The sequence below is a fragment of the Triturus cristatus genome, chromosome 9, assembly GCF_964204655.1.
Source record: "Triturus cristatus chromosome 9, aTriCri1.1, whole genome shotgun sequence".
In the NCBI taxonomy this organism is placed as follows: domain Eukaryota; kingdom Metazoa; phylum Chordata; class Amphibia; order Caudata; family Salamandridae; genus Triturus; species Triturus cristatus.
In genome coordinates, this window is record NC_140592.1 from 184,034,048 (window position 1) to 185,187,480 (window position 1,153,433).

Below are 1,153,433 nucleotides of genomic sequence, written 5' to 3' on the forward strand. Positions count from 1 at the left end.
GCGATCCTATTGGTCCTCGAAGGAAGAAGCCTGATGGAATGTTATTGATATGTTAGCTTGACTTTTACATCAGTGCATGTTCCCAGCTAGTTTTTAGAGGATTGGAGAAGAGAATTGCCCCCAGAACCAGACCCTTGACGTTCGTGGCTACTGCTGCTACTGTTTTCCCTCTCTAATAATAATAATAATAATAAGGAAATTTTTTAAAGCGCTTGGTTACGCTCAAAGCGTGTCCCCGCGCTAAAACAGATTGACTCCCACGGACACAACCAATGAGACTGTGCAAGCTAGCGAGTATATAGATATGTTTTTAACTTCCTCCTAAAGCCCAGTTCAGATGACTCAAGATGGAGGTCCAAAGGTAGAGCATTCCAGCTCTTAGCCGCCAGGTAGCGAAAAGATCTACCTCCCATGCGAGCCCGCCTTATCCTCGGGACCTTTAAAAGGCCTCCGTGGGAGGAGCGAAGGGAGCGTGTTGGTTCATACCTGGTGATCAAGTTCTGGAGCGGTATTGGCGCTTTCCCAGTAAGGATGCGATGGCAGGTACAGAGGGCCTTAAACTCCACCCTGCTCCTCACTGGCAACCAGTGAAGAGTCCGAAGGGCGGTATTAGAGGCCACTCTTCTGGGAAATTTTAAAATGAGGCGAGCTGCCGCATTCTGCAGCACCTGAAGGCGATTTAAGGCCTTGTTGGTTGCTCCTAGGTACAGCAAAATGCCATAATCCAGGAGTGATGTGACGAGGGCGTGCACCAACGTTCTGCGGGCTGACGTAGGGAGGAGATCTAAAATCTTTCGTAAACTTTTCAGGACGCTGAAACAGACGCCCGCCACACGTCCTATCTGCGGTCCAAAAGACAGGTCAGCATCTAACCAGACTCCAAGGTTCCGAACTTCTTGGCAAGGTGTTGGAGCCTCTCCCAAGCATGGAGGCCACCACGCCGACGACCAGACAGATGGGTTCCCCCCCACTACGAGTACCTCAGTCTTGCTGCCATTTAGTTTAAGGCAGTTGGTGGACATCCAGGCTGCAAGGTCTTGCATGCAGACTCTGATACTGTCCGCCGCAAGACCCGGCGGTCGCGAGAGGGAGATAACCAGCTGCGTGTCGTCGGCGTAGGACACGATGTACAGACCATGGCCCACAGCAATACAGGCCACTGGGGAGACATAAAGATTAAATAGGGTGGGGCTCAGGGACGATCCCTGGGGTACGCCCTGGTCCAATCCAATATCCCTGGAATAACACTCGCTCTGGCGGACCTGAAAGCTTCTCCCCGTGAGAAAGGACTGGATCCATGCGAGGGCAGCTCCAGTTATTCCGCCATTATTCAGACACCGTAGCAGGGTGGAATGAGCTACGGTGTCGAATGCTGCACTAAGGTCCAATAGGATGAGGGCCATAGTATGACCCTCATCCACCCCCTGGCGCAAGGTCTCCACAGCCATGAAAAGCGCTGATTCCGTAGAATGGCAGGGACGGAAACCAAACTGGGTATCGTGTAGTAGAGCTGCCTCATCCACGAAATCCATCAGTTGCATATTTACCGTTTTTTCCGCCACTTTAGCCAGATAGGGCAAAAGGGAGATCGGCGGAAGGTTCTCTAGTTTCTCAAAGCTGATGTTGGATTTCTTTCTAAGAGGTAGAACCACTGCCTGTTTCCAGGCTTTGGGCACGGTCTTGGTGCTAAAAGACACATCCAATAGGTTTCTTATATACTATTGGATGGCCTTACCTTTGCTAATTGATGTTTGTGAGATTTCTTCTGCAACCTTATACTAATTTATTGAGACTTGGCTGAGTCTTATGAACTACTCTTTATGGAAAGTTCTGTAACTCTAATTTGGCTTTGAAGCTTTATGCTCATCTGATCTAACTCTTTTCTATGAAATTGATCTTTTTTTCACGGGTTCCCGAAATCTAAAACTCTAACCTGATCTTTAGGATAGGGAGTTTATTCCTTTATTGTATGCACTTAATGTAAGATATATTTGATGCTTTGTTCTATCCATTCATTTGATGAGATTTCTTTAAACTTATTTAATTTATGGACTAACTGAAATAAAGACAAATAAAGAAAATAACTGTAATCATTTCTTAACGAGAATAAAGGTTTTAGAAAATGATCCCAATTCTCTTCATTGGCTGAACTTAAAACTGTTGATGCTGTTTAAATTTGAGATGCAGAATTTTCTTCTTGACTTCTAATACAACATTCCAAGATCCATCAAAAGGAAGAAGAAGAGCTGTACAATGAAGTTTAACCCTGTAGATGATAGTCAGTTGTGATGGTACTAAGCAAATATTTTAAATTGATTGGGGCCAAGACCTTCTGGTAGCGGAGTGGGGTTTAATGTATGGAGCAAGGAGCTGTAAATAATTAAAAAAAGGAACAAAATGGAGAGTAGAGAGGTACCACTCAACATGAGTAGTGGAGGTGGATACATCCTCCCGAGCTTTAATCAATAAACATAGTGATCCACCCACAAGTGTATATGTATGTCAGAGCCTCCCAGAAAAAGTATATATCCTCACAATGGTGGAAAATACACACTAGTTGTTAAAATACCCCTCACACACCAAAAGGGCCCTTGGTGTCATGCTTCATCATAGGGGTCTTCCCGCCCCTCTACGGGACGGGGCGTGCTACGACCCACGTTTGCGTGGGAGCACTGTTGTTGTGAGACAACTATGCGTTGTGTAGGGGTGTGAGAGGAAGGGTCAGGGGTGAATGGAAAAGTGAGATAAAAAATACCTGTCTCGTTGGTTTAGAAAATTTTAATATACCTTTGAGCTGGTATTAATAAAAGGTGGGGGGAGGAGGTGTGTATGCCTCAATGAACTGTGCCTCCTATGTCTGCCGACATGTTTCGAAGCTCCCCAGGCTTCTTCTTCAGGACCTTAAGGATCCCTTCCTATACTCACAGTGGCGTGTTTATATCGTGATAAACTTATTGTGAAAGAAAGAAATGTTGTTTAGCACTAACAGGGTGATGCAACATCTATGGTAATTATGTTTACTGTTATATTAGTGAGTTGAGAGTGAATGGATGTTTACTGTTTCTGTGTGAAGAGATTATTGATTTCAGACTTGGTGTAGTCTACGATCCTAGGATATTAAGAGACATTGAGACTAGGCTGGAAGACATTTGAATGAGCCATCGTCGAATGGTATTTCTTATTTGCAGATATTTGTGGTGTAGTGCCTGATGTACCATCACCTACACAATTGAGATAGAAATACTAATGATGTGTTGTGGTTGTCCAATATTGACTGATGTTAACAGTACCTAATTGCGCAAACAGGGGAAGCTGCATTGATTACGGTGATTTCATGCTGGTCAAGAATTTACTTGCCAATGGAATTTCTGTTTGGATAATAAAAGACAGAAGGTGTAAAACGCTAATTATTCCAGTTGTTGAATTGCTAATGTTTTCCCTTAGAAAAGACAAGCAAGAATGTCTTATTTTGTTAAAAAGTTTTTCATTTGGTTTGTGTAAGAAGGAGGGATATTGTAAAAGAGATTGAACTACTGTAAGGTGCGAGATCATACATCATAGTGTTTTGCGCTGAAATTGGTTAGTTGGTGTGCTTTCATGGTGGGATTGGTTGGTGACATCAAAAGGCTGCGCCGTGATAGGCCAGTGATTTTTTGAATGGCGCATTGAGATCTGTTAACAGGATTTTGATAAATAACAACTGAGACAAGACTGGAAGGGAACATTTGACGTTTAAGGAACAGATTTTGATAAATACCAACCGAGACAAGACTGGAAGGTAAAATTCGATGTTTAAGGAACAGAAACATAACATTGAACTGTGAATTGTTTACGAGTCTTGTGAAAACATACATTTTTTTAAAACGATTTAAGAGTTTTCTGAGAGGCGATGGTGCAGTTCCGATACTGAAAGGTGAAGAGGCACCTACTAAGGGCATGTCTGCATATTTTAGCTGTGGGACTAGATATGTGTTTATGGCTTTGTCAATGGTGCAAGATTACTGATAAAGAGGGTCCATGGAGGTTTCCAAAATATGGGAGTTTTGAAATAACAATTATTGACAAATTAAGGGAAATATTATGTGAGATGAAGACACCACCCACACCCACACAATTTGAAACTTTATGCATGTGGGAAAAGGCTGCAAGAGACAAAAAGAGAGAAAAATACCAGAAAAGAACAAAGAGAGCTATGCGTAACTATGCAGATGCTCGATGGGATGAAGAACAGCGTAGATGGAGGAAAGCCATAGTTGAAGGCACTAGGTTTTGTCAAGCAATTTCTACCAAAAAGCCAGAAAAAGGAAAGAAGAAACATACTAAAGAAAAAGACAAGGATGGAAAAGAGGATGAAGATGAGATAGATAGTGATTCAGGAGATGGTATATTAGAAGAGATGTTAGCTGCACAACCCTTAACCTTATGCAACTACAGCAGGTAGTCCTTAAAGTAGTGCCACTACAAGTAGTACAGTAGCAACATCTCCTATAGAAACTAGAGTGGTACAGGTTGAGAGACCACTTCAGATGTTGCAGATTGCCCACCACAAGTTGCTCAGATACAGATTGTTCCTCCACCTGTGGTAAACCCACCTGCTATGCATGTACTGGTGCAAGCACTGCAAACAGCAACTGTACAAAAACACCCCAACTTAGGTCAAACAAAGCAAATACAAGGAGATGATGCACGGAGCGCAAAAACTTTTCAGACACTCACCCTCAGTCACAGATCTGGGTTGAATCCATCATCGTTCTTTAGCTCACTTCACCATCCAAGTTCAGACCCAGCCATATGCAAATCAGTCTTAACGCTGTTGCTCATGCCAGGACAGGTCTTCCCTGGACCGGAAACAAGCATCCTGGGACCGGTTTCGGGGTAACACCCCTAATTCGCCAGGCTAGCTTGCATCCAGTGGCAAAGTGAGCAAGGGACCCACATCTGGGCATACCCTGCCATCTTAGGGTGAACAAAGCAAACACAAGGAGATGATGCACGGAGCGCTGAAACTTTTCAGACACTCACCCTCAGTCACAGATCTGGGTTGAATCCATCATTGTTATTTAGATCACTTCACCATCCAAGTTCAGACCCAGCCATATGCAAATCAGTCTTGACGCTGTTCCTCATGCCAGGACAGGTCTTCCCTGGACCGGAAACAAGCATTCTGGAACCAGGTTTCGGGGTAACACAAAGCAAACACAAGGAGATGATGGACAGAGCGCTGAAACTTTTCAGACACCCATCCCCTGTCACAGATCTGGGTTGAATTAATCATCATTCTTTAGCTCACTTCGCCACTCCAGGTCAGGCAATGAGGTTGCTTGCTGTACCTGCAAATACATTATTGAACATCACAGTTGATATGATATTCAACTACTGCAAAGGATTGGCTGATGTGGTGCATTCTGTATCTTTCCAGGTACAAATAAAGATCCACACCAAGAACAGTGTCACAACCTCAATCGAGGTGGAGATTAAGCCTTTCCCAGGTCATTTCAGGGACCAATACTGCTGTGAAGTTTGGCAGACTTCCAAACTGGGTGCATGCTTCACACACCAAGAAAGTGAGAAATCGCAAAGAAGAAATTGAACTCTTTCACCTTGAACCAAGAGCACTGGTGACTATACCAGCACAAGCTGTGAGATAATGTGGAGCAGTGGTACCGGGATCACACCAGCAGGAAGAAGAAAGGGGTGAAGAACTGCAATAAATAGAACCAATTCAAGTACCTATTGTTTCACCAAGTGGCATTGAAGTCTCTAATAAAGTAGAAGCAGAGGCTGAACCTTAAGTTGGAAACGTGACTGAACCAGCTCCAGTACAGCAAGAAGATCCAGGTGAAGGAACAAACACTGCCTGAGAATAGTCATCCATGAGTTTGAAAGGCCTCAGACTTCTAATCAAAGAAGACTTAAACAAATAATCAATTGATCGCATTCCATTGACAATACCAGAAGAAGCAGAGAAAAGTGATGGAAGTGATTCAGGAGAAAATCAACACAAACTTTGAAGATCAAAAAGAATAGGAGTGCCTTGTCGGAGGTATTCCGCACCTGAGTGGTCTTACTATTTGAACAGGGTATCAATGTCACAATTGATGATCTGTGTGATGTGAGATCTGAATTGTCAGAACCTCAATGACATCATTACAATAAGCACTGTTGGATAAAGGATACTTGACAAAATGAACTGTGCATTTATAAAATATTGTGTGACGTTTAAAGGAAGATATACGAAAGACAAAAGACTGACACTGATCAATTCCTATTTTTTTATTTTACAGAAGATCTACAGAGGCTGAAGTCAGCAGTAAACGAGTAGGGATAACATGCTTAGGAGAACATGGAGTAGGGTTAAGGAGTGTCTAAGAGGAAGATTGCTTTATTGAAAACTAATCATTTAAAGAAACTATTTACAAAGTCTGCATATTGAACTTTAACTTGAATACAATACATCTTCATTATAACAGTAATTATGATTACCATAGTGATAGCAGTTATTCATTTAACACTGGAGAAATATTTTAGAAATACAAACACAACAAAAACAAATATATCTGAATGATGAAGAGCAACTGAAAGCTTCATTTGTCACCTACAACAGCGAGGATTACTCAACAGACGTTTACTCTAGAATACTACGGGAATACACACACACCATTGAAGCCAAAGACTGTTATGTGTGCACTTATTTACTGTCATCGGCAACAGAAGTAACATATTACCACATGCTGTTATCTTATGGAATCTCATGTAGTATATTGCTTACACTTGCATATAGACAAGAACACTTTGAATATTTCTATTCTTATGCCTTAATACTTCTTGAGGGCCCTTGATAGAAAGCATGAGTTTACACTCACAAAGAAAAGAAATAGACACAGCTTGCTAATATTTTATGCCACATAGACCTATAGATAGTGTTCAAGCTTATCAGAATAAATTAACCTGTTTGATGCAACCATTAAAAAAAGTTTTTATAATGTCATTTTATTAGAGAAACACTAACATGACACGTAGTAAAGACAACATAATGATGTCCTGAAAAATGTTTAGAGGAAGGATGAAGATGAATTTACAAAGAAAAAGGTATATTTGAAATGAAGATTAGATAGTCAACACAAAGAGAACGTTTGCATTTACAGAAGAAGGACACCCACATGAACCAGACATGTGGGAATTAGTAGTTGTGAACACATATTTGTATTAATGGGAGGGACATGGCAGAATGTACAGAGAGAGGAATCTGCAATTCTAGGAGTATATTCTCTTTGTTGATAGAATTCTTATTTTCTGTTACCGGCTGACTGGAAGAGAATCTGTTATTTAGAAGTGCTACTTCCTAAATATTGTAGATGCATTAACCATCACGCTAGCACACAGACACACCTGTAGTGCAGAAAAGGGAGCTCAATTAGGGGGATACATATTTGGAGCAATCATTCTACCTGTAGGAGTCATATTAAATGATGAAAAGATTAGAAAACTGTCAACTGTTGTCCACAAGCTGTCAACCAGTACTTCTGGAGCTTTGCTAGTAGGAACTACTGAGCTGATTGCCATATGTTCAATGGTTTTGCAAGATCACTTAGCACTATACATATTACTCACTGAAAAAGGAGGAGTCTGCAAGATGCTTAAATTAACCCATTGTTGTTCATACATACCTGATAAGCATAAGAAAATAGAGGATTTTGCAAAGAACATTTCAGACTTAAACCTGAATTAGAAGAGTTGGAACCACTAGTATCTTAGAAAGTTTTGCGAAAGGAATTCACACAATTGGGAATTGAATTGTGACAGCAGGAGTAGGTATTTTAAAGGATATACTTATACCAGTACTAATAATAGGGATTTGTTTGTTATGCTTGTTTTTTTTAATTTAAAGGGAAAAGAAAAGAATACATGATTTGAAACATTAAATTACATCATGAATGATGACTATAGGAATTCACTGAAATTTCAAAGTTTAAAAAGAAAGAGAAGGGATTGAACAGATGATGAGAGTGCCTTTTGAACAGAACTCATGTAAAACCACGATAATGTGATGGTTAAGTCAATAATCAGAATTGAGAAAGCAAATTAATTAACATAAAAATAAATTAATCTGGTAGTTGAATGTGCAATGATAAATGTACATTTTAATTTAGAAAACACACCCATTTGATGTTCATTAATTTACAATAGGCAGTTATAGTTACCAGTGTAGGCAATAGAAAAGCTATGAAGCGATTTTGCTTTGAGTAGAAGCAAACCTAATATTGCTGAAACGTGCACAACAGGAATTAGAGGCTTGACCATAAATTGACATAAAAACCTTGTCATAACTTCAGAATGTTCTGGTTCAGCAAATATATTATCTTATACGCAACATTTTGATAATTAAATATCTTGAACTTCCTATTTTCTCGTGTTTTATGTGACATTTGAATAGAATAACTTGTGCATTTTAAACAATAATGATGGATTCATAGTGAAAGGAATGCATTAGCTAAAAGTGATTTACTTTTATTTATTAGCTCATTTTTCTCGCAGTGAAACAAACTGAGATGTAGAAGGTTGATCTATGTTTAAAGGCTTATGGGAACCAAGTCTAATGTTTCCAGATAAAACTACGCAAGACTGACTGTAGCAAACCTTGTGATGAAGAACGGAGGAGCTGAACTTGCTTACAGAAAAATGCTGCCATCCTATTGATCCATGAAGGAAAGAGCCTGATACAATGTTTTCGACATGTTATCTTAACTTTTATATTAATCCATGTTCCCATTTAGCTTGTGGAAGATTGAGAAGGGAATTGCTCCTGGACCTAGACCTTTGATGGTTGTGACTACTGCTGCTAGTGTTTTCGCTCTCTGGCCTTCCCTTTGTTATTTGAGGGCACATGCATCAAGGTAGGCTTTTGCGATTCCTTAATTGCGAATATTAAGGAATCGCAATCATGGAATCGCAAAAGCCTATGCATGTAGGAATCACTAAAAAATAGCGATTCCTAAACATTCCTTAATTGCGACTTGCAAATTGCGAGTCACAATTAAGGAACGGCTTCCCATTCATTCCTATGGGCCTACAGGCCCATAGGAATGATTGGGAATTGCATGCGCAATTTGCAGGTACCCAATAGGTACTCGCAAATTGTGCATGCAATTTCAAGGGTGCAAGGGTGCCAAAACAACACCTTGTTGCACCCCTGAAATTGTAATGTGAACACATGTTGCGCACACACATGCTTCAAGGGCATGTGTGTGTGTATCCAGGAACTTTGAAAAATGCACTTTAGTGCATTTTTTAAAGTTTTTGCAAATTACCATCAAGTTCAAATTGATTGTAATATGCGACCCCTATTTGCGAAATCGCTATTTGCGATTTTGCCATGCATTGCATTTAGGGAATGGCAATTTGCGTCTCCCTAAATGCAATTGCAATCAAGTAATCGCTATTTTTGCAAGTACTTAAATTGTGATTTTTGCATTTGGGATGATGCATCCCAAATGCAAAAATACCGGTCGCAAAGGGGCACATTCTGAAAATCTTCCCGTTTGCGACTGGTTCTTCTTTTGATGCATGTGGCCCTTGACATTTAACAGATTGGTACTGCAACTGCATGCTGATTATTTGGATTTATTGAGAGTCGGCTGAGTCTTATGAACTACTATTTATGGGAAGTTCTGCTACTCTAATTTGACTTAGAAGCTTTAAGCTCCTCTGATTTCACTCTTTTCTTTTAAATCAAACTCTTCATGGGTTCATGAAATCTAAAACTCTAACCCTGATACTTCGAATAGGGAGTTTATTCCTTTATGGTACGCGCTCAATGCAAAATATATTTGCTGCTCTATTCTAACCGTTCAGTTGAGATTTCTGTAAACTTATATGATTTGTGGACTAACTGAAATAAAGACAAAATAAAGAAAATAAATGTACTAATCTCTTATGGAGAATAAAGGTTTAGAAAATTATCCCAACTCTCATCATTGACTGACCTTAAAATTGTTGATGCTATTAAATTTGAGATGTTGAATTTGCTCCTTGATTGTAATACAACATTCCAAGATCCATCAGAAGGAAGAAGAGCCTAGTGTGGAAAATGGGGTTTAACACTGCAGATGATGGTAATTTGTGATAGTACTAAACAAATAATACAAAAATATTAGAGCCCAGGCTGCACTATCAGGGAGCTATAAAATGTTTCTTTATTTTATACCCACATTAAGCTTTATATGTGTGGCAAACATTCAGTGTAAATTGATATTATCATACTACGTTTTTCTGAATTCCTAGTATAGACATAACGTTCAATGTAGGGAGACAAGGGTAGTAGTCCAAGGGGCCTATTTACTAATGTTACACGCAACATGGGCAGCAACCAAAGGTGCTGCGGTACATTGCGTGAAGCGAGGAGAGTAGAAATGTACCATATCTACTAAGATATGGCTCACTCCTGCTCCCTCCTAGCGTGACCTCACTGTGTGCTGCCAAGTGCCAACACAGGCACCCTTTCATCACCATTCTGCAAGGATGCCCTAGTTATGACCAGGATTGTTTTTGTGCAGGAAGGTATTCCTTCCTGCACAAAAACAATCCTTAAATACAATTTCCTATTTCTATGTTTGCTGGAGAATACTGCACACATGGAATGATGAATGAATGAGGAGAAATAAATATATTTCTTCTCATATTTCCTCTATGAGGCAGCCCCAGCATTTTGGCGCATCCCAGTTTCACTGCCTTTGATATATTTGGTATTGCGTAAAATTGCATTGGTGCATACACAGGAATGCCCATTCCCCACCCATAGAAAACCTACCACTATGAAATATAGCACAAGGAAGGACAAGTCCCTACGTTGTGTTACATTTCTTTACAAAGTCACACAAGGTGGAGCAAATCACCCCATGCAGAGCGTTGTAAATATTACTGACGCCTTTGCATTGCCCTTGTGTCGCCTTGTGAGACGCAATGACAATGCAAAGGTTTAGTAAACCTGGGCCGAAGCTAATAGTTTGCTATTTGAGCCTTAATTTTTCTCGACACAGTGTCAACCCTCTTCCTAGAAAATGGTACCATGCTTGCTCTTTGCATAAACACTTTTCTTTTAAAAAAGACTCCCCTTTATCTCCAGAGTATTCAATTAATACAACTATCACATGACTCCAAGCCTTTTCTATCTTCATAAACATGCTCAAGCATTATATCCTATGACACTTGTAATAGGTAGACCAGATACCAGTCACATTTATGTCAGAATATCAGTCCGCCAAACACTAAGGTGCCGATTACGATCCTGTAAAAAAATTCCCCGTACGACTCGTATCCGGTCTTTTTACCGTACGAATCGTACAAGTGCGGACTTCACTTTTCACGTTTGTACGGTGAATCGTCCGGGGAGGTGTCGGACACCCCTGTACGTTCGAGTCATACCCCCACCCGTGTATGTAAGGTGGGTTCGACACGTACAGGGGTGTACATACACGGGTGGGGGTACGACTCGAACGTACAGGGGTGTACATACACGGGGGGTTCGACACGTACAAGGGTGTACAGACATGGGTGGGGGTACGACTCGAACGTACAGGGGTGTACATACACAGGGGGTTCGACACGTACAGGGGTGTACATACACGGCGCGTACACACGGGGGGTTCGACACGTACAGGGGTGAACATACACGGGGGGTTCGACACGTACAGGGGTGTACATACACGGGGGGTACGACTCGAACGTACAGGGGTGTACATACACGGGGGGTTCGACACGTACAAGGGTGTACATACACGGGTGGGGGTACGACTCGAACGTACAGGGGTGTACATACACGGGGGGTTCGACACGTACAGGGGTGTACATACACGGCGCGTACACACGGGGGCTGGGGGGGGTACGGCGCGTACCGGGCCCCCTATTCTGGTCGTTTTCCGGCATACTTCGCTTTTCCGGCACTTTTTGGGTGCCGTAAAAATATTGCCGTCCGGACTGCTGTCGGTTCCAATCGTACTTCCTGGGTCGTGAAACACTGCCTGACAGCGTCCCGACGTCACGTCGGGGCATTCCCGGATCACATTCGTATGTATATTTTCGTCGGACGGTGTTTTTTACGATTCGTACGGAAATGGTGTTTCCGTGCGAATCGTACTTCCATGTTTGTAATGTTTTACAACCGGGTACGAATCGGACGGAGAAAACGCTCCGACCGACGGTTCGTACCCGGTTTTTCCAGGATCGTAATCGGCACCTAAATATGGGACCTATTGCAAGTGGAGATTACCTTTCCACCTTTGCCTTCCTCATAATAGTAATTACATTGTGAGAGACAATTACAAAGTAATTATTCTGAATTTCTACCAAATCATCAAGAGAAAAACATGACACAAATATATTTAACACCCTGAGTTTATTCAGGAGGTACAGCAAATTGCATAGTCACAAGGCACACCCTAAAGTACCATAGTAATTCGCAGATAAGGTGCTTTCAATATTCAATTTATGATGAAGAATGGTGATATTGAGACATGCTTAAGTGGCTGACCTCGAGGCTCCAGAAAAACAACAGCTAGTGGCTGTGCTCACTATTCTTCGGGACCTAATCTGTACTTGAGAAAAGGCAGTAATAGTCGCAATGCAGGTGAAGTTGATTAGGTCTCATTTTAGCTTTAAACAAAACTAAACAACGTCAAATACAGTTCTGTTTTCATACATTGAAAACTATTTTAAAATTGATATACAATTTTCAGTATTTTCCAGTAAAAAACACAATTTCAGCTCCCCCTTTAGTATACTCATATTAAAGACTAACGTATTATTTCATGTAAACTGTTTATATGACAGTTAGGGATTGGCAAATAAAGAGAGAATGAAAAATTATTTAATTTCCTAAATGTAGCATTCAGCAACGATATGTAGCAAATGTAAGATTCTGGCTGGGTATTAGTCACCTTGGCTACAAACAAAATTCTCAAGTTGAGTGACTTGGGTAAATAAATTACCACTACCCAGTGTAGAGTGTCACATAGTTTTTCCTTCTAGGGTAAATGTGTGAGACAGAAACCAGCAACGCAACATACTGCTATAAATGTACAAAACTTCAAGATCAAAAGGAGGACAGGGTCAAAAAGAAATTTCGCCTTTCAAGGATGGTTATGACTGTTATGGTTCCCAAATACCCAACCAGCAAGGTAAAGTCAGGCTTCCAAAAAAGAACCATAACTAAGAAAAAACCAATAAAATACCATTAGGGCAGCACATGTGAGACGATTTTCATGTTAATTGACATGACTGTTAGCGCCGTACGTAAATCCCATGCTGCGCCCCAACTCCCTTTCCAGGCACCCACACTACTTAGCTTGTTAAGAACATACATATTTTGCCAGATTTAAAAAGTTGTATTAAACACAGCACTGCCAAATTGCAGTAAAGGATTTTCAATGTTGTCACTTCTGAATCTCTAGTTTCTGGTTGAGCTTGTTTAATCATAGTGAGTGTATAGATTGGTAAACAGCACTATGTGACTGCCCAGCCGAGCTCCTCTATTTTTAGACCCCTGGCATGTAGAAAACGCTCTCCCTTTTCTTATTGTAGAGTGAGAGACTTTTAAGCTAGTATCAGAGTCCCAGCTGCCTAACTATTCAATGGCTGACACAAGGTAGCTGGGCTGCGGTATGCCACAGAGCTGCACTTCTCCTGGTTTTTGATGCACCACAATGTAATCTTGGGTGTTCGAGTTTTCTCATTGTCCAGGAGCTGGCCATGCCTATGGAGTGGATCCAAACTGCTGAGCAGCATGGAACGGTGGAGCATTGAGGCCAGGCAATGTACCAGCATACAATGATGATAGAATATAGTTCCCAATCACAGTGATCTCACACAAGAGAAACTTTCTCTTCTATGTCAATATCTTTTGCACTCTCACCCTTGCTGAGTGTCTAGTGTTGCCACTGACTATTATACAGTATATGAAGCACAATTCCAATATCATCGCAAATTGGTCCATGAGCTTATCTAGAAGGAGGGACAAAAAAGGATCTAGCATGATTGCCCACCCGGTAAATCAAGGTCACCTTGCAATATAAACCTTCATTTTTGAGAAGTAAGAAACAAAGATTTAATTTAGAGTTTGAAGGATACGGGTGGGCTATCAAAAACCGTCCGTTCAACCATCTGCCACCATTTAGGTCAATCGTATTTGGAGTATGGTGGTTTGATGGATAAAAGTCCATTACCTGACCTTTGCCTCCACCCCATGTTAACTACTCACTCAAAGGAGGCATACCCTATACACAATAAAGGGAATCCATCCACTGTATCTAGAGTATAATTTCCATTGATGGAAACATGATGGTTTATCCTCCACACCTATGGTGGAGGAAAAGAGCATACATAGCCAAAACCTACCCACAAACCCTGACCACAGCACCCACACAATCAACATGTCCCTGCAACTGCAAGTCCTGGAACTCTATCAGGCAGTAGTGGAAGAACTGAAACTAAATACAGAGCAATCTACAAGGTAAGTACAACTGTTTAAACTTTTTATAAAAGCACTAAGTTAACTACCAATGTCGCCAAACTTAAGATTGTGTACATCAAAGTATATCTAACACAATTTTACTACCCCCTCAAATCAGTGCTGCACATGTTTTAAAACTGTATATGCTCAGACAAACATATCAAACATATAATGCTAACACACTGTAACTAAACTTACTGCCAAGCACTGACCTGTTGGTCCCACAGAGAGAACACGGTGACTCAGATTGTAGATCCCAATTCCACCAAGATGCAAGAGCCCTATTCACAGTGGAACGTGTCTAGTGCTGGGACAGTCGGGGGAAAAGGGGATGGGATGAGAGATGTTGCTGTTGCATGGCCCAAATCTGTTGATAGCATCGGATGGGATAGCTTCGGTGTTGGATGCTCACCAGACAGTTGCAACAGGCTTGAATTTCCTAAAAGAAGATCACTCCGTTACTACCTTGGTCTAACTCCATTCCCCTCTCAGCTACCCCTATACCTGTGTTTGTCTCCTTCCCGCCTCTGTGGCTCCCTCCCCTCTCTGGATGTGTGTGGCTAACTTGTGAACCCTGGAAGTAAGGAGGAAGTGGTTAGTAGAAGCACAGTATTAGGTATGGACTGGTTAATCCCCTCTGACCCTTGCACCTACCTATTATAAACTCAGCTGCTCTTTCTCTTTACTAGAAGAGAAATCTGCTCCTATCCCACTGTACCCGTGATTGGATTATAGTGGTAGACACATAACAGAACTCAAGAGAATATCAAAATGCACATACAACTGTCCATAACAATCATGTCACAGTTTAGTTGATAGACTGATGTATACACAGGATAATATTGACAACACGCGGTAGTTTACATCATCTATCAATGCAATATCCATGGATTAGCAGATCAGCACAGAGAACAAAATTAGCACACCACGGTCACATATCAAATCACATAACTTCACACTAAGAACATGTACATTACATGTAATATTGCATGAACCCAGTATTTTCATATCATAGTCAATACATGAGACTCGGTGCTACTCCGTATGTGTGGCAGGACCAAGTTATGGACACTGTTATCAGAACAGTGTTGATGCTGTTACCTCACAGCATTATGCAGTATTTAGTCTTGATATGCTCCTCTCAAATCTGCCTCCAAAATCGTAGCAGCTGATGCCTATTTTAGAGCGGTTCTTAAAAACACAAATCCTTAATCTCAGCTTAAAACCTAAACGTTTCCGAGAAAGTTCTAATTGGTTTAACAGGGGCCCTGAATAGTGCAGAGCGGCACATGCATTACCACCAATTTGTTCTTCTTGTGGAATGAAGATTTTTCGGAGAAGTCTGAAAATGCGGTCCGTCTCTTCAAACTGTTCATGTTCCTCATCTGGGCTGTGACCGTGAGGAAGTCTTGGTTGTACAGCAAGCACAAGTGCTGGGGGTGACATTCCTTCCATAGTCACCTCTATAAACAACGCCCCTTCCCTAACTTCGGGAACATGCTGGAAACCTTAAGACTCTCTAGACCCATGGAAAAAACCCTTGCGGGGAAGTGCTTGACTTCAGGAATGTATTGGAAACCTTGGAGTTCTCTAGGACCAAGGGAAAACCACTACAAGCTTCAAGGTGTTATCAAGCATTGGCAGATGTAAATTGAAACATACTCAGTAAATACAATATGGCAAAGCACCAGAGTACATGTCTAAGACATCTGCCAGTTTTCCAAGTTAGAAATGGTGGGGCACCTTAATGTGTTTGATTGGTTCTTGGGGGTTTTTTCAGGCCCAACACTTACTTTTACACAAGAGGAACTAAACTTATGTTTAAAATATATGTAAACTACCAAGAACTTTAAACGGAAGTGGTTTGAATACATTAAACAATTAATATAAGGCTACCCTTTAACCTTACCTCACACTCCATGATCATATGATTCAACCATGTACCTCAAATAGTTATTACCACAACCCATTCACTGCCATGTTAAAGTCCCAAATTCTGGCACATACTATCATGGAGAGGACATACATTCACTTGTCAGACATTGTACTCATATATTTAACATTGGCATAGGCAGACTAAGAGGCATATTTGGGAGAGGTGTGCCGCAGCTGACTCCGGGGCACAGGGCTCATGGTTCGATTCCTGGCACCAGCGGCAGCTCAGACCATCACCCTGTGACTCTGGGCAATAGCTTGCTAATTCTCCCCAACACCCCCAGTGCCTTGACACTCTTCGGGGTGATTAGTTTGCACTTTTCAAAGATACCGGGTTAATGTTAATATTTATAAAGAAGTGGCGCAGCAATCAAAGTTGCTGTCCTGCGTTGTGTCGCCTGGAAAGGGCAGAACTTTGTGCTGTTAGAGACATCACAGACAGCCTTGCACCATAGTGTAGTGTCCATACTATTAATGGTCACGCGGTTGTTGGGAATGTTATTGCTTGTTCTGGGTTCTATGTTCGATGGTGGGCGGTTGGGAGATGTGCTGTGGGGAACGGACTGTCGTGGTTGTGTAAGCTGTCTTCTCAGTGATGAATAAAACTACTGGAACCAATCAAGCGTCCACTCAGTTACTTCATACTGGCGACGACTGGGAGTAAGAAGAAGAAGACAGCGCTCCCGTTTAAGTAACTTTAAGGTATTTGTAATAGTGCGTGAATGCACCTGCGGCTGTTTTGGTGACCGATGTGCTCATGATTGCACCTGCGGCCGTGACTACATTTTAGTGTTGGCCTCAGAGATACCTTAAGTGTAAAGGAGCGTAAAAGTTATCATTGGCCAAGTGAGCTTACTTGTGTGACTGAAAGAAAGAAATACAATGAGAATATCGTATTGCGAGTTGCGCTATGATTGCGGCAGCGGCAGGTTATTGGTGGAATATTTTTTTTTTTTTTGTGAATACACGCTTTGATCGCGTCTGCGGGAGAGTCTTGGAGTGATACAGTCTATACTGTGGCCATAAAGAATATCAAAGTCGTGTTTGAAAGACAACACTCACCAACATTCTGCTTCCGAAGCTTCACCTCGACATCTTTGCGTAGATCCTCATCAATCACAAGGCATGCTGGGAGCGTGATGATGTCACGCGTGGTGCGGCCATCTTAGTTTGGGATAGTTTTCATCAAAACCACTGAAACATTTTTTTTTGTTTGGAGATTGTTGAAACCTATCTAGACACGAGAAAACAACACGGATTGCGAATTGCACAGCGGTGATTCGCACACCTTTCTGGGAAAAACAAAACAAAATGCAATATGCACAATCTGATGTAGACATCGTTTAGATAAAACATAGCAAGGAAGTGTACAATACATTAATATTATAATATTTTTTTTCATTTATTTCGATACATTTTTTTTTTAGCTTCTTTCTCTTTCAGTTTTGTTTGCCTTTCTTGGAAAAAAAAAATGTCAAATATTTTAGCACCTCCACACTTTTTGCCCTCTGCTGTGGAACCTAAAATGGAGTGGGATTTATGGTATCCTATGTTCTTAGCCTACGTGGGGGTATTAGAGGAGGAGGGTTGTTCTCCTAAAAGGAAATTAGACCTGCTGAGGCATTGCCTAGGAGGTCAAGGGATTAAAGAATTTGACAACCTACCTCCTCTCGAAAGTACAGAAGGAGTAAATGTGTTTGAAGTCGCTGTTAAAAAGATGAGTACCAGATTCGGGAAGAAAATAAATATAGTGATGGAGAGATTTAAATTTTATTCTCGCGCTCAGAGAGAGGATGAATCTATTGAAAACTATGTGTCTGCCTTACGTTCCCTAGCTGGCTCGTGTGCGTTTGATACTATCAATTACAAACAGGTGCTCAGAGATCAAATAATGATGAGAACCAAAAGTAAAAAGATTCAAGAAAGGTTATGGTTAGGCACTGAATCTTTTTTGAATGCTGAAGTCAACATTGCTAAAGGCATTGAACAATCTGAAAAGTTTGTAAGTGAGATTAGAGGTCAACCCCAAGCTGTCAACGTTAAACCACAAGATCCAGTAGCGGAAGTTTCGCTTGTAAAAACTCAGTTTACACCAAAGAGAACTTCTTCTTTTATTAAAAGAGATTCAGGATTCAAGGACAATAAATTTGGTAATCGTAGAAATCCTGTGATCTGCTATAGGTGTGGTAGTTTTGAACACGTTGGAAATTATAAAGGATGCCCGGCATGGAGTAAGATTTGTGTTAAATGTAAAAAGTCAGGCTATTTTGGGAAGATGTGCAGATCTTTACAAATAGTTAATTGTGTTACCTGCGAAGAAGATGAAATTGCTACAGAGTTTAATGAATTTAACTGCATTTCTTGTGTGTCTGAAAACAATTGTAAAGGTTTTCCATCTGGTTCTATATTAGTTGATGGGAAGGAAGTCACTATGATGATAGATTTGTGTGCATGATATTCCATTATTGGGAAAGATCTATTCATGGAATTATGGCAGAATAGGAAATTAATACCTCCTGATATCAGACCTGGTAGTTATTCTGGGCATAACATTGATTTGGAAGGTTATGTATGGACAGATTTGGATTTCAAAGGAAAGAAAATTAAAGGTAATCTGTACGTAGCCACCAAAGGTGTATCTATACTAGGGTGGCCCCACCAACAAGAATTGGGCATAAAGTTGGATCCGAATGCTTCGCCACCTGTATACAGTGTTTTCTCTCATAGTGAGAATTTTGTGGCAAATATAAAAAAGATGTATCCTAGTGTATTTAGCGATGAACTTGGGGAATATGCAAACTTCAAACATAAAATAATACTCAAAGATTCTGCTATTCCTGTAAGACATAAAGTTCGCAATGTTCCCTTAGCGTATCGCAACAAATTGAAAGATATGTTGAAAGATTTAGTTTCAAGGAACATTATTGAACCGATAGAATCCTCTCCATGGGTTTCTCCGGTGGTTCTTTCCCTTAAAGGTAATGGGGATCTTAGGTTGTGTGTTGATCTCCGTAGCTTAAATAAGGAGATCTGGATCGACAGGCATCCGTTATCTAACATTTATTGATTGATTTCTACCCTCTCTGGTGCTTCTGTGTTCTCTACTGTAGATTTAGCAAGTGCATACCACCAAATCATGTTACATGAACAATCACAATGTTTAACAGCTTTTATCACACCGGAGGGAATGTATCAATTTAAGCGAATGCCATTTGGACTAGCTAGTGCTGCATCTGTTTTTCAGAGACTTATGAAAGACGTATTAGAAGGTTGTCCGGGTGCAATAGCACTCCAAGATGACATTTTAATTTTTGGAAAAGATTTTGATGACCATGATTCTAATTTAAAGAAGGTGTTGGATAATATACAAAGTAAAGGTTTAACACTTAAATTCTCGAAATGCAAGTTCAGAAAGGATAGTGTGGAATATTTAGGTCATGAAATATCGTGTGAGGGTATTAAACCAAAGCTAGACCATGTAGCTGCTATTGCAAATGCTCCCGCTCCTACTACAAAAGAACAATTGTTATCTTTCTTAGGTTTGACAGAATTTTATAGCAAGTTTGTAAAAAATTATGCTTCAAGAGTATTTCCTTTACACTGTCTGTTGAAGAAAAACGCAAAATTTGTCTGGGGTGAAGAGCAAAAACTAGCCTTTGAAGCACTTAAAAAAGAAATCAGTGTTGCCCCATTTTTGAGACCTTTCACGATTGGTGGGGAATGTATTGTAGCAGTAGATGCAAGTAACACGGGTCTAGGTGCTGTTCTTTTGCAGAAGAAATTTGGGGAAGAGTATGTGGTATCATATGCTTCAAGAACTTTAAGAGGAGCGGAATTTAATTATTCCACTATTGAAAGAGAACTACTTGCATGTACTTGGGCTGCTCAGCATTTTCGGCAATTTTTATGGGGGACAAACTTTCAATTAAGGACTGATCATAAACCACTTATTAACATGTTGGCAGCTGGGGGTGGTAGAACTTTGACAGCTTGTTTAGCCAGGTTGGCTGCTAAATTGCAAGAATACCAATGTTCAGTCGTGTATATTCCTGGCCGTATGAATGTCCATGCTGATTGCATGTCTCGCTTGTCATTAGCTGAGGGTCCTATTGTCAATAATAGTTCTGAGGAGTGTGATATAGCATATACCATGGAAGATGTTCAAAATAGTATAAGCTCGGACGCTATCTCGGAGGAGATATGGGCAAAGGCAATGTCTGAGGATGACATTTTACAAGATGTTGTAAAGTATTTACAAGGCAGATGGCCTGAAGAGAGGAAGCTGAGTGGTGAGTTGAGCTCATTTTGGAAAATTAAAGACAAACTTATGTTTTTGCACGGGTTCGTAATCAGAGGTGATAAAATTGTTCCACCTCAGAGAATTAGAGAACAGTTAGTTAATTTGTCAAATGAAGGACATTTGGGCATGTCCTCTACTAAACGATGTTTGAGAGAATTCTACTGGTGGCCTAGCATGGATAGTATGGTGGACAGGTGGGTTAGAGATTGTGTTCAATGTGCGATGATTGACAAATCTGTTAAACCGCTATCTGTGGGGGTTTCTCCCATTGAGTACTCGCAAGGTCCTTGGAGGAAGTTAGGCATTGACATTATTGGGCCTTTGAATTTACCCTCTGCTAAACATGTTTTTGCTGTGGTGTTAGTGGATTATTTTTCAAAATGGCCGGAGGTTAAAGTGGTGGATAAAATAACTTCCAACCATGTTATAGAATTTTTGGATAACATTTTTAGTCGGGAGGGCATTCCTTCTGAGCTGGTCTCAGACAATGGGCCACAATTCATCAGTAATGAATTTGAAATGTTTCTAAACAAATGTGGTGTCACTCACAAAAGAGTGTCTAATTATAATCCTATGGCTAATGGTCAAGTTGAACGTTTTAATAGGGTTGTGAAGGAATCCATACAATTAGCTATCAAGAGCAATATTGATTGGAGAAAAGCTTTACGTGCCACCTTGCATACATATCGGATGTCTCCTAATTCAGTTACAGTTTGTTCTCCATTTGAAATGTTAAGAGGGAGGAGACCTTGTTCTAAGCTCATGCCATGGTGGTTGAAGAAAAATAATATTCATGATCCTATTTTGGATTTTAAAATAGTTAGAGAGCGTGTTCACAAATACCAAGATAAAATGCAGAGGGTTAAGAGTAACAACTGTTCTGCGAACTACAAAATCAAAGTGGGTGATTTAGTTCGAGTTAATTGGGTGGCATAGACAAAAGATGGTCTAGGTGGTCTGACCCAGTTAAGGTAATTGAAGTATTCAGTAGAGCTGTAAGGGTACAAGGGGGTAAAATTTGGAATTTCAGACGGATATCTATGTTCAGATCCAGGGATTTTAGTGGTGAATCACTTGTACCACCACAAAAAGAATCTCTAGTCACAAATGAGAATGAAGATTTACAAAATTTTCTGGATAATTTGAATGGTTCTAACTTTGAATCGGAGGTGGTGTTTCCATCTTCGAACACTGACATTATTGATACGGGTGGTAACATTGGTAAACCTCTTTTGGTTCAGGGTAGTGTTGTGACACCTAGTGATGTCCCTGTTGAGAGCCAACATGTTAGTTCTGCAGAAGAGGTGTCTATTCCATGTGAAGAAATGTCTGCTCAGAGGAAAAGTTCTCGTATTAGAAAACCTCCTGTTAAAATGAATGACTTTGTTAGATTCTGATTGCTATTTTTATAGCAAACTTATTCTGTGATAGTATTGAATTTTTTTTTTTGTTTGTTGTTTTTTTTTGTTTTTCTAAAGGGGGGAGGTGTATAGTGTCCATACTATTAATGGTCACGCGGTTGTTGGGAATGTCATTGCTTGTTCTGGGTTCTATGTTCGATGGTGGGCGGTTGGGAGATGTGCTGTGGGAAACGGACTGTCGTGGTAGTGTAAGCTGTCTTCTCAGTGATGAATAAAACTACTGGAACCAATCAAGTGTCCACTCAGTTACTTCACATAGTACAAGAGTGGCTGCATTTTGGTCAGAATAGTTTTTTTGCACAAAGGAGTACTTTCCTGCACCAAAAATATCCTTTGAGGCCATTTCCTCTTTGGAACGGTGCTGCACTTATAAAGAGGAAGTGTAAGAAATTGGGCAATTGGATGAGACGGTGGGAGTCCCACTCTGGCAAGAACCACAATTCTTGTCACGGTGAACCACAAAAAGTCACTAAATTAACCTGTGCTTAACCCTCTGGTAGATTAGCACAAACGCAGTAAGGCTTAGTTTAGAGGAAATGTGCAAAGATTGTATGTAACACACAAACAGTGACTGTCCATTTGATTTCGGCCCTGTATTCCCCTCCTTTTAATTTACACTTACTCTCCTGAATGAAAACTCCTCATCAGTTGGGCATACCAGTATATCTAAACACTGATGATATAAAACTGCATTTTAACTTACATGACTGTCTTCATCATACCTCTCTAGATGTAAATGCCATCCTATTAAATATTACAGAGTGCATGGAAAGACACATTTTAAAATTTAGGGTCTCGCTCCCGTAACTCCAAACCCATGTACAAACCACCCACCAGATCAGGAGTTTTCTCCTGTCTGTTTGGCATTGCCAGGGCATTCCCAGGGTGGTGAAATAGGCACTGCAATGGGAACGCCAAAGGCAGTACCTGCATGGCATGGAAATAAAATAACATAACATCAGGTAACATAACATAACGTCGCATAACACAACACAACACAACATAACATAACGTCTAATATCATAACATAACAATATCCCTGCAACATAACATGATAGTGTCCCTGCAAGATTTTAAGTTTCCATCCATAACTCAGTGGTGCTATGCAACATTTGCATACTGCAACAGTTTTCGTTTGTTGGTAATTTTCAGCCATTATGTAGATGCTATTTTTATGTTATTATGTGCTCAATCAAACATCAATTCACTCATGTTTGCTTTTGTGATTATGTATTTTAGTGGACTAGGGTATCCGAGTCATACCCGTTTTATATCACCTTTTCAGAAACCTAAGAATGTCAGGGGAAGTATGCTACAATAAGGCCCATGTGAGATGAGGCATCCTGCAGAACGGGCTTTTGGGATCCTGAAAGCCTGTTTACAATGCCTAGAAAAAAGTGGAGGGGCTCTTCTCTACTCTACCGGCAAGGTCTGCAAAATTGTTGTGCTTTGTTGTATGCTTCACAACAATGCCCTATGGTGAGCATACCATTCTTACCTGGTGACAATTAACAATGGGATCCCCAGGGAGATATTGGTGATGTGCCAGCAAATTGACAGTGAACAGGAGAAGGCACTGACATTAGGCGTGAACTCATTCAAAACATCTTTGCTTGATGATAAATGACTCTAAAGGAAGTGTGACCTGTTTGTCTGTCTTAGTCATTTATGACTGAACTTGAGATTCAACAAATTTCTTAGTATAAATCCTGACCATATCCTGTCCTAGACGAGGGGACTGTGTTCGTGAGACCGAGCTGAGGTGCCACCCGTTTTCCGTTTCCAAATCGGACCTCGGACACCGGCGGGAGCATCGATTGAGGTTTGCGGCCTTCTCCACGCCGGCCCCCCGGATTGGAGTTGTGGGGCGATCCGGAGACAAAGTGAACAACAGCGGCGGGCGAGGCTGGGCGATTCGCGTACCCCGCACTTTCACTTTCGCTTTCGCGCCCTCCTTGCTGCCAAGCGAGGTAGGGTCGCGAGGCGGCGTGCGGTGGTGTGGCTTCATCGGGGTGCCCTGCCGGCCCGCCAGCTGTGATCCGCCCTTCGGAGCCGTGGTCGCCCTCCCCCGGAGCCCGTGAACTGGTTTGTCAGCCCCTTTCAAGGAGATTGGCACGATTTAGGGACTGGAGCCATGTCCACGAAACAAGATGGCGACCGGGCAAAGGTGAAATCGACCCGCCGTGGCGCAGCCCCCCAGTCTAACAGCATGGACCGCTACACCCTCCAGAAGGGCTCTCCAGAGGCGCCGCGTAGGTCCCCTGTTGGCCCGACTGATGCTCCTGCTCTGCCCGCGGATCTGACCCTCCGGGACGTCATGGGCGCCATCGCCGACATGAAGGCCTCAGTTGACCAGCGCTTTGACACTCTGGCGCAAAAGATTGACTCGGTCCTCGTGGATGTGGGCCTGGTGAGGGCCGATCTGTCCAAGACGAATGACCGGGTCGACTCTTTGGCCCACACCACCTCGGGCCTCACAACGGACGTGGCGGCCCTCCAAAAGGAGGTGCGCCGACTGGGCCAGGCGAGCGCCCTGATGGATCGTCGACTGGAAGATTCCGAGGGTCGGGCCCGGAGGAACAATGTTCGCATTGTCGGGGTGCCGGAGGGACGTGAGGAGGAGGCGGCGGATCTGTTTGTGGAGGACCTGATCCTCACCCATCTCCGGCCCCGGGGGCTGAGTAAACTCTTCGCAGTGGAACGTGCCCACAGGGTCCCCGGAGGGAGACCTAAGGTCGGAGCCCCTCCGAGGCCTCTCATTGCCCGGATCTTCAACTTTCGGGACAGAGACGCTATCCTGCAGACTTCTAGGCAACAAGGACCGGTCAGACTCGACAATATGGACGTGAACTTCTATCCTGATTTTACTCCGGCGGTCCAGAAGCAGAGACTGAGTTTTCTCGGAGTCAAACGTCGCCTACGGGACCTGAACCTCAAGTATGCGATGCTTTTTCCAGCGAAGTTGAGGGTAGAGGTGGATGGCCGCACGCACTTTTTTGATCGTCCCGAGGCGGCCGGGGACTGGTTGGACACTTTGCCCGGGGATCGGGGCCGGGGGGGGTGGGGGGGGCGCGGTTGGTGGGGAGGGCTTGCCGGATCAGGACTGAGGGACTAATAGTAGGCCTTGCTCTGGACAACATTATTGTCATCATTGACTGATTGTGTAAGTTCCCCTCCCGTGGAGGTCGTACGGGGTCTCTTGGGGGCTTTCCCTCCTCCTCTGGGGGACTAGTTAGTGTTTTCATCTATGGGGCGACAGGCACACTGCACTTTGGGGGGGCTGTTTGGGCTCATGCAGGGGTGCAGGGAGGGGGGAGTTCTGTTGGGACGGGTGGGTTGGGGTGGGGTGTTGTTCGTTTTTACCGCAAGGCAAACCCTTTACTGTATTGGTGTTTTTGAGGTGCTCTCGGGGGGACGAATGATGGCTTCTGTATGTGATGGGGGTAGGGCTTGACTTTGTTGTCTTGGAACGTTAATGGACTGGGGGATAGGATTAAGCGAGGTGTGGTCCTGCAGTATCTGAAAGAATTTCGCCAGATGTGGTCTTTCTGCAGGAGACACACCTTATTGGTAATTCCTTTTGTGCCATGAATCGGCGTGGCTATCGTTTGGTGGCCCACTCGGGCTTCACGTCTGGCTCGCGGGGGGTGGGCATCATGGTTAAGAACTCGCTCCCGCTGGAAATAGATGAGGTGCGCCATGATGAGAGGGGACGCTACACTGCCTTGGTGGGGAGAATGGAGGGCAAAGTGGTTGTCTTTGTTTCAGTGTATGTCCCACCGGGGCTACAGTCTACCACTTTTGCGGACCTGGGGCGCCTCCTCCTTGACCTTCCGGGGGGGCTTCTGGTGGTTGGGGGGGATTTCAATGCGGTGGTTTCTGGGACTATGGATCGTCACCCCCCTAGGGACCTCCCCCGGGCGCAGGCGTGGCTGTCCGGCCTCTTAGATACATTGGGATTGGTGGACTGCTGGCGCTTAAAACATCCCACGCAGCTGCAATACACCTTCCATTCGGGTGCCCATGGTAGCCTCTCGCGGCTTGATCATATCCTTGTCCATGCGGCCTATGCTGGGAGGGTGGGAGAGGTGCGCCACCTGGCGCGGGGTATTTCAGATCACTCCCCGCTCCTGTTGCACTTGGGTGTCCTCCCGAGGGGGGAGGGCAGGGTAGCTCCAATCAATGCCTGGTACCTGCGCGACCCCACTATTCGTGCTGACCTGATTAAATCCTTGCAGCGGTATTTTGAGGAGAATGTGGGGTCTGTCCCTTCGGCTATCTCCCTTTGGGAGGCCTTCAAGACAGTTATTAGGGGGGAGGCCCTCTCCTTCATATCCCATGCCTGGAGGCGCGAGCAGGAGGAGGTGACCCGAGTGGAGGCCGAAATTACTGAACTAGAGGGTGATTTGGGGAGTGGGGTGACGGATGCTGCACTGCATGTTCTACACCTTAAGCAAGCGGCCTATAGGGCCCTCGTCACGGAGGCAGCCAGGGGCCTCAGTAGAGAGCAACAGGGGCGACTGTATGATGTGGGTGATAAGGCTGGTAAATTGATTGCGTGGTTGGATAAAAAGGAGAGAGCGAGTCGTGTGGTTCCGCTGATTGAGAGGATGGATGGTGTACGTGTCACCGAGCCAGAAGACATTGTCTCTTGCTTCGCGGATTATTTCCGCGAGGTGTATTCCCCGGTCTCTCCCTGCTCGGAGGCGGATTCCCATGCCCTGCTTCGAGATATCGCGCTGCCCTCCCTTTCGGTGGAGGACAGGGAGTCGTTGGATGCTGCTCCTACCTCGGACGAAATCGCCCTCGCTATACGCTCGGTCGCATCTGGCAAGGCCATGGGCCCGAACGGCATCCCTATCGAGTTGTATAAGCTGCGACCGGACGTACTGGCACCCCACCTCCGCGCGATGTTCCTGGCGGCCCACTCGCGGGGTTCCCTCCCGCCGGACCAACGTCTGGCTACAATCGTGGTGATCCACAAGGAGGGGAAACCCCGAGACCGGGTTACCTCCTATCGGCCTATCTCGCTCTTGAATGCGGAGCCCAAAATCCTTGCCAAGGTGCTCGCCAACCGGCTGGTCGGCGTGGTGGGCGATTTGGTCCACCAGGACCAGTCTGGCTTTATCCCCCATCGCAACACGGCCCTCAATCTGCGGCGCTTGCACGGGGTGCTCGCGCGTGTTCCGTTTGTGCGGGAGCCGGCCATCTTGGCGTCCTTAGACGCCACCATGGCGTTTGACACGCTCGAATGGCCATACATTTGGGCGATGCTGGCGAAATTTGGATTTGGACCGGGATTCATCAGCTGGGTCAAATTGTTGTACTCGGGCCCGTTAGCACAGGTGGTAGTGAATGGGCGAGTCTCGGCCCCGTTCGCGCTGGGACTGGGCACGCGACAGGGTTGCCCCTTGTCGCCGCTCCTGTTTGCATTGGCCTTGGAACCCCTGGCGGAGTGGCTGCGGTGGCACCCTTCCATCCGTGGTCTCCGTTGGACCCCCGAGTATGAGGACCGCGTGTCCCTCTACGCTGACGATATCCTTTTGTACCTAGCCTCCCCGCGCAAATAACTGATTGTCCTGGTTGATGTCCTGCGCTCCTTTGGCCGTAACTCAGGCCTTGTCATCAACTGGGCTAAATCATGTGTCTATGTGCTTTCCGGGGAGGCTCCCGTCCTCCCGCGGGGATGTCCGATCCAGATTGCCTCGCAGGGGTTTCGGTACCTGGGTGTCTATATCACGCTGGACCCGGAGGCCCGCTACGAGCGAAACTTGCTTCCCCCCCTCCAGCGCCTGAAGGAGGACGTCGCGCGCTGGCGGCGCCTGCCGCTTTCGCCGCTCGGCCGGGCGGCATTGTTTAAGATGATGTCGTTGCCGCGCTTCCTGTACGCTCTCCAGAACACTATGGACCTAGTCCCGGCGCGCTACTTCCGTGAGGTGGAGAGTCTACAGCGCCGCCTGTTCTGGGACGGGAGGCCGCGTATAGCCCTGGCGAAGTTGACGCTCCCGTGGTATGACGGGGGGATTGCCCTCCCGGACATTAAGCGGTATTACTGGGCCTCCCAGCTAGCTGCAATTAATCACGGCCTCTATGGGCCCGCCTTGAACCCGGCATTTGAAATGGACAAGATGCTCCTGCCCGGTGGCGACTACAATCGAGCGCTCTACTCTGGCGCGCCGGATCCCCGCTTGACGGGGCCCACGCGTGTCATGGTGCGGGTGTGGCACGCGGCCAATGCAGCTATGGGGTGGAAGGACCGTTTGACCCGGGCGTCGCCGTTGTATGCGCCTCAGCGGTTGGGCTCCCTGTGGACCTCGAAGGGCTTCGAGAAGTGGGACACGATTGGCATCAGTAAAGGGGGGGGTACTCTGGACGAGAGGGGGATTTAAAACATTCGAGACGCTGCAGACGGAGTATCAGCTGCAGGGCAGTGAATACTTTCGGTACTTGCAGGTCCGTCATGCGCTGGGCTCCGTCTTCCCAGACGTCGCCTCCATCCCGGAGTCTTCCCCCCTGGAGGATAGAGTGCTGGATGGCCATGTTCCGGATAGCACGATCTCCCTCATTTACAAAAAATTGATTAATGACCGCTCGGGCCTGCTGACCGGCCTCCGTGAGGCTTGGGTTGCCGACGGGCTGGAGTTGGACGACGAAGACTGGATTTCCGCGGTGGCCTCTCCGAAGGAGGTGGCCATACCGGCTCGCCTTCGCTTCGTCCAGCTTAAGATACTCCACCGGGTTTACATGACGGGGCCAAGGCTTCTGTTTATGGGTTATGCCGAGGATGGGTTGTGTAAGCGTGGGTGTGGTGTTTTGGCGACTTTTTTGCATATTTTGTGGGAGTGCCCGAAGGTGGAGCGATTCTGGCGTGGTGTGCATGAGGTCCTGCGTCTGGTTACGCATGTCGCGCTGTTGCCTGAAGCGAGGAGATGCTTGCTGAATGTGTGGGAACCAACTGATTACTCGGTTCCGCAGACGCGATGGGTGACTCTGGGATATATGATTGCTAAGCGTGACATCGCTCAACTGTGGGGATCCCAGCGGCCCCCGGCGGTGTCGGCCTGGAAAGAACATATGGATTGGTGCATGTTCCGAGAAAAGGTGGTGTATGTGGCGACGGGCAAGCCTGGGGCGTGGGTGAAAATATGGGGCCCCTGGAACGCCTACCGCGGGGGTATCTGCGAGCCACCACTGCTGCCTGCTGCCTCACCGGCTCCGTCCCCCTAGTTGACCCCCTCCCCCAGCCCCGGGCACAGAGTTCCCCCAGTCCTGGACTTGTTTCCCTTCCCCCTCTTTAGACTCCTGTGTATGGTCGGGGTCCCTCACTTGAGGAGCACGTGTGGTTACCTTCGATTGTGGGGTGCCTTGCGGGTGTGGTTTTTCTATGTTGTTATGTTTGTATAAAATGAAACCGTATTGTGGGCTTAGAGTCATGTGGCCCACGTTGTTGATGCCTCCTGATTTACTTCTCTGCAACGCCAAGTGCCCTTTTGTAAGTTTGTCAGGTGCTCCTGTTACTCTAGCGGCCGGCCGGAAGGTTGTAGGCCCATACTTGTATATACTTGAGATTGCAATAAACGGTTTAAAAAAAAAATAAAAAAAAATAAAAAAATAAATAAAATTCTTAGTATTTATAATAGTGACCATTAGAAATGGGTTTCTGGGTTGGATGAGGTATGCATCCAAGCCAGGCTGGAACCACCACTCTACTCAGGGTAAGTTAGATAGTAAGAGATAGCCTGTGCTCATCCTCTGGTAGCTTGGCACAGAGCAGTGAGGCTTATCTAAAGAGGCAATATGTAAAGTATTTGTGCAACACACACACACACATTAACACAATGAATGCACCACAAAATGTTTTCACAGCGGTTGGAAAATAAAGAATATTTATCTGAGAAAACTAAGACCAAAATTCCCAAAATCCATTCAGTAAAAGTCGAGATATGAACTTTTAAAGGTTAAAATCAAAAACAATGCTTAGAAGTCCCTAGTGGTCAACCAGGCTAAATGAGGTTGCGAGAAACTGGTCCAAATCCAAAGCTCATGCTAACGGCGTTGGAGGGCAGGCCGGCTACAGGACCCACGCAGGCACTGCTGAGAAAGTTCATTGGATAGAGTAAAGCATTGACGCTGAGGTCACAATGCGACGATCTTTTCACACAGTCAGGTGAGGTCGTTGAGTCGTCTTCGAGCTACGCGGAGGTGAAGGCAAAGCTTCCACATGGCGCAGTGCAGAGCATCAGTGTCAGCCCGCGCAGGCTGTCAAACCGCTGTCATTGAACAGCCTCTGTGTTGGCATCAAAGGACAATGCGTTGTCAGTTGCAATCGGCACAAAGGTAACACTGCATCATTTTCGAAGTAAAAGAGCTGCAGAACCCACTTCTGAGGCCCAGAACATGGAGAGGGCACCTCACGCAAGGTAGGAGTCACAGAAGGCACAGTCCAGCAGCATCGGCAAAATGACAGGAAGTCTTTTGTGTTCCTGAGATGTCCGAAAACAGGAGGCAAGCCAGCAAGCCCTTGGAGATCACTTAGAGGTAAGCAAGAGTCCAGCTCTCTTTCAGCAGAGTCAGGGAGTAGCAGGCAGCATGGCAACAAGCAGAAAATAAATCCTTCCAGAAAAGCAGTCCAGTTGAGTCCTTTAAGCAGCATAGCACTCCTTCTGACAGAGGTTCAGTTTAAGATCCAGAAGTGTCTAACCTCAGGGGGTCAGAGACCCAGTACTTATACCCCAAAGTATCTTTGATTCAGGGGTGACTTCAAAGCAGCTCTTTGAAGTGCACAACAATCCTTTTCAACCCAGTCCTGTCTGCAAGGCTATCTGTGGGGGGTACATCAGTGCTTTGTGTGTTGACTGGCACTACTTATTGAAGTGTATGTGTCAGCCTCTCGCATTCCTCCCTGCCCAAGAAGACCCATTAGAATGCAAATGAGTGCTCAGAATGCAGATGAGCCCCACCTTTCTGTGTTTGTAGCTGTCTAGAGGGAATGCTCAAAGTGTAGCTACCACCCACCCCAGATGTGTATTGAAGACAGGCTGTCAGGCATATAGAGCAGTAAGTGCAGAGAAATATCAATTTTCTAAAAGTGGCATTTATAAAACAGTAATGTTAAATCCAACTTCACCAGTAAGGAGGATTTATCATTACCATTTCAGAGATATGAAACATGAAAAAGCTACTTCTCTCTCACCATGAATTACAGCTTAAAAGTGTATTAAGGAATTCCCACTGCCGGCCTATGAGAGGGGTCGGCCTCACAGTAGTGCAAAATGAAATAGGCTGCTTGTCACTATCAGGACATGCAAAACATAAAGATACATGTCCTTCCTTTTACTTACATAGCACCCTGCCCCTAGGGTTTGTTAGAGCCTACCTTAGGGGTAACATATATAATATTAAAAGGGGAGTTTAAGGTTTGGCAAGTAGTTTTAAATTGCAAGTCGAAGTGGCTGTAACCTGCACACACAGTCATTGCAGTGGCAGGCCTGAGACAGGTTTAAAAAGCTACTTCTGTGGGTGGCACAATTAGTGCTACAGTCCACTAGTTGCATTTGAAGTACAGGCCCAGGGTATATGGTACACCACTTTACAAGGGACTTACCAGTACAACAAATATGCCATCCAGGTATACACCAATGTCATCATGTTTAGGGGAGAAGCATGTGCACTTGAGCACTGCTTAGGAGTGGTAAAGTGCTCAGAGCCCTAAGGCCAACAAAAAGAATTATCAAAAACAGGAGGTAAAAGACAAAACGTCTAGGTTAAGACCACCCTAAGGATGCCAGTTCTAACAGTGACCATGCAAGATGACAAGTTATATTCAACAGTTGTATATGTTGGCTTGTAAAAATAGTATTATCATGAAATACAATTAAACAGACTGCTAGCTTAAAACTTAGGAATGCAACTTCATAATGCTTCCTAATTCTTGTTATCTTGTCGTCTGCTGTGGAACTAGGAAGTAATTGGTGAATATTTTGGTCTGTTGCATGGATACTGGTTTTAGAGAGCCCTGTTGCGCAAATTGCCTTACCATTAATGAAGTGGTTACGAAAAAGTAAACAGATGATTTCCTTTCTTTATCTTTTTTTGCTGTTTGTACAATTTTTCACATAAGCACTTTCTGAAGCCCATGTTAAAAAAGTTAGGACATGTTCAGTGTATATTAGCTCTGTTCCATTTACAATTATTTAGCTCATCCGAAAATTGTTTTAGTGTGAATTCTTTTTTTAAACTGCTATTAGAGCTAGAGAAACAATGGATGGCTGATTATGATAACTTTTTCTCTTATCGTAACGTGCCTATAACAATTAATGGAGAGTAACTGTGATGACATATGAATTGTTTTATTTAAGTGTGGTTTTATCCGACATTTAAAGAACTTTTTAATATGTACTGTAATTCTTTCTCTTTTTAGTGCATTGTCTGTGATTTGCGTATTTTATCTATTGCTAATCTATTTGTCTTGAGTATTTATTCAGTGACTTCTTGTATGATGTAAATAGGTTGAATATAGATTTTTTTGCTTGATTATTTCCTCTCTGTCATGGAGCGTTGCCAATGTACAGCTGTAGGAAATAGGTTCACCCCATTTAATTCCTCTGAATTTTTTTGCTTTATGACAACCTAATTTTGGGCTTTTACTGTGAGTTAGTCACACCAAATAATGGTAAATCGGTTGGTGAGACTCATGGAAAATTCTGTGGAAATAGACTGAGAGTGCTAGCCTCTGGTGTCACCCTGCTGCACAGCTACGGCTCTAGGCTGGTAACACGTGAACATGTGTGTGCATATATGTGAAGGCTGAGCGTGTGAGGCTACTGTCCAGCTCGGCTATCTGCACACAGGTGGAATATCACAATATGTACTATTTAAGGAGGAGACTACATTTACGAGGGAAATAGTAATGGATTGCCTTGCCCTAGACTATTGTAAAAACATTCCCTGGCTGCAGTATATTTATAAACTGCTAATTGAATGTAAGGTGGATGCCGACATTAGAGAACCCATGCTAATACAGACCTATAGCAAAGGGGACCTAAAAATGAGGCTAGAAAAATCATGAGAATCCTCTAGAGAAGTAGCAGCTTGTTTAAAACAGACTGTTAAATCATACTGTGAAGGCCCACTCAATTCAATTCAATTAATTATTTATTGTTTGATTGATTAAAATCTTACGATATGATGACAATACTTCCTGCTATAAAAGTAAAAAAAACATGAATAAATGAAACAATCTTCCATATTTTTAAATAGATTGGACTTAATAATACCGATTTCATAATACTATTAACATATTATATACATCCTATATTACATCTCAATTGGATTTTGCATGTCTAACTCTGTTCTTTCTCTTTCCCTTTCTCTTACTGGGCATCCAACTGTACCTTGTACTGATAAGAAATTTACAACATAGGCTCTATCTAATAAGGCTACGGCTGGGTACCCTCCATCACCTGATTGCATTCCATGTAATAGGCAAGTGGAATTGTAACCCTCCGAAATGCTATAGCGATGGGAAGTCAACACAGTCTATACTGCGTTTGATACTTTTCTGTAATTTTTATAAAGACAGGAAGCACATTTTACAATCCCTATTTATAGACAATATATTGCATTTTTATAAACCTGCTTTTAACTATATTTGTAGTTTAGAAAATGAAAAAATTATTTGTTTAAGTTAGGCCTGGGCGTAGTTCGCGGGGAGGTTTGCTACGCGGAACTTTGCGAAGTTACAAAAAAACTCTGTGAAGTTCCACAAGTGGCGGAGTTCAGTTCAAACTGCAGTTTGTGCTGGTATTCCCGCATCTCGGGTAGAAATTCTACCCGAGCTGCAGCTCGCGATCGGAACTTCAAGTTCGCCAGAGTGTGGCATGCAGAAAACTCTGCGAACGGAGCGAAGTTCACCACCCAGGCCTAGTTTTTGTGCAAATGGCAATCAGAAGAAGAAAAGGCTTTTCCCACCTAGAAGCCCTAACATATGAGAAAGACTAGGCCTCTGTAGTATAGGAGGATGCACCGATTATGAAACATTTTTCAAAACAAATTGAGCCCATTTAAAACATTTCTAATACGTTTGAGCAGTTTTATGGCCCTCCGCAATGTACACTGATAACTATGTATTGTATTTTTGTGTGTTGTGTATTTAGTTGTTATGATTAATGGTGAAAAATTATTTTAGAATACTCGCTGGATGTACTGTATAGGGGTGGGCAGAATTTGCATAGTCGCGCTACGCAAGGCTCCGCAAAACGGTAAAAAATCTCCGCGAGCACGCAGAAATTCCACGAACACGCAGAATTGCTTGTTCGCGAGGCTTTTTTCCTGTTTGCGAATGTTGTTTGCGTGCTCGGGGGGAAATATCTCACGAACATGCATTTTGAGAACGCAAACAAGCAAAAAATCCGCGAAGCCGCGGAACGCAGAATTTTGGGCAATTCCGCGTTCTCGGCGGAACGTGAAATTACCCAAATTCCACAAATTCAGCGAGTGGAACAGAATTTACCGCCCAGGCCTAGTACTGTAGAAGCAATTATTTAATGATATACTTTTTAGAATGCTTTTATTGTTGTATTTATATACCGAATAAAGCTTGAAATTGAATTGAAAATTGACTATTTAAGGATTGATGCTGATTTGGTGAAGACCTTATATTGTGAGTGGGCAATCATAGCACACATTTGTTGTGCCTAATGAAGGCTCTGTGCTCACTGTATTACACTTTATGGGTGAGAATCGGGTATTAATCGTAGGGTAAACATGTACCATGAGTGCAGATCCACCTTTGATACCTGAATTTCCCTGGCTCAGCCATAATCAGATTGCAGACCTTTCTCCCCCTTACTGGTTAATTACTCTACTGGCCAGCAGGAGGATCAAAGGTATCCTCAAACAACAGTCATTTAACAGTGCTTGGCTCAATCCCTGGGTAATGAAGTGGTTGAGAGAAAATCTGCACCTGCTAATTATCTCTTTATGTTGCACCTGGCTTGGGCAAGACCAAACTGAACACAGAAGAGGCTCCTTTTTGATGTTTTGGTGGAAAGGGATCAGGCAACTTTTTCAGTTGAGGGTGGGCCTCAGGTTCCTGGGGAAGGTCTGTTCATAGACCACTTGAAGTCACCATCTTTAAATGTCCCAGTATGATGTGAAGGGAGATTGAGGTAGAGACAGAGTGATAAGATGGCACCCTAGGAATGGGTGCAGGTGTCTAACTTGCAAAACTTTACTCCCCTAAATAAAACCCCCTGCACAAGGGAGATACACTAGAAAAGACATTGAATCAGGGGCTGCAATACCAGAATAATGCCCATCTGAAAGTAAGAAGACCCCTGAACCACTGTGAGGATGAACTTCAGCTGGCACTCATGACTAGCGTGAGTCTCTCTGGGGCCAGTGACATTGGCCTCCTTATGCTGCCTGAGGAACAGTAGTTGAAATTGACCTGTTGGGTGACAATGGAAGGTTTCCACTGAGACTTCTGTGGGCCAATCCTGTAGGAATTCACACTTCCCAAGGAGAGTGGCCACTGTGTCTCCACTTCTTACACATAGCTGCCTTCCAAGAAAGCCAAAGTGATGGTGTCAGGGGAGTGTGGCAGGAAGGATGTTCTGCTTGCTGTTGGTGGAAGGTTCCCCCAAAGCATTAGACGTCATCAGGAGGCCAGACAGAGGGCAAGTCTAGTGAAGAGAGCCTTACAAATCAAGCTCCCCAAAAAGCATATTCAAAGAACATAAGGTCAGAAGAAAATGTTCCCTAGGACTAGAGCCGGCCCACCGAGCGAAATGGCACTTAACTCAAGCAAGTCAGGAAACAAAGAACAGGGACTGGGTGAAAAAAGTAATGTGTGGCACTTTGCAACATTTTCATGAGAGAGCCACATGTGGGCCTGGAGCCAGGGGTTGGTATAATCTGTGTTAATTAGAGAGGATGTGGTGTAATGGCCAAAGCTGCCATCTTTGGAACTGGGGAACCAGGTTTGAGTCTCTGCATCGACTCAACATCCTGTGATTCTGGGCAAATCACTTAATCTATCCATGCCTAAAAATACAAAAATGAATGTGTCCCTGTGTAATGTAACTGCTGCTCATGCAAGCTCCTTAAGGTCGAGTTTGTGCTGTAAAGACTGCATAAACAATATTAATCAGGCGGGCATATGTGGGATGCCCCCATGAGTCACTCATGCCTCCAGGAACCCCATCCCCTCTAGGTCAAACAAAAGTACAACTGCGTCACAGCGTGCCAGACTTCAGAAGGCAGAGGAGCAGTGGAAGGAGCTGGCTCCTGCACAGCACTGAGGAGGGGTGTCCAGATTAGGGTGCCTGGCTGTGACTGCAGGGGTATTGAGGCTCTTCCCTCTGCACCCCAAACAAAAACATGTATATGGCTGCCCCTAGTGGGAATAGGGCATCTGTAAAGGGAAAGGGAAACTCACCACAAAGTATTTTGCGAAGAAAAATAAAAATATTTGTGTCTGCATCACAGCCATGAATAAAATATTAAAATATGCATGAGGGCTCGCCTGATAAGGCCCTAAGGCAACCCAGAAATCAACATTTTGTTTATTGTAGTGCCTGATGAGGGGCAGGGATACTACCAATGGATTGGGAAAGTGTTGCCTGGGGCAGCACACCCACAGAAGATGCCCCCTTAAAGTTATCCTAATTCTCCCTCGGGGCTTCTTTGATGTCTCCGGGAGAAGGTTCATTGTTTTCAAGTACTCCTTGAGCTTCTGCTCTATCATAGAAACTGTGGAGTGTGAAGATCACTGTTGGTTGGTCCTAAAATTGCATGGGAAGCTTTATAAAAGTAGAAATAAGACTCTGGGACACGTGGTATTCAAATAATGTTTTACTGACAATGTTGATTGATAATGCAAGGGTTTATATTACAATGAATTGTATTGAATATTGGGGCTATCCCCATTGATGTCAGTGATGCTGTAATGGTGGATTATAACTATTTCCGCTTTTAATAATGTGGTGATACTATGAAGAAAGCAAGTAGTCTTGCCTTTTTGATAATTGCATCCCCTTATATTGTGATATTGTATCTAGTATAGGTGGGGGATTGTGGTTATGGATTTAGGCCCTGCTGTGGGTGTAAACTGTTCTAACGGTGTCACCAAATTTATGTACATTTACCTGATTGTATATATATCTGTAAATTAATGTGTAGTATTTAGTAGTTTGTGTGTATGTGATAAATTCCATTTTATAAGAAAGAGCAGCGACTGCACAATGATTTATTGAGTGTTGTTGGTTGCACAACAGTGAGCTGGGATTACTAGTTCACACCACTTCCCCTGCATAGACCTTGGACTGCTCTGCTACCTTGATAGAGTCAAGTGCTACAATGGGGGTACTTGGTTCCCAGTAAAGAGAAAGTTGCAGACTTATTACTTGTGAAGGATTTACATCCTTCGCATCTTATAGCCCAATTTCTTACAACAGGAGTATCATCAAAGTTGCCTGGCATAACGTGGTGTGTGTGTCAATGACTAGAACTCAGAATTGATGTTATCAGCTGACGTTAATCTTGGAAATTTGGTATAGTTTATGCCTGTGAGCTCAATCGCTTTGGAAAATATGAAGACAGGCCAATGTGTTGCTAGAAACTACCATTTGTTTTAACACTGTATTTAGAGGGACAGGTGTCACTGAGACGTAACACTGAGTTTATATATTCCCAACAGGTGGATTCATTGCATACTTGCAGTGAAACTCTCCTATTCCATTTTTTGGTATGCCTCATACACCTTTTAATTAGATCTGAAGTTCATAATGTCTTTTCTGCATGGTCTCTATGCAGACAGGTATATGTACACATTGCTGAAGTGCCCTTCTCCCTTGATGGTCTTTGGGTTGTCTAACACATTGATGTATCCATTTAAATTAAAAATGTATTGCTAAAGTAAGTTTGCACGCTGTAAAATTCTCCAAAAATAAGTTAACTTTTATGTTGAATGTGAAACTAAAGATTAGACAACAGCTGCTTAGAGTCTTCTTCCAGAAAACAGTCCATGAGCGGATGTGAAAGTGGAAAAGGGAAACAGTTCAGATGCTCATATACATACCTTTTTGCACCATTTGGTGGTAGGTTCTTTGTTGTTGTCTTTATTCATGACAGATAAACCATTCTTCCCAAGGAAGGGACAATGAAGAGGCCCGAGTGTCAAGGAGAGGTGGTGCCTAGAGACCTAGTGATAAGCAGAGTCCCAATATCTGTGGAGCAGCCTGCTGTGATTGTTTTTGGGATCAAGCTGGCGTGCATGGTACTTGACCACAGAAAGTGGCAGGTAAATTATACACTACTGCAGTCAATGTTCTAAACCTATCCTTCAACACCCCAGAATGTAGATTTAGGACACTCAGGTGGCACTCCAAGTGGTCTTTCTGGATCCTCTGGAAATCATTCTGGGCATTCAGGAGATCATCCAGGTGCATTAGGAAGTCAATTATTTGGCCTAGCTGATTCTCCTGATGACTAACTGCAACCATTAGGTCTCTACTCATGATGTTCACATTAGTGACCACAACCTGAGCCTCTCTTCCTGCAGCAGGGTATTCACCATCCCTTTCATAACCTGCCCTGTGACCTAACTGGGTGGCCACAGGTGAAGTGTCCCTGGTTGCACAGCAGAGTTTATTAGTGGGGTTAGCACAGGAGCCAGAACAGGTTGTTCACAGCTATTGGGGGTTTGGGAAACAGGGTACTTGTGGGGACACTGGTGTATGTAATGAGAACAGGACTCTGCTGAATGTTCTTGATGTTCTGTCCTCAGGGAGAAGGAGAGGACTAAAGCACTGGCCACACACGCCTGATGAACCAGGCTGGTCTTCAAGGTCAACCTCATCATAGGAGTACTGCTCCCACTGAATGCATGGGATATTGCGTCTTTTGGCGAGTGGACAATGCAGTTGAGGATGATGACTGTTATCTTGATGGATCAGCTTGAATAAAATATTAAATAACATATTTTACTTTTTGGAAATGTTAGTTGTTACTATATAAATTACTATAGTATGCCATTGAACATTTGCCTTTTTTAACTTTTATAATGTCTTTCAGCTCATCACTAATTTTCCACACCCTACTGATGGAGTTCAGGGGCATGGTTTAATTTTTAAGTCATCTACCCAAGAAATATTGAGTGACATACTGATACAGAGTGAAGTGAAGAATTTGGGGGTTCCCGCGTCAGGGCTGGCTTAGTGGGCCTCATATATGGAAGCTAGGGTTGTTTGTCTTTCCTGTCCATGGGCCCATCAAACTAGGCCTGTTAGAAATGGGGGTCTCTAGTTGTCAGAGGTAGGAACCTTTGTCCAAATAGGAAACCTTGTTTCTAGGCAGGGTAAGCAGGATACACACTTTAGATAACCCCTGCTTACCCCCTAGGTAGCTTCGCACGATCAGACAGGCTTATCTCAAAGGCAATGTATAAAGTATCTGTACTCAAAACACACAGTAATACAGTGATAACACCACAAATGGACACCACACCAGTTTTGAAAAAGAAACTATATTTATCTAAACTCAAGACCAAGATGACAAAAATTCAACATACATGTAATAAAAATATGACTTTTCAAAGGTCTCATGCAACTTGGCCCATAGAAAGCTTTGGATGCATAATTCTATACAAAGTACCTGCAAATGCGTCAAAATTCGCACGGAAAAACAGCCGCAGAGAAGGGAAGCATCGAGAAACAAAGAGAAGCAACAGTTCTGCTGCACACAGGAGAAGTGACTCATCGAATCCGGACGGTAGGGGAAAGGGAAGCTTCCACTCCAAGATGGTTCTGGTACGCAGGGGATACATTGGAAAAACGTGCCGCACACGTGCGATGCATGGAACTCCGGGATGCACTGGCAATCGATGCGTAGGATTCTTCATCCGTGATCCCATGATGCATCGGTTCTTGCAGCTGTCACAGTCGCTGCGGCATCTCTGCAACAGGACGGCACTGTGTAGAGATTCTTCTCGCAAGGCGGTGCTACTTCAGGAAAAGGAGCTGCAAGAAGGGCGATGCATCAATTTTCTCAGCTCTTCCAGTTTCTTCCAGCTCGCAACAGCAGGAATAAACTCCAGAGGCACCAAACTGAAATAGGCACCTCCTGGCATGTCAGAACTCTCAGCAGCAGAGTTCATGGGAGCTGTTGGTGAAGTCTTAGACTTCAGAACAGGAAGCCAGCACACATAGGCCCTTGGAGATTCTTCTTCACGCAGGTTCACAGCAAAGTTGCAACCTTTTTCCTTTCCTTGGCAGAAACAGCAGCTGCAGGCCAACCCCACACAGCACACAGCAAAGGGGCAGTACTCCTCCTCACAGCTCTTCAGCTCTTCTCCTTGGCAAGGTTCCTTTTGAGTCCAGAAGTGATCTAAACATCTGGGGTTTAAGGTCCACTACTTATATTCCATTTTGTCTTTGTTCTATTTGTGCAAGGGTCTCTGAGCCCAGTCCAAACCAGTTCTGTCCTCACTAGTGCAGTATGACCACAGGGGGTGGAGACAGACTTTTGTAAGGGAGACAGGCCCAATTCAGGTGCAAGGAAAACTCCCCCACTACTCTAAATGCAGGCAAGCCCCTCTCATCTTAGGTCTGATTCATCCAGGAATGGCCAGGTACGCCTCAACCCCCCAGTGGCTGTCTACAGGGAATGCACATCCCCAGCCCTGTCACTCCAAAGCCAGAAAGTCAATCCACAAACAAGCAGAGGCACACAGAATAGTTAAACAAAAAAATGCCTACTTTCTGAAGCACACATAGAACGAGGAAATTACCTCTTATGATTGTGTATGTGCAGTAAAGTGTCCCTTCCTGCAGATAAACAATCATTAAAGAAATGAAATGTTACAAGATCTATGTGTGCTAATGCAGTACACATAGAAGTTGAAAAACGCCATTTCAGATTGTTCATGTGCACATAAATCAATCAATCAATCAATCATGGCATTTGTAAAGCGCACTAAATACCCGTGAGGGTCTCAAGGTGCTAGGGGTGGGGGGAAGCTGCTACTGTTCGAAGAGCCAGGTCTTGAGAAGTCTTCTGAAGGTCAGAAGGTCTTCGGTCTGCTGCAGGTGGATGGGGAGGGTGTTCCATGTCTTGGCGGTGAGGTGGGAGAATGATCTGCCACCAGCGGTCACTCTTTGGATGCGGGGGACGGTGGCGAGGGCGCGGTCTGCGGAGCGGAGCTGGAGGGTGGGGGTGTAGAGGCTGAGTCGGTGTTGTGGAGTGCCTTGTGTGCGTGGGTGAGGAGTTTGAAGGTTATCCTCTTGTCGACAGGGAGCCAGTGTAGGTCTCTCAGGTGGGGTGTGATGTAGCTGCGGCGAGGGATGTCGAGGATCAGGCATGCAGAGGCGTTCTGGATGCGTTGAAGACATTTTAGGAGTTTGGCTGGGGCTCCTGCGTAGAGTGCATTTCCGTAGTCCAGTCTACTGCTGACGAGGGCCTGAGTGACCGTCCTACTTGTTTCAGTGGGGATCCACTTGAAGATCCTGCGAAGCATGCGGAGGGTGTTGAAGCATGAGGAGGAGACGGCGTTGACCTGCTTCGTCATGGAGAGGGTAGAGTCGAGGATGACCCCTAGGTTGCGTGGGTGGTCGGTGGGTGTTGGGGGTGTTCCTAGTGCAGTCGGCCACCAGGAGTCGTCCCAGGCCGAGGGGGTGGATCTGAGGATGAGGACCTCTGTCTTGTCCGAGTTCAGCTTCAGTCGGCTGTTCCTCATCCAGGGATGATAAACAATCATCCCCGTGAAGCAGGCATCCTTCCACCATGGTGCATGGGTGTGTGCGTCAGCGCATGACAGCTAATTGTGTGCCAGCGCAGGGTAGAGCAAAGGGACCCCACATATCCTTGTAGATATGATGCATCCCTCTGCTTTGAAAGTGCGGCAGCGTGGCACAGCCAAAGCGCTTACGGAGCTACGCTGCTGCACTTTCTTGTAAATGAGGCCCCAAGATTTTGTACACCAGTATCCACTTTATCTGCATTTCCCACAATGCCTTCAGTGTGAAGTATGGATAACACCTTCTCTGCTTAGGGTATACTGTTGGGGGCTTGGTAGATGCATCACCATATGGCAGAGAATCTTGGTGTGCTCTGGAAGAGAGATAATAAACTCTACCCCACAGGTAATGGAACTGCTAGCAGATCTCTTCCAGTGTCTGGTGTTGGAGACAGCATTCACCTATTCCGTGATTCTGACTTACAGGCCTCTTCGCTGGCTCATGGCTGTTGCTTGGACCTGTGCTTCAAACTATTGGTGATCAGCCCTAATTATCTCATCCACCATCACAGTTAACTCTTTTAGGAGAATCTTTGTTGTCTTCTTCCGGACATCTTAATCAACATTTTGAAAGGAGCTAGTCTACTAATGCTTTACAGTGAGTCACTAATGGTTTGTGTGGTTTGAGGAGCATCTAGCTGGGGTTGCAGGTGTTGTTGCTGTGTTGCTTCTGAGCAAGTTTGTGTTGACTGACCTGTCGTCAATGTTGATGGACATGTCCGCAGTGCCATCTGCCAATTCTGTCTTCCACCCTGAAGATACCCCATCCCACTCTAAATATAGCAGAGGGATGTCAGCCATACCAACTTTGGCAAAGCAGTGTCTGACGGGGTGACTGATGACAGACGACTGAAGCTCAGCCAATAGTCCTTCAACTGTCTGGACAAATGGCAGTGTGTGAGGCCAAGCCCTAAATTCAGCAGATAGTCAACCGCCACCTGATGGATGGATCAGTTCTGCCATGACGGAATAATGACTGTCATCTGTCAATCTCTAGAACAGGTCCCAAATTCTAATAAGAACTATGCAGTGCAGAATAGAGCAAGTCACACATGTGCTATTTCCATGGTGACCCACAGTGACTACTTAACATTTTGTGGCCATTTCTGAGAGTCTGTGAAAGAGCAGCACCTCTTCTGCAATCCTCCTAGGGCTTTTGGGGGTTCTGGGTGAAACACATCAGGCAAGTTGAGCAATGAGGGACCATTACTCAACTGTGTTGAATTGTGAAGTGCAGGTATATGAGGTGATAGGTCTAGAACCTCAATACGTACCTGAGAGTTGTCCACAGCAGTAAACTCCCTCCAAACCCTCGCTGACAAGCACTCTAGAAAGGGAAAAAAGGACAAAAAAGGGTAGCTTGCCATCCTTGTGCTAGTGGGGCTGCAGGAGAAGGAGTCAGCAGAAGGATGGGTGGACCTAAACGAGAGTCCAGAGTAGAGGAAAATGCAAACCAAGGAAGAGAAGAAAGACCAGATGAGCAGGCATGAGGAGAAAGAGCCACAGAGAAAAAGAAGAGTGCCAGGAAGTGGTGAGAAGTGCATGGTGGTCTCCATCAGCAGAGATGTTATAGCCCGCCACAAAAAAGGAGCACTACGGCTATGTGGGTGACACTTATTGATACTGACTAAGGGGTGAAAGGTAGCTAGGGGCTCTCTCTGTTTTTCTCTCTTTCTCTCTCTCTCTCTATCTAGGAGTGCTCTTTGTTTCTATCTCTTTCTCTCTCTCTCTCTCTCTCTCTCTCTCTCCCAGGACTCTCTCTCTCTCTTTAGGAGCGCCCTCTCTTTTTCTCTCTCTCTCTTTCTCGCTCTCCCTCTCTCTTCTCTCCCTCTCTCTCTTTTCTGGGTAGTGAGGAAAATCCTGCCACCTGATATCATCTAGTTCATTTCTTGTGCAAAAAGGAAAGGGGTTTGGCTACCCACCTAACTGAAATCATACAACATTTTACACAAAACCACCATGGAACAATTACTGAGTAGGTTGTGTTGATGGAATGTATTTGGTGTGCATGTGGTACCTCTTCAGGACTGAAAATTAAAGTGACATCACTGCCCTTCTCAGGATATTAATCAGCCTATCACAAGGAAACACCCTACATAATCATGTGGTGTTGGAGGAATAATAAATAAAGAACAACCCCATCTGTGTATTTAATAAACTCACCGAGGTATCTTCTCTTTGAGGGTTGCAGACGGGGTCCTGAGGTACATGAAGTGGGAGAGGAGAATATGAATAAGATGGTTGAGAAATTGTGCTATGCCTGCTCCAGTCATAGAATCAGGTGTGAATTGCGGCTCCCAACATCCATGGCATTTCAGTGGGCTGTAAAAGGCCATAAGCACTTAGACAGACAGTAGCTGCTGCTTCATGCCTTCAAATCACCTGAAGCAGAGGTTATTTCAGGTTAAAGAACATGTTTGTCAAAAAGATGGTGTCCAGTCAACAAGACAAGCAATCGTTCCTCCTCCTCTGTCTATGAGAACAGACTTCAGGATAGGTGTGTGGAGTTCCTACCATAATTTGCAGCAGGCATAAATAATTATCATAAAAGTGGGTTCCTTTGGCACTGCAAGTATTTTTCATACTCATACACTTCAGTGGAAGCACTCCAAAGGACGCTCTATGCACTTAATTCACCAATGAAATGGCTGCAAGCTGATGATGAGCTTAGCAGATACTCTTATGGGCTTATTCAACATTTGAATACTTGATTTAAGCAATGACTGTAACGAGTTTACCCTAAGACATATGTTTTGCTAACATTAACACAGGAAGATAGCAATTGGAATTACTAGCCACATTTAAAGTCGAAGGAAAGCAAGACAACTTGCATCAGTTTTATGTGTAGAGTCAGCGAACAAAAAACCTTAAAGAGACAGATGTACTGGTATCAGTTACCTAAGTCTTAAAAGAACCATGAATAGGAACTCTTTGCAACTTCAGCCAGAAAGTAAACTGAAACTTTTGAAAATGAGACGAGTTCAACAAAAGAATGCAAATGAGGTATAGAATTTAAGAATGTCAGAGATGTAAGAATAATACAAGTAGTTGACAGGAAATTTGGCAAAGATCAGTCTCTTTCTTATGTGCCTTATGTGCACCCTAAAACCTAAGCTGCGGTCCATGTTAGGATTTTAAATGCACCTGTGTGCATTCAGCAGTGAAGAGTATCATCTTGGAAGGTTCCTGATAAATGATATATAGTTTTCAGTCACATCGAACAGCATAAAGACCAGGAATTCACATAATTTGTTTCAGATACACTAATCTACTTTTATCTGTCACAGTTATATACAAACGCTGCTTATTAGAAAGACAAACTTAAACCACATAATTTCAGCTTTATTGAGTAAGACGTTGGCTGATAAATAATATGTAATAAATGAATGATTTAATAAATGAATGATATAATAAATAAATAAGATAAAATAATATATTATTCATACATATATTTATAGATAGTAGTTATAGTTAGACATGCATTTCCATAAGAAATGCCTCTTTTAGTTTGCTAACTTTGGCGAAATTTGATAAATCTTTTTTAGAAAAAAGACTGCCACAAATAATGTCCTCCATGCCACAAACCACCATGACTGGAGAGTCACTTAGAGCATACCCTATGGAGAAATGTGAAGAATAAAAAGAAAGTGTTCCACAGAAAAAGAGCTCAATATCAATTTTCAACGAATGAAAAAGAGAGTCCTATTTGGGGAGTACCCTTCAAAAGTCCTAAAGGAATCAAAAGAAGAAATGAAGCTGATAACAAGAACAGAGCTCCTAGGCAAAATTAAAATGACCCGAGAGACAGAATTGGCTCATTTCTGAAACTGACATTCAAAAAGGTACCCTCAATATGCAAAATTCTGGCAAGCAGTCACTTTTTTCAAAACATGACGTAGAAAGAGTATTGTTATGATTTAAATCTGAGAAAAGTAATGTATTTTTAAAATGTGCTAAATGTAAAGCTTGCTGATATGGAATTTCATTAAAGCAGTATTCAATCAAGGAAAGGACATATTCAATCAGAAAGACAATTACTTGTAAGAGCACCTTTGTTTTTTGCATTCTGAAAAGTTCATGTGATCTATTATGTATAGGAAGTACAACTCATCCCTTGCAGAAACGAATACAGTAACAGCTACGGGAAATAAAAAACAAAGATGTAAATTATTCCGTAGCAAGACATTACAAAACTACATATGATTGGGTGTGTCATGTTTGAAATTTTGGTGCATTGACCAATTAGAAAAAACAATAAGAGGAGAAGACCGAATATGCCTATTAATACAGTAAGGCTAAAAATACATAATTTAATACAGAACAAAAACATCAACAATCAAGACAAGGAACTTCATGTGCATTATGAACATTGAATTAGGAACAATATTGAGTATCAGTGCCAGAGTCAAGGACTATGACTTACATGGCATTAAATAAAAACAGAAGATCACCAAGTATATCACATGTAAAACTGATTATGTGGTGTATGCGATTATATATGCTCATGCATGAAGTAGTATATAGGAAGTACCATCTTTCTAATAAAAAAGTACTACTAGAGCACAAGAGAGTGATAATGATTCAGAACACCATATGCAGTACATCACAATACTTTTCTAGTGCATGCTGGGACCTGCAGTTCATTTGTGCATGATTTCTCCCTCCGGTGGGTCCGGGTACTCACACGCAATTCAGGATCGTTTGTGCAGCCTTCCATTGAGCTTCCGAATGGGACTCCACCAGCTTAAATGAATTCCTCTGCAGCGCCATGCACGAAAGGGATTACCCTCTCGTATGGACCCATCATATTTCTCGGGCGGTGCGAACTCCACAGCCTGGAACCGCCGTGATTTTATGTATTGCAAAGTTTGTTCAGAAATTGAGAACGCACTCCAACTCCAGCATGCACTAGGAAAAGTATTTCATTGTAAAGGCACACCTGAGGCCAATTTGAATTAATGAAGCACGCAGGGGATGATGCAAAAGCATATATTCACGGACTACTCACACTGGCCTCTGATGAAGGAGAATGAGGTCTCTGAAACGCGTTAGGCCAAAGGATTACGACGGAATGGGAAGCCGCCTGTTTTATAAATAAAGGGTTTGAAACCTACCTGCGTTGGAGTGCGATCTCAATTTCTGAACAAACTTTGCAATACATATATATATATATATATATATGTGTATATATAACTTTTTGTAGGAAACAGACTGCCATACAATAAGAGAATTAGTCATTCATTAGTGACTGTTGGGACATGAGGTGATAGAAGTGGAAAAACTATAGACAAAACAACAAAAAACACAGATGAATAAGTAACACAAGTTGGTGAACAATATATTTAAGTCTCAGTCCGGGTCTATAATTCAAGTAGTAACCTTAGGCTTCAACTTTTTATGGTTACACTGTTTAAGCACATCAGAGAGCAATACGTCGATGTTTCGACCCAAATGTCTGTATTATAGGGGCATCACGTAGGGTCTTCTTCAGGATAAAAGGAAATGTAGCAGCAGAGTCATAGTAAAAAGAACTCCTCCAATCCTGAATGGAGTGCAAAGTAGTTGTCTTGTCAAGGCATCAACAAATAGTTAAAAGGTCACTGGGGTGTCTTCCTCTCATGGAGGGGGATGATGCTGATTCTTTCCCAAAGGGATAATCAATCAAAATGCACACTGGGTATTCAATGGATAGACCTCCAGAATGCAAGGGGAACTGCTTGGCTAACGAAGGAAGCTGCCGTCCTCACAGTTACAAGGAAAATAACCACATACCGATGCTGCACTTAATGCTAAACGAGCGATCAGCAAGTGTAGTGGCAGTCAATCAGAGCTCATCTGGAGATTTGTTGGCTCCGCGTATCCTCAGCGGTGTGATATATACAACGTTTTTTAGCCTTAACTGCTCAAAAACCACTTAATGGATTTACACCAAGTCATAAATAGCATGCCTTCTGGACCAAGATCTAGCTTTCTATCAAATGTGGTGTAATTCTGTTCAACATTTTTTATGGTGTCGCTGTTCAACTTTCCTATGGAAAAATGAAAAAGGAAAATGTGTTTTGGGACTTCCCCACCCCTCTTTTGCTTGGGCTTCGATTGATGGCTCACACCAAAACTTTCCAGGAAAGAGCTGAGGTGGATGAGGCTTTTGCTGCTGAAAGTTTTGTGAAGATTCGCCAAACATGGTCAAAGTCATTAGGAAAGCAAAAAATATTATTCCTCTGGAAATGCAGACCTAACTTTAACCACCCAGTGGAATATTTATAGGTATACAAAGAAAAACTGCAGTCTGATTTTAAAGAATCAATTTCAGACACTTTTAGCAGTCTCTTGAAAGACCTATTGTTTCCAATACATTGGCACATATTTGAAGTAGGTTTTGATTCAACCCTTTGGTCATGATTGGATGACTTTGTTGTCTATATCAAGTGGCTGCTTTTGATTCTATGATCTCCATCCATTTTCTTGATCTTGTCCCATCAAGGAAGATTTTAGTCTTATATTGCTTTGATTGAATGAATTCTATTTACTGCTGAATTGATAGTATTCTTTTTCTATTTTGAATTCAGCAGTCTAGGGGAGTTCATGAGTTTTCTTGCGCTACCTGCATTAATTCCTGTCCCCACTCACTCACTCTCTCTTTTATCTTCCTCCCTCCTTGGTCCCTGATACCTTTAGTCCTGCACCCTGTCAAACTCCCCATCCCACAGCTCAGTTTCAGTTTTTAAAAAATAATTTTTCATGAGAGCTTGATAGCTGTAAATGGGGCCACTCACTTATTTTTTTCGGGCCTGCATGCACTTTATTTTCAATATTTCCTTTAAATTTACTATTTTAACACAGCCATCCGCCATGTTAGAATGGTATATTAAAATGAGCTACCATGTGTCACTAAGCATGCTTGCACACACATCATAATGTTCCCAGAGAAATGTGTCCCAAAGCATGTGTGCATGGGGGTGCATTCGTCACACCACATGTGCATGCATTGTGGCCATCTTGAAATCAGTTTCCTTTAATAGAAATCTCATTGTATAATAACAGGCCATGTGTTAATATGCATTCTTTATCTTGACATCAATAAATCTGCATTTGCCAATCGAATCCTTTAGAGTCACCTTTTATTGGCAACGATAGTGATTGCTTTGGAAGAGATACTAAAGTTAACCTTTAGCCATTCTTTTGAATTGCATTTCCCCAATGACTACAAAAGAATGCTTACAATATCTATGTACATATCATGCAACCAGTGCAAGTGAAGTGTCTCCAATTACCTTATGCTTATCCCCAGCCACTGCAAGTTAAATATATAACTTAACCATATAATACTGTGACTTTAATGTTTGCCAGAGATATAAACCAAGATAGATCCAGTGCAAGCTCATCTCTAACAGAGCCCCGATCTACATAAAGAATGAATGAACATGATGGTGACTTTTGTCTGAAAACCTATCAATGTTTTATATATCTGCTGGATATGCAGTTCAAAATCAATGGTTGTCCTGTCTTCATTAACTGGCTGGCTGAGCTTTGTTGAAACCCCTTCCATCCTAATGAGGTTTTCTTGACAATAGCAAATCCTGAATGCAATTCCATAATATTTTATTGGATGGATTTTGTCTCCATCGTAATTGTAAAAGATGACTGATCATTTCTGTTCATATTTTTGGGTCTGGCTGACAGATTACGAACTATATAAATGACAAACAATATAATTTTTTAGAGGATACGCAGCAATTAATAATGTCTGTTTCAAGTTAAATGTCATTCCATTTTTAACTAAATTTTGAAATAAACATAATTTATTATACATTTATTTTAAAATATGAAGCTTATAGCACTAACTGGCTGCTCTTGCCCTTGCTGCTCCTGTTGGTGTTCATATTCTAAAGGTTGTCTGCTGTTGGTCCTGCCAGGTACCTCTTTAAAAATTAGGCTGTCAGACAGCTTTTCTTCTGCTAATACTAAGTTCTCCACAGTCCCAAGTGTGCAAAGCAAGTATTACATGTCTAGGTACATTGAAAATCACACCCAAAGAAGGCGAAACTTCACTTTTAGATCACATCTACTCACAGCTTTAGCTATCGACTGGGGACCTATGGTTTCCAGTACATTATAAATACTTGGGCAAGATCCTTGTTCATAATGTGATAGCTTTGTTTTATATATGAAGTCTCTTCTCTTGGTTCTATGGTTTAACACCCTTTTCTTTCTTTGTCGCACCTAGGAGCATCTTGGTCTCACAGTGTTCAGATTTGATTAATTGTATGCTTTCCATTGCTGACCATTGGGGAATCCATGGGAATAGTTGTGTTTCCTTGTTCCACCTACATCCACTCTTTTTCTTCTTATTAACTCCTTAATCCTGTTGTCCTTCATTCTGGTTTTATTATTACCCCCTTCACTGTGTTCTCCGGTCCCACTCCCCATACCACTGCCCATTTTTTGAGCATTCAGGGGAAACAACAACTGCAAGGAGGCTGTACACACTGGAGCATAGGCCGTCAAAGTTATCGCCAGATGTACGACCGTTTTTGCATGCGCAAGCGGTTTTGCGAACCTGTTTGAGCATGCAAAAACAGCTTGGGCAATGTACAAAACCTATTTAGTGAGTCGCAATTTATTTGCGCCTCGCTAAATAGGTTTTGTGCCTCGCTATTAGGAAGGGGTGTTCCCTTCTTAATAGCATGCGCAAGTCAATGTATGAATGTTTTGCCTCCGCAATTGCGGGCGCAAAACACTCGCAAAATACCACCCTCTTCAAGAGGGTGGTAATGCACTCGCAAAAGGGAAGGGGACCCCTTCCTCTTTGCAAATGCATGAGAAAAATTGTAATATTTCCTTTAAAGAGCTGTTGTCCATCCAAAATAGCCCCTCGCAAATTGCGAGTCGCAAAAAAATCGCAATTTGCAAGGCGCTATTTTGGGCATCATACATCTGGTCCTAGATTGATACATTTGTAGCAATAGTTCCTAATTTCTTGGGTTTGAGTCACTTTTGAGTATAGAGACGTAGAGCACTCTTTAGACACATGTAGACAATTAGACTTCTCTCTGCAGCATCTCCTGCAGTTGCAATGGCTTTTTTGCTAACATACTAGTTCACACTATTTATTTTGTCTCCCTGCTCAAATTTGTTGTTTTCTTACCTTTTTGGTTTACCCATTTTCACTGTTTGCGCGTGTTTTATCTTGGCTTGTATTGCGCCGTTCTACCAAATATTCTGTAAAGTCCTCAAGCAGTTCGCCCTCCTTTAAAAAATCTTCAAACTTGGGCCATGGACTTTAGGAACATGGGCAATTCTGAACTGGGGCATATTTTATGCATTTGGCTCATTTTCTCCTTTCTGTGACATAAACCATCCCTGCTACAACTTGCCAGAGCGGGGATTCTTTTTTTTCTGTTTTTTTTGCAGATGTATATAGCACGAATGGGACCGGTAGGTATTGTAGCGCTTTACATGAGTACCAGTTACGTTACACAAGGACACTTTAATTTTTTTTTGTTTTTGGTAGGCACGGGGAGATTAAATGATTTGCCCAGAATTACAGGATGTGGAAGCGACCCAGAGACTTGAACCTTGGTTTTCCCAGCTCCAAAGTCGGCAGTCTAGCCATCAGACCACATTCTCTCCCCTGATTCTTGTATCTTAATCATCAAATGTAATCATTAAATCACCCCCGCCATGGTTGTATGGACCTTTGTTAGTCAACAAATCTCAACTATATAAATACCACTAAAGCAATACATGACTAACAATGGCCTAGCAGGGTTGTATGTTGGATCAATGATAGGCTAAACAACGTAAGCCTTTACATTGCAGGCTTTGCAACGATAAAGTCTTAACAATGCCTGCCTTTAAAACTAAAGTTTTTAACAGTAATATGCCTTTGCATCAGATGCTTTTACCATGAAAATGTACATATTTAGCAGATAAATATGAACCCTTTTTTGTTATACATATTTATATAAGTATAATAGGTTTATACTTACCTGTAAAATACTTACATCTTCGTGCTAAAGGCCTGTGTGTGGTAAAAGTATTATAGGTAAGTATTAACACTATATATATATTTTTATGTGATCAAGGCCACCTTGTGGCCGAAATGCGTAATGACGTGCTGTGTTGGTGCTGGCTCTGAATAAACTCTCCTGAAGCACGACTGGTGTCCGTGTGCTTTCTTCTTCGCCTGCCTGGAAGTGGGAGAATGCGCCTGGTGTTTGCATATATAAATATATATATATATATATATATATATATATATATTCTGAAATGAATTTCGCCTTTCCTGGAAGCTCCGCCCGTTGATCGGTGGCGCGTGAAGCCAGTAAGGCACAGCTGGCGAAATACTCTGATCAAGGAAGTTTGACTTCCGAAACGCGTAGCCTGTACCTCTATTAAATATCCTCCTTGAACTCCTGAGAGCGCGTATTATTGCATTTTGGATCAGAATATATATATATATATATATATATATATATATATATATATATATATTCGCGAGGATTCGTCGACCGGCGCCAAAGTTATTCAAAATAGAATGTTGCGGATTTCCTATGGAAACGTGGTCCTAACTATAACTACCTACTGGCGACCGCCAGTAGGTAATATTACCTACTGGCGGTCGCCAGTAGGTAGTTATAGTTAGGACCACGTTTCCATAGGAAATCCGCAACATTCTATTTTGAATAACTTTGGTGCCGGTCGACGAATCCTCGCGAATTTTTCAAAATAGGTGGGGCGCTACGCTCCGCTCCTACCCTGAAAGTCTCGGGGGGATTCGTCAAGCGGGGGCTGAGATAAAAGGGGGGTCCCAAAACGTGTTTTTCCCATGCATTTTTCCATAGGACCTTTAGACAGGGCTACAGCCCGAACGGCTGAACAGAATTACTTGAAATTTGGCAGAGAGGTAGTCCTCAGGTCAAGGAAGTGCCTTTTGTAGGTTTGGTGTAAATCTGTTCAGTAGATTCTGAGAAAATAGCCTTTAAATCAATATATATATCTGAGCCAGCTTACGGTGCGCTTACGGTACGCTTACCGTACGCGTACGGTGGCGTGCGCGAGCGCGATTCTGATTGGCTCTTAGATCTTAGTAAACATTCGAATCGGCCGAAACCAGGAAGGGGCGGCCGCCATTTTCTCTCTCGCACTGAGAGTGATGATGAAAATACAAAGCACAAAAACATGTAAAGGGGCTGTTTAGACAGCTCCCACACACATAGCCATGTTGAGGGAGTCTCCAAAGATCCCCCAAGGCCAAAAACGGAATTTTTTTTTTTTCGCTAATTTCGCCGATTACGCTTACCGTACGCGTACGGTAAAAAATTATATAAAAAAAAAAATTATCCACACTCTCCCCACCCCGTGTGCAATTGGTGGCCGAAGGCCACCAATTGTCCATGGCTTATTACAGATGAGATAAACTATAATATTTAAAAAAAAAAAAATGTAAAAAAAAATTATCCACACTCTGTCCACCCCGTGTGCAAATGGTGCCCGAAGGGCACCATTTGTGCATGGCTTATAAAAATTACGAAAAATTAAAATATTACCTTTCAAAACGAAGTGCATCATATGTCCTCCATGTGCGCATGGTGCGCGAAGCGCATCGTGCGTACATGGCCCATCTAGCGTAACGTGGGCACGCGGTGCGCATAGCGCACCGCATGCCCACCGTGCGTGCACGGCACTAACTGCGTAAAGTGGGCGCGCGGTGCGCGAAGCGCACCGCGTGCTTACTGTGCGCGCACGGTGCGCGAAGCGCACCGTGCGCGCACGGAACGAACTGCGTTAAGTGGGCGCGCACGCCACGAATGGCGTAAAGTAACTTAGCATTTAAAAAACCGTACAAATTCACTGAAAAAACCATAGGTTTCACACACGTTATAGTTAGGAATTAGCATTTAAAAAACCTTGCAAATTCACTGAAAAAACCATAGGTTTCACACATGTTATAGTTAGCGGAAATTTTACTGATAAAAAACCAATGAAATTCCCCCGTTATAGTTAGTGCAGGCAACTATAACTCACGCGACCGCAATCTTCTGCTGATGACATATGTGTCTTTATGAAAAAAAAATATTTGTAATATATGTATAGCTAAAAATGTATGGAAGAAGACATGGGCAAATAAGTGTCTAAATACAGTATTAGCATCAGCAGAGGATTGCGGTCGCGTGAGTTATAGTTGCCTGCACTAACTATAACGGGGGAATTTCATTGGTTTTTTATCAGTAAAATTTCCGCTAACTATAACATGTGTGAAACCAATGGTTTTTTTCAGTGAATTTTATATATATATATATATATATCATCTATATATCATCTATCTATCTATCTATATATATATTCACTGAAAAAACCATAAGTTTTACAGACGTTATAGTTAGGAATTAGCATTTAAAAAACCTTATCATTGTCATGAGTGATGTAATATGTGACGTCATCAGCAGTGCATTGCAGGCGCGCAAGTTATAGTTTGCTCAACTAACTATAACAGGCGAATTTCTCTGGTTTTATATGAGTCAAATGTCCAACTAACTACAACGTCCCTGAAACCTATGGTTTTTTCAGTGAATTTCTAAGGTTTTTTAAATGCTAATTCCTAACTATAACGTCTGTAAAACCAATTGTTTTTTCAGTGAATTTCGAAGGTTTTTTAAATGTTAATTTCATATTGTAATATTTATTAAACCTATATGTTTTCAAATAGTTTTTTATTACTTTGCAACTCTATCATCCTTTTTTTTAAACTTTACAAATTATATAATCTTTTATATCTTCCCTACAAAATATGTATATTTTTTTTTTTTAGAAAACTACATTCCCGTACCGGTAGTCTACCAGGCTCAATCAACACATAAATCTTATCCATCACATTTAAATGATGCGCATTTCATTTCCGACGGGTTTGTGGCACCGCGTCCTGCATAACAACATGTACATATGAGGTCGCACCAGCTGCTACTTTAGTATGCGACGGGTATGCACTACCAAGCCGCGCGTTACGTCATGTACATATAGGGTCGCGCCCGCTGCGTTTTGCGCATGTGACTAGTGCACTCTGCAACACCATTCCCTAATTTTTTTTGTTTCAAAACTATATCTAAAAAACTTTAAAGTGTATATGAGAGCAAGCGATATTTAAAAATATTTTAAACAGTTATATATTTCTAACTATAATAAACTTATATTATAATAAATATATTTTCTCAAAATCACATCGTGTGCGGTCTTATTGCGCACTGGCTGCACGATTGCCATGTAACCATAAAAAAAAAGCATTTGATTAGTTCATAACATTTCCCATTGTAACAGTTTGAAACCGCCACCCATTTTAGTCAATATCTGTACTGCATTTCATTTTGCAATATACACACATCTTAAACTACACACAACATGCAACCATCATTTTCATCAATATTCATGCTCTGTAAAGTAGCCCTCCACCTATGATACCCATACACCTAAAAGTTACATTACCGAAATGTTCTACAATACCACAGGTAACATGGTTACATACGCTGTCCACAACACAACGTAATATAGTACGGCCCAGAGACAGTATCATGCATAGATAATGAACACACGTACACAGATAGATAGTGGATACAGGCACGTACACTCAACTCCTTTTTATTACCATGGTGACATATCCAGTGACGTCTGTGCTGGATGTGTGTGCGGTAAGTCTAAACCAGCCTTCAGACAATGGTTGCTGCTAGCATCAACTACAACAGTAATCATTGGATCACACACAGAGAATCAATAATAAAAGAATCAATAATTTATGCTGCAGTAAGGTAGGGACAGTAGATGTGAAATAATACAGAACTAATTCCATCGTAAAAGAACAACAACTTGTGGTATACTGACACACAATCAATAGATCTGAAATAATACACAAAAAGATTATATCATAAACTCTCCATCAGTTCTAGTGCACTCACATAACCACATCAAAAGCTTTCAGCATGTGCACAGCCACCGATAATGCGTGCTGTAGACAGGCCGTACTAGGAGCAATATCTGTTGCCATCAACACTGCATCATCTGCAATAACGACTCAATCTGAATTATGAACACTGCTGTCTGCAGTGTAGACCACAGAGAGCGGTCACAAAGGACCCACAGATAGGTAAAGTGACTTCACCTACCCAGTTTGTCGTCAGCGAAGCAACAAAAAAGATTGTGCAAAGCCTGCAATGATACATATGCATGGTGCAGACAGTACACACTGGAGCAATGTATTTTCCTACAGGACTACCTCATCTACAATAGCGACTCAATCTCAATTGTGAACACTGCTGTCTGCAGTGTAGGCCAGAGTGAGTGGTCACAAGGGCCCACAGCCACATGGCATTCACTTGAGCTCTACAGTTTGCAATACACAAACTAAAAAAAAATGTGTACAGAGCCTGCAATGATGCATATGAGTGGCGCAGACAGAGCGCACTGGAGCAATATCTTTTCCTACAGGACTGCATCATTTACAATACCGACTCAATGTCAAATGTGGACACAGAAGTCTGCAGTATAGGCCAAAGAGAGCGTTCAGCAAGGGCCCACAGCCACGTGGCATTGACTTGAGCTCTACGGTTTGCAATACACGATGCGTATGAGTAGTGCAGACAGAGCACACTACAGCAATCTCTTCTCTTACAGGACTGCATCATCTACAATAGCAACTCGATCTGAATTGTGAACACTACTGTCTGCATTGTGAATTCAAAGCAGTACTCACACACACAACCATCAATACTTTTTCTCACTCCCTCTTTACAAAATAAAACAACGTAAATTACAGAGAACTCTACAATGAATAAATCAAAACAATTTGAATTGGGATTTCATCTCTCCACAGTCTACACTATTCACTGTTTCTTTGGACTTCCAAGATACATTTGGTCATTTCACTAAACCTATAACTGATATAAAAAAACTTCTTGAAGCAAGTATACTAAAACAATATTGTGTATGTTTCAATAGATGTTCTAATTACTTAACTACTGGATTCTGTAATTAAGTAATCACCACGCAATCTAAATTGTGAACCCTGCGAACTGCAGTCTACACCAAATCCAGTGGTCATTCACAACTCACAGCCACATAACGTTGGATTCGGAAGCACAGAGTTGGTGGCACCTGATCAGAGGGGGTACACAAAAATCATCACAGACTTTAACTTATGACATCCTCAATCATAGAATCAAGACCCCATTTCACTGTTTGCACCTGCTGTACCACAATATACTCCACCGACTACTGTCAACCAAGCCCAATAATCATGTGCAGCAGTTAGCTATGGAATCACAGACTATGATGCACCTCAACACACGAACTTCTGAAAAAAGCAAGCAGCAGGTAATATCAGACATCATCCATTGTGGGATCAAGACACCATTCCACAGTTGGGACCTAAAGTTGGATGAACCTGATTGAAGAGAGTACCTTCATCTCCACTCGCAGATGCAGTTCTAACATCGTCCATTGTGGGATCAAGACACCGTTCCACTGTTCGGACCTAGAGTTGGTTGCACTTCATCGGAGGGGGTACACTGAAATCATCACAGACTTTAACTACTGGCATCCTCAATCATAGAATCAAGACCCTGTTTCACTGTTCCGATCTGCTGTACCATGGTGTACTCCACCGACTGCAGTCAACCAAGCCCAATAATCATGTGCAGAAATTAGCTACGGAAACACAGAGTCTGATGCACCTCAACGGAGGGAGTTCTCTGAAAACTAAGCAGCAGGTAATATCAGACATCATCCATTTTGGGATCAAGACACCGTTCCACTTTTGGGACCCAGAGTTGGTTGCAGCTCGTTGAAGGGAATACCTTCATCTCCACTCTCAGATACAGTTCTAACATCGTCCACTATGGTATCAAAACACCGTTCCACTGTCGGTACCTGTCGGACTACTGTGTTAGTATTATACAGAGCACTCCACGCTCCAGGGCCTCAGGCTGGGCTCTGTGTGCCTGTGTCGCAGACAGACAGCATTATTCTCAGGAGCCTTCCGAGCTCGCAGACCTCGGCCCAGGACCTTCCACCGGCACGTGGTCGGCCCTCTTTCACATACAGCAGTGTCATAAGGTGAACTGTGGGGCATATATGCATCACAGCGGCCATGACGGTTTCTGAGTACCAGCAGGCTGAGAGCATCATTCATGCACCCACCTTCGCTCACAGCGTCAGCCTCGTGGCGGTGTAAGCTGCGTAGACCTGGCAGACACGTTTGCCAATCCAGAAGAGAACCCCTATGCTAACCTTGCGTACTGTGAACCAGCCCACTTCCCTAAACATTTGGGGGGGAGAGGAGGCACGTGCGCGCTACCATTCCGTAATCTTCCCTACTGACTGTACTATCATGGTTGCGTCCACTGTCCACTTCACTCAATAGACCATCAGTGTATGTTGACATGTACATGTCTGTGCTCTGCATACTCAAGTCTGTCCGGCACATCCCCTCAAGACTTTGCATTGTATACTTTTATAATCGAGAATTACTTGCCACCTTCGCACATACTTTGCTCTCATCTCTCCCCGCATTCTGCATAGTGAGGCAGAGGTGCCATGCCATGTTTAGTTTGTATACATGGCTAGCCATGGTTTCCACAGTATGTAGTGTCATTGAGTCTGCTACGTGCACATGTTGTTTGTCATGTTGAATGTCATCATATAAGGTAGCGCATTTATTCTTGAGCAGTGGCTTATTCCATTTAAATATCGCGGTTTTAAAGAGCACACAAATGTTTTTCTCACAGGCGAATAGTGCGACCACAATGGCGGTCATTCATTACTGTCCAAGAATGTCCAACTACACGGCGCTTCTAAGCTTACAGCCACCAATCTTGCGTCCTTTCTTAAAAGGATGCCAACTCCCACAATCACACCAACATTCACACAGCTTTCTAACAACAGTTATCTGCTTTTCAATAACATACACTCCTATGGAATATGAGCTGGTATACCGCATGTCCTTACTGTTTCAAACACAGTAACTTCCTGTGGCAATATCTATTCCCACCCATACAAACTAACTCCCAAACTTCAACTTGGCCTTCAATTCCTAGTTTGAAAACATATTTCAAGAAACAAACCAAACTAAAAGCACCTTTGTTCAGAACAGAAGTCTCCCTCACTTCTGCAAAAGAAATGTATCGACTGCAGATACCACGAACTTCAAATAAAATACACTCCCTTTTAAATACAAACCGCCAATTACACTTTGTGAATTGTTACACAATTTTCAACACATGTCACACTCAAGGTCTGGCACACTTTTTCAACACGGTCTCCTACAGCCTTCTAAAACGCTTTCAAACTGTACTTCTTTTAATATCAGACTACATTCAGACATTCTTTCGATTAGGCCTGGGCGAAGCACTACGCTACGCTCGCGTAGTTTGCGAAGTTCGCGCTACTTCGCACTACGCGAACTGCACGTAGCACAGTGCGAACATGCGTAGCGTAGTGTTGCGTAGTGCTGCGGTCATTTTTTGCTTGCTCGCGGTCCTCAACGTCAAGTTGGCGACCGCGAGCATGCAAAATGACATCCCGGCGAGACTTTTTCCTTGTTCGCGAGCATGGAAAATAAACCTCCCGGCGAGATTCCCAACGCGAGGAGGTCAGGTTTCTCATTGCGAGGGGCCGCGTATGCTCGCGACCGCTCGCGATGAGAAACTACCAGTTCGCGTTGAGAAAGCTGCCGCTCGAGTAAAAATCTACTCGAGCAGCAGAAAACTACAGCTCGCACTGTGCAAGATGCCATTTTCAATGATTGCACAGTGCCGGTTGCTTGTCCGCACTGTGCAATCATTGAAAACAACATCTTGCACAGTGCGAACATGTTACTACTCAGTTCGCGAAGTGCTACGCGTAGCTCGCGTAGTGCGAACTTCACTTTGCGTAGCTTCGCGAAGTGCTACTTCGCGAACTACGCCCACCCTTACTTTCGATCATCTCTGGAATAATAGGAACAGTGCCCATAATTCTCACCCTCTTTGCGGCCATCCTACAACTAATTCTACTTCTAGAAATGGCTACGCTCTCTATGGTAACAACTATGTCCGAGATAATACGCCTCTACGCCAAGCTACATCAATACTGGAAAAAAACTGAAAAACTTTTCGGCTGCCTGCATCTATCTATTATCGGAGCTAGCTACAACATAACATTTATCTACACTTATGCAATATGCGTACAACCATCGTTTGATTGCAAAACTTGCCCATTCAACTGGCGAATGGATGTATGCCTTGCCAACATCTCAACAATCGCTCCAGATATCCAGCAGGTAATGAAGTATCTTGAAAATCCTGAACGTGATTGTTCTGGCAGCGGAGCAATGGTGAATGCAATGCAGAAAGGAATCGCAGCGCAATGGGATTTCTGCTCAGCCGGGAAAGATCTCCTGCAACGTGCGACCTTTCACAACATCGCCAATTGCCTGCCCATTCAAATTACCGCTCCAAAATTCGAGGAACATTACTGTCCCTTCGAGGATATGAATTGGATCGCTTCGCTTTTCTCACACGATGGCAACAATAGCCTCTTGGAACATTACGCATCTCAAGCAGCTGAAGAACTTCTGGACTGGAATCTCCAAGACTTGTAAGAAACTCACATTATTCTGGAATGGATTTTTTTCCTTCTTTTTTTACTTTTTACTTTACATTTTTTATAATACACTGCAATCCTACTACTTTGATATAATAATTTTCTAAGAATACTCAGAAATGTGAACTCTATCTCATTATTCCCACTTACCTCTCCAGTCTAACCAGGAATCGGTGATGTATGGCCTATGCAAATACTCTATTTACTTCCAAAATTAATCTAAACCCAACACCCATTTAGAAACCACATCTATTCTTTGTGCACACACCTCTCTGCCTGCCTGTTATTCACAAAGCCCTGTCACACATTTTTACTCAAAGTCAGCCTCTGCTCAGAACCTCACGATAAAAATGTAAAAAGACGACTTTGTTTAGGAACTGGTTGGCACAGTGTGGTAACCGTAAACTACCTTTATTTTCATTATACAATGTATTTATTCATGTCTAATAGCTATTCTGTAGGTCACATAGAACTGTAACATATAATGTGCAATTCACTGATGCAGGAGCTTCGATTTGACTACAGCAGAAGCAATTGGAGTTTGTCTAAGCTCGATGCCTTAGCTCTCTACACAAGAATGTTTTTTTGAAACAGCTGAAGACAATAATGTACGGTTTGACTACAAAGGTACCGAATGTGCTTCTCAGAAGCAAAATGTTTGTATTCATCCTCAAAGTTCCAATGTGGGTAGAACTAGTACCAATTCTGACATGCACCACATTGAATCTACTGTACAACGGATTTGCTAACTATTCTACTGTTGTTAATTTTCTGTTACAAAAAAGCACTGCCAAGGTACATAAAAAGTTTGATGACTAAATTTTGCAATTTCTTTTTTATTTCTTTCAGTTCTTAAACGATAATCGTATCCTACCTTTATTTTCTGTATAGACTGTACAGTAATTCAAGTGTAACAGCTATTGTTTATTTCACATGCAACTGTAACATGTAATATACAATTCACCGATGCCGGAGCTTATGTTTGAATACAGCAGAAGTGGTTCAACTTTGCATCAGCTGGATACCCTAGCTCTTGCACCAGTGGGTCCAATTATGGCACTTAAATAAAGACACTTACTATATAATTTTCAAACTCCATCCCTTTATTACACGCAACCACTTTCTTAGACACAACTCATTTTACCATTTTCCTTCTCTGGCATTGCAACTTTCTGCATTATATTCTTCACGATTATTCCTTTATTCCTGCTTCCTAAAATACTACATTCGACTCTTCAGACCAATAGGGATGAGTAGTTCGTTTCACACTCCCTGTATAGAATAAACGCACACTAACACTACTTACACAGGTATTCTACAGCAGCCAGTATCCTACAGCGCCCAAAGCACATCACTTCACAGCAATAAACTCACGACTTACACTCACAGTTTCATCCCAGAGTCTTCATACTGATACCACTAAGTACTTTGCTTCCCACTCCCGCTATACTCTAAACGCATACTAACACCACCTGCACAGATATGCTACAGAGCCCACTATGCTACAACGCCCAGAGCACATCACTTTACAGCACTCAGCTCACAGTTTAGACGCACAGCTTCATCCCAGAGTGTACCGGCACCGCACCTCAGCATCATCTCACAGTGGGCAAAACAGCACTTTCACACCAGTAGGGATAAATAATACACTTCACACTCCCTCTATAGCACACCCTACCCACCCTACAATTTCCCACTTTTCCACTTTTTTCTCCCTTTTGTCCCCTTACTTGCTTTAACGGAATCACAAAATGGCGGCCAACACTTCCTAGTTGCAACCGCTCGCACCGCTCACAGCCAATCACCAGCAAGCTCGTGCTCGTAACGCCTCAGCCAATCAGATGGCAGAATTTCCAAATATTGATATCTGTAAATTTCGATGTTTCTCAAAAACTACTGAACGGATTTACACCAAATAAACAAAAGCCTGCTTTCCAGACCAAGACCCTTCTCCCTTCCAAATGTGGGGTAATTCCGTTCACCTGTTCGGCCTGTAGCCTTGTCTAAAGATTCCTATGGAAATTAACATTGAAAAAACGCATTTTGGGACCCCCCTTTTTTCTCGGCCCCCCTTTACAAAGCACCCCAAGCTTTCAACATAGTAGCTGATCTCAACAAAGAATTAGTTTTGAAAATTTCGCAAAGATTTGTCAATTGGCGCCAAAGTTATTGCGAATAGTATGTTGCCATTTAGTAACTAGGTCCTAACTATAACTACCTACTGGCGACCGCCAGTAGGTAATATATATTGCTGATTATGAACTCACATATTACATCACTCATGACATGGTCAGTGACATCACTGGTGACATCTCAAATGACATCACTGATGACATCATCGAAAGAACCACTCACACACACACTCACTCTTCCATAGAGCTACTCACATACCCACTCCATCACTCGTACAGTCATTCACCCATTCCACCACTCATACAACCAGTTACTCACCCATACAGCCAGTCACATAACCATACACTTACCCATACAGCTACTCACACACTCACTTATTTACCCACAAAGTGACACACCCACTCACTCATCCAATCAGCCTCTCACCATAGCCACTCATGCACCCATACAAGCCACTTATATATCCACTCATACATCCATATAGTCACTCACACACAGTCAGTCACTCATAGAGCTACTCAAACACCTACTCAGTCAATCATACAGCTTTTTACTCACCTATACAGTTATACACAAACCCACTAATTTATTCATACCGACAGTAACACATACTCACTTACTCATACAGCCCCTCAAACATGCACTCACTAACCCATACAGCCACTATCATCACTATCACAATCCTTCACTCACATATACAGTCACTCATATACTCCAACACTCACCTATACTCCCTTTCACCCATATACCACTAACATATCCATTTACTTACTGACACAGTCATACACATATACACACCACTTCACTTACACACTTAGTAACCCACACAGCCACTGACTCATCCACTCACTCATCCATGCAGACAGTCACACCCAGTCACACACTCTCACCCACCCACACAGATACTCATACACCCATACAGGGACTCAGACAGACAATCAACCACCCATACAGCCACTCACATACCCACTCATCAACCCATATAGCCACTTAGACACCATCTGACAGACTAATACAGACATTCAGGCAATCTAGTTATTGACCCATACATTCACTGAGACACCTAGCCAGTTCCTTATACAGTTAGTCATGTACCCACTGGATCATCCATACAGGCACTCATACACACACTGATTCACCAATACACCTTGGTATATATATCTAACACTCATAATCATTTTAAAAACACTCATAGTCACTGGATGAGGTCATCAGTGATGTCACTGAACAAGTCATGAGTGATGTAGTCTGTGAGGTCAGAAGCAGTACATTGTTGGGGTGCGAGTTATAGTTAGCTCTGCTAACTATAACTGCTAAATTTCTCTGCTTTAATAAGAGTGAAATGTCAGCCTAACTATAATGTCCCTGCAACGTTTGTTTTTTTCACTGAATTCCTAAGGTTTTTTTTTATTGTATTTCCTAACTATAACATCCTTGTAACCTTTGGTTTTTTTCAGTGAATTTTTAAAGTTTTTTTAAATGCTAATTCCTAACTATAAAGTCTCTGTTACCTTTGTTTTTTTTCCAAAGAATTTCTATGGTTTTTAAAGAAGTAGTCACTTTTGCAGATTACTGGCGAAAGGTAGAGGGGCATCCAACTAGCTCTCAGGAGATCCTCTGTATAGGACTTACAGGAAGTACCAGAAAGGCTTTATGACACCCAAGGTCCCTCTGAAGCCAAGAGGATTCTATCCTCCAACTAGTAATGCCAAGGGAGGCACCTTTGCAGTGTGGTGGAGAAGGGGTATGGCCTCTATAACAACTTCTCAGCAATCCTGCTGTGCAGACTTACTCGAAGTAACAGGAGTGTTAATTAGGTGTAACAGTGCCACTCCCAATTTGCAATTTAGCCAAAGTCTAAGAAGAAATTTAAGAGTTTGTATTTTTTTTATTTTTCCTCAATTTTTGTTTCTTTGGCTTGTTCATTATGAGATATTTTGCAGACCATACTAACAAGATGTACAATGTGTGTAAGTGCATAAATATATAAAAAAACAACATTATAAAATTCTCCATAAGCATCATTTCCTCGGCACCTTCTTCAAGGTGAGGTACACAGATCCACAGATAAAAGGCTGACCATACCAAGTGTGCAAGAGCCACAAATATTAAAAATAAGATAACATTCCTAAAAGCTTATATAACATTAAAAAAAATGTTTATTTTTTAAAATGATTAAAGTTAGAAATCTAAGAGGTGGTCGGTAAAACTACTATAGATGACAAGAAACTAGCCACAGCAGCATAGGATTTTAGAGCAAGTAGAAGATAAGGCCAAACTTGTTATTTAAGGGCCCTAGCCATAATAACCCAGCTCCATCTAAAAAATTTAACCACGCACATACCAAAACTGTCTGCATAGTGGAATTATACACTTTTTCCTTGGGTTGATGTAGCCTGGGGAAAAAAGAAAAATGGGCAAGTGACTCATCTGCATTAAGACAAACTGGGCAAGTGATATTATCAGCCATCCGAGGATGCCATTTCGTTTTAAAATTCAAAAGCATTAATCTACTTTATCTAAGTTAAAGAAATAGATTTCTGTCACCTGGGCCGATCAAAAAATAAAAACAAATCTGTTACAGAACCACAATTTTGCCTTTGGAGCTCAATGTCCCACACCCATTTCCAATATAAAATATTCAGTGTTTTACGGGGAGGGGTGGGCACCTCTCCACTCAATATTCGCCCAGGTCTTACTCCATCATATAGTCCTTCACAAAACACATCCACTTGATAGAGCGGGATTTGTCTGGGGCCAATATCTCCTTTAATGCACGATAATTGACAAACAGTGCAGATGTATGTTTGAGTCCCCATCAAAAACAAAGGCACAGTTTGTCTTTTGTGGCTACAAGCTGAAAGCACAGATCATATAACAAATGCACAAGTGGGGTGTTCTTCGCTGACAAGCGTACACAAGAAATGTCTTCGGCTTTGCTTAGTTCAGCTACCTTTGAACAGCCCCAGATCTCAGAACCATACAAGGCACTAGCCTAAGCCCTGGCCCTGTGAACCCTGTAAACCCTCACGACAGGTGAGACACTTTTGGCCTTTAAGGATCTAAAAGACCTAATAATGGCCACCGCATGGTGAGTCAAACTTAGGGCACTTTTCCTAATCTGTAGGGACCAAGACATATTTATAGACAGCATAATTCCTAGATAATTGAAATCCATTACCCTTTCTAAAGGTGTGACATCCAAAGTAATGGAACCATTGAAAGATTTGTGAGGTTTGATGGACATACATTTCATTTTGGCAGAGCCAATCACCAATCCTCCAAGTTGGCAGAACTCGCCAAATCTGTCTACCTACGCCTGAAGGCCTTGTGGGGTTTTAGAGATTAGAAATGGTGACCTCTGCAAACAGAAGAAGGGGAATTTTCCGGCCCGCCTGCCTAGATGCATCACTCATGCAATCATCCAGGTAAGTTACCATCCCATTTAAATATAGAGAGAACACCGTGGTTGCCAAGATGCACACTATCCATATGCCCATGTAGAAGCCAATCTTATCTGTAAATTTGCCCCTTGTGCCCCAGTGGACCTGGGCATAAATCTCTTGATGCAATCGCCTTATAATATCAAAAGGAGTCCCCATGTCTTTAAGTACCTTCCATAAATTGGGAGGAGGCCCAGGTCGAACGCTGTCTTCAGGTCAACAAAAACAAAAAATAAATGGGATTTTTCGAGTAAAACAGTTTTCCAATATATTTATGTAAGCTTGAAGGGCTGGTCCATAGTGACTGAAGAAGGGCGTGATGCCCGAAACGCGTCGTGCAGAATCCACAACAGGCGGTATTGACTCTCCATGTGCCTGCTGTTGCATCCTGAATAAAGATTTTGCCACAAATCAGCGCTGGCTTGAGTGCGCTCTTGTGCATAGGGCACTTGTGTTTGAAGATGATGCGCGGCCGCCCCGCCGCGGAGAGCCGCACCACCCCGAGGATTGTAAGGGGGCCGTGGGGGTTTGGCATTTGCCGAGTCCTTTGGAGCAGCGCTTGGATGGATTTGTAACAGCGGTACCTTGAGGGGCCCATCCAGGGCTTTATGCCAAGACATTTGCAGCAATATATTGTGGCCATTACATTAGAAGCGCACTGCAACTCCCAACATTCAGCGGGGGATGACAATTCATCTGATTGGCCCATTGGAGGGCATGTGATTGGTCAAAATGGTGGCAGTGGCGTTTTGGCTGCAGGTTGTAGTGAGGCACCAAGAAGAAGGGCGTGATGCCCGAAACGCGTCGTGCAGAAACCACAACAGGCGGTATTGACTCTCCATGTGCCTGCTGCTGCATCCTGAATAAAGATTTTGCCACAAATCAGCGCTGGCTTGAGTGCGCTCTTGTGCATAGGGCACTTGTGTTTGAAGATGATGCGCGGCCGCCCAGCCGCGGAGAGCCGCACCACCCCGAGGATTGTAAGGGGGCCGTGGGGGTTTGGCATTTGCCGAGTCCTTTGGAGCAGCGCTTGGATGGATTTGTAACAGCGGTACCTTGAGGGGCCCATCCAGGGCTTTATGCCAAGACATTTGCAGCGATATATTGTGGCCATTACATTAGAAGCGCACTGCAACTCCCAACATTCAGCGGGGGATGACAATTCATCTGATTGGCCCATTGGAGGGCATGTGATTGGTCAAAATGGTGGCAGTGGCGTTTTGGCTGCAGGTTGTAGTGAGGCACCAAGAAGAAGGGCGTGATGCCCGAAACGCGTCGTGCAGAAACCACAACAGGCGGTATTGACTCTCCATGTGCCTGCTGTTGCATCCTGAATAAAGATTTTGCCACAAATCAGCGCTGGCTTGAGTGCGCTCTTGTGCATAGGGCACTTGTGTTTGAATATATATATATGTATATATATATTCACTGAAAAAACCATAGGTTTCAGGGGTGTTATAGTTAGCTGGACATTTCCCTTGTACAAAACCCTAGAAATTCCCCTGTTATAGTTAGTTCAGCTAACTATAACTCGTGCCCCCGCAATGCACTGCTGATGACGTCACATATTACATCACTCATGACATGGTCAGTGACATCACTGATGACATCACTGATGACATCACTGATGACGTCATCCATGTGATAAATTAGTGCATCTTCTCACACCCTAATATAACCTGTGATGCACCGACTCAAAATTTCAAACGGCCATTTTGACAACCATAGATACTCCAATACTAATAACTACACACCAACTCATTGACTTTTAGGTCTACATACATGTCCACTCACTCACCTGTACAGTCACTCATACTTACAGTCACTCTGTGCATTTATACACCTATATAGACACTCACACACCGCCAATCATCCATTGAGGTACTGACACATCTAGTCAGTCATGCAAATAATTAATCACTGTCCAATTTACTCACCTATACAGTTAAACACACTCAAGTTCACTTACTCGTAAAGATACTAACAAATTCTGTGTCTTCCTGCAGAAAAACAAACAGCACATGACACAGACATCCTTGCACAATGGCGCATACAGCCACTCCCAAAATCACACACTCTCACATATAGATAGTTATATACTCTTACACACATATACACTGCGTTTCACATATGTAGTTACTGACACATGTACATCTGAGATATACATTCAATCACTAACACGCCCATACAAACACTCACCCAACCATACAGTCCATCACAGAGGCACTCTTAGAACCATGCACCCACTGAATCACCCATTCACACATCTAGTCACAGAGTCACACACACCCTACCCACACAAACACTCAGGCACCCATACAGATACTCAGACAACCAATCAATAACCCATATAGACACTCATATAGCTATTCACAAAACCATGCAGCCACTTATACACCAACTCACAGACACATACAGACATTCACACAGTTTAGTCACTAGTCTGCAGTAAGATGCATTTAATGACTCACTTATAGAGTAAGTTACGCATCTAGAAAATCATCCACTCACACACTTGTACACCCACTTATTTTTCAACAGGCCTTTCCCTATATATATTAAACATATTAAAACTGTTCAGAAACACATACTCAATGGATGATGTCATCAGTGATGTCATCAGTGATGTCATTTGAGATGTCATCAGTGATGTCATCAGTGATGTCACTGACCATGTCATGAGTGATGTAATATGTGACGTCATCAGCAGTGCATTGTGGGGGCGCAAGTTATAGTTAGCTGAACTAACTATAACAGGGGAATTTCTAGAGTTTTTGTACGAGGGAAATGTCCAGCTAACTATAACACCCCTGAAACCTATGTTTTTTTCAGTGAATTTCTAAGGTTTTTTAAATGCCAATTCCTAACTATAACGCCCCTGAAACCTTTGGTTTTTTCAGTGAATTTCAAAGGTTTTTTAAATGCCAATTCCTAACTATAACGTGCATGAAACCTATGTTTTTTTCAGTGAATTTCAAAGTTTTTTTAAATGCTAATTCCTATCTATAACTTATCTCTAAAGTAGGGTGCACATTAGTTTTGTGGAAAAGCATCTTTGTGATTGGTTAAGAAAAAGCAGTTTCAACGTGGAGTACATATCATAGGATAAAATTTGCTCAGCTCAACCACACCTGCTAATTGCATTTGGAAGGCACTGTCCAAACTTAAAACAATCGTCAACTTTTAACCTGCACGTGTCGTTAAATGTTCAAGAAAATGTTCCAAAAAAATATCGTAAAGTTTTAAAAAATTGATGAACTTTTAACCTGCACGTATTGTAGAATGTTCTAGAAAGTGTGTTGATAGAATACGTTGCACTTCTGACTTCTATGTGTTATTGAATATTAAAAAAACCGGTTCATATGGAAAATTAAAAACAAACCAATAGAGAAGTTTTGAAACCTAAAAGAATCAAGGAACTATTCTAATTTATTCTTTACATGTGTTTATGTGTGCAGCAACAAAATTATAGACACAACAGCTCTAGGAAGAGGAAGAAGCAGGGAGTGGGGGGACGGGGGAGATGGGCAGAATGGCACACATGCAAAATTAAGTACAGCACAAGTATAGACAAACAATGGCCAAAATGAAACACACTAACAAGGAGCACAAGTCACACAACCCGCCAACATCACACCACTGAACGAGCATAGAAGTGAAAACCACGCTGTATTCATACAGGATATGTACAAAGGCCAGTCGTTTGTGTTGTGGGATATTTGCGACCGTGGTCATCACGGATGAGATGCCCAGCATGTGGCAAATGGTCGAGTTCACTGTGTTTTATGCTTCCAAACGGCTGCTCCTCCCTCCCACGAGCCCCCACACTTTTGTACAGTGCGCTGTTGTATCTCATGCACTCGTACGGCACACCATTGTAATGCCTATTTGCGCATGTCCTGCTACATTCCAACTACAACATCACAGTGCCGTTTGGAGGTCTTGCATGCCACTTTACAACATCGCACTTCCTGTACACGGACATGTCCGAGACACCCCGTTCCCCTTGCCGGATAGGCACACCCCTCCACTGACCTGTGAACCCCAGATCAGCACACGCCAGTTGTGCATGCAGGAGGATGCGTGCGTAGCTACACATCCAGGCTCACTGCCAACGCTGAGGTGACAGCACACTGTGATGTTGCAGGGCTCGTGCCTATCATGCTAAGACAATGACCACAGGGACACACTTACTAAGATGTTGATTTGGGGGGCATTGGCGGTCCTGGAGTTGTTGAGATAAGTCTTCTGGCCCTCATGGGTATCCCTGTATCATGCTCATTGACTCTATGGCACCTGTGGGTGTTCTGGTGTGGCTCGTGGCTATGTTCCCTTTTATGGTGCAGGTAGTTGTCCTGCTTAACACCAGCAGAAAGCAGGTGTAAAATCCCCGGTGCTAACGTGTCTTATCGCCGGAATTTGTTTCGCATTGCAATTGGTGTGAAAGTTGTGATTTTTTTCGTGTGCAGAACAATATACGAACTGAGCAGTGTATATCGTCAAGATCCAGCACCTGACGCACTATTCCCAATCAATATAAATACAATGAGATTTCTTAATAGATTTTGTGTGTACACTGTAAGTGCAGCCAATACCTCGGTGCAATACAATACAGGATTTTAGTATTTAGAATAAATCGGAAAGGTGCACCTCATGTCTTTTTGCACAGGAACGGCTACTGTCCATTTCATTATCAGCACTTTAACAGAAGTAAATTTGAGATAAATCTAACACACTATTCAGAAGTTGGTGCAAACTGCAGATATCACCAGTATTCCAGCGATAAGTGCCCCAAAATTTAACACCAAATAACAGTAATAAGAACAAGAAAGAGTCACTCAGCAGTTAAGAGAACAACCAAAAACATTATTAATTTTTTTTCCAAACTTTATTTTTTATAATAATAAATATATAAACGATAAACTATTTTCAAACTTTATATTTTTATTAACATAAATATAAACAATAAACTAATAAACAAAATGTAATAACAATAATACAAAACAACAAGGCGGAACACTCCTGTGGGAACCACGGATGTCGACGACAGACCTGGAAAATCAGAAAGATTGTTAAAAAAAAACAACATGGTATTCTCAACAAAATACCACAAGAAACAAATCACAGATATATAAAATGCATACAGCTAACAACATTTTATAAGTTTATCTTACAAAAACTGTAAATGTTGCGGCTTTAAAGTATTTACCGAATCTGAGGATTTTTTTTTGCAGAAGACACCACGCCCACAACGTTTTTCTTCAGTGGTGAGGACATTTTTTACTTTTTCCAAGGGGCAAACAAAGACCAATGCCACCGTCTTCATTCGCAAGATTTGCCAAAGAGTTCTGTTATGAGGGGATCCTAACAAAAAATACTCGTGCGGCACAGCAAGTATGATGAAACACCTAAGGACCCTTCATCCAAACAATCTTGCACGAGAAGAGTGCAAACAGATGAGAAACACTCCTGTTCTGTATCTGTAAAAAAGAATCACAAATAAATGTATATTAATAACTTTCAAATTTATACTATTCCATTACTGTACAAACACATTTTATATAAAAGCTGACTAAGAAACTATAGCCCTGAACCACAAGTGTGACGATCGTTAAAACACTACATGCATAGTGCATACTACTTTGAAGCAGTTCATGCCCTAAAGCCTACCTCACTAAAAGACTACATGCTAACTGACTAAAGGATTACAGTACTATAAGGAGACACACTGGGTGAGTGACAGGGTGTTTGCTAGAAGAGTATGAATACTAACTAGGGAATTGAAGATGTGAAACACAACTTTATAGGTGATTAGAGGACTGCATAGGCATTTAAAGCAGTCCATGTGATAAGGCCTGGCTCACTGCATGACTACTTGGGTACTGACTGAATGATTAGAGTACAGCAAGGAGAGTGCCTACGTGAATTTATAAGTGCTAGGCTTTTCGCACAGGGAATGGATTAGTACTTGGTACTGAATGGGTCACTGGAGGAGTGCAAAGGCAGTGACAAGGGCTCGACTGTATGGATACTGACTAGGAAATTGAAATTGTGAAAGACAAGTGTCTAGGTGGTTAGAAGACTGCATGCATAGTGCATAGGGGTTTGAAGCAGTCCATGTGCTAAGGCCTGGCTCAGTGTATGAATACTTAGACACTGACTGAATGATTAGAGTACTGCAAAGATAGTATCTTGGTGAATTTATAAGTGTTTGGGTTTTAGCACAGTGAATGGATTAGTACATGGTGCTGAATGGGTCACTAGAGGACTGCAAAGGGAGTGACAGGTTATTTCGTGGAAGTGTATGGATACTGACTAGGGAATTGAAGGTGAGAAAGACAATTGTGTAGGTGGTTAGAGGACTGCATGCATAGTGGATAAGGGTTTGAAGCAGTCCATATACTAAGGCCTGGGTCACTGGATGAGTACTTGGGTACTGACTGAATGATTAGAGCACTGCAAGGAGAGTGCCTGGGTGAATTTATTAGGGTTTGGCGCAGTGAATGGATTAGTACATGATGCTGAATGGGTCACTAGAGGAGTGCAAATGGAGTGACAGGGTGTTTGCTGGAAGTGAACGGATACTGACTGGGGAATTGAAGGTGTGAAAGACAAGTGTGTAGATGGTTAGAGGACTGCATGCATAGTGGATAGGGGTTTGAAGAAGTCCATATGCTAAGACCTGGCTTTGTGCATGAATACTTAGGCAGTGACTGAATCATTAGAGTACTGGAAAGAGAGTGTCTTGGTGAATTTATAAGTGTTTGGCTTTTAGCACAGTGAATGGATTAGTACATGCTGTTGAATGGGTCTCTAGAGGACTGCAAAGGAAGTGACAGGATATTTCCTGGAAGTGTATGGATACTGACTAGGGAATTGAAGGTGTAAAAGACAAGTGTATAGTATGTTAGAACACTACATGCATACTGCATAGACATTTGAAGCAGTCTATTTGGTACTTAGAAACTGACTAAATAATCAGACTACTTCTAGGACAGTGCTTAGATAAAACTTTTACATTTTCAGTTCTGCCACAGTGAACAGAATAGTACCTGGTACTGCACCTTAGTGTCAACCCTTGACTCATTTTATCAATGCATAAGCAAAGACTAGCTTCTAATGCTACTAAAACTTGACAACATGAGAGGTTTTAAATTAGTTATCTGTCAGCAAATACACGATGTTACCAAATGCTTCTCTCACAATCCTTACCCAAATGCACACAGACTCACAGTGTGATTTTAGACAATCAACACTATCCTAGGACTTTACCAAAACTAATTCACTACTGTGGAAGGGGTAAGGGGACTGCACACAATCTACATATTTAAGTACAGCACATCAGTGTCAAGGCATGACTCATTTAATCAACATATAAGCAAAGACTGGATTCTAATGCTACTAAAACTACACAACATGACAGATTTTAAAACAGTTATCTGTCAGCAAATACATGATGTTACAAAATGATTCTCTCACACTGATCCCAAATACACTCTAACTCACAGTGTGATTCTAGACAAGCACCACTATCCCTATGAGTTTACCAAAACTCATTCACTACAGTGCAAGTGGTAAGGGAACTGCGCACAATCTACATATTTTAGGACTGCACTTTTGTGTCAAAGCCTGACTCATTTAATCAAAGCATAAACAAAGACTGGCTTCTAATGCTACTAAAACTTGACAACATGACCGGTTTTAAAACAGTTATCTGTCAGCAAATACACAATATTACCAAATGCTTCTCTCACAATCCTTACCCAAATGCACACAGACTCACAGTGTGATTTTAGACAATCAACACTATCCTAGGAGTTTACCAAAACTCATTCACTAGTCTAGAACAGTTAATGGTACTGAACACAATCTACATGTTTAAGTATAGCACATCAGTGTCAAAGCATGACTCATTTAATCAACGCATAACCAAAGACTGGATTCTAATGCTACTAAAACTTCACAACATGACAGGTTTTAAAAAGGTTATCTGTAAGCAAATACATGATATCACCCAATGCTTCTCTCACACTGATCCCAAATACACACTAACTTACACTGTGATTTTAGACATGCACCACTATCGCTAGGAGTTTACCAAAACTCATTCACTACAGTGCAAATGGTAAGGGAACTGCACACAATCTACATATTTCAGGACTGCACTTTTCTGTCAAAGCCTGGCTCATTTAATCAAATCATAAGCCATAACTGTCTTCTAATGCTACTAAAACTTCACAACATGACAAGTTAAAACAGTTATCTGTCAGCAAATACACGATGTCACCAAATACTTCTCTCACAGTGGTTCCCAAATGCACACAGACTCACTGTGTGATTCTAGACAAACAGCACTATCCCTTGCACTATATCAAAACACATTTCTTCATCTAGAAGTAGTACTACATTTTAGTATAGAAACATAACATAACTCATTTCACAAATTCATAAACAATGACTGGTTTCTAATTCTACCAAAATATAAAAACTGCACAGTTATCTGTTTACAAACACATGAAAAACACAAATGCTATCACAGAATGGTTTCTACATGCACACACATTGTAGAGAAAAAAGTACTCCCTACACTTTAGCAGGAAAAATACATTAGTCTGATTAAAATCAAAAAAGTGTACATACATCCCCTCACAATTAAATAACTCATCTTTCAAGTTTTTTTGTAGATTAAGAAGTATATAAATCACTCACCATATTTTCTTTTACAGAATCTCTGCACTGTGCACCTCGCAGCAAAAGCAAAGAATGAAAATGTTTCCCTTTCATTTTCCACACATATACATGTAAACATCAAATCACAATCCTTCTCACATAAACTCAAAAGCAAACACACGTTTCTATTGGTTAAACATTTCAACCCTTTCCAACTGAAATACATTTCAACCCTTTCCCCAATCTGCCTTCTGCCTGTTACCATAGAAACAGGTCATGGAACACTGCACTGAGCTCACAGGTCACAAGTTCAGCACACAATGTTCCTACAAAAGACAGGAAGTGTGCTTGACTTTTCAACATATCAGCTTATCATATATAATGTTCCTTACAATCTGTTTTTGTTAACCAATAACAATCATACCTTTAAAAAACAGAAATTTACACCCTACCTTTCAGTGTAGAAAGTTGTCATATAACCAATGATTTCTTGTCATTTTTCAAAAAATGTTGCCGTGGATCCGCGCACCCACCGCGAGAGAATCCGCGCATCCACTTGGTTTCTTCTTTCCTTTGAAAGAGAGAGGCAGGGTCGTCAGCCGTCCAGCAGGGGGTGGAGCCAGCATTGTGGAAGGCAGGCACAGCCCTATTCAGGCCCAGGTGCTACTCCTCCCACCCATCTACAGGGGAATTTCCCTATTCAGCCCTGGGCTGACTCATCCAGCCTCTGGGAGCCACCCCTGTCCCTGTCACTCACAAACCAGACAGTCAATTCACAAACAGGCCAAGGCACACAGAAAGGGCAGAAAAGGAAAACAGGCACCTTCTAAAAACTGCTGTTTTCACACACAGATTTTAAAAACCATCCTTCCTAAATGATGTGTTATTAAATTCTGAATTCAGGGATACCAGACTTTAGCTTTCTATCTTGCTCCTATGGGAAGATATGCAGGTAAACATTTTACTTAGCATTCCCCATTATAGCCTATGAGCAAGATAGCCTTTCAATAGTGAAAAACGAAAATGGCTGTAATTCACTACCAGAGCATGTCACCTACACCAATACATGCTCTCCCTTTCACATACACTGCACCCTGCCCAGGGGAGTACCTAGGGCCTTCCATAGGGGTGTCCAATGTGTACAGAAAGGGAAGGGTTAGGCCTGGCCAGTGTGGACACTGGTCAGGTCAGCATGGCAGTTAGCAACTGCACCCAGGCACTGCAGTGGCAGGCCTGTGACACCATTTTAGGGCTACTCATGTGGGTGGCACAATCAGTGATGCAGGCCCACTAGAAGCATTTGAATCACCAGCCCTGGCACACTCAGTGCACTTTACTAGGGGCTGACAGGTGAAACAAATATGTCAATCATGGATAACCAATTACAATAACAATTTACCTAGGGAGCACTTGCACTTTGACACTGATCAGCAGTGGCAAAGTGCCCAAAGCATCTAAACCAGCAAAAATGAAATCCAGCATAGCGTCAAAAATACAGGGGGTAGAGGCAAAAAGTCAGGGGAAACCACGCCAAAGATGCCAGGTCTAACAGTACCCCATTGAAATGCATTGTAGTGAATCGAAGATTTTGAGGGTTTTTCAAAAGGAGAACTATAAAGGGTGATAACAGACTTTAGTGACATTAGGAATCATTTGTTCATGGGACCATACTAATTTCAGGAATCGTGGTGTGTTCTAGGGTGATTTTACCCTGTGACAATCCTTCTGCTAGGATATCATGAATCATATTTGAGAGAAAACTGAAGCTAAAATGAGAGCATATTTTCTGTAAATTCACATTATCTTTCTCAGTCATGTGAGAATGAAGTCTATCATTCTCAGTAAATCATGTACATCCAACAAGGGCAGAGACTATCAGTTGATTCCTTTGTGAAAAAGAATGGCACACCTGAAGCCATCTTGATTGGAATAAACTGGTAACACTTAAAACATTTAATTTAAAAAGGAACAAAATGTTGGGGTTCATTTTGTCATAGAAATTATGGTTAGTGCTCTAGGAAGAAAAATTAGGACATGTTTCAAGTGTGATCTCAAATATCTTCCTGTTATATTTCAACACGAGCAGCCTGTCAATTGATGATTTGTATTCTACTGCAGCTTCCCAGAGTGTTCTAAAGAACAACTAGAGCAATAACAGTTTTACTTATGACAAAATTATGGCACACCTGAAGCCATCTTGATTGGAATAAACTGGTAACTCTTAAAACATTTAACTTAAAAAGGAACAAAATGATGGGGTTCATTTTGTCATAGAAACTTTGGTTAGTGCTGTAGAAAGAATAATTAGGACATGTTTCAAGTGTGATCTCATATGTCTTCATGTTATATTTCAACAGGAGCAGCCTGTCAGTTGATGCATTTGTGTCTACTGCAGCTTCCCAGAGTGTTCTAAAGAACAAATAGAGCGCTAACAGTCTGACTTATGACAAAATTACGGCACACCTGAAGCCATCTTGATTGGAATAAAATGGTAACTCCTAAAACATTTAATTTCAAAAGGAAAAAAATGAGGGGGTTCATTTTGTCATAGAAATTATGGTTAGTGCTGTAGAAAGAACAATTAGGACATGTTTTAAGTGCGATCTCAAATAGCTTCCTGTTATATTTCAACAGGAGCAGCCTGTCAGTTGATGCCTTTGTGTTATACTGCAGCTTCGCAGAGTGTTCTAAAGAACAACTAGAGAGCTAACAGTCTTACTTATGACAAAATTATGGCACACCTAAAGCCATCTTGATTGGAATAGACTGGCAACACTTAAAACATTTAATTTAAAAAGGAACAAAATGAGGGGGTTCATTTTGCCATCAAAATTATGGTTAGTGCTGAAGAAAGAAAATTTAGGGCATAAGTGAGATCTCAAATCCTCTTCTATTTCATTAGAAAATTCTGACATGCAGACTGAAACAATCACTTTCAATAAGAGCAGTAGACTTCCAGTTAACTTGCTGGTGAGCAGTAGCTTTATTACAATGATCTAATGAACAACTAGAGTGCTAACATTCTGAATTTATGGCAAATGTGTGACACATCCGAATGCCTTCTTGATGGAATCAAAGTAAAAAACTGAAAGAATTCCTACTGAGGAGACTGTAGTAAATTAGGAAATTAGGAAACTTCATAACAAATAGGTCTCCCAAGATGGCCACCAGAGACAAAAGAGCCCAAATGTAGCACAAATATCACCCAGATGAAGCCCAAGTATAGCCCAATGACAGAATGTCCCACAGTGTTCTAAAGAACAACTAGAGCACTAACAGTCTTACTTATAACTAAAGTATGGCACACCTGAAGCCATCTTGATTGGAATAAAGTGGCAACACTTAAAACATTTAATTTGCAAAGGAACAACATGAGGGGTTTCATTTTGCTATAGAAATTATGATTAGTGCTGCAGAAAGAAAAATTAGGGAACATTTTGACTTCTCAAATCCTCTTCTATTTCATTAAAAAATACTGACATGCAGACTGAAACATGCACTTTGAATACCAGCAGCAGACTTCCCTGGTGAGCAGTAGCTTCACTACAGTGATCTAATGAGCAACTAGAGTGCTACCATTCCGAATGTATGGCAAATGTGTGACACATCTGAATGCCTTCTTTATGGAACCAAAGTAAACAAGCAGTGAAAATGCATAAGGTCTCACCCTCGTGTAAGTTAAAGCAATTCTGTTTGTAATTAGGTGGCTTTTTAGCTTTGCTTTTATTAGTGTTTTTCAAACTTTCATGTACATAACATACATATGCATGCATATATGTATATGTATGCATGTATTTATATTTGTATTTATATAGATATGAAGATTATATATATGTTTATATATGTATGTATATATATATATATATATATATATATATATATATATATATCGTGCTCTCGCTCCGTCTTGAGCCCTGCACTCGCGATCGGGTGCTTTCATGCACGGTGACGGAAACCGTGCGGATTCCAAATCCCCCGCTCGTGGCCAAAAAACCAGCACTCACAAGAACGCTCCTCTCAAGTATTTAATTGAAAGGTCTACACACACACTAGACGCGTTTCGGCTTGCCGCCTTTGTCAATAGAGGCCGGCGCCAGTTTACCACAGATTTAAATATCTTTGCATTAAGAGACATCAACAAGGGACACCTACACTTACTTCAGTGAAGGTGTCATCCATCTTGGAATGGGTTCATGCTATGCATTATACTCACATAAACATAAACAATTATGCCCTGGATGGGCTTAAACAAACTACAAAGAACATAATGTAGTCATTAATGCATACAAAACCGAAAACTGTGCAATTATGCCCTGGATGGGCTAACATCCTAATATACGTTTTCATAATAATTAACCCATTAATCTCTCATTTTTAAAAAAACAGAAAAACAAAAAGACGCAAAACCTTACAGAGTAGAGAATATTATAAATGTACAGCCATTTCCTCCCCACTGTTGAGGCCCCCTGGTCTTTTGGTCTGATTGTCAATAATGTGACGTGATTCCAGTCTGCGTAGTTGCAGCAGTCTGTTACCACCTCTCACACTATTGGGCACTTGGTCCATACAGAAGAAACTTAAAAGGTCTCTGTTACTTTGATGGAACATCTCAAAATGCCGTGCCACTGGATAAGTGGGATCTCTATTCTGTATGGCCCTGAGATGTTCTAAAATTCTGATCTTTGTCGGGTGAATTGTACTGCCAATATATCTCAACCCACACGGACATATCAAACAATATACCGTGTGGGTTGTGTTGCAGTTCATTAGAGTTTTGATTTTCTTAGGTTCCCTCATTCCTGGTACCTTGTACTCCAGTGTTTTTTTGCTATTCTTACATGCCCTACATTTAAGACATGGGTAGAATCCTGCAAGTTTGCCAAAATGTTGTACTTTACTGTCACTCTCGCAATGGCTTTGGACCAATATGTTGCGTAGGGATTTAGCTCGTCTAAAAGTGAGTAGTGGAGCTTTTGGCAGATCCTCCCCTATTGTTGGGTCTGATCTTAAAATGTGCCAATGTTTAGCAAAGATTTTTCTAATTGCTCCCGCATCCCCAGAGTGATCTGTGATCATCCTCAAGGTATTTTTGGTTCCTTCCATTAGTTTTTTCTTGTCTTTGATCGTACTATTCTCATCTAGCAACTCTTTTCTGGATTTCTTTTCTACTTTGAGCATGGCTTCTTCCAGAGTCTCCTGTCTGTACCCTCTCATTCTGAATCTGTTCATGCTCTCCCTTGCTGCTACTGTATAGTCACATGGACGTGTACAGTTTCTTTTGATTCTCAGCAATTCCCCGTATGGGATACTTGTTATAGTTTTCCCCGGGTGACAGCTACTCGCGTGTAGTACGGAATTTCCCGCGGTTGGTTTCCTGTGCAACGCAGTGCACAGTCTGCCTCCCTCAGGAAATACCTTCAAATCCAAAAATTCTACACTTTCTTTGCTCACTACTCCTGTGAACTTCAGGTTTAATATATTGGTGTTTAATATATCTATGTAGTCCCTAGCTGATTGTTCGGTACCTCTATAGATGATAAATAGGTCATCTATGTACCTGCTCCAGCTCACAACTCTGGTATTCCATTCCGCATTAACCGGTTCTGCCCAGGCCACCCGCTCCTCCCACCAGCCCACGAAGAGGTTCGCGTAGCTGGGGGCGAAGCAGGTGCCCATCGCAGTACCGCGTATCTGTTTAAAGAGTTGGTCTTGGAAGAGAAATATATTGTTACATAAACAGAATTCAACAAATTCGATAATCATACAGTTGTGTTCAAATAAGTTCATAGGTTTTCTTCCTAGAAACCATTTGATTGCCTCAAGTCCTTGGAGGTGATCAATGCTCGTATACAGACTCGAGATGTCTAGTGTGATCATTACCATGCTTTCATCCCAGATCAGTTCATCAATTTGCTTTAAAAAGTCCTTAGTGTCTCTTGTGTACGAGGCCAGTTCTTTAACAAAATCAAAAAGAAAAAAGTCCACAAACCTTGACATATGTTCCGTCAAACTTCCTATCGATGAAACAATGGGACGACCGGGTGGGCAGGTTGCATTCTTGTGTAGTTTCGGGAGATGGTAAAAAGTTGGTACACGTGGATGTTTACACTCCAAATAGGCAAATTCCTCCTTATTGAGCATTCCTCTATGATACCATCTGTTTAGTAATGATCTGTATGTGTTCACGCTTTCCTCGAACACTTTTCTTGTCACTCGAATGTAACTTGTCCCATCATTCAACTGTGTCATAGCTTCCTTGATGTAGTAGTCTTTAGTCAATAAGACCACGTTCCCCCCTTTATCGGATGGTTTGCATACAATGTTTTTATCTTGTTTCAAATCCATAATTGCTTTCATTTGTGATCCCTTGATGTTGTTCCCACTTATGTTTCTTTTGTCTGTGTGGCGGAGCCTTGAGAGGTCCTTAGTAATCGCATCATTAAAGACGTCGATGGCATCCGCTGGCATTAACGGGCAGAATTTTGACTGAGGTTTGAAGGGACTTCCGGGATTAATTTGTTCCTCTCCTACTTGTCTTGTGGACGGTGGAATCAGTGTTGTCGGATTTCCTTCATCTGCCAGGTCCTGCAGAACTGCCAAAGTCTCCACATCACTCGCTGTCAGATTATCTTCTCTCCATGTATCCCCTACATTTCTGTCCAGAGTGGTGCGTTCCTTTCCTTTAAAGAACTTGAGCAGTTTGACTTTTCTGCAGAATTTAAAAACATCAATTTTTGTTTGTGTGTATTCTGACGTTTTCATAGGGCAGAAACTCAGACCCAATTGTAAAATTTCCTCTTCTGCTTTACTCAATTTCCTTGATGTGAGGTTCACAACGGTAAGGGTTTCGGTGTTTATCTCTTGTTCCATTGTTTTCTGCTCCGAGTTACTCTCGGCGATGCGTTGCTGCTGCTTGCGCCACCCTCCTCTCCTCGTCCTGCGTTTACTCTTCTTTGTCTCTGTTGCGACTTCTCTGGTGGCTTGCCTCTTCCTCCTTTGTTCCACGTTTCTCTGATTACCTGGAATTCCTCTAAAAAAGGTGCCGATGTGGGGCCAGCACTTTGTGTTGGTTTTGAGGTTCTGCGTTCTCTCAATCCCTCGTCCTCACTCTGGTCTGTGACTTCAGACTCCGAGGTCTCCCTATGTTCAACAGCAAGTTTGCTTTTATCGGTTAATAACTGCTTCCTTGATTGCTCATATCTTTTTGCAAATGTCAAGATGCGTCCCTGTGAGTAGTCTCGCTCGTCTCTTTCGAATTTGTCCTGCTTCCGTTGTTTAATCTTTTGTTCGTAGGCTTTTAGACGCTTTCTCATATCCTCGCGTAATTCATTTTGTTTGTTGGTGTCGGTGTTCTCAGTGATGCGTTTTTCCAATTCCTCGATTTCCAACAAAATTTGCTCTCTGTCACTCCAGGCAAATTTAATGAGGATGATTAGCATCCCTTTTGATGATTCCGCCGTATGTTGTGCCCATTCCTCCAACAGTAACGGGTTTGGGTTCTCATACGCGGGGACAGTGTAGATTCTGAGCCCCCGCGGGATCCTCCCCACTTCAATATAATTCTGGAGTGAGGTTGCCTCCCACCATTTGCGGGTTTCCCTTTCGTATAGTTTCTCTAGTTGGGAAAATTGGTTCTTAAGGAGGTTGCTGCCATTGGCTGTAGTGCGTGTATTTCCGCTGTCTCCTTCACTGCTTGGCGAGTCTTTATGTTTTTTAAAGATCTCTGTGGCTGCCTCGCGCCGAGCCTCTTCATCAAACATATTATATTGCTTTTATATGCTTTAACGTGTGTTGCGTTCTTTCGATCTGCCGAGAAAGTTCACTGAACTCAAGACTCATTTAGTATGGTCCCGCGCTTCGGATCAGTTTCGTCTTTGAAGCGCCAGCTGCTACGTTTCCGATACAGCCTCTGTGGACCGTTGATACAATGTTGATACAATGTTGCAACTTACAGTTCTCGGCGGTGAAGGGAAATGTTTATCGTGCTCTCGCTCCGTCTTGAGCCCTGCACTCGCGATCGGGTGCTTTCATGCACGGTGACGGAAACCGTGCGGATTCCAAATCCCCCGCTCGTGGCCAAAAATATATATATATATATATATATATATACGCATACATATATGTAAATGCATATGCATATATATGCATATATATGAGCATATGTGTATGTGTAGAGAGAGGTAGAGAGAGGTAGAGGTGTAGAGGTAGAGAGGCAGTGGTAGAGAGGTAGAGGTAGAGAGGTATAGAGCAGTAGAGAGAGAGGTAGAGAGTAGAGGATGAGTAATAGAGAGTAGAGAGTCAGTTCTAGAGAATAGTATAGAGTAGTAGAGAGAGTAGCAAAGAGTGAGTAGTAGAGAGTGAGTAGTAGAGAGTAGTGGAGAGTGAGTAGTAGAGAGTTAGTAGAGAGTGTGTAATAGAGAGTGAGTAGTAGAGAGTAGTAGAGTATACTAGAGAGTAAGTAGTAGAGTGAGTAGTAGAGAGTAGTAGAGAGTGAGTAGTAGAGATTGAGTAGTAGGCAGTGAGTAGCAGAGAGAGAGTAGTTGAGAGTCGTAGAGAGTGAGTAGTAGAGTGAGTAGCATAGAGTAGTAGAGGGAGAGTAGTAGAGAGTGAGTAGTAGAGAGTAGTAGAGAGTGAGTAGTAGAGAGTAGTAGAGAGTAGTAGAGAGAGAGCAGTAGAGAGTGAGTAGTAGAGAGTAGTAGAGAGTGAGTAGTAAAGAGTGAGTAGTAGAGAGAGAGTAGTAGGGAGTAGTAGAGAGTGAGTAATAGAGAGTAGTAGAGAGGGAGTAGTAGAGTGAGTAGTAGGGAGTAGTAGAGAGTGAGTAGTAGAATGAGTAGGAGAGAGTAGTAGAGAATGAGTAGTAGAGAGCAAGTAGTAGAGAGTGTGTAGTAGAGAGTGAGTAGTAGAGAGTAGAAGAGAGTGAGTAGTAGAGAGAGTAGCGGAGATTGAGTAGTAGAGAGAGTAGTAGAGAGTAGTGGAGTAGTAGAAAGTGAGCAGTAGAGTGAGTAGTAGAGAGTGAGTAGTGGAGAGTGAGTAGTAAAGAGAGTAGTAGAGAGTGAGTAGTAAAGATTAGTAGAGCGAGTAGTAGAGAGTGAGTAGTAGAGAGAGAGTAGTAGAGAGTGAGTAGTAGAGTAGTAGAGAGTGAGTGGAAGAGAGTAGTAGAGAGTAGTAGAGTGAGTAGTAGAGAGTAGTAGAGAGAGTAGTAGAGAGTAGTAGAGAGTGAGTAGTAAAGAGTGAGTAGTAGAGAGAGTAGTAGAGAGTAGTAGAGTAGTAGAGAGTGAGTAGTAGAGAGTAGTAGAGAGCGAGTAGTAGAGAGTGACCAGTGGAGAGTGTGTAGTAGAGAGTAATAGAGAGCGAGTAGTAGAGAGTGAGTAGTAGAGAGTGAGTAGTATAGAGTAGTAGAGTGAGTAGTAGAGTAGTAGAGATTTAGTGGTAGAGTGTAGTAGAGAGTAGTAGAGTGAGTAGTAGAGAGTAGTAGAGAGTGAGTAGTAGAGAGTGAGTAGTAGAGAGTCGTAGCGAGTGAGTAGTATAGAGTTAGTAGTTTAATTTAAAAGGAACACAATGAGGGGGTTCATTTTTCCATAGAAATTAGTGCTGCAGAAAGAAAAATTAGGGCACATTTTGGCTTCTCAAATCCGCTTCTATTTCATTAAAAATTTCTGACATGCAGACTGAAACATGCACTTTGAATATCAGCAGCAGACTTCCCTGGTGAGCAGCAGCTTTACTACAGTGATTTAATGAGCAACTAGAGTGCTACCATTCAGATTTTATGGCAAATGTGTGACACATCTGAATGCCTTCTTGATGGAACCAAAGTAAACAAGCATTGAAAATGCAATAGGTCTCGCCCTGGATTAAGTTAAAGCAATTCTGTTTGTAATTAGGTGGCTTTTTAGCTTTGCTTGTATTAGTGTTTCTCAAACTTTCATGTACATAACATGCATATGTATGCATATATGTATATGTATGCATGCATTTATATTTGTATTTATATAGATATGCAGATTATATATATGTTTATATATGTATGTATATAAATATATACACACATACATGTATAAATTCATATATATATGCATGTGTGTGCTTGTAGAGAGAGGTAGCGAGAGGTAGAGAGGTAGAGGTGTAGAGGTAGAGAGGTAGAGGTAGAGAGGTAGAGGAGGAGAGGAAGAGAGGTAGAGAGGTAGAGAGTAGTTGAGATAGAGGTAGAGAGATGTAGAGAGGTAGAGAGTAGAGAGTGAGTAATAGAGAGTAGAGAGTGAGTAGTAGAGAGCAGTACAGTGTAGTAGGGATAGTAGCAGAGAGTGATAGAGTGAGTAGTAGAGAGTGAGTAGTGGAGAGTGAGTAGTAGAGAGTAGTAGAGAGTGAGTATTAGAGAGTGAGTATTAGAGAGTGAGTAGTAGAGAGAAGTAAAGAGTAGTAGTGAGTGAGTAGTAGTCTGAGTAGTAGAGAGTGAGTAGTAGAGAGTAGTAGAGAGTGAGAACAGAGAGAGAGTATTAGAGAGTAGTAGAGTATACTAGAGAGTAAGTAGTAGAGTGAGTAGTAGAGAGTAGTAGAGAGTGAGTAGTAGAGATTGAGTAGTAGGCAGTGAGTAGCAGAGAGAGAGTAGTTGAGAGTCGTAGAGAGTGAGTAGTAGAGTGAGTAGCATAGAGTAGTAGAGGGAGAGTAGTAGAGAGTGAGTAGTAGAGAGTAGTAGAGAGTGAGTAGTAGAGAGTAGTAGAGAGTAGTAGAGAGAGAGCAGTAGAGAGTGAGTAGTAGAGAGTAGTAGAGAGTGAGTAGTAGAGAGTGAGTAGTAGAGAGAGAGTAGTAGAGAGTGAGTAGTAAAGAGTGAGTAGTAGAGAGAGAGTAGTAGGGAGTAGTAGAGAGTGAGTAATAGAGAGTAGTAGAGAGGGAGTAGTAGAGTGAGTAGTAGGGAGTAGTAGAGAGTGAGTAGTAGAATGAGTAGGAGAGAGTAGTAGAGAATGAGTAGTAGAGAGCAAGTAGTAGAGAGTGTGTAGTAGAGAGTGAGTAGTAGAGAGTAGAAGAGAGTGAGTAGTAGAGAGAGTAGCGGAGATTGAGTAGTAGAGAGAGTAGTAGAGAGTAGTGGAGTAGTAGAAAGTGAGCAGTAGAGTGAGTAGTAGAGAGTGAGTAGTGGAGAGTGAGTAGTAAAGAGAGTAGTAGAGAGTGAGTAGTAAAGATTAGTAGAGCGAGTAGTAGAGAGTGAGTAGTAGAGAGAGAGTAGTAGAGAGTGAGTAGTAGAGTAGTAGAGAGTGAGTGGAAGAGAGTAGTAGAGAGTAGTAGAGTGAGTAGTAGAGAGTAGTAGAGAGAGTAGTAGAGAGTAGTAGAGAGTGAGTAGTAAAGAGTGAGTAGTAGAGAGAGTAGTAGAGAGTAGTAGAGTAGTAGAGAGTGAGTAGTAGAGAGTAGTAGAGAGCGAGTAGTAGAGAGTGACCAGTGGAGAGTGTGTAGTAGAGAGTAATAGAGAGCGAGTAGTAGAGAGTGAGTAGTAGAGAGTGAGTAGTATAGAGTAGTAGAGTGAGTAGTAGAGTAGTAGAGATTTAGTGGTAGAGTGTAGTAGAGAGTAGTAGAGTGAGTAGTAGAGAGTAGTAGAGAGTGAGTAGTAGAGAGTGAGTAGTAGAGAGTCGTAGCGAGTGAGTAGTATAGAGTTAGTAGTTTAATTTAAAAGGAACACAATGAGGGGGTTCATTTTTCCATAGAAATTAGTGCTGCAGAAAGAAAAATTAGGGCACATTTTGGCTTCTCAAATCCGCTTCTATTTCATTAAAAATTTCTGACATGCAGACTGAAACATGCACTTTGAATATCAGCAGCAGACTTCCCTGGTGAGCAGCAGCTTTACTACAGTGATTTAATGAGCAACTAGAGTGCTACCATTCAGATTTTATGGCAAATGTGTGACACATCTGAATGCCTTCTTGATGGAACCAAAGTAAACAAGCATTGAAAATGCAATAGGTCTCGCCCTGGATTAAGTTAAAGCAATTCTGTTTGTAATTAGGTGGCTTTTTAGCTTTGCTTGTATTAGTGTTTCTCAAACTTTCATGTACATAACATGCATATGTATGCATATATGTATATGTATGCATGCATTTATATTTGTATTTATATAGATATGCAGATTATATATATGTTTATATATGTATGTATATAAATATATACACACATACATGTATAAATTCATATATATATGCATGTGTGTGCTTGTAGAGAGAGGTAGCGAGAGGTAGAGAGGTAGAGGTGTAGAGGTAGAGAGGTAGAGGTAGAGAGGTAGAGAAGGAGAGGAAGACAGGTAGAGAGGTAGAGAGTAGTTGAGATAGAGGTAGAGAGATGTAGAGAGGTAGAGAGTAGAGAGTGAGTAATAGAGAGTAGAGAGTGAGTAGTAGAGAGCAGTACAGTGTAGTAGGGATAGTAGCAGAGAGTGATAGAGTGAGTAGTAGAGAGTGAGTAGTGGAGAGTGAGTAGTAGAGAGTAGTAGAGAGTGAGTATTAGAGAGTGAGTATTAGAGAGTGAGTAGTAGAGAGAAGTAAAGAGTAGTAGCGAGTGAGTAGTAGTCTGAGTAGTAGAGAGTGAGTAGTAGAGAGTAGTAGAGAGTGAGAACAGAGAGAGAGTATTAGAGAGTAGTAGAGAGTGAGTAGTAGAGTGAGTAGTTGAGAGAACGTAGAGTGAGAGTAGTAGAGAATGGGTAGTAAAAAGTAGTAGAGAGTGAGTAGTAGAGAGTGAGTAGTAGAGTGAGTAGTAGAGTGAGTAGCAGAGAGTAGTAGATAGTGAGTAGTAGAGAGTGAGTAGTAGAGAGTAGTAGAGACTGAGTAGTAGAGTGAGTAGTAGGGAGTAGTAGAGAGCGAGTTGTAGAGAGCAAGTAGTAGAGTGTGTAGTAGAGAGTGAGTAGTAGAGAGTAGTAGAGAGTGAGGAGTAGAGAGAGTAAGAGAAAGTAGTAGAGTAGTAGAGAGTGAGTAGTAGAGTGAGTAGTAGAGAGTAGCACAGAGTGAGTAGTAAAGAGTGAGTAGTAGAGAGTATTAGAGAGTGAGTAGTAGAGAGAGTAGTAGAGAGAGTACTAGAGAGTGAGTAGTAGAGAGTAGTAGAGTGAGTAGTAGAGAGTGAGTAGTAGAGAGTAAGTAGTAGAGTAGTAGAGAGTGAGTAGTAGAGAGTAGTAGACAGTAGTAGAGTGAGTAGTAGACTTCCCTGGTGAGCAGTAGCTTTACTACAGTGATCTAATGAGCAACTAGAGTGCTACCATTGAGAATTTATGGCAAATGTGTGACACATCTAAATGCCTTCTTGATGGAACCAAAGTAAACAAACATTGAAAATGCAATAGGTCTCGCCCTGGTTTAAATTAAAGCAATTCTGTTTGTAATTAGGTGGCTTTTTAGGTTTGCTTGTATTAGTGTTTCTCAAACTTTCATGTACATAACATGCATATGTATGCATATATGTATATGTATATGTATGCATGCATTTATAATTGTATTTATATAGCTATGCAGATTATATATATGTTTATATATGTATGTATATATATATATATACACATACATATATAAATGCATATGCATATATATGCATATATACATATGCATATATGTGCTTGTAGAGAGAGGTAGAGAGATGTAGAGAGGTAGAGGTGTAGAGGTAGAGAGGTAGAGGTAGAGAGGTAGAGGAGGAGAGGAAGAGAGGTAGAGAGGTAGAGAGTAGTAGAGAGAGAGGTAGAGAGAGGTAGAGAGGTAGGGAGTAGAGAGTGAGTAATAAAGAGTCGAGAGTGAGTAGTAGAGAGTAGTAGAGTGTAGTAGAGATAGTAGTAGAGAGTGAGTAGTAGAGAGTAGTAGAGTGAGTTGTAATGAATCGTAGAGAGTGAGTAGTAGAGAGAGTAGTAGAGAGTAGTAGAGTAGTAGAGAGTGAGTAGTATAGCGTGAGTAGTAGAGTAGTAGAGAGTGAGTAGTATAGAGTGAGTAATAGAGTAGTAGAGAGTAGTAGAGTAGTAGAGTCAGTACTAGAGAGTGACTAGTAGAGAGTAGTAGAGAGCGAGTAGTAGAGAGTGAGTAGTGAAGAGTGAGTGGTAGAGAGTAGTAGAGAGTGAGTAGTAGAGAGTGAGTGGTAGAGTGAGTAGTAGAGAGTAGTAGAGAGTGAGTATTAGAGAGTGAGTAGTAGAGAGTGAGTAGTAGAGAGTAGTAGAGAGTAGTAGAGAGTAAGTAGTAGAGTGAGTAGTCGAGAGTGAGTAGTAGAGAGTAGTAGAGAGTGAGAAGCAGAGACAGAGTATTAGAGAGTACTAGAGAGTGAGTAGTAGAGAGTAGTAGAGTGAGAGTAGTAGAAAGTGAGTAGCAAAAAGTAGTAGAGAGTGAGTAGTAGAGAGTGAGTAGTAGAGTGAGTAGTAGAGTGAGTAGTAGAGAGTAGTAGAGAGTGAGTAGTAGAGAGTGAGTTGTAGAGAGTAGTGGAGTAGTAGAGAGTGAGTAGTAGAGAGTAGTAGAGACTGAGTAGTAGAGTGAGTAGTAGAGAGTAGTAGAGAGTGAGTAGTAGAGTGAGTACTAGAGAGTATTAGAGAGCGAGTTGTAGAGAGCAAGTAGTAGAGAGTGAGTAGTTGAGAGTAGTAGAGAGTGAGAAGTAGAGAGAGTAAGAGAAAGTAGTAGAGTAGTAGAGAGTGAGTAGTAGAGTGAGTAGTAGAGAGTAGTACAGAGTGAGTAGTAAAGAGTGAGTAGTAGAGAGTATTAGAGAGTGAGTAGTAGAGAGAGAGAACTAGAGAGTGAGTAGTAGAGAGTAGTAGAGTGAGTAGTAGGGAGTGAGTAGTGAAGAGAGACTAGTAGAGAGTAAGTAGTAGAGTAGTAGAGAGTGAGTAGTAGAGAGTAGTAGAGTGAGTAGTAGACTTCCCTGGTGAGCAGTAGCTTTACTACAGTGATCAAATGAGCAACTAGAGTGCTACCATTGAGAATGTATAGCAAATGTGTGACACATCTGAATGCCTTCTTGATGGAACCAAAGTAAACAAGCATGGAAAATGCAATAGGTCTCGCCCTGGTTTAAGTTAAAGCAATTCTGTTTGTAATTAGGTGGCTTTTTAGCTTTGCTTGCATTAGTGTCTCTCAAACTTTCATGTACATAACATGCATAGGTATGCATATATGTATATGTATATGTATGCATGCATTTATATTTGTATTTATATAGATATGCAGATTATATATATGTTTATATATGTATGTATATATATATATATACACATACATATATAAATGCATATATATGCATATATATATGCATATGAGTTCTTGTAGAGAGAGGTAGAGAGATGTAGAGAGGTAGAGGTGTAGAGGTAGAGAGGTAGAGTTAGAGAGGTAGAGGAGGAGAGGAAGAGAGGTAGAGAGTAGTAGAGAGAGAGGTAGAGAGAGGTAGAGAGGTAGAGAGTAGAGAGTGAGTAATAGAGAGTAGAGAGTGAGTAGTAGAGAGTAGTAGAGTGTAGTAGAGAGAGTAGTAGAGAGTGAGTAGTAGAGAGTAGTAGAGAGTAGTAGAGTGAGTAGTAGAGAATAATAGAGAGTGAGTAGTAGAGAGAGTAGTAGAGAGTAGTAGAGTAGTAGAGGGTGAGTAGTAGAGAGTGAGTAGTAGAGTAGTAGAGTGTAGTAGAGATAGTAGTAGAGAGTGAGTAGTAGAGAGTAGTAGAGTGAGTTGTAATGAATCGTAGAGAGTGAGTAGTAGAGAGAGTAGTAGAGAGTAGTAGAGTAGTAGAGAGTGAGTAGTATAGCGTGAGTAGTAGAGTAGTAGAGAGTGAGTAGTATAGAGTGAGTAATAGAGTAGTAGAGAGTAGTAGAGTAGTAGAGTCAGTACTAGAGAGTGACTAGTAGAGAGTAGTAGAGAGCGAGTAGTAGAGAGTGAGTAGTGAAGAGTGAGTGGTAGAGAGTAGTAGAGAGTGAGTAGTAGAGAGTGAGTGGTAGAGTGAGTAGTAGAGAGTAGTAGAGAGTGAGTATTAGAGAGTGAGTAGTAGAGAGTGAGTAGTAGAGAGTAGTAGAGAGTAGTAGAGAGTAAGTAGTAGAGTGAGTAGTCGAGAGTGAGTAGTAGAGAGTAGTAGAGAGTGAGAAGCAGAGACAGAGTATTAGAGAGTACTAGAGAGTGAGTAGTAGAGAGTAGTAGAGTGAGAGTAGTAGAAAGTGAGTAGCAAAAAGTAGTAGAGAGTGAGTAGTAGAGAGTGAGTAGTAGAGTGAGTAGTAGAGTGAGTAGTAGAGAGTAGTAGAGAGTGAGTAGTAGAGAGTGAGTTGTAGAGAGTAGTGGAGTAGTAGAGAGTGAGTAGTAGAGAGTAGTAGAGACTGAGTAGTAGAGTGAGTAGTAGAGAGTAGTAGAGAGTGAGTAGTAGAGTGAGTACTAGAGAGTATTAGAGAGCGAGTTGTAGAGAGCAAGTAGTAGAGAGTGAGTAGTTGAGAGTAGTAGAGAGTGAGAAGTAGAGAGAGTAAGAGAAAGTAGTAGAGTAGTAGAGAGTGAGTAGTAGAGTGAGTAGTAGAGAGTAGTACAGAGTGAGTAGTAAAGAGTGAGTAGTAGAGAGTATTAGAGAGTGAGTAGTAGAGAGAGAGAACTAGAGAGTGAGTAGTAGAGAGTAGTAGAGTGAGTAGTAGGGAGTGAGTAGTGAAGAGAGACTAGTAGAGAGTAAGTAGTAGAGTAGTAGAGAGTGGGTAGTAGAGAGTAGTAGAGTGAGTAGTAGACTTCCCTGGTGAGCAGTAGCTTTACTACAGTGATCAAATGAGCAACTAGAGTGCTACCATTGAGAATGTATAGCAAATGTGTGACACATCTGAATGCCTTCTTGATGGAACCAAAGTAAACAAGCATTGAAAATGCAATAGGTCTCGCCCTGGTTTAAGTTAAAGCAATTCTGTTTGTAATTAGGTGGCTTTTTAGCTTTGCTTGCATTAGTGTCTCTCAAACTTTCATGTACATAACATGCATAGGTATGCATATATGTATATGTATATGTATGCATGCATTTATATTTGTATTTATATAGATATGCAGATTATATATATGTTTATATATGTATGTATATATATATATATACACATACATATATAAATGCATATATATGCATATATATATGCATATGAGTTCTTGTAGAGAGAGGTAGAGAGATGTAGAGAGGTAGAGGTGTAGAGGTAGAGAGGTAGAGTTAGAGAGGTAGAGGAGGAGAGGAAGAGAGGTAGAGAGTAGTAGAGAGAGAGGTAGAGAGAGGTAGAGAGGTAGAGAGTAGAGAGTGAGTAATAGAGAGTAGAGAGTGAGTAGTAGAGAGTAGTAGAGTGTAGTAGAGAGAGTAGTAGAGAGTGAGTAGTAGAGAGTAGTAGAGAGTAGTAGAGTGAGTAGTAGAGAATAATAGAGAGTGAGTAGTAGAGAGAGTAGTAGAGAGTAGTAGAGTAGTAGAGGGTGAGTAGTAGAGAGTGAGTAGTAGAGTAGTAGAGAGTAGTAGAGCAGTACAGTCAGTACTAGAGAGTGACTAGTAGAGAGTAGTAGAGAGCAAGTAGTAGAGAGTGAGTAGTGAAGAGTGAGTAGCAGAGAGTAGTAGAGAGTGAGTAGTAGAAAGTGAGTGGTAGAGTTAGTAGTAGAGAGTAGTAGAGAGTGAGTATTAGAGAAGGAGTAATAGAGAGTGAGTAGTAGAGAGTAGTAGAGAGTGAGTAGTAGAGTGGGTAGTAGAGAGTGGGTAGTAGAGAGTAGTAGAGTGAGAGTAGTAGAGAGTAAGTAGTAAAAAGTAGTAGAGAGTGAGTAGTAGAGAGTGAGTAGTAGAGTGAGTAGTAGAGTGAGTAGTAGACAGTGAGTAGTAGAGAGTGAGTAGTAAAGAGTAGTAGGGACTGAGTAGTAGAGTGAGTAGTAGAGAGTAGTAGAGAGTGAGTAGTAGAGTGAGTACTAAAGAGTATTAGAGAGCGAGTTGTAGAGAGCAAGTAGTAGAGAGTGAGTAGTTGAGAGTAGTAGAGAGTGAGAAGTAGAGAGAGTAAGAGAAAGTAGTAGAGTAGTAGAGAGTGAGTAGTAGAGTGAGTAGTAGAGAGTAGTACAGAGTGAGTAGTAAAGAGTGAGTAGTAGAGAGTATTAGAGAGTGAGTAGTAGAGAGAGAGAACTAGAGAGTGAGTAGTAGAGAGTAGTAGAGTGAGTAGTAGGGAGTGAGTAGTGAAGAGAGACTAGTAGAGAGTAAGTAGTAGAGTAGTAGAGAGTGGGTAGTAGAGAGTAGTAGAGTGAGTAGTAGACTTCCCTGGTGAGCAGTAGCTTTACTACAGTGATCAAATGAGCAACTAGAGTGCTACCATTGAGAATGTATAGCAAATGTGTGACACATCTGAATGCCTTCTTGATGGAACCAAAGTAAACAAGCATTGAAAATGCAATAGGTCTCGCCCTGGTTTAAGTTAAAGCAATTCTGTTTGTAATTAGGTGGCTTTTTAGCTTTGCTTGCATTAGTGTCTCTCAAACTTTCATGTACATAACATGCATAGGTATGCATATATGTATATGTATATGTATGCATGCATTTATATTTGTATTTATATAGATATGCAGATTATATATATGTTTATATATGTATGTATATATATATATATACACATACATATATAAATGCATATATATGCATATATATATGCATATGAGTTCTTGTAGAGAGAGGTAGAGAGATGTAGAGAGGTAGAGGTGTAGAGGTAGAGAGGTAGAGTTAGAGAGGTAGAGGAGGAGAGGAAGAGAGGTAGAGAGTAGTAGAGAGAGAGGTAGAGAGAGGTAGAGAGGTAGAGAGTAGAGAGTGAGTAATAGAGAGTAGAGAGTGAGTAGTAGAGAGTAGTAGAGTGTAGTAGAGAGAGTAGTAGAGAGTGAGTAGTAGAGAGTAGTAGAGAGTAGTAGAGTGAGTAGTAGAGAATAATAGAGAGTGAGTAGTAGAGAGAGTAGTAGAGAGTAGTAGAGTAGTAGAGGGTGAGTAGTAGAGAGTGAGTAGTAGAGTAGTAGAGAGTAGTAGAGCAGTACAGTCAGTACTAGAGAGTGACTAGTAGAGAGTAGTAGAGAGCAAGTAGTAGAGAGTGAGTAGTGAAGAGTGAGTAGCAGAGAGTAGTAGAGAGTGAGTAGTAGAAAGTGAGTGGTAGAGTTAGTAGTAGAGAGTAGTAGAGAGTGAGTATTAGAGAAGGAGTAATAGAGAGTGAGTAGTAGAGAGTAGTAGAGAGTGAGTAGTAGAGTGGGTAGTAGAGAGTGGGTAGTAGAGAGTAGTAGAGTGAGAGTAGTAGAGAGTAAGTAGTAAAAAGTAGTAGAGAGTGAGTAGTAGAGAGTGAGTAGTAGAGTGAGTAGTAGAGTGAGTAGTAGACAGTGAGTAGTAGAGAGTGAGTAGTAAAGAGTAGTAGGGACTGAGTAGTAGAGTGAGTAGTAGAGAGTAGTAGAGAGTGAGTAGTAGAGTGAGTACTAAAGAGTATTAGAGAGCGAGTTGTAGAGAGCAAGTAGTAGAGAGTGTGTAGTAGAGATTGAGTAGTAGAGAGTAGTAGAGAGTGAGAAGTAGAGAGAGTAAGAGAAAATAGTAGAGTAGTAGAGAGTGAGTAGTAGAGTGAATAGTAGAGAGTAGTACAGAGTGAGTAGTAAAGAGTGAGTAGTAGAGAGTATTAGAGAGTAAGTAGTAGAGAGAGTAGTAGAGAGAGAGAGTACTAGAGAGTGAGTAGTAGAGAGTAGTAGAGTGAGTAGTAGAGAGTGAGTAGTAGGGAGAGAGTAGTAGAGAGTAAGTAGTAGAGTAGTAGAGAGTGAGTAGTAGAGAGTAGTAGAGAGTAGTAGAGTGAGTAGTAGAGAATAGTAGAGAGTGAGTAGTAGAGAGAGTAGTAGAGAGTAGTAGAGTAGTAGAGAGTGAGTAGTAGAGAGTGAGTAGTAGAGAGTGAGCAGTAGAGAGTAGTAGAGTGAGTAGTAAAGTAGTAGAGAGTGAGTGGTAGAGAGTAGTAGAGAGTAGTAGAGAGAGTAGTAGAGAGTAATAGAGAGTGAGTGGTGGAGAGTGAGTAGTAGAGAGTAGTAGCGAGTGAGTAGTATAGAGTTAGTAGTTTAATTTAAAAGGAACACAATGAGGGGGTTCATTTTGCCATAGAAATTATGATTAGTGCTGCAGAAAGAAAAATTAGGGCACATTTTGGCTTCTCAAATCCGCTTCTATTTCATTAAAAGATTCTGACACGCAGACTGAAACGTGCACTTTGAATACCAGCAGCAGACTTCCCTGGTGAGCATTAGCTTTACTACAGTGATTTAATGAGCAACTAGAGTGCTACCATTCAGAATTTATGGCAAATGTGTGACACATCTGAATGCCTTCTTGATGGAACCAAAGTAAACGAACATTGAAAATGCAATAGGTCTCGCCCTGGTTTAAGTTAAAGCAATTCTGTTTGTAATTAGGTGGCTTTTTAGCTTTGCTTGTATTAGTGTTTCTCAAACTTTCATGTACATAGCATGCATATGTATGCATATATGTATATGTATATGTATGCATGCATTTATATTTGTATTTATATAGATATGCAGATTATATATATGTTTATATATGTATGTATATAAATATATACACACATACATATATAAATTCATATATATATGCATATGTGTGCTTGTAGAGAGAGGTAGAGAGAGGTAGAGAGGTAGAGGTGTAGAGGTAGAGAGGTAGAGGTAGAGAGGTAGAGGAGGAGAGGAAGAGAGGTAGAGAGGTAGAGAGGTAGAGAGTAGTAGAGATAGAGGTAGAGAGAGGTAGAGAGGTAGAGAGTAGAGAGTGAGTAGTAGAGAGCAGTACAGTGTAGTAGAGAGAGTAGCAGAGAGTGAGTAGTTGAGAGTAGTAGAGTGAGTAGTAGAGAGTAGTAGAGAGTGAGTATTAGAGAGTGAGTAGTAGAGAGTGAGTAGTAGAGAGAAGTAGAGAGTAGTAGAGTAGTAGAGTCAGTACTAGAGAGAGACTAGTAGAGAGTAGTAGAGAGTAGTAGAGAGCGAGTAGTAGAGAGTGAGTAGTGAAGAGTGAGTAGTAGAGAGTAGTAGAGAGTGAGCAGTAGAGAGTGAGTGGTAGAGTGAGTAGTAGAGAGTAGTAGAGAGTGAGTATTAGAGCGTGAGTAGTAGAGAGTGAGTAGTAGAGAGTAGTAGAGAGTAGTAGAGAGTAAGTAGTAGAGTGAGTAGTAGAGAGTGAGGAGTAGAGAGTGAGAAGCAGAGAGAGAGTATTAGAGAGTATTAGAGAGTGAGTAGTAGAGAGTAGTAGAGTGAGAGTAGTAGAAAGTGAGTAGTAAAAAGTAGCAGAGAGTGAGTAGTAGAGAGTGAGTAGTAGAGTGAGTAGTAGAGTGAGTAGTAGAGAGTAGTAGAGAGTGAGTAGTAGAGAGTAGTGGAGTAGTAGAGAGTGAGTAGTAGAGAGTAGTAGAGACTGAGTAGTAGAGTGAGTAGTAGAGAGTAGTAGAGAGTGAGTAGTAGAGTGAGTACTAGAGAGTATTAGAGAGCGAGTTGTAGAGAGCAAGTAGTAGAGAGTGAGTAGTAGAGAGTAGTAGAGAGTGAGAAGTAGAGAGAGTAAGAGAAAGTAGTAGAGTTGTAGAGAGTGAGTAGTAGAGTGAGTAGTAGAGAGTAGGACAGAGTGAGTAGTAAAGAGTGAGTAGTAGAGAGTATTAGAGAGTGAGTAGTAGAGAGAGTAGTAGAGAGAGAGAGAGAACTAGAGAGTGAGTAGTAGAGCGTAGTAGAGTGAGTAGTAGGGAGTGAGTAGTAGAGAGAGAGTAGTAGAGAGTAAGTAGTAGAGTAGTAGAGAGTGAGTAGTAGAGAGTAGTAGAGAGTAGTAGAGTGAGTAGTAGACTTCCCTGGTGAGCAGTAGTTTTACTACAGTGATCAAATGAGCAACTAGAGTGCTACCATTGAGAATGTATGGCAAATGTGTGACACATCTGAATGCCTTCTTGATGGAACCAAAGGAAACAAGCATTGAAAATGCAATAGGTCTCGCCCTGGATTAAGTTAAAGCAATTCTGTTTGTAATTAGGTGGCTTTTTAGCTTTGCTTGTATTAGTGTTTCTCAAACTTTCATGTACATAACATGCATATGTATGCATTTATGTATATGTATATGTATGCATGCATTTATATTTGTATTTATATAGATATGCAGATTATATATATGTTTATATATGTATGTATATATATATACACATACATATATAAATGCATATATATGCATATATATATGCATATGAGTTCTTGTAGAGAGAGGTAGAGAGATGTAGAGAGGTAGAGGTGTAGAGGTAGAGAGGTAGAGGTAGAGAGGTAGAGGAGGAGAGGAAGAGAGGTAGAGAGTAGTAGAGAGAGAGGTAGAGAGAGGTAGAGAGGTAGAGAGTGAGTAATAGAGAGTAGAGAGTGAGTAGTAGAGAGTAGTAGAGTGTAGTAGAGAGAGTAGTAGAGAGTGAGTAGTAGAGAGTAGTAGAGAGTAGTAGAGTGAGTAGTAGAGAATAGTAGAGAGTGAGTAGTAGAGAGAGTAGTAGAGAGTAGTAGAGAGTAGTAGAGTAGTAGAGGGTGAGTAGTAGAGAGTGAGTAGTAGAGTAGTAGAGAGTAGTAGAGTAGTACAGTCAGTACTAGAGAGTGACTAGTAGAGAGTAGCAGAGAGCGAGTAGTATAGAGTGAGTAGTGAAGAGTGAGTAGCAGAGAGTAGTAGAGAGTGAGTAGTAGAAAGTGAGTAGTAGAGTTAGTAGTAGAGAGTAGTAGAGAGTGAGTATTAGGGAGGAGTAGAGAGTAGTAGAGAGTGAGTAGTAGAGTGAGTAGTACAGAGTGAGTAGTAGAGAGTAGTAGAGAGTGAGAAGCAGAGAGAGAGTATCAGAGAGTAGTAGAGAGTGAGTAGTAGAGTGAGTAGTAGAGAGTAGTAGAGTGAGAGTAGTAGAGAGTAAGTAGTAAAACGTAGTAGAGAGTGAGTAGTAGAGAGTGAGTAGTAGAGTGAGTATTAGAGTGAGTAGTAGAGACTGAGTAGTAGAGAGTGAGTAGTAGAGAGTAGTGGAGTAGTAGAGAGTGAGTAGTAGAGAGTAGTAGAGACTGAGTAGTAGAGTGAGTAGTAGAGAGTAGTAGAGAGTGAGTAGTAAAGTGAGTACTAGAGAGTATTAGAGAGTGAGTTGTAGAAATCAAGTAGTAGAGAGTGTGTAGTAGAGAATGAGTAGTAGAGAGTAGTAGAGAGTGAGAAGTAGAGAGAGTAAGAGAAAGTAGTAGAGTAGTAGAGAGTGAGTAGTAGAGTGAATAGTAGAGAGTAGTACAGAGTGAGTAGTAAAGAGTGAGTAGTAGAGAGTATTAGAGAGTGAGTAGTAGAGAGAGTAGTAGAGAGAGAGTACTAGAGAGTGAGTAGTAGAGAGTAGTAGAGTGAGTAGTAGAAAGTGAGTAGTAGGGAGAGAGTAGTAGAGAGTAAGTAGTAGAGTAGTAGAGAGTGAGTAGTAGAGAGTAGTAGAGAGTAGTAGAGAGTAGTAGAGTGAGTAGTAGAGAATAGTAGAGAGTGAGTAGTATAAAGAGTAGTAGAGAGTAGTAGAGTAGTAGAGAGTGAGTAGTAGAGAGTGAGTAGTAGAGAGTGAGTAGTAGAGAGTAGTAGAGTGAGTAGTAGAGTAGTAGAGAGTGAGTGGTAGAGAGTAGTAGAGAGTAGTAGAGAGAGTAGTAGAGAGTAGTAGAGAGTGAGTAGTAGAGAGTGAGTAGTAGAGAGTAGTAGCGAGTGAGTAGTATAGAGTTAGTAGTTTAATTTAAAAGGAACACAATGAGGGGGTTTATTTTGCCATAGAAATTATGATTAGTGCTGCAGAAAGAAAAATTAGGGCACATTTTGGCTTCTCAAACCCGCTTCTATTTCATTAAAAGATTCTGACACGCAGACTGAAACATGCACTTTGAATACCAGCAGCAGACTTCCCTGGTGAGCATTAGCTTTACTACAGTGATTTAATGAGCAACTAGAGTGCTACCATTCAGAATTTATGGCAAATGTGTGACACATCTGAATGCCTTCTTGATGGAACCAAAGTAAACGAACAATGAAAATGCAATAGGTCTCGCCCTGGTTTAAGTTAAAGCAATTCTGTTTGTAATTAGGTGGCTTTTTAGCTTTGCTTGTATTAGTGTTTCTCAAACTTTCATGTACATAACATGCATATGTATGCATATATGTATATGTATGTGTATGCATGCATTTATATTTGTATTTATATAGATATGCAGATTATATATATGTTTATATATGTATGTATATAAATATATACACACATACATATATAAATTCATATATATATATGCATATGTGTGCTTGTAGAGAGAGGTAGAGAGAGGTAGAGAGGTAGAGGTGTAGAGGTAGAGAGGTAGAGGTAGAGAGGTAGAGGAGGAGAGGAAGAGAGGTAGAGAGGTAGAGAGGTAGAGAGTAGTAGAGATAGAGGTAGAGAGAGGTAGAGAGGTAGAGAGTAGAGAGTAGAGAGTGAGTAGTAGAGAGCAGTACAGTGTAGTAGAGAGAGTAGCAGAGAGTGAGTAGTAGAGAGTAGTAGAGTGAGTATTAGAGAGTAGTAGAGAGTGAGTATTAGAGAGTGAGTATTAGAGAGTGTGTAGTAGAGAGAAGTAGAGAGTAGTAAAGTAGTAGAGTCAGTACTAGAGAGTGACTAGTAGAGAGTAGTAGAGAGCGAGTAGTAGAGAGTGAGTAGTGAAGAGTGAGTAGTAGAGAGTAGTAGAGAGTGAGTAGTAGAGAGTGAGTGGTAGAGTGAGTAGTAGAGAGTAGTAGAGAGTGAGTATTAGAGAGTGAGTAGTAGAGAGTGAGTAGTAGAGAGTAGTAGAGAGTAGTAGAGAGTGAGTAGTAGAGTGAGTAGTAGAGAGTGAGTAGTAGAGAGTAGTAGAGAGTGTGAAGCAGAGAGAGAGCATTAGAGAGTATTAGAGAGTGAGTAGTAGAGAGTAGTAGAGTGAGAGTAGTAGAAAGTGAGTAGTAACAAGTAGTAGAGAGTGAGTAGTAGAGAGTGAGTAGTAGAGTGAGTAGTAGAGTGAGTAGTAGAGAGTAGTAGAGAGTGAGTAGTAGAGAGTGAGTAGTAGAGAGTAGTGGAGTAGTAGAGAGTGAGTAGTAGAGAGTAGTAGAGACTGAGTAGTAGAGTAAGTAGTAGAGAGTAGTAGAGAGTGAGTAGTAGAGTGAGTACTAGAGAGTATTAGAGAGCAAGTTGTAGAGAGCAAGTAGTAGAGAGTGAGTAGTAGAGAGTAGTAGAGACTGAGAAGTAGAGAGAGTAAGAGAAAGTAGTAGAGCAGTAGAGAGTGAGTAGTAGAGTGAGTAGTAGAGAGTAGTACAGAGTGAGTAGTAAAGAGTGAGTAGTAGAGAGTATTAGAGAGTGAGTAGTAGACAGAGAGAGAACTAGAGAGTGAGTAGTAGAGAGTAGTAGAGTGAGTAGTAGGGAGTGAGTAGTAGAGAGAGAGTAGTAGAGAGTAAGTAGTAGAGTAGTAGAGAGTGAGTAGTAGAGAGTAGTAGAGAGTAGTAGAGTGAGTAGTAGACTTCCCTGGTGAGCAGTAGCTTTACTACAGTGATCTAATGAGCAACTAGAGTGCTACCATTGAGAATGTATGGCAAATGTGTGACACATCTGAATGCCTTCTTGATGGAACCAAAGTAAACAAGCATTGAAAATGCAATAGGTCTCGCCCTGGTTTAAGTTAAAGCAATTCTGTTTGTAATTAGGTGGCTTTTTAGCTTTGCTTGTATTAGTGTTTCTCAAACTTTCATGTACATAACATGCATATGTATGCATATATGTATATGTATATGTATGCATGCATTTATATTTGTATTTATATAGATATGCAGATTATATATATGTTTATATATGTATGTATATATATACACATACATATATAAATGCATATATATGCATATATATATGCATATGAGTTCTTGTAGAGAGATGTAGAGAGGTAGAGGTGTAGAGGTAGAGAGGTAGAGGTAGAGAGGTAGAGGAGGAGAGGAAGTGAGGTAAAGAGGTAGAGAGTAGTAGAGAGAGAGGTAGAGAGAGGTAGAGAGGTAGAGAGTAGAGAGTGAGTAATAGAGAGTAGAGAGTGAGTAGTAGAGAGTAGTAGAGTGTAGTAGAGAGAGTAGTAGAGAGTGAGTAGTAGAGAGTAGTAGTGAGTAGTAGAGTGAGTAGTAGAGAATAGTAGAGAGTGAGTAGTAGAGAGAGTAGTAGAGAGTAGTAGAGGGTGAGTAGTAGAGAGTGAGTAGTAGAGAGTGAGTAGTAGAGTAGTAGAGTAGTACAGTAAGTACTATAGAGTGACTAGTAGAGAGTAGTAGAGAGCGAGTAGTAGAGAGTGAGTAGTGAAGAGTGAGTAGCAGAGAGTAGTAGAGAGTGAGTAGTAGAAAGTGAGTAGTAGAGTTAGTAGTAGAGAGTAGTAGAGAGTGAGTATTAGAGAGTGAGTAGTAGAGAGTGAGTAGTAGAGAGTAGTAGAGAGTGAGTAGTAGAGTGAGTAGTAGAGAGTGAGTGGTAGAGAGTAGTAGAGAGTAGTAGAGTTAGTAGTAGAGAATAGTAGAGTGAGTAGTAGAGAGAGTAGTAGAGTAGTAGAGAGTGAGTAGTAGAGAGTGAGAAGTAGAGAGTGAGTAATAGAGAGAGTAGTAGAGAGTAGTAGAGTCAGTAGTAGAGAGTGACTAGTAGAGAGTAGTAGAGAGCGAGTAGTAGAGAGTGAGTAGTAGAGTAGTAGAGAGTAAGTGGTAGAGAGTAGTAGAGAGTAGAAGAGTGGGTAGTAGATAGTGAGTAGTAGAGAGCAGTAGTAGAGAGTAGTAGAGAGAGAGTAGTAGAGAGCAGTAGAGAGTGAGTAGTAGAGAGTGAGTAGTAGAGAGTGAATCGTAGAGAGTAGTAGAGTGTGAGTAGTAGAGAGTGAGTAGTAGAGAGTAGCAGAGTGGTAGAGAGTGAGTAGTAGAGAGAGTAGTAGAGAGTAGTAGGTAGGAGTAGTAGAGTAGTAGAGAGTGAGTGGTAGAGAGTAGTAGAGAGTAGTAGAGTGAGTAGTAGAGAGTTGTAGAGAGTGAGTAGTAGAGAGTGAATAGTAGAGAGTAGTAGAGAGTGAGTAGTAGAGAGTGAGTAGTAGAGTAGTAGAGAGTAGTCAGTCCGTGTCCCTCAGTGCCAGTCAGTGTCAGACAGTCAGTCAGTGTCAGTGTCATTGTCAGTCAGTCAGTGTCAGTCAGTCAGTCAGTCAGTGTCAGTCAATCAGTGTCAGTCAGTGTCAGTCAATCAATGTCAGCCAGTGTCAGTCAGTCAGTGTCAGTCAATCAGTGTTAGTCAGTGTCAGTCAGTCAGTGTCAGTCAATCAGTGTCAGTCATTGTCAGTCAGTCAGTCTCAGTCAATCAGTGTCGGTCAGTGTCAGTGTCAGTCAGTGACAGTGTCAGTCAATCAGTGTCAGTCAGTGTCAATCAGCCAGTGTCAGTCAGTCAATGTCAGTCAGTCAGTGTCAGCTAGAGCACCTCTGCTGACCTGGTTCTCTGGCTATAAAGCAGCTCTGCTGACGTGGTTCTCTCCCTCTAAAGCAGCTCTGCTGACATGGTTTCTCTGGCTCTATGGCAGGTCTGTTGACCTGGTTCTCTGGCTCTAGAGTAGCTCTGCTGACCTAGTTCTTAGGCTACAGAGCAACTCTGCTGATCTGGTTGTCTGGCTCTACAACAGCTCTGCTGACCTGGTTCTCTGGCTCTAGAGCAGCTCTGCTGACCTGGTTCTTAGACTCTAGAGCAGCTCTGCTGACCTGGTTCTCTGGCTCTAAAGCAGCTCTGCTGACCTGGTTCACTGGCTCTAGAGCAGCTCTGCTGACCTGGTTCTCTGGCTCTAAAGCAGCTCTGCTGACCTGGTACTCTCCCTCCAAAGCAGCTCTGCTGACCTGGTTTCTCTGGCTCTAAAGCAGCTATGCTGACCTGGTTCTCTGGCTATAGAGCAGCTCTGCTGACCTAGTTTTTAAGCTCTAGAGCAGCTCTGTTGACCTGGTTTTCTGGCTCTACAACAGCTCTACTGACCTGGTTCTTAGGCTCTAAAGCAGCTCTGCTGACCCGGTTCTATGGCTCTAAAGCAGTTCTGCTGACCTGGTTCCCTGGCTCTGGAGCAGCTCTGCTGACCTGGTCCCTTGGTTCTAAAGCAGCTCTGCTGACCTGGTTCTCACCCTTAAAGCAGCTCTGCTGACCTGGTTCTCTCGCTCTAAAGCAGCTCTACTGACCTGGTTTCTCTGGCTCTACAGCAGCTCTGCTGACCTGGTTCTCTGGCTTTAGAGCAGCTCTGCTGACCCAGTTCTTAGGCTCTAGAGCAGCTCTGCTGACCTTGTTCTCTGGCTCTAGAGCAGTTCTGCTGACCTGGTTCTCTGGCTCTAAAGCAGCTCTGCTGACCTGGTTCTCTCCCTCTAAATCAGCTCTACTGACCTGGTTCTCTGCCTCTGGAGCAGCTCTGCTGACCTGGTTTATGGCTCTAGAGCAGCTCTGCTGACCTGGTTCTCTGGCTTTAGAGCAGCTCTGCTGACCTGGTTTTATGGCTCTAAAGCAGCTCTGCTGACCTGGTTCTCTGGCTCTAGAGCAGTTCTGCTGACCTGGTTCTCTGGCTCTAAAGCAGCTCTGCTGACCTGGTTCTCTCCCTCTAAATCAGCTCTACTGACCTGGTTCTCTGCCTCTAGAGCAGCTCTGCTGACCTGGTTTTATGGCTCTAGAGCAGCTCTGCTGACCTGGTTCTCTGGCTCTAATGCAGCTCTGCTGTCCTGGTTCTCTCCCTCTAAAGCAGCTCTGCTGACTTGGTTTCTCTGGCTCTAGAGCAGCTCTGCTGACCTGGTTCTCTGGCTCTAAAGCAGTCTGCTGGCCTGGTTTTATGGCTCTAAAGCAGCTCTGCTGACCTGGTTCTCTGGCTCTAAAGCAGCTCTGCTGACCTGGTTCTCTCCCTCTAAATCAACTCTACTGACCTGGTTCTCTGCCTCTAGAGCAGCTCTGCTGACCTTGTTTTATGGCTCTAGAGCAGCTCTGCTGACCTGGTTCTCTGGCTCTAAAGCAGCTCTGCTGACCTGCTTCTCTGGCTCTAAAGCAGCTCTGCTGACCTGGTTCACTCCCTCTAAAGCATGGTCTGCGGACCTGGTTCTCTGCCTCTAGAGCAGCTCTGCTGACCTGGTCCTCTGGCTCTAAAGCAGCTCTGCTGACCTGGTTCTATGGCTATAAAGCAGCTCTGCTGACCTGGTTCTCTGGCTCTACAGCAGCTTTGCTGACCTGGTTCTCTGGCTCTAGAGCAACTCTGCTGACCTGGTTCTATGGCTCAAAAGAAGCTCTGCTGACCTGGTTCTCTCCCTCTAAAGAGCTCTGCTGACCTGGTTCTCTGGCTCTAAAGCAGTTTTGCTGACCTGGTTCTCTGGCTCTAGAGCATCTCTGCTGACCTGGTTCTCTGGCTCTAAAGCAGTTCTGCTGACCTGGTTCTCTCCTTCTAAAGCAGCTCTGCTGACCTGGTTTCTCTGGCTCTACAGCAGCTCTGCTGACCTGGTTCTCGGCCTCTAGAGCAGCTCTGCTCACCCGGGTCTCTGGCTCTGGAGCAGCTCTGCTGACCTGGGTCTCTGGTTCTAGAGCAGCTCTGCTGACCTGCTTCTTAGGCTCTAGACCAACTCTGCTGACCTGGTTCTCTGGCTCTACAACGGCTCTGCTGACCTGGTTTCTCTGCACTCACGATGCACGCACCCAACTTCGCGAAAATATATGTAAAAATAATATAAGTTTATTATAAGTACAAATATATTATTTTTATGAATATCTTAGGTAATCTCTTGCCCTTATATGTATATTAAAAACACATACATATCATTTTGGAACATAAAATTTTTTTGAGAGAGTCGCGCACCCAGCACGCCCCAGCACGTATATAACGTCACGCGGGACCCGCAACCGCGCAAGCATCTCGTACCATAATGTGCATGTGTCGTGAATGTACGGGAGCAGGAGTCACGGACTGGTCGCATACCAATCACGCACATCACGTAATATTAAATGTATATGATGTAACTGAAAAACATGCAGCCGTCGCACACCGTACACGGATCCTTCACGACTTTTCTAAAATGGCGGCTAGAATGCACGCAACCACCGACTCCCCCCAAAAAATTGATTTTTGTTTTAAAGAAAATAATATAAATTCATTAAAATAAAAAATGGAAACAAGAAAATTAATCAATATTTCAGTTTGAATTTTCCCCCAAATTTTTTTTTGCAATTTTCATGAAAATATATAATGTTATTTAATGAATAAAATATTTATAAATAAACAGTTAAAAACTGTCGAAAATCAGTACAAAAAATAGGTATAACTACTATCACACTTAAAAATTAGCATTTAAAAAACCTTTGAAATTCACTGAAAAAAACATAGGGTTTAGAGACGTTATAGTTAGAAATTAGCATTTAAAAAAGATTTGAAATTCACTGAAAAAACCATAGGTTTCAGAGACACTATAGTTAGAAATTAGCATTTAAAAAACCTTGAAATTCACAGAAAAAAACATAGGTTTCAGGGGTGTTATAGTTAGCTGGCCATTTCACTCGTACAAAACCATAGAAATTCCTCCATTATAGTTAGTTCTGCTAACTATAACTCGCGCGCCCTCAATGCACTGCTGATGATGTCACATATTGCATCATTCATGACATGGTCAGTGACATCACTGATGACATCTCAAATGACATCACTGATGACATCATCCACGTGACAATCTGATACACCTCATCATACACTAGTATAACCTTTCATCACTCACTGTAAAATACAGAGTACCATATTTGAAACCATTGACACACCAATACCAGTTACTACAAACCCACTCACTGATTCCTAAGCCTACACACATAACTACCCATTCAACAACAGAATCATTTATACATGCAGTCACTAATTAATAGAACACTATCAACTGCACTTATACACATATATAGACATTGACACATCAGGAGTCATCTTAGTCGGTTATAGTCATCCTACTCACTCATGAAAAAAATTAATCACACTTACATTTACTCACTTACACAATTATCCAACAACACCTCATTTATTCAAACACATAGTAACTCTTAATTAATATGTTAAAAAAATACCATTTCAATTATACACTCACTCATATACTGGCACACGCATCAACAATGCCATTTGCGATTCCTTATAAGCGAATAATAAGGATTCGCTAATAAGGAATAGCAAAAGGCTATGCATGTAGAAATCGCTTAAAAAATAGCGATTTCTAAACATTCCTTAATTGCGACTCGCAAATTGCGACTCGCAATTAAGGAATACCTCCCGATTCATTCCTATGGGCCTAGAGACCCATAGGAATGAATGGGAAGACCTTCTCAATTTGCGATTCTCAAGTAGAGAATCGCAAATTGCTCATGCAATTTCAAGGGTGTCAGGGTGTCAAAAGGACACCCTGTTGCACCCCTGAAATCTGCATATGAGTACATCTTGCACACACACATGCCCCAAGGGCATGTGTGTTGGGGCATGTGTGTGTGTAAAATGGAACTTTGAAAAATGCACTTTAGTGCATTTTTCAACGTTTTTGCAAATTACCATGAAGTTCAACTTCATGGTAATTTTCTCCCCCTATTAGCGAAATCGCTAATTTTTTTACTTTAGTGGATTGCATTTAAGGAATCTCAATTTGAGATTCCTTAAATGCAATCGCAATTTAAGTAATCGCAATTTAGAGATTACTTAAATTGCGATTTTTGCATTTAGTATGATGCATCCCAAATGCAAAAATACTGGTCGCAAAGGGGCAGATTCTGAGAATCTGCCCGTTTGTGACCGGTTTTTGCTTTGATGCATGTGGGCCATAGTTACTATAGTTACTCTCACAATCACTGAGTCTTACACATACTTATTTACATACACCAACTCTCACATACAATGCCTTTTATTTTTTTACTTTGTTGAAGATGTACAACTGAAACATATATTCGTTCACCAACACACAAACAAATACACTCAGTCACCCAAACAACTGTTTCCACATGCACTCTCAAACCTATACACCTAGTCAATCAACCATTCACACATCTATGCATAGAGTTACACACACCCCATTCAACCACACACAAACTCAGTATCCCATACAAATACTCACCCAACTAATCAATAACTAATATACACAATCATGTAGTTAGTGACCAACTGATGCAGCATGTTATACAACAACAGAGACAGTGCTGCACACATTCACATAGTTTAGTTACTAATCCATGTATTAAGTGAGACACTTTTAATTACTCACTTAAACAGACAGTCAGACACCTACTAAATCCTCCATCCAGACAGTTATATATCCGCTCAATCTTCGATACAGATTGGTATCTATATAATACATATTTAAATTTCAAACCAAACCACATTCACTGGATGATGTCATCAGTGATGTCATCAGTGATGTCACTGACCATGTCATGAATGATGAAAGATGTGACATCATCAGCAGTGCATTGCAGGCGCGCGAGTTATAGTTAGCAGAACTAACTATAACGGAGGAATTTCTATGGTTTTGTACAAGTGAAATGGCCAGCTAACTAACCCATGAAACCTATGTTTTTTTCTGTGAATATATATATTATCTACTGGCGGTCGCCAGTAGATAGTTATAGTTAGGACCGTGTTTCCATAGGAAATCCGCAACATTCTATTTGGAATAACTTTGGCGCCGGTTGACGAATCCTCGCGAAATTTTCAAAATAGGTGGGGCGCTCCGCTCCGCTCCTACCCTGAAAGTCTCGGGGGAATTCGTCAAGCGGGGGCCGAGAAAAAAGGGGGGTCCCAAAACGCGTTTTCCCCATGCATTTTCCTATAGGACCTTTAGTCCGAGCTACAGCCCGAACGGCTGAACAGAATTACTTGAAATTTGGCAGAGAGGTAGTCCTCAGGTCAGAGATGTGCCTTTTGCAGGTCTGGTGTAAATCTGTTCAGTAGGTCCTGAGAAAATAGCATTTAAATCAATATATATATCTGTAAGCGCGCTCTGTGCGCTTACGATAAGCTTACAGTACGCGTACGGTGCCGTGCGCGAGCTCAATTCTGATTGGTGGTTACATGACTGTATACATTCAAATCGGTCGAAATCAGAAAGTGTCGGCCGCCATTTTCTGTCTCTCGCACTGAAAAACAAAGGTGGATAACGTGAAAAGGGGGCAACGAAGAGAGTTGCAGACCCCCTAGCGTTTGTCAGGGGGTCCACGAAGGACCAAAAAGTACGAAAAATACATTTAATCATTTTTAAAAAAAATCGCGGAGTGCGCGTACGGTAAGCTTACCGTACGCGCACGGCAAAAAAAAATAATGATAAAAAAAAAAGAAATAACAATCACATTTATTAAATAAATTGAAGGACCCGCAAGGGAGAAAAAAAAATTGTTACTGTGTAAAAAAAGGCGAGGCGCGCACGGTATGAACTGCGCAACGTGGACGCTCGGTGCGCGAAGCGCAGCGAGTGCCCACAGCGCGCGCACGGTGCGCGAAGCGCACCGTGCTTGCAGGGTGTGCGCACGGTGAAAAAACAGAAAAAAAAATAAAAAATAAATACATAACTTAGCATTTAAAAAACCGTACAAATTCACTGAAAAAACCATAGGTTTCACACACGTTATAGTTAGGAATTAGCATTTAAAAAACCTTGCAAATTCACTTAAAAAACCATAGGTTTCACACATGTTATAGTTAGCTGTACATTTCACTCGTAAAAAACCAATGAAATTCCACGTTATAGTTAGATCAGGTAACTATAACTTGCGCGACCGCAATCCACAATGTGTCATTTCAGATGTCATCATTGATGTGAAGAGTGATGTCACTGACTATGTCATGAGTGATGTAATATGTGACATCATCAGCAATTTATTGTGGGCCCGCAAGTTATAGTTACCTGATCTAACTATAACGTGGAATTTCATTGGTTTTTTACGAGTGAAATGTACAGCTAACTATAACATGTGTGAAACCTATGGTTTTTTAAGTGAATATATATATATAACTTTTTGTAGGAAACAGACTGTCATACAATAAGAGAATCAGTCATTCATTAGTGACTGTTGTGACATGAGGTGATAAAAGTGGAAAAACTATAGACAAAACAACAAAAAACACAGATACATAAGTAACACAAGTTGGTGAACAGTATTTTTAAGTCTCAGTCCGGATGTATATTTCCAGTAGTAACCTTAGACTTCAACTTTTTATGGTTACTCTGTTTAAGCACATCAGAGAGCAATACATCGATGTTTTGACCCAAATGTCTGAATTATAGGGACATCACCTAGGTTCTTCTTCAGGACAAAAGGAAATGTAGCAGCAGAGTCGTAGTAAAGAGAACTCCTCCAATCCTGGATGGAGTGCAAAGTAGTCGTCTTGTCAAGGCATCATCAAATAGTTAAAAAGTCACTGGGGTGTCTTCCACTCATGGAGGGGGATGACACTGATTCTTTCCCAAAGGGATAATCAATCAAAACGCACACTGGGTATTCAATGGATAGGCCTCCAGAATGCAAGGGGAAGTGCTTGGCTAACGAAGGAAGCTGCCATCCTCACAGTTACAAGGAATATAACCGCATACCGATGCTGCACTTAATGCTAAACGAGCGATCAGTAAGTGTGGTGGTAGCCAATTAGAGCTCATCTGGAGATCTGTTAGTTCCGCGTATCCTCAGCGGTGTGATATATACAACGCTTTTTAGCATTAGCTGCTCAAAAAACACTTAATGGATTTACACCAAGTCACAAAAAGCATTTCTTCTGGACCAAGATCTAGCTTTCTGTCAAATGTGGTGTAATTCCGTTCAACATTTTTTGTGGTGTCTCTGTTCAATTTTCCTCTGGAAAAATTACTAAGGAAAATGTGTTTTGGGACTCCCCCACCCCTCTTTTTCTTGGGCTTCGATTGATGGATCACACCAAAAACTTTCAAGGATAGAGCTGAGGTGGATGAGACTTTTTCTGCTGAAAGTTTTGTGAAGATTCGCCAAACATGGTCAAAGTTATTAGGGAAGCAAAAAATGCTATTCCTCTGGAAATGCAGACCCAACTATAACCACCCAGTGGAATATTTATAGGTATACAAAGAAAAATTGCAGTCTGGTTTTAAAGAATCAATTTCAGACACTTTTAGCAGTCTCTTGAAAGACACATTGTTTCCAATACATTGGCACATATTTGAAGTAGGTTTTGATTCAACCCTTTGGTCATGATTGGATGACTTTGTTGTCTATAACAAGTGGCTGCTTTTGATTCAATGATCTCCCTCCATGTTCTTGAGCTTGTCCCATCAAGGAAGATTTTAGTCTTATGTTGCTTCGATTGAATGAATTCTATTTACTGCTGAATTGATAGTATTCTTTTTCTATTTTGAATTCAGCAGTCTAGGTGACTACATGAGTTTTCTTGCGCTACCTGCATTAATTCCTGTCCCCATCCACTCACTCTCTCTTTTACCTTCCTCCCTCCTTGGTCCCTGATACCTTTAGTCCTGCACCCTGTCAAACTCCCCATCCCACAGCTCAGTTTCAGTGTTTTAAAATAAGTTTTTAATGAGAGCTTGATAGCTGCAAATTGGGCCACTCACTTATCTTTTTCGGGCCTGCATGCACTTTATTTTCAATATTTCCTTTAAATTTACTATTTTAACACAGCCATCTGCCATGTTAGAATGGTATATTAAAAAGAGAGACCATGTGTCACTAAGCATGCTTGCACACACATCACAATATTCCCAGAGGAATGTGTCCCAAAGCATGTGTGCATGAAGGTGCATTCGTCACACCACATGTGCATGCATTGTGGCCATCTTGAAATTGGTTTTCTTTAATAGAAATCTCATTGTATAATACGAGGCCATGTGTTATGATGCATTCTTTATCTTGACATCAATAAACAAATGCACTTGCCAATCAAATCCTTTAGAGTCACCTTTTATTGGCAATGTTAGTGATTGCTTTGGAAGAGATTCTAAAATTAACCTGTAGCCATACTTTTGAAATGCATTTCCCCAATGACTACAAAAGAATGTTTACAATATCCATGTGCATATCATGCAACCAGTGCAAGTGAAGCGTCTCCAATTACCTTATGCTTATCCCCAGCCACTGCAAGTTAAATATATAACTTAACCATATAATACTGTGACTTTAATGTTTGCCAGAGATATAAACCAAGATAGATCCAGTGCAAGCTCATCTCTAACAGAGCCCCGATCTACATAAAGAATGAACACGTGTGTGACTTTTGTCCTGAAAACCTATCAATGTTTTATATATCTGCTGGATATGCAGTTCAAAATCAATGGTTGTCCTGAAGAAGGATGTCTTCATTAACTGGCTGGCTGAGCTTTTTTGAAACCCCTTCTAACTTAATGAGGTATTATTGACAATAGTAAATCCTGAACGCAATTCCATAATATTTTAGTGGATGGATTTTGTCTCCATGGTAATTGTAAAAGATGACTGATCATTTCTGTTCATATTTTTGGCTCTGGCTGACAGATTACGAATGATATAAATGACAAACAATATCATTTTTTAGAGGATACGCAGCAATTAATAATGTCTGCTTCAAGTTAAATGTCATTCCATTTTTAACTAAATTTTGAAATAAACATAATTTATTATACATTTATTTTAAAATATGAAGCTTCTAGCATTAACTGGCTGCTCTTGCCCTTACTGCTCCTGTTGGTGCTCATATTCTAAAGGTTGTCTGCTGTTGGTCCTGCAAGGTACCTCTTTAAAAATTAGGCTGTCAGACAGCTTTTCTTCTGCTTATGCTAAATTCTCCACAGTCCCAAGTGTGCAAAGCAAGTATTACATCTCTAGGTACATTGAAAATCACATACAAAGAAGGCATTACTTCACTTTTAGATCACATCTACTCACAGCTTTAGCTATCGACTGGGGACTTACGGTTTCCAGTACATTATAAATACTTGGGCAAGATCCTTGTTCATAATGTGATAGCTTTGTTTTATATATGAAGTCTCTTCTCTTGGTTCTATGGTTTAACACCCTTTTCTTTCTTTGTCGCACCTAGGAGCATCTTGGTCTCACAGTGTATTTGATTAATTGTATGCTTACCATTGCTGACCATTGGGAAATCCATGGGAATGGTCGTGTTGCCTTGTTCCATCAACATCCTGCTTTGCACTCTTTTTCTTCTTATTAACTCCTAAATCCTGTTGTCCTTCTTTCTGGTTTTATTATTACCCCCTTCACTGTGTTATCCTGTCCCACTCCCCATCCCATTGCTCATTTTTTGAGCATTCAGGGGAAACAACAAGTGCAAGGAGGCTGTACACACTGGAGCATAGGCCGTCATAGTTATCAAAGACTAGGAGACTAGGGGCCAGATGTAAGACCGTTTTTGCATGCGCAAGCGGTTTTGCGAACCTGTTTGCATATGCAAAAACAGCTTGGGCCATGGACAAAGCCTATTTAGCGAGTAGCAATTTATTTGCGACTCGCTAAATAGGTTTTGCGACTTGCTATTAGGAAGGGGTGTTCTCTTCTTAATAGCACGCGCAAGTCAATGTATGAATGTTTTGCATCCGCAATTGCGGGCGCCAAACACTCGCAAAATACAACTCTCTTCAAGAGGGTGGTAATGCACTCACAAAAGGGAAGGGGTCCCCAGTGGACCCCTTCCCCTTTACAAATGCATGGGAAAATATTTTATAATATTTCCTTTAAGGAAGTGTTGTACATCCAAAATAGCCCCTCGCAAATTGCGAGTCGCAAAAAAGTTTGCAAGGCGCTATTTTGGGCATCGTACATCTGGCCCTAGATTGATACATTTGTAGCAATAGTTCCTAATTTCTTGGGTTTGAGTCACTTTTGAGTGGAGAGACGTCGAGCACTCTTTAGACACATGTAGACCATTAGACTTCTCTCTGCAGCATCTCCTGCAGTTGCAATGGCTTTTTGGCTAACATACTAGTTCACACTATTTATTTTGTTTCCCTGCCCAAATTTGTTTTTTTCTTACCTTTTTGGTTTACCCATTTTCACTGTTTGCTCATGTTTTATCTTGGCTTGTATTGCGCCATTCTACCTAATTTTCTGTAAAGCTCTCAAGCTGCTCACCCTCCTTTAAAAATAATTTGTACTCAAAATCCCACAACTTTTCAAACAAGCACAATAAACAAATAATTCTTATCTGCTCCACTAAAGAATTCAAAGTAGTCAATTCACACAAGTCCTAACCAAAAATACTCTCCTTTTAACTTCCACTCACACACACAGATGAAATTTCGACCAGCAGAAATCACCCGGACTTATGTAGTTTCCCCCTTGTGAAATAGGTTCTACTAACACCAGTCATAATTAGTACAACCACACAATCTGTTCTGGTTCCTATCTCAATGTTGCGGTTGATGGTACTTCATGAACCAGCGCCACAAAACCTCTAGGAAACAATTAAACCACAATAGCTTTTATTTACCCCGGGATCTTGAACTCTCCCAAGTTTTATAACAACTTTCAACTCTTCAGCATCAAACTCCTATGAACATTTACACAATCAAACCATAAACATTAGCAGAACGTGAGACATACAACTTCAACACAATAACATAAGCTCAACATAGACCAGTGCGATGCACAAACGTATTGATGCTCACACCTCCATCACTGCGAACGTCTTCTGAACTATCGAATGCCTTCAATCTTCAAACTTGGGCCATTGACTTTAAGAACATGGGCAATTCTAAACTGGGGCACATTTTTGGCATTTGGCTCATTTTCTCCTTTCTGTGACTTAAACCATCCGCTGCTACTGATGAATTCAGGCCCCAGCTAGGCCCGCGAGACACAAGGGTTCGCTCTCCTGTAACGGAATCTATAAGGAAGTTGGCACGGCAACTGCAAAGTACAAAGACAGCGTTTATTAACCCTTAAGGGTGGTCCTACAATCCACACAACACTCTTCAGTATTGCATAGAGTAGCACAAAGAACATTCGTACATGGTCCCCTTTTATACACAGTAGAGGGGCTCATAAGTGGGTGGATACAACATGAAGACGAAGAACATTACCATTTATGGTCATTTTCGATACTGAATCAATACATGGGCGGAGCCAACACACTCCTTGAGCCCGCGAACACATGGTCAAGCAAGGCTAACTAATAACAGATGTGGTCAAGTCTGGGCATGCGCCAGATGGGCAGAAGGGCTATTTATAGACTGTTACTGGGCAGATTACAAGAGCAACTAACACAGAGGTCGGACTCTCCTCGTGGCGAACACGTGGCAGCATGACAACACAAAATGGAGTCCAAACTTCGGTCAACATAACGGAGAAAACATGATCTAAAGGGAAAGCATTAATGTCTTTGGTAAATGCTTAATCACATTGCTGTTTCAAGTTACAACAGACGACCCTTTCAGCATTTACTGAAGACATCCGGTTTACCAGAATAATCATCATATATGTCAATGGTCATCATTCCTTCAACCTCTTTAGCCAGACGCTTCTGGTGAGCAACATCGGCAATAGCTTTCTTATCTGGGATGCAGAATGAAATGCATACAGAACAGAACAATGGTCCACATTGAACACACATACAAAAAAGGAACAGAACTGCTATAATAATACAGAGACCAGTTAAGACCTTCCATCCCCAGGCAGTAACCAATGCCCAAAACCATCCAGAAAAGGACCAAGTGCCGTTTTCTGTGTGGATTTCAGCTGCTATTTTATGCAGCTTATTAATGGCGTTATAAACTGATGGCGTATGATCAGGGATGAACACACAGCAGCTACTTCCAATGATTTTACAAGCTCCACCTCGATCAGCTAACATTACATCTAATACCATACGGTTCTGCAATGCAACAATCCTAGTGATTTGTAACTCTTCCGTAAGATTCCCAAGAGCAGCAGCAGTCTGATTTGTTACAGCTTCTACCACTCTTGTTAATCTTCGGATCTTCCTACTATTCAAAGCGGCTCCAACAAAGAAAAACAGTCCTAAGTTAAAATCAATATACTGCTGCAAGCTGGTATCAGTCTGATCCACATCATCAATCGATAGAGTACGTTTATACCTATTTACAGTCACATTATTCAACAATTTCAAATCTTTATGATAAGATGCGGGTGCTAGGAATACAGGAGGTAATAGGAATGATACATAGCATACCCCAGACCACCCAGCCGGCAAACGGTAATAACCTTTATTTCCACACACAAAGTAGGTATTATGGGACGCTAGGAAGGTACTATTATTCAATCCATCAATGTTCAAGACAGTGATACAATCACTGACACCAACAGGGATAAAACCCACACTCTGGACACACAGGTCCGCTTGAGCTTGTGCCACTTGGATCACAAATTTGTCCTTCCCCACAGTGTCTCTGGTGTTCGTGAAGATATAGGGAATGGATTCATTGTCTGGTCGGTACTCTTCCCATTCCCAAATTGTCCCATTCGCTTGCGGATATCCATTTTTATCCTGATGACATTCTTTATTGAGTCTGAAAAGCAATCGTCCCACTGTCGGTTTCCGAGTGGCAAACAGCAAAGTGTACCATGCTCTACAAGAGCCATTATGAGAGAAAGGAAGTGGTATGAATGGCGTACCTCCTTTCTTCTGATGGGCTGGCATCATCCCACATATCCAACAGTTCGTAGCGTTCGTAGCAACGTGGGTATGATGCAGCATCTGAATGAAAGTGTTATTCAAATAGGACTGTCGATGCTTCAACTCTTGATATGGCAATGTATAAAAGTAGTGCTCCGCAGGCACTGGAGTCGTCAACACAAGTGTTTTCCGAGCAGGAGTTACCTCCTCCACAAACCATGTGGCTATCCCAACAATAGCTACTGTCAGCATGAACCCCGATGCACAAAGGATTTTCTTCTTCTCCATGTCAAAAAGAACAATACCCTGATATCTTCCTGAAACTAATAGGTCTGTCAGAACTCTTCCCCTTGGGCAGCGGTTGATTTCTTCACCAGCGGGCCAAGACGGGTGTCACTACACTAATGCAGGGCTGATCCCCCCCCCTTGCCTCATCGGCTCTCCGTTTCACTAACCCAAGGGCCGTTCTGACAGCATGTCCCGGTACTGGAAACTCACTTCCGTGGTCGAAGATGATATCGCCTTCCTCCAGAAGTCGCGTGGTCCGGAAAGAGCTCCTCAGTGGCGTTTGGCTCCGCAGCATGACCTGTCTCTGCTGCCAGGATTTCTCGTTGATCGGTCAGCACGGCAGGCTCCACCAATCCGGGCGGTACCTTTCGACAGTGCAAGGAATGGATCCAATTCTTCCTGTTCGATACTCGCACAGCCGTCCTCGTCGCGAGGAGGACCTGCTCAGGGCCCACCCATCTCGGTTCCAAGCTGTTTGTCCTGTCGAAGACTTTCACCATGACATGGTCCCCAGGCCGGAGACCATGTCCTTCGCCGGTAGACCGATCAGGGAGCGCCTCTCGGACCTGTTGATGAATAGAAACCAAGTTATCCGTTAACTGTGCCAGATAATCGCTCATCATTACACAAGGTACATCATACACAGCCTTAGGCCTTGGTGGACCCCAAATGTTCATTGGGCGTCCGAATACGATTTCGTATGGCGTAAGGCCAGTTCGGGAGTGCGGTACTGATCTAATTGACAATAACGCCAGTGGCAGGGCGTCTGGCCAAGTCAAAGACGTCGAAGCTTGAATTTTAGCGATCTTAAGCTTCAGTGTACCATTATACTTCTCGACTAGTCCTGCAGACTGAGGGTGGAACACGGCGTGGAACTTCTGGGTGATGCCTAGACCCTTCAAGACATACTTTATAACATCCGCTACAAAGTGAGGGCCATTATCACTCCACAGAAGTCTACAAACGCCATATCGGGGGAAAAACTCCTTCAGCAGCAGCTTCGCAGTAGTCATTGCAGTATTGTCTTTCGTAGGGTACGCTTCAACCCATTTGCTGAAAGCGCAGACCACTACTAGAACATACTTCAGATTATTACAGCGCTCAAGCTGGATATAATCCATCTGCAGAACCTCAAAGGGTGCAGTGGGTGTCACAAACCCTCCTGCTGGAGTTCGAGTCCCCTTTCCTGGGTTATACCTCAGGCAGATCATACAGGTCTGCACCACCCTCTTCGCCGTGCTAGCAATCTCTGGATGCTCCCAAACTTGGGTAAGCAATTTCACAATTGCGGAAGCTCCAACATGTGCTAGCCCATGTGCCATCTGAACCATAGGTTGTACAAAAGCCGTAGGTAATTTCCATCTATCCATCTGCTTATTCCTCCAGCAGCCTTCATCATCCAACTCTCCCTCACTAGCCCATTTCTCCCGCTCTTTATCAGAAGCGGTCCTCTGCATTTCTCGCACTTCCTCCTTCGCATCACGCCATCTTTCCACCTGTGACTTTACTACATACATGGCAGTAGCACCGGGCTGCATCGCAGTCTCCCGTGCTATTCGGTCCGCTAAAGCATTCCCTTCTCCAACTCTATCAACTACTTTCCTATGGGCGCTACACTTAACGATGGCAATTTTCTTTGGGTATGTCAATGCGGTTAAAAGATTGTGAACTAACTCTCCATGCATTATCTGTACCCCATGTGACGTTAAAAACCCTCTCTCCTTCCAGAGTAGGCCGAAGTCGTGCGCTACTCCGAAGGCATAGCGGCTATCTGTGTAAACATTCACACACAATCCTGTACTGAGCTCACATGCTCGTGTTAATGCTATCAGTTCCGCTGCTTGAGCTGACTTCTGTGGTATGCGTGCTGTCTCCACTATCGTTTGCAACGTGGTAATTGCATACGCTGCTGAAGTCGTACCATCTGGTAGCTTCAGGCATGATCCGTCTACCCACAGTTCTCCATCTACATCTGGAAAGGGCGTATCCTGGAGATCAGTACGACCCTTTGTTTGTTCCTCAGTCACAAGAATACAATCATGCGCTTTCCGCGCCTCAGGCTGGGTCTCGGGGTATGGCAATAATGTGGCCGGGTTTAACGTTACGCACCTTTTCAACGTAATATGAGGAGCCAAGAGCGTCAACTCATATCCCGTTAAACGGGCACTGGTCAAATGCTGTGTCTTTGTTTGATTAAGCAGGGCATCAACAGCATGGGGAACTAACACCAACAGCTTATGGGATAACACAATTCCTTCACTTTGGCGTATTGACACAGCTGTCGCCGCAACCGAGCGAAAACACCCTGGTAATGCTCGGGCGACAGGATCAAGTACAGCCGAAAAGTATGCACAAGGGCGTTGCTTATCGCCATGCATCTGCACTAAAACAGATAATGCACATCCATCTTTCTCATGCACATACAGCGAAAAGGGTTTTGCATAATCAGGGGTCCCTAACACTGGTGCTGAACAAAGGGCCTGTCGCAGTTGCTGAAAAGCAGCATCACACTCATCTGACCAAGGGATTGGGATAGGCGTGTCTTTTGTCAAAAGAGCTAGCAATGGCTTAGCTATGTGAGAAAACCCCAATATCCACTGTCTACAAAAAGAAACAAGGCCCAAAAATGCACGCACATCCTTCTGTGTGGATGGTCTCGGTGTGTCCAAAATTACTTGGATACGATCCGGTGTGAGTGCACGCCCCTCCTTAGACAAAAGGTGACCCAAATACGTCACCTTTGGTCTACAGAATTGCAATTTCTTCCTAGATACCTTATGATTGTGGGATGCTAAAAAGGAAAGTAAGGATAACGTGCTTTTCTCACACAACTCCAGGGTGTCAGCCGCCAGCAAGATGTCATCGACATATTGAATGAGGGCGACCCCCTCGAGCAGAACAAAAGAATCCAACTGTCGTTTCAAAGCCTGACTGTAAATGCTAGGGCTTTCTGTATAGCCCTGGGGAATCCTACAGAAACGATAAGATCTATTATTTAAAGTGAACCCAAAAAGATATCGACTATCGGGGTGAATGGGAATGGAAAAGAAGGCATTTTTCAAATCAATCACTGAGAACATGGTCGCCGTAGGTGGGACCAAGGTAAGCAACGTCGTGATATCGGAGACCACTGGGTACTGAGGTATCACGATCTTGTTTACCTCTCTCAAATCAATTATAAACCGATAGACCTTAGCATCCGTGTCCTTTTTCAGAATGGGGAGAATCGGGCTGTTACAGATATTATAGGGAACTTCTTCCACTACTCCCACTGCGATCAAATCTTGCACAATCTGTATGAGAGCCTCCTCGCCCTCCTGGGAAATACGATACTGCGGGAGGCGTGGTAACACCGCCCCCTCCTGGACACTAATGTGGACCGGAGGAATCACCATTTGTCCCACATCTGTGTCCGAAGTCGCCCATAAAGCGCGAGGGAGGGTAGCTAGCAACGCATCCTCTGATATCGCACACATCCGCTCAGACCGGGGGTAGTTGTCATTTAAGATCACCCTCACACCCTCAGGGGAGCAGCGGATCGTAGCCCTAAAATGCTTTAACATATCAAGGCCCATAATGTTATCCGGTGTGTACGGAGCAAGCAGAAACGGACAGGGCGCAGAAAAAGAATCAACCTTAAATGTAAGGGGCTGTGAAAGAGGGCTTCGGGAGAGTGTACCGTCAAACCCTACCGATGTAACCATTAAGCCGGATGGGGGAGCCCCCGGAACCAAGTGCCTAGACAATGCACTACGCGTCGCTCCTGTGTCCACTAGGAACTGATCTGTAGAGCCTAAAACCTCAGCCGATACATAAGGACCCGTCTGATCGACCGGCACCTCAACTGATTCGTACCCCCATCCAACGCATTCCTATGCATGCTGAGAATCATGATATCCCGATCGGTCAATCTCCGACACGTGATACTGATGCTGGCGATCGAAAACATTTGATCTATCTCGGTGCTGCCCAGCAGTGTCAAAACGGACATTATCGTTAGAATTCCCCCTAGAACTCGAGAAACCCCCTCTACCTCTCGGGCCACCCGGAGTATGCCCCTGACGCGAAGCACGCAACACTGGGCAATCCCTGGCCCAATGGCCCGATTGCTTACAATACGCACACTGGTTCCTATTCAAATCAGATCGGCCCGAGGGGGGACCATAAGATCCTCCCCTACCTCTATTACTACCTCGTCGAGGCGGGCCATAGACTTGCGCCAACATCACCTTTGTTTTCAAATCTTTCGATTTCTTTTCCTCCTGGCCCTTTGCTTCTTGCTCCTGACGCTCATAATACTGGGCGATAGTCAGGAGCGCCGTCGGGGTCGCGGAGGACCAAGAACTCTCGCTCGCTTTTAGACGGGCCGCAACTGCCGGCAGCAGATTAGCTACATATTTATCCGCAAAAAGGTGGCGGCCCGTTTCGTCAGTAAGCGACTGGCCACTAAAGTCATGAAACGTTTCTTCGAAGCGCGTGAAAAAATCTGCAACTGACTCGTCAGCTGTCTGTTTACATGCAGTTAACATATTCCAGTCAATCTTTTTAGGGGGGATAATTGTCTTCAATTTAGTCACAATAGCAGCAGGGAGATCTAAAATACTCTGGGGTGGTTTCTGTGCGGGCTTCCTCTCCCTGTCCTCATCCTCAAGCTCAGACCACCGGGCTTTGAAGGCAACTGTATCATCTACCCTTCGGACAGATCGCCACGTATCCGGCGGTAGGATAAGGCCAAAGAACAGGTCTATATCCGCTAAGGTCATGATGCAAGAATTCAGGGCCCCCTCGACTTCTTCGTAGAAGGCCGCTGGATTCTTGCGGGGGTCAGGCAATGCATTCTTTAATGCCATAACATCAGCCCTATGCCACGGAGTATAAACCCAATTATACACGAAATATCCCTTAGCATCGGCGGAGTTAATGTCCGAGCTAGTCTCCGCTCCTTTAGGAGGAACATACAAAGGCGCCGCCTCTCGCATTGGTTTAACATGCACTATGTCATCCTTATCTGACTGGGAGGTGGATGAGTGGCCCTCTGCTGTGCACGAATCCGACTGCTTCTCCTTCCCTGCTCGCTGGCGCGCTTTCTCTTTATAGGCCAGCACCTCGTCCCGCAAGGCGAACAGCCGCCGAATCGTATCTGTAGCCTTAGAAAAAGAGAAAACACCATTACGCAATGCTTTAGCATCCGATGATACTTCGTCGGGCTCAAAAACACCAGAACGTTTCCGGAAAGCATCAATCACTTCATCCGCGAAATGACCCAGAAAATACAATTTCTCTCTCTCCTGCCACGACCCCCAAGTATGAAATAATTCCTCTATAGATATCTTGCCGTTAAGTGCACGGAAGGAAATTTGCCGAAGCTCAGCCATTTGGTCGGCTGATAGCATGGACCGCGTATCTACCTTACCCGGACCCGGGCCAGAATCTTGCGGCCTCGGAGCAGATGCGCCGACATAAGGGGGCGGAGGGCGATCTAGTAAAGAAAAATCATCATCAAGATTATTAAGGACAGGATAAAGTGGCTGCCGAACAACGTATTGACCCGAAACTTGTAGCCTACGCTCCTTCTCTTGCCTGTCCGTCTGCTCTCTGTCCTCCCGGCGCTTCGCTTCCTGTGCTCGCACATGATCATTCTTCCGCTGTTCTTTATCAAACAGCGCTTTCTCACGCTTCTCTCGCTCACGCACTTCCTTCACCCATAATCGCACACACTCAAACATATCCTGACGAGCACGTCGCTTACACATACACTGTTCCACATACTCAATCTTACGTATATCAAACGATCCATACAAAGGCCATCGCAACTCAGGATCCTTTTTTGTGTATTTCCTCCATACTGTGCTGTACATTATGGAAGAAAGACCATGCTTCACATACATATCCCTATTAGGAGTCCCCTCTGGGGGGGCTGGAGCAGATTCCTCGAGGTTCAACCGGTTTCCGAAACAGCAGCACCACTTACGAAGTGCGCTGAAAGCAGGCATGCTCAGAAATAATGCAAAATATGCAATATTATAAAAAATGGCACTTAATCGTTGCGCCGTTCAAAGTTTACACAGTTCCGGAGAAATCTCTCCACATTACCTGCCTATATGTGTTGCAACGCATATATTTTCACAAAGACAAACCCAAAATATGACTAGTCATCACAAATCAAACTCACATAGCCAGATCAGGCTTCAAAAACTCGGAGCAAGTACCGTACAACGGTTCTTACCAATCAAGAGTCCAGATTCCAACTGCCAAGCTCCACAATCGCCCAAACGGCTCTCACGGCAGGACCGACAGAAGAGGTCTCAGTCGATGACCGGCGCCACCCAGACGGTCAGCTCGGAAGGGAAGGAAGAAAACCTCGGGATGCCAGGGCTAAGACGCCGCTGGCAGTGATCACGTCCCCGGCCAAACTCCTCACCTTCGTCGCGACCAGTCCTTCGAGCATCCGAGTCGCCGATGAGCCCCACGTGACGGGTGCCAATTGATGAATTCAGGCCCCAGCTAGGCCCGCGAGACACAAGGGTTCGCTCTCCTGTAACGGAATCTATAAGGAAGTTGGCACGGAAACTGCAAAGTACAAAGACAGCGTTTATTAACCCTTAAGGGTGGTCCTACAATCCACACAACACTCTTCAGTATTGCATAGAGTAGCACAAAGAACATTCGTACATGGTCCCCTTTTATACACAGTAGAGGGGCTCATAAGTGGGTGGATACAACATGAAGACGAAGAACATTACCATTTATGGTCATTTTCGATACTGAATCAATACATGGGCGGAGCCAACACACTCCTTGAGCCCGCGAACACATGGTCAAGCAAGGCTAACTAATAACAGATGTGGTCAAGTCTGGGCATGCGCCAGATGGGCAGAAGGGCTATTTATAGACTGTTACTGGGCAGATTACAAGAGCAACTAACACAGAGGTCGGACTCTCCTCGTGGCGAACACGTGGCAGCATGACAACACAAAATGGAGTCCAAACTTCGGTCAACATAACGGAGAAAACATGATCTAAAGGGAAAGCATTAATGTCTTTGGTAAATGCTTAATCACATTGCTGTTTCAAGTTACAACACTACGACTTGCCAGAGCGGGGATTCTTTTTTTTCCGTTTTTTTTGTTGCAGATTTGTATAGTACGAATGCGACCCGTAGGTATTGGAGCGCTTTACATGAGTACCAGTTACGTTACACAAGGACACATTAATTTTTTTAGTTTTTTGGTAGGCACGGGGAGATTAAATGATTTGCCCAGAATTACAGGATTTGGCATAGGCCTGGGCTAAAATTTCGTTCCGTTCGCGGAAATTGCGATAATTTGACATTTGCGCGTTCCGCGGAGAGCGCGAAAATGTCAACATTTCTGCAGCTTGGCGATAATTTGTTTCTTGCTCGCGCTGTAAAATAATACATTCTTGTGCGCGCACAATCGCCTTACCTGAATCCCTGCGTTCGCCGACAAGTTTTCTTGATACGGTCGCGTTCTCCATGAGATGTTGTATTGTTTTTAGCCATTTGCGCTGTCTCGCGACAGTTCGCGCCCGCAGTGACGTCATGCGTCGCGCGATCACGTCTTTCTTCTCGCGATCATGCACCGCGAGACAACTCAAAACAAGATGGCCGCGCCCGCGAGCAACCAGATGGGTAAGTTGGCGACCCGCAACCATGCAGAAAATCTCGCAAACATGCGGGAAAAAAACTTCCGCATCTTCGCGATATTTCCGATTGATAGCGATAATTTTAAACATTTTCGCGATAATTTGTGAAAGTGGATTTCGCAAATTCCGCCCACCCCTAATGTGGAAGCGACCCCGAGGCTCGAACCTTGGTTTTCCCAGCTCCAAAGTCGGCAGTCTAGCTAGCCGTCAGACCACATCCTCTCCCCTGATTCTTATATCTTAATCATCGAATATAAGCATTAAATCATCCCTGCCATGGTTGTATGGACCTTTGTTAGTCAACAAATCTCAACTATATAAATACCACTAAAGCAATACATGACTAACAATGGCCTAGCAGGGTTGTATGTTGGAACAACGATAGGCTAAACAACGTAAGCCTTTACAATGCAGGCTTTACAACGATAAAGCCTTAACAATGCCTGCCTTTAAAACTAAAGGTTTTAACAGTAATATGCCTTTGCATTAGATGCTTTCACCATGAAAATGTACATATTTAGCAGATAATTATGAACCTTTTTTTGTTATACATATTTATATAAGTATAATGGGTTTATACTTACCTGTAAAATACTTACATCATCGTGGTAAAGGCATGTGTGTGGTAAAAGTATTATAGGTAAGTATTAACACTATATATATATATATATATATATATATATATATATATATATATATATATTCACTGAAAAAACCATAGGTTTCACACACGTTATAGTTAGGAATTAGCATTTAAAAAACCTTGCAAATTCCCTGAAAAAACCATAGGTTTCACACATGTTATAGTTAGCTGTACATTTCACTCGTAAAAAACCAATGAAATTCCACGTTATAGTTAGATCAGGTAACTATAACTTGCGCGACCGCAATCCACTGCTGATGACGTCACATATTACATCACTCATGACATGGTCAGTGACATCACTCATCACATCAATGATGACATCTCAAATGACACATTGTGGATTGCGGTCGCGCAAGTTATAGTTACCTGATCTAACTATAACGTGGAATTTCATTGGTTTTTTACGAGTGAAATGTACAGCTAACTATAACATGTGTGAAACCTATGTTTTTTTCAGTGAATTTGCAAGGTTTTTTAAATGCTAATTCCTAACTATAACGTGTGTGAAATCTATGGTTTTTTCAGTGAATTTCTACGGTTTTTTAATTGCTAAGTTATGTATTTATTTTTAATTTTTGCGCGCACGGTGCGCTTCGCGTACCGTGCGCGCGCTGTGGGCACTCGGTGCGCTTCGCGCACCGAGCGCCCACGTTGCGCATTTCGTACCATGCACGCCTCGCCATTTTTTACAAAATATCAATTGTTTTTTTCTCTCTTGGGGGTCCTTAGATTTATATATTAAATGTGATTGTTAATTCTTTTTATTTTTTTTTACCGTACGCGTACGGTACCGCAAAAAATTATTAAATTTATTTTTCATACTTTTTGGTCCTTCGTGAACCCCCTGACGAATGCTAGGGGGTCTGCAACTCTCTTCGTTGCCCCCTTTTCATGTTATCAACCTTTTTTTTTCAGTGCGAGAGACAGAAAATGGCGGCCGATACTTCCTGGTTTCGACCGATTCGAATGTTTACTTTGATCTAACAACCAATCAGAATCACGCTCGCGCACGGCACTGTACGCGTACGGTAAGCTTACCGTAAGCGCACGGTAAGCGCACGGAGCGCGCTTACAGATATATTGATTTAAATGCTATTTTCTCAGGAAATACTGAACAGATTTACACAAGACCTGCAAAAGGCACATCCCTGACCTGAGGGCTACCTCTCGGCCAAATTTCAGATAATTCTGTTCAGCCGTTCGGGCTGTAGCTCGGACTAAAGGTCCTATGGAAAAATGCATGGGGAAAGCGCGTTTTGGGACCCCCCTTTTTTCTCAGCCCCCGCTTGATGAATCACCCCGAGACTTTCAGGGTAGGAGCGGAGCGTAGCGCCCCATTAGTTTTGAAAATTTCGCGAGGATTCGTCAACCGGCGCCAAAGTTATTCAAAATAGAATTTTCAGATTTCCTATGGAAACACGGTCCTAATTATAACTATCTACTGGCGACCGCCAGTAGATAATATATATATATATATATATATATTTGTAAATTTCCCAGTATTTTAATGTCTCGACGCGTTTCGACAGCACGGTCTTTGTCAGAAAGTCAATACAAAGATCAGGAAGTGACAGTGTCTTTTAAGCATTTCCTGTTTTTACCATGGACATAGAAAACAAAGCATGGAATGATCGTCTGCCTTGTGAGTAAAAAAGAAGACAGACTTGCAAAACGTTATCAGATATTACATCACTGTATTTAGACACCTAGTGGATGAGTGTGTGTATGGGTGTGTTGGTGAGTGAATGACTGTCTTAATAGTGTCTTTATAAGTAACTACATATATTTTAAACTAGTATATGTGAGTATTGGTGTATATAAGTGAGTATTTGTGAGAGTGTGAGATTGGAAGAGTTCCTGTATGAATAAGTATGTTTTTCTATAAGTGATTGTTCAAAAGAGTAAGTATGTGTAAGTATCTGTAGAAGTAAGTGTGGTGTGTGTGCATAACTGTATATGCAAGTAAATGGATGTTTGATTCTTTATTAGCATGAGTGTCTATGTGTGTGAGTAACTCTATGGATGAGTGGCGATGTGTAACAGGATGTATAGGTGTAAGAGTACATATGATGAGTGAGTACATGTATAAGTGACTATATAGGACTGTTGGTGAATGAGTGGATGTGTATGTAGATCTTAGAATTACTGAATAGGTTGTTGTAACTGGTATTGGTATGTCCATTGTTTTGAACATTTTAGTTTCTATTTTTGTATGTGTGTATCAAAGGTTATCTTAGGGTGAGAGGAGGTCTGCCACTCTATCACAAGGATGATGTCATCAGTGATGTCATTTGAGATGTCATCAGTGATGTCATGAGTGATGTCACTGACCATGTCATGAGTAATGTAATATGTGACGTCATCAGCAGTGCATTGCGGGCGCGCGAGTTATAATTAGCTGAACTAACTATAACGGGGGAATTTCAATGGTTTTGTACGAGCGAAATCCAAGTAACTATAACACACCTGAAACCTATGTTTTTTTCAGTGAATTTCAAAGGTTTTTTAAATGCTAATTCCTAACTATAACGTGCCTGAAACCTATGGTTTTTTCAGTGAATTTCAAAGGTTTTTTAAATGCTAATTTGTAAGTATAACATGCCTGGAACCTATGGTTGTTTCAGTTAATTTCAAAGGTTTTTTAAATGCTAATTTTTAACTATGCCTACAGAGATAGGACATGTGAAGAAAGAAGAAAAAACGCACAGAAAGAAAAATAAAAAAATGCTGAAAGAAGCAACAGAAGTCCTCAAAGACGAAGAAAAGTGCAGGAAGAATGAAAACGTGCAGAAAGAACAAACTGAAGAGCAGCAAGAAGCATTGTTGCAAAATCATCCTGTACCCTCAACTTTTTCAGACGGATACTGCTGGTAACTGAGTCCGACTAACCAGTCCTAGAGCCAGTGCTATGTTAAAAGACACTTAGAATACAATGAAAACACCTACATACACTAGGGAACACTATGTGTTGGAGTCTCCCTGTGATTAGCATGGCCTCCTCTGTAAGCCCCTAGTATATAATAGGGCAGGGAGATTAAAACTACCTCTTAAAACGCGCCACAGGGCGTTTTTGCACACGTCACCTGAGGCCCCGTCCCCTCCCTTCACCACTGAGAAAACACGCTCTGTAGCCTTTTTGTAAGTTGGGAGATTAAGTCCCCTTGAATCCTGAGGGTCCCTAGGGTCCAACTAGCCCACTAGGTACCTCAAGTAAGCGCCACAGAGCTGGGTTGTAGAGAGATGTAAAAAGGGACACGGCCTGGTCCACCTCTCTGCAACACAATGCAGTGGCGCTTACTGGAAGCACCTGCTGAGCTAGTTGGCCCCCAGGGGCCCTCAGGATTGAAGGGGAATTATTTCCCGAACTTAAAACGCGCCACAGGGCGTGATTGCACACGTCACCTCAGGCCCCGCACCCTCCCTTCACCACTGCTAAAGTAAAATGTCAGCCTAACTATAATGTCCCTGCAACGTTTGTTTTTTTCACTGAATTCCTAAGGTTTTTTTATTCTATTTCCTAACCATAACATCCTTGTAACCTTTGGTTTTATTCAGTGAATTTTTTAAAGTTTTTTTAAATGCTAATTCCTAACTATAAAGTCTCTATTACCGTTGGCTTTTTTTCAAAGAATTCCTATGGTTTTTAAAGAAGTAGTTACTTTTGCAGAGAAGTGGTGAAAGGAAGAGGGGCATCCAACCAGCTCTCAGGAAATCGTTTGTATAGGACTTACAGGTAGTACCAAAAAGGCTTTGTGACCCCCAAGGTCCCTCTGGAGCCAAGGGGACTCTACCCCCCAACTAATAATGCCCTGGGAGGTACCTTTGCAGTGTGGTGGAGAAGAGGTGTGGCCTCTGACAACTTCTCAGCAATCCTGCTGTGCAGGACTTACTGAAAGTAACAGGAGTGTTAATTAGGTGCAACAGTGCCACTCCCAAAGTGCAATTCAGCCAAAGTGTAAGAAGAAATTTAACAGTTTTTATTTTTTTTATTTTTCTTCAATTTTTGTTTCTTTGGCTTGTTCATTATGAGATATTTTGCAGACCATACTAACAAGATGTACAATGTGTGTAAGTGCATAAATATATAACAAAATAACATTATAAAATTCTCCATAAGCATAATTTCCTCTGCATCTTCTTCAAGGTGAGGTACACAGATCCACAGGTAAGAGGCTGACCATACCAAGTGTGCAAGTGCCACAAATAATAAAAATAAGATAACATTCTTAACCCCTTCAGTGCCCATGACGAGATAGTCTCGTCATGGAGCGCGGTTGCGCTGTGCCCATGACGAGACTATCTCATCATGAACCCCGCCCGCTAATGAAACGCCCGGCACAGGGCGTGGAAAGGGCGGGCACAGAAGGGGTTAAAAGCTCATATAACATTAAAAAAATGTTTATTTTTTAAAATTAGTAGAGTTAGAAATCTAAGAGGTGGTCGCTAAAACTACTATAGATGACAAGAAACTAGCCACAGCAGCATAGGATTTTAGAGCAAGTAGAAGATAAGGCCAAACTTGTTATTCGAGGGCCCTAGCCCTAATAACCCACCTCCATCTAAAAAATGTAACCACAGCACATACCAAAATTGCCTGCATAGTGGAATTATACACTTTTTCCTTGGGCTGATGTAGCCTGGGGAAAAATGGGCAAGCGACTCATCTGCATTAAGACAAACTGGGCAAGTGATATTATCAGCCATCCGAGGATGCCATTTCGTTGCAAAATTCAAAAGCAGCAATCTACTGTATCTAAGTTAAAGAAATAAACTTCTGTCACATGGCCAATCAAAACATTTTAAAAAAAGGCTCAAAAGCAATCAGTAGTTTGATTTGTACAAATAAATCTGTTACAGAACCACAATTTTGCCTTCGGACCTCAATGTCCCACACCCATTTCCAATATAAATTATTCAGTGTTTCCCCGGGCGGGGTGGGGACCTCTCCTCTCAATATTCGCCCAGGCCGTACTCCAGCATATAGTCCTTCACAAAACACATCCACTTGATAGAGCGGGATTTGTCTGGGGCCACTATCTCCTTTAAGGCATGATAATAGTCAGACAGTGCAGATGTATGTTTGAGTCTCCATCAAAAACGAGGGCACAGTTTTGTGGCTACAAGCTGAAAGCCCAGATCATGTAACAAATGTACAAGTGGGGTGTTCTTAGCTGACAAGCGTACACAAGAAATGTCTTTGGCTTTGTTAAGTTTAGCTGCCTTTGAACAGCCCTAGATCTCAGAACCATACAAGGCACTAGCCTCAGCCCTGGTCCAGGAAACCCTGTAAACCCTCACGACAGGTGCGACACTTTTGGCCTTTGAGGATCTAAAAGACCTAATAATGGCCACCGCATGGTGAGTCAAACTTAGGGCACTTTTCCTAATCTGTAGGAACCAAGACATATTGCTAGACAGCGTTTTCCATAGATAATTGAAATCCATTACCCTTTCTAAAGGTGTGACATCCAAAGTAATGAAACCATTGAAAGATTTGTGAGGGTTGATGGACATACATTTCATTTTGGCAGAGCCAATCACCAATCCTCCAAATTGGCAGAACTAGCCAAATCTATCTACCAACGTTTGAAGGCCTTGTGGGGTTTTAGAGATTAGAAATGGTGACCTCTGCAAACAGAAGAAGGGGAATTTTATGGCCGCCAGCCTACGTGCATCACTCATGCAATCATCCAGGTAAGTTGCCATCCCATTTAAATATAGAGAGAACACCGTGGGTGCCAAGATGCACACTATCCATATGCCCATGTAGAAGCCAATCTTATCTGTAAATTTGCCCCTTGGGCCCCAGTGGACCTGGGCATAAATCTCTTGATGCAATCGCCTTATAATATCAAAAGGAGTCCCCATGTCTTTAAGTACCTCCCATAATTTGGGTGGAGGCCCAGGTCGAACGCTGTCTTCAGGTCAACAAAAACAAAAAAAAGATGGGATTTTTCTAGTAAAACGGTTTTCCAATATATTGATGTAAGCCTGAAGACCTGGTCCATAGTGATTGTTTGAGCTGTGAAGTCTACCTGAAAATATGACAACGCCCCCTGATCCTCTATACACTGTACCAGAAGGTGGATGAGCTGCCAACCAATGACGTTTTGTGTTACATCAATGAGACTTATAGGTCTCAAGTTGGAAGGAGAGGTCCATTGTCCTTTCTTGTAAACTGGTACAAATTAGGCAGCATTCCAGCTTGGTGGTATTTCCATCCTGATCAGAATTGTATTTGTTAAGATGTTTCTATATTTACCGCAAGGTTAATATCAGAGAGGAACAGATCCCCTGGGACCCTGTCCGGCCCTACGGCCTTCCCAGCAGCTATACATTTGATTTCCCTCATTGTATTGACTAAACCTATTTGGGTTATCATAGCTGGTGAAATAAATGAACTATTTTAAGAGCTTCCTTCTGCATGGCTCGTAGCATATACAGATGGCACAGTGTATATGCTATCTTGAGTGCTTCCCTTAGCATGGTACGTGATTTGAGGGAGACCATATAGGTCAGCAAAATGTTGATTCCAGATCTCCGATGAATGCAATCAGCCAAACGAATTGGGGATTCCTGCCCTTTAATGGAAAACAACTGCCAAAATCTCTTAGACTCATTTTTTATAGAGGCATCATATAGGTCCTACCAAAGCCTTTGCTCCCAGTCTCTTAGGACATTATGCTGTACCTGTTTATATTGGGCCCTACAGGTTTTGATACCAGAGATCTTACCTTTCATAAGTGCCTTGGGTACATCGAGTATGGCCCTACTGCTCTCTTTGTTAAACCATGTATGGGAGATTTTTGAATCATTGTTTCTATAGTTGTACTTTGATATAAAGCACTCTCCTAAGCTATTAAAAAGCGTGTGATGTTTATCAGATGTGACCTGTAGATTGTTCTTGCTGTGAGCCAAATCCACAAGGTCACAATGAGCCTTGATCAACGCCTTCTGTATTGGTCCTTCAGAGCAAAATTATGTGCCACTTTAGGCCATTTAATTCTCCTTCAGTCATTAGAGTGCATCAACTTTAGAACCCGGGAGAAAGGAGTTAGCTTAGGTGGTCCATGGCAGATGTTTAAAGTACAATGAACTACAAACACAGTAGTCCCCAACAAGGAGAGTACAAGGAGGGGAAATGAATATGGACTAAGAATCAATGCTATATTAAAGCTGTGGGAGACAGTCCTGCATCCAACAAGGCACATATAACACAAAAACAAAACAAGGTCTCAGGCAGAAAAGATGCGTGTGAGTCATACATTAGATAGAACAAGCAAAAATGAACAACAACGGGGCGTAGTCTGGCCGCGAGGAAGTATGGCTGCCTGAATCGTAGCTCCGCCGCAGTAGGAACCTTTGACAGGAGCGGCACTCTCACCTTTGTTCTGAGGGCTGAGGCTTCAATGTCTCCTACATCGCTGGAGCCCGCAGATGTGTTTCTTTGTGGACCAGAGTTGTGTAGAGCCTGCTGTGCCGCATTTTGAAGCGGCGGTGTCCTGGTTCGAATGAGGCAGTGTCTGGCCTTAAGCCATCTTGGTATCCACAGTCCTCGCATGCGCAGAGGCCACGGCTTCTAGTGAAGGTTCCCGTCCACTTTGGAGGCGCGGCTTTATTCTCTTCGGTCCCCGGGTGTAGCTATGATAAACAACTGAGAGGTTGGTTCTATAAATATGACAATAAAAAGCTTACGTGGATATGTGGTGGCTCCCAAATGAAATTAAATGGCTAAACTTCCAACATTGCAAGATAGGGAAATGTAATTTTTAAATGGTCTGCTGTTTATTACTGTTCAGCTGATACTCAATACCAAATTTACAAATTAATTGAACTTTGTGACATTTGCAATTAGCCCGGAATAATTATAAATACAATGGGAGGACTGGAATAGATAATTAATTTCAATTTCTGTTAGTAAGAACATTGTTTTTTTCTGGGACCTATCTTCTAATATTCAGTGTTATAACACAATAAACTGAACAGTTGAGGCTAGCTTGGAAGGAACAAAATGAACTTTTGATTTTTACTCATATCTGCACTGTTCAACTGTCTTTGCGCTTGCTACTTATTCTTTTGGCATTGATAGCTCATTGTTGGGTTTAATACTTTCTGACACATAATCTCAGAGCAGCAGTGTGGTGGACTAATTCATATATATATAATCTGGTTATCTGCATTTGACAATCTGGTAGAGCATTGTCCTCATAATGAAACTTGCCACATCTTATATGAGTGGAAAATTATTATAAATAATAGCAGGTTTAAACCCAGATTGTCCATATACCTGCAATCAGAATTAACCATATATGTAAATCTGTCAACTTCAGCAAGACAGCGAAGGAGTTTGCTAATAAGAAATTAAGTGCAGCTGATTAAGACCAGTGTAAGTTGCCAAATACTACTTTTATGCGGCTATGTGGTTTTGACTTGAGGTCAAGGTCAGTTGTCAAATAATAAGCACAGGAATAAATCCTATTCACCACCCCTCTTTGCTGAAGTTCTAAAGCAGTCAAACAATATGGCCGTGAAAGGGAACATCTCTTCCACAAAAGAATAATCTCTATGCGCCACTTCCTCTGCACAAGGTGATACAATGAATCGTATCTTACAGGAAATCTCAACTGTCAGTCGACAGCTGGAAGATATGGATGCTAATATTTCAACCCTTGCAAAAGAGGCCAAATCAATCAGGGCGGAAATTGTGGGTTTTCATACGAAAACTGAAGGTTTGGACTCACGACTAACAGCAGTGGAAACACGCCTTGATACAGTACAAAGCAAAGACCAAGAACTTTTATTTCTCTGCAGCAAGATAATTGACTTGGCAGGAGAAGGGATAATGTTTGCTTCTTCGGATATTATTCAGAGAACATAGAAGGTCAGAATGTTAGAATGTTTCTACATGGCATCCTTCCAAAATTAATTGACATTACTTTTCATCCTCTATTAGAAATGCAAAGAGGGCATCGTATTGGCCCCCCACGAAAGGATCACACAGCAAAGCTGAGACCACTCATTGCTTGCTTTCTGAGACATGAGCAAGCAAGGCAGCTACTAACTGCAGCACGCCCACAAGGATCATTCTCATATCAAGGTCATGTCATTCATTTGGCAGCTGGCTTTTCTAAAGAAACGAATGAAAGACATAAGGCGTTCTTGTCTATCAGACCTGAACTATGACAGATGGACATCAAATATGGCTTATTTGAGCCAGCCCGCTTTCGCATTACCAAAAGCGGAGATTCAAAAGATTTTTATGATCCGGTAGATCTACAAAAATTCCTGGATCACATGAAGATATGGGCACACAATGTACTTCACCTGACTCAGTCCGTACAAGTCTGAATCCTGCACATCAGGAACCAGACAACAAACATCTTAAGTTAGCAATCCACGACAAAGAGGACGAGACCTTGAAAGATCTGTTTGTACCCAAGATGATAAATTCTCAGTGGTTCACACTATCTCTGCCTTTACACAAGAACAAAAAAGAGATAACTCCCGTTCTCTTCTCAAGTCTGCCTCGGATGCGGAGTGACAACAGTAGTATATCAAAATACAGTTGATAGTCATAATTCATGTTGCTTCTATAAGTTAAGATAAGGATTGTGTTACAACCTTTTACTTCTCATCATCAGAGTGGAGGTGGTTATTGAGTGTCAGGTTATGCAATGAGGAGATGCTTAAACTCCGTGCAACTGAGTATTACTTTTAGTGTACTACATAATATTATATTAGAAATATATTATAGGATGTTGTACTGAGTCATATTTCATATTATATAATATTACCTAATTATTTTATTACTTAATGTATTCTATTTAAAATATTTATTCAGCAAATTTTTTGCCTTTTTGCATCTATACACAATAAGTATTACTTTCGCATTTAATATATAAAATATTTATCACATTTGAAAAATAATAAATTCAATGTAATTCACCTAATTTTCCACCCCTTATATAATTTATGTGATATGGTTTCATACTTTTTAAATAGGCCTGATGCATTGTCATATTTCTCATTTTTTGTATCACAGTAAGATGTATGTTTTTTCAAATTTGCTGTATATGTTATCCTTCTGTCGGGGCTCCTCTCTGGGCGGTGAGAGAACTAGACCAGCGGTTAACAGTTTAGTGATCTTAGCGCTTGAGTTGTTATACAGCAATTTACGCATTTTATCACCACTCCCCTTCATAACTTTATCACATCTTCAGACCTCATATCTCAATACTTCTGATACTTTTGATCGAATTGGTTATTAATATCTTTGTTGAGAGCTTTCCCTCCCACCCACCTACTCTAACATTTCCTCATCCTTTTACTTTTACCCTTTCAAAAGTATACTCCTTACCACTGACGTTTTACAGGACTGCCTTTAAAGTTTGCCAAACTTGTTTCTCTCCTCTTACCTCACTGGGATATTTCTAACATGGCAAATACATATCCCTTATGTGTATTAAAATGGAATGTAAATGGCCATACACACTACATCAAAAAGAAGTGCTTTCCTATCTTCATTCAAAGTGGGTAGATTTGGCACTACTTCAAGAAACACACTTAGACTCATTGGAATCTGAAAAACTATGTAGAGACTGGGTAGGCAAGGTGATCCATAGCAGTTTACAGAAGGGGGTAGCTACAAATGCTGTCCCCATTCTCAAATGTGGAGTGGCAATTCTCACTCGTAAATCCCTTCAAGTCACGATATCAAAGACATGGACAGGTCCTGATGGTCATTATGTATTTGCCAAGTTCCGTATATGGGACCATTATATTTGTGTGGGATCAATCTATGATCCAACAGGGACAAAAAAAACATTTTTCCTCCATCTGAACCATTTATTAACAGAAATAGGTGCTTCATAATATCTCTTAGGTGGTGATTAGAATATAGTGAGAGACCCAATTTTAGATAAAACAGGTCCTCTAGACAGAAGAAATGCTGCAGATAGAGCACTAATAAATGATATATTGGCAGACAATTGATTAATTGATCATTGGCATCTTTCTCATCCATCGGATAAAGAATATACCTTTTCTTCTCCTACTCATGGTACATTGTCTCGCCTAGATTATTTTTTGGTATCTCAAAGAATAGTCACATTGATTCAAGAATCCTGCATTTTAGAGGCAGCATTGTCTGACCATTCTCCTGTCTCATTACCATTAGAAATTGGATTACCAAGACCAGGAAGTAAACCTTGGCGCGTGAACATTACCTTTCCACAAATCAGGATTCTGTGACTTCAGGTAGAATAATGTGGGCCTGGGCTAAAGCTACCATTAGAAGTCAATTAATAGGAGAGGCAGCACTAGCCAATACACAAAATGCTACAAGACAAAAAGAGCTAGAACAGTACACACAATCTTATACTCGCTTATATACAATAGCATCAACACCACAAAATCGTAAACTGTTAAAACAAGCCTGATTGGCATTAAACAGTCTCTTTACGTTCAAAGCAGAATTTGCCCTCCAAAGAATGAAAGGGAGACATTATGAACAAGGAGAAAAAGCAGGCAGACTGCTAGTAGCACAGTTACGACAAAGGGAAGCAACTATGTCCATCCCAGCCATTAAATCATCTAAGGTCACTTAGTGAATGAATTTGCCTCTTTTTACCAATCTCTTTACACACCAGGGGCAACAATTGATTCAGAAAAGATGACTAATTTGCTTTTAAAGGTGGATCTCCCCCGTCTTCCTGATAAGGGTAGAGCTTTTCTTGAGAGAGAGATCAATAAAGAAGGGATTTCACATGCATTATACAATTTACCACACCATAAGGCTCCCGGGGAGGATGGATTTCCAGCTGAATTTTATGGCTGGTCTGGGCATAATATCATTGATTCTCTAAATGTTGCATTTCAAGAGGTAGATTGTGAGAACTCCCTGGGCCCTCTCTCTAACAAAACAATAATTGCCATCCTCCCTAAAACTGGGAAAGACCCCATTGATTTGTACCAGTTATCTTCCTATTTCACTTTTGAATTATGACATTAATATTTTGCAAGTATTCTAGCTTCTCATCTCAAAAAAAGTATTACCTTCCCTAATTCATCCGACTCAAGTAGGGTTTGTTCCAGGACGTTCTTCCAGGAATCATTTGCGTACTTTGGCCCATACATTATGATCTGCTAAAAGCCTTTCACATGATGCATTAGCTTTGTCATTAGATGCCGAAAAGGCTTTTGACAGCATTGAGTGGGAATATCTTTTTAAAGTACTGGAACATTTTGGACTAGGGGAAGAGTTTATAGATAAAGTGCTACTACTAAATGATAACCCCTCCGCTCAAGTAAATTGTGGTGGTTTTCTATCTGACACATTTCTAATCCGAAGAGGAACTCACCAGGGATTCCCTTTATCCCCACTCCTATTCCTGTTAGCTATAGAACCTCTAGCGGCTACAATTTGTCAATCAGATGAAGTCAAGGGTATACACCTCCCTGCGGGTGAGTCCAAACTTTACTTATATGCTGATGACATTCTACTAACCCTCACTAACCTCCCTCGATCCCTGCCATCTTTGCTGCATATTATAGATTTCATTGGCAGTCCTCGTGCCCTAAATATTTGGGCATTCTAGTGAACAAAGGTATAGAAGGTATGATGACAGATAATCTAAATCCTCTGATCATTCACATGCAGCGTGACTTTGAAAAATCAAAAAATGTAAATCTATCAATGTGGGGTAAAGTTCAAACTGTTAAAATGGTCACTCTTCCATGCTTCTTATATATACTAGGTATGCTTCCTCTGCACATTCCCTTGTCCACATTGCGACTAAGAGACTCTAAGATAAAAGCCTTTACATGGGGATCGGCCAAACCTCGTTTAGCTATAACAAAATTAAAAGCTCACCACTCTTACGGAGGCATGAGTCTTCCGTCAATTGAACATTAAGGGTGGGCGGACAACTCCGTTCTGCCCACGGAATGTGTGGAGATTTGCCCTTCTGCGATAATAGGCGGAGAAACAGGGCAAATCTCCGCTCACTCGGGGCATAACGGAAGTTGGCCGCCCGCAGTATTAAATACATAAAAAAATAAATTTTTAAATAACCTTACCTTATCGGCGGCGTCCCCGGGCTTCCATCCTTCTCCAGCGTGTCTTCTTCTGGGAACTGCGCATGCTGATGTCCCACAATGGGTTCATATAGAACGACACCTCTTATCTTCAGATTCTGGTCTCTCCGCTTTATATGGTCCAGGGTCTAGATGTCAGAATCCCAAGAATCCAATTCTATTAGGTATGCGCAAATCCTGAAAACGGGCTCATCGCCTATTAGACTTAAGTCCAAACATTCATGAAGAGTTCCTCTATGGGATAACACCGGTCTCTCTTGTTTTTATTATTATGGGCATGTATGTAGGACCTTCTAAAGCCCACTTGTCCCCCCCCTTTTTTGTTTAAGTAATATGCACGGGTCACCCCCGTGGGACTTCATCAGGTTACAAAAGATGCAAATTGCCTCTTCTGGCCCATTGTTCTTAATCCAATATATATAAAATGTATATATATTTTTTATTCCTCTTTGATGTAGCATACACCTTGGTCTGCTCACACATTGAGAGGCACTCTCTCTTAGTCTTGGTTTTAGTGGCCTTTGGATTTTTGAACTCCCGGTACAGCAAATAGCTTTGTTCCTCTTCCACCTGACACATTAAACTTCCTTAGCGATCAGCAGTATACACCTACTGCAGCGTATCCACCTAATACTTTTTTAATAGGCCATTAATTGATACCATACTCTTTGGACAACTACACAATCGCTAATTTCTTTAGTTGCCTTTCCACCTATTCATAACTAGGTTGGAACCTGTTTCCATACATAGCGCCAATTCGAGGACACTGCAGTAGAAGGTTATATATATGCCCCGAGTGGGTTTTACACCACTCAAAGATGGCCGACACGGTTACCCCCGCGTGTGAGCCTATGGTTTATTGAGCCGCTGGCGAGATCACGTGCAGTTACCTATTGGAGGCCGGCCCCGCCTGCATTTTAGAGCCGGTGGTTATTTAGGCACACACTGTAGCTGACTGTGGCCTTCCGGTTCCACCGGCGGAGGGGTAGGTCTCTCAGCCAGATTCCTTTCTGATCAGGTTAGCCTTAGTTTATTCACGAGCGGTTCCGGCCGTCTTTGTAAATGTCACTGAGGTTCTAGCTTTGGGTGAGAGGCGGCTGGATATAGCGGTAAGCAAGATGCCTTGAACCATGAGTTAACCACCACGAGTACGAGCCGTAAACACAGGGAGACGATTCTCCCGTTCCCTCCTTCCTGGCACCCCACTTAGTGGTTTTCCTTTACTAGTATTGACAGGGTCCGTGATAGTTCTCCGGTGTTCTGACTAGTTTGGGGGCCTTGTTTGACTCTGCTCAGGTTTTGGAGTTTTACTTGCATTACGCTGCCCTCCCCGCCACCCACCTACATTTGTTTTTTCTACCACAGGTATTTTCCTGAATTTATTTGTGTTTGCAACTAATTGGTGGTTTCTTCAACTATTTTGTCCCTTTAGGACACTACATGATAGGTGTCCTATGACCCGCCGGCAACTGCTGAGGTATGACTCCTACAATTGTAGGTGAGTCCATTTGCCACGATCCCCATGACTATTTTGAGTCCTGTTTTTAAGTTTTTTACTATGAGCTCACTGTAAGTCTTTCAAGTAACATTGGCACTTAAGTTTTGCAACAATGTGAAGCATGAATGCTCTTACCAAGGGTCATGATTATTAACATTAAATAATTGCAGTGTTGAGAGAGTCGTTACTGTTACTATGTCTACAAACGATATATACAAATATGTTTTTGAGTATTTATTGTTGCTCTTCTATAGGTCGTCCTCCATCGTTGTGGTCACTTCTCCCACAGTTTGATTATTTGGGAGGTAGGTGTATCCACCTTGCCACGATGTGCAGATGTATGTTATTTGGTCCTGAAGAATTGCTATTCGATCCTCCTGACGAGCAAGGCAAGAAACATGTTGACCTGTATAATTACGAGTAGAGCGTAAATATCCGGATTTACCACAGTCACATATACGCCACTCAACCTTCTTTTTAATGAGGCAGGGAACCTTTCTGAATAAAGGTCTCTTATTGGATTCCCTTACCTGTTTTAATCACTGCACACACTTTCATCACATTTACTCACATTGGGCCCCTCACCTCCACTACATCAAACGGCATGGAACAAAAGATCTCCGCCAAAGAGCCCCACATTGGGTGCCCGTCGGGTATTGCAGCGCCGACCCGACGAGGAGCAGGCCCAATGATGAAGCATGACACCTAGCTGGCTGGGTGTGTGAGGGCCCTAGTTCCAAACAAGGGAATTTCCCTATCCCCTTGTAATATCAGTTGGACAACTTCCGTAGTAATAGTTATTTTGGCTCTCGTACCTGCTCAAGACTCTCATAAGGAACTACATACTCTCTCTTGTTTTGATTATTATGGGCATGTATGTAGGACCTTCTAAAGCCCACTTGTCCCCCCCCTTTTTTGTTTAAGTAATATGCACGGGTCACCCCCGTGGGACTTCATCAGGTTACAAAAGATGCAAATTGCCTCTTCTGGCCCATTGTTCTTAATCCAATATATATAAAATGTATATATATTTTTTATTCCTCTTTGATGTAGCATACACCTTGGTCTGCTCACACATTGAGAGGCACTCTCTCTTAGTCTTGGTTTTAGTGGCCTTTGGATTTTTGAACTCCCGGTACAGCAAATAGCTTTGTTCCTCTTCCACCTGACACATTAAACTTCCTTAGCGATCAGCAGTATACACCTACTGCAGCGTATCCACCTAATACTTTTTTAATAGGCCATTAATTGATACCATACTCTTTGGACAACTACACAATCGCTAATTTCTTTAGTTGCCTTTCCACCTATTCATAACTAGGTTGGAACCTGTTTCCATACATAGCGCCAATTCGAGGACACTGCAGTAGAAGGTTATATATATGCCCCGAGTGGGTTTTACACCACTCAAAGATGGCCGACACGGTTACCCCCGCGTGTGAGCCTATGGTTTATTGAGCCGCTGGCGAGATCACGTGCAGTTACCTATTGGAGGCCGGCCCCGCCTGCATTTTAGAGCCGGTGGTTATTTAGGCACACACTGTAGCTGACTGTGGCCTTCCGGTTCCACCGGCGGAGGGGTAGGTCTCTCAGCCAGATTCCTTTCTGATCAGGTTAGCCTTAGTTTATTCACGAGCGGTTCCGTCCGTCTTTGTAAATGTCACTGAGGTTCTAGCTTTGGGTGAGAGGCGGCTGGATATAGCGGTAAGCAAGATGCCTTGAACCATGAGTTAACCACCACGAGTACGAGCCGTAAACACAGGGAGACGATTCTCCCGTTCCCTCCTTCCTGGCACCCCACTTAGTGGTTTTCCTTTACTAGTATTGACAGGGTCCGTGATAGTTCTCCGGTGTTCTGACTAGTTTGGGGGCCTTGTTTGACTCTGCTCAGGTTTTGGAGTTTTACTTGCATTACGCTGCCCTCCCCGCCACCCACCTACATTTGTTTTTCTACCACAGGTATTTTCCTGAATTTATTTGTGTTTGCAACTAATTGGTGGTTTCTTCAACTATTTTGTCCCTTTAGGACACTACATGATAGGTGTCCTATGACCCGCCGGCAACTGCTGAGGTATGACTCCTACAATTGTAGGTGAGTCCATTTGCCACGATCCCCATGACTATTTTGAGTCCTGTTTTTAAGTTTTTTACTATGAGCTCACTGTAAGCCTTTCAAGTAACATTGGCACTTAAGTTTTGCAACAATGTGAAGCATGAATGCTCTTACCAAGGGTCATGATTATTAACATTAAATAATTGCAGTGTTGAGAGAGTCGTTACTGTTACTATGTCTACAAACGATATATACAAATATGTTTTTGAGTATTTATTGTTGCTCTTCTATAGGTCGTCCTCCATCGTTGTGGTCACTTCTCCCACAGTTTGATTATTTGGGAGGTAGGTGTATCCACCTTGCCACGATGTGCAGATGTATGTTATTTGGTCCTGAAGAATTGCTATTCGATCCTCCTGACGAGCAAGGCAAGAAACATGTTGACCTGTATAATTACGAGTAGAGCGTAAATATCCGGATTTACCACAGTCACATATACGCCACTCAACCTTCATTTTAATGAGGCAGGGAACCTTTCTGAATAAAGGTCTCTTATTGGATTCCCTTACCTGTTTTAATCACTGCACACACTTTCACCACATTTACTCACATTGGGCCCCTCACCCCCACTACATCAAATGGCATGGAACAAAAGATCTCCGCCAAAGAGCCCCACATTGGGTGCCCGTCGGGTATTGCAGCGCCGGCCCAACGAGGAGCAGGCCCAATGATGAAGCATGACACCTAGCTGGCTGGGTGTGTTAGGGCCCTAGTTCCAAACAAGGGAATTTCCCTATCCCCTTGTAATATCAGTTGGACTACTTCCGTAGTAATAGTTATTTTGGCTCTCGTACCTGCTCAAGACTCTCATAAGGAACTACATACTCTCTCTTGTTTTGATTATTATGGGCATGTATGTAGGACCTTCTAAAGCCCACTTGTCCCCCCCCTTTTTGGTTTAAATAACACCGGTGTTCACATCAATAGAAAAACATTATCCTGGCCCCTATGGAAGTCAGCGGGCATTCAAACCCTAGATCAAATATTGCATAACGGTGATTTTAAATCGTTTTCACAACTAAGGGAGGAATTCAGTCTTCGAATGCATCAATCCATGAAATATATCCAGCTCCAAAAATGCTTGAAAGCTCAACTAGGCTCATTCCCATGGGTACTTCAAAACTCACTAATAGTATCATATTTGAGTACATGGGGCAAAAATAAAGGAGTAGTATCTAGTCTATATAAAACTCTAAAATCACACCTTTATTCTCAACCTCCCTCTCAGACACTTCACTTCAAATGGCAAGCTCGACTTTCAATATTGTACACTAAAGAGGAATGGGAAGAGCTGGTGGAGGAATCAGAAAAGGGAACTCGTGAATCTAGATTCAAATTTTGCCTGTTAAAAATTTTACATGATTGGCATTGGTCTCTAGCGAAATTGCAGACAGCCGGATTGCTTTCCCATGCTAAATGATGGAGATGTTTTAATACTATTTGTGACACAAACCATATTGTGTGTGAAAGTCCATTGATATAACCTTTCTGTATTTATGTAAGTAAAACCTTACACTCCCCTATGCCTTTACACCTTCCTTTAACTTCTGCCAATATTCTACTACATGACATAAGATTTTCTCCAAAATTATCTAAACCACAACAACGTCTTTTTCATACAGCATTAGCCACAGCAAAAATATGCATATTAAGACACTGGAAAACTTCATCCCCACCTTCACAAGAAGAATGGTGGACAACGATGATACATACAGCTTCACATGAGAGAACAATTTATAATCTTCAAAACCAGACTGACTTGTTTCTTCAGGTTTGGTCACCTTTCTTGAATATGAATAGTGATACTGATAACAATATTTTCACAACAAACACCCCTATCCCTTAGTCTGGTATTATTCTCTTTAGTACTATTTGAATGTCCCTTCCCTCCTCATCTCTCCCGGGCTCTATCTCCTGTAACTTCGTCATATTTCACCTCATTATTATTTCTAATATCTTATTTATTTTGTATTTTATTTTATTTTCCTATACTCTACTGTATACATAAACTTTTTTCCTCTAATTTTTTAATTTATAACTTTGATTCACTTCATTTGAATTATCATTACAATGTTCTCATTCATGAGTTCTGAAGTGTCTTACCATATTATTATTTGATTATAGTTATAATGATTTAATTCATAACAACTTACATTATATTGTGATTTGTTTTTTTTATATATATGCAATTGTTCCCCCTTCTTTCTTTTCTTTTCCATTCTTCTCAAAATTAGATTATTCAACTACTTAATTATTCAACTATTTATTTATTTATACATTCTATATATTGACAAAATATATCTGTTGCATATATCTCTCCTTTTGTACTTTCAATATACTTATCTAATTATTATGGAATATTACATGGTATTGCTATTATTGTTATTGTAATGACATTTTGCAAAATGTTAATAAAAATAATAACACAAAAACAAATGAACAACGACAAAGTTATGCAAAAACAATAACACATTAAATTGTGTTTGCAGTGTACAGAGAGTTGACAACGTTTCGATCCCATAGGAACAAAATTGGGATCATCATCAGGACATTATATTACATGCCTGAGTGAAAATTTATGTGATCAATAGTCGCAATTGAGAGTAGAAGGACTGACTGGATGTGTCCTCATTTACAGAATGAGTGAATGATAGCCGCAAGGAAAGTTGGTATTAAAGACTGTGTGGTGGGCACAATTTAATTTGTTATTGTTTTTGAATAACAGTATCGTTGTTCATTTTTGCTTGTTCTATCTAATGTATGACCCACAAGGATCTGTTCTGCTTGAGCCCTTGTTTTGTTTTTGTGTACCTGGATGCCGGACTGTGTACCACTGGGTTTTGTTGCAAATGTATACAATATTAAACTAACCCTGTCCGGATGGACAGCTTTAATATAGCACTGATTCTTAGTCGTTATACATTCCCCCTCCTTGTACTCTCCTTGTCGGGAACTACTGTGTTTGTAACTTATTGATACCCAAGGTCCCTGACCATTACAATTGGGTTCCCTTGTTTCTAAAAACATAAAGTACAATGAACAGCATTATGGTCACTGTTGGACCGAGAAAGAACCTTCATATCTTCTTGGTCACACCAAATTGGCAGAGCTACCATAATATGATCATTTCTGCTCAATGCCCCGGGATGGTTGAACGTATGTGCTGCTTTACGATCTGATATAGTGCACCCATTACAAGCTCTTAGGCCAAACATCACTGTGAAGGATACTACATATAAAGCCAGATTGGACCCTGTCCTAATTGGAGCAGTCTCGAATGATGGGATCCTCCATAGCTTGCCCCCTATTTCAAAGGACATGGATCAGTGGATCTTATGTTATTTTTAAAATCCCCAGTGATTATAAATTCATTCTGAGTCGTAAATGTATTCCTGAGGCTGGTGAGCAAATGGATGGCTGGTGATTCGCTTCCTCCCCTCGGTCCCTCGGTTATATATGTTATGGATATGGTATGACGTGAGTCAGTCCCTGTGAAGAAATGCCCAATACATCGTCATACTCTATATTAAAAATATGCGGTTTTGTGTTAAGTTATATGCTCACCCAAATTATAAGGCCTACAGAAGGTCGACCCCTTCCAATCGGTATGGTGAGCTGGTATACAGAATGTGACAACATCTATGGTTAAGGTCAGTGGACCAGGTTTCCAGAAACAAAGATATATTGAAAAGCTCGATAAATGAGGCCCACTCAGGGTAGTTCAACTTTGATTGAATTCCGGCAACATATCAGGATAAAAGGTTAAGGAGCTTCTGTTTGGCACCAGGGCCACACACCCTTCACTAGTTTGGCTCACAATTAATTCTTACCTGTTTTGGTTGGTTGGCAATATCGCAGTTACCCTGCAAGCAGGTCTTCTCCCCTCCTCCCCAAGGGCATACGAGGGCTCCACTCCCAAGCAATCTACCATTGAGGTGTCCAAACTAGTGGCTACGTTTAAGATTGGGTTTGGGTGTGAGACAACAACCTGTGAGGGTTTTTTCTTGAAACAGAAGTAAGTGTTAGTGGGTGGATCCTTGCAGGGACCAAGGTAAGTAGTTCACTGTAAGCTGAATTGAATCCGTAAGTCCCTCTGAGGCAGGAGTGTGAGTAAGGTGCTTTGTATTTGCAATATCAAAGCATATTTATCGAATAGCTGTGTCACACTTCCCTAATGTAACGGATGCATTTATTAATTAAAGAATGGTCGTCCTCACACTTACCTAGGGGAAACTTAGGGACTCCTGTCAGCTAAATTATTCCTGGAAAATTAACTGGGGTACCTCTCATCATACCTTTCGTGGGAGGACCAAGAAAGGAGTTACTATAGGCAGGTGTATCCCTGTAGTCATTCCTAGGTAACTTATCAATAGGGACTTTGCCTATCCAAATGTTTAGGCTCTACTGAAGAATGGAATGTCGAGGGAAGGACGAAGTAGAGGATCCCCTTAAAAGGTCCATCCTGGCAAATACGTTGAATGTGAGGAATGGACTGTTTCATCAAATTGACTTCCATTTTTATGTCTCTACAGCAATTGTGTTGAGAAATCAAATTCGTATAAATTGAAGACGGTGTGGCCGCCAGGGGAGATATTTTTAATTTCAAGGACCCAACCTCGGCTGTGAGAGAAACAACTTGCACCCTTAAGGACAAAATCTCATCTTGCATCTGACAGAGCATCCCATTCCCCGGGGACCAGCCTTTCTGAAATGGTAGAGGGGCCCAGCCATGTCTACTGGTTGTCATGTGGCTCTGGGGAGGTAGTGGTTCCTGTGGCCTGGGGGGGTCTAAGAGGCTCCCCGTTTATAAAAGAAGAAGCCCCAGGGAGGTGGTGGAACCCAGGGCAATACTAAGCCCCAGGAGGGTGCTCATACACCCCTCCCTTATTATCAGAATGCCCCCGGTACCTGGACCACCCGGGGGCTGATAACTAATGAAGCGCGGGAGTCCATGCTTCATTTTAATTTTAATTTTCAGCAGGATCTATGGGCTTATCTCTGTTTGTGCCTATAGAGTCAGTGTCAAATTCAACCTGAACTAACACAAATGAGTGAAAAATATATATATAACCTAGAAAAGGGGGATTTATATGCAAAAATGGTGAGTTACAATCACACCTATTATTTCACACACAAATCAAACTCCTACTGGAATACAACTGTAAGCTCCATTCTTTGTGAATAGCCTTTTTCAAAAATTCCAATTTAAATAAAAAAATTGTTAAATATTAAACTGGATCACGCCCCATAAAGAAAGTGGATGAGACATATCCTGTAGCAAGACACTTCAAGCAACACCGTGTCTGCAACTAGAAACATCTAATTTATAGAGTGATTGATTAGGTAGAGAAATCTCCCCGGGAATGGGGACAGATAAAAGGCATTAAGTCAGCTGGAATGTAGATACATTTTACGATTAAACACAGAATAACCTACATGATTGAATGTGGATGAAGAGATGTACACATATCTTTAGGAACAACTAAATGGATCAGCCTTTGATCTCTTAAAAAATGTGAGTTGTTTCTCAACCTTGCACAGTGGTAGCATTAATTAAGTCATGTGATTTAGGATGTTTAGTATCCGTGTTTCTCATTACACATATTTAACCCATTCGGTGTGTTGAACGGCCAGGACCCGTCCGATGCAACAGTGCTCATGTGTGCCTGATGGCTCCCGGCCGTCCGCACATATGGCACAAGAAATCCCTGTAGTGTGGGCACCAGAGGGATTTCTTTATACCCTAAACAGCCTCAGGAGCTGGGGAAAGGTTTCCACAGCTCCCGAGGATGTTCTATTGGTTTCAGTGAAATGATGATCAGCGCGCACATTGTGCTGATATCATTTCTCTGAAAAGTTAAACTGAAATGGGGCTCCATCATTGAGGGCCATGATATTCTGGCCTTCCAGGAAACCTGGTCCTTGGATCCGGTAAACATTAATGGATACAGAAGTTTTTTCACCCCGGCCGTGGGGAGCACCCATGGAAGAGCTAAGGGTGGCCTATTAACCTTAGTTTCCAATCAGCTTAAATACGAGGTTATCCGGTTTTCTCCTAAATCTAGTTTTTAATAATTTTAAGGAATAGCAAGGGACTAAATGTCGCTGTAATTAATTTCTATAATAACATACCAAGGAAAGAAATCCCCAGCGTTCTATCCACGCTGAGGGATGATATACATTATGAAACAGACAAAACCGATAGAGAAGTTATGTTTGTTTGGGGGGGATTTTAATTGTAAACTCTGCACTAAAGGTAAACAGGGTTTATGCGGTTTAACTATCGAACAGGAAACAAATTCAACTCATTTCGAACATTCTCTGATTGGGGATTTACTAAATGACATATTGTTTATGTATGACTTAGGCTTTGTAAATGAAATTGCTCAAACGCCCTCCATCTTTGTGCCAACTTTTGTTGGTAGAGGAGCACTGTCTATTATTGATTTTATTATTGCCTCTAATAGTTGTCGCCATAAAATTATTAAGTCCAATATTATAGACCAGCCAGTGAGTGACCACCTGCCTCAGATTATGGAGATTGAAAATCTTTTTTTGGACCAACAAACGGACGCGCCTTCGCTTCATGTAGTTCCGGACGTGGTCCTTGGTAGACAAAACGGGTACAGCTTAAAATGGAATAAGGTGGTCCCGGAAAGGTTTTTAGATAAATTACTGGGTATCTGCCCTACCAGTTTTGCCACATGCTTGGACGATAATTCTAGTCCTGATTCGATAATTGAACATTTTAACTTAATAGCTTCCACCATTAAGGAAGATCTATGGGTTGTGGCAAATGATAGGGCAAAGGGTAAAAGGAGCTGGTTTGATAACGCTTGCACCAGCTCCTTAACCTCCCTGAAAAGAGCTATTCACCAAGTACCACGTAATACTACTGAAATAAGAATCTGCAGGAAAGCATATAATGAAGCCCTAACAAACAGGAAGATGGTTATAAAAAAGGAGGCCCTGGAAGCGCTATGTGAAGCGTCACAACAGAAGGATGCGTCTGCCTTCTGGAAGGCTGTTAATACCCCTCTTCTTTATGATAACACCAAGGCGCGTATAGAAAATGCCATCACTGAGGAGGATTGGGTCAAGCATTTTTCTTGTCTTTATACACCGCATGATAATCTTCATATTACTGATATTTCTCCCGGGGCCCATATAGTGGACAAGGCAGTTAAACTGGTTGTAAACTTGGAGGAAGTCAACTTGGCTTTGAATGCAACGAAGGGTGGCAAGGCTGCAGGGCCTGATGGAATCCCTGCTGACCTGTTTAAAGACAATGTTGAGCTTTGGGGCCCCATGCTTGTGCAATTATTTAATGCAGCACTGGCTAGGGGCCTAAATCCGTCCTGGTTCACCTCCGTGATTGTACCTATCTATAAGAAGGGCGACAGGCAATCCTGCACCTGCTACAGAACAATTTCCCTATTAGATTTGTCCGTTAAGATCCTTGGGAGAATCATTTTGGTCAGACTGCAAACCTGGGCATAAGAAAACAAAATAATGAGCGATTTACAATACGGTTTTCAAAAGGGTATTGGAACTCTGGAACAGTGCCTAAACTTAATGATTATACAATCAAAATACCTGAGGAGTAAGGGGGAGCGCCTGTATCTCACATTCGTCGACCTTTCATCGGCGTTTGATTGCGTCTCCCATGTTAAATTATGGACCATTTTAAGAGAGATAGGCGTGGAAGATTCCATTGTTTGTTTCTTGAAGGATCTTTATTCAGGGGCCTCAGCTTCGGTCCACTACGGCCGTGAGGGTCAATGCACAAGGTCATTTCAGGTTGGCCGGGGCGTTCGCCAGGGCTGCGTCCTGGCACCCTTTTTATTCTTGTTGTATATTAATGGCCTTGAGCGTCATCTTCTGCGTGATCGCGGGGACATGCCTAGGGTTGGGGGGAGGTTTGTCCCCGCGCTCCTGTATGCGGATGACGCGGTTTTAATGGCCCGCACTCCCGTGGCTCTACAAAATTTGATAAAATATTTTGAGTGCTTTATGTCTAGTCTAGACTTAAAAGTTAATTGCACTAAAACTTTTTCAATGAACTGTGGCACTAAACCTGGTAATCATGCAAAAAGAATGTTTTTAAATAACGTCCCATTGGAATCTACCTCTATCTTCCCATACCTTGGCGTACTGTTCCATGAAACTGGGGTGTGGTCTCACGCGGTAAAGGCTAGAACTCTCTTGTTTCAAAAAACTATAATGGCCCTAATGAATTTTATTAAAAAACTGGGAAAGAAACCAATTAAGGAAATTTTAATTATTTATAAAGCTACATGTACCTCGGTTGCTATGTATGGCTCGGGCCTCTGGGGCCACACTAACATTGATCTACTTCAGAAAGCTGAGAACAGGTTCTTGAGACACGTTTTGAGAGTCCCCCAAAGTGTTGCGACCTACATTTGTCATTCTGAACTTGGCCTAAACTATATATCTGATTTGATCAGAATTCAACCTATTCTTTTGTGGCACAGGGTCTGGACAACTGATGAGTGCTCCCTGAATCGAGCCATCCTTCGGGATGTTATAAAACTGGAAAATGTGGACCGTTTAGATTGGCTAAATTACATCAAATTATTTTTTGCCAAAATTGGTCGCCAACACCATTTTGCAGATCCATCCTCAATCGAAGGTTTATCCAGGAACCTTTTGTCCAAGCTATCCCTGGATTACCTTATTGAAAATAGAAGCCAAGAGGAATTGAAGAAAAAATCTGTGTCTCTGCATTTTTCCCTCTTAACGAGCAGTAGTCTGCAGCCATACTTAACTTTGCCGATGTCTAATTATGAACGTTTTATCTTGACTCGTTTTAGACTGTCTATTGTTTTTACATTATTGTCTTTTCCAGTTATGAATTCTTGGTCACCGAGCTTACCATTATGTCCGTGTGATGACTTTTCATCCCAGTCAGATATTCATATTCTGTTTTTCTGCACCTTTTATATCTTACCACGTAAGACATACATTATTCCACTCCTTAAAGAATGGAAAATTAACAAATGTCGCTTGGCTTTCTTAGAGTTCCAGAGAATGGACACTGTTCTTACTGTTACCGCAGTTTTAACTTATTTAAAAAACGTTTTTAAACTTAGGAAAACACTGAGTCTAGATGTATTTTAAGTTTACCTTTCTCCCTTTATATTTTCTTGTGTGTGTATTTAAATTGTAATTTAATGCTGTAACTTTCATGGTTTTTGTCTTTAAAACCGAATAAAGTATTCTTGACTTCTTGACTTGAGCCAAGAGTCTCATTTCAGTTTCCCTTTCTACGTGCTCAGGGGGCTATCTCAGCCCCCTGAGCTCATAGAAAGTTTGGAGAGGTATTGTTTTCCTATGGTACCACTCCCCAGTGGATCCCTGCTGGAGGATCGCCCCAGGAGGGCCACCCCCAAGCAGGGATCCACACACTGGACACCAGGGAGGGGGGAATGGCTCCCTGGGCAAAGTCCTTTGCGCCCCCAAATGATTTCTGCCATATTCAGTCTTTATGGCGCTCTAGCCACAAGGGATTTTCTTTTTTGGGAAATTTTGGGGTGGGGCTGCCCGGGATGGCTAATTTCCCAGTCTGTCTGCCCCCCGGGGGCAGATAGGGGCAATAGCTGCTAATGTGCCGGGGGGGGGGGCAGAAAGCGCTCTAACCACCAGAGATTTGTTTTTAGCACATTTTGGGGTGGGGCCATGCCAAAGCCCCCACCCCCCCAAAAACAAATTCCACAGCCTTCCTGCCTCCCGATCTGCCTCCGATCTGCACCCCAGGAGGGCAGAAATCACTCTAGGCACTAGGGATTTTTTTTATGTATATAGGGGCAGGGCTGCTCAAAATGGGCATGCCAATGCCCCCCCTAAATTCCACAGTCTTTCTACCCCTAGTAGGCAGATAGGGGCAATAGCCCCAATTCCAATTTGCCCCCGGGGGGGGGGGTCAGAAAGCCTACTTGGCACCAGGGATTTTTTCTTATACATATGGGTGAGGGCTGCCCAAATTGGGGGTGCAAATGCCCCCACCCCCAAAATAAATTGTGTTTTGGCAAGCGGGGGTAGAAAACCACTAGAAACCAGGGAGAGTTTGTCTGTGTGTAAACTGGAGTTTGGCTGACAGTCTGCGAGTACTGACCTTTGGCTGGCATTCTGCTGGCAGTGTATGTGGACCTGCACTTGGCTAAGTGTGTGGGTGGACTCGCGCTTGATGACAGTGTGTGTAGATTAGCTTGCCTGGTGGTGTGCATGGAGTGGCACTTGGCTGGCGGTGTGCATGGACTGGTGCTTGGCTGGATGTGTGCATGGATGGTGCTTGGATGAAGGGGCAGACTGGCTGTAGCTGGCACTGGGTGTTTCCCCAGTGAGCTGGAGGGGTGGGCGCCGGTTTTCTGGCCATGGGGGGCGGTTTTGTCACTGGGGGCTGGTTTTGCAGCAGTGCTGCAATACCGGGCCCCAGTAACAAAAGGTGAAGCAGTGCTTTTTACTAGCATGCCCCCCCTCCCAGGGCTGGTAATGAGCAATCTGCCAGGGTTGGTTACTGTTCCCAGTCTGGCCCTGTTTGACTGGTGGTGTGCGGGGATGGCGCTTGGCTGGCAGAGAGTGTGGGTGGAGCGTGGCTGGTGGTGTGCTTGGATATTGCTTGGCTTACTGTGTGCATGGATAGCATTTGGGTGATGGTGTTTGTTACATTTTTATCAAGAGACTGAGGGGACCACTGAATGGTAGGAAATTTGTGCCATGTGTTGTTCCCACAACTTTCCCACACAGAAATTAGAGGAAAAGTGGACTTTTTAGCTACATTTGAAGTTTGCAGTGGATTCTTGGAAGGAAAATGTTGGGGAATCAATGCAAGCCACACCTCTCTGGACTCCCACGGGTGTCTACTTTTCAGAAATGTCTGGGTTTTTTATGTTCCCCTAGATGTCTGCCAACCCGGGACCAAAAACACAGGTGCCCACCTATCTATCACAAAACCACCTGTTTTTTCAAGGGGGTCCCCGGTGTTTTTGGTTCTGGGCTCAGCGGCCATCTAGGGAAACCTACCAAACCCAGATGTTTCTGAAAACTAGACACTCTGGGGAGTCCAGGGAGGTATGGGTTGCGTGGATACACCAAAGTTTTCCTACATAGAATCCCCTACAAACCTTAAATTTAGCTAAAAAAACACATTTTTCTCACATTTATGTGTGGGAAGGTTGTGGGATCACAGGGCTGACACAAATTTCATACCCCCCAGCATTTACCAAGGTCTCCCAAAAAAATTGTATCTCACTTGTGTGTGTGGGCCAAGTGGCCACAACAGGCAAGGGCCTAAATCGCACTGCAGGGACATCAAAATTACTTATCATGACACAACCTGGTTTTGCAAGGGTGAGCACCTGGCTATTTGGCCCTGGGCTCGGCGACCATCTAGGGAAACCTACCAAACCCACACATTTCTGAAAACTAGACACCCTGGCGATTCTAGAAAGGTATGAGTTGCATGGATCCCCCAAACCTTTCTTAAGCAGGGAAAGGGTTAAAGTTGATATTTGTTTATTCACTGGGCCATTGTCTGCAAAATGGATGTTTCGGAGTGCTACATTTTTGGAGTGCACCAGAGTGGTATCACTGGAATTCAGTTAAGCTGTCTGATATTATTTCGGATTGCATCTTGTGTATTCTTGATTATGATGTTGTTATTATTAGTTATTAATTTTTATTTTTGTGTGTTGGGACCATTCCAATTTTTTTTTACTTTGTAAACGAAACCCAATGGAGCATGATCCAGTTTAATATTTAACTGTTTTTTTATTTAATTTGGAATCACAAGTTCAATGTTGCCCGTCCACAAACCTATTCTTCAGCATCTAAGGGCTATAAAGAACAGAGATAATACTTACTCAGTAGCAACACATTTTCATGCAGTACATCATGGTGAACACAAACTTCTGAGCTACAGTATAATAGACAATATCCCAAAGAAAGCAAGAGGAGGAAACAGGGAAATAGAATTAAGGATACTGGAGTCCACGTACATCTTGGAAATGGATTGTAAAGAGCCTAAAGGGCTGAACGTGGATGAGGATTTATATGTTCGCTTAATAATTTCATTTATTCGTAAAACAAATCCTTGCAGTCAGAACCCAAGATCTCAAAGGTTTTTTAATTTAAACGTAAAAAATATATATATTTTTATTGATTTTCATTTGCAAGGATTCAAAAAAGGAATTGAAACACGTCATGACATTTGTTCACATAATACATTAGATAGTGGAGGAAGAGAGAGATAAAATATAGACCTATTACGTTTTTAACCATTCAATTCATTCAATCTATACCAGAAATAGCAGTTCCTATTGCCTTGTAAATTATTGATTACAGAGGAAAAGTGCAAATGCAATAAATAGAATAATCTAATGTAAAATTCACGGATAAACATAATCAACAGGCAAACATCACAGGATAAAAGACAGAGTTACGTAGTTCCTGCCTGCCTCCTTGCCTGATTACTCAGAACTGCCGACCCTCAAATCGAGTGGAGACCAGGCGTTTAAAATTTGTTTTGGCTGACCATTATTGATTTACCAGTCTTGCAACTGGAGCCCAAATTCTCTGCCCTAGCTCTTTTTTTTTTGTCCTCTTAACTTGTATACTGAAGATGCTATACTGTAGATAGCCAGAATTCTAGACCGCCAGCTGGAGAAAGTAGGAGGGTCATTGTTTATCCATTGAGAGGTAATACATAAGCAGGCAATGGCTTTACGATGAACCCAAACCCTGTCTCTGACCTCACCCTTTTATTTGTCTCTGTGCTATCGAATAACCTCAAGATTAAAAGAGCTGGGGTAATTGAAACATAGAGCCCTAAAACCATAGATAAAAAAGCCTCAAGGTCCTGCAAAAAAGCATCCATTTTGGGGCAAGAGTCGAACATATATAGGTTATCAGTAGCTTGCAAACCACATCTGTTACATTTCCCTCCCCTCATTCCACCCAATTTAACTATCTTTGCTGGGGTGTAATAGAGATTAAAAACAGACATAAAATGTTGGCTCCTGAGACTTCCAGTTAACAGCACCTGGTTTGCCAATTCCAATGAATCCTCAATATAAACTGCTTCCTTTCCAAGCCTACTCTCCCATTTTGCATTTTGAGCATCAGTGTCATCAGGGAAAGCTTGAATCAAAATTTGGTACATTTTTCCAATCCGGGACTTACTCCTCACTGTCTCCACCAAGGGTATCTTTTCTAATATCAAAGCTACCCCATTCCCATTTCCCCCAAGAAAGCTTTGTATCTGCAGATATTTAAAAAAATCTATTTTATCCACCCAAACTCTTCCTGTAAGTTCATAAATTATTAAAGCTGGCTTTCCCTACACCGGTTGCCCAAATAACTAATCCCATTTCTCCCCCATCTAAAGGTGACTGAAATATTGGTGGCAGGATACCTGGAGTGAAGAGTGGAGTATATACATTCAAGTTTGGAATCTTCAGTTTACACTGTATCTGTCTCCATACTCTATAAGCAGCTTTCAGTATTTTCAATTTAGTCTTTTTGTAATAGCTGGGTTTAAGTATCCTGACCAAGCAACCCTTGGCTCCGCTCCCCAACCCTAGTTCATAAATAGTTGGTCTGACCTCCACTGAAATTTCAGCCTTATCCCCCACTAGTAGAATACCCAGGTGTTGTAGAATAGATGCCCAATGGTAAAAGAAAACACTGAGAATTACCCACCCCCCGCTGTCTTGGAAGGGTCATCCATTTGGCCACCCTCCTTGGTCTGTGATACCCCCATAGGAATCTATAACATATCCTCTCTATACTTGCTAAGAAAGATGAGGAAAATTCTAAAGGGGCAGTTCTAAAAACATATAAAAGTTTTGGGAGGACAGACATTGTGATAACATTTCTTAGACCAAATAAAGAAAGATGCAGATGGTCTAGCCTCTCCAATTTTTTGCTTTCATTATATTTAATTGGGGAGATATTCAAATCAGGAATTTTGTCTACAGCAGCTGTAATTTTGACCCCCAGATAGGTTGCCTCTTGAACAACCGAGAGGCCTGTAGATCGAATATTCCCTGAGCAAAGAATCTGGGTTTCCTCCATATTTAATTTATATCCTGATAGAATACCAAACTGTTCGGCTAGAATCTTCACTTCTGGAAGTGCCGAGATGACATCAGCGGTGAGCACCGCGATGTCGTCCGCATACGCCAGTGCTCTATAGTCGATATCGTTGACCCTCACAGCCTTGATATTAATATCCAGCTGTAGTTTTCTTAGAAAGGGGTCAATATAGAGAGCACAAAGCAGAGGAGAGCACGGACACCCCTGCCTAGTGTCTCTGCTGATATCTAACAGATTTGAGTCCTGCCCTGAGATGTGAATTACAGCTTTCTGTGATAGTTACAATACTTTAGTTGCCTGAATAATTTCCCCACATATTCCCTTCCACTGTAGGACATGCCACAGAAACCGCCAGGAGACCCTGTTGAACGCTTTCTCAGCATCCAACAAGACTACCCCCAGAGGTGATTCCGTGGCCTGAGCCCGGTCAAGACGGGCTATGACATGGCGTACATGATCTGCTGTTTCCCTGCCAGGTATAAACCAGTGTTGATGGATTGAAACCAGAGGGGGATGAACCTGCCCAACCTGGTTCCAAGTATTTTAGACTATATCTTGCAATCACAATGTATAAGTGATATGGGTCTATATGATGCTGGAGTCAGGTCAGGCTTCCCCCTTTTTTTAATACGACTATAGTTGTCTTCTGCCATGAATTGGGGCCATAACCCCTTTGGGCCAGCTGGAATATTTGCATTATATCTTGCTGCAAAGATTGGGAGAATGCTCTATAAAACTCTAGGGGGATGCCTGCGCTGCCGGTGATTTTGCCCGGGGCTAGAGAAGTAAAAGCATCCTCCAGTTCTTCCCAGATGATCGGGCCTGCAAGGATTTAATTTTGCACATGTGTCCCCTGCCTAGTGCATGCTAACATATTGAAGCCTAAGTCCCTCAACCACCATTGCTTACTCCAGGGTATGTGGGTTGTCCTGAAGGCACACTAAATCAATCTGCATGAATCAGAGGTTCTTAGCCAACATGCCCCTTTTTTTATCATTGAGGCCACATATGTTTAATGACCAAATACGGATTTTACCCACCGTCCTTGTATTTAAAATTCTTAATACCAGATCTCTCCATAGGGTACACTTGGTTGTAATTAACCATAGAAATCATTCCATTCCTCCTTAAATAAATAAGAGCGTCATGACATATATTAGAAAAAAAACAATCAGCAACTGCATATCTTCCCTCCCCCTTCCCTTCCCCCAACACCTTTGTCTACCTCCCCCCACCCCACTCATCCTCTGCCCACACCACCCCTCACAAACGGCTAGACCTTCCAGGTCCAGTGACGGAGTGGGAGCCCTCCCGCATTCCCGCCCGACCACAATTCTATCACTAATGCCCAAAACGTGAATAGAAGAAGGACGGAAAACACAAATATGGCTAGAGAAAAAGCAGCACCATTGTTGATCCCCCAGCATACACAGAGTTTAATCAAGAGATTGTAAAAACTCTTTAGCTTGAATTTCTGATGAGAAAACATGAGGGGTTTCCCTCCCGATTACTTTAAGTTTGGCAGGATTCAATAAAATGACCTGAGCTCCCTTATTTTGAAAGGGTTGAATCGGCTGGCCAAGTCGCCAGCGACGTTCTACTGTGGAATGGCAGTAATCAGGCCTGACAAAGAAAGTATGCCCATTAAAAGACCGCTGCCGGTCTGGCTGGGCTAGATTATAAATTCCCTGATGAAGAAGAAAATTCCCTATCTAGATCAGAATAACACAAGGTTTACTCCCTGCTGACAGTGAAGGTTTCTTATGCTAAAATGTGAACCTGAGCGCACGCTGTATTTCTTGAGCCCTGTCCAAATATCGTAACTCAAGGAGAGCCCTTTGAGAAGATTCACAGTAAATTATAAGGCATCGCCTCCCTCAGCCCACTTCTGGAATGCCCAAGAACCTCAAACTATTTAATCTCAATCTATTTTCAAAGTCCTCTAGCTTCCATCGGGTGTCTGACATTTGATTTTCCAGTGTCACCGTCATTTCTCTATGAGTTGAGGCTTTATTTTCCAGCGTGTTCACTCTGCTCTCCACTTCATTCATTCTTTCCACAAACTCAGAGCAGGTCTTAGAGAACTTTCGAATCGAATGGTTCTCTGCATCTTCCTACAAGCTGTCTGAACTCTCCGACTTTCAAAGCATGTTTCTTCTCTGTGGGCCATGATACTTTGGTATATAGAATCCAGAGAGATGGGTTCAGCTGCTCCTGCAGTATTACAGTCCGCTGCCATGTTTCCTTCTAATATTGGGGAAGATGGAGTAGTCCCTGAGAAGACCTTGGGTTTTTGTTTCAATTTTACTGCCTCTATCACGAGGATTCCTCCCCTTCTTAACTGTGGCAGCATCGACCGGAATTTTATCTTGCCTCCCATTCAAATTGCTAGAGTCCGATACATGGCCCTGACTATCTGAGTCAGACCATTCTGAAACGTCTGACAGGGAGAAAAATGTATTTCCGCCTTCTGCTTCAGGCCCCCGGTTGACAGCAGGTTCCTCACTTAGAACATCCGCCTTAACAATAGGACTGGACAGCTGGAGTAACTCGTAGACCTCAGCTATGGGTAGATCATCTTCATTCTGTTGGAGAAATAACCCCCCCTTACCATCAGATCCTGCTGGAGCCTGCGCTACTCCTTGCCCCGCTGTATTTTCAAGGTTTAAAGTCTGGCTCACCTCAGAGTCCATGGGAGTCGGCTGTAGGTGTGTCTCGGAAAGGGTACCTTCCGCCTGGTGAAGATTGCTGGAACAAGTGCTTTGGTCTTGTGGGGCCAAGTTTGCGTGGGAGTGTTGATCTGGCACCGAAGATGTTCTCCAATTAGGGGTCTTCCCTGACTCCCTCATAGTGGTGCGGGGGCTTTTTTTAAAACGACAGGCAATATACTTCCAATTCTGGTGCTGAAGCTCCTTTTAAAGAAGAGCCCAGGTCCGCCTTTGCTGAGGGCTTCTAAGAAGCTGAGCCGGTCTCTGAGCGGCTTTTTACTGCCTTAGCCGCTTTAGCTGGTGGCATTGCCAGGATGTCAGCCGGGAGCGCTCCGCGTCCAGCAACAGCAGTACTGCTCACGAAGGAGACCCCAAAAGTGGCAGACTTGTACCGCACGGAGCGAAAACAAGCCGAAAATTCTCCCACAGCGCTCTGCTTGTTTGGCGGTAAAGTTCCCTTTCTTCTGCAGCATACTTCACAGAAGGAGAGCAGAAAAATGTGTTTGCGGGGCAGAAAGGAAGAGAGTGCTCCCAGCGGCCGCGTTCAAACTGCCACCATCTTGCACGCCTTTTTAACTTAAACCTGTTTGTTATTTTGTTTTATTTCAGGAAAGGGCAGCAACATGAAATACAGGGTTAGAAATGGCAACCCAGCAAGCAGAGAGTAGACAGCCCTTGGGTGATATTGTGTAATATTTAAACATTTAAGTTTTTGAAATTATCGGAATGAGTGTTCAAATGTACAGGGATACTCAAGGGTGTGTAAAAGATGTTTAGCAATTTGCATTATGACCATAATGAAATGGGATGTAATATTGGTTAATAATGTTTGAAAACCAGTTAATTAGCCACTTGGGTGGAATAGGTATGAGCAATGTAAAAGTAAAATTCATATGTTCTTGTTTAATTACTGTGTGACAATTGTTTAAAAAGGAGACAAGAGTCTAATAATTGGGATATGGAACTACAAAGGGTGTATGTTAACATTGCTAACATAGCCCACTTAGGCAGAATACGAAATGAATACAATTTGCTTTTTCAGTTTTGCTAAAATAGTTTTTTAGTAAACGTATTATGACTAATAATGGTGTATCCAGATAGTAAGCAATAATGTTGGTGCATTGAATCAATATGAAGTTAAACATGTTCAAAATGGCAACCAAAAGTTCATCTTTATTGGCTTTCACACGGCATAAGTACACAGTCCTTATCTCCACAATCTCAGACCGGCGCGTTTCGGCGAAACGCCTTCCACTGGGTCCTTACATATATGGCCTCTTCTCTTTCCTTGGAGGAGTTTATGGTGATATTTCAGCGCGTTTTCCAGCAACGCGCTTCTGGGGTCCCCGCATCGCTAAGTTGGCCTGGTTTTCGCTGGTTTCTGCTGCGGCGGATTTCTCTCGTTTCCAAGTGATTGGATGAACCAGTACCCACCTCCAGGTCCGGGAGAAGAGAAGGCGGTGTTGGAGTCATTTACTCCACTTTGGGTGGCATGGACCGCCATACCTACCCCCGCCGGATGGATTCCTGAACTCTTGGGGGTTGATGCAGTTGGGGACCCAGGGGGGCGCCTCATTTCTAGTACTCTGAAAGCAGGAAATTGGTTTTATTGACATGGCGGTGCCCTGCATTCCTCATAATCACTGGATTTCCACCCTTTACCTACCTGGACAAACAACCGCATTCTGGGAACTGTGGTTCACAGGCATCATGTGAGCTGCAGCAGGTGAGCGAAAGGCACTTGCTTTGGGGGCGGAGCGGATCACAAACCAATCACTTTGTGGCAGGACATACAAATGCACAAAGTCAAATACACCTCCTGAACACTGTTGGCGCTGAAGAAGGCTATTCCAGCCGAAATGCATTCGAAATGTGTGTTTGTTTTTGAGTTTATGTGCGAAGGATTGTGATTTAATGTTTACATGTATATGTGTGGAAAATGAAAGGGAAACTTTTTCATTCTTTGCTTTTGCTGAGAGGTGCACAGTGCAGAGATTCTGTACAAAAAAATATGGTGAGTGATTAATATACTCCTTAATCTACAAAAGAACTTGAAAGATGAGGTATTTAATTGTGAGGGGATGTATGTAGACTATTTTAATCAGACTAATGTATTTTTCCTGCTAAAATGTAGGGAGTACTTTTTTTCTCTACAATGTGTGTGCATGTAGAAACCATTCTGTGATAGGCATTTGTGTTTTTCATGTGTTTGTAGACAGATAACTGTGCAGTTTTTATATTTTGGTAGAATTAGAAACCAGTCATTGTTTATGAATTTGTGAAATGAGTTATGTTATATTTCTATACTAAAATGTAGTACTACTTCTAGATGAAGAAATGTGTTTTGATATAGTGCAAGGGATAGTGTTGTTTGTCTAAAATCACACTGTGAGTTTGTGTGCATTTGGGTAAGGATTGTGAGAGAAGCATTTGGTAACATCGTGTATTTGCTGACATATACCTGTTTTAAAACCGGTCATGTTGTGAAGTTTTAGTAGAATTAGAATTAGAAGCCAGTCTTTGCTTACGCTTTGATTATAAACATGTTATGTTGTCAAGTTTTAGTAGCATTAGAAGACAGTTATGGCTTATGCTTTCATTAAATGAGTCAGGCTTTGACATAAAAGTGCAGTCCTGAAATATGAAGATTGTGTGCAGTTCGCTTACCACTTCCACAGTAGTGAATGATTTTTGGTAAACTTCTAGGTATAGTGGTTGTTGTGTAGAATCACACTGTGAGTCTGTGTGCATTTGAGAACCACTGTGAGAGAGGCATTTGGTAACATCGTATATTTGCTGACAGATAACTAATTTAAAACCTCTTATGTTGTCAAGTTTTAGTAGCATTAGAAGTTAGTCTTTGCTTATGCATTGATAAAATGAGTCAGGGTTTGACACTAAGGTGTAGTACCATGTACTATTCTGTTCACTGTGGCAGAACTGAAAATTTAAAAGTTTTACCTAAGCACTGTCCTAGAAGTAGTCTGATTATTTAGTCAGAATCTAAGTACCAAATAGACTGCTTCAAATGTCTATGCAGTATGCATGTAGTGTTCTAACATACTATACACTTGTCTTTTACACCTTCAATTCCCTAGTCAGTATCCATACACTTCCAGGAAACATCCTGTCACTTCCTTTGCAGTCCTCTAGAGAGCCATTCAACAGCATGTACTAATCCATTCACTGTGCCAAAACCCAAACACTTATAAATTCACCAAGACACTCTCTTTCCAGTAGTCTAATGATTCAGTCACTGCCTAAGTATTCATGCACAGAGCCAGGTCTTTGCATATGGACTTCTTCAAACCCCTATCCACTATGTACACAGTCCTCTAAGCACCTACACACTTGTCTTTCACTCCTTCAATTCCCCAGTCAGTATCCGTTCACTTCCAGCAAACACCCTGTCACTCCATTTGCACTCCTCTAGTGACCCATTCAGCATAATGTACTAATCCATTCACTGCGCCAAACCCTAATAAATTCACCCAGGCACTCTCCTTGCAGTACTCTAATCATTCAGTCAGTACCCAAGTACTCATTCAGTGACCCAGGCCTTAGTATATGGACTGCTTCAAACCGTTATCCACTATACATGCAGTCCTCTAACCACCTACACAATTGTCTTTCTCACCTTCAATTCCCTAGTCAGTATCCATACACTTTCAGGAAATACCCTGTCACTCCCTTTGCAGTCCTCTACTGACCCATTCAGCATCATGTACTAATCCATTCACTGTGCTAAAACCCAAACACTTATAAATTCACCAAGATACTATCTTTGCAGTACTCTAATCATTCAGTCAGTGCCTAAGTATTCATACACTGAGCCAGGCCTTAGCACATGGACTGCTTCAAACCCCTATGCACTATGCATGCAGTCTTCTAATCACCTAGATACTTGTCTTTCACACTTTCAATTTCCTAGTCAGTATCCATACAGTCCAGCACTTGTGACTGTGTTTGCACTCCTCTAGTGACTCATTCAGTACCAAGTACTAATCCATTCCCTGTGCGAAAAGCCTAGCACTAATAAATTCACCTAGGCACTCTGGGGAATATTTATAATAACTGACGCATCCCTGCATATCAGCAGGGATGCACCAGTTATTTTGCGCCCCAGCTCCGCCACCATGGATGCGCCGCATTTATAATGCGGCGCACCATGGGGTAAAAATGGCACAGATGCGTCACGCATCTGTGCCGTAAAAGTGGCGCATTGCTGGAGTTGCGTCGCAAGCGCGACGCAGCTCCAGCAATGCTCTAGGGGGCCCTATCTGCAAAATGCTGCGTCAATCCTTACGCCTGCTTCAAGCAGGCGCAGGGTTTTGACGCAGCATGGGCTCAAAAGTGACTGAGTGAAATCTTGTAGATTTCACTCAGCCACTTTTAGGAGGCGTTCCTGCGCCGGAACGCCCCTACCTGCCCTGGAACGCCTACATGTGGCACAGGGCTTTACAAAGTGATGCATCTCCCAGATGCGTCACGTTGTAAATACCCCGCACCATGGCGCAGGATTTGCGCCGCTGCTGCGTCACAAAAGTGACGCAACGGCGGTGTAAATGAGGCGCAAGTCAAACATAAATCTGCCCCTCTGTTTGTTGTAGTCTAATCATTCAGTCAGTACCCAAGTAGTTATGCAGTGAGCCAGGCCTTAGCACATGGACTGCTTTAAATGCCTATGAAGTATTGATGCAGTCCTCTAATCACCTACACAGTTGTGTTTCACACCTTGAATTCCCTAGTTAGTATTCATACTCTTCAAGCAAACACCCTGTCACTCACCCAGTGTGTCTCCTTATTGTACTGTAATCATTTAGTCAGTTAGCATGTAGTCTTTTAGTGAGGTAGGCTTTAGGGCATGAACTGCTTCAAAGTAGTATGCACTATGCATGTAGTGTTTTAACGATCCCCACACTTGTGGTTCAGGGCTATAGTTTCTTAGTCAGTTTTTATATAAAATGTGTTTGTACAGTAATGGAATAGTATAAATTTGAAAGTTATTAATATACATTTATTTGTGATTCTTTTTTACAGATACAGAATAGGAGTGTTTCTCATCCGTTTGCACTCTTCTCGTGCAAGATTGTTTGGATGAAGGGTCCTTCGGTGTTTCATCCTACTTGCCGTGCCGTACGAATATTTCTTGTTAGGATCCCCTCGCAACAGAACTCTTTTGCAAATCTTGCACGTGACCAAGGTGGCATTGATCTTTGTTTGCCCCTCAGGAAAAGTAAAAAATTTCCACACCACTGAAGGAAAACGTTGTGGGCGTGGTGCCTTCTGCAAACAAAATTCCTCAGATTCGGTAAATATTTTAAAGCGGCAACAATTACAGTTTTTGTAAGTTAAACTTATAAAATTTTGTTAGCTGTATACATTTTATATATCTGTGATTTGTTTCTTGTGGTATTTTGTTAAGAATACCATGTTGGTTTTTTTTAACAATCTTTTCGATTTTGCAGGTCTGTCATCGACATCCGTGGTTCCCACAGGAGTGTTCCGCTTTGTTTTTTTTGTATTATGGTTGTTACATTTTGTTTATTTTGATAAACAATTTTATTTGAGATTTTGAAAACACAGCAGGAGAAAACATTGCACCTGACAAACCACCACTGTACAATCACACAGAATGAGATCCCCCCCCTCTCCTCCCCCCACGAAGCCCCGTCCCCCACCCCCGCCCCCCCAAAGCGCCCGATCAAAGTATATTGCCCAACCATTTCCCCCATACCCTACGATATTTCTTGGGGCAGCCCCTCGCCTGATAGAGAGTTCGTTCCTGGGCCGCGCACCAGTCCACGCCAGCACTCCATTTAGCCAAAGTAGGCGGTCGCGGGTGTTTCCATGCCGCTGCAATGTCTCTTTTTGCCACCATTAACGCTGTCATGAGAAACAGCTTCTCTGCGCGGGTGCCATGTAGACCATCCGTGATGCCCAGCAGGGCGTGTCTAGGGTTGTGTGGTACCTCCCAGCCCAACACCTCCGTGAGGTCAGCCTCTATGCCCCTCCAGTAATCTCCTAGGTCCGGGCAGGACCACACCATATGGATAAAGTCGGCCGGGTCAGAGCCACAGCGGGGGCAAGATGCGTCAGCAGAGAGACCCGCACGGTGTAGACGCTCCGGTGTGAGGTATGCAGTGTGGAGATAGTATATTTGAATCAGCCGCAACTTGGCGGAGGCCGTCACCAGCCGGGGGGCCATAAGGGCATCCCTCCAATCCACCTCATCCAAGGGTCCCACCCAACCCTCCCATTTCTCCCTCAGGCCGTCCCGAACCGCGGGGGTATTGTTAATAAGAGAGCGGTGTATACGGGAAATACCCCCCCTCCCCAGGTTACCCAGCAAGACCTGTGCTTCCGGGGGACTGTGGTCTGGCAATCGAACGTCTAAAGGAGTATAGGTGCGTATGGCATGGCGCAGCTGGAGATACTTATAAAATTGTGACGAGTGAAGGGAGAAGCGGTCCTGCAGCTCTGCGTGTGAGCACATGCGCCCCCCTCGCCAGACATCTCCCAGCTGGGAGATGCCGAGCAGGTCCCACGACCGAAAGCCCTCCAAGGCAGCAACATCCCGCAACAGCGCCCCGTGCCAAAGGGGAGTGGCGCGAGTCAGCCGTCCTGTCCACCGGGTATGGCGAAGCGCCGCCCGCCAGGCCAAGAAGACCGCCCTGGTGATTCCGGGGCAAGAAGCGGGGATGGGAGCACCGTACAGGCGATCCAAAATGCTGGGGAAACCCAAATCTGTTAGTTCCACCCTGTAGGCCGGGTCGGACCATCCCCCACCGAACCAATCGTGAATGACGAGAAGGCGAGTGGCCAAATAGTAGAGGTAGAGGTTGGTCATACCGAACCCTCCGTCAAAGGTGGGTAGACGACACGTCGACAAAGCCAGCTGCGGCCTCCCACCGCCCCAGAGGAATCGAGTCGCCAACCCGTCCATCTCACGGAACCAAGGCCTCGGAAAGGACACAGGGGTATTTTGTAATACGTAGAGGAACCGGGGGAGGATCATCATTTTGTAGAGTGCCACCCTCCCCAGCGGGTTGAGCGGGAGCGGTTGCCAGCGCACCAGGTCAGCCTTGGCCCTCTTGACCAGGGGAGCCACGTTAAGGGCCCAGCTCAATTCCGGGAGCAGGGAGACCCAGATACCCAAGTATTTAAACGACAGCCGGCGGAGGGGAATCCTATCCTGCCAGTCAAAGCATTCCCGAGAGGGGTGCAGAGGCACAAGGACCGATTTATGCGGGTTTACATAGAGGCCCGACGCACGGCCAAAAAGGCCCAAAAGATGGAGGGCACGGGGGCCAGATCGCGCCGGGTCGCTAAGGTACAACAACACGTCGTCTGCATAAAGGGCTATCTTGTCGGGTGCAAGGCCCGGCCACTCCCAGCCCCGAAGAAGAGGGTCCGCGCGGACGAGGGCCGCGAGGGGTTCCATGGCAAGGGCAAAGAGGAGAGGCGACAGTGGGCACCCCTGCCGCGTCCCCCGGCCGATCCGAAACGGCTTCGACAATGCCCCGTTAACTAGCACTCGGGCACGAGGACGCGCGTAGAGGACCCGCACCATTCCGACAAATTTGGGGCCGAAACCCATATGAGCCAGGACCTCAAAGAGGTAGGGCCACCCAACCGAATCAAACGCCTTCTCGAAGTCGGCGAGTAGGAGCGTGAGATACGGGGATATGCGGTGACGATGGGGCAGGGCCACGTGAAGTCGACGGAGGCAGTGGCGGGTACCACGATCCGGCATGAAGCCACATTGGTCCGGATGGACCAGGGTGGACAGAAAGGGCCGAAGCCTCTGCGCCAGGACCGCCGCGTAGAGTTTGATATCTGTATTAATGAGGGAGATCGGCCGGTAAGCTGATCTGTCACAAGAGGGCGGCGCGGAATTGGGCAGAACCACGATCGTGGCCACATCGGCCTCAGAGCGGAAGGAGCCGCGTTCAACCGCCTCAGCATAAAGGGCGCTCAGCCGAGGGGTCAAAAGGTCCTTATAGGCGGCGTAAAACTCTTGCGGAAATCCGTCCGGTCCCGGGGTTTTCCCCGCCGACGTGCGCCCGATCGCCTCCCCGATCTCCTCCAGCGAGATGGGCGCCTCCAGACTCTCCCAGTCACTGGACCGAAGACAAGGAAGTTTTAAATTGTGAGCTGCAAGCAGCGAAGCTAGGGATAGATCCGACGCCCGGGCCCGGTACAGCCGAGCATAGTATTGAGCGAAGGCATTGGCCATGGCCACGGAGGTGGACTGAAGCTGGCCGTTCGAGTCGGTGATCGCCGGGATAATGCGCGATGCCCCGGGGTAGGTGACCAACCGGTGCAGCAGAGCCCCATTTTTGTCACCCCACCCGTAGACCCTCGCCACCGAGGACTGCCAAAGAAGTTTCGCCGCATCCAGTGACCGCTGGCGAATCTCTTCCCGCAGAAGCCGCAGCTGACGATCCTCGGCCGGGCCCCCATCCGCGGATAGAGATTGTTCCAGACGTAACGCCCGGGCCTCGCAGGCAGTGAGTTGCTGAAGCCGCACCTGGCGGTGCCGCACCACCAACGCCTTGGCGGCCCCCCTGATGGTGGCCTTACCCGCCTCCCAGAGGGTGCCCGCCGAGGAGACTGACCCATCGTTATCACCAAAGTACTGCGCCAGCGCGGACCCTACTTCCTTGCAGAGTCTTTTATCCCGGAGAAACCAGGCGTTGAAGCGCCACATCTGACGGGCCCCGTGGGGCGGGGGCCCCAGACCCAGGAGGACAGGGGAGTGATCGGAGATCCCTCTGGGGAGAATGCGAACGTCCTGGATGCCCGCACATTCGGTGGATGGGACAAAGATTGCATCAATCCGCGCGTGAGTATGGTGGGCGGCCGAAGTGTGGGTGTATTGCCGCACACGCGGATGCCAGACACGCCAGGCGTCGCACAAGCCCTGGGCCTCCGCCCACCCCACCAGCTGTTTAGCCCGTGCGGCGCGGGGCGTCGAGACCGGGCCCGAAGAGTCGAGCAGCGGGGCAGAGACAGCGTTGAAGTCCCCACCCAGAACAACAGCACCCGGCGGGAGAGCGGCCAGCAGGGACGCAGCATGAGACAATGCTTGGGCCAGCCCTGTGGGCGGCGCGTATAGCGACAGAAAAGTAAGCGGACGACTTTCCAGCGTGCCACTGACAGCGATCCCCATCCCCTGGGGGTCACGGGCCACCCGGGTAAAGACAAAGGGAACAGAACGGCGCAACAGGACGGCGACCCCCCGAGATCCGCGAGAGAATCCCGAGTGCCACACCCGGTCGTACCCGTCTCTGGCCAGGAAGGGACACCTCTCGCCCAGCAGGTGGGTCTCCTGAAGAAGAAGTACGTCGATCTCGTTGCGTTGAGCATACTTAAGGACTGCAGTGCGCTTGAGTCTATCCAGCAGACCATTCACATTCCAGGACAAAATGCGCATATGGGCCTTGGGGGGGAGATCAGCCATGGGAGCGGTGGGAGCAGAGCACGCCAGAGAGGAAACGGCCAGAAGAGGCCGGGGCCACGGGTCCTGCACCGGGGAGGGCCAGTGGAGCGCGCATGAGGGCAAGCGGCGGCGGGGCCAGCACGGGTGAGCGCAGGGAGGGGCACAGCAGTGTATCGAGTGTGGTGCAGTAACAGACGCCCAAATAAAACCAAATCCAACCCAAACAAAACAATTCCCCAAGAGAAAACGGCCAACAGGCCCCCAACCCCAAACCCCCACCCCCCACCCTACACTTCAGAACGGAAGCATCTGTCGCCCGAACAACCCAACAGTCACAAGACCCCAAGCCTAGATGCTCAGGTGTAAGGAGCGTAGTGGACCCCTCCAGAAGTACGGATTTCAGTGATGCGTCCTAGGTATTTGCGGGAAAGCGTAGGAGTGTAGAGCCCCTTCCTCCCTTCCCTTAAAAAAGGTTGTCACCTCTCCCCGTTGAAACTTGGATCCGACAACAAGTTATATGGCTGGACTACGAGAGAGGTCAGACAAGTCAGACTGTATGGTGAGGGGGGCGGGAGATCCCCCCGGCCTAGGTGACACGCAGCGCCGGGGTCCCCCAGCCACATGAGACGACGCCCCAGAGGAGGCCGAGGAGTCTCTCACACGTCTCTCAGGAGCATTGGCAGACCGGGTCCGGGTCGTCGCCCCTCCGCGGCGCAGCCGAGATTGCGTGCGTTTCCTGCGCCGTGGTCGTCGGGCGCCAAGTGCCTCCCCACCCCGGGCCCCCGCAGTGGACGACACCGCCGCGGTTTGGCGCAGAGGCTTTTCCTCCGTGAGCCAGGTCCAGGCTGCCCGGGGGGTATCAAAGAACAGAGTCTTGTCCTGAAAGACAACACGAAGGCGGGCCGGGAACTGGAGCTGGTACTGAAGACCCAGGGAGCGCAGCTTTTGCTTCACCTCTGCGTAGGAGCGGCGCTGCTCCTGGACCTCCCGGGTGTAGTCTGGAAAGATCATAACGGTGTGGTTGTTAAAAGTCAGGGGGCCACGCACACGTGCCTCACGCAGGATAGCGTCTCTGTCCCTAAAGTTGAGGACCCGTAGGATAAATGGGCGCGGGGGAGCCCCGACCGGAGGCCTGGCCGCCAGAGACCGATGCGCCCTCTCCACCACAAACCAGGTCGACAACCCGGTCTCCGGCATCCAGGACTTGAACCATCGCTCGAGGAAGTCGTCGGCGCGGCCAGATTCCACTCCTTCCGGAAAGCCCACCAGGCGAAGTTTGTTGCGACGGGCACGATTTTCAGCATCCTCTGCCCGCCTGTGCAGTTCTTTAGAATGGGTTGTGAGTTCTCTGACCTGGTCTTGCAGCAGGTGGATATCGTCCTCCGCCGTGGATATCCGGGACTCTGCCTCTGTAATGCGGGCCGTGGCGTTGCGGAGATCCTGCCGCAGGAGCGCGACATCGACCTTCACCTCGCCGACCATCCCCTCCAGGGAGGTACGGGAGGCATCAATGGCCTGCAGGATGACGGCCAAGTCTTTGTTCGGGGCCGGAGCCCCTCCCCCACCCGGAGGGTCCGAGCTGGCAAACTGGTCGATCCTCGTCTGATGGGACGTGCCCGGCAGCTTGGGGCCTTTTTCCATGCCCATGGCGGACCGGGGGAAGATGGGCCCGATCCGTGAGGGGACCCCGGAGGGCAGCCGGTGACTCCCGCTTTGCGAACTGCGCACTTCCCCACACCAGTTCAACAAGGGATGAGGTCGAGGATAAGGGCACGGGCACCACCCAACTGCTTCGTCGGGACCGGACCAGGGCGTCGTCACAACGGCGGGAGCCCCAAGCTAGAACGTCCACCCAGCATTCAACGGTCAGCCGCGGGGGGGGCCACCGAGGCGTCGTTCGACCAGGACAGCAGGCAACTCCAGGGCCGACAGCCCAGCCCCCTCCCAGATCCGGGGGCACGATGCGGCACCGGAGAGTGGGTGCGACAGGGGGGCCCCTCCCCTCGCCGGCAGCGGCCCCAAGGCAGTGATTCAGGGCCTCAGGGGGTCACCCCAGCAGTCCGCACAGGTAGGCGCCATAGAGAGATGAGTATTCCAGGCGCTGCACCCCCCGATCCCCCCACCGGGAGTCCACCAGAAGAGAGCAACAGGGGGGGCCAACAGGGGGGGTTCCCACGCAGGCAGCCACAACACGACAGCTTCGTCCCACCAGCCTGGGTCTCTCCGCGCGGGCCGGCCTGCCCGCCGACGGGGGCCTCGCCACCCCCAGGAAGCGCCCCTCCAGCTGCACCCGTCCCAGCTCACCTCGAAATCGCCGCCATCTGGGGCCCGGATCACAGCTCCTCCGGGCGTGGGGCCTTCAACGACAGCTCCTCTCCCCCGTGTCACCCCCGGGCTCCGGCAGTCAAGGACTCAGCAGGGGGGCACAGCGGGGCGATCAGGGCGATCCACCTCCCAGGAGGCGACAGCAGGGTCAAGCGGCCGGAGAGAACGGGGACAAGCAGGCACTGACCCCCAGACGGCCCAGCGCCGCCGAGGCGAATGCGGGTCGACCCCCCGCCGAATTGCGCCCCTCCTCCGCCAGGCGAGCGCCGGTGATCTTCAGCCGGGGTAGGGCAGCCAGCGACAAGCGTGGGGCCTGCGCCCCTCGTGGCGCGCCGGGGCCTCGTGTAGCGGACAGCGCCGCGCACAGAAGCGGAGGGATTCAGTCAGTGTCCGGCGCGGCTCACGGGCCGTCTAACTCCACCGCTGGGGCGCCGGATCCGGTGAAACTCGGGCTGAGGGTAGGGCTGCGGTTTCCCCACCCGTGCCGGTCTGCAGATGGGACCTAGGACGGCATCCACGGGCAAGGATCAGCGCTGAGGGGTCCGGCAGCCGAGAGCCTCACTCTGTTGCGGCCATCTTGGCCAGCGCCACCTAGCGCTCTACATTTTGTTTATTAGTTTATTGTTTATATTTATGTTAATAAAAATATAAAGTTTGAAAATAGTTTAACGTTTACATATTTATTATTATAAAAAAAAATAATATTTTTGGTTGTTCTCTTAAGTGCTGTGTGACTCTTTCTTGTTCTTATTACTGTTATTTGATGGAGTCTACCATGGTGTTAAATTTTGGGGCACTTATCGCTGGAATACTAGTGATATCTGCAGTTTGCACCAACTTCTGAATAGTGTGTTAGATTTTTCTGAACTTTACTTCCGTTAAAGTGCTGATAATGAAATAGAGAGTAGCCGTTCCCGTGCAAAAAGACATGAGGTGCACGTTTGCGATTTATTCTAAATACTAAAATCCTGTATTGTATTGCTGCACTTACACTGTACACACGAAATCTATTAATAAATCTCATTGTATTTATATATATATATATATATATTTTTTTGTCCTCATATAAGCCGCCAGTCTATACTCTAGATGGAAATCCCATATGCCTCTCACATTGTCTATTGATACCGCCCTGGACTCAATGCGTGGCAATAGGGGTCACCCAGAGGTAGGCTGTTTCCTTGTCCCACTCCCCTGGCCTTTGATGAAATACCTCAGGGCTGGGGAGGACCGGATCAAAACAAACCTCTGGCATAATCATCGGACCATTATGTCGACAGCCAGGCCACCAATTCCGACCACACATTATCCGTATTCTCTACTTGGCACGCCATATCCATCTTGCTGACTTCTATAATATTTCGTAAGCAGTCAGTAAACCTGGGGGGGGCCGATGACTTCCATTCTTTGCAAATCTCTCTCCTAGCTATAACCATCAGATAGAATATAAATTGTGTAGAATAATTATTAACGTTATAACCGGGTGGTAGGCCAAAAAAAACTAACATCGGAGAGCATATAATGGTAGTTGTTAAAACTTTCCCCAGGAAGTCAAAAATCTCTTGCCAATATTCGAGAATCTTTGGACATTCTAAAAATATATGAGTGTCATCAGCTGACAGGAGTTTACAGCGCAGGCAACAGTAGCTCACTCGTGTGACCCTGGTCAATCTGGCAGGGGTCCAATACACACGATAGGCCGTGAACAGATGGTTTCTCCTTAGATTGGCTGGTTTTATAAGGCTCTGAGACAAAGAAAAAGAATCTGTCCAGATCTTATTTATGGCTTCGGGACTATCTGATATCAAATTACCCCAGAGACTGGCCAGCTCACTGTTTAACATTTCTGTTGCCCCCAATAAAGCTCTATGCCAAAATGAAACCTCACGTTTCCACCCGCCTCCCCTGGTGACAGATTCAAGTATCTCAAAATCCCTCTGTTGCTGTACCATCTGTCTTGACCACCAGGCGGAGAGTTGGTAAAACTTAAATCTTGTTAAAGATCCATTTGTTAATAAAGCTAAGGAATCCCAGTCCAAAAGGCCCGAGTTGCCCCAAAGATCTCCCCATGTCCTCACGCCAGCTGTTTTTAAAGGTTGGGACAACTGGTCCTGAAGGCACTCCGGAGTGCCCGGGGAATCCCAGATTGGGGCAAATGCATGGTAATATGGGATTCCCAGAGTCCTCCGAACATATATCCAGTTCCTAAGGGCCGCCTGCAGGATCTTCAAACGGACTTTTTTATAGAATTTCTGGTCGCCGAATTTAAATAAAAAAGACTCCTGTCCCTGTGGTAGGTCGTGAAGCAAAGCCTGAAATAGGCGGCCCTGTGAGTTTGAATCCAGTTTATTGATCAGTAGTCTAAAATTTTTGAAGTGAAAGGCATGACAATATATGAGTAAATCTGGTAAACCTAAGCCCCCAATCCTTAACCCTCTCCTTAGCTTTTTCCAGGCTATCCTGGGAGATTTACATGCCCAAATAAAAGAGCCGATCTTACCCTGAAGGCACTTAATCTCTTTCTGTGGAAATGATAGGGGAATGGAATTATACAAAAAGGTTAATTTAGGAAGTATGGACATTTTAATGATGTTGACGCGTCCATAGATATTTAATGGCAGATTACCCCATCTAGTTAATGTTTTTGTAATTTCTTTTACTACTATCTGCCAGCTAATTTTTGAAATATTTTTCAATTCTTGAGTTAAATTAATTTCCAAACATCTCATTCTATGTTTTACATTTTGTATAGGTGTAGTGTTATTCCATCCCATTATTTCAGTCTTTTCTCTATTTATTTGATATCCCGAGAGCCTTCCAAATTCTTCAGCTAAATAAAACAGCCTGGGTATGGCTTCCACATGATTAGAGGTATATAAAAGAAGGTCGTCTGCATAAAGAGCGACCTTTAGCTCTAAATCCGCTATCTTAAAAGGTTGAATTACATAGTCAGCCCTAATACCACAGACAAAAGGCTCAAAATAAATGTCAAACAAAAGGGGGGACAGAGGGCAACCTTGTCTCGTACCGCGAGATTTCTGAAACCAGTCAGACAAGCCATTGTTGACCAATACTTTAGCTCTAGGGCCCTGATAGAGAGATTTAATTCCCTCTATGAAAATTGAAGGGAACCCAAACCCAACCATGGTGGCTCACAGATATTTCCAGTTTACTTGGTCAAAGGCCTTGGCTGCGTCTATTGCAATTAAGGATAATGGGAGCCCTCTGTCCTCCGCGTAATCAATGGCTCCAATCGCCTGGAAAGTCAACTCATTCAACTGCCTCCCCGGAATAAACCCTCTTTGATCCGGATGTATTATAGATTTTATAATTTTGGCAAGCCTGGTTGCTAGGATCCCCGAGTAGAGTTTCAAATCAGAATTTAAGAGAGATTGGGCCTGTAGGACTCGATTTTTTTTGGGTCCTTATTGGGTTTTACAATTAAAGTGATTGTTTCTTCAGCCCAGGTAGGGGGGATGCTCTGGCCAGAAATCAATAAATGGTTAAAGAGTAAAGTAAGGACAGGTACCAATTGCTCTGGGCAATCTGTGTATATTTCGCTTGGTAACCCGTCTGGGCCCGCCGCTTTTCCCCCGCTTTGTTCTCTTAAGTTGAGCTATTACTTCCCCTTCCTTGATCTCACTCTCCAAATAGTTCCTATCGGTTTCTGAGATTTGGGGTACATTTTTATGACTTAACCAAGATTGAACTTTCTCTAACTCAACACTCTTATCTTCCTTGTATAGGTCTTGCATGAACCCTCTCGCTTCCTCCCTAATGTCCCTATCCTCCAAAATTGATATACCTGTCTCCCTTTGAGTTAAAACTTTAATATTGTTCCTGGATCTTTCCTCTCTAGCTTTCCAGGCGAGAAGGGCCCCACATTTCTCCCCGTATTCAAAATTCTTCAGCTTACTGGTTTCCCAATTTTTCCTAATAATCTTTTCTTCACTGGCTTTAAAAGATAATTGAAGTTCTAAAAGCTCCTTTTCTAGTTTAGAAATCTTCTCTCTATCTGAAACGGTGGCCGCTTGTAATTCCATGTCTTTTTCAATAATCGCTTTCAACTCATCCTGCTTTTTTCTTTTAAGAATCTTTCTGTTGTGGGCCATAAGGGAACTCAACATGCCACGTAAAAAAGCCTTGTAGGATTCCCACACAATCTGAATGGTAGAGGAGCCAATGTTAATATTTAGGAATTCAGTTGTTATTTTCCTCATTTCTACCTTTACTTGATCCTCTAAAAGCAGTGTCCTTTCTAGTGTCCATCTAATAGCTGGGGGTCTAGAACTTAATGAAAAGACCATTTCGACAAGCGCATGATCAGATATCCCTACTGGAATATGGGAAAGAGAGGTTATGTCTGTAAGCAAATGTTGATCTACTAGGAAGTAATCGATTCTCGAATAATTTTTATATTTCTTGCTATAGAATGTAAACCCCCTAGAGGAACCGAACTTGGCCCTCCAAACATCCAGCAAGTTAAAGTCTTTCATCAAAGCTCCCAAGACAGAGAGTGATTTAGAGGGGGCATGATATTTAACTTTTGATGTCCTATCCAGGTTAAGATCAAAAATAAGGTTGAAATCTCCCCCCAAAATCAAAGGGCCTGGGGACGCTAATAGACCTGCTGCCAATTTCAATAGAGGACTGGGGTCATCATCATTCGGGCCATAATATACTGCACATGTGTAATGGATGCCGTGAATGGAGAGGGCTGCCACTATCCATCTACCAGTTTGATCAGTTTCAGACTTTATCAATCTTATCCCCCTATTTGCTCTAACAACAATCGCAACCCCCCTAGTCACTCCCTTCTGTCTAGAACACACAATCTCCTGCACCCACCCCAATTTTTCAAAGACTGGCTTACAGAAATTCAACTCAAGATGTGTCTCTTGTATTAACATAAGGTCGGCGCCAGAATTTCTCAAAAAATCACAAACCCTAGACTGTTTTCTCTTATCGCCCATTCCGTTCAAATTCCAGGAGAGGGTTTTAATACTTATTGATCTATTCATGACTGTACTCTACGTTTTCTCTCTTCCTAGGCATATAATTCCTATATATGAGGACTATTTTTTTTGCATTTTCACCCACCACCCAACACCCCTCCCTCGTCCCCCCCCCCCAGAGGAACCCCCCCAACATACCTGACGGTGAAAAACCGTCTATAGGGCTCCGGGAGAACTGCCTTTGGGTCTACGTGCATCAGCAGGAATTTTTATCATTGTTCCAACTGCTCCAATCATATATAGTAAAAGAATAAGTGAAAAAAGAAAAAAAAAAAAAAACAAGAGGGTGCTACGTGACAGATTAAGTTTAAAAAACTTCTCTTTTTTTTTTTTCCTTCCCTTCTCTTCCTTTTCTCTTTTCTTTTCCTTTCCCTTCCTTTTCTTTTTTTTTTCCCCTCTTTTTAAACATCTCCTTTCTCTTTCACCTTTACTGTTCCCTTCTTTTCTCTAGTCTGCTATTAGTTACTTAACCTGTATACCCCAAGCCCCCCCTATGTGCCCAAAGTGACCTATATTACCTCCAATATTTTGCAACTACCTTACGTGTCACTTCTGTCTCATCAAAGCTAAGAGATCATCTACTTCTGTAACCTGGGTACAATTATACATTTTGTTACACCACATAATCTTTAAGAGGGCTGGGAATTTCATTTGCACTTGGGCTCCAAACGATCTTAATTCTGGCATTCTAGTGCCCAACTCCCACTGCCTCTGAGCTGTTCTTCCTCCTATATCCGATCTAATAAGATATGGGGTTGCCAGATAGTAGAGATCTGCTTTAGAGAGACTTCTCCCCAAGATTAATTCTTTGATATTGAAAGACTGAAAGTTTACCAAAATTTTTCTAGGTGCTTTTCTATCTGCGTGTAACTTACAGGGGTCTCTGTGTACTCGTTGAATTTCAGCCTCCAAGTCAATGTCTGGACGGTCTTTTAAAACCCCTTCTCTTAACAGGTTACAGACAAAACCCTTGATGTCCTCCAGCTCTGCTCCCTCAGGTATTTTCAAGATTCTCAAGTTGTTTCTGCGGGCTTGGGTTTCTAGCCTCTCCACATCTGAAGCAAGGGATTTATTCTGTATTTTCAGTGTTTCAATGTCTTTGGAGGTCCCCTGGACAGATTTAGTTAGGGCTACCACTTCCAGTTCCAATTTACTGGTCCGGGCGATAACATCATCTAATTTAGATTCCAATAAATCGAACCTGTCATGAATTGCCCTTTGATTGCCCTCCGAGATCTCAAATTTAGTCATCAAATCCCCCCTTAGAGACTGAAAGAGGGCGCCCAACCTGTCTGTCTCTAAGCTCTCTGGTTCCCTTAAGCTCCCCTGGCATTGACCCTGATCGCGGGCCGGGGCCAGGCCCAGGGCCAGGTCTTCGCCTTGCTTTTCCCGCGTTACAACCAATGTTGGAGCAACCTGGGAACTTGGACTTTTAACCGCCCCCTCCATCTCCTCAGACTGTACCGGTAGTAACCCACTCCCGGTGTCAGGCAGACCTGCCAGAGGGGTAAATTGATTCTCAAGGACGATCGCTGAAATATCTGCACTCTGTTTTCCATGTGCAGTAAGATCGGGCTCCGCTTGTTTGTTATGACCGACAGCCTGCTCCATTAGTCTAAAGTAGGTTTTGAGTGAGGGCGAATTTTTCTTAACAGGCAGTTGCGCAGGTTTCAGCACCTTTGCTTTTTTTATGTTTCCTGCTTTTTTTCCTCCTTTGCAGTGCCTTCCAAATGCAAGTAGCCGGTGTGGTAGATCTGAGCAAATTTTATCCTATGATATGTACTGCACGTTGAAACTGCTTTTTCTTAACCAATCACAAAGATGCTTTTCCACAAAACTAATGTGCACCCTACTTAAAAAAAGAATGCTTTTCATGATATCTTAGAGATAAGTTATAGATAGGAATTGGCATTTAAAAAAACCTTAGAAATTCACTGAAAAAACCATAGGTTTCAGGGGCGTTATAGTTAGCTGGACATTTCCCTCGTACAAAACCCTAGAAATTCCCCTGTTATAGTTAGTTCAGCTAACTATAACTCGCGCCCCCGCAATGCACTGCTGATGACGTCACATATTACATCACTCATGACATGGTCAGTGACATCACTGATGACATCACTGATGACATCTCAAATGACATCACTGATGACATCACTGATGACGTCATCCATGTGATAAATTACCGCATCTTCTCACACCCTAATATAACCTTTGATACACCGACTCAAAATTTCAGACTTCCATTCTCAAAACCATAGATACTCTGCAATATATTCCTTTTGAGGCCAAATAACAATATTGCCCCCCCTATCAGATGTAGTGATAATGTTTTGATGGTCATTGCTCAGTCGTTTGATTAGCGCAGCATATTCTTTTTCCTGTTCACTTTTGTATCTTCTCCTGTGTTTGATTTTATAGTGCAATTTTTTTAAATCTTTTACTATAACCTCATGAAAGGTATCAATCGCGTCCTTTGGCATGTTTGGAATAAAAGTAGACTTTGGCTTAAAAGGGCTTGTGTTGGCTCCTGTTTGTAAGATGGTTGCTTCGGTAAGTTCTTGTTGCGTCGATGAAGCCTCCTCTGAGGCATCGTTGTCATGTTGAAGATGATGCATAGTAAGAAACAATCTCGCATCCGCTGCTGTCCGTTCAGTATTGGACTGTTTTTTCAAATTGTGTTCTTGTTCTTTGAGACCTTCTTTGATACTGAAAAATTTCTGTAATTTCAGTTTGCGAATATAACAAAAGACGTCTACACGTGTTCGTGTATAATCAAAGTCACTGATACGGCAGAAAGACAAACCGAGACTGAGAAGCTGTTTTTCAGCCTCGGAAAAAGTAAGGGTAGAAAGATTTACTATGGTATTGTCATTTATTGATTTTTGCGCCAATACTGCCTTTTTGTTTTTTTGTAGGAGTTTCCGCTTTTTGCGGCGCTCTCTCCGTCTTTTGTTGATTCTTGTTCTTTTTTCTTTTGATTGCGTGGCCTCATTGTTTGCAAACAATCGTACACTAAAAAATCGATCTCCTCACCTAGATATATATCTATATATAAAGCATACTCGTATTGTTGTAGGAACTCGCATTGTAAAAGATATTGTCGCTGTAATACCTTGGTTTTAAAGGTATCTTGTTATTTAGCCTTCGTTGTAAATGCTGTTTCCCCGGAACAGTGGCCTACTGCAGAATCCACTATACTTAACAATAAAAGGTTGAGTCACAGGTAATTCAGAAACAATCTGTCAAAAACAACTCCTGCAATGATCGATAAGATCCAGTTCTCTATACTGTGTTAATTATTTGTCTTTTTGTTAGTCCTTTATTCCATGGAGCAGGGCTTGTTTAATTGCTTTTATTTTGCATCAAACAGATGTGAATACCAGTTACGGCTGCTGCGGAATGGGAGTGAAGGTGCAGGGTGCATGGTGGATGAAAAAAAGAAAGAAAGAAAACTGACCTGTGAACGCCGCAGCCTCTTCTCCGTCCTCTTCACCGCCCTCTTCTCTTGGCAGCACGGTATGGAAGCACAGAGGCTCTCAGTCTGCCCCAGCAAATCACGACACTTTTGTCACCAGCATAACAGCAGCATTGTGATTGGTCTGCTGCTGTCTGGTGCGGCCTATTTGGCCACTCAGGCTGTGCCTGAGTGCCTGGGACAGTTCTCCATCCAGCTAAGAAACACAGCTGGGTAGAGAACATGCTAAGTGGGCATGACGGTTTGACCGGCACAAGTGGGCATACTACCCCGTCATGCGCACTTAGAGAGTGCAAACCACTCCTCCCTCTGCTCTGGACTGCCCAGTCCTGCCCCACCCTAACCTGGCTCTGAGCCAGCACTGAAAAATAAAATGATAACAACATTGTGTTATTATCATTTTATTTTATTTTGTTTGCCCTGCTTAAAAAGCAGTGGGGCCACGCTCTTCCACCTTAGTGGGGAACCACACATTGGTAAATACTATTCAAATCTAGCTTCATGTTTGAATGAAAAATAGTTGAACCACAGAAAATGCTGCAACAAACATTCAAAGTAAATAAAACTGTGAAAAAATTCCACTTTTTTCATGTTTGTTCCCATGTTTTGTTTACTTTTAATACTGCTTTTTATACTCTTCACCAGTGCGCTTCCCTAAAGTAACTTGTGAATGTACTTTGACATGCAAAAATTGTAAAACCTGTAAATATTAGCTAATCTCTGATTGGCATATTAAATTCTCCCATAAGGCCATATTATATATGATGCAAAAGCTACACCCATGGCACGGAAAGTTAAATGTCACATGTGGACTGCAGCATTGCTTATTGTGCCATCCACTACGGAAAGCATGGTTTCAGGCCTACCATTGTACCCTGACTGGGGCAGTTTAAACCTGCAGCCCAACCAGTCAAAATAACCCCTTTGATAGCGGAAAAGCATTTCAATATTAACGTAGCCCACAAGGTAGGGTGCATGGTATTTATAAGTGAAACAGTTAAAAAATTTTATGTTACCGTGACCCTACTGTGAAAAGTCACCAAAAGCTATTTTCAACATGAAAAGCTCTGGGTGTCCTATGAGGAAAACTGAAGCACAGATTTAAATATTAATTCTGGTATCCCTGATTTAGGGCAAGCTACAGAAATGAATGCATCATTATTTTTAATACTGATTAAAAATCAAATTCAATGCTGAGATTAGATTTATATTAAATATTTAGGAGATCAAAGGGCATACTTACAACCCCCTAGAACCACCGGAGCATCACTTTTTTTATTCTCTCGTGACGCCATGTGCTGGCCCATACTTACAACGTCACGCAATGCCACCCTGCATGGCTTTTCATAGCCTTTTTAAATACAGTCCCTTTTCACGCATCACTTTGCGTGAAAGGGGAATGCAATGGGTGTTGCTGGCGAAGTTCCACCTCAACAGCCATTGCTTTTCGACACTGCCCCAGATTTGCAAGGATCTGTAAATGTGAGTCAGCACCAACAACTAACGCCATTGAAAAGCAGGCGTTAGAGTGGCACAAAGAGGAGAAATGCTTTCATTTCTCCTACTTTTTGCTCTTTCCATGTTTGCTGCACATAGAAGGAGCAAATCGCCTTTCATAATTCTTTGGGGGATATTCACTAGGACCTATCGCTGAGTTAACGGCACTTTATCACAGCCAAAGTTGCGATAAATTTATCGCCCCAATCACAAGCTGGTGTTAACAGCCCAGAGCACCAGTTTACCCGCGATAGCAGCCGCAAAAAACATCGCCACAGATGACCCCGCAACTATCGCTAATGAGATGCAGAGTAGGCATTCCCGTGCCAAAAGCTGCGACAACATCACTCCTCAACATTCACAACGACCAGCCAGAACTGCGATAAGAACACAAAACAGGCGATAAGGCGCGCTAGCAGCAGGAAAATAACACCTGGTCTGACTTGGTGCAACGTCGGACCACAGTCTGCACCACAAAAGGGAGCCCAGCCCAGATCCACACCTGAACAACAACAGATGCACCCGACCAACTGAACATGCAGCCTGGATGGCCGAAAGGGCAATAACACCCGCTGCCACCACCCCCAGGACCCCCCCTCCCCAGCACCCCCCGGACCACACATCAGCTACACCTAAACATGTACAAAATAATCTGCTTGATGTCGCACAATCACAACTGGTGACATGCATGTGTCGTCAAAAAATGAGCATCACACATTCACTTTCAAAGCAACAAATGAAACTTTATTAAAATGAACACTGAAATGAAATGAAGACACATGGCGGCTCCCCTTGGGACAATCCGTAGGTCACAGCCTGCAAGACAAAAATCATGATGAGAAGGTATGTCCTGCTCACATCAAAGGACAGAGAGAGAGCTAAGGAGTGAGAGAGGGAGAGAGAGAGAAGAAGAGAGGGGAGAGAGAGACAAGAAGAGAGAGAGAAAGAGAGAGAGAGAGAAGAAGAGAGAGAGAGAGAGAGAGAGAGGAGAGGCGGAGAGAGAGAGAGAGAGAGAGAAGAAGAGAGGGAGAGAGAGAGAGAGAGTAGTAGAGAGGGGGAGAGAGAGAGAAGAAGAGAGGGGGAGAAGAGAGGGGGAGAGAGAAGAAGAGAGGGGGAGAGAGAGAGAAGAAGAAGAGAGGGGGAGAGAGAGAGAGAGAGAGAGAGAGAGAGAGAGTGCCGCCCCTGTGCAACCAGGCCACACTACTCACCTGCTGCCACCGGTGTGTCTCCAACCACTTGCTGGTATGTATAGCAGTACACCAGGTCACACATCTGAGACAGAACTGTCATCTGAAACAGAGTCCAGATACATGATTGGCACAGTACACACACATGCACAAGACAACATCGCCTGCCTGCCCATGCACACCCAGGCAGAGGCACCCCAGCCCCTCCCCCGCCCATCGGAGCATGCCTGCCCATGCACACCCAGGCCTCACTGCTCACCTTCCGCCACCGGCGTGCAGACAGGAGGTCCCACCACGTGCTGCTGCAAGTCACAAGCCTGGGGCCTGCGGACATGGCACCCTCCACACCATGCAGCCCCGCTCCGAAGGCCACCAGGTCTCACGTTTGGTGCTGGGTCTTGATTACTCCATGGCAAAGGACATACCAGTGCAACCGGCCTCATCCTAGGCTGCACACCCGCTCAACACAATACGTGCCACTAACTCTGTGATCCCAGAAGTGACGCCACGTGTCGGTAGGCCTGCGCTGCCCGCTGGCTCTGGACTACACTGCGGTCCAGCAGGGCACACAAAACCTGAGCTGTCTGGATGCCGGGACGGGGCATCATCGCAGGCTGCACACCCACCTAGCAGCTTAAGGTGCCACTAACTCAGTGCACCCAAAGTCACTGTCCCGTGGCAGGGTGCCTGTGCCGTCAGCAATGCTCCGGGTGCCACTAATCCTGTGCAACCCCAGTCAGCACCACGTGGTGGTAGGCCCATAACGGCCTCAAGGCCTCGGGTGCCACTAACCCTGTGCAACGCCAGTCAGCGCCACGTGTTGGTAGGCCCGTGACAGCCGCAAGGCCTCGGGTGCGACTAACCCTGTGCGCAACAACTCATGGGCCCTTTATGATTGAGAACAGTGGAGAGTCCGTCATCCAGTCACCACCGGCAGAGGGGAATGTGACGTCGTCGGCCCCTTATGTTGGCGGAGTCACGTGGCCTATGACGCCTGTGCCGGATGGGTGTGGTGTGCGTGCAGACCTGCCCTCAGGGAGTGGCTGTGACATGCTGACAACTAGACCAGGGACCTGCACACCACCAGTGAGTACGCCTGCGACGGGTAGCAATGAGTGCCCCCCCTAGGAGCGTAAGCGGAGTGGTCTGGCCTGCCGTACACCGTACCAGCGCAGGGCTTGCAACAATGACTTGTGGGTGCTGGGCGTGGTTCAGTCCATGTCCAGACATGGAAGCGACTGATGCGTGTGTCCCTGTTGTAGTGTTCACTGGACCCGGTACACAATATGCAATGTAGCACCCTCTGACTTGCATCCCACAGGATGAGCATCATTGACGCATGAGAAATGACTGTCCCTACATTCATCCACACATTCATACATGAATGATGAAAGACATGACACAGCAGTGCGTCACTGGATGTTTATTGCACATCCAGTGCAGTTCTTCAGCTGGAGCGGTACAGGGCAATGCCGAGCACACTATACAATATGGGCCCAGCCAGAGTCCATCTGGGGATGACAAGTACTGTGGAAGAGGAAGGGTACAGTCTGCAGTCTGGTCGCCGTGCCATTGGTCATCAAACAGGATATGTCAGTCCATGTCGCTGTCCAAGGTGAGTTCATCTGAGTGTATCGGGGGTCAGGGAAGGTCATGAGGCCATGTGAGGCACTAAGCAGAAACAGGCCAGGTGGCAGAAATTAATGCTAGTGCCTCCTGATCACAAACCCATCCATGTCCTCATCCCCGGATGTGTGCTCTGCCCCACCTGTGGGTGTTGCAGTACCGGATGAGGCACTGTGTTTCCACTGACACATCAGGTGCCGGAGTGGATACGTCTATCGCACTGTGAGGCAATGGCACACCAGGGGGCGGAGATATGGATGGTGTGGGGGCAGCAGCATTCATCTGCACCACTCCTTGTGGCAGCAATGCCATGATGATGATCTGCAGGGAATGGTAGATCCCAGCTACATTTCGCTGATGCACAGCGGTGGCTGCCATCCTTTCCGCCTCCATCCGCACCGTGTCCTCCATGAGCCTCCGCATGTGTGCCAGCTCACGACTGGTATCGCTGGTGCCCCTCTGAGCAGACAGGTGTTCTTCTCTCCGCATCAGGACTACAGCGATGTCAGTCAGGGCTCGTTGGAGACCATGGAGAGAGCCTAGACACCCATGGATGGCATCCAGTTTGTTGGCCATGAGGTCGAACCCCACCCGCCCCTGCTCAGCCATCTCCCTCTGGACCTCCAGCACACGGCGTAGGAAGACCGTATGTTGTTCCTGGAGTCTTGGGAGACTGCTAGGGCCGTGGGGGCCTCATGCTGGGTGGTTTGGGTGGTGGGTAGGGTGTCCTTGATGCAGCTGGTCAGCCCTGATCCTGGAGGTGAGTCGTGGATGATGTAAATGATGTCTAGGAGGGCTTGTGCGTCGATGCTAGGGTTGTCCTCATCATCAGTGAAGAGTGGCTGCGACTGCTCTGCAGGGGGTGTTGACGGTGTCCCTGCAATGTGAAGGGGAGATGGTGTATTGCAATGTGTCGACATGTATGTTGCCGCATGGTACATGTTGCATTCAGACAGCATGGCATTGTACATTGTGACAGTCTATAGATCTTGGTGATGACCCAGAGCCATTGAGGGTGTGCACTGTGTTCTGCTTGATTGTGCATGTGTGTCATCGTGGCCATCTCCTCCTGTCCCCCCAGTACCTGGTGGTCACTCACCCTGTTGCAGTTGTGTTGTGTCCTGTCGAGCAGTGTCCGGTCTCCCGACTCCGGCCACAGTATCCACACTGATGACTGTCGATACCAGCTCCTCCATGTCATCCAGCACGAACTGTGGCGCTGGGCCCCCACTCCCAGTCTGCATTGCTGCCTTCTGGTTGGCTGCTAGTTTCTCCTTGTTCTTTCTCTTGATGTCATTCCATCACCTCTTGACCTTGTCCATTGTCCTCTTGTGCTCTCCGACGGCATTCACCTTGTCCACAAAGTTCCGCCATATTACATTTTTGGTGCCCAATGACACGTTGGAGGTGACAAACAGTTGTTGATGGTGTTCCATCACCTCCGTGACTGCGATCCTGTTCGTCTGCGGACTGAACTTCGTCTTCCTCTTCTTCTTGTCCTTGCCCTTCCCTGTCCCCGAGGTCCCGGGCTGGTCGTCCGGGGTACTTGTGGGGTTATGCTCATCCTCTGTGCCTGCTCTGGCTGCTTCCATGGTGCTTGGGTGTTGGTCAGTTTGTGTTTGGGTGTTTTTTCTACTTTTATGGTGATTTTTCCCACCTGCCAGGTGTGTGTTGCAGGCCTGTCGCTGCTTATCACTGATTTCCACATCGCGCTTTGGCCCATCGCAGGTTTTTTTGTGTTGTGGTTTGTGTTTTATCTCCATCGAGGTGGTTGTATCGCGGACATTGTCCGCGGTTTAGGCGGACTGTCGCATGGTACCGCCTTGTTGTGAATTCCACGTTGACACGGGGTTATTGTCTCGTGATGGGCTGCGATGTTGAGAGTTGCTTTATGCTACTCTTGAGGTAGTTATCACACGTTCTTGTGAATATAACCCCTTATGGGCAGGAAGGCATCCCTTCCTGCACATAAACGATCATCGCAGAAACCCTTGTACCATGGTGCAAGAGTGTCTGCGTTGGTGCTAGGCACCTTTTTGAGCAAAAGAGAAGACACAGGGACACAAGGGTGCACCTTATTCTTGTGAATATGGCACATCCCTGTGTTTTTTAAATGACACAGCGTAGTATGCTAATTTGGTTGCAGTGCCACATTGTGTCATTTCTTCGTAAATATGCTCCAAAGTGTTTAGAAAATTACCTTTGCTGTGCCTGAAGCTCCTGGAGTCGAATTTGCATTAGCCTGTCAGCAGCTGCCATATCTTTGCTTGACCTTAATTAGGTGTGAAAACTGCTCCCAGAGCAGGATAGTGCTGTAAGCCTGGTAACAGGATTTGGTGGTGTAGGGCATGTGATCTCTAGCATCTCAGGGAGAGCATCTGGGGAGGTTCCAGGAACTTCATTAGCCTGAAAAATGCAGAGGTGAGGCGTGTCTATTCATAGTTTAGTGTAAGAGGAAGCATGAAAAGAGAGACCTTTGACCTTTAGGCCTTCTGTAGCTCATTGGACAGCAGCACTGTAGGAGGGGAAGCTGGTCCCAGAACCAGTTTGGTATATTTTAGAGGGAGGGGATTGCTTATTTTCCACCACCCTTGATGCCAGACTTCAGATCACAAGCCTTCATCGACAGGTTCCTCATGGATGCCACAGAACAGCGCACCACAGCCTATTCTGTACAGCTGGAATAGCTGGGTCACCGTAGCTGGCCCATGCTCCATCACGTTTGGCCTGAACTTGTGACTTTATCCCGGTCTGATGCGACCAGATATCAACAGTTCCTGCTTTACACCTTTTTTTGCACTACATTTACTAATGTCTTTAAAATTGAATATCTCCATTTCTACTGATTGGATTTTCATAATTTGAGTCTTGTTTTATTTATTAATCTTTACTCTATCTGGCTAACTTTTTTTGTAGGATTCTTGTTTTGCGTGTTTTCACAGTGTTACTGTTTGAAGTGTTGCACAAATACTATATACATTGCCTCTGAGTTAAGCCTGACTGCTCTGTACCAAGCTATCCGAGGGTTGAGCACAGGTTTATTTAGGTTTTGCCAGTGACTTTGCTCTAAGAAGAATTGCGGTTGCTTCTTGAGAAGGGTTTCACCCTCCTCATCCAGTAACGCAATTTACAGGCCCCTTAATTTAATACATCACTTGAGTATCGCAGTGCATCCCTCCCATGAGCCCTCTCTGAATGCTGCCACTTAAGCCAATGAACAACACACAACAGCCACTAAATGTATTCTGTCACAACAGTCGCTTGTGGGAGAACCTCCCGGCCATGCCTAATAGTAGCATATCAATACTGATGCTCTCTGTTGACAGCAGCCTTTGCAGGATAAAATGGGTGCCACTGTATACCACAAAATGGAAGTCGGAAGCTCTGTGTGACTAGATCCAGTGCAGAATATACCAATATCATCAGAGATGATGTTTGAACTTCAGTTCAAGTCATATTATTCACGCAAGCACAGCAGCAAACAGACCCTGTAGACATACACTAACTGTGCTCCAACAAAGATGTGGTGCACAGTTAGCGCATCCCCAAAAGGTGACATTTGCGAGGGAGGCAAGCGCTTCCAAGGTCTCCCCCAGGCACTCTTCTCTAGGAAGGAGAAATCAAAAAGAGTTCCAGCATGTGTGTGCAAACCTTCTCACTCCGACAAATCAGGATAGTCCAGCCTGTGTATGCAGTGAAAGACAGTTTGATGCCAGTGCGCTGCCTTTCACTACAGTGATGGAAATTTTGGGGCCGATTACGATGCTCTCGGAAAAGGCTCTGACAGTCGGTTGGAGTCTTTTCGACCACATTGTAACATGCCAGTCAGATTTCTTTCGGACCGCCTCATAACGATTGAGGCAGTCGGAAAGGAATCCTAACACTCAGTCAGGCTGGCTTCTGATGGACTTAGAGAGCCTGTCCGCCAGTCGGAATGCAGCCAGTAATCCCAAGGGTGGCTCTTTATGGGATTTTGATGTCGGGTTTCAGCAGCCCTTCCATGCCGGTCTTTCTGACACAGAAAGCCTGTCGGAACTCGACTTTGGGGGCCACCAGTAGGATCCCCTTGGGTGCACGGCCTCTGGTTGAAGGACGAGAGGGCCACCTATGGTGCCGCCTGTTGATAGCTGCACCCCGTGCCAGGCTCCTTCAGGGACCTGCCATGGGGTGCAGGTTGAACTGTAACACCCATTTTACAATGGGAGCATGCATTGTCTGGTTTACGGCAGGAATACATGCTCCCATTGTAAAATATAGGAATGCGACCGAACAGTGTTTGGTCGCATCCTAATAGGTCTAATAGGCATCCTAATAGGCCTGTCAGGACCGACGACCGGGTGTCAGTCGGTCCCATGACCGTGACTTTGTCGGGCGGAGTTGCAGACATCGTAAGCAGCCCCTTGTAATAATTCTTACAGGCAGAACCACTGGAATTATGCGATTATGCAGCCGGCGTGCTTTCCACATAATTATTAGCTGCATTTGTCACATAACCCATAATGTGCCACACAATCTGTAGATTTTAAGGGGAAAAAATGATGTTTATAGCTTAAATAGTTCAAAAGTTAGAAAAAATGCAGCGACATGTGTTGCCACGTGGTGGAAGGTCCTTCGCAAAGCTGGACTGGTTACCTTTCTGTTCTTATTGATAAATATGGGTGTTGAAGTAGTACTAATGAGGTGCAACCAAAGTCCAGACAGTGTTACCAAGTTTAAAAATGACAAAATAACGTAGTAATACCATTACAAAATTGTTAGACCTGGCATCTTTGGCGTGGTTACCCCTGACTTTTTGCCTCTACCTCCTGTATTTTTGATGCTATGCTGGATATCGTTTTTGCTGGTTTAGATGCTTTGGGCACTTTGCCACTGCTGATCAGTGTCAAAGTGCAAGTGCTCCCTTGGTAAATTGTTATATTGATTGGTTATCCATGATTGGTATATTTGTTTCACCTGTTAGCCCCTAGTAAAGTGCACTGCGTGTGCCAGGGCTGGTGATTCAAATGCTACTAGTGGGCTGCAGCACTGATTGTGCCACCCACAGGAGTAGCGCTAAAATGATGTCTTCGGCCTGCTTGCAGTGCCTATGTGCAGTCCAGGACTGCCATGTCGACCTGGCCAGTGCACCCACTGACCAGGCCTTATCCTTCCCTTTCTGTACATGTCAGGCATCCCTATGGTGGCCCTAGGTACCCCCCTGGGCTGGGTGCAGTGTATCTGAAAGGTAGGGCATGTACTGAGGTGTGTAACATGCCCTGGTAGTGAATTACAGCCATTTTCGTTTTTCACTGCTGAGAGGCCATCTTGCCCATAGGATAGAATGGGGATGGCTGTTTACATGCCTATCTTCCCATAAGGGCAAGATAGAAAATCCAAGTTTGGTATCTCTGTGTTCAGAATTTAATTATACATCTTTTTAGCAAGATGGTTTTTAAATTCACTGTGTGAGAATAGCACTTTTTAGAAAGTAACTATTCTCCTGTTTAACCTTCCTGTGTGCCTGTGTGCTGGTTGGCTGACTGGTGTCATGTGATGGGCTGGGTGAGTCAGCAGCAGGGTGAATAGGGAGATCTGCTTTAGATGGGTGGGAGGAGTAGTCCCTGGGTTTGAATAGGGCTGCCTCTGCCAACACAAAGCTGGCTCCACCCCCTGCTGGCCAGGCTGAGGACTCTGCCTCTGCTGGCACAAAGAAGGCTCCACCTCCTGCTGAGCGTCTAACGACCCTGCCCCTCACTCTGAAAGGAACCAGGTGCTCCAGAGCAGAGCACACCCAGGAACCGGTTTGAGCAGGGGAATCCCCCCACTGGAACAAAGAGAGACAAAGACTTGGAGGGGTATAAGAAGAGGACCCCAGACACCTAAACTTTAGATCACTTTGGAACTAAGAAGAAACCTCTGCCAAGGAGAAAGCTGAAAAGGACTGAAGAGGAGAAGACTGCCTGCTTGCTGTTTTGCTTTGCTGCCAATGAGAGGGGAAGGACTTTGCTGTGTCCCCTTCTTTTGATTCTGATCTCCAAGGGCCTGAGAAGAGCTGGCTCCCTGTTAAGAAGTCCCAGGAACAAAAGGACTTCACCACCAGCTCCCCATGAACTCTGCTGAGAGAGTTCTGACCTGCCTTGGAGTGCTTGCCCAGTCTTGGGGCCTCAGGAGGTCGTTTTGCTGTGTTTTGGGAGCTGGGAAGCAGAAGCGTGAAAAGGAACAACTGGTACCCAACGCATCATCCGATTGCGTGTCGCAAGAACGAGAGTGCATGGAAAATTTAATCGCGGCACCATCGCAACACGCAGGGTCCCCGCATCACTGAGTGCGTCGAGCATCGTCCCGAAGCGTGAAGATTCCTGACATTGCGAGGGTCGTCGCAGAACCAGTTTGCGAGCCGCACCACTGCCGGTGCGTGAAAGTCTCCAGTCATCGGGTGCGTCGACGCAGAGTCCCGTTCCGTGGCGCATCGAGAGTTGCGGCGCCGGAAGACAACGCTGCGCCGCACATCGTGCCAAATCGAAGCGTGTCGCATCGAACCTGTGCGTGAAGCTTCCCCCTAAGAAACCTACGCAACGAAGGCCAAAGTCATCGCATCCTCCCCTTACAGATCGGAGCCAGCGCATCCACCTCTGCTGCGTGAAGCAGGGCTTCTGCTAAGCCTCCCCAGGATCTCAGGAGTATTGCATCGCCTTTGCAAGCTTCCTTGTTATAGCTTTTGGGAACCTTATCGCAACTACAGGTACTGTTGGGCACGAAAGTGTCGCATTTTGTGCATTGAGAGTCGCATTGTGCAAGACACTGACTTTTACATCCTGGAGTACTTTCTGCAAGCTCTTGAACTATCTTTGAAGTAATCTTTTTGAATTATATGTTGGTTTGTCTGTAGTATTTGGTCTTGTGAAGTTTTTTTAGTAAAGATACCTTATTTTTCTAAAACTGGTGTGGAGTAAATCTGTGGTGTTTTCACTGTGTTACTATGAGTGTTGGTACAAATACTTTACACATTGCCTTTGATAGCCTAGACTGCTCAGGCCAAGCTACCTAGAGGGTGAGCAGGGGTTATCTTAACAGTGTATCCCCCTTTCCCTGACTAGAAGCAAGGGTCCCTACTTGGACAGTGGTACCTACCCTGCCAACTAGAGACCCCCAGATCTAACATTGGTGGTCAGCGGTGAGGATTGAACTTGTATTTGTACATGACCCACAGTAATTGGTGTACATCACTAGGAGTGCAGACCAATAGACAACCACAAACTATATTTTTCATTATTCTATTTTTGAGTAACGCTTCAAGAGCATCATGTCTCAGGTGGCAACAAGTGAGAAGGCCGAATTGGAGTTTTCCATTGCGGATTTGTATTCGTACGGAGTGGTAGAGCTCAAGCGATTCTGCAAAGACCGTGGTTGCCCTTTTAAAAGTGGAGCTAGAAAGGATGAGCTCCAAAAAGTCTTGAAGGCCTGGTGGCAGGCCCAAGAGGAGGATGATGCAGATGAAGAGGATGGTTTTGTTCCCCAAGATCTGCCCGTGGGCAGAACAGTCTCAAGGGCTGGCATCTCCCATTCCAGTAGGGGGCTCACTCCAGAGGAGCTGGAGGAGAATCAAAGGGTGAGAAACCATGAGTTGGAAATAATGAAGATGAAAATGAAGCAATTGGAAGTAGAAAAGGCGGTGGAGGAGAAGAAATTGCTTCTGGCTCATGAAGTGAGCATGAGAGAACTGGACATCAAGGCCAAGCAGGTGGAGTCCGGTTCAAATGGTGGCAGCGCACAGCCAGTGCAGGGGGGTAAAGTATATATCCCCAAGAATTTAGTACAGAATTACAATAGGAGTGAGGATATCTATGCATGGTTTACATCATATGAAATTGCATTGAGAATGAATGGTGTGCCTGAACAGCATTGGGGGGCGGGTCTGTGGAAACATTTTGAGGCTTCTGGGAGGAGTGCTCTAGAGCCCTCAGAATTAGCAGGTACCATGACCTATCCCAATATGAAGGAGGCCTTATGTCTCAGGTATGGACTTACTCCAGAGCAGTATAGACTGCAGTTTAGGAACTCCAAGAAGAAAGAGTCTGAGACGTGGATGGAGTGTGTGAATCTGTACTCGCGGGCACTGGAAGGTTGGATGAAGGGCAGCAAGGTAACTGATTATAAGGGGTTGTTACATTTAATTAGTTGGGAGCACTTGAGTAGTCTATGTGTTCCAGAGCTGCGCCAGCATCTGTTAGATAGCAAGCTGACAGACCCCATTGAGCTTGCTAAGGAGGCGGACCGCTGGACCAGTACCAGGGTCCACAGAGGAATTGTGGGTACCATTGCCAAAGGTGGGCAGGGTCCCCAGCAGAAGAGTGGGGGGGACAAGGGTAACCAAAAGGAGTTCTCACAAGGGCCCCAAAACAGTTCCCAGGGTAACCAGTCCCAGCCCCCCAAGTCAAAACCCAAACCAACCTGGCCCCCTAAGGGCAGGTCGGATAACAAGGGTCCCATTAGGTGTTATCACTGTCAGGAATTGGGTCACAAAGCTCCTGTGTGTCCCAAGAAATCCCAGGCACCCTCTGGTGTTCCAACCCCGGGTATAGCTAGTGTAGCTTTTGGTGGGGATTTTATTTCTAGCGATTTGGAGGGATTAGCAGTTATGTCCCTTGTCTCTTTAGGAGACACAGAGATGGTCCAGGAAACCCCTGTCCCTGATAACACTAAGAAGTACAGGCAGTGGGTGACCATCAATGGGAGGAGGGTGGAGGCTCTCAGGGACACTGGAGCCAGCGTGACTACGGTCAGGTGTCAGTGGGTCCCTGAGGAGCTGATCATTCCAGACGTACTTCACCCAGTAGTGTCAGCTGACAACTCTGTGCGCCTTTGCAAGGTAGCACATGTTCCCTTTGAGTGGGGGGGGGGTCTCAGGTCCTCTCAGAGTTGTTGTGAGTCCATCCATGCCAGTAGACTGTCTGCTAGGTAATGACCTGGAGAGTTCCCCGTGGAAGGAGGTGGAACGCCAGGCTCATTTGGAGATGTTGGGTTTGCCTGAGTGGGTCTGTGTGACCACCCGGTCCATGGCAGCCAGACAGGGTTGTGAAGCAGACCTGGAGCCTGAAACAGTGACCCAGGTCCCTGCCAGAAAGAGGAAGGGCAAGGGGCGGGGTGCGTCCACCCCCGCTGTTCCCACGGTCCAGGAAGGAGCAGAACCTGCGGGGGATGCCCTGGAGCCTACAGGGGAACAGGTAGCTGAGCTGGGAGACATACCTGAGCTGACCCATTGGCAGCAAGAGGGTGGTCCCTCCAGAGAGGAGTTCTGCCGTGCGCAGAAGACATGCCCTACTCTTGAAGGTCTGCGGCACCAGGCTGCAGACCAGGCAGCAGGTGCTGATCCGAAGAACTTCTTTCTCTACTGGGAGAATGACTTGTTGTATAGTGAGCCTAGGTTTGCTGAGCCCAGTGGATCACGTACCCTGGTGGTACCCGCAGGGTTCAGAGACTTCCTACTGGGTCTGGCTCACGACGTGCCGCTTGCAGGACATCTCGGGCAGGACAAGACCCGACAAAGGCTTGCCACCCACTTTTACTGGCCCGGGATGAAGACGGGCGTCGCTTCCTTTTGTAAATCATGCCAGACTTGCCAGGCAAGTGGCAAGGCTGGAGGAAAATGCAAAGGCCCTCTCCAGCCTTTTCCGGTAGTGAGCACCCCTTTCGAGCGGGTGGGAATAGATATTGTGGGGCCACTGGACCCCAGGACCGCCTTAGGCAACAGGTTCATCCTGGTCCTGGTGGATCATGCCACCCGGTACCCAGGGGCTATCCCTCTCAGGACAACCACAGCCCCGGTGGTGGGCCGTGCGTTGATGGGGATCTTTTCCCGTGTGGGTTTCCCCAAAGAGGTGGTATCTGACCGGGGTACCAACTTCATCTCCAGGTATATGAAATCTCTGTGGGAGGAGTGTGGGGTAACTTATAAGTTCACCAATCCTTACCACCCTCAAGGAAATGGGTTGGTTGAAAGGTTCAACCGGACCCTGAAGGGCATGATCATGGGGCTGACAGAGCCCATGAGACGGAAGTGGGACGTCTTTTTGCCATGCCTATTATTTGCCTACAGGGAGGTACCACAAAAGTCTCTAGGGTTCAGTCCCTTTGAGCTTTTGTACGGGCACCCTGTTAGAGGACCTCTCAGTCTGGTGAAGGAGGGTTGGGAGAAATCCCCTGGGAAAACCCCCCAGGATGTGTTCAGCTATGTGCTGGCCATCCGCAACCAGACACAGCGCTTCCGGGCCCTCGCTCAGGCGAACCTGGAAGCCAGCCTGGATGAGATGAAGAGGTGGTATGACCAGCATACCACTCTGATGGAATTTCAACCTGGGCAGATGGTGTGGGTGATGGCGCCAGTGGAGCCTTGCGCGCTACAAGACAAGTGGACTGGGCCATATGAGGTGGTGGAGCGCAAGAGTGAGGTGACCTACCTGGTCAACTTGCGATCTCCCAGGAACCCCATGAGGGTCCTACACGTGAACCGCCTCAAACCCCATTTTGAGAGGTCTGAAATAACAATGCTACTTGCTACAGATGCAGGGTTGGAGGAGGATAGCGATCCTCTTCCTGACCTCCTAGAAGCTAAGGAGCAAGATGGGTCAGTGGATAGAGTGGTCCTCTCGCCCACCCTGACCCCAGAACAGCAGAGGGACTGTCGCCATGTGCTGGGTCAGTTTGCATCTCTGTTCTTCCTGACCCCCGGTATCACCAACTGGTGTGTCCATGACGTGGACACGGGAGATAGCATGCCTGTGAAACAGAAGTTTTACCGGGTGGCTGACAAGGTCAGGGCCAGCATCAAGAAGGAGGTTTCTAAGATGTTGGAGCTAGGGGTGATTGAGCCCTCCAGCAGCCCCTGGGCTAGCCCAGTGGTACTTGTACCGAAAGCTGCTGCGCCAGGTGCCACTCCAGAACTTAGGTTTTGTGTGGACTACCGTGGGCTCAATGCTGTCATGAAGACTGACGCACACCCCATCCCCAGAGCTGATGAGCTCGTGGATCGGTTGGGAGCTGCCAACTACCTCAGTACGTTTGATTTAACTTCTGGGTACTGGCAGATTGCCTAACTGATGGGGCCAAGGAGAGGTCTGCGTTTTCAACGCCAGAGGGGCACTTCCAGTTCCGTGTCATGCCCTTTGGGTTGAAGAACGCCCCTGCCACATTCCAGAGACTGGTCAACCAGGTACTGTCCGGGCTGGAGCAATTCAGCGCCGCATATCTGGATGACATTGCTGTGTTCAGCTCCACTTGGGAAGAACACTTGCAACACCTCTGCGCAGTGTTGAAGGCTCTGCATAGTGCAGGCCTCACTATCAAGGCCAGTAAGTGCCAGATAGGGCAGGGTTCGGTGGTGTATTTGGGACACCAGGTAGGAAGCGGCCAGGTGGCGCCCCTACAAGCCAAGATAGATACCATCCGGGCTTGGGAACCCCCCAAAACCCAGACAGCGGTGAGAGCCTTCTCAGGACTCACCGGGTACTATCGCCGTTTTGTCAAGGGGTATGGCACCATTGTTGCTCCCTTGACAGAACTAACTTCCAAGAAGTTACCGAAGAAAGTGATTTGGACCAGTGCCTGCCAAGAAGCTTTTGATACCCTGAAGGAGGCCATGTGTACAGCACCTGTACTCAAGGCGCCTGACTTCTCCAAGGAATTCATAGTGCAGACAGACGCTTCTGAGCATGGAGTGGGAGCGGTGCTCTCACAACTAAATGATGAGGACTTGGACCAACCTGTAGCTTTCATTAGTAGGAGGCTACTTCCCAGGGAACAGAGGTGGAGTGCGATTGAAAGGGAAGCTTTTGCTGTGGTCTGGGCGCTGAAGAAGCTGAGACCCTACTTGTTTGGGACTCACTTCCGGGTTCAGACGGACCACAGGCCCCTCAGATGGTTGATGCAGATGAGGGGTGAGAATCCTAAGCTGTTGAGGTGGTCCATTGCCCTACAGGGGATGGACTTTACGGTGGAACACCGCCCCGGTACAGAACACGCCAATGCTGATGGTCTGTCCAGGTTTTTCCGCCTTAGCGATGAGAACTCCCAAGAGGGTGTGTAGTTCTCCCCACTTTCAGCTGGAGGGGACACGTGTTAGACCTGGCATCTTTGGCGTGGTTACCCCTGACTTTTTGCCTCTACCTCCCGTATTTTTGATGCTATGCTGGATTTCGTTTTTGCTGGTTTAGATGCTTTGGGCACTTTGCCACTGCTGATCAGTGACAAAGTGCAAGTGCTCCCTTGGTAAATTGTTATATTGATTGGTTATCCATGATTGGTATATTTGTTTCACCTGTTAGCCCCTAGTAAAGTGCACTGCGTGTGCCAGGGCTGGTGCTTCAAATGCTACTAGTGGGCTGCAGCACTGATTGTGCCACCCACAGGAGTAGCGCTAAAATGATGTCTTCGGCCTGCTTGTAGTGCCTATGTGCAGTCCAGGACTGCCATGTCGACCTGGCCAGTGCACCCACTGACCAGGCCTTATCCTTCCCTTTCTGTACATGTCAGGCATCCCTATGGTGGCCCTAGGTACCCCCCTGGGCTGGGTGCAGTGTATCTGAAAGGTAGGGCATGTACTGAGGTGTGTAACATGCCCAGGTAGTGAATTACAGCCATTTTCGTTTTTCACTGCTGAGAGGCTATCTTGCCCATAGGATAGAATGGGGAAGGCTGTTTACATGCCTATCTTCCCATAAGGGCAAGATAGAAAATCCAAGTTTGGTATCTCTGTGTTCAGAATTTAATTATACATCTTTTTAGCAAGATGGTTTTTAAATTCACTGTGTGAGAATAGCACTTTTTAGAAAGTAACTATTCTCCTGTTTAACCTTCCTGTGTTCCTGTGTGCTGTTTGGCTGACTGGTGTCATGTGATGGGCTGGGTGGCTCCAGGAGCCTGGATGAGTCAGCAGCAGGGTGAATAGGGAGATCTGATTTAGATGGGTGGGAGGAGTAGTCCCTGGGTTTGAATAGGGCTGCCTCTGCCAACACAAAGCTGGCTCCACCCCCTGCTGGCCAGGCTGAGGACTCTGCCTTTGCTGGCACAAAGAAGGCTCCACCTCCTGCTGAGCGTCTAACGACCCTGCCCCTCACTCTGAAAGGAACCAGGTGCTCCAGAGCAGAGCACACCCAGGAACCGGTTTGAGCAGGGGAATCCCCCCACTGGAAAAAAGAGAGACAAAGACTTGGAGGGGTATAAGAAGAGGACCCCAGACACCTAAACTTTAGATCACTTTGGAACTAAGAAGAAACCTCTGCCAAGGAGAAAGCTGAAAAGGACTGAAGAGGAGAAGACTGCCTGCTTGCTGTTTTGCTTTGCTGCCAAGGAGAGGGGAAGGACTTTGCTGTGTCCCCTTCTTTTGATTCTGATCTCCAAGGGCCTGAGAAGAGCTGGCTCCCTGTTAAGAAGTCCCAGGAACAAAAGGACTTCACCACCAGCTCCCCTGGAACTCTGCTGAGAGAGTTCTGACCTGCCTTGGAGTGCTTGCCCAGTCTTGGGGCCTCAGGAGGTCGTTTTGCTGTGTTTTGGGAGCTGGGAAGCAGAAGCGTGAAAAGGAACAACTGGTACCCAACGCATCATCCGATTGCGTGTCGCAAGAACGAGAGTGCGTGGAAAATTTCATCGCGGCACCATCGCAACACGCAGGGTCCCCGCATCACCGAGTGCGTCGAGCATCGTCCCGAAGCGTGAAGATTCCTGACATTGCGAGGGTCGTCGCAGAACCAGTTTGCGAGCCGCACCACTGCCGGTGCGTGAAAGTCTCCAGTCATCGGGTGCGTCGACGCAGAGTCCCGTTCCGTGGCGCATCGAGAGTTGCGGCACCGGAAGACAACGCTGCGCCGCGCACCGTGCCACATCGAAGCGTGTCGCATCGAACCTGTGCGTGAAGCTTCCCCCTAAGAAACTTACACAACGAAGGCCAAAGTCATCGCATCCTCCCCTTACAGATCGGAGCCGGCGCATCCACCTCTGCTGCGTGAAGCAGGGCTGCTGCAAAGCCTCCCCAGGATCTCAGGAGTATCGCATCGCCTTTGCAAGCTTCCTTGTTATAGCTTTTGGGAACCTTATCGCAACTACAGGTACTGTTGGGCACGAAAGTGTCGCATTTTGTGCATTGAGAGTCGCATTGTGCAAGACACTGACTTTTACATCCTGGAGTACTTTCTGCAAGCTCTTGAACTATCTTTGAAGTAATCTTTTTGAATTATATGTTGGTTTGTCTGTAGTATTTGGTCTTGTGAAGTTTTTTAGTAAAGATACCTTATTTTTCTAAAACTGGTGTGGAGTAAATCTGTGGTGTTTTCACTGTGTTACTATGAGTGTTGGTACAAATACTTTACACATTGCCTTTGATAGCCTAGACTGCTCAGGCCAAGCTACCTAGAGGGTGAGCAGGGGTTATCTTAACAGTGTATCCCCCTTTCCCTGACTAGAAGCAAGGGTCCCTACTTGGACAGTGGTACCTACCCTGCCAACTAGAGACCCCCAGATCTAACAAAAATGTGCTGAATTATGCTGCATAATTTGCCTTTTCTTGCTGCATTATTTAGTCAACCCTGCCGCATAATTAGGCCCTCTCCTGCCACATAATTAGGTGGCCTTACTTACAGGGGTTTCACGAGACTGGAGATGTAGGCAGACACTCCAGGACCGGAAACAACTTAAATAATTGGCACAAGTCGTTCCCTTGTTTCCATAGCATTCATGATCGAGCAAGATAGAAGCACAAAAAGTGGTCGAGGATTTCATGGAAATACGCTGATATTAACTTCAAAATGCTAACAGCCTGCTTGCAAACAGGCTGCGTTCTTGTTTGTGTAGTGTAAGGTTGGACCCTGGAGGAGACCAGATTTCAGTCGACCTCTCTGGAGAGAATCACCACTTTTTGGGGATAAGGGGACAGGAAGTGGGCAGGTGACCAGACGGAGACAGACGGGACTGGTCCTATCCACTTCGGGTGGGCAGAGCCTGAGTGATTGTCATGTGATCAGGCTTTGCTGCTGCAACAAATAAAGGCATTCAAAGAAACCCGTCTGGGTTTCGAAATTTAATCCGTTGGCTAGTGGCGAGGGTCACACTATGTGACATATTTAAGTGTCTGCAATATTTACAACGCCAATTATCTTTCTTCTGAAAATGCCTGTGAAGCATCCTCTGACAAGTTCCTCTAAAGGTTGTGAAGACATCAAGTATGTAGAACACCACAATGAACGGGTCAACACTTTCACAGTTCATGTTGCACTGGAGCCTTGCATTAGGCACATAAGAAGTGACATGCTAAATATTATATTAGTTTTTTCTGCTTTCTACGGATTTTAGACAAGGTCATCTCTTAGTTTATCTTCCCTTCAGTGGCAAAACTCATGAAGGTCAATGGCATGCAAGAGTTGAGAACAACAGACTCCAGCCTCCCCCTAGTCACTATTAATCCTGGCGGTGCCCCTCTTCCAGCAGTCACTGGCATTTAGAAAGATCTGGTTGGTGATTTATGTGTAGCCCTCTGTAGCTTTTGACACCATTGATCATATAAGGAGAGCTGATAGCGAGATTCAATGACTCTAAAATACAATAGACAATGCTACTGTGTAAAAGTAAGATGGTGTTTTAGAGATGATTCATAAAATGCATTAAGTCTTAAGCCCTGGTTGGTCTGTAAGCCTCTCTTTATTCACATCTCATTTAATACTTATGTGTAGGGACAGAGCAGTCTCTCAGGTCCCTGACATATGCATCCATCAACAAAAAGGTACCGCGCAACTGCATGTGATGCTCTACAATAACCAGCCTTACTTACCATCATTATGCATTAACAACTGTATGAGTGAGTCCATGTGGAGAAGTGTGGCTCAATGGTTAGAGCGGCAGACCCTGATGCAGAGGTCTGGCCTGGGACCAAGGTTCAATTCCCCACCCCGGTGGGTCTTGAGCTCAAAATTCCACGTACCTGATATTTCCCTCCTCAGTGCCTATTCCAATCATTGAGTGCAACTCTGGGCAATAGCTTGCTTAATCTCCACAATGGCCCCCACAACGCTAAGGATGCCTGGCCTCTACTTTGGGGGTGCCCAGGAGTGGACGCCTCACAGGGAAAGCCAGGATGGGTTCCACAGTGGTATTTGTACAAGCGCCTTGAGACCCTTGCGGGTGAGTAGTGTGCTATACAAGTATCAATTTACATTACATTAAACGTCAGTCCATTAAACTGCTGAGTTATTACAACAGCTGCAGCGGTCTGGTTTACTTGCAAGTCTCAGATTTTAATCTTGGCAGGGTAACACAGTCATTTATTTTTGGAATTCAGACAATTATTAGACCTTGGATAGAAATAACAGCTATATGAATTACTTCTATGGTGCCCACTTAAAAAAAAGAATTTGCCTTAGCTGTTCTCCATTATAAGTCAGTGTTTGTGTTGGAATCCACTTTAAATGGGGACTGATGATGATGGTAACATAATCAAACACTGGTTGGATGAAACTTCATAACACCGTGGCGATTGCCAAGTTGTAGTTGTAGTGAGGTCAGACTTTCCGTAGAAGGAGCATTTTTTGTTTGGCTAGTAGCCTTTTGGTGACTCTTCAGGAAAGTTGAAACAAAAAAAGTTCATCCACTGAAGCATCTTCCTGAAAAGATTTGTGGGCGATCTGACAAAGGGGGCCCAAGAAAAAGGGGGAGGGGTACAAAAATGTATTTATCTCATGCAATTTCCAATAGGAAGCTTGGGAAGTGATAAAAAATAAAATGGCTGAACGGAGTTACACCAAATTTTTTGGAAAGCTAGGGTCCAGATTTACTAAGCACTTGCATTGTCCCTGCACCACGCAAGTTGATGCGAGGAAATACAAGTGTTTAAGTGACAGTTACAAAGCAATATGCATCAATATTTGCATGGCTATGCATCCACTCATGTATTTTGACTCAAACCCAGATTTACTAAAGTCAATAAACCTTGGCTTGCATCAAACTGGTGTGCTTACCTGCCCTGGGTGTAACTAGGACAAATATCTCTTTTACGTCTCTGTAATTCCTCTTTGCATGTGCTGCATACTGCAGCATACTTCCCAGTAGCGGCTCGCATAGGGCATGCTGTGGGGTGGTGAGCAGGGCGGGGGAGGGGCAGGGTGGGGGTAGCAAACACGGACATTCGACGGAACGGAGGAACGTAATAATTACTTTCCTCCGTTCCGTCCTATGTCCGTGTTTGCTACCCCCCCACCCTGCTCCTCCCCCGCCCCACCGCCCCACAGCATGTACTGTGCGAACTGCTACTGATACTTACAAAGAGTAATAAGTGTCTAACATTGTTTTTGTGTAGGACTGTGTCCCTTCCTGCAATGCAAGGGTGCCTGAATTGGCACTAGGCAGCTACAAGTGTGCCAGTGCAGCGAGAGAAGTGAACAGTGTCATATATTTGTATTTATGGTGCAGTTCAGCTCTACCCCCTTCACGCATAGCAGCACTGCATGAACTGTCAGTAGATCTGGGCCAAGATCTTTAAATAGAAAGTATGTTTTTGTCATGTAGTGTAGATCCGCTCATCCTTTTTAAAGAAATGAAAGTTCAAACTATAGTGCTGCGTGGAGGGTTGGTCTCGCAAAGTACCACAGTACTACTCATTTATGGATTTTATTCTTTGTTTTCCCTTAAGGCTGTGCCCTGTGGCTAACCTTTCACTGCACACACCCACAGGCCAGACAGTGTGGCCAACCCAATGCCATGTACGGGTGAAGGCAGTGCAAAGTGGGAGGATCTGGCCAACCCCACACTGTGCACAAAGGCTGTGCACGTGGTGATGGCTGCCCATAGGGGAGTTAAGCCCAAGGGAAGTACAACCCATGCATGATTCTTGCTTGTCCTGCTCATTGGTTCTATGAGCCTCGCAGAAGTAACACAATACCCATGGGAGGTAAAACAAATAAAAAAATAAGATCAGCCCTTAGGTTTGGACACTCAGGAGCCACTACCAAAAGAGCTGACACTTTTTAGAAATATCCATAAATTATTTTGTTGTCCACCATTACTGGACTAGTTTAACAAAAAAGTTTTAAATACAAACATTCCAAAGTCATCATGGCCTGAGAGAGAGCTGGAGACCAGTAAAAACATCCAAGGGTCTGCTGGTCTCCAGTAAGTGCCTCATCCAACACGCCAATGCAGGGCTCCCCAACAGAAGATGTTGACATCTTTGTGCTCCAAAGCACTTCTACAGCACCTCAAGAAGCAAGGCCTGCAAAGAAATCACTGGTGTGGCAGTTTCATGAGCTTCCAGCTAGTCAGAACAATATTGAGTACACAGTATGTGACATGCCATTTCTGCTAGAAGGTGCAGCACATAGGTAAAACTGGCCAGTATTTGATGGGAACGACTGGAATGTAGATGCACCTGATGGCTAAGCACTATAACACGATAGTGAGTTAAGAGGTACAAAAAAATGGGTGATTAAAAGACAACTAACTGCTGCGGAGGAAGAAAACAAAAAAAACAATAATAGAAAAGGCCAATACTTATAAACTGAAATTGAAAAACAATAAAGTAAAAAAAAAAAAATCAACTCTGTTCTACAGAGGGAGTTGGCTGCTTGTAGGTTCTGGCTGCTGGACATGGCCTGCACTTGACCCCCGCTGTGCATTGGCTGACATCTGTGCGCAGCAGGGTGTTTGCTGCTTCCAAGGGGTTGGACGTAGAGCCTGGCCACAGACCAAGCCTTATGGCCAGCCTGCCAATGCACACACCCAAAGTCCATATGTGGCAGAGGGTTACTCACCCACAGTGGGTTGCTGCAGGCTAGAATCCTTTGGACAACCCTCTGCTGCATACGACCAAAAGCTGTGTTCAGTAGGAGAGCTGGATGAGTGCGATAAACAAAACAAAAAACAGAAATCCACCAAAAAACAAAGGTTAAAATAATGGTATAGTTAGGTATGGTATAAGATCTTCAGTTATAATAAGAAAAACTGGAAATTGACTGAAAAAGAGGTTAAATTGACATTATAGTCATCTAAGGTAATAAGATTTTAGTTAACGTTTAAAATACCCTAGAATTTCACCGAAACAACAAAGGGTACAGTGACATTATAGTTAGATGTTGTAGTAATATAAAAACTCATGGTTAAAAACCCCAAAAACAATTAAATGATCAATTATAATTTACTGCGCTAACTATAATTACACCTCACCAGGCATTCCTTATGGCATCACATATTACATCACACATGTTACGTTTAATGACATCACTGCTGACATCTCAAATGGCATAATTGATGACATCACATATCACTACACCGATGACATCATCCAAGCTTTTGCTCCTCAAATAGAAATAATGTAGTTCTGGAGAGTAGTCTTGTCTCATTCAGTATGATATTACTACAACACCTAACTATAATGCCACTTTAACCTTTGTTTCTTTTAATGAATCAATTTAAACAGACACGCATGAACATACACACATTTAAACAAATGAAAATAAAAGGCAACATTTATGTGGTGCAGTTCTTTGCATGTCTCCAGATCCTGTAGACAATGTTATCTCAAGCATTAAACAGGTAACACCTGAACATAAACAAAGTTCCTTCCAAAGGTATCTTGTCCAGTAAGAAAAAGGGACTAAGTGTGCGATAGAACCTTATGCAGGTTACCAAATTTACAATAAATTAATTCAAAGCTTTGTGATTGCACAGTCAAATGAAACAACTACACAGATGCAAAGGAATAAGATGTTTACCTATTTTATTAACCAGTGCATTCTTCATCCATATCAGTTAAAAACACTTTTCATGGAAACATCTTATTCCTTTGCATCTGTGTAGTTGTTTCCTTTGACTGTGTAATCACAAAGCCTTGAATTACTCTTATGCAACCTGCATAAGACTCTATCGCACACTTAGTCCCTTTTTCTCACGTTGAGAAAAGAGAGGCCCAGGAGAAGATAATCTCTTCCTAATCACATCAACAGGAGAATGGAACTTCTGTTTTTTTGAGTCCATATACCCATCCCTTTTCCAAAGAAGGGTACCTCCCACATTACCTTTAGATCTTATCCAGTAAAACATTCAATAGGTGAACTGTGTGACCAACCTCTGCTACTTTCACTAGATTAACAATACCTCAGGTGGCAAAGCAAACACTGCCATGAGTATGTTAATGTTCCTGGGATCAATGGGTGTGAATTATTTTTCTTCAGATATTTTGGTTCTTCATTTGAGATGCATCTGCATTAAATACCAACGCACCTGAAGGTATTGGCGCTCTTTACCCTCTCCAGTGAAGCCTCTTTAGTATCTTAAAGGTGGTCTTGTCTTCTGATCAGAGATGACAATTCCGGTCTAGTTGAAGCTTGTATGTCAGAATTTATGCCACATTTATACAGAGATATTCTGTGTAATCTAGTCTTGCATTGAACATAGACTCAAAAGCCTGTGTTTCTTGAAAAAGTATAAAGTAAATCATGTCTGTAGACTCGATGGGAAATGAAAGAAACTCTAGGAGAGATAAACCGTGTGCCTTCCTAAAACCTTGTAATCTGAGGGTACTGCTTTGGTTTTCACTTTGGACACTGGTAGAATACCAATGCCAACCAGGATTCTTTAAGATCCGGTTTTGTTCGTGGAGACTTGGTGCCTAAAACTAAAATCTAAAGGGCAGATTTACAAGCCCCTTGTGACACTTTTATGCCACCGCATCGTAAACAATGCGCCACGTTACGACACCTTTACAACGTAACGCATCTCGGAAGATGCATCATGCTGTAAAGCCCTGCACTACATTATACTGCATCAGGTATAATGTATGCAGGGTGGGCGTTCCGCAGTAAGAAAGCCTCTTAAAAGTGATGCAGTAAAATCGAAAAGATTTCACTGCGTCACTTCTACGATGCCACTGCGTCAAAACAGCAGCCGTAAGGAGTGACGCAGCATATTAGGAATAGGCATTCTGAAGCATTGCTGAAGTTGCCTCGTGCTTTTGACACGACTCCAGCAATGCGTTGCCTTTACGCCAACAGATGCGTCACCCATCTGTCAATCCTTGCGCCACAGTGTGCCGCATTGTAAATGCGACCCATCCATGGTTGCGCAAGGTTTTTTTTGCGTGAAATTAACTGACACATCTCTGTTAATATGCAGAGATGCATCAGTTCTTGTAAATCTGCCCCAAAGTTTTTTTTTATGTAGTTCGAGCTAGTTATTATGAATTTAACAAAATCGTTCAGACAGAATTGGAGGTTGATGAAACTGAATGGCCAGGTGCGAGGAAAGGAAATACAGCTCTGAATCGTCAATGCTCTACATAGATATGAATATTAGTATTTAATGTTGCTATTGGTGACTGGTCCATAAAAAATAATATACACAAAGCACGTGGTGTCACTTCCACTCGAGCCACTAACTGGAGCCAAAGGAATCTGGCATGATCTCTGATGTAACATGTCGTGGTGGTGAAGAGGTCCAACAATCATTGGCAAAGGTATTAAATCTGTGGTCCAATACGGTCTGTAATATCAACAAAACAAATTCAGTTTTGCCATATGAGTAGAAACTGGATCGTCTCTAATGCAGAATGTGTTGCATGTTAAGGTGGTTATAGAATAGTTTAACAACCACCTTCTGAAAAACTTTTACTAAAGTAGAGAGACTTTAGATTCTATGGAAGTGTAGCAAGAGCCTCAATGTGAATGAATGGACTAGTGGCATTTGTTTCAAGAATCACTTGAGAAGCTTTTATTTGAGAAATGGGCATGGGATATTTATGTGAGAACACAGAAAAAGTTTCTTGAATACTATATAGTGCATCTCAAAGCATACAGACGTTATTCAACGCATGATGCAATTTGCTCTTGTCCAGCAACCCCCATCTTTTTTCTTCTATTCCCCTTGGCATTTTTATGTGTGCCCGCCTATATTCGTCCTCTAGCCCTTTTTCTGTGACCTTTGATAACAGAGATCTAAATATAAGAATATAGGTGACATAGACTATCCTATAATGTATATTTCCTTATTACTGTTGCATACTGTAGCCTAGCTATGCACCCTAAAATCAAAACATTGTACATCTTTTATAATTCTGATTTATGTTTGACAGTATCAGTACATTTATGGCGAACTGGTGTTTATTTATTTTTAAACATAAATATAATTAAAAAAAATAATGTAGAGGGGCCGGGTATGGGTAAAAATCAATTGCATCCTTCACACCGAGACTGTTTTTCTTTCAAGAGGAATGGAGATTTCCCTGGTCAGCTTCCGCCGACACGAAAAAAATCTCGACCTGCCCTCATATAAATGATGTGCTAAAATCTTACATGTATCAACATGGCTCCAGGACATTCTTCACAAAAGTAAAATATGCGAATGGTTTGCGTATTCACTTAATTGACGTATAAATATGGCAGCTTGTTTAATCATGGTTGGCTGGACCGGAAACATCAACCATGTAAAACCTAGCTGTGTTGATTTCGTTAATTCAGAGATATACATCGAGTGACGACAACGGTCCAGAGCTGTATCTATTTCTGACCTTCCTGAATTAATAAATGTCATGTAAATGTCAAGTTCAGAAAATGAAAATGCTGGCCACAGGACCAATTTGCTGTGATCTGCTGAGTTTTCTCACACCATAAAAAAATCAGAGTTGATAGCACAAACCATGTGAATCGTGACTACACAGTATGATCTGCTTATACTAATCGCTCCTTTCTGTACACACTACTTACATTTTACAAATGAAGCTGTGGCTCCTGAGGAGATAGTCTGTTCTTGACAACTAAACATGTTAGAACAAGCATTGGCAAAGCCAATATGTCTGGCCTACAACGCCATTTCTAAAATGATTTTGGAGTTTTTTTCGTTCTGTGGATAAGTGAATGGGAGTTTAATAAAGATTGGAAGCAGTCACATGATGGTAGTACAGCAGGTCACAAGGGTTACATTATATTAATAATAATATTAACCCCAATACATCGATATAACAGGGTAAATAGATGTAAGTAGCTGCAGAAATATGAATAGCAAATAAGTACTCTGTAATGTAGTATTTGAATGTATGACGTTACCACGCATACATTTACAACGCATGCCTTTACAACGCAGTTTTTACATCGCAACATCCTTTACAACGCATTCTTGTGCATCGCATGCCATTACATTGCATTTTCAGAAACTACCTTTACAATGCATTTCATTACATCGCATTATACCTTTACAATGCATACCATTACAATGCATACCATTACATCGCATTTACGGTAATTGTTGGATAGTATAGGGGTAGAAATTACTATTGTAACTCCATTGAGTGCAACAGTAGGGTAAGTGTTGGATAGTGTAGGGGTAAAAATTACTATTCTAACTCCAGTGAGTGCAACAGTAGGGTAAGTGTTGGATAGTGTAAGGGTACTTTGCGTTGTAATGGTATGCATTGTAATAACTTGCGATGTAATGCCTGCGTTGTAGTGACATGCAAAGTAATGGCTGCGTTGTAATGACATGCGATGCAAAGGAAGTTGCGATGTAATGACTGCTATGTAAAGGTAGTGTGATGTAATGACTGCGTTGTAAAGGTTGTTTACCGTAGTGTTTAGGTTTATGTAGTGGATGTAATATAATATCACATCCACTATATTAACCTTAACACTACAATATTATATTACTGTGTGTTGTCATCATAAACCTCGACATAGTGACATGCAAACAGTCAAATTCTTTTGGGATGCTGATGTGATTCGGAGAAAATAGATTGGGGAGGCTCTAAGGTCTGATTTATGACAGCAGCATCTTTATTCATGTAACACTAACACTCAGTCCAGCAAAGCACCTCTTTAAGTGGATCAGTTTGGGATAGAGCAAACAGGGCAAATACTTTTGACAAACCCCATAACAATTCCTGAACCTTGTGTGATTGAAAATTAAGGAGTGTAGAATGCGGCAATACAAGCTGCAGGTGTGACTACTGTTATGGAGAGGAGGAAAAATAAGGAGAAGTCGGTAAAGTGGACAGAGGGAGAGTTAACCGGACAGAGAAGAACAAAAGGGACAGAAATGGGAAAGATTGGCAGATGGGGTTACCAGGAAATAAAACCGAGGAAGATGGACTACTTTTAAAATTAGGAGGGGAAAGAGAGGATAGTGGAGAGAATGGGTACAGATGGAGAGAAAGAGGAGACAGTATTACAGAATGAAGAGTAAAGGAAAATAGAAAAGAAGGGGAAACGAATGGAAACTGGGAGAAAATAGAGAAAGGAAAAAGGGAGAGAACAGGAGTAGATGCAGTAAACCAAAGGAGAGAAAAAAATGCGAGGAGAGAGATAGGAGTGGATTGAAGCCATAGTTGAACAATGAGAGAGGTTATACTATGGAGGGAGAGTAAAACTGATGAAAAAGGCAAATGTAGAAAAATGGAATTCGTGGGAAAAGAGATAAAGAGATGTGGAGGGAGAAAGACGAGAAATGATGTGAGGGATCGAAGAGATAGGTGCGTGTTAGAAGAGAATAATTACAAAGAAGAAAAATGTGAGGAGAATGCACAGTGATGAGTATCGAACAATTCCGAATGAAAGCGAATGATAACAATAGGGGGAAAAGTTGGAGATACGAGAAAGCATGGAGACAGGAACAACTGATAGATGAAAATCTGCCCATTAAAAAATGTTGGTGAGAAAAGGGAAAAATGTGAGAAGCAATGGTGGAGAGGGATAGTTGGGAGATTGAAGAAAAATGAACAAATGACATTAGACTGGTGAAATAGTGACAGAAATACAGGAAAGTGGAGAGAATAAGGAACATGACACAAGTTGAGAAGTATAGTGAGAATGTAGGAAACAAATGACAGCAGGGGAGGGAAGAAAGGAAAAAGAGAATGCAGGGAGAAAAGTAACAAGCATTTGCAATGCAATAGGTCTCCCATTTACGTGAGTTTAAACTATTGGCATTGTAAATGACAATGCCTTTTATGTATGTTTTAAAAACCAGAACATAAGTAAAAGGAATTGTCATTTACAAAGTCAATAGCTCAAACCCCAGTAGGAGTTCAGCTAGAAGGTGTTCCCTGACCACAACAGCTATTAAATCACTGCCAAAAAGAAAACAAAAGCACGAAACATTGCGGAAGTTGCTTGCTCTGCCTACTTCCATCAACACGCATGCCAAAAGTCCGCCGGGTCGCACCTTCCAAGGGCTCTGGCAGTAATAAACTTAGGGAAAATATGGCTAGTCGACGGAGACCAATTCCAGGCTTTTGTAGCACACCTCTACCATGCAGTGAAACTGTAAGGGTACACCCACCGAGTGCTGACATGGAGTTATCCTGCAGTGTCTGTACTAACTGCGAGTACGGCACCCAGCATCCCCAACTACTCTCTGTGCGACCCAGAAAGTCTACTCCGCCAGCGCAGAAGGTGAGCTCTGGTGGCCCTTCACCTCCCCAATCTTCTTTCATGGAGTTCACAGGGCTAGATGAGGGCTCTCAAACTGCTTACAATGGGGCATGCGGCGTCTCTTATCTCTGACTGCACCAGCACTCTAAGCAGGGCGAGCAGCAGCAAGCACAGGCAGCGGGGGCACGCATGACTCGGCCAGGGCCGGCTTTAACACTGGTGGCGCCCTGTGCGACAGTGTTTGTTGGCGCCCCCCCAATGACCACCTCTGTCATGGATTCTCTCACTAAGCGCACTTTAACAGTGCCCCTCAAGTCTCCATAGCCAATGTCTCTCAGATTCATTTAATTTTATAGCACCACTCATACCAGTGTAAGGTGTCAGAGCACTTTAAACCACACACACATTGCACAGAGACAATCATATGCTTTCAAATCAGTGCATAGGAAATGTTACATCAGACAGGACTACACGGTGTAGTGTAGGAGTGACATGTCATCGATACTGGTAGGCAATATAGTTTGAGTCCTTATTCTGGAAAAGCACAAATTCAGAATTTAAAACACAACATCATTTTTAGTGGTTCTCATTAATAATAAGAATTATTTTCTACCCAAATGAACCCTTTAGGCAAGGTTTGGATAATGAAAGACTGGGCAAAAAAACATATAGCTCTCACATATTCCTTGCAGTTTGCATTAAGCTCTTTGATGGCAGGTAATAGCTCAATGTTCTCTATTAGGATTTTCACTTATGAACGACAAGTAACAAAAGGAGCTCTCTTACAGGAGTAACCCACTGGCCTATTTACATTATATGCACTTTGTTAACTGCATAGTACACATTCTTTGCAGCAGGCATTTTGACCCTTTATGCTACTTAAAATGAGTCCAAACTTCCACTAGACAAACCTCCGGTCTCTTTCCAGGAAGACGATTAATCACCCGAGTTATCTTGGCATTTTAATTGATGCCTGAAAATTTGCTGGAGGCCAGGAAAGCGGCAGCAGGAAAATGATAATATACTTGCGAAAATGACGCCCTCACCCCAAGTCAGCGCCCGGTGCAGTGGCACCGATCGCACTGCCCTAGAGCCGGCCGTGGACTCGGCCAGCAACTTTCGTCGGCACACCAAGTTGGGGAAACTGATCCCGCTACACCAGCCCGGCCCACACAATATCTGCCTCCCAAAAGTGTCGGAGCTGCTGCACCAAAGAAAAGAAAGGATTGCATTTTTTAAACGAGCATTAAAGAAAGTATATTTATAAAAAAAGTTTGTTGAGCTGCAGTAAGTAAAAGAAAGGCGTGTGACTCCCATTTGCAAAGTGCGGAGGGAGGAGATCAGATAGGGCAGCAAATGCTGCGAGGAGTGTAAACTAAACTCCAGCAGTTTATAGGAAGATGACGGCCGTATGGGCGCCATTTTATATTAACAACACTGGCGCACAGTAAACAATAACGGCCACCTCTCCTGCTGTGCTTTAATTGATGTTAAAAAATGGACTGTGAGCCTGTGTTGTTATTCCAAAAGGGCCATTTTGCGGAGGTGTGCTGATAATTCAAATAAGCACTATAGAAAACCAGCTGAAGCAGCACAGGACGTGCCTGCACGAATAAAAAACTCATTAAAGAAAATAATGCTTACAAACTTAAGAACATGTTTCATGTAACAACCGAAGTAAAGGGGCCAGTCACCATGGGATGCTGCAATTGAAGACAAGGCGGTACTAAGGCGGGACTAACAAGCCTACTAAGGAATCAGAAGCCAGCAGTTACGAAGGACAATGACACAAGCCAATGACAAATATGGGCAGAGAGTGGCCTGGGCTTTTCTTCCATACTCCAGTACAACAAGTCTCGCAGAGCAGCGCATAAGCGCTGCCTCAGGCTCAACCTATAAAGGATCTGAGAGATTGGGAAGAGGACAAAACAAAATAGAAAATATAAATCACAGAGAGAACGGGGAACAGAATGAGTAAAGAGAACAGAATAAGGGAAAATAGTTCAGAAGAGAGGTGACAAAAGAGGACAAGTATTAAGAATTGGTATGGAGATGAGGAAACTGATAAAGGGGAGCGCATTTAGACAGTTTAGTAAACTGGAGAAGGAAGAAAAGAGAACAGAGGAAGTAGACAACATGGACATACTGGCTTAAAATGAAGCGCCGACTGGTGGTGTTTGGGGGTGGGACCCCAGAGGGTGAAGCAAGCACAAAAATGGAAGATAAAGAGGGCTGAGCGAAATGAAAAGCAAAGACAAAGCAGAGATTTTGGAAGAACTGGAAAACCTCAGAAACATAGGATAGAGTGGAAAAGGAGAGAAACAGAAATTGAAGGGGTAATAAAAGGGCAAAGAGGGAGCAATGAGGACTGAATGCATATATACAAGGTAAGAATGGGAGGGAAAAGCACAGACTAGCAGGAAGAAGAATATATTTTGTATTAATCCTGAGGCTGCCTGATGGTGAAAAAGCAAACAAATGATAATTCAGAAATAGTTCTATCTTAGTTACATGTATGAAAAGGGCATTTTTACTTAGTTTCACTTTAGTTGCAGAAGACTTTTTTCTCCCTTGATGCGATTCATAAATCTGTGCAACAGCTTTTTACAGATGACTCTACATGTTCTGGTGCATTAAGAATTCTTCTAATACAGTTACTTTTGTGTTAAATATATTCACAGACCCCAGTAAACACAAGGGGGCTTATTACGATGTCAGTCGGAGTTGCCTCTGACCAACACCGTCTTGGTATCGGGACCGACCGGCGTTTGGTTGGCGGTTCCTAGAGCCTGATTACAATGTTGCTGAACACTGTTCGGTCGCATACTCACTTGTGTGTGTGTGTGTGTCTAAAACCCTGCCCCCTGTGGAAGGCACGCCATGGTGCCTGCCACACAGTACAGGGTTTTACAGGGGGTAGTCTAGATACCCCCTCGACCACCAATAAAATTCTGCGGAGGCAATGGGGCACTGCTAGGGGCTCTCAAAGTTGCTTACCGACAACATTTCCATGTCGGAAAGACTGGCATGGAAAGGCTGTAGGAAACGGACATTGTAATCCCGATGGCGGAAACACCGTCCATAGGGGATTACGGTTCGGTTTCCGACCGGCCTAAAGACTCAGAGAGCTGGTCAGAGCTGAGTCAGAATTGCCAAATTTTTTAACTGAGAAAAACGTTTGATGAGATGATAACATCCAGGCACTAATTTATGTTAAAAAACAAATAGGTTTTTGGAAGATGAACAGGAGGGCATAGAGCATTAGTTGAGGCATTTTGATACTGGGCTCTGAGTGTCCCCATCATTTGATGGTCGCACTTGTGTTGTGGCAGTTTGTTTTAACACACACATACTCACTCTATACCACATGCTCAAACACACACTCTTACAATCACTTACTAGCCAACTACACATGCTCATCCTCTTGGCCATACTACTTGGCTCTCAATAGCTAACATAAACAGTTCAGAAGTAAGGGCCATATGTACGAATTAAGTGCTTGCGATTGCCTAATAGTGAATTTTACCCATTCGCTATTAAGAAATTGCAAACTGCGATGTACAACAATGTGTTTGACACTCTTAACGGTTTGCAGTAGGTCGCAAATGGGCTTGCCTCATCAGTATTCATGAGGCAGGTCGCAATTTGCGACAGATTGTGTATGGCTACAATCTTTTCTTTTCATTTTTTAAGAGCAGGCAGTGGTAAGTGGGACCACTACCTGGTCTGAAAAATTGTTGGTGCCACCAGGAAGGGGTCCCAAAACCATCCCTTTTGCGAATGGCTTACCACCAATTTGAAGTTGTTGGTAACTGTGAATGTTTGCGATTGCATTCTTGGTTGCAAAGATTTCCTACATACCATTGTGACACGCTATTAAGAAGGGACACCTTTGGCACACTCCCTCCGAATAGCGATTCGCAAACCCAATATGTAATTCAGTAATATGTTACTAATCGCAAATAGAGCTTTGTATATCTCAGCAGCGGCGAGTGCAGGTAAGAGCGGTGGGGCAGTGGGGCTGGTGGGGGAGATTTAGACAAACGACGCTGAGAGAAAAATAATTATTTATTTAATTTCCCCTCGTGGTCGTCTGTCGAATGTCCACCCAACCCGGCCTCACCGCTCTTACCTGCAAGGGCCGCTGCTGGTACATCTGCCCCCAAAAGTTCTAAAATAAATCATCAGAAATCTTAAGCAGTGCACACTTTTAGCTTCCATTCACATCTATAAGGAGGATGATGCCTTGTGGCTTAGATTTGGAGAAAGAAACTAGAGAGATAGGATTCTTATGTCATGTGCCCGCCTTGACCCCACTACACCAATAAGATCTACTACCCCAGGAAATAGTGGTGTAGCAAGGATGCTATGCACCCTGGTGCGCAGAAGGAACATGGAACATCTTGCCTGCTACTTGGGTAGTAAACTACAGCCATATGTAGGGTTCAGTGGGCTCCTAGGACCCCGGGGTCACTGCACTTACTGCACTATTTTTAGCTACACCTCCAGCCAGGACACCTGCTAAAGGAAGCACTACTGTCATGATACTAGGAGACTGTTGTGTGATCTCCCCTTCTTCGGTTGTTTCTGCAGCCCCTGCAGAAAGTAAAATAACACACAAATGCAGATGAAGCTACACAACCTTAGAGCAGTGATGGTGGCTAGAAAGATACTCACACCTTTTACAAAGCATGACATTTCCGTGGTGCATTAATATTTTTCATTACACTGTCCAACTTAGTTTGCGCATGGTATAGCAGGGTTTGGTAATTTTACCACAGACATTGCTTACATATTGAGCATTTTGTTTTTTCTGAAATGGTGCTGCCAACTTAGAGGCTTTGGGCACTTTGCCACTGCTGATCAGTGTCAAAGTGCAAGTGCTCCCTGTGTAAAGTGTAATGGTAATTGGTTGCCCATGATTGGTTTGTTTGCCTTACTAGTGAAGTCCCTAGTAAAGTGCACTATGTGTGCCAGGGCTGGTAATGCAACTGCTACTAGTGGACCTGCAGCACTAATTGCGCCACCCACACAAGTAGCCGTAAAGAGGGAACTCGGGCCTCCCATTGCAGTGCCTGCGCGCCGTTTGTTAAGCTGACATGTTGTTCTGACAAGTGCACCCACTTGCCAGACCTTACCCTTCCCTCTCTATGCACATAAGACACCCCTATGGTAGTTTCAAGGTACCCCCTGGGCAGTGTGCAGTGCATGTGAAAGGTAGGACATGTACTAATCTGTGTACCATGTCCTGACAGTGAAATAATCTCCATTTCATTTTTCACTGTGGAAAGGCCAGCTTGCCCATAGGATAGAATGGGGAGGCTGTGTAATATGCTTTCCAGCCTATCTTCCCAAAGGCTTAAGATGGAGAGGTAAAGTTTAGTGTGCCTGAACTCACAATGTAATAAAACATATTTTTATGAAGGTGGTATTTGCATTGTGTGTTTAGAAGCCACTCTTTTATAAATGGCTGTTTTTTTGTGCTCTAACATTTCTGTGTCTCTGCCTGCTTGTGGATTGACTGTCTGGAATTGAAAGTGATAGGATCTTGGGAATGTCTTGAACCAGGGGAGGAGGTAAGACAGCAACCGGCTGACCTGCAGCTGGAGTGTAGGGGGAGGAGTTGCCCCAAGAGGTGAAGAGGCCTGGGTTGCTGCCATAAAACAATGCTCCCATCTCCTGCTGAGTGAATGAGAATCCAGACCCCACTAATCAAAGGAAGAAGGTGTCACTGGCAGGGAGGCACCCAAACCTGGTTTGAACAGGGGCCAGTGCCCCCCTGAACACAAAGACTTCAAAGACATTTAGGGGTATAACTATGAGAGCTGAAGTCCCTGAACTTTGGAGAAATGGATTGATCAAGATTGAACAAGACTATAGCTACTTTGTGGTCAAGAGGAACCTTTGTCAAGGAAGAAACAGCTGAAGAGACTGAAGTAAAGGACCGACCCTTGCTGTGTGTTCTGGGGCTGGCCTGCAGTTTGCTGCTTTAACCAAGGAGAGGCTAAAGGGACATTGCTGTGTGCTGTGTCCCCCTGTTGGAAAGGACTTTGCTGTGTGCCTTGTCCGAAAGTAACTTATCCCCAAGGGATCGATGTGAACTGGCTCCCTGTTGCGGAAACTCAGGAACACAAAAGTTTCCCAGAGAGTCTCAGCAATGCTGTGTGCTTTTTGCAGCCTGAAACCCTCCTAAGAATTGCCCTGTGATCATGGGCACATGGAGTCCAAGCGAGTCTCAGTGACCCTGTGTGCGTGTGCTTTTTGCAGCCCGGGTCCTTCGTGAGGATTGTCCTGTGATCGTGTGCACCGGAGTACAAGTGAGTCTCAGCCACACTGTGTGCGTGTGCTTGGTGCAGCCTGAGACCTTCGTGAGGATTGCCTTATTATCGTGCACAGCCGGAGTCCAAGTGAATCTCAGCGACGCTGTGTGCGTGTGCTTTGTGCAGCCTGAGACCTTCGTGAGGATTGCCCTGTTATCGTGCACAGCCGGAGGTCAAGTGAGTCTCAGCGACGCTGTGTGCGTGTGCTCCGTGCAGCCTGAAACCTTCGTGAGAGGTACCCTGTGATCGTGCACCCGAAGCTCAAGTGAGTCTCAGTGACGCTGTGTGCGTGCACCCTGAGATCTTCGTAGCATCAGCAGCGCAAACCAGCAGCCCCGGAGGAGCTGAGTCGCCGGCCCGAGTCCCCCGTTGCCAGAGCAGGACCTCAACCCAACCTCGTTGAGGGAGGGCCCGATTCCCACTGCCCGGAATTCACAAAGATTGCATCGGAGGCCCAAGTCGCTGGAGGAGGAGAGGAGAGCAAGGTCCCCCCCCCCCCCAGGTAACGTGTGATGACGCCTGGGGTGGGGTGCGGGCTCAGAGGGAGACACATTCCTGAAGCGTGAGCCTCTGCTTTGGCTCGTATCGCGGCCCGTACTTGCCAAAGGAGTGGCAGTACCGGGGCCAGAGTGTGGAGCTGCACTTTTTGTTTACATCATACCCGTGTGGGGGCAACTGTTAACAGAGGGTGACTGCGAGTCAACACGAGTGGCAGAGAGACTGCCTAAGGCACCGTGATCGGTGATGGAGTGTATTACGTATTGCATTCTTTCTGCATAATGAACTACCTGACTGTCATATTACGCATTGTATTATTCCTGCATAACGAACTACCTGATTAGTGTCTTACGCTTTGCATTATTTCTGCATAACGAATTACCTGATTAGTGTATTACGCATTGCATTATTCCTGCATAACAAACTACCTGATTAGTGTATTACGCACTGCATTATTTCTGTATAACAAAGTACCTAATTGTTGCATTACGCATTGCATTATTTTTACACTACAAAGTGCCTGATTCTAGCATTACGAACTGCATTATTTTTACATTGCAAAGTGCCTGATTCTAGCATTACGAACTGCATAGCAATGCATTAGGACTGCAGTGGAACGTGTAGAAGTGCTCATTAATATCGCCAGAACTTACAAGGGCTGGCTGGCCTAACAACCGGCCAGGAGGGATATTACAAATACGCATATGTTGGATTTATATTGTGTGGTCTTATCGTATATCTTTTTACATAAATTTACACTCGTTTTTATGAAACTCATGTGGAATCCATTTGTGGTGTCATCATTGGGTTACTGTGAGCGTGGTTGCAAATACTTTACACATTTGCCGTGAAGATAAGCCTGGCTGCTATGTGCCAAGCTACCGAGGGGGTGAGCGGGGGCTATCTTAGAAGGTGTCCTTCCTTGCCCTGATGTGGAAATGAGGGTCCCTATTTGGCCAAAGGTACCTACCTCAGCCAACCAGGGATTCCGGATCTAACATTTGGTGGTCAGCAGTTGGGATTTGAATGTGTATTTGCAAATTCACTCTCAGTGATTGGTGTACATCACAAGTTTAGCGCAGACCACAACGTAACCACATATTGTGTTTTTGATTTATTGGTTCTATTTTTGAAAGACCTTTAATCCACATGTCTCAGAGGAGTCAAGTAGCCAGTGAGGCTGCAGAATTAGAGTTCGACATTGAGGAATTGCTTACCTACAAAGTTGATCAATTGAGGCAATTCTGCAGAGCTTTGGGATGTCCCATGAAAAGTAGCTCCAAGAAGGAGGAGTTGCAAATGGCCTTGAGGGCCTGGTGGGAAGCCAAAGGGGCTCAGGAGACGGGTGATGTTGAGGTGGATGAGGATGACCCAGGGAATGGATTTGGTCCACAGGATTTGCAAGTGGAGGGACCAGCCTCAGGGGCTGGTAGTAGCCATTCAGGAAGGAGTTTTTCCACCAGAGGAGCTGGAGGAAAACCAAAGAGTCAGAGAGCATGAGTTGGAGGTTTTAAAACGTAAAACTCAAGCAGAAGAGAAGAAGCTGCTCATTGAAAGTGAAAAGCGAGCAGAGGAGAGCAGGAACGCTCTTGCCTTGGAAGACAAAAAGGTTCCCCTAGCTCATGAGTTAAGCATGAGGGAACTGTACATTAAGGTTAAACAGGCAGAGTCCAGTTCAAATGGTAGCAGCGTACAGCCAGTACCAAGTGTGGATGAGTACAAGCGTGCACTGGATGATTGGGTGTTGGTGAGCATGGCAAATGATTTGAAGGGGTTGCTCAACTTTGCCCTTAGGGAGCCTAGGCTCAGTAATTGTTTTCCAGGATTGCGCTCACCCGTGTTAGGGTGCAAGCTCTTTGATTTCTGGGAGCTGGCACAAGAGCCGGACTCCTGGTCATGGGTCCAAGGGTCTGACACAGCCATAGAGAAGGAAGAGAGGCGAAGTAGAACCGTTATGTCCCAAAGCAGTGGGGGGGGGGCATGCGGGCTAGCGCCCTGTCTCAAGGGAGGGAGAGGGAGTGTGAGCAGCATCCCCAGGGATTCACCACCCCACCTCAGAGACTGGAGAGTTCCTTAGAGGAGCACCAGGTTGGAGGCCTAGAGCCTACTTGCCAGCTCTGAGAGGAAGAACACCTAGCGTCAGGAGGGCGTGGGGCATCTGTCACCAGAGCTCCTGCGGTCCTGAAGTTTGTAGGTCTCATTCCTAAATGGCAGGCACAGAAATCTAAATGGAAGGTTAAGGGAGGAAGTTGTTCCCCCATGGGTATCCCGTGGGACCACGTCCAGCCAGTTGGGCTAGGTCCCCTAGGAGTGACCAGGGTAAACCCACTTCTAACCTGGAGTACAGGATAACTGGGAACAGTATCCTGACTAATGGGTCTTCCAGGGATTCCGCTCTAGGTGGGGGTTGGCAAGGGATCAGCACCCCTAGAGAGTCCCCAACTGCCTGGACGTACCCATGGAGCAGCATAGTTGGCCCAGGGAGTAGTGACCAAGAGAATCCCCTGGGGTTAGGAAGGGTGTCCCTGCGGTAGCGGGCATGCGTCCGTTTTCTATTGTCCCCAACAGGGAAGTCCATCAGGGTGATTGTTTGGTCAACCCTGGTTTTTGGCTGGGAGGGGTTTGTGCTGGACTTGGCCCTTTTTGGCTAAAGTTCTCTAAACCTTTTGCTTCCCCCTAGACCTTTTCTCTGACATGGTGTTGTCAACTTAGAGGCTTTGGGCACTTTGCCACTGCTGATCAGTGTCAAACTGCAAGTGCTCCCTGTGTAAAGTGTAATGGTAATTGTTTGTCCATGATTGGTATGTTTGCCTTACTAGTAAAGTCCCTAGTAAAGTGCACAATGTGTGCCAGGGCTGGGAATGCAACTGCTACTAGTGGCCTGCAGCACTAAATGCGCCACCCACACAAGTAGCCTTAAAGAGGGAACTCAGGCCTGCCATTACAGTGCCTGCGCGAAGTTGTCTTGTTGCCATGTTGTGCGCAGCTGCCATGTTGTTCTGACAAGTGCACCCACTTGCCAGACCTTACCCTTCCCTCTCTATGCACATCTGACACCCCTATGGTAGGTCCAAGGTACCCCCTGGACAGGTTGCAGTGCATGTGAAATGTAGGACATGTACCAAGGTGTGTACTATGTCCTGACAGTGAAATAATCTCCATTTCATTTTTCACTGTGGAAAGGCCATCTTGCCCATATGTTAGAATGGGGAGGCTGTGTAATATGCTTTCCAGCCTATCTTCCCAAAAGCTTAAGAGGTGAAGTTCAGTGTGCCTAAATTCACAATGTAATAACACGTCTTTTTATGAAGGAGGTTTTTGCATTGTGTGTTTAGAAGCCACTCTTTTAGAAGTAGCTGGGTTTGTGTGCTCTAACATTTATGTGTGTCTCTGCCTAGTTGTGGATTGACTGTCTGGATTTGAAATTGATAGGATGTGGGGAATGTCTTGACCCAGGGGAGGAGGTGAGACAGCAACAGGCTGACCTGCATCTGGAGTGTAGGGAGAGGAGTAGCCCCTAGAGGTGAAGAGGCCTGGGTTGCTGCCATAAAACAATGGTCCCATCTCCTGCTGAGTGATTGAGAATCCAGACCCCCACTAATCAAAGGAAGAAGGTGTCACTAGCAGGGAGGCACCCAAAACTGGTTTGAACAGGGGTGAGTGCCCCCCTGAACACAAAGATTTCAAAGACATTTAGGGGTATAACTATGAGAGCTGCAGACCCTTAACTTTGGAGAAATGGATTGATCACGATTGAACAAGACGGAAGCTTCTTCGTGGTCAAGAGGAACCTTTGCCAAGGAAGAAACAGCCGAAGAGACTGAAGGAAAGGACTGACCCTTGCTGTGTGTTCTGGGGCTGGCCTGCAGTTTGCTGCTTTAACCGATGAGAGGCTAAAGGGACTTTGCTGTGTGCTGTGTTCCCCTGCTTGAAAGGACTTTGCCGTGTGCTGTGTCCAGAAGTAACTTATCCCCAAGGGCCCGAGATGAGCTGGCTCTCTGTTGCGGAAACTCAGGAACACGAAAGTTTCCAGGAGAGTCTCAGCAACGCTGTGGTGCGTGTGTTTTTTGCTGCCTGAGACCCTCGTAAGAATTGCCCTGTGATCGTGGGCACCTGGAGCCCAAGCGAGTCTCAGCAACGCTGTGTGTGTGTGTGCTTTTTGCAGCCTGAGCTGTTCGTGAGGATTGTCCTGTGATCGTGTGCACCAGAGTCCAAATGAGTCTCAGCGACGCTGTATGCATGTGTTTTGTGCAGCCTGAGACGTTCATGAGGATTGCCTTGTTATCGTGCACACCCGGAGACCAAGTGAGTCTCAGCGAGGCTGTGTGCGTGTGCTTTGTGCAGCCTGAGACCTTCGTGAGGATTGCCTTGTTATCGTGCACCCGGAGTTCAAGTGAGTCTCAGCGACGCTGTGTGCGCGTGTTTTGTGCAGCCTGAGACCTTCGTGAGGAGTGCCCTGTGATCGTGCACCCAAAGCTCAAGTGAGTCTCAGCGACCCTGTGTGTGTGTGCCCTGTTGCAGCCTGAGATCTTCGTAGGATCAACGGCCTGGACCAGCAGCCCCGGAGGAGCTGAGCCGCTGGCCCGAGCCCGCCGTTGCCAGAGCGGGATCTCAAACCAACCTCGTTGAGGGAGGGCCTGAGTCTCACTGCCCGGAATTCACAAAGATTGCATTGGAGGCCCAAGTTGCCGGAAGAGGAGAGAAGAGCGAGGCTGCACCCATCAGGTAACGTGTGTCGATGCCTGGGGCGTGGTGCGGGCTTGGAGGGAGACGCTCTTGGCCTCTCCCATTTCTGCAGCGTGAGACTCTGCTTCGGCTCGTATCACGGCCTGTACTTGCCAAAGGTGTGACAGTACCGGGGCCGGAGTGCAGAGCTGCACTTTTTCTTTACACCATGCCTGTGTGGGGGCAACTGATGACAGAGGCTGACTGCGAGTCAGCGCGAGTGGCAGAGAGACCGCCTAAGGCACCTTGATCGGTGCTGAAGTGTATTACGCATTGCATTATTTCTGCATAACGAACTACCTGATTGTCCTATTACACATTGCATTATTCCTGCATAACGAACTACCTGATTAGTGTCTTACGCATTGCATTATTTCTGCATAACGAACTACCTGATTAGTGTATTACGCATTGCATTATTCCTGCATAACGAACTACCTGATTAGTGTATTACGCATTGCATTATTTCTGCATAACGAAGTACCTGATTGTTGCGTTACGCATTGGATTATATTTACATTGCAAAGTGCCTGATTCTGGCATTACGAACTGCATTACTTTTTACTTTGCATAGTGCCTGATTCTAGCATTACGAACTGCATAGCATTGCATTAGGACTGCAGTGGAATGTTTAGAAGTGCTCATGAATATCGCCAGAACTTACAAGGGCTGGCTGGCCTAACAACAAGTACAAACAAATATGCATATGTTGGATTTATATCTTGTGGTCTTATTGTATTTCTTTTTATATACATTTACACTTGTTTTTATGAAACTCATGTGGAATCCATTTGTGGTGTCATCATTGGGTTACTGTGAGCGTGGTTGCAAATACTTTACACAGTTGCCGTGAAGATAAGCCTGGCTGCTATGTGCCAAGCTACCGAGGGGGTGAGCGGGGGCTATCTGAGAAGGTGTACTTCCTTTCCCTGACGTGGAAATGAGGGTCCCTATTTGGCCAAAGGTACCTACCTCAGCCAACCAGGGATTCCGGATCTAAAACATCCTTTGTATTTTCATTGGACAAATAGAAATACCAATGCTGCATGTTTGACATGAGTTCCAAGAGATTAGTCACCCACTGTGCTGCTGGCTAATCAGGGGAGGGGAAAAAAGGTGGGTAGAAATTAGAGCCTGTCCTATCACCCACCCAACAAAGCGGTTTAATCAGCTTACAATTTAGTCTCTCATGCTCATTCTTTCCACACCGCCGTTAATTATTCCAATGCTTTGCAAAGTCATATGCAGGAATGGGCTGGGATAAATTGACAGATTATTCATGCAAATCGTCAAGAATGCCTTTTCCTCTTATTTCCCTCTTTGAAACAACTAAAATGTGAGGCAGAGCTGTGTTTTAAGCTTAGAGAGAGGTGGTGGACCTCAGTTCAGTTCAAGTGAATGGGGGCAGCATAGACCTGACCCAAGCCCTAGGAGCCACTACCTCCCCAGGGCTCACTTACAAATGGAGCAGGTGCTACCGATAAACACCACCTTCTTGGGGCAAGATTTTTTGTTAAAGAGGGATGGAGCCGTGGCCCACCACCTCCCCGGGGTGGCTCGTTAAAGTGAAAATAGGGGGTGGGGCATGCTGCCCCCCTCCTGGAGCCAATAATGGCCCTGGGGACTGCCACCATTTTGGGCTGGCTCCTGCTATGTCCTACGGTGCCCACCTCTGGAAAATAGCAGTTTGCTGTGGCTTGGCAGGAGCTCCTTGTGTTTCAATGCAATACCGGTTCCGTAGGAGGTGGCGAGCCGGCATGGACTGCAGGGACATTCAGGCTTCCCCAGTGGTCCCCCATTGGAGATGCTGGGTCCTGGGGGTGGGTTTGACTTTTTAAGTGAATTTTTAAAGTGTTTTCATATTCTATTTCCTAACTAGAACGTCCCTATTTCCTTTGTTTTTTTTTCAGCTTATATTGATATAGAAATTCTCTGAATATACCTAAGGTTTCAGTGACGTTATAGTTAGGAAACAGAATATGAATTAACCTCCATGCAGCCAACCCTACATCGTGCATAGAGGGGGTTGGCCGCAGGGCCTGCAGACAACCCCCACATGCCCTCATGCAGTCAACCCCACGCTGCTCACGGCCTTCAGCCATGCACAGTGGGAGGTTGCCTCAGGGCCTGCCCTGCAGCCTGGCCCTCTGGCCAACACCCCACATGCAGACACCCCTATGGCGCACATGGCCAACCCCCAAAGGCAGTAAATTCCAGTGGGGGGCATGCAGCCCCTCTCCCTGGGCCTATTATGGACTCAGGGACCCTATCCCCCATGGGCTGTCACCATTTTTATAGGGGATGGGTTTACATTGCCCTCCTCCCAGGGCTGTATTTGGCTACTGGGACACCATCCCCGGGTCCACCACTTAAACTATGGGGGAGGAGGGCACACTGCCCTCCTCAGGCTAATTTTAGCCACAGGGACCCCATCTTATGGGGCCTGAGCTTTATATAAAGGGGAGGCACACAAACCCCCTCCCTAGGTGGCCAATATTGGCCCCTGGGACCCCATCCCCTGGGGCCTCCCTAGTAAGTTATGGGTACCCTGGGCCCCACCTAGGGCAGCCACTTTATATTTAAAAGGGGAGGAGGCACACTGTTCCCTCCATGGGCCGATTTCAGCCCTGGGGACCCAATCCCCTAGGGCCCAGCGAGTCAATGGTGTGTGCCCTTGAGCTTACCTAGGGTAACCACTACACCATTGTTGGGGGCGTGGGGTGGAGCTTCAATGCCCCCGTGGCCCCAACTGGCTCCCTGCCTCCGGCAGGAGCCAGCATTGCTATTGCCCACAGGGAGTAGCTATAAATGCTTGGCAGCTGTAAGGTAAACAGATGAAAAGTGTGCTCCCAGCAGGCAAAGGCATTTTTCCTGCCCACGCCCACTGTGAGTGAGGCTACTGTTTGCTCTCGCTTGACGGGACCTTTAAATTGCTATTGCAAACTGAGAGCAAATAGAGGTGTACATGCCTGCACGGATGTGGGCAAGACAACTAAATGTCCCAAAGGTGGGCACTTCAGGATATAACAGGAGCCGGCCCGGGTGGGGAATTGTCCTAAGGACCATTAATTGTTCCAGCAGGGCTGCCTACACATCCTGGTTGAAGTGTTGACAGCCAATAAGATCTCAGAATGTGATCTGTCAGATCCACAGAGGATTTGAACTCCTAGATCTGAATCTTTTTTCTTTAATAACTTCAAAACAACTGAACAGATTTACACCTAATCACAAAAGGGCTTGTTAGAAATGGGGGTCTCTAGTTGACAGAGGGAAGTATGTTTGTCCAAAGAAGGACCCTTGCTTATAGTCAGGGTAAGGGGGATACACACTTTAGATAACCCCTGCTCACCCCCTGGGTAGCTTGGCAGAAGCAGACAGACGTATCCCAAAGGCAATGCGTAAAGTGTGTGTACTCAAATTACACAGTAATACAAAGATAACACCACAAATTAACACCACACCTGTTTACAAAAAATAAAATATCTTTATTGAAACTAAATAAGACCAAAATTACAAACGTCCAACATACATGTAATATTAATATGACTTTTCAAAGGTTTCAAGCAACTAGGTCCATAGAAAACTATGGATGCGTGATTTCTCACAAAGTACCCGTAAGATGCGTAAAATTCACAAGGCCAAACAGCCACCGAGATAGGAAGTGTTAAGAAACAAAGAGATGCGTCAGTTCCTGATACTTTGGGGAGGCAATGTGACAGTTCTGCTGCACGTAAGGGAAGTGATCTGTCGAATCTGCTCTGTAGGGAAAAGTGATTCGTCCACTCCAAGATGGTTCTGGTTCCGGGTGATGCATTGGGAAAACTTGCCTCACAGGTATGATGAGTGGAAATCCAGGATGCATCAGCTATCGATGCAGCGGTGCCAAGCAGCGCTGCGTTGGTTTCTTCAGCCACGACCCTCACAGTGCGAGGGTTCTTGCAGCCGCGACAGGTGCTGTGTCGGTTCGGCAGCAGAGTCGCAAGCTGAAAGAAGAGGGATGTGTTGATTTCTTTAGTTCTTCTTGTCTTCCAGCTCCTAACAGCAGGAAAAACCTTCAGAGGCCCAGAACTGGTTCAGGTACCTCCTGGCAGGTCAGAACTCTCAGCAGCAGAGTTCAGGGGAGCTGAGGGTGAAGTCTTTGTGTCCCTCAGACTTCAGAACAGAAGGCCAGCACACACAGGCCCTTGGAGATATTCTCCAAGCAGTTTCAAAGCAAAATTCCAGTCCTTGCCCTCTCCTTAGCAGAAACAGCAACTGCAGCGCAACCTCACACAGCACACATCACACAGCAAAGGGTCAGTACTCCTACTCACGACTCTTCAGCTCTTCTCCTTGGTGAAGGTTCCTCTTGAGCCCAAAAGTAATCTAAAATTCTGAGGTTTAAGGCCTACTACTTATACCCCATTTGTTCTTTGTTCTCTTTGTGCAAGGGTCTCATAGCCCAGTCCAAACCAGTTCCTGTCCTCACTGGTGCAGTATGACCACAGGGTATAGAGACAGCAAGGGAGACAGGCCCTTTTGGGGTGCAAGGAAATCTCCCCCCACTACTCTAAATGCAGCCAAGCCCCATTCAGCTCATCCCGGAGTCATCCAGGATGGTCTAGGCACACCTCAAACCCCCTAGTGGCTGTCTACAGTAAAGGAACATCCTCAGCCCCTGTCACTCCATAACCAGTCAATCCACAAACAGGCAGAGGAACACAGAAAGGGTAAACAAGAAAATGCCTAATTTGTAAAAGGGCCATTTTCAAACACACAATTTAAAAACCATATTTGCTTAAAGATGTGTTATCAAATTCTGAGTTCAGAGAGCCTAAACTTTATTTTTCAATCTTGTCCCAATGGAAAGTTATACTTGTAAGATGTTACAAAGTATTTCCTATTCTACCCTGTCAGGACATGTCACACATACCAGTACATGTCCTACCTTTCACATACACTACACCCTGCCGATGAGGCTACCCTTGGCCTACCATAGGGGTGTTGTACATGTAAGAAAAGGGATGGTTAGGGCCTGGCAAGTGGGTGCACTTGCCAAGTCGACATGGCAGTTTAAAACATCACACAAACACTGCAGTAGCAGGTCTGAGATACCTTTTCAGGGCTACTCATGTGGGTGGCACAATCGGTGCTGCTGGCCCACTGGTAGCATTTGATTTGCAGACCCTGGCATACTCAGTGCACTTTTCTAGGCGCTTACCAGTAAATCAAAAATGCCAATTATGGATAACAAATCATGATACCAATCTACACAAAGAGCATATGCACGTTAGTGCTGATTAGCAGTGGTAAAGTACCCAGGGTCATAAAGCCAACAACAACAGGTAAATAAAATAGGAGGAAGCAACAAAAAGATTAGGGCTAACCCTGCAAAAAGGGCCAAGTCCAACGGGGCTATTTCTGGACCAAGTGCTAGCATTTTGCCAAATTTGGTGTAATTATGTCCAGCGGTTTGGGCTCTAGCCGTGTCTAGAAAATCACTTCCTCACCAGCTCTTCCTGTCAACAGTCATCTCATGCAACTTCCAGGCTGCTCTGCCTGAAAGCAGCCTCACTAACCAGCCTTCCCAGCCAGCTAGCCAAAGTTCCAGTGCCCTAGGCTCAGCACAAAAGTTCTGGTGGTCTTCCCCAGTCAACATCCTCCTCAACCTCTCTGCTGCTTTTGAAACCATATCCTGCCACACCATCATCAACAGACTCCACAACATCTGCATACAGCAAAACTCCCTCAAGTGGATTACCTCCTTCCTTACATGAAGCACAGAGAGCATCAGGTTGCCTCCCTTCACCTCTGAACCCAAGAACAGCATATGCAGCATACCCCAAAGATCATCACTCAGCCCCCCTTTGTTCAACACCTACATGACCCCACTCCCAGACATTGTCAGATGTCATGGCTTCAACAAACCTTCCCATGAAGAAGACACTCAACTTATCCTCTCCCTCATGAATCTCCCTCCACCACCAGAACAAACTTCTGGGACACTATAACCAACATAGCCAACTGCATGATAGCCAATTGCCTTAAACTCAACTCCAACAAGACAGAATTACCTATCTCTCGGAAAAATATCTCTATGGGACCACAACTGGTGGCCAGCATAGCTTGGACCCACACCTCCACCATAGACCACCTAAGCATCATCCTCAATAAAGAACTGACCATGAAACGACAAGTCAATGCAGTCGCATCCTCCTCCTGCTTCCACACCCTCTGCAAGTTCTGCAGAATCTTCAGACAGAACCCAGTCAACACCAGAAATACTGTCGCTCAGGCCGTCATCACCAGTTGTCTTAACTACGGCAACACACTCTATGCCTACATTTCCACCCAGCTCCTCAGGAAACTCCAGACCATACAGAATGCTGCAGCCAGACTTATCCTGGACCTTCCCAAACAGACCCACATCACCACCCACATCAGAAACCTCCACTGGCTCTCCGTCCAGAAGACATGCCATTTCAACATCCTCATGCATGCCTACAAAGCCCTACGCAATCAAGGGCCGTGTGGCCCCCCTCCCTGGCCACTTCTGGCCCCGGGGACCCCATCCCCACGGGCCTGGCCACCTCATTGGGGACTGTGAGGGGAGCCCCAATGCCCCCACGGTCCCAGCCTGCGGGAGCCGGCATTGCTTCTCCACATGGGGAGCTGCTAGGATGCAGCTCCCTGTGTGGAAAAGCAATTTACTTTGGTATTTGGAAGAGAGAGCTGGTTTCCTGCTCTCTCTTCCAAATACCAAAGCAGAGATTGCTATGGCAGGGCGGGAGCCGCGAGGCTCCTGCCCTGCCATAGCAAACAGCAGTGTCCCGGGGGTGGGCACCCTGGGACAATGCAGGAGCTGGCCCTGGGGGGTGGTGGTCCCCAGGGCCATCAAGGGCTCCAGGAGGGGGGCCGCGTGGCCCCCCACCCAACATTTTCAATGCCCCGGGGGGTGGTGGTCCCCAGGTCACGGACTCCCCAATTTAAATATTTAGAGCCCCGGGGAGGTGGCGGTCCCCGAGGCTGCGGGGGGGACAGTGTGCCCCCCGCAAACACAATTGAGTCGAGCCCTGGGGGTGGCGGTCCCTGGTGCTCGGGGGGGTCTTAGAGGCCCCCCCAACATTATACTATAAATGTTGTAGACTTGTAAAGCACACAGCTGCCCCAGCAACGGGGCGTCCCGGTGCTGTAGACCGCTGGGGAACCCGTCCTGGCTATCCCTGTGAGATGGTCCCTTTCTGGGTATCTCCAAGGTGAAACCAGGCATCCCTGGCGTCTGTGGGGGGCCGTTGTAGAGATGAGGCAAGCTTAATGCCCAGAGTTGCCGAGTGTGTTCCTGGTTAGGGTAGGTACCGAGGCGAGAATTATCGAGTCCGTTTTGACCCTGGTCCACGACCCTGCCGCGTCGGGAATTGAACCCTGGTCCCTGGCCGATTCTCTGCTTACGGGTCTGCCGCCTCTAACCAGTGAGCCACACCCAAGGGGTGGCGGTCCATGAGTCCCCTGCTATTATTCATGCTTTGCCCCGGGGGTGGTGGTCCCCGGGGCAGTGTGGGGGAGATTGGGCCCCTCCCACACTTTTTTTGTGCATGCCCCCGGGACTTGGCTCCCCGGGGGCTAATTAGCAAAGAAGCGCGGGAGGCCGAGCTTCGTTTTTTTTTTTTAACGGCAGGATCCGCGCACCCAGCGTGGAATGTGCCGATTTAAAAAAAATACTAATTATTTTTGGGACCTTGGGGGTCCTTGTGGGACCCCCTGAGCAGGCCTAGGCGGTCATGGTGTTTCAACCTGCCCCCTTTTTGCGTTCTGCATGTTTTTGCTTCTATTTTCTTGTGCCTCGGTTCTACTGAGGCACAAGATGGCTGCCAACACTTCCTGGTTTGGAGTGTTGACAGCCAGTTGACAGCCAATTAGCATGTAGCTCATGATCAGGAGGGTGTGCGCTGGATGAGCATAGGGTGCGCGGATCCTCCGAGGTCATAGATATATATGTGATTTTACTTTAGATTTTCTCAGCAACTACTGAACGGATTTACACCGTTTAACCAAAAGGCACGAGTGTGAACCAAGGGCTACCTCTTTGCCACATTTGGTGTAATTCCGTTCAGCAGTTCGGGCTGTAGCTGCGATGAAAGGTTCCTATGAAAAATTGCATGGGGAAAACACATTTTGCGACCTCCCTTTTTTCACTGCCTCAGCTTGACGAATCACCCTGAGACTTTTCAAGATCGGAGCGGACCAGAGGGCCCCACCAGTTTTGAAAATATCGCGATGATTCGTCAACCGGCGCCAGAGTTATTCCAAATAGAATGTTGCGGATTTCCTATGGACAATAGGTCCTAACTATAACTACCTACTGGCGTAGTGTTTACCCATGTAGAGGCATTGGCGTATGGCAACAAGAGCTCATTTAGAGCGTGATTTCGTAAAGCACTATTGTTGATGATGAACTAGGACAACTGTAGGAAATATTTATATGATACGCGCTCAATCATTGATAAATGTTATTAATTTCATGACAACATGATACAAATATGATTGACCACATATTGATAATAAGATTTTGGTTTGAGTTTAATCAAGGTTTGCTGACATTTATGTAATAACCACTTTAAAATGGCTTCTACTTGCAGCCGGCAATTTAGCCATGTCCGCTTTCTATTTTCATGATGGAACGCATGAGGGCATGCTTGAATGTCAAATAAAATGGCGTTATGATTTCGTTAAACACTGTGGGGGAGAAAGGCGCGAGCCAGAACGCATCCCGCTTTTTTGTTGAATTAAACATTGGATAAAATCACCCGTGAGTGCGGCATCTTCTTTCTTCTTTCCCGAATAAAGAAGCGTGAGCTGATATTGATCCGTGGACCTGCCACCATGCCAAGAAGCCGCACCCGTTCGCATATCGAAGGACCAGAGCGTTAATATATATATAAATATATATATATATATATATATATATATATATATATATATATATATATATATATATATATATATATATATTACCTACCTACTGGCAGTCGCCAGTAGGTAGTTATAGTTAGAACCTATTTTCCATAGGAAAAGCATTTTTTGTTTTCCCAATAACTTTGCGTAGTTTGACGAATCATCGCAAAATTTTCAAAACTAGTGGGGCGCTCCGGTCAGCTCCTGTCTTGAAAGTTTCGGGATGTTTGACCTAGCGGGAGCCGAAATAAAAGGGGGGTCCCAAAACGTGTTTTCTCCATGTTATTTTCCATAGGAAACTTTAGACACGGCTACATCCCCAAACAGCTGAACGGAATTATCACGAATTTTGCTAAAAGGTAGCCCTTGGTTCAGAAAGAGCCCTTTTTGTTAAATGGTGTAAATCCATTCAGTAGTTCCTGAGAAATTCAGAAAATAGAGGTCGGAAAAGCAATTTTCCATAGAAAACTTTAGACACGGCTACAGCTCAAAATGCTAAACGGAATTACACCAAATTTGCCAAAAACGTAGTGCTTAGTTCAGAAAGCGTCCTTTTTTTTAAATGGTGGAAATCAGTTCAGTAGTTTTTGAGGTATTAAAGGAAAAAAATCTTATAAATCTGGGTGGGACCTTACTACACAAGCACAAGCTTGGTTCTAATTGGCTGCCAACACTTCAATCCAGGAAGTGTTGGCAGCCATCTTGGTGCAATGCTTTTTAGGTCTCGCCTAGCGACGCAGCGCATGCGCTGGTCACTACACAAACACCACTGCACTGCCCTAAACCCTAAAAAACTACCCTCTGCACGACCCCCTACACTGCCTGAATACCACTGCACTGCCCTAAACCCTAAAACACCACCCCCTGCATGAGCCCCTACACTGCCCGAACACCACTGCACTGCCCTAAAACCTTAAACACCACCCCCTACACTGCCCGAACACCACTGCACTGCCCTAAAACCTAAAACACCACCCCCTGCATGACCCCCTACACTGCCCTAAGACCACTGCACTGCCCTAAACCCTAAAACACCACCCCCTGTATGACCTCCTACACTGCCCGAACACCACTGCACTGCCTCAAACCCTAAAACACCACCCCCTGCACGACCCCCTACACTGCCCAAACACCACTGCACTGCCCTAAACCCTAAACACCACCCCCTGTATGACCCACTACACTGCTCGAACACCACTGCACTGTCCTAAACCCTAAAACACCACCCCTGCACATCCCCTACACTGCCAGAACACCACTGCACTGCCCTAAACCCTAAAACACCACCCCCTGCACGTCCCCCTTTACTGCCCGAACACCACTGCACTGCCCTAAACCCTAAAACTCCACCCCCTGTATGACCCCCTACACTGCCCGAACACCACTGCACTGCCCTAAACCCTACAAATCCACCCCAGCATGACCCTCTACACTGCCCGAACACCACTGCACTGCCCTAAACCCTAAAACACCATCCCCTGCACAACCCCCTACACTGTCCGAAAAAAACTGCACTGCCCTAAACCCTAAAAACACTATCCCCTGCACGACCCCCTACACTGCCCAAACACCACTGCACTGCCCTAAACCCTAAAACACCATCCCCTGCACGACCCCCTACACTGCCCGAACACCACTGCACTGCCCTAAACCCTAAAACAACACCCCCTGCACGGCCCCCTAAACTGCCCGAACACCACTGCACTGCCCAAAACCCTAAAGCACCCCCCCGAATGACCCCTTTACACTGCCCAAACACCACTGCACTGCCCAAAACTATAAAACACCACCCCTGCACGACCCCCTACACTGCCCGAACACCACTGCACTGCCCTAAACCCTAAAATACCACCCCCACACGACCCCCTACAATGCACGAACACCACTGCACAGCCCTAAAACCTTAAACACCACAAACACCACTGCACAGCCCTAAAACCTTAAACACCACCTCCTGCATGACCACCTATAATGCACGAACACCACTGCACTGCCCTAAAACCTAAAACACCACCCCCTGCACGACCCCCTACACTGCACAAACACCACTTCACTGCCCTAAAACCTAAAACACCACCTCCTGCACGAACCCCTACACTGCATGAACACCACTGCACTGCCCTTAAACCTAAAATTCCACTCTCTGCACGACCCACTACACTGCCCGAACACCCCTGCACTGCCCTAAACCCTAAAACATCAACCCACAGCACGACCCCCTACACTGCCCGAACATCCCTGCACTGCCATAAAGCCTAAAACACCACCTCCTGCACGACCTCCCACACTGTCAGAACACCCCTGCACTGCCCTTAACCCTAAAACACTACCCCAGCATGACCCCTACACTACCGAAACACCACTGCACTACCCTAAACCCTAAAACACTACCTGCAGCACCACCCCCTACACTACCCAAACACCACTGCACTACCCTAAACCCTAAAACACTACCCGCAGCATGACCCCCTACACTACCCAAACTCCACTGCACTACCCTAAAACACTACCTCCCACATGACCCCCTACACTACCCAAAGACCACTGACTACCCTAACCCCAAAACATGACCCCATACACTACACAAACACTGCTGCTCTACCCTAAACCCTAAAACACCAACCCCAGCTTGAACCCCTACACTACACAAACACCACTGCACTACCCTAAACCCTAAAATACTACCCCCTACACTACACAAACACCACTGCACTACCCTAAACCCTAAAACACTACCCCCAGCAGTACCCCCTACACTACCCAAACACCACTGCACTACCCTAAACCCTAAAACACTAACCCCAGCAGTAACCCCTACGCTACCCAAACACTACTGCATGACCCTAAACCCTAAATCTACCCTTAGCATGACCCCCTACACTACCCAAACACCACTGCACTACCCTAAACCCTAAAACACTACCCCCAGCATGACCCCCTACACTACCCAAACACCACTGCACTACCCTAAACCCTAAAACACTACCCCAGCATGACCCCCTACACTACTCAAACACCACTGCACTAGCCTAAACTGTAAACTACTACCCCCAGCATGACCCCTTACACTACTCAAACACCACTGCACTACCCTAAACCCTAAAACACTACCCCCAGCATGACCCCCAACACTACACAAACATCACTGCACTGCCCTAAACCCTAGAAAAGTAACCACCACCCCATGCCCAATCCCCCTTACCTCTCACTCCTCGTGGTTCCTCTCTCCTCGTGGTTCCTGCTTCATGTCGTCTCTGAGGGGCGGTGCACGTCGTTGTGAGGAAACGGAACAGCCTCTGTTTCCTTACAACAATATGGATCGTCTACATTTTTGTAGAACTCGTGGTCATTTACCATACATACCTTTACAACAAAATTTATTGTAAAGGCATGCGTGGTAAATGATCATGCGTTCTAAAAAATGCGTAGTAATGACTTTGCGATGTACAACGCATGCGTGGTAATGCATGCATTGTAATGGTATCGCGAAGTAAAAAAGTTGTTGTAACGGCTGTTTACCGATCCCCTGTTCTTCAGTGAGTCATTTATTTGATAAATTAGGAGGAAGGAATGTGTTGGTTTTTTTTGCCCGAAAAGTGCATTCCCGCCTGTTGTATTGTGAAAGTGTCCGCGTGGCCTGGTTCCACTTCCGGTGAGAGAGTGGAAGAGTCTGTTTGGATCTAAAGGGGTTCTGCTGTTGGACGGGGCCAACACGACACGTCAATCGAAAACACAGCTAATGGAAAGCGTTGTCCCCGAAGTGTGGAGCAGTGCCATGAGAGGTCAACGAGTGTGCGTCCCACCGCAGTATGACCGTACCACGTGACCCATGTGCTGCCTCCAGTGTACAGAAGGCAGAAGCGGCATCCATCGCAGGTCCTCTTGAAGACCGTTGTAGCACTAATTCTACATTTTGGAACTAGGGAATTAACCTTGTTGTTTCTGCCAGGTACAAAGAGAAGATCCTGTGTTATTCAATGCCCTCTTTACCTTTTTTGTGGGTAGTTTTGCTTGTCACTTCGCTGCCCCGCCGGTGCAAATGACTGGGCTCCCCACCTCGTGTGCCATCTGCAGGGCCTCTGCCCTCGGATCACTGGTTTCGGTTTCTGGAGTGGCAACACAAACAGTTGCTCCCAAAGGACCAGCCTGAACACGTAGGTGAATATCCCCTGCGCCAGCATTCAGCGGAAATTCTTTCCTAGCTCTCCCATGTTGACAACGATGTCATAATAACACAGCTCCGCTCGCGACACCGTATGACGTCATAGGAGCCATAAGAGGACCTCGTCGGCGTGCTGATGTCAGTTCCACCCATTTTTTTCCGTGCCACCGAGTTAAACAGGTGGACCGACACATTTTCACATGTATACATAGTATACTAAATATATTTATATATATATATATATATATATATATATATATATATATATATATATATATACAAATGCATAACCAATAAAGGCATAAAGAAATAGCAACAGATCAAGCATTTCTCACTATTAAAACAGAAGCATGATTAAGACATATTAAAAACATTCATTCCAAACAGTAAAAGCATCTTTTTGGTAGAAACAGGTGGACAACGCTGAGGCGTGTGGGACAGTGAGGAATCCACAGGCAGATACTGTATCCACCAGAAAAAGCGTTACCGAAGGTAAGTAACTTGCTCTTCTGATGGATACTTCTGCCTGTGGATTCCTCACCTTTTGAATAGAATCCTCAAGCCGTACCTCACCCAGAGGAGGGTGTCCACCTGACTAGACCAAACAATCTTGCAAAATAGATCGAGCAAAATGGCCATCCCTCCTAACCTCAGAATCCAATAATAATCGAATAATCTTTTGTCGAAATTATATTGAAAATAATACTTAAAAAATATTTTTATTAATAAATTTAGAAAAACACTTAAAGGAAAACTTTTATTTATAATTAATTTAAAGATATTTCATACTTTACAAATTACACCGAAGTCGCGACCTCAGTGCGACTTTTCAAAATGGCTACCGGAATGCGAGCAGCCATCGTGTAGGGTGCGCGACTTCTGTATAATATTAAGATAAAAAAGAATGAATATAGTTTTCCTAACTAAAAATTATTCACATTTTTTTAAAATATATATTTGTATATATATATATAAAATATAAAAACGTAGGATTGAGGTACATTAGACTTACAAATTTTCATTTAAAAACCTTTGGAATGCACTGGAAAAACCATAGGTTTCAGGCACGTTATAGTTAGAAATTAGCATTTAAAAAACCATAGAAATTCACTGAAAAAACCATAGGTTTCAGGCACGTTATAGTTAGAAATTAGCATTTAAAAAACCATAGAAATTAGCTGAAAAAACCATAGGTTTCAGGAACGTTATAGTTAGTTGGACATTTCACTCGTACAAACCCATAGAAATTCCGTCGTTATAATTTGTTCAGCTAACTATAACTCGCGCCCCCGCAATGCACTGTTGATGATCTCACATATTACATCATTTACGACATGGTCAGTGACATCACTGATTACATCACTGATGACATCTCAAATGACATCACTGATGACATCATCCACATGAAAATCTGATGCACCTCCTCACACCTGAATATAACCTTTGATACACCCACTCTAAAATACAGACTACCATTTTTGAAAAAATAGACACATCAATGCCAGTTACTAAATACGCACTGACTGATTCCTAGGTCTACACACACATCCACTCATTCACCCATACAGTCACTCATACATACAGTCACTCATCAATACAACATTATCATATCATATCATTATCATATGCACTCATACACCTATACAGACACTCACACACTGCCACATATCCAGAGTTACTCACACAGTCAGTCATGCAAAGAATCAATCATACTTCCATTTACTCACCTATACAGTTATACAGACACCACCTCACTTATTCATACAGATACTAACACATAATTACTCTCGTATTGAATCACTGATACAAATACACACTCACCCATGCAGCCCCTCTCTATTACTGACTCTCACATATAGTTATTTATATACACCATCACTCACATATACTGCCTTTTACATATGTAGTTACTTGCACAGATACCACTGAGACATCCATTCACTCACCGACACACCCATACACACACCCACCCACCCATACAGTTGTTTCCACATGCACTCTTGAACCCATACACCCAGTGAATCATCCACTCACACATCTATGCACAGATGTCACACATCTCCTACCCACCCACGCACTCACTCAGGCAGCCATACAAATACTCAGGCAAGCAATCAATATACCATATAGACACTCATGCAGCTACTCACCCACCCATGCAGCAGCTTACACAACAACAGACAGACTGATACAGTTTCCCACAGTTTAGTCGCTAACCCATGCATTCAGTAAGACACATTTAATCACTCACTTATACAGTCAGTCACGTACCTTCTAAATCCTCCATACAGACACTTATACACCCACTCATTCCTCAATACAGCTTGGCAGATATATAAAACAAATTTACACTTTACAGAAACACACAGTCACTGGATGAAGTCATCAGTGATGTCATTTGAGATGTCATCAGTGATGTCACTGACCATGTCATGAATGATGTAATATGTAATGTCATCAGCAGTGCATTGCGGGGGCGCGAGTTATAGTTAGCTGAACTAACTATAACGCCGGAATTTTTATGGGTTTGTACATTCCTGAAACCTATGGTCTTTTCAGTTCATTTCTATGGTTTTTTAAATGCTAATTTCTAACTATAACCTGCCTGAACCCTATGGTTTTTTCAGTAAATATATATATATATATATATATATATATATATATATATATATATATATATTACCACCAATCCCGCCTCCTAATCAGAAAGCAGGTCTGACACAGCTTGGGAACTTCAAACAGCCAGGCTTTATTTGTCACCTTCCAGCACCAAAATAATAGCGTGATGAACAACAGTCTCGCGCCTGGGACGCGTTTCGGCGATTGCCTTCTTCTTGCCAGTTATGCGTGTGACTGCAAATATTTAAAATTTCGCGGGAGTTAGTTTATGTACAACATCAATGAGTCTCATTGGAGCAGCATTGTTTACATAGAAAGAGGACTTGGAAAGTTCGCCAGGTGAGTACCTTTCTTCCTTCTCCCCTTGGTTGTATCCCAAAATGCCGTCCCTGCTCTTTGAGAACCGCTGATCCAGGACATTCGTGGGTAAAAGTAAGTACCTTGCCCAAGCTTAATGTTAAGCTACGACGCAGTCGTCGATATATATATATCCATAGAAAACCAATGTGTCACAATCCGCGATAAAAAGGCAGAAGAACCAACACTGGATCCGTGGCCTCAAATACAAAGTGTGTTTATTTCATCAACACTAGGTCCGACGCGTTTCGGAGTTAGCGCCACTCCTTCTTTACGGGCAACAGACTGTGGTACGTCAGTATTATTTAAAGTGCAAGTGCTCATCATGTGCTCTAAACATAGAAGACATACTTTTCAGTGTTTAACGTCGATACTGATAAAGTTGTGCTATTTCAAAGTTGTACATAATAACATTTAGCAGGAATACTCGTTAATAAATATTAGGGCATAATAAGATATAGTGCTGTCTTATTGCAGATTAAACAAAAAACCATTAAGTTCAGCTGAAGGAGTGCCGTTAACTCCGAAACGCGTTGGACCTAGTGTTGATGAAATAAACACACTTTGTATTTGAGGTCACGGCTCCAGGGTTGGTTCTTCCAACTTTAATCGTGGATTGAGACGCATTGGTTTTCTATGGATATTTGGGGGTGCTGTGTGCCCGCCATGAAAAAGAGGCTTGGGAACAGCCTGACACCGTTGTGCATATATATATATAAATATATATATATATATATATATCCAAAGTTCACTCCCGATTTCTCTGCCTCTTTTACTGGCGGCGGGCTCCGGTGAGGTAGCGAACCTCGTTACATCAATCCAAATCCTTGTGATTCTTTTTATCAAAGAAACCGAGCCCAAATCCATAAGCGGGTCCGTGACAAAGGAGCGGCTGCTCCGAAACGTGTCGGGCGTTTTGCCATGTAACAAATAAATTCTTTTTTGAACCACGCTTATGGATTTCGGCTCGGTTTCTTTGATAAAAAGAATCACAAGGATTTGGATTGATATATATATATATATATATATATATATATATATATATATATATATATATTCTTTTACACTGAAAAAAACAGAGGTTTCAGGGACATTATAGTTAGTTGGACATTTCACTTGTACAAAACCAGTGAAATTCGTCTGTTATAGCTAGTTCAGCTAACTATAACTCGCGTCCCCGCAATGCACTGCTGATGATGTCACATATTACATCATTCATGACATGGTCAGTGACATCACTGATGACATCACTGATGACATCTCAAATGACAAAGTCCAAATCTGGCCCACAGTTTTCAAAACTGAAAATGTCTACATGCTAGAGGGAGGTTGGAGAAGGTATTTCTCCAAGGGGCAAAATATTTATTTTCATGGTGAAACAAAAAAAGAAGTAAGGGCAAATTTACTGATTTTATTACATTTATACGACAGGAAAAAAAACACTGACTGCATTTATGGATGAGTTGATGTTTAGGCAGGTGAGCTGTCCAGTCAAAGCAATTATATTTGTAAACTGCTGTAAACTCTGGGATATCTAGTTAGTGGTGAATCTGATCAGAGACACCGACAATCAGAGGGAACATGTGACCTAAAAGAGGAGCCTTCAGGTTCTTCTAAAAAATTCCCCAAATATGTTTCTTTCTTTAGAACAAGATAGATCGACCAATCACTTTCTTTCTATAACAAGAATGAGCTGATATTTCACTGTTTTACTTTTGAACTTGAAGTGGATGAGACACTTCCTACTGGGTAGCTGCTCGGTAAATAGGGCTTTATTCCAGCGGCACCACATCCTTTGGGTGGTGGCTTTCTAGATCATCACAGAAGTATAAAACCTTGCACGGCTCTTTATAGAAAACCAGAGAAATCTGTTAGTGGTTGGGATGGTATGCTCCTAATGCATCATTCAATCATCCAATGTTGCCCTTCCTAGCAGAAGATTATTTTTCAGGATGTAGCACAATAGCATATGACTTAACACGTATTGATAAAGTTCATATTCACACATATATACCTTGGCACTGAATAACATACCTTTAATGTTACAGGACTCAATGAAACTCATTTTATCAATCTCAGGACAAAGAAAGGTTGGTAATAAAACGTGTGACCATTAAGTCAAATACAAATTCCAGCATTAGACCAATGAGTCACTAGACCCAGCATTTCAATACCTATAAAATGCCCCAACAAAGACTGAGTAGCAGTAATTGCACCAAGAAAATTATCACATGCTCTAGTAGCCCTCCTATCTTCAGTCAGGAGGGGTCACAGCTCATACAGCAGAAGAAGCAACAGGTCTTTGACAGGACATTGCATGTTCTTCCATGTGGTGTAGATTATTAAATATCGCCACCGGAGTCCTGACCTTCAGAGAGAGTTAAACTACTGTATTACCACCTTCCTGAGCTAAGTCTTTGTTTTTTACATCAGTCCTAAATGCAACTGGCAGCAAATTCAATTTTACTGGAGTTTAGGGCCAGTCATATCTCCTGCTGCCAAATATGGATTACATCCAAAACACTGGAAATGGACGTTAACCAATCTGGGGGAGCTCTAGCTGCACGTCTCAAGAGGAAATGTTGAATCCTATGCTCAGTAAATCTATCAAATGAAATGCAATGGTTTAATAGAAACACTGAAGAGTACAGGGAAAAGAGAGCACTCTGTGGTAACTACTCCATTCTTCATGACCAGGTAGGTCATATCTTTCAGAAACACATCAAAACAATTGAGTGAATTTGCAGAAATCAAAGATGTATGCTGCAAGTGGTTTAGGAGTATCCCATGATCCGTAGTGTCAAAAACAGCCAAGAAGTCCAGCAGCACCAAAAGGGTCACTTTCAAAATCTGTGACTATCTTTCCCATATATTAATTGGGGCTGTTTCATAGGCTAAGCAGCCGATGGGAACCCTAGGTGTGATGATTGTTTTGCACCATTTTCTCCATAGTGATGAGCAAATGAATCTCAGCCATAGGTTTATAATTATCCATACTGATGGCCTCAGTGAGGGCTTTTTAAGCAAAGAGCTAACGCTAGACTGCTTCCTAAAGTATTAGTTTACAATTTTAGGGATGACCAGAGCCTTCAATGCAGCCATTTCTTCTATGAACAGCAGGGGGTACCTGAACACTTCGTGAAGCTCATCCCTTTATTAGAAAGCTCAATTTGTAGGGGAGTGATTGTAGTCAGTGGAGATGTTTGAACCTAGACTGCAAAAGGAGGCATGTACAAAGAGTTTTTAATGGTGCCTCTCGGTTCATTTTGTCGCTACGTGATCACTCTTGAATAATCACCATTTTGCCAACAAAGACATTCTGAATCTCTTGCAGACTACTCAAGCAATCAGCAAGGTTTCTATTGACTTTTAGGATCTTAAATGGTTCCCAGTACAAGAATAGTGTCTTTAATCCTTGATTTAAAGTACTGGAATTTGTGCCAGACCTGCTCCATTTATATAACAGCGCTGAGCTGGGTTTTTTATTCCCTTTAGTTCCTTTCTGAATAATTTTTTAGAATGATTGGCTTTCTTTCAGGCTGAGACCAATGTAATTTGTGCTAACTGGTTACCAATCCTTTTAGAGAGATGGTATATAAATCTACCTACTCATCTACCTGGGAATGGGACTGTGATTAAAGGAGCTTTAATATCAGCAGTTCAATGTTTTAAAATTGTTCACCTCATTGGCCCATTTCTTTTCCCCTCATCTCCCAGCTGGCAAGGTACAAGTGCATGGTAAAAGGCTGGAAAACTGGGTATGACAAGAGCAACTTGTCTGTGGTAAGGACTAACTGGGGTATGGTCCATGGCTGTTTTCATGGATGGATGTGTTATTCCACTTCTTATCCCTCTCTGTTTCCAAGGAACCCAGGAAATATGAAATATCTTGTCTAATTTAGAGATCTACCCACAATGTAAAATTTCCCATAGTAAATATGTGCTGACTGATGCTCATTAGGGAGGTTATTACCACTGACGTGACCATATCTATAAAAAAAGTATACTCTACTACTACTATAGGGCTAGAAGGGAGGGGCATCCACTTCCTTCCTTAAACAATAATCAGCTAGATAAATAGTTTACCCCTCTCCCTTTCCAGCATTCTCCTGATGAACATTGCATACTCCTGCTAAGTAGCACACTTGCACCTTCCTAGCAGTACCTTTGAAATGGAGAAGTGAGCCTACAGGAAAAAATGTCCATGTTTCTTTTTGAAGGAGAGCCACCATTTGGCGATAAATGATGTACTCTAAGAATGATAAAGACATAGAGATCAAAAGTCACTGGTAAACTTAAAAAACACTAAACAAGAATGTACTGTAAGCAATAGGTTTACTAGAGTCAAATAGATATCACAACATATATTCATCCACCTTAAAGCCAAAGTCTGGCTACAACAGTTATGTCAGAAATATTATGTTTTATGTCATATTTCTTGCAGCATTACTATGATACAGTGATATTATACACTGACATAAAGGTCTGAAGGAATGCAGATGTTTAGCTATTGATTTAACACTGTGTTTCAATTAGAGTAAAACAATGATTAATAATAAATAAAGTTGTCATACATAATTTGTGATATGAACAAGCCACTAGAAATATAGGCTAGAATTTTAGTAGCTTACTTATATTTGTTGCCCGCAATGCTATTTAGAGCCATTAATGCTTAAGCTGAACTGACAGCTCCTGTTATGGAATAGTTTATTCAGAAGCAGACTTTTGTCAATATATAACATCTACATACAGAAAATGTTGCTTATAAGTAATATTTGATGGGGCATTGCCAATGTTGACTATGTTTTATAGTGTTCGGTACATTTTATAATGACATTGTAAAGCAATGTGGAAAATGGTATATAACCTTTTTCTCTCCACGTATTAATACAAAATACATTTGTTCCCATAAAATCTGTTTCTTGGCCCTTAAATGTTACAATTCACATTTTTGATATACAAAGCACCAGTGCTAGCTACTATAGACAAAATCAGTTTGGGTGAGAAAAAGACCAAACACTACTGTATGAGATGAGGAACCATTTTGTTTCAGGAGGTTATACGGTGGAATTGAGCAAGCCATAAACTTTCACACACGTCACCACATAGGAAAAATGCACACAATGCGTTTCACATACTTTTGTTGAAATAGCTTAATAGCTGTAAACTTCTGTTAGACAGTTAAATCATAACGTTTTCTTTGACATTTTACCACCATGCACCAAATCATAATAAACCAATTATTAAATAAAAGGCACATATGCAAAATACACACAAGTTTGAAAATGTAGGTAAAATACTTCATGCATTATGAATGTAAAGTATAAAGTTGGAACATCATATAAAATGTTCTGCACAAAGACCTAAGAAAGGTTGATTCAACATTACTTTAGGAATAGCACATCATCTAAGATCTCACTAGCTCCTTGTACTGATTTACCAGACAAAAAACTACAACAAAGATGTCTACATATTGCATATAACATTTATCCCAGTTCACAACCTATATCATTTGCTATTCACAATTAGGTATTATATTAGAACTGCCACCTTTTCAAACATTTAATCTTTATTGTAAATACCCTGTACGGCATATACTGACTTCTGGTTTTTAAACCGTTTGTGACAGTGAGCCTTTTTAATGCTACACTGTTAACAAGGATAATCATTGCAAATAGCCCACATTAATATTACATTTGATTGGTGAAAGAAGTTGGAACACTTGGAGCATAACCGGTCTGATTGTAGGGTTGCTGAGAGTATCCACTCAGTTGACCTAGGTTCGGCTGTTGGCTTATTTCTCCTTGTTGGTTGTACCCAGCAGGTGGGCCATAGGTATCTTGACTAAGCCCTCCCTGGTTATATGATTGATTGTAGCCACTGGGTTGTTTTTCCATGGTTTCTTGAGGGTATCTCTGTCCAGTAGAATGCCATCCAGTTTCCTTGAAAACAAACCAAATATTTCCAGCCCACAGGATGAAATTCAAGAATCCGAAGACCTATTAAAAAAGAACCAAAAGGGTTAGCATATTTTCTAATATCACATAACAATTTATTTTTTTACATTGATGCACACATGTAGATTCATATTTACCTAGTAAGTTATTTGTCATAAAAATGTGACTTACATCATAGTTGCCCATATACATGTGCTCAAGTCTGATCAGTCACTCTCCCCAAAGTTTTGATACCCCTCCTTACCAATATCATAAGCCCATGAGTCCACTGTAACTTAAAGATATCTCTTCAGTTCCCCAGAGGTTCAACCAGTACTAACTGCAACTACAAGCAACTCCAGTAACTCAATTCAATGCCAGTATTTTATGACTGACTCTTTGGCACTTACTAACTGTTTCTCCATGTGAGTTCTCACTGAGAAAATCAATGGTCATCTCCCTATAACTGTTGCTATCGCTAAAGAGCTTGAATATACCACCCGAAGACATACATTTAATGGCCACACTAGATCAGGCAATAACTTTAATCGGCAAAGTTCTAAGTGTTATGAGACAATGACCACTAATCCACAGGAGGCAACCTCTTTTGCTAGAGCTACTCTAGCAGACATCTAAATTCAATTTTGTCAAAAATGCCAATCCAACATTGGGCCTAGAGGAAAACCTCTGTTTACTAGTAACTATGGTGGACAGTATGCTGATGACTGTTACTTTGCTCGTAAGCAACTGAGAAAGACTTCTAAGCATAAGGGGCAAACTTAGGATCCTCACACTTTAGTCAAGTAAAAAGACTCCTCACAAATAATCAAGATGATAGTTATAGGCAAAAAAGAAGCAAAAGAAAACCAAAGCTTGAGAAAAATTAATTTTTACACAAGCTCAGGCAATGTTTGGATGTATTGAGAATAATGAATGAACAGCATTCTCATATAAATTCTGAGGACTGGTCCAAATTCCTTTCTGAGTTGTATCAGCCTACTATAAATGTTCCTGCCAACAGTTTTATTTCTGATACATAAGTGGAGGGAAACCTCTCCTTTGATAAGTTATTGTGTTATTCGGACTCTTAAAGCCAGTTGTTCTGCCTTACTTGCTCTTCTAGCAATTTGCATTCCTATTTCATGGACCTCTGGTTGTACTTGATACACTGAATCGGAGCTGCTTGTGGGCCAGATTACCTAAAATAGGTATTAGCTGTGGCTTGTTAAAACTTACTAAATATCTCCATGGAGGAAACTGGGCAAATAAAGTGCTACTGACAACAAAATCCAATCATAAACAGCCTAAAGCAGAGATGTGTTCTAGACGTTTGATGTTTGCCTTATTCCTTGCAGATTTTCCATCAAAGCTATCTCAGGTCGATACCTTTCCTCCTAAAATATTAATAAGCATATAAATGTATTACTTTATGCTGAGGGTCTTGATCACACTCCAAGAGGTTTGCAAAAACAACTGACAGCATTACAAAATTATGCTCCAAAAAACATCTAGTGAATGTGATTAAGAGAGAAAAAGTGTTTCTACTGTTGACATTTGGGCAATGAGAAACAGGAGACTTTAAAACTGCTCAGATGCTTAGTTGTTCAATAAAATAAAACCCTCATAAGAATTAATTCAGGGCCAGATGTATCACAGGGTTTTGCCCATTATTTGCCTATGGGAAACAGTGTTCATACATATGGCCCCCAGTGTCTTCTCTGAAAGGAAGGTGCTACTTCGAATCTATGTTTGGAGGACATTTGTTTACTCCCTATCTGAAGGTATATAATGCAAAAGTAATTCCAGCTACTTTGTACATCGGCCCTCCTTTAATATTCGACTTGGTTACTAAATCAGAATCAGTGCATAATTTGAGCCAGTGGTTTCTGGTGCTTGCTACTGGCATTTATCTGTCAACACTGACACTCGTGGTAGTCTGCCACATGGTGGTGCAGACAGTCTAATTTAGAGATGAGCACAACAGTTTATAATTAGTATAATGTGCATTAAAAATGATTAACACCTGCCAACCAAGCCATTCTAACAGCTTCATGGCCTCTAATAGTCTGAATCGTTACACTTGTAGGAGTGTGATGGGTAGTTGTTCTGTTGGTATGTCATTGGTAGTAATGGCAGGGGCACAAGATGGATAGAACAAGCTCCACTAATTCTGCCCCAGTGAAATCTACTCAACGAGTAACAGGTCAACAAAAGTTGAGTTTATACTTTGGTATCGGGCACTTACGTTTGAGTGCGATTTGATTAATGAGGGAAGTCACACAATAACAGGTATGCCCTGAAGGAATTATTGTTGAGTAAAAACTATTTGGACAGGAGAAAACAGCAGCTGCTTATTGTTTTGCACCTAATCGCATTTTTTATTAAATTAAGGGTACTGGATGTTCGTATCAAAGTTAGTACCGTGAAGACCCTTTCTTCTAACTGCAACGGCCCTTTCAGGTTACAAGGTGCTTTATTTAATTTTCTACTGTTCTGTCCAAGATATTATTTGGAAAGAGATGTAACAGCATTTTTGGAGAACAAGACTAACTGAATATGAACGCTGAAGGCTGTGGTTTTCTTTTTAAAATGATCAACATTGTTATTGGCTTGCTTATAATGGTACTTAGTAATTAACTGAAGATGCATTTAGTAGTTTGTGGTGCTTAAAGACTTCTTTTAAATGTTTGTAGGGGTATTAAATTGCCGGATAAACTCCTTTGATTAGGTTGCGTAGCGAGGATGCCTTGGGCCCTGTTGCAGGCAAGGAAAATGGTCCCCTCTGCTATCTTTCAATGGGTAGTAAAACAGCCATAAATAAGGAGTTGTGAATTTATGGTACCCCTGGACCCTGGTCACAACCCAAGTATCGAACTAACAATAGCAGCACAACCTCAAAGAACTACGGGGCATATTATCAAGACAGGCGATAAAATTATCGCCGCTTTAGATGTGAAGGACATTCAACATGGGCTTCAATTGGAATCCTGTCACAGCAACCACAACCTGCAAATGCTACAAAACTGCTGAGTGACGTTAAGAGGAAAGGTTTGCCACAGGCATGCCACCACACCTTACTGGAGGCAATAACCTTTCCTAGGAGCTGGGGTCTTACGCAGAAGAGGAGTGACTGCATCTGGTTTCAGTGCACGGTCTAAAAGGGGTTAAAAGGGGCCATAAATGGAAATGCTGACCTCATCTCCTCCTGTTGTTTGGTCTGTTGCACTGCAGACTGCATCAGGGCCCATGCACAGCTGAGGTAGTGTGTGTGGCTAAATGTATTTGTTATGCTTCTTCCCAGTACCGTCTTGTGTAAGAGTGTAGCTCTCTGTAGCACAAAACAGGTCTTCAGACACTAGCCAAGTAAGCACAGGAAGTCATAGGTCTCCCTTGTAGAGGACAGATTAGGAGACTGCTACATTTGAGGGTGAGAAGAGGGGGATAAATCTGGGTGGAGGCAGGGCCGGGACCAAGCAGTGCAATATCCAGGTTGTCCGCAAGTCCCCCAAAGGCTGAATCTCCTGTGTGGCCAGTAAGTGAAGGAGGTTGCGGGGCTGTCCTCTCCACATGTCAGTCAGTTTGGATAGGGGGATACGGATGGACATTTGCTATTGTTAAAGTGATCTCTGTGTTAAACTGCCTATGGGGTGCAGTGCCACGTGCAGGATTTGAAGAGGTGAAAGATCATTAAAGTGGATGGTGTTTTTCCTTCATATGCACCTTCCTTTCCAGGTCTAGGGGGCACTAGGAAGAAAGACATGGTTAAAAGAGCATCACTTGTGAGCTAGTGCTTTAAGTGCCGGCTGTACCACCTGAAGGTAATGGTTTAAGTTCTACTGTGTCTGCATGAAGGTCCTGGCAAACACAAGTGACATTCTTTATCCTCACATGTGATATTTTTGCAGCTGAGCAGCATCTTTATCACAAGATTTGTTTTGGGCAGATAGGTTCTTTTTATAGCTTTAACCTTAGTTGGAATGGGAATTTTCTGCATGTTTTAGGGCCCCAAGCATACGCTTTGGCCCCTGGGGACCTGTCTGCATGCCTATATAAACTAATGCTCTGGCTCATTTGTGTTGTTGTATGACCATGGAGCACATGAGCAATACTTGTAAATCTCACCATTCTTCTCAACATGACGTTAAGGGAGGGAAACGGTAAAGGGTGGTGTATGATGTTGACCTTTTAAAATCAGAGAACTGGACACAGGTTCTCATTAAACCCCTTTCTGAGGTCCTTCAAAAAGATAAGGGGTCCACTGAAACAGAATGTCTATCTGATGACAAGCCTTCTTTTCCTCGGTCACCTTTGTCTAGGGTTGTCTTTTCTCTTTCCTCAATTTATCTTGGCCATATGATAATGAAGATGCAAATCAGTCCACAGATTTAGGTTGCCTGCCATGTTTGAGTATTTAGCCATGAATGTCCACTGGACAAGAGAGGAAGCCCTTGCATGGGTTGTATTATACATTGTGCCCCAGGGCCACAACAGGCAAGTGCGCCCGCTTTGTGTGTCCCACAATGGTATTACAGAAGGGACTGCAGATATAGGTGCATTCCCTTCTGTAATACTGATAGAGCTGGCGCACATGTAGCACCAGCACTATCATGAGAGGAAATGTACTCATTTACGTTGGGACATGGCCCCATGCACATGTGAGAATCCATTTGCCTCAGCACCTGCACCTTATTGGGGAAGTGGGCGTAGATGCAAGCATGCTCCTAGGAACTGCACTGAAGTGAGCCACAAAAAGGTTATTCTCTTTCAGTGCGCATCCTAATGTCAGTTGTCTGGAAGGAGCAGGGGGGCCCATGGACTGCCCCCAGGCTACACCATGCAGTTGGGTGCAGTAACTCACTGCACCTTCCTGCAAGAGAATGTCTCTCCCCTTTTGAAAATGCAGACGGCATGCCACCTGCACTGTGAAACAAGGAGCAGCTTTGATAAAACCGCTCTGTATTTCGTTTGAATGTGCTGCCCTGTGGGGTAAACTGGTTATGAAACTGGCTTGCCTCTCAGTCCTGCTGCTGAAGCCATGGCTGGTTTTCTGATGTTGCAGCTCCTGGAATACAAAGAGCAGTTCTCATGATTCTTTCTGAAATGCCAGATGCAGCTGTCGGATTCTAATACCATTAATTCCAAGAGTCAACCTCGATTTTCTGGTCACGTCATTACAAAAGGAGTGGAAATGAATTTTGACTCTGGCACAGAAGAGGAACCCTCCTCTCTATAAGGGAGTGACAAGGGCGGAGCCAGTGCTCTTCCAGGAGAAGCATGCCTGAACAGATTGTTATAGGGACTTCAGGAAGGTTTACAGTACACCAAGATACAAGAGCTGAAAAAGGAGCAGGGTATATGTTAGAAATTGGGTCTCTAGTTGGCAGAAGTGTGGACCCTGTCCAATTAGGGATCACAATCCTAGTCAGTGCAAGTCAGATACACACCCAAAATTAACCTGTACTCACCCACTGGTAGCTTGTTACAGAGCAGTCAGGCTTAACTTAAGAAGCAATGTGTAAAGTATTTGTGCAACGCACACACACACACACACACAGTAACACAACGGATACACCAGAAAAAGACTCCACACAGGTTTAGAGAATAGAGAATATTTATCTGCGCAAAATAAGACCAAAATGACAAGAATCCAATAAGTGGAAAACAACATATGAATATTTAAAGATTAAGTGCAGAAATAGTGCTTAGAAGTCTCTAGTCATCTAAAGGTTATTTGAGGTCATGAGGGACCGGTGCAAATCCAAACTTCAGGCGAACAGGCCGGCTACAGGACCCAGGCAAATACCTCTGAAGAAATTCCTTAGATGGAGCTTTTGTTGTCATCGAGGGTTGTTGTCAAGCTCCGTTTAAGTGAATGCAATACCTTGTCGTTGAGCCATGCAAAGCGTCATCTTCTTGCAGCTCAGACTGTGGAACTGCAGTCGTCAGGCAGCCTCTGCATTGGCGTTGAAGGGCGATGCAACGGAATTTCTCACACAGTCGATGCAATGCAGCAGTTTTTGATGAAAACTGCTGCAGAACCCACTTCTGAGATCCAGTGGTGAGCAAAACAGGGAAAACACCACATAAAAATAATCCATGCCAGGTTAGAAAAATAAAGCTTAATTTAATGAACAAACAAGACCAAAACAACAATCACCTAATAAGTAGAACAGGACATATGATTTTTTAAAGATTAAATTAAAGTATAGTGCTTAAAAGAATAATGCTCCAAACGAGGACATTTGGTTGCGCTTGCCTGGGGTAAATCCAAAGGTTCAGGCTAACTGCGAATACAGGGACCATCCTTGTACTGCTGAGAAATTTCCTTTGGCTGGAGGATGCATCGACGTCGAAGACCAGACTGGAGCAGTAGAGGAGGCGATGTCTCATCTTTTTATCCTGCTGGATGTAAGCAATGCGTCAGTTCCGATCCGGGCAGTCAGAAATGTGTTGTCAAGCGAACCCCTCTCAATGAAGGAGATGTTCCGTAGTTGAGCCGGGCAGCCGGTGATGCGATGCCATTTCCCGCAGTGGCAATGTGTCGGCATCGAGGGAAGATGCACCGGTTACAACTGGTGTAACAATGGCAATGCGTGGATCTTAAAGGAAAACAGCAAGCAACCCCACTTCCAAGGGCCCAGGACTGGATTCGCAGAACCCACAGTTAGCAGAGTCCATGGGCTAGATAAGGGTTGTTGGAAGTCTTGAATGTCCCTGAGACTTCAAAAATAAGAGACAAACCAATAAGCCCTAGAAATCACTTTGGTTCTGGGGAAGTAAAGCTGCAGGTCCAGTCCTTCTCACTCCTAGGCAAGGAGGGCAGCAGGCAGCAGGGCAGGCACACCAAAGTAGGAGTCCAGCAGAGTGACAGTCTTTCCAGCAGTACAGCATTCCTTCTTCCTAGCAGAATGTCTTCAGGTACAGAAGTGTACTGAGCTGATGGTGTCAGGGGTCCAGTACTTATACCCAGTTGTGCCTTTGAAGTGGGTGAGACTTCAAGGAAAATACTTTGAAGTGCACAAGGTTCCTGCCTTTCCAGCCCTGACTCCAGACTCACTACGGGGGGTATGCAACTCATTGTGTGGGGTCAGGCACAGCCCTCTGCAGGTGCAGGTGTCATCTCCCACCTCCCAATCCGGGCCATCCTGCCAAGGACGGCCCTTTAGCCTGGTGATGGCCCATCAGGTTGTGAATGGTCCATCAGGCCCAACTAAGCTCTCTTTGTGTGCGGCTGTCTAGAGGGAATGCACAAAGTCCGGATCTCACCCACCACAGGCGTGTATTCAGAGACAGGTAGAGGCCCAAACTGGTGAATGTAAAAAAATGTCAACTTTCTAAAAGTAGTATTTTCAGGCTTGGAACTTAAAATCTAACTTTAACTTAAGTTGTGAGTCCAGAGACAATAAACTCAAAATATGTATCTATTATGAATTGAAAATGACACTTATAAAATGTAATAAGAAAATCCCAATGTTAACTTATTGAAGAGATAGGCCTTGCAGTAGTGGAAAATGAATGTAAGAGTGTTTCACCAACTGAGCATGTAAAACTTAAAAGTACATGTTCAACTTTTTAAATACACCTCCCCTGCCCTTGGGGCTGTCCAGGGCCTGCCTTAGGGGTGACTTATAAGTATTAAAAAGGAAGGATTGGCCCTAGCAAGAGGGTTAACTTGACAGGTCAAAAAGGCAGTTTAAAACTTCACATATAGGCTCTACAAAGGACTGCCTGAGACATGTTTAAAGGGCTATTTGAGAGAGTGGCGCAATCGGTGCTGCAGGCCCACTGGGAGCATTTCATGTACAAGCCCTTCGCACAAGTATGGCACATTACTAGGGACTTATAAGTACATTCAATATGCCAATTGTGGATTACTGATTAGCAGTGGTAAAGTGCCCATAATACTAAGGCCAACAAAAATAAATTCAGCAAAACAGGAGGTCCGAAGGCAAAAAAGTCCTGGGAAACCACACCAAGGATGCCAGATCTAACATGTGTCCCCTGCCCCCAGTTGAAAGTGGGATGAGCTACCAACCCCTTGGCAGTTTTCATCGCTAAGGCATCATCACCATCAGCAGTGGCGTGGTCAGTTCCAGGAAGTTGCTCCTCTCAAAAGTCCAGTCCCTGTAGAGAGATGGAACACCTCAATACTTTGGGATTCTCACCCCTCATCTGCATTTACCATCTGAGGGGCCTGTGGGCTATCTTAACCCAGAAGGGACTACCAAACAGGTATAGCCAGAGCTTCTTCACTGACCATACCACAGCAAAGGTGCCCATTTTATTACACTCCAACTCTGTTTCCTGTGAAGGAGCCTCCTACTGATGAAGGTTGCAGGCTTATCCAGGCCCTCTTCATTTAACTGTAGAAGCACAGGCCCTCTTCATTCAGCTGTAAAAGCATCACCTACACCATGCTCTGAGGCGTCTGTCTGAACAATTAATTCTTGGGAGAAGTCAGGGTCACTGAGCACAGGTGCTGTGCACATGGCCTCCTTCAGGATGTCAAAAGTGTTCAGATCACCTGATGCGACTACTTCCTGGAAGTCAGCTCTGTCAAGGGGCAGCAATGGTGCCATATGCCTTGACAAATATCCTGTAATAACCTAAGCCTAAGAAGGCTCTCATTTCTGTCTGGGTCCAAGGGGGTTCCCAAGCCAGATTGGTCTCAATCTTGGCCCACTGGGGCTGCACCTTGCCACCTCGTACTTGATGACCCAAGTAGACTACAAAACCTTTGCCTATCTGGCACTTACTGGCCTTGATAGTCAGGCTGCACTCTGCAGAGATTGGAGCACTTTCCTGAGGTGCCAAAGGTGGTCCTCTCAGCTAGAGCCGAAGACCACAATGCCATCTAGATAGGTGGCACAGTAGTTCTCCAACCCATCCAGGACCTGGTTCACCAACCTATGGAAAGTGGCATGGGCATTCTTTAACTGGAAGGGCATGACCCAGAACTGGAAGTGCCCTTCTGGTATAGCAAACACAGACCTCTCTTTAGCCCCCTTGGTCAAGTCAATTTGCCAGTACCCAGACGATAGGTCAAACGTGCTAAAGAACTTGGCAGCTCCAAGCTGATCTATGAGCTCATCAGCTCAGGGGATGGGGTGTGCATCAGTGTAAGTGACTGCATTGAGTCTACGGTAGTCCACGCAAGACCTTAGTTGAAGTGTGACACCTGCTTGGACCAACACCACTGGTCTGGAACAAAGACTGTTTGAGGGCTCAATTACCCCTAACACCAGCATCATGGAGACATTAATGCTAGCTCTCACTTTGTCAGACAACCTGTCCATTTTGTTTTTCATAGGTGTTCCCAGTATCTATATCATTGGTGCACCATGTAATGAGTCCTGGGGTAAGTGAGAATAGAAAGGCAAACTGCCCCAACATCTGACAGTAGCTCTCTGTTGATCTAGGGTCAGAGTAGTTGAGAGGCTAACACGCTCGACTAACCCATCCTGCTCCTTGGAAGATAGGATGTGGTGGAGAGGTTTACTCTCCCGTTCTACCCCATCATCAGTGAACAGGGCCGGCTTTAACACTAGTGGGGCCCTGTTCGACAGTGTTTGTTGGTGCCCCCTCAAAGACCACCTCTGCCACGGATTTCCTCACTAGCACCCTTTAACAGTGCCCCTCAAGTCTCCATAACCACTGTCTCTCAGATTCATTTAGTTTTATAGCACCACTCCTACCAGTGTAATGTGTCAGAGCACTTGACAACACACACACATTGCACAGAGATAATCATATGTGTGTAAATCGTTGTATAGGAAATGTTACATCAGACAGGACTACAAGGTGTAGTGTAGGAGTGACTTGTCATAGATACGGGAAGGCAATATAGTTTAAGAGGCCTTATTCTGGAAAAGCAAAAATTCAGAATTTAAAACTTAACATCATTGTTAGGGGTTCTCTTTCATAATAAGAATTGTTTTCTACTCAAATGAACTCTTTTGGCAAGATTAAGGTAATGAAATACTGAGCAAGAAAACATATAGCTCTAACATATACCCTGCAGTTTGCATGCCGCCCTTTGATAACAGTTAATAGCTCAATGTTCCATATTAGGATTTTGACTACTAAACAACAAGTAACAAAAGGAGCTCTCTTACAGAAGCAGTAACCCACTGACCTATTTACATTATATGCACTTTGTTATCTGCATGGTACACTTTCTTAGCATCAGGCATTTTAACCCTCTGCACTATCTTAAGATGAGTCAAAACTTCCACTAGACAAACCTCTGGTCTCTTTCCAGGAAAACGATTAATCACCGGAGTTATCTTGACATTTTAATTGATGGCTGGAAATTGCTGGAGGCCAGGAACGTGTCAGCAGGTGCTTTTAAAAGGATAATATATTTGCATAAATTACACCCCCACCCCAAGTCAGCGCCCGGTGTGGTGGTACCGATCGCACCACCCTAGAGCCGGCCCTGTCAGTGACCAAGAGCATGGTAATCTCAGACCTCTCAAAGTGGGGCTTGAGGCAGTTAACATGCAGGACCCTCTAGGGGGCCACCAGGTAGGTGACATCGCTATTGCGTTTCTTTATTTCATAGGACCCAGGCCCACGGTCTTGCAGAGCTCAGTGCTTGACAGGCTCCATCACCTACACTTCCTAACCAGGCTGAAACTCAAGCAGAGTGGCATCCGGGTCATACCAGCATTTCATGTCCTCCTCGCTAGCTTCCAGATTCTCCTGGATGAGTTACCGGGAGCGTGCTGTTTGCTTGTGAAGGGCTAGCATGCAGCTGACCACATCCTGGGAGGCTCTCCTAGGAGCTTGCTCCCAGTACTCCTTCACCAAACTGAGAGACTGTTTCACAGGATGCCCATACAGAAGTTCAGAGGAGCTGAAGCTAACCCACTTCTGCGATACCTCCATGTAAGCAAATAAAAGACATGGCAATAGGAAGTCCCACTTTTGCCTCATACGTTCTGGTAAACCCATAATCATGTCTTTTAGGGTTCGATTGAACCTCAACCTACCCATTTGTTTGGGGGTGATAAGAAGTGGTTAACTTGTAGGCTACCCCACACCCCTTCCACATGACCTTCATGTAATTAGACATGGAGTTGGTACCCCAGTCAGACACCACCTCTTTGGGGAAACTCACAAGGATAAAGATCCCCATCAGTAACCTGGCCACTACGGGCTCAGTCACTGTCCTCTGAGGGATAGCTTCCAGGTACCAGATGGCATGGTCCACCAAGAATAGAATGTATCTGTTAGACCTGGAACCATTGGCGTGGGTCTCCCTTCCATTTTTTGCTGTTGTCTCTGATGTTTTTGCTGGTTTTAGATGCTTTGGGCACTGCGTCACTGCTATTCAGTGCCACAGTGCAGGTGCTCCCTATTTTAAATTGATGTATGGATTAGTGACTCCATTGTTGGCATGTTTGGTTTACTTATCAGACCCTAGTACAGTGCACTGCCTGTGCCCAGGGCTTGTAAATCAAATACTGCTGGTGGGCTTGCAGCACTGATTGTGCCACCCACCGGAGCAGCTCGTAAAATGTGTCTCAGGCCTGCCATTGCAGGGACTGTATGCAGACTGGTACTGACATGTTGACTTGGCATGTGCACCCACTTGCCAGTCCCCACACCGTCCCTTTTCCACATATCAGACACCCCTAAGGTAGGTCCAAGGGCAGGGTGCATTGTAGGTAAAAGGTAGGACATGTTCTGATGTGTGTGGCATGTCCTAATAGTGACATTTTTGTTTTTCACTATTTCAAGGCAACCTGCTCCCATAGGCCAGAATGGGCAGTTTGATTATAACACCTTATAATGATAACTGACCCACGGAACATGGTAGAAAAACAAATTTAGTATGTCTGAACTCAGAATGATAAAATACAGCTTTTAGTGAAGTTGCTTCTAACATTCTGTATTTGAAAATACCACTTTTTAGAAAGTAGGTATTTTCTTGCCTAACTATCCAAGCCTGCCTCTGCAAGGTTGTGCATTCCATGTCTGGTTTCTGAGTGAAAGGGGCTGGAGGGCTCCAGGAGACAGGGTGAGTCAGCACAAGGCTGAATAGACCTATCTGCATGAGGAGTGGTGGGAGGAGTAGGACCCGGGCCTGAATAGGGCTGTGCCTGCCTTCCACAATGCTGGCTCCACCTCCTGTGGTGTGTCTAAGGACCCTGGCCCACACTGACAAAGGAAGAAGGTGCACACTGGCAGGATGCACCCAGAACTGGTTTGGACTAGGTACAGACACTCTCTGCCTTCAGAGACAAAGGATTTGGTGTATAAAAAGGGGGAGCCAGACCCCAGAACTTTAGATGAATTCTGGGAATCAAGACAAACCTTTGCTGAGGAGAAGAACCAGGAAGCTGAAGGAGGAGACTAGCCCTGTGCTGTGCTGTGTGTTTGGGGGTTGGCCTGCAGTAGTTGCTTCATTGCCAAAGAAAGGAGAAGAGGACTGAGTGTGCTTTTCATCAACTTGAAGAAGATACTCTAAGGGCTTGAACTTTTAGCTTGCCTCCTGCCTGAAGTCTCAGGGATACAAGACTTCACCAACCAGCTCCTCCCTGAACTCCCTTGCTGGGAATTGAAGTGCCTGCTGTTGTGCTGGGCCTTCTGAGAGCCTGCATGTCGCTGGGAGCTGTAAGCGCGACTCAACGATCAGAAGCGTGTTGCCGCCGCAGCAGTTGCCGTTGCATCACCAAGGAAGCGTGCTGCTGCTGCCGCCATCGCATCACCGAAGCGCGTTGCATCACCAGAGAAGCGTGCCGCCGCCGCAAGGGTCGCCGTTGCATCACTGGAGAAGCGTATTGCAGGGCCTGTCGTGGCTCAGAAGATCATTGAATCGCCGCACGGCCATCGGGAGTGCACGCATCGCATCAACATTGTCGCATCATAACCAAGACGCCATTTTGTCGCATCACAGCAGAGAGAAGTATCGCATCGAGGCGGCATCTTGTCGCATCGTATCGGAGAGCAGTAAGAAACCGACGCATCACCTCCCCACACAGCAAGGAAGCGAGCATCAACTCCCCTGCACAGCAGTAAGGAACCGACGCATCCACTCCCCTGAGTGTGAGGAACCGACGCATCACCTTCCCTGCGAACCTTTTGTTTGCTTTGCGTTACGCATCCAAGGTACTTTGAGAGTAAAGTGTCACATTTACAATCTTAAGAGAACGGAGCTATTTCCTACTATTTTAAAGTCTATTTTTGAGTACAGTATTCTGGATTTTTGTCGTTTAGTCTTGTGATAAGTCTATATAAAAATACTTGTTTTTTATAATACAACCTGTGTGGTGTCCATCTGTAGTGTTGTCACTGTATTACTGTATGTGTTCACAAATGCTTTACACACTGCCTCTGAGATAAGCCTGCCTGCTCGTGCCAAGCTACCAAGGGGGTGAGCAGGGGTTATTTTAGGAGTGTAGCCCCTAACCCTGACTAGACGCAAGGGTCCCTATTTGGTCAAAGGTACCTACTTCTGCCAACTAGAGACCCCCAAATCTAACAATATCCTTCACCCAAGGCTGTCTTTGGGTACAGAGGCCCAATGATGTTGGTTCCCCTCCACTCAAAGGGGTGCTAACAACAGGAAAAGGTTGCTGGGGGGCCTTGCACTTCCCCCGTCTTGCCACTCGCCTGGCAGGTAGGACAAGACCTACCTCATTTGAGGCCAATAAAAGTGGGTGACAAGCCTGCCAAAGGTCTTGTCTTGCCCCAAATGACATGCCAATGGCACATCATGAGCCAGATGCAGTAGGAAGGTTCTGGAGCACTGGGTTTAAGAGTTTCAGGTTCACTATACAGGAGACCATTCTTCCCGAAAATCAGGTGATTGCCAGAAGTATCACAAGCTGCCTGGGTCTCAGCCTGCTTTTTCTCAGCCTGCTTTTTTACTGCTTGAGCATGTAAAACTTAAAAGTATATGCCCATATTTTTAAATAACTGCATCCTGCCATTGGGGCTGTCCAGGATATGCCTTAGGTGTGACTTATATGTATTTAAAAGGAAGGTTTGGTCCTTGCAAGAGGTTTAACTTGCTAGATCGAAATGTCAGTTTAAAACTACACACACAGGCTATCCAATGACAGAACTGAGACATTTTGAAAGGGCTACTTGAGTGGGTGGCACAATAGGTGTTGCAGGCCCACTAGTAACATTTAATGTATGGCCCTGGGCATATGTAGTGCACTGTAATATGAACTTATAAGTAAATTAAATATGCCATTTGTTGATATGCCAATGTTACCATATGTTAAGGAAAGAGCACATTCGCTTTAGCACTGGTTAGCAGAGGTAAAGTGCCCAGAATACTAAGGCAAGCAAAAATGAAGTTAGCAAACTTAACTAGGAAGGAAAGGAGAACTGTACATGAAATGGAGGGGAAACAATCTTAATTGCAGACATCAAGTAGGAATCACACAAATACATTTTGTACACAACATTTCTAATTCTTTAGGCGCAGGCAGACTATGGGGCTGATTTGGAGTTTGGCAGAGAGGGTATTCTGTCACTATGGTGATGGAGTACCCATTCTGCCACCTCACAATCTGTCTGTCCTATTTAGAAGTGGGCAGAACTTGAGTATTTTGACAACAAAGGCACTCCGGCTCACTCGCCCATATACTGCACCAATAACCTGATGGTGTATGATCCGCTGGAATTTAGTCATCTGATTGCCAGCCCAATTTGGAATGGGTGGTCAGATAGCTTTTTTTGCTGCACCTAACCACCAGGTAAAACCTGACAGAAACTGCTCTCTATGGGTCAATTGGATGGCCTCCTGTTATGTGCTACTGGGCCATGAAAAAGCAGAAGTACTCATGACACCCACAAGATCTAACTAACCACTAAGTACTAAACTATGCAGACACCCTGGTTGGAAAGTTCCCTGGTGGTTCACCGAGAATGTGAGCCTATTGTTTGAGCCGCTGGCGCACTTTGATATCACAGAAGGGGTTGCAGTTGTTGTGCGGCCCCTTGTATAATATGAATAGAGGGGTGAAAGATAGGAATCAGTGTGATCTCAAGGGGGCATTCCCACATTTGTATGGTGGTGTGTCCCAATGCAAATGATGGAACCATTTCCCACTGTGCCCATGCTGTATGATGTCCAATTGGCTAACAGTCCGAAGAAAAATATAAACATTTTATACAGTACCTTATGAGTGGATTGTTGTAAACAACTAATGTTATAATGGATATGGTCAAAAGTTTTAACTGTGGAAAAGGTTTTATATAATGTTAAATCCTATGCAGCATAGAACAATGAAATATTTACAATATATTCATTTGGTGCTGATTGTATTATGTGAACACACACTGCCCAAAGCAATTGTGAAAGAGGCCCAAAAAAGTGATAAAAAAGAACGGCGAAAAGAACAGAAAGTAACTTCTACGTAGAGTACAGAATAATATTTCAGAATATCAAAGTTTATTAGTGTTTGGCACTGATTACTGGAAGAAAACATTCAATCTTGTCAAAATATTGAGCCCTCAGAGGACAAAATGAGACGTGCTGGAGCACAATTTTTGAATTCTCTGTGTGGTAAAACATAACAGCAAAGTCTTATTGAGGCATGAATCATTCTGTAATAGTGCCAGGAAGGCTGGGGAAACTTATTCTGTAGCCTCGGGAGGAAATCTGGCGTAGCAAAGCTAGATCATATGTTAAATATCGATCAACTGGGAGAAGGTGATATGCAGTGGCGGCCGCTCCATTAGGGAGTAGGAGCGCCGCCTCGCTGCTTTCTCGCAGTGCGAGAAGCAAAAAATAACATGATATTTTAAATACCATTTTATTTTTTGCTTCTCGCGCTGCGAGAAAGCAGAAGGCGTGATTAGGGCAGGCGGGAGGTTAATGCCTGGTTGGGAGAGGGTGGTGGGCTGGTCAGGGAGGAGTGGCTTGCACCACTCAGAGTGCCCTGACTGTTTTGTCGACCCTGGGGCCGACCAAAGCAGTCATGCACACTCTACATGATCTCTATTTTTCTGCATGCAGCCTACATAGAGAAAATGGCTTCCCTACAGTTGTCCGGCTGGGCGCTGTCCCGGACTCCGCACCAATCACAAAGCTGCCATTGCAGCGTTGTGATTGGCTTACAGTTACAGGAGGGGAGGGAGCATGCCTGTTCCTGTTCAGGAGCAGCAGAGGCGGCACTTGACCCGGTCTGGTAAGTTTTCATTTTTATTTTAACGGCTTTCCCCACGGTAACTCCCACGGTAAACCCCGCGTGTCCCCCCCCCCTTCCGCGAGTATTGCAAGCCTTATGTATGCACCTGTGCATACAACAAGGTTATATGTTCTTTCTGGTACTTTTTGCCCTTGTGTTGTGCTGTATGACTGTGTGGGGAGATGTGGTTCTGTGTGAAGGGACCATTTGGTTGTCTGTAGCCTGCCTTCCTTTGCATGATGGCTTCCATAGTGTGCTTAGCAGGCTTCATTTGTGGTAAGCAATGTGTGGGTAATATTGTCGTGACGGCACTGACGCAGCTGTTTGATACCACTCGCCCATGTATGTGTCCATGGCTGAGGCTTCCAATCTCACCTCCGTGTATGCTTAGGCTGAAAAACAGTAGCGAGCATTCTCTGAATGTGTTAGAGATACAGAAAAAGATAGTAATTATATAAATATAAAATAACTTGTTTTATAGAAGACAGAAAATGTAGAATGTGGCAGCATGCGTCATTAATGGCATCAAGAAAAGGAATATGATTTTTGTTTTAGCATCATCACATTGGTTGCCATTCACTACCAGAGCAGAGTTTAAGGCTGTAGGCTGTGCACAGAGCCTTTTACGTCACAGGTGCTTCTTTCAAACAACCATCATGATAGAGTTTTCAATCTACAGCTTCTTTATAGCCAAATGCCGATAGATCCTTGGGGGCACTGGACCACGAGAAGTAATATTTATCGAGCAGCATGCGAGCCGTCGTGGAGTCCAGTTAGTCATCTGTACGCTTGGCTCGGAAGCACCGGGCTTGGCTTGTCCCCTCAACAATTGCTGAGATTTTGAGTGTGTTGAGTATGTCCCACCAAGCGCAGGTGTCTGCAGTTTACTTGCCTTGGTTTCTGGCGGAAGGGCAGCACTTGTGAGCGAATTACTTTCAAACTTGTCAACTTAATTCACACAGCACATTCAAATGTCTGTCAGTTCTGGCATCAGAAAGTTAAAGTTTTGCCACACTTGGCGGGAGACCCAGGGTGCCTTCTGTGGAGAACACGTGCATGTTCAGAAGGTAGGGTTTGTTAAGAAATATATTACATCTGTTACCTGTTGACACTTTAACTCTAGCCGTGTACGAGTGTGCCGCACTCTATTGTGGTGTAAACTTGGAAAGGAAATCTCAGCCTTGCCTTTAATGTTGTGACCAGGACCGTAGTTAATAGATCTATGTTGCGCAGTGTGTCTACTGATAAAATCATAAAGCTTACAATGTGTGGAAAATTATTTTTTTCCTAACTGTTGATATATTTTGAAACATATGTACAGTTTATTTGAAGGCATTTAATACATTTTACTGCGCTACAAATGTGTTTTGATAATACAGCCTTTTCCTCAGTTTCACAACTCCTTTAGCACACGCAGCAAGATTATCTCGCATTTGTTTCCATTACAAAATCCTCTCACTTTGCAGTCAGAGCAAACACCAATGTCAATCAGAAGAGAAAAGCAGCAATTTGTCAGGAGACACTGTCTGACATTTCACCTCTGTCTTTGAACCCTCAGCAAATCATGTGCATGTGACAAGATAAAGACAAAATGTAAAGGCCTCCTTACTGCATATTCGCCTGAACTCCAGCATGGTTATTTTTGCCTTACATGTATTTGCCAACATTCAAATTCTAAGGAGCCTCTTCAATCATTTTCTTCTTTTGTGATTTTCCCAGCATACTATGAATTAACATGTGTGAGGTACTCAGCATTGTTATCTCATTAAGAAGTTCTGTGGTTATACTGAATAAGCACCTACCTATGTCATTATCATATGAAGTCTCTTTATTTATTTATTTATTGACCCTCTTGCTTACTCAAATATGCTGGAAAATGTACGAATTGGCCACTCTTTTTTCAAACTTTTCTCAGGGGGAGAACCCCCCAAGCTCCCCTTATTCCAGTATGGCTCGCTCAATGCACTCACTCGCCCGCACTCATTTCGAACTTTACGCCACACCACTTTCAAATGTCACCAGCTGCAACTGGGGATATGCAGGACACAAGTGGAAGAATTATTCCCGAAGGGATTAAATGTTGTATGGGTGTGTGGTAAAGCTAAAAAACAGCGATGTCCAGAATGAATATCGAGAGAAAGGATGAAGTAAATAACTCCCAGAAGTAGTTATGGGCCAAAAAGGGACACAATGCATTCCCAACAGGTGATGTTTACGGTGTGTCTAATCAATGGAGTCAAAGGTATGATGTACATGAGCACAATGACAAAAAAGCTGTCAGGAGGCACTCTGGTAGGGCTCCACATAGAACGTGGAGAAGAGTAAGTGCATCCCGGATGGTGCATGTCAGGTGGAGGCAACAAGGATCTAAGGACCCCCCCCACGGTGCCAGGATCATCCATGCTGGGAGGTGCATTCACTTCATCTGCCTGCGGATGGATGCCTGCCCCTCCTGAAAGTACTAACAGTATTTGTCTGCAGTGAAAGGCAGGCCAGTGGCTTACACCAGCTAGTATGCCTTTGAAATTTCAGCTGTACACACTGCAGGCATAGCATGAGCCTTTGGAACTGAAAATTACTGTAATAGGGTGCACTGTCTAGACCTGCACTTGGCACATAGCACTATGCAACATTTTGGCTTGATTCACGCTGGAGAAATGCAGAGTGGTACAGTGCAACCTCTCTGTAAATATCCAATGGGGCCTAGAAGCCTCCGTGAGAACCTGAGGGATGCAGTAGTGCCTGGAAAAACACTTTTTAGCAGTTGAAGGAAAGTGGGACTGATGAATGTTTATCACTTCTGGAATACCAGACTAACGTTGGGAAGAAAAATAAGTTTGCTCTCCTTTGACCTTTTAGACCCACTGAAAATGTTTTCAACAGGGCTTGACCTCATGGAAAAGACATTCAGCCTCATGGATATTTGCCCAGCTACAGCTTTCATTCTTTGTCCCTGGTAGAACTGAAGAGTGACTAAGTCTGAAGTTAAAACTTTGGACCGGTGTTAGGATTTTACCATCGTTAGGTGGCACACACAAAGGCCCTCTGGGGTCCTGCTTTTAAAGTTGAATAGAATTATATACACGTCTATACCTTGCATTCCCAGATAAACTTCATTTTCCAGTCCAGGCACCACCATCCTGATGCATCATGGTCCCTGTCGTTCTTCCTGCCTCCAAACCTTGCCTCAATCATACCCTGGTAGTGGTGCTCTATTCTCTTTTAATTCCTTTTTTCCACAGCCTTTATGGCTTCTTTATACCTGCCTTCTGGACTTTTCACTTTCTTGTCTTCTACCCATACAGATTTCCTGGATTTCCCATGCCCTGTTTTATATCTACTGGTGTCCTTAGTCTTCCCCTTTCCAGGTTTCAGTTCTGCCTTCCCTTCATTGGTGCAAGGTTTATGGGGTGGGTGGAAGGAACACGGGAGGGGGAGCACGGGGGGCGTTACGTGGAGGATGTAAGTAATACTATATGGATTTTTTTAAAGTACCTGAAACTGCTGCCCGCCTCCTGCATCACGTGACACCTCCTGTCCTCTTCCTGGTCCCAGCAGGCGCTGGGACAGATTCCCATCCAATCCCCATGCTGCAGAGCAGCGCTGGAATTGGCCTGAACTGTCTGGAAAGATGCTCGGCTCAGACCAGGGAGTCTGTGGGGTTTCTCTAGCTTGGCTGTTCAATGCAGGCGGGCTTGAGAAACCTAAGCGGGCATGTGTGTTTTGGCCGGCCTGAGAACACATTGTTTTGACTGCATGTTCCTGTCCTGTTCCAGTTAGTGAGCAGGTTTTCAGTATATTCAGTTTTGTATATTCCAGTCCTATTCCTAACCCATGTTCCGATAAAGATTTTCCAAAAGCCCAGTTTCTGTTTTTGTGCACCTTCCACTTTTATGCTTTGTCTTCTTGTGTGTTTAAATTAGTATCTTGATTTTTATTAATTCCAAGGGTGCCAGTTAGACTCCAAGGCGTGTGGCCTTGGCACAGAGAACCACCCAGTGTGCCTTCTAAATAGGAGCTGCCAGGTATCTCCCTGAACTCTTTGAGATGAACCTGCTCCCTACCTTCTTGTAAGATCTTTTTCACCTCACAGAGAGATAATTTCCAATTAGCAGACAAACTATTATTTATAATAGTCGTCTATTGTTTCTCTGCTTTTACCCTATAGATGTTTGTAATTGTGTTATCTTCATAGTTTTCCATGCAGACGCAGTTCCCTATATACTGCTTCCTCCAACCTGCTTCTGTCCTGCTTTCCTCCCAGCCTTCTGGTACTCTCTTGTTTATGTTTAACTCCTTCTCTGAGAAGCCTTTGTCCCTGCATAAAGCAAGCACTCCCACTACTGTACCTTGCCGTGAACTCAGCCACTGCCTCTGACAGATAGTCCAGAACTTGCTATATCCCTGCAACCGGAGCAAGACGGCAAATCTACCCTGTGGCGAAGCTACATTGGCAGCTATGGACTGAAGCTTTGTCCAGCTCAGAACCTTTGGTGCTAAAACCAACAGCTTCAGCAGGAGGCTGATGGTGATGTAAACAATTTTGAGGAAGACTTGTCGTCTTCAGCCTAGTACCGTGCTCAACTGGGGGACTTTGAGCACTAATAAGTAGACTAAAGGCTTTATTAAGCAGTGAATGCAGTCAGAAATGTGGTGGGGCTCTCATATGCCAAATTACAAGCACTTATTGTCAATGACACTATAACCAAAGTCGAAAAAGCATCCAAGAGCTCTGAATTTTATTGTGCTGTTCTCTTGACTTCAAAAGTGTTGGTACAGCATGAACGATGTAACCAGAGTATCTTAAAGGAATTGCTTACTGCTTGTGCTAGAGTTACAAACGTATGTTTATTAAATTGATAGGGTCTGCCTTTCACAAATTAATAAACCACTTGCTGGCTACAGGCATTGCTTTAATCAGCATTTAGCTCATAAAACAATTTTTATTTAGCAAAATTTGAGGATGGACCTACATTGTATTATGAATTTGTGAACAAAACTACAAGTTAAAAGGGAAATTCTTGTACAATTCCTGAACTCAACAAATTTCAAAAAAGGGAAATAATAATTCATAAATGCATATGTTGAATTCTCCAAAGACTAAAGAAGGTGAAAGAAAGGTGAAATTAATGTTTTTATTAAAATGTGCTTTATAGGGCTACCCAAAGATTAAGGAAAGCATATGTGTACTTCAACATATGACTGATTAAAGCTATTGTGGCAACAGTTGGCCATTTAATTGGTATTCATTTCTCTTATTTAAATTTCCTCCGAACAGTTTATTTACTCCAAATTTCTTTTTTTTGAATCAGGTTCTTGTTTGTTTCATTTCAGTCTAACAGATACACAAAAGAGGACAAGCATAGTCGCCACTAGGTTTATTAAAGAACGGATTAAATAGGTGCACTTTTCTCATATATTTCTGGGTAACGTAGAATTCCTCTTTGACATTGCATTTAAGAATCAACATTTCGACCAACCAGTAAACATTGTCATCGCACTAAATTATGTTTGCACTTGTGAGAATGAATAAATGCTCCAGCCCTGATGACTTCTACGTTATCTAGCCCCAGCTAGATATAACTTTATCTAATGTTTAGAATATAATATTTTATTAATTGCTTTTTTTCTGCTTTTTCACAAACATCTATGGTCAGCAATTAGCTCATTTTGGTGATTTGAGAAAATGGCACACAGAAGATTGAAAATGAGCCTTGGGTATTTATTAAGGTCCCCATGTTTCCTTCTAGAGGCTGTATGCTGGCTCGCAGTGTTATTATTATTGATTTTATATTTAAATCAAGTTTAGAAATGTAGGTACATTTTGATTTCCAAATGAAAACCTAGAATTTTCATTTGACCAATAATTTTTTGTTGACCTCTGCATTCACTTATGGGTGGGGACACACTCTGGTACTCTAGTAACAACTGAGAAACATGAAAGATGCCTAATGTCACTCATATAGGCTACTTTTGTATACTTGAAGACATTTAAAAAACAAGATAAGGTAATGTCAGCAGGTTTTACCGTAAGAGCCCATTAAGTCTCCTGAGTAAAAAAAAAATGATGCATCAAACACCCAGGCACAAATACTTGTACGCCCTGTAGCATATGTGTTTTCGCAACTAATTCCCACATCAAAAGCAAAATATTGAGAATAACATGTTAACACGAGTAGTGACTTGTAGAGGAGGCTCAAATTAATATCTGGTTGTAATATGAAGACACTGTAGATCTTGTTAATTAAACATATAAAATACCAGCACATTAATACAGAAGTGTATGTGACACTGGGGAATAGAATAAGGAAGGGCGATTTAGAGATGTGAATGCTGCCTGCGCTCTATAAACTGTACAATAATAATAGTAACAATATTCCTTGACAGATACCATTAAAACATCAGTGAAATACAGGAAATAACCCCATAAGAATTCAAGTACAAGCGTAAAAGATACAGTGAAAGGGTAATGTATGCAGATACACATTGACATGATAAGAGCACAAACATTTTATTTCTAGCAAAGAATATTGGAAATTCTAAGAAGAAAAGATTGATTGTTGAAAGCTCAATCATTAGGCAATGTTAAAGCTTAGATTACAAAATACATGCTTTAGTTTAGTAATACATGTAAGTGTTCCTGACAGGTTAGGAATCGAGCTGGACACAAGAGGATAGGCAGCAAAGTTAAAGCGAAAGTCAACTAAATCGATCAACACAATGTGAAGAATGAGGAGTAAGAAGCAATTGATTTACCATCTACTTAGTTAAAATGACTGAAGGCCTCATTAGGGTTTGGCAGAGAGGGAGGAATGATGGAAACCAGCGGCCTCACTTGTCCGCCAAAACTGTGGTTCATTCGCTCTATTTAAAAGTTGGGGGAACGTCTGCATCAACATCAGCTTTGCGGATAGTAACCGGCTCATAGTGGGCTTATATAGTATGCGTGACCGTCACTCATTCCCTCCCAGTGTCAGCCATGTGGTGCAAAGAATGAGGGACATAGACAAGGAAAATGGTAAGAGGCTCCACACACACGGAGAAACCTCCCAGCACATGTAGAGCATTTGTTTTTTGACAAAACCAACTCTCACTTTGGGAGTTTAGTTTCTCTGACTAAAAAAGTTTGCCAAGTGGGCTGTTGAAAAATGGCCTCCACACAACAAACCTTCATTGATGCAAAGGGAGCTGACTTGGTGGTGGTTCAATTTCTAGCAGCGGTCCCCACCAGGCAGACAGGGATCTCTAAACAAGGAGTATGGTCCTTCACCATGGTGTAAGTTAAGACCTCCATCCCCTGGCAGACGGCCAGACCATCCTCCAGGGTCTAAGAAAAGCCCTTAGCCTCCTAATGAGTAGCTCTAGAAATGAAATAAAAATCCCTTCGAAAGATATGCCATCAGGCTTAAAAATATTTATGATTAGGGTGCCCCGTATTTATGAATGCGTCCCAAATTTATTGCAGTTAAAATATTAAACGGTATTGAAGAGAAAGGTTACTAAATATTTAAAAACGTACCCATTTAGGGCCAGAAAAGAAGATAAAATTAAACAATATGTTTTAGAACGTTTTAAATGATATAGGGGCACATGCATCATTGCTTTTTGCGGTCACAAAGGGGTAGATTTGCAGAATCTGCCCCTTTGCGACCGCAATTTTTGCATTTGGGATGCATCATTCCAAAAGCAAAAATCACAACTTAAGGAATCGCTAAACTTACTTTAATTGTGATTGCATTTAAGGAATCGCAAATTGGGATTCCTTAAATGCAATGAATTAAATAAAAAAATGGCGATTTCGCTAATAGGAATCGCAAATTACCATCAAACTAAAGTTGAGGGTAATTTGCGATTTCTTTGAAAAATGCACTAAAGTACACTCTTCAAAGTCACATTTTACACACACGTCCATGGGGCATGTGTGTGCGCAACACGTGTAAAAATTGGAATTTCAGGGGTGCAACAGGGTATCCTTTTGGAACCCTTGAAATTGCATGCGCAATTTGCGAGAACCTATGGAGTACCCGCAAATTGCGCATGCAATTCCCATTGATTCCTATGGGCCTCAAGGACAATAGGAATGAATGGGAATCAATTCCTTAATTGCGACTCGCAATTTGCGAGTCGCAATTAAGGAATTTTAAGGAATCACATTTTTTTTTGCGATTCCAACATGCATTGCATTTTGCGATTTCTAAATAGCAAATCGGTAAAATTCGCTATTTAGAAATCGCAAAATGTGGGATTGATGCATGTGCCCCATGGAGTCTTATGAGTCTTATAAAATAATTCTTGTCTAGTGAAATTAAAAGATAAAAGGTTTGGCAGAAAATAGAGTGAGAACGTACCACAAACTATTTAACATTTGCTCGCATTGTTTTAGATGCCACTTAGAACCCTTCCGTGAAAAATCACCCTGTTGTTAAACCTTCTTGTAAAACTCTATATTTTGTATTAGCATTCCTGTCTGGCATGAGATCAGTATGCTGTTTAAAGGTTTTATTATTCAATGTGATGTTTTCAAATGTTTCCATGTTATTTTTTTATATGATTCTTTGAACCACAATAGAGTAATTGAACAGATTGAAAAATTGATATGAAGATTAGCTGCAAAAACACAACAGACACATAAAAAAAGCAATAAAAACGATTGGGTACAATCATGAATGAGATGTGATTTGGGTGTTATTCGACACATAGATATGAAAGCTACATGCAACTTAAGAATACTAAATGTATACTTACAACTGAAGTGTTTAAACTTGACATAACAGGTCGGCGGAGAGACATGCACTTGTTTGATTGTTGTTTGCAAGCTGAAATCAGTAGCAGCACTTCATCTGGATCTGTGGCACTTTTTACATCAGCCAGGGCCTTTGCCCAAGCAGAGGATCCCACAAGCCACATAAAGGAGAAGATCACCGTCACTATGAAATCCTGAAACATAAAAATAACGATTTATAGTCCTGGTAATGGACATACATGGTGGAGATGAAAAACATGAATTTGTAATATATAATCAGCGATACCAACAATGATATAATTTGAAATTTCATCAGTGAGTTCATGCATGATTTCACAAGCAATTCATGGCAAGGCACATTGCGTGGCATAAGAATAACTAGCAAATTGTTGCTAGTTTTGACTATTGCACATCAACAAATATTTGATTGAAAACCCTTAATAATTCCTTGAAAAAAACTGTTAAATAGGAGCTATAGTTAAAAATTAACTCTGAAAACCCACTGAATTTCGCAAGTTTTGGTTAGGATCTATAACTCACACAACATACCTGCAAACCATACCTTACACACCAGATGCAAGCTCTGGACCTCCTTAATTTGACAGATGCAATTACAAATTTCATAAATAATCTTACAGATGAGATTACATATCACATAACCCTTAACACTATGAAAGAGACAAAATAAGAATAAAGGCCATATTTATCAAGACTTTGCACCACTGCAATTCATGCAAAGTGGCGCAAACTTGTGATATGGTATTTACTTTCCAGAAAAGTGCTCTTTTTGTAGCTAAAATAGTGCTTTGCTCTACTTTGCACTTCTTTGCATCAACGGGACATTCCGTCGGTGGTACCTGCACAAGGGCAACCACCCATTGTTCTTGACAGAAACTCGTACCTACTAAAACTGTTCGACCAGGATTAGCGTCTCAGAAAATACCCGCTAGAGGCAGACAGGAAGTGGGAGAAATGTTTTGATTTCATACATTGCATGGGGACTTCATTGCATAAGGCATATTAACTGAATGAAATATTTTATAAATTGTCTAAGCATGACATTTTGTACTGTACCAGACCTATGATAGTAGACAACATGCACACACTTTGCACTATGGTGAAAAGCAAATGTGTGATAGCAGCCTTAAAGAGAACCAGTGCAGCTAAGGAGAGCATCAGCAGGCCATAATTAATAAACATGGCTCTGTGCTTCTCTCTCTCTCTCTTCTCAACGAAGAGCAGCTGCTTTGGTTTCTGTGCTGTGCTGATCTATTATTTTGTAAATCTGCCCAATCATATTATTTATTGGCTTGAATATGTATTTTTATTAGATTACGTTTGGCTTTTTAGGTGTTGCTACTTTATTGGGATAAATATTGTAGCATCATAAGCATTACTTTTGAGGTCACCACCCCATTTTTACCTTTATTTGACTGATCTAAAGAGAATTACCATGAAAACCCCAAAGTTCCATTGAAATGGCATTTTTTGTCTTCGTAACAACTTTGCCGCCCTTCAATGATTCTGCACAAAAAAGCCACATTTCCGTTTGGTTCCTCGTGGCATGTTTCCTGCAGGTCCAACAAGTGAGGGGCTGAAGAAAAATTACATTTCCCCTTGTAACTACCATCCAATTCTTTGCTCCTTCATAGAAAAAACATAGCTGACTAGAATTACACCAAGCGTGTCAGAACTGTACACAAGAAATTGCCTTTATTTAGTTTGGTGTTAATCCCTTCAGTAGTTCTTGAGAAATCAGCATTTAAAAAGTGGTCTACCCTATTTTTCAAGAGGTTGCATTTTAGATTTGGAAAGGTTTGCCTACAACCTGAGCACTATATGATGAATGAGGTTACATTTTAGATATGGAAAGATATTTTTTTGATGTGTCTATAACTTGAGCACTGTATGATGGATTTCCCTGACATTTGAGATGCTAAGAATGTTTAGATTAGTCTTGCTCTTTAAACTTGTAGAGATGTGTCAGAAATGGAGCATTTAATAGAGAGGGTCAACTAAGTGTTCATTTGCTAATAACTGTGCAATCATTTGATGAATCCCCATGAAATCTGGTAGGCATTTAGCACGCTTAGTCTTCTGGGGCGGTGTCATGTTCAATTCAGATTCATAAAGGGAATTGTTATTGTTATACCTGTCAGCCTTAGATTGGCCTTCCCCCCAACTTTTAGCCTTTCTCCTCCATTTTGTTCTGACTTTGTTTTTCTGCCGTTGGTACTCTAAGCACTTTACACTGCTAACCAGTGCTAAAGTGCAAGTGTTCTCTCCTCTAAACATGGTAATATTGGCTCATACCCAACTGGCATATTTAATTTACTTGTAGGTCCCTAGTAAAGTGGTACTATAAGTGACCTGGGCCTTTAAATTAAATGCCACTAGTGGGCCTACTGCAGTGATTGTGCCACCCAGTTAAGTAGCCCTTTAAACATGTCTCAAGACTGCCACTGCAGATCCTGTGGGTGCAGTTTAAATTGCCCTCTCGACCTGGCAAAATAAACCTTTTGCCAGGTCCAAAACTTCATTTTTAATACATATGAGTCACCACTAGGCCCTGGACAGCCCAGAGGGCAGGGTGCAATATATTTAAAAAGCAGGACATATACTTTTACGTTTTACATGGCCTGGTAGTGAAAAACTCCTAAATAAATTTTTCACTGCTGCAAGGCCTCTATTTCCCATAGGATAACATTAGGATTACCTTATTACCTTTTATGAGTGTGATTTCCAAATGAGAAGATATCACTGGTTCAAGTTTGGTGTCTTTGGAATCCTAATTTGAAATCCTAATTTATGGTGAAGTTAGAGTATAAATTACAATTCTGAAAAATGCCACTCTTAGTCACATGACTGGGTGCAGTTGGCAGTTGAACTTTGTGTATTCCTCCTAGACAGCAACACACAATGGGAGCTTAGGTTTTATTAAGTGGGCCATCGCTGGCAGTATGGGAGGGTTGAGCTGGGCCCAGTCTCAATTACACAAGAATAGACTGTGTCCTGTCACCACACAAAGGACAGCAGTTAGTCTGGAGCCAGGGCAGGGAAGGTAGACATATTTGCACTTCAAAGTTATGCCTCTAGAAGCTTCTTCCCACTTGAAAGGCACAACTGTGCATAAAAGGACCTCAGACATCACCACCTCAGTACACTTCTGGACCTGTGCATACTCTGCCGGGAAGAAGGACTGCTGTGATGCAGAAGGACTGTCCACTCTTTACTCCTGCTGTGCTGGCTGTGTTGACTTGCTACCCTCTTGCCTGGGTGAGAAGGACTGGATCTGCATCTCTTGAACACAGAACCTAGGGTGACTCCAAGGGCTTGTTGGCTGGCCTCCTGATCTGAAGACTCAGGAACATAGCATGCTTCCAACAAAATTGCACCTGGACTCTGCAATCTGTGAGTCTAGCCTGCCAAGTGATGCCTCCACAGTACTGGACCTATGGAAGTGGGCCCAAGGTGCTTACCAGCAGAACCATTGCAAATTCCCTGCTGAGCAGTGCATCCTTGAGCAGAATCGATGCATCACTGCTGTTGCGTGGATTGGGCTCTGCCCAGAAGGTTTGCAATTCCTTTAATCTCTCGTCGATGGCAGCTCGATGACAATGAAATAAACTCTGCAGCGCAGCTTCACCGCTTAACGGGACCGATGGATTGCGCCAGCGATGCACAGCATCCTCTAAGCCTGGTCTTCACTTTGCAAGCCTCGTTGACGTGATCCTCAACAACAACGCAACAGGCGATTGCACCACAAGCAGCTCCACATCTCAGGACTGATGCATCGCTTCAACTGCAAGATGCTTCCTCGCCTTGGATCAATGCAACTCTCTGCAACCAGGATTTAAGATACTTTGTTTAGTGGGCCTAACCAGATTGCAGTAGCTGGTCTGCATTCCATCATGGTTGGTCTGAACTTGTGACTTTGTCCTGGTCCGGCGTGACCCTATATCCTTTGTTGGCACTTTTTGCTTTTATGCGCTATTTTACCCTAACATTTTAAAATTCAATATCTCCAGTTTTGCTGTTTGGACTCTTGTCATTTTGGCTTGTTTTATTTATTATAATTTACTCTATTTTTCTAAACCTGGTTTGGGATCTTTTTTGTGTACTGTTTGAAGTGTTGCACAAATACTTTACACATTGCCTCCCTCTTAAGCCTGACTGCCTGTGTCAAGGTACCAGATACTGATCACAGGTGAATTTGGTGTTTGCTTGCGCCTTACCCTGACTAGGCTTGGGATTGCTTATTGACCAGGGCTCACACATCAGCCAACACCAACAACCTAATTTCTAACTGGTACAGAAAGGCAAGTTCTTTAATGAGGAATTGTGCACAGGAAAGACATTGGTTCTAGTTTAACAGTAGCTAAGTGGTAGACTTCAGCAGTGGCATAACACAAAATGACAGGGCCCAGACATTTAGTACTTTGGGCTCAATAGTGGCCCCCTGAAGGGTTGGGACCCCTCTACAACCCAGGGGCCTGCATTATGCCCCTACCATGGATATAGGGACATGGGGTACCTTTTGCTGGGCCTCTGTCTGCCAGCAGTATTAAATAAACAGTGTTGCCTTGCTGTTCCCTTCTGCTCAGGAAAAGCTGAGTGGTTTCACAAGTCTTTAAATATTTCTTATTCATGCCATTGCATGCATTCTTCCAGACATGCAATGGCATGGCTTAAGGGCTGAGGGGGCCCCCACCAAAACAAGGAACACTGGGTGCACCCCGCTCCGCTGAGGCTGTGGGGGCCTCCATTATGCCCCTGGAGTCCAGTGTTAGATTAGTGGGAGGGTCAATGGCACACAGAACATAGGGCCTCATTATGATGGTGGTCGGACTTTCTTCCCTCCATTTGTAGTAGGATGCGACCGCCTTCAAGGCACATTTCGGTACTTTAAATGGAGTCCAGTGTTAGATTAGTGTTAGGGTCAATGGCACACAGAACATAGGGCCTCATTATGATGGTGGTCGGACTTTCATCCCTCCATTTGTAGTAGGATGCGACCGCCTTCAAGGCACATTTCGGTACTTTAAATGGGAGCACCTGAAAGAAATTGAGCAAGCAGGGGAACATCCATCCATAATCTCTCCAACCGGGTAGGTACAGAAGTTTCCAGAGTACCATGTCCATTTTAATAGTGCTATTAAGGCGCAGATAATTGGCAGGATAAAGGTGATAGAAATGTGGGGTAATGAACACCCCCAAGTATTTAAGGTCTCTGCCCTTGTCCCAGCATAGGGGGAGCAAGGTGGTAAGTTTGGTGCACACCTCGGGAGAATGAACTACGCACAGCATTTCAGATTTCACCATTCACCAAGATTCGGGCATAAGGGGAGTGATAATTAGCTGCCGTCCATGTTAACATGCGTGGCCCCAGCCCTATGGTCTCCAACACCCTGAAGAGAGAAGCAGTATTAACTCTATCAATTTCTTTTTTTTAGCATTAAGAGAGAGTATTACCATAGAGATTGTTGCATGTAAGCATTCTTCGACTTTTGAATGCATGTTTATTTGGGTTGAATGCATATTTATTCGTTTGTGTGCTCTATCAATGTGCTCCTCAGACCTCTTATCAGATTCTGTGTGTTCTTGGCTAATGCAATCTCCTGCTCCTATTGTCTAATCATGTTTCAATTTATTGAAAACACAGCAGACCTGTTGGTGTGCCTGTGTACTAAGGCCATAAATTCCTTCAAGTTTGTCAAACACTGGTTTTCCTTTAACTATGACCTTACAGATCATGCAATCTGTTCTCAAGTAAACTTTTCACCTCCTTTTCATCAGCACACGTTTTTGGCTTGCACCATGTACAGCTGTGTGATGCTCTCTGCTGTTGGGCCCTGTTTTAATATCTTATTTCTTCCATGGCATTAGTCCTACTGGATGCGGGCACTTGCAGACCAAGAAATGTCGAGGGGGGCCACCACCCCTGTGGCCTTCCGTTTTCACTCTACCAAGGCCTTGGTGAGGAATTTTTGAGGCCACTCTAGACCCAATATGGCCACCGACACCACCCACAATCACCGAGACTGGCGCCTCAGCAGCCAATCGGCCACACAATCACTGCTGCTTAAAGTGGCACCACCAGGGGCCCCCTCTGGATAGCCGCCATCCGCTGTCTCCTCCGCGGGCTGGTGATGTGCTGGTGGGCCAGAAAAGATGTCCGAGTGCAGAGCTCAGCCGCCACCCGTCATCTTGGCTCGGCTGCCAGCCATGCCCCCATTAATTAGTTTTTAAAGTTATTTATGAGGTGATTTGTATAACCAAATGCAGTTATTTATTGAGAAGGGTATTATAAAGGGTACACATTTTTAACTACATGTAGCTATTTTAGGCTAGTTTAAAAGGCTAAGATCTAAATACACATACTTTTTGACTGATTGAACTATGATACTTGGCTAACAATATCTGGGTAGAGGTGGGTAGAGGAGAGACTGGTGAAACCTAATCCATGCCAGGTCTTTGTGACAAAGAATAAAAACATTGAACCTCTTTTACCTAGTTCAATGGTGGAGTGAAGGAGTTAATTCCCTGAGAAGAGCTGAAGTTTAGCCCAGTCTAACCCAGACCTGTTGTACGTGATAGTATAAGGTTGATTATTGACTATGGTCCTAAGGTTAAGCCACCTATCATTTAAACTTTGGGGCTGATTCCCTGGCCTGGTGTGTTCCAGCAGTGCATGGTGGGAAGGTAAAAGTCATAGAGCACCATGCTCTGAGCACCCATGTACCAGTTTGTGGGTAAGCAACAATGCAGGCAACGTTGCAGCTCGAGTGAGGGCAGGACAGGAATACTAAGGGTTGGGGTTAGATGCTTCCGAAGCAGAGTACTACTCCACAGTGACTCCGAATCGGACATTGCTTGGAATTCAAGGTGGAAGACAGATTGTGAAGGGGCAGACAGCACACCCACTTGTCTTTAAATCAATTCAGGATCATATGATCTGATGTTCATTGTGATCATATGTTGATGTAATCTAAGTGACGCAACCAAATGCTGCTATGTTGTAATGAAGAAAAATAATATACTTGCGAAAGTCTTCTTTATTCGCAACTCTGCACAACCTTTGACTGGCTCATTCCAACTGTCACTAACAGCTGACAGTCTGAAACGAGCACGGAATATTCCAAAGGCAGGGGATAGGGGAAGAGACCAAAGAGAGGGGACAATTGAAGACACAAATATGCATCTACCATAACTTTAGTTAAATGTAGAGACTGAACAAGAGTATTGAATTACAATAAAAACAACATGCCATGTCTACGTGAGTATGTAAATCACAACACGCTAGTCTTCAACCCTTTTCCAAAAATAAATCATTTGGTTTCCTGTAATCTGCTGATCCAGAAAGGTAAACCATTACAGCTCAATAACGTCAGGAGAATCCACATGAACAAAATCAGAACTGAAAGGGAGGACGAGGAGAAAGTATTTCCTGTGTTCTTCGAAAAGGAGAATTATACTTTGGGACAACTTGTGACCGTAGTCTTAACACAAAAAGACTAAACCTCAAAAATTCTAAGATGAGGATGGCAAACCATTTATGCAGGCAATTTACCTCTCTGTTTAGCCGCAACAACGGTTACCAGAAACTTTACTTTCAGGATCAGAAACATCTAGGAAACATCCTCCAGATGCTCAAATGAACCTCCTTACAACATTTCGAAAATCAGAAGTAGATCTGTTGCAGGAAATATAATTCTAAAATTAGGCCTTAGAGCAAGAAAACCTTTAAATAGTTAGAACGCCCAACACTCAATTTCCGTAAGAGAAACCTAAGTATTATGAACGTCTTTTATGACAACCCATTTTACCTAAGGGTTGCAATAAACCGTCCTTTTTTCAAAATCCTCCTTCAAAAATGGTAAACTGTTTTCTGGAGAACAGATAACAGGAGAGAAACCCTTAGCCATACACTACTTTGAGAATGAACCCCAAACAGCAACAAAAGGGAGATACCTAACCTTCTAAGCTCCTCCCTTCCAGTTTCCACATCCCAAGCCTTAACCTTTGTAGACCAGCAAGGGCCAAAAGAGGAAGCGAGAGTAGTGGATAAGCATGCAGCGATTAAACTAAACTCCTTCATTCCAGTTCAACCTCTATCAACAAAGGAAACCAAAGCCTTCTGTGCCACAATGGACAAGCCAATCTCACCATTGCTCCCTCCCTCTGGATTTTATCTAAGAGATGAGAAATCAGATGAATGAAGGAAAATGCATATACCAGGTTCTTTGTGCACTGGTATGTCAATGTGTACACTCCAAGAGACAGGCAATGTTGGAACCCTGAAAACAAGTGAGGCAGGAATCCATTCAGGTGATCTTTTAAACAAGTCTACTACTGGTTTGCTAAACCCCTGGCACATTTCCTGAAACACTTGACTGCAAAGTCCAAAGTTTTGAAATGAAGGGAACACTTTTTTTAGAGAATCGAATTGTTTACACCCCCTTGTATGATACGCTTCTTTCTTCCCCTGCATCCAATTCTGCGAACCACCTGACTCAGTGGAACTTGTGCCAAACTACCTGTTCAAATTGGACATTGTTAATGAATCATCCCTCCTGTCTATCTCATTGGAACCTTGAAGGTCTTTCTGGAAGAATCAAAAGGCTTTCCAAACTGATCTTTCCATTTACAAGTATACAAGGTTCGTGATGGAAGAAACAGAGACTTCTTGTAATTCTGGAGAAATAGAAATCTGCCGAGACTTTACACTACCTCATAAATGTTCTTAGTCAGAGTCTCCTGAGATTGATGAACAATCATTATGTCATCCAGATACAGATAATCATGAACATTTTTTATCATGGCGAATTGTAATTATAAGAGTGAGAATTTTGGTGAACACTCCTGCTGACGGCTTCAAACCAAATAGGAGGATTTGAAACTGGCAATGATTCTCCCCAGCGTGAACCTCAGAAATCTCTGATGCGTCTCATTGAAGAGCACATTCAGGTTGGCATCCTGGAGATCTGTTGATGCCAAAGGATTTACCTGTTGCATGATGGTCATTTTGAAATATATGTTTTTGGAATAGAGTTTAAGTTTTTTAAATATCAGATAATAATCCCCTGGGGATTGATATAACAAAAGATCAGAGAGCATCTGGTTCTGGAAACTGTAGTATTTTGTTCTTCTCCACAAGAGATGACACACTCAGGAAAATAGCTTGTCTCTAGCTTAGATCCCTTGGCCAAGTGGTTGCAAAAATTATTTTCCACAGGCTTTGTTTTAAATCCTATGGTATAATCCAAGGAATTCACCTGGTTAACCAAATATCTTTGACATCAACCTGCCATTTCCTCTGGACCAACAAATGTTACCAGTCACTTGTGAAGAGGCACTCATGTTGGCATAAACAAAAATGCTGATTAGATCTTGAAGTCTGCACATTTTCTAAATGATTGTTTGTCTTGGCTGAAACCTGTATTTGTTAAATGATGGCTAATACTTCTTCTTTCTTGACTGATCATATGTCTTTTTATATTTGTTTGTCATGACATTTGGCTTGGAATCTAAGGTTGAGTTTGCTTCATGCTCTTAATCAATTTCTGAATGGCATCGTCTAGCTCTTTCCCAAACAGCTTGTCATCTGATAAAGGAATTGGGATGAGTCTGCATTCCCATTTGTGATGTTAAAGATGCCTTCTGAAAGACACCATTGCCCATCTGTCATAGCCAAAGTCTTCAAGAAGTCAAAGGTTATGTCTATAACATATTGTGGCTGTTTCTCCATAGCTGCCAAAAGCTCAGATACATCTTCCATCTTGCCCCTCCTGAATGGTGACTGAAAGAGATTGGATGTCTTTTACTAGAGACAGATAAGCACATACTGAATAGCTACCTGCATAAATAGCCAGACTTAAGACTGAATGGGCTCCCTATAAAACATCTCCTGCTCTTTTATCCATTCATTTAAAAATAGAACAAAAGACACATCATCTCACTGACCAGTGAGATAAAAAAAAACAGAAGGATCAATACCAGGTTCTTGTGGGATCTTCAGCTTTCCGTTGGCTAGAGGATGAAGCGTACCCATAAACTTCCTTACTGAGGTTTTTTCCATATCCCTCCACTCTCTCTTCAAGAGCCCTTTTACTGCAGATTGGGACATTTCAGAGCAACAGGCCTACTAAAATGTTACTGGAAGACGGTTGATACTCATCCAGAGCCAGGTTAGTAGAAATGTCAGCCATTAATTGTTTTAACACTTTCTTTCTGAATATACTTATTTTTAGAAGACTCATTTATGCCTATTAAGGATCATAACTAGGCAAGGACCAAACAGAGTATATGGAAGATGAGGAACAAGAAAATTGTGAGTAATCTGGTTTAAACGGCAGCCTGTCTCTGTGTGGAATTTAATGTTGTTTTTGGAAGGACTCAATTTGCTTGTCTGAAATGTTATGTCTTCTTTCAAATAGCATTCAAGAGTCTAGCTTCTCCTTGATATATGCATATAAATCTATCTATCTATCTATCTATCTATCTATCTATCTATCTATCTATCTATCTATCTATCTATCTATCTATAGATAGATAGATAGATAGATAGATAGATAGATAGATAGATAGATAGATAGATAGATAGATAGATAGATAGATAGATAGATAGATAGATAGATAGATAGATAGATAGATAGATAGATACAGGACCACAATGGTGGCTGCAAAATTTCTCCTCATGTTGCAGACAGCCAATTAGAGCTCTTGATCCCTCAGGACCGCTTTCCATTCCACAGGCCCAGCCAATCTGAATGTTTTCATTTGACATGTTTTCCTCAACTTTGATTTCTCTTAACGGGGTAAACAGATGTACAGCAGATCACAAAAAAGTACACTTTCTAAGTAAAGATTTAGTTTGCTGCCCAAATTTTCGAAATTCTGTTCAGGCATTTTCTCTGTATTGCTGTTCAAAATTCCCTATGGAAAGTTTTGACAAACAGAGCCTAAGTTATTAGCAAAACAATAAATGTTCTTCATATGGAGATTCTGACTTACATAAAACTACAACTTTGTTATAGATATATTAAAGTGACATTATGGGTAGGTGAAAATGTAATTTAAAACAGAACATTTTAAACTTAAAATGCCACTGCAATTTACCAGTTATACTTTACGGAGATAACTAGAACTTGAGCCTCCACCATACCCACCGTTGTCATCAATTATGTAAGGTGAGAGGTTTTCAATGATGTCATTGAGCACGTCATGAGTGATGCAAACTATGAGGTGATAAGCAGAGCATGGCGGAGGCACTGCTGTCAGGCTTCTGTATAAATAATCCAAAACAAGCTGCCTTCAGCAGTCCTCCACGCTGTTGCTAACAAGGCGCGTCAGCATGGCCTCTTTTTGTGCAGTCACTAAGGGGAAATTGGTGGAAGCATCACCATGCTTACCATCACGGTCTAGGGCTGATGGCACAGCAGACTCTAGGTGCCACCAACAATTTGCGTGCCTGAAACCCTTTCAAGGAAAATGTTTGAGTGGGAAACCAGTACCACTTCTTACTTTCCATGGAAAGTTCCTAACAATTTTGTAAAAAAGCGGGAAGCTTCCGCACCACTTAAAAATAAAATAAATATTCTAAATAAAAAACATAGGCCTTCTACTATGGAAAAGGAGCGTCACTTATAATGAGTGCACATAAAAACAGGACGGACTGTGGTCGAATTCCACTTTAATAGTGAAAGGGTATTGACAGAAAATTAAAGATAGGTGGTTACTTCTTATATGTGTCTTCACCCAGGCGTGGCCTCAAATTGCAAACATTAAGGAATGGGGCACAGAATGTGGATGAGGAAAGTAATGATATGCCTCACTTTGAAGCACTGTCAGTTTAGGGTTTCTGGGGATTCATTAATTGGCGCTATAGAGCTGAATCTCTAGATGCTAAAAATAAACTAAGTACAGTTTATTTAGGGATGCCTTTGAAATAAGTTGATTAAAAGGCTATGGATAATTCCCAAAGGCTTTCATTCATCGCTCATGCTGGGCTCTTAATGTCACAATTCAGAAACTCATCACATGTACAATATTGTGTGCATTGTAAGCATAGAAGAGAGTAACACATGGTAAAGATGGGCCATATTATGGCAGAGTGAATTGTCAATAGATGTTAAATCATAACTAGTCATTGAATAAAATACTTACAATTAGAGGACCCCGATTGTTTTCACGGTACTTATTCTGGAAGAAAATATAGACGACAGTGGCGGCCAGAGAGTAGAGGAAAGCAAAGACAGCAACGGTGACGAAGAACTCAGCAGATGAAGAGGAGTCTCCAATGAGGTAGAGGGTCTCTCGCCGCTTCCCTTCGCAGGTGGGGGCATTGAACACCACCTGGTACAACCTACATTCAAAAAGAGGTTCAGAATGAAAGCTTTATGGATTGAAAGCGATCACTGTCTTTAGAAATAAAATGCAGCATTTACATTTTAAATATATTCGCCTTAATGGCAAAGGCATGATTAATATGCCCGATGGATCCAGGCTCAACTCATGCACAATGCAGCCTCATTAATCTTGCACTGGAGACCAGAATAGCCCAGTTTTAATACAGAAGCAGATATGATATTAGTTTTTAATCTGAGAATGATGTATTGCCCAGTATTCAGATATTATCGTTGTCTGAGCGTTCTATGCTAAATATTATTCACAAACTGCATCACAGTGAAAGACCATCGTTGAAAAGTATCCCATATCAATTAAAGTGACATTTTACATTTCCTATATATTTGTGACATGCTGCCCCATAGATTGGGACACAATGTATTCAAACAATTATGTGGCTGAACTGGTTGGTCATTTAAATCGTATAACGTCTCTACATAAAGCACAAATGAACAGACTTCATCAATATGGCACAGAATATTTTAAAACAGGAGTTCACAGCAGAGTGTTCGAGTCTGTTTTTTTATAAGAAAAAAACACAACTTGTGCCTTGGTGCCTTGAATGAGGTTGAAGGAGTGGATGGAAAATATAAGGAAGAATGGAGTGGACATTTTGATTTGCCAAGTCCAACCAGCATCAGAAAGGATGGACGCAGCCGCCCCCGGTTTGCTAATCTAAAAGTGTAAAATAAAAAGTAAACAGTTTGCGTTTTTTCGAAGTAAAAAATATTCAGAGCTCTAAGTCATTTGGTAGGGTGCAGGTTTTATCCAGATTCCATGCTGTGTGCCCAGTGGCCAAAGGCTACAACTGTAGACCGTGCCCTCAGGGGTAAAGCATGTGTGGTAACATCCAGTGGGTTAAGATCGCTTGGTAAAGACTGTATGCCATTTGACCACTGGCCCCAGTTGTAGACGTGCATGGTATTTTCAACTGCTCTGTTGAATTCTAGGTCCCCTTTCAGATTGTCAATCTCATCAGGAGATTTATGACTCTTTATATGATATTGTGTGACATTGCTGTACTGCTTTGTATTGTGTTTTGTACTTTCTATTAGATATAATTCTCCTTATACTATAACTATATTTTAATATATGTGTTATTATTTAAGAAGAAGTGTACACTCAACTTTTGTGTGTTCGTTTATGCTTATGGATAATTAGGTTTTTCTATAATGTATTTTATCCTGGCTCATCGTACACACCCTTTCTGGAGTTAAGCCACAGGCTGCTCCCCTGCGTCTATTCAGAGTCAAATACACATAAGTAACCCCCACTTTCTAACACCTAATGTGTACCCTGACTGCTTACTATTAGCAACTCTGGATTTTCGGGGCCCGATTTACAGAACTAATTTAAGACAAAATCCTAAACTTACTACTTTTGGTATTCACAGAAGTTAGGATTTTGTCTTAAGACAGACTTAAGACAGACTTAAGACAGACTTAAGACAGACTTAAGACAAAGTTAAGACAAACTTAAGACAGACTTAAGACAGACTTAAGACAGACTTAAGTTAGCATTTTGTCTTAAGTTTGTCTTAAATCTGTCTTAAGTCTGTCTTAAGTTTGTCTTAAGTTTGTCTTAAGTCTGTTTTAAGTCTGTCTTAAATCTGTCTTAAGTTTGTCTTAAGTCTGTCTTAAGTCTGTCTTAAGACAAACTTAAGACAAAATCCTAACTTCTGTGAATACCAAAAGTAGTAAGTTTAGGATTTTGTCTTAAGTTAGTTCTGTGAATCGGCCCCTCGCTCTTTTAGAGAGCCCTATAAAACACACTCCTTGGAAATTCGGCCTGATAAATGATATCACAATCAGCATGGGAAAAGGGATCAGGTTTCAGCCGTCTGGGTCTATCGTATAACTCAAAGCCACACCATGTGCTCAAACTCCAAACGGACAGAACTACTTCTCTCTGTGTCCTTGGGAACTGGTAGAAGAGCGTGAATTACGATCATCCACTTTGGCAATATGAGGTTGGGATGGCCAAAGTCCATGCTGTTTAGGTTCAGAGAGAAATGGGACAGGGTCCGTGCCTAGGTGCAGGTTTGACCATGTGCCCAGAGCATCCTGGTGACAGTCAAAGGCAGTATCAAACAAGCCCTGGAGAAAGTGGAGTCGAGTCACAGCTATGACAAAAACCATAGGGCTCTCATGGCAGGGTAATTAAACACTTTGATTTCATTAGAGATATGATAAATTATGTAATCAGTCATGTCAGTGATTACGCATGATATCATCTGTAAAATGTGAAGTAAAAGGCAGTGCATTGTGAGAGGTATGCTGTTTAGTTCACAGTAACTGGTGTATTTCAGAAATTGTAGGTTGTGGGTCATAATACTAACCTTGCTTCAAATGACATTTTAGGGGATTATACACATATAAATCACCATATGTAGAATATGAACCCTGCTGTTATGAGTGCTACCACTAGTTCCTAACACAAAAGTATCTCAGCTTAATTATGTAGGATTTTGGGGGAAATGGCATTGAAATATAAAATTGAGCTTCTGATTCAAATTCTCAGAAGAATATTTTGACAAATTACAGATCAAACTCGATTCTCTACTCAGTTATAATGTCATGTATATTATTCAAATGGGACTAAACTATAGTGGTGATCTAAGAGTAGCCTGTCCAATTCGTACTGGAAATTGTGCTCTCAGATACACCACATACTTCTGAATAGAATCCAATCAATCTCAATGCTAAATTATAACATTTCTCATGTAGGCCATTTTTACAATTTGAAAATTTGTTCAGCTGTTTTTGATGTGTTGAAGGCCATTGAAAAATTAACCTCTTGTGTGTTTAGTCTGTTCATTTGTGAAATATCCATAAATCCAGATCCAATAGTACAGACAAAAAACACCCAAAAAAACCATCAAACTCTGATTCAACAATAAAGTATATTTTCCTAACTCGTGCTTCAGTATCTGTGAATCTGATTCGGATCAGTGGATCTGAGGTATTTACCCTGCTGCCTGTGACTGAAAGGGTTTGGTCTCATGGCTTCTTGGGTATGTCTCCTAGCAGAAAAAACTGGAAGGACATAAAAAAGAAAAGGGGAATTCCCTATCCCCAGAGAGAGGTTAACAGAGGAACAGATCCTACCCTCAAAACTAATTCACTTGCACTACATAGTGTGCATCTAAGCTCCCCTTGAAAGTCACTGTGTTAATATACTCTGAGGCAACGGGCCGAAGTCTATCAGAGAACTGTGACCTCACAATCAGTTCATATACTTTCACTATGCATTTAAAATATGCAGACAGATTTTCATATATGAAAACCATACATTTTGTATTTTTGACATGCCAAAATATATTGCACTATAGAGGACAAAATAGAATAGAATGAACATGAACGGATTTTTTATCAATAGGTAGGGAGCCAAAGTTGAATGGCACTTCCCATATTATATTTATAAAAATACAGAAAGAAAGATAGAGTAAGCATGTTATTAAATGCATTTTTATATTGAGCTGATGGCTCATTCATGTCACTGTGTTTGTATTTAAGGTTAGTGTGACATTTGTTCATGCAAGAAGCATGAGGTAGAGTGCACGGTTGACTTGAAAGAAGGCGCAAATTGAGCTCATCAAAGTCACTAAATTCTGTAAGCAGCTCCCAGCTTCCTGAAAGAGAAGAATATGTTGATATTTCACACAGAGCTGATGTCATTTGAACACTGAGCTTTCATTATTTTGTCTTTCACTTAGAGGTCACTTGGTCAGAGGCCACAGAACTATGCTGTTGTCAATAAACATTTAGCAGAGCAACTTGCTTATTAACAGTAAGGCCTTAAAATAAATGCCTGTTGCTGTTGAACGAAAGAAATGCTGATGTAGACCTCTTGAAAGTGTGTTTGTGGGATTATGATGTCATAAAAAGGGTTGTGATGTCATAAACATAGTCTATATACTAGGGACATATTACAGAACCATTGACTGACAAGTAACCATGAATGGGCAAATGAAGGACCAAGGAGATTCCCATGGTTTTCGTACTACACAGGAGGTGATAGTGACTGTGTGGTAAGGTTAGGTCAGACTTTCCATTGAAAAGACAATTCTTGGTTTTCTAATGACAATGGTGTTGTTAAACAAATACGTTCATTCATTTTGATTTGTTGTTGGCATGTTTCATGCAAATCTGTCAAGCAGGGCCCAAAAAAGTGGCATTCCAAAAGTGACATTTTACATTTTAACTCCCATTCAATTTTTGTTCCTTCATACTGAAAAAACTGCTGAATGGAATTTCAGCAAGCTTCATGTGGAAGTATAACTTTACTGAGTGTCTTTGCTTAGTTTGATGTAAAGTTTTCTAGAAATTAGCATGTAAAAATGTTCTGTCTGGGCAGGCAGAGGTAAACTTTAAGATATATCTGGACCATGAATCTGCGATCATACATGGATTCGCAAATGCATAGAGGATTTATTAATAAAGGTACACCATTGGGTTAGGGAGTGTCTTCTCCCTTCATCCATTGTAGAACTACAAATCTGGAGTTGGAATCGCTACTCTAATTGGCAGGTCTTTACAGGAAATTTTGGTCATGGCTACAAGTAACCAATGCGGTGCATGGAGGACCGTTTTGGGGAAATTAAATAAAAGGACTTGTGCCTACTCTGGCCCCTGGTTCATGTGTGGGTGGGGTCCACAAAGAGACCGTCCAAAATTAAAAGAATTGTAGGAATTGTGAACTTAATTCATTAACTCTGGACCTTCACGCACTTCCGTAACTAAGGGTCGTACCTCACTCAACAAGACACCATAATTATATGTCCTTAATAACTTTGATTCACTTTAATGACTTTGCAGCACCGTCGAGAAATAAAATGGGTTTGCAAATTGTTATGGTGCAGCAGTCTTTTGATCATTCATTTCCTTTTCTTGACTTGGTCATGGCCAAGTCTGCATGTCAGCCTATAGGTATATTAACAGAAGTTTACAAACAGCTCTTTTATTCATATGTTCACAAACAGTGATGAAATGGTAATATTTTGAAAATGTATGAACTTAGATTAGATATGCGAACAGCCCTCTCAATATACTAAAGACACATAGCCAAAATACACATCTCTAAAACACATACTCCACATGAGACACACACTCAACACTTCACATAATACACATAACTAACACACGTCATAATGTCCATTACATATAAACCATTCACAATACACATTTCTAACACATGTGACATGTACAATCCATGACACTCATACACACACTGCATGTGAGGCACACTCTCAACACACATACACTCCACAGAATATAAACAAGTCTACATACTTCTGAATGATACACAGTCATGTCTTCTGGCACATATACTCATAATCACAGACACACACACCTGAGTCTATATACAATCAAACTGATAAAAATGCCCAACACACATGAGAGATACACACACTCTATGACACCTGCCACACACACTCCACACAATAAACACACCCAAAACTCACTGCCCATGAGCTACAGTTGCCCTGCTCCTGACTTTGCTCTCCTGACACTACACTCTTGAAAGATGCAGATTCCTGATTGCTGGCAAATACAGTAATAAAACAAACATCTAACACAATGTACACATATATAACACAAACACTTGTAAGTGTATGCATGCAATTAGATTCATAACACACACACCAGACTGAAATTCTAAAATACAGACACTCACTTCTGACTATTTACACATTTTGAACACACAATCATGGTTCTATGTACATGCTTCACAGAAAAACACACATCTGATTAGTTTTTATTTGCATTGTATTTAGAACTAACATGTTTTGTACATATTCCATATGAGACACACCCACACAATTCACATCACACACGATACTTAGACGCTCCACCAACCTTTTGTCACTTCCATGGGATAGGGGGGCTCTCCTTACCCAATTTAAGATTGTATCATTGGTCCTGTCTGCTGGCAGAAATGTTTATTCTTTTTCAACCTACTCAACCCAATGATTCAGGGCAAGGTGATCTACAGACCCCACCATCTATATATGAGCTATTAGTTGGAAGTAAGGCATATGGTCTCCTGATGTGTGAGGTTGAACAGAGGTATTATAAAAGACCCCGTTTTAAGATATTGGAAGGAGTAGGGGGACTCTGGAGAGCTATATCTTGCTTTTGTAAAATTCCCAAAATCCATGCGCATTTGCACCTTAGTAATTCGAGCTTATTTCGGGGTAGAGGTCTTGAGAGGAATATCCGGATCTGGCAGGAGCATGGAATTAGCACATTAGGTGATATAGTGGGGGCAGATGGGCTGATCGGCTTCGAAGCACTGCAGAGTAGAGCTGCCATCCCTTCAAGTCACTGGCTCTCCTATGTTCAGCTGGCCAGTGTCATTAAAGTTTTAAGAATCAGATGGCCAACAGTGTTAAAAGTTCCTCTGATTGATATGTTGGCAACAGGGGGTATAAGAATTAAAAATGTCTATCTGTCGTTGCTGGATGCTTTACAGAGCGATATCGAGAAAATGGAGAATACTCTTGTACGGAAACTGGATAACCCCAATGTGGATCTCGATAAGGCACTCTATTTAAATAAAAAAATCTTTCGCTCTACGAATTTGAGGGCCCAGCATTATAAAACCCTGTTTGATTTATATTTCACTCCAGCAAAGCTTTTTAGGTGGGGGGTTAAAGATGATGACAGGTGCCCCAGATGCAATTTGGCCCAAGCAGACTTGACGCATATGTTTTATAACTGTAGCTCGTTATTAGCTATTCAGGGAGAGATAGCGAAATTTTGGGTGGAGGTGCTTGGTCGAAGGGTTGAATGGTCCTCCTCGTTGATGATATTGGGTCTAGATAATAGTTTAAAACTTGGGAAATCTGAGGAAGCTTTGGTCTTTTTAACTGTAGCAGTACTTCGGATATTAATTACCTCAGGGTGGAAAGATGTAAATGCCCCTTCTTTCCAGCTATGGTTATCTAGATTATTGGCTATATATAACATTGAAATTTCTTTATATGCTCAGAAAGGGAGGAAAAAACAGGACATCGGTAAAAAGATATGGTCTCCAATCTCTGACTGGATTGCTGGAAGACCAAGAGTTTGATGTATATTGTATTGTATTTTCGAATGTATGTACATAATGCCTCCCCGTCTCATGTTCTGATATGTTCTTACCGGGCTTTGGTGCCTCTTGAAGATTTAGCATCTGTTTAATTGTTGATAATATATGGTTCTGTCTAATGTATTATGTAACATCTAAATTGCATCAATAAAAAAAATATTTAAAAAAACAAAAAAAACAATTCACTTCTCTGATACACACCCCTCAAGCTACACAATAATAAACACATTTAACACAAACGAAAGGTAGACATAATCCATGGCATCTGATAAACACAGCATGTGATACACATAGGGATCATACACACACTATCTATGCAATTAAGATGCATGTACATACTATTGAAAGACACTCACTGCTATTATCTAAGACTGATATAGACACCTAACACGTCTGAGTGTTACACACACTCCAGGATAACCAGTATCACACTCCATATAATACACACATCCAGCACACACATGGTCCACGTGATACAGATGTTCCACACCTGACCTCATACTCTGGACTCTCCACACACTTGAAAGACACACACTTCAGATTGCTGACACACACACTCCTTATTCTGTGTACACCCAGACTGATAGCCATGCCTGTCACATATGGTATGGTATGTCCAAACACTTGTAGATGTTAGCTGAAGACTGAACAAGTATGAACTCAAATTTTAAATACAGAAATTACCCTAAATGTGTTATGCTCAAGAATGTATTACCATTAATCTAAAAATATTCTATAGATCATGAAATATCAACAATAGAATTGACATAGGATTTGGTCATATTTTCTTATAATGAACCAAAAACATAAGATTTTACTTTTGATAACAAATAGTCACAATTTATTAATATTTTATTTACTCCCATCAGGATGCGTGATATGACTAGGAATACCTTAATGACATCTATAGAAAAAACTCATGAAACAAATGTGTTCGAATTACAATTCAACATTTGAATCCTATGGATATTATAAAGGTATACAGTTAAAGTTTGCCATTGCTTTGAATTTTATTATTATTTCCAGGGGTGTATGCATATTCTATTTATGATAATGGAATTGTATGTGATGATAGTTTATGCCAGAATCTACCTTTCTTAAAAATCAGTTACAATGAATTGTTTGTAATGGGAAGTCTGTACATTTTTGAGAGTGTATGAGTAAAGTGGAATCAATCGTTATCAGGATAATGAGAGATCTGTGCAGGTGTTTATTTTTTCAAAGCACACATTAGACAACTACCATCTTTTCAGTTTTACTAGAATGCACTCAGATCTGAAACGGCTGCTCTCACAACATGGAAGGCGTTAATCAGCATGTTGCTGTAATTCACAAGATCATATGGAATAACTATGCAATAAAACATGCATGCCTTTACAATGTAAAAGATCTTTCACAGTTGAAACGGAGCTCCGCACAAATCCACACTTCCAGCCGTTGTGTGTCAAGAGCTTGATTTTAGTGCGCAATGATCTAGCATATAGTCTTAGTCCAGTAAAATCCTTTTGACTCAGGCCCAAAGTGTTTGTAGCGTGTTCCAGTCTTATATGTGCACGAGCCACTCAATAATGCAAAACAATGACTTCTAAAACCAATGAACATATACCAACATCAAGGACATGGACGTTGAATCACCAAAAATGATGGGGAAAATTGAAGTGATATCACCAGTGGTATTTGGTATTTATTTATTATGCATGATTAATTAAAACCGTTGCATGTACAACAATAAATTTCCGCTCATAAAATCACTATATACAAAAACTTATTTGTCACAGACAATAAAATTCTTAACACAATTTGCAGAAATTAGCTGTTATTGTTGTTATAACTGTGGCTGGAAAATGTTTAAATCTGGATTTCATATATAAGTTGGTCTTTCAGCGACTCAATCCAGGTTTTTTAGTCTCTTTGCGGTAATGTCAAGGAATTTAATCAACCTACAGTTAAGCTGTACCCGGTCTGGGTTAAAGCACAACATTAATGCTTGTCTGCATGATCTGACACCATATTGTTTGAAGGCGGGTGACATCACAAGGAGGATTCCTTGCCCCACTTTAGACTCCTCAACAGATTCCAGTTTTCTACTGAACGCAACTAGTACAACTTACCATGACTCATTCTCTTTCTCCCAAGGCTTTCATTACCCTCGGAGAGCAGGGGTCTCAAGGGGTAGTGCCAACCAAGCTTGATGTAACAGCTGCAACAGCTAGCTACCCCGAAATGACACCCATAATCAAAGATGAATGCAACACTTTCATTTGCATTTTGCAAACACTTTTGAAGTGGACCTCCAAGCGCTTCAAGGCCTAATCAACCCTTTTAACTAAACGAGACATCACGCTTCTTTTTCAGAACATATATAAGAAAAAAAAGACCAGCGTGGTTTCACGCTGGGCCTACTGAAAGAATGTTCTCAAGCATAACAAATACACTGCTGAGTCGAATGCCTCATATCAGTCACGTTTATAAAATGCATGCATGTACTTCATTAAAAGACACTGAACATGTAAAGTGCAATCGTAGTGTAATACATGAATAAATAAACTGGTGTGATATTTAGGAGAAAGCTATAGAGAAAACGACAACAAGGGCCATCTCAAAACAAAAACATGTTTGTAGGATGAAGAATGTAAATTAGATGGAAAATAAGTAAAAGCGCACCAGTGTGAAATGGCATCATTATGAAGGTTTCAGCAAAAGAGCCTGCAATCCTGCTGTTCGATCAGCAGTGCTTATGCCATTGCCAACCCCTTAGGGCCTGCAACTTTTGAAGATAGCTCTTATTAATTTTAAAATCCATCCATGAATTATTTCTTAAAGAGATTACTTTCGCGTCTCAGTAAAGAGACAAAGAGTGTAAAGTAGTGTAGGGCCTGTTTTCCCCCTTGAGTGTTCCCCATAGACAGAAAAAAGTACATTTTTGGACCTGTGCATCAATTTAGCGCCAAAAGCCAATGGGCGCTAGAAGGCTGTCGCCTTACATCACCACACCAAAGCACCTATTGTGGTACAGCTGATGAGTTCTATTGCTGTAGGTTTGCATTCTCAGTCTTCTTGTAATTAGACATTTGTCATGTAATCACTGGTGTAAATTCACCAAAATGCTAAGGAAAGCGAAAGTGTTATCAAGTTGTGTATGGCCCATAAAGATGTCATAGGGTTGACACACGGAACCATGGCTAGAACCACAACAGCCACCAACTGTGACTGAGGTTTTAGGGGAGACCAGGGAGAGGACAGTAAACAGGACTCTTAAAGAGACGTTTACTTCCTTCATGACAACTGGACAAATAAGGGCAAGAACCAGAGGCAATAAAGAACAAGGCGGGGGCCTTAGCTGCTAGGCATTCGGGGTGTTCATGTGCGCAATTCTCATGTTTGCAGTGTGTCTATGTGTGCTATTCAAGTGTCGTTTGTGTGATACTTGAGTTACACTTTAAGGTGAGCTGACCAAAGAAGTCATGTCTGCATAAAGTGCTCAATTTCAGAAACTGTTACTCCCATTTCTGAAAACTAATGTTCTATAAGGGGCCTTAAAATGAATACAACATTTCTGAAGGGCCAAAGCAAGGATTATACTTGTCAGGGCTTGGATAGAGTACAGATCTCTCCTGCTATAGTTAGTCACAAGGAACAAGTGCATTGGCATGCCAGACGATGACTTTGATCCTGTGGCCCACCGATAATAAGAGTACGCTTCAGATGAAGCTGAGAGCCTTTCCTGATGCATCTCTTTCAAGAGTCGGATACAAAAAGGAGGACAGGGGCAGCTTAAAGTAGAATGGCTAGACTGCCTAACGCATGGCACCAATGAGGGACAGAAGATGACCTGACGCACAGTGTGTCATGTTCTCTATCACTATACTATCCCTAACTTAAGAAAAATTCTCTGGTGTATTATCTACCATATTAGCACATCCTCAAGGTATCGAAGCTGTCTCCACTTCCCACTTCTCCCTTTTGCATCCCCATCCTCTTCTTGCTCTCTGCCACACCCATCTCTTGCTCCCTTTCCTAATCTCTCATTCTCCCCTCAATGTACTGACTCTCGAGACTTTCTCTCACTTCAGTCTTCTCCCTTTCAAATCTTCCACACTCCCTCTTTTTCTCCCCTTCACCTCCCTTTGCTTCTCTTGTTCCCTCTTCCTCTCTCCTCTGCGTCCTTTCTTATTTCCCTCCTATTGCCTCTCCCTCCCTCTAACTGTTCACCCCACTCATTTTTTATCTACCCATTCACCTTTTGTCTCCCTTTTCCCTTCAGAACTCTACTACTGCTTTTGTCTCTCCTCCCTATTACCCCCTTCCATTTGTTCAGTTCTCCTTTCACATGCTCTTCTACCCATTATTTATTTTGTTTTCTCATCTCTACACCAATACCCCTCCTGTTTTTGTCTGTCTCACTTCCCTCCTTCTTTTTCCTCTCTCCTTCCCAACTCTCAATTGGTCTCCACCAATTCTAAGTGTTTTTAGTGTGGCTGCAGTGGTCTTGGCACATTGGCATTGTCTGTACATTTGGTAATCAAATATTTTCTTTAATTGTGAAATGACTTGGCGAATCTTGGGACAGGAAACCTTCAGCAGGCAGCTCTCACCCACGGCGCGATAGCTTTGCATGTGAAAGCTTGCCTGGAGCCGCTGCTGGGCTGCACAGGCTCACAGTCTCACGGTGTCTATGTGGGGGACTGTGTGAGACAGGAAGTGGTGCACAACACCAGCTTTAGCAAACGTCTCTGAGCAGATAGTAACACCATCTCAGCACAAGCTGGTCTAGCGAAGGCAGATAGCTTCTGTGATGGTACAGTAGGCAAGACAGTTTCAGTCACAATTCTTGGCAGTGGACGAGGGTAATCTGAGATCCAATAGGCTCTTAGGCACCCTCAAGGGATTGGCCAATCAGAAACATGGCCCAGACACCCTCTGAATTAGCTGCTTTAGTAGAATGAGGTGGGAACAACGGCAACCTGCAAGATGAGGCTTTCATTGTAGGGTTAGAAACACGCAGTCAGCTCCGTAAGTTGATTTGCATCAGCATTCTGGGACTATGTGGTAATGGAAGGAAATTCCAGGAATGCATCAATATAATCCATGATGAGTGACTCTTAGCAGGGCTGGGAGGTAGAAGCTGCTTCCTCTGGCAACCATAGAGATTGTCACATTGTACACCATGCTACACCTATCTGAAAGAACACGCCCAAATGATGGGATGCAAATCACGAATGGAAACAACTCCAAAATCACAACAAATTTCTAAAAAGATGGCACACTATTGTGTGCGGTGGTACTCAGCCTGGACAAAAGAAATGTGTTAGCAGCAAAATGCATCCCTGGTAAATTCAAACATTCTGTACAGAAGACGACACATACAGTGAGAAACTATTTTGGGGAATCCAGACATAAATACTCTTTGTCAAAACACGGCTTTTAAGGGTGCATTGAATTATGAATTACTAACAGGTCTTAAAAGGTTTATAAGAATGGTGGTTATCAGAGTCCATGAACAACCTCCAATACAGCCTCTAAAAATGGTTCCAAGTAGTGGTCAAAGGGCAGATGATGCTATCAATTTTGAGAGGGATAGCTGCTAGATGTGTGCATAAGTGTTTTTTTTTTTGATTGACCCCACTCAATGTTGACGAATATGCATTGGCTCTGTAGGCCAGCATCAAAGATGCTTTTCATATATTAGTGTCCAAATTTACAGACGGCCATTAGACAGCATAGAAAACCTCCACAGGGAAAGGACACAGGGTGGATGTAATCCAGGTTTTCATGCACCAAGCCTTTCCCCTTTGAATGGTTTGATAATTGAAAGTGAGCAAATAGTTCCAATATTTTCAAAGCATGGCCAGACACTGACCTACAACCTGTCGGGAGAAAACACACCACCTCTCACTTTTCCATGGTTCATGAACAGATAATTGCCATTTGAGTTCTGCTGATTATATAACTGGATCCAAACTAGAATGAAATAATTTTACAGCAATTACATATACCACCTCAAAGATCACATCACTGCCTGGCTCTTCCATGGCCCCCAGAGAATTTATCTGGATTTGTAGCAACCTGATTTAATTGCATCTCCTTCACAGTCTATTTCCTTTAAGAATTTATCTTAATAATACTTTCAGTAGTTGATTAGTATGCCAGGTCCCTTTGCAAAATCCCTGTCATACTGTCTCTGCCACTGGATACTTCTGTCCACCCTACAAATTTGCACAGAAAATATGTCTTCAAACTTGAGATGGAAAGTTGACAATGAGACCCAATGAGGACATCTTTCTCAAAGATGTGTGTATTGATGAATCTCTTGCGGGTGGACAGGCAAAAGCATCTCACAGAAGCACCACATTTGGGAATTATGCCGCAAACTAGCATTGTCTGAGCATGAAAAACACATCAACATATGTATATAAACATTCAGGTTTACTTTTGGAACAAGGTCATAAATCACAAACAGAAAATACAGCGTTAAAATACATGCAGTGGCCATTCAGATGAGATTCATCTCCATACTGAAGCTCAAGAAGCATCTCTGTAGGAGATTTGTCTCCAATTGTGATCCAGGTAGAGAACTCTTGCTTAAATCAGGAGAGGCAACAAAGATGCTCAAGGTGTTCTGGAAACCTTACAAATTTACATATCGAATGCTTAATTTGAGCCAGTGTTCGGAGTTGAGGCCCAAAGGCACTCATTTTTTGATACAAACCAAGACAGAGGAAATCACAAAAGAGGGATAAAGGGGGACTAGAAAAACGGAAAAATCACTGATAAATGGAAAAAGCAGAGATAAGAAAGAGCGTGCAATAGTGTGATAAGAGACTTGGGGATAGATGTACTAAGGTTCCTGTTTGCATTTCTTAAATAGTGACTACGTAGGAGTTGCTATTTAAGAAATGCAAAAGGATATGTACAAAATGTGCGATTCCCTAATAGCGATTCCTACAGATTGGGAATCGCTATTAGGGAATTGTAAATAAGAAAAGCCATTGCATTCCCGCCTATCGGCGAAATAGGAACTGGTTTGTATTTCCTAAATTGTGATTTTCTAATAAGAAATCGCAATTTAAGAAATTCATGGCCAAGGGTGCTACTGGGCTTAAGACCCCCTGGAGGCACCCCAGATTTCCAAGTGGACATGTTAGTGCACATATGCCCTGGGGGCATATGTGCGCTTCATGTCACAATAAAAAAAGCATTTCTAATGCATTTTTCTATTTTGCACATGGTTACCATTGACTTGAAGTCAATGGTAATTGCATTTCCTTAATGCCCAATTCGCATTTAGGAAATGCTCTGAAGATGTCCTTTAGGAATCGCAAATAAATAATCGCAATTTGTGATTTCTATAGTGTAGAAAGCACAAACTGCGACCAGTTTTGACCCTTTGTACATCTGAAAAGGCTATTATGCATTCCTAACCAGGCCGGAATAGTGATTGGACTCGTTAAGAAATGCTAAATGACTTCGTACATCAGGGCCAGTTCGTGTCTGTTAGTGAGTTAAAGAGGCATGAGGTGGAATCAAGCCAATGCAGCTTTGATATGAGGCACCCTGACTTTTGATAGCACCAGCTGCAGATATACAGTATGTTTTCAAACTTGAATCAAACTGGAATCACATTACTGCCTGGGTGATAGCGTAACCCATTATAATGCGCAAGGCGTGTCAGACAACTAACTCAATGTACCTACATACAGGGACAGAGTGTGGGTTTAGGGAATTGACAATTTATTCTTTCTCAAATAAAGCCATATTTCGCTTTACTGGTGTAATTGACATGCAGATTGGAAAGCGATGTATTTAGTTGTAGCGAGAGAGATTAGCATATTTTTTAAATTGGGTTGCTTATTTCATCTCTTATACTCATTAGTTACTTTTGTTTAAATTAAATATTTGTATTTTGAAATATGAATTATTTTTGAAGTCATTATGCCAATACCCATGTGTTTTTATCTTACCTTGCAGTTTATCTGCACTACGCTAATTCATTATATAAACAAATATTGCTTATTACCCAGAAACACCTAGCCTTTGCTGTACCTTTTGTGTGTATAGAGGAAAATGTATGTTTTTTTTTTGCATATTTATATAGCGCGAACTCAACCCGAAGGTATTGGAGCGCTTTACACGAGCACTATATTTACATTACACATTCAGGCACGGGGAGATTAAGGGGCATATCAGCAACAACCGGCGATAAATATCGCTAAGCGCACTTAGTGCTAGGATAATTATCGCCGGCTAGCGTGGATTTTTATCGCTGAGATAGCGTGCTATTAGCAACGCTTATCTCAAAAGCGATAAAAATCCTGACGCTAACTGCCTAACATGAGATTATCACTGGAAACCCAGCGATAACCTCATAAAATGTGGCGTTAGCTTGTTGATAGGGCCTCACAAACTTAGCCATGATATCCACCTTCCATAGGATATCATGGCTAAGTCAGTTCTGAAGCAGGCATATGGAAAGTATTGATAACAGGGGTTATCGCTACTTTTCTTGCCTCTCTGCTTCATAGCGTGGGGCTTGATGATAGGAGAAATGTCGCTTAGCGACATTTCTCCTGTCATGTCAGGTCAGGAACGCCCGCTTTGCATCGAGATGCAAAGCTGGGCGTTAGGAATTTGTGCACTAATGCAAGGTTTCACGCGTTTGCGTGACCTTGCTAATTAGGCGATAAAATTATCACCGCTTTTCGGCCGAAAACGGCCGCAAAAGCGGAGATAATTCTATTGCCTCGCCTTGCTGATATGCCCCTAAGTGATTTGCCCAGAATCACAGGATGTGGACGCGACCCCGAGGCTCAAACCCTGGTTTCCAGCACCAAAGTCGGCAGTGTAGACGACGGACCACATCCCCTCCCCATCCTGTGATGCTACGCACGCTACAGCTGTTCTCTGCATTTCACAGATGCTTGAGAAAACCTTTTCACGACACCAAACCCAAAATGCTTGGCTTTGTTAAAGTTTTCACAACTTTTGTGGCCCTACAGCAATCCTTCACTGGCGCTACAACCATTACACTGAATTTCCTAACCCTATTCTGTAAAACACGCATACCACTTGCTGTCAGTAAACTGCTAAAAATCGTCTATTTCAACTTAATTTCAACGAAATGTGTCTCTATTCGATTGCGTTTGTGTCTCCAGTTTTACTATCCTAAAAGTTATAGAAAACAACAAGAGATAGGGCCAGACGTACTAAAACATTTTCCTCTCGCAAGCCCTTAGTCTGGCAACATCACGGGGTTTGCAGCTGTAATATGCGTATTCCTTAATTTCTAAATGCCATTTTATGAGTCAGAAAAGTATTGCTGACTCATAAAATGAGATGTATGACACGCACCGATTTGAAATTAGGAAGGCATATAAAAGAGGTGACCTTTCCTAGATGCAAATTGGCATACTATTGATCACGGATCTGCGATTGCAATTCCAGTTGCAAAACATCGACTAGCATAAGAATGTGGGTTAAAATTGGGGTGGATTTGAGTCCACCACAAATCTATCAGGGCAAAACACAGTTTCAGTCATTTTAAATCTGAGCTTAACCCCCTAGTAGCTATGACACTTTCTCACACTGCACCCCATAGGTTAAAGGTGAGGAGCAACTCAGAAATTCCCTTTGCAGTTCTCATTGTTTAAGCAGAAAGGATGTGAAAAAGCCATCTACATGAGCATGGTCAATTCCAGACTCACATCTAATTGTCAAGTAAATTCCTGTAGGGAGAGAGACCACCTCAACAGTTTTAGAACGTCTCTCATTGTATGACTTTGAGGGTACAGCCACTCTGTCAAGCTAAACCCCAGTAACTAACCTGAACCATGGGGAACCTCACATGGGGTAGGACTTTCACTAGACTGCCTACAGATGCAGCCCTGCAGGAGAACAGTGCCAGCATGGCCAATAAGTGATGTGGCTTATTCTGCCACTCAGGTCAGACTTCTGTCCCCAACTTAGGGCCAACTCTGTCTTTAAAACGTAATCATCCAACAGAGACCACTTACAGCTGTCCATGACAAGAAACAGGCCACAGGCTGTCCGTTAACAGGTGGGTGCTTCTGCTTTAATCCTGTGCCTTGGGTAGGCGTCACATCCAGCTGGTGGACTGGCAAGGAGTCACCTACTTATTCCTGGGGCCTCTCAGACCTCCTAGGTTTCTCAGAGTGAGTGGGCTACTTTGTACTTCCCCTCTCATTTATAACGCCTCAAGGATGACACCCTGGGGCTGTAAACTTGACAGGTAGGCCAGGAGTTCTTGAGTGTATACTCACTCCTTCTCAGGGGGGACAACCTCTGTCTGTACCATACAGTGGTCTAGTCCAGGTCTTCTGCCCCCTGTCTGTGTGACAGCACAGGGAGGACCTCCAGAGCAGAAGTGGTTTCACCAGTGCTAGTCTTGTGGTCCTGTCCTCTCAGAGTAGATAACCACTCCACCTCTGGTTTTTCAATTGCGTTTAGTACCCACCTGCTACCTTTTACTTTACCTCAGAGTCTCGGCACTCTGTCCTGAGGGACAGTACCCCCAGATGTCAGCAATGGGCCAACCTGGGTGCTTCCATTCACTGATTCCTTAAACCACTGCAGGAATTCACTGGATGACAGAAATATAGGAATGTGGGTACATACAACTACCCATGGATAGGCAACTAACTCTCCAGCCTAAAGAGCCCATGGCCATTGAGAGGTCAGCCTCCCCACTTGGACATTCCCTAGCCTTCAGGCCTTTCCAGTCAGAAATGATTTTGGGGACACCATTCTTTCCACCATCAGGATTTGGCTGGCACAAGTATGCTGCAGAGCAGTGACAGGGGCAACATTTACTTTGACCATTAGGACAAGAGCTATTACCTCCTTTGGGTAATTGTTCTCCCCCATTGTTACACTGGCCACCCTTGCACAGTGACTACTTGTGAGTACCTTCTTCCCGGAGCATGAAAGATCATTCCCCTTGTGCCCTGAATGTACACAATCAAAACAGCTGCCCTTCTTAAAGTGCCCTTTACCCACTGAGTTACCTCCTTTCTGCTTCCTGGAAGTGGTTTGGAACTCTATCACCTTGTCAGGATTTTGAGACCCTAAGAGTTTCCCTTTTGAAACCTTGTTGCTCCCCCTCCTTTTCAGGTTGTGGGCCTTGAACACCCCAACCAGGAATCACCCATCTGGGACTTTTTGGACACCCCAGTGACAATCCACACATTAGATGCCTTACCAAGCTGTCTGGGCCCATTAGCTTGATATCCACTAGCTACTGCTGCAACACTGAAGAACAATTACTCACAATGTATTCCTTCATAACCAAATTGCATAACCCATCCCAAGTGTTCACTTCAGTGCCCTTCACCCTGCCTTCCAGTGCGTTCAATTAAATATCTACAAAATCAGTCCAAGATTGTTGTGACGTCTTGTGTGTGTCGTGGAACTTCTTAATCTATTCTACTTGAATTAGACCAAAGCTCGGAATAGTGCACCCTTCATGTGATGGTATCAATCTGCTGCCTCCTCTTCTAGATTTACCAAACCCACAACACTGCTCCCCACTGCTGTATGTCTACCATGTGCATCGTTAATACCATTTCACAGGAGGTGAACCGTTTATCAATGTCATTCGCCACCCCAAAATTAGAAACTACAGGCAAGTGAGAGGTGTGTTACACACCCAGTAGACCCCTCTGTTTAGTGTGACACCCTGTAAACACCACACCTCTTCTGTCACCATCACATTTCAGCATTTGTAAAAGCCCAGCATTCCAGCCCGGCATTCTTCTCCTCTAAGGTCAGTCTCTTCTCCTCGAATGCAATCTTCTTCTCCTCCATGGCAATAAATCACCAGCTTGACCTTATAGTCCCTCTTTGACTACTGACTTCTTATTACCCTCCTCTGGTGGCAATCTGTCAACTCTGAGGGCCTCAGGCAGTGAATGCCCTTACTTCCAGCCCTGGAAGGTGTCTGTTAGAAATTGGGTTGTTGGTTGACCAGGGTATGAGCCCTGGTAAAGCAGCAACCCATATCCTAGTCACAAGTAAACCCCAAATTAACATGTTCTCACCCTTTGGTAGCTTGATGCAGAGGAGTCAGGCTTAACTTGGAAACAATGTGTAAAGTATTTGTGCAACACTTCCAACAGTAAAACTGTAATTAGACCACACAAAAAGATCCCCCACCAGGTTTCGGAAAATAGTATATATTTTAATAAGTAAAACAAGGCCAAAACATCAAAAATCCAATCAGGAAAAGCAGAGATATTGAATTTTAAAGTTTTAAGGTACACTAGTGCCAAAAATCACAATGCACCAACAATGGATATCTGGTAGCGCCGGACCATGACAAAGTCATAAGTCACAAGCGATGGAGCACGGGGCGGGCATGGGGACCAAGTTACGCCCACTGAACAAAGTACCTTAAATCCTGGTTGGGGAGCCTTGCTTAGGTCCGAGGCAGAAAATCATCACACAGTCGAAGCGATGCATCGGTTTCAAGAAGCGGTGAGACTGCAGTGCAAGGTCCTGTTGCGTCATCATCGAGTAACCCGTCGACGGGGCTTGTGACAGGAAGTCTAGGCATTGAAGATGCAGCACACAGCTGGTGATGGATCAGCTCCAAGGAGCTCCCTGGCTGCAATGTGGAGGTCAGAGTCGGCATCGAGTGCGGTCGACGAGGGATGCCAGGACTTGGGCAGGAGATGCTCTGCGCCATCGGAGGTGTGCCAGTTCCAAAGATGCGAGTGTGATGCAGATGTTCTGCGTCGGGCAAAAAACCATGCAGCAGCGGTGATGTGTCAGTTCAGCTCAAGGTTGTGCCACTCAGTAGAGACTATGCATAGGTTCTGCTGGTTAGCACCTTTGGCATATTTCCAATGGTCCAGGACTGGGGTGGCACCACTTGGCAGGGTAGACTCACTGATGGCACAGTCCAGGTGCAGATGCAAGGTTTTTGGAAGCCTGTTTTGTCCCCGAGGCTTCAGATCAGGAGGCAAGCCAACCCTCGGAATCACTCTGGTTTCTGGGCGCAAGATATGCAGGTCCAGTCCTTCTCACCTAGGCAAGAGGGCAGCAGGTCAGCACTTCAAAGCAGAGTAGCAGTCCAGCAGCCTGGCAGTCCTTTCATAAGCACAACAGTGCTTTTTCCTGGTAGAGTATCCTCAGGTTCAGAAGTGTTCTGAAGTGGTGATGTCTGAGGTCTAGTACTTATACCCTGTGATGCCTTTGAAGTGGGGGAGACTTAAAAGGCAAGCCTCTGAAGTGCAAAGATGCTCTGCCCTGCCAGCCCTGGGTCCAGCTACTCCCTCCTATTCTGTCAGGATAGCCCTCTCAGTCACACCTAAGCTCCCATTGTGAGTGGCTGACCAGGTGGAATACACAAAATCCAGCTACCAACTACACCCGGTCATGTTACCAGATACATGCTACAGGCACCAAATGGTTAAGGCAAGAAAATGACCACTTTCTTAAAGTTATATAAACAAGGGGTAGGCCCTTCACTCGGCCAGAATGGGCCGCTAACTACTAGACATACAAAAGTTTCTAGACGGCTATTTCTTTCGCTGAAACTTATTTAAGCAGACTCAGACCAAACTATTCAATAAGATGGTCATCACCATTTATTCATCATTATTCAAAATTATTTCATTTTTTTCATAAATATTTGAATGGCAGAAAGAAAAACACTTCAAATAATAATGTGATCTCAAATCAAATCATAAAGTAATAATCAATTTGCAATCAGTTATACAGATTATACGAGTCAATAGCAACAAACAGCAATAGAAAGGGTAATCCGTTCCTACAATTTCTCAATGGCTTCTGCGGATTACTGCCCACAGGGGAATAAACATTCAATACAACATAGGATATACATTTTTTGAGTACATTATTTTCCTGTTGTAAACACATTTTTCAAAGCTATAATTTAGCCCCTCATGGTGCTATGAGCCAACTCGGATCAAACCCTACTTAATTATGCAGGGTTCTCATCAGGGCTGGGACTGGGTTTCTGATTGCTGGGTTTCGTACTCTTTTATAGCAGGTTACAGGCCTGTTCTCTTAGGAAAGAGCTCCCTTTGACCATCTTTCATGCTGGCTATAATAACCTCTTGTTTTCAATCCACATTGTTTTTTGTTCTAAAACCGCTTCGGCGGCCATGAATGAGTCTTTTTTGTTTCAAGAGGAAAGGACGCGCCTCTACCGGGAATTTACGTGCTCATGTGTAACTGGTCCTCACTTAGTCAATTCTTTCTTGTCTGTGCGTGAGAGCCACTGTTATTTGGATAGTTCGTGCTGCAGGTTTCTCAGGCAGTTCCACCTCACTCTCAGTATTAGGATTTTAAATTTGGATTCCAGAGACACCAAACATAAACCGGTTGTATCTTCCCATTTGGAATTTATTCTCATAAAATGTGATAAGGTAATCAAAATGTTACCCTATGGGAGATATAGGCCTTGCAGTAGTGAAAATGAATGTAAAGGTTTTTCACTACCAGAACATGTATAACTTAAAAGTACATGTCCTAATTTTCAAATACATTAATCCTGCTCTCTGTGCTGTCCAGGGTCTACCCTAGAGGTGACTTATATGTATTCAAAAGGAAGGTTTGGGCCTGGCAAGAGGTTTAACTTGGCCAGGTCGACATGGTAGCTTAAACTGCACTCACAGGCTCTGCAATGACAGGCCAGAGGCATGTTTAAAGGGATACTTAAGTGGGTGGCACAATCAATGCTGCATGCCCACAAGGAGCACTTAATTTAAGGGGCCCTGGGCACAGGTAGCACACATTACTAGGGACTTATAAGTACATTAAATATGCCAACTGTGGATAAGCCAATATTGCTTCATTCTAGGGAAAGACCACATGCACGTTAGCACTGTCAGAATCCCACGGCCAGCAAAAACAGGAGGTCTGAAAGCAAAAAGTTAGGGGAAACAACACCATGGGTGCCAGGTCTAACAGTGTCCATGAGAAGTGTCCTTGAAACAGACAGTTGCCTGGCATTTCTTCTTCTTGAGCTTCCTCAACGTCCTCATTCTCCTTTGAATTGGTCTGTAGCTGGTGGACCTCTTCCCACGCCCTGAGGATTTTGTGGAAATCTCCCTTCTTGCACCCCCATCAAAAATCTAAATAAAACAAAAGGAGAACCAGATATAGGAAGTTTTAAAGATTTAAGATAAAAAGCACAGAGAAAAAGAGCCAGTAAGCAGTCCCAGTTCATGGGTAACTGGGACCTAGGCCCAATTTCAGTCAGAACTGTGACAAAGAGCGGGTCAGACATACTAGGTGGGTTGTCCAGGTACAAGATTTGACCTTCTGACTTAGTCTCTGAAATGGAAGTCGAAATCCTCCAGCGGGGTAAGGCTACATTCTGAATCTGACAAAGTCCTCTCGAACCTAGATAGCCGTCGGATGTTGTCCTGCTGAAGCCACTGTTTTTTGTGGAAAAAACTCTTGGGAGATAAAGTTCAAATTTCGTGGCTGCTAAATTCCTTGCATTTGATGGATACTTTTGGGACCTTAGCCTGCTTAAGAGTTCTACCTTCAGAATAATTTTTTTTATGGAGCTCATAATCTTCCAGCAGGTTATGCTTGAGCTGTATTTGATAAAGCCTTCTCAAAATCAACCACTGTAGCCAGAAAATCTCGCTAAAGCTCTGGAGACCTTAGTAGTCAAAAATGTACTAAGAACGTTTCAGAGTTTCTAGAGCAGCTCCTCTTGATCAGTTCTAAGGCTCTCAGGACCTCAGGGGAAGTACGTAGCGGATAGGACTCATTGCAACAGAGGTGGGAGCAGGCCCAGCCCTTCAGGTCTCCACATAGGTCAAAGACTGCAGGTCCAGTCCTCATTTGTTCTTCTGCAAATCCAGATGAATCCTGATGAGTTGTGGATGATGTGTCACATTTGTAGTATTTCCTAGCCAGTGAGTGTGGGTAACTACTGGACACTCCTTAACCAATGAGGAAAAGGTTCCCAAAGACAACCCTTCCCACTTTTGCAGCACATCCTAATCAAAATACAAAATGGCAAAGACTTTCTGCTCATGGAGGTGGATTGTATGTCAGCTAGGGGCATGGTAATGGTAATGATAAGTCCCTGCCCCTCAACTAACTACACAGGTTATGGGGCCAGTTCCCCCTCCCACTGGGCCGATGCCAACCAGGAAACAGGATGCTTCTCTTCCCCAGGTTTTCCATGGTGAATGGGCAGGTCAATTTCAAAATAATGAGGTTCTAGGCCTCTCCCAGCTTGCGTTCCTGAACTGATATATGCCAAATACTTCACACCTAGGTCTTCCAGGGAAAAGGCCTAAGCCATTTTTTCTGCGCTGGGAGTAGGTTTCACAACTTAATCATGGAAAGCACTGGCAGGGTCATCTGACATTAGGCTAACGCTAATTAGCTTACTAGAGGTTCAGGCAGACAAAGTCTAACTTTTTAAAAGTCACTTTTTGGAAATAATTATTACAAAATCTGACTTCACCAATTAATTGTAATTTTAATTTTAATAAACTTCAATAATAATGTCTCAATTATTCTGGTAACTTCTCCCAACACAAAAACAGCACAGTTAAGATGTTGTTCTCAACTTTGGCTTTACTTGTAGAAAGGCTACAGCCGTTCACAGAGAAAATAGCATTTTCGAGCTTTGCAGTGTGAGGTTCTGCCAACAGGCTAGTGGACCACACAACAAGTGCCACAGTACACATATAATTTTTCCATGCCATTGGTGTATTTTACTATACCACATAGTATGGTCTTACTGGAAAGAAAGTTGGACAATTAGGAGTGAGCCAATTTTACCATGTTTTAAGGATTGCTTGCACTTCTGGAAGGTAGTGCCCCAGGGTGCAGAGTTCCAAAAACAGCAATAGAAGTCAGAAGAAATTGGGGGTGACCATTCAAAAAGAGGCACTTATCACTACTGGTTATTGACACCTCAAAGGATGTGTCAACTGATTTGCACTGTGGAATTGGTCCCCTGAGAATCCTTTCCCTTAAGGTATTGTGTTGGCATCCCCTTAGGTAGAAGGGATTCGTCCAGGTAACCACTGCTTGCTACCCCTGATGCTTTCTCAAAAGGCAACCTTTAATTTTTTTTAAAGCAGCATCGGTTTTGTTAAGGAGAATGGGCTGCTTTAAAAAGAGCAATGGGAATACAAACACAGGTATGGTGTATGCTTTCCCTCGTAGGCCACCAACTTGTAGCAAATCACAGGGGGTTGCAAACTGCTATCCGCCTATTCATATAAATAAGGTTAATCATTCTGTGATCCCTTACGGATGGTGATTTTGCAACACGACCAATTAGAACATATGCCACTTCACAAAATCAGAGTGCAGTCACCAAAGGTTATTGTGCCATTTGCAACCACTTTTTGCTAACATACTCCTAGAACCTCTGGCCCAAAGTTCTCTTTGACAATGTTGAAAACATGCAAGTAACACTAATTGCATTTATCTTTTCAAAACATATATTAACAATGATTAAGATGAATCCGGAGAGGTTCACACTGAGAATTCCAGCTCATAAATATCAAAACACATAGAAACTAGGGAGATTTCTGTTCCGAGTAGCTTTGATTTGATTCGAATTTTTCCCACAAAGAGATGCTTTTATCTTTTATTTGAGCCACATTTTTCATGTCATGTTTGCTTTTTAAGTCACAGCTGTGTAGAAAGCTCTTCATTCACATTACCATGAATAATATTGTAAATGAGTAGGCGCTTGCTATCCCCGAGAATCAATCATAGGTAAGCTCTAATTTATTTGCTGTTGCAAGAATCAATCATAGGTAAACACTAATTTATTTTCTGTTGCAAATAAAGATGTTATAGATGTAGTAATCAGGGACTCGACATGTTTTTGGGTAAGTCTCTTTATGCCAAGGTTTGTCGAAAAACTGACATGATCTGCTGCTCCTTTGGTCAGTACATAAGGACAGTGCTTAATTTGAGCCGGTGGTTTCCGGTGCTCGGCACCAGCAGTAAATTGCCAGCACCGGCACCTAATTACCTGAACCTGCACTAATGACAGCTGCCACATAGTGGCGTTGTTTGTGTAATTTAAAAATGAGAAGAATAGGCAGTTTTTCTGTTAATTCACTATACATTAAAAACAATACCTGCCACCCAAGCCATTCTTAAAGCTTTGGCGGCCTCAAACAATCTGAACTGTCACACTTCATTGTGATGGTTAGTAGTTGTGTAAGTACAGTGGCGATGTGTGGTACAAAATGCGGTGACCACCTGACAAGGGCCCCATCACTTATGTTGTTTTACAAACTAAGCACTGAATAAGGGACTAGTAGAAATCCCACTCTTCAGCTATACATTTAAACATTATAAAAATATGCTTAATGTTCTTAAACTTTAAAGGCATTAAAAATGGGAATGAACGTGCACGAGGATCAACAGCATTTCATTACATCTCTTACTCGATCACTGGTTCTCAAATAGATACCTTTAGTGGAGTGGTGTGGCTCACTGGTTAAAGGCAGCAGACCCGGAAACAGAAGACGGCCCGGCACCAGGGTTCAATTCCTGACGTGGCAGGGTCGTGGACCAGGGCCAGCGGACTCGATAATTCTCGCTTTGGTGCCTACTCTAACCAGGGATCACACTCGGCAACTCTGGGCATTAGCTTGCCTCATCGCCACAACAACCCCCCACATTTGCCGGGGATGCCTGGTTTCACCTTGGAGATACCCTGGAGGGACCTTCTCACAGGGATAACCAGGACGGGTTCCTCAGCGGTCTACAGCGCCACGACGCCTCAGGGCAGCAGTGCGCTTTACAAGACACATACATTTATATTTTATTATCGATGTCAAGCAACCACTGTTAACATGGCCAGTCCGAATCCAATAAACATGTTATATTGCTTTTTTCTATTTATTTACACTCCATAAGGCAAAATGGATTTAAGCGCAGTGGACTAACTGGTACTATGGGTTATTAAATTCGGAAGCATTTTTCAAGATATTTGGTATTGAACTGCCTATTACTATCATATTAGTGTAAATTGTAGTAATAATGGTATTAGTAGTAATAGTATTAGCAAAATAATAATAATAGTAATAAGAACAACAACAAAAACAAAACAACACCAGCAACAAAGATACAGATATGCCAAAGTAAATAACAATACTCCTCACAACAGCAATACACAAAATATCTCGGATACGTATGGACCACTTTAGCTGCTGTGGACCAACTTTAAAAAATAACAAATGTTTTCATCAGATAGTCATGAAAATATTTTTCTTTCACAAAATAATCAATTATTGATTTAGCAGATGTAGTACAATTTCATTCCTAATGTTGTTACGGTTTGAATGCCCGCATCTTTGTACAATCAAAAACAGAAGAAAATGCGCCAGAAAATATCCCATGTTCTTTTTACGGATGAAGCCAAGGGCCATATGTATCAAAGGGTTTTACCCATTTTGTGTCTTTGGGAAAATGTGTTTTACATATGGCCCCAAATCCCTTCTATATTCTTAGACTTTCCAATGAACACATTGACTGTAAATCACATCCATATTATGCTGCAAAACTACGAGTGTCAACTTCCACTTTTCAGTGGACTGAGTACTCACGGAGAGACCCAAAAACCAGGTGTCAATCTCTCATTTTTTAGGTTGATAGTAGAAGACTCTTGAGTTTGGTAATAATACATCCAAGCACAGACAGATACCATTCTGCGTGCTGTCTTTTAAATAGTGTTTGCCTTATAACAATGGTTATCATAGTGAGACCTGCCCTCCATGCCTATTACTTCATGTCAGATGAATGCACATGTGTAACACAGCTAAAGCAACAACAGAGAGAGAGATAAACGGTGTCAGTGGGAAAGTCGGTGAGGTTAAGGGTTCAAGGGCAGTCAGTATGATATCAGTAGGAAGGAAACTGGTCTGCAGGTGCAGCCATGGATGCTCAACTTACCGCTGGGTCTGCCTCGTTCTACCTGCCTCTTTTAACATTGGTGATGTGAAGCATTTTGAGTGGACAGGGTTAGCTTTGCTGGGGACAGCTGCAGTCATTTTCAATCTTGTTCCTGCATGATCAAGTGATTTTTGCTGCCTGCCTTTGGGGCACTCAGAAGCTGGTAACTTGACAAAGCTACTGTTGAACAAGCAGTGCAATCTGGTAGCAGTGGTTTGGTGTGACTGGATGAACGTGACTTTTGCCTGAAGATGTCTTGGGTTTGTAGCTCTAAGCTGCACAGACAGACTGAAAAGGATGTCCTCTGACGCACTGCTCATAACCCGCAGCAGCAGAGTGCCTGCCTCCATTCATTTCTTCTCCCCGTGCAGCTCATGATCATTACTTGTTTAATGTATTCTGAATTTACAATTCTTATTTTTCAATTTTGTGCATCTGTTTCTAATTTTGAAGGAGAGATTGTAGTTGTTCACCACAATATGGAGGGCCGAATAATAGCTCTGTAAAAATATTGACTCCAGAATACAGACTACTGCTATATCATCAAAGTAACTATATGGAGGTAAGATTAGATTTGGCACGTGGAAATTCACATCTATGGGGCATATCAGCAACAACTGGCGATAATTATCGCTAAGCGCACCTAGCGCTAGGATAATTATCGCCGGCTAATGTGGATTTTTATTGCTGAGATAACATGCTATTAGCAACGCTTATCTGAAAAGCGATGAAAATCCTACCGCTAACTGCCTCACGTTAGATTATCGCTGGAAACCCAGCGATAATCTCACGAAATGTGGCGTTAGCTTGTTGATAGGGCCTCACAAACTTAGCCATGGTATCCACCTTCCATAGGATATCATGGCTAAGTCAGTACTGAAGCAGGCGTAAGGAAAGTAGCGATAACAGGGGTTATCGCTACTTTTCTTGCCGTTATGCTTCATAGCGTGGGGCTTGATAATAGGAGAAATGTCGCTTAGCGACATTTCTCCTGTCATGTCAGGTCAGGAACGCCCACTTTGCATCTCATTAGAGATACAAAGCTGGGCGTTAAGAATTCGTGCGCTAATGCAAAGTTTCACGCGTTAGCGTGACCTTGCTAACTAGGCGATAAAATTATCGCCGAAAACGGCCACAAAAGCGGCGATAATTTTCTATCGCTGCCTTGTAAATATACCCCTTAGTATCTTGAAGTTTAGTTTATCTCCACATCTATGCACATTAAAGATACTTAAAGCTTCAGGTATGTAGATGTGGCATTAGGAATAGTAAATCTCTACCTGTATATGCTTAACTTGACAACACACTGGTAGTCGATTTTCTGGAGTCGATATTTTTTCAGGCCAATATTAAAAACTCGCAGAAAGAAACACCCTGCTGGTGTGACTGCCTCCGAGGTAATCCTTTTTGACTGGATTTGGATTATCAATCAGCTCCCTTTAGTAAATGCTCATCACTGCCAAGGTGGCAATTACGATTTTTTGGAATACTACTTTGAATAACCTTATTTTGTTTAATCTGTGCCAGACATCACTTTTTGGGTATTTTTTTATTTGCTATAAATGTCTGAAGAAGGAGTTGTCTTATCTGCTTTAAAAAAGAAAGTCCATAAATACAATGGCATTCTATTATCCTCCCTTTGTGTCTTTTTCTTTTTAAATCCATACAACATTGCGACATTTTAGAAGAGTCCTTGGAATGTCCCTATATGACTCAAAATGGCTCTTCTTGTTGTTTTTACAAAGTGGCTGTCACAAAAAATGTCTTTTGAGTAAAAAGAAATGTGTTTTGAGCATTGATAAATTGGGCCCCATATCTGAATATAATACCTTGAAGGATATACATCTTTCTGGCACCTGATGTTCCTGGATGCCTAAACCAAACATTGGTGTGCAACATATAGAGACATTCCTTATAACAAGTTAAACATGTCTCCTCTCACACCTGAAAAAGGGGACAGAAATTGACCCCTTCACTGACCAGGAAGAAGGCTGGAGATCAGCAAGCAATGGCAAGAAGGTGATGTTCTAAATATGAGGGAGCTGTCCTATGTTTAAAAGCCACTTAAGTGTTTTTTTTTAAACAAAGAAGTACTGCTTTGCCTTCCCACCCTGTTTAGAGTGATATGCAGTGGTTTCTACTCCCACCCTGTTTAGAGATCACTGCAGTGCAAACCCCTCGGCGCCCTTAGATACTCTGCATTAATCATTGCAAAGTATGTAAGGGCGCAGAAGGGTTTGCGCTACATAGTGGTATGCAGTGGTTTCTACTCCAGCCCTGTTTAAAGATTACTGCAATGCGAACCCCTTGGCGCCCTTAGATACTCTGCATTAATCACTGCAGACTATGTAAGGGCGCCACGGGGTTTGCACTACGGAGTTATTTGCAGTGATTTCTACTCCCGCCCTGTTTAGAGATTACTGCAGTGCAAATCCCTCGGCGCCCTTAGATACTCTGCATTAATCACTGCAGAGTCTGTAAGGGCGTCAAGAGGTTTACACTACAGAGTGATATGCAGTGGTTTCTACTCCCGCCCTGTTTAGAGATTACTGCAGTGCAAACCCCTCTGCGCCCTTAGATACTCTGCATTAATCACTGCTGAGTATGTAAGGGGGTCGAGGGGTTTGCACTACAGAGTGATATGCAATGGTTTCTACTTCCACCCTGTTGAGATGACTGCCCTCGGCGCCCTTAGATACTCTGCATTAATCATTGCAGAGTATGTAAGGGCGCCTAGGGGTTTGCACTACAGAGTGATATGCAGTGGTTTCTACTTCCGCTCTGCTTAGAGATTACTGCAGTGCAAACCCCTCGGCACCCTTACATACTCTGCATTAATCACTGCAGAGTCTGTAAGGGCGTCAAGAGGTTTATACTACAGAGTGATATGCAGTAGTTTCTACTCCCGCCCTGTTTAGAGATTACTGCAGTGCAAACCCCTCTGCGCCCTTACATACTCTGCATTAATCACTACAGAGTATGTAAGGGCACCGAGGGGTTTGCGCTACGGTTTGATATGCAGTGGTTATTACTCCCGCCCTGTTTAGAGATTACTGCAGTGCAAACCCCTCTGCGCCCTTACATACTCTGCATTAATCATTGCAGAGTATGTAAGGGTGCCGAGGGGTTTTCATTACAGAGTGATATGCAGTGGTTTCTACACCCGCCCTGTTAGGATTACTGCAGTGCAAACCCCTCTGCACCCTTATATACTCTGCATTAATCACTGCAGTGTATGTAAGGGCGCAGAGGGGTTTGCTCTACGGAGTGATATGCAGTGGTTTCTACTCCCGCCCTGTTTAGAGATTACTGCAATGCAAATCCCTCGGCGTCCTCAGATACTCTGCATTAATCACTGCAGACTATGTAAGGGCGCCGCGGGGTTTGCACTACGAAGTTATTTGCAGTGATTTCTACTCCCGCCCTGTTTAGAGATTACTGCAGGGGGGCGTGGCTAGGCGCCCGTAGGAGATGGCGGCGTCCGGGTGACGGCTCCGTCCGAACCGGAGGATACCGGCGGTTCGCGTACCTGTTTCCAGTAACGGAGGGAAGCCCTTCGCACCGGAAGATGCCAGGCTCACTTTCATTCCCCTTTCGTTCCTAAGGCACAGCTATTTTGGACTTTTCAGCCCACTTTACCTCTGGCCGCGGCTTGTCATCGGTCGCGACCGCCATTTTGTTTATTTTTGCCCGCGAACGCTTCAGCAACACGTTCTAGCACGCATGGGATTCCTGGATGCCTCGTTCGCACTCAAATGACCCCAGCACCCTCTGAGGCACAAATGTGGCGGATTAATATTCTAAGGTGACTTTTATTTATTTTTCTTTTGTAAGGGTGACCTTTTTCATGGTTTTGACTGGAATTTTTTGGCTCTCCTCATGCACGGCGGCCATTTTATGACTTCAGTATTTGATACTTACGTCTACAGTCTTTTATCTGGCACACCTCTACGTTATTCTGTCCTTTGGAGCTTTTTTAGTCGAACGCTGAGATCACCTTGCATGTTTTGACTGGAATTTCCACCTCTCCTCATGAAAGGCGGCCATTTTTAGGACTCCAGTCTCCAACACCTTTGAGTCCAATTTTTCGGCCTGGCATATTTCTGTATTAATCTGCTTTCTGGTCCTTTTTAAGTCGGGCAATAGGATATCTTAAGACCTCACGCTCCATAGGCGTGCTGATGGCGGATTGCTCCAGTAGAGTTCAGAAGCGTAATTTCATAAAAAATTCCAAGTTATTCACGGCACTAGCCCATTTGGAAGCTTCAACTGAGATGACGTCGACTGCGGACACCTCCTCACAATCTTCAGCAAAAGCGAACTCTAAGAGGTTAAAAAAGGACCCTCCTTCCCCTCCTAAGTCCTCTTTGCCCATCTCTATGGAGTTACTTCTCGAAGAGATACGGGCCTTGCGCCCTTACATGGAAGAGACTAATGCTAAGTTGCAGATTCTCACTGACAATTGGGCTTCGATGGATGAAAGAGTATCGTCGGTGGAGCGTGACGTCTCCTCTCTTCAGGACTCTGCGACCAAGGTCTCCCACATGCACACGCAGATTTCCTCTCTTCAGAAGCAGGTGGAGGACCTTGAAAATCGCAACAGACGCAACAATCTCCGTATTTACGGCTTGGTGGAGGGTTGTGAGGGAAATGATCCCATCAGTTTCTTCAAGTCCTTTCTCCCGAAGCTTCTTCACCTACCTGAAGACACCTCACTAAATATCCAACGTGCCCACAGGCTTGGCCGAGCTTCCTCCTCTCCTTCCACGTCAACGAAGCCTAGAGGTGTAATAATGTACTTTCTAGAGTACACAGACTTGTTGAAAGTCCTCTTAGCCGCCAAAGCCTCTCCTCGCCTCACATGGTCAGGCTCCACTTTGTTCTTTGCGCAGGATTATGCCAGGACCACTGCAAACCATCGTAAAGCCTTCCTTGATATGAGACCTGACCTTCGCTCCATTGGTGCCAGATATGGGCTTTTTCATCCTTGTCTATTTAAGGTCACTCATAATAACAAGACTACGACATATGAGGATCCAGCGCGACTTCGAAGCTTCCTGAACTCCTGTGGTCAACATGACATGGAGATAGCTGGTCCCTCTTCCCACCGACCATGACTTGTTTTTGTAGTTGCAATTTGATCCTCTAATTTGTTCTGCTTTAATGCCTTCATTTTTGCAGGTTCTTCAGATTGTATGACTTCTAGTTAAGATTATATTTCTCATTTTATCGTCTGATAGTGTTGTTCTAGCTCCTCAGTTGGTCATATGTTTCTTTTTTATCTTCGTTGTGTTCGAGTTTCTAACCATGTTCTTTTTCTCCCTTCACAGATCATTGTTTTGCGTTCCGTTGTGTTATCTCTGGTTGGACGTCTCCTTCATCCCGAATGCCCTGCCTCTCCCAGTTGGCCCTACCTCCCTCCCCTCATCTCCACATGTGTTTCCGTTTGTTCCCAGTTCCTGATTGTATTTTTCCCATCCTACCCCTCGTAAGTACTCTTCATTCCTTATTTATCATGTTTTTTTTTTACGTTCTGTATTTTCTTGTCTCACCTTTCCCCTCGTTGCTTTCAGATTTATAGGTGTCATTACCTTTTCCATGGTTCTTCTCCACTTCTCTTTCGCCATTCTCTCTTCTCCCCACTGTATACTGGCTCTCTTGCTTGTATTCATCTCCCTTCACCTATTTGATTCTCCCTTGGACCTTACTCATCATTATCTTTAAGAATTACTGTATCTTCTTATCATTCTTTCTATTTTCTTGGCTCTTTCCTATTTTTATGGCTTCGCTGGTTCCTCTCTCATTTTTTCTTCTACCCCTGTTCCATCACGTTAGTTCTCACCTTATTCTCTTTTTCTCTTGTGCCCTTACTCGCTGCGAGGCATTTCCTTGCTGTCCTACCTTTCAATTGATCCACTTTTTGATTAATCCTTAATGTCAATTCGAATTGTTTCCTGGAATGTTAAAGGTCTGCATTCTCCTATTAAGAGACAAAAAATCCTCTCTCATTTAGCCAAATTGAATGTAGACATTGCCTTTTTACAAGAAACCCATATGTCTGACGCTGAGGCTGCTAAACTTAAGAGAGGTTGGGTGGGTGCTGTATTCTCATCTCCGGGTGATGGTAAGAGAAACGGTGTGGTTGTATTAGTTCGCAAATCTTTTGCTCATTTGCTCTTGACTTCTGAATCAGATCCTGAAGGTAGATGGTTGTACGTCAAACTCTCCTCAAAGGGCGCCCCTCTCTCCCTCCTTAATATCTACGCCCCTACTGGTGGTGATCAGATTTTTTGGCGTGCAATGGCCTCCCGTATCACTGAATATATTGATGATAATTTTATTTTAGCAGGTGATTGTAACCTTCCCTTTGATCCTTTTTTAGACAGAAACTCCAAGGTACCTTTTGTCCCTAATAAATCTCACAAGCTTTTCGCTCAAGCGATATCCCAACATAAACTCATTGATGCTTGGCGTCTCTGCAATCCTACCTCTAAAGAATTCACCTTTTACTCCCCGACTCACCATTCCCAGTCGCGTATTGACTATATTTTCCTTTCCCACCATCTGTCCCAATCCCTAACCCACGCTGATATAGGCCCCATCTTATTTTCTGACCATGCCCCCGTTTTGATAAACATTGACATCTTACCCAAGTCCACTGGACCAAAGAGATGGCGCTTTAACAACACTTTACTCCTCGACCCCAAATTCTCCGCCTCCTTTGTAGATTTCACCACAGAATTTTTCACCATTAATGACACACCCACTGTACCTAACCACGTTGTTTGGGACGCCTATAAAGCAGCAGCTAGAGGTTTCATTATCAGCTTTGTGGCTACTAAACGCAAGAATGCTCGTAAACGCACCAGTGACCTTCTTTGTACGATTAAAAAGCTAGAGCATTCTTTCTATACATCCCATTCGCAAGAAAGTCTGACCGCTCTCATTGCTGCTAAGATGCAATTTAACAAACAATCCACTGAGGATGCTTCATTGTATTTGTTGAAATCCAGTTCAAAATTCTATGGTGGTAAAAATAAGGCGGGGAAGGTCTTAGCCAATTATTTAAAAGTCAAACAAAACAAACTGAATATTGAATCTGTCTATGATGCTAACTCTGTTTTAAAGCATACAGATGTTGATATTTTAGAGCAATTCTCCCAGTTTTATTCCAAACTCTATTCTTCTGAGACGCACCCCACTGCTCATTCTCTTGCTACTTTCTTTGCCACCATCCAACCACCTTCCAATTTCCCTGTTGATTTATCCGCCCTTGAATCACCAATCTCCGGTGATGAATTACTCACAGCACTTCAGTCACTCAAGAAGGATAAGGCCCCTGGGCCAGACGGATTCACAGTTGAATTTTATCTGCATTTCTCCAAATTGTTGTTGCCCAGACTCCACTCCCTTATTGATTCCTTCATATTAAATGGTTCTTCCTCAGGTACATTCTCAGATGCCCACATTTGTATTATACCCAAAGAAGGCAAAGACACCCAGCATTGTAAGAATTACAGACCAATTTCTTTGGTCAACATTGATTATAAACTGTATGCCAAATCTCTCGCCATTCGATTAGACCCTTATCTTCCTGAACTGCTAGGCCCTGAACAGTCTGGCTTCGTTAAAGGTCGCTTCATCACAGATAACACCAGACTTTTGTTTAATGTTCTTTCCAAATCTCCACTGTTCCAACATTCACTAGCAGCCATTGCCCTAGACGCAGAAAAAGCGTTCGACAGGGTGGAGTGGACTTTCCTCTTCTCCGCCCTTAAATGGTTTGGATTTGGCCCACATTTCATTTCTTTTATCTCCTTCCTTTATTCCAGTCCTAGAGCGGCGGTTTGCGCCAATGGTCTAGTTTCCTCTTTTTTCAATCTAGGTAGGGGGGTTCGTCAGGGATGCCCTCTTTCCCCTTTTCTTTTTAATTTGGCCCTGGAACCTTTTCTTTCAAAGCTTCGTCAGAATCCCAACTTACACGGTTTCCAAATTTCCCACACTAATATTAAACTTGCTGCATACGCAGACGATATTCTATTATTCATGTCTAACCCCGCAACTTCTATTCCCGCATTCCTAGCTGAAGTCCATGACTACTCTCAGATTTCAGGTTATAAGCTAAACAATGACAAGTGTGAGATTTTACCCCTTACTAAGTTCACTTTTAAACCGGACTTTATGGCATCCAATTTTACTTGGAGCCCCTCACACATCAAATATCTAGGTCTACACATTACTTCCTCCCTCTCCGACACTGTCTCGCTGTGCCTCAATAAATGCACCCAGAAATTATCCGACCTCACTTCTAGATGGCACCCATTATACCTTTCCTGGTGGGGTCGTCTTGATACGATTAAAATGATGCTCTCCCCGTTAGTCCTTTACACCATCTCCAACATCCCAATTCCTATCCCTGCTAAGTTCTTTAAGAAAATCAACACTATTCTCTCTTCCTTTCTTTGGTCCGGCAAAAAAGCACGTATGTCCCTGCTTAGATTGCAATTCCCCAAATCCGAGGGTGGAGTTAATTTCCCGAATTTTCCCGCTTACCACAAAGCATTCCTTTTGCGGCAAGCTTCCCATTGGCTGCAAGACCCTGCTGAGCCGTCCCCCTTATGGGTTATCATTGAGCGACTTTCTTTATCCCCTTTCACTTTTGCTGAATACCTCTCATTCTCTCGTAAGCCTCACTTTTCCTCCATTCCTATCCACAAGTTTACAGCCAAGTTGCTTCTTTCCACCTCTCCAGGCCCCCCTTCCTCTATAGCAGAGTTTCTCAATTCCACTATCTGGCACAACAACAGTATAACCATCAATCGCAAGCCCTTTTATTGGAAAACCTGGAGACAGAGGGGTTTAATCTGGGTATCTCAACTCTTCTCTAATTCTTATTTCTTATCCTTCTCCGTTCTCAGCCAACACTTCCATCTCCCTCGTTCTTTTGCCTGCAAGTATCTTACGCTTAAAAATGCAGTCATGTCCACTTATGCTCTTCTCTCTAACCCCCTCATGCATACTCATCCTCCAAATCATACCTCTCAGCTTCATTCCTTCTTGCGCACTCACCCTACAGCCTCCTCAATATACCACTCATTTCATACGATTCTCACACCTAGGCCAAAGTCCAAAGTTGAGGAACAGTGGGAATCTGACCTTGCCATTTCTTGGCCCACCTCCCTCTGGGATAAATTATGGACCAAACTCCGCAAGACATCTAGAGCTGCTTCTCTTACACAAACTCTCTTTTTCATATACAACAGGCTTCTCTTTTCTCCCCAGGTGTTGAATAAGAGATTCTCTTCTACACCGGATCTTTGTTGGTCCTGTTCTGCTCCTAAGGCCACTCTTTTTCACATGCTTTTCTCTTGCACTTTCACGCAAAATTTCTGGACACTAGTTTGGGCCCAAATCAATGCCATATTCCACACTACATCTCCCTTCTCTTTTGTCAATATTTTTTTAGGAAGCCTTTCTCCTTGTTGGGATGACATTGATCTTAATACGCAAATTGTTGACTTGTTGTTAGCTGTTGCTTTCCAGCAAATCACCGTCAACTGGAAAAACTTTACGAATATTTCTTTTAAAGCATGGTGGTACAATGTTTGTTATAATCACAGGCTAGATACTGCTTTTGTGCACCCCCTTAGTTTAGCTGCTAAACGACATGATTTATGGCTTCCTGTAACCTTGTATCTAGATACCTGTGCTAAACGCTCCTCTCATGTTTCACCTATTCAGCAAGAGGTCTCTAAGCCTCCCTGAGTGACATTGCTTTTCATTTGTACTACTCTTTTCATATAAGCTACTTTATTGCTCATTATTACCAGCGCTGCTTTTTGTTACTTAGCCTTAAACTTTTGTTATCCTCTGATTAATTGTATATTTTCATTACCATGTTTTACTTTTCTCCTCTAATTGAAGATATGTTTGTATTCTTTCTCATGTATTGACACCTTTACTTATCCAATAAAAACCTTTTGAACTGAAAAAGAGATTACTGCAGTGAAAATCCCTCGGCCCCCTTAGATACTCTGCATTAATCACTGCAGAGTATGTAAGGGCGCCTAGGGGTTTGCACTACAGAGTGATATGCAATGGTTTCTACTTCCACCCTGTTGAGATTACTGCCCTCTGCGCCCTTAGATACTCTGCATTAATCATTGCAGAGTATGTAAGGGCGCCTAGGGGTTTGCACTACAGAGTGATATGCAGTGGTTTCTACTTCCGCTTAGTTTAGAGATTACTGCAGTGCAAACCCCTCGGCACCCTTACAAACTCTGCATTAATCACTGCAGAGTCTGTAAAGGCATCAAGAGGTTTACACTACAGAGTGATATGCAGTGGTTTCTACACCTGCCCTGTTTAGAGATTACTGCAGTGCAAACCCCTCGGCACCCTTACAAACTCTGCATTAATCACTGCAGAGTCTGTAAAGGCATCAAGAGGTTTACACTACAGAGTGATATGCAGTGGTTTCTACACCTGCCCTGTTTAGAGATTACTGCAGTGCAAACCCCTCGGCGCCCTTAGATACTCTGCATTAATCACTGCAGAGTATGTAAGGGCGTCGAGGGGTTTACACTACAGAGTGATATGTAGTGGTTTCTACTCCCGCCCTGTTTAGAGATTACTGCAGTGCAAACTCCTCAGGTACCTTGATATTCTGCATTAATCGCTGCAGAGTATGTAAAGTCCCAAGGGGTTTACACTGCACAGTGATATGCAGTGGTTTATAAAGTTTGGAAAGCACTGCACTTGGCAGCAGCATTCTTACATTCTTTGCTGTAATTACTGCAGAGTATGTAAGGGTGTCGAGTTTCTTAGAGCAAAATGCATCCTCACACCATTTTTTCACTCAACTATGATTTTGCGCAATGAAAATAGCACCAAATACGCACTCGGTCCCGTTGCAGATTTCGGCTGAATTTTAATGTAATTCCGCAGAGTGCGGCAGAATGAAACTCCGCCAATTCCGCCCCCCCCCCCTATTTTCATCCACAGAATTAAGGTTAGGTGCGTGCCACACCACCCTAATTGTTGCAAGCTAACAAACACTCTGCATGGATGCAGAACTGGTTGTTAATATTCCTTTGTAAAGTTTCATGTATTTATCTTGATGCGCAGAGAACAAAGATATTCTGTGGCCTTCACACTGCTCTATATATGCATTGTCAAATAAATGGTGTATACTGCTGACTCTACCATTACATTTCAACCAGTAAATAACATTCTTCTATGTAGACTTTTAATTTTACCATCCAAGCCTGAGGCAGTCAGATAACTTAATTATTTGCAGAGCAGATAACTTAATTATTTGCAGAGCCAGGCAAAGTTTCGTGGCTTTGCCATTCTTTAATGTTGCAAAGTGTTACCTTTTTCATTTTGGTCAGATAGTCCATGAGAAATGAGGCAGGCATCTGGCGCCCACGTTTTCACCGCCACTGCCCAGTCCACTCCTTCATCAACTCTTATGCCAAGGACAGGGATATTCAACAGGCAAGATATATTATCATCAGGCTCGGCACTGTATAAAAAAGATGGCTGATTGGGAGCCTATAATGGGGCAGCACTATCTCTGATGAACAATGGGATTGTTCTCCTGCTGTTGCAGATTGCTCTATTTTATCACACATTTTCAAAAATCTTTGCCAGGGTTACTCTTTGAAAAGCTGCCCATGTTTTAAAAATGCATGCAAAATTCGAAACACTAAACTTTGCAACTTCTAACATTGCTACTTCCTGATATATTTGGTATAGTTTTGACAAATGATTTCCACAGATTTGCAAAATCTTTCCTGTCCGTTCCAAGACTATAGCAATTATCGAATGTCATCTTCTCATTGTAAAAATCACCAAACAATGTTTTTGGCTTGTTTGCGTCTGATGAAAAGAGCATTGCTATTGACTTGCTTTCTTCTGGCTCCAAAAGAAAGTCAAACGTGTGTGGTGGATTCAGGAGTGACAAAGCTGCTAAAGCTTTAATTTGATGCACCCAGACTGGCACCAATATTATACATCTCGAGCTGGCAATCCCGCTTGGGGCCATACCACAGAAATAACGCTGTTTTGTGTCATCTCTTCAGCATCATCTCCGTAGCCCAACATAAGTGCTGCATAATTAAAAAAGACCCCACAGGTCATATTTCTCCTGGTGAGCCTACTACTTGCTGGCCCATCTTTGGACCCCGATGCCATAACTTGGCTACAGCTTCAAATGATGCAAAATAGGTCTGTGGAATGTGCAAACTGAAAAGCGAACTTGCCATGCCAAAGATAAAACCATTCCAAACTAGGAATGTGTCCTCTCTGGCAGCGTCAAAGTCAGTGAGTTCACTTGGTTTTGTTAGAATGCATCCACCACAGAACTGAAGTAAGAAACTTTATATTTTCCTTTGTTTAGATGATGCCTTAGGCCCAACATTGTATACGGCTTAGCTATGGGATGCACCAGGTACGCCATGACGTTGTTTTCACTCTGAATTGAGAGAGTGTGACACCAATCTGTGGCAAACTATTGTGTTTTCTTGGCAATTCCAGTTATTAGGTGTGAGTTTATTCACTTGAGAACATCTTTGTTCCTAATAAAATAAGTGCCCCTTTTGGTTATTCTAACTAAATCAAAGAGAAATTCTGAATCCTCTCATTATTGTAACTGCATAACACAAATACAATGTACGTGTTAGGAAAGATTTGATAAAACAACACATTCTGGGCCTGATTCACAAAGGTAAATTTACACTTTTCTGTAAGTTTACTATTTTTAGGTATTAACAAACTACGGGCCCGATTCACAGAGCTACCTTAAGACGAAATCCTAAACTTAGTACTTTTGGTATTCACAGAAGTTAGGATTTTGTCTTAAATTTGCCTTCAGACAAACTTAAGACAGACTTAAGACAGACTTAAGTTAGGATTTTGTCTTAAGTTTGTCTTGAGTCTATCTTAAGTCTGTCTTAAGTCTGTCTTAAGTCTGTCTTAAGTTTGTCTTTTGTCTTAAAACAAACTTAAGACAAAATCCTAACTTCTGTGAATACCAAAAGTAGGAAGTTTAGGATTTTGTCTTAAGTTAGTTCTGTGAATCGGCTCCTACATGCGGGGATTTACGACTCTGCACTCCCTATACTTATGTGTGAGGAGCGCTCTGCACTCAAGAGACTCTGCAGCCGGGGCAGAGAACTCCACACAACTAACTATAGGGTTTGCGGAGTCATTCAACTGTGCATGTAGTTTGAGAATTCCTAAAAGTAGTAAAATTACAAAAAAGTGTAAGTTTACCTTTATGAATCCAGCCCTGAGTATTTGGCCCCATGACAATTTGTGCCGCTTACTCATGAGACCCACTGATTTTAACATCATGATTAAACCTACAAGTAGTCTATTAGTCTCTACTTCTCCTCTAAACATTCAAAGGTAAGCTGGCATGCTTACCTCAACCATTATGTCCTCAAGGGTAAATCTAATGAATGCATCTTGGAGGTTGACACGGCTTGGAAACATATGTTCACAAGTCAGTTGCTGCCTTCCCGGGTTTCTTGAACCTCACACTTTGACTTGTTTGCTATAACTCAAGATATGATTTCCTCTGCTTTCTTGAATGGCGAAACAAAGAAAATAAGTGCAATCCTAAAATATTATTGGTAGGAATTGAGGTTTGTTATTGGCAGATTATACACATTTTCCAAGCAGGAGCCACAATCCTAGTCAGGGTAAGTCAGAAACACACTCAAAATTAAGCTGTGCTCACTTTATGTTAGCTTGGCACAGAGCTGTTAGGCTTAACTTAAGAGGCAATGTGCAAAGTATCTGTGCATACTATAATTACAGTGACACTGTGAAAATACCACAAAAAGACTCCATACCAGTTTAGAAAAATAGAAAATATTTATCTGAGTAAAACAAGATCAAAAACGAGAAAGTTCCAATCAGTAGATGTTGAGATATGATTTTTTAAAGAATAAATCCCAAAACAGTGCTTAGCAGTCAATAGCACTAACAGGTTACTTGAGGTCGCACTAGACCTGGAAAAATCCAAAGTTCAGGCCAAACACGACGGAGGGCAGGCTGGCTACAGGACCCACGCAGGGCTCACTGAAAAAGTACCTTGTTGGTGTTGAAGGCTTTACTGTGTCGGTTCCGATCCATGCAGTTGGTGTTGAAGGATCGGCGCTGCGTTGACATCAAGCCTCGCTTAGGGGTCAAATGATTGGCACTGCGTCATCCTCGAACCTCGCAGATGGGACTCGGGTGGTCGTCAAATCCACACTGCATCAGAGGACAATGCATTGCTTTCTATTGGCTCAAAGGTGTCACTGTGCCGATTTTTGTAATAAACAGCTGCAAGACCCACTACTGAGACCAGTATTGGAGGGGCCTCCTCAGGCAAGGGTAGGACTCACAGGTGGCAGAATCCAGCATCAACCAGCAAAGCTACAATAAGTCTTTTGTGTCCTTGAGACTTCAGAAAACAGAAGGAAAGCCAGGCCTTAGAGAAACATGAGCTCAAAGCTGTAACAAGCAGGTCCAGTCTATCTCACTCCCAGGCAAGAAGCAGGAGGCAACAGGCCAACACTGCAGAGAAGGTAGCAACGTGGCAGTTCCTCCTACAGCACAGCAATCAGCAGGCTAACACAGCAATGCAGTTAGCAAAGTGGCAGTCCCTCCTGCAGAACATCAGCTCTTCTTCCAGGCAGAATGTCTTTGATACCAGCAAAGTTCTGATTTGGGGGTTTTAGGGGTCTAGTACTAATACCCCAAAGTGCCTTTGAAGTGGGGGAGACTTGAAAGAGACCTCTGAAGATCACATGGTCCCTGCCTTTCCTGCCCTAGGTCCAATCTCACCACAGGGGGGTATGCAGCTCTTTGTGTGGGGATAGGCACAGCTCTATTCAGGTGCAAGTGCCGCGCTTCCCTCCTAATCTACATCAGGAAGGTCCATCAGCCATCAGGATGCACATTTCACAGCCCCGCTCTCTTTACATGTGACTGTCTAGAGGGAATGCACAAAGCCCAGTTGTCATTCAACCCACATGTGTATTTAGAGACAGGCAGAAGCACAGAATGGTTAAAGTAAGAAAATGCTAACCTTCTAAAAATGAGGTTTTAGGAGACAAGGGTACCCCGATATGTGAACCTGGGGTGATAATGAAGAGTTAAGAACAATGGTTCAAGGATGGCCCAAAAGGGTCCAATAGAAAAGGTGACCCAGGCAGGGTCACTTGTTTTTTAAGATAAGTGAAATCAATTCCGTAGGGAGCAGGAGACAAAGTACGTAAAGGGTCATGTAGGTCAAAAGATAGCAGGTATTTATTTAAACAAAGTCAATTTTAGAATGCTCACAAAATAAGAAAAGCGTGGTGTGAAATAGTGATAGTAGTTTTAAAAAGACATCGCATTGACAACAATATAGTAGTTGAATTCCATAATTGATCTTAACAAGTTATAAAGAATTCATGTTGTGGGGTGGTCGACGGCGTTTCGAACCCAATTATTGGGGTTCATCTTCAGGACAGTGGTGAGCATGCTGAAATTAAAGAGGGGGGAAGGGGGATGGGAACACATTTGTTTAAGACCCTGTGTATATGTAAACAAACACATTACTGCATACATTCTAGTAAATACAACAATAGCTCCCTAGAAGGAAAAAAGGAAAATAATTCTTACATTTGGTAGGCATTATAATCATGCATTTAAAACAAATTATCAAGAATTAGTGCTTGGAGTCCATAAAAAAAAGACAAAAAATTGAGTCAAAAGGCGAGAGGGCAAAATTGCAAAAGTAGGTATTTGTTTAAATTAAATTAAGGGATGACAACGTATGGCGCTAGATTTTACCAGCTAAGACATGGCATTTCAAAAGGAGTAACAGGTGGTGCTAATTAGATGAAGTCCGGTGCTGGGAGCAGTCACAAAAAGCAGCTAATTAAATAAACTTGGTTTACTACTGGCAGTGAATCCGAAGCAAGCACACTATAAAAAATGAAGGCACAGGGGTGACTTGCTTAATTCTATTCGAAAAAGCTGTCAGTGTTACAGGGATAAGTGAGGGAAAAAGGGGGCTGAATTAATCTGTCTAACATGGATGAAACAGGGAGCACATGTGAAAGCATTCCGGCAAAGAACCATGAAGTGTCTAAGTTCAAATGAGGGGCAAAACACTTACTATTTTGAAGTTAAACTGCCCGTAAAGTTCCTAGAGTCTCCAAAGTGGGAGGCAGGGGCTTCAAAGGCTGTATTGAATGAGAGCCAGAGTGTGGAAAAATTAAATGTAGTTGGGAAATGAATAATGAGATGGGTGTGAGGGATTTAAACACAAGTGAGAAACTTACTTAATTATTTGAAAACAAGCAGCTTGGCAGTACATAGATCCGCCTGGAGAATGTAATTCTGAAATGTAGAGAGATGTGAAATATGAGCTCCATAGGTGATGTGCTCTGCGAAGTTATTATTAGCTCAGGGGAAGAGACCGGAGAAAACTTACTTCTTTAGAGGGGCGACAGGGCAGTGAATGGGAGCCTGAGGCCGAGCAGTCAGAGACGTCCTGCAGCTGTTGGGGCTGGCTGATGAATGCGGAAATAGCGTTGCTAGCCTGTGTGTTTTATAGTAGGGCTCAGCTGGAGGGAGCCTCGGCCTCAGGCTCCCATTCACTGCCCTGTCGCCCCTCTAAAGAAGCTCATATTTCACATCTCTCTACATTTCAGAATTACATTCTCCAGGCGGATCTATGTACTGCCAAGCTGCTTGTTTTCAAATAATTAAGTAAGTTTCTCACTTGTGTTTAAATCCCTCACACCCATCTCATTATTCATTTCCCAACTACATTTAATTTTTCCACACTCTGGCTCTCATTCAATACAGCCTTTGAAGCCCCTGCCTCCCACTTTGGAGACTCTAGGAACTTTACGGGCAGTTTAACTTCAAAATAGTAAGTGTTTTGCCCCTCATTTGAACTTAGACACTTCATGGTTCTTTGCCGGAATGCTTTCACATGTGCTCCCTGTTTCATCCATGTTAGACAGATTAATTCAGCCCCCTTTTTCCCTCACTTATCCCTGTAACACTGACAGCTTTTTCGAATAGAATTAAGCAAGTCACCCCTGTGCCTTCATTTTTTATAGTGTGCTTGCTTCGGATTCACTGCCAGTAGTAAACCAAGTTTATTTAATTAGCTGCTTTTTGTGACTGCTCCCAGCACCGGACTTCATCTAATTAGCACCACCTGTTACTCCTTTTGAAATGCCATGTCTTAGCTGGTAAAATCTAGCGCCATACGTTGTCATCCCTTAATTTAATTTAAACAAATACCTACTTTTGCAATTTTGCCCTCTCGCCTTTTGACTCAATTTTTTGTCTTTTTTTTATGGACTCCAAGCACTAATTCTTGATAATTTGTTTTAAATGCATGATTATAATGCCTACCAAATGTAAGAATTATTTTCCTTTTTTCCTTCTAGGGAGCTATTGTTGTATTTACTAGAATGTATGCAGTAATGTGTTTGTTTACATATACACAGGGTCTTAAACAAATGTGTTCCCATCCCCCTTCCCCCCTCTTTAATTTCAGCATGCTCACCACTGTCCTGAAGATGAACCCCAATAATTGGGTTCGAAACGCCGTCGACCACCCCACAACATGAATTCTTTATAACTTGTTAAGATCAATTATGGAATTCAACTACTATATTGTTGTCAATGCGATGTCTTTTTAAAACTACTATCACTATTTCACACCACGCTTTTCTTATTTTGTGAGCATTCTAAAATTGACTTTGTTTAAATAAATACCTGCTATCTTTTGACCTACATGACCCTTTACGTACTTTGTCTCCTGCTCCCTACGGAATTGATTTCACTTATCTTAAAAAACAAGTGACCCTGCCTGGGTCACCTTTTCTATTGGACCCTTTTGGGCCATCCTTGAACCATTGTTCTTAACTCTTCAACCTTCTAAAAATGGCATTTTCAAACTTACAATTTAAAATCCGACTTCACCATGAGTTATAATTTTAAATTGAAAGCCCAGAGACACCAAACTTCAAATCTCTATATTTTCCCAATTGGAAATCACACTTAAACGATATTTTAAGACAATTACAATGTTCTCCTAAGTGATATATTACAGTAGTGAAAAGTGAATTTAGCAGTTTTTCACTACAAGAACATGTAAAACTCATAGGTACATGTCCTACCTTTTATTTACACCGCACCCTGCCCATAGGACCTCCTAGAGCCTACCTTAGGGGTTACTTATATGTAATAAAAGGGAAGGTGTGGACCTGGCAAGTAGGTTAACTTGCTAGGTCGAAATATCAGTTTAAAACTGCACACACAGTCATTCTCTGCAGTTGGAGGCCTGAGTCTTGTTTAAGCGCTACTGGTGTGGGTGGGGCAATCAGTCATAGCATTTAATTTACAGACCCTGGGCACATATAGTACACTTTACTAGGGACTTACAAGTAAATTAAATATGCCAATTGTGGATAACCTAATGTTACCATGTTTTGAGTACAGAGCTTATGCCCTTTAACACTGGTTAGCAGTGGTAAAGTGCCCAGAGTCCTAAAGCCAACAAAAACAAATTCAGCAAAAAGGGAAGGAGGAAGGCAAAGCATTTGGGGTTGACCCTGCAGAAAGGGGCATATCCAACAATTATTAAATAATAAAAGCATTACACATTGTTCAGCTCCACACAGTCCTCAATGCATCTGAATATCTTAGCTCTTTGTCACATATTTTATGCATTTAACAGTGTACCCTGGATGCTGACGTGCATACACGCCCACTCTGTGGAGAGTGGATCAACAGATCATTGGTGGTCTCAGGGGAATGCCAGTGCCTGCTTCAATGGGTTCCTATCACACTGTCACCACCATCTATATCCCCTTGTCTCCCATGGATGTCCTGCAATTCACTGTGGCTAAGGCAGTTCGGTGCTCGTGCCATGACCTAGATTACACTGATAGTCACTGGAGGTCCTCTCGCCTACCTCCTTTTGCTTTGACCTGCCTCCAAGATCTTGCCTGGTGGATGAAGCTTCGCGGTGAGTCTGGGTGTGGCTGAGGTTGCATGGGTGGAGCCAGGTCGCACATTGAAGCGTGGAAGAGATGCCGGCAGGAGGCCTATGGCCAGTCTTGCAGCTCTGTCTCCAGTCAAGTGGATTTTGCAAAGCATTAGGAACACCACCTCAAGCTTAGAATGTCCATATATAATCCACAACTGTTCCAAATGTTCTACGTATCCAATACCTGAAGAATACTAAAGGCATCATTCAGGGATTGGAGGAGTGGGAGGCTGCTGAAAATTGGGAGTGATCCTGCACTACCAAACTCACAGTTCCCACTCCACCTTTAGAATTGGGCCAATCTCAGATTGTGCGCTGGTAGGTCTCCACTGGCGATAGGTACACCTAATCATTGACAGCCACCCACCAATCGCAGGACCCCACCTTTAATACATCAGAAGCGTACCTCTATTTAGGGCAGCACTCCTGATTCTTTCCATTCCCTGGTTTGCTATACAAGCCATGGTGGACCCAGACAGGGAATATAAAGATTGGCACCACGTAACAGGGAGAAAAAAGGCCATCACATTCTTTTTTCTCTTAAAAAAAAACTATGCTTTATTAGTTTGTTTCTGAAAAACAAACATGGCAAGTGGGCCTCTATGTGGGGACCCACGTAGCACTCACTTATGAAGAAAGACAGTCTGCAGTGTTGGCAGAAGCACTTTCATCAGAAATGAACTGCAGATTAAAGGCTGGGTGGTCAACAATAGGCTGAGTAGGGTGGGTAAAACCCCAGCATCCTAGGAATGCCTTCAACGGTGGTCTAAATGACCATATACACTTAAATATTTTGTGTCCCACACAAAATAACTTCTCTACTTTTGCACTAAAAGGGAAATGGCACACAGCAGAACAAAGAATAGATTTCTGGCAATGACCCTCACTGAGGCACACAAAGCAATGTCACTGATATCTAAATTACATTTGTTACCCTCAATTGGACCTGTTACAAGGTGGTTCTCCATTGGGTCAAATGTGGTTCTGAGTTGCTGTCATGAATTGGACGGATATATGCATCTACCAATGGCACACATAACAACTGGTAAAACTATTACAAAGCCTTTTGTTGTGAAACAGGTCAGTAGACAAAGCTGTCAGTTGTCACCTATCCTGTTTGCTGTAGCAATGTAGTTCAGGGCATGTGGGCCCCGTAACGTGCAACCCCTCTAGAGGTATAGACTTACAACATATGTGTCATTTGATTTCCCTATATGCAGATGATGTGCTTTGGAATGTAACATACCTGAATGTTGACTTTTCCACATCATGGACATGACACATAGGTTCAGTTTGGAAACGGACTGTATGCCAATTGGGGGAATTTATTTTTCCATTATTTGAAGGGAACCCCATCGATGCAGGCAAGAAACCCTTAGTATCATTATAGTGGGTCCCATCTGTATTTAGGTAACTGGATATGCAGCTACATCGTGGTGACAAGATCTTAATATTTGACAATTTGCACATTGCAATGCCAGTGATCCATGGGTAAACAGCTTTTTTGAAAGAACTATCATTGTTGGTAGTTGGAAGAAATGTCTTGGTAAAAGTGACAGCCTTGCCCAGACATATATTTTTCCCTACACTCTCTGCAGTCCTAAGGCTGATGTTTTTTAAGCATTTGAGATCCTTGATTGGGAATTAACATGGTTGCTATGAATAAGCTACAGATGTTCCCAGACAAAGTTGAGCTCAAAATGCCAGATATTGAAGAAAATTATATTGCAGCACAATTAGAGTACATTTTCAACTGGGTAGTGGAGACCTCTAGCCAGGAAATGAAAATCTTGGATAAGGTGCTTGCTACTGCAACCCTATCGGAGGTACTTCTTGCTGGTGCTAACTCTAAGGTAAACCATCCAGAATTACTAAGGTTAGTGCAGCACTCTCAGAAAAGTTGCTAGAATAGAACAGCCTGAAAACGACCCCAGAGGTCGAGTTGTGTAGCATTACATGCTTTCAAATGCTAGGTAAAATAATTGCAAAACTAAAGATTGACAGTTAGGGGTGGGCTGAATTTGCAAAATTCACTTCAGCAAACTATCGCGAAAATGTTAAAATACCTCCGCAAACACGCGGAAATATCGCAAAGACGCAGAAGTTTTTTTCCCGCCCGTTCGCGGTATTTTCTGCGTGATCGCGACTCGCCAACTTACCCATACGGTTGCTCACGGGCGTGGCCATCTTGTTTTCACTTGTCCCGCCCGCTCGCGTTCGATATGATGTGCCCGCATCCTCACGCTCTCGCTCGCGGTGGAGAATGACGTGTTCGAGATCTCAATCATCTCATACTCTCGCGGTGCATGATCGCGAAAAGAAAGACGTGATCGAGCGACGAATGACATGATCGCGTGACAAATGACGTTAATGCGGGCGCGAACTGTCGCGAGACAGCGCAAGTGGCTACCAATAATCCAACACCTCGTGGAGAACGCGACCGGATCGGGAAAACTTGTCGGCGAACGCAGGGATTCAGATAAGGCGATCGCGCGCACGCGAGAATGTATTCTTTTACAGCGCGAGCAAGAAAAAAAATTCCGGTAAGATGCGGATTGCGGAAATTTTGACATTTTTTAGCACTCTCTGCGGAAAAAGAAAATTTCAAATTATCGCAATTTCCGCGAGCGGAACAGAATTTTTGCCCAGGCCTACCCTATTGACAGTGCATCTGACCTATACGAAAATGTCGATGATAAAATTTTTTATACTATTAGAGATGCATTCGTTCCATTTGAAAAATGGTGTCCTCGCAGTGACTGAATATGCAAAGCTGTTTTCACTATGTATTTAGGATAAATTCTTCAAGGATTGACTTAAGAATAAGTAAATCTAAGAATATGAAAAATCCTTAATTCACATCCTTGCCTGGAATAATGCCGGCAAGTTATTTTCCACTCAGTTTTCAAAACCTTATTTAAAGGTGAAACTAAACCTTTGATATCTTCAGGGGAAAAGTACGTTTTTACAAATGTACTTGCTGACTAAGCCATAGTTTGGCCACTCATCCTAGATCTAAAGGCACACTACACATTATTTACTAGAACCATCTGATAAGGGAAAGGAGGCAAGAATAGATGGCAGAAACAAAGACAGGCTTAATTCTATCACCTTTGATTTGGAAATGCCAAATGGACAGGCAGGATTGATTCCAGATTATTCCCAATGCCTTCCTACACTTGCAGGCACTAATGCCACCAGGAGGGAGAACCAGCTTGAAGGCCGGCAGATGGGAGGTTACCTCATCTAAATAGGGATGTGGTTTAGGGAACATTACAGGCTGCCCTGGTAGAATGGGGAGCCATTTTGGATGCAGGGCTTCTGGGAACTTTTACAGTAAAGCGGAAAGGAAGAGCCGCAAATAGAATTGAGCAAAAGGAGAGAAAGTACCAGGACTGGATAGGGAAAATGCTCAAATCAGTGGCTCATGCACAGGATCAGACTGGGACCTCATCATCACATCTTCAAAACAATTCCATTATGTCCTATTGAACTCGTAATATGGCATACCGGATATCTCTCATGTTTGTGATGGAGTATCCCATCCGCCAAGATTGTAATCAGACCCAGAGCAGCTGAAAATAAATCAATGCTCTGAGACAGTGTGCTGAAACTCTTTGATGGACAGTAGTGAACTTTGCAGTTGTCCTACTGTGTAAATGCTAGCTGGGCGAGGTTTTATTACCTGGAGGCACAAGCTTCAGCAGTGACATCACAGGAGAGGGACTGCTGAATTAGAAAAGCAAGTGATCTGGTTGCTTTTGGGGCACATAAACAGTAGCCCTGGGAGGAGTTACAGAACTCCATCCACTTCTATGGCTGGGGATGGTATAGGCTGATGAAACAAGCAGGTAGTGGGTGGAAACAATTTGTTGGTCTTCACAGAGGGGCAGGCTATAAGGGGGTTGCAGAGGACTAATCTCCTAGCAGTAACACATGTTTAATACTGCATTTGGTTTCACTTTGAAAAAAACGTTATGGCGATGAGCACAACAGAGTGCTCTTTATCTCTACCATAGAGGCCAAAGAGAGTGAAGTAACCAGCTGCGGACAACAATTGCACTTGTGGACTAAGACGTAAGTGTACAGTTAAACTTCTGACAGCATCAGGTGTGTCGTCAACAACTGATTTAGCAGCTACAGTGGGGTGGGCCTCTTCTGTCTGCAGCTCGGAAGACAAAGGCTCCTAATTAACTTGGGAGGGTGAGTGAGTGAAAGGAAGGATAGGTAGATGGATGGATGGGTGAAATGGTGGATGGATAGATGCATGGATGAATGAGTGGAAGAGTAAAAGGCAGGGAGGGTGTATGCGTGAAAGGGAGGATGGATGGACGGATGGATGGATGGAGTGAAAGGATAGGTTGATGGATGATGAGAAAAAAGATGGATGAATGATAGAATAAGTGAAAGGATGAATGGATGAGTAGAAGGATAAGTGGATAGATGGATGGATGGAGTGAAAGTAAGGATGGGTGAGTGAAAGGATGGATGAGTGAAAGGATGTATGTCAAGATGGATAAGTTAAACAATGGATGGATGAGTGAAAAGCAGGGAAGATGGATGTCTGGATGGAAGGATGATTGAAAGGGTGAATTGATGGATGGATAAATAGATGGATGAGTGAGTAACAGGATGGATGACTGAGTGAAAGGGTAAATGGAGGGATTTATGAATGAATGGATGGGATGAAGGGTGGATGGATGGATGTAGTTGTGGCTGGCTGATTGTAATGTTGGAAAGATGGATCAGCCAAACAGAGGATGATGGATGGATCGAGTGAAAGGATGGATAGATGAAGCAAAAGGGTGGATGAATGAGTAAAAAGATGGATGATGATTGAATGGATGGATGAATGGATGGATGGGGGATGGGTAAGGGAAAGGATAGATAATTGAGTGGATGTATTGGTTTGATATATAGGTGTCCCTGGATCAGTGACAGCTCCTCTTTGTGGGCTCCACAGCTAATTATTCATTCTTAACACAATAAAAATAAAATGCAGACCGCTTCGGGTCCAGCAACAAACTGAGGCAGCTAGTGACGTTGTTTGATTGCTGACACAGGTGCATGAAGGTGCCTGCACCATTACAGCACCGTGAGCATGTCTGTGTGACTATGTGTATGAGTTAAAGTGAGTGAGAGTCAGTGAAGGAATGAGTCAGAGTGAGTGAGAATGAGTAACGGTAAGGACCAGTATGTGTGAAAATGAATGTGAGTGAGTGAGAGAGAATGACAGTGAGTGTAACTGAGTGTAACTGTGTGCGAGACACATTAAGACTGAGTAATTCTGAATGATTGGGAATGAGTGGACTGAGTGAGACAGAGTGGCCCAGATGAGAATGAATGAGACTGTGTGAATTAGTGAGACCAAGTGAGACTGAGTGAGTCAGAGTGAGAGAATAAACTTAGTGCAAGAAAGTGTGAGAAAACCTTACAAGAAAAAGCTCATTGGATTTAGAGCGAAGGATTACGCCCCATCACTTTTAAAGGTCCCCAGCTGCCACTGCATTTAACTTTTGAGGTAATTTGTATAAATCTTGCTGAGCACGTATTTGGTAGACAAATTGACTAGAATAAATAATCTAATACCGTAAAATATTGACAATTGTGTGTACTTATTGATTCTGGAGTATACGTGAGTCTCTACATATACCATCTGCAGATGTGAACTTCTCTGATAACCTTATCTGACTGACAATACTCTCACTACTTGAGCATAACTCAGTAGGGGTGGAGTGAGTGGCACTTGCCAGTCCTCCTTTTCTCCCAAAAGATAATAGTCTCCCTTTGAGCTTGCAGGATCGACAGAGGTGACCCCAATAATTTGGGGGTAATTTAACATACATGACTTTCTCACTTCAGGATCATTTTCTGGCAACTTTTGCAGACTCCACTGCCAAATTGGAATAATGAACTAATATGTGGGCCTAAACTGTGATCTCTGTGGAATGTAATACTTGACAGTTTACCATAAGCAAGCTCTAGTCTTCCTTAAAACATCCATCAGAGGAACAGCACAGGGTTGTCAATGCACAATTACATAATAGACATTTTTCGAGGAAGAGGATGGTTTTAATCGATTGAAGCGGTGATTAGAAATGGTTGAAGTCATAGCATCTATTGTGAAGAGGGCAGAGACGTAATTGAGTACCTTAGACGGATTTATTTAGAGTGGTTGCTCTCCTTGAGGAACTTAATTTTCTTTGTATTAATAATAAAGAAATATGTGAATTTCTTGAATCAGGCAACTGTCCAATAATACTGTGACCTAACTACTCAAAAGGCTTCTTTTTTAATCTTAACCAATACACATAGCAGAAAGAAAACCAGGACATTTCCTAATAATTTATTATCAAATGTATCTGCAAATCGGCCACAAACTGAAAAGTGTAGTGCAAAAACGAAGCAAAATCTTAGGGGTTGTTTAACATTTCATTGGGCTAATTTTTCAGTGACGTTTACGCCAAAAACAGTTTAAATACAACATTTGTACTAGCTGACCTGTGCAAATATATTATGTTGCCGGCATAGTTGTTGAAATAAAACCAGAAAGGGTGGTATGTAGAATGGAATGTCTTTTAAAAATGCAGAGCTCTAAAGTCCCTCCTCTGAAAAATTTCAAACATTCCAGCTTTATTTCATTTATATCCTCAGCAAACATTCCAGTTCAGTTTCAAAAGTTATTTATATTTATTTATTACTTAAGTGTTTTATATAGTGCTATCAAGACCAAAGGGTATCAGAGGACTTTACATCAGTAAATGCTTATATCAAGGCAACCAGATAAATAAGCTCAGTAAATGTTTACATCGAATTAATGAGATAAATCAACTCAGGTAGGTCAGATCAAGTCACGTCAGTGGTTGAGTACAGGACGGGAGACATTGCATGGGGAGGTCCAGGGAGATCTGAAGGTGGAGTTGCTGTCTCATTGGGCTGTTAATGATCCATTATTTGAGATGCTGGTTGATAAGGCGATCTTTTCACTGTCTCTTGAAGCATGGGAAGGAAGGACTGGACCTGATATGTAGTGGTATGGAGTTCGAAATTTTGGGGGCATTGCTTGAAAAGGAGTGAGCCTGAGTTTTTTGTTTGTGAACTTTGGGTGGGATGAGGAGCTTGGTATTCGAGCTTCTGAGGGTTCTTGTCTGTCCTGCCCTTTTGAGCTTAGAGGCTAGGTAGGTTGATTTTCCGATGTGTAGGGCTTTGTGGGTCAGACAGGCTTTTTTGAAGCTGCAGCGAGCTTCAGTCGGCAGCCATCTCAGATCTTTCAGGACTGGGGAGATGTCTTCGTTTTTTTGTTATTCCTGTGACCATTCTGGCTGCTACATTGAGAGTGGTCCTGATGGGCTCAAGGTGGTATTTGGCAGAGCCTGTGAGGGTGGCATTCCCGTAGTCCAATAAGGGATTTGCCTTATTTACAAGGCAGTGCTAAGCCACTTAACATGGCTTAACGCGGGCTTGTAAATAAGCCACCCATTCACGCTATACTTACTGATTTTGACGCTATTTACAAGAGTGCCATAAATATGGGGCAGTGTCAAAATGAAGACCAGGAATAACCTGGTCTTAACATTGCACAACGAGGAGAAATGCTTTATTTCCCCTTGTTTTTGCTGTTTTTATGTGTGCTGCATTCTGCAGCACAGATGAAAACAGCAAAACGCCATGCATGATTGTTTATGTACAGGAAGGTGTCCCTGCACATAAACAATCATTTTAAAAATGACATGTAGCAACTTCTATGTGTGCTTCACAAAGCAGCACACATAGAAGTTACAAATCGCCATTTAAGATTGTTTATGTGCAGGAAGGGATACCTTCCTCCACATAAACAAACATTCCCCACAACGCAGGCACCCTTGCAATACCTTGCAAAGGTGCCTGCATTGGCTCTAGGCAGCTAAATTTAGCACCAGCGCAGGGGAGACACAGGGCTGCACCGCATAGTTGTAAATATTGTGCAGCCCTGTGTTTCAGAAGTGGTGGAGCGCAGTGTTAAACCAAGAAGACTAACACTGAGCTCCCTCACTTTTTTGCAAATGTCCCCCAAAATATGAAAAGTTGGGTAAAATTGGGATTTTGAACAAGTTGTATCAATTAACGAGACTAATAGATGTTTATATCAGTTTTTGATTAGCTTAATACATCTGTTAATTAGGATTTCATAAAGGTTTATGACAATCCTACTAACTGTGCTACAGATTTACATGCCTAGACAAACTGCTTCCTTAACTATTTGACATTCAGATATGAGGGTTCATGGTTAGTGCTAACTTGTATTTTGGATGCGTTGAGGTGTTATCCTGATATTCCTGCAGTAGTTAGGGTTTGATTCTGTTCAGAAGTTTCAGCTTGTAGAAAGCACCATTCACATTGTTCTTCATATGATCTTTCATGGTCAGTTTGGAGTCCAGAGTCATCCCTAGAGCATTGACAGGTCAGCTTGTGAGAGCAAGCAGTTGAGAGCTTCAATGGAGTTTACCCATTCTAGCATCTGGGTGGGCTGCTCTGTATTTGATATGAGTAGAATTTCTGTCTTGTCTTGGTTGAGCTTTAGGCGGTTGCAAAATAGCTAGTGTTGGACTTCCTTGAGGGTGCCATATAATCGGAGAATGTCTTCCAAGTGAGGAGATTTCCATATGTAAAGCTGGGTGGCATCCGCATTTTGATGGAAGGGGATTTTAGCTTGGCTGAGGATGGCAGTGAGAGGTTCCATGTAGACATTGAATAGTGTGGGCGAGAGGACAAAGCCTTTGGGGACACCCCGTGTTATCCCTGTCGTATCAGAGGTCTGATTGTCTATTTTAATTTTTTGAGCGCGGTTATGTAGAAAGGATGAAAACCAGCCTAGGACCATGCCATCTGCACCAATTATTTTTTGCAGGGAATCCAAGAGGAGCTTGTAGACAACTGTGTCAAAGGTCGCTGATAGGTCAAGGAGAATGAGAAGGCAGCATTGGTCTGTATGCAGAGACATGTGTAGGTCATCTATTATGTTCGAAATGGCTGTTTCCATGTTGCATACTTTTCTGAGGCCCGATTGGAGAGGGTCCAGAAGATTAGTGTTTTCATTATGTTGGTCAAGCTGTGCGAGAACACATCTCTCTAAAGTTTTGGCTAGGCAGGGGAGATTAAAAACTGGTCTGAATTTATTGAGGTCCCAGGTTTTTGATTCTTAGCATGACCTGACCGAGTTTGAGACAGTGTGGCATCACTTCAGTCTTCAGGACGCTGTTTATTATCTTAGTCTAGAGTGGTGTTAGGGTGTGTTTGAGTTTTTTGCCGAGCAGGCTGAAAGTGGGTCCTCAAAGTGGGAGGAGGGTTTTCATGTAGCCAGCAAAGAAGATATGTCTTCGTCCGTGAGTGGGTTGATATCTTCCAGCTTCTCTGGTTTATGCGAGGCCCTGGGTTTGGATGCTCTCAATGTTGTCCTGAGGGGTGATCGTTGCTGGGGAGGGCGTAGAGTGAGAAGGGTGGTTGTTGTCTTTATTTATGGGGGTGGGGTCTCCGTTGGAGAGCTGGCTGTGATTGAGGGAGAGCTTGATCTTCGTGATTTAATCATTGGAGAAGGTGGCATATTTTTCACATTGTTCTTTGGATATCTGAGGGTTTTTCAGGGCTGGCTTGGAGGGTTGTTTATCTATGATGTTAAAGAGCTCTTTTGGGCAGTTTCTGGCCTTATCTAGAGCATTGCGGAAGAAGGAGGCTTTTTCATTCATTATGTGTTTTTTCTTTTTCTGCATTCTTTCCTGAGCTGGCCCAGGTGGGCTGCGGATGGATTTGTTCCCCAGAGTCTTTCAGCTGTTCTGAGCTGTCTTCTTTCAGTGTTGAGGTCTTTTTTGAACTAGGATCTTGAGGTAGTATTTTTCACCTTTTTTCAGTTTCAGAGGTGCTACTTGGTCCAAAAGGAATGACATTGTTGAATTGTACTGGGCGGTGAGTTCATTTATTGATAGGTTTTCTGATGAGGGGGATAGTAGAGATGCCATTTTTCATTCAAGGTCTTGTAGAGGAACTTGTCTAATGTATCTCTTCCGTTGGAGGTTTTTTTTGCGTCGGAGTTGGGAGGGGAGATACCTTGTTGATGTGATATAAGATGAGGTGGTGATCCGACCAGTCTACAGGGAGGATGTTGTCAATGGTTAGTGTATCTTCCTGAGCTATGATGGCGTCCAGGGTTGCGCCTTTAATGTGGGTGCTACCTTTGCACTGCAATGCAGGGAGAGGCTGTTACTAACAAATAGGTCATTTAGGGATTGGATTATGGTGGTGTTTTTGTTGTTCCAATGAAGGTTGAGGTCCCCTAGGATCATATTGCAGGAAGTTGAGAATGAGCAGTATGCAAACAAATCTGCTAAGTGTTCGCCAAAGGATAGTGTGTTACCCAGTGGGTGGTGCAGAATGTTGCCTTTCATCCTATGTTGGAGCTGAAATGTTCAAATGTATTGTAGGAGAATGTGTCTGTTTCGCTCACGTTGATGTTGTTTTTATGGATAATGGCAATGCCCCTACCACTGTGATCCTTCCTGCCTTTACTAATGATCAAGAATCCCAGTGGAACTAGCAAGTCTATGATTGGGTAAGAGGAATCCTTTGGCCATGTTTCTGTAATGAATGTGATATCAACATTGTGGTTTAAGATTGTTTCTGCTACTTCTGTTGAAGGTTTGGTTGCCAATTTGCAGTTTATGAGCATGCATTTGGAATTTGGGAGGAGGAAGTCTGTGGGATATTGACAAGGTGTGCTGGTGGTCTGGCCATCGACGTTGGTGTGGGGTTTCTTCCTTGTACCGTGATAACCTGGATTTATGATAAAAGATTGTGCCTGTTATATGCTGGGCTGCATGATTTGGCTAGCTCTGCCGCCTCACTCAGTGACATCATGGGGGTTGTTCTTCTAGGCGTTGGGGCTTTGTTGTTGAAGTGTGTTGTGGTCCAGCTACCTCATCGTGCTCTACTTAGGAGTTGTGTGCTGTTGCGTGTAGGGGAAGGGAAGGTGCTGGGTGGGAATTGAAGCTATGTTTAGGTTTTTTGTGTTGGGGTTGAGACCTTGTAGTAGTCTTTTCTTGCTGGATCTCTATGAACCTTAGTCGCTCATTTAGTTTGGACATGAACATTAGGTTATGTGCGGAGGGAGTGTGGGTGGGTTGTTTCTTGTTGTGCAGGGGGAGGCTGTCTCTAGTCTGTGTCTCTGAGTTGGAGAGTCACAATGTTGTGGGAGGTGTGTATAATCAGAGTCCTAGAGTGCATGCCGGTGTGAGCTGGAATCAGGGAGTCAGTGGGGATGCAGTTGGAGGTGGCCCTTATTTCTTTGTTATTGGCAGTGGGACTGGTATTTGAGCTGCGTCAGTCTCTTTTGGATGATGTTATCAGTGTATTGGTGTGCGCAGTGGGTAGGCAGTGCAGGTAGGAGACATGGGCAGATTTGTCTGCATTCTGAGATGTCTGTGAGAGAGGGGAAGAGAGTGAAGACTCTGAGGGGGTGAGTGAAGAAAGGGTTTAAGGGTTGGGGAGTGAGATTGATGGAGTTGATCTGACGTAAATTGATAGTGTGATTTGTGCTAGTGTGAGGGTCCATCGTATTTTGCGTTCTAGGGGAAGTTGTGTGGATCAGTGACCTTACCGTTATATCGGGTTTTGTCCCGAGTGCAGTGGGGGTAAGGTGTATTGTTAGGGGTGAGGTGAATTAGTGGTGTGAGTTGTGAGAATTTCAGTGAGGAGAGGGTGAGTAGTAAGGGAGTTTATTAGCATGGGGAATATGAATGCAAAAGTGCGTAGGTTGGAATCATTGGGTTGTATCATGATGGTCTAATTTTTTAGGTTGGTTGTGGTGGCTTTGCTTTTGAACATGGGTGAATTAGGGATTGTTAATTCGCATCCATGTGGAGTGTTAGTGGCTTCTGTAATGCAAAGGTATTTTGCAAGGGTTGTGGTCCATTTCGCAGGGCAGGTTGTGAAGAAGATGAGGTCTGTTCTCTTAGCCCCTTTAGAATCAATGTGGTAGAAGTCTGCAATGAGTACTTCACGGTGTTGCTTAATCAGTTTATGTTTGAAGCTTTTGGCTGCTGTGGTAGATAGGTTGGGGGAGGGTGATGGTGAAGGAGTTCTGACAGTGTGGATTCAGGAGGGAAGGAGGCACAGGGGAGTGGCAGTGTTGTGTGGTAAGGCATCAAGGCTTGGTCAGGGGTGCAGTGCAGTGGTGATGTGTAGTAGGGCATCACAGCTGGGTCGGGGGTGTCGGGGTAGAATATGGTCAAATAGGTTAGTCTTTAATCACAGGGATCCAGGGCATCAGAACATTATGGTTATAGGCATTGTAGGTGTGATGGGGTAAAGGAGAGTGTAGTTCTGACCTGTATTAATTATGATAGGTAGGGCCCTTCATAGTAAAAATGATTGGAGGAGGTTAGGTTTGTATTCTATTCGAACCCTTTCAAGATGGCTGCTCTATTCAGGGCTTTGGGGGGGATCCAGCTTTCAGATTGGGTGGGATATTCTTCTTTTCTTTCAATGAAACTGTGATTTCAGTACTAAATCCATTTGGCTGCTGGTGCCATTTTGAGAGGAGAGCCCTCATGTCAGGAAAGGGGGGGTAGATCAAAATGGAAGATAGGCCCCTATCGGGCAAAACCTCCCTAGGACCGAGTGCTCCAGCCGCAGCAGAGCGACATCGTTCTATGCAGCAATGAAGAGAAGCAGCATGATTGCCCCCAATGTGGGCGGGCCGCGATGTGTGATAGTGAGGGGTTTGGTGTTGGAGGCTGTCCTAGAACGTCGTGCAGGAGGCGCAGGCCAGCTCCCACTGCTATACACATGCAGCTGGCCAGCATGGAACCAGCAGACTCAGTGTACCCTTGTGGGTCAATCAAAACAACTTAAGAGTCAGTTAACATTCCCAGTTTAACAGCTCCTGTTAAAAAGCAGGCATCAGATACAAATTTGTTGTTCCAGTAGTAACTAAGTCCAGTAAGGCAGGCCCATATTGGGTAAAATTCTTCTCTTTCAACTAGGAAACTAAAATGTGCAAATGCAATTGCTTATAAAATCCACAAAATAGAATAAAATACATAGTATCTTGTAAAGAGATGGGAGCCACATCCACAGGGAGCTAGCGAAGAAGCATGAGACCAAACCTTGGAAACACAAGAAAGCAATTAATTAAGTTTAAACCAAGTTAACAAGAAATAACGCATACTTCTCTTAACAAACAACAAATAAGGTTCAAGAAGAGGTATAGTTTTCAACAATATAACAGATCGAACAGTAGGTTTATATAACTGTTCTCTCAATTGAATTTTGTCCATTATAAAAAAGCATGTTTCTTCCAGGTCAAATCAGCCATACCAATAACCACATGTCTAGCAAATACCTCATGATGGTCCAGTTGTAAAAAATAGACTTAATAGATCTTAACCATGTAATTTTTCTCACTCAATCCAATCCAAAACAATCTTTGATTATGGCATGGTTCAGACTAGTCTCTAGTTTATTCATAGTGATTGCAATCGGAAAGAAGGAGGTGATATGTAGCCCTGGCCCAATTCTTCATGGATAATAAATGAGGCATCATTTTATGGTAGGAATAAAATACATTTGAAAAAACAGTTTTCCATCATTTGCAAAAAGGGATTACTTACATGTCCCCAAATCTCACACCCATAAGAGGATTAGTAACACACTTGGCCTGATAGATTTTTAAGCATTGCCTCAATGGATTTTATACCCAGGCTGGTATTAGAATCACGAACCACAGAACTTGATCTTCAGACTAGATGTTTCTTAGTAGAGACAAGTGCAGACCAATTATCGAACATGACACCAAGGTAGCAAAAACAATTAGCCTTGCTTATAACAAAATTCTTAACAGTACCAACTTGTTTTTTGCCAATCTAGGTCCCCTAATCATTACATAAGCCTTATTGAAGATGGCATTATGGTCCAAAGAGTTCTCAAAGGATGCAAAACAGTATAATAAACACTGCAGACCATTTGTAGTTTTAGCGAGTAATACCACATTGTTGGCATAAAGCCAGTAAGTGGCATCTACCAACTAGAGTCACAGCTTGACATTCCCTGGGAAGAGTTTTTGATATAGAGCCTAAATAAAAAGGGAGCCAAAATGCACACTCATTTGATCCCACACTTTAATAATGAAAAAATAAAAAAACACATACATTTACCCCCTGCTCTATACTTCACAGTAGCAGTCAAATCGAGGTGAAGATCATGAAGAAAAAGAAATCAGATTAAAATTCAAACCCAGACCAGACATAATAGACCAAAGTTGATCTCTTCTGGTGCTGTCAAGGGCTGAATTGAGTTCCAAAAAGGCCGGGTTTAATGAGCACCACTTGGCGATTGCATATTTATTAATTAAATGAAGATTCAAACATTCATCAAGGGTGCACAATCTTGGCCGAAAGCCATACTGCAAATCTGTAAGAACGTGTCTAGCCTTGGCCCATGTGGACAAATTATTCAGTACCACACATCCAATCACCTTAACTACTGAGTCAATTAATGAAATAGGTTTGTAATACCATGGGTCATAACAGGCACTATTTCCATAATTGTGGAGTGCAATGGGGTTCAGCTACATTGATAGTCACAGTAAGAAGTGGAGCTCAGAGGGAAACAGAGTTTTATAAATCGAGAGGTGCCCAATCAGGGCCAGGTGCCTTATTCTTTGATGGCAAGATAATAGCTTCTGTTGGACTTGGCCCTTTTTGGCAAGTTCACCCCTAAACGTTTTGCCTGTCTCCTAGCATTTTCCCTGTGTAGTGTTGGTGGTTTTAGGCCTCTAGGCACTTTAGCACTGTGGTCCAGTGTAAAGTGCATGCGCTCTCTGTGTTACATTTGAAAGGTTGGCTTGCCCTCCAATAGGAATGCATGGGGGATAAGTGTGTCCATGGTAATTTCTGGTATGAGAGGAGTGCAGGGTCGAGTTTAGTATGTAGGAACTTGTGAGGATAAATGCTACGCAATGGTGTGCGCAAATTTATGGTGACTGGTGGAGAAATGCCACTTTTAGAAGTTGGCATTTCTGTGTGCTATGTGTCGACCTGCCTGATGTGAATTGCATGTCGGGCTTGTGATTGACAGGAGCTGAGGGGTGTGGGTGGCTCCTGAAGGGGCAGGGTGAGTCAGCGCTAGGCTGAATGGGACACCTGGATTAAGAGTGGTGGGAAGGGTTTTCCCCTGACTCTGAATAGGAGGGTGCTTCCCTAGTGAATGCTGGCTCCACCCCCCCTGCGGTGTGTCTGATGGCAAGTCCCCACCTGACAGAGGGGAAGAGGAGCCTTGTAAACAAAGTGCTCCAATTCCCCCCTGAACCAGATTGTGCTGGTTCCCCAAGCCCTGTGCTGTGACACAAAGGGAAATGTTGATTTAAATATAGGGGCTGTGACTCCATGAAAAGGTTCTGTTTTTGTGCTGTTCCCGACTTGGGGGGGGGGGCTGCTGCTGCTGGGCTCCAGGAGGAACCTCCACGGGGGACTGCCTCCCTGCTGGAGGGCCCTGTGTGCTGGCCTGCCTGAGCCCAGCTTTGCCCCTTCATCCCTGACCTTTAGACTCTGGTGCATTGCTTTTATTTGGAGAAGCGCCTTGCTTATTTGGAAGAGCGCTTTATTTCTGTCCTGAGGAGCGCTCCATTTTTTGGGCCTGCAACGCTGAGCTGCGATCGATTTTGAGGGAATCCTGATGTAGGGATTCCCCGCTTTGCTGAGATCTTGCGGGAGCCCACCCCGCGTTATTGCTGCTAATTTGTGCTAAAAACCGAGCGGGAGCCCACCCCGCATCAGTTCCTTTTTGTGGGAGCCCACCTCGCTTTATGCTAACTAACACGGGTGCCCACCCCGCTTTTGCGTATTCAATTAGCGCGGGTGCCCACCCCGCTTGTGACTTATTTGATTACGGGAGCCTACCCCGTATTGCCCGCTTCAAAGGAGATCACCGCTGCATCCCGATTCAAGTTAAAGAAGTTGCCAGGCCGCTGCAGATGCGACCCGGAAGCAAGGCAGCCTTGCCTGGTTGTGGGCGGGGCCGCGTGACGCGAGGCAGAAGCAGTCCAGGAGCCTTGCAGGCTCCAGAACGAAGTCCCGGTCCCAAGAAGGGGGACCGGGTGAAGCGTGCCCTGATCACGGCGTGTGGCTCCCATGAGTGGAGAGAGCCCTGCCAGTGCAGCTGCCATCAGCGAGTGAGGCAGAGGGGGCCCAAGGCACACTGTCGACGCCTGCCCCCGCCACATCAAAAGAGAGCCGCGGAAAACTCCCCTGCGTGAGGAAGAAGCCTGACTGAGACCGGAACAGTCAGACATAAGCCCGGTGAGTGGGGCTCAGCTGCATGGTGGTTGGGGGGAGTGTCGGGGCACATTGTCGGTGTCCGCCCCCTGGGCCAGTGCGTGTTTTGATCCTTTCCAGCTGCCCCATCTGATAGCGGGCAGCTGCAACATGAAATGTTTTTCAGCTCCTCACAGTTGTGCCGCCGTTGCGGGCAACTAAATCTTGGGGGCATTTCTCTGCACTCACCGGGAAAAGTGCCAGTGCCTATTTTCCTGGGGGGCAAATTGGGGTTGAGCCCCAGATTCACAGATGCCCTGCGAGAGCGCAGGCAGCTGCAACGTTTTGGGGGATTCTATTTCTTCATGAGGAAGAGGGGGTGAGAAGCACCCCACGCCCCAGCGCTTTGCTCACTTTTGCTTTTGCTGCTCTTGCAGCCAGCCCTAACTTGGCGGGACATAGGGCATTCGAGCCCTTGAGGGAGGCCAGTTAGCCTGGGGCCAGTTTCAGTGCGTTGTTCCCCGGATTGGGGCACACTGTGTTTATGCTGATTATTGCCTAAGGTGTTTATGCTTGCAAGGCCTATTGCCTCATATGATTATTGCATAATGTGGTTGTGTGCTAATTATGCTTAACCTAAGGTGGTTTATGCTAATGAGGTTCCTGCCTGATATGATTTAGGTATCCCATGTTTTATGTTAGAGGATCTAGTTCTCAGTACCGTATTTTGGCAGTAGTTACTGGTTGTATGTTATGTATGATTTACTTGTGCATTTCTGAAGGTTCTGACCGTGGCCCGATTGGCACGGCCAGGTGTAAATAATCCCCTGGAAATACTGCCTGGCGCCAGTTGGCACAGTGTACATTGTGTGATTACTATTCTAGGTGTTTTATGATAATACAAAGGCTATTTTTAGATACCCTTGTGCAAAGTCCTTTTGTGGTGTGCCTAGTGTGTTGCCTCTGTGTGTGTGTGTGTGTGTGTGTGTGTTGCGCAAACGCTTTACACATTGCCTCCAGGATAAGCCTGACTGCTCATGCCAAGCTACCAAGGGGGTGAGCAGGGGTTATCTTCGGCATGTAAGTCCCTTGCCCTGACTAGAGTGGGGGTTTCTGCCTGGCTTTGGCGCAAGCCTTAGCCAACCAGAAATCCCATTTGTAACAGCTTCAGTAACCTCCTCGAATGAAAAGGAAATTCTAGGGTTTGAGGGTCGTAGATAAACCTGATGAAAGCTCCACTGAAGATTGATAATGATAAATCATCTCAAAATCCTGTTCCCCCCTCTTCTGGTAAAATATGTGAACATATGGGAGAGAAAAGAAAAATTAACAATCTCCCAAAATTCTGCACTATCTCTAAGGGCACTTGCTTGAGCTACCTACTCCCAGGCTTCCTCCCTCAGGTTGTTTATCTTTCTTTCACTGCTTTCTTCTATCTAGTTTTGTAAGCGACTATCCTGACCCAGTTCTGGGTGTTCATTGTAAAGCCAATATAAGAATACATACACAATCAAACCACCTACATTCATTTGATGGTTTAGGCTTTCTATCATTAATAAGATTTGTTTTTGATATTGCTACAAATGCACTGAAAAAAAGCAAGAATATCATCTTTTGGGGAAGAATCATCCAAACAGACTTGAATATCTGAAAGGTGCCCTGTAAGCATTGTTTTTGTGGAAAGCATCTGGTATTACATTGCAGCCTAAGGCCCTGATCACAGGTCATCCCTGCTCTCTTATGAGCAAAGGCAAATTAGATATTCATGTTTCTCTATGTCAGTGAGATAGAAACAGGGTTGTGGTCACTAAAAATACTCCAGAAATCTTTGAATTTACCAAGCATTTTACAAAGCGGAGTTGAAAGAAAAATATAATCAATAATAGATGACAATCCCCTTCTAATAAAAGTCGGTTGGACTGGCTTGGAAACATAATTGTCTCTCAAAATCATTGTAAATAAAAGTTTAAAATCATGTAATAGAGTGTTCATTCACTTTACTTATATGGAGTGTTCAAAATGTAAAGTACAATTTGAGGGGCCAACTAGGAGACTATCAAACCAAAAACAATTAACTTTACAAAAGTGAAGGTTAAAATTCCCCAGCACAGCCAGAAAAGTATTCATAGGAAACTGATAATAGTCCAGAGTCTAGGAAAGATCCTTAGCCAACTCAGATGTTTTGAGATACTGTTAACAACATTCATATTAGAGTTATAGAATTTAACTCACCACAAGCTATACGAAGACTTGAATGCTATCAAAGTAGCTCTGAGACTTTACAATTAAAGGTTGATGCCATCATAATAAATAAACCACCCTTCACTTCTCAGAAACTGTAGGAAAAGTGGGTGTAAATGTCAAAGTGAACCCATCCCAGAAAGAACTAGACTCTGCCCAAGATTCCTAAAAGCAAATTATAAAATCTTTGATAAAAATCGAGACATTCAATATAATATTTTTTTATTTGCTGGCCAGCTGTATTCCAATTAATGATATTCAAAGCATTAAAATATTTCAATCAAAGTTGTGGTCACAATTCATGTGCAAAAATATATGTTCCTGAAATGATGGTACATCAATCAATCAATTAAACAACATTTGTAAAGCGCAACACTGTCACCCTGACGGGTATGTGGGCAATGTGTCTCTGTCAAAGAGCCAGGCTCTGAGCCTCTTTCTGAAGTCTGCCAGCGAGAGGGCTACGCGGAGCTGGAGTGGTAGGTCATTTCAGGTCTTGGCAGCGATGCAGAAGGAACAACCAATGCTGTGGCTGAAATAGATGCAGGGAGTGTGTGAGAGGGTGAGTAAATAGGAGTGCAGGTGTCTAGTGGATTGGTGGAAGTTTAGTCAGTGGTTGAGGTAGGCAGATCCTAAGTCATGGAGGGCTTTGAAGGTGTGCGTGAGGAACTTGATCTGGCATCTTTCCTGGATGGGGAGCCAGTGGAGGTCTCTCAGGTGGGGGACGATCTGGGTTCGTTTGGGGAGGTCCAGGATGAGTCTGGCTGCAGCATTCTGTAATGTCTGGAGTCTTCTGAGAAGCTGGGTGGAGATGCTTGCATAGAGGGTGCTGCTGTAGTGGAGGCCACTGGTGACAAGGTGAGTGACGGTCTTTCTATTGTTGGCTGGGATCAATTTTAAGATTCTGCGGAGCATGCGAAAAGTGCGGAAGCAGGAGGAGGCGACTGCGTTAACTTGTCATTTCATGGTCAGTTGGCTGTCGAGGATGATACCAAGGTTGCGTGCGTGGTTGGTGCACTTTCCACAAAGAAATAATTAAAATTCATGGTAACCACTATAAATGGTGCATCTGATCCCACTTTCAAGCAGTCACGATGGGATGGGGAGAGGTGTGACAGGAGGAATAAAGAAGGTTTTGGAAAGGTGCAGATCATTTGAGGCATATGCATCATAGTTGGTGGTTCCTGTCAGTGGTCACAAGAAAAATAGGCTGCACCTAGGTAAATGGAAAATGGAAAAATAAGATGTACAAGGAAAATGGAAAAAGAGGTATTTAGACTTGCAGGATCCTTTCCCAAATGGAAATAGCATATCTATCATAGTTGGTTTTTCATGTCATTGGTTTCGAGAAAAATAGGATGTACTTACAGGCTAAAAGGGTAAATGGAAAAGGAGGGTTGTTAACCCTTGCTGGAGCCTTTTCCAAATGGAGATAAATGTATTTAGATATAAAGGGAAAATGAGTTTGCTAGGGTGGAGCCTTGTAGTTACAGAATGCAATATTCAAGACATCTGTGCCTTCTAAGGTAACTGTGCAGTTTGCTTCAGGAGATTGAGCTGAAGTATTTGTTGGTATGGATGGTGATACACAAGACAGGAGCAAAAATAATGAAATCATTGGTGCACCCTACACAGGGTTTTAATGTTTCAGTTTATCAGGATTCATTGCAGAGTTACAATGGCAAAAGTGATGTGCTTTGATGTATTTGGGGATTGTGATTGGATGTATAATCATAAAAATGCTTGAAATAAAAGGAAGAGTTATTTGCCAGCTCTGTAACACCAATTATGGAAACACACATATAGCTTTCTCCCCGCTGCCCCATCCAACAAACACATTATAGAACACAGTATAAGACTTTTCCCTCTGGGAGATACTTTCTAGACCTCCTCAATAATGGCATAGAAAGTGTGGTGCCTGACAATAGGCTTTCTGCATCATGCCAAAAGTGTTCCATTTACTCTTAATTTGCTCACCAGAGGTACCTCCTTGGATGCAGGCCCCATTAAAGCAGGCTGAGCGTACCCTAACACACTCTGCGGGTCTAATTCACAACATCTTTTCTATGAGTATTTGTTTCTTTCTTCTGTCCAAGAAGTGAATACACCAGAGTTTCCAGACTTGATTTGCAAAGCATTAGCTGTGAGTAATGCTGTTTACTCCAGGGGCAAGTGTGACTTACTCATGTATTTTCAGATATCAAACATGCTTACTCGTGGATAAAAGTCTGTAAGTCAGGTAGGTGTTTAAGCACAGGGTTGGGAGGGTCTGATCGATACCGAGGTGCATTCAGAGACTGAATCACCAGAACAACTGCCTTTTTCCTTTGTAGGGAAGCTAAGTTCCCTGAGAGGGAAAGTGTAGTCCATAAGTGAATTTCATTGAAAAGGGTATCAACCTTCCTCCCTCTCAACACGTACAACTCGATGTGGCATCAGTGACACAACAACACAGATGATACTGAGAATCCAGCACCCATCAGGTGCTGCAGAACTCTGGTGCACAATATTGAGCATGCTTTGGTCTCCTTTCAACAGGTGTACAGGTGAAAATGAGGTGCCGAGCCCTTAACTTCACTACCCCTCTTTAATATGCATACTTTTTGCCTTGTGATTCAAATGGTGTGGCCTCTGCATTCTAATTGGAAGGCATTTTCTATTGTTCTAATTGAAGAGCACTGAATGTATTGTCTTATTTTCAAGGAATTCCTCTTATCATGGCATCACTTGTAGGACAATTTTCAAGGGCTCTTGTGGTGCCTTGGAGCAGCAGTGCTTTTGGACAGAGTCACACCTTGATACCACAGTCAGCAATCCATACACAGATAGGCTCTACCCATAAACCGGCCTCAAGATAAATCTTAGGGCACAGTAAACTTAAAATAGATTTATACAGGAAAACATGATGACATTCGTAAAATAAGGAGGCAAAATTAACATGTGTCGACTCCTACACATGACAAAGGGCACACATTGGACCTTCGTGCTCAGCATAGCACAGAAGTGTAACTTTTGGTAGTCACAGAGGAGCTTAAAGCTCTTCTAGATAATTGAGGTTCTGCCGCTATCCTACTGCTCGACCTGAGTGCAGCATTTGACACCGTTGATCATGCCCTCTTGAAAGATAGGCTAAGGGAAGTAGGAATTTAGTGATGGATTGGTTCATCTCTTTCCTGGAAAACAGATCTTATCCAGTAATGGAAAAAGCCTGCTTCTCAGACACCCTGCAAACTATATTTTGAGTGCCACAGGGATCGTCACTCAGCCCTACCCTGTTTAACATGTACGTTCGACAGTTTGCCTCCATAGTGCAGGAGTTTGTCATCTTGGTGGTCTCATGTACAGACAACACGCAGTTGGTTGTCTCTCTGACAAATGGTCCCAAGTCTGGAAACCAACAATTGGTACCTTGCTTGAAGCTAAACGGCGACAAGACGGAACTAATATTATATAGGAAACTTGGCCATACCCAGACCATTAGATAGCTGGCCAAATGGTATGGGCAACCCTCCTGACCCCAAATCCTCTATAAAAAACTCGGGAATGTGGATGGATAGAGCCCTTGCAATGGATCATGTAGAGTCTGGAATCTGCTTTGGGCTACTCAGAATGATCAGGAAGATACTAGCTCTGATCCTAGATCATTTTTCATTCTGTCCCTCATAGTCTCGCATTTGTACTAAATCAACTCTCTTTATGTGGGCTCACCTAAGAATGTAATGAAGAGACTTCAGGTGGTACAAAACGCAGCAGCAAGGCTCTTGCTAAAGGTACCTAGCTACGTTCGAGTAAGAGAATCCTTTTTAACAGTTCCATTAGCTGCCGATTGAGGCAAGACTCAAGTTCAAATGCCTCTTTATTGCACACAGGGCCATAAAAAACAAAGGTCCAGTAAAGCTCAGAACTCTTGTATCTACATATGTTCCAGCCAGCGTCTTAAAATCCTCTCAATTACATCTCCTCAGCATGACCAGAGTCAAAAGGAGAAGATGGGGAGGAAGATCATTTGCACACTTGGTACCTCTCAATTACATCAAAAATACATAGACGGTCCCTGAATATCTAGAATTATTTGGAGAAGAGTACAGGGAAAGATACACAAAGCAAGCAAACATGAATACTTCTCCAAATCTGCATATAACAAAACAGTACGTTTCTGATCTACAAATACCATGTCAGATCAGTTGAGTTGATAATTTATTCATCTTAGTACAAAAGTATTCTTTTTTCCTTTTTTTAATTTAAATAAAGTTCCATAACATATATTATTGTAATATTTAATTAGCACCTATATATATACACAGTTAGTGAGCATCACATATATAAACAAACAATACATGTATTAAATCTAGGTACAGATAAGACACAGAAAGACAGATGACCAATTGCAAAACAATCAAAACAAAAAACACACACCATGAAATTACATAACAATATTCACATAACAAACATCAAAAACAGAAAAAATCCTGAGATTAAAAAAATTATTACTCAATGTAATAACAGTTATAGTAAAATAATGAAAATACTCCCGTAATGTGTATTCGAACAAATGAACAGAAATGCGCCGTCGCTCGTTTCATAAGTTTACAATTCAGTGTCAACAACCTTCATCCGGACACTGTCTGTGCTTTTATGTTGGTGGTACCACTCAGAACATATTCAGTAGAACTATGCTCATGACAGAGGGCTCACAAAAATCTTAAACACAATAGATTATCAAAGAGGGATGCTCTTTCTTATGATATAGGGACTAGTAGCCAAAGACTGATGAGAAGGGAAGTCAGGATAACAATGGTCCCCACTGCAACTTCACAATGGAAGAGCGTCTTTCGGAGCACTACATAGGATGAAGGAGAGCAACAGGGCTCAGATAGCCAAGTTCGAAGATAGAGGTACAATAATCACTACCCAGTTATAGTCAACCAGGGGCAAGGTCCTAGGATAAAGAGGCAAAGAGGTCTGGCAAAGTCTAAAGAGATCAAACCCACCTCAGAGTGGCCTCGATTGGGTCCTACTTAGCCTCAGATCACTGCAGGATAAGCTCACCTTTAGGAAAAAACTCAACAGTTGGCTGTTTCTTCTTTAATGCATTAGTGGGCACAGTTACTCAGTTCAGCACTCACCTGTGCGGGGAAGCCATCGGGCAGCCATGTGCTTTACAAATCCAAAACATAAACATAAAAATGCAGTTCATAGCTGTAAAATCATATTTAATCCACCAGTATCTATATGTATGCACACAGAGGGAATTTCTGTCGGCTCTCTGGAAATGTACAGCTTCACACCTACATTCAGCTGTCAAAATGATCATGAAATGCAGCAGAAGGTCAGCTTGGTTACTTAATGTAGCATTATATGCATATTGCTGATTGACAAAGGTATACAAATTAATAGGTTAATTTTAACACTTTAGGTAGCCAAAGGTGTTTACCTGAAGGGGTATGAGAAGGGTACATCGATCTTGAGGTCGCTCTCACTCTTGTTTGCACAAGCCACGCTGACTCTCAGTTCTCCAGAGTAGCCACCACATGTTGCAAATGCAAAGATTGCAAAAAGCTGTGAAAAAGCAAGAATTTTAATTCACATGAAATGAGACTTTTTCGATATTAACTCACGTTGTGCTCTTGAGGACCATGTATTTTTGGTAAATTTGTTATGATCATGTTCTGCACTTAGAAGATATATTACTTCTTAAGCTGCATATTGGAGTGTCCTTTGTGATGTAAATTATTTTTGCATCAAGGGGACAATGTGGAACAAAGCACCTGAAGAATTAGTCATCAACTTCAACTCATGAAAGCATGAATATATCATCCTTATTAATAAGTCAAAGATTCTCAAATCTTATTCTACCTTAGATGCAATCAGTGGGCTGTGCCCTCCTGGCTTCTAGTAATTTAGCTGTAAATTTTATAGCCTGTGAAAACTTGTTCAGGAGACTTCACGTCTAGAGTACTGAAATTGCATCGAAAGTTCAATGAGCCTTTTTGACTTTTTGAGCTTCTTTGGCAATTTAAAATTACATAAGGCACTGCATTGTATTTCATCATTCATGTAAGCACCTCATTCCCTGTTGTGTATTGTCGGATGGGTAACACCCTATAGCGTGGGGAACACGTGATTGACAGAGTGTTGTATTTGTTGTGATCCGGTGTGGGAGGTAATTTGATGTTGTGCCTGTGTGAACAGAAAGTTGCTCTTATCTTGCCTTGGGGATCCATGCACAGCAGTGTGGTGGAAGAAAAAGTGTGAGTGATGCAGCCTTTCCTGAAATAGCAATTGCACAACCAGAATGTCAACAGTCCTGCTATGTAAACTAGGTTTTCCGTTGTGTGTATGGCTTACACTAGGAAGAGCCTTGACCTATGTTTCTGTGTCGTACAACATGTACATGCACATGCACAATAAACACGGGTGGAACTTGCTATGTGTCCTTCCACAGAACCCTTTAAGATACAACATTGCATCTCCCAGGGACTTGCTAAAGACTGCTTTCCCCATATAGGTGAGACCATAATCGCAACCACTCGTATAAGGAAAAGACCCGTTTACCTAACATGTACAATTAAAAACTCCATCCTAACCAACATATGAATCATCACAAGAAGTAGCTACAAAATGCCCTCTTTACAAAATACAGAATGCAGCGTTACTTACGTTGAAATTCTCAAATCATGGATACATTTTTAAAACAACCAGGTATTAAAGAAATCATTCAATTATTTCCACGTCAATAAAAACTTCTCCATGCACGCATGCCTCATCACGAAAGTGAGGTTGCTGTATTACCACACCGAACTTTTTCACAAGGCTCTAAAGAAGCCCCAAAAATGCTATGCTCTGTTATTCTCAATCTACCAAAATCACATATGCTTAGCATAAAGAGGTAGAATGGCTACAATATTTGAGTGTGAGACTTCAATATAGGCCACACTCCATCTCAATCACTTGAGACAGCTGGAAATCCCAATAACATACAATAGATTATAGCACATCGGTTGGGCTTTTAAACACTTGTGATCTGTAAGGTTCTAAGGGCAAGATGTACGATCATTTTTTGCGGTCGCAAACAGGAAATTGGCCCATTTGCGACAGCAATAGAGGTCTGCCCTATTTATAAACCCTATTACCGACTCGCAAAATAGGGTTTGCAACTCGCTATTAGGAAGGGACGTGCCAAGGCCGTCCCTTACTGATAGCCACTCACACTTCAATGTAAGATTGTTTTGCGGCCGCAATTGCGACTGCAAAACACTCATAGTTTATGGGTGGTAGGCCACTCGCAAGCAGGAGGGGGTCCCCATGGGACCCCTTCCCCTTTGTAACTGCCATGGAAAATATTTTTAAGAGCAGGCATTGGTCCAACTGATCACTGCCTGCTCTTAAAAATGAATCAGTAACGTTTTTCATTTTTCTTTTTTAAATGCATTATTGAAAAAGCAGTGACAGACATGGTGAACTGCTGACCCCAGCAGGCCACCATCCCTGGGGGTGCTAGCCATCCCCAATGGGGTTGCACATTGCACCTCATAAATATTAATGTCTGAGACACTGTTGTAAATTCGAATTTGCGAGTCGCAAATTGTAAGTCGCAAAACTACGCAATTTGCAACTCGCAAATTGGAATGGTCATACGTCTGGCCCTAAATGTCTGGTCTCTCTCTCCTTTCACAGAGAGCTTCACTTTGCACAGAAGCTGCACAGATTTTCATTTTGTGCGTACATGACTTACTGAAAGATCTCTAAACATATAGGGGTATTATGAAAATGCATCTTTTTATGTAAGCATAGTTTTAAAACATTGTCTTTTATGTGCTCCTGCACTTATGTGCAGATACATTTTCATCATACGCTGTTTAAAATGATTTTAAATACTTCATATCCAACTTTAGACGTTTGTTATTTGCGTTATAATCTCTATATAGTGTTGAAAGAAGGCATAAGTTACTGATTTATTACTGAGAACCTAAAACGACATCTCCCCGTAAAGGGAATACTTCATAAAGGTGTATGTTATCATGTCAGTCTTCCCAAACCCCATTAACCATCCACAGACTTGAGATGTTATGCCTCTAATGGCTGACGGGAAAGCACGAGTGATAAGCTAATTTGAGCTATCTTTAACATCTGAATTTTGATCATTTTTCAGCCTCTTATAAACCACAATCATCAATTCACCACTAATGCCAATTTACCACATTCTGAGAACACATTAATTAACTCTGCAGTTCAGATGCTGCATAATTAGTTGCAGATTACTAATTAATAAGATGATAAATGAAAGCTCTAATACACACACTTATGTCTAAATAAACCAAGAAGCTCTCTGTTTCTCATTCAAATACCATCTGTGTACTACTAGAGGCATTTAACGAAATTATGTATATTACCTTTCAAGCAACACTCGGTGTATTGCGCTGCAAATGTGTTCAAACAATAATGGTTTCTCGTGCACTCCCTACAACGGTTTGGAGAATTAGAAAATAGATAGTAAATTATCTAACAAAGTAGTATCCCTCCCAGAACATACAAACATCAGAGAATTCCACCAAGGGAATATTGATATCATAGAAATAAATATATGTCCAAATAATGCGGTAACATAAAAAAGAGGCAAGCAATCTACAAGCCTGGCAAAGTGGAAGCAATAATTCCTCAACTGCTCAGGCTCAATAAATCAGACAATCTCTTATCCAGCACGAAAAATTAAACCATGAACGACAAAAAGAATCCTCACATAGAAACCCAGAAACGCGAAACAGAAAATACCCGTACTGGTTATATGTTAATAAACAAAAAAGCAAGCATAACGTATCAATCCCATACTTACTGTCACTCTCCGCAGTCAACAAAAAGTCATAAATCGCCAAAAGCGTTGATTGGACCCCAACTACAGCCAAAGTGAACTCAAGCTTTCAAATAGATTTAACATCTGGGTGCTGAGACCTCTTCCAGAACAACAACTTGATTGGCATTAGTAGCTTACCACAGACCTCAGAAACTGATCAAACCTCATCTAAAAAACAAACTTCTAAGCAGACAGCCCAGGTACCCAAAGACCAGAACTGAATACCCCTTTATAACTAAAATCCTTAAGATAAATTCTGACTGCATAACTTTCTCCTTTGTCAGATATTACAGTCTCTTGCAGGACTCCCAACAAATGTTCTAAGACCTTAGACATAAAGACAATCTGCTGTCCTATACCTCAACCATAGCCAAGCATTCAATGTTATTCTAAACTGTGATTTCTTTTGCCCTAATATTAAAGGTTAATTTCATCAATACTGCCTATTTTTTAAATCAGTTGCTCTATTGATTTCAAAGTGCGATGTTGCTCACAGATTGCTAAATTCAAATCAACTTAAATAGGACAAGTACAACAAGAAGTGGCAAAAATCTACCTGTGGACCGAAATCCTTAATGAAGATTCCAAATTGTAATATTTGTTTTCCAGAACCATTGAGAAATTATCAACAGTGCCGCCGAAAGTTCACAATTTAATCTGTTTGATAAACATGATCATTGATATGATTTAGATACACTGCATACAATCTCAACTTGAAAACAATATATAGAATTGTAGATAGTGAATAATGAGATATATCTTCTCTGAGGCGTTCTCAAATAGACAATAAGAGCAAAGCTCGAATTGCTTAGAATGTCACCCAGAGCCTACACGTTCTTCACAGTTACCAAGCTACAATGTTATGTTATGTGTGGTCCACTGAAATTAACGTCACTTTATGTTTTCGTTAGCAATGTAACTGGACATGATATACAATGTTTTGTTCAATAAATAGGTATGTACCGCTGTCTTATATGTAACTTTCTTCAGAATTTCCAGAAGACATGCTTACTCAAAGATAAAACCCTGTGGAACCACGTATGTGGTACACAGCTAAGTTCGATGTAGTACACAACTTGACACAAATATATAATGACCAAGGGGCATATGTATCAACATCTCCATTTGCGATTCTCAAATAGCGATTTTTAAAGAATCGCTATTTGAGAATTGCAAAACGGGATGTATTTAAAAAATCGCAAAACTTTTGCGATTTCTTAAAATTCCTTAATTGCGATCTAGAAAACTAGAAGTTGGTGGTAATTTGCGATTTCTTAAGGATAATTCGCAATGCTTTGGTGCGTGTTACATATCATTTAAGAAATCGCAATTTGCGATTTCTTAAATGCTTACGCAAAATTAAGAAATCGCTAAATTAGCGATTCCTTAAATTTGTGATGAGATTTTGCCTCATACATCCCGTTTTGCGAATTTTTAATCGCGAACGCTATTTTTTGGGAATCGCAGTGTTTGCGATTAAAAATTCAGTTGATACATATGCCCCCTAGAACCTAATATTCATGTATAATTGAAAACTAAGGAATACATAAGACACAACATCTTATTGTCCCATAGAAACAACATTGCCAGTCAAGTCCAAGGGGGTCCCATCACTACTACAATGAGACGCCCACCATGTTGAGATCAATGCGGTGGAAAGAGATCTTTTATGCACTCTATTTACATTATCCGAAGTCCCAGTTCTGCACAGGGCACCAACCAGCCAAAAATAGGCAGCAGATACGAACTTCATCACAGAACATAGTAAATGCCAATATTTTGAAATTTAAGGTGTACAGCCACCGGGGTGATCTTTTTTTTTATGGGACTACTGTAAATAGTATTTTGCATTGTTTTCTAGCACTGCTAATTCTGTAATCTAGAGTACTTTGCCAAAGAGCAACTTGATTTTTGCCTGACATTATTCAGCTTTTTTCCAGAAATAATGACAACATTAACAAAATGCTGCTAATTTCAACCATTTTTTTTTTAAATAAGTAACTTATTGTGACTACAGCTATTTATTTGTGTCTGCTCATCATTTTGCCGCGCTTTCTGTTGGTAAACATGTCTACATCAGAGTGGCTGTTGAGAATTACTCTCTCCCTTACACTCCTAACAAAAGTTTGGCTTCAATAAGCCATATGTTTGATTTTAAAAAGAATTGGCAGGTTTTTACATTTGCACCTGAAGCTGGTTTTCATGATATTTGCTGCCACAGATTTTAAACCACAATCCGGCTGGAAGTACCCAGAAGTTAGGTACCTAGAAACGAGAGGGTGTCCTCCCACTTACAAATCAGAAATCTACAACACAGATAGAGCTTTTGAATCATGAAGCACTTGGCTGTCCAATGTCTGGGAGCATTTCCAGCATGTTCGTACCTCACGTTGGGAGACCTCCAATGAATGGAGCCAATGCTCTCTCGGCCAAAACCACAATGTGCAATAAAAAATCCCATCTAACATCTAAAATTGCTTTAGTCCTGCAATAACAGCAATTTACAACATATTCATCATAATTAAACAGACAAGCATTGGCAAAGGAAGTAGGTCTGGCCTTGTCAATATAAGGTGTTGGGTCCATTTTTCTTAATTTTTCATTGCATGCATAAGCCACAACATTATAAAGAAGCACAAAAGAGTGTGTTGCTGTCTGCACATGGCACCCATACGCTTTATATTTTAAAAAAACGCCATTGCATGGAACTTTCATGGAACAGTATGTGTGCTTTTTAGCAGATAGGTGTGCTTACAATAAGCAGAAACCATTGTAATGTACATCAAAGGAAAATATTCCTTTCCGAGCAGTTTGGAGATATAGTTTAAAAACACAAAAAAGACAAATACATTAAATAAGGCTAAAGAATAGAAAGAGAAAATCATTCAGAAAGTCAAGAATTGTCTCACCAGCCCTGGCACTGAAGTGCACTTTTTTCTAGCCCAGTGTCGACACGGACAAGTAAAATGTATGCACTCTCAGTACAAGACAGCCAATTGCTGAAGTGGGCTGACCCATTACCCAGTGGTATAGGATGTGGTGGGTGGAATCAAAATGTGAATGACAGTTGAACAGACCAATGTATGTAAACATATATGAATTTAATTATGAATTGTTTGGATTACATGATACTAAAGTGCTACAACTGCCTCTACACGAGACCTGGAAAAGTGCCTTATCAAAAAGGCGAAGCACTTATCTAATAGACGTACCCTTAAAATACAAATTCAATTGGCTAGAAGGACTGGTGCAATTTATTTGAAAGGATAATTGCTAATTTGATAGATCGAGTGGGTAAATCTAATCTAGATCGCAGTTTATGAATTTATGTGCTGAAAATCAGGTGCTTGACATCCCAGCCTCCTGCGGGGAGGGTGGCAAGGTGAGTAAATGTCTGAGAGGAATATTGTGTGAACACGCAGGAAGGAAAGAGTTGGCTAACATCATTAAACCAGAAAATCAGATTATCCCTTTGTCAAAATGTAAAGGTTTAAACGACATTTCAACACAGAAACAATTTCCCAGAAGCAATCAGCAGTGAAAAATAGCCAATTTAAGAAAAGGAATGCCTCTAAATTAATATATGCCACATGCTTAAAAAGCTCACGTGCTACTTCTTTCTTTGAACTATTCATCCACCTCTCCCTGCAAAATGGTGTGAAGTGAATCACGAGGGAACATTGCTGCCTAATGATCCTGTTAATTTATGTAATTATTGGAGGCGTTAGGAGCTATAAAGAGAAATGGCTCCTGTAGGATGCGGAGGTGAATGCTATTGTCTATGTTTCCATTAGTATCTACATATCTACATATCTTTTCCAAAGTGTGCCAAAACGCCCTTCCCCCTCCTCAGCATCATGTCATGTGAAGTTACTGGTAGCTGCCAAAAGCAAAGCTGTCAGGCTGTATTAGCTAATCAATAACATCACAATCTACGTAGCACTATATATGCGTAAGAGTAAAACGCTGTGGCTCAGGAAATAGAGAAGGACGCATATTAGAACAGCCTTGTTTTGAGCACCTTCCTAAAGAGAGATGTTGCTCCAGAGTTCCCAATTGATCAGTTGGCTTATTCCAAAATCACTAGCCCACATTGGCAAAGTTTTGGCCGGCCAACGCTGAATTTTATCGTGGAGATAGCGTGCTATCAGCAACGCTTATCTCCAAATCGATAAAATTCAACCCGCAAGCTGCCAACTGTGCGATTATCGCTGGAAATCCAGCGATAATCGCACAACGTTTGGCGAAATCTTGCTGGTAGGACAAGGCAGACTTAGCCATGATATCCACCTTCCATAGGATATCATGGCTAAGTCAGTTGAAAAGCAGGCGTAAGGAAAGTAGCGATAACCGAGGTTATCGCTACTTTTCTTGTCGCTCTGCAGGTTAGCGTGTGGCTAGATAATAGGTGAAATGTTGCTTAGCGACATTTCTCCCGTTATCTTGGGGTGGAACGCCCACTTTGCATCTCATTAGAGATGCGAAGATGGGCGTTGGGGGAAAGGGCGATAAGGCAAGGATTCACGCAATAGCGTGACCTTGCTGATAAGGCGATAAAATTATTGCCGCTTTCCGTCCGAAAACGGACGCTAAAGCGGCGATAATTTTATCGCCTGGCCTGGATGATATAGCCCTTTGTCCTTCTGATCTACTCCATTCAAATGCTGTTGGCTTGATCAGACCTTTCCCAATAGTTCACTGAAGGGGCCTTATGCATCTAGCACATCAGTCCTTAAAGAAAGCTGTGCCCATAATATAACATTATATCCATCCATGTTTCCTTCAACAATTCGTCAACACTATACAGGCGGTATAAATATGGCTGAAATTAAGGACTTTCTAGATAATTGTGATAGGTTCAACCTTTAATGATCACTTTGGGCATATAAAGATTGTCTTATGGTAACATCTGCACTTCGTCCATAACACTTGTAGAGGCATCGGGCCTTATTTCCTGTGTTTTTGCGCAGTGCAGCGTAGCTCGAAAGGGAGGAAGCAGTACAGCCATATATCTATTTAGATATGGCCATTTCTTTCTCCTCCGGTGCTGGTGTACTTAAGGCTGCCTTGCGCCGATGCACAGGGAGCACGAGTGAGTGTGTGATGTCAGGCATAGGTTTGGTACTGGACGGAAAGCCTAGCTTTGCTAGAGTTTAATACCTTCCCACTATGGGCCTGATTACCAGTCAGGTGTTTTTTGGACCTGAGTGTAAACCCCTGTTTAAGGACTGGTCAGAATTACAAGTTCAGTGTTATTTAACACATCCAATATTTATCGGATGTGTTTAATAACTCAACCTTTGTTAAATCTAGGCAGGTCAAACCTGCTCAAAAGTAACAGGGGAAAGCATAGGGTATTTACTGTATCATGCGGATTTTGGTGCCTTAAACACCAAAATATGCATGTTATTCCCCATAAACTTTCAAAAGGTATCACAACCGATAAATAACTTACTCCATAGTATCGTTTTTTATCAGGGGCAAAAAATAAAGCCTCATCTTGTAATCAAGTCCTTTGTGTTTGTGCTATACAGTGTACCACTCATGCAAAGTTGGAAAGGTTTTGAGAAAATAATTTTTTCTCCAATCTTTACAGCCACCTCAAAAAGGAGTAGATTTCTGGCAAAAGTCCCTGCCTCCCAATGTTATCATATAAGGATTGGCATCAAAACCTACGGATGGTTGCAATGTTTGTGCTTTAGACTACTTTCCAACACAACTTCGCGTTGGCATTGCATTGATTTATTTCGTGTGAATTCGGCAAGTATAGGATGAACCAATAAAATATCCACAAATTGAACAAAATGTATAGGTTTCAATGCTCCATGCGTGCATGAATTAAAATTGTTATAACTGGATTTGCAAAGTGAAACTTTAGCTCTTAAAAATCTGGTGATTTGCCAAATCTCCAGCTTTTATTTAGGTTAAAGATCTTTTTTATCTTATCTTTAAAAAAAAAGAATAGCAAATGTTATATAAATTGTAATCATCATTACAACGAAAGCTTCAAGCTGTAGCTTACACGTTATGAAACATTTCAAAAGAATAAAGTGGCAATACCCTTTAACAATCCGTAATCTCAATAGGCCCACAATATACGAAAACTTAATTACAAGTATTCATATTAGGGTTACCACAAATAAAATGTATTAGCAATTAAATTAAACTGTTATACTGAGTTCAGTTTTCCAACCATTTAGGTGCCGATTCCGATCCGGTAAAAAAATTTCCGGTACCAATCGTATCTGTATTTTTTTACGTATGAATCATACAAGTCCCGTACTAACAGGCAAGTACGATTCGTACGTGGAAAATACACACGAATGACATCAGGAAAAGTCCACGACACGTCCCCGGACAGTTTTACGTACGATTCGTAAAACTGATGTCCGAGCGCACAAGTACGATCCGTACCGTCCGTCCGAATATACAAACGCAGTTAATATGCTCCGTCCGAATATACAACCGCATGTAAAACATCCAGATCAGAGCAAACTGCGTAACACCCCTAACCCGGGCACACCTGGGCGAGGGGTACGAGTCATACGGCCCCCCCAGCCTCCCACCCCTCCCGCGTACATCAGCACCGTACCCCACCATCCCCCATGTCCGCGCCGTACCACCACCCCCCGTATGTACGGTGCGTACCACCATCCCCCGTGTGTACGGTGCGTACCACCACCCCCCGTATGTACGGTGCGTACCCCCCATATGTACGGTGCATACCCCCCGTATGTACGGTGCGCACCCCCCGTATGTACGGTGCGTACCACCACCCCCGTATGTACGGTACGTACCCCCCGTATGTACGGTGCGTACCCCCTGTATGTACGGTGCGTACCACCACCCCCCAAATGTACGGTGCGTACCCCCCGCATGTACGGTGCGTACCACCACCCCCGTATGTAAGGTGCATACCCCCCGCATGTACGGTGCGTACCCCCAGAGCGCTGGGGGGGCACATGGGGGGCTGGGGGTACGGTGCGGACATGGGGGGGATGCTGGGGTACGGTGCGGATGTGTAGGGATGGGGGTACAGTGCCTACCGGGCCCCCTTTTCGCCGTGCATCGCGCGTACTTAGCTTTTCCGGCACTTTTTGGGTCCCGTAAAAATATTGCCGTGCGAAGTGCTGTGGGTACGAATCGTACTTGCTGGTCCGTAGAACGCTGCCTGACTCCGTCCGGACGTCGTGTATGCGCCGTCCAGATTCAGATTTGTATGTATTTTTTTGCCGGTCGGTGTTTTTTACGACTCATACGGAAATGGTATTTCTGTGCGAATCGTACTTGCGAGTTTGTAAGCTGTTTTTCCCAGGTACGAGTCGGACGGAAAAAACGCTCCGTACGACCATTCGTACCCGGGTTTTACCGGATCGGAATCGGCACCTTAATGTCTAGATTACCAAAACTCCCCAGCTAAGCAGGCTGCTGTTGTAGATAAATGCTGTGAATAAAGAAGGTATCCTTTGGACCGGGAGTTAAATACAAACAGTAGTTTTTCCACAGCTATCCTCACTAATCACATGCATTTGCCCATACCGAGGAATATTGAAATGCATATAGTCAGAAAATACACAATACAAAGTTATAAATTTATAAAAATCTGACTTTACAGATAGGTTTATTAGTTGTTCAATATATGATCAAGAAAAAAAGCATGATTTAATAAACAATAATAATCAACACAGTATCTCATAATCTAAAATCAAAACCAAAAAACCAAATTCATAAAAACCAAATAAACAATCTATAAAAACCATAAAAAATGAGAGTCACTAATACAGACAAATACAAGGTGTCATTAGGGAAAATGCACATCCGTAAGAACAGTACATAGGACTTAGCACCCGGTACTTTCGTGCTTTGTACTCGTTAGCTGTCGTCCGTGTTAACAGATTTGTGTAATGAGATAAGCGTCGACACGTTTCGATGGGTAAATTATATCTCCATCTTTTTCAAGACCAAGTTTTTATTGACTCTCTAATACTGATTAAAAAAAGCAGGGGACTTGCACACTATCCAGGTATACACCTCTTCTTATTTAGGCAGGCTACCATCCATACATTTGGCCAATATTTTTCAATTTTTCAAAGGGAGAGACTCTTTCTATAAATGTCTCAATGGCCCTACGGTTGATCATTCATTTCTTTAGACTTTTTTTCTTGTTCCTTTTCTTATTAATAAAATGTCACTGTTGTAATCCAATCTAAAAAAACACATATGCAGTATATATAATATTCTTAAAGAGGAACACTTTCGGTTTCCAGTCTGCACTTCTTATATATTTCTTGCCTCTCTTGCCATCATATTGGTTTGGTGTCTTTGTTGAAGTTTCACCCGCATGAATTCCCTTTTATAATTAAGGTTTAGATAGGTCGATGTCACCGGGTTTGGTCGACACGATAAAAATGATCAATGCTTACAGCTCTTGAAGCAACCAAGCATTACAATGCAATAGATTCCGCGATTTACTTAGCCATACATTGAATGCCCCCCAACAGCATACCAAGATAGAAGTTAATTTACATATGTTGGCTGTTAACAAAGTCTCTACCCCAAAACTACCATTTTTGTGGTTACATTTATGTAATTAAAGTTATGGGATGATTGTTGTTTCTTTGATAAACTAGCATTTTGTATTTTCCAAAATAGAGTTATGAAGGTCATCAGGCCCACAAAAAGTTTTTTTTACTACCTTTATCAGTACGAAATCAATCCACCACTTATGCCTACACTCCCCTCGGCCAATCCTAAGTATCTTTGATTTTCTATGAAGATAGATTTCAAAGTTGTAGTTATGTAAACTACTGAACTATTAGCCCTTTTGCTAGGTTTGTGTTATAGAAATACCACATACATACATACGTCATCATCATCAATGTATATTTATTCGGGCATAGCAGCCCATAAAAGAATGACACAATACAAATATAAAATAAAACATTCACACAGATCACCCACACAATACAACACAAAGTATACAGCAACAACATCATTGGCTCCATATGGCAGTTAAAAGCATGTTATGAGGTATAGAGATGCGAAGATGGGCTTTGGGGGAAAGGGCGATAAGGCAAGGATTCACGCGATAGCGTGACCTTGCTGAAAAGGCGATAAAATTATTGCCGCTTTCCGTCCGAAAATGGACGCTAAAGCGGCGATAATTTTATCGCCTGGCCTGGATGATATACCCCTTTGTCCTTCTGATCTACTCCATTTAAATGCTGTTGGCTTGATCAGACCTTTCCCAATAGTTCACTGACGGGGCCTTATGCATCTAGCACATCAGTCCTTAAAGGAAGCTGAGCCAATAATATAACATTATATCCATCCATGTTTCCTTCAACAATTCGTCAACACTGTACAGGCGGTATAAATATGGCTGAAATTAAGGACTTTCTAGATAATTGTGATAGGTTCAACCTTTAATGATCACTTTGGGCATATAAAGATTGTCTTATGGTAACATCTGCACTTCGTCCATAACACTTCTAGAGGCATCGGGCCTTATTTCCTGTGTTTTTGCGCAGTGCAGCGTAGCTAGAAAGGGAGGAAGCAGTACAGCCATATATCTATTTAGATATGGCCATTTCTTTCTCCTCCGGTGCTGGTGTACTTAAGGCTGCCTTGCGCCGATGCACAGGGAGCAAGAGTGTTTGCGTGATGTCAGGCATAGGTTTGGTACTGGACGGAAAGCCTAGCTTTGCTAGAGTTTAATACCTTCCCCACTATGGGCCTGATCACCAGTCAGGTGTTTTTTGGACCTGAGTGTAAACCCCTGTTTAAGGACTGGTCAGAATTACAAGTTCAGTGTTATTTAACACATCCAATATTTATCGGATGTGTTTAATAACTCAACCTTTGTTAAATCTAGGCAGGTCAAACCTGCCCAAAAGTAACAGGGGAAAGCATAGGGTATTTACTGTATCATGCGGATTTTGGTGCCTTAAACACCAAAATATGCATGTTATTCCCCATAAACTTTCAAAAGGTATCACAACCGATAAATAACTTACTCCATAGTATCGTTTTTTATCAGGGGCAAAAAATAAAGCCTCATCTTGTAATCAAGTCCTTTGTGTTTGTGCTATACAGTGTACCACTCATGCAAAGTTGGAAAGGTTTTGAGAAAATAATTTTTTCTCCAATCTTTGCAGCCACCTCAAAAAGGAGTAGATTTCTGGCAAAAGTCCCTGCCTCCCAATGTTATCATATAAGGATTGGCATCAAAACCTACGGATGGTTGCAATGTTTGTGCTTTAGACTACTTTCCAGCACAACTTCGCGTTGGCATTGCATTGATTTATTTCGTGTGAATTCGGCAAGTATAGGATGAACCAATAAAATATCCACAAATTGAACAAAATGTATAGGTTTCAATGCTCCATGCGTGCATGAATTAAAATTGTTATAACTGGATTTGCAAAGTGAAACTTTAGCTCTTAAAAATCTGGTGATTGCCAAATCTCCAGCTTTTATTCAGGTTAAAGATCTTTTTTATCTTATCTTTAAAAAAAAAAGAATAGCAAATGTTATATAAATTGTAATCATCATTACAACGAAAGCTTCAAGCTGTAGCTTACACGTTATGAAACATTTCAAAAGAATAAAGTGGCAATACCCTTTAACAATCCGTAATCTCAATAGGCCCACAATATACGAAAACTTAATTACAAGTATTCATATTAGGGTTACCACAAATAAAATGTATTAGCAATTAAATTAAACTGTTATACTGAGTTCAGTTTAACAACCATTTAGGTGCCGATTCCGATCCGGTAAAAAAATTTCCGGTACCAATCGTATCTGTATTTTTTTACGTACGAATCATACAAGTCCCGTACTAACAGGCAAGTACGATTCGTACGTGGAAAATACACACGAATGACATCGGGAAAAGTCCACGACACGTCCCCGGACAGTTTTACGTACGATTCGTAAAACTGATGTCCGAGCGCACAAGTACGATCCGTACCGTCCGTCCGAATATACAAACGCAGTTAATATGCTCCGTCCGAATATACAACCGCATGTAAAACATCCAGTTCAGAGCAAACTGTGTACCACCTCTAACCCGGGCACACCTGGGCAAGGGGTACGAGTCGTATGGCCCCCCCAGCCTCCCACCCCTCCCGCGTACATCCGCACCGTACCCCACCATCCCCCCATGTCCGCGCCGTACCACCACCCCCCGTATGTACGGTGCGTACCACCACCCCCCGTATGTACGGTGTGTACCACCACCCCCCGTATGTACGGTGCGTACCCCCCATATGTACGGTGCATACCCCCCGTATGTACGGTGCGTACCCCCCGTATGTACGGTGCGTACCACCACCCCCGTATGTACGGTACGTACCCCCGTATGTACGGTGCATACCCCCCGTATGTACGGTGCGTACCACCACCCCCCATATGTACGGTGCGTACCCCCCGCATGTACGGTGCATACCACCACCCCCGTATGTACGGTGCATACCCCCCGCATGTACGGTGCGTACCCCCAGAGCGCTGGGGGGGCACATGGGGGGCTGGGGGTACGGTGCGGACATGGGGGGATGCTGGGGTACGGTGCGGACGTGTAGGGATGGGGGTACAGTGCCTACCGGGCCCCCTTTTCGCCGTGCATCGCGGCGTACTTAGCTTTTCCGGCACTTTTTGGGTCCCGTAAAAATATTGCCGTGCGAAGTGCTGTGGGTACGAATCGTACTTGCTGGTCCGTAGAACGCTGCCTGACTCCGTCCGGACGTCGCGTATGCGCCGTCCAGATTCAGATTTGTATGTATTTTTTTGCTGGTCGGTGTTTTTTACGACTCATACGGAAATGGTATTTCTGTGCGAATCGTACTTGCGAGTTTGTAAGCTGTTTTTCCCAGGTACGAGTCGGACGGAAAAAACGCTCCGTACGACCATTCGTACCCGGGTTTTACCGGATCGGAATCGGCACCTTAATGTCTAGATTACCAAAACTCCCCAGCTAAGCAGGCTGCTGTTGTAGATAAATGCTGTGAATAAAGAAGGTATCCTTTGGACCGGGAGTTAAATACAAACAGTAGTTTTTCCACAGCTATCCTCACTAATCACATGCATTCGTCCATACCGAGGAATATTGAAATGCATATAGTCAGAAAATACACAATACAAAGTTATAAATTTATAAAAATCTGACTTTACAGATAGGTTTATTAGTTGTTCAATATATGATCAAGAAAAAAGCATGATTTAATAAACAATAATAATCAACACAGTATCTCATAATCTAAAATCAAAACCAAAAAACCAAATTCATAAAAACCAAATAAACAAGCTATAAAAACCATAAAAAATGAGAGTCACTAATACAGACAAATACAAGGTATCATTAGGGAAAATGCACATCCGTAATAACAGTACATAGGACTTAGCACCCGGTACTTTCGTGCTTTGTACTCGTTAGCTGTCGTCCGTGTTAACAGATTTGTGTAATGAGATAAGCGTAGACGCGTTTCGATGGGTAAATTATATCTCCATCTTTTTCAAGACCAAGTTTTTATTGACTCTCTAATACTGATTAAAAAAAGCAGGGGACTTGCACACTATCCAGGTATACACCTCTTCTTATTTAGGCAGGCTACCATCCATACATTTGGCCAATATTTTTCAATTTTTCAAAGGGAGGGACTCTTTCTATAAATGTCTCAATGGCCCTACGGTTGATCATTCATTTCTTTAGACTTTTTTTCTTTTTCCTTTTCTTATTAATAAAATGTCACTGTTGTAATCCAATCTAAAAAAACACATATGCAGTATATATAATATTCTTAAAGAGGAACACTTTCGGTTTCCAGTCTGCACTTCTTATATATTTCTTGCCTCTCTTGCCATCATATTGGTTTGGTGTCTTTGTTGAAGTTTCACCCGCATGAATTCCCTTTTATAATTAAGGTTTAGATAGGTCGATGTCACCGGGTTTGGTCGACACGATAAAAATGATCAATGCTTACAGCTCTTGAAGCAACCAAGCATTACAATGCAATAGATTCCGCGATTTACTTAGCCATACATTGAATGCCCCCCAACAGCATACCAAGATAGAAGTTAATTTACATATGTTGGCTGTTAACAAAGTCTCTACCCCAAAACTACCATTTTTGTGGTTACATTTATGTAATTAAAGTTATGGGATGATTGTTGTTTCTTTGATAAACTAGCATTTTGTATTTTCCAAAATAGAGTTATGAAGGTCATCAGGCCCACAAAAAGTTTTTTTTACTACCTTTATCAGTACGAAATCAATCCACCACTTATGCCTACACTCCCCTCGGCCAATCCTAAGTATCTTTGATTTTCTATGAAGATAGATTTCAAAGTTGTAGTTATGTAAACTACTGAACTATTAGCCCTTTTGCTAGGTTTGTGTTATAGAAATACCACATACATACATACGTCATCATCATCAATGTATATTTATTCGGGCATAGCAGCCCATAAAAGAATGACACAATACAAATATAAAATAAAACATTCACACAGATCACCCACACAATACAACACAAAGTATACAGCAACAACATCATGGGCTCCATATGGCAGTTAAAAGCATGTTATGAGGTATTGAGTTGCTTCAGGCCCTAAAAGCCCAAATATCCATCATCCTGAGTACAGAGTTAGATAACAATTACATGAGACTGGAAATTCAGACTAGAGACACACAAATAAAAGCCTTGACCATCACATTTTTTTTAAAACAGTATGAATAAGAATAATCGAGATGCATAGCAACAAATAATTAACACTTAGCTAAAACGCGAACTAGCACATTAAGTGCTGAGCCCATGGTTTCTGCCAAATTGCCCCTTTAATAAAACAAACAATAAACAAACAAGCACAGGGTTTGGGCAGCATTTGGAGATCAAATAATGCAGAGCGTACCTGTTTAAAATACAAGCCTCTAAAGAGCAGAGTGATAAAAGACGCTTGGACGAATTCTTAAAGCTACAAGTTTCACTCGGGATATTGATCCGTAAAGTCTAACATCAAAATAGAAGAAACCGGGAAGTTCGTTATCACTGGTGTAACATTGCCTAAGGTATGCGCTCAACAAACAATGTAAAATTGCCAGTAGCTTTTCCATTGAGTCTACATTTAAGCATGAATGTGCTTGTCTTCATTTTTTTTGACGGGATCAATATCCAGAGTGAATCTTGTAGCTTTAAGAATTCTTTGGATAAAAGAGAGGAGCCAAGTTCGAACCTCATAATCACCATAACACAAGTATATTTTCGATGTATTTTTTTCACTGTAAAGTTGACTCGTTATGCTTTCTTAGTATCTAAAACAAATTTAAACACATATATTCCCTACAGATCCTGCAATAAAAGGGTTCTTTTACAAATACTTCCCCTATGGCTGGCAAGGAACTATACTGATAGCGAAAAGTGACACCCATCGGGTAATTATTTGGAATAATTTTGTGCTTGAAAATTGAGATCCACATGGTCAATCTATCCAAAGGGAGGCCCTTAAAAATATCTATGTTTTTACTTTTTTAGACTACACCTCCACATTTAAATAAGAAGCCCTGATGAGTGCCCTTGGAGTTGACAAGGGTTTTGAAACGCGTCGGCACTTTCAAATGACATTGAGGAAAGGGCCATATGGTGGCTATTCACAGTTTGAGGGATCATAAGGCCAATGTAACCCCGACTGTTTTCATTAATTTTCCCAATGGTTGGCATTCTCCTTCTACGATGAAAGGATTTATATTTTGAAGGGTCTGCTTGTTTCTGAATTGGTGTATCACAATTTGCTTTGTTCTACACGTTGTAATGTTATTTGTATATATATATATATATGTTGTTCTTTGTATTGTATACTTATTTTTGAATGAATAAGTGTTTGTCTCACCTAAGACTTTGTTATAAAAAAAAGAATAAGATATTGAAAATTGAGAAAAGAAAAAGGTTATATAAATAACCAGGTCAAGTTGGGTTGGTTTCAGTGATCTTTGCTTGAATCATATAGCAGCCAAACTCACTAGTATCCTGGTCCGCTTTCATGTACTAGCTTTTAGAAAGTGGGCATTTCCATGTTCTTATGACTCTTTGTGCTTTGTGGCCTGACTCTAGTCAATGTTTGATTTAGACTGGCATGGGCCTGTTTTGTGCATTTACTCTAGACAGTCACAAATGGAGCTGAGGTGTGCCCTGCATATCCTGATGGGTCTTCCTTAGCTAGAGTGGTGGGAGGAGTTGTCACTGACACCTGAATTGGGCTGTACCTGTTCTCTCACAATGCTGTCTCCGCCCCCCTTTAGTGTGTCTGGAGCCAGGGCTGGGATTGAATTGGGATGTAGTGCACTGCTAAAGTTTGTTTTAAGTTACCCCCATCTCAAAGACATTTTGAGTATAAGTACAGGGGCTCGCACCCCATGATTTTAGACACTGTGTGGGACTTGCAATCAGACGCTGCTGGCTCTACATGCTGCACCAAAGGAAAATTGGGCTGTCAGGAAAAACTACCACTTGGACTTGGCTTTGCTGACCTGCTAAGAAGGACTGCCTCTTCACTTTCCAAGGGCACTCTGTGTTGGCCTGCCTGCATTCCTGCCTGTGTGCCCCAGTGATATCCCAGGACTTGGTAGCCTGCCCTATGTTACTTGAAAATCCAGCGCCTGGGGAGCATTTTCCTTTGAGGGTGGATTTACTGTGTGGTGAGTGCGCTGATCTCGCTTGGGGTTGGGGCTGAGTTGAACAAGGTGTGTGTTGAACTCTTTCTGATCCAGTGCGTGGTGAGTGTTTTCAGCTTGATATTCCCAGCACATGATGGCAAAGCTGCTTTTCGTATCGTGTGCAGCTCATCCCAGCCTGGGAAGTAATGATGGGTCTGAGGATATGGCCGAACCCACCTGAGCAGCGCGGTGTGAGTCAGGAGCCCCGTAAGCTGGACCAGCGTGCTGCTTTGAATTGAGGTGTCTCCAGAATGTACTGTCTGCCAAAGCCGCCCCACGCTAACTAGCGGGCGTCCTTGCTTATCCTTACTGAAAATTACACAGTAGTCTATCAAAGCTTTTTTTCCTAGTTGCATTTTTAAAAAAAAACATTTTATTTTGATACAAAATATCATTATTCTTGCTTTCAAGCTTTGCATATATTTTCATCTAATCAGAAAGAATCCTGAAAGCATTATACGTAGCCTCAAATTATAAAACTTTGCAAACGTGTGCACATTTGTATACTGGAACCAATGTCAATAGTGCAGTCTGAACTTACAACATTTCCTTAGAGCAGTCACCCTAATAATAAAGGCTGTATTAATGAACCATAAATACAAGTTCAAACAGCATTAACGCTTCTACACTCTTTGCCTGCTTCGAAAGACATTCATATGGATCTCCACCGAATCAAGAAAAATGGTCACCCACCCACTCATCAGCAGCAGACTCGATTACGGCAACACACTCTACGTCAGCATCAACCAGAAACTCCCCTGGAAACTACAGAACGTTCAAAATGCTGCAGTCAGACTAGCCCTTGACATCCACCGCTGCAGCCACATCACCGAACTCCTCAGAGAACTCCACTGGCTCCCAGTCAACAAAAGAATCACTTTCAAGTTCTTCACACACGCTTACAAAGCACTCCACAACGCAGGACCAGCATACCTGAACCACAGCCTGTCATTCCACATTCCTCTGCTCTGCCCAGCTGACCCTGGCTACCATCCCTCGGATCCACAAGACCAGAACCAGAGGAAGATCCTTTTCCTACCTCGCAGCCAAGACCTGGAACACCCTGCCTCTCCTCTTCAGACAATCCCCGTCACTGACTCAATTCAGGAAGGATCTCAAGATCTGGCTCTTTGACTAAACCTCAGTGCTCAGACAGTCCAGCAGCCCTCCCTTCCCTCCCAGCAACTTGAGACCACACTTTACCAACCCTGATTGATTGATTAACATATATACATAAATATTACCTTAACTACAGACAATGCCCTTCCCCGTTTCATAACTTGGTACTGTAATCTGGCAGCCAAAGTGTGTGTGCTGCAGGGGGTTAGGCCAGCTTATCCCAAGGACAAAATAAAAATGAAAACTTGTTGCCCTTGACCCCAAACAATATTTCCTAGGCGTGAGGTATAGGAATTTCACACCCATGTGAAAAGGTAAATAAAACAAATGTCTACACTGGGATGGAAAGTGCATGCCAATCACCATTTAGCTCAGTGCACTTGAAGATTGCCATGGCCTTACTGAAACTTAGCGAGCACTTCTGTGGGGGTAGCTAGCAGTATAGATATTCTTGGTGCTCTGTGACAAAGTCTCTCAGCTCTTTGGACCTCCTTGAGACTTCCACTGAGCCCAGTGCAGCAATAGACCAGACCACCAGATTCAGGTTTGTCTGATCACTGAGGCAGTTCAAAGTTCTACATTCATAAAACACAGCAGCAGGGTCCTCGAGATTCTGTTTCAAAGGAAATGCTCTGTTTATTGAAAGTGATGCTCAGATTGTCAGCTATGTCACTGGATGGGGGACAGCAGCCACTGCCGATCATTGCCAGGGAAGTCTGAAAGTAATAAATTGTAACTGGTCAGCATGGAGCCTATTTTCAAAATACACTGTGGGATAGGGGGATATGTGAAATAAGGCAGATAGATTTTCATGGATCTCTGCTCGAGCAATAATACTTATTCATTTCCTCCTGTTAGATCTTGAAGTGCTATGGCCAGCTCAGTAGTTTAAAAATCGCTAAGGAAAGATCATTTCCACTTTGTCAATGAGTGGCAGTGACGCCTTCTCTATTCCTTGATTTGACCTATAAGGTGCTTTGCACTTACCTTTGCTTAGGGACTTTCAAACTGAGCAAGTATTTTGAGTGCCCCATCCTTTTTCATATTGCTTTTTAAACCTTGAAACTTCCATTCAGTGCCATTATGCTCAATCCATAAGGCAAATTTGGCTACAACCTATTTCTTTATTTAACTTTCCACTAAGGCCATGGCACACTGGCATAGGAGGTGGGCCAGTAGCATGGAGTTAAATGTCACATGTATGCTCTAGTGTACATTTGCACCACCCTGATGACAGAAACAAATATGGTTCCATGTTCACCAGTAAGGCAGGCCTTGCTGCTGTTACACCCCTGTTGTAAACTAAGTTAGAGTAAAGTGCTCTGACGTGCAAATAAAAACACAGTATGCCCACAAAGTTGGTTAGTAATGTATCAAAAGTGGGACATACTAAGTAATAAACAGGTATTTCTCTACGTTGAATTGTTGCCAAATGATGTTGGTCACTGTTAAAGTAAAGTGGCATTTTTCCATGGAGAGTTTAGTTTGTTAATCCGTCTGTTTTTACCATGTCATCCAGAAAACTGCTAGAAACCTGCTCAGGCATTTTATTTCACTTGCAAATGTGTCCAATTTACTTTTAAGTATAAGAGCCTGCTCCTGAGACCTGGGACCTTGTAAGATGCCTAATATACTACTACGCTGGTTGTCAACCTCAAATTTTAGTCTTTAATCTTCTATCGTCAACTCTAACTTCAACTGCCGGACCCTAAGACTCTTCAGATGGTGATCACGCTCAGTGTTTGTCAGGAGGACTGTGGCGTGGCAAGAAAAGTGAAAAGTGAAAAGTGAAATGTAAGCGGACACCATTGCTTTTGCGGCACTCTTCTATCGTGTTTGATTGCGGCAGCAACTGTTGCAACATGAGCTTTGTGCAATAGACTTTTTGCTCTGGGAAAGAAGTTGAGGCCTGCCACGTAAGGGGAAAAAAAAAAAAAAGACGCGATCACGCGGCTTGTGCGGTAAAAATTTTCTAACTTTTTTACTATCGGTTATAATTTACCGGCTACCACCGGATCCCTGGACTTACTGCCTCGGTGCCGTAGCGCTAGCAGAGTTTGCTTGCTACGCATGGCTCCATAATGGAAAAGCGAGGAGCGAGGAGCGAAGATGCGATGCGAAGCCGGGATGTGATGTAAGCTGGGGGGGAGAAATAGTTAGAAAAGAAAATCAAATGATATAAGGGATCTCTACCTGCTCTTCCGCTCAGCTCAGCGTTGATTTGCTCTCCCTTCCATTTTTGATCTGTAGTGAAGCTTCTTCTTCGTGATTTGTGTTAATTGCTTTTGCCTCTCTGCCTCTCTGCCTCTCCGCCAACTCCCGTGCTCCGCTCCGCTTACCGCTTGCTGCTGCTGCTGCTGACTGACATCATCTGTCATCTGCAGACACGACTGCGGGGGATATGTAGGCGGGAGATCGCGTCGTTGTCAAGGAGACGACGCCTTTAACCCAGAATACCCGGGGGGGCCAAGAATAACAGAGGAAAAAAAAGGGGAGCACAGAACACTGCACAGTATAGTATAATACTAAAGGGGCAGAAAAATTGGAAATTGAAAAAAAAAATGTTTGGACAAATAATAATGGAACAGAAAATGGGAAAAAACAAGGGAAAGTAAGGAAATTCAAAAAAAAAGAGAGAGCCAAAAATAAATATATACAATACAACAGCAATAATATACCAGGAGTGAAAGGAGCAAAAGGAGTTGAACCACGTATAGGATCTCTGGTGGTTGGCCAAAACTCTCAGTTGATCTATTCAGACCTACAATTGGGGAAAAACACAGGTCTAGACATTAAGATTCTTTGGGGGAAAAGAGCGTATGTTGGATTCCCAAGTTTACTTAAATCAACTACAAGATTTAAAGGCGAAGGACCTGGGGCCAGAGGTAACGCAGTATTGTTAGTAAATATAACGGAAATTACCATACAAACTTTGAACACAATCATGGAGAAAGACATGGAAAAAGATAAAGAGAAAAACAATGATAGCACCAGTGACTTTGTTTCGCAAGATGAAACTCAAACTCAAAAACAGAATCAGACTGGCATAAAGAATGATACAACAACCGATACAAAAGCTAAAGCAAAGGCCCAGGCCCAGGTTCAAGGAGGTGAGGCTGATCAAGAAAAACTGGAAATACAAGAAAATTATGAAAGAGAAGAGAACTTAGAGGACCGGGACAGAGGAAATACCAAAGAGATCCTTAATTTACAAGGATCTCAGAAGATAAAAGAAATACAAAGACGACCCGAAACCAGGGGCTACAAAGCAATGGAAAATAACGACGAAAATAATGACGATGGCAAAATAAGAGATATCAAGTCTGATGGAAGAGATAGAAACATCGAGAATGGACAGATTGAACAGGAAGCTGAGAAATTAAAAAAGAAAGCCAAGGAAAAACAGAGAGTAAACGAAATAGAAAAGGAAAAGGAATTGGCAAGTAGAGAGAATCTTGACCTATTGGAGAAAAAGGCCAAAAGACTACAGACGATCAAAAATTTAAAAGCTGCGGCTAATATAACTGGGCATTCAACAGGCTCCCAACCCAGAATTTCAAATATATTCAGCCCCGCAATTAAAGAAAGACAGCAGAACGGCCCTTATAATGAAACTGCATCAATCACAATGGATCAACAAGGATTACAAAATAGGACCATAACTGCTGTAGATGAGGTTTTAGTCCCGGTAGAACATCTAGAACAAGAAAATAGGTGGAAAGTGAAAGGCAGCACTTCAGCAGAACTATCGAATATAAACCGAGCTACGAAGGGGTACGCTTCAGCAGAAGTTTCCGATGGCTCTGAATCGGAGATCTATGAGACAGGAATATCAATCTCCAGTGAATTCAGCAAATCCAGTGAAGAGACTGATCTTGGCGAGAATCCCAGACAGGAGGAACTGGACAAAAAAGTACTTTTACCGACAGAAATTGGATCTAAAAATGCTCTACTATATGATTATATATCAACAAAGAAAATGGGGAGAAAAAGAAGCAAACATAAAAGGCACCCAAATATAATTCAGGATGAAACGACAGATTCAAACAACAGTGAGAACCAAACTCTCACGCAAAAGTCCTCATCGTAAAACAAACGCAGAATCTGAAAGAAATAAGAATATTTTTGACAACCCGGATGACGATGAGCAGCTGAAGCATAGAGAACCTACACTGAGTGAAGTCTTCGAATCAATTACAAATTTTCATCAAGATGTAAAGAAAGATAGCCAAAGAAACCATGTCGCTATTCAAAAATTGGAAGGAGCTATCAATAAAGTTGGAAATACATGTCAGGAAATCTCTGATAGAATGTGTTCGGTAGAAGTTCGTGCAGAAAACCTGGAATCAGACGTTGGCAGATTACAACTCCAAGCAAAGGAGCACGAGGGTATAATCAAAGACCTAATGACAAAGGTTGAAGACCAAGAAAATAGAACAAGAAGGAATAATCTTCGATTTCTTGGGATTCCCGAGGGCTCGGAAGGGAGCGATCCAAGAAACTTCATGATCAACTTACTAAAATCTTCTTTCCCGGAACTCAACTCCTGGGAAATGGATAAAGAAGTATGCCGAGCACATCGCTTTCCACTAACATTACCAAAACGGTCAGAGAAATCTCTAAAATATCCGAGAGCTTTCCTAGTCAACTTTGGAAACTTTTTGGTACGTGACACTATATATGACTTGGCTAGGCCAACGGCTCAAAGAGAATATAGGGGCTTTAAGTTTTTTGTAAGACCAGATTTTGCACATGCAACAGTTGAAAGACGATGGCGAATGCGACAGCTGTTTGCCCCTTTTGAAAAGCTTGGAGCAACGGTCTACCTGCAAATTCCGGCACGATTAAAAATAACATATAAAGGCACAACGAGGAGCGTCACAAGTGAGATTCAGGCGGAGGTCTATCTTAAGGAGGTTAAAGCAAGAATGAAACAAAACAATGGTAACTGAACAGAAGAAGACATTTAGTGCCGACAAACTATTAACTACTATTATTTGATATAAGGTTGACACTCAGTATGATCATATAGTATCAGGCCAGGTAGTAGGTCCAGGCGTGTGGAACACACGGCCATCAACAGCTGGGTGAGTCTAAACCCAGGATGCCTCAAAGGGTGGCAGGAGGGGGGGCGGTAAGAGGGGGGGAAGGGAGGGGGGGAAAGGGGGTTGGGTGGTGGATCTGGGGGGAGAAAATAAAAAACCGAAGAGAGTTTGTACTGTTAAAAGGATTTCGAATGAAGGAGGAAATTTGAAACAAAGGATGGGTTCTTATTACGAATTCAGGTATCCGGACAGGTTGATGTTATGGAAGTATTTAAAAATTGGCTATGCCGAAGCTAAGGATTGGATCTCTTAACATAGGAGGATTAAATGATTGGAAAAAGAGGGGGAAGCTTGAACAATATTTAAATATGATAAACTTAGATTTAATATGTCTACAAGAGACCCACTTACCTTGGAGCAAAAAACACTGGTTGAATTTTAAAGGCTATGAATTGTTGTCATGTACATCCCAGACTTCTATGATAAGAGGTGTGGCCATAATTGGCAAAGTGGGGTTAGGGGGGGCCAAAAGGTGTAAGGCGGACTCACTAGGAAGATGGGCAATATGCGAAATGAATTTAGGTTTCACTATTTGTACAGTATATGGATCCAACACAGACGAGCCACAAGTTTTTAGCCACATTGAAAATGAATTAATTGATTGGCATACCAACATAGTACTATGTGGAGACTTTAACATCTCTGCGAATTTTACGGATGGTAGTGCATACATAGGCAGGAAGCCAAGGGTGTTTAGAGCAATCATGTCAATGATGCAGTCACATGGCTTATACGATGTCTGGGGAAATTTACTGACCGGAGATCCAGGGTTTACTTATTATTCACATCCTTTTAATAAATATTTGGATTATTTTATGATCTCGACTACCTTACTTAAGAGTGTTCAAATAAACAAGCTTCCCAAAATCATGTCAGATCATAACCCCCTAGTCTTAAATATGGTCATCAATAGATCATACAAGGTTCCTAGACCTTGGACAGTTGATAAAAAATTATTAGCGGATGTCGACTACATCGCTCATATGAAAATATGGTCCCAGTCCTTTTTTGACGCTAATAGGTATAGTGCATCAAGGGGAGTGGTGTGGGATAGCTTCAAGGCAGGAATAAGAGGAGAGACCATAAGCTATACCACCAACGTATGGAAAAAGGTTAATAGGGAAAGGGAAGCATTGATGGGAAAATTGAGTGAGGCAGAGACACAACATAGACAAGATTTAATTACAGGTGATCAATCTGTTGAGAGCCTACATAAAGTAAACTCCTTAAAAGCTGAGATCCAGAAACAATTAGCAAGAAAGGCGGCAGCATACTACCCGGCACAGAGATCATGCCTTTATGAAACTGGTGAGCAAGCAGGTAGAGCTCTTGCCTTGCGAATCAGGCAGGTTGCAAGTAAAAACATTGTGACACAAATTAAATATCAGGGCCAAATATACGACAAGCCTGGTGAAATTTTGGAGGGGTTTAGGAAATTTTACCAAGAATTATATCAGGAGGAAGCGGTTGGAGGGCACCCAAATATAAGATGGTTAGACATGGGCAGTAAGCTAAAATTAGGCCAGATCGAATTACTGGAACAAGATATCACATTGACGGAGGTATTGGAAGCTCTGCAAGATCTTGCAAGCGGAAAGGCGGCGGGCCCAGATGCCATACCGTTAGAGCTATATAAAAGTCTAAGGGAGGAAACAACACCACTGCTCTTAGATCTATTCAATGGTGTTATGAATACCGGAATAATACCTGAGTCTTGGCAAGAAACCAATATAGTAATCTTTCACAAAAAAGGGAGACCAAAGACCAACCCGGGCTCCTACAGACCAATATCATTGATTAACAGTGATAACAAGCTATATGCCAAAATCATGGCCACTCGTATGGGAAGGATTATTGCGTCCTTGGTCTCCCCCTGGCAGCATGGATTTATCCCAGGAAGAGGAGCCACAAACCATATTAGGAGAGCTATTACCTTATTTGACATCGGTGCTGCTAGGGGGGAGAGGGTCGCAATGATCCTCCTCGATGCAGAGAAGGCATTTGATCGCGTTAGATGGAGTTTTCTATGGAAGGTTATGGAGGCAAGGGGATTTGGCCCTAGATTTTGTCAAGCTATTCAGGCTATGTATTCATCACCTACGGCTAGAATTCAATCAATGGGGAAAAGATCAGATAGGATCAATATAACAAGGGGGTACGAGACAGGGCTGCCCATGCTCTCCAATCTTGTTCGCGCTCTACATAGATCCTTTAATTACACAATTAATGAATAGTGCGATTATTAAACCAGTAATATCAAATGGGTTTCATACTAAAATTCTCGCTTATGCGGATGATTTAGCAGTCATTACAAAAGATCCAGAGCTAGCTATGAGGGAGGTAGTTAACATAACCGGTCAGTTTGGAGACCGACTAAATGCTGATAAAACTCAGGTATTATGTTAAAAAAAAATAACCAAGGTGGATGGAAGATATGTAGGATCTGTAGCTTACCTGGGTATAACAATAAATGCAGAACCAGGTAAAATAATTGACGATAATTACACCCCTCTTTTGAAATCTATGGAAACAGACTTAAAAAGAATGGACTCATTACAGCTGTCACTGATAGGGAGGGCTAACGTTATAAAAATGACAATGTTTCCTAAGGTGCTTTACAAATTAAGGTCAATCCCATTTAAAATTGATGAGAAAATTATTAGGAAGATTGAGGCCATTTTTATGAAATTTTTATGGCAATACGGCAAAATAAGGCGGTCAAATAGATATATGTCATTACCACAAGATAGAGGTGGGTTGGGACTGCCAGATATTAAGAGCTACCATCTTGCATGTCTCCTCACAGACATGGCTATTCTACTCCATCCGGGGGGTCCAACCCTCAGACAGGCGGCGATACCATCAATTTTTCAGCTATTGGTAGGAGGTGAAGCCGTAGGGCTTTTATTAAGGAGAACTCAGAGGAGTTATTACAAGGAAATTGGATACAAGACGCTTGAGGGTGTATGGTATATTTGGAAAACTGTTAAAAAAGCTCTAGATATACCTACCATCCATCATCGCACACCACTTTGGAACTCAACACTTTTCCAAATCTTAGTAGGGATGGAACGTGGCGTCATTGGGAGAGTCATGGTATAGTGGAGTTGGGGCAAATAATGATTGGTGATCAGTGCAGAACACTCGAAGAACTTACACAACACTATTCACTACGAGGCTATCAAGAGTTCAAATACATGCAGATTGTAAATAGAATTAAATCAATTAGGCCACGTATTACTCTGAAAGGGAAATACAAATTAATTGAGTATTTGAAGTCAGGGGGCCATAGAATTAGAGATATATATAAAATATTTAACGATGCATCAATAGATGATATTGGGAAAATTGAAGCTGCATGGTCCAAAAAATTGGGAGATCCCGAAATAGACGTTGATAAGGCGTTAGCTATGGATAAGAGGTTCTTGCGCTCCTCGAATCTCAGAGCCCAACATTACAAAACCTTATTTAATTTATACTATACGCCCGAAAAATTATTTTCGTGGGGGAAAGCGACAGATAGCAATTGCCCCAGATGTGGAAATGGTACAGCAGATCTTATACATATGTTCTATGGCTGTGAAAAATTAAAATCTATCAAAACTGAAATTATACGGTTTTTAGAGGGGCTACTTGATGTCAAAATTAACATATCCCCGACCCTGATAATAATTGGCTGCGACGTGAAACTAAATATAAGTATCGAGGCGGAAGCTTTAGTTTTCATCTCTGTAGCAGTCCTTAGGATTCTAATTAGTGCAGCCTGGAAGGATACAGAAGCCCCAACTTTTCAAATGTGGTTGTGCAGAATGTTGGGCATACATAATATTGAGGAAGCATTATTTGATTTAAAGGGAGCAAAGCTAAGGGATGTGGGCAAGCGACTTTGGGCCCCAGTGGCTACATGGAGGACAGCAAAATTAACTACAAATGAATGACTTACTGGCTGTGTAGATATTTAACATGTCAATTGATCTCGTATTGTTTATCACTGTTTATCACTCTTTCTGTTTCTGTTTCGCATGACGGTATAATGCTATGCTTCTATTTTATGTATTTATGTATCCATTTAGGAATATGTATTTACCGGTACGAACTCTCAATAAATAATTAAAAAAAAAAAAATAAGTATAAGACCTTCCCAATAACTTTCAGGGCATATTTTTAAAAATGCTCTCATCATCACTCACTGAACCGCTACACCAATTATATCTCACTTCAAGGAATACTGGTACCATTCCTGAAGATCTATGCAATATGTAAGAAATTAGTTTTTTGGTTGGGGGGGTGCACACCTTTCTTAAACAACAACCACAGTCCCTGACAGGGTGAAGTCATTAAGTTAACCTGTGCTTAAACAGGCTTAGCTTAGAGGCCCTATCTTAAGTATTTATGGGGCACACAAACAGTAATACATTGAAAACACAACACAAACAAAGTCCCAAATAAATTTAGAAAAAAGAGTAAAATTAAAAAAATAAAATAAGCACAAACTGTCAATAATCCAATCAGTAGAACTGGGGGTATGCAGTTTTAAAGATTTAAGTAAAAATAGCGCTTAGACGAAGAAAGCAGTAATTGTGGCTGAGGAGGAGCGCAACTGATGCCAGCCAAGGGTCCAGGACCTTGGGGATCAGGAACCAACTCCAAAAGAGGCCAGCAGGGCTCAGGCAGGTCCAGATGCAGGTCTAGGTAGGTCTAGCAGCAGGGCCAGTTGTGGCAGGCCAGCCAGTTAGTTGCAGGGAGACCTGTGGGACTTGTTGTGTCCCTGTAGCTCAGAGCAGGAGGTCAGCCAACTGACAATTGGAGTCACTCAGGTAGTCTTGAGTTCAATGAGAAAGTCCACTCTCTTTCAAGCAACAAGGCATGTCTCAAGCAGCAGGGAAGCCCTCGGAGAAAAAAAGCAGGCCTCAAGCAGTGGGGCAGTCCTCTGAAGAACAAGGCATGCCTCAAGCAGAAGGGCAGCCCCCTGATAGTATTGGGGCAGTCCAATGAGTAACAAGGCAGGCTTGAAGCAGCAAGGCAGTCCTCTGATAAACACGGAAGGCCTCAAACAGCAGGGCAGTCCTCTGAGAAACAAGGTGGCCCTTCCGAAGTCTTTCACGGGTCCGGGAGTGTAGTGAAGATTTGGTGTGAGAGTCCACTATTTATACCTGGTGCCAGCTCTGAAGTGGAGGAAACTTCTGGAGTTTCTCCCGCTCCCCCCACAGATGGTCTAGAATTTCCTTTCATCCCTGTCCAGGTGACAAGATGTTTGGGGTGACAAAAACCTGATGTCAAGTTATTTGTGAATATGCTGAGGCAGCTTCTTTGAAATGAAAGTGGGGCAGGGAACAGCTTTGTCCCTGCCATTCTGACAGATGGCTCTCTACCAGCTACACCCAGGAAGTAATTTTTACTATCAGGGCCCAATACACATTTCTGATGGGATAGCAACTAATAGGCCCAGACAGCTGGAAACTCGTAAAAGGCCTCAGAAAATTTAGGGCAGGAAAATGACAACTTTCTAAAAGTGGCATTTTCAAAATTGTGATAAAAAATCCAACTTTACCATTTAAAAAGATTTTAAATTACAATTCATGTGAGTCCAAAGTTGATATTTCTACCTGTTCCCAATCAAAATATAGGACTTATTAAATGTAATAAAATAACCCAATGTTATCCTATAGGAAAGGTAGATCTGACAGCAGTGAAAATCAAATTTGGCATTTTTTCACGACCAGGACATGTAAAACTTAAAAGTACATGTCCAATGTTTTAAACACACTGCTCCCTGTCCGATTGGCTATCCAGGGCCTACTTTAGGAGTGGCTTAGAAATATTAAAAAGAAAAGTTTTGGCCAGGTGAAAGGTTTATTTTGCCAGGTCGAATTGGAAGTTTAAAACTGCACAAAACCTTCAATGGCATCCCTGAGAAATATTTTAAAAGGCACGATAGGTGCTGCAGGCCTACTAATAGCATTTATGTTACAGGCCCTGGGTACATGTAGTACCACTGTACCAGGGGCTCATGAGTACATTGAATGTGCCAATTGAGTGTAAGCCTATTTTACAATGTTTTAAGCAGTGAGCACAAGAACTTTAGCACTGGTTAGCTAGGGTAAAGTGCACAGAGTCCTAAAAGTTAACAAAACTGGATTTAGATAACAGGGGGGAAGAATAAAAAATGTTTGGGGTGACCATGCAGAGACAGCCAAGTCCAACAAAAGGCAATTATTATGGAGTTTTTGGAGCTGAGCTGACCAGAAACAGGATGTGTCTCATACAGGCCACTCTGACTTATTAACAGTGAATCTAAGATTCTAGCCAAAATATTTGTCAGCCACCTTCTCAGAGCAATTTATAACTGCTTGGACGCGACCAAAGCCCCTTTATGCTTCAAAAACCCACCAGATTTAATATCAGAAGGTTCAACAACACTTTTGCACTCTCACGTCAGCTTGATCGTCCCTTTGTGTTGTTGCTGGTGAAAAGGTTTTTAAAAGGCGTTGTTGGTACTACCTCTTTTCACTCCTTACAAATCTTAATTTCAGAGCTAACTTTCTGGCTTACATTATACTTGTATGCACCAATTTTACCACTAAAGTATGGATCAATTGTTCTCTCTACCCCCGCATTCACAATAGAAAGGGACTTCCATCAGCACCTTGCCATCTCTCCATTACTTTTTGCACTAGCCATTGAGCCCTCCCTCGAATGGCTTCACTGCGATGCGTCGTCGACAGGCTTCCCTTAGTCACTGGAACTGGATGACAAAGTCTCGCTTTATGTGGATTACCTTCTTGTCTTTCTCACAGAATGCAGGTGGGTACCAGGGTGGAGCAGATCTTAAATATTTAAGTTCACACTGTGGACTCCAAGTTATCCGGGAGATATAATGGGTTATCCCTCTTAATAGCCCCAAGGATGTCGAGGGAGACTTGTCATTTCAAATTGTGCAACACGCATTTAAATATTTTGACATGTATATATTTCACCCTCCCCATGACAGCTTTTGCCAAGAACATAACTCACACACTTGAACGCCTCCATCACGACCTAGACTACTGGGATTTACTGCCCTGCTCTATTATGGGCAGGGCGGTACTCAACAAGATGGTATGACTCTCCAGGGTGCTTTACCTGTTCTAAAACTATCCCTTGCATCTTCAAAGTGCATTCTTTATTTAACTTAGCTTTGCGCTCTTTTCTGTGGCAACATTGTGCTCCCCGAGTGTCAATGCTCAAATGCTACATATCTACTTTCAGCAGAGGCATGGCCTTGGCATAACTCCTTTCCTACTACCGAGCTGCTATGCTCTTTGTGCTCAATGAATGGCTATTCAACACTGAGGGCGACCCTGCCTACAGACCCGAGCCACTGGCCTTGGGACATGCACTCCTTTACATTGTATATATAAAACAGTGTCTCCAAGAGACATCCTCATGGTCACCCGCCTCATTCTTAAGATGCCATCTGATACTTGGACAGATTCGTTGTCAGAGGCGACTTACTAAGGCAGTTCTCATTATGGCATGGAACCCTGCTCGGAGAGGTAGAGGCACACCTCTATTTTGAGCGCTGGAATATCCTGGGTATTTCAACTTGTGGGACAGCCCTTTCACATTCCACTATTAAGTCCTCTGCAGAGGTACAAAAGGACTGTGGTCTATTTCACACTACTCTGCAGAGGTACAAAAGTACTGTGGTCTATTTCACACTCCTTTTTTATAAATACCTCCACTCTTGACATGTTCTACTTATTTACAACAAGTAGACTCAATCGCAGACTTCCATCCAGAGGCTAAGATCCTGATGAGTGATTTGGGGCACAAACATAAAATAACCTGCTTATAAACATCCACTGTTATCAACAGTCTGGATATACTTGACAAATTAAGGAAAGCTTGGGAATCAGATGTGGGAATTAGAGGTTTTAGAATGGCCGGATACACTGGTTGCACCTGGAGAGATGTCAGTCACTCCTAGATGTTGCCCAGTTTGAATGCCTAAATTGGATTTTATCACATGAGAGAAATTGTAGTGTATTAAACAAGTGTCTCCAATGTCATGATGCAGTGGGAGAGCTAACTCACAAGGTTTGGCAGTGCACCCCTCTACATGGGTTTTGGGGGAGGGGCAGAAGAACAGACTTGTTATGTGGTGCTTGGCTCCTGAATTGCCCTGGATCCTCGCTTGGCATTATTACAGATATCTGAGTATTTTGGCCTCTCCAGATATTAAAAACTCTGGGTGGCCATTATCATAACTTACTGCTCATAACTCACCAAGCATTAGTGGCCAGCATGATTCGCGGGTACGGTGGGTGGCGGTGTCACGCGGGGAGATGGTCGCATGGAGGGAGGTTTAATTTTAATTATAAAATTAACTTACCTTAGCCAGCCCGATCCGGTCCCAGGTCGGCTCTGCTTCTCTGCACCTCGCAGGAAGCAGGCAACCTCCTTCCCCTCCCCAAAACCGATCACAATACTGCAATGTCAGCGTTGTGATTGGTGGGGACGACGCCCAGCCAGGCACCTATGGGGAAGACTTTTTCTCCATGTAGGCAGCATGCAGCCTACATGGAGAAAATGAAATGGTATAGTGCGCATGACCGGTTTGTTCGGCCCCAGAGGGCCGACCAAACAGTCAGGGCCCGCAACATTGGGCTAGCCACTTCTCCCCTGCCCTGTTTCAGGACCGAAACCCACCCCCCACCAAACCGTTCTACTTTCTCGCAGAGCGAGAAGCAGTACCTTAAAATGGTATTTATACAATTTTATGTTACTGCTTCTTGAACTGCGAGAAAGAAGTGGGGCAACGCTCCTCCACCCACATGGAGGAGCCGCCCCTGCCACCAAGTATTGCTCAATAGAAAGACGGTCTAGATGAGTCAAGTCTGTTGGAAAAAGCATTTTATGAAGCAAGAGGGTGCACACACAAACACTCTGGGATATGAGAGGATTGGGCCCAATACATGGCAATTATGGACTAGATGATGAGTTCACGCTGTCAATCAAAGGCGATAAAACTCGCACATTTTCAAGTTCGTTGATACATTAGCTATGCTTGCGGGTGCTAGGAGAGACCTTTTTCTTCTTTTTTTATTTTTATGAAGTGCTGTACTAATTGTACTGTTAACGTTGCCTGCTAATATTATGCCGTCCTTGAAGACGATAACAATGATGCAATTAGTTTGTACTGTTATAATGCAAAAAAAAAAAAATGTATAAAAGAACAAAACACATTTATACCTTGTGCTGCCTGGAAGTTTCGAAGAATGGTTGGGCTTTTCTTCCCTCTTGTGGTAGTAGTTATCATCCCAAATGGAGTGAGAAAATGTGCATTGCCATGAAATTAAAAGGCAGAATAACTGGTAATCATAGGCAATGTACCTGGGATGAGCCATTGTGGGATTAGATAGAAGCAGAAGGTAATGCCAAAGACCAGAGATGAGGCCTGCCATGTGGCGATTTGTGCCCCAGAGCTTAACAAATCTGTAACTTTGGTTATTTTAATCTGCTTTTCGTCTTTCTTGACATTTTCTTATTAAATTGATCTTGTTTTTTCCACATTGGTTTAGAAATGTTGTTGTGTTGTGTTCTGGCTTTAACACTATTCGCTAATGCTTGGACCTATCTTGAATTTCTCATGACAATAGTCTGCTGCTTGTGCCAAAGCTTCCAGTAGTTGAGCAGAGTATTCCAAGTGAACTGTGCTGTAGTCTGATTAAGTCATTGGGTCACCTCCTCACACATTAACACCCACTGTCTCATAGAGAGGAGATGTTGTCGCGTGGCTAAACTGTCAACGCTGGAACTTGTGATACTTGGTCCTAATCCTGGTTTTGGTACATGTGGTTGTGTACAAATAAACGAATTACCCTCTACCTCAACAATATGTAATACGTGAAATGGCATGCAATTGTAAACAGAAACTATGATGTAATTGGATTAATCAAAATGTTCAAATTCCAATGTATTGTAAATGATTTTGTATCACTTCCAATCTTCACCTCTCCCATTAATAAACAGCACTCCCTTGCTCTGTATCTAAGTTTGCACTATATAAATGGCAACACACAAATACACTGATAAATACAAAACAGTAGAGAGGTTTAAAAAGAAGTGTGGAAAGAGCTGTTCCTGTCTTTTCTATGTGAGCATTAGCCGTCCTCAAACAGCTTGCTGTGCATGCACCGATGGCTTGCACGCATTCCTCAGTCCTGTGGATGAGGAGACAGGTCCGTCATGTTCCATCCCAAAGGACCATGCTAATTCTTCAACTAGGCCTGTTTCAAGCTGCAAAATGTACTTTTGTAACGTTTTGCAAACATTATGCAGAGTTATTTGAAAATTCAAAAAAGCAACTTTCACACTATCTCATGGGAGAACTGAACTGGAGGAGCCTTTATTAAAAAGTTACATGAAATAAAACAAGGCAACCGCCAGAAGGAGAAAATGCCCTCGGCAAAACATTGTCTTCCCAAGACAGTCTCTCTCTCTCTAAAAAGAATATTGCAAAATTGTGCACAATTTTGCTACATTCACAGAATTTCCCAAATTTTGCGCAATGCAACATTTGCATATTTTGAAAATTTCACCAGTGTAATAAAAAGATGCGAGTGACTCCTTAGGAGTACTTTTACTGAGGTGCACAAGCAATCCTTGATTTAAAAGACATGGAATTAGTGACGGATTATGCAGGAGGACTCTTTTTTCAGCGGGCGGTCGTGCAGTCACGGGGTCTTAACCCTGCTGATTCATACGGTTCCCTGTCTGACTAGGACCTGGGGAATCCCCAGGATTTCCCCTGTGCTGCCATGTATGCAGGGCAGTTTCAGGGAGAAGCTGTATTCTCCAAGGCCGAGGATGTCAGCCAGATAAGGATTCTGAAGGGTTGCCATACAGGGCTGCCAGGTGGCAGAGGCACATCAGCATTGTGGTAGATTCACTGCATATCACACTCACCACCCTCCCAGCAAAGACTGGTCAACCATACAGTGGGTGTTATTACTGGAGCACAAGGCATAAATCAGGCCTACTTAAAGATGGGGCTTCTACTCAGGTCTCAATAAGACAGAGGTGTGGGTAAGGGCACAATGCGGCTCAATTATGTTAGACTGCATGCGCTAGATATTTTTAATAGACTTTACATCATCACTTTGTGTAAATGTCATTCATATATGTTAGCAGACAATAGATAATGTGCGCTTTGAGCCTGATTCTCCAAAACAGAATAGTCCCATTCAAACAGGAGGCTCTCATTTTTAGTGCAGGTCTCAATACACAATGGGAGTTTTGGTCAAGTTGAGGGACAGTCATAAAGACTAAAGCTGTGCCCACTGATTCATGTGTGCCCCCCATTTAAAATTAGAGAAGCTTTAGTGCTCTCACTGCTCAACTATGCATTGTCTTTAGTGAGCCAGATAGCTATAGTGAATGTGGTCTTCCTTTGTCAACAGGTTCCTTCCCCTGCCCTCATGTCAACCATAGCATATTAGCATACATGGGGCCAGATGTACAACCCTTTTTTGCGGCCGCAAACAGGAGATCGGCCTGTTTGTGACCGCAAAAAAGGTTCCAGGCATATACAAATGATATTTTGCGAGTCACTGACTCGCAAAATAGCATTTGCGACTCTCGTTATTAGGAAGGGGCGTCCCCTTCTAATGGCAACTCACCATGCCATGTACTGTTATTTTGCGACAGCATTTGCGGTTGCAAAACACTTGCAGTTTACCAACTATTTTAAGTAGGTGGTAAACCACTCGCAAACGAGAAGGGGTCCCCAGGGGACCCATTCCCCTTTGTGAGTGTGTGCGTAAACACAGGGACCACTGCCTGCCCTTCAAAACTGAAACAGAAAAGTTTCATTTTTGTTTTTTAAATGCATCCCGTTTTGCTTTAACGAAAACGGGCTGCATTTAAGCAAAAATGACCTGCTTTATTTAAAATGCAGTCCCAGACATGGTGGTCTGCTGACCCCAGCAGGCCACCATCCCTGGAAGTGCTAGCCATTCCCAATGGGGTAGCAAATTGCACTTGCCTCATGAATATTGATGAGGCATGCAAATTGTGACCCCATTGGAAATCGCAAACAGTGTCTTTGACACTGTTGTTCATTGCATTTTGCGACTCGCAAATTGTGAGCCGCAAAGCGATGCAATTTGAGAGTCGCAAAATGCAATTGTCGTGCATCTGGCCCAAAGGCTCTTAAGGGAAGGAACATGTTAATGTACTAGCTTAAAATTCTACTTAGAATCATACTACTAACTTTGAGATGGAAATGTAATTCCATGCTCCTCTGCTCATGCGCTTCAGGAGCAGGGGAGAAAAGGTTATGCAGTGCAGTCAGGCAAGGTTTTGGTCTACCATCTAAAATCAGCTTTCCACTGCAGCAGCCTTGTGCTTATTCATAACTGCTGCAGATCTGAGCATAGACCTTTGTAAGTGATAAATGCCCTTTCCTTACTTTAATATGAACCTCAGCACATATTTTGTGTTGGGCCTGCTGCGCGTGTGCAAAGTAATTTGTACACATACAGCACTTTTTGCTTGTGCAAATTCTTGATGAAAATTAACACATTTGCAAAACTCACATTTTGGCTATGGACTCAGCAAATATATATCATAAATTGAGAACTTGATGCGTTTTCATTTCCAATAGTCGTGCACTACGTAGAGACTTCTGTTAATGTATGCACGGTGTAAACTAAATATAGAAATCTATGAATGCAAATCAGCAATAGAGAGCCAACGTTTTACTTTAGGGATGACTCAATTACTCCAAATAAACTCTTAGCAAAATGTCTAAGGCACAAAAAAGGAATTGGATTTTCTCTACTTATTCCATGTTTTCCAGTAATACAGGCTTGATTGCAAATAGGAGCTTGAATCCGAATCAAGATTATTAAATGTCAAACATCACACACACAGTGGCTTTCACCACACAAATATTACCACTAAAAACTTGATGAAATGTGTGCTTAGGAACAAGTCCAAGATTCCACGTGTTGGAGCTCCAAATGGGGATAACATGCAATTTTGCCACGTCATCCCCAATTCTGACCCACGTAATTTGAAAAATGTGGTAATATCCCAAGGTAGTATAAAAATACTCATGATATGATATTTCATAAGGTATTTCTGCTTTATTTTACTGCTGCAATCGAAATGAGTCCCTTGGTAATGAAAACACGTTTATTTATTTATTTTATTTATTTATTTGCAGGTTTTTATAGCGCTAGAATCGACTCCAACTGGAGTATCTCTGCGCTTCTGGCGTGAGGGTCCTGTATCAAGAGTGGAACATGCGGAAGGCATTAGATCGCATTTGTGAACAACAGGGTTTTTAGTTGTTTCCTAAACACCAAGTGTTCAGAACAGGAACGAATAGCTACAGGAAGACAGTTCCACAATTTAGGTCCCAACACTGAAAGTGCCTTACTTCCGTGCCTGGCCTTCTTGGCACGCGGCACTACCAGTAAGTGCCCATTGCTGGATCTGAGTGTTCTAGATGGAATGTATGGGATAAATTTCTTTTCCAAATAAAGTGGACCCTGTCTGTTTAGGCTCTTGTATATTAAGCAGCAAGTTTTAAATTTTATCCTTTGACGGATAGGAAGCCAATGGAGTTCTTCTAACAGAGGCTTTGATGCTGTTCTTTGGGGGGCATTGAGAACAAGGCGAGCCGCAGTATTTTGTATTACCTGAAGTCTATTCAGTACTCCCTCATTTGCAGAGAGTAGGAGACCATTACAGTAGTCAATCCGACTCATGACAAGGGCCTGCACCAGCGTTTTCCTGAATTGGTCAGGCAGCAATGGAAAGGCTTTACGCAGCAAGCTAATAGTGTGGAAACATACGCCTGCGACATAGTTCGTGTGTTGTTTCAATGACAAATCCTGGTCAAGGCGAACCCCCAGGTTTTTAACAAGCTGCTTGGGCTCAGGTGCTACGCCTAGACCAGGAGGCCACGTTGTCGAGAGTAATACTCCAAGGGGCATATTTACAAGAACTAAATGCCACCGTAGCATACATTTTTTGACGTTACAACAGCTATTTTTTTTATCACCTTATTTACAAGTTGCTGCTAACTGCAGTTAGCTGCACTTTTCCGGTGAAAATGTGAATTTTAAAGATCACCACTTCTGTTAGCAAGAGTTAACGAAAATGAGATGCAAGGTGGGCAATCCTGTGAAAAAACTGCCGCTAACCCCACTTCGCAATATTTACAAGGAATTCCTTGTATGGTGCAAAACCCAAAAACTGCCTTAGAGGCAGTTTTTAAAAGACCAGAAAATAGCTGGTCTTATATGGTCTTATAATTGGTGGAAACACTTGGGGCCTTTTTTCAGAGGTTTTGGTGCTGGACAGCGCAGCAAAGGATATTACTGCGCTGCCCTGCGCCAAACAAAAGCTCAGGAATGCGCTCCACAATAAGAGAGGGAGCAGTCCTGGGCCTCATTCATGAAAAGTGTTGCATCGCTGCAACAAACAGCGTTGGCACACTTTTCACTGCACCCTCCTTGCGACACCATGGTTGCGCCGTATTTACTGTACGGCACTCCATGTCGCAAGAATTTACAGATATGTCAGTATTCCTGACGTATATGTTGGTGCAATGTTGCTGCAATTTTGTCTCAAGCATGATGCAACTCCAGCAATGCATGGGGCAGGCCTATCTATATGGCACTGCATCACCCTCATGCCCACCATGAGGCAGGCGTAAGGTTTTGACGCAGTGGCGTCCTAAAATTGTTGCTGTGAAATCTCATAGATTTCACTGCGCCGCACTTACGAGGCTTTGCTAAGTGGAAACGCCCACCCTGCATACATCCTACCTGACGCAGGTATAATGTGGCATAGGAGTTCACAAGGTCACACATATGCCTAGATGTGTCCCTTTGTACAGAGTCTAGTTTGGCCTCCAGGGTGTCTGCTGTCACCTTCCTCTGCGGCCAGCGACTCCCAGATGCTCTGTCCATTGACACAGAGGAGCTGCCAGGGTGTCAGCACAGTGTGAGCTCCACCGGTGGAGTTTGCGTGCTGCAGTTTTGGCGTCTGTAAGCATTGTTGGAGTGGTGGTGGTGAGGGAGTTGCCGAGGGAGTGGCCTTGATCCAGGTACCGCTGAGGGAGGCGATGATGGGGGTGGAGTACGTGTGTGTGGTGAAGGCATGATGTATACTATGATGGTCGGTCCAGGAGAGTTCGGTGGTGTGGCTGTAGTTGAAGTTCCCACTGGCGGAGAAGACGGGGTCGAGCGGGCGTCCTGCTATGTGGATTGGTGCGGTGACTAGCTGCTTGAGCCCAATGTTCGAGAGGTTCGCCAGGAGGGTGGTGGTGTTCTGGTCACTGGAGTTGTCCAGGTGGAGCTTGAAGTAGGATGTTGTCAGTGGATGGGAGAGCCTGGAGTGCGATAAGGTCTACAATGGCATTGGTGAATAGGGGTTCATGGGCCGGGGGGCCTGTAGACGAGGGTGCCGTGGATGGTGGTGTTAGGGTTGGTTCGGATCTGGAAGTGGAGGTGTTCCATGGTAACTGTTGGGTCATTAGAGTGCGTGGTCAGTTGTAGTGGGCTTTTTTAGACAATGGCAATAACTCCTCCTGGGCACTCAGGGAGGTCCGTGCGGGTGAATTTGTAGCAATCATAGATGGTGATGGCGATGTCCGGTCCGGAGCAGAGGTTGGTCCAGGTTTCCGTGAACAAGGTGATGTCTGAAGAGGTGGTGTCAAGGAGGTCCCAGATTTCTGTTGCGTGTTTGTGGAGGGACCCCAGGGTGAGGAGAATGCAGTTGTGCTGGTCGGCTGCGCTATTGGTCAGCTGGGCAGCAGAAGGCGCTGGTGTACTGATGTGGCAGAAGGTGTGCTTGCTGTTTTGGCAGGCGCAGGGTGCAAGGGGTTCTTACAATGATGCTTGATGGCTGGCAGTGCAGAGGGTGCTGGTATCATAGCGGTAGAGTGTCCGAGAGGAAGGGTCCTTTGTGCTGTGCGCGGTCCAGGGGCGGACGGACGCAGATGGGCTTGCCTTTGGCGCACCAGTGGTATTCCCACTGTGCATGGCCGCACAGCAGTCACCATTAAGTAGTGCTGCAGGGAGACTGGACAGCTGGTAGGAGCCAAATGTGGGAAAGAGCACTGGAGGGGCCGAGAACACCAGGGGGAGCGGGGATTGTAAATATATATATTTTTTAAATCTTACACTGAGGCCGAGTCCCGAGTCTTCTGTGCTCCTGTTCTCCTGAGTCTCCTTCCAGTACAGGAAGCAGGCAGCCAGGATCCCTCCCCAAAGCCAATCACAATGCTGCAATGTGGTGTTGTAATTGTTCTTGAGCGCTGTGACAAAGCGTTCAGCAAGGGGCTTGAGGGGAGGGCATGTTCTCCATGCAGGTTGTAATGCAGCCTGCATTGCTAACAGGGAAGTGTGCATGACTGCTTTGGGTGGCCTGAGAGGGCCAACCAAACAGTCATTGTGCAATTGAGTGGGCATACCACTCTGCCGATGCCCAGCCCCACCCACCCTTCAGCCCCAAAAGGAAACATAGCATGAGAATATCAGAAAGTTATCATCATGTTATGTTTTCTCTTCTTGCACTGATTGAGAGCATTGGGGTGATGCTCATCCACCATAGCGGAGGAGCCACCACTGGGGGTGTGTCACCCACAGGCGCTAGGCCTGGACCCGACTCAATCTCCGGGCCTCCTCTGCTACACATCCCACCTTCTCCTCACCTGGACATTAACACCGTGGCGCAATCCGCTGCACTCTCTCCAAATCTGGGCCAGCGGGAGCCTCAGCCAGGTGGGATCTCATAAGCCTGGGGAAATCAGTCACTGCAAAGTCTGCTGGGGAACCTCGCGATGCAGGTGATGCGACAGGGCCCCCTTATGCGTGAAGTTGCAGCGCTCCCGCCACACCAGTCTGGCGCAGCTCAGGGGCCTCACCCTCCATAGCGTCCAGCCAGTGCAACATCCTCCGGTCTGTGATGCAGAGCGGTGCGGCCCATCATTGGTAATCCCCTCTGTGCACCCGGGTGAAGTGGTGGTGTGTGGTATGTGATGCAAACCTCCCTACGTTGGTGTGCAGTAGTGCCTCTACCGTTCACAGCTCCAAGGGGACCAGGCGGTCTTCTCACACAGGTCAGCAAAGTGTCTCCATGCAACCTGGCAGACTTCACTACCAAGTAAGGGCGATCGCCGACGCCTCAATGTCTACAGCCATGGCCCAGCAACTTCACAGCACCTCCGCATCCTACTTCATGCCCCAGATGCAGGCACTGCAAGGCCTCCAGGCCCCAGGGACTGTTCACTCTTTCAAGGTTTTGGCTGCCATGGTGTTGCATGGAGGGCTCTGTGAAAAGTGATGCATCACAGGTTTTCTCCAGTGATGCACCTCTTTTCATATATGTAGCCCTGATTCTGAATTTCCTCTTCCCCTGGGACTCTGGCTGGTCAGCCTGGCTGCCGGGGGGTTTGGGGAGGTTGTTGATCAGTGCTGCACGTGTCCCTGGCTGCTCCATTCTGCATTCCATTGCTTTTCTTTATTTTTTTTTCATTGGAGGAGGCCTTATTGGTTATTTAAGCCTCTAGAGACAAAAAAGGAGAAGTTCTGCTGACCAGAATGAGTTTTTTGCCCACAAATTGGCCTTTCATCAGTTTCCACCCACTAGCGTCAGAGTTTGTATCGCCTTCATGCTAGTGTTAGCTGCAGTTTTCACCGCAACTACCTGAAGCTATCGCCATATAGCGACGTATTTTAAATACATCACTGACAGGACAATAGTTTTTGGCGATGTCCCGCGTTAAGAAAACTGCTGCTGACTAATGCAAGTTAGCGGCAGTTCTTGTAAATATACCTCCAAGTTGCTTACACCTTGTAAATTAGGTGTTTAGATACAACACATCGTTTATGATTGAACTAAGAGAATTTTGAGAGCATGCTAGTGATGAAATTCCACACCATGCAGGATTGACATGTCTAGCACTAAGCAATACTAAATTTGTACATAAAATAGGTACTGGGCTCCAAGGTTTTTGCTTACAATCCTACAGGTGGTTCTGCCTAATACAGGGTTGTTGAATACCAAGGCTGCCTATTTGTGAACTCATCCAGTGCTTTCAATGGACAGACAGGTATACTGGGAGGGTATTGTTACTCTTCCATTACAAATGTCCGTCCATTTAAAGCAGTGATCCAATCTGGTGCTTATTTCACCCTCCATCCTACACATCAAGTTTATATCTTACTTCTGTGGGTTCTTGTTCATCTTTTCATCTCTGCTTTCTCTCTTTGTTAGCTTTCATATATTTCTCTTCTTCTTCTGTCGCTCTCCATTTTCTGCTTTTTCCTCACTTGATCTGGGTGAAAGTTTAATGAGGAAAAATAATTAATAGTTGCCGGAAATCTGAGTTTGTGCCCGATACCAGTAACCAGCTGCCGACGGGCCATACTGCCCCTGCAGGGCTGAGGGGAGCACAACCATCCAGGGAGCCCCAAACCTTCAAGGGGTTACATTCAGCACAAGGTCAATGAATATCTGTGAGATATGGCAGACTCAGGGGCTCCTCATTACATTCTGCAGCAGTCCCCATCATCCTCCGTTATGCCTCTGCCAGCTGCATAAATTAAGCACTAAGTATGTAAACTCCTGGGATTCACATATTTATACATCACCCTGGACAAGAGCACATAAAGTGAGTGCTAGAAGTGCTAACTTTGGCACGGTCTCTGCCAAGGTTTTGGGCTGATTGGGGTCTTATCACAAAATGCTAGTGATGGAAATGCTAATTTAACCCCTTGAGTGCCCGTCCCTTTCCCCGCCCTGTGCCGGCCGTTGCATTAGCGGGCGGGGTTTATGACGAGCTGGTCTCGTCATGGGCACAGCGCAACCGCGGTCCATGACGAGACCAGCTCGTCATGGGCACTCAAGAGGTTAATATGAATATTGTGGTAACAGCTATTGGCTTCAAGAGCTACCATATTTACCACCAAGGACATGTGATATCGCCAACCAAAAATGTTTGTAAACCAGACCCTGATATTTTAAATAGTTGTAGGGATGCAGGAGCTTTACATTAATACATAATTCTCACTGAACTTTAGGAGAAATGCTCCACTTTGATCTGGGAGTGTAGATCATTTATTGTCATCTCTTCAGTGAGAACAGAGCAAAACAAATCACAATAACACAAAACAAAGCAAAATAACAGCACTCCAAAACATAAAAGGGCAAAATACAAACCAACACATAATCAAAACAGAGCATCGTACAGTGCCAATTGTACAACTGAATAACAACACGTAGCAACAATACAACATCAATACACTACATCATAAACAAAACACATCACCGCCAAACAAAATGCAACACAATATTATTAAAAAACACTACAACGACAACATAGCACACACAACCCAAAAGCACAATACAAGAGAACAATGGAGTATATAAAACACACAGAATGGCAACACACAAAACAGCACAGAAACACTATTAAACAACAGATAAGACACAGCAGAACACAACAACACAACAAAAACCCCAAAAAGCAGAACAACTAAACAGAACAAAAGGACAACCACAATATGTGACAATACCACCACAACCTTCAAACGCAAAAAACACAGCATACTCCAAAGAAAACAATTGCAAATATGTGCTAATATTTCACTTTATGTTACTGAATTATTCTGCTATCTTTTATAGTTCTAGTTGCTGCCTTGGTGTGTTGTGATGGTGTTCGGAATTGGGGTGTAGTGTTTTACAGATGTGTTGTTATATTGTTGTGCTGTATTTTCATACTTTGTTGGCATCTTGTATTTTGTTGTATTGTATATTTGCTGTTATGTTGCTGGTACATTGTTTTGTTGCTATGCTGTGCGCTGTAATCCTATTATTTTGCTAGGTTATTTTTATGTGGTGTGTATGAGTGTGGTTGCTGTACCTCTACTGCAGTCTGCAGTCAACCTGCTTAAATGTGCATATATATTGGTGGCACACATTACCTCACACATTACCTCCTCCGCAATCCTGCTTTGATAATAGGGTGGTAAAAGCATAACTTTATGTAACATATGTAACAGAAAAGGACAACACTGCTTTGTGATATGCCCCTTCACTCTGACATGATGAGGTTTCCTCTTCCCCCTCTCCTCTCCATTCTTGGGGTCGCCCATTTTCTGTCTGACATTCTTTAAGCTTTAAGCGAGCAACAGCGCTCTTGGCAGATGATAGTTGGATACATCTCTACATACGAGTTGGATCTGGTGTTTTAGATAGATCGCTCGTTTATTTTTAGAAAAACATTTCTCTTTACCTCCCACAATAGCTCTGTTTCCCTGTGACATCTAACTTGTAGAATCACCATTTTAAAGGTTTTAATTCAATGTTAAAGTGATGTAGGGCCTTTGCCTTTTCTGTTTGCCTCAAGCATGTACAATGTCACGTTTGATCATGTCCTATTAATATCAATGAGCATTATATTAGTCGTTGAAATACAATCCAAGCATTAGGATGTAGCCGCAACCTCCCTGAGCATCACCCTTCCTCCAGTCTTCCACCTTAGCACACGTCAGTCCAAGTCAGCTTCATTTGCACATCACTGCATCAGTTATCTTTGCAGAAGTAAAGAAGATTAACATGGTGCAGAGTTCAGAGAATGGAACTGTACACAGAGCCTGGCTGGTGCTTTCCTTTCCCTTTGTGGATTTGTATGCACATCGCATAAAAGTAAAAAAAGGAAACCCCTGAACACGATTTTATTCCCTTTTATTCTGGATGCTCAGTACATGAGGAGAGACCAGGTGAATAATGATGCCATTGGAATCCCGCATCACCAGTCTCTTGACCAGCATGTTACATCACATCATTTGAGTTCCTTTGTCGAAAGAGAGAGAGAGATCGAGAGAGAGTTGTGTGCATGTGTATTGTGAGTGGATGAATGTGGGGTAGAGTTCAAACACTTTTTGTGAGTGGTAACCAGGGTAACCAAAAACATCTCTCCTAAGGTTCTGGAGCAACAGGGCAACACCCCCAGATGTCTGTGTGAGCTGGTGTAGAGCTAATAACCACTCAACAGAGTCATATAAATAATTTGAAAGATCTAAACAAAATGTAATTAAAATACAACAATCTTATATGTGAAAAATACCAAACAATGAACACAATGGCTATGTGGCTATGAAGGGCTTTGAGAAATACAAAATATACCATGGGACGACAGTGAGAAAAGTTAGTTAAAACAGACGGCTGAGAAAAAAGTCAGTTCTATTAATAGCTTTCACTGACTCTTGCTCAATTGGAAAAAGTTGTAAAGTGTTTCCCATAACTAGTAACGACCCACCATATTTTTTTCTATATTACACCAGTGAACCAACACCTCCAAAGGAAATGCAAAAACAGGCCTCATTTTTTACAACACCCACCAGGCTAAATGGAGAAGAACCTAGCAAGCCACCTTCGAGTTGCTAATGCAACCAACATCCCCCACGGCCAAAAATTGCTGATTTCCAACTCACCCGCTCTCAAAGGCAATGCCACCATAACATCATACAGACATGGCAAAGTCATGGTCAAAGTCAACGACTTCAACCTGCGCCAATTTGAACTCATCTTCCCTGGGCTACCAACTTCATTTGTACTCCCTCCAACTATCCAACCACTACCCAACCCACCCCCAAGAACTGAATGCAGAAAATAGCACTCACAAAACCTACCAGAAGCTCTCACTCACTGTACAACTCAGACCTACACTCCACCCCTATGCCATGTGCTCCCACACCTTCCACCCCATCCCTCTTGACCCACCCCTTCGCCAAGACACTGTTCCCCATTTCTACCCTCACCCCACTCAATACACTAACCTTGCACTACCGACCCCCCCCCCCATAACCCAACATAAGTCTAACTACCACCCAAACCACAGCCAAAAAAGCTTAAGGACACATACTAAACACACTCCCCAAAATATGCTCATTGGAAGACACTTGGGTCACCACTACCCGCAGTCCAACCGCACCACAACCCCCCCGCCCAACCAACACCTCCAAACTAGCCATCTCCTTAATTCCCCTTCCCTCTCCACCCTGAACCTAGTGTTGGCAGTCGAATTAAATGAAATAAATGACCTGGACTCCCTAAACTGCAAGCTTACTTTAGCTGACTCAGCTAAATCTCTGGGGATCTCGCTGGACTCTAAGCTAAACATGAGCTATCATATAACCTCTACTGCAAAGGGCGTTTTCTACAGCCCAAAACTCCTCAACACGATCAAGCCTTTCCTACCACCTAATGACCTGAAAACCGCAACACAGGCTCTAGTTCCGTCCAGACTAGACTATTGGAAAAGACACACTCACCGGAGCACCTAAAGCATTTGTAGCCCCCATGAGAGCCTCCCTAAATGCAGCAGCAAGAATGGTCACAGGAGCCATGTAAAATAACCACATCACCCACGAGCTGTTTCAAAATGGCCTGTCTAACTCATACATCCCTACACACTGGCAAAACAGATTACCTTGCAGCCAAACTCACAATAGCAGGACAATCTAGAGACCTAAGAATCTCCAATGTGCTCCTTCTCATCCTCCCCAAAATAAACAAACAAAAACCCTCTCATGTTCTTTCTCAGGCAACACCCCTAAAATCTTGAACTCTCTCTCACTACATATCAGAACCAACCCCTCCTTCACAAGATTCAAGAGACAATTAAAAGAATTTCTCCTCGACCGTCATCTCTATCCCTCTGGACAATATCCGCTCTATGTCACCTCGTAATCCCCTGCTAATGACCGTTACCACTGCCGCAAAGCTTCTCGCTGATCCGATCCTGAGCTCCTCAATCGATCTTCTCTACTCTGTCTGGACGGAACTTTTAGTACAATATAATGAATTGAGAACTAACTAGAATCTCTGTTTGGTAGTGTACTGTGACTGTTTATGATTCTGTTGTGTATGTTGCTGTAAAGCTCTCTGATACCCTTTGGGTTGTGTCAGCGCTATATAAAACTCGGAAAAAATAAAATAAAATAAAAGTAATTCCCAATCTGATCTGCAGACTTCTAAACTTGCAGGCACCCCAGGCTGTAAACTCCATATCATAAAAAAACTCTTTCACTGGTAGAGGTTTCACAGGAGTATTTCACAGAGTTCTGGTGCATGTCCCAAGAACAGGAACTGAGCTAGAGTTTGGACAACTTTCCCAATTATTCTTCACCTGGTGAAGCAGGAATTTTCTGTATACAGATTAAATGCACTGCCAAGTCTTCGCCTTCTCAGACAAGACAAATGCCTGTCACATTTCAATGCGGCACACAGTGCCACATCAAGCATATTAGGCTGTTGTAAAACATCATCCTGAATACATAAAATACACACAGATGGATTACATGAATATATTCCTCTCTAGCCATTATTCTGCCCTCCTGTGTCCCTTCTCACAAGCGCTGCACATAAGCAGAAGCGGTTCTGCACTACAGAAACTGGCTGTGTTTTAACCACTGCCTTGGCGGTTCCCCTGGGAGTCCCCATCACCCTAGAAAGATTGGGAGTCTAAACTAGGCACTATGAGATAACAACTATGTGCAAGCAAAAGACAGGTCTAATTTTGAATAGTTTTCTCTCTGGTTCAGCTAGGACCTGGAATTTGTGCAGGGATAAATCAGTTACTAACATGCATTTGCATGGGCCATGCCCTCTGCAGCTGTGGCCCCACCGGTTTACTAGTTTTGCAACGGCTCGACTAAGCTAGTAACTGTTAGAAATAGGGGTCTCTAGTTGGCAGTGGCTTGCACCCTGTCCAAGTAGGGACCCTTCCTTCTAATCAGGTTAAGGGAGTTACGCACTCAGATAACCCCTGCTCACCCCCTTGGTAGCTTGGCACGAACAGTCAAGCTTATCTCAGAGGCAAAGTGTGAAGTATATGAACACAACACACATTAACACTGTAAAAACACTACAAATGCATACCACACCAGTTTATAGAAATAAAGTCTCTTTATATAAACCAAACAAGACACAAACGATAAAAATCCAACATAGATAACTCAAAATACAACTTTTAAAAGGTTTCAAGCTATTCTGTCCATAGAACTCTATGGATGTTGTGATTTTACACAGAGTACCTCAAATGCGTCAAAATCTACAAGGCAAAACAGCCGCAGAGGAGGGAAACATCAGAAAACACAGCGATGCATCGTTTCCTGGGTGCAATTCTTTCAGCCGCATAACAAGGACTGTGTTGGAGTCAGTGCGGGGGTCTCGAACTTTAAAGATATGGTGCGCTGGACTCAGGCTGCAGCAGTTTCTTCGGCCAGTGAAAGCCACTGCTTAGATGTCTTTTGCTGCACGGTGGCGATGCTGTGCTGCACTGGGAAAAACAGAGGCTGGAAGGCAGAAGCATCGATTTTGATGGTTTCAGGCAGGTCTTTGCAGCAGGACCAACCTCCAATTGCTCAGAACTGGGTTTGGCACCACAAGGCAGGTCGGAACTCCCAGCAGTGGAGTTCAGGGATGCCGCAGCTAAGGTCTTTGATGGCCCTGAGACTTCCAATGGGAGTCAAGCATACACAAGCCCTTAGAGAAACCGCACAAGCAGGATACAAAGCAAATTCCTGTCCTTTTCCTCTCCAAAGCAGAAGTAGCAACTGCAGGCCAACCCAGCAAAGCAACACACAGCAAAGTGGTAGTACTCCTCTCCACAGCTCTTTAGCTCTTCTCCTTGGCAAAGGATCCTCTTGATCAAGAAGTATTCTAAAAGCCTGGGGTTTTAGGACCAATACTAGTACCTCTTTTGGCCTTTGAAGTAGGCATTCTTCAAAGGATTGACTTTGTAGTGCACAAGCTATTGTTCTGCTTGGTCTTGGCTCCAGACACACTCCGGTGGGTGAGGGGGATGACATTATTATGAATGGCCAGGCCCAATTCAGCTGCAGTTGATAGCTCCTCCCACCACTCTAGCTCGACAGGGTGATGGGCCATCAGGAAATGCAGGGCACACCTCAACTCCCTTTGTGTGGGTGTCTGGAGTGAATGCACAAACAGACATTGATTCCAAAGCAGGCAGAGGCACAAGATTGTTAACTATCTAAAAGTGGCATTTTCTACCAAACAATTTAAAACCATCTTCACTAAAACATGTGTTTTTAAATCCAGAGCTCAGAGAGCCCAAACTCCAAATCTCTAGCTGTTCCGGATTGAAAGTTACACTTGTAAAATGTTACAAGGCGGATCCAATGATAGCCTATGGAAGAGCTAGCCCTTGCAGTAATGAAAACTACATTTTCAGAATTTCACTATCAGGACATGTAAAACACTCCAGTACATGTCTTACCTTTCACATACACTGCACTATGGGGGAAACTTGGGCCTAACTTAGGGGTGCCTTACATGTAGTAAGAGGGATGTTTAGTGCCCTGGCAAGTGGGTGCACTTGACAGGTCTACATGGCAGTTTATAACTGCACTCACAGACACTGGCAGGCCCGAGACATGTTTATAGGGCAACTCGAGTGGGTGGCACAAACAGTGCTGCTGGCCCACGAGTAGCATTTGATTTACAGGCCCTGGGCCCACACAGAGCACTTTACTAGGGACTTACCAGTAAATCAAATATGCTAATCATGGAGGACCAATCAGAATTACAATTTACATAGGGAACACTTGAACTTTAGCACTGAGAGAATGAGAGAGAATATATCCTTGTATTTGATTTTCTTAAAAATCATAAAAGGGTGGAACAAACCACCACGATACATACAATATCAAACAATTAATCTGGATTCAAATTTAGGGGTGGGCGGAATTTGCGAAATTCACTTTTGCAAATTATCGCGAAAATGTTAAAAATCTCCGCAAACACGCGTAAATATCGCGAAGATGCAGAAGTTTTTTTCCCGCCCGTTCGCGGTGTTTTCTGCTTGGTCACGGCTCGCCAACTTACCCATGCGGTTGCTTGCGGGCGCTGCCATCTTGTTTTCACTTGTCTCGTGGTGCATGATCGCGAGAAGAAAGACGTGATCGTGCGACGCATGACGTTACTGCGGGCGCGAACTGTCGCGAGACAGTGCAAATGGCTACCAACAATCCAACATCTTGTGGAGAACGCGACCGGATCGGGAAAACTTGTCGCCGAACACGGGGATTCAGGTAAGGCGATCGCGCGCATGCGAGAATGTATTATTTTACAGCGTGAGCAAGCAAAAAATTTCCGGTAAAATGCGGATTGCGGAAATTTTGACATTTTCGCGCTCTCCGCGGAACGCGAAAATGTCAAATTATCGCAATTTCCGTGAGAGGAACGGAATTTTAGCCCAGGCCTATCCAAATTACAATAAAATCATTTGTGTAAATGGTGAACCATAAATGATTTAATTAATTACGAGGACCAACATTTTTGTGATAAAACAACCTTCAGACAGTGTTCTTTAAAATTGTTCATAGGCATGTCTGTTCCTTCTGCGTGGAATACAATACTTTGTGCCTGTAAAAAGTGGTCACCATAGCTTAGCAGCTGCCTATCATCATTTATGCAATGAGTACCTTCACCTCTAGTTCACCAGATACAATTACATTTTTTGAACCAGCAGCCTCTGGCTTTATACAAAATGTGTGTATTATGATGAAACATCTGGGTTAACAGTTTGAGGAAAAATTCCCAGGAAAACAAAAAAAAGGGCCATACTACAACTGCAGGGTAAAGAATTGTCGAAAAAGCAATGCCCGTTTAAAACACAATGTCAGAGACGAAAATCAAGGGAATTGAAATTTGAGTTATGTATTTCTAAAACCACATTCATACATGATCATAAAAAATGGAATGTCTTCCTGATAAAAAGACAATTTTCAGCGGCATAGCCTCTTCATTCGAATACTTAATAAACCAATATATAAAAATATGTATTTGCATATTTAGCCAAGGGACCAAGACTGTTAGATGTGTAAACAAGAAGCATCCCTTGTAAATCTAATGAGAAGTACATGGTTGAAATGCCTTTGTAGTGCTGCATCTTGGCAGTTATAGATCCCTAAGGAGAAAAACATGCATCTCTTTAAAAATCACTACAGACATGCCTCCTTGGTATGCACAATAATCACAGGCAATCAGATGAAGAAATGAAGTAATATCTTAAATAAATGAAGCTCAAACAAGAATCATAACACAGACACAAGTACTTAAAGAACTGCAAGTTAGGTTTAACGTGCCAACGATGCATGAAGAACTTCACAGAACGACTTCAAAGTATACCATCAAAGTCATATTAAACACGCCCAACACACACATTGTTCTAATGCAGTGTTATAGTATTAAAGCCTGTTAAATCAAGACAAAGTCATACAAGTAAGCACCCCAACAGAATACAAATGTCCTAAAAAGCTGATGTTCAGCGACTCAGTGAGAAAGAAGGTGACTGAGACCACTAAAACAACTCTCAAAAAACTTACCTCCGATAGAGGTGGATCAAAGAGACACGATTTAACAAACCAGACGATGCCAATAGGTCTGGTTTTTACTTTGAAGCACTTCTTTCGTGATTGCCAAGTAAAGCTGTGTGTTTTTTGACTATGTGAGTGGCTGGGTGCGAAAACTGGTAAATGGGTGGAGGAAAAGACGCACAAACAGGTGAGTGGATAAGTGAGTGCACAAATAAGTGAGTGCAAGGACAGGGTGAACACACTTTTACGACAAAAACATGCATAGCCACAGACATGGATTCACCCCTGCCAATAGGCAGTGACTAGGGAGCACAAAACAAGTACAGTGACAGCATTCACTGACCTACCAGAACTCAACAAGGGCCATTATTGTGAGAACCTCGAGTCCTGATGGAGTTTGTGAATGAATCACGATTTCCAGGTTTGTCAGAATTACCTCAAACAGCGTTTTTCCCCCATAACATTTCTCAAGATAATACCTGCTGCCATGTTTGCATGCAAAAATTTCAATATTCGGAGTTTTCTACATCGGAATCGTGGAAAAAATAGCAACACTTGACGTGGCAATACTCTACCGGTTAATGCTGCACCAATCGGCATCTGTATTTATCGGGTGCAGTACTAACTTTGAGGTAAGGAGGACATTGTATTCCAAACTTATAAAGTGTACAAAAATACAGCATAAGAAGCAATCTTCACTTAGAGTAAAAAAGGAAATGTTTTGCTCAAGCTGTTTAGGCTGCATTCATGTTGCAAAATAGAGAAACAGTGTCCTCTGTCTTTTACTTAAACTGTAACTCAGAAATCACACAGAGAAGTTTGAACTTCCTGAGTTATGGTTAGAGATGTGCATTGCTTGATTGATTGCCTTTAGCGTTATTACACAGAGTTACCACAAAATTATGTAGAATTACTCCAGCGTTATTAATATTACTCCCAGGCCTAGATATGGGTAATTTTCAGAGTGGTGGAAATATAATTCAATGCACCATGAAGCATAAACAAAGCAAGGTGACACAGTAACCATGTGATTTTGATTACATTAATCTTCGAACGTCAACAAGCTTACATCAAATTATCACTGTTTTGAGAAAAGCAATAACAGTATGCATTCTGGATGATTACACCATTGTGATAACTTTAATGTAATAAAACGTCACACCACGCCACCTCAGTGGTTAAGGCATTCAGTCACAGAGTTAACATTCAACGCCAACAGTGACAGTCACACAAGTTTCGTGGGATTAAATTATTTGGTGTAGGGTGGAATATGAGGTGGATGATTTGGTGCAGGCACCCAGTGTAAACAGGAAATTGAGGAGCTTATTTACAAGCCCGTTGCGCTGCTGGTGCATCACTTTTTTTGACACACTGGCGGCCCAGATTGTAGATCCATAGCACCTGCACACATAGTGAACACAATTTGGACATAGAACAATTGGACAAATGTGTCCGACCCGCGTGGTTGTTTTAGGATGATCATGTGTGGATTATTGAGACACCCCTACTTATCTAGATGTCATTATCCCCTAGCAGTGAGGGCCAAGGACTTCCTCCTTTCCCTTCTGTATTGTAGGATGCTGGTTCAGGGGAAGTACCAGTGGTCTGGTGAGAGAGAACTGGAATCTTGTGAAGTTCACAAAGTACTGCTTGGGGTGGGTGGCACATAGGACCTGAAGCTTGGCCATTCTCTTTGGTGTTAGGTGGGTGGATAGCCGAGTGAAGCCTCCTCTTCAGGAGCTCTTTTTCCAGTGTTGTAGTGCAAATTCTATCAGAACATCTTTTTGGTTGGTTTGTGCTGGATGTGATTACGTCTGGTGCTGCCCCCTCTGCTGGGGCTCACAGACTCTTTCCTTGCCCTCCTGCTGTGTTGTCCACTTTTGGGTCATATTAATTGCTGGTCGTCTGAGGTGACTGCACAAAGAGCAAAAACTCATGCACACACTTGTTGTGGCTGAGTCTGGGACCCACGTGTTGCATCTTCTCCTGGGCCTTCAATTCTTGGGAGCTTCCTTCCTGTATAGGGGTACACACCCAGCAGCTTCTTGGTGGACTTTTTGTGGCCCAGCTTCATAGACAGCAAGGAATGCATAACTATGTGGTGCTTCTACTTGAGTAAAGGTGTCAGCTCAAACAAACCGTTGATGTGCCATGTGCTTCTGATTCAGCACAGGCAGGCCCTGTCACACTGACAGGATGCTGAGACTGGAGTATGCCAAACTTCATGCATCATCGCCACATCAAATGAAAGAGTGCACCTCACCTATGCAGACATTTCCACCTAATGTACCAAATTAAACGGGTGTATGGTGGTAAAGAAGAATAACTCCATATATCATGACTACGATGTACAACTCCCAGTTATGGGCAAAAATTTGAGGTTCTGTGGGCAAAATGTTAATGATCGAAGGAAGCTTACCAATTGCCCTTTCTCTCTGCTTATTGTGTATTAAAGCCATAAACCTGGGCAGATTGCTGACCCTCTATATATCGCATATTGATGGGATAAGCCTTGGCAGGTAATTAAAACAGTCTCTAGCTAGATCTCAGGTACCTGAAACATAAATCCTGATGAGCAGTCAATCTGCAAACTCAAGAGGTACAAGTGCAAGAAAGGCATTAATTTTTTTCTTTTGAAGGTGTCGCTATGGCTACACCGTTGCGACAAGCTTAATGCAAATGTATGAGTTTTGCAACTGGTCAATGATGTTCAAGGCTGATTATTTTTACATGTTCGTATTCAATAATTAACTAAGCCCTGATGGATAGCCCCACTGCACCCCTCAATGCAATGATGTAAGCTTATGTCTGGCACTTAAAGGCAGTAAATTTGGAGCTCAAGTGACAAAATAAATCTGGCAGGGTTGTATTTTGCATGCAACGTCCTGCATGGAGCCATGATAAAGAAGACATCCCCTGGCCATTGCCGGGCAGTAGCCAGGAGTTGAGGTTCAGTTTCTCTGTACATTTCCTGTTGAGATCTGCTGGAAGTTTGCAGAAAGTGAAATTAGATGGACAGAGCAACTAGACCAGAGGAAGTTGAAGCAACTGTTGTTGGAGAGGGACTTCGCTTGTCTAGTGCAGCATAGGTGCAGCAGCAATTTTCAAAGCCCAGTCTTTCCTGGAGTGTCTTTAAAAGTAACCACAGGTCACACCACGGAAAAAAGAACCCAGGAATGGACAGTGCTATGAGGAGGTTTTGCTTACTTCCTGGAGGACAACACTATGTATATATGTATATATGTATGTGTATGGTATTTCTATAGAGCAAACAAAGCCAAAGGGCAGTGGACTCCACAGGACCTTATCTCCTGTGACCTTCATGATAGATGAATATAAAAAATAATGCCTTTAAAAAGTTGACAAAGGAATAAAACATGGGGAAATGTCAATCTTCAATTGTAGCATGTGTTGCAGCACAAGTGGTAAAATTTTAATTTATGCTTACTCTCCTTACTACACTAATGATACTGGACCCTTTACAATTAGACAATCTGCAGCATTTCCATTTACCACAGAGGCAATGATCCTCTGATGAATCTTTCTCTGCCGATAGGAGTGGTGGAAATTAGTGTGGCTACAACACCATGCTGGCTGTCAAGTGAGGACCATTAATTGACAGCCAACTCACACAATTGAGATACGATTTAGGTACACCACTCTCAAGACCATGCTGCAGAAATAAAAAATAACAACAGGAAGACTCAGCCTCCTGCAGACGTTAAGTTGGACTATAATTATGCAAACCAAAAGCTCTGCAATAGCAACATAGAACAGAAGAAGTAATGCTTGATGTTCTGACAGAAATCAGAACATCTATTAAATAGCACAGTTTAAATGGAAGAACCAACAAGATTTAATAATAGACTCAGGCAGGTAATAGATTAATTTGGTTATTGTGTTAAAGATTCAAAATCCACAGCAATAAGCAGTCTTTTAATAATTTCAGTTAAGAATATCACAGCTTGCATTAAAAAGTGCCAGACATTTAGGCAAGGCTTTATTGGATGGTTATTATAAAAATCAATTTACAGAGTTACAGAGTCCCACTACCATTAAAGGTGGAAGGATAGTTTGTTTGTCTAACAGCTCAAATTCTACAAAGAAGGGGAAAAGGTTCAGATTTAAAGTCCATTAAGGGTGAGCCCATTAGCATTGAACAAAAGAAATAAAGAAACATTTATTTGAACTGTTTCTGCAAAAAAGGTTTCAGTCCATCATCTACTGACTCTAGCATCAGAAAAGCTGTTCAAACGTAAGAGGACTGTTCTTAGTAATCATCAAAAATCAATCAGCATAGAATCCTCTCGCAAGGGGAAAAGAAGAAGTATGGTGTTGCCTCATAGTATTAAAAATCAGAAAGGTGTTGTTCAAGAAGCAAAAATCAAGTAGTGTCTGCATTAACCCTCTTTTAGGATTTCTTCGTTTATAAAGTCTCTAACAAAATCCCAGTGATGTTGCATCACACTGCCATTGAAAGATTGTCATATGCTTAGATTCACATAATGTCACCTAAAACACACGGAACATTTAGACGCTTTCCCGTGTTAGTAATGAGAAATGAAAAAGTTGAGAGTCCACATCGGCCTATCTTCATCAAATGATCAATCTTTAGTAGCAACTGAATTCCTGTTCCCATTGGAATAATTCACTGTGTACATTGAAGAGACATCTAGGAATGTCAAACGCTACACATGTACTGAACAAATAAAGCAACATTTCACCTGTTGTAAAAGGACCATTGTAGCAGGTATGGGGAAGGTCATCAGCATTAGAGAAAAAGTATTATTGAAAGAGCCTTTAAATTGGCATTACACATTTCTAATGAAATAAACTCTAAATCAACACCAGGTATAATGCAATAAATCGTTTCAAATAGAGAATATGTAGAACTTCCAGCAGACATTATTACAGGGAAACAGCTAACGTTAGAAATACCCTATTACCACAATTTATCTCAATATTCATATAAGCATATCATTTTCTAAATTCATGCTACAAAATAAATTTTTTACTTTTCAGAAACTATAGAATCTCTAATATTATTAGGTGTAATTTCAAGACTGTACCTAATTTCGACACATTTGTGCACCGAGTGCAGGATTCTAACAGAAGGCAATAGAAACACTACACCACTTTCTTAATAAAATTTCATCTGTAAACGTTAATAAACAAAATGTTCTTAAGAAATTCATTAGTGCAATTCATTTTGGTGTATTAGTATTACTTTGTGTGTATGTTTCTTCATCTTAAATTTTAAAGCACACTCCTACTACACTTGTCTCAGTTTCATGTGTCACTGAGGCTAACCTGGGTAAAGTGCACTTTTAGCTTTTCCTGTCTTTAATCAGTAAATGTGTTGTGACTGGTCCTGTTCCACACTATATAAAACTGTAAATACATAAATAAGTGGAATGTGCATATTCATCATAGTATAGTATACCATTTAGACTAGTTATCCATTTTCTGAGTTGTCACTCTACTGCCATCCATTGGTTAAGTTCTACAGATTTGTATTATGGCACCTTTATAATGTCTATTTAGTTTGGAAAGGTCATCACTCTATACTCTCCAAAAAGGCAAAGTGTGTTAATACACAAATAAAGACAAAAGATGGTAATGTCAGTAGGTTAAACCAAAGGGGATGATGGGCGGAGTGATGAACATTGCAAGCGCTCACCCTCAGTCAACTGATCTCGGTTTAATCCATCATCATTCTTTAGCTCATTCTGCCACCCAGGTTCAGACATGGCCATATGCAAATCAGTCTGACCCTGTGCCTCATGGGAATAGTCCAGCCCGAACTGCCAAGCTATGTCTTCCCTGGACCGGAAACGAGCATCCTGGGACCGGTTTCTGGCTAATCAGCGGTCATCAGCCAGGCTACCTTGAATCCAGTGGCAAAGTGAGCAAGGGACCCACGTCTGGGCATACCCTGCCAACTTAGGGCAAACAAAGCAAAACCAAAGGGGATGATGGACAGAGTGTTGAACATTGCAAGCACTTACCCCCAGTCAACTGATCTGGGTTTAATCCATCATCATTCTTTAGTTCACTCTGCCACCCCAGTTCAGACATGGCCATATACAAATCAGACTGACCCTGTGCCTCATGTGAACAGTCCAGCCTGAACTACCAAGCCATGTCATCTCTGGACCGTAAACAAGCATCCTGGGACCGGTTTCTGGCTAATCTGCCATCATCAGCCAGGCTAGCTTGAATCCAGTGGCAAAGTGAGCAAGGGACCCATGTCTGAGCATACCCTGCCAACTTAGGGTGAACAAAGCAAAACCAAAGGCAATGATGGACGGAGTGTTGAACATTGCAAGCACTCACCCCCAGTCAACTGATCTGGGTTTAATCCATCATCATTCTTTAGCTCACTCCGCCACCCCAGTTCAGACATGGCCATATGCAAATCAGTCTGATCCTGTGCCTCATGGGAACAGTCCAGCCCGAACTGCCAAGCCATGCCTCCCCTGGAGCAGAAACAAGCATCCTGGTTTCTGGCTAGTCAGCCGTCATCAGACAGGCTGGCTTGAATCCAGTGGCAAAGTGAGCAAGGGACCCACATCTGGGCATACCCGGCCATCTTAGGGCGAACAAAGCAAAACCAAAGGGGATGACGGACGGAGTGTTGAACATTGCAAGCACTCACCCCAGTCAACTGATCTGGGTTTAATCCATCATCATTCTTTAGCTCACTCCGCCACCCCAGTTTAGACATGGCCATATGCAAATCAGTCTGACCATGTGCCTCATGGGAACAGTCCAGCCCGAACTGCCAAGCCATGTCTTCCCTGGACCGGAAACAAGCATCCTGGGACCGGTTTCCGGCTAATCAGCCGTCATCAGCTAGGCTAGCTTGAATCCAGTGGCAAAGTGAGCAAGGGACCCACGTCTGGGCATACCCTGCCAACTTAGGGCGAACAAAGCAAAACCAAAGGGGATGATGGACAGAGTGTTGAACATTGCAAGCACTCACCCCCAGTCAACTAATCTGGGTTTAATCCATCATCATTCTTTAGTTCACTCCGCCACCCCAGTTCAGACATGGCCGTATACAAATCAGACTGACCCTTTGCCTCATGTGAACAGTCCAGCCTGAACTGCCAAGCCATGTCTTCCCTGGACCGTAAACAAGCATCCTGGGACTGGTTTCTGGCTAATTAGCCGTCATCAGCCAGGCTAGCTTGAATCCAGTGGCAAAGTGAGCAAGGGACCCACGTCTGGGCATACCCTGCCAACTTAGGGTGAACAAAGCAAAACCAAAGGCAATGATGGACGGAGTGTTGAACATTGCAAGCACTCACCCCCAGTCAACTGATCTGGGTTTAATCCATCATCATTCTTTAGTTCACTCTGCCACCCCAGTTCAGACATGGCCATATACAAATCAGACTGACCCTGTGCCTCATGTGAACAGTCCAGCCTGAACTACCAAGCCATGTCATCTCTGGACCGTAAACAAGCATCCTGGGACCGGTTTCTGGCTAATCTGCCATCATCAGCCAGGCTAGCTTGAATCCAGTGGCAAAGTGAGCAAGGGACCCATGTCTGAGCATACCCTGCCAACTTAGGGTGAACAAAGCAAAACCAAAGGCAATGATGGACGGAGTGTTGAACATTGCAAGCACTCACCCCCAGTCAACTGATCTGGGTTTAATCCATCATCATTCTTTAGCTCACTCCGCCACCCCAGTTCAGACATGGCCATATGCAAATCAGTCTGATCCTGTGCCTCATGGGAACAGTCCAGCCCGAACTGCCAAGCCATGCCTCCCCTGGAGCAGAAACAAGCATCCTGGTTTCTGGCTAGTCAGCCGTCATCAGACAGGCTGGCTTGAATCCAGTGGCAAAGTGAGCAAGGGACCCACATCTGGGCATACCCGGCCATCTTAGGGCGAACAAAGCAAAACCAAAGGGGATGACGGACGGAGTGTTGAACATTGCAAGCACTCACCCCAGTCAACTGATCTGGGTTTAATCCATCATCATTTTTTAGCTCACTCCGCCACCCCAGTTTAGACATGGCCATATGCAAATCAGTCTGACCCTGTGCCTCATGGGAACAGTCCAGCCCGAACTGCCAAGCCATGTCTTCCCTGGACCGGAAACAAGCATCCTGGGACCGGTTTCCGGCTAATCAGCCGTCATCAGCCAGGCTAGCTTGAATCCAGTGGCAAAGTGAGCAAGGGACCCACGTCTGGGCATACCCTGCCAACTTAGGGCGAACAAAGCAAAACCAAAGGGGATGATGGACAGAGTGTTGAACATTGCAAGCACTCACCCCCAGTCAACTAATCTGGGTTTAATCCATCATCATTCTTTAGCTCACTCCGCCACCCCAGTTCAGACATGGCCATATGCAAATTAGTCTGATCCTGTGCCTTATGGGAACAATCCAGCCCGAACTGCCAAGCCATGTCTTCCCTGGACCAGAAACAAGCATCCTGAGACCGGTTTCTGGCTAATCAGCCGTCATCAGACAGGCTAGCTTGAATCCAGTGGCAAAGTGAGCAAGGGACCCACGTCTGGGCATACCCTGCCATCTTAGGGCGAACAAAGCAAAACCAAAGGGGATGATGGACAGAGTGTTGAACATTGCAAGCACTCACCCCCAGTCAACTGATCTCGGTTTAATCCATCATCATTCTTTAGTTCACTCCGCCACCCCAGTTCAGACATGGCCATATACAAATCAGACTGACCCTGTGCCTCATGTGAACAGTCCAGCCTGAACTGCCAAGCCATGTCTTCCCTGGACCGTAAACAAGCATCCTGGGACCGGTTTCTGGCTAATCAGCCGTCATCAGCCAGGCTAGCTTGAATCCAGTGGCAAAGTGAGCAAGGAACCCACGTCTGGGCATACTCTGCCAACTTAGGGCGAACAAAGCAAAACCAAAGGCATGATGGACGGAGTGTTGAACAGTGCAAGCACTCACCCCCACTCAACAGATCTGGGTTTAATCCATCATCATTCTTTAGCTCACTCCGCCACCCCAGTTCAGACATGGCCATATGCAAATCAGTCTGACCCTGTGCCTCATGGGAACAGTCCAGCCAGAACTACCAAGCCATGCCTTCCCTGGACCAGAAACAAGCATCCTGAGACCGGTTTCTGGCTAATCAGCCGTCATCAGACAGGCTAGCTTGAATCCAGTGGCAAAGTGAGCAAGGGACCCACGTCTGGGCATACCCTGCCAACTTAGGGTGAACAAAGCAAAACCAAAGGCAATGATGGACGGAGTGTTGAACATTGCAAGCACTCACCCCCAGTAAACTGATCTGGGTTTAATCCATCATCATTCTTTAGCTCACTCCGCCACCCCAGTTCAGACATGGCCATATGCAAATTAGTCTGATCCTGTGCCTCATGGGAACAATCCAGCCCGAACTGCCAAGCCATGCCTTCCCTGGACCAGAAACAAGCATCCTGAGACCGGTTTCTGGCTAATCAGCCGTCATCAGACAGGCTAGCTTGAATCCAGTGGCAAAGTGAGCAAGGGACCCACGTCTGGGCATACCCTGCCATCTTAGGGCGAACAAAGCAAAACCAAAGGGGATGATGGACAGAGTGTTGAACATTGCAAGCACTCACCCCAGTCAACTGATCTGGGTTTAATCCATCATCATTCTTTAGCTCACTCCGCCACCCCAGTTCAGACATGGCCATATGCAAATCAGTCTGACCCTGTGCCTCATGGGAACAGTCCAGCCCGAACTGCCAAGCCATGTCTTCCCTGGACCGGAAACAAGCATCCTGGGACCGGTTTCCGGCTAATCAGCCGTCATCAGCCAGGCTAGCTCGAATCCAGTGGCAAAGTGAGCAAGGGACCCACGTCTGGGCATACCCTGCCATCTTAGGGCGAACAAAGCAAAACCAAAGGGGATGACGGACAGAGTGTTGAACATTGCAAGCACTCACCCCCAGTCAACTGATCTGGGTTTAATCCATCATCATTCTTTAGTTCACTCCGCCACCCCAGTTCAGACATGGCCATATACAAATCAGACTGACCCTGTGCCTCATGTGAACAGTCCAGCCTGAACTGCCAAGCCATGTCTTCCCTGGACCGTAAACAAGCATCCTGGGACCGGTTTCTGGCTAATCAGCCGTCATCAGCCAGGCTAGCTTGAATCCAGTGGCAAAGTGAGCAAGGGACCCACGTCTGGGCATACTCTGCCAACTTAGGGCGAACAAAGCAAAACCAAAGGCATGATGGACGGAGTGTTGAACATTGCAAGCACTCACCCCCAGTCAACAGATCTGGGTTTAATCCATCATCATTCTTTAGCTCACTCCGCCACCCCAGTTCAGACATGGCCATATGTTAATCAGTCTGACCCTGTGCCTCATGGGAACAGTCCAGCCCGAGCTGCCAAGCCATGCCTTCCCTGGACCAGAAACAAGCATCCTGAGACCGGTTTCTGGCTAATCAGCCGTCATCAGCCAGGCTAGCTTGAATCCAGTGGCAAAGTGATCAAGGGACCCACGTCTGGGCATACCCTGCCAACTTAGGGCGAACAAAGCAAAACCAAAGGCAATGATGGACCGAGTGTTGAACATTGCAAGCACTCACCCCCAGTCAACTGATCTGGGTTTAATCTATCATCATTCTTTAGCTCACTCCGCCACCCCAGTTCAGACATGGCCATATGCAAATCAGTCTGACCCTGTGCCTCATGGGAACAGTCCAGCCCGAACTGCCAAGCCATGCCTTCCCTGGACCAGAAACAAGCATCCTGAGACCGGTTTCTGGCTAATCAGCCGTCATGAGACAGGCTAGCTTGAATCCAGAGGCAAAGTGAGCAAGGGACCCACGTCTGGGCATACCCTGCCAATGTCAGTAGGTTGTCTTCTCTTTGGAAGTCTTTGAGACTAAAAGACACAAAAGAACATGTAGAAATAATCTGCAATCACATTAAAATGGATATTACTCTGCAAATGAAGTCAACTAATAATACAAATAGTGTTAATATATTTTGAGCATAGACTAGGAACCTTTCCCACTGGTAGCTGATATGAAAGGCGAGCCAACCACTGGAAATGCCAGAAAGACATGAAGTAATAAAAGATAATGGAAAGGCAAATCTTTATAGTTGTTCTTTGGTAAGGTCATTCTCAAGTGTGTGGATAGCCAAGATCGACCAAATGAATACAAGGAGGCAGCTGCGCTCTTTACAGCTAAACATGTTTTGGCCTTCACGTGAACCATTTTTATGTGGCAGTTGAAAGCAGGGGAGAAACGTGCCAAAAAATTAATTGCACAAAACTATAACAGTACGTAACTTTCGAACTTTCTGATGACCTCATGAAAGAAGTCCTGGAACACCAAAGCGGTATTTTCTAGCTGCAAGGAAACAACTCTCTGTTACTGTTCCCTTTAGACTTTACTGCCTTGACAAAATGATGTACCTAGCCATCCCACATGGCTTTCACAACTGCTCTCCACATGAATAATACAGTGCTTGGACTCTCTACTTGATCACTAAAATAGGAGGGGGGCACTGGAACTATTCCAAATGTTCCCCTGTTACCGGTCTCCAGATCTGGGTTAATACCCCAAACCACTTCCACACAATTCTGCCTATGATTCACCTTGTGTTACATGCAACAGTGAGTCTATCAGATGTACGTTTCAAAGATGACTTCAAATAATTGATGGTGGCCATGAAAGGTTCTCACATGAGTGAATAAATCATTAAGAGAAAATCAAACATTAGGGCAATACACCAAAGCACTCTCAGACATATATATATTTTTTAAATGGTATTTATTGTTTTTTCTTTGTAACATTACGAGTATAAGCAACAGTGCGGAACTACCATTGTCACATTATTCTGCACAACATCATTAAAGCCATTACATATAAATAACAGCACTGAAATATATAGTTATGTTCATGAGTTTCGACATGCAATACATTTTTATTAACATAACCAGTTTCTTCCCCAGTGGCTTCTGATACAAAACGTTTCCGACAAGCCCAATCCTCATTTTGTCCCCCAGTACCCCTATTCCCTCTCTGGTACGCCATCCAGCACGCAATGCTCATTGGTTACTGTTGTCCTGCTCCCTTGCAGTCAGATAGTCTCTCAGGAGTTTCCAAATGTCTTTAGGCCTGCAAACAGCTCGCTGTAGGTATCAGAGTACATTAAGCTTTTAAGCCAGTGTTCTATATTTGGTACACTTCTGTGCCCCCAGTGGATAGCTAGTTCCCTTTTAGCAATGAGGAGCGCTATGCCTACCAGTCTACGCATTGCTTGGGGATCTACGCTGAGTAACCCAGTAACGCCAACAGAGTCGCCCTGATTGTGAGACTTGTCATTTGCTGCAGTTCCTTGAATATATGTATCCAGTACCCAGCCGCCTTACCACAGGACCAAGTCATATGTATATAATCTGCCTCCGGAGCCCGACATTTGGGACACAGGACCGTGCGTGAGGGATGAAGCACTCTCAGATATAGAAAAAGAACTTGAAGAATCCTCACGGTGTGGAGCAAAGTGAATATGGAGCGTGAGCGCAGGGTAACCAATATTGATCTATTGATGTCCATGTCAAAGAAATAATTAAATAAGCTGTCTTTCTGGTGCTTACCTCTTAGCACTCTGGGAAGATGTGATTTACTGAGTATTCTCTTAATCTTGATGGCTCAAGTCTAACTCCATGTACGCCACCAGTTAAGACGTCTTGTTTAGTTAGGTCTCAGTTAGAATCAATAAGTCTAGATTACATAAATTATACAGACCTGTGATTTCAATTTGACGTTTCACTGCCAGGGCCGGACTGGCCATAGCAGGCACCAGGCGTTTCCCCGGTGAGCCGCTAGGGTGGGGGCTGGTTTTGTTACCGGGGGTCGGCAATATCGGTCCTCTGTAACAAAATCCGCTGAAACCGGCCCATGCAAAATGCTCGGCTGCACCCCCCCTCACCCCAGGGGAGGGGCGGCTGAGCAGTTTGCCAGGGCCGGTTTGGGTTCCCAGTCCGGCCCTGTTCACTGCTGATGTGCAGCTGTGTAATATGCATTTGAAAGGCAGTGTGCTTGGAAGATTTGTTGAATGAGGAGAGATCTTTATTTGTATTAGGTTATTTCGGGCAGATGGATTTTCAGTTGAGATTCAACACCTTTCTCCTCATGTTAACAATGGCCTGGATGTGTCATTGATGTTTTGACAGAGTTGAATAGACTCCCAATATCATCAGTACTGAGTGTTACTGCGAGGTACAAAGTGTTTGTTCCACCCCTTCCAAATATAACTAGCATACTGTCATCCACCTTCACCACCCTCTCCCTTTATCCCCTTTTCTAATTTCATTAAAAGACATGGCGTCTTTCCATCCACCCATACCAACATCTCTTCAATCATCCCTTTACCCCAGCCTTAATAGAACACAAAATACCTGAGCTCCTGCCAACATCCTCCATCATCCAATATTTATTCTCTCCCCCAGGCACAGTGCCACCCATGCCTTCCTAGCTCTTTTGTCTCTGTGGACACTCAAGAGACGTAAAAGAAGGTGGTTGAGACCACCAGCGGCATTGTGCTATCACACTAGGACCTCCGGAGAATCGAGTAATCAGAAAGCAAGCATTTCCCACAATGATGTCAGAACAGGTGGAAAACAAATCTGTATGAAGCAGTGATTATTCATATTCCCAATTTGGAATTACACTACGGGGTCTTTTTGTGAACCAAATAGAAGTATAGATGGGTAACAGTGAATTACAGGGATGTTTTCACCAAGGAGTTCTGACTGACATGAAGTAGATAATGAGAGCAAAGATTGAGTTGTCTATGATGTCACTCAGAACCCCAAGATGAAAAACATCCCTGTAATTCGCTTTTAACCGATCTGTGATTTTATGTCATGTATGGTCCATCCCTCCCAAGTCATCTACCTCTGATTTCGACTGCTACGCAGGAGCAGAGGATGAATGTCACCCACCCCACCACTCTCTATGCCTTTCCTTCAGAAGCTGTGCTCCCTGGATTCCAGTGCTGCTCTGCAAGGCTCTAACAGAGCGCTGAAAGAGCAGCCTGGAATTCCTTTATGACCTAGCAACCGTGAGTTATGAGATCTGTAACCCACCGTTGCTATGTCATAGAGGCAATTGATCACAATTAGAAAATTCATGTTAATGGCTCTCACTGAGAGCCATAAATACCAATATGATAATATACAGTAATACCCTATGTGACACATGAGAAAAGATGAAAGACCAAGGCCGTTCTGTGTTATGCACCTCCCTCACCTCCCCCTGCCCCCTGATGGAAGAGGTAATAACACATGGAGAGCAATAGCACTGATAAAGTAGAATGTTACAATTCATAAAAGAAATCACCCTTACAGTATAACACAAATAGCACAGTTTTTGTCTTTAGTATTCACAACATGCTAACACAAAAAAGGGACACTGTCTTAAAATGTCTCCTTCCGATAATGACAATAGTAAAAAGAAAATCCTTCTTGATAAATGCTAATTAGCTTGGCACACTACACTTCTAGATGCATTATCCCACTTTTCTCTATACTGCTTAGGGATGCTTGCCAAGAAAATAGCACAAAGCACACCACGAACCCAGACAGAACCAACAATGTTCAGTTAAGTGCTGTGGAGTCAATATTTATGTAAAACTGTGGGCACTATGGAGCTAAATGGAAAGTGCCTCAAGTGATATCAGTTTGACTCTCACAGATGCTGTATTAATTCATCACCAATGTTGGAAAGTAATGTCTAACTCTGCATACTAAAATCTCTGTTTCTGCTACCAGAAAAACAGGGCTCTATCTGCAATTTCAAAAGTATACTTAAGCAATCCTGAAGTGCTTGAGTTTCTACTTTTTGCTGTAACAATTTAATTTTCTATCGACACTTTTGTGGCTCCTGTTCAAACACTAGATCTGCAGTCATATTATACAAGCCAAGATTAATATCTCCCCAAGCTTCTGAATGAATAGTATGTCGGTGCGAGCACTGTCTGGCGGCTTTTCTACAATTTAATATTTGATTTAATCAGTGCCAACTTGTTTATGTAGCCCCTTCTGGCTATTTCTTCCCTTGTCTTCCACTGTTCAATGTGCAGAAAAGGAAAGCATTCATTTTGAGTAAGTACCATTGCTACCTGTGGGACCTACTTTAAAGGCAGAGTTTAGAGATATATGAGCAGGTGAAAAAATAAAATATACAAACTGTGCTTGGTTTGTCTGGGAGGTCATCGTGACTTTCAGAGAACATTCTTCATAAACTGAAAGCAGACACGTCTTGTGCAGTGAGCATTGAGGCTGCAGTATGTATCAGTAAGTCCTCTTCATCCACAATATATACTGGTCTTGATCAATATATAGTAGACACAATTCCTATATTGAAAACACAATACCATGAAGGAGTAGTGGCAGGCACTGCTGGTAAGGGTAAGCAGTGATTGAAACAATACAATAATGATGACCACTGGCTGGCTGCAACCAAATATTGCTAAAACAAACAGGATTCACAATCCTCACAACAAAATTAAGATACTTTGAGCCAGTGATGGTTAATATTTATAACCTGAATAATCAGAATCACCTAACACAATACAGTCCAAAGCAAATAAGGGACAGTCATGGTACCAGGTAATGTGGGAAAAAAAGAGGCAGTTCAAAAAGTGCTCAAGGAAGGTAAGTCTATCTATCGTCGATTGAGGGTTAGTGATATTGGTCACCCAAAATAGGCTATCTGTAAAGGCACAGATATTCTTCAATTAGGGGGAGGGGGGCCTTCAATGGATATGGGAGCAGACCAATGTCTTATCTACAGAAGTATTTAGAAGTCCAAAGGTACAAAGTCCCTCTCTGAGGACACAAAAGCTTCTGAACAATGCAGCTAGCTTACAAGCTGACCAGGTCCTGGACTGCACCACGGTTCAAGGATGAACAAAACTCACAAAAAGGTAGTCCAGCAAGGGGGTGTACTCACACGACCAAGGGCCTAATTTAAATAATGGTGGGTGGCCCGTTTCTCTGAGATGAAGTAAATTATTCTGATGGCCTGATTCAGGTGCTGTCCCCCAAATTTAGAAATAACAGCCAAGCTGGTGGTCATTTCTAATGTATTGTCAGGGCACCGCCGTTCCTGTCAATGCTGATTACAGTTTAGTGCAGGACTTCGCCAACATGACGGAGCCCTGCCCCAAACTATTTTATTGTTTATTTTGAAAAAGAAGTGGGATTTTCTTTTTCAAAATGAAAATGCTCCCCTCACTGTGGGAGACCTATTACATGGTGAGGGGAGCATTTAGCAGTTTCTACTACTGCTTACTGCCAGGGTTTTCCTGGCAGTGACAAGCAGTGAAAACTGCCATCTAAATTAGGTGGGCAGAATTAGAGGCCTTCATCTGATGGCCCTTACGCCTCAGGGACTTGGAAGGGTTCAATCAATAGGAGACAGAGTCGTCTGCACCGTGATTATACCTAAGGTCCACCCAGTTTTAAATTTGGTGGGCAGACCTTTAGCTTGGCAGTATGTATACTCTGTTGCCATTGTAATGGAGCATACATACTGCCAAGATATAAATCAAGCCCTAGGCCTACACTCAGCTCACTTTAACTTGTAGCAGGAAATGAGTTGGGCAGAACTGTTTCTTGAGACGGGCAGAGAGAGGTTCAAGACCCTGTGCTTGTACCTCTAGATTCATTACCTTGGCTATCGGCTACCAACTATGCACAGGCAGCAGCAATAGCGGTCACAAGAAATTCAACAGAATCCTTCACTTTTATTCCTAGCATACTGCAGATGGGCAGCATTCAGCTCTTTTTGTTTCTAAGATGTATTCTTCTTCAACAAACTAGGGGTAGGCTGTGGGTAATCCCAGTGCCAAAAAGGAAGTCAAAAACAGGGTCATACTGTGATAGAAACTAAGCCTGGACACCAACATAAAAGAGGCCCCCATTAGGGACTAGTGGCCCATGTTTGCAAATTGGGGCAGATTTGAGCTTGCTGCCTGCAATGTTAGTTTTAACGTCAGGGAAATCAGCAGTAAACACTGGCCCAGCAGACCATAAAACAGGCCCACAAACAGCCAAAAAAGCCCACACACTGACCTGTCAGAGCAGCCCTCCGGGGACTGCCTGTTTGACGTATAGGTCAGTCTGACCCTGGTCAGAACACATCAAGGGACCGGGAGACAGTAGAGTGGAGACAATCTGCACTGAAGGCAGAGACTGCAAAAGACTATTACACCAGAGACCAAATATAGGGAAGTAATACACTGCAGGGCAGCAAGAGAATGTCAGATAAGCAGACAGTGCTTATGATGTTGTTAGGTGGTTCGGACAATGACAAAGATAGAGAAACAGGGGGAATCAGAGAATAAAAGAGAGAACAAGCCAGTAAATGAAATCAAGACTCCATGAAAAACAAATCTATGCATGTGGCTTAGATTGCTACATAAACAGAGATGACATAGATGTCATGAGACACTGTTTCAGAATGAGGGGGAAAGTGAGGAAGAAAAGAGAGTAACGCATGGGTTAAATGCATTGTAAAATGTTATGCAGGAAGCAGCAAAGACTGTACAGATGATGAAGGAGATAGATTATCTAGTGAAGGCTGAGACTGGAAGGAGAAGAATGGCGATGTGAGATAGACATGAGAGGAGGAAAATATAACACAGAAGACTAGAAATGTTGGGAGGCTGAAGAAGGTTAGATACCTTATATAACAAAGACACATTACTGTGCATTTTGACCACTAAACCCTGTCAATGAGTCACACAGAAGGATGCTTGAGTGAGGAGATGGATGGAGTGGTGTGATGGGTACTGCAGTCGTAAGGGTGAGGGTGCCCCAGAGAGATTAGTGAGAGGTGATTAAATATTATGACACCTGGCAATTATGTACAGGTATGTGGAAGTCTTTCAGCATATTATCTATTTCTCTCTATGCAAACAAAAAATACATTGAGGGATGTCATGGACCTTAGTCCTGCTCGCCCACTCCATCTCACTCCTCCTTCCCAAAAACAGAGGAGCAGCTTTATTGATATTTCTTCTTCTCCCTTCCTTCCCAACACTGAAAATACACGATCACATTGTGTGTCTGTGAGCCTCCTGCAGGTACCTGATGACAAGACATTCAAGTGAATGGTTCTAGGGATCAGATGATTTCAGTTGACAATGTGTGCATGCTGTCCTTTTTGTTTCCACCACCTTCAGGTTTGTGGGAGTACCAGAACGTTACAAACTTTCAAGGAGACCCTGGCTTGAGTGCTGCAAATCACAGGTGTGATGAACAGATGAAGCTGTCTTACCCAGATCCCAACTGGAGCTATCGAGGTTATCGCCAGCAGACCAACGAAGCTCTCACTCTCTGGAACAGGCCCCCCGTTATATACGGCACTCAGCTATCTAAAAGACTATTTTAACAGAATAAATCTTCAACCCAGCAATCATCAAACTATCCAGTTGATGTAAGAGCATTTATACCATTATCCTAATAGGATTTCCATTATCCGGAATTCCATCAACTACCAGTTTGGTAAAAACTTTGGGCCCAACTTATCTTTAGTCTTCGTTCCCAGTTTATCAAAGATACAGAATCCTTAGCAGTACATACAGGCAACCGAATCATAAAAGACGAGGGTTCTGCCTCCCTTACATTAAAAATATTATCCGATATTAGCTGAAGCGACAATGCAATAGACGGTGTCCTGATGAAGGCATCTTTGCCGAAACGCGTGTAGTCTCCATGCACCGCTTTGCTTTCATCAATTCTGTTGTGAATCTAGTATCACTTTTTGTCTATATGTGCTTTATACCATATTTCCAATTAATTGTCATTTATGTCATAATTTGAAAAGAATATTATTGCATACAGACATTTTTTCATTGACTATATTTTATATAAAAACTATTAAATAAATGATTTTAAATACATGAATTTGTTTGAGTCACACTTATGAATCAAACTTAATTTGAAGCATTCACTGCTTATAAATACATACCTGGTCTCTAGTGGCTTTTTACATTCATGGTTGTTATAATTCTTTCTAAATTTGTTACCCAGATGCCAACCCCAGAATACATGAGGGGGTGAACCTATGCCCCTCCGAAGCTAGGCTCACGGGCATCACTCCTGTACTATCCATCAGGGGCGGCTCCTCCACTAGGGTGGAGGAGCGTTGCCCCACTGCTTTCTCGCAGTGCGAGAAGCAGAACCATAAAATGGTAATAACTTGCAGTTATTACCATTTTATGTTTGGTTGTGGGCGGGAGGTTGGGTGGGGCTGCTCAGCAACCAGGGCAGGGGAGGAGTGGTGAGCCTGCCCACCCCGGGTGCACAAAGACTATTTGGTTGCCCCCTCTGGGGCCACCCAAACCAGTGATGCACACTCTGCCTTTCTCCATGTAGGTTGCATTGCAGCCTGCATGGGGAAGATGGCTTCCCCATAAGCCGCTTGGTGGGGGGCGTCCCAACCAATCACAGCGCTGCGTGCAGCGTTGTTATTGGCCCAGGGGAGGGAGCCTTGCTGCCTGCGTCCTGTTCCTGCCCGAGGCAGGAAAGCAGGAGTTCAGGAGCTAATGAAGACGCAGGACCAGGCCGGCGGAAAGGTACATTTAATGTTTTTTACAATTATTTTTAAATTAAACCTCCTGCACGACCTCCCCTCTCCGCGCGACCCCCCGCCCTCCTACCACGAGCCACGCCGGTCGAGACTGCTATCCATGACACAGAAGACATGCAGAAAGATTGTATTCATTGTATACTCCTGTTTTCAATCCGAAACACACCCCAGTAATACCTGTTCTACCTGTTATCTCACCTTAGGCTCTGGTAATCTTCATATATAAGCCTTAGTACACCATGAGGGGGTTCTGCCATTAGGAATGCAGAATAGAATTTTTACCAGTTTATATTTAGCTTTACTTTTTAACCACAGTTTCTGTTTTAAATTATTTCCGGAAATTCTCACCTACCAATACCTTCTGCACTATTCCAATAATTGTGAGGTGAATGTTTTTAGCAAACAGAGAACTAGGCAAATGTAGTTGATTAATACTTTTTTGAGAGTTCACTCCATTTTAGCGCCCGTTGTCTTCCATTTTGATAACATAACTGAAAAATAGTTGATTTGCTGACTGCATCACTACTTACAAAACCATTCAGAGCAAACTATTTTTAGCGCAATCTCATTATACGGTGATCTATTCCAATAAGACCAGAATAGCAAGAATGTCATCTCAAAAGTAGAATGCTAAATTATTTTATTGATCATTTTATCAAAACATGTAGCCTAATGGTCTACTAATGCTGAAGTGTCATTAAATATTAATTCTATAAATCAGGATTACGGTATGAGTGCATCAGAAAACAACATAAAAGACAGTTTCTGGTTCACAGACATTTTGAGACTTTTGCATTTAATGTTTCAAGTGACAACATGGTAAAGCGTTTTTAGTCTTTAATGTACCAAATGTAACAAATAGCGATATGTTCTACACTGGTAACAGGCCATTCACTGTAAAAAGAAAATAAACATGTACATTTCGAATTTTTAATTCCATCATTTTTTTTCAAACTTCAATTACGTTTCTATTTCACTCAATGTTCTTATTATTGTTACTTGACACAAAACACAAAACAATCCTTTAAATTCATATTCGGTTTAAAAAAAGGATAATTTCGTTATTGCAATGCAAGGGTGATCACTTTGTATTCATGGCGATGATTAAAATGTATAAATGACATAGAAATTAGTATATTTGTCTTAAGCATATAAAAAACTTTCTGGGTATAAAAAACTTTTTTTGTCTGAAAGAGACCTTGAATTCCCTGCTGGGAATCCAATGGTTGTCATCATGTCATCAACAGTTCCCTGTTGTGAATCCCTGCTGCTGCAGTGAGGACGTTTTGGGGATTTTGGAAAGGCAGCTCCCGACCGTTTGGGGTAGGACCTGCTGTCAGTACTGCCTCGGGACAGCTTATCACGCCCTATGTTCCCGTAAATACCAACATTCTGAACCTGATAAGAGGGAGATTTTGAAAGAAATCAGGGAAATTGATTTTTCGCTTTGAGTTACATTGAAGAGGAGGGGATTTTAGAAGGGAGACACGTAAAATAAAGACATTTTGGCCTTTGTGAGTCTCCTGCCCGAATCGGGTATGTATTCCTGCCCATCAAAGCAGGTAGGTAGGCAGACCTGGACAAACAGAAGGCTAGCATGTTCGGTGTTGTTCATAAACAACCCTACCAACCTGTGGCAGGCAGGGGACATCCTGTCAGTGATGTACCAATTGTATCATAGACCCTAATGCAGGGCCACTAGAATTATATGGCAGGGGAGGATCAAATTATTTGTCAGGCAGCAAGAAAAGGCAAAGTATGTGGCTTAATGTGACACATTTTGTAATAGCATGCTTCATTATTTTATTTTTACGTAGGAAAACACTGTATGAGTGAAGATTGCATCTCATTGGTATCAGCTTATCACCCCTGACCAGCAATCCTTTGTTAGAGGTAACACTTATTGCTACTGTTTTAGTAACTTTTGTTCCGTTTGAGCTAGAACCATTTGTTTTGTAGTCTACAAATTATGCAGCAGATAATGGATAATTTGGCAAATGCAACAGATGTTTAATTATCTGGAAGACTCTGCAGCCACATAATCTCATAATTCCAGTGACCCTACAGTAATGCAAGCAAGAGAAAAGGGAATGGTTTGATTGTAAAAAACAGCTATAATTGTGGTGCAGTGAGCTTCCTAGGCTCTTTGGCTGTGGTGCCACTGCACCTGGTGCAATATGGATAGCTGTGTGACCTACATCCTGCTGCCAATGTATCAAAAGAATGTTTAAAGGACGGATTAAATTGGGTCCATCACGATGGGAAGGAGTGGGCAGGAGCAAGTGCTTTAATGCAAATACAGGACCAGGGCTGGGAAGTGAGACGTAGTAGAAAAACATGTCAAGTTGAAAGGTTGCTGCCCTCATTGCCTTATTGCTTGTGCTGTAACCATGGCACAAGCCCAGTGGAAAAGATTTCCCAAATTGAGCCAATAGTCCCGTTCGCTGGGAAAAAGTTTGCTGGGAGCACGGTGAGCGTTGCGGGTGGTGGTCAGCGGGGAGTGAAGAGCCGCCGGATATCGCAGACAGACGGAATAGGGCTTTGCAATCGCCATCGGCGATACTGCTGTGCAAAGAGGCGAACTTGCACCTGGACTGGAGGGGGCCTCCTCATGCAAGGGTAGATCTCATAGATGGCAGAGTCCAGCAGCACCAGCAAAGTTGCAAGAAGTCTTTTGTGACCCTGAGACTTCAGAGAGCAGCAGGCAAGCCGACAAACCCTTGGAGAAACTTGGGTTCAAGGATGTAAAGGGCAGGTCCTGTCCCTCTCATTCCCAGGCAAGAAGTAGCAGACGGCAGGCCAACACAGCAGAGTTGGTAGCAATGTGACAGTCTCACCTACAACACAGAAAACGCAGGCAGCAGGCAGCAGGACAACACAGCAATGCAGGTAGCAAAGTGACAGTCCCTCCTGCAGAGCAGCAGCTCATCTTCCAGACAGAATGTCTTCGGTTCCAGCAAAGTTCTGATCTGGTGGTGTCAGTGGTCCAGTACTTGTACCCAAATATTCCTTTGAGGTGGGAAGACATCAAAGAGGCCTTTGAAGATCACAAGCTTTCTGCCTTTCCTGCCCTGGCACCAGACATACTACAGGGGTTATGCAGTTCTGTGTGAGGGGACAGGCACAGCCTTATTCAGGTGCTAGTGTCAGCTCCTCCCTCCCAATCTACAGCGGGAAGGCCCATCAGCCTGGTGATGGTCCACCAGGATGCAAATGTCACACCCCAGCTCCTTTTATAAGACTCTCCAGAGGGAATGCACAAGGTCCACCTGTCACCCTAACCCAGGCATGTATTCAGCGACAGGCAGAGGCATAGAATGGTTAAAGTAAGAAAATGCCAACTTTCTAAAAGTTAAAAGAACAATTGGTGGACAGAATGTTGCACAATGTCAAACATTCACCCCAGTACAGAGATCTGGGCCTAAATCCATTGTTTTTTTTCACCCATGCCATTCCAGTTCAGACCCAGCCATATGCACCTCAGTCTTGACCCGGTTCCCCATGGGAACAGTCCAGCCTGAACTGCCAGATCAGGTACTCCCTGGACTGGAAACAAGCATCCTGGGACCGGTTTCGGGGCATCACCCCTCATCAACCAGGGAGCAGGCTCAAGACTGATTTGCATATGGCTGGGTTCAAACTGGAATGGCATAGGTAGCAAAAAAAACTATGGATTTAGGCCCACATCTCTGTACTGGGGTGAATGTAGGAAATTGTTCTGCATTCTGTCGATCAATTGTTCTCTTTGCAACTTTCTGAAAGTTGCATTTTCAGACCTGCAATTTAAAATCCAACTTTCCTAAAACATGTGTTTTTAAATTGTGAGTCCAGAGACACAAAACTCCGGTTTTCTATCTTCTCCCAATGGGAAAAGACGCTTAAAATATCCCCATGCTAACCTATGGGAGAGATAGGCCTTGCAGTAGCGAAAAATGAATTTGGCAGCTTTTAATTACCAGGATCACACTAAAACGTAAAAGTGCATGTCCTACCTTTTACCTACACTGCACCCTGCCCATGAGGCTACCTTGGGCCTACCTTAGGGGTGACTTACATGTAAGAAAGGGTTGGGTCTGGCAAGAAGATTAACTTGCTAGGACAAATGGCAGTTTAAACTGCACAAACAATCTCTGCATGGCAGGCCTGAGCCATGTTGTGAGGGCTACCAAGTGGGTGGCACAATCAATGCTGTAGGCCCACTAGTAGCATTTAATTTACAGGCCGTGGGCTTGCGCTGTAAACTGAGGCTTTTCTGCTGGGTTTCTCTTTACAGGGTTATTTCTAAATGAAACTCTAAAGAGGGCAGTATATTATGCAAGCATCCACACTTTCTAGCCTCCCAAGATACTTTAGCCACTGAAAATGCTATTCACCATTTGTACACATACTATCTGTGAGAAAATCATGATGATGTTACAATGGAAGCTATTCTGTCAATTATTTATCCTTTCTAATGACTTATGGTTCCGCAATTAGTCAAAAAAGTTTCAAAGTATTGAAGTATTGATCAAATAAGTGGCTACTTTCTTAACTGAATCCCTCTCTCTCTCTCTCTCTTCCTCTCTTGCTCTCTTTCTGAGTAGGTTAAAGTGACTTCATAATTAGGTTTTGGAAAAACAGGAACACTAATGATTAAATATAAAAACTTAACTGACATTTACCAGTTATAGTTTATTGCAACTTGCAGCTCTGCCATGCACTGCTTATGACCTCACATATTACATCTCTCACTATGTGTTAAATGACATCATTGATGACCTCACTGATAACCTCTCAAATTACATCATTGGCACATTGTTTTTTTTAATCATGCAAAGTTTTATAAATGGAACTCACAGTCTCAAAACTCTGAATGAATATACATTTTAAGATGTGCTATAGCAGCTCTTCTAATCATTGTAATGTGTAATTTTGGATGAATCTTCCAATTGTGAAATTAGTATGGCAACATTGTTCTCCTTAATTAAGTCATCTCTAATTCACATTGTCATATCTTTGGTTGCCTTTCATAGAAGTGTCCTTATGTTAATGGATCTTTCTTATAAGGCAGGTGGAATTTCTGGTTTAATGCTACAAGGATAAATATCTGCTTTATGGCATCAATAGTAGACTCACAGTAACAGTTAATTGGGTTACAGAAGTTGTTGCAGCAGTAACAGAAGCACAAAGTGGGTCAGTCAGTAAGTTTTGCACTGGGAAATAGACTTTTACTTTTATGTTTTGGGCAGTGTTAGTTACATTTGCTGCTTTTAATACCAGTGTGTCATATTTTGAGACTTGTGTTGGGAGGAGATTTTAATGCAAAACTTAATGCGGCTTGTCCACCTATGGAGGAAAGTAGCTCTGGTTCTGGGTGTCAAAGGGGAGTGGAATTAATCTCTATTTTGAATTCACACAATTTGGAGAATGTAATGGACATAATGGCCAATTGTCTGTTAACAGTTCCCCTAGTACCTACATTCAGAGGCAGAGATTGTTTTTCAATTATTGATTATATTTTTATTACTCCTGGGTTGGCGGACTGTATTAGTGAGGCCATAGTAATTCCCATGCCCCAAGGGGATCATAACCCCATTAAGCTTTGCCTAAAATCAATCCACCGCCCGGTATATAATAAGGAATGCGGAGCAAGGAACCTCTCCATATGTTCAAACAATCTTAGACTAAAATGGAGAGGCATTAATATTAAGGGGACTTTTCAGACACTGGTTAGAGATAACTTACCCCTTTTCCTTTCATGTTTGTCTGACCTTAATCCGAATCCCGAGGCAGTTGAGGACTTTGCTAAAATATGCTCAGCCTGTCGAGCCCAACTCATGACCCCGCGGCGCATAGTCTCGGATGGCCCGAGATGGTTTGATCACGAGTGCTCTCTAGCCAACCACGACTTGCGGCGTGTTTTATCTTCCTGCCGGAGGAACCCGACCAATGTGAAAAATGCTAGGATTCGTTACAAATTGGCTATTACGAGAAGGAAGGAGGAGATCCTAGAAGAGCGTTGGGAGGTGTTAGCACGAACTGCTGACCGCGGAAGGGGGGACATCTTTTGGGCCGCGGTCAAAGACTTGCGTTGCTCAGGCCAGCTTCTGACCCCAATGGACTGCAACATTTCTGGTGCAGCCTGGACGGATCACTTCTCTAAGATTTACGCCGCCCCGCACCCAGTAACAGCTATTCCTATATTTAACCACCCCCGTGGGTAGAAATATCATTATTGGAGGTGGAAGAAGCAATCACTCAGTGTGTGGGGAATAAGACCCCAGGCCCAGATGGCCCCCCTATTGACATTATTAAATCTTATCCTGACTTGTGGGGCCCCCTCTTGAACGTTTTTAACAATTTAACACTCACCTCTCCACCACCAACTTGGTCATCGAGCACAATAGTGCCAATTTTTAAGAAGGGAGACCGGTCCCAACCATCCTGTTATAGGCCCATCTCCCTTATTGACAATACCCTAAAAATACTAGGCAGAGTGCTATATAGTAAAATCTTGACTTGGGCCGAGGATAATCACATTTCAGAGAGTTGCCAGCTGGGTTTTCGAAACAAGGTTGGTACTGCAGAGCAATGTTTTAACCTCAACCTTATTTTGGGCAAATATACCGTAGCTCGCAAATCCCCAATTTACCTCGCCTTCATGGACCTATCCACTGCCTTCGACCTCGTTAATATGTCGATGCTTTGGAGGGCCCTATTGCAATATGGCCTGGATGAATCTTTGGTTCATTTTTTGGCCTACTTGCATAGAGATCTGAAGGCCCGTATTAGGATTAGCCAAGGGGGCGAGGTGACTGATGTGGTAAGAGTGCATAGAGGGGTTAGACAGGGCTGTGTTTTAGCCCCTCTTTTATTTATTATCTATATTAATGGGCTACACAAGTCCCTGGTTTCTCTAACCTATGATGTCCCCAAAATAAAGGGCAATTACCTTCCCGCTCTGCTATATGCAGATGACGCGGTCCTTATGGGCCGCACCCCCAACGCGTTACGTATTCTAGTGAATGGTTTCGTCGACCATATGGACTCCTTGGACTTAAAGACCAATTTTGAGAAATCTTTTGTCATGATCTGTGGCCCGAAGAAACGACACATTGGAAGCATCGCTGTGGGGACAGAGAGACTGGGGTCTACTAGCAGCTTCCCGTACTTGGGAGTAGTCTTTGCTGCGACCATATCGCCCACTCCAGGGGTAGGTTCTCAAAGGCCATTAATTCCATCCTAAGCCTCCACCGCCCTAAAAGGACGGGCGCATTGGCCGCCACTTTAAAAATATATAAGGCCCAATGCGTTCCGGTTGCAACATATGGAGCTGAGGTTTGGGGAACAGCCAGATGTCCGCACATCCTTGCAGAGGAAAATAGATTTTGCAGGAAGCTCCTTTGTGCCCCTATCTCCTCTCCCCATTATATTTGTCATAAAGAATTGGGGTTGCACTTCATTGAGGATTTTATTCGTGCTCGCCCTGCTCTTTTTTGGCTGGCCATTTGGAAAAACCCTGCTGCTAAACTGACTAGGGACATTATAGAGGATTGTTTATGTTGCGATAGAGGCATGTCCATCCCTTGGCTTTCCGGGGTGCAGAGCGTTCTTGGTAGTGTGAACTTCCAAAATGTTTTTTCTGATCCTACCACCATTCAGCTCCCACCCAAGTCTGTACTTAAACAAGCTCTCTATACACTGTTTAGTGATGAAAGGGCTGTGAGAGAGTCCGCGAAATCCAGTGTCACTAGATACCTAGCCCGCAATCCTTTAACTTATCCTATGCCCAGCTACCTAACTCTCCCATTGAGCCACTGGGAGCGAGGCCTTTTATTTCGCCTTAGGGCTGGCACTATCAAATATGCTCTGAGTTTCCCGCTATGGAACTATAACGATCAAATTGTCGAGCCGTGCCCATGTGATTGCCGGAGTGACCAAACAATTTTACATTTCTTATTTTTTTGTAAATTCTATATAAAATATATTAAATGGTTTTTAACTCCGTATTTTAAAAAATTAAAACCGATTAGCCTGGATCTTGCACTTTCAATGATATTAACCCTGGATGATTTTGAACTTGTTTTCCGTGTGGGTTCCTTTTTAAAAACTGCGGTTCGTGCCCGTTTAACTATGTCTTAAAGCATGAATGAACTGTTGTTTTTATTTTGTAAATACCTGCATACTGTATATCTGCAATGTCAATTGTATCTTGTGCTTTTATGGATTTTTATAATCCGAATAAAGTCTTTGAAACTTGAACTTGAGACGCTGTAAAATCTCTTGGTAGGTATTTGGTTTTATATTCAGCTTCCAATTTTTCAAGCCATCTGCAGCCTTTAAAGTAGGGTAGGAGAAACGGTCTCCTTTAATTGCTTTGAATGCATTTAGAGATAGGCTTCCAGAATTTAACACCGAAAGAGTCAACAGAATCTTCTCAGATTTAGCTTCTTAACCGGAATTAAAATGTATGTTTATATCTTCACAGTGTTTGCCTCAGTTTCCCCCATTTATAAAAGTTATGATCTCAATAAAAAACTCTTGAATCTAAATTCAATACTGGTGACACTGAATTTGAAAAGTGTATTTCATGCGCGAGGCTGCCCTAAGAAGTTCACCAAGATTTGGACCCCATGGCTGAGACACTATGGTCTAGAAATTGTGAGTGATGATAGTGACAATAGCTACTTCCAGGATATAGTCAGACACACGAGGGGTGGATAACCTCGCGGTTTCCCCCCATACCCCACAGCTGGAATTCTCAAGGTGGGAGGGGAAGGGTGGAGGGAGCCAAGTTCCCATTTTCGTCCCAGTGACAATTGGTGGAGAAATATGCTATTACATATTGCTGCTCATGAATGTTTTAACTTTCACTAAGCCTGCAAACCTGCTGTGTGCCATGTATTTTCCCCAGAGTATTGATACCTTTTGTATAAATGAAAACAGTTCAAAAATAAGAAGTGTATTTTATAAGTTGTTAAATTGTTGATGAGGCTTAAACAATGATCAAAACCTGTTAGTTGCCCCTTGCCTGTGGATAACTCTTAAGGTGATGCAGCATTGCAGGAGAAACTAGCTATTTTTATGTTGTGAAGGTTCAAGCAATTTTGGCAATCTTAGGAAGTGAGCTATTGGAGGTTAGCAACCCCAAGGCAAAACTCTTATATTTTTAAACAGGTCTGACAGTTGAGAAAGGATTAAGGCAAAATTAGGCAAGGGTCAGAGTTGATGCCTCAAACTGTTTAAAATCACAAAATAGGAAGATGATTTTTCCCTGCACAGACACCAAACTCTGTCTACTGAGTTTGTATCAAGAAGATTTTTGTCTGTCTCTGGCTAAGAAGAAAAAAAGGTGCTCTAACTTGAAGCTAAGTTCTCTCTGGATACAGCATGCCTGAATTTAGGGCGAGAATGCCTGTCAGTCTCCCCTATCTGCTTTTTTTGCACAAGAGTTCCAAGGTAACTGTAGAGTCAAAAAGGAGATAGGGAGCCATTGTGAATGCCAAGGTAGCTTACTGGATCCATGTACCTTTTTTTATGCTTTCAAATGACAGAGATCCATGACGTTCCTCCTCAATGTCTGTATCACTCTTGGACAGGGTGAGGAAGACATTGGAAGACACATGACAAGCTGTGCTGTGCTACTTCATCCTACAGTGTCCAAACTGAATACTGAACGATCAAGTGCAGAATTTATACCGTAGTTGTGACGTTTTTTTCGAGACACATAAGAAGACTCAGAAGAGATTCCAGTTTCATTCAGATAATGATGCAGCCTGCCAACTTTCACCAGTTCTTAACTACTCTCCAAGAACGTCTATGGAGCTCCGACTAAACCAACCTGTTTTTGTGGAGCCCTTATTGAATACATATTTGAAAGAAGATCTGCTGCATGAGCAGATAAAGATACAAAAAGCACCCAAGCCTAAATGTGACTTTATTTAATGAGCCAATCTGCACTATCCACTATCCAACCACTTGCACTCAAGAGCCAGCTAGAGTGATAGCACAATGCAGCTTGATTGTGCAACTTGACTGTTAAAAAAAACGTAAATGTTTCCAGCTTTATAAATGAATAACTCAGACTTCTGTATTAATGGTGTGCCTTGTTGACAACGTGAAATTATTTGAAAACTGTTAAAACTATTTTTCTCTAGTTGCATACACTTGATTTTTGTCCCTGATGGCCAAGAGCTCATTTGGGTCTTAGTAGGGATGGCACTATGGAGCTGGGGGCAAACGACCTTCCCCCATCAGCCCACCAGATCATGATGCAGTATTTAAAGTCCACTGCCATGTTGGTGAGGAATTTTTAACACAAGTGGCCTATTGACACAATGGATGAATCTTTGTAGAAAATGTCCCGCTGACTACGTCACCATGTCATAGGCAAACTAGCTTGCATTTTGATTTTACAGAAACAGACCCGCACAGTTCAAATTTGTGTCCGTTCAAAAATAGCAATTCCCTATGTACTGTGAATCTTTCTCCAGCTTTCTGGGGGGTCATTGTTAATTTTTCCTTTATACAAATAGGAAAAACAGTATCAGAAGGTCCTCTCCAAATAGGATGTGCCTTCCTATGTTGTAAAGCCAGCACCCCTGAGGAGGATGGGCTTTGTCAAAGGGGTTCTAATGCAGTTATCTCGTATCTCAGTAAGGTAGAGCAACAGAGAGCAGGGATGTTGTGGTATCTACTATTGCTTAGAGATGTCCTATTATTGACCCACTCAAAATGACCATCTGAGCCTGAAGCATGTCTCATGCAGCTAGATGGTGAGACAATCATTCATAAAAGGGGAATTTGTCTTGCCTATGTCAATGTTTGCCGGCAACAGCTTTGAGAAAACAAGAGCACATACACATTTCCTTACAGTTCCCCTGCTAGATAAATCTTTTACAATAAAAAGGTGAAGGTTGCTGCCAAGCACCATGGCATCCAAGCAGTGTTACAACAGGGTTAGAATAGATTGTTTGCGTACTTTGGAATCACTACTGAATGTTCGAAAACATGCTCTGCAGCAAAGATGGCCGTGAAAGCAGTCTGGTGGGTTTAAGAATGTTTTAGGTATTAAAGGAGATACAGCCCACCAATGGCTCCCCTAAACAGAAAAGCTCTATTTGGTATAAAGATCAATAACTTGGTAGTTTTGTTCTGCAATTATTTTGAATGTGAGGTGCTCTTTTGTGCCTGAAAAGTGGTTTGCATTATGACAGTTTAGGTTGTTGTTGTGTGATAAACTCCAAAAAGAAATGTTTCAGTTCTGCAGAAGACAATAACTGACAGACTTGGTACCCTCCTTTAGAATGATAGAGAGTGTTTTGGGGACCAGGTCCCATGAGGAGTGATGGGGCTCAAAAGGAACTGGTGCTTGATGGATGCCTGAGGAACTCTAAATTCATCTAAGTGTTGGCGTGAACAAAGTGGAATGGATTCTGAGATTCGTTTGGGGAATCGAGACAAGGATTGATAGAGAAGATTGAAAGGCAGTGATTGCTCAAGGACAAGAAGCATTAATCCAAAAAGATGATAGATTCACTGGCTCTTGATGCGGGTTTAGGAACCGCATTAATGGATGGGCTCTAGGAATTCGGAGATGGGTTGGGAGTTGGCTTGGTCTATCACGAGACCTAATGCACACGTTGATTGGGTGAGAAATGCTGTGCGTCAGGAGACCACTCTCATTCAGCTTGTCAATGTGAATGAGCCTTCCACGTACTTTGCGGGGGTGGGGGAGCACTGGTTTAGTTATGCCCCTGATCATATAAAACAATGAGTGACCAACTAAATGGAAATGATTCGCACCAATGGCTGGCAAGTGGCACATTTAGCTTGGAGGCGAGTGACTCTCGCTTGTTAAATCTACTGAACCATATAATAAGCTTAAAATAAATTACACGACATGGGAGCGTATCACAATAGTTCATTGAAAACAATGTAAAGCAGACATTTGTCACAATAGCCCTGTGAAATCAATTTCCAATTAAAAAAAAAATATCTCAAAAACATTTAGAATAAAACCGTGACAGACTGGTAGAATTTAATAAATAAAATAGCAAACAAGTTAAAATAAGTAACACAAATATAATATCTTTCACAAACAGTGAAGTAGTGTAGAAACCTTGGGGTCAGGAGAATGTCCAGATGCCACACATTCACCACCTTGCCTCTGAATTTTAGCCTGGGCATGGAAGGGGCAAAGGAAGAACAAGTACTTGTCCATGCAGGGCTGCTGCTTTGGATGAAAGCATCACGAAAATGTGAATAAATACACTACAAAATATCATATCCCAGGAGGGGTACAAAGCCGAAGACGCTGAGAGTGTCAGAAATAAATCACAACAGAGGCACTCGGAAGTCAATTCTGAACATGAAAGGAGAAAACTAATGACATCCTGGAGGAAAGAGACCAGAGAGCAATCAAAGTGGATCACGTTTTTTCTCAACTACTTAACTCTGATTACTGACTGAATTGCATTCACATTAACTCTGTTAGAGTTGAAATTGAACTCCTAATATTGATTCACATAAGTGTTTGTTGAATTATGAATGGGAGTGTTGTAAAGCACTTTGTCCTTTCACACACCACTGCTCAGTTTTAACTCGTCATATTCATAATTACCCACATTTCTTACAGTTCAAACTATCTGTGTGTTGATCCCACTCCAGAGATGGATTTAATGCTGTTTCACACAAATACACGTTTATTTTGTAAATGAAATAATGTTATGAAAAGTCTTTAAACATTTTTCTTTTATTGAAACATATTCCTTACCATAAGCCTGTTGCCTTTCTGTTGGTTAAATCTGCTAAAGACAGGCTTCCCCTTCGCCTTCATTTCTCATTGTAAATGAAAAAGCTCCATAGTCTACTGCCTGTAGACGTATTCCACCTTTTCACAGCTATCTCACTTGGATTTCTAATAAAGCGACTGTCCCAAAATCTCACCATTTAAAAGCTATGCTATGAAGAATATTTTATTAGAATGAAAATATTGAAATAGAATGAGTGCATACATTATGGGGCCTATTAGGATGGCGGTCGGAAATTCTCCCGGACCGCCATGGTAGCGGGAAAAGACCACCCGCAAGGACCGCGGCAAAACCGCCGGACCAATTTAGCAACAATGGTGAAATGCATTAATTGTTATTTTAGTTTAATTTAATACTAGAGGGCTACACTCACTAAACTACTGTTGTGGAGTCTATAAGTTCTGAAAAATACTATTAAGTGATATGTCTGAGAATACATTCTAGTTAAAAGTTGAGAAAATGAAATAGCAAACAGAATGTAATCTTGTTAGCAAATAAAACATACTGTGGTGTTACCTTATTAAAAAATGGTTTCTCCTTTCCATTTAATAGACTCTAAGAATGACAAATATGGTAGACATTTTGGCAAAGGGATGCACAGGTGAAATTATGCTTATAACACCTGTGAGAAAATAATTGTGTTATAGGTTGACTGGGATGTGAGCCTGGTCAAACTGCAACCACAGTCCTTGTCAGGGTAAGGTCAAACAAACCCCAAATTAACCTGTACTCAATCCTGCAGGTAGCTTGGCACAGAGCAGACAGGCTTAACTTAGAGACAATGTGTAATGTATTAAAATAACTGTTGGTGGAGAACTCCACTCTGCCCTCGGAGTGTGCGGAGCTTTGCCTACTCCGCGTTCTGCGGAGAACGCGGAGTAGGCAAAACTCCGCACACTCCGCAGCGGAGCGGAGTTGCCCAGCCGCCAGCCTCCACCCCCCTATTAAGATATACGTTATAAGTAATTTAAAACAATTAAAAACCACTTACCTCTTTACCGCGGCGTTCCCGGGCTGCCGTCCTCCTCTTCCTCACCATCAGATACTGCTTCAGAAAACTGCACATGCGCGCACGCCAGCGATTGCACATTTCTTGCAAGAACTGCGCATGTGCGGGCATTCGCACTTGCGCAGTTTTCTTGAGCAGTATCCGAAAGGCGAGGAAGAGGAGGAAGGCAGCCTGGGGATGCCGTGGTAAAGAGGTAAGTGTCTTTTAATTGTTTTAAATTACTGCTAACTTATATTTTAAATACGGGGGTGGAGGAGGGCAGCATAGCGGAGCTATGCGGAGTGCCACGAAGTTTGTTGCCAACTCCGTGGCACTCTGCATAGCCCTCCTATGCACACTACACCCAGGGTTAATTTAAAACAGTAAAACAGTAAAAACAACCGACAAAATCGGTCACACACCAAGTTAGAAAAATAGTGCTGAATTTAGTAAACAAACCAGACCAACTGAACAAAAGTCCAATCAGTAGAGTCAGAGTTATTAATTTTTAAGCAATAAAGTGTAAAATAGTGTCTAAAAGCACAAATTGCTAACCGCAGCAATCTGGTCACGCTGGGCGGAGTCAACATCAAACATTCAGGCCGACAGCAATGGAGCGAGGGTCAGATACAGTCCCAGATTAGTCCCGCTGAAGTTTCATCTTCTCTAGGTCTGTACTAAGAATCTCATTCGCATTGTAGCCGTGAGGATCAAGGAGAACATCGCGGGAGGCTGTTGGCCTGGCGCAAAGAGCATAGAAGCATCATAAATCGGTAGGCCGGAGCTTCATGTGGCGGTGCCTCCTGGGCATTTGATGCTGCGGTGCAAACAGATCGACTGGCGGTGACTCACAATGGTTTTTAGTGCAAGCAGTGTGGCCTCGGTGCAAACGGGCCCATTTGCGGTCTCGAAGAGCTCAAAAGCTTGATTTAAGCTAGCTGAACCACACCAAGGGTCCAGGAACTGAGGGGGCACCACTTGGGGGTCAAAAGGTCACTGCAGCTAGGTCCAGGAGCTAGTTAGGGAGATTTTTTATCACCCTGAGGCTGAGATCAGGAGGCCAAAAGACTAGCCCTTGGAGTCACTCTGGGGTCCTGGGTTCAACATGAAGTTGCAGGGCCAGTTCTTCTTCCCCAGGCAAGAGGGCAGCAGGTCAGCACAGCAGGGCAGCAGTTGCTTTGGAGCAGCAGTCCAGCAGAGTGGCTGTCCTTGTAGCAACACAACACTCCTTCTCCCTGGCAGAGTATCCACAGGTCCAGAAGTGTATTGAAGACGTGTTGTCTGAGGTCCAGTATTTTTACACAGTTGTGCCTTTCGATTGGGGAGAAACCTTTAGAGGCATGCATTTGTTGTGCACAGATGGCCAGCTTTCCTGGCTCCGGACTGACTACAAGGGGTAGGCAGCCTTTTGTGTGGAGGCAGGACACAGCCTATTCAAGTGTAAGTGGGGCTGGGCCCAGCTCCTCCCACCCATTCAGCCAGTGATGGCCCATCCAGTCACATCTAAGCTCCCCTATCTGTGTGACTGTCTAGGAGGAACACACAATGTCCAACTATCAGTTACGCCTAGTCATGTTACCCAGAGACAGGCTGCAGGCCCCAAAAAGCTATGGCAAGAAAAGTGGTATTTTCAGAATGGCATTTTAAACTCCAATTTCACCATAAGTTAGGATTTTAAATTCTAATTCCAGAGGCCCCAAACTTGAACTGTCTATCTATCACTATTTGTAAATGATACTTATATAATGTAATAAGGAAACTCCAATGTTATCCTATGGGGAAGATAGGCCCTGCTGTAGTGAAAAATGAATTTAAGAGCTTTTCAGTTCCAGGACTAAAAGTATATGTCCCGCATTTAAAATACAGTACACCTTGCCCTTTGGCCTGTTCAGGGCCTACCCTTGGGGTGACTTATATGTATTAAAAAGGAAGATTTGGGCCTGGCAAAAGTTTTACTTTGCAAGGTCGAAATGGCAGTATAAACTGCACAAATAGGTTCTGCACTGGCAGACCTGAGACATCCTTAATGTGCTACTTAAATGGGTGGCACAACCATAATCAATGTTCCAGGCCTACTAGTAGTACTTAATTTACAGGACTTGGGAACATGTAGCACCACTTTACGAGGGACTTACAAGTAAATTAAATATGCCAATTGGATATAAGCACATGTTACCATGTTCTAGGGAAAGAGCACAAGCACTTTAAAACTAGATAGCAGTAATAAACTGTACGGAGTCCCAATGCTAGCAAACACGAATTCACCAAAGACCGAAGGTCCGAAGACAAAATGGTGGTGGCACTCTGTGGATGCCAGGTCTAACAATACCATCTCTCTACACCCTAAGACTGAAACAGCAGGAATTTTTCCACATAGTTCTCCTGGGTTCTCAGATGGAAGACTAGCTTTAAATAAACTTTAACCTGATGAAGAACCTGAATTTTGATATTTCATTTTAGGCCTAAGCCAAGGTGAGGGACCGCAGGGAAGCGCGAAACATGTTGACCACCCACTTCACGTTCTCACTCTCACTCTAACCTTATCACATACGGGTCGAGAGTAGCAGAACTATCTACCTTTCCCCTACTTTTTTAGAGTGCTACTTAGGCACCACTCCCCGTTAGATTTTAACCAGACCCGTAGGACTCATTAATAAACCGTTTGGGGTCCCTACAGGTCTTTTTAGTCTCACCACATCACCCACTATCCCCACACACCCGCACGCACAACTACGGCTACTGCAATAAAAAGATCTCCGACAGAGAGCCCTCCTGAAGGGCCCGTGAGGGACTGCAGCGCCACCCCCACGAGGAGCAACGCCCGATGATGATGCTTTGCACCCGCAAGGGTGTGTGAGGGCACTTGGAAAACCACCCAGGAGTATCTGGCCTACACCTTAGACATCACCGCAAACCTTTCTAACCACTTTTTATCTTCCCAACCCCCCAGGCAGTATACCGTTTTGGGACTGCCCACTATAGGAACTGGTACCATTTTGTGTATATAGATCACCATTTAAGACCTGCTGAAGACCCTTTTGAATCTTCAAATTCCTAATACTTAGAAGGTGTTGGAAACCAGGATAAAGGATTTGTTTTTAATACTGTGTTACTTATAGTAGGGGTATACTAGAATGGGTTATTGACATTTAAACACAGACACTCTCTCAAAGATAAGCTCTGTAACTCTTGACTAAATAGCAGTTGCTGATCATGTCCCCAAGTCAAAATGGCTTAAAGCTTGCGGAAGACAAAAAATTAGGCACTAACTTTATATCATGTTAAAATGACATTATATCTCTTCCCCCTATCATGAGGAGATTAATCTGAAAAAAGCAATTCTTGAAACCAAATGAATAGAATGGAAAAATCAATTAAAACATTCAAACATTATTCAGGAGGCTCAAAATTTTATTTGTCACCTGCTTATCATGGTCTTCAATGCTGAATAAACCCCCCAGTTGATTTACTCAATAACATTGCTGGTCAGACTGATTAAATGATTTGGCTTTGCTATGGTATCATATACAGATGATACACAGATTATTGTCTTCATTTCAAACAATATTCAGGACACGGCCCATAACTTTCAAGCCTGCATGCAACAAGTGAGTGGATGGATGCTAGAGAACTGCCTCAAGTTAAACTCAAATAAAACTGAAGTTTTACTTTTTGGCAGAAAGCCGTTGTTCTGGTCCTCTGACTGGTGGCCTCAGGAATTAGGTCCCCTTACCGCTCCAGACACTAAGGCAAAAAACTTGGTAATCATCTTTGATACAACTCTGTCTTTTTCCCACCATGTGAAGGCGCTCACATCATCTACGTTTTCCACATTAAAAACGTTGAGAAAATGTTTTCCTTTTATACCTCCAGAACTGCAAAAAACTGTGGTTTCGGTACTCGTGTTATCCAGGTTGGACTATTGTAACGCCCTTCTGGTCAGTATACAAAAGGGACTTCGTGTCAAGCTGCAGGTTCTTCAAAACACTGCAGCTTGTCTGCTCTTTGGCATTCCTAAACACTCCTCAGCCAAGCAGGCGCTTAAAGACTTACACTGGCGCCCAGAGGAAAAACGCATATATTTCAAGATGCTATGCATTGCCTTTAAGGCCCTTCATAAATATGGCCCAGACTATCTGATTATTCGATTCTGCTGGTATGTCCCTTCCAGAAATCTTCGGTCCTCATCACACAAGCTTGTAGAGGTGCCCAACCCCCGACTTTCAAACTGGGGTGGTAAAAGCTTTGTAAACATCATAGCCAGATTTTGGAACCATCTGCCTGTTAAGCTTAAAAATACGCCTGGTCTGCTCTCCTATAGACTTGGCTATTTACCTCAGAGCCTCTCTTATTTTTGCTCTTAGTCTCTCAGTGTGGTTTGATGCCAAGCACCTAGATGCCCCAGGGATTAACTGTGCTATACAAATAAATAAACATATGGACAATTGTGGTCAACTAATTTTCAAACTCGGGCCGTATTACACATAGTGCTTCAGGGGCACAACAGGAGTTTGTGCCAGCTTTTTCCAACCATGAGGCACTATGGTATTACAGAAGGGGCCGCAGAAGCTTGTGCGGCCCTTTCTGTAATGCTGAAAGTGCTGGTGCTCTTGCAGCGCCAGTGCTATTTTCCGAGGGATTTCCCTCATTGGCTCATTGGCTCATTGGCATGGGTTAATGGCCCCATGCAAAGGATGGAATCACTTTGTCTCTCTGTCCATGAGGTATTTCGGATGCCAGTGCAGAGGTAAATACATCCATAGGAGGTGCACTGAAAGTGCACCACAAAAAGGTGGCACACTTTTAGTGTGTCACTGTGCCCCCAGAGGGCAGCGCTCTTGAAGGAGAAAGGTGGTCCCATGTCCCATCCAGATATCTGCCTGCAGGTAAGTGCACTAACGCACTGCATTTGCCTGAAGGTATCTCTAACCCCTCTTTAAGGTGCCGGGGGTTGCTACCTTTACAGAGAAAGCAATAGCACCTTTGAAGCAGCTGATCCGTATTTTATGTAATGCACTTCCACCAGTGCACAGCAAGACCATGGTTGCTCTGGGGGCAGCAAATTCATTTTTATAGGGTGCAGTGTTCCTCTTTGCGCTGGCGTACCGGCTTAAAGGTGCTGCATAGAGCAAACAAGGACAGTGCACACTATCTGTTTTACAGGCCCTGGAGTCCTTTTGATAGAATACATGGTAATGTGTTAGTTGAACTAACATGGAGACCTATTTTTTTATTTATAGAATCTGACAACTTCTACAATATCAACAATACGATTTAATTTTCTTGCATTCACGAGCAATAGGAAAATGCTATATAAACACATGACCTTACCAAACAGCAACATTGTTAGCATTACAAACCTCTTTGTGCACTAAAAATGCATAAAGCATACCTGCAAAAACATTGGTGATGTGCACGGCTGTCAGCGGAATTGAAATAAAGTGGGTTTGAAGCCCCTCATTAACCCTCTATTCCATTCTCTGAAATTCTAGTAGGATATACAGGAAAATTGTGAAAGACCTTAACCTCTTCAGTGCCCCGCCCTTTCCCCGCCCTGTGCCGGGCGTTGCATTAGCGGGCGGGGTTCATGACGAGATAGTCTCGTCATGGGCACAGTGCAACCGCGCTCCATGACGAGACTATCTCGTCATGGGCACTGAAGGGGTTAAAACCTCTTACATCAAAATCCAAATTGATCCAACGGCCAAGTACTCAGCTGGCATTACTCATAACTGAAAAAAGCCCTGATAGCTTTATAATTTGCAATTCTCATTCCAAACTACTCTACTGAACCCCAAAATGCTTCAAAGCTCCATCCAGCCCCCAAGTTTTCAATATAGTTATGGAGCAATCTAGTTAACAGCTGCAGTATTCAGGTGTCTCATATTACCAATAATTGATTATACACAGCTATATCTGGAAATAACATTTGAATCCAATATAAATCAACTCTTACTGACCTTTCAAAACTAAAAACCTGGATGCCAATTTACAGCTGAAACTCAAATCACAAAATTGAGATTTTGCTCATCTGTAGGAGGCCTTCAACCTATCAAATCCGTCGAAATCATACTTCATTACAATCTGCTATTGAATGTCATACCACAAACATCTACAAACTTAATTATGATGACTGAAGTGTATGATGTATTATATCACAAAGCTAATTTCAATGTTACATTAGACTATGGGAAAAGTAAGATCACTTCTCTACCTAAAACGAGTCTTGACTCTCAAAAGGGTTCTCCACACTTCATACTATCTCATTACTGACTCAAGGCATATTGTACACCTCACCCTTTCATTACTCACCAGCCAGTGGGTCCTTGTTGATGTTATATTCATCTATAAAAGACGTGGCTAAACGAATGCTCAACACTCTCGTGCCACCAGGCTTTGTAATCATCAACAAATATCGAAAAGACCAAAAAGGCAAGGGTATAGCAATCATTCATAACAACAATATATCTGTGACAGAAATTGACACTTTTTACTATAACACCTGTGAATGCCTTTGCGCCAACATCAACACAAGCAACAACAACACATTCCAGTGCCATCTCCTATACCATCCCCCAGGAAACACCACCGCATTCACTGAACATCTGTCCGAGCTGATTGCTCATTGCTCACTCCAAGATGCCAACAACCTAATTCTGGGAGACCTGAACCTACACTGGAACGAAAACAACAATTCGGTAATCCAGAACCTAAATGAGCTGCTACACAGCAACAACCTTACCCAGTGGTGTTCAGAAGTTACCCACAACAAAGGAGCGATCCTTGACGCCATCATCCCCCAACGGGACACAATCACAATCAATCATATCCTACCCATTGACTGGTCTGACCACCACCTTATTCTATTCCACATCACTCAACCCCCCCAAACCCCGCCAAATGGATGAGAAATCTTAGACAGATCTCCAAAAGCCGACTTTGAAAAAAGGGTATGCTCACTGCTGCCTACCTCCACGGATGATCTCTCTACAACGGAACTCCCCACTCACTATAACTCTGCTATGACTTCCATCCTAGATCAATTAGCGTCCCTGAAACTAAAAAAAACCAGGAACATTCCATCCAGATCCTGGTTCAACTCAGACACAAACGCTGAAAGAAGACAACTAAGAGCCGCAGAATGACTATGGAGGAACAACCCCGCTACAAGCCTCCACGAGCAGCTCAAAGCAACCCGAAGGAAATACAAAAACATATTAACAACGAAAAAACCACCTTCTTCTGCACCGCCATGGATAGTGTGAAAAACAGACCCAAAGAACTATTCAACATCATCAGACAACAAACATCCAAGCCCTCCGCTACCCCAGGGCAGGCCTCCAAAGACCTCTGCAACAACGTTGCCACTTCTTCAAAGACAAAATCACCAAGATTGAGCTCTCACTAGACATCAACCCCAACCCCTCATGCACAAACCCACCCCCAGAAACCGAAGCCAACACACGCAAGCACTCCATGAAAGCCTGGAAATCCTTCAACCCCATACCCGAAACCGAGATTCTCAAACTGATCGCCACCTCCAAACCCGCATCTCACGCACTAGATCCTCTACCCACCCAATTGATAAAAAAGCTGAAACTCTCCATAGCTCCATTCTGGTGCAAGATCATAAACAGCTCCTTGAGAACCAGCGTCATACCTGACTGCCTCAAAGTCGGCCAAGTCACACCACTCCCGAAAAAACCAGACCTTGACACCAACGATCTGAACAACTTCAGACCCGGTTCCAATCTCCCCCTCCCTGCCAAAATCCATGTAAAGTGTGTTCTTTTACAACTGACTCAGTACATGGACGGCATCAACCTTCTAGATCCCCACCAATCGGGATTCAGAAAAGGCTGTAGCACTGAGACCACGATCTTGACATTCACAAATCTCTAGATACTGACAAATGCTGCCTACTCATCCTCCTTGACTTATCGGCAGCCTTTGACACGGCGGATCACAATCTACTCATCAAGGCTCTTCATGACAGGGAAGGTGCAGACGAGGTGGTCATACAGTGGTTCTCCTCCTTTTTACACAACCACTCCCAAAGGATAAAAATCAAAACCTTTACGTCTGACTCACACCCTGTCAACAGAGGTGTCCCCCAAGGATCAGTGCTCTCCCCTCAACTGTTCAACATTTATATGGAACCCCTCACCTCCCTACTCAAAAAAGCCAACATTACCTTCCACCTCTATGCAGACGACACCTAGACCTATCTGAAAACCTCCTCCTTTGAAGATATTCAGAGACTAAATAACACTCTCAAAGAAGTCCAACAGTGGCTATCCATAAACCACCTCAAACTCAACCAAGACGAAATCGAAATCCTCCTCATCTCCAACAAAGAAGAAAACCGCCAAATCATGGAATGGCTTAAAGCAATCGATGCTTTCAACGGTAATCTCACTCCGGAAAACTACATAAAATCATTAGGAATCACCCTAGACTCCAAACTTGACATGGTCAGACACATCAAGAACACCACGAAGAGTGCCTTCCTCAAGCTGAAACTTCTTAACAAAATAAAACCCTTCATCCCGCCCAAAGACCTCAAACAAGCCACCCAATCCCTGGTGATATCTAGACTCGACAATGGAAATGCTATCCTCACCGGTACAGTGAAATCCCACCTAGCTCCCCTCAAAACAACTCTAAATGCAGCAGCCAGAATGGTCACTGGAGTCAGGAAATTTGAGCACATTGCACCCGCACTCAAAGAACTAAAATGGCTCCCAGTAGAGATGCGTGCCAGCTTCAGAACTGCCTGCCTCACACACAAAGCCCTCCACATAGGGAAACCTGACTACCTGGCCTCCAAACTCAAAAAGGCCGGCCAGGCAAGGAACCTCAGGAGCTCCAACTCTCTACTGCTCATCCCTATGAAAACACGCAAGCAGAAAACCGCTGCAGATCCTTCGCTGGAAACGCACCCAAAATCTGGAACTCCATCCCAGCAGATATTAGGACTATCCCGTCCTTTGTAAAATGAAAAAAATCTCCTAAAAGACCTCTTCCTCAACCGTGCCTTCCCGAACAGTTAACCATTGGTGAAGGGCACATGCCTGCATTCCGCATCACCTTGACAATCTGCCCCCCTTTCCGCCTCCCCCTCCATGGAAATGGTTCTGCCCAAGACAAAGTGCACTCTGCGAGGCTCTCAGGACTGCCATGCCTCAATGTTGCACCACACGCCGGGACTTCCGAACCAACTATGCCTTATTTTGAGATTCCTGCATTATAACTGTTGTAAAGAACTCTGATACCCTCGAGTCTGGCCAGCGCTATATACAACTCCTTAATAAATAAATAATAAATAAATAAATCGTTGTCCCTATCCCAAAAGTCTTAGACTTTATACAGCTCAGCAGCTGAAGACTCATTTCTTGAAGAAACATTACCACCAAGCAATAGGAACATAGATCTTACAGAACTCTTGGTAAACAACGATGACTTCCCTCAACATTTAACTCTCTTTTGCTTTCAAGCAAGTTTTGCACTATACATACCAAAAAAACACCTTCCCCATGCAGCTGATATACTAAGTACTGAAGAGTAAAAAATCATGCACAGTACAGAAATTATTGTTTTAAAATCCTTGGAGAAGAAACTTAACAGGTCCCAGGCTTCTTTAGTTTGCACAATTCGCATGGCGGGCGGACATAGCCCTGGGAAATGGGACCGCCCACAATGCATGCGGCGGTCCTGCAGAAACAATTAGGATGCGCCCGCCACACTGGTGGGCGCATCCCACATTTTTAACATTGCGGTGGGCAGTGCAGAAAGCACCACCCGCCGCAATGCCAAAAATGCAAGTTGTGCATTTGCATGAACAACGTGACAGCCACCGCGCGGTACCTGCCACATTGTACATGCAAATGCAGGGGGGTACCATAGGTACCCCCTTGTGCACCCCCATCATCGACAAAATTACCTGGGGGCCTGTTACAGGCCCCAAATGTGAAAGACTGCATGCCTTTCCATGGCGGCATTGCCGCCACGGAAAGGCAAATCACCGCATGCATCCTGATATGGATGGCGTTGTCTAACAGACACCCCCACCATATCAACAGCTTTTCTGCCCGGTAGGCAATCGGGCGGATTGCCTACCAGCGGAAAACCGGTGGACGGTCTTTCCGTCTGCCGGGGTCCCCCTCGCCATAGTAATATGGTGGGGGCAATTGACAGGCGGGCAGGAGAAAATGTCGGGCAGATCACCACCGCCATGCGGGCAATGGCGATCCGCCTGACATACTAATGGGCCTCTAAATGTGGAACTTACTTTACTAGATCGTCACCTATTTTACACTTACAGCCCGATTATGACTTTGGCAGTGTGGGAGCAGTTCCGCCACGTCGATGCCCCACTCCCACACCGCCGAAGCTGTGTGAGCACCACCCGCCATATTTTCTCATGTCTGGGAGGCGTTTCTTTTGCAGTTCCACGGTGGTGTCTCTGAAAATGGGCACCGTAATGGGAGCGCCAAAGGCAGTTCCAGTATGGTATAGACTATGAAGTCCATGTCGTGCTGGAATTAGGGGTGCACACGGTGGGCAAGCACCAACATGCATGGAGCAAGTGGGGCTCTGTAAGGCCCCCCTTTCTTTCCTGACCACCAAAAGTTTCATGGAGTGCTAAAAGTGCTGGAAGTCATGCTGGCAGTCATGAAAGTCATAATAAGCATGGCATGCCGCAGCCTCGTCACCAGCATATTGTGAGCCATACTGCTGCGCCACCACCAGGAAACACAGTTCCCTGGTGATTGCGGCGGTCCGATGGCGGTCCAACTGCCAAAGTTGTAATAGAGTGGTGAGCCGCCCGTGCGGTGGTGGCCAGAGCACCACCACCGGGCAACTGGGAGTTTGACGGTCCACAGACCGCCAAACTCATAATCAGGCCCTAAATGTATAGCCGTAAATCAATATGGCCCAATTTTCAAGGACTGATGAGTTTAGGTGAATTACTTTTTCAGTATTTATGGCTTACCCATACAATTTGGGAGTAGATTAGGAGTAAGTCACAGCAAAATCATTTAGAATTGGGCCTTTAGGACCTATCTCACAAAGACTGAAGCATGAGTAAGCATGACTTGTTCTTGTAGTACTCCTACCTTACTTGTGAATTTCAGCAATCAACTAGGAGTACTTCAGGCTCACTCCAGTTTACTTCTGGAATTCAGGAGTACTGCAAGACTGAATTTTTTCGCAATCTTTGTGACTCAGACCCAATCTCTTTGCTCGGCTTCTCCGCTCTTAATCTGCCCCATTGTCAACACTCTGGAGAAAGTGATATTGACTATTAACCCGTGATGCTAAAAATATAATGTAAACACCACATATTTGTTTTCTCTCTGCTTTAGCAGTCCACCCCGTGACTTCTCCCTCTGTACCTCCTCTGTGCCCACCTCCACAACCATCAGCATATGTTTGAAAGCCATACCATACTCCTAAATTGAGCCACTACCATTAATACAATGTAACAAATTGCCAAGCACTTTTTACGATTACAGTTATTGACACTCAAGTCTGAGTAAGGTACACTTTCTTGATCTAATGTTATCAAGACAGTGCGGAAGCAAAAGATCAAAGCTCCACCTTTAAACTTTCATATTTTCAGTTCTGGTGGCGCATTGCTGCTCCAGTCAGTGCCTGAGATAAAAAAGCAACTCTCATTATAAAAATCTTAAAAGGACAAAAAAATCTTATTTTGCAGCACGATGGCAATGCAGCAGAAAGCTGTCTGTTTCAGTTGTTTTGGTGTCGGTCCTGACACATTCACTGTAGACGGATAACAAGCACTTCAAGTGACTGGCGGCTTGGAACTGGATTAAAACAAGGACACATATACAGGAGAAGGCAACTGAAATCTAGACTGAGAAAAAAGCAGCTTCATTTGACATTTACTGTAAGAAAAATGCAAACAATATATATTGTGAAAGATATGCATTTTTTATCATGCTGAAAATATCAAGACATTTTGACTTCAACCAAACATAGCAGCCTTTATTTCGGCTCAGCCACACAATGTATTTTTTTTATCCAGATATCATGTGTAGAACATCCCAAAGCGGCCCAAGGTATGGCATGATGCTTCCTGATAGAATGGGGACTAGGAATTAGCCTGGGTTTTCTTCCATTCATTGCCTTCAGTACACAATTACTGTCGACTATTCATTAGGAGGGTTGAGCATGCATAATGAACATTGCTACATTTTTCTCCGAAAAGTTAAAAATAGACTACACCACGATCTTTTATCCTTTTAGTGCATTCAGAGCACTGCAAGCCATTTCACGATGCACCCTTTGAAGATAAAGTATCACCCTGAATGTAACCACAAACAGCAAGGTAGGAAGAGTTAAACACAGATGAGCAAACAGTGTTACCCACACGACATGCCCAGATGCTTGGGAAATGGAACTTGACTGCAGTAACAGGTGAAGCTAACCGAGCATTCCACTGGCTTCTCATACCCACACACATACTGTGTGTGAGCACAATCCAAATATATTCAACAGAACTGCAGAGAAGGAGTTTCACTGCCTGTCTCTGACTCACCATTTCCTTACAGTGGTTTTTGCTACCAGAAGCCAATACAGTCGTGCTTTTTCGAATTGTTAAAAATATCATATATCATGACTGCTGGTCACATTCAATACAAACATATTGAACAATATATAAAGTGTATCTTTCTAAATATCCCTATAATCATTCCATACAGTTTTCTATTTGGAATTTCTGTTTAATTCATTGTCCTTTTATTGATTTTCTTTTATTAAAGGTATGTCTACTTTGCAGGTTTGGCAGTGTAAATGTTGGCATTCAAATTCCAAATCCTTTAACAAAGTACTTTGCAATTCCACACATTGGGATTGGCCAAATAAGAGCTGAACGCAACAGTCATGCGTCAGGAATGGAGTTTAGCCTGTGTATCTGCAATTTTCATTGGTGGAGCTAATAAAAAATAAATATTATTAGCCTACTAGCAGGAAACACACAACCCATTGAAAGTGTGTTGGAGTTCCAGTATCAGACTGTTCCTTTCAATGTTCAGCAGCCCTGAATTGCCCATATGACAGACTTGTTGGAAGAAAACTTCACATCTATACTGAAGTTTACATATAAAGCTCCAAGGACTTAAAGAAAAGTAAAACATCTCAATAGTATGTTGGAAGCTACATAATGTCAAACCAGCAGAAAACACCTTTTATAGCAAGAAAAGATTATTTAAATTGTAAATATCAAAGCACAGTACTAGGGGCCCGGCAATATTGCAAGTGGGTTTACCATTACCAGTAGTAAATCTGCCCCAGTACCATGCAGTTAGAGGTTCAACCACATGGAATGGGGAATTATTGTGTAGTACCAATATTTCAACTCATAAAACCACATAGAATTCCCAACACCAAGAGGGTCAACACATACGGTTACTACTTGCTCTGTTTGCAGGGACCTTGGTGTGCGGTGGGGAGTCAGGAAGGGGGAGGAGTAGAGAAGGAAGGGGAAAGTTATTTTCTGGCAGGGTGAGCATTGCAGCCAAAGTCTCATGCAAATTTACTGTGTGGAATTACATCATGGTAAAATCAGGTTCTGTTCTCCCACATCTGGCAAAAAAGAGTGTAGAAACTGACCCACTGGTCGGAGCGGAATTCCAAGAGGTAGTACTGCTCCGCCTAACTTGTAATGAGGGCTCAGATGTTTGTTTAATATATTCTACATTTGGTAGATGTAATGCTCATTTTTCACTTAATATTTAGCATTCCTCAAGAGGATGCAAAATTTCAGATGGAAAAATCCGTAGCTAGTCAGTGCTAATTCAATTCTTGGTGTCCCTTTGAATAAATCTAGCGTGTGATGTGGACTTCACAGTTCATGGCCATCTAGTCCTTCCCTTTGTTGCAATAATCACCTGTATGTAACTACATAGTTGACTTGGCATGACCATTCTATTGTTGGCCTTTTTCAGTTAATCATACATGTTCATTTCTGCCAAGCGTTTGGAACAATAACCAATTAATCATTTATCCTCATTCCTTCTGTCTTTTCATACCTCTGTTTGTCTCTTCATCTGGTGCATGTCTTTATATGAGTGCCTGCCTGTTTGTTTGCTGTCTAGTTGCATGCATGTTGTGTTCAGCTCTAAGTAGATCTGTAGGTACATTGTCTGTGTGTTAGCTTGTGGGCATGTTACCTGTATATTTTTTGCCCTGTGCATAAAGTCGCTCTGTGTTTGATAATGAGGTTGAGTGCACGTAGGTGGTTGCTCAGAAGTACCTGTATTTTTGGAATGTGTGTTGTGGGGGCTCTTTGTTGGTGTGCAAGGATGCATAGATGTCTTGTGTGGTGTGTGCATGTTTGTCTGTAGATGCTCTGGCTTGTATGTGCTGCGTGGCTGTATTTGTCTGCCTATACACATGCATGTTTGATATATAACCCTCTGTGCATGAATATCCTGTGTCAGTCTGCATGCACCACTCAAAACCTGATCTTATCAAAATGTTGGATGGAGAAGTTCATAATTACATAAATACTTCGATCCACAGATACGAGAAGTTCAAAATCAGACTAAACAAATCTCTGATCGGTTCTCATTATAATGGAACTTGAGATAATTTTGTATGTTCTGCTCAACCCTATTTAGTCTCCATTGGATAGGAAAGACCTCTTATTTGCATCAACCACTTGAATGGGTTGCCGGCACGGAAAACCCAGGACAACTCTTTATGTGGTGGTGGGAAGCTGCATATCACATGGAAGATAAAGTTAAAGATTACCATGGTGCCATTGCTCACGGGGCCCTAGGGCGTACCCAGCATTCCATCCCAGCCTTCTCTTCATGCAAAGTTACTGCAGAGGAACCCCAGAGATTACGCAAGCCTGCTGCAAGTATGGATTCCACCAAGCAGCCCCTCAGGTCTACGAGAGAGCACGCAAAGAAGGAAGCAACACCTCCTTGAGAATAGATACAAAACCAGGACTTTCATCTGTTACCACCAGGCTAATGGTCCGACTGATTTATCCTCATGACTAAATCTGTCACGTATAAGCAAGACCTAAAGCAATCATACATATGTATGTATTATTTTGGAATATTTTAAACCACACAATACAAATTAAGTGGGTAATTCAGAAAGAATGATGAAAACTTAAGACACCTATGGATTGTTTGTTTCCACCTATGTGTTTTTGTAGCTGTCAAACATTTAAGGCCTCCATAATCATCTCAAGGGGTACACACGGTAGTCTGCTAAAATAATGCATTTCTCTATATGCTCCTACTGCCTTATACTGACTCCTGGGGAATGTCCACCGGAGGAGGTGCGGTAGAAATGTGCATTTGCATATATTAACCTATATTAACAGAATGAATTATGTTCCCCTGAATCCACAAATATGAACACACTCCAACCGTGCTCTTTCCATGCAAACCCGTTGCAATCTGTTCCATGGGTCACAATCACTTATAACCCCAGTGTGCCTCAATTCTGATCAGTGTATTTTCAGCCACGCGTCCCATGTTTGCTCCAGAGACTCACCAAAAGTGCTGCTTGCCCAAGCCACCAAACATATAACTCCAACCTCCAAGCTCCCAGTGAAGCACGGCAATTTATAGTCAGGAATGTATAGCTGACTGTAAAAGATTTCCAAGAAAAAGACTCTTCAACATAATATATATAGCCTTTGACCACCCTGTAAAAGTACCCATGACAACAACATCATTCATCTATTACGAGTTCTTACACAATCATCATGTATACTCAAGTATGTCACTGCATTCATGGATAATCTCTAGAGCTAATGAGATGGCCTTGCTAGAGCATAGTGCAGTAAAACAGCTCCCTGGGCAGTAACAGCTGACCACAGAAGGAGAAGGGATGTCAGCAAAGTTCCAAGAAAAGTAATACATAATAGACCCAACAGTAAAACTTTCCACTTTGCTTTTATATCCATTTCCTATAAAGACAGTGTCTTAATTAAGAAGGCTAGCCTGCTGCTAATAAAATATTTAAATCGAGGGTAATTGCCAGGGTAGGAGATTCACTTGTTGGAAAACAATCATCAGACCATTGCTGCTTACAAGCCTGTGGATTCCAATGCATTAATGCAACCTTAAACATAGTTTTGTCTTAGCCTATTAAAAAAATGACCATTCCCCCTGATGATGTTATGAGTATAACAATTTTTTAGTGTTAGAAAACATCTGTAGTCGAGTTCTGTTACCTTGTAGCATCAAATATCTCCATGTGCCTTCTTCAACTACATAGTGAAACCCGGGGAAATACATACAACACAGTGGATCGTGACTCAATAAAACTATATGTTGTCTAACCGTCGCCAATCGGCTGCCATTCTGATTGATTGTTTTGAAGTGACTTTTCCACCGTCTGTGACCCATCTGTGGGTTGTGTATTGTAACAGTTTGCAGGGTATAATAAAGCAGGCACACAGACCTGTTCAACATCCTTGAACATAAAAGAAGGGTGAAACATGTTGTAGCAATCGATTTGCAGGAAAGCTCTTTCCGACTTACAGGAAAGCTATTTCACAAAAATCACGCTATTTTATCAACCATAATCATTAAACAAATTACATTTTCCCCTGATTTGTTACTCTGCATAAAGATCAATATATTATTCCATCGTAAACCAGTCTCACAATTTGGTAATAAGTGGAAATGTGTTTTGCTGGAAAGCGAAAAATTCTGCAAAAAGGGAAGCACTTTTTTCTGGAGAAAGAAACAGCGTAAGAGCTGAGTGAAGGCAACAATACCGCCGACTGTGCGCTTCACTTTGATGGCTTCAATTATTCATTTTAGAACACCTGATTGAACTAGCACACAGACGGACATATTCTTTTAAAATTACACGCATAACCATTAGAGATTGAACGAGCACACAGAAGAACATATTCTTTTAAAATTACATGCATAACCATTAGTTAGTACACAAAAAAACTCTCATACTTTTAATACATAATTTTACTACACCCTACTTCTTCCAAATAGCTCTAAAATGTGTACCTGAGCTGGGAAGTAAAATCAACAATCTCTACTGTAATGTACTTTAAAATTAACTTTCTTCAAATGGTTGCACTGAAGACAAGCCTGCACGGTAGGAAAATGCCATCAAACACCTTTACAAAAACAGCCAACTCCTTTTAAACCACACTGACTATATCATTTTGAATGTTCAAACATATTCGAACCATCGTTCAGCATTCAGAAGTTACAAATATAATAACTTTACAACAACCTCACAAGGCATGTACAAAAAGAAGCTTTCACAATAAAAGCTCAGACATTGGTCAGCATATTATTCAAATAATCTGTCTGGAATAATGGTTCTGACGATCCCTTACCGGAGCAAATATCACCATACACATTTACACAGGACTTTGAGATCCTGCTGCCCTCGCTTGAAATCGACCCCAGATTGTCTCATGCTAGAGAGGCTCTCGGAGGCTCCGGGGCGCAGGCTGCCTCTCACCGTCCTCGTGAAAGAAGAAAGGCAGCGCGAGGAGATGCTGGGAGACAGGGCGATGCTGCGCCGATCAGGAGCAGCCTCAGTGGTCCATGCAGGGGGATGGCAGACTGTTCGTGTTACAGACAACGGCTGCACTGAGCTCGCTGTGCAGTGAGAAGGGGCATCTGGTGCATCCCCCCGGTGAGCTGCGATGAGCCTGACTGTTGCGTGCGACCATCAGGGTTCTGATAAGGATGGGCTGCTGTGGGAGGGCGATATAAGTTATACTCCACTCCCCACTGCAAAGGTGATGTCCAATTCTATTGAGCTTGAATATAATTCTAAGGATGCATGTTTAATAAGTTCATTGTGTGACGTATTTGGCATCTTAGTATTCAGAAAGCATTACATTTTGGCTACAATAGCATGAGCATGCTTCTTTATACTCGCCCTCGCACCCTTTCAGCAGGGATGGCACTAGCAAGGACACTCGAGATTCCCCCCAAAGTCACTGCAAAGGTACCTCGCTAAAGGGGCGATGGTAGCCGTCTACTGAAGTGCAAGCCTTCCAAAATGAATAGGACACATGAAGATGCCTCCAACAGTTGGATGAGTGGCCTTGCGGTGGTCCAATCCAGGGGCATGGCCTGCGTGTCAGCCTACCTGTGGCCGTGTGGGGTTCCATTAGACTCCTCCCACACAGACCAGTGAGGCCTAGTGAGCTCCTTCAGTACCCTCCACAAACAAAGCCTGGCATTAGATCATCAAAAGTCTGATCAGTCTTTGCTTCCTCGATGGCCTGCACGTTAGCCTACCTGTGGCCGGGTGGGGTTCCATTAGACTCCTCCCACACAGACCAGTAAGGCTTAGGGAGCTCCTCCAGGACCCTCCACAAACAAAGCCTGGGATTAGATCATCAAAAGTCTGATCAATCTTTGCTTCCTCGATGGCCTGCACGTTTGCCTACCTGTGGCCGGGTGGGGTTCCATTAGACTCCTCCCACACAGACCAGTGAGGCTTAGGGAGCTCCTCCAGGACCCTCCACAAACAAAGCCTGGGATTAGATCATCAAAAGTCTGATCAATCTTTGCTTCCTCGATGGCCTGCGATTGTAATGGGGGAACCTCCTTCCACTGCTAATGTTACACTGGTTTGTGCCTTCAAACCTCTCAAGTGTACCCAGTCTATCCAATCGTTTAAGTGTCTGTAGGTATATGACAGAAGACTACTTCATGAAGATGTATTCACTGAAGGTTCATTGCTATGGACTACAGTGGAAAGCTATATTTAAAAGCCTTAGCCGGAGGGATAGCGCTCAGTGAGCTGAATGTTTGCCACTACAACAAAGCAGCAATGAGCCGGCCACAACTTTGAATCCCAGCAAAAATGACTCAGTGTTCTATCCTCCGAAAGGTTTGCCAATTGAAGACCATGAGTGGGTAGTAGTAACATCTATCTTTTAAGGCACTCATATAGCACAGCTGAGATGCCATATAACAAATAAGTTATTGTTATTAGACATAGTTCTCTATATGTTAATGGACTGGTTACTGAATGGTACTCCTCATTACTCTGAGTTAGGCCTTCCTTATTACAGTCCTTACCTGCATGAGTTTTACCCCTATTACACAGCCTCGCTAATATACAAGCAAAAACCTGCAATCATAGATACTGTTAGACCCAGCAGTTTCGGGCTGGCTAAGACGCATCAAAGTCAGTCAAAACCCACAGTTCCAATAGAATGAGTACGATACACTTGTCCGATAACCTGTGCTCATCCTCTGGTACCTTATCACAGAGCAGCCAGGCTTATCCTCAGGGCTCGAGTGTAAAGCATTCGCACAACACCCCACTTTGCAACACACTGCATTTGCCATAAAAAAGACTCCACACCGTATGTAGAAAAACACTTGTCTTTGTATTACACACATACCCTTAAATCAAAACGAGATACACAATGTATATACACTCTACAGTTATACGCAATTGTCAAACTTCTCTATTGAATCAAAACAAAACACACATTGTACATACACTCTACAGTTATATAAAATTGCTGGTCTTTCCCATTGCAAAAATGTCTAACAGTCACTAGTCTATGACCATGCTCTGTGACCCAGACCCTCAGTCTTTCAACTCTACCAGCCAATGATACACCTTGCCCCTGCTGGAGCCCTGTTGGCTACATAGTTAGAACCATCTAACATGGAAAGAAACAGTTAGTTTTGTCCATCCGAATGCAACCTCCAGGCACCCAACTGCACCTGCACGAGGGTGGGATCGCTCTCCCCTCATAGACAAAAAGGTTGTTTACCCAGGAAGATGGCGCACTCCCCATCAGGAGAAATATTTTCCCCTCAAGCAAAGTTATGACCTGCTGTAGATCCCTGGCAGTCAGCTGCAGATGCCCACAAGGAAAAACGAAAACCCTTGGGTCTCATCACAATGTTTCTAAAAACAAAGCACCCTGTGGTGTAGGTCTAGGGATAGGAAGCCAATGATCTCGGACAGAGGCGGCATTGTCAGGCACTGCCGCCCTTCCAATCTGGAGGCCTGAGACAGTCTCAGCTCCCGGCTCAGGGTCCCCCAAACACCCCTCAGACACCACACACTCTGGAGCACAAGCGAGCAACGGTCCCCTTAGTAGCAAGCATGTGTCCTTTGCACTCTGCAAACTCCCCTGAACTCCTCAATTCCTCACGTCCCACCACCTCAGATGGCTGACTTTGCACACACACTCCTTTCGCACAGCTGGAGGATGGTGTATGCCAGGATGGTCCTTGGCCGAATCATGATCACTTCCCACTGTCTCCACCTCACCCAATGCAGTCCTTACGATCTCATAGAGACAGTGAGATCCTTTGAGTCTCAGGGGTCTTGTTGACAGGAGGCCAGCTCACCAGTCTTCAGAGAGTACTTCGAGCTCCTGGCCACAACAGTTGGCACTAGTTGCAGACCAGCAAGGTTCAGGCAAAATCCACCAAGTGACAGTTCCATTCTTAGAGCACGACAAGCTCCAAGTCACCACAGGTCTATGGATAGTCCAGTTGCAGTCCCTCCTGCCGTAATGATTCCTCATGTCAAAGTCCCAGTATCGAACCAGTGCAGTATGGTTCTGAATCCAAAAGTGTCTCTACTTTCTGAGGCCAGAGCACCAGTAGTTATACCTACAATGGACTTTGAAGATACAATCAGTTCAAAAGACCACCTTTGAAATGCACAGGCCCTCTCTAAATGTTGTCCTGTTCTGCCATCCTACCCTGAGAAGTTTGATCACAATCTTTAGTGGGGCCAAGACATTGCCCCATGGAATGCAGGTGCCAATTCTACCTTCATGTAACCATCCCAGAAAGGCACTTCAGAGTCAGAGGCCCACAGTTTCCCATGAACCACTAGTTTATGGCCCTCTTTCAGGAATACACAGATGTGGCTATTCCCCTGCCACCCAGCTGTGAATTAGGAGCCAGGCTGCCAAGCACACAGAGCCACGCACATCGAAATGCCCACTTTTTCAAAGTCACATTTCCATCACTGATATGTAGAACCTACTCCCACTACGGAGCAGGATTCGCCATTACAACTCAACGATACCAAACACCATACTGCTAGACAGCCTTTCCCTACATCCCCTGATGCTAATTCAATGCGAGAAGCAGGCCCCACCATACTGAACACACCATTCTGTGTCATTCATGACTTTTGCAGGTAATATATATACACCTGCCCAACCTCTTCCCAACAACACACCCTGTCGCCAGGGAGACCTCCGATATAGCAGGAGACATGCAGAACCTTGGCACACAGTTCCGTAAATGCCAAATCGAGTAACAGTGACCTGTGCACACAGGTCTCACCAGGGCAAACCAGTGGCACTATTGATCATCTACCTCCATGGATGGCACAACCAGTGCGACAGGCCCACAGAGGCACATTCGAGATACATGCCCTGGGTGTAGGTCTTACCCAATGACAAGGGACTTACAGCAAACTTGAATCAGGCTATCATATATACACTTCTCCACAGTATGTACATGATGAGCCCAGCTCTTTGACACCATACAATAGTGCAAAAGCGCCCAAGTCCTAAGCTAGCACAGCAAGGTCAAAACATGAGGTCGCTAGCCAAAAGTTTAGGGGAGACCACGCTAACAAAAGCCAGGTCCAACAGATGCCCTCTATTTCATCTTTATGGACCTAAAAGAGAGCTACTTATGATGTGTTTCCTATGAAGCAAAATACCTAACATAATATTCTGCCTTTTGATTCTCCTCTATCTCCTTCGGGAAGGGTGATATGGGGATGGAAAATTGAGGACTGTGGACAGACCTGGACTTGGAGCAATGATTACCAGTAAGTAACTGGGCCATTACCTCCTCACCCATCTTCCTTGTGCTCACCTGCAAGAGTAACTACTAAAGCACAAAGTCAACAAAAAATTCACCCCTATTAAGAAATATAAATGGAATATAAAATAAATGTGTGTGCTCATCAAAAGATTCAGTGCCCAGTAAAGTTCAACTGACCTGACATAGAAATGCAATAATTCTTAACAGATTCCAGGACTCTTGTTCCGAAATCAGAAGAAACACCTCCACCCACTTGGCATCTGTAATGAGTCATAAACGTGTATGACTTAGTCCAATTAGAATCAGCACATATGTCTTTCATGGATGATCCTTTCAAAAATGCCCATGATGTAAACATACCCTAAGTGGATCTGCAATGAACAACCCCCAACCCTCCATTCATAGGCAAGAATGACAATGTGCTTGACCCAGCTGTCTCTGGGAAAGCTTCATCTTTATCCTGGGATGACAATTGTTATAAATAATGAATCCATTTTTCTCAAGAATGCCGTGCTGTCAACATAAAGGAAAATGAACAATGATTGTGTAATGAATGCAATGCTGCTTCCTCATGGAGATTGGAGACATTGCAGATGGGTAGAAAATGGGCAACACTACATCCATAGAATCATGCAAAGTGAATGGAAGCTGAAACAAAACAAAAAGCATGTAGAGTATAATAATGCACCCAATTCCCCAATTCTCTGCCAAGAACAAATAGTCACTTAGAAGACAGCTTAATAAGACAGAAACTTGGTCAGTCTAGGTGAGGTGTGAGACATAGTTGTACATGACTCTGTTGCTGGATGTGAAAATGGGGTCAAGCGGGTGCCCTGCGATGTGACTAGGGATGATAAGGAGATGCTGGAGGCCTTGTTGCTCATGCTTTCCAGGAAATTGGCTGCTTTGGTGTTGTGCGGGGTTGAGGTGCAAATTAAGATCCCCTAGGAACATGTAGTGCTGAGAGTTAATGGCAATCGGGGCAATAAGGTCAGGGATTGCATTGCAGAAGCTGTGGCGTGGTCCTGGTGGTCTGAAGTTGAGATGCTTCATTAGCGAAGTAGAGTCATCAGAGGAGGTCATGCAGCTGATGGTCTCCTTGTAGATGATTGCAATTCTACCTCAGTGTTTGTTGGTTTGGTCCCAGTGTGTATCTTGTAGCCTTCAGGGGTGACAATGGCGATGTCTTGCTAACAGGAAGGGGCTTTGCCAGGTCGCTATGAGGAAGATGATGTCCCGGGTGAGGGATGAGATTGTGTCCCAGATCTCCATGGGGCTTTTGCTGAGTATTTGTGTGTAGAATGCCCTGGAATTGTGCCATGGAGACCTTGGTCAGTGTGGTGGACTTAGTCATGTTTGTGGTGTCTCCAGTGTTGTTTTTTGCTTCGGTGTTGCATGTGAAGCAGCAGGCAGCAGTGTTGACAGGAGAATGGTCCTGTGGGGATGTGCGGCAGCAGTTGTCAATGCACCCGGGAAATAGGGCTCGGAGATCTGCGGTTGTGTAGCTGCACAGGATGGAAAAAACAGGGTTTCAGGTGCTGGGAACCGTTTAGGCATGGACGGGCACAGACATGCTTGCCGTTGGTGCACTGGTGTCGTGCCCGCCTAACATGTCCACTCCTTGGCCACACTGCAGACTCCATTAAGTAGGTCTTGGCAGGATGGAGGGGCTCTGGGAGACAGGAAGCAAGCGGAGGGCTCAGATGAAATGGCAAGAAAGCGCTCAGCGGTGGGAATAGGGAGAAGACCAAAATAAACAGCAAAATTACTTAAAAGTAGTGGCAACAAATAAGTGAACGGCTGGGGGGCCGAGTTAAGCAATTTACAGAGCTTGCACAAAAGAGGCTATGAATGCAGTGTTAAGCTAAGCATATGAAACAATACACTGAAAGATTCAGATATACTTTGACATCCTAAAGATACAAAGTAACAGCGAGAACAGCTAAGCAAAATACATTTTGTTAGGCAAAAGATACAATGTAACAGTGAAGCATCTCAGAAAGACACCTAATACACACAGTGGTATCACAGTAAAACAGTAAACAGAGGAGAAGGAGGAAGCAGAGGTGAGCTAGCACCACAAAACCCATGGGGAGCTGGCACAAAGACCTGCTCTGTATAATATTAAATGCAGCAAATTCATGCCCTTTCATGCAGCACAGCAAGGTGGATTGCTGCGTTGCGTTAAAATTTTATAAATATGGCCTCAGATGTGGACTGCTTTTTCCCATGCACTGAAGGTCCTGGAAACAAGTCCTAGCCTACACAAATTCCATGCACAAACACCCCATCCCACCTGCCACTGCGGGGTCTGGTCACAAGGTCTAGAATTTGGTTAGGTTAAAACAGGCCCTGAGTACATTCCACAAGCACACAGTGATCACTGTATAGTCTTTGGTTGTACAGATTATCATTGTGATTTTCACAGGGGAAATACAAATATTTTAAAATATGGTGATTAGTGAACTGAATAGAGGTCCATATACCCTCAATGACATATGCAAATGAGAATGTGGGTTTGTGAATCTTGGGGAAAAAACTAGAGTGTTTTAAAATCTGTCTGGGACCACAAAACATCTTCCCTGGGGTCATAAGATGCTCTGGTTAAACCCTTCTAATGTTTTTTCAGAGTGGTATATTTAGTGCCTTTTGCCTTACAGTGGCTGCCACAACGAAACATCTCTGTTTTGGCTAGGCAGCTAAATCACTTAGGGGCCTATGCATCAACAATGCCATTTGCGATTCCTTATTAGCGAAAAATAAGGAATCGCTAATAAGGAATAGCAAAAGGCTATGCATGTAGGAATCGCTATTCAAATAGCGATTCCTTAATATTCCTTATTACCGAATCGGTAATACCGAATCGGTAATAAGGAATACCTACCCATTAATTCCTATGGGCTTGGAGGCCCATAGGAATGAATGTAAAGCCAGTCTGTATTAGCGATTCGGTATTACCGAATCGCTAATAGCGGGAGCACTTTCAAGGGTGCCAGGGTGTCAAAAGGACACCCTGTTGCACCCCTGAAAATGATATGTGCACATATGTTGCACACACACATGCTCTAAGGGCATGTGTGTGCGCAACATGAAACTTTGAAAAATGCACAAAAGTGCATTTTTCAAAGTTTTTGCAAATTACCATGCAGTTCATCTTCATGGTAATTTGCTCCCCCTATTAGCGAAATCGCTATTTTTTTAACTTTGATGCATTGCATTTAAGGAATCTCACTTTGGGATTCCTTAAATGCAATCGCTATTTAAGGAATCGGTATTTAAGGAATCCCTATTTAAAGAATCGCTATTTAAGGATTCCTTAAATAGCGATTTCTGCTTTTGGGTTGATGCATTGGGATTGGGTATTTTTTACTTAATACCGGGAGCTATTACCGAATCGGTATTTTACCGACTGGATTTTGGGTTGATGCATGAGGCTGAGTGTACCTAGGTTCTCACACCCGCATTAGACCAATAGATAGAAATGTAACTGTAAAAATTAGGTGATTAGTCAAGGGGAGTGACTACCCACTAAGAGTAATAATCACAGTCATTTTCAGGGTAAATTCTAAAAGTCACTAAATTAACATGAGCTCAACCCTCAGTAGCTATGGCACAGAGAAGACAAGTTAAACTTAGAGCAATATGTAAAGTATTTATCCAGTGTCAAAACAATAATAAGGTGAAAACACAACGCAATTAAAATTCCAAACTGAATAAAAAAAGTAGAGGAAATTTAATTAAATAAAATGACACAAAACAACACAATTCCAATAAGGGGACCCAGAGATATGAACTTTTTAATATTTAAATAATAATAACACCAACCGCGTTCAACTGGACACAGTAGACCAGGACCTAGAAGTGATTTGACTCCAATCATGTGGGAACAATGATTGGATACAGAACCAGGCTAAAACTGGTCATAGGTCTTACCTTGGGACAAAATTGAAATTTGAAAAGACTTTAGCAGAACAAGGAAGCAGGCTGTAGAAAAACAGGGCTCCGCAAGGATTTTGCATCTAGAGATGGTTCCTTGCCGACCTGTTACTTTAGGTGCCTTTGCCCAGTAAAGATTTCTACATTCACATTTAGGGCCCGAGTACAATGCGGTTTGGAAGGCTGACACAAATCAGCAGTCGGAATCAGACTTTGGGGTCCTGTAGCAGCCCCCCTGCACCCGGAGCCTTCTCGATCTGGCCCGTGGGGGGTTCCCATGGGTCCCCCCTTACCAGCCATGAACAGTGTGGCAGGCACCAGGGGGTGCCCGCCACAGGGTGCCCGATTTTCCCCAGCCACCCGTTTCTCAGTGGGAGCCTATGCATTTGGTCAGAACATAGGCTCCCATTGAAGTCAATGGGAGTCAAACCGAATCATATCTGGAAGCATCCGGATGCATCGTACTCGGTCGGTCAGAAACCATTCCCAAACCCATTTCGTCTGGATGATTTCCAAACCGCATCATTCACAAGCCCTATGCAACTTTTTCAGCACTTAGAATAATTCAGTGGGGGAAGACTGCAGGCTGTAGCTGAAGGGGGCTTTACAATGCCTGATTCATTCTCAGTGAGGTCCTTCTTTTACAGATTTGATACTGCAGAGAAGTTCTGTGCAGAGAAGCCTGAATCTTTAGCTGATTGGTAATGGCCCTGTAGGAGTGGCTTGGCAGGTTTGTTCAATCTTCCAGAGGTCATTAATTTGGAATAGTTTCTAAGTCCCAGGTTTTTAGGGGTAGTAGGAGAAGTCCAGCCAGACAAAGTCAAGGGTACCATGACCTCAGGAATAGCACTAGGAGGTCAAGGTATGCTCCAGCAGAGGCCAACAGCAGGTTTCAGGCCAGGTCTAGATGGAACTGGTCAGCTTGGCAGTTGCAGGAAAGGCCTCTTGCAGCTTGATGTACTCCTGTAGCTTGAACAGGAGGTACGCCTTATGACTCTTGGTGTCCACTTCTTTGTACTGGGTACACGAGGAAGCAGGCCCAGTCTTACAGGACACCACCCAGGTCACAGACAGCAGTTCAAGTCTTCTATGGCTGTTCCTCAGGTCTAAAAGGTGGTATGAGGAGGACACCAGAGGAGGTCACATTGGTACCTGGCAGTAGTTTGTAAGTGCGGGCGGCTCCTCGCCCTTCCCTAAACAATGGGATAAATGTTCCCAGAGGTAACCCTACCCAAATTTGCAGCAGTTCCTGTCTGCCATACCGCAAACAATCCCACAGTGCTCCTCTCTGGCTAAACCCAAGATGGAGGAAACCTTCTCCCCTTGTTCAAAGCTCATGTGCCAACCCGGATGTGTGGCCAGTGTAATATGCAACCCCTTCCTCTATGGTCACTACATACCAATTCTGAGGGAAACTCTCCTCCCAATGGGATTGGTGCCTGGATGACACGGGAAACAAACAAAGGGGCATGTCCATGTGTCATCTGACATCTGCTTGTGACAGGGGAGGCTGCTTTGAAGTAAATTAACTACCTAGGAACAGTCCAAATGGTCATCATGCCAGAGCAACAAAAACAACTCTCCACCCCAAGCCCTTTGCCTCTGCTCTAGGAGCAGTTTCCATAACTCATTGGTGTTTGAGCACTCAGAGGGCTGCAGTTAGAGGTCAATGCAAATCAGCCTCCTAACACTTTAGTCACTGAAAAGGTAACTTTCTAAAAGTTTAATAAAAGTATAACAAAAAAGCTGACTAAACAATTAATTTAAAAAGAGTTATTGAATCCAATTTCTAGTTGTTCCCTACCATGAGATAGCATGATTAATATTTATGTTTAATACTTGTTCGCATTGTTTCTTTATGGACCAGACAACCTTCATACAATGGAAATAGCTTTTAAATGAGAGCCACTGCAAAAATATGCTAGCCTTGCATTACTAGAGGCCCTATTTTTGGGTACAACTGCCTGTCTTGAGAGCAACAGGGCCAATTTAGGGATAACTTGTTAATATTCAACATATAATAAATAGACCTATCAAAAGGGTCTTTTGTCTGGCGAAAGTGAAGTTTTACACTGCTTTAGTCAGTCTACAATGGTACACCTGAAGCACTGTTTGGACTGACACTGAAGTGGATGGCCCAATAGTTGTGACTGTCTACTAGAGACATCTAACTCACAGGCCCTGTGCACATCTTTACCATATACCAGGGACCCTATAAGTAAGTTTAATATGCCAATTAGTATTAAGCCAACTTTGTTTAAATGGGGAGCACAGACACTTTATTACTATTTAGCAGAGATAAAGTGTAAAGAATATTTCATCCAGGAAAAAGTCGAGTTTGGAAAAAAGGCAGAAAATCTAGGGTGACCATGCAGAAGAGGCAGGTTTACCTAAAATAACCCCATCCAGATTCCTTTATTTTTTCATTTTTGAATGACAGACTTGGAAAATAAAATATGGTGGCCAAACTATCAAAATATCTGTATTTTCTTTTACCACATGTAACACATAGTTTGTTGGCTTTTTTGCAATAATTGATTAACACATTTATAATAAAACAAAAAAGAGATCGTGGTTTGGACCAGGCTGTTTCTCATCATGCATATTTGGTGACAATCCATCCAGGGTTGTTTGGAGTAGATGCCCCATAAGTGTTCCTATGGGAACTGACATTGAAATTTCAGTATCAATATAAAATCATAAAGTTATAAATTAAGAAATATTTTATTTAAATGTCAATATTAGCATCTTATTAGGGATTGTTTCTCTTGTAGGAACTGATATATATTTGACATGTGTTTACAGAACTCTGTTATGAAGGATAGATGTGTGAGGCACCCTATTTCTGAAAACAAGGATTGTATCCCAATAATAGATGAAGAATTATAAACAGTGTTGATCTCTAGAATGTCTTAGGTGTTAAATAAAAAAGGTTCCCAAGCTTACTATGTGAATGTTTGTGTATGGTAAACCCTAGTATGTGTTTGTCGATTACTTCTGGCATTCTTATAATTGGGGCAGCTGCATGTTACGGTAGTGGTAATGTGTGCTGTACACTCTGTCGGTAGCTAGTTGTTAATTATGTAAATATCACAGCATTTCAAAAGAAACCAGCATATATGATAAAGGGAAAATAGTTGTTATTTAGATCAAAGGAATTTAAAAGAGTGAGTCATGATTGTTAAAAGAATTTTATTTATCATTTAATCTGAAATAAATTTCGAACTCTGATATTAATGGACTAAAATAAACTGTCAGTTTAGAAGTGCTACAGTATTAGATATGTATCACACACAGGGGGGTCTAGACTAGGACAATGCTACGGGATAGAATTCCTATCCTATACTACTACTGTATTGATATAATATAACTCACATGATATATAGGGTAGCAAGTGGAAAAAATGTGGGTAAGAGGACACAGGGCACAACAAGGTTGTGGACGAAAACCCTCAATCACCCAAGGGTGACATGCTTCATCATTGGGTTCCTCCAACACATGGGGACCGCAAGGTACCCCGTGTGGGCTACGACTTTACCCAAGGGGGAAGGAGCAGGAGTGCGGAGCACGTGTTGGATCTACCAACTCAGAATGGTAAGGAGGGGCAGAGTGCAAGAAAAATAGTGGAAAGTGATTTAAAAACTACCTACATATGGGTAACAACTTTATTCTTCCTTCCATCTGTGGTAGTGATTAAAAAGCAAGTGAAAAAATAGGGTTAAATATATATACCCTATCTATTAGTCGGTCAACATGTTTCTGCCTTAGTGAGAGTTAAGTTCTGGGCATTCGTCAGGACCTGTAAACTTTAGTCACTCTGCTAGTGAAGGTACATAAAAAATAAATGAAATATATAAAGGTACTTAGGCCTCTGTGCTTGACCAGGGATATATGTCATCAATGTTGTTGGTCAGAAGGCTCTAGACATCATTGTGTGCATTCCCATTCAACCGTCTACAGAGTCAATCACCTCTGTCGGTTTCACTAAAATACCGCTCTGGCTCTTCTAAATGACTCTGGCGGGAGTCGTGTGTTGGAGAAACCCAATGATGAAGCATGTCACCCTCGGGTGAGTGAGGGTTTTCGTCCACAACCTTGTTGTGCTTTGTGTCCTCTTACCCACTGTGTCACTTGTTGACCTCAATATTTTTGATACTTTAGGTGGATAAGTATCAAGCACTGTATTAGCACCCAATATTGAATGTCTATAATACTATATTTGAAGAATTAAGTTTTGAAACTTATGTACATATGATGATGTGCAAGTCAATATAGCATATCCACTCTTTTCTGTGTATATAAACCCTATATATAGTGTGAGTTATATTACAGTATTAGATATGACATGTTATCAAAAATATTTTATTTTAATGGGCAATATTGGCTGTGGTACCTAATTTAGCAACTTAATGTATTATCAATGTATACCTTTCAAATTAAATACCATAAAAGAGATATGAATCTAAAAACTTTGTTTTGATATTAAATATATTATTTAATACTTTTAATGATCATCAAAATTCTCATTTAATATCTAATGTTTCGTAAACTCAGGGAGATACTGAAAGATACTAATAGCCATTTTTATGTATGATGATGATGATGATGATGATTATTATTATTATTAATTATGGGTATGATTTTAAGAGATGATAAAATATGTCTAGTACATACATGCTTAATTTATTCTTGAAGATCAAAATAATTTTGGCATTTACTATGAGCTATGTAAAAGTAACAGTGAAAAAAACGATGTTTTATGTATCAGAAATTGGATCATTCTTTCTCATGAGAACAGAATGATAAACTTAATCTACAAATAGGTGTAATGGGGATCAACAGTGTTGACTTTAAATATTAGTTAAATGCCTGATCTTCCAACATTATAGACGTTAAGAGCTGAATCGTAAAATCACTCTTAACAATAGTTAATCAATTTCTAATGATTATTAATGTGATGTTAGGATCCCATATCTTAATTAAGTTGTTTATTTCAGGAAACTTTCCATAATGTGTAATTTTAATTGTATTGATTGAAAACATGAGTTGATGAATCTAACTTATATAACTGAAAGATTTATTTTTCTCTTTTATAACAGTTTCCTGTTTCACAACTGAATGAAACACTGGGGATGCATCTACCAATGTGGAGTGCAGGCAATAAGGCCATGGCAAACTCTGATTACCCATACTTTAAAAAAAAACTATTGTCAAGTTTTTTCCATTTGTCATCCTCACCAGCTGTTCTAGGTTCTCTTCTTATGCTTTAGTGTCCTGGGTTGTCTTTCGGTGCACAAATATGCATTGTATAACATTGCAACATTGCTGGACAAAATGTTTTACATTTAAATACACACTTCACATCATAAATGTACTGCTTCTTACCAGAGTGATTCCTATTACTTTACAAATTAGTGCTTAATTTGTGTCAGAGTTTACCAGTACTCAGCAGCAGCATTTATTTCGTAACACAGGTAGATATTCATGAAACTCCACCACGCAGGTGATGCCTGTTGATCTTTAAACAGAACACATTGCCACAGCATTCGTCAACTCAATATGTATTAAAATAACATTACAAACATATCTTGGCCATTCTTATAGCTTTGGGTACCAGCAACATTAAAAATTGTCTCATTTAGGGTTAGTTGGCAGCACAGTTTACAAGCATCTAGCAGTGAAAAGAGGTGAGGTGGAATAACTTTGGGGTCTGGCACTTGTTTATTTTACAAATTAAGTGCTACTTTAGATTGATCTATGAATGTGTACATATTATTGATAATGAATAATATGAGCCTACAAGATTAATGTTCATCTAATAGTACATTTGTGAAATTTAGGTGTCTCAAAACAAACATCTTGTTTAAATATAATTTTCCATCAGGCATGAAAAAATGTTCTTTCTGTAATACATAATTGCAATCATAAAAACTTCAACAATATGTTCAATGTTTGGCAGTGTTGGCAAACAAAAACAGGAATGTTTTCCTAAATTGCATGGTGAAAAATGTTTGGTAATTTAAAATAAATAATTACTTTTGCTTGACATTAGTTATCCATTTAAATGACAATAAAGCTACAAATGACATTCAACAATTACTGCACAGTAAATTCTAAAATGGCATCACAAGAACTCCACTGAATATAAATTAATCTCAAACTTTTGTGGTTTAACTTCTTTTTGATTGAAGAGAATACAGTCTAATTACTGTCAAATGTATCTTAAGTTTTCAGATGTATAGTTAACAGCAAGGTATTATTAAAATGTTGCATAATTAAGCTCTTCAGAATGACTCCCACATAAGATTCATTATTTTCCTCTTCCTAAACTTGCAATATTGTCTTCATTACATCGCTTGTCACTCAAATTACAGGAGTTCTTTTATCTAAGCGTAAGTTGTTTTAATATCCTCAACACCTTAACTTTCTGGATTGAATGTCTATCTCCTTATTTAATAGATACAGTTGAACTTAGAAGTTGTTTTGGGAGTCTTCAATTGGGTTTGAAGAGATTCAAGGGAGAAATTCAGCCTGCAGGAGGGCTCTCAGCGCAAGAGTCAATAGAGGAAAAGTGGAAGCAGTTGTTATAAAGAAAGCAGTGAAAAGGGCAATGTATGTGGTACCGTTTTACAAATGACTTCATCAAAGAAAACACTGAATGGTCAAAGGAAATTCAATATATTCCAATAACTGTTTAACACAAAACTACTACATTGTGATTCAAAACAATGAAATGTGTCAAGTCTGAACAGGTAAATATCTGAGTCATATGAAAAAACCTGACTCATTAGAATTTTGTTTAATGCAACCAATCACCGTATAATCATCATTATCAACAGTCTAGCACTGATAGCAGACAAGGTAGTTAAACAAGGTAGCTAGAAAATAACATGTATGGCTCTACTGGGCCTACCAGCTCTGCCTGCATAATATATTGTAGGATTCTTACAAAACCACTCTTCTCACAGCATACACATATTCAATGTTCCCCTCTCATGCAAATAGACCACAGTTCCCTCAAGCTCGCCAGCATCAGCTCCTCCTCCATAAAGTGATTGCTGATTCCACTGTGCTAAGCAACAGCCCACCCATTTCAAAACACTCCGTCATACTTCAGCAAAATATTTCATAAGGGTGTCACAGCTTCAGGGCTAAATTGAAATATAACCTGCAAGGAATCAGATTATTACTAGCAAGCACAGAGATTGCAGAAGGTCAACTCATCTGCCTAGATGATGGCAAACATGCAATATCCTGCTGAAACAGCTTTAAGACACAGTGCTATTCTGAGAGGTTTCCTTAGAGTGGATACAATCATTCACCAATAATGCAACTAATAGATGGAGCTTTTGCTCTGCATTACTGACACCAAAATGTAGATGATAGCACTGAGTAACAAGGAAAAAAAGACAATTACATTTTTGTTGAAATCAAGTCTGCAAAGACTTCCTTTCTGATGCAGAAAGTAATGTCACTTAGACCTAAATACCCCACCCCAAGTGAATGAAATGTGTTTGTGTGCACATGTGTTGCAAAGACATCCTGGGCTCCCCCATATTTTGATGACTGGTACTGGTGGTAACTGACTCTGAATAGCCCTGTGCTCTGTCTAACCAGGCCTTGGGCCAGTGCTATCCTGAAAACACACTTAGAAGACAGTGAAAACACCTACATACACTAGGGTGCACTATGGTATAGGGAAACCCTATGATTGGCTTGACCCCCCCCCCCCCTTCAAGCACTTTTACAAAATAGGACAACTACCATTAAGTCCCTAGTATATAACAGAGCAAGGAGGTTTAGAGGCCAGCAGCCCTTTTTGCACTTGCATGTGTGAACTGCTAAGGCCTGAAGTTAGTTTAAATGAAGCCTTGGGTTGCAGGACTGCTTTTAACATGTAGATTGTGTCCAAAACCAACTTTGGTGTTTGGGGCACCTACACATTAATAAATTACAATATTTTGGCATATTAGGTACCCTCAGGGTCTCCCCTAGGTGTCCCAATTGGGGGGATCATATATTTATGAGGAGGACCTTTTAAAAACGGGTTTTATAGGCCTTGGGTTTAGTGAAATTGCACATTTCTCTTCCCACATTGTAGTACAGTGCTTCCCAAAATAGATTTTTGTGCTAAGAGCGCTGTGGAATGAGGATCTGCAATACGTTTACATATTCAGAACCCCTGAAGTCTCCCGTAGGTGTTCCAGGGGTAGGGGTAGTCCTGTAGATATAGACAGGTTCTTTATAAAAGATGTGTCATGAGCCCTGGTGTTGGAGAAATTGCCCATTTCATTTTTTTCTTTTGCAGATCCCCAGCCACATAGGTTAAAATGGCAAGAAGATATTAATCAATAATTCTTACCAGGAAAACCCCACAAAATACAATTCAAGGACTTACTAGAATGGTACTGATAAATCCAACAATATACTATTGTTGAATTTATCTTAAAATGTACAGACAGGAAGTTATAAGACTTTCTTGTCTGTAAGCCAAAATTCAGCCTTCCAGTGATCTTCCATGATTGGTCAGAGTTAAGTGGATTAGCCAGGCTGCTTTGATGAGGTGATAAGTAGCCCCTGGGTTTAGACAGCCATTTTGGGAGAAGAGGATTCTGCTATATAGGAATGCCCGAGCAGGAAGAGGGGTCGTAAACAATGATCTTCAATAGAAGGAGGAGACAGGAAGAAGAAGCCAGTTTCAATTACACCCCTACTTTTCGAACTCAGCCAGATGGCAGGCTTAAGAAAGGAATGCGCAGATGCCAGGGGAGGGAGAATATGGAGATGAGCCATCCTGGAGGTTGGTTTAACCAGCTCTTGCCTCTCAGCTGGAACTTCAGCCATATTGAATTTTGGAGAAATGGTGGCTTTTTGGAAGACCAATGTGGCACACTTTGAAATAAATGGTCATGCTCTGGGTAGCTGCCTGCACCTCACTGGACAGAAGTGCCCTCCTGTGTGACCCCAGGGAACACTGAATAAGTATCTAAGAGGAGCAGTGTCTCTCAGATCTGCTGCTTGACACTAAAGAAAGAAGAAGGTTCCATGCTCGAAGTTTGATTTGCACCAACCAGGCCCAGCACTCTGACTGACTGCACCTGCTGCACAATCTGCAACTACAACCCTGTGGCTCAAACCTGCTACGAAAGGAGTAACGAGTGGACTCCCTGCAAGCTACAGGTTAACAGAAATCACCTGGACCATAGCCACCAAGAATCCCAGCTTGGAGTACAACCTGTAGATTTGAAAGGGTTTTGCCCAATTGAATTGTGGGAATGGAACCCCCAAACTTTCAAGAACCATATGGGAGCTTCAAGACCCTTGGAGTATGTTTTGGACTCGTTGGAACCCTCAAAAGTAACTTCAGGAAAAAGTTCCAGACGTTTGAAGAACTTTGAAGCTACTTTGGAAAAAAGCTCCATAAGTGGACTAACTCGGCCTGGACAGCCAACTGCTAGCCAGCCTATCCTCCATGTTAGTCCCACTGGAAAGCTCTGGAGGTCTGACTTCAATGAGTTTGACTGGGAGCTTGTCGCAATGCAAGTCGGAGAACCTTTACCGAATACTGACTGACTGAAAGCTTTGAGGGACACGGGGAAGAAAACGTCCAGAACAATTTCTAAGTCAGAAGGTAGAAACTTCAACCAAGACCTACCACGAGGGGCAGCCACACAGGGCTCCATCATGGTCTGCCTGGAACTTTTGACTTTGTCCCGTTCTAGCACGATCCGATGTCCTGATAGGCACAGTAGGCTTCTATGTGCTGTACAGTGCTAAATCTTTAAACATTCATATCTCCGGTTCCCTACATTGGATTATTTTTGTTTTGATGTCAATTTAAACATAAACATATTTCTTATTTTTGTAAATTGGTGATGGAGTTTTATTATGTGTTGTGTCTTAATTAGCTACTGAATTGATGTTTTTAAATGCTTTACATACCTGTCTTTGAAGTTAAGTTTACCTGTTTGCAGCCTAGCTAACAAGGGTTGAGCATGGGAATAATTTACTGAGACCTATTTTGAGCCCTATATTGTGGTGGTGGCCTTATTGCCAGTGGTAGATAGACATTTACCACTACTAACAACCCACTTTCCAACAACATGGACTAATGCTATTTTATCTAGACTGGTATTCTAAAAAGATCTAATTGAACGTACAAAATTGGACACCTCAAATGACCCTCAACATTCAAAACCATAAATCAAGAAAACGTAACCAAACACAACACTGTAGGCAGTTAAGGATTAATTAAAGCATCTCACTCCATGCAATGTGTTTACCGGAGCAAAGGGTCAGGGTTACAACCCATGCTGGTCCCCCAACAAGCATAGTCAATCTACCAACAGAAGTTCAATTGGTAAAACAATTAAAAGAAGTTGTGGCAATGCTAATAGGTCTGACTTATGAAAGCACTTTCAAGCCAGAGCTAAAAATCCAGGTATATTACTGACTGCCCTTCTACCTGTCTGTGCTGCTGCCAGAGAGAAACGACTTACATTTTCTAGTTATCTGAGACATTTTATTAGCATTGCAATTGCATATGTGTGCCCCTAAATGTTCATGCTCAGGCAGTTGGATAAACAAATTTTTTTATCATAGCTATGTGGAGAAGAAGCACTTTTTTGTGGAAGCACACAACTTCTGTCTGCCGAGTCGAAACATGCACTCCTGGCTCCCAACATGTGGGTGCAGCTAAAGCCCCTCTTCTGTTGACAGTCAAGCCAGGCCATAACTAATGGATAGTCAAATATTTTTTTTTAAACTGAAGTGAAAAGCCAAGCAAAGTGTGCCTCCCCAGCTTCCCAAACAGGGAGAAGCTTGTCAACTCTTAGACAAGACACATACTGAAAACAAAAGCTTTAAAACAAATTATGAACCTTTCATCACAATTTTACAATTCTTCAAAGTATATAAAGCACTGTATATAGTTTAGTGTTACATTTTACAACATATGCCCCCTGATTGGCACAAGGACGTTTCTGTCATGTTTTAAAAGCATACTGCCATTCAAACAAAAAAATAACAAGTTTAAATATATCCTCAATCAAAATACTGTGATTATATGTACTAATTGTGCCATCAATAACAGAGTTTCAATTGTAGTGATCAGTCCCCCCAAACATAAGCTTATCATTTTCTGAAAACAAGTATTGTTCCAGTAATATTAGTCTGAAAAAACACCTAGGGGCATATTCACAATGATCTATTGCCGAGTCAACGGCACTTTATCGCAGCCAAAGTAGAGATAAACTTATCTCCCTAATCACAAGTTGGTGTTAACATCCCACAGCACCAGTTTACCCGTGATAGCAGCCGCAAAAAACATCGCCACAGATGACCCCCACAACTATCGCTAATGAAATGCAGAGTAGGTGTTCCCGTGCCAAAAGCCGCGCCGGCACCACTCCACAGCATTCAAAACGACCAACCAAATCTGTGATAAGAACACAAAACAGGCGATAAGGCGCATTAGCAGCAGGAAAATAACACCTGCTCTGATCTGGTGCAAAGTTGGACCACAGCCTGCACCACAAAAGGGAGCCCAGCCCAGAGCCACACCTAAAGAACAACAGATGCACCTGGGCAACTGAACATGCAGCCCAAAGGGCCGAAAGGGCAACAACACCCGCCGCCACCACCCCCAGGACCCCCCCTCCCCGGCACCCCCGACCAAAGACATGCCACATCAGCTACACCTAAACATGTACAAAATAATCTGCATGATGTCGCACAATCACAACTAGTGACATGCATGTGTCGTCACAAAAATGAGCATCACACATTCACTTTTGAAGCAACAAATGAAAATGTATTAAAATGAACACTGAAATGAAATGAAGACACATGGCGGCTCCCCTCGGGACAATCCGTAGGTCACAGCCTGCAAGACAAAAATCATGATGAGAAGGTGTGTCCTGCGCACATCAAAGGACAGAGAGAGAGCGAAGGTGAGAGAGAGGAAGAGATGGAGAGAGAGAAGAAGAGAGGGGGAGAGAGAGAGAAGAAGAGAGGGGGAGAGAGAGAAGGAGAGAGGGGAGATAGAGAGAGAAGAAGAGAGGGGGAGAGAGAGAGAAGCGAGGGGGAGAGAGAGAGAGAAGAAGAGAGAGAAGAAGAGAGGGGGAGAGAGAGAGAGAGAGTGCCGCCCCTGCGCACCCAGGCCACACTGCTCACCTGCTGCCACCGGTGTGTCTCCAACCACTTGTCTGTATGTATTGCAGTTCACCAGGTCACACATCTGAGACAGACCCATCATCTGAAACAGAGTTCAGATACATGATTGGCACAGTACACACATTTGCACAAGACAACATCGCCTGCCCGCCCATGCACACCCAGGCAGAGGCCCCCCAGCCCCTCCCGCCTCCCATCGGAGCATGCCTGCCCATGCACACCCAGGCCTCACTGCTTACCTTCCGCCACCAGCGTGTAGACAAGAGGTCCCAGCACGTGCTGCTGCAAACCACAAGCCAGGGCCTGCAGACATGGCACCCTCCACATCATGCAGCCACATTCCGCAGGCCCCCAGGTCCCACGTTTGGTGCTGGGTCTTGATTACTCCATGGCAGAGGACATACCAGTGCACCCGGCCTCACCGCAGGCTGCACACCTGCTCAGCCCAATAGGTGGCACTAACTCTGTGATCCCGGAAGTGACGCCACGTGGCGGTAGGCCCGCGCTGCCCGCTGGCTCTGGCCTACACTGAAGTCCAGCAGGGCACACAAAACCTGAGCAGTCCGGACCGCCAGGACGGGGCATCATCGCAGGCTGCACACCTGCTCAGCACTTAAGGTGCCCCTACCTCAGTGCACCCAAAGTCACAGTCCCGTGGCGGGGTGCCTGTGCCAGCCCCAAAGCTTTGGGTGCCACTAACTCTGTGCAACCCCAGTCAGCACCACATGGTGGTAGGCCCGTGACAGCCGCAAGGACTCGGGTGCCACTAACCCTGTGTGCAACAACTCATGGGCCCTTTATGATTAAGAACCTTGGAGCATCTGTCATCCAGTCACCACCGGCAGAGGGAAATGTGACGTCGTCGGCCCCTTATGTTGGCGGAGTCACATGGCCTGTGACGCCTGTGCCGGATGGGTGTGGTGTGTGTGCAAACCTGCCCTCAGGGAGTGGCTGTGACATGCTGACAACTAGACCAGTGACCTGCACACCACCAGCGAGTACGCCTGTGACGGGTAGCAATGAGGGCCCCCCTCGGAGCGTAAGCTGAGGGGTCTGGCCTGCCGTATGCTGGACCAGCGCAGGGCTTGCAACAATGACTCGTGGGCTCTGGGCGTGGTTCAGTCCATTTCCGGACATGGATGTGACAGATGCGTGTGTCCCTGTTGTAGTGTCCACGGCACCCTGTACACAATATGCAATGTAGCACCCTCTGACTGGCATCCCACAGGATGAGCATCATTGACGCAAGGGAAATCACTGTCCCTACATTCATCCACACATTCATACATGAATGATGAAAGACATAACACAACAGTGCATTACTGGATGTTTATTGCACATCCAGTGTAGTTTTGCAGCTGGAGTGGTACATGGCAATGCCAAGCACACTACACAATATGGGCCCGTGGAGGGCCAGCCAGAGTCCATCGGAGATGACAAGTACTGCGGAAGAGGAAGGGTACAGTCCGCAGTCTGGTTGCCGTGTCATTGATCATCAAACACGAAATGGCAGTCCATGTCGCTGTCCAAGGTGAGTGCATCGGAGTGAATCAGGGGTCAGTGAAAGGTTATGGGGCCATGTGAGGCACCAAGCAGAAACAGGCCAGGTGGGGCAAATTAATGCTAATGCCTCCTGATCACAAACCCATCCACGTCCTCGTCCCTGGATATGTGCTCTGCCCCACCTGTGGGTGTTGCAGTACCGGCTGAGGCACTGTGTGCCACTGACACATCAGGTGCCGGAGTGGATACGTCTGCCACACTGTGAGGCAATGCACACCAGGGGGCGTAGATGTGGATGGTGTGGGGGCAGCAGCATTCATCATCGCCACGCCTTGTGGCAGCAATGCCATGATGAGGATCTGCAGAGCATGGTAGATCCCAGCTACATTTCGCTGGTGTGCAGCGGTGGCTGCCATCCTTTCCGCCTCCATCTGCACCATGTCCCCAATGTGCCAACTCACGGCTGGTATCACTGGAGTCCCTCTGAGCAGACAGGTGTTCTTCTCTCTGCGTCATGACTACAGCGATGTCAGTCAGGGCTCGTTGGAGACCATGGAGCAGGCCTAGACACCCATGGATGGTGTCCAGTTTGGTAGCCATGAGGTCGAACCCCACCCACACCTGCTCAGCCGTCTCCCTCTGGCCCTCCAGCACATGGCTTTGGAAGGCCGTGTGTTGTTCCTGGGGGTCTTGTGAGACTGTTGGGCCGTGGGTGCCTCCTGCTGGGTAGTTTGGGTGGTGGGTGGCGTCTCCTCGATGCAGCTGGGCAGCCCTGATCCTGGAGGTGAGTCGCAGATGATGTCAATGATGTCTAGGAGGGCTTGTGCGTTGAGCTGGGGTTGTCCTTCTCATCATCAGTGAAGAGTGGCTGGGACTGCTCTCCAGGGGGTGTTGATGATGGCCCAGCAATGTGAAGGGGAGATGGTGTATTGCAATGTGTCCACATGTATGTAGTCGCATGGTACATGTTGGCATTCAGACTTCATGTCATTGTACATTGTGACAGTCTATAGATCTCGGAGATGACCCAGAGTCATTGAGGGTGTGCACTGTGCTCTGTTTGATTGTGCATGAGTGCCATCGTGGCCATCTCCACCCGTCCCGCCAGTACCTGATGGTCACTCACCCATTTGCGGTTGTGATGTGTCCTGTCGAGCAGTGCCCGGTCCCCCGACTCCGGCCAAGTATTCACACTGATGACTGTCGACACCAGCTCTTCCATGTCATCCAGCATGAGCTGTGGCACTGGGCCCCCACATCCAGTCTGCATTGCTGCCTTCTGGTTGGCTGCGAGTTTCTCCTTGATCTTTCACTTGATGTAATTCCATTATCTCTTGACCTCGTCCATTGTCCTCTTGTGCTCTCCAACAGCATTCACCTTGTCCCCGATGTCGCGCCATGTTCCATTTTTGGTGCCCAATGACACGTTGGAGGTGACGAACAGTTGTTGATGGTGTTCCATCACCTCCGTGACTATGATCCTGTTCGCCTGCGGACTGAACTTCGTCTTCCTCTTCTTCTTGTCCTTGCCCTTCCCTGTCCCCGAGGTCCCAGGCTGGTCGTCCGGGGTGCTTGTGGGGTTGCGCTTGTCCTCTGCACCTGCTCCGACTGCCTCCATGGTGCTTGAGTGTTGGTCAGTTTGTGTTTGGGTGTTTTTTCTACTTTTATGGTGATTTTTCCTGCCTGTGTTGCAGGCCTGGCGCTGCTTATTGCTGATTTCCTCATCGCGCTTTGGCCCATCGCAGGTTTTTTCGCATTGGGGTTTGTGTTTCTATCTTCATCGAGGTGGTTGTATCGTGGGTATTGGCCGCAGTTTCGGCAAACTATCACATGGGGCCGCCTTGTTGTGAATTCCACGTTGACATGGGGTTATTTTCCCGCGATATGCTGCGATGTGTAAAGTTGCGTTAACATTTTTTGGTGATGTTTAGCGCACGTTCTTGTGAATATACCCCCTAGTCTGGCCAAGCACCACAGCTGCCTACAACACCTGTTGTTACAAGTGTAATAGTCGGTCCAGGATGGGGACACACGGGCAGGTTATGTGCAGGCACAAAACCTACACATTTGGGTGTTCACAAAACATGTTCTGAGCCTTCCGACCCTAGGAAAAAGGAAATAAATTAATCACTATTAAATGTGTGAAAAGGAAGGGAACCCGTCCCCATAAGAAACAAAATGAGGGTGTGCACTTGCGCTGCTGGCACTGTCGATTTCCTCATTGGCAAATATCCATGTGTACATTTTTTATATGAGAATTTACTACAGAATTCCAGAAGTATGCCTGGAAACTTGCAATTGCTTCAAGTTTACTGTCTTGAGGGGGGCCGATTAAAAATCCTACCTTGACCCGGAGAGAGGCTGCTGGGCTTCGTGGCGGGGCTCGGACGCTGCGAGGCTCCTGGAGGTCGTTGGAGCCCAGAACTACACTACCCAGAATCCCGAGCGGGCATTTCCGCCCGACATCGCGCCCGGAGGCGCAGAAATACCGCAAGGCTCCCTTGTGGAGCGGGGGCCGATTAAAAATCCTACCTTGACCCGGAGAGAGGCTGCTGGGCTTCGTGGCGGGGCTCGGACGCTGCGAGGCTCCTGGAGGTGGTTGGAGCCCAGAACTACACTACCCAGAATCCCGAGCGGGCATTTCCGCCCGACATCGCGCCCGGAGGCGCAGAAATACCGCAAGGCTCCCTTGTGGAGCGGGGGCCGATTAAAAATCCTACCTTGACCCGGAGAGAGGCTGCTGGGCTTCGTGGCGGGGCTCGGACGCTGCGAGGCTCCTGGAGGTCGTTGGAGCCCAGAACTACACTACCCAGAATCCCGAGCGGGCATTTCCGCCCGACATCGCGCCCGGAGGCGCAGAAATACCGCAAGGCTCCCTTGTGGAGCGGGGGCCGATTAAAAATCCTACCTTGACCCGGAGAGAGGCTGCTGGGCTTCGTGGCGGGGCTCGGACGCTGCGAGGCTCCTGGAGGTCGTTGGAGCCCAGAACTACACTACCCAGAATCCCGAGCGGGCATTTCCGCCCGACATCGCGCCCGGAGGCGCAGAAATACCGCAAGGCTACCCCCGCGTCGCGGGACGCGCGCGGGCGGCGCCGGGCTGAGCCCGGGCAGAGGGCGGGCCGTCTGTGGCCGTCCGAGGACGTTGGAGGTCGGGTTGGGCCACCCCCCCAAATCCGAGTGCACTGATGACATCGTATTGACTGAGACCTGAGGTACTGTGCTACGTTAAAAGGCTTTTTCACAGTTTTGGTGGGGGCTTGTGACATTTACGCTCCATTACTATTAAGACTTCCATAAACTAGTGTGTGTTTCCTCTGTGTTTGTGGTAACTCCTCCGGCCGTGGATCGTGCACCATGGGTAAAAGGAAAGCTGTAGAAGGAGGATCCATGGCCAGTAGTAAAAAGGGTAAAAAACCGAAGAAAAGTATTCACTCTGCCATGAATTGCGTCCTGACAAGAATTGAGGGGATAGTTAATGATTGTGAGGATTCGCTAGTTGATGGGCAGGTGGAGGATCAGTTAACTAAAACACCTTCTAACTCAACTCGCACGATCCCATCTATGTTCCATACTCAGTGCTCGATTAAACAGCAAAGTATTATCTCACCCCCCGATACAATCACCTCTGACCCTCAAATATCATCTAAACAGACCGTGGGCACTATGAATGGTACAGAAGGAGATTTAGACACTCCTCATTGTGCCCCCCAATCCATCTTATGCTCTAACAGGTTTGCCCCCCTTGATCCTGATTTATTCCAAGTAACTAGCTCTGTCACAATACTTGCTGACGATTCCGAGGCCCCAGTTACACCTGATGCTTACTCCTTAGCGACTCTTTTGGAGAGAATCAAGAAATTAGAGGAGTTAGTGGGGGCCCTTACCAAGAGGGTCGAGAGTCTTAGTTTAGGTCAAGCACCCCCCACGATTTCTCCTCTACCTCTACCATCTTCCGGGGCAGTCCCCTGCAGGATGAAGCCTGTTCCCCCAAAGCCAATTCCTGCCAAAACTAATGCCGGTCATGTACAGGAGGGGGCTCATAATGCGGATATCACATCTAGAATAAACGGCCGGATTAACTCATATGCGGACATGACAAGATGCCCTGACCAAGCAATCACACCGAATGTTAAGACCTTTAACAGACGCCCCCCTCGTTTTTTTCCATCTCATAGACAGGGCAATAACAACCAATCACTCCACTCCCCAGCCAATTCGGCAAATTTCCAACCTGTGCATGCCAACTCCTCTGTCTTTATGACCCATGTTCCAAAATTGTCACCAAGGTCCACCTTTGAAAACAGTGTATCTCTTCATAACAAAGCCATACACTGGTTGAGACATGTTCGAGGGTGTAGATCAATCATTAGAGAGGACATCATAAGGGCAAAAAGGCTATCACGGGCGGATGCTTCTTCAGATTGTATCGAGATCGTGTTTGGGGACCCTGTCTTAGCAGAAAATTTATTACTCCTGGAGTTTAGGTCATCTCCTCCCGCTCTTTCTTCAATCCAGGTTCGTAGGTTCCCCGCATGGTCTGAACAGAGGGGGGGACAGGACTCAGGCTTAGGACAGGTGGATTGACTAACCAATCTCCACATGACTTCCCCTGCACATATTTCCACATCTCATTCCATTGGGGGGCTGGATTCGAACACTATCCCCATTTCCAACCAGTCCTCAAACGATTTGGGTGAAACAATTGATACTCTGGTAATCAATGAGGGATGCCAAGATAGTCAGGTGGTGGACTTGAGGACCCCCCTAACTCCTGCTCCCACGAGCGTTATCAATTTTTTATCATGGAACATTGCGGGGCTCGGGAAGAATCTCGCAGATCCTGTTTGGAGCGATTTCATCGACAAGTTTGATGTCATCCTCTTCCAGGAAACCTGGAGTTTGGTACCCCTGCATAGATCAGGGTTCATCACTCATTTCGTCCCCGCAATCAGATCCATAAGAGGACGTCCATCGGGGGGTCTCCTAATTTGGATTAACATCAACTTGAACTGGGCAATCAAGAGGCACGTAATTATATCTCACGACCTCCTCCATTTATCAATCAACGGGGTCGACAACCAACCCCCGCTTGAAATATTCAATATCTATGCTAGGGGGACCCCTGGAGCACGGGAAAGCCCTGCTGTATCGGCTCTTGAGGCCGAATTAACAGCATTCACTTTCAAGGTGGATGTCGTCGTTGCCGGGGACTTTAATTGCACTTTTGAGCCCCTGAGCAGCGACGACATCCTGGGCATTGGAGATGCCGACTCTAAGCAGGGCATACCCCAACTTACTCTTCCGCCAATAAAGAAATGGTCTAAGAGGGCTCTGCAACTTAATGCGCTAACAATGGAGTTCAATCTGAGGGCCACAAATGGGCGAACTTGCTCAGATGGCCAGGGAGCCCCTACTTTCACAAGGACTAGAGCTCCCTCGCGCATTGATTACATTCTGTTGGGCATCGAGCTTTGGCCAGATCTTATTGACATGGAAGTAATCAACAGGTGTGAGAGCGATCACAGCCCCCTGTTCATGAAGCTCAAGCGTGAGTCTGTTACTACTTCCATCGAGTATTCCAACAAACAGAGGCCTGGGGCAAGAGAGGTTGTCCCGACCAATTGTAATAGGCGTCTTAAGTGGCCAAGGGTGGTAAAACGCGAATTGGACCTGGGAAAAATAAAAAGGATAGTGGAAGAAGGTTCTATAGCCCTGGATATGCCCAGGGGCTGTCTTTCACAGGCCCCTTCTCCCCAACACTTCTTAGAGGTATATCATCAAACAGTGACAAGGGTGGGGAACTTTTTTGTGTTACAGGAAAAGGGGGACCATAAGTGCCCTCCCCCCAAAACAGAAAACCTTTGGTTCTCAAAGGCGTGCAGGGAAAAAAGACAGATTCTATCTGAAGCCATTAAACATAAGGTTCAACCGGCCATTGTTAAAGCCCGAAAAATTTATTACGAAACTATCAGGAAGGCAAAGAGACTGTGGGAGGAAAGCCATTGGCAGGATTTAAAGGCCGCAGCTTTACAAAAAGACTCAACTCCCTTCTGGAGTCTCATTAATGTCCGGTCCAAGGGAAGAGCTGACCCAATCCCCAATCATATAACGGGGAGTCAATGGTACCAGCACTTCTCTGATCTTTACTCTTTTGGGGAAAAAATGGCTCCAGAGAATCTGACCCCGGTAATTGAGAACTTGGTACCCCTGGAGATAGAGGCCGCGTTTGGCCTATCAGAGGTCCTCTCTGCAATTAATATGATTGCCCCAGGAAAAGCAGCAGGACCTGATGGCCTCCCTGGCGACCTCTTGCTACACGACAAAGACCTATGGGCAGAATTTATTCTACGCATTTTAAATAACTTAGCTTTGGGATGCCCGGTTCCGGATTCTTGGAAGGGGGCGGAGGTGGTGGCCATTTATAAGAAAGGGGACAGGGGGGACCCTGCCAACTACAGACCGATTAGTTTAATCGATGTCCTACAAAAAGTGGTTGGCAGAGTCCTCCTTACTAGAATCAAGACCTGGATAGATGAGGAGGGTATCCTGAGCCATTTTCAAGCCGGTTTTAGGGAAGGGGTTGGCACCATTGACCAGGTCTTCAGATTCTGTACCATACATTGGAAATCTGTAATTATCGAAAAAGGCAGCCTGTATTTGGCTTTTATTGATTTAAAAACGGCCTTTGACCTGGTCCCACGATTACAGCTGTGGCAGGTCTTGTATGACTTGGGCATCCCCCCCCTAATCTTGGACCTCCTCAAACGCCTTCACGAAGGGAATTTTGCTAAAGTCCGTTGGGGGCATCAGGGACAGCTCACAGAGAGGATCACCGTCGAGAAAGGAGTACGCCAGGGCTGTGTTTTAGCCCCGACCCTGTTCTCTCTCTTTATAAATGGGGTGGCAGACCACTTGAGAGAGGACACGGTCGATGCACCAACCCTGTGCGGGGAAAAAACACCCACCCTGCTCTTTGCTGACGACACTCTGTTGATATCTAAAAGCCCTATGGGCCTACAAAGATTGCTCTCCCGCTTCTCCCATTTTTGTGACACCAGGGGTTTGAAAATAAACACTTCTAAAACCAAGCTAATGGCACTATCACCCTCTAGAAATTTTAGGAATAACATTAAGCTTAACGACACTACTCTTGAGCTAGTTGAGGCTTTTGATTACCTTGGAGTCAGGGTAAACAATAAGCTAAAATGGGCTCCCCATCTATCGAAAATGCTTCTTGCCCATAAGAGAGCCTCAGGGGCAATAGCGAAACACCAGAGACTCTCCTACACCAGGCCCATTGCCGCGCCAGTTAAGGTCTATGAGGGGAAGGCAATGCCAGCGGCCCTATACGGGGCAGAACTGTGGGGGTTCGAAAACCTAACAGAGCTGCTTAGATCTGAGAATAAGTTCTTCAGAGACTTATTGTCGCTCCCTCTGTCTACCCCACTAGTTCCTCTCCGCTATGATCTTGGCAGACAAAACTTTAGCAATGTAGCCAGGCTGCGCCCATTACTATACTGGGCAAGGCTCCGGAGAACCCCTGAACTCCTCCACTATGCATCTGCCCTCGACGAGCTAATAAAACTCGGAGCTGAGCGTAAGATCCCCTGGGTATCAAATTTGAAAAAGGAGCTCCAGAAGATAGGTCTGGAAGAGGCCTGGGAAACCCAGCTCCCCCCACCCAAACCTGTGATAAAGAAGGCTTACTGGGAATGGGTTACGATTAATACCCTAAGAAATCAGGGAGGTGAGCTAACTTTAAATTTCCTGGATGTGAAACCTGCACCTAGCATGGAACCCTTTCTGGACATTATTGAATCTCCTGAAGATAGGTCCCTTTATCTCAAGATGAGATATGGTACACTCCCACTCTTCGAGGTTCAATCTAGATGGAGCACGGCACCCGTAAGATCGAAAGGCTGACCCGGTTGTGCCTCGCCCTTGGAGTCTATTGGTCATTTTCTGTTTGCATGCAAAGCATACCGGCAACCAAGAGCGAGATGGTTGACACCGGTTTGTAAAAATATGGGGACCAGGTCTGCCAGGGTGGCATTGCGTATCTTGATCTATGACACATCAGTCCCTAGTGTCATCTGTGGGACTGCTAAATACCTGGGCTGGGCCTGGAGGATCAGACGCAAGCTCCTTAAGGTGCAATAAATTTAAGATATAAACTTATCCCTGTTGCCCATAAAGAATATCATTGCCAAAGGTACTGACAAATGGGGGTCTTTGTTTACACTGTACATGCATATTTATTGCTATCTTTTATTGCTTTTAATTGTATAAGGTTCAAAGCATATAGTTGTAGTGGGTTTTTAAAACTGTTTTTATATTTATTGTACCAAACTTTTATGATATGTTTTTAATATATCGAATAAAGTAACTACTGTCTTGAGAGTGTCCTGAAAAAAGTCAATCATTTGTATCCACAGGAGGGCATGACCCTCCATGTGTAGATTAACAACTGCCATTTTTTATGAATGAGGCCCAATATGTAAAGTTGGAACATACTACACACAGGAATGCCATGTAATACTGTGATACAACATGAAATGCCATGATATGCAGACCACTACCATGTTATTCCCATCCATGGCATAATGCATGTAAATTCCACGTAAACTTTTCACTCCAATATGCCCATAAATGCCATACAATTACATGATATGTCGAACAATTGTCATGATATTTCGCACAATTATGTGACTCACAACCAATAATGTCATGTAATGTCCCCGGCTGGCTAGTAATAACACTAAGGGCCAGATGTACAAACAATTTTAGCATGCGCATGTGTAGATTAACAACTGCCATTTTTTATGAATGAGGCCCAATATGTAAAGTTGGAACATACTACACGCAGGAATGCCATGTAATACTGTGATGCAACATGAAATGCCATGATATGCAGACCAATACCATGTTATTCCCATGCATGGCATAATGCATGTAAATTCCACATAAACTTTTCACTCCAATATGCCCATAAATGCCATACAATTACATGATATTTCGAACAATTGTCATGATATTTCGCACAATTATGTGACTCACAACCAATAATGTCATGTAATGTCCCCGGCTGGCTAGTAATGACACTAAGGGCCAGATGTACGAACAATTTTAGCATGCGCAAACGGGTTACATTTCATTATTTTTTTTTAAATGCATCCCATTTTGCTTCAAGGAAAACGAGCTGCATTTAAAAGGAGTCCCAGACATGGGAGTCTGCTGAGCCTAGCAGGCCACCATCCCAGGGAGGGCCTGTCATTCCCAATGGGCTTGCAAATTGCAAGAGGCTCATTAATATTAATAAGCCTCACAATTTATGATCCTATTGGGAATTGCAAACAGTGTTAAATACTCTGTTGTACATTTGATTTTGTGCCTTGCAATTTGCGCCTAGCAATTTGTCGCAAATTGCGAGGTGCAAAATCAAATGGACGTATATCTGGCCCTATATGCGTAACAGTGCAATAAAATGTCATGCCCGGCAATGCCATGTTATGAACAACAATATCACAAGCAACCCAGACAATCGTTACTGCACTCACAAACTTATACAAATGAATGCACTCACTTGTGCATACATTCACATATGCAACTAGAGACATATACACTTGCATACAGACCTATGCAATTACAGTTAAACAAGCAAACACAGAGATCCCTTGTCGTCATATAGTAGGCTTTACAATCCTGCTCTAAAACTTCAAGGAAGCAATGCCTGTGTTGAAAACACATAATTCTGGCTGAGACTGGCCTTGCACTGACTACCTCCTTCCAGCAGGGTTAGACACGGAAAAGAGAATGAGGCCAGATTTCCCACAAATTCCCCAAAAATCTGCGTGCAATTCCCATAGTTCAGCACCGTACCCAACGTGTACGTGTGACATTCGGCAATTCAAACCGAACATTGCATTATTTCCCTTCATATGCATATGGATTACAAAATGAACAATTCAGTAGGAATAGCAATAACCAGCAGTGTAAATTTGCATAACAGAAAAAAGTACTCTTGAGTAAATGCAGTTAAGTAGTCTAGCCAGCATTGTAGAAAGTAGAGAAAGATACACATTAAAAAGTTATTCTAGCCAATTTCAATTAGCAAAGCTGTAAAATTGACCAAGTAAAGAGATCAAAACATGTATCTTTGCAAGGGAAAAAGGGAAAAGTAAGTGAAAAGACAAAGAAGAAGATAGGTTACATAGGAACAATGATGAAGGTAGATAGTAAGACTGAATGTTAGCTGTAGCATCATCAAAGCAGGAATCAAAAAGTATTAGCAAAGAAAATAGAATGGTTTGTGGTTTCATTTGAAAGCCAGACCTATTGTTTTACCAGTACGTGTTGGTACATGGAATCTCGGAAAGACCAGGGCAATAGGAAGATCCTTGGGTTATCAGCAACATGCTCTATGCAGTGTCTGGAAGTAGTAGGAGAGGGCACAATGAAAGGTGGCATGTACGTCAGAGGAAGGTGTGCAGTACATCACATGATTCGGGGCACGTGTGTAGATGTGGATCCCAGAGGTCATGAAATTTTGCTGTCCGCAGTTCCTATCCCAAGCTTTTAGAGTCATCAAAGCAACCAAGAGTGCTCAAATTGGTGAAGAATGAGCCACAGGAGGAGAAAGCCAAACAAGAAGGAATGTAGGAACCAACTGGGCACTCAGAAATGGTGAAGTGAAGCTGGAAAAGAGACACATGGGGTTGCTGGCCGATCAGAATATGAGAAGAGTATTCTCGACAACAGGGTAGTATGAGTGGGCTTGCTGCACATTCACAATGGGTGAGAGCAGCCAATGGGAGAAAGAGAAGGGCTTTGGAGTCAGCATGTGGAAGTCGACATGCAATTCACAACTGGTAAAGAGCAGCCCAGAGAGAGAAATATTGAGGTGATACCCCAAAACTGGTCCCAGGATGCCTGTTTCCGGTCCAGGGAGGACCTGGCCAGGCAGTTCGGGCTAGACTGTTCCCATGAGGAGCAGGATTTTGCATATGGCTGGGTCCAGGCTGGGGTGGCATAGTGAGCAAAAGAACAATGGATTCAATCCAGATCTCTTGACTGGGGGTGAGTGGTTGAAAAACTTCAGCACTCCGTCCATCTTGTTGTGTTGCTAAGAACAATTGAGGCAACAAGGACAGCATGAGGAGGTACTGCAACCCCTGACAATTGGTGAAGAGCAGCCTGGCGGCAGAAGATGTGAGTTAATGGGGCAGCGAGAAGGGGCCATGCTAGAGCTCATAAATGGTGAAGAGCGGCCTGATGGGAGGAGCAAGGTGCCAACCAAAGCAGCATGAGGGGTCTGTCAGATTCTCACAACTGAAGAACAGCCCAGTGGACAAGTGTAGATGTAGGGCAATTGAGGCAGCATGAGGCACCACAAGACATTAATCTGGCATCCACAACAGAAGAAATAAGTACCAGGCCAATAATTTTTCTTCTGGTAGTGCTGTCCATAGAGGAACACAGTGCCAGCATAGGCAGCATGAGTGGGCCTTTTGGGCTCATGTGAGTGTAGCGTCGGGCAAAGGAGGAAGCCTGAGGGGGTCATTAGGCACCCATAATTGAAGAGCAGCATATAATACTAAATTGGTAATACCAGACCACAAAGTTTCTTCAGAGGGTGACAAGCACCATCACTACTGGGGTAACCCACTTTTACAATCCAATGCCACCATGGGCATTACCCACTATCCTCTGTGTTAGCACCTGACCCACCTGTAAGCAATGATGACTTGTGGTCTTTCAAAGTGGTTGGGCATACATGCCAGTATCAAATTCCACAGAGCAAAGGTGCAGTACTCACTTTTCTTATGTAGTGCCTGGGGATCTACCCCAGGAAAATTTAGAAAATATTCAGTGGCAAATCATTTGTAGAGTGACTGCAGGAGGTAAAGAAACCCTGAAGGAGTTCAAAGGTTGCTGGACACTAACAAATTGTGAAACCACTGTCTTTGGTGTTAGCAACTGACTCATCTCTAAGCAATAATGACAGGTGCCCTTTTTTAAGTGGTGGAGTTTAAACAACTGCCTGCATAGCGAGCAAGCCTCACTATTTTAGGTAGTGTGTGGGAGCTCACCCTCCAAACAGATTTAGTAAAAGCAGTGCCAAAGTTATACAGACTGGATATGAAGTAATTCTAGCTGTGCTTGACTGAAAATACCCAAACTCTTTTGTGGTATATCAGGCATGCCTAACGCTCTCCAAAAAGTATTTTAAAAGGATTTTTAGCACATTGTTCATGACACAATGTTTGGCAAAAGAGCTATATGCATTACATGCAGTTAACACATTAGATTATTCAACTTCACATAGTCTAATGCTAATTAAATTAGCATTTGAAGGCACAGGGAGTGAATGTCAGAAGGTATTCAAATATCACAATCATCTGCCAAAAATAGCCATGCTAGAATAGTCCTTCCGGCTCACAGAATAATGCTACTGCTCAATCACCTAGAATGCACAGGATCAGAGGCCAGAGTTTACTCTCAACAGAGGTTCTAATGCCCCAATACTAGTGCAGGAAACAAGTGCTCTTCATCCACCTCCAGCAGCAGCCACAATCAGGTCATCATGTTTCAGACATCTAATAAAGCCCATAAATAATTTCAACCTACTGAAGGTGTTGGCCAGGTCCTTGTGGTTAATCATGAATTTACAAGGAAGAAAATGGTCTGAAAGAATCCACAATCTTGTGAATATGGGTTTGATGACAAGGATGCTTTCCATTATGTTTTCAAGTAGCACAGGCGATACCCTGCTTGGAACAGAATTGGAAGGCTTCCCAAATAAGTTGTTTTGATTCTTTAATTCCTGAACAAAATGTAGGTCCTCCATCAGCAGTGGATATTTCAGAACTAGTATTATCATGACTCAGGACCAGGCAGTATGATGAAATGAATGAACAGACATATCCATTGGATGTGCATCATACTGAATATTCTACAGATAAACGTTCGATGGTATCTGGGTTTATCCAAATGCCCTGAACCTTGATGAAAGTCGACAGATTTAAAGAAAATTAAATTTTCATCCTCTCTATGCTTGCTAAGATTTTCAGCTTCCTTAAAAAGCTTTTCTCTGCTCAGTATGAAATTCCCAATGGAGCGGAAACTGTTTTACAGTTCTGTAAATCTCTTTTCATAAAGAGTCAACAATGTATCTATTTTCTGAAGCTTTTACTTGTTTTTGTGATTCATGTCTTATGACTACTGCATCTTAGTTAGATCTAGGTGTTTGGTCAAAGAGAGTCGATCTTGATTCTTCCTAACATTTGTGCCTTTCTAATGCTAATGAGATGTCCTTTCTCGAAATACCTTTGGAGAGTGACATTTTGCCCTAATGGATCTTGTCATTGGGTATTCAAAGGCCACGAGTGCCTTTCAGGTAAAGTAATTGAATATTACAGCAGAAATCATATGGCAAGATTGGAAGCTGTGCTCGAGATTAATGCACAGTTTGATGTTAAACAACAGCAGTAACTGTAGGTCAACCAGAAAATATACACCCCCAATAGAATGCCAGAAGAGTAAAACATCAACAAATATGGGATCCAACTACCAGAAAAAAAACAGATGCAAACCAGCATTGAAGCAGTACTGTTTGATTAGTCTTACTGTTGCTAGAGGAACCACTGCTCTTAATTTGGGTCATAATGTCCTGACATAAATGCTGGATAGATGGTGGTCATGGGAGTTAGGTGTAGAAAGTATGCACCAAGTTTATCATCGAAAATTCTGTGCAGGTGAATTCCCTGCTGGAACCTCAAAACAGGCCCATGTCTTGACATGAGCCTTCAAGGCATAATGGAGAGGTTCCGGGAAACTGCTAAGAATTCACTGCCATCATTAAATGGCAATGAGGCCCAAGTAAGGGAAACTTATGAAATGACACATTATGTTGAAGTGGATGATGGTGACCACGAAGAAGCCCAATGAGCAGGTCCACTTTGAGGCATCCTATATTCACATTACAGCACGCAGAAGCTAATTCGGCAACAGCAGGAATAAGAAGGTAAGTCAAACAATACAGTACTTGTAGAGAAAATAAAGCAGTCCTACTATAGTTACAAGGCAGAAACCTTATACAATGAATATCCAATAATTAAAAAATTCCACAGGTGAGGTATTCCCTAGTGGTGGTGTATGGTATGATAGTAAATAGCTCATGCTGATTTCACCTAGAAGCTTTGAAAGAGAGAATTCATTAATTCTGGGCTTCTCAAGGGCATGATTAGACAAATGCGTCCTCACACAGGATTTCACATTCACTCCCTGCCATAGACCCAACCGCCTCTCAACTGACCCCCATAATAGCCCATATAGAACTCAAAATCAACATTAAACTGGATGACATCTCCTCACTACACAAGGATGCAAAGATCAGCTCCAACCAGCCTCCTCTTCATACATCCATGGCGAACATTGATCTGGCCACAAGCATGCACTCCAACCCACCATTCTCTATCCCTTGGCAAACTATCCCCTACACTCATTACCACCTCAAACCTAGATGCGCCATGACTGGAATGTCATAGCGGGAAGCTGAAATGCAGAGCAACACACACAACAGTGCTCCAAGCCATCCTTGCGAACGCAAGATACTGGTCATCTTTGGGACTAGTAGAGTCTCTGCCACCACTTGCCCTCCCAGGCTATCTGTCCAACGAACTACCATCCAACCCAATCAGTCTAGTCCTAGATCATTGCCTACATTATGTTGCATGCTATTAAACTGTCAGTCAGCAGTCAAGTGTGCCACTGAAATAGATGACACCATGCATTGACACAAAATTGATATATGTTTCCTGAATGAAACCTGGCTCAACAACCACTCATCTCCTATTATCTATCTCCTCACCCCACCGGGCTTCTCAATTGTTTGTTGTGAATGTAAGGATTGTATTGGTGTTGGATTAGCCATCATACATAAAAACGATCTTTGTCTAACTCCCTTCCACACATCCAAACACCCTACCTTTGAATATCTTAGAGTTCATCTTTTCTCTAAAGGTCCTGACCACATACATTTTCATGTCAGCACCTCGAGATGCTCACGAGTGAGTAGACGCATTATATAAACCCCTCATTGATTGATTGACTGATTGATTGATGTCATCTATCCTCCACCAGATGAAAAACCTCAATTCTTCGAAGACTTAACAGACCTAATAATGCAAAATTCCCTCAAGGGTCGTACAGACATTATACTAGGAGACCTAAACCTGCACTTGAATAATGCAGAAGATCCAGTAGTACAAGCCTGATCCACCCTGCTTGAAGGGAATGATCTCACCTAGCACTGAAATATGCAAACTCACCATAAAGGCTCAACCCTCGACGCAATCATTTCCAACCATAACACCATATCCCTGCTCTCCATCCTACCCTCTGACTGGACTGACCAACCCCTAATTTTTCACGATCTCAATGTTAACCAAGCTAAGGCCCACTCCCAAACTATCCATCCCAACCACTGGGCAAGGAACAAACTTCGAATTCCCCAGGCAGAGCTAGAAGCACAAGTCAGCTCCCACATTCTACCTCCACCTCACCTCAACTTGGCTGATGACGTTATCTCCCACTACAATATATATATCCAGTCCAGATCCTGGTTCAACAAAGATCTTTATAAAGAGATAAGATGACTTAGACCGGATGAAAGAACCTGAAGACAACAACTCCGACCGACCCATCTCTCGCTCCTCCGAGCTGAACACCTAAAATACAAAAAACACATCTTCAGAGAAAAATCATCCTTTTTATGATCCCAACTAGACAGCTCTAAAAACAAACCTAAAGACCTCTTCAACATTATCAGAAAGCAAACATACTCTTTCCCACAACACACAATCACTGACTCTACTAAGCACTGTGAAGAGTTCACCACTTTATTTGCTGAAAAATTAACAAACAGTGATCTCTCACTGGATTATTCCACCTCCTCACCCTAAACCAAAGATATTCCTTCTAACAAAGAGAGTCCACCCAATGCCTCACCTCCAACTTAAAGTTGTTGCCCCAAGTTCACCCCCACACTGATCCAAAACACTGACCTCAACTTGTTGTAATTGAAAAATGATGCAGCCTGGTCTGAATTCGACAATATCCCTGAAGAAGAAGTCCTCAAAATACTGCATGAAGCCGACGTCAGACCTCGCTGACCCCCTCCCTGCAGCGAATGTCAAAAATCTCAGACACAAAATCTCTCCTACATGGTCTAAAATCATTAACAACTTCATTGGCTCCATGCCGACCTCCCTCAAATTCAGTCAGGTCACCCCCTCATCAAAAAGCCAGATGTCGACCAGAATGACCTTAACAACTACTGACCTATAGCCAACCATCCTCTCCTTGCAAAAACCTATGCTCTCACAACTTAGCAATCACATTGAAAAATACAACCTGCATGACACCTCCCAATCTGAGTTTAGAGAAGACTGCAGTACAGAGACAGCAATACTGAACATCACTGATGACCTACACAGATCTCTTGATGATGGCCAGGCCTGCCTGCTAATCCTCCTGGACATTTCAGTGGCCTTTGATACCGGCAACCACAACATCCTCCTAAAAAACCCTCTGACCACATGCAGGTTTCAATGATACGGTCCTTCAGTGGTTTGCTTCCTTCCTGAACCAACACTCTTAGCTAATCAAACTAAACAACTCCACCTCAACAGCAGCAGGAGTCTCAGAAAGGGTTACCCAATGGTCAATCCTATCTCCTACCTTATTTAACCTCAATATTGAACCCCTCGTAAAAATCCTGAAACAAGCTGGCACGGCCTACCATCTCTACATAGACGGCATCCAACTTTCCATCAAAATCTAGTCAGCTAAAGATATCCAGCACCTCAACAATACTCTCTCCATGTTACAATCATGGCTGAACAACAACCTCCTGAAGCTCAACCCTAACAAAACCGAACTCCTCTTCATCCAACCAAAAGACAAGACCTATTCTGGCCATATCTGGCTGGACAACCTCAGTGCTTTAAACTGCAAACTATCTATCTCCAGCTCTGTCAAATCTTTAAGGATTACACTTGACAAAAACCTGAACATGAAAGAGCATATCAATGCCTCAGCTAAAAGTGCCTTATAAAAAATCAAACCCTTAATTCCTCTCGAAGACCTATAGACCGTGGTGAAATCCTTAGTCCTCTCCAAGCTGGACTATGGTAATGCAGCAATCACTGGCTCCCCAAAAACACACCTCATCCCTTTGAAAGCTACACTAGATGGAGTGGCCAGACTACTTTCTTGGGAAAGTCACTTCGATCACATCACTCCCACACTCAAGAAACGTAACTGACTGCCAAATGAAGCAATATGCATATTCAAAACTGCCTGAATAATCCACAAAACTCTCCACACTGAAAAACCAATCTACCTTGCTAACAAATTAACAAACACCGGCCAGAAGAGGCCTCTTCGAAGCTCTAACACTATCCTTTATTCTGCCCAAATTTAAGAAAGAAAAATTACTCACCTGTTCCTTCCCTGGGTATGCTCCTAGAATATGTACCTCTCTACCATAAAATATATGTGACAATCAATAATTTCTTCATTCCAGAAAAAAAATGTAAACAACTTCTCCTCAACAAATACCTAAATATACTCCCCCTAAATTGATGGACTTGACTAACGCACCTCCTTCACAACCACCAAGGAGCCTGAACATCACTACCTCAGAATACGACTGTAACTCAACCCCTCCTACTTCTTTATCACCTTACCATAACTACCTCTGGACTCTATCATCCACATATTCTCCTCTCTATTGCATTCTTCTTTTACATATTGTTATTATGGGCCCAGTTATGATGATCGTCATCGTTTGCATGTTTTCCGCCTGCCATATTATAATGGCGGGTGGAAGGATGGTGGTTGAAAAGCCCAACCGCGATGCATCTGATGGGCTCCGTGAGCTCGCCGGTGTGGTGGAGGGCCTCGTATTCCCTACAATTATAGCGGTGCCTACCAGGCACTGCCATAGGGTTTACGATTCCCCTTTCCACCCGCCTTTTCAAGACGGTTCACCTGCCATGAAAAGGCTGGCAGAAAGGGACGGTGGGGGCCTGGAGCAGGACCCCCTTCTCCCCGGCCCTTGATTTTGGGCTATGTTGCCCCCTACATATCCCTGCACCATGTGGCAGGCAACGCAAGGTGCCTGTCACATAGTGCAGGGATATGTACAGTGTGCATTTTCTGCTGGCTGCAGCACCCGCCGCAATGCAAAGAATACATGGTGCAATCGCCTTGCAGGCGGTTGCATCATAATCCCTCTGACGGGACCGCCTACGGCTAGTCGTTCGGTCCCGTTTACGATAGAGTGCGTCCTCCAGCCATCCTATTCGGGCCCTATGTATTTTTATTTACTCCATATGTATAAGTTACTGCTGTAAGTATTTAGACAGAATATCGAAAAAACAATATCCTCATGCCAAAATAGCGAGTCTAAAATATTGTGATATGGAAATATCGTTAGCAAGAATTTCGATGTCAAGAATATCGATTTTAAGGTAAGTAATATCGATTTTTAAAAATATAGAATTCATAAATATCATTTGCAAAAATATATTTGTTTAAATATAGTTTTTTATTAGTGCTATGTATTTTAGTATATATTTTAAATGTAATATATTTTTTTGTATAAGTATTGTTTCTGTTTTTTAAGATATTTGTTCAAATGTTTGTAGTTATTAAATTTACTTTACTTTAATTAGATTTTGTGTTTTTTAGTTCCGTAGTGGGCTGTGGGTTTATTGGGTAATAGAGTGGGAAGTAATTTAAGTGAAATATATTAATAAATATTTATTAATTAATAATATTTACTAAATTGATATATAATTGTGTTAATTGTACGTTTCATTTTTTTATGATAAGTTTTATATGTGGGTTGTGGGGTTTATAGGGGTAAAGGGTGGGAAGTCATTTATGTTCAATTAAATAATAATTAGATATTAATTATTATTAATTAATTGTTAATTAAATATGTTCATTGTGTAAAAGAAATTAGGTGTGGGTTGTGGAGTTATAGGGGTAAAGAGTGTGAAAGAATTTATTGTAATTAATTCATTAGTTGTCAAAGTAAAATTAATGAATTAATTTATATCCTATTGGGTTTATTTTGAAATACAAATGTTTTAGCTGCAAGTTGTGAAGTTTATAGGGGTAAAGGGTGGGAAGTATTAATGCATTGATAATTAATCATGTTAATTGTTTAATGAACTTTTTTTATGAGCAGGTTTTGGGTTTACAGGGGTAAAGGGTAGGGAGTAAATACCTTTTCTTTAATTTATAATTAGTTGTTAAATACTATTAGTTATTTAATTGAAAATTATTTTTTATTGTGTAATTACTTTTTTTAAAGTTTAATTTTAGGTGTGGGCTGTGGGGATTTTAGGGGTAAGGGTGGGAAGTTAATTACGTTTAATAATTTCAAATTTAGTTTCTAATTAATAAAAACAAATTGAGATTTAATTATGTTAATTGTGCAAATATATATTAGTTTTTTCTAGATTTTAGATGTGGGTTGTGGGTTTTGTTGGCGTATGGGGTGGAAAGTAAATTAATTTTAAGCAATTAATAATTATTTTTTTAATTAATATGGATAATTCATTTAATAATTAAATATGTAAATTGTGTAAATAATTATTTGTTATATGTTTTGAGTGTGTTGTGCTTTTTGTGGCAGTATATTGTTGGAAGTACATTCATTATAATGAATTCATAATTAATATTTAATTAGTGAAAATGATGATGAATATTTATATTATTAGTGTAAAGACTTTCTTAGGTGCACGTTGTGAGTTTTTTGGTGTTATAGGGCGGAAAGTAACTAAACTAAATGCATGTAATAATTTATGTTTTTGTTAATTAATTTCTAAATACAAATATTTATTTGTATTGGAAATGATTTTTGTATTTTATTTGTAATAATCTTTGTAGGTATTTGTGGTATGTTTTTAACATTTTAATATGTTTTTATTTGTAAATGTATTTATTATTAAATATATATATTTTTTTTCAACATATTCACATTTTTTATTTACTTAGTTTTAAAATTAATTTTAATTTGTTGAAGATATTTTGTTTGTTTTTAATGTTGAACTGACTGGAGAGGGAATAGTAAATGTTACCCTTCCACTATTCAACACGTTACCTACTGTTGCATTTATTGAAGTGGGTATAGTACATATTCCCACTTGGCATTTCTCTTATTGGAGTGACAATAGTATATTTTACCCCTCCCCAATTCAACACTTTCCCTACTGTTGTACTGACTGGAGTGGGAATGGGGAATTTTACTCCTCTGCTATCCAACACTTTCCCTACTGTTGTATTGACTACAGTGGGAAATATAAATGTTACCCCTCCGCTATCCACTATCCAGCACTTTCCCTACTGGTGTACATTTTGGAGTGGGAATAGTAATTTTACTCCTCCGCTATCCAACATTTTCCCCACTGTTACACTCATTGGGGTGGGAATAGTACATTTTTTGTATTAGTAAATAATTTTGTAGTGAATGAAGTGGGAATAGTAATTCATCCCTTCACATTCCAACAGTTTTGCTACTGTTGTACTGGCTGGAATAGGTACAGTAAATATTACTTATCTGCAATCCAACGCTTTTACTACTGTTGCATTTATTGGAGGGAGATTTGTCAATTTTAATCAGTTTTATTATTTTTGCCTTTTGTGACGTGGGAGTAGTACATTTTTTATATATTTATTGTAATTGTTTGCATTGTGTGGTATTAATAGTAAAGGGAACAGTATATGTATTAAATTGTATTTTTTATGATTTATGTTATGCTGTTATAATTTATATTATTATGTTTTTGTTTATTTAAAATTATAATATTTTTAATTATTAATATTTTTAATGTGTAAAGTAATTTTTGCTTAATTTAAAGAATTCTAAGGGCCTTATTACGATGTTGGGCAGAAAGATTCCAAACGACCGATTGCAATGTTTCTGAACATCGTTCGGTCGGACTCCCATTGACTCTAATGAGAGCCTGTGTTCTGGCCAGCTACACAGGCTCCCATTGAAGAAAGGGGAGGGTGGGTTAAATCGTGCACCCTGTGGCGGGCACCCCATGGTGCCTGCCACACTGGGCATGGTATTAAAGAGGGGTCCCATGGGTACCCCCACGGGCCCATTTGGAAGGCTCCAGGTGAAGGCGGGCCTGCTTCGGACCCCACAATTCAGATTCCGACAGCCAATCCATGTCGGAACAACTGATTCAGAAACGGTGTCTGAATCCGACATCGTAATATGTTGGTCGGAAACGCGGTCCATAAACATGTATAAGTGGGTTCCCAACGACTCAGTTACTCCGAATGCCGTTCGGAACCGAGTCGGAACTGAGTCGGAAAGTCTGAACAGTTTCCGACTATCGTAATCGGTCGTGCGGAAGGCTTTTCTGATTCTGTCAGAAAGACTGGTTCCGAATCAGATTCGGACAAACCAAATGCCATTTGGAGCCTTTCCAACCAACATCGTAATCAGCCCCTAAGTTGATAAGTAAATGTATTTATTTAGTTAAAACGGTTTGTTTTTTAATGATTTTATGTGAATAGTATATGTATATATATATTTAATTTGTTTTTATATTATTTTTAAATCATAATATAAATAAAAATGATCACTTTAACAACCTTTTTTGTAAGTAGATATATGTAAGTATATATATATATTTATTATGTTTGTTTAACTTTTTTAAATTAAGTTTATTTGTTGTATTTGTTAAGACATATTAAATATCTTTTTATTTTTTTACATTAATGTTACTATTTAATATATTTAATTATTTTTTTTTATTACATATATATTTAAAAATCGATATTTAAGTCAACTATACTATTGACATTGATATCTTTTTTCGATTTTTTTTGTACATATAAGTATAGAATGTCGATATTTTTGACATCGATATTTTGGTCACAATATTTTGGTATGGGTACATTTTGAGGGTCAATATTTTGTCAGTGAACCAAACCCTCCTTTCCAAATCAATGATTCCCACCCAGATACATATACTGACCTCGGAATAAACTGGTTCAACCCGATCTATGATTCCATGGCCCTAGCATCAGTTTTTCTGTAATTGTCTCAGAACTGCACTGACAATCCTTTCCTGTATTTCCACTGTATACTTCATCCTTGTTTTATATTGCATATTACTGCATGCTTCCTACTTGTATTATATATTTTGTTTTATATTGTGTATTACTGTTTTCATCTTGCTTGTACTATATCTCCTGTATGCAACCTACTGTTTTAGATTCCCTGAAATCACTGTATATACAACCCTTGCAAAGTGCTCTGATGCCCTCGGTCCTAGTTCACGCTATATAAAACTCAAAAATAAGTAAATAAATGAGCAAGACCGTCAGATGGTAAAGCAAAATGTATTAAAGGGCTTTGCAGAGGGAAACGTTATTCAGTGTGCAGTGCAGTACAGAGAGGAATGAATTCCAAAGGGTTGCAAAGTGGGAAAAGGAGCGTCCATCCACATGAGAATGTTTGAAGAACAAAATACTCAGGGTGACTTCAAAAGTGGATTTAAGAGTGGAGGTGGGAAGTAGGGCATCAATGTACTGCATATGTACCCAGTACACAAAAGTGATTCTCCAGATTTATCAGTGTGCCCCAAGTGAGATCGAAGGTGAGACACAACACAGTCACAGCTTCTTAGGTCAATGAAAGGATGCACTAAAGTACCTAGGATAGTGTGGAGTCTGTTAAAGAGGAAGCTGGGCAGTCCCAAGTAAAGGGCATTCTTATCCACTAACCATGAGGAAAACACTTTCTACATGAGAATGCAATAGCCTCCAGGATGGGGGCTTGGAGGAATGCTTCTAAAGTGTTTTGCTATAACGAAGCACTTTGCTGCAAGAGTACTCATTTGAGGAGCACTTGATAGATCCATTGGTTATTACCATATTACAGACAGTATGGAACAGCATAGAAGATGGTTGATGGTGACTAGACAGTGGTCCAGACAGAACAAGGCTTCCCAGAAAAAGGTTCTCCACCTAGTCAAAGTTAAGATTGTATAAATTGGCAGACATCCAATCAGCAATGTGCCTGCGCTGGATTGGAAAGCTGTGACATCAGATTTGAATGAAAGTAGTCTGGGCCTACCAAAAGCTGAGCATCATCTCCTTAGGAGCAAAAGGAAACATCAGAGCTTCTGATAAAGGCTGTCAACGAGGCAATGTAGGCATTACAACTGATGATATTCCACAGAGAACATGTATGCATTCAAAATGAAATGGGGTGGGGGACAGTTTGTGCTTGCCCAGAAATAAAGTAAAACTGGATAGAGGATGGTGACAAATGGAGCAGCGAGATCAAAAAAGATTGGATCAGAGACACGGACACAATCCAACCCTAGCCTGATGTCATCTAGGGTGGTGAACAGGGTTGTCTCAGTCCTACAGTCCATACACTAGCCAACTGAACAAGATCAAGGGCATGAGTCTCCTGAGGAAAATGGGAGTGCTAGGTATTAACTGTTTTTCAATTTTGTTGTGATTTGAGGAAGTGGGAAAGTAGGCTGTGGTGTCAGCAGATGATGTTTTAAATAAAGGTACAAAGATTTCCAGCACAAGGGAGGTGGGAGCGATGGCTAAGAATGTAGATAAGAAAATAGAGAGTGGTCACAATCGTCAATCTCCACTGGCCGTAAGCGAGACTGAAATGGCCAAGAATGGACATAGACATGTATGTCCCAGTACAATATATTGTTTGTTGTTCCACATACATTATTATAATTGTAGCTTGAGAATGTATCTTCTGATAGAAAGCCATGAATTTAAATCATTTAGTTAATGTGTCTACCATACGGTTTATTTTCCAAATAAAAGAAAAATAAAATTATGTACATCAGAGAAATGTATGGAAAATAATCGAATGATTCATGTCTTCATGCAAACATATTGTAGGTGATCCTGTGACTGATTATCTATAAAAAGTCCTGTGGGCTGCTCATCTTTGCTCACAAACACATCCCTAAACACCCAGACCAGCGGAAACTCCACAATAAGGACAACATCATGAACAAACAAAGGAATGCTCCAAGTGTAATAATCACACAGCAGGAGGAGCAGCCTGCAAGAACATCTGTGATAGCCTCATTACCTCATCATTTTAAATTATATACATTTAATGCTCTCTTGACTGACTTCACAAAAGCTTGCAAATACCCAAAGGGGATATTTTTGCAACATAAAGGAGAGTGAACCTAATGAGAAACAAAAATTAAATGTACTTTGCGTGTTTTATTTTCAATTGAAATCCAAACGAAATAAAATCAATTTGATTCTCTAGATCATTGCTTACTTTATTACATTTCACAGTCTAATGAACCAGATCAAAAAACATATTTGGTTGTGTTTCAAACACTTGGTGGTACGTTAAGACAATGCATTTGTCTGTTACTCTATTATGCTCTGTTGTTTACTTTGGTGATGTCAACAAACACTGCTACATATATGGGCAAATATACACATGTCTTTAAAGTTTCAATGACAACCAACCATTTACCACTGCTCAAACTGTTAAATAGCACAGCTTCATATTTTCAACAACTTATGACATGTCAGCCAAAAACTGTGGAAATGAGACCAAAGTTTAAATTAGCACTGTGTGACACAGCCCCCTCTATTCTACACATAAATATAAATAGTAGAGTAGCTTGGCCGGCAAGATTGGGGGGGGTGAACTTCAGATTTTCCCAACAACCGCCTTGGCATATAATGTTAAAATACATTATAGGACAAGCAGGGTGCATGAGAGGGGCCTAAGGGGCAGTTGAAAGGGAGAGGAATGCAGATTGATATTAGTACTTAGGGAGTCATTAGGATGGAGGAAGGATTGAAGTCCGTCCGCCATCCTGGTGTAAACCGTCGCCGTCCGCCATGCATGCAGCGGTCCCACACACTCGATCAGGAATGCGACTGCCACCATGGCGGTCGGATCTTGATTTTTAACATTGCGGCGGGTGCTGCTGACAGCAGCACCCGCCGCAATGCTAAAACAGCATGTCATGAATTTCACAGCACTACGTGGCTGGCACCATGCGGTGCCTGCCACGCTGTGCTGTGAAATGTAGGGGGATACCGCGGGTACCCCCCAAGTGCACCCTCATCTCGCCCCAACACAAGGTGGGCCCGCAACGGGTCCCCGTCACCAATCCCCACAAGCCTGGAAAGGCCTGCACTGGGCAGCATCCTGATTTGGTGGACAGTGCCTGGTAGGAACCGCCACCATTCAGGGCTACCTGATACGTCTGCCAGGGATCTATTGGATTGCTTTTGGTGGACCCATGATGGACTGTCTTTGAGTCCGCCATGGTCTGAGCGCCATTCCCTCCGCCATTGTAATGTGATGGGGGACCGCCAATTGTAATTGGGCCCTAAGTGAGGCAAAACACAATATTTTATAAAATAACCAACATTTGTTGAGGACTTTTTTTGTCAGTTTGTATGTAGAAAATTCTTAGTGAATTCTGACAATTATCTCACCATACGCGACTGAAAGCACCTGTACCCAACTATTTTTCAGAAAATACATTTAATAGGGGGGGTGTAACACCCTTAACACCCCCTGAAGCTACGCCCCTATCCATTCAGAGATTCAGAGGTATAGGAACAACTCTGGTATAGCACGTCATGGAAATGTGTTTAAAAAGTGCTGTCTGTAAATAATTATTCTCTAAAGATTTAATCATATGTTATCATGCTTGGTTAATTTTTGCTCTGGCGGTGGTGGCCAGTGAGTAGGGTATTGCAGTGATTCATAAGCTTCTGGTTTACGTGGACCCCAATGGTATTAGTGTGAATTGGTCTGACACTTAGAGAAATAAATGGAGCAGTTTTTGGATGGACTTGATGGATATGTGGATGGTGTTCCAGATCCTGGGAGCATAGATGGAAATGTACTCTTGCCTTGTTTTTTAATTTGTTACAGTTCTTACTCTTAGCCTGTAGTTTTACGAAGTCTTGGCTGCAGGTTTCGCGAAGAACACCCTAAGATGGCGAGCTTGTCTGCAAGATATGTGGGGGTGACGATCATGATGTCTTTGCAAATGATAAAGGTAATTTAGAAGATGGTTTGGGGTAAAAAGGGGTACCAGGCCATCTTTGTTTTTTTGGCAATAAATTCCTGCAGGGTGAAGCTGGTGTCCAGGGTAAATGCAAGTGGCTTGACATTCAGTGAAATTTGGAGTTTGAGGCTGTCAACGTTCATGTAACTGAGGCAGGTTTTTATTGTTTTTTTGTTTGGTGTTCTTGTCAAAAGACAGGAATTCTCTCTTGGTTAGGCTGAGCTCCAGGTAGGTGCTGGAAATCCAAGTCTGCATGATGTGTAGGCAGTGTTTGAGGTGTTGGTTGTCTGAATCAGAGGTTACTTCCGAGCAAAGTTGTGCATCATTGGCATATTGATGAATCTAGATGCTATTATCTGTGAGTAGAGCACTACGTGGCTCCATATAGAGGTGCAGAAGACAAGAGACCGTATGGAACACTGGGGCACTCAGCAGGTGATAAAGATCTTTTGGGACCAAGAAGTGCCCATGTAAAGAAATTGGTGTTGGTTGGAAATGTAGTAGAAGATACAGCAGAAAAATTGCACCCATATACAGAAACATCCCCCTGCAACCGCACCCCCTGATCCTCTCCAAAAGTTTCCCAGTGATGAAGGAAGTTAGCACAGTCACCTTATGTAACACAATTAGCACAGAGGAATCTACAGCAATCACAAAGACCATTTATTCCATGTCCCCAGTGTACACCTACCCCACAACACCTTAGACAAAGGAGCAATTCCTATCAGCAAGGCCCTCACCACAATCCTCAATATCTCCATCAGTACAGCCAGTTTCACCTGCACCATGCAAACCCACAGCCATCACTGTCCTCCTAAAGAAACCCTCAGCTGACCCAACCTAACTCAAAAATAAACCTCCTTCCCTCCCCATTCAAAGTCCTGCAAAAAAGCTATCAACAAGCACCTCTCTGACTACCATGCTGGACATCGGCATCTCAACCCCACACAATCAAGTTTCAGACCTAGTCACAGCACAGAAACAGCCTGTAAAGCAGCAACAGATGATATCCAGATGATCTTTGACAGGAGGAAAACTGCAGCCCTCATCCTTCTACCCTATCATCAGCCTTCGATATCATCTCTAAGTCGTTCTTTTCCAATAACTCCACTAAGCAGGCAGCCAAGGGCTCAATCTAACATGGATCTGCTCATTCCTCACCAGTAGGGACCGAACCATCAGCATGTCCCCCTATGCCTCTGAAGCACAAGATCTTATTTGCAGAACCCAATCCTCTTCAACATCTATATGACCCTGCTAGACAACGTAATTTGAGCTCACATAAACATGTTTACTTACGCCGACGACACACAACTGATACTTTCCCTCTCTGACAAAACACCCATGCATGACAGAAGTAGCCACCTGGATGACATCCAATTGCCCCAAAATTAACTCGGACAAGACTGAGGTGGTAGTTTTCAGGAAGAATGCCTTGCCATGGGACTCTACCTGGTGAACCACAGACCTTGGATCCACCCTCACAACTTGCTCGCAAGTGAGAATCCTCTGATTTATCATAGATAACAAACTGGACATGTTGATTAGTGAATAGTATTCTTTTTAACACATTTTTTCACAAATAAAGTTAACAAGTTGTGTCATTTTTCTTACAATAGATATGTTATTCTTGATCCTTCTCAGAAGTGAACATGAATCACATCACGTTGTGTACAGTTTTAGTTATGAACATTCTTCTCCTAAACCTTTGGTCAATGATGTCTTGCGATGAGGTGTGCCACTATCTCAAAGAACACGTACACATTTTAAACGTGGTCGAGTTATATAACTACTGATCACATATGATTTTCTAGGTATCTTTGCAAATTAATTACTTTATGTAAATTGTATTTCTGTATCTGATTTTTTTATTTATTCCTTCAATAGCAGTCCACTCACCTTCATCAATGCAAATAAAATGTCATCCACATCACATGTAAAATGCATACAGCTATTCCCAATAGCTTTCAAAAGTCGTAATCAACATATTTAATGTGGACATCTGATAAAGAGTCAAGATCCTTCCCACAAGCACAGGAAAACAAACCACACAATTTTGAATAAAGCAAATATTTATATATTCCAATTTTCCCAACATCACAGAACCACACACCCAATCTACTTTCAGTGCATTTGCATATAGATTGGACATGCTCTAATGAAGTCATACTTACAGCGTTTTTCAATGTTTAATCAAAATGGCGTTTTTCAGAGTATCTGTTTCTGCCCACAGTATGTAATTATTTTAGGAAGTGTAAGTTAACATTTCTGTTTCCACAGTTTTTTATTTTGGGTCTGTATAACTACATATCTATTGATTCACTAATTTATCTATGAACCATAATCCCATTTATATATTATTTTAAATTTCCCGGTGTCAGGATTTTTCCCTAATCCCTGTCATTACAACACCAACAGTGATAATGCAAGTATTCCCCACTAACCAGAAAACTGTCTACATGGTCTGCGATGGAGAGCTGGCCTCTTCAGCCTCATTGACTCTCTGGGTAGCTGTGAATGAGCTGCCAAGTCTTAACTCAACGGAGGTTGAATGTGGAGACTTAGGGGCTCATTAGTATGGCGGGCGGACTGGAGTCCCTCCGCCATCCCTTTGTAAACCGGGACTGTCCGCCATGCATGCCGTGGTCCCCCACACCGGATCAGGAGTCGACTACTACCATGGTGGTCGGATCCTGCATTTTAACATTGCGGCAGTTGCTGCTGACAGCTGCACCCACACGGTGCCTGACACGTAGGGCTGTGAAATGTAGGGGGGTACCCCCCAAGTGTGCCCTCGCCTCCCCAACACAAGGGGGGCTGGCAATCGGCCCTCAAACCCAAACCCCACCAGCCTTTCCATGGTGAAGACTGCTCCGCCAGGCAATTCTAAGGATTGTCTGTGGTGGTTCCGTGGCGGACAGTCTTTGTGACCGCCACGGTCACAGTGAGATTCCCCCTGCCATCCTAATTTGGAGGGGCGAAACACGTGGTCGGCGTACGGAAGGACCGCCACCGCATGGCTGGTGGTGGCGGTCCTTCTGCCATCGTAATTGACCCCTAAGTACAGAAAAACACTATTATTACAATACAAATGAAGATTGAATGTAAGATCAGGGGTATTGTAAGAAATTGAGTTAATAATTTTTTTGAACCCTATTGTAGCACATGACACTCTGAGGGTAGTGAAACAGAGCAGTCCAAGACCCACTTGTGGAAGGTGGTGTCGGAAAGTAATCCGCATTCATTGGCAGGCAATAATAACACTCAATAAATGTATATCCAGTCATTGCTTCTTCTTTGTAAAATGATAAATACATGATTCTCACACACACACTGTTAAATACTGCACATTATTTAACACATATATACACCAGGCAGATGTAGTTACCTTTGGTGACAGTCTGAAATCATGTTTGACTCCAAATATGTCAAGACCCCTAAAAATCACAGTGCCCTCCACTCGCTGATAACAGATTAAACACCACAGGCCGGGGGGTATCATTTTAAATAAAATGTCCCACAGGAGTTTACAATCATTTCATACTTTCAAACTAACTTCTTCTTTTGGGAAGTTTCGTTCCACATTTCTTTATATGAAGTGTTTCACACTTATTGAATTACAATTTAATATTCTAATTTTAAGAAACTACAGTCAGCAAGTATTTCAGGGCCAAGCCCTTACTCAAGGCTCCAATACAAATGATCCGTCCTGATTTATAAATTTGTAGTGTGACGTACCTTTTTCGATGGGGTTAAAGATATTGGAGAAGGCAATCAAGATATTTGTATTTGTATTTATAAGTGAGACATCTTCAATTGCATGATCAAATTATTGGTAATCCTTATTAGGATCAGGATTAAGATTAGTAAGGATTCTATTTTTTTTTTACAACTTTTTCATACATATTTGTAATTTTATGAAACCTGATGGTTGGCTTGTTTGAAGGCTTTTAACCAGCACAGTAGGGTGCCGATTACGATCCGGTAAAAAAATTCCCCGTACGACTCGTATCCGGTCTTTTTACCGTACGAATCATACAAGTGCCGTACAAACTGCCAAGTACGATTCGCATGGTAAAAAGTCCATACGAATCGCATTGGGAATTATTCCCCACACGTCCTCGGGTCGGAAAATGTGTCCGACACGTCCACGGACGATTTACCGTACAAATGTGAAAAGTGAAGTCCGACCGCGGAATTACGATCCATCCCGTGCGTCCGATGTTACAACCGTATGGAAAAAACACCGTCCGCACCGAACTCCCATAGCAACCATGGAGACATGTGCCCGCATACGCGCCGACCCCCCCAGCCCCTGTACGTTCGAGTCGTACCCCCCCAGCCCCGTACGTTTGAGTCGTACCCCCCCAGCCCCCCTACGTTCGACTCGTACCCCCCCAGACCCCGTACGTTCGAGTCGTACCCCCCAGCCCCCGTATGTTCGAGTCGTACCCCCCCAGCCCCCGTACGTTCGAGTCGTACCCCCCCCAGCCCCCGTACGTTCGAGTCATACCCCCCCCGCCCCCGTACGTTCGAGTCGTACCCCCGTGTATGTACACCCGTGTACGTTCGAGTCGTACCCCCACCCGTGTATGTACACCCTTGTACGTGTCGAACCCCCGTGTATGTACACCCTTGTACGTGTCGAACCCCCCGTGTATGTACACCCGTGTACGTTCGAGCAGTACCCCCACCCGTGTATGTACGGTGCGTACCCCCAGCACTACGCTGGAGCAGGCGGGGACGCGGGGAGGGAGTGGGGGTTGCAAATATATATTTTTAAAACTCTAACCTCGAGGCCAGGTCCAGCATCTTCTGTGCTCCTGCTCTCCTGAGTTTGCTTCCGGTAACAGGAAGCAGGCAGCCAGGATCCCTCCTCTAAGCCAATCACAATGCTGCAATGCGGCGTTGTGATGCTGCAATGCGCTCAAGATTATTCTTGAGCGCCTTGACAAGGCGTTCAGCCAGGGGCTGGAGGGGTGGGCATGTTGTCCATGCAGGTGTAATGCAGCCTGCATTGCAAACAGGGAAGTGTACATGACTGCTTTGGGCAGCCTGAGAGGGCTGACCAAACAGTCATTGTGCACTTGAGTGGGCATACCACTCCACCCGTGCCCTGCTTCATGAGTAGAGCAGCCCCAGCCACCCTCCCGCCCACAAAGCAAACATAGCATGCGAATATCAGAAAGTTATCATCATGTTACGTTTCCTCTTCTTGCACTGCTTGAAAGCAGTGGGGCGACGCTCTTCCACCATAGGGAAGGAGCCGCTACTGGAGGAGCATCACCCACAAGCACTAGGCTTGGGCCCCTTTTGACACCCGGGCCTCCTCCCCTACATGTCCCACCTTCTCCTCACCTTGACATTGACACCATGGCGCAATCCGCTGCACTCTCTCCAAATCTGTGACTCATCCAGCAGGAGCCTTGGCCAGACGGGATTTCACAAGCCTGGGTACAGCAGTCGCTACCAAGTCTGCTTGGGAACCTCCCACTGCAGGGCCCCCTTATGCGTGAAGCTGCATCTTTGAGTTGTCAGGTTGGTGGCATGCCAATATCATTTCTCCTCAATGCCTCTTTGTGAGCAGAGCCCCAAATCCCAGAATCATAGACACCCCAAAATATTCCTTTCAGAGATTCTGCTCCAACAGCACTGATCTAACATTAAAGAACGCCCTCCTCATCATCAGACCAAACATTCATTTAGCAGAGTAATACAATAGTAACTGAGACCCCTCAATCATCACGTTCTAGATCAAGGAAAAGATAGAGGGTTTTATTACAAAAATCCCAAATGAAGCATTACAGAGAAATGCAGAATAGGCCATGAAGGTCAAAAATCGGAATCATCCCAAAATCAGAATTATCCCAAGTCCCTAATGAACAACAGCATTTCTGCATTCGATGACTAGTGGGAACACATATTGGAGAAATCAGAAACAAGATTGTCACAATAATGCACCTAATAATAACCCATGTTTAAGTAGGATATCAGCAGCTTTTGCGTTGCTGACGTCAGGAAATGCACAACAAAATATGAAACATTTTTCAAACAAAGACGCATACACCAGTTTATTGTACCAGGCCACATAAGAACTACTGGGAAAATGTCCTCGGACTTTGGATACTTTTGGAACATAAAGAAAGTTTCATTCACAATACAAGCTCTCTAAGGAAAATAACCAGTTAGACGTCGCAGTTACGTCACAATGTCATGTGTTCTGCAAAGATTGGGGGGAGAGAAGATGCGTGGGGGTCATTGATTGGTAGGGGAGAATGAGCAAGAGCAAAACGACTATATTCGTCATCAAAATCATTAGTCCTCAAAAATAATTTGGCACCCAAAATTGTGCATTATTAAAAAACTTCTACACCACACTTTGCCATGCAGCTGATGTGAACCTGACATTTACGTTATCAGGACCATACTATATTGAAGCGAAAAATAATTAAGTGAGAAGGATATATTTATATTGTTATGCCTATCAAGTTAGCAAAAATGTCAGTCTGCCTCTGAAATAATTGCTTCGTTATGAACGCACAGGTATTCGTGTTGTTTATGTTCCTCCATTGAAGACTTTCAAGCTGTGTCGGACCTCTCGGATAAGATCACAATATATTGTAGCTCCATCATTTTAGAAGACATCCTGCCCTTACCTAATACCTAACTGAACATAATGTTTTCTCAAACTGCTAAATCGGATTGTATTTCATTTTAACTATAAACAGGAAGCAGTTGTAAGTATTTCAGTCGCTTCCTGAAATAAGCTAAACAGCTTGAACACAAACATTTGTATACCCTGGGACTAGGATTTTTAGTTGTCACCAGTTTGTTTGAGCCATCCTTTTCTAGTGTTTTCATTTGTGTCGCAATTGGCAGAGACAGATAAGCCATTCTGGAGCTTGAGGTGTTACTTGTGACCTACATTCGGTCAAGAGTGATGACACCAGACTTAGACAGGACCTCTGGAAGTTCAATAACTTGTGTTCTTCTGCGACCAGGGGAACCCATTTAATGAGCAGTCACAAGTGGTGGTGGTCACCTGTATGTCGTGTTCTGAGCATCTGCCAATGATTGTTTCATTAACTCGGTTATTGAACATCAATCACATGGGAAGGCCTGAATTTAAAATAAAGAATTAACGTCGCTGGTATGGTTTTGAAATTTAAACAAAAAAGGTTATGACTTGCCGCCAAAAGTGGGTCCTGCAGCTCTCAAAACTACAAAAATAAATTTAATAACAGTAGAATATAGGTCATGAATGAATACTCAATATTATAGGAACAGCTGTCTCTTTTAGTCGTAAATCTAAAGTTACCACATGTTGTTGATTGTCAGTCCAAAGTAAAATATCTAACACGAGATAGATGTAAACCTTGTGCAAAATCAGACACAAAGTTCACATGTAGTAATGCAGTTTTCGATTAAGCAAGGTAATGTTTCAGAATAAAAATACATGTAAGGGTACACAGAGACAGATTCTGTAATAGTAAAAAAAAGAAATATTTCTTTCTATACATATTTAGGTTTGATGTCATTCAAGTGCATTAACCAGAAGAAATTAACGTTGCCCTACTATCTAACAAATTACACAGCATCCCACAGGTGCTGGAAGTAGGGGTGAGGGAGGTGCAGCAGCACCCACAATATGACCATGCTGTAGTTGAGAAGGTGAATGAGCAATGCTGATTTATTTACATTCTGTTTTTATCTTTTCATATTTGTTGTGCGTTCAGAAATAGAGATAACACGTAGGGCTATGTTTTCTGACAAATTGCTGCTTCTTCTTTTAACATGGAACTGGTGTTTACTTTTCTTTCCCTGACTGCACCCCCACTCTGAAAATTGTTCCAGAACTAGTGCATTCCAGCAGCTCTTTTGGGTCTGTGTAGACAGGATTTTAGCAGAAAGTGCTAAGGTATGGAATAAATCACAAAGACCTCCTAGATTTTCCAATTTCCATGTGTCATTAGCACTGCCAGTCCATGAATTTTCATTGAATACAAGACTTCTAATCCTGATTCCCTTGCTCAATCCTTGGTAGCTGGCTGTGAGCAGGCAGGCTTAATTTAGGAGATAGGTGTGTAAAGCATTTAAAAACACCAATACATTAAATAGATAAGACACAACACACAATAATCCAAAACCAATATATAGAAATAGGAAATGTTGTTATGATTAAAATGGCACCAAAAATGACAAGAATCCAATGTAGGGAACCAGAGATATCAATTTTTAAAGAATGAACACTTTCTGGTGCCTAAAAGGCAAATGCGGCAACTAGGGACATCTGATTGCGCTTGACCGGGACTAAGTCAAAGTTTCAGGCCGACCGCGATGGAGCGTAGATCGGAGACAGTGAGTGGTAGGTCTCAGTTAACTTCTGATTTAGTTTTAATTAACCACTCCAAAACTAAGATTATGGTATGCGGAACTAGAAGCATCATGAGCTACAAAATTTTTTAATTTGTCATAGACGGCATACAGTGTGGACTACTACCAACCTCAAATACTTGGGCATTCATTTTAACCAGCATGGTTTGTCAGCAGTACAGCTTTTAAATGTTAAAGCTAGCACCTTGTCCATGATAACGAGTTTCAAGAAATTGGTGGACAAGATGTGGGGTCCAGATTTTACAGGCGCGTGTAAAGTTGTTGAAGTTAACCTGAACCTCCGGCTCATTTATATTTAAAGACAGTCTTGCAATATGGTTGGAAAATGCTCAAACCCATTGAGAAAAGTTCCATTTGCCCGCCTCCACTCTCTCAACCCAAATACGATTACTACACTAAACTTAAGACAGCTCCCAGAGGATCCTGCAAAACACTGATTTGGCAAGGTACCCAAGATCACATGCGTCAATGGAAATCCTACGTGAAGAGCTCAATAGAATCTTTAAATGCACACGGCATCATAGAAAAAAATCTGCCGCCAGAGACAACCTCCAAATATTTTGCTAAAAGTGCAAAAATAACATCAGGAGAGGAGGGCAGGCAAGACCTTGCACGAAAGCACATGCAGACTTATCTTTACCATAACCTAGGTAAAGCCTCATATCTCCCCAGCCACATGAAATTGGTCTTTAAAGAAGAACTAATGAAGCTAAAATGTAGAATAATACTTTTAAAAGCATATAAATTGTGGTGCCAAAAACGCTCCTCTAACCATAATTGCCAACTGTGTAATTTTAAGCAGAAATCTTTGATTCATATTGTTTGTATTTGCACCTGTCTGAAAAGCCTAAGGTGCTTCTGGTTAACCCCTTCCCCGCTCATGACGGAACCGCTCCGTCATGAGCCACGGTTGCCGTGTGCTCATGACGGAGCGGTTCCGTCATGCCACGGCCGTTGGCGGCCGCTCCGCCTACGCGGCGCTGTTTCCCCGCCTGTGCAGGGGGACAACGCAACTGGGCGGAGTCATGATGGAACCGCTCTGTCATGAGCACAGCTCAACCGTGGCTCATGACGGAGTGGCTCCGTCATGAGCACAGCGCCACCGCGCTTCCCCCCCGCACCCCCCAGCGCTGAGGCGGAATTCCCGCCGCAGCGAAGGGGTTAAAGACAATATTTAGTCCTCTGGGCATCTAACATTGTAACCAGGCCATCCATTCTTGCTTGACTGATGCTGAGGCACAGCTTTCAGTTAGATGCGTGAAATTCCTTAGGGCAGTCCTAAAGATTCTGAATTTGGTCCCTGCAGCTAGCTAATGGGGTAACTTGAAAGCTGCTTCCAGTATCCAGTCCTAGAATAGCTACCTATGCCTGAGGCTACTGCACCTTGCATGAAGCACTTTACCAGCCTGCAACACTACCATGATCAGTGGGTAAGTAAGTAATTTTTATTATGCATGATTAATTAAAACCTTTGCAAACACGTAATAATAAAATATTTCTTTACCCGCAATTAAATAAATAAAACAGTATTAAAAAAAAATCTGTTAAAGTTGTTTGTAATTACACGATTGACCATTATGCTCATCAGTAAGTCTAAAGTGCTTGTGCATCAAAAAAGCTGGGCTGACAATAGTTATCCTGAGTTGACCAGCCCTCTTTATAGAGTGTAGTAAAATGCATTGTTTTGCGCATATAGTCATTATTGGTTAAAAGTGCCAGTGCAACTTGAAGTGCTGTTGTTAGCTAATCAGGTCTTGCTTCAAGGTGTGCCTGGTTCAGCTATATTTTATGCCTAATGTCCGTACACAAGATGTTTTTGAGTCTCCTGGATACCATCTCAAAAAATTCTGTGAGCTGGCAGTTTAGCTGTACCTCGGCTCGATCGAAGCACAGCTTTACTGCCTGTTTGCAGGACCGAGTGCCGTGCCACCTAAAAAATGGTCTTAAGAAGGTACTTCTTATGTCCTTTAGATTAGGGCAATTGCAGATAACATGTTCAGTGGGGAAGAGGAGCAACACAGACAGTTAACAGGTCTGTTTGAACACTGTTACCAGACCCTAACCCTAGATCAGCTACCTAAGCTTGAGGTCATTGCACTTTGCACCATGCACTTTACTTATCAGCTCATAGTCTAACCTTGACACCCTTGCTAGAGACCAGGAGGGAAGAGGAGGTCCATAGACAGCTAATGGGATAGACCGAAAAATGTCGTCAGATCATAGCCCTAAAATAACCAGTCTGAGGCTATCTGTATGCTCCATCAGGCTCATTACTTCCCAGTATATAGTCCTACCATGACACTCTAGCAAAGATCAGTGGAAAAGAGGAACTTTCGGTCTAAGATGAGGGTCGAGTGGCCTCGATAGATCCCTCTGTACTGCACAAAGTACCCTAGTCCCAAATGTCATGTTAGGTGCACTGGCATTATTGGTGACATGGTCACTTACCCAACCTGCCCCTCTTCAACCCATGATTACATTTTCCACACCCTGTCAGTCATTCAGATAGTCCATAAGTCTGTCAAAGATTTTAACCTGACCATTGATAGACTCCTTGGCAGAATTGTACATGCACTAGGTGTTCCGGGGCCAATAGAGTCGAGATGTTTTGCTCAAATGTGTCCTCTTTCTACATTTTTTAAATCCTCTTAACCTAACTTTGAGTCAATTTTTATTGCTTTACCTGTTGAATGTTTTAACCTGAATGCTCTGTTTGATTCTTTGGCAGAATTGTAATACATCATGATTGTAGATTAACAGGAGCAGATGTAATTAACTAGGCAGCTGTACTATGTGTTGCATTTTGATAAGGTATGCCTTTGTTTTAACAAACATTTCTGCTTTATTTTCTCTAATAACTTGAAACAATAAGATTTGTATCTATCTATCTATCTATCTATCTATCTATCTATCTATCTATCTATCTATCTATCTATCTATCTATCTATCTATCTATCTATCTATCTATCTATCTATCTATCTATCTATCTATCTTCTGACTTAGTCACATTTCTGGAGCTTTTTCTTTAGACGTTGAGCCGGTTTGGGTTTGACAACGGTGGCTTGCTACAGCGGGAGGCCTGGTCGATTTCTGGAAGTCTCATCAAAGACGAAAAGCTGCGGAGCTTTATCGGGGCAAACCTGAATTTGAAGCCAAGTTGCCGTTCGACACCACCGGCTTGAAGTTGACACTCCATGGTGGGTTGGTCAACTTATGGAGATTTTGGTCAAAATGCTCTTAATGATTCCAAACTTCTTGAGGTGCCTCCAGAAGGTATTTTGGGGTTCTTGATGGATCCACAACACCAGGCAAGGTTCCAGAAGCTCTGAGTTGCTCCTTGGATAGGTGGGACTACAGGTACCACAATGCATCTGGCCAAAACCTTTAAAGTCCATCTGAAGGTGGTCTGCTGGTTGATTTTCTTGGTGGAGATGATGCTGGTAGAGCTGTTTTAACCTGTTGATTTCAGGGAGTACACTTCTTAAACCTTTAGTGCTAGGCAAAGTCCTTCTTTGTCTGTAGTTCCACAGTGTGCAGCAGGTGCAGTCATTCAGAGTGCAGTCCTCCTGGTGCAGGCCAGGAGTTACAGCAGGAAGGTCCTTCTTCTTGTTCTTTCTTCAGGCAGGTATCTGAGTTGCTGGGCATCTCTCTCATATTTATCCATGCTCCTGGGGTGGCAAGCAGGGGGGGCACCCCTGGCCATCATGGTACAAAGTGCCACCCTCAGGTATGACAACTTCCTCCAAAGTGTGCCATATTTTTTGTCCCAGAAAGCACTGCTTGTCAAAAATTAAAATGGAGAAAATCTCTCTTGGAACGTATGGTCTGCCTAACCCAACCTACTGGTGTAACTAACTGTCCCTAACACTCCCCTTCCTATGTGGGAGCAGTAAAGAGGACCTTGTCCACCTTGTCTGCATTTGGCATAAATTATCTCAAGCACGAGCCACTTTATTAAAACCCCCCTTGGACATTAGAGGCATAAGGACATGCAGATCGGCAATTATAGCAGCCTTGGAACCAACAGACACTTCATTGAACTGCCAATTAATAAAGTTCCTCTCTGTTCATGCACAAGCATTAAAAAGGAATCCTGTGCCTTGCTCGCTAACATCAAATAAGACGGACTGCTCAAAGGCAGATCGTACTTCTGAACACAGGGCAGAATAACACTAGAACACTGAGAGGAACATTCTTCAATTTTATATAGCGGTCTAGGGGTCAATCAACCGTAAACTACGCAATGATATTTCTATATATGTAATACTAGTTAAACAAAAGATTTTTATGACTTTTAGGAAACAACATTTTTATTGCAGCCTTCTGTTTTAGTAATTGTATTGTTATGGTTTTATTAAACTGAAACAATAAATTTTTTTGACTTGACTTGACTCTCCCCTCTGCTACTTCAGGTCCTCCCATCTGGCTGGTGCTACAGGAAGTGCGGATGGGCCTGAGTCCTGTCCTAAGTGTCTTTACCCCTTTGAAGACCAGTTTGGCTACCCAGACCCTTTCCTACCTATTGCTCTGTAGCTTGCAGATCTCCTCCTACCGATGTCTCCTTGTTTCCTTTCAGGCCACTTCACACTCCATCGGAGCAGCTTTGCTCACCCTGTCAATGCCTGACCTATTGGGAGAGGCTACTCCAGAACTGGATTTAGGCACATCAGAAAAGCAAGTTCTATAACTTTTTTTCTGTCATAGTTCTAATAAATCAAACCTTGGCAAGTTGCAGCATGTATTCTAACTATTATTTAGCACTTTGAAGAATCATTTTAGCTCAGTTCTGTCAATAGTTAGACTTTATTTAAGTTTATAAAGCCTTGTCATGTTAGCATTTGGAGCTAATGTACTACAATGGGGAAAATGAAATTGGCAGTTCTTCCCTCACCAGGACATATAAAACATATTAGAACATTGGAATGTTGGAAGCTCCATTGAAAACAATGGAGTGCTACGGCCTTATAATGGCTGGTATAAGCCCGGAGTCCAACTTTCCAATGCTTCTTTGTTCACAGCTCTGACTGTGAACAAAGGCTTCAGGGAGCCTGAGGGGATTTGAATCCCCTCGCGCTCCCTGAAGGCTTTGTTTTATTTGTAAGAACATTCTGCCCTCTAGTGGCAGAATGTTCTAATAGCTTTATAGCCCTTCGTAGCAGGGCTATACCGGCTATTAAAGTCCCGCTGCTTTGTTAAAGTCCCTCGCCTTCGGCTCGGGCCTTTAACGATGCAGCGGGCCTTTAATAGCCGGTATGGCCCGCTACGGCGGGCTATAAGGCTATATTGTATCATGTCACTGCTTATAGTTACAAGGCACCCTATCCCTGGGGCAAAGCAGGGCAGACTTTCAAAATGACAGCAGACCACACAGTAGTGCACACTTAAGTGCATCTAATCTGCTGGGCCGCTCAAGTGACATTCCCTACTATATACTAGGGGCTTACAGGTAGGTTGCAATACTAATTGTAATTACACCTAATTACCATACACTTTTTAACCAGAGCACTGGCCCTGGTTAGCAGATCCCAGGGAACAATCAGAGTCAGTAACCACCAGTGTCAATCATAAAATGGGGATGATCAGGACATAAAGGATGACTTTTCATACAGCCTCCTTCTCCCCCGAAGACGAAAGGTCACTAACATGCACCCTCGTAGTCCTCATCAGTTAGGTCGAAATACCTGGAAAGTCCATCTGCAATGGCATAGGCAGTCTAAGATTTGTGTTCTACTGTGAAGTTTATCCCCTGTAGAGAAATGGACCACCTAAACAGTTTAGGATTCTCCCCCTTCATCTGCATGAGTCATCTGAGAGGTCTGGGGTCAGTTTGAACATGGAGGTAATTACCAAAGAGGTGTGGCCTCATTTTCTTCAGCGACAAGACTACAGCAAAGGTTTCCCTCCCAATGGCACTCCATCTTTGCTCTCTGGGGAGTAGTCGCCTGCCAATGGAGGCCACTGGCTGACCCAGGCCTTCCTCATTTACTTGTGACATATCAATTGTAGTTACACCAAAATACTTTATACCTTTTAGAGCACTCACCCTAGTTACAAGAGCCCAGGGCACAATTAGAGCCACTAACTATCAGAATCAGTCGAAAAATGAGGGTGATCAGGGCAAAAAGGATGACTTTCTCACAAGGACTACAAATCACAGCACAGAATAAAAAACCTAATCTAAATGAGCTACCCACTCTTGGAATTCGATAAAATGAAAGCTCTGATCCCATACAATGTCTTTGCTGCCCTTTGAATCAAATCAAGATTTCCATTGTCAGTCGCATTGTAGCATTCTTATTGGGCACCATTGGATAGTGCATGATTTATGCATCCCCCCTGGAAAGTATGTATGCAGGGTACCCTCCATTTTTAGTCAGTGGGAAGGACTGTAATAATTTCAAAAGCCATTTGAAAGTTTGCCAATTTGCCTGACCCTGACATGGATGGCAGACTGGACAGAGACAAATTCTACAATAATGCAATTATATAGCCCTCTTTTTCTTTATAGCATTGCAGATGCTGTGGGATGTTCTAGAAAGTGAGTTAACTTTTTAAAGTTCAGAGAGAACAGCAAGCTGCAGAAGAGTAGGACTCGTTTTTTATTAAGAACTATTCTTGAGAGCAGGTGCTTGCATAGCACGGGAATACTGAGTATTCTGTCTGAGAACTGTACCAGCTTTCTAAGATTATCATTCTTGAGTGAAGCAGTGGCAGAGAATGAGGTAATCTTTCAGCACCAAAATGTTACCACAAGTACAGATTAAGCTTTAAGTACTGGCTTTAAAAGTTGTGTTGGTGCCAAGGTGTTTCATGCCACAAGCATGTCTACCATCTTAAAATATTGTGTTTAACCAACATGATTTACCAAACAAAAAAACTCAAATGTGTGGGAGTCTCTGGCTTGATGCAAGAGTATCAAACCTGCTGACACATTTCAGTGTTCCTTAAGTACCATCCCCCCGAAGCTAGAAAACACACACACACAAAAACTCTTACTTATTGTTTCTATTGACTTAATGCCACTGGCCTGTGCAAAGCACCTAGTAATGACCAAAGACCTGAACAAAGCACCCAGAACAAGCAAAACCAAAACAACCAGAGGATTAGGGTTCCTCATTAAATACAATCTCCAAAATAGAGAATGAAACTCATGAAAGCTGTCATTTGGGGTGCAGAGATGCCTAAATAACTCATGTGGTTTGATACTCTTTCCCTAAAATGGGACCCTTCCAGAAAACCTAGGGGCATATTCTCAAGGAATTATCACTGAGTTAGCAGCACTTTATTGCAGCCAAAGTGGCAATAGATTTATCGCCCTATTCACAAGCTGGTGCTAACTGCCGATATCGCCAGTTTTCCTGCGATTGCAGCCTCAAAAAACATCGCCACGGATGACACCGGCAACTAACGCTAATGAGATGTAGAGTAGGCATTCCCGTGCAAAAAGCCGCAGCAGCACCACTTCGCAACATTCTCTACGACCAGCCAGATCGGCGATAAGATCACAAAACATGCGATAAGGCGCATTAGCAGCAGGGCTTTAACACTTGTTCTTTCCTGGTATTAAGTCGGACAATAACCTGCACCAGAAATGGGAGCCCAGCCCACAGCCACACCAGAAGAACAACAGATGCCATGGAGCTACTGATCATGCAGCTCAGACACCCAGAGGGTCACAACACCCACCGCCACCACCCCCAGGATCGCGCCCCCCCGGGCCCTACCCCGGGCCCCCCCCCCCCGGACAAAGATATTTTACATCAACTTTACAAATTCATGAACAAAATAATTTGTCTGATGTAGCACAATTACAACAATTAACATTCATGTGTGTTCAGAGAAAGGAGAATCATTCATTCATCTTTCAATTTCCTTCCAAACAAATTATTTTATTCAAATTTAACTCAAAACTACTATTTGGAAGAGTCTTCGCGGGTCTTCTCTGGACAATCTGTAAGTCACGGCCTGCAAGACAAAATTCAAGATAAGAAGGTGTGTCATGCGCTCATCAAAGGACAGAGAGAGAGAGAGAGAGAGAAAGAAAGGGAGAGAGAGAGAGTGAAAGAGAGGGAGAGAGAGAAAGAGAGAGAGAGAGAAACAGAGGAAGAGAGAGAGACAGTGAAAGGAAGAGAGGGAGAAGGAGAGAGAGAAAGAGAGAGAAAGAGAGGGAGGGAGAGCGACAGTGAAAGGAATAGAGGGATAGGGAGACACCTGCGGACCCAGGCCTCACTGCTCACCTGCTGCTACCGGTGTGTCTCCAACCACGTGCTGGTATACACTGCAGTCCACCAGGTCCCTTATCAGAAACAGAGTTCAGATTTATGAATGGCAGAGTTCATATCATTGCTTGCCCGCCCCTGTGCACACAGGCTGCTGCACCCCAGCCCCTCCCGCCGCCCAGCGGTGATTGCCAGCCCCTGCGCACCCAGGCCTCACTGCTCACCTTCTGCCACCAGCGTGTCTCCTAGAGGGCCCACCGTGTGCCGGTGCAAGCTCCAAGCCCCAGGCCCATGACCTTGGCAGCCTCCACATCATGCAGCCCGCACCACGGGCTACCAGGTCACACATGTGATTCTGGGTCTTGATTTCGCAATGGCAGAGAACATATCAGTGCACACAGCATCATCGCAGGCTGCACACCCGCTCAGCTCCATAGGTGCCACTAACTCTGTGAAACGCGAGGCAACGCCACATGGTGGTGGGCCCGCGCTGCCCGCTGGTTCAGGCCTACACTGCGGTCCAGCAGGGCTCACACAAATCCTTACCAGTCCGGACTGCCAGGACGGCGCATCATCACAGGCTGCACACCCGCTCAGCACTTAAGGTACCCCTACCTCAGTGCACCGAAAGTCACCGTCCCGTGGCAGTAGGCCCTTGCCGGCCACAGTGTATCCAGTGCCACCAACTCTGTGCAACGCAAGTCATGGACCCTTTCTGATTGAGTCTCGTGATATGCCAGGCGGACGCAGCCATATCACCTCCGGGGTGGTTAGCCAAAATATCGAGTTTTAAATTTCGACCTACAATAATATTGTGTTTTTAATATCGTAGGTACAGAATATCGAAGTCAAGAATATCGATGGACAGAATATCGATCCCAAGGTAAGTAATATCGAAGTAAATAATATCGAAGTAATTAATATCGATGTAAGTAATATCGTAAGTAAAAATTTCGATGTCAATAATATCGATATTTATTTAGTGTAATGTCATTTAATATGTATTTTATTTGTATGTGAAAGATTATTGTAATGTATTTTAATACATTTAAAAATAAATGTTTAGAGATTTATAATTATTTTACATTTAATTTAGCGTTTTAGTATCAGAGCGGGTTGTGGGTTTATAGGGGAATAGGGTGGGAAGTAATTTAATTATAATTAATGAATTAATATGTATTGTTTAATTGGTATTTATGATTAATTAATTGGTAATTAATTAATAATTGGTAATTAATTGATTAATTAATTGTTAATTAATTATTAATTGTACAATTATTTTATTAATTGGTTAATTATATACATTATAATTAGTTTATTATTAATATTTATTTATTGTTAATTAATTAATTGTTAATTAGTAATTAATTGGTGATTTAATTTTATTAAGTGATTAATTGATAATTAAATTAATTATGTGAATTTTAATGTGTAGTGGGTTGTGGGTTTATAGGGGAATAGGGTGGGAAGTAATGTAATTATAATTAATGAATTAATATGTATTGTTTCATTGGTATTTATGATTAATTAATTTGTAATCAATTAATAATTGGTAATTAATGTGATTAATAGATTAATTAATTTTTAATTAATTATTAATTGTAAAATTACTTTATTATTTTGTTAATTATATAAATTATAATTAGTTTATTAATAATATTTCTTTATTGTTATAGTTAATTATTAATTGTTAATTAGTAATTAATTGGTGATTTAATTTTATTAAGTGATTAATTCATAATTAAATTAATTATGTGAATTTTTATGTGTAGTGTGTTGTGTGTTAAAGGGGGAATAGTGTGGGATGTAATTAAAATTTATTTATTTAAATATTTATTTTACATAATTGGTATTTAATAATATTTTTTTTTTTTAAACATTGTTAACATGCAATTTTTTTATAAGAAATTATTAAATTGGTTATAATGTTAATAGAATCACTATGCTATCTAGTGCTTTCCCAACTGTTTTACTATCTGGAGTGGGAATAGTAATTTTTACCCCTACGCTATCCAGCGCTTTCCCTACTGTTGCACTCTCTGGAGTTGGAATAGTAATTTTTACCCCTACGCTATCCAGCGCTTTCCCTACTGTTGCACTCTTTGGAGTTGGAATAGTAATTTTTACCCCTACGCTATCCAACCTTTTCTCTACTGTTGCACTGTCTGGAGTGGGAATAGTAATTTTTACCCTTACGCTATCCAACACTTTCCCTACTATTGCACTCTCTGGAGTGGGAATAGTAATTTTTACCCCTACGCTATCCAACGTTTTCCCTACTGTTGCACTCTCTGGAGTTGGAATAGTAATTTTTACCCTTACGCTATCCAACACTTTCCCTACTATTGCATTCTCTGGAGTGGGAATAGTAAATTTGACCCTTACGCTATCCAACACTTTCCCTACTATTGCACTCTCTGGAGTTGGAATAGTAATTTTTACCCCTACGCTATCCAATGTTTTCCCTACTGTTGCACTCTTTGGAGTTGGAATAGTTATTTTTACCCCTACGCTATCCAACGTTTTCTATACTGTTGCACTCTCTGGAGTGGGAATAGTAAATGTTACCCTTACGCTATCCAACACTTTCCCTACTATTGCACTCTCTGGAGTGGGAATAGTAAATTTTACGCTTACGCTATCCAACACTTTCCCTACTATTGCACTCTCTGGAGTTGGAATAGTAATTTTTACCCCTATGCTATCCAACGTTTTCCCTACTGTTGCACTCTTTGGAGTTGGAATAGTTATTTGTACCCCTACACTATCCAACGTTTTCCCTACTGTTGCACTGTCTGGAGTGGGAATAGTAATTTTTACCCTTACGCTATCCAACACTTTCCCTACTATTGCACTCTCTGGAGTGGGAATAGTAATTTTTACCATTACGCTATCCAACATTTTCCCTACTATTGCACTCTCTGGAGTTGGAATAGTAATTTTTACCCCTACGCTATCCAACACTTTCCCTACTGTTGCACTCTTTGGAGTTGGAATAGTAATTTTTACTCCTACGCTATCCAATGTTTTCCCTACTGTTGCACTCTCGGGAGTTGGAATAGATATTTTTACCCCTACGCTATCCAACATTTTCCTTACTGTTGTTTTTGTTGAAGTTGGACTAGTAGTTTTATTGTGTCTGATATTAAATATGTTTTGTAATATTTTAGCTATTGTAATATATAATTAATAATAAAAATTATTCAAATTAAAATTATTGATTATTATTTGCTATATGTAATTATTTAATATTTATTAATGTTATTGTTTTATGTGTATAGATGTATTGGTAATTTAAATAAATATTTAATAATTTATATGTTATAGAAATTATTATTAAAAGTAATTATTAAGTAAGTGTATATATTATATATTATATATATGTTTAATTAAAGTTTCATTTAATTATATATATTTATTATAAATTTTACATATTATACAATATATTTAATTATGTTTCTTTGATTTATAAGTATTATTTGGTTTATTTTACATATATTTTTAAACTAAAAAAAAACCGATATTTTTGAATTACGATATTTTTGACATCGATATTAAATTATCGATATTTTTGTACTTACCATGTTGTAGATAGGATGTCGATATTCTTGACCACGATATTTTTGTTGCGATATTTTTGTAGGTCGAATTTTTGTCTTTCGAAATTATGTCATACAATCCACCTCCGGCAGTGGGGAAGAACTGGGACACGTAGCGTTGTCCCCCCCCTTTATACGTAAGCCGAGTGGGCTGGGTCGGCGTACGCCAGGCCAGCGTAGGGGTGTGAATAATTATCCCTAGTCTCTGGGAGTGGTTCATTTCTGGGCAGGACAGGAAACCAACTGATGCATGGGTCTCTGTTGCAGTGTCGGTGCCACACGGCCGGCAATCGACAATATTGCAATGTTGCATGCACCCAGAGGGTGGCCGCTCATAAGGGATTGTGCAAGGAGCGCAAGGCCGCTCGGGCTCTTGGCTCATACATGCCAACTGTTGTGTGTGTATCGCTATTGGTACACCATAAGCCTAAGGCCTAGCCTCAATTGCAGCGCGAAAGCCACATCACATTTCCAGAATGCAAGCAGTAGTCAGACTAACATTAGGGATGAAAGCTCCTTTGTCTCAATACATATGCATGCGGCAGGCACCCCCTAAGAGAGATACCATAGCAGATGATGAAGGCTCCCACACTACGCAGAGCGCTAATGAAAGACCAACCTATCCACACCCCACACACAGAAGTCCTTGCTCGAGGTACTCTTGCATGGAATGCCCTTGACACTTACGTACACAACAACCTATATGTCCAAACATTGCACACACATACGAATCATTGCTCCGAGTTGTGGAATATCATCCACATAACTGCCGCAGGTCAGAAGAGTGCCGGTTCTATGAGAGCCACCAACGCAATGGCAGAACATCCCAGGCACATGCACAACGCCTGCCACGTGGAACTGTACCGTGACCGAATGCTGCCTGTTAGTGTCTGATGCATTGGTCTGCATGTTGTGGCCCTTGTCTTGCCCGTACTGACACGCACATGCTAATAAAGTCTACGCAACTTCACTCGGGTTCAACTGTGATGAGTTTTGATTAGAATGGCAAATCGTGTGCCTCAATGAGCATTGTCTGTGCACAGGGAGGGACTGACTGATGCATTTCATTTAGGGGTGAGTCTCTATTGCCAGCTCCACCTCTGTGAGCCAGACATTGTGGTTGGGATAGTTTCTGATAGACCTGTGCTCTTACGTGTTTTCAGCAATGTGAGTACGGTGTCCAACGTCTTGCAATGTGATCCATCACTACAGGCTGTGTCCACCCAGTTGAGTGTGAGTAGGTATGTGAAGAGATGTTCTGTTGTAAAATGTGATGGGGGACACTACTTTAGGCCTGCCAACGACTTTGACATTTCATACACAGCCCTATTACTAGCATTGCGTGGGGCAAAGTTGTGACATTACACAATTGTTGTTTCAGAGCAACGAGGCCACAGCTAGTGCACACATTCCCAGTTATCTCACTGCCTGTGTGCGTCATGGTCAAACATACACATTGCTTTCATTTCCCAGGGTGTGCCTTTTTGTGCAATCAATGTCCTTACATTCATCCATACTTTCATACTTGATCGACTATGGACATGACACACATGTGTGAATTTGAATGATTTATTCACATTCGGTGGAGTGTCGGAGCTGGAGCAGTACATGGCCATGCAAACCCCACATTACATTGTAGTCCAGTGGAGGGCTAGCCAGAGTCATTTAGGGATTGACAAGTGCATCGGAAGAGCAAGAGTACAGTCCACAGTCTGATTGCTGTGTCATTGGTAAGCAAACAAAATATGGCAGTACATGTCAAGGTCCAAGGTGGGTGTCGCAGAGTGTTTCGGGGGACCGTGGGAGGTGTTGTTACAGGGCATGATGCAGAGGGCAGAACCAAGCTGAAACAGGGCATATGGCGGAGAAGGATACTAGTGGCTCCTTCTTAATGCAAAGGTGGAATCACCCACATCTTCGTCCTCTATGTCATCTGTCTGACATGTCGGTGCTGATGTGACGGTCTGCAGCACTGTGTGCCACTGACACATCAGGGGCCGGAGATGTGTGTGTAGAAGTACCAGCAGCATTCATCAGTGACTGCCTTAGTGGTAGCAATGCGATGATGAGGATCTGCAGGGCATGGAAGATCCCAACAATTTTTCGCTGATGTGTATCCGTGGCAGCCATTCTTTCCGCATGCATCCGCTCCATGTTCTCCATTATCCTCAGCATCTGTGCCAACTTTCGGTTGACATCGCTGAGGCCACTCTGACTAGACAGTTGTTCTCCTCTAAGAGTCATGACTCCAGCGATGTCGGGCATGGATTGTTGGACATCATGGAGCGAACTGTGGTGTCTGTTAGGGAGTGTAAGTGGTCCCTGATGGGACTTAGACACCCACGTATGTCATCTAGTTTGGCTGCCATGAGGTCGAACCCCACCAGCACCTGTTCAGCCACCTTCTTCTGGCAGTCTAACACCTGGCCTTGGAATGCGATTTGTTCTTCGGTGAGGTGCTAGGAGCCAGCTGTGGTGGTGGGTGCTTCCTGCTGTGTGGTATGTGCAGAGGCTGGGGTCTCCTCGATGCAGCTTGGCTGCCCTGCTCCTGGAGGTGGGTTGCCGTAGCTGTCAATGAGCTGTTGGAGGACGTTTGGTGTCGAAGGTGTGGAGGTCCTCTTCATCATCACTGATGAGTTCTCTGGTCTGCTCTGCAGGAGGTGTTGATTGTCCCTCTGCAATGTGAAGGGGAGATGCATTTTAACATTGTGTTGACATGTATGTTGATGCATTGTTCAAGTTTACATACAAACTGCATGACAATGTACATTGTGACTGTTTGGGAGGAGCTGACTATTTGATGTAGGACAGTGGACATTTGAACTACATCATGGATGTGAGGTTGTACACGTACATTATCATCTCACAGTTTTCTGCCATGCCAGATGTGATTGGCCAGTTTCTACGCACAAGCGGAACCAGTTGTGTCCTCTGTTCTGTAGTGAAAGTGTTGCACTTCGTACCACATTGTCATCAATGTTGATGTGCTGTTATTGCTATGTGTGTGTCTGCATTGTGGGATAGTCGCCCCTGCAGCTGTGATTTTGCTGCCCCTTATCACTTTGAGGCGGTGTGCCTTTGACTTATGTGCTTTACAGTGCTGAGATGTTGCAGACTTGGCTAATTTAGGCTCTTGTTCGGATTTTGGACTCTTGGGCATGGTTTATCCGCAGATGTGTTGTTGACGTAAGGGGTTGTTTGTGCATGTGGATGTGTCAGAGTGTGACCTTCTCCTTTCCGGATGTGTCCCACACTCAGCCACCTCAGTGCCCTGGCACACACCATGTCATGATAATTGGACTGCAGCCATGCTATTCGTCATGCAGTGTCACTTGCATTGTCAGTGTGGCTCACAAACACACAGCTTTGCTGGTTTTAACACGTGTGCATGGGTTGGTTGTGAGATTGGTGCTGTGTGGGGAGGGACCACTCTGTGCCCATAGTGGACGGCGGCCTACTTTCTGTTTGTACGTGTGCTGCAGTGTGCGAAGGGGATCAGGGACATGATCCAGAGTCATTGTGGGTGTGCAGTGTGCTCTACTTAATTGTGCATGTGTGCCATTGTGCCCATCTCCCCCCGTCACCCCAGTCCCTGTTCGGTACTCACCCTGGTGCTGTTGTGTCAGGTCATGTCGAGCAGTGTCCTGACTCCCAACTCCTGCCACCGTCTCCCCACTGATGACTGTCGACACCATTTCCTCCATCTCATCCAGCTCCTGGTGTTCCGCTAGACTGCCACCTCCAGTCTGCATTGCTGCCTGATGGTTGTCAGCGAGTTTCTTCTTGGTTTTGCGCTTTGCATCATTCCAGCGCCTCTTGACCTCTCCAATTGTCCCCCTCCTCACTCCGACTGCATTCACCTTGTACAGGATGGACTCCTACATTGCATTTTTATTTGCCAATGACACGTTGGAGGTGACGAACAGTTGTTGGTAGTGTTCTATCACCTCCGTGATGGTGATCCTGTTTTCCTGCGGAATGAACCTCGTCTTCCTCATCTTCTTCTTCTTGCCCTTCCATGACCCTGCGATATGCAAAGTTGCGTTAAGCTAATTTTGCGATAATTATCCCACGTTCTTGAGAATATCCTCCTAAGAATGCTTCTCCATATTTTATGCAATCTTCTCCAGACTTTTCTAACACGCTCATTTAAAGTAACCATTTATCCACTTTCAACAGATTAATAGAAAAACAGAAAAAATTACATTGCATCATGGAAATACATTAACACGTTTTAGCTAGCAAAATGCTGGAGGAAACAAAATACAATCAAATGTTCAACATTTTGTAGTAACCTTGTTACCACAAATAATTGTTCATATATCCACATGCAACCCCAAATTCAGGAATAATTACATGCAATAATGACATCACTGCATTTGGGTGTTACCACTGGATTTAGTGTAATTACTTTAATTACTAATGCGAGTGTTCTGAAACTATCAAGAAATGTTATATAGGAAGATGTATCACAGGAGGCTGATATACATCATTCATGGAGACTTTGCATATAGATTGTGTACAAGAGGGCACCTCAGCAAATTATTCATTTGTAGCTTCCGGAGCTAAAAACACAATACCAAGTTAGAACAATGAAATAGGAATAGCACAGAATCAGACAGTCTGTGCTGTCTTGTAAAGGTTGTCTGACTCAGACCGTACTCTGACCTCTATGTTACATAAGACATATTTATATCGCTCGCGTGTACAGATGCTTGCCCTACACCAACTCTGCAAAACATTCCTCTGGTTTTAGAGCATCACAAATACCCCCAAGAGAAAAAATCAATACATCAAGAAATATAACCTTACATACACTGCAGTGTAATGCACCTGAACAATCCCTAGAGGTGTGCTCCTCGGGAAAGCTTTTTAGGCTCTTCATTTGTTTACAGCAGTGATGGTATTGGATGTTGTGATGCCAGCATCCATCTAAGGCAAGTTGCTGCTGCAGCCCTAGTTTGGAGCCAATAACATCACAGTGGAAAAACAGAAAAGCAAATGCTGCAGATATTTTTTTACAGTGGGACCCTGAAGTTGTTGCCGGTTTTCCAATGGCGAATGCTATGTCCAAAATCCAAAGTTTCCAGTCTTCTAGAATGATCCAGTCCGCCGTGTCTACGTTGTGGGGGTCCACACAGCAGACTGTAAGCAAAAATAAAGTTCTCTGTCGCTCTGGTCATCGAGTGTTCTTTCAATTGTGCAATAGCTCCCTTGCCACCAGACAATTCTGCAACCTCCTACACGAATACGCAGGCTTCTGTGACACAACTATTGCCCCCTCTTTCTCACTATTCCATTACACGACGATTGGGAGATGTATAGTTGCGAGGCGAACTAAGACCCTTCTGCTTCTTCACAGACACTGAATGCAGAAAACCCTTTAATACATAGGCCCAACATTACTTTTTGGATAATTGAAAGCAACTTTTAGCTAGAGTGTTCAGCACTGCTTTTGTGGATTGTGTACTTCCACAAACCATGTTTTTGGTTGTCACTTCTGGTATTCATAACTATGGCAAGGATCCAGTTACTACTGGACATATAGGCTCATTTATTTTCGTATACTGGTTTGAAGATAATCAAGGCCTTTGGAAGATGCATATGTATTTGCATTTGTATCTGTGTTTATATTTATGTACTTCGTACTAGGTATATTGTGGCAAAGGGGATTATTAGTTGAAGTGGCTGGCAGTCCTCTTCAAATAATACAGCACTATTCCTGACTAGGTCGCGTTAGGGCTCAATAATTTAAACACGAGCACAACCCTGGGTAGTGGTAGCACCGAGAAGACAGGCTTAACGTAGAAGAAATGTGTATAAACATTTATCAGTATGAAAACATTAAAAAAACTAAAAGTAGAAAACACAACACAATAAACAGTAGTAAAGAAAAGAATTCGATATAGGGAACTGGAGATACAATCTTTCAAAGCTGTAGATGTTTCCAGAGCTAAAAAGTGCAAAGCGCCAACTGTGGGTATCTGGTCGCGAAAGACCGAGTCAAAGTCAAAAGATAAATCCAACTACAATGTAGTTCGGATCAGACACAGGGACCAGGAACGTTTTACCATCTGTTTTAGAAACTTTTCAGGAAGTCGAAGGTCCTCAGTGAGGCAAGGCTACAGGAGGCTGTGGCAGAGATGGGTTCCAAAAGGCCAAATAGCTGTTAGATGAAGTGCTGGTGAAGCTGTTGACCTTTGGAGGGAAAGGTTTGAGTGGGACAAAATCCAAATTTGTGTCTGGGAAGGTTACTCACTGGCCTGATACTTTCAATATCTTTCATGCTGAAGATTCCTATCTTCAAGCTCAGAAGCTTTTTGGTAGTCATGCTTCTTTCAGCAAAGCAAACCACCCTGGTAAATATGACTGTTGAAGCGATGTCAGTAGCTGCGGCTTGCCGGCAGTCTGATGGTTGTCCTCTCATTCTTTTTGAAAAAGTTTCCAGTTTTGAAGTTCTTTTTGGGGGGAGAAACCAATCTTCAACAGCCAATCATTCAGGACCTTTTAGCACTCCTCAATCTCCCAGAAGTCACTATCAGCGTCCAGGGCAAATCCAGTTCGAACTGGTCAGCTGGGGTCGATAGAATCTTGGGCTTCTTGCAGCATATGTGCTCCAGGCACTTAATAGGAGGCTAGTCCACTAGACCTTGGAGTCTACTCTTCTGTCCTGGGATCAAGTGGAAGCAACCTTTCCACCACTGGTTACTACATGAGCAGTCCTCTTTCCATGGCCAGGCTTCAGCAGGTGTAGTTCTGTCTTCCCCAGGTCCAGCAATGTTCTAAACAATGTATCCAGGGCTGCAACTTTTATACTTGGTAAAAGCTTGTGGGTGAGAATAACCCCCTAACCAAACAGTAAAAAGTTTCCAGGGGCAACCCTACCCAATTTTTCATAATTCCTTGGGGTATGGCGCTCTAAAATGCCAAAATCCAATTTGGAAGAACCTTTCATCCCTTGGTCTGAGCTCTGGGCACACTCCTGGAAATGAAGAACTCCGCTGCAAAATTTGTTCTGGAACAGTTGTTCCCCCCCAGTTGGATTTGTGCCACTCTGGCTACTGGGACAATGGCAGAGGCAGGCCTAGGTGTGAATTGCATCTGCCTGTGACAGGGCTGTCCCTTTGAAGCTCCTACAGTTTGAGTCCACCTCCCCAGGCCATCCAGTCAGGAGGAATTCACATCTCCTCCCAGCCATGGCTCATCTGCTCGTTTCCTAAGAGCAATGTACACCTCCCAGCAGGCTGCCAAGTGACAGCCGGGGATTATCTATGAAAGGGCTGCAAAAGGCTTTTAGGGAGAAAAATGGCAATTTTCTAAAAGTGTCAAAATAGTAATTTATGGTTTTAACTATTCCCAAACAAAAGTTATAATATACATACATACATACATATATACAGCATTATATACTGTTATGATGTAACCCAGTGCTTTTCTAGTGGAGGCTGCCCAGCAAAGAACAACTTAGATATGCATGCCCTACTTTTTTTAAATCAAAAGTAGTTGGTAACCCACACTCCCATTCTATTCAAGTTTATCCATTACTTGGTCTTTCAGGGGTGCTATCCTGGTGTGTGCTCTGTCCCATAGCACCAAAGAATATCCAGTACGCAAAGCTGATGCATAACTATGTATCAGTACCAGGATGCGACACCGTCAGTTTAGATGAAATAATCATCGTGAAGCCAAAGTTATTCAAATTGAACAGTTATTTTCCCATTGAATATGTGGAACTGGTAAATTCGATTTTCAAATGCATGTACTATGCTAACAAACCTTGACTACAGCATGTTACAATGCCTCAATACAACAAATGTTGTGAAGTTTTTGGACCCAATGCATTTCGGGCTTACCGCCCTTCTTCAGGGGTAACTGTAATGTGGGAAAAAACAGCACATCAGGGACACTTTAAGAGCACAATTTTTAATTGTTTTTTTAAAAGAGGTGCCTAAACCTATTGCATCGCTAAACTAATTAAACCACAAGAACTCCGTGATTGTGAACTCTCTCATGACTCGAGTGAAAGCTCATCTCATCTAATGATAGACTGATTCTGCTCCCTTTGTGATAAATGTGAATATGCTAAACTAAAAGAGTAAAAGTGAAAAATCGACTCATGCCGTGATAAAGATCTCCAGGGATCTTACCTAAGCCCGGAGCCTTTGCGGGTATTACTTGGTCAATTGCAGCCGTTACCTCTTTTAGGGAAATTGCGGGGGTATCCAGACGGGCTGGGTGTGGCTGGGGGCAATGAGTTGCTATTTGCCCTGAATCCCCCTCCACCTTAGAATAAAGTGACTGGAAGTGAGCCCTTCAAACCTCTGCCCCTAAATTCGGTTCGAATGCTTGTTTGTCCTCTTTGGAGTCAGTATTTATTATTTTCCAGAAGGACCTCATGTCCCTACTAGTTAGGGCATGCCTCGGACTCTCCCACCTTTCTTCTTCCCATTCTTTTTTAGCTAACTTAATTGTTTTTTGTAAGATAGCCTATTAGCCTTTATTACCAGCTTGTCATTAGTTTTTATAACTGAGAGCAGGGTTTTCTTAGCCTTCCAGCAATTGCCATTATACCAGGTGTGGCTGGGTGCACTGCCTTCCTTTGATCGATTTAATTAAAAGAAATAATAAAATGGCTCGAAAACCATAAAAAAAATAATAATATCCTTGCAACTCCTACAGTGATCTTTAAATAAATCTTAATATTAATTTAAAATGTATAAATCCTGTGTTGACATAAAATGCACATACATTAACAATATTAAACATGGATCTCTTGTTTTGTCCGCAAATATGCATTTATAATTGGGATGGTTATGCAATATGTCATTCCACGACTAATATCATTAATGATAGTACTTGTAATACCACCTGCTATGTCATGTTGTCCCTATGGTTATCAGTTCCATTATCAGTTCCATTCTTTGGCGTCAACCAACAGAAAACAAAAGGGCTGTCTGTTGGACGAGGCCCTCTCTGCAGGGTCACACCCAAACATTTTGCCTTCACCCCTCCTAGTTTTGATAAATTCATTTTTGAATTTTGTTGGCCCTAGGACTCTGTGCAATTTACCAATGTTAGCCAGTGCTATTTAGGCCCTTGGCAGAATATAGGGCAGGGTGCATTGTAGTTAAAACATTGGACATGTACTTTCAAGTTTTACATGGGCTGGTAGTAAAAATGTGTTTTTCACATGCAGCTAGCTTGGAAAGTGGGCAGGGGAGTCATCAAACGTCAAGCACTTTAAAGGGAATTCCTTAGAAACGACTCCTAGTTCAAAGAAGGCACTATGTATAAAAAGGGGACCCCCCAGACCCACTCTTCACTACAACTGTGGAAGACTCAGAAGGACTGATGTTCTGCCCTACTGCAAGAAGGACTGCTACTCTGCTGTCCTGCTGCCTGAGTGAAGGACTGGACCTGAATCTTGAACCCAGGACAACACTCCAAGGGCCAGATGGCTGGCCTCCTGATCACAACCTCACAGGTAGGACAGGCTCCAACAACCATGAACCAGCACCTGGATGCTGTGAGTCCTCTTCCCTCTAAGTGGCATCACCCCAAGTCCTAGGCCCTCACCTGTGGTCCTGTGAGCAGAACCGAAGCAGTACAAATTTCTTCACAGCCGCATGGGAACCGCTGCAGCGCAACGCCAAATCTTGCATCACAGCCCGATATCTGCTTGAAACAGCTGCTGCGTGACACATCATCGATGAAGGCCTTCACATCACAAGCCTCAATTTGGCGGCATCCTCGAAGAAACCTCAGGACTCAGCATCGCAGCCCTACAGTTTCTACAAAATCGTCGGTATGCGACAAATCTTTGATGCAGGACCTAGCATTGCAAGCACCTCATTGACTGCATCCTTAATGATGATGCAGGACTCCGCATTGCAGCCTCAGTGCTCCTCGGAACCGCAGTTGTGCAACGCAACCTAGAAGCGGGACTTTGCAACACTCTGCAAACAAGGATTTAAGGTACTTTTGTTTAGTAGGCCTATCTTGGTCCCTGTATCTGGCCCACGCTCGATCGCCATCAGCCTGAACTTGTGACTTTAACCTGGTCCACCAGGACTAGATAACCTTCTTAATTCACAATAATTATATTAGAACATTTACAAGGCTGGGAATTTGGGAAAAAATATACCTAGAAATCAATCAAAGCACTCAGTCATGGACACATTGTAATAGACAATGAATAACTTTTAATTCACAAGTTCTTTGTACTGTTTTTATAGACTTGTCAACAGCTTTTGATCATGTAGATAGGCCAGCCCTGTGGAGTAAAGTTAACAACCTGGGAATTCCATCGCAATTACGAAGATTAATAATTGCTGTTCACCACATATCTACTTGTATTAATGACTGGAAGTAAAGGTTAACTCCATAAATATAGAAGGGGAATGGTTTGTAACAAGGATGGTTGTTGCAACTGTTACTTTTTGTTCCTTTGTGACTTACCTGTCCAATTCTCACAGGTATGAAACTTTCCACCTAAACTCTCCTCCCACTCCTACCACACACTGATGTATAATGAGTATGTGAATGCTTTTGATTTGGCCCTCATTTGAGAACAGTGTAACCTTCATACCCTAAATCCAAATGCCTGAAAGAATTTATTTAACATTAATATACCTAAAAGTACAGCGGTTGCATTTAATGACAGGAAACATTGCAAACCATTTGGATGGTATTCAGGGATTGAGCGATTAGAACAGGTCAAGATATATAGCTACCGCACTAAAATAATTTCTTATCACCTTGTAAATAGACACCATTTATCACATATTGGGAACAAAGCACTAGCCCATGGTGGTGTTTTAAAAACATTCAATAATTCAATGGGGAAGAAACACTCTGTATTTATTGGTTATTAATAAAATTACAATCCTCCTGTTTTATCCTAAGTGGCTGAATATATCCCAATAAACAAATGGTACTGTATGAAACTATATGGGGACATGGTTTTATAAATATTTCGTGCAGTAAGCCCAGTGATTCTATTTTTGCCACTGAGGCTGAAATTAAACCTGCCCAGTACAGATGCCCAATCTTTTCCAAAAGCAATCCGCTAGGCATATAGATTAATCCATGCTTCCAATGGTTCCCTTAGAGAACTAACAAATTATGAAACTTTGGCAGCGTCAAAAGAGTACTATATCTTTACATCTTTACTGTGAATATCGAACTGTCAAAAAGATTATAGTTCAAGATTTAATATATTCAGACATGGACTCCTGGGCAAATAAGTATATTTATGAAAAACGCTGTCCCAAGAATAAGTTACGCCTTGGGCAGTGTACATTGCACAAATTAAATTTTTTTAATGTTCTTTCCAGATATGGGGCTCGATATACATAGCATTTTTCCGGTCGCAAAGGCCCGATTTGCAGAATCAGCCCATTTAGAACCTGAAAAATGCTTTTTCTAATGTACAAAATGCAAAATATCATTCAGTAACTTGCTACCAAATTCCAATTTGCATTTGTCATTCGCTATTTGGAATTGACATGTTTTGAGCATCCCTGCCAAATACCGAATCAGTATGGTGTTAATTACTTTTTTGCAACCAAATTCCGATTGCAAAACAGTAATACTTTATCACCATTTTAAAGTGGGGGGTCACCCATTCGCAAATGGGAAGGGGCCCCTTTGGGACCCGTACCCCATTGAGAATGTTGACATTTTTTTTGTAAGCATGGGCAGTGGTCCCAAAACCACTGCCTACTCTTAAGAAATTAAATATAAACGTCAACTTTTGTTTTTTTTTAAATGCATCCAATTTACCGACAAGCATTGGCATAGCCAATAGGTCTCGCCTTTGGGATCTTGTAAGTGTTAAGCCATGCAGCATACTATCCGAGGTGCTGTGCCACCAAGGATTGAACAGCTATACAATTACCACATTGAGTCATGCATTTTGATTCAGGAATACATATTTGCTTGAAACATGGAAAGGAAAGTGTATCAATTAAAGTGCATAGCTTAATTTGCAAAGGACGCCCTACTGATCCTTAGCCTTTAAACGAGGTGGGCCCAGGGATCGAGCAGCAAGACTATGGTGGGTGGCAGGGGTGGTTTGGGATTGTTTAAGAGTTTAAAACACCTACGTGAGAGCAGTACATTATGCATAACACTACAAATGCATTAGTTGCTCACTCAATTATTCCACAAACACAACAGAACATACAGCAGTCACTGGCAAACCAAAGCTCCTTGTATGGGCGTTCACAATTTAATGGTCTAAAGTAGGCCCGATGGTGTATTTTGAGAGTGAGGTCGGAATCCGAGCGTGTTTTGCTTACAACTTGTGGGCTGCCTTGTTTCCACGCACTACAGTCAAGTTATTATGGAAGGATTATATCTGAGGGCTTTAATACGCAACATACAGCAGTCACTGGCAAACCAAACCTCCTTGTATGGGCGTTCACAATTTGATGGTCTAAAGTAGGCCCATTTTTGTATTTTGAGAGTGAGGTTGGAATACGAGCGTGTTTTGCTTACAACTTGTGGGCTGCCATGTTTCCATGCATTACAGTCAAATTATTACGGAAGGATTATATCTGAGGGCTTTAATACGCCGCACAACGTAAACCTAAAAATCTGATTTTCCTAAACGCATTTGTTATTTTTCTACTTTGGATATTTGCCCCTTGTTTCCTTTTGCGATCCCTTAGTCCTCAAAGTTTTGGGAAGAAGAAGGCCCTGAATGCCGAGTAAAAAGCGAACAAATGCAAATTCACATCCAAAAATGTCTGGAGTGATTCCAAGAGGCCCTCTCCTAGTGCAGCGCATTAGTGCTGCGCTAGGTTCGACCTAATACGGAAAAAGGGCTGCCTTTAAAAAAAAAATGTAAATCTTCAATGTTTTAGGAACCAATTCTCTTTCAAAAAGATAACAATCACACAAAGTAAAGAAAAGGCAGAAAAGGTACCCACAAAGAATGTTTTCAAAGCAGAAAGTTTTTTTGGGTATTAAGGTAAAAAATAGTCCGCATAACATACAATAATCAATACATGAACAAACATTTTGTGCTCACATTGTTACACTAAGCAAACATATACAAGAAATATAGACTGTGTAAACAGAAAAATGGCAGAGGGATAACACTTAAATAAGATTTGCCTGTATTATAACAGAAACATAATGCAGCAAATTCTTTATCCTGATTAGCCAGGGAAGCGTTGAAGGTGTTTTGACCTTTACAAATTTTCAGGTCATCACCAGGACACATACAAACATTGTAAGAGCAAATAAGAGCTGAATCTGTGGGTGTCAAGAACAATAGAATAGCAAAGGCCAAACTCTCATAAGTTAGCACTGTAAAGATGTAAAATTACCAATAACGACAACTAAGGGTCCATAAATCATGCACGTCAGAAGGAGTAGCAAATTCACATACCCATCAACATCACCCTTGTGTAGCCATAGCTATGTTTAAGTGAGAGTACTCACCAGTTAAAAGTCTCAACTGAACACATTGGTTTCTACAATAGCGGCCAACAACACAACAGAAACCAAACAAATCAAAAAATGAAAAACCAAAAGGTGCATACCAACTTAAGAATAGGAGATACCCGCATCCCTGTTCACTAAAAAAGGTGCAAATAAGGCAAAGAAACCTAACACCCGCTTGCAATATGTAGGGTACTAATAACTTCAGAAAAAAGTTGGTTCAATCGAACAGTCCAGCACCTCTTCTAGGAAACCAAAGGCACAAAAATAGTTTACACGAAAAGGCAGACAAAGGAATTAATTTTAGTTCTAAAGTTCTAAGCATCCAACTTACTAGTGAACCGCTGTTCTCGTATCACTGGGGATAGAGGAATAGGGCTGAATTAGCACTCCTCTCTGGTTACAAGTCAGCAGCAGATCAATTCAATTTCTTTAAAGAAAGGGCTAATTAGGGCAAGTAAACTTTAATAATACATAGGTAAGTTAGATCCATCATAGCTTACCGGGGAACAAATTCTCTTAAAGCTACCGCAATACTGCAGTTGAGACGCCAAAGTGAATGGCCCAGCCATGAAACAGCATTTAAACGGGCACTATTCTCCATGGAGATAGACAACAGACTACCCATTTCCAGAATTTTACTTTCCAAAGTGATAACAATTTCCTCAAAACAAAAGTTATATATTATAAAAACCTAACAAAAAAACAAAAATGATCCATGCAAAAAAGATAAAAATAAAATTAGGAAAGAAACTCACACTGTGTAACGTGCATGCAGAACTCACACTGTGTAACACACATGTGAGGCTCATAGGCATCTTTCACAGTCATGAAGAGATATATTGTATAATCCTATATAAATCCTAAAGAAGCGCTGGAGAAGGCACTACAAAAACCCGTACAGAAATCATACAGTGTATTCCCATTGTAACACACATGTGAGGCTCATAGGCACCTTTCGCACTCATGAAGAGATATATTGTATCATCCTATATTAATCCTAAAGCAGCGCTGGGGAAGGCACTACCAAAAACCCTTACAGAAATTGCACAGCGCATTCCCATAAGGCACTGGGAATTGCTTGAATTGCCTTAAAGAACAAGCACTTGGCACATTAAATAACAATCACATGATGTTCTACTTCAAATACACTGTCTAGACCAATTGCAATAAATCAAGTGACTATTCCTGTCAAACGTACATAAACCTTACAAGCACTGCGTATGACATCGCTTCCAGTGCCAACACACGAGCACTGGGCCATGGCAACAGTGTTGAGCAGGAACCATCAAATTGTGTAGTGTTCAATACTTTAAGATTAGCTGTAAGTGGACTTTCCCAGGGAACATTACAAGGATTAAATTTCAGAAACAGATTCAGAAATGTTGTTGGTAAGACCCCATGTTGAAGGCAAATCTGAAGTTGCAGTTTTTGGCATACCAGCACATACCAAATGATCCTTCATATTGGACCAAAGGCCATTGTTTTTTCACAATCTTCTTTATAGTGTTACTTTGTATGCAAAAGGTAGTAACACAGGGTATCTGGTCCATTGTTTTTCTGGGTGTGGAATCAGTGAATATTCACGGTGATTGTACCAAGTTCTCTTTAAAGATCGCTTAATCAATCTTGATGGATAACCTCTATCCTCCAGCTTTTTGGCCAAAATATTGGCCTCACGAAAGTAATTGGACCTGAATTTACAATTTCTTCAAATCCGAAGAAACTGACCGAATGGTAATCCATCTTTTAGGCCTTTTGTATGGTGACTCTCATATTGGAGTGGAATATTCCAGGCCGCAGGTTTAGTGTATAGGCTTTGCGGACGCAGGTTTAGTGTATAGCCTCTTTGCTAACTTTCCTTCATGGGACATGATTGTTAAGTCCAAAATGTCGATCAATTTGTTACTTGACTGAGATGTGAACTTTAATTCAAGTGATCAATTGTTAAGCCACTCAAAAAAATCAGCAAGGGCCACACTGTTCCCTTTCCAAACGAAAACAACATCATCAATATATTGGCTCCAATGGCGTATATTGTCACAGAAAGGATTGATGGCACTGTTGTAGATATATTTTCCCTCAAAACTATCCAAAAACAGTATGGCAAAGTTTGTCGCATAAGAGGCCCCCATTGAAGTCCTCTTAATTTGCACATAATAGTGGCCATCAAACTCAAAATATTTTCGAGTTAATTATATTGTTAATAAATCAATAATAAACTCAGTTGGGACAGTTGCTGGACCAGGTCAGGTGTTCAACACATCTCTTATCACACTGATACCTTCAATTTGTGGGATGTTGGTGTACAAGGACTCTATGTCCAAGCACAACATAAATTCCCCAACAGGATCAAAGTCAATGTTCTCAACCTATCTGATTGTGTCACTACTAAAGCGGACATAGTTTTTAGTGTCCATAGAAATATCTTTAATAAAGCTATCAATATATTTGCATAAGGGCTCAAGTATGGAGTCACACCCAGAGACGATTGGTCTCCCTGGCGGGCACAACAGATGTTTATGCATTTTAGATAGCTTACAGAGAACAACAGTCCTTGGTGATTTTGTGTTTAGATATTAAAACTCTTGTGAGCTTAAAAGATAGACTTCTTCGCTTTGACAGTGGTATCCTGAATTATCTTTTGGATCTCAAATAAAGGGTTGTAGTTGAGCAGATAATACTGGTTCTGGTTCAAAAGTTGCCATTGTATTTCTACTCAATAATTGAACTACAATTCTACCCCCTAATCTGCAGGCTTAATTATCAGATATTTGTTCCCCTTGAGGGTCATCAAGGCATGTATTTCCTCCAATGTGATATTTTATGGAATGTATTCAAATTTGTTTTTAAGTTTAGTCACTTCTTTCATGACAGTACTTTCAAATGCAGGAAGCTCAACTGGCATTTTATTGCTATGTGGATTAAAGGAAGAGAGAGGTCTCAGTTTTGAGGGATTAAATACCTCAGGGGAACAATTATCCATGAAGAAGTCGTCAATTGCAGGTTGCGAAAAAATTTGATAAGTTCCACTTGGGTGTTAAAAGGTGCTAAGTAATGATATTTCTGCTGAGGAGAGAACAGTGTCAGACAGATTGAAAATAGGAATAAGATTAGAGCCAGATGTCCCATTTATTGGGGAGGTCCCCATTGGTAAATCTTCATGTGTATATGTTTCTCTCCTGTTTGAAAGTTACATTGTTGTAATCTGCCTCCCCCAGCCACAGCCTCGACCACACTGCCCTAAAAAAAGGTGGCAGCCAGATGTTTGAGGTCTTGTGCGAGGGACTTCTCCTGCGTCTGACTCCTCAGCCGAGTTTGCAGAAGACCCAGAGAATGTAGCAGCAGTTTGTTTGTTAAACCTGCCCCAATACGGATAGTTTTCAAAGTATTGTTGTTTCATTTATGTATAGAACTTGTTAGCAAGGTAGGGATGTGCTTTCTCCTACCTGAAATTATTAACATCCCTTTGAAGTTTATTGATCTTCTTATTTCACTCAATTCTTTCAAATTTGAGAATCATTTTGTTTACTCAATGTCAGCTTTAGCATTAGCAACTACTGTTTCCTCATTTATTTTATTTTCAAGTTCAGCAGTGATCTCTGGGTCCTTCTTATTATGTTATGTTATGTTATGTTAGGTGCCATTTATAAAGCGCACTAACGCCGAAGCTTCCTGGCGCTGCTAGACAGGGAAGGAGAAAACGGAATACAGAGCAACCTAACATAGAGGTGGGAAGAGATGGGTCTTTAAGAGTTTTCTGAATGAAAGAAGAGAGAGGGAAGATTTGATAGACAGAGGGAGGGAGTTCCAAAAAGTGGGGGCCAAATGAGAGAAGCGGCGACCACCAAATTTCTTGGTTTTGTTTTTAGGGATAATTAGTAAATCATTGCGGGCAGAACGAAGATTGTATGTGGGGTGGTAGGGTCGGATGAGGGAGTTGAGAAACCCTGGACTGGGGCAATGAAGACATTTAAAGGTGAGACATGCCACCTTAAAGGTGACCCTTTGATTCATTGGGAGCCAATGGAGGCTGTGAAGCAGGGGTTTAGCGGATTGCCATCTAGGTAATCCGTGGATCAAGCGGGCTGCCTGATTTTGTACGACCTGAAGGCGGTTAAGCAGATAGAGTGGGAGACCGTGGTAAATAGAGTTGGAAAAATCAAGACGAGAGAGTACAAGTGAGGTGACAGATTGAGTGAGTGCCGCAGAGGGGAGAAGGTGACGGACTTTACGAATCCTCCGAAGTTGGAACATGCATGATGAAATTACCGCTCCAACTTGGGCTTTGAGGGAAAGTTCAACGTCGATAATTACACCCAGACTTTTTATTGTTTTAGCTGGGGTAGGAGGGGAACCAAGCTCCGGCGGCCAGAACTGAGGGCCCCAATGAGTGTGGCTTAGGCCGGGGAGAAGGAGCTCAGTTTTTCCTGGGTTCAATTTTAATTGATTCTGGTCCATCCAGAGTTGTATGTGGATCATTACTGCGTGGAACGTATTGATAGCTAGTGGGGAATTAAGTGAGAAAACGAGCTGCAAATCATCAGCATAATTGAAGATTGTGATGTCCCATTTGAGGAGGGATTAAATCAGTGGCCGGAGATACAAATTAAATAGAAGCGGAGAGAGGGAGGAGCCCTGGGGGACTCCACAAGGCGTAGAAGATATTTTGGCCGTATAAGGGCCCAGGCGAACTGCCTGTGTTCTTCCAGTAAGGAAGGATCTGACCCATTCGAGAGCAGGGCCTCGGATGCCAGCCTGCCCGACACGGTGGAGAAGAATGTTATGGTCCACCGTGTAGAACGCGGCGGACAGATCCAGAAGGACGAGGGCTTGGGGATTCCCGATGTCAGCGTTGCTCCTGAGAGTATCAAGAACTGCCAGAATGACCGCCTCGGTCGAGTGGGCAGGTCGGAAGCCCGCCTGGTTGGGCTCGAGGTACTGGGAAGATTCAACAAAGTTTGATAGGCAGCGGGTGACATGGGCCTCCAAGATTTTAGAGAAATAGGGAAGGAGGGAGATGGGACGATAGTTCGATGGCTCGGCAGGGTCAGCACCCGGCTTCTTAAGAAGGGGCACTAAGATGGCCTCCTTAAAAGAGGTGGGGACACTGCCACTGGTGAGTGATCTATTGAGTAAGTGTAAGATGCTATCTGGCAGATTAAGGCAGATACTACGCAAAACATAGGGAGGGCAGCAATCATTAGGGGAGCCCGATTTCACACGGGTGGCAAGTTCCGCTAAGGAGGTCGTGTCTAAGACAGGAAAGGAAGTGAAGGTCAAGGTGTTATTGAGGGAATGGTCCAGAGGAGGAAGCTGGGCGGGGGGAGGGATAGATTTTTAAATTTTGATGACTTTTTCCAAGAAAAAGGAGTTCAAATTATCACAGGTAGCCTGAGTAGGGGTCCGAGCTGGAAGAGATCTTTCATCAGTGGTTAGCTCGTTTAGAACTTTGAACACTTCCTTGGATTTATTTGTATCTGAAGCAATCCTATTGGAGAAGTGTATCATTTTTGCTGACCTAATAACAGATTTATAGTTATTACGTGTGGCCAGGTAGGTCTGTCTGGCTGAGTCAGAATAGTCGCGCCGCCAAGTGCGTTCTGACTGGCGAGTTTTTAATTTCAGAGTCTTAAGGTCGTCGGAGAACCACCTGTGAGAGTACCGATGCCTGGTACAAGGGAAAGTGACCAGGGGGGCGAACTGGTCGCTGGCGGACTCCAGTCAGGAACCTATTTCCTGTTCCAGCTGATCGATGTCGCTGGAAGGGTGAGGATCGGGACAAGTATCGATAAGGGCGGAAAGAAAGCCCTGGGCATAATAGGTGTTCCATTTTCGTGACTGTCCCCTGGCCATTAGGGGAGTGAAAGTCTGGCCGGTGACTGTGATGGTAGTATCCACCAAGTGGTGGTCAGACCAGGTACAGGGGAGAATAACTGGTGGTGACAGGGCCAGATTACAGGACCAAATCTGGTCTAAAATATGGCCCTTGATATGGGTAGGATGAGAGACATGCTGAGTGAGGTTCAGGTTCGCAAGAGTCTCAAAGGGCTCAGTGGCGTGAGGGCCAGCATTGGGGTTGTTGAACCAATAATTTAGGTCACCGAAAATGGCGAAGTCAGAGTGCACTGTTAATAACGCGGATAGTTGTTCACTCAGGATGAGGGGGAAGGAGGGCATAGAGTGGGGAGGTCGGTATAATAGAAGAAAGGTGAGGGTGCCAGTGTCGGTTTGTACACTAAAAAGTAAATTCTCAACCCCCGGTAAGACAAGGGAATTAGAGGAGATAGAGGTAAGACGTTTAGATATAATGGCTGCCACCCCTCCCCCTGGCCGGTCGTCAGGGCGGTCGGTATGGAGAATGTAGTAATCAGGGGGGAGGGCTGCCAGGATATCGGGGAGAGCCTCGGAGGTTAGCCAGGTCTCCGTAAGCAAAAGCAGGTCGGGATTGGAGTTAGACAGGAGAACAAAAATGTCCTCGGAGTGTTTCACTAGCGAGCGGGTGTTTAGGTAGAGTACCCTGATTGAAGTGGAGCTCCTGCTAGGCGTACCTGGGGATAGATGTCCATCTAAGCAGAGTTGGTTATGGCGCGAGATGCCAAGGGCAGTTGTACGTCGGATGGCGGTAGAGGGAGCCGTAAATGCGGGATATTGAAGATCCCTAAGGGATTGGGCTGAATAAGTGATGGGCGGAACAGAGTGCCATGCCCCATGGCTCGGTCTGGCGCGGACGGGTGCAGACGGGCTTGCCTTAGGCGCGCCTTCGGCGCGCAGACGGCACGCCCGCTGCGCTCGTCCGCTGCGCGTCCGAGAGATGCACATTATTTATTGGGGATGAAAGGATGGCGTGGGGGGCGTGGCCTCGCAAGGGAATCTGGGGTCATCCGTCAAAATCACGGAAACATTCCGCACTTGGAAACCAACCGGATTTGTATATTTTTAAAGTATTCAGTCATCATAAGTGATGCAATGTAATGCTCATATGTTTCTTCTTGAAGAATACAGGCCCCAGCTAGGCCCGCAGAATACAAGGGTTCGCTCTCCTGTAACGAAAACTAGAAGGAAGTTGGCACGGAAACTGCAAATACAAAGACAAAGTTTATTAACCCTTAAGGGTGGTCCTACAACCTATACAACACTCTTCAGTATTGCATAGAGTAGCACAAAGAACTTGCGTACACGGTCCCCTTTTATACACAACAGAGGGGCTCATAAGTGGGTGGATACAACATGAGACAAGGTTCTTTACCTTTTATGGACATTTTTGATACAGAATCAATATGTGGGCGGAGGCAGCAATTTCCTGAGCCCGCGAAAACATGGTCAAGCAAGGACTAACTGATAACAGATGTGGTCAAGTCTGGGCATGCGCCAGACGGACAAAGGAGCTATTTATAGACTGTTACTAGGCAGATTACAAGAGCAACTAACAAGGAGGAAGGACTCTTCTTGTGTGAAGCACGTGAAGACATGACAATACAAAATGGAGTCCAGACATTAGTCAACATAAGACGAGAAACATGTTCTAAGGAAGGAGAATTCATGTCTTTAGTAAATGCTTAATCATATCGCCGTTTTAGTTTTCAACAGACGACCCTCTCAGCATTTACTGAAGACATTCGGCTTATTAGGATAATCATCATATATGTCAATTTTCATCATCTCTTCCACCTCTTTGTTCAAATGTTTCTGATAGGTGACATTGGCAATAGCCTTTTTACCAGGAATACAGAATGACACACATAGAGAACAGAGTAAAGGACCATACTGGACACAGATGCAACAAGAAAACAGAACTGCTACAATAATGCAGAGACCAGTTAAAACCTTCCATCCCCATGTAGTGATCAATGCCCAAAACCATCCAGAAAAGGACCAAGTGCCATTTTCTGTATGAATCTCAGCTGCAATTTTATGCAATTTATTAATAGCGTTATAAACTGATGGCGTATGATCAGGAATGAACACACAGCAACTACTTCCGATAATTTTACATGCTCCACCTCTATCAGCTAACATAACATCTAATACCATATGATTCTGTAATGCAACAATTCTAGTAATTTGTAATTCTTCTGTAAGATTTCCAAGAGCAGCAGCAGTTTATTTCGTCACAGCCTCTACGACTCTTGTCAATCTTCGAACCTTCCTACTATTTAGGGCAGCTCCAACAAAGAAAAACAATCCAAAGTTAAAATCAATATACTGCTGTAGGCTAGTATCAGTTTGATCAACATCATCAATGGATAGAGTACGTTTATACCTATTTACAGTCACATTATTCAACAACTTCAAATCTTTATGATAGGATGCGGGTGCTAAGAATACAGGAGGTAATAAAAACGCTACATAACATACTCCAGACCAGCCGGCTGGTAAGCGATAATAGCCCTTATTCCCACATACGAAGTATGTGTTATGGGAGGCTAAGAAAGTACTATTATTTAATCCATCGATGTTCAGTATAATAATGCAGTCACTAACACCAACAGGAATATAACCCACACTTTGGACACACAGGTCCGCTTGAGCTTGTGCCACTTGAATCACGAATCGTTCCTTCCCTACAGTGTCTCTGGTATTCGTGAAAATGTAGGGGATCGATTCATTGTCTGGTCGATATTCTTCCCATTCCCATATTGTCCCATTCGCTTGTGGGTAGCCATCTTTATCTTGATGACATTCCCTATTAAGTCTGAAAAGTAATCGTCCCACTGTGGGTTTCCGTGTGGCGAAAAGCAAAGTATACCATGTCCTACAAGAGCCATTATGAGAGAAAGGAAGAGGTATGAACGGCGTTCCTCCTTTCTTCTGATGAGCTGGCATCATACCACATATCCAACAGTTCGTAGCATTCGTGGCAACATGGGTATGATGCAACATCTGGATGAAAGTGTTATTCAAATAAGACTGACGATGCTTCAATTCTTGATACGGAAGGGTATAAAAGTAGTGCTCCTCAGGCACTGGAGTGGTCAAAACAAGCAACTCACGGGCAGGAGTCACATCCTCAACAAACCATGTGGTTATACCAACAATAGCTACAATGATAATAAAGCTTGTCGCACACAGAATCTTCTTCTTTTCCATCTTGTAGGAAAAAGTCAATATCTTCCTGAAACTAAAAGGTTGTCAGAACTCTTCCCCTTAGGCAGCCGTTGATTTCTTCACCAGCGGGCCAAGACGGGTGTCACTACACTAATGCAAGGCTGATCCCCCCCCCCTTGCCTCATTGGCTCTCCGTTTCACTAACCTAAGGGCCGTTCTGACAACGTATCTGGGTACAGGGAAAAAAATCACTTCCTCGGTCGAAGATGATATCTTCCTCCTCCAGGGATCGCTTGGTCCAGGAAGAGCTCCACAGTGTCGTTCGGTTCCACAGCACGGCCTTTCTCCGCAGTCAGGATTTCTCGATGGTCGGTCAACACAGCAGGCTCCACCAATCCAGGCGGCACTTTACGACAGTGCAAGGAGTGGATCCAGTTCTTCCGATTGGAAACTCGCACAGCTGTCCTTGTTGCGAGCAAGACTTGCTCAGGACCAACCCATCTCGGCTCCAGACTGTTCGTCCTTTCGAACACCTTAATCATAACCTGATCGCCAGGTCGGAGGTTATGACCTTCACCTGTGGACCGATCAGGGAGCGCTTCTCGAACCTGTTGATGAATAGAAACCAAATTATCCGTTAACTGTGCCAGATAATCACTCATCATTACACAAGGTACATCATACACTAACTGCGGTTTTGGTGGACCCCAAATATTCATTGGGCGTCCGAACACAATCTCGTAAGGTGTGAGACCGGTCCGAGAATGCGGTATCGATCTAATTGACAATAATGCCAGCGGTAAAGCATCTGGCCAAGTCAAAGAAGTCGAAGCTTGGATCTTCGCGATCTTAAGCTTCAAAGTACCGTTATATTTCTCAACCAGTCCCGCAGACTGTGGGTGAAACACTGCATGGAACTTCTGAGTAATGCCTAGGCCTTTCAGGACATACTTGATAACGTCTGCTATAAAATGAGGTCCGTTATCACTCCACAACAATCTGCAAACACCATATCGAGGGAAAAACTCCTTCAATAGCATCTTGGCTGTAGTCATTGCAGTATTGTCTTTCGTAGGGTGTGCCTCCACCCATTTACTGAAGGCACAAACCACTACTAGAACATACTTCAGATTGTTACAGCGCTCAAGCTGAATGTAATCCATCTGCAAAACCTCAAAGGGTGCAGTAGGTGTTGCAAATCCTCCTGCTGGAGTTCGTGTACCCTTTCCTGGGTTGTACCTTAGGCAAATCATGCAGGTCTGCACTACCCTCTTTGCCGTACTAGCGATCTTCGGGTGCTCCCAAACTCGTGTGAGTAATTTGACAATTGCGGAAGCTCCGACATGCGCTAGTCCATGTGCCATCTGAACCATAGGTTGTACGAAGGCTGTGGGTAACTTCCATTTATCCATCTGCTTCCTTCTCCAACACCCTTCATCATCTAATTCTCCATCATTGGACCATTGCTCCCGTTCCTTATCGGAAGCGGTCCTCTGTATCTCCAACACTTCTCTCCTGGCATCGTGCCATCTTTCTGTCTGCAATTTTACAACAATCATTGCAGTAGCACCAGGCTGCATCGCAGTCTCTCGTGCCACCCTGTCTGCTAAAGCATTCCCTTCTCCAACTTTATCAACCACCTTCTTATGGACACTACATTTAACTATAGCAATCTTCTTTGGATATGTTAGTGCAGTCAAAAGGTTGTGAACTAACTCTCCATACATTATCTGTGCTCCATGTGACGTTAGAAACCCTCTCTCCTTCCAGAGTAGGTCGAAATCGTGCGCTACTCCGAAGGCATACCGGCTATCTGTATAAACATTCACACACAATCCTGCACTGAGCTCACATGCTCGTGTAATCCTGCACTGAGCTCACATGCTCATGTTAATGCTATCAGTTCCGCTGCTTGAGCTGATTTCTGCGGTATGCGTGCTGTCTCCACTATTGTTTGTAATGTGGTAATTGCATACGCTGCTGAAGTCGTACCATCTGGTAGCTTCAGGCATGATCCGTCCACCCATAGTTCTCCATCTACATCTGTAAAGGGCGTATCCTGGAGATCAATACGACCCTTTGTCTGTTCCTCAGTCACAAGAATACAGTCATGTGTTTTCCGTGCTTCAGACTGAGTTTCCGGGAACGGCAACAATGTGGCTGGATTTAACATTGCACACCTCTTTAACGTAATATGAGGAGCCAGAAGCGTCAACTCATATCCCGTTAAACGAGCACTGGTCAAATGCTGCGTCTTTGTCTGATTAAGCAGGGCATCCACAGCATGGGGAACTAATACCAACAGTTTGTGAGATAACACGATTCCCTCGCTTTGGCGTATTGACACAGCTGTCGCCGCAACCGAGCGAAAACACCCTGGTAATGCTCGGGCAACAGGATCAAGTACAGCCGAAAAATATGCACAAGGGCGCTGCTTGTCGCCGTGCATCTGCACTAAAACTGATAATGCACATCCATCTTTCTCATGCACATACAGTGAAAAGGGCTTCGTATAATCAGGGGTACCTAACACTGGTGCTGAACAAAGGGCTTGCCGTAATTGTTGGAAGGCAATTTCACACTCATTTGACCAGGGAAGAGGAATCGGAGTGTCTTTTGTCAAAAGTGCTAACAATGGCTTAGCTATGTGTGAGAACCCCAATATCCATTGCCTACAGAAAGAGGCAAGACCCAAGAATGCACGCACATCCTTCTGTATGGAAGGTACTGGCGTGTCCAAAATTGCTTGATTACGATCTGGCGTGAGTGCACGCCCCTCCTTAGACAAAAGGTGACCCAAATAAGTCACCTTTGGTCTACAGAATTGCAATTTCTTCCTCGACACTTTGTGATTGTGAGATGCCAAAAAGGAAAGCAAAGATAACTTAGTCTGCTCACACAACTCAGGAGTGTCAGCCGCCAACAAGATGTCATCGACATATTGTATGAGGGCGACACCCTCAGGCAGAACAAAGGAATCCAATTGCCTTTTCAATGCTTAACTGTAAATACTAGGGCTCTCTGTATAACCCTGAGGGATCTATAAGACCTATTATTCAAAGTGAAGCCGAAAAGATATCGGCTATCAGGATGAATAGGAATCGAAAAGAAAGCATTTTTCAAATCAATAACTGAAAACGTGGTCGCCGTTGGCGGGACCAAAGTGAGTAACGTCGTGATATCAGAAACCACTGGATACTGAGGTATCACTATCTTATTCACTTCCCTTAAGTCAATGATAAAACGATAAACCCTGGTATCGGTATCTTTTTTTAAAATGAGTAAAATAGGACTGTTGCAGACATTATAGGGAACTTCCTCCACTACTCCCACCTTAATCAAATCCTGCACAATCTGTATGAGTGCCTCCTCCCCCTCCTGGGAAATACGATACTGAGGGAGGCGAGGTAACACCGCACCCTCCTGGACACTAATGTGGACAGGCGGAATCACCATCTGTCCCACATCAGTATCCGAAGTGGCCCACAAAAAATGAGGGAGGGAAGCTAATGCAGTATCCTCCGCAACCACACACATCCGGTCTGTCAGGGGGTGATTATCGTTTAAGATCACACGTACTCCAGCAGGGGAGCAACGGATCGTAGCTCGGAAGTGCTTAAGCATATCAAGACCCATAATGTTGTCGGGCGTGTTCGGAGCGAGCAGAAAACGGACAGGGTGCAGAAAAGTGGTCAACATGGAAGGCAAGGGGTCGGGAAAGAGGGCTGCGAGAGAGTGTACCATCAAACCCTACCGATGTAACCATTAAGCCAGATGGGGGAGCCCTCGGAACCAATTGTTTGGACAGTGCACTGCGAGTAGCTCCTGTATCAACTAGGAACCGATCAGTAGAACCCAAAACGCTTGCTGAAACATAAGGACCCTTCTGATCAACCGGTACTTCAACTGATTCCAACCCCCATCCAACGCAATCCTATGCATGCTGCGAATCATGATACCCAGGGCGGTCATTCCCATACATTTGATACTGATTTTGCCGATCAAATACATTAGGACTATCTCGTTGCTGCGCGTTAGGCTCAAACCGAGCACGATCATTGGAATTCCCTCTGAAATTCGAAAAGCCCCCTCTACCTCTCGGTGGTCCCTGACCACGTCCCTGACGAGATGCATATAGTACCGGACAATCTCTAGCCCAATGACCCAACTGTTTACAATACGCACATTGGTTTCTATTAACATCTGACCGACCGGAAGGGGGACCATAGAATCCTCCTCTACCTCTGTCGACACCCTGACGAGGCGGACCATACCCTTGTGCTAACATCACCTTGGTTTTCAAATCTTTCGATTTCTTCTCCTCATGCCCCTTCGCTTCTTGTTCCTGACGCTCGTAATACTGAGCCATAGTCAGGAGGGATGCTGGAGACGAGGTAGACCAAGAAATTTCACTCGCTTTTAAACGAGCTGCTATTCCCGGTAATAAATTCGCCACATATTTATCAACAAAAAGATGTCGACCCGTATCATCCGTAAGTGACTGACCACTAAAATCATGAAATGTCTCCTCAAAACGTGTAAAGAAGTCTGAAACTGATTCGTCAACCTTCTGTTTACACGAGGCTAACATATTCCAATCAATCTTTTTTTTTTTTTTTTTAAATGTATTTATTGACTGCAAACAAGGAACAGTAATATACATATCCGAGTGCCATCAACCTGAGGCCCGCCATTTTGTCTCATCTCGCAATCGATTATATCGGCTATCCCACATCCCGGAGGCCGGGCATCACCGTGCTAAACTGAATAAATACCTAATGCTTCCCGAGTGTCCCTCCAGTTCAGCGCTTGCATGCGGGGCAGACCCCCTGTCTGCGGTCAGGCTTTAACGCGCTCCTTTCCCCAAAGCTTAGGGGACAGTCACTCTTTTTATGGCCATTAAAACTCCAAACCCCCTCCCTCCCCTCACGCTTCCCCCAACTCCCCTAACCCACCCTCCCCAACCAAACCCCTGAGGTCCTAAGTCAGTCGCAGTATCGCTCGCATCCCGCACTCAGCCGCCACTCATCTTCATCTAGCGTCACCCGCACGAACACCTCCTACGGGAGCTTCCTCTTCTGCAACCTCCGTGTCAGGGCCCCCATCCGGGCTTCCCGCTGCAGCCCCCCGCCCGCTCAGGTAGTCCTCATACAATTCCCAGAAGTTTTTAGGCCTGCTACGCGGCGGCAGCAACTCGCTGAACCTCTCCGCTTGGGTGCAGCAGTACAGCACATCGCGCTTCCACTGCTCCACCGTGGGCACGGGACCACGCATCCAGCTCATCGCCACTCGTCGTTTCGCCACTAGCATCCCCATATCAACCAGGCGTCTGGCCGCCCTTGGTACACCTCTTGAATGCCCCAATAGCGCCACTGCCGGGTCCGGAGCCAGCTCCACCCCCGTCACCCCCACTATCTGGTGGTAGACCGCCACCCAATAGTTGTATATGCCCGGGCATTGCCACGCTAGGTGAAGGAAGCCAGCCGTCGGGTGTCTGCAACGGTCGCATACAGAGTCTTCACGCAGCCCATATCTATGCAAGCGCTCCGGCGTGTAGTAGTACCTGTTGAGGAATTTGAAATGGACCAGCCGGTGTCTGCCATGCAGAGAGATGCGTCTAATCCCCGTGCAGCAGTACGCCCACATTGCATCGTCAATGGTAATCCCTAAGTCTCTTTGCCAGTCCAGTCTGCATTTTGCGAACTCGTGCACCCTATGAGATTGCGCCATTCTGTACAGCTTAGAGATCAACCCGCGGGGGTTGTCATTCTTAATTATGTATGTCAGTTCCTGAACCTCCGCCGGCTCCTCCATATCACCCCCCAACAACTGCCTCCAGGCCTGCCTGACTCTGTAATACTGAAAACGCTGCAATTGTGTGCCCTCCGCGCCCGAGGCTGCCACCGCCTCCCACGTCTTGACTTGGCCGTCAGCAAACATGTCACCCATGGTGTGCACTCCCATCTCCTTAAGCGCTCGCCGCACTCCCTCCTCCTTGCAAGGGGCCAGCCACACCGCCCAGGCAGTGGGCATTGCCGGCGAATACAGCTGTGCCCCAGAGTCGCGCTGTAGTATACAGTTCCAGGCATGCCTAGTGGAGTTCAAGGAATCAAGAAATCCCGTGCGGCGGTCCGGATGCTCAAAAATTACCGCTGGGAGCGGCAACGGCGCCGCAAACAATGTCTCCAGTCTGAGATACGGGACAGCCTCGCCCCCGTGTATCCAACTATGCGCCTGAGCTCCCTGCGCCACCCGGTAGTACAGCTCCATGTCGGGTGCCCCAAGGCCACCCATCTGGTAAGGTAGCGTCAGTACTCTCCAGCTGGTCCGCGCCTGCTTGCCAGCCCACGCCAGCCTTAGCATTGACGCCTGTAGCCGCGCGAAGAAAGCACGCGAGAGCACCATGGGGATGTTCATAAAAAGAAACAGGAACCGAGGGAGCACCACCATCTTCATAATGGATATGCGTCCCAATAACGAAAGGGGCAGCTTGATCCAGGTCTCCACGTCGTCTTCCAGTTTACTTATGGCCCGTCCGTAATTCTCAGATAGCACCACCTCTGAGTCCCTATGGAGCTGGATCCCCAGGTACCGGACCGGTTCCTCAGACCAGTGCAACGGGTACTCCATAGCAAATGGGGTCGTGACTGGCGTCAGCGGGAACACGATAGATTTATCCCAGTTCACCGTCAGCCCGGAGAGCGCTCCAAAGTGGACTACCTCCCTCAACACTGGGGCTAGGTTATTTTCCGGGTCCCTGACATATAGCAGGGTGTCGTCTGCATACGTGGATATCGTTATCCTGTAAGTCGGGAAATTGATACCTCGAAGGCTGTGGTATTCACGCATAGCGCACGCCAGCGGTTCTGCCACCAGGGCATACAACAAAGGCGACAGGGGGCAACCCTGCCTCGTGCCCCTCGTAATTGTTATCGGTTCCGTGACTCGGTCGCCCAAGCGTATTCTCGCCGTGGGGCCATTATATAGTACCCCTATCATTTGAAGGAAGATCGGACCGAGCCCCATGCGCGTCAGGACCTGCCGCATGAATGGCCACTCGACAGAGTCAAATGCCTTTTCCATGTCGAGAAACACAGCGAGCGCGCGCGCTTCAGGGCGAACGTGTTGCATGACGCCAAACACCGTCCGCAAATTGTATGTGAGGTTCCTGCCCGGCATGAATCCCGCCTGCTCTGGGGCGACCAGTTCGGGAGCGAGCAGGGCCAGCCGCGTGGCCAGGACCTTGGCATATAATTTCGTATCCACGTTGAGTAGCGACAGCGGTCGATAGGAGCTGCACTCCTCGGGCGGTTTGCCTGGCTTCGGTATAGCGACTAAGAGCGCCTCGCGCATGGACGGTGGCATATGTCCCTTCGTGCACATATCGTCAAACAGCGTCGACACGTGTGGTAAGAGCTGGTCTATGAAAGCTCGGTAGAACGCGACAGTGAGGCCATCAGCTCCAGGGGCGCTCTGCGCCTTCTTGCTCGCCAGGGCCTCCAGAATTTCATCCCTCTCGATAGGTAGGGAGAGAAACTCCCTGTGTTCGTTCGGTAGGAACGGCAACTTTATATGGTCCAGATAGTCCCCTATGCCGTCCTCCATGCCGGTTTGTTTAGAAGCATAGAGTCCAGCGTAGTACGAACGAAATCGCTCCACCACGTCCTCCTCCTCTGTGAGCAGTGAGCCATCCACTGCCTTGACCTGCGTGACGGCGGTCCTGCGCCTGCGAGCCTTGAGCAGGTTAGCTAACACCGACCCCGGTCTGTCCCCCTCACCATAAACCCTGGCCGTAGCGTACTTCCCCAGGTGTAGCACCTCTGCATCAGCCGTTTCGTGATACTCTGCCAGGAGAGCCTTTATCTCCTCAGTAGTGTCATCCCCGCCCGTCTCTAGCAGTCTTGTCTCCAACGCTGCCAGATTATGCTCCTGCGTCGCAAGGCGGCGCCGGATACTTCGGAGTACCCCCGAGTGTTTGGCCATCGCCACTCCGCGAATGTGGACCTTGAAGGTCTCCCAGACAGTCTGGAAATCCTCCACGGAGCCCAAATTGGTGGCAAAGAATTGTTCGATCGCAGCCATCAGCTCCTCCTTGAACAGAGGATCCAGCAGCGAGTAAGGGGGAAATCGCCAAAGAAACGGCGGGGGGGCCCTCCTGGGCGTCGCCAGGGAGAGCAGTATCGGCGAGTGGTCAGAAAGCGTTCATGGGAGTACCGCGCACTCGCGAATCTGCGAAGTGAGGGGAGCAGATAGTAGCCAGTAGTCTATCCGCGTATGCAGGTTATGGTATGCCGAGTAATGCGTGTAGCCTCCCTTTGCCGGGTTACGAGTGCGCCACAAATCCACCAAATCCAAACATAGCATACCCCGATTGATCGCCCTCGCTGCCGCAGGTTGCGCTCGGTTCGGGCCGCCTGATCTATCCAGCTCCGGGTCTAACACTACATTAAAGTCGCCTCCCCATAGTACCTGCCGCGCGCCTGTATCCCCCACCGCTCCCGCCAGCGCTGTGAAAAACTCAGGGCAGTCATAATTCGGCCCATAACAATTAACCAGTAGTAAATCCATGCCCTTACCCTGAAAGCGCGTGAGTGCATACCTGCCCGCGTTGTCTGTGGCAATGCACTGCAATCTGTGCTCCACCCGCGCGTTGACCCAGGTAAGCACCCCTCTAGAGTGTGTAGTGAACCCCGCTGCATGTGCCTCCCTCAGGTCCCTGGTGCGCAGGATAGGGCTGTTAGTAGGAAGATGCGTCTCCTGTAGGAGCGCAATATCTATCTCATGCCTCTTAAGGTAGTGCAGCACTTTACGGGCTTTTCGGTAATCATTAAGTCCCCGTACATTCCAAGAGAGGATTCTTAGTGCGTCGCGCCTCTCAGGCATGGCCGCTTCGGCGTTCGCCATAGCTTGCTCTTGGGTGCAAATCCCTCAATTGAGCGCGCCTCCAAGCGCAGGAGCATACTAGTAGTGCTAAGCTCGCACCCCATCCTAGTGACCTCAAACCCCCGGAACTCAAACCCCCCCCCTCCCCCCCGCCCACAGCAGACCCTCCCCAACTCGGCCTTGCAGATTCCCAAACTTGGGCACCCCATACCTCCCGCCTCCCCACCCTTAACTTTCGAACTCTCAACGGAGTGGAACGCACACGCGGGCGGAGGTCGCTCTGCGCTCACACGTTAGTGTGGAAGCACCTAGCACCCAACTGCCGCCGCCCGGCCCAGCGAGCCACTATGGTGTCTCTCGACCCCTCCCAGCACTTTGATACAACTTCTTAACAGCGCTCTCAGGTGGTTGGTCCCAGCAGCATACTCTATAATCCTATAAAGGAGTTAAGCAACTGGGGGATAAGTCACTGTCCCCGGGCCTCCCTGTTGCGACTAGTCCGGTGGGGAGTGCATCTCACATTGTACAGTACCCCATAACCATATCGTCCAACCACTCCCCCCCCGTGCCCCTCAGATCCCACCTCCCCGCAGCCAAGCATGTCTCGACCAAATACCAACTAGATGAGTCCTGCACACTTGATCAGTCCCGTGCGTCCAGGTCGGCGTCTCTCTCGTCCCCTCGCGGTGATGTCGCCGGGCTCCGACGCTGCTCCTTCGCCCAGTCCTTCAGCGCCTTTTGAAGTGCTTTAGGGTCCTGGAATATGTGCGACTTGCCCTGTCGGTTGACTCGTAGCTTAGCCGGGTACAGCATGGCATAGTCCACTCCGAGCTCCCGGAGCTGTTTTTTGGCAGGGGCAAACTGTCGTCTGGCCTCCTGCACCCGGGCTGTGAAGTCCGGGTAGAGCGAGATAGGCGACCCTTCATAGGACAGTGTCTTCTTTTCCCGGGCCACTCTCAGCGCCGCATCCCGGTCTCTATAGTTCAGAAGTTTAGCTATGACCGGTCGGGGCGGTGCTCCTGGCGGGGGCCTTGGGCCCAGGGACCTGTGCGCTCTCTCTACCACGAACATCCCGGAGAACACTTCTTTCCCCAGCAGTGCAACCAGCAGTGTCTCCACGAAGGTCTCCATGCGGCCTGTGGCAGTGGACTCCGGCAGACCAGTGATGCGCAAGTTACATCGCCGAGAACGGGCCTCTAAGTCCTCTGTCTTGTCCTGCAGCATCTGCATTTGGCGCTCGAGCTTCTTGTGGTCGCTGTCCAGTGCCGTCTGCGCGCCCTCCACCTCCGATATGCGGCTGTCAGCCTGGTCTAGGCGCTCCGAATGCCTGTCCAGGCGCTCTCCCATGCGGTCCATTCGGTAGGAGAGCGCGTCGATTTTGGCGCCCAGGGCAGTGATGCCGCTCTGCAGTCCCTTCTCCATGGACAACAAGAGGCCCCTCAGGTCCCGTTCGTCTTCCGCGGGGTCAGGCCCGCCTCCCGTAGCACCCTCCATCGGTGTTTGCGGCTGGGGGCGCCGCTGCTCGAACTTTAGTTTCGACTGGGTTTTATCAGCTTTACCCATCTTGTGCCCCCACTCCGCTCAGCGTGCCGCCGTTCGGCCTGGCAAGTCCCCCGTCACCACCCAGCCGTGGCACAGTCGCAGGCAGCCCACCGCGGGCGTCTCGGCGGTTCAATTAGCACCTGTTGTCCTCACCCGGCGTACCAATCCTCTAACGTCCACTCCAGGTGTCCGGCAGGCCGTCCGCCCCGTCCCAGCTGCAAGGCTACCAAGCTCGCGGTGTCCGCGCTCAGCCCAGCCTCGGAGGCGTCTCACCCGCGGTGACACCCGACCTGCTGCCTCCTCCGCACCTCCGCTGCAGGGCTCACCAGCGCCCCTCGTCCCGGCCGCCGCCGCAACGATGCCCAGGAGCGCCCCTAACGCGCCTCACCACCAGTCTCTCTGCCTTAGGGCGTGCAGGGGGTATCACCGATCCTCCGCGCTGCGGGCGCCGTGGGATGCAACCCGGGCCTCTCAGCGAGCCGATCTCACTCTCTGCAGCTCGGCGTCTCACTCTCGGTGCTGTCCGCTGCCTCTGTGTGCGCCGGCGGACCCTGCCTCTAATCGCCGCTGTCCTCCGCCACGCACCTCAGGTCCGCTGGCCGCACGCCTCCTCACGTCGTCGGCTGTCCACCCCACCCGAGGCCGGGGATCCGCGGCCTAGGACGCCGCTCGAGTCGCCGGCTCCGGAGGTCGCCCGTTCGCTCGATCGGGCTGGAAATCGCGGCGTTCAACTGTCCGGCACCCCGGTACGTTCCGCTGGGGCCGACCGTTGCTCTGGGATTCGTCGGGGTCAGGATTATTTACAGATATTGGACGTGGCTCGCCGGAGCTCCGAGCTCAAGCGGCCATCTTCGTTGCGAGCCAAGCTCCGCCCCCTCCAATCAATCTTTTTAGGGGGATAATTGTTTTCAATTTAGTCAAAATAGCGGTGGGGAGATCTAAAATAAGCTGGGGTGGTTTTCGCGCGGGTTTTCTCTCCCTATCCACATCCTCAATCTCAGACCATTTGGCCTTAAAAGCGGCGTGATCATCCACCTTCTGCACAGATCGCCACATATCCGGTGGTAAAATAAGCCCAAAGAACAAATCTATATCTGCTAAAGTCATAGTACAAGAATTCAAAGCCCCTTCGACCTCTTCGTAAAAGGCCGCTGGATTCTTGCGGGGGTCAGGCAATGCATTCTTTAATGCCATAACATCAGCCCTATGCCAGGGAGTATAAACCCAATTATACACAAAATATCCCCTAGCATCAGGGGAAGACATGTCTGAACTAGTTCCTGCTCCTTTAGGAGGAACATACAAAGGTGCCGCCTCTCGCATCGGTTTAGCATGCACTAGTTCACTCTTATCTGAATGGGAGGTAGATGATTGGTCGCCGCCGGTACGTGAATCCGATTGCTCCGTCTCCCCTGCCTTTAGGTGCGCTTTCTCTTTAAGTTCAAACGCCGCGTCCCGCAATGCAAACAGCCGTCGGACCGCATCGGGTACCTTAGAGGGAGAAAAAAACACCGTTACGTAATGCTTTAGCATCTGAGACTACAGCATCAGGCTCGAAAACATCAGAATATTTCCGAAAGGCAGTAATCACTTCATCAGAAAAAACTGCCGCAAAATACAGCTTCTCTCTATCCTGCCAACTTCCCAAAGATTCCAACACTTCAGCAAGGGGTAGCTTGCCTTTAAGCGCACGCAAATACATTTTCCGAAGCTCACCCATACGCTCAGCTGATAACATGGACCGCGTGTCTACCTTATCCGATACCGATCCAGAATCCTGCGATCTCGGGGCGGACGCGCCAACATAAGGGGGCGGAGAGCGATCTAATCAATAAAAATCATCTTCAAGATTAGTAAGGACAGGATAAAGTGGCTGGCGGACAGCATATTGACCCGAGACTTGCAACCTACGCTCTTTCTCTTGTCTCTCCGCCAGTTCTTTTTCTTCCCGACGCTTCGCTTCCTGCGCTCTCACATGATCATTTTTCCGTTGCTCTTTATCAAACAGCGCTTTCTCACGTTTCTCTCGTTCACGCACTTCCTTCACCCATAACCGTACACATTCAAACATGTCTTGCCGAGCACGCCGTTAACACATACACTGTTCCACATACTCAATCTTACGCATATCAAACGATCCATACAAAGGCCATCGCAACTCAGGATCCTTTTTGGTGTATTTCCTCCACACTGTGCTGTACATTATAGAGGAAAGACCATGCTTCACATACATATCCCTATTAGGAGTCCCCTCTGGGGGGGCTGGAGCAGATTCCTCGAGATTTAACCGGTTTCCAAAACAGCAGCACCACTTACGGAGTGCGCTAAAAGCAGGCATGCTCAAAAATAATGCAAAATATGCAGTATTATAAAAAAATGGCACTTAAACTTTGCGCCGTTCAGATTTACACAACTGCGGAGAAATATCTCCACATTACCTGCCTATATGTGTTGCAACGCATATATTCTCACAGTAATCAATACAAAATATGACCGGTCATCAAAAATCAAACTCAAATAGCCAACCCAGGCTTCAAAACTCGGAGCAAGTACCGTACAACGGTTCTTACCAATCAAGAGTGCCCAGATTCCAACTGCCAAGTTCCAAAATTCGCCCAAACGGCTGTCGCGGCAAACCGACAGAAGAGGTCTCAGTCGAGGACCGGCGCCACCCAGAAGGTCAGTTCGGAAGGGAAGGAAGAAACCTTGGGATGCCAGGACTAAAAACGCCGCTGGCAGTGATCACATCCCCGGCCAAATTCCTCACCTTCGTCACGACCAGTCCTTTGAGCATCCGAGTCGCCGATGAGCCCCACGTGACGGGCGCCAATTGAAGAATACAGGCCCCAGCTAGGCCCGCAGAATACAAGGGTTCGCTCTCCTGTAACGAAAACTAGAAGGAAGTTGGCACGGAAATTGCAAATACAAAGACAAAGTTTATTAACCCTTAAGGGTGGTCCTACAACCTATACAACACTCTTCAGTATTGCATAGAGTAGCACAAAGAACTTGCGTACACGGTCCCCTTTTATACACAACAGAGGGGCTCATAAGTGGGTGGATACAACATGAGACAAGGTTCTTTACCTTTTATGGACATTTTCGATACAGAATCAATATGTGGGCGGAGGCAGCAATTTCCTGAGCCCGCGAAAACATGGTCAAGCAAGGACTAACTGATAACAGATGTGATCAAGTCTGGGCATGCGCCAGACGGACAAAGGAGCTATTTATAGACTGTTACTAGGCAGATTACAAGAGCAACTAACAAGAAGGAAGGACTCTTCTCGTGTGATGCACGTGAAGACATGACAATACAAAATGGAGTCCAGACATTAGTCAACATAAGACGAGAAACATGTTCTAAGGAATGAGAATTCATGTCTTTAGTAAATGCTTAATCATATCGCCGTTTTAGTTTTCAACATTCTGACATTTCTCTAATTCATCCAACAGTGACTGTGCTTCACCCACCACTGGTGGTCCTAACAGAGATGGGCCACTCCTTATTTTTTAAATATATTCTTCTGAATATACAACACGATCAGTCATGCTGGTATAGGCATGATTGAGTACCACCTATAAGCCCACACAGCAAACATTCTGTACTTTAATGGTTGCATCCAACAGGGGCAGCCCTACTTATTTATTCATTTATAAAGTTTTAAATAGCGCAAACTTGACCCCAAAGGATATCAGAGCGCTTTACAATTTGAGGGAAATGAAGGTAACAAATCAGTAAATGAGTCAAATAGGGAATATACATAGGCATTGAATCAAATAATGCACACATATAAGACCAATTATAAACCTGGGGTAGGTGAAGAATGGGCTAGTCGCTGAAACGATTGTATGACATAATTTCGAAAGACAAAAATTCGACCTACAAAAATATCGCAACAAAAATATCGTGGTCAAGAATATCGACATCCTATCTACAACATGGTAAGTACAAAAATATCGATAATTTAATATCGATGTCAAAAATATCGTAATTCAAAAATATCGGTTTTTTTTTAGTTTAAAAATATATGTAAAATAAACCAAATAATACTTATAAATCAAAGAAACATAATTAAATATATTGTATAATATGTAAAATTTATAATAAATATATATAATTAAATGAAACTTTAATTAAACATATATATAATATATAATATATACACTTACTTAATAATTACTTTTAATAATAATTTCTATAACATATAAATTATTAAATATTTATTTAAATTACCAATACATCTATACACATAAAACAATAACATTAATAAATATTAAATAATTACATATAGCAAATAATAATCAATAATTTTAATTTGAATAATTTTTATTATTAATTATATATTACAATAGCTAAAATATTACAAAACATATTTAATATCAGACACAATAAAACTACTAGTCCAACTTCAACAAAAACAACAGTAAGGAAAATGTTGGATAGCGTAGGGGTAAAAATATCTATTCCAACTCCCGAGAGTGCAACAGTAGGGAAAACATTGGATAGCGTAGGAGTAAAAATTACTATTCCAACTCCAAAGAGTGCAACAGTAGGGAAAGTGTTGGATAGCGTAGGGGTAAAAATTACTATTCCAACTCCAGAGAGTGCAATAGTAGGGAAAATGTTGGATAGCGTAATGGTAAAAATTACTATTCCCACTCCAGAGAGTGCAATAGTAGGGAAAGTGTTGGATAGCGTAAGGGTAAAAATTACTATTCCCACTCCAGACAGTGCAACAGTAGGGAAAACGTTGGATAGCGTAGGGGTACAAATAACTATTCCAACTCCAAAGAGTGCAACAGTAGGGAAAACGTTGGATAGCATAGGGGTAAAAATTACTATTCCAACTCCAGAGAGTGCAATAGTAGGGAAAGTGTTGGATAGCGTAAGCGTAAAATTTACTATTCCCACTCCAGAGAGTGCAATAGTAGGGAAAGTGTTGGATAGCGTAAGGGTAACATTTACTATTCCCACTCCAGAGAGTGCAACAGTATAGAAAACGTTGGATAGCGTAGGGGTAAAAATAACTATTCCAACTCCAAAGAGTGCAACAGTAGGGAAAACATTGGATAGCGTAGGGGTAAAAATTACTATTCCAACTCCAGAGAGTGCAATAGTAGGGAAAGTGTTGGATAGCGTAAGGGTCAAATTTACTATTCCCACTCCAGAGAATGCAATAGTAGGGAAAGTGTTGGATAGCGTAAGGGTAAAAATTACTATTCCAACTCCAGAGAGTGCAACAGTAGGGAAAACGTTGGATAGCGTAGGGGTAAAAATTACTATTCCCACTCCAGAGAGTGCAATAGTAGGGAAAGTGTTGGATAGCGTAAGGGTAAAAATTACTATTCCCACTCCAGACAGTGCAACAGTAGAGAAAAGGTTGGATAGCGTAGGGGTAAAAATTACTATTCCAACTCCAAAGAGTGCAACAGTAGGGAAAGCGCTGGATAGCGTAGGGGTAAAAATTACTATTCCAACTCCAGAGAGTGCAACAGTAGGGAAAGCGCTGGATAGCGTAGGGGTAAAAATTACTATTCCCACTCCAGATAGTAAAACAGTTGGGAAAGCACTAGATAGCATAGTGATTCTATTAACATTATAACCAATTTAATAATTTCTTATAAAAAAATTGCATGTTAACAATGTTTAAAAAAAAAAAATATTATTAAATACCAATTATGTAAAATAAATATTTAAATAAATAAATTTTAATTACATCCCACACTATTCCCCCTTTAACACACAACACACTACACATAAAAATTCACATAATTAATTTAATTATGAATTAATCACTTAATAAAATTAAATCACCAATTAATTACTAATTAACAATTAATAATTAACTATAACAATAAAGAAATATTATTAATAAACTAATTATAATTTATATAATTAACAAAATAATAAAGTAATTTTACAATTAATAATTAATTAAAAATTAATTAATCTATTAATCACATTAATTACCAATTATTAATTGATTACAAATTAATTAATCATAAATACCAATGAAACAATACATATTAATTCATTAATTATAATTACATTACTTCCCACCCTATTCCCCTATAAACCCACAACCCACTACACATTAAAATTCACATAATTAATTTAATTATCAATTAATCACTTAATAAAATTAAATCACCAATTAATTACTAATTAACAATTAATTAATTAACAATAAATAAATATTAATAATAAACTAATTATAATGTATATAATTAACCAATTAATAAAATAATTGTACAATTAATAATTAATTAACAATTAATTAATCAATTAATTACCAATTATTAATTAATTACCAATTAATTAATCATAAATACCAATTAAACAATACATATTAATTCATTAATTATAATTAAATTACTTCCCACCCTATTCCCCTATAAACCCACAACCCGCTCTGATACTAAAACGCTAAATTAAATGTAAAATAATTATAAATCTCTAAACATTTATTTTTAAATGTATTAAAATACATTACAATAATCTTTCACATACAAATAAAATACATATTAAATGACATTACACTAAATAAATATCGATATTATTGACATCGAAATTTTTACTTACGATATTACTTACATCGATATTAATTACTTCGATATTATTTACTTCGATATTACTTACCTTGGGATCGATATTCTGTCCATCGATATTCTTGACTTCGATATTCTGTACCTACGATATTAAAAACACGATATTATTGTAGGTCGAAATTTAAAACTCGATATTTTGGCTAACCACCCGCTGAAACATAATGACAAAGGGGAACAATACAATAGTAAAATACAAGATTGACAACCAATATTGTAGTATGTCCGATGCGATTAGAGCTGACAATCACTCCTCTTGTTAAGGTAAGAACGTATTCATGAGGAATCTTTTTGCTTCCAGTTTGAAAGCAACCTTGGAAGAGATTCCATGGATTTCCGGTGGAAGAGAATTCCAAATTTTTGGTGCAGAGCCGAGAAGGCTAGTTGGCATGTTCTCTTTTTGCGGAAGATCTGGGGTTTCAAGAGGAGGGAATTAGCACTCCTCGACGGTCTACCCCCTCCGGATAGTTCTAGCTTTTGCGCAAGGTAGTTGGGGGTTTTGAAGTGGAGGGCTTTGCGCGATAAGCAGGCAATCTTTAGTTGAATTCTAGCTTCGTAGGGCAGCCAGTTTAGAGATTTTAGGACCGGGGAGATGTGGGCATTTCGCTTGGTGCCCGTTATTCAATCTGGCCGCAGCGTTCAATAATGTCTTTAGAGGGGCCAAAGTGTATTTGGGGAGGCCACATAGCGTGGCACTGCCATAGTCAAGCCTCAGTAAAACAAGCGCTTGGACCACTTGCTTGAAATCTGCTTGAGGTAGGACAGGTTTGAGATTCCTCAATGCTCTCAGAAGGTGGTTAGCTCCCTTGCACACATTGCTAATATGAGTCTTCATATTCAGATGTTTTTCCAGAATGATTCCTAGAGATTTAGCTGAGTCAATAATGCGGGGGGAGCATTTGAAGGCGGTGAGTTGGTTCATCCAGAGGTCATTATTAGGAGTGTGTTTCGGGGGAGAAATGAGGAGGAATTCTGTTTTGGAGGTGTTTAGCAGGAGGTGGTTCTCAGTTAGCCAATTTTGAGTAGTCAGTAGGGTGGAGTTGAGTGAAGTGATGTTATCCGGGGAGAAGATTTTCAGGTAGAGTTGGGTGTCGTCTGCATACATATGGAAGCGAATGTTCATGGATTTTAGTACATTAGCTAATGGTTCCAGGAACAAATTGAAGAGAATGGGAGATAAGGAGGACCCTTGGGGAACCCCCATGGTGACTGGGGATGGCTGGGAGAGAGAGTGGTTCGCCTTAACTCTTTGGGACCTGTGCTGGAGAAAGGACGAGAACCATTGCAGCACCTGACCAGAAAGGCCCATCCTTTGCTCCAGAATATTTAGGAGGTTGTCGTGATTGACAGTGTCAAAAGCAGAGGAAAGGTCGAGTAGGATAAGGAGGTAGGATTCATTTCGATCAAGCATTATTAGGATGTCATCCATCACGTGAGTGAGAGCCGATTCAGTGCTGTGCCCACTACGAAAGCCAGATTGGTGTTGGTCCAGGAGATGGAAATTTTAGATGTGCACACATAGTTGTGACTGGACGCATTTTTCCAGGAGTTTGACTAGTGTGGGGATGCTGGAGATAGGGCGGAAGTTGTTAAGATCTGTACTGTCTGCTGTAGGATTTTTTTAATATAGGTGTTACCTGGGCCTCTTTTACGCATTTTGAGATCTTACCTTGTGACAGAGATGCATTGACGGTCTTTGTCCAGATGGGGGAGTTTGTATCATTAATTGCTTTGAAGATGGTGGGTGGTAAAGGGTCACTGAAGTGATTAGATGGGTTGATACTACGAAGAACCTTTTTCATATCATTTTCATTTAGGGTGGTAAAGGTGTCCCAGGAAGCGTTGTGCTTGATACCCCAGCTACATGGAGCAGCCTTGTCTGGTAAGGCCAGGGTGGGTGCCGGACCATTGGGTATTAATAGAGTCCTCCTGGTTTCTAGATCAATGTTAATAAGTCTAGTTTTCTGGGTAAAAAAGTCCGCCAGGTCATCACATGAGGGAGGACTGACACCCAAAACTGATCAGTTCGGGGCTACCACAGATTGTTGTTTAACCAGTTCAAACAGTTTCTTGGGTCGATTAGCCGCTTGGTTAAGTTGGGATCTGAAATATTCCGCTTTGGCTGTCTTGATTTGTTTGTTATAAGAGCATCTAGCTGATCTAAGGATTTTTAGATGGTCCGCAGGTGGAGTGGATCTCCAGAAACGCTTGATGGCCCTTAGATTGCGACGTTCCGAGTTTAGGTTGCCATTGAACCAGGGTTTAGATATTTTTTTGGGTGCATTCTTTTGTTTGAGTGGAGCAATATCGTCCATGATGCTATAAATAGAAGAGTTATAGATGCCTTCGAGTGCATGGACTTCGTGTAAGTCCACTTGAGGAGAGAGGGCATGTTTACAGCGGGTTGCTAGGTCAATGGTATTGGTTTCTCTGAGGTCTCTTTTCCAGATCTTTGGTTTAGTTGTTTGAGCCTTACTCTGGGATACCTGCGAGTTGACATGAAAGGAAATGATGTGATGGTCCGACCAATCGCAGGGTATGATGGAGTCCAATGTGATGGCGTGTCCTTTGGAGATGATGAGGTCAAGAGTTTCCCCTTCACTGTGGGTAGGCTGTTCACAATGTTGAACCAAATCGTGATCCTTCAAGAAGGAATTGAGGCACGGTAAGGCTTGGTCATTAGGGTTTGACCAATGAAGGTTAAAGTCCCCAATGTAGATGTGGGACTGCACTGAATCCACATTGTCAGAGATGATTTCCATTAATTGTTCAATGAATGGGAGATTGTCGCCCGGGGGGTGATAGAATGTATGTAGTTTGCAAACCAGCTGATTGTTACTGGAGATTTTGAGGCAAAGGTATTCGCAGGTTAATGGCGAAGAGGACTCTGAGAGGGAGACCGCGAGCGTGCTTCGATGTATACAGGCTAGGCCACCTCCCAGCTTCTTTACTCTTTCCAGGCGAATTATGTCCTGCGTGGGGGGCACCAGGAGGTCTAGAATCGGAGTGGACCAAGGGTTGAGCCAAGTTTCTGTGAGGATAATGATATCTATCTTATTATGTTGTATGAGGTCGAAGATCTCAGAGGCGTGTTTGTTGGCAGACCTACAGTTGAGTAGTATGCATTTGAGTGTAACCGGAGTATGGGGGGGAGGAGTCTGAATGATGTTCACTCTCTTGAGGTTTTCATTGTTTATGACTCTGAGGTTGTGGTAGGGTTCTCTGTTCGGGTTAGAGTGAATGGTTTGAATTATTCCCTTTGGACTCGTGTTGATGTCCGTGCTGGAAGAATAGGACTTGAGGAGGCTGTCAATTTCATTGGGCGCAAGACAGGTCAACGAACATCTAGGGCGAGAAGCTGCTTTATGAAGGGGAACGGTATTGGAGATAGTAGGGGAGGAGGGATGGTCACGGAGAGCTGTGTCGATGCACTGGCGGGGGCTCTGGGCTGGTTTGGACGAGAGAGGAGGGGGTTTAACAAGGGGAGATATTCAAGTGAGAGGGTTTTCAAACCGTGGAATTCACTGGAGAGAAGGTGCAGTTGGAGGGAGATATCATCCAAGCGTGCCAGCACGTCTGGGTGTTGGGAAAGGGGTGGAAGTTGAGTGTGGAGATCTGGAGAGGGTGTCTAAGTGTGTTAGAGGGATCCGAGGCAGTAATGGGATATTCCAAGGGAGAGGGTTGGTCACTGAGTATAAGCGGAGTTCTAGAAAGCCTTGACCAGGAGGTTTATTGAGTGTGAGGATCTAGAGAGGGGGAAGGGTGTCTATGTGTGTTAGAGGGGTCAGAGTCAGTAGTTTGAGAATCCAGAGGAGGGGTTATGTCATTGAGTATTAGAGGTGATCCAGGAAGCTTTGACCAGGAGGTTTGTAGTGATGATAGGGTTAATGGCCTCGCATTATGTGGTTCGAGCAGATCAGAGACCGGTAGGAGCAAGTGAAGGGTAGTAGGTGAGGAGGGAGGTAAGTCTGAGGAGGAAATGGGGGCATCGATTTGGAATGACCTTGAGGTGGTTAGTGCTAGATCTTGTCGTAAAGAGGTTGAATTGTTCGCCATAAAGCATTTGATCTTCAGAAAGAGTTTGTTGAACTGCTCTTGGTTTCAATTGGAAGCTTGAATCAGAACGATCCCATTGTTGTAGATAGTAATGGTGAGATCTACTTTGTGAATAGGAGAGGTAGTAATAGAAAGACTAAATCCATGGGGTGTTTTCCTTATCTGTTTGCACTGGAAAAAGGATAAGACATTTTCTCCATTGGGCTCTCCTGTTCGTGAAGAAGATTAGGTCCGACATGATGTTGCCATTAGACATACAGAAATAAGTATCTGATATAAGTGTTTCCGGGTTTCTTTTGATTAAGTTGTGTTTGAGTTTTTTTGATGCATTTTTTGTGAGGTTAGGGGGATAGGTGATCTTAAAGGCATTGAGGCCCACTTGAGAGAGTGATCCTTCAGTCGGGCTGGTTGTATTGGCATCCATGGTGAGCACAAATTGAGGAGACAGTGGCGGCAGGGACGAATCTGGTCACTCAAACTTTGTCAAAGGCGAAAGAATACTAAATAATTCCACATCAAGGATGAATGATTTTAAAAAATTAAATAAAACATAAAAAAGGAATGAAAATGATTCCCTGTTACCCAGAACCTGGGGCATTCAAAAATATAGAAGCTACAATAGATGAACAAACTCTTCGTACTCACCTTGTTATACTAGACAAACACATATAAAAAATATAAACAGTGTAAACAGAGAGCTCGTTTACTTCAAGGAAGCAGCTCTTAACCTGCTTTCTGGTGTCCCCTGGGGGTCCACAAAGCCTACTCAGGGGGTCCATGACTCATTAGAAAATTAAATAATATTAACAGATTAATAAATGGCATAATTGAATTTAGAAAAGCTTCAACCTTTCCATTACATTTTTTACCAATTTTAATTTTGTTTGTCAATTAAATAAAATATTTCATCATTTGTGTATTTGATGTATGCTTGGTAGTGTAATTTATTACATTGTTTTGTTGTTCAAATCAACAAAATTGCTTAGGCCAAGGTCCCAGGATTCAAATAATTACTCAGTGGGGCTCCCCAGATTCCAAAAACAAATCAGCAGGGGTTTCCAAATTAGTTATGACTAGGTAGGTCTCCAGAGAAGTCAAATTGTTAAGAGCAACTGCTCCACGATGCAGACCTAAAGTTAACACCTTTTAACCATAATTTCTGATCAGTTCTTTATGGGATTAAACACTTTTATTGACATTAAAGTGATAAGGAAATAAAGCATTGCCCATGATTGAGGAGGCAGAACACAGAGAGACACACTATCTAGGTAAGGAGGCACGAGTCAGCCAATACGTCTAAGGAGACCAAGCCGGAAAAACCCTGGCGGGACTTCTCAAAAAGCCATGGGCAAATTAATACATTGGCGAGCTACGGGTTGGTGAAGATAGATTAGTTGTTGGACAGGAGGCTGTACAGGCAGAAATGCTTGCCTTCGATTCCTCATTATATGCCACGCCCCAGACAGAAGAACACCCTGATCTGCTCCCCTTCCTTGACTCGATTTAAGTGGTATGGCTAAGTGATGGTCATCATAGATATCTGGATGAGCCGTTCTCAGAGGAGGAGGTGATTGGGGTAATCTGGGCTATGCCTAGGGACAAAGTGTGGGATTAGCGGACTAATGTCCGCATTCTATAAGGAGTTTGCCCCACTCCTCGCACCTCACTTCCTCAACATGTATGAGAAATCACTGGAGCGGGGAGTTCTTCCCCCCTCTCTTTGAGAGGCACTCATCATGACCATTCTAAAGCCAGACAAAGATCCACAGCGGTGTGATTCCTACAGACCGCTATCAATGATTAACCTTGATAATAAAATCCTCGCAAAGTTGCTGGCCACCGGACTGCTTTCCTTGCTCCCCACAGTGCTCAGACCTGATCAGTGTGGCTTTGTCACTGGTAGGCGCACTTCCCATAACCTCTGCACCGCTCTCTCCCTGCCGCCACCATTTTGTTGGATGCTACCAAGGCATTTGATACTTTGGAATAAAACCTTTTTACACTTCTCGCCCATATCGGCCTGAGTCTGTCCTTTTTAACAAATTTGCTCTATTATATTCCACTCCGATGGCTAGGTTACGGATCAATGGAGTGGTCTCCCCCCTCGTCAAGGTGGCTCGAGGCAGGGGTGCCCACTGTCACCCTTCCTATTTGCTTTGGCTATGGAGCCATTGGCAGCTAGATTACGACAGCATCACGCAAAGCACAGCCTTGTCTTTACTCCTCGGGTAATCTTGGTGTTTATGTATGCAGACGACAAAATAACTAGGTTCAGAGGCCTCTCAGACAACACAATCAACTGGCGAAGTCCACAATCTTTCCTCTAACTGCGGCCACTGACACATTTTAGTCAGAATTTCCACTCAAATGGGCAGAATCCCCAATGAAATATCTGGGTATCTGCATCAGTTGGGATTCTGAAGAGCAGTGGCATTATAATTATGGCAGACTTATGGAGCCATTGGAAATCGCTCGCGTTGTCTCTGGCGGGCTAGATCGCCATCACCAATATGGTGGTATTACCCAAGTTCTTATATGTTCTTATATGTCTTTATCAACCTCCTGCTACCTCTCACATCGGAATTCAAGAGGAGGCTTCTCTCGAATCTGATATCCCTTGTGTGGGGGGTGAGGAGCCATGAATTGCATGGGAGTTGTACTGTAATTGTGTGTAAGCCCAGTTTGAATTTCATTTGATTTACCCAATGTTTATGGCGTACACCGCTCCTGAAAATGACAAGGCGTACCCGGCTCCATTGCATATGGCACTGTTTAGGCAACGGAGCCGCCCACGAGCTGGGATTAATCCGGTTGGCTGTACAGTATGGGCGTTGCAGGAACTTCATCGTAGAGCACGTTTGGACACACTATTCGCACCTTCAGTGCCACTCACTATACCCACAGCAATACCTTTCACTGCTGAGACTGGGGTCTGCCAGCGACTGCGAAAGCCGCAGTTGGACACGAATGGGCAGGTGTTCCCTGACGGCATCTTCATTAGTATGGATGCTGCACTAGGGGATTAACATGCGGTACTGATGGATAGAATAACATATTTCTAGCTCAGAGCAGCTCCACACGCTATATGACTCGTTCCCAGTGGCACAGCCGACATTCCGAGTCCTGGAAGATTTTTTAGCCAACCCCGCTAACTCATTACCCGCTTATACTCTGGTATGCAGCGTAAATACCCGCTTAGTATCCCCCCATCACAACATGAATGGGAAAATAGCCTGGGAGCCCCCTTTGAGGAGGGTGTGTGGTCATACTGCTGTGGGCAACGCCAGGGAGCTGTCACCCAATTACAGCCTATGATAATTTATTTTAAGTTTATTCACAGGCTGTACCAGACTCCTGTGTTGCTGCATAGAGCTGGATTGAGTGAGGATACACGATTTGCGCGCTGCGGGACGCCAGTGGTCTCCTTCCTGCTCTGGGTGTGGGAATGCCCAGATGTTGCGGAGTATTGGGGAGGCATCTTTGATGTGTTGGAAGAAGTGATAAGGTATAGATGTGAGCGCTCACCGCTGGTTGCCCTACTTGGCTATGTACAAGAGGTGAGGCGGAACACAGGAAGCTATCTGCCATGATACTGCTGCTGGCTAAAAGGTGGGTAGCAATCTGCTGGGGTCGCCGGCATAAACTGTGTTTGGCTGACAGGCTTAAAAATGCAGCATTCTGCCATAACCAGCTATCAGAATTTTGGGAGCTAATGCCTGCACAGGCGCGTCCTAAGAATATATGGGAACTGTTACAGAACTACCTCAGTGCCCATCAGCTCACCCAAGCGGAGGCCTTCACCATTGAAGGGTAGGTGATGCGGGGAGAGTTTTCGAATTGTTTGTGATGGCGCTTTATTCTATATTCTTTCTTTCAATATACAGCGGGCTGTTTTTACACAGGGAATTCAAGCAGATTAAGTCTGCTGTATGGATACAGGAACGTTGTATGTACTGCTGGACTTTCAATTCCAATAGACTAACAAATACATCTGGCAAAGGCAATGTATATGAATGACACTATTATGTCCCATCAATCTTTCCATGCTTGCAATGGATTACCACTGTAGTTGGTATTTGACGGAAACTTATAAATAAAAAATGTAACAAAAAAAAAGCATTACCCATGATACATTCCTTAAGTTTGTTAAACGTAGGTTTCAGTTTTATATACAATTTGATATCATGCCTAAAATGGCAATACAAACAGTTCAAGTACACACATAATATAAAAAAATACACAAATCATAATACAATTAAGGTAAAAAAAAATTCTACTAGCATACTTTATTCACCCACGTATCAACATTCAAAATCTGCAAATACTAATTTTACCCTCTGCCCGATCAATATCTAAAGATCACATTAAAATCACTTCTATATCCATATCCATATTAAGTCCACAGAACTACCCCCTTACCACAGGAATACATATTCTGTCTTATTTCCAAACAGGTTTATCATTGTCTTTGTACAAAATACAATCCACTAAGATAATCACTTAATCAATAATACTATTAATACAATTATTATTATCTTTTTACAGAAGTAGGCAGGATAGACACAAGGTATACAGGTCACCTTGTACTAAAGCCATTTCATATAATCATAAATAATCAATAATAACACAGGAAGGATTATAATTATACAGTCAGCTTAAGACCATGGGCTTTTAGTCAAAAGACACTAAACTTGTCAATACTATGACTAATCAATATTTATTGGTCAATAATGCTGCTGCTACATATGTGCAAAAAATGCAAAAAGGTGCAAGATTCTTATGCTATTATACAAAAAACTATAAGATTTCCTTTCCTATATTAAGTGTACAGCTAAAACCTAGCAACATCAACATAACTGTTCCATATCCCTAAAGCAGCAAACCTTTCTGCTTGATTAGTTGATCGCAAACAAAGAACAAGTATTTCTCAACTGCATAACACAAGGGTATATTATCACAACTTAATTTAGTGCATTAGACCCTTTGTATAACGGATCTGGGTCAATCTGAAGGTCAGTAACAACAATGTTCTTCTACTGGCAGCAAAACAAGAACATGTTATAAGTATGTGCAAAAAGTCAAAGGTCCCCCTAAACAGAATTATCTATATCCATTTCTGAACCAGCTTCCATCATATAAAAGCTGGTACCTGCCCCAATCTGACCTTCAGTGTCCACCTTCTTATATGGATACTTTTTATATCCCACAGGTAAGATTGAATATGCCCCCTATTCCTCATATTGTTTAAATGAATCAGATTATCTGTTTTACACACATCTTCTAGATAGCTCCTCCTAAAGACCTCCTTTACTGAATGTTTTACAATTTGCTTCTGTTGTGTAACAGACAACACTTGGAGTTCCTCCCCTACTGCAACGTCTAGGGATACCTTAATATCTAGTAGGTTGGATGTATGATGGTACAATGCGTACCATCACAACGCGGTATGTTACATCGCGGTTTTGAAAACGCAAGTCGTTACATCGACTTGCGTTGGAGGGCGCTGGATTTAGGAATAGTGTGAATTACTATTCCAACTCCAGTCTACGTACAGTAGGGAAGATGTTGGAATAGTAATTCACACTATTCCTTAGTCTAGAGCGCCCTCCAGTGCAAGTCGGTGTAACGACTTTCTTTGTAAAAACCACGATGTAACCATACTGCGTTGTAATGGTTGCGTGGTAAAGGATGTTTCCCAGTAGGTTAGCCACCCACCTATCGGTATACTTTTCATGCAAACAGGATTTTATCATTTGCCTTAAGGAGCCTTAAGGAACCCACATCCGCTCTAAAAAGACAGAACCAATAGTTAAGCAGCCATTGCTTATACTTGAATAGTAGATTACTGAGGCCCAATTCATGCCTAAAAGCTATATTTACAGGGCCTCTGGGTAGGCCTACACATTTTTTCCAAACTTTAATTTCCATGGATTGCATCCTTCTTATGCATTTTACGGGTAGCACCTTGCACCATACAGCAGTAGACTAACAATTTTAGCGTCATATTTCTCTTTGAGCACTCTGATGGTATTATGGCCCAATGCAGCATCCATCCTATATAATGCACCTACAATGGCCTTAACCCTCCCCTCCTGAATGTCAATATGAGGTGTAAAATTAAGATTATTTCTAAAAAGAAGGCCAAGATAACGATATTCTTTTACCTCTTCTACTGGGTTGCCATTTAGCCACCACTTAAACCTTCTCTTCTGACTCCTCCCTATGGTGAAAACCATTACCCAAGTCTTCACCATATTTATTTTCAAACAAATGAACTATACTTAGTGAATGCATCCAATTGCCTCTGTAGGCAAACCGGTGTCAGATCCAGCAAAACCGTATCACCGTCATACAACATTACTGGAATGGCCTCATTACCCAGTTTTGGTGGAAATGATCAATTCACTCTTAATATTACCACAACATCTGCTATTTATATGGAAAACAAAAGCAGGGTCAACATACACCCCTACCTCAAACTGTTAGGGGTATACATTTTTCTAGTTAATGCTGCACTTTCCCGCAATTCCACCCTGGTCCATGAGCCTTCATGTAGTTGAATAATCATTTTTAATAGGTCTGGTGGGCACTCCAATTTCCTTTTCTTCTCCCAGTGTAGGGTGTTATTTAGTGTGTCAACGCTGTTGACAAATCAATGTATGACACATACAAAGGTTGCTTTTTCTTAAAGGTGTATCTTTCAGGTAAAAGATTTAATATAAAACAACCATCCGTTGTTGAACAGCCTTTTCAAAACCAAATTTGAACTCTAGGAAGAATATTAGCTTCGCTTACCTAGTCCTCTAGCAACCCTAGGAGCTGTTTGGCATATATCTTACTGGGAATATCAAGTAGTGTGATCATACAATAGTTAGGCAGTGGGGCCCGCTTCCCGTTTTTTAAAAGCGGGACCCTTATACCGCTTTCCAGGTTCCTGGAATACCTTGGCTGCTTTGTATTGCCCCAAATACTGGTACTACAGTTTGGGCACGCAAATTTGAAATAAGTTTAATTATATTAGAGGAGAGGCTGTCAGGGCCCTCGGAATTGGAGATTTCTAAACCTTTTATGATGGTTTCGATCTCTGCTACTGACGGAATCCATTGGCTAACTTCTTCCCCCAGATCTGAATCCCCAGCCTGCCCACTACCTACTACTTCATTCTCTGCTTCTTTAATTTTGTACAACACTCAATTTTCCTCCTGTACCCGGGCTGCTACAATACTTTTGGTAACCTCCCACGCGCTATTCGCTATGGTCCAAAAGTCCTTCATATTTTCTGCTCTCAACAAGGCTATTGCTTTAATCCATGTATACTTCTTCTGTTCCCAGGCAATTCTTCTGAGCTCCTTCCTATAAATCATCTTGTAGCCTTGATTAAATTATCCTTATTTCCTCCCCCTTTCTTACACACCTCCCTTATCTTCTCATTTAATCCTAGCTTAACCTGTTTTTTTAGCCCAATCCACCAGATCCTTCTGGCCTCTATCACTTTTTGAGACTTCTGCTGCCACTTTGTCTATAGAAGCAATTTAGATCTCATACTCCTGTACTGCTTGCTGTGACATCACAGAAGATTGTACTTTAAGTATTTCCTTGATTCCATTTTGTATGACGTTTCAGCTTACCAGTCAATATTAAAATGCACTTATTCGATCTATATGTTGTTGGACCGTTTTGCCACTGATCTCTTAATCGAACATCCCTTTGCAATGGAAGAATTGTAGGTTTATGATCACTGCCTGTGACGCCATCTACCACTAGGTCCTTAACTAAGCCAATTTATTTGGTAGAGATCATTACATAATTGATTAATGTAGACACTCTTCCATTATCGAAGGTGCGCTGAGCCGGCTAAGCCGACTGGCCAAGTAATGGTGCAGGATACCCAGGATACTTTCTTTCTCTGTTGAAACTCATCCTTTACTGAATTAGATGGGATTTTGGCATTAAAATCTCCCATCAACATGATAAACGTAGGGCCCCCTTCATTTGGGAAATGAAGGTTCAAATATAAATTGGTCCATTGCACTTCAATAGTTACAAACCGGAACCCATACTCTTTATAATATTAAACAAAGCTAAAGTAGAAATAAAGAAACCTATATCATGCACACAAATCTATCCACAGATGGGGCGAACTAGAAAAAAACAGGATATACATTCACCCCACCAGCACAATACACCCCTTAATGGACGTCTGGAGTTCAAAGCCTGGTAAAACGAGCTGGAAATCCCCTATTTACAGTGGTTGTAGTGTGATATTGGATCCTCACTGGGTGACCACGTGATGGGAGATGATTTTGTGTGTCAAATGGTGGCACCGCGTGTGTTGTCAGGTCTGGAATTCCTCAGAGTGAGGCATGAGTTTAGATAAGCCATTCAGTAAATTTGGAGTGACGAGCCATTTCCAGTCATCATAATTACATCCACTACGGCGTGTGACAAGCAACCCACCCACAGGGAAGCATCAACATCTCCTTCCTTGTGGTTGAAAGAAGGTAACATAAATAAGCAGGGCTATAACGCAGGCAGTGCAGGTTGTCCGAACACCATCATGGAGCTGTCATTTAGACCCAGGTCTATAAATATCTGTGTGCTATGTGAGGCTCAGTCCTCAACACATTGTGCTGGGAGGGGCATCATTTTGTGTTATACTTTAGTAATTATGTTTAATTTCTATGTGAGGTCACCAGTGATGTCATCAACCATGTAATCCATGATGTAATCTGTAAAGTCATCGCTATTTCTCGAGCTACTCAGTGGCAGCTCCTCCGCTAAGGTGGAGTAGCGTCGCCCCAATGCCAGGAGCAGCAAAGAAAGGAAAAAATAAAAATGATAATAACGGAATGCTATTATCATTTTATTTTTTTCTCCTGCTGCAGCAGTGCGTGATAGTGCGGGGCGGAGTGTTAGAACACTCCTGTGCGCAATGACTGTTTGGTCGACCCTCTTGGGCCGCCCAAAACAGTCATGCACACTTCCCTGTTCTCCATGTAGGCTGCATTACAGCCTACATGGAGAACATGCCCACCCCTCTAGCCCTGGCTAAGTGCCGTGTCATGGAGCTCAGACAAATCACAATGCTGCATTGTGGCGGCGTGATTGGCTTAGAGGTGGGAGTCTGGCTGCCTGCTTCCAGTTCCGACCTGGAGTCGGACATAGGCGAGCAGGTGAAAAGATGCAGGACCAGATGGTGGAAGGTAATTTTTTTTTTGGTTAAAGCAACCTGTGCCCCCCCTGCGCCCGCCCCGCCCCTGCAGTCCTCCCCAACCGCGAGCCGTGCCTGCCGCCACTGCAGGTACCCCTTTACTGAAAATAAGCTAGCTGGGCTCTTTGCTGGAGTTGGGAGATGCGTGAGTGTATGGTAAGAAGGGAGGAAGGCTCCCCATTAACATGTGATGCTAGAAGGAAGGGGATCAGGTATGAGCTCAAGTCCATGACTTGGGTAATAGTGCACAGACATGACAGAAGGTAAAAAAACTGCATGCCATGTTTTTACTCATGGCAGTTACGGAATCTATCATTAGCACATTAAAATGTGTACCACCACCAGATATGAAAGCAAGGGCAAGCAATGCTCGGTAGCTATAGCAAATAACTCGTGTTAACTCTAGGGCACTACATGTGAAAATACACAGAAATGCTCATTTCCCATTTAAACTAACAATTCAGGGCCTATACTCAAAATGGCTTATTGACTCTTAATGAAGGTTGAAGTAACAGAAAGCCGTCTCCAAAGACGAAAGTTAACGTTTCTGAGCAAATTCCGCTACAATTAGCAATACTGCAAGAAAATGAAAGGTGCACAAATGTAATGTGGCAGTGTATTCAGTAAACAATTAACAGTCCACGATGAAGGTATATCTGTGAGATGTTTTATACGGTGCAAAATCATAGCCTTCATGGTACAGCATACCAGATATATGTTTCTGCTAACTCTCAAAACCTAATAAAAACTCTAGGCTTGACTTGCAAACGTTTTGCTTTGAACAGTTCTTCTGTTATTCCTGAATTCCGGAAGCAAGCGAACAGTACTCTTGCTTGCCTTACTAAGCCAGGCTTGCTACTAGAGTAAGTCACAGCTAGTCTACGCTAAATATTTGTGATTCGGTCTCTTAAACTTCAAGATGATTCTTGCAAAAATGATTTTCATTTTATGTCTCAGCCCAACTGAAATACACAGATGACCCCTGCTGGATTGATCAGAAATTGCACCTTATGGATTTCTAGGGGGATCATATTCTTGATGTGGAAATGGCGACAATAAAACAGACACACTAATAGGGTCCTATATCTAGAATCAAATATAAATGAAAATCTCATTATCTGTCAGGCCTTTTAGCATCGTAGAATTTGCTTATCAATGAAACTTTAAGCGAACCAAAAACGTTCGTAGTACAATTATAATTACTGTTAATACACAAATTGGAATAGCTCTTTTTAAAATTCATTCACAATATGGACTGTAACTCATGTTCACAAAGGAAATCTCAAGAGAAAATATGCTCTAAATGTTCACAGTTTCTGGGCTTATTGCATTTGCAATGTCGAAAACCCAAACAACACCTATTAAAATATTCCATTCTGCACATTTTGCAGTGCAGTTGAATCCTTGTAAGAACACTTTTCTCGCCAGTGAAGGGGCTTATTATAAACAGGATCACCTCCAAAGTTGCCAAACACTGTGCTTCCTTACTTGCACTTGTTTTAATAATAATTTATTATTAAGGTAAATCATTTGTAAATAAGCATTACTTTTTTTTTGTGCATGGATTGCAAAGAGCTGCGACATTACAGATCTGCTGACAACCTGTTTCCACATGATACCGTTACTAAATGATGGAAATAAAACATGCAACTATTATCCAATTTAACAGATCTCAATTTACGGGGCCTCAGAAAATTAAGGGCTGAATTCAGGATTGAACCAATTACTTTCATAGCTTGAATATAATATTTCTGCAGTACTAAAACAGTAATAAAGTAAAAACACCAAGCAATAAAAATCCCCAAACAAATGTAAAACAACAGAGTAAAATATAATATACAAAATGACATGAAAATGACAAAAATCCATAATGGTAGAACAGAGGTATGAAAGTAAGAACAGCACCTAAAATAACTAAGGAAGCAATTAGACTGGGACCTAGGCTTGATTTGAGGATGAGCGCAATGGAGCCCGGGTCAGGTAAAACAAATGGATTGGTGCCAGTGAGAATCTGGAAGTCAAAAAGTTTTTTAAAGTTTACAAATCACACTTCTGAAAGAGCTTGCAGAATGTGACTTTGTGACTTTTTAGAAAGAAAAAGCCCCTCTACTTGGGATGCTGATGAAACTGTAGCTGCCGCCATGGAATTGAATGCCAGATACTTGAAGCAGGTTAGTCCCGCAGGCCTCCTGGAACTTTGGAGATTTCTCACTGAAAGGTTTATGAGTCCTAAAGCAGAATGGGAGTTTGTCATTTTTTTTCCAGAGGTGCAGAAATCTCCTTGCGGGTTATCGCTAAAATTCTATCCTATGCTGTAGAACTGCTCTTAAGATACTTTTCTGGGTGAGTCCCACAGATGCTCTGAACATCTGAAGGAAACGTTTTCAAATGTTTCCACATGACTTATGGTGCCAAATCAACCACCACAGGATACACTTCTATGGTCCCCAGCGCCTCAGGGGAAGTAACTTAGAGACTCTAACAGTGTCAGCAGGCAGAGGCCAACAGCAATGTCCAATCAAAATCCAGTTGACATTGGTTAGCTGGGCACTTAAGGAAATAGGCCTCTTTCAGCTTGTTACGTCCCTGTAGTCACACAGAAAGTCAGCCAACTGACTTTTGGAGTCACTTCTTTGTCCCGGTTACAGAGGGTTCCTCTCGGGTCACAGATAGCAGGTCCAGTACTCTTCTGATTTCCCGTAGGCCCAGGAAGTGTTCTGTGAATCGTGCCTTGGGGTTCCAAATTTATTTCTGAAACCAGCTAGTGGGTGGGGCAACTCTTGGTTCTTCCCTAACAAATAGGGGGAAAGTTTCTAAAAGCACCCCAACCTACTTTTGAATCAGTTCCAGATTGCCCTAAAGCAAGCAATCACACAGTGTATCTTATTCCCAAAATTCAAAATACGGAATAGGTGGACAAGAGGCTGATTTCTTCAGGTCTTTGCTTACATTTACTTCTGAAAGGACATATTCCTTTTCAGATAAACAATGTTCCAAGGTCCACACTAACTAGCCTTCATGAAATAGAAGAAAATCCTCACACCAGACCTAGGCCATTGTCTCTTCTCTTGGAGCATTTTCACATCTCATTCAGGTAAAGCACATTCTTTATTCCAAGCACAACCTTATTATATATTACAGATATGTTGATAGTTATTTGAGAAGACAACCATGAGATGTTATTCATAAATTTATACAATAAAAGTCTTCCAATAATCAATTTTCTTCAATTCAATTCTTTGTTCTTTAGCCAAAGAGCCAACACGTGTTTCGTTGCTGTAGGTGTAATCCCGCGACTTTGTCAGGGCTGTCTAAATTTGTTGAAGGGAAATCAAATCCTGTGTCCGGTTATACTTCCATCCTGGTCCATCTCTAATAAAGTGACAATGTACCCCTTGGTATGAGTCACTAGTGTCAAGTCACCAATTTAGACTGAGTATGCGGCACCACCACAACGATGTCTGGTCTCTGAATTCTGTTTCGTGTCCTCGAGTCTACAAGGAGTCTTCCTGTATGAAGAGAGAGACCAGAAGAATTTTGTTCGACACATTCCAGATTCCAACTATTACTATTACCGGAGATGTTCTTTGTAACATTGATTACTTTCTTCTGTCCAGAAAGGTGATTACTTGCAATTGTAGGTTATCAGGTGCTTTATTTATAAAGAGCAATTCCCCATTTTAATTTCAGTTTTCTGTCTCATGACTTGAATCATCTTTATGATGGTCTCAACCTTTTACGATGGGGGCAATTTCAGGGCAATAGTTACACAACACAACAAATCGGTATGCTGTAATATTTATTGTAAATGCATACACTTTTAAAATATTTTAGTCATGGATGGAGTTTGATGCAGTAGATCCCAATACTGGAAATTTTCATGCAGACAAAGCTGCTGCAGTTCTGTTAAATATGAACCCTAGCTTGACTTAGAAGTCTCATTAGAATGCCAAGAACATCAAGCATAGTTTGGTGATCAACTACTCCATGCAAGTCAGAATGGTAGAATGCAGGGCCCTACTGGCCGTAGAGGGCACCGGGCATTTCACCGGTGGGCCGGAAGGATGGGGACGTTTTTGTTGCTGGGGGCTGGTTTTGCTGCAGTGCTACAAAATCCGCCCCTTGTAACAAAAGCAAAAACCCAGCAGCAGTGTTCCAGCACTGACAATTACGTCTGACCACCCTTCCCCCCACCCCCGGTCCGGTCGGACATAATTGCCATGGCTGGTTTGCAATCCCAGTCCAGCCCTGGTAGAATGGGTCCTTTGGGTAATGATGGGGCTACCTGAGCAGCACTGACTGGGAATACACCCTACACTGGCTTAGTATATCTGACAATTACAGAAGTAAGACACCTACTAAATCAGATAGTAACGGCTAGGCAACTTCACAATTTGTTTTACAATCAACTACTGTGGGAAAGTTTTTACACAGTTTTGCACAACAAGAGCATCTCACAGTGCAGGTAATTAACCAACGGACTATTAATGCTATCATGGAAAAAGAGCTCACAAAATGAGACAAGGTTCCATTTTGCATTGTACATAAAAATAACCGGCTATAAGTGGTGCATCACAGGATGTTAATTATGTGTGTTCCACTCATTATGGTACCACTTGCAGAGGCATGAACTACTTGGGTAAAAACATTTGTGATTATTATTTACACTACTAAATGCATCCTCACTAGCGATGCTACCAGAGGTGTTCAATATAGAATGTACCCGGAGTTGCAACTACTCACGATTTAGGAATTCAATTAATAGGTAATTATGAGGCAATTACTCAAATGTTCTAACTAACATTTGAGGAGAAGCTGGAGTTTTGGCACTGTGCCAATGGTTGGTCAAGACTGCGAATGAGAGCTTCCTAAGATTATTTCAGAAATGTATCCATCTATGGGTCATGATATTTTAGGATATTGTGCTGCTACACTGCAGGGTTCCAGTAGGGATGGATATAATTTGAGGCACCACCATAAAATTAGAAAGGATTGATATTAGTATTTTGGTAGCTGATTTCCATGTTCTTTACAGGACTCTTGGGACATAAAAAGGAGAGAAGGAAGAGGTTTGACTGGGTATCTTAGAAAGGATGAGTAGTCAAAAAGGAAAGTGAAGCTAAAATTGGAATACAGAAGGAAGAGAAATGTTCAGCTTCAAAGACTCGCTTTAAGAAAAAGAAAGTGACCTAGTGTAGCAAAAAGTATGCCTTGGTGGTAACAGACACTTTTTTCATTCAGGACCTGGGCAGCAGCCCCTCTGGGCAGAGCAGCAGAAGTGACAATAATATGCCAGACTCTCAAGAGCACCTAGTGGGGACTCCAACTGAAGGAATTGTACCTGTTGAGACACCGGATGAACATGAAAGCCCTGCAGACAGGGTTTATGATGTACAAATAGAAATTGATGGTGATATAGTGCATAAAATTGAAGCAGCATTCTTCACTTGTTGACTGCTTATTGTTAGACCTGACAGCCTTAGAGTGGTCATCCCGCCAACCTTTGTCTTCCTCTTCCACTTTTCTGACCTTGTTTTCGCTAGCTTTAGGACTCTTTGCACTTTGCCAGTGCTAAAGAGCTTGAGATCTCCACTAAACATGGTATCATTGGTTCATTCCCATTTGGCATGGTTAATTTACTTATAAGTCCCTAGTAAAGTTGTACTCCCTGTACCCTCGTCCAGGTAATGCTTCTAGTGGGCCTGATACTAGTGGGCTTGCAGCACTGATTGTGTCGCCCACTGAAGTAGTCCTTTAACCATGTCTCAGGGCTGCTACTGCAGAGCTTGTGTGTTCAGTTTAAACTGCCATGTCGACCTTCCAATATAACCCTTTTGAAAGGTCTAAACCTTCCCTTTTTGTATATATAAGTCACCCCTAAGGTAGGCCCTGGACAACCCACAGGGCAGGGTGCAATGTATTTAAAAGGCAGGACATCTACAACTATGTTTTACATGTAATGGTAGTGAAAAACTTCCAAAGCTGTTTTTCACTACTGCAAGGTCTATCTATCCTATAGGATAACATTGGGATTATCTTATTACATGTTATAAGTGTGATTTCTAATTGGGAAGAGATAGGAGCCCCCCACGTCTGGTGTCGCTGGAATCCTAATTTAAAATCCTAACTTATGGTTACGTCGGATTTTAAGTTACAATTCAGAAACTGCCACTTTTAGAAAGTCGGCACTTTCATAGCCATTTTGTGCCTGCTGCCCGTCTCTGATCAGTTTGGGGTGGATGACAGCTGGGCTTTTGTGTATTCCCACTGACAAACCTTTTAGGGCATGCAAAATTTCCAGAGAAATTACATTTCTACACAAAACAGTATAGAAGACAACACATATAAGCTTTGTGTTTTTTAGAGATCCAAAAACACCATCAATTGGAAAGATTAATTTGACACACTTTTCAAATTGGAAATGAAATGCAACATCACTAATAGAGAGGTAACTGAAATGGTACAGAATAGAACATATCATTTAAGAATCTTCAGCTCAGATGGAATACATACTAATGTATGTTTAAACAGAATCCTATCTAAAGCTGCTGTATAAGTGTAAAAAAGACCAGAAATATGCTGCTATAAAAGTGCATGCATTTTCTGAAAAAAGCTGGCAAAAAAATTAAAAAAGGCTGACAAAGAAATAATGCCAAGCACATTTACAATTATTGAGAACGATTTTAAATACTCTCAAAATGCATATCCACAATTTCAACCATTATTTCTTAAGCTCTCTGTCTTTTGCAGCAGGGGAACACTCAAATGCGGGCAATAGCGCAACCAAATTGGACTTTGAAATTGTATAGAGTACCATGGCAGCTCATAAATGGGTCTACACTACTTAGTCTCTATAACTTGACCACAAAACAGGTAACAATTGCTATTGTCAAGAGAACAGATAGAGACCACCCAATTTCCTATAGCAGAAGATCCACAGCTTATGTGGCACCTGTATAGTAGAAAAAATAAGGATCACTGGTACTATGTTGTTTGCTTTTATAATAGTTACTATTCATATTCTATGCACTAGGATAGGATTTTGATAATAAATAAATCTTGAAAATATATTCTCAGTTTCATCATCGCTAACAATGCCTAGAATGCATCTCACTCAAGTAATATAGGTTGCTGGGTGGTTACAGTCCATAGAGGTTTTGACACAAGTTGGAGCATTGACTAAGTCCTTTGAATCAGATGGTTTGAAAACCCATTTCAGGGATGTGTTCTGGAAAATAAATTCAGGAAACATATCTGAGGATAAGACGGCTAGATTTCATACCTGTATGATTCAAGTTGGGAAATGGTTGGCGGGACAAATGCATGAAATTGAATTCAGCGAAAACTGAGGTGCTACTATTTGGTAGAAATACGTCCTTCTGATCACCTAGCTGGTGGCCCCAAGAAATGTGTACTCTTTCTACCCAGTGGAGTACAGTTTGATAGTAAGCTATCATTTGAAGGTCACATTAATACTGTTACTTCCTCTTTCTTCTTGCTTAAGATCTTGAAGAAGGTCCTTCATTTTATATCGCGGGATCTACAGAAAACTGTGGTTTCTTTTCTGATCACATCCAAACTGGATTACTGTGATGCCCAGAAAAAGTTTTTTTTAAACTACAGATTCTACAGAATGCAGCTGCTGGCCTGCTGCTTGGAACTCTGAGACACAAGTCTGCTTCTCAGGATCTGGGGCAGCTCCACTGACTCCCAGTAAAGAAACATATAGACTTTAAAGCCCTATGTATCACTTTTAAAGTCTTGCATATCTCTGGTCCTGACCATCTGACTCAGCGTTTGCAGTGTTACATTCCATCTTGATTTCTCCACTTTGGCTCAAACTTCAACCTAATTGTTCCTAAATTTAAAGGTCGAACTGGGGTGGTGGGGGGGCAGGAACTTTGAGACCTGTACAGCCAAGCTGTGGAACTCCCTGCCCCTTGGAATCAAAGGGAAACCTGATATTTTGGCTTTTAGAAGAGCCCTCAAGATCTGGCTTTTTAATCAGTAATACCTTAAGTTGGCTCCCTCCCATTTTGTTTGCTATTGCCAAGCTTAGCCCCCAGACACCTATGGATAGTAGAGCGCTTTATATTTTTATTTTCATTTCATTTGCATCCCTATAAAGGAAACTGTGTCTCCTTGTGTGAATTTGTTAGCTGTGTTCGGTATTACAAATGATACAGCAATGTTTAGCTTTATGGTCAAGAACTCTAACAATAGGCCACCCGGTATCCCACCAGCAGAGTATTCTGAAATTTTAGCCACAACAGAGAGATCACATTATATCATGTATGTTGCCTATATTGACTGGTACATACTGCAAAGAATGGGAAGTCTATACTTAAGCATTGCCCCCCAAACAAACACTTCATAAATTGTAACAATAAAATGACAAAATGCACATTTACACCACCATGGCCTGATTATCATTTCTCCTGCATCCTTCAGGAGCCGCTATAACTGATCTTTTGTCTAAATTTGATTCAGCTGTTATTTGGCTTTAACTGAATATGAATTAGGCTCGGTTGCTTTAAAATAGTTGTAAGGAGATTAGAGGTACCTTTAGCGATACTTAAAAGTACCTCTCCCAGAGAAACCTTTTGACTTTGATAAAATTGTCTTTCAACTCCAAAAGACCGTCCCAGAACGGGCTTCAATGTTAAAGATTCTCAATCTGTTAGGACGGCTCAAAAATTTGCCATGGTACCAAATTCAAAGTATAAGTACTGCTTGTTGCTTCCCATGAGTAGCATTCTGTCTCAACAAACCCCAGAAAAGAAACCAGAATCAGTCCATGAACCGCAGAATTCTAGTTTATTATATTTTAAACTAAACACCTGTGTGTGTGTGTGAGAGATACACACCAGTTCAAAATGGCGCCTGCCGTCCTAATTCCAGCCTGCCCTCTTTCACTGACATGACACTCTATCTAAACAAAGGTGTTTTCTGTCTTTGTGCTAAAGAATGGTGAACTTCGTAAGGCTTGGCGTTTCACCGCATGTGAATACACTATAATCGTACATGGTGGTGGATGGTCACTTATTTCGCCTTCTCTGGGAGGCTTCATCATGAGATAACGTTTATTTGAGGTCTACTAATTTTTGTTCGCATGAATTTCGGCAATTTTGTTTATGGCGGCACAAAGTCACTCTCTCTTAAAGGTTGTGTCTTTTACATCTCATACGAATTAGGGCGTTTATCGTTTCATTACGATTTGTGTTTACACTTTCACTCACGGTCGCTTGTTTGAGGCTCATGTTTTTCATTGACACAAGTTTTCATCAAATCTTTTATGTTATGGCACCACGTCATTATTTCACATGAAGTATGGCTTTCATATTTATATTTCACATGACTCCTGGCACCTACCGTTTTCATCTCTATTTGAGTTACACGCACTTGTCACACAATTACGGTCACGTCTTGTGAGAAACACATGCATGTAGTTTTGAGGCACTCACTTTTTCAGTGTAATTTTTCGATCGTGGGTCCATTTGTCACCTATAAGATGTATAATTGTCTTACTACATTGTGTTGGCCTGGTTCCCCCCCTCATTCATCGCTTTACATTTGTCACAGATTATGACTTCTGACGAAGGTCTGTTAAGGACCGAAATGCATTGGGCAAGGTTCATCTAAATATTTGATTGACGCTGCGAATATCCATTGGAATATTCTGGTGAAATGAATAAACAATATCACATATAGAATGAATAAAGGATACGTTTTTTTTCTCATCAACATTCAAAGGATTGTGTACTGATTCTTCAAACAAAAACCCAGTGTGGGCTTAAAGCTGTGCTCAGGGGGACATCCTCTAACCAGGAGACGCTACTTTTCATATATTCTTCTCACACTCCTGACCAGAGAGTGAAACCCCGGAGGCATGCAAGAAATTTCAAAACATACAAAGTGATAGTGCGTGTTCGACCTTTTTTCACGAAAATCTATTGTTGCAATAGCAGATATCATGACCAAGAGCAACAACTTAACTTCACATTCACTAATGGGTCAGCTACTTAAGGTGTGTAATCCTAGTAGAACTACCGGAGAACATAAGGATGCTTTTGAATATTTTACAATGTCCATTGGTTTTAAATTGAATGCCATTTTAATTTGTTCTCCATTCAAACATTTTACTTTTTTGCATAGCTTCCATTTTTTTCTGGAGATAAGCCTGCCATTGATACCAGGCATTAAGCCCAGGCTTTCTCAATGTAACTGTGTTTTGATCTAGCAAGATACTTGATTACTAATTTAGTGGTATCCTTTTTCCCATATTATTAAACAAGAATCTCACAGTCTCCTTGCCCTGCTAGATCTTTGTATGGATGCAGCACCTTGTTTAATCCCACTTAAAAGAAATTGGGATTTTAGTTGTGAAGGATGTGAGTCCTTCATAAGTAAAAAGGTCTTTAAATTTCTCTTAACTAAGAACCAAGGGGCATATTATCAAGCACGGCATTAAAATGATCGCTGCTTTAGCGACAGAAAACTGCCGCTAAAGCGGCGATAATGGGCTTGATAATATGCCGCAGAGAATTCCCATATAAGCCCATGTTGACACCAGAACATGGGCTTCTATGGGAATTCTCAAGAGCATATTATCAAGCCCATTATCGCCGCTTTAGCTGCAGTTTTCTGCCGCTAAAGCGGTGATCATTTTAACGCCGTTTCTTGATAATATGCCCCCAAGTACTCCATTATATCATTTGACTCTCACAGGGTAACAAAGCACAGCAGTCTAAGGCCTGCTCAGGGGAGGTGGTGTTGGTTACTAACTCTAGCTCACTGGTGCACAACAAAAACACTCAATAAATCATTTTCCAGTCAGTGCTTTTTTTTCTTTTGAAAAGGAAAATTACCTTTATTACACACCAATTACTAAATTAGACATATGCAGTCTGGTAGATGGAAATACCTTGGTAACACCTTTATAACATATTTCACCCCTAGCGAGCCATTAATCAGTTCATTACCATACCCCTTACCTACACTAGACACAATATCATAAGAAAAGGCAGTATGATTATCAATAAGACAATCCTGTGGGCTTTGCGCGAGTGTCACCCACTAGTAAAAGCCGCAACATGTTATATTTCACCACTGCAACAATAGCGAAATAAATGGGAACAGTGACATTATGCAAGACATGTGATAACACCACCAAAGTCAATATGGATAGTACCAACATTCAAAAGCATTCATTATGCAGTGAAACCCTGCACTGCCAGCCATCATTATTGGTAATAAAGCATTTAAATTAAAAGCATGTGTGCCACCATATCTTGCTTTTATTTTCACTACACTGCTACTGCAGTAACACAACCAACCAATAAAGGTCCCTGCCTACCTAAAACCAAGTGTAAAAGCACAAGCTAAGGATGAGCTTTACATTCAAACAAACTCTCTCCTGTGGTCACAATAATAATGCCATACGAGACTTAGAGCAAATTTAGTTGGTAAACTCTGGGGGTCTGCTGCAACCTCTGCAGCAGACAAAAACCCTTGCAAAATACATTGATTTTGCCCCTGCCCTTTCTTGAGGCACCAAACCAAAGCAGATATGTAAATTGAGCCAATGCAGACGCTTATGTGGCACCCCTCAGCATGGAGATGGATAAATAATAAGCAGCTTTGCCTCTCATGACTTCCTTTTTAAACGGCTTCTCGCTGTAACCTCTTTTTTATTCCTGGTGCCCCAGTCCCACCCAAGGCACCAACAGCCTTATTTTTCATTAGGGGAGCACAATGGGAACCCCAAGGTTTTGAAGTCCCTTCCGGTTTAGCCACAGAACAGTCCCTGTGTGTCCCTGTGTGCCACGCAGATCCAGCATCCTAATCCTGCTCCCCCGCACTCTGGATTTACATCACAGGTGGAAGGAGGCTGTGCTGTGGTTCCCACTGTGGGCAGGAGCCATGTTGTTGGTGTGCCTACCACCCCCAGACATGGGCACAAGAGCAACAAGCCCAGCCTTTATGACTGGGACCCAGGGGATGTGGTCCACAGGACAGTCTTTTCAGTGCACCAGTCACTAAAGAGATGCGTCCCCTGGAGGAACAACTGTAATTTGGGGAGGGGGCCTACTGCACACCCCTCTCCCAAAGAGGAACAAAAATAATTGTGCTGACCCCCAGTGGCTTGGTTCTCTCAGGGGGAATTTTAAGCCTTCTGCAGTGGTGGCGACTAGCTCTGTTTCATGCTTGCCCCCCTCCCCATGTGGGACTGATATTTAAATGTTGTTACCTCTGGCTCCAAAGGGCTAGTCTTCAAGATGTTGGCTCACTTTGCACAAAGTGGTCAGCCCCAGCCACCAGGAGTCTTTTTATTAGGCCGTTTGAGCACTAAAAGTGCGCTTTTTGTGACAAGCTTCATTTCAGTGCTCCCTGTGTCAGTCCTGTCCACTTCCTGCACTCCTGTGCATATATACTGGGTGGGGACATCTTCCACACATCATTCACCGCTGGCAAGTGAAGCACCCACCGTCCTGTACTTCCCAGGCCTCATGGCCTCCTGACCATCCTGCAGGGCACCTGTGTGTCAGCAGTGGACTCAAGTCTACAGGAGTCCAAGCGGGTCCCCAGGAGATCTGTTCCCCTAACCTTTCCTCAGGGGACATAAGCAGGCGAGCTCAACTGGCCTTAGAGATACCCATCCTAGTCTGAGGGGTTAACTGGAGCTAAAGTCCTTCAGTCCATCATTGCAATGGCATCAGCTGAATTCATATTTAAGATTGGTATTATTTTTCTGTTGTTACTCCCAGGTCCAGTGTCTTCCCAACTATCTTCCCCTTGTGCAGAGGTTTTAAGTGGGGGTGGAAAGTTCTAGAAGCCAGGCATCCCTGGATAACCAAAGGGTGCCACATTATCACTCCTTCCTTGTCCTATCCAGCACAGTGTTCTTAGACATTTCAATATGGCGACTTTTAAGTTGTGAGTAGCAAGAGCTTCCGTGAAATCTTCAGCTCTGCCCTTAGCTTACACAGCTGCCAGATCCCTTTCTACCAAAACATCAAAGGGGAGTCCCTCCTGGGTTGGGCCCTAGAGGTCTAGCCCTCCTCCTTTTTTTCTGTGGGCCTGGGCTGGCCCAGCCCAGGTTCAGTGTGACAAGGGGGGGTGACAAAGGCCTGGAATCTGATTATGAGCTGAGTGAAGGAAATGTGACAATTCTTGAAGTGTCATAAGGAGTGTTGATATGCATTCAAGGACTGTAAATATGCACTGAGAGTGCCTTTTTCCCCTATATTGATACCTTGTTGGACCCTGGAGTCTTACGTGGAACAAAATGTTACTTTAATGCAGATTTTGCCTATAATGTATAATACAGTTTAAGCACCACAAATTTCATTAAGCACTAAGGGCCCGATTCACAGAACTAACTTAAGACAAAATCCTAAACTTACTACCATTTTGGTATTCACAGAAGGCACTTACTCATTTTGGTATTCAAAGAAGGCACTTACTCATTTCGGTATTCACAGAAGTTAGGAGTCCTAACTTTAGGACTCCGAAATGCCTTCTGTGAATACTGAAAGTCTTAAAGTTAGGATTTTTCTCAGTTTAGGAGTAGTAAAGTTAGGACTCCTAACTTTAGGACTCCTAAATGCCTTCTGTGAATACCGAAAGTCTTAAAGTTAGGATTTTTCTCAGTTTCGGAGTAGTAAAGTTGGGACTCCTAACTTTAATACTCCTAAATGCCTTCTGTGAATACCGAAATTCTTAAAGTTAGGATTTTTCTTAGTTTAGGAGTAGTAAAGTTAGGACTCCTAACTTTAGGACTCCTAAATGCCTTCTGTGAATACCGAAAGTCTTAAAGTTAGGATTTTTCACAGTTTAGGAGTAGTAAAGTTAGGACTCCTAACTTTAGGATTATACGGCAAATGGCAAATGACGTATTTGTGGTCTCCTTTGTCAGTTGTGCTGAACGATGCCACCGACCACCCCATGCACTCAATCCTCGTGGCAGGCTCTAAGGTAGAGGCACTCATCGACACCGGAGCGTCTGTCAATGTCATGGATCTAGAACAGTATGAGCGTCTCTCGCCTCGTCCCTCTCTCTCACCCACCAATCAAAGATCTACATGTACGGTGGGATGGAGCCGCTCCTCCTGCGAAGGGTAATCAAGGTTTAAATGGCCAGCGACAGACAACATATTCCGGTGAGATTCCACGCGATGGAAGGGAAGAAAGGCACGCTCCTCAGCTGCCACACCGCAGAAGACCTGGAACTGGTCTTCTTAGCCTATTCAAGTCCATGCCTCCCATGGGGACGCCATCCTGCATGAGTTACGGATGCTCTTTGAGGGCCACGGACATCTCAAAGGCAAGCAGTTCTATCTGCACATAGACTCCTTGGTCTGGCCAACAGTCTTAAGACACCAGAGGGTGCCGTTCCATCTGCGCCTGCAGGTCAAAGACCTGCTAAAGCTAGGAAAGCTGAGGGTCATCGAAAAGGTCACCGGGCCAACCCAGTGGGTAGCACCCTTAGTCGTCACCCCCAAATGCAAACAGCCGGAGGCCATCAGGCTGTGCATCGATATGCGCCTCCCCAACCAGGCCATAAAGAGTGAGTGCCATCTTGTAACAATCCAGAGGGCTGGCGCGTCCAAATGATATAAATAAGGGGGCGCATGACAGCTCGAAGTCTTGGCACACACGTTATAACTGTGTGTGTTGTCATTCTGTCTCCAAGGTTGAAGCTGGGCCCCGCAGTGTGCCAACCAGGAAGGCCCTCGCCTACCTGCATGCTACAGTGACCACTTTTGTAACCTTCAAGTAAAATCAAAAACAGTTATGAGAGGAATGCTAGAATTAATCTAAGCCAATACTAATTGCTGTGGACCACAATAAGGTCCATTCTGCTTTTTGCTCACTGTGCTACTACTGACAGGGAACAGAAATATGCACCAGGCTTGATACCACCCCAATGGAGAAAGTACTGCAAAACCTCTAAGATGTTTGTCCTCCAAATGGGAACACAGACAACCACGGACATGTTTAGGCTTTCTTGGACTTCATCTTTGAGTTGCAGATATGGACTTATGGAAGAGCATGCAAATAATCGAAAACATGAAATGAGGTCGCATTTTGAATTCAAACACGCATTGGCAAACTCAGTAGGTCAGATGTGTACAAATGTGCAAACACGTGAGCATACACTGCTTGCGGTTCCTCTCTGTGCACTGGTTCTCTTACTGTGCATTCCATGTGTATACCTTGTGTTGTATTCCTCAAGATTTTGGTGCTACATATTGACACATCAGTCTGTGCACATTGGAGCATGCTGTGTCGGCATCATTTAGCGCATTAAAGCCACGCCTATTCACTTTGGCAATGATTGCTTCATTGAGGCAGCACGGACTAAATTCAACGTACACATCCGAAGTCTAGTCAGTTCTCCACTCTGCTTTGCCCAACAAGAGAAAGAGAGCTGAGGATTATCACCGACCCTAAAAATCGCCTGGAGGGCGCTTTCGTTACGGATTAAATCACCGTTCGGAGTAATTAAAGGGGAAGAATCTACAATGACTCTGAAAAAATTCCAACATAAATGAAAAGAATTCCTATTGAAGTATTAGATAGTCATGCATCACATTCGTCCAAAAATTGCTTAGCACATAGGCATAACAGCAACAACAAAGGGAGCTTTCCATTTGTTTTAATTTATGTTAATGTGCCTCTGCACACACATTTGCTGCTGCAGTTTAGAATTTTGCAGAATATTTGCCCATCAATATGGCGGACAGTTACATCCTCAAGCAAATCCGTGACCAAGCTGCACGTTTATCTCATCTGCAACAGTGATGCTGCACCACAGAAGCCACTGTAACTTGTCTGTTTTTATACGTAATGATACCACCAAATGTTATTTTCTTGATGCTTCATTGCACTTTCTTCACACTGTCTTTCCTTGTAATTAGCATCCGGTGTTCAGCACACTGTATGCAAATTATAATAATGAGGCTAAAAGCTTTTCCTGAAACAGACTGTGCCTAGAATCATTAGCTGGATGACAAAAAGGGGATGTAATCTCTCTGAAAATTACGGTTTCTTGTAATTACTTTGTGGGAATTCTGGGTAAAGCTAGCATGTCTTTTTTTCAGAGGCTTTGTTGGCATTCTTTGATGATATTTCAGAAAAGTGATAAGTTAATTTATTCTCTGTTACTCTGAAAAATGTCTTGACCAAGGAACACTGTCTGATAAACCATCCTGTCTTCTAATGATTTTCTCGCAGTGCAGAGTTACAGCTGGTAATACACACCGGTCTTGTTATACATTCCTTGCTGTCACAGTGAGAACAAGGTCATGTTGTTGACAGTTTATATATCATCTGTTTACAGTGTCATATAGACCTGAGGCCAAGTACTAATAAAAGGCATAAATCCTACGAGCACCTGTTTATGAAAGTTTAACTCAAACATCACTCTCTCTCTCCTGCCTTTTGTGCAGCTACTACCAGGTGAACAATGCAAGCAGATGCAGCAATTACACGTTTTCACCTTCATTTACACACGAGCGGCAGCAAGTGTGATTACACCTAATATTCAGTGGGCGCACATGCCTTTGTTGTATTACTGCAGATGTGTATAACGTTTTTCATCATTTGGGGGCATATGTATCAACCGAATTTTTAATCGCAAACGCTGCGATTCGCAAAAAACAGCGTTTGCGATTACAAATTCGCAAAACGGGATGTATGAGGCAAAAACTCATCGCAAAATTAAGGAATCGCTAATTTAGCAATTTCTTATCTTTGCGTAAGCATTTAAGAAATCGCAAATTGCGATTTCTTAAATGATATGTAACACGCACCAAAGCATTGCGAATTAGCCTTAAGAAATCGCAAATTACCACCAACTTCTAGTTGGTGGTAATTTGCGATTTCTATGAAAAATGCACTTTTTTGAATTTTACAAAGTGCCACGTGGCGCACATACATGCCCTTAGGGCATGTATGTGCCCCATATGCACACACATGCTCATTTCAGGGGTGCATCAGGGTGTCATCATGACACCCTTGCACCTTTGAAATTATTCTCAAATTGCGATTTGCAAATTGCGAATCGCAATTTCAGAATTACTTCCCATTCATTCCTATGGGTCTCCTGGCCCATAGAAATGAATGGGAAGGTATTCCTTAATTGCGATTTCGCAATTTGCTAATCGCAATTAAGGAATTTTAAGAAATCGCAAAAGTTTTGCGATTTTTTAACTACATTCTGTTTTGCAATTCTCAAATAGCGATTCTTTAAAAATCGCTATTTGAGAATCGCAAATGGTGATGTTGATACATATGCCCCTTGGTGTCCTTATTTTCCCGACATAAGAATGTTGGGAAATATTGTTTGCACTCATTTGAAATACTGGTTGTCAACCAGACAACATTTTGAAATGCTACATTCCTCAGGAAGAGTTTTATAGATAGGTGTTTCAATATAAAAATTATTCTGAATGGAAAGATGTACAACTTTACATGATTGAAAAACATTGACTTCAATAAAGATGAAAAGGTATATAAACAGAAAATGACTCTTGGAGTATAGCGATGTGATTATTTGAGTTGTGATTTTTTTGCAGACACAATGTATACCTAGATTTATGCAAACTATATTTGTCTATATTTTCTACAAAAAGAACAGGTTAGTTATATGGCACACACCTGTACCTAGATTTTAGGTGGATGTACCCGGCGAGTGCACTGCCTAGGAAACACTCAGGTTTTGAAAAAGAACCCTCAATCACCTACCTAGTAGGTGACATGCTTCATCATAGCGTTCACACCCTGATCACCGAATGTTTGCAGGGTGTGCTACGACGCCTACAGCGGAGCAGGTTGTTTTTTGGGTGAGATTATGATAGGGAGGGAAAAGTACTCAAGTGAAATGTGCTTTTAAAATTTGCCTCAAAAACATGCTCTGTTTTTTAAAACCCTCAATTTTATTGTTGAGAGTACTGGTCAATGTTAAAAAGGTGGCGCATATATGAAGGATATTATTTTGATCCTTCTTATCCTGTGAATATTCTACATGTTTACCACAAGAAGCCGCCCCTAGTGTGATAACCCAAAACGAGTTACAGGAACGTCGTAAGTGTGGGCATCTCACAAAAAGTTGCGGACTGGTCTCACACACCACCTGGTGTCATGCTTCATCATTGACCAGTCCTCGCCCTCTAAAACCTTCGTTTGATAGAGGGCGGGCATACACTTGGCGACAAGGATGCACTTTCTAAATGGATAAGTGGGGGCCCGTGAGATTGTGAGTGAGGTTAAAAATCATTATAGTGGTCAAAAGTGATTTTAATGTGAATGACAACTATATGATATTAAAAATATGTGTGACGGTGTATAGGGTTTTAATGTCCCCTAACCGTCCTATGTGTGGTCAACATGTTTCTGCCATAATGGCCCTGTCGGGTCCGCGGCATTCATCAGGACCAAAGTATAGGTGAGGGCTCCGTTCTTACCATGTGTCGGTAAGATACTACCACTGCGTGAGTGTGGCATAGGCCACACTTCACTTCCTATGGTGCTTCCAAAGGTGAAGCCTATAAAACAAGGTAAAAAACAGAATTTATTTAGAACATAGTTGATGCGAACGTACCTGTAAACGAAAAGGAGAAAGAAAGAGAAAACAATGCATGCATTGACCTCTAAGAGTGAATATAGTGTTTGTGACTCTGTGACACTCTATTTGTGTACACTTTTTGTGAGCAATTGCAGCCTGGGAGCAGTAATTACTGCTACCAAACTTACTCACTCTTAGAGGTCAATGCATGCATTGTATTCTCTTTCTTTCTCCTTTTCGTTTACAGGTACGTTCGCATCAACTATGTTCTAAATAAATTCTGTTTTTTACCTTGTTTTATAGGCTTCACCTTTGGAATTTTCTGCACACCTCCAATTTCCCCATAGGAGCCTGTGTTGTCGGGCGGAACACAGCCTCCTATAAAAGTCAATAGGACTCCGACCGAACAGTAGTCGGTCGTATCGTAATCGGTTGGGCATAACCACCGACTGCGAGTCAGTCAGTCCCGAATCCGAGATGCTGTTGGTTGGAACATTCCGCCCAACATCGTAATGAGGCCCATAGTACGGAGACACCTTTGCTAGTGCGGGAGCCTGAGGATTAGGCAAGTACTGTATTTAAGACTAAAATCCCAGTGTACAGATTTTGTCCTCTGGGAAATCCTGATGGCTCTTGAAAGGCCAATGGACCTTTGCGACCCTTATAGAATGGAGCTAGAATAGAAACATGAACTATGCATATATCAGCAGCCACCAGATTATACATTTTCAGTCAATGATGAGAGGTTGATGAAGTTTCCAACACTTTTATTTATCTTAAAGGATTAGTATGGTTGTGTCATCTTTATGCAGATTAGTCAGTTTACAGAAATATCAATAAAAGATTGATTAGTGACAGCATATATCAAGACAAAGGGCCTTATTACGATGTCAGTTAGACTTGCATCCGACTGACATCGTAGTGGAAACGGATCACCCGACAAGGAGTCGGTGGTTCCGCTTCCACAATTAGGATGCGACCGCCTTTGTGGCAGTCACAAAGTGTAGATTTTCTATTGAGGTTGGTGCTGTAGATTGCAGCACCAGACTCAATAAAAAATAAACACTTTTAAAACATCCCTGCACTGTGTGGCAGGCACCATGCTATGCCTGCTACACAGTACAGGGATATTTACAGGGGCACCGCAGGTGCCCCCCCCCGGCCTCATAATGGAAGCTGCAGGGGGGACAGAGGCCTTGCTAGGTGCCCCAAAATCACTTTCCGACAGCCTTTCCATGTCAGAAGCCTGACATGGAAAGGCTTCGGCTATATTGATGACCTTTTCATTATATGGAGAGGGTCACCAGAGGAGGCAATGGAATATGTGACAGCCCTGAATGACAATAATCTGAACTTGAAATTCACAGAATGAATGAGCAGAACAAATTTACCATATTTAGATCTGATGGTGTACATTAAAGAGAATATGATTGAAACTACTCATTTTAGAAAGCCCACGGCGGGAAACAGCACATTACATGTTAAAAGTTTTCACCCGAGGAATGTCATTAGTGGGGTTCCCTATGGAGAATTAGTAAGATTGAGGCATAATTACTTGACAGATGGGGATTTCCAAGAGGAAAGTCAAGAGGCGTTAGACAGATTTAAAGACCGAGGATACAGAAAGGAAACACTAAGGGCCATATGTAGGTGGCCTAACATTTACCACTTCGTAAATACCGAATTTTACCGATTCGGTATTTATGAAGTGGTAAATGCTATGTAGGTAATCCATCGGTAATATTTACCGATTCGGAATGGGTCGGTATTTTAGAATCGGTATTTACCTATTCGGTAATGGTAACTGGCTTCCCATTGATTCCTATGGGCCAGGAGGCCCATAGGAATAAATGGGAAGCCAGTTACCATTACCGAATCGGTAAATACCGATTCGGTAATGGGGGGAGCACAATCAAGGGTGGCAGGGTGTCACAGTGACACCCTGTTGCACCCCTGATTCCTGCATGTGTGCACATGTGGCACACATACATGCCCTAAGGGCATGTATGTCTGCCACATTGCACACTTCTAAGTACAAAAAAATGCTTTTTCAAAGCCATTCGTCATTTACCACCAACTTTTAGTTGGTGGTAAATAACGAATCCACACAACACCCACACACTCCCCCTACATCTCATTTCTGGATTCGGTATTTACCGAATCGGTAAAATTACCGATTCGGTAATTTTACCGATTCGGTAAATTACCGAATCCAGAAATGTGCCCCCTACATACCAAAAGCCTGAATACCGGTCGGTAACGGGATTTTTACCAAAAATCAGCCGTTACCGACCGGTATTGGGCTTTCTACATATGGCCCTAAATAATGCAGTGAGGAAAATAGAAAAGGTACAAAGAAAGGATCTCCTGATAACAAACAGGGGAGGGTCAAGTTCCACAGTTGAAGAGAAGGGAAAAGTTAGAATGATAACTGAATATACAACTGGTTCCACTAAAGTGTTTCAGATTTTTTGAAAAAATTGGAGGTTATTAAAAACCGATAACATCATAGGGCCAACGATTCCACAAAGTCCACTTATTACATACAGAAGGGGCCGGTGTTAAAAGATCAGCTAATGAGAAGCCACTTCAACAGAGGACCCAAAAGGAAAGACCAGATCACAGGATTCTATACCTGTATGAACTGCAAAGCCTGTAGAAACAGTGAGAAAATAAAAGAGTTTCAGGTACCGGGTAGACAAACTAAACACAAAATCGGTAAATTAATGAATTGTAATTCCGATTACACCGTGTATTGTTTAACTTGTCCCTGTGACATGAATTATGTTGGGAGTACGATCCACCCAACAAAGAAAAGGATCCTTGAGCATATACGTGCCATAAGAAATCATGATTTAACTTATCCTGTGGCACGCCATTTTGAGGAGAAACATAACTCAAATCAGAATCTTTTGAAGTGTTTGTTTGTATCAGGTCCCTAAGGCAGAAAGAGGAGGAGATAGAACCATGAAATTGAGGAAGTTGGAATCTTGTTATATTGTTGAGTTGCAGACGAATACCCCACGAGGCCTCAACAATGAAGAGGAGGTTCATATCTAATAAATAGACAGAATAGCTATTCTAATGATGCCAATAAGCAGTTACCTTGTAGAATGATTGACAGAGGCCTTTTGTGTTAAAATTCCAAGACAGAGAACTTTTTGAAAGAAAAGGGCAGGTGAAAATGGAATGTGGCAGTGATTATGAAATGAAATGGTGCAATCCCTGAGAAGTAATGAATTAATTATAATATGATTTACAGGCAACGCCCATTCAGGGCTAAATAGGGAGGATCATTTTTGTAAAAGATCATAAATTAGAAAATGTATAAACATGCTTGATTAACAAAGTTCTGCAAGAGTTCTAGTCAGGTGACCTTCAAAGCCTATTCAGGCCTCAATTATGTATAGAGATATAAAATGTCAAACTTGACATGCAATGCATTGTGTTGAGAACATTTAAGAGTAATGAATTGGGATTGTATATATCATGAGTATATTGAAATTGTGAAGGACAATGAATGAATTGAAACCACTCTAAGATGGCCGCCACATTCACACCAAATAATGAGGGTTATATATATAATTCACTTAAAAAACCATAGGTTTCACACATGTTATAGTTAGCTGGACATTTCACTCGTAAAAAACCATTGAAATTCCCCCGTTATAGTTAATTCAGATAACTATAACTCGTGCGACCGCAATCCACTGCTGATGACGTCACATATTACATCACTCATGACATGGTCAGTGACATCACTCATGACATCACTGATGACATCATCCTTGTGATAGAGTGGCGGTCGCGCGAGTTATAGTTATCTGAACTAACTATAACGGGGGAATTTCAATGGTTTTTTAAAAGTGAAATATCCAGCTAACTATAACATATGTGAAACCTATGGTTTTTTAAGTGAATTTGTAAGGTTTTTTAAATGCTAATTTATGTATGTATTATTATATTTTTTATATATTTATTTTACAATAAACTACCTATGTATATAGTTATAGATTGAGTGTATCCTGTAATATGGAATGGCTCAGCCCTTTTTTTTTGAATTTGGATAAAGTTGAACAGCATAGTAAATATCTTCTATAAACTTATAAACAGTTTAAAATGTTTTTTTCACGGTGTGCGCACCGTGCGATTTTTTGAATAAAAAATAAAATGTTTTTTTCACCCTTCTGGGTCCTTCAGGGACCCCCTGACAAAGGCTAGGGGGTCAGGAACTCTCTACCCTGTCCCCTTTTCACGTTCTCCACCTTTCTTTTTCACTGTCACACACAAAATGGCGGCCGACACTTCCTGATTTCGACCGATTCGAATGTTGACTGACATGTAACCACCAATCAGAATTACGCTTGCGCACGTTATGGTGCGCGCATATAGAAATTTATGTACTTTTAACTGCAATTTTCTCAGGAACTACTGAACAGACTGACACCATATATGCAAAAGGCACATGCCTGACCTGAGGACTACCTCTTTGCCAAATTTCAAGTAATTCTGTTCAGCCGTTCGGGCTGTACCTTCGACTAAAGGTCCTATTGGAAAATGCATGGGGAAAACGCGTTTTGGGACCCCCCTTTTTTCTCAGCCCCCGCTTGACGAATCACCCCAAGACTTTCAGGGTAGGAGCTGAGCAGAGCGCCCCATTAGTTTTGAAAATTTCGCGAGGATTCGTCAACCGGCGCCAAAGTTATTCAAAATAGAATTTTCAGATTTCCTATGGGAACTCGGTCCTAACTATAACTATCTACTGGCGACCGCCAGTAGATAATATATACATATATATATATATATATATATATATATATATATATATATATATATATATATATATATATATATATTTTCTTTTTTTTCTCCCGTCTTCTCTTCCTAACAACGAAATTAATTGGACTTTCCTCTCTCTATGTTTAAAGTTAATTATATTTTAAATATGGTGATGTTTTTGAAACCATTGACATTGAGGAAGGCGTGCAGCTGAAAGGCGTCTGTCCGTATTGAATTTGTGTGGTGAATTAATATTTAAAATGTACTTCTCCAGTGTGCACCTCGATTTGTGACCAAGTGGAGTGGAGGTCACATTTTGAATGTATCTATATACATATATATATATATAACTTAAAACGCGCCACAGGGCGTGATTGCACATATGTCACCTCAGGCCCCGGCCCTTCCCTTCACCAATGTGCAAATGCGCCCGTGGCGCGTTGTAAGTTGGAGGATTAAGTCCCCTTGAATCCCGAGGGTCTCTGGGGTCCAACTAGCCCACTAGGTACCTCCAGTAAGCGCCACAGAGCTGCATTGCAGAGAGTCATGAAAAGGGGAGTGGACCACCTCTCTGCAAGCAACCCTGTGGTGCTTACTGGAGGTACCTGGTGGGCTAGTTGGCCCCCAGGTGCCCTCAGGATTGAAGGGGAATTAATTCCCTAACTTAAAACGTGCCACATGGCGCGTTTGCAGAGTGTTGCTGGGAGGGGGCGGAGCCTCTGGCACGACTGCATCTTTGAAAAAAAAACTTTTTAGAAGGGGGGGCTCTGTGGTCCCCCTTCTTTTTCCTTTTTGGGGCCCTGGGGACCCCATCCCCCAGGGCCTGACCCCTTTTTTGAAAAAAGAAAAAATATGAACGGGAAGGGGGCTGCGTGGGTCCCCTCCCGTGACCAATTCTGGCCCCGGGGACCCCCTCCCCCGAGACATAGCTACATATAATTTTGGTTTTTTTTATGGCGGGGGCATGGCCCCCCTCCTGAGGCCTCTATTGGCCCTGGGGACCCCATCCACCGGGCTGGCCTTTATTTATTTTATTATGTTTTTTGGGAAGGGGGCAACGCCGGGCCACTTCTAGCCCCGGGACCCCATCCCCCAGGGCAGGCCCTGTCCGTTGGGGACCGTGGAGGGGCCCCAATGCCCCCACGTTCCCGCCGGCTCCCCGCGTCCTGCAGGAGCCGGCATTGCTTTTCCACATGGGGAGCTGCTGACATGGCAGCTCCCCATGTGGAAAAGCAATTCTACTTTGCTTCATTGAAGCCAGAGTAGGTTTCCTTGCTCTCGCTTCAATGAAGCGAAGCAGTTTGCAATGACAGGGCGGAAGCCGCGCGGCTCCCGCCCTGTCATTGCAAACAGCAGTGTTCCGGGGGGGGCACTCCGGGACACTGCAGGATCCGGCTCAGGGACATCAAGGGCTCCTGGAGGGGGGCCGCACGGCCCCCCTCCCAACATTGGCAAAGCCCCGGGAGGTGGTGGTCCCCAGGGCGTGTGGGGGGGCTCGAGCTCCCCCACACACGTTCTTTTTAAAAAAAAGCTCCAGGGACTGGCGGTCCCCGGAGCTGCGGGGGACTGTGTGCCCCCGCAAATATTTAAGGAAAGCCCCGAGGGGTGGCGGTCCTCAGGGCTGCAGCGGCCCCCCTGGACCCCTGCAATCACAACATAGCATGCCCCCGGGACTTGGCACACCCGGGGCTAAATAATAACGAAGCACGGGAGCATGCGCTTCTTTTTTGTTTATTTTTGCTGCAGGATCCATGGATCCTCCACAACCTTTGCCGATTTTCTTTTAAAATATATACTTTTTTTGGCCCTGGGGGTCCTTGTGGGACCCCCTAAGCAGGCCTAGGGGGTCAGGGTGTTTCTACACTGCCCCCTTTTCTTGTTTTACGCATTTGTTTTTCTGTTTTCTTGTGACTCTGTTCTACCGAGTCACAAGATGGCTGCCAACACATCCTGGTCTGGAGTGTTGACAGCCAATTAGAATAAAGCTTGTGGGCGGGAGGGTCCACGGATCCACCGCGCCTCTAGATATCAGAACTTTTATTTTTTATATTCTCTGCAACTACTGAACGGATTTACACCATTTAAAAAGCTGCTTTCTGAACCAAGCACTACCTTTTTGTCAAATTTGGTGTAATTCCGTTCAGTAGTTCGAGCTGTAGCCGTGTCTAAAGTTTCTTATGGAAAATAACATGGAGAACACGTTTTGGGCCCCCCCTTTTTTCTCGGCCCCCGCTTTGTGAATCACCCCGAAACTTTCAGGATAGGAGCTGACCGGAGCTGGCCACAAGTATTGAAAATTTCGCCAAGATTCGTCAACTGGCACCAAAGTTATTGGGAAAAGAAAAACGCTTTTCCTATGAAAACTAGGTCCTAACTATAACTATCTACTGGCGACCGCCAGTAGATTATATATATATATATATTCACTTAAAAAACCATAGGTTTCACACATGTTATAGTTAGCTGGACATTTCCCTCGTAAAAAAACAATGAAATTCCCCCGTTATAGTTAGTGCAGGCAACTATAACTCACGCGACCGCAATCCTCTGCTGATGACGTCAGATATTACATCACTGTATTTAGAGACCTATTTACCCATGTCTTCTTCCATTAATCTTTAGCTATACATATATTACAAATATTTATTTTTCAGAAAGACACATATGTAATCAATGATGTAATATCTGACGTCATCAGCAGAGGATTGCGGTCGCGTGAGTTATAGTTGCCTGCACTAACTATAACGGGGGAATTTCATTGGTTTTTTACGAGGGAAATGTCCAGCTAACTATAACATGTGTGAAACCTATGGTTTTTTAAGTGAATTTGCAAGGTTTTTTAAATGCTAATTCCTAACTATAATGTGTGTGAAACCTATGGTTTTTTAAGTGAATTTGTACGTTTTTTTAAATGCTAAGTTATGTATTTATTAATATATTTTTTTTCAGGTTTTTCACAGCACCTTGCGCGTGCTGTGGGCGCACGGTGCGCTTCGCGCACCGAGCGCCCACAATGCGTTGTGCGTGCCGAGCACGCACCGTGCGTGCACCCCGCACTTTTTCGTCAAATAAATAAATGTTTTTTTCACCCTTGGGGGTCCTTCAGTCACCCCCTGACAAAGGCTAGGGGGTCAGGAACTGTCCACCCTGCCCCCTTTTCACGTTCTCCACCTTTGTTTATTACTGCCTCAGACTGCGAGAGACAAAATGGCGGCCGACACTTCCTGATTTCGACCGATTCGAATGTTTACTGACATCTAACAACCAATCAGAATTGCGCTCGCGCACGTCACCGTGCGCGCACCGTGCGCGCATGGTGCGCGCTTATAGATATATATGTACATTTAACTGAAATTTTCTCAGGAACTACTGAACAGATTGACTCCAGATATTCAAAAGGCACATCCCTGACCTGAGGACTACCTCTCTGCCAAATTTCAAGTAATTCTGTTCAGCCGTTCGGGCTGCACCTTGGACTAAAGGTCCTACGGAAAAATGCATGGGGAAAACGCGTTTTGGGACCCCCCCTTTTTCTCGGACCCCGCTTGACAAATCACCCCGATACTTTCAGGGTAGGAGCTGAGCCGAGCGCCCCATTAGTTTTGAAAATTTCGCGAGGATTCGTCAACCGGCGCGAAAGTTATTCAAAATTGAATTTTGAGATTTCCTATGGAAACACGGTCCTAACTATAACTATCTACTGGCGACCGCCAGTAGATAATATATATATATATATATGTACATATATATATATATATATATATATATATAATAATATATATATATATATATATATATAATATATATGTATGATTCTTTCATGTTATAATGCAGGCACAATTTTCTACATGACATTTTCTATGTGAAAACATTTCTGCACCACTTTATCCGCATTCGAAAGTGCCAATCTAGCCAATAACCCTATTGGTCAGAGAGGAGCAAGGAGACACCACACCCACAAGCTAGTGCCAAACATAAATGTGGCATCCCATGGCACCCTCCTCAGAACAGAAGATCAGAAGATGTCCGTCTGTGACCTGAAAGGCATCTCGAAGGACTGGATCTGCACAGTCTTGTACCAAAGCCAAAGAAGTGGACTCCAGGGGTCAGGTGGCACTGTGTGACTACAGGGACACAACAAGCTACATTTACTGGAAATGCCTAGTTGACCAGTACCAATTGGGACTGGATTGGACTTTGCTGGTGGACTCTGCTGAAGTGAGTTATGGCCCCTAAGGTCTTGGAAATCTTAGAAGTGTCCCAGTGGAGCTGCTCCAGATTCTCTGAAAAGTTGGGACTTAAAAAATGTTTTGACTGCCGAGACCTCTGGAGCTATGAAGGAGACTTTGTGCCAAAGGTGTCCGGTTTAATGCATTCTCTTCAAATGCAGCTTCAGGTTTGTCCCGCTGGAGGATTTCAAGAACAGTAAAAAAGACTAAGGGTCTGATTTTGATCTTGGTGGGACTCCCATTGCCCCTTTGTGGAGTCATTTACAAGTACTCCATAAAGCTGACAGATTCCTGCCCTCCTTATTTATGTATGGGCTGGCTGATCCTATGTCTGCATTGACAGAGTGTTTTTGGTCATGTAAGCGGCTCACCTCCGTCAATGTGGTGGACTCCTCTGCTGGCTAACATTACTCTGTCGCCATCAGGGTGGCTGGATTGTGCCGAGCTCATTTAGATTTCTTAGTTGTGCTGGCATTGCACTAACGGCAGATTCATGAAGGAGGGATTCCATTGCAGTACATGTATAACATTGTATTCTTCCTGTGGCTTTTGGATGGATGATAGCATCATACACCGGATGTGTTTTGGCTAATTGTTTTCACCTGCATACCGCACTATAAAACACACTCCATTTCAGACCATGGTCCTTTGGCATTCCACTTTTTTCATTTTTTTTTATTGAATGATAAGAGAATTATTTCAATTAAAAATAAAAAAATAAATTTACAAAGTTTGTCCTAACATTATTATTCACTTAGAATTAATTGATTATTAAAACTGTTAAGGATGAAAATGTATAATACATATTCTTACTTACATTTATAACAGACGATAGAAATGATTTTTTAAATCGCATATTTGTAAAGTCTAAACATTAGAAAAAACATTTTTAATGGACATTAAAACTTTGGTGCAAGCATGCATCATGATAAAGGACACTTACACCCAAAAAAATCGAAAATTTTATTTTGAAGTGTTAATACAGGTGTGTTTATTTTAACTTAATTAGTAAAAACACAAACAAATACGCATTACACCTTAAAAAAGAAAGAAATAAAATGTAACAAAATACAGAAAATGCACTAGACAAGGGGAAATGTTACATAAATCATTTAAACATATGATTTAAGTTTAGAACTAGCATTGATTTTACATAAATTTTTAAAAAACGTTTGACCTTGCCTGGTACAATTTGCTGAAATATGTTAAATAATTAAAAAAATGTGTTATGCATATCTTTAAAATTAGATAGTTTATGAAAAATTATTAAACACAGCTGTATGAACCCATTTTGAATTTTGATTAATATCAAAGTTTGTGTAAGTGTCCATTATCATTATGGAAACAAGCACCAAATTTGAAGAAAAAAAAAGTTAATACAGATGTGTTTCTTTAAAAATTTTAAACGACAACATTACACACATATGCATTACACAATAGAAAAAAATTGTTTGTAGGAGAAATAAAAAAATGCATGAGTCCAGAGTAAATGCAAACAGACAATTCAAAAGAAAACGGAAAAAACTAAGATTACTATTGATTCTGGCGACGATGGGGTTGATTTGCTTTGTGGTCTAGTAGCAGCAGCAAAAGAAGGACTTGGACGATCGGGTTCATGATAGAAAGGGAATTAGAAAAAAGAAATAAAGGTAAGTTTCTACCTTACAACCCTTTAGAAGTGCCAACTAGGGTGTAGAGGTTTACCAGCCACAGTAACATGGGCCCGAGCAAATATTGGTTGAACTCCCTCTGGCAGCCGCTTTTGCCTATGATGCCATCAACACAGGAGGATAATTCTGGCTGAGACAGCAGGACTCGGATGGACTATTTTCCAAAGACCCACAAGAATCTAAATTGAGTGGGCGGACCACCTAGTAGGCGGGTGGATAAACCGACGGAAAAGTGATGGCAAAATCAGATCGGCCAAGATTTAAATCAAGCCCTAAATTGGAATATAAAATCTTTGACCAGGATGAACCCGCTTGAGGTATCCACCTCCGCTCCATCGTGGTCAGCCTGAACTCACACCTAGATTCACATCTAGCACTTCAACAGACTATCATTGGCACTTAGTACTATATGGAGCTAATTTTAGATAAAACTTTAAAATAATATCTCTGACTTTCTTATTGGATTATTGTCATTTTGGTAATATTTTGTTTTTTCAAATGTACTCTATTTTTTAATTTGGTTTGGGTCTTTTTGTCTAGTGTTTTGACTTTATTATTGTTTTCATACTGCACCAATACTTGCCAAACTGTCCTAAGATTAGCCTGTCTACTCTGTGCTATAGCTAATGGGGTTTGAGCTATGGTTAATTTAGTGAGTGTCATTTACTGTAGCAAGCACCCCCAAACATACCATAAGAGACTCTTCATCGTCCATAAAAGTGGATCTTCTTTTATTCTCAGTTTCTCTCGTGGAGCATGTTCTAGCCAGACAACACGTTCTGTCACTTGGTGGTAACGCAATGACTTAATAGGGGTTTATTGGCATTTATTGTTTGTGCATGAATATTAAATCAGAAAGTTCTTCATATCAGGTTTATGGTGGGAAATCAAGTAAAGACAACATGTGAGATTGAATGCAAATCTATGGAGCTGAATCGTATCCAGTCTTGTGTCTAGGAACGGAGATTTCTGCATGTAATAATCAACTTTCTTACAGTCACAAAATTTTGGACTCACTTGGCAAAAGATTTTACATACTCTGGGGTCACACTTTGCATTAGTGGCCAAACAGTCTTGCATGCTTTGGAAACTGCTAGTCATATATGATAAATTGTTCTTAGACAGCTCTGGCAGGAAATGTACTACATAAACGGAAATGGAATGGAATGAACACCTCCCCACACCCGAAATACCAATTTCTTCTACATCAATCTATAGCCTTCCTAGCTCCTAGAGCCCAGGATTCAGAAATTAGTTTCAAGACATGAAAGGCCTGGCACCTTCTATACTCCCCTGAAATTCTCAATGCCAGCATGACCAACTGACCAGAATTCACCAGATTGTGAAGCTTCTCAAGAAAATCTACAAATAAACTCTGAAACCATGGGAGAAGTAACAGACAAACCACTGACAACTCAAATATGACCTGAAACTATGCCTGCAACTATCAAAGTGGAGTCATCACCACTACTGCCTCTTTCCAGTGCTGATCCAATAATGTCACCCTCGTAATCAGTGCAAATGTTGAAAATATATGGAATATATATATACAAGGGCTTGGTACTCTCCAGTCCTATAGGAATGTGTCCACACCTTCTGCTTCCTGGTCCGGCTTCCAGCTGAAAGACCTCCCTACTTGAACTTTCAGTCTGTTTGCAAAAAGCTCTACCACATATGGACCAAACATCTCTCAACTAGACAAGTCAGGATATCACACTCATGGTTTACATTAACTCAACAGTTGCGCCAGGGGTTCCAAATGTCAGCAACTTCACTGCTCAAGGCCTTGTAATGTCATCTGGAGGAATCATGTGGTGGGTTTGGGGCTGGCCTTGGACTGTCTTCTTGGAGCAAGACCAAGTCTGATTTGTATGTTACTGGTTCTGATCTGAGGTTGAATCCCGGGTAAAATAACAATCATACATAACAAAGTGCTCCAGAAGGAGTCACTTATAACATGCTTCTAATTTTGTCTGTATTCTAATCCAACCGTATAACTTAAATTATAGAAAGTAATAAGGCGGACCAACATTTTTTTCTATTTTACAGAAAGGATATTTACTTTTTTACTTTCTTCTTTTTTTTGTAACAAAACACAATATCTTACATTTCCAACATATAATCAGGAGTCTTAATACAAAGTTTTCAATAGCACTACCGACTCACACTGAAAAAAACAATAGATTCTGTTGTATCACCAACTGAACTCACACTCTATATCCTACTATACATACAAGTATATTTCAGAATCCTCCAAACGTAAGGCAATTAATTCCAAATGCGGTACCGACAAATCAGCCTGCCTGGTTCCTCATCTTCAGTAGGAATCACCTAAGTTAAGGTAAGTTGGTGATCTTTCAGGGGACTTTCCATTTTGGCTTTGTTATCATGACTGAGTCTTGATTATGGTCTCATGGACTGATTTGCCTCCAGAGACCAAAACGCTGACGCATTATACTCTCTAACAACACTCAATCAATCAGGAATAGACACTCTTGGATTGAAAATGCATGTTTTCTTAGGTGGATATACCATTCCCCATTGACCATTTTGAATTCAACAGAATCTATTTGTTTGTTCAGTGGTTTGCTCAGTGTGAATCAGTAGTGCTGTTGAAAACTTTGTATTAAGAACATTGCTTGTGTTTTGGGAATGTAATATGTTGTGTTTTGTTAGAAAAAGGAAATAAAAGAAGAAAAAAAAAAGTAAAAATCTTTTCTGCAAAAAAGGAAACGTTTTATGTTGGTGCATCTCATTACTTTCTGTGATTTAAGATATAGAGTTGGATTGGAATAGCAACAACATTAGAAGAATATTATAAGCGACTCCTTCAGGAACACATTGTTACATATGAGAATTCATTGCCCTATCTGATTGGAAGGGGTAAAATAACAATGCACTGGATTGCGTCCCAGAGTAATTGCCAGGGCTGAGATTAATTCAAGCAATCCACTCTTCCCGTTTTTGTTTTCTTCAGTTCTTCCCTTGGCGTCCTCTGTTCTGGTAGCATTCATCTTGCCACTTCTCCAGTGCTACCAATCGTAAATTAGTCTTGAATTGTGCCCATGCAGAGGCCTTCTTTAGATGAATAGAGTCAAAGAGTCAAAAAAGCTTTATTTCGATAAAAGAATTATCATAAAAGCATGTACATACAGATATATAAAAAACAAACAAACAATTCATCAAGGGAGCAATATTTACAAGAAGTCACAATAATTATGAAAATACTCTCCAACTTGGTAGCTTAATGACTAGTTATATAAATACATTAAAAAGTGTAAAAAGCAGTTAAAAAGGTTAAAAAAGGGGATGAAAGTGCTATAGACAGAAATCATCTACTGGGACTTGTTAGTTTACTTCTAATGATCCAAGACCAGCCCAGAAATTTGGCCACTGCACAAACTAGCATCAATCTTGTGTCAGATTGTAGAATACGTAAAGCAACACGGTAGTTTGTAGTGCCCAGGAGGCGACAGGCAGGGCCTAGCCATTTCCTTCTTGGATTGCTGTATGCTGGGCATTCAAACATAATATGGGCAATGCTTTCGACCTTATCCACACAGATCAGACAAGTGTCAGGTGTCTGATAGGGGGGCTTCCATTTACTAGTGAACTCTCGGGTTGGAAGAATCTCTAGTCTGAACTGGAGATACAAAGATCTATCCCTTGGTTTTTGTACAAACTCGAGATAAGGCTCAAAGCAAATGGACTGCTTGTGGATGTAGAAAGCTTCAGTCAGCCTGCCAACATTAGAGTTGCTAAGATCCTCGTTATCAATCCTGGCCCAATATGCACTTTTAAGGTCCACCTTACTCACGGGGACACCGTGTTCCCAGGCATCGTTTAGATCTAGTTGCTTTAAGGATTTTTTGATGTTACGGAGCCAGCTTATTTTATGGGAGCCTGGAGTGTTCATAATTTCTCTCAGGCCCTCAGAGTATTTTTCTAGCTCCGGAGTGCGCCAAAGACGAGCCCAAAATAACAAAGGGCGCAACCTAGCAATATCTTTGATCGAACGCCTACCCAGATCACTGAACAGTGGTTTCAGAGGGGTTCCCCTAGGCATTGAGAGTAGATCTCTCATAAATTTGTTCTCGGACAAGATGATGTCTTCAATGTTGTCAAAACCCCATAATTCGGCACCATATAGGGCCGTACCAACTGCTTTGGCCTGATAGATCTCTAATGCGGGAGTGATTGGCTTACTCCTAGAGGATCGATGTTCTTTGGCAATCACTCCCGTGGCTCGTTTGAAATTTAGTAGCATCTTAGTAATGTGGGGTCTCCAGCTTAAGGTGTCAGAAACTCTGATTCCTAGATAGTCAAATAATTTGACATATTCCAGGGGCGTTCCGTCAGACACGATAGGTACGCTGGGTGATTTATGTGACTTGAAGGAGAGGAGCTTAGTTTTTGATGTGTTAATAGCTAAACCTCTCAATGAACAGAACAAATGAAACCTATCTAAGAGCTTCTGTAGGCCTTTTGGTGTCTTCGAAATCAAGAGGGTGTCGTCCGCAAAGAGAAGGGTGGGAACTTTTTCACCCGCCAGGGCGGGGGCGTCAGCTGGAACATCTTGTAAGAATTTCACCACTCCATTCACAAACAGGGAAAAGAGGGTGGGCGCCAATACACAGCCCTGGCGGACACCTCTTTTAACTGGGATCTTATCAGTTTTCTGTGCCTGAGTTCCCCACCGGACCCTTGCAAAGTTACCCTCGTGTAGACGAACCAAAAGGTCCAGAAGAGGGGACGGCAAACCCATTTCCTGGAGGACAGACCAAAGACGGGCACGGGGGACCAGGTCAAAAGCAGATCTCAGATCTATGAAGGCCAAATGGAGACTGCCCATACCAATCGAAACAACCTTCCAGTGTAGCAAGAGCGGCCTGAAGACCTGGTCGATCGTGCTCGTCCTAGGTCTGAACCCAGCCTGAAAGTGTGAAAGAACACTATGCTCAGTAGCCCATGACAATATACGCTCCAGCAGAACCCTGCCAACGACTTTCTGGCCAACGTCAATAAGACTTATTGGTCGGTAGTTGGCAGGATCCTCCCTGGAGCCCTTCTTATATATTGGTACTACTTCCGCTCCTTTCCATGATTCAGGGATGGGTGACCCCTTAAGGATGGCATTGAGTAAGATGGTAAAATAAACAGCCCATGATTTAGGATCGGAGCGGAACAAATCACCAGGCAGGCCGTCAGGACCTGGAGCTTTAGCTAGAACTAATCTGTTGATGGCGGTCACAACTTCTACCTCTGTAAACAAGTCATAGTTGGTCAGGGTGGGATCTGTTGGAGCAATTGGAGAAAATATACTCAAGGTTTCATCATCTGTGCCCGAATAGAGGCTCGAAAAGTGAGCAAACCATTCATGGTTTGTGATGTGGTTAGAAATTACATCAGGGTCAGAGCCTCTTGAGTATCTGCACAGGTTCCAGAATGTGGCTCCATCCCTGGCTAGGCTAGCAGTTTTTAAAGCCTGCCAGTGAGATTCCTCCCAGGCAGACTTTGCTCTGATAACAGCCTTCCTATAGGCAGACCTGGCGTATTTAATAAGGGAACAATCCTTAGTTTTAATAGCCGATATAAGCTCCTTCTTACTTGACCTGCACTCAGAGTTAAACCAGGAGCCAGGTGACTTATATTTATTGGTTTTAGTTGTAGAAGAGGATATAAAAAGTGCTCCAATCAGCTCGGTGGTGGAAACATGAATAGATGTGGCCCTTGGGCACTGGACAGATTCCTCATAAGCTTCCCTAAGTTCAGCGGTTTTAGATGACAATATATTTTTTATAGAATGAATTTTTTGTTCATCTAAGGCGATTTTGGGCCATTTCAGGAACCTTTTGCAATTTGATGGAATAATATCTTTGGTGGACGATAGGGGACAGGGATCGGAAATTGCTTGGTCTGGTGGCCACAGGTTCTTTAGCGTTAAGCAAAGTGGGTTATGGTCACTGTCAATGGTTGGAGCTATGACCAAATCCACCGCATGGCGCCACAGTCTACGATCGATTAAAATATAATCGATTCGAGATGGACTAGAGACTCTATTAAAAGTATTGGCTGCGTGGAGGTCGGAGGGAAGTCGACCATTGGCAGCTCTCAGGCCAAATTCCAAAACCAAAGCATTTAGCTGAATTATCACCGGTGTCCATCTCTTCACTGGGGGAATAGATAAAGAAGGTATCCCCCATTTGGCGTCTTCTTCATCGACCTCTAAGATGTCTTCAGAGGCAAGGGGCTCGTAGGTACAGTTCAAGTCCCCTGCGACCAGAATAAGTGAGCTAGAAGGACAAGAGGAAAGCTGTTCTTCCAGTGTAGTGACAATTGGTGATTTAGATCCTCCTTGGGTGCCTCTAACATATATGTTGAAAAGCTCAATGCAGGGCCCCCCTTTCAGACCACTCAGAGTTATATGCATCATGTCCGGTGATGAGCTTTGTACTTCACGGACCCTACAGGGAAGGGCAATATTTATCCATATTATGAGGCCTCCAGAGGGGCGGCCACGGCCGATGGATCGGGCAGGAACACAATAACAGGTATAGCCAGGTTGGTACAAAGGTGTTAAGCTCCAAGTCTCTTGGAATATGCAGATGTCAAAGGTGGAAATAAAAGTGTTCCAATCCGGCAGGGTGAGTTTAGCTTTCAGGCCGGCAATATTCCATGAGACGATTTTATAGTTCAATGGTGGAGCTAGAGGTGGAGTAGGGTCAGGGTCCAGAGTGTATGAGATTGGGGTCAAGAGTTGTGTCCCGCCTTCCCCCTGAGCCCCACAAGGAATAGGAGAAAGTCCTATTTGAGTAAACATCCTGCAATTGGCAGCCAGGATTACTTGGGGTACTCCACCAGAAATTGGTAGGGTATTTGTTGCCGGAGTAAGTCAATCATTTAGTTCCAAATTAGATACACCCTCAGAGCCATGATTTAACAATCCACCCCACCTCCTCGTGTTGTCTTGACTTGCTGTAAGGAAGCGTCTGAATTGAATAGCAGACGAGTCAGGGGAGGAAGATCTGTATTCTAGTGCTATAAGGCCGTCAGCTAGGTGATGGTTAGCTAGAGTCAACTCTATTGCGTCCGTGTAATTGTTGTCAAGTCTGAGTCTGTGGACTCCCAATAGATCATCTCTTATGAGGGATCGGCAGCCTCTGACATGGCGAATCCAGTGTATGATCTTGTTTTTTAAGGATTCTTCGTTCTCATGACCGGCAGTCATGGGGACACCTACCATATAGACAGTAGGTTGTGAGCTGGCTCTCGGCTTTTGCACTATATGGGGTGGGAGAGACGGGGCGTGAGCTGGTTGTCTTTGGGCAGAAAAAGGCTGACTAGTGGCAACATAGGGATTTGCAGTTGACTGAGATTTTATGTTAGTATTAGAGTGATTGGACCGAGCTCTAATGGGTGGTGGATGGTTTAATCTATCCTGTGTCGGTAGAGATGTCATCTGGGGCAATATAGATAAACTAGGGTCAGGTGTTTGGAGGGAAGATATTTTTGTCTTTAGGTTATGCGCAATAGTAGGTAAGGTCGGTGGTGGTTGTAATAATGGGCTAGGAAGTTTTTTGACTATTAGCAATAATTCCGCAACTAGTGCTTTTAAATCGCTAATCTCAAGCTTCAGGGACATAATAGTTTCTGTAATTGAACCTGTAGCTGTTGTAGTACTTCCTAGTGATTCTTGGCGCAACCTATCCCCTTCTATCTGTAACCCAGATTTGGAGCCCCGAGCTGAACACGAGTTAAATATTGCAGGTACATCAGAGCTAGCAGTACTGGTAATAGGCTCAACATAGTCATTATCAATGTCGGCTAGTGGCTCAAAGCGGTTTGAGCAAACAATGACAATAGGATCAAGGGGTACTGGATTAGGAAGTGGGACACAGGAACTTGCATCTTCAGTAGTTTGTTTGAGATTGTCACTGTCACTCCGTGAGATGTCCCGTGCTGGAAATTGTTTACTAAACATTTGCGGGATAATGACAGGACTTGGACGGTGATTAGATGAGAGCGGCGAAGGTGGAGATGTAAGAGGAATGTCAGAATCAAGGATGGTAGTACAATCATCTACTAGCGAGTCAATTCGGTCTAGTGTAGTAGCAGGCGTAGATTTTTTGTTAAGCTTTCTGGCCTTTTTCCTTTTGGTCGCATTGCCAGTTGAGCTGGCCGCTCCCCCATTCACATCAGATATTTTCCTTTTGCCCATTGAGGCACTCGCCTGAGCACTCACCCAAGAGCACTATAATACACAGATTGTACTATGTCCCCTGATTATCACCAAAGCAAGGACCCCTCAATAGCAACACAGTACCTTATAGTAGAATAGGCAGGACGTTGGTCAAAACCACACTCAACGTGGGACCTTTGACGTTAGGGAGGGGGCCCAGCCCTGCCTCCTCCGGCCCCGGACGGCCACAGACGGTCCCGCCCTTGTCCCGGGCTTCTCCCGGCGCCACCCGCGCGCGTCCCGCGTCGCGGTGGGGGCGCCGACCTTTTGAGCGCCTCCTGGCGCATTGCCTGCGTCAGCGGCTTCCCTTACTGCTTGGAATGGTGGGAGTTGTGGTCCTGGCCCCACGTAGTGTCCACAGCTGCTGTCGGGGAAGGAGGCGGCTGCGGGAAGTGGAGGGGTAGCACTCGGCGGGGCAGGAGGCAGATGGTGCGAGGTAGGTAAACGCACTGAAACTCGGCGTGTTAGCACAGCGGCTGGAAACAGGAACCCGCTCTGCCGTGGGGGCGCCGACCTTTTGAGCGCCTCCTGGCGCGTTGCCTGCGTCAGCGGCTTCCCTTACCGCTTGGAATGGTGGGAGTTGTGGTCCTGGCCCCACGTAGTGTCCGCAGCTGCTGTCGGTGAAGGAGGCGGCTGCGGGAAGCGGAGGGGTAGCACTCGGCGGGGCAGGAGGCAGATGGTGCGAGGTAGGTAAACGCACTGAAACTCGGCATGTTAGCACAGCGGCTGGAAACAGGAACCCGCTCTGCCGTGGGGGCGCCGACCTTTTGAGCGCCTCCTGGCGTGTTGCCTGCGTCAGCGGCTTCCCTTACCGCTTGGAATGGTGGGAGTTGTGGTCCTGGCCCCACGTAGTGTCCGCAGCTGCTGTCGGTGAAGGAGGCGGCTGCGGGAAGCGGAGGGGTAGCACTCGGCGGGGCAGGAGGCAGATGGTGCGAGGTAGGTAAACGCACTGAAACTCGGCGTGTTAGCACAGCGGCTGGAAACAGGAACCGGCTCTGCCGTGGGGGCGCCGACCTTTTGAGCGCCTCCTGGCGCGTTGCCTGCGTCAGCGGCTTCCCTTACCGCTTGGAATGGTGGGAGTTGTGGTCCTGGCCCCACGTAGTGTCCGCAGCTGCTGTCGGTGAAGGAGGCGGCTGCGGGAAGCGGAGGGGTAGCACTCGGCGGGGCAGGAGGCAGATGGTGCGAGGTAGGTAAACGCACTGAAACTCGGCGTGTTAGCACAGCGGCTGGAAACAGGATGAATAAAGTATTGCTCTGTAGGTACCAGATCACCTAGTAACAGGTTTTTACTTTTAAGACCATTCTCCTCTTTTTTTAGAAATACAGTTCAGCTTTTTCCACATTTGTCTCAATCAAGACTTCCTGCCCAGAAACGTGTTCAAATATAACATTTAATTCCTCAGAACTACTTGTTTGAGTTCCAAACTGCATGGGTTCCCATACCTCTGATGTATGGTATGTTACTTTGCATGTTTATTTCAAGGTATAACTGTGTTGTCTCCTGGATCTTTATAAAAGTGTATGTTGTTATAAGCATATCAGTGCTAGATGTTTGTGCAATGCTTCATTCATTGCTTAGATGTTCATATTATCTGGATTTGAAACAGATGTCTTTAAAACAAAAATCACAAACGTATTTAGAAGAATTCATGCAGGGAGGGTAATAGCAGAGTACCAGCCCTATTACAATCATGAGACTTGCGTAAGCATGACAGATTTGTTAAATTTCATCCAGAGATTACAGTTGCTATGCGTGTGGCTTAAAAACAGTAATTCCCACCAGGGAAATCATATCTACATCTACCTTTTGTAGTGGCCTCTCATGGCCCAACTTGTTTTTCCTCCCCTTATACGTAACTCTGTGGTGTGGAAATATTGCCCAATTGTCAGGCTACTCATAACAAAGTCTTTAGTGTTTATTTTATTAGTATATTCAACTGTTCCATTTTTGAAAAAGGAACAAGTGAATATTCTTTCAATAATTAACAGATTTCAGATGAACAGATGTTCCTGGTTTTCAGGGTAGGTTGTATGTCACTAATTAGAACTCTTTCAAATTAAAATAAGTAGCTCTGTTGCAGGTGCATCTTAAATACTGTGTGGTTTTGATAACTACAATACGAGATTCAAATGAGAGGGATGAGAAACAATACCCTACATCAAGGGTGCAGATTTCTCTGATAATTACCTATACATATATAAGTGCAAACAAAATCTTCTTTATGATGAATAATTAGCAGTGAAATAATACCATAAAATGCACAGAGCAGAAGTGGAAATAATAATACATTTTATCTCATTAATATATGACGTAGCTTTTATATTGCTTATATGAACTAGGATGTACAAAATCTCAATTGATATAAACTAATCCTTGAACTGCATTTGCATCCGGGTCTAAAGTGCAGACTATATGGCTAAGGAGGATTTAGAGTCTGCAATATTTTTGGTGTTGCCTAACTGACATATATTATTAAAAGATAATTTCATAATGTGAAGAAAAAGGGTCCATTTCTTAAATGTATTGTGATGTGGATACAAGCAATACATATATATTAAAGTAACATTATAGTTAGGTGAATATGTCAGTGACAACAATAATGTTTAGAACTCGAAAAACTACAGAAATTCAGCAGTTATAGTTAGCAGATTTAACTATAACTGGTGCCCCTGCCAGGCATGCTTATGAGCTCACATATTGCATCACTCATGACATGTTCTACGACATCACTAATGACATCTCAAATTACATCATTGATGGCAAAACTGATGACATCATCCAATGAGTGTCTTAGTTGTTGTATAGTTTACATAGTGGTGGGAACTACCATATTACTTAATTTTGTACAGCTTGTGTCTATCTAATGGGTGTAAGTGTTTATACAACGCAAAAGACCCGAGTCCTGTAATGGCTGCCAGACATAATTTTCTCATGTGACAAGCAGCTAATCAGAGATGGCCCAAGGAAAAAAAAGCTCCCTAGGCCAATCAGAATGCTCTATTTTTTAAAATTAGGCTTTGCTTGACTCTCACCAAACGTCCAGATGTACAAATATGTTTTTACCTTATTTTCTCAAAAACAAATGTATCCCAAATAACAAAAGGCACGCTTTCTTGAGCAAAATCTAGCTTTCTGACAAATTTGCTGTAATTCTCTTCACCAGTTTTTGTAGTAACACTTTCTAAAAAAGGGATTAGAATTTTGGAACCCCCTTTTTCTCTGCCTCCGCTTGCCGGATCACCAAGATACTTTACATGCACAAACTAGGTAAAAAAGATCACTTTTTTGGAAAGTTTCGAGGAGAGTCATCAAACAGTGCCAAACCTATTAGCTAAACAAAAGACGCATTTCCTATAGAAATGCTTACTTAACTATAACTACCCAGTGGCAACCACCACTGTGTTTGGCAGAAAGCTAGATGTTGACTCAAAAAGAGTGCTTTTTGTGATTTGTTGTAAATTTGGTCCGTAGCTTTTGAGAAATTAAGGTTCAAAATTTGATTGGCTGCAACCACATCAACAAAGATGTAGCGGCAGCCATTGTAGGGCTGATGGACTCAGTCCCCTGTCCTTAAAAAAACATATATGGGTGAATGGTAGGGTGTTCCCTGGGCCAAAAACATTAATTTATTTTGACGGGCCTGCAGATCTTTGGAGGATTTGTGGTCCAGTCCCAAAAAAAACAAAGCACAGTTTCCCACCCTTTTCAGTTTTGATCCCTGCCCCCGGGTGGATCCAGTTCAGGAGGGTGGCTTTTTTAGGTAGGGGACGCATACTGCTGGGCCTAAACAAATAACAACTGCCTGTGAGTGCCCCAGTACCACCCAGGACACCCACAGTGTTAGAATTTGGGTTACTAGTTGACTAGGGTGTGAGCTCTGCTCAAGCAACACACAGAGTCCTAGTTAGGGTAAGGCACAAGCAACCCGGAATTAACCTGGGCTCACCCCCTGGTAGCTTGGCACAGATCAGTCAGGCTTAACTTAGATGCAATGTGTAAAGTCTTTCTCCAACACTTCAAACAACAAAACTGTGACAACACAACACAACACAAAAAGATCCCACACCAGATTAGATAGAGCTTAATTTATTAAATAAAAAAGACCACTATCAAGATCAAAGGTCGCTTGATGGTGCCAACCCCTCAGAAAACCATGGTTCCAGGTGACTTTCAATGATAGTCTCAAAAGGATGGACGCTCAAGATATGTGAAATGACAAAACTGATAAAACATTGTCCAATAAAGCTAAGAGCAAAGCAAACTATGTTTTTGAGCTACTGACATATTGCTTTAGGAAAAAAAGAAGAAAACTATTAATTACTCATTTGGGATTCTATTTAAATGTGTTAAAGAGACTTTCTAAATTAAACAGTTGGACTGATTGGCTAATAACTTCATACAATAATATTTAATTATCAACCAAAGAAATGTACCTGAAAATAAAAGTCAGAATTGTTCCATATTGGAGTATGCTAGCAATGTCTGAGAATTATGAATTTCAATGATATATTGTTTTCAAACAGATAAAAAGGCCAAACAGTTTCAAGTCATTTTTTTATTTATATTACCTTTTAAAATAGGTGAGCTATAATAAGCGGATTCATAGAATGAGATCAGTACCTGAACAGGTACTGCACAGTTTCACAGAAGCCTGAGGTGCAAATATGTTACTCATTCCTAGTTTACTCATACTTGATGCTGGCATAGCAGTGCCATACTAAATATTAAACCAAAAAAACATATGCCATGCTACACTGACTGCTACTTGTTGCAATATCAGGATGACTGGGTGGATCTGTCACAACTACTGGGACTATTACTCCGTTGATCCCTGAAGGAGATAAAATGGTGGAGGACTTCTGGTGCCTCTCTGCCTAGACTCTAGTGGAACATCCACGAGCAGGTCGCTAAATGTTCATTATAGATTGCCTCACATTGGCAATCTTTAGTTCGGGGCAGAGACACACATCCCCTTGGAGTAGCCACCTCCTCTTTGCCAGCAGCTGCTTAAGGGCAGCAAATTTACACAATTTTAAAGCAACAGTAAAATTGTTAGTGGAATGACAAGGCCATTGAATACAGCTATGGCAGTTATTTATTGTAATATATTATAATCTGGTATTCTACCAGAGTGGCCTTCTGGTTGGACTATCATGTATTGCCCATCTTTCTCCCATCCCTTCTTTACAAGACTGAAAGGTACCTTGACATGGTGTCCAAACAGAAGCTCAAAGGGGCTGAAGCCCACTCCCTTTTGTGGTGCCTCCCTGTAGGCTAACAAGAGGCATGGCATTAAAATGTCTAGCTTATGCCTCACTGGCTCAAAAAGGTGCATCATCATGTATTTCAAGGTCTTGATTCATCAACAAACCCACTGGTCTGGGGATAGTAGGGAATGGGGATCGTGTAGGTAACGCTAATTCCACATGAATTCCATGTATGCTGACATGAAGCTTGTTCCTTGCGCCAAAACTTTCTCTTTGAGAAACTAGCCATCAATGCCTTCTCCACCAAGGATGCAGTCACTGTCATCAGGGGTATGGCATCATGATACCATAATGATGGCATAATCCATCAAAACCTTGGCAAATCTGCTCCGTAGGGCAATATTAGGGTTAAGATTGCTAACAAAGACCTCCCCTACTGTTTCAAAGTGGGCCTCTACTATGGGGAAATTCTGTGGGGGAGCCTTTTGCTTCTGTCCTCACTTGCCATTGGCTTGACAAGTCACAGAGAATCGGCAGAATGCCTTTACCTTGGTCCTCATTTTGGGCCAATTGAAGTGGGTAACCAGGCAGTTAAACGTTTTTTCCAGACCCAAATCTCCTGCCAAGGATATGCTATGAACCAGCTTCGGTAGGAAGGCCCAATAGCACTGTGGGACCACCAACACTCTGGTTGAACCAGGATGACCAACCTTAGGCTAACTATAGAGGAGGCCATACTCCCAAACAATGCGGTGATATACCATGAGATGCCTGTTCTAGGATTCAGCCTGTTTCAGAAAAACCTGTCGCTTGTAGAACTCTGCCTGAAAGGGTCCTCCTGCAGCTTGTTACCCAGCCAGTTTAGACAGGCCTCCCAGGTCAGATATCTCCTCCCCTCTAAGTACCGGGTCCTTCCCCAGCAGAGTTAGACTCCTCCCAGAATGTGGAAATTATGGGGGCTACTTTCCCACAACCCTGGCCTCTGTCCCATCTCCTCTTGGTCGGTATCCATGCCACTGTCTCAGGATCCAGATCCTTTTGACTCCCCTGATGGGCTGGCATATAATGTGTGGTTACTACCTTGTGCTCTAGGCCATACCCAAGCAGACAGCCCACAGGTTTGGCTGGGCTCACAGCAACTTTAATAGAACCAGGGACCTCATCCAACTCAAGAAGAACCATTACTACAAGATGGTGACTGACTTGGTTATCAGCATTCATCAGTCAGTGGAGTATATATGGAATGATCTGCTCTGCAGCACCAGCTGACGCCTGAAAATAATCATGCTGGCTCCTATGTCTCACAAAGCCTCCACACTCCTCCTATTGGTGGAAGGCCACTGCATGTACTTCTTAGTATGGCCAGCCATATGAGCAATGGGCTCCATCTCTTTTTCACCCAGGGACGCTAGGGTAACCTCTGCCCACTTCCTCCCCCAGCCCTACAATGGAAATCCCTTTGCTCCGCCTAACTGTGGGGGGCTTCTTGGAACATACTGAGTACCCTATCTTATTCCATGTTATTTAGACAATTATAATATTGAGCCTGGTGATATGGCACTATAAACTTCTTCCCACCACACCCCCCTCCCTCCTTTATTATCAAAGTGGACTAGGAATCTCTCCTCTTAAAGCTATTGTTGGGGACTTTAGTGAACTATTTTGTATTATCCTTACCTCCCCCTCCTTCTGTGGGTGCAGACCTTGAACCACTCCCCCAGGTATCATTGTGGACACTCTGGCTCTCTGCCAGAGATCCACATTGTTCCAAAGCTCACTAGGAACAGTGAACTTGGAGTCTAGCAGAAGCTGGTGTACTCTGTAAATCAAGTACTCACGATGTACATCCACATATTCAGATTATACAGCTCATCATAATCCTTTACTTTACTGTGCTTCTTTCAACCATCCAGTACCTTACTAGATAAGCCTACAAAATCCTCTAAAGACTAGTGTGACCGTTTCTGGCGTCCTAGAACTTCACGCAATACATTTCAGTACTTAGGCAAATTTGCAAATGAGGGCCTCCTTAATGGGGGCACACTTAACCTGACCAGCTGCACCTAGGGCCAATACTGTTCCTCTCCCAATAATGGGCATGTGCTTCCACAGGGTAACTCCTGAGCCCTTCCTTGGGAATCTGTCCATACTCTAGGCCACCTTATAAACCACTAGCCATTTGTCCATGTCATTCCCTACCACAAAATAGGACCCAAGGGGGATATTTACAATGAAATGTTGGTAACACCACGCTTTAAACACAGGTATGCACCGTATATACAAAATTCCAGCGCACCCCTGTGCTGGCACTAAAAAATCTGCCTAGCGCCAGTGCAGGCTCCCTTGCACCATGTTGCAGGGGTGTCTGTGCTGCAGGGCAGTAGTTTATGTGCAGGAAGGGACACGTTCCTGCACATAAACAATCTTTAAAGGCGATTTGCTGTTTCTTTCTGGGCTGCAGAATGCAGAAAACATAGAAAGAGGAAAATATGAGAAGAAATACGTATCGTCATCCTAAGACCAGGCTTTACCTGGCCTTAGTTTTTGACGCTGCTCCGGCCCTGTAAATATGCGTCAAAAAGCAATGGGTGTTGTGGTGGAACGCCCACCGCAAACACCCATTGCACGCCCCTTTCACGCTAAGTAAAGCAGAAAAGGGACCTTATTAACAAGATGGTGTTAAGCAGTGTTAAGTGGCTTAATGACACTTTGTAAATAGGGAGAAGGGGATACTGCCACCAGAGCATCACTAAAAGTGGCATTCTGGACGGCTTCTTCAGCTTCAGACCTCATTGCATGCACATGTTCCTCAGCACTGCCATACTAAGATTCTCCACATTGACCAGATACACCTCCATGTTCCCAAAAACATAAGGTACGAAAATTGAGTGCAAGAATAAACTTAGGAAAAATCAAAAATGACCCAATAGAAATCTAAAAGCTAGTTAAAAATCCATAATGGCAATCAATTTTTGCTATCAATTTAAAAAAGGATGTTTCATTTCAATTTAAGTCACTGTGTGGTACTGCAAGACACAAGACCTGGATCCCATGGCTAAACACCAATGAAAGAAAGCAGGTTATTTTATATAGGGTTGGGTGACTGCCCGCCTCAAGGAATAATAACACTCCTTGTCAGGGTGAATCCTAAAAGTCACTAAAGAGGAAGCATCACGGTATACTTTTAATAGGAATTTGTCAAAGGCTGTTGAGGTCTCTCAATGCACTGTAGCACTTTTACAGGAGTGGTCCCCAGCACATTTGAAGCTTTTTAAAAAAAATCTGACTCGTAGAATCAGTTACGAAAATGACAAAGAATATTGCATTCAGCTAAAGCAGTAGAAAGCGTTCGCTGAAGGCATAGATTTTAAAACTCATGCGCTCTATTTACAATTTGTATTAGAACATGGGGTAAGACATTGTATTCTTCTTTTACGTATGGGAATACTCCCATTAGCAGCATACCTCGCCAGTTGGGACGATATAAATAGTAATAAAGGCATATGTGAATTGCGTAAAGGAGGACCACAAGATTTATTGCATGTTTTACTAATTTGTCCAAACCCGAGAATGGTTGAGGCTCGACGAAGATTCATAAAACTTATCCAATTAAAGCACAAAGCGACACTAGCTCATGACTTAATTACGTTGTTTAACTCTCCAGCTAACGAATTAGTCTGTCAAAACTTGTTTACATTTTTTAAAGGTTTCTTGAAATTGTTTTAAAGTAGAGCACACAATCGTAACATTTATACTTAATAGAAGGTTGCACAGGCGGATTTTTAAGCATTTTTATTGTTTTATTTTTATAATGAATTGTTTGCGATTGCATTTCAATAAGGATGAGTTTATATGTACGTATTTGTTGATCTCAGTAGAGGTCTGAATCAAATAAAAATATTGTATTGTATTGTAAAAGTCACTAAATTAACCTGAGCTCAAGCCCCTGGTAGCTAAGTCACACAGCTGATAGGCATGATTAAGAGCAATGTGTAAAGTACTTAGGTAGTTCCAAAACAGTAATAAAGTACAAAACGAAACAATAAATAAACTAAAAATAAATTTGAAAAATAAAGTTTAAGATGACACAAAATCCATCAAGTGGAACTGACAAAATGAACTGTTAGGGTATATTCTCAAGAACGTGTGATAATCACCGCAAAATTATCCTAACGCAACTTTGCATATGGCAGTCTATCGCGGGAAAATAACGCTGTGTTAACGTAGTATTCTCAAACCGATAGTCCCACAATAACATGTCAAATGACCGCATTAAAATCAACGCGACGCCGCAAAAATGCGAAACACAAACGCGAATAAAGTTGCGATGAGGCCAATCGTGATTAAAAAATCAGAGACAACCAGCGCTCAGCCTGCAATTCCCACACGTCATACGGGAAGATGCACCATAAAACCAGAGAAAAAAAAATGGTGAGATGACAATGTACGAGCACAATCCCACATCCGTGACGTTGAACAAATGACCATTGTCCCACCTCAAATAGGTATCTCCCCACAGTCACAATGTTCATTGACATGAAGTCTACATTTAAACACCCACCATCCATGAACAAATCATAAAATTGTCAGCAATACTTGTCGCACTAACACTTGTCTGAGTGATGTGCCTGTACAGATGAGTGACATGCACTCAGGGAATGTGTTATTGGAATGCATTTATTTGTGGTCCTTTTGTACTGTCCCATAATTGCCTTGGTCTGTCACAATGTGACGTGCTCATGTGAATAAATTGTCAATGATGATGTTCCTATGGGCTATTCCTGCTGCAGCTGCAGTGGGGTGTGGTCCACCTTCCTCATCTTCATCATCATCGTCCGGTGCATCAGGCACTTGTATCCATGGGGCATTGCTGCGTACACATATGTTGTGCAACACACAACATGCAACGATCATCTTGCACACGATGTCTGGGCTGTACAGGAGCCTTCCACCTGTGATGTCCAGGCACCTGAAACGTGACTTCAACACGCCAAATGTGCGTTCTACGATGCCCCTGGTGTGTTTGTGGGCCGCATTGTACTGCCTCTGGGCCTGTGTGTTTGGGTCTCGGAGGGGTGTCATCATCCAAGCGCAGAGTGCATATCCTTGGTCACCTGTGACAGTGCAGAGAGACATGAGTCAATAGTTGGTTCTTCATGATGTGTTGGCCGGCTCACTGGTTCATTGGTGTGTGACATGTGTGACTTTGTGATTTTTGTATGACATGTACTGCTTGTTGGAAATGAGAGGCATCAATGTGTACTACGTAGCCTCACTGCTGCTCCTCCCTTCCCCCGAGACTATTCACTAGTGTGCGCAGCGCGGTTGCATCCCTTGCACCCCTACAGCACACCATTGTGATGCCTGTCTGCGCATGTCCACAAGCCTGACAACAACACAGTGATGTTGTGCGATGAAGGTGGGTGGCCACGTGTGTGTAGGCCTATGGTAAGGACAGGGCGCACACAGATGTAGAGTTCATACCTGGCTGAAATCGCCATGTGGTTGAGGGTAGACCTTTGGCTTATGCTGCGGAAATAGCAACAAACCCAACAGTTGGCATGACTGATCCCTGACCCCGAGCGGACTTGCGCACCCTCATGTACCCCTCGGCCGAGCCCGCACTCCGGGGGCATGCTACGTAGCAACATTGTATATTGCGTGACGAGTGGCGCCGACACTACACCAGAGACACACGCATTAGTAACTTCCTTGGCAAGACCTAAACTCAACATGCCCAGAGCCACGTGTTGAATGAGCACACCCCTACGCCTTACGGTCGAACGCCGGTCCACTCCCTTACGCTCACAGGTGGGTCGGACACAGATACATGTTCCAGGTCTACCCCACTGCCTGAAGTGACAAGGTTGCACACACTGTACACAGCACAATGTAATGTTGTATGGCCCGGGGCCCTCATGCATACATAATGACCACACAGACAGACTGAGACAATTTGTGGAACTGGCTACGGGCACGTGCGCCCAGCACCTTTTATTGCCAGGGTCAGATGTCCAGTGACGCCTGTGCTGGATGGGTGTTGGGTAGTGTAAGTCACCCCTCAGGGATTGGTTGGTGCTGGCAACAACTACAACAGTGATCAGACAATCAGAAGTTCAAAGTACAAACAGCAAGGGTCCATGACTTGAGCTGCACAGAATTAGCCCCGGATGCACTGCGGCCAGCACAGGCACACCTGCAAGGGACGGTGACTTGCAGTGCACTGAAATAGGGCCACGAGAGATGAGCCGGTCCTCGTTGATGTCCAAGGAGAATGTCGAGGAGTGTTACGGGGGACAGTGGAAGGTGTCCATCCAGGGCATGATGCAGAGGGCAGAAGCAAGCAGAAACAGCCAATATGGAGGAGTTGAATGCTACAGTCTCTTTTTTCCCACCCTGTCAGTATCAGCTACATGATGATGAAGACAACCCCCAGGCCATAGACTCAGACGCCACCAAATTTCAACCAGAGAGTGTCCCTGACTGCCGTGGCACAGAGTCATTGGCACCAGAGCTGGAAGGGGATGCAGTCTTCGATGAGGCCTCTACAATGATATCAACTCAGCCATAAATAAATCAAGGCTCAGTTCCAAATGTGTGACCTACGGGACCGCAGTGTGGGCCAGAGCCAGCGGTTAGCATGGGCCCACAGCTACGTGTCATTGGCTTGTGATGCACAGAGTTAGTGGCACCAGAGCAGTTGTTGGTAATGTCCGATCACCTCCATAACGAAGATCTTTTTTTCCTCAGGACTGAACCAAGTCTTCCTCTTACTCCTCTCCTTGCTTACAATGATGTGTACTCTGCCATTGCATAATCAAGACTCAGTTCCAAATGTGTGACCTACTCGACCGCAGTGTAGGCCGAAGGCAGAAGTCACCAAGGGCGCACAGACACGTGTGGTCGGAATGTTATGCACAGTGTTTGTGGCACCACATCGAAGGGAGTATAGTGACATAAACTCAGCCATAAAATATGTACTCTGCCATTGTGTAATCAAGACTCAGTTCCAAATGTGTGACCTACTTGTCCGCTGTGTATGCCGGTGGAGTACGTCAATGAGAAAGGAGTACTGCGGGCCTTGCTCGCGGAGGCCGTGATGGTCTGAGGAGGCTGCCAAGGTCCCGGGCCTCGGGCTTGGAGCATGCACTGGCACGTGGTGCGCCCTCTTAGAGACATGCCGGTGTCGGCAGGTGAGCAGTGAGGCCTGGATGCGAAGGGGCAGGCAAGACGAGTTCTGGGGACCAGCGGCCTAGGGTGCAGCAGGCGTACAGGATCGCAGGCACCACCGCTCATGGCGTCGGACTTGTGACGGGGTGAGAGGTGCCACCCTGGCAGACACATTGGCCATTCCGGAAGAGAACCACGCCCAGGGCTACGTGCTTTTTATTCACACCCCTATGCTAGCCTGGCGTACACTGGGCCAGCCCACTGCACACACGCTTACAGGGGGGATGTAACAAGCTACATTTCCAAGATCTTCCCCACTGGCTGGGGTCACATGGTTGCGTCCACTGTCCACAACACTACCACCACCAGCAGTATATGTCGACATGGATTTGTCTGTGGTCTGCATACTGCAGTCTGTCCAACACATCCACGCCACACTTGGCATTGTGTACATTCTCCTTCATGGGCCACTTGCCTCCTTCGCACATGCCTGGTTCCCACCTCTCCCCACATTATGCTATTGTGTGGCTGAGGTACCATGCCATTGATGGTTCATGTACATGGCTAGCCCAGGTTTCCGCAGTACGTTGTGCTGTCACATATGGTGGGTGGGCATGTTGTATGGCATGTTGTATGTGAGTTTGTAAAGTGTGCATTGCCAGAGTTGTGAGTTGCATGATTGTGGAGTCGAGGTGTGTGATGTGTTCATTTGGTACTTACCAACGAGCACTGCATTTCTGTAGGTGCCATCCTGGAAGCGCCGGACTGTCCATATTTTTATAGTACAGTCTCCCGCCTTTTCTTAGATATTGCTTTATGGTGACTTTCCATTTAGACATTACCGGGGCTCTTCATATCTACATTTTTCTCTTTCGTTCTGATTCCCTTAAGCTCTGTGGAATCAATTCCCTTGATGATTGGGTGCTTAGATGGGCACGATAGGGGGATTTTCTGAGGTTATGAGGGTGTTTTTCTCGTGCACACATCCTTTGGTTTGGCTCTGTGGAACCAATACACTCGATGCTTGGGTGCCGAGAAGGGCACAATAAGGGGACATGTTGAGGTCATGATGAGGGCGTTGTTTTCGTTTACATATCTTTCGGTTTGGTATGGCTTCTTCCCTACATCTCTTTAGGCTTCCCCATTGGATGATGCTCTTCCTTTTTAACTTTTTTGATATATTATAAATACTTGAGTTTTGACCTATTATTGATTGGACATTTCTATATATTTTTTGACCATAGGTATCTTGGAGAGTGATATAGCTGCTCTCATCACTGGATGACTTTCTCTACAGGACCACCCTTATATTGACATGATTCATTTGAGCTACTTAGCAGACAACCTTTCTTCATTGGATTGTAATTTTTAAAAAGTGAGTAAAATTTTAACATCTTATGACCATTAATTCAGATGTTCTGTGTGCTTAGCCCTTCATTATACTGGCGCGCCCTATGTGTTTGTTCTCCCCCCTAGTGACACTGATTATCATTTCCTGCAACACTACAAATTGAAGTAGTGAGGGAGAAGAAAGTAAGAAAGAACATAAAGACGGTGACATCCTTCCCATTTTTTTGGTGGGTATACATCCTCCTTTTTTCCTTAGCATTTGATCTCTTCTGGCTCCCCTCGTTTCGTGTTAGATTGAGATTGGGGAAAACTAGTGTTGCCCCTACTTAGTAAAGGACTTCGCTCACCTGTTAGAGATTTACTTTTAACTCCTGTTAAAAACATACTTCAGAATAGGCTTTTTAGTTTGCCACCTATTGCCTGACATTGGAATTACATTTCTGGTCGATTAGTCTCGCAAGGCTTTTTAGTATGACATATTGAGAGGAGTTTTCATATACATATCACACACTTACCTGCCATTGCAACTAGTCAATATGTCACGAATACGATGTTGTAAATAATGAATAGTTATTTTACGAAATATTGATCATTTTTGCACATTTTATGTTGATTTATAATTGTTTTTTGATGTCATATGTAGTCGTATTGGTATTTGAGTCCAATTGTATTTGGTCGTGTCTATAATGTCTATAATGTCCTTCATTGTGTTGGCATAATTGTTTGTGCTTAGTCCTTATGTGTGTCATTTATATTCTATTTTTCCTTTTGTATAAATTCGTTGCAGCCCTGAAGAAGTCCAGAGGTGGACGAAACGCGTCGGCTGCTTTGGCTGTTTTGGAAGTTTTAATATTTACATGACAAACTGAACAATAAAGAATAATTTTTTGAAAAGAAAAAACTTTTAGGATATGGACTTATTTAAATTACATTGTACAAGTTGAGTGGTGCATTTGGTGCTGTTTTTTCATGTACACTCCAGTAACTGGAACAGCATTGTGCTGGCGGGTGCTAACCAAGATTGCACACTTGTGGTGAATGGAATATATCACCAATAGATACGTTGAGTTACTGTTAAATCCAGTGCTGCCCTAGAGGGATACCACTAGCTTTGTGTGTTTTTTTGTTAACTCTGCGATGAGTCCCTTGAGAATATGCTCCTTAATGTTTTAAGTAAAAATAACACCAAAAAGCATTCTACGCCAATGATAGTCTATGGAGGTGGTGGACCCGGACCAAGGCGCGATTTGAGGTCGATCGAAATGGAGCACCAGTCAAATACAACATGTTGTTTAGGAGTGGGCGGAATTTGCGAAATCCACTTTCGCACATTATCGCGAAAATGTTAAAAATTATCGCAAACACGCGGAAATATCGCGAAGATGCGGATGTTTTTTTCCCGCATGTTCGCGAGATTTTCTGCATGGTTGCGGCTCGCCAACTTACCCATGCGGTTGCTCGCGGGCGCAGCCATCTTGTTTTCAGTTGTCTCGCGGTGCATGATCGCGAGAAGAAAGACGTGATCGCGCGACGCATGACGTCACTGCGGGCGCGAACTGTCGCGAGACAGCGCAAATGGCTAAAAACAATACAACATCTCATGGAGAATGAGACCGGATCAAGAAAACTTGTTGGCGAACGCAGGGATTCAGGTAAGGCAATCGCGCGCGCGAGAATGTATTATTTTACAGCGCGAGCAAGAACCAAATTATCGCAAAGCTGCGGAATGCGGAAATTTTGTCAAATTATCGCAATTTCCGCAAACGGAACGAAATTTTAGCCCAGGCCTAATGTTGTTCCTGGTGAAATTCTGGAAGTCAAAAAGTTAAAATTCTTTGGAGAAATGCATTGAAAGTTCCAAAGCAGAAGGAGACTTTGCTACCTTTTGAGAAGAAAAATATTCCCTGAATTGATGAAAACTAAATTAATAGCAGCTGTTGTGGAGCTGAAGGCTGGATACATAAAGCATTTGGTCCTGTTCAAGATCTGGAGCTTTGGAGATATCTCACCGAATATTTTTAAGTCCCAAAACAGAATGGAACTTAGTAATTTTTGGAGGTGTGGGGACCTTACAATGGGACGAAGTTGCAATGCAATCTGATGCTGTGGAACTGTTGGTCAAATACTTTCCTCTGCAGGTCCTACTTCACCTCTAGGCCTCCGGAGAAAACGTTTTTATAAGTTCCTAAACTTTTTCTGGCACCCAGACAACCACATGAGTAAACTTCTAAGACCCATAAGGCCCCAGGGAAAGGCACTTAGAGATTCACAGGGAGTCATGCAGAGGCCAACAGCAAAGTCCAATCCATGTTCAGTTGCCACTGGTCAGCTTAGCTCCTCAGGGAAAGTCCTCTAACACTACGTTGTGTCCCTATTGCCACACTGGAAGTCAGCCAACTGACCCTTGGAGTCCACTTCTTTGTCCTTGGTACAAAAGGGAGACAGTCCAGTCCTTCAGGGGTAATGTCAGGTAATAGTTAGAAGGTCCAGCCATCTTTTGAGTTCCAGCATCTATCGCCTCTTTAGTTCAGTAGGCTTCAGGTGCACAATGCCCTGCCAATCTGAGCCATGAGGGAAGAGTGTATTGATATCACGTTATAGTGTTGCACCACCCAAAATAATTCTGCATATTGGAACTTTTGTATGGATGAGTCAAGCTCTCTCTCTCTCTCTCTAATCTGTAACGTTGTGTTACATTATTTGTAAGCAACAATGTGAGCAATAGAGTGCTGTCAAAGTGAACCAAAGGCAACCAAGGGATTTAATAAAATACCAAAATGAGCTTTTTATTGAATTTGCAAACAGAACAATTCAGATAAAAACATTCATTCATCCACTTGCATGTCCATCATGTGTAATTACAGACATACTATCAATAATAAAAAACACAACAAAATTGATATATATTAACAATTGTGATTAAAATGTCAAAAGAAGTTAAAAAAGGAAGTGGCACAATTGGGTTGACTAGATTGTTCTAGGCGCGTTTCGGCACAGCAAGGTGCCTTCGTCAGGAAAACAGGGCCACAGGAAGGGATCTAATTATTTAATTGTCCTTGACCAGGCGAGTGGTATCCACGTTTATTCAGATGTAGGAGCCGATCTAAACTCGATTGTAGAAAAGCTATAATATGATGATAACTTCGCTTCCGGTCAGACACGAGGACACCGATAGCCTAAGCATGCTAGCTCTCTGCTTATCACAATTATTACACATCCTTCAGAGATAGTTACATTAAGGCTATACCCCGATCATCATCAGGAGAAGCAAAAGACTCTGAAATTATTCCTCAATTGCGATATCAAGCAACTCAAGAGACGGGCGCCTTATTAATTTCAACATCCCTAAATCTAGATACACAGTACATGATTCTTTTATCACCCGTGGGGTCATCATCTGTACCTCTCCAAGTTATCATCATATTATAGCTTTTCTACAATCGAGTTTAGATCGGCTCCTACATGGGCCGAAACGCGCGTAGAACAATCTAGTCAACCCAATTGTGCCACTTTCTTTTTTAACTTCTTTTGACATTTTAATCACAATTGTTAATATATATCAATTTTGTTGTGTTTTTTATGATTGATAGTATGTCTGTAAGTACACATGATGGACATGCAAGTGAATGAATGAATGTTTTTATCTGAATTGTTCTGTTTGTAAATTCAATAATAAGCTCATTTTGGTATTTTTATAAATCCCATGGTTGCCTTTGGTTCACTTTGACAGCACTCTATTGCTCACATTGTTGTATTATTATTGGTTGACTTAATCCTGTACAATTATTGTTACTTTCCCTACATTCAGGAACCATATCCCAATAGCAGGGGGCCTCTCTCTTAACGCTACATTATTTGTAGGCACCATATTTACAAAGACTTTGCATCGGGTTGCTTTTTTAATGCAAACCCTATGAAAAGTGTTGTGTTGGTATTTACAATCCAACACAAATCATAATTTCCGTAGGATTGTAATCAAAAGCTATGGAAATCAGTGCATTACGCTGACCTGTGTTATTTTGCATAAAGGATTAAACCATGGATCGTATATAGGTGTTCCCATGCCACCACCCATGAATTTTGATGCAAATCCCTATCTACATTGAAGTATTAACTGGGATTTGTGCCAAAATCCTGTGCCTTCTTGAGATGTCTCCTCATTTTCCCCCTTTGCATGTATGCTGCACACTTCAGAACACATACAAATAGTGAAATTCCCTAAATTATAGTTTTTGTGCAGAAAGGGACTCTTTTCTGAATAAAACCTTTGCTTACCACAATGCAGATACCCTTGCACCATGGCATAATGGTGTCTGCATTGGGTTATGTGATAGAGGCACTCATGGCTAAACCATGCCAGCCCATTCATGCCTCTATCACACAACCTAAACCACAAATGTATCGTAACCACACATTCCTTTACCACACATGCCTTTACCATATAATGTTGTGGTAAAGGCATGAATGGTAAAGGGGTATGGCTGTTTCAGGTCGTGAACCCCCACCCCAAGCTACAAACTCCCTACCTGCCCACCCCCTTACCCTGAGGTCCAAATACCCCGACCCCCTCCCACCGCTATGCTGTCCCTAACCCTTAACAAACACTACCTGACCCACTCCCACCCCCCTGCACTGTCCCTAAAACTACCCCAACCCCTTAGGCCTAAAACCCAAACCCCTATTTTTAAGAAACTAACCAACCCCCCTGAGCCTTAAAAATGACCCAGCCACTCCCTAAGCCCTAAAAACTACCCCGTCTACCCATTCCGCTCCCCCTGCCCTGAAGCCTACAACCCTGTCTCTTAAACACTGCCCCAACCCCCTCCTATGCCCCCACGCTGGCCCTAAACTACCCCAACCCCTTACACTACCCTTAGGCATAATACCCTAACCCCTAATTAAAAAAACTACCAAACCCTCTCCACCCCTGAATACAAACCCAGCCCTGTAAAACACCCCGACCACCCAGCCCTGCGACCCCCCCCAGCCTTGAAAACTACCCCCGACCCCAGCCCAGAAAACTGTCCCGACCCTCTCCTCCCAGAAAACTACCTCTGACCCCCTCAGCCCAGAAACCTACCCAGCTCAGCCCCACTTACCTCACAGCAGCTCTGTTCCTGGTGAGGTCTTCCTGCTTCCGGCCCTGCTGCAGCCAGCAGTTAGACAGCGGACCTCCTTAACTAAGACAAGCGTGGTTACGCTTGCGATTTTGGAACACGTGTGGCTGAGGCCGCAGTGTTCAGATTGTTTCCCTCTGCATTGGGACATTGCAACATAAAGGGCTCCAGAGCAGGGAGAGAGAATAACAGCACCATATCTTAGTACATATGGTGCTGTTCTGCTCTCTTCAATTCACGCAACACAGCGCAGCAACTTTACTTGCTGCCCTCTGTTGTAGGGTTTGTTTGTAAATCTGCATGCTGGCTCTCAACTTTGTCTTCTTGCGCTTGAGTGCTATGAGTCTCCCGCATGCACTTCCTGTTGTTCATCCCCTACACAAATATTCCCCTTCACACCTCTTCTCAATCGCTCCTGCAGCCTTATGGTACATCAAGAGCATTATGAGGTGAGCAGAGCATGTCTTTGGTCCATCAACCCCAATTTGCATCTCTGTATCACGAAGCCACAGCCCTCACATCCATGGACACATGCACTTGACAGACAAGATAACAGCACTTCCTCACAACACTAGTGGTAGCAATGCATCATATAAAGCCATTACAAATAATGTATACTTGCTGTATGGGGTAAATAAAAAATCTATAATCTACTTTCGTCATTCCAGCACTGTGTACTCATTGGCTCACCTTACGCCAGACTTCTCCAATGAGTAGCCTTTGAGCCACTGGTAGCTCTCCCGCTACTTATAGGTAGCTCTCCTGTGTGTAACCCAGCCTAAAGGTAGCTCTCCTGTGTGCAGCCCTGCCTTCCAAATTAGAAGAGTTTGGGGCATATTATCAAGCACGGCATTAAAATTATCGCCGCTTTAGCGGCAGGAAACTGCCGGTAAAGCGGCGATAATGGGCTTGATAATATGCCGCAGAGAATTCCAATAGAAGCCCATGTTGACACCAGAACACGGGCTTCTATGGGAATTCTCAAGGGCATATTATCAAGCCCATTATCGCCACTTTAGTGGCAGTTTTCTGCCACTACAGCGGCGATAATTTTAACGCCTTTTCTTGATAATATGCCCCAGAGTTTGTTTGACTTAATATTTGTATACCATAATTTGGCGTGTGCATCAAAGACGGAAATGTGTGTATTTTCAGTCATCATATGCTGATGTTTGGAGAAAATTTGCTGAATTTCCACTTCACATTTCAAGCTGATATTTGAGTGATACATTATGTGGCATTAGAGAGACACATCACTAATATCGTTCCCTTGGTTCCAGGGGGATTGCCATTATGGCTGCTAAGTATTACCCATATGGAGGCATTCAAAATTGATAAAACCTTTTCTAGATCACTGCCTGCAACCCTACCCGACTCCATGAGGGGATCCCTGCTAGTAATCTTGCATAAGGTGGCACTAATGTTATCTCGTCTGTTGTAGGTACTATTACAAAACAGATATTAGTAGCTCAAGATGATTTTCTTTGAACATGAGTAGCTCTTACTGCAGAAAAGGCTGGAGACCCCTGCCTTACGCCCTCTTTATATTTTTGGCAGATTAACAAAAATGTTCTCAAAAAACAGAAATTCAGAACGGTCTTATTTTTACATTTGGAAGTACATACATAAAACGCAAGTTTGATATTGGTAATTCTTCAAAGCACAACGCTTTCTATATTTTTTTTCAAACCGAGGGAGCTGGCATCGCATTTTTGTGAAGCAAATCTGCCACATGCTATTTTCAAAAATACATATTCACTGCATTCAAATCATTTCAAATATTTTCGTTTCTTACAATCTCCAAGGAGAGTGTTCAGTCATTGTTGCCATCTGGTGTGCCTCACTGAAGTCGCATGCAGCTGCTCCATTAGAACTTGCAATCAAGGCTTTCACATTAAAATTCAACCTAAATGAATGCAGCGGCATTGCAGGACACTGCGAACAGCAAGGCGAGAGATGGCATTCTTTATGGAAATCATGATGAGAACAGAAAGACTTCAGTTTGGATCAGGTTGGAGACAGGAACTGAACCCATCTAGTGGTTTTGATGGTCGGAAACATCACACTGACAATCAAGTCAGCTCACTGTCATTTGTCAGGTGTCACCCTCTTTTTATAATGATATTCATTCACCCCCCTAAAAAGCAACAAGCCCATTGACTTCTCGGATGCCACCCTCTTTGCAAGCCTGCATCCTCTCCCATCATCTTCCTGTTCTTCCTCCGTTCACTCTAATGCGGTCACACTCTTCAATATCTGGCCTCACCCTCATTCAAGACAGTTATTGTGATTGTAATGGCATTTATACAGTGCTTACTACTCCTGAGGAAGCATTGAAGCACTTTTTGGCGAGTAACACACTACTCCGGAACCCAAATAGGACTAGTGGCAAGGTAGTATAGGGAAATATGACATTTATTTGAGTGGTGGACATTTGAGTCTGCTATTTGGGGTGAAAAGAATAGTGCAGAGATCGAAGAGGGAGGGGTTTGCATTTATATAGCGCCTGGTACCCCTGATGAGGCAAAGCGATTTTTCCAGGAGTAGCACGGTACTCTGGAACCCAAACAGGATTAGTGGTGAATTAGTATAGGGAAATATAAAATTAATTTGAGCGGTGGGCGTGTAAGTCTGTTAGTTGGATTAGAAAGGATACTGGAGGTATAGAAGAGGGAAGTGTCTAGAAAGTATTTATTTGGAGATCATAGCAGCAGGAGCAGGTTTGGTATGAGTAGTTTGAACATCATTGGTGGAGATATACAGTGAGTCACTGCAGTATGAGGGTGGCGCGAAGGGCCGGACTGGCCTTAGCGGGCACCAGGCATTTTCCTGATGGGCCGGAAGGGTGGAGACCAGTTTTTTACCAGTGGGGGCCGGTGTTGTTGCTAGGGGCCGGTTTTGCAGCAGTGCTGCAAAATCTTCCCCTTGTAACAAAAGCGCAGTAGCAGTGTTCAAGCCCTGGCAATTACGTCCTTATGTCCCCCTCCCTCAGGGGCCTTTCGGACGTAATTGCCAGGGCTGATTTGCGATCCCAGACCGGTCCTGGTGATGGGGAACCACATGGCTGCTTTTTCACTGTGGACCTAGTGAAACATGATATGGGCCAGATGGATCATGCATTTTGCTCCTCGGAAAACGTCCCGAATCATAGAATCATCCCGTTTGCAATCGCGAAATGATTCAGACGCCGCAAACCCAATTTTGAAATTCGGTAAACTGCTACCAAATTGCAAAATGGGTTTGTGATTCACTATTTGGAAGGGGCGTGTTTAGGGAGTCCCTTCCAAATAGCGAATCCTAACGGTATGCAGAAATGTTTTGTGACCAGGAATGTGGTCGCAAAATATTCACATTTTACCACCTACTTCAAGTATGTGGTAACCCAATTGCAAATGGTAAGGGGTCCCCAAGGGACTGCTTCCCCTTTGTGAATGTTAGTAAAATAATTTTTTAAGAGCAGGCAGTGGTCCCAGTGGTCCCACAGACCACTGCCTGCTCTTAAATAATGAAAAGAAAACTTCATTCTTTTTTTTTTAAACGCATAAAAAAAAAAAAAAAAATGCTTTATTCAAAAGCAATCACAGACATGGTGATCTGCTGAGCCCAGCAGGCCACCATCCCTATGATTTTTACGATTCCTAGGAAGTTGCACATTGCAACATACCTCATTAATATTCAGGAGGTGGGTCATTTGCGATCCCCTAGGAATCGCTAAAAGTGTTAAACACACTTTCATGCATTCCGTTTTGAGATTTCCTAATTGCGAATGGCAAAGATTCGCAATTAGGAAATCGCACAACAAGGCCTCCAAACATCTGGCCTATAATTTCTTCATTCTGCAGCAGCCTTGGTTTGTCAGCACCGTAGGAAATGACAGGCGGTTCACCTACTTTTAAATCACACACATTGTTCTCTCACACGACCCATGCTACTCAGAGGAAGGTCAGGGTTGTGGCACGGGATGTTTAAATGCGCTTCCATTTTTATTGCAATCGGTTTTTTTTCCAGTTATAGGCAGAAGCTGTCCTTGTGCCCATAATTGAAACAAGCAAGCACTTTTGCGATTCTCAGGAGCAATTTATTTGAAAACAATATAATATAACTTTACATTGCTGAATTCAAATCAAATCCTCACTGCATTGGACATATCTTGGCAAAATAAATGATTAGGCATTATATTATTTTAAGCACGTTTTTGACAAAGTAAGGATCTAATGACTGTTGAGAGAAGTGCAGAATAATTAATTACAAGCATTGGCAAAGCCAATCAATCTTGCTTTATATAAGGGAGCATTGGCACTGGCATTCGCACGCATCTGAAAAAATACACTCTGCCCTTTCCCGATGCAGACTGCTGTATTATTGGCTTCTGGATTCAGCCCCAAATGTATGGCTGAGAAAGAGTCAATAAATTGGAGAAGTCAAAGTATTATCCAAAAGGTCATTGCCTCTGACAGGGCACTATTTGGGGCTGAATCCATGATGGGTTTCGGTGTACTGAAATACTATGACAAACTGGTGTCTGAATTTAGGGGAGGCTTTAAAGTTTGACAGATAGGGTGCTCCATCATAAACATGGTGGAGTATCTGTCTTCCAAACTGACAGTTCACCTGCTCTTTTTAGAGACGAGTGGACCACCATGTGCCCAGAGCAGCATGACCACTGGCTCCACCGGTGGAAACCCTACACCGATGGCTCCTATGTCAAAGTAGGGTGGGTGGTAGTCCAGCCAGGGTGGTGAAGGTAATTACCTCTGAGGCATGGCGGTGGGCAGGCTACCCACCTACCATACGCTAAATGAGGCCCTTAATTTCTTGGCTATTCCTCAACATTAGAGGAGGCTAAGCTACTTGCATGTGCAGATGTCTTGAGAAAGCTGATGGTGCATTTCAAGTCCATCCTGTTCACTGACCTCTTCTTTTCACATGGACTCGCCACCTCCACCTCTTCCATGCTTGAAACTTGTCTCTGATGGCCCCATCCCTATGGTATTTGCACTTGTTATGGGAAAACAGTAATTGCTTGGCAGGATCCAAAAACAGCTGAAACACTTTGATACCTCTTTCGTGTCATCCACTCCATTAAAAATAGAAGCTCATAAAGAAAGAGTACAGATAAACTTTTAATATGAAACTTGGTGGTCATGAAACCTTTAAAAAAGAACTTGGTGGTCATGAAACCTTTAAAAAAGAAACATACTATGACAAATGTATTTCATTTTTTAGGTTAAAGCATGGGCGCTGAAATATGTCTGCAAATATGAACGCCATCTTACAATGTCCCGAAACATACATTACATACAGGCCAAACTGACAATTTTGGTAAGAAATGCAACAAATTCAAATTGCCCCACTTAAGTTCCTCCACAATAGTGAAATTAAAATACCCTGCTTTTTTGTTTTATATCCCAGTTCTTTGTTCCTATATGCTTGTGTGTATTTTGATCCCCAACAGCCCTGTTATTGGCTTGGCCCCGCTACCTCCTTGTAGGACGTAAGTGTGTAGATGGCAGCCACAACAGGCCCATAAAGGAATCTATACAGTGTAGAATGTCCCTGAGGAACCGGGTGTTGGTTTAAGGGCAAATCCCAACATTACTGATCACAGACAGGCAGAGAGCAGCAAGGGATACAGAGAAGATGGAGCAAGACGAGAAGAAATACATCAGCCCAGCAGCACTGATGGGAAACAGCCAGAAGCTTAGCAGCACTTGGCGGGAAAGAGGGCAGAAGGTAGGGAGCAAGGAAAGGAACTGGCAACCGGGGCAACGAGGAGCTAACATACGAGGGGCAACGAGGAACGAATAGGACATGCGCCTAAATTGAGTGCCAAATGCCAAATGCTATAGAGACATGCAAAAAGAAAACATGTTGAAACCAAAATAGACAAGAGGCAATACAACCGCAAACATAGGGAGGGAAGGGCACTGAATAAAGAGAAGGCTAAGAGAGACAAGAAAGCCATGAACACATGTGCAAGGGGCCGAGTGAAATCCCACTCTAAGTATAAGTTAAAGTAATGGTAAATGAGTGGTGCCTACAGACAATTAAATCTGACTGTTCAAGACTGTAAAAAGTTGGTACCTCTTCTGTTTTGTACATCAGCACTAGGAAAGGAGACTGATACAAAGTAACAATTGTTCTTGGCAAAAGAATGGTAAAAACAATTTATAGCTCATTCTAATGCAGAGGTGACTTCATGTTGTGTGGGGGTCACAGAGATTACCTTTGAGAGTGCTTGAGAAAAAAACAATTTCAAAACAACACAATGTACCAATAGATATGTTTGCAACACTGTAAACAATATGCTCTACTTTTTCAACTGTATGCCATTTATTTAGGGGTAGTACGTTGTCCATTCAGTGGTGTCAGGCAGACTTCAAATAATAACTCAGTGGATTACTACTGTACTCACTAGAGCTCGTGAAAGAGAGCAGCAAGTGGGAATAGAACAGGTTGAACAAGATGAGAAGAAATCAATCTGCCCTCGCTCAGCTGGAATGAGAATTAATGGATGTTGCCTTCCACTACAGTATGCATTAGAAAGTGCATCAGAAAATGTAAGTAACTTATTCTTTCCAACTTTGAATCGATTCGAAAGTAATGCACGTTCAAAGGAGGGGTATCTGAGGGCTGGATTACGCCACAAAGTCCTGCAGAACTGTGCAGACTAAAGGGTTAATAAAGTTAACAAAAGAGAATCAAGTAGTGACTGGTGAAAGTAGGGACCATAGTGAATGGAGAAAGTATGGACATATGCACATATGGTTGCTTGGGAGATGTCCAAAACAGGAACACCCCAACCCAGAGCTATAGTCACAGCTTTTACCTTGGTGGACTAGGATAAATCATTTTTGGCCAAGCAGTAGCTGATATAGTTTGATGTAAAGCCTAATCCCTTCCAGTATTTTTAATTTCTTGATCGCCTTTCTTCATACCAGCATAACAAACAAATTGCTGTTCAAAGTGCCAGATGTACAAAGCTTTTTTCAGGTCACAAACGGCCTTATTTACAGAATCGGGCTGTTTGCAACTCGAAAAAAGGTTTTTTAAATGTAGAAAGCCCTATTTGTGATTTGGTAAGCTATTACCAAATTGTAAATTAGGTTTGCTAGCTGCTATTAGGAAGGGGCGTTCCAAGGGCGCCCCTTCCTAATAACGAGTCGCAGGGGCACGTAAGAATGTTTTGTGACCAGAATGAGGTCGCATAACATTCATACTTTATGGACTTCGTGAAGGAGGTGGTAACCAGTGGCGGCTGGCACCGATCGGGGGTGGCAGGGGCAGAGGCGAGAGGGGGGGTGTAAAATAAATAAATAACTTACCTTATCACCGCCACGTCTCTCCTCCGCATCAGGACTCGGCAAAACAGGAACCAGGAAGCACCCAGGCTCCCCTGATCTGCAATGCAGCGTTGTGCTTGGTCTGAGCGCCGTGGTTCGACACTTAGACAGGGACTGGGAGCCTGGGCATGTTCTCCACACAGGCTGTAATGCAGCCTGTATGGAGAACATGCAAAGTGTGCATGACTGTTTGGCCGGCCCCAGAGGACCAGCCAAACAGTCATTGTGCACTTGGAGTGGGTAAACCACTCCTCCCCTGCCCTGCTCTGAAAGCAGAGCAGCCCCACCCACCCACTTGCCCGCAAAGCAGGCTTAAAAGCAGTGGGGCAACGCTCCTCCACTACTTACTATTAGTGGTAACCCATTCGCAAATGGGAAGGGGTCCCCAAGGGACACCTTCCCCTTTGTGAATGTGAGCGCCAACATTTTTTAAGAGCAGACGGTGGTCCCAAGGACTTTTCATTTTTCTAATTTTTTTCGAAATGCATCCCATTTTCCTTAAGGGAAAGCGGCTGCATTTCAAAATAAAAAATCAGTTTTATTTAAAAATCAATCACAGACATGGTGGCCTGCTGACCCCAGCAGGCCACCATCCATGTGAATTCCGGCCATTCCCAATGGGTCACAAATGGTGAGCTGCCTCATGAATATTAATGAGGCAGGTCCCTTCCAACCCATTGAGAATCACAAACAGTGTGCATAGCTGTTTGCGATTTCCAGATAGCGAATGTCAAAAATGTACTATTAGGAAAATCGCAAACGGAAGTCTATGTACATCTGGCCCTTTGTCTTTAGTCGTATCTAAACTAATGCTTGGTGAACCACAGGGAGTGCACATTTGTGTGTGTAAATGGTGGCTTTTTTGCCTTATGCGAGGAACACAGACCATAAAGGCAGGCTTGGGACCATCATGGGTGACTCCACTTCTAAGAAGAATGCTTATCTCCTACAAATGTTTCTGCTTGCAGAACACCTCTGATGGGCTTCACAACGAGCCCAATTAAATTGTTTATTTTACCAGGTTTTCCAGAGAACCTATTTTAAATATGTATTTGTTTCAAACCGTTACCTCTAAAATGTATTCCACTCTTTAACTCTATAGGTAGACTAAATGCACCAAGAAAAACACTTTGATATTTCAGGGCATTTTTCGATGGTTTTCAGATCTACAGCCACAACATACACCACTAGCTTTTGATATTTCTCTATGAAATCACTTGTTTTAAATCAACCATAGAAGGTACAGTTACAGTAATGAGTAATTAATTTTTTAGCGAACATATTTTAAAAAATACAGGTTTTTTCTGCTACAAAATAACGATTCATTCTTAGTGGCTACGTTATATTTGTGTTATATTTACATACCTATGGATACGATGTTATTGTTTTTTTTTCCCCCACGTTTATGTTAATATGTACATCAACGGCAGGTTCAACCTCCAGTTGTGTCAAATAAATAGAAATATGCGTTTATTTGTTCCAAACATTTTTTTCTCTGCTCTGCCCTTCTGGTGACCTATGGGTTGCCTGTCTGTCACGTGTCACCTCATTATGCCCCCCTACGATCTCCCACAAAATCAATATTTTCTTACGTTTTGAACGCACATTTTCTATGAACATTTATCTGATCTCTGCCCATTTCCAGGTTAGCTTTCGTGTGTGACTGTTTCCAAATTATGAACCTACCGTCCATTGGATTGCTTCACAAATTGATAGATGGGGATAGTAATCCATATGAATTATTGAATTAATGATGGGAACCGCATCCTCCCTCCTTAATACAGTAAATAACCTACAATCTCGCAATTTGTGGTTAAAATATCAAAATTCATGTAGATTGCATGTGTAAAATTACGCCAAAATTAGTGACATTTATGTGAAATTAGTAGGCCTGGCGGTAAATTCCGTTCCGTTCGCGGAATTTGGGTAATTTCGCATTCCGCGGAGAACGCGAAATTGCCCAAAAAGCTGCGTTCCGCGACTTCGCGAAATTTTTTGCTTGTTCGCGTTCTCAATATGCGTGTTCGCGAGATATTTCACCCCGAGCACGCAAACAGCGATCGCGAACATGAAAAAAGTATCGCGAACAAGCAATTCCGCGTGTTCGCGGAATTTCTGCGTGTTCACGGAGATTTTTTACCGTTTCGCGGAGATTTGCGTACCGCGATTACGCAAATTCCGCCCACCCCTAGAAATTAGTTATGCCCAATTACACAAAATGTAAATCTGGATTTGGACTAATTTCGTGCTAAAAACACAGCACCAAATGCAGCGACCAGCAGCTGCTGCCATTCTGGTCATTCCCGTTGTTACAGCGCTATAATTTTGCAGCAAACATGGCATAATTACTCGACCCAGCATAATTTCAGGATTTTGTTTTTACAAACATAACGCGAAATTCCGCAGGCTCAATTTATATTTCACCTCCTCCTAGTGAAAAGGCATGTCTGTGCATTCTGTTTGAGATTAATAAAAACATCCATGAAAAAAAATTATACTACATAGAAAGCTCCCTTCGGTTACTGCTTTCTTGGAGTGGCATTCATCTGGGACCAGCCTACGGGACAGCATCCTTAGTGTGAGCAATGACTGATCCCCATTCCGCCCCTTCTGCGGGCTGTATGTGAGAATGTCACTAAGAAAAACACCGACTGACAAAAATATTGTGGCATAAATATAAGTAAAAATATTGCACCATTGGGTGCAGGTTTCCTATCATTAACTCCGATGGGGCGAAATTTTGGTTAAAGGCTCTTAGGACTCGAAAGCCACAAAATGCCTGGGCTGGCACCGTAGGGCCAAATTGGAAACACCACTATGGGAAGGGAATTGGCTACCAGAGATCTGGAAATTGAGAGGCTTCGAAGCCTGCGACCTTATCAGAATCTCTAAAGTGGGGCATCTGCTGGAAGATGGTGACATAATGCCCTTCTCTACAATGCAGCCAATCGCGGCCGGCATGACTTGCAGGTTGGGGGCGGGGGTAGCACGGGGAGGGGGTGGCGCGGGGAGGTTTAATTTTAATTATTACCAAAATACGTATCTTAGCTGGCCCGATCTGGTCCTTCGTCATCTCTGCTTCTCTGTTCCTCGCAGCCGCAGGAAGCAAGAAGCAGGCAGCCTCCTTTCCCTCCCCTAAGCCAGCCTACATGGAGTAAATGGCAGAGTGCACATGACTCAGGGCCTTGCAACATTGGGCAAGCCACTCCTCCCCTGTCATGTTGCAGGACCACCCACCCACCTGCCCCCAACCAAACCATTCTGCTTTCTCAGTGCAAGAAGCAGTAACACGAAATGTGTGGAGGATTGAGGGGCTTCCCGGAGACTGTATCAATGAGTTTGCCCCACTGGATGGGCGGCTTCTGCTCGAGGAGCTGGGCAGTGGTGCAACCTCTCTAAGTTATAAAACGTTAAATAACAATATGCCAGACAATTGTGTTAGGCTCTGTGGGAGATGGGTGAAGGATGTAGGCGATCCAGAAGACAACCATTAGGGAGCAGCCCTAATGCACCCGAGGGAGGTGACAATAAAGGTATGGTTACAGTTAACCCAGTTTAAAATCCTTCACATAGTGTATTATGACAGACAGAGACTCCATGCGATTGGGTGGGCAAAAAATCAGCATTAACTGCGCTGTAATGAGAGTGAGGGTTCCTTCTTCCATACAATTTGGGGATGTCCGATAGTCCAAGACTACTCAGTGGCAATTACTGAGAAACTCAGTAAGATCCTGGAAACACCGGTCCTGTTACACTCCAAATTTATCCTTTTGGGACATCCAAATGACATAGAACGTGCTAGTCTCACCCTGCGGCCCGCCACAGTGATCAATTAAAGCGCTGCGAGGCCTCCGGGTAGTCTATGCGCTATATAAATATAATTTTTCATTTCATTTCATAGACCTACTCAGGACCAAAATAGTGTTTTGCGGCATGGGCCTAATAGTGGCGAAAAGCGACATTGCCTGGCGCTGGGGAGTAGGTCAAGGCCCAACAATACAGGAATGGAGGTGGAGTATGGACATGTATATGGTGGCAGAAAAAGTGACATACACCATTAAAGGAGACCCCCGCAAGCTTTGTAAGATATGGGGCAGATGGACAGACTATTAGTAGCAGAAGATCGCGAAGAACATAGCCAGGGATTACCAAGAACAACATATGTGTGATGTGGTCTGTTGAAATGTGGAGATTGACTTCATGCTGTCCTTCTCTTATGAAACTGTACCGGCTGATAGCTGTCTGGGTTGAGGGTGGAGGGAGGGGTGGGGATTTGACATTTACTGTTAATGTTATTGTCACTAATGCCAATGCCCAGGAGTGGCCTGTGCAGGTAAGAGTGGTGAGTCGGGATGGGGGGACTCAATAGATGACGATGAGGGAAAATTAATTATTTATTTAATTTTCCCACGTCAACGTCTGTCCCATCCACCCTACCGCTCTTTCCTGCATGGGTTACTCCTGCCAATGCTTCTATATCAAAGGTGTACTTTCTGAGATATTGCTGCACCATTTTCACTGCAAAATTAAAATGAAGATATTCATAAAAAAGAAGATACTTAGGACACTATAATTTTGTAATGTAATATTTAGGTCACAATGTTGTGGAACCCTACCCTTCACCCGTTGACTTTATCACCAGAGCCCTTCACATTCTGTGGCAGCACACAGGACAGCTACTGGCATTTCGGGTGTCAGGCACTGTCAGTGCCTATTTACATGCAAGTGTGATCTGGGATTGGGCTGGACCAATAAACAAAGGAGTCCACTAATCCCCTTGTGCTCAATACAAGATGCTCGGGCTGCGTTACCACCAGCTTCCAACCAAAGCAACTGGTAGTACTTCCAATTGCTTCGCTCACTATAATTTGAATGAATATATCACTTTTTCAGGCTTCTACTTTTAAAAGGACAAATTATTCACATTTAAACACAGGTTGATTCCGTAAACTTCACAAAGGTGTCCACATTTACTGTGGAGTCTGGGACTTCTCCAATCTAGTTGATATCCTGTTATTCTCAGCACTTCCTGAAGCTCAAGGGTATATTGGCTACTCTTTTTCGGCCCCTTTACAAAGAAAAATATCATCCTCAGAAACCCTTTCTGTATGGATAAGCGATAGCCCTCACAATTACACCAAAGTTAATTGTGATGAAATGGTGGCTCTCCAACGAGAAATGGACAGCAGCTTTTGCTGAACACACAAGAGTTTTTCTCTTGGTGAAAACTTTGCTGCCTAAATCCTGCTTGCAAATACCTTAGCCCTCCAACTAGGTAGATTCCTCTTTCTCCTGCTGAGCCGAAATATATATATATATATATATATATATATATATATATATATTATTTATTAGGGATAGCATGCATAAAATTGGACTAAAACTACACTGTGACTTAGCTGGAAAATAGAACAGAGAAAAATAATAATATACTTCTTTCAAGTATTCAGTCAGCCAAAGATATTTAAGTAACACCTGACATTTACAATGTTTATATCCTGATCATGAATATGGCACTAAGTTCTGATGCCTGTGCAACTCCTAGACACACTTGCTTAGGCAGTAAAATGTTTATTGACAACAATCCCTGGAGCAGCTAGCTTTCTCTCCACTAGTAATTAACAGAACTGAAATAAAAAAGATGAAATCAATAATAATACTATATACCCGTTTGCCTAAAACAAAGATAAAGGGGCTTATTTTAATGCCGGTCAGACACGCACCCGTCTGGCATCATGTCAGAATGGAAACCGACCGACTAGTAGTCTGTAATTCCATCTGACAAATTAGGATGCAACCACCCATGACGTGGTTGGAAACACCAATTGTTCCATTGTGGCTTGTGCTGCGGTCGGAAAAGGGCCGTGTTTTCAAACAGCCATGCACCGTGTGGCAGGTACCATGTAGTGCCTGCCACACGAAGCATGGGTGTTTTGGGGGCATGCTGTGGGGCCCCAAAGTCCGATCGAACAACCATTGAAAAGCTGTCTGAAGGGACATCATAAACCTATGGCAGTGCCTGAGCAGCCACCACCCTTATTGTAGGGAATAACATTCCGCCCATCAGAACCATTGGTCGGTCCCTACGCCCTGCCTCCGGCTGCAGCACATCTTATTACGGCGGTTAGACTGCGACATCAGATGTCGTTCGGATCATAACCGACAGCCTGTCGGTTGCTATCCGACTGACATCTTGATGAGGCCCCCTGTTATATAATTTCTTAGTCCAGCAGAATTTTATGCAACATTTGGACACAAGAAATTAAACAACTTCCTATGAAAGATGTAATCTTTCTGTTGAACCACAATTTGCAACTGAATGTAGACACCATTGACACCAAAAGAAGTAAAGCCATACCCCTAAGTGGTTTTGACCCTTCCCCTGCAGCAGTATTGACCACTGTTGCCAGCAACAAAGGCTATATCAAATTGACATAGATGGAAAAGTTATCACCATTACATTCTTCACAAAATCAGAAGACTCTTACTCTGTTATTGAGAAGGACATTTTGGCATTTTTATAGGTCGTAATCTATTTTCGACAATTTGTGTGGATGCAGTTTACTCTAAGAACGCATCACAAACCACTCCACTAGTAAGCAACTGTGATCTCCAGAATTCCAAGAGACACCAATGTTCTTAGAAATTGGAATACCACATAGCAAATCAACAACCCATATGTATTCTAACAAAAGGAGCCCAGTTGTGATTTATGCATGCATATTAGTTTCAACATTCCTTATTTGAGGTGTAATGAAATCAGTTGGTTCTTCCAAAGGATGAGAAGTATGTAAGTTATAAGGAATCTAAAAATAAACGTCCTTAGCACGGCAACATGTTTTTCTTTTCTTTATGCACACTTTTAGCAGTCTATAGTTTCTCTAATGAGTGGAGAGCGAAGAGGTGTATTCAATGGTCTGTCTGTGAACCTTGTCATTCAAAGATATTTTACTTTGTATGCACAAAATCGTGCGATCATGCTGTGATCAAGCCCCCTGTGTTCTGTGTGGGTCAAAATGTGTTGAATACTACTTCTTTTCCATCACTTAATTTACTATGCAAGAATTAAAGCACTTTAACCAGCCTCGCTGACTGGCTCGTTTTTGATTTGGGGTGATCCTTCAAGAGTGAGTAGAGAAAAAGGGGGAGTCCCAAAACTTGTTTCTCCCATGCATCTTTCCATAGGAATTTTGGGAAGCAATACAGAACAAGCATTTGCAATGCAATAGGTCTCGCATTTATAGGAGTTTGAGCTATTGGCATTGTAAATGACAATGCTTTTTATTTAAGTTTGTTTTTTTTAAAACATAAATAAAAGGCACTGTCATTTATAATGCCAATAGCTCAAACTCGTATAACTGCGAGACCTATTGCATTGCAAATGCTTGTTTTAAGATATGAGGACATGCATACTGAATGCTATTCTAACATCACAGCCATTGTTTCCTGTTATTTCGATGCGAGACGAACGAGCTGCACGAACGTTCGCAAACCACCATTTCCTGGTTCTCGCTTGCCGCGCTGCATTGCTGTTTTTGCAGGCTCTGCGCCAGGGCTGGCAATTCGGAGCGGAGCGGGCAGAGAGCTCATTGCAGGGCTAATGAAAGGTGTCAAAAAGACGAGGCTGTGTCACTGTGGTAAAAAGTGCTGAGGTGACGCTACCAATGAGAAATGGTAAATGTAGCATTGTTCCACGTGTTAGTGCGTGTTTGAGGCACCTCAATAGGGTAGTTGTGAACTGTTGCTTTATAAACATTAAATGCTGTGCATTTAAATTGAATGTTTGGACGGCTATAGAGAATGCAAACTGTTGGATTTTTCCCCCTTGTAGTGCATGTTTTAATATGTATGAGAGCCCTAGTAATAGCTAACGAATGACCTGTGTTGTTGCTGGGGCCTCACTGTTCTTTCTGCCTGTTTTTTGCGAGCGTTTGAGGAATGTGCTTCCTTGAGATAAGCACAAGTGTTATGGGGCTCTCTTTGCTCGACCAGAAGAATTCCTTGGGTTTGCTTTTGAAGTGGAGTGGGGGGGGGGGCGGGTGTTTTATGACCCGTCCGTCCGTCAGCTTAGAAACCTTTTGCAGACGTGAGCTGCATCTGGTGCCGCGTTAGAAGTGTTGAGCCAAGGTATTTACTGGTTGTGATCAACAAAGGCTACCTACCGTACCTATATTTGTAATTACAGAAGTATAGACATTGTGTTTAGTAAAAGAAATACATAAACTTCAAGTAATATGCCACAGTTGTTTTTTAAAAAATTTAAGTGAAGTTAAATCCAACGTGGTGTTAGTAAATGGAAGGGGTTTGTAAGAATACGCGTAGCAATGGTGAAAGGGTGTGCCTAACTGTGGTTTGAAAGCGCATATTATGTGAGTGGGAAATCGATGGCGCCGTTGATAAGAAGGGCTTTGCCTGGAGCTGCGTGAAGGTGGCAAACAGTCACAGCATGTGACTGGAGCCCAGAACACTTTGCTCGACGGTGTGAATTACAGTGTAACAAGAGATGGTGAAAGAGATAGTTTAGAATGAGGTGCCAAAAGGATAGGCAAGAAAATGGAAAGGCTTACTAGTTTTTTGTGCGTAGTTTCAGGAACACTAAAAATGGTTTGACGTGTTAAACTTGCTACTATATAAACGTGCCTTTGTAGCTTGTGTAAATACAAAAAAGTCTGTTATAGAAACGGGATATGAAAGGTTGGAATTGCTGCAAAATAGCTGAGGCACTTTCCGAACCGAGGTCAGGGCACTGCTCATTCAATTCTAATTTAAAATTATATTTGCAATACCTAAATGAATAATGCATCTTAAATATCTGCCCCTCTTACACTCTCAGTTCTCTTTGTTTTGTAAATCGTCATCATATGTTAAAGGAACTAATTCTACTGGGCGGCAGACCTTTTCACTTGCGATGTCTAGAAGGCACGCATTTCTCCTGAACGTACAAGAAAATGTCGAACCAGGCACTTCATTGAAGATGTGATGTTAAAGAATGATAAAAATTACACTTTCCTCGCAGGTGTGGGGAAAGAGGGCATTGAAAACAAACAAACACCCAGGACGGTTAACGCTACTGACTGCATTTCACGGCCGAAACTTTTCCAATTGCATTCTGCAGTTAACAGCAACGTAAGGCTCTGGTCCTGACGCTTTGCGGTTCCATGGACCAGGGCATTCACAGCCTCCCAGAGATGAAGGGGTTCAGTCTGCGCGCGCCGGAGCACCCCGACATTAGTTGTCTGCCCAAGAAATTAGAAGCAACCGGCTGATAAACAGCCAGAGAAGGAAACCTATAGGAATACACAGACAAAGTCAAAGAAAAACATGAAGCGATGGGGAGAGAAAGCGTGTGAGAGACAGCAAGAGAAGGAAAAATATAGGAAAACACAAAGTCAAAGAGGGACATGGAGCGATGGTGAGAGACAGCGAGTGAGATAGACAGCAAGAGAAGGAAAAATACAGGAAGAGATAGACAAAGTCAGAACAAGAACAAGCAGCGCGAAACTGAAAGTGATCGCAATCGCGATAAAACATCAAAGCGGCCGAGCGGCCGCGAAAGTGAAAGACTACGAGTGCTTTCAGGCTGCCAAATGGTGCGCGCGCCCGGCACACATGCACAGTAGTTGGCGGCCTGAAAAAATTCGTTTGCACTTCCAAAAGTGCTTACTATAAGTCTCGCCAGAGCAGCGCTAAAGCGCTTTCTCAGGCGAGACCTAAAAAACAGCTGAATGGAATCTCACCACATTTGACAGAAAGCTAGATCTTTTCTCAGAAATAATGATTGGTAGATTTAGGGCCGTATTACATAAGGTGCCCCGGAGGCACAACTAGTGTTTGCGCTCGCTTTTCTCCCCCCCGGGGCATTTTGGTATTATAGAAGGGGACACAGAAGCTTGTGCGTCCCCTTCTATAATACCGATAGCGCTGGCTCACTTAAAGTGCCAGCGCTATCAACAGAGGGTGTTCCCTCATTTGCATAGGGGTGTGCCCTATGCAAATGAGGGGATTCCTTCGACTTTGCACCTGCGCCATATTACAGACGTGGGCGCAGAGTCAAAGAAGCCCTCAGAAGGCACACTGACAGTGCACCATTTAAACGGTAGTTCACTGTCAGTGCAACTCCTGACAGCAGCCCTCTGCAGGGGGTAAGATGGGTCCCATTGAATCCCCAGACATCCCCTTGCAGGCAGGTAAATTCACTGACTGCACCCGCCTGCACGGGGATCTCTAATCCCCTTTGAAAGTGCAGGAGGGTGCCACTTGCACTGTGAAAACATGGAGCGGCTGCGTATTTTCACATGAATGCCCTGCCCTGGGGGCAGTGCAAATTCACGGCTGCCCCCAGGGCAGCACATCCACCATAATGGGGCGATTTGGCATTGTTTGCGCCTGGCGCACCTTTCCAAAGGTGCGCTGGGTGCAAACAATGCCAATACATAATACGCCCCCTGTTTTTTAAATGTTTGAGAAATTAAGGTTCAAAATATGATGATATCTATATGGGTGGTATCACAGGACAACTGAGCAGCCTGTTTGACTGCCAGCAACATCAAGAGAAATGTTCTGAATGCCATTTCATGACTTAAGTACTGCATGAGTCAGTGCAGCTCCCCCATGTGTTCCTGTGGGAATGTGGAAGCGTTAAAAATAGTGCAGCTTGGAGTGCTGCTTGTGTGAGGGAACTACGGAAGTTCTGCAGTACCACGAGAGGAAATCAATTTGGTGATGCTCAACCAAAGGGGAATGGCCAGCAACGGGTTGTTGACCTCCTGCGGGTGGTTGGGCAAGTGCCTGGCCACTTCAGCTATGTGCAGCAAGAAGTTGGCAACCCAAACTGGGTATTGGGTGCAGGGCCTTCCCTAGACCCCCTACTCCCCACCCCCCACCCAATGGAAATGGTCCATAGCTATGCTCACTGAAGGAGTTAGATAAAATAAAAAGCAAAGAAATTCACTGAAAAAAACAAAGGTTAAAGTGATCATATAGTAGGATATGGTAATAAGAGCTTAGTGAATGTTATAAAAAACAAACTAGAAATTCACTGAAAAAATGAAGGTTAAAGTGACATTACTGTTTGGCTTTGTAATAATAATAAAACTATTATTTTAAAAAACAATAAAAGCCCTGAAACGTACCAATTATAGTTAGATGAATTAACTATAATTTGCACCCCCACCATGCACTACTTATGACCTCACATATTACATCACTTCTGACATGTTAAATGACAAAATTGATGACATCACTGATGACATCTTAAATGACATGATGAACTACCTTTGTAATCTGTAATTGTATTTATTCCTTCCTAAGCAAGAGGAAATATCCTACTTTGTGAGCAAATTTCAGGAGATTCCACTTCTTGAATTCCGCATCCCTCCTTGTCCTAGTGAGCACATTTAATCATACCAACATCTTCATCTGAGTAAGTCCTTTTACAGTGGTAAAACACACATTCATGGATTCCTAAAGTGATGTTACGCTTGTAAAAAGGGCTGTTTGCACATGCACGCCAAACGTACACACACAAATAGCTGTGTGAAGAGGGCCCACAATGGAACTGACCATCCTGTGGCAATACATGTATTTTTAGTCATGTAAATAGAGAGCTCTATCCTATTGTTGTGCATTGTATTATATTTGTGCTTGTAAACAATAAGAGCAAAGTTAGGGATATGCATGCAATGCGATTCACTTACTGAGTGTTGGAAATGGCCTTTTTGCACGGTTATTCCCAAGTTGTTTTTCTTCTTCCTCCTATTTTTCCTGACCTGTTTCTGTTGGCCTTAGGACTCTGGGCACTTTACCACTGCTAATCAGTGCTAAAGTGCATACGCTCTCTGTGTAAATTGTTATTATGAATTGTTATCCATGATTGGCATATTTGATATACTGGTAAGTCCCTAGTTCAGTGCACTGTGTGCGCCCAGGGCCTGTGAATCAAATGCTATTAGTGGGCCAGCAGCACTGATTATGCCACTCACATGAGTAGCCCTGTAATGGATCTCAGACCTGCCACTGCAGTGTCTGCGCGCCCAGTTTGACCTGGCAAGTGCATCCACTTACCAGGCCCCAACCTTCCCTTTTCTTACATTTAAGGCACCCCTCAGGTAGGCCCAAGGTACCCCCATGTGCAGGGTGCAGTGTAGGTAAAGGGTAGGACATGTGCTGGTGTGTTTTACATGCCCTGATAGAGAAATACTGCCAATTTCATTTTTCACAATTGAAAGGCTGTCTGTCCCATAGACTAACATAGGAGAGGCTTTGTAATATCTTACAAGTATAACTTTCCAGTGGGAGAAGATTGAGAAGTGCAATTTAGGCTCACTGAACTCAGAATTTAATCATACATCTTTTTTGAGAGCTGGTTTTTAATTTGTGTGTTTGAAAATACCACTTTTAGAAAGCAGGTATTTTCTCTTTTAACCATTCTGTGTGCCTCTGCTGTTTTTGTATTGACTGTAGACAGCCACAAGGGGGGTTGAGGTATGTCCTACCTTTCCTTGGTGACTCATAGCTGGGATAAATAGACCTTGGCTACATTTAGAGTGGTGGGAGAAGTTTCAATTACACCTGAATAGGCTGTATCTCTTTTGCCCAATGCTGTCTCCACCTCCTGTGGTCATGCTGCACAAGAGAGGACAGAACTGGTTTAGACTGGGCTCAGAGACCCTTGCCGCAGAGAGAACAATGAGAAAAACCTTAAACCCCAGAGAATTAGATCACTTCTGGACTAAGGAGGAACCTCTGTCAAGGAGAGGAGCTGGAGAGCTGTAGAGAGGAGCACTGCCCTTTTCCCGTGTGTGCTTTTCTGGGTCGGCCTGCAGTTGTTGCTTCTGCCAAATAGAGGACAAAGACTGGAACCTGCTTGAAGAAGAATCTCCAAGGGCCTCTGTGTTCTGGCCTCCTGTTCTGAAATCTCAGCCACAAAGACTTCACCTGCAATCCACAGACCAGCACCTGGACTTCTCTGTGGACTGGTGCATTCAACAGGGTGCCAATTCCAGTTCCTTTGGCCTGAGAATTGTGTAGTTGGTGCTGCATAGTAAGAAAAACAACTCCGGCACCACCAGCGTAGCTGCCAGTGGTGCCGCGACCTGCACCGAGGCAACCCCTCGTGAAGTGCACAACGGAACGCTCCACCTGCACCACAGTTCCGATGCCCTTCTACGCCCTTCGACACCTGCACTTATTGGTCTTCCTGAGGTCAGTGATCGCACTGACGACGTTACCCCCAGCGCATGTATCCTGTTACTGAGAAGTCGATAACCGATGAGGGTGACTTTGCAAACTCCTCAACTTAACCTTGCCTCACTGGAACCGACGCCTCACTGCCAACACCACCTAACTTCCCTTGTCCTGGATTCAATGCCTCGCCTCCTCGTGGATTTGGCGCCTTGCCTCCTCCACGGCAGCCAGGGAACTGGTTTTGCCTCAGAACCAACGCCTCACCTCAATGATGCCGTGCATCGTACATATACTTAATTTCCAAGGTACTGTTGTTTGGGAGTGCTTGCGACTCTGTGCCCAACGCCGCGCACCTTGCAGTCAGCTCCGTACTTTAGACTTATACCTGTCACAATGTCGTAATAGCCCCTGGAGGAGCAATTTTGTTCCTACAAGTTCTATTTTTTAAATAACTGTTCTAAAAGTATATCTTGATACCTGTATGTTGGATTGTTTTTGTTTTTGTTTTGTTTAATTTAGATAAAGATACTTTATTTTTCTAAACTGGGGTTGGGTCCATGTGTGGTGTTTTCACTGTGTTACTGTGTGTTTGTGTACAAATACTTTACACATTGCCTTTTGGGTAAGCCTGTCTGCTCATGCCAAGCTACCAAGGGGGTGAGCAGGGGTTATCTGAAGTGTGTAACTCCCTTACCCTGACTAGAAGGAAGGGTCTCTACTTGGACAAAGGTGCATACCTCTGCCAATTAGAGACTCTCATTTCTAACACTCTATGCCATTCCTAAGTGTAATGGATTGTGGGTGCTAAATATCACAGGTGCAAACAGCAATGACATAGAAATTGAAATGTTGATACTTTTTTTAAATATTGGTGAATTATTCAGGAAATTATGCACTTTTTAATGTTTTGTAATTTTTATGAGGGTCCCAGAAAGTCTTTTATCATTCCTATTCCTAAAAAAGCTGGCTTCAAGAGGGTTAGACCCGCTTTTATTTTTTTATGACTTCTGTTAAGTGATTCTGTACTCCACACGCTTAGCTTTTTAAGTGCCACCATTAGGCTTAGGTCCAGCTGTGATTAAATCTGACAGTGGGACCTATTTCTTCTTACTTCTGTAACAAAGGGTTTAGAAAGATTTTACTGTATTGTTTTCTTTTTATACGCATGTTGGAGTTTTATAATGTATGTATGACTTTTATGGTTTTATTTGATAAACCGAATAAAGTATAAATAAATTGAATTGAATTGAATAATTCAAGATTAACACTTTTTCTAATTCATTACAAGACCGGAGGCTGCCATTATGCATTATCTTTTAATGCAACTTCAAGAACACCCACTTAAAAGTTACATCATAAGTAAAGGTTCTAGAATAAACAAGAGAAACTAGGTAACAACAGCACAGAGATCATCTTCTATTAAATGCGGCTTTAAGACAGATAAGTTGTGCCTTTCTTTCTTCCTGTCACTGTGCTTACTTCTTACGGAGATTTAGCTATTATTCCTAATTATAATCATTGTTTATCTTTACAACTATTCTTGACCCTATCTGTTCCTTGGCACACTTGAGAGAGCCTGCCTTATTTTAATTTGATTATTTTCATGTTACATTGTTTGCCCATATGTCTCGTCCTACCCCGACGTCCCCTTGTGCCTTTTCACCGACTACTTACTGAATGTTGCCTCACTCGATTGCCATTGTGTCCTTTCTACAGCATATCTCCACGCCACTCCTTTGTGCGGTTGGCGCTTGGAGGCACGCACGCCCTCTCTTTCCGTCGATTGCCGTCGTGTCCTTTCTTCATCCCCGGATCAAATAGACCGCCTCTAACTCGTCTGCGGCACGGCGTGGCCGCTCCTACGCAGTCCCAATGTATGGTCTACTGGCCGCGCCGCACCATCTCCTGCTTCACCCTTATGTGCGCATCACCATTTAAATAAAAAAAAAGAGAGTGGAAGAGGAGACAACAAGGGCTCTGTGACTTAGAAGAGAGACCCTTAGCAACGGTACTATCTACGCACAACGCAGGCTAGGCTTCTAGTTTCCTAGCAACACATTCAACAACAACTGCTTCCCTTCGCCGGTTGACACAGACTTGGAATTTCTTCGTTTTTTCGTAGTTTTCTCGTCAATTTTGACGCTTCCACCGACCTTTTGCCAAATTGACTCCATCCAATATTTGTTCAGCTGGAATTAACAATTAATTTATATTTGATACCAGAAATTAACAACAATTAATAATTAATACCTTAAAAAAAAAAAGAAATCTTTTACCTGCCTTTTCTACGCACTATGGGAGGTCCAAGCACCTCAAACATACTGGGAGGTCTACGCGCCTCTACTACCGAAGGAGGACTAAGCTCCTCAATTAATACGGGAGGCCTACGTGCCCCAACAAGACCACGTGCCAACAATGGCATATTTCATGCGGATGCCCTAAGCGGCTCACATCATCAAAGTGCTTCAGATCCCCTCTTATCCAACAAACTGGATACTTCCAATGAATCCCTGGATGAATATATTTTGGACCTAGACCAAATTGACGACGATATTAGCATTGACGTATCGGATGGAGAACTTCCCTCCTCCTCTAAACAAATTATTTTTGATCCCCTTGGTGAAGAAATGTTTTCCCCAGACAATTTACAACACCCGAGGAGCTCACAGTGGTGGCCACAAAAACATGTGGCTAAATTTATTAAGAGGTGGATCAAGAACCCCTTGGAACATGAGACAAGAACCATCTTGAGGGCAGAATGCCCTCGCCCTATCATAGAAGATAAATTCTGCTTAACTCCCAACTTAGACCCTGAACTCATCAAGTTCTTATTCAAATTGGGCAGAGATCCTCGGAAAGGTATGGCACGCTCACTCAAAACCTGTCAAGACCGCATGCTCGAAATGCTTGGACTATTGTGTCGTTTGATCGACTTAATCGAGGAGAGCTACACGAATGGATCACATCCTAATATTGATCTCCTTCGAGGATGGAGCCAAAGAACACTAATCCTCCTCGGCAACGCCAACGCAGCCTTGAATACCGAGAGAAGGAAAGTGGTCTTGTCAAAAATCGACCCTAAACTCTGCGACATGGCAGAAAAAGAATCTTCATCCAACCCCAATGGCCTCCTCTTTGGGGATGATATGATCAAAGGTCTGGGAAAATATGTTGCGACATTTACTGCCCTAGATAAAGCGCAATCCAACATACGCAAAGTTTTCAAACCAAGTGTTTTCACAAGGGCCGGCAGAAGGGGTCGCTCTGCCGGCCGGCCGATTCTTCCAAAGACCCTTCTCAAGAAAAAGAGGTTTCGGTCGCCAGTTCCAAAACAACATTTCGTTCTTCCCACAACGAGGACGATCTTCCCCTTTCAGAGGTTTCAGGACCAGAGGAGCCAATCCCTCCAACACCTCAAGTAAGTACACTTCCTCCTCTTCCTTCCTCTTCTACTCAGAGAGTAGGCGGTCGCCTAAAACATTTCCTACACGTATGGAAACGAATCACACATGATCCTTGGGTTTTAGAGACCGTTCAAGGATTCAGAATAGATTTCACGGAGAAACCCCTTCCAAGTTTCAACTCCCCAAGTTTTAAACCTGACACTAGAACAACACTCCATCGTCACGGAGGAGGTAAATTCTATGTTGACAAAGGGCGCAATCATAGAAGTTCCTTGGGAACACAAGAATTTTGTGAGCAATATTTTCCTCGTGGAAAAAAAGGACAAAAGGTGGAGACCGGTAATAAATCTAAGAGAATTAAACAAATATCTCACTTACAATCATTTCAAGATGGAAGTTATCCATCTCCTCAGGGACATGCTTTTAGAGAAAGACTGGCTAGTGAAATTAGATCTAAAAGACACCTACTTCACCATTCCTATGGCGGAGAAGTCCCAATCCTTCCTTCAATTTGCATGGAACAACCAGCTCTATCAGTTCCAAGCCCTTCCCTTCGGCCTATCTTCAGCCCCCTGGTGTTTCACCAAAGTAATGAAGGCCATTACCACGGTCCTTCGAGAAAGGGGTGTCCGTCTCATAATCTATTTAGATGACATCCTTATCATGTCCCAGGACCAGTCTCAAATTCTTTAAAGACTTGAACACCACGGTGGAATTAATAGAGAGTACCGGTTTTATTATAAACAAGGAGAAATCCATCCTGATTCCATCAAGGTCTCTAGAGTTCCTCGGCTTCACGGTCGACACACTAAAATCAATGCTTTTACTTCCCCCAAAGAAGATTTCCAAGATTCGGAAAGAAATCCGTCACGTCCTGAAATTAGATCTCATAACATTAAGGGAACTAGCTAGACTTCTGGGCCTCCTTTCTTCTTCTATTCAAGCTATCTTTCCCGGTCCTCTTTACTATCGAGCCCTTCAAAGAATCAAGGGCAGGGCCCTCCGCTCCAAGCTTTGGTGCGGAGACAGAATTTACCTAGACGTGGAAGCCAAGGAGGAACTGACTTGGTGGCTAGAGAATCTAGACGCATGGAACGGGAAAGCCATCTTTGGGACTTCCCCAGATTATGTACTGGAATCGGATGCCAGCCTTCATGGCTGGGGTGCTTGTTTTCAAAATCAGAACACGGGAGGTTTATGGTCTTATTCGGAGAGTTTACATCACATAAACTTTCTAGAGTTAACTGCCGGGTTTTACGCATTAATGAGCTTCAAGGATTCCCTTCAAGGGAGATCAGTCCTACTCAAGATGGACAATATGTCAGCTGTCGCCTACATCAATCGCCTAGGCGGTACCAGATCTCCAGACCTATCCAACCTAGCCAAGAAACTATGGATGTTCTGCCTGGAACACCAAATTTCCCTAAGAGCAGAATACCTTCCCGGTCTAAAAAATGTCTGTGCGGACTGGAATTCAAGGTTCCTGGTAGATCACACCGATTAGAAGTTAGACGCAAACGTATTCAACAGTCTAGACTGTCTTTTGGGTCCCTTAGAAATAGACCTCTTTGCGAGCAGACTCACTTCTCAACTTCCCAGATACTTCAGCTGGATGACCGACCCGGGTGCTCTGGCAGTGAACGTCTTTCTCCAAGATTGGAAAAACATTCGGGGATACGCCTTTCCCCCCTTTGCGATGATTCAACGCGTCCTTCAGAAGTTGAGAACAGAACATTCTTCAATAATCCTAGTGACCCCATTTTGGCCGTCCCAAGCGTGGTTCCCAACGACCTCGGAATTAGCTTACGAAATTCCCTTTCTACTTCCAGCTTCACCAGGCCTCCTAAAAGACATAGACGGTTCAGATCACCCGCTCCTTCTGAACGGGACTTTGAACCTTCTTGCATGGAAGGTGTCAGGTGATCCAACGAAGTCTCTGGACTTTCATCGCAGGCTTCTTCTCTCCTCCAAGAATCTTGGGCCCCCGGTACACACTATAGTTACAACAGCATCTGGAAAAGATGGGTTTGTTGGTGCATGGAAAGGAACCTGGATTCCGTGGAGGCTCCTGTCGTTCATATAGCCAACTTTCTCATCAAGCAGTTTGAAAGAGGTCTTTCATATAGATCAATTAACTGTTATATGTCTGCCATTTCTGCGGGTCACTCACTTTCTAATGGTAGAAATATCGGTAAAAACCCAATAATTTGCAGAATTATGAAGAGTATCAGGCTTAAAAGACCTCCCAAACCGAGATATGACTCCCTTTGGGACGTTAGGTTACTACTTGATCTCTTTTCTAACTGGCCAGATAATAACTTGTTAAATAACAAGTCTCTCTCCATCAAACTAGCTACTCTCCTTTGTCTGATATTGTGCCGTAGAGTCTCAGACGTTAAAGCCTTGGAAATATCCAACAGATCCTATGACACGTTCGGCGTCAGATTCGAAATTATCTAGAGGACTAAAACAATGTCTGATATGATTTTTTACCCTAGGTTTGACACTTGTAAAAAATTATGTGTGGTCGATTGCATGAAAGAGTATGATTTAAGGATGGACCCCTTTCGCACCACTGGTGTAACCCAACTCCTTATATCCTTTGTTAAGCCCTTCAAACCTGTCTCTTCTTCTACCATAGCTAGGTGGGTTAAAATAGCTATGCAATTAGCAGGCCTCGATCTGTCTAGATTTCAGGCACATTCCTTAAGAGGGGCTATGGCTAGTCAGTCCTTTTGGAAGGGATGCAAGTTGGATCATATCCTCAAAGCAGCAGACTGGTCAAGTTCCTATACCTTTGCAAAACACTACTGCAAACCTGTCGAACACTTGTCCGATGTAGTTCTTCTTGACTACCAACATGCATAATGGCAGCCTCCGGTCTTGTAATGAAATTGCGATTCTCCTATTACCATGACCAGAGAATCTGGATTTCATTAAAGACACGGAGGCTGACATTATCCCAACCCTCCCTCCTGGAGTGAATTTTAACATCTCTTCGATTGTCATGTGTAATGCTTTGTTTTAATTACAATATAATTCCATTTTTTCACAGTATTTTGCACTTTAATTGTGTATTATGTATTATAATATCATTTACCACTGTTTCTTCCCCCCTTTACATAGGGTGCTAAGTTCAATTTGCTAATATTTTGTCCCTTTTCAGATAATTTGTCTTGATTGGCTCTTCTTCACGATCCGTTTTAAGCAGCATTCGACACCTCACCTTCCTCTGTTCCAAGGAGTGAGCTTTCCTGCATGATGCCAGCTTTTGGACTTCGTTGCCTCTGGAAGAACTTTTTATTGACCTTCATTGCATTTAAAAGAGGATGATCTCTGTGCTGTTGTTACCTAGTTACTCTTGTTTATTCTAGAACCTTTACTTATGATGTAACTTTTAAGTGGCTGTTCTTGAAGTTGCATTAAAAGATAATGCATAATGTCAGCCTCCGTGTCTTTAATGAAATCCAGATTCTCTGGTCATGGTAATAGGAGAATCTCAATTCTAACAGACTGCATCCCAAATACCCTATATTTGACTAACATTGTTGAGTAAATAATTTGTGCATTTGTAATCACACTTGGGCATGGAGCTCTGGAAATGTTCCTTTGCTTCTTTATACTGGATGTGGAGAATTTGAACGTGGCCATGCTAAACTCCCACCCCCACGCCACGTAGGTGTCCACGTCATCCTCTTTACACTAGAATGTGAGATAAGTCATTCAGCGGCAAACACGTATCACATAATGACATATTTCTCTCGTGGGTATGCATCTGAAATAGCACTGCTAAAATGTTCTACTTAGTCATCTTTTGCATCTGTGATGTCTTCTCACACACTGTTCTAAAAATACCTAATCAAAACTGTGAGAGAACCAAAGACTGCTACCGATCTGTTCTGCCGTGTTTAGGCACCCACTTGGCGAAATCATTTATTAAATAAAATATAAAACAGAGTCTTATGGTTGCTTCAAATAAAAGAGAGCGATTGAGATTAGATTACTTCTAACATGTAATATTCCATGATAATTATTATGATGTTTTCCTTTTGACGGTGTATGTTTAGGCTTTTGTTTAATATTTACGCACAGCAAGAGAAATCAATGTATATTATTTAATGGTACTGAAAATTTTAGAGATTCAATCCTCAAGCAAGAAGAACATGTTTTATTATTCATTGCCTAACAACTTGTACAAATATATAGATATTTTTCGGTAATATAAATACAGTGCTGGTTGATGGAAATCACATAGGTGAGATGCAAAAAATATACACATAACAAATACACACAATACACATAGCATATACACATACACATAACAAATACACAGTAATAGACACATTAACATGAAGATACACATAAAAAAGTATTCACCTTACACTGCCGCTCGATATTCTGCAGCATGTCCTCTGAGCATGAAGCCTACTCTCTCATCCAATCGCGACACTGTTCTAAAGGGCTGGATCTGGCTGGCTCCATGCTCCAAAAGGCACTGTAGACCTCTTCCTGATCTCCAACCCACCTGTCCTAGACAGCAGTGTTGGAGAGGTGTGAAGTGTGCAGGTCAGTTTGGCTGTAGCAAGGTAACAGGCCAAACCAACATGCACAATGCAAACTTAAGTGGCCACCACTCATTGGCAGCAGTGATGCACTGGCCCTGCCCTGCCCCCGCCCTGCCCCCGCCCTCCATTTGCTGGCAGGAAAGGTTAACAATAAAATGGTAATAAAATAATTTTATTAACAGGGAGGTTGATGCTCCTCCTCTCCCACGGAGGAACAGCGGCTGTATGAATAATATATAAATAAATATCATTGCTTAAGAGCATTGACTTTTCATTTTCCTTTTAAACTACACCACTGAAAACAATTCTTTGAATGTTTTAAAGTACTTACCTCCATTGTATTGCATTTTTCATTTATATTGTGCATTGTATCACTGCTGTGGGCCCTCGCTGTAAGCTACTGTATATGCACTGGCAAATCCAGTAGGTCTTGCGAGCAGTGGGTCCAGGGGAGTAGCTTGGTCAGCATGATTGAGCTACAGATTTCTAACAATCACGCTGGAACACATTACATGAAAAGAGGACATGAGGGGGGCCTTAAGGGGCAGTGGAAAGAGGGAGGTGCGTGGATACTCACAGGTACATAAAATGCAATATTTTTCAAACTAATCAACATTTTTCAAGTCCTTCAAAACATAGAGAGAGTGTGTGTTTTTGTCAGTTTGGACATGTAAAAATTCCAGGTGAAATTCAACAGGCACTTCACATTACCCGACTGAAAGCACATGCCCCCAGCTATCAGGAGAATAATTTTTTTCGGAGGGGGGGGGGTGGGGTTGAGGGGGGGTCTAACACCTCAAACACCCCCCTAGAGCTACACCCCTAAAACTGCAAGTCAGCGCTAAAGGCTTTGGAAATGCATGTTACACACCTCAGTTCCAATAATTACCATGTTTGTACTTTGCACCTGGCAAAGACACAAGTCCTTTGTACACCAGGTAATGCCTTGTCCATAACTAGAGATCACACAAGTCGGACAAAGTCCAACCATGAGATCAAACAGGTGCCCACCAGTCCCCCTCTATCGTAGGATACCAAAAAATTACGAACAGAACAAATCTGCACTCTGATTCAAGGCAGTGGAAAACCATAGCTGCTTACGGAGACGAAGCGCAATAATAAGTAACCGGTTTGGAATCCTCCGGTACACCGCAGACCCCCTCTGTCCTGAGGCAACGGCTGTCATCAAGGGATCCAAGACTTGGGCTCAAGTCACAACAGAAAGCAATCCGGGAGGATTTTACTGACGGCCAAGCCCCCCAGCGAGCATCTAGTGAAGAGACCCACAAATACCGTAAGGTAAGCGAACGCGAGTCGGAGGACTCACGGGACGCCATTACCAGGTGAAAGGGTGGGATCTAAATATCTAATGCTGGGTACGGAGGTAAACTAACGAGCAGCGGACGGGAGCGAAGAAATTATTCACAGCTTCGTGTTTGCGCTCTACGCCCACACAACTGCAACCAGTTCTGTCATTATAGCCTGCACAGCAACAGTATGTCGGCAGACGCGCTAAGGGAGAGAGAAGAAGCAGCAGCCAATATGTTCGATGATAGTAAAGCGCCAGCACAGGACTCAAATACCCATAATGCACCACCGAACATCCGCAATACCAGCATTCGTGATAAAGTGAGACAACTTGAAACATTAATGAAAAGCGAATTAAGCAAGTGGTGGGAGGGTAAATCCCTCCAGAGGTATTTAGACGTAAAAAGAGTCCCAAGGGGCCTACGAATTCTTTTAGCCCCCAGTTATGAAAATCCGGACAAGCAAATGATGAAGGAATAGGCAGAGACTAATTTGGAATCGTCCATGAGGTTGATGGTCATACTAGTCAAGTATGCTGAATCGGACCGCACTAAAATACAAGCTGAAATTGACAAATTAAATATTGATCTTAATGCCATGGGCCAACAGGAGGAAATCAAAAAACTTAAAGATGAAATGGCAAAACGCTTGAAAAGGGAGGAAGATAAAATAAGGGAAAGAAAAACTTATAAATTTCATCGTGATAGCATGGACTATGAATGTGGCAGAGTCTTCACTTTTGCCAAAAAATATGACAAATTGAAAATATCTAAGTATGGCAATACAACACAAGGCCAATCAACAGTCCAAATGCGATCAGACAGACCGGATGAAGCAACCTCCGTGTCAAGCATTAGCTCAGGACGAGAAAGTGATTCGGAACTAGAAAGTCGTGCACAGGCTATGTCACAGGTACCAGCGAATATCTCTCTGGCGGACGAGGTAGATTTTTTATGCCTGGAACGCAGGGTCACCTTACGTCCAAGAATAAAAAACAAACAAGCAGGAACTCCACAAGAAAAAGGAGGGAGAGAAGACAAGCAAAACAACGACGCTCCACAACAAAAACAAACACAGAGGAAGCAACCAAGGCGCAATTGGAGAAGATAGAAGAAACACAGATATCGGCCGATCAAATGATCATCAATCTATCCCACATCACATTAAACGAAGCGGAAAAACAGCTCCTAGCGCTAGGCCTATCTTATTGTCCTGAGAGTACATTTAACTACGCCTCTACAAGAATGGACATCTTTAAAAGCATTCGCAAATTAAAACTAAAAAAACACTTCCTCCATTTGGAATAAAACAGCAGCAAAAAATCAATCCCTGACACGCAATGCTCAGAGTCCACACTGGTGAACCTCACTCCAAGGGATCTACCGACGCTACAAGCACTACAAGATCTGGCCAAGGAGAATGATACGTCCTCACAAATGGGCAACCCAGTACAAGCAAAGAAGGTTTGTACACCTTTCAAACCCCGCTCTACATTCAATCCAGTCACTGTGAGGGATTCAATTGATATCTTTAATGAGCAAGTTGTTAATGGCATTAAGAAACTTAATTACGCTGTAAATTCCATGACAAACACTAAGAGGAACATAAAAAAAGTACAATATCAACAATTGATAAGCAAACTTAAAAAAGACAAGGAGGTAATCATTCGAAATTCAGATAAGGGCGGCAACATTGTGCTGTTGGACAGGAAAGACTATGTGGAAGAGGCAATGTCTCAGTTAAAGGATAGAGAGTGTTATACGAGATATGATTACCAGACACTAAAAAATATGTATAAGGTATTTGCAATGAAACTAATAGCCTGGAAAAGTGCGGGGCTACTAACCGAAGATGAATACAAATACCTGCGTAATGACAATCCCACCATTCCGATTATGTACTTCATACCCAAAGTACACAAAAATCCTTTACAACCACCAGGAAGACCAATAATATCAGCTCGTAACAGTCTTCTTGAAAAAACTTCAAGATATGTTGACTTTTTTCTCCAACCCCACGTACAAACCTTGCCCTCCTATATCCGGGACACCAGTGATTTCCTCTCAAAAATTGAAGACTGTGTGTGGCACAAAGAATATCTGCTAATGACTCTAGATGTTACATCACTCTACACGTCGATAAACCACCAAGACGGGTTATGAGCAATGAAACATTTCCTTGCATGAAGGGGTGTCCTATTTGAGGACCATAGCAATATGTTAAACCAACATGGTTGAATTTTGTCTAACCAACAATGTGTTTCTCTTTGAGAATTCCTTATATCAACAACAACGAGGTGTCGCAATGGGGGCCAGTTTCTCTCCCAGCTATGCATGTTTGCATATGGGCTGGTGGGAGGAACTGGTCCTCTCAAGACAATACTCCACGCAATTCAATAACAACATAGTCAAATGGGTCAGATTTATTGATGATCTGTTCATAATTTGGCGGGGTGACACCTCTGAAGCTATCACATTTGTGGAAAGTCTCAATCAGAACAATCTGAATTTAAAATTCACAGCTGACATTAGTTCAATATCAGTCAATTTTTTAGATGTACAGATTTACATCAATGAAGGTCAGATACATACCACGTTACACAGGAAATCAACAGCAGGCAACTCGATACTCCATGCCAGCAGCGCACACCCGCATCACCTCATACAAAGTATCCCTTTTGGGGAGATGCTGCGCCTTAAACGTATTTGCAGCAACACCACTGACCTTATACAAGTGCAGGCTGCCAGTAGAAAAAGATTTCTGGCAAGAGGATACTCGCAAAAGATTATTGACAAAGCCATAGAGAAAACCAATGACCTAGACAGAGCAATCCTTTTCCAAAACAAAGGAAAAGCCAATAACACTGAGGATCAATTTAGATTTATTCTAAACTTCATCAAACAAGGCAAAACCCTTAGAAACCTAATTAACAAAAACTGGCCCATCGTTTTGGGGGATCCCATTATTGGTCACTTACTCCCTCAGAGAGTTTCAATAACCTTCAGCAGAGCGCCATCTATGCGTAATGCTCTGGTCAGTAATGACTTAGAAAATCAAACCCAAGTCACTTGGCTCAGTCAAAGAAAGGGTTTTTTTCGGTGTAAATCATGCAAAGCATGCCAACAGGGCGTCAATACTACTGCTTTCAAGACACCTTTTATTAAAGATGAAATCCCAATCACGAAATACCTAACCTGCAAAACGGATCATGCCATTTATGTGCTGGAGTGCCCCTGTGGACTGAGGTATGTAGGGAGTACCATCCTCCAAGGGCACAAGAGGGTACTCCAGCACTTGAGGGCAATTAAGAATTCTGATCCAACGTATCCTGTCGCAAGACACTTTGAGGACCTCCACAATTCTGACCCCACTCTTTTAAAATATTTCTTGATTGACAATATTCCACACAAAAAAAGAGGAGGTGACCGGGTCAGAGCACTCAGACAATTAGAGACCAGATATATCCTTAATTTAGATACCAAACACCCCAATGGTCTCAACCAAACCGAAGATCTTTATACTTGCCTTTGAATGTCTGCCAACACATTCCCTTGTCATAACAGTGTCCAGGTGATTATAGAGTTATGTAGCTTTACCATAAGATGATCGATCCAATATTGGGAAATACTAGATTTAGTAAAGGAAACTGAGATATATAAAAATACATGATGGAACACTATGTTCATATTCCATATTTCCTTATGCTGCTTTACATATGTTTATTTCTCAAACACTACACTAACACATCGGGTCTTTTAAACACCAATAAAAAATCTTTTAAAATTTTGGGATAAATTTACACATTAGCACTAAGCACTTTAGAGAAAAAAATGAAAAAAATGGTTTTTCTTCTCACTTACACCAATTTCACATGCAAATAGGTAGGTACAAGGTTGATAGATACTGATCAGGACCTTTGCAACGACTTTCGTATTTATACCTGGACGGCGCTATTGACATATACACACACGCATACATTTATGTATAAATTGTTTATGGCTACTTTTTTGGTGCATCAGCAATATTTATGGGATTTTAAGCTTATTTATTTATTTAAATGAGGTTGAATTTTTAAACTTAGCTGATTGCTCAAAAACAAGATTTAGAGCCTATCATATCAGTATGTGTATTAGTTGACTGTTGTATGCATTTCAGCAATTTTTTTAACAATTTTTACAATTGCTATTTGCATACCAAGTGAGAGATAACATTAAATGTATAAACTCACTCAGGAGATTTCTTCCATGTCCATGATCCAAACCGAACTTCATATGCATGTCCCTTTAAACAAATTGTAAAAAAATGTGAAAAAAATGCAATTTAAGACACCACGAGATGTGTGAGCGCGTCATGTGATCAAGGTCCTTCTGGGACCGAAACGCGTCATGCCGACCGTGTGAGCTGTGGCTGAATAAAATTTTGAATGGCGAAAAGGATTTTGTGGTCTACACTCTGATTCAAGGCAGTGGAAAACCTTAGCTGCTTACGGAGACGAAGCGCAACATATATATATATATATATATATATCTATATATATATATATATATATATATATATATATATATATATATATAATACATTTATTAAACATCATTCATTAAAATCATTACACAAACAAGTATAGTTGCATGATTTAAATTTAAAAACATCACTAAAAACTATACAAAACTGCGTGAGTCTGGTTGCTACAATCTCTAAAGTGCATTGGAATTGTATGCCTCAAGCCTTAAGCCGGCCTCTGATTTCTATCGGACAAGTTTTTTGAACAGCAGAAGAGAATACAATGTTGCTTACAATAGGTGAAAATATCCATGATTTTACACATTTTAATTGATCATTGGAGCGGTTTCTCTCCTCAGAGCTCACATTTTGTAAACGGACAATTGAGGACGGTTCCAGAGGGGTAGAAGCATGCAATTATTACTCACCTACAAGAGCGTATGTTTCGTGCATTAAAAGCTGAAGTAATAACTCTCTCCAATTCTTCATGAGAGTTTGGCACATGCAGAAGAGATGGATCAAGTCCTCTTTCGCTGCACCACATAATCTAGAGTTAATGCTCTCAGTGTTCATTAACCAGGGTAGAGTCTAGTCAAGTGAAGGAAGGTTGCCAAACTGAAAGTTCATGAATTTTCATTTCATAAAAGGTGAATAACCTGCCCCAAGTTATGGTTTTGGTTTTAAAATGTAATAATTATTCATCAGCATCCATGCATGTTTTCGTTTGGACAGTGCTACCTGTGCCAATGAAAGGTTTTAAATAACATTATTCAATGTTTCCTTTTAGAGGTGTGTGTGACTGACACATCACATAAGGATTTTATCTGAAGTGTAAATAAAGAGTTTTCCAGGTACCTCCTTGAAGTTGAGTGTTTAGAACCATTTGCTATTTTCTCCACAAGATCTGATTAAGAGATCACTGAGTTGTTGTTCTCCATATGTGGCAGCACTTTACAAAGGCTCCCTGCCTGGCTATTGTTTGCTTCATTATGCCAAATACAAGGCTTATATCAACCGTGGATCTGTTCCTCGGCAGGGAGAAAAGGTACCTGTATGTATTGGAAACAGTGCTAACCAGCAATGTTGAATCCCGTCCTTGTAGTGTCTCACTTCCATAAATGAGGGTTGGTAGCAATTTGGCAGATATCACTTCCAAAATTGGGGCTAACGTGGGTCTATGAATGTTATATATAGAGTATGAAATGTCCCACATCATAGAGCAGCCTTTAACCCTCAGCTGCCTAATCTGTTGTTGGAAAGAAACTTTGGAGTTCACAATCATCCCAAGGTACAGTTATGCATCAATGTCCCCAATTTGACCACCCATCTATGGGTTTTGTTTATTTTGTTGTCAACCACCAACACCTAAATACTCAGTGAGTTTATTGCCATATTTAGGCGTGCACTCTGCTAAAATAATAATAAGCCTTTGCAGACCCACTTTAGTTTGACTTGTTCTGCATATAACAGGTTAGATATAGGGCAACCACCTATTATTGGTGTGAGAGAATTTACAGAATACAGATCAGCAGTCAAATTGTCTAGAAATAAGTTAAAAAGTTGAGGGAACAAAAACACAACCCTGGTTCAAGACTATTTGGGTTTCAATCTTCCTAGAGATATGTGAATTATCACCAGTCTTAATTCTTACCCAGGTGTTAGTGCAGAACAACTGAATGGACCTCACAAGGGAAGGCTGAGTTTCCCACTGCACAAGTTTCTGCCCATAACCTATTCATCTGAACACGATCACTAGCGGCTTTGAAATCCACAAAGCAAAGATGTAAAGGTATTTGCTTTTTTAACTGTGGATCGATAATCAGTGAGAGTGTTAGGGTGTTGGTTGTGGTGCCTGTTTCTCTGCAAAATTCGATCTGATTTATAGAAGTTAATTTCCCGTCTTTTGCAAAGGTTGCCAATTCTTGCAGCAGCAGAAATGCTACGTATTTATCATCCTTATAAAGATGCATTACTAGTCTATAGCTTTCTGGTGCTGATCTGAACTTTGTGAATTGGGTTTATAATACAACCTGTCTGGAGCCTAGTTTTGCCTCACACTAGAGGGTGTGGTAAAAACATTTTTCGCAGCACAGAATAAAGGATTTTCCCTAAAGATGGACTGGGTTCCAGAGGGCTCCATCACAATGTCCTTTCACCATGACCATCACAATTTGGGTGGTTGAATATGACATAATTGACTTGACTTTTTTCATTCATTGAAAAAGTTTGAATAAATATTCATTAGATCTTACTTTACCGATAGTCGAAGAACTTTCTGACATACTGAGAACCTTGGAGGAAGAAATTCATAATGTCAAGGTGAAATTATCCAAACAGATTCAAGATGATGAGTGGAAAACATTTTGGATGATGTTAATAAGAAATTTGATAGAAATGCAAAGAAATATATGACTGAAAAATTAAAAAAATTCTAAAAACACACCATAGACTACACACAAGATGAAGTCTACACCTGGGCTGAGGTGTACTCACAGAGAAGATGGCAAAGGAACCCCAACACAAAATCCTCAGAAGAGAGTCTGGCATCTGATACAGACATAGCTATTAATAGACCGCCAATCTCAAGTCAAATAAGAGTATCAGCATAACCATTGACAAGTGCAGGTGGACAAATATTCTCTTATATGGCTTTTTTAGCCATAAGTCCAGCGGCCAACAATCAACCAAAAAGGAACATGGAAAAACTAGGAGGAGGAAAGGAGAAAGAGCAAGAAAAAGTGAGGAGAAATTTACGCAGAAAGACAAATATTTACTAATAAATATCTCTACAGTCAAATTAACCAACGTCCAAATAGTCATCTCAAACAAAGGGACCTCCTAGTAACGCTATTGAAAGTAAAATTTCTTTTTTCAGGTTCATGAGAATAACACGCTGAGACCATTTTGTTCAGTACCATGGTATCTTCCACTGTGATCACACAAGAACCAGCATATGAAGAATTTAAAGTAAAAAGTACAATCCTTGCTCCTATTTCTCATAAGTCTCCAGATTCATTTGAAGGATTAGTGAAATATGATATCAAATCTATCAAGTTTGAAGCCACAAAGTCTAGAACTCTCATCAAAAAAGAGTGGAACACATTGCAAGCACTAGCACATGAGAAAAACCTCACATTTCAGCTTGCAGACAAAGGAGGGGCCCTTGTGGTCATGAATACAGAATTGTATGAGCATTAAGTAAATGCGCATGTCTACGATGCCAATATGTATATGCATTTATCTAATGACCCACTCAAACTTTTCAAACCATTTAATTTAAATTCTGAATAAGGCCACATACATGGAACGGACAAGTAAATGCACATAAAATTACCTACTCACTGAATATCCACATAGGCCTCAGTTTTATATGTTATCTAAGGTCCACAGACACTGCACAAACTCCCATTTAGACCTATAGTATCTGCCTGTGGGTCAATCAGCGAACCCATCGGCAGATACCTTGACTTCTTTCCTCAACCCATTGTACAACAGCGGCAATGATTAAGGATACTACACATGTTTTTAATACTATCACCCAATTGCCTAAAGAAGACATGGCAGACTGGTGGCTCCTCTCCACTATTGATGTCAACTCATTATATTCATCTATTCCTCATAATGAAGGATTGGAAGCAGTGAAGTGGGTCCTATTAAAACAAGAGGCAATTGGTGCCAGCAAAGTATTTCTTTTGGAGCTATTACACTTTTAATTATTTCACAGTTGCTTCAAGTGGCAAGACATTTTTTCCCTGCAGAGCAGTGGAACGTCAATAGGTTTTCCCAGAGCTCCATTTTATGCGAACATCTTCATGGCAAAATTTGGAAATGATTTTGTGTTGCAAGATGAGAACTGGCAGCAGCTCCTAATAATGTACAAATGAGCCATATTAGAACTAAATATGGGTATGAAAACCAGTGTAATGAACACATAAAATTCATGCATCAGATCAACAAACAATGTACCTATTTTCCGGAGTGAATAATTGTGCCACAAATGTATTGTGTGTCAACAGATTAATCTAGGGAAATGAACTCCAGTGACATTGAGTCATATAAGAAGATCAGGAGGACCATTCAACAGTGCCTGTGTGCAATGGGCTGAGATGTGTCCTAGTGATTGTGTGCATCTCCTCGCGTTGGGTTGAAGCCTACCTAGCCAGTAGAAATAACAGTCTTACGGTAGCTAAACTGTTGTTGAGGGAGCTCATATCAAGGTTCAGTTTGCAGATTTTTCTGGTGTTAGACCGAGGGATTAATTTTAATAATGCAGTCCTGAAAACGTTTTGTGAAAAGTTGCAAATGGAGTGGAAATTGCACTGCAGTTTTAGGCCAGAGGCTTCTGGCATTGTGGGGCAGGTGAAAGGCACGTTGAAAGCCCAATTAGCCAAAGTGTGTGCATTAGACACTTTGCCTCTTGTGCTGATGTGTCTTCGCAGTGTTCCTGATAAAAAAACAGGATTATCTCTGCACAAGATAATCATGGGGAGAGAAATGAGACTGCCTACACTGCCCATAAACGCGCTTGTGAATATTACAGATGACATGATTCTTGACTAATGCAAGGGACTAGCTGACGTGGTCCTTTCTGTGTCCCACCAGGCTGAAGCTGTTGCCACCTCTCGATGTCTGGAACAGTGCCATGACTTCAGACCCGGCGACTGTGTCTTGATTAAGAACATGTTTTGAAAACGTGTCTGTAACCTAAATGGCGTGGACCATACCAGGTCATCCTAGTGATAAATACTGAGTGTGGGAGTAGAGTGGAGTGTCCTCTTGAAGATGTGACAGTATCTGTCCCTGAACTGCAACCCACCGCTGAGAGACAGCAGGAAGAGGTTGCCCAGCGTACTGAGACTCCGCCTGTCTGTGACAGCAAATCTTCTGCCTGAGGAGGATCTTGATAAACTGACAGTTGGAGAGTTGCAGCATTAACTGCTACCTGAGCAGGACTCAGACCTGAAGAAAATCTTCTTGCTGCAATTTTCTACTTAATAGTCTATTTCTAGAGAAGTAATCAAAACTGATCAAAATAATAAGCATATGTTCAAATGAGCAGGTTGGCTTGCAGGATTATCCTTCCGTACTTCGTCCACAGTAGCCGAGATAAAGCCTAGTGTTGCCCCTAAGACCATGAGTCCTAGTGTTGAAATGGGTTAATACGATGTCAATAAATACCATGATATCCGCAGGCCCGACAACGGCAATACTAATAAAATAAATATCAATGCACGCCATAAACTGTACCCACAGGACTATGTCAATACCCTTCAATATAATATCATTATCTTTCATAAGCTGTACCCGTGCAATGGCACCGACACCGGCAATAACAAGACTAGTGTATGTCATAATTCATGCACAAATGATGATACTGTTGCTAGTAAACACAATGTTGATGTACGTTATGACTTAAGCAAACTTAACTGTGTCAATGCCAGTAAGAACAATGTCAATGTACGTTATGACAACTGTACACTTAATGTTGAGAATGTCGATAAAAAATTATACCAGTGACTGCCATATTATTTTCAGGAGTTCCAGTGAGCTTGTCTCATTGCTGTTGGATTTACCCAAGGTGACCTCCCCTTCAACCCTGACCCAGAGACACTTGATGAGACAAGTCCTACGACCCACACCCGCGCCTATGAAATGCTAGGTCAAAGGTAGGGTCTCTTTTAACATATAGACAAGCGCGCGCCTAGGGAAAACCCTGATCGATCCCACACACAGTTGCACCACTAACAGGTCTGAGGAAATTGGAACCAATAAAACATGTTTGGCTACAGGCTCATGTTCTCCATAATACCACAAAGTTAGATGACCACATGTAGATAAAAAACACTCAACCAATCAGGAAACGACATGCACACCACACAGGGGGCCCGATTCACAGAACTAACTTAAGACAAGATCCTAAACCTACTACCATTTTGGTATTCACAGAAGGCACTTACTCATTTTGGTATTCACAGAGGGCACTTAACTTACTAATTTTGAGTAATTTACTCATTTTGAGTAACTTACTCAATTGTTTTATTGTACCTCCCTCATAAACTGTATATAAAAGCGGTCAAATCTTTGTGCATGAGAGACTTTGAGCAGATACACTCTGTTGAGGCTCTCCTGGCCGCAGGGTTTAATTAAACCAACTTGTTCCTGTTTTGCCAAATGCCTCATGTCTTTTCATTTATTTAAGGTAAACTCATATCCGAGCAACACAACTGATAAAATGTTACACACATTTGATTATAAGGCTGTGCATGTGGATGCATCTAGAGGAGATTATTCTTCAAATGAATATTTTAAGTTGTTTAATGAGTATGTTGTGACTATGGATGCTAGGGATTGCTATGTCTTCCCGCAGTTACCAGAGTCAGCAACAGAGGAAATTACCTATCATCATATTCCTCTTGCATATGGTGTAACGTGTAGCCTTCTGATGAGTCTGTTTTATGGAAAGGACAGTTCCAATATTATTTTTTCAAATTATGATTTAGTTGTAACTGAAGTTCCTCTGACATCTTCATACTAAGACATCTTCATGCTAAGATGATGGATACAGTTCACAGTCTGCTTAGACTGAAAGCTACATTGGACACCGCCTTTGCTCATAGACACAATCTGATTCCTTTGATACATGTAAGGCAATATTCAGCAAAGTAGAAGTCTGGTAAATACTTCCAAGACTTTTGAAACAATGGAACACAAAAGCAAGAGTTATTTCAATGTGTAATATTTACTAATTAATTTAATGTCTGTCAATCATCAACTTGACATGTAATTAAGGTGAAGTACCTGAACAAAATGATATCAGTGACTTTGTTCACGTACTTCCCCTTAATTACGTCACCTTTTTGAAAATTTGTACTATTGATAATTGACAGCCAGTAAATGAATTAGTAAATATTATGCATTGAAATAACTCTCGCTTTTGTGTTCCATTGTTTCATAAGTCTCAAAGCATTTGCCAGACTTCTACTTTGCTGACTATTGCCTTACATGTATCAAAGGAATCTAGTTGTGTACCCCGACAGAACCACTTGTAGTTCTTTCTGCTAATTTCCAGGTTCTGAGGGATACTTGGTTACCCCATTGACTGTAATAGTTCATAGACACAATCTGACATGTTCTTTAACTGAGGCTGAGAAGAAAATATTAGGAACTGACAGAAGACAGCAATAGAGCAATGAAGGAAAGGGACAAAACAGGAAGGGATGAAACATACCAAGGACAGTGGGATACTGAAGAAGCAAAACACATAGACTTAGGAGTTATTGCTGCTCTACTTCTATATTGGCTACACAAAGGAAGGTTGTGTGTGAGTAGGGATAAATAGACCCTTAATACTAAGAGCCTGGGTAAAAGGGATTGTGATCATACCTTCGAGTATATAGGGACATGGCTTCTGTTTTTTGGCAGAACAAGATCCCGTTATTTCTTGTATCTATTTTGTTTGAGGGGAACATGCTTCCTTCAAATTGCCCAGGGGATGTTATGGTACATGTTATTTAGGTAGAGCTCTACAAAGATGTATTGTGTCGAACATTTGAATGAACCTTTGTGGGCAATATCTCTGTTTGTAATTTTCTGTTTGTAAATTTTTAAAAGGCAATTTTTAGGAGGTACAAGTATGTGAAAGCAAAAGGAGAAGCACAAGATAGGAAAGGTTAAAGAGAAAGGATGTGAAAATGCAGGAGAGTCAGTGTAGATTTTATGATGACATGAAACATCTGGAAAATACTAGACGAGAGTTCTTGAAAATTTCAAGATATTGTATTGATCTCATCTGATTAGAATTCACATGTGTGTTATTGTGGTGGCTAACATTGCCATCTGAGGGGGATTGGAGGCGCACAAAGTTTCATTACATGAGGACACATTCATTTTTTTTAGGCAAGGGGAGATTAAGTGATTTGCACAGAATCACAGGATGTTCAGCGTCATTGCCGAGACTCGAACCCAGTTCCCCAGATTCAAGGTCGAACACCCTAGCTGTTAGGCCAACTCCTCTCCAATTAATTAAATTAATAAAGATTAACATGTGTGGACATCTAACGCAATGAAATAGAACCCCTGTGAAACTGAGGCTTTTTAAATGTGTGCACTAATGTTGAGTTTAACATGCAAATTAATACTGAATTCACGTTACATTTATACTTTAAGTCAAATTTGCATATGTTCGGAAAGTCAATTCAAAGGTGAAATCATGTATGCACTCGATCACGTTTGCATTTACTTTGAACTATGTGTGCATCAGTATAATCATGTACTTGAAGTGCATGGTAAATGCTTAGCTAAAGTTAGCCTGGCCAGAGAAAGGCTTTGAAATATGCTTTGCTTGGTTAGAATGTTCTTTCCTTTGCAGGTGCGTTCTCAAGGTTTTATTAGCTAAAGAAAAGGAGTATTGTTGTCTGTATACATTTCTTGATAGCAAGGACGGAGAAGAGAAATCTTGGCAAGAAACAGGAAGACCTAATGAGCAGATGAAACATCCTATTCAATGCGTATCAGGAGAGGAGGGATTTTCAAGGTTACAGCATCTGTCCAAACTCTGTGGGATGAGAAAGTCCTCCAATGTTGCATTTGCACAACATGAGGATAGAGACAACTGGTCTCTGGAGGGGTGAAAAGAGATACAATTGTTGCTGAAGTTTATATTTGTTTTAACTAGTGTTCACACTATTAGAAGTTAGAGCAGATTTCCTTGGACGTTGAGGGGTACAGACCTATCTGCTTCTCTCCTTTATTCTTGCTATTGTGAAGCTTCATGTTAAACACTTATTCTATTCTGAGGACTTTTACTGAAGTCTTCACTATTCTGACACCTTCTCGCATTTCCAAATTCTCTTGAGACCCCACTCCAGGTACCACCCTTATTATTCAATGACTCTAGAACTTATTCATGTTAGGAGAGAACTTCAGAGTTTCTTTATGGAACATCTATTTCTGATTCTGGTTCTCTGTATTGTTGTGTCTGTAATTAATTCATACCTTATCACTCTGAGACTGAACCTGTGGTAGATTTCAGATTCATGTATCTTTCTAATATTATTCTAATATTCGTATACATTGGTTTGATTGTTAATGTCCAATAAACCACTGAACTCCAATCACCGATTCCTAGTCACTATTATGGGGTCAAATGGGCTATATACAAGTTGAATTGTCTTATTAATGTTAACTTCCTTTTCGTTTCAGTCAACTTAAAGAGATCCGTCAGTTGCGAGATTTTAAATCATGTTTCTGTGTGCTCTCACCTATATATGTTCAAGGTGCGTATATGTGTAGTCAGGAATAGTAAATCTATATGCACCTTTCAATATTTGGTTTTCGAAATGTTTTCCATGATATTCTTACAGGACGATAGTTCTGATCTCCATATTCAGTGGTGCAATCAGCCTAGAGGAAGCAAAAGACTACGCTAATCATAGGCAATCTTTAGTCGTTTGGGACTGGCGAGGCAGGCAATATTCCAATAGAATGTACGCAACAAAAACAACTGGTGCCAACCCAACTACTCCAAGCAGCTAGATGCTGTGTTGAAATAAAAAACATCACAATCCATTGACAGTGCACTTATTGTGTTACTTAAGCCAATTCACATTTCAGTAAACCTAAATGTTTCTCTGAATTAACAAAGACTACCTATGTTCCATTTAAATGTCATAATGTATTTTAAAAGAAATAAGCATTTTATCAGATATAAGTCTATTTATCTCTGAAAGCATGAACCGAGTCTCTCGTTGACAGATCAAACAGTCTTTTTCAATCATGCCTGCAGTATGCAGTGGGGGTGGATATCTGCTCATCAGCAAAGCCTAGATGAAAAAGTTAAGCGAAGGCCCAATCTGCTGCATCATTTCAATGAATAACGTTATGGTTGTCTGTTTAATTAACACACGCGCCACAGCTCTTCTCTGAAGTTGAATAACAAAGATCATGGTAATTCCTATTTTTACAGGACACGTTTTGCTTTATTCTAAGCTGTCAGACAACCTAGATTTGCAGCCACATTGAGGCATAGCTGTACACGGTTTAATGATTGCACTAGCTGGAAAGAATTCCCTTACCTGAATTTGAGTGAGGAGGAAAAATATGATCTACATCAGAAATCTTTCAATAAAAGCAACTCACCCCAAAGCCCACACTATTGAATTATTAAGATATGTGGGTGTTAATGTCCAAAAGGAAATGTCCAAACATGGCTCTCAGACTGTTGCAGATCAAATGTCCCTTTGGCATTGCTATCTGCAGAACTTTACTGGCTTCATTTTAATATTGCTAATGGAAAAGGTAGGTTTCAGTAGGAATAGCATAAACACAGTTCACATGAGCACGCCTCGGTCACAACCGCACCTCTCTTGTTCCTCTGCAGATGTGAAAGGAGCAGTGCATATATGAAGCACATTTGCATCTATGCAACAAATGGAGGTCGCTATCACATGCACCAGCCAGTGATCCTTCCATTTGGTCAAAACAGTAATGACTGGCTGGCATTAAAAAGTGACCGGCACTTGTTTTATTGTTGACATGTTTTAATCAACAAAATAGGTTTTTTTGCAAGTCAGAGGTGTCAGTTGTCTTCCCTGGGCTTATACACACTATCCTGATGGCAATGTGTTCTGGCCTATATTTGCAATAAGTATGTGCATGCCTTAACTGTGATGCAGCCTCTGGATTTCAGTGTACATCATATGGACTTATACATCCTAGGCAACAGTAGAGACAGTAATTGTAGAACTGGTCTAGTGGTGGCTGTGCAGTTACATGGTGGATGCATTAAAGAGAACTGAACATTTTCACTGTGTTTGTGTTCTCTTAACGTTGGCAACGAGTTGAAGCATCCACCAATGAACGAGCATGTTAAGTCTGACCGACTTTTGTCTATGCCAACAGTGAGAAGGGCTGTGACGGATTCTGTGCAGTGAGTTTGAGTCTGCAGTGCTTCATGAGGCAAATTCTGAGAGCTACTTGCTTAGCACTGACATTAGCCCAAGGATTTGAAAGCTGCCATTGCCCGGACCCCGGTGTTAGAATAGAACACTTACAGCATGCTGGCTGCACCACAAGAGTGTGATAGAGCCAACATCAGAGCATGTCCCTCACGTAAAGTAGAAACCTCACTGTGCAGCTCACTGGCGCATGAGCTGTTCCGCCAGGCATATAACTAAACCCCTCACGGCTGCAGCATTCCCTGGACTCCAGCGCCATGAAACCGTTTGGTGTACTTGCGCTTTACGAGCTCATTTAACATAATATAACATAACATGAGAGAACACGCTGGAGAGTAATCAGGAATTGATTCTCTGACAAATGTGAATACTAGAACGCTAACCATCGTTGTGGAGACGACCGGCCAGACTAATCCTGGAGGACGTACTGAAGAAGCATGTGTTAAAAAGCACGAGTATGCATAAGCAGTTGAACAAGCGCTGTGGTCATTAAAACCGACAGGACATCTTTTGTGCAGAAGTTTGTTTATTTTCAGGCATGTTTGATCATTGGAGCTTTCCGTCACCTGGCAACCTTAACTAGTTTTCCAGTGAATCACCGCAGCTGCTGGATCATCCTTGAATGGTATCTTTCTGAGCTGCTACATATTTGTATGGCGGGGGTAAGGTAGCAATTGGGCTCAGGCACCACACTAGCAATTGAGGACAGCCAGCCACAGGTATTTTAATTTCTTACGCTAACTTATTGTGGTAGCTTGTTATATCAGTTAGTTATTTTGCATTGATATGTTAGTTAATTGTTTTTGTAACCTGAATTGTCTACCTTCTAAGCCATGGCAACAGGAAGTATGCCTCCACCTCCTCAGTGATCCGATCCTACCATGAAAGAAATGGAAAAAACTCTTTGATTCCTACTTGATTGCGATTGGAGGGGAGAATGTTTTGCAAGCAAGGAAAAAAGTAGTTTTATTACACAATCTGTGGATTGAGGGCCATAACATCTACGAGAGCCTGGCTGAGATCACTATGGGAAATGCTGAAGGAGAATCTAGGGAAATTTTTGAGATGTCCATGTTGATGTTAGAGAAGCATGTTGGTCCAAGGATAAATGTTATCATGGAGAGACATAAATTATTCACAAAAGTCCACAACAAAAAGGAGAAAGTGGACAACTATATACCTTCACTTAAGAATTTAGCACTTACTTTAGAATTTGGAGATTTGACTGAGTCTTTCATTAGGGACCAACTTGTGCACTGTACTAACACTCCTATAGTGCAGGAGAAGTTACTCATTAAGAATCCCACATTAAAACATGCAATGGATGTAGTGGAGGGTATGGAACACATGACTGGGTGGGAAAAGGAAATGCAGGATAAACCTACCAATTTTTGAGAGAGAGTGGTTCACCTTAACTTGTACACTGAGGAACATGATGAATATTGCTCATCAGTACATAAAGTGGGAGCTACTACCTCTAAGGGATGTATCAATAATGCCAAAAGTAAAGGAAATGTTGTTAAGGATACACAGGATGAAATGAAAACAAGCAAAATGAAAAAATTTAAATGTTTTAGGTGTGTTAACTCCATTTACTTATCCAACAGAACCAATTGTTATGCCAGGAATTTATTTGACTTGTAGGGAGTGTGGCAAAAGAGGACACCTGGCTATGGTATGCAAGACTACAATGGTGCAATATAGTGATGACCAGTCAGAAGTGCACTAACATGCTATACTGTGTATCACAGGACGAAACCAGTGGAGTGAATCAGATGAATGATTAGGTGGCTGTTGGTCGAGTGGCAATGCCTGAGTGCCAGATACTAGTGAATGGAAAGGAGATCACGGTTTTGGCAAGTCTGGGTTCCCCTTAAAGGGAGCAAAAACTGGGAACGCATAATTGGAAGTGAAAATATAAAGCTGTGTGCCCCTGGTATTTTACCCTGGTGGCTAAGGTGGTGTGAAAATTGACCTCATCTGTTACACCATAATGAGTATCAATTTCAAGGGGCATGAAATTGTAGGTAAAGTATATGTGGCCAAACATGGAGCAACCTTTTAGGGTGGAGACCCCAAAAGAATGTGGGGATTGCGCTAAATCCCAATGCCACAGACCAGGTTATGCTCATAGCTAACGTCAGTGAAGATGAGAACTTGGTCAAGACCTTTCCCGAAGTATTCAGGGAGGAAATAGGATTACTGCAGGGATTTGAGCACAATATTGTCCTCAAGAACAATGCCAAAATGGTAGATCATATGTTTTGGGAGGTCACAAACCTTATGATGGTTCCCTTGAAAGAAGAGTTGGACAGACTGAAAAGGTTGGATGTGGTGGAAGTAATTGAGCTGTCTAAGTAATTTGCCCCTGTGGTGTTTGCACCCAAGGACAATGGGTCCAAGTTGAGAATGTGTGTGGACCTCAAGCATCTTAAGATGTGTATTTAGTTGGACCAACAACCCCTTCCGAATATAGCGAAATGTTGTCTATGCCAAATGGGTTTAGTTTGATTGATCTTTCTGCAGCTTACTGCCTGAGATGCTGCACAAAGATTTCCGTCATCTCACATCTTTTGTAACATCTGTAGGAGCCTTCAGGTTCAAAAGAATGCCTTTTGGCCTGGCTTCGGCAGCTGCATGCTTTAAGAGACTAATGAAGGGAGTCCCGGATGCGGTCACCAATGCACTGTTTTTCCATTCTGGTTTACAGAACCGAGGACAGAGCAGCTCATGATGTCATCTTGAGGCAAGTTTTAGAGAAGTTGAGGGACAGTGGGCTTGTGTTGAAGCATGAAAAGTGCAAATTCAAAGTGGGCACGGTATTGTACCTTGAACATACTATCTCAGGGGAGGGCATTAAGCCCAAGGTGAATTTAACGGAGTCCATCACGAAAGCCCCAGCTCCTGTAGACAAGGATGGTGTTCGGTCATTCCTTGGACTGGCCGAATACTATTCAAAATGTGTACAGTGGATGGCTAGCATAATGGTCCTTCTAAGGGCCATGTTGAAGAAAGGTATCAAGTTTGAGTGGTCAGCCAAGTATAAAGGAGCTTTCTCAAAATGTAAAAAGATAATTGAAGAATGCCCAGTTTGGGACATTTTGATGTGACAAAAAAGGCAATTTTGACAACCGATGCCAGTCTCAGAGGATTGGGGAGTATTTACCTGGGCTTTGTAATGCTGTGGCAGACTGTCTCTCCAGTCTGCCAATTGGGGATAGGGTGCTCTCTGAGACTGATATCCTGGTGATGTGGGTGATGTAGTCATCTTTGAGTCAGCTTTGAGCAAAGTGGAATGGAGTGAAGAATGGGAGAAGGATACAACTTGGGCAGAAGTGATGAAATATATTGTTGAGGAATAGTCTGATCACAGGTTCCTGTCAGAAGAGGTAAATCAATTCTGGGATGTGAAGGAATAATTAAGTATATTGCATGGTAAGCTACTCAGAGTAGACGGCTTGATTTCACCAGAAGGTTTAAGGAACAAGATAATATACTTGGCACATGAAGGACACATGGGCCGAAATCTCACCAAGGCAAGAGTATGGGAGAGTTACTAGTGGCACGTCCTTGACAGACAGACAGAAGGCCTAGTAAGAGACTGTTGGTTGTGTGCAGGCAGTGACCAATCCAAGGTGGTCAGAACAGCACCCCTATCCCCAGTGCAGGTGCAAGAAAAGCCTTGGTACAAACTAGGGTTGTACATTGTTGGACCTTTGAATTTGCTGCCTCCTGGGGAAAGGTATGTGTTTGTATTGATGAACTATTCGTCTGTAGGAAAGTAGGATCTGCTTTAATGGTTGCGCCCACTTTTTGCCTGGTGCTATGCTGTTTCTGACTAGTCTGATTGGGATCCGGCTAATCAGGACCCCAGTCTCTGTGCTTTCTCCCCTAAATTGGTTATGGTAAGTACTTAGGTAAATCTGAGATTGGATACTGGTGTACCCTATAAGTCCCTAGTATATGGTACCGAGGAACACAGGGCATAGGTACACCAGGGGTCCCCATTGGGCTGAAGCATGTATTATGCCACCCATGGGAAACCACTCAAACTGTAACTACAGACCTGCCATTGCAGCCTGTGTAAGCTGTTGCTAGCACAATTTATGACAGATATAGGTTTCCCTTTATCTAAGGTCACTGCACTTAAAACCTATTAGTCACCTCTAAAGCAGGCCTTTCGTTCCTCAAGGCATGGTGCTTGGTCCCATGCTGTAAGTGCATCAGCCATTATGATACATAGAGTGGCCATGCGTCAATAAGCAATGACCATCTCTAAACTGGCTGTAATGAACCCTGTCATGTTTGGTATCAAACATGTTGGAATCATACCCCCACCCCATAAACGGTGTGGGAGTTATGATTCCATGAACTGTAAAGCTCCTACGGGAGGCCCTCTCTGCTCCCTGTAGCAGTCTTCTAGATCCAGACTGCACAACATGGCTGCTGTCGACCAGAGACACAATTCTGCCCCCCTGCTGCTGAGCCAAGCTCGAACAGGGGAAGGCAGAACAATAGGTATCCTGTCACAGGAAGGTGTGAGCACCTCCTCGATAGGGTTTAGTGTATTGTGGCCGGGTGGGAGCATTTGCCAGCACCTCTCAGTCTGCTTGAGGGGCACATTTGGTGCCCTCCTTTCATAGTCCAGTCCAAACCAGTTCAGGGAGCCTATGGCTCCTGCTCTGGCAAGAAACAGGACAAAGAAAATGGGAGTATCCTCCCACTGTCCAACCCCTCCCTTGAGAGGTAACCCTGAATCATCCCAACCCTTTCCTTAGAGTACTAAGGGCTTACCTGTACGTGGGTCCCTAGATTTGTTGTGTGACAAGATTCATATCAAGACACCACTTCTTCTTCGACCATCTGGACACTCTGGACTTCGCTCTGGGTATCAAGACTACAACTGGGAAGACTCCTGCTGCTCCTGGTCTCGTCAGCCTGCTTGTCTGCTGCAATGTCGGTTCCTGTGATACAGGAACCTTCCAAGGCCTGTGGACATTCAAGACACCTGAAGGAATCTCCCGTGAAGTTAAGGAGTCACTTCCCTGCATCTGCAGGCACCACAATGAAGCTGACCGATCTGTTGATCCTGTACTCCCACGGACTTCAAAAGGCTCAGCAACACAGGTTGTGGTTCTTCACATTCCTCGAGAACTGCCATGTCCTCTCACCAAGTTTGAGGCCAGTATCCGTCGTCGGAGCCGCAGGAACCAAACCCTTGTGCACCGCATCGACTTACAGTTGCATAGGCTTGTTGGCTTCTTTCCACCAAGATCTTTGGCTCCAAGTAGCCCCAACCTGAAGCATCTCCTGTGACCAAGATCTTTGTCTCACTACATCACTCGCGACTCTAGTGCTTCCTGCCTGTGGGTCCTCTTGAGGGTCTTCTTTAGATTCAGCAGGGTCAACTGATAGCTCGTGCCTGCTCTGACTGTCCTTCTTGTGGTGAGTCACCTGGACCTTGCTGGTCCTGACACTGCACCTTTTTCATTTTCCACGTTGGTTGCAGTTGCCATGGCTTGTTGGTGCTCCAAACGGACACCGACCACTTAACTATCAACATACGACATGGGACAGCTCGTGAACAGCTCCTGGTCTTCCACAGCATCACCTGGTCCGCACAGCTGCAGCTCCAAGGTCATCGTCAGCTTCCCTGCAAAATCCGACATCAGTGGGCATTCGTATTCTGTGCCTCCTGGTCACTCCTGAGTGTTATACACTCTGTCCCCTCTGCTTGCAGGTACTTCTCATCTTGAATCCACCTTTGGGTTCCACGGGACACTTTCACCTTGTCCAGCAGTGGTGTCTACCTGATGTCCTCCTTTGAGTTCGGCGGTTTCCGATGCCACTTCACACGTATGCACCTGGCTGCCCTGTTGTGGGTATCCTGCTTCCTAGGGTATCCACGAGTGGGGTGGCTCTCCAACCTTCTGTCTTCCATGAGGTTTCCTCAGGGTTCACTGGAAAGGGTCCTTCTTCTGTAAAATTGCAACCGCAACTTACCCATTGACTTGTATTGAGCCCGTGGTAGTGTTTCCACTCTGCACACGTCCTCCGTGAAGTTCCTGGTTACTTACCTTGGTTGGTTCCTTGGGCCCCCGGTACTTCTACGTCTTCTGAGTATAGTCTTGACTTGAGTCGTGGTTCACATACCACTTTTTTAGTATTTGGTTTAGTCTCCCCCTGATGACCACTGTGTATTTGTGCTACTTACCTGTTTATATTGCAAAGTATTGTGTGCATTGTGTATATCTCCAGGTAGGAGATATCTGTATGTGTTAGTGAGTGTCTTATAATAAATACATATTTTTATAAATACACTGTGTGGTTCTTTTTCACTTAATGTATACCAATTAGATTATGCTCTGATGAAACAAGCTGCTTTACACTCCTTCTGCACTAAGCCTTTCTTGTCTACGACCACTAAAATCACCACTAAAATCACCATAAGGGTTGTCTGGGCTAGTGCAGAGTGCCCACTTACATAAGTGTGCACTATATACCAAGCTAGCTTCTCACAACGTCCAAGTGGGTAACTGCTTGCCATACAAGCTCTATCACCACAACAAGTGTAATGGAGTTTTCAAAAGATGTGTTTTTGTGTGAAGGGATCCCGAGGATGTTCATTACAGGTAATGGGGTCTAGGTTGTGTCAGAGGAGATGAAGTGTTTCCTTGAGGAGTTGTTAATTCAGCATCAGCCCATTGCACTGTATTCCTCCCAGGCCAGTGGCCTGGTGGAAAAAAGGAACAGCTTAGCTTAGTGAGAGATTGGCCTCAAGCTGCTGTGGCAAACAAGATTGCTCAGGAAACTTTTAAGAGAGAAACTATGGGTGCACTGCACCACTCCCAACACTTTACCAAAACTCTCCATTGCATAGTTTGAAATGACTTATGGCTGGTTCCAAACTTGACCCCAAATGGTTGAAGTGAGCGAGAGGAACAGTGAGTCTTAACAAGGAAAGAGTGGTGGATCATCAAAGGGGGTATAAAGAGTGCTTTGATGCAAAACATGGGCCCATTCATAGATTTTGGCAGGTGAGAGAGTATGTGTATGTCAAGTGACCAAGGTCATCTGTCAAGGGAAGATCCAAGTCCATGGGACCTTTCCGCATAGATAAGATCAGGAAGAACGTGGTGTTGCTGGGAAATGGTGAGATGTGGAGCATGTCACGCCTGGTGCACCTTGTGTTTAACAGGAACAGGCGGAGATTCCATGTGTGATGAGAGTAAACTTGGTACCAACCCTGAACACAAAGGGGAGGTTGAGGTAGAATCGCAAACAAGGTTGCCATCTGTGGGCACATGTACCAGGAGGAGACCCACCTACCTTAAGGATTATGTATAACTGATCTTTTGTGAAAGGGGAATGTGAAAAGATGTTTATGTTTTTATAATGTTCACATCCTTGGTTCTGTAGTGCTCTGTGACACTGGGTTGTATCCTGACATTTGGTCTGTGTTTTCTCTCCTGGTTTTCATGTGGTATCTACAACACAGTTGTATTTCTTTTCCAGAGTTTTATTTTTCTTATTTTATTGTTGGGTGGGAGGAGTTCTTTTGGCCTATATTTGAAATATGTATGTTCATGCCTCTTTAACCGTGATGCAGCCTCTTGTATTCCTGTGTACATCATTTGGAACGTTATTCATCCTAGGCAACAGTGGAGACAGTTATTGTAGAGCTTGTCTAGTGGTGGCTGTGCAGTTACATGGCGGATGTACTAAAGAGAACTGAACATTTTGACTGCGTATGTGTTCTCTTAACCAGGGGCGTAACAAAAGTTGAAGGGGCCCCCCTGCAAGGTACACAGAGGGGACCCCGCTCCTGATTTAATCCAGAGCTCTCCGGTGTGAGTACAGTGCTGAGGGGGCCCCCTGCAGCTCGGGGCCCCCCCGCATTGTGGGTGATGTGGGGGCCTGTGTTACGCCCCTGCTTTTAACATAGTGCACCTGGTTATGTCAAACACATAAGGTAAATAGCATTTGCATCTCCTTCTCTGGGTTTCATAAAGCAGAATAAAGAAGTGAAAATATTTTGGGATTAAAAGAGACAGTTTACTTTTCATCACAATTTATAAATTGTTGAATACGAAAATTCCAATCTTCTCATTAGCCAGTTTGGCAGATGTCACTGTCCCTACATAATTATGTAAATAAATTTGCAGTTTTAGACTCTACAAATGCAAACCAAGTGTGATTCTCTTGCTTCATATATTACGTTGGTTAGCACCCAAGGTAATATAGGCACCATTCCTTGGTGGTTTCATATATTTGTCAATCCCCTAAAATGTGTGTTACAATAGTGAACACTATTTTAATTGTGATGTTACCGAACTCCATTGTAAAATTATGTCTAATTGCCCACTTACAAATGGCCACTAATGACATCATTTTGGCAACTAGGTTTTTGGATATTAATCTGAGCAGTGCCAAAATGCAATTTTCAATTCTTTAATCATTTCTGAAGAATGGTAACAAGGATTAACAAAGTAAGGCATCCCATTATCAAATAACTAATTTAAAGCTGTGAAACACAATAGAGTGGACAATGAAAATGCAACAAAAGTAAGTATATGTACTGGCTTTGTAAAAATTAGACACGCAATACAAAGTCAAATATAAATACCTTGCTCCAATATGCAAAAGGAACCTCGAAAAAGTTATCCCTAGCCATGGTAGGTGTACTGGACCCTGAGTAAGGTTTGTAACTGGTCAAGAGGAATTTTCCTTTGTGATTTTTAATCACCCCTGCTCTGTGTGTCTATTTACTTTATGGACCTTTGTTACACTATTAATATCAATAAGCGACTACCTTTTGTATACTCATATTTCAGATGGTAAGCGCTTGAATAAGAACTTCCTATATATCTGAGGTAAATGCCATCCAACGCCAATTAGAACAGCTTTCTAGAATCTTTTATTAATTCTTCACTGCCTTCCTGCATACACTGTCTTTACTATTTTGCATCATCAGCAACTTATGAACAACTCTTAAGATCTCCTCTTACTTAACTACACCAGTAATTAAATACTCACTCCAGTTTTATTTTCCCAATTAATGGAGATTTCCAAAGTTGAAGATAGGAGCATTTCTACACATTATAGAGCTGTTTAATGCAACATTCGTTATGCAACTCTTCAGTGGGCATATCTGTAACCAGGGTGGTGTTTAGACATAAAACCTGCTCCTGGAGTAGTTATTTTAGCCAAATCTAGCAGCTGCTGTATTAGAGTTGTAAGGCAATGGGCTTTGCTGTTAATAGAGCATACTGCAACTTTATTATTTTCAATTGCACACAGGACTTTACACATTTTATTTCATAAATGGTCATTCATTAAAGACGACATTTCAAAATATGTGGTGACTTTAAACATAAATGAATAATGGAATGGCCATACCTTTGATCCCACTTAAAAGAAAAGCGTGTACACTTTACATTGATATGCATGCCACATGAATCACACCCACCTTAATTCATAAATGGAACACATCATGTCAGAAAGATTTGTACAGCAGAACATTTCTTGTCATAGCGATATGTGGAATTAGTTTTATCTCCATGGCATCTAGAGTAAATCTTGTCAGACTGATATGCGAGGCACATCTTGTGTCATTAAGGAAAGGTTCACTACTTGAAAGCTTCTTTGTAAGAGAATCTGGGTCTATTCACAAAGGTAAATATACAAGTGTTTATTTACTCACATATACATTTACTACTAGAGCTTTGTGTAACTCTACACATTTTTGCTATTCACCATTACAGAGAATTGTTTTACACCTACGTGTAGATGTATATGTCTCCAACCCATCAAACCAGGGATGGAGGCTCCTACATTAGGGTCTGGAATCAGTAGGTTGAGGATTTGTTAATCCTAATTGAATAACGTGCTGATAAATCAATAGGAAAAGGTGAGGTACAGTTTGTTTATGTGGTTTTGTGGCTGCAATGTGTACTGTAAAAAATATGGATTTTGCATATTTGTTACATAATTTGGCACATCATTTTCAACATTTTCATATTTCACAAAACAAAATTCTAGCCCAAATGAATGAAAGTAATATTGGAACAGAATTACCCTCCAAATGTTCTACTTTTTTTTGGCTGCATATCTTACATTTACAAAACACCCGATTATCCGCGGGACTAACAGGCTTAACAAGCACTTAAGACATAAGGCACAAGCAAGGGCTCTCAGTCATACATTGGGGGAATCCATGCTTCATCATTTGGGATTTCTCCTCTTGGCTGCAACCCCTTGTGCAGTCAAGGGATACAACCCCCTCACTGTTAGGGAGGAGCTCAGGGATGTCTTTTAGGTATTATTCAGATATAGGATCTACTAAAATCCACCAAATGTAAAGCGCTATAGTGTTCGAGTGATGGGCGCAGTGCAAGAAAGTAAAATGATACGTGTTCTAAAATTGGCTACAACGAGAAAAAGAGCTTTATTGGTTAACTCTCGGTGTCAAGGTTAAAAACAGTGCATGTGCAGTTGGGCAATATTAACTGCAACAGTCCAGAAAGCAGGTCTACATGTTTCGGCCAGTATGATCAATTAGATCTTGCCCTTCCACTGGACCTAGATGTTAAATGCTACAGCGTGATCTGTGATAATAAAGTAAAAAATCAAACACTTAGTAGTGTAATACAACCTACAAAAACCAGTAGCCTCAGTTTTGGTGGGTTACGATATGTTGGTCATACCTGTGGAAGACAAGGAAATGTAAAATGAAAACAACAATAACAGAGAGATCAATTGCTTGTGCTCAAAAGTCTTTCAATTACATGAGCCAAAAGTGCTAATCGTTTCAAGTACCTTACAGTATACACTATTAATTAAAATACATTGAAATACAAAGTACTTTTCAATTTACATTTCCTATAAAAGGCTCTTTTTTCTCCTTCTTCCCCCAATGTATGACTGGGAGCCCTTGCTTGTGCCTTATGTCTTTAGTACTTGTTTAAGCCTGTTAGACCCACGGATAATCGGGTGTTTTGTAATAGTTGTATTGGGGAATTTATCCACGCAGGTCTCAAAACACCTCCCTCGGACCCTCTATCCTCCGTTTTGTATTTTTTGCATATCTTACATAACATTGCTGCATAATTTGATCCACCATGCCGGGTAACCCTAGCTATCCTGATATGTTGAAGCTCTACTGAGCTGTTTAGGGGCTACAATTATAATGAGGAAATCCTTATTTCATACGTAACTGGGAAATATTTCCTACATTTCCTTGTGCTATGTGGGATATTATACAACTGTATATTGCATTTTGTGCAACTAAAGCACCCACTCACACATATATATATATATATATATATTCACTGAAAAAACCATAGGTTTCAGGGGTGTTATAGTTAGCTGGACTTTTCACTTGTACAAAACCATTGAAATTCCCCTGTTATAGTTAGTTCAGCTAACTATAACTCGCGCGCCCGCAATGCACTGCTGATGACGTCACATATTACATCACTCATGACATGGTCAGTGACATCACTCATGACATCGCTGATGACATCTCAAATGACATCACTGATGACATCATCCAGTGAATGTGTGTTTTTCTGAAAATTAAATATGTTTTGTATATGTATATCTCAAGGTCGATGGAAGAATAAATGGGTATATAAGTGTCTAAATGGATGATTTGTTTTTGAAAAATTGATTGTGTAACTGCCTGATTAAGTGTATCATAGTGAATACATGGCTTAGTGAGTAATGTTTAAATATGTAAATATCTGTATCAGTCTCTCACTTTGTGTATAAGTGGCTGCATGGGTTGGTGAGTAGCTACATGGGTGTCTATATAGGTTATTAGTTGGTCTTTTGAGTATCAGTCTGAGTGTCTGCATGGTTCGGTGGGGGGTATTACGTAGTGCATAGGTGCATGAATGAGTGACTCACTGTTTGAATGTGTTGAAGACAGCATGTGTGCAGGACTGTATGGGTGGATGAGTGTGTGTATGGGTGTGTTAGTGAGTGAATGACTGTCTCAATAGTGTCTTTATGAGTAACTACATATGTTTTAAACTAGTATATGTGACTATTGGTCTATATAAGTGAGTATATGTGAGAGTGAGAGATTGAAAGAGTTCCTGTATGAATAAGTATGTGTTTCTATAAGTGATTGTTTAAAAGACTAAGTATGTGTAAGTTTCCGTAGAAGTAAGTGTGGTGGTGTGTGTATAACTGTATATGCAAGTTAATGTATGTTTGATTCTTTATTAGCATGAGTGACTATGTGTGTGAGTAACTCTATGGATGAGTGGCATTGTGTAACAGGATGTATAGGTGTATGAGTACATATGATGAGTGAGTACATGTATGAGTGACTGTATAAGACTGTTGGTGAATGAGTGGATGTGTATGTGGATCTTAGAATTACTGAAGAGGTTGTTGTAACTGGTATTGGTATGTCCATTGTTTTGAAAAGTTTAGTCTCTATTTTTGAATGTGTGTATCAAAGGTTATATTAGGGTGAGAGGAGGTCTGCCACTCTATCACAAGGATGATGTCATCAGTGATGTCATCAGTGATGTCATTTGAGATGTCATCAGTGATGTCATGAGTGATGTCACTGACCATGTCATGAGTGATGTAATATGTGACGTCATCAGCAGTGCATTGCGGGCGCGCGAGTTATAGTTAGCTGTACTAACTATAACAGGGGAATTTCAATGGTTTTGTACAAGTGAAAAGTCCAGCTAACTATAACACCTCTGAAACCTATGGTTTTTTCAGTGAATTTCTGAGGTTTTTTAAATGCTAATTCCTAACTATAACACCCCTGAAACCTATGGTTTTTTCTGTGAATTTCAAAGGTTTTTTAAATGCTAATTTCTAACTATGTCTACAGAGATAGGACATGTGAAGAAAGAAGACAAAATGCACAGAAAGAAAAAAAAGAAGTGCAGAAAGAAGCAACAGAAGTCCTCAAAGACGAAGAAAAGTGCAGGAAGAAGGATAACGTGCAGAAAGAACAAAAAGAAGAGCAGAAAGAAGCCTTGTTGCAAAATCCTCCTGTACCCTCAACTTTTTCAGACGGATACTGGTGGTAACTGAGTCTGACTAACCAGTAGTAGAGCCAGTGCTATGTTAAAAGAAACTTAGAATACAGTGAAAACACCTATATACACTAGGGAACATTATGCGTTGGGGTCCCCCTGTGATTAGCATGACCTCCTCTGTAAGCCCCTAGTATATAATAGGGCAGGGGGATTAAAACTACCTCTTAAAACAGGCCACAGGGCATTTTTGCACACGTTAACTCAGGCCCAGTCCCCTCCCTTCACCACTGTGTAAACACGCCCTGTGTCCGTTTTTAGTTGGGAGATTAAGTTCATTTGAATCCTGAGGGTCCCTAGGGTCCAACTAGCCCACTAGGTACCTCCAGTAAGTGCCACAGAGCTGCGTTGCAGAGAGGTGTAAAAAGTGGCACGGCCTGGACCACCTCTCTGCAATGCAGCTCTGTGGCGCTTACTGGAAGCACTTGGTGGGCTAGTTAGCCCCCAGGGGCCCTCAGTACTGAAGGAAAATTATATCCCCAATTTAAAACGTGCCATAGAACGTGTTTGCACATGTCACCTCAGGCCCCGTCCCCTCCCTTCACCACTGTGTAAACGCGCCCTGTGGCTGTTCTAAGTTGAGATATTAAGAATCCTAAGGGTCCCTAGGGTCAAACTAGACCACTAGGTACCTCCAGTAAGCGCCACAGAGCTGCGTTGCAGAGAGGTGTAAAAAGGGGCTTGGCCTCTCAACACCTGTCTGTAGCGCAGCTCCCTGGCGCATACTGGAGATGCCTGTTGGGCTAGTTGGCCCTCAGGGACCCTCAGTATTGAAGAGGAATTAATTCCCCAACTTACAACTCGCCAGGGGGCGCGTTTGCAGAGTGCTGCAAGGAGGGGGCGTGGCCTCCGGCACGATGCCAGTCTTTTATTTATTTTAATTTTTTAAGAAGGGGGGCTGTGTGGTTCCCCTTCTTATTCTAATTTATTGGCCCTGATGACCCCATCCCCCAGGGCCTGTCTCCTAATTATATTTTTTTGACCCCAATCCCCAGGGCCAGCCACTGTTTTTTATTATTTTTAAAAAATATATATTTATAGACACACCTAGGACATGCTGGACAAACCGTACGTACCTATCACCATGACGATTTGCGTGATATTCATTAAAAGGCGACTATGCATACAATGACTCCACGTGGTATGTATTTACACCACTAGTGAAGCTCTGACATGTCTGATGCCCTACCGTGCCTAATCCCGGTAGACACCCTTGTCGTTTATTTATACAAACAAGGGTAGCTATTGACGGGCACATTTAATACACATGCACACCAAGCCATTCAAAGGGGATTCGACAAAAGTTCGACCAAAACTATGCAAGAAACCCCCCTCACGGTTAATAAAACACACATCCACTGCCGGATGTGTAATACTTTTTATTTTACTCTCTGGAAAGGGGGCGAACATCACTTGAGAGTCACAGCGCGCTCCTGGCAGAGCCCAATGCTGTGTTACACCCACCATTGCCTGCTGAGTGCCACACACCTCTGTGTTGTATTCCACTAGCTAGTGCATATGCTATGACACTCTCTAGCCCATGTGCACTGTAACACCACCCCGTGAATATGTCATGCCACACTTGTCTTCGCACGGATTATATTGCCCCATCTAACGTGCCTTCCTCGATGCCTATGTTATAACGCACAGTGCTATGCCATACATATTACAATCTGGGATCCATATCTTTGTCACAGTGCATATGCAACGTTACACTCCCCAGCACATATTTTATATTACAACTTTAGAGACTAGTTAGGTTACACAACACTGCCCTGTGCATATTACACTCCAAGGCGCATATCGCATAGCACGCGCTAGTGCCTGTGCAATATCGCTCTCTCCAATGAATCTGTCATTGCGCACAATGTATTGCATATTATATTTCACGCCCGGTTCATCTTATATCACACTTTTTGGTGCATAGTTTATACCATACACTATATCTAATTTTCATTTTCAATCGTCTCTCAGGACTATGTTCTATATAACACTGTGTTCACCTACCCTTTTCACGGGCATTACATTTTGCGATAGGGGGTGGAGGGTCAGGGGGTGTTTCTGCCAAGTGAGCCCGGAGTCACAGTCACAAACGTCCTCTTCTTCCTGAATAAAAGTGAGATTATGCTGCATACTTGTTCATATTTTAAGTAGTTCGCACAGACACACGTTTTAAAAACAATAAAGTTCCTAATACCCGCCTTCTCTGAACAGTTAGCTTGCTGCCCCATCCCCCTCCTCCCTATCCTCTGTTGTGTGAATCCATGGACTAGCCTCCTCCCTCCTGCCATGCATGGTCTGATGTGCTGCCACTGCCCTCAATTTAGTATGATGTACCAGTCCACTCCCCCTGCCCTCCATTGCCCAATTCTATGCCCCATCATTGACCTCCTGCTTAAACTCTGTGCTTAGCTTGCTGCCCCTATTCTCCTTCCCCCTGCCCTCCGATGTCTTTGTGCATGCCCCTGCTCCATCCTTTTTGCCCACCATGTTCCATGGACCTGCCACTCCTATCTACTCTGAGTGTTCTGTTGAGCTACCACTCCCCTCCCACCTGCCTAGCATTGTCAGATGACTGTAACCTGTCCCTGCCACCTCCACCCTGCCTGTCCACATGCCATGCCCCTATCCTCTTCCTCCTGTCCTACATGGTCGATTGTACTGCCACACCCTTCTGCCCTCCCTGGACTGTTGTGCTGCAACTGCTCCTCCTGCCTGCCCCGTGCGGGCTGTTGTGAGGCCCCTTCCCCTGAACTTTCTTGTCTGTGCACAGGTCCTGACCCTCCCTTCTATCCTCCATCGTCCTTTGTGCATGCCCCTGCACCCTCCTTCTTGCCCATCATAGCCATTGTGCTGCCACTAACCCTCCCACTTGCCATGCATGGTCTTCTGTGCTGCCATGGCCCCTCCCACCTTCCCTGTGTGGTCAGTTAGCTGCCCCTGAACCCCTCCCACCTTCCCTCCATGGTCTGTGTGTATGCCATCACAGTCTCACTGTCGCTCTTCATGGTGTGTCTTGCTTCTAGTGCCCATCCTGCCTGACCTCCATAGCTATCTTGGTGCTCCTGCCCTGCCCCCTTGCCCCCAGCCCTCTGTTTACATGTGCAGACCCCTACTCCCTCCCTCCTGGCTTGTCTGTTCCATTGTAATGCCCCTGATCCATCCCTCCTGCCCTTTATGGTCTGTTATGCTGCAGCTTTCTCTCCTGTCTGTCCACTAGGGTCAGCTAGATACCATTGCCTCTTGCCCCTCTGTTCTCTGTTGTCCATGTGCATGGTCCTGTCCCCTCCCTCTTGCTTTCTATGAATTGTGGTGCTGCACTCCTGTCCCACATGCCCTGTGTGGTGTATTGTGCTGCTGCAAACCCTGATGCCTGCCCTGCAGGGTCAGTTTGGTGCACCTCTCCATGTCCCTCCTGTCCTCTGTTATCCAAGTCCATGTCCCTACCCCATTTCCTTCCATGATCCAATGTACCATACTTGCGAACATTTTGAACTTGGTAAGAGGGAGATTTTGAAAAAAAACTGAGGTATTGATTTTCCCCTTTGAGTTACATTGAAAAAGAGGAGATTGTAGACAGGAGACAGATCAAATAAAGCCCATTTGAGCTTAAAAACATTGGACGTTTCCTGGCTGAATCGGGTCTGTTAGCATGAATGGTTGTACTACCATTGCCTCTTCCTTCTGCCCACAATGGTCTATTACATTGCCACAGCCTCTCTTGCAAGTCCTGTATTGTTGGTTTGTTGCCCCTGCCCCCCTTTCCACTGCCCTCCATAGTCTGTTGTGCTGCCACGGCCCTTCCTGCCTGCTCAGTGTGGTTAAATTGTTGCCTTTGCACCCTCCTACCTGCCTTCAATTTTCAGAGTCCGTGCCCCTGGCCTCTGCCTCTCAATAGTATCCTAATGAACAACTAGATTGCTAACATTCTACATTTATTATAAAAGTGTGGAACGCCTGACGTCATCTTGATGTAATCAAAACTGTAATACCTAAAGCATTTCCTCTAGAAATTACATATATGAGAGGGTCTTATTGGCATCAAAATTATGGTTAGTGCTCTAAAAAACTAAAATACGGACATATTTTCTGAGTTTTCAAATAGCGACAAAGCACTTTGAAATGATTTGTTACCTTTATGTTTTTTTATCCAGTTGACCACTTGATTAAATGTTGCACTTAGGGCAGAGGATGTGGTGTTACTTCCAGATCTGCAGACTTTGCAACTGGGGAACCAGGTTGGAGTTTCGGCTTCAGCTCGACATTCTGTGATTCTGGTCAAATCACTTAGTCTCCCCATGTATACAACCAAAATAAATTTGTTCTTGTGTGATGTAACCACTGCTCATGTAAAGCACTCCAATACCTGACAGGTCTGCACTATATAACACTGCAAAAACACAAAATAATAAGTGTTTTGCACACTTCTGTCATTGGGCTATATTTGGGCTACATCTGGGTGATTTTGGGCTACATTTGGGCTCTTTTGTCTCCGGTGGCCATCTTGGGAGATTTATTTGTTATGAAGTTTCCTAATTTCCTCATGTACTGCAGTCTCCTCAGTAGGAAATGCTTTCAGTTTTTTACTTTGATTCCATCATGAAGGTATTCAGATATGTCACATATTTGCCATAAATTCTGAATGTTAGCTCTCTAGTTGCTCATTAGATCACTGTAGTAAAACTACTGTTCACCATGGAAGTCTGCTCCTGGTATTAAAAGTGCATGTTTCAGTCTGCATGTCAGAATATTTTAATGAAATAGAAGAGGATTTGAGAAGTCACTCAAAATGTGCCCTCATTTTCTTTCTTCAGCATTAATCATAATTTCTATGGCAAAATGAACCCCCTCATTGTGTTCCTTTTTAAATTAAATGTTTTAAGTGTTACCAGTTTATTCCAATCAAGATGGCTTCAGGTGTGCCATACTTTTGTCATATTGAAGACAGTAAGCGCTCTAGTTGTTTTTAAGAACACTCTGGGACATTCTGTCATTGGGCTATACTTGGGCTACATCTGGGTGATATTTGGGCTACATTTGGGCTCTTTTGTCTCTGGTGGCCATCTTGGGAGACTTATTTGTTATGAAGTTTCCTAATTTCCTCATTTACTGCAGTCTCCTCAGTAGGAAATACTTTCAGTTTTTTACTTTGATTCCATCAAGAAGGCATTCAGATGTGTCACACATTTGCCATAAATTCAGAATGTTAGCACTCTTTTTGCTCATTAGATCACTGTACTAAAGCTACTGCTCACCAGGGAAAATTGCTGCTGGTATTGAAAGTGCATATTTCAGTCTGCATGTCAGAATTTTTTAATGAAATAGAAGAGGATTTGAGAAGTCACTCAAAATGTGCCCTAATTTTTCTTTCTGCAGCACTAATCATACTTTTTATGGAAAAATGTAGCCCCTCATGTTGTTCCTTTTTAAATTAAATGTTTTAAGAGTTACCACTTTAATCCAAGCAAGATGGCTTCAGGTGTGCCATACGTTTATCATAAGTAGGACTGTTAGCGCTCTAGTTGTTCTTTGGAACACTCTGGGAAGCTGCAGTAGAACACAAAGGAATCAACTGACAGTCTCTGCCCTTGTTGGATGTACATGTTTTACTGAGAATGTCAGACTTCATTCTCACATGACTGAGAAAGATAATGTGAATTTACAGAAAATAAGCTCTCAGTTTAGCTTATAGATCACCTTCCAAACCTCTGTGGGAAAAGCATGAGAAAATATTTTTCTCTCAATCATGATATCCCAGCAGAAGGCTTTTTCTCATGGTGAAATCACCTTAGAACATACCACAATTCCTAAAATGAGTATGGTACCATCAACAAATGATTTATAATGTAACTAAAGTCTTAAAACCTTCTATTAACTGCAATGCTTTTTAATGAGGTGCTATCATGTATATTGGTCCCAAGATGGCTGCCAACACTTCTTGGATGAAGTGCTGACAGCCAATCAGATCTCAGGATGACATGTGTGGTTAGGCTCCGCCCACATATATATATGATTTTACTTTTGATTTTCTCAGGAACTACTGAACAATTTGACACCAGACCTGCAAAAGGCACTTCCCTGACCTGAGGACTACCTCTCTGCCAAATTTCAAGTAATTCTGTTCAGCCGTTCGGGCTGTACCTTGGACTAAAGTTCCCTATGGAAAAATGTATGGGGAAAACACGTTTTGGGACCCCCCTTTTTTCTTGGCCCCCGCTTGACGAATCACCCCGAGACTTTTAGGGTAGGAGGGGAGCCAGTAGATAGTTATAGTTAGGACCGCCAGTTGATAATATGAAGTAAACTCCTTTTCACAGTTGTTTTCCCTCTGCGCTCAAGAACGGAGTACGGACCACAAAAGCGTGCAACTTCAAAATGTTATTTTGCTCGTACACACAACTCCATCAGCATGACGCGTTTCGATCCTAAAGGGATCACATTTATATATATTCACTGAAAAAACCATAGGTTTCAGGGACGTTATAGCTAGTTGGACATTTCACTAGTACAAAACCATAGAAATTCCCCCGTTATAGTTAGTTCACCTAACTATAACTTGCGGCCCCGAAATGCACTGCTGATGATGTCACATATTACATCATTCATGACATGGTCAGTGACATCACTGATTACATCACTGATGACATCTCAAATGCATCACTGATGGCATCACTTTTTTAAAAAAAATCTTTATTTTTAGGGAGGGGGCCGCGTGGTCCCCTCCCCGGCCATTTCTTTCCCCGGGACCCCATCCCCCTGGGCCTGGCCACATGGTTTGGAACTGTGGGGGGAGCCCCAATTCTCCCACGGTCCCATCGGCTCCCTGCCTCCTGTGGGAGCCAGCATTGCTTTTCCACACGGGGAGCTGCTGACATGCAGCTCCCCATGTGGAAAAGCAATCTGCTTTGGATTTTGGAAGAGAGAGCAGGTTTCCCTGCTCTCGCTTCCAAAATCCAAAGCAAGTTTGCTATGGTAGGGTGGGAGCCGCACGGCTCCCGCCCTACCATAGCACACAGCAGTGTCCCGGGGGTGGGCACCCCGGGACACTGCAGTAGCCGTCCCTGGGGGGTGCTGGTCCCCAGGGCCATGGAGGGCTCCAGGAGGAGGGCCACGCGGCCGCTTAAAAATAACAAAGCGCGGGAGTCCGCGCTTCATTTTCTTTTATATTGTTCGGCCGGATTCACGCACCCAGCGCGAATTCGGCAGATTATTATTTTTTTTAAATGCTTTCTTTGGCCCTGGGGGTCCCTGTGGGACCCCCTCAGCATGCCTAAAGGGTCAGGGTGTCTGTACCCTGCCCCCTTCTCTTGTTTTATATCTTTATTTCTCTGTTTTCTTGTGACTCAGTTTTACCGAGTCACAAGATGGCTACCAACACTTCCTGGTTCGGAGTGTTGGCAGCCAATTAGAATGAAGCTCATGGGCAGGAGGGTTCGCGGAACACCCGCACTCCTGGATATCGATATTAGTTTTTTACAATTTCTCAGCAACTACTGAATGGATTCACACAATTTTTAAAAAGTTTGCTTCTGAGCCAAGCGGTTCCTTTTTGCTAAATTTGGTGTAATTCCGTTCAGCAGTTCGGGCTGTAGGCTTGGCTAAAGTTTCCTATGGTAAATTGATATTTTGACTCTTATTTTTTAAATTTCTCAGCAGCTACTGAACGGATTTACGCCATTTAAAAAGAGGTCGCTTTCTGAACCAAGGGCTACCGTTCTGCCAAATTTCGTGTATTTCCGTTCAGCAGTTCGGGCTGTAGCCTTGGCTAAAATATCCTATGGAAATCAACATGGAGAAAACACTTTTTGGGACCCCCTTTGTTTCTCAGCCCCCACTTGATAAATCACCCCCAAACTTTCAGAATAGGAGCTGACCTGGATAGACCTTTTTTTTGGAGAATTTCGCAAACGTTCGTTAAACGACGCCAAAGTTATTATCAAATTAAAAAATGCTTTTCCTATGGAAACTAGGTTCTAACTATAACTAACTACTGGCGACCACCAGTAGGTAATATGTGTGTGTGTGTGTATATATATATATATATATATATATATGTGTGTGTGTGTGTGTATATATATATATATATATATATATATATATATATATATTACCTACTGGCGGTCGCCAGTAGGTAGTTATAGTTAGGACCTGTTTCCATAGGAAATCCGCAACATTCTATTTGGAATAACTTTGGCGCCGGTCGACGAATCCTCGCGAAATATTCAAAACTAATGGGGCGCTACGCTCCGCTCCTACCCTGAAAGTCTCGGGGTGATTCGTCAAGCGGGGGCTGAGAAAAAAGGGGGGTCCCAAAACGCGTTTTCCCCATGCATTTTTCCATAGGACCTTTAGACACAGCTACAGCCCGAACGGCTGAACAGAATTACTTGAAATTTGGCAGAGAGGTAGTCCGCAGGTCAAGGAAGTGCCTTTTGTAGGTCTGGTGTAAATCTGTTCAGTAGTTCCTGAGAAAATAGCATTTAAATCGATATATATATCTGTAAGCGCGCTCCGTGTGCTTACCGTGCGCTTACCGTAAGCTTACCGTACGCGTACGGTGCCGTGCGCGAGCTCAAATCTGATTGGTTGTCACATGACTGTAAACATTCGAATCGGACGAAATCAGGAAGTGTCGGCCGCCATTTCGTGTGTTTCACACAGAGAAAAAAAGGGAGATAACGAGAAAAGGGGGCAAGGAAGAGAGTTACAGACCCCCTAACATTTGAAAGGGGGTCAAAGAAGGACACAAAAGTACAAAAAATACATTTATTAATTTTAAAAAAAAATCGCAGGGTACGCGTACGGTAAGCTTACGGTAAGCTTACCGTACGCATACGGTGCCGTGCGCGAGCTCATATCTGATTGGTTGTCACATGACTGTAAACATTCGAATCGGACGAAATCAGGAAGTGTCGGCCGCCATTTTGTGTGTTTCACACAGAGAAAAAAAGGGAGATAACGTGAAAAGGGGGCAAGGAAGAGAGTTATAGACCCCCTAACATTTGAAAGGGGGTCAAAGAAGGACACAAAAGTACAAAAAATACATTTATTAATTTTAAAAAAAAAATCGCGGGGTACGCGTACGGTAAGCTTACGGTAAGCTTACCGTACGCGTACGGTAGAAAAAAAAAATAAAAAAAGAAATAAAATTCTGATTTAAGTGTTTAGATATTAGGGGGCTCTAAAAAGAGCCGTTGTGTTTTTGAAGTGATTTTTTAGTGGTACCTACAAGTAAGTACCGACGCAGAGTCTAAGGTTCAAGAGGAAGACTCTGTTCCCTTCATCATTGAAGTGTACACCATCTCCTCTATAAATGTCTTGCATGTCGTAACGCAAGTTGTTGTGGTAAATGGAACCCATACCATAGTCTCGGAGGAAAGCAGAAACAGATTTGTTGACGTGCTTTCTTGCTTTGTCAATCTGCAGACAAAAATGATTGGACCAGTTCCATTTTTGCCTTTGGCATATGTTAGAATACACAAAGGCAGTTTTAGGGAAAAGTGAAAACAGTTGTGCAAAGGTCTCCTTCATAAGCATTTCCAGACCTACCCCAGTCAAAGTGCCTAGGTCATTGCCACCACAGTGCACTATTATGAGGTCAGGGTGTTGGATTTGCATGAAGGATTTCACCAATGGCATTACTTGGTGCCACTTTAACCCTCTCTGACCAATCCATTTAATGTCTACATTTGGCAAAGCAAGGTCTCTCACCATACCTGTTTTCTCTGCATACTTTTCACTCCAGAAGACATAGCTGTGCCCTACAATCCACACTGTGAACATCTTCAAAGGAGATCTGGATGCACTCAGGAGGTGTATTTCAGTAGAAAGGGAAAAAGAAATGAAAGACAGTTTGGAAATGGAGGCATACATATTTTGTTTAAATAAAAAGAACTCATTGGCTGTTGCATACCATTCTACACTAAAAACTAGGCTGTACGTGTCAATTTATAGAAGCATGTTTTGTATTGGTACAGAAAAATGTGTTACCAAAGAACATTACTATGGATTTGCTGTTAGGTTAGAAAAGTCAAGCACTCTTGCTCTTTGAAAATGAAACATTATGTGGTGAACTTCTGACCTGACTTCACAGAGCAGTGTTCCATGAGCTGTTGCTATGGTAGCAGGCAGAAGTCAAGTTGGGGGAAGGGTGCTAGGCAGAAGTCAAGTTGGGGGAAGGGTACTTTTGGAAAAGGGTTGGTTTTCAACCAATAGAAATGTGTGATTACATTTGAAAAAAAGGGGGAAGCACTGAGATTTGAAATTAACATGTATATGTGTGGAAAAAGAGAGGGAAACATTGCCATTATCTGGTTTTGCTGAGAGGAGAGAGGTGTACAGAACAGAGATCCTGGCTCTGATAATCTGCTGTTTGAGTGCCACATTTCTTTCACAACTAACTAATTTTAAAGGTGAGTTATGAGTTTGAGGGGGGATGTATGTGGTAAATTAAGAAATGAATAATAGAATTGGGATTCCTTTTGTTGAAGTTGTGTTTATCATTTTGTGTTTTGGGAGAAATTTAAATGTAAGGAACATGTAAAATATTATGGACTATGTTTTTACCATAAATTAAGGTGTACTGGTATAAATGAGGAATACTTTTAGGGTTTGAGGTTGCAGTCAGTAATGCAAATACATTCAGCATCACTAAGGCTGGTTGCCCTTGCTGGAGTGTAGTCATTCACCCAGGTTACACATGTTCCTGGTCTGAAAAAGCTGTTTGGACATGTGCTGTTTTCAGAATCTGAAAAGTGGATTGAAAATGTGTCAGACTGTAAAAGTACTTATCACTTGTCAAAAAAAAGAGTAGTAAGTGTGCTTTCAAATTGGCAAAGAAATTTCGTTTTCTGACTAATATCAAACCATGACTCTGTGTGCAAAGAGGAATTATAGACAGAGATTTATTGCGTATTACTCTGGTAATTTTACATTTGCATTAGTAGGAAAGGGGCACCTATTTTTCTGCAGAAGCAGACTCTTAGCACACACCCAGCTGCTTATCTTGCAGAATCATGCATAGTATTCACAACCGAGTGGGGTTTGAGGTTGCAGTCAGTAATGCAAATACATTCAGCATCACTAAGGCTGGTTGCCCTTGCTGGAGTGTAGTCAGTCACCCAGGTTACACATGTTGCTGGTCTCAAAAAGCTGTTTGGACATGTGCTGTTTTCAGAATCTGAAAAGTGGATTCAAAATGTGTCAGACTGTAAAAGTAGTTATCACTTGCCAAAAAAAGAGTAGTAAGTGTGCTTTCAAATTGGCAAAGAAATGTCGTTTTCTGCCTAATTTCAAACCATGACTCTGTGTGCAAAGAGGAATTATAGACAGAGATTTATTGCGTATTACTCTGGTAATTTTACTTTTGCATTAGTAGGAAAGGGGGAGCTATTTTTTCTGCAGAAGCAGACTCTTAGCACACACCCAGCTGCTTATCCTGTAGAATCATGCATAGAATTCACAACCGAGTGGGGTTTGAGGTTGCAGTCAGTAATGCAAATACATTCAGCATCACTAAGGCTGGTTGCCCTTGCTGGAGTGTAGTCAGTCACCCAGGTTACACATGTTGCTGGTCTCAAAAAGCTGTTTGGACATGTGCTGTTTTCAGAATCTGAAAAGTGGATTCAAAATGTGTCAGACTGTAAAAGTACTTATCACTTGCCAAAAAAAGAGTAGTAAGTGTGCTTTCAAATTGGCAAAGAAATTTCGTTTTCTGCCTAATTTCAAACCATGACTCTGTGTGCAAAGAGGAATTATAGACAGAGATTTATTGTGTATTACTCTGGTAATTTTACATTTGCATTAGTAGGAAAGGGGGAGCTATTTTTTCTGCAGAAGCAGACTCTTAGTACACACCCAGCTGCTTATCCTGTAGAATCATGCATAGTATTCACAACCGAGTGGGGTTTGAGGTTGCAGCCAGTAATGCAAATACATTCAGCATCACTAAGGCTGGTTGCCCTTGCTGGAGTGTAGTCAGTAACCCAGGTTACACATGTTGCTGGTCTCAAAAAGCTGTTTAGACATGTGCTGTTTTCAGAATCTGAAAAGTGGATTCAAAATGTGTCAGACTGTAAAAGTACTTATCACTTGCCAAAAAAAGAGTAGTAAGTGTGCTTTCCAATTGGCAAAGAAATTTCGTTTTCTGACTAATATCAAACCATGACTCTGTGTGCAAAGAGGAATTATCCACAGAGATTTATTGCGTATTACTCTGGTAATTTTACATTTGCATTAGTAGGAAAGGGGGAGCTATTTTTCTGCAGAAGCAGACTCTTAGCACACACCCAGCTGCTTATCCTGTAGAATCATGCATAGTATTCACAACCGAGTGGGGTTTGAGGTTGCAGTCAGTAATGCAAATACATTCAGCATCACTAAGGCTGGTTGCCCTTGCTGGAGTGTAGTCAGTCACCCAGGTTACACATGTTGCTGGTCTCAAAAAGCTGTTTGGACATGTGCTGTTTTCAGAATCTGAAAAGTGGATTCAAAATGTGTCAGACTGTAAAAGTACTTATCACTTGCCAAAAAAAGAGTAGTAAGTGTGCTTTCAAATTGGCAAAGAAATTTCGTTTTCTGCCTAATTTCAAACCATGACTCTGTGTGCAAAGAGGAATTATAGACAGAGACTTATTGTGTATTACTCTGGTAATTTTACATTTGCATTAGTAGGAAAGGGGGAGCTATTTTTTCTGCAGAAGCAGACTCTTAGCACACACCCAGCTGCTTATCCTGTAGAATCATGCATAGTATTCACAACCGAGTGGGGTTTGAGGTTGCAGTCAGTAATGCAAATACATTCAGCATCACTAAGGCTGGTTGCCCTTGCTGGAGTGTAGTCAGTAACCCAGGTTACACATGTTGCTGGTCTCAAAAAGTTGTTTAGACATGTGCTGTTTTCAGAATCTGAAAAGTGGATTCAAAATGTGTCAGACTGTAAAAGTACTTATCACTTGCCAAAAAAAGAGTAGTAAGTGTGCTTTCCAATTGGCAAAGAAATTTCGTTTTCTGACTAATATCAAACCATGACTCTGTGTGCAAAGAGGAATTATAGACAGAGATTTATTGCGTATTACTCTGGTAATTTTACATTTGCATTAGTAGGAAAGGGGGAGCTATTTTTCTGCAGAAGCAGACTCTTAGCACACACCCAGCTGCTTATCCTGTAGAATCATGCATAGTATTCACAACCGAGTGGGGTTTGAGGTTGCAGTCAGTAATGCAAATACATTCAGCATCACTAAGGCTGGTTGCCCTTGCTGGAGTGTAGTCAGTCACCCAGGTTACACATGTTGCTGGTCTCAAAAAGCTGTTTGGACATGTGCTGTTTTCAGAATCTGAAAAGTGGATTCAAAATGTGTCAGACTGTAAAAGTAGTTATCACTTGCCAAAAAAAGAGTAGTAAGTGTGCTTTCAAATTGGCAAAGAAATGTCGTTTTCTGCCTAATTTCAAACCATGACTCTGTGTGCAAAGAGGAATTATAGACAGAGATTTATTGCGTATTACTCTGGTAATTTTACTTTTGCATTAGTAGGAAAGGGGGAGCTATTTTTTCTGCAGAAGCAGAATCTTAGCACACACCCAGCTGCTTATCCTGTAGAATCATGCATAGTATTCACAACCGAGTGGGGTTTGAGGTTGCAGTCAGTAATGCAAATACATTCAGCATCACTAAGGCTGGTTGCCCTTGCTGGAGTGTAGTCAGTCACCCAGGTTACACATGTTGCTGGTCTCAAAAAGCTGTTTGGACATGTGCTGTTTTCAGAATCTGAAAAGTGGATTCAAAATGTGTCAGACTGTAAAAGTACTTATCACTTGCCAAAAAAAGAGTAGTAAGTGTGCTTTCAAATTGGCAAAGAAATTTCGTTTTCTGCCTAATTTCAAACCATGACTCTGTGTGCAAAGAGGAATTATAGACAGAGATTTATTGTGTATTACTCTGGTAATTTTAAATTTGCATTAGTAGGAAAGGGGGAGCTATTTTTTCTGCAGAAGCAGACTCTTAGCACACACCCAGCTGCTTATCCTGTAGAATCATGCATAGTATTCACAACCGAGTGGGGTTTGAGGTTGCAGTCAGTAATGCAAATACATTCAGCATCACTAAGGCTGGTTGCCCTTGCTGGAGTGTAGTCAGTCACCCAGGTTACACATGTTGCTGGTCTCAAAAAGCTGTTTGGACATGTGCTGTTTTCAGAATCTGAAAAGTGGATTCAAAATGTGTCAGACTGTAAAAGTACTTATCACTTGCCAAAAAAAGAGTAGTAAGTGTGCTTTCAAATTGGCAAAGAAATTTCGTTTTCTGCCTAATTTCAAACCATGACTCTGTGTGCAAAGAGGAATTATAGACAGAGATTTATTGTGTATTACTCTGGTAATTTTACATTTGCATTAGTAGGAAAGGGGGAGCTATTTTTTCTGCAGAAGCAGACTCTTAGCACACACCCAGCTGCTTATCCTGTAGAATCCTGCATAGTATTCACAACCGAGTGGGGTTTGAGGTTGCAGTCAGTAATGCAAATACATTCAGCATCACTAAGGCTGGTTGCCCTTGCTGGAGTGTAGTCAGTCACCCAGGTTACACATGTTGCTGGTCTCAAAAAGCTGTTTAGACATGTGCTGTTTTCAGAATCTGAAAAGTGGATTCAAAATGTGTCAGACTGTAAAAGTACTTATCACTTGCCAAAAAAAGAGTAGTAAGTGTGCTTTCCAATTGGCAAAGAAATTTCGTTTTCTGACTAATATCAAACCATGACTCTGTGTGCAAAGAGGAATTATAGACAGAGATTTATTGCGTATTACTCTGGTAATTTTACATTTGCATTAGTAGGAAAGGGGGAGCTTTTTTTCTGCAGAAGCAGACTCTTAGCACACACCCAGCTGCTTATCCTGTAGAATCATGCATAGTATTCACAACCGAGTGGGGTTTGAGGTTGCAGTCAGTAATGCAAATACATTCAGCATCACTAAGGCTGGTTGCCCTTGCTGGAGTGTAGTCAGTCACCCAGGTTACACATGTTGCTGGTCTCAAAAAGCTGTTTGGACATGTGCTGTTTTCAGAATCTGAAAAGTGGATTCAAAATGTGTCAGACTGTAAAAGTACTTATCACTTGCCAAAAAAAGAGTAGTAAGTGTGCTTTCAAATTGGCAAAGAAATTTCGTTTTCTGCCTAATTTCAAACCATGACTCTGTGTGCAAAGAGGAATTATAGACAGAGATTTATTGTGTATTACTCTGGTAATTTTACATTTGCATTAGTAGGAAAGGGGGAGCTATTTTTTCTGCAGAAGCAGACTCTTAGTACACACCCAGCTGCTTATCCTGTAGAATCATGCATAGTATTCACAACCGAGTGGGGTTTGAGGTTGCAGCCAGTAATGCAAATACATTCAGCATCACTAAGGCTGGTTGCCCTTGCTGGAGTGTAGTCAGTAACCCAGGTTACACATGTTGCTGGTCTCAAAAAGCTGTTTAGACATGTGCTGTTTTCAGAATCTGAAAAGTGGATTCAAAATGTGTCAGACTGTAAAAGTACTTATCACTTGCCAAAAAAAGAGTAGTAAGTGTGCTTTCCAATTGGCAAAGAAATTTCGTTTTCTGACTAATATCAAACCATGACTCTGTGTGCAAAGAGGAATTATCCACAGAGATTTATTGCGTATTACTCTGGTAATTTTACATTTGCATTAGTAGGAAAGGGGGAGCTATTTTTCTGCAGAAGCAGACTCTTAGCACACACCCAGCTGCTTATCCTGTAGAATCATGCATAGTATTCACAACCGAGTGGGGTTTGAGGTTGCAGTCAGTAATGCAAATACATTCAGCATCACTAAGGCTGGTTGCCCTTGCTGGAGTGTAGTCAGTCACCCAGGTTACACATGTTGCTGGTCTCAAAAAGCTGTTTGGACATGTGCTGTTTTCAGAATCTGAAAAGTGGATTCAAAATGTGTCAGACTGTAAAAGTACTTATCACTTGCCAAAAAAAGAGTAGTAAGTGTGCTTTCAAATTGGCAAAGAAATTTCGTTTTCTGCCTAATTTCAAACCATGACTCTGTGTGCAAAGAGGAATTATAGACAGAGATTTATTGTGTATTACTCTGGTAATTTTACATTTGCATTAGTAGGAAAGGGGGAGCTATTTTTTCTGCAGAAGCAGACTCTTAGCACACACCCAGCTGCTTATCCTGTAGAATCATGCATAGTATTCACAACCGAGTGGGGTTTGAGGTTGCAGTCAGTAATGCAAATACATTCAGCATCACTAAGGCTGGTTGCCCTTGCTGGAGTGTAGTCAGTAACCCAGGTTACACATGTTGCTGGTCTCAAAAAGTTGTTTAGACATGTGCTGTTTTCAGAATCTGAAAAGTGGATTCAAAATGTGTCAGACTGTAAAAGTACTTATCACTTGCCAAAAAAAGAGTAGTAAGTGTGCTTTCCAATTGGCAAAGAAATTTCGTTTTCTGACTAATATCAAACCATGACTCTGTGTGCAAAGAGGAATTATAGACAGAGATTTATTGCGTATTACTCTGGTAATTTTACATTTGCATTAGTAGGAAAGGGGGAGCTATTTTTCTGCAGAAGCAGACTCTTAGCACACACCCAGCTGCTTATCCTGTAGAATCATGCATAGTATTCACAACCGAGTGGGGTTTGAGGTTGCAGTCAGTAATGCAAATACATTCAGCATCACTAAGGCTGGTTGCCCTTGCTGGAGTGTAGTCAGTCACCCAGGTTACACATGTTGCTGGTCTCAAAAAGCTGTTTGGACATGTGCTGTTTTCAGAATCTGAAAAGTGGATTCAAAATGTGTCAGACTGTAAAAGTAGTTATCACTTGCCAAAAAAAGAGTAGTAAGTGTGCTTTCAAATTGGCAAAGAAATGTCGTTTTCTGCCTAATTTCAAACCATGACTCTGTGTGCAAAGAGGAATTATAGACAGAGATTTATTGCGTATTACTCTGGTAATTTTACTTTTGCATTAGTAGGAAAGGGGGAGCTATTTTTTCTGCAGAAGCAGAATCTTAGCACACACCCAGCTGCTTATCCTGTAGAATCATGCATAGTATTCACAACCGAGTGGGGTTTGAGGTTGCAGTCAGTAATGCAAATACATTCAGCATCACTAAGGCTGGTTGCCCTTGCTGGAGTGTAATCAGTCACCCAGGTTACACATGTTGCTGGTCTCAAAAAGCTGTTTGGACATGTGCTGTTTTCAGAATCTGAAAAGTGGATTCAAAATGTGTCAGACTGTAAAAGTACTTATCACTTGCCAAAAAAAGAGTAGTAAGTGTGCTTTCAAATTGGCAAAGAAATTTCGTTTTCTGCCTAATTTCAAACCATGACTCTGTGTGCAAAGAGGAATTATAGACAGAGATTTATTGTGTATTACTCTGGTAATTTTAAATTTGCATTAGTAGGAAAGGGGGAGCTATTTTTTCTGCAGAAGCAGACTCTTAGCACACACCCAGCTGCTTATCCTGTAGAATCATGCATAGTATTCACAACCGAGTGGGGTTTGAGGTTGCAGTCAGTAATGCAAATACATTCAGCATCACTAAGGCTGGTTGCCCTTGCTGGAGTGTAGTCAGTCACCCAGGTTACACATGTTGCTGGTCTCAAAAAGCTGTTTAGACATGTGCTGTTTTCAGAATCTGAAAAGTGGATTCAAAATGTGTCAGACTGTAAAAGTACTTATCACTTGCCAAAAAAAGAGTAGTAAGTGTGCTTTCCAATTGGCAAAGAAATTTCGTTTTCTGACTAATATCAAACCATGACTCTGTGTGCAAAGAGGAATTATAGACAGAGATTTATTGCGTATTACTCTGGTAATTTTACTTTTGCATTAGTAGGAAAGGGGGAGCTATTTTTTCTGCAGAAGCAGACTCTTAGCACACACCCAGCTGCTTATCCTGTAGAATCATGCATAGTATTCACAGCCGAGTGGGGTTTGAGGTTGCAGTCAGTAATGCAAATACATTCAGCATCACTAAGGCTGGTTGCCCTTGCTGGAGTGTAGTCAGTCACCCAGGTTACACATGTTGCTGGTCTCAAAAAGCTGTTTGGACATGTGCTGTTTTCAGAATCTGAAAAGTGGATTCAAAATGTGTCAGACTGTAAAAGTACTTATCACTTGCCAAAAAAAGAGTAGTAAGTGTGCTTTCAAATTGGCAAAGAAATTTCGTTTTCTGACTAATATCAAACCATGACTCTGTGTGCAAAGAGGAATTATAGACAGAGATTTATTGCGTATTACTCTGGTAATTTTACATTTGCATTAGTAGGAAAGGGGGAGCTATTTTTTCTGCAGAAGCAGACTCTTAGCACACACCCAGCTGCTTATCCTGTAGAATCATGCATAGTATTCACAACCGAGTGGGGTTTGAGGTTGCAGTCAGTAATGCAAATACATTCAGCATCACTAAGGCTGGTTGCCCTTGCTGGAGTGTAGTCAGTCAACCAGGTAACACATGTTGCTGGTCTCAAAAAGCTGTTTGGACATGTGCTGTTTTCAGAATCTGAAAAGTGGATTCAAAATGTGTCAGACTGTAAAAGTACTTATCACTTGCCAAAAAAAGAGTAGTAAGTGTGCTTTCAAATTGGCAAAGAAATTTCGTTTTCTGTCTAATTTCAAACCATGACTCTGTGTGCAAAGAGGAATTATAGACAGAGATTTATTGCGTATTACTCTGGTAATTTTACATTTGCTTTAGTAGGAAAGGGGGAGCTATTTTTTCTGCAGAAGCAGACTCTTAGCACACACCCAGCTGCTTATCCTGTAGAATCATGCATAGTATTCACAACCGAGTGGGGTTTGAGGTTGCAGTCAGTAATGCAAATACATTCAGCATCACTAAGGCTGGTTGCCCTTGCTGGAGTGTAGTCAGTCACCCAGGTTACACATGTTGCTGGTCTCAAAAAGCTGTTTGGACATGTGCTGTTTTCAGAATCTGAAAAGTGGATTCAAAATGTGTCAGACTGTAAAAGTACTTATCACTTGCCAAAAAAAGAGTAGTAAGTGTGCTTTCAAATTGGCAAAGAAATTTCGTTTTCTGCCTAATTTCAAACCATGACTCTGTGTGCAAAGAGGAATTATAGACAGAGATTTATTGTGTATTACTCTGGTAATTTTACATTTGCATTAGTAGGAAAGGGGGAGCTATTTTTTCTGCAGAAGCAGACTCTTAGCACACACCCAGCTGCTTATCCTGTAGAATCCTGCATAGTATTCACAACCGAGTGGGGTTTGAGGTTGCAGTCAGTAATGCAAATACATTCAGCATCACTAAGGCTGGTTGCCCTTGCTGGAGTGTAGTCAGTCACCCAGGTTACACATGTTGCTGGTCTCAAAAAGCTGTTTAGACATGTGCTGTTTTCAGAATCTGAAAAGTGGATTCAAAATGTGTCAGACTGTAAAAGTACTTATCACTTGCCAAAAAAAGAGTAGTAAGTGTGCTTTCCAATTGGCAAAGAAATTTCGTTTTCTGACTAATATCAAACCATGACTCTGTGTGCAAAGAGGAATTATAGACAGAGATTTATTGCGTATTACTCTGGTAATTTTACATTTGCATTAGTAGGAAAGGGGGAGCTTTTTTTCTGCAGAAGCAGACTCTTAGCACACACCCAGCTGCTTATCCTGTAGAATCATGCATAGTATTCACAACCGAGTGGGGTTTGAGGTTGCAGTCAGTAATGCAAATACATTCAGCATCACTAAGGCTGGTTGCCCTTGCTGGAGTGTAGTCAGTCACCCAGGTTACACATGTTGCTGGTCTCAAAAAGCTGTTTGGACATGTGCTGTTTTCAGAATCTGAAAAGTGGATTCAAAATGTGTCAGACTGTAAAAGTACTTATCACTTGCCAAAAAAAGAGTAGTAAGTGTGCTTTCAAATTGGCAAAGAAATTTCGTTTTCTGACTAATATCAAACCATGACTCTGTGTGCAAAGAGGAATTATAGACAGAGATTTATTGCGTATTACTCTGGTAATTTTACATTTGCATTAGTAGGAAAGGGGGAGCTATTTTTTCTGCAGAAGCAGAATCTTAGCACACACCCAGCTGCTTATCCTGTAGAATCATGCATAGTATTCACAACCGAGTGGGGTTTGAGGTTGCAGTCAGTAATGCAAATACATTCAGCATCAGTAAGGCTGGTTGCCCTTGCTGGAGTGTAGTCAGTCACCCAGGTTACACATGTTGCTGGTCTCAAAAAGCTGTTCGGACATGTGCTGTTTTCAGAATCTGAAAAGTGGATTCAAAATGTGTCAGACTGTAAAAGTACTTATCACTTGCCAAAAAAAGAGTAGTAAGTGTGCTTTCAAATTGGCAAAGAAATTTCGTTTTCTGCCTAATTTCAAACCATGACTCTGTGTGCAAAGAGGAATTATAGACAGAGATTTATTTTGTATTACTCTGGTAATTTTACATTTGCATTAGTAGGAAAGGGGGAGCTATTTTTTCTGCAGAAGCAGACTCTTAGCACACACCCAGCTGCTTATCCTGTAGAATCATGCATAGTATTCACAACCAAGTGGGGTTTGAGGTTGCAGTCAGTAATGTAAATACATTCAGCATCACTAAGGCTGGTTGCCCTTGCTGGAGTGTAGTCAGTCACCCAGGTTACACATGTTGCTGGTCTCAAAAAGCTGTTTGGACATGTGCTGTTTTCAGAATCTGAAAAGTGGATTCAAAATGTGTCAGACTGTAAAAGTACTTATCACTTGCCAAAAAAAGAGTAGTAAGTGTGCTTTCCAATTGGCAAAGAAATTTCGTTTTCTGACTAATATCAAACCATGACTCTGTGTGCAAAGAGGAATTATAGACAGAGATTTATTGCGTATTACTCTGGTAATTTTACATTTGCATTAGTAGGAAAGGGGGAGCTATTTTTCTGCAGAAGCAGACTCTTAGCACACACCCAGCTGCTTATCCTGTAGAATCATGCATAGTATTCACAACCGAGTGGGGTTTGAGGTTGCAGTCAGTAATGCAAATACATTCAGCATCACTAAGGCTGGTTGCCCTTGCTGGAGTGTAGTCAGTCACCCAGGTTACACATGTTGCTGGTCTCAAAAAGCTGTTTGGACATGTGCTGTTTTCAGAATCTGAAAAGTGGATTCAAAATGTGTCAGACTGTAAAAGTAGTTATCACTTGCCAAAAAAAGAGTAGTAAGTGTGCTTTCAAATTGGCAAAGAAATTTCGTTTTCTGCCTAATTTCAAACCATGACTCTGTGTGCAAAGAGGAATTATAGACAGAGATTTATTGCGTATTACTCTGGTAATTTTACTTTTGCATTAGTAGGAAAGGGGGAGCTATTTTTTCTGCAGAAGCAGACTCTTAACACACACCCAGCTGCTTATCCTGTAGAATCATGCATAGTATTCACAACCGAGTGGTGTTTGAGGTTGCAGTCAGTAATGCAAATACATTCAGCATCACTAAGGCTGGTTGCCCTTGCTGGAGTGTAGTCAGTCACCCAGGTTACACATGTTGCTGGTCTCAAAAAGCTGTTTGGACATGTGCTGTTTTCAGAATCTGAAAAGTGGATTCAAAATGTGTCAGACTGTAAAAGTAGTTATCACTTGCCAAAAAAAGAGTAGTAAGTGTGCTTTCAAATTGGCAAAGAAATTTCGTTTTCTGACTAATATCAAACCATGACTCTGTGTGCAAAGAGGAATTATAGACAGAGATTTATTGCGTATTACTCTGGTAATTTTACATTTGCATTAGTAGGAAAGGGGGAGATATTTTTTCTGCAGAAGCAGACTCTTAGCACACACCCAGCTGCTTTTCCTGTAGAATCATGCATAGTATTCACAACCGAGTGGGGTTTGAGGTTGCAGTCAGTAATGCAAATACATTCAGCATCACTAAGGCTGGTTGCCCTTGCTGGAGTGTAGTCAGTCACCCAGGTAACACATGTTGCTGGTCTCAAAAAGCTGTTTGGACATGTGCTGTTTTCAGAATCTGAAAAGTGGATTCAAAATGTGTCAGACTGTAAAAGTACTTATCACTTGCCAAAAAAAGAGTAGTAAGTATGCTTTCAAATTGGCAAAGAAATTTCGTTTTCTGCCTAATTTCAAACCATGACTCTGTGTGCAAAGAGGAATTATAGACAGAGATTTATTGCGTATTACTCTGGTAATTTTACATTTGCATTAGTAGGAAAGGGGGAGCTATTTTTTCTGCAGAAGCAAACTCTTAGCACACACCCAGCTGCTTATCCTGTAGAATCATGCATAGTATTCACAACCGAGTGGGGTTTGAGGTTGCAGTCAGTAATGCAAATACATTCAGCATCACTAAGGCTGGTTGCCCTTGCTGGAGTGTAGTCAGTCACCCAGGTTACACATGTTGCTGGTCTCAAAAAGCTGTTTGGACATGTGCTGTTTTCAGAATCTGAAAAGTGGATTCAAAATGTGTCAGACTGTAAAAGTAGTTATCACTTGCCAAAAAAAGAGTAGTAAGTGTGCTTTCAAATTGGCAAAGAAATGTCGTTTTCTGCCTAATTTCAAACCATGACTCTGTGTGCAAAGAGGAATTATAGACAGAGATTTATTGCGTATTACTCTGGTAATTTTATTTTTGCATTAGTAGGAAAAGGGGGAGCTATTTTTTCTGCAGAAGCAGACTCTTAGCACACACCCAGCTGCTTATCCTGTAGAATCATGCATAGTATTCACAACCGAGTGGGGTTTGAGGTTGCAGTCAGTAATGCAAATACATTCAGCATCACTAAGGCTGGTTGCCCTTGCTGGAGTGTAGTCAGTCACCCAGGTAACACATGTTGCTGGTCTCAAAAAGCTCTTTGGACATGTGCTGTTTTCAGAATCTGAAAAGTGGATTCAAAATGTGTCAGACTGTAAAAGTACTTATCACTTGCCAAAAAAAGAGTAGTAAGTGTGCTTTCAAATTGGCAAAGAAATTTCGTTTTCTGTCTAATTTCAAACCATGACTCTGTGTGCAAAGAGGAATTATAGACAGAGATTTATTGCGTATTACTCTGGTAATTTTGCATTTGCATTAGTAGGAAAGGTGGAGCTATTTTTTCTGCAGAAGCAGACTCTTAGCACACACCCAGCTGCTTATCCTGTAGAATCATGCATAGTATTCACAACCGAGTGGGGTTTGAGGTTGCAGTCAGTAATGCAAATACATTCAGCATCACTAAGGCTGGTTGCCCTTGCTGGAGTGTAGTCAGTCACCCAGGTTACACATGTTGCTGGTCTCAAAAAGCTGTTTGGACATGTGCTGTTTTCAGAATCTGAAAAGTGGATTCAAAATGTGTCAGACTGTAAAAGTACTTATCACTTGCCAAAAAAAGAGTAGTAAGTGTGCTTTCAAATTGGCAAAGAAATTTCGTTTTCTGCCTAATTTCAAACCATGACTCTGTGTGCAAAGAGGAATTATAGACAGAGATTTATTGTGTATTACTCTGGTAATTTTACATTTGCATTAGTAGGAAAGGGGGAGCTATTTTTTCTGCAGAAGCAGACTCTTAGCACACACCCAGCTGCTTATCCTGTAGAATCATGCATAGTATTCACAACCGAGTGGGGTTTGAGGTTGCAGTCAGTAATGCAAATACATTCAGCATCACTAAGGCTGGTTGCCCTTGCTGGAGTGTAGTCAGTCACCCAGGTTACACATGTTGCTGGTCTCAAAAAGGTGTTTGGACATGTGCTGTTTTCAGAATCTGAAAAGTGGATTCAAAATGTGTCAGACTGTAAAAGTACTTATCACTTGCCAAAAAAAGAGTAGTAAGTGTGCTTTCCAATTGGCAAAGAAATTTCGTTTTCTGACTAATATCAAACCATGACTCTGTGTTCAAAGAGGAATTATAGACAGAGATTTATTGCGTATTACTCTGGTAATTTTACATTTACATTAGTAGGAAAGGGGGAGCTATTTTTCTGCAGAAGCAGACTCTTAGCACACACCCAGCTGCTTATCCTGTAGAATCATGCATAGTATTCACAACCGAGTGGGGTTTGAGGTTGCAGTCAGTAATGCAAATACATTCAGCATCACTAAGGCTGGTTGCCCTTGCTGGAGTGTTGTCAGTCACCCAGGTTACACATGTTGCTGGTCTCAAAAAGCTGTTTAGACATGTGCTGTTTTCAGAATCTGAAAAGTGGATTCAAAATGTGTCAGACTGTAAAAGTACTTATCACTTGCCAAAAAAAGAGTAGTAAGTGTGCTTTCCAATTGGCAAAGAAATTTCGTTTTCTGACTAATATCAAACCATGACTCTGTGTGCAAAGAGGAATTATAGACAGAGATTTATTGCGTATTACTCTGGTAATTTTACTTTTGCATTAGTAGGAAAGGGGGAGCTATTTTTTCTGCAGAAGCAGACTCTTAGCACACACCCAGCTGCTTATCCTGTAGAATCATGCATAGTATTCACAACCGAGTGGGGTTTGAGGTTGCAGTCAGTAATGCAAATACATTCAAATTGGCAAAGAAATTTCGTTTTCTGCCTAATTTCAAACCATGCACACAGGAATTGTTGTTAGATATTTAATTTGTGATGGTGTTATTGTGATTTTCACTTGTAGGAAAGGGGTACATAGATTTGAAAAGATCATAAAAAATGTAGTAATATATTTAAAAAAAATAAAGGAATTTTTTTTTTAGTTTTTTTCAGATATTGCTGAAGAGCAGTGAACAAAATTTAAGATGCCTACAAAATCCAGACTAAGGAAAAACCACAAAAAAATCTATATTTGAAGACAACTGGAGGACCTAAGTTAGTTGGAGATGCTCATGTTGGGAAAAAGAGAAAGTCTTCTGGTAAGCAGACAAAAGATTTTTTAAACAATATCTTCAAAAAAAGGAAAAATGTACAAAATGTCTGTACTGGAAAGAATGTTTTAAATAGAAAACAACAGGAAAAAATTGAGCATTTAGTTAATGCAAATATACCTTCAGAAACAATAAAGATTAACTTAAAAAGAAAAACAGCGTTTAAAGAGATTCGTAGAAAAATGTTTCAGAGAAGAGTTATGTCCAATTTGATAAAGGATGTGAAGAAATATAAGAAAAAAGCTACATTTTATAAGAGAAAAAAAGAAATTGAAGCCATTGCAGCAAAGGCTTTAGAATTAAAAAGGAAACTACTCATTTCAATTTTGAACAGGATGCGTACATTAGATAAAATGGTCACTGTACTGAAATCACAAAGACTAGTGAAAAGAACAAACTTTTGTAAAGTGTTTTTAGGAGAATGGATGCATAGTTCAAGTAGTGAACCTTTTTTTAATGAAGAGAGTTATTTTCAAAGTAATAGTTTGCTGCATGCAGTTGACACCAGAGGTCGTGCTTATGAAGTGAAAAATGGTTGTATAATGGAGAAGGAGAAAATGGTTCCAAGAGATGAGGAACAAGTGATGGCGGATGAGGCTATGGGGAGACGTCCTAAAGCCCCAGTGTACACTTGGAATTGTAGTAGTATTTGCACTGTGCGTCAGGAATCTATTGATAAATTTCGTGAGTTTCTAAGAGAATATAGTAAAAAAAGTGTTAAACAGAAGATTAAGGTGCTTCAAAGTCTAGATCCATGCAGAGTGAGAGAGAATACTGGTTTGCAGGGACATTCTCTGGCTTGTCTATCTAGAAAAGTGTGTAAAAGTGTTTTTCATCATTTTAGGATGCTGGCTGTTCATCATACTGAAATGAGAAAGTTTGTGAGACGATTGTATTTTGCTAAAAGTCCAGCAATAAAGTTAGATGAATTGAATAGGGCTCTGTTCCGTGGATCGGTATCAGATGTAGAGAAGGTTACTGATGAAATTCAGTTTTGTTACTTTGGTCCAGAACAAGAGAGTGCAGGTAATGACACAGTTATCGTGGAAGATGTGGAAGAGAATGTAGAACCCTCTGTAAGTAAGAAATTTGATGATCAAATGACAAAATTTGCAATCATCTCTAAAGAAAGACCAAATATTACTTGTATTTGTTGCCGCAGAACTCATTATAAAAAACAAACCAGGAATGTTGATCTCTACAGAAAAAGTGAAAATGAAGATCATTATAAGTGGAAGGATTTTGCCACATATATATTTCTTGAAAATTGTTTTGAATTGGGTGAAGATCAGCGTATTTGTAAATACTGTTACAACAAGTTAGAAGAAAATAGAATGCCGACCAGAGCTGTACATAATAATTTAGAATTGGATGCTATTCCTGCCGAACTTTCTAAATTAAATACATATGAGTCTATACTTATTCAGTGTGTTCATCCCTTCCAGACCATAGTACGTATGGAGCCCAAAACTGGTAAATTACCTCCTTCAGATTTACTGAGAGGTTTAAAAGGAAGAGTGGTGTATTTGCCCTTGGATTTGAAAAAAAATATGGAAACTATTGATGCAGATACTTTGGAAACTGAACCATTAGTTATTCTGGTTAATGGTGTACCTACAAAGAATAAGAAGATTTGGCAGGAGCTGGTAGATGTACGGAAAGTACAAAGAGCAAATTTGTATTTGAAAAGGAATAACAAATGGTATGAATCAATTTATATAGAAGAAGAAGAAGAAGATTTACAAGAAGACACAGAAAGACCAACTGGACAAATTGAAAAAGTGGACAAGTCAAAGGAAGAAGAAATTTATGAACATTTTAGCATACATCCTCTTCATTCAAAAGAAGTTATGGGAGACACTATTGATCTGTTTCAGATGAAGAAAGCAAAAGGAACTCCCGTGAGTGTATGGGAGGAGAGCTTGGAAGCTCGATGTTTTCCCCAGCTGTTTCCTACAGGAAAAGGAGGACGATACGATGAACGTCCAGAACAGATTCCAGCATCTGAGTATCGGACTACAAGACTATATGCAGAAGATCCAAGATTTCGACAAAGTATTCCTTATTTGTTCCATCTTTTATTTGAAAGCGACTTGTCTGCATTGTCTTATGCAGTAAATCACATTTTAAAAAGTGGAGTACATTTACAAAATGTGTCTGCTAAGGATTTTATGGAGAAAGTGCAGCACCGAGATGATCATTTGGAAACACAACTGATCAATCTGATGGCTTGTCAGCGTGGGACAAATGAATATTGGTACCGACGCCATGGTGAATTAAAATGCATGTTACGGAATTTAGGAACACCAACATGGTTCCTTACCCTAAGCTGTGCTGAGTACGCTTGGGATGATTTACTGGATTTTCTACGAGAGGCAAATTCAAACATTAAAAACGTCGAATACAAGACAGCAGGAGAACTGTGCTCATTGGATCCGGTTAATGTTTGCAGATATTTCAATCATAGATTTGAGGCTATGATGTCCTTCATCTGCAATAAAAAAAATCCACCTCTTGGAGAAGTTGTGGATTTCTTTTGGAGAAAAGAGTACCAGGCAAGAGGTGCTCCTCATATTCATATGCTGTTGTGGATCAAGGATGCCCCAAAGTTTGGAACAGATACTGGTGAAGCAGTGTTATCTTTTATTGAAGAATATGCAACATGTGCTATACCAAAAAGCACAGAAGAGAAAAAGTTAAAAGAGCAAGTTTTACGTTTCCAAAGTCATCGGTGTGGAAAATACTGTCGACGGAAGTACAAGACAAAAGATAAATTCTACACTAAATGTCGATTTGGATTTCCTAGACCTGTTCTTTCAAAAGGAAGAGTAAACAGTTTTATGTCAGCTGTGAGACATACTATTACAAGAAAATCACCTAAGAATACCTACAACCTAAAAAGAAAAGAAGAATCATAAAATATAAATGACTACAACCCAGTCATTTTATCCATGTGTAATGCTAACATGGATATACAGTATGTAGCTGACAATTCCATTGCTGTTGCTCGATATGTTACGTCTTACATTACGAAATCAGAAAAAACTGAATTGAAAGAAATGTGGGAAGAGATTTCTCACGAGAAGACTGTCAGTAAGAAGCTGTACAGTTTCAGTTTAAAGATGTTATCGCATCGAGAAATTGGATCCTACGAATGTTCAGATAGGTTATCTTCTGCAAGTCTCTACTCAAAATCAAGAAGAATATTTTGGGCAAGTTTAGGCCTTGCAGCAATGAGAAATCGGGTACTGAAATCTGTTGGAGAAATTGAATATTTGGCCGAGAATGACCCAGAAAGTACAGATATTTTGAAATCAAACATGTTGGACACATATTACCCAAAGAGAAGTGTTCATCTAGAGAACATGTGTCTCTATGAAGTGCTGCAGAACTACATTTATTCACGGAAAGCCGCAGAAGACATCAACAATGGAAAATATAAAGTCATTGGTGAGGAAGGATGTTTGGTGAAGCAAACAAAAGGAAGTTTGATAAATCACCGGAAGCTGAGTTGCGACACTACTGACAAAAAGGAATTTTACTACTTGGCTCTTTTACAGCTGTTTAAACCATGGCGTTCAGAGGACGAACTACTGGGAGAATTTCAAAGCTATGAAGATTCCTTTAATGCTTGCAAAGACAGCATAGAATGCAGTACTTTCAGAAATTATGTGCAAATGTTAAATGAAGAAATTGAACAGGAAACTACAATTGCAGCTGAAGTAGCTAGAGACAGTTCTCAAGACAGCCAAAGTTCTGGAACACTCAGTCAAGATCCCCTAGGACAACCAATCGTTGAAAATGAAGCTGCAATAGCAATGACTGAAGTGGAAACGGCTATGAATCAAGCTCAAGAAGAATTTATAGACTTACCAAATTTGGAAAGACAACTGAATGAAGAGCAGCAACAAATTTATGAAGAGATCAGAAACAAAATTGATCACGGATTACTACATGAAAAAAAAGAGTGCTCATGCACATCATTTCAACCAATCAGGATGTATGTAAGCGGACAAGCTGGAACTGGAAAAAGTTTCTTAATCAAAGTCATCAGAAGCTACCTACAGCAAAAAACAGATTCAACTTTGTCTTGTGTGGTTACTGCTCCAACTGGGTTAGCAGCATATAACATAAAAGGAATCACCTTACATCGTTTGCTAATGTTACCAGTGGAGCATGAGAACAAAATACAATACCACAAGCTAACTGGAGAAGCATGCTTGGAAGTTTCAAGAGTATTGAAGAAGATGCAAGTTCTCATTATTGATGAGGTGAGCATGGTATCAAACTTAATGCTTGCCTTTGTGCATTTAAGAATGCAGCAAATTCTAAGGACAGACTATGACGTGTTATTTGGTGGAAAACATGTCATAGTTTTTGGGGATCTTCTACAGCTTACTCCAGTTAAAGGACAACCAGTGTTTAATACTGTGACACATGAAGACACAAAGAAGTCATTGGGAAGCATTGGTAATGCAAATATTTGGTCCTTCTTTGAGTACAAGGAACTTACTACTAATATGAGGCAAGCAAACGATGAAGAATATGGAAGTATTCTGAAAGATATCAGAATTGGACTACTCACTGAAGCTGGCACGAAAGCATTACAGAGTCGGTTGCTACATAATTTATTCCCAAAGGAAGAAATAGTTGCAGCAAAAATATACAAGAACATTGCAGAAAAGAAAAGTGTCAACTGCTTAATGCCAACTCTACATGAATGCTCAATATTCAATGAGGAACTTTTGAAATTGGAAAAGGAAGAGATTAGGAAATTGGAAGCAGTGGACAAAATTCAGCATGAAAGAATTACTATTACATTAACAGGCAAACTGAAAAATAAATTGGATTCACTAGAGAAGAACATTTCCAAAACAGCTGGATTAGAAAAAAATCTATATGTTTGCATGAACTGTAGAGTATTTTTAAGGAGAAATTTGGATGTTGAAAAAGGTTTAGTGAATGGAGCTATGGGAAGAGTTGTGGGTTTTAATAATTACCAGAAAAAAGATGGAATTGAATGTTGAAAAATAAAATTTGATCAGATAGAAGAAGTTATAGACATTTGTCGTTGTACAGTTCGTTTCATGCTTGTGAAAGACTTATATGTACGTAGCAAACAGTTTCCGTTTTCTCTAGCATATGCTGTAACTATTCACAAGTCTCAAGGATTGACTGTAGATTGTGCTTTTGTAAACATTGGTTCAACTGTGTTCAAAGAAGGTATGGCTTATGTTGCTTTGTCACGAGTGAAAACATTATCTGGTTTATTTATGATAGACTTTGATGACTCAAAAGTTAGTGCTGATGCAAATTGTGTAAAGGAGTATAATAGATTAAGAAGAACCTATGCTCCTCATTTAGGTCAGTATCCTGTGTTGGAAAAACGTGTTGTTTCTCGAAAAAGGAGAATTGAGAATATCTATAATGAGGATATAGATAGGAGAAAAAAAAAAGAGGAGTGATGTAATTGCAAGCAAAAAGAAAAAGGAAAATGTTGAAGAGGTTGTAGGTTGTCATTTTGAAAATAGCTCTGGTGTCAACTGCTACGCTAATGTAGTGCTGAATGTTGTATTTTATCTGGAAAGTTTGAAAGAACAGATAATAGTAAATCAGAGAAAAAGATTCTGTTCTGAGTTGAGTCTCCTTTTTGAAAAGCTGAGTAATGATAAAACTAAAATAGAAAGTGCTACTGAAATTAGAAAACTTTTAGATGTATGTTCAGGACGAACACAGTTTTCTCAAAATGTACAGCAAGACGCACAGGAATTCTTAATGTATTTTCTTCAGGTACTGGAAGAAGAAGGGGTACACATTGAAAATATGTTTGGTCTCTCTTATAAATGGGAACATAGTTGTGAAAACTGTTTCCATACATGTGGCTCTAATGTTGATTCTGAAAGGTTTATTTATTTAACATTGCCAGAGTGTAAAACAGTCACTTTTGCTAAATTAATTAAAGATGCTAATCATAGCATGGAATGCAGTGAGTGTAAATCAGACATGTTTTCAACGTTAATTTTAAAGGAATACGGACAGTATGTAATTTTAATGATGCAACGATGTAGAGCTGATGGTTCAAAATTGGATACTTTAATAAAGAAGTTTATAGGACAGCAATTATCAATTTCAGGAAAAACTTTTGAAAACAGTTGCAATAATTTTCCATGAAGGACCTACTGTAACTTCAGGACATTACACAGTTTATCTTAAATGTGAAAAAGGCTGGACACTGTGTAATGATTCCCAATTGATTTTCAAGCAACGTTTGCCTTTTGATTTAGCAAATTCCTATCTATTCTTCCTGAAACCTAAATTTTAGAGAGAATTGGCAAGATCTGTACAAAACAATTTTACCATTTTATTGGATTACCATTGGAATTTTCAAATAAAAAGATTTTTAAAATTACCATTTGGCCATAAGGAAAGGTAACCAATTGTATTGTGGACTTATTTAATTACTAATTAATCTTTCGGAAACCAAAATTTTAGAGAGAATCGGTAACATCTGTACAATTTAAATTTTGGAATTTTATTAGATTACCATTGGAAATTTAATCAAAAAAGAATTTTAAAATTACCATTTGGCCTAAAGGAAATGTAACCAGATGTATTGTGGAGTTATTTGAGATATATTATTTTTGTGATTATGCTTCTGTAACAAAATTGTCAGACGGTATTTTAAAGAAATAGTTATTGTTATTAGATGATATTTTTTTTAAATATTTTGCATTTCTATAATGTTATGTTTAAGTGAAAAGAGATTCTGGGCTTTTTTAAAACAATCTTTGAGATTGTAATTTTTTTTTGCCCGCTGTTAAGTGATGAATGCAATTGCTTTCACGATTTATAGTGAGATGCAATATATTCTGAAAACAGCAAAAAATATGTAAATACGTGTACTGTATTATATAATGATTTATTAAATATTAATACATTTTTCTTTTTTTTCAGATTGTGAAAGAAAATTTTCGAAAAAAAAAACATTTTTACAAGTAATTTAAATTAAATTTTAATTAAAAATTAAATTGTTGGGTGGGTCAGGTAAGTCAGAAATTAGATGGTCCCTTTCTTCCACTTCTCCTCAAACAGATTTTCAGTATTTAGTTATTAATCCCTCAAGGACCTTGTAATGTGGTAATTGTTTTTTAGTGTTTTTTAAAAAAAAAAAAAAAAATACGCTTACCGTACGGTAAAAAAAAAGAAAAAGTTTTTAAGAAAAAATTAAAAAAAATTGAGCGGTAAGGTTGGCTCTTAAAAGAGCCGTTGTGTTCATGCAGGGACAGAGGAAAGGAAGAATGGGAACATTAGCTGGTAGGACAAATGTGCTGGTCTATTTTGTTGTTAATGAGGGGAAGACTGGTCTCCCTATGAACAATTAGACCATGGCAAAATGAACACCGCATTGTAACCCTCGCAAACCGATGGTTAGTTTCCACAGGACCAGAAAAAGGTGAATCTGCCCCCACAGATGAAGGGCTCAGCTGAGCTTCCGAAGAAGGACTCGGCTGAGCTGCTGTGGATGTGCTTACTCGACTTACTGAAGGGTTTCCTCTAGTATGTCGTGCATGTGTCCTAGGGTGTACATCCTCAAGGTGTCGTAACATAGTGTGATTCCCGAAGGAATACTTCTTGTTAGGATTACCTCTTGAAAGTACACGCTGGCACAGCTTACAAGTCACCAAAGCAGCATTGACTTTTTTCTCGCCCTCAGGAAAAGTAAAATACTCCCATATAAAAGAGCTCTTCTGTTTCCTCTTTCTCTGCCTGATGGTGGTGCTGCTAGCCTCACTCTCAGCAGAGGAGTGCTGGTCTGCCATCGTATCCCAAAGACAACTCAGCTCCTTCTCCTAAGGGATCACAAGCAGAAATGAGGGGAATGGGTGTGGTGTAGGAGAGTTCTAGAACTGAAACTACTTTGAACCAATCAAAAGTTTTGTTTCTTGATCACATGACCCACCGTGCGCGTACGTTACGCTTACGGTGCGCTTACGGAGCGCTTACGGTAAAAGTACGCATGCGCGTAAAAAAGACACGCGCTCGCGCGCATGCGCATAACAGGCACGCCCCAACACTTCCGCGTAACGTGCGCGTGTAGCGTACACGCTTACGCGCCGCGTATGCAGTACGCACGGTTACGTAAATTGCGTAACCATACGCAAAAAGAGTAGAAATATTACGAACATTACGCAAACCGTACGCTTACCGTAAGCTTACCGTACGCGCACGTAAAAAAAAAAAAAAAGGAAAAAAAAAATCAGTATGTTATACTAATATATCTTACCTGTTTGGTAAAAAAAAAAGATGAGAAAAAATAATATATTGCAGAATTTTTAAAAATTAAGCATAGTGTTTTAAGAGAATATAAAGTAAAAAAAGAAAAAAAAAAGTTAAAAAGCTTGCAAATAAAAAAAAAAAACACGTTTAATATAAGAATTTGTATTAAAAAAACCATACAAAATCAATGAAAAAACCATGGGAATCACACATGTTACAGGTAAGAATTAGCATTTAAAAAACCATACAAATTCACTGAAAAAACCATGGGTTTCACACACGTTATAGTTAGGAATTAGCATTTAAAAAACCTTGCAAATTCAGTGAAAAAACCATGGGTTTCACACACGTTATAGTTAGGAATTAGCATTTAAAAAACCTTGCAAATTCAGTGAAAAAACCATAGGTTTCACACACGTTATAGTTAGCAGACATTTCACTCATAAAAAACCACTGAAATTCCCCCGTTATAGTTAGTTAAGCTAACTATAACTCGCGCACCCGCAGTCCACTGCTGATGACGTAACATATTACATCACTCATGACATGGTCAGTGACATCACTCATGACATCACTGATGACATCTCAAATGACATCACTGATGACATCATCCAGTGAATGTGTGTTTTTCTGAAAATTAAATATGTTTTATATATGTAAATCTCAAGGTCGATGGAAGAATAAATGGGTATATAAGTGTCTAAAAGGATGATTTGTTTTTGAAAAATTGATTGTGTAACTGACTGATTAAGTGTATCTTAGTGAATACATGGCTTAGTGAGTAATGTTTAAATATGTAATTATCTGTATCAGTCTCTCACTTTGTGTATAAGTGTCTGCATGGGTTGGTGAGTAGCTACATGGGTGTTTATATAGGATATTAGGTTGTTTTTTGAGTATCAGTCTGAGTGTCTGCATGGTTCGGTGGGGGGTATTACGTAGTGCATAGGTGCATAAATGATTGACTCTCTGGTTGTATGTGTTGAAGACAGCATGTGTGCATGACTGTATGGTTGGATGAGTGTGTGTATGGGTGTGTTAGTGAGTGAATGACTGTCTCAATAGTGTCTTTATGAGTAACTACATATGTTTTAAAGAAGTATATTTGACTATTGGTGTATATAAGTGAGTATATGTGAGAGTGAGAGATTGAAAGAGTTCCTGTATGAATAAGTATGTGTTTTTACAAGTGATTATTTAAAAGAGTAAGTATGTGTAAGTTTCCGTAGAAGTAAGTGTGGTGGTGTGTGTATAACTGTATATGCAAGTAAATGTATGTTTGATTCTTTATTAGCATGAGTGACTATGTGTGTGAGTAACTCTATGGATGAGTGGCATTGTGTAACAGGATGTATAGGTGTATGAGTACATATGATGAGTGAGTACATGTATGAGTGACTGTACAGGACTGTTGGTGAATGAGTGGATGTGTATGTGGATCTTAGAATTACTGAAGAGGTTGTTGTAACTGGTATTCGTATGTCAATTTTTTTGAAAATTTCAGTCTCTATTTTTGAATGTTTGTATCAAAGGTTATATTAGGGTGAGAGGAGGTCTACCACTCTGTCACAAGGATGATGTCATCAGTGATGTCATTTGAGATGTCATCAGTGATGTCATGAGTGATGTCACTGACCATGTCATGAGTGATGTAATATGTTACGTCATCAGCAGTGGATTGCGAGTGCACGAGTTATAGTTAGCTTAACTAACTATAACGGGGGAATTTCATTGGTTTTTTATGAGTGAAATGTCCGCAAACTATAACGTGTGTGAAACCTATGGTTTTTTCACTGAATATATATATATATATATATATATATATATGTAAAAGCAAAGAAGCGGGTCTGACACTTGCTCAGATTGCCTTCAGGTAATATTTATTCACCACGCACAGATTTCATGCATAACCACAGGGAAAACACCTGCCAGACGCGTTTCCGCGAATGCCTTCTTCATTGTCAGCTTTGTGTTCACCAGTTCATTTTGTGTGGGGCTTTAAATTACTGCAGATGAAAACCCACTTGAGCTCTCTTGTCCAATAGAGCTGGCAGCGTACTCTCTATTTACAGGTAAAATTCAAAGCCCCCACTGTGTGATGAATATTCAAAGTCCCACCAAACAGAGCATGTAGGCGATCTCTCACGGCGAACTTCAGTTAAGTAACCAGTTTGTGCATTAAGTAATGCCTTGACTTTGTCTCTCTCCTCGTTTGCCTCAACCTAGTCTCGGCCGGGAGGGTGCCTCTGTGTGCATCCAGCACTATTCCAAACAATGCCGGCAATCAGGGGAGCTCCAGAACGAGAGGCATGTCAGTGCACAGTGCCAACTCGCTGCAAAACATCCAAAACCAATCCCGCCTCAAAGCAAAGGAACAGGTCTGACACTTGCTCAGGTCGCCTTCAGTTAATATTTATTATATATATATATATACACAAGCCTAAATATTGTAATTCACTTTACATTGGGGGTCATTGTATTTCCCTTCCTCCATTGATTTCTATGAGAGTGTGTTGTAGTATCTGCGATTGGCCAGGTGTGGTGCTTGCCTGATTCCTAGGCTAGGGTGGAGTACATTTCCACCTGTTTTGGACTGTAGCAACCTTTAGAAGTGTAGTTGGTGAATAGCAAATAGTCTTACTCTTTGTGGGTATTTTATGTATGAGCATGTTTCTTCTTATTCCCTTCCTTAACTTATAGTCCCTCCCATTTAGCATGAAATACTGCCCATTTTGAAACCACTCTGAATTGCCCCCCATATTTACTATAGAAATGTTAATCTGTGCATGCAGATATCACCAGACTGAAATGATAGGAGAAGACAGATGCGAAGGTCTCTACATACAGGCTTGAGAATAACATTCTGCATTATCTCCCCCTGCTGGCTCGATTTCGCTGGATGTTTCGGCGCTCTGTTGCGGTTCGTTACCCATAAACGGCAGAGACTCTCTGTAAATATCCATAAGCTTTACAGATGTATAGAATTGGGTCGCACTCACGGGTGGTTTGCGATTCCTTTAATACAAATTCATGGTTAGTTCCAGAACCAAACTTTAACGATGACCCAACGCGGTTTGGTTTTGCAGAGTCCTTGTTCACGGGTATGTGATCATCATCTCAGGTGCCTATTAAGTATGTCATTCATATTACTCATTTCCTGTCATTACCTCTTTGGCATTCTGGGAAATGTAGTGTGTTCATGCAAAACGGTGCAAATATTAAGAAGATTGTGCAAATTTTTAAAACAACCTAGTTAATATTAAACTCGGTATGAGCTATCTTTCATTAGCTTGTATGCTGCAAATTAATTGTTTTACCAAATAATCAATTCATATACATGTACATGATATTATAGTCGACTTCCTTGAACTTTTCCAATCTCGAAAACATCCTCATAATAGCCTCTAGTGGGTCTAATCATATATTCTTAAAAGACCAAATTCGTAATTAAATCTTATCATCTTTAACTGTTAATGTAGCCGTTATTTTCCTATTAATATCAGGGGATTAGGAACAGAATTCTAAGCTCATATTTTACCCGGCATATATCTATAACTGCCGCAAAAATTAAATCCCACTAGTGGGTGTCCTTCATACCGATATAAGTGCTCGTGTATATGTGCTTTAGTGGTTACAACTATTTCAAAATTACTTCAAAACAAATCAAAAAAGATCAAAATGAAGCATCACTTAAATTTCAGAAGTGTATGTACAATTACTTGTCCTGATTCAATCCATGCTGTGTAAGGGTTCACAAGTCCAGAATGTGACAGGACTCTCTTTGTCTCAGTTTCTGTACCCAGTCATCACCTCGTTCATGCCGGTCAATTGCCTTGATTGTGTAGAATGTACGTTTTTTCCAATCCCCTTCATGGTTTAGTTCCATATGTTTTACCACAGCATTTCCGCAATCTTTATTTATGGTTGCCCTTACATGTTCCAGGATTCTTTTTTTTAGTTCATGAATGGTGCTCCCCACATATTTTCGGCTGCATGGACATTCCAATACATAAACAACAAATTGGCTCTTACATGTCAAGTGTTTTCTTATTGTCCATTTTTTTTGTTGCCATTGTGATTTGTTGTCTGTTTGGCTATTTGACATCCCTTTCAATTGTTACATTTGAAGTAACTGGATTGTGTTAGCCAGCTGGCAGATTTACTTTTATTTTAAATGGCTGTGCATCAGGATGTCTTTCAGATTTCTAGCTCTTCGAAAGGTTATGTTCGGGTGGTTGCCCATTAGTTTAGCCGTTGTTTCATCTAATTGTAATATGTTCCAAGTCTTTCTTAAGATCTTTCTGATTCCCTTTGCCTCTGTTGAGAAAGTAGCTATTAGGCGTAATACAATTGCTTTTTCATTTGAATTTTGCTCCTTTTTCTTTAGCATGTCAATCCTTGATTTTTGTTGCATTTTGTTTAGGCCTGTGAGTTGTATCTTCAGTATATTTCATCAATTCATTATCTTGAGAGCATATTCTACAAACCCTGAGGAATTCTCCGTATTTTATTTATTTATTTATGCATTCATTTTATTTATAAAGTTTTATATAGCGCGAACAAGATCCCAAAGGATATCAGAGCGCTTTACCAATGGATGGAAGGAAGGTAAAAAATGCAATATTGACATAAAAAAAAGCATAATAAGCATGAATAATTACAGTACAAAGGGGTCAAAGGAGAAACATACAACAACTAATACATATCAATTTCAATTTGAAAGAACTTTATTCGGTTATAAAGAAAATAACCATAAAAGTACAGTTTATATATCACACCAAGGTTCCACAATTTTAAAAGAAAAAAGGAAAGAATCAATAAATAAGAATAAAAACTTAATAATCATATCACAATTGATTTACGAAATGTAAAAACATTTTTTAAAAACACAGTAACAGAGGCAATAGTATATGCATTGTCCAAATACTGTAACACCAAGAATGCAAGGCGGCATTGTCTCAATTCCAATCTTTTTAGCACAGGAATAATCCATATTCTCCTAGGTTTGGAATAAAATGTGCAAAAGTACAATATATGAATAGATGACTAGGCTGCCACATCATCACATGGGCAATTACAGAGTGCTCTTGACCAGTCGTTTACCTCAGGGAAACTCAGAGATCGATGCAGGATATCTAGTCTGAGGCGCGTTAACAGAAACCTATCATAATCCCTAGTGGTTAGCAAAATATATGGTTGTACATTTACAGAGGTCAAAGTAAGATGGTGTGCTACCACTGAAGTCTTGGCCATTTCACTCGATATTCTAGATTCACTCATGTATGACATGCATATATTTTTAAGGTCCTTTCTTGATACCCTACACATAGTAGAGGGGTCATTATAATATTCGACATGGCCTATTTGAATCAGAAATGTTTTAACGTATTTCAACCATCTTATGTGTTTTGCCCCGTCAATACCCAGTGCATCTTTTAGAACATGGCGATTAAAAGCAGATTCTTCAGTCGTCCACGCACTATGCCACAGAAGAACAGGCTGTATCTTAATCACATCCCCAATGTATGGCAGGCCCAGTTCAGTGTGACAGATGAATGTTGACGTACTCTCAGGTACTGCCAAAAGATACCTGAGGAAGATGTTTTCTGCCAATTGGAGTGAGTTAACATTAGCGTATCCCCAGATACCTGCTCCATAAATGGCAATCGCTACGCATGATGCTCTATATATATGTAACAGTTCCCCAGGAGAGCGTCTGTCCAATTTCCTACTAAAATTGGTTAAAGCCATCAGTGATTTACTAAATAACAGCCTTCTCACTTTGATAGCCCTGCTCCAAGAACCTGACTGCTCAAATAGGATCCCTAGATATGAAAAAGTATTAATATTCTCTAATGCCCTAGTATTAATATAAACAGTATTTTTCTTTTTGTTTGCGCCAATCCCACATTTCATGAAAAATGTTTTGGAGCAGTTAATTGTAAGGCCCAAATTTGTCATAAATTTTGTAAAGGAAGTTACTACCCTTTGGAGACCAATGGACGTGCGGGCCATCAGGACCGCATCATTTGCATAGAGGAGTGCAGGGATAGGGCGTGTAGCTACCAATGGCAGATCCCTGCACTCCTTAATTACAGTACCTTCAAGATCATTTATATATAAAGAAAATAGGAATGGGGCAAGGACAAGCCTTGCCGCACTCCTCTTGAAACTCTAAAGTGCTTAGTGCAGTCTCCCCCCTGTCCAAAACGAACCCTCGCCTTTGCACCCGAATATAGCTGCCTTAAAAAGGAAATTATAAAGTTGTCCACTCCCAGCCCCTCCAAAAATACCTAAAGCTTTTCATGGACTACACAATCAAATGCTGATGTTAAATCAACAAAAGTTAAAAACAACCTTTCCCTTTTAGCATTGGTATATTTATCTAAGAGAATATGTAAATTTAGACCCTGATCAATTGTCCCAAGACCCTTACGAAAGCCATATTGCAAATCACTTAAAATGGAGTGATCCTCCGCCCACAATTGTAGTCTATCCAAAACCACACGCCCTATAATCTTGACTGTAGAGTCTAATAATGAGATTGGGCGGTAACAAGCTGGATTAGCCCTATCGCCCTTTTTAAAAATGGGAACTATAATGGATTCATACCAAGACGATAAAAACCCCCTGTAACAACAAGCATTAAAAAGTTGTGTTAAAATTGGTCCCCATAGTTCTATGTTGTTTTTAAACAGGTCAACCGGAACGCCATCCGGGCCCGGCGCCTTACCACCCAAACTGGCTGTTATGGCCAGGTTAACCTCACACACAGTAAAAACCAATCCACAATCCTGGAAAATGGGTGTTAACTCCGGGGCAGCCTCATATACCAAGTTTTCCTGTACATCCATTATTTGGTTGGTATAGAGCTTAGAGTAATGAGAAACCCACTCTGACTCAGGGATAGCAATCTCTATAGTGGCTTTCGATTTATCAGCCAAAAAAGGCGCATTAAACGCCTTCCAAAATGCAGCAGAATCACAGTCAATCGAAGCCTCATGCAAGGCATTCCAAGCTTTCTCTCTAAGATGTTTCTTCCTAGCAGTTAATGCCCTCTTGTAATTCGTTCTAGCTTCCCTAATAAGGTCCTGATCCTTCACTCTTGCCTTTAATGCATATTTAAGTTTAGTATGGGCCTTAGTACAGGTGGTGTCAAACCACCCTTCACGATGGTTATCCTTCTTTTTAGCATTTACCCAGAGAATTTCTTTAATTTGTGTTGATATAATCAAAAAATTCTCTATAATTTCTGCATAAGAGGAATTTTCATCGAGACAGGCATGGAACATATTTTTACACCTCTTCAATAGCTTGGTGACAAATTCCTTCGGGTTCACTTTCATTCACTTCAGTGCATAACCATTTTGCCTGCTCAAGGTGATATTCGTCAGAAGCTGCGTGGATCTGCCTTTTGTATTAAAATCTTTATTAAACGCCATAATGTGAATACTTAGCGGAAAATGGTCACTTAAAGCGATGTCATGGGTAGTAAAGTTCTTAACACAGGGGGAATGTCTGCTAGATATCATAATATAATCTATTATTGAAAAGGCACCTCGTCCATTAAAAGTTGGAATAAATGGGACCTCAGGTAGACAAAGATTATTAGCAAACCCCATATCACAGGAGAATGCAATGTCGTTCAAGAGGTCTCCATGTACTGTATGGGAGAAGTGCGAAAGACTAGTGTCTTCTCCATATGTTATCCCACAGGTGCCCTTATCACCATTTTGACATAAGAGACAATTAAAGTCCCCTCCCCAAATAACAAAAGCACCTTTAGTTGTCTGTGTTTGTAAGTTAATCAGATCTCTGTTCAAAGTTCTAAAAACTTTCTCCCGCGTCACCAAGGAGGCGTTGTTATAAAAGTTCAGTATTATCACGCAGGATGCCTGATCTACATCCATGCTAACAAATTGATAGTGACTATTACTGACAACTAATTCAACTTTCCTTATATTTAGATGGTTACTAATGTAAGTGCAAAGTCCCCCTTTTGCTCTACCATGAATAGACCCAATTGCTGGAGTATGAAACGTTTTAAAGCCACACATGTGGATTGGCTCTTCCACCCATGTATCCTGTAAACATAGTATCTCGTAATTGTTTGCATAATCCACCCATACTTTATTGGATACTTTTGTTTTTAAACCAGCCACATTCCAAAACATAATCTGACAGTTAACGTTCCTCCCTTTACTACCAGTATTTCCCCCAGTTCCCTCAATGAACGATGATATAATTTCGTTATGGGGCATGGGGGTATATTCCAGGGCATCCACCTCCTCTATATTAATAGCCTCAACTGCATCTATATTTACCAGTGTCGCCTGGAGTGGTTGTACTACTTTTGTAGCATCAGGACTCGTTGTTAAAGAGCCCTTAATGCATCAATCCTCCAAGCCTCTGGTTGTTATGCCTTGAATAGAGTCCTCTAGACTCAGTCAATCAACTTCCTCGAGAAAGTTGAGTCTATCAAAACGGTTTTGAGTAGGAATATTAAACTGTCTCCTATAAAGCGGGGTAAGATTTCCCCAGTTAGACCTAATATTGTTCCTGAGTGGTAATTGATAAAAATATCCTAAAGGAACAACACTAATATGTGAGCTTCCTGTGAAATTAGCACCAATTCTATTCAATATCAGTCTCACTAGCGTTGGTGTTTTGAATGACAACACAACACAGTCCCCTTGAAGTTTTTTGGACCCTCTTCCTAACCATCCCACTCTCCTTACCATCTTGAACTCATCAAATAACTTCTCGGTTAAACCTGTCCTGGTGCCAAGCCACTGTAAGGACTTATTCCTTAAATTCTCCCAAGATTCTACCATCTCGTCTGCTAATGTGGGTACGTTAACTAACACCACTACATACGGTGTAGCAGCTGGCGGTAAGTCTAGGTATGTAATCTGTTGTGTCCCCTGAGGCATGATCGCACAATTAGTGTTTACTGGAGGTGGAATGAGTGTAGACTTGAACACAGCTGGTGTAATAGCAGATAGGTGTACCTCGTTGTTGGCAAGAGGGGTTTGTTGAATGGTTGCAAGGGGCACATAACCAGGAGCATTATGTGTAGCTATAGCAGAGCCAGCATGGTTTGACTTGGTACTGTTATTAAGATTTTCGTCGTTCACAACATGGCCAGGCAGTTGCATTCTATCAGGTACTAGTGGATGAATAATATCCAGACATTTGACTAATTTAGCCTCCATAGTGTCTATTCTAGTTGTCAGATTACATACACTTTCTCTAATCAATGTATCCAGAGCATCCCGCTTTGCATTTAACTTCCCTACCTCACTCTGAGTATGCATATTTGAGCTAAGTACTGATCTTTCCCAATTTTCTGCCTTAGTGGCTGGAGTGGATTTTACCCTTTTAGGTGCTCTTTTACGGGTCTTAGGTGAGGGCCTTTCAATTGAGGGGCCCGAGAGCTCGATGACGCTAGGACAATTATCCGGATTCCTGGCGCGCTTATTCGGTGGTTGCTGCGATACGTCATACTCCTGCTCACTACCTGACAAATGATCAACAGTATTCACCACGCAGCCATTTGTACCCACAGTATTTCTCTGAGCCTCATTTAAATCAGAACTAACTATCACTGTGGTGCTTTTCTCCACTCCAGGTTTTAAAGCCTCCTCAACTGTGGTAATCTGGCGTTCTATAGCACCTACTGCCCCAGTAAGATAATTAAGTAAAGACTGGCGGGAGTGCTCCCCTGAATTAGCTGTTGTCTTGTTCTGTATGCTCATTATTTTTCGTTTCCCCATGCTAGATGTATCACAAACAAATCACTAATACCAATAGTAAAATATAATACCATTAAACAATTACAAAAAACGAGGGTGGAAGATGGAAAAACTTATGACCAGTTCTTTTTAAAGTCACTTAATGCCCTTCAATAATAATAATAATAATAAAGGAGCTTGTAAAGCGCATGGTGACGCCATCTCGGCGTGTCCCCGCGCTGTGGAGAAAAGTCAGAGCCAAGATATGGTAGTTTAGGAGGAAAACAGATAAGTTTTTAAAAGTTTCCTAAATAAGGGCTCTGAATCCGCTTGCCTGATATTCATGGGAAGAGAGTTCCATTCTTTGGCAGCCATGACACGAAAGGAACATCCGCCCATTCTGGCTTTCTTGACGCGGGGAATTTTAAGCAAACCAGTTCCCCCCGAGCGGAGAATTCTAGTAGGCTCATATGGAATAGCCAGATCTGTCATATAAGAGGGAGCTTTGTGAGAGATAATCCTATAACAGGTTAGAAGCGCTTTAAATAGGACTCTCTTTTTTATGGGGAGCCAGTGCAGAGTGGCTAGGGCTGGCATAGAGGCTGACCTTTTCGGAAGTCTAAGGACTAGGCGTGCTGCTGTATTTTGAAGTACTTGAAGTCTCCTGAAGTTTTTTTGCGAGGTTCCAAGCAGGAGCACATTGCCATAGTCTATCCTCGAGGTCACTAGAGCATGGGTCATAATGCGCCTGGCTTCCAGAGGGAGAAGATCTAGGGTGCGGTTCAAGGTCTTCATTACCCCGAAGCATTTCCCAACCACTTTATGTACATGGTTGTCATAAGAAAGTCTAGGATCAACCCAGATGCCCAGATTCTTGGCTGCTTTACAGGGAGTAGGCAGCGGTCCCAGGCATGATGGCCACCACTCCTTGGTCCAGCTCGCATCCCTTCCCCCAATTACCAGAACCTCCGTTTTTGAGCCATTAAGCTTCAGGCAATGCTGGGTCATCCAGCCTGCCAGAGCCTGCATGCAGGTTTTAAAATTGTTAGCATCAGTGGAGGGTGCTTGAGACAGAGAAAGCAGGAGTTGGGTATCGTCGGCATATGAGACTAATTCAATGCCGTACGATTCAACCACTTCCGCCAAAGGGGCCATATAGAGATTGAACAGGGTGGGGCTCAGGGCGGAGCCCTGAGGTACCCCCTGTTCTAATGTTATGCTATTAGAGCGATGTGTGCCTCTCTGAACCTGGAAGCATCGGTCGGTGAGAAAGGCTTTAAGCCAGCCCAGCGCTTCCTGGGTGACCCCGGCTTTGTTCAGACACTGCAGCAAGATGGAGTGTGCCACAGTGTCGAACGCGGCACTAAGGTCAAGCATAATCAAAGCCATAGTCTGGCCCTCATCCGCACCTGCACGTAGAGTTTCGGTCGCTCTCAGAAGGGCGGTTTCTGTGGAAAACCCTGCCCTGAACCCAGATTGAGAGCTGTGGAAGGCCTTATTCGACTCTAGATGGGCCATGAGTTGGCTGTTAGCTATTTTTTCGGCCACCTTCGCCAGATACGGTAGCAGCGAGATGGGCCGTAGGTTTTCAAGGATATCCTGACTTAAGTTGGGTTTCTTCTTTATAGGAAGTACAATGGCTTGCTTCCACTCCATGGGGAGGATGGCCGTAGAAAAGGAGAGTTGGAGAATATGTCTGAAATGTTGTTCCAAGACTTTAAGGCTAGCTGCTAAGATCTTAGGAGGCGCAGGATCACGAGGGGACCCTGACTTAATGCTTGTACAGATGTTAATTAAGGTATTAGTACAAGGAACAGTAAAGCAGTCAAGGCATGCCTCATCCTGAGTGATCTCCGAATTCTCAGTGAAAGCAGAGCCCAAGGGCAGATCCTTTGAAAAATTAGCATAGATGTTAGTAATTTTGCTAGCAAAGTATCTAGCAATATCATTACATGATTCAACAGAGTCCTTCTGGGTATTACTCTCACTAGATACTATCGAGATTTCTTTAAAGATTTTAAAGAGCTCCTTTGAGGAGTTCTCAGCCTCTCCAATGCGGGTCTTGTAATACCGTGCTTTAGAGGAACGAATAAGTTTGTGATATCCTGCTTGCGCTATTTTATACTGAGATTTGGCTTTGGGGCAGAAGTTAATGCGCCATTCTCGTTCCAGTTTTTTACAAGCGGATTTTGCCACCTGAAGTTCCGAAGTAAACCACGGGGAAGGTTTTCTGGTTTGCCTAGTGATTAGTGATCTGCGGATAGGAGCAGTCTTATCTAGGGCAGTTATAACATGGTTCTTCAGGCATGAATAGGCAGCCTCACAATCTGACCCTCCAGGAGGTCCAGCCGCAGCAAGAATGTCGATGAAAGTATCTAAGTTGAAGTTTTTCCACTTACGACATCGGTACATCTGCGTACTATCACTCCTAGTTTCAGGCTCGGACAGCCAAATTCGTAAGGGAATGACAAAATGGTCCGACCAAGGCACAGGTATTGGAGGAAGCGTTTCTACTCCATTCCAATTACCAAATATGGGGTCGATCAGATGACCTTGTCTGTGAGTAGGCTCTTGGTTCTTAAGAGTAAGCTGCAGGGAAAGTAATTCATCTTTTATATAGGAGGCATCCTTATCTTGGACATCATCAAAATGAATGTTCATGTCGCCCAGTACCAGGAGTTTGGATTTCCTCAAGGCGAGATGTGCTGTCGCCTCTACTAGACTAGCTGTAAAATCAAATAGTCTACCTGGGGGTCTATATATAAGAATGCCTGATAGGGAGTGTTGAGGTCCCAGTGAAATACTAAACGAAGCAGCTTCGCAGTGGTCAATAGTTAGGGGGAGTAGGGAGCACTCCAATGGGGCTCTAACAGCAATAGCTATTCCACCACCCCTACCTTCCTGCCTGTCAAGCCTGGCGAAAGAGTATCCTGGAGGCAACGCCTCTATGATGTCTGGGTCAGAATATTCGCCAAGCCAGGTCTCAGTTAACAGCAGTATATCCAGTGCCTCATCCTCAAGTAGGTTGTAGACCTGATTGCAGTGCTTACTGAGAGATCTACAGTTAAGCAATGCGGCTTTTATCAATTTTTTTGGGGGGACTGTTATGGAGCCCATTTCAAGAGTAAAAGGGCACATAGAGCAGTTATGTGGTGATAAAGCCTGCATAGAATGTAAGCATGGTAAAGGTATAGTAGGGCGGAGATTTAACAAGGTTTGTTTATCATACCGTATGTGGAGGGGATTAGGTAGGCCAGGGTGTATGGCCCCGCGCCCCGTCCGGCCGCGGACGGGCGCAGACGGGCTTGACTTTGGCTCGACTTCGGCGCGCCCGCTGCACGCGTCCGCTGCGCGGTCGCTGGCCCACACACATTTATAGGCAGTAGGGGCCACTAGAGCGCTAACCTGGCCGCTCGAGCCGGAAGTGCTGGCTCCTCCTCACCCTCCGCATCAATCGCCCAGAATGGACGCGGCGGACCGGGGCGGGAGTTAACAATGAAGTGAGTGTCAGGAAACAGGTAAAACACACAATGATTTTTAAAAAGTAGCCACTGCACAGTTTTAAAATATCACGCTGTGAAGCAGCGTTAGTATTGAGAAACTCACAAGTTCGAAAATAACACAGCGCGAGCGGATAGAGCCTGCCACTGCCACCGGCAAGACTCTTCTCCACAGCGCGACTGCGTGAGACAGAGAATTATATACACTTCCCTTAAAATACCACTAGAGCGCTAACCTGGCCGCTCGAGCCGGAAGTGCTGGCTCCTCCTCACCCTCCGCATCAATCGCCCAGAATGGACGCGGCGGACCGGGGCGGGAGTTAACAATGAAGTGAGTGTCAGGAAACAGGTAAAACACACAATGATTTTTAAAAAGTAGCCACTGCACAGTTTTAAAATATCACGCTGTGAAGCAGCGTTAGTATTGAGAAACTCACAAGTTCGAAAATAACACAGCGCGAGCGGATAGAGCCTGCCACTGCCACCGGCAAGACTCTTCTCCACAGCGCGACTGCGTGAGACAGAGAATTATATACACTTCCCTTAAAATACCACTAGAGCGCTAACCTGGCCGCTCGAGCCGGAAGTGCTGGCTCCTCCTCACCCTCCGCATCAATCGCCCAGAATGGACGCGGCGGACCGGGGCGGGAGTTAACAATGAAGTGAGTGTCAGGAAACAGGTAAAACACACAATGATTTTTAAAAAGTAGCCACTGCACAGTTTTAAAATATCACGCTGTGAAGCAGCGTTAGTATTGAGAAACTCACAAGTTCGAAACTAACACAGCGCGAGCGGATAGAGCCTGCCACTGCCACCGGCAAGACTCTACTCCCCTTACTACTGGAATGATGATGACAGCGCTGTGGCCCGGCCCTGCCTCTGTCGGACTATGACAGGCGTAGACGGGCCCGTCTTGGCCCGGTCTTCGCCCGGGCGCGCCCCCATGCGCGTCCCACGCTGCGGGACCGCCGCCGATTCTTTAAAGTGTTTGATTTCGCTTTTCCGTTTGCGGTCTCCCGCGCTGCGGGACCGCCGCCGATTCTTTAAAGGCCCTCCAGGGACCAGGGCTAAAGTGCTGCGTGCTCGTCAGGGTCCAGGGGCAGTGTTTGATTTAGCTCTTCCGTTTGCGGTCTCCCGCGCTGCGGGACCGCTGCCAATTCTTTAGAGGCCCTCCAGGGACCAGGGCTAAAGTGCTGCATGCTTGTCAGGGTCCAGGGGCAGTGTTTGATTTCGCTTTTCCGTTTGCGGTCTCAGGCTAAGAGGGGGCAAATAATGAGGTAAAGAAGAGTGGCATGAAATGAAGGTTTAAAGTAGGATCAGAGATTTCGAGCGGATGATCACAACCCATTTAAGGTAAGAACTTGTTCATTAGGAATCTTTTAGCTTCCAATTTGAAAGCAGCCGTGGAGGAGATTCTGCGTACTTCCGGTGGAAGAGAGTTCCAGATCTTCGGGGCAGCGCCGGAGAAGGCTCGTTGGCAGGTTTACCTTTTGATATAGATTTGTGGTTTCAGGAGGAAAGAGTTCGCACTTCTTGAGGATCTACCGCCCCCAGATAGTTCAAGTTTTTGAGCTAGGTAACTGGGTGTTTTGAAATGTAGGGCTGTGTGTAACAGACAAGCCATCTTTAGCTGAATTCGGGCTTCGTAATTCAACCATTTAAAAGATTTTAGGACTGGTGATATGTGTGCTTTTCTTTTGGTACCTGTAACCACCCTAGCTGCAGCATTCAGAGAAGCCCTTAGAGGAGCCAAGGTATATTTGATGAGTCCACAGAGCGTAGGGCTGCCATTATCAAGTCTCGGCAACACAAGCGCTTGGACCACCTGCTTGAAATCAGATTGTGAAAGGAATGGTTTGATATTTCTGAGTGTCTTCATCAACTGATTAGCTCCCTTACAGACACTGCCGATATGAGTCTTCATTTTCAGATGCTTGTCCAGGGTGATTCCAAGAGATTTTGCTGAGTCTATAATGAGGGGGGAGCAGTTGAAGGCAGTGAGGTGATTCAACCAAAGGTCTGTCTTGGGGATGTGGTTCAGAGGAGAGATGAGAAGGAATTCTGTTTGGAGGTTTTGATCAGAAGGTGGTTCTCGGTTAACCAGTTTTGAGTAGACGTTAGGATAGAGTTGAGTGAGATGATTTTGTCCGGGAAGGAGAGTTTCATAGAGTTGTGTATCATCCGCATACATGTGGAAGAAAATGTTCATGGAATTTAGTGCATTAGCTAAAGGTTCCAAGAACAGGTTGAATAGTATAGGAGATAGGGCAGACCCGTGGGGGACCCCCATGAGTACTGGAGAGGGCTGGGAGAGAGTGTGGTCCACCTTGACTCGTTGTGATCTGTGGTGGAGGAAAGACAAGAACCATTGTAGCACCTGACCGGAGAAGCCCATTCTGTTCTTCAGAATGGATATGATGTTATCGTGATTGACCTTGTCGAAAGCGAAGGAAAAGACAAGGAGGATTCATTTTGGTCGAGCCTTTTTCAGATGTCATCCAAGACGTGAATGAGAGCCGATTCAGTGCTATGCCTCTTCCGAAAGCCAGATTGATGCTGGTCTAGGAGTTGGAAGTTCTCTATGTGCGCACAGAGTTGGGATTGGACGCATTTTTGCTAGGGTGGAGATGTTGGATATAGGGCAGAAGTTGTTAAAGTTAGTCCTGTCAGCATTAGTTTTTTTTAGTATGGGTAAATCCTGAGCTGCTTTTAGGCACTCTGGGATCAAGCCCTGTGAAAGTGAAGCATTTACAATCCTTATCCAGGCGGGGATGAGAACATTCTTGATTTCTTTGAAGATGGAAGGAGGCAACGGGTCACTGAAATGATTAGATGGGTTGATACTCTGAAGATTCTTGTTGATATCTTTTTCACTGAGGGGAGGGAAGATGCCCCATGATGAATTGTTCTTGGTTTTCAGGCTGAGCTTCTCAAAGAGGTCCGGAGGTGGTGCGGGCCCCGAAGATGGCAGTAGAGCCTTTTGAGCGGTGAGTTCAATGTTGATGAGACTTGTGTTCTCTGTGAAGAAAGCAGCCAGTTCATCGCATGAGGGTGGGCTGCCTCCAGAATCAGAGTGGTTTGGAGCTACCACTGATTGTTGTTTAACCAGTTCAAAGAGTATCTTGGGGCGGTTAGCGGCCTGGTCAAGTTGGTATCTAAAGTAATCTGTCTTAGCGTTCTTGATTATTTTGTTGAAGGAGCTCCTAACATCGCTAAGAAGTTTTAGTTGGTCCGAGGAGGGATTGGATTTCCAGGATCGTTCAACTGCTCTAAGGTTGCGGCGTTCAAAGTTTAAATTGTTGTTGAACTATGGTTTGGATATTTTTGTTGAAGCATTTTTGTCTTGGAGTGGTGCAATGTCATCCATGATGTTAGAGATGGTAGAGTTGTAAAAGTCAGTGAGTAACTTAACCTCAACCAGGTCTGATTTGGAGGAGAGGGCAGATTTACATTGGGCTGCTAGTTCATCAGAATTGATAGATCTGAGGTCCCTTTTCCAAATCTTTGATTTCGTTGGTTGGGCCTTCCTCAAAGAAACCTCTCTGTTAATATAAAATAGGATGCAGTGGTGGTCAGACCAATCGCAAGAAGTAATGGTGTCCAATGAGATGGATTGATCCTTAGCGAAGATGAGGTCTAGAATGTTGCCTTTAATATGAGTTGGCCGGTCACAATGCTGAGTCAGCTCTTGTTCATCTAAAACAGATTTAGGGCAAAATACAACGTGGTCTTTGGGGTTATCCCAGTGAAGGTTGAAATCACCGAGAAAGATTTGGGACGTAGCCGAGTCGACATTCCCAGAGATAATTTCCATAAGTTGTTCAATGAAGGGGAGATTGTCACCCAGGGCGTGATAAAAAGTGTGAAGTTTTCACACCGACCGGTTATTACTAGAGATGCTGAGACAAAGGTATTCACAGGAGGATGGTGTAGAGGACTCTGAGTGAGAAACCAAGAGTTTGTTCCTGTGAATACAGGCTAGGCCACCAACTGTCTTCAAAACTCTGTCTAGGCAAATTATGCAGTGGGTAGGAGGTACTAGGAGGTCTAGGATAGGAGTGGAGGTGGGATTTAGACATGTTTCAGTGAGGATGATAATTTCTAACTCATTGTGTTGGATGAGGTCGAAGATATCGGAGGCATGTTTACTGGCCTCCTGGCAATATTTCCCAGTTCAATTTATTCTGAGACCTTGTGCAGATTGTAACTCATCTCAAAATGGGGACAGAGGGCTAGTACATCAGATGGATAACTCAACACAGTTCTTGATGCACTATATAGAAACACACTGGGGTACTCTCAAGAGACGCCTAGTAAATTTATTTTCAACAATGTGTAACAATGTAGTAATAACACACCCCCACATATCACTACCTTGCATTACCACATACAGACTTTCAGTTGGATTATCTTTATCAGAGGTTTTTATCCCTACCTGGAAACAAAATACAGAAACTGATACAAAAGCCCTCAAAACAAATCTATCATATATAGACCTGGTTTGGCTACTGTACACCTGTTGATGAGGTTCAGATTTAGGCACTGACCGTTTGTGACCCTACCAGTTCTAATCCCATTTTGAAAATTTGAGAGAATTGGTTCTCATCGGTCCAAGTTGTTAATCTGTTAAAAACCACCCAATCAAAGACCTTTATAATAGAGTCAATTAATGATATTGGTCAATAACACTGGGGTTTATTCTCCTCTCCCTTTTTTAAAACGGGTGCGATAATTTAGGATGACCAAGACATTGGGAACCTCTCAATTACTACTGCTTTTTATGGTCTGGGTAAGTAGTTCAGCCCAAACTTCAGGCTCACTGAAGTAAAGTTCAGGGAGAAATCGTGTAGCTTTGTTTTTAGACAATCATAAAAAACATTATTTAATTTCTCCAGTGTGAAAACTAGTTTAGAAGAATCATCACATGAGGGAAAAACATCTCTAAAGAGATCAGAAAAGGCATAGGTATAAATTCCTGCAACTTTTCTCACCCAACCTTTGAGAGAGATGTGGGAACAGATAGTCCTGCTGCCCAAGTAAGCAAAAATAGAGCTGATAATGATTTCCCAGATTACACATAACAGATGAGGAATGGGTGTTGCCTTTTAAGTCAATGTTCACGAACCCAATGGACCACCCCTCCCGGTAAAGAAACTCTGGATTCAAATGCCCCAATAATCATTTTTGATCAAGGTGAGGTGGAGATGGGCATTGCAGGGCTCTCTACCAACACAGCACCGGGCCCAGATGGCATCTCCCCGGATTTGTACAAGTCTGACCCTTCTTTCTGGGCTCTGGTACTTGTGGCTGTGTTTAACATAGCCGCAAGGAACGGTTGTTCCTGTCTTCAAAAAGGGTGATAGGAATAGCACTCACTGCTATCGGCCTATCTCCCTTCTTAACTCTGTGGTCAAGGTTATAGGTCGTGTTCTCCTGGAGAGACTAACTACTTGGGCGGAGGAGCATAAAGTTCTGTTGGATATCCAGTTTGGATTCCGACCGGGGAGGTCAACGGTTGCCCAGTGCCTCAGCCTTTCTATGTTATTGAGTAAATACACAGTTGCCCGCCCCGGCACTGTTTACCTTGCCTTCATGGACTTGTCCTCAGCTTTTGATTGTGTCAACAGGGTCAAACTGTGGCAGTCCATGAGGGCAAATGGGGTGGACAACAGTGTTGTTAACTTCTTGGAGCACCTGCATAGGTCCACAATGGACAATGTTAGGTTCTCTAAGGATTTTAGGGTTACCAGGGACCGAGAGATTAAGAGGGGAGTTCGTCAAGGCGGTATTTTGGCCCCTTTTTTATTTAATTTTTATACTAATGATTTGGATAGTGTACTTAGAGCCACGGAGTAGACTTTCCATATGTAGGGAGGCGTGGCATCCCAGTTTTACTTCATGCTGGCGATGCTGTTCTTTTATCCAGGACCGCATTAGGATTGCAATCGCTACTAAATGCATTCTCCAAATTTATGACGGATCGTAATCTGGCAGTAAATAACACTAAATCTTATATAATGCAAGTGGGGCGGTGACCTACAAAGAGTTATCAATTTAGCATTGGCCCTGCAAAGATCCCTCGTACAAATGTATTTTCTTATCTTGGGGTACTTTTGGATGACCAGCTAAATTGGGGGCCACTTGTTGCAAAGAAAAAGTGGGACCTGTCCCGGGTAAACACAGCAATTTTTAACTTTGCTTCCAAAGTAGGGAGGAAACCTATTGGTGCCATGTTAAAAGTTTATCATTCCAAAAGCGTGGCTGTAGCTAGCTATGGAAGCGAAGTTTGGGGACATATCGCTGTGAATTCCCTTCAGGTGATTGAGAATAAATTCCTGAAGCGGTTGTTGTGTGCTCTGTGCGGTTTATCAAATTTAGCGGCCTATGAGGAGCTGGGAGTCCCCTTTTTAAGAGACACTCTGGCTCTACGCCCTCTTGTGTTTTGGATGAAGTGCTGGATGAACGAGGAGTTAACTTTAAACCATTTGATTTTACGGGAGTGCATGTCTCTTGATAAGGCAATCCGAATTTCCTCGTTAAGATACATTAGAAGTAGTTTGGAAGGGTTAGGGCGAGCTGGTTTATTTTCTAAACCTGAAAGTATTGTTAAAAAATGATGTGGAATCAATTAGTTTAGCTTTTTTAACCCTCAAGAAAATGGAAAGGGATGAACAGGAGGTGCAGAAACCAAGTGTTAGTGCTTAAAACAACCCCGCTAACGGAGCCCTACTTGTTAGGGTCCTTATCTATACATGAGAGGTTTTTATTAACAAGGTTTCGGATGAATCTTTTTCACCTCCTGTTAGCAAGGCCTAAGGGAGGCAGTAGAGGACAAGTAGTTGCATCTTGTGGCTGCGACGGCCAGTCTCCACAGGATTTGCTGCATTTTATGTTTATATGTAGGTTTTATGAAACCTCCCAAAGGCATTTTCTGGTTCCCATTTTAAAGAAGTCGAATTTCTCTCAGGCTCGCCCTGCCCTTTTCTATTTGCAGTTGTTGAAAGAGGATTGTTTATTTTTTATCGTGGGATACTTGAAATCTATGGTAAAGACCAGGGCCTGTTTGGACACCTAGTTAGTGTTCGGATAACTAGATTCTTGAAAAATGTGAAGTTCTAGCCCACATTACAAATGTCAAATATGTAGAGGGAGAAATGTCCCACTCGGCACGGGGCATTTTATAACTGCATGTTATGTTTTAAATGTATTGTATGTGATCTTTTTTCTTAACCTGTGCTTTTTACATACTTGGTTATATAAATTAAATTGTGGGGGTTCTGATACTGGAATGTTATGTTATATGTATCTTTTTAATGTAAGTAGGTTTTATTTCTCTGTATGTTTTAACTTTTATGGCTTTCTTTTATGAATCCGAATAACGTTTATTTGATTTGATTTGATTTCCCACAATAGGGACTATTATTTAGACAACTAGATTGAAATAGTTGTTTCCATGCTTTTGTGCCTTTTTTCCCAAACTGGAAATAATATATAGAAACTGAAATAATAGTTCGCAAAACAAGTGGTTCTTACCACAGTATCCAGGTACCCACAGAGACAAACAGGATATGAAAAGGAGGTGACCCAGATAATTCATGATCTTGAACCAGAAAAGTCCTGGATCTGTTGGACTGGGGCCTAAACATCATAACATGGTGGATAGGTTCAGGTTATCCACAAAGGTGTCAAAGGAATCCAGGAGCGTTTGTAGCTCTACCACAGTTCTAGCTAGTAAAGTAAAGTAAGGCAGGAAAGGGGCATTTTCCTACGAGGAACATCTTTGCCATCTGTTAGTAGAATCTTTTCTAAGTTGTTTATATAAAGTGTAAAATAAAATGGGACCAAAATACACCCTTGATGAATTCCTCTTTTGCCAATGATGCCTTGGACCAGGACCCATTATTGTTATAGAGGACAACAGCAGATGTATTCATATGTAAATAGCATAACGTACACAGTGTCTTGTCCACACCCAAGGTCAAGAGAATGTTTCATAGTTTATCCCTGTTTACTTTAACAAAGGCCAAAGTGACATCCATTAAGACCGTAAGGATATACCTGGTTTTGCTACTGTGCACTTGTTGATTTGGTTCAGATTTAGGTACTTATCGTTTGTGCCCCTAGCAGGTCTAATCCCATATTGAAAATCTGAGAGAATGTGGTTCTCATTAGCCCAAGTTGTTAATCTGCTAAAAACCAACCTCCCAAAGACATTTACAACAGAGTGAATTGTTGATATTGGTCTATAACATTGGGGTTTAGTCTTCTCTCCCTTTTAAAAAATTGGTACGATAATTCAGGATGGTCAAGACTATGATAGTTTCCCAATTTCTACTGCATTTATGGCCTGGGTAAGTAGTGGAGCCCAAACTTCAGGCTCTTTGTCATACATTTCAGTGACAATTCAATCAGGACCTAGAGCTTTGTTTTTAGATAACTACAAAGTACCCTTGTTTAATTCCTCCAGTGTGAAAACTAGTTTAGAAACCCCTCACATGGGGGCAACGCATCTCTAAAGGGATCAGAAAAGGTATAGGTATAAATTCCTGCAAAATGCCTCACCCAACTCTCAGGAGCTATATGGGAACGGATAGTTCTGCTATCTGAGTATGCAAAAATAGAGCCATTAAGAATATCACAGTATAGGGAACTATTATTTAGACAACAAGCTTGAAGTAGTTGTTCCTACACACATCTGCCTTTTGACCTCTAATTTATAAGTAGACAAACATGTCGCTATCAGCCTTTTATCTCTTGGTTGGGTCTTTAATGTTCTCTGCTCGTTTTTGTGAGCTTGTCAACATTTGTCATCAAATCATCTAGTTGCTTGTGAACTGATATTTGCATTTGGTTCTGACAAGAGGTCAAAGATGGGATATAGTGGCATTGGCCTGCATTTCCAATGCATAATTTGTTTTGACTTGCTGTGCTACCATACTGTTATATATACGTTACACCATGGCATGTGATACTTGTGTTGCTGTCTGTGACTGGAATAGGGAAGATTGCCAAAACCCATGTATCTTCAAAATAGTCCTTTAGGGGACCTAGTTTATCTGTTTGGTGGTAGGGTGAATCTCCAGATGTTTTAGTGGTTTGCTACTTATGTCACTGGGATCTATGCTAGAAAATATATTGTTTTATTTCATAGACTAATTGGCATTTGATGAGTATTCCACACTTTGTGCACATTTTCTGAGGAGTCTCCATATACTCTGGTTAAAATGATAGTAACAGCCCTCTAAAGCTGTATGTGTGCATATTTTTAAACAAATCATGCTTGCTCGAAGCCACTGGTTTTGTTTTGTAGATAGTAGTATTTATTTTGGGATTTTTTTTGAGTTAGTTCTTCATGGATTGTTGCACTTTGTTTGTCAGCCAAAAGTGCGTACACTAAATGTATGTTTTATTGTAATATTTAGAGAGGATTTTGTATATTTGTGTCTAGGATGAGGGCAGAATATAAATGTGCCTCCCATTATCCACTTGTTGCTTTGTGTTAATCTTAGGAGGTTGTTTTCTGTTGCATAAATTCTTCTTCTTCTGTTATTGTTAGAGCTGTCATACAAAGGAAAGGTTTCCTTGCTATGCTTGTAGTTTAATCATCCGGTATATTTAGGTTTTTCAATTTTTTGGGGCAGCATGGGTTTCAGTTGTGGCTTTTCTGGTTTTGTGTATGAACCTTTTTATGTTTGGGATGCCCTGAAGTTGCCCTGTATTATAGTCAGGATTTTGTATATTTTGTGAGAGTTACTGGGATTTCCTGAGAACTAGTGCTGCCTTCCCTAAGGTCTTGTTACACGTTTCTAATTTTTATTTCTGTAACGTTAGGAAGGTGACTATACTTTCTAACATTTTGTACAATTTTGATTCTATTCATAGCCCTTCCCATAACATGTATCTGAATAATATTTTCTGTGCTTGTTCTCTCTTGACTTGTGTAAAAATCTTTGTTGAGATCTTTGTTTTTGTATGAATGCTGCAGGACAGAGCTTGATTCTGTGCTTGTTTAAACAAATATTGGTTGGAATGATAAGTTTACTGTAACTTTAAACTGTATAGTGTTTTTTTTTGGGTTACGTTGTTATATTTTCTTACGTGAGTTTGAAGTTTGGAAAATGATATCTAATTTCTGCCATTGCTGCGCTAGTGTTCGCTATTATATTAATTTTTAGATTTAAGTTACATGTTTGGCTATTGATGTCATTAAGTTATAATTTATTTATTTCATATTGGTAACTATTTTGAGTTGGCTTTTGTTTTATTTGGAGTTGGTTTCTGGAAGTGGTGGCCTTAATGCTGGATACTAATACACATTTTTGTATCATTTTTATGAAGGTTAATTAATTAGTAAAGTGTTAGTAATGATTTGTATGTTAAAGCCTTTATTTTATCTGATGTTTTTAATTTGCTTAATGGATGGTAATTAGTGTTTATATTTTAATAAAAATATGTGTTTGTGTGTTAATGTGCATGTGCATGTGTATGTATATATACATACACACACACATATGATATATTTATTACAATTATTACACTTTACATAAAATTTGTATTTTCTTATATACATATTTGGCTTTAAATTTCATTTACTGATATTTTTATATATTTTATCAAAGATTTCTAATATTTTTATTTTGTTTAGATGTTTAATAATTGGTTTAAAAAATGCTACCATGTTATTTAGTAGTTAACAGTGTTTTCAAATAGTGGTATATTGGGCTTTAAATAAAGTAATAGTTTTATATTTTATTAACAATATTTTGTTATTAATAATTGTGATATTTGGACAGTGTTCTCCATACTGAATGAGGTAACAATTTTGGGTCTCTTTAGTTTTTTTGTAGTCTGGGCAGTTTTGATATTTTTAAAGCAATATTTTTTATTTATGTAACATAAGACCATTTTTTTGGGATACGTGTTTTGGGGCAATATTTCAGTTTTTTTATATTGTTGTTTTAAATCCTGTCATACAACCAATCAGCATGCCAGTAGACACCCACCAGGAACCCATCATTGTCTTCTTTTGGAAAACAGGCAGTAAACCTACAGAAAATAAATTGCTATATTCCGTCCAATCTGCTTCTCAAAAGACTAAGGGCCTGATTATTATGTCGACGGACTTCTGTCCGCCCAAACCTGACACAGAAGCAAGACCGCCCGACTAGGAATCGGAGGTCCTGTTGACGTGTTACGATGTGACCGCCTCATTGTAGTCGCAATATGTATATTTTGTATTTACTGCGGGCTGCAGGCTGCAGCACACGCTGCAATACAAAAAAACACATGTAAACATCCGTGCACTATTTGGCAGGCACCACATGGTGCAGGGATGTTTAGGTCAGATGCGTGGTGGATAGTCTCTCCACCAGCCCACCATGTGGCCACCATCGTAATGGGGTGGGCGGACGTGCAGGGGCACATGGCGATAGTCCCACAACCATCGTAATTGGGCCCTAAGTCCCACAACAAAATAATACAGAGCTCTTCTTTTCCCAGAGTATTTCCTTATCACTCAGTGGAGCCAGATACAAGGAAAGTGTTATGGCCTGTTCGCACATTTCTTCTGTTCATATCTCTTTATTTGTGATGTAGAACTAAACCCAAACCCGTGCCTGCATGTTCTCTTAACAGAAAGCCTTTTATGCTAGTGCTGGTGGTTTCTACAATCCACTGACAATGATAAACCAACATTCCTCACTGGATTTAATAATCTAAATGACGTGGGCAAAAAGCAACATTTGATGTCCTAAAAATAATCAAAAAGGTCACAGCAGAGTGCAAACATTCTTCAGTCCCTTCAGGTGTTATATATGCTGGCAATAGAATAAATTTAACCAAATTGGTTTCAGTGGATAATTAAATAGGCAACATTGTTCTCCAGCTTGGATTTAAATTGTGATAATATAAAAATAAAGACATACACAATGTCGAAAAAAGCATGATTTGTGAAATATATATCAGTTCTTAAGCTGAATGGGTTAAAATATTAACTGATGTTTGCATCATTTTCCTTCAAACAGTTCATAACAACTTGCAGGCAAGTACTCCTCAGTCTATTTTAAGAATCTAACTAATTATGTCCAGGGGGTTGATAGAGTGCCATAGCAGTTGCATAAAAAGAATGACAGTGGACAACGATTGCACAGATATTTACATGCTAACAATGTATTGTTTCCCAGTTACCTTTTTCCGTACCTTTTATTTAATTATCATGAAGTATTTTGAAGACAATGTCCTTATAATCAAGGTCTCTTAATCAAACCCCCTCTTCCTCATGGTTTATACTAAGGGTGGGCGTAGTTCGCGAAGTAGCACTTCGCGAAGCTACGCAAAGTGAAGTTCGCACTACGCGAGCTACGCGTAGCACTTCGCGAACTGCGAAGTAACATGTTCGCACTGTGCAAGATGTTGTTTTCAATGATTGCACAGTGCGGACAAGCAACCGGCACTGTGCAATCATTGAAAATGGCATCTTGCACAGTGCGAGCTGTAGTTTTCTGCTGCTCGAGTAGATTTTTCCTCGAGCTGCAGCTTTCTCAACGCGAACTGGTAGTTTCTCATCGCGAGCGGTCGCGAGCATACGCGACCCCTCGCAATGAGAAACCTGACCTTCTCGCGTTGGGAATCTCGCCGGGAGGTTTATTTTCCATGCTCGCGATCGCGAACAAGGAAAAAGTCTCGCCAGGATGTCATTTTGCTTGCTCGCGGTCGCCAACTTGACGTTGAGGACCGCGAGCAATCAAAAAATGACCGCAGCACTATGCAACACTACGCTACGCGTGTTCGCACTGTGCTACGTGCAGTTCGCGTAGTGCGAAGTAGCGCGAACTTCGCAAACTACGCGAGCGTAGCGTAGTGCTTCGCCCAGGCCTAGTTTATACCCTTTCTTCCCATCCACTCTAGATGATCTTGCTTACTCACATAACCTTCTGAATGATACATGCAGTTGTTAAAGGGAACATCACTGATATGGCTATTTTTATTCTTTTTGTATATCTTTGTATAGCACAGACATCCAAGAGCTTTACAGTTGGTTCAAGGTTACCGAAAAAAACCTCATCAGGAATCTATTTTGATTTCCTCACTGCAGAGATCCGTTAGTTAGAAGTTATAGAAGAGTCAGAAAGCAATGGGACTTAAAGGACTATTGCAAAACATTGATGGGATTCTTTGAAGTGGATCACTAGAGATTGAAGAATAAGATACAGAGGGTCCTTTTGTAATATAGAGTAATACTTTGTCCCATTTCTGTTGTGTTTATCCCCAGACGTTTTACCCAGAGTGGGAGAAGGTGTTTAGCATGCTTATAGCTTGACCTGGGTATGAAGAAAACATAAAAGGCAGGAACTTCCTGAAACTGGTGCCTGTGTTGGTTTTGTTTAATACACAACCTTTGTAAGCAAACGGACCATGTGACAGAAAACCCAAGGGAGGGTGCAATGATTTATCATTAACCAGAATATGGAGCCCCAGAGCAGTGGAGATCAAGCAACCTGTAAACTCTGAATCTTTCCAGGAAGAACCACTTTGACAAAACTAGCCCCTGAATGCTTCAGAGGCGTGCTGGTAGTATTTCTTTCGAAGAGAAGGCTGCCTGTTAGAGGACTACCTCAGGGAGCTGTGCAAGATCAGCAGAACAATGGTTCAGTGTAAATGAGAGATGGGTTTGCACTACCAAGGCAAGTGTAGAGACCATCTGCAGTGTGCCCTATAGCATAGTGAATCAGTTCATGTATTTCTAAAGGTAGGGCAGTATGTCCTTTTTCCCCCCGAGTGGTGGCTGAGATACAGTAAGAAGTGAGCCCTGGAGACAGGTTCACCTAAGAAGTGCCTTTGACAGCTTTGCACTACATATGCATTGTCACTGTGCTTAGCGCTGTCATCAGCACCTGTAACATCTTCACACTAAAGAAATCATCCAAGCTGTGACCCTGGGTGGACTCTTTGATTATGTGGGTGGTGGGTTTGAATTTAGGGCTGAAAGATTTCCCATGGCAAGGCCCCCACCCACTGATGAGCACATGTGACTGTACCCTGCATCATCATGTATATGCACCTCACTTGATGCCATGACTGAAGTCATGCATTAAGATATCATCAGAGGCAGGGGCTTAAGTTGTAAGGGCTTAGGCAGGGTCTATGTGGCTGCTTCTGGCATTTGTTTGGGAGTGTGCACAGTAGTTGAAGGTGGTCCTTACTGACTGAGCCCGGTGAAAACACATTCTATCGAACTACAAGTGAAGTACAGTGTGAACAGAGAACTTTTAGGGGAAAGCACCAAAGACAATGTGACAATTACAAAAGGATGACCAGTTCAGTCTGATTACAGAAAGAAACGGTGTTAACTACAGACATAAGACTGGCCTGAGACTAAGGCAGCAACTGCTCTATTGTGCAAACATTGTGTCACCAGGACATCCTTTACAAAGAAAAGTCAGGGGCAGACTTGGATCCTATTGGCTGGTCCCCCCATGCAGCGATACCTTCCCCAAGTGGAACTATATGCCTCATTGTGCCCTTCCATAATTGTGTACAATATTGAGTTTGTGATTTAAGTACTTTTTTTTTAAAGCATTTTCATGGGCACTCATTTCTTAACCACTATTATATGCTTTGCTAGGTTTATTAGTATCTAACACTACTCCATGCCTCCAAAATAAGATTTGGACTGCTCAACCTCGCTACCTATGGGTAAAGGTAGAATTCAGGTGGGCGTCCCAAACCTTCACACAAATATAACCCAGGAACACAGTGTTATATGTTCTCATATTATGATTTGTGGGGAGACAAGAGTGGATAATGTAGAAATATGAGATACAGAGGCTTGAAAAGGAGCAGTGCATTGCGGGGGCGTGAGTTATAGTTAGCTCAACTAACTATAACAGCCAAATTTCTCTGGTTTTGTATGAGTGAAATTTCCAACTAACTATAACGTCCCTGATTTTCTAAGGTTTTTAAATGATAATTTCTAACTATAACATCCATGAAACCTATGGTTTTTTCAGTTAATTTCAAAGGATTTTTAAATGCTAATTTCGAACTATAATGTCCCTGAAACCTATGTTTTTTTTCAGTGAATTTCCAAGGTTTTCTTAAATGCTAATTTCTAACTACAACGTACCTGACACCTAGAGTTTTTTCAGTTAATGTCAAAGGTTTTCTAAATGCTAATTTCTAACCATGCCAACAGAAGTAGGACATGTACAGAAAGAGGAAGAAAGGTGCAGAAAGAAGCAAGAGAAATGCAGAAAGAGGCAATAGAAGTCCATAAAGACGAAGAAAAGTGCAGAAAGAAGCAAGAGATATGCAGGAACAGCCAAAAGAGGTGCAGAAAGAGGCCTTGTTGCAAAGTCATCCTTTGCCCCCAACTTTTTGCTGACTGGTACTGGTGGTAACTGACTCTGACTAACCAGGCCCGGAGCCAGTGCTACTCTGAAAGAAACTTAGAACACAGCGAATACACTTATATACACTAGGGTACACTATGGGTTGGGGTACCCCTGTGATTGGCAAGACCTCCCCTGTAAGTCCCTAGTACATAATAGGGAAGGGGGATTAAAAGTACCTCTAACTCAGAGGTGCAGAAAGAGGCAAGAGAAGTGCAGAAAGAAGCAACAGAGGTGCTGGAAGAGGCAGGAGAGGTGCAGAAAGAAGCAGGTGAAGTGCAGAAAGAGGCAAGAGAGGTGCAGAAAGAGGCAAGAGAGGTACAGAAAAAGGCAGGAGAGGTGCAGAAAGAAGGAAGAGAAGTGCAGAAAGAGGTAGAGAATTGTTGAAAGAAGCAACAGAGCTGTAGAAAGAAGCAAGAGAAGTGCAGAAGGAGGCAAGTGAGGTGCAGAAAGAAGCTAGAGCAGCTCAGAAAGAACCAGCAGAGGTGCAAAAAGAGACAAGAGGGGTACAGAAAAAGGTAAGAGAGGTGCACAAAGAGGCAAGAGCGGTACAGAAAGAGGCAGGAGGGGTGAAAAAAAAAGAAAGAAAAGTGCAGAAAGAAGCAACAGGTGCTGAAAGAGGCATGAACAGTGCAGAATGAGCAAGAGAAGTGCAGAAAAAAGCAACAGAGGTACAGAATGAGTCAAGAGAGGCGCAGAAAGAGGCAGGAAAGGTGCAGAAAGAGGGAACAGGGGTACAGAAAGAGGCAAGAGGGGTGCAGAAAGAGAAAAGAGGGGTGCAGAAAGAGGCAAGAGGGGTACAGAAAGAAGCAACAGTGGGGCAAAAAGAGGCAAGTGAACTGCAGAGTGAACCAACAGAGGTGCAGAAGGAGGCACGAGGGGTGCAGAAAGAAGGAAGAGAAGACAGAAGCAACAGAGGTGCCGAAAGAGGCACAAAGGGTGCAGAAAGAGGCTAGAGAAGTGCAGAAAGAAGCAACAGAGGCACATAAAGAGGCAAGATTGGTACAGAAAGAGGGAAGCGAGGTATAGAAGAGAGTTGCACAGATGGAAGAGGGTTGCAGAAAGAGGCAGGAAGGGTACAGAAAGAGAAAAGAGGGGTGCAGAAAGAGGCAAGAGGGGAACGGAAAGAAGCAACAGTGGTGCAGAAAGAGCAAGAGCAGTGCAGAAAGAACCAACAGAGGTGCAGAAAACGACAAGAGGGGTGCACAAAGAGGTAGGAGAGATGCACAAAGAGGCAACAGAGGTACAGAAAGAGGCAGGAGAGGTGCAGAAAGAAGGAAGAGAACTGCAGAAAGAGGCAAGAGAATTGCTGAAAGAAGCAACAGAGGTGCAAAAAGAAGCAAGAGCAGTGCAGAAAGAACCAACAGAGGTGTAGAAAGAGGCAACAGAGTTGTAAAAAGAGGGAAGAGGGGTGCACAAAGAGGCAGGAGAGTTTTTTTAAATGATAATTTCTAACTATAACATCCATGAAACCTATGTTTTTTTCAGTTAATTTCAAAGGTTTTTTAAATTCTAATTTTGAACTATAACATCCCTGAAACCTATGTTTTTTCAGTGAATTTCCAAGGTTTTCATAAATGCTAATTTCTAACTACAACGTACCTGAAACCTATAGTTTTTTCAGTTAATTATAAAGGTTTTTTAAATGCTAATTTCTAACTATGACTACAGAGGTAGGACATTTGCAGAAAGAGGAAGAAAGGTGCAGAAAGAAGCAAGAGAAATGGAGAAAGAGGCAATAGAAGTCTATAAAGACAAAGAAAAGTGCAGAGAGGTGCAGAAAGAGAAAAGAGAGGTGCAGAAACAGGCAAGAGATCTGCAGAAAAAAAGCAACAGAGGTGCTGAAAGAGGCAAGTGAAGTGCAGAAAGGGGCTAGAGATCTGCAGAAAAAAGCATCAGAAGTGCTGAAAGGCAAGTGAGGTGCAGAAAGAAGCAAAAGAGGTGCAGAACGAGCTAAAAGGGGTGCAGAAAGAGGCAAGAAAAGTGCAGGAAGAGGCAAGAGAGGTACAGAAAGAGGCAAGAGAGGTACAGAAACAGGTTGGGATAGTTGTACTACTGTGCCATACACTTATTGTTGAGGATAATGCATGTACACCGTACAATGACCTCAATGTATCACAACATTGTGTATGACTGTAATATGTGGCGATTGCCGGGTTGAAAATTGAAATTTAATAAAATCTGTTTTAAAAAAAAGAGAGGTACAGAAACAGGCAGGAAAGGTGCAGAAAGAGGGAACAGTTTTGCAGAAAGAGGCAAGACAGGTACAGAAAGAGATAAGAGGGCTGCAGAAAGAGGCAAGAGATCTGCAGATAAAAACAACAGGTACTGAAAGAGGCAAAAGTGATGCAGAAAGAGGGGAGAGGTGTAGAAAGAGGCAAGAGAGTTGCACGGAGAGGGATGAGAGGTACAGAAAGAGGCAGGAGGGGTACAGAAAGAAGCTAGTGAAGTGCAGAACGAAGCAAAAGAGGTGCAGAAAGAACCAACAGAGTAGAAAAAGAGGCAAGAGGGGTTGAGAAAGGGGTAGGAGAGATGCACAAAGAGGCAAGAGGGGTACAGAACGAGGCAGGAGGGGTGCAGAAAGAGAAAGAGAACTGCAGAAAGAGGCGACAGAGGTGGTGAAAGAGGCACGAAGGGTGCAGAAAGAGGAAAGAGAGTTGTAGAAAGAGGCAAGAGAGTTGCACAAAGAGAGAAGGGGTACAGAAACAGGCAAAGGGGTGCAGAAAGAAGCAAGTGAGATGCACAAAGAGGCAAGAGAGGTATAGAAAGAAGCAAGATAGTTACAGAAAGAGGCAAGTGATGTGCAGAAGGAGGCAAGAGAACTGCAGAAAGAGGCAATAGAGGTACAGAAAGAGGCACGTGAGGTGCAGAAAGACGCAAGATAAGTGCAGAAAGAAGCAAGAGAAGTGCAGAAAGAGGGAAGAGGGATGGAGAGAGAGGCAAGAAGGATGCAGAAACACGTAAGAGGGTTACAGAAAAAGGCAAGAGAGGTACAGAAAGAGGGAAGAAGGGTACATAAAGAGGCAACAGACATGCAGAAAGAGGGAAGAGAGGTGCAGAAAGTAGAAGAGATTTGCAGAAAGAGGCAAGAGAAGTGCAGAAAAAGAAAGAAATGTGCAGAAAGAAGCAACAGAAATGCAGAAAGAGGCAAGAGAGGCACAGAAGGAAGCAAGAGTGACTTGCACACCATTAGTACCAATGTAGCACCCACATTTAGCAATAAGTAACAGGTGACCATTCTAGGTTTGCGAAGGGCCTTGCACCACGCTGTAACACTTGTCGCTGCATTTTTGGCAATGTTTGAGCTGTTTGAGCTGGAAACAATGCTTTTTTTGTTCAAATCTACAGATTAGGGAGTGATTGATTAATTAACCACTGTTGACTGCTGCTGCTGCCATGTGGAGGGGGACTACAGATCCCAGACATCCCTGCCCAGTGCTGACATACGCGCCAGGAGGCGCTCCCGCCATTTCCTTCGCGCCCGGACGCGCATAATTTCCAGCGTGGCTCCCGCATCGCGGGAACCGCTGTTGACTGCTGCTGCTGCCGTGTGGAGGGGGACTACAGATCCCAGACACCCCTGCCCAGTGCTGACCTTCGTGCCAGGAGGCGCTCCTGCCATTTCCTTCACGCCCGGACGCGCATAAATCCAGTGCGGCTACTGCATTGCCGGATGCGCGCGGGCGCGCACCGTGCGAAGCCCAGACCAAGGGCGGGACTGTCCCTCGCCCGTTATCGACAGGAAGAGGCAGGGCAGGGCCACCCCCCTTACACCGGTTTACTGTCTGCACAAACAAGGTACTGTTGGTCTGGCGATTTTTATCCCACTGACATCATAAACGCGCAGACCACTTTGACTGTGGACAAGTGTATGAAAAGGGCAGAAGGGGTAGATATCCCAAGCCGATTGTTATCTTGTTATTCTAGCCTGCCGGCCTCAGGGACTTTACCTAGCAACATAGGTGGTGCTAGGGTGCCCGATATTGTGGTCGGTTGTGTGTGCCTACCCAAGACTTGGCGCCGTATCCTTTGGATTCATTTGTGTGGTAGTTAAGCATGGGGAAAAGGAAAGCAGTTGAAGCTCTGGGGGGGGTACAGCGGGGAAGGGAAGAAGCCAAAAAAGGGCCCCAAAAACATCGCCATCAAAAGGAACAATGGGGTCATGGATCGCATTGATAACTTAATTAAAGACTGCGAAGGGATGTTGATAATACCATCAGATGCCGCAAATAGGGTTAGCAGCACCCATCTCATCTCCCCCAAAAGTCTACCCCTACCTACAGGTTCTATATCTATACCGGCCATGTTTAAAAAACCTGTGGATAAGGGTATATTGGAACCTGTTATAGAGGGAGACTCATTAAGCAAGACTGCTCAACTTTCTGTTGAGCAAACAGGAAATGTTAGTGATTTGGAATGTTTAGTAGAATGTAGCAATAGATTTACTCCACTACTGTCCCTATCTGAGAGTACGGTGTTAGCTCAACCGAACGAATGCATAGTATCTGAGGGCGTAGTACTTCAAACAACTTAAACACACTCCTGTAAATGTGCATGCTTGAGGGAGACTCAATCTGTACAAGCTAGCTTAACATTACAGCCAGGAGTAATTTTAGAACTTGTTATTGTCCTAAAGGCCCTGATTGTACAGCTAACTGAGAAATTAAAAGACTCATCTAAAATGACCTATAATGACAAATGTTTGAACTGTTCAAAAGATGCTAGTCTCCGTACATCTGGGGGGGTCTTTGGGTAATGTCTCGGACATGGTTTTTCAGGGTAAGCCTCAGGACGGAGCTGAAGCAGTCACGACTGTTCTCCATCCTACTCCAAATGCGACCCAACTGCCAATCAATGAGACTCTGTACTCCTATTCCCAGCCATACCCTGATAGCAACCTTACTACCCGTAATATTTATGAGAATCATGGCGATCAAGCTAACCATAGATTGTCATATCCACAAGGCTAGAGAAAAAACAGTAGAAACCTCTTTCAGGACCTATATTGCTTTTGCAGAGACCTATACAGGTTCTATCCTGCCTCTAGTTACCTTAGGGGGGGCATTTTCCTTATAGATATCCACAAGGCTACTCCGGCCCCCTCCAGCATTGGCCAAACAAATTTCAACGAAGTTCCTTATCTCATAGTACAAAAAATCAAATATATTTAATTAATGTGCCTAAAATCAAGTCCAGCATATCCAGGGAAGACGAAGAATCCCTGATTAATAAAAGCATTCAGTGGCTCCGGCATAGGAGAAACTGCAGGTCCATAATAAGGGAAGATATTTACGCTGCCCAAAGGTTTGAGAGGTCCGACCATTGCACAGACTATGTATGTTTAACCCTCAATTCAGCTGAACTAGCGGAAAACCTAGTGGCATTCGATCTAAGAACGTCCCATTTGACCCTATCCAACATTAGGTTAAAATGTAATGCTCCCGTAAAGTCCCTGAACCAGAGGGGAGCAACATCTCAGAAATTCCACACTGAGGACTCCCATCTGGAAAAAGTAGATTGATGTTTCAATCTACTCCCTCCTTGAAATCAGCTAACTATTAACAATACTAATTTAGTTGGTGTTGGAAACTGTCTCCCTCATAACATTTATAAGAACAGTCAGAAGGGTGCTGTATCCATGGAGAGAGGGCTTAGTTTCGTTAAACACGGTCTAATAGTTTCTATCCCGCCTCCGGCCACCTGTGATCTGGTCACACTAACAGAGGATCGGGGTAATCATGTACTGGAGGCTTCCCGCATTATTACACAGGATTATGTGAATTCAGGTTTAAACCTCGTCTCCTGGAACATAGCGGGGCTACGCTCCAAGGTAGCCTCATCTGATTGGTCAGACTTTATTGAAACCTATGACATATGTATCTTCCAGGAGACTTGGTCCCTTGAAAGTTAATTTCGGCCAGGGTACTTAAACTTTTCAAAACCGGCTGTCGGAGGCAGAAAAGGAAGACCTTCTGGAGGGTTAACAATCTGGGTGAGACAAAATGCGGGGTATAGGGTGGAGGAAGTATTGATCAACAGTCCTGACATACAAGCTATCCAGTTATGTTCTGTTCGTCAACCGAAAGTGATTGTGTTAAACGTATATGCTAGAGGCACAGTGGGAGGGAAAGCGTCAGAAACTGTATCCCTACTTGATACCTTTGTAGGTGAGATTAGAGGCAAATGCAGAATAATAATTGCTGGTGATTTTAACTGTTGCTTTGAGCCACTGGATTTAGAAGATGGTTATCTTGGTGAAGAAGAAGATTCCCAGTGGAGTATAGCTACTCTGACCCTTGACCCAATAAAGAAATGGACTGCGGCTGCACTCCAACTGAAAAGTTTGTGTTTGGAGAAGGGTTTAAGAGCCGTGAATGGGAGGTCTAACTCTGATAGTAGGGGCTCCCATACATTCTGTAGTGGACCTAAAAGGAGCCGAATAGATTATTTTCTTATTAATTTGGAGTTGTGGCCTCTTCTTATTGATATGGAGGTCCGAGACAGAACAGAAAGTGATCATAACCCTTTGTTATTATCCCTATGGTTGCTAGACCTACATACCATGACTCATCCGTTGGAGCATGTCACGGCAGATGTTGTCCTTACGCAAGACATGAGAAGATTAAAATGGTCAACGCTTATTGACAATAGCACCATGTTAGAGCAGATGACAGCTGAGGTTGAGAATTGCAAATTTGGAAACTCAGGAAGCTATCAATCAAAACATTTTACAGGTGCATGATTCTCTGTTTGCCAACCTAAAAACTTTTTTTATTAAACAAGGCAAGTCTAAGAGACATGTTGCCTCTAAATCTGCCAAATGGTACAACAAGGCATGTAGAGTAGCCTATAAAAATCTGTCCAAAGCCATTAAATCAAAAATATACTCAGATATAAGGTCCGCAAGGTCCCTATATAAAGCTATTCAGCTTAAAGCTAAAAAAGAGGCTGATAACCGATGTTGGCGTGACCTCCTCCTAGCTAGTAAGGAAAGGGGTATGCAGAAGTTTTGGGAACTTGTTAAATGGGGTAGTGGTGAGACAAGTAAAATACCCCATAACTTTCTAGCCCCCGAACAGTGGGTGCTCCATTTCCAGGCGCAATTCAATTCCTCAAGTGCTATTTTAGCTCAACCTCAAATACAAAAGTCCGACTTAGTTGTAGTCTTCAATAGGGCTGAGGTGGAAAAAGCTCTAAAATCTGTTCCCAAGGGAAGAGCCCCCGGCCCGGATTGTATTCCAGCGGACCTGTTTTTATTTGATAAGGATAACTGGGTTGAATATATTTGAATACTCATAAATGCAATAGCCAGTGGTGCCCCAGTTCCAGAGTCTTGGTGCGGAGCAGAAATCCTCCCAATTTATAAAAAAGAAGACCGCGCCAACCCTAGCAACTAGAGGCCTATAAGCCTGATTGATTCAATGCAAAAAATCATGGCAAGGTTAGTGTTAAGTCGCATTCAGTCCTGTATTGATGATAAAGGTATAATGTCCCCTTTACAGGCTGGCTTTCGTCCACACGTCAGTACTATAGACAAAGTGTTTAGGTTTATATTAATTTAGTGGCGCATGGCAATCATCGCATGTGGTACGCTTTACGCGGCCTTCATCGATCTTAAATCAGCATTTGACCTAGTCCCACGCTCCAAGTTGTGGGGGGCTCTGGAGTCCATGGGCATGCCACCAGAATTGCTATCCCTGGTGGTCAAGCTACATGAGTCGAACTTCGCCCAAGTAAGGTGGGGATCCCAGGGCATGACCACTGAAAGATTTTTAGTATCTAAGGGGGTTCGCCAAGGATGTGTCATGGCTCCAACCCTCTTTAGTCTATTTATAAATAGGGTCGTTAACTACTTCCCCTCGTTTCCAACTGATGCTCCATCTCTTGCAGGTGTGAAGGTTCCTCTGCTTATGTTTGCAGATGACACCCTGATTATTTCAAAAACACAAAAAGGGTTGCAAAGGGCATTAATTCGATTTGAGGAATTCTGTGCAGACCATGAGTTGCTGATAAATGTGGACAAAACCAAATTCACAGTCCTGCACAAACACAAATTGATTAGAGGAGACGTATATTTGAATAACACCAAATTAGAACAAACTGATGTCTTCACCTACCTGGGGGTAACCCTGGGCAGAAAATTAAATTGGCAACCCCAGATCGATTTGATGGCCCTTAAGCACGCCCAATTAGCTGGTGTGCTGGGGAAAGAACATAAACTATCACAGACCAAGCCGGTAGGTCCTGCACTTCAGATCTATAATACCAAGATCAAAGGGTGAGTTTCTATATGGTGCAGAGTTATGGGGTTTTGATAACATAACCCCTTTAACTGTGGCCTGCCCCGCCCCCACCAACGAATTTAAAACCTTTGGGACTCCGTTATACTTTGGGACGCCTGGCTGACCTGTTGGTGCGTGTGGAGAACTGCTGCCCTGACTGCTGCTTTTCCTTGCATAATGCATAGGATAGATTTCTTATGTGTCGTTTTAGACTGAATTTACTTCCTTTTATGTTGGCCTCACCAGCAGGCTTCACCACGTCAATTGAGCAGAAGGGACCCTGCGGCTGCGACAACAGGTCTCCGCAGGATTCCCTCCATTTTGTTTTGCTCTGTCCCTATTTCTCTATGCCCAGGCGCAGATTTCTTGTAATTATTTTAAAAAAAGCCCAACAGGAACGTGCCAGGGACGCATTAGTCTTTTTGCAAAAAGCCTCTGATCCACTAACATTGTGCTGTATTATGAATTTTATTAAGGTTGCGGTCCGACTAAAGATGACTAGGGGAGAGGAATGAAAGACTTTGGATTTTCTATTTTTATGACCCTGTATGTCGGTATCTCTATTTGCACTAACTCTGTATAAGGATCTCGATTAATGTTTAATGACTTTTTACCCATGTATATATATGTGCTTTTATGGTGTTTTTTAATCACCGAATAAAGATTCTTAAAAAAAAAAAAAAAAAAAAAACTGTGGCACAGAATAAATTTCTTAGAGCTTTAACCGGTCTCCCCCAATCCACTCCCCAGAAACCCCTTTACTTATATCTTGGGTGCCACACGCTTGAGGAGGCAGCACATTTTAGACCAGTTGCCTTCTGGAGAAGACTATGGTCAACTCCTGAGTTGGTAGTTTATGCCAACGCATTGAAAGATGTTATTGGAGCCGATACATCCCATAAGATTCTCTGGTTACAAAAGGTCAAAAGTGGACTACAGGATATGGGTCTAAGCCATTTATGGGAGGATCCTGTTGGTAATTCCTTCCCCTCTAAGAGGATCTTTAAAGAAACATATTGGAATATGGTTAGAACAAAGTCAGCACTCCTCTCTTTGAATACCTCTTTGACTAATTTATTTTTGGACCACAAAAGTGTGGCCAAATATGAGGCCTACTGGGATTTTATAACAAAACCAGGTGACAAAAAACTCTATTTCCAGTTTAGAGTAGGTACCCTTCCGGTTAAAGCTTTCACCTGTAAATGGAGGAGTGTACCGGGCAACACATGTGTTTTTTGTCCTGAGCAGGCAGAGACAGTCCCCCATATATTCTTCACCTGTCCGGCGTATAAATCTCCTAGAGCTAAATGAATTAAAGCCTTATGCTCTAATATGGGCACTCGATCTTGTGCCACTGCTCTCCGTATATTAACATCAAATACTGAGGTGCATATTGTGATAGCCGTGACCAAATTTTTGAGTTGGGTGTGGAAAATAAGGGCAATTAAGATGAAGACAATCTGAATAAGTGCTGGCATTTTAGGATTAAGTCTAACTATCCATAGGTTCAGGGGGAAAGTAATACATTCTTCTCATTTTATGTATGGTTTTTTATCATAGTTTTAGTATGGGATGAAATCCTTTTTTATGACATGTTTTTAACTTTTATTGTCTCTAATATTGCACTTTATTGATAAATGTTCTTGTATCAAAATGTAATAAATGTAAATAATCGATGTGTCTTTTATGATCATAATGATCGCAATAAAGACGTTTTTGACTTGACTTGATTAGTTATTTGGCTAATGCGGAAAATGTATATTTGTGCGAAAGTCGGTGCAGCCAAACAGTCTCATAATTCCAGTGGCCCTGCTCATACCTCTGACTAGGTCCAGAAGTGCTCCTCGGTGATTCCTTCTTTTTTTTGTCTCATTGAGTTCATAGTTGAGCTTCTATGGAAGCGAGGAAGACTAAACCTGACATTACCACTCCACAACACAGACTACCATACCACATAATTACTCTCCATAACACATAATCCCACTCTACATAATTTCTATAAAATAAATACCACATACGTTCTATCCACATAATTTCACTGCGCAACTTACCACATAATTCCACTACATACAACGTACATCCACTTCACTCCGAAAAACATTTAAAAACTTTTACATTTACATTGCCAATAGCTCTAACTCTCACAAATGCAAAACCTATAACATTGCAAACACTTCTTTAACTAGTAGTTGCGTTCGCAGAGTGATGGAGAAAGGGTGCTGGGCCTCTGACCAGTGCTCAGTATTTCCGCTGCGAAGGACTTACAGGAGGTACCAGGAGGGCTTCTTGGCCACCAAAGTCCCTCAGGACTAAATTGGACTTCTTGCTCCATTCCGTACTCTGCCAGGAGGCGCGTTTACAGAGTGGTGGAGAAAGAAGGGCATGGCCGCCGACAACGTCTTAGCAATCCCACTGTGTGGGACTTACTGGAGGTAACAAGAGGGGTAGCTGGCCCCCAAGCACTCCCCCTATTACCTACAGTAAGTCCCACACAGCAGGATTGCTAAGTTGTCATAGCAGGCCATGCCACCCTTCCCCACCACTCATCAAACACACTTCCTGGCATGCTCTTGGATGGGGATTGAAGTCCCCTTCACTGCTGGGGGTCCTTAGGGGCCAACTAGCCTACCTGATACCTCCAGTATGTTCCAGATAGTGGGATTGCTAAAAGCTGGACACAGGCCATGCCCCCTTTCTCTATCACTCTGCAAACGCCCCTCCTGGCGTGTTCTAAGTTGGGGGATTAAGTCCCCTTGAATACTGAGGGCCACTGGGGGCCAACTAGCCCTCCTGTTATTTCCAGTAAGTCGCATATAGCTAGATTGCTGAGTGTGCTCAAAGACCACGCCCCCTTTTTAGACGGCTCTGTAAACGCGACCCGTGGCACACTGCTGCTCGGGGAATGAAGTCCACTTGTGTCCTGAGGTCCTCAGAACAAAATAAGGACCTCATCGCTCCACCAGCCATGCGCCAAGAAGCGCTTTGTAGAGTGGTGTAAAATGGGGCGTGGCCTCAGACCACCTCTCAGCAATCCAGCTGTGTGGCACTTACTGAAGGTAACTGGTGAGCTAGTTGGCCCCCAGGGACTGTCAGTATTCAACAGGAATTAATTCCCCAACTTACAACGCGCTAGGGGGCGTGTTTGCACAGTGGTGCAGGGAGAGGGCGGGGCCTCCGGCGAGATGCTATTTTCTATTGTTTTTTTAGAAGGGGGCTGTGTGGCTCCCTTTCTTTTAGCATTTTTGTGGCCCTGGGTACCCCATCCCCCAGGGCCTGACCCCTCTTTTATTAAAAACAAATGGAAAAAACGGGAAGGGGGCTGCGCTGCCTCCCTCCCGGGGCCAATTTCAGCCCAAGGGACCCCGCCCCCGGGGCATGGCCTCCTTTTTTAAATGTATTTATAGGGAAGGGGGCCGCATGGCCCCCTTTCCTATGCCCGATTCAGGCCCGGGGTCCCCATACCCCGGGACATGGCCTCCTTTTTTTAAACTTATTTCTAGGGAAGGGGGGCGCGATACATCCATCACCTTTCTGGATGTCCTTATTACTAAAGATAACGTAGGGATTCACACTGAAGTGTACCAGAATGAAACAGATCAAAACAATGCACTTGCGTTTCATAGTTTTCAACCAAATAACTTAATTAATCATTTACCATACTCTCAGTTCTTACGGATTAAAAGGATTTGTTCACAAAGGAAAACATAAGCATACAGAAACAGAAATACTTTGACAGAGGATACCCAGAGAGGATTTTGGATGAAGCAATTGAACACATGGAAAATAAAGAACGCCGAACATTATTGAGAAACAAACCCAAAAAACAGTTACTAAGGCAAGTGTTTGTGTCTAAATACTCTACGAGTTCCAAGAAAATTAAGAATATCATTGACAAGAGATGGGAAATTCTTAAAAATGAAGCAGATTTTAATAATCTCTTCAAAGAGAAACCTTTGCATGCCTATAGGCGGCCAAAGAATTTGAAAAAACTGCTGATGTCTACACCAAGGCAAGAAATCATAAATTACCAGGGTACCAAGACATTTTACAATTGTGTACATTGTAACAATGTAATAACAGGGAACAAGATTCAACAACTGTTAACAGGAGAATCTATAATGCTGGAACACGATTCAGACTGTAATTCCAGAAATTTGGTCTACAGTATTATATGTCCTTGCGGATTACTTTACATCAGCAAAACCGAAAGAAAGATCACAGTAAGAATTTTGGAGCACAAAAGCATGATCAGTACATCGCATAAAACTAGCAACTTAGCAGTACACTGGGCTGAAGTTCGCCACTCTATTGCTCAAATTGAGTTTCAAGTAATAGAGATAGTAACACCTATACCAGGTAAGGATCTCACCAGATCCTTACTACAAAGACAGATCTTTTGGATTAAAAAATTAATTGCACAATATCCAAAGGGATTGAATGAAAAATTGATATGGGTTGTTTTTTATAAATGCCTGTTGATTGTCATGTTTTGTTGTCACCTAATATCATTGGGTTTATGTATAAATGTTGGTATTGTGCTTTGGTGACGTGTAACCAGCACGTGACATTATCATTTGATTTTTTTCAATTTCATTTTCTTTTTTCTAATTCCCTTTTTTGACCTTTTCTATTTATCTACCTTCCATAAATTTCCTGTGATCAGTGCGGGTCTATTATCCGTATGATACCTTCTTAGATTTGGACAAGCTGTTGTATAAACTTTGTCCACCGAACATAGTGTCAAGAAAATAGTTGTTCATTTTGTTTTCAGCATGGTTATTCCCCTTGTGAACAGAGTTCCTACTGTTTCATCATAGCGCCCAGTTGGTTTTAGCTCTACACATAAATTTGTATTTAGTCCGTCATCGATTTTTGTGGATGTCAGGTTGATTGTTAAACACAAGATTGCGTGAACCTCCTCCTACGCGTTTAAGACAGGAACCGCCTCAATCGAAGTTCGTAGAGTTTTTGAAGGTGAGTGTCCCTCGGCATGTGGGGATACATATTTTAGAAAGTTGGCATAGGTCGTGGCATCAGTTGGAATGTGTATCACAGTAAGGTTGTTGTTTTCGCAGACTCAGCGTTCGTTTCCAGACTGGTTAATCAGAAGCAATACATCCCCTGGTATTCACGCAGGTCAGTGTACGAAAGCGGATTCTTTTGAGAACACTACCATTAGTTTGCAATGTAACCTGACGAGTGTTCTGGTTCCTCCCACAGTGAAGAGTAAAAGTGTTTGTGCAGTAAGTTTGCTGGATCTGTTATGCTTTGTTAATAGCACAGACACTTTGTTGCTATTTAAAGCACGATTGTAAGGGGTGCATGAGGATCGTTTTCTTTTCACCATCAGTTTTTCTTTCTTTCATCAAAGTTTTACCCACTATTCTAACTTTGGTTTATTTTCTTTTTTAGTAATTTTTGGACGGTGACATTATCTTGCATTATTGGCACGAAGGGTGTGTGTCAACAAATTTAATTCAACTCCCTGCGCATTGCACAAATTTGGTTAAGAATTGCATTTTTTCTATTCAATAGATTGAAGCCCCTGAAAAAGGGCCCGGTGGCCCGAAATGCATTGGGCATGCTACACCATCTGCATCTAAAGAATCTTCTGTGACATATTGTTTATTTGTATTTGTTAGTTTTTTGCAGATGCTTATTGATGAGAAGCTAATTGTTTAGTTAAGGTAACATTAATAAGATTGAAAACAATTTCTTTCAACTTGAGTATTTTTGTCATTATGACAAGCAGCAACGCAGTGCTATAGAGCACAGTGGTCAGGTGTAATTACTTGAATTAAGGTGGTTTCTAGTTGGCATGCCCAGACAACATGCTCACCACTGCAGCACACTATATTAGTCTGATTTACAGGTATAATAAAATTTAAATAAGATAGGAGTGCTCCACTCTTTCTACACAACCCCCTACCCTGGGGCAAATTAATTTGCGAGGGCCTGTGGGGGCACCCGCAGCCCCAGGGACAGTCACCTCCCCGGGGCTTTGTTTTATAAATGTGTAGGGGGACCTCAACTGGGGGCTTATACAAAAAGAAGCGCGGGAGCCCGCACTTCGTTTTCTTTTCCAGCCGGATTCGCGCACCCAGCGTGAATTCGGCCGTTTAAAAAACAATGCTTTTCTTGGCCCTGGGGGTCCTAGTGGGACCCCCTGAGCAGGCCTAGGGGGTCAGGGTATTTCTATCCTGTCGCCTTTTCTTCATTTTTCACTTTTTCCCCCCTTTTTATTGTGACTCGGTTACCGAGTCACAAGATGGCTGCCAACACTTCCTGGTTTGGAGTGTTGGTAGCCAATCAGAGTGAAGCTTGTGCCCAGGAGGGTTCGCGACTCCTCCTTGGTGCTCAGATATCGATATATTTCAGTTTTTTATTTTCTCAGGAACTACTGAACGGATTTAAACCATTTAAAAAAAAGGTTGTTTTCTGGACCAATACCTACCTTTTTGCCAAATTTGGTGTAATTCCGTTCAGCAGTTCGGGATGTAACCTGTTTCCAAATTCCTATGGTAATTAACATAGAGAAAACGCGTTTTGGGACTCCCCTTTTTTTGTCAGCCCCCGATTGACGAATCATCCTGAAACTTTCAAGACAGGCGCTGACCGGAGCACCGCATTTGTTTTGAAAATTTTGCGAAGATTCGTAAAACAACGCCAAAGATATTGGCAAATCAAAAAATGATTTTCCTATGGATAATAGGTCCTAACTATAACTACCTACTGGCGACCGCCAGTAGGTAATATATATATTTATATATATATCACAACTCGTCCTTCATCCAATAAAAAACTGAACAGCCCTCCTCGTAGTCTTCAGTCAAGGTTTATTCACAAAGCTGATTTAAACTGAAAACGTCAAGCTCCAGATGATTGGACTTGGACTTGATTCTCTATTCTGGCTTCAACACTAATGTAAAGCCCCCACACACCAGTGGTACATTCATCTTGCTATTACAAATAGAGAACAGAAATTGCTTGATTACTTACAAGTAATCTTTATTATTCCTTGTCAATGTCTTCCCTGGCACAGCCCTTACAACTGGAGAAGCGTCCCAATGCTGGGACAGGCTATGCTTCTATTAATAATTATGAACACTATATAACTGTAGGCTAACATCAATATTAATCCCTCTCCATTCCATTGCCCACAAAACCAAGCACTTCCTTTCTAGTCAACTTAAGTATACCAGGCTCTGAAACAGCTTCAATGGTGGTGGAGTACAGGAGTAAAACTGTGATGGCAAATTCTTGAACTACGGTTAATGAAGATCACTGGTTAAGTAATCAAGCCATTACCTCCCATCTTCCCCATTACAGTCCGTGTACCTTGAGATATGCCAACGTTCAACCTAACGCCAAGTAGAAATCAAATCTAGAAATAAGTACTTCTGTTCGTTAAATGTTTAATGTATTTTTTATCATTGATTAAGACACAAGAAAGTACACCTTTCAAAAAGTTACAGGAAGAGTCAGATACAACATCCAATTTGTAAAGTTTGACAAAAGTATCCTGAGAAATCCAAGTAGAGTATCCACAAATTTCCACTGAAGAAATTCCTATGGTGTCTGCCCATGATGCTGCCTCTCTGCTAGTTGATCTTCCCTGGATACCAAAGGGGACATTCTGACCTAGGTATTAATAGGCAGACATGATAACACATTTAATCCATATGCTATTTGTTTAGCGCATTGCACCCTTCAGACCAGTCCCAAAAGTCATTAGCAATCAACAAGAATACCTAAAAGATTCTGTCCTCTTGATGTAGATCTCTAAGGGGCCGATTACGATGCCGTAGGAAACATCTCTGACCCTCGGTCAGAGCCATTCCTACCGCATCGTAATCTCCTGGTCGGATTAATTTCCGACCGACCCATTTTGATGGAGTCGGACGGAAATTAATCCAAACAGGATTTCTGAATTGCTTACAACGAGCTCAGAGAGCATGTTCATCATTCGGAAAGGGGCCTGTAATCCCAAGGGCGGCTCTTTCCGCCAGAGGGATTACGATGGCAGTTTCCCACAGCCTTTCTGTGCCACCATTTCTGAGACCGAAAGGCTGTGGGAATTTGACTTTGGGGGCCCCATGAGGGCCCCCTGTTGAGCCCACCACCCGGTGTCGGGCACCTTGAAGTGCCTGCAGCAGGGTGCAAGTATGAACTGCACCTCTGCTCTTTACAATGGGAACATGCATTCTCATGTATTCGGAATGCATGCTCCCGTTGTAAAGAATAGGATTGCGACAGAACAGTGTTTGGTCGCATCCTACTTGCTGTTTGGGACTGCCAACAGGAGGTCGGTCTGTCCCAGTTCCAGATCAATGTCAGGCAGACTCAGGTCTGTCCGACATCGAAATTGGCCCTTAAGTCTCTCTTAATATTTAACTCAGGCTAAGATCTGTGGATGTTGAAAAAATACTGGTAAAATAATTTCTCGTTTCAATGAAAATGTGCTTTAACCTTAGAAATAAAGCATGGTTCTTAAAGTTACTTTGGCAAGATTTTATTTTTTAAAAAGGGTCATTTATAACTAAAGCTCTCTTTTTCCCAATCTCCCAGATGAAGTTATTGGCAATAAAAATGGTGCTTCGTAAGTTAGGACTGTTAAAGGAATCGAAAGGTGAATTTGTTGGAGCCTTTCAGACTAATGGTAAATTCCATGATGAAACTGGTATATGATATACTGGTTGTCTCTATGTCAAGCTTCTCAAGAGACATGAAACCAATATATCAGTAGACATGAAAGAATTAGTGTGATGCCTGAAAGATGTTATAGCTACCCATTTGTTTTTTAATGCTGATACATATAGTTCAGTCAAAAATAGATCTCCAGAAACCCAAAAATCTGACAAGGAAGACAACATACTAGTTGTAAAAATTTCCTAAAATACCTAGAAAAGGAGAGCATTGAGGCAGAAGGTCTGCTCTCCTCAAGACCTACTGCCACCTCCCTTGAACATCCTAGTTTTACTGAGGCTTGCCACTCAATTTTCATGCCTTTCGTCTGATGCACATTAGAAAATGATTATGCAGGGCTGCCTCCTTGTTGAGAGTGTTGATATTGACAGGAATAGGAAAATGAGGTACATCAACAAAAGTGTAAGAAGTGGGGCCGAAGGTCTCATTAGCAAGATGGGAGCAAATAGAGCAACCTGAGACTTCTCCCTTTGAAACTTCCCGAGCACCCTGTGGGGACAGGAACTGGAGGAGATGCATCAATTGCCAAAGTCTCCACTCATTGGGGCCTCAAGCAGAAGCCTTTAAGCATTGTATTGTCCCTTGTTGCAAAGAGGTCTGTCTATACAATTCATGCACAAAATCCTTGTTATGCTTTTCAAGACATGCATATTTCATTGCAGATCTACTGAGGTGCAAACTGACAACTCAGCCAATCTAACACTACATTTTCTTAGCCTTTCAGGTAAGATGTCTTCAGAGACAACAGCTGAACTGCTGCCCATATCACTAAATCTTGAGATGCTTGAGCTACACCAATACTTCTTGTTACACCTTGCATTTTATATAGGATATGCCAAACTGATTGCCTGTTTTAACTAACTCGGCTTTAATGGCAGAATCTGGCTGATAATTCCCCTCTAATGACAACTTGCCATACATTGTCTGTGTTCCCAAGACCCCACCCAAGCCTATCAAACTGGCATATAGAGTTATTTCCATTGGATCTAGAGATACCAACAAAGGGCCTGTACTTTAACAATGCTTCATCAACCACCAAGTCATCTTTCCCCTTATGTCCTCTGACAGAGAGATTATAGATGCCATGTCCTGGCTAGCTAGATTCCAGAAGGCTCACAAATGCAGAACTAATGGCCTTAGAGTCAGCCTGACTCATGGAACTTTGCTACAGCAGAACAGTTCCTACTTCACTCGTAAGAACTGCTCTACTGAGGCAAAGTCCATGCCTGATTTATGATGCTAAAGAGTCACTATCTCTTCCTCCAGTAGGAAGACCTACTTTTGAAGTTGTCTATACCATTGTGTGAGGTAATGAGATGTGCATTTGAAGGGGATTGCACAGCTCATCATAAATAGCTAATTTCAGTGGATTTGCATTCAAACCATAACACCTGCTACAATGGTATTATTAAGGGGAATTTTGCTGCTTTCATTTCAGTTTTGCTTTGCTGTTTACTAATAAAGAACGATATCTTACACTAATAAATATTTTTTATTCTGTGAAAATTAATAACATTTAGTAGTATGAAGATGCACAGATGGTAATATACAGCTTTTTAGAGTAGTTGAGCATGGTGTGTGTGATGCCCCTCCCCTACCTTACCAATGCTGTTTAATAGTACATAAGTGTTGCTTGCAATCCTATCATTAGTGTATAGGAGGTAGAAACAAAGGTGCTTAAAGAGAACAAAGAATCAGGTTTTTAAAATCTATCTAGAGAGAAATAAATCAGTGAATACTCCTTGAGAGTATAACCAGTGTTTTCTTCTGTAATGTCACTGTAACATGCAATCTGAGTGCCAGTAAGCAATGTCGTTTAAAATTAATTAGGCTTTACAATACTAATGTCAAAGAATTTGACAAGTGACAATACTAATGAGAAAGAAATCGACAATTGAGCTATTGCGATAAAATAACTTTTTGGGACGGATCTATTTTCTGTGTCATGACACATTTATATAAAAATCACACCTCGGAAATTAAGGTTGAAATCACACTTCACAGGAAATCCCATTTTGCTCACTTAAGGTCAGATTTATTGTATTGTGTTTTATTCTATGTTTGGCAGGGTGGCTGAGGACATTACATCAGTCCCCCTATGTACGTAACAATGCCATATTTAGAGATCTCTGCTGGCCCAACCGTGGTCTTTGCAGATTTTGATGAACTGGTGGTTCCCCTGATAGTACCAAATGTTTGGTGGATGGCTGCACTCAGTCTTCACGGACAACCTACAAACGTTCAGCTTTTAAAAAATAAATTCACAAATTGGTAACTTGTTTTAAAAAAGTAAATAAACAATGATTACCATGCTCACCAATTGGGGGTCATTAGTCATCCCTAAATAGGAAGGGCTGTGTGATGTCCTTACTCCATCAGCCAGCATTCTGTCGGGCCATCAGACTAGCTTACCATTGACAGAGCCAATGGAGGCACAGCTGACAGAAAGCTTATAGTTCACCTGACTCTAAATGAAGTGGGAGGACTGAGAGTTTAGCCAACAGGGTATTCCATCTCAAATGTGATGGAGTATCCTCTCTTCCAAATTCTAAATCAGGCCCTAACTATATTTGCCCCTATGTCATGGTACCCTTAAGTACTTTTTTGTACTAATTTGTACTTTTGTGAATATCATGAATATAGCGACAGGCAAGTATCTGCTCAAAAAATGTAAAAGTGTACCACATTCAATTGGCTCAGCTGGCAGTCCCTCATCAGTCCATTTTTGGGACTTGTTAAATTTTATTTCAATCATTTCAGAGATATAAGCAAACATGTCAGTGTCCAAAGCACATGCAGCAGTGCTATAGATTATGTAGAAGACCACAATCATCAGTAAAATATGCACAGTACATTGAGTTACTTAAAATTCAGGTGTATATCATAAGAAAGGGAATTAGTAGTCGCGGTGGATGATAATCCTCCACAAGTAACAAAGTCACAAACCCAAAGGCTTTGTGATAAAATCTGAGCTCATCCCTTGATAGCTATGGCACAGAGCAGACAGGCTACATTTGTGAAAACGTGTAAAGCATTTAGAAGTACCAAAACAGTTTAAACATCAAAACAACAATAAAAATCCAACTCCAATTCATGAAAATATGAAAATGTAATTAGCAAAATGTCATTAAAATGACAGAAATCCATTAAGGAGAAGCAGATATATGATTTTGGATAGATTGGCCAGGAAAAAGTTAAGTGCCAATAATTAGTCCCCGTTCGAATGTGATCGGTAAGATTTTACCTTAGCACTTATTCTCTGAAACTAAAGTCAGGATCCTCCAGCGGGGCAAGGCTACAGGCTGTATTTGACAAACTCCCTTCGTATTCAGACAAGTTCCTGTACAAGTCATTTTGACATAAAAAGTTCAGAGGAATAAAAGTTTGAATTTCCCACCAGGGAAGTCCTCTTGATGTTTGGAAACGTTTGTCACCTTCACCCCATCATGATTTCTACATTCTGAATTTGCCACTTTTTTGTGAGCGGAGGTTCCTCCAGTGGGGCATATTTGCAAGGCTGTACCCAAGAATATTTCACTGAAGTCAGTCTTGCCGCAAGAGTACACAAGGCAGGTTTTTCAATCAGCAAAAAGCTCTGAGCGGGACCAACATGCTCTTCTTGCTCACCGAGGTCACAACTGTCAACTGTCTGAGGTGACAAAGGTAAGTGCAGGCCTGGTGTTGAGTTCATTTGTGTGTGCCGCAGGCAGGGCCCTTTGAAGTGTAATCAGGACAGGGGATGGCTGCTCTCCTCTCACACCTAGGGTTATTTTGTGTTACTGTCTGGAAGAAATACACAAGCCATAACAGCAGGGGCATTCACATTCATGTGACCCGGGACAATTCCCAGAAGGGTAATTGGTTTGGGTGGAAAAAAGCCAACTTTCTAAAAGTGAGAAATGCACGGATTAAACATCCGATACTCCTGAGTGCACTACACTAGTCACAATAAGTGTACACAATGTTCAACAAGAGTGTAAAACCAATGCCACAACTGGATTCAATTCTTCTGTCAATGAATCTGCAAAATAATCCAGGAAACCACTCTTCCAATCAGCAACCAGACTTGAAAGAGAGTTCAATTTCTTTTAATTGCCATACATTGCAGTGAAGAACTCAAAAGGCTTCATGTCAGCTGAACAAAGATCTGAATAAAAATTCCTATTGCATTTTAGGCTTATCCTAGCCCTTCGTCAGGGAAATGTAAAACATTAATATAGTCATGATGTCATTTGCCATATAAACAAAGCACAAGAAAGAGGCTTAAATAGAGGAAGGGAGCGGTACAAAAGGGGGTGGTGATGGACGGAGCATCAGAACCAATCAAACACTCACACCCAGTCAACAGATCTGGGTTTGATCCATCACCGTTCTTTAGCCCACTCTGCCACCCCAGTTCAGACATGGTCATATGCAAATCAGTCTGACCCAGTGCCTCATGGGAACAGTCCAGCCCGAACTGCCAAGCCATGCCTTCCCTGGACCGGAAACAAGCTTCCTAGGACCGGTTTCTGGCATTTCAGCCGTCTTCAGCCAGGCTTGCTTGATTCCAGTGGCAAAGTGAGCAAGGGACTCACGTCTGAGCATACCCTGCCAACTTATGGCGAACAAAGCGGTAAAAAAGGGGGTGGTGATGGACGGAGCATCAGAACCAATCAAACACTCACACCCAGTCAACAGATCTGGGTTTGATCCATCACCGTTCTTTAGCCCACTCTGCCACCCCAGTTCAGACATGGCCATATGCAAATCAGTCTGACTCTGTGCCTAATGGGAACAGTCCAGCCCGAACTGCCAAGCCATGCCTTCCCTGGACCGGAAACAAGCTTCCTAGGACCGGTTTCTTGCATTTCAGCCGTCTTCAGCCAGACTTGCTTGAATCCAGTGGCAAAATAGAGGAAGGGGGCATTAGAGCGTGAAAGAAAAGAAGTAGACTATTTCTGCTATCAAGTTTACACAAACCAAATAAATGCATGAATAAACACCCGATAGTGCCACAATGAGTGCCTCCTGTTTATATCAAAAGAGTGAAATTATAATAGTGTCAGAAGTGCTTCCCAAAAAAGATGACAAGTGAAACACCACCATCAAGTGTGGAAAAGTGAAGCTGTCCCAGCATACCTTCGCCGAGAAATGCCCGACAGAATCGAAGAGTCAAATCTAAAACATCAACAAAACAATCTGTCACTAAAACCAACCTGATATCGTTTCAAAACAAGAAGAGAGAAAAAATCAAAAGCCAAGCCTACCGAAATGTGGAGAGCGCATTTGTTGGAAACCCAAACTCCGAGTGACACGGACACAAAACTCCATTACTCCTGGGATGAAGCCGGACGTGAATAAAACACCCGTCTGGTGACGTGCTAGCACGTACAGTGAATAGTGGCAATAGAAATGGGAATTACCACATTCGGTAAGCTTGGCTTTTGATTTCTTCTCTCGTTTGTGTTTTGGTTTAGTGTAAATCCATTGAGTAGTTTTTGTGAATTTGAATTTTAAAAAAACTTGCCGGAAGAGCTTCAAAGGGTTGAATACAAATATTCTGACTGTTAGTTGGTGAATCCTCCATGAATCTGTGAACTGTTAAGTATCCACAAATCCATAAAAATAAAAAAAGACATGTCAGAGATGCCACTGGATGAATGATCTTGTCATCCATTTTAGACTTGTGGATCCAGTTGTGCCTCAATGAATCTGTGCACTGCATTTGTTTATGTTGATGCTGGTAACAACAACTTTGATCTTAACCAGGAACAGTTTTAGTCACAGTAGATGCATTGATACAAAGATGTCATCATAACACTCTGACAATATTAAATGGCAAGAGAAGTCAAGGGTCATTATTTAAAAAGCAAGCAAGAAACATCATTTGAAAATACTTGATTATTAATGACGGAAATCAAAGTATGTGTGAAAACGACTCAAAGAAAACACTGCAGTGGCTTCATATTTCAAGAATACCATACCACAAAAGCAAAGATTCACAGCATGCATAATTTGTGACCCATGGAAGCTATTCTGGATGCTTCCATGCAGGCATTATATGGTTAATATTAAAATTATACATCATTTGCATTGTTTTGTCACAAGTTCAAAACTGCTGGGTTAGCGGTACAATGCATGTCATCCTGGCATGATATTGTATTCCATTATAGTGGTGGAATGTTGTTATTTCTTAATGGAAACATTCATTTGTACTGCATATGGAGTTTTGCACACACACCACTCAATATATTTCAGTATTCAAGGTCAAATGCCCTTAAGACTATACAAAACCCACCAATATTAACGTCTATTAAAATCAGGATGTATAATAGTCGCATCTTATTTTGTTGCCCTATTCTCAATGTTCTTCCTACTTCACTTTTACATACCAAGAGCAGTGTGAGAAATGTGCAAGTGCATTTCAAATATGTCATAAGCTGCAGCGTCTAGGAAAAATAACAGCATAACTAATAATACCACAAGCTTCACAAACCATTAGTTTGCAGAAAATGTCAAATTGTTTTCATAACAGTCTTAACCCCAGCAGTTTCCATGGTAACGGGATCAAGTGATGCATCAGCAGCTGGGCAGTTATTGTAACCATGGTTTGTCAGATAGCCACCCAGAGGGGACTTGACTAAAACCAAGGAAACGTGTTTTAGAAGCAAAGTACAACGTAATAAAAATGTAAACTAAATATGCCTCTAATTAAAACAATGTCATCACTAATCCATGACAAATTGTGCAAAATAATTAATGTAGCAGCCGCAGTGACCTGTCTGTTGTGATAATTAAAAGTGACATTTACTCTGTTAGTTAAATGCCTTAAAATATTTTGAGCTCCAAACACCATTATTATTATTATGCACGGAATCCTGTTAGCTTCTTCAAAGGTTGCTGTCGACAATTAAAATCATGATCCACAAAGAAAATGGATTTTGAGCAGAATTAATAATGTGTCAACTTGTTCCTGAGCAGATTAAGTAAATGCATATTGCAGGTAATTCAAAGGCATCCCCACTACAGGATGTGCAGAAAGAAATGCGGTTAAAACGTGGAAATGTGCAATTTTCTAACAGGCATCCAGCTCATGGCAATGTAATATTGAGCATATATATATATATATATATTCACTGAAAAAAACATAGGTTTCAGGCATGTTATAGTTAGGAATTAGCATTTAAAAAACCTTAGAAATGCACTAAAAAACCATAGGTTTCAGGGGCGTTATAGTTAGCTGGACTTTTCACTCGTACAAAACCATTGAAATTCCCCCGTTATAGTTAGTTCAGCTAACTATAACTCGCGCGCCCGCAATGCACTGCTGATGACGTCACATATTACATCACTCATGACATGATCAGTGACATCACTCATGACATCACTGATGACATCTCAAATGACATCACTGATGACATCACTCATGACATCATCCAGTGAATGTGTGTTTTTCTGAAAATTACATATGTTTTATATATGTATATCTCAAGGTCGATGGAAGAATAAATGGGAATATAAGTGTCTAAATGGATGATTTGTTTTTTAAAAATTGATTGTATAACTGACTGATTAAGTGTATCTTAGTGAATACATGGCTTAGTGAGTAATGTTGAAATATGTAAATATCTGTATCAGTCTCTCACTTTGTGTATAAGTGGCTGCATGGGTTGGTGAGTAGCTACATGAGTGTCCATATAGGTTATTAGTTGGTTTTTTGAGTATCAGTATGAGTGTCTGTATGGTTCGGTGGGGGGTATTACGTAGTGCATAGGTGCATGAATGAGTGACTCACTGTTTGTATGTTTTGAAGACAGCATGTGTGCAGGACTGTATGGGTGGATGAGTGTGTGCATCTGAAAACTGTAATGAAAATGTATGCAACTGTTAGAGTACTTAACACTTGGAGGAAAAAACAGTAGTAAGTGTGCTTTGAAATTGGCAAGCAAATTTCATTTTCTGCCTAAAATCACAGAAAAGAGTAGTAAGTGTGCTTTGAAATTGGCAAGCAAATTTCATTTTCTGCGTAAAATCACAGCATGAGTCTGGGAGCACAGAGGAATTGCTGTCAGAGATGTATTTCGTGTCTCTCTGGTTCTTTTTGGAAGTAACCATGCATATGTCTCTTGCAACTGAAAATACACAGTCTGCATAAGCAGACTGTTAGCACACACCCAGCAGTTTATCCTGTACAATCATGCTGAGTATTCACAAGTGAGTGGTGTTTCAGGTAGCAGCGAGTAACGATAATACATTCAACATCACTAAGGCTGATTTCTTTTGCTGGAGTGTAGTCAGTCACCAAGGTCACACATGTTCATGGTCTCAAAAAGCTGTTTGCACATGTGCTCTTTTCTGTTTCTGAAAACTGTAATGAAAATGTATGCGACTGTTAGAATACTTAACACTTGCAGGAAAAAACAGTAGTAAGTGTGCTTTAAAATTGGCAAGCAAATTTCATTTTCTGCCTAAAATCACAGAAAACAGTAGTAAGTGTGCTTTAAAATTGGCAAGCAAATTTCATTTTCTGGCTAAAATCACAGCATGAGTCTGGGAGCACAGAGGAATTGCTGTCAGAGATGTATTTCGTGTCTCTCTGGTTCTTTTTGGAAGTAACCATGCATATGTCTCTTGCAACTGAAAATACACAGTGTGCATAAGCAGACTGTTAGCACACACCCAGCAGTTTATCCTGTACAATCATGCTGAGTATTCACAAGTGAGTGGTGTTTCAGGTAGCAGTGAGTAATGCTAATACATTCAACATCACTAAGGCTGATTTCTTTTGCTGGAGTGTAGTCAGTCACCAAGGTCACACATGTTCATGGTCTCAAAAAGCTGTTTGCACATGTGCTCTTTTCTGTTTCTGAAAACTGTAATGAAAATGTATGCGACTGTTAGAGTACTTAACACTTGCAGGAAAAAACAGTAGTAAGTGTGCTTTGAAATTGGCAAGCAAATTTCATTTTCTGGCTAAAATCACAGCATGAGTCTGTGAGCACAGAGGAATTGCTGTCAGAGATGTATTTCGTGTCTCTCTGGTTCTTATTGGAAGTAACCATGCATATGTGTCTTGCAACTGAAAATACACAGTCTGCATAAGCAGACTGTTAGCACACACCCAGCAGTTTATCCTGTAGAAACATGCTAAATATATTTAATTAATTTTTAAATACATATAAGTATTATACTTATTCAAAAAATGAAAACCACATATATTAATATATATATTTAGTTATATATGTCCCTCTAAAAATCTATATGCTTCTTGCAAACTGAGAATATATTTTACAATGGGTTAATGAATCTTGCAACTCCTGTGTCAAAATTCACTTTAAATAATTAGGGTGATTAAGCTTATCCGAAATTTTGAAAATTTAAAAAAAAAAACAACAAAAAAACAAATCATTATTATGATTTCTAATCACAATAAATATAATTGTGATTATTTTGATATTAATTTTTAGCACTTTAAAACACCTCTATAAATTCCAAACAGTTTTTTAAAATCTTTTTGCAGGGGATTGACTCTTTATGAATCGTGGCTGTAGACACAAGGAAAATAGATATACTCCTCTTTTTCCAAATTTTATTTAAACTATGCCATGTAATGCTGTGCATAAAAATGATGTTCGGATTACATTGAGGTATTTGCACCTATAAATGTTAAACTATTTATTGACCATCGATTTGCACATTGCATTTTTGCACTTTGTAATTTATCAATTATTTTGAATTATTTATATAATTTATATAATAATTGTGGCATTTACTTGATATTATATGTACAGTCACTTGGTTCAATAACATTTGTTTTATCACTACGTTTTTAGAAAGGTCACCCAACAAAGAGTATTTCTTTTGTTTTCACTGCATCACATGACGCAATGAGTGGCATCTGTGTAAGTGCTATATATAGTGAAGTGAAAGAGCATTTCATCATGTGATCAAGCCCACTTGTTGGGCGAAACGCGTCATGCCGCCATGCCGAAGCGTCTATTTGCTTGAGAAATAAACAAGAAAACCACGCACCTACCTTGGAGTCCGTGTCACAATTTTTGCCTTCTGATCTGGAGGAAATAATAGTGGGAACTCTGGTGTTTGTTCATATATTTAGTTATATATATATATATATAAATATAATTATATTTAGTTATATATATATATATATAATTATAATTATAAATATTATTAAACTAATATTTTCAATTGATATTTTAGTTAAAAAAATGATTTTAAATGTAATACTTTAATAAATAAATATATATGTATATATATATATATATTATACACATATAAAACCAATAACATAAAAAATACCAACTTAATTACAATTAAGAAAGTAAACAACATAAACTTTCAATTTACTAAACATTAATTATTATTATCAAATATAAAAAATATGACCATTTTATAAATATTATAATTTTAAATATGCAAAATCATAACAATTTAATTTGACATAAAGTAAAGTAAACTAAACTATAAAATTCTAAAAATAATACATATACTATTATTTGAATCTAGGAGGGGTAAAATGTACTAATCCCATTCCACGCAGTGGAACAGTGTGGAAAATGTTTAATTGTGAAAGGGTAAAATGTTCTATTCCCACACCGGTCAGTGCAACAGTAGCGAAAGCGTTGGACTCATGAGGGGTAAATTGATTGCAAAGGGGTAAAATGTACTATTCCCACTCCAATCTATACAACAGTAGGGAAACTGTTGGATTCTGGAGGGGTAAAATGTAATATTCCCACTCCAGTCAGTGCAACAGTAGGGAAAGTGTTGGATTGCATCGGGGTAAAATTTGCTATTGCCACTCCAGTCAGTGTAACAGTAGGGAAAGAGTTAGACTCTGGAGGGGTACAAATTACTATTCCCACTCCAGTCAGTGCAACTGTAGGAAAAGTGCTGGATTGCCGATGAGTAACATTTACTATTCCCACTCCAGACATTACAACAGTAGGGAAAGTGCTCTTATTGTGGAGGGGTAAAATTTACTATTCCCACTCCAGTCAGTGCAACAGTAGGGAAAGTATTGAATTGAGGAAGGGTAAAATGTATTATTCCCACTCCATGAAGTGCAACAGTAGGGAAAGTGTTGAATTGCGGAGAGGTAAAATGTACTATTCCAACCCAGTCTATACTATTCTAGGGAAAGTATTGGATTGCGGTGGAGTAAAATATATATTAATTAAAATGAATTCACTTCCCATCCTACACCCCTACAACCCGCACCTGAAAATGTACTTAAAAAATGAATTACACAATTAACATAAATATTTATGAATGGAAGTGGGAACATGGGGGCGGGCTAGTTCTTGCCACAAGCTCCTCTCTACCCCCGGCGCCGATCTAATGTTTCCTGGGCCTTTTGTCATGTAATTCCACCTACTCTTCAATGCGTCTTTACAGCAACTGGGCGCTGCATTCACCTTACGGACGGTTGTGGTTTTGCACTGCCTTGCTTCCTGTGTCGTTTCCCCCGTTTGGCCCCCTCTGTTCTTTTCGGTCGGTCCTCGGCCGCATTTCCTGTCATTCTTCATGTTGTTGGCGGGAGAGCGGGGGCGGCGTCCCTGCTGCCTTTCGTCGCCGGACTGGGCAGTTCGGCTTGTGGGCTGGCCTCGAGCACAGGACTAGATCTGGCTGGCCTGAACGGGCGTTCCTTGGTACAATACGGCGGAGGTCGACTGCTTTAGGCGGCCATTGGGATCCGCCTTGATAGGCACACCTCATCGAGGATCTCTCTCCGTGGGACACCAGGTAGGATCAGGCCCTGTAATGTGCTAGCTACTACTTTTTATGCTGTCAGCAGTGTGGGTAGCGTTGAGAGCTGTTCTTGTAGCATTAGAAAGGTTTTTTTGTTGGAAAACGCCCCATCTCTGTTACAAGAGCAAGAGGCCACGAGAACACCTCAAGACCATTTTTTCCCTACTGGTTACCCCCAGCCTTTCTTCTCCTCGATTATCAGGCATTCTGGTTTTGCTCAGCTCATGAGCCCCAGACGAGTTGAAAACTCAATTAGAGGGGACTGCAGTGTTTTCTCCCCCTCAAATCAGTCCCCATGGAGGAAAAGGAAAACAAAGCCAAGGACCCCAGCTCTGGACCTTAATGAAATAGATAAAAGGGGTGCATGTGGCCACTCTACTTATCCTGAGTTTTCCGAGGCCCTTGTCGGCCCACACCTACAAGCTGCAGTTGAAGAGAAGGGCATAATTCCAGAACACCCCACCAGATACACACTGCGCAATAAAACATTTAACCGTTTGGGTCATTTGGAAACTTCTTCTATTATGCCTTCCTCTGTTTCTATTGCTGGAAAACCAACTATTAAGAAGTTAAGTAAGAAGTGAAGGGGGAGGTCAGCCCCTGATTTCACAATATTCTTCTGCTACTTCAACACGGCAGTTGAAAGAAACTCCGCAACTTAAGACAACTCCGTCCTTAAGATCTTATTTTAATGTGCAGGAAAAAACACAACAAACCGCTTCCTTAACATCAGACGCACCTCAGTTATCTATAGGTAAGGGTAAGGGTAAGAGATCTCCAACTGAGGTATCAAAGGTAGCAGAGGCTGAAATGGATCCTAAAAAAACAATCCTGTAGTGGATTAGGTGGCATATGCAAATATTCCAACTGCTAATATGTTTCAGGCCTTAGAAGAAAATGGCATTGATTTTGTCCCTGGCACTGACACTCCTAACTCCCCTCTAGTGTCTCCAGCAGTACCATCAGTTCCAACCAACCCTGATCAACTAAACCTGGCACAAATGTTAGATGCCTTATCCTTGGAAATCAGGAGCAAGTTTGCTATATCATAGACGAATCAGGCCAAAATACAAGAGTCGTGTGAATCCTTAGAAGTCAATGACAGCAATCACTGAGAGAATTTGTGTAATGGAAGCCTCAATAGAAGCCTTGAATAAACAAGTTCAGTCCAATCGTACTGAGATACAGGTATTAAAAGATGGGTAAAAAGACATACTAGATAAAATTGAGACCCTAGCTAATAATGCCAGATGAAATACCATCAAAATTATCAATATTCCAGAAGGCGCAGAGGGGGATGACATCAAAAACTACATCATAAAACTGCTAAAAGAGTGTATTCCCACTCTAAGGAGTTGGGGTCTGATATACAGAGAATTCACAGAGACCCTTTTACAAAAAACCCAAATAGGAAAAATCCCCGGCAAATTTTGGTTAACTTTTAAACCTACGCTCTAAAAGAACGTATGTTATCAGAAGACTTAAAAGCTGGTAGTTCCACGAAAGGGGACTGGGCATTTCGGATAAGGTCAGATCTCTCAAGAATCATGCAGGACAGACTGTGGGAACTGGGGAAATTTATGCCAACTTTAAGATCATTGGACGCAACAGTGCAGTTGAGATTCCCGGCCTTACTTAGGGTGATGTGGAAAAACAAAATGTCTAATTTTAGAAATATTTATGAATTAAGCAATTATTATTAATTAAAAATGATGTATTAATTCATTACAATTAATTTACTTCCGTCCCTGTACCCCTATAAACCCCACAACCCGCTACAGTACTAAACATCACAAAAAAGCATTAAACAAATTGTAATAACTACTAAAAATGTAACAACTATATTAAAAAACAATTAACTATACAAAATATTTATTACATATACATTTAAAAAAAATAAGCTACAATACTAAACAAAATTTTAAAAATGTAGGTATAAGCAACTATATATGTGTAAATGCTATTAATGATTTCGATATTTTCAAAATCCATATTACTTATCTTAAAATCGATATTCCTGACTATGATATTCTTGCAGATGATATTTCAATACCACCATATTTTCGACACAATATTTTAGTATGACGATATTTTGGCTTTGATATTTTGTCTGAATACCGGAAAATAATAAAGAGATATAAAGTTGTGTATATTAAGTCCCATATGTGTATGTATGGATAAATAGTCAGAGCCTTATTATGACTTTGGTGGTGTCGGAGTGGGACCGCCATGCTGACGCTCTGGTCTGAGACTGGCAAAGCCATTAAAGACCACCTCCCAGAGTGCATCTTATTTTTACTCTGGCGGGCAGTTCTTTGGATGTCCCACTGCGTACCTTTGAAAAAGGCATCGCAATGGGACCATCAAAGGCTGTTCCTGCAGGAACTGGGGGTGCATGCACACAGGGTGGCACAACACGTGACTCCCTGCATGCACCCCATGGTGCAGAGGCAACAGGGGGCACCGCTATGAAAAGTGTGGCGGCAAAGAAACTCCTAATATGCTTGGCAGTGCAGCAACGGCACCACCAGCATATTAGGGGCCTTAGACCGTTGTGCCACTGCCAGGGATCGTGGATCCCTGGTGGCAGCAGAAGTCCTGTGGAGGTCCAACCGCCACAGTCCTAATGCAATGGGTGGACCACCAAACTCATAATAAGGGTATTTATAATTGTTCATTTTTATGTTATATTTTCCCCAATATTTCAATAGTGAAGTACTTACAGATACAGAGATGATCATATTTACACATTGTGATAGATAAAATAAAACACATTGTGATAAATTAAAATAAAGAAAAAAACATATACGTTAACTATGCAGTGATGTATATATATGTTTAGCATAAATAATACATACATATTCTAACCATATGTAATCTATAAATTTGTTACACAGAGCTAACAAAATATCATTATATTATTAATCTAAAATTGATATATGTATTTGTACAAAGAAATGCACACATCTAATTTGATACATATAATCAAATTATACATACACATGTTTATGCTGTACATTTGCGTTTTGAGTATGGTGGTGATGTAGGAAAGAGACAACTCTTGATGAGTCTTCTAAAGATAAAATATTTATCCATGGATCTGATGTTTGTGGCAACTGAATTCAATAATGTGTCTTCTTGAATAGAGAAAAATGACCCATCCATGGCGTTTTTCTTGTATGCTGGTGTTTTGAGGCAAGGTGGCAATCTGAAGGGTGGTTTCTTTGCTGTATGTAAAGTTTATTCCTGATGTAAAGTGATCCTGTTCCATGTATTGCTTTGTGGGTGATACACAGCAGCTTGAAGGTGGATTTTCTGGCAACCAGAAGTCGCTGTAGGGCCTTAAGGCAGGGGAGATGTGGGCATGTTGCTTTACATGTAGGAGTATTCTGGAAGCAGAGTTCTGAGTTTGTTGTAGTCTTTTCATAGATCTGTGGTAAAGGCCATTGGTGTAATCAAGTTTAGACAGTACAAGAGAGATAGCAGCTAGGGCCTTTTGTAGAAATCCTAGGTGTTACAGAGTTTTCATAGAAATGAAGGTTGATTTTGCAAAACTATCCACTTGGGCATTCATTGATAGCTTAGAGTTCATGGAAATTCCAAGGTTTCTTATTTCCTTGGACACTTTTGGAGGGGGTCCCAGAATGTCAGGCGAAGAGTGGGTCATAGTTTTTCCAATCGCAACATGTGAGTATTTACGTTTTTGACACATTCAATTTGTGATGGCTCCATGGCATCCACTCATAAAAGGGTCTTTAATTTAAGAACATAAATCCTTTAATCATGCGACACAATTTCTTGTAACACTAGACATAATGTCTTTATACACCAACATCCCCCAGGAGCTAGCCATGGAGGCAGTGGCAACCCTATTGGCTAGAGTTACTGGGGAGAGACCTAACGATTTCATTCTGGAGTGTCTGGATATTGCTTTACATTATAACTTTTTGAATTCAAGGACAATCTTTTCCAACAAATAAAGGGCATCAGTATGGGACCTTCATGTGCTCCAAGTGTAGCAAACATCTATATGGGGGAATTTGTACTTAAACACATTTTCAATGAGATAGCCCCATTTTATGAGAATATAGCTGTTTGGCACAGGTTCATAGATTATGGTGCCGATTCCGATCCTGGAAAAATTTACCCCGTCCGAATTTAATCTGGACTTTTTTCCGTCCGAATCGTACAAGTAGCGTACAAACTGCCAAGTACGATTCGCATGGGAAAAACTCCATACGAATCACATCGGGAAAATTTCCCCACACGTCCTAGGGTCGGAAATTGTGTCCGACACATCCCCGGACGATTTACCGTACGAATCGGAAAAATGAAGTCCGGCCGCGCAAGTACGATCACTCCCGTCCTTTCGATTTCACAACTGTATGGCAAATACACCGTACGGACCAAACTCCCATAGCAACCATGGAGTCAGGTGCCCGCATACGCACCGAACACCCCACCACAGACCCCGCATGTACGCGCAAAACGGCCCCCGGCCGCGGATGTACGCGCCGAACCCCCACCAGTGTATGCATGGAGCGTACCCCCACCCATGTATGCATGGAGCATACCAACTCCCCACCCGTGTATGTACAGACTGTACCCCCACCCGTGTATGTAAGGACTGTACCTCCACCCCACCCGTGTATGTACAGACCGTACCCCCACCCCACCCGTGTATATACGGACCGTACCCCCACCCTACCCGTGTATGTACGGACCGTACCCCCACCCGTGTATGCATGGAGCGTACCACCTCCCCACCCGTGTATGTACGGACCGTACCCCCACCCATGTATGAATGGAGCGTACCAACACCCCACAAGCGTATGTACGGACCGTACCCCCCACCCGTGTATGTACGGACCGTACCCCCACCCCACCAGTGAATGTACGGACCGTACCCCCACCCCACCAGTGTATGTACGGACCTTACCCCCACCCGTGTATGCATGGAGCGTACCAACTCCCCACCCGTGTATGTACGGACCGTACCCCCCACCCGTGTATGTACCGACCGTACCCCCACCCCACCAGTGTATGTACGGACCGTACCCCCCACCCGTGTATGTTCGGACCATTCCCCCACCCCACCAGTGTATGTACAGACCGTACCCCCACCCGTGTATGTACGGACCGTACCCCCACACGTGCATGCATGGAGCGTACCAACTCCCCACCCGTGTATGTACGGACCGTACCCCCACCCCACCAGTGTATGTACGGACCGTACCCCCACCCCACCCATGTATGTACGGACCGTACCCCCACCCGTGTATGCATGGAGCTTACCAACTCCCCACCCGTGTATGTACGGACCCTACACCCAGCCCCCCCTGTATGTACGGACCGTACCCCCACCCGTGTATACATGGAGCGTACCAACTCTCCACCCGTGTATGTACGGACCCTACACCCAGCCCCCCCCTGTATGTACGGTGCGAAACACCACCACCGATGGACGGTGCGGAACAACACCCTGCCCGTGTTCGTACGCACCCTACCCCAGGCCCACACACCAGCACCCTCACCCAACATCGGGCATGTACGAGTCGTACTAAGCCATAGCAAAGGACAGCACTGTACAACAACATGGCCCATGTACACACCGTACAGACGCAAAAAACATTCCTACTGAACCAGGCCAAACAAAAAAAACACAAGGAGAGTCAATTCGAGGCACACAATACCACAAAAAATATCCAACAAGGCCAAATACATCCTATACACTGACCTGCAACTGACAAACAGCTAAACAGAGGCCCAAACCACTACCACTCCTTATAACACACCCACCCAAAGTTCAAACACAGCCACACCCACAAATGGACCAATAAAAAGGCCCAACACACACAAACCATGATCCTTTGCAACAGATCCACTGCTGCCAGACCCCAGAGACAACGCACTGCACCATACTTCAACCATCAATACACCTTACACTTGCACTCCTTCACACAACCACCATCACAAACACACCCTCATCACATTCACACACACACACCTGCACAACCACACTCACACACCCACAACCATCCACACCCACACCCCCACAACCATCCACATTCACACCCCACACCATGCCCACTAACAAGAATCCAAAGTTCACAAAGGAGGAGCTGGAGGTCCTTGTCGACGAAATCAACAGAGTCGAGCCACAGCTCATTGGAACATTGGTCAGACGGACCAGCATATCCGAAAAATCTGCCATGTGGGAGAGGATAGTCAATTCCGTGAATGCTGTTGGGGCCACCAGAAGGACCAGGCATTAGTGCCAAGCCAGGTGGTACGATCTGCGGAGGACGGTCTGCCGCAAAATGACGGACGACCACAACCAGGCCAACATCACTGGAGGAGGTCCGTCCCGCAGACCGGTACACTACCATCCCTGGGAGGAGAAGGTGATGGCCACGCTGCCGCTGTTGGGAGTAGACAGACTAGAAGGAGTCCGAGAGCCTGGTGAGTACACAAACAACTCACCTCACATGGGGGGAATGCCATATACAACCCAAATACCAATCATGCACGCAACCCCCACAAAGCCAGCACCGGACACAACCACACTCCAAAAACACACACATGCCACTAGCGCCTCCATGCCCCACGCCCCAAGCAAGGCCATGCCAAGTCACAGGCCACACAAAACACCAACACAAGACAGGATGTCCCCGATGCCGGGAGGGTGGGCCTCAAAACTAACATAGAGCAACTCTGAAGCACACAACAATGCCCTCAGCCCATATGGCTTAGGGCACAGCCATACAAACATTGTGTCCCCACACAGTACTGTTTTGCCTGCTAATGGTGGCCGCGTTGCAGGACGACATGGGTATGAAGGCACAATTTGCACATAACAGCAGCTAATGAAGACGCAGCACACTGAAAGAGTGTCAGCACACACCGCCACAGCAGCAGCGCAGACTCAGACACTCCGCCCAATGGGTGCCGGCAGAGAAGAAACAAACCCACATGAACAAGCCGATGGCCTTTGAAAGACCTGCAAACTGTGTGTGCCCAAGAAGCTGGGCTGAGGTGACAGAGGGTGACACACAGAGGGAGGGAGAGGGGCAGAGAGAGGGACAGAGACAGAGGTAGACACAGGGAGACAGACAGAGGAAGGGAGAAGGCTGACAGAGGGAGGGAGAAGGGGAGACGGACAGAGGGAGGAGGCTGACAGAGGGAGGGAGAAAGGGAGATAGAGGGAGACGGACAGAGGGAGGAGGCTGATAGAGGGAGGGAGAAAGGGAGATAGAGGGAGACGGACAGAGGGAGGAGGCTGATAGAGGGAGGGAGAAAGGGAGATAGAGGGAGACGGACAGAGGGAGGAGGCTGACAGAGGGAGGGAGAAAGGGAGACAGAGGGAGACCAAATCACCCTTGGGTGGTGTGGCCATGTCCGCTCGTCAGCAGGTGGACTGTGTGCATGTAGACAAGGTTTTGCAGTGCAGGAACCCCCCTTCAACCTTTGATAAACACTGGGCCATGTGTCAATCTGTGCACGAGTACATCCGTGCTGCAGGCACAAACAGAACCTTACACCCAGTATACCCACCCACTGTTTTTGTCAGAACCCTGTCACAAATTGTTAAGTTACCTACCTGCATTCTCAAAAAGCATTGAAAAAACAACATTTGGCCACGTACAGTGCAACACGTAAGGCGGCTCTGCATGGCTTGCTACGCCCGCTCACTACACTGCTGACTGCGTTCCCAAAAGATGCATCAACTAAGATTGTGTCACACATAGGTAAAGTGTCGAAAGCTGTGGCCAAGGGACATACCCATGCACAAGTGCACTGTGAGAGGAATGCTAGCCAAATCCAACCACCCAGAGGAACTGTGCCAAATCAAAAATTAATGAAACATGGATGTCGCATGTAACACAATTAACACTGTCTCTCTCACACACAGGTCAACGTCGTCGATCTCCCCCCAACACTGGGGGGGAAGACTCACAGGACCAGGCTCTGCGTGAAAAAGGACCCCACCGGCAGCGACGACTCTCACCACTCCGTGGATGACCCAGACCAACCTGGCCCCTCTGGTGTCCAACCACCTGCAGCACCTGCATCAGGTACAACTGTGCCAACCACCACCCTCATTCCTGCCACATCCCAGGAGACACCCAGGAGCCCTGCCCGCACACAATAACACAGCCAGTCTGTCCAGGAGGGACAAGGTTCTCCGGGTACCCAGGAGGAGGCAGGCGACACCGCAAATGCCATCCCTCAGGGGTCCCGGAGACCCGATGTGCCCACAACGGCAGGCCAGGCGCAAGTGGGCAGGGGTGGTGGGAGTGGAGGACGGCGGAGGCGCGAACCTGCCCAGTTGGCTCAGGACCCGGCTATGTCACACGTCAAAAACATCCTGGACGCATACCGGCGTGACTCCAGGTGCATCGACCAGGTAGTGGAGACCCTCAATGAGATGAAGACCCTGCAGGTCGAGCATCATGCCAGTCATCTACAACACCTTGGACGGATGGAGGCAAGACTGGCAGAGCTCCTGGCGGTGCACAGGGACGTGAGCCAATCACTCCGTCAGATCGCCCAAAGCCTGGCAAACCCTCCCTGTGCCACCAGCACCAGAAACAGGGAGGGAGGAGGAAGAGGATTCATCTGACGAAGCGTCCCTAGCATCGTCAAGGCCTGCTTCTGAGGGTCCCCGCAGGAAGGTGGGTCGTCCACGAAAAAGACCGTGAGAGTCAGCGAAACATCACCATCTCCCAGGTCACCTGGCCTAACACCAGGCCCTCTGGCCCAACAGCAGCACAGCAGCAAAGGACATTCTCTGCCACATGGCCTTGCTGGTCACTGTCTGACCACTGTTGACAAAGACTGTGGCACAGACTCTGATGACTTTCAATGGCAAGGACACCAACTCCCCCTGTGAACTTTGGATTCTACACTCCCGCCAAGCACCTCTTGTCATCCCCCCAAACACGTACCCCAGCACTAATAAAATTCATCACAATCACAAGATGATGCCGTCATTTTGCATTATTCCACTACATGTGTGTGTTGTAAAGTCAAACCATGCCTGATTCCTGAAGTAACTCCAAACATCCATACCCTGGTGTCTGAGTCTGGCACAGGACACACATGGGTCACAATGTACCATCCAAGGATGGAACTGGGGATCTTGTGCATAATGCAGAGTGTGCTGCCGCATGAGGCACAGATGCTGCTGATCAGCATAGCACATGTCAGCAAGCAATCCATGATGAACACCAGCTCGTTTGCGTGGACACTGGGTGCCATTGCTGCAGGGCCTGCAGCAGCATGCGCCATGTCAAGGAAACAATGCCACAAGTAGCACACAAAGACAAGGATCTCAGGAAGGAACTATGCAAAAGGTGTATGTCAAGGAAGGAATGTCTGGTTAAACATGGCACACACACACACAATGGATTCACATGCAGCACAGTGGCCGTCGTGGAGACTGACATGCCACAATACCTACACAGCCATGGACATCATGCACAATACAGAATCTAATCCCTGACAAACAGCTTGCATCTTGCTACTCTACACATAGACTCATATGCACCATCTCTGAGAACAATGCCAGACATGCCGCATGCACAGTGGCAACAGACCACCATTGACAGAGATGAGGCACCTTGGAGGCAGAGGGACACCTTTATTACTCATGTGTGTCGGAATGCTAATGCAACTCTGTCAACACATACACAGGTCATGTGGATGAACACGTGGGACCAACACTGGCACCCCCCTTACCACCACAGATGCTGGAAATCCATGGCACTGGCACACAAGTGACGGGTTACAGCTAAACACCCCCTGCTGCTCACGGAGAGGCTGCTATACACCATTGAGCCCCTAATGGGGAATTCACACACCATGTCAACCCGGTGCAACCCGTATGTTTCCGAGGGCAGTGTTACACACATTGATGGCTCCATCACAATCCACAATCCCATTACAGATGACTGTCACCAAGTCTGACCATCAATTCAGGTGAATTCTGCTCCATGTCATGTGCCCCATGGTGATTCTACATGTATGTAAAGTATCCAAACATGAACAGGAGCAGTGCACACACATTCAAAACAAATACCACTCCCAAAAAGCCGTGCTGCATCCCTTACCCGAAGGAGATTTTCGAACTTGTCCGTGCATGTAACGCTGATTCAGCACATGTTGCTGTGTTCATGAGGAATAGCAGGAGCACAACAATGCCACCAGCAGACAGCATGCGCAAGTACCTGTGGATGGGAGACACACCAGAAGTCAGCCAAAAGAAGCACATCCGCATGCATGTGCATGTACTCGACACGTATTAGGTTGTCAACATGCTTGGTGACAATGATGACTCTGGAAAAACATTCTTCAATTGCACCATCACTCGAGTGACACATCCAAACACACCTCTGACTCACTTGGAAGACATGCAGATGGACACACACATTGCAACACTTGCCACACACAGCCCAATGCGTGCACACTCAGACATTGGAACTCACCACTAAGCAAAGAAGACGCGTATGAGCCGACTCCGCATGTCCTCTACCGCCTCCTCCTCCTCCACATCACTTGCCTCGTGACCAAGCCCTTCATCCTCCACGAGTGGATGGTCCTGCTCATCTGGATCCAGGATGAGTGGCACAGCTTTCTCCACAGCCATGTTGTGCAGCATGCAGCACACGAGGAATATCTTGCAGACCTTCACCAGTGCATATGGGAGTGCACCACCGGTCTTGTGGAGGCAACGGAATCGGCTCTTCAGGAGGCCAAACGTCCTCTCTATCACTCGCCTGGTCCGCCCATGGGCGTTGTTGTAGCGGTGATCGGCAGCCGTGCTGGGGTTGCGGAGAGGCGTGATCAGCCATGGCATGTTGGGATAGCCAGCGTCCCCTACATGGAAACATCATGGACAAGAGTGGGTCAGGAGAAGCAGTAAGACAGGAAGATGACGTTAAATACAGGACTGCCAGAGTATACCCACCAACAATACATGCTCGTTTGTTGCGCAGCTGCAGCATCATTTCAAGCACCCTGCTACGCCTCATGATGTACGCATCGTGTGCTGATCCTGGAAAACGAGCACAGACATGTGAAATCACCATGTTGGCAAGACACACCGCAAGGGCATTAATGGAGTGGTAATGCTTGCGGTTACGGAAGGCTACCTCCTGTGCCTGTGGTGGTACCAAAGCCACATGTGTTCCATCTATGGACCCAATGACATGGGGCATCCCTCCCAGGGCATAGAACTCACGCTTGACAGCTGTCAACTGCTCAGGAGTTGGGAATTTAATGAACTCATCTAGGTGCTCCAACATGGCCTCTAAAAAATCATGCAGAACACGGCTGAACATGGTTTGGGACATGCCACCGACATGGGCAATGGTATGTTGAAAGGTACCCGGGGCCAAGAAATGTAGGGCTGCCATCACCTTCATCTTGGGTGTCAGTGCAGTAGGATACCTGTGTAGCGGTTGGAGGTGTGGTGCCAGCCGTGTCGTCAGGCCCTCAATCAAGCGTTGGGGGAAGCGGTAGCGGCGTATACAGTCATTTTCCCACATGTCAGCCAAGTCCGGAATTGGTCGAAGGAGAGGCGGAGCCCTGTAGTGAATTAGAAGGGACAACGAAGAGTGAGTACAGTACACCACCAATGTCAATGTACAGAGCACATGCTCAACAGGCAATACACATATGCTAGATGCATGTGTACGGTCCCTATCACTATGGGGGTGCTCGCGTACGTGTACGCCATAGTAGTCCGGACCCTACACACGCGTGTACGGTCCGTATCACTATGGCGTACGCATTCGCCAGCACTCCCATAGTGATGGGGACCGTACAAACGCGTTACGCAAATCTCCACGAAACGGTAAAAAATCTCCGCGAACACGCAGAAATTCCGCAAACACGCGGAATTGCATGTTCGCGATGCTTTTTTCCTGTTCGCAATTGCTGTTTGCGTGCTCGAGGAGAAATACCTCGCGAACATGCATTTTGAGAACGCGAACAAGCAAAAATTTCGCGAAATCGCGGAAAGCAGACTTTTGAGCAATTTTGCGTTCTCCGCGGAACGCGAAATTACGCAATTTCCGCGAGCGGAACGGAATTTGCCGCCCAGGCCTACATAGGATTGACATAGGGGACACATGAGGGACAAGTATAGGGGCCTAAATGCATGCTGGTTGTCATGGAGACTGAGTTTCAGGTTTGAATTTTGCATCATGTGGCCAGCAGAAGTCGGTTAGAGACAATATACTTTGTTGCAATGTGGTTGTTGACATTACATCATGCTCAATTTTAAAACCATGCAAAGCCTGTCACTGGGGTAATTTTAAAATGATTGGAGGACACGTAGGATGCAAATGTGACTGAGCCAATCACTCTGTACTCCTGTAAATGAAACAGGCCAGCAAGGAAGATATAAGGCAGCCAGGTCCCTTGAGAGAGCACTTGCCTGCACATCCTTTCATTACACAACACTGCTGCTGCTTGTAATTCCTCTGGCACCATGTCCAGGTCTGTGGGGAGGGCCCAGCCATTCACCATGGAGGAGAATATGGCGTTGGTGGATGTGATCCTCCCACAGTACACCATGCTGTATGGTCGACCGGGGGAGCAGGTGAGTGCAGACTCCACTAGCTTAAACTGTGCCCCTTTTTGTGACTGTGACTTCTGGCATTGTGTCCAGGTGTGACAGACATGCAGGGTTCATCATAGTGGTTCCCAGGGGGGGAAGGGCTCAGGTCTCCCATGCAGAGCATGCTGTAGTTCCTGTGTGCACAACGCACTAGCATGGTGCTTACTGTGACGATCACTGCATGGTGCATGCCGCTTTCGGACTGCCTAATCCTCCTGGAAAGGTTGTTTCTACAGTCCTGATGTGAGTCTGTGCTCCCCCCAGGGTGACAGGTGCCAGGACCCACAGATGTGTGTCTGTTCAGTGTACCTGTGGTGAGACTGTCCAAATGATCTGGTCGTCCCCTGGACATTGGTGTGTGTGTGTGAGTCCCCTGTCATGTGGGTGTGTGCATATGTGGAGTGTTGCACCCCAGCTGCATGTGGGATGGATACACCCTGCCCATCTGATGTGAGCAGGGAGCTGTGCTGGATGTCTGCCGTGCTGAGACAGCCCCACATCTGTGACACCCCCAGTCTAGTGGCACATGTGCAGAGTGAGGTTTGTAGCGGCTGTAGCCAATGCCAGGTGATTGTTCAGTGCCTGTGTGTGTCTGTGTACTCTGCTGAAGTAGCGTAAGTGGGCTGGGGCATGTGACTGCTTAGGGGTACTGTTCAGATTCCTGTTGTAGCTTGGGATGCACAGTGTGAGCCAGCATCATTGATTGTGTTGCACCCCTCATGCCACCTGTGTACTTTCAATGGCACCTACTACATTTGCCCATTCCCAGGAGGATGATGTCACTATGACAAAGGTTCAATGAGTTGGCTGCATACTATGGCCAGTTCAAACATGCATAATCTGTGATATGTGTGTCTCTGTATCATTGATAAGGTGGATTGATGTATTGTCACTTTTGCATCCTCACAGGTAGGTGTCTGTGCCAAGGGGGAGATCTGGAAGCAAGCTGTCAGTGCCGTGAGGAGGACGGAGGGTCGGAAGCGGCGCCTAGCCCAGGTGAGGAAACGCTGGCAGGACATCCGGTGCTGGACGCGGAGGATCGCACGGGTCCTGCTGGGGGACTCGCCTGTGAGCCACAAAAACCGTGGGCGCCTGACCCACATCCATAAGCGTGTGCTGGCGGTGGTCTTCCCTGACTTGGATAGGCGCCTAGCGGAGAAGCAGCAGCAGGAAGGGGGTAGGTACATGTGTGTTTGTTGTGTGTGACCAGCATTTGGAAGTGCGCAGTTGCATGGATACACTGCCAGGGTTTAAATGTGCAGTGCATATCCTGTTCCCCAAAGTAAAGCGGTGCTGTTCTTCCTCCCTTCCCCTCCTTGCCATGTGTTCCCTGGTCTGTGTGTAGTCACTCTTGCACAAGGTCATCTAGGCTGGCAGTTACTCCAAGTGCCCAATGCTTGCAGCATCATGTGTGGGGGTGGTGTGTAACAGGTTTTTGCACGTTGCCTGTGCCCTGGCCAGTTCTGTCATTGTGGGGTCCATGTTAGTTGCCACTGATGCTGAGTCCCGACATGGGAGTGTGTGTTTCATGTGTACTGCCTTACTGCCTGCATGTCGAATGTTGTGCCCTCTGACATGATATGCTTGAGTGTGAGATATGCATAGTGCAGGGATGGTGGCTTGTGTTCCAGTCATATCCATCCAGGGCCATGGAGTAGTGTGGCCACTACAGTCCCCTGGGGCACCTTTTCCTAGGTATCATGTGTGTCATCAGACAATGTGGACATTCTCTGTGTCTTCAGCATAGTTTGGGCCCTATGGCATAGTACCCTGGCCTCATTTGTATTCACGTATACTGTGCTACATGTGTCCACTGTACAGGGTGACCTAATTTAGCTGGTGCATACTCACAGGGGCCAGTGCCTGTGTGTCTTGGTACAACTATCTGATGATGGTTGTTTGTCAGTGATATATGTGGACAGGCGCACCAGGGGTAGTTTGTGTGCGATCAGGATTAATTGCAGGCCATGTGTTTTCATCCCAGACTAAGAGGTGTAAGTACTTCCTCTGTCTCAATCACATTGTCTCAGGTAGGGGGGGGGGGGTTGGTACGGGCGAGGCCTACATGTCCAAACCTGAAGTCTCCTTGCTCGGTCTGGCCAGTGTGTGATGTTTGTGTGGCCAAACACTCAAGGTGCAGTGCCCCAGTCATGTTGGCCATGGTTTTCAGTATTACCTTTGCAGCATGTCCCAAGAGTTGATAGACATGGTTCCTGCTCATCCCTTTCTTGGCTACGCTGTGTGTCGCTGATGCTGTGCTAGATTGTCCCCAGAGCCTGGCTCCTCTGTACAATTTGATATCAAGTTATTTGCTATTGTGTCATGCTCTCCTTATTTTAACAGTGGCATAGTGGGTCAACAAACTGTGTGTTGCAGGGACTACATATGTACCTTGTATTGTAGATGTTACTCTTGTTGCTTTTCAGGCTATGCACTGTGACCTATGTAGAGTTGACTCATGTGACATATGTATACAGGTGTCTGATTTCTCCTGTCTCTTCACCTTGCCCACAGCATCGTCAGGGGACTACGAGGGAGACAATGGCACGGACCGTGAGGAGGGAGCGAGCACCAGTGCCAGCAGTGCTGAGTTGGCTGGCACATCGAGTGGCACGGAGACCGACGGGAGTGCAGCGGAGGACCTGTCCAGTCAAACCACCACCGACTATGACGCAGACGGGTCCAAGGCTGAGCACTCCGAGGGGGCGGAGGCTGCTCCCACAGCTGACACCAGCACTCCATCACTACCCGCCCCCTCCATTCCAATCACCGGCCTCCCACTTGCTCGTGTCCCTTCCCGCCGTGCTAGGTCACCACGTGTCTCCTTCTTGCCAGGCACCGCACCCCATGCCCCTAGCTCCACTGCTGCCACCAATGCCGAGTCTGTGGACATCCTGCGGCAGTTGCAGGTTGGTCAGACTGCGATACTTAATGTCCTCCATGGCCACAGCCGAGTGCTCACCCAGATGGAGGCATACATGGAGGGCATTTCAGCTGCGCAGTCTGACCAACGCAACTTGCTGAGGTCCATAGACTCGACACTGACTGCAGCAGTGGGTCTCCTGCAGTGCTACGTCCCCCCCTACCCCTGAACCATCCACACTTCCCACTCCCATGCCTGTCCAAAGCACACCCAGACGTCCCCATGCACGCACACCACCAGACACAGGCACCACACCACCAGGGAAGGCAAAGCGTACACCTCCTGGCACGCACACACAGGGTGAAGTAGGCACACCCACTGGGTCGGGGGGAAACGGAAGACACGCAGCCAGAGTGGGAGTCCACATTCCTCACGACCACCACCCTCCAAATCCACTCCCCTCAGCTCTCCTGGCCAGGATTCCACCAAAGACTCCTTCATGGCCGCTCTGTCCCTGAGCCCCAAAGTGACACCACCCCGCAAGCGGTCAAAGAAGTCCCCGGTCAGGGTAGTTGAGTCCCCCCCCTGTCCACACCCTCCCCCGGTAGCGCTGCGACCCATCCCTGCGACCCCCCCCCCTCCTTGGGGCCTGTGGTTCCTTCGGGTGCAGGGGAGACGCTGGGCGACCTGGCAGTAGTGTGCAGCGCCGTGCTCGAATCCACCTTTGGCGCTGCCCCACCCCCTTGGTTGGAGTCGTCCGTCCCTGCACCCACAACACCTACCCTTGCCCCTCCTGTCCCTGCGGTGCCTGGTTCTTCCCCCCCACATGATGCCCCCCCCCCCTGTGGATGACAAGGTAGTCTGAACTGTGCAGGCAAGCTAGGGGACACGCATCCCAATGTGTCCCCCACCTGGATTGGAACTATGGACTGCCCTATGGGCCTTGTGCATATGGAACTCTTCATACAATTCATTTTAGAACATTGCTGAATAAAGCTATTTTATTTTCCTTGGCACACTACTGCTTTTCTGGCATTGCTGTTGGTGGTGCTGCTCCATGATTTGGGGTGGCGATAATGTGTTAGGTGTCTGGGATATGTTGTAGTGTGTTGGTCGTGGGGTGGACCCTGTTATCTGTGTGCCATCACACGGTATTTGCTATCAAACTTTGCTCATGTAAGCTGTTACTGCATGGTGACATTATCCCAAGGTGTGTACCTTCCTCTGTGGACCCTGACATCTTCCCTGCAGGGTGTTGTGAAGACATTTGTGCAGTGCTGTGTCTACAATTGCTGGGTGTGTGACGGACCCCTTCAACTTTGGCCATGCATGCTGGCCAAGGTCTCCACCTGCATCATTTGTGTCATCCTTGGGGGTCACTGTACTTGTGACTGGAGTATATTGACAGGACTTCATGTGTACATGTTACCTTTTCCGCACTATGCATGTGTGTACTCCCAGCCTCGCACACATGTGTTTCGTGTTCTGCTGGGTCTTTGAGCACCTGACTGACAATTGTGGCCATTGTATCTGTGTGCACTCAACCCCTTTCTTTCCATGGGCACAGCTGGGGGGACTCTGCACCCACCCCTCCTGTGTCTGGGCACTGCTGGGAGGACTCGGCACCCACCCCTCCTGTGTCTGGGCACTGCTGGGAGGACTCTGCACACACCCCTCCTATGTCTGGGCACTGCTGGGAGTGATAGGCACACACCCCTCCTGTGTCTGGGCACTGCTGGGAGGACTCTGCACACACCCCTCCTATGTCTGGGCACTGCTGGGAGTGATAGGCACACACCCCTCCTGTGTCTGGGCACTGCTGGGAGGACTCTGCACACACCCCTCCTATGTCTGGGCACTGCTGGGAGTGATAGGCACACACCCCTCCTGTGTCTGGGCACTGCTGGGAGGACTCTGCACACACCCCTCCTATGTCTGGGCATGTACGGTTGGGACATACACAGGTGTGGGTACGCTCCATTCATACATGGGTGTGGGTGCGCTCCATTCATACACGGGTGTGGGTGTGCTCCGTACATACACTGGTGGGGTGGGGGTACACTCCATTCATACACAGGTGTGGGTACGCTCCGTTCATACACTGGTGTGGTGTGGGTACGCTCCATTCATACACGGGTGTGGGTACGCTCCGTACATACACTGGTGAGGTGTGGGTATGCTCCATTCATACACGGGTGTGGGTGTGCTCCATTCATACACGGGTGTGGGTATACTCCGTACATACACTGGTGGGGTGTGGGTACGCTCCATTCATACACGGGTGGGGGTACGCTCCATTCATACACGGGTGTGGGTGTGCTCCATTCATACACGGGTGTGGGTATGCTCCATTCATACACAGGTGTGGGTACGCTCCGTACATACACTGGTGGGGTGTGGGTACGCTCCATTCATATACGGGTGTGGGTACACTCCGTACATACACTGGTGGGGTGTGGGTATGCTCCATTCATACACGGGTGTGGGTATGCTCCGTACATACACTGGTGGGGTGTGGGTACGCTCCTTTCATACACGGGTGTGGGTGCGCTCCATTCATACACGGATGTGGGTATGCTCCGTACATACACTGGTGGGGTGTGGGTACACTCCATTCATACACGGGTGGGGGTACGCTCCATTCATACATGGGTGTGGGTGCGCTCCATTCATACACGGGTGTGGGTACGCTCCATTCATACACGGGTGTGGGTACGCTCTGTACATACACTGGTGGGATGTGGGTATGCTCCATTCATACACGGGTGGGGGTACGCTCCGTACATTCCCGTACCCACGATTTGCAGGCCTGGGTACGTACCGTACCCAGGCCTTAAGAGCGTGGGTACAAGTCGTACCACGCCCACCACTACGTCACCCCAACAATGGCGTTACGGCCCGTACCCACATTCTAATGGCCTGGGTACGGGCCGTACCAGCATTGTTGGGGTGATATGGGGGTACGCGTGGTATGACCCGTACCAACGCTCTGAGGGCCTGGGTACGGTGCAGACCCCCAATGGGGTGCCGTAGGGGTACGCACCGTACCCAGCCCTTCAGAGCGTGGGTACGGGTCGTACCACACGTACCCCTACATCACCCCAACAATGCTGGTACGGCCCGTCCCCAGGCCTTTAGTACGTGGGTACGGGCCGTACCGCCATTGTTGGGGTGACGTAGTGGTGGGCATGGTACGGCCCGTACCCACGCTCTTAAGGCCTGGGTACGGTACGTACCGGTATTGTTGTGTTGCCGGTTCGCGTCAACATCCACTTCCGTTGTGGCGGACGCTTGCGTTGCTGGACACGCCCCCACCCCCTCGAGGTGACCAGGTCCTGCAGGTCAGGTATGTCCAGGGCATGTGTAATTTGTGACTTGTGTGGGGGTTATGTGTCCTGCCCCTGCCCCCCCTTTGCCCCTGGTTGTTATTCTGACCTTCTGCGGCGTCTGCGTCGGTGCCTGTAGAGCAGGTGGACTGCTATGAGGGCTGGGATGACACGTAGGTTCAGGTCCATGGCTGTCCGTCGCGTACAGGTGCACCTTGTGCGGGTCGTCCTGATTTCCTGGCAGTTTTTGGCAGCCGGAAAATATAATCCGTGCGGGGTGACGTCGGTGCGGATCGTACTTCCTGGTTCGTGAACCGCAGCCTGAATGCGTCCCGACGTCACGTCGGAGCATTCCCGGATCACATTCGTATGTATATTTTCGTCGGTGTTTTTTACGATTCGTACGGAAATGGTGTTTCCGTGGGAATCGTACTTCCATGTTTGTAATGTTTATTTCCCGGGTACGAGTCGGACGGAGAAAACGCTCCGACCGACGGTTCGTACCCGGTTTCTCCAGGATCCGAATCGGCCCCTATATATTTTTCATCTGGTCAAGAGAACAGTCAGATCTGGTACAGTTTATTGAGTTGCTCAATTTGAGTGACAGTAAGCTCAAATTCATTGTGAAATATTCATCTGAAAAAGTGGAGTTTCTTGATATTTGGATCATGAGCGGAGAGGGCAGTATTGAGGTTAGCTTATACAGAAAGCCAACAGCATAAAATACTATACTACAACATAGTAGCTTTCACCCCTCCTGCCAAAAAGATTCAATTCCCTTTGGGGAATTTCTGAGAATAAAGCGCAACTGTACCAACATCCAAGACTTGATGCTACATGCAGAACAACTTCACAAGAGATTACTCCTTAGAGGCTACCCTAAACGCCTTGTCAGACAATCAATGAAACGTGCCAAATACTATAATAGAAACAGTTTGATTAGTGGTAGAGAAAAACAACCCCTAGAAAGACTAGTCTGTGTAGTTAACCAATCCAGTTTCAACAATAAAATTCAACAAATTTTACATAGACACTGGAAGATTCTTAACATCAACGAAAAAGACATGGCACTGATGAAACCGATTGTGGCCTTTAGGAGGAACCCTAACTTGGGAGACAAGCTAGTACATAGCAGAACAAAACCAAAAAAAATGTGGGAGCAGAAGACAATTGATGGACTCCCCCCGATCCTAGGTAACCACAGGTGTGGGAACTGCCATGCTTGTCCATCATCAATCACTACCCAAAACGTTGTCCTATGGAACCAAGTCAGGCAATTTAAAAAGCCAAAACCAAAGGAAATGATGGACGGAGTGTTGAACATTGCAAGCACTCACCCCCAGTCAACTGATCTGGGTTTAATATATCACCGTTCTTTAGCCCACTCTGCCACCCCAGTTCAGACATGGCCATATGCAAATCAGTCTGACCCTGTGCCTCATGGGAACAGTCCAGCCCGAACTGCCAAGCCATGTCTTCCCTGGACCGGAAACAAGCTTCCTAGGACCGGTTTCTGGCATTACAGCCGTCTTCAGCCAGGCTTGCTTGAATCCAGTGGCAAAGTGAGCAAGGGACTCACGTCTGAGCATACCCTGCCAACTTATGGCGAACAAAGCAAAAACCAAAGGAAATGATGGACGGAGAGTTGAACATTGCAAGCACTCACCCCCAGTCAACTGATCTGGGTTTAATCCATCACCGTTCTTTAGCCCACTCTGCCACCCCAGTTCAGACATGGCCATATGCAAATCAGTCTGACCCTGTGCCTCATGGGAACAGTCCAGCCCAAACTGCCAAGCCATGTCTTCCCTGGACCGGAAACAAGCTTCCTAGGACCGGTTTCTGGCATTACAGCCGTCTTCAGCCAGGCTTGCTTGAATCCAGTGGCAAAGTGAGCAAGGGACTCACGTCTGAGCATACCCTGCCAACTTATGGCGAACAAAGCAAAAACCAAAGGAAATGATGGACGGAGTGTTGAACATTGCAAGCACTCACCCCCAGTCAACGGATCTGGGTTTAATCCATCACCGTTCTTTAGCCCACTCTGCCACCCCAGTTCAGACATGGCCATATGCAAATCAGTCTGACCCTGTGCCTCATGGGAACAGTCCAGCCCGAACTGCCAAGCCATGTCTTCCCTGGACCGGAAACAAGCTTCCTAGGACCGGTTTCTGGCATTACAGCCGTCTTTAGCCAGGCTTGCTTGAATCCAGTGGCAAAGTGAGCAAGGGACTCACATCTGAGCATACCCTGCCAACTTATGGCGAACAAAGCAAAAACCAAAGGAAATGCTGGACGGAGTGTTGAACATTGCAAGCACTCACCCCCAGTCAACTGATCTGGGTTTAATCCATCACCATTCTTTAGCCCACTCTGCCACCCCAGTTCAGACATGGCCATATGCAAATCAGTCTGACCCTGTGCCTCATGGGAACAGTCCAGCCCGAACTGCCAAGCCATGTCTTCCCTGGCCCGGAACCAAGCTTCCTAGGACCGGTTTCTGGCATTACAGCCGTCTTCTGCCAGGCTTGCTTGAATCCAGTGGCAAAGTGAGCAAGGGACTCACGTCTGAGCATACCCTGCCAACTTATGGCGAACAAAGCAAAAACCAAAGGAAAGGACTTTGCCACTGGATTCAAGCAAGCCTGGCTGAAGACGGCTGAAATGCCAGAAACCGGTCCTAGGAAGCTTAATTCCGGTCCAGGGAAGGCATGGCTTGGCAGTTCGGGCTGGACTGTTCCCATGAGGCACAGGGTCAGACTGATTTGCATATGGCCATGTCTGAACTGGGGTGGCAGAGTGGGCTAAAGAACGGTGATGGATCAAACCCAGATCTGTTGACTGGGTGTGAGTGTTTGATTGGTTCTGATGCTCCGTCCCTCACCACCCCCTTTTGTACCGCTTTGTTCGCCATAAGTGGGCAGGGTATGCTCAGACGTGAGTCCCTTGCTCACTTTGCCACTGGATTCAAGCAAGCCTGGCTGAAGACGGCTGAAATGCCAGAAACCGGTCCTAGGAAGCTTGATTCCGGTCCAGGGAAGGCATGGCTTGGCAGTTCGGGCTGGACTGTTCCCATGAGGCACAGGGTCAGACTGATTTGCATATGGCCATGTCTGAACTGGGGTGGCAGAGTGGGCTAAAGAACGGTGATGGATCAAACCCAGATCTGTTGACTGGGTGTGAGTGTTTGATTGGTTCTGATGCTCCGTCCATCACCACCCCCTTTTGTACCAATTGAATAAGCCATACAAACTGCAGGAGTAATAATATAGTTTATCTTATCCTCTGCCCCTGTAGACGTCAATACATAGGAGAGACATGGAGAGAATTCCGTTTGAGGTTGTCAGAACACAAGTCAGCCATTAGGACCCACAAAACGCAAGCACCAATGGTAAGACACAGCATGGAAAACCACCATAGTGAGAATGAGCTGAAATGGCTCATTCTGGAGAAAATCATCACCAAACCTGGATACGACACTGAAAAAGTAAGGAAGGATAGGGAAACCTTCTGGATTTTTCACTGTGATACAGTGCGGAGAGGTCTGAATGAGGAGATCCTGTGGATACTTACATGAATGCCCATTTAGTGGTGTGTCTCTGTAGCTCTTAGGACAGTGTACCTTAGCAGACTCAGTCTTGGCAAAGTGTTGCACTTGAGTGTTCTTACCCAGATTGCCCGACTGCAACGCGTAGCATACTGAATGCATGTCTATTCGGCAATAACCACAATTTTTTGATGTATTGCTTTTTAGAAACTCAGACACGCACTATGGCATACAGTGAACTATGCTAATCGGTTATAATCTGACTCTTTTTTTTGTAATTGATCCTGAAGGAGTCAGGATTATAGGCACTGTACTCAGGTATATAGAAGTTTTTTTAGCCAACAAATTATTCCATCTAGTGGGTACAGTCTGGTACTAGTCTATGCGAGATTCTCACTTTTTTGTTTGGCATTTCGCCAACATTCTATACAGATTTCCTATCATGTTTGCCATCAGTATGTAAATAGCTATGGTAAACTATATATCGCTAAGAAACGTGATGCCGGACCATATCACTTGATCGCAACACTTTACTTGAGCTATCCCGGTTTTTACACAATTTTTGACTCGATATTGACAAAATGATAGCAGATCTTTGTCAATGCAGGGTATTCCACTCCAATATGGCGGCCCAATTCGCTCACCATCCATACCTTTTTAAACTGGGCATACGAGATGAGATTTCAATCGTGAGATTTCCGTGATTACACTCTGATTGGTGTAAGATTTAAAAACCAGTCCCGGTTTGCTTTCGTGCAACTGCCGTCCTAAACCGATGCCCGGTACGGATTACTCATTCCTTTGAAACAGAGCTTCGAAGGTAAGGCGGCACAGGAGGTCAGCTTTTAGTTCTAAACACTCTCTTCCTTCTTTTTAAAGTAAGGAGGTGGTAATAAGATCTTCCTTTCTGGCACGCATTGCCGATTCTACTAATACAGCTAATAATAGAGCCAAGTAACTAATCTGCACACTGGTAGTAATGGGTAGGTGCAAAGGAGTGCTATCTGGTACCCCCATAACAGCTTGGAATTGTAGGAAGCATACGTCTGATTACAGGAGACATTTACGTATTTATATTATCAAAATAGTCGCATTCTCTAGACAGAATGGTTTTGGGTCCATATTTATTCGCCCATTATGAACATGGGCTTATGGATCGCTATATGTTAAATTTACATCGTATAACTCTAGATGGGTGTTTGGATCAAAATATTCTGTCTCCCAATATAGTGCGCAAAACCCCTAGTGTTATAACGAAACATGACGCACAATCTGTCTCTTCCTTTTTTAGTTGGGAAGCATTTTCTCCAAAAACATATATTAATTAATAAATGAAATTCCAGGCACGAGAATCTTCGAAATAATGGGCCAGTTTTAGCTATGCCGACCAATCCGGATTAAAGAACAGTCAAGTCTCATGCTTTAAACAGGGCAAGCTATACTGTCCTATTTATGTCAAGACAGATGACACTTTTTTGATAGTCTTGTAACTTAGCTCTCTCATTCTTTAAATCTTTACTCATAGGACTTGTTGTAAGCATTCAGGTGTTTGATGGCACATTTGTCAATAGACGGCTCTTTCAAGAAATAACAACCTGGTTGTTCGAACAGTCACAGGTACATTAGAGTCTAAAATTGCTTGGTTTTAATGGATCTTAGAAACCCTCTTTATCTATTTTCGGGCTGTGGAACGTACCTTCTATCACTTACGCATTCTTTCTCATTCACTGGTTTCAAACTAGCGTGTACCATGTTTGCATGACATTTCACTCAATGGTGTAGGTTTCCTTTAGTGACCTCTATCTTCCACTGCACTCATTGTCATCTCCTTACGTGCATTGCAAAGATCGTGTACTTATGTCAACAATTCCCAATCATGTTAGATGGTGTAGTACACTGTTTATCAGTCCTACGGGTTGGTCATGAAGCATAACATAAACTAATGATAGATTATTCCTTACCACAACCCATCACATATATATATATATATATTTGTCTTTTTATTACCCCACAGATAACCCCTGGTTTCTCTATTTTTTGAGTTTTGAGATTCCTTTATCATATCTTGGTCCTGAGGAAGGTGGCTTCGCCACTGAAACGCGCGTAGACCATTATTACCCCTGAGAAGTGGTCCCTGAGAGACAACTCCATCAGAAGCAGTGTCTGTCTGTACTAAAAAATATTGTTCTCTCCAGACCAACTTTGGACCCTTCACAGGGTTGAATCTCATGTGTTTTTTGTTTATAAGTATGACTGTAGGCTGAATGAGTGAGATTGTATGGTGAGTATGAACAGTTGAAGGTGGTTGTGGGGTTATGCACACTTGTATTTAAAGTAATCAATATTGTGCTAGTCATCAATTTTGACGCTATTGTTTGAATAGACAATGACAGATATGTATATATGTATGTATTTTTCTAATCAAATGTACACAAAAAGATAAAAATGATGTAATATATATTAAAAAAAACTTTTCAATATTTTAAGAATAAAATGTACTCTCCTAAATTTGGGTGTGCTGTATACTAATGGAGGGTTTGATGGCATGTCAGAACCTGTCTAGGTCACATTGAAAGCAATATAGGTCAGAACAGAGGTATTTTGTGTTATCCACTGATAAAAGGTTCTGAGGCGACTGAAGATTTTCGAGTTTTCAGTATCTTTGGGGCTTTCCAGCTTAAGAGGTATTTGTGTGTCATCTGTGTAATTATATTATGTGAGATAAAATTCATTGATCATTGCTGGTAATGTCTTTATGTAGGTTTTGAAAGGCATGTGTGAGATGATAGAGCTTTGAGGGACCCCTGCTTTTGTGAAGTACTGTTTGGATGAGAAGGGGGAGTATGGATGACATTTGTTCTGTTTAAGGTAGGACATGATCCAGTCATGAGCAGTGCCTGCCATGCTGGCTTCATAGAGTCTTTAGATTAGACCCATTGGTACTCACAAACAGTTTGGTCTGTGATGTGACCAAGGGCCACATTGATGTCTGCAGGGTGGTGATGGGGGTTGTGGGTGTAGGGGAAGCAAACCCCCCCCAAAACTGGGATTAATTCCGCCTTCCCCACTTAACCAAATTGTGTGATTTTTTTTGTTAGTGCTGAATCAAGTAAATAGCAGCCCAGTGCTGCTGTTGATGAGGCCCTGCAAGTAGAGGTCAGGAGGCCCACATGTGGCCCCAGAGCCATACTTTGAATATCAAAGGTCTCAACTCTTGCACAACAAACTTGTGCACAGCCCTGCGCAGGTGGGGTCTGCGCTATGGATGTTTGTCTTTTTGGAGGGGGCTCACAGTTCCAGAATCCTCGGGGGAGGAGGATTTGCACTATAGGAGAGTCCAAGGTGTTTTACTGATGCCGCACTCACCTTCAGCCCAGTTACTCCTGCGCACCATCTAGATTCCAGATGATTGAGAACGGCACACCAGTCCAACAGAAAGTCATGAAAGCAGAACCCACCAGCAAAATCAATCATTGGGCATGCCAGCCTGGGGAGTCCATCCATGAGGATGACGAAACCTTTCAGTCTAGTTGCACAGCACAAGCAATCCCAAGAGAGACCATCCAAAGTCAGGAGGAGTGGCTGAACCACGCCCCTCAGCCACTAAAGTCTAGGCACCAGCTCTAGAGCCTCTCCTCCCTGCAAGCTTGGCTCCACCAGTCCTTTCACCCTGATGCTGTGTGCTCTGCGCTAGCAGTCTCTCCACCGGACCTGTGCCCCTGTAGGCTCCAATGATTCAGGGCTCATAGATCATTCCCTGCCGGCAGCTCCGGTCCCTTTGTAGTTCTACCAAGCTCTGTCTCAGTTCACATCCCATGCTCCCACCTCTTACTTCCAGGCCCACACTCTCTCCACCCCGCAGGTCTCTGCTCACACTGTACCCACCTCCTCAAGCCGGTCGCCCCCTCCCCAAAGGCGTCTTTATGTTGGGGATTGCCTTTCCCATAGCACTACATGTGCAAAACAAAACCTCCTTTTTGACAACTAAGCTAGGGGTGGAAGGCAGCGCCAGTAAAACTCCAACTTGTGGCAGAGGTGGAGTTTTTGGTGATCTCCATGTAGGAAAACTTCACGAACCCTGATGGTGGAGCAGAGTTTACCACCCGCCCCTAATTCTATCCCCCTTCCTGGACGGACTCCTGTTTGGAAGTCGGAAATTATGTAGTTGTCTTCAATGAGTTGTGACATCTGGGTGAATGCTGCTCTTTCTATCAGTTTGCCCAGGAAAGGTCCATGTATAATCGGTCTGCAGTTGTTTAGGTCATGTGGATCCAGATTTGCTTCCTTTAAGAATTGGCAAATGTATGCCATTTTTAAAGTTCTGGAAAAACTCCTGTAGTTAAAGAATTGTGATGATTGATCTCACTGGTGTGGCAGCAGATGGCGTGTTCTTGATGATTTGTGGTGGACAAGTGTCAGAAGGGCAGTGACTCACCTGCTAGATTGAACAAGATCCATAAATTCAGTTTCTGAGGGAATGCAGAGGCAGTGTTAGCCTAGCCTTGGAGGGGATTGTAGGAAATAGGTTGGTGCCAGTGGGTTTCCTTTGTTTTAAATATAAGTCCAACATGTCTGTTTTGATTGTGTAATGATTTGCCATTAATTCTTGAGAAATGGGATGACTTCCTGCTGTGCATTTAGGTTTATGAAATTCTGTGAGAATTTTATAAAATGTATGGATGATATTGTAATTCACCCCTCATGTTCCAGGGTGTAGGGCACAAATGTGCTCAAACTAAGTAGACAAGATTATCCGAATATACTTGACTTTGTTACCAGCCAAAGGTATTGTGGGTCTGGAGCTCAGATAAAAAATGTGATTGTCATTAAACACTTTTAAATCCCTGCCCGATAGAATGATATAAGCCCTAACTTTAAGCTAATGAAAATGGGCAACAAAGCCTTTAGGGTAACCACAATCCAAGTTTGGAGCAGCATCCCTTTGCACACACACATTTAGCTCCTGCTCTTGTGACCTTTAGGAAGCTACTGAAAAGCAGGTTGTTTAATGAGCACCAAAAGAATCCACAAGAGTAAATGCTTCCCTTTATAAATAAATTAATTAACACTAGTCAACAGTCAACCAATGCCATTTCAGGAGCATGAAAATCATGAAAAACCATAGTATCATGAAAAAACCCTGTCTGGGTATTTTAGTACCTAATGTTTACGTACACTAGAAAAAAATGGTGACCAATCATTTCTCCAAATATTGCTTTCACAATTAGCTATGTCAGACACTTCAAATAAAGGACAGGCTCTCTCCTTAGTAGTTTTACCAGGCTGTCTATCAAGCTCTTGAATTGGTACTAATAATGTTTACCTTTTAGAACAATCTTGAACATCTGAACTATAAATACCAGCTGCCTTGTTTTTCCGCTTTTCAAGATGTGCTCATACCCTGCGAAGAGAAATTCTGTGTGTGACTCATTACTCTCAATTAATTGTTATCCATCTAGTCCTGCATCTTTGTATGAGTCTCATCCACCTTGTTCGGTCATTTTCAATTACCTTTGACTGCAAAAAAAACACCCTTGTGTTGTCTAATTAATGATGTAACACCACCTTAAAAAGTATTGCTGGTCATGTAGCAGCTGAATATAGAGATGTTGACAATTGTGAGCTTCAAAGGAGACATTAAGAATATGACTTACAGAGGATATAATTTCCTCCATGCAGAGCACCAGAGAGTAGCTCTTAAACAGAGTTATTGTTATTGTTAATTGTGATTTATAGAGCGCTTAATAACTGCAGGTCTCTTAGAGTCGTCATTTGCTTCTCATAACTAACCCTGCAACCAACTCTGTCAGTCTACTAAGGTTGCTGATGCCACCAGAGAGATCTAACCGTATTACGATGCCTAGATCACCTTTGTCCATGATGCTCACAATTGATATCTATACATCAAGGAGCAGTAAAAGTGGAGTATACCTGTATATCTCGGTACCTGGATATAAACAGTAGTATGAGTGACAGATTCTTTATGCAACAGCAGATAGCCCTGAGTGAGCAATGATAGGCTTTTTATGAATTTGCTAAGATATTATACATTACTAGTGCTTCAGATAATAGTAGGTGAAAAGTGACAAACATGATATGCAGAGGTGTCTGTTTTAAACATATAAATTATAACAGGCAGGAGGATATATTTAGAAAAAGAGGCAATTGGTTTGAGACATATGTGTCTGCCGTAAACAAATCTTCTAAAAAGAGTCCAAGAAATATATAGTGTCACTGTTTCGACCTAATCGGTAGAATGTTTAAGGTGACTTAGATAACTGGATCTTCATCAAGATACACATTTGGTCATTACATCACAGCTCACTTGGCACACAGATGGTGGTTGGCAATTGTGGGCATCATACAGTGTGCAATAATAATGATGCACTCAAGAGTGTCCTTTACACACACATGCTTCCTCTTAGGGAAAGATCATAGTGCCAAACAAAATACAGTCACACAACACACACTCTGTAGAAGAAAATGTGTTGTGTTATGGGGAGGCTTGACTGGTTTTACCGAAGGGATTTTTAGACAACTATTGTAGAGCTGTAGGTTAAAAATCAGCCCTTCCATTGCCTGGTGAGGGGTAGTAGCTAGCCTCTCCTATAAATGTGGGTGCACTTTCAGTATAGACCTAGTCAAGAAGAGATTTGGGCTCTGATGGGGGAAGCAGACAAAACAGTTCAGTTCACTTCTAGTGGGATTGAGGATCTGGATACCACTATGAAATAAATACAGGGTTACCAGAAAAGACAAAATAGGTCAGGATGGCAGAGTGGTCAGCCCCACACATTCCCCACTGTGACACTTGTTTTCCTGCTGAGGTACAGAGCGATTGTTAAATAAGAGGTTGCTCAAAATAAAAGGATGAGAACTGGTGGTCCAACTATTTAACACGTAACACCCTTTCTTCTTCCTTTGATCTTTCCACTGCCTTGAATTCTCCATAAATATCGGATTATTCTGTAAACACACAGGCCAGCACTGTCACTGGCACTTGTGCTCAGCAGGCACTGCACATGAGGCATCACACATTTAGGACGCTTCCCTAAGTGCCTTTTGGAGGGACGCCAGGTTCTCCTGTGCCTGTGCACATCCACTGACAATGGAAAAGGGCCCAAATGATCAGTATATGCCTAGACACGTTGGAATTCCAGAGGGGGGCACAGAATGCCTACAGAAGGGTGTGGGGTAGTCTAAGGGTAAAACACCCACATGGTGGCTTTTGTGCCCCCTTGAAGGGTAGTGAAGCCCTGTACACAAACAGCGAAAGCCTATGCAGTGCAATCATATCTGCAGTTACTAGTCCTTTAAGTACTTCTTTTGCTCATGAGCCAAACATACTTGGGGCCATATTTACTAACAATCTGTGTTGTGGTTCTGCCACTTGTGTGGTGCAGCCACAATGAAAATGCTAGTAGATATTTACAAAGACACGCAAGGGGAGATTTGTGCTTCATTGCATAGGTTTGCAAAGAAATGTAATGCAACGCAGCGGCTTGTGCAGCATTGCATTACATTTCATTCTGGGAGGCGTTTCATGGGTGGAGAATGGGTGTTTCTGTGCATCCACCCATGGACTTCATGCAATTCCAGATTTACAAAGGTTTGTAAATCTGGGATTTTGTGAAATCTCTATGCCTACCAGAGGATGGCGTAAAGCTGATAAATTGTATTTTTCTCCTTGTTATTTTCTCTTTCTATGTTTGCTGCAGCACACATTAAAAGAGGAAAATTCATTGAGGGATTGTTTTTGTGCAGAAAGTTATCTCTTCCAGCACAAAACCAAACCTGCCGCAACCACGGTGCAAGCGTGCCTGAAGTGTGCCGGCCCTATTGGAGAGCAGAAGTGTGCAATATCTTAATAGATGTGGCAAATTTAACTCTCTCCCTTTCACGCAATGCAGTACAGCAAATTATCTTGCTGCACCATGTTGAGTGAAAGATTAGTAAGTCTGGCACCACGTTTGGTGTGGCACACTAGGATGAGGCACAGTCAGGTGCAAATCAAGGCTATCCTAACCATCAATAATCACCTTTGTAAGCCTTCCCCTTGTAAAAATTATTCAAGTGCATATTTTGTTTATACCGATATAAAACAGTCATTCAGAATGAATCAGTATCAAGCGAGGCACTTCTATTCTTAGATCTCCTCACGCGTACCATGTTTGATGTCGATGCGATAACGTTTTAGTAATATTTGTACAGCTGCAATGCAACCACATTTAATGTGCAACATCTTCAGGCAGTCTTTTTTTAGCAGCATTTAAATTTCGTCAGTATTTAGACCCATACCAAAGATATTAGAAGCAAAACTACATGTTTAACCATGCAATTTGATATGAATAGGACACTTCAGTGGCGGCTGGTGAAATTTGAAAGCAATGAGGCGTAAAATTTGTGTTAGTGTGCACCACAGCGACCTGGTTACATGTTGAAAAATTAGTTTTTTGATTTGAAAATGTAATTGCTTTGTAAATATAGCTGTGAGAACTTTTCATCCATTTTATTAATTGCAACAAAATGGTGACTATTGTAAACTATTGTTGAGATCCTCCCTTATAGGTGCCTGTGAGAATGAGATGACAAATGGATACATGATGATGGTGCAGAGCTCACTTCTGGATGGAGTCTTTTGAATTGCATCAAAAGCCAAGCTTAATTGTTCTCACTTTGAGAACACCATTCCTGTCAAAAGCTGATGCTTGAGTTGTGAAACCATGCTGCTGTGAATCGCACACCTCAAAAACATTCCCTGTCCCCCTGTGTCAGGTTAACAAATGCGTTCTTCAATCTGGAAGTAGTATCTACAAGATCTGAGGATTGGCCGCATCATGGGGACTGGACTGCCGGCCTACTGCACTGGCGCCAGCATGAGCATTCAACCTCTTGGGTACCTTCATGGTTCCCTTCTCTGCCTCCCTGAGAGCGCCCACTTTCATTTTCTTTCAGTGACACACAGGGCTTTAAGTGAGATGAAAAAACAGTGGGTATGAGAGCATAGGGGCATGGCCGCTGTAATTAAGGGCGTGGCTTAAGACAGTTAAGTTAAATCTGTGCTTAGCATAGTGTGTGCCCCACTGGTATTTTGTGGCCCTGGGCAAAAATCCGTTCCGCTCGCAGAAATTGCGATATTTTGACATTTTCGCGTTCCGCGGAGAGCGAGAAAATGTCAAAATTTCCGCATTCCTCATTTTACCGGAAATTTTTTGCTTGCTCGCGCTGTAAAATAATACATTCTTGCATGCGCGCGATCGCCTTACCTGAATCCCCGCGTTCGCCGACAAGTTTTCGCGATTCGGTCGCGTTCTCCATGAGATGTTGGATTGTTGGTAGCCATTTGCGGTGTCTCGCGACAGTTCGCACCCGCAGTAACATCATTCGTCGCGCGATCACGTCTTTCTTCTCGCGGTCATGCACCGCGAGACAAGTGAAAACAAGATGCCGTGCCCGCGAGCATCCGCATGGGTAAGTTGGTGAGCCGCGACCACGCAGAACATACCGTGAACGGGCGGGAACATTTTTTCGCATCTTCGCGATATTTCCGCGTGTTTGCGGAGATTTTTGACATTTTCGCGTCAATTTGCGAAAGTGAATTTCGCAAATTCCGCCCACCCCTAGTATTTTGCTGCTTCTGTCCATTCGTCCAGATCTATAACACAACAAGTAACATTACACCTACATACACCAAACCAGGACTATTGGCTTTGTCAATGGCTATCAATTGCATAAGATAAATAAACAACTACTATGACTTTTTTCATATAATATATATTGCAAATGCTTCCATTCTTGTGGGCGATGTTGTGTAGTAAGGCTAGAGCTACTGACTTTAGAGCTGAGAAAGCAGCTTCGAGCTTCAAGTCAGCTCAACATCCTGTGATTCAAATATGTCCAAAACCTTAAGTCTGCAATAGTACAACCGATCACTGCCTTTGATGTAACTTCAGAGACTCGTTTTTCAGGTTTATATAGCGCAAACTTGGAGTGTTTTACATGAGCACCAGTTACCACGACATATAATAGGTCCTGGTAACTGGTGCTCATGTAAAGCGCTGCAAATTTGCGCTATATTAAAACTGAAATACGAGTCTCTTTGAAGTTAAATTAAAGGCAGTGACACGTTGTACTGTATAACCTGTCACCACTGACTTTGATGTAACTTCAAAGAGACTCGTTTTTCAGTTTTATTATAGCGCAAATTTGCAGCGCTTTACATGAGCACCAGTTACAAGAAAATGTAAAATGTAACGGGTGCTCATGTAAAGCACTCCAAGAAAAACGAGTCTGTGAAGTTACAGCAAAGGCAGTGATGACGGGTTGTACAGTACAACCCATCACTGCCGGTGTGTCCTGGTAAAGCGCTCCACGAAAAGAGAGTCTCATTGAAGTTATATTAAATGAAGTGACGGGTTGTACTGTACACAACCAGTCACTTCCTTTGATTTAATTTCAAAGCGATTGAGACTGGTACTATTGCGGAGTTAAGGATTAGTCTATTACACACTGAGGGTAAAAAAATGGAGAGTCCCGTAGGGACCCAACATGATGCGACATCTACCCACGTGACGTCACGTTTCTCGATCCTGATCCGAATCTTTAGGACAGGACACCAACAAACATTGCCCAGCCAATGCCAACTTAATGAAGTTGTGTGCTGGGCCTGGCATTGACTCAGGAAGGGGCCACCACGACGGCGAGCTCAGGCCCCTCAGCTCTCTCTCTCTCCACTCCCTGTTGCCGTGTGTAATGGCGTATACCTACGCACGCAGAGGGGAGGGGGAGAGAGAAAGGCTCAAAGCTAGGGCAGATTGACCAGTCACTGCACGGTTTCACAATAAAGCCATGCAGTGATTGGTGAATATGCACGAGTCCCGTGGACATGCCCATTCCCTCTGGCTCTGTGTTCACTGTCTATAGACGCTAAAGTAGCCAATCCAGGCGCTGCTTGCAGTGCCTGGATTGGCCAGGGCAGGACCGCTCATCAGGAGAACGGCGGATGCGGCTTTAACACCACTCCCTCCCGGCTCCTTCATTCTAGATGCCAGAGTACTGAAAACTGTGCGTGTCGGGCTGGTCAGGGAAAGGCACCGACCAGCGGGCATGCGCAGTTGTTTCCACTGCACTCACTCTGACTGCTCCTAGCCCCACCTCCCTAAGCCGGGAAGCCTAGTAGGATGGAATGACGTGCGTCACACACACGTGATCGCCCGCTGCTGAGACTGTGTGCTGACTGCAGTGGGCGGGCAGAGTAATAAGTGAGTGTTTACTTTCACTTATCAAAGGTGTTTATAATATTTATTACACGTATTTTTAGTTTTATTTAAAGCCCTGCTCACAGCTGCCTCAGGCAAAATAATGAGGGGGCGACGCCCAAACGCCCTCACGGAGGAACCGCCACTGGGACACTTTACCCTGCACACTTTTACTCCGAGTGCCATTACCCCGCATTTTTACACCGCAAAATCTCTTCCAATGCAGGGCTTTACAACGCAATCCATTACAACTCATTCCCCATTACAACGCAATTTACTATTCTAACTCCACTGGGGCGTTTCTTTGGAGAATGTGTTGTAATAGTTTGCCGTGAAAGCCCTGCATTGTAAATGATTTTGTGGTGTAAAAACTGAGGGTTAATGGCACGCTGAGTAACCCATGCGAGGTAAAGGATGTTTCCCATTTCATACCAGCTCAAAAAGCAGACTGTACGAATGCAAGACATGCAAAACGTGGCCACTTGACAACTATGTTATAGAAATTGTTGATAACCGAATGGTAAATGGAAACCAAGAAATAGGAAAGGTAAATATGAATGTTGATCCTAAAGTCTGATCATAACCGAGAATGTGTGCAATAACTGGGTACAGATCTCCTTAAGGAAATTATGGGCATATTATCAAGGACTGCGTTAAAAATTATCGTTGGTTTAGCGGCAGAAAACCGGCGCAAAGGCGGCGATAATGGGGTTGATAATATGCCGAAGATAATTCCCATAGAAGCTCATGTTTTGGTGTCAACATGGGCTTCTATTGGAATTTTCAAGGGCATATTATCAAACCCATTATCGCTACTTTAGCAGCAGTTTTTTGCCGCTAAACCGGCGATAATTTTAACGCCGTCCTTGATAATATGCCCCACAGTTCTTTCGAAAATCATTATCCATTTATCTTTGCAAAGATCCAGAAACATTGCTTTACCTTTTTGTTCTCTCCCCTCTTCTTCATCAATTAGACCATCTTTAAGAGCTGCCAAATTAATTGTGGTATGCACTGTAGCTGCTGTAGCTGTCAGGATACCCTCCCAGATGAGTTGTACGCATCATAAATACATATAACAATAGCGCAATTGTGAGTTTTGTGATAAATATCGAGATGTCATACCTGCCGAAATACTATTCGCTGTTCAGATACGGTCATACCTTTACAAAACCATCATCGTTTCTTCTGATTAGCTTTCCATGTCTGGTTGGGTCCAATTAATGTGCAAATACATTTAGCATTATTGACACAAATGAAATTAAATGAATGAAGCTTATAAATCACATAGCTACTTTAACAGAAGTGTCCCAGTGCTTGTAAGACAGACTCCCGAGAGCAGTCACAGAAGCTCAAGGAAAAAGGCAGCCTACCTAAAAAGCTGGGTTTTTAAGGGGCATATCAGCAAGGCGAGGCGATAGAATTATCGGCCCTTTTGCGGCCGTTTTCGTCTGAAAAGCGGCGATAATTTTATTGCCTAATTAGCAAGCTCACGCTAACGCGTGAAAACTTGCGTTAGCATAGGAATTCCTAATGCTCAGCTTTGCATCTCTAATGAGATGCAAAGTGGGCGTTCCTGACCTGACAGGAGAAATGTCGCTAAGCAACATTTCTCCTATCATCAAAGCCCCACGCTATGAAGCATAGCGTCAGGAAAAGTAGCGATAACCCCTGTTATCGCTACTTTCCTTACGCCTGCTTCAGGACTGACTTAGCCATGATATCCTATGGAAGGTGGATATCATGCTAAGTTTGTCAGTCCCTATCATCAAGCTAACGCCACATTGCGTGAGATTATCGCTGGGTTTCCATCCCATCTCAATCCATGTTTCGAAGGTTTCTATGCACCTTTGCGGGAGCCAACCAAACATGCTCTTTTTCACCTCTACCAGGTGTGATATGAGCTTGGGTTTCTCATCGGGATTAGTTATCTTAATATCAGAAGAAGTGTCCCAAAGCTACAGTAGGTGTACAATGGCACTGCCCTGAATGTAGATCCAGCACTTTGTTGTCATGTGTGTTAGTTGGATACAGTATGCCCAAGAGGCCCTATATTATTTTACTGTATTGTCTTACTGTGTGCCATTTAGCCGGTGGGCTTACACACCAATTGTTGCCATGAGCAAGACTGCTTGACGCTTGCTTCAGTAGCAAAAAAGGATCGCTGTACTCTGAGCCATTGACACAAACTCATGGGGACCCATATGTCTTATCAGATTTTTGTGTACTGCATACGCTTACCCAAAATGTGGAGATAACACAGTATCAACTTCTCAAAATGTTGTTTCCTCCCCTGCAGGTTACCCCATTTACATTCAGTGCTGTCCATTGTTTTCTAGTATATTGGGATCAGTAAATGACTGCATGTAAACAGCATAATAATAATGTTTTCACCAACAAAGAATCATAAGACTTCAGTCAATGGGATTTCCTTCAAAAATTTAATCAAATTTAATATAATTCCATGACAAATTTGAACAGAGAGAAAAAAGCTGAAGTCACACAGCCTTGATTGTTCTCAAATCGCAGTTCAAGTACCTAGTGATCTGGTTAGTGGGTAACATATGCAATAAAAACATTAATATTGCTAAGTGGCCTCTGTGACTGTAAAGATTGGGAGGATATCTGATTGCACAGTTTACAAAGGGTTTCTGTCTCCTCTGATCAATTTCATTAAGCATGGAACACAAGCATCTCTTGGAATTATTAACCTAAAAGAAGTAATTTCTAGAGATAATAGATAACTACAGCTACAGAACTAATGGCATTGTCTTATTTAAGCAGTAAGTATAATCGTTTCTCATTCATTACTCTATTAGCATGGCAATCAATTCCTATTATGAAGTGGAGATTACCATGATCATGAAGCTTTCTGCGTTAGAGTGGTGGGATCCTAGCAAATTATCAACTTTATATGCAGAATCAGGGCGTCAGCATGGGGGCATCATGTGCCCCTACGGTGGCCAATATATACATGTCCCAATTTGAGATGAATGAGATAGCACCATTTTACGAATCAGTGACCAAATGGTCACGATTCATAGATGATGTTTTTTTCATTTGGACTGATACTTATGATAATTTGATGCAATTTATTGAGTGGATCAATTTATGTGATGAGAATATTCATTTCACTAATAAAAAAAGCAATCAGGAGGTAGAATACCTGGATGTGCTTATTAAACATGAGGCAAGTCTTTTAATAGTTGATTTATATACTAAATCAACTGCTAGAAATACTCTATTGCATTATGATAGTTATCATCCAGTCACACAGAAGAACAGTATTCCGTTTGGTGAATTTTTGCGCTTAAGAAGAAACTGCACAAATATTAAAGATTTTGATCTAAAAGCTGAAGCTATGAAAAACAAGTTCCTGGCTAGGGGCTATCCCAAAAAGATTGTAAGGGACTCGTACAAAAGAGCCCGCTTTTACGACAGGCAACATTTGTTAACTGACATAAAAAAGAAAGGAGAATCTACACTAGTTTTTGTCACTAGACATTCAATGCTAAATGAAAGAATATGACAGGCAGTTTGTTCTAACATAGATAAATCAAGTGAGACGAATCTTATACCTAAGCCTCTTTTTGCATATAGGGGTAGTAAGAATGTAAAAGACCATGTGGTCAAGTCCAGAATGAGAACTACAAGTAAATACGTACAGAGAAGCATAGATGATATCAAAGCAGTTGTAGGCAATTTCAGATGTACTACCTGTAAATCATGTGCTACAGCCATTGAAGCATCCACTCTACACGTTAATGGTCAGGTTATATCACCTATTAGTCTGAATAATTGCAAAACATCTGATGTAATATACTTAATCATATGCCCATGCAAATTGGGATATGTGGGAGAAACAGGCAGATCCCTTAATACTAGACTTACAGAACATAGGTCTGCGATAAGAACCAAAAAAATTGCAGCACCTATGGTTCAGCACTATGTTGAAAAATATCATAAACCAGACGAAATGCAATGGTTTATTCTAGAGAGAATTCATTTCAGACCAGGAACAACAACTGAAAAAAACAGAAAACTTAGAGAAGTTTACAGGATTTTTGTCTTGGGAACAGCAGTCAAAGGACTGAACCTTGAGATACCCTGCGATCAAGCAATTAAATATAACGCCTACTGCATTTTTTACGACCATAGAGGAACTGGCCATTATTATAAATCTCATTTCTGATCTCCCTATACATCACGTGTTTTCACACAAGCTGCCGTGTATGTAACAGCTCTCAGGCGGGATTAATATGCATATATTATCTTGGGCTTGAACACATATACCACTTCAATATGGCACAGAATTTACCCGGGGATTAGACTTCTCTTTTATGCTTCTTTTTATCGTGTGATAGGATCATATGTTAAGACAGTATGAACCACATAACCATTTCTTAGCGATTTATATATACAATTTAGAATCGCGTTATTCGTCCTGATATGGCGATTACATACTTTAATCCCATGGGGACTTTGGTTTTGAGTCCTTGTGGAAGAGCGATCATATGCCATTATTATCAACCTGGTATTCAAATGATTACATGTATATCACATTGACCTGGATTTAGGTTGTCATAAGGTATGTGACTATATTAACTAGCAACTTTGGGCTTGAACACATACACCATTTCAATATGGCGCGGTATTTACCTGGGGATCAGACCTCTCTTTTATGCTTCTGTGGTAAATAAAATAAATATTACCGGACTGAATTTCATGCGGAATCTTAAATTAAAGTAAAATAGCTCAAAATAACGAGAGGCAGAATCCGTGGTATAAGAGGTTTCTAATGGGCTTTATTCCATTCAAAATGGCCGACTCGAGTCGCGGCCCTCAGGTTCCGTCACCACGAAGGTTCAGGAAGTGAAGTACAATAATTTATTAACAGACATGTATTTTTATAATAAGTACATTACAATGAAACGAATGTAGAAGGCGTAACATTTGATAAGAAAAATGACGTGACAGTGACATAATCGAAACTAGGCGTAATAAGGAATAAAAGAAACATGATTGGTTAGAATTATCAGGCATAGGTCGATCTATAAGATAATACTTGGCATAGATGCGCGCGCGGCAGCATGACGTGTAATTGACGTGCAACTAGGGGGTGAAGGGGACTTGACATTTAGCTCTACATGTGGAGACGAGAAGTCTGGGGTCAAGTCATCCTAATCCCAAATCATATCTAACATCCTATGTTTAAAGAACTATGTTATCCACAAGGAAGAGACTCTCGGACAGAATCTATTCTATACTGACTGTGTGCGTGTACAAGCGTCTAAGTGTCTATATGAGATGCGAGGGGCAGAAAACTTTCCATGGCAACAGGGCTATGAATCACTTGCAGGAGGACGGAAAGGCTGAGTCCTTTGCTTGTGAGCTAAAGGAAATGTTTACCTAAATCACTGGACAGGAATGCATCGGCTGGAGAGCAAAATAGATAATTCGAAGGTGAAATACAACTTCTTGGCAGACAGGCGAAAACTGGCCGAGGCAGGCACCGTTAGCTGCACAGGGAGTAGGACAAAGTTCATGGATACAGATGCGAGCTCAAGCTGAAGCTGTCAGAGACAGAGAGCAGGGAAAGGCTTTGAGGACAGAATCGGGCCTACTCGCCTGAACTGTAAAAATGGAGTAACTTAGCCATATAAAGTCGGTGGCCTTTCCTATTTAGGAATTAACTATCCGGCCCATTGATGGCGGATCTGACAGAGAACATGTTGACGGTGGCCGCACATGTATTTGCGTCTTCAAAACTGGAACTGGAGAGAACATACATGTACTTGTAACATGCATATAGAACCGTTGGGGTCCAAGATAGGGGACATAACTGATCAGGAAAATCCACATTTCCACATTCCCTCCTTGTCCCCTTCTTGCCCTTCACGAGACATCAATCTTCATCATTCCATTGATTTGCTCATGGAGCATCATTTCTTCTTCTTTCTTCTTCCGGGATCTTGAGCGAAAACCTTGATGTGGAATACACGATGTGGCACACAGACCACAAATCGCTGGTCCACATTGCAGGCATAGACAACAACTGAAGAGCATAAGAAGGCCAATACCTAGGAAGGATAGAACTCTCCATCCCCAGGCTGATATCACACTCCAAAACCACCCGGACCACGTCCAAGTGCCTGGATTCTCGTGTATCTGGCTTACAATCTTATGAAGGCGTGTTATAGCTTTATATACAGATGGCGAATTTTCTGGTATGAATATACAGCAGCTGGATCCGATGACCCTGCAAGCTCCGCCCCTATCGGCCAGGATGACGTCAAGGACAAGACGATTCTGGAGAACAACAATTCTCATCACTGATTGTTCCTCTGTCAGATTGCCTAGGGCGGCTATAGTCTCGTTTACTACAGCTTCAAGAGTCTTGGTGAGTCTGCGTATCAGCTTACTATTTGATATAGTACCTATATAGGGAAAGATACCTTTATTGAAATCTACATACTTGTCCCATGCTGTCTCAGTATAATCGACAACTGGGAGATCTCTTTGCTCTCTATTGTGTACTAAATGAATATTTCGATAATAATCAGGGGGAGCTAGGAAAACAGGTGGCAAAAGGAATGCTATGTAACAGGTACCATCCCAATCTAGAGGCAGACGCATATATGCAGTCTGACCACATATGAAGTAGGAATGGCGAGAAGCTCTAAATGAAGATCTACCTTGATCACTATATTCTACTGTAGTAACGCATTGGCTATGGCCCATGTGTTTGGAACCAACTTTTCTAACACATAATTCACCCTTAACTGGAAATACTGACATAGTGGGCAGAATTAGTTCAACTTCGGATTTGACATTTAAAATCATAAGATTAGGTGTAAAATTACCTAATTTATACACTTCATTTTCTAAATCAGTTCCTGTTCTACTGAGGTGACCCTCCTTATTATGGTGACAGACTTTGAATAAAACTAGATTCAGATTTCCCCATATCCAATGTTGTTGATAAACTGCTGTGTCTGGGTCTATGGAATTTAATAAACTAAACCATGCTCCACAGGAGCCATTGTGTGTGAACGGATGTGGAAAGAAAGGCAGAACTCCTTTGTTATTCTGATAGGGAGGGAGTCGGCCACACACCCAACAATTGGTCGCATTACTAGTCTGATGGGAATGATGTAACATACTAATGAATGTGTTATTGCGCAGCGCAAGTCTATAGGATAATTCATGTGGCGGTAGGTCACTAAAAGAATGTTCATCAGTTATATTGAGAACACGTTTAGAAACAGGATAATACATATGCAACAATATACTTGCAATAACTATTAAAAAACTCAAGGAAAACAAAATTAATAAAGTCACAATACAGTGGTTACGCAGTAATTTACAATAAGCATGTCGTTTCATTATGATTCTGGACTCTACATCATTCAGACCTAAAGGGTACATGTCGGGACAGATTCAACCGCTTCACCTTGGAGAGGACTTAAACAATCAAATCGTCCGACAGTTTAGATCTGGACCTGAGTTTCTGTTTATAGAGTTCGGTGCTACTGGCCTCAGCCAAAGGTAGCTTTGAGTCAATGGGGGAAGACACACGGGAAGTACTGTTTGTGTCAGGAGGAAGTCCATGAAATTTTTTTATATGGGTGGAATGCACCCATCCTTTCCGTCCTTCGATCTTCACAGCTGTTCTGGTCGTCAGCAGGACCTGCTTAGGCAACTTCCACCTAGGATCCAATTGGCTTTTCCTATCAAAATTCCGAACCAGGACAAAGTCCCCGGGGACCACGTCATGGGGTTTCACCTCAGTGTTGTCAGGAAAAGCTGCGACCACCTGTGAACGAGAAGATTGTAGTGCAGACATCAAGGAAGCCAGGTAATCTGTCAGCATATTACAGTCAACATCAGTTATTTTACGTGGTATAGGCGTCCCCCACATATTCGGTGGTCTACCAAAGATCACCTCATACGGGGATAGCCCTGTTCTAGAGTGTGCTACCATTCTCATGTAAAAGAGTGCAACTGGTAATGCTACTATCCAGTCGACACCTTTCTCTCTACATATTTTGGACAGTCTGATTTTCAGTGTCTGGTTATGTCTTTCTACGAGACCTGCTGCTTCGGGGTGTCGGACACAGTGGAATTTCCACTGATATCCCAACAGGAGTGAGACATGTTTCATTAATTCGGATGAGAAAGGCTGACCGTTATCTGAATATACAACACGTGGTAAACCGTACCGTGGGAAGAATTCTCGAACTAGCTGCTTGGCAGTAGTCGAGGCAGTGTAATCTGATACGGGATACGCCTCTGTCCAACGGGAGAGAGCGCAGACAACTACGAGGACATATTTGAATCCTCGACAACGTTCCATCTGAATATAATCCATCTGGAGGACTTCAAAAGGATGGTCAGGAGGCTGAAATCCACCCTGCTCTACGGGAACACTCTTTCCTGGATTAAACTGACAACATATCATACAGGTACGAACTTTTTGTTTAGCTGCTGCTCGTAAATGTTTGTTGAACCAAATGTGCTGAATGCTGTCTAGCATAGCCTTCTCTCCTAAATGTGCTGGACTGTGAACTGTAGCTATAATGGCTTGAACCATGGAATCAGGGAGAAACCACACAGATTTCTCCTTCGTCATCCATCCTTGATCTGTCTGGATCCCTCCTAGTTCAGTCCATTTCTTTATTTCTTCTGCTGTGGCATGTGTCTGTATGTCAATTACGTCAAGTGTGGGATCCTTAATTGTCATACACTGTGTTGGTGTCTGAACTATTGGCTTTGTCATGTCTAATGTGCGATTCTGAGCAGTCTGTTTAGCTGTTCTGTCAGCTAAATCATTGCCTTGAGAAATGGTATCAGTAACCTTCGTGTGTGCTTTGCATTTCATAATCGATATTGCAGTCGGTAAATGAATCGCGTCTAACAGAGCATGAATGAGGGACCCGTGTTGAATATGTGTTCCATGAGAAGTTAAATAACCCCTCTCCCGCCAAAGCACTCCGAAGTCATGTACGACTCCAAATGCATAACGTGAATCAGTATATATGTTGACTTTCTTGTCCGTGGCTTGAATACAGGCTTGTGTTAGAGCAACAAGTTCTGCTGCTTGGGCTGACAAAGTATCTATACAATTTGTCTCAATAACTTCAGTGTCTGTTGTGACTGCATACGCGGCCACTAAATCTCCTTTACTTGTTCTCATGCATGATCCGTCTACATACAACGTCAGGTCTGGATCTAACAATGGAACGTCTGTCAAGTCTTGTCTAGGTTTCGTCTTTATTTCAATGACTTTAATACAATCATGAGCTAGTGGGTCTGTTCCAATTACAGGTAATAGTGTAGCAGGATTCAATGTATTACACCGTCGGATCTCTATGTGTGGTTGAAACAATGTCAGTTCATAACCGGTAAGTCTTGCTATGGTCAAGTGTTGCGTTTGTGTTCGGTTCACAAGAACCTCTACTGCATGTGGTACTTGTACTGTCAATGGGTGTCCTAATACTATGGCATCGCTTTGTCTGATTGCTAAAGCTGTCGCTGCCACTGATTTCAGGCATGCAGGCAAAGCCTGAGCTACGGGATCTAATGTACTGGAAAAATAAGCACATGGCTTGCGTGATCCTGCTTGATCCTGAGTGAGTACTGACAAGGCAGTACCTTCGCGTTCTGTAACAAAGAGTGTAAAAGGTTTGCTATAACATGGTGTTGCTAAAACAGGTGCTTGACATAGAGCTTCCTTTAAGCTTTCAAAGGCTTGTGTATGTTCCTGAGTCCAAGGGAGAACAGTCGATGTGGCTGCCTCCTGTGTGGTTAACTGAATGAGTGGTTTTGCTAGAAATGCGTATTGGGGAATCCACTGTCTACAGTATGAAGTGAGGCCTATAAAAGCCCGCACTTCCTTTTGCGTCTGCGGTATTGACATGTTAGCAATTAACTGAATGCGATCAGGTGTAAGCTGCCTTCCCTCCTTGGACAGCGAGTGACCAAGATAAATAACTCGCTGAACACAGAATTGCAGCTTAGAAGGGGACACCTTGTGCCCCTTGTCGGCTAGGAAATGTAAAACTGTCAGAGAAGCTTTTTCACATTCTGGCTCGCTTCTCGCGGTGATCAGCAGATCATCGACATATTGAAGCAGTGCAGTATTGACTGGCATGTGGATACTGTCAAGTTCTCGTTTCAGTGCTTGGCTGTAGATGCTGGGGCTTTCTGTAAATCCTTGGGGAGCGCGTGAGAATTTAAAGCTGCGCCCATTTAAACTGAATCCGAACAAGTATTGGCTTTCCGGATCTATTGGGACGCTGAAAAAGGCATTCTTGAGATCAATTACAGTAAAGAATGTTGCTTCGGAATCAATTGCTGTCAACAATGATGATATATCAGGGACCACAGGGAATTGTGGTACAATACACTTGTTTAGTTCACGCAAATCAATAACCAATCGGTACACTGGGGGAGCAGTAGGATCAGTTCGTTTAAGAATCGGAATTATCGGTGAATTACATACATTGGAGTCTGTTTCTACAACTACTCCCTGGGCAATTAGTTCATCAATGATTTTCAACAAAGCCACTACAGCATCATGCGGTAACTTGTATTGTCGCATTCGTGGTAGTACCACTCCTGCTTTCAGTGTGACTCGATAGGGTGTAATGTTCATGCAGCCAACATCCGTAGGGCCTTGTGCCCATAGATGTACTGGTAAAATCTGTAGTCGGGGATCCATGTCTCTAGACACATAGTGACCTTTAAAATCACGCAAAAACAACCTTACTCCTTCCGGAGAACAACATATTATGGCTCCTAGTGCTTTCAGAGTTTTAATTCCTAGCAAATTTTCTGGGCATGATTTAGTAAGCAATAAATCTGTAGTTCGTGTCAAAGGTCCTATCGTAAGTGGTAGAGGCTTTGATACTTCATTAACAATAGGTTTTCCTGAAAAACCAAGGGAAACATTTTGAGAGCCTGAGAGGGGTGCCCCTGGAACTTCGCTACGTTTTATAGTTGTTCGACTTGCCCCTGTATCGAGTAAGAATTTTCTATCTTGACCTAATAATTCACTATGTACATAAGGTCCTTCTTGATCTACCGGAATCTCGATAAGCGGTAAGTCAACTTCCCTCTCTAGGCTGGTTCATGCGTAACGCTGATACTCAGGGTATTCATACTGTGCAGTCTGATACATTTGTTGTGTTGTGGTTTGTGTGGCAGTAGTAGGCAACGGTGGTGCAGCTGGCACAAACTGTATGGGTTGCTGTGAGGCTGGCATAGACTGTTGCTGAACTGGCACGGACTGTCCATGCTGCATAGCTCCTTTTTCATTCTGATCTTGTCTAACTAATCGTGGTCTCTCTTTTGCAATACCTGTAGCTATATTTCGTTTCAGGACTTGACAATCATGTACATAATGGCCTAGTTGTTTACAGTAATTGCAGGTTCCCTTTACAGGAACTGCAGAATCACCAGAATGTGTCACACCCTTTTTGTGACCATCTGCTGGTACTGTCTGAGAAACTAGCATTTTCATTTTTGTATCCTTCATGCGTCTATGCTCGTGTTCTTGTTCATCCCTAATTCTATTGTGATGATACTGTAACATTTGTAGCATTTGCGACGGAGTGTTACTTTGCCAGGTACTCTCGAATTTCAATATTCTATTCTTCACTGGAGGCAATGCATTTTCCACTAATTTTGTCACAAATAAATGTGGATATGAGTCACTACTTGCTTTTATACCACTATTTATACCAAAACATTTTTCAAATCGAGCATAATAATCGCTTGTGTCTTCATCTTGCTTTTGTTTGCAGGCTGTGATTGCACCCCAATCTTCCTTTTTTGTAGTTAATAAACGTGGCAGTACCTGTACTAGTAAACCTGGTAACAGTTTAACTTTATCCCCGAGCCCCGAACCTGCAGTTCGGCCCCTTTCTTCCTCTGCTAATGCTGTCCAGTCTATCCTTTGGTCTCCCACTTCCCACTCTTTTTCTTTCAGTTTTTCATAAATGCCAGCAGGCAAAAGCACCTTTAATATCGTCATAATATCAGGAAAGGTGTACTCTCCCATCAGTAACATGTCTTTAATTTCTCGGTGGAAACCCGCTGGGTCTTTATCATGGCTAGGTACTACTTTCTTCATTTCTAATAATTCCATTTTTGATATGGGTGTGTAAACAAATACACGGTGAAACTCATTGTCTTCGCCTTTTATTGGGTGCACTTCTCGTAGAGGATTTTGTCTATCCATGTAGTACGGTGCTCTTTCTCTGGGGGGCAGGGAGAGAGAATCTGGATTTACAAAAAGGACGTACTGCTTACGTGACACTAATATCTCTTTAATTAGCTTGTTACTAGAACCTCTCCATCTGTACGTAAGTAGTTCCGTTAATATATCAGGTAAAGGACCAGGATCAGCATGTTGGCTCTTATATAATATGAGGAGTTGCTGAATCATATAGATTCCAGCTAAACGTTGTTCATCTGTACTGAGGTTGAGAAACGTGTGTGCTACGGTCTCATCACCGTATTTTTCAGGACTAACAATCCAGTGAACGGCTGATCTGGCTAATTCTTGCTCATCCATGGAATCGAGGAGGTGGTAACCTCTTCGTTCTCGTAGTATTTTATCTGCGGCTTGAAACGAATGTTCAGGAGACTTCAGATTTATTACAGGCGTCGGATACGTTCTGCTATTATTTGGACATACAGAGTGTATTGGATCAGAAAAACATCTAGTATTTTCACAAGATCTTCCTCTGCCTACATAGGCTATGGTCTCTGACTGTCTTGCAGAGTCCCCTGATTCGGACACTTCATCTTGCTCAAACTCGTCTGTTCCCAATCTCTCTTCATGAATACGCTCTATTTCTTTACGTATTTTTCGGCACATGGCTATTATACAATTTTGCTTATCGTGTCTCCCTTCTGATATATTCTGACTCCATCTTGTAAGAATAAGCATTGCATTCCGGTCTACCCCCGGACGATCTTGATTTCTGATCACACAGTTTATGAGGAAACGTAACAGTTCCCCCTGTATCTCTACTTTCTGGAATTCCATAGCTCTGTTAATACATCCTGGATCTCGTCCTGTTTGAACAAAATGATATATGTTATCTAGATGCGTAGCCATCCCTGGTAACCTTGCTAAATACTCTGCGGCTCGTCTGATACGTAATGATGCCAGGACCATTTCGTCCTCTTTACCAACCACGGGGTCATATCTACAATTTACAAGGAGTTCCTTAAGCGTACGTTCATTTACGAACTTAGGTGTACGTGAATGTGCTGACTCTTGAAAAACAAGTTTATTTATTCTAGGTGGTGTAAAAATACTGCTAGCACCTCCCGTGGCCCCATCTGGGGCGTCGGGTGTGAAAGGGTTCGTCGAACGTGATACAGCAACTATGGGTGTCGATACCCCTGTAGAGTCGACTGCGGAGACAGATGCGGAAACAGATGTGCTTGCCGGAGCTTGCATCGGGACTTGCTGTTGCACGGGGACAGATACCTGATCCTGACGTTGAATCCCTCCGCCAGACGGTCTATGTGGTGTGGCGTTAGCATACTCGGGGGCTGCATCGTCTAGATATGAGGAAAGAAAAACATCTTCTGCGGTTCTGGGATGCCCCTTTGGATGTACCTTAATTGGAAATAACGGGGGTGGCAAGTCTTTTGGCACCTCCGTAACAGCCTTAGGTAGTCCTTCGGCTAGAAGGGGATACATACCATTCATAAGAGCATTTCTTTGTCTATTTACTTGTTCTGATTTCACTCGGATACCTTCCTCAATTAATAGATTTTCTTGAACTTTATTTGAACTTTCTTTACTCCTCTCTTCTTGTCTACGTGCTTTTTCTGTTCGTCTATGAGATTCTTTACGCCATAACTCAACGGCGTCTTTCTGTGACTGTCTGACCTTTCTTTTCCATAACTCTTCCTCCACTTTCATGATGCACTCTGCATCCCAGGTTCCCGCTATGGGCCACCTTTGACTTTCCGGTAATCCTTTGGTATAATCTACCCATAGATCAAGAAACAATATGGCATCTAAGCCATGTTTATGGTACATGAAATGTCCTGGAGTGTCTCTAGGAGGAATAGGAACTGCTTCTTCAAGCACCCCTTTTCTGGTAGTAATCTGTCTTAACTTCGAGAAGAGCGGCATATTGACAACTGATCTGATACTTACTCTTGAACTTACTTAATACGAGAAACACAATAATGAACAGTGAACAATGAACAGTCATTCATACCACAATATGCAAGACATTTTCTGAATACTTTAAACATTAAACATTAAACATTATAACAATGATCGACAATGATGACAGTCTGCCTAACTAATCACCACGCTGAATTCTTGACAATAACTGAATACTTCGGAATACTTGATATACTGCTAAACAGTACATATACACTGCTAAACAGTGCAGACCGGATTTGTGTACCCAAATCCGTCTTGACCGGCACAACCTATGTGCGCGTCAACACGCCTCCCCGGCGATGGTACTCACCGAGTAGCTCCTTGAAACGGAAGGCCTCAGAGAATGGACAGGACTCGATAACTGCGGACATCGGACCCTCTGGACGTCGGAATTTCGGAAAACCTGGTGGGCCTCTGTATACCTCGGATCTTGCTCTCTCAGCTAGGCTCTGGTCGGGATACTTCGCACTTCTCACCGCCTCGTCTGGGTTGATCGCAGCCTCAGTCGCCCCCGCTTGACCGGAGGGAGCTTACAGGAAATCCTGCTGGTACGCGTTTATGGTCCGTCCAGCTGTGGCAGGAGACCGGGCCTGCAACGCACCGCCGGCGCGTGAGATGAGAAAGTGTCCCTGTTCGGGCGCCATTATGTGGTAAATAAAATAAATATTACCGGACTGAATTTCATGCGGAATCTTAAATTAAAGTAAAATAGCTCAAAATAACGAGAGGCAGAATCCGTGGTATAAGAGGTTTCTAATGGGCTTTATTCCATTCAAAATGGCCGACTCGAGTCGCGGCCCTCAGGTTCCGTCACCACGAAGGTTCAGGAAGTGAAGTACAATAATTTATTAACAGACATGTATTTTTATAATAAGTACATTACAATGAAACGAATGTAGAAGGCGTAACATTTGATAAGAAAAATGACGTGACAGTGACATAATCGAAACTAGGCGTAATAAGGAATAAAAGAAACATGATTGGTTAGAATTATCAGGCATAGGTCGATCTATAAGATAATACTTGGCATAGATGCGCGCGCGGCAGCATGACGTGTAATTGACGTGCAACTAGGGGGTGAAGGGGACTTGACATTTAGCTCTACATGTGGAGACGAGAAGTCTGGGGTCAAGTCATCCTAATCCCAAATCATATCTAACATCCTATGTTTAAAGAACTATGTTATCCACAAGGAAGAGACTCTCGGACAGAATCTATTCTATACTGACTGTGTGCGTGTACAAGCGTCTAAGTGTCTATATGAGATGCGAGGGGCAGAAAACTTTCCATGGCAACAGGGCTATGAATCACTTGCAGGAGGACGGAAAGGCTGAGTCCTTTGCTTGTGAGCTAAAGGAAATGTTTACCTAAATCACTGGACAGGAATGCATCGGCTGGAGAGCAAAATAGATAATTCGAAGGTGAAATACAACTTCTTGGCAGACAGGCGAAAACTGGCCGAGGCAGGCACCGTTAGCTGCACAGGGAGTAGGACAAAGTTCATGGATACAGATGCGAGCTCAAGCTGAAGCTGTCAGAGACAGAGAGCAGGGAAAGGCTTTGAGGACAGAATCGGGCCTACTCGCCTGAACTGTAAAAATGGAGTAACTTAGCCATATAAAGTCGGTGGCCTTTCCTATTTAGGAATTAACTATCCGGCCCATTGATGGCGGATCTGACAGAGAACATGTTGACGGTGGCCGCACATGTATTTGCGTCTTCAAAACTGGAACTGGAGAGAACATACATGTACTTGTAACATGCATATAGAACCGTTGGGGTCCAAGATAGGGGACATAACTGATCAGGAAAATCCACATTTCCACATGTATCGTGCGACAGGATCACATGTTAAGATGGTATGTATCACCTAACCATTTCTTAACGATTTATAAATACAATTTAGAATCTCGTTATTCGTCCTTATATGGCGATTACATACTCAAATCACATGGGGACTATTGTTTGGAGTCCTTGTAGAAGAGCGATTATATACCACTATTATTAACTTGGTATTCAAATGATTATATGTATATCACAGTGACCTGGATTTAGGCTGTCATAAGGTATGTGACTATATTATCTAGCAACCTTAAGATGGCGCATAGAAGTGCATTACACTTGCGCCACACATTTCGGGCCCTTTTTAGTGACGCCATCAACGATACTAACTAGCAATCTGAAGATGGCGCATAGAAGTTCATTACATCCGCTCCACACATATTGGGCCCTTTTTTAGTGATGCCATACGCAATGAGATTAAGACGCGTTGTTTATTTAAACTGATGCGTTCGGCAAAAGTTCTAGCTTGGGTGCCGGCAGATGAATGAGCACAACCGTTTCATCTTTTTGGTAAGCAATTACCTGGATGCAAGGGGATTTTATAGTTGGGAATTGGTCCATTTGATTATATTTAAACCGTACTATAGCAAGTAACTAGGCGTGTGTGTGCATGAGCAATGATTAGGAGGTAAATCGCGGCTCTAATGCTTAGACGGTCATGTTACGTTTTTTCGTGAGTTCTTATATATAGTGCCATGGTAGCTATACTTAATTTTACAATACTACGCTAAAGTCTATTTTTGGCATCGATAAGGAAAACAACTGACGAGTAATGAAATTAGCCGAGCCACTGTTTCTTAGAGTTACCGTTTTTACGGATAACTACAAAGATAGCAGGCCTTCTATTTATTCATTTATTCATTTTGTTGACTAAAACCTAGATTAGTGAATATACAATTTTCCCCTTGCAGTCGATAAAAACGTCTTATCTTTTCCCTTTCCTTCTTGGCTTTAAAAACTTTGCCTTGTAACAGAATTATTTTAAACTAATTGGTGCCCACCACGAATAGAGCTCTCCATCTAATATCTCCACCGAACGCTTTTCAGGTTGGTATCTTATGATCATTTAGTCTCCTCATTAGGGTCATTATTGAGAAAATACTTTCTTGTGACTTAACATTTGGCACATATGTTTTTTTTTTTATATTAAGGCAACTACCATTTCATGTGAATGAAGTGATCGTGTTGCCAAATGACCTGACATATGAGGAGATGTTGCAATTTTCCGTTCATCTACCACCTATGAGGAATTTTACACAAGTCACATATTGCGGTAGGATACTAATTATCTTTATCGCATATAGTAAACATCGGATAATGACATACCATAGGTCACAATTTTTTCTTTTTTGTTTGTTTTTAATTTTTCTTTTCTTATAGTTTCATATCCAGTTTATTATAAGCCTATGTGACTGTTTTCTTTTATTCAAAATCCTACTTGCGACACGCACGAGACAGATTGAGGTAACATTATGTCCTTATCCTACCTCATGAGATTCAAACCAGGATCGCCTTTATTTATAAGAGCATTGTTAGACTTACTTATAATGTGCATTGTTGTCATCAGTATGTCTTTATGATATTCACAAGTTATTGTCACCTGCACGAGTAGTGAAGGCTTAGTCCCATTAATTCTGAAACCAGACCATATGTATTGGTCTATCAACATTTCTTGTATTTAATTGTCAAGATTGGTTTTCTAATTCAATTAACTCAAGGAATGAAACCTCTTACTGTATGTATTTTCATCATTTTAGGTTACCTAAGGTGTGTTTTTAAATATATTGTATGCATTTAGAAAGGTCTTCTAAACTCTAGACTGATATTATGTTTACATATACATTTTTTTTTTGCTGTTTAGTAACCACTGTGACGGAGTCCTGATGAAGGCCTAGCCGAAACGCGTTGGTTTTTCTACAAAGCTGCCAGTCTCTGTGTAAGTGTGAAATATGGACAGAAGTTCAAAATTATTATGTATAAGAAAGGATTGTTATAGAAATAATTAATTTATCAGATATTAACAATTCAGAAATTGAGCATTCCTGAATATGAAATTGTGATGTCCATTGCATTGATTGTTTAAAGGAATATGTACATGTGGTTCCAACTATAATATTGGTATTATCTATGTGCATTTTACTTTTATGTATAAATAATATAATCTATTGGTAAAAAACAATATATACATATAAAAAAATAATAATATCAAAGAAAAAAGAAAAAGAATGAAATAAAAGAGTCTATATATTTTTAGACAGTTCTTTTTTTTTATCATGTTACTGTGCTTATGTATGTCTTGAGTTTACTTGCCCTTCTATAATCTATCACACTGTGCCCGGTGTTTTCATTTTCCCATAATGGGATCCTAGCAAACACCACTTATGGAATTGCCTTGTATGAAAGTTTGTTTTGTAAAGGCAACATTTCTCTACTCCTATTTTAGGGAATCTGGAATTAAAAATAAAATGTTAGCCAACGCCCGAGGAAAATTGGCACATTGTAGTAGAGCTCTGCCCTGCATCTCCCCAAACACTGAGCTGTCTCCTCTCAGCAATCCCCTCTCAAGTCTTAATACTGTCTGCATATATATCTGTGAGTTCAGTATAGGAGAAGAATCAATGTATCTCGTCTCTCTGGAGAGTCAACATCAAAAGAGTTCTCCCACCCCGGAGTGTAAGTAAAGATAAACACCATGGAGGTCCCAGGACAACAGTGAAATAAAGACAATCAAGTGGTGCTGCTGCTTACCCATCCACCAGGGTGAACACCCTAAAGATATCAGGCTTCAAGTAAAAGGAAATAAAGGAACCAAAGTAAGCGAAAACGCACCTGCGAAGCATACTAATTTGGAACTGCCAGATCCAGAGTCTCAGATAAAAGGGAAAAGCAAGACAGAAACCTTGCACTGCAAAACACTCCATTCACACCCCAACTGCTTACAACCCAAAGTTTTGGCTACTATGAAACAATAAACGTTCACAGCTACCACAGAGGGTATGAATCATGAGTGCAGACTTCATTTACCATGGGAAGAAACCTTAGATAGAATTTCTTCTGGTAAATTCAGACCAATAGATCCCACACACAATGACCAATCCATGCAAACATTCAACCTTAAAACATTTTGAGACTATATTATCCAACCAGAAAATAATGTACCTCTTTGTCATAACCACACCATGCATTCTCCAGAATAGACAACATATTAGTAAAGAACACCTTTGGCTTAATGCCTTGGAGCCCACAGTACAGCCTACATTAGTATTAGACCAAGAATGCATCTCAATACCTTACAGCTTAGAAAAGACGACACAGTGTAAAACATCATAGAGAACAAATTACTTTCTGACTCTGCATCCGTTCTCAATACAGCTTATAAAAACTGCCATGTCTGTGTACCTGGAATAAATCTCACCCACATATAGATCCCCACAAATTCTCTAGGATACCCTAAAAGCCACAATTAGAGGTTTAATGCGCAATATACTGAGCAAAAAAAAAAAAAACAGGCACAACTACATTGGATTACAGTGGTTTGAGGTGGAAATTTCAAGATTAGAAAATAAACTGTCTCACAAAAATATCAAAGAACTGTTAAAGGAATTAGCCTCTCTAAATTATGCTCAAAAACATACCCAATTGTCACTGACAAGGCTCTTCAATTAGGTTCATGATACAATGCTGGTAAAATCCTTGCTACATATCTAATGTACTCAGTGAATCATAGGAAATACTTGAAATTTCTGAAGCCGTTCACTCCCTGAAGTTGGATGAAAGTCTGAATCCATGATGGACTCCTAATGTGTTGTACTGTACTTGGAAAGGATAACTTCTTAATCTTCTTAAAACTCTTTTTGATCATTATGGGTAGACGGGTATGATTGCTGGATCGGCCATTCTGGTCAATATAATGGTGCTTCCATGGGATGGGAAGGACGTTTTAGACCCAAAGAGCGTCCATCCAAACTCCATCATCAGTGTGGATTGCGAAAGTTATGCAAAAGTCCTAGCAGGATGACTTGTACTGGTTCTAGTCTCCCAAATACACCCTGGCCAAACTGGGTTCAATAAAGGAAGGTTAGAATCTGACGGTGACAGACTTTACAGCCACAATATTGAGAAGGCCAAACTACTGAATTCCCCAAATGATAGCCATGGGGAGAAGGTATTTGATAGGGTTTCTTGTGTGTTTCTCTGTGAAGTGCAGAATATTTTCTCCTTGACTTTGGAATTCTCTGGCTTGGCCCTGCATTATATACATTCCCATTAGCCCCCCTCTCTCTCAACCAAACCTCCTCTAATACTATTCTTCTACAAGAGACATTTCAGGAATATGCCTTCCTCCCTCTTTATTCCTACTGACTATTGAGCACCTTCTACTACTTATCAGGACAACACCTAAAATGTATAGTATTCCACTCAAACCTGAACTATGTATAATGGCACCATATACTACCAATATACTCATCTTCACAGAGGATGTGGGGGAAGGCTATCCCTGTTATACTTGACATGATAGTTAAATACAATAGGCTATCTGGTTCTACGCTATATAAGGAAAAATACAAAGTCTTACAATAAATATTTGAGGCTACCACTCAGTAGCGGAAAACACAAGCCTGAGAGGGGAAATAACTAGAATAAAATATGTGGTTTAAACGCACATCACCTAATGTCGCTACATACTGTAGAAAAGATGCAATAACTGCTTATGTATTTGTTTACTAAATGCCAATAAAAACAGATTTAAAAAGAAAAAAATATATATATGTGGTTCAAACCCAACCTCAATGGGTCTGTAAGATATAATAAAAAACAACACTACAAACAGTTAAATAACTTACTAGCCTCATGGTCAACTAAATTAATCTCCTAGTGGGGTAGGATTGAAACTGTAAAATGATGATATCATCACTAGATAAAGCCCTTATAAGAATACCTCCCGTTCAACTTTCTCACATCTTAATAAAAACTCGCCTAGCTCAGGTGAAGGAAACAAGGCCAACTGCTAGCCTGACCCAAAAGGGCGAAGAGCTCGCACCCATTCCATCCCAAGACAGCACCTTTGAGAGCTCTGAAGAGGAGTTGACTTCGGTAACATCCTTAAAAACCAAGGAGCTTCCTATGGTAGACGAACTTGAGCAGTGTGGTGAGCTCGATAGACCAGGTACAGATGCGGATGGCCCTAATGATAAAATCAACCCTTCCAAGCACTTTCTGCTATTTTTCAAAAAAGCAACTCTGCCACCTCCGGTCTCTAGCTCCAGCCCACCAATAAGGACTACAACTAAAGGTGATTTAACGGACAGGGGCCAGATAATGGAACTATTCGGTAATCTACCCTCTAGACAGGAGTTATCCCCTAAGAGCCATTTAATAGCAGGGGGGGACACTTGGTTCCTGCTCTAGTGCAAAGAAGAGATCTAAAGTTAAATCATGTGCAAGAAAAAGATCAAAATCAGGACACCAATATGCACAAGGGCCGCGTGATTTTGACTCCGACAGCTGCTGAAATACTAGATGGAGGCTCACTAACCGCATTTGACACACCACACCATGACTCTTTAGGGCCAGAAAGCCCATTCGAAGCTCCTGTTCCAGTTCCAGTACCTGTACCTGTATCAGTTCAAGGGGAGACCTCATCTCTTATCACATCTCCCGTATTTACTGAATCTACTGTTTCCCAGCTTAACTCCATCATAAGCCAGGAGAAATGTGAGAACTGCGATGTAAGGCAATTAGACATTAAAGACCTTCTCAATCTTATTCTAGAGGAAATTCTTGAAATGAAGAGGGCCCAGAAAATTGAGACTGCCACACTGCACCAACGCCTGGGGAAAATCGAAGAGGCGATGCAGGGTCTCCCCATTAGACTCCAGGAAGCAGAAGCCAGAGTCTCACTTCTTGAGGATCAGATTTTTTCGGTGTCCAAAGAGATGAAAGCAGTCACAATCAAAGAGAGACATCTTGAAAACAAGCTTGAGGATCTCGAAAATCATTCACGGAGGTCAAATCTACGGATAGTTGGAGTTCCAGAGGGAATTGAAAAGTCACAGCCTCTGCAATGGGTGGAATCTTTTATTAAACAAACTGTTCTTCCGGAATTTGAAGGAGACCTCACAATTGCAAGGGCTCATCGAGTACCAGCACAACCTTTCCCGAACTCTCCAATTCCATGAACAATTCTGGTGAACTTTATGAACTTCCGAATAAAAGAAAGAATAATAACAAAAGCAATTCAGCAGAGGCAGTTCCCTTTAAATGCCACCACCAAGTGTCGTATCTTCTCCGACATGAGTGCCTCTGCTGCTCGCAAAAGAAAAGAATTTGTTAAGCTCTTACAGCTCTTTAAAACGTATGGTGCCCAAGCCTCAATCGCACAACAGTCCAAATTAAAAGTTCTTGTCAAGGGCAAGTTCTTCTTGTTTTCAGATCTGGATGAGGCCCAGGCATTACTAAAGGAAATCTCAAAGGGAGTTCAAACTTAACTGAAAAAGTTGTTAAGATTTATAATTCACAAGACAGGGGTGGGGCAGGCGTGGGGATGTAGGGCACTAAGGGTGTAAGGTCAAGACACCCCAGGGTCTTGCAGGGGGGGTTGTAATGTGGTCAGCGGGGTCCGTAGGGATCATTCCACATTCTAGGGTGGTTTTTTTTTTCTTTTGGGGTGGGTGGGTGGCGGGCGTCGAATGTTCACTTATGGTAAAGAGGGAAAAAATAGAGCAAGAGGTTTTTTTTGAGCAAGGTTACGATTAGAATGTATATAGCAAGACAAGGTAGAGATTTGGCTATAAATAGACGGATAGATGGCTAGGGAGCTCAATACATGCAAGATTCTATCTGCCAATGTAAACGGTATACTGAATAAAAAAAAATATGGCGCCTTAATCAGATGGCTAGCTTCATTGCGCCCCCAAGTCCTTTTTCTTCAAGAAACCCATTTAAAGTCTAATTCCCCCAAGCTGTTTATACCCAGAACTTTCTCGAAAGTTTTTTTTGCATCCTCAGGTTTAGCAGCAAGGGGTGTTGCAATCTATCTCTCAAATAAATTTCCCTGGGAGGTCGTAGAAGTTCAAAGAGATTCGAAGGGGAGATGGATTTGGGTTGCAGTTAAGCTGTATGGGACGAGGCTCAACTTAATTAACTACTATGGCCCCACAGTCGATGATGAGGCGCCATTGATTCAAGTTTACAATGTATTATCTGGTGTCCCGGGGCAGATAATATTCGGAGGAGATTTTAATTTTATATTAGATCCAAGTAAAGATACGACAAATAAACAGAGGGGTCAACTAAAACCAAGCACTAAAAAAGCTCTGGAGACTATTATTAAGGGCTTCCAATTGGTGGATGGCTGGAGGGAAAGGAATGCAGAGAAATAATTTTTTACTTTTTATTCACATCGATTTCACACTGCATCTAGAATAGATTTTTTCCTTAGCTCCAGGTCTCTTCAGATTCTTGAAGTAGGTATAGGATCTAATCCTTTCTCCGACCACGCTTATATTAATTTGGAAATTAAAATCAATGGAGAAAATAGGGAGAGATCCAGATGGCAGCTGGACCGCTTTCTTTTGCAGAATAAGTAATGGGTAAAAGATTTCAGGATTTGGATTGGGGAATACTTCCGGACCAACGAAAATACTGCTTCTCCCTTCTCTGTTTGGGGCGGTTTTAAATCGACAACCCGGGGTGTTATAATAGCTTTCACAACTGCCCAAGCTAAGGATCGAAGGGATAAGATAGCTCAATTACAGTTAGATCTTGAGCGGGAGTATGCCCTTCAACTGCAGTCTCTTCCCAACAAATATGTCCAGGCTAAAATGGCATTGAAAGACTTCTTTACCATCGAAGAGGTTTGCAACTCCCAACTGTTCCAACAGAGGGTCTATGAAGAGAGTCAGTTGATCTGCAGACTCCTGGCTAAGAAAGAAAGAAACAGGAATCAGCCTCAATAACAAAAATATTAGATCCCTCTACTGGTCTGGAAACAGTCGATAGCTCTAGAATTGCCCAACTTTTTCAGGATCACTATACCCGGCTATATTCCACCGAATATAAAATACAGAATAACTCAATTGAAGAGTATTTCTCAACCCTAGATCTCCCCCAGCTATCCTCAGAGCGGGTTCTTAATTTAGAAAGTCAAGTGGAGGAAGGCGAAATTTTAGCAGCTATTAAATCAACTCCGGGATCAAAAGCTTGTGGGCAAGATGGCTTTCCGATCGAGTTTTTCAAAGTTTTTTCAGAGCAATTACTTGTCCCCCTGAGAAGCTTGTTTAATTTTATAAGAGAAGGAGGCCAGGTCCCGTGCGAATTCAAAGAAGCGATTATAATCTCATTCGTTAAAAAAGACAAAAATCCAGACGACATGAATTCATATCGGCCTATAAGTCTGTTAAATTCCGATTATAAACTATTAATGAAGGTATGGGCCGATCGCTTATTACCAGCTGCTCAGGAGGTGATTCATAGAGATCAAACGGGTTTTATCGCAGGTAGATCAATGGCTGCCAATACCCAATTCTTAATACACGCTTTAGAGTATATTAATATAAATCATATTCCCGCAAGTATCATAATGGTCGATGCAGAAAAGGCTTTCGACCTTGTAAATTGGAAGACTTTATTCTTTACTCTTGTTCAATTTGGTTTCCCGCCTAATGTGGTAGGAATGTTAAACAATATCTATCAGGATGCCACAGCTAAACTTGTAATAAATGCCACCTGCATAGGAACGATACGAATTAAGCGGGGAACGAGACAAGGCTGTCCACTGTCTCCTTTACTTTTTACTTTTTTTATAGAACCCCTGGTTTTACGAATCCGAAACAATGCTGCTATCCATCCCCCAATTCCCGATATGTCCAAACTTAAGCTATTTGCCGATGATATTATTTTATATCTGGCCCCTAATAGGTTTAATTTTGAGGAGGTCTTGGGTGAATTCTCTCAGTTTGAAAGAATAGGTGGCTACAAAATTAATACAAACAAAACTGAAGTTCTTGCCCTGAACACGGATATCGACGTATTCCCCAGTTTTTTAAAATCCCAGGCAGCCAGCACCAACCCCATAAGATACCTCGGGATCTTTGTTTCCTCACAGTTTTCCCAAATTTATTATTTAAATTATTTAAGAATGAAGATAAAAATAACTAAATTACTGTCAATGGTCACTTCTTCCATTATCGATAGTTGGGCGAGTATCATTGATTAAAATGTCAATACTTCCTCTTTTGATCTTTTTATTCTCTAATGTCCCTATTAAAATCAATCAGGTATTTTTTAGGGAAATAGACACACTTTTCAGACAATTTATTTGGGAGAAGAAGGCTCCCAGAGTTAAATTGAACATCTTACAACTACCAATAGATCAGGGGGGACTCGCACTTCCACATATTAGATCTTACTATGAAGCCGCCCTCCTTGATTTAGTATCTCGACTGTTAGGATCCTGCTCCTGTAGAGATACTTTTTTTATCCATAGAATGCTGTTAGAAATCGGTTCATCCACTCCAGTGTTTTTAAAAACTGCCAAACTTCCAAAGAAAAGTCGATATAAAACTTTAAAGGACTTCCTTTTTAGACTACAGGCAATTTTTAGGGACATGAATCTGATGGGTTTTCAATACCTCAAATTAAAAGAATGTGCCGGCCTCGGCCTCCAGTTACAAGCTGGTCATATTATTGTATGGGAGAATTCCGGATTAACCCAATTGAGACATTTCATAATACAGAATAGACCGATTTCCTGGCAGGAAATACTGGCCAGGTTAGGGGCTCGTCGGAAACCGGCATATTTTGAATATCTGCGGTTAGTCTCCTGGTTGAGAAGCTATGGAGGTATAACTGAATCTCCCAACCAGTTGTCAACTGCCCTTTATGGAGCTAAACTACGAGGGATAGGCAACTGGTACAAGCTGATTCATAAAAAAATGCATCCTCCTATAATCCAGAAACATCAGGAAAAAATATTTCGGGAGACGGACTGCACTATATCCGAAAGGGAGTGGGAGTGGATCTGCCACTCCGGTGGCAGAGCACTCCGTGCTGCCAATTACAAGAGGATGGCCTTTCTCTCAAGGTGGCTGGCCTATTTGACACCTTCTACTTTAAGTAAAAGGTTTCCCGATGTAGAAGATAAGTGTTTTCGGTGCGCCAAACCTGGGGAAGGCAGTTGGCACCACAATTTTTTTGTATGTCCCGGTCTGAGGTCTTTTTGGGAAGCTATCTTTTTGGACATCGAGCGTGCAATCGGAAACACCATTCCGATTACAGCCGAGACTGTATTATTTGGTCACTGCAACGGGGACTTCCAATTGTCTAACCCAGAAAGAGTCTTTATTTTTATTGCCAGTGCGGTAGCTCGTTCTTTAATTTTGCAAAATTGGAGATCCAATGAAGCCCCCTCCAATTTGAAATGGATTAATAAAATGAAAAGGGTTAAAAAATTAGAGGAGGCCTATGCCAGTAGGGTTGGAGCTGTAAAAAAATATGAGCGAAATTGGAAGTTTTTTGAAAAATTGGAGAAGACTTAATAGTAAAATGCAATTCTGGAAGTGATATATTTAGTGGTCTTCTCCATTTCCGATCCCCCCGTTGAAAGTTAATTTCCTTTTTTCTTTTTTTTTTTTTTTTTTCTTTCCTCATTAAGAATGCACTGGCACTTTTTTTGGCAATTATATTTTTAAAACATTGGAAGTGGTGAATCGCTCGAAACCAGCTTTTTATTGTGGTTATTATTATGTTGAACTCTTTTGATTACAATATTTTTGTAATTAGCCATGTCTTGCACCTGCACTTTAATGGTTTAGAGTACTGTATTTTTTTGCTATTTGCACTTGGCACTTTGCACTTTCAATTCGAAGTGATTTACTGTCTTGATTGGTTTCCTTCAGGAACGTACTCAGCACTTTATAAGATTTTATACCACTGAAGTGGTGAAATGTCTAAATGTATGCTTCTATATTGATCGTTATCTGTTAACGAAGATTTTTTATTGCAATACTACTGTTATTACTCATGCTTAGCACTCGCACTTTAGTGGTTTTTTGCGTATATGTACTTTTGCTGTTATGCACTAGGCACATTGCACTTTTTATTAGTGCTTCTCTCTCCTTGTACTTTTTACACTTTAAAGCCATATTAACAATGAAATGAACGCTAATTGTACTTTGCAATGTTTCTTTTTATCTACCTCTTGCTCTGCTCAATAATAAAAAAAAAAAAAAAACTTTCTCACATCTTGTTTTATACATTAGATAAACATATTTCAGAATTCATATTACATACCAGAAGGGAGAGAATTTTCTTACTCAATCCTGGACTTCAGAAACATTCTAGGGGCCCCATCTTAGCTGACCTTTGATAGTACAATTTTTTTCTTTTTGATGAGATAGGGCATAATGGATAATAGAAAGCAATCAAAGATTCAGTCTCTGGATCTCAATTTAACATAGTGTAGTGCACACCATTAATTTAGCGTAGGTGTCTCAAAACATTTCAGCACGAGGGCCACATTGTATATTTTACAAATATTCGCAGGCAGAAAAAATCAGTTTTATAAATGAATGAATACAATGTAAATTAATGAATATGGCTACTTGAATATTTTTTGTAATCAGGATGATATGATTCATAACAAAAGAGAAATGTGACAATTACAAAGAAACAATGCTGTGCTTAACCTCCTCTGTGCCCATGATGAGATAGTCTCGTCATGGAGCACGGTCGCGCTGTGCCCATGACGAGACTATCTCGTCATGAACCCCACCGACTAATGCAACGCCCGGCACAGGAGGGGGAAAGGGCGTGGCACTGAAGGGGTTAAACTGATATATGAGTAAAATCGTGAATAGAGCAAACTTTAGAAGAACGGTAGATATCTGTTACCAAACGTTGTTTTGGATTTATCCCCCAACGCATCCTAATAACGCAGTAGGGGGCATATGTTTCTTCTTTTTTGCTCCAAAAGCTGTAAACTCATTTTATCATTTTTATATATGGACTTTTTAACTTGGTAATACTGTTTTGTATATCTGTTGGGTGGATTACCATTATCGTCTACACATTACATTTAAATGTTTTTTAGTGAAAATGAAATGTTCTTTTTACAATGCACATACGCACAATGTTTTTGCACTCATTTGATCAAACAAAGTAATAGTTCCTCGATAGGCTCCAGGTGAACAGAGGGACAAATAGTACCATTGTTATAAAGACATAGTTCCAAACGTTGTTTTGGACTTATCCCCCAACGCATCTTAATAATGCAGTAGGAGGCGTATGTTTCATCGTTCTTGATCCACAGTTTCACCTAATTTTAACAACTTAATAATCGGGTAGATAAATTTGAAATAATGACCTGCATATTTATTAGCTGTATTGTTGTCACCGCTTTTCATAACCTTGTACCGTCTATCTCTCTTTTGAAGTATTACCTTTTTGGACTCATTTGTTACTTTCTTTATATATTTACAAACAGGAATCATGGAAATGAGTTTTCTCCGAATTATAATGTGTACATGCAGGTTTTTACAAATTTTCTTTTATGTTTTATGTATTTAAAATGCTATGTTACAATGTATATGCTTTCATGGATTGAAATTAACTTTCCGAATAAAGCTTATTTTGATTTTGATTTTGACTTGAGTAAAAATGTCAAACATTAGCAAATGATCTGACAAAATAATCAATTTTCTGAATTTAGATAAGAAAAGTAGGCAATTCATTCAAATGTAAATGAAATGAGAGTTTGTCCAATTTTGTCCCACACAATAAAACAATATACACACTCCAAGAAAGAACTTCAAAACAAAGAAATAAAAAAAAATTGAGCCATTAATAAATAACAAAAATAAATTCAGTCTGCACCTTTCTACACAATTCTGGAAATTGGAGTTTCCAATCTTAAACAACAAAACATGAAGGACAAGATTAATGGGAATCATGAAACTGATGTTTTAATTTCAAAATATCACAACTTGAAAAACCATTTATTAGAATGGACTTCAAAGGCTCATCAGATACATTTGCTGATATTTGGCCTTGGCATACTTCATTTTTGAATATGTTTGTTAGAGTCTAAGGAGACACACTTTCATTCTTTGATTACAGGCCTGTGTGAGCCAGTTTAAAGGTAAAGCTAAAACATCTGTGGAAAATGAATCCAAGGAAGGTCAGGTCATACAGTGCAATCTAAAGGACATGTACTCAGTCTGCAGTATTCTGCAGCATGGACTATCTACACTAGGAACTCATGTTTTTCAAAGATCTGGGATACATAACATTGCTGCTAAAGATTCAAGAGGCTCTGCTTTCACCTACATGCTGCCAAAGGAATTTGATATATATTTCCCTTTGATCATCGGAATCTGAGGCTTTGGAAAACAACAGAGTAATTACATTATAGCCTACTAATTCCAAAGTTACTGCGGGCCGAATAAAATTGTGTACTGGACCAGATGTGGCCCGTGGACTGTAGTTTAGAGATTGTTGACTTAGCGTCAACCCCCACAATGAAATAAGCCAAAACAAAGCACTGTGCATGTGTAATCAATAGCAAAGACCCTGTGCAAATTAGACAATGAACTTTGACACAAGATAAGACAACTCTCTCTAATCTTTGTGGCACAATCAAGAGATAAAAACACAAGGAAACCCCTCTACTCAAAGAAATGGTAGGCTAAGGAGATTAAAGTAAATAAACATCTTGGCTCTAAAGAACATGCCCTCCCATTGTTGGTCATCCAAACCAAATAGAACCCTGATATGTACTATTTACTGTTCATAGATTACTGGTAGTATTTCTGAATCATAGTATGTCAGAATCCAACCTACCTCATCTATATTCATGATTCATCTAGCAAATTGCACTTCACTTTGATTGGAGGCTATTGCAGGGAAGGTGGTCCGCTGGGATCAGAAGACCACTATGTCTGTGACTGCTTTTTAATAAAGCAAACATTGTTTTAAATGCAGGAAATGGGGTCTGCATTTAAAAAGAAACTTTTTTTGAGTTTAAGAGGAGGCAGGAATCCCTTCGATCACTGCCTACTCTTAAACAAACTTTTTTTGTATTAAAAAGGGGAAGGCCTCCTGGCTCCTGGTAATACACTCCAGCCGCTAGGAGGGCTACTTTCCAGCTTCCTGGCTCTAAACCTTTCTTTCCCAGTTGGCATGCTCTAGCCACTAGGAGGGCTAATTTCTGGCACCTGGCTCTAAATCTTTCCAATTGTCTAGAGCTTGATTTTAACTGCTCTGCCTCCAATGAGGCAGATCTCAGTGACCTGCCATCCATCTGCCTTAAATCATGTAAGGCTGTTTTATGACTTTAGAACCAAGGTCCCTCCTTCCAGCAGCAGAGAGCTGTGAAGAGCCCAGAACCTGCTCTTCAGTCTGGATTTCACCAATCTCTTTGCCCCGGGAACTTCCTTCAGCAGCATCTCTTGGCCCGCAAGATAGGTTACTCTGCTTGGATGCATTCACCAGTCCCATGGCCTCTTACCCACTTTCAGGGGGTCTTGTAGGACCAACAGGAATCAGGGGTACCCCCCAAAGGACCAGTCCTCTTAAGATTCTCTTTCAAGGTACCAATATTGACCCCCGGAGGAAGTGAGGAGGGCAGTGATATTAGCCCTGCAGACAAGAATCCCACAAAGCCCTTAGAAGTATAAGCCTGGAGTACTTTCCAGGATTCCATGAGAAAGCTGGTTTGTCCTCCTTCCTCTTTAATGTTCAGTGCTTCTTTGAGTACTTACCATTTGCAAGAGTCTTCGTTGGAGGCAGTGAGTTCTAGAAGGTGATGTCTCTGCACAATTCAAATGTACCATATCACTCCTTCACCTTGAGCCATCCCCTGAATGGCATGCTGGGATTTTATTAGATAACAGAAACAAGCTTTAATCAGTGACAGCTCTACTAGAGTCTTATGTTCTTTTACTAACTGACACGACAAACTGGATCCTTCCCTCCAAATCTTACACCGGGAGTCGCGGATGTGTGATGCCAGAGATTTAGCTGCCCACAATTTGTCTCTGTGAGAAAGGCTTGCCCAGACTTGTCAATGAGATGAAGGTTATATATCCATGCAGATTTCTCCTCCGTTCTCCTATTCTAGCAAATAGGACTATTAATTGGAGGAGGCTTAATTTATCCCTCGATCAGCTGATTAATTACTTTGGCCCAACGGGGAAGCTCACTGTCCAAATCTCAGTAATGGCTGACCCATAAAATACTGAAAAATCCCAAGTATATAAAGGAGTATACAGATATTATAATTAATAATTGGTATTAATATTACATTTGCACTCAGGGCCTTTTTAAACTCAGGGGGAAAACTTTAATCTTTTCTGTGAAGTTATTATTTTGGTGCATCTTTCATTATAAGTGTGAATACTGTGAATCACCAAAGACCAACATGAGCCCTAACCAATTTACTCAAGGATATATCTGTGAAAGGCTATATGTGCACAGATACCAGGCTTAGTTAGACAGTAGCCCTACTTGCTCAAACTATACTTGGCAACACGTGTGCAATCGTGTTCACAAATCTTCTAAACCCAGTTGCACAGCAGCACGGCAGCCCATCTTATTTAAGGAGGCAGGTACTGGCGGTTAGCACTCAAGTCCATTTTACTATAGCTTATATTGAGTGAGACTCAAGTACTGAAATTCACTCACATCTGCCATCCAAACACAGGGTTTTCCAAAATCATAAATCCTTGAGGTGTTAAGCAAATCATAATTCACTCTCTCACAAATAGTATATCCAATGATGACACAAAAGCTTACAAAAGGCAATGGATAACAATGAAAGTCGAATTAAAAGTTTACCAAGAATAAGACTGAGAATCTGTTTAAAAGTATGACACATCTCACTGTTCACAGACAAACTTAGAACATGTGCAAAACAAATTAAAACTTTAGTATGAAGAGAAGGATCAAAAGACAATTTCAATATTACAATTACTATCAATATGAAACTTGCACATCATCTTGATTCCTGAGTCGATATTAAAAACATTCTTGCATGGGGTAATGCTGGTTTCAGACTAAATCATAGTACTTGTGATAATGACGTTAATGATGACAGCCAGTAATTTATTTAGTATGTCTATAGGGGCTTACAATTAGGAAATGTGTATTTCACATTTATGGGTTCATCAACAGTAATCTATGAAACAAGTGTGGAAAAAGCCAGGAAATTGTTTATTGTAATGATCTGTAGCAGTAACTAATTACTGATCTACTGATTTTAGAGCCTGTTCACAAAGGTGTTTTGGAGTACTACAGAAGAAAATTTTAGTCACAAATACAAGGAGAGGTTTCTTTTTGAATGCCCAATTAAATCATAAGGTTTACACAGGCCTTAACCAATTTACTCAAGGACCCATTTGCAACTAGCTGTCTATTTGCTGATACCAGGTTGAATCACACATACGTACTACTCACTCAGACCACCCTTGGCACACAGCCTCTAACACCCGCTGCACAGCAGCAGATCTTATTTCAAAAAGCATGCACTGGCAGTTGACACTGAAGTCTATTGAATCAAATCGTACAATGGGTGACTTTCAATTAGTGAAACACATCCACTGCAGTGATCCAAAACAGGGTCATAAAATATTTAACTATCTACAGGGTTTTAAGCAGATCAGTCTCCACACTCTCACAACTAGTATATCCAATGAGGACACAAAAAGCTTATGAAAGGCAACACTGACTATTAAAGTTGAATTCAAAACAAAAGAAAATGGGTATATTACAATTACCATTATTATTGCATTCTTGTATAGCACGTCCCTACCCATAGGGTTTCCCAGCGTTTGGGTAGCAAGCTAGGCAGCTTAGGAGTAGACTAAAGTAACCAGGTATTCAAATCCTACAGCATGAATAGTAGACTACTAAAACAGATTTTTGGCTCCCTGCAAAAGGTGAGTAGAGAGGAGCAGAGACTCCGGAAGGCCGTTCCATATCCTAGGGCTGAGTGAAGAAAAAGAGTGATCACCCATCTGGATGCGCCTAACTCTGGGAACTATGAAGAGAGATTGATTACTTGAGCACAGAGTGGGAGGGTGGTGGTAAGGAGTGGTAAGATATTTTTTACATATAGATACATATAGCACAGTGCCTTAAAATTGATGCGCTTGTCCACTGCAAGTCAGTGGAGATCATGAAGGAGGCCAGACATGAAAGAATATTTGGCGAGCTGGAACAGAAGCCTGGCAGCAGTGTTCAGAACCATCTGAAGGCGTTTGATCACGGTCTTGTCTGCTTCCAAATATAAGATATTACTGTGATCTAACCTAGACAAAATCATAGACTGGATGACAATTCTTTGAGCAGAGAAGGGTAGTATCCATAGAATCTTTTTTAGCCACTTCATAATGGCAAAGCATGAAGAGGCTAGCTTGAGTCTTCACGGACAGAGTGGAATCTAACCAAAAGCTGAGGTTCTTCACCTTGTTAGTGGGAAGAGGAAGAGTCTCAAAAGTCCAAGGCCAGTGTTGGGGCAACCAGAGTTGGGGATTCCTGCACATTAGCATAACCTCAGTCTTGTCACCATTAAACTTTGGAGAGTAAGAATGCATCCAGGTGGGGAAAAGGCCGAGGCAGGAGCTGAAGTCTTCCGCTGAGGCATCCTGCTCGGTCAACAAAGAGAAAATGATCTGGGTGTTGCTGCAGCTTTCCACTAGGTCCACCAGAGGGGCGACATACATATTGAAAAGTATGGGGCTGAGGGCAAATCCCTGCAAGACTCCGGAAGAGAGTAGGTGTGTGCTAGACACAACATTTGTTGAGAAAACCTGAAACGCGCAATCCATCAGGAAGGAGGATAACCAGGTCAACGCTGTGCCCTCGAGTCCCAGATGTGTCAATCTTTCAACAACAATGCCATGAGATATGGTGTTGAAAGCTGCACTGAGGTCTAGTAAGATGAGCACTGCTGTACCGCCCATGTCCAAGAGCCATCTGAGATGTTCTGTAACTCCTAGTAAAGCGGATTCAGTGCTATGCTCATCTCTGAATCCAGACTGGGAAGGGTGGAGGGAATTCCGGGCCACTACAAATAAAGTGAGCTGGTTGATTTCATGCTTCTCCAGTATTTTGGGGAGAATGGGCATCAGAGAGATGGGCCTAAAATTGGAACAGTAGGATGGGTCCAAGTGTTTTTCTTTAATTCAATTTGGTATATTTGCCACATCAACGTAATTACTGGGTCTATAATCAAAAAATATTCATGGGAGGGGTCAGATTGGTTTTAGACTAAATAACAATACTTGTGATTATATAATGATGCTGATGGTGATTGCCAGCTGGTTTCTATGGGCTTTCGATTCGTAAATGTGTATATTGCTTTTAATGATTCATTAACAGTAATCTATGAAACAAGTGGGGAAACGGTCATTACATTAAACGGTTTGTATTCCAATGAACTGCATTAGTGACTAACTACTAATCTATAGATCTTGGGGCCTATTTCTAAAGGTATTTTGAAGTACATAAAGTAGCACTCTTGTAGTTAGCAGTAACATTCATTTTAACTTAGTACAAATACAAAAGACTATTTCCTCTTTGGATTTTTACCAGTAGAAAGTTGGACTTTTTGGACCGATTCACAAACGCAAGTGAGAGTTTGAAAAGTGCAAAGTGCTCTGAAGCGGCCAATTTGGCAACATGCTTTGTAAAACTTGTTACATAAATAAATACATAACTATAGAATCTACCAACCAGATTAGAATGCTTCAACAACTAAAGTGTGATAAAAAAATAGCTAACATATGTTATATGTTTCAATGTTAAGAATACCATAGAAATTAAGTATAGGCAACATAACATTTCCTTCAGGAAAGACAAACCCTCCAGATATTGATTGCGTGGAAACAAATTGCATTGACATAATCTTGGTTCCTTTCTAGGGAATGTTATCCCATACACATCTCAGCTTATGGAATAAATATAGAATAATAGAAAACTAATCTCTTTCTAGCAACAAATCGCTCCTGACACAGAGGACACTATGACCCACATATCAGTATTCCGGAAAAACCCTCAAGGGCAAAATTTTCTCTCTAAGCATTTTATACAGAAAGCAAATATGTGGCAGCTGATCCTCTCCAATGTATGTTCTTTCAGGCATAAACGTGTTTTCTTTATAATGAATAGAAAAAACACTTGTCTCCATCTTTTTCACTACAGTTTGATAAAACAAAATAATCCAGTGTGACAAGGTTTTTGGGGGAATGGAATAGTTCCTGAGTATAGGGTGAGAACGGGAAAAGCCAATGGCCATGCACATGTATATTACCAATTCGAAATACATCTTTCACAATCTTCCAAAATTGGCTTTACACTTTCAGCAGCAATGTTTGTGTATGCAGAGCAAGCCAAGTGCAGCAATATGTCAAGTAATTTTAATGTTCAGCTCCAAAAAGGGTAAATAGGAAAGATTGTGATGCTACTGCAGCAGCATGTGGGGAAATCTGCGTTTTCTACATGGTCACCCCAGATTATTCCACCTTTATCTGCACATTATGTTAGCTGGTATTAGGACTGTGTGCCTCGTGATACTGTTATTCAGTACTAGTGTCTTTATGCGTTTGCTCTCAAATGCTGTTGGTAAATTTGGTTTCACCCGATTGGTCTATTTAACTTTCTTGTAAGGTCTTAGATAATAGCACACAAAATACCAATGCATGGAAGTTAAACATCATATGTGAATAGCAGTGAGAATTTACACCACTCACATATATAATAGAAATATAGGGCTGCCAAGAGTACAGCTGTGTCCTGGCTGGACTGTAGCTTAAGGGCACTGCAGTGGAAAGTGTCATTGCCTTATAAGAAAACCTACTTTTGTATATTATTAAGTCTCCTCTAAAGCGACCCTTGTAAGCCCACAATGCAGAGTCTCTATTATATTTAAAAAAAACAGAGGTGCCCTTGCTGTCACTAATAACCTAAAAGCTTTTTCCACTGTTAAGTTCGTACGACAAGCCTGGATGTGAATGAAACATTGTATATCTTCGCTTGGGAAAAGGCTATAGAAGTAACTTATGATTATTTTCATCTTAGTTTAATAAAAACATATTTAATGGTGAAATCACATTTTTGATCAAATCAGTGGAGAAATACGTTTATGAAAAGGTACTTTGGGCTGCCTGAGAGAGAACTAGCTTAAAATCACTTCTAACATGTATCACACTGCAAGAGGCCAAGACACATTGTTGGCTCGATTTGATGAATTTCAAAGGACAATACCATGGTACCTGAACTCCAGAAGGGAGAAGTATTGTCAACAATTGTCAACTTTGCAGAATCTGCCATCTCTGAGAGGTACAGGACAGCTAGAAGATCAAAGGACACCCTTTATATTTATTTTCTTCACATGCTGACCCTAAAGTGGGCCTGACATTATGTGCTCCTACTTATTCTAAGAGGCTTTGTAGACTCTTTAGTTTCAACCCCAGCGAGAAGGAGAAACCACATCTGATCATGACAGAAGGAGGAAAAGCTCAGGGCTGCCTGGAACTCCGCTAGGTTGAAAAATGGACAAATGCAGTACTCTTGGAAATGTTTATACCAAAGCAAAAAAGAAGTGTTGTTAAAGCAGGTGGGAATATGGTGAGAAAGTGGACAGAAGTGGGTGGGGAAAATTCTCCAATCAGTAGCTAGTGCACAGTATAAGTCTGGCATCTCGCCAATACCTCCTCAGAATGTTCTTGGCCATGAGAAAAATGCACATTAAGTAGATTGCATTTCTTGAAGTTAGGAGATTTCTGACTTCTGATACCTGCTGGAAAAAGAGAACTCAAGAAGTTCTGGCCCTTACTGCTATCGAAGGGCTGAAACTGGCCACCTGTTTGCCTGCTCTAGGGACACAAATTAATAACTTTTGACTGTCTGGAGAGAGAGCTAGTGCATAGATGCCTAACTTGAGGACCTAGAGGCTGCAGCTCAGAGCAGAAAATAATTTTACAGAAGGTGGAGAAAAGTGGTACTTAGGGCCTGATATAATTTTTGGCACTAATCATACTCCATTGCAACAGAGTATCCTTACCATATTGAACGTGGTCCAACTGCCAAATTTAGATGAGGACGAACCTTTGGTTTAATCATGGAGGAATCTACACTTTATTTCCGCCATGAGTAAACCCCTTTGATGGCCCTGTGGGTAAGGGCCGATGGAAGCAGACATGTAATTCTTATAACCTAATTTAGATGGGTAGAATTAGAGGTTAGTCACCACCAGGAAAACACTTACAGTAGAGGAAGTGAAAACTGCTAACTTCTCCTCTCACCATGGGACTTCTTTGCTTTTTCTTTTGGGTTTTCAAAAAGAAAAACCTGCTTCTGTATTTTCTTTTTGAAAATATTAAAGAAAACAGTTTGATGCGCAGCTCTATCATGTTGACAGAGCAGTGCACCAAACTTCACAAAGCATTAACAGGAACTGTTGTGACGGCGGTTCCTGCTAATGCTTTAAGAAATTACTGCCTGCTTGACGGTCATTTCTTAATTTGGCAGGCAACACCTCTATCATGGTAGTGGAGTAATTTACTCCTTCTCCATGATGGAGAAGCAGGCAATGCGTCAATATCAAAATCAGGCTGTTTTTCCATCTCCGGGTGACCGAGACAAGGTGGTGGTGGGGAGGCTTGCTCAGTGAGGTTGCACCGAAGGCAGGTAAGAAAGCACTGACTGTACAGCAAGGAACCTTTTGCTATCCAGTAAAAGGGATTAGCAGGACATCTTGGGGAAGGTGTGGGCCTTGTGGAACCTAGCAAAGCCTTAACCAACAGCAGGAGTTTGAGAACTGAAAATGTGACAAAGGGCCAGTTTTAAAGTTTGGCGAAGATAGTGCAGGAACTGCAATTGCAACAACTGGAAAATAAACAGTTGATGTATGTGTTTGTCTAAATGAAGTGTCTGTATGGATCTGATACTCAGATTGCTTGCCCCTCGAATGTGGGAAAACACGACACAAATTAAACAGGCCATTTGGGTGTGGAGGGAAGAAGGAAGAAATACCCATGCTATGCCAAGCAAAATCCTGCAAGCAACTTAGGACTCCCTTTCATTAGTCACTTTGTTGTAAATGGTTACAATCCTTATTTATGTGAAATGCCTATGTAAGGTAAAGCAAGGGGATGTTAGCTCATATATTAGTGGTTCTACACTGTGAAGGAGTGATGTGTTTAAAAACAAACGTGTTTAACAAGCTACTTTGAAATATATTTTGATGGATACCTTTGAAAGCATTCAAAATATGAATTGTTCATAATTAAAGGGTTCTTTTATATTATCTAAAGAAAAGAGTGCAGTATGAACACAAATTTTAATGATGTTCCGCTAGCAATTTTAATTATTTATTTTCACCTTTTGATGCATTCAAACTATGGTGGGTAACTATTACAAATGACTATGTGGAATGTCATTCTTGTTCACTTTTCAAACAATATTGTTCTATTTTCATATTCCTAAAATAAAACACAAAATACAAATTCAAGACAACTTCCTCTGTGTTTCATGCCACAACTGCAACAAATCCAAGAATATGCTGCAAAAGACCATATGTTTTCGAGGTGATAAGCTTTCAATTTGCTAAGAGACATCTGAAATAGAGCATACAAAGATGAATTTTCCCCAGAGACGTTGGACTTCTTTAACACATTTTCCGCATTTTGATGCCATAATTCGTACAATGTGCTTTTTCTCTTGTTCATGAATTTGTCAGCATGATCAAAACCTTTGGAGAACTGATGTGACATAGTAATCAAACCACATTCCCGGTAGTTCTCCTTCAGAAGAATATAATTTGAAATTTTTACATAAATTAAGAATCAAAACACCACATTTATTTATGTATTAATTTATTTATGTATTAATATTTTTTTATTCAATCAAATTTGAATATTAATAAAACCTATCTATAATTTTTTGCGAAAAAGGATTTATTTAATCAATTAATTAACTAATTTAATTAATCAGGGTCTGTCAGGCTCTCTCCGGTAAATGGGTCTGTTGGGCTCTATATGATGAGAGACTCTCCATACTCCCAGACTTTTCCATTTGGTAAGATTTCAGATCTCGCGGGCTTTCTCAGCTGATAGACTGCCAGATCTCTCGACTCTACTGTGACAGGGTGTCTCGAGCACTCTCTGTTGTATGGTCTGAGGCTCTCCCTGCTGGTAGGGTCTCAGGCACTGTTTGGTGTCAGGGTCTTTCAAACACTGTTCTGTGCCAGGGTTTCTCTCTATTTAGTGTTTGGAACTCTTAGGCCCTCTCTAGTGTACGTTTTAGGTCTCTTATGCTTTTTGTCTATGGTTTTTTCTGGTGACAGGTCTCAGGTTCTCTCTCTGGTGTGAATGACTCTCATGCTCCCTCTGGTGGAAGTCACGCTCTTTCTGGTACAAGGGTCTGTCCAGCTCAAACTGGCTATATAGTCTGTCACAGGTGGTAGGGTCACATAGGCTGCCTCTAGTAACAAGCTCTATCTCGCTCTCTTGTCTACAGGCTCTGCCAAGCTTCCTCTGGTGTATGGCTCTGAGAGGCCATATATGATGATAGGATCTATCTGGATATTTCTGCTAACATCCCCACTGACTCTTTCTCTGTCAAAATAGGGTGTTTCTGAAGTATGAATTTTATGTCAAGACCCGGGGGCCAATATTATGCAATAATCCTTTATTTTGGCCACTCACAGCAGCTCCTTTAAAGAACATCGAACACAGAAACAACACTCCAAAGCTAATAAAAGCAACCATCTTCCTACTTTTATTACTGCTGCTCACACAGACAAGTCACAGTTTGGTTAATTAATTATTGTATTTATTATTTCAAAACTTGGGAGCTATTTGTGAGAGATTTTGTTTAAGTGCTTGTGCTTGTCATCAAGATAACGTGTGGCAGTATGGGCTGACTGTTGATAATACTTTCAGTAAGTTCTATGTCAGTTGAATTATTTTGATTTTATGAGACTATGTTTTGACTCGTTTTAATAGTGAATCTCTTGCTATGTCTTTTGAGCGGGGTGCCTTTTGAAGAAGGGACATATACAAATCAGATGTATAAAGTCCTCCTTCTCAGATTCACAAAGTCTCCACGATGTATGGCTATTATATTTCCAAGATGGTTGGTCACTCAGCGATGGAAATTGGCCAAATTGAACCAACATCATCTCTTTGTCTCCCCTGAGAATGCAAGACTTAAGTAAGGATCTGGTTTAAGCCTGTCATAGTATTTAAGCACCATCCAGGTGAGCGAACGACAGCTGAGGCTATTTTTGTCATCCAGATACAAATACATTATCATCGCTTTATTTACCACTTGCTGGAAAGTCAAAAAGGGCAGATTCTTATTCCAGAATTCAGCTATATTTGTCAGTTTTAATGACATAAAGATATTTATTATAAGTTAATTGAGGATCTTTTTACAGGGCTGACCATAATAAATTATTTAATAAGGTTCCTTGATATGTCCTAACTTTGTACCAGCACCTTATGGTGGTATACATTCTCCCAAGTACCTGATGTGTAAGCCCAAATTCCAATCTGATTTACACCAGAGAAAGGTTTTAAGGAAACCAGAATGCCTGCTTAAATGTGATGACCTGCAGTCTGTCCAAAAGGAGCGCATCATTCCAATGCATGGCAACACTTGCATATGCCACGGTATGTAGCAATTTGTCCGTTATTACTGACAGTAATGGTTTACAAGAAGGGCCATCCAATTTTTTGGTAAGTGAGAAAAACGCAAAGATCAGGATGTTTCCTTTTTTGTCATGTACTGTTTCTGCTCAAGGAAATTTGCTCTACTGTCCATATAAACTCCCAGATATTTGTAGCTGTTAACTTCCTCCATCATCGTCTCGTCCAGCCATATAATCCCCGGGGGCTCAGGTCGGTACCTAATAGTAATTGCTTTACTTTTGGTTTTGGTTTTGGTTGTGTTGATTTCACGTTTGTTAGCAATGTCATAGTTTTTAAGTTCAATGACTGACCTCTGCAATCCAACTTTTGTTAGACTAAGCAATACAGCATCATCCACACAGGATAGGTGTAATGATCTTAGGGACACAGGCATTGTGAATGTGAATTTACCTGGTCTAACCCCAGTGATTGATCTGCCATGAACAGGTTGAAAATATGTGGCAAAAACACAATGCCCTTCTTCGGGCCTTTTTCCATAGCAATCTACCTTGATAGCCTTCTGCCAGCTCCCAATTTGACTTGAATGCAGGTTTGCAGTACAATTGTTCAATAGCTCGTACCATCTTAGCTGTGGTGTTTCACTCACTTAATTTTCTTCACAAGATCCCGGGACCAGCACAGTCGAATGCTGCTTTGAGATCTATAAAGTTGTAAAAATGTTCACATTTGCTTGCATTTATCTGCTATTAAGGAAACTGCAAAGGTGGGTATTGACATTAATCCACACTACTCTCAAGAGGCTGGAAATTGAGTTTAAAAATCCTGAGGGGAATATATCCGGTCACATGACCCTAACATGCTAGTGAAACTGAAAGGGGAGAAGCCAACTTGCAAAGCTAAATATATACTTAATATGCTCCGCTAGACAAAATATAAGAAGATGAGCTCCTGGGATGAACACTATCCAGATTATCCAATGCACAGTGGCAGAAGATTCAAGAGAATTAAAATCAAAAGAATGAGTTGTACTGGATGACATAAGTGTCCTATTATGCAGATCAGTAAACTGCTAAAGGACCAGCCCCCAAGGCTGTGATTGGCAGATAATAGAATAGGGTCTCACTTGCTGGTTGATTATGGACTGGAGCATTTGGCTCAAACCATCAAACTGATGGCTGGGGGAAGAAACCTGGTGACAATGGCATGGTATCAGAATTCTTTAACAATTATGTAAATATTCTGCCCCCCCCCCTCCCATTTTATAAATTGGTACTACAAGTCAGGGGAATCTGGGACTCTCCCACCACTGTGAGAATTGCGGCTAGAGAAATTTTACTTCAACCAGGTAAATCTTCTTCTTGTCAATGATGAACAAGGATGTCAAAGTATTGGTGATGGTTAAACATAAGGCTTGTGCCTTACTTATCTGTCCAGGCACTACCAAGGCAGTCACACTTCATAGTGGGCTTCTTCACTTCGAATAACCTTTTCAAATTCTTCTAACTCCCACATCAGTTTATTCCTCATCGCCTGGTAGTGACATTGTTGTTGGCCATAGAAAAAAGTGTTTGACTCATTGGAATGGCAATGTAAGTTTATGGTGCTAAGAAGACTAAGCTTGCAAGAGAGCAATATGGGCTGGGTATCCCTTCTTTTCTCTGAACCTTCAAGCTAGGGGTTGAATTAGTGGCTGCTTATCGACATCGCCACTGAAAATAATTAGAGGTATCAGAGAGGGGCATCCGTTCTCCCCTTCATTATTTGCCAGAGGAATGGTCTACCTTTGGGAACACTATGCCTAAAAAGGTCTCCGAATATAGACCAGGAAATATTTATTATCCTTGTACACCAATTATATTATATTTTTTGTAGGAGACCTGGCAAGTAATGTTAAGCCGGTGCTGAGGGAATTTGTGGGAGTTTGATTTATATCTGACTGCAGATAAAATGGAGAAAATTGGAGCTGTTCCCCATCACTCCATACACTGATTTCACTTCCCCTTGAAGGGAAGGGTACATTTAGTGTGATATTTAAGCGTTAGGATCTACCAAGATGTTGATGTAATACTTTGGGTAAAAAAATGTCTCAGTGGTCGCTAAAATGCAAGACGCTGTTGCTATATAGAGGTCCCTCCATAGGCCATGGCTGATATGATAGCAATCAGTGAGATGCTCTTTCACAGATTGCTATGCTTAATATATAATAATACCATAACTTATATAAAATAATTTTCAAAACCTGGTGAATGGTAACTTTTTGTGGAAAGGCAAATTACCTTACTTGAATTTGGAAACTAATGACCGTGACACATGATGGGGGAAAGGAGGTTCTCAATTTTCAATTTGTACAATATTTCTGAGTGACACAAAAAAATATTACCTGGGTACCACAAAGCGTATCAGCTAGAGTAGTTAACAGTGGTGGTAGGTAAATGGTCTGCTTGCTAAACATATGCCAATGCCTTTGATTCAGATTAACTTGTTGGCTTATATGATGCTGGCCAGCACCAATTGGCTGCCAGTATGGGTACGGATTTGACTTACTTTTCGGAGTTTCTATCAGTAGACAATCCCTGTCTAGAGGTGACCACAGAATGTAAAGTAGTGTTACAGATAAGACTTTTAGGGCTGTTTAAACTGGGTGATCAGTTCCTGGATGACTTTGTCTCTGGATTGCTTTAAGGAGCTGTGTGTCACAAACCCATCAGATGCCCTTCTGTACTTCAGACTCAGCCATTCTTTTCTCTGTCTCCCTTTGTGGCGTAGCTTTGATTGAGCACGGGAATACCAGCTGCATTTAGAGGATTGTCAGTTGTGGTGCTCCTATTAGCAAAAAAGGGGGGTGTAGCAATTTACTTGGACAAAGGCCTGATGACCACAATAAAGGACTACATGACATTGATCATACCCTAATGATAAGATAGACAAGTGACAATTACAATCTATTCCACCCATTCACTATAAATATTTGTCCTATAGTGGCTCAGAGTGGTCTGGAAATGGGTACCATTTGTAAAGATAATTAACACTTGATTGAGTTATAGCTTTTACCTGAAGAAAAAGACAATGTAAGTCATTCAGTTTTATGGAGCAAGAATTAGATGATCGCCCACACTCTGATTACTCCTTTATAATCAGAGGTGGGCTACTGCTGGGATTCCCCTGGTGGAACATCAGTCAGCTATGCTTATGGCTATACGTGACCTGTTGCAGGTCCATCAAAGGGACATGGGTTCCTAGGTAGAAACATTTTACGTTTGCTGGATTTGATGGAGAAAACTTCATGCACACCAGTGACATTATAATTTTGCTCTGCAGAATGAATCCTCCACTTTAAAGACAGCATTGAGTAGAACAAAAATAAATACCAGTTGGGCCAAATTAACGTGACAGCCCACTTAGCATTCAGTTATGCCTTGAGGGCATCCTTGGCACCATTGCATGCACTTATGGTGCAGAGATCTTTGCCAGGCAGAAAGGGATCTCATGATATAGTGGGCCATCCCCTGCCATGTCGTCGAAGGTCATTCGTTTGGTGGGTTAGTGGGCCAATTTCAAATGTCGAAAGGAGATTTGGTGTTTCCAACAGTGTATGTAAATAATAACAGAGATAACATTGAAAACTGTAACATTCAAGTACAATGACCCTCATTTAGACATTGACATATGGCATGTGTCCACCCACAAATAACCACCACTGTCCTTGTGGACTACGCTCACCATGTCTAGAGATCTCCTTCAGCCTGGCACAGAGGACCATGCCTTCAGAGAAGCTGCCACCATGGTGGGACCTCTGAAGGCACTGAATGTTTGCTTGCCAGCTGCCATGTTTCGAGTAGTCATCCAGCAAACATTTTATTTTGCAAAACAAACTTCCAAAGTAGGGATTTATTTCTGTGAAAACAAAAAAAACAGCAACAACCCTGACTCTCTGGGCATTGTTTCACAGGGTGTGGGCGTCATTGTCCTCTTTTTCTCTTTGGGACTGCTATCATATCAGCCATAGCCTCTAAATAGGGAGGACTGTATAATGTACTTACACTGAAGGCCCCATGTCCATCAGGCCATCGGTGTAAGGCTTCCGCTGGCTTAACCAGTGAGAGCACCACCGTTGGAAACATAACAGTCTGATTCTGTATAGAATGGGTCGTTTTAAGTGAGCAGGCTACTGAGCCACATTTGTGGTGGAATACTGTGACAAACTCCACATCTGATCCTATGCTCGCTGAAGCACTTCTTTAAGTTTACAACTGACCTACTGAAGGTTCAATACTTTAAACAATATTTTTTGTTGTGTTTATTCCAGTGAATATTGATGAATAGGTATTTGTAGAGGTATCTTTGAGTCAGGAAATTGTGTCAGAAGGGTTCCCAAAGTACAGTGCACTACTGCAAGAATAAGCATGTTTCTAACGTCTTTCTGAAGAAAAAAGGGTTGAAAATGGGTCTAAGATCAGGCTGAAAAATCAGATTAGCAAAAGGTTAGAGGAACTGGAACAGAGCAGTCGAGATAAAACATAGTTTTAAAATTTGGCAGAAATGATTTCAAGATAGTGCACTCCCTTGTGGCAGATAAAGAAAGGTTTAAAAAGAAAACAACTGGCTACTGAAATCCGCTGCAGGGATATGAGATGACTTGATATGTGCTCGCTGTGGGAGCCCAAGAAAAACGTGGGCAGCCATGTTTTGAATGCTCTGAAGAAAACATATTCCCATAGTCTACTCTCAAAGAGATAAATGCCTGAGTGATAGTTTCCTTGCAGAAAGAGGTATTACTGGAAGAATTCTGTTCAATGTCCTACCAGATATGGTGACTATTGGACACCACTTTCTTCGTTTGGGAATTGCATGAAACAGAATTACAAAGAGTGATTCCAAGGTCGCACCAGAGTTGTTAGTGAGCTCAAGGAAGCCAGCCACCAGAGGTCTCACCTGCTTGAAGTTAATGAACCATAAGAAAGGACATTGCTTTGAGGTGCTTAGAATTCATCCAGACGACAATATCATCAAGAGTGAACTGAAAATGGTATCAAGATTAAGGGGATCAGTTGGTAGATGCAATACAAGCCTTGTCCTTCGCTGTAGTAAAACAGAACCCATAGGATTGACTAAGATGTGCTCACTGGACTTACATAGGCATTGAATAGTGAAGGACTGAGAGAAGATCCCTCTGGAGCTCCACAAGAGACTTTCCTAAAATGGATTGGAGCTTTGTGCAATGGCTTGTTGTCTATTATCTAGGAACATGTTGAGCCAAGTCAATTCATTGCCTCTCACTCTTAACCCATGCAAGTGGGAGACAAGATTGGAATGGGAGACAATAATAAGAGCACTGGTCTTCTAAGACCATTTCTGTAGCATTTAGATCAAAAGAGAAAACAGCAAGTAAGTGTCCAAGGCTGGCGCATACATGGAAATACAGGCTGATTGGAAATGTTACCTTACACTCATGGTCCTTATTACAAGTCAAGCAGTGTTTACGTAGGAGTCAGAATTACAACTAAAACTCCCTTTATCACACCTGGTAATTATATGGTAATTATGGTGTGCGATAAAGTTCACAGGCACCATAGACATTAGTAGGTCAAACGTAATAGAGAAAAAAGCCAGGTAATTAATGGAATAAGCGGGTCTTGGTGCAGTAAGCACAAACGCCCACGTGCTATGTCCAATTTTCAGGCAAAATTTGTAATAGGTGCCATTTCTCACACTTAATATTAGTAAACCTTGAAAAATTGTGCAGTAGACTTATAACATTGGGGACCAAAATTCACCAGGGTTTAGGGAAATTTGAGTACATTACTCCCTGTGAAAGTGACTCACCTTAGGTTACACTGTTAAAAATAGAAATATAAACTGACATCCCGTTAGGACTGCAACCCAAATACCCATGCAAGCCTAAAAACATGAACAGTGCTTGCATTTACAGGAGCAAGCAGCAGATGTCTGTTTTGTGAAAGAAGTCAATGGATGCCGTTAGTATAGTTAAATCATATTTATGACACATTAGGAGACGCCTCCACTTCAAGTATGAAATATGAAAGTTAGATAATTGTGTCTGTGTTCTGTAAACGACAGATTTAATATCATCAGTACAACTCACAGCGAATCAGTGAGGAAAAGAAATTCAATTTTCAGAAGTCATGTTTCTCTGAAAGAGAGGCTTCTGCAGTTATAATGAGACTGCGACTCACTGGCCGGCCGTATTTCACTGATGAGAAGAATTTTATTGAAATAGATGAGCACGCAAATCTGCCACAACCAATTTGCGACTTCAGAAATCAAAAGATACAGATTGGCAGTCATCCATTCCACAGCTACAGCCTATTTGAAAAATGCATTTGTGCTTTATAGATCCTTTCATGAAGCCTGCCGTGCCTGGCATATTCAGTGCTGTGTGAGCATACAGCTTTTGCTGCATCCTTCATGATTATGGTCAAAATTGCTTGATAGTGTGTAGGAGGGAACTGGTTCCTGCTGTATATTACAGATTGCTCATTATACCAATGTGAGAGCCAGAGCTTCACCAACCTCAAATCCAACCTCAAATCATATCACCTGCATCACAATACTAGCTCTGGACTAGGTGAAATCCATGTGTCATTTTCAATGACTGAGAGATATCTACTGTGGGCCTATTCTTTTGGAGTCAACATAACACTCCCATAAGCTGGTAATATTGTTTCCAGCTGCTTTGTAATCATTGCAGCTTAAGAATGGGGGCTTGTCAGTGAAAATATATTTAAACAGCCCCAGCTCATGCCTCAGTTCTGTGGATCCTGGGAAAGTGTTGACAGTGGAGACACTGTTTTTCTCACCATATAACAGTTCTGTAATATTTATGAGTTTCAAACAGAGCAACCCTATTATAGCAGAAGCATGGTCTATAGAATGAAACTCTCTAACCTCTTGTTAGTGATGGCAGTTTTCAGAAGTTTGAAATAGGAGGAGAATAAATGCTAGGCCCATATTGCATCGCATAACCACAAGTAACAATCTTGCCCCTCTCTCTAGGAAATGCTGTGAGGGATATAGATTTTCTCCACAAGTTATTTTTTGAATGGGGTTAACATACACATTTAAACTACATTTTCCAGATATATTAGTTAACAAGACTTAGGCTTTACAGTCAGTTTTAAGAGCATTAGTTCTCTGGAGCAACACACCATGTATGTTCCTAGCCCATGAATCTGCCTAGGTATTGGGGTTGTTGCCAATCCCAACCATTGTTAGCTGGGGTTTTAGACCAAGGTATGGCACCAAAATTTTTTTTTCGATGACTGACACAGCCTACGTAATGTGTCAGATGAAGCGGAGCTGTTGCTACTAGGAATGTTGGACCTGTGAGTAGCAATTGCTACTGCAGTCCACTCCTTTCTTATATGACAACTGAGGGATGCTGCTGAGGGTTCTGAGCATGTAGTAAATTGGTTTGCATCATTTTTTAAAGGGCCCAATCTGTCAAGCTTGGATTCTTTGTCTCCTCTTTCCTCGCCACTGATTGTGTCATGGCTCAGAGTTCAACACAATGGCCCATTTTAAGTACAATGTAGCTACAGATACTTTTTAATCAGAAGGACTTCAATTTCACTCTTACAGTTGTGATACCCAGATCTACTTGTGGGTAGATGCAGACATGTGGACAAATTTGGCACCATAAACACAATTTTCATCAAAGATGCCAGTTATCTAAATTTGAATAGCCTCAGGCTCAGTTGTTCTAAAACGAAAATAATAATTTAGGGTCAAAACACCTACCTCCTGCTCCAGAGTGCTGTTCGCGTCTCCTATTCTCTTGGGTTTTGTCCATGCAATTTGCCAATCAGGTCAAAAACATCAGCATAATTTGGGTTTCTACCATGAACCTCTGTCCTAAAATTAATAAATGAAAGAAATCCTGCTACTTTAGGTTGAGCCAGCTCATAAAGCTACTTTGCTCCTTGCAAGCAACCCTCACACACTAATTGTTGAGCCTTGATTAACTGGATTATGGAAAAGCTTTTTATGGTAGACTACCAGAGTGCCAAGTAACATGAATACAGTAGATGCAAATTGAGGCAGTGCAACATAATTTTGAACTAGGGGAAATTAACCCAGTTTTACAATTATGGAAATTGATCTATTGGTCATCATTAAAGGCCAGGGTTAGCTTTAAGGTCTTGTCCACAGTCTATAAATGCGTACATGGTAAAGTTCCTCAGTATTTGAAACAAGCAACTTACGCATGTATGTCTCCTAGACCTTTACATTCAGTTGACTAAAAAATATGGAAATATATATATAAATAGTACATTTTTTATTAAGAAATAATTAATATTTGTATATATTTTCAAGATTAATTGATATGTATTTATATTTGTATCTATTTTAAATAATTTAATTAAATGTAATATTATTTCCTACAGGTTTTATTTTAAGTCCATACCTCCATTATTTTTTATGGCTTTGTGTTGCAGTACCAATTGTTGGTCATGTGTAGTACTAGACTTACCAATCCCAAAAATGTATCCGTATCTAACAACTAGGATCTTAATCACATGTTGGAAAAGGTAAACTCTTGGATGTTAAACCTACCCTTTGAGAGTCTAAGTTATGGGTGAGCTTTGCAGAGTTCCAAAAGTGGCAAGCGATGAAGATAAGCTATCGCCTGGTCAGACACTTCAACTTTATTCTTACTACCAGGGACAAGATTAAAAACAGTGAAGTGAAGTTATGGGTCTCAACCCTGACTGTATAAATTGGTCATATTTTTACAGTTGCATGAGTTAAATGGTAGGTTTAATAACCAAGAGTTCCTCCTATTATAGTAACTGTAGCCCACATCACAACAAGCTGTTGTGGTGTGAAGAGGAATCCTATGATGAAGTCTGCCACCGCCTGGTGGGTGAGGGTGAGGGTTCACATCCCCCAAAAAGGCTTGCTTTCTTTCTCTGCCAGAAGCATTGACTTTAAATAACATTTTCAAAATATGATTTAGATCCTAGTGGTTGGGACGAGTACATTGTTGTGATTACTATTTCCTTGGGAGTCTGCACCTGCTGGTCTTTAACCACTCCATGGCCTTTTTGTTTGATTTAGTACTGACTTACTACAAAACAAACGGTGAGCTCTGTGTTGCAGCTTAGTGGAGGTCAGGATGATTTAACTGAGGGAATGCATAGATGCAAGCTGCCTCGGTGAAGGACTTCAGGGGCCAGAAACCCGTGCAGCAGAAAGGTCTCCACGCCCTCATTCTTCGCACCAAGCATAAGCTTTAAGGACAATCACAGTCCTGCAGAGCAGGACACATAGCTGCAACCCACCTCGGCCTAGAACTTTGGAGGCCAGAAACCTGTGTAGCAGGGAAGACACCACACCCACATTCTTTGTGGCAAGCAGGCGTTTTAAGGACGCTCACAGCAGAGCAGGACATGCTATGGCATGTGCCTGGGCAAAGACCAAGCCAAGACTGGGCCCGTCCTTGTCTGGACGAGGCTGGGCTTGGCCATGGCTCTTGACCTCACCTTATTTTTTATATTTGGGGCTGACCCCTTCACAATGGACATCAGATATCTGAAAGGTGCCCCATAATTACTCCTGTATAATTATTCCTGCAGCAGCACAGACTTGGATGATGTTGGGACTTTGGGGTTACTCTAGGGACCAGAAGCCTTTACTGCGCGTTCCAGCCAGGTGGTAACCCTTTACCGCTAGAGATGAGAATTTCTGTGGCCGGGCACTCCAGCAGCACGTGACGTGCCATTGTTATACCTGCAGTAGCAAAGACCTGAATAATGTTGGGGTTTGGGGGCACTCCGGAGACCAGTAGCCCTTACCATGCGTTCCCAACAGGAGGCAGCCAGGTGGTAATCCTTGACCCCTAGGGATGAGCATTTCAACGTCTTGGGACATTCCCGGCCCAAGGGCGGGTCAATCCACATTTTTCAGAGCCCGGAGGAGGCTTGGCTGGTCCCCTCATCAGACATCCTGATTGCATCCGATACTCAGTCTTAAATCTATAAACTAAGGGGCACAGACCCTGTTATCGGTCACACATGGGAGCATCAGAATCAAAGGTACTGCAATACTGCGCTTAATGAACTAAGCGGACATATTTGGCGATCATTACCCAATCAGATTAAGGTAAAAATGTGTTTATTTCTTTTAATTGGCATTGTAGTGTAGTGTACTCTGACTTCTTGAAATTTTTCTGTAGCGATAAATCTCTTGCCAAATTTCTAAAGAGTGTATAGTTGGGTGAGGAACAGGAGTCTAATGGGGAAATAGAAAGCAGTAGAGGCCCCTTTGGGAAAAACTGCAAAAATAATGAGAAATGGGGGAGAAAACTGTACAATGACAGAAATAGATGATTTAATAGAGGAGGTCAAATGTATGCTGGGTGACCAGGTACAACATGTTAAAGTACAGAAGAAGAAAAAAACTTTGCACTATACTTCGTAAGGAAGGGTACAACAGAAGGGGAACATTGGGCAATAAACCCGATGAAGACAAACCTACATCTAGGTCAATAAGACCTATTGATGTAAATGTTGTAGTGTTAAACCAGACACAAGAGCAGCAATTGGTAAAAAGGACTTAGTCCAGTGCAGACAACAGTAAAGAGGGAGAGGGGGTGGTCACAACAATTACTTGTGCAAATAGATTTGCACCATTATTAAATGAAGAACAAGAAATAGAAACCTCAAGACAAAGTTCACAAAGCCCTATAAGATCAGAAAAAGAGCCTGCAATATACAAGTGAGTATTACCAGAATTAGACTTGCTACACCCATCAAGAACTGATTATTGAAGATGTAGTGTTGATGAAGTGAACACACTTCTAGCAAAAATAAATATTCGAACAAACAAAGTAATAGGCTTAAAAGAACGAATAAAATCATTGACAATGCACAAGTAAATGATAGTAATATTATAACATGAAGAAATGGTAACGAGATCCTCAAGTTAACTAAACACCAAAGGTTAAATTCTCAAGACGTCGAAGAGAGATTAATGCCGACCACTACACAAGTAGACTTTAACTCTCTTGAAATACTAGGATTAAGAAATGTCCCATAGAGAACAACTATATTGCACATAGACTGGAAAGAACATTAAACAGAGAGAATAGACACACACCTTTAGGAAGATATCCCAAGGTTCCATCTAGCCTCCCACCCACAAAGCCTCAAATCGTTAACAGAAAGTAGATACATACACACCGCAACCTTCAATGACGTTTGGGGACTACCGCAACATGTGACATAAGCACAGTGCTGAGGGATTGCCCAAAAATCCAATCGAACATATAATTCACTTAATTAATATTCCAAAACTAAATAAAGCAGAGAGGATGGGGAAACCCTTATAAACAACGTTACCCATTGGATGGAACATGGCCGACAAAGCCAATCTGTGAAATGATCAGATACAGTGAGCGTGAAATGGCTGAAGAGTGGGGGGAGGATCATGACGTTATTCTAATAACAGTTGCAGACAAAAGGATTGTGGATGGACTGATTGCCATGGACTTGAGAACAGTCATTGTCAAAATCAAAAATAAGGTTCAAGCTTCATAAGCCATTGATTGATGGGTCAAAAAACATGCAAAACCTTGATGCAGAAGACTGACTGTCCCCACATAGAATACTAGACAAGCGCAGTACAAAACTAAACTTCAAAAATGGTGAGGATATGGAGAATGTACAAGCTGGAAGATTGGATACAGTAGAGTGCCAAGAAATAATAGAGAGGCAACTAATTCTATAAACATAGAGATAGGGTGGGAAGAAACACTGAATGCCTGACTGTTCCTAGGCTACTGCCCAAAGAAACAATAGCCATGCGCTTCTGGAATGTAGCAGGATTCAAAAACAAGCTCCTTGACCCTGACTGGCAAAAATATGTAGTTTCTCTTTAGCCTCTTGCAGGAGACCTGGCTGAATTAGCCATGGATGATGGTAAATTGTTACACATGTTTAACATCTATATTAGACCAAGGAGAGCCAACGTGGAATCACAAATCATAAGACAACTGGATACCATCCTTAAAGATATAGATTCCAGTGATCCAATAATTATATGTGGAGTTTTTAATTGTACATATGAACCACTTATAGGCATGGACATGATCACTAAGGAGAAGGATATGGCAAGAGGTATTCCCCTTTTGGAAGTAGGTAACCATATACCATATAAGAGCCAAGAATAGCAATGAAAGCATGACCTCCTTGCTCACATTTAGTTGGGGGAAATGCTGTTCAGGAATTCATTATATACTGCATAGCACAATAACATGGTACAAAATTGCTCGATTTAGGATAGATAGGGAAAGGGAAGATAGTGATCATTGGGCCAGATGTACTACCCACCAATTTGCGAGTTGCAAATTGCATCGCATTTGCAACTCGCAAATTGGGATGCACAACAGTGTCTGAGACACTGTTTGCGATTCCAAATGGGGTCGCAAATTGCATGCCTCATGCATATTAATGAGGCTGTCACAATTTGCAACACGATTGGGACTGGCTGGCACTCCAAGGGATAGTGGCCTGCTGAGGTCAGCTGACCACCATGTCTGGGACTGCAATTAAAAAATAAAAATGATACTTTTCAATTTCATTTTTTAAGGGCAGGCAGTGGTCCCTCGGACCACAGCCTGCCCTTAAAGAATATTTTGAGAGCCACTCACAAAGGGGAAGGGGTCCCCTGGGGACCCTTTCCCGTTTGTGAGTGGTTTACCACCCTTCTGTGAAGGGTGGTAAACTGCAACTGTTTTGCGACCGCAATTATGGTCGCAAAACTGTCATACATAGCTTCAGGAGCTGCTATTCGGAAGGACACCCTTGGAACGCCCCTTCCTAACAGCGAGTCGCTAATCCTATTTTGCGAGTCGCAAATTGATTTGCGACTCGCAAAATAGGATTAGCACATGGGCACACGTTTTTTGCGGTCGCAATAGGGTCTAAATCCCATTTGCACCCACAAAAAACTATAGTTCATCCGGCCCTTAATTCCTTTACCCTAGAATGGACTGGGCATAATGTCAAAGCACCAAAAATTGATATAGATTCAACTTTTATTCAACCTACGATAGGTAACAATTGCAAAACACCTAGATGGCCCACCATTATAAATAATAGAGAGACCATGACTAAAATCTACAACATCTTCTCAGCGATATTAGAGAAATGTTATAAGAACAGCCATCCTCGATCCTTGGCAATAGCTACTCATTAAACTTTTGTTCTAATACTTAGTCCACTCTTAACAAAAGAATCTGTAAGTAAAACAAGGCAAGAGGCAAGGAGAAGAGATTTATTGAATTCAGGGTACGCAGCCAAGTGCAAAGAAGCGAAGAAAATCTTACTCCACACCCTTAAAAGTGGTAATGCACTAATGGTAAGAGAGGCAAGGGTTAAATATAAAAAAGAACTAATGAACATACAAAAAGATTGGAAGGATACAAATTGGTGCAGCTTACTCCTAGCAGCTAAATCAAGGGACTCTGGAAAATAGTTGCACATGGCAGCAAGGATTCAGTCTTCCACACAGAGCATTATGTAGACCCAGACACCTGGACTCAGCATTTCACAAATCTTTATCTGGCTCCTAATTATCTAGAACAGGAGGAGCAAATGTGTTTGAGCATTTGAATTGAGGGAAGCGAGGAGCATGAATTGCACTTTAGTCTATATTAAACAGAGCTGGCCATTCAAGCTATAAAACTGGGGAAAGCTCCGGGTTAGACAGGATCCCTGGGGACCTCCTGAAACAGTAAAAAGAAGTGTGGGTACCTTATACAAATTTGTTTAGGAATGTGGTTGCTTCAAGCCCACCGTTTCCCTCGACTTGGAATGGGGCAGAAATAGTCCCAATCCACAAAAAAGGTAATAAATGTGACCTGGAAACTATAGGCTGATAAGCCTTATAGAAGTTATGCAACAAACTTACGCCCGCCAAATCATAAATAGATTGGAATGACTGAATATGTGACAATTATATATTTACAACTTCCGAAGCGGGGTTTAGACTTCGTACTGGCACTATTGAGAAGGTGTTTAGGCTCATGCGTATTTTACGAAAATGCATAAAAAGCAGGGAGGACATGCATATATAGCATTTATTTGGTCTAAAGGTGTAGTTTGATTATGTCCCGAGGGGACTTCTGTGGACAACATTAAAAACCCAAGGTGGGTAACTTTGAAGGAGGCAAGATGGCGGCAGAACCTCGGCCGAGCAAGCTGGACTAACTCTCCCTGCCGCTGGTGCTCCCCTACTAGTGCCGCCACCGAGAGGGCCTGCAGTTTGACCCCCGGCGTGAGATGCTGGTTTTGCCGATTATTTACGTTCAGGAGGTGGCGATGTCCGCGGTTCTCCGACGATGATCTGGCTCGCAGCTGCATCCCTGCAGACTTCGCACAGAGGCAATTGGCTTCTCGGAGCTATCGGCGTTCTTCGTCTTTCCGCCCGCAGCTTTTCTGCCGCTTCTATTACTGTGGTGTTTGGTGGCCTTCAGAGGGCTCGTGGAGAGATGCCGCCCAAATCAATTAACAAGACCTCTGCCAGGAGCAATAAGCCTCGCAGCGCTCAGCCCACAACTTGTACGGACACTTCAGGAAATTCCGGCGGGCCTTCGAAGATGCCGAAATTTCCCTCGGCAAATGGGCAAATGGACTTAGTGAAGACATCTGCTGGTAAGACCCCGGCTGCTTCTGCTTTTGCTTCAGCAAATTCTGTCAAGGCTACTGCCCCCCTGTTTACCAAACGCTCCTTGAAACAAAGCGTATCTAAAAATGTTAGTAATGAGCTTCAACCGGAGGTGTCTTCCAACCCCCTTCAGCTCAGCTCTCAATCGAACGACTCCTTGGGCCAAGAGTCTGGGGGAGTACAAACCCCCCTGGACATTACAGCTCCTGAGCTTAAGGTGGATAGCCAACCTGCAAGGTGCATTATGGGACTTGCAGTCCCCATTATACCTGTCAACCCTCCTCCCCCCACCGGCAGGGCTGTTGCTGTGTCAGGTGATATCCTTGAGGCCGAGCCCTTGCTTGGGGCTAGCGGGGGGGGATCCAGTGGTCAAGATCAAGGCTATAGGAGGAGCTGAGCCCATTCACGATAACGATGTGCTGGACACATTTTTTTGTCTTTCTGATGGGTCATCCACTTCCGAGGATGACGATGTTACCGGCGGAGACTGGGCTGAGTTTGATGCTGGATCTATTAGCCAGGGCGAGATTGATGATTGTTTGATGGGTGGCTATAGGAACATGCCCCCACTCGATGGCACAGTTCGGAAAGTTAAGCCTTCAGGCACACAGGTCTTGTCTGAAACATCCGCACTAACTAATACCACCTCTGACCCTCCGGTGGAGAATCTGGCCTGGGACTACTCGTTCTCAACCACTCAACCACCAACAAATGGCCACGATGGGAGTGACGGGGTCTCAGCCGCTGTTAGCTCTGCTGATCTTAACAAGCCAATTACCCTTGAAATGATTTATGATACAATGCTTTCCCACAGGGCTGAGTCAAGACTTGAGAATGCCAGAATGCAGGGGGCTTGCCGTAAGCTTCAAAATGCAATCAGACGCATAAGCAAGACATGCTCTGAGATCGGCACCAGAGTAGGGGAGACAGAATCTCGTATTTCTATTCTAGAGGACAAAGTGGCAACACAGAGAGGAGTGGTCTATGAGTTAAAGAATCAAAAAGAAGACGTCTCATGGAAGTTAACTGAATTGGAAAACCGGCTGAGACGTAATAACCTATGGGTTTTGGGTATCCCGGAGGGGGCAGAAGGGGCCGATACGAGACAATTTGTTATTCAGTTGTTTGTAGAAGCTTTTCCTGAACTCACTCACTGGGACTGGGAGGTCGAGATTCAGAGAGCCCATCGCTTTCCTTTCCATAGTAAACCACAAGCTCCTCGTCCTGGACTAGAGACTCCCTATTCCCGTGCTATTTTGATTTCTATAAATAATTTTCTTGCACGAGAAGCCGTTTTTGATCTAGCTAGACCTAATCAGAAGAGATCCGCCAAAGGGGTTAATTTCTTTGTTAGGCCTGACTTCTGCCACGAGACAGTTGTTCGGAGGTGGCAGCTCCGCCAACTAATACCTCTCTTTCAAGCTAAGGGGGGTCAAGCATTTCTTCTTAATTCTGCAAAGCTGAAAATTGTGTATCAGGGCCAGAATAAGTTTTTTTCTTCCGAAATCCAGGCAAAGGATTATTTACATTCACTTAAGTCTGGATCCTGAAGCAGGAAAGGCATAAGTTGGGCATATAAATAGGTCCTCTCCGTAGGTTGTCTTTTTTTTCTTCGCTTTGTATGTGGGTGGTTCAGGGGGGGCACCACAGGGAGCGTCACCAGATTCCCATTACAGGGGCTTAGGTCCCATTGCCTCAGGCAAGGGAGGGTGTGGGGGGGTGGGGGCTCGAGGGAAGGTTGTGTGGGGTGGGGGTGGGAAGTTCTGGGGGGTCTTTAATTAAAAATTTGTTCCACAGTACATTTTCAGACTTTTACTCTTTTTCTATTGTTGTTTATCAGTTTTTTTTCATGAAAAGGTTTAAACTTAGGGATAACTCATTACATATTGGTCCATGGCTAATAAGGGGATAAGAATAGTCACATATAATGTTTGGGGCCTTAACAATTATGATAAGCGCAAGAAGATTCAGGCTGAATTAAAAATTAGTAATCCAGATATCATCTGCTTGCAGGAGACGCATATCTCCTGGACCCACAGCCAGTAATTAGCTGATCTGGGATATACTACACTTGCTTTCTCCAAACAATCTGATACGACGTGAGGGGTGGCTATTCTAGCACGACCCTCTTTAGTCCTTCCTGGGCGATCTTTAGTGGATAACCATGGCCGGTGGGCCATCCTCGAATGTTTAGTGGGGGAGACAAAATTCACCCTTTGCACGGTATATGGCTCCAATGCAGATGAACCGGACATCTTTAATTATCTAAATGGGGAACTTGCTCTGTGGCCCACTCCACTAATTTTTTGTGGAGATTTGAACATTCATTTATCTGTTGACTGGGCTTGTTCCCCTTCGTATGTTTATTTGGGTTGTAAACCTAAAGTTTTCCGAGCTCTGCATAATTTAATGAATGATCATGGGCTGGCAGATGTTTGGAATATAATTTATCCGCATGATCCTGGGTATACTTTCTTTTCTTCACCCCATAAGCAAATTATTTCGTTTAGATTATTTTTTTGTGTCCATGGCCTGGGCTCACAGTACTCAAACTCAAATTTTTCCTAGATTAATGTCTGACCATGCTCCCTTAGTTATTTCCCTTTATAATGTTGCTATTTCTAGAGGTGTTAAGGCTTTCTCGTTTGACAGAAAATTGTTATATGATCCTCTTTTTGTAGATCATATGAAAAAATGGATTCACAACTTTTTTTTGTGTAACCGTGGATCCGCCTCTCCGGCCTGTGTATGGGATACTTTTAAGGCCTGTTTTCGTGGTGAAGTCCTCAGTTATGGATTATTTGCTCAAAAGTCACTTAAACATAAAATGTCAGAGCTTCTTTTACTTCTTCGGAATGCTGAATTGGACCTCGCCACCCAGCTCCGAGCAGCAGCAGATACCAAAGAAATTTTAGCTAGGCTTGCCCAGTGCAAAGCCAATATTAATCTTATATGGGCCCAGGAGATAGCACTTAAACATCACCTTTACCGGAGACAGCTTTATGAATTCGGCGAATCTTCAGGGAGATTTCTGGCTCAAAGAATACGTGCTAAAAGTCATGTTTCAAAGATTAATGCCATCCATGACGCTCAAGGTTCATTGGTCTATGATCCTCAGACTATTATGAAGGTGTTTCACCTGTTTTACTCTGAACTATATAGCCAACCGAATGTTGGGGATCTTCCTATGGATCTGGGGCTTCCTGCACTGACTTGGGAACAACTAGACCAGTCTGAAGTAGAGAAAATGGATATGCCTTTCACCTTTGAGGAAATTGATTGGGCACTATTTAAAATGCCTTCGGGAAAGGCTGCTGGGCCAGATACCCTCCCCATGGAGGTCTATAAGGTATTTTTTCACGAACTCCGAGAGGATATGCTGAAGACTTTTGAGGCGGCCAGGCAGGGATCCCCACCTCAATCTTGGGATGATGCGCATATTGTTATATTCCCTAAAAAGGGGAAGCCTCCCGATCAGCCGGGATCCTACCGTCCCATCTCCTTGGTTAACTGCGATGGTAAGCTGTATGCCAAACTCCTTGCTAATCGAATGGCCCCATTTGTTGCTGGGTTGGTTTCATTACAGCAGCATGGGTTTGATCCTGGTCGGGGTACGGTTGACCATGTTAGCCGGGTTGTCGCTCTTCTCGACGTTGCGCAAGTGGAATCCAGATCTCTGGGTCTCGTCCTGCTCGACCCCGAGAAGGCTTTTGACCGGGTTGCGTGGAACTTTCTTTGGGAGATAATGGCGCGTATGGGGTTTGGGGGCGGTTTTATCCGTGCTTTTCGGGTTTTCTATCAGGCTCCTACTGCGAAGATATGCGCAATGGGAATTAAATCGGAGGTGGTTCAGATATGCAGGGGGACCCGTCAGGGTTGTACCTGTTCTCCTCTTCTTTTTGCTTTTTATATTAATCCTTTTCTGAAGATGCTGGAATTAAATACGCAGATTCCCCCTTTTATTGTTCAGAACCAGCCCTATATTGTTTTTGCTTATGCGGACGATATCACTGTGGTCACCTCTAACCTTGACACCGCCTTGCCGGTCATTGAACATCTTGCTAATTCTTTTGGTAGATACTCAGGTTATAAGTTAAACTCTGCCAAAACTCAATGTCTTTGTAAAAATCGGGCTACAGCAACCGATCCCAGGGTAGTGGAGGAAGTGGTGTACCTTGACATCAAGATTAGATCTAATTTAAATGATATGATTTCAACTAATTGGAATGATATTTTGGATAAAGCTAAGTCCACCCTGGATTCTTGGCAGAGTCTTCATCTTACTCTTGTGGGCCGATCCAACTTGCTAAAAATGGTTATCTTACCAAGAGTACTCTACTTCTTTCGCGCTGTTCCCTTACTAGTCAAAAAGCCTCAGATTCGGCAGCTTCAGTCACTTTGTGAAAAATACCTGTGGGCCCCTGGTAAGATTCGCAGAGCCTCCCGATTGATGACGCTACCATTTGCTCGCGGTGGATGGGCTATCCCTGATTTAGGGCTATATCAAATGTCATGCCTACTTCTGAAGATGCGTATCCTTATTACAGGGGAAGAAGCAGGTAATCCCTCAGAAGCCCCTACTATCTACCAGATGGCTCTAGGTTGCTGTGCTAAGAACTGTCTGCAAATTGAAGCTGATGGCAGTTATTATAAACGTACTCGTTTTAAAATTATTGCTTCTGCTTTTTATGTTTGGAAAAGTCTCATAAAGATGTTTCATATTCCTAAATATACAGTCTATACCCCTCTTGTTGCACCTCATTTGTTACCTCCAATTTTTTTCGACTCTATAGCGCGCCAATGGCATTCTAAAGGGATCACTCGGTTAGGGGCTTTTGTTTCTTCAGATGGCGCTTATCTTTCTTTTGATGAACTTAAAAAGAAATTTGACCTAGCCAACACTCAATTTTTTTAATTCGTTCAGATTCGGGATTTTCTGCAGAAATACACTTCTCACCTTGTTTCTATTTGTATTATTGATGCTGTGAGATCGCAACTACGAATAGGTTCTATCTATCATATATTATTGGATTCTAGATCAGATGATCTCGATAAAATTAACGCGAAGTGGAGGACTTGGCTTTCATCTCCCTCTATTCATATCGAAGACTCCATCGACATGGCTCATAAGATTTTTTATTCTGCTTCATTAAAAGCCCAGCACTTTAAAACTTTATTTAACTTATATTATACTCCTGCGGTTATTATGAAATGGGGCAACCCTTCACAAGCTTCAAAGTCTGGGGAATGTTTTCGCTGCCAAGCTGGCAACGCTGATATAGTGCACATCTTTTTTTCCTGTCCCTCCTTACGTTCCTTTTGTAACCGAATTGAAAGTTTTCTGCTTCACATTTTAGGTAAACCAATCACAGTTTCTTCAAGTATGATTTTATTAGGGATTGATGGGGCTTCATCTATTGGACAGCCTTTTTGTAAATTTCGCTACTTTTTGTTCATCATCGCGGCTGTAACGCGACTTTCTATCGCCACTGCCTGGCTACAACCTGAGGCACCGAGTTTTGATTTATGGCGAGCCAAACTATTTAACATTTATAATTTAGAAATTAGTATGTATTTGTTGAAAAAAACGCGTAAAAAGAAATTGGGTATGGCTATTTGGCAACCATTATCAGATTATTTTTCTGAATAGTATTCTTTTGTTCTTCTCTGTTCGTTGCTGCTGGAAAAGTCAATTGTACTATATGTTTCTTTTGGTTGTGTATATATGTACTTGTGGAACTTCAAATAAAAAAATTAAAAAAAAAAAAAAAAACAAGGTGTTCCACAAGAAACTTTGACCCAGATAATAAGGGTACATGAAAAAAACTTTGCAGGAGTACGCTGGGGCGAACATGGTAATCTTACAGAACAGATGCAAATAAGAAGAGGGGTCAGACAGGGCTCAGTGACGCTGCCAACCCTGTAATGATCTTACTGACCGAAGGTCTGCGGAAATTCGATTCCTGCATTGCTTTTTGCTGATGATACCATCTTGATTTCGCAAACATCAAGGGACTTCAAAATTTTCTTAAAAGTTTCTCTATCTACTTAACAAAATAGGGACTAAAAACAAACATAAAGAAAACTAAATATATGACAATAAGACCACACAGGTCTTTCAAGAAAAATGTTATAGTGTGGGAATAGAAACTGTAACTGATCGTCAGTGAAATTGCTCTCTGTCCCTCGCAGCTCCACCAGTAAGTGAGGTCTTCCCCCAAGCCCCTGCACTCTCGAGTGTTGGTGTTTGAGGCCCTCCTCCACCCACAGGTTTCACCTGCGCCTCATCCCTGGTGGTCCAGTAGACCATTGTCTCCATTCCCTTGCTCCGCTTTTTCCCTCCTTTTTCACTTGTTTTTTCCCTCACTTCTATCTCCCCCCTTCACTCTTCTTCTGGGTCTTTCCTCCATTTTCTGTCATTTTCCCCGCATTTCAAGATCCCCCCTTCACTCTCCTTCTGTGTCTTTCCTCCGTTTTTCACTTGTTTTTTTACCCTCATCTCAATCTCCCCTTTCACTCTCCTGTGTCCTCTATGTCTTTCCTCCACTCTTTCTTGCACTTTTTCTGTCGTTTTCCCCTCATTTCAAGCTCCACCTTCACTCTCCTTCTGTGTCTTTCCTCCGTTTTTCACTCGATTTTTACCCTCATCTCAATCTCCCCCTTTCACTCTCCTGTGTCCTCTGTGTTTTTTCTCCACTCTTTCTTGCACTTTTGCTCCCTTATTTGCACTTTTCTATCACTTTTTTCCTTTTTCCTTTTGTCTTTTTCATCCCATTTTTCCATGCTGCTGCTGCCCACACGGCCTTCCCCCCAGCACGACCAGTGAGACCGGCCCAATCCAGCTCCCCTCCCTGCTCCCGCCTCCCAGCTGTCCAGCCCTCCCTGACCCCTACTTAATGGCGGCTGCTGCGGGGACAGGTGAGCAAGACCACTGACTCATTGTCAGTGAAATTGCTCTTCCTCCCGCGTAGTTCCGCCAATTAAGTGAGGACTTCCCAAAGCCCCTGCACTCTCGAGCGATGGTGTTTGAGGCCCTCCTCCACCCGCAGGTTTCTCCTGCGCCTCATCCCTGGTGGTCCAGTGGACCTCTATCTCCATTCTCTTGCTCCGCTTTTTCTCTCCTTTTTCACTCGTTTTTTCCCTCACTTCTAGCTCCCCCTTCAATCTCCTTCTGGGTCTTTCCTCCATTTGCTGTCGATTTCCCCTCATTTCAAGCTCCCCCTTCACTCTCCTTCTGTGTCTTTCCTCAATTTTTCACTCGTTTTTTACCCTCATCTCAATCAGCCCTTTTTCCCCTCCGCTGCTGCCCCCGCAGACCCTCCCCCCTAGCACGACCAGTGAGACCGGCCCAATCCAGCTCCCCAACCCGCTCCCGCCTCCCAGCTGTCCAGTCCTCCCCGACCCCTACTTAATGGTGGCCATTGCCAGGCTTCTGTGCGGCCGCGCCGCCGGGGCGCCAAAGGCAAGCTCGTCTGCGCCCATCCGCGACCCGACTGCGACCAGCACCAGGAACCCTGGATCTCTGCACCGTCAACGCTACAACCCAGCGGCACTCCACGCTCTCAACCCAGGCCGCAACAACAACTGCAAGCTAGCATCACCAGCCGACACCCACAGACCCTTCAGTTGTCACCGCTGCTGGCACACCTGCAGCACCGTCAAGACCACTGGCCCAGCACAATCCGCCCGCAACAACACAACCGAACCGAAGACCCAGCAATGCATCCTCCTCAATGTCCAATCCCTCCACAAACACGCCACTGAAATCTGGGACCTCCTCGACAGCACTACCCTGGACGTAGCATTCTTTACCGAAACATGGACCAATACCACCTCAGGACCGGACATCGCCATGGCCATTCCCCAAGCATACAAGATCTCCAGGAAGGACCAGCCCACCCGCCCGGGAGGAGAAATCGCCATTGTCCACAAATCCAACCTCCGTCTGAGCACACTCCCTGACTAACCCACAGACCTGATGGAACACCTTCACTTCAAGGTACTGGCCATCCCTACTTCCACCCTCCGAGGAACCCTCATCTACCGACCCCCTGGACCCCGCGGACTTTTCGTCAACTCCATCACGGACATCATCTGCCCGCATGCCATCGCATCCACCAACTACACCCTACCGGGAGATCTCAACTTCCACCTCGACAACCAACTGGACCCCAGCATGACATCCCTCCAGAACAACCTACACAACATTGGACTCCGCCAGATCGTGACTGAACTCACGCACTCAGCAGCACACACCCTAGACCCCCTCTTCACAACAGGAAACTTCATCACCTTCAGCCACACCACGGAACTCTCATGGACTGACCATCGATGCATCCACTTCACCTTCAGAACACCCACCATCCACAGACACCAGCACCTGCTCCCACGAAGAAACTGGACCAGAATCACCGACGACCAGCTAACCTCATCACTCAGCAACTCCACCCCAACCATTGCGGAAAACGACGATGCCAACACCGCAGCCTGAACCATGCACAGATGGATCTCCGACAGAGCCAACACCATAACCCCCTCAAGAAAAACAACAACACCCACGTCAAGAAAGCTAGATGGGGGCGTGGCCAAGCGGTGCAGGGATATGGCCACATAAACCTAGAGCTGCGTCTTTCCTAACTCCCCCGCACAAATCCGTCCACAGAACCCATCATCTTAAATCGAAGGGGGCACGGAAACCCCCCCCTGGGTGCTCCCGTGCTGATTGGACGCCCGGAGACGAAACTATGACCTCTGTCGTAGCGAGGCCTACGCATCCGATGGAGCCGGGGCCTAAAGTACCTTTTCCGGCCGGAGTTGGGAGTGAGGAGGCGGCAGGCAGACGACGCGGACCAGGGGCTCGGTGCGGCCCTAACACCCCACGGCTGCCACAGAACTGGGACACACTGAGGGTGCCCCTCCCCTGCCTCTCGAGCGGGGTGCAAATGACCAGCTGTGCTCCTACAACGGCCGAGAGAAGAGTCGGCGAGTACCTCCATAGTCTGGAAGCTGGAGCGGCGCTTCCTTCCACCCTGGTGCACCTAAGGAGGGACGATATACCCGGGACGGCGGCGGCGATCCTGTGAGTGTTGTCCGTGGCGGCCACACGGAGGGGGCTGAGTGTCGGAGGGATTGGGTTTGCCCGTGGCTCCCCCCGCCCCCTCAACAATACATCCGCGGCTGGAGAAGTTTGAGGGCTATTGCTCTGTGAGACATTGGGGAAGGAGCCTGGTGCCCTGCTCGTGACACCCTTACCCCTTGGATTGTGGCCTCTGTTCCAGCAAGGCACCCCAGTCGGGTCATCTGAGACTGCCGATCTCCTTGTATTTGCTGGGAGGGAACATGCCAGAGTTGTGCCACCTCACGTAGAGCCACACAACCCTCGTGGTGCTTGGGGGAAGGAGGGCGATCTTGGACCTGGTTGCCGAGGCCCGTACCTGCATGATGGCTACCTTTGACAAACCCAAAACAATGGGCGCGAGGGGCCATAGAGCTGACCAATCCAATAAGCTCTACCGATACGCGGTCCCCAGGGACTCGCCCCCGGGTCGGCATCCTGAAAATCGGACCATGACTGATCCTGGCAGTGAGGGCTCAGAATTGACACTTAAGGATGTAATGGAAGGTATAGCGGGGATCAGAACCTCGTTACAGCACAAAATGGCACGTTTTCCATCAAAATTAACCTTATCAGGGCAGACCTCACTAAAGCGACGAGAAGGTCAAGAAGGTGGAGATCACGACGGTGAGCCTTGTAGGTGATGTATCGCACCTCCAAAAAAACATACATGACCTTCCGCGCGGCCAGAGCCTGGAACGACCTTCCGCTCTACCTCAGACAGATAACATCGCTCCCCATCTTCGCAAGAAACCTGGCTCTTTGACAGAACCCCTCCTTGATGGACTGGAACCTGCAAACCCCCCTACACCCCACAGCGCCTTGAGACCCTTGCGGGTGAGTAGTCGCGCTTAACAAACACCTGATTTAATTTGATTTGATTTAGCCAACTTCAAGTACTTGGGTATAACACTAGCCTCTATATTATCTTGGGAACCTCAGATAAGGAATGCAAAGATGGTACTTATGCAAAGTTCAAGACCAATAATGTATAAATACTACTAGGCTACCATTAAGGCACCATTAAGACACCTGCTCTGTAGAATCATAGACACAAGGCCTTGTCAGCAGCATTGTATGGAGCCGCATTATGGGGCATATACAAAATCACCTGCCACAATGGAAAATAAGTTTGTGAAAGGGCTCCTAAGCCTCCCAGCAGGTGCACCCTTAATACCAATGTAGTTTGATACAAATAGTAAACAAATAGAACATATTGCAACATTAAGACCCATTCTCTATTGGATCAGATTATGGACAATGGAGGAACTCTGTCATTATAGAGAAGACCTTAAGAAAATTCTGGAGCTAAATAAAAATCTAACCTTCCCTTGGTTACAACATGTAAAAACATGGCTTAACAAACTTGGCCTACTAGCATACTGGAACGAACCACTAACTCTACAAATCATTTTTTTAAACAGCTTAAGCTAGTATACTGGGAGTATGTTACAAATTATTATCACTGCAACCCAAACCTATGCCATCTCACATCTCAGTTTCTCACCACCAAATCAGTTCCTGGTTTTGAAGAAATTTTAGATGTAATTCAACTGAGCTTCGCAAAGAAACTGTTTATCAAATTTCACTATGGGATTTTGCAAATCAAAAGAAATAAGTCTAAGCGGAAAACTAACAATGTGGTTGAGAATGAGATTTGCACTTTATGCACTTTAGGTTAGGTAGAAAATGTTGCACTGCTCTTGCAATGTTCTTTTGCAATGCTTATAATAAGAATAAGAAAAATGGATACGCCCACTCTGTAATAACAAAAGCTTCAGAAGATCTGAAGAAGCCTTACTAGTGTTAAAAACGGACACTTCATCCAGTATAGATTTTGCTGTTAACAGGTATTTACTTGCAATTGGATTTGTACGAAAAAAGATGGGAGCAAAATTCTAAAAAGTTGGACATTACTATGATGGATTATGTAAACTTCTTGCTCTCAGCAGCCAGCTACAGCCGGACCTATATGTAAGACGCTGGGATCGAATTTTTAATACTGTTTTAAGTTAGTAATACGGATTGTCTTATTTTAGTGATGACATTTTAATATAAGCACACCAAAGAGACTGGTAATCAAAATCTTGAAATCTTAAGGGTGTTCGATGCCAAATAATTAATCCCTTGAATTCAATGTATTTTATATTGACCATCAAGAAGGAAATGGGACTCTTATATATGTAAATTTAAATTCCTATATCGCCAGAAACAGGAGTGCTTGCAATTGGGGGCAGATTTTTAACCATGATATTGTCTAATTAGAGAATTACTGTCTTTTATTCTTTGGAAGTATTAACAGTTTTAAAAGGATTGCATAACAAAAATTAAATTGAATGCTAATGTAAGTTTTCTTGTAAGTTTAATGGCCTATGGCCTAAATAAAATTAATAAATAAAACTGAGTGTCAGTGTGCCCCAGTGTAAAAGGCTATGTGTTTTGGACGGTGTCAGAAGCTGGTACTCATCCACCTGTAGGGCCTTATGCAACTCAGTCAGATAAGCAGGCAAGCAATCTCTGTCTGATACAAGTTCCTATATCCTCTCACTGAACTAAGAATGCAAACTCACACACAAGAGTATTTTGCCCCTGCATTTAAGCATTCTGAAAGACAAAACCAATCTCACCATCCATACAAGGTGATAAACTTCCTATTTGTTTGTGTTACATGGTTTATTTATCATAGGCACGAACTGCAACTGAAACAAAGCTGTGTGCTTATCAGCTACTAAAATCCTGAGACATGTTAACCTGTCGAGATGATAGTTCTCTCAGTGGACATGATAAAAGCATCCAATTTTTATGTGTGTTCAAGTTTAGGACCAATTTATGCTGCTATATTTCCTGTCATTTGCAGAAAAAGCATCAATGGCTTTAACAAAGGGAAATGCAGGATCACAATATGAGCGCTAAAGCAGCATTAGAAAAGGAACACCATAAATTCGACAGCTGATACTGACAAAAATCTGAATTTGCATTGGCTCTTGGTCGGTCAATATACCGAGGCAGATTTACAAGCCCCTTGCTCCAGTTTTGCATCAATTTTCCCATGTTAAAAGTGACGTAAAAGTGACACAAGGGGCTTGTAAATCTGCCCCTCCGTGAGGTTCATAGAAAGTGCCTGAGGCAATACACATTAGAAAATTACCCAACATGTCTCTATGCCCTCTTTCTCTAGAAAATGCCAGTAAGGATCATAGAGTTACAATGAAGAACTAGAATCTTCACCATGCTCAAAGAAGTTGCCTGATCTGGGACACATGTTGATCGAGAATCGCTTTTAATATCAGAAATTTTCTTGTGCAAAAGACTAAATACATACAAGAAAATGGTTCTCATCTCAGTTGCTGCAAGTTGCTGAAATAAATGAGCCCCTCAATACATTCCTTTCAATTTGTCTGTATTTATATTTTATATATTGATATGTTTGCATGGTGGTAGGGTCAGAGGGACAACCACTGACTGTGCCACATTTCCAACACGGAAGCGTAAGCCAATGGGTTCTGTTGCGGTGGAGCTGTGCAGTAGCTCAGCAATTCCTAGAAAGTGGTGCACAGACTATGTGCTTTCTAACACTGGTTTTTGGAAGGGAGCACAGGGGCCTCAGAGACTACCAATGAACCATACCTTAGGGGTGTGCAATCATATATTGCACCTATCAAGGTGGACTCTCTGCCCCCCAGTCAAAATAGGGCATTCTGACTGCTGCATTGATGTGTAGTTTGTGTATAGCCTGGATCTCTGTCTGGATCTAGACACATGGCATGGGCATTTTACGTCACTATACTCAGAGGGTATTACCCAACCTACACATATTTTTTTAACAAAGGCATCATGTTCCTCAGTAACTGCCCAGTGCAGTTCAAATACAGTCCCTTATTTTAGCCTAGAAGACACAATGGCGGCAATAGACGCCATCAAATGAGGGAAAGCCCCTGGTCCTGATAAACCTGCAGACAACCTATTGAGACATGACAAAACAGTATGGACTCCTTTCGTAAACCTCCTTTGTAATGTTGTGGCAGCCAGAGCTCAGTTACCAGAGTCATGGAAAGGGGCTGGAATAATCCCGATTTTTAAAAAGGAAACTCGACAATACCCTGCTAATTATAGGCCTATAAGCCTAATAGATACCTTAGAGAAGATTTATGCAAAACAGATCTTATCCAAACTCAACAACTGGATAGAGGGTAACAACATTTTAACACAGTACCAAGCTGGGTTCACAGTGTGAATGACCACAATAGATCAGGTCTTTAGACTTCTTTGTACAGGATGGAAATACACAAATCTAATGAAAGGACACCTGTACATAGCATTTATAGACTTGAAGGCTGCCTTCGATCTCATCCCTAGAGATTCCATTTGGAATACCCCCGAAACTCAGGGAGTCCCCAAAGATCTTCTGGCACAGATAGTTCGATTGCATGAAGACAACTATGCAAAGATCAGATGGGGACTTAGGGGTGAACTTACAGAGGCGATTCCTATAAGGAGAGGAGTAAGGCAGGGATGTGTTCTGGCTCCCATCCTTTTCTCACTATACTTAAATGATGTAGTGAAGCACCTCCAGGGTTGTAAACATGACTCACCAAGGTCTGGAGGGAAGCCAGTGCAGGCTCTGCTATTCGCTGATAATACAATTTTGATATCACAAACTCTGATGGGACTGCAAAATCTGTTAAATTCTTTTAGCGAACATTGCATTTTAAAGGGCCTTGAAATAAATTCTAACAATACCAAATACATGACAATAAGACCACATAAAACCTTTAAGAAAAACATTACAGTCCAAAATCAAAAGTTAGAATATGTGCCCAACTTTAACTACCTTGGTATTACTCTAGACACTAAATTGACATGGTATCCACATCTACATAAAAGCAAGGCTATCTTGCTCCAAAGTTCCACGGTAATATTGAAGAAACATCAGAATAGTGTAACCAAGGCAGTGTCTCCGGCCCTCGAGGTTATAAATATAGGGCACAATCTGCCACACTATGTGGCGCAGAGCTCTGGGGGGTAACAAGATGGAACATGTTTTTACGGGAGAAAACAAGTTCTTAAGGAGGTTATTACGCTTGCCTGTACGCAAACCCATGATTCCTATCATTCAGGATCTTAAACCATACTGAGTGCTCTGTTATTCTGGGTCTGTCTGTGGACCACAGAAGAACTTATAAATTACAAAGAGGGGCTAATTGAGATTTTAATATTAGATCAACAAACAACAATGCCGTGGGTTAGACACGTGCACCTATGGTTCTGCAAACTAGGTCTAAACCATTTCTGGGATGCTCCCAGCTCATTAAAACATATTTAAAAGAAGATCTTGAAAAACACTTTTTGGGGATATATGCAAAACAATATTCATCACTGTACAAAACTAGGTAGGATAACATCTGAGTTCTTCCTAACAGAACCGCTCCCTTTCTTTGAACAATACTTAGATGAAGTCCAACCGCAATTGGCCAAGTCCTCATACATGAAGTTTTGCTACAATGTCTTACAGGTCAATTGCAACACAGCCAAATGGTTATGCAATAACAGTGATGACCAAGAAGTCTATTGTTCCTTATGCCAACCCAATGCTGTGGAAAAGGATTCTCACCTGCTATTCTTTTGCCCAGCGTACATCATTCCCAGGAAAAAATGGATTAAACATATATGTCTGAACCTGAGAATAAGGTCACAATTGGGAGCTATTAGGATTTTTAAAACGGATACATCCCAGAAAATTGTTTTTAGTGTAAGCTGACTTATTTGCTGTAGAGAAAGGATAGGAGAGGCTTAGGTCTCTGTCCTTAATTTTGTGAATAGCACTTTATAGTGTATAAGGATTAGAAGTACTACTTTACATTTTGCAAAATATAAATAGTCCCTAAATACTTCACAAATTCCCAAAATTGTGAAAGTGTCATAGCACACGGTTTTTCAGCTTTATTTTTACCTTAATTTGTAAAATAATATTGCTTTTTGTAAAACTCCCGCCAGTAACTCATTAATTGTGTCTGTATTCGTCTACATATATTAGGAGAGGTCAACAACCATTAAACAATTCTGCTGATTATTCTCTAGGGACACTTATCCACTGATTTTTAATAGTGTGAGGGCTCATTAATTCCCAGTGCTGAGCGACGGCCTTATGCTCATTAATGCCTAGGCCATTTATGCTCATTAATCCTTAATAATTTTGATATTCATTAGTGTCAGGGGCTTATAATGCTCAATATTGCTAAGACCAATTGAGCTCATTGATGCTGTTTTCATTAACATTCATTACTACTTGTCATTGTATATGTTCATTATTGTGTTGTCCAATTAATGCTCATTAATACATGAGACCAATAATACTTGTTAATACCTGGGTGTTAAACATTATTACTGTCCCAAGTCTTGATGTTTAAGAGGCCTTAGGTCACTGTTGATGATCAGGGGTATGTTCCTGGCCATAGGAAAATTAGACTTGTTACTGCCGAATGATATAGATGCTCACAGACACTCAATACTATGTTGGAGGAATAAGGTTCCTTGTCCCCATGATCATTGCCTCAAGCCATCCCCGTTTATTAGTGCAAGGTCCAATATGTGCTTATTGCAGCCTGGTGTCATTCTGGTCTATCAATGCACTGGGGTGTTAATGTTCTTTACATGCCTTCCCAATTATTTCTTATTGATCACATTTCTTAATGGTCACAGTCATAAATGACCTAATTTTCTATTCCAGAAGAATATCCTCCTGGCGCAAAACTATCGCGCATCTCCTCAATGTACATGGAACCAGGAACATACCGTACAGGACCAAGCTCACGATAGCACCCTCCGCAATCTTGCGACCTGACCTCACCATCACCCTTTACAAAAACGGCATCATCCTGATCCAAGCTACAACCAGAAACCTCAATAAATTTGGAGACCTCTTTACCCTCCTCAAAAACCATGTGCACGACCCCTGTAGGGTAGCAAATACTCACCGCGATGACCCCCCAACTAGCGTGCCCAGCCACCCACAAACCACCTCCTTAAGGGCCCACAACTCAGATCAATCTAACCCCTCTATCACCCCACCTGGGCTTACCAACAGTTTACTTCCCAGACCTTTGGTCTCCTCCCCGCCAGCTCCTCCCTCTGACTTTGAGTGTGAAACTCTTCCATTGGCCTACGACACAAGCCGACCTGGGCCTACCAACAGAATAATTCCCAGACCTTTGGTCTCCTCCCCGCCAGCTCCTCCCTCTGAGTCTGAAACTCTTCCATTGGCCTATGACACAAATCGACCCAGCCCCTCTACCCTACCACTAACGCTTGTCAATAAAACCACCACCAAACCACTGTTCTCCTGCCTTCAAGCGCCTCCCTCCTATATGGATATCGAAACTCTGCATCACAGAGTGGCCAACTTAACGCACAGCATCCACTAACTCCATTCTGGATCTAAAAAACATCCTTCACCTCACTGAACTCGCCTTCTCTAAGCTCAAGCCTCAGGGGAACCTCACCCCCCTCCCTATCACTGACCCCCCACTCACCCACTACCACTATCTCGGAGACACCTTCGCCCTTGTGAGCAACCATGCCACCTCTCGGAGGAGGGAATTCTAGCTCTCCTCCTCTCCTACAACTCTACTCTTGCCACCCGAGTCCGCCAGACCTCACTGAAGAGGATACTCTAGCCATCCTCCTGTCCTACAACCCTGCCCTAGCAACCCCTAGTCCAATATACATGAATGTTGAACATGCCATTTGCACGGTCGCAATCAACCCCAACAGATCAGCTACCCTCCACAACAGAAGTATGGTTGATAGCAATCTAGTGCCAGTACCCCTGTCCGCCCCATCGCACAACACTCTCTCCGACCCCCCTTTGTCTGGCCTCCTAATTAACTGCCGTTCAGCAGTTAAGCATGCCGCCAATATCGCAGATCTTATACTGAGCCAAAACATCAACTTAGCAATCCTGACTGAATCATGGCTCAACAAATCCTCATCTCCATACCTAGACCTCCTAGTCCCTCCCAACTACAATATTGCAAGGCTGGATAGGCAATCCAGCAAAAAGGGGGGAGGCATTGCCTGCATTTACCGCTCTAATCTCCTTGTCACGGAACTCCTGGCAGGTACCACAGACTCCTGTGAATATCTCGTACTCTCCATATGCAGCAACACCACTCAACTGTGCAATCTGCACATCTTTTAGCACCCCCCTGGCATGAATGACGTCTTTACTGACCACCTCATGGAACTCATCACAGCCAAGGTGTCCTCTATCTCCAAAGACATTTTCCTTGGTGATTTCATCCTTCACTGGAACGACCCAAAGGATCCTCATGTCAACGCCATCAAAGGTCTCCTAGCCAACCAAGCCCTAACCCAAGTCTGCTCATTCCCTACACACTCGAAAGGCGCCACTCTAGACTGGATCACCACCAAGGAATCAACAGTCAAGCTTATTGCTATAAACCCCTGTGATTGGTCTGACCACCATGCTATCACCTTCCTACTACCTGGGACCCTCAAGACAAGAATTCCGCAACAGGTGATTCCCAAATGCTGGGTTAGAGACACCAATAACCTTGATCCCAGGGAACTGGCAGTCCGATGCAAGTCTGACCTCCACCCCCCCCCCCACATCACAACGGTCAATGACCTCAACAATCACTACTCTGGGACTATAACTAACATTCTGGATGACCTTGCCCCGCTAAAACTAAAAAGAACCCAAATCAAGGACAGAAACCCCTGGTTCAATGGGTCCCTCAACAACAGAGGAGATCCCTGCGGCAGTCAGAAAGAATTTGGAGACAACACCCCTCAGCCGCACATTTAAAACTTCTCCGCCAGGCTAGAAATGCCTACAACAGAAACATCCTCAACTCAAAAAAAGAATTCTTCAGATCTGAACTGGGGAACACCAAAAACAGACCCCACAAACTCTTCAAACTGGTCAAACACCAATCAAACAAACTGGCCAAAACATCGAAAGAAAACCCCAAGTCACTAATATCATCTGAGGAATTCTCCTCCTTTTTTGCTGACAAAATCACAGCCTTAGGAAACAAACTCAGATCCACTACTTACTCTCAACCCCTTCCAGATCTGCCTCCTCCCTCCGTGCTGCCTTCTCAGGCGTCACCCAAAAACCAAGCACACTGGACCGACTTCAAAATCTACGACGAACACTCAGTCTCAAAAATCCTTTCTACCTTAAACCCGAACAACCACTTTTTTGACCCATTCCCCTCTAACTGCCTAGCTGCCTTGTCCCAATCCATCATTCCTAGTTGGACTGCAATAATTAATGCCTCCCATCTTCAGGGATCCATACCCGACTCTCTGGAAGCTGGCCATGTCCTCCCCATTTAAAAAAAAAACATCGCTGGATCCTGCCTCCCTGACAACTTCAGACCTATTTCTAACATCCCACTCTTAGCTAAAGTTCTGGACAATGTGTGCAACAGCAGCTGAGCCAAAACATCGCTAACTTCCACCTACTAGATGACTTCTAATCCGGTTTCAGGCCTGGGCACAGCACGGAAACCACCATTATCCATATCGTGGATGATGCCCTCCAAGCCCTCGACCAAGGCAAAACCTGTCTCCTAATCCCCCTAGCTCTGTCCTCGGCCTTCAACATGGTCAACCATGAGAAACTACTCTAACGCCTCAAACTCAGGATGGGATTGGATGACTCTGTTCTTTAATGGTTTAGGTCCTTCCTTCACAACTGATCACAAAGATTCCTAATTAATGGTAACCTGTCTGCTCCTTGCCCGGTCATGGTTGGAGTTCCCCAAGGATCAACCTTGTCCCCCACCCTCTTCAACCTTTACCTAGAACAGCTTGCCGAAGTACTACACACCGCGAATATCTCATACCACATGTACGCTGACGACACCCAGATCTACATCAAGATCTCATCTCTCGAGGAGCTTCTTTCCCTGAATGAAGCCTTGAAATTGACTGTCCAATGGCTCTCCTCCAATCAAATCAAACTCAATGCAAAGAAGACAGAATCAGGTATAGATTAAGTCCATCACAGCCTTAAACTGCTATCCGACCATCGTGGACTCGGCCAAATCCCTTGGAATAACCCTGGACTGTAAGTTGAACATGCGGGACAATGTTCAACTCAATGGCCAAATCAGCCAGATTCCAGATTCCACTTGAGCTATCTAAGGAAACTGAAACCCTTCCTAGATACTCCTCACCTAAAATTGGCAGTCCAGGCACTAGTCATTTCTAGACTGGAATATGGCTGCTCTACCCTCTCGGGTTTACCCAAGATTTCCCTGGCACCTTTAAAAGCCTGCCTCAACGCGGCCGCCAGGTTACTAACAGGCTCAAGGAATTCCGACCCATTTCACCACAAGCTCTGAAAGCTCTGAACTGGCTTCCTCTGCAGGCCAGAAACCAACTCATAATGGCATGTATCACGCACAAGGCATTATACTCAAACCTCCCTGCATATCTTTCCCAGAAACTCGTGATATCCTGAGGAACCAGAAACTCATGGTCCTCCAGAGACCTCTTGCTTCAACCTGCATGTTTTCAGAAAAAGAAAACTTACAATCGGGCCTTCTCTGGGGCCACACCAAGAATATGGAACTCACTCCCGCCCGCCATCAGAAGAATCCCTTCTCTGGCTAGCTTCAAAAAGGATGCCAAAACCTTCCTAATGGGCAAATTCCTCACCTAAATTTTGCCCCTATTTCACACAGAGACATTGCTCTATTTCCTTTCTAATGCATCCCCTGGAGTTCACAGACACCATCCTCACGGGCTTCCCTTCTTGGACCTGGGGACCTTCATTTCTCGTTAAATGTAAATGTAACTGTATTTTGTCCCTTTTATCCCTTTGTATCCAGCCCCCCCCCCAAGTCTTTTGTATATTTCTGCTTGATTCCTGTAAAGCGCTCTAATACCCTAACAGGTCAAAGTCACGCTCTATAAAACTTAAAAATAAATAAATAAATGATCCTAGAGACCAATACATTCAGTGCCTTACTGACTGGGCATATTGATACCACATTGAGATGCTGGGAAAGGATTTTACTGACAGTGTCATTAAAACTTACTGATGCATGGGGACATTAAGGTTTGTTCCAGCTAGGGAATATTGGCCCACATGCACATCATACTTTCCAATAGACGCAAACTGTGTAAAACACTTTGATACATCGGGCTATCGATCCACATTAAAGCCTGCATCTATTATCACTATGGGACTGTGTTTTGAAATACAAAAACAAAATAATACAATTCACCAGAAAATGCTGTAAATTAGGGTTATGAGATAAACCTTCAAAAACAGGAAATATGCCAAATGAGGTAGAGCGTTAACCTTAACTCTGACCTTCACCATTTATACCATTTCACATGTTTTGACACATATAGTGACACTTCACACCATCTATAATACGCGTAAGAGATCTTTACAAATGGAAACAGTCACACTTAAAAATGAGTATAATGTGGACCAGCAGTCTGTAGTACCACTGATTAATATATTTAGTTTCACAATCTTGAAGGATGTTGTACACAAACTCATTCCAAATAAGATACATCTAAAACAAAAATGTGCAAGACACCAATGAGTTGTAACAAAGAGATGGAAAGAACTCCTCCACATCAATAGTACCAGAACCCAAACTAGAAATAGTTTACCACATCATTACAAACCCACTTAAAAAGCTAGCCACTCTCAGCTCAGTGAAAACTGCATCTAGTATTAAACTAAACACTAAATGGTTCAGAAAATACCTGGCCAAACTAAAAAGAAAGAAGCTGCTGCTTGAACAAAGATAGCATAAGACCTTACCTAGCAAGGAGAAATGTGCAGTGCAAGAAGTAGCACCTTCAATCTAACAAATTCAGAACCAGTGCCTTAAGCACTACACCAATCAAGCAATCTAATATCACACCTCTTCTTATGACACAAACATTCCCACCAGTGATCTGGCTAATTATTTCCAATCTCCAAATTACCTTTCTTCAATGAAATTCTAGAGTAAGTAGTTAGAGAACACATGCAGAATTATGTAACTCAAAACCACCTTCTCTGGGATGGCTAGTCAGGTTTGAGACTCTCAAGAGGCATGGAAACCTCATTGCCCAACATCAGCTCGCAAATCCTTACTTTGATAAATGAAGATTGGCAATGGGTTCTTATACTCCTGGACCCCTTTGCTACATATGACACAACTGACCCTACGATACATTTAGAAGTTTCCAGGTTTGGGCAAAGATCACCAGGAGAGCTGTATATTGGAACAACTCCTACATGTCATTACTGTTGAATAGCAGTGTGTCCATTATACCATCGATATTCATATGGATATTCATTCTGAAGAGCTTCAGGAAAGCTGGAACAAAATCACAAATGTACTTCACCATGCATAACACTGGATGAAAGAAAATGTCCTTTGTTTGAATGGAGCAATGCCTGAGACCTTCATGTTTAGCAGAACTGTCCACAATTCAGTATCTGGAAAGTCAACCACCTACATACACAGAGGCAAAAAGGTAAATCGGGGGAAACAACTTGGAGGTTATTTTTACACAAATCTACATGTTGGTTGGGGCTATCTTTGCTATGAATGTTCCTGCCTATTGCATGGATTCTGTAGGATAATGAAGGATGCTAGTGACAGCTTCTTATCAACACAGTTTGCAAACAGGTGATAATTATTAATGTTATAATGAAATACCCCTCACTTCACAGCAAGCAGCATTAAATAACCCCACTGCTTGGACAAAATGGCAGTGAATTGGTCTGATAATTCATGAGAAAATTCACAAACCTCACAACATAACTTGGAACTGTTATATTTTTGCACATATTACCTGCACCTCTGGAATTTAAATTCAAGTCAGACAATTAGAATATCCGAATTTATGAATGCAATCAAATGAATTACTTTTCAAATGTTGATCCGCAGAGTATCTGGATTCAATTTAATGATCAAGATATCTCTAATATAGTCCCATGAAATCTGCCCAACACCTTATTGTAGAGCCAATATTCTATATATGATTTGCAAAATTCACAATCAAATCTACTCCATATGTGAAAATTCTCTGCAAGAGTATTTATCTTGTTTCACATTGTGTGAAAAATTCACCCACCTGCACTACCAATCTGTGCAGTGGTACATTATACATTAGTCACAAAAGCGTACATCTTATGTTTTTCATTGATAGAGCCAATATATAAGCAGTGTGCACAATATTTGGACACTCTACTCAAGGGTAGTTAAATAATTTGACTAGAAATATGGGTAAGTACATTCACATGTCCACCACTTACTGGAAGTGCATGTGTATGTATATGTAGGAAATGAGGGGAGAATATGAGGTAAATCTATCATCTTCCTAACACTGTACATGACTACTGCACACAGAGTATGAAAATGTAGAACTAGGAAAATAAGTGTGAGTATGCAATGTACATGAATACTGTACACATTTACAAGTACACTACACTACATATGTAGTTTGGTACCCTGTTCCTGCAGTGCAAGCCCCCAAAAGCTATTTTCACAGTGGATGGCCCTGGATGTCCTATGCAAAAATTAGAGTACAGATTAAAATATGGATTCTGCTATCTCGAGTTTGGGACCAGCTAGAAAAAGAACACACTCTGTTAAAATATTTATTAAAAACCCAATTCACTGGTGAAGTCAGCCTTTTATTACAAATTTCGGAAAAGATACTTTTAGGAAGTTACCTTCTCCCTGCCAGAAACTCTTAGAGGCTAATTTACATTAAACCTCCAGCAGCTGTCTAGCAATTGGTTGACCGTAATGATGTATGAAAGCTTCCCCAGAGCAGGGACCATGGCCTGGGTTAGGGGAAGTCTTGTTCTTCCCATGGCCAAAAGACCAGTTGGGGTGGGCCCAGGAACTTAGGGGCTGAGTACGATGGCGGACGGACCTCAGTTCGTCTGCCATCGTCTCGGGGAGTGGGACCGCCTGCCTACAAGGTGGCGGTCCCAAAGGTGGTATAACGGGGAAACAACCTTTACAACGCAGTCATTACATCGCACTACCTTTACATAGCAGTCATTACATCGCAACATGCTTTACATCGCATGTCATTACAACGCAGCCATTACATCGCATGTCACTACAACGCAATTCATTACAACGCATGTCACTATAACGCGGGCATTACATCGCAAGTCATTACAACGCATACCATTACAACACATTGTGCCCTTACACTATCCAACACTTACCCTACTGTTGCACTCACTGGAGTTAGAATAGTAATTGTTACCCCTACACTACCCAACACTTACCCTACTGTTGCACTCACTGGAGTTAGAATAGTAATTATTACCCCTATACTATCCAACACTTACCTTAAATGCGATGTAATGGTATGCATTGTAATGGTATGCGTTGTAAAGGTAAAATGCGATGTAATGGAATGCGTTGTAAAGGTATTTTCTGAAAATGTGATGTAATGGCATGCGATGTAAAAGAATGCGATGTAAAGGATGTTGCGATGTAAAAACTGCGTTGTAAAGACATGCGTTGTAAATGTATGCGTTGTAACGTCATACATTTGGTATAACGATGCGGCTGCCACCACGGCAGCCACTATGTGGCAGGCACCATGTGGTGCTTGCCACATGGTGCAGAGATATGTAGGGTAGCACCAACCCCAAAACCAAAGGGCCTGGGGAAAAGGGAGGCCCGCTACAGGCCCCCACTGCCACCATTTCTGGGAATACGAGAGCCTCCGTAGCACCGCAGGCTCAAGGAGCCAGTTGGATGCATGGCGGTCGGAGTTTCCGTCAAGGTACCGCCCGCCATAATAATATGTTTACCGCCATCGCAAACAGCCCTTAACTTCATTTAATAATTTCAGAAAGGTCCTATTTTGTCACAAATAAATATCAGGTGACACCTAGAGAGTCTCAGCCTTTGTCCCACTACTCAGGCTGGCAATAACCCAATGGAAGGAGAGCTGATTCTATAACAGGTTTTCAGTGAGAACAGAGGACAGGACTTCTCATTACCCTTGCCACACCTCAGGATGGGCACCCAGGCTCTGCACTAAGGGAGAAGGTGGTGCCCATCTTGTATTTTGGTAGTAGAGTTGTCCCTGGCAACTTTCCCCCATTGGTCAGGGAGGAGCCAGGAGCCAGTGGCTGATGGCAAACATTAATCCGGCACCCCAAGGCATCTTCCTCAGAACAACCCCAGGACCTGTGAAATAACTCAACAGAGATTACACCTTCTGTTTGAGACGCATGAGGAGATGAGAAGGACTAGACCTGCTCCTACATTTTCCCTGGTCAAAGAAATGGACTCCAAGGGTCGATTGGCTGACCTGTGTAGTTACAGTCACAACAAGCTACAAGAGACCTTTTTCTTGGAGTCCCTAGCTGACCTGAAGCAACCGGACATGGATTGGACCCTGCTGATGGTCTCCTCTAGTGAATCTTGACCCCTCCAAGTGCAGTTCCTGAGGTCCTGAGACACTTGAATGGCCCTTCCTGGACTTCTCCTAACACCTCTGAAAAGTTGGCACTGCGAACATTTTTGCACTTTAAGAAACTCCGGAGGATCAGGACCAACGACCTAAAGCAATCTGCCAAGAAACTGCTTTGCTGGGCTGAAGAAACAGATTACTCCAACTTGAAGCTTCCTACAGCACCAAATCCATTTCAGTGGGTCCTCAGCAAGAAGGCATCTAGCCTCATAGAACTCATAGTCGGATAGATACAGCCTGAAACTTTGTCATGGAGGAGGATCCTGAGCTCTGAAAGACAGACTAAGGGCCTGATTTAGAACTCGGCGGATGGGTTACTCCATCACAATGGTGATGGATATCCCATTCGCCGAAATATAAAACCCGTCTGCTGAGTTCTAAATCATGCCCTAAGTCTGAAAGAGGAAATCTTGACTGAGTAAAGGCGCAAAAAGTATCCAGCCCTCAAGAGGGATGGATTTCTTGATGCGAAATGTCGATTATCACAACACTGAGTTTTCCTGCCAGAACAAGCGGCTTCAGCAGGACTTTGTCCAATGGCTATCTGGCCTTGTGAAAATCTTCTCGTAAACAGCATGCAATGTTGCCCAGCTGCGGGAGTCTGACTCCCTTTCAGGTATAATGAAGGTAAAATATCCAACTGGGATGAACCTACTTGGTGTATCCAACACATGCTATGCTACAATGCTGTAGGCCTGAAATCATGCCTAGATCTGGGTCAACTGTTACAACAGACTTGGTGCATTTTCCCTGACAGTTTTCAAAGATCACATCTGCGGTTACCCTTACTTGATTTTTGAAGTGATATTTTCGCCTTTCCCTATTAAGTTGCCGATTCCGATCCTGGAAAAAAACGGGTAAGAATCGTCGGACGGAGCGTTTTCTCCGTCCGAATCGTACCCGGTAAAAAGACCGTACAAACATGCAAGTACGATTCGTACGGAAACACCATTTCCGTACGAATCGGAAAAAACACCGACCAACGAAAAAATACATACGAATGTGATCCGGGACAGCGCATACGCGACAGTCGTACGGAGTTAGGGAGCTTTTTACGTACCAGCAAGTACGATTCGTACCGACAGCACTCCTGACGGCAATATTTCTACGGCACCCAAAAAGTGCCGGAAAAGCGATGTACGCCGCGAAGCGTGAGGAAAAGGGGGCACGGTACGCGCCGAACACCCCCACAGACCCCCGTATGTACGCGCCGTACCACCAGCCCCCCGTATGTACGCGCCGTACCCCCACCCCACCCCGTATGTACGGAGCATATCCCCACCCCGTATGTACGGAGCGTACCCCCACCCGTGTATGTACGGAGCATACCCCCACCCCCGTATGTATGGAGGGTACCCCCACCCGTGTATGTACGGAGTGTACCCCCACCCCCGTATGTACGGAGCATACCCCCACCCGTGTATGTACGGAGTGTACTCCCACCCGTGTATGTACTGAGCGTACCCCCACCCGTGTATGTACGGATCGTACCCCCACCCCCGTATGTACATACACGGGTGGGGTGGGGGTACAGCACGTACATACGGGGGGGCTGGGGGTACGGCGCGTACATACTGAGGTCTGGGGGGGGTGTTCGGCACGTACCGGGCACATGTTTGAACGTCTCCATGGTTGCTATAGGAGTTCGCTCCAGACGGTCTTTTTTCCATACGGTTGTGCATTCGGACGGATGGGACGGATCGTACTTGCGCGCTCGGACTTCAGTTTACCGATTCGTAGGTTCAAATGTCCGGGGACGTGTCGGACACTTTTTCCGACCCGAGGACGTGTTGGGGAATGTTCCCAATGCGATTCGGATTGATTTTTTAACATGCGAATCTTGCCAGTTTGTACGGGACTTGTACGATCCGTACGGAAAAAAATCCAGGTACGATTCGTACGGGGAATATTTTTCCAGGATCGGAATCGGCACCTATATGTTTTTCTATTTTAATAAATTGGGAGTGGGGTGTTTATTGTGTTGTGTTTTTAATTCTTTAATTGTTTTGGTACTTTTTACTTTACTGTAAGTTAAGCCTGTCTGCTTTGCGCCACAGCTACAAGGCTTTTATCTCAGGTTTAATTTGCTGAAACCTCTGACTGGACCTTAAAGGTTGGGGATTGTATGGTGAACTTCTATCAACCCCAGTTAATAATTCTTTTGCTTCGATTGGTGTTCAGAGGTGAGATTCACAACTTGTGTTTAGCAGTGCCCCTTAGGGCATGATTTGGATCTCAGCGGATGGGTTACTCCATCACAACGGTGACGGATATCCCTTCTGACGAAATATAAATCCCATTATATCTTATGGGATTTATATTTCGGTGGACAAGGTATCCATCACCGACCGTTGTGACAGAGTAACCTGTCTGCGGGGATCTAAATTGGGCCCTTAGCTTTTAATATTGAACATAAAAAAATTGTAAACTTACTTGTCAGAAAAAATGTTTTTTTGTTTTGTTTATTTAGCATATAGTCTTGGTTATGTCATATTCTGATTTTCTTTTTAATTACATTTTTGAGTCCAGTTTTTGCACACATGTCTATCATGGAGAGCCTTGGCATAGTGGAGCTTAGAAGCATGTACAAACAGAGTGAGCTAACGTTGAGCAGAAAATCCAAGAAGAAGGATTTCCAAAATGTCCTCAGGGACTGGAAAGAGGTCTCCAGCTACAGACAACCTCAGAGGAGGCTGAAGGTACTGAGGAAATACAAGATGTGGAGGGGCAGGGGATAACCTGCCTTAAACTAGACTCTCTAGTGCACCTTCCAGGGCTAGAAGTGATGCGGGCTCTGACAGCCAAAGGCCTTCATAGCTGACCTTTTGCCAGATGGAGTACAGCGGCAAAAAGTCAGCCAATCTGGCAACTATAGCCTGGAAGACAAGAAGCTAGCACTGGAGGAAAATATGCTGTTATTAAAGGAAAAAGGGCCAAACTGGGACCTGTCCATTTCTTTTTATTTTACAATAACACAAGAGAAAACCATGGGTATATGTGGACCAGGGCTAGAGATTGCTTTAAATGATAAGAGTGCTTATAGCATACAATTTGTAAGTTTTACTGGGAGAAACAATTATGCCCAGAGGCAATGTCCATGAGAACAATTAAAATCACATTTATTTAACAGACATTTTTTAATTTCTTTTGTTACATACATGTGATCTTAATTGTAGTCATGGACATTGCATCTGAGCATAATTGTTTCTTCCAGTAAAACTTACAAATTGTATGCTATAGGGACCCTGTACCTTTAAAACAGTCTCATGAAGATGGTCGCAATGGTTAGGGGCCTAAAAGGGGGGGGGGGGGGTCACACAGCCCTCACTTGTCAGGGGTTGTAGTGCTTGGCTTTGTGGAGGAGGAATAATGGCATTTGCAAATGGTTCACCTCCTATGAGTGAACATTAAGAATGCATAGGGTAAAAAAGCAGCACAGGGAAGCATTATTGTGGGAGTTGGTGCCTACACTGGGAAGGGATGCTCTCATAACTCTAGAGAAGGAGGTATATGACTCATACGCATATGTGAAAGACGTAGTAGTGCAAGTCCACACTTGAGTAGAAGTTCTGGGACACCCAATAAGAGTCACTACAAACCTGGGCAGATTTTCTAGTTCTGAAAGTACTGGAAGATTGGATGAAGGGCAAAACGATGGACACTTTCGAAAGGCTATATAATTTGATCATGAAGGAGCACATCTTGAGTAATTTCTCATCAGAATTACACCAACATCCAGTGGAATCGAAGCTGGCTGATCCCAGGAAGCTTGGAAGGGCAGCTGATATAAGGGTATGCCATAGAGCGGTCAAAGGATCCCTGAGGGTGATCCCTAGAAGGGAGCACCAAGTACCATAGAAGGGAAAGGAGGGAAGCAACAAGTCTCAAAAAGAAACTCCATAGGGCCGCACATTTTGGTCAAAGGGCAAGGGTTCCAAGCCACTTCTGAACAGCAGGCAATTGGGAACCCGAGAGGCAAGAATCCATTTGACTGGGGTAAGTGCTTTGACTGCCTGCTGCCAGGGTGCAAAAAACAAGACTCCTCATGCCCCAGGAAGAGGGGTATTACTAGGGCTATTACTAGTGGGTACTTCATATAAGTGACAAGTATAAATAGGCTTGGGGGAGGATTACCAAACAAGGACCTAGTATATATTAGTTGGGAAGTGGACCCAGGAGGTTAGCTGTTTATCCCCGAGTGAGGTAAGAATCACTTCCAGAGGATCACAATGAAAGGGTGTGTGTGGTACCTGTGCCAGTCAGACCATGGTGATGGCAAGGCTAGCTTCCCTATGACATTATCTGCCAGGACTAGTTTGCAGAGCCAGGAATGTTCTTTGGCAGGAATCTGCCTGTCTGAGCCCCTGATGTCCTATGAATGTGAGGGTCTAGTTACTCCAAATTGGTCATTGTCAGTCCACAGATTCCCCTAGACCTTGACAGTAAATCCCACAGATGAGAAAAGAGTTGAGAGGGGCAGCCACTGAGGGTGCCCCAAAAACACAGGTTTCTGGAGACACTGCCCCTAATTACAAAGGCTACATAGGCACTGGAGACGAGTAAGGGAAGAGACGTGGATGTTATCCACAGTGGGAGGACCAGAGGGCCAGGGATTACCTATTCTGACAGGAGAGGACCTCAAGACTGGCAATGATCAGCCCACGTCTGGCCTAGACCCAGATCATGGCGTTGTAAAGGTTGGTTTCCCCAGATCAGTACCTGCCAGGAGAGGTCTGCAGGGTAAGGAATGCCCATGGGTAGGAATCTGTCCATTCTGTGGCCTTGATAGCCCTAGACGGGGTACTTGCCCTGGAGGTGGGTAGTTGTCAGTCCTGCCCTACCTCTAGACTGCATCCTTGGCACTGAGCTCCAATAGGGGAACAAAGACCTAAGTAGGGCAATGTGCCAAGGGCACCGAAACAAGCTCAACGGGAAGAGGAAGGAGGAGGAGACTGACAATGTGGGAGAACCAGTGAGCCAGCGATTACCTCCTCTGATAGGAGATCGCCCAACAGACTGGCACTGGATGGAGAGGCGATTGCTGACCCATAAGTACTGCCTGCACTGTCACAGCAATGAGAGAGGGGATCTGGGTCAGGCAGACTCCCCCAAGACACCACCAGAGTGTGTCACCCTTGAGAGGGGCTGTTTGTCCACCTTAGAAGTTCTGGACTGCCAGGCACCTGTTCCTTCTCATGGTACAGATCCTGAGAGGGCAGATGTGAGAGTGGAAGGAGGGTGTCTGCAACCTGAGGTTGTAGCTCCCCAATGAAAAATCTAAGGTGCAAGAGGGACCTCAGTAGAAAGTGGGCATCTCCTTACCAGCCCAGTGGATAGAAGTAAGGCTTACTCAAAGTGCCTGATTAGAGCATCCATCTAAATGACCAGGTTTCTGGTTTCTGACAGTGACAGTCGTCAGTGTCCTCTGTAGGTTGCTTGCCTTTTGGGCAGAGCTGGACTCAACTTGGGCACAGAAGGAGGAATGAGGAGAGAGGATGAGCCACATCACCTTCTTGGTAATGGTGGTATTATTCACCTGCTGAGATGCCTCTGTGGGTATACTAGGAATACATCTATCCCAGGTGACATCCGCAGATGAGAAGGCTTCTCCATGGATCCAGTTAGTGGCCGGGGCTGAGCATAACAGAGTGGCAGAACTAAAAATGGTAGAACGTGGGGGTAGGCCCACAACTGTTGCTCTGGTCTAACTCCACACAGGGTGTAGACTTAGCAATAGGATGCAAGGCTGGAGATGCTCTGCCAATACAGAGGGCTTTTTTACATCCTGTCTGCCTAAATTAATGAGAACTGCCAAAGGAATTGATGTTGCTCTTTGCCTTTTTAGCTATAGATAGTCACGCCCATTTGTTGTTTAAATTTTAGCTGTTTTTTAGATTCTTATTTAACTTTCTGATATATCCATAGCATAAGGTGCAGACAATACATCTATGGCACAGAAAGTTAATGTCAAATATGGACTGCAGAACGTAGTGTTCATCCACTATTCTGACCAGGAGAGCATGGTTTCAGTATTGCCATGGTAGCCTGACTTTAAACCTTTAAACTTTAAACTTTAAACTGCAACCTGACAGTTCAAAATAACTCTTTTGAGCTGAAAAATCCTAATTTTATTTAAGAAGCCACACATATGTAAGCCATGTAGCACACAATATAGGGGGCATAGTATTTAAAATGGTACATGTAGAAACATTATGTCAGCCTGTCTATGCAATGGCAAGCCCCCAAAGCTATTTTCAATGAGAAAGGACCTGCCTGTACTATAGAGAAGGGTGTACCTAACTTGGATTTTGGGAGTAAGGCGCACTATGGGATTGTTTGTAGTATAGCTGACATACGCTTCTGCAACGGTGGGTAGGGTTGTGACAGGGAACATTTACCTCATTGGTCAGGGATGATCGGGGGCGCCAGAAGTCATTTCTACCCACTGGCTGGTGCGAAACATAAATGTGGCACTCCATGGCATTCCCCTCAGAACACTTTCTGGACCTATGGAAGGACAGAAAAAGGACAGCATCTCCTGTTTGAGACCTGTGAGAAGGGCTGGACCTGTTCCCACTCATTTTCAGTGCAAAGAAGTGGACTTCAGGGTCAGATGGCTGACCTCCTGTGTGGCTTCAGGGACACAACAAGCTGCAATAGACAGTTTCGCTGATGTGCCCAGCTGACCAGCAAAGACTGAACCTGGTCTGGACCCTGCCGGTGGCCTCTGCCAGAGTATGTCTTGACCCCCTAGTGCTGCTGCTGAGTTCCTGTGACACTTGGCTGTGTCTAACTGGACTTCCAATACCTCTGAAAAGTAGTGACTTAAAAAATGTTTGGACTTTCAAACCTCTGGTGGACTGAGACCAATCACCTAAGCCAATCGATCCAAAATTTGACTTTTCTGGGCTAAAAGCAGGTTTCTTCAGCTTGGTGCTTCCCAGCAGCAGCAAATCCATTTTAGTAGACTCTCGTCGAGAAGGTATCCAGCTAAATGGAATTCATCCTTTGAAACAACCCACAGACTTGTCCTGCTGTTTCTAGGCTCCGGAAAAGAGACTAGGGCCCTAATTTAGAGTTTGGCAGAGCGGGTACTCTGTTGCAACAGCGATGTACTACCCTTTCTGCCAAATGTTCAATCCAACCCCTTGATTTAGATGTGGGTGGACCAGAAGTATGCCTACAACGAAGTCTACATAATAACCCAAAGACTTGACTGAGAATGGGATGTTGGAGGGTAGCCATCCAACCACACACCTAATTTAGAGTGGGCTGTCTGATTGCTTTTTTGGCCTTTCTTTACAGGTAGGAATGTATAGCAGTGAGGGACAGTAAAAAAAATAATGACCCCCTCCATACACCTTGGTAGAAAATTCCCAGAGTGTGTGTGCCATTAGTTTTATATTTTTCAATAACTCCCACTTTGGGAGTTTGTATATAGAAAATGTGAAATTTGACAAAGGGCCTTCATTTTGGTGACTAACTTTGGTGGGCCATATGTGCGTCAGGACGGTGGAGTATTTTACTCCATAATCCTGACACTGAATTTTCCTGCTCTGAGTTTTCCCCGCCAAAAGCAATGGCTTCAGCTAGACCTCGTTCAATTGCCATCTGGCCTCATGGAACTCTTCTCGGATTAGCTCAAAACTTTGCTTCAGCATTTCAGCATCCATTTCAGACACTGAGTCCCACTGTAAAATCTCTGACCCGGATGAACCTACTTGGTGTAACCGACACGCCCTTCATCGCAGTCAGCCAGAAATCCAGCTTAGGTGCCGGACAACCTGGGCCACGACAACCTGGGCCACAAACTATTATTGGCCCTTTACTTTTTAATAGTATTTTTTTCACTTAAGTCTTTAAAAGTCACATCTCCAGTCTCACTTATTGAGTTTTTGTCATTTTGGTGTCCTTTTGCTTTTTATTACCTTATTCTCTATTTTATACAGTCAATTGGGATTATTATTGTGTTTTTTTTATTTACTTTTTACCTGTTTTGGTACTTCTAAATGCTTTATGTATTTTCTTCACGTTAAGCCTATCTGCTCTGTGCTAGAGCTGCCAGGGGTGAGCTCAGGTTTAATTTATAAAAACCTTTGACGGGAACTTACAGGTTAGACACTTAGGGCCTCATTTTGATGTCATGGGACCGACATCCAGGCAATCGGTCTGACTGCCACAGTATGATGCGGACAGTTGGAATGCAACAGTCTGGGGGATAAACCGCTGACTTTGACAGGCTCAAGGAGCCCATCGGGGCAGCGGTCGGACACTATGCCTTACAATGGAGGCCTCACCTGCGTAGGCACCACCATAGGGATTAGAATGTTCATTTTCCACAGCCATTTCATGGTGGTCCCATTGAAAAGGCTGTCAGAAAGGGACGTTAGGGGCCCAAAGGCACATCTGGTGCCCTCCAAACATCACACATGGTGCATGGATGTTTGAAAACATCCCTTTTTCTACTGCCACTTGTGCTCCGGCTTTTTTCCAGGCCGCAGCATAAGCCACAGTAGAAAAATGTAGTTCCCCACCACCTACAAGCTGGGCTCATCAACATATGGCGGGTGGGACCGCTGACTATTTGTCCTAATGAGGCCCTTTATTACTTGTGGTGGACTTCCATCCACCCCAATTAATGATTAACTTTCTTACATAGTCTAAACATATGTAGTACAGAAATATCTGTAAATACCCAAAACATTCCTGCAAATAAGAATGAAAAGGAGTACCAACAACTATTGTAATTTAACTTTGAGAATCATCCCCAATCAGGTTATATTATGCAGCTACACAGTACATTAACAGTACATGAATTGGAAATAATTAACATGAAATTCAAAATAATAAATGGAGACCATATTTGCTCCAACATTATGACAGTAAGTGCAAATACTTCAACAGGATTGGTATTTTCTTCAGAGGACCCCTCTTATTTTAATACAATTTGCATTCACTAATTGCACACACCCATATCTCTTTTCGGTTTCTTTACATTACGTTGACAGTCTCTTGGCATTAATTAATCCAGGATATGCGACCACAATAGCTGCTCATAGGAATATCTATACTTATCTCACATTCAATTAATTAAAAATATAGAGTTTCCGATAGCTTCTGTCTGTTGCAATCTCTGATAAGTCCTGCTCAAACTGGATTGTTAAAAGACTAGTGATTGTTAAGAGAATTATCTTATGAAACTGTAAATTACCAAAAAAAGCCTGCTAAAAGATGACTGGATCATTGATGCGTCACCACTAGCAACATACAAAATAACTTTTACATCTAAATGGTCAAACCATATGCTTAAAGATTTATATAATTCCTGCAGATTGGTCTTGTCAGCACCTAAAAATATGCAGGGTTTTACATGCTGTCCTTTTGGTTTATTCTGCTGTGATGATTTAAGGCCTCATTTAGAGTTTGGTCGGCAACCAGCCATCTGCCATATTTAGTGATCTCTGCCGGCCTGGAGGAGATCTGTGTGCCTTCAAAGGAGTCACCACGTAATGTTTGCTGAGTGACCTCTATGTGTTATATGGCCTCACAGGAATTTGTTTTTGCTTTACCAAAGCAAACTCCCAACGTAGGAGTTTGGCATTTGTGTAATAAAATACTAATGATCCTATAATAAATTGGGTTATAAGTTTAGTGGGGTAGGAGGGATGAGGGCCCCACTGAAGTAGTTTGAAATAATGTTAGTATTTTCAATATTGAACATAGAACAGAAGCTGCAAGTGCACAGAAAAAGGATGTCAAGCCAATACATATAATAAATTGGTAATAAATAGTTTAAAATTAGCTTTCACATAATACATAAAATAGGTAACCAATTATTGTTAGAAATGGAGGTCTCTAGTTGTCAAGGGTTTGCACCTTTGTCCAAGTAGGGATCCTTCTTCTTAGTCAGGGTAAGGGGGATACACTTTTAAAATAACCCCCGCTCACCCCCTTGGTAGCTTGGCATGAGCAGACAGGCTTATCTCAGAGCCACTGTGTAAAGCATTTGTGCACACATACAGTGATACAGTGAAAACACTACAAATGGATACCACACCAGTTTATATTTTTTTTTTATCTTTCTCTAAACCAAACAAGACCTAAAGGACAAAAATCCACCATGCAGTTATCAAAATATAATTATTAGAAGGTAAAAACAGTTATGTCCAAAGCAAACTATAGATGTGACACTTTCAACACAAAGTACCTTGGATGCATCACAATCATAAACAAAAACAGCCGCAGTGAGGTGATGCCTCGGTTCCTTATGCCCAGGGAAGGTGATGCCTTGGTTCCTTACTTCACTTCAGGGGAGGTGATGCGTTGGTTCCTTACTGCCACAGAGGGGAGGTGATACGCCAGTTCCTTACTGAAGGGGAGGTGAGGCATCAGTTTCTTACTGTGCTCCCTTTGCTCTTGTAGACTTGGCGCCCCTGAATTCCACTGGTGCCATTTAAATTACAGGCCCTGGCTACAGGTAGCTCTACGGATTTATAATCAAATTAAAATGACCAATGAGGTATATAATGATGTTACCATGTCTAGAAGGGAGAGCACAAGCACTGGTTATCAAGAGTAAAGTTCACATATATCCCACAGTTTCACCAAAAAAGGCAGATATCTGGGCGACCGTGGAGAAAGAGCCTGGTCCAACAGATTCTTACACCCTGGACTTTTCTTCCAGTGGGTGCAGGTAATATTTCTTTTTTATGATTGGGACTGCCAAACTTTCCTTGTGGACTGATGTACTTACATTGGTGGCCCCTAATCTTTCGGGTGGTTGGTATAAGGTTTCCGCCAGTGGAGCCTGGGGTTCTGTTGGCAAAAAAACATGATGACCTGCCCTACTCTAATTTGAGCAAGCCAAAGTCAGTTTACCTGACAGAGCACTCTGCCACGTTTACAGTGGAGCGCCTAGTCTGCAAAACACTAAACAAGCCTTAAATCTGTTTTTCCGAATTGGAATGTCTTAGAGGCTATATTATTAAGAACCATAGTCATATAGCTTCTATCCTATATGTATTACAAGCTTGTTTGTATTATTAATTTATATTGTAAAGTTGATTTGGTCCTTAAATTGTTCTTTGAAACCCAATCCAATGAAGCATTATTATATTCAAGCTGCTTACAGAGCCACACTTTTGATGCTGGTTTAATTTCCCGCTGTGCTTCCTAACATCTCCTTTGTCACACAATAAACTAGCTGAATGATTGATGACAACAATATAACAATGTTTAGCATTGTAGAACCCAACACCCCTTCCCCACTTTAAATAGTGCTTTGTGATTTCTGAGTCCCAAGTGCATAGTTTTATAGTTTACTGATTTGAACCTAAACATTTCTTGAATCACACCAGACCTTTCCCAGTCAACCGTGGATTTCTGTAAGGTAATGGGTATGAGAATCACCTGCAAACAGGCATAAAACAAGACCACTCCTACTGCGAATTGCGCAAAGTGTGCAAAAGGGCAAGTTGGTAACGGATCTTTATACCATTACAGTGGAAATCTCACTCTCATTAACTCTAATGCCTTTTAGAATCACTCTAGCTGTTTATTAAACATGTTGCTGGATAAAAAGTTATGAACAATATAAAACCAAAGAACAATATTAAAATCACTGTCATATTGTGAAACAGTGGTGCAATCTAAACAGTGTTGCTCAAGCACACATTTACATTTCTGTGTGTGTTGTGTTCCTGCAGGTTTATCACAGGACTGGTGCTGCTCATAGATGAAATTGTCAGGGACATACCTCAATTTAGGGGACATTGGGTAGACAACAACTTTCTGAATGTGGTTGGAGACTTTGATTTGTCAGCAAGATGCTCCCTTGCATAGTGCGACCCAGAACGTCTTTTGTGTTGCCTAAATCTTTCTGCTCAAGTAAGTAAATAAGGCTATCCACCAAGGGTACATATAATTCATGTTATCTTGTCTCTCCTATCGTAGTTAAGGTCACCTTCATCCTAGGTCTGTCCTGGACATACTATGCTTTGATTCAATTTGATATTACTATGTACAATACATTTGCTGTCTCATTTCCTCTAACTAACTTTCCCAATCATGTCTTTGGTCCAAAGGTAAGATTGGTGAGGCCATTCAAAGATTTGTACAGCTATGGGTGTCAGTTCCTCCAACCTCCAGCCCAGAAGAGCTCTCTATAGCATTTGCACAGTTTATCTGTATTTTTCATTCAGACAACACCTTTGGTTAATACAACATCCTCCTCCAGACCAGCCATCGGGTGATACACTGCTGAACTGAAGATGTGCAGGTGCAAAACACAGCAGACAGGTAAGAAACTGGCATCAATCGTACACCTCTGGATCCCTCCACACCTACAAAATCACAGCTCAGACACTAGAAGGATTGCATTCATCAGGTTAAAGTGTACGATTCTGAGCATGGGTGCGAACATCTGCTGACTATTTTATACCATTGTAAGGCACTGTTAGAGATACCACCATCCCAGCCAATATGGCCTGCATCATCCCCCTCACAAGAGTGGAATTATTGACTTGCTTCCTTCGCACAAAGTTTCATTTATATAGTGATATTAGAAGGTACATGGGTCAAAATAACCAGAAGATAGCCAAACTTGTCTTCAGACTTGACTGTCTTTCGGAAGAGATTCAAGATACTCTTCAATCTTGTCTGCTACTCATCCAAAGAAGCTATTTATGTATATGTGAAAACTTAATGCAGACAAAACAGGGATGTGGTTCTGTGGCACAGACATTTTAAGGAATAGAAGATTCTACCCCAACTGATTGGGTGCTCATATTTAGACAAGGAACTCCTCTGGGAAATCAAGCTAACTCCCCAGTTGTTTCTTCTTGAGAAAGATCCTTACTATCACCTCTCAGAAGATGACAGCCCTTTTAGTCAGTGCAGCCAAATTGATTATGCCAATGCCTTCTATTTATATCTCCCATCTAAAACCCTGCCCAAACTTCAACTCCTTCAAAACATGGATGTCACATTTTTCATCAAACGGTACAAATTTGATCATATTATTAAAGCCCACTGTGATCTTCATTGGCTGCCAATGGCGCGGAGGTCAGAGGTAAAATCACGATACTTAATTCATCAATCTCCAAATGGTAGTGACCACTAACCCGGCCAGATTTGCTGGGTATGTGACCACCTGCGCACTTAATGGCCAATTACGATGTGGCCCTAAAGGCTCTCACCGAAGGTGGGAGCCTTAAGGGCCGCATCATAATGGGCAGCGTGATTTCCTTTCCGACCACCTCATTATGATGGAGGTGGTCAGAAAGGAAACAGGCTAGTCATTCTGGCTGGCTTCTGATGGGCTTGGAGAGCCCATCAGCCAGTCGAAAGCCGACCAGTAATCTCAAGGGAGGGCATTTCTGCCGTTAAGATGACGATGCAAGGTGTCTGACATGGTTTCCATGCCGACCTGTCTGACATGGAAACCATGTTGGAAAGCATATTTGAGGGTCTCCAGCAGGGCACCCTTTGGTGCACGGCCCCTGATTGGAGTGCCCACCTGTTGATCCCTGTATCTTGTGGCAGGCACCTTGTGGCGCCTGCCACAGGGTGCAGGGATAAACTGCCCCTCTCTTTCCTTGTGCTACGGCTGGTTTACGGCCGTAACATGATCTCCCACTGAGGAAAGTGTGAATGCAACCGAACTGTGTTCAGACGCATTGCAGTGAGTCAGTCGGGACTGCCGACTGGGTGTCAGTTGGTCCCAGGACCGAGTCAGTCTCGACCAGAAGCAATTTTGCGCAACATCAAAATAGGCCCCTAAATTCAGCATCTCATTTTAGAGCTTTCGTTTCCCAGTATATATGAGCCCCCATTCGAAGTTCTTGCCCCAAACCATGAAACAATTGCCACTATCTGTTTGCTGAGTCTCAAATAATTTTTCTATTAACAGTTTCGTCCTTTAATTGAACTCTGCAATTGAGTTTCGGCACTAAGCCACCCCTATGTGGATATTCAGACAAAACTTGAAAAAAACATATCCCTATACCAAAATTTTGGTGCCGATTCCGATCCTGGAAAATTTTCCCCGTACGAATCGTATCCGGATTTTATTCCGTACGAATCGTACAAGTACCGTACAAACTGGCAAGTACGATTCGTATGGGGAAAAGTCCATACGAATCGCATTGGGAAAATTCCCCCACACGTCCTCGGGTCGGAAAAAGTGTCCGACACGTCCCCGGACGATTATCCGTACGAATCGGAAAAATGAAGTCCGAGCGCGCAAGTACGATCTGTCCCGTCCGTCCGAATGTACACCCTTATGGAAAAAAAAGACCGTCCGGAGCGAACTTCAATACCAACCATGGAGACATGTGCCCGCATACGTATGAGACGTACCCCCACCCGTGTAGTGTATGTACAAGTCGTACCCCCACCCGTGTATGTATGAGACGTACCCCCACCCATGTATGTACGAGTCGTACCCCCACCCATGTCTGTACGAGACGTACCCCCACCCGTGTATGTACGAGACGTAGCCCCACCCGTGTATGTACGAGACGTACCCCCACCCGTGTATGTACGAGTCATACCCCCACCCGTGTCTGTACGAGACGTACCCCCACCCGTGTATGTACAAGACGTACCCCCACCCGTGTACCCCCACCCGTGTATGTACGAGACGTACCCCCACCCGTGTATGTACGAGACGTACCCCCACCCGTGTATGTACGAGAGGTACCCCCACCCATGTATGTACGAGTCGTACCCCCACCCGTGTATGTACGAGTCGTACCCCCACCCGTGTATGTACGAGACATACCCCCACCCGTGTATGTACGAGACGTACCCCCACCTGTGTATGTACGAGTCGTACCCCCACCCGTGTATGTACGAGACGTACCCCCACCCGTGTACCCCCACCCGTGTATGTATGAGACGTACCCCCACCCATGTATGTACGAGATGTACCCCCACCCGTGTATGTACGAGTCGTACCCCCACCCGTGTATGTACGTATGTATGTATGTACGCGGGTGGGGGTACGTCTCATGGGGGTACGACTCGTACATACATGGAGGGGGTATGACTCGTACATACACGTGTGGGGGTACGTCTCGTACATACACGGGTGGGGGTACGACTCGTACATACATGGGTGGGGGTACGTCTCGTACCTACACGGGTGGGGGTACGTCTCGTACATACACGGGTGGGGGTACGGCACGTACATCCGCGGGGTCTGGAGGGGGGTCGGCGCGTACCGGGCCCCCAATTCCACTCGTATCGCGCCGTACTTCGCTTTTCCGGCACTTTTTGGGTGCCGTAAAAATATTGCCGTCCGGACTGGTGTTGGTACGATTCGTACTTCCTGGTTCGTGAAATGCAGCCTGCATGCGTCCCGACATCACGTTGGCGCTGTCCCGGATCACATTGGTATGTGTTTTTACAGTCGGTCAGTGTTGTTTCCGACTCGTACGGAAATGGTGTTTCCGTACGAATCGTACTTGCAAGTTTGTAGGGTTATTTTACCGGGTACGAGTCGTACGGAGAAAACCCTCCGACCGACGGTTCGTACCCGGTTTTTCCAGGATCGGAATCGGCACCTTTGTGTCTAAAAGATTGTGATATGGAAATATCGTCAGCAAGAATATCGAGTTTGAGGTAAGTAATATTGATTTTTAAAATATCGAAGTCATTAATATAATTTGCAAAAATCTAGTTGTTTAAAATATAGTTTTTTAATCATTCTGTATTTTAGTATATATTTTAAATGTATATGATATAATTGTTTTGTGTAGTTATTGTCTTAGGTTTTTATTATATGTGTTACATTTTTAGTAGTTAATACATTTAATTTAATTCAATTTTGTGTTTTTTAGTTCCTTAGCAGGTTATAATCAATTAATGTAATATTATTTCTTTAATTGAGTTAATTGTGATTTAATCTTTTGAGTATATTTTATAGGTGTAAAGGGTGGGCAGTAATCATTTTTCAATTAATTAATTGGTTGTTAATTAATATTAATGGATTAATTGATCATTAATTATGTTAATTGCATAATATTTTTAGGTGCTGGTTGTGGGTTTATGGGGTAAAGTGTGGGAAGTGATTTATTTTAAATTAATTAATAATTATTTGTTAAGTAACATTAATTAATTAAATGCAAATTAATTTTGTTTATTGTGTAATTATAAAAAAAATAGGTGTGGCTTGTGGGGTTTATACGGATAAAGGGTGGGAAGTAATTTATTTTTAATAATTAATAATTTGCTGTTAATTAATAATAATTAAGTAGGTTAATTTTATTTAAAACATGTGTTAGGTCCAGGTTGTGAGATGTATAGTGTTAAATAGTGGGGAGTAAACTCATTTTAATTAATTTATCATTAGTTGTTAACTACTATTAGTTATTTAATTGAAAATGTATTATTTTAAATGTATAATTATGTTTTTTTTTTTTTATTTAATTTTTGGTGCAGGCTGTGTGGTTTCTAGGGCTAAAGGGTGGGAAGTTAATTTTAATTAATTAATATTCCGTTTTTAATTAATAATATTTGTTTAATTGATCATTAATTATGTTGATTGTGCAATTACATTTTTTTCTTTTAGATTTGAGATGTAGGTTGCGGGTTTTATAGAAATATGAAGTGGGAAGTAAATTAATTTTAAGCAATTAATAATTATGTTTAGATTAATATTAATTATTAATTTAATAATTAAATATTTCAATTGTGTAAATAGATTTTTGTTAAATTTTATGAGTGTGTTGTGTATTTTTTGGGGGGTACATTGTGGGAAGTACATTAATCATAATTAAATAATAACTAATATTTAATTAATGAAAAACTGTTTGTTGATATCAATTATTTACACTACTAATAAAAATATATTTTTTTTAAGTTAAGTTTTATGTGCAGGTTGGGAGTTTTGTGGTGTTATAGGGTGGGAAGTAACTAAATTACATTTATGATATAAATAATGTTTTTGTCAATAAATATTTTCTAAATAAAAATATTTATTTGTAGGGATTTCTGATATGTATTTAACATTGTAATATGCTTTCATTTTTAAAATGTTTTAATATTAAATATATCTGTATTTTATTTTTCAAAATATTAATATTTTTTATTTACTTTGTTTTTAAAATAATGTTATTTCATGTTGAACTAACTGAAGTGGGAATAGTAAATTGTAGGCCTTCGCTTTCCAACACTTTCCCTACTGTTTCATTTATTGGAGTGGGAATAGTCAATTTTACCCATCCAAAATCCAACACTTTCCCTACTGTTGTACTGATGGGAGTAGAAATAGTATATTTTACCCCTCCGCTATCCAGCACTTTCCCTACTGTTGCACTTATTGGAGTGGTAATAGTACATTTTACCAATCCCGAATTCAACACTTTCCCTACTGTTGTACTAACTGGAGTGGGAATAGTAAACTTTACCCCTCCGCATTACAACTGTTTCCCTACTGTTATACTGGATGAAATGTGTATTGTAGTAATTACCTATCCGCAATCCAAAGCTTTTCCTACTGTTGCATTTATTGAAGGGAGATTTGTAAATTTTAACCAGTTTTATTATTTTTGTGTTGCGTGAAGTGGGAGAAGCACATTTTTTTATATATTTATATATGAACACTACAGCATTTTGCAGTCGTGCAGCCAGTGATGAGAGCACTTCCGGGTCCAAAATTAAAGCAATAATTTATTGGCAAGTTATCAGCATTGACAGACGCGTTTCTACATGTCGCCTTCCTCAATGTCAGTGTAAGTCAAAAACTTTGTGCATTTTAAATCATATGTTTCAACGTGATCTGGCCATGAAGATTAGTCTCAAGATGGTGCTGAAAATGATGTACTTGATTGGCCCTTACCCAGCTTCCCACAAGCCCAGTGTGCGATGACTGCCAGTAACAAAGAGCTGATTAGGAGGAGCCACTCCATATGAAGTCCAAGCAGCTCCTAAACTTGAAGCCAGCAGTTGGAGACATCCCCTCATGGAGACACTCCACCTAGACACCCAGTGACCCAGACGGTGGCCACACTGTCCCTGAGGATGGGCCCTGACCACCCAGATGTGTAGCTGAAAGCTGCCAGCCAGAGCTGCTGGTGAGTGGGGCCTTCAGACTTTTCACACCTCAGCCTCACGGATACCTATATTACATTAATGTGATGTCTTGGTCCCCCACACCATTCTGTTGCTGATGTACAAGCAAATTTGATCACGATACTAAAGTCCACTGTGATCTGCATTGGCTGCGGACTGAGGTAAAATTACAATACTTAATTCATCGATCTCTGAACGATGGTTGTACAGTCCCTAATCAGGCCTAAATTGAGTGGTATGTGACCACCTGCATACATCACTCGGCATCTCATTTTAGAGCTTTAGTTTCCCAGTTTAACTTCTCAGTACTGGTGCCAAAAATGTGGAACCAGTTACCACTCGCTCTTCACTGAATCTCAAATCATGCCATCTTTTGTAAAGTACTGAAGACTCAAGTTTTCTGTTGACAGTTTCCCTTTTTGATTCAACTCCACAATTTAGTTTCAGTTTCAGCACCAAGACACCCCTGTGTGAATATGTGCTTAAAGTATTTCACTCATTCAATCATTGCTTGATTTTCTTTGTCAAAAACCAATGTTATTGCAGTGTTTGCAAATCTCCGAGCTACAGTACACAACAGGCTATAATCTCTGATGAAGGGCTATGTCTTGACAGGGTCTGGCACTACACTTTCCGGCATGAGGAGTCTTCTGGCGTTGTTGGGGAAGTTCTGGAACAAGAAACTACCTCAAGAATGTGGAACATTCTGCAAAAAACAGCAGCAGTAGCTAGAGGGAGCACTCTGTCCAGTCGTGGCCAGCAGCGCAAGATAGCAGAAGCAGTCTGCTACTGCTCAGTGCCTGCTGCCTAAGATCCTGCATCATCTTGCCTACAGTGACGTTCCGCACATGATTTATACACTGCTTTCTGATTAGACGGATGCGGGGATTTGATTATTAGTGTCTATCTGCTAGAGGAGGCTATGTGATGATCAGAGGCAGCTTAGTCGCTCTCGTCCACAATAAAGAGTGGTCCTACGATGGTGCTGGAAATTATGCACTTCAGAGCCTGATTGGGCTTACCCAGCTGCCCCAAGCCTAGTGTCCTAAGTAACAGTAACAGAGGGCTGATTAGAATGGGCAACGTTTTGAACCAAGTCCTGGCAGCCCCGAAACTTGAGGCCAACAGTCGGAGCTGCTGCTGTGGGTGGAGGAGCCCCCTTGTGGACATACCCCGTGCCCAGAAACCCGGTGACCCAGCGGGTGCAACAGAGGGTGGTCCCACTAAACCGAGGGTTGTTCCCCACCGTCCCAGAGGAATGGCTGAACATTGCCAGCAAGAGCTGTGGTGAGTGAGGCCAACACACTCTTCACCCCTCTGGCTTGTGGCTACCAATAGCCCATTAGTCTGCGGTCTTGATCATCCCCCACCATTTTGCTGTTACTCTACAAGCAAATGTGATCATGTTACTTAAGCCTACTGTGCTCTGCATTGGCTGCCAATAAGCTGAGGACTAAGGTAAAATCACAATACTTAGTTAATCGATCTCTAAATGGTAGTGGTACTGCTACTAACCAGGACAGAATTGCGGAGTATGTGAGTACATATTCACATCATTCTGCATCTCATTTTACAGCTTTAATTTCCCAGTTTACCTGGGCGAACCTTTTCATTTCTGGCCCCAAAACTGTGGAACAAATTGCTACTCACTCTTCGCTGAATCTCAAATCATGCCATGTAATCCGCAATTCAGTTTCAGCACCAAGACACCCCTGTGTGAACATGTGCTTAAAAGTGCTTATTGCATTCATTAATTTCTTGATTTACTTTGGCAATCTCCGATGCTGGTGCAATGTTTGTAATTCTCTGAAGTACAGTACCCAATAGGCTATGACCTCTGGTGAAGGGCCATCCCTTAGCAGGGTTAAGAGCCACAATTCTCAGCATGATGAATCTTCTGGCATTGTATGGAAAATTCTGGGAAAAGGAACTAGCTCAAGAATATGGAAAATTGTGAAAAAAACAGCAGGCTTTCTGTGTCACTTGGAACAAAGTCCTGCCAGCCCCAACACTTGAGGCCTTCAGTTGGATCCACTGTTGCAGGGAACAAGCCCCTTTGTGAAGCAACCCTGTGCCGGAAATAACTGAAAAAACAGAGAGTTGTCCTGCTGGTCATCAGAATGGCCCCATTAACCCAGAGGTGTGGCTGAACACTGCCAGCCAGGGCAGCTGGTTAGAGCGGCCTTCAGACCTTTCACTCCTTGGCCTCATGGCTGCCTATAGCGCATTAGTATTGGGTCTTGGTCCCCACCACAATTCTGCTGCTGCTATACAAGCAGCTCACCCACCCGGTACCTAAATATAACATCAGAGGACTTATCCTGCAACTAGACCTGGGAGGGACAGGCTGGATACGGTGCTGAGTAAGGCACCAGAGTGAAATGGTGGCAGAAGCAGTAATCTAGCAGCGGGGCAATGGAGTGTGGCCCTCCCTGAGGCGAGCTGCTTGAAATTGGATGGGACCTCATTTAGAATTGTGATTGGACTGACCCTCAGGCCAGAGTTATCCTTTCAGTGTATGAAGCTTTATTGCAAAACAAACCATTTTCTTTCCTCCCCAACCCCTCGTCCTGATCATTACATCAGTCATTGCATGGAGCACGTTGGACTGTTTTACTACATCAGGAAGTCCTGAAATAAAAACTGCGAATAGGCTGCTCATGCCGCCCCCTGCCCCGGGGCATAGGGGGGGCCAGGACTGTCTGGTCACTTCCTTCTTTTTCTATCCTGTGTATGTGGCCACCACGATACCGCCCAAAATTGGCATGATTGGGAATGAAAAAATCCACCCATAGCAGAGTAAACTTTATAAATTCACTATTATCCTCCCAATCCAATGGTGTGGTACTCTCAAGTGGAGGTTGGCAACAGACCGCTACAGACCCCAGACCTTAAGGAGGGCACAAGTTTTACTACTAATGTTATTCTTCACGTCATACAGTCCTCCAGACTTGCCCTAGAAACTAAAACTGGAGCGGTGAGGGTGAATGTGGTGTCCCTCTGCCAAGACCATCGCAATACTCTCTCCTGAGTCACAGAGGAAGAAGGCCATATCACTACACTGGAAAACACTGTCTGTACACTATGCCAGACCATCAAGAAGCTCCAGAGTTCAGCAAGAGAGACTGCATGTAGGATGGAAGGACATATAAGGTGCGATAATCTCTGCCTGCCTGATTTTGCGAAGGGAGTGGAAAATCCACATTCAGAATTATTTCTTGATTCATGGCTCCACACTTTCCTCCTAGAAGACCAAATATCCTCCTATTTCTAGATGGAAATAGCACATTAAGCAGCTCGCAACAGCCCTCTCCTGGGGCCCAGCCACGCCAAATTATTACCTGCATCTTAAACTAGGGACAGAGACCCTATTCTTCTATCAATAAGGGAGGTGGATGGTATTAAATATGAGGCTCACAATATGCTTATCTTTTCTGATTACACTTGCATAGTCCAAAGAAAAAGGAAATCCTTTGAACAGGCGAAATAAAAGCAAAGAGCGATGGGTCTTGAATATATGCTTCACTACCCTGCATGACTCAAAGTCCTCTTTCATTATACAGCTTTGTTCTTTAACCATTCACAGCAAGCCTGAGAATTGGGTAGAAGAACACTCCCCTTTGAACCAAGGGGGTTAAAGGTTGTCCAAGGCTATTGGAGAGGTGGTGAGAAGTAAGCAGCAACAGGATGAAAAGTAAAATACCTTTTTAATATTTTGTTGCAAATATTTTTATCTGTGACCAAATGTTTGGTTTTATTCTTAATAAAATAAGTGCATTTTTAATAAATTTGCTCAACACTTGGCCTTTTTGATGTGGTGGTGTTATGTTCTGGTGATACAGTTGTGGGGTTGGGTGTACATGTTATGATGTTTCAAGTTATCCAAAGGGGATTACTTTTCTGACTAAGGTCTAATTGGTGCCCTACTCCTTTGGTGTGAAAGGGCCCCTCTCATTTATTTGTGATATCATGCTAGATCGACAAGCAGCCTGGGATGCGAATATCTCTATCATCCTTACTGGAACTCGAACTGATCTGGAATCTTGGACCTCATTTTTTTTTTGTATTACAAACAATCCATACATACTTCCCACTACCTTCTTTCAAGAACTCCAAACATTGATTTTAAATTTCTTTGGCTAGGCAAACTTCCTAGGGTTTCTCTTGCTAAATGCACTCTACTTATGTATGTATGATGGTAGCCTGGGTACTGCTGACATATGGCTTTATTACTGGGCAACGCAACTAGTACCAATTGAAGACTGGCTACATGGAGACCGTCATGACTCCTTCTTATCATCATTTAGAAACAGTCAAGAATCTGGGGATTTTTAATTTACTATACGGGGTCCTACTCCATTTTAGCTTCATCTAATGATGAGCCTACCACTCCTTTGTTGGTGTGCTGCACTGATTCACATGAAATGGATTAACAGACATACAGCTCACACTCCCCTCTTGTGGTGTACATGGCTTAATCATGTAACGTGCCTTGAAGGCTGTCATATCTAGGACTTCATTGGCGCTGTGGGACATTTGGGAAGGAGATCGTATTTTCACATTTGAACATCTAACCAGGGAATTTCTAATGCACAAATCGTAATTTTTTGGATACCTCCAAATCTGTCATGCATTGAACTCCCATAGAACAGATTTAGTGGGTGTGCCAGAATACAGTCAACTGAAGGCTAAAATACCAATGGGCTTATTGGGTCCAAAGGGTATATCCAGCTATATAGATTCATTTGTCTCAATGGCCTAGACCTGTTGTAGAAACATAGCTCAATCTGTGGTCATAACATGAGTGTGCTGGATGATGATGACTGGCGAGATGCCAAAATGGCTCCCCAAAAACTTTCCTTTCCTAATAATCTCTGGCTGATTCAGTTCAAATACTTCCCTAGAGCATATTACAGTCCTAACAGACTCTGGAGAGTAAGGAGAGCTAAGTAGTTTGCATGTAGAAAATGTGTTGACCCAGGAGGATCCTTTAATCAGGTAGTGTGGTCCTGACCCCTTTATTGCCCAGTACTAGCAGATATTGCACAACACCTTGGCCAATGTTCTTCATACCCCCACGACATTAGACCCCAAAGTACACTGTTAGGAATCATGGGGGGATGGACTAACTCACAGTCAGAGATCACAGATGACAACTGGCTTCTTTTTTTGGGGAGGGTGAGTTTTATTTAGCGCAAACTAGACCTGAAGGTTTCAGAGCGCTTTACATGAGCACCAGTTGCGTTACAGATGGACACATTCATTTTATTTTTGGTTAGGCATGGGAAGATTAAGTGATTTGCCCAGAATCACAGGATAATGAGTGTTTCTGCCCAGACTCAAACCCACTTCCCCAGCTTCGAGGTTGACCGCCCAGCCGTTAGGCCACATCCTCTCCCCGAAGGATGGTTGCTTAGCAAGACATTGCTTGGTACTGTAGCATCCCGTAACATCCCCCTTTGGTGGTTTGGTACTGGCTTCTTAGTGGATTCGCAAGTCATTGCTTGGTCTGGAATACGGCAAGAGGGCAGAAAAGGAGATACATAAAGATAGATGTTGCGTTCAAAAACACATGAAAATATGGAGTCCTTGGACTTCCCGACACAAATGCTCCTGATTGGTACTCATCTGTTCTGTAAATTATTACTTATGTATGATGATTATGTGGGTTGTGATACACTTTTCTTAAAAGAAAATTCAACCCTGCTGTATGTGGTGCATGTGCTACCTTTCCTTTGATGGAGTTTATTTGTTGTACTATATTTAATTGGAATACAATGAAATAAACATATATATATATATAAAAAGGAAAGAATATTGAGCTACTGTATTCAGGTTGGGCTATGTGGCTCATCTTTCCAGGAATTCTTGTTTCTTCAGCTAAGAGAACGATTTTTATTGATGCTTAAAAAGTCTTCATTATCTGAAGGAGTGTCTTCTGACTGTTTGGAATTTCAATTTAACATAGTTATTTATTTGTATTACTAAGTGCAGTTAGGCTCTGAAAGTGTTATTATTTCGGTTATTGAGCATTCGCCTGGACATTGTTTTAAACTATTTCTTAAAAGGACACATCTTGTTCTATTTTATAAGTATACATATTTGATGTGCAGAGTATTACCTGGATGTGGCAGAAACAAGTGTGGGCAAAGCAGTCTCTGTAGTTTACCGTAGACTATTGTCAAATTCAAGCCGGTTACATATCTTTTCATTCTTTGTGAGCACAGTTTGGGCAGATTTGTTTATTCCTTTTCGTTATTTTCTTATTTAGATATCTCTATTCTTCTAGTGAAGGTCCTCCAAAGCAGTTGATGTTCCAGTCTGCTCCTCAGCCTACAGGGTTTCACCCTTCTCCTAACTACTTCTAAAGATCTGATCTCCAACTTTAATGTGATTGTGTTGGAGGCTAAAGATACCAATAAAAGGGCATTTCAAACTATTTGGGGAAAGGTCATATGGAAGACACAGCGCTGACGGGATGGGAGGCCCTATGGCAGGATATACACAAGCATTCACTCTGTGTAAGAAACACATTCAACATAAGGTGCTATACGACTGGCACTATGTCCCAACCAAACTAAACAACATCTTCCCAACACCGAGTCGCTGATGTTGAGCGTGTAGAGTCAAAAGGGCAATATGTTGGATATGTGATGGGAATGTCACAAACTGACCCCGTTCTAGAAAGGTATCAGCAAAACACTAAAAGAAATGTTGGGATTCCCAACCTCAAACATCACAGAAGTTTTTCTTCTGGGATAACGCCCCCCAAACATGAGAAACATAGCAAGGACTGATAGCCCCCTTGATTGGGCATTGTTTAGGTGCAGCTAAGCTGGCCATTGGTTTTTTGTGGAAAAAAAGGACCCAGCATTATTAACTCACTGACATTATTGACTATGGGATATATTAGCGATGAAGTGTTTTGTATGCAATGTTAATGAAGAACATATGAGATCCGAAGAGTACTGGGACACTGCAAAACTATCTGTCATATGGTCTCACTACTGTAGGGTGTCCGCTGTGAATTAAAGCTCTGGAATTGTTTAATAAAATGGGAACGCTGGTTATATATGATTGCAATTGTGGAAAATGAAGGGTAAATGAAACTCACAGAAAGGAAACTGAAATCAGTGGTAAATATTCTATTACCGGTGTTTTGTTGTATGATGACCTATGCAATCTAGAGGTGGGGGTTCTATAACTTTAGTATTCATTACATTGTGGTAAACATGTTCTGACTATTGATGGATGAAATATTTGATGGATAAAATATGTTCACATAAAACAAATGCCAGTTCAGGTGATTCAAATGATCACAGAGCTGACTTTGCAGTGTAATCAATGCAACCACCAACAGAATTTCGCTTTACAAAAGAACAGAGGGGAAGGCCCATCTTTCTGACAACAGGAGCCCGGCCGCTGTACAGGCGCAAGAGTTATCCAATATAGATGCAAACTGGGAAATTACACTCAACCTATAAGCATTTCACCAACTTGTGCCGAAGACTGCGCATGTATGTCACTACTCAGCGCATTTCAGACATGACATTTTATTAAAACTTAACAATTTGGGATAGAAATTTGAATACATGAAAGGTGGAAAATCAAAACGGAGCGAAAAACTAGTGAAGTTGCAGTAACACAAGCTGAGTGCATTGCGGTTTTAGAGTAAGTATTCAAATGTTTTTTCGAGTTAGTTTGAATTAATGAAAATGCGTATTGGTTGTGCACGAAGCCGGACAGTAGGTGCATGAGTAAGTTGCAGGAATTGAGCCTACGACCAGATGGGCCACCTGGTAGGGCGTAGTCAGAGGCTAAAAACTGAAATACCTCTAATTACACAGAATAAGACCGTCGTGTGCATGTTTCAAGAAGAAGAAACATTGTATGAAACAGTCCCGAATACAAAATCACAGAACCATCCATTTCCCTTTTCTGACGTAATAGCTATCATTTTTCTTCCAACTTTAGTACAAAGTTGACACTTCGAACTGCCGTCTTTCTCTCTCCTTACTATATTATCTGCAACTTTTTACGTAGAAGAGAAACAGGTATTACTGTGTTACTTTAAGTGAAGCACTTGTACCAATGCACACTTTTTTCTGGCACTGTTTTTAAGATTTACGGTTATCAGTACAATATTACACGAATTCAGTGCTTAATTTGGATGGGTGGTTTCAGGTGGGGCCTACCAGCACTCTTTTTTGGGGACCAGCATTTATTTTTCTCAATGGATTTTGTTCCAAAGGGAAAAACAGAAAAGGGGGGAAGGGAAGACGACGAGAAGAACAGTGACAAGACAAGAAAGAGCGGAAATCAAGACCACGAGCTCTTGGCACCCCAAATGTCGATAGCACTGGCTGCGGGTTTGTGTGAACAACTTTTGACCTCACACTTATTCTTTTACAAATTTTGGGGCATATCAGCAACGAGGCGATAAAAAATTATCGCCACTTTTGCGTCCGTTTTCAGGAAAAAAGCGGCGATAATTTTATCGCCTAATCAGCAAGGTCACGCTATCGCGTGAAACCTTGCATTAGCGCCTGAATTCTGAACGCCCTGCTTTGCATCTCTAATGAGATGCAAAGTGGGAGTTCCTGCCCTGACATGACTGGAAAAATGTCGCTAAGCGACATTTCTCCTATCATCAAGCCCCACGCTATGAAGCATAGCGGCAAGAAAAGTAGCGATAACCCCTGTTATCGCTACTTTCCTTACGCCTGCTTCAGGACTGACTTAGCCATGATATCCTATGTAAGGTGGATATCATGGCTAAGTTTGCCTTGCCCTATCAACAAGCTAACGTCAAACTTTGTGAGATTATCGCTGGGTTTCCAGCAATAATGTCACATTTGGCAGTTAGCGCTAGGATTTTTATCGCTTTTGAGATAAGCGTTGCTAATAGCACGCTATCTCAGCGTTAAAAATCCACGTTAGCCGGCGATAATTATCCTAGCGCTAAGTGCGCTTAGCGATAATTATCGCTGGTCCTTGATGATATGCCCCTAAGTGCTTCACCAATTGCATAAGCTTTGCCCCTTACTGGTCTTCTCCTACAGGTTTTCTGCATGAATGTAGGTTTAACAAGCCTTCTTTAGGGCAATTCAACGGTTATAATCAATAACCAGCATGAAAACATTTATTGAACATTTTTGCTTACCCCATTAGTAAAAAACAGAACGTAGACGCTCATTGAACTTTTTGGGTTACTTTAAAAGTATTTACCAACATAGCATAAAGAAACCCACATTGTTGTCGTTCAAAAAAAGATATTTTCTTTGTTTAGTACACCTTTCAGATGCTTAAGAAAAAATTCGAACTTGAACTAATTACACATATTTCTTGCTGATCGGAAGTAATTATGAGAACAAACTCCTATTCAGTGTAGTCAACAAGGTGTCCTTAACAAAGCCTGACGCTCAGAAATACTCCAAATTTAACAAAATTAAATAATCTTGCACTCATCTTCTCCTCTTTCGAAAACGACAATCCGACTAAAACGCAGGAGAAACTGTAGCTTGTATCTACCTTCCTCTAGTTTAGGTAAAGAAATCCTTGACTCTCTTGGATCACTGAGTCGCGTCATTCACCCCGGTCTTTCACTGATCCTCCCTTACTTCCAGTTCTCTGTCAGAAGTGGGATACCACTTTGTTGGTGCCACCAAACAGATTGCGGCAGCTCAACAAACGCATAATTATAGAGCTTCCCTCTCAGTTAGGCGCTCTACTGACAAGTGAGAAGGGCTTAACCATTCTGGGCTAAGGGACCGCGGCCCTTATATGCAGTACATAAACAGAGTCCAGTGTAATACCTTAACCAAGTACTACCCTGGGAGCATTGCTGCCTTACAGCATCCTCAGACAACTCTGCACACCTTCAGGAAGTGCCTCAAGACCTGGCTCTTAAACTGAATCGGGAGCTGCACCCCCCCCACAAGCGCCTTGAGACCCTCACGGTGAGTGGTGCGCTCTATAAATCCCTAATTGATTGATTGTTTGAATGCAGCCAGCATTGCATAGTCTACTGCTTATTCCTCCTAGTTCCAAAGGTACTTTCTCATAGAAAGTGTGCACTCAGTTTTCTTTGCATCATCAAGTTACATGATAGTGACATCTCTATGCATACAGGACACTAGACTACCAACTGCTGTCAGGCACACAGTCAAATCCAACAAAAGCAAACACTACAAATGAAATGCAGTTGCCAGTAAACAAAACAAAACTGCGAGCCTCACCACAAGTCCAATTCGGGAAACACTCAAGAAAAGAAAGTAGTGCACGTGCTCGCAAAACATCGGTAAAAAAGCACAGCAAATACTGTAGAACATATTCACGTGGGTCACATATGTAAAGTTAAATAATTCCCAAACAATGGGAATCAACCAAATTAAGTAATAAAATAAAAGGACAATAGCAGCAGCGCTGAGCACCTATGATAAACACAAAGTACGGCATGCCTAACTCACAACAAATGCTCCTCTGTTCATACCTATTTAGAAGTATAGAAGATCCTCCTGCCCAAAAAGTACTTCAACTAAGCGAGTCTCAATACCTACTCATCGTAATCCCAAGGAAAATTCCATAAAATGCACAGTGTAAAGGATGCACGATGTAGGGAACGAACATAAGATCCTTGCTGTCGCTGAGTAATCACGTGTTTCAGTGCTCGCAGCACAGAGCTATCAGTCCAAGAAAACCTCTCTAAAGTTTTATATCTCATTGCTAAAAGTTGCTAGGAGCACCATATCAATATCTCCATGCCCAAGTAGGAAAGACCTTGGTACTAAAGGAGATCTAAACAGGGATCTGAAATACAGGGAACGTTGAGGTGAGTTCCACAGGCACAAACAGCACATTCCAGTCCTGCACAAGGTCTCTTTGAGTCTTGGGCGATGGCAAGCAGGCAAGTCACTTTGATTTTGGACCTCTGCACAGCAAGAAAGTGTCACAGAACCCAACTGGGTGGCTAGAACAAACTTTGTTTTGCACCAATGCTAGTAGTGTAGCTGATTGGCCTGTGATCAACATGCCACCGGACCATAGCTGGCGGGCACTGCACAAGAGCCATGGAGGGAGGTCCCCGAAGAGTGAAGAAGAAAAATGTGGGCATGCAGAGTTGAAAATGCCAACTTTTTACTGTCAAGGTTTACCAGTTTCATAATCTCCAAGTTTTTCCACGCAAATCTCACCATGGAAAAAAAAGTCTGCTCGTGCCTTGAAGTGAAATCCAGAATACTTGTTACATTTATGGTTTGAGAAATTATTTCATTTGTGTTTTTTAGTGTATTTACAGATTTCAAATATGGCCACTGAAGGCAGCACAGCAGTGTACATGGGAACAGAATATGTAGCCAACAAGGGAGGGTACAAGGACATGTGAGTATGTTTACAAATGAACTTAGAAAAACAAAAGTTGATCAACTCCATTTACTCTTATGCCCTATGCCTCCCTTTCCCACTACCTTCACCTTTCATGCAACATTTCTTCTCTCTGTCTTTTATTATGAAGAACTCTCTTTAGATCCAAATCAACTAAAAACTTGATGAAATGACCTTCCAGATTCTTTCCAATTCATGAAACAGAAAAAGATCCACCAATCAACCCAAATCTCTGTTAAACATACACAAAAAAACAAAACATAACAAAAATGTTTACTAAGACCTAATTTTAAGCATTGGTGGTTTGAAGAAAGTATGGCTCTAGAATGATCCAATCAAGCCGGAAATCCTGGTTTGGGTGCAAATGAAGTTTGCTCTCAAATTGGTAAATACATTTTTGAATAATTACATGTAAAACGTGGCTTAATTTGCGCATGGAAAAACTATGTCATTCTGATATTTACACCCCAAAAATTGTAAAAAAAAAAAAAAACTTGTGGTACTATGGAGCTAATCATCATTCTGGGGGATAGAACTTGAAATTATGTGGTAAGTACACACCAAGTACAAAACGCACCTCACTGTATCTGTATTTACTGAGTGCTGCAATAGTGTGGCCCCCATAATGAGGGCCATTGTCTTTATTTGACCACCAATGTCAGATTTAGGTGAGAGTAGAATTTGGAAGTAAGAAAAGAGGCCTTAATCTCTATTATTTTCCTACACGAAAAAATACTTAACAGCGGTAGACTTTCCACTGCAAACATTTCTTAAGAAAGGAAACATGTCTTGTGCTGAGCCCAAAATCCATATTTACCATCAAAGTTGTGTTCCCTTTCTATAGCTTCATTAAGGGGGGAATTACAGGAAAAGAAAAAACGACTTACAGAAAACCTGTGGACAATAGATTTGTCAGTGCAACTACCCACTAAGCCTCTGGATCCAAGCATGGAGTCCTGAACTGAAAAATCTATGCAATGCATAAAGAAGCAAAAGGATCAAGGCGGGGACTTCTTGCTTGCTGGAAATCACCAGAGGATCTTAGGACAAAACATACATTACTGAGCGACTGAAAAGACATTAGTGAGAAACTGTCTACCTCAATAATCAAGAGTCCCTTATGCTGAACATACTAGCTTCTACTCCGGATGGCACCGGAAAGGCAAGCTTGGCTAGAGGCTCCAAGTGAACCCCCCGGATCTCATCTTTTTTTAAAAGCCACAGTTCTGTATGCTCCAAGTGAATCGGTAAGTCCTTTTGGACAAGTGAGAGGAAATGCCTCAGGGTCCTCAAAACTGCAGACAACACCTTCCAATTGGAAAATCATAGGAACACCCTTGCTGAATTTAGGAGGGGGAGACTCACTGTCACCAGAATTGACTCCCAATCTTCATACTCATGGGAACTCCTGGGGACTGGAGGTCCACCAGACAACAAGTTCTTTCAGGAGTGGCTAGGTGTGGGAGCATATCCAAAACACATGCACCCTGAGCAAATGTCAGCCACTGCCTGGCATTTCAACATTCTGAAAGTTCAATTTTAAGACAGAGGGTTTTGTCCTCAAGAAGAAGCATCAAGACTAGTTGAGTACATAAATGAAGCCCAGTGATGGTGACATTCGCCATTAAATTGCTTTCTTGTGGTTGTGTGATGGGGACATGATGGTCATGGTGGTGAAATTTGTCATCAAATTGTTTTCGTATGGTTCGATACACTACAATGTAACATCGCACAGTGAGTCAGTGCAAGATCTGCTGCTGAAAAATCCACTGCACGCAAGGCAGATGGACATTTCTTATGGACCTCATCCAGCATGGTAGAGACTCAGAAGTAGTCCACTTAACCATGAAACCCTGCCATCTCAGAGTATCAATGGAAAACCAATATCAGTTATTTACCTTGTTTCAGCCCTAATCCAGCCATAACATGTACGTTATTACTTTCATGTTCTTTTACGATGCTGGCAGACCGGGACAAAGACTAACAGTGGTTTCTGTAACTAAATCCTTCTAGATCGATGGAAACAGGAAAACACTGGAGGATACTGGGAAGGCCAGCATTTCTTTATACTGAAGTTTCATGTATCAGAGCTGTGACCCTCCTTGTATGTAAGGCCTGAGACAGGAAGGATGGCATGCAAAGCCCTTTGGCACTAGTCCTTAAATAGCACATCTACACACCTAGAATTCAATAAATAGGATGTGGTCACCCTATCAAATGTTTCCAGAACACAATACAGTTTCCACATCACCAAAAGCTGAATCAGACTGTGGTCTCCTACAAAAAATAAGAAATACGTACAATGTCGGTGAACTGCTGAATACAATACTAGGCCATACCGGTGGCAGAATGTTGGCTAAAAACAACAAACCATGCTTTGGCCTTTTCCCTCAGTGAAATAGTCAAAGGATGTTGACACTGACTCCTTTTAATTAGGTTTATTTTTGGCTAAAGCATGCTATACTGTATAGACATCAAAAGGTGATACAGGAGTAATTCACCATCCATTTCTGAAGGTAAACAGATATTGTACATACAACTTTTATGTTATTCTTTGTTCCTATTTGCAGGATAACTTTGTTGTCAATGCACATTGTTTTAAAAAAACCAACAGCATTGCGTTTATCATATCATATATGCCTTGAGAAATAACCAGCAAATGCGTATCACAATAATGCAAAAACAAGGTTTATTAAACAAACTATAACAGCACATTATAGTAGCACGTTAAGAGATATGTAGTAATTTAAAATATAAACACACAAAAACTACCAGCACCTACAATATACACAGTGAAGACTATCTGACTAATGCCATATGATGGGCAATGAACTTTCAGCTCACGTGGGCTTTCGAGGGTTGTTCAGCCCTGCTGGCTATGGATGTCACTTGACCTGCAGATTTCACTACGAATAAGCATCAGAGAAACAAACAGTGACATTGCGCGACTGGCCAATTATCTTCCTCCTTCTTTGCTCGACCCAAATACGAGAAGGATTTAGACATAAGAAGGAAAAATACTGAGCAGGATGGCCAATGCAAACGTCTAAAGCATCTGTGCATGCACATGACGAAAGGCTTGCAGCAATGGTATGCATCCCTGACATTTACAGTCATTTCTGGAGAGAAATGCATAGCCAGGCAGACCCAGACAGCAGAAAAACCTCGACATATGTAACAAACCAGCACACATGAAGGAACTGCAATATTTAGGGAGAATCATGCTGTCTACGACTATAAACATGCAAATGCTTAATTTTTGATGTATTTCCGTTCGCATCTCATTCATGTGGATAATGCACGCGAAGAGATGCAATAAATAACGCCCTCACTTCTCCAAACAGGATTCTCTGTATGCATCGGTGCAGAAAACCATCAGCGTTACCACATGACCTGGACTGTTTTTGTTTACACCACATCCCTGAATGGCACGTTTGAAAAGTCCCTTTCCCTCCTTTTTTATTCCCGGGCAAATACAGAGCTGGAATTTCGATCTGTAAGGGTGGTACCTTGCCAGGCGTCGCACTGATGCCAAAGGTGTCAAAGTGAGGGAACCTTTAACAGTCAAAGCCCCGCCGTGAACAAGCCCTCTGGAGCCCTCCCCGATACCACCTGCACATACACAAGGCGCGAGCTTTTTAAAGCTCCCCTGCTACGCAAGTGTCTGAAAATAGACCCCAAGTGCCTTCTGATCGACAATTACAACGCGGTAATCAACAGTGCCTAAGCCATTAATTACGGCAGGCGGATCTAGGCGCCCATAAAGTGCCTTCGACAATCTTATCATGTTTTATCACTCATCGTTTTGGCTGCACGCGCGCATGTTTTCTTCCTGCCATATTTCTGAGCAAATGGTACACAAAACACTGTGCAAAGGGTTTGGAAAACAGCCTGTCCACGGCCATTACCATCACTGCCTCGTAGACGTGGTCCGTAACAAGACATTGGGGATTTCAGTAGTTGTTTAAAAAGGCATTCAGTTTAGAAACTTACCCATTCTAGGACGCGCAGAAACGCCAGGGGCTCCTTCACCGTTTTGAAAGACCCCGATCCCACCAGCTTTGGAAGCGTGAAAAAATACAAGAGAATCCGTTGTTCAGCTGATAGTTTCTATTTTTTAATGAAAGCGATTCAAAGCGCCACTTGCCTGAGGCGAGGAAAGCTCGCGCAAGCATCATTCTTACCTGATTTAGAAGATCCATGCCTTTCTCGACCCCTCGAGTCCAAAACAAAGTAGTCCGGAGAGTGTAACAAATGGCAGGTGGAGGGAGTAGCAGTCAGGGCAACTATTGATGGGGAGGCTGAAGATTGCTGTGCAACCGCTGCTGCCACCGCTGTTCCAGCACAGCCAGCTCGGGCAGGGAAGGATGCAAGCGCTGCCAGCTTCTGAATGAAAAACAAGCACAATCTCTCTTCAAAAGAAGCAAGAGTAGGCTCAACCTACAACAAGCATTGGCATCGAAAGTAGGTCTCGCGTTTGGGACTTTATAAGTGTTTAGCATGATCTATTGGTTTTGCTGATGTTGGTAAGCTATGTTGTAGAGTATTGTGGCTGCTGTGCAGCATGTTGATGAGTTATAATAAAAAGGTGTTCTAAGCATTTTTGTTACTTTATATGTCACCAAGAAGACATATAAGTATACAACTGAACGACCATATTAAAAAGTGTTTTTTATTAACAATGTTTTCTATATTTGTTGTCCTTGCATTAGTAACAACTTCTTACTTCCTGTTTGTTATAGGGTTTTTTTGTTATGGAGGGGGCATCAATAATGGTAGGATGGAGTTTGGGAAAGTTCCTGAATTATAATGCTAGCAAGGGAAAATGAATAGATGCCATATTCCAAGGGCAGATTTAGGTGGTACTTAGTGATTTTGAGGTGGTGCTAAGATGGTTATGTGCTGGTGCGGAGGTGATTCGTAGGTGATTCTGAATGATACTCAGGTGGTGCTGAGTGATGTTGAGGTGTTGCTTAGTGATGCTGAGGTGGTGCTGAGTTATGCTGAGTTGGGGTGCTTTGCTGGTGCTCAGGTGGTGCTGAGCTGGGGTGAGCCTGCAGGCCCAAAGGACAGTAGTAAACACTTAATCTCCCCATGCCAACCAAAAAATAACTGTGTCCTTGTGTAATGTAAGTGGTGCTTGTGTAAAACCACTCCAACACCTTCGGGTTGAGTTCGCGCTATATAAAATTTAAAAAAAATCAAAAGGGCAGATTTTTCAGGATACGAGAGAAAGCATAATATATACAATATTTAACCCGCCCCATCCACTTTAAAGTGAGAGGCCAGAGGTACAGATGCAAGATCAAGATACAGCAACTCCATGTGAAGCAGCAGCCCCACAGTGAGGCTGTTCGGGGTTGTAGCTGTTAATGCTTTTATTAGTGGCTAGAGGAGGACAGGCCACATACGTCACAAGGGGCCTGGGGCAGAATCAGTGATATTTCATCATTTCCAATGTCTGGCCCATAGGCTGTGAGTTTGACAGTCACATAGCAGGCTCAACTCTGAAAGGCCTGTGGGGCAGAGGCAAAGTCAGTGCCATGCCAGATGCACACCTGCAGGCCCAAACGATAGTAGTAAACACTTAATCTCCCTGTGTCCTCTAAAAAATAACTGTGTCCTTATGTAATATAACTGGTGCTTGTGTAAAGCACTCCAATACCTTCGTGTTGAGTTTGGGTTATATAAAACTCCAACAAAAAAAGGAAGGGTTTTCTTAATGTGAGCAAAAGCAGATTATAAACACTATTTAACTCGCACCGTCCACTTTAGTGTGGGAGGCCACTGGAACGGAGGCAAGGTAAAGATACAAAGGATGCATGTGAAACAGTCACCCAGGAATGGTGCTGTTTGTATTTGGAGTTGTTAATGTTTTTATTAACAGCTAGAGGTGGACTGGCCAGAGACATTGCAATGGGCCTGGGGCAGAATCAGTGACATTCTAGCATTTCCCGTGCCTGGCGTATAGGATGTAACTGTGACATTTGCATAGCAGGCTCGACTCTGAAAGGCCTGCAGGGGCAAAGTCAGTGGCATGCCAGGTGCGTGACAGCAGGCCCAAAGAATAGTAGTAAAGTAATTTTCTCCTTGTAAATTGTTCAGTAGTTGCAAACACAGTTAAATTTATTTATTTTTAAAGTTTTATAGAGCGTGAACCAGACCCAGGTAAGGGTATCAGAGCGCTTTACAGAAGGTATACGGTGAACACTTTCAAAGGAGAACATAGCATAAAAAGAACATACTCCGAAAGAAACAAGGAGTAACAACAATGAAATGAAAAGTTCAAGTAGTAAAACATTCAGCATTCGTGTCAGTTTACGCTTTACAAGACAGCATTGGGAAGCAATGCTCTGGACCTTACGATTAAGTTCAAGCTCGTGTAGGTCATAGTTCCTGGCAGGGAACCCAAAGAAGAGGTAGTAAAAGGTTGAGGTTCCGTGGTCGGGATTGTGCAGAATTAAAGTAGGAACTTGCTCATCAGGTATGCTTTTGCTTCCTTTTGAAGAGAGCTGTAGCGGAGATTTTTCTGATGAATGGTGGAAGAGAATTCCATATCCTTGGCGCAGCCCCGGAGAAAGCTCTGTTGGAAGTTTTAGACTTTTTGAAACGTGAGGGTTTCAGAAGTAGATTGTTTGAACTCCTTGAGTGTCTGTTTCCTCTAGATAAGGTGAGTTTTTGGGCTAGGTACTGGGGGGTGTTGTGGTGTAGCGCCTTGTGTGTGATGCAAGCTATTTTTAGCTGGATTCGGGCTTCGTAGGGTAACCAGTTGAGAGCTTTCAGATGTGGTGATATGTGGTCAAAATAAATGTCAATGGCAGAATGTAAACAAAATATAATAATGCATCAAACGCCTGCTGTTTCTCTGCTGTGGTTAAGGATCTAATGTTAGCGAGGGTATTTCAAACTTCCACATAAACCAATTTATCCCTCTTATAATAATACACCTTTTGCTACGATCAACAAAGACTGTGTGACCTTGCAAAAAAATGATACTAAAACAAAGAAGAATTATATGCATTTACCCATGAACACTGGAGTGCTTTAAACATTGCCATCCACTTTAAAGTGTGAGGCTGGAGGAACGTAGGGCCGGTCAGGGTTGGATTGGGATTCAAAATCGGCCCGGGCACGCTAAAAAAAAGTGTCCAACATTTGCATATTTCCTTTCCTCAAAACACTGCTTCGGTGAAATTTTATTAAAAAAGGGGGGGGGGGGTAATAAAAAATGCACGGATTAGTTTACACTGGTGAAACACACCTGAAAACAAGTGAGGCCACTTCTGCTCAGGTCCCCTGCCCCGCTCAATATGCATACATTAATGGGCTGGCCCAGTGAGAGAAAGGGAGTGACACCTGTGCCCATTGATAAAAGGGAAGTAATGGACGCCCATCTGCCTCCAGAAAGGCCACTCAAGCACCCACTGGGCTGCTGGCGGTATTCGAACAATGCAGGAACTTCCCAAATCGGCCCCCAGGCTGCCCAAGAAAGCAGACCACATCTGGAACTAGGACACCGGCCCCTCGGGCATAGCCCGAGTGCTCGCGTTACCAATCCGATACTGGGCCCAGTAAAAATACAGCAACTCCATGTAAAACCGTCGCCCAAGAGTGGGGCTGTTTATGTTTGTTGGGACGCTTCGGGTGCTTTGCCCGGTCGACAGGGCTCCAAAGGGAATGAAGTGCAGTCCTCCTGGATGATGAAAAAGCGAAAGATAAAACAGTGCCAGCAAACCGAGAGAGGGGTTTGAGCCCCCATTGTGGGCTGGATGCAGGCAGCAAACTCTCAAGAAGGAGTAAGCTGCGCTGTGGGAGAGGTCATTCAAACCCTGTGAATTTTAAGAAGCCACAATGCCATTAACGAAGGTCGGAAGCCCCGTTCTAACCATAGTAGGCAGGTGAACTCCAGCTGCTGATGCCCTGAGCCAAACCAAACCCAAACAATTATGCACCAACAAACACATAGATTAACAACAGAGTAAGCAAACATCTGAACAAGGTATACTATATAATAAAAATCTAAGGAAATAATATTACATCAATAAAAGCTGTAATAATTAGATTTTTGGGAAATCACTTAATCTCCATGTGCCTACCAAAAATGAGTGAGTCCTTATGCAATGTAACTGGTGGTTTTGTAAAGCGCTTCAATACTATCAGGTCGAGTTTGAACTAGATAAAACTTTACCAAAATTAAAATCCATAATAAGACCCTGAAAGGATTGGTAGAGTAACCTGTTGTGTATTTCATTTGAAAAATGTCATGTGTACTCTCTCGAAAGTGAAGAAGATTTAGTGAAGAAGGGCCTCACTCATCAGACACCAAGTGCTGACAATAGGTAGCTTAGAGCTCAGAAGTCCTCGAGGTCTGAGTGTATTCAAGCTTGCCAAAGAGACAATTTAGGCTCTGAGTTCACAGCTCAGAGACAGCCTACAGCAGAAATGATGTGACATAAGCCAACTATCTGCTATCAAGAGAATAAGAGCTACTCAAATAGACTAAGCAGGCCGGATTCTAAGCAAGGGCGGGCTTGTAGGGTAAAGGGCTTAGTGAAGAGAATATATGTTTCTCAAGTTCCTCCACCTCAGTGCTCCACCTCAGTCAGTCTTGATTCATTACCAATGCGTTGAGTACGCTGGAACTTGTTTTTCAAAATGTCCAATTTCAAAATATATGCTTTCAAGTCATAAGTTGCTTAGTGCTGTTGAGTGAAACATCAGGGTTGGCTGAAGGTCACCCTATTCACATCGGGCCACTAGACAGTTAAGTGTGTTGAGCAAGCTAACAATACACAGAATCTGTAAACGAAAAACTAGTAAGTAAGGGTGTGCACATTCAGCCCAGGAAAGGATAAGGTAAGAAGTTGCAGGCAATGCAGCGATTATTTGTAAAAAACATATTGCAGATCAGAGCACCTTGGCTCACACTTACTTTTATCATGGCTCCTCTGGCAGGAGCCTTGTGCTGAGTCCTGTGGGAGATCTGCTACTTATTCTGTGCCATGAGTGCAGGGTTCCATGCAATCCTGTAGGTGATAATACCCTCAACCTAGATTCTAATTCTGTTCTCCCCATGTTTCACCAGCTTGCCAAGCCTGGGCACAGATAGACATGCTGAGTAATGTAGACAAAGAAGATGGACAATAGTCTGACTCTTAGTACAGATGGCGCCATCTTGGGACATGTCCACCTTTCGCTTTCACCTTCGGAGCAACAGTGCAAGAAATACCACGCTGCCAAGAAAGTACGTCCTGAATAAAGCATGTTTATCACTTCAGTAAAATACATTAAGAACACAAAGTTAATTACACTTGATGGAGTTCAGCAAATTGAATACACGGTGTTTGAAAGTATTAACAGCAGCATTATCAAATTGCAGTCCTTTAGTGGCATTTAAAAAATCTGCCAATGGTCCAGTTCCTATGACTACTTGTAATTTTAACAGCGCATGGTGCACTGTCACGAATGTCCCTTTTTTATTTCCGGAGCTGGTGGGGATTTCATGTGGCTACTCCTAGTTCTAATAGTGAACGACCTAGAGTGCAGACTTGCCCTTTACAATGTTTCTGCAGTTGTGTCATGCAGCTTCATAATACAAATTTAACATTGTTTACTTTCCGTGGCAGCAATCTGAATTTGAACAGGTAATGTGTGTTGTCTCTGCTGCTTTCCATTGTAGCTTGAGAACACTACCTTTCTAGTATTTGCCTAAGAATTTCTGTAAAATACCCTGTACCTACTCTAAACAAGTCCTAAACAAACCCATTGGGGGCGTGGCAAAAAACGCAGTCGCATGCCTTTCTTTTCTGAACATGGTGCCCAAAGTAACCAAAACACAAACACAGCTCCCAAAGTAAATATTAAACAAGAGAGCGTTGCAGCTGTGAAGAAAGATTCAGCACAGCAAATGAAGCAGCCGTGAACCTTTCATCAAGTCGGTGCACCAAGTAAACAAACATGAACACTTACTATTACTTACTATGAGTAGAGGCAGCCCAACAAAAAAAGAGTGCTCTCAAAGTATCCTAAATAACCTGAAAACTAAGAACACATGTAACAGGGGCAGTCTTCATGAGAGGATACAAACGTCCAAGAAAAGGGACTACTACGCGTCTTCACCAAACAAAAGCTGGCATTTACAAAGGACAGTAAGAAGAATCAATAAAAAGGTAGGCAGTGCTTGAAGCCCATATTGTAGATACAGCATGTCTCCAACAGACAGCGCACATGCGCTGCCTATGCGAGACCCAAAATGGGAGAGTATGGTCAAATTAAGAATGTCATTTGTTTTTTTATTCAAACTAATATTTAGTCCAGCATTTTTTGATCTGTGGGAATAAAATCTACATTACACATTTCAGATAAAATAAAGAAATGCACATTATTTTGATGAAATTATTTAGAATATCTGTAAAATGACTCAGAGGTTACATTTAGCTGATTACTGTGTATAATAACAAAGGCACAGTGTCAATGTTGCTACCAGGGCTGCATTGTTGTCAGGGTTTTCATTTCAGGTCCATGCATGTTGTGCTGCTCCAGTGTTGTTTTTCCCTTTGAATTCTGGGACTTCCACTTGCATTTTATCCTGGAATAAACAAGACTACAAGTCCCAAACTTCTAAGACAAAACCTGGACTGAAGCAGCACATCACACATGGACCTGGGAAACTTTGCAGGGCAGGGGCTGAGATGGTGCAACTTCAGAGCACTTAAAACATTATGAAATGCACCACTCTTCCTGCTTAAAATGTGCAGAAATTACAATGGAAAATTAAACAGCAGAATAAAACTTGTTGTTTGTATCCTCTAAAGTGAAAGTTTTCTGCTTTTGCTCAGGTCTATGGGGCCTCAATAAAGGACAGCAGAGAGGTATAATTAAACACCTTAGGTGCAAGTGGAGAAGGCTTGGCTGGGACAATATGGGCAGGCTTCGCTTACTGGAGAGTTTCCCATGCACTGAAAAAGGACAATTTCCAATATTATTTTCAGTAATTTTGTGACACCATTATGCTGTGCCCTAAGACTACCTTACCTCCCACATTATGGAAGTACATCCCTGTGTCTGGAAAGACTGTTGTTCATTAAATCCCTAGACCTTCCAGTCAGCAGCATTAACTTGGGTTCTCGTTGCTGCCCCCAATAATAGAGATGTTTATGATAGGGTGGACCTGTGTTTAGAGATGCTACCACACTCATTGCCTTCAAGATACAATATTCATAGTTCCTTACAGGATCCGTCTGATAATCTAGATAACTGCAAAGTGGTGCTATGTCTACTACTACCACTCCTGAGAAACTATTCAGCTCCAGGCATACTGGCCATTTGCTCAAGTTTTATGAAGCATCCTGACAGAGGGAGAAGCCATGCCATTGTCTCTCGCTCACTGCTGGGGTCCACTCTTTCCGTCATCCCTCACGTTTCAACGCGCATAAAAGCACGCCATCGGCCTGCAAAGCAAGACAAGCGTGGGGACACAGTGGTGCCATGCCCTGGCAAAGCCCAGGCCAAGAGCGTGCCCGTCCACACTTGTCATCGCCCGGAAGGTGCTGGGCTGGGCCACCCCTAACATCTAGAATTTTGTGGGAAGTGCACCCCTCGTTTACGGAATGGCCAAGCGAAAAAATAAAACCACCTAAGCAGGGGTGAAAATTCTTAACATACTGGACTCCTTCCTGACAAAAGCAGGGGACATGCACTCCAAAGAGATCGAACTGACAGAGCAACATCTCTTACGGGAAGAGGTAAGAACTGTCCCAGTCCTAAATGGTGCGAGTACCATACCAGCTTTTTAAAATTGCAATATAGATTCTACTACCCCTGCTTCGCCTGATGCTTCCAGAGCCCCTGAAACTGATGGTAGTCCAGTAATGGAACCCCTGGGAAAAAGGAAGAGAGAAAGGGCTAAAGAATCTGCCATATCCAAGTCCATGAAACTTATCAAAAACACTAATCCTGACATTTTTGTGGACACACACTTGCCCGCTGTTTCCAGATCAACTTCACCACCCCCGTTGAGGACTTATGACAAAAACTGGAACAGATTCTTTCAACGCATCTCCAACTGATATTTTGACTGAGGGCACACAAAGGAACTCCGCATTACACCTCCAACCAACACAGCCCACTTTATTTCAACAGAAGAGGGATACCAGACGGGTAGAGAGGGTAGTGGTACTGCCCTCAAAGGGAATAGCGAATGTATGGGCGGTAGGTTTGTTGTTGACTTATATCAAGGGTATACAAACTCACAGAGGACACAGCCGTTCAAGCAAGATGGGAGATTAGACCTGCCCATGGCAGCATGCCCCTTTGTGATTATACTATTAACCAGGAGTGTTCAAGGTTAAATAGGGAACTAAAATTGTCCTGAAAGCAAAACCAAGGGATAGTGCTAGGATTAGCTCCCTGAGGAAAGCGTATAAAAATACTCTTAACCAAAGGAAAATAGAGATTCACGCGGAGGCCTGGGAATAATTGATCCAGGCTGCAGAGACACAAGATGCAGCCTTATTTTGGAAAACAAATGATCATCCTTTTTATAAAGATAATACTGTTCCCCTGGAAGACTGGATAACGTATTTCAAGATTATTTTCAATCCACAAGCTGTTAAAGTCACTAAATGCAATAATAGTAAATTTATATTAGCGGAACCTGTCAAGTCACCCCTAATAACCCCAAATGAAATTAAATCCGCCCTACAAAAAGCGCTAATGGCAAAGCTGCAGGACCGGATGGGGTACCTATCTAAGTCTTTAAACACAACATCGATTTTTGGTCCCCAATTTTATTAAATGTTCTTAAGGCTACCTTAGGAGGAGCGCTACCTGCTTACTGGGTAGAAAGTATAATTGTACCCATTTTTAATAAAGGGGACAGAGGTAAGGCCAAATGTTACCGACCCATGTCCCTTCTTGATTCAACCTCCGAACTGATGGGCAGAATCATGTTGTGGAGATTAGAAAACTGGGCATCTGAGAACAGCATCCTAACAGAGGCCCAGTATGGATTCATAAGGGGTATCAGGAGGGTGGATCAATGTGCAAACTTGGAGCTACTTATAGGGAAATATACCCTAGCCAAGGAAGGGGTTTTACACCTTTGCTTTGTTGATCTCACTAGCGCTTTCCACCTTGTCAACCATGCTAAATTATGGCAAACATTGAAAGGTCTAGGTGCCCCAATTGATATTATCATATATTTATCCCAGATTTACACATTTTTAACTTCTAGAGTACGGTTTGGCACAAAGGGTGAATGTACCCCGGACTTCAGGGTAACACGTGGGATACGACAAGGATGTGTTTTAGCGCCCCTTTTATTTTACTTATATAAAACAATGACGATCCCTTTTTATATAACCAAACTGTAGACGCCCAAAAAGTTGGGGCATGCCCCACCCCAGTACTCTTATACGCAGACAATGCTATCTTGCTATCAAGGTCAGCGAACGGTCTAGTAGGCAAATTTGCGCATTACATGACTGAAAAAGGCCTTCAGTTGACTCTTAACAAAACCTTTGTAATGACATGCGGGATTTATAGACTGAAGAATAGACAACATCATGCGGGAGGGGCTGTAATCAATAGAGTTTCAATTTTTCATACCTGGGATTACTCTTTAATAGGAACGGTTCCTGGAACACACATATAGAATTATGCAAGGGGGCGTGGCTAACCGCCAAGCATGGCGGACGTGTGCTAGTGGAGCTCCATGCGTGGCCCTGACACTGGGGCATTTATACTGGCACTACGGAAGTAATACTGACTTTCCTGCGCTGTGCAAGACTGTGGGAGCTGTGGAGTGCACAGCGGCACCGAAGAAAAGGCGAGATTGAGCCGTGAACTGGCTGAGTGCGCCGGCACTCGCTAGAACTGAATGAATGGAGGGGACAGAAGGGTTCGCTTTACTTGCTGCGGACACCTGGAACATACTGTATGTACAAAGTGGTGAGCAGGCATATGGAAGGCAAGCCCTGACAATTGTGTGGTGGTCCCTGCGAATACGGCAACTTTCTGGACATGGGAAACACCATGGGGCTGAAATAGGGCAGCGACTGTGGACACACAAAATGGTGGATCATCTAGCTGGAGAGTCTTAACCTGCTTCCACACAAGAGACGGCCGGCTGAACTGGGAGACTGCGGCACTCACAGCGTTCGAGGAGCCTGGGGTGCGAGACTTAATGTGGTATCGGCTGAGCGGTAGAGAAAGGTTCCGGTTGGTACAGTGCCTTGTATAGGGCAACCAGGCGAGAACGCGATCCACTTGTGACAGGTGAGCTGACCTCTGGTCGCCCCACATGCCGCACAGCTTCCCCTGTGCGCTCCTGTCGCCCTCTCGCTGCCAGTGACTGGAGATCGCCGCTGGTGTGCCTGTGCCCCTGGTGACCGCTGCATCGCCTCTCCCTTTGGAATTTCTTCTGTTTTTGGCTTTTCTTCTGTTTTCTGTCCCTGCCTGTTGGCATCCCCTGCGCCCCTTGCCCCTTGTGCCCCCCCGCTCCTCGCTTCCCGCCGCTGCTCCCCTGCGGCCCGCCCCCTTTTTGCCTTCTGTGTCCCTTCCCCTCGCCCATTGGCCACCCTGCTGCCGCCTCCCAGCTGCCCCTCCCTCCCACTTGGCCTCTTATGGAGGTCGCCACGCGGAAATGCAGCGGACGCGCTCAGTGGGAGCACTGCTGGCGCGCCGCTGGCACGCCAAAGGCAAGCCCGCGTGCACCCGTCCGCGCCTGGACCGCGCCCAGCGCCAGAACCCCTGGACCCCGCAACCGCCACAAGACCAGACTGCACTACGACTCCAGCGCCCTCCATGCACTCAACATCGGACGTGACCACTCCTTGTACCGGGCCACCCCGAAGCACACCCAAGGGCCCTTCACCTGCCAGAACTGCAGCCTCACCAGCATCCGGCCCGCGAAACCTTCAACCAGACAACCCAACCACGTCCGTTGCATCCTCCTCAACACCCAATCCGCCCGCAAGCATGCCATCGAACTCTAGGACCTCCTAGACTCAACCAACCCGGACGTCACCTTCCTGACGGAGACCTGGCTGAACACCACCTCGGCACCAGACATCGCCATGGCCATCCCAGAAGGCTACAAGATCTCCCGTAGAGACCGCACCAACGGAGTGGGAGGAGGAATCGCCATCATCCACAAAGACACCCTCAGAGTCTTGACCAACACCGAGGACACCCTCACCACCACCGAGCACATGTACTTCCAGATCCACACCGACCCCAACACCACCCTCAGAGGAACACTCATCTACAGACCACCCGGACCCCGACCACACTTCAGCGACACCATCGCCGACCTCATCAGCACCCACGCCATCGCCTCCACAGACTACATCCTCCTCGGGGACCTGAACTTCCACCTCGAAAACAACAACGACGCCAACTCCACCACCCTAATCGCCAACCTCGCCAACCTCAGACTCAAACAGCTCGTGACGTCACCCACCCATGCCGCCGGACACACATTGGACCCCATCTTCTCAGCAAGTCTCCTTCAGCCACACCACCGAACCCCACTGGACCGATCACAGATGCGTCCACTTCACCTTCAGGAAACCCACCACACACCACCAAACCCAACATTTGCCACGCCGCTGCTGGGGCAAAGTCACCAAGGACCAACTGACCACCACCCTCGCCCTGAGACCACCCGCCGACCCCACCGACCCCGACACCGCCGCTACCAACCTGAATCAGTGGATCAACAACTGCGCCTACTCCCTCGCCCCACTTAAGACCTCCGCAACCAATCACACCAACAAGAAAGCCGCGTGGTTCACCGAAGACCTCCGGACCTCCAAGCACACCTGTCTGAAGCTGGAGAAGAAATGGCTCCGCGACCGTGCACCAGACAGCTACACAGCCCACAAGAACGCCACCCGCAAACACCACCAACTCATCAGGACCGCCAAGAGGACCGCCTTCAAGGACGCCCTAGACAACAACGCACACAACTCCACCGAGCTCTTCAGCATCGTGACAGAACTCTCCAACCCCAGATCCAACACCAACAACATCCCACCTTCACAGGACCTGTGCGACTCACTGGCCACCTTCTTTCACCACAAGATCACCGACATCCACGACAGCTTCAACTCCGACACCCCCACACCCATCGCCGAGACAACCAGTCCTGTGACCTCCACCAGCCGCCTGACCGCCTGGACCAACGTCAGCGACGAAGACACCATCAAGACCATGAACTCCATACACTCCGGATCCCCAGCTGACCCATGCCCCCACCACGTCTTTAACAAAGCCAGCCCAAACATCGCACCCCAGCTCCGGAAAATAATCAACTCCTCCTTCGAGACAGCAACCTTCCTGGAAAGCTGGAAGCATGCCGAGATCAACGCCCTACTAAAGAAACCCAAGGCGGACCCCAAGGACCTCAAGAACTTCCGACCCATCTCCCTGCTCCCCTTCCCGGCGAAAGTCATGGAGAAGATTGTCAACAGACAGCTGACCCGCTGCCTTGAAGACAACAACATCCTGGACCCATCTCAGTCAGGCTTCCGCAGCAACCACAGCACCGAGACCGCCCTCATCGTCGCCACCGACGACGTCAGGATCCTGATGGACAAAGGAGAAACAGCCGCCCTCATCCTTCTATACCTATCAGCAGCCTTCGACACGGTCTGCCACCGCACTCTAGCAGCACGCCTCCATGACACCGGAATCCAAGAGAAGGCCCAAGCCTGGACCACTTCCTTCCTCACCAGCAGAACCCAGAGCGTCCGCCTCCCACCCTTCCGCTCCAAGACCACCGAGATCATCTGCGGCGTCCCACAGGGATCCTCCCTCAGGCCGATGTTGTTCAACATCTACATGACACCACTCGCCCACGCCGCACAACAACACAGCCTCAACATCATCTCCTACGCCGACGACACCCAGCTGATCATATCCCTCACCGGAGACCCCCAAACCGCCAAAGCCAACCTCCACAGAGGAATGAAGGCCGTCGCCGAATGGATGAAGCACAGCAAATTGAAGCTGAACTCAGACAAGACAGAGGTCCTCATCCTCGGCTCCATCCCCTCCGCCTGGGATGACTCCTGGTGCAGCCCCAAAACCCACCAACCACGCACGCAACCTGGGGATCCTCCTAGACTCCGCCCTCTCCATGACCAAGCAAGTCAACGCAGTTTCCGCATCCTGCTTCAACGCCCTCCGTATGCTCCGCAGGATCTTGAAATGGATCCCCCCGACACCAGAAAGACCGTCACTCATGCACTCATCACCAGCAGACTGGACTACGGGAACGCCCTCTATGCAGGAACTACAACCAAGCTCCTGAAGCGGCTGCAACGCATCCTGAACGCCTCGGCACAACTGATCCTCGACATCCCACGACGCAACCACATCACACCCCACCTGAGAGACCTGCATTGGCTCCCCATCAACAAGAGGATCACCTTCAAACTCCTCATCCACGCACACAATGCCCTCCACAACACTGGACCAGTATACCTCAACCACCGACTCAACTTCCACACCCCCACCCGCAGCCTCCGCTCTGCCAACCTCGCCCTCGCCACAGTACCTCGCACACAAAAAACCACCGCCGGCGGCAGATCCTTCTCCTTCCTCGCCGCCAAGACCTGGAACACTATCCCTACCAACCTACAACAGACCCAGGACCTGCTGGCCTCAAGACCTGGCTCTTCGATCAGTAGCAGCACCCCCCCCCAGCGCCTTGAGACCCTCACGGGTATGTAACGCGCTTTACAAATGCATCTGTATTGTATAGTACTTGTCTGGGGTCGCCCTGAGGGTCATCTGGCCCGAAAGTGCGGAAGGCAAGGCACAGGGACTGTATGGTGGTCCCTGCAACCCCGAAGGCACATTGAACACGGGCTACATTAAGCGCCAGCAATAGAACGTGTGGGATTTCACAAAATGGCGGACCACCTCGGCCCGAGGTCATGAGCTGTGCCCAAGTAAGTGAACGTCGGTTTGCATGAAACAGCCCATACTGAAGTGGGCAACTATGGCACTTGAGGTGCTGGAAGACTCTGGGGCGTGAGAACTGCTGCGGTCACACCTGAATGAAAGGAGAAGACTCTGATTGGGATAGCACCTGATGCTGAGTGATCCAGCGAGCGTAAGACCCACCTGACTGGCGTCACCTAGTGGGACATTGGGCCTGATAACCTGCCGAGATCTGTTTGTGAGTGGAGGGAGCATGGCAAATGGTGGCTGGACTGGTCCATACCGGCTGGCGAAAGTACACATAAAGTAAGCGCCGCTCATTATACAGCCCACACCTTTGTTCATAGGACTGTGTTATTGAGAGGGGGGCCAGTCATGGTTATGCGAAGGGGGCCACTGGAGTTTGCAATCTACAGTGTCGCAGAGCGGGGAGCAGTCAGCCATATCTGCTGAGCACCTGGAACAGACGAGGACAGTGATTGATAGAGCTACTGAAGCAGTATATTCCTGCTCGTGCCAAGAATGGGGCGCACTAGAGTCAAGCAGCTAGACCCTCAAGATACCAGAGGAACTGAGCCCATGCTACAGGTTGCACCGCCACTAAGCCTAGATCAAGATGTGGTGTCGCCTACAGAGCCCGCTGGATCCACCGGTAAACTAGACCTAATCTAAAATTCACGCACAGCAATATAAACAGCAGGTGGGGACTTTGACCACTAAAATAAACTTACTGAAGGCGGACCACGCCAAACTGGCTGAAAAAGGTAAGTCCAATAAACTGGTCCTGGATGATCTGATGTCGCAGCAAACGAATCACGCTTCCCAATTGGAACAACTGCACAAGCAACTGAAGGGGCTGCAGGACAGGGTGGAAGATGCAGAAGGGCGATCCCGCCGCAATAACGTACAAATCCTAGGTACACCAGAACGGAGTGAGGGGTCTAACCCCACCCAGTTTGTAGAGCGATGGTTGCGGGAACAGGTGGCACTGGTAGGTCTCACTGACTTGTATAGTGTGGAACGTGCGCATCGGGTCCCACCCAGACCACCGTGCCCAGGTGCGCCACCCAGGCCGCTTATAGCAAGTATATTGAATTATAAAGACCGGGACACAACACTACGAGAAAATGCTTCCATCCGATTAGAAAATAAAACCATCTCGCTAAACCCGGACTTCACCTTGGCAGTACAGAGAGCATGCTCCACGTTCCAGGCATTGAAAAAGACTCTTCAATCACATAACGTAAAGTATGCCCTGCTTTTCCCGGCACGCTTGAAAGGTATATACGGCCAAAAAGTCATGTTCTTTGACACTCCAGAAGACGCAGCGGAATGGGCAGAAGTTACATTGACTCTCAATATATCACAAGAATCAAAAATTACAGATACACGTCAGCAGCCAAAACCGCGGCGCATCGAGCGCGACACATGGAAACAAAGCCAGAAGAGTCGTCATGGCCGCAGCGTAAATCCATCTCGAACAAATTACAGACAGTCAACAACATGCGCTTTTGGCCGCGGCGGCGCTGGGAGATCCGTATGCGAAATCTACTGTAGAAACTGTTGACTCCTCGGACGACTCCCAGGGACATTCAGACTCTGACCACAGCATGATGCTGTTCCCCTCAATAACTCCGCAGACTACAATTGAATATGTGGGTTAAAAAATGTAATGGCTGTGTGATGCTCTATGGCTCCCTCAGATACGTATGGTCTGCTTTCTCCATAGTCATACGCTGATTGGGTTGTAACTGTTGATTGTACTAAGATAGGGCCTGCGCTGGGGCTCCACGAATGTCATAAGTGGGCACCGTACCATGGGTGCCAGCAGATTGGTGGTTACCGCCTCCCCCGTGGCGACTGCTAAATGGTACAAATTATGTAGAGCTCCCGTTGAGATATTCTTTTTTGTTTGGTCCTCTAAAGTTGAATGGGGGAACCTTTTGTTGGGTGTTGTAAGGGGATATTCAGACATAGACCCAGAAGCAGATAATTGTTTAGGCAGTCATCAGGAGGAGATGAGTGTTAATATTGTGCACCACTACGAAGCTTTAAATGACACACCCTAGTAAATATAAGTACACGTCCTGGAATGTCAGGGGGCTTGGATCTGTGCACAAAAAGCACCATATTCTTGCACATATTAACCGCAGGAAGTCCCACATTGTGTTACTTCAAGAGTCACTCCTCACACAAGCAGAAGCTATTAAATTACAAAGAAAATGGAGAGGGCAGCTGTTCTATACCTCCTATTCGGTGTTTGCTAGGGGGACTGCAATATGGATACGAAGTGGCACCCTATTTGCAGTACTAGAGCAAAGGATTGACTCGAATCGTAGGTATGTGTTAATACATGGTACACTGGATGGAAAGCACATAGTGCTGTGAAGTGTATATGCCCCAAACATGGAACAAGACAAGTTTTTAGAGGTCCTCACTAATGCGCTGACAGGATGGGAGGAGTACCCCTGGGTGGTGGGGGGTGATTTTAATATGGTGCTTGACATAGATTTAGACAGATCTCACCCACCACTGCAGAGCACTGGCTGCAAAAAGTTGGCGGATGCACTCAGGGGGTGGGCGGAGGGTTGGAATATTGGCGACACATGGCCCATGCTCCACCCCATGAACAGGGAGTATTCCTTCTTTTCACCACCCCATGGTCTACATACTCGCATTGACAGAATTTTCTACTCCCTGTCTTTACTGGCTAACATAATAGATACCACATATTTAGGTAAAATGCTATCGGACCGCAACCTCCTCAAAGTTACCCTGGGCTGGAGTAGGGTCCCGACTCCGATCCTTACCTGGAGGCTGCAAACCACGTTACTAGAAGATCAGGTGTTTCGTGACACCCTTTCCACAGTGATCACTTATTATTTTAGGGAAAATGCGAACACAGCTAGCACGCGCCAAGTGGAATGGGACACCTTTGAAACTGTGATGAGGGGAACTGCAATTAGCATGAGTGGGGGAGTGCGTTCTAGTCTAGTCAAACGACTAGCGGAATTTGAGAACAGTCTGGGATATCTAGAGAGGCAAGCAGTTACTAGCGATGCACACAAAGGAGAGCTACAGGAGGCATATATTACACATGCGGAACTCTTAGAGGAACTCCGCACCATAGATTACCGGCTATATATACAGAAACAACATGTAGAAGCAGACAGGGCTGGGCCGCTCCTTGCTAGAATTGTTAGGGATATGCCGGTGACGACCCCCATTATTGTAATCATTTCCCCACATGGTGCTATTGCCTGCACTCAATTAGCAATTAATAACGCCTTCAAACAATATTATGAAGAATTATACTCAGCACCAGAGGGATATAGTGATGCTGACTACGATTCCTTTTTTGAGGGGTTCAGTTTCCACAACTGGAGGGGGAACATAAGGATGAATTGGAGAGGACTATAACCCAAGCTGAGATTCGAGCGGCAAATAAGGCACTACCATGTAACAAAGCCCCAGGTATAGACGGACTGCCAATAGAATTCTATGCAGCGTATATGGAATTGCTGGTACCCCATTTACAGAGGCTGTATCAAGACTCTATGGAAACTGGTTCCCTTCGACCTACAATATTACAGGCAGTGGTGGTCTCACTACCAAAACCAGGGCAAGATAGCAAAGACATAGCGGGTTATCGCCCACTTTCGCTATTAAATACAGATTATAAACTTATAAGTAAGCTACTAGCGAATAGAATACTCCATTTTATACCGAAGCTAATACATGTGGATCAATGTGGGTTTGTGCTGGGCAGGAGCACAGCTCTTAACATTAGAAGATTACACCAGATCATGGCAAGTGCACCCACGGCTGCAAATCCACAGGGCTGTGTGTCGTTGGACCTACGCCAGGCATTTGACATGCTGCATTGGAGCTATATGCTCCGTACTCTTCCTACGTTTTGCATACCGGATGGGTATGTATGCTGGATCCAACTCCTATACACAGCTCCAACGGCGCATGCTCGCACGGGTGAGCATATATCGCAGCAATATGCAAAATAAAGAGGTACATGGCAGGGGTGCCTGTTATACCCATTGTTATGTGTGCTGGCTCTGGAGCAACTCACTATCAAAATCCGAAGTACGGCAGAACATAGGGGGATACAGGTAGGACGCAGTATGCATATAGTCTCGGCGTATGCAGATGACCTTATTTTATATATTAATATACTTCGAGGAGAACTGGAACCACTCCCTACAATCTTTCAGCAATTTAAATCGCTGTCTGGACTGGACATTAATGACACGAAGTCCTATACGTACTTCTTTACAGATACTGGACCGGTAGATCCACTGCGATTTGGCAGTTGGATGTTTAAAATAGCGACAGTCACTTTCAGATATGTTGGCATCCATATTTATAGAACAGCGAGCGATATCTTAGATGGGAATCTGACCCGGGCTATTGCCACTCTTAGAACACAGATAACATTTTGGACATCACTGCCGCTGTCAGTGGCGGGCAAGGTAACTATTGCTAAAATGGTAGTACTCCCTAATTACTCTATTATTTTACAAACTTTCCAATTGTGGTCCCTGTACGTGTGTTCAAAACACTGGACACTCTACTAGTGGAACTTATATGAGGTGTGGGACGTAGGAGAATAGGACTATCAAAGCTTCAATTGGATACACGACAAGAGGGTCTTGGGGTTCCGGATTACAAAGCATATTGCTATGCGTGCCAGTTGCAATGGCTAGCATACTGGATTTCTGGACGCAATCTGCACGAGATTGCACTGACTCATCATGACTGGGAACATGGGGTGCTCCATGCACTGCTGCTACCCAACAGTATGCTCCGGTGCCTCAGTCCCCTTTATTAAAAACTGCACTATGGTATTGGAGGGGGGCGCTGCGATACACGAAGGTGATGAAACCATATGCCCCAAACATCCCATTACTTGGTCTCCCTCTACTGATAGGGAAGGTCACGCTATGGGACATTTCTGCATGGGTGGACACAGGAGTGAATACAGTAGGAATGCTATTTTTGGATAAAACACTGATGACACATGACACCTTTACAAGGGAACAGGGAGTGACAAACAATTTATTTCTTCTTCATACAAATTTTGCAAGATATGTGCGATCCACTTGGGCACCGGATGGTGCGGAGCCTCCGACGCATGAGTTGGGGCACATGCAGTATCTAATGGGGGGAGGTGGTCACTTGACTAGATGGTTATACAGGGGGACCTAACTGATAAAGAATGGGCCAGGCTATTAGAATACCCGAGGAAGGTGTCGCGGAACCCGAAATTTAAATGTATCCAACTAATGATAGTGCATCGTGCTTACCTGACCCCCCGCAAGCTCCATAAGAGGTTTCCAGACACGACTGACGCATGTCCTAGATGTCACGCTCCCAATGCTGACTTATTACACATGTTGTGGAACTGTCCGCGGCTGGCACAGTTTTGGGCAACAGTACAAACGATATTAAATACAGTGGCGCCAGGAAAAATGGGGAGAACCACTAGAATACTGTATACTGGGAATCAGTACTAAGAACAAGAAAGGCAGCCCCACAGGTCGCTTTGCGAATCTACTGCTAATACTGGCTAAGCAAACACTCACCATGCGGTGGAAATCCACGAGAGCACCGGTAGTAGCAGATTGGTACAATGAGTTGGTGAAATGGGGAAAAGCTGAGAGGGAGGAATTAAACAGGGAGGAGAGCAGAAGATTGAGGAAGAAGCCTATATCACTGGACTGGAATGTGATGTTAGAAGAGTTCATTGCGACAGAGGTTTAGCCCTGTAAATTGAATAGCGGGACCCATTTGAGAACATGGTTATATGGCACTGTTGGACAGTACGGGATGTTGTACAATTGTAACTGATTGTAGGATTCAACTGCTAGGGTTGTGTCACTGCTGCTAAATTGCAAATATGGAACTGTTGACCACTACAAGCATATGTACGAGTAACTGTGTCTGGGGGGAAAATTGGGATCTTTGGAATGTTATGTTAAGATTTTCTGATGAGCAAAACAGGGTGTGTAGTTTTATTGTAACTATAGTTGAATATGTGAACAGAGCTAATGCACATTGGATGTCACCGATTAATTTGTATTGCATTACGAGCGTCAACATTATTGAAACTGAATACTAGATTTTTACATTTAGCGTACTAAGAAGTGGGATTTATGTCTATTATTGCGCGGCACTGATGTTTATTGAAGACTCACAGATATGTATACGGAAGTATGCATAGGATGTACTGTGTAGAAAATCAATAAAAAGAGTAAGTGTGTCACAGGTGTCTGCTATGGGGCAGCTATATGGGGAGGGATAACACTCCCTCCTTACAAACTCAAGAAAACACGTTTTTAATAGGAGTATTGTCAGTCTCAAGGTCCACAGCCAATTATATAGTACATAAAGAGCTGTCTGTACCATATATGAGTGATCTTATAAGTACAGCAGGACTCACCTTTTGGCAAGGGATTTGGGCGAAAGACGAGACCAAGTTCACCAAGGATCTAATCATGGACTGCTTGGCTCTTGACCATAGTAGAAAAATTCCCTGGCTAGAGCATATTCATACTCTTTTAAAATGTTGTAAGGTAGACCCTGATTGAAATAATCCCGTGTATATCCAGGATTACAGTAAAAGTGACCTGAAGACAAGGTACATCACCTCTAGCGAACGTGCTAGAGAGGTTGAAGTTAGTACAAAACAAAGTGTTATTACTTACTGTGAGCGCCCATTATCGATGGGCACCCAAACATACATTACCACGCAAAGAAACACTCAACACAGATTCTCCCTAACGAGGCTCAGGCTCAGCACATTACATTATATAATAGCATTCCCTAGAATGGAAAAGTGGTGTCATAATCTCCCGAAATACCCATGTGAAGGTAAAACCCCCCAGTCCACGTTGCATTTTACACTTTTTTGACGTTTTTATATGGACATACAGAAATCCGTATTAAAACCACTCTTTTTAGCTAATAAGCTTTTTTTATTAAAAACATGCTTTCAATTTTATATGTAGTCTGGAAAGTGAAAAAAATCTGAATGCTGTCATTCTTTTTTATACAAATGGCAATCAGGAGAAGAAAGGATTACTTACATTTGGAGGCTCTAACATATGAAAAACCAGACGACTGAACCAAAACGTGCCAATTAATTCGTATCCTGATATATGTTAACAACTTGCACTTTATGTACCTTTATGATACAGGTTATTTTTAACCTAACGCACTTTATGAATGCGCACCATGTGTTGAGTGATCATGAAATATGTTGTTTTTAATTTCTATGGATTTAAAAATGATTTTAATTGGACTATGCTTCATTTTAAAGAAGTAATGATCAATTGTTCTTGTATTATCAACCACACATGGACTGCTTGTTTGAAAGTAAAATATTTATTGATCTTGTAAAAAGTTTTTAATGGTTAGTAGAAATGCTAAACTCCATCCTTGATTATAATGCTTTTATGATTGTATATTTTGCACCGAATAAATCTGATTTGACTTGATTACACTAACCAAAATTTCAGAACTGAAATCTGTTCAGCAGGAATCCACCGAGCAGTTAATGCATAAGGTTCTATAAGGGCTGTCTAAATTTTATACGGGAAGGGCTAAGCTATACCAACATCTCATTATGGCCAGAAGAGCGAACTGGGTGGGGTTTGCGACCAAAACCATAGGAGGACTTTGTATAGTTAGACATTTTAAGTCAATGACTGGTAGGTGACACTCCATCATTAGACACTGAGATTTATGCACTTCCATGCCCTTGGCCCATCACAACTGCACACCAGAACAAAGGCTCCCAATTCCTTCTGCCCTCCACGCAACCCCTATTCTGACCAAATAAGCACTGCCATACCTGTTAGTAATAGATACGCATCACTGTGAGACCTTGAGTCGTGCGACTGACTCACTAAACCTCTAGCAAACCAATGTGGACAAAACGGTACACCCGTCTCATGGAAAAGACCTGATTTGGTGGGAGGTGACCTCGAAGTGTTAAAATAAATTCATGGAACATAGCAGGGAACAGCCAGAAAGAAAAGTAACTCTGACTGGCTGACTCTGGTGACACAATATGATATTTTATATTTCCAAGAAACGTGGAAATTGATCAGATTCATATAGACAGGTACTGGTCTTATCAGACTGACGCAGTGCACTCTAGAGCTGGCCACCCCAGCGGGGGAATATTAACTCTGGTAGCTAATATAGCGAAATTTAAGGAAACCCAATGTTTGAAAATTTCGCTCTGTTACCATAGCCTCCTGTGTGAGGCCATAAAGGTCGGGACAGGAGGACCCTGAACAATTTTTATAACAGCAATTTTGTAAGTAATGTGGCAACAGTGCTGGAACCTGTTGGGAGGGACATTGGTCAGCTTATGAAATCTCACCACAAATCCCTCTATGTAGTTTGGATGGGTGATTTTAATGCCCATAACTGTAACAGTGTTGGCTCTACTGCATGTGGTATGATTGATGGTAACAGGGACTGTCTCCCTCACTTGCAGCACAATGATTATGGGAATACCCTGAATAGATGATTAATGGTTCGCAGCCTTGAGCTAATCAATTCATATGATATCACAATGGGCCAATTAGATTTTACTTTCTTCACTCTGTCTTATCACACAACCCTTGATTACATCTTGGTGTCAGAGACCACTTCTCCCATATTAAGAAGAGCTGTAATGTCTTTAGCGACCATGCTGCAATTACTTATCATATGCACTGTGGACAAAATGGAAACCCCCTAATAATCTACTACTTAAGCCTTATATTGGAAGGAAAAATGGGGCCACTTTGAAACAGGAAAATGTTGACACTCCAAACTCTATTGGGGGAATTGTTGACAAAATGAAGCAGGAAATTACATTATGTTTAGAGCCAAATACAACTGGCAATAAGATATCAATAGCCTTTGAGCGGATCCTAACAGAAATTAAAAAATTAAAGACAACCTGCTTCGTCCAATTTCGCATCAGAACTGTAGGGCGGTCCGCTGGCTTGATACCGCTTGTGCGAAAGTGCTAAGAAACCTTCCCGCTGCTTTGAGGTCTAACCAAAGAGACACCAACCTGGTAAAATCACTACGCCACCTAAATAAAGAAGGGAGAGTAGCTAGACTGAGGGTGCTGAAGGAGGAGGCATGGGAGAAATTACAAAGAGCAGCAGCACTAAAGAATAACAGGGATTTTCAGAGTATAATTAATGCCTCCTTTTTAAATGAGGAGACAGAGATTACCCTAGAAACACATGTGACTGAGGAGGCATGGGTGGCACACTTTGAAGCATTTTTGGGGAAAACAGGTGAGATAATAGATCCGTTTGTAGGCTTTCCCATGTCTACCACAGGAGATATCACTTTGTTTGGAAGAAACGAAACATGCTCTAAATCAGTCCATTAGATCAAAAGCACCTGGACCTGAAGGGGACCTGATCGATTTCTTCTTAGATAATCAAGAGCTGTGGACACCATTACTTACAAATGTTTTTAATTCTACAGCTTGCATAGGCGTTTTGCCATCCTAGAAAAAGACGGTCAAAATTTAGTGTAGGAGCTTTTTCATAGAAGAAGGACACCGAGGAGCAGGAAGGAGAGCGGCAAGGCAGAGGAGGAGGCAGCCACGCTGGTAAGTGCATTCTTTTATAATTTTTAAATAATTTGGACGGGGGAAGGGAGCAGAGTGGGGATCCACAGAGTTTTTTTCAAACTCAGTGGAGCTCCGCGTAGAGGCACTATGCCAGCTCCGCCCGCCCTTAGGTAAGATAAAATGTTAAAATACAATGATACCAATTTGCGGGCAATTAGCTTAGATAAATTATACAAGGATTCAAAGCTATGCCCCACAGTATCAAGGAAAGAATTGAAATGCGGACTATTAGATTGTCTTGGAAGAGATAGGTGGGGGCTTAACTGTAATAAGAATACACCCAAGCACTATTTCCTAGCCCCTAGAATAAATAATACTGCAACCTCACATCTGACATTTGTCATGAACCCCCAACATAGATATGTATTATTGAGGTTTTTATTGAAATACATTACTACCATGCTAGGCTATCCCTCTAAAAACATATTCCATTGATGTCCTTCCTTCCTGCCCATGTGATGCACAATCCCCTCAGAGTGATCTTCATTTTGTATTTTTTGTAAGCTGTATTTGAAGGAAAGGAATAGATATATTCTGCTGCTTATGCGTCGACTGAATTTCAGACAATGTCGTCTAGCTTTTTATTATTTCCAGTTACTAGCCGATCCCCTTGCCTGCTGCTGCCTGGCTTAGTTTTTCTGGTCTGCCATAAACAGGAGGAGACTGTTCTCATATTCTGTGCACCATAAGCAAAATAAGGGGCAAGTTATCTAATACTGTTTAGATCCGCATCTGTTGTCTTTTTTCTTACCTGGCTTGTTTTATTCTTTTACTATTTTAAATGCATTTTTATCTCATGCTGTGTATATTAACATGTGATTTTTAATCCATAATGTTTTAAATATTGATGATTGTTTGTAGAATACTTTTTATGCTGTTATTTTAGCAGCGAAATAGTTATCATGACTGACCGACTGACTTTTCTGTCTCTGTTTACTTTAATTATCATTCAGCCCTAATTTAGGGAGCTCCTCTTGTTACTTTTGCTGTGTTGACTATGTAGTGATAAGGGGAAAAATACAAATTTTAGGTAATTTTCCCACTTTTTAAAAGACCTGATCAGCAAACTACAGGTAATTCCATAAAAAAAAAAAACAATGGCAGCAAAAGTAACAGGCCAGATGGCAATCCTGTTCAGGGACTACAGTTATCCTGTGTGTAAGAATTGAGGGATTAGTGGCGGGGCAGTGAGTATCTACCTGAAATAACCACAATCCTTGTCAGGGTGAAACCTTAAAGTTGGTAAATTGACATGAGCTCTACACCCTAGAAGCTATGGCACAGATCAGGGAGTCTAAACTTAAAAGCAGTCAGTAAAATATTTACATAGTACTCAAACAGTAATAAAGGTAAAACACAACAAAAGCAAAATCCAAAATCAATTTAGAACAAAAAAGTAAATTCTAAAAAGATAAATTGACATAAAAACCACAAATATTAAATCAGTAGAACCGGAGTTATACATTTTTAAAGTTTAAGGTACAAAATAGGGCCAAAAAGCATTAATTGACAAATGCAGTCATCTGGCTGAACTTGAATGGGACATAATAAAGGTTTAGGTCGATCACGATGGCACATGGGTCGGATACATGGACCAGGTTCATCCTGGTGACAGATTTTACCTTTGGACTTAGTCTCTGGAATGGAAGTAAAAAATCCTTAGTGGTACAATGCAGCATGCTGTGGACCAAGAAGGCTCCACGTGGTCGTACAGCCACTTTCGAGGCATCCATGAAGCTGTTGGCTTTTGGCAGGAAAGCACATAGTGAAAGAAAATTGAAGTTCATACCCAGAGAAGGTTCCTTGAAGGATGAATACTTTTCATGCAAATGAAGATTTCTACCTTCAAATTTAGTGACTTTTTTGGTTCCTCCAGCAGGGCACAGCTGCCGGCTGTAGCTGAAGAGGGCTCCACGATGCCGGGTACCTTTTTCAGATATATTTTGCAGTGATGACTTCCAAATTTCTACTGGTAATGTGTCATTTTATGTAATTTGCAAAATGCTGACAAATATACTGTTAAACTACTTCCACTAATATCTCTTCACCAAACCCACCAAACTCTATGCCTCCTGAAATAGCTACCATGTTTCATAGGTTCAATGTATATGTAATTGACTTTAAAAAATTGCTACTATTATTCAGGATCAGGCCTTCTATCACACACGAAAAGGATATATAGTTAAACATTGTCTCTTCTTTTTTTTTAAAACATCTGGTGGCCCAGGGAGGGCCTTCGAATTTGGAATGGCAAATGCATTGTTCACAGTCCAGAAAAATACAGAAGATTATAAAAAAAGAAAAGAAAATGCAGTCCTTCTACTGTTTATCGGCAAAAAGACTAATATTTACGCATGATGAAAATCCATTCTTCACTGCCTTATCCACCTCAGTATACATGCCTGCCACAATGATCACAATGAATTATGGCACAGCGGAGTTGGTTCCTAGCATTTCCAGTTGCTATGATGCTATGATTCTTAAGATCAGTAGCATTGTTCAGAAGCTTACTTGCAATATGCTATAAACACATGCATGTTGAGAAAAAGTGGTTTCAGAAACTTAAACTAAACTTGATTTCAATTAGCTAAACATAAAACACTTTAATATTTTGCATTGTGTCCTTTACATTTTTGTTCAAAATCGTTTTATAAGCATGTGTTTATTAAACCTTGAATGTATTTCTTTCAAACATTATTTTCCATGTAGAAATTACTTCTGGCTTGGTATAGCACTTACCAGGTTGCCTGTATTTATCTCCAAGCCTTGCAGTATGACTGAGCTCATAGGACAGGTGACTGATGGAAACAGGAGTGGTGACAAAGATGTTCCTAACTCTCCTGTACATAAAGCCAGAGCTGTTGGCTCTGGATGTTTCTGATATCACCAAACGTAGGAGAAGAGGTCCCCATTGTGGGAAGCTGTCACTTTATATAGTGGACCAAAAAGAGGTACACTGTGTAAAGAGTCCAAGCAAACCCCGAAGGGATTACCGAGGCACAAACGACACCACAAATGCTCTCTTTTGTGGTAGTGTGGGCGAGCAGCTAGGCATATAAGAGGGTATGCAGAAGGTTTGCCTAAACAAAGGCAGCAAATGAGACACTCAATAAAGCAATCCAACACCAATTTATAAAAATAACACTTACTTTTATATAAATTTACATACCAAGATCATCAGAATCAAGTAAGTACTTTTTAAATTTAGAATTTTTAAAGATTACAAGACTTGACCCTTTTTGGGTGCGTTAATGTTGTTCTACGGGGGGAAAACGTACTGCATTTAGGTACTTCACAGGGACTTAAGGGACTGTTATTCTGGACTTAAGCTGAGAATGGGGCAAGGTCCAAGGTCACACCAATAGGTTGTCACCTTAGTAGGCTATGAGGCGCCCGGGTGTAGATAGGGGTCAGAAACTCGTCTGTGGTAGCAGACTGGACTGGACCAGTCAGCCAGCCCAATAGAGAGCTGGTAGGTTTCACGTGGTACCCTCTGGGTGTCTGTATTAATAAATCAATCACTGGAATCAGGTGTTTGATACCAACAAACACATTCCAGTGAAGCCATTATGTAGCTGGGGAACTCATGTTGACCATTGCCCAGTGCATACTAAGATGTCCTCCCTGCTCACTTGCAATATGTAGTAATAGAAATAGACATCACAGGGGCACATCTGCTCATGCAGATATGTACTCACATAAAATATAATGTAATGCACTCAGCCTTAGTGCTCAAAGGCCTGCTGTAAGGGTGACTTACTTACATTAGAAGCCATGACTTTGACATGACACACAGAAGTGTGGTTTGTCATGTATTCACTAATGGTTTGCATCATGTCACACAGCCTGCAATGGCATAAGATATGCTGCAACCCTCAGGGACCATCTTTAGCAACCATGCCCTAGGAACCTGGAGTGCCATTTACTAGGGACTTACAGGGGTGCTAAAGTCCTTTGCCAATTGTAGCGCAACTAGACAACACCTTGTTTAAGGGAAGGAGCACTGGCTCTGAGATCTGGTTAGCAGTTCTCTGTGCACTGTCAGAGACGAAAATCAGCCTCTAGTAGCTAAAAATGGGGCAAAAGGAGGGAGTGCAACTAGTGATGTAGCTGCATTTCACCCCATCCCCAAATGTTGAATATCAATTATTTGCAATGCATTGCTTGCAATGTATGTAGTTATATTAAATTGCAATAATGCATCTAAATACCATTTGGGCATACAAACACTGCTGCAGCACATGCAGTCACAGCAATGAGACTGTATTCCATGCAGTGTGCATAAACATTTGTGCACTAGAGTCAGAAATGTACATAACCATGGATATGGTCAGGGTGGTTTCAATAAACCGTATCATACTGTGGTAGAAGAGAATGGTGCTAGACATTTAACATTTATTGCAGACCCAGTAGGTGCAAAATTACAGTTTGTGGGTCTGGGGAGAAAGTGTTCTTCTGCACCAAGCAACTGCGGTACAGATGACTGCAATGCCACTGCCTCTGTATTCTGCCACATCTATAAATCTAAACTATGCCTGGTTGTTAAAAATGAAGACAAGTGGAAACTTTTATCTGCAACCACTTTTTGTTATAACCTATGAGTAGTAATAGTGAGTAAATTAGAGGTTTCCCAAGTCTTTGCAGTATAGATTTTCTAGTAGAAACACCCCAAGGCCTTTATGGGCCACCAAAGTGGTATAAAAGAGATGATATTTTCAATTGTGTAAGTGAGATGGTGTGCATCTATTTATGTGTTTGTAATCCTCTGCTTGCTTGTAGGATGCATGTTGTGTATCTTTTCAGTGTACGCTTATAATTCTTAATTCACAACCACTGGAAAAGCTTCAAAATTGTTGGTGCAGTGTGTGTATCTGCTTATGTGTTTGAAAAGAACAAAAATGATACAATGGTCTTTGTTCAAAATTGAAACTCCATATTTTCCAGGGTGCTCGTGCTTCTACTTATAATTTGACTAGCCCTGGCTGTCTGGCACGCCAACATATGTACATGTGTTGCTTGTGTGTACTTCCACTGTTTGGGAGCAGTTAGAATGGTGAAAAGTGTTTTGATGTAGGTTAAAACTCGAAATATCTCATTCATTGGTTATATTTCGCGGGAGATGCTGATGGAGGCAGCGCAGCTTTTCAGTAGCCTATTCTATTGTACTCCAGAACTGGTGCTATGACTTTGAAAAATACCACCTGAAAAGCCTGGAAGCTGCCACTACCCTACTTTGGTTATGGCTGGAGCAGGCCACAGGGTCTGGGAGAATATAAGATCTGTGCTAGCTGCAGGTGCTGCCCCATGTTCAGTGACGGAGGTCAAAGGACTTCACCACGGTCCTGAGCATTATGCTTGGTCAGTCGACGTAGTGGCAAATGGCTGTTTGAAAACTCTTTGAACCCTAAGGCCATTTAAGAATCTTAAGTGCACCTCTAGGGTAGGTCACCATGATAGATGACTGCTAGAAATAAGGCCCATTTAGGTGCACTGGTGCTCTTTGGAAACCTTTCTTCCAGACCAGTAAGATTGAAAAGGACATTAATTCTGGGGAACGGTGCCCCTCAAGCCCACCTTTCAGCAGTCCTGACTCTGAGTATTTGTACACCAGATGATCAGCGTGGCTAAACAAGTTGAAAGGTTTTGGGGAGCGTACCCCAGGGAAGGAGGTCTGAAACTAGAGTCATTAGATGTTTATCCTGCTTGTTGAGTTGTAGTGTCCCCATTACAATTGCCTAGTAATTGTATTAAATATACCCACAGGAAGAAATTGTTCCAGTCTAGAGTGGTACTCCTCTGGTTTCTCTTTGAAAGACTATTCACTAAAATACAATCATTCTTACAATATCAATGAAAATTCTATATGTTTTTCAAGGACTCACTTACCTTGTCTGAGCAGCAAGATTTACATTAAGTATTATTATTTTGTAGATGAAAGTTTAGTCAAGTATTTTTATATTCACAAAAAGAGAGTAAAAGGATCTAACTTCAGGCACAAACTCCTGTATTGAACCTAAAACCACAACAGATGCTTAAAGCCATAGAGCCACTCTAGATGATGTGTAACTTTTGTTTATAGTACTCCAAAAGATATTGGAGAAGATGCCTCACCCACAACTTATTGTGGCATGCTTCATGATAGAAAGCTTCTCCACATCAGAGTTGGTAAATACCGCTCTGGCGGTGTTAGACCGGGCATCCTCTGCATTGTTTTCCCTGACTTATTGACCCTGCCTCCTGTGCTTTTGCCTGTGTGTTGGACTTTGTTTTTGCTGGTTTGGGTGCTCTGTGCACTTTGCCACTGCTAATCAGTGCCAGAGTGCAAGTGCTCCCTGTAATAATTGTCCTTTCAATTGGTTCTCCATGATTGGCATATTTGATTTACTGGTAAGCCCCTAGTAATGAGCACTGTGAGTGGCCGTGGCCTGTAAATCAAATGTTACTAGTGGGCCTGCAGCACTGATTGTGCCACCTACACAAGTAGCCTTTCAAAGGTGCCTCAGACGTGCCACTGCAGTGTCTGAGCACTCCGTTTTTAACTGCCATGTCGACTTGGCAAGTTTACCCACTTGCCAGGCCATAACCTTTCCTTTTCTTACATATAAAACACTCCTAAGGTAGGCCCAATGTAGCTGTGTGGGCAGGGTGCACTGTATGTGAATGGTAGGACATGTACTGGTATGTGTTATATGTCCTGACAGTGAAATACTGTACATTTTGTTTTTCACCATTGAAAGGCTATCTGTCCCATAGGTTAACATGGGAGCTGCCTTGTAACATCTTACAAATGTAACTTTCCATTGGGACAAGATAGAGAAATGTAGTTTAGGCTCTGTGAACTCAGAATTTAGTAATACACCATTTTGTAAAGGTGGTTTTTAAATTGTGTGTTTGAAAATGATACTTTCAGAAAAAGAGCATGTTCTTGCTTTACCATTCTGTGTACCTCTGCCTGTTTGTATACACACCATCTGGTTTTGTAGTGACAGGAGCTGGGGATGTGCATTCACACTAGCCAGTCACAAGGGGGGGCTCAGGTGTGTATTGCCTTTCCTGGGTGACTCAAAGCCAGGTTGAATACACCTTTCTGCATTTAGAATGGTGGGAGGAGTTTTTTACTAGCACCTGAATAGACTGTGTCTGCTCTGCACAATGCTGTCTCCACCTTCTGTAGTGAAGATGGACCACAGCCTTGTTTTTACTGAGCTCAGAGACTCTTGAAACAAAGAATACAAAGAGAAAATGGGGTCTAAGTAGTTAACCTTAAACCCCAGAACTTAAGATCACTTCTGGAATTAAGAGGGGCCTCGGCCAAGGAAGAAAAACTGAACAGCTGTGAGGAGGAGTGCTGCCCCTTTGCTGTGTGTTTCTTTTCTGAGTTGGCCTGCAGTTGCTGCTTCTGCCAAGGAGAGGACAAAGACTTGACAAAGACTGGACTATGCTGTGAAACTAGCTTGAGAAGACTCTCCAAGGACATTTGTGTGCTTGTCTCCTGTTCTGAAGTCTTAGGGACACAAATACTTCATCAACAGCTTCCTTGGACTCTGGGAGTTCTGGCCTGCCAGGTGGTGCCAATTCAAGTTCTAGACCCCTGGAGGTTGTTCCTGCTACTAGAAGCTGTGAAAGCCTGAAAATCGATGCTTTGCTCTGCTAGTGGCTGTTTATTTCAAACCAGTACCACTGTGTGGGAGAAATTTCCAAAGCACAGCCTTGTGCGGTCAAAGAAATTGACGCAGGGCCAACCCACAGCCCGAAAAACCACTGCACACTGAGCCTCGTGCACTGATCTCTGAAGTATGAGATCATAGCACCAACTCTGATGCAGGCCCTGCTGTGCGGCTAAAAGAATCGACGCATCGTGGGACCAAGCCTGAAAAAATTGACTCATCCCCTTTGTAACCACCGTCACATCGACCTCCAGTGCATCAGGATTTCCACACATCACGCCTGTGTGCCAAATTTACACTGATGCTGGGGCTGCAGTATGAAACCGACATATCACCTACCTGCACAGTAAGAAACCGACGCATCACCTCCTCTCCAGGAAGGAACCGATGCATCACCTTCCCTGCATGGCAGCAATGAACTGATGCATCGCCTCCCCTGGAGCAAGGAAGCAACACATCACCATCCATGCATGTAAGAAACCGATGCATCAGCTTCCCTGCGGCTGTTTTTGCTTGTGATTTTGACGCATCCCAGTTACTTTGTGCTAAAAATTACTCATCCATAGTTTCCTATGGACAGAACTGTTTTTACCTTCTAAAAGTCATAGTTTGATAGCTGTAAGTTGTCGCTTTGGTCTTGTTTGGTTTAGATAAAGATACTTTATTTTTCTAAACTGGTGTGGTGTCCATTTGTGGTGTTTTTACTATGTTACTGTGGGTTATATACAAATGCTTTGCACATTGGCTCTGTAGTTTAGCCTGACTGCTCTGTGTCAAGCTACCAGAGGGTGAGCACAGGCAAACTTAGATGTGTACTTTGCTTCTCCTGATTAGTAGCAAGGGTCCCTACTGGACAGGGTGCAAGCCACTGCCAACTAGAGACCCCCATCGCTAACAGATAGACTTAATCAATTTGGGAGTTTTTATATCATTGTTTATCTAGCCATAAGCAGGGATCCAATATACAAAATGTCTAAAGATAAACCCAAAAATATTGTTCTATTAGCGAGTACCCTTTAAAACCTAATCTAAGAGGGATTTAAGGTTAAGTATATTGGTTCACCCATAGTTTTTCCACCAGATCGATATTTACCTACTCTCTGACACAGGCCCTGCTGTGCTGCTAAAAGAATCGAAGCATCGTGGGACCACGGCTGAAACAATCGACGCAGCACCTGTGTGACTACCGCCGCATCGACCTCCGGCGCATCCGGATTTCTACACATCACACCTGTACACCAAATTTACATTGACGCTGGGGCTGCAGTATGAACCCAAAATATCACCTCCCTGTACAGTAAGAAACCAACGCATCATCTCCTCTCCAGGAAGGAACCTCCCATGCGTGGCAATAATGAACTGACGCATCACCTCCCCTGCAGCAAGGAAGCAACACATCACCATCCATGCATGTAAGAAACCGACTCATCACCTTCCCTGCAGCTGTTTTTGCTTGTGATTTTGACGCATTCCAGATACTTTATGGAAAAAGTGACAAAGCCATAGTTTCCTATGGACAGAACTGCTTTTACCTTCGAAAAGTCATAGTTTCACAGCTGTATGTTGTCACTTTGGTCTTGTTCGGTTTAGATAAAGGTACTTTACTTTTCGAAACTGGTGTGGTGTCCATATGAGGTGTTTTTACTATGTTACTGTGGGTTATATACAAATGCTTTGCACATTGGCTCTGTAGTTTAGCCTGACTGCTCTGTGTCAAGCTACCAGAGGGTGAGCACAGGCAAACTTAGATGTGTACTTTGCTTATCCTGATTAGAAGCAAGGGTCCCTACTGGACAGGGTGCAGGCCACTGCCGACTAGATACCCCCATCTCTAACAGGGAGACTTAATCAACTTGTTAGTGCATATATAGTTGTTTATCTAGGCAGACGCAGGGATCCTATATAAACATTTCTAAAGATAAACGCAAAAATATTGTTCTATTAGCGATTACCCTTTAAAAATTAAATCTGAGAGGGATTTAAGGTTAAGTACAATGTGTCACCCATAGTATTTCCGCCAGATTGATATTTACCTACTCTGGTGTGGAGAAGATTCCTATGATGAAGCATGCCACAATAAGTTGTGGGTGAGGCATCTTCTCCAATATATTTTGGATACTTTAGGTTTGTTATGAGCACTATAAACAAAACTTAATAGAGTCATCTAGAGTGGTTCTATGAATTACTCATGCATTCTTCCAGCAGATGAAAATAAATCTTTTCTTTTGGATTGGTCACCTTCACAGAAATTTATTTTAAATTCACTGAGTACTTTCATTTGCTGAAACCCCTAGACTCTCAATGGTTATAACTGTTTTCACTTTTTACAAAAAAGGTCTCTTTCCATAAGTTCTATTGGATATTATTTTTTTCAGTCCCTCCTCGGCATTTTTAGTCTTTAGTCTTTAATTGGCAAGAACAGCAATAATCTAATGATTCTTTTATTTAAATAAATCACCAAGTGATTTGTTACCAATCCTCGATCACTAACCCACTTGTAGAATTCACCCTGATTAGGATTTCCTTTAAAACATCACTAGTCTTATCAGTTTCAAACTAAGTATGCCTTACCATAAGGAATCAGATCTTCTCTTGCTCAGAAAGGGGTGTTCTAACTATCCTTCGTCAACAAAACACTTCAGACTGCTGTTCAGTTCTGAGGTTCTCAATTCCTTCCTGCAGTATCCAGAATAATCTGCATTGTTGGTTGGTCGTGTCTCCCTTAAAGAGGTATGCACATTCAAAATGGCCATCGAGACTTTGAGTGATCATATGTGAGCTTTCAAATCTTGCAAGAACCAAGATTCGGGATGGTCGCTGTACTATAAACAGTCTAGCAGGATAGGTTTGTGATCTTAGCCCATGAGCCCATTTGTTGGCAATATAATGCATATCCTGGGAAAGCTTTATTGTCTGCAAGGTGCCTCATAGGCTCGGTTATTTTAACATTAGTGTTCATCCAGGAAGAGGTCCAAAGCATGTGGAGAGCATGGCCATACCTGACGGAGATTTTTTATAAATGTGTTCAAACTTCCGGACTTTCGCTGGAAAAAATACAATTGGTGTATCCGACCCAGGCTCCGGCAACATCGGCCTGAATTTGCGCCTTGGTCCATTGACTATCTGGCACCTTACTTCTTATGGACACTATTTCAACTTGAAACTTGAAACATTTACATCTCTGTTTCCTCTTATTAGATTTTTGTCTTGTTTGGTTCATTTTGTTTATAACATTTTACTCTATCTTCCTAGTTTGGTTTGGAATTGTTATACTTTAGCATTTGGCTTTATTACTGCTTTGGTACTGCATAACTATTTAGCATATTGCCCTAAGTTAAGAATGCATACTATGTTCCACAGTTACAAGGAGTTTGAGCTCAGTGTAAGTTAGTAACTTAAAGCGCTCGCACCAAATAATATTCCGGTTTCTTACAAATATTGTGGGAAATTGGGTGATCAGCTGTGCAGGACGTGTTGCCTGCACAAGTAATAGGCCCACAATTTCCCCTTACAGGAAACCAAGCTTCCTATTTTGGTGCTTGACTCTCTCAAGGTAGTGAAACAGAGCAGTCTGAGGACTACTCTGGGTAGGTGATGTGGGCTAGTAATCCCCATTTACTGGCATGCAGTAATAAGTCTCAATATATGATTGTGTAGTCAGTGCTTTTTCTTTACAAAAGGAAAAGTACATTTATTTCTCATACACTACCTAATACTTTGCATTAATTTACAAATATATACATAAAGCAAATAGAGATACGTTGGTGACACTCTGAAATCGAATTTGACCCATTAGGGTCATGACTCCCAAAATCACAGTAACCCGACCAACTATACCAGACAGCACATCACAATAGAAAGGAGTAACACTTTAAGCAAAACAGGCCTGTTGATTTTGTCAAGGGTCATCACTTTAACATATATGGTGAGCCTATTGGCTTGGTCATAGGTACATCCGCTTAAAAAAAAAACTAGTAATCCACATTCTAAAACCACCACCCTTTAATTATAATCAAGCATAAATACCATTCTTAATATCCCAAAGCATTTCAACACTATTTGTCAACATAAAGATTTAATAAAGCATTGCAAATAAACATGGCCTTTTTTATACATGTCACATACTATGTAACCATAGAGCCAATTTTCTTTGTTGTGGATGCCTGCTTCCACCCAGGCACCCCGCCTTATTTCCTCACTGGGGGCAGCTCAGGGAGCCCACCCTCATCTGCCCCTTCCAGCTTCCTGCCCAGTCAGCATACCTTTCTTCTGGTGCTGGAGCTGGAGAGAGCAGCATGCTTCTCCCCTGCCCGCACCAATGAGGACAGGGTGTTTGTTGTGTGGTGGCTGCCTGAATCCCCCTAGACAAGGTCACAGGGAGTGGGGGTGAGCCTACCAGAGGTCGGGGTAGTGCGCAGGCAGTCCCCTTGTTGTCTATGCATCAGTGGCCTGAGGAGTTGTGGGCCCCATGGGTGGGATTGAGCCTTAGAAGGGGGTCCCAAGCATGCCCGCTCCCTGGGTTGAATAGAAATATAATTCCTATGCCTAATCCAAGGGCTTGGTGCACCCAGAGGAAATTTAAGGAAGATGCGGCAGAGCCCAACTTGATTCGATCAATGATGGATGTCAAAGGTCACCAACTTTAAAAATGCCATATCTCTACCTTGTAGAACTGATCTGGGTGCTCCTGGGATCCTTTTACTCCTGGAGGTGAGCTCTAGCCTCTAAGAGCAGTCCCAGCAGGACTCCTGGCGTGGAAAGTGGTGTAGTTTGCTGCAAGCTGGATCCCATGGCTCCCTCTGCCAGCGTTCCTCCTGTTCTTTGTCTCTGCTGCTCTCACCTCCCTCTGGGGCACAGAATTCCAGATCTTCCTCTAACCGGTCCTCAAGAAGTTACGGTCAACAATTAGCAAAGTCCTTAGTCCTTTAGGGCATCAGCGGGCTTTTACTTTCAGTTGTCCGTGGTTGTTGCCACCATCCAGCTCCAGTAAAAAACACTGTCTCTCCCTTGGACAAGAATTTTTAAATGGGGTGGAAGGTTCTTGAAGCCAGGCATCCCTGGCTATCCTAGGACACCACATCACCTCTCCACCCCTGTTTCAACCTTCCTGCACATCATGCTGGGGCAGTTTAAGATGGTGCCTCCCACAAGTCACTGGTGACGCCTCCTATGGGAACCTCATCTCTGTACCTTGCTGATATTACTGCCAAGTTCTTTCAAAACAAAATTTCAAAGAAGAACCCCTTCCTGTGTTGGCTCCAGTTGTCTGAGCTTCCTCTTTTGTTTAATGCTACATTGTGACATCTAATTACCAGATGCAAACTTTGCTCCCCACCCTTTCTTCCTCAGGAGCCGAGGGAGCATTATTAGTTAATCCTTTGTGTGGGGAGGCCATTGTTCCCTCTGCTGAAGTGCAGAGTAAGTAACTTGAGCCAGCAATGTGACAAAAGGCCTGGACTCAGATCCTGAGCTGAGCCAAAGAAATATGAAATTTCTAGATAAACCATAAGATATACATATATCTGCTTGTGACATGCATATGCGAACTGGGTGGGAACTTTTTATCCCCGTTTGATATCTTGCAGTACTTTGTAGGCCTAAAGAAGGCAAAACTGTACTCTAAGGCAGATTTCCCGCTATATGTATAATACAGTGTCACTGCAGACAAAATAGTAAACAATACTGACTTTACCTATGAGGGCCAACTTATATTATAAGGCCTATCCCAGGTCAATAACTAACCCTGCCAAGGGTGAGAAACAAGTAGTGAGACTCACCCACAGTAAAATGTCTAAAACCGGGTGATCCAAAAAAGTCCAGGCATACTAAATTGAACCCAATTGCAACAGTGACCCACTGCAATTCTGCTTGTTTGTTCCTGGCAGTAAAGACTTTGTGAGGGAGTGGCCCATTACATTAGACCACGCATATCTGCCAGAGCCATATAAAAGATATATACAAACATTCCCTTTTCTTTGATGATTAAACAAATTGTTCAACGTGGGTGGCAAGAAAGAGATTTCAAATATAAAACGTACACTTGACTCCAACTTTGTCCCTGTGACAAAAGCAATAATAAATACTTTTTGAAGGCCTGATCACTTAAGCTCAGTGCTGTATTCCTAGCTATTTGTCAAAGGAAGGCACACAACAGTTGTTCAGAATGATGAAGACTCTTCTGCCATCCCTTTAAAAAAATGATACCAGGGATCTACAACAGGATGGCATGGTGAGAAGTAAGTCCACCACAGATCCCATCCAAGAAGAAATTAGCACCCAGCTTCATTAGTTACCTCAGCTGTGTTATGAAGGCTCTTTCCCATTATTCTTATCACCCAAATGCTCAAGGAGCCAGATTTAGGAAACCGTGGATAGATGTAGCAGAATGAAGAAAGCTGGAGAGGAGGGCGGCAGTTGAAGTGCCCTTCCCATACCTCAGAAATGTGAGCAGTTTTAGGGGTAACAGCGTCCATTCTGTTACTCAATAAAACAGCAACAGAGCTACAGAGACCCCAGCATTTCCAAAGTGAATGTGCTTTGTGGTAGACGGGAAAGGGTTGAATTAAGCCTGATGGATTCAGAAGGGACCGTGGAAGAGGTGAGTTCCCCTCAGATCAGCAAATGGGAGTTTTCTACTTTAACCATTAAAGAAGGTTGTAGGTAGCAAGAGGGATTGCTGCTATACCACAACAAGAGAGATATCATGGACAAGTGTCAGTCAATATGTTAGATGAAATGTCCATTGAAAAGGGTTAACTCATACCCCCATACCACCCAATCCAGAGTCTCAATCTGAATTGCTGCTGCTACTTGATATTCAAAAATGAAAACAAGTTATCTTCACAAAAGTAATAAACTCAAAACATGAACCTGCATATTTCCGTCTATCCTGCGTTGAAGACCAGTCCAGTACATGGTAATCCCTAAATTTAGATTGCCCCAAAATAGAGAAACAAAAAATTGCAATGCTCCTCTTTAGCAGATGACGCTATACTCCCAGCCTGACTGAGAAAACATGTCCCACTTATTGAATTTCTTTGAAAAGTCTGTGAAAACTATAAGCCGATAATAAAATGCAAGTGAGATTCAGTTAATGATCATAAACTGGAAATTAACCTTTTAAGAAAATGGAATAAAGCTTGAACAAATCTCAGACCTTGATTATCTAAACATAAGATTCGCCCCCAAGCTAATATGGGTCAAACAAAAATAAAATCAGTGTGTATAATGTACCAGGAAGTGGTAGCTGTTCAGTTTAAAACAATACTATTTTGGTTCACATTATACATGAACCCTGCTGCCTAATTGTACTTAGATTGTCTACTTGATATAATGAGCCTGGAAGGTTCTGGAGGAAAGATAAAATAAAAAAGGTATTGTAATTTGTGGAATGACCCATACACAATGAGAGCAGCAGGAGCAGCATAGTCATAGAAGCTAACTGTTGCCACCTAAAACAAATCTAATATATTAACAGTGCTGGGGAAAGCGCCTTGCTACTTGATTATCCAGAAATAAGGAATGTTGAGGACTGTGGACCCCATCTGAATGTTATTTCATGGTACTCTTGAAGAACTTTGGGTCTGATGTAGAAATTACTGGCTGCAAAACTTGTATGCACAATTTGTAATGAGTATTTTTGGGACCACTAAAGTATTTATGAACCAATCTATGTACTGATTAGTTGCTCTGTAAAATTCTGCGTTTAAGTGAAGCATATTCTGACCTGCTTTATAAATTTTGAAGTGGTAGGTTGTAAATTGTGATGCACTCAGATTGGTGACCTTCACAAGGATGATGACCTTGTAGGGTGAGCAGATCACTATATCTCTAGTTACCTTTAAATAAAGTATATTTTTATTTGAATGCACACCATTTTCCTTTTTCGAAAGGTTTGTTTACAATTTGGCAGTGGTCCCCCCGAGCACTGCCAACTATCCAAACAACTTTTGTTTTTGTCACCAGGAGACCCCTTCCCTTTTGAAAATGGATTTCCACTCCAACACAGGGTCTGTAACAACTTTCCAATGTTTCTGAACAGGTTTTTGTTGCAAAACAATGATATATCTTAAACGTATTTTGTACTTCGAGAAGACATCTATAACATGCTATTCTAAATAGTGAATCAGTATGAGGTTACAAGTCCATTTTAGCATTTGCTAAAAGTTTACTGTAGTAAATAAATGATGGTCCAATCCAGGTAGGCTCTTCAAGTAGATTTATTCAGGATAAGTTGTTAAGCAGAATCCCACCAGGAGCATCCTTCCTGCTGCTCAGCCCATCCACCAATTGACTCACACACTCACCAACATTCTGTCACCACAGTCACACTGGCTGAGCAGCAGGTATAAATATTTTCCTTTCTGTATATTAAATACAGAAGAACTCTAAATGGAATAACAATGAAGTCTGATGCAAGCAAAGGATGACATAGGAACAATAGCATGCAACAGAATGATATCAGAACCATTGCCACACATAAGCAACATAGCAACGATCTGAAACGTCAACATGAAGATAATAGGTAGAAAATATCAGGCGCAAGAAATGAAAGAGAGAAAAAGGAACACAGGTGGTATAATAAGAATACACTCATGCACCATCTCCCTTTCAACCACATCAGAATCCATGCACTACCACACCACAAACTACAAACAAACCCAGATACCTAAAACATGCTGGCTGGCCAGGCAAACATGAGAAAAGTAAACAGGGTGCCAACCACAAAGTGCGGTAGGGAACGCTGCACACAAGAGCAAGAGAAGAAGAAAAAACTTAGGAAATATGGAAAATACAGTCCACAACAAACAGATGGCATAAACGTTGCCCTCCACCCTTACCCGTAGTAAGGGTGGTACGTGTGGAAAGGCGCTCCATACGGAACATGTGGGTATATTCATGGATACTGCAGCCAAAATAGACACAGATGCAAACTCTCTGGTGGACAAGAACAAATAGAAGAAAATTCTACCTTCACCATGAATGGATTGTGAATAAGTAAAACGGTGACAACTTCTCTCTTGTCCAGTGTTCGTTGTTGCTCCACAACAGGAAACAAATGCTGCAACTGACGGTTGGAGAAAAACACTGCAGTCGGTAAACAAGATGAGTGCTGCAGCCAAACGCAAGATGGCGGCACGTAAATTGACGTAGGGCCGGGTGGCTCCTGGCACATACGCCATGTTCCAGGGCTAATCACCAAACCACGAGCTGCCGATGATGACGACCTGGTGCATGAGGAATAACCGTTGGGGTAAGTGAGAGTGCTCATTCATTTTATATTTTTGTTTAAAATGTTGTTCACCGAACTTGCATAACTTCACTGCCATACTTCGCAACTCACAACACATCACTAACCCTGGGCGGTGAACTCCGCTCCGCTCGCAGAGTTTGTGGAGTTTTCTGCACTCCACGTTACACGGAGCTCGCTGAGTTCTGAAAAACTCCACTTCGCACAGCGGAGTGGAATTTTTTCCTCACTCGCGTTCACCAACGTCAAGTTGGCGAGCGCGTGCGAGGAAAATCCACCTCCTGGCGAGATTTTTCCTCATTCGCGATCGTCAACATCAATTTGGCGAGCGTAGAAAATAAATCTCCCGGCGAGATTTCTCAACGCGTGGGGGAGGGTCAGGTTTCTCATTGCCAGTGGGCGCGTATGCTCACGACCGCTCTCGCTGAGAAACTGCCCGTTCACATTGAGAAAGCTGCCGCTCAAGTAAAAATCTGCTCGAGCGGCAGAAAAGGAAAGTTTGTGCCGTGCATGGTACCGTTCGCAATGATTGCACAGTATGGACAAGCATCCGGCACTCTGCAATCACCACAAACATAATTTTTCTACCACACTCTACCACTTGCGGAGCTCTGTGTAGCGCGGCAGACTTTTTTTTCCATTTCGCAGATTTTTGCGTAGCGCAACTCTGTGAACTCCGCCCAGGGTTACACGTCACCCGAGTCCATGTACCATGTCACTAAACCTTAGTAGTGCGGGGTACCACGGCGTAGGACCGCTTCACGGAAAAGACACCAACCACTTAGAAATCTTCTCAACATGACAGATAACAACAGCGCAATTCCTCAGGGCTGCCAATCAGTTGATTTTGTATCGTGAATACGATCAGAACGCTGATCACAATTTCACCGATCCTCTGGGCTGCTACCAAGTTTCTTTTGTAACCCGGACACGGTTAGCAGGGTGAACATAAACCAATAGTGGATATCCACAGATGGAACTGACAACACAGCATCACTGGTGATACGTACGGACACACACAGTGCTGGCAAATCCTCACACCGCAGTTGTGGCAAATCAATTGAAAGATCACAGGTGGGAGAGCAGATTCACTCCTAAAGTTCTGGAAAACACAGCAAAATCTGGCAAACGCGTGTTAGTGACCGATCTAGAGGTCACTGGTGGAGCTTAGGGCTACCAGACTAGGTTACACTCCGTAGGTTTGGCTCCAAAACACAGTTCTTATGTAGTTACAATGAGATTCAATTTCACGTAGATTATGTTTCCATAGTTTTACTTCAATCCAGTTCACACATGCAGGTTCTTCCTTGTAAACCGTCATCTTATGTAGTAAATAAATGATGGTCCAATCCATGTAGGTTCTTCAAGTAGATTTATTCAGGATAAGGTTTTTAGCAGAGCCCCACCAGGAGCAGCCTTCCTGCTGCTCAGCCTATCCACCAATTGACTCACACACTCACCAGCATTTCACTCACCAACATTCTGTCACCACAGTCACACTGGCTGAGCAGCCGGTATAACATTTACCTCATCCTAAAATATGTTTACTACATAGAAAAAAACAATTTTGGGGTTTCAAACTCTGAATTCGTGTGACTGTGAAATAGGTTCATACATCTGGCCCTTTTGTTTTAAAATTCATGCTCAGAGTCATACTTTTGCATGCCCATTACTATGAAATGGTGCCCAAACAAGGAAACCACTGTCCTCTGCAATTGTGGCCTAGGAGAACAGGAAACAATTAGCCATGTTATGTCTCTTTATACAAAAAATGTGGGCGGTGGAGAGTCGCTGATGTTCCTACAGTTTAGGATGTATATGTAAGAAATTGGATTATTATTAGAGGTGAGGGACTACCATAAAGTCACTAAATTCACCTAAGTTCACTCTTGTAACTATAGCGCAGAGCAGAGAGGCTTAACTATGCGCAATATTAAAGGATATATGCATTACCAAAACAGAAATAAAAATCCTAAGCAGAATTAAAAAGATTCAATAAACAAAATTATACCAAAATGAAACAAATACAATAATATAAACCAGAGATATGATTTTTGTTAAAGTTTTAAGTACAAATAGTGTCAAAAGCACACCGCTAGTCAATGGTCGTGCGAGACCCAAACATGAGCACAATTTGTGAGCATGGGTCAGATACACCAACAAGGTTCAGCCTGGTCAAAGATTTTAAATTCTGATATAAGTTGCAATCCTTCAGAGGAATGCACTTCTAAAGGCGCGCATGACTTCAGGAGAGACACTTGGAGACTCACAGGGTGTCAGGCAGAGGCCAACAACAAGGTACAGTTGAAGTCCAGTTACCTCTGGTCAGCTGGGGAGTTGTGAAAAGGCCTCTTGTAGCTTCTTTGTGCCCCTGTGGTTTTAACAGGAGGCCAGCCTTTTGACCCTTAGAGTCCAATTCCTTGCCCTGGGTACAAGAAGAAGCTGGTCCAGTAAATCAGGGATCTTCTCAGGTCAGAGACAGCACATCCAGTTCTCTTCAGTTCTTATTCAGGTCCAGTAGTGCTTTGAAGTAGGTGCCTGGAGGTGCCACATGTATCCCTGTTGGTTGAGAATGACACCTGGGCATGTTTTAGCAAATGGTATAAAAGTTCCCTTTGTGAACCCTATCCACTTTAGTTATCTTCAAAGAGTCTTCAGCCACACTAATCCTGGTCACTAAGAATTAGGGGCTGTTTAGGTATTGTACTATAGGATCCTAGTGTCTCCCTAATACTAAAATCTAGTTTGGGCAGACACTGCACTGACAATAAACCTAGAGACAGGATGAACAAAACATCAAAAATCAAACAGTGGATACACAAGAATTGTCTTGACATCCTGTTCATGTCTTTTCAAATGTGCTATATGTAAAACACAGAGATAGAGGTCTGGTACCACAAAGCAGGTTCATTTAGCAACAAGGCTGAAGAGATGCAAGAATTATCTTGGCATCCTGTTCTCTGTCTTTTAAGTGCCCTCACCCAAAGTTTTACATGTAAACCTGGCAGATCTGTCAAGCAGGATTTGACACTGTAATGTCAAAAGGGATGCTCAAAAACCCCCATCCTTCATAGGTGCTCCTTGGAAGCATTGCACATCTTTTTCACACCTATTTAAATGCGAATCCCTAGTTGGGAGACGTTTGAGAGCAAATGCAAATTAGCCTTTCAGGAACTCCAGTAAGGGAAAATAAAAATTCCTAAAAGTTACCTTTCCTTACTATTTATTAAAAATTGGACTTAACAAGTGGATCAGACTTTTAATAACTATTAAAAATAGTTGTTTTATTTTTTTTCTAACTAGTCATGTTCCCAAGATACAGAATTAGGATTTTAATCTGTTCCTCTGTGGGCCTATCACAGGGAAAAATAGATTTTTGGGGCTAGTCACTATAAGGACATGTTAAAGTTACATTTCTACATTTCCTACATTTAAATACCATGCCCCCTGCTTTGGAACTACAATGCCTACATAGGGTTGACTTGCTAATATTTAAAAGGGAGGATTTTACCTGTCAAAATGGCTGATTTTGACAGGTCGAATTGCAGTATTTAAGCTGCCACAGTCAGCTACATTGGTTGGTCTGAGCCATATTTTACACTGTCACAATGGTGAATGGCACAATAGGTGCTGCAGCCCATTAGTGGCATTTAACTTACAGGCCCTGTGTACATTTTGTTCCTTATAACAGGGGCTTATAGGTAAGTTAAATTTCCCAATAAGGAATATGCCAAATTTAACGATGCTTAAAGTAGGAGGACAGGCATTTTACCACCGGTCAGGAGGCTGAAAGTACACAGAGGTCTAATGCCAGCAAAAATATAGGGTCCTGCAAAAGGCAAAACATATGGGATGACCACCCACAAAAGGGGATTTCCTAAATTATGGAACAAGATGTTGTAAGGATCTAATAGCACAATGTCATTGTACAGATGTTACAAGCATTTCCCTGCCCATTGCAGCCTAAAATGCATCGGTATGGCATCTCACAAGATGTGAACATATGGGCTAATAGGAAATTCTCCAGCTAATAACCCACAGTACTTTTATAGAATTACTTTATAAAGTTTTTGATGTAATCTGTACATTTATCTTTCTAGCCTTTTATAACTGACCTTTTAGTGGACTGCTCCCTTCACTGCACAGCTCCGCCTGGTAGCTGATGCTGCCCCCTTTGCTGCTGCTGACCTTCTGGTCAGGAGTTCAAGGCCCTCCTCCATCCACAGGCTCATCCCTGGTGATCTAGCGGTAGAGCGTCACTGCTCTGCTGCTTGACTGCCCTTCTGAATTTCTTTTTCTGCTTTTCTCTGCTTTCTCTGCTTGACTGCCCTTCTGTCTCTTTTTTCTGCTTTTCTCTGCCTCTTTTGCCTTTTCTTCTGCCTTTTTCTGCTTTTTTCTTTTTCTGTTTTTTACTCTGTCGCCACTGCAATATCGCACAGCCCTGCCCCCTCCATTGACCCTTCCCACTCCCCGCATTTTCCACCTCCCAGCTGTCCAGCCCCCCACTCACTACTTAATGGCGGCCACAGTGCAGTGAAAGTGCAGTCCATTGACCTTCTAATGGACAGCTCCACCTGGTAGCTACTGCTGCCTAGGTCGCTGCTGCTGACTATCTGGTCAGGCGTTTGAGGCCCTCCCCCACCCGCAGGCTCCTGCCTGCACCTCATCCCTGTTGGTCTAGTGGTAGAGCGTCACTGCTCTGCTGCTTGACTGCCCTTTCTGTCTCTCTTTTTCTGCTTTTCTCTGCCTCTTTTGCCTTTTCTTCTGACTTTTTCAGCTTTTTTTCTCTTTGCTCTCATCATCGACCTTGCAGCTGCGATCCCTTGCTGCCCTGCCCCCCTCCAGTGACCCTTCCCGCTCACCGCATTTCCCACCTCCCAGCTGTCCAGCCCCCTGCACACTACTTAATGGCAGCCACACCAAAGGCAAGCCCGTTTTTGCCTGTCCACACCTGGACCACGCCCAGCACCAGGGACCCTGGTTTTCGGACCAACCACTGTTACGACGCCAGCATCCTCCTCCCCCTCAACACAGGACGCCACACTGCCTGCCACCTCAAATCGCCGAAGGACACCCAAGGGCCCTTCTCCTGCCAGAAGTGCAGCCACATCCTTGCCCAGCCCAACACACCAGCTACTCTCACCGCCCTGCTGACCAACAGCACGCCCGATCAGCTCAACTGCATTCTCATCAATGTGCAATCCCTCCACAAACACTCCACAAGAATCTAGGAATCTAGGACCTCCTCGATGCCGCTTTCATCACAGAAACCTGGACCAACCCCTGCTCTGGTTCGGACATCGCCACCGCCATCCCTGATGGCTAAAAAATCACCCAAAAGGACCGCACCGATCGACCAGGAGGAGCCATCATGCACAAGAACACCCTCCATCTGACCACTCACTCGGATGACCCTACGACAACCATGGAAAAACTCCATCTCCAGATCCAGACCAAGCCCAACACCACCCTACATGGCACCCTTATCTGCAGTTCTCCCGGACCCCGCCTGCCCTGCACAGATGCCATTGTAGACCACATCGCTCCCCAGGTTCTCGCATCCTCTGATTAGACCTTACTTGGAGACCTCAACTTCCACCTGGACAACCCCAGTGACCAGAACATCACTTCCCTTCTGGAGAACCACGCAAATATCGGACACAAGCAGCTAGTCACTGCCCCAACCCACCCAGCTCTACACATGCTTGACCCCATCTTCACCACTAGCAGGAACATCACATACAGCCACCACTCTGAACTCCTCTGGACTGATTACCACTGCATGCACTTCACCTGCGCCACTCCAACGTCCACCACCACCCTCACTGCCCCCTATCATAGCTGGGACAAGGCCACCGAAGAACACCAGACCACCTTCCTCAGCACTACCACACTGCCGAGATCAACAGATGTCAACACGTCAGCACGCAACCTTCACCAATGGATCTCCAACTGCACCAACACTCTGGCACCCCTTTAAAAGGCACCAGGCAAGCAATACTCCAAGAAAGCCAGCTAGTTCATTCCCACCCTCCTCGAGTCCAGACATACCTGCAGATGACTTGATAAGAGATGGAGAAACAACAAAACACCAGAAACCCATTCAAAACGACCACCAACACACACCACATCCTCCTCAAAACCACAAAGAAAATGGCCCTTCAAGACAGAATCAACACCAATGCACACAACAGCAAAGAACTCTTCGCCATCAGCAAAAGTTGAATTATAACTGATAGGTCACCAAATACAAGTGATTGCTGCTCTTTGCCCATCTTCGTTCACAAATGTGTGATTTTCTGATTGTTAACCGTTTGTATGCAAAACCAAGATGGCTTAACTCCTGGTAAAAAATGGTGACGTTTGTTAGGTGATTTATGGCTATGTTCTGCCAAAGGGCTTCACTCATGCCAATTATAGGGCACACAACCCCCATTATATGTGTGTTCAATGTTTCATTTGTGTTGAGTTTGTGAACTTACAGACTTGGGTATTTCACTCCACATGTGCAAAGATCTGCATATTCAAAGTTCTGTGTTTGCCAATATTTTTGAAAATGTGGCCACTAAAAAATGTTGTCTCGAACTTCCAAATGTGCCTTACACCTCCAAAGTGACTGAATGGGTTTTCATCACACCAAGCGAGGGCATCAAATTCCTGAAAAATCAGCATGCATAAAAAAATGGAGATCATGTGTTCTGCAGGTTTGGAGTTAAATTCAGAGAAAAAAAAATCCTATAGGAGAGAGTAAAACAGTCCACCCCCACACAATTTATAACTTCCATTCTGTTTGTTCGAGCTATGCTAAATTTGACCCTTTCTTAGATAGATAGAGTTCTCCTACACCTTATTCTTCAAGGGGCATATTATCAAGCACGGCGTAAACATTATCGCCGCTTTAGCGGCAGAAAACTGCCGCTAAAGCGGCAATAATGGGCTTGATAATATGCCCTTGAGAATTCCAATAGAAGCCCATGTTGACACCAGAACATGGGCTTCTATTGGAATTCTCCAGGGCATATTATCAAGCCCATTATCGCCGCTTTTGCAGCAGTTTTCTGCTGCTAAAGCAGCAATAATTGTAACGCATTTTCTTGATAATATGCCCCCAAGTTTGGCACAGGTTGGTCAATGGTACCCAAGGCTATTAAGGATGGAAAGATCAGATTTTCTATGGCGTGAGACTTCAACCTTAATTACGGTTTTTTTCAGTGATGCTAGTTTTTACCATTGTTGAGTGTGAGTAGGCAGAATGCCTCGCAATTATATCATAATATAATCATTATGGGGCATATTATCAAGCCAGGCGAAAAACTTATCGCCACTTTAGTGATAATGGGCTTGATAATATGCTCTATGGAATTCCAATTGAAGCCCATGTTAGACGTCCTTCACATTTAACATGGGGTTCAATTGGAATTCCAATGAGCATATTATCAAGCCCATTATCGCCGTTTTAGTGGCAGTTTTCTGCCGCTAAAGCGGCGATAATTTTATCGCCTGGCTTGATAATATGCCCCTATATTACCTCGACCCTCCATCTCCAATTAATCCAGTTCCAATCCTCCTATTTTCCTAGCCAGTTCTTCTACTCCATTGCAAATTCTAAAGTGAGGGGTTGCAAACATTAAATAAAACAAGAAGATAAGTAAGAATCATAACAAAACATTGTAAGTAGGTTCTCCTTAACCTTGTCTTTTCTGCATTCTGTAAGTTCACTTGGTTTCCTCACTGGCATTGGATATGTTTTTATCATTCTTTGGGACTGCTGGTTAGCAGCACTTTCTAGTATTGCGCCTATCTTTGTTTGCAGCGACCTGTGATAATTTCATAATGCAGGACGCCTGTCCTGATCAGCTTCCTTATGTAGTACAATAGTGGATTTTTCATAGTCCTCTGTGTTTGTTTATTACCTTCATCTGGTGTACAGTACCCTGCGTTTAGGCCCTCAGAGTTATGGAGAGTCCGAACACATCAATTAATTTAAAAGTAATACATTACAAAAGAGAATTGACGCCCTCTTTGAGATTGGCTCAAAAATATTGAGGGCTAACTGTTTTTCCCTGGCGACCATGAGTATACAATATCTAGGAATGTGCAAAGTTGACCGATTCGCAATTTAGCATAATTTATTTTAAAATTGTGCAAGCTTTTCGAAGGGTCAGCCTTGCAAAGTTTAGAAAAAGGCTGCCTCAGAAGCCCATTAACACAAAGTGATACTGGGAATATTTCCAGTATCTAGGGGGTTAAAGAGCAAGCCTTACTTGGAGTATATCCTCCCTTCAAAATATAACACACAAGAAATACTCCAATAATCTAATAGAGTTTTTACTGACCCAGACAGACCCAAGAATAAAGGGAAACCGGGGGTCTGCCTGAGGTATTTTATCTTTAACCCCCCTATCTTTATTTATCAAAAATAGGGGTCGGGGTGACCCGATGATGAAGCATGACACCACTAGGGTGTGTGAGGGTAACTAAAACAATAAGCGTTCTCTCCTTGACACAAGATTGTGCTTAGCACAACCTTTCACTAGAGAGGCCCCACGCTATTCCCCTTTTTTTGGCCTGTTCTCTGTTCTTTGACACGAACAACATATTAAATCCCCGACCATCTACTGGTCAACTGGAGTATTTTTTGTGTGTTATATGCCTCAGTAGCCCTTCATAGTACTGGGAAAACCTTTTCTCTCTCATGCAGGGATGCTTAGATGGCGTGTGGTCTACTGCCACTCAGCAGCTGTCCCTATGTCAGACCCTCTACCCTGATATGTCCCCTGCAAAGAACCTGAGCCCCATCCCGTGCCCCACGCTATGCCATCTCCAAAAGCTCACCATTTGCCCTCAGCTCAATCCCTTGATGCAAGCCCCCTAAGTGTCCATGTCCAGACCTTGAGCCAGCTATCACACTCCTCTGCCACAACCCCCTGACCTCTGCAGGATAACCTGACTCTTCATGGTTAGAGCACCCTGGGGTAGAAATAATCACAGCTGGCAGGGATGAGGGCGGCGCTGTCAGGAGAGAAGCAGAGGGAGTCCTATTGCTTAATGTCCCCCGTTTTATTAGAGCCTAGTAGGCGTGTTAACACGTATTTAGAAATCTTGAAGCAAGCTTGCCCTGCTTAATAATGATTGATAAGGCAGCTAAATTGGGTAATACCACTAGGTGGCGCCAGATGTTGGCGGAGCTGCATTTTCTCTTTTACATGGAAGTCATGTTTTTTTTAAACTTAGAAATAGGTGATTATGCTACATGGGGCCCCTCATTGATATTTTTAACCATGCTCGCAAATAGGACTCACATGCAACGCTCGGTGTGCTAAACCTCGCCCCAAGAATGCCTAGAAAAGTTAAAAAAAATAACGTCCCCAGCCTTTGCGAAGTTTATTGTCTTAGCCTGACTTCACGGGTGACGTTTAAACTTTGACCAACTAGAACAATAAAAGCCCAAACACAAAAGAGAATTGCAAGGGAATCTTCAATGATTCAGAACAGCGCGTAAACATCATGTATACATATGGTCTATAAAGCAACAGATTCTCAGAACAAAGTTTAAAAAACCCACATAAAGGGAAAACAAATCTGTGCAATGCCGCACGTGCAAGGAATTCATATTCTGAATAATTTAGAAATAAAATAAATGATACCCTTGGAAACCACTTTAAAAAATGTTGAACCTATTTCAGCTTGAGCCCAGCTTAAAAAGGCGTCCTTACTCCTCCTTCCAAGGAGACTGCTTTGTCTACTGAATGTATGTCATGGATGTATTTTGCCATGACACGGTGACAGTAAATGTTATTCGTTCCGTTTGGTGCCTCCTTGTAGCAGTTAGAGGTTTTCTCTGATGAGCTTGTAAATAAAATTGAACATGCTGTGCCAGTTTTGTCAAGGGATTTCAATGTATCCTGATTGTGTGCACACCATGATGTAAATTGGTATGCATGGACTTAACCATGCTCTCTAGGGACTTGTTTACTCAGCTTTTAATCATGATTGCAGAAGGGCTGTGATTATATGTTTTTGCATAGTGAATGTCAAATTGGATGTGTTATCTCTGCAGATGGCTAAGCTTCGGGGCAGTTTTTCAGCCTGCGTAACAAGCTAACGTTATGTGTAGGGGCTGTGTAGGGCAACTCACATCTGTGTATTATGGGGTGCAGGGTTAGATACTGAGAGTGAATACAGTTAATGCATTTTGAACATGAGATGTCGTCAACGTGTTTGAATAATGCAATGTGATTTTTAATGGCAACAACATTTGCATTGCAGAAGTATGGAATGCTGGTGAGCTCAATTTTCAAAAGGCACTCTGAATCTGAGGGGGGCTAATGGGGAGAGTAGGGATGATGAGCATTGCGTGTGTTTCTCACCCATTGTCCTTCCCACCACAGCTGACTAAGTGCTCCATAGTAACATTGAATTATGTCCACAAGAGGTAAATCAACATCACTACACAAGTGGTGGACATTATTAAAATAAGCAGTGGCAAAACCAATAGGTCTGGCCTTGTTACGCCTGCATGGATTTTTTTTTAATTGCAGTCATGCCATAGGTATTAAAATGTAAAAAGTATTACAAAGTAAAAATTGTGCCACCTAAAGGTGATGTCCATATAAAAAGTCGAAATTGGCCCTCTAACCTTGATACAGAAGTGGATTACTTTTTAGGTAAATGTGCACATATACACAAGCTAAATGGCATCACTTACAGTCAGTCAATCAATCAATCAAGTGAATAGTAAATCCCGACTACTAACCCGTAAGGGACTCAAGGCGCGGGGGGGACTTAGGGTGGGCTCATGATCCGTCAAAGGCACTGTGGTTCAGGCCAAGAGCCAGGTCTTGAGGTCCTTCCTGAATTGAGGCAGTGATGGTGATTGTCTGAGGTGGAGAGGCAGGGCGTCCCGATCTTTGCTGGGAGGTAGGGTAAGGATCTTCCTCCCACAGTGGTCTTGCAGATACGCGGGACCAGTTGGGTGGAGCGGAGGTCTCTGGTGTGTGCGTGGAATGCAAGGCAGTTGTTGAGGTATGCAGGTCCCGCATCGTGTAGGGCTTCATAGAGTGCCAATAGCTGTGGAGGGCTGACGTACAACCCTATGCTGTATTCCTGGGTGGGTGAAAGTTGAATGACGCCTGAGTAGACCAATGGATGAAGAGGGCTTAAAAACTCCCATATAAATACTAAATCCCTCTCAGACCTAATGTACTGTGTGATGTGTAGCTATAGACACAATCAGACAGATGCCAACTACGTCAAAAGCTGATGCAATAGGAACAAGAGAGGGAAAGGAGACAAGCAACAATGAAGATAATATAAACAAGCATTTGCAATGCAAATAGGTCTCGCATTTGTGAGTTAGAGCTATTGACATTGTAAATGGCAATGTTTTTTACCTACACGTTTTATTTTTGGAGGAATGTATGTAGTGTGCAAAATCCCTTGGGAAGGTCCTACACTTTGTATTAAATATATTGAAAAAGACGCAAAGTGTGGATTGTGTCAACAATTGCTTGGCACGTACCTCATGGGTGAACTGTCGCCACACATGCACACCGTGGTGCTTTACTAATGCGAAACTCATTAATAAAAGTAGTGCTTACAGACTAACTAACGCGATTGGGATTGGAACATGTGAATCCGCTTCCCGGCTTCTCTTTCATTTTCTAGACTATTTGACTCACTCTCCTGCGTCTTGGTTATCCCCCAAACACTGGGAGGCAATGAAGTTTGCCAAGGGGGCGGGGGGCAGGGGGGCTTCGGGGGTACATGAAAATGTATTCATTGCCTAGTTGTCAAAGGTCGCCCGGTGCTATTAGTTAAAAGTGTGCAGATTTCATTACGATATTAAGAGTACTTTACTCGCATCTATGAGAAAATCGACATTAACTAAACAAAATGCCAGAATGCATGTCAGTTTTCTCAGTGTTTTAGACAGTACTGGTTGCTTAGTATCATTGCATTAATTTTTGTATTTACTCTTTTACACAACATCCAAAGTAGGTTACCTAACCCCAAAGCCCAGAGTTGTTAAATGACCCATAATAGAGAGTGTTTTACAGTTGAGCAAATGTGTCCAAATGTAATTTTGGTAGTGCCATGGAATGATCAGCCAATGAGGTACTCGATGAGCAGGTATTTAACTACACTTTCAAAACATACGGTATTGTGGCTGTTGTTTGTTTGTACACTACCACCTCTCTGAATGTGTTTATTAACACAGAGCTTCATCTACCAGACAGTGCTCACAGAGGGGCGTCTAAAGCACAGAACAAAATGTATTTATTTATCCTGAGTGTGAAGGCACCCGGAAGGCTTAGGTGCCCGGCCGGAGGGGCTATTGATCCCAGCACTTCTACAGACTCTGGCGTGCTTCTCTGCACTAGCAGGGCACAGCTCAGAATCTGCCGCTTCTGCTAAGAATAGGTGACGGGGATGAGGTTGGGGCATGTCGGAGTTGCCGGCAGTTTTCCAGGTTATTGAAAGTGATGATTCTGACATGATTCAATGGAGACTGACTTTGTCTGTTTGTCTGCACCAGTCTATTTCTCTACCATCTACCGGGCTCACTGTCATTTATCCATTCATCTCTCTTTGTAGAGGTGCGCGAGCCAATATATTAATTAACAGGTAGAGCCAGCCGGAGACGAGCCAAGCGTAAACGAGCCAGTGGGCGATCCGCGAAAATGATCGGCATGTTAATCCTTCAGTAAACATGATGTAAATGTGTGATAATCTCTCTTCAGAATTCAAAAAAGTGCATTTCTTTAGCGCGTCACCTCAGTACACAGGATTATAGCACTGAATTGAGAGGAAGTTATTAAAAGTGCTCGTTTTAAACACTGCTGCTCCTCCCGCCCGACCACAATGCCATTTGTGAACTAAGAGGCGTCAGTTGCCATGCATACCCCGAATGTTGCCTAGGGTCTTATTTTATTTAGAGTAACATTAAAATCTAGTTCATTAAGCATGAGAAGTTTTTGTACAGTACCCATCTTGAACTCGCATATTTCAAGGTGGCAATAATAAAGATGAAAACGGAAGTGCCGGCAGGCAAGAAAACATGAACGGGAGTGGGGGGTGAGGGAGGGTGAGAAATCACAGACTGAGGGAGGGGGCGGTGGGGTGGGGAGACAGGTGAGAAAATAGTGTTAGGAGTAAAGGGGCCAATAGCCGTGGAAGGACACAAATGATGAACGAGGAGGGACTGACAAGCCTCAAACCAATCGGAAGGCAGCATTTAAGACAAAAGCATATGGACAGAGAGTGGGCGGAGCTTCCACAAAGCTTCCACACTACAGTATATACTGCATGTCCCGCAAAGCGATATCAGCGCATTCGCGCTGCAACGCTAGGCGAGACCTAAAGATCAGTAGATACAAAAACTTAATTATAATATTAAGAGTTCAAAGGAGAGAAATGGAAACTCGGGTAAGTGGAGAAACAACTATAATACCATAAAACAGTTTTCTGCGGATTTACACCGGTTCTGCACATTCACATGAAAGGAGTCAATTGCAAGTGATAGCGTGGAAAGAAACATTTTAAATAGGTGGCTAGACACAAACGTGCATGACAATTGGACTTCACAGAATGAGAGATCTATGACGTGTCAAGAAGTACCATATCCTAAGTGGCTTGAATATAAAGGCTGAGAGATGAACAGGAAAATTATATTTGACCACAAATAAATAAACATGAAAGAAGCATTCCTCCTTAGTATTGTAATCTTCATAATGTACAGCAGCATATACAAACAAGCACTGGAAAAATATATCAATGAAAGGGTTTGTTTATTGATTGGTGAGTGTAGACACTCTGTCACTCTGTTATGGACTGATTAACCCATCCACACACACAAATTCAACCATAAATGAAGTGCCACTGTGAGTTACAAGCCAGGGCCTTTCACTTTGCTTTTGGGACTTGTGATTCCTGTTCATTTCCATTACCAGCATATTGTGTTCAACCATATTAACATGGAAAGCTTTCATTTTTGCATTCGGACCAGATGCACGGATTATGTTTGAATCTGAACCCGTTGCACAGGTTTCAAGAATGACTCCTGCTTCATAAGTATTTATGAGGCAAGACTTCTATTAATCGTTGTGTATGGTTTCATTTGGTAGCAGCTATTTCTCCGGCAACTGGGTAAATATTGAATTTTACCTGTTGTTTACTTGGCTGCCAGCTAAAAAGTAAAAATTATTGACTATCTGACTGAAAATAGCAAAGAAATGTCACAATTTACAAGACCCCTGACCCGGTCTGGTCAGGACTCTGCACTCTCGGCACACAGCTCCACCACAAATGCCCCGCTCAGCACCGCCGCAGACCCCGGTTTTGCCTTTTCTTTCTCTCTTCCTCACTCGTGTTTTCCTATTTTGCCTTCTTATTCCTACTTCTACCTGAAATTCTTCTTTCCCCGCTCTTTGCTCCTTATTTCTCCTTATTTCTGTTTCCTCTAGTTCTCCTTTATTTCCGTTTGCCTTTCTTTCGTTTTTCCACTTTTTGCCCTTTTTACAGTGCCGTTCCTGACACTGCTGCTGCTGCCCCCACTCCCAAACATTCTTGCTCCCTGCACCCTCCCCCCGACCCCTACTTAATGGCGTATGCTGTGCGGCTGCGCAGCAGATGCATGGTGTGGGTGTGCCACTGGCGTGCCAAAGGCAAGCCCATCTGTGCCCGTCTGCGACCTGACCGTGACCAGCGCCATTAACACTGGTACTCTGACCCACCAGCGCTACAGTTCCTCAGCTCTTTACACCCTCAACACAGGCAAGAACAACAACTGCAAGCTCTCCTCACCTCTCGACACCCACTGACCCTTCACCTGCAGTCACTGCTGCCCCTCCTTCACTCTTGCCGAGGCCCAGGACCTTCCCCCACCCTCCAGCAACAACTTGTGCCCCAAACCCTGCAATGCATCCTCCTCAACTTCCTCTCCCTTCACAGACACAGTGCAGAAATCTGGGACTTCCTCAACAGCACCGCCCCAGACATCACCTTCTTCATCGAAACCTGGATGCCTCTGGACCAGACATCACGATCGCCATCTCCGGATACAAAATCACCCCTAACGACTGCCCCAACCTCCCTAGGGGAGGCATCGCCATCGCCCACAAAGCCAACCTTCGTCTGTGCACCTACACCAACGGGCCCACAGACCTGATGGAACACCTCCACTTCAAGATACAGACCAACCCGTCCACCACCCTCCGAGGCACCCTCATCTATATACCCCAAGGACCCGGTGCACCTTTCTGCAAATCCATCACTGACAGCATCACACCGCATGCCATCACCTCCACTGACTACACCTAGCTGGGAGACCTCAAAATCCACCTCAACAACCGCCAAGACCCCAACTCCACCTCCCTCCTGGACAGCATCCACGTCATCGGACTCAAACAGATCATACCAGAACCAATGCACTCATCAGGACACATGCTTGATCCCATCTTCACAGCAGGGAACTCCATCACCTTCAGCCACGCCTCCGAACTCACTTGGATGGACCACCTCTGTGTTCACTTCACCTTCAAAACTAACATCTCACACAGACGTCCACACGAGCTCCAGTGCAGAAATTGGAACAAGATCTCAGACGACCAGCTCGCCGTAACCCTCAGCAGCTCTGCTCCCACCGCCACAGATGACGACCCTGCCACTGCCGCCCACACTCTACACAACAATCGAATGTACCAACACTGTCGCTCCCTCAAGAAAGCCTACAACCCTATGCAAAGAAAGCCAGCTGGATCTCCACCGAACTCCGTGACTCCAAACACACCTGCAGATGCCTCAAAAAGCTATTGAGGAACTCCAAAACCCCAGCAGACCTCGACAACTTTTAAACAGCCACCACTGCCCACCACATACTCATCAGATACTCAAGAAAGAAAGCACCCCTGAACAGAATCTCAACCCATGCACATATTAGCAAGGAACTCTTCGGCATCATCAAAGAGTTTGCCCAACCCAACAGCGAGATTACAGACATCCCCCCCTTCCAGGACATCTGTGACAGACTCAGCGCTTTCTTCCACCACAAAATCAAGACCATCTATGACAGCCGGACTGCCCTCAGCATCGAAGACACTCTGAAGACTATAAAGACCACCCACTCCGGGGCCCCCATGGACCCCTGCTCCACCACATCTACCACAGAGCCGCAGACATCATCGCCCGAGCTTCAAGGAATCATCAACCGCTCCTTTGAGACTGCCTCCTTCCCTGACAACGGGAAACAAGCCGACATCAACCCTCTCCTGAAAAAACCCTCAACAGACCCCAACGGCCTCAAGAATTTCAGACCGATCTCCTTACTCCCATATCCGGCTAAAGTAATGGAAAAAGCCATCAACAGTCAACTCGCCACCTTCATAGAAGAAAACAACATCCTCGACTCCTCCCGATCAGGCTTCAGGAAGAACCACAGCACCAAAACTGCCTTCTTTGCAGCGACAGATGACATCCGCTCCCTCCTCGACAGAGGAGAGACTGTGGCTCTCATCCTCTTGGACCTATCCGCGGCCTTCGACACAGTCTCTCATCGCACCCTAGCCTGCAGACTCCACGACGGGGGAATCCGAACAAGGCCCTCGACTGGATCCACTCTTTCCTCTCTGGCAGAACTCGATGGGTCAGACTCCCTCCTTTCCTCTTGGAACCCACACCGACCACCTGCGGATTCCCACAAGAGTCCTCCATCAGCCTGACCCTGTTCAACATCTACATGGCCCGCTCTCATCCATCATCAGATCACACAGACACAACATCGCATCGTACACAGATGACACCCAACTCATCCTCTCCCTATCCAAGGACCCCAACATCAGTAAACACTACTTTCAAGACGGTATGGAAGCAGTCACCAGGTTGATGAAGAACAGCTGCCTACATCTCAACACGGTCAAAACCGAGGTACTAATCATGGGCCCACACCCCGACGCCTGGAACGACACATGGTGGCCTCCCACCCTCGGAAGCCCTCACTCCCCCACGGACCATGCACGCAACATCAGAATCATCCTGGACTCTGAACTCAAAATGGACTGCCAGATATATGCCGTCACCTCTTCCTGCTACCACACCTTATGCCTACTCCGACAGACCCTCAACTGGATTCCCCCAGAACACAGGAAAACCGTCACTCACGCCCTCAGCAGCAGCAGGTTGGATTACAGGAATCTCACCCACAAACTCCAGAACGTCCATAATACCGCCACCAGACTAGTCCTAAACCTACTGCACCACTGCCACTTCAACACCTAAGGACTCTACACTGGTCCCCCGTCGATAAGAGAATCACCTACAAACTTCTCACCCACGCTCACAAGGCCCTTCACAACACTGGACCCGCCTACATGAAGCACCGCCTCACGTTCCACACAACCCAAGGCTCCCTCCACTCGACCCAGATCTCCCTCGTGATGGTACCTCGCATCAAGAAGACCAGAGCATGAGGACGCTCCTTCTCCCTTGTCGCTGCCAAGGCATGGAACTCTCTTCCTCTCCACCTCCGACAGACGCCATCACTCCCCAAGTATTTGAAGTACCTCAAGACCTGGCTCTTCGACATAGCTCTGTGATCTTCCGGGAGCTGTGCGCCCCCCTTTCTCCCCCTCAGCGCCTTGACACCCTTTTCGGGTGAGTAGCTGCATTCTACAAACCCCTGATTGATTTATTGATGATTAAACAGTGCAGATTCTCCATTGTATGGCCGGTGGCCATGCAAATAGCAGAAAAACTTCACTATTTACCCCAATGCCTGCTAAATAGTAGAGATTTTGCACTGTTTGACTGGTGTCCGTACAAATAGCAAGGAAACTTCAATGTTCATCCGCCCGCTGGCCATTTGACAGAGATGATACACTGTTTGTCTGGTAATCCTACCAATAGCAGAAAATGTACCTGGCCTGTACTGAATAACAGGCATTAACTATGTACTATTTGGCTGACAGTCAAGCAAATAGAGAAGAAACCTCACTATTCACCCCAGCAATGGATAACCAGCAAGCATTATGCACTATTTGCACAGCTGCAGTGCAATTTGCAAAGGTCACATCTACTAATCTATCAGGGTTGACACTCAGTACTTCTTTGCTGGGCTTCCAAGCACTTTTACCACACATGTGTTTTCATGACCCGTCATCGAGCCCTTAGAGTTTTGCAGAACATTAGTCTGGATTATCACTGCTAGCTTTGGTTCCTAGTGCTATCACAGATGGCAATCATAGCCCTTTGTTACTCATAATTCGCTGTTGGTCATCTGAGTGGGTCTGTCTGGATACTCCATCACCCCCTTTTTTATGCTCACAGGAGACTTCATATGATTTTAATATTTGATTTGCTGATTGACATAGCCCTTTGAACCCCTTTGATCACCTTTGATAGCCATTAACGAGTTTTGCTGCCTTCAGCCCTAAGTTTCTCAAAGATTTTCTGCCATTCTCCTGTGGACGCATCTTTTATTTTATGTGGAATCAATCTTGTCTTGGACACGTTTTGTGATACTCAATGATGTCAAGGCCTGAATAATATGTGCAGAAATAGAATCATCTTGCATACATTAATGTACACTACTATACTAGAAAGCCTGTAAAGCAAAGAATGCTCAAGGACAGTACTTGCAACATGCATTGGCTCACTGGCCCATCAACAGCCATTGTTAGCATACCATATATAGCTGAAACCAAGTGTCTGTCTCTGATTGGACAAAGTATTTGCTCAAACTGTGTTGTTGTCAAGTATTGGAAAATCCCCCACTTTCTAATCACTGGGCATGTAGACATCACACATTCCATCACACTGGTGGCATGAACCATCTTCCTTCTCTGATGATATGCTCACAGATTTTGTAATTGTGTCCTGTCTGGACAAATACATATGATGTATTTGTTCATGACAATGAAGAAATCACCTTGCTACTGTATTCTGACCATATTCCTTTTCACTCATCCACCTTTTGACGTCTGCCAAGTTCCAGTCCCTCTGCCCTCTGATTCACCCCCAGGCTACTATGCCAGAATCAGATAGCATCTGCTATCACTCAGAGGTCAGAGTGTAACAGTTCTAACTTTTCCTTCATTTTGCGTTCTCTGATTTTTCAGCAAATACTTACTAGTTCTATCAGTGGGCTCAGTAAGGTGTGGTTTTATGGAAGTTGACACCATAAGAAGTGTGAAAAATAACCATTTTCAATTGGATATCCTAATACATGTGGCCTAAAATCACATAGGTGTCATCCTACTCTCTGTCGTTTTCATTCTCCTCCTGATCCTTCTATACTTTATGATGTTAGTATTCCTCCTGGTACTTTTCCAAGCCCTCTATTTCAGGGTTGTTTTGGTCCTCCTAGTCCTCATCCTGATTCTGGTCTTACTATCTCTGGTCATCCTGCTACCAGTTTCATGAATCTGGTACTCTTGATTCTTGTCCTTCCTGAACTTGGTCTTCATGGCCTTGCTCCTGACCCTTCCTGGTCCTCCTGATCCCAGACACCACTTATCTTTCTGCATTGCCTGTTTGCTGATGTTTGTTAACAGCTGTGGTGTTGTCAAGCCTGAAACATTAAGTAAGCAATATATCCCTTACGAATAATCTCCAAACTAGCAAATGTCCTTCCACAAGAAGCCCTAAGTGAGTCCAGCCTTCAAAAATCATTAAAAGGAAGATCATGAACATTAAGAAAGAACAATGTATTCTCATAGACGATGAAACGTTTATACATCCTGCCTTAAAATACTACTCATTATTTTTTGTAGACAGTCAAATACTCCGGGACTACGCACAAAACTCTGTGTGTCTTATCATGAACCTCCTGAAACTGATCATGTCTTATTTTAATATTATCATAAATGTTTTGATTCAAAATTATTATTACTGTTTTGCCATCTGTATACAACTTAACTTAATTCATGTACTCACCTTTTAGTTTACTATATACATTATATTCACTTTCAAATTCTTCACACATACTGCATGCCCCTTTTTTCCTTACGTCTGGCTAAATAAAGACCTCCATCACAATATTCCTCCGGCCCCCAGTTAAATAGTATATGATCTTTACTATTTAGCCTGCGGCCGGGTGTTTTGGAAAAAATATGGGTAAAACAAGTATTGGGATACAACAACATCAAATCAAGAAGGTGACAAAAATATAATTGACAGGAATATCAAAGTAAAAATATTGGTTTGTGTGTTCTTAATTTTGCTGTAGAAAATATTGTTATATGTAATATGTTTTTGGGAGTGTTAATATATACTTTTTGTAGTGTGTTTGATTCTACATGTTTATAAAAAAAATTATTTGAGTTTTTAATGAGATAATTTATAATTTATGAGAATGTTCAAATTTGTATATTTGGATGTATTAACATATTTAAATAATGGTTTTAAACATATTTTTAGTAGCAGGATATTGGGTCTTTGGGGGATAAGGATGGGGACATTTTTAAAAAGTGTACATTTCAAAGCACATTTTTCTGTTAATAATTTTAATAACATGCAAATTAATATTTTACAATTTTTAAGTTTATTTTATTACATTAATATTTTGATACATTTTAGTTTACATTTAATTAAAATACATAGTAATTGCATTGAGTTTCAAAAAAATGAAATTAAAAAAATATTTAACTTATAAATACATATATATAAATAATACAATTACATATAATTATGCCTTTTTATATACAAGATTTACTTTTTATAATTTCTGTGAAAAATACATGTAAATAATACAAATATTTTAAACTCTTGTTTTGAAAATTACACTTTTATATTAAAAATGTATTTTAATTTTTTATTAAAAATTGGTTTTATGTAATTTTGTATTCTATGATTGTTATTTTGGATTATGATTTCATTTTTATTTTTTGTTTAAAGTTTAGGAATGTTATTAAATATTTTTAAAATTACATTAATTATTAATATAAATAAAAATATTTTTTATATGTTAATGATTAAACCTGAACATATAGGTTTGTAGTTTTGGTTGTTGTGTTTTTAGATTAAATTTTAGTTTATTTTATAGTTAAAAAATCGTGTGTGCATTGAGAGCTTTGATTGTGTATATAAAATGTTTAATATGTATTACCTTGTATAAAATGTTTTAGATTACAGTGGAAATAGTACATTTCACCTCTTTAGCATCCAACACCTTCTTCGAATAGCCTCTGATTGACATGGGAATAGCAAATGTCACCGCTTTGATATCCAACACCTTTCCCGAATATGATAGGTTTGTACTGGGAATAGTATATTTCACACTTTAAGGGGCAGATTCCGATCTGGGTCGGAAAGCACTCCGACGAGCCGGATCCGGATTGTTTTCCGACCGAGCTGGAGTCCTGCAGTCCGACCGAGCGAGCACGATGCGGCCGTATGCTTCCGGACTCGGTTCGGTCGGACTTCCATAGAAGTCAATGGGAGCCGGTCGTACAACGTGTACATGGGCTCCCATTGACTGAATGGGTACGTTGTGGACAAGTGCCCACCCTACAGTGGGTACGCATCGGTGTCATCTGCACCGTACATGCCTGTGTTGGGGAGACCCATGGGTCTCCCCCTGTGTCCGAGTCATAGGGCTGCGGGTGACAGGGGGTCCGACGTGGACCCCCAAAAGCAACCCCCGGACAATTTGCGAGCCGGACACTCTGGCTCGCTCAGGCTGACGCGTGCATCGTACTGGCTCGGTCGTGAATCGCATCCATTGCACGCCACGGTTAGCTTACGACCGAGACGTACGAAGCGGTTCGGACACGGGGAATTTCATGTAGCTCACATCGTACTTGCTCGCTTGTACAGCTGTACGAGTCAGCTGGAAAACACGTGTACGGCTCGTAGTTTTTCTGACCCGGATCGGAATCGGCCCCTTAGTGTCCAACCCATTGCCTCAATATGGTTAGGTTGGAGTTAGAATCGTAAATGTCACCCCCTAAGTGTCCAACACCTTCCCCCACTATGGTTAGATTGCAGTGGGAATAGCAGTGGGAATAGTAAATGTAACCCCTTTTGTGTCCAATACCTTCCACCAATATGGTTAGATTACAGCAGGAATAGTAAGTGTCACCCTTTTAGTATCCAACACCTTCCCATAATTTGGTTAGATTAGAGGGGGGATAGTAAATGTAACCATTTTAGTGTCCAGCACCTTTCCCCAATATGGCTAAAATGAAGTGGGAATGGTAAAGGCCACCCTTTTAATGCCTAATCCCTTCCCCAAATTAGGTTAGAATGGAGTGGGAATAGTAACTGTCATTCCTTTGCTGTCCAATCCTTCAATAAACTGGTTTATATTGGAGTGGGAATATTAAATTTTACCCTTTTAGTGTCTAACACCCACCCTAAATTGGTATAGGGTGGAGTGGGAATAGTAAATTACACCCTTTTAGTGTCCAACGCCTTCCCCCAATTTGATTAAAGGGCTGATTACGAGATTGACAGTCCGATCGACCACCGCATCTGCATCCTCTAGTACAACACTGGGCTGGCGATCTACCGTCCGCCATAATACAAGTTGTGCTGTCTGAAATGCCGACTGCGGCGATCTGATGAGTACAGGCCCCAGCTAGGCCCGCAGAAACAAGGGTTCGCTCTCCTGTAACAAAAGCTAGAAGGAAGTTGGCACGGAAACTGCAAATACAAAGACAGAGTTTATTAACCCTTAAGGGTGGTCCTACAACCTACACAACACTCTTCAGTAGCACAAAGAACTTGCGTACGTGGTCCCCTTTTATACACAACAGAGGGGCTCATAAGTGGGTGGATACAACATAGAGCAAAATTCATTACCATTTATGGACATGTTCGATACAGGATCAATATATGGGCGGAGTTAACAATTTCCTGAGCCCGCGAAAACACGGTCAAACAAGGACTAACTGATAACAGATGTGGTCAAGTCTGGACATGCGCCAGACGGACAAAGGAGCTATTTATAGACTGTTACTAGGCAGATTACAAGAGCAACTAGCGAAGAGGTAGGACTCTTCTCGTGCAAAGCACGTGGAGACATGGCAATACAAAATGGAGTCCGGACATTAGTCAACATAAGACAAGAAACATGGTTTAACTAGAGAGAATTCATGTCTTTAGTAAATGCTTAATCATATCGCTGTTTTAGTTTTCAACAGACGACCCTTTCAGCATTTACTGAAGACATTCGGCTTGTTAGGATAATCATCATATATGTCAATTTTCATCATCTCTTCCACCTCCTTGTTTAAATTTTTCTGATAGATGACATTGGCAATAGCTTTCTTATCAGGAATACAAAATGACACACATAAAGAACAGAGTAAAGGACCACACTGAACACAGATGCAACAGGAAAACAGAACTGCTACAATAATACAGAGACCAGTTAAAACTTTCCATCCCCATGTAGCAATCAATGCCCAAAACCATCCAGAAAAGGTCCAAGTGCCATTTTCCGTATGAATTTCAGCTGCGATTTTATGCAATTTATTAATGGCGTTATAGACTGATGGCGTGTGGTCAGGAATAAATACACAACAGCTACTTCCAATAATTCTACATGCTCCACCTCTGTCTGCTAACATAACATCTAATACCATACGATTCTGTAACGCAACAATTCTAGTGATTTGCAATTCTTCCGTAAGATTCCCAAGAGCAGCAGCAGCTTGATTTGTTACAGCCTCTACAACTCTTGTTTATCGTCGAACCTTCCTACTATTTAAGGCAGCTCCAACAAAGAAAAACAATCCTAAGTTAAAATCAACATACTGCTGTAAGCTAGTATCAGTTTGGTCAACATCATCAATAGATAAAGTACGTTTATACCTATTTACAGTTACATTGTTCAATAACTTCAAGTCTTTATGATAGGATGCAGGCGCTAAGAATACATGGGGCAATAAAAACGCTACATAACATACTCCGGACCAGCCGGCTGGTAAGCGATAATAACCTTTATTCCCACATACGAAATACGTATTATGGGAAGCTAAGAAAGTACTATTATTTAATCCATCTATATTCAAAACAATAATACAGTCACTAACACCAACAGGAATATGACCCACACTCTGAACACACAGGTCCGCTTGAGCTTGTGCCACTTGAATCACAAATTGTTCATTCCCAGCAGTGTCTCTGGTGTTCGTGAAGATGTAGGGAATCGATTCATTATCTGGTCGATATTCTTCCCACTCCCATATTGTCCCATTCGCTTGTGGATAGCCTTCTTTATCTTGATGACATTCCCTATTAAGTCTAAAAAGTAGTCGTCCCACTGTAGGTTTCCGTGTGGCAAAAAGCAAAGTGTACCGTGCTCTACAAGAGCCATTATGAGAGAAAGGAAGAGGTATGAATGGCGTTCCTCCTTTCTTCTGATGAGCTGGCATCATACCACATATCCAACAGTTCGTAGCATTTGTAGCAACATGGGTATGATGCAACATCTGGATAAAAGTATTATTCAAATAAGACTGACGATGCTTCAACTCTTGATACGGAAGGGTATAAAAGTAGTGCTCCTCAGGCACTGGAGTAGTCAAAACAAGCAACTCACGGGCAGGAGTCACATCCTCAACAAACCACGTGGTTATACCAACAATAGCTACAATGATAATAAAGCTTGTCGCACAAAAAATCTTCTTCTTCTCCATTTTACAGTAAAAGTCAATATCTTCCTGAAACTAAAAGGTTGTCAGAAGTCTTCCCCTTAGGCAGCCGTTGATTTCTTCACCAGCGGGCCAAGACGGGTGTCACTACACTAATGCAGGGCTGATCCCCCCCCTTGCCTCATTGGCTCTCCGTTTCACTAACCTAAGGGCCGTTCTGACAACGTAGCTGGATACAGAAAAGAAATCACTTCCTCGGTCTGAGATGATATCTTCCTCCTCCAGGAATCGCTTGGTCCGGGAAGAGCTCCTCGGTGTCGTTCGGTTCCACAGCACGGCCTTTCTCTGCAGTCAGGATTTCTCGATGGTCGGTCAATACAGCAGGCTCCACTAATCCAGGCGGCACTTTACGACAGTGCAAGGAGTGGATCCAGTTCTTCCGATTGGAGACTCGCACAGCTGTCCTTGTTGCGAGCAAGACTTGCTCAGGACCAACCCATCTCGGCTCCAGATTGTTCGTCCTTTCAAACACCTTGATCATGACATGGTCTCCAGGCCGGAGGTTATGTCCTTCACCTGTGGACCGATCAGGGAGCGCTTCTCGAACCTGTTGATGAATAGAAACCAAATTATCCGTTAACTGTGCCAGATAATCATTCATCATTACACAAGGTACATCATACACTGACTTCAGTTTTGGTGGACCCCAAATATTCATTGGGCGTCCAAACACGATCTCGTAGGGTGTGAGACCGGTCCGAGAATGCGGTATCGATCTAATTGACAATAATGCCAGCGGTAAAGCGTCTGGCCAAGTCAAAGAAGTCAAAGCTTGGATCTTAGCGATCTTAAGCTTCAAAGTACCGTTATATTTCTCAACCAATCCCGCAGACTGAGGGTGAAACACTGCATGAAATTCCTGGGTAATTCCCAGTCCTTTCAGGACATACTTGATAACGTCTGCTACAAAATGAGGTCCGTTATCACTCCACAACAATCTACAAACACCATATCGAGGGAAGAACTCCTTCAATAGCATCTTGGCTGTAGTCATTGCAGTATTGTCTTTCGTAGGGTATGCCTCAACCCATTTGCTGAAGGCACAAACCACTACTAGAACATACTTCAGATTGTTACAGCGTTCAAGCTGAATGTAAACCATCTGCAAAACCTCAAAGGGTGCAGTAGGTGTTGCAAATCCTCCTGTTGGAGTTCGTGTACCCTTTCCTGGGTTGTACCTCAGGCAAATCATGCAGGTCTGCACTACCCTCTGTGCCGTACTAGCGACCTCCGGATTCTCCCAAAATCGTGTGAGTAATTTGACAATTGCGGAAGCTCCGACATGCGCTAGTCCATGTGCCATCTGAACCATAGGTTGTACGAAGGCTGTGGGTAACTTCCATTTATCCATCTGCTTACTTCTCCAACACCCTTCATCATCTAATTCTCCATCATTGGACCATTGCTCCCGTTCCTTATCGGAAGCGGTCCTCTGTATCTCCAACACTTCTCTCCTAACATCGTGCCATCTTTCTGCCTGTGACTTCACAACATACATTGCAGTAGAGCCAGGCTGCATCGCCGTCTCTCGTGCCACCCGGTCTGCCAAAGCATTCCCTTCTCCAACTTTATCAACTACCTTTTTATGGGCACTACATTTAACTATAGCAATCTTCTTTGGATATGTTAATGCAGTCAAAAGGTTGTGAACTAACTCTCCATACATTATCTGTGCTCCATGTGACGTTAGGAACCCTCTCTCCTTCCAGAGTAGGCCAAAATCGTGCGCTACTCCGAAGGCATAGCGGCTATCTGTATAAACATTCACACACAATCCTGCACTGAGCTCACATGCTCGTGTTAATGCTATCAGTTCCGCTGCTTGAGCTGATTTCTGCGGTATGCGTGCTGTCTCCACTATTGTTTGTAATGTGGTAATTGCATACGCTGCTGAAGTCGTACCATCTGGTAGCTTCAGGCATGATCTCCATCTACATCTGTAAAGGGCGTATCCTGGAGATCAATACGACCCTTTGTCTGTTCCTCAGTCACAAGAATACAGTCATGTGCTTTTCGTGCTTCAGACTGAGTTTCCGGAAACGGCAACAATGTGGCTGGATTTAACGTTGCACACCTCTTTAACGTAATATGAGGAGCCAAAAGCGTCAACTCATATCCCGTTAAACGAGCACTGGTCAAATGCTGCGTCTTTGTCTGATTAAGCAGGGCATCAACAGCATGGGGGACTAATACCAACAGCTTATGAGATAACACAATTCCTTCACTTTGGCGTATTGACACAGCTGTCGCCGCAACTGAGCGAAAACAACCAGGCAATGCTCGGGCAACAGGATCAAGTACAGCCGAAAAATATGCACAAGGGCGCTGCTTGTCGCCGTGCATCTGCACTAAAACTGATAATGCACATCCATCTTTCTCATGTACATACAATGTAAAAGGCTTCGTATAATCAGGGGTACCTAACACTGGTGCTGAACAAAGGGCTTGTCGCAATTGCTGAAAGGCAATTTCACACTCATTTGACCAGGGAAGAGGAATTGGGGTATCTTTTGTCAACAGTGCTAACAATGGCTTAGCTATGTGTGAAAACCCCAATATCCATTGCCTACAGAAAGAAGCAAGACCCAAAAATGCACACACATCCTTCTGTGTGGAAGGTACTGGTGTATCCAAAATTGCTTGAATACGATCTGGTGTGAGTGCACGCCCCTCCTTAGACAAAAGGTAACCCAAATAAGTCACCTTTGGTCTACAGAATTGCAATTTCTTCCTCGACACTTTGTGATTGTGAGATGCCAAAAAGGAAAGCAAAGATAACGTGCACTTCTCACACAGCTCAGGAGTGTCGGCCGCCAACAAGATGTCATCGACATATTGTATAAGGGCGACACCATCAGGCAGAACAAAGGAATCCAATTGTCTTTTCAATGCTTGACTGTAAATACTAGGACTCTCTGTATAACCCTGAGGAACTCTACAAAATCTATAAGACCTATTATTCAAAGTAAAGCCGAAGAGGTATCGGCTATTGGGATGAATAGGAATCGAAAAGAAAGCATTTTTTAAATCGATAACTGAAAATGTGGTCGCCGTTGGCGGAACCAGAGTAAGCAACGTCGTGATATCAGAAACCACTGGATACTGGGGTATCACTATCTTATTCACCTCTCGTAAGTCAATAATAAAACGATAAACCCTAGTATCGGTATCTTTCTTCAAAATGGGTAAAATAGGACTGTTGCAGACGTTGTAGGGAACTTCCTCCACTACTCCCACCTTGATCAAATCCTGCACAATCTGTATGAGTGCCTCCTACCCCTCCTGGGAAATACGATACTGAGGGAGGCGTGGTAACACCGCACCCTCCTGGACACTAATGTGGACAGGCGGAATCACCATCTGTCCCACATCAGTATCCGAAGTGGCCCATAAAGTACGAGGGAGAGAAGCTAATACAGTATCCTCTGCAACCGCACACATCCGTTCTGTCATAGGGTGATTATCGTTTAATATCACACGTACTCCAGTAGGGGAGCAGCGGATCGTAGCTCTGAAATGCTTAAGCATATCAAGACCCATAATGTTGTCAGGCGTGTTCGGAACAAGCAAAAACGGACAAGGTGCAGAAAGGTGGTCAATACAAAATGCAAGGGGTTGGGATAGAGGGCTTCGAGAGAGTGTACCATCAAACCCTACCGATGTAACCATTAAGCCAGATGGGGGAGCCCTCGGAACCAATTGTTTGGACAGCGCACTGCGAGTAGCTCCTGTATCAACTAGGAACTGGTCAGTAGAACCCAGAACATTTGCTGAAACATAAGGACCCCTCTGATCAACCGGCACTTCAACTGATTCCAACCCCCATCCAACGCAATCCTACGCATGCTGTGAGTCATGGTACCCAGAACGGTCATTCCCAGACATTTGATACTGATTTTGCCGATCAAACACATTAGGTCTATCTCGTTGCTGCACGTTAGGCTCAAAGCGAGCAGGATCATTGGAATTCCCTCTGAAATTCGAAAAACCCCCTCTACCTCTCGGCGGTCTCTGACCACGTCCCTGACGGGGTGCATATAGTACCGGACAATCCCTGGCCCAATGACCCAACTGTTTACAATACGCACATTGATTTCTATTAGGCCTGGGCGATAAATTCCGTCCCGCAAGCGAAATTTGCGGAATTTGCGTAATTTCGCGTTCCGCGGAGAACGCGAAATTGCTAAAAAGTCTGCTTTCCGCAATTTCGCGAAATTTTTGCTTGTTCGCGTTCTCAAAATGCGTGTTCGCGAGATATTTCTCCCCGAGCACGCAAACAGCAATTGTGAACAGGAAAAAAGCATCGCGAACAAGCAATTCCGCGTGTTCGCGGAATTTCTGCATGTTCGCGGAGATTTTTTACCGTTTCGCGGAGATTTGTGTAACGCGATTACGCAAATTCCGCCCACCCCTAATTTCTATTAACATCTGACCGACCTGAAGGGGGACCATAGAATCCTCCTCTACCTCTCTCAACACCCCGACGAGGCGGACCATACACTTGTGCTAACATCACCTTAGTTTCCAAATCTTTCGATTTCTTCTCCTCATTCCCCTTCGCTTCTTGTTCCTGACGCTCATAATACTGAGCCATAGTCAGGAGGGATGCCGGAGACAAGGTGGACCACGAACTTTCACTCGCTTTTAATCGAGCTGCTATTCCCGGTAATAAATTCGCCACATATTTATCAACAAAAAGATGTCGACCCGTATCATCCGTAAGTGACTGACCACTGAAATCATGAAATGTTTCCTCAAAGCGCGTAAAGAAGTCTGAAACTGATTCATCAACCTTCTGTTTACACGAGGCTAACATATTCCAGTCAATCTTTTTAGTGGGAATAATCGTTTTCAACTTGGTCAAGATAGCGGCAGGGAGATCTAAAATAAGCTGGGGCGGTTTTTGCGCGGGTTTCCTCTCCCTATCCTCATCCTCAATCTCAGACCACCTGGCCTTAAAAGCGGCTGGATCATCCACCTTCCGCACAGATCGCCACATATCCGGTGGTAAAATGAGCCCAAAGGACAAATCTATATCTGCTAAAGTCATAGTACAAGAATTCAAAGCCCCCTCGACCTCTTCATAAAAGGCCGCTGGATTCTTGCGGGGGTCAGGCAATGCATTCTTTAATGCCATAACATCAGTCCTATGCCAGGGAGTATAAACCCAATTATACACAAAATATCCCCTAGCATCGGGGGAAGACATGTCTGAACTAGTTCCTGCTCCTTTAGGAGGAACATACAAAGGTGCCGCCTCTCGCATCGGTTTAGCATGCACTAATTCACTCTTATCTGAATGGGAGGTAGACGATCGTTGCCCCCCGACGTGTGAATCCGATTGCTCCTTCTCCCCTGTCTTTTGGCGCGCTCTCTCTTTAAGTTCAAACGCCGCGTCGCGCAATGCAAACAGCCGTCGGACCGCATCGGGTACCTGAGAGGGAGAAAAGACGCCGTTACGTAATGCTTTAGAATCTGAGACTACATCATCAGGCTCAAAAACATCAGAATATTTCCGAAAGGCAGTAATCACTTCATCAGAAAAATTTTCAACAAAATACAACTTTTCTCTATCCTGCCAATTTTCCAAAAATTCCAATAATTCAGTAAGAGATAGCTTGCCTTTAAGTGCATGAAAAGAAATTTTCCGAAGCTCACCCATACGAGCAGTTGATAACATGGACCGCGTGTCTACCTTATCTGAAACCGATCCAGAATCCTGTGAGCCCGGGGCGAACGCGCCAACATAAGGGGGCGGAGAGCGATCTAATAAATGAAAATCATCTTCAAGATTAGTAAGGACAGGATAAAGTGGCTGGCGGACAGCATATTGACCCGAGACTTGCAACCTACGCTCTTTCTCTTGTCTCTCCGCCAGTTCTCTTTCCTCCCGACGCTTCGCTTCCTGCGCTCTCACATGATCATTTTTCCGTTGCTCTTTATCAATCAGCGCTTTCTCACGTTTCTTTCGCTCACGCACTTCCTTCACCCATAACCGTACACATTCAAACATGTCTTGCCGAGCACGCCGTTTACACATACACTGTTCCACATACTCAATCTTACGCATATCAAACGATCCATACAAAGGCCATCGTAACTCAGGATCCTTTTTGGTGTATTTCCTCCACACTGTGCTGTACATTATAGAGGAAAGACCATGCTTTACATACATATCCCTATTAGGAGTCCCCTCTGGGGGGGCTGGAGCGGATTCCTCAAGATTTAACCGGTTTCCAAAGCAGCAGCACCACTTACGGAGTGCGCTAAAAGCAGGCATGCTCAAAAATAATGCAAAATATGCAGTATTATCAAAAATGGCACTTAAACTTTGCGCCGTTCAAAGTTAAACAACTCCGGAGAAAAATCTCCACATTACCTGCCTATATGTGTTGCAACGCATATATTCTCACAGTAATCAATACAAAATATGACCGGTCATCACAAATCAAACTCAAATAGCCAACCCAGGCTTCAAAACTCGAAGCAAGTACCGTACAACAATTCTTACCAATCAAGAGTGTCCAGATTGCAACTGCCAAGTTCCAAAATTCGCCCAAACGGCTGTCACACGGCAAACCGACAGAAGAGGTCTCAGTCGAGGACTGGCGCCACCCAGATGGTCAGCTCGGAAGGGAAGGAAGAAACCTCGGGATGCCAGGACTAAAAGACGCCGCTGGCAGTGATCACATCCCCGGCCAAATTCCTCACCTTCGTCATGACCAGCCCTTCGAGCATCCGAGTCGCCGATGAGCCCCACGTGACGGGCGCCAATTGATGAGCACAGGCCCCAGCTAGGCCCGCAGAAACAAGGGCTCGCTCTCCTGTAACAAAAGCTAGAAGGAAGTTGGCACGGAAACTGCAAATACAAAGACAGAGTTTATTAACCTACACAACACTCTTCAGTATTGCATAGAGTAGCACAAAGAACTTGCGTACGTGGTCCCCTTTTACACACAACAGAGGGGCTCATAAGTGGGTGGATACAACATAGAGCAAAATTCATTACCATTTATGGACATGTTCGATACAGGATCAATATATGGGCGGAGTTAACAATTTCCTGAGCCCGCGAAAACACGGTCAAACAAGGACTAACTGATAACAGATTTGGTCAAGTCTGGACATGCGCCAGACGGACAAAGGAGCTATTTATAGACTGTTACTAGGCAGATTACAAGAGCAACTAGCGAAGAGGTAGGACTCTTCTCGTGCAAAGCACGTGGAGACATGGCAATACAAAATGGAGTCCGGACATTAGTCAACATAAGACAAGAAACATGGTTTAACTAGAGAGAATTCATGTCTTTAGTAAATGCTTAATCATATCGCCGTTTTAGTTTTCAACAGATCTTCATGCCGGGACCACAGCGATCTGCATTCTTGGCGGTGCATCATCTGATGTCATCAGGTCTGTGGTCTACCCGGCGAGCGTATCACAACTACACAGTCGTACTCGTGATCTCCCAACGGCGTTTAACAAATGGCATTTAACAAACAGCGGTTAACATCCGGCGGTTAACCAACAGCAGTGAACCAATGGCAGTAGACTGTTGCGGTACGTGCAAAAACACCACAACAGTGATCATCGGGTGGATTTGAAAATAACACAGCTGATGTGTTTTGGCAAGTGGACACACCTGCAATCCACACTATAAAACACACCCATCCGTGACCAGCATCCTTTGCTTCCCAACTGCAGCCCACAAGACAGGCAGCCCTTTTCTCAGCTACCCATTTTCATCTTCCCATTTAGCACTCTCCACCACCTGAATTTTTTGTTTTTCACCTTTTTCCCTGTATCACTTGTTTGTTTTTCCTTTCATTTACTCACTCACATTTATTTTTATCATCAATTCTGGCAAAAAAAACACGCTTCACTGAGCAAGAGTTGTTAATCATGGTGGATGAAATCATTAGAGTAGAGCCCCTAATATTTGATCACAAGTCCCGCATACTCTCCTCAGTAGGAAAACTGAAATGCGGGGTAGGATAGTCAACAGAGTGAATGCTGTTGGTACCATCCTGCACACACAGAACGACATTAGGAGGTGGAATGACCTCAGGTTTAGGGTACGTACCAGGTACACAAATCACCACCTGGAGTCTCAGAGGACTGGCTGTAGACCTTCTAATGCCCAATTACAATTATTTCCCTGGAAGGAGAAGGTCTTGGGCACCCTGCATTCTGAGGGCTTGAGATTAATAGCTGGGGAGTTACACTTCAATAACTGGCACAATATCACAATGTCCTGATTGCTCTAAACTCTACTTTTGCTATTGTGTTCTCAATCTACTTACCTAATATGCAATACTCAAAGAATCTGAAATGTTGGTTTGTCTGTGTCAATGTGTATTGTTGCATATAAGACCACATGTATCCAACTTCCTGCCATGCCACATGTTGAAATGCTGTCTGTAAGTGCATTATCAACAAAACATCAATCCAGGACCCATTATTTGTGTGAATATTTAAAAGTATGGTCCACCCAAATGTATGTTGCCAACAGGTATGGTACAATAACCATTTGTAAAGTGTTGGTAAAGTGAGATTAAAGAGACTACAATAACACGAGGCCCTGTGACTGCAACTCTATAACCACAATGCTTGACTGCTTTTGCCCGTTCACACTTGTCTGCCATGGTACTACTGATCTTCACTCATCACAGACTGTGCAATGAACAGACAATCCTCCACTCAGATATACGTCTGAATACTTTGCTTGATGATGTCCTGGTCTCATCAACTAAAACTATTGATGGCATGAGTAACAGCATAACAATGGTGTATCCCTATTATGACTGAGCCATGAAGGAAACTCAGCTCATTAGAAGTGGCAGGTGACCCCTTGACTCCGCACTTCTCACATGGGGAACAATGTTAAATATTCAACCAAGTTGCATGCTTGCCTGTATTAGACACAACTAGGCATTGGAATGGAAAAATAAACGTGTTATGACTAAACTGTGTTTGTAGCAGAGTTTTGGAGATATCATGTCTATCCCTAAAGCCAAAAAGCCACATATCTGCACATCTAATGAGCTGATGAAATCTACTACATCTAATATCTAGTAACCAACTTCAACTCCATAAAAATAGATTACACTACTAATCTCTATCTTTTTTTCCAAATCTACGTCACTATTTACTTTGCCACAAACAACATGGATGTAGATACCTCACTTCCACAAGTAACAATGTTTCCTATTTCTCAACAGGTCGATCCGCCACTATACCTGCACAGAGGTTGGAAACCGAACAGAGTTCCTCTCCACCCAAGGATAAAGCCGTCAGTGACGACAACGCTCCTTAAGAGGTGGATGTGGATGACAGTCCTGGCCCATCAGGTCAACCTGGGCAGATGCCAACAGTGGGGCTCACTGTGCCCACCACAACAACTCCCAACACAGCCGCAACAACACAGTCATCCACTGCTCCCCAACCTGTGCATCTAGCACAGTTAATCCCTTCCTGTGCCCCCCCAGTCTTGGATTCTGAGCTGGTTATCACCACCACTTCAGTCATGGAGAAACCAGGACCTATTGAAAGTGTGCAGTCTGTGCCAAAGACACAGGGCTGTGAAGGTAGGTATAGTGGGAGGGTAACTGTGGGCCTGCAAATTGGGCCCAACAGGTACACTGACACTCAGGCTGCCATCACCCATGTCCTGGGAGTCTACCAGGACTCCTAAAGTGTACTGGGCCAGGTATTGACTGAAATCCAGGAAATCAAGGAGCTGCAGAGGGACACATACCAGGAGATGGCCGGCATCCATTCCGTGGTAGATGGCATCTGCACCGAGGAGGCTGGCATGAACACCAACATGACTTCCCTGGTTGGGGTACTGCGGGACATCAACACCACCTTCTGCAGGGCTTTTTCATCCACATCCACCCCTTCCTGTCATCCAAGTGCATCCAGACCATCAACATCTGCAAAAGGCTCTGGAAGGGTGGCCCTGTCAGAGGAGGACACGCCTGCATGCCTCCTTGTCTCATCAGTCCAGATCCCCCTTCTCTCAGAAAGAGGGGAAGTCCACCCAAAATTCCAGAAGCTCAGGATAGCAAGACACCCACCACTACTAGGATGAAACCTTGCCCCTAATGTCATCCTGTGTGTGCTACACATTCACTTTGTGGACTATTTCTGCCCACTTTTCCATGACTGATGGGAGGAGTATGTTGGACTTTGTACTCATGACAATTTGGACTCTACTACAATGGTTTCATACATCATGCCTTCACTTTTTGTTTGCACTGTGCAATTTTTCGTTATTTCTTGATCTCATCCTTGTTCACTTCATTAAAAACAAATGTCACCAAATCATTGTTCCTTGTTGTAATTCTCACTTATAACAATGTGAACGTACTGCCATGTGAACTTTGCAATGTCAAAACATGGGACTTCTGGAAGCATGGTTAATTTGCATGTAAACAAACTCCAAGTTAGGAACACTGCCATGTCACAACAACACTTACATACAAGTATCTGGTCTGATAACATATTTATTCCATTGTCCAAATCATAGGCTGACATGATGTCAGAAACATAGCAAATAAGACATGATTCAGTTATTCTGTGTCAGTGATCACATAATCAGTTGCAGATTTTCAAAACATGGAAGGATGGCAGACATCTGACAATATCTTCCACAATAGGCAACACAACAATAAAGGAAGTATACATCATCAGTTGGAGCCATATTGCCTGCCTCACAAAAGGAATCCTACATCAAATAAACAAATAAACAGACACATGTCAGTACAACAGTTTCTGACCACAGGGTCATTTCAATCCAGTGTTGATTGCATCTGGTGAAATGTCACAAACAAATGTCAGTGATGTGCCACAAGCCCTTTGACCTACAATGAGGAGAAACAGAAATAGCTACATAAAGGTCATGCACAATGAGAATTTAGCCAATGTGAAGGGAGACTACCATAAATTGGGCCCAGCACAGCATTGTGTTGGATCACATGATGGCACACATATTGCATTAGGGCCAGCACACCACGAGTAACATGTCCAATGGAAGCTAGGTAACTTCTATCTTATTGCTGTGCAAGTTGTGTTTGTACCAGCTTTGTACACCCAAACTCTGTGACAGACATTCCCAGGACGTCTGAACAGCATCATATACCTGCTAATGTCACAACTCTGAAATGTCCATGGGGAAGGTACTTGAAACAGACCAACACAGGGAGATTAGCTAAGAGACAGCACATATGGCAAACATCACATTGTCAACTCCTAGAGAACAGAGTTCAAAACAACATTTACAGCTGGACAAAGCTACACTTACAATACAAACACCTTCCCCCAGAAATATCCAGACTCATATATTCCTAGTATGTAGCATTAACATCCTCCTCACAACATCACTGCAAGAGTTGCAACAATAGTCAAAGTCACTACATCTCACACCATACTTACACTTAGGAGAAGTAGTTTTGGTTGAGAGCTTTACGCAAGTCAGCTCCTTCCTCTTCACCTCTATCATCAACATCATTTGACATTTCAGGTCCCTCACCCGGTGGCTCTTCATGGCCTGCATCTTCTGTGATGTAAGGGGTGTTCCGTTGCAGGGCAATGTTGTGGGGTATGTGAAGTAACCACACGTGGGTGAAGATAGATTTGCAGGTATATTTATTTTAGTAGAGAAGACAGCTTCAACAGCCACTCCAGACGGTTGGCAGGTTTTCTCTGACACAGAAGGAAAAGAACACAAACAACATTCCAGAAATGACATATTAATGTGAGCAATGCGAACACTACAGTATGCAGCAGGCCACAGTGATCCTACACAGTTTCCCGGGTAAGTAGAGGGCTCCCCCAGTCTTGACCAGACATCTTAATCTGGCTTTCAGAAGCCCAAAATCTAACTCCACTGACTGCTGTGTTCTTCCATGGGCATCATTGAGGCAGACTTACCTAAGCGTCATAGGATTCTTCAGCAGTGCCAACAACCATGGCTGGTTGAGATTTACTGAGTCTCCTCAATGGAAGATAGACAGAAGAGCAACAATGAGTTACACAGTCTTTCAGATCATACTACCTGACATCACCCATACCAAGTTAGGACAGATCACATTTACCTACAAGCCAGGCCCTCTCCTATAATAGTTGTGACATCAGCCGGGGTATGGTGCTGTTACTCACTATAAAGGCAGATCCTGGGAACCGGGCACAGACGTTTGAGATGCACAAATCTGCCAAGCAGACAACTTGCACGTTGATAGAATGATAACGCTTTCTGTTGCTGTACACTTGTTCCCTGGTACGCGGTGGTATATGTGCGCCATCAATGGATCACAAGTATCACATGCTCATGGTCTAAGAGTATATGGGGAAGGTGCTACACTTGCGACACCCCATGACAGATGTCTAGCTTGACAAACCAGTTGTGAACCCATGAGCAGGTCCATACACTAAAGAGCAAAATGTGTATAATTTGTTAGTGCGGTGTCTGTATCTCAAGGGAGTAGCCAGAAAAATAAGATACGCCTCCACTTTGAACCATGCCACAATCAGCATTGAGCGGGCAGGTGAGGCAAGCGCACCTGGCAATAAGTCAGGAGATTGCTCTCTCCTATGGAATTCTTAAGTTCTTAAATTTCTTTCCTTACTTCTCTCCATCTTTCTTTCAGTCTTTTGCCCTTTCTTCTCTGCATCCTTCTTCCTTTTTCCATGTAACTTTCCTTTCTTCTTGCATTCCCTTGTGCATTGGTTTAACTTCCACCCATCTTTCTGTTTTTTCCCGGTCATACTTCCTTTTCATTCTATCCTTCTGCATCTTTGCTTCTCGCCATACTTCTTTGAATTCCTCATTTCTTCTTTTTTATCAGTCATCTCTCCTTCCTTTTGCCATCTATCCACCTTTCCATCCATCAAGCCTGTGTGTTTTTTTTCCTATCCTTCTCTCTATATTTTCTCTCGATCAATTCATCCTCTCCAGTCATCAATGTCTCCAACCAGAATAATCCTAATCTCTATCCATCCCTTCACATTCCCTCTCCACCCATCTATTTCTGCATTCATCAGTCCTTCTTTATATCTTTTTCACCCACCCACCCTTCCTTTTCTCTATTCTCCTTTTCTCAATATTTCCTTCTCTCCATCCTTCTTTGTATTCTTCCTTCTTTTTATCCATTCAGCAATTTTTTCGTCCCTTTATTCATCTCTAATTCTTTACTGCTTTCTGTCCATCACTCCATATTTTATATCCATCCATCCATCCATCCTAACCATCACCCATCCCTCTGTCCTCCTCCATTCACCCACCCCAGCATCCACCCATCATTCACCCATGCATCATCATCTCCTTCCTTCGTTCCATCCAAACATCTCTCCATCCATCTTGGCATCCATTCATCACTCAATCAATCCTTCCTCTCAATCCAAACTTTCACCCATCATACCTCCATCCTTCTCTCCATCAAATAATCCATCTTCACTCCATTCTTGTTTTTCTCCAGTCTCCCTCGCACCACTGCAATTTGTCCCATTATGACCTCACCTGTGCTTTATCGAGATAAATGGGAAATACCCACCACCACTCAACCTGCTAAAGTGGTGAGCATATTTCTTGGTAAATTTATTGCATTCATATTAAGTGGAGTGTACTACTGAAGACAGAGGGCCAGTATTTGTTTATATGAGCCAAACTCATCACTCCCATTTGTTTTAAAAATTATTTAATTTTGATTGGTGATATTGTGGTTATTTCTGGATTGGCCTTATTTCATTTTTTTTATGTCAACTCTTTCTATTGCAGCCTCATGTTACTATATAGATCCCAATTTCCTTCATCTTCCTTTCTATTCATACTTCCACTAGGAGTTCTGGATGCAGTCTCAGCACTCTCTTTTTAATTTTCTTAAGGAAAATGGTGGCTTCCTACATGTCTTTAAACAATTTGACTTTTGTTGTACCATGTGATCCTGAGTTATGCTGGGTAAAGCAGGATATAGGGAAGTCCCATCATTTGTTTTTTCTCTTTACACTTGTGGGACTGTTTTGGGCCTCTTGCACCACAATTGTGAAATATGGAAAGAAGGGTATAATAGAACCAGAGTATTGTATCTCTCTTGTTTCCTGTGCCAGCCTCTAGACAATTCCTCTGTCGTTATAATTCTGTTTGCAAATTTGCAAGCAATAATTGGCCTAGAGGAGACATCACCACACACCAGCCTTGAATCCAATGATTTATGGGCTTTTTCCACTGTAAAAAGAAATGAGAAGCTCTCTATGCCAAACATGGATTGCAATTTAAAAATCTGACAGTTATTTAACAATTTCCAACGTATGAAGTCCGACCTTACTTCGATCAGTCCATAAAATCCTGAGTTGCAAATCATTAGTAATTTTCTTCCATGCACCAACCCATAATTCCCCTATCTGACAATCCCTACCCACATCCCCTAATGATTACAGGTATGTGGAGGCTTTTGGATTTCTAATCAACTAATCCAGTACAATACCAGTTTTATTTCAGCCCGGTCTGAAATCGCAGTGTGTGTGTAAACATGCAGAAAGATTCTAGTTTTTCTATAAATACCTAAGGAGTGCAAAAAATAATTATGTTGCCATAAACAACTCCTTTCTTCTTGTCACAGTAGAGCTAGAAAAATAGCACAAAAGGTAGGAAAGCAAGACTTTGCTTTGCTGCTTTAATTTTGCTCCATGACATGACTTGCCTTTCTCTTGGCAGCAGGCATAGTGATATCTGAGCTCAACTATAAGTTATTATAGTTGGACGCCTATGTAATTTCTTTATAACTGGTGTGGCGAAGTGAGCTAAAGAGGGATGATGGATTCAACCCAGATCTGTGACTGGGGGTGAGTGTCTGAAAAGTTTCAGCGCTCCTTCCATCATCTCCTTGTGTTTGCTTTGTTCGCCCTAAGTTGGCAGGGTGTGCCCAGACTTAGGTCTCTTGCTCACTTTGCACTGGATTCAAGCTAGCCTGGCCGATGAGGGGTGTTACCCCGAAATCAGTCCCAGGATGCTTGTTTCTGGTCCAGTGGTAGACCTGGCTTGGCAGTTCAGGCTGGACTATTCCCATAAGGAAGAGGGTCAAGACTGATTTGCATATGGATGGGTCTGAACTGGGGTGGGGAAGTGAGCTAAAGAACGATGATGGATTCAACTCAGATCTGTGACTAGGGGTGAGTGTCCAAAAAGATTCAGCGCTCCGTCCATCATCTCCTTGTGTTTGATTTGTTCTCTCTAAGTTGGCAGGGTATGCCCAGAAGTGGGTCCCTTGTTTATTTATTTATTTATTTATTTAGGCGATTTATTAAGCGCACAACTACCCGGAGGTGTCTCGGCGCTATTGGACAGATTAGAAACAGTCAGACAGGTGAGACGAAGAAAATTATTTGAATAACCATGTTTTTATGTACTTCCGAAAAGATAAAAGAGTGGAGGCACTCTTAATATGTAGCGGAAGTTCATTCCAGAGTTTGGTTGTTGCCACGATGAATCTCTTATCGCCCCAGGTGGCTTTCTTGGTTCTAGGGACCGTAAGCAGCTGATTAGAGCTAGAGCGTAGATTCCTGATAGGTCTGTACTGGCAAAAGCTTCTCCTAAGGAATTCAGGTCCTGAGCCGTGGATTGACTTATAGGCTATACATAATGCCTTAAATTTGGATCTGCTTTTGATAGGCAGCCAATGAAGCTGTCGAATGACTCCTGAAATTGGTTTAAATTTAGGAGTGCCCGAGAGAATCCTAGCCGCGGCATTCTGTACCATTTGTAACTTTTTTTGGACTTTTTCTTGTGCGTTTATAAATAGTCCATTACAATAGTCTATTCTAGACATGACAAGGGTACTGATAAGAGTTTTTCCTGCGCTAGGAGGAAGATAGGGTAGAAGCTTCTTTATCATTCTGATGGTGTAGAATGAGGATGAGGTGATATAATTAGCGTGTGGCATGAATGTTAGTCTGTCGTCAAATAAAACTCCAAGGTTTTTTACTCTGGTGACCGGAACCGGGGGGGAGCCTAATTCCTCAGGCCACCAGGAGGATGACCAGCTGGGGAGAGGTTTTCCAAAAATCATCACCTCCGTTTTGTCAGAGTTTAGTTTTAGACAATTTTTTGACATCCAGGTGCAAATGGTGGACATTCCTTTTTTAAAATTATCTGCAGTGATGTTTCCATTTTCGTATATTTCAATGACAATTTGGGTGTCATCAGCATATGATGAGAGTCGCAGATCGTGCGATTTTATGATTTTAGCAAGGTCAGCAACATAAAGATTAAACAGCGTAGGGCTCAATGATGAGCCCTGCGGGACACCACATGGTTGGGAAAAGGGAGATGAGAGGAAGCTTCCCAATTTAACTTGTTGTGAGCGATTGTCTAGAAAGGAGGCTAATAAGGCCTTGGCTTTATCTTTAATTCCTATGGCTGATATACGGTTAATGAGGGTTGAATGATCCACCGTATCAAATGCAGCTGAGAGATCCAACAGCACCAGAATTGCAGCTCCACCCTTATCCATAGTTGTGCGTATTTCATCAGCTGTTTTAATAAGCGCTGTCTCCGTTCCATGCCCTTTCCTGAATCCAAATTGGGTTTCATCAAGACAGTTGTTGTTTTCGATGTATTCGGCCAGCTGAGTGTTCATCACCTTTTCTATGATTTTAGCTGGAAGAGGGAGACCTGCTATGGGTCTGTAGTTACAACAGTCGGAGGGGTCAAGGTTGGGTTTTTTTAAAAGAGGTCTGATTATTGTTTCTTTCCAGATGGAGGGGAATATTCCAGTTTCAAACATAGAGTTACACATTTTTGTTAGTTCTGGGGCTATGGTTTCTGCAATGGTTTTTATTATAATGGGTGGGCAAGGATCATTGGGAGATCCAGATTTGGATTTAAGAATGAGGTCAGTTATGTGTTCGTTTGTGATTGCTCACTTTGCCATTGGATTCAAGCTAGCCTGGCTGATGAGGGGTGTTACCCCGAAACCAGTCCCAGGATGCTTGTTTCCAGTCCAGGGAAGACCTGTCTTGGCAGTTTGGTTTGGACTGTTCCAATAGGAACAGGGCCATGACTGATTTGCATATGGCTGGGTCTGAACTGGAGTGGTGAACTGAGCTAAAGAATGATGAAGGATTCAACCCAGACCTGTGACTGACTCGGGTGAGTGTCTGGAAAGTTTCAGAGCTCCGTCCATCATCTCCTTGTGTTTGCTATGTTTAGGGGAGAACCATAGGTGCCCTCCAGGGCTGAAAGCGGAGGCCAGGGGACCCTGCTAGGGGCCCTCAAAGTCAATATGTACGTGCCTTTTCCTGGCAGGTTAACCGCCATGAAAAGGCCAGCAGAAAGGGATATCCTAATCCCTATGGCGGTGCCTGAGCAGGCACAGCCCCATTGTAGGTAATAGAAGTCCGTCCACCCCACTGACCGGATCCTTGATCCTGTTGGATGTGGCGGTCTTTCCCCCCTCCAGCCGAGATCCAACCACCTGCATCCTAATGTGGCGATCGGATCCAATGGGCGGGATGACGGTAGGACCACCACTGACGGCCTCACGGTGGCGGTCCCACTGCCATCGTAATCAGGCTCTTTGTTCTTGTTGCAGTATAGAATAAGTAGATTTCTTGGCTTGTGTTTCTCAGCACTTTGTGAAAACCCGAATCTTGTCTCCCTTTTAAATATCAAATCAGAGGGAGAGTTATCGCACTTGCGCTTAGAATAGCCAACCCTGGACTTACTCTGACTTCAGTTTCAAATAGTCATAAAACATGAAGGGGGTATGTTTATAGGTACTTTGAGTTCATTAGGTGGACCATTGCAGTTACCCGTAAACAGTGGTCTCCATACTCTGGAGGATTAGTGCCTGCAATTTCCTTATTGCCAAGATCAGTCTGTGCCTCCTTTGTACCTTGGTCTCTACCTTTACTGAAAAATGTGGAAGCTCTTGCATTTAAATTGACCATTTCTGCTTCATTTACTTTTGTAACTTTGTATTTTCCCTACTCATATTAAAAAAGCTGGTATGGAAAATGGTCAAGCACCCCGTGGATTGACGACAAGGCATCTCTCTCAAAAAGGGCTCACGGTTGGATGACTCTGAACACCTACACAGTCCCAGCTCCTGAGAACTACTTCAACCTGGGGTATGCGAAAACCTCTTGAAGCACCGACTTGGCCTTTCTCCCTGGATACAGCATCTCCCACACTGGCTCAAGGAAAAAGCGGTTGCTACCTGCCACCTATGTGGCTTGGCACCAGAAGACATGCTGCACCTCCTATTAACATGTAAAGATCTTCAGGAAGAACAGGAACATCTACTAAAACCTTATTTTAACCCATGAGGGATACACAGTCAGAGACAAGAAGTGCTGGCCTGCTTTACACCTGGTAACCCACAGTTGAACTGCTATCTAGTGAAGTTCCTGAGAGTGGTGGAAAGAAAAATGTCAGTATAAAGAATGTGCACCTGATCAAGGAAAGTCTCACTGGAACAACTTTAAACCTCCTATACAGCAATCACTGGGCCATTGCCTTCTAGTGATCAAAGTATAACACCTCCAAGCAAAAGTTCTATGCTTGCAAAAGTGCAAAGGAAACAAAAGAATAAGTCTCAACTGACTTTCAAACATGCAAACTACAAATCTGTGCATCCGACTCTGTTTGTAATACTGTTTCCCTTTAAAGCACTGGGTTCCAATAATTGTGTAGAAAATCTATTTTATTTAATTTACTCAATTGGCAGTCTGCACATTAGAGTGGGACAGTTCCAAACATAATACTATACAATCGTCACCTAGAAAGAGAAAATCACATTGGGACGAAATATGTGTTCAGCACTTTAATAAGCATTCAAGCACTTTCAGCACAAAGAGCACCTTGCAATCGTCCTGACTCTAGGCGGGATGTGAAGAGTCAGGCTGGATCTGAGAACGTTGCTCTCTCTAATTGCACAAAAGCAGCAACAGAATGTTGTATGAAGAGCTACTTTTTTGTCGCATCAGCCTGTAAAGGACATTTTTTAAGCAATATGAATGTAATTGTCCTTTTATTATTATTAATGTACTAATGAAATTATCTGCTGATTTATTGTATTGCAAATGGTTTTGGTAACTATGCAAATAAATAAACCTAATACTCAGTGGGTAGTACCATTTTATTTTAAACTTCTGCTTCATAGTGTACGTCCTGTGTTTGTTTCTCATGGCTGTAATAACAATTGTTGATTCAGAGAGAGTATATTTTGTTCCTATGTCTCTTTATGTGGAGCTGAGTCACGAGATTCTGTCGCTATCAGCACTACTGCTAAAGGAGTAAAATCTCTGACTGCATTGTGCGTGGTTCAGTGCGCCCACAGTTTTTCACTGAGTAAAGTCTTCAAAGAACCACTAAAATTCACAGCCCGTTGACTACACACTTCAACCAACGTATTCATGCCATCCACCAGTCTATTAGCTTGGGGAGAATAAAACGCTTTCTATACTGTTTGACACCCATGTCCCTGAAAACTCCTCCATCTGAGAGGAAGTGTGCTGCACTCCATTATCAGTAACTGTACTCTTAGGAACTCCTTCTCTGGCAAACGCATCTCTCGAGAAATAAATCATTATCTGAGTAGTGACATCTTTTAAACATCTCGCTTAGACCCAATTAGACGTGTAATCTACCAGTATTTTGATGCATCTTTCAGCCGGGGATAGTAAATTGAAAGGCTTAATAACATCCAAATGTAATGTACACTGGGGTAGTTTCATGAACCTTCATCCACGATAAGGCAGCTGTCCTAGTTACTTTACTTTTGTCACAATTCCCATATTGCACACAATTCTTGACCACAGTCTCAACCATGCAATCCATCTAAGGCCACCAATAACACTCTGTCACCCTGGCCTTGGTCTTATTCCTTCCAAGATGATCTTCATGAGCCAGATTTACAATCTTGTCCCGCAACCCTTGAGGTGGCACCAACCTCTCTCCTCTACACAGAAAATCACCAACTGTCTTTAATTCATCACATACTGTCCAAAATTATTTCACACACCCTGTTAAACCTCTCCTCTCAGGCCACCCTCTAACCACATACCGCTTTACCAGGGTCATGGCATCATAATCTCCTATTGCTTTACTCCTCCCAATCCTGGTTACTGCCAGCTTTGACACATGTTCCTTCAGTAAGCATTTTAACCTGGATTTATAGTAATAAATAGCAGTTTTCTAGTGCTGATCTGAAGATGCAAAAATTTCAATAAAGTGCTGAAGATTGGCAAAATATTGAAATCCAGAGTTTCTCAACATATCCAAAACAGTTTCCATTAAGGTATAGCAACATGGCTAGTTAATGAATCCATAACTTCTCATCACTGACAACTGACCCGACACATCGAGGAGAACAACATCCTGGACCCATCCCAGTCTGGGTTCCGCAGCAACCACAGGACCGAAACCACCCTCATCGCCGCCACCGACGACATCAGGGCCCTGCTGGACAACGGTGAGACTGCGGCCCTCATCCTACTGGACCTGTCAGCCGCCTTCTACACAGTTTGCCACCACACCCTACGCACCCCCCTCCACAACGCAGGGATCCGAAACAAGGCTCTGGAGTGGACCACCTCCTTCCTCTCCGACAGAACCCAGAGTGTCCGCCTCCCACCTTTCCGATCCAAAGCCTCCAAGATTATCTGCGGCGTACCCCAAGGATCCTCCCTCAGCCCGACACAGTTCAACGTGTACATGACACCCCTGGCCCATGCAGCCCAACTGCACAACCTCAACATCATCTCCTACAGCGACGACACCCAGCTGATCCTCTCCCTCACCAACGACCCCTTCACCCCCAAAACCAACCTTCACGAAGGAATGAAGGCCGTCGCTGAATGGATGAAGAGCAGCCGTCTGAAGCTGAACTCTGACAAGATGAAGGTCCTCATCCTCGGCTCCACCCCCTCAGCCTGGGACGACTCCTGGCGGCCGACCTCTCTGGGAGCAGCACTGACACCCACCGACCACGCACGTCACCTGGGATTCACCCTCGACTCCACGCTCTCCATGACCATGCAAGTCAACGCCGTCTCATCCTCCTCTTTCTACACCCTCCGCATGCTCCGCAAGATCTACAGATGGATCTCCACCGAAACAAGAAGAATGGTTACCCAAGCCCTCGTCAGCAGCAGACTGGACTATGGAAACACCCTCTACGCAGGAATCCCCGCCAAACTACAACGCATACAGAACGCCTCTGCACGCCTGATCCTCGACGTCCCTCGCCACAGCCACATCACACCTCACCTAAGAAAACTGCTCTGGCTTCCAGTTAACAAAAGGATCACCTTCAAGCTCCTCACCCACACACACACAAAGCACTCCACAACACCGGACCGGCATACCTCAACAGATGACTCACCTTCTACACCCCGAACCGCCAACTCCGCTCAGCCGACCTTGCTCTCACTAACGTCCCCCGCATCCGAAAACCGACCTCCGGTGGCAGATCGTTCTCCTACCTCACCGCAAAGACCCGAAACACCCTCCACACCCACCTGCGGCTGACCCAGGACCTACTTACCTTCAGGAAGCTACTCAAGACCTGACTGTTCAAGCAGCAGCAGCAGCCTACCCCCCAGCTCCTTGAGACCTTCACGGGTGAGTAGTGCACTTTATAAATGCATTGATTAATTGATCATGTTCTCATTAATACATGATTAAAAAGGCAACTAGTATTCCAGTACAATATGCCTGACAGTATAGTCTTAATCAGCAGTATCAAAACAAAAGGAGAGTAAAGGAGATGCTGACCAATACTAATCCAATGTACAAACAACTCAATAATGAGCAAATATTTATACATGTTAAAAAATCATGAATTTGTATCATATCAAAGGCAATTAGCATTAAAATATAACAACTATTTTTTGAAGAAGATATTGCAGTCAATTTATGATTTCGGTGCGAGAATAATTATTGCAGATGACCCGTGTATTTCTGAATAGTGGCCACACTGTCCTGAAATAAGAAGCTACAGAATAAAAAAATTACCCCATTATCAGTCCTATGACAGAAGGCAAGTTCTCTCCTAGCTGAGCTTATCCCATAAGACCTAACTAAGGTAACATTCTACATTATGTTGCCTGGTCTTATCTTGCCAAATATGGATTGCAATTTAAACATCTGACAGAGCTATTTTGCAATTTCCTTCGACATTACTTGGATCAGTCCAAAAGATCCAGAGTTCCAAATCAGTTAGTAATTGTTTTACATGCACCAACCCATTACTTCCTCCATCTGACTATAACTATCCACATCCCCAAATGATTGCAGGTATGTGGAGGCTTTTGGATTTCTAAACAGCCTAATCCAGTACAACACCAGTTTTATTTCAGCCCAGTCTGAAATCGTAGTGTGACCAAGTTCCGCATATAAGGAACCAGTGGTGTAGCTGGCCCCAGCCTTAACAAAGCTCTGAAGAAATTATTTTCAACAACTTGCAAAACATGTAAGTTACCATACCCCCATAGTTCAGCCCCATAGAGTGCAGCAGTTACTGCTTTCTGTTTATAGGTTTGGAGTATGGTGTCTGTGCATGTAAAATGATGAGTGTCTTCAGAGTTTTAGAAGACAAGTGCAATGAGTTAATGGATGTGTCCACAAAAAGATAATGCAGTCTTGAGAGCGCCACCATCTCCATAATAGCTACAATTTTTATGAGTGATAGAAGACGTTAAACTTTCACTGTCAGCACATCTACCAGAGTGCTGTAGTTATGTCTGAATATCATTTGTGGGTGTCTATGTACTTTAATGTCTAAATATCGTACTGATTCACTGGTGCTTTAGTATGCATTTGTGTTCTTTGTCATCGGAAAGACAAAGGACTTGCTCAAGCTGATTTCTTCTTTGTTATTTCAGTTGTGTATTAAAAGATAAAATCAATAAATAACAAAATAAAAAATAAAAAGTTGATTTAAAAGCTTGACATTCCTGAAAATCTAAGAATCTTTTGTTTAATGGGAGAGAGATTTCTAGCTGTGTTGTGTTTATATAGTAGAATATTGTCCGCATACATGGAAATTGCTATTCTCCCCCCAGGAATCGTATTCGTATTCCCTGTATAAATGATGGTCTCTAATCATGAACGCCAGTGGTTTCATTGCTAAAGTGTAAAGGAACAGGGACAGAGGACAGCCCTGTCTTATGCCAAGGATGTGTATAAGCTCCTGCAATACTGCATCATTTATTTTAACTTTTATCAATGAGATCACAAATAGAAAGACCCTTTGCAACAATGCCGTGGCCTGTATCTCAGGGGTGATCTAGTTGTTTGGTTGAAGAAAGTACGCATATTGTAGGTTGTAGCTAGAACTGGGATGAATCCCGCTGGTTCACCTAATACTCTTCCTGGCATATATCACAGGAGTGGATTTGCTGCTGTCTTGCCCAATATTTTGGCATAAGTGATTGTGGTCAAAATTAGATCTATTGGGATTCCTGTTTCTCGGTTTCAGGATTGTCAATATGACTGTCTCACAGAAAATCACCAGCAGCTGCCCCCTTTCATGTGCCTTCTTCAACATTTCTAACATGCAAGGAGTCAGAATACCTTTATATACAGAAAGGCATATTATCAAGAGAATTATCGTTGCTTTAGCGCCCCTTTTCAGCCGAACAGCGGTGATAATTCGATAGCAGTATCAACAAGGGCACGCTAACGCGTTTCCTTGAGTGAGCAGCCCTTTAAACTCCACTTTGCATGTCAGCGATGAATATCGCTAATGACATGCAAAGTAGGCGTTCCCTTACATTTCTCCCTTGAAATATGCACTGACACGGCAGCGCATTATTTCAAGCCTCAAGCAAATCCGCGATGCGATAAAATAAACAGCGCTAACCGCGGATATCGCGGGTTTGTAACGTCTGGTCAGAAACTGACTTAGCCATACTTTTAATGGCAGGTGGATTGTATGGCTGAGGCAACAGGGCATATCATCAAGGAAACGCGCTAAATATTGATTATCCCGCTTAGCGCGATTCTGTTTCAAGCCGCTATTGCAGGATTTGATCGCTGTGGAGATGTGCCTTGATAATAATGCGATATCTCAGCAATTAAATCCGGTGATACGCGTCGTTAAACAGAATCGCGCTAAGCGGGAAATGCGATATTTAGCGCGTTTCCTAGATATTATGCCCCAGAATGCTTCTGTAAAGCCATCTAACCTGGGAATAGTCCCACTTGGCTTCTCTTTGCTGTCCTGTGTGATTCCGTCTGCTGTCATACTGTTCTCTCTATTTTGGTTTTGCTGGCAATGCCAAGGTTACTTTTAATAAGAATTCCATTATTGTTGCTTCATTGTGATTTGCCTGGGTCATGTAAAACTGTTCACCATATTCCCAGGATTGGACCAATATACTAGGTGAGACAAATGTCTTTTCATCCTATAGTGTCTTCATCATTGTTATATCATTTCAAGCTCGGATGGGTTTAGCATTTTGGCCGAGGTCCTCACCTTCATCATATTGCCTCACCGTCATATATTTACACAGGCATTTTACATTCCAGTCTGCCTCCTTTCTAAATACCCTCACTTTTGTCTGTATGGATTCCATATATTTGCCATCAGTGATGGGTGTTTGGACTTTCTCTAGCTCTTGAACTTCATTCTTTAGTTCATTTAGTCTGCTTTGGAGTGATTTAAAAATGTCTTATCATTTGGATATACATATTCTTATAAGGAGACTTAAAGATTTTTCATAGAGTGCCACTACTTGCAGCCGATCCTGTGTTGTGCTCAAAAAAGGTTTGAGATTTCCGTGCAGACCACTGCTCTGAATACACTGTACGGCAGTGCTTCTGATGGCAATCTCCACATTTTCGTTAATTGTTTTTTTATTTTTAAATTCCACCTCAAGTATCACATGCTCATGGTCTGAGAGTATGTGGGGAAGGTGCTACACTTGCGACACCCCATGACAGATGTCTAGCTTGACAAACCAGTAGTGTACCCATGAGTAGATCCATACACTAAAGAGCAAAATGTGGACAGTTGGCTTGGCGCCCGGGGCTAATGGCGGCGTCGGAGTGAAGCGCTCTGCCGGGAGTTCGGGTCTCCGTGGTTTCAGGCAGCGCTGGGAGCAATGAAACCGCACATAGGATGTCGGAAACTCTGCTGATTACCCTGGATGTTCCAATGAGGCTTGCATCCGCCACCTCATGGATTTATTCGGCTTGTGAGTTTATACTCTGCTTGAACGAAGTTGCGGGCGCCATTTTGATCGGTAAAACTTCTTCTAACTGCCGCGTTGCTTCTTTTTCTCTGCCCACCTCACCAAATGACTGTTTTGCCTGGTTTGCTCTGCATTGTGGTTCTCCTCCACCACTCGCATGTTGCTTTTTGCTAAGTAGCTGTTTCCTCAATATTTCTGGATGAAGAGATTTTCTGGCAGCCAATTTTAACTGCTCCTGAGGCTCCCTCTGATACTATCACCTCAGTCTACTGACATTTTGTGGCACCAATTTAATTTTTACGCTGTAGCGCCATGTAATAAGGCCTGCAACACTTTAATTTTTCTTCTCCATGTATGATCCAAATATTACTTCATAGTATACTTTTTTGTTTTGCCTCTGATTGGCTGGATGTTGTGACCTAGACATCTCACAGCATATTTGTTTGCCATTTGCAGCGCTCTTTTGTTCATTAGCACTCTCTTTTACACCTCTTTTGTCTTTGTGGCTACGTTACATCTCTATGGGCAGAATAAAAGGTGCCTTACCTACAAAGACGCAACAAAAGCACGTTTTTATTAAAAATTCTAAAATTTTTATTGCATTTTCTCACCTAGAAGACTCTTTACAGTCGTCGTCAAATACCCTGATGGCCAACATGGACCCTTTACCTACACCACCTGGAAAGTCGCTTACTAAGCGCTTAAAACAAAACTCTTCCTCTCCTCCTAAATCAGCCTCTCCGGTATCCATGGAGATGCTGTTGGATGAGATAAGAGCCCTACGACCCTTTATGGAGGAAACTCATTCTGAGTTGCAAGTCCTTACAGATAATTGGTCTCAACTCGATATAAGAGTCACTGCAGTTGAACAAAGCATTTCCACGTTAAGTGACACAAATGCGAATGTCTCTCAGCTTCAGTCTCAAGTTCTGACGCTCCAAAAGCAGGTCGAGGACCTTGAAAATCATAGCAGAAGGAATAACCTATGCATTTATGGCCTGAAGGAGGGAGTTGAAGGGTCAGAACCCCTTACCTTCTTTGCGTCCTTCCTTCCCAAAGTACTCCATCTAGCGGAAGGCACAAACCTAAACAGTCAGAGAGCACATCGACTGGGTCGTCCTTACTCAAGCATGTCATCCTCACAACGACCAAGAGGAGTCATTATTTATTTTTTGGAGTACACAGATTTGTTATTGGTGCTATCTGCGGTCAAATCTGCTCAACGCATTACTTGGTCTGGCTCGACTTTGTTCTTCGCGCAAGACTATGCTAAGACTACGGCTGCCAGGGGGAAAGCTTTTCTTAATTTGAGACCAGCTCTTCGGTCATTGGGGGCCCGCTATGGTCTTTTTCATCCATGCTTGTTTAAGGTTACATACAACAACAGAACAACAACGTATGAAGATCCAGTACGGTTGCAGAGTTTCATCAATTCGTGTAACCCAAGTGCTATGGATACTCAGCGACCTTCTCCTTCTGATACTTTATGAACTTTTTGAAGCTATATAATTTCTAATTCTTCATGGATTACATGTTTCTTTATCCCCTTGACTCTTTATCCATTTACTGTTGGCTTTCTGTTTACTATTTTCAATTTACTTAGGTGTTGGTTTATCTCTGCGGAGTCTTACACATAAGTTCACCTCTTAACTTACCTTAACCGTATTTGTAATTGCTACTTTGTTTTGACTTTTATATGTTTTTTCTTTGGCTTCTTAATGATGTTCCTGTTTCTGTTTGATCTACTATTCAGCCTCAATATTTGTTTCACTATTGTTTTTAACTCTTATTATTCATCGTCCTTACAGATATCTCATTCCTACACCGTGGTCTCTCCTGGATTCCCCGTTTGGCTGATCCCCAACGTCTTGCCTTTCCCATGTGGCTCCGTCCCCCCTCACGTACTTCTCTGAGTTTTCTCTTTGTAGGTATGTTATTTGTATTTTTGTCCCTTGTTATGTTTTCTGTCCTTTGTTCTGTAATATGTTCTTCTATCTCTTTTCCTCATCATTCTGCTTATACACTTTTTCTTACTCATATGAATTTTCTTCTTCTTCTTTCTTACCTTTGCTTATTTAATTTCTTTACTTCCCTTTGCTCTAAGCTCATTTTATTCTGCTTCCTTTCTTATTTCTCCTTTATCAACTTACAATGTTCTTGCATAGGTTCGGATTTTAGCATTATAAGTTTGAACTCTTTTATTGATGTTTAATTTACTTCATTGATTCGGACTGTTGTTTTTAACTGTTATTTGCGATTTGTCTTAATTTGATATGCCGCTTAAACTGGTTTCATGGAACATGCGTTTCTTCTATGTATCTGGATGACATATGTATTTACTTGTTCTGGATTTTTCTTTTTAATCTTATATTAGTAGTCCGATGTTATTATTCTTATCTGATGAGCTTGGAATGCTTGGAATGCTAAATTATGCCATTTATTTTGTATACTGTGTTCTGTTACTTCAACTTCTTTTCAATAAAATTATTTGAACTTAAAAAAAAAGAGCAAAATGTGTATAATTTGTTAGTGCGGTGTCTGTATCTCAAGGGAGTAGCCAGAAAAATAAGAAACACCTCCCCTTTGAACCATGCCACAATCAGCATTGAGTGGGTACGTGAGGCAAGCGCACCTGGCAATAAGTCAGGATATTGCTCTCTCCTTTGGAATTCTTAAATTCTTAAATTTCTTTCCTGACTTCTCTCCATCTTTCTTTCAGTCTTTTGCCCTTCCTTCTCTGCATCCTTCTTCCTTTTTCCATGTAACTTTCCTTTCTTCTTGCATTCCTTTGTGCATTGTTTTAACTTTCACCCATCTTTCTGTTTTTTCCCGGTCATACTTCCTTTTCATTCTATCCTTCTGCATCTTTGCTTCTCGCCATACTTCTTTGAATTCCTAATTTCTTCTTTTTTTATCAGGCATCTCTCTTCCTTTTTGCCATCTATCCACCTTTCCATCCATCCAGCCTGTGTTTTCCATCCATCACTCTATATTTTCTCTTGATCAATTCATCCTCTCCAGTCATCATTGTCTCCAAACACAGTAATCCTAATCTCTATCGATCCCTTCACCTTCCCTCTCCACCCATCTATTTCTGCATTCATCATCAGTCCTTTTTTATATCTTCTTCACCCACCCACCCTTCCTTTTCTCTATTCTCCTTTTATCAATATTTCCTTCTCTGCATCCTTCTTTGTATTCTTCCTTCTTTTTATCCATTCAGCAATTTTTTCGTCCCTTTATTCATCTCTCATTCTTTACTGCTTTCTGTCCATCACTCCATATTTTATATCCATCCATCCATCCTAACCATCACCCATCCCTCTGTCCTCCTCCATTCACCCATCCCAGCATCCATCCATCATTCCACGCATGCATCATCATCTCCTTCCTTCGTTCCATCCAAACATCTCTCCATCCATCTTGGCATCCATTCATCACTCAATCCATCCTTCCTCTCAATCCAAACTTTCACCCATCATTCCTCCATCCTTCTCTCCATCCAATAATCCATCTTCACTCCATTCTTGCTTTTCTCCAGTCTCCCTCGCACCACTGCAAGTTGTCCCATTATGACCTCACCTGTGCTTCATCGTGATAAATGGGAAGTACCCACCACCACTCAATCTGCCAAAGTGGTGAGCATATTTCTTGGTAAATTGATTGCATTCATATTAAGTGGAGTGTACTACTGAAGACAGAGGGCCAGTATTTGTTTATATGAGCCAAACTCATCACTCCCGTTTGTTTTAAAACTTATTTAATTTTGATTGGTGATATCATGGTTATTTCTGGATTGGCCTTATTTCATTTTTTTATGTCAACTCTTTCTATTGCAGCCTCATGCTGCTACATAGAACCCAATTTCCTTCATCTGCCTTTCTATTCGTACTTCCACTAGGAGTTCGGGACGCAGTCTCAGTACCCTCTTTTTTAATTTTCTTAAGGAAAATAGTGGCTTCCTACATGTCTTTAAACAATTTGACTTTGTTGTACCGTGTAATCCTGAGTTGTGCTGGGTAAAGCATGATATAGGGAAGTCCCATCATTTGTTTTTTCTCTTTACACTTGTGGGATAGTTTTGGGCCTCTTACACCACAATTGTGAAATATGGAAAGAAGGGTATAATAGAACCAGAGTATTGTATCTCTCTTTTCTCCTGGGCCAGCCTCTAGACAATTCCTCTGTCGTTATAATTCGGTTTGCAAATTTGCAAGCAATAATTGTCCTGGAGGAGAAAGCACCACGCACCAGCCTTGAATCCAATGATTTATGGGCTTTTTCCACTGTAAAAAGAAATGAGAAGCTCTCTATGCCAAATATGGATTGCAATTTAAAAATCTGACAGAGTTATTTAACAATTTCCAACGTATGAAGTCCGACCTTACTTAGATCAGTCCATAAAATCCTGAGTTGCAGATCATTAGTAATTTTCTTCCATTCACCAACCCATAATTCCCCTATCTGATAATTGCTACCCACATCCCCTTATGATTGCAGGTATGTGGAGGCTTTTGGATTTCTAATCAGCTAATCCAGTACAATACCAGTTTTATTTCAGCCCGGTCTGAAATCACAGTGTGTGTGGAAACATGCAGAAAGATTCTAGTTTTTCTATAAATACCTAAGGAGTGCAAAAAATAAATATGTTGCCATAAACATCTCCTTTCTTCTTGTCACAGTAGAGCTAGAAAAATAGCACAAAAGGAAGGAAATCAAGACTTTGCTTTGCTGCTTTAATTATGCTCCATGACATGACTTGCCTTTCACTTGGCAGCAGGCATAGTGATATCTGAGCTCAACTATAAGTTATTATAGTTGGACGCCTATGTAAGTTCTTTATAACTGGTGTGGCGAAGTGAGCTAAGGAACGATGATGGATTCAACCCAGATCTGTTACTGGGGGCGAGTGTCTGAAAAGTTTCAGCGCTCCTTCAATCATCAAAAACCAAAGGAAATGATGGACGGAGTGTTAAACATTGCAAGCACTCACCCCCAGTCAACTGATCTGGGTTTAATCCATCACCGTTCTTTAGCCCACTCTGCCACCCCAGTTCAGACATGGCCATATGCAAATCAGTCTGACCCTGTGCCTCATGGGAACAGTCCAGCCCGAACTGCCAAGCCATGTCTTCCCTGGACCGGAAACAAGCTTCCTAGGACCGGTTTCTGGCATTTCAGCCGCCTTCAGCCAGGCTTGCTTGAATCCAGTGGCAAAGTGAGCAAGGGACTCACGTCTGAGCATACCCTGCCAACTTATGGCGAACAAAGCAAAAACCAAAGGAAATGATGGACGGAGTGTTGAACATTGCAAGCACTCACCCCCAGTCAACTGATCTGGGTTTAATCCATCACCGTTCTTTAGCCCACTCTGCCACCCCAGTTCAGACATGGCCATATGTAAATCAGTCTGACCCTGTGCCTCATGGGAACAGTCCAGCCCGAACTGCCAAGCCATGTCTTCCTTCAATCATCTCCTTGTGTTTGCTTTGTTCGCCCTAAGTTGGCAGGGTGTGCCCAGACTTAGACTTAGGTCTCTTGCTCACTTTGCACTGGATTCAAGCTAGCCTGGCCGATGAGGGGTGTTACCCCGAAACCAGTCCCAGGATGCTTGTTTCTGGTCCAGGGTAGACCTGGCTTGGCGGTTTTGGCTGGACTGTTCCCATAAGGAAGAGGGTCAAGACTGATTTGCATATGGATGGGTCTGAACTGGGGTGGGGAAGTGAGCTAAAGAACGATGATGGATTGAACCCAGATCTGTGACTAGGGGTGAGTGTCCAAAAAGTTTCAGCGTTCCGTCCATCATCTCCTTGTGTTTGATTTGTTAGCTCTAAGTTGGCAGGGTATGCCCAGAAGTGGGTCCCTTGCTCACTTTGCCATTGGATTCAAGCTAGCCTAGCTGATTAGGGGTGTTACCCCGAAACCAGTCCCAGGATGCTTGTTTCCAGTCCAGGGAAGACCTGCCTTGGCAGTTTGGGTTGGACTGTTCCCATAGGAACAGGGCCATGACTGATTTGCATATGGCTGGGTCTGAACTGGAGTGGAGAAGTGAGCTAAAGAATAATGAAGGAGTCAAGCAAGACCTGTGACTGACTCGGGTGAGTGTCTGGAAAGTTTCAGAGCTCCGTCCATCATCTCCTTGTGTTTGCTATGTTTAGGGGAGAACCATAGGTGCCCTCCAGGGCTGATAGCGGAGGCCAGGGGACCCTGCTAGGGGCCCCCAAAGTCAATGTGTGCGTGCCTTTTCCTGGCAGGTTAACCGCCATGAAAAGGCCGGCAGAAAGGGATATCCTAATCCCATTGGCGGTGCCTGAGCAGGCACAGCCCCATTGTAGGTAATAGGAGTCCGTCCACCCCACTGACCGGATCCTTGATCCTTTTGGATGCGGCGGTCTTTCCCCCCTCCAGCCGAGATCCAACCACTTGCATCCTAATGTGGCGATTGGATCCAATGGGCGGGATGGTGGTAGGATCACCACTGACGGCCTGACGGTGGCGGTCCCACTGCCATCGTAATCAGGCTCTTTGTTCTTGTTGCAGTATAGAATAAGTAGATTTCTTGGCTTGTGTTTCTCAGCACTTTGTGAAAACCCGAATCTTGTCTCCCTTTTAAATATCAAATCAGAGGGAGAGTTATCGCAATTGCTTTTAGAATAGCCATCCCTGGACTTACTATGACTTCAGTTTCAAATAGTCATGAAACATGAAGGGGGTACTTTTACAGGTACTTTGAGTTCATTAGGTGGACCATAAACAGTGATCTCCATACTCTGGAGGATTAGTGCCTGCAAATTCCTTATTGCCAAGATCAGTCTGTGCCTCCTTTGTACCTTGGTCTCTACCTTTACTGAAAAATGTGGAAGCTCTTGCATTTAAATTGACCATTTCTGCTTTCATTTACGTTTGTAACTTTGTATTTTCCCTACTCATATTAAAAAAGCTGGTATGGAAAATTGTCAAGCACCCCGTGGATTGACGACAAGGCATCTCTCTCAAAAAGGGCTCACGGTTGGATGACTCTGAACACCTACACAGTCCCATCTCCTGAGAACTACTTCAACCTGGGGTATGCCAAAACCACCAAAATTAAGTTCTTGAAGAACCGACATGGCCTTTCACCCTGCATACAGCATCTCCCACACTGGCTCAAGGAAAAAGCGGTTTCTACCTGCCACCTATGTGGCTTGGCACCAGAAGACATGCTGCACCTCCTATTAACATGTAAAGATCTTCAGGAAGAACAGGAACATCTACTAAAACCTTATTTTAACCCATGAGGGATACACAGTCAGAGACAAGAAGTGCTGGCCTGCTTTACACCTGGTAACCCACAGTTGAACTGCTATCTAGTGAAGTTCCTGAGAGTGGTGGAAAGAAAAATGTCAGTATAAAGAATGTGCACCTGATCAAGGAAAGTCTCACTGGAACAACTTTAAACCTCCTATACAGCAATCACTGGGCCATTGCCTTCTAGTGATCAAAGTATAACACCTCCAAGCAAAAGTTCTATGCTTGCAAAAGTGCAAAGGAAACAAAAGAATAAGTCTCAACTGACTTTCAAACATGCAAACTACAAATCTGTGCATCCGAATATGTTTGTAATACTGCTTGCCTTTAAATCACTGGGTTCCAATAATTATGTAGAAAATCTATTTTATTTAATTTACTCACTAGGCATTCTGCACATTAGAGTGGGACAGTTTCAAACATAATACTATACAAACATCACCTAGAAAGAGAAAATCACATCGGGACGAAATATGAGTTCATCACTTTAATAAGCATTCAAGCACTTTCAGCAGAAAGAGCACTTTGCAATCGTCCTGACTCTAGGCGGGATGTGAAGAGTCAGGCTGGAACTGAGAACGTTGCTCTCTCTAATTGCACAAAAGCAACAACAGAATGTTGTATGAAGAGCTACTATTTAGTCGCCTCAGCCTGTAAAGGACATTTTTTAGGAAATATTAATGTAATTGTCCTTTTAATATTATTAATGTACTAATGATCTTATCTGCTGATTTATTGTATTGCAATGGGTTTTGGTAACTATGCAAATAAATAAACCTAATACTCGGTGGGTAGCACCATTTTATTTTAAACATCTGCTTCATAGTGTACGTCCTGTGTTTGTTTCTCATGGCTGTATTAACAATTGTGGATTCAGACAGAGTATATTTTGTTCATAAGTCTCTTTATGTGGAGCTGAGTCACGAGATTCTGTCGCTATCAGCATTACTGTCAGCTTTGACGCACATGTCATTTGAATTTTAAAATGTGTTAAATTATCCCCTAGTGTGTTTAAAAGATTGGGGATGGAACATAATCTATTGTTACTAGGGAATAGAGCTAAATTAATAAAAATAATATTTTCTACTTTTGCTTTTAGTGCAGTTATTTTAGCATCATTGGATATGATATAATTTGCTAATGGTTTTAACAAAACAACCTTTAATCCCAATTTATGATATTAGCAACTAAGGCCCTCACCATACGATAATCAATATTACATAGCTGTAATTAGTCTAAACCAATTGGCATATTGGTATCTTGCTGTGTTTTTCTCAAAGAAGGGAAACAATTTCGAAGCGTTTTGAGGTAGAAGAGATAGTTTAATAAGGTTAGAGCATGGAACAACACCAAACAGATCTTCACTCTTCTCAGCTTCCTCCAATTGCTCCCCACCATGAGAATATTCCACTTAGAACACTTCAATGATATGATGAAGAATCCATTACAGAACTGAAGGAACAAAATACAACCAATTAAAACACAAAAAATCCTCCTCCCACAAAGGTGAAGAAACCAAAATGTATCTAGGGTTAGAACAAAACAGTAACCCCACAGCAACACCAAAGATAATACACAACATAACACAATAATTCTGGATAAAAACAGAACTTAATGTAAATAAAACGTACTTACTAAAAAAGAAAAAACACATGTAACAGAACTACACAAGCCCATGTATTCTGTGAGCGAAGGGACACTTCTTTAACATCAGCACCATCATTATCTTTCTCCTCATCCCCCCAGTCACAACTATCCCACCTGGACATACTCTACCACTCTCCAGTGTGCACTCCCACCACATAGAACTTCACTTTCACGATCTTAAAAGGTCTCAAATATCCCACTCTTCACTTTATCATGAAATTGTGTTTTTTTAACCAATACCCTGTGACACACAAACCACACACTTGTTTTTTACCCATGTTTGTTGTCAAACCTCTCCTTATACTTCAACTGATGCTTAGCAATCTTCTCTTTCACCTCTTCCTTTCATAAATTGCTCTCTTCGATTCCATCCTTCAACCACCGGGGATTCATCTTAGTAGCAGACATTCTCCCTCTCAATACACTAAAAGGAGTAAAATCTCTGACTGCATTGTGCGTGGTTTAGTGCACCCACAGTTTTTCACAGAGTAAAGTCTTCAAAGAACCACTAAAATTCACAGCCCGTTGACTACACACTTCAACCAACGTATTCATGCCATCCACCAGTCTATTAGCTTGGGGAGAATAAAACGCTTTCTATACTGTTTGACACCCATGTCCCTGAAAACTCCTCCATCTGAGAGGAAGTGTGCTGCACTCCATTATCAGTAACTGTACTCTTCGGAACTCCTTCTCTGGCAAACTCATCTCTCGAGAAATAAATCACTATCTGAGTAGTGACATCTTTTAAACATCTCACTGAGGCCCACTTAGATGTGTAATCTACCAGTATTTTGACGAATCTTTCAGCCGGGGATAGTAAATTGAAAGGCTTAATAACATCCAAATGTAATGTACACTGGGGTAGTTTCATGCACCTTCACCTGCGATAAGGGAGCTGTCCTAGTTATTTTACTTTTGTCACAATTCCCATATTGCACACAATTCTTGACCACAGTCTCAACCATGCAATCCATCTAAGGCCACCAATAACACTCTGTCACCCTGGCCTTGGTCTTATTCCTTCCAAGATGACCTTCATGAGCCAGATTTACAATCTTGTCCCGCAACCCTTGTGGTGGCACCAACCTCTCTCCTCTACACAGAAAATCACCAACAGTCTTTAATTCATCACATACTGTCCAAAATTCTTCCACACACCCTTTTAAACTTCTCCTCTCAGGCCACCCTCTAACCACATACCGCTTTACCAGGGTCATGGCATCATAATCTCCTATTTCTTTACTTCTCTCAATCCTGGTTAATGCATTTAGCTATGCCCACAATACACTAGACTCCTCATGTTTTTCATCCTCTTCGGGTAACAGGGATAAGCAGTCTGCCGTTATATTGTGAGACCCTGTCAAATACTCCACTTGGAAGTTATAGTCTTTCACACCTTCCATCCATCTGCTAATGCTGGATGTGGCTCTCTCACTTCCTTTACAAGTGAACAACATCACAAATGTTCCATGGTCTGACCTCACCACAAAAGGTAAACACCTTAAGTAAAACTTAAAATGCAAAGTGCCCTATGTGCATGGTTCAAGGATGGGACCCCACTCCTGACAGGAGAGGCCTTCCACGAGGTGGGTTTTTGCCTTTCGTGTCAGGAGTGGGGTCCCTCCTTGAACCCTTGTCCAAATACACCGATTGTTTTTTACGACCCCTTGTCACACGTATCAAGTCATATGTGCAAGACACTAAACACCTACTAAACCTCTTGACAGACATAGAATACAACCCAAGGGTAAACACCATGGTTTGTCTCAACGTGGAAGCGCTGTATACCAGCATTCCACAAGAAGAAAGCATTTATGTGATAGAGGCACTCTTGAGACAGGAGGAGTGGCAATGGGAAGCACCGGTCAACTGGGTCATCACTCTCATGCGCCTAGCCCTGACAGAGAATTTCTTTTGCTTTGAGGATCAGATGTATCTACAAGTGCATGGCACTTCTATTGGCAGCACTTTTGTGCCGAGCATAGCGTGTCTGTACGTGGGCCATTTTGATGATCAACACATCTGACCCACTAACCCTTACTCTGATAACATCTGTAAGTGGTTTAGGTACATCGATGACATCCTGGTCATTTGGAAGGGAGACAAGTCCATTCTGAATAACTTTCTCATATTGATGAACCAATTAAATCCACATCTAAACATTATCATGACCACCAATAGTGAAATGGTCTCCTTCTTAGATGTGAATCTGATCGCCAGTGGAGGGACCCTGATCAGTTCATTATACACCAAGCCCACAGACAGGAATAGTCTGTTGCACTTTGATAGTGCCCATCCCGGTGCCTTGAGGGAGAACTTAGCAGTGGGCCACTTCCTTCGGGTACGAAGAAATTGCACCAACTTACAAGACTACAATAAGGAAGCAGCCCTCCTTACCACTAAATTACAACAGAAGACCTACCCACAAAAAATTATTGAAAGGGCCAATAAAAGATCACGCAACACCCCGCGAGAGGCACTGCTGGAAACCCATATCAAATCGGAAAAGGACACGTTAATATGTGTCACTACCTACAATTCCTCGTCTAACGACATTAAAAAAGTCATAAACAAAAAATGGCCGGTATTAACATCAAATAAGCTTACGTTTGAAAAACCGATGTTCTCGTTTAAGAGGAATAAAAGTCTAAGAGTCTACATACCAACATGCACAAACCCAAAACACCAAATCAGCTTACTCTTTGGAACAATTTGTTGATTTTATTTTTTTGGTATACGACTGCCTGCAACTCGCAGTGTTTGACTACAGGGCTACCGCTTATACTGCGAGGTGCCCGGAGAAGAGTTCCCTCGCCCATGACTGGGTAAGGGTAAAAGTTTGAGTGTTGTGTATGAAAGACTAAAACACAGCGACTGATAGCAGCCTAGCGCTGTCCAATGAGAGAGACATGGGTGAATGCACTCTGAGAACACAAGCACAAGAACGTGGATATTGATAGAATGCGATGAGTATCGCCACTACACCATATTCTGCCACCTATGCGAGGGTGGTAAAAATAAATGTGTGTCATAACCACATAACAATGTGGCTATAAGAGATGATGTGTTCATTGAAACCATGTTAAGTACACAGGTGGACTGGCCAGTACATCACAAATTGGGAAGCATATTTACGTACTCTTTGAGTAATACACGTTGTTTTCCTTGTTTGTCTTCGTTTGTTTTTACAGATGGAGCAATAACAGGATCAAGGAGATAAATTATCTTCTATTAAACTAAGGAGCAGCTATCTGCCCTTAGATAAAACAGCAGTGTAGGGAATTTTCCTTCTGCGTGTTCCAGGGAGGTTGTGTTGTTGCCCTGAAGAAAGTCCGGGACCTTTACGGCCCCAGCAGGACTGAAACATGTCGGCTGTAGGGTCATAGGACCATAAACACTCCTATTGTGACCCCTGTTTATACTTTTTTAGTAACCTTAACAAACCCAAGATTAAAGGGATACTGGGATTTGCTGGTGGTTTTTTAATCTTTAATTCCCCCTGGTCATATTATTACTAGGAACTCCCTGAAAAACGGTCGAGTTCACCCTGACTTTAAGGCATCAGGGTGACCCGATGAAGTAGCATGACACCACTAGGGTGTGTGAGGGTAATTAAAACAAAAGGAATTGCTTCCTTCTCCACTCCTTAGTGTGTCTATTCATCCTAGGACTTCCCATCTGTACCTAACCAGGGCCTATCATAGAAAAGATGCGGTTATCATCCACGCCTCTAAGGATTACTTATTGTGATACAGTGGTTCATACATGGGAGGGTGTACTCCCTTACAAGATTGCCTCTCAGCCCTTACGGCATAGGGAGAGGCTCTTTCCCTTTATTGCCGGAATTGCCGGAATTGTGATTGTGTGTGTGTGAAACCCTGCACCCTGTCGAGGGTACCCACACAGTGCCTGCCACACAGTGCAGGGTTTTAGAGGGGGGCCCTTAGGTACCCCCTCTGCCTCCCACCGGAGGCCACAGAATGAAGGGGGCCCTGCTAGGGGCCCCAAAAGTCACTTTCTGACAACCTTTTCATGTCAGACAGTCCGATGCGGAAAGGCTGTTGGAAATCAACATCGTAATCCCGAGAATGGAAAAGCTGTCCATAGGGGTGTATGATGTGGTTCTGACTGACGCGAATATTCTGAGAGCTGGTTGGAACCAATTCGGTATGACCACACGGTTTTCCTTTGGACCACGAACATCGTAATCGGGCAGTCAGATTGTAAACCGACCTAGTCGGTCGGAAGGGCTTTGACACGGATGAGAAGATTCTGACTCTCGGGATGAGGCTTTCCGCCCGGCATCGTAATCGTCCCCCTAGTGAGCAATTCTATTAAATGATCTGTAACCGACCTTTGCTCTTTCTTGTGTGTGCTTGGGAAAATAAACTCTAGCAAACTTGCAGATAGTCACAGTGACTAAAAGAAAAAAATATCCAAGTGCTATGTATGAAGGCAATTTCATTAACCTAACCTAACATAACAAATATAGAAACTGAATCACGTTATGCCCCTTTAACATGGCTTATAACAGAATAAAATACTTCACATTGAAAGAACAATGTAAATACTTGGACTTCATTGATACCTGTCACTGTATAAATCAAGAAATGTGGGCACAAATCAATATAACATTAATGTTTTCTCAGGTTTCAGTCATATCAAGCCTTCTTTGAAGAAAATTCAAAGGAACTAATCAGATAAGTATAATTGCAAGCTTTTAAGCGCAGCAAGCACGTTACCCCACAGTGATCAGTTACTGGGTTAAAGTGTGTCTTTACACTTTTGTTTTACAGGTTACCGAGGAGGTGGAATCGACGAAGAATGCAACGATACTCCAGAGAACAAGATGCCATTCTGCCAAAATTGATGAACACGCAGAAGAAATCTTGGGATCCACAGGCACTCAAAAACCAGGAAGTTGGGTATGTATCCACAGCAGGAAGGCCAACGATGAGCGGCTTCCTGTGGTGTAGCACACAGCTTTAGAGGCTACGTGCTCTGCCTATTTAAAGGAACCGCACACTCGTAGTTCAATGTTTGGGCAGTCCGTACAGCCAAATGAACCATTCACAAGTTTTGGACTTGAGAATCCAAAAAAACTTCGAGCTGAGACATAAATCTGGCTATAGCCCTAAGTGACTCACCCACCGCAATCATATACTGGCTATTAGGCAGAAAATGGCCTAGGAAGGAGATGATTTGACCATGATCAATCAATTCTGTGAAACAGGAGTACCAACATCATATTACAGGACTCCTTGTTCCAACTGTCTCAGTGAAGTTGCATTTATTCATGTAAAATTAAATAATTGGGTTTGAGTCCTGTTTTCTTATCACATACTAAATAAAAAAGAAGTTGAGAAATGTAGGGGCATAACCCGCAAGCAGACGCCACATTCTTAATTTGCTCCTGGAACATCAGCAGACTTCAACAGAAAATTACAAACCCAGACCTTCACTCTTTTATTTGTAAACATGCTGTAATAGCCCTGCAGGAAACTTGGGCTTCACAAGGCTGCCCTGTCATTGGCTACATCGATCTATGGAAACCAGCACTGAGGGACAGCAGGTATGGTCACTCAAAAGGCGGCATGTCAATATATATATCAATCAACTTAAAAGGTCCAATAACACAACTAAAACTGGAGGAAGACTGGCTGTTGGGTGTCAAAATCAACTCATGGCGGGAACATCATTCACTCATTTTCTTAAATGTATATATCAATCCAAATACACGTACAAAAAAAGCACACCTGGTATGATTAACAGAAATTATGAGTGACTTAGCCGTGGAGTACTCTGACTCAGACTGCATTGTTACTGGGGATTTTAATACCAATTTATTCCAGGGGCTAACAGAAACTGAAGGGCCCTTTTTATTTTCCTTGAATGAGGCAGAGTTACAATCCAAACCGGCAAATCAAGCCTACTGTGGCCTGGGTCACCTCTGTGTGATGCGCTTTTACAGCGCAGGTTATCTGGTTATAAATGGAAGGTCGGAGGGCGATATCCCCCCTAATTGGACTTGGACAAATGGAAAGAAACAATCCTATCTGGACTACTCCATTTGTAACTCAGCTTTGCTCCAATGTCTGGTAAGCTTTTGCATTCACCCGCGAACAGAAAGTGATCATCGACCTCAGGTCATAGCTTTCAAAACAAATCCAGGGAAGCATAAATCCGCCCCCTTAACAAGCAGGGGAATATACTCCGAAAACCTAAAGCGCCTCAGATGGAGTGAAGACATCAGCCCAAAGATCCTATTAGTAAGCATGGAGCTCATAAGAGGTGGAATTGATCATGAAACTTCCCCGATAGCGACATGGACGATGCTCTGCTTACATCTGATTAATCTTTTTCCAAAAAAACAGCATTCCCCAAGGAGATCCCATCCGCGCCAGTTTGCACTTTCACAACAGTCGAAGCTACTTAAGAACGCCAGAAACAAAGCCCTACGACTACTGGTAAATGCTCCAGGGAATAGTTAATGCTTAAAACAGTATCAAGTAGCCCAAGAGTCATTCAGGCAGGGGATCACTAAAGACAAATGAACAAATGAACACATGTTAATCAATTCTGGTGTAAGTTAGTGTATGAGAGTAAGAGCCAAAATTCACGAACATTCTGGGCCCTAATCAATCAGTCCAACTAGAGCACATTGAGCCTTGGATCTGCCAACATCCAAGAATCAGACTGGGTTACCTTCCTCACCGACCATTTTAGATCTCCAGAATGTCTAGGCGATACAGGAACCAGCCCCGCAAGAGAGAATGTAACAGATTTTAATAATAAGCAGAGCATGCTTACAGAGTGCTCACATAACGACAATGAGGACCTTCAGATGTCTCAAGGAAGGGTTGCTACTGCTGTGTCAAGAGCTAGATCAGATGGAGCTCCAGGCCCAAATGGCCTGCCACAGAATCTGTTTAAATCTGATGTGGCTCTCTGGTCAGGTCCACTGACAAATCTCTTTAATTTTGCTCTGAGAACTGCAACTATCCCAGACTCATGGCGGGGTGCAATAATTCAACCTATTTACAAATCAGGCTCTCGGGCATCTCCCAATAATTACAGACTTATCGCACTGCTGGACATTGAGGCAAAGCATTATGCGGGTCTCCTGTTGGAGGAGTTGAGGCTATGGGTAAAGGACCACAATATGATTCCAATTAATCAAACAGGCTTTATTGCCAAGTCTGGGACGATGACCAATCTATTTGCACTGTCAACTATTGCCGACAAGGGCTGCTTTATGGGAAAAGTTGAGGAAATGGGGGATCCCGGACAAACTTTTGGAGGCAATAATACAACTTCACTCCAGTACTTGGGTCAGGGTGAAGTTGGGGTCCGGCACGCACCTCTTGCGGATAATATCGACATCAAGAGGCGTGAAGCAGGGATGCGTGCTGGCCCCCATGCTCTTTAATCTGTTTATAGCAGACTTGTCAACTCAATTGGACGATACTAACAGCCACCCCCCAAAGGTAGGAGGCAGGACATTAAGTAATCTTTTATACGCCGATGACCTGGTCCTTTTTAGTCTTACTAGGGTTGGGCTGCAAAGACTTCTGGATAAACTGCATACTTATACGACAATGAACCTACTAGAGGTTAACCTAAAGAAAACACAAGTTGTCCCATTTGGTCAGAAACGGCACACTGTTGGTGTATGGTCATACAACAACATAAGCCTTGCTGTAGGACACTCGTACAAGTACCTAGGTGTCCATTTGGACTCTAGGGGTAATCTTATTAAACATCGGAACGAGATTGCAGTTAAAGCCATGACCCTTGCGGTTTCATTAGCAAAGCTCTCGAAAAATATCTCTGGCCCAACTCTCTTACCACTCTTAGAAGTCATGAGAGCGAAAATTGGCCCGACTTTAGCATACGGCATAGAGATATTCAGAGGCAAGCTGAATACCGCCTTAAACCAACACACGACCAAAATTTACAAAAAGGTACTCCATCTGCCAAACTCCGCATCCCCAGCTCAGGTAAGATTAGAGCTGGGGATACTGAATTATGATATCTCCAACATGGGTACATATTTAAACCTTTGTCACAAACTGAGGCAAGCGGATTCAGGCACATTAGAATCTCTAGTCTGGTTGGAAATTACCCAGAAAAACCCTGGAGGCACGTTTGGCTGCCTTTTCAAGGACCATATCCTCCAAATGTCGGCGTGTGAGCTATGGGCCCTTAACCCCAGTCAGGCAGTATTTAAAACTGCCATTAAAAAATGTGTGAGAATGAATTCTCGCATAATGGATAAGGCACTATTTACCAAACGCAGTCATGCCTGGGCCCTCGTAAACTCATACAGATGGCTAGCCCCTGCCACTTACCTGTCTTGCACATATTCACTGTATTTAAAACGTAGTTTTATGTCAATTAGAATGGGCGACTGGCGCTTCCTGCAAGATTTGCCCCCCTGGCGACGCACGACGGAAAACGTAATCTGTAGAGGGTGCGGTAAGACTGCCGAAATTCTGCTACATGTAGTTTGTCTTTGCCCAGCTTTTAATTCTCAACGCAGGTTCAAACTCAAAGCAGACTGGAATAGGCTGGGTGTTCGGACATGCAGGCAAGCCATTATAGAGGCCCTGAACCTCGAAAATACAGATTTAAACCTGGGTTTAACAACTTTTATCCAGCACGCATATCGTAATTTTTATGTAAAATAGGCCTTGCTAACAACATTTTTTAGGGAAGATGAAATGAAAAGACTATAATGCTCTGCAATCCAATAGGTCAACATTTGTTTTAATATGTATGTTGTATTTCTATAGTCAGCGTAACAAGCAATGTCTGAATAGCTTTTTACATTATTTTTTTAAACGCTTGCTATTATGCAATTGTCATTGAATCAGGCGGTTTAGGATGTAGAAAATTCTTACTTCTAGTGTGGCTACTGATCTGCTGCCCGTTTTCTCCATTTTAAAACAGTTGGGGGCAGATTTATGAGCCCCTTGCGCCACTTTTGCGTCACTTTTCCCATGTTAAAAGTGACGCAAAAGTGGCGCAAGGTGCTCATAAATCTGCCCTTTGGTTTTTAACGTGAAATTTTGTAATTTTGTAATTTCTTTTAAAGATATCTGTGTTATATCTAAATAAAGATTATTATTTATTTAAGTTGAGAAATGTATTCAATAACTGATTGAACAAGGACACATGATTTGTCAGAAGGTAAGGTTCGGATCAATAAAAATGTATCTCCTGGCTCTGCAGTTTACATCTTGTTCATTACACAACAACTGGGGTGAGAGGTGTTCTAATGGTGAGATTCAAGAAATACTGTTACTGAACAAATCCCACTGTTTTTGGAACCTGCCCAGACATTTAAAACAGAGATTTCAACAAGCATACTTTTGCCACATGGTAAACACAGAATGAAACGTTAAGTCTCCTAGAGCCATTGCTAACATTTTCAGACTGGACCACATCTAGTAGAGGTTGGATGTTTCTGTCTGTCCGACTCAAAGAATTGAACACCTTGTTGTGGGTCTTGTTTACAGCACTCATTAGCTTAAGGATCCTTTTTCTAAGTCCTACTGTTCACTGATAAGAGACTAAAGCAAATTGTGGGGCCTAAGATTCTTTTTCATTCCAAATCAATGATCAATTCACTTCATAAGTACACTTGACTTGCAAAAGGTAGTGATAGCAAGCAGAGCCGGCTCACTCCTGGTTGAGGTAGAGGGATAACAACTCAGATACAGCATAACACATTATTGTCTAATCTGTGTCTCTTCACCAGATTACGGGATTAATTTAGACGCAGCATGGAATGAAACCCTCAAAATAAGCACATGACCCACAGTCCACACTATGTTCATGCTTCAGTCCCATTTGCCCATTATACCCACACTCTGCCGAACCCCAGCCTGCATCAATCAATCAATCAACCAATGAGTCATGGATAATATACCACGGCTACTCACCGGTGAGGGTCTCAATAATAATAAACATTTATAGATGTGACAGCTACCTCAAAAAGAGGTGCCCAGGTCTCAAGGCAATGACACAGTCGAAGAGCCAGATCTTGAGATCTTTCCTGAGTTGGTTCAGCGACAGTGCTTGCCTGAGGTGGAGTGGCCTGGTGTTCCAGGTCTTGGTGGTGAGGTAGGAGAAGGATCTTCCTCTGGCTATGGTCTTGTGGATCCGTGGGATGGTGGCCAGGGCCAGTTGGGTGGAGCGGAGGTGTCCGGTACCCACCAATACGTGGTACGTGGAATGTGAGGCGGAGGTACAGATATGCTGGTCCTGTGTAATGAAGGCCTTTGTAAGCATGTGTGAGGAGCATGACTCCTTTGTTGACTGGGTGCCAGAGGATTTCCCTCAGGTGTGCGGAGTTGTGGATACAGTGTGAGATGTTGTGGACCAGTCTAGCAGCAGCGTTTTGAGGGTTCTGCAGTTTCCTGATGAGTTTCTGGGTGATGCTGGTGTAGAGTGCATTGCCGTAGTCGAGTCTGCTGCTGATGACTGGGTGTGGATTCAATGAGGATCCATCTGAAGGTCCTTAAAAGCAGGCAAAGCATGTGGAAGCACGATGCGGAGATTACGTTGATCTGGCGGTTCATTGTGTGTGGGGAGTCCAGTATGATGTCGAGGTTGTGTGCATCGTCTGCGGGTGTGGGGGGGTGTTCCTAGTGCAGCAGACCACCAGGAGTTGTCCCAAGCGAAACAGTGGGCAACAGGATGAGGACTTTGGTCTTGTCCAAGTTGAGTCTGAGGTAGCTGTCTCTCATCCATGTGGCGGCTGCCTTGATCCCATTGTGTAAGTTGTCTCTAGTGGCCGTGGGTTCGTTGGAGAGGGTGAGGATCAGCTGGGTGACATCACGTCAGCATAGGAGGTCATGTTGAGTCCAAGGCTCCTGACGATGGCTTCGAGTGGGGCCATGCAGATGTTGAAGAGGGTGGGGTTCAGGGATGAGCCCTGGGGCACTCACAACAGATCTCTGTGGGCTCTGAGAGGAACGGTAGTAGTCTGACTCGCTGTGTTCAACAGGTGAGGAAGGAGCGGATCTAGTCAAGGGCTTTGTCGTGGATGATGGGATCGTGGAGTCTCATGCCTAGGGTGCAGTGGAAGATGGTGTCAAAGGCAGCTGATAGGTTCAGGAGGATGAGGGCTGCTGTTTTGCCCTGGTTGCGAAGGGAGTGAGTGTTGTCAGTGACGGTGAGGAGGGTGGTCTTGGTGCTGTTGTTGCTTCGGAAGCCAGCTTCGGCTATGTATAGGACATGGTTGGCTTCGATGAACTCAGAGAGTTGGGTATGATGGCCTTCTCGATGACCTTGGCAGGAAAGGAGGGCAGGTAAATGGGTTTGAACTTCTGGAGGTCTGGTCGGTCAGCGGAGGCCTTCTTCAGCAGGGGGTTGATCTCAGCATGTTTCCATTCATCGCGGAAGGTGGCGGTCTTGATGGAGCAGTTGATGGTGCCGCGTAGCTCAGCGGCAATGGAGGTGACGGCTCTGTGGAGGATGTGGTGCGGCAGGGATTCAAGGGGGCTCTGGAGTGGATGCTCTTCATGGTCTTGAGCGCGTAATACTTGGTGAGCAGGGTCCAGTTGAGCAGGATCTATTGGGGGTCAGTAGCATTGGGTTAAGAGATGGAGGGCATGGTGGGATGGCCATGGGTGTTAAAGCTGTCATTGATATGCTTGATCTTGTGGTGGAAAAAGGTGCAGAGTTTGTTGCAGTGGTCTAGGGAGGGTGGGAAGTCTGTGTTTTGCTGTTGGGATTGGTAAACTCCTTGATGATGGAGAAGAGTTCTTTGCTGTTGTGTGCGTTGGTATTGATTCTGTCTTGGAGGGCCATTTTCTTTGTAGTTTTGAGGAGGAGGTTGTATGTAGTGACGGAGGCTTTGATGGCTGCCTGGGCTTCTGGGGTTTTGTTGTTCTTCCATCTTTTCTCGACCCGTCTACAGGTGTGTCTGGATTCCTGAAGGGCGGGAGTGAACCAGCTGGCTTTCTTGGAGTATTGCTTGCTGGGTGATTCCTTGAGGGGCTCCAGAGTGTTGGAACAGTTGGATATCCATCAGTGGAGATTGTGTGCTGAGGTGCTGGCATCTGTGAATGTCGGAAGTGGGGTTGTGCTGAGGGAGGTGGTGAGATGATCTTCGGTGACCCTGTTCCAACTTCTGTGGGGGAGGTGGTGGGCCGGGTGGGTTTTGTGAAAGTGAAATGGACCAGGTGGTGGTCAGTTCAGAGGAGTTTGGAGGTGTGACTGAAGGTGATGCTATTGATGGCAGAGAAAATGGGGTTGAGCGTGTGTCCTGCTGAGTGGATTGCAGAGGTGACTAGCTGCTTGAGTCCTATGTTGGTGTGGTTATCCAGAAGGGATGCGGTGTTCTCGTTATTAGGGTTGTCCTGGTGAAAATTGAGGTCGCCGGGAAGGCTGTAGTTGGTGGATGGGAGAGCCTAGGGTGCAAAGAGGTCAATGATGGCATCAGTGAAGGGAAGGCGGAGTCCAGGAGATCTGAAGGTCAGGGTGCTGCAGAGGGTGTGTTGGGGTTGGTCTGGTTTGGAAGTAGAGGTTTTCCATGCTTGTCATTGTGTCGTATGAGTGGGTGGTCAGGTGGAGGGTGTCTTTTTGTGGACAATGGTGATGCCTTCTCCTGGTTGGTTGGTGCGGTCCTTGTGGATGATCTTGTATACATTGGGATGGCACTGTCTATGTCTAGGGCTGAGCTGGGGTTTAACCAGATTTCTGTGAGGAAGGTGATGTCAGGAGAGACGGAGTCGGGGAGGTCCCAGATTTCCATGGCATGTTTGTGGAAGGAGCGTGTGTTTTGGAGGATGCAGCTGAGATGGTCGGGTACACTGTGGGTCAACCAAGTGGTGGGAGCATCTGGAGTGAGGAGGTGGGTTAGGGTGCAGTGGCGGTGGCGGCAAAAGAAGGGGGCATGGATGTCATTTAGCATCTCGAGGCGGCCAGTGGTGTTGTGTCCAGGGTTGAGTGATGGTGGCAGGTCTGAGGACCAGGGTCCATGACCTGGGCACGGTCCAGGCATGGATGGACACAGGCGGGCTTGACTTTGGCATGCCATCAGCATGGCCACGCAGCAGCCACCATTAAGTAGTGTGCGGGGTGGCTGGACAGCTGGAAGGTGGGAAACGTGGGTAACGGGCAAGTGGCACTGGAGAGGGGTGGGGCCTCAGGGATCACAGCGGAAGGGGCAAATAGGAGGGAAAAGCCCAGAAACAACAAAGTGGCAAAAATGTGCAAAAGGAATAAAATGTGCAAAAAAGGTGAAAGGAGTGAAACAGGACCAAAAAAGATTCAGAGAAAGGCAGATGAGAGAGACAGAGGGCAGCACAGCAGCAGAGAAGAGATGCTCTACCACTAGATCACCAGGGATGAAGCGCAGACAGGAGCCTGTGGGTGGAGGAGGGCCTTGAACCACTGACCAGTGGGTCAGATGGTCAGCAGCAGGGAACTCGTGGGCAGCAGCTACCAGGCAGAGATTTGCAGGGAAGGGAGCAGTCCACTGATAAGATCAGTATGCATCAATACTACCCTCTGTCACACCATAGACCATAATTATTGGCCCCTAGAAAATATTTTGAGTGCCCATTTCATGGAGTTTCCCATAGCCAGTTTTCTGTGCACAAAAAACTTTATCTGGTGCTTGCCGGTAAGTAAAGGAAAATACTGGAAGAGTGCGCTGCCCCCTTGATGTTCCCGCCACAAGGCCAGACGGCACAATGGAGTCACACTTGTTACATATGTTACCTTCACACCATCATTGCCCCCTCCAAGGGTTCATATTCCTATGACTGCAAGTTATTCCAATCATAGCACATGTCTTTGAGGCTGGCACTGCCTCTCGGACTCATGAATCACTGTCCCATGTGCACAGCAGGTAAGGGCTTAGACATGGGCTCATCATAAGTCAGGGAGTATCATCAAGTGTCACAGCCCTAGTGAAGAAACTTGTGTCAGAATGTTCAAGCACTTTGCTCTTGGGCCATTTTTTCCTCTGTAAATCAGTCTAATCACACACCTCGCATATGGTATTCTGGTGCTGCACTTAAATGACTAATTAATTTATTACTTTTCATCCTTGGATGGTAAAAGCACGCAATATTAAGCCTCCTAAAAAAAGTATACACTTGGAAGCCTCTCAAAATGTCGTGCCAGGGGCAGCTGCTCCACATGCGAGAAGCAGAAACATAAAATGGTATTTCAAATACAATTTTATGTTTCTGCTTCTCACACTGCAAGAAAGCAGAAGGGTATGCCTGGTTGGGGGCGGGTGGGTGGGCGATCTTGCAGGGGTCAAGGGGAGGAGTGGCTTGCCCACTCTGAGTGCGCTGACTGTTTGGTCGGTCCCAGGGACGACCAAATCAGTCATACACACTCTGCATTTTCTCTATGTAGGCTGCATGCAGCCCACAGAGAGAAAATGGCCTCGCCATAGGCGCCTGTGGAATCGGCATCCTAGCTAATGACAACGCTGCCATTGCAGCACTGTGATTGGCTTACGGGAGGAGAGGGAAGCTGCCTGCTTCTGCTTCCTGTGAGCAGAGAGAGGAGACACAATGCGAGACCGGAGGTGAAGGTAAGTTTATTTTTTGTATTCTTAAATAAACCCCCCCAGCACAACCCCTTCCCCGCGCACCCCCACCCCACTCCCGCGAGTCATGCCGGACGCAACTGTGTCATGCTGATTGATAGTATCGTCATTTCCGTTCAAATATTTATGTTTTGGTCCAAATTACCTAGATCTTTTAAAAATCATGTTAGTTCCTGCCACTTGGACTCGGGGGTGAATATTAGGTGAGATGAAGATCCAGGCGCAGTATGTCAGCTATCTGTGAAGTACTGGGTATTTTAAGCCCAGCGGTGCAGGGGAACACACCCTATGACTTCGGGGTTCTTCCTGTTTCAGACCTAGAGAAAAACAGAGTCTTCTGGGTGAAGTCAAAGATCAGTTCATTGGCTGCAGACCAATTACAGGTATCCTAGAAGTACAACAGCGTGTATGTTCTCAGGAGACTGCTGAAAATCACAGAAACGGGCTTCTCCTTAAATACAGAATTTCCTGCTTCAGGCATACATTCCTAGGTTTATGGCATGGTCATTTAAAGTATACATTACAAAACGAAAAGGCAGAGTCATGATGACCATCCCACATTCCAGTTAAGCCAGCCCGCAATTATTTACCCAGCAAGGCTCAGATCCCACATCAGATATCGATAGGCCCCAATAAACATGAGCATCTCCTGTTTTGGGAAACAAGCCATAAAGCAGGAACAGTCAGGTGAGAAAGAGATTAGCTGGAGGCTCATGTAGGATGAAAAGACTTTATGGTGTCAAGCCCTGATGCTAATCACAGGTGGCCAGAGGACAGGGAACTCGTGGGACCAGTTTGACCTGGGGCAGCGGAGCCAAGCTGCCCAGGTCACAGAAAAGTCAAAGAAAGCCACATGTGCTCTAAAAGGCCCGTATTTGCCTCATGCTTATGTAGCCTATGTGAGGGCAACCATAAGATGGCCACCGATCTAAAATGGAACCCACGTAGTGATGTATAATAGCGTATACACAGTGCATTCATAGCTAAAACGCTACACAAAGCACTTGTACATACCGCATTAACCATTCGCGGTTCACTAATACCGGGATAGACAGGGGTAGGGCCCTGCCTCCTACGCAGTCCCACATTCTAAATTACGACATCTGTGTTGCACAGAAAACATGCTACATATTTATCAGTAGGGAAAATGTTGTATTACATGGTCACACACACCAACGCATAGGGAATTGCAAAGGGGTGGGCCAGCAATTCATTGTTCATCCCTAAATTGATGGTTATCAAACTTTGATACCTTGCATTGACTCAATGTCATGAAATGCCCTTTTGGTATCATGGTTGCAATGAAATACAAATGGCTCGTGCATGGGCAGAAGGCCATATCTTGTTTAAGAGGTCAATAACTCTGAGAAAATTTATTTTTGCCATTTTGCACCTGGCCCCCTAAACATAGGAAGACCATGCACCCATGTCTATAGAAATTGTTCTTTCTGTAGTGCATATGCCAAATTGCTAACTCAGAATGCTAGTGCATGTGTTGTAGGTCCTCAGCTCTGAAATAAAGGGCATATTTACAAGCCCCTAACGCCACTAGATCATTACCTTTTTTGACTCTCCGGTGGCTTTGCACCATTCCCCATATTTACGAGGTGGCAATACCCTATATATACAAGGTGGCACTAAGCAACATAAAGTGGCTTAAGTTTGCTGCGGAAAAGGGGCGGGAAATGGGAGTTCCCAGTGGGCTTTCCACTGCAGCACCCATTGCTTTTTGACACTGCCCCAGATTTACAAGGCTGGGGCAGCACCAAAAACTAAGGCCAGGTAAAACCTGGTCTTAGAATGGCGATACGAGGAGAAATTATACATTTTTCCTGTTTTTTTGCTCTTTCCATGTGTAATGCATTCTGCAGCAGACATAGAAATAGCAAAATCGCCATACTTGATTGTTTATGTGCAGCGTTTAGCGTTTAATTGGGGGAACTAATCAGTGGTAACAATGTTACAGCTGGTCATTCCCACATCCTTATTCTGGGAGTCTCTAATGGCTGAAAATAATTTAGACAATGCTGTGTGCAGTATTTCTGTTACAACACATTGTAATTACCCCTTGCTGCTAGTCCCCAAAACTGATTGTTACTGTTTTCTGCTCTTCAAGTGCAAAAAGTCCTGATTCTTTAAAATTGATCAATTTTATTGATTTTGTGAACTTACAAAGGTTTCTCAAGTAATGCCTGGAAATATGTGACAGTCATGTTTACAGGAGTAGTAGACCAAACTTGTGAATTCTCAAATATTGCACAGCTGCAAACTGGCCATATTGTATTTGTGCAATGGAATATTTTGTGGGGGAAGGGATTCTCCAAAGGGAATATGTTTTTTCAATGGAGAAATTACTTTCCCAGAAAACACAAATTGTTTGGCTATTATCCCAGGTCCCTCCAGTCCTCGTCCTGAGGAAATATGAATTTTGTGATCAGTTATGTCCCCTATCGTAGACCCCAACGGCTCCATGTGCATGCTATAAGTACATGTATGTTCCCTCCAGTTCCAGTTATGAAGACGCAAATACATGTGCGTCCACCGTCAACATGTCCTCTTTCAGATCCGCCATGAATGGGTCAGATATTCCATTCCTAAGTATGAAAGGCCACCGACTTTATGTGGTTCACTTTCCACATTTTACAGATTCAGGCGAGTAGGCCCTGAATTCTGCCATCAAGCCTTTTCCTGCCTTCTGCCTCTGAAAGCTCCAGTCCGAGCCTGCATCTGTATCCCTGAACTTTGTCCTACTCCCTGCGCGGCTAACGGTGCCTGATCCAGCCTGTTGCCTGCCAAAAACTGTATTTCACCTTCAAGATTATCTGCTCCGCTCCTCATCCGATGCATTCCTGTCTAGTAGTTTAGGTAAACATTCTTCCAGCTACCGTGCAAAGGGCCAGGCCTCACTGTCCTCATGCAAGTAATTCATAGCCCCTGTTACCATGGAAGATTCCTGCCCCCTCGCATTTCATGTAGACACTTAGACGCTTGTACACGCACTAACAGTCAGTATAGAATAGATTCCGTCCTAGAGACCTTTCCTTTTGGATAATACAGTTCTTTAAACATAAGATATTAGATATGATTTGGGATTAGGTTGACATGACCCCTCAGACTTCTGTCTCCACATGTAGAGCTAAATGTCAAGTCCCCTTCACCCTCTAGTTGCACGTCACTCACACGTCATGCGGCTGCGCGCGCATCTCTGCCAAGTATTTTCTGCTGACATTACAGGATTCTCTTATGGATCCACCCACCTGTGACATCATGTTTAATGACGTATTTAGTTACGCCTATGTTTACGCCTTTTTCATTACGTATGTGTATCATTATCTGTGTTATCAGCTGTTACGCCTCTTGCATCTGTCTTAATGTAATACTTTTCATATAAATATCATTACTTGTCAATAATGTATTGCCTTCCCTTCCTGAACCTTCGTGGTGATGGAATTTGAAGCCTACAGTTCGAACTGTAATTCCTTTGTAGAGGAATAAATCCTTTTAGAACCTCTAATACCACGGATTCTGCCTCTTATATTTACTGAGTTATTCTTATTAGACTTTACCTCATAAAAAATAGTACCGGTAATGAAATATTTACCACATAAATTGGCGCCCGAACAGGGACACTTTCTCATCTCACGCGCCGGAGGTGCGTTGCAGGCCCGGTCTCCTGCCACAGCTGAACGGACAAAAACGCGTACCTGCAGGATTTCCTGTATCTCCCTCCGGCCAAGCGGGGGCGACTGAGGCTGCGATCAACACCCAGACAAGGCGGTGAGAAGTGCGAAGTATCCCGACCAGAGCCTAGCTGAGAGAGCAAGATCCGAGGTATACAGAGGCCCACCAGGTTCCGAAGTTCCGAGTCCAGTCGAGTCGAGTCCAGTCCGGTCCAGTTTCAGTTCAGTTCCGAGGCCTTCCGTTCCGCGCTACCCGGTGAGTACCATTGCCGGGGAGGCATTTAAACGTGCACATAGGTTGTGCCGGTCAAGACGGGTTTGGGTACACAAATCCGGTCTGCACTGTTTTAGCAGTGTATCTGTACTGTTTAGCAGTATATCTAGTATGTCTTGCATATAATTTAGTATTATCTAGTGTCAGTATTATGTCAAGTAACTAGTTTTCTATTAGTTATTATCGTTCATTAACTGTTAAATGTTAAATGTTTTAATACGTCCTACATATTGTGGTGTGAATGATTGTTCATTATTGTGTTTATTGTATTAAGTGTGTTCAAGTAATAAGGTCTAAAAATTCCGCTCTTTTCAAAACTAAGACAGATCAAAACCAGAAAAGGGGTACTCGAAGAAGCTGTTCCCATTCCACCTAGGGACACTCCAGGATACTTTATGTATCATAAGCATGGCCTAGATGCCGTGTTATTTCTTGATTTATGGATGGACTACACCAAAGAGTTGCCAGAAAGTCAGAGGTGGCCCGCAGCGGGGACCTGGGATGCAGATTGCATCATGAGAGTAGAAGAAGAATTATGGAAAAAGAAAGCCAGACAGTCACAGAAGGATGCCATTGAATTATGGCGTAAAGAATCATATAGACGTACAGAAAAAGCATTCAGACAGGAAGAGAAAAGTAAGGAGAATTCAAATAAAGCCCGAGAAAATCTATTAATTGAGGAAGGTACCCGAGTAAAATCAGAACAAGTAGACAGACAACGAAACACTCTTATGAATGGTATGTATCCTCTTCTGGCCGAAGGGTTACCTCAGGCCACCCCGGAAATACCGAAAAACCTGACACCTCCATTGCTCCCGATAAAAGCACATCCCAAAACAGCAAAAGATGTTTTCCTTTCCTCCTATTTAGATGACGTAGCTCCCGAATATGCTAATGCCACACCACACACACCGCATGACGATGGTGTTCAACGTCAAGATCATCCGTCTGTATCCCCGCAACAACAAACTCCTACGCCCATTCCCACAGGTCCGTCCGTTTCTACTGTTTTTCCCGCATCTACAATTTCTATCTTACGTCCAACGAATCCTTTCTTGCCCAGCACCTCAGATGGTGCTACAGGAGGTACGACAGACATGTTTGCCACACCGCCGCGAAATAAACAGACCCTTAGAGATTTAGCACTCCAACGTACACCCCAACTAGCGACATCCGACATGTTTAAAGAACATCTAGTGGATTGTAGATACGATCCAGTGCCAGGTAAACAGGACAGATTGCTACTATCATCACTACGTATACGACGAGCTACATTGTATTTAATGACGATACCAGGAATGGTTGAACACCTAGACAATATATATCACTTTGTCCAAACAGGGCGAGGCCCAGAAAGTATTAACGAAGCTATGGAATACCAGAAAGTGGATGTACAAAGACAACTACTACGTTTTTTCATAAACTGCGTGATCAGGAACCAAGACAGGCCTGAGGCAGATCATGATACCATGCAAAAACTTGCCAAATGGGGTCAGAACATATCAGACGAGAAACATGATAGACAGGCGTGTATAATCGCCATGTATCGAAAGATCCGCAAGGAAGTAGAACGAATACATAAAGAAAGACGAGAAGCAGACAGAATTGAATCAGAGGGAGAGGAGGAGCAAGAACCAGAACAATTAGATACGATAGCTTACGTAGGTAGAGGAAGACCCCATAATAATACTAGAGGCTTTAATGATCCGATACGTCCGATACGTCCAGAATGTAACAGACATTTTCAAACCCCTATGTTAAATACAAGGTCCCCTGAACACCTATTCCAAGCCGCTGATAAATTACTCCGAGATCGAAGGGGGTACCATATGCTCGATTCCATGGATGAACAAGAATTAGCCAGGTCAGCAGTACAATGGGCTGACAGTCCCAGCAAATACAGTGATGATGCACTAGCACACACGTTTCTGAATCTTGCCCCAGACGAACAGCGTTTAGCTAGTATATACATGATTCAACACCTCCTTATATTATATAAAAGCCAACACTCCGATCCTGGACCCTTACCTGACATATTGACCGAATTACTCACGAATAAATGGAGAGGGTCAGGTACTGATTTAATTAAAGAAATTCTAGAATTTCGAAACCAGTATATAGTTTTCGCATACCCAGAACACGTTCCAATTCCCACTATGGGAAGAAAAATATATCACATAGATAGACAGAATCCGTTACGCGAAGTACACCCAATCAGAGGTGAAGATAATAACTTTACACGCGTGTTTGTGTACACGCCTATAACTAAAATTGAATTATTAGAAATGAAGAAAGTAGTACCCAGCCATGACAAGGATCCAGCAGGTTTCCACCGTGAGATAAAAGACATGTTACTCATGGGAGAGTATACCTACCCCGACATCATGAAAATATTGAAAGTGTTAATGCCTGCCGGTGTTTACGAGAAACTCAAAGAAAAGGAATGGGAGGTGGGAGACCAAAAGATAGACTGGACAGCATTAGAAAACGAAGAAAAGGCCCGAGCTGCAGGATCAGGGCTTGGGGAAAAGACTACAGCACTACCAGGATTACTAGTACAGGTACTGCCACGTTTATTAACTACGAAAAAGGAGGACTGGGGTGCAATCTCAGCCTGTAAACAAAAGCAAGATGAAGACACTAGTGATTTCTATTCCCGATTTGAAAAATGTTTTGGTATCAATAGTGGCATAAAAGCAAGTAGCGAGTCATATCCACATCTGTTTGTGACAAAATTAGTTGAAAATTCCCTGCCGCAAGTTAAGAATAGAGTATTGAAATTTGAGAGTACCTGGCAAGGTAACACCCCGTCACAGATGTTACAGATGTTACAATATCACCACAATAGAATTAGAGAAGAACAAGAACATGAACAAAGACGTATGAAAGATACAAAAATGAAAATGCTTGTTGCTCAGTCAGTTCCAGCTGATGGTCATAAAAAAGGTGATTCCGCAGGTCCGGCGAAAGGGACATGCAACTATTGTAAACAACAAGGTCATTATATACACGATTGTCCAGTCTTGAAACATAATATTGCCACAGGTAGAACCCAGGAAAGACCACGTCCACCTAGACAGGATCAGAATCAACAACAAATCCCTCAGCATGCACAATCTAGGCCAGCTCCGCAACAGCCAGCTCCACAACAGACCGTAGCACCACCACAAGCGCAGCCTATTGCTGCCACACAAGCAACAACGCAACAGATGTACCAGTATGCACAAAATGACTATCCCGATTACCAGCGATACACATGAAATAGCCTAGAGAGGGAAGTTGGCTTACCCCTTATCGAGGTTCCTGTAGATCAAGAGGGACCTTATGTACATAGTGAACTATTAGGGGAAGACAGAAAGTTTTTACTTGATACAGGGGCAAGCAGAACAACTATACGACGCAGTGAAGTTCCAGGGGCACCCCTCTCAGGCTCACAGAATATTTCCCTTGGATTCTCAGGAAAGCCTATCATTAATGAGGTAACGCAACCTCTTCCACTTACGGTTGGTCCATTGACACGAACTACAGATTTATTGCTTACTAAATCATGTCCAGAAAACTTGTTAGGTATAAAAACATTGAAAGCTCTAGGAGCTATAATATGTTGTTCTCCGGAAGGAGTACGATTATTTTTACGTGACTTCAAAGGTCACTACGTGTCTAGAGACATGGATCACCGGCTGCAGAATTTACCTACACATTTATGGGCACAAGGCCCGACTGATGTTGGTTGCATGAACATTACACCATATTGAGTCACACTAAAAACAGGAGTAGTACTACCACGAATGCGACAATACAAGTTACCACCAGATGCTGTTGTGGCTTTGCTGCAAATCATTGACGAGCTCATTGCACAAGGAGTGATTGTAGAAACCGACTCCAATGTATGTAATTCCCCGATAATTCCGATTCTTAAAAGAACGGATCCAAAAGCATCACCAGTATATCGATTAGTTATTGATCTGCGCGAATTAAATAAATGTATTGTACCACAATACCCTGTGGTCCCAGATATCTCTTCATTACTAACAGCTATTGACTCAGAAGCAACGTTCTTCACTGTAATTGATCTCAAGAATGCTTTCTTTAGCGTCCCAATAGATCCGGAAAGTCAATATTTGTTCGGATTCAGTTTAAATGGACGAAGTTTTAAATTCACACGCGCTCCTCAAGGATTCACAGAAAGCCCCAGCATCTATAGCCAAGCACTGAAACGAGAACTTGACAGTATCCACATGCCAGTTAACACTGCCTTGCTTCAATATGTCGATGATCTGCTGATCACCGCCCGAAGCGAACCTGAATGTGAAAAAGCGTCACTGACGGTTTTAAAATTTCTGGCTGACAAGGGGCACAAGGTGTCCCCTTCTAAGCTGCAATTCTGTGTCCAGCAAGTTGTTTACCTTGGGCACTCGCTGTCCAAGGAGGGAAGACAGCTTACACCCGACCGCATCCAGTTAATTGCTAACATGTCACCACCCAAGACACAAAAGGAGGTGCGGGCTTTTATAGGTCTCACTTCATACTGTAGGCAGTGGATCCCTCAATATGCATTTCTAGCAAAACCACTCATCCAGTTGACAACACAGGAGGCAGCCACATCGACTGTCCTCCCTTGGACTCAAGAACATACACATGCCTTTGAAAGCTTAAAGAAAGCTTTATGTCAAGCACCTGTTTTAGCAACACCATGTTACAGTAAACAGTTTACACTCTTTGTTACAGAACGCGAAGGTACTGCCTTGTCAGTACTCACTCAGGAACAAGCAGGATCACACAAACCATGTGCTTATTTCTCTAGTACATTAGATCCAGTAGCTCAGGCTCTTCCTGCGTGCCTGAAATCAGTGGCAGCAACAGCTTTAGCAATCAGACAAAGCGATGCCATAGTGTTAGGACATCAATTGACAGTACAAGTACCACACGCAGTAGAGGTTCTCTTGAACCGCACACAAACACAACACTTGACTATAGCAAGACTCACCGGTTATGAATTAACATTGTTTCAGCCACACATAGAAATCAGACGTTGTAATACGTTAAATCCTGCCACACTTTTGCCCATAAATGGAACAGATCCATTAGCACATGATTGTATTGAAGTCATTACTATCACGACGAAACCCAGACAAGACTTGACAGATATCCCTTTATCAGATCCAGACCTGACATTGTATGTAGATGGTTCATGTATGAGAACAAGTACAGGAGAGTTAGTGGCCGCTTACGCAGTCACAACAGACACTGAAGTCATTAAAACAAATTGTATTAACACTTTGTCAGCTCAAGCAGCAGAGCTCATCGCTCTGACACAAGCCTCATTCAAACCCTATTAGACGCGATTCATCTACCTATTGCAATATCGATTATGAAATGCAAAGCTCATACAAAAGTTACCGATATCATTTCTCAGGGTAATGACCTAGCTGACAGAACAGCTAAACAGACTGCTCAGAACCAGACTCATACAACTGACACGACAAAGACAATAGTTTCGACACCAACACATTGCATGACAGTTAAGGATCCCGCCCTTGATGTAATTGACATACAGACACATGCTACACCAGAAGAAATAAAGAAATGGACTGAATTAGGAGGGATCCAAACGGATCAAGGATGGATGACGAAGGAAAAATCTATATGGTTTCTTCCCGACTCCATGGTTCAAGTCATCATTAACACAATACATAGTCCAGCGCACCTAGGAGAAAAAGCTATGCTAGACAGTATTCAACACATTTGGTTCAACAAACACTTGCGAGCAGCAGCCAAACAGAAAGTACGTACCTGTATGATATGTTGTCAGTTTAATCCAGGTAAAAGCATCCCCGTAGAGCAGGGTGGATTTCAACCTCCCGATCATGCTTTTGAAGTCCTCCAGATGGATTATATCCAGATGGAACGATGTCGAGGATTCAAATATGTTCTCGTAGTTGTCTGTGCTCTTTCCCGTTGGACAGAAGCCTACCCGGTTTCAGATTACACTGCCCCGACTACTGCCAAACAGCTAGTTCGAGAATTCTTCCCACGATTCGGTTTACCACGTGTTGTATACTCAGATAACGGCCAGCCATTCTCATCCGAACTAATGAAACACGTTTCACTTCTGTTAGGCTACCAATGGAAATTCCACTGTGTTCGACATCCCGAGGCAGCAGGTCTTGTGGAACGTCATAATCAAACTCTGAAAATCAGATTGTCCAAAATATGTAGAGAAAAAGGTGTCGATTGGATAGTAGCCTTACCAGTTGCGCTCTTTTACATGAGAATGGTAGCACATTCTCGAACAGGGCTATCCCCGTACGAGGTGATCTTCGGTAGACCACCAAATATGTGGGGGACGCCTATACCTCGTAAAATCACTGATGTTGACTGTAATATGCTGACAGATTACCTGGCTTCCTTGATGTCTGCACTACAATCTTGTCGTTCACAGGTAGCTGCAGCTTTTCCCGATAACACTGAGGTGAAGCCCCATGACGTGGTTCCAGGTGATCTGGTTCTTGTGAGGAACTTCGACCGGAAGACCCAGCTGGAGCCCAGGTGGAAATCGCCCAAACTCGTCTTGCTGACAACAAGGACAGCAGTGAAGGTTGAGGGACGTAAAGGGTGGTTACACTCGAGTCATATCAAGAAATTTTATGGACTACCGTCCGATGTGAACACTCAGCCTTGCATTCCCTCACAGACAGACTCAAAGCTCCCCTTGGTTGAACCGACAAAAAAAATGAACTCTATAAACTGAAATTAAGGTCTAGCAAGTCAGACAATTTGATTGTTTAAGTCCTCTCCAAGGTGAATCGGTTGAATTTGTCTCTGACATGTATCCTCTAGACCGAAATAGAGAGAGAAATAGACAGATAAAGCTTAAAAAACACGCGTACTGTAAATCGCTTCGTAGTCACTGCACAGTTACATTATTAATTTTGTTTTTTCTAAGTCTTTTGATCATCATTTCTAGTGTATTGTTACATATGTATTACCCTATTTCTAAGCATGCTTATAATGTTACCGCAGAACATTCTTTTAGCGAATTACCTCCGCATGAGTTGTCTTATAGATTTGCGCTGCGCAACAACACTTTTATTAGTATGTTACATCATTCCCATAAGACCAACAATGCTACAAATTGTTGGATATGTGGCCGACTCCCTCCCTATCAGAACTATAAGGGAGTTTTGCCCCTCTTTCCGTATCCGTTCACACACAATGGCTCCTGTGGAGCATGGTTTAGTTTGATTAATTCCCTAGATTCAAATCCCGTAGTTTATCAAAACAACTGGGTATGGGGAAACCTGAACCTAGTTTTGCTTAAAGTCTGCTACCCTAACAAGGAGGGACTTCCCAAAAGAACAGGAACTGATCTAGAAAATGAAGTATATGGATTAGGTAATTTTACACTTAACCTCCTGATTCTGAATGTTGAATCCGAAGCTACGCCAATCTTATCCGTTATGTCAGTATTCCCAGTTAAAGGGGAATTATGTGTAAGAAAGAATGGTTCCATACACATGGGCCATAGTAAATGTACCACTGTAATAAGATTCAGTGATCAAGGCAAGTCTACATTTAGAGCTTCCCGTCATTCCTACTTCATATGTGGCCAGACCGCATATATACGTCTACCTCTAGATTGGGATGGTACCTGTTACATAGCATTCCTTCTGCCACCTGTTTTCCTAGCCCCTCCCGACTATCACAGAAATACCCATTTAGTACACAATAGACAGCAGAGAGATCTCCCGATTGTCGATTACACTGAAACGGCATGGGAGCAATACACAGATTTCAATAAAGGTTTCTTTCCCTATATAGGTACAGTCACTAATAGTAAGCTGATACGTAGATTAACTAGAACCCTTGAAGCAGTAGTGAACGAGACTACTTCCGCCTTAGGCAATTTAACAGAAGAGCAGTCTGCTATGCGGATTGTTGTGCTTCAAAATCGTCTTGTCCTTGACGTCATCCTGGCCGATAGGGGCGGAGCTTGTAGGGTCATCGGATCAAGTTGCTGTGTTTTCATACCAGAAAACTCGCCGTCAGTATATAAAGCCATAACTCGCCTTCATAAGATTATAAGCCAGATACACCAGAGACCAGGCACCTGGACTTGGTCCGGTTGGTTCTGGAGCGTGTTATCAGCCTGGGGATGGAGGATCCTATCCTTCCTAGGTATTGGCTTTCTCATACTATTCAGTTGCTGCTTATGTCTGCAATGTGGGCCAGCGATTTGTGGTCTGTGTGCCACATCGTGTATCCCGCATCCAAGTTTTCGTTCAAGATCCCGGAAGAAGAAAGAAGAACAAATGATGCTATATGAACAGATCGATGGATTGATGAAGATCGATATCTCCTGAGGGTCCGTAGGGGACAAGGAGGGAATGAGGAAATATGAATTTTGTGATCAGTTATGTCCCCTATCGTAGACCCCAACGGCTCCATGTGCATGCTATAAGTACATTTATGTTCCCTCCAGTTCCAGTTATGAAGACGCAAATACATGTGCGTCCACCGTCAACATGTCCTCTTTCAGATCCGCCATGAATGGGTCAGATATTCCATTCCTAAGTATGAAAGGCCACCGACTTTATGTGGTTCACTTTCCACATTTTACAGATTCAGGCGAGTAGGCCCTGAATTCTGCCATCAAGCCTTTTCCTGCCTTCTGCCTCTGAAAGCTCCAGTCCGAGCCTGCATCTGTATCCCTGAACTTTGTCCTACTCCCTGCGCGGCTAACGGTGCCTGATCCAGCCTGTTGCCTGCCAAAAACTGTATTTCACCTTCAAGATTATCTGCTCCGCTCCTCATCCGATGCATTCCTGTCTAGTAGTTTAGGTAAACATTCTTCCAGCTACCGTGCAAAGGGCCAGGCCTCACTGTCCTCATGCAAGTAATTCATAGCCCCTGTTACCATGGAAGATTCCTGCCCCCTCGCATTTCATGTAGACACTTAGACGCTTGTACACGCACTAACAGTCAGTATAGAATAGATTCCGTCCTAGAGACCTTTCCTTTTGGATAATACAGTTCTTTAAACATAAGATATTAGATATGATTTGGGATTAGGTTGACATGACCCCTCAGACTTCTGTCTCCACATGTAGAGCTAAATGTCAAGTCCCCTTCACCCTCTAGTTGCACGTCACTCACACGTCATGCGGCTGCGCGCGCATCTCTGCCAAGTATTTTCTGCTGACATTACAGGATTCTCTTATGGATCCACCCACCTGTGACATCATGTTTAATGACGTATTTAGTTACGCCTATGTTTACGCCTTTTTCATTACGTATGTGTATCATTATCTGTGTTATCAGCTGTTACGCCTCTTGCATCTGTCTTAATGTAATACTTTTCATATAAATATCATTACTTGTCAATAATGTATTGCCTTCCCTTCCTGAACCTTCGTGGTGATGGAATTTGAAGCCTACAGTTCGAACTGTAATTCCTTTGTAGAGGAATAAATCCTTTTAGAACCTCTAATACCACGGATTCTGCCTCTTATATTTACTGAGTTATTCTTATTAGACTTTACCGCATAAAAAATAGTACCGGTAATGAAATATTTACCACAGTCCCATCCATTACATGTGCAGATAACCTTGACAGATGAAAGAACAGGGGAATGCTGGGACCCCTACCCCACACCCTCCCACTTGGAGTACTTAACCAGTACCTACTCAACATTCCGCCTGTGCTTTTTTCTGTCTGTCGGCAGAATGGGACGAGTGTGCTGTGTGCTGCTCCTGCTGCAGTCTTCTGCGGGATCCCGTCAGGCTGCTGAGCTGTCCTCGATAGGCTGCGTGATGCCTCTCAGCCAGCTTGGCTTGCCGGAGGGGCGGATGTTGCTGGTTGGCCCTTTCCGGCTCGTGCTCCTGATCGGTTCCGGATTAAGGGTCACGTCTTCCTGGTGGCTGGGCCAGTGCCCCTGGAGTGCCTGGCAGCCAGTGTGGTGGATTGCCTGTTGCCCAGGCACTGGGGCTGTGGAGTGCGTCTGGGTTAGCTGGTGGAGGAGGATTGTAAGGTGAGGAGTCTACCTGCCCCAGGGGTGAGTACTGCACAGCGGTTTTCCTCACCTCTTTTCGTTGCTATTCTGGGAGCCATGCGCAATAGCTTGAAGGCACGGTCATGGCCATTTGGAGTACCAGGCCTCCCTGCTACAAAGATTCCTATACCATCTGTGGAGGCAGGTGTTGTAAGTTCGTCCTTTAGTATCTGACTCTACTGCAACATATTTTTTTTAATTGAAATTGGTAAATGGAATGAGATGATGCAGATTATTTCACAAGCATTTGTGCAATGGAGTTTGCTTTTACACTGTGATGTGCCTACTATTTGGCCTTGCGTGGTGGCAGCCCTTGGATGGCTAGTGGATCAGGAGATGTGCTGGTGGTGCCCCTAGAGTACTGGCAGCCGGTGTGGTTGTTTGCCTTCTGCCCAGGCAATCTGGCTGGTGGGTCGCGTCTGAGCTGGCTGGTGGGGGTACTGGTGGGGCAGATGGTGTGGTCAGGAGTCTGCCTGCCCCTGGGTGAGTTCCGCGTGGTGGATTCCTCTGCGTTCTTGGATGTGATGCACACTTGTCAGCCCTCTGTGCATTCCAATTCCCCAGTGCTGTGCCTCTTCTCTGGCTGTGCAGCTGCCCTTTGGTGGCTGGCATTTTGGGGGCTGTGCTTAGGGTGCCCTGGTGTGCCTGGTTGTCACTAGTCCAGTTTTGGCTGCTGCCCTGATGCTCTGGCATTAGGGTGCATTGGGCAGACTGTGGGGGCCATTTATTTGGCAGGTGGTGCTGTCGGGAGTCTGCTGGCCACAGGGAGTGTCCTGCATAGCGGTTTTTCTTCCCCCTTCTTTTCTGCAGTGTGCTGCTTTTGGAACCGGACCTCTAGTGTATGGTGTGACATGGAGTCCCTGACTTCCGTTGTTCAGTCCTCTGTTTTTCAGGGGCGTGGTATCAGCCTGTGGCAGGACTGGTAACCTTGTGGCCAGGTTCGGATCCCTGCGGTGGTGACAGGGTTGTGATGCACTTCCGCCTGGGGCCTGTTCTTGCTATCTGGGCTTGGTCCATTGGGTTTTCTTACCCGCCTTCCTGCTGTTTTCCTCTCTCTGGGCATTGTGGTTTGGGGGCATGATTTTGTGTCTCTGGTGTCTAAGATCAAGGCTCTTCCTGGGCTTTTGTTTGCCCTGCTGTGTCTGCGTGGGTCCAGTTTCTGTTTGGCCTGAGTGGGTTGGGTTGGCGGTGCGTTCTCCACCCATGTCTCCTGGTTGGGGGCTTCCTGGTCGTTGGAGGGGCTTGCCTCCTGTTCGTGTTTGGCACTGGCCATTAAGGCATCAGTGCCTTGTGGTTTGCCTTGTGGGTGTTTGCCTGTGGTCCTTTCTGGCTTTCCTTTCTCTTCTTGGTGCCTTGATTGGGTGTGGGTCTTTCGAGCCCCCTAGTTGGTCCAGCAGTTCCGTGCCCGGCATGGCTGTGGACTGAGCCGGCCTCCCTGCCCTTACCATGGCCTCTCCTCTGCGCCTGTCGTCCCTGGGTGTAGGTTGTGCTGTGGTGTTTGCTTGCAGTGTGGGCTGCTGGGCTTCCGCTCTGGTTTCCCGTATGCTTTTTGTTGCCTCTGTGTCATTGTTGTGGCTGGTTCTGCTGGCTTTCTCTCTGCCCTCGTGGTTAGGGGATTCTGGTTTTTAGCTCTTTGGCCCTGTGCCTTTCTTTCAAGGCCTGTGTGCGAGCCATGTTGGTGGCCTCCTGTCTCTGCTGCCAGCTCTATGGTTCAGTCGGCTGGCTTATTGGGTGTCTGTAGAGACGTCCACTGGGTTGGGCTGTGGGCTGCCCTGCATGTCTCTCCTGTTCTTGTGGTCCTGGCATGGGGCTTGTTTTAATGCCATGTTTGGCTTGGGGCTCTGGGACTGGTGACTGTCTGCACCTCCGGTTGCTATGGGGCTGTCGTTGAGTTTTGTCCTAGCTCTTCTGCTTCTGGGGTGGGACTGACTTGGGGTGGTTCCTTGATGTTGTTATTTGACCTCCGTGCCGGTTGGTCGGCTGGTTGATCGGTTGGGGGTTTCCTCCCATCCGGTTTCCTGGATGCCTCGATGTCCCATGGCCCTTGTTCTGACTGTTGGTTCTGGGGTCTGAGGTGGCTTATTTCTGTTTGTGTTGTTCGATGTCTGACTCATCTCCGGTGGTCGGTGTGTTGGTCTTCTCCGGGAGCTGTTTTTTTTCCTCCTTCGTTCGAACCACAAGCTGGTGGTTGAGAGGGTTGTTATTGGTGTGTGTTGTTTGGGGCAGCGTCTTCCCTGTTGTGCCTGTTTAGTCTTGGGGTTCCCCAGGGCTTGGTGGCATTGGTGGTTTTCCTCACGCTGCCCTTGACTGGTTGCTATCTCCTGGTCTAGGGTCTGGTGGGACCGCTCCTTGGCTTCCTTGGGTAGGGCCCTGTTGTTGGCCTTGTTCCTGGTGGGGCGTTGCATTTTGCTGGGTTATGGCCTCTGGATCTGTTATGTTATGTTACTGTCAATTTCTAAAGCACCTGTTCATCGGAAGGTATCTTTGCTCTCCCCCTGTCTTTTTCCAGTCAGGGTGGGGGAGGTGTTTCTGGCTGCCTGATTCTTCTGGTTGGTCTTCAGGTGGCTGGTGTTCTGGTGCTCCTCTGGCCTGCCTCCTTCTGTCTGTGGTGGTGCATTTGTGGAGCAGGTCTCTGGTGGTTGTATCCGGTGTTCACTGCGTTCTCTGTGAGTGCCACGGTCTTGGCCTGTTGGCCTGCCCCTGTGCCCCGGCTCCTTTTTCCAGTATGGGTGCCTTGGTGATCATCCGGTGTTGACGCTGGTGGTTGGTGCTGGACATTTCTGCTCTGGGGACTGGTCCTCCTCTGGGGGTTTTCTATAGCAGTGTCCTCTGTGCTTTCTGGTGGCCTGGCCAGTCGGGTTGGTGGGAGCGTGCGATTGGTTGGTGCTTCATCCCTTCCTGGTTGGTCTGTGTGGCCCTGCTCCTGGTTGGTCCTCTGGGTTTGTGCCTTGGCCCTGTTGCCTGGACCTCTCCTTTTTTGGGCTGGTCTGCTGTGGGACTTCCTGGGAGTGTTGGGATTTGTCCCGTTGTTGGCCCTGTCGCCCTTCATTTGCTGGTTGGGGTAGGGGCTGTTGGGTCAACCTTGCTTCCCCTTGGCTGTCGTTTGGGGTTGGTTGTGTGTCTTTTCAGCGTTGGGCACTCCTTCTGTTGTAAGCTTGGGCATGCTCTCTGTCGGTTCTGCTTCTGGGTCTGTGGGGCTGCTAGGTGGTGCTAGGTGTGGCAGCCTTCTGGCCTGGTAAGTGCTTTTCTAGGCTTTTCGTGCCCTGATGGGTGCTCCATCTGTTCTGGTCCTTCTTGTGTCAGTTGTTTCTAATGGTGTGGTTGCTTCATCCTCCTTTCCCTTCTGGGGTTTCGCCTTCGATCACTGCTTACCCTTTTTTTCTGTGGTTGGGTGCCTCCTTGGTGCCATTGGTGCCTTCTCCTTTCCGAGGCCCTGGTTCTCCGGGCACTGGTTGTGTCCCTATTAGTCTGTCCTTGGTTTGCTGTTGTGTCTGGACGCTTCAGGTCTTCTTCAGTGTGTGACCTCCTTGCTGTCCTTCTGTTGATGGCGGTCTCTGGTGATTGCTTACAGGGTGCTCCTCCTGCTTTGTTGGTTCGGGGGTTCCCAGTCTGGGTTGGCTGCCCTCTGGGTGGCAATGCCATGGGTTTGCTGCTTTTTTGTTTGCGTTGGTCCTCTCCTGCTTGTTCTGGGGGGTGCCGTCCTGTGGTTTAGTTGAGAGCTTTGCAAGTTGTGTGCTCCTGCCTGTTTTTTCTGGTGGTTCTCCTTTGTGCTTTGCCTGGGATACTGCGTGTGGAAGGCCGGGTTTCTTGGTTTGGAATGCTCCACATGTAATGAATGGAACAAGGACTGGAGGGACCTGGGGGTAATGCCTGATTACTTACCGTTAATCTTCATTTCTCCTGATCCTATTGTCCTTGTCCCATTCATTACTCCCTTCCCTCCCTCTCAGATGGCCAGCCTTCCTGTTGGAAGAGTTGCAAATGCTATTTTCCTAGTCACCAACTCGCAAAATAACGTTTGTACATGCCAGGACCCTTTTTTGCGGTTGCAAATGGGATTTCCCGTTTGCGACCGCAAAAAATGGTCGTACATCTGGCCTTTCATCCTTACCTGCATTTGCGAATTAGAACCGGTAGTAAAAATAATTTCACATATTTTATGTTATCATGTAGCTGGTGTGCCACAAAATTAGAACTAAACATACACAAATGCAATTGTTTATTTTCTTGAAAAAGCAGAGAGAAGAAAACCTTGTTAGGATGTTATTTCAGTTTTTTCAATATATAAAACAGTTATCCAGAAGATGGTGCCACAGCTCTTTCTGTGAAACATGCATCGTTGCGGGCTGTAATTGAATTTCAGACACACAACACGAGTTCTGCCAATACAATAATGCCAACAAGGAATGAAAGAAAATAAGCCAATCACTGCAAACAATGTAATAGTCTCACATTGACGTTTCACAGCTGTTCATTGCGCTAGTGCTGTTTTTTAGAAAGGAGAACTGCAACATGATTACCTATATTCTCACCACAGGCCTCGTCGATTTGCTCAGCAGTAAAAGCATTCAGTCTTCTAAAAATGCAAGGCTTCGTCTCCAACTGTTTTTAATCGATTGCTCTTTGGCATACTCATAATTGTTCTTATTTTATGATGCTATTAGACAATTTTTTAGTAAACCGGAAATCACTTTTAGAAAATATTATTTTGTATGCTTAACAGAGCACGTCTTGATAAATGTTAATTTCTTAACAAATACAAAGGGGCATATGTGCAAGCTCTTATCGCCACCACAACGTCACCTATAATGATGTTGTGGTGGCGATAGGGGCTGCGCCTTATGTACAAGGCAGCGTTAAGCCACTTAACATGGCTTAACGCTGCCTTGTAAATATGGCACTCTTTCACGCTATACTTAGTGTGAAAGGGGTGGGCAGTGGGTGTTGCGGTGGGCGTTCCTTCGCAACACCCATTCATTTTGATGCTGCCCCCTATGTACAAGGGTGGTGTACAAAGAAGGCAGCGCCAAAATTAAGACCAGATAAATCCTGGTCTCAAGTTGGCGAAATGAGGATAAATGCATTATTTCTCCTTGTGTTTGCTTTTTCCATGTGTGCTGCCTTGTGCAGCACAAATGGAAAAAGCATAGTGCCATGGTTTGTTACAATCTGTTAAAAAAATGCAATTTTGTCACTTTCATGTGCGCTGCATGAAGCAGGTCACATGAAAGCTACAGAATGGCACTTTAGGATTCTTTATGTGCAGGAAGGGACACCTTTCTGCACATAAACAATCCTCCCCTGCACGCAGACACCCTTGCACTATGGTGCAAGGGTGCCTGCGTTGGCGCTAAGTTGCTAAACTTAATGCCATCTCAGGGGGAAAGGCAAGGCTGCAACAGAATCCTGTAAATATGGTGCAGCCTTGCGTTTCAGAAGTGGCAGATATTCTTTATGTTAGCACGAGAAAGCATTCAGACAACTGTTATGTAAAATGTTATTTCTTCCCTTAATTAAATGTAATGATTCTAACTTTGGGCATATATGTGAGAAAGGCTCATATGTTGGGCTCCATTACCAGTGCCACGGCAAGTGTGATTCTAGCACAAACAGGAGTTGATGCAGGATTCTATGTTTTCACAGCTCAGCAATGGGAAAAATGAGTGATATCACTCCGTGATCCTCCTTTACAACCTGAGGAACATCCACTGCTGGCAAATGACAATGCCAACATGACCTACAAACTATCGCACTTAAATAAGTGTGTCATTTTAAACAAGTCCAGGTACCCCAGAGGATGCCCTGGAAGTGCTAGTTGTATATGTTTTAGTTTATTGAATTGTTAAATGCTCAAGTGGGGGACAGAGAACTCCGCCTTGTGGTATACTCACATAAGTAAGTGCTGCTGTTTAGTAATATGTGGCAAACACTGCCACCAATTAAGCACTGATGGGGAGGCATATATCACCTAGGCACAGTGCCGCCCTGCGTGATATTGATATTTGCCTGGGGCCACATTATGAATGGCCACAGTTTCACCCAGATCATCCCATCCCAGGATATAACAGTGATGCGTATCTGTCAATCCTGAGGGATGGGGGCACTCCCTATTACCTTTAATGGGGAACAACATGCAACAAATAGTGTTTCCCCACCTATTCTTATACATTTTTCCCATTTATACTAGATTTTCACTCGAAGATAGCACCTGTTTTAGCAAGTGAATTCTCCGGGTAAAACATAATTAAGAAAATCCTGCTGTTCTATTTATTCTTCTGAAACATATTAGACTTTATTGACCCAGTTCCCAAAATCCACAGAAAAGTAGGACATTTACTATCTTAAATTATTTTTTCAGTATTCAGAAAGAATTCCAAGAGTAATACCTATGCAAGTTGTAGGTTAAGTAGGTACCTATACTGCATATGCGTCAAAAGTGATTTTGCACTTTTAAATGTTGTTTTTGTTTCCCCACTGGGTCATGGGCAAACCTCTTCATCTCTGCGCCCAATGAAAATTGGTGGTGTTCCTTTCTTACTTTCACACTTAAAATAAACTCTTGCCCTTGATAGGTGTAAATATACAAATACATTTGGGCCCTCATTTACGGGGAATTGGCATAGGACAGCGCCACAAGTCTTCTTGCTGTGCTGCCCTATACCAATGTTAAAGGGCAGGAATGCACCATATTTATGAAATACAGTGCATTCCTGTCCTTTCCCATGCGCTGGCGCACAATTTTCTGTCTAGCGCCAATGCAAGTACCCTTGCACCATGAGGCAAGGGTGTCTGCGATGCATGCAGGATTGTTTTTGTGCTCAACAGGACACCTGCCTGCATAAAAACAATCCTGAGATGTTTTTTCCTTTTTCGAATGCAGCACACATGGAACGAGGGAAAAACAAGTAGAAATAAAAATATTTATCCTCATTATGCCTTCTCTGGGAAGGCGTAGAGTTTTGGAGCTGCTCCAGGTTTTGTGATTAAGTAAATCTGGGGCAGCGTCTAAATCCATGGGATTTGCATGAGAAAAATTGACCGCAACACCAATGGAATGCCTCCCCGATTGCAGAGTAAGGCAATGCAGTGACATGTACTGCTTTGTCTTACTCCATATCTATGAGTCAATGCAAAGCCACACAAAGTGGCTTTGCGTGGCCTCATATATAAGATTGGGAGGGAAACAACCTTTACAACGCAACTATTACATCGCACTACACTTACAACGCAGGCATTACAACGCAACATCCTTTACAACGCATGACACTACAACACATACCATTACAACGCATACCATTACAACGCAGACACTACATCGCATGTCACTACAACGCAGGCATTACAACGCATACCATTACAACGCATACCATTACAATGCATACCATCCAACACTTACCCTACTGTTGCACCCCCTGGAGTTAGAATAGTAATTTTTACCCCTATACTATCCAACACTTACCCTACTGTTGCACCCTCTGGAGTTAGAATAGTAATTTTTACCCCTATGCTATCCAACACTTACCCTACTGTTGCACCCCCTGGAGTTAGAATAGTAATTTTTACCCCTATACTATCCAACACTTACCCTACTGTTGCACCCTCTGGAGTTAGAATAGTAATTTTTACCCCTATACTATCCAACACTTACCCTACTGTTGCACCCCCTGGAGTTAGAATAGTAATTTTTACCCCTATACTATCCAACACTTACCCTACTGTTGCACCCCCTGGAGTAAGAATAGTAATTTTTACCCCTATACTATCCAATACTTACCTTAAATGCAATTTAACATTATGCGTTGTAATGGTATGCATTGTAAAGGTAGTATGCGATGTTATGGAAGGCGTTGTAAAGGTAGTTTTTAAAAATGCGTTGTAGTGTCATGCGATGTTGGAATGCGTTGTAGTGGAATAACGTCATACATCCAGATTGGGATGCTTGCACCACCGGAGCAACACTCCAGTGGTGCAAGCCTCTCTAAATATGCCCCTCAGTTTCCAAAGGTACCCTCAAAAAGGCCTGAACGACCGCTAACTTGAGTGTGGGTGTTCATTTACTATAATAGTAGCCCTACAAAGGAATGCTCACAAAACCACATATCAGAGCTAAATTTTATTAGAGAAATTCCATGTTACTGATGAAGTTCCCTGTTCATTAATCCAATTTAGAATTTCACACCTTTCTGAGAATGAGGAATGGGGTTCTCCCCTTTTAAACTATGTTTTTGTGGTGCACTAACTGTTGACCCTTGTCAGTAACAACATTAATAAATTGGGCTCTCACCTGTTCATTTTTATAGGCATTCTTTTACTCCTGTAGAACGGGAAATACCATTCCAAAGAAGATGCAGTGGCTCTGGTACAAAACACTCAATGTCAAAGTGTAAAGCTTGGGTAAGCTTGAGTCCATGCATTTGTTCATCTGCACATTTGGAGTGCCACTGACAGAACTCACAGACTTATGATGATTGAGGCAGAAGTTGGTTGAAGTTTTTCCTGTATGATGATAGAGTGGCATGACTTTGCTTAAAATATGATCATTGTCATGGGACGGGAAGGATTACGTGGTTTCACTGTGTATGTTCCCGCATGCCACACAACTTTACTCTCACACAGTACCTTGAAACATGAACAATTTGACAGAGACAATGAGACTTAACCTGTGGTGATGGACATAATAGGCATCAATTGGCTTAGTCATTAATTTTAATTATTGTTTTCATTTCTGCAAGCAAATTGCTATTTGTGAGCAGCAAAGTGACAGGCACTCCACTGAAAGATGAAGAAATGTCATTACCATTACTGACCCATCTGCCTCCACAAAGCGGCACAACTCCTCTTGTTCAGTGTCTGGCTCTTGGTCTCCCTGTGATAAAGTGCCCCTTTTAGCTTGGTCACTCCAATTTTTTGTACTGAAGCTGCTGTTTTTTTACACCTTGCACTAGCATACTGCTAGTCAGGCAGCAACACACGTGCTCTGATCCCTAAATTATGGTAAAATAGGCTAACTCCGAATTGGCATATTTAACTTTCCTGTAAGGCCTTTGTATTTGGTGCAGAAATACAGTAGTGACATGGAAAGTTAGATATCACCCCTTGGACTGCAGTACTTTTTGTGTGATCCACTAGTGTGAAAAAGGAAAACATTGCTTCAGGCCTACCACTTTAACCTGACTACTGCATTTAAAACCTGCAATAAGACCTGTCAAAATAACCCCTTTGAAATAAGTCACACCTATGTAGGCTTTGCAGCCTACAAGATAGGGATATGGTATTTAAAAGTAGTACATGTATAAATGTAATATTGCCAGTTCCTTACTGTGTCAAGCACCCAAAAGATATTTTAATTATGCATGGTTCTGACTGTCCTATGAGGTTAACCAGAGTGTACAATGTTACTATCTGGTGTTTGGGACAAGCTATAGAAATGGTTCAACCACTATTTTTAAGATCAATTAAAAATCAAATCCACTGGTGAAGTTAGATTTAAGTTAAATATTCAGAAAAAGAAACATTTAGAAAGTTACAGTTTCCCTGCTGGAAGCTCCTGGGGGCTAATTTGCATTTTCCTGCTAGCAGTTGCCCTACAGGTCCTCCCCCTAATGAGGTCTGCTGGAATATGTCCCTCTCTGAGGGGTCACCTCAAACTTTTTGTCTTCCTCATTCTCTTTTTATGAGCTTCTTTTTTTGGGCTTTAGGACTAGGGCACGTTACCACTGCTGACCAGTGTTAACGTGCATGGTATATGGTATATTTGGTTTACGCCTGATTGGTATATTTGTTGTACTGGTAAGTCTCTTGTAAAGTAGGATACCACATACCTAGGCCCTGTGCTTCAAATGCTGCCAGTGGACTGCATCACTGATTGTGCCACCCACAGAAACAGCCTTTCAACCTCACTACGATGCCTGTGTGGGCAGTGTGCTGTCACTTTCGAATTGGCGTCTCAAGCTAGTTGCCAAGCCTAAAACATCCCTTTGATTATATATTCGTCACTCCTAAGGTAGGCCCTAAGTAATCCTAAGGGCAGGGTGCTATGTAAGTAAAAGGTAGGACATGTACCTTTATAGTTTGCATGTCCTAGAAGTGACAAAAAGCCGATTTCGTTTTCCACTACTGTGAGGCCTACCCCTCTCATAGGCCAGCATTGGGAATTCCTTAATCCCCTTTAAAGCTGCAAGTTCTGATCAGAGAGGAGTAGCTTTTTCATGTGTGATTTGTTTGGAATAGTAATGATAAATCCTCCTTATTGGTGAAGTTGAGGCTCATCTGAATCCTGAGCACCCACATGCATTCTGATAGGCAGGGAGGAATGGGGAGGGCTGCCACTTACACTTCAATAGGTACTATCTTGTCCACACACAAAGCACTGATTCAGCTCCCACAAGTAACCTGACAGACAGGACTGGTCTGAAAGGGAACCTTGTGCAGGTCAGACAGTTCCTTTGAAGTCACCCCTTAAATCGGAGGCAATTTTGGGTATTGTACTGGGTCACTGACCCACTAAAAACAGATACTTTTTGGACCTGTAACCAGATACTGCTGGATTTACATCTGCCTATCAAAAGAAGGACTGCTGCACTGCGAGGGGGGACAGACACTCTGCTAATTGCACTGCTGTGTTGGCCTGCTCCTTGCTGATTGCTGTGATGCAGGAGGGACTGCCACTTTGTTAGCTGCCTTGTTGTACTGGCTTGCTGCCTGCTACCTCTTACTGTGTTTAACTCAAAGTGCTCTCCAAGGGTTGCTATCTTGCCCCCTGTTCTCAAAGTCGTAGGGCCATCAAAGACTGTAGTAACTTCTTTACGGCTACCAGACTCTCCCATCTGTGAGTCCAGCAGCTGAGTCCTTTCACGATCAGTGTTTTATCTTCCACAGGCAGCGATTCCTGCAAGCGGAGCTCAGCAGTGGCGTATTGCCCTAGTTCACCGCCTTCCTGTGGCAAGGCCCCGCCTACCATCCAGAGGGGAGACCGCCACTGCACCACATGATACCAGATCAGGGTGACAGCAGGAACCCGTCTCCAAGGGCACCAGCAGCACATCTGTACACATCTGGCTCACACAAGGTACTGTGTGTGAGTGGAGGACCTGTGTGGTCCCTGTAGTCATACTGTGTTCTTTCACAGACAGCTGACTCAATCTCAGTACAGTCTTGAGGGACCCGTGAAGGATCTCCCGCCCAGTGACTGTTATGCATTGACCTACAGATACTTATGCTGTCGTAGAATTTGACAATCCACTGCTTGGATCTTGCACAGTGTAACTCACGTAATTTTAAGCACTGAGTTTTACCTGTATTTTAAAAAGCTCATACCTTGAAAAGCATACATTGTTTTTTTGTTGTTTTGACTTAAATGTGGTTATATTATAATAACTTATTTTCATAAAACTGTGGTATGTCTATTTGTCTGCGCTAAGCTACCAGAGGGTGAACACAGGTTATCTTGGGTGTCTATATAACTTACCCTGCCTAGAGTGGTGGGTTCTGCCTGGCCTGGGTGCATACCTTAGCCAACCAGAAACCACATTTCTAACAAGGTGTAAAACTGCTCCCAGAGGAGAGCCAAAAGCTTATGCCTGGTGACAGGATGGGTTGGGTGAGCCCAATTTGATACCTATCAGCTCATGAAGGGCTGCTGGGGGGCGGGAGGTGGGCCTAACTGCCATGGCAAGCGGAGTGCATAGAGGTAGCGCTCTCTCTGGCTCCACATAATCCTGCTAATAATTCCTGATCGGAGGCCCATCCAACCAGCCAAGCTGCCAGGGCTAATCCCCAGGAGCACCGAGGGGATACCATAGACCCCTGTCCTGGCCACACATGACTGCAGTGGTGGTTGAAGCACAGTCGAGAGATTATCAGGATGGGAGATGCATGATAAGAAATGGCTGCTGGGACATGGCGCAAAAGTGGTGACTCTTTCCTGTTCTGCTCCGGAGTGCCATAACTCTGGTGTAGGGCCCACAGACAGCACCTGCCACTGCTGCATTGGACCCCGCTCAGTGCCCCTTTGTCATACGAGGCTGAGCCTGCCTCCCTGGGACAGTCTGGGAGCACTTGTGACCAAGCTGTGGCACACTGGACAGGGACGTGCAGGCAGCTGCTTGGAAGAGCAAGCAGCCTAGCTGCCTCGCATTTAGAAGCACCTTTGGACAGGGGATGCCCTTGCTGCAGCTGGGTAATTACTTGGAGCCCCCCATACTCTAGCAGGGCCTGATAATAGCCATAGCCCAGTGGCACAGAGGTTTCACCTGTGCATTGGACCTGCGTTGGTACAGACTCTAACACCTCAAAACAGAGGGTCCTGTACCAGTTTGGCAGGGATCATAAGTCTTTAGCACTTGGACTTCACAGAGTACCCAGCCCCAGAGGCACCCCCAAGACTATCAATCACTCCACCACCCACATATGCTACCTCACTGTTGCTGGCTGATATCCAGATGGATGCTCTACATTTGGTCCATACCTCAGGCATTCCTTCTCCATGCCACCCCAAGCCCCCAGGTTGTACATTATTATCCCAGTGGTGATAGAGGCTATAACAGGACTCAGGGCCCCCGCATTCCTGCTACCCCAACCCACCATCCCCCTGGACTCTTTGGGAACAGCATGGGGTGCCACTTACACTTCAATAGGTAGTATCTTGTCCACACACAAAGCACTGATTCAGCTCCCACAAGTAACCTGACAGACAGGACTGGTCTGAAAGGGAACCTTGTGCAGTTCAGAGAGTTCCTTTGAAGTCACCCCTTAAATCGGAGGAAATTTTGGGTATAGTACTGGGTCACTGACCCACTAAAAACAGATACTTTTTGGACCTGTAACCAGATGCTGCTGGATTTACATCTGCCTATCACCAGAAGGACTGCTGCACTGCGAAGGGGGACAGACACTCTGCTAATTGCACTGCTGTGTTGGCCTGCTCCTTGCTGATTGCTGTGATGCAGGAGGGACTGCCACTTTGTTAACTGCCTTGTTGTACTGGCTTGCTGCCTGCTACCTCTTACTGTGTTTAACTCAAAGTGCTCTCCAAGGGTTGCTGTCTTGCCCCCTGTTCTCAAAGTCGTAGGGCCATCAAAGACTGTAGTAACTTCTTTACGGCTACCGGACTCTCCCATCTGTGAGTCCAGCAGCTGAGTCCTTTCACGATCAGTGTGTTATCTTCCTCAGGCAGCGATTCCTGCAAGCGGAGCTCAGCAGTGGCGTGTTGCCCTAGTTCACCGCCTTCCTGTGGCAAGGCCCCGCCTACCATCCAGAGGGGAGACCGCCACAGCACCACATGATACCAGATCAGGGTGACAGCAGGAACCCGTCTCCAAGGGCACCAGCAGCACATCTGTACACATCTGGCTCACACAAGGTACTGTGTGTGAGTGGAGGACCTGTGTGGTCCCTGTAGTCATACTGTGTTCTTTCACAGACAGCTGACTCAATCTCAGTACAGTCTTGAGGGACCCGTGAAGGATCTTCCGCCCAGTGACTGTTATGCATTGACCTGCAGATACTTATGCTGTCGTAGAATTTGTCAATCCACTGCTTGGATCTTGCACAGTGTAACTCACGTAATTTTAAGCACTGAGTTTTACCTGTATTTTAAACAGCTCATACCTTGAAAAGCATACATAGTTTTTTTGTTGTTTTGACTTAAATGTGGTTATATTATAATAACTTATTTTCATAAAACTGTGAGGTTCCTATTTGTCTGCGCCAAGCTACCAGAGGGTGAGCACAGGTTATCTTGGGTTTCTATATACCTTACCTTGCCAAGAGTGGTGGGTTCTGCCTGGCCTGGGTGCGTACCTTAGCCAACCAGAAACCACATTTGTAACAAGGTGTAAAACTGCTCCCAGAGGAGAGCCAAAAGCTTAGGCCTGGTGACAGGATAGGTTGGGTGAGCCCAATTTGATACCTATCAGCTCATGAAGGGCTGCCGGGGGAGCGGGAGGTGGGCCTAACTGCCATGGCAAGCGGAGTGCATAGAGGTAGCGCTCTCTCTGGCTCCACATAATCCTGCTAATAATTCCTGATCGGGGGCCCATCCAACCAGCCAAGCTGCCAGGGCTAATTCCCAGGAGCACTGAGGGGATACCATAGACCTCTGTCCTGGCCACACATGACTGCAGTGGTGGTTGAAGCACAGTCGAGAGATTATCAGGATGGGAGATGCATGATAAGAAATGGCTGCTGGGACATGGCGCAAAAGTGGTGACTCTTTCCTGTTCTGCTCCGGAGTGCCCTGACTCTGGCGTACCAGTTTGGCAGGGATCATAAGTCTTTAGCACTTGGACTTCACAGATTACCCAGCCCCAGAGGCACCCCCCAAGACTATCAATCACTCTGATGAGTACAGGCCCCAGCTAGGCCCGCAGGACACAAGGGTTCGCTCTCCTGCAATGGAATCTATAAGGAAGTTGGCACGGAAACTGCAAAGTACAAAGACAAGGTTTATTAACCCTTAAGGGTGGTCCTACCATCCATACAATACCCTTCAGTATTGCATAGAGTAGCACACAGAACTTGCATACACGGTCCCCTTTTATATACAACAGAGGGGCTCATAAGTGGGAGGGCACGACATGAGACGAGGAATGTTACCTTTTATGGACATTTGCAATACAAGATCGATATGTGGGAGGAGCTGACATACTCCTTAAGCCCGCGAAAACATGGTCAAGCAAGGACTAACTGATAACAGATGTGGTCAAGTCTGGGCATGCGCCAGACGGACAAAGGAACTATTTATAGACTGTTACTAGGCAGATTACAAGAGCAACTAACACAAAGATAAGACTCTCCTCGTGTTGAGCACGTGGAGACATGACAGTACAAAATGGAGTCCAGACTTCAGTCAACATAACAAAAGGAACATGTGTAAGGGAGGAGAATTCATGTCTTTAGTAAATGCTTAATCACATCGAAGTTGCAATTTACAACAGACGACCCTTTCAGCATTTACTGAAGACATCCGGCTTGTTAGAATAATCATCATATATATCAATTATCATCATCTCTTCTACTTCCTTAGCTAAACGTTTCTGATAAGTAACATTGGCAATAGCTTTCTTATCGGGGATACAAAATGATACACATACGGAACAGAGCAAAGGACCACATTGAATACAGATACAGCAAGAAAACAGAACTGCTATAATTATGCAGAGACCAGTCAAAACCTTCCAACCCCAAGCAGTGATCAATGCCCAAAACCATCCAGAAAAGGACCAAGTGCCATTTTCTGTATGGATTTCAGCTGCAATTTTATGCAACCTGTTAATTGCATTGTAGACTGAAGGTGTGTGGTCAGGAATAAACACACAGCAACTACTTCCGATAATTTTACAAGCTCCACCTCGATCAGCTAACATAACATCTAACACCATACGATTCTGCAATGCAACAATTCTGGTAATCTGTAATTCTTCCGTAAGATTCCCAAGAGCAGCAGCGGTTTGGTTTGTCACAGCCTCCACCACTCGTGTTAATCTTCGAATTTTCCTACTATTTAGGGCAGCTCCAACGAAGAAAAACAATCCTAGATTGAAGTCGATATACTGCTGTAAACTGGTGTCAGTTTGATCCACATCATCAATTGATAAAGTACGTTTATACCTATTTACAGTCACATTATTCAACAACTTTAAATCCTTATGATAGGATGCAGGTGCCAGAAATACAGGAGGTAACAAAAATGATACATAACATACTCCAGACCAACCGGCTGGCAAACGATAATAACCCTTAGTTCCACACACGAAGTACGTATTATGGGATGCTAAAAAAGTACTGTTATTCAATCCATCGATGTTTAATATGGTAATACAATCGCTAACACCGACGGGAATATAACCCACACTTTGGACACACAGGTCCGCTTGAGCTTGTGCCACTTGAATCACAAATTTATCTCTTCCCACAGTGTCTCTGGTGTTCGTAAAAACATATGGAATCGATTCATTGTCTGGTCGATACTCTTCCCATTCCCAAATTGTCCCATTCGCTTGCGGATATCCATCTTTATCCTGATGACATTCTTTATTGAGTCTGAAGAGTAATAGTCCCACTGTGGGTTTCCGAGTGGCAAAAAGCAAAGTGTACCATGCTCTACAAGAGCCATTATGAGAGAAAGGAAGAGGTATAAATGGCGTTCCTCCCTTCTTCTGATGAGCTGGCATCATACCACATATCCAACAGTTCGTAGCATTGGTGGCAACATGGGTATGATGTAACATCTGAATGAAAGTGTTATTCAAATAAGACTGACGATGCTTCAATTCTTGGTATGGAAGGGTATAGAAATAGTGCTCCGCAGGCACTGGAGTGGTCAACACAAGCAACTCTCGGGCAGGAGTCACGTTCTCCACAAACCATGTGGTTATCCCAACAATAGTTACTGTGAGCATAAAACCTGTTGCGCAGAGGATCTTCTTCTTCTCCATGTCAAAAAATAAAAAATCAATATCTTCCTGAAACTAAAGGTTTGTCAGAACTCTTCCCCTTGGGCAGCGGTCGATTTCTTCACCAACGGGCCAAGACGGGTGTCACTACACTAATGCAGGGCTGATCCCCCCCCCTTGCCTCACTGGCTCTCCGTTTCCCTAACCCAAAGGCCGTTCTGACAACATGTCCCGATACTGAAGGATTCACTTTCTTGGCCTCAGATGATATCGCCTTCCTCCAGGAGTCGCGTGGTCCGGAAAGAGCTCCTCAGCGTCGTTCGATTCCACAGCACGGCCTTTCTCTGTGGTCAGAATCTCTCGTTGATCGGTCAGTACAGCAGGCTCCACCAATCCGGGCGGTACTTTGCGGCAGTGCAGGGAATGAATCCAATTCTTTCTGTTGGAAACTCGCACAGCCGTCCTTGTTGCCAGCAAGACTTGCTCAGGGCCCACCCATCTCGGCTCCAGGCTGTTCGTCCTATCGAAGATTTTCAGCATGACATAGTCTCCAGGCCGGAGATTATGTCCTTCGCCGGTGGACCGATCAGGGAGCGCCTCCCGGACCTGTTGATGAATGGAAACCAAGTTATCCGTTAACTGTGCCAAATAATCATTCATCATTACGCAAGGTACATCATACACAGTCTTAGGTTTTGGCGGACCCCAAACATTCATTGGACGTCCAAAGACAATCTCATATGGTGTAAGACCGATTCGAGAGTGCGGTACCGACCTAATTGACAACAATGCCAGCGGTAAAGCGTCTGGCCAAGTCAAAGACGTTGAAGCTTGAATTTTAGCGATCTTGAGCTTCAGTGTACCATTATACTTCTCGACTAGTCCTGCAGATTGAGGGTGGAATACTGCATGGAACTTCTGGGTGATGCCTAGACCCTTCAGAACATACTTTATAACGTCCGCTATAAAGTGGGGCCCGTTATCGCTCCACAGAAGTCTACAAACGCCATATCGAGGGAAGAACTCCTTCAACAGCATCTTAGCGGTAGTCATTGCAGTATTGTCCTTCGTGGGGTATGCCTCAACCCATTTGCCAAAGGCACACACCACTACTAGAACATACTTCAAATTATTACAACGCTCCAGCTGGATGTAATCCATCTGTAACACCTCAAAGGGTGCAGTAGGCGTTACGAATCCTCCTGCTGGGGTCCGAGTCCCCTTTCCTGGGTTGTACCGCAAGCAGATCATACAGGTCTGCACCACTCTCTTTGCCGTGCTAGCAATCTCTGGATGCTCCCAAACTTGGGTAAGCAATTTTACAATTGCGGAAGCTCCAACGTGTGCTAGCCCATGTGCCATCTGAACCATAGGTTGTACAAAAGCTGTGGGTAATTTCCATCGATCCATCTGCTTATTTCTCCAGCAACCCTCATCATCCAATTCTCCCTCACTGGACCATTGCTCCCGTTCTTTATCAGAAGCGGTCCTCTGTATTTCTCGCACTTCTTCCTTCGCATCATGCCATCTTTCTACTTGCGACTTTACTACATACATGGCAGTAGCACCGGGCTGCATCGCAGTCTCCCGCGCCACTCGGTCTGCTAACGCATTCCCTTCTCCAACTTTATCAACTACTTTCCTATGGGCGCTACATTTAATGATAGCAATTTTCTTCGGATATGTCAATGCAGTTAAAAGATTATGAACTAACTCCCCATGCATTATTTGTACTCCATGCGACGTTAAGAACCCTCTTTCCTTCCAGAGCAGGCCGAAATCGTGCGCTACTCCGAAGGCATAGCGGCTATCTGTATAAACATTCACACACAATCCTGTACTGAGCTCACATGCTCGTGTTAATGCTATCAGTTCCGCTGCTTGAGCTGATTTCTGTGGTATGCGTGCTGTCTCCACTATTGTTTGCAATGTGGTAATCGCATACGCTGCTGAAGTCGTACCATCTGGTAGCTTCAGGCATGACCCATCCACCCACAGTTCTCCATCTACATCTGAAAAGGGCGTATCCTGGAGATCAATACGACCCTTTGTTTGTTCCTCGGTCATGAGGATACAATCATGTGCTTCTCGTGCCTCAGACCGAGTCTCGGGGTATGGCAACAATGTGGCAGGATTTAACGTCACGCACCTCTTCAACGTGATATGAGGAGCCAAAAGCGTCAGCTCATATCCCGTTAAACGGGCACTGGTCAAATGCTGCGTCTTTGTCTGATTAAGCAGGGCATCAACAGCATGGGGGACTAATACCAACAGCTTATGAGATAACACAATTCCCTCGCTCTGGCGTATTGACACAGCTGTCGCCGCAACCGAGCGAAAACAACCAGGCAATGCTCGGGCAACAGGATCAAGTACAGCCGAAAAATATGCACAAGGGCGCTGCTTATCGCCGTGCATCTGCACTAAAACTGATAATGCACATCCATCTTTCTCATGCACATACAACGAAAAAGGCTTGGTATAATCAGGTGTCCCTAATACTGGTGCTGAACAGAGGGCCTGTCGCAGTTTCTGAAAGGCAGTGTCACACTCATTCGTCCAGGGGAGCGGGATAAGTGTATCTTTTGTCAAAAGGGCTAACAATGGCTTGGCTATATACGAAAACCCTAATATCCACTGCCTACAAAACGAAACAAGACCCAAAAATGCGCGCACGTCCTTCTGCGTGGACGGCGTCGGTGTATCCAGAATCACTTGAACGCGGTCTGGTGTGAGTGCACGTCCCTCCTTAGACAAAAGGTGACCTAGATAAGTCACCTTTGGTCTACAAAATTGCAACTTTTTCCGAGAGACCTTGTGATTGTGGGATGCCAAAAAGGAAAGTAAAGACAACGTACTCGTTTCACACAACTCCGGGGTGTCAGCCGCCAGCAAGATGTCATCGACATATTGAATGAGGGCGACACCCTCGGGCAGAACAAAGGAGTCCAATTGTCTTTTCAAGGCTTGACTGTAGATGCTAGGGCTTTCTGTATAGCCCTGGGGAATTCTACAAAATCGGTAAGACCTATTATTGAGAGTGAAACCAAAAAGGTATCGACTATCGGGATGAATGGGAATTGAAAAGAAGGCATTTTTCAAATCAATAACAGAAAACGTGGTCGCCGTAGGTGGGACCAAAGTAAGCAACGTCGTGATATCCGAAACCACTGGGTACTGGGGTATCACGATCTTGTTTACTTCTCTCAAATCAATGATAAACCGGTAGACTTTAGCATCCGTATCCTTTTTCAGAATGGGTAGAATCGGGCTATTACAAACATTATAGGGAACTTCTTCCACCACTCCCACCTTAATCAAATCCTGCACAATCTGTATAAGAGCCTCTTCCCCCTCCTGCGAAATACGATACTGTGGAAGGCGTGGTAACACCGCCCCCTCCTGGACACTAATGTGAACAGGCGGAATCACCATCTGTCCCACATCAATATCCGAAGTGGCCCACAGAGCACGGGGGAGGGCAGCTAACACAGCATCTTCTGTAGCCACACACATCCGTTCAGACAGGGGGTAATTGTCATTCAATATCACCCGCACTCCAGCAGGGGAACACCGGATCGTAGCTCTGAAGTGCTTCAGCATATCAAGGCCCATAATATTATCCGGCGTGCTCGGAGCTAACAAAAACGGACAGGGTGTAGAAAAGGAATTAACCCGAAATGCAAGGGGCTGCGAAAGAGGGCTTCGGGAGAGTGTTCCATCAAACCCTACCGATGTAACCATTAAGCCAGATGGGGGAGCCCTCGGAACCAATTGTTTAGACAGCGCACTACGAGTCGCTCCTGTGTCCACTAGAAACTGATCAGTGGAGCCCAAAACCTCAGCTGATACGTAAGGACCTCTCTGATCAACTGGCACCTCAACTGATTCTAACCCCCATCCAACGCATTCCTATGCATGCTGAGAATCATGATACCCAGACCGGTCAATTCCCGACACTTGATACTGATTTTGTCGATCAAAAACATTAGACCTATCTCGTTGCTGCCCAGCAAGGTCAAAGCGAGCGTGATCAGTAGAATTCCCTCTAAAATTCGAGAAACCCCCTCTACCTCTGGGGCCACTCTGAGTGTGTCCCTGACCGTGCCCCTGCCGTGAAGCATGCAACGCTGGGCATTCTCTGGCCCAGTGCCCCAATTGCTTACAATACGCACATTGATTCCTATTCAGATCAGATCGGCCCGAGGGAGGACCATAAAATCCTCCCCTACCTCTATTTACACCCCGTCGGGGCGGACCATATACTTGTGCTAACATCACCTTTGTTTTTAAATCCTTCGATTTCTTTTCCTCCTGCCCCTTCGCTTCTAGCTCCTGGCGCTCATAGTACTGAGCTATAGTCAGAAGGGCTGTCGGGGTCGTAGTGGACCAAGAACTTTCACTCGCTTTGAGGCGAGCTGCAATTGCCGGTAATAAATTCGCCACATATTTGTCAGCAAAAAGGTGCCGACCCGTATCATCCGTAAGAGACTGACCACTAAAATCATGGAATGTCTCCTCAAAGCGCGTAAAGAAATCTGCAACTGATTCATCGGCTTTCTGCTTACACGAGGCTAGCATATTCCAGTCAATCTTTTTAGGGGGAATGATGGTCTTCAACTTAGTCAAAATAGCAGCGGGGAGATCTAAAATAATCTGAGGTGGTTTCTGCGCGGGCTTTCTCTCCCTATCCTCATCCTCAAGTTCAGACCATCGAGCCTTAAAAGTGGCAACATCATCTACCTTCCGCACGGATCGCCACATATCTGGTGGTAGAATAAGCCCAAAGAACAAATCTATATCCGCTAAGGTCATAATACAAGAATTCAAGGCCCCCTCGACTTCTTCGTAAAAGGCCGCTGGATTCTTGCGGGGATCAGGCAACGCATTCTTTAATGCCATGACGTCAGCCCTGTGCCAGGGAGTATAAACCCAATTATACACAAAATATCCCTTAGCATCGGCGGAGGTAATATCCGAGCTAGTCCCCGCTCCTTTAGGAGGAACATACAAAGGCGCCACCTCGCGCATTGGTTTAGCATGCACTGGATCGCTCTTATCTGATTGAGAGATGGATGAATGGCCGCCTCCAGTACGCGAATCCGACCGCCTTTCCTCCTCAAGATGTTGGCGCGCTTTCTCTTTAAGGTCTGCTGCCGCATCCCGCAACGCAAACAGTCGCCGAACTGCTTCAGGCGCCTTAGAGGGAGAGAAAACACCATTACGCAATGCTTTAGCATCCAATACCACATCGTCAGGTTCAAAGACGCTGGAATATTTCCGAAAGGCACCAATCACTTCATCAGAAAAGTGTCCCAAAAAATACAACCTTTCTCTATCCTGCCACGACTCCCAAGAAGCCAACAGTTCATCAAGGGATAACTTGCCCTTACATGCACGATAAGAAACCTGCCGAAGCTCACCCATTCGCTCAGCCAATAACATGGACCGCGTGTCTACCTTACTCGAACCCGATCCAGAATCTTGTGGCCTCGGGGCAGACGCGCCGACATAAGGAGGCGGAGAACGATCTAATAAATAAAAATCATCGTCATGATTATTAAGGACAGGATAGAGTGGCTGACGAACAGCATATTGACCCAAGACTTGTAACCTATGTTCTTTCTCTTGTTTCTCCGTCTGTTCTCTTTCCTCCCGACGCTTTGCTTCCTGCGCTCTCACATGATCATTCTTTCGTTGCTCTTTATCAAACAGCGCTTTCTCGCGTTTCTCTCGCTCACGCACTTCCTTCACCCATAGTCGCACACATTCAAACATGTCTTGCCGCGCACGCCGTTTACACATACACTGTTCCACATACTCAATCTTACGTATATCAAACGACCCATACAACGGCCACCGTAACTCAGGATCCTTCTTGGTATATTTCCTCCATACTGTGCTGTACATTATGGAGGAAAGACCATGCTTCACATACATATCCCTATTAGGAGTCCCCTCTGGGGGAGCTGGAGCAGATTACTCGAGGTTTAACCGGTTTCCAAAACAGCAGCACCATTTACGGAGTGCGCTAAAAGCAGGCATGCTCAAAAATAATGCAGAATATGCAGTATTATCAAAAAAATGGCACTTAAACGTTGTGCTGGTCAAAGTTACACAGTTCCGGAGAAATATCTCCACATTACCTGCCTATATGTGTTGCAACGCATATATTCTCACAATAATCAATACAAGATATGACCGGTCATCGCAAATCAAACTCAAATAGCCAACCCAGGCTTCAAAAACTCGGAGCAAGTATCGTACAACGGTTCTTACCAATCAAGAGTCCAGATTCCAACTGCCAAGCTCCGAAATTCGCCCAAACGGCTGTCACGGCAGAACCGACAGAAGAGGTCTCAGTCGAGGACCGGCGCCACCCAGATGGTCAGCTCGGAAGGGAAGGAAGAAAAACCTCGGGATGCCAGGACTAAAGTGCCTCTGGCAGTGATCACATCCCCGGCCAAATTCCTCACCTTCGTCGCGACCAATCCTTCGAGCATCCGAGTCGCCGATGAGCCCCACGTGACGGGCGCCAATTGATGAGTACAGGCCCCAGCTAGGCCCGCAGGACACAAGGGTTCGCTCTCCTGCAATGGAATCTATAAGGAAGTTGGCACGGAAACTGCAAAGTACAAAGACAAGGTTTATTAACCCTTAAGGGTGGTCCTACAATCCATACAATACCCTTCAGTATTGCATAGAGTAGCACACAGAACTTGCATACACGGTCCCCTTTTATACACAACAGAGGGGCTCATAAGTGGGAGGGCACGACATGAGACGAGGAATGTTACCTTTTATGGACATTTGCAATACAAGATCGATATGTGGGCGGAGCTGACATACTCCTTAAGCCCGCGAAAACATGGTCAAGCAAGGACTAACTGATAACAGATGTGGTCAAGTCTGGGCATGCGCCAGACGGACAAAGGAACTATTTATAGACTGTTACTAGGCAGATTACAAGAGCAACTAACACAAAGATAAGACACTCCTCGTGTTGAGCACGTGGAGACATGACAGTACAAAATGGAGTCCAGACTTCAGTCAACATAACAAAAGGAACATGTGTAAGGGAGGAGAATTCATGTCTTTAGTAAATGCTTAATCACATCGAAGTTGCAATTTACAACAACTCCACCACCCACATATGCTACCTCACTGTTGCAGGCTGATATCCAGATGGATGCTCTGCATTTGGTCCATACCTCAGGCATTCTCTCTCCATGCCACCCCAAGCCCCCAGGTTGTACATAATTATCCCACTGGTGATAAAGGCTATAACAGGACTCAGGGCCCCCACATTCCTGCTACCCCAATCCACCATCCCCCTGGACTCTTTGGGAACAGCATGGTGTGCACTCACCACCACAAAATGGATGTCAAGGGGGTCGCCATCCCTCCTGCTTCTTCACCCTTGCTGTCAAACTGATCACAATATTGGCAGCCATAGGGTCCACCAGAGAGGCCCTTGAAATCAAAATAAATGTACTGGTGGTGGATCTGGGACCGTTAAGTGAGGACTAACGGAAAATAGTGAATCGGATCAACCAAATGAAAACAGCTGCTGCTGAACTGGGCCCTACCATTAAAACACACATCAGGGACCTTTTCTGCTTTATGGGTAGAGTCAGGCGACCTGAATAGAAGATCAGGAGGAAAAGGCCCAACAGAACAATATCTGAGTGGAGGAGTTGCTAGAGATGACGGCCCCTGAGGGACTGTCCAAACATTATGCAAAGGAATGGGCACATAAAGTACTGGTACGCTTCCTTCCACATGGGGCCCATGCATGGCCAGTTGCTGCTCGTTTTTAACCTTTACATTTTAAACATTCATAACTCCTGATTCTACTCATTGGATTTTTGTTGTTTTGCTGTCAAATAATGTATTAAAATCTACTCTATTTTTCTAAATTGGTGTGGAATTTTACTTGTGTTGTGTTTTCACTTTATTACCATATGTGTGCTGCATAAATACATTACACATTGCCTCTAAGTCAAGCCTAAATGTTTTTTTGGCAAGCTACTAGAGGGTTGGGCACAGGTTAATTTAGTGACTTTGGTGGTTCACCCCAATGGCTTGTGGCTGTTACTTGAGCAGGGATAACACCCCACTCAACCAACAACCTAATTTATCACTGACATATGCTGTTTAGAATTCAAAATCCACTTTAATAGTAAAGTCCAATTTTAAGTTACAATTTTGAAACTGTCATTTTTAGAAGTTTGGCATTTTATTGTTCCAACCATTTGTATCTTTTGTCAGTGTCATGGATAACATTACTGTGAATTGACCTGCTGAAGGGGTTTATGCCTTCCTCTCCAGATAGTGACAAGGGGGATTAAGTGTGGACAGGATGGGTCATCCTGCCATGATGTCTGGGGCGGAGCTGTACCCTGCCTAAACTTAGACTTCAAAGGACTCTGCCACCAGCACACATAAAGGAATCTGACACCTGCCCTTTGTCACCCCAGACAGTTTGGAGCCTTTACAGGGGAAGGGAAGAAATCTACAGACCCAGATGTGGGGGTAGGACAGGCAGTGCCCCCACACGCAAAGGCTGGCATAAGGTATAAATGTTGGACCCCCAAACCCACTCTTCAGATCACTTCTGCACTCGTGGAAGACTCAGAAGAAAGACTGCTCTGCTGCCATGCTCCTGACAGGGCTTACCTTGCTGCTGGAAGGCCTGCCCTGCAGCCAGAGAAAGGAAGACTGGGCCTGCTCTTTGAACCTAGGACCACCAGAGTGACTCCAAGGGCTAGCTAGCTAGTCATCTGTACTGTGTGAGATATAGGGGCACAGGGTCCAGAGACTCTGGAACCTAGCTGCCTGCTGCTGCCAGTTCCTGCTGGACTCAATCCTTACCCCTAAGTAATGACCTCCAGGTCCTGGTCCCTTGGTGTGGGTTAAAGTGGCCTCCTTCTAATAAAATCCAAAACCTAGGACAACATTTTCCATCAAAAACTGCTCTGAGAACTGACAGGAGATTGGGAGCTACCTGCAATCCGATCCAACAAAGGTGCATCACCGTGGTATTGACTTCACGGCAGCTCCTGCTATATGCAGCAAATGCTTTCGAATGGGACCTCCTGGCCATGGTATCCGGGCTCGTGGAGCCCTATTCGGCTATAGCCTGCAAGCTCAACCTACTGGGTGAATCAAAGCTCCAGAAAGTCTTCTAAGTGTGAATCTTCACTGAGTTTGACAATGACCAGCACAACATCAACGACCTCCTCAGCCTGAGAATCCAGATTCAGAAACTTGCATCATGTTCTGCCCTTGTCACTGGATTCATAGAGACCTTGTTCAGCGGCTCCCCATCAATGATGACAAATTTTTGGATACAGTCTGGTGGTTTGCTCCGCTGAGTCTCTGCTTTCTTATTTCTTACTAAGATAAGCAGAGGAGGGGCCCAGTTCATCAGTTTTATCAGTCTTGAGCTCCAGCGTGGTCAGACTTAAGTTTTAACTTTGACCCGGTCTGGTGCGACTAAACCCCATGGTTGGCTCTTTGATCTTTTAGGCACTATTTTTCACTAAAAGGTTTGTAAAAATCATTACTCTGGTTCTACTGATTGGATTCAATAGCTTTGGTTGTGTTTTATTTATAAAAAATTATTCTATTTTTCTAAATTGGTGTGAGATTTTTCATGTGTTCTGTTTTCATTTTTGTTGTGACTTATTTATTTATTTTATTTATACATTTATAGAGTGCATGGTTACACCGCCGATGTGTCCCCGTGCTATTAGCTGACAAATACCAGACAGTAAGGCATGCGAGTCAGTCAGGATCGACATTCCGCCACTAGGCCTGTAACAGGAGGTCTTGGGAGAAATGTTGACTAACTGGTGGGAAAAGCCATGTCTTTAGCTTTCTCCGGAAGGTCGTATGACTGTTGCCATTCCTTTCCCTTAGCTACATCTTCCCTACTGCTCATCCAGGATGAGTGCTGGAATGGTTGGGGATGAATGGAATGCTGAATCCTCAGTGATGTCATTGAAATCATGGATGCCTGGTGATGTGCTGGGTGTTAGTTGGAGTGTGCAGGTTGAGCAGCAGGGAGGCTGCTCTAGTGGCGGGCCTATGTTATCATCTACTGACTTACCTAGTTACCTGGAACGTACCTTGTAGCTAAGCTTAAATAAACCATCTATAGATTATACACTTCGGCTAATGGACTTTGTATTACACCAATTAGGTGACGATTTGCCAAGAACCTACATGTTGGGGAAGACAGACTGTATATGAATCTACTGAGGAAACTAGAACTAAGGAATCTACTGAAGAAACTGGAAGTAAGGAACCTGCTGAAGAAACTGGAACTAAGTAACCTAAAGGAAAAACAACGCTCTGGTCAGCCCCACCAGTCTTCCTCATTACCTGGACAGCCTGCAGCCTGGGACGTTTGACCTTCTTAACATCAATGGACTTTATGTATTGATGTCAACTAGGATGCTTGCCTACGTGTCCTGATGTGCTGAAATGGATTTCAAAAAGTGATAAAAGCACTGTGAGTTGCTGTAAGTGTACACAGACCTGCTTACTGAGCCAGATAGTGCAACTGACAGTACTTCTTTCATCTCATTAAACAGCCCGGGCTAATCGGTTTTGTGTGGATTACATAGAAGCTGCTGTGTGTATTTGGAGGAAATCTGCAGCATTTCTTTTGAAGTTGTTATCATACGGCCTTTGGTTTGATGAACCAGCTGTTCGATCCCTGTGGTACTAATGGTGAAGATACAGTGGAAATCATTAATAACAGTGAGTTCTGCAATGCTGTGGGGGCATCCTAACTCTGACTTTGGCTTGTAGTGGGTAGTGCGGTGTGCGGGCCCTTTTACCATAGTGTTTTGCAGGATTCAAATGGCTGCAGAACTGTCATCTATGCATGGCTCCTGTCCACTTACCAGGATGTGAAGTGGTGTTTGAAAATGCCCACATACGGTGCCCTGCGTCATGGATGTGTCCGCTCCTGCTGCCACCCTGAGTCTTCGAGCACTGTGACGCACTCTGCATGAGTCAGCAACAAGCGTCACTTGGCGGTGGACCTTCGCGCTGGGTGGAGTTGCGAGACAATAAGGGAAATGCATCATCACCATGATGACTGCTGGGAGATCACCAACTAAACCAAAGAAGGATTGTGGTTGCTGCTAGGGTGGAGCTTCCACTCTTCTCAACTAACAACCCAATTTCTTACATCAATGATAACAGCATTTTTGAAGACGATCATATGTTTCCCTGTGGTGTTAGTTACTGAATGTAATGCTTGGGTGACTGTTGTACTGTTCCATTTCAGTACAAGGGAAAGTTGGGAGCTGGCTACAGTGGCAAAGGAGGAAACGTTGCTATTCCCAACTGAACTCTGGAATGTTGGGCACCTTGACCGAGACTGGTAGTCATCCACTTACAAGCCTGGTAGAAGCTTGGTGAGCCTGAAGAGACCACTGGGGACTTTATACATTGGCATGTATGTGGAAGAAGGCAGACTTTACACCTTTAGTTAAGCCTGACTGCTTGTGCTAAACCCACCAGTGGGTTCAGCGAAGGTTAATTTGGGGTTGCTTGTGACTTCACAGAGAACTGTAGTTGCTGCTTGAGTAGGGTTTCACTCCCCTCAACCAGTAACCCAATTTCTAACAAATGGCAACTATCATGAAACACATGGCCAGCACTGACTACACTAATATTGATGGTGAACTACTTTACATATGAGCACTAACACTGCAATGAACTGCATAAGCCCCAGTGCATTTTGGAAGACTGGTGCAAATAATACCACCAATGTACTCACAAACTGTGTTATTGTTAGTGTTATCCTGGAGCTCTCTGACTAACCAACAGCTTTTAGTGGTACTAGACTCGAGGAACTAGAAGTAGCATTTTTAGCAAATAACCAAATAGATTGCTCTTTGCTGGTGAATGTCAACTACCACGAAACACGTTTCCAGATATGTCCACCAATGGCTGTGCTAATATTTGATAGAGGACAACACTACTTGTGCACTAAAACTACAATGAACTGTATGAGACGTGCACCTTTGAGAAAGGGTTTTAATAATGTCAGCAGTGATCTCCCTTACGGTTGCCCAAATATATCGTCCATTATCAGGTTTTCATGTGAAACCTTTCTGGTTAGTAAAAATACAATTTGAGCTCCCGTGAGAGTAGCACAAATTAACTTTTATTAAAATGACTGTTAAATTGACAATTCTTGACAGCGGGCTAATAAGTTTGATGAGCGGGAATATATTAACGGGCATCAAGCTTAGCAGCAGAGAAATCCTATCGATGCCACGCGCATGAAAGTAGGCGTTACGGGGCCTGCGATTTTCAATACAATTTGAAAAGATGAAATGTGCCAATAAATTTGGAAAGGCAATTTTGCACGTGCATACAACTGAAACGTTCGTTTGCTGATGTTGTATTACTAAATCAATGCAGTATAAAAGAGCATTATCAATGAATGTTTTCGAAAGACATAAACAGTCTTCCACAGTATTCTCTGTGAAATAATTTTCAGTAATGTCGACAACAAATCAGATAGGACAGAATTAGAATAGGAAATTCAGAAAGATTAACTTGACGATATGGAATTGCTGGCCTGCATTTTTCATGTTTATCTGGGCTAGAGGTGAGCAGATTTTTCCAGCCGCTGACATGCAAACTTCACTGCTCCACCCTTTTTGAACTTCTTAAATGTTCTATTTTTTTAGGTCTCGGGACCATCCGGTCGGCAGACCGGAAGTCCGGAGATTTAATGACTTGGAGAAGAGGGGCTTGCACCCGCCCCTCTTCTCCCCTGTTCTCCATTGGCTGGCCTCTTGAATGCTGGCCAGCCACTGGAGAACAGGTCAGTCACTCCGTTGAAGGCCCGTCTTTTTCGGATCGGGGGGCGTGTTTTTTAAAGAAAGTCTCATTCTCTCCTCCAGACAAACACGCCCCCGAATCCGAAAATGCCACTGCCTTTCTCCGAGGCATTTCTTCTTGACCTCGGAGAAAGGCAGTGGTGTGCCTTTTGCTCTGCCTTGTTTAAGTCTTTTAACAAAATAAAATAATAATTAAAACCTTCTTTCTCGGTCTTATCGGATCAACCGCAACGTCACTCCTTCGCGAGGATTTACAACACCCATCAGGCTCCCGCAATAATCATTTGCGGTCTAGTGCCTAATCACCCATGAACCGCTCTGTGTTTCCCCCAGTGCACGGCCCCACCAGTCGCATCTCCCCATACGTCACTTCCCGGTCTTTCCCCCAACCCCCTCTGTCGCTGAGTACCCTGGTCTCCAGGAGCTCGCGCTATCAGTTTAATGTCTTGATTAATAAGGGACGCGCAGACACCGTTTTTATTTTTATATATATTTTTTAACAATCTCCTGGCGGCCTGTCTTTGAAGCCCGGGGGGGCTCCTCGTACCAGGGAGGGAACAGCAGAAACTCTTATGTCCGCGCGCCCGTGTGGGAGGCTCGCGCCGCTCCCTCGGACTGCAGCCTAGAACACTGGGCTCGAGGACGGCCTCGCGCCGCCCGCGATGTGTGTATGTTGTTTGTGGCAGGGACTGGCCGCTGGCTGCCTGCAGTGCTAGGTGTGGAAGAGAGGCTGTGGGTGGTTTATCAGAGACCGGCACAAGTGGGGGGCCCGTGAGTCATGGCTTCCAGTGGCCGTCTCCACGGGTTTGCGAGTGTGTCACCGACATGGTGCACTTGAGACTGGCCCTTGTACTCAAAGAAAGACCGATGCCTGCTGCTTTTCTGAATCACAACAGTCTATCTTGTGGAGCAGTGATCTGTGTTGTTGTGTTTGTGGCTGGCCGTGCTCGCTGTTAGGCGTACAATCCCACCCTGTATATAGATGGTGTTGCCACCGTGATTACGTCCTATATGTTTATTATGGTCGAATCCTACTGTGGCTGTATAATGTCTGGGAGCACCTCACAGTATGTGCTGAAGTGACGGGCACCCCACTCTAGCATGACGTTGCAGGGTTGTGTCGTTAGGAACGATCTGTAGTGTGCAGACCACTCCTACCGTGTTATTTTGCCCCACAACCTAGCAGGGACAAGGGCGCAGCTTATTGTAATACTTCTGCCAGTAAATCTTACTTCTGTGCGATGCAGTTCTGTGCCTTCCTTCCGTATTGTGTCTACACTTATGTTGATCCACCATGTGCCTGCAAAATGTCGATTACTAGGGATCGAGCATCCTCTTCTAGAGTTGGAGAATGGTCTTGGAAATTATACAGCTTCAATAGGGGCCATAGTGTTTAAATAGAGATGCACAAATTGTGTTTCTGAAGTGGTTTGCAATTATACTGCTTTAAAAGGTTTCCATAGAGACCATGGGTGCTTAAGATAATGTACACTGTTACCCTGATTAGAGCAACAGTACTAGGAGTATCAGGTCTGTGCCGTATTACAGCGTGAAGTGTGCGTACAGCCTGCATCATAAACAGAACGAAAATATTGTTTTCGTCGAAGTTAGCATTTTATCTTTTCATTCTTAATTTACGCATCGAACATCTTTTTGCGGTTACTTTGTTCACCATCAGCCTCATGCATCAACCCAAAATCCAGTCGGTAAAATACCGATTCGGTAATAGCTCCCGGTATTAAGTAAAAAATACCCAATCCCAATGCATCAACCCAAAAGCAGAAATCGCTATTTAAGGAATTCTTAAATAGTGATTCTTTAAATAGGGATTCCTTAAATACCGATTCCTTAAATAGCGATTGCATTTAAGGAATCCCAAAGTGAGATTCCTTAAATGCAATGCATCAAAGTTAAAAAATTAGCGATTTCGCTAATAGGGGGAGCAAATTACCATGAAGATGAACTGCATGGTAATTTGCAAAAACTTTGAAAAATGCACTTTTGTGCATTTTTCAAAGTTTCATGTTGCGCACACACATGCCCTTAGAGCATGTGTGTGTGCAACATATGTGCACATATCATTTTCAGGGGTGCAACAGGGTGTCCTTTTGACACCCTGGCACCCTTGAAAGTGCTCCCGCTATTAGCGATTCGGTAATACCGAATCGCTAATACAGAATGGCTTTACATTCATTCCTATGGGCCTCCAAGCCCACAGGAATGAATGGGTAGGTATTCCTTATTACCGATTCGGTATTACCGATTCGGTAAGAAGGAATATTAAGGAATCGATATTTGAATAGCGATTCCTACATGCATAGCCTTTTGCTATTCCTTATTAGCGATTCCTTATTTTTCGCTAATAAGGAATCGCAAATGGCATTGTTGATGCATAGGCCCCCATATCTTTTACTCAAGGCATAATTAGATAATTATGCGTTGTTGATGTTTAGTTGCCGTCTAAGCTACATTGTGGCCTACTACTTCTCTTAAAGGAAACCACAATTTAAATAGTTTGAGGTTCGTACAGTTATATCAAAAGATATACATTCCTTCATATTTGCTCAATCGAAGCAGTGATTAAGCATTTGTAACTTTACTCAGGAAGAGGATATGTGTCCAAGGAGTATGTAGTAGCCTAAAAGAACAAGCATTTACAATGCAACGGTCTCGGCATTAGTAAAGTTAGAGCTATTGGCATTGCTCATGACAATGCCGTTTCTTTAAATGTTTTAAAAACAAAAACATAAACAAAAATAATATCATGAGCAATGCCAATAGCTCTAACTTTACCAATGCCGAGACCATTGCATTGTAAATGCTTGTCCTATATATGTAGGCAAACAGTTTTTCCCATGCCCTCACTTTACTAGGGTGTGTAGGAAGTCCTTGATACACAGCTTAAAAAAGCTATGTTAAGAAGCATTGGCAAAGCCAATAGGTCTCGCTTTTGGGACCTTATAAGTATTTAGTTATGCAGCACAATATCCTATAACTGTTGCAGGCGGGTGGCCATGCAATGGTGAGCCAGAGTAGATGTCAGAGCATGGGGTGCACTGAGAGGGGCCATCAGGCCCTAGCTCTGGTGTAGATCGGAGAGATTCCGGTGAGGGCCGGTAGAGATGAGATTGGAGCGATGGGCCCCTCTTCTGGGACTGCTTTGGAGTCTGTTTTTGGGTCTGCCGAGAACTGGTGAGGGTTGTCGTGCTGCGGACTGTGTTTGTGACCACCCACAGCCAGCCCTGAATAGAGCGAGTCTGAAAGCCCCAGAAGGCCTGAGTGTTGAGGGGGTCTGATGGGCGGCTGAGTTTGGCCTTTGCCCCGTGTCTGTATGACTACTGTAGTTGTGGTAAAAGCTAGAGCAGGATGGAGTCCCTCCTGTTGAGGTGCTGAGACTGGAGGCTCTGGCTGCTCTAAACTGCGATCGCGTGCCGTGAGGCAGAAATGTACGGTGCTAGGTCGGCTCGATGTTCTGTCTGCTGTGCAGTCTGGAGTTGGTTGCATAGGGGTGTTCCCTATGCTATGCCAACATTGAAAGCGGTAAAGGTCCCCGAGTGAAGACCGATTAATGCTCCCGGGAACACACACCTTGAATGAATTTTCTAATTTCACCCCATTGTACTTACAAAATTACGAGACAGCAATTGTGCTTTTTACTACGATGCAAATCACCACTCTTGTCATTTCTTCCACTGTTCAGGAATTATGACACTAATTTTAATTCAAAGAGCCAAGAAAACGGAGAGCGCTACCATGAGTCACAGCAATCATGAAAAACACAATTAAATTTGCACACTGACCTAAGTTTACATAATGTGCTCAGGAACCGACATTTAAATGTTAGGGTGAAGCCCGTGAATTTACACGGGGAACAAATTCGCATTGTAACTACTGCACTGGAAAAAGAACTGCACGTTTAATGAGAGAGGATCTGTTTATGAAAAACAAATGCGTCATGATAAAGATTCGAACACACAAGGTGTGGTGAACTCTGAACTTAGATCTACATTGTGAGAAACGGAATCAACGTCAGGAAAGGGGAAAGAAGAAGAGAAGAAGCGAAATACATAAAGTTCTACCAATGGGCAGAAAATATGAAGCTGGCACTGCTTGCGCTGCAAGTTAGTAGCAAAAGCAAAAGCAGTGCTGAAAATCCAGCATGAATGGCACCATGGTTTGTGCAAGAGTGCCCGCCATACAAGCTGATTTTGCTTCTGCTCGAGTAGAAAATCAACCCGAGTAGCAGCAAATCTACTTGAGCGGCAGCTTTGTGACTGCGACGCGTTAGTAAATAGTGGTTGAGGATGCAAAATTTCTATCACGCATGCCAGCTCGAATTTCTGGAGCCTCCCAGGGTCACTAAAATAGCTTGTGCTTAACCCTCTAGTAGCTTGGCACAAAGCAATCAGGCTTAACCTAGAAGCAATGTATAAAGTATTTATGCAGCACTTCGAACAGTAATAAAGTGAATACACAACACATTAAAAACTCCACACCAATTTAGAAACATAGAGTAATATTTAATAGATTATCTAAGACTATATTTACAAAAGACAATCAGTAGAACCACAGAAATGCAATTTCAAAGCAGCCGCGGTCCTTGCAGATAACAGCGGTGGGCCGCGTGAGGGGGGATTTCGAGGGACGATGCCAAGGGAAAATTAATTATTTATTTAATTTTCCCTCAGCACTCGAAATCCTACTCATGTGGCACCATCGCCCCACCGATGTTACCTGCACGGACCACGGCTGTTTCAAAGTTGTAATTGAAACTAGTGCCCAAAAGCACAAAGCACCAACTGCGATCATCTGCTTGCTCTGGACCAGGACAAAGTCACAAGTTCAGACCAACTGCAATGGAGTGCAGGCTAGATACAGGGTCCAGGTTAGGCCTTCAAAACGAAGTACCTTACATCCTAGTTTGTAGAACGTTGTGATATCCCCTTGTGGATGGTGCGCTGTGCAGTGGCAGTTCTGGGAAAGCTGTGGTGCTGCAATGCGGAGTCCCGCGACATTGTCACACATACCATAAATGAGGGGCTTGCTAAGTGAGGTAATGCTCTGAGGATGGCTCAAGCAGTGGCAGCTCTGAGGAAGCTGTGGAGCTGCAAAGTCCTGTGTCATCATCAAGGATATTGTCGACGAAGGGCATGTAATGCGAATGGCTGCATTGAGAATTTATAACACAGCTGTGGTTCCAAGGAAGCCGCGGGCTGTCATGTGAGGTCCTTCTTTAGGGATGCGCTGTGCAGTGATGGTTTCAAAATGGCTGCACGGAGATGCGTCGTGCTGTGTCGGTTCTGCTGACTGGACCACAGCTGGGCTGGCAGAGCACCTTCAGGCCTGCTTCCAAGGGTCTAGGACTTGGGTGGCACCACGTGATGGCTGACTCACAACAGACAGAGTCCAGGTCCAGGGTTGAAGGTGGTTGGAGCCTTTCCATCCTGAGGCTCTGATCAGGACGCCAGCCAACTAGCAATTGGAGTTACTCTGGTGGTCGTGGATTCAAGATGCAAGACCAGTCCTTCTCAGTCAGGTAGCAGGGCAGCAGGGCCACAGAGCATCAGAGTCGCAGTCCTTCTTGCAGAATAGGACATCAGTCCTTTTGAATCTTCCACAGGTCCAGAGGTGTTCTGAAGAGTTGCGTCTGTAAGGGCAATATGTATACCTGATGCCCACTTTCAAGTAAGGGAAGGTTCTGGAGGTTTTCACTCTGAGGTGTTTGGAACGTTCACCCACTTTCTCTAGCCCCAGCTTGTCTAGGGACACCAAAGACTAGTGTCAAACCCTTTGTGAGTGTGCTCAGGCAGAGGCTTTGTGATGTACATGTGTAGTAGGAGGAAGCACCACCACCGTCCTACCTGTACCTATTCCCCTTTGTCTTACTGTCTGAGAGCAATCCACACAATCCAACTGCCAGTTACATCTAGTCATGTGACCCAAGAACAAGCTGCAGGCACCAAATGGTTGGGATACAAAAACGTCTACTTTTTAAAAGTGGCCCCTTGCAGAATAGTGACTTAAAACTGACTTTATCATTAAAGACGTTTTAAAATTACAATTCCTTAGACACCAATGTCGACATTCCTACCTATTCTTAGCTGAAAGTTATCACTTGATAAATGGAATAAGTTAACGCAATAATATGCCATTGGAGTTGTAGTGAAAACTTGCAGCAGTGAAAATCATATTTAGGAGTTTTCTACTATCAGGACATGATAAACTTAAAAGTACATGCCCAACATTTTAAATACACTGCTCCCTCTTGGCTGTATATGGCCTACCCTAGGGGTGACTTACATATGTTACAAAGGAAGGTTAGGCTTGGTAAAATGTTTATTTGTCCAGGTCAAAATGGCATGTTAAAACTACCCAAACAGGCTGCAATGGTAGGCCTGAGATATGTGTAGATGGCTACTTAAGTGGGTGGCACAACCAGTGGTGCAGGTCAACTAGTAGCATTCAATTTACAGGTCCTGTTTTAATGTAGTACCATTTCACTAGGAATTTACAAGTAAATGAAATGTGCCAATTAGGTGTAAACCAATGTTACTATGTTTAGAGTAAGGGTGGGCGACAATTTCCGTTCCGCTCGTGGAAATTGCGAAATTCGACATTTTCGCGTTCCGCATGGAACGCAAAAATGTCGAAACTTCGGCGATCCGCGAGGGAACGGAAATTGTCGCCCACCCTTAGTCATCATAGGATGTCTGCCTGTCGGCACATCCCAGTCACGTGTTTGAATGGTCTTCTGTTTTGGATTTATTCTGTCTCCTCACTATGGGCCTTTAAGAGACCGCAGTAGACAGCAGTATAGTACACTATTTCCACCCGGTTTAAATGACACCTTCATGTGTCAGTCATCTGCTCTCATCATCTTTAAAAGAAAAGAATAATCGTATAAATAAGTTGTGCTCCCTTTTACGGAGATGTGAGTTCTTGTGTTTTTATGTTGTTTTATAAACGCGTGTGTTTCCATAATATGTGATCTATGAGATATTTTAGGAAGAAATTGTGGTCCTGCAGTATTGACTTAATAAATATTATTTTATATTTTTTTTACAACTTCAGAGGTGTTATTTGTAACACACAGCATGAAAAGAGATTGGATAAGAGAAAGACATTCTTCTAAGATTTTAAGGATCTTTGTTGTCCCTGGAGAATTATTTTTGTTGAATGGTATTCTCAATCCTTTCTCCTTAGGTGTGAAGTGTTTACTCTCTTTTGATAGGGGTTCTGTTTCTTATAGCTACATTTGATCCATTTTGGATAGAAATACATTTCTGTTGGAATCTATAAATAATGCAGCAGATGGTGGGAATATGTAGCTCGTGTGATAAATATATACTTATGTGGAAAACTCTGAAGCACCGTGATTGCATAATTCCAGTAGTCTTGCGAACCTCAGACCTTCCTTTCTCCGCCTGTGCCTCCACTGAGCATGTACCATACTATAACATAAAAGCCACCAACCTCCTGAATTCAAGCTCAAGAGCAAATGAAATCCCAGTGTGTGTTAGTAACCTTCTAAAATGCCACTCCAAGTACTGTGAGCACTGCTCCGTCCCAGTACTGTTTTGTTCACCCCGTATTATGCTACACTGAATTGTTAATGATGTGATATTGACACAGACGGGGTCTGTGCTATAGTGAGTAGAGGTATTGCACGCACAAAACGGTGGCATCTTCTTGAATAAATATGCAGGGCAGGATTCATTCTGGCACGATGCTCCTGTCACAAAAATTAAACTTATAGTATTTGACCTTCAACTCGAGCACCTGCTTTATTTATATCTGTAAGTCTTACAGATATAAATAAAGCAGGTGCCCGAGTTGAAGGTCAAATTCAGTAACGCATTAATCAGCACACAAAAATCTCTGCGATCACGTGAAATTTCGCGTGATCGCGGAGATTTTTTGCCGTTTCGCGATATTTTGCAAAAGTGCCTTTCGCAAATTCCGCCCTCCCTCAGTTTAGAGGTGAGAGCACACATACGTTGGCACTGTAAAGTGCACAGAGTCCTAAAGCCAACAAAACAAGATCAGCAACGTTATGGGGGAACACCATCCTAAAGCTGACAGAGCAACCACTCCATCATTTCATGGAGAACAAAAGGTAAATAAAATGTGCCTATGAAGTATAGATAGTATTATCACCATTTTCCATGCATGATGTCGTTATCTTAAATATGTTAAACTTTATGGAAACTAAGATACAGGCAAAACTAATGGTGGAAATGACAGGCATTGCATCATATTTTAAATGTAATAGAAACTTTGATACAATGGCATGTTTGGCACTTTATTATTATTATTATTATTATTATTATTATTATTTTTATTATTATCATTATTACAATTACTATTATAATGTGTGTTATTAGCATTATCATTACCATCAATATAATTACAACTAGCACAATAATAATAACAATAATGATATTAATATTTCTTATTTGAGAATATCACTAATGTTCTTTGTTGCTTCCCTTACAGCTGTGGTCTTTGCTGGTGGCTAATGGGCTTAAGAGCTAACAAAGACTCTGAGTGTTCTTCTAATTCGTAATTACTAAACATATACACTAATTATTAAGTTGTTTCTCTAGCATAGCAGATGATTTTCCAGAGTTAGTCTGATAATGGTCTCCTTAAGTAATCCAGGCAGGTCCAAGAGTCAAGGAACCATTGCCTAGTTGAAAAGGTATTTTGGCTAGTTAGGTGTAACTATTTTTAGAAACAAATTTGTTCAATACGTTTTCAAAAGTTCTCCCATATTGTCTCCAAAATGAAGGATTTTCATTTGTTATCAGAACCTTTATTACAAGTCATAAGTCATTAAAGGCCAGCAACTCATATACAGGCTTGATACGGCGTTTTCAGTCCCCTACTTGCTTTCTGTTGGCCCTCCAATTGAGAGGTAATGGGAGTTAACATTGCATCAATCAATTTAAATTAACACTGCAACTGATTAGGCTACACAACGAGCACCAGGAATCAGTAGCTAGAGTTACGAAGGTTTATTACAAATAGAAAATCAAGTTAAAATACACAATTCTCAATACAATGCTATAAAGATACAGAACAACGACTGGGAAACTGAATTTCCTAAAGAGATTTAGGCGTACCAGGATTAAACAAACATGGAATTCTGTCACAGCAATACGAAAGATTAGTAGAAATATCTGATGTTCAGAGACATATCTCAGGTCTTGTTGTCTATACATAGGTACATCTATAGACACTTAAATTACGGCAAGCTAAGAGGATGGTTTTGTTACCTAAAGAATCTAAAAAATCGAAATTTCCATAAAGGAGATTAGAACTAGGCAAGGGAAAAATAAGTAGGGAAGGTTTCAACATTTCAGAAGCTCAATCAATAGTCTTCTATGGGTCAGTGAATGAGTGTTAGCCTAAGCATAGAAAGCATAGAGGTCTAGATCTCTCAGAGTCCACAGGAAAACTGGGGTAAGGAAACCTGAAAGGATCATGGAAGCATCTGCAAAGATCTAAAGGGCATCTGCATGCTCCAACAGTGTTAACACTAAGTTACAACAGACAAGAGTCCTCTTGGGCAATGCCCTTGTACGCATCATCTGGAGTATATTGTTCTCATTCATTTCTCATGTTGTAGGCTGCAACATTTTCCAAATATCCCACACCAAGCATGAGAACAACATTGCCTTCTCATGCACAAATTAGATCTCAGCATTGTTGACTAGGTCTTTCAGTTGACGCTCTAGTCCTCCATGTTCTTTTGTCAAGGTCTTCTTATCAGGCTTTTTCTCTATCTTTAGTACAGAAATGTGTCTATTCTCAAACTAACAATGCATGTAAATACCTGCAAGAAATGTCACATTTACAGAAAATGAAAAACAGTATTTATGCAGCATGGTGAAATACAAGCCTAGTCAGGACAAGTCAAAGTATTAACTTTATGGCAGGCCATAAAGTTAATATGCATGTGCTCATTTAAACACAAATTAATATACATTTCTAGTGAACTAGATTTACATTACATGTAGCATATAGTAAATCTTTAAATGAAATATATGTGTAACCTTAGTGCACAAAGTACACAAATTCTTTATCGTCTTAAGTGAAATCACATTCTGCATATCTGAGGATGGTTTCTATTTGGTTTGCTAATCAATAAATGTCATTCAAGGTAATAAAGGACTCATTATGAAAGCCGAATTTCATCTATATAGTAAGTACATTGTCTACTAAGTAAGGATATTTATTTCATAAAGACTTCAAATAATATGAATCAGTTATGGTAAAACACACAATGTGAGTATCCTCTAATCCTACAGTGAATACACTGTTTAATAGTGCAGCACCTACATTAATCGTTAAACCACACAAGAAACATGTCCTGAGTGGACATTCGTTTCATATATCTTTTATGTATTTCTGATGTACTTGCGGCATAGAAAGGTTGGGAAATATTGCGCTGCACCAGACTCATGGATCTTCAAAAACACTTATTGGGAAGCAACAGGGCTGTATTTAAAAGCAAAGCACAAACTGACAAGCAAAGCTAAGGGAGCACCTACAGACGATGTAGTTATATTAATTACAAATCACATCTTCAGTTTTGTAGATTGTGCACCATTTTTAGGATTGTAGATACATTTTGTGCATGCTGTGAACTTGTGCAACAGGTTTTGTAAATGCAGAGTAATGTTGACCATTAGCCAGTTAACCAGTTCTAATCAATTTTTAGTAAGCTATTTATCTCCTACACATGAGCACTGAGAATACTCTTGTTTCGCCTCTAATAATTCAGAATAAGTATTAATGTCTTTGATGTTAGAAAAAGCATAACATATATAGATACATTATAAAAGTGACAGTTGTAGGAAAACTACCATTGTCTCTCTCTTTTAATTGAAATCTCATTGTCAGAGGGCGATATTCATTAATCTGTGTAGTGATACCATGAGTCCAAAAGGATTGACATTGATTCACAACTCCATTACTAATGTGCAGTTACTTTAACAAATGAATATGTGTGAGTGACACACAACAGTAGGGGAAGAGGAATAGATGGGACAGAGAGAGAACATTACTTTTGTACTGCTTGGTCCACATCCATATTATTGATATGCATTAGCAGTCTGGTCATGTCCTGTTTGTTGGATGTGATGTATTGTGCATAGGATTGTTACAGTGCAAAAGGCAATAGGTGATGCAGAGCTTTGGGCCAACCCTCTTACCATTCTTCCTTTTATGGACCTGTCTTCACAATGAGAGGTGAGGGGGATCATCAATGAATTTCAATTATCAGTATAACCCATTTAGCTACACAATAAGAAACAGGAATCAGTGACCATAGTTAAGAACGTTAGCCATACAGTTAAGGTACATGAATCTAAGCACCATGCTCTAAAGATACAGAATAAAGACTGGGATGCCCAACCTCCTAAAGAACCTTAGGCATCACAGCAATAAAAAAGACACACAAAAAAATCTGGTGCCCAGAGAAGGGTTTCATGAGCAAATGTAGAATCACCTACGTTAAAGTCCAAACTAAAAGTATGGTTCATTAGTCTAAGAAATCTTAAAATTCCAGAAACCGCAGAAAAGTAGGGATATGCGGGGAAGTACAGAAAGTGAGAGAACGTGTCAGAAATGCACAAGCTTGGTCAAGAGTCTTTTTTTTGGGTCAGAGGAATTTGAGTATTAGTCTTAGCCATACACAGCAAGAATCAAAAAGGAATAAGCATAGAGGTCAAAACCTTTTAAAGTCCAAGGAAAGTGGCTCTAGCATCGAGCAGTGTAGACCCCAGTTATTCACACTAGCATCTTTTAGGTACCACCCCTCGGTTCACATCATCAGGGGTTCCATTGTCCTTTTTAATTCTCACGTTGTAAGCTGCAACACCCACGAAATGTCCCACACACTGAACATGGTAACAACATTGCTCTTGCACAACCAAGCCATGTTCTAATATTGCTAAATAGGACTCTTCAGTTAACGCTCTGGCTTTCCATGTTCCTTTGTCAAGGTCTTCTTCTCAGGCTCATTCTCTATTGCTAATACAGTGTTGTAGCTATTCTCAAACTAACAATGTCTGTGAACGCACCTGCAAGGGAAAGGTCATGTAAGCAGAAATGGAAAACAGTATTTTATGCGGAATGGAAAACTGGCCTTGTAAGGGTAATTTTAGAATATTAAAACAATGGTGCACCATTAATATGCGTGTGCACTTGTAAACACAAATGAATATAACTTGTCAGTACATTAGATTCATATTGTATGTGCCATACAGTAAAATCTTCAATACTCATGTCTGAGTATGACTAAGAACTACATTTTATATGAAAAAGATGTGAAACATTAGTACTCACATTCTATAAATCATCATTGTTACTAGAGTACACACATTTTAAATATATGAGGATGGTTTATTTATCAAATCCACAAAGTTTATCTAATTTAATATGGTTAAGGAACAGAGTGTTATGTATACACTTTCTAATTCCACCATGAATTGACTTCAATAATTATGTCAAGTGCCACACCCTCTATTAAGATTGTCAGGCTAAACAAGAAACATGTGCTAAGTGCACTTTGATGGTATGCATTTGTGATGTGTAAAGGTGGAGTCAAAATTAAACTCTACAACAGGTTTTAAAGCAATCATTACGTCATTAAGGATCAGTCTACATTCATACAATAGATTTTGGAAATACACATATGGTTAAATACTTGCTAAAGATGCTTGCACTGCCCTCACTGTAAGGTACAGTGCAGTACTAATTAGCTATTGATATTCAATTACGCTGTGAATGTAATACAAGCAAGGTTAACACAGGTCTGTTAATGCAACTACAGAAATAATATTAACACAATTGTATACAGAAACATTGACCTAAAACAGTGTACACTCATGATACAATGTACCATTTGTCACTACGCATTACATTAATTTAGACAAAAACAGAGTGTGCTGGTGTTCTAAAAACACTAAAATCCAAAAGAACCATGTATAGCACCTGGACAACTGGCAGCATGTGCCCAGGTGAGTCTTGAATGGATGTCCACAGGGCCGATTTATAATATTAGGTAAATATCTATAATGCAGTCCTTGAATACAAAAGTGTGAAATGTGCAGGAAGCACATAAACTGAATCCTTAACTGAATAATCTTACTAAGATTTTGATCTTTCAGTAGGAATTAAATAAAGAACTGAGAAGCAGCTGTTGAGAAGGGTACTGCGAAGCTAGTGGGTTCTGGCACCTCAATACTGGAGGGCAGGTTTGGATTTGGATACAAAATAGGCCCGGGTATGCTAAAAAAAAGTGGCCCACATTTGTGGATTGCCTTTCCGCAAAATTTTGCTTTGGCAAAGTTATATGAAAAGGAGGGGAGGGGGGTCTCTGACAGAGGCATCTTTTCTTAACTTCACTTTTATTAAAAGAAAATGGTTGGTTGAAGAAGTTCACACCGGTGAACCGCACCTGAATACAAGCGAGACCACTTCTGCTCAGGCCACCTGCCCCGCTAAATCTGCATACATTAATGGGCCGGCCCAGTGAGGGAAAGGGAGTGACACCTCTGTTTGTTGGTAAAAAGGGAGATAATAGAAGCCCATCTGCCTCCAGAAAGGCCACTCAGGCATTCTCTGGGCCGCTGGCAGCATCGGAACGGCACAGATACCGCCCAAATTGGCCCCAGGCTGCTCAAACAAGTGGCCCATGGCTTGATCTCGGATACCGGCCCCTTGGCCATTGCCCGAGTGCCCACCTTACCAATCCAACCCTGCTGGAGGGCATAATGAAATGCTGTAAGAATGCAGGTGAAACACTGGGATCAGGGGGGCTGTAGTCTGAGTAGCTGTAGCTTAAAGAGATGCAACTGTTTTTTGTTTATAATCTCAAAGGTAAGGAGAGAGATCCATTCCGGGAGCAGGATTTTATTCTGAGTCAAATTTAGTGAATGTGAACATACATTTTAATTTTATGAAAACTGGGGAAGCTATTTAGAAGGTGTAGAGTTTATTTTCCCTGGAGTATATTATGTTTGTGGAAAGAGTGCTTATTGCAAATTGCCAAGAAGATGGTATGGAACTTGCAATATGGGAATATTTGTTGCAAAAATGTATTGTGTTAAACGTATTAAAAAAGAGTTAGTGGAAGAAATAAGAGAACAGGAGAAGTGCAAGGGAAAAAGTGGGAGACATATTTGGAGTCCTGATACCTGGGAGTAGCATTGAACTCACAGAAAATTAGAAAGCTGTCTACTATTTTTGATTAACTTGTCACAAGTACAACTGTTTTTTTTCTGTTGTAAATGAAGAAATTATATTGGTAAGGTCAATGGTGATTCAAAATTGACTTGCCCTTGATATTCTTCTTGCACAAGAGGGCGGAGTCTGCCAATTATTGGAAGTTCAACACTGTTGCACTTATATACCTGTCAGGAGCAACTTCTTATAAGGTAACATTAAATACATTGCTGACTTAAACAAAGACCTGAAATACCTAAAATCAGATGGTATTTTGTAAACCATATGCAAGGGATTATCGAATGTTAGCAACTGGTTGGGAAACATAGGAAATGGATTAGTGATTTCCATCTTGAGACCTGCAGTGGTAATCTCTTTGTGCATAATGCTGCTGATATTGTCAATCAAATTTTGCAGATACCAAAAGAGTAAACATCGTTGACTACACTCAAAAGGACAAGAGCTGATCTTGAACTGGAGAATGCACAATGCTAATTTTATGATGAATTAAAGACCTTTAAAGGGAGTAGTAGAAGGAAGAGTGTAAGAAAGCACACCCATAATCTGCCACGAGATCTGATGTGGTAGATAAGACGATGGCTTGATTCGACATCAGAGGGGGGCCTAATGCAGCACTATTATAAAATGCTCAAAACATTACACATTCACAAATTAAGGGCACGAAAAGCTTAAAATACACTTTGATATGTTAGACACAGTGACATATGAAAATAAGAAAAGTGTAGTTGAAGCCCCATAAAAGCATACTTTAAAATGTGAGATGAATAGAACATATATACAAGACAATACTAATACATACAAACAAGTCGTACTAATTCATTTCTTACGCATATGTTGCCTATTAACATGTAATGAGTGTTGCGATGCAAAATGTGTAGAAATGAATTACAAGCTTGAAATTTTGCATAATAATACTAGAGCTTCTATGGCTCATCAACATTTCAATACAAATTTAGGATTATGAGATTAGAAAATGATGCACTTATATGAATGATGAAAAACAAATTGTGGTGGTAGGGTATTTCTAACCTTAGCTAATTTCATGTCATAATGATTTGTGAAAGTGTATATAAACTTCATTTTTATTTGCTTTAATTCCATTATATTTGATCTTGGGTTAGAGCTCATTTTATTTAAACGTGCATTGCTAACCTAAAGGCCATTTCAAAATGCTTTTTCTAGTGCTGACCTTTCCCCTGGCTTAACACCATGGTTCATTTTATACTAGTAAAATGTTGCTTTATTTGTCCTATACATGTGTACACCACAACATTCCTGAATGTTTCTTCAACATTCACAGTGAAATATTCCTGTGGGAACAGAATTCCAGCTATTACTATAAGATAATTACTTTGCATCTTTTTTTACCAATATTAGGTCTTGCAGACTCTCAATCTCTAGTTCCTCATGACTAGCATTTCACTGTTTCACGTGTCCCAAGTGACATTATGAGAATATGGACATGGGACAGTCTTTCGATGGTGGTGTGATGCCACGCCACTGGAAAGCGCTAGATACTTTATAAAAGAAGAAACCCCAAAGGAGGGATAATGCCATACTTTCCTTTTTCCCAGTATGAGAGGATGCTATGCTGACTGATTTTTGATTAACTTTTCTCTTACCTTTGGACTGCCTGGCTGTTGCTACGGTCAGTAGCTGATGGACTGAACCTTCTTTGCTGAACCATTTCCATTTTTCATTTTCTCTATTTCTTTCTTTATGCTAATGGACTCACCCTTAATGGATTTTAAATTTGAACCCTTTTACCATCTTTGTAGGATCTGAACTTTTAAACAAAATATCCTTCTGCATTAATGGTGGTAGGAGTCTGTAATGCTGCAGCTGATTCTGATCATAACCATCTGAAAATGCCTGCTTTTATGTTTGGCACTGTTATAAAAACGTGATAATTTTAACTGAACTTCTCAAGAAACAACTCATGGAAATTAATTTTTAATCTTTATTACAATAACCAAATTAATCAATTGTCTGTCTGAGACTGCTATTGAGTCACGTTGGTTCTTCATTTAAACTGAACTGTTTCCTAATGACTTAATGTGTTGTAGGGAGAATCTTTGAACTCTGACAGAACCTTTTGCTTTGCTTTGCTGTTGCAGAGCTTTTGGTCGGCATAATCCTAACTCGACCTAACTTCCTTAGGAGGTTGGGTCTTCCTGTTGCTATCCTTTATTTCTACAACATGTTTTTAAGAGTGGTTTAGTTAAATTTGATCTCTAATTTGTGAGTTGGCTGTCAATTAATAGTCCTCATTGGACAGCCAGCATAGTGTTTGGTTACCCAAATTCCCACCCCTTTTATCGGCAGATAAAGATTTGTAACAGGATCATTGCCTCTGAGATAAATGGGAATGCAGTGCACTCTCTAATCTTTAAGGGTCCAATAGGTTTAGAGTAGTAGATGAGAGAAAGCGTATAATAAACATGTTTACCAAGCTTTATCCTGCAACAGTGTCCATGCAGGTGTGTTCATTTTACCTAGATAGGTTGTAAAATGAACAGCACTACATTACACATAAGAAACAAATTTCATGTAAAAGCAATATATATAGATACGGGGCTAAATCAATTGTGAACATACGAATCATAGTATGACAAGTGAAAATGAAGCTTAGCTTAGACTCCGGCGACAGCGCAGTGGATTAGCATTGTGGTCAAGTACAAGCAGCAATGGAAGGACCTGGTCAATGGGGTTCAAGACGGAAATAGAAGTGGAAAACAAACAAAGAAAAAGGTGCATGTCCACCTAATTTCCTTCAGTTCCACCAACTCAAAGTAGGAGGTATCCCCACCAGTTTCCTCAATGGAAAGGCACATTGTGATTGGCTGGGCTCCTGCTGACAGCCCCTTTTGCACCATTGACAGCTAGACTATTGTAACATCTTGTACTTAGGCACCAAGAAGTCAGTCATCATAAGTCTCCAGTTTGCCCAAAATGCAGAAGTCAGGCTGCTCTTTTCTCTCCTAAAGATTTGTCCTGTCTCTGGTCTTCTCTACAAACTGCCTTAGCTCGTAGTGGAACAGTCCTTCTCTGTTAGGCTGTTGGTTACCACATTTCCATCTTTGAGGTCTAGCTCTTGGAAGCCCTGTTTTTGGGACATGTATGCATGTTATGAATCCCCAAAATATAACATAACCCCATCAACGTGTGTGAGAAATTCTAGCTGAGTCCGTGGCACTCGGGCGGTCTTTCATACATAGAGCCACCAACAGCTAAATAGAGAGGGTGGACCAACAAGTAGGCGGGTGGTGAAACGATTGAAAAAGCGACAGCTGACCAGATCCGCCAAATTCTAAATCATGCCCTTAGTCGAAAGAGCTGTGTAAATTAAGTTAGGGCGTATTCCTTGAAAAAATGCAGCAAAGAGCTGCAACACTTACTTGAATCAGTCAACATCAACCTCTTCCCCTACACTATCATGCATCTGTGACTATGCTTCTCACACTGATATCAAGACCTAAGGACTCATTTAGGATTAGGTGGAGAGAGAAGAGAGCTGAACATTGGTGTTCTCCTTCTCTGCCAATCCCCTGGTTTTCTCTGCTCTATTTAGAGTTAGGAACCATGCGTAACTAAGGCAGAGACTTTAGGCCATATGTATCAAACAATTTTGCATTCACAAAAAGGTGCGAATCGGTAATTTTGCCCATTTGCAAATGCAAAATCGCCTGTCAAGCTGCATGAAAGGCTTTGTACTCACAATTTTAAGGAATTGCAAAAATTGTGATTACCTAAAATTGCAACTTCAACTAGGGAATTCCCTTAGCCCATGATCCAAGCATTTTCTAAATGCAAACTGTACATTTAAGAAATGCTATTTCCATTGACTCCAAGTCGATGGTAATCATATGCAACTTTTGAAAAATGCACAAAGATGCATTTTTCAAAGTGCCATTCTCTGCAACAGTGAGATTTGTGCAAGGCAGGAGAGGATCTCTGATATGATGGCTGGCCTTCGTCTAGAATGGTGGAGATCGTCAGAATTGTACGCCTCCCCGCCAGAGGTGCAACAAGGATAAATATCTTTATTTCTCCTTGTTGTTTCATCTTTTTAAGTGTGTCCCTTTCTGCAGCACACTTGGAAAGAGGAACATACCTGTAAGGATTATTTTTGTGCAGGAAGGTGTCCCTTACTGCACAAAAACAATCCTACCTGCATTGGCACTAGCCAAAAGTGTGTCAGCACTAGGAAAGGACTGGAATGTGCCGTTTAATGGTATATATGCTGCATTCCTGCCCTTTCCCTTTCACGCAGTGCAGTGCAGAAAGGTGGTTTGCTGCATTGTGTTGCAAGACTTTTTGATAAATGTGGCCCTAAATGTCTTTGTCATGCCTCTTGGAATATTGCAAGAATGTGCTCCATGATAGAAAGCGTTGAGTGGTTTGTCGTTATATAGCAATTCAGTATAAAATGTCTTCACACAACCTTGTCCTTGTGCTTCTTGATGGGTTTTAATAGTTTTATATCTGCTATTCCCTCACAATCTGACCTATTTCAATAGGGCCTGTCAGTTTGAATGTCTGCAAACTTTAACGGTAAACTTATTGATTTAATGATTCCTATTCCAAATCTTCTTCACTCAAATGTAAGCATTTAGCTGCCATTGGATAGATATCTGTTTTCCATGTTCTAAGGAAAAGCCTTAGCTCAGTTATAAATTGGATATGATTGCCCAACAAGGAAAATCGAAAAGGCAACTTCTTTTAAACACATATACATTAAAGCTGCCACAACAATACCTCACATGGAATATCCCCCACAGAGTCCGTAGGTTATGGTACCTATTAAGACAAGATTTGCTTCCACTAAATCAACTTTTAGCTAAATGGTTTGGTGTATCTCCTATATGTAATCTTTGTCATAATGCTGTACAGGATCGTAATCACGTTCTGTTTATCTGTCCTGCTTTACGCCCATTGCGTTATAAATGGTTGAAACCTATTTGTTTACAATTAGGAATTTTAAATGTAAACACTTTTTTTCATGCACTTTACTGTCCTCCAAATGAAATGTTCTGTTTTAAAGTTTTTAACTTTTTTACAGTTTTTTTAAATATTTATTGAATGAAATATAGAGAAATATCTGGCAATTGTCTGACCAGTGTATATGATGTATCTTCTTCTCAACTGTTTGTCTGTGATTTTATTGTAAGTATTGTTGTATAATTGTGTCTTTATTTTATGTGGCCCTCTTTGAGAGCCAAAACATAATAAACTTAAATTTGAAATTTGAAAAATTTGAATTTGAAAAGCCTATAGATCATGTGGAAGAGAATTGATATATTGAATACTCCGATTGACATAAACTGTAGTTTTCTAGAAGAATCATTTATAATACCTAGTTTTATATTAGCAAAGTCATGAAAAATAAAATGAGGGATCAAAATCCACTTGTGATAGCAATTCAGGTAGCTAGCATCCTTAGCCAGCCTCAGATGGTGTTGGTTAGAAATTAATATGTCTTAGATAAGGGAGAAGGTTAAACTTGGCAAATATTGATCGCACAGTGATCATTATAAATTATATTATTATGGATACTGATGTGCAAAATCTTTATATAATTAGGGTTTTATCCCATATGCTGACCTTGATATGTTCAGTTCTTTGAGCATGTCTAAATAAACACAGAATTGTAAAATAAACTAAGTAATGCAGTAACATTGCTAAAGCCCAGTCAACAAGTTATCAGTTGCTCAGGTGCATAATGAGAACAAAAGCAGAAGGAAACATCATTTAAGAGATAAAGCATGCGAGGAATTGGCTGAGCAATGTGAGACGAGTGATATTTATATTTTGCAGGGGGAAATAGAATAAAAAAGAGGACATAACAAATTGATTCATACTCATTAAGCTCTATAAAGTATTGTTCAGTAAGTGCTTTTTCAGCCTGTTTTTGCTGTTTTTGTTCTAAATATATCTTTAACTCTATCTAGCATGTCCTGTTATTTGAATGCTAACAGCTCTTCTATTGCTTATCTTGCTCACTTCTTGAGAAACATATGGTGACCTCTGTGACAGTCTTACCCTTCTCCCAAAACAATTTTCTACCAGCACTTTGCTGTTTATATTAGGCAGGATTGCTGAAGCTATTGCAAGCAGGCGCTGGACTAAACAAATGTCCCTGTAGAGTTTCCCAAAGATGCATTCAAAATGTAATACACATCTATTAGTTCCAGTCCTAACTGCCGCCCTAATGCAATAGTTAGACAATCAGTTCTAACCATTTTTCAAGAAAGGTACCAGAAGCAATCATAGCTGCTATTGTCCATTTTTCATTATGGATTCCTCAGTAAAGGTAGTAGATTGAATCCATAGGAAGCTGTTATAGACATGGGCTTCAGAAAATGGCATTAAGGCATGGACCCAATATGACAATAGAAAATTCCTAGAGACAGATGAGCGTCACCTGCATGGATATTTCCTAGTAAATATTTATGCACGTTGCATATGGGCAATGTACACCTTTATGGGTCTTTTCATAGCAATTGAGTGTGTGATCAGGGTTAAACAATGAGGTAACCTAAAATGGATATGTATACCTTGCCTCATGATAGCTATTTTGCAGGATATGCATCCTGATCTGCTAGCGCGAGCCAGATTTGGAGCTTTGGCGCAAAGGGGTGGAGCGCACATTGATGTTGCTCCTTAAGGGTGATTGAGACCTTAATCCATGTTTCTTTCCTCCTCACCTATTCTATAAATTATATGTAACATTGTTAAGGGAAAGAGAAATTGACAGATGTAGAGATGGAACAAATATTACAATTCAACTTTACATAGGACTCTCTGTCCTGTGCTCTAGCTGCAAAAGGTTTGCAGCAGCTTGTTTGTAGATTTTACTAGTCCTGCACAAAACGTCCCAACTCACAAATTATATCCATCAGGAGATATCAACCCTAAAATCTTAATTAAAAACAAAACCTTTCCTTTTCTGAGTTTCTTATTTGACTCAGATGTGAACTGGTTCCAGAATTTGAAGTTCTCGATAGGGCTGTACAGAGCTTCCAGAGTTTCACTCCTCAGAATTCCTTGGAGTTCTCGAAAACCACTGTAGAATTCCACAGAGATCCGCAAGCGGATGGAGTTTGGAGTCCTTCACACACACTCATCATGCACACACACATTTGTCACTGCATATGACAGATAGCATGAAGGGATTCTGCTGATATGCTCTACTCTATTCATGTATAAACAGCACTGTTTCGCCATTCAACTTTGTACTGCTAATTAATGCAAAGCTGATATTGATTATGTTGGTTTGCTCCAGACAAATCCTGTTTATGCCACATAATCAGCTGACAGGACCTGTACATATTTGCTGAGGCATATGAGCTTTGGGTAGTTTTTGGAGCCTCGGCCTTTAAGTGCTCAAGGCTCATTGTGACATTGAGGGGACTCTGATGAGCGTTCGCCCTCCGAGGAGTGTAATCCAGAGTCCAGAAGGATACGGGTGCAAGGGCCATGCACCGCGCAGGTTCTGGGAAGCATTTTATCATTGAGGTAGAGAAACTGCTGAGCAGTCCCAACATTTTATCCAGGGACTTAGAGATGCTCTGTTTTTTCATGGGGATGTAATAGTCTTCAGAGACATCACAGTGCAGTGGAGGGGGGTGTCTCACAGTGGTTTCACTGGGTACAAATGGTGGGAGTGGCACCTCATCGCCCAGTGAAGCATTATCACGAAGGAGAGGATTCCACAGTTGGATGTTGGACCTCAGTGTGAAGGATGAGGAAGGGGACATTACTCTAAGGAAACCAAAAACAGAAGGATCCCATCAGGGGATCACATTTTATGAGGGGGTATAGGTGCACCAGAGGGGGTAAACATTCTGACGGGCTGGAGTACTCTTAGAACCGCAGGAGGAGCTCTACCAGAGGGGAAATGGATGAAGGGGAAATAGACGGAGGAGGCGATAGATGGAGAGGCGATGGATGGAGGGGGCACATCAAGAGACAACTAGCAGCACGAGGGCTGGGGGGCAGGGCAGATAGAAACACACCCCCAGGCAGCAGAGAGGCCCACTGCCTGAGGCTCCCAGCCCTTTCCTGGGCCAACAGCCAAGGAGAGCATCTGGGCTCGCAGCAGGCCCGCCCATCCCTTAGCGGCTCTAACAACGCCAACCCCTGAGGGGCTCGTGATTCCACCCATTCCCCTACTGCCCCTCACCACAAGTGCCCTGCCTCCATCGCCCTTCACTGTCTCCCAAGAGATGCTGCATCCCTTCACTGTTTGTTGTTTTTCCCTTTATGGCTCCACGTGTTCTCCTTAGTTCCTTCATCACCTTATATTGTTGGTTTGATCAAATACCAAAGCCTGACACTGTGTTGCTATGAATCTTGGTTCGACACAACCCAACTGTGTGCCTGAAATGTGATGTCTTGTTAGATTGTTTCTACCTAAATAATTGTCATAGAATGTGACAGTTAAGATTTACTTGGGATTTGCCTGGGTCTTTGGACCCCCCCGAGATATTTATCTCTCCAAAAAGACAAACAGTGGCGTCTTAAGCTTCTAACCCCTTACCTACTGAGACTTTTCCACTTCCAGTGCCAAGACTTTTTTGATGTTTAAGGCAGTTTGTGATTAAGCCTTCAGAACTTTTTTCAACAAAAGTTATGTACGATTGGGGGCAGATTTATCGAGATTTTGCATTACCCTTGTGTCATGCAAGTTGCCTCAAAGGCGACACAAAACCTGAGAGAGATATATCAAGCTATGTAAGGCTGCCTTTCAAGGCCCTGCATGGATTGATAAATTAGAGTAACGTATGTCAGCACAAATCGCTGCATTGCATTACTCTGCCCCAGGAAGGCGTTCCAATGAAGGAGGGTGGGTGTTACCACGCATCCACCCATGGATTTTGGCGCCATTCCAGATTCATGGTGCAACGAGAAGAAATATGTTGATTTCTCCTTGCAATTTCCACTTTCTATGTGTGCTGCATTATTCAGCACACATAGAAAGAGGAGTATGCCTCTAAGGTTTGTTTTTGTGCAGGAAGGTGGCCCTTTCTGCACAAAACTATCCTGCCTGCAATACGGGCACCATGGTGCAAGGATGCCTGTATTGGCGCTAGGCAGCAGTTTGGGCACCATTACAGGCAGAGAGCAGAAATGCACCATACAATATTAAATATGATGCATTCCTTCCCTCTCCCTTTCAAGCAGTGCAGCAAGGTGGCTTGCTACATTGCATGAGTTCTTGCCCAATTTGCCCCTAAATTTTCTTTATGTTTTTCCACATATTGGTGATTCAATGGCACCCTGAGTTTGTTGATTCCCTCACAGGGAACTGATAAAATAGTCAAAATATAGCAACATTTTCTTTCTTTTAAATGGGAAACCTGTGCTTTTGAAAATTGCATATATTTTCTAAATATAAAATCAACAAAGATATGTTTTGCTAAGATGCTTGTCTTCTCAGCTTTCAAGAAGAAGCAGAGTTGCCAAAACATTCCTACAGTTTCTGCATTTTTTTTTAAAGTGCTAGGGGAATCTTCCCCTTTGTACGATTCCTCCTACTTCACTTTGTGATGAAAGCAGTGTGAAACATTTGAAAAATCCTTAAAGGTATGAGTTTCTGAAAAGCAGAGTAAATTTTAAATTCAGCAATGGGTCATTAATGTACATCACTCAAGGTTTTCTCTACTAATCACTGAAATCAAAAATAATGTAACCGAATAGAAATAGGTGACAATGTTTTAATCTGTAACTTTCTACTCCCATGCTTGATTTAAAAATGTGCAAAAACAACAATTGATGGACAGAATGCAGAACAGTGTCATACATTCACCCCCTTTTGTACCGCTTTGTTCGCCATAAGTTGGCAGGGTATGCTCAGACGTGAGTCCCTTGCTCACTCTGCCACTGGATTCAAGCAAGCCTGGCTGAAGACGGCTGAAATGCCAGAAACCGGTCCTAGGAAGCTTGTTTCCGGTCCAGGGAAGGCATGGCTTGGCAGTTCGGGCTGGACTGTTCCCATGAGGCACAGGGTCAGACTGGATTGCATATGGCCATGTCTGAACTGGGGTGGCAGAGTGGGCTAAAGAACGGTGATGGATCAAACCCAGATCTGTTGACTGGGTGGGAGTGTTTGATTGGTTCTGATGCTCCGTCCATCACCACCCCCTTTTGTACCGCTTTGTTCGCCATAAGTTGGCAGGGTATGCTCAGACGTGAGTCCCTTGCTCACTTTGCCACTGGATTCAAGCAAGCCTGGCTGAAGATGGCTGAAATGCCAGAAACCGGTCCTAGGAAGCTTGTTTCCGGTCCAGGGAAGGCATGGCTTGGCAGTTCGGGCTGGACTGTTCCCATGAGGCACAGGGTCAGACTGAATTGCATATGGCCATGTCTGAACTGGGGTGGCAGAGTGGGCTAAAGAACGGTAGGATCAAACCCAGATCTGTTGACTGGGTGTGAGTGTTTGATTGGTTCTGATGCTCCGTCCATCACCACCCCCTTTTGTACTGATTTAAAAATGTAGCATACCAATACGTCTGTCAGGCCCTTCTGGTTCTAGGGGCAGTGTTTGTTGGTTGTCCCAGACATGCGATGCCCAGAGTCAACAAATGAGCTGCAGCTTATAAAGCTATTTCTTTGTGTACCGACAATTCAGCAATTCATATGGTAAAATCTATTAAATATTAAATGGGCATGAAGGAAACCTATGCATTTTTTTAAATGTGGCCAACTTTAGGAATTGGGTTTATCTGCAAATTTCTGAAATTGTTGTTACTTATATGATCGTGTGAGCAGGCGAGCATTTCTGTGCCAGAAAGTTATATAATCCACAGAGATAATTCAAAATTTCAACTGAATAGTGCTTCTGCCAATGTGTGACTGTGCCTAAAGCCCACAACAGGATTGCATGACAACTGTGACCATTTAAACTCGATGTGGTCGTTGATTGGTGTTAGAACTGCCAGCCTTGATGTGGTGTTCCCCCAATCTTTTAGCTTTACTCCTCAATATTTTTCTGATCTTTGTTTTGTTGGCCTTAGGACTTTATGCACTTTACCACTGGTAACCACTACTAAAGTGTGCGTGATCACTCCTTAAAACATGGTAACATTGGTTTCTCCCCAATTGGCATACTTAATTTACTTGTAAGTCCCTAGTGAATTGGTACTATATGTGACAAGGGCCTGTAAATTAAATGCTACCAGTGGTTCTGATGCACTGATTGTGCCACACACTTAAAAAGCCCTTTAAACATGTCTCAGGCCTGACATTCCAGCCTGTGTTTGCAGTTTTACACTGCCATTTTGACCTGGCAAAATAAACCTGTTGCTAAAATGAAGTGATAGAATGCATTCCTTGTTTTACTCATGGACTGCTCAAAGGCAAGATTTTAGCATGCTGACTCATTTCCTACTCTATCCCAGTAACACGGAAATAGAATTCCCATAACTGCTGATGGGTTGCCACCCACCAGACTTGAGCCACGACAGTCATCCAAGTTTCATCCATGTAATCCTTTGTAATCCATATTTATTTCAATATTCTTCAGTAGGTTTTAAGTTCACACAGAGGCTTGTGATTCCATACTTTTATTACTAAAGAAATGCCCATCCAGGCTTTTTCCTGCATCACTTTAGAATTCACACTATATCCTGGGTAGCCATACAGCCATTAAACCAAAGCATTTCAGGCTCAAAGGCCCTTCGTCAGGGGTCTGTAATGTAAAAGAGGCCCATCAATAACCATAAACAATCATACCACTCAAACATACATTTTTGTTTGGGAGGTATGATTGTTTATGGTTATTGATGAGCCCCTTTTACATTAACTTGAAAGTATGGAATTATGAGCCTCTGTGTGAACTTAAAAAATACTGAGGGTACACGAATGAAACATGGATTCTTGGTGTTTGATTTCTGCAATTCAAGCTTGTATGGCTGTCACTGCTCATGTCACCAGCTGGTTTTGGTAAAATAGACCTTTTGCCAGGCCAAAACCTTCATTTTTTAATACATATGTCACTCCCAGGATAAGTCTGGAAAAATCCAAAAGGCAGGGAGCAGTGTATTTAAAATGTTTGACATGTACATTCAAGTTTTATATGTTGTGGTAGGGAAAAACTCTTACGGCCCAACTCACGAACAGACTTACAACTTGTAAAGACTCGCAGGGCTAAGTGTGAAGATTCCACCCAGAGTGTAGAGATTCCTCCATGAGTGGGGAGACTCCTCACTCATTACTTAATGAGTCGTATGTCCCTCGTCAATAATATGTCAAGCAGCTTCAGTTCTGGAGAACTGCGAGGCTGAGATGCGAGGACCTGTATAAAGATCAAGGAGGCTGTCGATGAGGGGGGCTTGCGTAGCTGAATCCTGCATTGAGGATGCGTTGCGCACCAGGTGGTTCTGAAGTAGCTGTGGGGCTTGCAAATCGTAGTCCTGCATCATTGTTGCGGAGGCTGTCAACAATGGACTTGTCATGGGAGGACCTGCATCAGGGGTGCATTGCACAGCGGTGATACTAATGAAGCTGCGGGCTGCAGTGGTGATGCAAAGTACTTATGATGGGAAAGAGCACGCAGCAGAGGTGATGCATCGATGCTGCTTAAGGTTGCACTGCACAGCAGAGGCTAGCGTTGTTTTTGCTGTGTTCACAGATGCGCTGACGGAGCACCTTCAGGCCCACTTCCAAGGGTCCAGGACAGGGATGGCACCACTTGGCAGAAAGGGACTCACAGTGGCAGGCTCCAGGTGCTGGTTCGAAGAGACTAGCCCTTGGAGTTACTCTGGTGGTCCTGATTACAGGTTACAGGTCCAGTCTTTCTCACCCAGGCAACATGTCAGCAGTCAGATGGCCAGCACAGCAGGCAGAAAATCTTTAGGGCAGCAATCCAGCAGTGTGGCAGTTCTTTCAGCAGCACAGCAGTCCTTCTTCCTGACAGGGTCTTCCAGAGGTCCAGAAGTGTACTGAAGAGTTAATGTCTAAGGTCCATTATTTGTACCTAGTGCCTTCCTTGAAGTGGGAGAAACTTCTAAATGATTCCCTTTGAAGTGCTCAGATTTCCTGCCTCCCCTATCCTGGCTGCAGACTAACTACAGTAGTTTGTAATTATTTGGGTAAATGCAGGACACAGACTATTCAGGTGTAAGTGTAGCTATGCTTAAACTCCACACTCCCATCCTGGCAGTGATGGCCCATCCAGGCACAACTAAGCTCTCATTTGTGTGTGGCTGTCTAGGTGAAATGCACAAAGACCATCTGGCAACTACACTCAGTCATATGATATAAAGACAGACTGCAGGCACTAAACAGCTAAGGCAGGTGTTAGACCTGACATCCTTGGCATGATTTCCCCCGACATTTTGCCTTCTGACCTCCTGTTTCTGCTGACTTCATTGTTGCTGGCCTTAGAAATCTGAGCACTTTCCTACTGCTAACCAGTGCTAAAGTGCAGGTGCTCTTTACTTAAAGCATGATAACGTTGGTTTTTCCTCAATTAGCATATTAGTTTCACTTATAAATCCCTAGTAGAGTGCAATGCATGTGCCCAGGGCCTACACATCAAATGCTACTAGTGGGCCTGTAGCACTAATTGTGTCACCCGCTTGTTTTGAATAACCTACTCTCCAGGCCCAAACTTTCCTTTTCATTACATACAGGTCACCCCTAAGGTTGGTCCTGGACAGCACATGGGCAGGGGGCAGTGTATGTAAAAAGTAGGGCATTTACTTTTAAGTTTTGCATGCCCTAGTAGTGAATAACTCTTAAATTATTTTTTTCACTACTGCAATGCCTATCTCTCCTGTAGGATAACACTGGGATTGCTTTATTACATTTTAATAATGTAATTTCCAATTGGGAAAAGATGGGACCTCCAAATTTGAGGTCTCTGGGATCAAAATTTAAAAACACAACTTATGGTGAAGTTAATTTTGAAATTGCAATTCTGAAAAGGCCACTTTTAGAAAGTTGTCATTTCCTTACTGTAACCATTTGGTGCCTTCTGCCTTTCTCTGGTGACACGTCCAAGATGGGTGACAGCTGGCTACCTACATTCCCCACATTCAGCAACACACAAAGGAAGATTAGATGTGATCGAGTAGCCATCTGCATGATGATGGGTCATCCTGAGCAGGATAGCAGGGGGAGCTTACACTTACACCTGAAAGGGCTGTGTCCTGTCCCCATACAAAGAGTTGCATCTGGAGCTAGGGCATGGAAATCGGGGTCTTGTGCACTTCAAAGACATCTCTGTAAGTCTCACTACTTCAAAGGCCCAACTCGGTATAAGTACTGGACTTCTGACACCATCAAATCATAACACTTCTGAAAGTGATGAGATTCTAACAGGAAGAAAGACTGCTGTGCTGCCAGGAAGACCTGCCTCTTTGCTGAACTGCTTTGCTCTGTTGGCCTGCTGCTTGGTGCTGCTTGTTTGGGAGTGAGAAAGTCTGCATATTCAAGGGCTTGTTTGTTTTCCTTCTGTTTCTGAAGTCTCATGGATATCAAAGACTTCACCCTGCAACCAGCACCTAGACTCTGTCTGCTGTGAGTCCTGCTCTGCCAAGTGGTGTCAATCCAGTCCAGGGCCCTTGACAGTGAGTTTTCAGTGCTGCAGCCCAGAAAATACACCCATTAATGATGTTGTGCCAATCGGAACTGGCACATTACCTTCAACAACGACGCATCACTGCTGCGGCACAAACCGAGGATACCACTTTGACGTCTATGCAACACATTGTCCCCCATTTCCGATGCATCTCCAGCTTTGCATTGCACCAACGCATCACCTTCTGCTGCTTGCATCCCCAACACCCCAGCAGTTTGACGCATCACCCTGATGTTCATTGCATATTGACTCTTGACGCATCTTCATCTTTGTGCAGCTGGAAACTGATGCATTGCCTACACCTTCAGGATCATCAGTGATGCATCGCCTCCTTTGCTACAAGCATCGTCCTTGACATCGATGCATCCAAGGTACCTTTCAGTGGGTCAAGGTTGGTCCCTGTATCCAACCCGCGCTCCATCGTGACCAGCCTGAACTTTATGATTTGCCCCAGTTGAGCACAACTGGATACCCTTGGTTGGTGCTATTTGTGTCTACACACTACAAAACAGTTTACTCTTTAAAAATTCATAGCTTGACTTCTCCTTTTTAGATTTTTGTTATTTTGGTTGTGTTTTATAAAAATATTTGTTATTTTTGTAAAGTGGTGGGGAGTCCTTTTGTGATGTTTTCACTGTGTTACTGTGTGCACAAATACTTTTCACATTGCCTTTTAGTTAAGCCTGACTTCTCTAAGCCAAACTACCAGAGGGTTAATTTAGAGTGTGTTACTGGCTTACTCTCACTAGGAGTGTGGCACCTGCTTGGAAGGGTGCATGCCTCTGCCAACCAGAAATCCAGTTTCTAACAATGGTGATCAGCTGTGAGGATAGGTCTTGTATGTGTGCAGTGCATAGAGGGCTGCATGCCCCTCCACTTTTCCAATATGGTCGGGCCCAGGGGGTTGGGATCCCCGGGGTCAAAATCCGACTGGGGATGGGGCTGTTTGACCCCCTCCCCCTTTTCCAATATGTCCAGGCCCCAGGAGATGATGACTCCAGGGCTAAATTGGCCCATGGATGGGGGGGCCACGAGCCCCCTCCCCCCAAAGAATGCACCAGGTCTAGGGGGATAGGGCCCGATGACAAAAAACAGCCCAGGGAAGGTGTCCACATGCCCCCCTCTCCCAGAAAATGTGCTGGATGCTGGGGGATGGGTCCCCAGATTCAAAAGTAGCCCAGTGAGGGGAGGCCATGTGCCCCCCTCCCCAAAAAATATGCCGGATTCTGGGGGATGGGGTTGCCCTGGGATGGGGGCATGTGTCCCCCCTTTTTTTTTCTAAAAAAAAGGCCCTTGGATCCTCAGGGCCAGGCTCCGTGGCCAATCCCCCACTGAACATGGCCAAAGGTCGTGAATGATGTGGGGTTGGCTGCCTATGGGGGTTGGCCACAGGGCCTGGTCACTGGCCAGGCCCTGTGGCCAACCTTCCTCCACACAGCAATTATCAGTGTGCAGTGGGAGTTAATTGTATGCAGGAGATTGACCACAGGGACTGGCCATTAACCAGGCCTTGTGGACAACCCCCGACTGTGCATGGCCAAAGGCCATGTGTAGTGTTGGGTTGAATGCATGTGGAGGATTGGCCGCAGACTTTGTTTCCAACCCCCGGCATGTGCGACCAAACACCATGCGCAGCATGGGGTTGGCTGCAGCAAACCTCCCCCGCGCAGGGCCAGAGGTCATGCGTGGTGGTGGTTGGATTAACGTGTGGTCATTACATATTACTTAATGTAAATAAAAAACTAGAAATTCACTGAGAAAACAAATGTTAAAGTAATGTTATAGTTAGGTGAAACGCTCAGTGTTAAACACTAAAAACGACTGAAATTCACCAGTTATAGTTAGTTACATCATGTATTTATAACTTGTGCCTTAATCTAGCTATAACTCACACCATTGCCATGCACTGCTCATTACATATTACATCACTCATGACATCTTCTTTGACATTATTGATAATATCACTGTGCATGGCAAGGGCGTTAGTCATAGGTACATTAGGGCACAGGTTATAGCCAATCCACTGGTGTGGCCAAAAGGTTCTCCAACACTTCCCTTCCATCCCTCTCTTTAATCTAATTACACAGGCTCCTGTGTGGCTGGGGTGGCAGGATGTGTGATTGAGCCTGTGCTGTCCTAAAGTGTCATTCTCATTTTGGAGGCCAGTTTAGCTACATCTCCTCCCTCCTGCCTTCTGCACGTTCAGTTCTCCTCCCACATTGTCTCTCTGGCAGGCTACTTCACACCTCCTTAAGAAAGCTTGGTTCAGCCTGGCAGAGGTTATCCAATCAGGAGAGCAGCTGGAAGGCTGGATTTTGGCTTACAGAAAAGAAAGTTTAATAACTCCTTTTCAGTGGTAGTTATTATAAATCTAGTTTAGCTGCATCTTAAGCTACCAACTTCAAATGAATTCATGTTGTGATGTAACAATACTAAGGATGGAAATAAATTATCCTGAGTGAACATTTGCGTTTGATTTATAATTTGGGATTTAACGGATTAACCTCTTCAAGAGGACATAATACCTGTGCCCTGGGGACATACCCCACATCCGCGGGGATGCTGCTAAACTTCATTTAATTCACTCAAGTTCAGTGAGTGACACCCAGGAAGCATGGGACACTTTGTTCACCATGAGAATATAAAAATTTGGTTGTGCACGCACTTGCATCCCTTATAGTTATTATAAATCTAACAGTGTCAAGTTGATGGATTTTTCATAACTATCATTTTAAGTTCTTGAATGATATTTAAGATCCTTGCTAGCAATATTTATATATAAATGTTAGCCTATGGAACTAATTATGTACAATGGGGAAAAACGAATGTGGCACTGTTTCCCTCAAATACCTTTAATTTCAAAGTTGCATTTGGATATAATTTATTTTCAAAGACAGTCTGCAATACAGCAGTGCACACTCCAGTGCAAGAAATGTCCTGGGCCACCAACCCTCCCTGCCCTACTATATACTAGGGACTTACAGGTAGTTTTGAATCCTGCTTGTCTTATTGTGTACTAGACACTTACAGGGGTCTGTCGTTGCCAATTGTAATTACACCTAACCAGCATATACCTTTACAGCAGAGCACTGGCCCTGGGTCTGGTACGTCAGAGACATTTACAACCACAAAAAAATGGGGTTGATCAGGGCCACAAGAATGACTTTCTCACAATGGCTCCACGCCTTTGTGCATATTGAACTGAAACATGGGTGACTAACACTGGAATTTGTCTCTTTAATTTTACAGTTGCCTTGAGATTATCATAACTCACAGAAGTGAATTTTGTGCTAGGATGACCAATTTCTCTTTGAAATATCCATTAGAAAGTATTGTACAGAATGTCTGCACTTGTTCTTTGTGTTGGTGCATCACTATTGAACAATGATTGATTTTATAATAGAAATTTAAAAACAATGCAATAAAATAATGCTTCACATCGTAAGAAATCTTTGTCTGAGGTTCTCAGAGGGGGGCCCGAAGATTAATTTACTACTCAAAAAATTAGGTTACCCAATATACCCTTGAAGGTGTGGGTGAAAGTTTAAGTGTCAGGTAGCAGTGCCTACAAAGGATTTCTTTTACATACAGTTCAGTTTGATTGTTAATACAACAATTATGAGAGCCCAAAGCAGTGGTCTCAACTAAATAAATTGTTAAAATTAATTACAAAAATTACAAGGGAATAGTTCAGAAAGAACAAACAAACAAAACAAAACAGAACAAAACAAAAGGGTGTATTCTTTTTCTATACACATTTATGTGAATAAATAGCATAGCATGAGGGTACAAATCACAGTTCCCATAAACAAAAATGACTGAGAATAATATCCTTTACAATAATCTTATCTCTTAATCATTTTTGTGAAAACCTATTTCATATATTTAAGCAAACGGAAATTATCATTGTGAATATAATGATTAACTCCTATATGACAATGATGGTGAAAATGGGTTATAGTAGTCGACGTTTCTGTCTTATCTTTTAACATATCAGAAAGACCATCTTCAGGACCAAAAGTTCATATGTAGACCAAAAACCCTTAAGGTAAAAGCAAATATGGACTTATAAGAAAATAGACCAAATTGGAAGGCTCACTCGGAACTCCAATCGGTGGCTCCCACTTGGACTTCTAAAATCGCCTATAACTCAAAGGTGAATACTCAACGAAGACAGACTAAAGTATCACTTCATTAACAAGAATACTGGAAGATAATTTTTTTATCTCATCCAGATCGAACGGAACCTGCCAATTTGGGCCATTTTCCTATGAATCCTTATTGGCTTTTACCTTAACGGTCTTCAGTCTACATATGAACCTTTTGTCCTGAAGATGGTCTTCCTGCTATGTTACCGTCCACACTTTTCCCCTTCACTTAGCCTCTTCTCCTGCTGCTTACCTGTTTCCCAGCTTCCAGGACTCTGTCTTGCCAGCTCCCTTGATCTTCGTGTATCAACCGCACCGCAAAGAACGTCACGCATTAGTCTCACACCAGGATGGAAAATAGATCAAGAAGAAAAGGAGAGACGCAGTAACAGACTTGATTTTACTACATGCTTAGGGCAGTTGTAATATCGTGCTGCAAACAAAGGTAACCAGTGTTTTTTTTCAACTTGTACATTCTGTTGGCAGGGCTCTGCCAGAGAGGACTTGGGTGAAGCTAAACTTGTCCAAATTTGCTTATGGATTTGATGCTCAAATCATACTCACTACAGTTTCAAGAACTTTGATAAAGGGGCCTCTACGGACAATCTAAATGAAAACAAAACAACAACAAAACTAAAGGTTGGTTGAGATTTGAAAATCTTAAGCGAGTAGATACCTTAAGTGATAGAGTTAATACTAGACTAAAGCCTTAATATTTGTTTGTTTATATGTACCATATCACCATCACCATTCATCAGACTGGTATGAATGCCTGCTGCAGTGCTGCAGTTGAGTAGACGAGCCATAGCATCTTTGATTCTACTTGCCCCCTCCATCCCAATCCCCCTTTCCTCTTGAATTTGCCATTGGAGCAGTGTCTCCTACTGTAAACCATGGGCAAGTCTCACGAGGAATCGGGAACTAGCGTCGACACCACATTGGAATCATCTGGGATCCAGGTAGGGGGCATATGACAGAACTCTTCCACTGAAGCAGAGAAAGTTTAAAGCAGAATTGCCTAAACTGACTAGTACTTGGTCACAATCACCTCGTCTTGTCCTGGTCCTTTCCGATGGTATTCATAGTCTGAGATGGGTGTAGAGCCCTGTCCCAAGTCTCCCGACTCCTGAGCTGAGAGGCATCACCAACTGCCGCTTTCCTCTCGTGAGATTGGCCAGCACTTCTATGAAGAATGCAGCGGAAGGCTGGAGATTATGTGGGGGCCAGGTTGCCCGCTTCCTTGGCTCTACCTGTGGGAGACCAGATCAGGGAGCCATCGGGTTCTGGTGCTGAAGGACCCCGTGGTTGTGCTGCTTGGCGTGGGGTGACCTAATACAGCCTTGCGAGTGCCCATGGCAGGGAGATCCCAGGGAGGAGAGCCAAGTGTGGGCAAAGGTGAATGGCTGATGCAACTGACCTTTCTATTTTGTCTATTTATCTTCCCATTTGACTGAAGAACTCCAAGTCTGAATGCTTTCAATCAATTCCTGACTTTGCATTTTCATCGCTTGTATTCTCATACACTCTATGGCCTTATTGTTGGTGGCTTTTCTGTAACGCCTTCGTCCAATGCAAATCTACTTCATATTTCTGGTTTGTCTAAGATAATTTATCATAGACTTGTCTCACTCGCCTGATAACATCCTTACTCATAAAAAAAAGTTCATTTTCTTGATAGTGATAAGTATCTATTCAAGTCAATTCAAGACTCTCACTTATAATTTCATCTAATCCAATTTTAATTTAGCTACATTCAGCAGGTGTACCCTCAGAGATGACTGAAATGTGCCATGACTCAATTCTGTGCTTTCACTCCTATGATGTAGCGTTAAAAGCTTTCAACCACTCATATAATTCCTGAACGTTAAGACTATGTTGCAGCTCAGGGGTTTTAGATACTGTCTTCTCCCTGGATTTGCTACTATGTGCATTCAGGAGTGACTTCCATGTGAGTGTACCCATATCTGGCAATCCCAGAAATTACCTTAATAGTCCAAATCCAGCCTGGTTCATCATTGGGTCTGTACTCGCATCTCAAGTGTAACTCACATTAATTGGGATTAAATGAACAAATCCCCCAGTCCTTGAACTTGTAGGGGTGTTTTCTGAAGCCTTCTCTTTAGCAGGGACATTCAGTTTGTTTTTCCCATGTCCTGTAGCACTAGTGTTGAATATAGGAACCACTGGGCCAAAGGTAACCAGAACATAAGAGCATCTGGGGCACTATGAGCAGTGGAGGTGTCAGGGGCACAAATACCCGAACTTCCTCCCATCATATTCTGGTTCATATTCACAGAAGTGGCCCATTGCATTATGGCTCACATTTACTGGTACAGTAGCCAATCCAGTATCTCCATTCGCATTTGTATTTCCACCCCCCTACTGTCTGGGTCTTATTATTTGGAGGTGGGCGTTCTCTCTAAAAGACTATCACTAGTATCACTATCGCTGTTCTTGTTTTTTCTTTGTGTTTCTCTCCAGGTTCCGCTGTCTTGTCCATCTTCTCCTTCCTTGTCCTCTCCTTCCCTTGTTCCACTTCATCACTTGTTAATGCAGGGTACAATTTTGCTCCTTTTATCACATCTGTTCTCTGCCTCCTCGGTTCTGCATCCCACCTTGCATCAGCATAAGTGTGTACTGCCTTTCTAGCTCTAGCCTGATATTTTTCTTTCTCTCTGGCAGGAGTGGCACGCTCCCGGGTATTGAGAGCTTCAAACTGTGAAGGTTTAGGCTGTGGTTTCATCTTGTATAGAATACTTCTTACATTTTCAATGATTCTTACATTGAATGTACCATAGCATGGAAATGCCAGTGCACCTTCTTCATCAGTGATTTTGTGCCATTGTTTAAAACAAATACAGGAATGGAGCCTGTTAGATCTGGGGGTCTCTAGTTGGCAGAGGTAGGTACCACTGTCCAAATAGGGACCCTTACTTCTAGTCAGGGTAAGGGGGATACACTCTTTAGATAACCCCTGCTCACCCCCTTGGTAGCTTGGCACGAGCAGACAGGCTTATCAAAGGCAATGTGTAAAGTATTTGTACCAACACTCACAGTAACACAGAGAAAACACCACAAATGGACTCCACACCAGTGTAGATAAATAAAGTACTTTTATATAAACTTCACAAGACCAAAATGACAAAAATCCAACATACACAGTTCAAGAATATAGTTTCAAAAAGAGTTCTTAGCTTGGCGACAAAATCATTCACCTTAGCGTCAATTTTAGCCAACAGTACCTGGTGATGCGATAAAAGTTCTTTGCGGCGCTCAGGCATCGAAAAACAAGCAACAGCGTCAGTCCTGAGACACTGGGGAGGCGAGGCGGCAACCCCGCTGCACGCAGCGGGCCTGGGCGACGAATCCGGTCTCTATGGGGAGTGAGGCGATACTTGTATGGATTCCAAGGCGTAGCTTTTCTGGTAGAAATTTACTCGTTAAGGCACGATGTGACAAAATTCGGCCCGCTAACGAGCGGGGCGACAATTTCACCAGCGATGATCTGGGTTGGCTCTGTGACGATATTCGCAGTGATAAAATTCTGCCCGGTAACGAGCGGTGTGATGATTTTGGCTGGCCCTGCGACGATGTTCGCTGCGATAAAATTCGTCACGCTAAAGAGCGGTGCGATGATCTTGGCTGGCTCTGCGACGATCTCACCCAGCAGCGGCAGGCTCTGCGATGAAGTTCGCAGCGATAAAATTCTGCCCGTTAACGAGCGGAGCGGGGATCTGGGCTGGCTCTGCGATGATGTTCGCAGTGGCTAAATTCGGCCCGCTAACGAGCGGGGGCCACGATTTCACCAGCGATGATCCGGCTCAGCAGCAGCAGGCTCTGCGACGATGTTCGCAGCGATAAAATTCTGCCCGCTAACAAGCTGAGCGACGGAAATTTTCTCGCTAAGCCGGCTGTGCGTGAAAAAGTGTAGATCCTTTGCTTCTTTCTTCTTGGTCAGCTTCCCAACAGCAGGCACAACTTCCAGAGGCCCCACAATTGGATCAAGCACTCTAGGAAGGGCAGAACTCACTCAGCAGAGTTCAGGGGGAAGCTGGGGGTGAAGTCCTTTTGTTCCTGGGACTTCTTAACAGGAGGCAGCTCTTCTCAGGCCCTTTGAGATCTCTTCAAGCAAGGGGACACAGAAACAGCAAAGTCCTTACCCTCTCCTTGGCAGCAAAGCAACTGCAGGTCAGCCCACAAACACACAGCAGGACAGTCCTTCCTCTTCAGTCTTCCAGCTTGCTCCTTGGCAGAGGTTCCTTCTTGATTCCAGGATGATCTATTTTTCTGTAGTCTGGGTCCCAATACTTATACCCCAAAATCCTTTGTCCTCTGTAGACAGAGGGGCCTTGGCCTAGTCAGAACCAGTTCTGGCCAGTCCTGGAGCACTCTGTTTACTTGCTTTCTTCTTTCCTTTGAGAGAGAGGGGAAGGGTCATCAGCCGCCCAGCAGGGGATGGAGCCAGCATTGTGGAAGGCAGGCACAGCCCTATTCAGGCCCAGGTGCTACTCCTCCCACCCATCTACAGGGGAATTTCCCTATTCAGCCCTGGGCTGACTCATCCAGCCTCTGGGAGCCACCCCTGTCCCTGTCACTCACAAACCAGACAGTCAATTCACAAACAGGCCAAGGTACACAGAAAGGGCAGAAAAGGAAAACAGCGATCTTCTAAAAGTGCTGTTTTCACACACATCATTTAAAAATATCCTTCCTAAAAGATGTGTTATTAAATTCTGAATTCAGGGATACCAGACTTTAGCTTTCTATCTTGCTCTTATGGGAAGATATGCAGGCAACCATTATACTCAGCATTCCCTGTTATAGCCTATGGGCAAGATAGCCTTTCAATAGTGAAAAACGAAAATGGCTGTAATTTACTACCAGAGCATGTCACCTACACCAATACATGCTCTACCTTTCACATACACTGCACCCTGCCCAGGGGGATACCTAGGGCCTTCCATAGGGGTGTCCAATGTGTACAGAAAGGGAAGGGTTAGGCCTGGCCAGTATGGACACTGGTCAGGTCAGCATGGCAGTTAGCAACTGCACCCAGGCACTGCAGTGGCAGGCCTGTGACACCATTTTAGGGCTACTCCTTTGGGTGGCACAATCAGTGCTGCAGGCCCACTAGTAGCATTTGAATCACCAGCCCTGGCACACTCAGTGCACTTTACTAGGGGCTGACAGGTGAAACAAATATGCCAATCATGGATAACCAATTACAATAAGAATTTATCTAGGGAGCACTTGCACTTTGACACTGATCAGCAGTGGCAAAGTGCCCAAAGCATCTAAACCAGCAAAAACGAAAACCAGTATAGCTTTAAAAATACAGGAGGTAGAGGCAAAAAGTCAGGGGAAACCACACCAAAGATGCCAGGTCTAACAGAGCCCTACAATTATCACCATATAATGACCTGCAGTGTTTTCTGGTGATGCCTCTTCTCCCTCTCTGACAGGTATTGTCAAATCTCCCATCACCAAATCTCGTAAACATTTAAAAACACTTGATATTTTCAACAACTCTGTCAACAATTACATTCTGAATATGTCCTGAAAAGGGTAATAATCCTCTACCCACAATTCTTGACTTCAATCACTGAACAATGCCAGCAGTGCACTTTATAACATGAACAACCAATAACAGTGCAGCATTTCACCAACCAACCAATCACAGTGTGGCACATTGTGATGTCAATCTCACTCTTCGCAGCGGCTCACCCTCCTTTACAACCTTCACAAACGCACTCTTCTCAGCACTAACATACACTACAAACAAAAAGCAGCAAATTACTGTGTCTGTTCCTGTAAAGGTTTTACAATATTCAATCATTCAAGAAATGACTCGGAACAACTGATCCCGACCTACTCAGTCATACATTCAAATGAAACCTCAACCTGCGGGATTTGCTCCAATTAGAACAGCATCCCCTTGCTCAAAGGGTCCACCATACCGGTCATCTCACTCTCACACAGAATAAATGTCCTCAACTTAACTGTGCCATTGACGTCGTCTCATGACTAGCATCACAAAACTCAGTACAAAAACTACAATATAGTGTCTTCTACACTGATTATTATTATTCCAGAATCTTAGGCCACGTTAGACCCAATATCAACTTCTCTGCATTAAGTGCCACATTCATACAACATTTAAAACATCTCCTCCAAGCACCACACAATCTCCATAACAACAACGCAATCTAAATGCAAGCCACTGCAACACAGTACTCATTCATCCGCTGTTCGCTGTTACAATTCTCTCCTGAATGTCTGGAGCTCCGGCGATCCTCCAAGTAGAGACAAACACTCTAGGGACTGGGATTGGGTCTGGGCTAATCTAACATATGATTTTCTAACTCCCTCTGCTTCAGGAACTAACCATCCTATGCCTGCTACGATTTGAAAAGACATTGGCAGTTCTTACCATCTCTGTCTGGTCGATAGACCTTTGTAGTTGCCTGTGAGGTAAACGGGAGTTAGCATGAATTAAAATTTTAGTTTGCAGTGTAATTTTTGTCGACTACACAATGAGGGTCCAAACTGAGGAGTAAGATCAAAAGGTTTTATTGCAAACTCAATGCCAGACCGATATAAATGATTTGTAGAAAGATATTGTAGAAATAAGGAATCACCAATGGAAACCCGAATCCTTGAATAAAGTTATGTCTCAATACTAAGAGGCACACAAGAAATTCAGTAGCTGCAATACAAATGATGAGGAAGATAATCTGATTTGATTGCAGGTTTCGATCCTCCTGTCAATACATGAGGATATCTGAAGTCATCTAATTTATCCAATCTTAAGATGGGGAGTGGAGAGACTCTAATTGAATCAAGGGAGCAAGAAAGGTGTCAGTATAGTGGAGACTTCGGTAAACGTCCTCCAAATCAATAAATAAGCATAGCATAAAGCCACACAATAGGACATATAGCAAGAGGTCTGTACCTCTCAGAGTCAAAAGGGTATCTGCTGTCTAACTAACAATGTGAACGCCAATTAACACACAAAATCTACATCATGGGAGAAATTGGCAACATCCTCCATTTCTCTCACCTTTCAGTTGGATAATAAGGGTGACCTTGAGTGTCCTTTTCAGCCATGGGGGTCTGTCTCCTACTTTATTAACCTTCTCCTTCTTGCCAAACGTTTCCACTCGCATTTAGCTATCTCTACAACACACCATATATGCCTTTCGCTAACTAAGGAAGTCTTGAAACTGCACCTGCAGAGGAGAGAACATTCAAAGTGAGCAAAACTTTTATGTTGAAGATTAAACACTGAAGTCCAAACGCTTAAGGCCTTTGGCCAAGGTAACAATAGGTGCACCTGACATTTAGATATGTATATGCACAGTCACAAAATCAATGCAATTAATAAAGGTAACTTAAACAATAGCATGGTTACATATGTGAAGCAATTTCAACTAAATATTGCACTCTACACTGAAGCATTTCAAAAGTACAATAAAATATTTCACTTTTATATTATTAACGTTAAGTCATACTTAGCATAATTAATGATATATAAACATAGGTGTAGGGTGAAGCTAAAATTACTTGCACCACAGCCATGAAAAATGTAATCACTCTCTTTGCCTGGTACCCCAAACTCTGAATTGCTGTCTTTTTTGCCATCCAAAAAGTTAAGGAAACTGGCAATAAATTCGGTTATTGAAGGGGTGACCACTGCATTCATGCTATGCTGTGGACTGATCAAAATTGTGAATGACCCTTTATGTAAACAATGTCTGAATTGGGCTGAGTCAAATCTATTCTACGTATGTGTTATTTTATTTTATGTATTATGTTTCTTTCTTGCAAATGTATGTCAGACAACTAAGGGCCTTATTTAGAGTTTGGTGGACAGGAGACACCGTCACAAACGTGAGAGATGGCCCTTCCACTGTTTTGCAAGTGTCTTATAGCCTATGCCACTTGTAATGTGCTGAACAGAATAATATCCACTTCTTTTTTAATCTATACCATGCACCCACCACACTGTAAAACCTTAATTATGCCTACAGGTCAGATTGTAAAAGAACATTTTCCTTACCTGTTTATCTTTAATAAACGGTTTGCTGACACCACGGTCAATAAAACGCTTCACCTTTGGTCCCAGGTACCGGCACAGACATGTAATTTACAGATCTTGGGGCAGATTTACGAGAAAGTGACTCAGTGCTTTCTGCAAGCCATTTGGCTGCACCGCACTGAGTCACTTTCAGAGCACAGAAATGCAACATATTTACAATGATATGTCGTATTCCTGTGCTCTCCCCAGCGCTGACGCACAAACAGCTGCTATGCGCCGGCGCAGGCACCCTTGCACCATGGTGCAAGGATGCCTGCCTCATGGAAAGATTGTTTTCGTGCAAGAAGGGGCACCTTCCTGCACAAAAACAATCACTACAGGTATTTCCGCTTTTACAGCACGCATTGAAAGAGGAAAAAACGAGGAGAAATGAAAACATTTCTCCTCGTTACTCCTCCCTACGCTTCCCCTGGGGAGGAATGGCATTCAGACGCATTTCCAGATTTACGATTCCTCGTTAATCTGGAAATGTGTCTGGTTCCATGGGTGTTGCGTGGGAACACCCACAGCAACACCCATGGAACGCCTTTCATGCAAACTGCTGCGTGTAAAGGGGCCATATTTACAAGGACAGGAAAAGCCACGCAGGGTGGCTTTTACTGTCCTTCTAAATATGGAGCATGGAAATACACCACCAGTACGTCACAGAAAGTTACTTGCTGGTGGCGCATGGGGCTGTGTAGTATTGAACTCTAGAATTTTGTCCAGTTTTTATTATTCAAGTTTAGTTTTATGAAATGTCTGATTAGTGATCTCTCTACGGTTCACAGAGATTCATCCTTTTTATTTGGGTACTTTTAATTCACTAATGCATTCATTATCAAGTTTTGTCTCTCTGAAACCATGCTGATGACTCATGCGCATTTTCACACGGAGCGCTTATCTTGAAAAGCCCTCACTGCCTCTGAAGACTCATGCATTCGTAAACTTTAGTATCACCAGGACTTTTTGCTCGGCTACTTCTTTACTTTAAATAACAACGTTTTCATTCAGCAACCATAGTAACTCACAACACAATTCTGCTAGCTGCCATACTAGGGCTAGATCAAAAACATTTTTGACCGGCAATATTTCAAGACTTTAGTGGCAAGGTAAGGCATTGCTTGCTCCAAACACCTTTACCACCCTGTTATGAAAACAGGATTCTGGCAATGGTAATGTGTGAAAAGAACATTTGTACCTATTGATTGAGTGGCATTTTCTTGTGGTGATATTATCTTCTCTGGTTTTTTTTCATCCTGCTGTGTTTTCATGCTTCTATTTTGCAATTTATTTTTCTGTATTAAACTGAATTCATTTTCTTGCGTTTTGTTTTGCTTATTTTGTTGTGATGTGCCCTGTAGCGTTTTAAATGTGTTGCTATGTTGTTTTGTGTACGTTACTGTGTTGTGTTATATTGTTTTATTTCGATATGGCAACAAATGCTGCCACTTTTCCAGCCAAAAGCAGCAACTTACTTTAGTTTAAAGCTCCTATGACAAGCATCAATTTACCACTATCTAACGTGGTACAATAGTGCAGTTCCAGCTCTTCAACTACTGAAAAAACCAGCCAGCCCAAATCTGTGGCAGAGCGAGTCTCAATTGAGTGCTCCAGGGGGCATATCAACAACAACCGGCGATAATTATCGCTAAGCGCACTTAGCGCTAGGATAATTATCGCCGGCTAGCGTGGATTTGTATCGCTGAGATAGCGTGCTATTAGCAACGCTTATCTCAATAGTGATAAAAATCCTCACGCTAAGTGGCTAACGTGAGATTATCGCTGGAAACCCAGCAATAATCTCACGTTAGATTGTTGATAGGGACAGACAAACTTAGCCATGATATCCTCCTTCCATAGGATATCATGGCTAAGTCAGAAAAATACCAGACGTAAAAAAGCAGCGTTAACCGAGGTTAGCGATATTCTTGATAATAGGAGAAATGTCGCTTAGCGACATTTCTCCTATTATTTTACTCTGGAACACCTCCAAGGGGAAAGCGTAGAGTAAAAGGGTGCTAACATGCCAATTTGCATGTTAGCACCCTGTTGTTGATAGGGTGCTAGTTTTATCTCTGCTTGTTTGGCTTTTAAAGCCAAAAAAACAGAGATAAAGCCCTTGTTGATATGCCCCCTAGTGCGTGATTCTTGTGCTAAACGGCCTCTAGTGTTTAATAGTCTGGGCATTCATCGAACCAAAATTGGTTTTATATTTACTCATGCCATGTAAGTGGAAAATACAAACGTTATTTTAGCTGCCCAGGTATGGCATCGCTTTTGTCTTGCTTTTCCTGGCTGTATTTCTTTGTTTATTGTTTTACTAACTTACAAGTATCTCTGTCAGTTTTTCTTCTTGACCTTTAGACGAACCACTTTTATTTCCTTCTGTTCCGATGTTTTCTTTCGTTCTTCCTTTCTCGCATGCCTGTTTGTCTGCTTGCTTCTTTGTCTTCTCCCTATGTGACCAGTTTTATAAGATGCGTGCTATGCTATTGGTTCTACTAATCGCCCAGTGCCTCTAGGAAATGTGCCAAATTTGTAATTAGTTCAGCAAGATTGGCATATTTCCCAATGGAACATCTGACAATTCCACATGCATAGCTTATAAAGTACAAATTTAGAAGTGTGGGCTGCTTGAAGCAGAGGTGGCTGCCTGCTAAAGATAATAGTCTCCTGTCGCTCTCATTCACTTCTGAGATTCCAAAAGCAGAACTTCAAAATACAAATTATGGCAGGGATGATGTTAATGCGCAGCTAGTAAATGTGCATAGCAGAGGCATTAAAGGCAAGGCTGGCCTTCTATTATGTCTGGGGAGCTTTCTTACACATGCACATTAAAAACCAACATTATACATTTTTTTAAAAAATGATGGATTAACAGCTCATGATACTATTATTTGACATGAAAGTTTAAACCATTTCCCTTTTCATCTAAAACCCGCAGGAATTAATGTACGCAATGGTGGCATGACAAAATCCAAATTGTAACTACAGGACTAGTATTGATACTATTACATATGCCATCGCTGTGCAGAATGTTTAGGTATTCGTTATTCTTCCAAATGCACTGTTTGTGCCCATTTGACATTTTCTGTGAAGTAGAGAACACCCACACACCACCACCTTTGAACACCAGGGAAGCAATTCTAGTTTGTTGACTTCACTCTCTCACTGTGTACAATTCATGCCATGCTTATACACCATAGCAATGTTTGACTTTCCCAGCCACCACTGTTTACTGCTGCCATCATGTCACTGCCGTTTTGAAAGTTTAACAGCAGTGACTGACTATGGTGCCCCTCAAGGAATTTTTGGCCGCCTTTGCATCAGAAACCTGTCTCCATCACTGCTACAATACCTTGTGGCACCTCAATCCCTGCGCCCTCGAGCTCTTCCACTGCAAGAATGCAGGACCAGATGCAGCTATCACTCAATTTATCAACTGGAATCTCACACAGCCTAGTTAATGAAGAGTTTAATTAGTTTGCTTATCCCCCCATCATCTTTGTTTTTTACAGACTCTCAGAATTCCAACAAACAAGGTAAACTATGTGACCAAAAACACCACTAACTAAAGGATTGGGGGTGTCATCATGCACTCATGTGACATCCACCTCCCGCCACCACTCTCAGTCCTGCCAAAGGGATGCAGCTACCTGCAGGTGTCCTAGAAATAGCAAATGCATGAAGATCATCTAGGAATGGAGTCTCTAATAGCCATGTTTCTTTAAGATATTGTATGTGCTACCCCCTTATTAAAAACACCCATCTGCTTTTGGAATTTCTATGCCAGCCCAGCAGGATTACCATCTTCTGCATAATAACTATGTGTAATGGTTATCCCTTCCATCATCCTCGGGCGACATGACATAGCAAACCCCCATATCTTTGCTGGGGCAGGCAGAGATTGAAGACTTCCATGCTGACACACTGACGCGAGATGCTGTGGTTCCTGCACGCAGAAACTCCAGCATGCAGTGGTGTGACATCCTTCGCAGGGTGTCCATCTCGAGACCAAGACGGGGTCCTTCATTCTCTAACACCAGGTAAAAGGGTTGGCTTCATCCTAGGGGGATTCTTGGCTCTACACCTACATACATGCTAGGTACATTTAGTTAGGATTTCTTCGTAGGAGTACGCATTGTTATTGTAATGCATTTATATACCTGCCCATATTCATTGTTTTAGCACTATGACAGAAATCTACCATCCATTTACTCTGTTAGTATTATAATCATTTATATCTGTTTCTGTCTTATGTTTGTTTCAGCACACCTATTTTACACTTGAATGATGCTGGCTCAATAAATACTTATTGAAAACGTTCCCACTGTGTATTCTGTGTATCTCTCTGAGACAAAGTGAGCACGAGTGACAGAGCGAAAAGTACTGTTTCCACGATCCCTGATGGGACAGGGTTGTCATGTTGAATAGTTGCCAGGAACTATTCTCTATTTGGTAAGAGAAGTTTACATGGCACTGTGAGTTAGCTGGTATACTAGTGAACATACCCGGTGGGGGTGTCTGGAATTAGTCTGGACACCAATCCCACAGTTGATGTGGTCTAAACGTGCAGATCCTATATAGATTTATAGGAAGTATATGACAACATTAACATTATATTAATGTTACAAGTTGAACTATTTACTATTTATATACACATATATATATATATATATATATATAAAGTTTTCAGCTCCAGTAAGCAAAACACGCACTCAGAAAGGTACAGCTCGTTGGCGATTTATTCACAAGGTAACGCTACGCGTTTCAGCACAGAAGTGCCTTGATCACACGTTAAACCTTCTACCAATCAGAAACGTCTTATGTACAAACACCAGGACTGGTCAATTGAAAACAACATAGTGGAAGGACACTCGCAAGAGAAATAATGATTCGGCCATATTGAAATGGTTCCTTTCCATTGAATCCCTATTGCATCATAGAGATATGTAATACAGAACAATGAGTCCGATAATTCAAGTGAAACATCCGGACTACATCTGATATGAAAAATACAAAAAATACAAGAATAACAAGATATGCGCATACTAAGTAATCACGCATATATGCATCAGAAACAACATTGTACTCGGTCTAGTGCCCGAAAGGAATCAGTATCTGTAATACAAAAATTGATCAAGCCCAATGGCGAGTAACTAACGTGTCCAATATCAATGAGGTGATCCCGATGGGTGTGACTAGGGATGTTCCAACATGGTAATTAGAGTGCATCTAGATCCAAGGATCAAGATAATTTCCAACGAAAAAAGGGAGGAAAAAAGGGGGGGTAAAAATAACAAAAGTGACAAAGTGTATCTTAGCTTTATCGTGGTGAAGTGATAGTCTTCTATTCAGTTCAGAATGTGAAGATCAGTGCAGTGCTCAGGTTTTCTAAGGAGTGACGTGCCCCCGGCTGACTCCTAGAAAGAAGTGACAAAAACATTGATTAAAATGGATTAAAAACAATATCATTAGTAAATAATTAGCAAGAACAATCAGAAAACAATCAAGCATCAGGACATGAAGGTTTACCCTGGACAACTATGGACAGTAACTGGATGAATTAATCAGTATGTAGATGGGTTGCAAGTTCCTCGTCCAAATTATGCCCCCCCGGGAATTTGGTCTCTAATTCCAATATCCATTTAGATTCTCTAATTCTGAGGGCAAGTTCTCGATTCCCTCCACGCCTACCCACATTGACCTGTTCAATCGCATAGTATCTCAATAGATCGCTATTTGATTGGTGTACATTTTGGAAATGTCTGGCAATGGGATATTTGGGGTCTTTGTTATAGATGGCTCTCAAGTGTTCCTGGACTCTCTTTTTGGCCATGCACGACGTGCTGCCCACATACTTTTTTTGACAAGGACATTCCAAAATGTAGATTACATAGGTGGAGCTACAAGTAAGAAATTGTCTGATCTGTTTTTTAGTTTGTGTCCCTGGTATTGCAAACTCTTTAACCATCACACTAGACCGGCAGGCCCTACAATGTCCACATGGATAAAATCCACTAAGTCCTTGGATATGTTGGCCCCTTTTATCAGTGATGTCACTTTTCACCAACATGTCCCTAAGGTTGCGACCTCTTCTGTATGTTATGAGTGGTCTATTGGTCAATTTTGGGCCTAAGATGGTATCTGATTTTAAAATTTTCCAATTATCGGCCACTATTTTTTGGACTTGTTTAGATTTTTGGTTGTAGGTAGTTATTATTCTAGGTGGTTGTGATGAGACAATGGGTTTGGGTGTAGGGTTCAGGGTCTCTGATCTCTGGATGATCGATGCTTTGGAAAGGGCTTTAGTCAGTACCCACTCAGGGTATCCCCTGTCCCGAAACCGTTGGAGTATGTTACTACTCTCATGTGTGTAATCTGTCTCTTTAGTGCAATTTCTTTTAGCTCTTAAGAGCTCCCCATAAGGGATGCTCCATTTGAGTGATTCAGGATGGGAGCTCAAGGCATGGAGAAGGCTGTTGCCAGCCGTGTCCTTTCTATGGAGTTTGGAAGTAAGTCTACCCTCTTGGATCGTGATGCTAGTGTCCAAGAAATCCACATGATGTTCACTAATGTTGTATGTCAGAAGTATATTATAGCTGTTTTGGTTGAGCTTTGCAATGAAGCTAACAGCCTCTTCCATGGTGCCCTGCCAGATGACAAAAAGGTCATCAATGTATATTGACCAAAATTGTACCTTTGTAAAATGCTCTTTGAGATCTTCATTAGACCTAATTTCTTCTTCCCACTTCCCCAAAAATAAATTTGCGAAGTTAGGAGAAAACGCCGAACCCATGGCAGCGCCACGGATTTGCTTAAAAAAGGTTCCGTCAAACATAAATATATTATTACGTAGACAGAGTTTCATCATCTCTATAAGCATAGCAGTATGGTCTCTAAATCCTATTTCACGATTTTTAAAAAAATAGTAACAAGCCTCCATACCCTGGGTATGATCAATAACAGTATAGAGGGCACTGACATCCATTGTGATAAGCATGGAACCTTCAGACAATGTAATGGTCTCAATTTTTTTCAGAAAGTCAGTAGTGTCCTTGATGAAGGAAGGGAGTTGGAAAACATATTCTTTCAGGAAGTGATCTACGTACACTGACAGATTTTCGTTGACACTTCCTATGGAAGATATGATGGGTCTGCCTGGGGGTTCTAAGAGGTTTTTATGAACTTTAGGCAGTAGATAGAAAATAGGGAGTTTAGGAAAATCACGTTTAAGGAAGCAGAATTCATGCCAAGAAAGGAGCCCTTCAATTTGCCAATCATGAAGTCTATTCCATGTTTCCTCTATGCTAATATTGTATTAGTTGGAGTTGGATTTGATGTAAAAGACATCACCTTCAAGTTGTCTGAGGGCTTCTTTGACATAAAGATCTCTTCCCCAGAGAACAATATTGCCTCCCTTATCAGAGGGTCTGAGTATAACAGAATTATCGTTAGCCAGTGATAGGATGAAGTCACAGTCATGTTTAGACAAATTTCTATTCCTGTTCTCTCTGTTGTATTTTTTATGTTTAAGCTTGGCAAGTTCTTTGCTCACTACTTCTTGGAAGGTATCTATAGGGTCATGTGGCATGATGGGGTAAAAGACTGATTTCGGTCTAAAGCTAGTACATGCAGCCCTATTCATATTTGTTTCCCTCACACCTACAATAGAATCATCAGGTTGACTATCAGATGATATACCCCCTAATACATACATATCTAGAAGAAGGTTTTGGTCATGAATATTAAGTTCAGGTGTATCTACTATTGCCATGGATTGAGGAGTATCTTTTATAGTTCTTATTGAATGCCATTTCTGGAGTTTTAGTTTCCTGCCGAATTTGTACAGGTCTATTCGGGTATCAGGATAACTGAACAGTTCACTGGGGCAAAAAGTCAATCCCAAGCAGAGAGTACGTTTTTCTTTTATAGTCAAAGTTCTTGACGATAAGTTTATGATTGTTTTATTTACCATGTCGTCATCCATGGTTAACGTCTTCGTCTGTAGCCGCCTCTTTTGGATCCCACCGGCTTTGTACTCTTTGCGTTTTCTCTGCTGGAACTTGAATCTTCTCTTCTGTGATCTGCTCTTCCTCTTGCTTGTCCTCTTGGTCTCCCACGAGTTGGTGTTTTCTGGGAGGACTGTTGTTGTTGGTATGATTCGGCTTCTTTTTTCCGTCTGGTCCGTAGAACCCTGAACTCTTCTAAAAAAGTCGCCGGTTTCTTAACAACTATTTCAGTCTCGGATGCAGTGCTGGCAGAATTTCTCGAGATGTCTGAATCTGGTTCGCTGACCATGGCATTTGAAGAACATGCTTCCCCAGTGTCGTGTACATCAAGAATCTCAATTGGGGGATTTTGTTGTTTATATAAGTAGTCATATTTTGGACTATAGGTGAGTATCCGTCCGCTATCATAGTCCCCGCAATCTCTATGTAGCTTGCGCTGTTTACGATATTTAATGTCCTCCTCGTTCTTTTTTAAGCGCCCTTTGAGCTCTTCCTTAAATTTATTAATCGTATCCTGGTTGGGGTGTTTACTGAATTCCTCCTCAAGATCTTTCAACTGTTTGATTATGGTGGCACGGTCTTCCCACGCATACTTGATAAGGATGCACAACATGTTCTTGCTACTGGTGGCTGAGTTCTGCGACCATTCTTCTAACATTTGCGCATTGGGTGATTCGTGCGATGGGGTGATGTAAATCCTCAGTCCCCGGGGTACCATGCCCTTATCCACATAATCTTGAAGGGATGTAGCCTCCCACCATTTTGATGTTTCTTGTTTCCTCAATTTCTCATATTTTCTTAATTGAACTGTCAATAAACTGCTTTCTGTCTTTTCAATTGTCACGGGGCCAGTTCCTGCTTGCCCCGGTCCGCGTGCAAATAATGTGGCAGCCTCTCTTCTTCTTTCGTCCTCTTCCTCCATGCTTATATTGCTATATGATTGTTCTAAGCGAATATGACATGGGATGCACTCGTAGGTTATACCTTGTGAGATATTGATGTATATTTTCGTTTAATGTCTCAATGCTGTTACCTTTCCCTGCCACAATTGGCAGTTCCTGATACCGTATGATAGTTTGTGTAGCCAGAGAAACAGTGGCAGACGTATAGGTATCAACTGATAGTTCCGTATTACACAATAAGATAAATATCTTCTTGGATTTATACGTCTCGCATATACCGCTAGCCCTGGGTTCGAACTAACTCACACTAGTCACCCCGCCCAAACAGAGCCACGTCGCAGATGCGCCGGTGCTTTGAAAAGAAGGGTAAAGAGACGAGAATAGCTCTTACCTTAAGGGCGGATGGCGGTGTTTCTGCTTCTGTGGTAGTCAAAACGAAGTCGTATTTCAATTCGGCCGGTTTGGGTTCCTCCGTATTATTCCATCATTTCACAACAGGATTCGTTTCCGGGATCCATCTCCCATAGTCAGGTGGCGTGTTGTACTCGGCCAATCCCACCGCCGAGTTTAGATTTAATAAAGTTTTCAGCTCCAGTAAGCAAAACACGCACTCAGAAAGGTACAGCTCGTTGGCGATTTATTCACAAGGTAACGCTACGCGTTTCAGCACAGAAGTGCCTTGATCACACGTTAAACCTTCTACCAATCAGAAACGTCTTATGTACAAACACCAGGACTGGTCAATTGAAAACAACATAGTGGAAGGACACTCGCAAGAGAAATAATGATTCGGCCATATTGAAATGGTTCCTTTCCATTGAATCCCTATTGCATCATAGAGATATGTAATACAGAACAATGAGTCCGATAATTCAAGTGAAACATCCGGACTACATCTGATATGAAAAATACAAAAAATACAAGAATAACAAGATATGCGCATACTAAGTAATCACGCATATATGCATCAGAAACAACATTGTACTCGGTCTAGTGCCCGAAAGGAATCAGTATCTGTAATACAAAAATTGATCAAGCCCAATGGCGAGTAACTAACGTGTCCAATATCAATGAGGTGATCCCGATGGGTGTGACTAGGGATGTTCCAACATGGTAATTAGAGTGCATCTAGATCCAAGGATCAAGATAATTTCCAACGAAAAAAGGGAGGAAAAAAGGGGGGGTAAAAATAACAAAAGTGACAAAGTGTATCTTAGCTTTATCGTGGTGAAGTGATAGTCTTCTATTCAGTTCAGAATGTGAAGATCAGTGCAGTGCTCAGGTTTTCTAAGGAGTGACGTGCCCCCGGCTGACTCCTAGAAAGAAGTGACAAAAACATTGATTAAAATGGATTAAAAACAATATCATTAGTAAATAATTAGCAAGAACAATCAGAAAACAATCAAGCATCAGGACATGAAGGTTTACCCTGGACAACTATGGACAGTAACTGGATGAATTAATCAGTATGTAGATGGGTTGCAAGTTCCTCGTCCAAATTATGCCCCCCCGGGAATTTGGTCTCTAATTCCAATATCCATTTAGATTCTCTAATTCTGAGGGCAAGTTCTCGATTCCCTCCACGCCTACCCACATTGACCTGTTCAATCGCATAGTATCTCAATAGATCGCTATTTGATTGGTGTACATTTTGGAAATGTCTGGCAATGGGATATTTGGGGTCTTTGTTATAGATGGCTCTCAAGTGTTCCTGGACTCTCTTTTTGGCCATGCACGACGTGCTGCCCACATACTTTTTTTGACAAGGACATTCCAAAATGTAGATTACATAGGTGGAGCTACAAGTAAGAAATTGTCTGATCTGTTTTTTAGTTTGTGTCCCTGGTATTGCAAACTCTTTAACCATCACACTAGACCGGCAGGCCCTACAATGTCCACATGGATAAAATCCACTAAGTCCTTGGATATGTTGGCCCCTTTTATCAGTGATGTCACTTTTCACCAACATGTCCCTAAGGTTGCGACCTCTTCTGTATGTTATGAGTGGTCTATTGGTCAATTTTGGGCCTAAGATGGTATCTGATTTTAAAATTTTCCAATTATCGGCCACTATTTTTTGGACTTGTTTAGATTTTTGGTTGTAGGTAGTTATTATTCTAGGTGGTTGTGATGAGACAATGGGTTTGGGTGTAGGGTTCAGGGTCTCTGATCTCTGGATGATCGATGCTTTGGAAAGGGCTTTAGTCAGTACCCACTCAGGGTATCCCCTGTCCCGAAACCGTTGGAGTATGTTACTACTCTCATGTGTGTAATCTGTCTCTTTAGTGCAATTTCTTTTAGCTCTTAAGAGCTCCCCATAAGGGATGCTCCATTTGAGTGATTCAGGATGGGAGCTCAAGGCATGGAGAAGGCTGTTGCCAGCCGTGTCCTTTCTATGGAGTTTGGAAGTAAGTCTACCCTCTTGGATCGTGATGCTAGTGTCCAAGAAATCCACATGATGTTCACTAATGTTGTATGTCAGAAGTATATTATAGCTGTTTTGGTTGAGCTTTGCAATGAAGCTAACAGCCTCTTCCATGGTGCCCTGCCAGATGACAAAAAGGTCATCAATGTATATTGACCAAAATTGTACCTTTGTAAAATGCTCTTTGAGATCTTCATTAGACCTAATTTCTTCTTCCCACTTCCCCAAAAATAAATTTGCGAAGTTAGGAGAAAACGCCGAACCCATGGCAGCGCCACGGATTTGCTTAAAAAAGGTTCCGTCAAACATAAATATATTATTACGTAGACAGAGTTTCATCATCTCTATAAGCATAGCAGTATGGTCTCTAAATCCTATTTCACGATTTTTAAAAAAATAGTAACAAGCCTCCATACCCTGGGTATGATCAATAACAGTATAGAGGGCACTGACATCCATTGTGATAAGCATGGAACCTTCAGACAATGTAATGGTCTCAATTTTTTTCAGAAAGTCAGTAGTGTCCTTGATGAAGGAAGGGAGTTGGAAAACATATTCTTTCAGGAAGTGATCTACGTACACTGACAGATTTTCGTTGACACTTCCTATGGAAGATATGATGGGTCTGCCTGGGGGTTCTAAGAGGTTTTTATGAACTTTAGGCAGTAGATAGAAAATAGGGAGTTTAGGAAAATCACGTTTAAGGAAGCAGAATTCATGCCAAGAAAGGAGCCCTTCAATTTGCCAATCATGAAGTCTATTCCATGTTTCCTCTATGCTAATATTGTATTAGTTGGAGTTGGATTTGATGTAAAAGACATCACCTTCAAGTTGTCTGAGGGCTTCTTTGACATAAAGATCTCTTCCCCAGAGAACAATATTGCCTCCCTTATCAGAGGGTCTGAGTATAACAGAATTATCGTTAGCCAGTGATAGGATGAAGTCACAGTCATGTTTAGACAAATTTCTATTCCTGTTCTCTCTGTTGTATTTTTTATGTTTAAGCTTGGCAAGTTCTTTGCTCACTACTTCTTGGAAGGTATCTATAGGGTCATGTGGCATGATGGGGTAAAAGACTGATTTCGGTCTAAAGCTAGTACATGCAGCCCTATTCATATTTGTTTCCCTCACACCTACAATAGAATCATCAGGTTGACTATCAGATGATATACCCCCTAATACATACATATCTAGAAGAAGGTTTTGGTCATGAATATTAAGTTCAGGTGTATCTACTATTGCCATGGATTGAGGAGTATCTTTTATAGTTCTTATTGAATGCCATTTCTGGAGTTTTAGTTTCCTGCCGAATTTGTACAGGTCTATTCGGGTATCAGGATAACTGAACAGTTCACTGGGGCAAAAAGTCAATCCCAAGCAGAGAGTACGTTTTTCTTTTATAGTCAAAGTTCTTGACGATAAGTTTATGATTGTTTTATTTACCATGTCGTCATCCATGGTTAACGTCTTCGTCTGTAGCCGCCTCTTTTGGATCCCACCGGCTTTGTACTCTTTGCGTTTTCTCTGCTGGAACTTGAATCTTCTCTTCTGTGATCTGCTCTTCCTCTTGCTTGTCCTCTTGGTCTCCCACGAGTTGGTGTTTTCTGGGAGGACTGTTGTTGTTGGTATGATTCGGCTTCTTTTTTCCGTCTGGTCCGTAGAACCCTGAACTCTTCTAAAAAAGTCGCCGGTTTCTTAACAACTATTTCAGTCTCGGATGCAGTGCTGGCAGAATTTCTCGAGATGTCTGAATCTGGTTCGCTGACCATGGCATTTGAAGAACATGCTTCCTCAGTGTCGTGTACATCAAGAATCTCAATTGGGGGATTTTGTTGTTTATATAAGTAGTCATATTTTGGACTATAGGTGAGTATCCGTCCGCTATCATAGTCCCCGCAATCTCTATGTAGCTTGCGCTGTTTACGATATTTAATGTCCTCCTCGTTCTTTTTTAAGCGCCCTTTGAGCTCTTCCTTAAATTTATTAATCGTATCCTGGTTGGGGTGTTTACTGAATTCCTCCTCAAGATCTTTCAACTGTTTGATTATGGTGGCACGGTCTTCCCACGCATACTTGATAAGGATGCACAACATGTTCTTGCTACTGGTGGCTGAGTTCTGCGACCATTCTTCTAACATTTGCGCATTGGGTGATTCGTGCGATGGGGTGATGTAAATCCTCAGTCCCCGGGGTACCATGCCCTTATCCACATAATCTTGAAGGGATGTAGCCTCCCACCATTTTGATGTTTCTTGTTTCCTCAATTTCTCATATTTTCTTAATTGAACTGTCAATAAACTGCTTTCTGTCTTTTCAATTGTCACGGGGCCAGTTCCTGCTTGCCCCGGTCCGCGTGCAAATAATGTGGCAGCCTCTCTTCTTCTTTCGTCCTCTTCCTCCATGCTTATATTGCTATATGATTGTTCTAAGCGAATATGACATGGGATGCACTCGTAGGTTATACCTTGTGAGATATTGATGTATATTTTCGTTTAATGTCTCAATGCTGTTACCTTTCCCTGCCACAATTGGCAGTTCCTGATACCGTATGATAGTTTGTGTAGCCAGAGAAACAGTGGCAGACGTATAGGTATCAACTGATAGTTCCGTATTACACAATAAGATAAATATCTTCTTGGATTTATACGTCTCGCATATACCGCTAGCCCTGGGTTCGAACTAACTCACACTAGTCACCCCGCCCAAACAGAGCCACGTCGCAGATGCGCCGGTGCTTTGAAAAGAAGGGTAAAGAGACGAGAATAGCTCTTACCTTAAGGGCGGATGGCGGTGTTTCTGCTTCTGTGGTAGTCAAAACAAAGTCGTATTTCAATTCGGCCGGTTTGGGTTCCTCCGTATTATTCCATCATTTCACAACAGGATTCGTTTCCGGGATCCATCTCCCATAGTCAGGTGGCGTGTTGTACTCGGCCAATCCCACCGCCGAGTTTAGATTTAATAAAGTTTTCAGCTCCAGTAAGCAAAACATGCACTCAGAAAGGTACAGCTCGTTGGCGATTTATTCACAAGGTAACGCTACGCGTTTCAGCACAGAAGTGCCTTGATCACACGTTAAACCTTCTACCAATCAGAAACGTCTTATGTACAAACACCAGGACTGGTCAATTGAAAACAACATAGTGGAAGGACACTCGCAAGAGAAATAATGATTCGGCCATATTGAAATGGTTCCTTTCCATTGAATCCCTATTGCATCATAGAGATATGTAATACAGAACAATGAGTCCGATAATTCAAGTGAAACATCCGGACTACATCTGATATGAAAAATACAAAAAATACAAGAATAACAAGATATGCGCATACTAAGTAATAACGCATATATGCATCAGAAACAACATTGTACTCGGTCTAGTGCCCGAAAGGAATCAGTATCTGTAATACAAAAATTGATCAAGCCCAATGGCGAGTAACTAACGTGTCCAATATCAATGAGGTGATCCCGATGGGTGTGACTAGGGATGTTCCAACATGGTAATTAGAGTGCATCTAGATCCAAGGATCAAGATAATTTCCAACGAAAAAAGGGAGGAAAAAAGGGGGGGTAAAAATAACAAAAGTGACAAAGTGTATCTTAGCTTTATCGTGGTGAAGTGATAGTCTTCTATTCAGTTCAGAATGTGAAGATCAGTGCAGTGCTCAGGTTTTCTAAGGAGTGACGTGCCCCCGGCTGACTCCTAGAAAGAAGTGACAAAAACATTGATTAAAATGGATTAAAAACAATATCATTAGTAAATAATTAGCAAGAACAATCAGAAAACAATCAAGCATCAGGACATGAAGGTTTACCCTGGACAACTATGGACAGTAACTGGATGAATTAATCAGTATGTAGATGGGTTGCAAGTTCCTCGTCCAAATTATGCCCCCCCGGGAATTTGGTCTCTAATTCCAATATCCATTTAGATTCTCTAATTCTGAGGGCAAGTTCTCGATTCCCTCCACGCCTACCCACATTGACCTGTTCAATCGCATAGTATCTCAATAGATCGCTATTTGATTGGTGTACATTTTGGAAATGTCTGGCAATGGGATATTTGGGGTCTTTGTTATAGATGGCTCTCAAGTGTTCCTGGACTCTCTTTTTGGCCATGCACGACGTGCTGCCCACATACTTTTTTTGACAAGGACATTCCAAAATGTAGATTACATAGGTGGAGCTACAAGTAAGAAATTGTCTGATCTGTTTTTTAGTTTGTGTCCCTGGTATTGCAAACTCTTTAACCATCACACTAGACCGGCAGGCCCTACAATGTCCACATGGATAAAATCCACTAAGTCCTTGGATATGTTGGCCCCTTTTATCAGTGATGTCACTTTTCACCAACATGTCCCTAAGGTTGCGACCTCTTCTGTATGTTATGAGTGGTCTATTGGTCAATTTTGGGCCTAAGATGGTATCTGATTTTAAAATTTTCCAATTATCGGCCACTATTTTTTGGACTTGTTTAGATTTTTGGTTGTAGGTAGTTATTATTCTAGGTGGTTGTGATGAGACAATGGGTTTGGGTGTAGGGTTCAGGGTCTCTGATCTCTGGATGATCGATGCTTTGGAAAGGGCTTTAGTCAGTACCCACTCAGGGTATCCCCTGTCCCGAAACCGTTGGAGTATGTTACTACTCTCATGTGTGTAATCTGTCTCTTTAGTGCAATTTCTTTTAGCTCTTAAGAGCTCCCCATAAGGGATGCTCCATTTGAGTGATTCAGGATGGGAGCTCAAGGCATGGAGAAGGCTGTTGCCAGCCGTGTCCTTTCTATGGAGTTTGGAAGTAAGTCTACCCTCTTGGATCGTGATGCTAGTGTCCAAGAAATCCACATGATGTTCACTAATGTTGTATGTCAGAAGTATATTATAGCTGTTTTGGTTGAGCTTTGCAATGAAGCTAACAGCCTCTTCCATGGTGCCCTGCCAGATGACAAAAAGGTCATCAATGTATATTGACCAAAATTGTACCTTTGTAAAATGCTCTTTGAGATCTTCATTAGACCTAATTTCTTCTTCCCACTTCCCCAAAAATAAATTTGCGAAGTTAGGAGAAAACGCCGAACCCATGGCAGCGCCACGGATTTGCTTAAAAAAGGTTCCGTCAAACATAAATATATTATTACGTAGACAGAGTTTCATCATCTCTATAAGCATAGCAGTATGGTCTCTAAATCCTATTTCACGATTTTTAAAAAAATAGTAACAAGCCTCCATACCCTGGGTATGATCAATAACAGTATAGAGGGCACTGACATCCATTGTGATAAGCATGGAACCTTCAGACAATGTAATGGTCTCAATTTTTTTCAGAAAGTCAGTAGTGTCCTTGATGAAGGAAGGGAGTTGGAAAACATATTCTTTCAGGAAGTGATCTACGTACACTGACAGATTTTCGTTGACACTTCCTATGGAAGATATGATGGGTCTGCCTGGGGGTTCTAAGAGGTTTTTATGAACTTTAGGCAGTAGATAGAAAATAGGGAGTTTAGGAAAATCACGTTTAAGGAAGCAGAATTCATGCCAAGAAAGGAGCCCTTCAATTTGCCAATCATGAAGTCTATTCCATGTTTCCTCTATGCTAATATTGTATTAGTTGGAGTTGGATTTGATGTAAAAGACATCACCTTCAAGTTGTCTGAGGGCTTCTTTGACATAAAGATCTCTTCCCCAGAGAACAATATTGCCTCCCTTATCAGAGGGTCTGAGTATAACAGAATTATCGTTAGCCAGTGATAGGATGAAGTCACAGTCATGTTTAGACAAATTTCTATTCCTGTTCTCTCTGTTGTATTTTTTATGTTTAAGCTTGGCAAGTTCTTTGCTCACTACTTCTTGGAAGGTATCTATAGGGTCATGTGGCATGATGGGGTAAAAGACTGATTTCGGTCTAAAGCTAGTACATGCAGCCCTATTCATATTTGTTTCCCTCACACCTACAATAGAATCATCAGGTTGACTATCAGATGATATACCCCCTAATACATACATATCTAGAAGAAGGTTTTGGTCATGAATATTAAGTTCAGGTGTATCTACTATTGCCATGGATTGAGGAGTATCTTTTATAGTTCTTATTGAATGCCATTTCTGGAGTTTTAGTTTCCTGCCGAATTTGTACAGGTCTATTCGGGTATCAGGATAACTGAACAGTTCACTGGGGCAAAAAGTCAATCCCAAGCAGAGAGTACGTTTTTCTTTTATAGTCAAAGTTCTTGACGATAAGTTTATGATTGTTTTATTTACCATGTCGTCATCCATGGTTAACGTCTTCGTCTGTAGCCGCCTCTTTTGGATCCCACCGGCTTTGTACTCTTTGCGTTTTCTCTGCTGGAACTTGAATCTTCTCTTCTGTGATCTGCTCTTCCTCTTGCTTGTCCTCTTGGTCTCCCACGAGTTGGTGTTTTCTGGGAGGACTGTTGTTGTTGGTATGATTCGGCTTCTTTTTTCCGTCTGGTCCGTAGAACCCTGAACTCTTCTAAAAAAGTCGCCGGTTTCTTAACAACTATTTCAGTCTCGGATGCAGTGCTGGCAGAATTTCTCGAGATGTCTGAATCTGGTTCGCTGACCATGGCATTTGAAGAACATGCTTCCTCAGTGTCGTGTACATCAAGAATCTCAATTGGGGGATTTTGTTGTTTATATAAGTAGTCATATTTTGGACTATAGGTGAGTATCCGTCCGCTATCATAGTCCCCGCAATCTCTATGTAGCTTGCGCTGTTTACGATATTTAATGTCCTCCTCGTTCTTTTTTAAGCGCCCTTTGAGCTCTTCCTTAAATTTATTAATCGTATCCTGGTTGGGGTGTTTACTGAATTCCTCCTCAAGATCTTTCAACTGTTTGATTATGGTGGCACGGTCTTCCCACGCATACTTGATAAGGATGCACAACATGTTCTTGCTACTGGTGGCTGAGTTCTGCGACCATTCTTCTAACATTTGCGCATTGGGTGATTCGTGCGATGGGGTGATGTAAATCCTCAGTCCCCGGGGTACCATGCCCTTATCCACATAATCTTGAAGGGATGTAGCCTCCCATCATTTTGATGTTTCTTGTTTCCTCAATTTCTCATATTTTCTTAATTGAACTGTCAATAAACTGCTTTCTGTCTTTTCAATTGTCACGGGGCCAGTTCCTGCTTGCCCCGGTCCGCGTGCAAATAATGTGGCAGCCTCTCTTCTTCTTTCGTCCTCTTCCTCCATGCTTATATTGCTATATGATTGTTCTAAGCGAATATGACATGGGATGCACTCGTAGGTTATACCTTGTGAGATATTGATGTATATTTTCGTTTAATGTCTCAATGCTGTTACCTTTCCCTGCCACAATTGGCAGTTCCTGATACCGTATGATAGTTTGTGTAGCCAGAGAAACAGTGGCAGACGTATAGGTATCAACTGATAGTTCCGTATTACACAATAAGATAAATATCTTCTTGGATTTATACGTCTCGCATATACCGCTAGCCCTGGGTTCGAACTAACTCACACTAGTCACCCCGCCCAAACAGAGCCACGTCGCAGATGCGCCGGTGCTTTGAAAAGAAGGGTAAAGAGACGAGAATAGCTCTTACCTTAAGGGCGGATGGCGGTGTTTCTGCTTCTGTGGTAGTCAAAACGAAGTCGTATTTCAATTCGGCCGGTTTGGGTTCCTCCGTATTATTCCATCATTTCACAACAGGATTCGTTTCCGGGATCCATCTCCCATAGTCAGGTGGCGTGTTGTACTCGGCCAATCCCACCGCCGAGTTTAGATTTAATAAAGTTTTCAGCTCCAGTAAGCAAAACACGCACTCAGAAAGGTACAGCTCGTTGGCGATTTATTCACAAGGTAACGCTACGCGTTTCAGCACAGAAGTGCCTTGATCACACGTTAAACCTTCTACCAATCAGAAACGTCTTATGTACAAACACCAGGACTGGTCAATTGAAAACAACATAGTGGAAGGACACTCGCAAGAGAAATAATGATTCGGCCATATTGAAATGGTTCCTTTCCATTGAATCCCTATTGCATCATAGAGATATGTAATACAGAACAATGAGTCCGATAATTCAAGTGAAACATCCGGACTACATCTGATATGAAAAATACAAAAAATACAAGAATAACAAGATATGCGCATACTAAGTAATAACGCATATATGCATCAGAAACAACATTGTACTCGGTCTAGTGCCCGAAAGGAATCAGTATCTGTAATACAAAAATTGATCAAGCCCAATGGCGAGTAACTAACGTGTCCAATATCAATGAGGTGATCCCGATGGGTGTGACTAGGGATGTTCCAACATGGTAATTAGAGTGCATCTAGATCCAAGGATCAAGATAATTTCCAACGAAAAAAGGGAGGAAAAAAGGGGGGGTAAAAATAACAAAAGTGACAAAGTGTATCTTAGCTTTATCGTGGTGAAGTGATAGTCTTCTATTCAGTTCAGAATGTGAAGATCAGTGCAGTGCTCAGGTTTTCTAAGGAGTGACGTGCCCCCGGCTGACTCCTAGAAAGAAGTGACAAAAACATTGATTAAAATGGATTAAAAACAATATCATTAGTAAATAATTAGCAAGAACAATCAGAAAACAATCAAGCATCAGGACATGAAGGTTTACCCTGGACAACTATGGACAGTAACTGGATGAATTAATCAGTATGTAGATGGGTTGCAAGTTCCTCGTCCAAATTATGCCCCCCCGGGAATTTGGTCTCTAATTCCAATATCCATTTAGATTCTCTAATTCTGAGGGCAAGTTCTCGATTCCCTCCACGCCTACCCACATTGACCTGTTCAATCGCATAGTATCTCAATAGATCGCTATTTGATTGGTGTACATTTTGGAAATGTCTGGCAATGGGATATTTGGGGTCTTTGTTATAGATGGCTCTCAAGTGTTCCTGGACTCTCTTTTTGGCCATGCACGACGTGCTGCCCACATACTTTTTTTGACAAGGACATTCCAAAATGTAGATTACATAGGTGGAGCTACAAGTAAGAAATTGTCTGATCTGTTTTTTAGTTTGTGTCCCTGGTATTGCAAACTCTTTAACCATCACACTAGACCGGCAGGCCCTACAATGTCCACATGGATAAAATCCACTAAGTCCTTGGATATGTTGGCCCCTTTTATCAGTGATGTCACTTTTCACCAACATGTCCCTAAGGTTGCGACCTCTTCTGTATGTTATGAGTGGTCTATTGGTCAATTTTGGGCCTAAGATGGTATCTGATTTTAAAATTTTCCAATTATCGGCCACTATTTTTTGGACTTGTTTAGATTTTTGGTTGTAGGTAGTTATTATTCTAGGTGGTTGTGATGAGACAATGGGTTTGGGTGTAGGGTTCAGGGTCTCTGATCTCTGGATGATCGATGCTTTGGAAAGGGCTTTAGTCAGTACCCACTCAGGGTATCCCCTGTCCCGAAACCGTTGGAGTATGTTACTACTCTCATGTGTGTAATCTGTCTCTTTAGTGCAATTTCTTTTAGCTCTTAAGAGCTCCCCATAAGGGATGCTCCATTTGAGTGATTCAGGATGGGAGCTCAAGGCATGGAGAAGGCTGTTGCCAGCCGTGTCCTTTCTATGGAGTTTGGAAGTAAGTCTACCCTCTTGGATCGTGATGCTAGTGTCCAAGAAATCCACATGATGTTCACTAATGTTGTATGTCAGAAGTATATTATAGCTGTTTTGGTTGAGCTTTGCAATGAAGCTAACAGCCTCTTCCATGGTGCCCTGCCAGATGACAAAAAGGTCATCAATGTATCTTGACCAAAATTGTACCTTTGTAAAATGCTCTTTGAGATCTTCATTAGACCTAATTTCTTCTTCCCACTTCCCCAAATCATGCCACATGACCCTATAGATACCTTCCAAGAAGTAGTGAGCAAAGAACTTGCCAAGCTTAAACATAAAAAATACAACAGAGAGAACAGGAATAGAAATTTGTCTAAACATGACTGTGACTTCATCCTATCACTGGCTAACGATAATTCTGTTATACTCAGACCCTCTGATAAGGGAGGCAATATTGTTCTCTGGGGAAGAGATCTTTATGTCAAAGAAGCCCTCAGACAACTTGAAGGTGATGTCTTTTACATCAAATCCAACTCCAACGAATACAATATTAGCATAGAGGAAACATGGAATAGACTTCATGATTGGCAAATTGAAGGGCTCCTTTCTTGGCATGAATTCTGCTTCCTTAAACGTGATTTTCCTAAACTCCCTATTTTCTATCTACTGCCTAAAGTTCATAAAAACCTCTTAGAACCCCCAGGCAGACCCATCATATCTTCCATAGGAAGTGTCAACGAAAATCTGTCAGTGTACGTAGATCACTTCCTGAAAGAATATGTTTTCCAACTCCCTTCCTTCATCAAGGACACTACTGACTTTCTGAAAAAAATTGAGACCATTACATTGTCTGAAGGTTCCATGCTTATCACAATGGATGTCAGTGCCCTCTATACTGTTATTGATCATACCCAGGGTATGGAGGCTTGTTACTATTTTTTAAAAAATCGTGAAATAGGATTTAGAGACCATACTGCTATGCTTATAGAGATGATGAAACTCTGTCTACGTAATAATAAATTTATGTTTGACGGAACCTTTTTTAAGCAAATCCGTGGCGCTGCCATGGGTTCGGCGTTTTCTCCTAACTTCGCAAATTTATTTTTGGGGAAGTGGGAAGAAGAAATTAGGTCTAATGAAGATCTCAAAGAGCATTTTACAAAGGTACAATTTTGGTCAAGATACATTGATGACCTTTTTGTCATCTGGCAGGGCAGCATGGAAGAGGCTGTTAGCTTCATTGCAAAGCTCAACCAAAACAGCTATAATATACTTCTGACATACAACATTAGTGAACATCATGTGGATTTCTTGGACACTAGCATCACGATCCAAGAGGGTAGACTTACTTCCAAACTCCATAGAAAGGACACGGCTGGCAACAGCCTTCTCCATGCCTTGAGCTCCCATCCTGAATCACTCAAATGGAGCATCCCTTATGGGGAGCTCTTAAGAGCTAAAAGAAATTGCACTAAAGAGACAGATTACACACATGAGAGTAGTAACATACTCCAACGGTTTCGGGACAGGGGATACCCTGAGTGGGTACTGACTAAAGCCCTTTCCAAAGCATCGATCATCCAGAGATCAGAGACCCTGAACCCTACACCCAAACCCATTGTCTCATCACAACCACCTAGAATAATAACTACCTACAACCAAAAATCTAAACAAGTCCAAAAAATAGTGGCCGATAATTGGAAAATTTTAAAATCAGATACCATCTTAGGCCCAAAATTGACCAATAGACCACTCATAACATACAGAAGAGGTCGCAACCTTAGGGACATGTTGGTGAAAAGTGACATCACTGATAAAAGGGGCCAACATATCCAAGGACTTAGTGGATTTTATCCATGTGGACATTGTAGGGCCTGCCGGTCTAGTGTGATGGTTAAAGAGTTTGCAATACCAGGGACACAAACTAAAAAACAGATCAGACAATTTCTTACTTGTAGCTCCACCTATGTAATCTACATTTTGGAATGTCCTTGTCAAAAAAAGTATGTGGGCAGCACGTCGTGCATGGCCAAAAAGAGAGTCCAGGAACACTTGAGAGCCATCTATAACAAAGACCCCAAATATCCCATTGCCAGACATTTCCAAAATGTACACCAATCAAATAGCGATCTATTGAGATACTATGCGATTGAACAGGTCAATGTGGGTAGGCGTGGAGGGAATCGAGAACTTGCCCTCAGAATTAGAGAATCTAAATGGATATTGGAATTAGAGACCAAATTCCCGGGGGGGCATAATTTGGACGAGGAACTTGCAACCCATCTACATACTGATTAATTCATCCAGTTACTGTCCATAGTTGTCCAGGGTAAACCTTCATGTCCTGATGCTTGATTGTTTTCTGATTGTTCTTGCTAATTATTTACTAATGATATTGTTTTTAATCCATTTTAATCAATGTTTTTGTCACTTCTTTCTAGGAGTCAGCCGGGGGCACGTCACTCCTTAGAAAACCTGAGCACTGCACTGATCTTCACATTCTGAACTGAATAGAAGACTATCACTTCACCACGATAAAGCTAAGATACACTTTGTCACTTTTGTTATTTTTACCCCCCCTTTTTTCCTCCCTTTTTTCGTTGGAAATTATCTTGATCCTTGGATCTAGATGCACTCTAATTACCATGTTGGAACATCCCTAGTCACACCCATCGGGATCACCTCATTGATATTGGACACGTTAGTTACTCGCCATTGGGCTTGATCAATTTTTGTATTACAGATACTGATTCCTTTCGGGCACTAGACCGAGTACAATGTTGTTTCTGATGCATATATGCGTTATTACTTAGTATGCGCATATCTTGTTATTCTTGTATTTTTTGTATTTTTCATATCAGATGTAGTCCGGATGTTTCACTTGAATTATCGGACTCATTGTTCTGTATTACATATCTCTATGATGCAATAGGGATTCAATGGAAAGGAACCATTTCAATATGGCCGAATCATTATTTCTCTTGTGAGTGTCCTTCCACTATGTTGTTTTCAATTGACCAGTCCTGGTGTTTGTACATAAGACGTTTCTGATTGGTAGAAGGTTTAACGTGTGATCAAGGCACTTCTGTGCTGAAACGCGTAGCGTTACCTTGTGAATAAATCGCCAACGAGCTGTACCTTTCTGAGTGCGTGTTTTGCTTACTGGAGCTGAAAACTTTATTAAATCTAAACTCGGCGGTGGGATTGGCCGAGTACAACACGCCACCTGACTATGGGAGATGGATCCCGGAAACGAATCCTGTTGTGAAATGATGGAATATATATATATATACATATATTATTATCTACTGGCGGTCGCCAGTAGATAGTTATAGTTAGGACCGAGTTCCCATAGGAAATCTGAAAATTCTATTTTGAATAACTTTGGCGCCGGTTGACTTATCTTCGTGAAATTTTCAAAACTAATGGGGCGCTCCGCTCAGCTCCTACCCTGAAAGTCTTGGGGTGATTCGTCAAGCAGGGGCTGAGAAAAAAGGGGGGTCCCAAAACACGTTTTCCCCATGCATTTTCCCATAGGACCTTTAATCGAAGGTACAGCCCGAAAGGCTGAACAGAATTACTTGAAATTTGGCAAAGAGGTAGTCCTCAGGTCAGGCATGTGCCTTTTGCATGTATGGTGTCAATCTGTTCAGTAGTTCCTGAAAAAATTGCAGTTAAAAGTACATAAATATCTATATGCGCGCACCGTACGCGCACCAAATGTGCGCGAGCGTAATTCTGATTGGTGGTTAGATGTCAGTCAACATTCGAATTGGTCAAAATCAGGAAGTGTCGGACGCCATTTTGTGTGTGGCAGTGAAAAAGAAAGATGGAGAACATGAAAAGGGGGCAGGGTATGGCGTTCCTGACCCCCTAGCCTTTGTCAGGGGGTCCCTGAAGGAACCCGAAGGGTGAAAAAAACATTACATTTTTTTTCAAAAAATCGCGGGGTGCGCGCACCCTGAGTGGGTACTGACTAAAGCCCTTTCCAAAGCATCGATCATCCAGAGATCAGAGACCCTGAACCCTACACCCAAACCCATTGTCTCATCACAACCACCTAGAATAATAACTACCTACAACCAAAAATCTAAACAAGTCCAAAAAATAGTGGCCGATAATTGGAAAATTTTAAAATCAGATACCATCTTAGGCCCAAAATTGACCAATAGACCACTCATAACATACAGAAGAGGTCGCAACCTTAGGGACATGTTGGTGAAAAGTGACATCACTGATAAAAGGGGCCAACATATCCAAGGACTTAGTGGATTTTATCCATGTGGACATTGTAGGGCCTGCCGGTCTAGTGTGATGGTTAAAGAGTTTGCAATACCAGGGACACAAACTAAAAAACAGATCAGACAATTTCTTACTTGTAGCTCCACCTATGTAATCTACATTTTGGAATGTCCTTGTCAAAAAAAGTATGTGGGCAGCACGTCGTGCATGGCCAAAAAGAGAGTCCAGGAACACTTGAGAGCCATCTATAACAAAGACCCCAAATATCCCATTGCCAGACATTTCCAAAATGTACACCAATCAAATAGCGATCTATTGAGATACTATGCGATTGAACAGGTCAATGTGGGTAGGCGTGGAGGGAATCGAGAACTTGCCCTCAGAATTAGAGAATCTAAATGGATATTGGAATTAGAGACCAAATTCCCGGGGGGGCATAATTTGGACGAGGAACTTGCAACCCATCTACATACTGATTAATTCATCCAGTTACTGTCCATAGTTGTCCAGGGTAAACCTTCATGTCCTGATGCTTGATTGTTTTCTGATTGTTCTTGCTAATTATTTACTAATGATATTGTTTTTAATCCATTTTAATCAATGTTTTTGTCACTTCTTTCTAGGAGTCAGCCGGGGGCACGTCACTCCTTAGAAAACCTGAGCACTGCACTGATCTTCACATTCTGAACTGAATAGAAGACTATCACTTCACCACGATAAAGCTAAGATACACTTTGTCACTTTTGTTATTTTTACCCCCCCTTTTTTCCTCCCTTTTTTCGTTGGAAATTATCTTGATCCTTGGATCTAGATGCACTCTAATTACCATGTTGGAACATCCCTAGTCACACCCATCGGGATCACCTCATTGATATTGGACACGTTAGTTACTCGCCATTGGGCTTGATCAATTTTTGTATTACAGATACTGATTCCTTTCGGGCACTAGACCGAGTACAATGTTGTTTCTGATGCATATATGCGTTATTACTTAGTATGCGCATATCTTGTTATTCTTGTATTTTTTGTATTTTTCATATCAGATGTAGTCCGGATGTTTCACTTGAATTATCGGACTCATTGTTCTGTATTACATATCTCTATGATGCAATAGGGATTCAATGGAAAGGAACCATTTCAATATGGCCGAATCATTATTTCTCTTGTGAGTGTCCTTCCACTATGTTGTTTTCAATTGACCAGTCCTGGTGTTTGTACATAAGACGTTTCTGATTGGTAGAAGGTTTAACGTGTGATCAAGGCACTTCTGTGCTGAAACGCGTAGCGTTACCTTGTGAATAAATCGCCAACGAGCTGTACCTTTCTGAGTGCGTGTTTTGCTTACTGGAGCTGAAAACTTTATTAAATCTAAACTCGGCGGTGGGATTGGCCGAGTACAACACGCCACCTGACTATGGGAGATGGATCCCGGAAACGAATCCTGTTGTGAAATGATGGAATATATATATATATACATATATTATTATCTACTGGCGGTCGCCAGTAGATAGTTATAGTTAGGACCGAGTTCCCATAGGAAATCTGAAAATTCTATTTTGAATAACTTTGGCGCCGGTTGACTTATCTTCGTGAAATTTTCAAAACTAATGGGGCGCTCCGCTCAGCTCCTACCCTGAAAGTCTTGGGGTGATTCGTCAAGCAGGGGCTGAGAAAAAAGGGGGGTCCCAAAACACGTTTTCCCCATGCATTTTCCCATAGGACCTTTAATCGAAGGTACAGCCCGAAAGGCTGAACAGAATTACTTGAAATTTGGCAAAGAGGTAGTCCTCAGGTCAGGCATGTGCCTTTTGCATGTATGGTGTCAATCTGTTCAGTAGTTCCTGAAAAAATTGCAGTTAAAAGTACATAAATATCTATATGCGCGCACCGTACGCGCACCAAATGTGCGCGAGCGTAATTCTGATTGGTGGTTAGATGTCAGTCAACATTCGAATTGGTCAAAATCAGGAAGTGTCGGACGCCATTTTGTGTGTGGCAGTGAAAAAGAAAGATGGAGAACATGAAAAGGGGGCAGGGTATGGCGTTCCTGACCCCCTAGCCTTTGTCAGGGGGTCCCTGAAGGAACCCGAAGGGTGAAAAAAACATTACATTTTTTTTCAAAAAATCGCGGGGTGCGCGCACCCTGAGTGGGTACTGACTAAAGCCCTTTCCAAAGCATCGATCATCCAGAGATCAGAGACCCTGAACCCTACACCCAAACCCATTGTCTCATCACAACCACCTAGAATAATAACTACCTACAACCAAAAATCTAAACAAGTCCAAAAAATAGTGGCCGATAATTGGAAAATTTTAAAATCAGATACCATCTTAGGCCCAAAATTGACCAATAGACCACTCATAACATACAGAAGAGGTCGCAACCTTAGGGACATGTTGGTGAAAAGTGACATCACTGATAAAAGGGGCCAACATATCCAAGGACTTAGTGGATTTTATCCATGTGGACATTGTAGGGCCTGCCGGTCTAGTGTGATGGTTAAAGAGTTTGCAATACCAGGGACACAAACTAAAAAACAGATCAGACAATTTCTTACTTGTAGCTCCACCTATGTAATCTACATTTTGGAATGTCCTTGTCAAAAAAAGTATGTGGGCAGCACGTCGTGCATGGCCAAAAAGAGAGTCCAGGAACACTTGAGAGCCATCTATAACAAAGACCCCAAATATCCCATTGCCAGACATTTCCAAAATGTACACCAATCAAATAGCGATCTATTGAGATACTATGCGATTGAACAGGTCAATGTGGGTAGGCGTGGAGGGAATCGAGAACTTGCCCTCAGAATTAGAGAATCTAAATGGATATTGGAATTAGAGACCAAATTCCCGGGGGGGCATAATTTGGACGAGGAACTTGCAACCCATCTACATACTGATTAATTCATCCAGTTACTGTCCATAGTTGTCCAGGGTAAACCTTCATGTCCTGATGCTTGATTGTTTTCTGATTGTTCTTGCTAATTATTTACTAATGATATTGTTTTTAATCCATTTTAATCAATGTTTTTGTCACTTCTTTCTAGGAGTCAGCCGGGGGCACGTCACTCCTTAGAAAACCTGAGCACTGCACTGATCTTCACATTCTGAACTGAATAGAAGACTATCACTTCACCACGATAAAGCTAAGATACACTTTGTCACTTTTGTTATTTTTACCCCCCCTTTTTTCCTCCCTTTTTTCGTTGGAAATTATCTTGATCCTTGGATCTAGATGCACTCTAATTACCATGTTGGAACATCCCTAGTCACACCCATCGGGATCACCTCATTGATATTGGACACGTTAGTTACTCGCCATTGGGCTTGATCAATTTTTGTATTACAGATACTGATTCCTTTCGGGCACTAGACCGAGTACAATGTTGTTTCTGATGCATATATGCGTTATTACTTAGTATGCGCATATCTTGTTATTCTTGTATTTTTTGTATTTTTCATATCAGATGTAGTCCGGATGTTTCACTTGAATTATCGGACTCATTGTTCTGTATTACATATCTCTATGATGCAATAGGGATTCAATGGAAAGGAACCATTTCAATATGGCCGAATCATTATTTCTCTTGTGAGTGTCCTTCCACTATGTTGTTTTCAATTGACCAGTCCTGGTGTTTGTACATAAGACGTTTCTGATTGGTAGAAGGTTTAACGTGTGATCAAGGCACTTCTGTGCTGAAACGCGTAGCGTTACCTTGTGAATAAATCGCCAACGAGCTGTACCTTTCTGAGTGCGTGTTTTGCTTACTGGAGCTGAAAACTTTATTAAATCTAAACTCGGCGGTGGGATTGGCCGAGTACAACACGCCACCTGACTATGGGAGATGGATCCCGGAAACGAATCCTGTTGTGAAATGATGGAATATATATATATATACATATATTATTATCTACTGGCGGTCGCCAGTAGATAGTTATAGTTAGGACCGAGTTCCCATAGGAAATCTGAAAATTCTATTTTGAATAACTTTGGCGCCGGTTGACTTATCTTCGTGAAATTTTCAAAACTAATGGGGCGCTCCGCTCAGCTCCTACCCTGAAAGTCTTGGGGTGATTCGTCAAGCAGGGGCTGAGAAAAAAGGGGGGTCCCAAAACACGTTTTCCCCATGCATTTTCCCATAGGACCTTTAATCGAAGGTACAGCCCGAAAGGCTGAACAGAATTACTTGAAATTTGGCAAAGAGGTAGTCCTCAGGTCAGGCATGTGCCTTTTGCATGTATGGTGTCAATCTGTTCAGTAGTTCCTGAAAAAATTGCAGTTAAAAGTACATAAATATCTATATGCGCGCACCGTACGCGCACCAAATGTGCGCGAGCGTAATTCTGATTGGTGGTTAGATGTCAGTCAACATTCGAATTGGTCAAAATCAGGAAGTGTCGGACGCCATTTTGTGTGTGGCAGTGAAAAAGAAAGATGGAGAACGTGAAAAGGGGGCAGGGTATGGCGTTCCTGACCCCCTAGCCTTTGTCAGGGGGTCCCTGAAGGAACCCGAAGGGTGAAAAAAACATTACATTTTTTTTCAAAAAATCGCGGGGTGCGCGCACCCCCCAGCCGCCATTTTGAGGTTTAGAGGCAGAAGAGAGCTAAAAACACAAGTGTAGAACGTGAAAAAGGGGCAGGGTAGAGAGTCCCTGACCCCCTAGGCCTTCTCAGGGGGACCATGAAAGACCCCTAAAGTCCCCCAAAAAATAATTTATAAATATTGCGCGGTGCGCGCACGGGGTGCGCACGGTGCGTGCACGGCGGCAAAAAATTCATA

At 43.1% G+C, this 1,153,433-nt stretch overlaps 1 protein-coding gene across 2 annotated transcripts; it reads right to left on the minus strand.

The window, feature by feature from the left end:
• Positions 1-239,355: 239,355 nt before the first annotated feature.
• Positions 239,356-925,626, minus strand: SYNPR (synaptoporin). 2 transcript variants are annotated; one of them, XM_085624707.1, is made up of 6 exons: positions 925,436-925,626; positions 925,245-925,310; positions 348,321-348,445; positions 278,036-278,234; positions 265,873-266,064; positions 239,356-241,036 (listed from the first exon to the last, which is right to left on the minus strand). In XM_085624707.1, exons 1-6 carry the CDS (start codon positions 925,451-925,453, stop codon positions 240,728-240,730), a joined length of 909 nt encoding a protein of 302 aa, XP_085480833.1. In that variant the 5' UTR covers positions 925,454-925,626; the 3' UTR covers positions 239,356-240,727. The 2 variants fall into 2 exon arrangements, with proteins under 2 accessions (XP_085480833.1, XP_085480834.1); XM_085624708.1 differs by lacking the exons at positions 925,245-925,310; positions 925,436-925,626 and adding an exon at positions 451,838-452,174.
• Between the last annotated feature and the right edge of the window lie 227,807 nt (positions 925,627-1,153,433).

Excerpts from the sequence above, each read along its gene's own strand:
- SYNPR (XM_085624707.1), bottom strand. Across the intron at positions 278,235-348,320 it reads CCCTTCTCATACCCCTTCAG|GTTGTACCAGGTGGTGTTCA; the intron begins GTAAACACCTTT and ends TTTTGAATGTAG. Across the intron at positions 241,037-265,872 it reads CAAGTTTAAACACTTCAGTT|GTCTTCGGATTCTTGAATTT; the intron begins GTAAGTATACAT and ends CTTTTTTAATAG.